At 39.6% G+C, this 1,016,359-nt stretch overlaps 10 protein-coding genes, 4 long non-coding RNA genes and 4 other non-coding genes across 52 annotated transcripts; 13 read left to right on the forward strand and 5 right to left on the reverse strand.

The window, feature by feature from the left end:
* The first annotated feature begins 11,835 nt into the window (after positions 1-11,835).
* Positions 11,836-113,022, forward strand: EYA2 (EYA transcriptional coactivator and phosphatase 2). 11 transcript variants are annotated; one of them, XM_056354607.1, is made up of 17 exons: positions 11,836-11,910; positions 53,186-53,304; positions 55,177-55,221; positions 58,424-58,472; positions 59,085-59,227; positions 62,046-62,162; positions 77,807-77,874; positions 79,836-80,013; positions 81,618-81,745; positions 82,215-82,298; positions 96,131-96,220; positions 103,004-103,062; positions 105,207-105,367; positions 106,425-106,539; positions 107,114-107,235; positions 108,081-108,181; positions 112,140-113,022. In XM_056354607.1, exons 2-17 carry the CDS (start codon positions 53,196-53,198, stop codon positions 112,218-112,220), a joined length of 1,650 nt encoding a protein of 549 aa, XP_056210582.1. In that variant the 5' UTR covers positions 11,836-11,910; positions 53,186-53,195; the 3' UTR covers positions 112,221-113,022. The 11 variants fall into 11 exon arrangements, with proteins under 11 accessions (XP_056210582.1, XP_056210581.1, XP_056210584.1 ...); XM_056354606.1 differs by lacking the exon at positions 11,836-11,910 and adding an exon at positions 12,830-12,932; XM_056354608.1 differs by lacking the exon at positions 11,836-11,910 and adding an exon at positions 13,063-13,084.
* LOC130156267 (uncharacterized) lies at positions 77,894-85,474 on the reverse strand. The gene is made up of 3 exons (XR_008824363.1): positions 84,102-85,474; positions 83,025-83,120; positions 77,894-78,233 (listed from the first exon to the last, which is right to left on the reverse strand). It is a non-coding gene; the product is annotated as an uncharacterized LOC130156267 (long non-coding RNA).
* Positions 96,234-115,935, reverse strand: LOC130156266 (uncharacterized). Its single transcript, XR_008824362.1, has 11 exons — positions 114,854-115,935; positions 114,381-114,523; positions 111,130-111,240; positions 108,891-109,620; positions 107,489-107,558; positions 106,965-107,058; positions 105,179-105,347; positions 101,071-102,063; positions 98,089-100,959; positions 97,890-97,985; positions 96,234-97,673 (listed from the first exon to the last, which is right to left on the reverse strand). It is a non-coding gene; the product is annotated as an uncharacterized LOC130156266 (long non-coding RNA).
* Positions 115,936-120,538: 4,603 nt separating this feature from the next.
* On the reverse strand, positions 120,539-197,176 carry ZMYND8 (zinc finger MYND-type containing 8). Of its 9 annotated transcripts, none has more exons than XM_056353381.1 (22): positions 196,962-197,176; positions 195,646-195,793; positions 168,337-168,407; positions 155,198-155,346; positions 150,589-150,807; positions 149,548-149,661; positions 147,734-147,826; positions 146,517-146,604; positions 145,814-145,869; positions 144,086-144,163; positions 143,113-143,228; positions 141,537-142,018; positions 139,192-139,332; positions 136,417-136,569; positions 135,054-135,557; positions 133,574-133,942; positions 131,297-131,487; positions 130,137-130,217; positions 128,979-129,057; positions 126,999-127,238; positions 126,667-126,824; positions 120,539-121,965 (listed from the first exon to the last, which is right to left on the reverse strand). In XM_056353381.1, exons 2-22 carry the CDS (start codon positions 195,648-195,650, stop codon positions 121,864-121,866), a joined length of 3,489 nt encoding a protein of 1,162 aa, XP_056209356.1. In that variant the 5' UTR covers positions 195,651-195,793; positions 196,962-197,176; the 3' UTR covers positions 120,539-121,863. The 9 variants fall into 9 exon arrangements, with proteins under 9 accessions (XP_056209356.1, XP_056209358.1, XP_056209361.1 ...); XM_056353383.1 differs by lacking the exons at positions 195,646-195,793; positions 196,962-197,176 and adding exons at positions 177,811-177,998; positions 178,215-178,303; XM_056353386.1 differs by lacking the exons at positions 195,646-195,793; positions 196,962-197,176 and adding an exon at positions 178,862-178,996.
* Positions 197,177-198,473: 1,297 nt separating this feature from the next.
* Positions 198,474-215,151, forward strand: LOC130155736 (translocating chain-associated membrane protein 1-like 1). 3 transcript variants are annotated; one of them, XR_008824209.1, is made up of 11 exons: positions 198,474-198,654; positions 203,222-203,282; positions 205,551-205,669; positions 206,627-206,743; positions 206,827-206,885; positions 207,691-207,775; positions 208,090-208,160; positions 208,245-208,352; positions 210,471-210,624; positions 211,460-211,620; positions 213,030-215,151. XR_008824209.1 is itself a non-coding variant. In XM_056353315.1 (11 exons), the coding sequence occupies exons 1-11, from the start codon at positions 198,535-198,537 to the stop codon at positions 213,101-213,103; spliced, it is 1,119 nt and encodes a 372-aa protein (XP_056209290.1). In that variant the 5' UTR covers positions 198,477-198,534; the 3' UTR covers positions 213,104-215,151. The 3 variants fall into 3 exon arrangements, 2 of the variants coding, with proteins under 2 accessions (XP_056209291.1, XP_056209290.1); XM_056353315.1 differs by having other exon boundaries at positions 198,477-198,654; positions 210,471-210,614; XM_056353316.1 differs by lacking the exon at positions 210,471-210,624 and having other exon boundaries at positions 198,475-198,654.
* Positions 215,152-220,544: 5,393 nt separating this feature from the next.
* NCOA3 (nuclear receptor coactivator 3) lies at positions 220,545-304,059 on the forward strand. 4 transcript variants are annotated; one of them, XM_056353310.1, is made up of 24 exons: positions 220,545-220,697; positions 239,680-239,721; positions 273,782-273,857; positions 280,516-280,623; positions 282,257-282,429; positions 284,146-284,246; positions 285,234-285,408; positions 285,939-286,127; positions 286,383-286,484; positions 287,273-287,413; positions 288,573-288,720; positions 289,634-290,022; positions 290,277-291,157; positions 292,724-292,859; positions 293,968-294,156; positions 294,696-294,935; positions 296,339-296,465; positions 296,945-297,116; positions 297,887-298,183; positions 299,286-299,390; positions 299,847-300,072; positions 300,290-300,464; positions 301,011-301,152; positions 302,208-304,059. In XM_056353310.1, the coding sequence occupies exons 4-24, from the start codon at positions 280,526-280,528 to the stop codon at positions 302,217-302,219; spliced, it is 4,218 nt and encodes a 1,405-aa protein (XP_056209285.1). In that variant the 5' UTR covers positions 220,545-220,697; positions 239,680-239,721; positions 273,782-273,857; positions 280,516-280,525; the 3' UTR covers positions 302,220-304,059. The 4 variants fall into 4 exon arrangements, with proteins under 4 accessions (XP_056209285.1, XP_056209286.1, XP_056209287.1 ...); XM_056353311.1 differs by having other exon boundaries at positions 299,850-300,072; XM_056353312.1 differs by lacking the exon at positions 297,887-298,183.
* A 1,114-nt stretch (positions 304,060-305,173) lies between these two features.
* Positions 305,174-468,060, reverse strand: SULF2 (sulfatase 2). The gene is given in 24 exon segments (XM_056353314.1): positions 305,174-307,963; positions 309,018-309,074; positions 309,365-309,395; positions 310,716-310,839; positions 311,021-311,163; positions 311,648-311,817; positions 312,244-312,303; positions 314,843-314,937; positions 316,723-316,819; positions 318,593-318,836; positions 325,169-325,376; positions 335,557-335,686; positions 336,389-336,445; positions 337,402-337,530; positions 340,604-340,779; positions 342,626-342,776; positions 347,178-347,347; positions 350,801-350,952; positions 365,333-365,572; positions 371,202-371,270; positions 371,273-371,448; positions 373,168-373,349; positions 454,928-455,016; positions 467,863-468,060. Coding segments are annotated over 21 exon segments (2,637 nt in total). The 5' UTR covers positions 371,376-371,448; positions 373,168-373,349; positions 454,928-455,016; positions 467,863-468,060; the 3' UTR covers positions 305,174-307,932.
* A 245-nt stretch (positions 468,061-468,305) lies between these two features.
* On the forward strand, positions 468,306-646,744 carry LOC130155737 (uncharacterized). Of its 2 annotated transcripts, XR_008824210.1 has the most exons (10): positions 468,306-468,468; positions 470,017-470,208; positions 472,035-472,101; positions 472,996-473,057; positions 598,844-598,899; positions 626,813-626,858; positions 640,374-640,486; positions 642,346-642,493; positions 644,664-644,759; positions 646,625-646,744. It is a non-coding gene; the product is annotated as an uncharacterized LOC130155737 (long non-coding RNA). The 2 variants fall into 2 exon arrangements; XR_008824211.1 differs by lacking the exons at positions 642,346-642,493; positions 646,625-646,744 and having other exon boundaries at positions 644,664-645,575.
* A 1,381-nt stretch (positions 646,745-648,125) lies between these two features.
* On the reverse strand, positions 648,126-813,322 carry PREX1 (phosphatidylinositol-3,4,5-trisphosphate dependent Rac exchange factor 1). Of its 2 annotated transcripts, none has more exons than XM_056353309.1 (40): positions 812,916-813,322; positions 747,725-747,796; positions 743,194-743,316; positions 736,323-736,427; positions 732,966-733,067; positions 720,534-720,695; positions 714,973-715,106; positions 710,068-710,183; positions 708,940-709,089; positions 705,245-705,392; positions 701,001-701,101; positions 696,749-696,852; positions 695,986-696,035; positions 691,547-691,622; positions 686,375-686,447; positions 684,877-685,019; positions 678,156-678,248; positions 673,815-673,963; positions 673,327-673,412; positions 671,521-671,657; positions 670,903-671,074; positions 669,395-669,582; positions 668,473-668,634; positions 667,707-667,917; positions 666,244-666,502; positions 664,992-665,198; positions 662,546-662,634; positions 662,093-662,175; positions 661,381-661,471; positions 659,557-659,685; positions 658,814-658,855; positions 656,795-657,012; positions 655,693-655,792; positions 654,891-655,034; positions 654,149-654,263; positions 653,639-653,705; positions 652,717-652,904; positions 651,931-652,033; positions 651,305-651,372; positions 648,126-649,105 (listed from the first exon to the last, which is right to left on the reverse strand). In XM_056353309.1, the coding sequence occupies exons 1-40, from the start codon at positions 813,075-813,077 to the stop codon at positions 649,063-649,065; spliced, it is 4,965 nt and encodes a 1,654-aa protein (XP_056209284.1). In that variant the 5' UTR covers positions 813,078-813,322; the 3' UTR covers positions 648,126-649,062. The 2 variants fall into 2 exon arrangements, with proteins under 2 accessions (XP_056209284.1, XP_056209283.1); XM_056353308.1 differs by having other exon boundaries at positions 666,244-666,505.
* Positions 813,323-842,664: 29,342 nt separating this feature from the next.
* ARFGEF2 (ADP ribosylation factor guanine nucleotide exchange factor 2) lies at positions 842,665-882,240 on the forward strand. Of its 2 annotated transcripts, XM_056355161.1 has the most exons (39): positions 842,666-842,959; positions 850,453-850,483; positions 851,289-851,412; positions 852,138-852,284; positions 853,137-853,316; positions 853,744-853,963; positions 854,636-854,707; positions 855,025-855,173; positions 855,600-855,730; positions 856,270-856,504; positions 856,766-856,865; positions 857,091-857,230; positions 858,328-858,436; positions 858,937-859,138; positions 859,896-860,007; positions 860,598-860,803; positions 861,735-861,819; positions 861,908-862,079; positions 863,256-863,407; positions 863,584-863,712; positions 864,085-864,243; positions 865,421-865,568; positions 866,496-866,595; positions 867,940-867,980; positions 868,067-868,236; positions 869,718-869,869; positions 870,049-870,221; positions 870,365-870,525; positions 871,348-871,478; positions 871,579-871,708; positions 872,137-872,272; positions 873,038-873,176; positions 873,266-873,320; positions 873,590-873,704; positions 873,967-874,097; positions 875,151-875,319; positions 875,716-875,854; positions 876,937-877,054; positions 878,601-882,240. In XM_056355161.1, the coding sequence occupies exons 1-39, from the start codon at positions 842,821-842,823 to the stop codon at positions 878,775-878,777; spliced, it is 5,379 nt and encodes a 1,792-aa protein (XP_056211136.1). In that variant the 5' UTR covers positions 842,666-842,820; the 3' UTR covers positions 878,778-882,240. The 2 variants fall into 2 exon arrangements, with proteins under 2 accessions (XP_056211137.1, XP_056211136.1); XM_056355162.1 differs by lacking the exon at positions 854,636-854,707 and having other exon boundaries at positions 842,665-842,959.
* A 338-nt stretch (positions 882,241-882,578) lies between these two features.
* On the forward strand, positions 882,579-907,586 carry CSE1L (chromosome segregation 1 like). Its single transcript, XM_056355163.1, has 25 exons — positions 882,579-882,732; positions 885,436-885,531; positions 886,086-886,228; positions 889,781-889,882; positions 890,321-890,466; positions 890,786-890,876; positions 891,144-891,251; positions 892,142-892,234; positions 893,481-893,648; positions 893,745-893,874; positions 894,596-894,661; positions 896,555-896,757; positions 898,050-898,134; positions 898,899-898,960; positions 899,711-899,847; positions 900,009-900,112; positions 900,676-900,773; positions 901,673-901,823; positions 902,357-902,565; positions 903,213-903,310; positions 903,502-903,587; positions 904,690-904,771; positions 905,215-905,361; positions 906,131-906,362; positions 907,052-907,586. Exons 2-25 carry the CDS (start codon positions 885,447-885,449, stop codon positions 907,139-907,141), a joined length of 2,916 nt encoding a protein of 971 aa, XP_056211138.1. The 5' UTR covers positions 882,579-882,732; positions 885,436-885,446; the 3' UTR covers positions 907,142-907,586.
* A 6,774-nt stretch (positions 907,587-914,360) lies between these two features.
* On the forward strand, positions 914,361-947,189 carry STAU1 (staufen double-stranded RNA binding protein 1). Of its 8 annotated transcripts, none has more exons than XM_056353743.1 (17): positions 914,361-914,525; positions 919,297-919,397; positions 920,284-920,350; positions 924,943-925,219; positions 926,046-926,170; positions 928,173-928,329; positions 929,841-929,979; positions 930,705-930,870; positions 936,430-936,528; positions 937,879-938,109; positions 938,631-938,774; positions 939,635-939,781; positions 940,586-940,658; positions 942,753-943,072; positions 943,765-943,887; positions 945,460-945,545; positions 946,193-947,189. In XM_056353743.1, exons 4-17 carry the CDS (start codon positions 925,027-925,029, stop codon positions 946,278-946,280), a joined length of 2,091 nt encoding a protein of 696 aa, XP_056209718.1. In that variant the 5' UTR covers positions 914,361-914,525; positions 919,297-919,397; positions 920,284-920,350; positions 924,943-925,026; the 3' UTR covers positions 946,281-947,189. The 8 variants fall into 8 exon arrangements, with proteins under 8 accessions (XP_056209718.1, XP_056209720.1, XP_056209715.1 ...); XM_056353745.1 differs by lacking the exon at positions 919,297-919,397 and adding an exon at positions 945,645-945,687; XM_056353740.1 differs by lacking the exon at positions 919,297-919,397.
* Positions 947,190-957,901: 10,712 nt separating this feature from the next.
* LOC130156256 (uncharacterized) lies at positions 957,902-964,176 on the forward strand. Of its 2 annotated transcripts, XR_008824355.1 has the most exons (5): positions 957,902-959,406; positions 960,265-960,400; positions 961,106-961,243; positions 962,101-962,227; positions 963,582-964,176. It is a non-coding gene; the product is annotated as an uncharacterized LOC130156256 (long non-coding RNA). The 2 variants fall into 2 exon arrangements; XR_008824356.1 differs by lacking the exon at positions 961,106-961,243 and having other exon boundaries at positions 957,904-959,406.
* Positions 959,105-959,196, forward strand: LOC130156595 (small nucleolar SNORD12/SNORD106). Its single transcript, XR_008824485.1, has one exon. It is a non-coding gene; the product is annotated as a small nucleolar SNORD12/SNORD106 (small nucleolar RNA).
* Positions 960,098-960,190, forward strand: LOC130156597 (small nucleolar SNORD12/SNORD106). Its single transcript, XR_008824487.1, has one exon. It is a non-coding gene; the product is annotated as a small nucleolar SNORD12/SNORD106 (small nucleolar RNA).
* LOC130156596 (small nucleolar SNORD12/SNORD106) lies at positions 960,940-961,031 on the forward strand. Its single transcript, XR_008824486.1, has one exon. It is a non-coding gene; the product is annotated as a small nucleolar SNORD12/SNORD106 (small nucleolar RNA).
* LOC130156598 (small nucleolar SNORD12/SNORD106) lies at positions 961,934-962,026 on the forward strand. The gene has a single exon (XR_008824488.1). It is a non-coding gene; the product is annotated as a small nucleolar SNORD12/SNORD106 (small nucleolar RNA).
* An 18,195-nt stretch (positions 964,177-982,371) lies between the features above and the next one.
* LOC130156295 (somatomedin-B and thrombospondin type-1 domain-containing protein-like) lies at positions 982,372-995,016 on the forward strand. The gene is made up of 5 exons (XM_056354658.1): positions 982,372-982,881; positions 986,168-986,362; positions 987,303-987,381; positions 989,188-989,364; positions 994,070-995,016. The coding sequence occupies exons 1-5, from the start codon at positions 982,653-982,655 to the stop codon at positions 994,185-994,187; spliced, it is 798 nt and encodes a 265-aa protein (XP_056210633.1). The 5' UTR covers positions 982,372-982,652; the 3' UTR covers positions 994,188-995,016.
* The last annotated feature ends 21,343 nt before the right edge of the window (positions 995,017-1,016,359 follow it).

Consider the following 1,016,359-nt stretch of genomic DNA (forward strand, 5'->3'; position numbering starts at 1 on the left):
CACAGCGAGGAGCCATCAGACATCATCTGCTCCAAGAGGCTCCTCTTTCCATCAGTTACCTTGGCTCTTCCCCTGGGTCAGCTGTGACTCTGCCACCACAGTTACCCGCTCCTCTGAGGGTACGTTGCCAAGTCAGTTGTTAAATAAATGCTTATTTTGATGAGGAAGACTTTCACACTTCATGTGTGAAACAGAACGCTCGTAAACCCCGTGATCAAGATATGGAGGGACACTCGTACCCCGGTCACGGCAGACCCAAAGGCAGGACCCAGCCGTGTATTGCAGCAGTCCTGCTCTCACCAAGCACTCACACTGCACCTCTTCACTGCCTCGCCACCAGCTCCGTCAAACACAAACCGAACACCTCGGCCTTTTCAAAGAACCACAGGCAAAGGATGAGCAGGGAACGCGTGAAGGATGTCGGCATCCCAGGATGCCCACGCTGCCTCCTCCCACTGACATATCTTTGTTGTGGACACTTCATAGGCCACTGCTTTTATTTCTTGAAGTACAGGCAAGGTTCAAAATTTGCAGGTTCAAAATATCAAGTAATGGTACTTCTTTGTCTATCTTAGTATTTGAATCTTTCAGAGTCTCACTTCTAAGCTTTTCTGCACAGGTAGGAAAGCTGGTAGCTCATCTGTGTGCTTGCTCACGTAAGGTACATGGGAATGCTGACAAATTCATCAGTTCCAGAAGCTGGAGATTTAAGAAAAGCAACACAGTACTTTGAGACTCTCAACAGTCATAAGACTTTGATGTTTTGAATGATGGTTTCCACCGCTTCCACTGGAGACTACTCCATAACAGGTCCCTGTGTACTCATGTTGCTGTTACTCAGCGGTTCTGTATTTTCACTACAAAACCACTCCTTTCCTATCGTTCTTGAGATCCCATACAGAAGAAAGCCAAAGTATGGAGGTTTCTTAATTATCCATAACACTTAGGGACATGAAATTAACACATTTATGTGGTCCACTTACCGTTATCACATGATTGTCTTCAGGAAATGAAAGGGGCCAGAGCTTTTACACATTTTTAAGCATACACCAAAAATAATTATTAAAAAAAAGCCCTCTCCAATCTTCTTGTTTAACAAAGACAATATTGTAAGATAGAAAATAAATTCATTTTCTACTATGACCTCATTAAAATTGGATTTATGTTCCAACCCAAAAGAATTTTAGAACAACATTAGTCTCTTGCCCTTAAATCTCAATATATTGAAGCCAGTCTATTTATTAATTTCCCTGCCGGAAAGCATATTTTGACTGGCCTGTGAGCGGAGCAGACAGTCTCTCCCCAGAAGCTCGCACATAAGGGCCATTTCCTCATTCATTTCTTCTCAGCAAAGAGGGTGTTTCCAACCATATCATTTTTAATCAAAGCACTCTTGACTCAGACACAATTGTTCGCATTGACGGACAGATGGGGATTTGATCCTGACCCAAGAAAACAAAAAAGCAGAAAGGGCAGTGCCTCTCTTATCTGCAGCGAACGAGCAAGATTAGCCACAACCTGTTTTCTTCTCACCATACAACAAATGCACTGTGTGCTCTGAGCACAGCCGTAGATTCACATCTTGTAATTTTTAATACAAGACATATACAGCCTGAAGCAACAAATTACTCTTCTGTATTCAACATGCTTCAGTGCCTTCAGAGGACTGTGCTTGAGAAACACAGTTACTTTACTTGGCAGGAAAAGCCTTTGAAAACAAAGGAGAGAGCTCTGCGATGAAAATGAAGTTCATCCCAAAAGCAGCAACAGAAAGCGGTTTGGGAAGCTGGACATGCTTTGGTGGAAAATTGTCAAGACACGAGTTTACTTTCTAAGTGGCATTGTGCATCAAATTGTTTTTCTGTACAATCCCAAAACATGACTGTCTTTAAAAAAAAAGAGAGAAAACGAAAGCAGTTGGAAATCAGCAGGAGTCTGTATCCCAGCTTTCCGGATGGGGTCCTGGGGCTGAGCGGAGGGGACAGGGGAGCCCTCCTCTCCCCTCTCCCCCTTCGTCTCTCTGCTGATAAAATCTCCACCTTTCGAGACAGGCACTACCTTCTCATGTGAAAGTGCAGGAAAATGTGATCTTGGATTGGTAGAAATGCCAATGAGCGATGAAAAACGTGCGAGTCTATAAATAAGCCTGAGTGGGCTCAGTGATACCCTGCACAGCCCGCGCACTGCAGCAGACCGGGGTACGCCGCCCGCTCACAATACTGACACTCATTTGAGGATCACAACATTTTAAAAGTTACAAGGTTTGAGAGAGCTTGTTTTGTTTCATTCAGCACAAGTGGGGCTTGAGCCTATGAAGGCAAGGAAAACCAGAAACTTCTATCACAAAAAATAAATAAAAAAGCAAAAAAAGAAAGATTTTTGTGGAAGTGCCTGTCTTCAGAAACAAAACCCCACAAATGGTAAACTTATTTTTACTGAGCTAGGAAACAAGGGTCTTTTTTATATTGAATATCTGTCAAATCATATCAAATGCTCCATTTGAATTTCCTTTTCCCCATGTTTTGCTACATGACGGTTTCTATAGGACTGCAAATGTCAAATACAGAAACTGTTTCTATTTCTTTGACTGCAGCACTTCACACTCACTGACCCATAGTACTTCTACTTTTTTTCTTGTAGGTACTCTTCATAAGAACCTTTTTCAAGAAAAAATCCAACTACAAAGACTGCCAATCTTCTGTTTTCCAGAAACGTTTTCAAATATGATATAATTCTATTTCCATTTTATATGGTCCAAATGAAAATATCAAAATATTGCTGTTTTATACTGCATCCATTCAGAATGTCATTTCAGGTTTTGGCAGCTGAACATTTTTGTTTTCCACCTCTGCTGGCAGGGCAGGAGGGTTTCCAATTTCTTAACTTTCTCCCTCTCTACAAAAAACAATATGACTTGTAAGGAACATGAAAAGAGAAAGAAAACTGTAAAAAAAAGCAATACTGCTTTGCCTAAGGGATGTAAATGGTGTTTATTTACCCCCTTTCTCTCTTGAAAAGATTTAATTAGAATGTAATTTTCAGATACAGATTCTTTTTCTTTTTAATAGAATTGAGATTTTCCTATGCACTTAAGTCCAACATTCAAGTCCAAACTACAGTCCTATTTTCTTTTAAAAATGTAACCTAGTTCTATATACCTCTTTTCCTAAACAGTTACACAGGTCTGGGAACAATGCAGGCTGTTTTTTCCAGTTTAAAAGTATTAAGTATAACTTCCAGGAAGGAAACCTGGGATAAAGTACCCTGTCATCTTTCTGTACAGTGGCTGGTATACTCATTTGCAGAACTAAGTATGCAAAAATATACACTGACATTACATGTAATTTTAGTGTACATATAATGGCATGGCTAATGATGACACTTTTGTTTGGTAGTTTGTGGGCACACCTCTCTAAGTGCAATGTTTGTCAGTCTGTTCCGAAAATCTGAATTATCACACAGACAAATTCTATTGAAATTCACACACAGACAAATTCTAGCGAATTTATTCCTTACTAACAAATGTCATAACAAAGAAAAAACATACGCAAAAGCTTACGTATACAGTGCCTATTAACACAGATTAAAAAAAAATCTTGCAAAAATAGTATATATGCTCCCTGCAGTGAATTTGATTTTGTCTGGTCTGTAACTGAATTCCCTTGATACTCCCATTTTATGACAGTGTGATGTAGTGGTAAACCAGGGCCATACTGATGATCTAAATCAGAATAACCAGCATGTTTTTCATTTCAGAAGAAAAAAAAAAAAAAAGTTTGCAACAGAAAGTTTGCCAGTTTCAGCACTTCCTGGCCGCCAAGAACATTTACTGAAAACCAATGGTCTGTCCAAAACCTAATGTGAGCAGGAATCACAGTGCAGCTGTTCAGAATCTATACTGCTTCCTAGGCAAGGTTTCTAAGCCCTTTCAGTCCTTTAGAATAATAAAAATGATTAATGGTCTCGAACACTGTGAACCAAGTGTTTTGAAGTGTAACCTGCTACTTGTAATGCACTCAGTATTCCTGAAGTGTTGTACTGGCACACGGGGCCTCGGGAAGTTGATGTTAAAATGGGCAACGTTTGACATGAATGAAGAGAGGCTCGTGAAGTCTGATGGCAAATATCATTTTCTCCCAAACCAAGACATTATTTTCCATCAGTTCACAAAGGCAAAAAAGAAGTGACTGTAAATATATATAAATATTTACCATTTTCTATAAACATATAGTCTAAGAGAGCAATGTGGATATCATGCTATTTTATCAGCAAAATGATCCATCTCCTTTAGTGCAAGAGTTTGCTGTAAAGTTTCTTTCACTTTAGTAGTAAAACTTGTTTTACTCAACTTGTTTCGGAGAAACATGAAGTGTTGGATCTTCTCAGAGACTGTGCAGCAGAAAGGCTCAGATGCTGAGCTTCCATATTGCTGCCCCTTTCAGGTGCAACCCCAGCCAGAAGCACCACCCTCAGAGCCAGGCTGATCTACGTCAAGAGCTGGTAGAGCCACCTAAATAATAAAATGCAGCAAGGCGCAATGAAACACTGGTGATGAGCCGATAGCAGGTACTGCAGCGTGCAATGGCACAGGTCACCACGGGGCGCTTTGGTTTGCCCCAAGCCCACCTCCAGCTGCCGCACACCTGATCCCCAGGTCTGCTTGCACCAAGGCTGCAACTTTTCCAGCCTTTTGTATCTGGAAATATTTTTCCTGACACTATTTCCAGATATTGTCAGGGCCCTGAATGTATCAGGAGACCTTAACTGCCCTGACCAGCCTCAGCTGGGACCTCCACCCACAGCCCCTGTGGCCCAGGAGCTCTGTTTAAGCTTAGCCCCAGAGCACCTAGCCCCTGCCTGGAGGTGTTTGTGTCTCCAACGGTGACTCTTGGTGGGCACCTGCCCTGTGCTGTAAGTGATTCATCTCTGATCTTCTGTTTGCTCCCCCCTGCTTTTGTACCTGGCTGAGCTCCTTGGGTGGACCCTGGACCTGGTTCACTGCTCCCTGTGTTTCATTGCCAGCATCCATCACTGCCTGTGCTAGGGTCACAGGCGGTTCCTGGGTCACCTTCCTGTAGGAATCTATCGGCATTTGCTGCTCCCTGACAAACATAAACTTTAAGGCAAAGGTTGTTGGGGATGGAAAAATGGCAACAAAATACAAAGGAAGAGGAGAAAGGTTGACCACTGGGTTGGATCTCCACTGCTGCTTCAGCGCCCCGGTACCTGCGCTTCCCTGCCTGCCTGTGGGATGTAACAGAAGCTTGGGAAAGCATTATAAGGAACACCCAGTTAATGTTTATAGAGAGGTAATGTGCTAAGTTTTTTTATGAAATTTTTCCCTCTAAATTTACAGGCCTTATATGCAATATTATTTTGGGGGCAGCATATTGTATTCATTAGATATTTCAAATGGTATAAACAAGGCAGTAGAAGTACTCAAATTGCTGCAAGCCAGATGGAGATCTTATCATGCTACCTCCCACAATTTGGAATAACTTCTTTCTGAAAGCCCCAAGTTATTCTGCTTACAAGCATAGCAGAGGAGTGAATCTCCTGGGTCACTGCTGAACTGTGCCATGGAGAGCAAAGATTTGCCTGTCCCCCCTCTCTGTACTAAGGAAGGATGCGAGGTACAGCCCCCCACCCGAGCACTCGCTGCACCAGTGCCCAGCACTGGAAGGTGCATGTAGGCTTCAATAAAAAACAAGTAAAAATTGGATCATAAGAAGTCACATTTTTGGAGCATAAGGGAACATTTTAGTCTAATTATCTTCTTGAGTGCAGAAGAAAAAAAAAAAAAAAAAAAGGAAATATATTACCAGAGTCAGTTTGTAAAAGAATTATCCTAGGTAAATTGATCTGCAGAGAATTGCTCCCCAAACTATAAATCATATTGATTTACTTGCTTTACACTTCTAAAGGGTGACCAATGAGTTATCGGAAGGGTCCACGGAGCACTCAGCCTCACAGACTGAGGAAGTGGCTTATTCCTGCCTGTAATACAGATTAGCAAGATGCAAATGATCTCTCGTTGTAGTAAGCAAAAATGGAATTACTGTATTCTTGACCAAAAAAATTGAGAATAGACTATTTGTGTTTTCCTAGCACTACCTGACTAGATCTGAGTTTCTTAAATGTCACTGTATTTGCGCAGCAGTTCAGAAAGAGCATTTATTCTTTTAACTTGGGGTGGATCTTTACAGCTTGTAATCACATGCATTCATTAAACGTAGTTGCACTCCAGAAGCATAGCCCCTTTGGTACATTCCAGTTCTTCAGCCTATCACATTCTGCCCTTTCATTAGTTTGTAAAACAAATTTAAAGTCCAATGACTACTAATGATGGGGAGAATAGCAAAATGCTCTTATGCACCTATTGTGTTCTCGTTTTGTCTTGGTATAATTAACAGCCATGTTTTGGAGCAATTTTAAAAATAATGTTAAATTTTCTAATTAAAGTTTTGAGGCAGCCAGATTGACTCATCTGAACAGAGCAATTAGTTTGGCAGAATTGACTCATGGTCATTCTACCTGACAGCATTCCCTGTTGTGGGAATGTAACTCTTACTGTGAAAATGTTGTACTAAGCAAACCTTAGTTCCGCTCGTAAATCAGTTCAATGAAAGGTTTGAAAGCCTGTTTCTATGGTGTAGTTAAATTACATTCAAAGTACAACTGAATTTGTCCCTACTTTTTCCATCAAGTGTAATGTGACTTAAAGAAATGTTCACTGAAGATAGAGTACAGTTTAGAAAGCCAAATGAGATTTCTTGAATGAAAGTAGGTAGAATTTAGGTAAACATTCTCCAAGTTTAAAATAACACACTGAAGCATTTGTCTTTGATTATCAATTTTAATGTACATAATAATAAGATTTCATTCCCACGGGGACAGCCACGTTAAAAAAATATGAGTGCTTGCATTCCGATTCCTAAAATGCCTAAAACCTAAAATCAAACTCCTCTTTGTAGTCAAAATCCAATGTTAAGTTGGAAGAAGGATGGCTTTTGATTCACATGTGAACAAACTTTCCAAATACTTGCCAACTCTACAAGATCAATTGAATGGAAGGTTTCTGGAAGACTAGTTAGCCACTCTGTACCAGCGCTGCTGCTGAGCTGCTGTCGCAGCAACAGCTGAGGGACTTAGATGCTCTCGCGTGAAAAGCTAACCAGTGCCTCATATGGAGCCCACCCAAAATTCAGCTTTTTTTGGCTTACTATAACATCAGCTACCTGGAGGCACATGCAACATTATACAGGTCAGAAGCAGCTTCAGCGATGTCCCGGAATTACGTTTTGCCTCATGCACAGTGCTCTAGTCATAAAGAAACACAGCCAAAAGCTGTCATTTCTGAGCAGGTTTGCCAGTCTATGGAATTCATAAGTCTTCCCTGAGGAGGAAGTTGATATCTACAAAATACTTCACCTGAAGTGTAAAAAAAGGAAAAATTTAGCTAACAAACCATGAGAAAACAACGGCACAAATACCTTCTGTTTTCTTTCACTGCCACATGAGCGAACCATGTGTCTTCCTTTCAGACCACAAACTCATCCTATTTTCAAAGGGAATGTTCTTTTTTTAAAAAATAATACAAGTTTTCTAACCTGACTTATAATGCACATATTGATTAGAATTGAAAACTGCCTGTTTCCCAGCTCTGCTCTAATGTAAAAAAACCCATAATCGTGTACCTCCTCTCCAAATGGATCAATGTCCAAATTCTTCCTAGTGATTTTTTTTTTTTTATTAATGGTAATTGAAATAACATATCCAACCTTAACTTTAAAATACTGCTTTAGCTCCTTCTCAGGTCAGGTTTGTCAGATCTCTCCTGCAGACCATCATTCCTTCCACCAGCAGAGCCACGGCCATTTCCCATGTTCAGACCCGGGTTCCTAATGGCATGAGCTGACATGAGTCAGCAGGAAGCCTGTGTTGGCATGGAATGCTCCATCCCAAATTCAGGCAGCAGCACAACACAAGAATTTTTCTCTGCCAGCATGTTATTAAAAGAGCCTTTAAAAAAAAATTGGGGGAAAAAAGATCAAAATGGTCACAAAACTTATTTTCCATTTTAATGCCCTTCCATGCAAACTTCTGCAGTTCTGCAGTTGAGCTCACAGGTGAGATTAGTTTTATTCCTTCTGATAGAGATGGCTGTTTGCAGTAAAGAGTGGCAGCATCCCGCCCTGCAACAAATCCTAGATTTTTTGTCAATGGATGTATTATTTGTGAAATTTCATTGTCTTTATAGTACAAGTCATATTTCTGCTAAAGCATGAGGAAACAGGAAGGATGGAGTAGAGGGAACTTTTGTTTCTACAGGAGAAATTCCAAGCAAAATAGTGGGAGGGTATTAAAAAAAAAAGTAAAAAAATTCTGGGTTTTTTTCATTTCAAGCCAGTAGTGGAAATTGATTAATGAAGCCCGTCTGTAGCCCATTCAAAGGGCCAAATCTTCAGCTAATATAAAATAGCAAGCTTCTACTTTTAAAAACCAGCAAGAGGAAGGGGACATAAAACTAAAAAACAAACAGGCATATTTGATCATTTAGTGGTGAAAAGATCAGGCACTCCTCAGTTGCAGGGTTTTATTTTTGTGCATTGTGTCAATGATTGGAAACCATATGTTTTAAGACCAGCTTCAATAGTATCAGTAGCTACAGTCCTCCTCTCAGATTACTTTTTACTGCCTGCCTAATTTTGAGCTTTAATAGCTAACATGCACTTTGTTTATCAGTTACAAATGTTCTGAATTTTGATGAAGCAGGCTAAACAATACATACTGGTTTATCATCAGCACTGAAGACCCAGCGAAAAATTTGGTTAATGTTGTGGCCTGCGACTTTGCAAACAAGTAGTTCTTGGAAATAATAATAAGAATCTTAAAGTCGGTGGCTCAGGTTCTGAGTGCTGAATGTGAGATGTTAGCACTGGGGTCCTGACACATCTCTCGTCATCCCTGGAAGAATCCATCCTACAAGGTGCTGAGCCTTTTGGCATCAGAAGTGCATCCAAGTATAGCACCGTTAAGTCCCCTCGGATGGCACTCCTGTTAAATAGCCAGTCCCACATAAAGTGCTTTATTATGCCGAGGTCAGTCTGGAGGCATTAAAATTAAATATATGCCTAAAGTCTTCCCAGAATCAGACCTTAGTATCTTGCAGGACTGAGCACTAATACATGAAATAGCTCTTCTTTAAGTAATTCTGTTTAGCTGTACAACAATGAAATTCAAAATACTCTCTAGCTTGTGTTATTTATCCTCTAATTACTTGAGGACAGAGCACCTCTCCTCTGTTTTAAAAATACTGCATAAATTAATGATGTTCTAACAATAACAGCAGTGGCAATTCTGGGCATTTACCAGGGAGGAAGCAACCATTAGCCTTGAGAATGAAATTTCACTGCAGTCCACAAAATAATGTGTTAGGAAATACTATGGTTGCCAACTTTCGCAATTTTGTTGGAAGTCTTCTAAAAAGTGAGGGTTGGGGTGTTTTGGGTTTGGGTTGGTTTTTTTTTTCCCCACAAAGCCTGAGCTCTGGCATCATGTGAGAACATGAAAATGTGAGATTCTCAGTTTTAATTTTAGAAAACAAGTAAGTTACTCAGCATTGTGGTTGCAAAGAGAAATTGAAAACATGAACCCAAGGGCCAGAGAACAATTAGTAAGAGCCTGAAATGCATCGCTTTTACAATCTTCAGCTTTGGAAAGCAATTTCATGACACGCAGGGTCTGACTCAGGACGTTTCTATGCTCAGGGTTAACCATATTCAGTACCCCAATAAATCCTCTATACCCTTTTCGAGGACTTCTTACCTTGGTTCGTACCAAGAGGGTGGCATCACATCTTAGTTGTCAGGGAGGATGCTAAAGTTAAATATTGGCTCAATTCTTGTTTCTTAAACGGAAACAGTTTGTACTGATGTAACTGTTAACTTTGATGATGAGGTGGACAGCAGCAACTGGAAATATTTCCTCAAGGGAAATGCACTCTCTATAGTAACTAAATTTTGGCATCTAGCTCCTTGCCGCCTCAGAGGAGAGGCTGAGGTGTAGCTGTAGGCTCTCCCAGGCTACGGGATAAGCTCTCTGGATCCCAGGCTCTGGCAGAAGGTGGCTCCCCCCGTGTGCCCTGAGGATAGGGAATGGGCTCGCTGCCCAAGCCCCCCGGGGTGCCCAAGGAGGATCATTAGCTCCAGAGTCTCTCCAGGACACTGTCACCCAGCCAGGTGATCGGGATCCATTTGGTGAACGCGGCACTTTCTGCACAGTTTCCCTTCACTCTTTAAGTTTACGGTATGTGGGAATAAGCACAAGGCAACAAGTCAGGCAAACCCCCTCCTAAACCTGCCTTATCTTGGACCAAAAAACATTCCACCAGTCTGAGAAATCCCTGGCACTACATGGCTGATGATGACCTAGCTTGCTGAAATGGAGACTTTTACTGAGCTAACTGCCAGGACTCGCTCCTAGGCTCTCTTGGTACCCCTGGTACCCCACGCAGCTGTAAGACCCACATATCCCAGCCCATACCCATCTATGGGGCAGGAACTATTTTGCTCCCTTGCCTTTCTAAATTGCTTTTAAGATCTACAGGTATTTTGCTGGATACTAACAATGATGAAAATGTTTAAAATTCCTGTAACTGAAAAATAGCCTTTATCTTCCTTTTTGCACATTCTCCCACTGTGCCCTTATCTACTTTTCCAAGTATTGCATACAATGTTTTTAGTGTATAAAAAGGATATTAGAGTAGACAAATAATGTTTACCCACCAGCTCAAGAAAGGTGTTTCTGGCACCAATTCACAACTTACAAAAATTACTTATACTGAAAGGGACAAGGAGTGTCTTTTTGTGTGCAGGGTGCTGTGCAAACAATGAGGTCCTGGTCTCTGACTGGCTCCCTGTGGCATTACCACAAACAATACTAATTCTTAAATACCTGCCTGGCTTTAAGCACTTAAGTAAATAATTGTATTGATCATTGTAGGACTATTCACATGCATAAAACTAAGCATATATTCAAATATGTTGTGAAATCAGGGGTCGAGTGAATTTTGCATGTAAGGCATTTTTTGATGATTAGTATATATACGAACTTGTTAAGACCAGCTCCAAAAGCAGCTAATGTGGCAATCAGGCTTTTGGGCAGGGTGAGGGGCAGGGGGGGAAGGAAAAGATTGATTTTTTTTTTTCCCAAGATTGACCTAAAGGCTTTCTTGTACTTCGGAGACTCCTCACCAGAACCACAATTACAGGCAAGAACAGCAGCAAGGAAGCCCCCCAAACCAGCCATCTCTCCGAGTTTAATGTGAGAGCGGTGTAAACTCAGAACTGCAGATAATCCATGGGGAAATCAGTGGGTTAGTGCTGAGAACTGATGGGGAATAACAACTGAAAGAGCTTCGGTTTTTCAAGGCCGGCGGGAGGTAGCTCATGCTAGGAAGCCTGCCAGCTCCGAACTGATGCTGGGAGCTTTGTCTCCTTTGGATTGTAGGAACACACTTTGCAGTCAAACTGATCTGAGAGATTTTGATAGTAAAAACAGCTGTCTCGTTGCAATGATGTTTTTGTTCCATTGTCAAAATTTTGAGTTAAATCCATGAGTGGGCTGCAGCTTGTTCAAACCCTGAACTCAACACCCTTTGTGCTCCTTTGGCTTTTCCACTGCGGTTCATGGGATATCTCCTTCCTGAGGAAAGGGCTAGGTGTAATAAAAGCCGTCGGGGCGAGGACTTGCAGGTCTCCTCCGACGCCTCCCCAGTGCTGGAGAGACAGAACTGGAGAGCTGCAGTCTGCCTCAGGCTGGGGAGAAGGGGGGCATAAAGAGGAAGAGCGGGTGTGGAAATGAAACGCCCCAGTGCCGCTGTGGCCCGGCTGCATCCCCAGCGAGCAGGTATGCCGGTGGGAAGGGACAGCCGTGCGGGATGTGTGCCGTGCGTGGGGATGAGCCAGCATGGGCAAAGTGAAGCCATGAGCATTGGTGTACAGTATGAGGGGACGCGTGGAGGGTGCACGCGGCGGGAGGCCCCAGCCCTGTCTCCCCAGCATAAGCCCTCCGAAGGTGCCTGTTGCCCCTCTCGAGGATGTGCAAAGTAGCAGATGACGTACCTGACAGAGGCACCCACCACATCAGGCAGGGGCAGAAGTCCCCCTCCAGGTGCACCTAACAGAGACTGCCTCTGATTCCGTGCTGACACGGGAGATGCGGCAGCACCTCTGCATGGCCACAGCTCCAGTCTGGCTCCCTTGAGATCAGAGCCAGAAGCCACATCACCCAGGGGGCTTTCACCCTGTGGGGAGCCAGGAGCTGCACGATGCTCTCTGCGCTCTGAGGGCAGAGAGGTGGCTTGGCGCTTTCTGCAGGACCTGCAGCTCTGTGGCACAGCGTGCATAAGAAAACCAGACGTCCACAAAAGCCCTTCTTTTATAATTTGTCACTAGAGATCAGTAACACAAGGACTGTAGTGAGAACGGTTATTTTCAGGGAAGCGGAGCCTAGAGATAAGGTGGTTGTTCACGTGGTATTCAAGCGTCCAAGCTTTACACCACGGAACTCTTTTAAAAACTCGCAGCTCAGCGTACCGATACAGCACCGGTACAGCAACTGTCGCGGCCGAAGCCAAACCGCGCGCTAGCGGTACCTGCTGTCGGTGGCACTTTGTTAGGGACCGCGGGGCAAGCGCCCGGGCCAGCGCTCCCTCCTGCCGGGGCAGCGGCGGTGGGTGGCGGGGCAGGCTGGTGACAATAGCGGAGGGGCTGCCAGGGCGTCCCCGCGCTCCGGCCGGGCCCCGCGGCGTGCGGGAGCCGCGGGAGGCTCCTCCTCCGCCCCGCCGGGCCGGCACCGCGCCGCGGGCAGCGCAGCCCAGGCCGGCGCCGGGGGAGCGCGCTGCGACACGCCGCGGCCCCACGCGTGCGGTAGGTGTGGGCGCGGAGCGGCCACCCCGACGGCGGGCAGCGCCGGGAGAGCCCCGCGGTGCCGCGAGGGGCCGGCGGCCCCGGTGACAGGCTGCCGGGGGGCGGGGGCGGAGGGGCCACGCGTTCCGGCCTCGCTCCTGGGGAAGCAACAGGTCAGATGAAGCGGCTGAAAATCGCCGGCGCCGTCCCTCGCCGTGCGGCTGCCGGCGACGCGGCCGGGGCGCAGCGCTCCGCACCCCGCGGGCTGCGGCGGGAGGCGCGGCGGGGACGGGGGGTGGGCGCAGCGCGGGGTGCGGAGCCGCCGCCCCGCTCCGCTCCCTTCCGCAGGCATGCGCGCCTGCCTCGCACATGCTCACTGCGCCCGCAGCGGGCGCGCACACTCCGCAGCGCTGCGGCTCCGCGCTGCACCACCGGTGAGTAGGGGCAGCGGGGGACGGCCGCGGAGCGGCTTCTCCCCGCGCCCGCGGAGGGGCCCGGCGGCAGTGGGGCGGCGAGCGGGGCTGTGCGTGTCCGCGGCCGCTACGGAGCGTGGAGCCGCCTCCGCGGGCTGCGCGCCGGGCAGTGCGGAGCGGGGCAGTGCGGAGCGGGGCAGGGCGCGGAGCGGAGCGGGGCGCGGAGCGAGGCGCTCACCGCGGAGCCCACCGGGGGAGCGCGGAGAGCCGCCCTCCGCGGGCGCGGAGCTACTCCGTGCGCAGCGCGTTGGGGTCCTGCGTGCGGAGTTGCGACCGGGAGCTAACAGAGGTAGTAACTGATGCTTCACGTTTGATTTTCACCTGAAAACTGGCTTCGTTAAGGAATTACTTTGAAAACTGGAGCGTGCGTTTAAATAAAACGACTTAACGCTCTTCTTCTCCGTTGCTTCTATGAGGGAAACTTGTGCTGTGGTTTATGCAGTTTAAGTGAACTTTTTTTAAAGTGTTCAATTCTGTTTGACTCCAGTGAATGGCCTCTAAAGGAAATTCGGTGTACAGCTACAGTTTTTCAGCTAGGCAAATGATATATTCTTTTGTATAAAACTGTAATTGTTAAAATACGTACGGTTAACGTATAACAGTTTATTGGTCTACATCAAATATTAACAGAAACTTTGTTCAGCGTGGTACCACATTCACACATCTCTTCATGCAGTGAAAGGCAGTGGCAGGAATGGTTTATTGTTTAATCTTTCTCGTGGACTTTACTAGTTTACTGAGGATTTCTTTATCTCCGCAATGCCGTCCAGAGAAGGGGTCCTCCCCCAATATATTGAGAAAGCATGTCTGAATTCTTTCCGCTGACTATGGCTGTGTGTGTTAGGGTGGTCTGGTCCACAAAAGATGGCATATATTTAAACTGGTTGTTCTGTGTCTAAACTAATGTTTTGTAGATTTTCATACGTGTAGTGTTGCGCTGGTTTGTATTACTTGTTGCTGTATGCGGCATAAACTCTTTCTCCTCGTCCTTATTGACATGAATAAACCATTTCTGTTCTTAAAGCTGAATTTTTATTTCTGCTTTGAAATTCAAGGCATCATGTGGCCTCAAATGTTACACATCCAAGTAGGAAAGACTTGCAGTACAAATGCCCTGAAAATAATCAGTGCTCGCAGCTTTGGAAGCATTCCAGAAACTTTTTAAGCATGTTTTGAAAATGCACTTGGAATAGCACAGCAGCTGATAACTTGATTCAATTATTCTAACTTATATCTCTTAATGAAAGAAAAAAAAATCTTAAACGTGTGATGCAAAATTAAATTGTGAAGTTGTTGAGTCAGATTGTCCATGCAATTCTCATGCCTCTTCTACTCCCCCACCAACAGGTCAAAACATTTGGCTAAATATCAGGCAGTGTGCTTTTTTGGTTTTAGGCTCATCGATTTGCTTTGCTTTGTTTAGCCCGCTCCCCTCGGCTCCTTTTCTTTTAAAATACTGTGTAGAGACTCGATTCCCATGACTCACTAATCTTATCACCATTATTTGGTTGAAATGTTTGAAATGGGCTCCTGTTTCAAATACAACCTTGGCAGTCTTAAATTTCATTAGAAAACCTTCATTAGGGAGAAATAAAAATGTTGTTGATAATTCCCCCTCCAACAATAAGTCCCATATTCAACTACACGATGTGTGCAGATACGCCTTGGTTATACAAAGGAATTAAACTCACGTATTCATATGAAGAACTTGATCTTGGAATATCACTGAAAGTCTTGTGTGTTGCTGTGGTGTTGTGCTTAGCTGATTGATATGCTAGATTTTTCTGAAAACATAATGATTTAACTATTAATCCTGTAAAAATTAGTTGCATGTTTAACTTCAGGCGTGTAAGGCACTGTACTGAAGTCAGCGTGGCTGTATTTGTATGTCAGTATGTATATGTACACACTGCTGACAAAGAAAACAATTAAAGAAGTTAGTAATTTTCTCCTGTCTTCCCGACTGTTATTTATGATGTGTAGTAGTAAAACAGCTATTCTGAAATCAGCTGTAATTCTCTTCAGTAAAATTTGTTTCTTCTGTGCCAGATTTTGCAGTAACCAGATGGTTTTAAGGTGTCTTCAACTGGAGAACAAGCAAAAACAGTGCTGAAGACTAATTAATTCCTTGCAGTAAATTCCTTCTGCAATAAATTCACAGGTTGTTAGACTTAATCTGTGGAAATGATTGTTAAGATTACTTGTGCAGTGAAAAATGCTTTTAAAATTTTGTGAAAACTAGCAGGAGTTCTTAGAATGCTAAGAAAATATTTTTGAATTAATTTTGCCTGGCTGGGGTCACTTTTATTAGGGACAGACTGTTAAAGGAAGTTGCAAATTCAGATCCTTTCCATAAAGCATGGAATGCTGCAGTTGTAATATGAAGATTTTAAATGTATGCCCTAAGTGGAGGCATCATTTGGTGGATCAAGTAGGAAAATCTTGTACTGCCATTTTCAATGTATATTTACCACATGCATGTGTGTTACTTGCAGCAATAGCATATAAACTTGATTAGTACATGATGTAGTCTTCTGGACTAACAATCACATTCTTTTCATTAAATTTAATATTCTGCTACACAAGGAAGAAAAATAGTTATACCAAGAAGGAACAAAAAATATGTTCAGGGCTCTAAACAATAGCACATACAAAGTAAAGCCAGTCAGCTTTTAGGTACGTTCTTTTTCAGTGGCTTAATTTAGTAAAAAGTAGAAGATTTTGATATTTTTTTTTTGGTAGTTTATATCTGCTTAAAAAAAAATCAGCTATTCAGACCTCTTGGCATAATCACTTTGATATGAACAGAGAGAACTCGGCAAATCTATTCCCTTCCCTACTGAAAAGCCAGGAAGACCATCCAAGTTGGGACTGCTAAGAGGTCTCATCGGAAAACAATTGTTCATTCTAATTCTCTAAAACAATACTTCATCTTTATTTGCAGATCTTAACTCAAGTAATGATGTTTAACAAACACCTTGTTTTAATCAGGTGAGGATAAGCCCTTCAATTAGGATGCAAATAATTGCTCATCTCAGTAGGGTCATTTGGGGCCTGGAGGTGTTGCCTGGTAGATCTGGTGCTACCAGAGTGTTGAGGCAGGAGGGAAGAGAAAGCAGGAATAATGATTTAGGACTCTGCAGTCATCGTGCAAAATGTTTTTGGATCACTGCATACAAAACCTGATCCAGTTCCCTTCTTCGGCAAGCTGTTCCGTTGCCCTTGAATTACAGCTGCAAGAGGTGTGAGAGGAAAATTGGATCCAAAATAATGGTCACTGCATAGATGGTTCCAGTAAGTGTGTCACAGGGTGAATATTTAATTAAAAATAGTCAAACCTCTTTTCACTCAGTCTTTGTACTTGGGCTTTAATTATGTATTTGAGATATTTCAAAGGTGTGTAAAATATATGTGGGCATAATCCTTCCCATTTAAAATTATTTGTCTGCAGCTGCTAAAGTCATAGCATTAGGAGTCACATATAAACATGTTTATTTAACATCAGCATTATCTGTTAGATTGTACATGGTTCATTAACATGGAGAGAATACTTTTTGTTTAATAGTGTGTGGGAGCTGCCAGAGGTCAGAAGAGGTTGTTTGCCTGAAGTCGAGATGGCATCTTGGCTTGCTCTCCCTCTGTTTGTCACCTCTGCTGGGTCCGGGAAATACCGTTAGTGCCATGCTAAGGTATTTTCCGTCGTGTTTATGTACGGAGGCTCTGTGAAAAGCCAGGAGTCTGCTGCGGGGTTACAGTAAGGTTTATGGGGAGTTCTAAGGAAGGTTTGTTGTAGTTTGTGGAGGGTTGTTTTAGTTGGGGTTCAAATAGAAAAAGTTGCTTGGAAAGGGAGGAGCAGCGGGGAGAAGGGAGCCCGGCATGTTTTGTGGTGCCCGCAAAGTGCATGGCTATAAATCGAGGTGTTTTACAGAACCTGGGAGATGGGTGTACGATGGCTTGGGAAGTTTGAAGTTTCATGTGCCAGTGGATAACGTTTTGTTGGTGTGATTGGGCCACAGCTGTACCTGGGGTGATGCTGAGCTGAGGCTCGAGGAGAGGTGGCTGCGCTGTCGGCAGGGGACCAGGCAGGAGCGGGCCCTTCTGTCTCGACAGAGCTGGCGGGGTGCTGTCCGCTCTTCCTCCTGGTGACCAGAAATATGCTTGGATATATGAAACTGTATTGGGGATGTTGGAAATACCTTGTATAGAAGTAACTATGGCCTCAAGTTTGAAAAGGTTACTTAAAATGTTTTTAATATAATTTATGTATACAAGCCAATAGCCATGCACTGCACATAGTATTGAGGGAGAGATTGTGCACGCACATGTATACACAACTTTTTTTTACTTTTTTTTTTTTTGCATTTGAGCTTCTTGCAAATGTTTCTGAATGTTTCAGACAAGTTCGTGAATTTCTCCAGCCTGATTTACTTGGTGGGAGCTGTTCGGGCTTTTTTTTTTTTGCCTGGGAGGGTGAAGATAATTTACATTTCTGATAGAAAGAAATAAAGAACTGACTTATATGATTTTTGTCTAGCAAGGACCCCCAGTAGATAATAACCAAAAGGCATTGAATAAAGTATTATTGTAGAGATCAAAGTGGCTGTGGAAGATGCAATGTGAATGAAGCATACTGTAAATATGCAGTTTTTTAAAAGCATAACAGTAAAAATAGAAGGGATTTAAAAAAAAACAAACTGAACTTCTGTGTTGATTATAAGTTGTAACTGAAGTAAAATGAAGGCCTGGATATTGTTTTAAAGAAGCCAGCAAAACAGCTATTTTCAAAAAATAGTAGCTTCCCTCAGAAGGCTAAAGAGAGAAGGAAAGTAAGTGTTATGTAGGGGGGGAATGTCTGGTGTAGGGTTTTTTTCTTTGAATTATTTTCAACAAGTACTTAGTCTGTTCTGTATTTTTAAGAAATTATGTGGACAGCAATTTTGTTTCTTTACCAAGGCAGTGAAAACACCAAGAATCCTTTTTATAATTTGGAAAGAATGTCAAAAGAATGAAGTAGTTAAACCTAAGTGTATTAGATCATACGCCTTAAATGCATAAATAAGCATAACTGCAATCACAGAAACCAATGTTAAAACCACCAGGAAAACTCACCCACAAACCCTAATGACTTAAAGAGAATGACCTCAGCCATTGTGAAATTTGTGCCTATTTGTTGACTGACATTTTTTTGTAGAGGCAGACTGCGTGTTTCGTTGGGGTGTGGGATTTTGTTGTTTGAAAGACTTTTTTGGGGTGGGTTTGTTTTGTTTTTGGTTTTGTTTTTTTGGTTTTTGTTGTTACTGCCAGGCTTGAATACAAAGAGTGAAAATAGGATTGAGGCCGGGAGAGCCTGGATAGGATTTGAGCCTCGGCAATTTGAAAAGCAGGTGAAGGGTTTGTTACTGATGGACAGAGACCGGTAGAAATTGATTGAAGTTTGTTTTTCAGATGTTAGAAACTTCCTTGATGATAGCTTATTTCTAACATATTCCCAGCTGGTTTCCTCTTAAGGAAATGAAGGTTTAAAGTATTTGGTTACAAACCTGAGATTTCTTCACGGCCGTGTCTTTGCGTGAATGCTGCTTGAAATGCCGGTGTCATTCATCTCCCCTCTGCTTTTTGGAGAGGAAATTGATGCACGGTAGAACCTCAACTTGCCTTTGCTGCAACACCACTTAAGTCAGGACCTCCATTTCCCCGAATTATTATTTCAATAATAATAGACTTCTTTGGGAATGTTTCTAAATAAACCAGTGCTACAGACTGCAAACGCAGCCAGAGCCAAGTCACTCTGCAGACAAGGTTTCTCTGTGCTTGCCTGTTCCTGGCAGTGGGGTCCTACTTTTCTGGGTTGCAGTAATAAAAGAAGTCCATATTTAATTGCCCCTTCTTAGATGTGCATAAAGGTTTAAGAAAATGGGTAATTTTATGCTGCTTGGTGCCTAACTCTAGGCATTCTGTCTCGTGATGCAGAAATTTGTGTTTGCTGTCCCTGCTTTTGAGAAGGAAAGCAGTCCAGCTAAATACATAAATAAAAAGAATTATTTAATATTTGTCGGCCCAGATAGTAACTAGTTAACCCAGAGATAGTTGATGCCTCTCCCTGTGCTGGAAAGGGCAGACTTCACAGAGAAGCTCAACCAGAGGAGGAAAGCCTGGTGCTTCCAAACAAAGGCAAGGGGACGTGGGGAAAATTTCTTAAACTCAGCAAATGCCTTAAAAACTGGAAATGCCTCTAGGATTACTCAGGCACCCACAAGAAACAGTGAGGGGAAAGTGGGGCAGGCATCTGAAATTTTTTTTGTTTTTTAAATAGGTTGAGTAAGCAAAGCAATCTGGGGGCCCCAGTTATTTACAACTTAGCTTGTGCACTACACAGAGAAGCTCATCAGTTGTCTTAAGGGCGAATTTTGCATCTATTGCAAATTGTGCCTTTTGATGACATATTTGATTCATCTTTTTGCCATGTAATTGTCCTACAGCTACTTTGAAATAGCTTTGATCAGTTTTGAATACAGATCTGTATCACCGGTTTTGATTCCCCTTGTGACTGCTCTTCTGTGCTAAATTATTGTCTTTTGACTGTAATTGTAACTATTTGACAATTCTTTGATTGTAAGTCAAGTCAATGTATTTACAAAATACTGTACTTTCAGCAAATGTTGACAGTGTGTACTTCAGTTTTGTAAACTATGCAAATTTATTATTTTTTTCCCATTTCTGTGGTTGAAACAACTAAATTTTGTTTAGAATTGAGCAATACTTTTTCTTTGAGACTTTTTCCACCCTTTAACAAACTAAAAAGCACCATTTTTAATGAAACATGACACTTTTGTAAGTAAAATATTTGAATGTTATATTTGCTGTGTCCAAATTTTCGTTTTTTTAATAAGCTAACTTTACTTTTCGAATTTATAGAAGCATGGTTTTGCTAGCTTAGGTTTGGCAAGTGCTACATTGATGCTGCTCCTGTCCGCTGAGATACAGTTAGGCACAATGTCTTAATGCTTTGTAGCAAAATACATTTTCTCCTTTGTTGTGCTTAACTGTGGGTAAATATATTAGATACAGTCCTGCTGCCACTGCAGTTCCTAATCATTTCACTCAAGTAAGGATTGGCCCCTTTTTGGGAGGGAACAGTTTCAAATCTTCTGTACTTGTTGCACAAATGCATTTTTAAGAAAACTTAAGAAAAAAAATAAATCACACTGTAACCACTGTCAGTGCAAGTCCAGCTGACTTCTTCAGTGCCTGAGCATTACAGAATGGGAGCAGGAATTGCTGTCTTTCTGTGCTATCCATGCTCATAGACTTTATTTGCAACTCAGCAAAGGTTTTGAGCAGCAGTTAGCAAAAGTCAAGAAATCCAAATCGGGTGGGAAGCCAGTTCAGGTCCCTGAGAGGGAGGTATCACAGCCCCTGTGGTAACAGTGGATGTAACCTCCTGCACTTTGCAATGATATGACTTAGTGCTTGGTGTATGTCTCCTCTGACCTAATATTCTTCCGTATGTTGGTGGAGTTAGGTGTGTAGCAGGAAAATAGCGCCGGCACCAATTTTTGTTTTTATTTATTGGAGTATTATTATCAAGATCCTCATTCTGTTTAGTCTCGGTAGCCTGTTGTGTAAATATCTACTTTAGAGGAATCTTGTTTCTAACGAAATTCAATTCTATCTGAATAAGAGGCAAGCTTAAGTCTCTGACCTAAAATACGTAATCGTTCAGCAATGCTGTAAATGTGTGTAACCCTGTACAAGGCAATATAAGATATTTTCTGTATGAAAACTTTGACAGACATTTGCTGTCTCTCCTTAAAATGACTTTGCCCTCTTCAATATGTCTGCACCTGAAAATTTTAAGTTGTGGTTTGAAAGAAGGCGTATTCTGCCTGTTCTGTATGATTTCATTTTGTTTGTTTGGCAGCCATCCTTCCTGTTCACTGCAGCAGATGAATATAATTTGGGGAAATGGATGGGGAGAGGGACTAAGGAAGCCAACTGAGTCCTCTGTAAAATACTTGAGATGCAGCAAAACCTCTGGGCTACATCAGTTTTGAAACACCACTTATTCCCCCCTGCAAAGTAGGGGTAGGGGGTGGAGACAAATGCTTGATTTGGGGTTGAAAGTAATAAAGGATGATGCTGCTAAAAGTCAGACACACTGATGTTGGAGCCTGGCGTTTGCTTTCTTAAAGCCCAGTGCTTCTCCTTCCCCTGTCCCCCCTGCCACAAATCAGGATTATTCAATCACAACAGCAGTTTAACTGTATCTGTGGTGGAGCAGGATGGTTGCTTAATGATGCACAGAAGCATTGTGCCCTGGTTTAGGACAGGAAGTGGAAAATGAATATTGTTTTGAACTTTAACTTTGTGAGCAGACGGAAAGTAATTATTGGAGCTGGAACTCCCCCGGGAGAAGTGGGGGAGTGATGCACTGTGCTTGTAAGAAGCACTGTGGGATCTTAAATATCTAGTAGTGTTTAATGCTTTGGGTTTATATTTCTGCTTTTTAATTGATCTTCTGCTCCTCACTTTTTCTTCAGCAAACAGAGGAAGAAACAATTAAACAATTGCATGTAGACTTCGTGTACTGTATTCATTGATAAGACGCTCTCCCACCCTCCCTCTGCTGGTGGGGCAGGACTCTTAAATTTCTGTCTTGGTCCTGGTGTTACTTTCAGTTGTAAAATGAACTTTCACTGCCTGGGTTACTTAATGGATCTATTATAACATGGAAAATTGACCTAATTGATGATTAAGAGCACATAATTGTATATCAAGCCATTTAATCAAAAGCCATTTAAACTATAGAAGTTTATCTGTCTTATAAAGTTGAAAACCCCACTGAAATGATACAGACTGCATAGTTGAGAAGTTAACATTTTGTGTATCAAGTTTTTAATGACATTGCTATTAAAATATTACTGACCACTTTCTAGAAAAAAATGAAAGAAGGCAAAGCTCTGCCTTCACTGAATGTTTTGCTGTATTTCAATGGCCTGTGACTCCAGCAAACTGCCTAATTGTGGGGGGCTTTTTTGCTCTACTTTGGCTTCTACTTTACAAGTTTTTCAACAAAGACTAGCCAGTGCAACGCTTCTTCACCTTTTGTTATCAGACTGTGTAGTATCTTTTTTAGATTTTTAAAATCTTGTTCTCTATTAGGTTAGGTAATTCAACAAAGAAGGTAAAAGATTTTTTGCTAACTTTTTGAAGGTGATACTTCTACCTAGGTAGGTACATGGGGTTTTTATCTTCTTGGAAGGGAATAATTCCTTATCTTAAAAATTATAACACTTGAAATGTAAAAGCAGAATTACATTGATTTTCACAGTATGATTAAATATGTTATTTATGATAATGTCTCCTGATCAATTTCACGAGACTATTTTAGTCTTATATTAACACATTATGGGGTTCTTTATTTGTGGTGAAGTTTTAAAGGTAGTAAAATTAAGTCACTTTAAAAGAAATGTGTGATGATTTATTGTAGCAAAGGAGGTGAAATTCCTCTAGAGATTTTAATATCTTCCACCTGGTATAGAAATGAAAAGAAAATATTCTTTAGCTGGTGACTAATTTGTCATTAATACCCAGGGGTTCCTTCATTACAATGCAAGGATGTCAGTTTTAAGAGAAACATACAGTGGAAAAAAACGAGTGCAGCTTCCTGTTGCAGACACTTACAAAAAGGAGAAAAATAAAGTTCTGGAAAGCAGCCGAAGCGGTGTGGGGAAGGCTCTAAAGCTATCAATCAGGGCAAAATGGTTGGGGAAGGATTTTTACCTGCAGGCTTCAGTGGAATTCATTAGGATATGTTCGAGGAGGAAAGTCACTTGATATGACTCCAGAGGAGGAGCTCTGACATGTAGTAATACCCAGGCTGACGCTCAGTTCTCCTCCAAACTGCACGTACCGCATCCTGGTAATTGTTTGAGAAGGAACTGTATTGTTTAAAAAAAGTCACACTCTGCTTACTGATGGCTTTTTATACTTCATCACAATGTTAAATGAATTGGGTCCCAGACTTAGTGTTCAGATGAAAATACTGCTAGAGAATATCTGCAGTACTGACAGCTCAAATCCGATGACAAACATCACAGTGTCTCTGCCACATTGATGTCTTGACAAGTCATTATGCCCAGTGGAGAACTATTCCAGCGTCCATACACTTGTGTAGTGTCATCCGTTTGTCTTTTGCTGCAATAACAAAACTTTGACTCTGCTCCTGTCCTTCCAGTACTGCGGCTTCCAGCAGCTCAGTGTAAGGAGAGGGAGCACGAGCCATCACTATAAGGTGAGAGGTACAAGTGAGGATTTCAGTCTCTCTCCGTTAAGAAACTCATTCTGCACTCATGTTGTATGCAGGCAGGCACAGTAAAATGTGAACGTGAATACTGGATAGAAGGCATCTGCTTATGACCAGCTTTAGAAATTTGAAGTGGGTGATTGGCAATGGCAGCAAGGGTCAGCCGGTGGCAGCAGATTATCTGCAGGCAGCCTTGGTTGTCCACCTCACTGGTGTGAGAATCACAGCAACTGGTTTGGTTTCCACTGCAGGAGCGGGTGCTCTCAGGTGGAGCAGGTACCACTACCCTGTGCCCTGCAGCCACAGCAGTCCAGCTTGAGGGCTTTCTGGTTTATTCTTCCTCTGCTTTTTTTGTACAACCCAGGAAGTCGCTTGGGAAGCATGCTGGCTGTAGGTGTCTGTGACAGAAGTAATGATTCAGTGTTAGGGCTGCAGTGATTTTAGAGATTTGGGAAGAGGTAGTCAGTACTGCACCAAAAAATGTGCGTTAGAAATGACATGCATGACAACTTTGTGATAAAAGTGTTTATGTAGCAGGGGAAGCCCTGGCATGTCCTGCAGACTCCAGGCCCCATTAACCCAGTTCTCTGTTCCTTGCTAGAGAGTAAGATTTAATCCCGGCCATTCTGTGGTCAGTTGGAGAAAAGGAAGATGTGACATTCTGTCAGAAGCAGATTATTGGAAAGGAAATGTATTCGTTTTGCTGTGTTTCAGTTTTAGTGTATTTTTCAGTCAGAGCACTGAGGTGAGTAAGAAACTTTTTTGTATGTGTGGTGGGTTGAGCTGGGCCGGTGGCCAGGGGCCCAGCCAGCTCCTCTGCCACTCCCCAACCTGAACAGTCTGAGGGGAGGAAATAAGATGAAAAAGCTCACAGGTCAGGATAAAGACAGGGAGATCGCTTACCAATTACTATCAGGCAAAACAGACTCAGCTTGAGGAAAATTAATTTATTGCCAATTAAAATAGGATTGGATGGTGAGGAACAAAGCCAAGAATTAAACCAGCTCTGCCCACCCACTTTCCCAAGAAAAGGCTCAACTTTGCTGCTTCTTTCCCAATTCCTCTACCTCCCCCAGAGCAGCGTAGGGGATAGGGAATGGGGGACTGCAGGCAACGTAGTATGTAATATTTCCTTTCTGCCATGCCTTCCCCTTCTCGCGCTGCTCCCCTGCGTTAGTGTGGGCTCTCTGAGCTGCAGCTCCCGTCAGGAGAACCAGCTCCAGCCTGGCCGCTCAGGGGAGTCTGTGGCACGCACCTTCCCGCCCTCCCCTCAGGCCCTGCCGCAGGCCTCCGGGGCTCTTTCTCTCAGGTGTTTTCCTTTCCGCTGTGCCGATTTTTGCCCTTTCACAGAGGTGCCGCTGGCTTCCCCGCTGGGCTCGGCCGGGCCCTGCCGTGGGTCTGATGTGAAACCGGCTGGAACCGGCGCGGGGCAGCCCCTCGCCTCTCCTCACGGAGCCCCGGCGCCCCCCCCCCCCCCGCGCCTGCTACAGACGCCAGATACAGTAGGACAAAACCAGTGCTTTATTAACTCATATCAGACTGTAATCTGGTGTGATCGCATGTCCCATCCAGTGGGAATCGCTGCCAGTTTTGGAGCGTTTCACGGCAGGGAAGGAAAGGGGAGGGTGACACAGGAGGTTGTCCTCGCTTGTCCTGTGTCCCGCCTGAGGTAAGAGATGAGCCTGACAGTGGGTGCTCCCTGGTTGATGAAAGCTAAAACTATATCCACCTTTTCAAAAGTCTCCGGGCTGATGCAAAAAAGCTGTTTGTGCATCTTGTGGGCACAAGTGATCCTGCACAGGAAACTGAATTTGTGTTTTACTGTTGTGTGTGTTTGTTTGTTTGTTTTTTTTAAATTAACCAATTGCACTTACAACTTGCTGGCTCTTGAAATGTGTTGCCATCTGTTAAATGACTACCTGAACTAGGGATGCATTTTTTCCCATGTTCAGGATCTCATATTTTGCTAGATATGTTTTCTTGGAGAGTGTTTTTTGATCTTTTTTTTTTAAGTTGCTTGTAATTTTGTAACTGCTCAGAAGATGGGAAAAGCTAGTGTAGGGCACCTGTCTTCCTCCCCATCTCCCCAGAGGTCAAGTCTTTTTATGCGTTTGGAATATTTTGTGGGTTAATATTCATATGGAGAGTGTAGAAACATGTGAGATGGTCTTGCCATCAAATAGAGGCCATCTTCTGATTTTAATTGTGTGTCCAGGGCTTAAATAACATTTAAACTTTTCTTCAGATGTTGGGCTTCAGGGCTTTTCAAGCTGTTAACCTGAAGCTTGTATAGCCTGGTTCTTCTACCTGATTTACATTACAAAGGAAGATACGCTTTCAGTTTGTCATCCCTGATGGTGGTGGCAGCTCTGTGCCTAGGAAGAGCCAGGAGTGTGCAGGAGGGAGTTTGACTGAGGAGGGCAAAGGATCCGGCTGTTCTCAGTGGAAGCAAGTTTACTTTGAGAGGGATCTTGCCAAAGATTTGCCTGTAGCTGCTAACAAGGTGGTAAGTGAAGATGACTACGTGGTGCTAGTGTTACTATGCATAGCAACGTGTTGCTCTCTTGGCAAGCCTAACATTTTATTTGGCCTCTTTCTTCTCAAGAGAGCCTGACATTTAAGCATTTGTGGCATTTATGCATTTTGTCCTGGAAAGCAACGTAAAAAAGTCATTTGAACAGCAGTCAGCTCAGGAGAGAGCTCTGTGTAAGTATTTTTATGTTTAACCTGGCAAGTCAAAGTCTTGCCTCAAAATATTGTCAGCCACTGTGCAAAGAGCGAATTAATCATTCACTGGTCCTTTAACTATATGGTAAACAAAACCAACCAGGCCTGTGTTGTCCTGCTTGCAGCCAGTTCTCTTTTGTTCAACACCTCATGCGGGAATTGGTTTGAATCCCCATCTGGTGAGGTGCCTGTCTCCCCCAGCAGACATAGTGTTAATGGCCCAGGTGCCTTTTTAATGAAAGGGTTTTGTTGTACCAACATGATGCTTTCTGGCCTTCCACAAGTGGATGCGCTCTGTGTTGGTGCAGATACCATTACCAGAAGAAGCTGTATGGAACTTGCAATCTTGTGGTCACTGGAACTTAAAATTCTGTAATTATTCTTGGCATATACTCTGAAAGGTTAGTGCATACTAGGCTTTTTCCAGAGTTACTGAAAATCAAGTCCTGAGTTGTGTCATGGGTTTTTTTTGTAGTGCCTCAAATGGTTGATACGCCCTTGTGACCTTTGGAAGTGCAGTTTGGATTGTAATCCACAAATCAAATGTTAGTAAAGAAGAAGTAGCTGGGATGTGACTTGTGGAGGCATTTTTCAGATGGTCCTCTGACAACTAACAGTGAAGTGCTTAGAAGCTGCGGTATTACTTAAGCAAAAGGGGAAGCCAGGGTTTAGTTGCCAAAATCTAACTACTTTAACTTGCAAATTGAGTGAATATAGGTATGCTTTGCTCTGAAGTCTTAGCCTAGAAGTTACGCAGCAGTTCCCAACACTGTAAATGTGAAGATTTCCAGGCTCATTTCAGTGCTGTCAACCAAGGCTTGTGTTCAGTCTTAAGCATTTTTCACTTTGGTTAGGAAGGCCTGAAATAATCAGTCCTTGGAAAGGAAGCTGTGTTACCCTGATGTGAGTTTAAAAGAAATATTTCTCCCAGATTGTAAATGTCCAAAATACACTGCTCAAATTTGTTCTGCTAGATGTTAACTTAAAATGGTGAAGGTAAGTGACTGTAAAGGTAATTTTCATGTTTAATTAGTTGTATGCATGATTCATATGTGGTTTTATTCTTATTCCAATTTCTTGCCAGCCTTGCATTTTTATACTGCTATGAATCTGTGAGTTTGTATTTTGAGGCAATACTTGCGGAATGATGGCCACCAGTTCTCATCTTTCATGGACATACTAAGTGCATTTTTGATCTGAGGATTTTGACTTCTCTAGATACTGACAAGTCAGATTTTTATTGTTTTTTTTATACAAAAGAGATATGATCCAGTTGTCTTCAACAATGTGTGTAACCTCAGAAGAGGTAACCCCTATGGTTATTCCTTAAAAAGCTCTTCAGAAAAAGAATTGCATGGAGGAAAGAATCTGTCAAGATTTCTTCTGCTTAAAAATGCTTACAAGTACCCTATAGCCAGCCACTATATTCACTGATACTGAACACCAATGAGCCATCTTCCGCCAATTCCTATTTAATTTTCTAGTTATCTGGAAAATTTAGCTATCTAGAACTTTTTGGCTCTGTTTTTAACTGCAGTAGATGGCTGCCAGGGTATTTGCATGACAAAGTAATTTGGTACCCCTGCAAATAGGACAGCACTGCAGATATATAAAATAGATGTCAGGTAAGAATTGCTGATGCAAAGTTTGCATACGAGTGTAGTTTATGGATTAGGTGCGGTAGGTGTAGTCCCCAAAGCCATGTTAAATTAATCTGTTTGTCACTCAATATTAAAATAGTAAAAGTGGTGCCAACTTCAACTGTATTGGAGTATTTAATTGTAATCCTGTGTTTACAGGGAAGTGCAGGTAGCTGTCACCTAAGCAGTAGAGTAATTTGGGCAGATTGTCTTATTTGGCATTAAAACTACAGTTGCCTTGCAAGCAGGGGGACCCTCCTTATAGCAGTCATGTTAATAAATTGTAGGTATGGTTTCAAGACTGGATTAAGCTGCCCGAGAGTTGGTGTTGAAATCAAAAGTGGCCTCCTCAGCCTGGCTGTGTGTTCCTGTCTCCTCCTCTGGGCTGGTGCTATCAGACACGCTGCAAACTATATCAACTTGCTGATCCAGCTGAGAAGACGACCAGAAAAAAAAAATGCAGTTTGTTGGTCTGGCTGTAAACAGATTTGTGTCGCTGCAGGAGCTTGTGGCTGGGCTGGGGAGAGGACAGGGTTGCATCTTTGGTCAGTAGTAAGGTCTTTGAATGTTTACAATCACTTGAAGCTAATCAAATCCTGACATAGATGACAATACGGTTTTGTTGTTACCCTTGATAACTGAACTTCCAGGCAACAATCTGGGAAAGAAGTTAGTTTCCAAGGTGTAGTCAACCTAGTTGTTGGGGTTTAATCAGTTTGATGCTTTAGTTTAGGCATTTTTTTTTCATGTTCCCTCTTTTATTTATGCACTTAATATATAAAATTACCTGACTTGGACTTCCAACAGCATGTGCCAATTCCTGTTCTGCTCCTTCACCTGGTTCCCACGGGCACTTTTATGTAGGTATTTTTGAAACATGCATCTCAAGCACATTCCAGAGGAGGTTCAGAGCAAGATGTGAAATTTAGTACTGCTTTCTTTTAAGACAGGCAGAGAAGCTGAAGGAAAATCACGGTTGTGTATTGCATGGTAAGAGTGCTTGCACTGAGTTATAGGAAGCCTGGTATGATTTTCTCCAGGTGTAGGCTGTGTGTGTGACATCCTCAGTGGATAATAGAAACACACTGATCCTGATTTCCTTCCCATTCAGAATCTTGTCAGAAGTGAGTTGCCCAGAATTTTAACACCATATTAGTAGGACAGTGATGAGAATCGGGAATCCTTAATTTCTGGGTTTCTGAAGTCATTGGTGCATTGGCCACGTAAAGACCTCGCTGAAATGAGTTATAGCAATCCCAATTTTTTGGTTGCAATTTGTACAATTTGGAAATTGTATTTTAAAGTAGCATTGCCTCTCCCTTCAAGTGGGGTTCGGAGGATTGATGGACTAGCTATTTTAATAACTGAATGTAGGTTACATGTATACAAGAAAAACTTCTCTCTGACAAAAGATCTTGGCTCTTAGGTAGCACTAACCAGCTCAACTTTAATTTCACAACTTGCTGCCAACAGCTGCCTTACTAAGACATAGTGCTCATAATAAGTGAAATTTCACAAAAAAAGAAAAATTAAAACTTTGTTCCAGCTGGATTGAAAAGGCAGTTGGACCACTTCTGCATATAAAGCTGCCATCCACATAAACATTTCAAATTACTTTTTCATTTTTAATAATCAAGATCAGACCATTTCTTATTATTGAGGCAAATGCAAGGTATTAGAAATATAGTTTCATTCAGAGTCCATTAGTTATTGAATCCTGTCCAAAGTTAAGCATTTGAAGTGTTTTGGGAGAAACTCACCTTTTAGTTTCAGGTTTTCGGGTTTTTGACAACCTACTCAGATGAAAACCCTGAAAGAAACGGACTGCTCTAGTCCTGCTTGATAGGGCTCAGAGGGATGTTAGTTCCATCATTTGCTCTTGGAGCTGTTACTTGTGTATTGTTGAAAGCCCTGCAGCTGATGAGTGCTTGCCTGACTACCAACGGGAATCTCATTTAAATTATCACACAACCTCTCTGCACATGGAAAAGATTAATTCTTACAGCCACAAACAGAATGAAGGCTTTGTACTTAGTATCATAATGTAAGTTCATACTGAAATACAGTGCCAGTAACCAACTCCTTTACCAATAAATTCACAGTTCTAATAACCATGTGTTTTTACAGCATCCTGATCCCAAAGGATCAAAGAAACATTGATTTATTTAGCTTTGGGTCCCATCCCCCGTTGTTCTTGCTCCTTCCCCTTGCTCCCCATGAGCTCCAAAGAGCTATAGATGAGATGAAACCCAACTGTTGTTGCATAGTCCCAGCAGGGAGGGACACTTTGCAAAACCACAGAAAAGCACATTTTAGCCAGTAGAAACGACAGGAAGCATTGTGGGCAGACAGAACACAAACACTAGAGCCTGCTGTGGCCAAGAGTCGATATCAACCTGTCTAAACTGCTATAAAGTTATTTATTGATGATAAGTGGATTGAAAGTTTAAAAATTGAACATCTTAAAAAATTACACTGTGCATGTTGTATACGACTTAGCTGCTGTATAGAAAAGTTCACTGAAGACAGCACTGATCTTTCCAAACTGGGTTGAGAATGTGACTTAACAATATTAGTTCACAACAGCAAAGTTGAGAAGTGTTGATACAAGTGTCTGATGAAGCAGGAATGCATTACTTGGTAGAGGTGTCAGCAGCAGCAGCATTATGTCCTTTAATTAGGAAAAGGTGAATAATGCTCATAAGGAGGATTACTGCCCCATAGTTGACCTATTGGTAATGTGATCATGTCCCCAGACCTCTGTAAAGACCTATTGCAAGCATATGCGAAGACATTATGTAACACCTCTTGTAAGTAGTACCTCAGGGCTGTGAGGATTTGTATCCCAAGGGATTCCAGAGTTGTGGGACTGGTTGATGTTCCTCATCAAAAGGCCAATCCAATACAAGAAGGTTTCTGAAAACCTGAGTCGACAAAGCTATTTAGCAAGCAGTACAGAAATCACTTTACAAAAAGATGTTTTATGGTTCAGACAGTGTTTGTTGGCTGTTGTATTACAGCAGCAGGTAGAGGTCCTGGCCCTGCTCAGTGTGTAGATGTAATGCTTCTTATGCCAGAATATTTACTGATTGTGACCAGAGATAATCATGTAGAAAAGCAGGGTGGACACAAGATAGAAATTGCCATGACCAGATCATTATTTTGTTATGAAGCATAGCAAATATTTGGGCTTTGCCTCTGAATTATACAGCTTTAGGAAAGCTCAGTATTTCCTAATGGCTGAACATGCTTATTTCTAAGCCTAGAAACCCTGATTCTGACTAGAAAAAAAAACCCTTTTTTTTTTTTTAACAGGAGAACCTGGGGCTCAGTAGCTGTAACTTTCACTATTTAAAAAGTTTTTCAATCCTATCTCTAGACCAGTGCAATGACATAGAGTTACTGGTTGCATGCAGGCCTGTGGGTCTATCAGAACTGGCAGTTGTTCAGGGAAAAAGAAATTGATACACTGAACAAAAATCCTGTCATCAAGTGGAGAAACTCCTTTTATGGCATAATTCTTACTTCAAGATATTTATGCTGCTGAAGTATAGTCACCTTGAGGTGTGCTTTGCTTGTTTAGTGCTGCCTAGGGTCTATAAAGTACAGATTTCAACCAGTACTTGAAGCAGCATAATTTGTTATTGCCAACAAGAGTCAGAAAGTGTTGTGGGGAGAGAAGCAAAGATTACATGTTTCTGTGTTTCTTAGGGGTTTTTTGAAAGGGAAGGTCCAAAAACGTTTGCTGCAAAATTGTCATTATTTTGTGTCTTCGTAGATGGGAATAGCAGAAATATGCATGTGCCTGTTCATCGATATGGAATATATATTGGAAATACTTAAAAATTGGAATGATTGAATATCTGAAACTGTTCCTTACTCTGTTGGATGCAGGAGAAAATATCACAGTGCAAACTTTTTTTGACTTTTGAACTATACTGTTCATAGGTCTTTTATATACACAGAAGGGTTTTACTGCTTTGTAATCAAGCTGCTGAAGAAAAATGTCCTTTTATTCACTAGGGATGACTGTAACAAATTAAAATGGTTTCCCATTAGCCTTCCCTACTTAGCTGAACCACTTAAAATTACTTTGGACTTTGCCCTTGTCCAACCTCCTCACCTTTTACTCAAACATTTCTGCTTCCAGGAGTGCAGCAGTCAGTATTGGTTGGTCCTAGAGTCTTCTGTAACTGAGGTTACAACTCATTTCGGGCTGGAAACAGGAGTACCAAGGTGGAGCGCGTTTGGAGTTAAAGGTTTAGTTTTAAAAACCTAACGCACAGCCTAACCTGTAGGTGATCTTTGGCATCACAGATTGCTGTTAGTGTTAAAAGCTGATTATAGCTTGATTGCGTGCATATTTTTCACGAAGACTGTGTGCATGCAGATAAAGATAGGCTGTTTTGGTTTTAGTTTTTTGTTGTTTGTTGGGTTTGGTTGGGTTTTCTTTTATTGCTCCTGTGAGGTTTCTGTGGCACTAATGGCTTTACCAGCTTGTGGACAGAACTGTAGAGTTGAAACAACCAAATCTCTGAGGCTTGTCTGAGCACAGAAGTACGCTTAAACAAGTATATGTAATGTTGTCTCTTTCTCCTGCCTATTAAATGCAACCAGAATTACGTTGATTTACAAAACAAACTGCAGGTTTAAAACTGCTGTTCTGTCAAATGTACAACTCTTGTTTTATAACTGGTAGTGCCTAGTGTTAAATGCATACACATTAATCAATTGTGCTAAAGTAAAAAGAAAGTCTTGACAGTTATTAGACAGTATATATGCAGTTCAATTCTGGATTGTCATTTTTAGTTATGATAGGAATGGAAGGGCTAGATTTCTTGCTGAATTCCCAAATCTTGTGTCCCGCTGCCTGTTACTTCTCTTTGTATTCAGCCTCTAAATTCACAGAGTCACAGAATGGTCAGGGTTGGAAGGGATCTCTGGAGATCATCTAATCCAACCCTCTGCTAAAGCAAGTTCTCTTAGAGCAGATTGCACAGAATTGTGTCAAGGCGGCTTTTGAATGTCTCTGGAGAAGGAGACTCTGCAACCTCTGTGGGCAGCCTGTTCCAGGTTCATACTTCTTGCTGGCTTGGAATAGTAACTTGGAGGTGATTTGAGATGGTCCCAGTGCAGTGTCGTAATCTGAAGAGCCTTAGAGAAGATGTCACACTTGTAACAGTGCAGAGAAATATGTGGCATTACTGTATGGGATTCTTTGAAATATTTCAGTGAAGTAAATGTGCCTGAGGAATGGATAAGAGGAATAGTGATAGAATGGAGAAGGTGGGATTGAGATCTTTTTTAACAATACAAAAATCACTTGTTTGCACATGGATGTCTGGCCAGATTGACTTGTTTCTGTGCCAAGAAAACATGCAGCGCAGGCCTGAATGACCCCATTTCTGTGGCATACAGGGTGGTTTAAACATCTGACTTAGAAGGCATTGCTAGTGGAAAATCCACCAGGCTAACCTGGGACATGCTCACCTGGATAGATGGCATGCTTATTAATGCTTACAAATTAATGCCTTATTGTATAGGCAATGAAACTGGATAGAGAACACCTATATTGGAGACAAGTAAATGCACTGGGGAGAGAGATAACCGCACCCTTTGGAAACACTGCACGCTTGTGGGAACATAGCAACTGAAAAAGAAGCTCAAATGGCATTCAGGAAAGGTATCTTGCAGTAGCCTACTTTTATGGAAATTAGTAGCTAATGCTAGTCCATATGATTCAGGAAAAGTTCCAAAACTGTCCTATAAATCCCCGCTGTTCCAGTTTTGAAATATTTTTGTTGAGGGCTAACTTGTCAGAACAGAAAAAGCAGCCATAGGATTCTTGGCTGATCATAGTTGAAGATCTCACATCTTAAATATCTTCAGCTACCTGTGATTGTTCCAAATAGGTAAAAATAACTGATAGTTTGCATAAATTTGAATAAATACAAGGAAACCACAAGGTGACTGCAAATGTTGCTTGAAGAAGAAAAACATACCCCGTATGTCATTGATCAAAGTAATCAAATGATAACTGAAAGTAGTTTGGTATCACTAGTGTTTTCTGGTCAAGAGGATGCTGGGACTAGGGTAACTTGTGGGAGTCATGTTATAAATAACCTTCAGGTGCATTGTACAGCATAGGGGCTATCTACCCAAGAAATGTGAAAAATCTACTGAAATACCCAAGACTATTTTTGGAATCTCTACTCATGTATCTGGGGCCATTGGGGTGCCAAGGACAATACTGGGAGCAGTTGAGAACAGGAGACATGTTCCCTAATTTTGCAATTGCTGGTGTGCATTTGCATTCTGGGAGGAGAGCAGACCAAGCAGAGTGTTTGCCCAGTGAGGCTTGTCTCAGTTCCAAAGCACACTCTGGGCTTTTTGCATATGAAAGTATGCAAGAATTCATAATCTGACCCTCTGTATTATTTGTGTGTATACATAACCTGCAATTCATTAAAGAAATCCTCACTGCAGCTCTCTGCCTCTGCACTGTCTGGGAGTGATGCAGAGATGAGAATGGTCTTAGCAATTGCAAGAGGTTTCATACAAAACCACCAGCTTGAAAGAGCTTATCACTGGTGAGAGAATAATCTCTGGCATTTCATAAATTGTCAGCAGTACTAACATGCTGTTTGGAGATTTGTATCATTAGCAAATTAATCATGTTCAGGATGAGTGTAGCAATGTTGGATGAGATGCTGTGTAATGCCTTTCTGCCAAATAAACTGCAGCGAGAGGGGCCTGGGGGATGGGAGGTGGAGAGGAGAAGCCAGGCTCAGCTTTCATATTACCTCAGTGTTGTCCTTGATAGCAGTCTTTAAAAATATTTGAACAAAATGACAGTGAAAAGCTTCTTAGTAGCTTGATTTATGCTGTTGGCAGAGTATGAGGAAAGTGTGATTTCTGGTTTTGACATTAGTTTTCGTCCTCACAGGAAGCATCCACAGAAGTTTGCTCAGTTGCCTTCTAAGTCTGTAACATCTCTGCCGTGCTCCAGCCCTGGAGTGCAAATGGTCATCAGGCTGCTGTAACGTAGGGAAGAGTAGAGATGGTAGGAGTTGCAGTATTTTTATAGGTCGCAGGAAAAGCCCATTTTGGAGTCAGAACTAAACCTGAAGTTCTGCCCACCTAAATACTTCTGTCGAAAACCATGGAGCTTTTCTTGGCATGAACCCAAAGATTTGGTGTAACTGAGGGTAATTTTGCAAGCCTTTCTAGAATTTCATTTATACACTCAGTTATTCCTAGATTCATGCAATACTCATGTAACTCTGTTTTTCCCTTGAATTTACCGAGCTTCAATTTTGAATTCTAAAATCAATTAGCAGTGTTCCCCTTGCATTGCATTCTTCAATGCATACTTAGATTTAAGTTTCCATATAGGTAAGGATAATGTTTATACCACTGCTTCTCCGATGTTCTCTCATCTTCCCTTTAAAAAATAAGCACAAACATATACCACAGAAAAAAAAAAAGTTGGACTATTAAATCATGCCCTTTTTCAGTTGCTGGGTGTTGCCTGAAAATTCAGCGCTATAGCAAATGCAAAAGATCAACAGAACCATTCTGTATCTAGATACTTGATAAACTGACTATGAGCCTTTATTTGGCTTTTTTCTTTGACTATACTTCTGCATTAACCAAAATTGAGTGCTTCCAGTAAAAGCAATGCAACTACAGCAATGTGGAGTCAGGAGAGTGTATTTCAGGTGTTGCCATACATTACCCTAGTCCAGAGGTCACAACTACTCATGTTGTGTTCTGCTGTAAGTCAGATAACTATAGTTAGTGACTAAACCCACAGTATAAATCTGCCGTGTTTCAAGACAGCTGTTAGATTAGCTCTCTCCATTCTTCTGCTGTGCCAGTGAATGCCAGCAAATTTAAATGCTTTATAATGCTTTGTGTAGCACTGGACACATTTTATAGGGCTAAGTAGGGGATATGCTATATTGTGCTTAATAAACTACTCTTTTAAATATCCATGATTCAGCTGCTTGTATGGAAAAATGTATGCTTAGCTTTGAGAAAAATCTTAACTGCTATAGCTGCTGGCATCAGGCTGTTGCTTTTAAAACTTGGATTTTTGCTTAAGCTGTTTGTATATGCTTTTCAAAGTTTGTGCCATGTTATTTGCAGGCAAAGTGGTACATGACAGGACAAGGAAAAAGTTGCCTTTTTCAATTAGATGTTGTTTAACCTTTCCTCAGCAAGCCAGAAACTTGAGTTCTTGTGGACAGTCCTATGATAGAAGGAAATAGATGGAGTATAATTCTAGCAGAAACTTGTTTTGTTTGTTTATATATTGTACTGGAAGTTTTTGTAGGTTTTGTTCTTGATTTTATTTTTTAATCCAGTGTACAGAAAGGAGCAGCGATTGTGTTTTTCAGTAGTGCTCCATAACATTTCAAAAGGCTTTTCTCAGACCCATGTCCCAGGAGCTTATTTTACTTATATGTCACACATTCTTCTGGTTTTGTGTTATTTTCTCACTAATCTTTGTGTGTCTCAGCTTCCACTCTACTGACATATCCATGCTAGGAAAGTAGTTCCTAGACCAGTTTTAGAGGGAGAGGTTCTTGTGCAGGCTGTTCTGTCTTGTGAAAGCTTGCAATATGGGATCTTTGTTGCACCTATTTACTCTGCACTATCTGTAGCTGAAAATGCACCCTATTAACCTTTAGGAACTATGTTAGAAGTGAAAGATGCAGGATTTTAAGGTGTTAACATGAGCCCCAATGCTAGTTTGTGAAGAGAAGCTAAGCTAAGTGAAGCTGGTTCTCTTAATTGTGGCATTTCAATTCCATGCTTAAATTTGCAGCTGAACCAGTGAATTCAGTTGCTGGGCTCCTGAAGAATCGGAATCCCACAAGCAGGCACACAGGCAGTTTTTGTGATGACAGCCTGTAAAACCAGCAGCTGTCCAAGGGTTAGCAGATTGGTTATGCTTCATGTGAACCATGGCGGGACATGTGCTAACAGAAGATGCGTGACATACCTAGCACCTATTGCTCGAGGGGAGAAACAGACCAACTGGAGTAGAATGACTGGGATAGAAGAGTTACACAGCCAAATGTGAATTAAAAGGAGAATCCAGCCATGCAAAAGTTGGGTGTAGGGAGGAGGAGGCATGTTACATGGTCTATGAGAAAATAAGAATGAGAGACTTACGCTTCTGTTCTGTATTGACAACTGCTGGCAGTGTCTGCTCTCTGTATTGGCAGAAGAGCAGAGAAAGGTTGTGAAGTAGTAAGGAAAAGTCAGAAATATGCTGGTTTCATGGCACTTTTAATCAGTGTAATGTTACTTATTTGTCTCTGGCATTTGTATAGTTTTCTCCCTCACACCCTTGTACTGCCTTACCTGAGTACGGCATGTTATCTTCATGGTTTTGAGCTCAGCATGCTCAGAAGTGGAAAGATGCAGTAATCCCTACTTTACAGAGAAGGGAAATAGAGGTAGGCATAAATATGAGTTGGCTTTGTAAAATACTCCAGTAACAGGAAACCTTTGGCTGACACAGAACTGAATCCAAGTCTCCCTAATGAGAGCCCTAGCCACTGGAATATGGCGTCAAATTTGCCATTTCTGATAATTCCATATGAGAATAAAGTAATTTTTTCCCTAATTGCAGTTTTATTGGTGTTAGTATTTTAAAGTGACTCTCAGATGAGTAGTTCAGGGAAATTCATGAAATACTGTAATACTGTAGTTTATCTGAGCTCAAACTCCTTGACTCAAATTTTTGTTTCGCTCCTGTATATGCACTAGTAAAAAAATCCCTGAAATTAGGCACACTGTCCTCTTTCCTTGTTTTTTGCTAGAGTTACTAGGACTACTTTCTTGGGGAAGAAGAAAAAAAGGTGAGCTGCTGTATTTTCTTTGGGAACAAAGCACTGCATTCAGATATTTTGCACAATTGATTTTTTTTTTAATTATTATTATTTTTTGGTAGCACATTGCTGCAAAGAGTGGGGGTCAGCACGAGCATCTTTGCATGCTGCTTATGAATGAATGTCATATCTGTGCCATCCTGTAGTAGCCGGAGGGAAGAAATTATTTTGATTCTTTTGTCTGTTGTAGAAGTTATTCCATGAAAGTGTCAGAGAGAAACTCTGCTGAAGGCTATGAGCTGAAGTTAATCCAATGACAGGAAACACATCAGCTGTTGAACTAGGCAGTCAGGCTACTCTTCTGGGCTGTGAAAGGGTGAGGGCCTTTGAAGTCACATGTTTTTGAGATAAATTTGCCTTTAAGCTGGGGATATTGCAGATCAAATCTGAGCTTGAAGTCTAAGGCAGTCACCTTAGTGGCACATGTAAGCTTGTTCTCAAATATCCAAGAAGCTAAAGTCAGCTTTTACTTGCAGCTGGGTTTCCTAATCTGTACAGAAGACAAAACTCCTTTCTTACATTATTTGCATGAACATTAGGTAGCTGCCATTTTCTGTACCTGCAGGAAACTTTCTTGAGCTGCATTGCAGTCCTGTAAGTGAAACAGTCATCTCTATTGCTGTTTTGAATCCTAGCACTCCTGTATTTGTAGCAGTCCCCTGATTTGCTGTTGTGTGTGAAGCGGTCGCTGTTGACAGGTGGCCTCAGGGGTGATAAGCTGTATTGCAGAGTAGCCTCTTCAGAGTTGGGGTGGTGATCCCAAAGGTAAGTGGTGTGTAGCACGGTAGGAGGAAACTGCTCTTTAGGAAAACAAAGTGGATTTTAAGATGCTAGTTTTTTCATTGAAGCTGTAAACATCTTGTAGTAAAAGATACCATGGTTTTTGGTCATTTAAAGTTGTCTTCTGTTTCCTGATTTGGCAGTTTCGTGCGAAGAATTTGAAGCTGTCAGGTCATAGTAATCTGATCTTATTTTTTTCAGTTTGATTTTGGGGAGTGAGGAAAATAAAAAGTCAAGTTTTCACCTTTAAGCCAATTCTTGTTTTTCATCTATGCCTAAATAAGTTGCAACAGGAGACTAACTTCTGTATGCCTCCACACACAAAGCCCACATTGGATATCCATTAGGAGTGTTTTTTGTTACTACTTATGAAAATGCATGGTTACTACTGAGGATCAGATAAATCACTTGAAATGTGCTTTGAATGATCTTACATGTGTTAATGCTAACCAGATTGGCAAAAAGCTGTTCCGGCAGCACGCATGCTTCGGACTTTTATCTGCCTGGTGAAGGTGGTCCCTTGTTTTAGAATTGGTGCTTAGAGTTTTGAAATTTGGGATGGAATATGGAATTTTTCTGCTAGGTACTGAGCTTAAAAAAAATAGTAGCAATTGAAAAATGCTGCTATTACATGGCTGTCTAGTTGCCTGTGGTGAAATAAGCTGGTGGCATCTGTCCAGTTGCAGGCAGATGTCCACATCTCAAATTATCAGACCCTTATATAGAGCAGAGAAAATCTGCCCACGCTTTTTCAGTTCAAGCAGAGAGAAGGGGATACAGTGAGGAAAACGTGTATTTCTCTTTCCGTTCCTTCTGCATTTCAAAAAGAAAAATACACATACATACCTCTTTCCAGAGCACTGCTCCACAGTCGTTGAGTAGGAGCAAATTCCCTCTTGGGAAACCATAACTGAAAAGTACTGGAAAGATAAATTTGTTGAGACAGATGTGTTCTTGTATGGATCAAGTATTTTTCTTTGAATAATCTAGTGGACCTTGCAGTTGTGCACAGAGATTCTCCTGGCTAATAGGTAGCTGGCTGGAGGTTTTTGTAGGCTGAGTTTGGTATGATGGACATATGAAAGGCACTGTTATGTTACACTTTGGTCCCTGCTGCTGCCCTTAATTTTGATGTGCTATTATAAAAAATTCTTCAGTTTTCATATATGAGTAGGTGCTAGATTAAGTGGTTAGCTAATTGAGGTCTTTGTTCCAGTAACAAAACCATGGTCTCTTTCAGCACTTTTCCATTCACTGCTCTGTATGCTGTTTATGGCAGCAATGGCAAACCTTTTCAGTATGTCTGCCAAATTTATTTTAAAGATCATGGTGTTTTGTGCCAACTCTAATCTCTCTTGGTGCCAAATTTGGCTCCCGCAGCAGTAGCTCTACATTGTTAGTCTTGTGCAACAGTTGCATTACGTCATGGTGAAAGGAGGAAAAGATATCTTAAAAATTCAGTTATTCAAATGCAGTAGTCACAGCAGGGAAAAACAAGACTGAAAACAAAACTGCAGTTCAAATGTCAGTGTGTCTCTGTACGTTGGTAAGTCATTTGAGGCCTGTTTAATATCATAAAATGGCACTTTCCTGAAAGTGTTTTTCTTTATCTGATCAGACTTCGCAAAGGAAAATAAGGACGTTGAATGGCAAGCGATGTTAGTGCATTTATCATTTGGTATATTCACTTCCATGCTGCCCTGTGGTGTATCAGTGACTGGATCTCTGCAAAGGTGCTCTGTAACTCTTCCTTGTTTGATAATATCCTCTTGTCATCCCGGTAAAAATCCCTTCCCTCTGTCTTGAAAATAAACCTGCTGCTAACAGCTTTGGGATTGTGGGTCTGGGTTAGCTTTCACCTGGGCTTGAAGAAAAAGCTTCAGCCTATTGTCACACCAAAACTCTTGGGAAATCAGACCTCAGTCCACCTGAAGCCACAAAGAGAATCAAGCTGTTCCATTTGTTATTTCAGCCTTGTTATTTTAGCCTGACTTTCAAATACTCACAGAAACTAATCAGTAATGGAATAAATATCAAGGAAAACATGTGGACATTTGCTCTGAGTAAACTTTTCCCCTTAGCTGTTCCTGCACTATTAATTAGCATGAGTGACCAATAAAAGTGCAGCTATTGCTCAAGCATTGCTTTTGGATAGCTAGTCTTTTTTCCTCCTAACATCCCCAAGATACGCAGCAATTCAGTTGTGTTAGTAAAACAGTAGTGAGCAAACTGTAACTCTTTAAAATGAGAAGTCTGCTCCACTTAACTTCTCTCTATAAGCTACCTGTCTCCTGATTCAGAATATCCCTTTTGAACCTGCCTGTTAGGCATACAGGAACAGAAAAGTTTACAATTGGTTATTCCTACTGATGAAGCAACTGGCTTTCACTACAGAAATAGTATTTACCAGCAGAGTAAATCCTGCACATTTCACAGAAATTCTTGGAGGCCTTACCCTAAACAATAACTTCTTGTGGTTTTAAAAGCATAGTAGGAGCTCAGTGCTGTAAAAATGCATATCTGGTATGCATATATGTTTGCCAGTAATGACAGCACAAACCTTTCTGCATTTGTGTGAGCAGATGGAAACCTAGCACTTGCACATGGAGGTACCCAAGTTCCAGTAACCAAGAATTACCAGTGTTCAGAACTGCTTGCTCTGAACTTAAATAAACCTTCAACAGCATTGTGTAGGGAATAGGCAAAGGAGAGAGATGTTGTGTACGGCCAGTGAGTTAGTGTCAGAGCTGGGAATGAAAAACTTTGACTTCCTCTAGAAAACGTTTCTTTCCTCAGATAAATTGAGATCAGTAATAATTATTAACAATGACATTTTATTTTTATTAAGAGTCAAAAGAGGGAGAAGATGATTACTGAATCATATCTGTGAGCAAGAGGAGGGAAGGATAACTTCTTGAAGCTTAGCGGAGTGATAGCCTCTCCTGTAAGACCACCCTCTGCTTGTTTCAAAGAAAGAGAAAGGATTGTGACTAAGTGAATATTAAAGTTTATAAATTTGATTTATTTAACCAAAATATTTACTAAATCCAGATTGGTAACCTGACTGACTTCAAATCAAATCAGGGAAAGTATATCAGAGTACAGTTGGATTTCATAATCCAGGAGCAAATCAGCTGTACATTCAGGCCATGCACATGGAAAGCAGTTTCAGGGTTAAGTGGTAATGAAGAAGCACCTGCATTTGTAGTACTCTTCATAGCAATTGCATTAGTGCTGTACAAGCTTTGCCTACAGCATTTATGAAGAGTGTGTTAAGCAGTATCAAAAGGAGGGAGGCAGCTATTTTTGCATTATTAGGCTTAACTAGTTTGACTCAACATGTCTGAAGATGATCCAGCCAGAAATTCACTGTTGATCATAGAATGGTCTAAACTTTGTGAATCTGGTATTTCCATAAACCTTAGCACTAATGGAGGAGTTTTATTCAGGAGTCCCATGGCTTTATCACCATCATTCATGTTTTATCAATAAGGAGAGCAAAGCAGGAGGGTTGAAGGGTGTTTTTCTGTAGTGAAAACACGCAGGCCTCTTGACTGTGGTATTAAATGTGCTGTCCTGCTGTCCCAGTTCTGCAGAAGCAGATCAAGAGGGTCCTTCCCACCCACGAAGTGTTGAGTCTCAGGGCAAATCCATCACCCTGGCAGGCAAACTGCCTTCAGAGTGGGTAGCAGGGCTTGTGTCTCACGGCTGCCACAGGCATGCTCAATTATCAATCACTTGGGAATCACAAGTTCTGATTTAATGATGCATTAATTAAGACCACAGCAAGGAAAATCCAAAATGAAAATAAAACCCCACCCCGCTCCCCCCTGCCCTGAAGACCCTAACCTAGAAATCTGTTGGAGGAAGAGAAGCAATTAAGGAAGCTGACTTTGGGGGAGGTTAGATTTTTTTTTTCTTCCCTCATGTGTAGTAATGGACTACCACAAAACCTTTTTTTAATTATTTTTTTAAAATATGAGGAGCTGGGGGATGGTTGGGATACTGCTTCCAATGCCGGGCTGTGAGACTAAGCCAAAGTAGGGTTTTCAGACACATTGTTAAATTATATTTTACTTCCAGTTTCTTAAGAAAGTATCTTCAGTTTTATAGCGACCACAAACTTTGTCACATTTCCTTCTGGTATGTAGGACATCAGCTGCATTTAGGACAATGAGGCAAGCTTTTGGGTTTTCCCTCATCAAGATACTTCATAAATAGATCAAACTGTGAGGCATTCATTGGTTCTGAATCCTTGAGGATGATCTTCCTTGGTTTATTCCTGCAGACAGATGAGATAGTCTTCTCTTCCCTTACTGGGAGCAGGAGGGCAGGAGAAGAGTCCCAGACAAAGAAAGATGCTTTCAACCTTCTACACGTACAACAGGCTTTCCTCTTTGCTGTCTTCTCTGGTCAGAGGAGGTCCGACTTGGGGGATTTAACCAAGGAGAGGGTATGTCATTCTCACTCCAGCCTCACCTATGCTGTTATACTAGACTTTTCCCTCACATCCAAGGTCCTTTTACTAACTTATATTTCATAGTTCTTTTCCCATAGCTCTTTCTGAATTATTATTCCCTGAATGCTACTCCTTTACAGGCTGAGAATGGAGGTGCTGACACAGGCCTGTTATAAAGGGGCAGGCTTACCTTTCTTATTGGGTTGTTCGAGCCATTGCAGGTCTGTGACGGGTTTAAAAAGTAAATCAAAGGGGTGAAGAAATTCTCATAGTCTGGGAATGGAGAGCTTTTGGACCAAAAATGAGTGAGAGAACATGCCCTGAAGGACAGCTCTCGTGCCTCACCTCTTTCTTGGCTGTCTTGTGTTCAGGATGGTCATTATTCATTGGCATGGATATTGATACTGCGATGGTGTAACAGAGTTCACCTAAAGATTTCAGAGCACTTTCCAGCCCCTAAAAAGAACTTAATTGGCAGTTTATATGGTATTTCCCACATTTATAGAGGTCTTAATGTAGTCCTGAGAAACTTGCCCAGTCTGTTAGTGGTGGAACTTGGAAGCAAAAGTAGAATTGCAATTCTCTGTTGTCTCCTTCAACAATTACATATAGTTCTCCCTAGCTGATGTCAAATTCAGCCTGGTGACTACATGCACCTTTATCCTGCACCACGTTGCTGTTTTAGGGGCAACCACCAGCCCTACAGCTTCTAAGGCCCCAGTGCACATGGGCAGCTGAGGCTGCCTACAACATCATTCAGGCAAGAGTCGGTCAGGGCCTTGTAAGAGACTGGATTATTCAGTCCATCTTGTTTTCACTAAAGAACTGTGGATTACTTAGTTTCTCAGAGCTCCTTTTCCTCCAAATTTCAAAGCTAGATGAAATCAGCGACTTAAAAGTAACAAGTAGGCTACAAGACAAAACACATTCTTGCACACTCCCCTAACAGAACCCAGATGATTTCAGCATGAGTATCTAAGTTATCAGCTGTTATTTCCTCATTCTAAATCTCATCGTTTTTCTTAAATCATATTTTTGTGATTACATTGAAGCGTGGTTCTTTTAGCCCTTGTGATTCTGAAGAGAAAGAATAAAAATCATAGTTCTTCAGAATGGAAAGAGGTGCCTAAGTAGTGGCAAGTAAGTCTCATGAGCTGGACCCTAAGGTACCTGGTTTGTGAAGCCCCATCTTTGGAGGCAGTTGGTTTGTGTTATGGACCATGATTGTGCAGCTGAAGCTACGGGAGTGGTTTTCTGCAGCTCCGTGGCAGCCCTGGCACACTTGGGGGATCTGAATAGGAAGAGGTGTAAGGAAATTAAAAAGCTTATGAATGTCAAAGAGAAATGGGGAAGCGGAAAGAGGTGATATATGTACATTTGTTTGTGTGCATATATATTTATGTATACACACAATTTTAGTTTTCAAATGATTGTAGGCTATAAGCTTATAGCATTTTGTTACCAACTTAGTCTGTTCTGTGTGGTACTTGATTGTCCACAGCAAGACAGCTCAACAATTTTATTCTTTGGCAAATAATATCTTTTGCAAATGTTGCTCCATTTAGCAAACATTCATTAGACAAAAAAAAAGGCATTCTGAAAAAGTCAACTTTCTCATTTTGACTTATTCTAAGTGAAATACTTGTGTTGAAATTAATTTTGAAAACCCCAGTGACTCAAAGCAATTACATATTTTCTGGTTAGGCTGTCAGATTGAAGGTCTGTGGCACAAACCCCATCATTAACTCACTTAGAATTCTCAAGCTACCTTTCAGACTGTTCCTCCATAACAAACAGTGAAGGTAGCTAGTCTTGTTTGTTTTTATATGCACTGAATCCCCTTTACCTTGGACTGCTCAACCAGAAAATGCTGATGCTTCCCCTAGTCTATCTTCCTTCAATCTCTTCCGGAGTTAATTGCAGGAAGTGCAGGGGGGGGATCACAGCCCAGCCCGGACCCCCTCTTTTTTCTCAGTATTGCTCTGTGTCTGCAATGTGGGAGTCGGGGAAAGAGCACCTGGAGAAGAGTTGTGCAGCTATTGTAGGAGTGGGAAGAACATTTATTTCTATGAAGACAGCCAGCTTTTTTTTTTTTTTAACTAACAGGTCTGAGACAAGAAAGAAACAGCGTGTTTACAAAAAAAATAATTAAAAAACCCTTCAAAAACAGTCTAGCATACCAGGTGATAAAGCCTGGTGGAGCAAGCCAGTGCATCTGGAAATTCAGGACTTCCAGGGAAACAAGGCATGCAATTATTTTTGCTAGTCCCAAGCTCTCAAAAATCTTAAAGCAGGCTTTCCTCAAAAAGAAAGAAAAAAAAAAAAGTTGGCTGAAAAATTCATGAGACAGGATTTTTAATTTGTTTTTTACTGTCTGGTCTATGGGTTAGAGCAAGACAGAAAACTTCCAGTGAAAGTAAAAGTGATCAAAAATACTGTCTCATGTAAAATAAAACAAAACAAAACAAACATGTGGGAAAGGATTTTTAAAGTTGTTGGAGTACTTTGGGTATTTTTAAACAATAGTGGTTTCAGAAGTGTGACAGAAATGGTCTGTTTTGTTATTTTCTCAGTTATTTTTCTTAAAATTGTTTAGAATTAACACATTTTAAAAAGAAAGTAATTTGAAAATCTTAATGTAAACTCGAACCATTTTTTTTTCTCAAGTGAATAATTTTAGATATATGCAGAATAAATATGGAAAAGGAAGGGCTGTTTTTGTGGAAAGTTTTTCATTTTACTACTGAATTAACAACCTATTTGTGATCCAGACCTTACTTGGGTGCTTGTGCTCTTATTTCAAGTTTTGGGGTGGTTGTTTCTGTGTTGTTTTTGTTTGCCTGTTTAAACTGAAGCTGTGTGTGTATCTATTTTACTTTATTAGAGTTGTAGGATTTCTTAACATTACCCTGTGGCCAGCTATTCCTATGCTGGACTAAAGAAGAGATGAGCATTTCAGAAGACCAACAGTAAGATTTAAAAACTGTGTGACAATATGTACACAAAGGGAGTGATGAGGGGATGTGAAGAAGCACGGCTCAAGACCACTGTCCTCTGGCCAGGGAGGGCTTGGGTGTTCCTGCATGCTCCATGTGCAGCCTCTGCCGAGCTTTCTCTGAGCTGCACAAAGGCACTGCTCAGATGGGCCTTTCTTCCCAGCTTTTTTCAGAAAGCGAGTGGCATCTTGCTTCAGTTCAAATGAAGATTTTTCTTGCTGTGGGATCGAGTTTAGCCAGTACAGCCTTCGGCTCCTTTTTTGTCTTGCCTGTTTGTTTTTTCTCATCTCTCATACTTGACTCAATCTGATCAGCGGTTGCAGGAAAGCTTAGCTCTGTGCCTGTCATCTGGAGTAGCCTCACCTCAATTTAATTTCTGGTTGCGGTCTGATGAGCTGTGTCCCTTGCCTATCACATAACTTTTCTCTTGTTCCTCTTGGTTTAATCCTTAGCCTGAGATATTACGTGCTGGAGAATAATACAACTTTGTACCCCCACCCCCAGCTGCTGTGCTACAAGCCATACTACTATGAGTCCTCTTATTTTTGTGTCTGAAATGGGCTGGGCAATGATAAATCCAGACAAGTACTGCTGCTTTTATTGTCTGATTACGTCAGTGAAAGGCAGCTTTCAGGAATATAAGCAGCCTGAGGCATGCTGCCCTGCAGGTCACCTTGAAAGGATATCTTGTCATCATGGCTGTACTGTCAGTCTTGTGCATGAGCATTTATGCCAGCTCAGGTTGAACTTTATGCCTATTCAGGCCTTTCCTGCATACATCTATCAGATGTACTTGTGGATGAGCTAAGATTCATTATAAAACAGAAAATAGTATCATGGTTTTCACCTGCTGAAGCATCTTTGAGTTCTTGGAAGGAACAAAGGATCTATTATAGATGGAGGGAAAACGTCCTAACAGTGCGAAGAAGCAATGTACTGACAGAGGAAATGAAATTACTTTCCTCTGCTCTTGAAATGTGTGGGTAGAAGTAGCCAAAATCATCAGTATACGAGATTCCCTATTGTTATACCACCTGGAAGGTGGCTGCAAGATAATAGGGTTTTCCCTGCTTATGAATTATTCCTTTTTTTGTGCAGGAGTGCAGTAAAATGGGGAGCATAATTTTGTAACCAGTTAGTCCTGGCAAAGCTGGCTAACCTGCCATGTTTCCCAAGGGCTACAACAGTAGGAGTCTTAATTCCCAATGAAAATTAATGAGACATAGCAGGTGCTTTTGAAAATTTTACACATGTGGGAAAAAACTACAACAACTCTTGAATTCCCTAGGAGTGAAAGACAAACTTTTTAGGATTGGGGTGGGTTGGTTGGTTGGTTTGTTTTCTTTGTATCAGAAATTCAGAAAGCCATCTTCCCACTTTTTCTGCAGTTATCTTTTAGTAATTCACTTTAGAAACGAAGTGGGGAATCAGACTGTCATCTTTTTTATGATGCGTAGCACTTTTTTGAGGAGAATAAAGGTGAAAGCAGTTGATCAAGTAATTAAAACCAGATAAAGTCATGGAAGCAAAACAAAAATACTACTCTTGCAATTAGGCTGCAATCTGTCTCTACTGTTCTCCTTCCCAGCAAAGCTAAAAGCAGAGGACTTGGCTTGTACCACTTTTGCCTAGGGCTCTGTGTTGGCATATGCATATGTTTAGGAAGATCTAGTGGTTTAAGCTTGTATTTGGCCTCTAGCCAGATACGAGTAAAAATTCTTGAGAAGATCATCGCATGGGGATGGTGCAGGGAGAGTAATTTCTAGATCTGCCTCTCCCTTCATGGCCAAACTTTCTTTGTAATTTCATGCTCCCTTAAAGTATCTTGTCTTTCCCATTGCAGGATCTGGCAGGTTTTTCCCAGGGGCAGGAGTCCTATCGTTCATTTCTCACCTGCTTCATTCTGCAGGATTCCTAACTCATCAGTTCCTCCACTGATAGCAGATGCAGAGCTCATTCGCTTTATTTTTTTTCCACAGCCATGCTAGCTTTTTGCCTCGTACCTTGTATGTCCTTTCTGAACTGTACCATCAGACTCCTGTTGCTCAAGTACCCTCACAGACTGCTGTCATTACAGGGCAAATGCTCTGCCCTTCCTTGCACACATTCCCTCTGAAATCTCTTTGTCACTTGGTCATTGAGTTTACCCTGGTACTACTTACTACCCAGGTGTCTTATTTACTGAAAATGTCCTGGAAGTGCTCTTTTGAACATTCGTTCTACTTCACGTACTTGTACGTATTGAAGCCAGAATACTACCTTCTCACCCCAGAAATACAGTAGACACAAGTGAAATATGCAAACTCCCAGGAACAAGTCCACTTCTTCCACAGTGAGGATGGAAATGCCTGTGGTCCCAAGATGATGCCGTTAGTGTGTTGTGGGGAGGATGTTAAAAACAACTTAGAGCCGACTGAGAGATGCTTTAAATTATGGCAGTGCAGCAGAGGTCCAAGCTTTGGGAGGAGTCTCCTTCATCCGTGCTGGTGCCTTCTGGCCTTTCAGCTGTGCTGAGCAGAGCTGTGATGTGGTTGCATCTGCCTACAATGCCATGGAGATTTCCTGTTTCATCCTTTCAAAATGTTATCCATCAAGTTCTCATCACCATCAGTATCCAGAGCACCTTGCTGACTCAGTCTGCAGTCTGGGTCCCACTTTGGCACTGCACTTACACTTATCTTTGAGCACTTTGCTGGAGAGAGATAGGATCGCTCAGTAGTTTGATTTTTCAGCACGTTTTGAGTGTTTTGAGTTGGGGCCTGGAATAACTGCCTTCAAAACATCATTGTAAAAGAAAATGTGATTTGTAGGTTACCCCAACACCTCGATCAAAAATTTGAAACCTTAAAATGTTTAATTTGGCATTCCTAGCTTCAGAATGACTGAAAAAGACTTTTATTTTTCTTTTTTCCTTCCTAAACATTAGTAAAGAGAAAAGTTTCTGTTCTTGGCAGCAGAGATTTTGTGGGCCAACTTTCAGGGCAAAATATTGGGTTTTGAGTAGGGGATTCTAATGGAAAAGCTGAGCACCAAATTCACACAAGGTTCTTCTTAATTATAGAAGCCAAAAGCTCTTCCAGATGTCTGTCATCCCAGTATGCTAGATGCTGCCATCACTGGTTTTAATAAAAGCTCATATTCAGCAAGCTTTATTACTGATTTACTGTACATGACTTAAGCCAGAAAATTTTTTGCTCTAAAAAGCAAGCAAAGACCTGATATTTTCATCAGTTGCACTCCAGCATGTCATTTAAGTACCATCCTGGTTCCATGGTTTTACTGAAGATTTTATGTAGATTGCCATTTGTTAAAACTGGAATTTCAGAAACTCTTGCAAAGTAGTACATAAACAAGAAATGCACATGAACAAATTGGTAAAAAGTGCATGCAAAACATGCAGAGCCACTAACAATGCGAACATACACGTGACATGCACAACCAGCCCGGCATTTCTGTGAAGTGATACCTGTTTGTACATGCAACTGATACATAAAGAGAAATGGATGCTGGAAAAAAACTGGGAAAATGTTATAGAACAAATCCAGGGAAGCGTGATGGGACTGTGTGAATACAAAAGTGAACAGAACAAAACCAACAGAAAACATTTTCAGAGTAGCTAATGAAATATCTGAATAATGATGTAATTAAAGTGCATTAATCATTATAAAAGATCATTTCACTTTAAACATCTGCTCCTATTCACTTGGCAACAGTCCGGGCAGTGTCATGAATGATGGGGTTTTGGATTATGCTGAAGGGCATGTGTTATCTGAGAAACAATGTAGAACATCCCCAGCTTGACAGGACAGCAGTGCTTTTCCTCAGTTCAGGTATAGCATTAAGGAAATAAGGTGTCTGGGGGGGGGGGGGAAATCAGACATTGCTTACAGCAGAAGAGAAAACCTGGTATAAAACTAAACCCTGCGTTCTTAGCCATGCAAACAAAATTTAATTGGGTGCCAGTGGATTCAAAGAAAGTAATTCCTCTGGGAAAAGAGCCCTTGCCCAGCCTGCTGCTTTTAAGAGAGCCTTAGGAGCCATTGTTGCTTGTAGGAGAGACCTTGTTCCTCCCCACTGAGAAGTTAGCACCACAAAAATCTTCTTGACCCCTTTCTTTTGTGGCAGCCTGGCTGTGCCAGCAAGAGTGAGATTAGCTGTTTCAGGAAAAAAAATCTCTTTTTCTTCTGGCATAAGCAAAGTGTGCAGAAGGGCTGTGACCACCCCTGACAGTACGTGGTTCTAAGACATCTGCCTGCCTCCTCGTGCCTGAGACTGCCTATAAAGCAGATGCACATGTGCTTCAATGAAGCCTCTGTTGTTACCAGTTTGGAGCATAGCTTACTCCAGTACTATCAGGACTGAGTAAAGTTTCTCATGAGCTGTGTTTTGTTTAGGGTTAGGTCAGGAGTCCTGGATGGCTGTTTTGACTCTGTCATTAGACTGAGTCACTTAGGGAGGAATTTTTACAGCTAGAGACTGTTTTCTGTATCCTTGTACAAATCTGACTCCTTGTTGTGTTTCTATGCAGTTGGTTGCGTGGACACTGGTGGTGAGCATGATTGGTGGCCCCTATGCACCTGCATTTTTGCTCCTGTCTTACTGTGCTGTAGTGTCTGTCTCTTAAGGGAGGGGAGGGGGAGGCAGTTGTGCTTTGTCTTACAGGGACATTTCTGAAGGTGGAGCCCTTTGAGGCCCACTAGCAACAAAGAACCTCGAGCTGCAAAGCAACACTGATTTTTATGCTAGTCTTGTTTTCTTAGCAAATCTATAATGCACAGCAGTTAGGAAGCATGAATCTCACAAGTGTTGGATTCAGAGTACAGTATTTCTACCCCATTGGTCATTCACTGTTGATTTAGGGTCTCCTTCGTGGCACATAATCAGGAAGCCTTTACCAGCCTCTGGACTTGAGGCTGTGTTGGTGGTGAAAATGCGTATGTCCACATGGATTTCCAAGGGAGGCAGACAAGAGGAGCCCAGATCCCATTTCAAGAAGGGAGGACTGAGGCTGTGGACCTTGTGCATGGTTATGCTTCTTCATACCTATTCTTGGCAATTCTGCAAATCCACAGAGGGTGGATGCTTTCTCGGCCTGGGCAGAGTGCCTTCCCAGCTGTTAGGTGGGGAAGTTAAAATGAACTCGGCATTGGTCTTTGCTGTTCTAGTTACAGGTAAAATACTTAATTTGGTTTGTGCCTGTGCATAACAATACTTACTATCCTCCCTCACAGGTATTTGCAGGCTTTGTAAAAGTGATTGGAGAGGTTCAGATAAAAAGTGTGTGGTTTATTGTTTCTCTGTTTCTCAAAGCTGGTAAAGTGGTATTTAAACAGAAAATCAACACAAACCTGCCTGCTTCTCCCAGAAGTGTGTAGATTAGCATTGCGGAAGACCAGTGTCAAGGTTTCAGGTTTATGTGCTGTTGTATTTTAACTTCATGATGGTTTAGGTGTGCTATGGATTGCTGCCAGCCTGTTGCTGCCATGCTGTCTGTTGCCTTTATAGTCCAGCTCAGATAAGTCCCAGCCAGAGAGCAGGGGTGTGCCAGGTGCCTTGGACCTGCTCACCATCATATGCCCTCTCTCCCATCTGCTCTTGCCTGGGCCCTGCTCAGTCCAAGAGCACAGTTACACTTTTCCCTAATAGCCCTAGTTCCCCTCAGTAACCCCCGGAGGACTGAAATAGGCGTGTACTCTATGTGGCTGTAGAAAGCGAAAAAGGGCATAGCATCTTTGAGTCCTACTTTTTTCATCATTTGTTCTGGACTTGAACCTAAAGCTGCAAAATGCATTGGTGTAGTCTTAGAAAATTCAAATAGGTTTCTATACATTGTGTGTATTAAAAAAAACAACCAACCAACCAACCAAACAAACCCCAACAAAAACAACCCAGAATTGATTGACAAACTTAGCTTCAAATTTTCTTTGGCCAGTAGGTTCTTCACAGTTCAGCTGCAGGCATTGGTTGCACAGGAACAAGCACAGAACGCTGTGGGGGTAAAGATGTCCAGGAAACCTGCCTTGCATAAAAGCCGTCTTGGAGATACCTAATGTAACACACAGTTTCTTTACTGTACTCACCTTGTTGTCTTTGCCCAAACTTGCAAAAATAGGTACGCAAATCTGTGCACTTAATGCCATGTTTTATACCCATCCCAAACACCTAATGCTTCCAAGGAAAACAAGCAGCCCTGTTTGAAGTAAGTGTCTTTGGAGCCCACTTCTGAAAAGGTGTATAGCTGGACTCAGTCACATATATTGAAAATGGTGGTATTTAGACGAATAGACCTATTCATGTTGTACATAGGGTCTGAAAAAAATGATTTAGTAATTTTCTTTTCTGAACTGTTTGTCTAATGCAGAGTTTGTAAGCTTTCATTATAGTGTAGGTCATGTGCACACAAACAATTACATTTTTCTTTGGAGGCTCAAGTCCTGTATATTGTTCATTTAAATTTTTTGGTTAAGTAAGATGGTTTTTTATGTGAAAGGGACTGTCCTCGTACCACTGCCACCTAATGGTCAGGATATTGTAGTTAGGTGCCTGGTTTAAGTGTCCCCTGGAAAACTGATCCTATCACCACTGCTAACCTCATTATCTTGTAAGACTAGGTAATGGTGTTAACTGCTCTCAACGTAATTTTCAGCCCTTAATAGTCTGTTCTGGAGCCTCACTGGACACTGGTGTGTACATTCTTGCTCTGATGGCATATGAGAGATCAGGTTATTTAGTTTTTGTATGGCAAAATCCAGGAAGAAAGGGAAAGCATTAATCAGATGGGTGTAATCTCCAAGGGAGCAAGTACTGCATTTTAATTCAGCATTTCCCTTTGATGAAAACTTTAGTGAATGTTATTATGTGGAATTTATATGAAGCCTGGGTTTAGGTAATCAGCTTTAATATTTATACTCTTAGGGAAAAAAATTGAATCATTAGTAAGCATGCATAATTAATGAATAAATTATATTTTTCCTTTGTTTTCCTTCAGGTATAAGGAAATGCTAGATCTAGTGATATCACCCAGCCTGACTGTAAATAGAGAGTGCCCTGACAGACTGAAGCTTAACCTTTCTAACATTTATGCCACAGCTCCAGATGACATAGAAGGTAGGCTGCCTCTTTTGCTTACTTTTTACTGGCTTTAACATGATGTGTATATATGTGTAACCAAAGGCAACTGGCCACATGCAAAGCCTCTGCTTCTGACAGTTAGTTCTACAGTATGGTGGGCAATTGAGATTTTTTAATATTTTCTTGTAGACACTCCAGTTGTGGCTGAATCCTGTAGTTCAGCAATGGTTTGAATGCAAATGGAATTGAAATGTTTTGTATGTAGATATATATCTATGTATAGTAGGTGCATACCTATGCACATGTGCATGTATATATTTGCTCCACTGGAAGAATTGCAGGTATAAAACGTATTTTGTGTAGAGCTGGCAGTTTTCGTTTGGACCCCACTAGAGCCCCAGAATGTGAGCCCTGGGCTTTGGTGGCTGTGCTGCTGCTGTTGGGGTGGGGTGTGTGCGGGCTCCCAGGCCCAACAACGTATTGTGGAGCCAGAAAACATTTTGCCAAAGCAGCTCTGTGCCCCAGTTTGCATTACTCTGAGATCATTGCTATCATCTCAAAACGGTTAGCCCTGCTGGCTGGCCTCTGATCTGAAGTTTCATATTTGGCAGGTACCAAGGACAAATTCTTTCAGTGGTTGAGACTGATGGAAATTTATCTGCTCTTCTCCTCCTTCTCCCCTCCACCCCCATCATACTGTTCAAGTGAAGGAAACAGAAGAATGTTAAATCTGTTAAAAAAATTATTGGCAAGTGATGCAGCTGAACTAGTTCTTGCTAGTACAATCCCAGCTATTGTTTGCTGCGGTCAGGATCTGTCAGCCTTCCTGTTAGAGGGGAGTTAGGAAAAGGCACTGGCTATTATGTTTTAGTAGTATGTTTAACCCTTCATTTATAGGTTCTTAGAAGCCAAGGAGATGTTTTGCTTGTATGTTTGCTAAGGCATTAGAAATTGCATGATTAAATCACGTACATCATGACTGCCTATTTACAAGAGCAGTGGAAGGGATAACAATCTAAGAGAAACCTCCTTTTAAATGTACATGTTTGCAGAACAGATTAGAGCTAGAAATGATTTTTAAATACATCATTTTGTAAACTTCTTGGTGCAGAAACTATTTGTTATTATGCAATATAAATAAGAGCCAACGTAGCAGTTACACTGTTGGACACCACTTTGCTAGTGACAGCTCATGTTGATGTGTTTCTTACAGAAATATGATGGTTATTTTTCTATGGAATGATCCTCTGTGCTACCAAGATTATGCTCTTTACCTTGAAAATACTTCTTGTTAATTTGAAGAACAGGAAGATACTTGTGTGTTTGTCAAGTCTCAGACTGCCAGAGCTTTTAATGCAATAAATTCACACAAATATATGCTCTGTATTACACACACAGTTTTAATTTTAGCAAGTCTAGTTGTAATACTTATTTGTGTAGGTGTCCATGTAGATGTCTGACCTGCTATTCTCATGGGTGCTTATCATGAGTTGTGCAATTACATCAATATAATTTTCAAGTGCACATATTTTGCCTGTGGTCCTGCACTTTTGGGTAGAAACACATGTAGGTTTAACTTGGCTTTTTTTGGCAATGACAGTAGTATATTGTATATTGACACACAGTAAATTCCCACTTGGCATTCTTGGCAAATGTATTTATTTACTCTGTAGTTACCTCTTTCAAAAACAAAAAATTTGAAGATACGTTATTTTTTGAAAAGAAATTAAGCTTACGCTTAAATTTTCCTGTTTCTCAGATGTAAAAGGCATTATGAATTAATGAAAACTAAAAAAGTCTATTTCTTCAATGCAATCCTTTTTGGCAGGGAGCAGCAGTGTAACAGAAATAGTATAGTTTTTGTTTTTACAATCTAAAAATCTAATTTTCTGAACTGTTTTCTTTCAGGTAAGTCAAAGCAGATTTTTCATAGTGAGACTGAAAGTGAGTCAGGTAAGCCCAGCTTTGGATTTAGAAACAGTCTTTTTTGCTATATCTGTATGTTTAGATGAACGTGTACATTCATATAACACTATCCTTTGTCAGTTTTTTTAAATTAATTTTTTTTAAACTAAACCCCTCTGCCTGTTGAGTGGGAAATAGGTTACTGTTAACCCACTCTTTATTGGTAGAGGAATTAAGGCAGGGTTGCTGCTGGGCTTTCCTTTTCTAAGGTGTATCGGGGTTGCATGAAGAAGGAGTCCTTATGGTTTTGTTTCTGTCAGTGATTAGGGTGATTCTGTTAGCAATTAGGTCTGTGTAAGTTTCATGGTCCCTCCCCTGGCACACTGTCCTCCTACCTGAGCTGTCCTTTGCAAACAGCTCGGTGCACAGAGCAGGTAGTGTCTGCAGGGGACCCTGGAAAAGGACACAAGGGGGCTGTAGCTGTGGTATTTGCCCTTCTGTGGTGTTCTGGGGGTGTCCTCAGCTAGAGGGAGAACTCCGGCAGAACTGGGGGACAACTTAGGAGAGATGGGATTGGAAAGGGCATGAGGCTTGAATTTCTTGTGGAGGAGGGTGAAATGAGAGGGATGTGCCCCAATAAAGCACTTTGGAGGAGGAAGAGCGAAGAGTGGGTGATGAAAGTGTATTTGATCACAGAGGCTGTAATTGGGCAAGTTTGTTCTGTTTCTCCTTCATACTCAGGAGAATGAGGAGGTGGAACAGGCATCCAGCTAAGACAAACTTATTAGAGTCCAGCACATAGGCTTGTGGACAGATGACTCTGAGGTCTGCTGCTGCACAGACAGAGGTACCCAAGCTGGGTTTTTCTCTTGATAATAGTAACAAGCAGCAGTGTCAATGCAGTCATGGCCAGTTCACTCTGAAACCCATTGCCCCCAGTCATCAGTGGCTTGTGTTACCAGAGCCACATTCCTTAAAGCAAGCAATGCTGCTGCAGTAACACTGCTCTGATAATGCACCTGAAACAGTTGGGAGACCCTTAAAGGTAAATATGAGGCCGGAAAGTGGCCACAGTCAGCTTGCAGGTAACTTGTCTGGGTGACAGGTTGCCGGGGAGAGAGCTGAGAGACTCAGGAACATCACCAAAAGAATGCCATTTGGTCTCGGATTCAGGAAATAGTTCAGTAAGCACCTAAGCACAGACACCCTTATTTTCACATTTTTTATGTATTCTAACCTAGTATGTAGTTCTTATTAAACCACTGCAGTTATCCTGGAGAACAGAGAAAGGAGTACATGGATATTACTTTTCTAATTTTGAGTAAAGTTATCTCTGAAGATTTCAGAGTTTGTGAAAAAAGGGCATCCTTTTTCAAAAAACTGTGCTTTTTAGAAGTTGTTACCTTTTGGTCAAATGTTAATGTTTTCTAGGAAATTCAGCTCAGTCTTAATAAGCTCAGTATTATGTTTCCTAGGAAATTTACAATGCCTATGATTATTATATACAGTAAATATTATACAAATTAACATTCTTTTAAAAATCCTGTAATATTTTCAGTATTATTGTTACATATAGTAGACCTACAATTTTATATTATTCTTTTTTATAATGTTTAATAATCAATATTTTTAGTTAAAACTCCAATGGAAATGCATGAGTTCTTCCATAAGCAAGTGAACGAAGATAAAAATGCGTTTTTAAATGAAATTTGGTTTAAAAGTTACCAGATTAAATAGAACTGTTTTTAAAAATAGTTTGGTGTAATCTCCCTGTTATAATGTACAATGATAAAGCCATGTAAAATGGTGTGGAAAAGGGTTGTGTAGGAAAGAACATCTTCAAAAGAGAGTTAAATCAGGAAGAATGAACATTTCATATGTGAGCATGTCAGATCTTTTTGGACATTCTTTCTATGTTTATGACATAACAAGTTGCTCAGGCCCATAGGACTGTTTGCATGTAATTAGACTTTATACGTACTTGTATATTTCATTAAATAAAACATGGTTTAAACGTTTAATTCACGAACTTACAAATGGCTGAACAAACTCAGTGGTGCTGTTTTGGACAACTTTGTATGGAAGACAATCCAACTACAGCATTGCGGGTGTGTCCCTGTCAACACGTGGAACAGCACTGCTGATGATTCCTGCCTGGCGGTAGCAATGTGCAGGCCTCAGGGGCACTGCAGGAATCTCCCTTGCCACCCGGCATGGGCATCTGCAGTTGAGAGATCATCTTCTGCATGAGGCTGGGTGATATTTCCTATGCTGTGTAACAAATTACACTATAGCTGCTAGCAGCGAATGTTAAGGGTGGCAGTGCTGTGATCAGTGGACAAGGAGATGCTAGATGTTCTCTCTGTGTAGAGCTGTGTGCAGGTAGTCTTGTATGTTCATTGATGCAACCAGAGACGCTGAATCTGCAGTGCCTAATGTCATTATTGATGATTGCGAGGGGGTTTTGGCATTTACAGTGCTGTGATAATATCCAACAGCTCCAGCCAGGAGCCAAGAATCAAAATTTGGATGACGTTATGGAGGCAACCTGCATAATACTCATGGGGTGATGTTTTCAGTACAACTTTTCAGGTTTTACTTTAGATTTTTTAAAAATTTTAGTTAATTAAATTTAAATTTTTCTTTAAATAAAGATGGTGGCACATTTTTCTTTGGTAGTGTTGCAGGACACAACTTTTTGGTACATTGGAAGGCATCCTGCACATATAACCTGTGTGATACATTTTCTACTGGTTTAATATTTTGATTTCTGGCAGGTCAATAAGGTAGGTTATAGTTAACTAAAAAAATTCAAGAGTAAAGAGATTTACAATGTTGTATTTTTAATATTTATTTTTATTTAATCATGGTCTAGGAGAGTACCAAAAAAAGCAAAAGGGCAAAAAGTGCAATGAGTTTAAATCACTTCAGTAATCATAGTAGTTGCTTTTATAGCCTTTAATGTGTGAGTCATCCCACCAAAGCCCAGCTTCATGATTGATACCAGTCCCATGGGAAGAAGAAAGCGGTAGCTCAATCAATCGGTATCACCCTCAGTTAAAATCTAAACATGCCTTTGTTATTAAGTGGAGAATAATTTTCTTACCTACTTCAGTTAGTAGAGATCCACTAAAAGTCATCTAATTGCTGTATGTTTTTCTTAAACCAGCAGTGGTAAAAACAGTGGTATCAGCTTGGCCATAGAACAAAACATAATGAAAATCTAAGACCCTTTAATTTTGTTTTCCAGGCAGCAGCAAAGCAGCACCACAGTGTCCTCTCCATCTGTACTCCACAAAGTGAGTGCTCGTGCCAAGTGCTGTAATTTAAAAACCGTGTTTTGCTGAACAGCCATTTTGTGCAGACTTTGTCACCTTAAAGAGCATTTGCCTTAAGCCCATCCACCTGTTCCCCTGCACATCTCTGGCCCAGTGAAGTAACTGGTTCTTAATCTTGTTAGATATGGAGTGAAAGAAGGTTTGAGGTACCGTGTGCTGTACTTCAGTACCCCTGGGAATCCAGACTTTATCAGTTTGAATATTGTTATGTTTATGAGTGACCGCAGAGGAATATGTTGAAATGTCAGAGGTTTCCCACGACACTAGCTCGTTTAGCAAACCCAAAATGAAACATGAAAAATCAGTGTTGATTTAGTGTTTTTAACTTGCAGATATTTTGCACGGTCTTAAACTCCCTATGCATTTAGGTAGCTTAATCTAATAGCTCATATCAGGAGCTGTATACCAAAACAAACTTTTGCCCCAGTCTAGTCAATTCAGAGTTCCTAAAATATTCACCATCATACTTTGGATATTACTTTACCAAAATGTCTAGAAGTGTTCAACGTGTGCTCTAGAAGATCATACACAGAAACTCTTGCCTTAGACCTTCTGTTTTCTTGTTCTGAATAGACATTATCCCCATATAGTGACAGTCCCATCTTTCCCAACAATGGCAACGTATGGACAGACTCAGTACAGCACGGGAATCCAGCAGGCTGCTGCATACACTGCCTATCCTCCTCCAGGGCAGCCCTATGGCATACCCTCCTACAGTGAGTACTTTGACATCATGTTACCTTTGAGGGCATTGTCCTTTTGATCCTAGAAAATATATGTTTGAAGTCTTAAGCTTTAGAGTGACAGGTCATTTCTGTCTTGGCGATGTTCTCTCCTTGGGCTTAGAGAGAAATCTGACTTGTTAAAAAGGTTAGGATTACTTTGAACTACCTATCAGAACTTGATATCCTGGGTTATGACCAAACTAGGTAAGTTTGGAGCCAGTCAGATATGAGACAGCACGAGAAACTCGGGTTCAGTAGGATGTGCCACTTGAGAGCAGTAGCTGGTGAGTGCTCCCATGACTCACTGCCAAGACAGTCTCTTGCAGTAAAAAGATACTTAGGTAAACTACACTGCACCTTTCTTGATTCTTTCTGGAGTTTCAATGATACAAGTTATTTTAAGAAAAACTTTTTATATATTACTATGGGAATAAGGCATTGGTGTGATGATACAGAATACTTTTGGTTTGGAAGACGGTTTATATTTAAATGGATGGTTGTTAGCTGTAGATGCAGTAAACATTTCTAACCCCAGTCAGCTGTGTTCCCTGCTTTCCTGCACAGCCTTGCCAGCAGCTGTGGGGAGATGGTGCTGGGCAGGAGCAGCTGAGGGATTCAGGCAGGGGGCTAATTAAACCAACACTCCTGACAGAGGAATGCCTGGTAAACCAAGTATTAAGAGTGTCTTCAAGCTCTGCATGGAAATACCAAGCTCTTGAGGGAGCTGGGAAGTTCTCTCCACTGCTAAAAAACAAAGAGATGCTGGTTCTGCTTAGGTGCAGCTTTTTAACAGAAAGCTTTGGGCTTCTTACTCGCAGGTGGTACTGTGAGTGCTGTCTTGCAGCTTTAACATGGCTTCACAGTTCTGTCTCTATTCATGTTTTCTCTTGTGCTCTTAAAAACCTTTATTTGCTTGGCAAATACAGTATCTCTTCCCAACAAGAAGTTTTTATATGGCCACTGTCAAGGTTTTTACTGAAGTGGGAAATTCAGTGCAACAGTTTGGAACGCCAGGGAAATGGGCTTGGCAGAGCTGAAGCTCTACCAGGATGATGAGAGGAATGTTTTGAGACCCTTTCCTGGAGCTACTTGTGTGGTTGCATCAGCTGGCTGATTTCCAAGGCAAACTCTGAACAGTTGTCCTGTTAGAGCAGGTGAAAGTAGAGCCATTTGCTACTGCCTAGAGTCTTTAGGGCATACATGTGTCAGGCCCATATGCTGCTTATAAATCCTGTGGATGACCTCTTAGCATCCTTGAGCAGCAGTTTCCCTCCCCCAGCCCATATACCCTCTCTAAGATACTCAACACAGCATATGAAAAACTCCACATGGCTGACAACCAAGAACAATGAAGCGGTATTGTTTTTAGGCACAAAAATAAAACTCTGGCCAGTTTCTAGACAAAATAGAACATTGTGTGGAAATTAATTTGGTGCTAAGTTATTTCGCTGTCTGACAACAATTTTTAGACTTCCAAAAAGGCCCATTTGCTGAAGATTAATTGTAGCTGGGGTAGGTTGAATGCTTGCATGAGAGTGCTGATGTAATGGGTTGTTAGGAAAAGCGGCTTCTCTGCACACACTTGCAAATATCGCTGCTTCCCCAGCAGTAATAGAGCCGGACGCTTGCACCAACACATGTTCATGCACTGTCCAAATAAACTTCCCATGTTTCACAATGCAGCATTGTCATCTTGTTGCTGACTTGTACTCAGATTGCATTGCAGCTATTCACACCTAAAGCTACAAGAACTGATTTTTATTGGAGAAAACATTATCTGGGAGAATTGATTCCCAAGCTGAGCAAATGCAGACTTGTTGCTTTTAAGAGACATTAAGGTAGAAAACAGCATGTTTGGTGAAAGGCATGTGAATTCAACTTGTCTTTTAGCAACTTAGCCTACAAGCGCTAAAAGATGGCAACAGCATGGGAAGTGTGTAAATCCGAGGCCAGAACATCAACTGGGTCTTTGTTGTAGTCCCAGCATTCAGGGTGTGTCTAATGGCCATTTTTTGTTTTGTGCAAATAGGCATGCAAAAGAGGGAAGGATCACGCCCAAAGGGTTCATAATAAGACGCACCTTTCAGCTGTTTATTTTAATAATACAGCTGTACATCTCAGCAGCATCTCAGAATAAAATATCAACCCCTTTCACTACCAGCAAAGGTTTCATCTTGCAATGTTTAATTCAGTTACTGCTGTTGCCCCTGTAAATTGTCAGTTTAATTGCCTGATTTTAGTAATGAAAAGATTTTTGTGGCTTCAGGGCTTACCTGTTGTTCCTCAACTGTATGTTGTATCTAACTGAATAGATGATAACCCTCTTCTATGACTTGCCAATAAATATTTTGCTACCAAAGCTGAAAATTTAATCCAAGTAAAAGATAACTCTTGAGGTTATTTTGCTGAAGGTCCTCTTGCTTTTTAATCATTTATTGCATCTGATAACTGTTCAGAAAGTTCATGAGTCAATGAGTTTAATTCTAAAACAAAACTATTTGTTCGTAAATTGTTTTTGAAAACTATATTATTCATGATTGTTTATCCATCTTACCAAAAGTTCATTCAGGTATGGATACAGCCGACTCAAATATTATTTGTGATGGATTTACTTGCCTATTACTTAAAATAACTGGGTAATACAGGTAATGATTAAAAAAAAAAAAAAGTGGAAGAAAAGTATAGGAAAGCCAGAGTTTATTAGGTTACAACCTAGCTGAAAAATGGTTAATTCCTAAACTTGCTTTTTTACACCTTCATGTGGCAAACACTCATTTTCTGTTTTTGGTTCCTATGATATGCCTGAAAGGCATTAAAACAGAGGACAGCCTGAGCCATTCCCCAGGACAGAGTGGGTTTCTTAGCTACGGATCCAGCTTCAGTACCCCAACTGCTGGACAAGCACCGTACACGTACCAGATGCATGGTGAGTACAGCTTAGTGCCTTGCAGGATGTGCTATGAGAGGTCAGAATCCTGTACCCCTATGTTAGACCAATTCCTCTTTTGCAATTGCAATGGAACGCTTAGGTATGGGCAGTCAGGATAGGTGTGGAGGTAAGTCTTCTTACGTCTGTTTTGCTCATCAAGGCATTAATTGCTGGCTTAGACACTGAATCTAGCACTAGCATACCCTAGCAAAACTTTGCATATAATCAGTATAAGCTTGCCTTTCTGCAGAAACTGTATTTTCTTTTTTTTTTAATTAATTTTGTGACTGCATACCTGGGTTTGTTAGCGTGTGTTAGCGTGAATTCCAAGATTCTGAATGGAAGCAAGACAGAGGTGGTTTTACACTTCATGCAAACAGTACTGTTAGTATTATACTTCTGCTTTATGCTGTCCTGAACAAACTGCTCTGTGGTTAAACTGCCCTGTATTCTCTCCACTAGTTTTTGTTTAAAAAAAAAAAACAACTGATACCTTGATACTAGAAATTTTTTTTTTTAAATGTTAAGACATGACTGATACCTGCTAAGATACATCTGCCTATTTTAACACCCAAAGTACCAATGTCACTAATTACCTACAGACAACTGAGGTAAGGTTCAGAAAAGCAGAGCTGAAAGGAGTTTTTTCCTCAAGGTTACTGAGCTAGGATTTAGTAAGTTTAGAGTAACTTTTATTGTTGTCATAATCATAACTGATTATAAAATAATCAATTGGATTCTCTTAAGGCTTCAGAGACAGTGCCTTGTGCTTGTAGCTTTGCAACATTTTGGTTTGTTGTGCAACCAGGAAGGCCAAAATACACTTTTTATTTCTAAAAATAAAGTTATTTTCTTGTCATTCCATTTGAGAAACTGTATGAAACACCGGCTCTCAGGAGATTGAATTTTGACCTGCCAACTCCAAGAAACTCATGAAAGAATTTAAATCTGAATTGCCAAGAAGAGTAAATGTAAATGGTGGAATTTCATTTGTGATTCCTTTTAGCCAATTTCTAGTATGGTATTTGATTTCTTTGAGCATTTTGTGCTGTTGTTCAGAAACCTGAACTGCATGTGGTAGGTTTTTGTTATTTGACTGGTATTTCATGTGCTTTTTCCTCCACTGTGTACTGTTCCTGATATTGTGGACTGTGTTGGGTTTTTTTAAGTTATTTGTTTCTTTTCCTGGGACTTGCTGAATCATTAAACATGAATTGAAGTAGTACTGCTAAAATTTGGATGTACTCTGTGTAATCTGAATTTAAAAACACCTGTCCAGGCAATCCCACAGAGTGATGATAAATTCTTACAAAACAATAGCAGATGAGAGGAACTGTAGCATAACCATTTCAGCTTTATCAATCATTTTACTTACAAGAGGAATAATGAGTATATTCTGAGAAATGGATTACATCCTTAAAACATCAGTTTATCTCTCTGCCTTTACCTTGAGTCCCCTGGGGGTGCAGTTTCATTCCTCACCTTACCTCATATTCTGGGTTCGTTTTGGTGTTTGTATTTAATTTGACTAGTAAGAAGTAAAGATTATATTTTGTCTTCTGCTAAACATCAGCATACCTGCATCTGAAAGTGCCTTGCATTACGCATGAATTGCCATGAGCGCGTGAACTGAGGCAAATGTTAGAAAAACATTTCCAAGAGATCAGAATGCAAATGTTCTTGCATTTATCTTATTTTATCTTTATATTATCTTATCAAATATCTTCAGTCTTGTCAAGGATGTGACAGTAGCACAAATGAACATACCTCAAGTAGTTTAAAATTGCCCAGTTCAGGTGCTGGTGAGTGGGAAGAGTCAGGAAGCCTGTCAGCTACGCAGACTAAATGTGCTGCACCCTTTCCTGCTATGGTTATACATATCCAGACTCACTAGTTTAAAAGCAGCTCAGGTACAACTGCAGCAGCTCTCCCAGCAGTGGTGCTAGTCCATCTGTACCACATGCACGTAAGTTCTCTGAGAGGCTGGAGGAAAAAAGTCACTCCAAGTGGAGTGGCTTTGCTGGAGGGAAGACAAATGCACATGAGGATAAAGCTCTGCCTTGGCTCTGTCCTTCCCTCGGAGATTTTGCAAGGCTTGGAAAACCAAAGAGGAACTGCATGACTTTCCCAAGTTCTTGTAGAAGCCATGGAAGGGGAGAGAGATCAAGTCTCTCACTTTACTTTTTGGTATTTTTCGGAGTCTTTTTTTAAAACCTCTAGGCAGAATGCCCTTTTGTGTCATTACACGTAGCTATCCCCCTTGCAAAACTGTCTCTGTCAATTCTCTTGGTTCTTCTCAACCCTCAATGTGAAAGGTAGACACACACATCCAGTTAGATTTTAAGTCTGAGAGCAAATAACATCATAAACAGTTCTGAAAACTGGGAAACAAGGTAAAATCCATTTTTTTTCTATAAATTATTTAAGAAAGCTGAAGACAGAGAGGTGACCCTCTGCTTTGAGTTCAAGTGCTACTGTTTTGTCATAGCACATATCTCTAACACTGAGATGGTTTCTGTGGCTTGAATGCCTCATGGACATGCTGAAGACACCTGGGTTGAATGTGACACACACGCACAAAAAATCCCAAAAAGTAGCTTCTTTTTTTTGTCACCTTGACTCCTACAAGTTTCACCTGTCCTGCTCCTGACAGGAGTTCAGGTTTTGGCTTCTGTTTTGCTCCTTGAACATACTGATCTTGTCTTGAGATTGTTCTACACTGTCAGCAGTGGAAGTCGTCTCTTTTTAGTAAAGCTGTGGCTTGCAGTTACCAGGAGTTGTAGGTACTGGAGACAGCTCCATTGATAGGCTGAAGTGCTGAGTCTGTGCTCTCCTGGGGCAATAGCAGCCATGCTGCCTCTGGACTAGCTGCTATGTGATTAGATACTGATGGCTGTAACACCACTGTTGACAAAAGTACAGGCATTTTCTTTTGCTGCCTTGGAAGATCAGTGTATTCATGTCTAGGTTTCTGTTGCTTTTTGTTGCCCCAGAACACACCTTCCACATGTGCTTCTTGTTAGCTTAGAAGGGTCTGAGCTGTTTGAGAAGGCGAACTCTTGACTTACTTGGGACTGAAGTTTTTAAGATGGCTCCTTTGTTCAATCAAGAGATTTAGACAAGCAAATTTTGTGCATCAGCTCTTCAAAATGTTACACTGGCAAATAGTGACACAACAATGTGTTGTACCAAAACAGGCTGGGAGGAACTTCATACATATGTGTATGAGTCTGAATGTGCCCAGAGTGCTTTCAGATAATGTTCCCTAGGGTGATGCTATGGTATTAGGTGAAGTCACTTCTTTTCAGATTTGTAGGCCAGGAAGATCATTTCAGCCAGCTCACTAAGCCTTTAATGCAAAAGAAAACAGGAAAAACAGTTTCTGCAAGTGACAGGTGCTTACTCCAAGGCAAAGGGAGCAGGAGTAAATGTGTCTTCCTGTTGTAAACAAATATTTCCACGCTGCTTCTCCTCGCTCATGAGAGTAACAGTCTGAAGCTCCCTGATCGTACCGTTTATTTACCTTGCTGAGTGCTAGTGAAAGGTTTGAGTGAGAAGCCAGGAGCCTTCCTGTGCTGAGTGCTACCAAGGAATGTGTGCTCAGTGCTTTCCCACGCCACAGCACTTGGGGGTGGGGAGCTGATCACTCAGTCTCCCTAATGCAAGCAAGCAGCTCTCTGTGCTGCCCAGCTCCAGGACCACTGAGACTTCTTCCCAGTTCACGTCAGTCCTTTTGGTCACCCCGTTGCTGACCCAGGGAGGCACTCTGAGTGAAGGGCTAAACCAGCTGAAAAGGGCAAATTTTTATTTACATATTTTTATAAATCAAATTTCAGGCCGGAGGCTTTAAGAATCAAAGTCTTAGCCCCCACTTCAAGGGCAAAATGTCTTTTGCATCACGCTGAAAGAGCCATCTTGAAGAGGGTGACATGCATGGGATCATCAAGGAAAGGTATCTCCAGGAGCGCGTGCTGCTGTTTTGCGTTTTCAAGTGTGAGGAAAAAAATTTCTTAAGCTACTCTTTGTTAGTATTGTAAGATGGTAGTAGCTCAAGTGCATACATGGCATAACTTTGGTATTGTTTGCCTCCATTGAGAACCAGCTCCCAGAGCAACATAGTGAAGTCATCTGCAAGCGGGTATGGGTGATCAGACTGAATTCTGAGCAAATTGTGCAGCCTATGTGATTTCTTCGCACTGCCCCCCTCATCTATGAGTTACATGGTCCAGCCAGCAAATAGGCATCCATCCTAGGTGTGTTACACCAATGACCAAGGAATAAATGACATCTTGAGTGACAGATACTTTGTCTCACAGGGCTCTAGGACAAATGTTCTTCTTCCTAAGTGCCAGCGTATTTGGTGCTGGTTTGCTTCCTCTCATGTTTCTTTGGTACCAGCAGTAACTCTGGCACATGTCAAGCTGCAGCCTCACCTCCCTGATAGCTGTTGTACGTAACAACTCATTCTGAAGCCAAATTCTGCTCTCTTAAGATCTGTTTGTTTTCATTACAAATGCAGATGATGCAGGTGTAATGGGGTGGCATTCAGCTTTTCATCTTTAACTCCTGTTATCAACTATATTCTTGTTCTTGAGCAAGAGGAGAATTCACTAAAACAAGAATGAGGATAGAATATGCTTTTGGTCATTAAGTGGTAAAGAAAAAAAAACTTTTACAGCAAGCCAGAAGGGGAAATCTATTTTCATGCTTCCCTAGCATGAAAATAAATTAAATGTGGAAGGGTTTATAAGCCAGATAGCTAATGCAATAGGTCACATACACATATAAAAGATGAGATTGGCAAGTTCCATAGCTCATAAAAGTGACATGAAACTATATCACAAAGGTACTATAGATTGTTTTATAATGAAACAAAGATATTTGAAATGCATGTGGCCAATTTGGGAATGCTACTCATTTTTAGTGTCATGAATCAGAAGAGGATGTAACAGCGTGCATTAGACTTTTGTCTTTAAAGTGATAACATTTTTAATGCTGGTAAATAAATGTTGCTTCAAGGTCTATGCTGTTTCTTAATCAGTCCTCATGTAAGTGTACGATTACAGCACCAAATCCCCAAACACCACCCTGGGCTAGATATTAGGAATATATTGTGCTTTTTAGCACAATTTTTTCTAAGTTTACATTTTCTGAAAATTTAACAGTTCAGTGATTTGCTCAGACTTCTGGTGAAATTATTATTCAGTGGTAGAAACTGAACATAAGACACAAAGATTATATTCAGCTTCTGCCTCAAAGAGCTTACCATCTTAACTGGCAGTTGAGGAAGCTGCTTGTTGCTAAGGGTGGGGGAGAAATCTTTGGAATATAAGAAACTTACCAGTTAGTGAGCTATGTAAAATACAAAGAGAAAACTGTGCCAGCACATTAGCTGACATAGAAAATTGTCAGCTATGCGGAGTGCAATAGCAGCCAGCTTATAGAGCATTTCCTGCGGTTGCATGAGCATGTGTTACTCCTTTATTGCACATCAGGCCATCTCTTCTCAGCTTGTCATTAATTCCTAGACAATGCCTTGCCCTTCAGTTATTACTGCTAAAATGACAGCTGGTATGAAAGTACGAAGTTGCACAACAGTTAAAACTGTGGCCAAAGACCACTGTGGATACTGTCATTGGGCAGGAAATGATTTGACCACTCTTCAATTTTTTTTTTAATATCCAAATCTATCTACCCGCAAAATACTTTTTACATTACAAAGGAAAATTCAGTTATGTAACTGGGATAACTTTTGTTTGCCAAGGAATTGCAAAGCAGTATTGAGTTTGGTACAGACTTAAATTTGGGGCCAAAGACCTTTGGTACTGCTAAGCATTTTTTTTCTTTGTAGAGTCCATTCTGATCAGCTGTCAAATAATGAATTAATAGAAAGCAGCATTTCTTCTGTGCAATGCTGATTTGAAATGGACTAATTGTATATGTTGCGTATGATTGTGAAATTAATTGCTTATGAATTGTTCTCCTGGCTTGAGGCCAAATAAAATCTGAATGTTTAATTAGAAATGTTTTGATATGCTGGAAACATTTTGACTCTTGTTACTATCTGGATAATCTAGACACATTTTTTTCCAAGAGATGCCTTAATTTCTTTCAATTGTATGCCAGTTTGTGTGTTACATATTAAATATGAGGCAATAAATATCTATTTGGCATGAATAGTTAGCTCTGTGTGCATGAATTTTGCAAAGGAAGTGGCATGTTTAATTTTAAGCTTGACTCTTTAAGTACTTAGTGGTGAAATGTGTGAGAAGGGGAAATTTCAATCTACACTTGAGAAATAATGGATCGCAGTTTGGCATACAGTTAGCAAATCCATCTGAAGTCCCAGAAAATAAAGGAGAGTGAGAGCATGTTCTCAGCAAACTGCCACTGAGATGCCTTGAATTCATAAAATTAAAACCTCAGTAGAAAATGAGTAGTGTCTTTTAAAAGCTTCTGTTTCACAGCTGATTTGCATTAGTTGCAGTCTAAAACTGTGGCAGTAAAGCTGCGCTCCACTCCATGGTGAGTTCAGCAGGGAGAGGCCTCTCTTCAGGGGGGGTCAGACCTCACTTTTTACAGTGTAAATACAAGGTTCCTCAGAATAACAGCACAGTCTTCCTTTCAAAGATTTTTAAACACCAGGGGCTGACCATGCTACATTTACTTTGTTTTAAAACAAGCTGTCTTACAGGAGAGGGAAGTCAAGGGGAGAGGCAGTGTTGACAGTGATGCACTGTAAGCTGCAAGGATCTGTGCTACTGCTACCCAAAGGGGAAGCCTGCTTTAATTTTTCCCATTTACCGTTTTTGTGAGGTTTCATTCAGAGCTTATTCCTTAGTCATCAAAGGGGGGGATTTGGGAAGAGGTTGTGCTATTGGAAGGAGTAGACACTAGGGTAGATGGCCCTGAAGCTAGGGGAGCAAATGTGTGTTTGTAAGGGAGATGGGCTGACAAATCATATGTCGTTTCTGCTGTGTCTGGGCTCAGCAGGGGTTTATTGTCAATGCCTTTGTCCCTTAGGAACACCAGGGTTTGTGGTAAGATTTAAAGCTTGTGTTGGGGACCCAAGTTCTCCTGGCTGAATAGCACCCGTGGAAACTCAGAAGTAATGGCAAGATTATATTAACTGTAGAGATAATAGTGGTACAGCCAAAACCAGGAATCCTCTCTTGAGATGGAGCATTTACTTTGGAGATATTGTGTGTGTGCTGTCTGCTGAGGTACTCAAGAGGAGGTTTCACCAGAGGAATGTGTGGAGGAGGGCTCTGCCACACCCAGCTGTCTGCTGTGAAGAGCTGGCTTGCACTTCATAAGGCTTCATCCTTCTAGCTTGTTTCATACATTTTAGAGTGTCTGTCCAAATCTCTGTGCTTAAGAGCCACTACAGGTAGTTTTAGAAGGATATGTTTCAGCGTAAGACAAGTCACCAGTTCACTGCAGGAAATGCTGGATAAAATTCTCTGGTGGTCCTGTACAAAAGATTAGACTTGATATCCATAAAGTCTAGCTGGCTGGCTGCGTGTTCACACTGAAACAAAATGTGCAAGTGCTGCCCAGTAGTGATGGTGATGCTGTTTGTACATCATCGCCACAACTGTGAACCTTGCTTATGGATTAGGGTAAACAGAGTTAGAGAAAGTATAAAGGAGGAGTAACTGCATTAGAAGCAGTAACTTGAGCATCTTGGCCTCCTATCAGTGCAGAAGTTTTGGAGAAATTGCAGAAAATGAGTACTTTGAAATGTTAGTTTTGCATATACTGAGGAGGAGGAACTCTTTCCTCAGTGTGAAGAGCAGGGTGGAAGGAATCTTGAGAGTTTTGTTTGACTGTCTGTCGATAGGCTTGCAGAAGATGGTATTGGGCAGATGGAAGCAGGCATGACAGTCATGAATGAGAGAGAAGCAATAGGCTAGGGGGACAACAGTAAAAGAACTGGATAAAGAAAACACGGTTTGTTGTACGATGAGGAAGCGGGAGCCAACAGAGAAGACCAAAGTGTTGTTTCCCTAACCTGCTGCTTGACTGTTGGGAGCATGTGTGGAGGTCAGACAGAAAACTCAAAACATGAGTTAATGCCCAAAATCAGTGTAGAAAACAGTCACAGAGGTGTTCGGATGTCACAGAGACTTCTGTTTGTGGATTTTATTTTCATCACTTTTCTAGGATGTAAAAAAAAAAACAAACCCAAAACCATAGGATGGTAACAGCTTGGGTAATTATAAAATTGGCCTTGATTATTCAGCTTATCGTGCAGTTGGCATAAATAGGCTAAAATGTTCTAGAAGCTTCACTGAATAGTTCATTTGGTATACCTAATAATATTTTCTTGAAAATACCTAGAAGGCAATAGAAGAGCTAGTGTACAATTACATGTAAAAATCTTTATCAAGAAACATAGTTTCATAGCTGCATAGTCAAACACTGGAAAGTTAGGAAATGTCAGATTCATGATGCTGGTGCAGTACTGATACCGCTTTCCGATGTGTCTCATTTCCAGGCACTGTGTGAGGCAGTGCTCTGATAGAAAAAATAGAATGCAGTCTACAATCAAAGACTGTGATGATGTTTGTGGATAAATAAGGTCTGACCCTGCTTCAGTTAGCATAGGCTGTGCAACTCGAGAGTTTCTTAACTGCTGTACTGGCATTGGATAACTGTCTTGCATGGGCTTTTTAATATGTAATTTGGGCGCGCTTTCTATTTATATTGGCAGGGTTTAAACACTGAAACTTCTGCACTACAATACTGTCACCTCTAGAACTACAAGAATACCTGCACTGTCTGAAGAACAGTCCATTGACAGTTATTAAAAGGAGGAGGATGCAACCTTGGCTTAGAAAGTCTCTAACTGGCAGGTTAATTGAAGCTGACAAGGCAATACCAGGGCAAAAATCACTCCTCTGCTTTTGACCTGTTTCTTACTTTTCTCTGAGCATCCGCTGTTGGCCACTGTTGTGTTTGGTGGTTTGGGGCTTTTTTTTTCCTGGAGGCACTGCAGTACTAAAGCAGTGCATAGAGGGGCTGGAAAAGCCTTGGGGCAAATATCTGGCTTTAGAGTGTTCAGTTGAGTGTTACCACCATCCTAAGTAATGGCTGAAAGAGTGGAGACACTTGCCCAGCTTGCTCTTTTCTTTTCCATTGATATTTAGAGATTCACCTTGCTCAAGGGGAAGGGAATTACTAAATAAGTAGCTATGCTCCCAAGCCAGATTTTTATCCCCAGCTGCATGGCAGCGGATGTTTTAGGGCTAGTTAGATTTCAGTGCTGACCTGGGAATTGGAATCTCATAGCTACTAAACAGCACAGGAGGTGGCAGATCCAGCTTTCCTTTATCATGGCTTGTTATCTGTCAGTGGAGGATTGTGTCCAGGATGAAACTACAGCTGGAGGAATCTTTAATCTTTAGTGTCCGTGGAGTCACCCAAATAAAGTCAGTTTTGCTGCTTCTTTCTTCGACAAGGGATTGCACAGAGACAGTCTACATCGTTATCGTAAGGATGTTCGCTTTCTGACCCAAAATGATTCCTTGTGATTTGTTTTTGAAGACAATCCAGTGTGATTTCCTTCTATAGCTGCAGCATCATTTGATAGGAATTGTGTAAAAGGAACACTTTCACAAAATATAATAAAATTTAATTGCTTTCCCATGGTTCAAATCCTGAGAGTAATTATAAACCATCCCAGCACTTTCAACACTATTGTTGAGCTGGATTGAGCTATACAGGTGACCAGGCTCCAAAAGATGGTAAAAGCGAGGCCCTTAAAACTGCTCTGGTCATCACTTATTAAATCTCTTTGAGGTTCTGTGGGTTGAGTACTCCCAGAAGCAGGCAGCAGGGGAAGAGCTTTGACTCAGAAAAACTGTACTGTGAAATGTGGTTTATATCACCATTCAGAGTGCCCTCAAACACCTGGTCAGGCTAGCAGGACTGAATGGGATTGTAGTGGGAGACAAATGGACATATTTTAAATGGGTTGCATATCTGAGAGTATTATCTGCAGGAAGTATTCATATGCTTCTGGGAGCAATGTCCTTTAATAGACACTGCTGATGTCAAGTGCTGTAGCATTGTAGAATCATGCTTTTCATCTAGGTTAATATAGTGCACTCTTCTCTGTACTGTCTGAGCCCTTCCAGACAGAAATACAAGACTTTTTGGGGAAGGGTTCATTATGCCTAATGGCAAACAGTTGAGCAATATGCTGCAAAGTACATATGGGTTGAGTTTTTCATCTCCTTTAACAGGTCAGATAGTCTTGAAATACCTCCACAGCTGACAGCCATGCAACATTTTATGAGTTTTCTTGCCCAATAAATGCAGGCAGATGTTGTAGGATTTGAAACCTTACAAGGCACTGGAGTATAGCTGGTGGGAGGTAATTTTGATGAGTGCTTAACCTCTCACTAAAAAAGTAGCAGCTTGGAGAAGGCAATATTTACTGCAGGAAACATTAGCTTGTCAGAGAGCTAAAGCACTGCAAAGAACCTTTCTGAATGACCATGCAAGTCTTCAGCCAGATGTTCTTCATAGCGTAGAGTAATGCACGCTCTGCTGGGAGTTAGGCCTTTCCTTGCATCAGTCACAGTCAGCATTGTTTCCTGTAGGAAAAGAGCTTGCTGATCTAAGAATACACAAGCCATTATATGCAAGCTAGTAAAATACCTTGCAATTCAGCTGAACCCTGTAGGCATTTATTTTATTAGTGCTAAGTGATCAAATAATCCTTTGAGAGAACTCTCCCTGGAACCACTATGCAGTTCATCTACAAGTTAGAGGAAACACTTAGATCTAAACTTTGTTCATCTATTTCAAGCATATTTAGGAGTGCCCATGGTTGCCACCCTCTGAACACCCTCATCTCAATCCAGTGTTCCATCTTTTGAGTGTTCACAAGCTCACAATTTCTGCTGGCTACCCAGAGGGCTGTGATAAATGTTCTGCTGTCTCTGGCTGTGTCCTCCTCTGATTGTTGAGTACTTAATTGAATACTGGAAGTGCAAACCATCTGTTCTCAATACAGCAGCTTATTCTCTTCTGAGCAGTGCAGGAGACTATGAGAACACCTCCCAGATGTCAGGGCTCCTCTGACCTGTGAAATGCAAGGACACAAACCTGATTTTCAAATTGGTCTGAACTATACCACAGGCTGATCCTGTCTCTGTAAGACACCAGTAAGGCTCCCTAAGACACCAATATTCCTATGTCGTATTGTGTGTTCATAAGCTGAAAGAAAGCCCTTTTTTAGCAATGCCAGAGCATAGTTTTGAAAATACAAAAAAAACCCATGAATATTCCCTTATTTTCTTTACTTCCTTTTACCTGGAAGGGAGGCAAAGAAATGCAGCCTGTTATTGCAGTGACTGAAAGACAGAAAGGGAGAAACTGAGAGGAACGAGAAGCTGGCATAAAAGTTTTTGCAGGAGCACAGTCCAGAAATTATCATTGACAGTGGCATAGATTTTAAAATACTGGAATTGAAAGGGGAATGAGGGGAAAATAGCAAATGAAATCCATCTGTATGAGAACAGGAATATACCATCAATCAGTTCACAAAGAGTTTCTCTATACATGTTGCCCTTGGACGCTCATATAGAGAAGGGCCACATCTACTTATCACGGAAAAGTCATGGCACTGAGTATGTATGGCATACACATGCCTTTTATGCGGTGTCGTTTCATGCAAGTGTGTTTGTGATATACATACTTTACAAGAACATTTACAGTACCGTACATCTGAAGAGCTACTCTACTCTAGAGTCCAGATTGTTTTATTACCAACTAAATGTTCTTTAAGCTACCTGTGAATGAGGGCATTGTGACATTTAGCAATTGGTTTGATTGAACACAGATGTGAACCATATTCTATATGGAGAAGACCCAAAGGGAGAGATCCTAGGCTTGTGTCTGATTTGCAAGTAGGAGTTTGAATGCAATTACTTAACATAGAGCTACCAAGATAGATGGAAACAAATAGCTTGCTCACACATCTGCAGTATTGCAAATGTAAAATCAGCTGCAGTTTGAGATGGTGTGCCGACTTCTGAGGTCAGGAAAAAAGCCAATATATGTGAAAGCAAAAGTCCTGTGGAAATGGGTAGTATACACTCAGAAATGGGAGGTGGCCAGACATTCACATACATTGCTTACAAAGAGGCTTCCTAGGTATGCCCCATTCCCCATTAGCACGGCTTTCTGATGTCATTCCAGTCTCTCTCCGAGTTTTACAAGAAGTGCTATTACCTGGGAAGGCATTTGAAAAAAATTATTACATGGGGAATAGGGCTGAATTGATAATGCCAGTATGCAAGGTCTGTTGATAATTTTCCAATGTTTTTTGAGTGTAAAATTTGCGGATGCAAAACTGGAATTGCATGTGGCAAAATTAATTTTATTACGGAAAGGTTTATTTCTTATTATCAGCTTAGGGAGGGAAAGTGAACATTTGGGGCTAGTTCTGATGTGTGTTCTGAACTGTTCAGTTCTACAAGACTGCTCACAGAAAGTAACTAGCAAGCCTCATTCTCTGTTCATAAAGGGAGAGGATTTGTCCTTGTCTTCATTGCCTGTGGTGCTTGTTTGTTTTCCTTCCATTTGAACCGACTGTGCATCATTGAAAACATGGTCTCTCCAGTCTGGCCTGTGAAGTGGAACAGGAACTGAGTTAGAGTAGTCCCCACGAGACAGCTGTAGTCCCCAAAACCAAAGGCTGATGAGATGAAATATTTCTGTACCTGGATCTTCAAGAACTTTCTTCTCCATTTAGAGAATTGATTTTTTTTTTCTCCCATCTTTTCATCCTTGTTCAGCTGGAAAGAACCTCCAAGTCTTTACTAGCTTTGGTTGTTTGGTTCCTCAAGTGTCCTTATCTGTATCTATTCTATTATAACAATACTGAGCTGCTGAGATATACTGAGCTTAGCAGCTCTCAAGGTATACCCCGGGGGCGGGGACAGGGTGAATGTGTTGCATTCTCGAAATGCAATGCTGTAGGGGCAGAGAAAGAGAATTGTGTTTGATCTCAATTTAGACAAGCTGTGCTCAAATAGTTGGTCATATGCTCAAACTCCTACTTGGTCAAAATACAATGACAGGGGCCAGAATAAGTGAAAAACCTGAGCTGCCAAAATCCATTCTGAGGATTGAATTTAAGGTTATAGGAAATACCAGTCATGAGCACTTTTCACAAGTATTTAAATACACAGATAAAAAATGAGGAAGTTTAGTTTCTGTCTGTGTACCACAGTCCTTCTTTTGCAGATCCCCTGGGCAAGAGGGAGCCAGACTCCAGCAGCCTGTAGGGGAACACCCGAACTTGGACCTGGGGTAGCTCAGCTAAAATGGCAAAAATATAGTCTACAAAACCACAATGTATAATCTACCACATAGGGTCTAGTCACAATGTACTGTAGGAAGCTAGGGAGCATGAGTCATTCCCTGTGTTTCACCCCGTCTTCCTACCCTCTTCTCCCTGCTCACATACCTACGCTGCGTGTGCACAGACACACTTGCTTTGCACAGCTGGCACGAAGTTCAGAGTAAGTTCATTCCAATTGTACAGATCTCTCCTCCTTTTTATAATTCTCTCTGTTTGGAAACCAGGAAGCTATGGTATCATGTGCAGGTAGCACAGCAATAAACATGTTCTCATCACAATTTACACATAAAACGTGAGTCCCTCGAGGTAACTCATCCCCCTCTTGACAGCTTTAATAAAGGATGATGGATTGTTTCTAAATGACAGTTTAGGAAGATCAAAAATTCCCCCCTGTATTGTTTTGAGCTCTGGTGTACAAGAGCTGTTTTGTGTTCTGTGAAAGTTGTTTTTGCCTGTAAGCACTGGGGCTCTATTACTCCCCTTCACAGTGGCGAGAAATGCTTAGTTACCACAGGAATATATTCATCCTGCTGCATACTCGTGACTTTTTGAAAAACTGCAGAAAAGCAAAGCCTAGCGTGGGTGGGAGGTGGGGAAATGCTGATAGCTGAATGTGTTGCAGTCTTCAGGATGCTGCTCTGGGCAGTCTCCCCATATGGGTTGTGTGGAGGAGGAGAGATTGGATACTGATCCACCCAGAGTTGCCTCCAAGGGATGAGTGCTGGGAGGAGGCATCACCTGCACCCACCTGCACTGGCTCAGCTCTCCAAGCCAGCATATGCAGGGGGGCTGGGGAAACCCAGGCCTCCAGGTACCTGGCAGTCATCTGCACCCTCTTTTCCCCCTTTCTGCCCTTTTCTTTTTAAAGACTATATGTGGTAGCAAATTTCTTCTGGAGAGCAGAGTTCTCCCTCTTGTTTCTTTTTGGCTTGAGATTTATTTCTCAGTGCGTGTGCTTTGTAGCTGCACTTGGCAGAGTGGAGTTTGTTCAGCTGTCCATTCCCTAGCTAATCTGGCGTCTTAAAATAAAAACAAGCAAGTGGATCTTTGGAGAAAGGTTGCCACATGAAGACGTGCAGAGTGTCATATGGTTAAAAAAGCACTGCTCAAAGTCATTCACATTCTAAAAAAGCAGATAAGAAAATAAGGCTGAGTGCCTGATAAGGGCTTGGTCTGATGGTAGTCGATCGAGGTGACAGAATGAAGCCCAGACAAGAGCCCACCTTTGTCACACAGCACCAAGATTGTACCTCTTTCATTGTGGAAGTAGTGGGTCTGAGTGCTCTTTAGAGCCCATTGCCTTCCGTTAGGATGGAATATGGCATAGTCCAGCTTTTGCCTCCTGTATGGGATCAGCCAGCCCTTGGAGCAAGCACTGAGAGAACACTTTTGGTATGGATTCTCATCAGACCACACAAACCTAAAAGGAAGTTCTCCACCCATGTGAAATGGAGAATCTTGAAATAGGAAACAGTGTAGACTGGAGTTAAATCAAGGCTAGATCTTGCCAGGGATGCAGGATCCCAGGGATGGGAAGCTTGCAGCTGTCCTACCACTTCCCTTATGGGCTGCAGAGGAGGACTGTACCTGTAGATTTTTTTCTGAATCTTTACTTCTTCACCCATAACATTTTTGTGGTAATGCTTCCTCCAGCTAAGGAGTCCTGGCTGGACATCAGCTGCTTCATTTGGGACAGAACCATGTAAAACTCACCTGTCCATCCTTTTTATTCCTAGTATCCCAGGATGAAGCAATGTTTTTGCTCCCTGCTGTCCCAGAAATATCAGCAATATTGTTTTTATGTGTGGGATATCAACACCAGGGAACAAATTTTCAGTCTTCTAAAAAAATCCCAGGTACCTGGTCCATAAGGACAGATTGCAGGACATACTGATGCGTGAAAGAGTGTGTGTGTGGTTATATACGTATATGAGGGGTTTTTGTACGGAAGATGATGATAAAAAACACTTCCATTATTTATTTGAGAAAGAAGTAATTGAATTTAACTGAACTTTAAATTTGGATTGAATCCTTGTTTTCCAGCTTTGTTTCCCAGTTCCCTAAGTGTTTGTTTTAGTGTAAGCAATGGTTGTCTTTCAGTAAGCAGCTCTCAGTAATAGCCTTAAGTCTTAACTGTCAAGATTAGTGATGATACACTTTTTTTCTAGTGAGCTGGTACTTTACTTCCTGTTGGAAATTGTTTATATCCTGTTACTTTGATTGGTGGTGTGGTTTATGACTGTGATATTCTTTCCCTTAGGCACAACAGGGATTTACCAGGGAGCCAATGGTCTGACAAATTCTGCAGGATTCAGTGCTGTGCATCAGGTATGGTTCAGCATTTTTATTGGCAACTTTGTCACTGAGAGGATTGGTGGATGAGAGAGATTATTCTGGTGTATTTACATATATTTAAGGTATCGCTATGTGTTTTGCTGAGCACCACTGTGCTCTGTTCCTGTGGCCTGTCCGTTTCCTGGACTTCCGCGTTATCTTAATGAAGATGTGTGTATCGATACATACGCTTGCACAGACTGCAGTCCTTGCAGGAGGAGGATACCCCAGCAGTCTGCATGCTGCTGTAGCAGTGCCAAGAGCTTCATCATTCCTCTGCCATGTTACAACTTTCAGATGTTTTCCATCCTCTGCAGAGCGCTCTGCTTCTAGGATCGTCTGCTGTCTTGGCTCTGTGTAATGAATATGAACAATTTGAAAGAGGCGTTGGCAGGCCCTGATAAATATTGAGCCATCTGAGCTGTCTGTGTGCTTCCATCTTTGACAATACACCTGTCTGTGGGCTTCATGCTTCAGATACCTTGATAAATGTGTGTGTATAAATAAACAGCATGCGTATATACACAAGACAGATGTTTTTCAGTAGCAAATGGCTCTTCTTGATTGGACCAAACAAATGGGTACACTGTCCCAGAAAATGGGACAATTTGGTTGGCCAATAATTTCAATTCCGTGTTTGTAAGGTGATTGTTGACTTGTATTTTTGATCATAACAGTGGGTAATTTCTTTATTCCTTCAGGTTTTGGCTAAAGACATCAGCATTTGTTGATAGAAGTGCATTTGATTGAAGTATAGAGGTTACCTATATATAATTGGGCTGTTTTCTTTATTTTGTGATATTCTTTAAGAGAAAACGATGAAATTCTCTCATTTCTTTTTCAGTGTAATTGTTCTTATGACAACTTGAGTCTTTGTTCTTGAGAGCTCCCTGGTGACTGAAAGTTAATGAAATAGCTGTGTCACAGACAAAAATGTAAGCTGTTAAGGAGGAAAGTGCTTTTAGTCTTTCTAAAGACTATTTATTATTTAATTTTATTTAATACCAGAGACTAATTGGCATTTCTGAGGAAATAAAAGCATTTTGCCAAAAGACAATCCCCAGACCATAAATACACTTCTCTATCTGAACAAGCAAACAGGTGGACAAGAGCAAGAGTTGCAACTAAAATGAAAAGAAACAAATTAAACCTTTTATGTTTTAATTGTCAAGAGAGAACTTTTCTTATCTGTTTTGATGTCCTGCTTCTCACAAAAAAAAGAACATGAGGATAATGGTATGAAGTTTGTTTGGGAGGGTTAAAATCAAGACAAAGGGTTTTGTGGTACCTCAGCTCCCCAAGGTCACTTACACCTCATATTTTTAGTTCATTTTTCTGTAGGGTAGGGAAGATAGCTCAGGCATTTAGTTATTGGTGAGATAGTTGGACAATGTCAACTGTGAACATTGACGCAAAACAATTGCTATTTTTTTCCCTTCATTTTTATAACCTATTCTAACAGCTGACCAGAAAATGTTGCTGATCATGGGAAAGCCTGTTTTGCTCCTTCCCTCACCCAATTATTTATTCTGTTCTAACTTCTTCCTAAGAAATTTTGTTTTACAAAAAAGAAGTTTCTGTATTTAGTTGTTTACAGAGACTGTGTGTTCCATTATGGCCCTTTTCAAAAAGCCACCCTACTTCACTCTATTGTTGAACTCTGTAATACAAAATGTGTCAGCACTGATAACTAAAATCCTATAGAAATCCTATAGAAAAAGCAGAAATTGCCTGAGTTCTGACCCCTTGTGTTAGTTGATCATAATAATATAGGAGTGTGTTTAGGAGAAGCAGAAATGTAATTTTGTAAGTGACTGAAACATGGTTCTCCACTGAAATATTCCTGAACCATGACCTGCTGCGTGCCTAGATAACACTGCCTTTGTGGTGCCTTACTCATTTATAAGATAAAACCAGATACACAGAAGTTGGATGTTTCTTTTTTCCCCTCAAAGGAATATTCATCATATCCAAGCTTTCCTCAAAGCCAGTACTCACAGTATTACAGCTCCTCCTACAACTCTCCGTACGTGTCTGCAAACAGCATCAGCCCCTCAGCCATCCCAACCTCCACTTACTCTCTGCAGGAGTCTTCTCACAATATCACCAGTCAGAGCACAGAATCGCTGTCTGGTACGTGCATCTTTGGTTTTCAGTTGGCAGTAAATGTAAACACTATAACCATGTTGTTTGGAATTTTTTAAAATGCATCTATTTACATGGATAACTCAGATTTCCTAGTACTTCACAGTTCTCCTTATATGATGCAACACAGAGTTTTGGGAAGAGATTCATTAGAAGCTCTGTAAAAACATCCTGTGTCATTTTCATGAGTATACAAGGTTTGATCTCTAAAGGTAGTACAGAAAGATAAAACAATTACATACAAAACCGAGATCAGTACTGAGGGCTAACATGGGTAGCAGTGAGTTCAAAACAGCCATGCTCTGAAAAAGCTCCCGAGTTTCCTGATTATGTGATAACTTTTTAGCCCATGTCTCTGTCAAGTTTTATATTCACCTCTTACAACATTTAATGTATGTATTCATAAATGAGTACATCAAGAGAGAGTTCCTCTTTTTAAAAAATCAACACAAACTGTTTGTCTAAGTTGGAAGTTCAAGGAGAATTCCATGCAAAAAGGCTTCAAAATTTGTCGCCTGTCTTTGAGTGCTTAATTTTTAAAGTCTCAAAGCTTAATGGTTTATGGATTTACTCATGGATTATAATCCTCCAATGTACTGTTGAAGTACAGTCTTCAGATATCACTTCCCTACTAAAGTTTTCATTGGCATGCAATAACATTTATATAAAATGCCACATAATTTGTGGATGATCACAGTATACACCCAGTGCAGGTCTGCTGACTTAAGAAACAAATCTGAACATCTGTGGTTGCTCTAAAAGAAAAATAAACTAATATTGTTTTTTAAAAAGAAGTGATCGCAGATTGCTCTAAAAGCAGTTGGAGGATTTTCTCTTCCTTAGATCTTATCTCAGCCTTTTTGAGAAAGGGCGATTTCAAAAAGGCTTGTTAGGCACAATCCAAGCTTCTCTGAAGAAGAATATGGTTATTCTAGGAAGGTGGAGAGGCCACAACTTAGCAAGGTGAAAAGAAAAATATGTTTGAAAAGGATTTGTAATGTAAGGTAAGTGAAATCCAGACAGGTTTGTGAAACTCAAGCCAATCAAAACAGATACTTTACACCAGGGAAATTCACCTTTGACTGTCTCTTCTCAGTTATTTCTAAAATAGTATCGTCTGTGAAATGGAATATAGCTAAAACTGGCTAGCTATATATTTTTAAATAAAAGTTGATGTTTAAAGTATATTTTTAATCATAAGCGTTCATCACATTTAAAATATTTTTTTTCAGAAGTTGAATTGGTCTTGGTTTCCTTTTCCATTGACTTTCTAATTTTTCTTTTGAAGGGGGGGGTGAAGAGTAAAATTCCAAAAGCTATTCTTTTTCAATGAAAAACATGGTAAGGTTTTTGAAGTGACACATCCATTTTAAAATGTTACATATACAATCTTGGTGATTTTTGAAATTGTTTTAACAGATCTTAGGAGTTAAAACATTTCTAACAATGTCATCTATTGACGTGAAAAGAGTAAGATTTTCTCATGGTGTTTTCACATGTTTCTGATGCTTTTCATTATAAGGTTTCATGCTTTAATTATAATGATAGAGTGCAAACTTTAACTTTACATGGAATTGCTCTTTTCATAATAGGGGAATATTCAACACCACCAGCAAAAGATACAGAAACAGACAGACATCACAGAGGGTCAGATGGCAAGGTACGAGCCCGGTCAAAAAGAAGCAACGATCCTTCTCCTACTGCTGACAGTGAGATTGAGGTAATGACTTTAATTTATATAATTTATATTCCCTTAGTAAATTCAGCAAAGGTAAAAAGTTGCATCTCTTTGTGAATCCCATGATCAGACTAGTGAGTGGTAAGAGCCAGAATAAAATCAGTAATATAACTGGAGGCTACAAACATGGGTAGTCAAAATAATAGCTCAGTTTCTATGTTACCAGCATGTCAAACTGTTCTTCATATGTACATTTCTTTCCTTTGGGCTTTTCATAAGTCTGCTGGTTTATTCCCCTGACTTGACATGCAACAAGGGCTTTCTGTGGTGTTAGGACAGCAGACTCTCAGGATGACTAGCGCACACATAATTCCAAAATTCCTGATGTTTCATTTTGCCTGCTTTCACAAAGCATCAACACTCAGTGCTCCAAATTTCCTGACTGAATGATTTCTTGCAATTGCTTAATAAGTAACTATATTTCTTTTTTCCACCCCATCTGTCATCACAGCGTGTGTTTGTGTGGGATTTGGATGAGACGATAATTATTTTTCACTCCTTACTCACGGGAACCTTTGCATCCAGATACGGGAAGGTAAAATTTAATTTTTTTAGTATTACTGCTTGTCCAGCCAAATTGCATCGGGAACTGTGGGGGCAGCTAATGAGACAGCTTTTCAAACAGATGCTGCCAATTTTATTCAGACATATTTGTGTAAATATGTCCTGTGGTATTTCCTTCTAACATGTGAAAATTTAATTTACCTCCCTTTCACGTTGCGAGTAGCCCCTTGTTTTTCAAAAGCCTGTATTGTTCAGTAGCTGCTAGATAGGACATCAGGATATTCTTTCAACGTCTGTCTTCTGCAAGAAAGAGCCTATCAAGCAGCCAGACAGCATTAACTCTAGCCTGAATGAGGTAATAAATTTTTTTTGTGAGACCAGTGTTTTCTTATGAATCTCAAACAACTTTTTAAGACAGATTTTGTGTCAGTCGAGGTCAGCGTGAAGGATACTGGCTGTGCTTCTCACATGTCTGCTGAAGCTCACATTTTTAAGGAGTTTTAGGAACTATATTTTTAGCTATCCATACTTTAGATACCCTTTCTGAAATCCAGGCAATTCAATTTTTTTAGGTAACTCTCTCTGTGGCTGAACAGACTGAACTTGACTGCTAAGGAGAAAACACTGGCTCTTGGATTTAGTACCAGGTGCTTCAGTTTCTTCCTAAGAGAGCTTTTTATGATAAAAACTTAAGTCACTTTGAATTACAGAATGTCAAACACTTTTAAATGGGTAGGAAAAAAGACAGTATCATTACCTAATTAAAGGTGGATGACCTAGTTGGCAGCTGTTTCCACACATGGCTTTGAACAGTCAGCTTCATCAGGAGACTGGAAAATAACCCTGCTTCTCTCTAGAAAGCAGAAATATGATTTGACATCATTTCATGGGTTTACCAGCTGTACTTATTTTACGATGGTTATAACAAGCTGAATGTGTAATTAGTAAGATAGATTTATTGTTCGCTGTTAGATGTGCACAGTTGTAAAGGATATAAAATGGTGTTTGTGGTGTGGAAGTCTACTGCAGCACTTGGAATGCTGCTAACACTTCTAACAACACCCTCTGAAAAGCAAGGACGTGTTTCCAAGCAGGGATTTATTCAGACCTATGTTGTACAAGGTAATTGAAGCGGTTACTTTTCCCAGGGAATGTAATGAACGAGGCTGTCTGAGGTATACATGTATAAGCTCAAACCTACTGCCAGCAAAAAAATAGAAAGAATTAAGCAGGATCAGGAAACATAAACTCAGGCTGCGTAGGTCTGTTATGTGGTCATGGTTAGCATTGGGTAGGGGCTGCAGTATGCGTGTGGAGAATTCCCTTAATGGGCTGACTTTGTCCTAGCATAAAACTTCTGAAGCAGATGCCTTCATCTGCTGCCTCCTGCACAGATTTAGAAGGTTTGGATTTGGGGTCTGCTGCATGGGGGCAGATGGTGATGGACCGAGGGGTGTGATGGGCCTGTGGAGGTCAGAAGCCCTGCCGCTGCAGTACCTGTGAGCTCTTGCTGATGGGCTGCCCCAAAGGCAGACTGGTGTGGGGATGAAATGGGGTCAAGGAGTGGAGCCAGAAGGGTTTATCAAAAGCACTCGGCAGTGGTTAAGCTGTTCTGTTGGCTGTGAGAGCAGAGTTCAGCCAAGACTGGATACTTGTGAGCAGCAGCATGCAAAAGGGACTAGGGAGAGAGAAGCAGGAAAATGGAAACTCAAGGGATTGTCTGCTTTGGAAGGCCTTTAAAGGTACAAAATGACAAACTTCTATTGGCTGTTTCCTTTGTGCAAATGTAAAGAATCATACAAACAGGAATATTTTCTTTGAATGAATGAATCACCTTTTCTGTTAAGTTACAACAGGCTCTTTGAGAAACTTCTCTAGAAGGATTTTTTTCATAGTTCTTCATTTGTTTCATCAGTATTAAATTCCTCAGGGCTTTCCTATAAGGGAAATGGTTGTGTTATAAAAGCATTATAGGCTAACGGCTTGATCTAAAGACAACCGGAGGCTTTGGTGGGCTTTGGAACAGACCTAAACCAAGAGGAAAATACAGCACACTCAGACAGGCTGTCCTGGGAGCTGTTAAATAGTAACACAATTCAAAAATGTTTAAGTGAGCTGAACTGTCAAGTACAAGTGAAGCAGTGAGCCAGAGGTTAGTAGAGTTCCAGAATTTCTCACTTGAATAATGTAGGAAGTGTTAATCTCAAAGTACATTAAGTATCAAGACCTAAAATTCTTATTTTTGTCTGTAATTGATTATAAAATATTCATGTGCCTGTAATTAGACACACACGTGCTTTGAATTAAATCTCACACATGGAGGTCTTGGTTCTGTATGTCTTCCTCCAGAAAAAGTACCAGTTTATATGACCTTCATCTCACCAACAGTAATGTCCCAGTATCATCCCATCTGTTGCACTAGTAGAGCTACTGTGGAGGCACTCAAAAGAATTAGTCTATGAAGTTGATCAAGCTGAAGAAAAACACCTCTTTCTGGGGTGATTTTTCTGAGAAGAGGGGAGGAGGAACATCAACCATAGCTTCAGAGGTTTGGGTCTAAACTCCTGTGTTCTTTAGCTACAAAAACTCAAATGGTTCTGCATGTTGCCCCTTTCTGGGTCATGACAGCAATAGGGAGCTGTCCAAAAATAATCAGATTTTGAAAAAGAAAAAAGAAAAAAAGGGAAAATTTCACAAAAAATTTTATAAATTGTAGTCATATTATTAATCATTAATGCTTCAGTGTATATTTTCTGACCTGATTTCATGTGACAACTTTTGGTTTCTGAGGGAAAAGTCTGTGGTCTTTACCATAGATACAGGGACCTCAGAGCATGGACAGTTCATCTGTAGTGTTTGGAAAATAATTTGTTCGCAGCGTTAGTAGAAGTTAAACCACAAAATTGATTCAAGGTTAAATCATGAATGAATAGCCCAGCATAGGTTGCTCCTTTTTTGTCCCCTCTGGCCAAACTTTGTACTATCCCACAGATTCCACAGTCATCAGACATTTGGTCTTAATGTCTTTCCCATACAGTCACTGCAGTGTAACCTTTACAGTGGCAGAGTGGCCTGCAAATTCACATCTCCTTTTTCTTTCTCGCCCATGGTTGAATGGATGGATACCTGTACAAACACACAGAGTCGTAGTCTAAGTGATCAGGGCAACAAAGCTGTCAAACCCAAGGAAATCTCTTCACCCTTTGGTTTCTCAGCAGGAGGCCCTCTGTCAAGAAAAGGCAAAACCCCAGAAGTTCCATAAACAGTTAACCCTGGATATTATGTTCAGGAGGGTTTAAAAACCTGTTCTGCAGGCTTCTTATAACTATAAGTACAGAATATTTACCATGTGCCTAGAGACTGCAACAGATGTAGACCATCATTATAGTTTAATATTCTGTCCACCCAGCCCTTTTTAATACCTTCAGGCATGATAGAGCTCCCATTCAACAGGCAGGTGGCTGCAGTCTTTACGATGTCTGCAGAGATCTACCTGCCAAATCACTGACTAAACATGGGAAAAACAGGTCAAAATCCTTAACAGTGCTGCTGGGGTTTCACAGAGTTGGGTAAAAGTCAAGGGTCTTTGGCTATTTGTTTGAAGCAGCTAGGTGTAATACAGAAAGACTCTTTTGGTGGTATTAATTCAGATACAATAAAAAGAGATGGCATGCATGCCTGTGCCAAAAAAAAATCACGAGTCCATTCCCCTTTTTCTGACGGAGATATTTGCAAGCTTGTTCCATAATCTGTGTTGTCAAAGCATGTTAAAAAAATCCTGCATCTCTTCCAGTCCAAGAAATTCTAAGTATTATATTGCAGATTCATTCCAGCACTGGAAGGACGGGTATCAAGAAGGACTAGTTAAGAAAAAAGGGGGCACTGGGTGCATTGTTTTCCCTAGCTGAGGGGTATGTGTGAAGCTAATAACGTTTTCTCAGTATTTTGTGTTGTTCCCAGAATATGTATTCTTCTCTGTGTTGGTACACTCCTTGGGATTTTAGTGTCAAAATGAATTTTGAGTAAAGCAAAATCTGGAGTTAGAATTCATCTTTATGTGCAAGTTACTCTGAAATCGTGGAACTAAAGGGAAGTTATTTTATTTTAGTACTGACCTAAAGAATTGCATACGTAGGACAGTCTAAATTTTTGAATTGTGTTGCATCTTTATCAGTACTTTGGTGATGTCTGCTGATACCTGGGCATTACAATCTATAAAATTCCCTGTAAGATGTGGAGGAATTTCTGAGATTGTTTAGCATCTTGAATTGGTTCAAATAAAGAAAATTGTAGTCATGCAAAGTCATGTTCTAGATTTTCGTTAACCTTAACTGAAAGGTGTTTGAATTGCCTGTGTTACACTGTGTCCCTGTGAGCTTGGACTATGTGGTTTTTGCCTAGAGTGGCTGCTCTGGCTACTTTCAGTGGGGACTTGCAGTTTGCCTCGTAGTTGCTTGATTGATGTAGAGGCTGTTTTTCTATGATAGCTGTATTTTTTGATTGTATTCGCATTTCAGAAGTGGCAACATGAGATTTATCCAAATTGTGTCACAAACATGAGTGTGATAGTGACAGCGCCTGCACTCAAGTTTCCAGCCTGTGCAAACATGGGCTCTGCCTCTCTGATGAGGGACTTGCAGTGGCAGAGGTATGTGAAGGACCAGGAGAAGGTACTTCAACAATAGCAGGGCCTCCAGACTTTTTGGACAGAGTAGCTACAATTGCTGCTTGGCCCAGTTGAGGGTAGGACATAAATATGATTTTCTAGCATTTCAAGCAAATTCATAGCTGCTGTATGTTGGCTGTCTGTGAACTGGGCTGTCTTATTCTCACCAAAAATGATGTTGTGGAGCTAAAAACTTTATTCCTCAAAGGTTTCACTGGCAGCTACATGTTCTTACAAAAAGTTTTCCTTTAAGTGAACTATAATTTCCAATTAAAAAAAGAAAGTCATTGAAAAGTTCCTGCTTGGCTCTACACGAGATCCTTGTAAAACCCTAGGGTTGATTTTTTTTTTTTCCCCCTGCTTTCAATGAATGCTTCAAGTAGCTTGTGCTTTTCCCTGCTTTGTTCTCTTGCAGGACCCTAAAGCCAGGACCTGATTGAAACACCATAGGGATTTAATCAGATCTGATGGTGATTCATGCTTCTAATGGCCGAATCTGTCCTTTACTACTTTACAAACTGAGAAGGAATAAAACCCCATTTTATTGCTCGGCTGTTAAAAACTATTTGTAGAAGTTGCTAAGGTTCAAATCAAAAGCGCCCTCCCTTGAGAACTATTAGTTAATTCTAAGTGCCATGGCGTTGCTTTTTTTCTTCTTCTCTCGCTTGAGATGTGGCCTTATATCACTACTGCTGCTCAGACATCTGAGAGTTTTCCATTCCTTTGACAAACGTGAGCCAAAGTGCTTAAGGACATCTGTTTATTTTATTTCTTTAATGAGAAAACCTTCCAATTTCTGACTGGCTCAGCTGTGTTTATTTACATTTTGTTAGTCATATGTGTGGGGCACCTTGGGACGTTAAAAACCTGCAGAGGCCTATGCTGAGGGCTGCTAGCAGGCATCCTGGTCAGAAAGGCAGAATAAGCCCTTCCTAAGGAAAACACAGTCCTTGGAACTCCATAAAATAGATTTTCAAAACAAATAGAGCCTAATTCACTCAGTAGATCATGGATTAAGTCAAGATGAATACAATTTGGAAAGGATTTTCTGAGGAAGTTGGAGATTTTTTTACCCACTGGAGGCTAAACCTTGTATTTAATGCCTTTTTAAGTTAAATTAAAAAAGCATTCAATCACTGCAGGTAATAAAGAAGTCTGTTACTTTAGACATGCTGCTATATCAATTATTAGTTCATTATTGGAGAGAAGGGAGTAAATAATTCCAGCCATTTTATTATTTCAAATGTGTATTTCGGGAGCAAACATCTGTGTTTATCATCTGTACTGGTTGATGAGAAGCAGCAGCAGAAACAGCAAAACCAGATCCACAACAGCTTAGACGGTGGGCATGGGAGATGCTCTGAGCTCATGTAGATATAACCTCTTGTACTAGAGCTTAGGTGAGCAGAGGGTTTTCTAAGCAAAGTGCATGTGTGGCATTTGGAAGTATTAAAGGATTATTTTTGACATAAAACATATCAGAAACAATGGAGGATTGTCAAACAAGCATGAGTAAAGGGAACCTGCTTTCCAGTGTCACTGAATTGTGACTTGATTTTAGGGGGGAAATTGTTTTAAAAGAACAAAGGGACATAACTTGTGTTAGGAAGTTGCATGTGCAAAATGTGCGGTTGGGCTGACGGTTACGCACTGTGATGTGTTTCCACCAAGCTTTCCAGGAGTTCTGTATTTTTCACAGAGCTATCAAGGGCTTACATACAGAAATACAGTGTTTTTCCTGTGTTGAGGGGAAGGGAATGAAGACGTGTTTTGTTTAAATTCCATTGCTTCTTTTGACTTTTATGTCGTCTGTAGTAAAAAGGAATTATTTGTAGATTTCTGGTCATGAACCTTTTGTATTACTAAATAAAAATAATCTCCATTTGTTCTCAAGCATCATGGCCCAGCTTTTAACCTGTGTTTAAGTACAATATTCCCACAGGACTGGAATTCATTTCAGAACTCATGGGTTCAAACTCTGGATAAATTAGCGTAGTCATTACTGCTTGTCCCTAAGCATAGTTCATTTAGAGATTCAACCTCCATGTGTTCTTGAATGTGAGGCTTTAGTGACTGACATGTCCATTTACTTACTGGAAAAATGTCCAAGGCATAGTCCCCAACCATTTCTGAACAGATATGTGCTGGTAAAAGGGGACTTCTCCAGTAAATAATAAGCAATACTTTAGAAGTACCTCTCAAGTCAAAGTGAGGGTGAATATGAAAAGGTATCTGAAGAAAAGGGATAAAGGGATTGAATTGTATTTGCTCTCAGCCTAGCGTGGACTGTTCACACTGTGATGACTGTAGACACTATTCATTTTAAATTCGGTAGTTTGTCTAATAAACCTGCATATATCAATGTTTAGGTAAAACAACATGTCTTCATTTGGGGGGAAAAAAGTTTAGAGCCTGAAAAGCTGAGTGATTCCACTTGAAAAAGGACAATCCTTTTGTAAAAAGTCTGAAGTGTAGTCACTTAAGTTAGTTGCTTCTGATAAGGGGTTTCAGCTCCTGAGCTACTTGGTTACTTAAAACAACTTTTCTCACAAATACTCCCTCTCTCACTTGAAAAGCACTGAGGAGCCTAGGTCTGGGTGCAGCCTGTGTCTATTAAAAAGGTAAAATTGCAAGCTAAGGTATTGAAGTATAGTAAAAGAGCTAAGTGTGTTCTCTTTCTCAAAAAGACGTGGACTTACTTGAACTAGCACTGACGCACATGGTTAATTTTCCATTATTATTGGAAAGCCTTATTCACGTCTCAAATTCTGATCAAGGTATAAAATGTTACAACCAAAGAATGATTGTTCTCACACTCTTTTTGTTCAAACATGTTGACCAGGCATTTATATCTTTGGGTTTTTTTATTAGTAGTAGTAGAAGTATTTTTATACTACAACCAAACTGGTCCATTTTCCAAGAGTTTCTAAGTAATTAAACCCAATTAAAACTATTAAATTCTTTCTTTTGGTGACAACTTCATTATTAACAGCTAACTACAAGGAGGAGATTTAACTTAGAAAGCCCTTGATTGTATACTAATCCGTCTCTCACCTCTGGCTGACACCTGTGGCAGATAAACCCTATAGAATAGGAGTCTGATGAATACTCTTAATTAATACTTTCTTCCTTGTAGAAAAGTAATTATTTGCTCATGGCATAAACAGGTATTTGGCAGGGATTTAAAGAGACTGATTAGTTTTAAATACTAGGGCTTTATTTTATGTTTTTTTAAAGCAGGGTGTGGGGGAGGTCTGAATCCAAGATTCACGCTCAGAATTACTTTGTCCTAACATTTTGAATGTCGGGTTAATTGGCACATTGCTAAATAGACGCAGAGTCAGACAACAAGCTGATTTGTTATCCGTCTCAAAGGAGCCAGCTTTGCCCCTTTGCTAATGGCCTGCAAGTCTGAACAGGGTACCTGTAAGGCAGAAGCTTGGAATGGGCTTTGGAGCCAGGATGGGAGGCGAGAGTGACTTGCACTTGAGAGATTGCCAGAGATAAGTCTGCTTCTCCCTTCCAAAATTACAGTGTACAAGACGGGAGAGCTGGCTGTGGGACATCCAGCCAACTGGATTAGTAGTAGCTGCAGGTGTTAACAAATACATGTCTCTCTAATGCATACTCTAGGGCAAATATAAGCACTTTATGAAAAATCAGTCTGTTTCAGGAGAGCAGTGGTAAGAAGGTTTTAATACAGAGCCATTTGGGAGGATGCTGACAGTGCAGTTTGAAGTGTGGCTACAACGCACATGGGCTTTTGTGTAGGTAATGCTAGTACCTTTAATAGTGAAGGTACAGCAACAAAGGCTTCTGTGTAGGTTAACTCCTGAAGAAGGATCTAGGGACGTAGTATGTTTAATACTTTTTTTTTAAAACGTAGTATGCTTAATACAAATCTGGGTACAAATAGCTGCAATTTGCAGCTATTTGTACCCAGATTTGGTAGTTTAAAGCTAGTTTGGGTATGCCTACACATTCTGCATTCCCTTTGTTTTGCTAAAATTGGAGTTTCACATGGAGTGAGCAGACCTAACTTCCCATTTTAATCCACTGCATTAATAGGGAAATACTTGTTCTTTGCTCTCCTCCAGGTTTTGTGGAAATCATCTTTAGGCAAAAACATACTGAAGGTTGTTCGACAAGCTTCTTTTAGCCGTCTTCTGTTATCCTGTTACTCAGAATGAGGGGACAGAATGAAAGCAGAAACAGAAATTAATTTTAGGCAAGTTGTAACTAGCTTGGAGGACATAACTCAAATTGTAATTTTAAAATGTAATTCACTTCAGATGTACAGAGCTAGTTCAAGGGTTAGGAACAGTGCATGCAGGTAGCCAACATAAAAGCAAAATTCAGAGCAAATGTGTCAGCTTGTGCCATTGGGGTATGAAAGAAAATGCTCCCCTTGGTGAATGGACACTTTTGTCTTCCTCCGCAGCACGTTCCACAGGCTTCCGTTGCCCACATTTTCCTCTAGTAGAACTGTCTGCTGAACAGGCAGCAAAATTACCCCAAAATAAGCAAGATGGCGAGCTGGGAGTTGGCAGTGCCTCACTTACAGTGGAAGTTACCTTGCTCACAAGGTCTGGCCACTGCCAGCAGGGAAGCAATAGCCCATCAATCCTTAGCTGAAAGTCACAACTCTGACAGAAAGAGCAGAGAGACGTGTTCAGGGATGCTCTTTAGGGCAAACATTTTTCATCCAAAATGTTAAAAAAGGGCTTATCTTACTCTTTGTATGTTTTGATCCTCTGTTGTTCATGAAGGAGTAGTAGGGAATGGGGGCTTTTTACCTCTCAGTTCCCTGAAGATGTGTGCTAAGCAGAAATGGGCAGCTGTGAAACTACTCCTCCTGATTTTTTGGAAATGGAACTGAAGGGTATTATTTTGAGAACAAATATTTCAGAATGACCAGTGCTCCCCTGGTGCTTATTTCCCCTGGCTGATGGGAAGAAGCTTGTTAAAGCTGTGTGTTGGAGGGTCAGGAGTGCCTGGTCTGTCTGTCCAAGCGCTAGAGGTTAGCACTAAACGTAATTTGTGGGGCTGTTTAATTTTGACCCTGAAGGAAGCTCCAGCAATGGTGCATGGTAGAGGTGGGGCATATAGGGATACACTGTGGTGCTGGAGGTTCTATTTACAGAAGGAGTTTATTGCCTGTTTTCCATTCCTGCCTCTCATTGTCCTTGTTTGTGAAAGCATGACTTGTAGATTAGCAGAGGGGTAGGACCTTGCTCTTCTAGAATTACTAAACAAGCATTCAGGGTTGAGTTTTTAGATTAATCTGTTTTCACTGTAAAAAGTGGTTCCTGGAGGAGATTTGATTTCAAGCTGTCTGTGGTCCATTCTTGCTTGGGCTTCACATGCATCAGAAAACATTGGCTAGATCTGTTACCCAGGAAGCTTCTTCCGAGGTCTCCAGGGTGCACTTTTCCTATGGAAGAACATGCTAGCAGGGATCATCAGTATGAATGTGGCAACTTTATGTTGCTTTGGAAAACTCGCATTACTCTAACCATAGGCATTAGCAGTCTACCAGGGCAGTCACTGCAGCATTAGAGATATCCATTAGTGGTACAAGGTTTCTATGCCTAGAAGGAGCTCTCCATTAACATCTTCAGATAAATTTCATAATTCTCTTTCAGATTATTTACACACTGTGCAGAGAATTTGGACAACACATTGATTGATATACCTGTCTCATTTTGGTGCTTTCCCATCAGTCTGATTTTCAGTACTTGAACTGAAAGCTGTAGTGACTGTGTCTTTCCTCTGTGTGGGTACAAGTTTTAGCACAGTAGGGTTCAAGTCTGGGACTAGTGCTTCTAGATGCCGCAGTAATGCAAATAAATAACTGCCAGTGGAACATTGGCCTAGTGCCTCTAGACACCTATATCATACTGGGAGCGCTGATTTGCCTTTTAACTTTATCAGCCTCTTTAAGACTTGGAAGCGTGCCTTGCTATAGAGGAAATGTCCATACTGTGAAAGCAGTGATGCCAAATCATTTCCCCAAACGACTTCCCCTCTGGGTGGTAAAGTGCATTTTTCTGTTTTATTTTCATTCCATCATACTCTCTATCTCAAGAGAAAGATTTTTTTCCTCTCATCTACAGTTTAATTTCCATATTGTTTAGTTTAAGAGAAGGTAACTTACACACTGTGGAAAATGTTTCTTACTCCCCATTAGTGATTAATACCAATAAAGCTAAAGACAAAACATAGAGGATAAATGACAGATACCAACCAATGAGACTTCCTGAAAGAGTTTTAAAGGCTAATGATCCTTGAAATGTACAAAAATAAATTGCTTCATTAAAAACTCTTTTACAAAATAATTTCTTCCTAGCAGCATTTTCTTCAAAACAGTTCCCTTGTGTACCTACACCTGGGTAGTAAAATTTTATTCAGTGCTGTTCGCATGGGGCCACAGTCAGATGCCCTGATTACGCCTGTGACCCTGCGCCTCATCAGGGGAGCACGTTTGGGGTTTAGAATTAGAAACCTGTTCAAGGCAAGTCTGTTGAAGTTTACTTTTTGCCCAGAGGAGATAGTGCCCTTCTTTCTGGGACAGCAACAAGCATGTTTAAACATGAGTGACAGAGCTTTTCTTTAGATGGGCACAATGCTTGTGAGTCACACACATGGCTGAAACCACAGCCATTCTGCTCTAATTAAAGAGAGCTACACCAAGAATGCGTAATAATTAGGTTAGCGTGTAATACACCATCCATGTCAACAGCATCTGCTGCGAAGGTTGATTGAAACGTACTCGTCCTCCAAACATTGTGCTCCCTGTTAGAGCTCCTCAACTAATTCATTACTGTCCTGTCATACAATAACATGACTCCGCAGAAATCTGCAGAAAATTAGAGGAAAGACTACATATAAATCTGCCTTGGTTTAGCATGGCTTGTAACTTTAGTGGAGAAAAACCCACATAAACATAAAGATGAGAGATCCCTGTCCTAATGAAGATGAATTACAAAAAAAAAACCTGTTGTGGGAATGCTCTTTTTTATTTTCCAAGTTGTCTGTTGTTGTTTAGTTTGAACAGGCACAATGCTTTTGAGCTATGAGTGTTTATAAAGTTAGCCACAGCTTATTTTTGCTTGTGTTTTGAAGTATTTAATGAATAAGAAAATGTTCTGCTGGGAACCTTGCTTGCATCAGTATGTTTCTATGCTTTTTCTGTGGGTTTAGGAACAAGGTCGGTTGTTTGGGGGCAGGAGGGGTGGTTGACTTCATGCATAAGAGACATGGGAAAATGACTGAGACTCATTTAATATCGCAGTGTATCAGGCTGTGTACAGCAGGTCGCTTGATTGTGTTTCAGATAAACAGATCCGCAGAGGCTGTATCCAGTGCCCACTGGGCAGCTGTAAGCCAACAACAGTAAGCCAAGAGCTGTAGGAGCCCAGCATCCGCCATCCCCCATCCAAGGGGCGGCTTGGAGCACTAAGTAGATCTGCTGTGCACATGCAGTCAGCTGTTCATGTAACCCTCCAAGCCAGAAGAAAGGGAAGTGGCCCAGCCGAAAGTGTCAGTCACTTCTGCCATGCAGGATTGTCCGTGGGTGGCTTCTCTGGACAAGCAGTTAGCCCCATCAGCTTGGGCTGATTTAAGCTGGCGCTTGCTGACTTGGCAAGGAAATGAAATGACAGCCCTCTCACAGGCAGTTGTGGTGTCTCAGCTGGGTTGCAAGGGGCAGGGAAAAACATTAATTTTCTAAAATAAGTCAACTAAATGCACAAAAGTAGAGCAGCAGGTAGTGCAGTCCTTCTCCAGGGGAATTTACTTAAGGTTTTGCTACTGATGTAGGAGCAAGATCAGGATGTGAGAATGTTCACACTTGCTTTAGAACACATAGAAGCCATTTTAGAGCTGCTGGCATGTGCATTTTTACATTCTCTTAATGGTTAAAAAAACTGTGGTTTAAAAATGCTGCAGGCAGCCAGAACTGCTGCATCATGTCCTTTCCTTTTAAGAAGCATTTTGGGACCCTCCTGGGGAAGGGCCAAGTTAGACCCACACCTGACTAGGCAGGGGGCTGCTGGTATAAGAAAATGGCAGAATGAGCCAACTGTCGCAGTTAGCCACAGCCCACACAGACAGGAGCATCGGGTGCATGTTGCCATTTCTAACACTAGCTACACTGACAGGTGAACCCATCCAGCATTTTAATGTGCTGTGTCTTGTCTTGTTTGTCTTTTTTCTTTTTTCTTTTTTTCCAATCGATATAGCTGTTTGGGTGTAACTGCTATTATGGCTACAGTTCTGGTTCTGCAGGCATGCTTTATACCACTGCAGAGCACGCTGTACTGAGCAGGAATAGTATGACTGTACTTGGACAGGCATTTTATCATGCTATAATTGGGTTTGCGTGGTAGGATGGGATTGGTTTAACTCTGCTGATGCTGTTAAATAAGTGGGCAGCATCAGTGGGGATGGAAGAGCTTTAAAGAAGTGTGGCTGCTCTTGCATCTCCTGTCCAGGTGCACATGTGCTGCTGAGGGCAGTAGATTATCACGTGCTGGGCTCTGATGTGGGAGCAACACATCTGCCTTTCTGTCCTGTTCTGTGCTGATCACCTGAGCTAGTAAAGACCTAAGCCAAGTTGTGAGATACACAGATTGCATCCTTTAGAAAAAGAGGCTCTATTTATGTTTGAGCTCTTGGGTTCTGTTTTCCGATTTTGCTCACCAAGTTGTTGTTTGACATTAAAAGAGAATAATGCTGACCTTCTATGGCTGGTTTGAAGAAGGAAGTTAGGGAAGGATCACCCTCTGTGTACTCTGTTGCTCTTAATGATCCCCTAACGGTTCACTAATAATGCTATTGGAAATCAATTATTGGTCTAATTTACTGAAGTAGTTTTTATATAGTCTCACTGTTTAAAGGTTCTTGTTACATCATCTGAGGTGTGTGGGCTGTTGTTGGTCAAGGGGAGCCATAGATAATCTTCAAAGAAAAGAATGTGATTATCTAGGAGAGCAAAAGAAAGGATGGGAAAAGCATGCTGAGATACACTTGGGAAATAAAATTACTTTAATTAACATACCTTTAGAAACAGGAATGTGTAGATCCTATGTTTGCCCCAAGATCTTCCACTCACCCCCCCCCCCCCCAACAAAAAAAACAAACAACAAAAAAACCCCAACAAAGTTAATAGGAAAAAAAATATTTTCCCCTGACAGGACACTACAACGTCTGTGCGGATAGGTCTTATGATGGAAGAAATGATCTTCAACCTTGCAGATACACATCTGTTCTTTAATGACCTGGAGGTATGTAGCTGCTTATTTTATTTAACATCTCTTTCTCTAATCATTTGCATCTGGTCTACAAACTTGTTTTTCTGGCCAAGAAACTTTCGTTTTTTGACCCCAAAGAAATGGGCCTTAGATGGCTTATTAGAAGCATACTTACTGTGTCCCTTTGACATCTTCATTCTGTTAAGGAATTTTTTTCTAAATGCACAGTAACAATGATGGCTTTTGGCAGCTCTACTAAATCTAATAATGAGGACATTGCTGCTGCTTCTTCTGAAATTTGCTATTTAATAGTTTTATTAAGCTAAATTAGCATAGATCCTATGGGACAGGTAGCAATTAGCTATGAGCCAATGCAGAGGTTTTAAAAATGGTCTCTGTTCTTGAGGAAGCTTTGTTTGCACACACAGATTAGAAGTCTGCTCAAGCTCAGGCACACTGCAGGATGAAACTATGGGAATTTCAATATGAAAAACCAAGAGGAAGAGGAGTCCTTCCTGTTTGTGGCATGGTTAGATCTGACTATGCCTTATACAAAGCAAAAACCCTTCTGAATATATGGCAAAATTTGAGCAAAGTTATGCTAGCAGAATTCTGTCACCAGCTGAGAAACAGCTGTACAGTGCTGATGAAAATGTGTTTGCATTTGCAATCAGTAGAAATACTCTGAATGAGTCATGTACAAAGTGAGTAAGATGGGGTTTCTGCTGGGGCACTTCGGAGTCAGAATATTGCTTGGAGGAAAAATATCTGGTATCCCTGGGCAGAATTCTGTGGTCTTTTTCTTCGCTTGAAAAAGGAAGATTTTTTTTCTGTGCCAGATGAAATGAGAGAGCTTTTTCTGTGCCTTACGAGTTCAGCGAGAACTTCTGGTTCCTTCTGCTTAATTGCACTGTGGTCCGCTGCATTACAGGTGGTACAGCCTTTCCTGCCACCTGTCTCCTTACAATCTGAGGTTTCACTTGCTGAGAATTTTCATTTCCTTTCTAAGACAAGTAGTGGGTAGCACTGAACTGACAGATTTTTCCTCTTTCAGCTTTTTTCAAAGGAGGAGTTGGTGATGAGGGTACAGAAAGTACAAAGTGGAAAAGATCCTTCCCTTAGGAAAAAAACAGAGAGGTGCTGTTTTGGAGTGCAGGGCACTATATAAGTAGTAATAATATTTAATATGCAACCAGCACTTTCCACCCATTAGATCTCAACATGTGATGCAACAAAGCTCTGTGTCCTGCACAAAGCCACCCTCCAGAAACCCTCCACCTATGTAGACTTCTGCTGTTGGCAAATTATTTTAAAACAAGTTTTCCCCTTGCTTCACTTGCTGCTCTAAAACATGAAATGAAGTAGCAAATTGCCTGGTGTCAGTCAAATTCTGCACATTTATCAGTCAGTAACAGCTTTGGCTGCGAGAAGCAGAGTCCTTAGGTCAGTTTTGTCTCACACGGCCTCTCAAATTCTTCTTCAGCCACTACAGTAGAACAAAGGTTTTCATTATAAAAAGTTAGTACGTTGTGTTTCTTTTGTGGTTTCTAGACATTAAGGAAGCAAAAGCTAAACAAAAATCCCTCAAGACATGGGACTCTCATTCCAGGAGCACTATGTAACTGAGTAAGAACTAGTCCAGTGAAGAGCTAAAGTTTAGCACTGTGTCTCCAAATAGAAACCAAAACCTTCTGCAAAATACCTGAGCTTCATCTCTAATAGAGGAAGAGAGCCAGGTGCTACAGGACACATCTGTTCAGCAAAATATTAAGGGAGGTTTTCTCTTAAGTAGTTTGGGCTACAAAGATAATAAAGCATTTATGTTACTAGTGTTATTTATTGCTGCTTGAGAAAAGAGAAGCAATTTTTGCTGATTTCCTAGGCTATTCTTGTCAGCTTACCTGCTTTTCTAAAACGTCAGGGAACTCAAAGTTGGCAGCTGAGTGGGTGAGTCAGTATAGCTGTAATGGACTTGTCAGAGGGTGTAAAGGACATAGGCACCTAAAGGTGGGAACAACTTGCTGCTGGACCTGGATGACTCAGAACCATGAAAAATGTTTAAAACTTTTGAAAACAAGTAGTGTTCCAGCAAGCCAGAGCAGAAAAGAGATAGCTTTGTGAAACCATTTTATCTTAGGTCCCGCAATGACATAAAAATGTTAAGCATTCTAAATGATGATGCATGGCTCAGATAGCTGGAAAGAGATGAGCATTTTCTACTGAAAATTTTCTGTTTTCCCTTTTCAGACATGCTTGGTAAGTGAAACAAACCAATGTATTTTTCAAACCAAAACCAAAGCAATGCGGTTTGATTTTAGCTGAGGCTTTTCAATGAAAAAAAATGAGAGAGAATTCAAGAGAAGTAAATGTTCTTTACAAAATTTAACTTTCAAAAAAAAAAAGCCATTTCAGCTTGGAAGAACTTGCTCCTTCATTTAGGATGATAAATAAAAGTCAGGTTTGAGTATTCACAGAGCAATATTTAAGGATCATGCATCACCAAGTGCTAGGCTTAGAAAAAAATGCAGTGAATGGTATCCTTAAAAAAGAAAAAAGAAGTTGGTAAAAAACAAGCACAGAAGCTGATTCAGTTCTAGACCCACAAACATTACCAGATACATTAGCACCATCATGTGGTGTAACACTGGCCTGTACAAGACAAAATAAGCTAAAACCGCACAGGGCTGAAACTTGCTGTCTGTCTTCTGTGTTGGGGCAGAGTGAAAGAAGCTGTAGCTGAAAAAGCAGTAGCACAGTTGCCCCATTCAAATTCAAAGCAAGAGTATGCTTACTAGATAATACTAAACATAGTAAAACTTTTCTTTGGCACAAATCCGTAACCACGTTCAGGCATTTTGGGAGGCCCAGCAGACTGAACCAACCAGAACATGGCTAGCCTCTGTCCTGACGGTGGAAGCAGGGGGAGAAGTGGAGGAAATGTCACCCATCCTCCCCAGAGAGGCAGGCTGGGCAAGGAAATCAGTTATTACTTTGTTTTAGTACAGGGGAATGGTTTGTTTTTCTGGCTGCAGTTTTCAGTGCTGTGCAGAGCAGAAGATGCTGCCAGAGTGTAAAGTCCTTTTGAAGCATTCCCAGAAAGTGCCTCATGAGGATGAAACATTTGTCCACGGCAAGATTTGCACAGCCCTTAGTAGCATTTTTCTGATCCTCCTTACTCTGGTGAAGATACGATTTCACATCATAGCAAAAAACTGGCTTCAGAGTCTGAATGAAGAGCCTGAACAGGAATGGTCCCTTTTTTCTATGAAAAAATGATTCTGAGACTCTGTTGTTAGTCAGGACTTTATCTGTTTTCAGGGTTTACCCAAAAGGGATTCAGGCAACTGTTTCTGGCTGTATTTTTCCTACTCTACTTGGGAGTGGGAATCTTGAACCTGTGAAAAGGTGAACCAGCAGATCCGTTCAGATAACCTTCTTCAATCCATTCTCTCTTTAGTGCTGCAGCCTCAGTTTTTGTAACTGCTGCAGCCAGTTTCCCATTCGATTCACCCCAAACCTCAGGCTAGTTGTGTGGAAGGAGGCTGATCACTGGTCCCCAGGGCAGGTGAGTGATGGGAAGCCATAGATTACACTCCATAGACCTGACTCGTACCACACGTGTCCAGTCTTTTTACAGAAGGGCGTTCTAGGGATTCTCTGTCAGTCAATTAACTCTTAACTTACGTGACTTAGAAGCTAGACTTTTTTCCCAGCTGATTCAGGGCTGGAGGCAGGTCGATGCTTGCTGAAGCATGGCTTAGTGGTGTACCTGCCCTGTAGCAAAGAATCAAGGCACCAGACTTTGACACGGGAGCCAGTGTGGGGCACTTCCAGGGCGTGCAGCAACACAAGCCACAAGCATTGCCCCATTCTGGAGGCTGTTGGCAACATAACCCAGGCAAGCAGAGCTTGTGTTTTTTGAGCCCCACATTGAAATCATAGATGTGTGGTTTTGCCACACTAATTCATCCGCTCATGGTAGCCCATGCCTGTTGACCACATCATCTCATTTTGCAGTTGCAACAGTCCAGGCAGATTAAATTCCTACAGTCTGCAAGTGTAGGCTATACAAGGTGTTGTGTACAAAGGGCTCTAATCACATGGCAGAATATACCAGCAAATATTCACTTGAAAGGAGGTATTCTCACTCTCAGTTCCCCTTTTGGGAAATCGGAGAGGAAAGAAGTTGGCCAAGGTTACAAATCACAGTGAAGCTAAAATAACTGTGGGCTTGCCAGGGTTCTGCTTTTTCTTCCAAATGCCTTTTGTTCACAGTGCAGTGCATCTCCAGTCCCTCTGGAGATACTGCATTCTGGAAAACAGGTATTAAGGACAGGAGGACTGACAAGGAGATGAGGAATTAACAAACAAGGGGATTAGTGTGTTCACAAGTTTAGAGTCTTTCAGAGCTATCCCTGGAGGTTTTGTGTTCTGGGAACTGTTAACCCCCCACCTAATGAGGGTTGCAGGCTTGACTGATCAGTGAATCCGCAAGATGTTTAAAAATCTCTTAACACAGTCCTGATACACTAATAGACAACCTATGCATTTGATGTGCCCAAGACATACCTTGAGAGTATTCAGAGGGAGCGTAAGTAATAGCAGGAGCTTCTCCATGTGTCCTCAGGAACAGCTTGTATTTCACAAGGAGGCAGCAGAGGCTTTCTCCAAGCGTGCAGTACCATTTCAAAACTGCTGTAGCTCGGGCTCCTTCACCTGTGGGTACAAGGGTCTGGTCCCACCTGGAGGCATGTGGTGTAGCACAGACTGACCTAGAGATATCACAACAGCAAAAACAGTTCAGTTCCCAGAGTTGTGAGGGTTTGCTGAGAGTCTTACATGCCTGACTCAGTTACAGGCTGTACCTGCCACACATCATATACCTCTGAAATCCTAGAGTATCATTTTTAAAAGTTAGCAGATGTGAAAACTGGGAAATGTCCCCATCGCAGACTCTCATTTGAACAATCTGGGCATCTGGGCCTTCTTCTCAGCAGCCCAGATATCCTGCCTTGATTCCCTGCTCACTAAGATTTCAAGGAAATTCTGCAAGAATGAAAAATTAGTCTCGTAACCAAGCAGTAAAACATGGTCCACATTCTTCTTTAACCAGCTTCCCTGTGTTTCACCCAGTAACATGATAGGCTCAGCCAGCAGACTATGAGGTAGCGTCTCACCAAGTGTCATGGTATTTTATTAAGTTAGAAATGTGATAGCTACTGTTGTCACACTTCAGTGTACAGAACAATTCATTCACAAATGAGAAAAACAGATCCCTCCACAAATACCTTTCCCCTAACTTCATACCCTGCATCATGCAACTTGAAGTGGAGCAGGCTGCATCAATGTTATCCCTGTATGGCTCAGAACAGCTATTGGGAGGGGGGCTTAAAAATGATGAAGGTGGAGAGAGAGACATGCCAGCAGAGATCTGCTGTTCAGCCACTTGGCTCCAATTATATGCAGAAATATACCACCCCAGTGATAAATTGCTAAGAGGACTGATGAGAGGAGAACAAGTCTTTTGAAGAATTATCTGAAATAATTGCTGCAGAAAGTCTCATGATTATGGACAAGAGCTATCTGTGACATTTTGCCATTGATAGCAAATTTGGTTACTTGTTTGGGGATATTTTTTTTTTGAAAGGGGCTAGTTTAAATTAATTCATAAAACTCACAATTGCGTAAGGAGGATAAGACAAATTCTGTGGTTTATGGAGTACTGAAGTGGTGAAGAATAACTGTACCCTGGTTACCTGCAGTTGTTCTGACCTCGGAGCCCTGTTGTACCAAGTGCTTTTACCTCTGTTGAAAAGTCAGCCAGGACAAAAGCTAGTAGTGTTCATCAGCTTGAAGTCTTTCTGTTTTGTCCTCACCTGCAAGGGTCACGGAAAAAGATTTAAGCAGTGGGAGAAGCTTCCTAATTTTTCTCTTTCTAATTTTTCTCTTTTCAATCTTAATGCTAAGGCTAGGAAAGAAACCAAAGAAATAACATTTCTCAAATTTTTGAGGCAGGGCCTCCACCATTCGAACAATGAAGAATTTTGGAAGATAAGATCTGGAGTACACACTTCATGCAGGCTGAGCTCCAAGTATATATTCTGGTTAAATTTCCTGTGCATAGATTTCCTCATTTTTGACACACATTATTCCTTAACTCTGTCTGTGGCTGGGGCTGTGAAAGGGTGCCGCCTTCAGTGCTTCAGCCTGGCTTCCCTGCACATCAAAGGAAGCTCAGCCCCCTCAGAACAAACTGGGAATACACCGGCAGGGTAGGCTCTCTGGAAGTTTCTTTGGGACAGATCTTCTCACCTTGCCCCTGTTCAAAGCAGTATTCTCACAGGGGGAGAGGCTGCCAAATCTCTGCCTTATCGTGCATACAGAGTTTAAAACCCACAGTTTTCCTGTCTAAACCAGCATGTCTCTCCCTCCTGTCTGCATAAGAAGGAGTTCCACTTACTGTATTATTCAAGAGCTGTTGTGCCCTTAGATAACACATCTGTCTTGCACACACCCTGCCTGTGCCCAAGATCTCTCTCACACACCAGCTTTGTCACACACACCCCCAGACCTCTCAAACGCATGCACATCCACACACTGTCATTGTCTATTCATATTTTGTGCAAATGCTATGTGATACTTGCTACTAACAATTAACTGGCTAGACTATGCCAGTTATATAGCAATATATATACTAGCAATAAATAAGATGTTATCTCCTTAATATTACCTTTAAAATAATTTTTCATTACACTCTTTCAGATTTTTTTCCAAAGCATTTACTTATTGCTGTATTTTTTTTTTCATACTTCTCAGGACTGTGACCAGATCCACATAGATGATGTATCATCAGATGATAATGGTCAGGATCTAAGGTACGGGATCTCCGGGCTGGAAGCTGCAGGTCAGGTAGTCCCCATCTGTTTGAAAATATCAGGGGGCTGGCCAGTGATGTAAAAAAACATTCTCAGCCATGCGCCCTCTCCCCTCCCTGGCTCCATGCTGTCTGCATTTATTAAGCACACAAACACAGGAGTCCCATTTCTCACATTAATATGCCTTTGTCTACTGTCAAGGCCTGAGCATACTGAGCTTTGAACCATTCTGGGAAGTATATCTGAAATTAGGTTGAACCCCAGTCAGACTACACTAGTTCCTGATAGGATTTGGCCAGGTTTCCCCCTGCCTAATCTGTAATGAATGGGCTCAGCAGTGAAGATTATGGACCTTGCCATGCCAGAGCCTTGTCACTGGTAGAAACTCGTGCTAAAGCTGCACCAAACATTATTATTATTTGTGTAAGTTAGATTATCACGTACTTAAAATCTGCTTCTGTACAATTACATCTACCTTTCCCAAAGTGTTGCCTGCAGACTCATGGTAATCGGCACAAGAGTTAAACGTGCAGAGGTCATATAGAGCTTCATAATTTGTGTTTTTATGGCTGGTTATTATGAGAAATTGGTGCAGAAACAGCACAGAAAAAAGTGAAGTGTTTTAGGAAACGACTTTTCCTTCTGTAGAGAACATTTGAAAGATTTTTTTGCTCTGACTGGAATGCTACTTTGTGCTTTGCAATACGCTGAAATGCACGTGTATATTTAGATCCTTTGGCTGCAGTGGCCTGTAAGCAGGGGAGTCTGGATACTTGTTCAGGCATTGATTAAAACATTAATTTGGGTTTTATTTCAATCAGTGCACTCTGAGTGAACAAAAAAATTGTATGCTAACAGCATATCTTGAATCATGTGAAGAGCCCCTGCCCAAATGGTTTCAGTTGTTTGAGAAATACTTTTCAGCTGCTCATGGCTCGTCTATGTGGGAAATGAAGCTGAGCATGTTAAACTCCTATGTGGATGCTCTAATAAAGTAGCATCAGGGCTTTCTGGAAGGGAAAATTACTGTGCAGTAAATCAAGATGTGAATATACAAGAACTGGCTACTCCCCCAGTGAGGTGTGAGAGGCACTATAAGCTGAGCTAACTTTAAGCTGCAGCTGAGAAGGGTAGGTCTGTGTCGCTAAGCCTTTCTGTCCCTTCTCTTGCTCTGCTTCAAGCCAAGTTTGTCCAAATCCACTGGGTCTGTGACCTGATCCAGCCAACTGTGCCCCGTGAGCTGCACCTGCCCTCTTCCATTGCAGCTCAGTCTGAGATCAGCTCAAACCGTGAAACCTGCACTGATGCTGTCATCGGGCAAACATTTTAAGATGACATGAGCTGGTACTGCCTCTTTTCCTGTCCCCCTCCTCCAAACCTGGGAACTAATCCAGCTGAAAAGCAACGTTTTTTTAAAAAAAAAAAAAAAACCAACAAAAACTGTATTACCTTTTAACTAGAACAGTTCCCTGATCTGATTCACCTCAGCGTTGAAGAAGTGCTTGTGCTGGTACAAAGGAAGGGACATCGGGCAGGGCTGAAGACAGGAACAAATGCCTGGTAGAGCTTTCTTCAGATAAACTGCCTGTTTAAGATGTTTGTGGAACTGTACTTGCCCCCATTTTGTTGTTGTAATTACTCTAGAGTTGCTTTGAAATATTAACTCAGTTTAACAAAAGCCACTTTACATGTTGCAGGTAATTAAGGCTCTTTTAGTTAATTTCTTCATTTTTTTTTCCTTGATCTAATGTGCGTTCAGAGCCAGTTTAGCAATATAGCCAAGCAGTCAGAAAGGTAACACCAGAATTTTCTCCTTTAGGATCTGAGTATTTCTGCAGTTATCTTAGCAGCCTGGATGAGAGGCAGGTGAGGAATTTCAGTGACCTGAGGACAGTCAGATGTTTAGTAGTCCCAAGAACCTCAAAACTGGCAGGGAGTGCTAAGTAACCTGCATTGTGTTTACATTTTTTAAAATCTGTGCTAGTAACCATGCTAGACATGAACTCCAGTTCTGTACAGCCTGTCCCGCGTATGTCTGTGCTGCCACTTGTCTCCACGTTTCTTTTCAGTTGTTTCCACTCCCTGCTGGTACCGTATAGACTGTAATTATACTGACCTCTCCTCTTCCCTTCTGTCTTTCCCAGCACATACAACTTCTCCGCGGATGGCTTTCACAGTTCAACTGCCAGTGCCAATCTGTGTCTGGGCTCGGGTGTTCATGGGGGAGTTGATTGGATGAGGAAATTAGCATTCCGCTACCGGCGGGTGAAAGAGATGTACAACACCTACAAAAATAACGTAGGAGGTAAGGGTCTATGGCCAGGCAACAAGTATGTCTTACATCTTCCCCAATACTTCTGACCCTGCTAGGGACATCCATGGAGAAGTTGTAAAGAGCATTGTGATAAGAATACTTCACAGTGAGCTGAGCAAGTGTTTCAGCAGTCATCCTCAAATAAGGTTCTGCACAGGATTTGCAGGAGATACGCTAAAATACTTGGTTTAGTGGTTTGAGAAGGACTCAAGTCCAAGTGTGGGGGTTTTTTTAAACATTTTTGTAATTTCTTTGTCAGGAAAGCAACCTTCTCCAGTTTTCCAGAATGTTCAGTAAGCAAGCAAATGTTTCAAAACTAAATGTGCTTTTTTTTTTGCCATAGAACACATGGCTGATCTCTGCCTGAAGGCATTCTTGTATATATTTGTATACATTCTTGTATATAACTACTTGTTTTTTTAACTCCCTCAGAACAATACCACTAGATATTAGGATGCCCTGGGTTCCTTCATCACAGCTAATTCCAGACAGCTCTTCCAGTAGGCTGCTCTGCTTCTCTTTTAGAACATCAGTGCCAGGTCTCTGACTAGGAAGAGAAAGAAGCAGAACTCAAGAGTATCACTACAACCGCTTTTTGGTGGGAGTAGCCGCCTACTCACATGTACTGGGAAAGTTGCGTAGCGTTTTGGGAGAAACAAAACCATCCTGGCTTCAGCTGTTTCTCAGCTCAGGCCACTACCCACTATACACAACTCTTTTGTCTTGCTCACTTGCCATGCAAGCTTTATGCTAACCCCAAGAAAGGTATTTTAATGAGCCTCTGCGGGTGACTGACATCGTTCTGATGGAGAGCAGGGAAGCTGAGCTGCTGTAGCATAGCAGTGGCCTGCAGTCGGGCCTCATATCTCAAGGCAGAGCCTTGGAGTGACATGGCAGTGGGCAAAGGGAAGCAGCCCGTGCCAGGACCAAGAGGAGGGCGGTGGGAGGGGTAAGTTTCAGAGCACAGACAGGAGCCCTTTGGCATTCTACTTACAAACCATGAGACTCCCTTTCTGTGCTTCTGCAAAGATGCTTTCCCTGCTTACAGGTTTAATAGGCGCTCCTAAGAGGGAAACCTGGCTGCAGTTAAGAGCAGAACTTGAAGCGCTGACTGATCTCTGGCTCACACATGCTCTGAAGGCGCTGAATTTGATACATTCTCGGTAAGAACAGCTTAAAGAATTGCTACAGGCTTGATCCAGGATCTCCCTTGCTTCCCCTTTTTTCCCCCTCTAAACAAATCGAGACACATTTATAGCGACCTTGCTGGCCAAACCTGTGGGAGGCCAGCCTGCACATGTTTGCCACGTGAACTGAGCAAAAGAAAAGAAGTCCTTTTTCTTGCCTTTCCTTAGCTACCTTATCTGTGGCACACATTTCACGTGAGCAGCTTTACAAAAGAGCAGGAAAGGTAGAAGAAGGCCCTTTTATCCCTGAACATGTTTGCTCAAAGAACGCAGCATGGACATTACTACATGTTGTTTAAATTCCCACAAAATGGATCCTGGCATGCATGCACTAAGCTGCGTCACTGCTACCAGTGTGTTTTGGTTTTTTCATTCTACTAAGTTGATCAAAAAGACATTACCAGTATTCACATTATCTGCCACTAGCTACATAATCTTCCAGTGGCTTGGGAACTTCCAGTTGCAAGAAAGGTTAGCTTCCTATCATCTTTCACTCTAAAACAAAAAAGAGAAACACAAATTGCCACTTCTACTGACTTTTGTCTTCTAGGCCAAACTGTGTGAATGTGTTGGTCACCACAACTCAGCTTATACCAGCTCTTGCTAAAGTGCTTCTCTACGGACTGGGCACTGTCTTCCCCATTGAAAACATTTACAGTGCAACAAAAACAGGTAAGAATGAACTAACTTAGGCCTCACCAAAAGCAGACCGAAGTTTTGTCCCTAAGTCAGGCAGATCCATCCAACCTGATTGCAACAAGTAATGTATGAGCTTTATTTTTAGCTCCATGTTTACACATCTCTAATTCACACCCTGACCGCCCACACTTAAGCTAGTACAGACTGGAGGAAAGAAAAAAAAAAAAATAAAAATCAGAGTTTTCCCAAGTGTCTCCCTGGGGGAGTGAGCCTAAAAAATACCCACCCTATGGAGCATCTGCTGCATGTGGGATGTTCAGCCGCACCCAGCTAGAAGGAAGACAGTCTGGTTGGACCTGTGACATACAGAAACACTGTTTGGATCCTCTTGTTCTTGCAGAGGGGTCAAGGGCGCTGAATGAGCTTTATGAAGCTGTGTGAGTAATAAATACTGCTAAGGTTGGCTTGGGGCTTTTTGCGTCTTATGTTCTTTCTGGTATAACTGTTTGAACCTCTGAGGTTTGTATTTTCATGTTCTTACTGCAACCAGAATGAACAGAAGAGGGCTCTTGAAACTGAATACAATGAGTGTCACATCGGTCTAACAGCTGCCAGTCCAGGTAGTGCATCAAAGTCACAAAGCTTGTGGAAAACGGGCAGCACTTGGAAGTTCTTGACTGATAAAGAAAATGCTAGTAACGGTCATGACACGACAGAATCTGTCTCACATGAAGATTCAGTTAGGTTCTAATTTCAAAAGAAAATGAGTGTAGCAGCAAGTTGAGTTAGGTCCCAACTCCAGTTCTAGTACCTGAATGTTAGTCCCACCTGCTGCATGTGTCAGATGAAAAAAATGTGTCTTCTCTTCTGTTGCTTAGGGAAAGAGAGCTGTTTTGAAAGAATAATGCAAAGGTTTGGAAGGAAGGCCGTGTACGTTGTAATAGGAGATGGCGTTGAAGAGGAACAGGGAGCAAAAAAGGTACAGTTTGTGGATGCCATGCTGAATTCTTCCAAGTTTGCATTTCAGTGACCCTTTCTTTACTTAAGCATGTAATGAAGCTCACTCCATATGAAACAGTTTACAATTGGTCTCATTTCTGAATATGCAAAATACTCAACAACCTTGTGAGAAAATTTGTACTGTAGATCCCCCACACCTTGGCAGCTAGTGCAATTTTTCAGGTAGTTGCTGTGTCACATGTTCCAGGAATCATTCCTGCTTAATAAAAGATGGCTTTAAACACATGAAAAGGAAAACTCTAGTGTGTGATCTCAGATGAGCAAGCAGGGTGAGTTTCTGTTCTACACATGTTGCTTTTTTAAATTCCAAATTATTGAAAGTAGTTTTGAATTACTTATTAGATATATATATAAACACATACAGAGAGATATGTATACACATACATGTATTTATATTTATGACTTACTGAGATCATAGGGTGTAACATCATTAGAGTGAATACCAAAGCGACCAGTGCTGAGTTGCTGCAATTATCAATGATTTATGGATCAATGTGATTAATATCACAAGCAAAATTAAACAGGGAAGACACACTGAATACAAAGTAGAACAGAAACTGTGAAAGCAGTACGGTCAGGAATAACGAGCCCTCGGTAATATTTCATGCTCACTGCATAGGTGTGGCGTGCTGATATAGGTAGTCTTAGAAAGAATTACATGGACTAACCTGTGCATCCAGTTGAATCCTCCAGTCATTAGTATCCACGGTCCACTCACTGGGAAATGGGAAGTGGAGTTTTAGGGACCAGTTGAAGCTTCTTTGGTTTGGGTAGGCTGTAAGAGGGAGAAGCTGCAACCCCAGAGCTGGGAAGAGGTAAAAGCAAAATCTGTGAACACCAAAGCTCACGTTCTGCTTACAGTGATTGAGGGTTGTGTGGCTAGAGATACAGCAAGGAATACCTTCTGCCATACACATGGGATGTCAGTGTAGGAGCGATAGAAACATGGAGAGCAACAGCCAAAGACCTGAAGAAAAGCAGTCAGGTACATCAACTGAATTGTACAACATGAAAATTGAACAGCCAAAGTTTTCACTTCCTAAACTTCATAACAGATACCTGCCTGGAGTCTCCATTTCTTTTGACTTTACAGGGACAGGAATACAATTGCAGGAATACAAAAAGCGTTATTTGCAAGATGTGTTTGTGCATCCTGGGTCTTGTGTTCCTGATGTGATTGAGCTGCATTTGCTTCAGGAGCATTGCACATGAATTGAGCTGCAGGAACGGGCTGCATGAGTCCCATCTTCAGCAAACTGGTGAATTTTTAGTAGGTACACAGATGACTGGTGTAGCTCAGGTGATGTAAAAAATACTGCATCACAGGAACTCAGCTATACAGCTGAAACTTGTGCTGGAGGACCTGGTAGCGCGCTCTGACTGAAGATCCTGCAAAGACTTTCCAAGCACATTTGAACTCATTAGGTGCACAAACCCAGGAACAAAGGGATGCCAGCAAATAAGATGATGGGCAAACGTTCTGTCCCCAGAATTGTATCTCAGGTCAACTTCAAAGCAGAAGAAACTTTTTTTTTTTTTATAGTGTATTTCCCCTGGCCAATGGAAGCAACAACACCAGCACCCACCTTGGAAAACCAGCCGAAGCTGCAGCTGGCTCTCTAGTTTGTGAAGGGTTAAGGAGTTGTCAGAGAGGAGTCCAAAATGCATGACTGGGAATGAAGTGGTAATAGCCTGCTGCTTTTGACAGCCCAGTGCCATACTTCAAAGGTAGTGGGTCAGTGAACATGAACTGCATCAAAGGCTGCAAGGGCTCTCTGGCTGTATGAAGAAGCGGAAAGGTTCAACAGTCTTCTATGCCAGGATTTCAAGAGCCCTCTTACTTGTGTCTCCTGGCCTAAGCAGCTCTCCCATTAGCAGAGCACATTCTTTGCTTGGATGTCACCTCCTTTGATTGATGACAATCATTAGTCAAGGCTTCTACACACCTGAGTTATATAAAAAAAAGGGGGGACAGGGAGGGGCAGGCAGAGAGCCTTTCACTGTTTTGCCGACAGCACTGATAATATCTCCATTTTAGTGGGTCATTTTTCTTCACCTGTCTGCTGAGTGATAGATCTGTACATGCTGAACAACAGGAGTGGCTGAGAGGCCAGGTCTTGTTCTCATTTAAGAAAGAAAAACAGATAATTTAATGGAAGGGGTTTAATAACAACTAGGGGAGGGGGAAGGATAAGGAAATAACTTTTCCCCTTAAAGTGAAATTGCAGAGCAGTGAGTTCCAGTCACTTCAGATGTCTGTGTTTGCTTGCTGTCTCTACACACACTGATAAATAGCTTGAAGGAAACATTTGTTTACTGGTAGGTGTCATACATACCAGAGGGAAGCTTGAGCTGTATTTAAACAGTAGAAGAGTGTAAATAGACACTCTGTAAAATAAACATGTGGATCCACTGGAGGGTTTTCTTACAGACTTGGAAAAGGAACATCTCCCTTCATTAGAATCATCTCTCTAGGAATTACGCATTATGTAAAGTTTTGTCTAAGCTATTTATCCGGTTGAATTCTTTACAGTGATAAAATACTCAGAAATGTTATTCCTATGCTAGAAGGGGAGTAAGCTCTGTCCGTTAAGGCTTCCTATGTTTGTTACTGTACAGAGGCCAGTATTTTGGGAGGAAGCTAAGAAAATCACAATCACAAATGTTACAAAATCTAAGTGCAGGCATGAGCTGTGCCCTTTTATCTAAAATAAAACTGCTTTAGCTGTTTTGGAGAAGAAACAAATCCAGCTCAAACCCCAGGCTTACCAGAACATACCAAGAAAAATCGTATTTAACATCTAAAAGCAAGTTACAATTATTTTTAGGTTATCTCTTTGCAAGCAACCACAGGTCTCATAGCTACTGCTAGTGATCACAGAACTATGTTCAGAGCACTGTTTGTACCTTGCCAGATTGGTTTCCATCTCAGGTCCCCTGGGTAGTTGAACTACACTTGTTTCACAGCGCTTGAAAAAGTCGATGCTTTGTCCCCTTCCAGATGCAAGTCTTGTTTTCCTACAGTATATTCACAATTTTCAAGAGATTAATCAGAATATTATAAAGAAGATATAGCAGGTCACAGGTACTTGCCTTTTCTAGATTTTGTTCAGATGCCAAGATTTCAAGTGGAACTTGCTGGTTCAAATTTGGACATTTGTACATGTGTCTTCAAATTTATCGTAGTAAATATAAATTTTAAAACAGGGAAGCAGGAGAAAGAATCTAAAGTAATCCCTCAAAAACAGGAATTACGAAAGTTTTTTGGGGACAGAAAGGTGCGACAAGTTTATAAAACAGCCTGAGGTAGTAGTGTTAAGCTAAATGAATAATGGATCTGAGCAGTGATACCAGTTCCAACATTTACAGAAAATAAAGCGTGACCTGCTGTTCCAGTTAACTTGGGATTGTTAGAAAGCATTTTGACACTATGTGGTATTTCATTCTTTTGTTTACATTTTTATAATTTTTAATAACCTCCTTTTATATCGTTTGCTTGACTGTGTAGCACCGACAACAGCTTTCACTAGCGATGTTTGCCTAAAATTGTTTCTAAAAATACTGCAATTCTAGAAACGGTCCTAATTGATCCATGAAAAAAAAACCACAATAGGAGAGTGAAGTTTAGTAGCTAGTACATTCAGAAAGCCAGCCTACATCCTCCATTATCCCTGAAGCAGGACACTCCTAAATTGTGGAGGATCTGTCTTCCTCTCTGCAGAGGAGAAACATTCCAGCAAATAGACACTTCCCACTCCCTTCCTTCCTCTCTAAGATGAGCCTCCTTACCTGTGACACCGTGACAAGCTGGTGGCCCAAGTACAAAGCTCTGTTCCTGAGGGCACAAACTAAGAAAGTTGTTTTGATCTCAGTATTAAACAAAAACCAAAAAATACCCTCTCTTGGTTTCACTCTAGCACAACATGCCATTCTGGAGAATCTCTTGTCACGCTGACCTGGAAGCTCTTCGGCACGCCTTGGAACTTGAATATTTGTAGCAGACCCCAACATCTTAGCACTGTGAGGGCTTCACTCAAACTATTACATCGATTCCACCTATTCCTCAACATTTTCTTAGTAAAAAAATCCCACAGCAACTGCAGTTTTTCTTTTTTTTGAAGGAGAACCCTTTCAGTGGAAGCCTTTAAGAACTTGCAGCCAAAGAACATTGTATCAAGTCCTTCTTCCTTTGGACAGAGGAAAAGCCTTCAGATAACTCGCTGGGGATCCTGCAGTTACATGGTTAAGCCGGATGCGTAGAGCTGTAACTGCCTGTTTGCCGTCAGTGACAAACACAAGAAGCCTTGGGTCTACTTGTCAGTTTTCTTGCTTTTGAAGGGGGAAGAGGACATAGTAAGGAGCCTCTGCACAGTACATCACACGGGACCTTCTGAAAACAAGAGTGAAACTGTTGGGTTGGGGGTTTTTTTATGTATTTTTTTAATTTATGAACTAATCTCATTACTCTGGTATTAAGCTCTGTACCTGTGTTTTTAATCTGGCTTTTTGGGGTGGGGTGGGTGGGGAAAGTCTTATCATTCTAAATTAATAGTTCATTTCTCCAGAACAAACTCTGGGGAGAATCATATTGTGTACATTAATAACAAGGACACATGGTACTGTTGGTAAGAACTATAGCTGTGTTTTTAAATCTTACATAGATGGTATGTGGACTGTGCATGTGTCTACACGGTGCCTTATGCTGCCATCTTGGTTTTGGGGGTTGGGGGTGGGGAAAAAGTACCTTGTGATGAGTGAAAGGCATTAAATAAAAACATGTTTACATTTTGGGGGACTAGATTACCTGCCTGCTCTTCTCTCCAGCTGCTCTTGGATCTAGAGGTATATGTAGAATACATACTCCCTGCTTCAAGGTGGGGTCTGCCTAGGCCGACTCTGAACAGAGCCCCTCCGGTGGGAACGGAGCCTGTAGCCAGCTGGTCTGTCCGTCGTTTGACAATCGTCGGTGACTGTGTCCGCTGGGAGAGAACGTGGGTGCTCGCACACCTAACTTGTCCGACAAAGGAAGATAAAGGGCAAGCAAATACTGCAGCTGTGCATATTTCTTTTTATCTAAATAAATGCATCTACGAGGAAGTTTCAGCTTTAGGATTTCTGCTGAGCTGGCCCGTTAATTCTTGCTGTCAAAATATTTCAGTTCTCTGGGCCTGGATGAATCTCTTAAGTCACTTTCAAAACTGCTCGTTCTTGCTTGCTGTGGCACCAAATAACCTCAGAAGGATCAGAGCGTGACTGGAACAAGGTGTTAGAGAGATGCAGCAAGTAATACAATCCCCTTCTCTATCGTGTGCGAATCAGGATCAAACAAGTAAGGGTTACACAAGGTACAGTGTGACACAAGCACTACACAAGCCTGAGTGATGCTCCTTCTGTCTAGAAACATTCACCTCAGGAAGCAGATTCACTGTGAGATCTGAGGGGATATTCTGCCAAACTAAAACAGGAAATCTGATCTGTCTTTAGCTCAAAAGGCATGAGCCACGCAGCAGCTGTAAAACACGTTAGCTGTACTTGTCAGCAGCAGGCATGACCAGAACATCCTTTAAGTACATGCTCTGGAGGCATTTGCAAGGAGCTGCTCTGTGGGCCGAGTACAAGACAAAACAAAACGTGATTTTGCTAGCAGAGGTGTTCCTTGTCTCAGGGCCTGCCAAGAAGCACATCTAGCAGAATTTTTCCCTCAAGGTTTTCCAGCAGTAAGACTGTCACAAATAGGAAGTTCTGTCACAAGCCAAGGAAATCAAACTCAATGGGAGAATTGACTGATGCTTGCAAGATAAGCACACCTTAAAGGTAAATAAAACCTTTGAAAGAGGAGCAGATGCCAGGGATGGCAGTCTCCTAAGAAAGCACAACTTCAGCTTTTCACACCCTGTCAGTCAGCTAATTGCTCTTCCTTGAATTCCAAATTTAACACCTGCCTTAATTCAGTTATCTCAGTACTGACTTTTCCCCCCTAAAGCTTCTTAGATTTTGCTTTCTGAATGCATTTAAAGATTCTCAGGCTCTCTCGTTTCTGTCTCCAAAGTTCTTACCAGAGCTTTGGGCCTGCTGTCTGTTAGTGCCTGCTCGTGCTCCACGCACCATTGCTGTAAGCAATTTCTCTGTATTTCTCCCAGCTAATGATTTTTACTTACCCACAGGTAACACAGCTGATGAGAGTGGTGTACACCAGCATTAGGAGCACTTGTTTGTCAGGCAGGTGTTCGTCCTTGTGGCATGTGTTCATCTCTCACCGCAGCAGGTGTCAGGATTTACTGTTCCAGAGAATCTGTGATGGCTGGAAGAGAGGATTTGTAACAGCTTTTTACCTAGGAACATACGAAAAGCCTGGAAACACATGCACACACTCGTTTAGGTTGGAAAAGACCTTTGGGATCATCGAGTCCCACAATTACCCCAGCACTGCCAAGCCCACCGCTAACCCATGTCCCCAGGTGCCACAGCGACACGTCTTGTAAACGCCTCCAGGGATGGTGACACCACCACCCCCGTGGGCAGCCTGGCCCAGTGCTTGACCGCCCTTCCCGTGAAGACGTTTTTCCCCAATATCCAACCTAAACCTCCCCTGGTGCAACTTGAGGCCATTTCCTCACCCTGTTGCTGTTACCTGGGAGAAGACACCGACCCCCACGTCGCTACGGCGTCGTGTCGGGTAGTTGTAGAGGTGTGACAAGGTTCCCAAGTAAGTTACAGTACAGCTGCTGCTGAGGTGAACAAACCAAGCAAGTCATGTTAGTGCCATGATCACAGTGTATAGCTGATACCAAAATCTGTTCTGTGAAAAAGTGTTTCGTATGTTAGTCCATGTCTGAACCTCTGATACAGACTTCTTGTATCTGAAATAGGAAAGGGGACGTGAAAGATGCAGCTGGTGAGAGAATACAGGTTGAACTCTTGAACGGGACTGTAAGCATGAGGGCACAGTAGCTGCTGTCACAGCTCCTTTCTGACACTTAGAGGACCAAAATACTTTCCCAAACAATAAACAAACCCCACCACGTGTACAGACATGACATTGGTCACATTTGCAAGAGTATCCTTTGTTCTGCCATTTCTTTGTAGGTAACTAATAGGAATACAATGTTGCAGAGTAACAGAGACCAACCTTTTATAACTAGCCGCTACTGATGGCTGACCTTCCCATGATCCCATGTTCAGGTCCTTTCCGTGCCATAATCTTAACAGCTTTTGTGATCTTTTGTAAAGGAAGCAGAGTCCCGGCATTCAGGGCGCGCGTGGGCCCCAGACATCGTAGGCACTTTATTTCTGAAAAATCAGGTACGTAAGATGTGAACACTGGAAGCGGTAACAGTCTGCCCTTCAGTGGTGTCCTGCGGACCCTTCAGAATGTTCCTTCTTGTTCCGCTGCCCCAGAGCAGATGAGCCACATCGGACCCTCTTCCAGAAGCGTGAAAAATCAAGTACTTTTGAAGCAGACAGTAGGTATATCACCAAACAGCAAAGCTGAGGGTTACCGGGGCGTGTGTATGCCTTCCCCCGGCTTGGGTCAGCACCCCCGGAGCGGCTGGGGCCGAGGTGACACCTGCAGATGGGAGCAGCAGCAGCAGGCTCGTGCCCGGCTCCCACAGCCGCCTGCGCCGCCTCCAGCTCGGTCTGTCCGGATCAGCACCATCGGAAACGCAAAAGCCTCCCCCATTGATGTGGCGGGGCTGCATCAAGGGAAGAAACCACATTCTGGTTTTTCTCAGAAGCAGCTGCTAATTTGGGGGCGTTTGTGGGGTTTTTCCCCCAGAAGTGCAAGGCAGACCGAGTATTTTGTCTTTTTTAATAGAAGTTGGAGTTCAGTGAAAAGCAGAGACGCATGCTGCAAACTGCTTTTAAAGTATTTTAGAGCACATTAAAGGTACTTTCCAGGCTAATGCAGACATACAGCGTATTTACTGCTTGCATTTTCAGTAATGTCTTAGAAAATGAATGAAAAATTTGGATAATGCACATTGCCTATTTGGGCCAAGAATTTCTCAGATGGGAAGAAAAATCTGACCTAGTTCATCCTTGCATCATTATTATGAAATTAAGGCAGTAGTTCACTTGTTACGTGGTTTTTAGAAAGGATGGAGTTTCAGATGCCAGTTTACGAAGCGTGCAGCGGGATTTACTGCCAGGAGCACCCCAAGTGCTGACAGTGGTGCAGGGAGCTGAAACACTGAGTCCCACAGAGAGAAATCCCTTCCTACACACGCGCCGGGGCCTGTCGTCCCAAGAAATGTTCTAAGGGCCAGAGCGATTCCTCCCGCTTTTCCTAGGAGTATTTCGTGTCGCTGTTACCTTTTCCTTCTCTTCTGGTGTTTCTCTGTCATCTCTCGGGTAAGGACCTTCCTCACTTGCTGCAGTTGCTCTTAAGTAATATGCTGTGGGTTTCATCAGAGCCAAGGTTTTATCCCTGAAGTTTTAATTCGCTTCAGCTCCAGTAACACTCAACAGACTTTCAAGGCACTGTGCAAAAATTTGCCGTATTTGACAGTATCCTCTCTCTTCCACTTTTCACCCAAGGTTTTCTTGCATGCCAGGATTCTAAATAAGGTCATAATTTATTTTTAAAAGACCAAATTTGATAACAAGTGTACCATTTATTTCAATATGTAAAGTGTGAGTAGAACAAAGCCTGCAGATTCTTTGTTTTTCCTGAGTTTTGGCTACCTACATTGTTGAAAGATGAGCAAACGGCAACGGCAAAGTCCGCTGTGAAGGCCTCTTATCCTGAGAACAGGGAGCTTACCGAACACTTAAAATGAGAAGTAACAAAAGAAACAACACGCTTGCTGGAAAACTTGCAACCACAACAATGACCATTCAGAAATTAAGAGGGATTCATGACCCGTGCCATCACTGGGAATCGGGAGTCAAGGAATTCTCCCAGCAGCCAGGGATCAGAGACAGCCTTCCTGGGCAGGATTGCTCTTCCTGCCTCTAGGCGCTGCAGGCGCTGCCTCCGAGAGGGATTCAATGGAGTCGCTGTTGCTCCTTTTCCTAAGACTGCCTCTTGCTCAGCAGCCAGCTCCAGTTCTGCCTGTGCCTTGGCCCGGCTCACAGCTCGGGATGGTTCCTAGCTCACCGAGAGCAGAATTCAGATCTACCTCCCCTGAGCCTGTCCCGCGTGACCCGCCGCGCTGCACCCGCATAACGTGCTCCTTTTGCCAGAGCCCACCTCCGACCTTCGCAGGGACTGAACCGCACCAGGCGCCTGCTCTTCCCCGCATCCTCTTCAGGTGAAGGACCAACACAAAATACTCCTCCCTCCCCCAAGTCTTATCCTTAGGGTGTCTCCAGCCATCTGCTGTCACTTACCACTTCCAGTAAGTCGTGGGGTGCAACACAAAGTAAACGCAGCTCGTCACAAACAGAAAAAGCCACTGAGATGACAGGCACTGAGAGGGGATCTCCTTGGGGCTCTTGCCTTCACACTTGCAGCCATCCTGTTGAACCAGGACCCGCAGCTGAAGCGTTTCTGAAACAGCTTTGACAAAAACACCACTTTGCCCGTGCCCAGCTTTGAATAGCTCAGATGCAACAACAGCGTATTTTGTCAAATAACCACAAAACTACAAAAAAAAAAAAAATACTGCAAAAATACACGTTACCATTGGGGATGGAGGAACCCGTAGTAATGGCGCCATTTCACCCACTTCCCACAGGGAGATTTCCATGCGGGTTTCCCGTCCCACCAGCCGAGGGCAGCCGGCCCCGCAGAGTGGGAGCACCAAGTCCCATCTTCCTCACCAGAATCCTGGTTTGTGAGGCCGTTTCAAGACCCCGGAGTCCCAGCCACCCCCACCTGGGGAGCAGCGAGCGGGTAACCACCACCGAGTTCTTGGCATTCAGCCATTTTCCTGAGGGACACAACTGGACAGATAAGGCAGGCGCAGCACAGCTAACGCTGGGCAGGTGCTCAGGAGTGGTATTTTCTATAAAAATTATTTTTTACAAGGGAAGAGAAATAATCTCATTTCTAAAATGCCTTCGGTTCCAGCTGCACAATAGTTTTAAAACCCAGCCTCTGTGACTCGCAAAGGGCAGCCCCCCCCTCAGAGGGGCTCTGGTCCCATGCACCCACCCCCAGGCAAAGGACGCGATGCCGGCATCCAGCGGGCTGGGCTGAGCGTGGCCAGCAGGACCTGGCAGCGCCCGCTCCGAACGGACACGGCACCACGTGGTGGCACATCAGGATGAGAAACTTGGGAGCCTGCGGCTGCGGCCAGGCAGCGTTCTTCTTGGCTGTTCCATTTCCTCTGCGATTTAACCGCCTGGATCTCCATGGCTGAAGCACTGGAGAGCCCACTCAGCAAGCAGCAGCACACAAGGTGACAGCAGCACAAGAAGGTGACGGCAGCGCTGATGGCGAGTCCTGAAGCCCCGCGCTGGGAGCCAGCCTGCAAAGCCCAGTTTGAACATGTATGGCACCGGTCCACCTGTCTGTCCCTCACGTCCTTGAGCCACCATCAGGCTTCTCTGACGACACCTCACCATGGTGAGCTCCTGGTTGGGGGCTGAAACCCCGAGCGCCTGGAGCAGCGTTAGCTCCTCGCCGAGGTGAGGCTGAAGCTGGGCAACCGCTGCCACCGCTCGACAACGCTTCGGAGCGGACTGGCCCAGACAGGGAGCACCAGCAAGTCTCCCCTCCTTCCAGACTGCGGGCCCAGGTGGCAATGAAAGCAGTAACAATACACACATTTCTAAGCCCAGACTCCAAGACAAATCAGTTTTGTCCCCAAAACCAGAGTGTGTGGGGGAACCAGAGCTGTCCCCAAAACCCGTCTTTCAGTAGGTTGTAACAGGCTGGCAAACCTGAGGGACACTGGGGCCTGTAGCTAAAGGGGGAAAACAAGTTTTCCCAGGACGGTATACGGCCAGAAAGGCTTTTTATTACTTAGAGTTTACTCCCGCCCCGGCCCCCATCAACACCTGACTGCCCTCGCCCTTCGCAGCCAGCGAGGCAGGGGCAGCCACCCAGACTCAGACCTCCCCCCAGGACCGAGTTGGGTACCAGAGCTGCTGAACCTTCACCACCAGCGAGAGGGAAAAATCCCAGACCCGGCACGGGAACTGTTCTCAACCTTTGTTCTGAAATGCACAAGGGATACACCACACAGGGCAGAGGGATGCTCTAGACACGAGCAGTGGATACAGCTTACGCCTGGTCAGGGTCCTCGATCACACATTCAATAAAGCTGCAGCCTATCTTTTAAATAGTTACCGCATCCGCGTCATCTCCTCCGACAGCACCCAAGGCAGAGGTGTGACCTTCACTTCAGTTAATGCAAAACAGTTTTCAGGAAAAACAATGAACTTCAGTGAGCGAGCTGAAACATGGAAAAACTAGCCACCAGAGTATCCAAGATGACATGTTGGATCTTGACCTGGTAGCTCCTGTTGGCAGTTACTATTTTACATTTATATAATCTTTACTAGGATTTGGTCACATACTCACATGAGGAAAGAAAACCAACTCTTTCATAGAAAAAAAATGTCCATTAAAAGAAAAAAAACCCCACATGCTGAAACAGGCATCAGAAAGCGGCATGGCTTCCTGTAACAATTCTTGTTAAGGGCTAAAAGATAAAGTTCATCTTTCCTTTTCCTCCTAACGCAAGAGCTTCTGTTGGAGATACCAGCACCCAGGTGACATGGTGAAGGCCAGATCACTTCCAGCTTTCCCGCTCTGCGCCTACTGGGAACACTGACACTAGCTGCTTTACAAACGCACGCAGCAAGGTAACTGCAGGAGCGGGCGCTCTAAGACAGTACTCCTGGGGAGATGCTACATGAGCGACTGCATTAGCTCCCCGCCTCTTCTAACAGCTCATTAAGGCACACACAGCAGCCTTGCCTGGCATGAAAGCCGCCACCTCTAACCTACAAACACGCCAGTCCAGCCCCAGTCCAACCAGTGAGTCCATGCCGCACAAGCAGCGGACCTTCGCTGCCGTTACAACCAAGAGAGAACAAACACTACCGAGTTTTTACACAGAAACGACTCATTTACAGACCGCCAGCATGGCTTGCTTTTTTCTCAGATCTGACTGGGATTCAGGCTCGGATGCAAAGGTCCCGCACCTCTGCGACAGAAGACCCCAACAGAAGTGAAATTATCGATGATCTGGAGACTGTGCGGAAATGAACATTCATCCAGACTGAAACGAAACTGGAAATCCAGGAACACAGAACATTTTTCTAAAACAGTTTAATAAAAAAATTGTGAAGTTTCTTGAAAAATTGGAGAAACCCAAAGCATATCGTGTGTGTCAGCTGTCTTAGTCACAAAGAAACACAATTGTCAAAAAAGATATTTAAGTTTAATACAAATTTTATACAAAGAAAATGTGAAAAAATACTTCCATATGCTAAAAGCAATTATGCTTCACAAATAAGGCCAGCTAGGCTATTTTTGACACAACTGCAATTCACGAATATTCTGTTCCGCTTTTTTTCTTCTAATACTTTCTTCCCTCTAATATGGGTACTAGCTGGAGACTGTACAAACCGCATTCTTTTATAAACAATGGGAGAAATTAACATGACTAAAATGTACAACAGAATGTACTGGAATGATATCATACAATTAATTTTCTCATATACATACATCACCTTTGCTTTGTTCAATGCTTTCGTTTTACACAACATACAAAATGGTACTACAGTATAAGTGTAACAGACAGCATTTTCATGGGTTACTTTCTCTCATACTGTACTGTTTCATGCTTACATAAAAACATAAATTCCATCATATAAATAATACATGCTCTGGCCCAGCATCAGAAGTCCTTTGCCCACGTTTCCCGATCCATGATTCTCTTCACACCTAGTTCTTGTTCAAAGTCCTTTTGGAGGATTTAAAAAAAACAGAAACCTGAACTGTGAAGCATAGGAACAAACTCTACTTTTCTCAATCTTTGATATCAACGATCACAAATGTGCTACAACCAGCTGGTACTACACTGTCTGACTTTTCCGGTATTAGACTCAATGAGATTTTAACTTAATTTTAACCTGTAAACAATATAAATTTTAACAGTCTGGTCATAGTAAAAAACAATGTCTTTTATGTATTTCAGGTCCACAGATTGGAAATGTCGCAATTTGCCTAATACGATTAACTGAATAAAGATACCCTTCATCGCTCGGTTGCTCAAAGAAATTCTACAAGAGTTTCAAAGTGCAGAAATTGTTTTCAATCCAAATGCAAATCGAGTTGTTCAGATTCTCATGATTGTATTACTTGATGCTTAACTGCAGTTTCCCCAAGACCAGTTTTCAGTGTTAGCTTGTGATATTAAACCTTCCTTTTCCAACTTCAAACGCTCTTTATAAGTTAAAAGTCAATACAAATATAAAAAGGAGATGGTACTCTAACTTTAATGACATCCACAATTGTACATTATTTACAAAAGAAGCATAGATTTAATATGGATCTTACCTGTCCTCAGCTTTTCTAAGCCAGCGCTAATGCTTTACATTAATGTAGTGTAGTTAATGCTTTGTACACATATACAAAGCTAAAGTCTGAACCTTTGAGGTTAATCCAAAGAACTGTGTTTATTTTTCACATTTCTATTAGATTTATTTATTCCAACAATTGTATGGACTTCTTGTTAGCAGTTAGACTCTTCGTACTTGGACTGGCATTGTGGTCTGAACATACTGAACTCCAGTTCTCATTGCCACTGTCCCAGCAGAAGGACTTACCACTACAGGAATGGTCTGTGGATTAAAATCAAGAGAAACATATTGTTATGTTAAAGGTCACATAAATATGACCACAGAAATAGAGATTTATTTTCCAGGGAAAATCCAGAACAAGTTCCAATTTTGTGCAAGAATTAATACCTTTATTACCGCAGTTTTACCTCATTCCAGGGTAGGAAGTAGTGTATTACCCTCCTATAGCCAAGAGTCTGTCTGTATTATTACTACTGCCTTACAATTACAGGGACAGGTGGTCCTATAGGTACTGTACGCACTCTGTCTGTGCTTGGAGAGTTAGGTTCTCATAGTTACACCCAGTTACGTATATTCCCCAAACTCATACGTGGGAAGCAGAAAAAGGGCTACGAAAATCCTCTGTCATTTGAAAAAGTTTTGACAAATCAAACTGGAGTACAAAAATACCCTTGTTTATAAGTATATTCTTGTTACACATTACTTAAATCTTTTTCCCCAAAAGGAACTCCCCCATGCATTCCGTCTACACAAAAGAGAGCAAAGAACATCCACTGGAACAAAAAAAAAAAAAGTACTTAAGGTAACTTTTGCACAAATCAATAAAACATCAGCATTACTGGGAACTGTCTTATACACCCTGTAAAAATATTAATATAGAATAAACTTTTCACTTCCATCATACAGATCATGATTTATAAATCTCGACAAATGACGTTTCAGGACATCTCTAAAGGTGGTAAATTGATTCTACAGATGCAGAGACAAAGGCACGAGAATGTTAAACAATCTGGTCAAGGTCACATCACTCTGGAAGATCTGGAAAAAGATTTATTGAACCTTAAGTCTGTATCTTAACCTTCCTCCAAAAATGTGAGAAAGTCTAGAGACGTCTGTACCGTACAAACGGCAAATACGTTTTGATACAATTCCAGCGATGCACGACTGGTGACCGAACAAATGCATCCGTGTCAGTTCACAATAGTTGGTGGAAGGAACAGGGAGGGAGATTTTGAGGAACCTGAAAGGGATGCACAGATCTTCCCCCTGATGGGAGTGTGACATTCCAAAGAGAGCACGGAAGAAGAAATACAAGCTCACTGAAGCCCAGTGCTTCCCCACACTGTTTTAAGAAACCACATTAGCGCCTTAACGGTGTTCAACAAAGACTGCGAGTATCCCTACGGAGATGGATTACAGCCTAGAGTGTTTATCAGCTCCTTTGTGACAAAGTCTGTGCCTTCCAGAAGCCTACTCATTCCATTCCCTGGAATGCAAAGACGATGAGTTCATATTTTTACATTATTGTAACTGCAGAAAGAATAAAAACCAAACATGGACTCAATTTGCTAAATAAATTCAAGACTACTGCCATTTTGTAATGATTTCAGATGTGTATAGAGGTTCAGTGAAATGGTACCCAGAAGATACGCTGGAAGTTGTTCAGAGGAAGAAATTCCTAGTTGGACACAAAGTGCAAACTGAACCCTACTGAGCCATTGGGTCAGTCACTGTTAGTACTACAGGTGGGGAAGTCAAGGTCGCCACAGTCGCCTTTAAATACACACACTTACACAAATGAAAAAATTAAGTTTCAGTTCTTACAGCGGTCGGGATATGGAATGTGCGAGACTCCTTAAATGCGTTAAGATCATTCCCTGAGAGGTAAATTTTCCACCTCTGCCAGTTTTACACATAGGTACAGTTTGCATACATAAACATGCACTAAGGTTTAAAATTACTTAAATTGCACGTGCAGTCATTAGAATACAGAGGTGTCTGTAGCTGTGCAAGACTAACGCAAATGTGTACAAAGTTTTAAACATGCACAAATAAAGGTTGAAACCTTTCAGACGTTCCAATTATGCTTTACATAACTCAATACACTTGGTATTACAGAAAACCGAGGAAGCTCACTGCCATTGTTCTGAACGTGACACAAAACCACCTTACGATCTTACAACCTCTCAGCTACTCACGAGAAAGCCTAACGTCTTTGATGTTCACGACTTGATTTTAAAACACATAGAAAACCTTGTTGTTAGGGGAGTTCAGTCCAAACAGCCTAGGGCCAATGCTGCAAGGTGCACAGTGCTCTCAGCTGAGACAAAAATGAACAGTTCAAAAGCCGCTAGGAATGTGAAGAGTCATGATCCCCACTAAGAGCAGTAACGTTTGTGTGGAATAGAATGGCTGTGCAATACTGTATGTACGTGTGCATGTGTCCAGACATACACACCCTCACGGAGGCGTGTGTCCTGCAGCTGGGGGAGGGCGGGGGGGCGCACAAGGGGGGGGGAGAGAGAGAGAGAGAGAGAGAGAGAAACTTCTATAGCACATCAGGCCTCGCAGTCACGGTGCGATTAAGGTACACTGTTAAACTGGTACATAGTTACTCTTACAAATTACCTAGCCTCAGGTCATTTTATGACTGAAGTTATCGACACCTGGGCTTCTCTGCTGAACCCACCGCTGAGACCGAGCGTGCCCTTTAGTTACCAGTGCAGTGTCAGCGCATTTCCTCTGGTAAGAAGAAGGTCAGCTCGGGTGCCGTGCTGACTCTGAAGTGAGCACTGCAGAACACAACCAGTTGAAATAACGGGATGTTGTGGTGCGTAAAATACAAAAATCCAACTCACTTCTGTCCCATCTTCTGTGAGAGACACATTCAAGTGTCCTTGGGTAAGTCTTTGATGGAAACCCCAGGTCTGACTCCAGTGCTACTTCTCATCATGTCGTAACGCTAATGTGCAAGACTGCATGGGAGATACACTACTGATGAATGCGTATTTTCTTTCATAGTTACTGAGATGTCACAGGAATATCAAGCATAGCTCAGAATTAATTAAATCTCTTTAGGATACCATAGACAAAAAGATATTTAAAAGATACTTAAAATGAATTCTATATATTTACATTGATGTGGTCAAGTATATACATGAAACGGACAAGTAACTAACATCGTAATGTATAATGGAAGCCTGTCCTCAGTGCCTTCGCTACACAATTCCTGAATCCTCGTAATAATGGACGATGAAATGAGACGGTGGAATGTTGCACAGCAAAATACAACATTTTGCACTGCAAGTTGAGACTATACCAGTGAATTCATATCTTGATAGCACAGCAGACGGAGACAACCCCCCAGAAATACTGAGCAGTTTTAATGCCAGGAACAGTACTACTGCAGACTTTAAATGATGATGTTGTACTTACAATTGTGGGTTGAGTAGTTGGAATATAGGTGGTGGTCTGCGGTACCTGGACCAGTTTTATAGGCTGGTTGCTTGTCACACCTGTTGCTATCTGCAGAGACAGCACAGGCAACCTCAGTAGAAGTCTCAGCTTTTACATGAATTCCACCTAGTTGTTGTTATTATTATTATTGTTATATGAAATTTATGTTGGATGTTTTGTTTGTGTTAAAAATTTGCATCTTAATGAATTCACAGGTTACTTCTTTGTTAATAACAAAATGCAAATTATGAACATGATCAATGTATACAGCATGATGTTTCAGGTAGAACATCTATGTGAAAGCAATTCCAGAACTGTATAACTGGAATATTCCCTGGCAAAAATTTTAGATAACTGATTTATCCCGTCCCCTATTTCCCCAGTAATACAAAGGCTGTGCTGCCACAAACAATGCCTATGAACATCGACTGAGCCAGAGTTTAACTAAATTCACCGAAGCATTCACGTGGAACAGCACATCCTTTTTCCCTCTCCAAATCTGTTTCTCAAGTTACTCCCTTAGATGACATGTCAAGCCCAGAGATCTAACACCAGACAGTAGCAAAAGTGTCAAGAAATGAACACAGCTCTCTAGTTTACTATGCTTCCCAATTCTATAGGACTATCTCGATGAGACATCATGCTGGAATCACAATACTACAAAATTAGTTTGCTTTTAATATTTTAAAATACAACAAGGCTCCTACTGATGTGGGGGATCATGTGTAAGGGTTTGAAGGATCAGCCCCCCCCCTAAATTTTTTTCATTTAATAAATCTTGCAAGGGCAGAAGAAAAACGATGCTGAAATTGCTAATAGTCAAGCCCTACCTATAAAGCAGAATCTTCTCTATAAACATTTTCTATATATGCAATGTTAAGTCCCTTTTATTAGAGCATTTGCTCATCCTTGCCTACTGAATACTATCAGAGTAGATGCTATGGAGGATTTCGTAACTGCACACTGCTCCGTTAACTGTAGATCCAGGTGGATTGTTGTATCAGTGTTATGGAACATTGTGGTACCCTAGTGGCAGTCTGTTGGGAGAAAGGAAGTTGATTTGAATGCAGGTCTTGAGCTTGGCCTCTGAACCCCCAGGCAAGAAGGGCTTGGAAGTGCTGCAGTCAGTATTGCTTATCAGAAGGCAACTTGTATCGAAAGATCCAGACCAGAAGCTACACTGATGGGTCCTGGAGAGAGAGAGAGAAAGAGGTCCAGTCCCCTTTGGCTGGAAGGATGAGTCAAGCCAACACAAGGTTTTACTGGGAATGAGTGAAGGGGAAAGGGTGTTCCCAGAGGAGAGAAGGAGATTTTTTTTTTTTTTTTTTTTTTTTTGCCAAGATGAAGGAAAAAAAACCACAACTCCCTATCTCACTCCCCAAATCACACACTTTAAAATACGCAAATGGTCATAAATTCCTGGCTGATCCAGGGAAGCATTTAGGGGTACATTTCAGAGGAATCTTACATACTGTTTTTGTTTGAAACCACCACAGTGATACTTACTGTAACACACTCTTTGCTTTTATCAGCTGAACCTTCCTTTTCCTTAGGGGTGCTGGCTGTCTCTGTGGGCGTAGGCTGCACACTTGAACTGGGTTGGGATGATTTATTTAATGTTTCTGTGCTGATTTCAGTATCCGTTTCTTGCTGTGTTGCGGTAGCTACAATACAGGAAAAAAAGAGAAAGTAGCCACTGCTCACGCGCACCAGTCCACGGTCACTCTTCACAGGCAGGTCGGCACCCACACAGCGAGGAGCGCTGGGCCACGGCATGTTCCACCCACCCACCGTAACTCCCTCAGCGGTGAAACGGGCAACCCAGAGAGCAAGATTACCTGACTGCGTGCAAGACTTCATATGCTCAGGCCAGTGAGCTTGCTGGCATGGATAGTCACAGTAGCTAGTATTCCAACAGCAGTAAAAAATGGCCTCTTTCTTGCAGTTAGCACACCACTGCTTCTTTTTCGTTTCATCCACTGCTTGCTGCTTTTCCAATTCCAGCTGCTTCTTCACCTCAGCAATCAAACGATCTCGTTCTTGTTCCAGGCTCTGACGCATTTCAGCCATTGTTAGTTCTACTCAAAATGCAAAGAAAGATGAGGTTTGCATTTTCCACCCCCCAACAGCAAGGTGCAAAACAATAATTTTCATGAGTTTAAAGGCAATGTGAAATTCAAAGTAATAATCAAAATATTCCCTCGGTTTGGGCAACCCTGTTTCATACCTACTCAACAAATGAAAGTCTTCCATCTTCTTCTCTTATTCTGGCACCATGATTTTTTACCCTTAACCGTTACCTTCCATTTGTTTAACACTTTCGCTCTAGGTGTCCCACAAAGGGTCAGAATCCAGGTGTACCAGGTGCAGCATAACCACAAGAACGATGATCCAGCTGCTGCTAACGTACTTCGCCTTTACAAGCCCAAACTTGTGTTGTGCTCCAATATTCACAAAATACAGAGAATTCTAGTTCTCCTCGTCTCATAAATAAACAACAACGCATCGATTGTTCACTGTATCTTGGTTTCGTTACAAAGAAAAACATGAAAGTTCCGAGAGGGACACTGACAAAGCTGTAAAAACTCATCGCTACGTGAACAACGCTGTAAATTTGAGCCTTATTTCACGATTGGTCTGAGAGCCACCCACGATTCATGCCGTTATAAACCGATACCTCAGTCACTATGAGTGACCATGATTACAGACAGCTTGACAGAATCTTCAAGAAAGCGGGCAAGTACAATTAAGGTGTTCCAAGCTGACATACTTTCAACACACCATTAAGGGTGTTTATTTAAAACAGTGGCATGAGACTGGTGACAGAGGGTTTAAAGGATTTTTCTTTTATTTCTGAGCAGACCTAGAGATTCAGTTCTGTGACTGTTGCCATACCCAAGTAATTCTGAAGAAAGCTGGACTGCAGCAGTGCAAAAACTGGTCTATCGTTATTTGAAAGAGCAAAATGTTACTAACAAAGGAAAGACATGAGCCTGAATATGGGGTTACTCAGCCCTTAATTCACTTTGATTCCAGATGTGCCCCGCAAAAAGAAAGTCAAAAAGTGGACAAGGACACTATTACACAGTCCTAAGGCCATCTGGGCTGCATGTACCTTACCGGAGACTTTATCACGCAATTGCAAACCTCTTCCCACAGTTCAGTGCATTAAAAAAAAGATCATTTAAGAGTAATCAGATTTTAATCATGGTTTCATTTCCTGCCCATATGGTTGAGTGAATGTGGAGGTTAAAATCCCCCTCCAAGAAGGAATATTCTTTTATCTGTTTAAGGTAGTGTTTTGACTTTACTTCACGGACAGTCTGGCACAAAGACTGAGCCAAGGTTGTCTGTTCACTTCACATAAACAACCCTGTACACCCACAGCTGATCTGAACCAAAATGTCAGCTACAATCTACAAAGACAGCAGAGGAAGCAGGTTCCCCCAGGGGCTGTATTAACAGAATCTGGTTCATATGAGAATTGGTATGAAATAATCAGCATAAAATATCTCATGAAGAGGGATTATCCAATGATGCATAAAAATCAAGAGTTGTTCTGTGCTATCAAAAGCTCTCTTTAGCCTAGATCTGTCTCAGAGGGCTGAACACCTGTTGTTTGGTGTGTGCAGATTAACTTTGGGTGCATACTCAGAAGGTGTCCGCTAACATCAGCGCAGCACATTTGAACAAGGTTTTCTGTCTTTCACTTGGGCAATGTGCAGCATCACACGATGAGGGTAATACGCACTGCAAGCATCTGGATTTTCTGTTTGGGACAAAACCTGACACACTGCTTTGGACTGCTGTTTTCATACCTAGGTTATGCTTCATTTCTGACAACTCCTGTTGATGTAACCATTGGAGTTTTTCTATCTCAATCCTCAAACGCCGAATCTAAATATCAAAAACATAACAGTAATAATAAACTGGGTGGAATGTATAATATGTAATTATTATCCAGAAAAACATGCCCAAAGCAAAGAACCTGATCATCAACTTACATCAAGGCTCCTTCATACAAACATGAGGACAAGACCATAGTAAACCCCAAACCAAAGTCTGAAGTATTCTATGTATTATTTTATTGCCATAAAAGTTACAGGATTGTTTGAAAACAAGAAGCACTTCTATTGAACTTGATCTTGCTTCCTCTGAAATTAGTTGAGTCTCAAACTTCTCTGACTGGAATAAAAAAACTATTCCTCAGTTTTGTTTGCATTTATTTTCTTTTTAGCTAGATGAGGTTTAGGAAAGAAAATTCTTAATTCGGTGTGGATTAGGAATACAAATGTCATTGCTCAAAATTGTGGCTTCCTAGTTTTGGTTAAAACAAGCAAAGAAATCTTTACTTAAAAAAAATTTAACTCTGAGCTTTATTTGTTCACATTCATGCTTAGTTTACACTGCTTAATCCGCTTTTTCAAAGTTTAAAGGAGACACTTAAAAGATACTAAGTGCTATCTTTGGAGACAAAAAGCAATGTCTAGCATTCCGTAACAAATTCAAAAAGTATTAAAGTATTTTCAAGAAGCATTCACAATTATGGTCATAATCCCGTAAGTGGAATAAGCTACTGCACTAGGAGGAAATTAAAAATGTCTTCCTCTAATGGACAAATGCCTATTTTAAAAAAAGATAGTTTCAAAATAAGACTTAACTGGACAAATGCCTATTTAAAAAAAAAAAAAGATATTTTCAAAATAAGACTTAATTTCTGATTTTAAACAGTGTGACACAATATTAAATCCTCGACAGAAGCTTTAAGGATCTGGCCTTTATGGCTTGCTGCTTATCTTATAGAGCCCATCTGGTACTTTTTCAGTGTTTTTCTCCACCACTCTAACCGTTGCTTCTAAAACAGCACAGAAATTAGGATCTCTAGACAGTCTCAATATATAACACTTTTTACGTATAGTTACATAGTAAAGTTAAAACACAAGCAGTGTTTGTTTTTTTTTTAATCTCACACTAACCTCAGCTATTGTACTTCCAGTAGTATTTTTTGAAAGATCGTTATATATTTCAGTCATTGTTCCTTTGATGGCATCCATCATCTGAAAGACAAAATGGAAAAAAAAATATTTCTTTGATATGTATTTTGAAGAGATACCCACTTTCACTTCCTTTCAGGTACTCTAACGTGAACTTGCATTACTATCAACAATGCCCTATATCTCTCAAATATATTTATCTGGGTCTGCTTTTAGAGAATTATTTAAAAGGTAAGACTATAACACTTTTCATCAGGACTCTGGTTTTTAAGTGTCCTGAACTGGTAAACTGCTTGACCTTCTAGTTTTCCAATAAAAAGCCATTGATGTAATTTACGAACAAAACAAAACACAAAACCAAACCAAACCAAAACACAAAACACATGAGTTTGGGGGAAAAACTCCATGCAACAAAAAAAACAAACCCCCAAAAAATTCCCACCAAGACCATATGGTTGAGTGAGAATACTGGAAGCTGACAGTTGAGATTAATTCTGATGCTTTTTAATGCCTGGGTACTCAACTTTATTTCCTTATACAATATTCACGTTAATATTTTTATTTAAAGATCCAAGAGAGCAGATGAAAAGCTGCTGTCCCATCCTTCACTGACACTATTATGATACAAGTATTACACCACATCTTCCCTTTAACGACTTAGCTTCAGTTTTAATAGATGAATACACACTTACGACAAGCTACCAACTGATGAATCTATACAGTGTTTTAAAACAAAAGTACATTTTTGTATATGTATTATTGGACACAGATGAAGAAATATTAATGTTTACTGTAAATACGATGCTATAGGGATATCTACACCTTTAGGAAAAAAAAGAAAATGGTCCAAAACGCAATGAAACATAAATAAGAAGCAGCAAAGGGGAAACATGAGAAGGGTCTAAAGTGTCTGGGAGCTGCAGCCTGTTGTACACGCACTCTGGGGATGGCAGTGGCACTATTCAGCCAGGTCTGAAAAGACGGCTCTGCGCTCTCACCAAATCTAGCTGCTCCTACCTAGCAGAATGAATTTGCAACATATGGCAACCTGAAAATAAAGTTATTTCAGAATCTGAAATGTCAAAAATGTGGAAGTTCACTTCAAAATCAAAATTTCAAGAAAACCCTGCTGAAGAACTTACTTTGCTAGTGTATTTAGCAATATCTGCAGCCACATCAGCAGAAGCTGTTGCAATTGGCAAGTCTGTATTAACTGAGGAAGAAAGTGTACTTGCAGATCCAGAACTGGTAACCATAGAAATAGGTTGAGTACTCGTAACCAAGGTTATAGTGGATGTGGAAGTGCTCTGGGTGATCTCTTTTTGCTGCACAGCTAAGAAAAGAGAACATACAGCAGATCAATCACATAAACAATTCTGAAAACCAATTGGCAAACTTACTGACTTTAATGTCTAACTGAAATATGTGCACTTAACCATTTCACAGACTTACATTATTTATACAATGGTGCCATTTAATCAATTAGTTAAAAAGTGCTCAGCCACTGAACTTGCACATAATTGTAAGGCTTAAAGGTAATGAAGCAAATATTTCTTTGAAACGTATTGTTTTAGACTGGCCAATGCACAAGTCTCCCTCAGCTCTCTGTTCCTCCCATCTGAGACTTCTCCATCCCACTTCCTAGGAGTTCGCTTCCTAACCTCTCAATCCCGAGAACTCCCAACTAGCATCATACATATAAACGTAAGTTAGACTTTGACATTTTCATTTGCCATCATTTTGAAACGTATCATTGAGTTTCTTTTCTTTCTGCTTTGAAACACGGTTTAGTGAGCTGTTGTTGAAGAAAGCCTAGTTAGAATACTTCCTGGTGTTATTCCCATTTTTTTGTTCTTAATGCTACTGATTATTATTAGTGTTGCAATTGTTTAATATACATATATCCAGATCAACATTAGCCTTTGGTTGGCTGCAGAGCAAGAAATGCAACGTTAGATTAACTCATTAAAGCAAAGAACTTATTCACAGTGTTAACTCAAAGAGGGTAAGTTTTCTCATCTTCGGTCAATATTTCAAATGATCTTAAACAGTGGGTAATTAAAAATTGAGAGTACAAATCAAAATGCAAAAGACCCTCAATTTTTCATCCCTAATGACTTATCTACCTTAATATTTAAAAAAAAAAATAAAGGCAATACTCTTCAATCTATTTTTAATGATTCATATTATAAAAGATGTCTTCATTGTCAATATCCTGAAAACAGAAATTACTGAAATATAACAGTTATCTATGTACTGTATTTTTGTTTATGCCAATTCAGTATATGAGAAATCTATAGATTTTATAGTTTTCATCTTATGTATTTCTAGAATACAGTATTTAAGGAACATTGCTATGATGTGCTTAATAGTAAACATGCTGATAAAACACACACATAGGCTGAACATTTAAAGTTCAGCCCATATTATTAAGCTCTTATATTAAAGTATGATTCTATTAAAAATAAGACTTCAAGTTTCACAATTATTTTTCTTTCTCACTCAGTATTTCTGTGTCGCATTTGTGCGGTCTACAAGTAGAAAGCTACTGCTTCTTCAACACTTCTTAAATGTCAGTCACAAAAGCCGTCTGGGACCAGAGAAATGTGCCTCTGGTAAACATTTATATATGACCCATTACCTGAAACTTTCTTCTGAATGAAATTACTGGCTTGCCAGCAGTGTTAGCAGAATGAAGAATATCTGTTCATCAGGCACCCCGTTAAACAGTTCAGTTTATTAACTTGCAATTACAAATGAATCTAGATTTACATGAAGTTGCTGTTCTGTGAAGTGAAGCAATAGAAGCATGGGCTTATATTACCATGTACCTACTACTAGCAAACCTCTGGCAAATGGATGGTAAGAAAACAGTTGTGAAAACATTCTAAAACGCCATGGTCGTTTGCACATGAAACTAGCATCAAAGTCTTTTTAAGAGTTAAGCAACAGGGATTTCAAAGAAAAATGTAGCCTGGGTAATTTGACTGCTGCAAAAGTATACGCTATGAAAAACTGTACAGATCAGCTTCTTGTCAGATAAAACTGGATCCGGTTTGTAAATACTGAGGTGACAGTGGTAGTCATGCAAGTGGAATGCTTAACAATTTTATCATATAATCCAGAAAATAATTCAGTTCATTCTCCCAAATCTGTGGTGGCTAAGAATGGCAAAAATATTTACACAGAAACACACACAAACTTTTTGTCATTAAAATAAGGAGACATGACTCTAAATACACACCAGAAAGAGCAGGTATGGTGAGTAAGTTCTTGTATTTTAAAGTCACTTATCAGAGTAGAACCATACTTTTGAGATTTTGTTTATATGGAAGAACTCCTGGTTGGGCAGCCTTGGAGCACAGATCACTACTGGGGAATTATGGCATCACAGGCACATTGAGTTAGAAAGTGTATACCTTTAACTGCTTGTCTTGTCTGGTATCTTGTCCCTTGAGAGGACTGAGGTTGCTGTGACTGAGACTGCTGGCTCTGCTGCTGCTGCCTCTGCACCTTCTGCATGTGCCATTTCTGAGAAGACGTCTGGAATTTATTTGAAGAATTCCACACTACACGCTGCACAGCAGGTGCGGTTTCCTTTGGCAGCAGAGGCCTCTGCTTTTTCACAGGGCTTCCAGTGGCTGCGGATGGAGCACTGACAGTAGAAGAAGCACTAGTAGTTGCTGTCACACCAGCTGGTGGAGTCTGGGCTGCAGAGCGGGTAAGTACTGGAGTTTCTGGTAGAGACTGGGTGCTTGCACTGGAGGAAGGTGGAGTTTTACCTACAACTAAACAAACATAAAATGTAACGCCAGCTTTTCACCAACACATCTGATGCATAATTTTCCACCTGATTTTTGGAAGAGCTGTATGTACCTTCCAGCCTACTTTGAATTATCGTCCTCAAAAGGCAATTGATACTCTACAAGTAAACTCGTTTCAGTCTAGGTAAAGTTGGTGGCAATTCAGAAGCACCAGTCGTTAAGCAAAACACAATAAAAAGTGCAAACCCCAGAAAAACCCAGCCTGACCCCCTTCAGAAGATATATGTGAAGTTAGCATTTGTTGGGATGTTTCTGGGTACCATTCACACCTGTCATTCCAATTTCTTTCAGGACAAAAATTCACTCAAAAGGAACGACTGGACAGTAACTGAAGAAATAGCATACTAAAAAATTATAAACAAAGGTGAACTGGCACTGATAACCAAATATACATTTATCTATGTTTATTGGAAAATCTTCCAGAGTTTATAGTTGACTTCCACCTATCAGATCAATTTGGGAACTGGATGTTTCCTCCAAGGCTGTGGCCAGAGGAAAAAAAAAAAGGTCTGGAAGAGAAGGCTGCTGCAGTGACAGGTTTCTGGAAAGGGGCAAAGATCTTCAGATCTGCATGCATCGGATCTCTTTTCTGGACCAAAGCATTTTAATATCTCATAGCCATGAACAAAGGCAGGGAGGGGCCTTGGAATCATGGACAGGACACAAATAATGTCTAGAATATATTCATATACGTCTCTCTCTACAGGAATATTGAAATCCACTTTCAATTTCACTTAGAATTACCTGCAGTTTTGGAAGGCCTATGAAAATGTAAAGATTCAACTAAAAGTCATAAAAATTGCAAAATAAATTCTACATTTGTCACAGAACAAACATTATGGATATTCAGAGTTCTACGCTGCTGAAAGGAAACTCTGTGAAACAATTTTATTTAAACCAGAACTATAATGGGCACTAAATACATTTTTCATAGTCACAAAGATGAAAAATCGTTCCTAAAAATTGCTTTAGTACAAATACTTTTATCTTAATGCAAAAATATAGGTAACAACTCTGTCTTTGATAACAGCCCTCCAGAACAGAAGAGAAAAGGAAGGAAAGAATTTCATCCTACCATCTTGTTTTGGAGGAGGTTCTTTAGACTCTTTCTTGCTTTTCCTTCCTTCACGGCCACAATGATCATCTCCTAGATCGATGACAAGTTCACTCTCAGAATCAGAGTCCAGTCCCAGATGCACAGTTGGAGAGTCTGTTTCATCTTTACCTTTCAGCTTTTCTTTTCCTGTATGCTGTAAACTTTTTCCCTTTTCAGAAAATTCTTTTTCAGTGTCTGTAATTGCCTTTTCTTTGACTGGGTCATCTATTTTCTCTACTTCTGGACTTGTGCTTTTAAGTTCCTCCTTGTCTTCATTCTGTGCTGGGGGCTTAGGTTTTTTTTTCAAGCTCAATGATTCTTTGTCACTTCTTGTACCTTCTTTGTCGTCTCCATCATCTTGATCATTCTTTGATTTCTGATCCTCATCGCTATATTCACTGTCACTGGTGTCAGATTTTTCAGAATCTTCAGAGTCACTGTGTTCTACTGCAGTATAAACAGCTTCAGATATTTCATTTATTCCTAATTGTGGGGAGGAAAGTACATTCCATGCTGACATGAGACTGACTGACATCACAAGAAAAAATACTCAATATACTGGAACAAAGTGTATACATACCATTATCTTAACTGTCAGTCCCTTAAGCTATAAACAGTTCCCTTAGTGCCCTATCTCAATACCAGAATGTGTAAGAATTCTCTTCCACATATTCCAGTTCATATTTTTATTTCATTCAACGGCCCTCCTTTCACTGCTTTTTTCCCCACTACCTGCAAGCTGTTTTGTTAACTCAGGACCCAGTGCTGGCAAATACAAAGAGGAATTATTTTTATCCACGAGAAACCACCTTAAAATCAGTAACACTATTCACCTGATTAAAGTTACTTACAAGTGTGTTTCCAGAATCAATTTTAGACTGTGTAAGTTTTGCAGGAAACTCTCTTAATTTTTTTAGTGTCTAGAATGTCTTTAATTAAGTGCTAGACAACGCTAATGCTTCTGACAGCATTCCGCTCCTGCGTGGTTGGATACAGAAATTTGTGCAACTGACAAGTTAGGTACAATTCTTGAATTTTTCAATTAACAATGCAAATAGTAAAGACTATAAATCTGTCACACTATCTACATCAAAATGGTACAAAAACAGATTAAAAGATGAAAGCTTTTTGACAAAAAATTTAAATGGTAGGTCTCACTGTATTTTAAATTAAACTAGTTCAGTGCATTCTAGTTGTCTCAAAGACTTCCAATATCCTCTACTCTCGTTTTAATGCATAAGTATTGAAGGTTTTACTATTTGAAAACTTCTTTTAAACTCAAATTCAGAATTTTCTCAAGTGTATCCTTCTGATGTCCACTGTATTCCTAACATACACTTACCAAGTTGTGCTTTACAACTCTCTATTGTCTTGTCAAGATTCAGCTGGAACCTACTACGTATCTGGCGTTTTGGTGAAATGAGTTGCACAGGAGTGGTCTGCTGTTGGACTGACTCACTCAACTCTTTCAGATCCATCTCAGCTTTGCTACGATCTAGAAAAAAATGAACCAAGAAAAATATTTTACAAAGAGATCACTATTCAAATAAGACAAATTTTACTGAGTAACAATGCAGACAATCTAAAGCATGTTTCACTTCTTCTATAATTATGGGCTAAATAATTATTCTAAAATTACTTCACTACAAACAATGGAATCTTTCTCTCTGATAGCTCATATTTCATATGCAAAATGCATGCATCAATTATGTGGACATTTTCTCTATCAATGTGGAATTATCAAGAATGCATCATTCAGGTCTGTAAGCTGTTTGACAGCACTTCTAATAAGCTACTACTGTTATTAGCTACTAGTAGTAACATTTTCACAGTATTCATGCAGATTTTGTTTACTGCTATAATAGCAGCTCCTCATTTCTCCCAAGAGAGAGAGAGGCAGCAACTTGTGTGGTGTGATCTCACAAGCCAAATACACAGGCTATAATTTGATCACCCTGGCTTATAGATATGCATTACAGCACACACAAATTCAGTCTAACTAACATTCAATTGTCCCTTCTGATCCCACAGAAACGGTCATAAAAGAAATACTGAATTTCACACTCCTCATGTCGCATATTCATACTGGAAGAGACTAAACATAAGACAAACTCTTTCACTTTCAGTGCAAAGTAAATTTTGAGGCAAAGAAGAAGGTTCAAAGTCACCTAAGTACTTTTGAAATATTTGTTCTTTGTATTGGAAACATTTACTAAATGAGATTTCTTTTCTTCCTGTGCTATGTCACCCAATCCACACTAATTCCCCAGCAGTAAGAGTTATATCACCCTTAGTACAGAATTTGATTCATAGCCTTAGTCAACTACACAGCAGGATGCAAACAAAAGAAAAATGAAGAACGGAGGAAGATGAAGATGAGACACTGTAATACCTCCCCAGGGAACCCTACATCCTAATATATGAAAGAAGTCTTGCAAACCAAATTACTCTAACTTACAAGGAGGTCTCCCTGATGAGGATTTCCAATCTGTCTCATTAATGTCAGTGTTAATACAAAGAAAACAGAGCGGAAGGGCAGACAAGCCCATCCTGGAGAAATCTTCCCATTCTTATCTCCAAAGTCTTCACTTTCTCTCATTACCAATCTGAAAATTTTCACTCCTTATTTAGCCAAACTTGTTCTACCTTTTCTGCCTCTGTTGTACAAGGACAGGTCCTATACTGTCAGGAATACGTCTTTTTTTCCAAGCAGTCTGTGTATAGCTTGGTCACTGACACCTCCATTGTTCAATTTAGCTAGTCTGCTGGCAACAACAGATGGCTCATTTCCATTATTCTGCCTTCCTTATTGCTGAATTGGGGTATTATTATAGAGTGCCTTCTAGTACTCTACTCAAGGTACATAAATGTCTTTGTTTTCTGGACTTTCACTTTTGTTTTTTCTGAGAGAAATCCTGTCCACATTATGTGTGACAATGTGACACAGCAAGTCATATCTGAAAACCACAGGATTCACAGATTAATCTATGTCTGGCACCACTGACACTATTACATGAAGAAGGATTGCCATTTTCTTTCCTATCACCAAAGAGTTTATTTAGCAAAGGAAAATCCCCTACAGCTGAAAAAAATAACCGATATTCTACTTGAAAGCATACTACCTGTTCTTTTACGGTATTGCTCAGGGACCATAGCATCAAATCCACACTATTTATTCAAAGTATTCTATGCTCCAGTGATGTGTCCCATCTGTGGCTCAAACAACTGCAGCACTACATATTTCTTAAATGTTTTTCCAAATGCATTGTCACCTCAGGTAGGACTACAGACAGCTACAGTGCAGCAGAAATTAACCTACGGTATGTCCACACAGATAGATTAACATGCTGACAAAAACAGTTGTGAGCCTGCATCCAGAATCAGAATATCTGTTTCGCCGAACACATGAATTCAACATTTGAGCTCAAGCCTTCCCGAAGTATTTGACTAACACCAAAGGGCAGAATCCCGTATCTCCATGTAATATCATGGTGGAGGTAAAAAGTAGCTAGAACTGAATCAGAATACTCACAGAACAAAGTAGGACTGAGGAAACTTGATTTGCATCCATCTGGCTTTCAGAACTATTTTGTCCACTTAGTACTTAACTACTGCATCTTTCAAAATTCCACAATCCCAGAATTTACTTCTATGGAGTTTCAAGACATCCCTAGAGAGGGATGGTCAGTGAGGAGGTAATGTGAAGGCAGCAAGAGAGAAGAAGCCCTAGTAGATCCTAAATCCTAAAGACCACGAGAACACCTTGCCACCAATACACTCGAGAGACTGAGGGAGCAGCAATGTTCATGGAATTACAACCTGTAGAAACTTACCCAGTGTTCAGAAACATTCGTTTATACAGTTCAGCTAAAAAAAACCCACCACCCTTTAACTGCTTCCTTTTATCAACAAGAAGAAACAGTAACAGGCACTTGCATTTATAAAACAAAAAAAGGACAGCCTATTTGATGAAACAATAATTACACACGTGCCTCTCTCAAAGCCCTTTGTTCTTTTAAAGCCACATACAAGCCAGCTCGTTCATATTACTGGGCATTGACACCACTCTAATTTGTTCAGATCTAACAGTATTAGGTTTTCAAAGGTCAAGACTAACCAAGGTTAAGATTCAGAATGCTTCCTGGAGTGGAAGTTCTCTCTTGCTTAGCAGAAATTGGCGTTGATGCTTGAGGAGAGAAAGGTTTGGGACTGCCTGACAAGCTCCCCGCTTGACCCGTTCTTGTTGGTGCTGGAGAAGCTGAAAAAGCACAAAATCAATAAGGACAGATTTTAAAATAATCACAATAAAGCCATATTCACTGGGACAAAACAGCTTTTAAACCTACACAGGCAGGGAAAAGATTTTTTTGAAAAAAAATTTCAACAGTATGTTACACCTCCACTACAAGTTGCAACTACCACTTTGATTTTAATTTAATAAAGAAAAAGGAACTGTAAGGAAAATAATTTTCTTTCAGCTATACAGTTGGGCCAAATGTCTGCTTACCCTCAAAACAACTCTGTTTGCAGTGACAGAAAGTTTCTGGCTTTCAGATTTGGTTATTTTAGATTTAACAAATTCTGACACTCTAAATTGCTGTCTATTTTAATTCATGTATGTAAGTAAACACAGAAACCCCTATCTACCCCATTTGCTAGCTACATTAACAGAGAATTAAGAGTACAAATCACAGTAAGTTTAATCTAGATATCAGTGGCCAAATGTATCTGATAAGGTAACAGAATATTCTAATTTACACAGAGTTTAAGCAAAATTCTGTGCTCTGAGCCTTTAAAATCTCCACGAAATAATGTTTCAAAAGCAAACCTAGAAACTGCTAAACAGTCCAGAAAGGGAAGCATCTGCAGGCCATTACCTAACAACAACAAAAAGTCATTTTTTAAAGCAAGAAACTAATTTTTGTCTTTTAAATCTCAGCTTAATGCTCTGAAAGTGTCATCCTAAACTCACTACTGGATACTTTTTCTTCCTCAGTACATCCAGGATCGTCTATATATTTTCAGATTCCTAAACGGTAGCAGTATCTACTGTTTCAGTAACTTTCCAAGTTCTCTTTTACGCATCACTCAAAATACACAACTGAGGCATGCAAATAAGAACATTCTTGTCTAAGGATAGCGCAGTGATACTACCTGAATTATTTTTTAACAGCAATTTCATTTACATTTGAATTGAAACACACAAGATTCCAGCTAAATTTATACATAAAGTAAACATTACAAAAGTTAGCAATCGTTACAATATAAAGGTAGAAATGCCAGGTGGGAAACTGAATATTCTAGTTTAACTGCTGTTAAGTTCAATTGAGCATTTCTATGCACTAGGATAGAGGACAGTAAGGCATGAGGAAAAGTTAGAAAAAATCCCCAGAACTGCTATGATAATCAAGAATTCAGAGTAACAGGATAACATCTGTCGTCATCTTTTCTTTATCTGACAAAATAGCTTTAATGTGACTTTCCATGATTATCTCCACTACTATAAAGAAATAATAATATGGTATAATAAAAGCTCTGTATTTTAAGACACAAAACAGTACCTGTTAGCTTCACTTTATGTATAAAAGCTGTACACACATATATACATACTTTATGTAGAAAATGAATCATTCCTTTTGACCTGTTACTCTATTGAAAAATCCAAGCATTTTCATATAATTAAATTCATACAGTTACTAAGCCATCACTTTCTTAAGATGGATCATATCACAAGACACTTTTGTACCCACAGCCTAGCCTTTATTGGCTAGAAAGAATAAGACTATAATTAATAAATAAACAAATGGCATTTTATCTAAAAACTGCAACAGAACATACTGATTCAGTTTTCTACACAAAGACATCCTTTCACCAAACGCAAAGTTTTAAACCAGATTGATTAATATACTGCATCATTTTTTTTCAGGCAGCAACATACTTCTAGTTATGGATTAAGATAGTTCGCCTGAGTGCCACAAAATTAGCTAGTGTCTGACTGCATCACAAGTCTGAGAAGTCTGTATTCCACACTCCTCCTTCTCTTTATCCACTCTGCCTATGGAACTGTAGTTTTATTGTATTTTAGCTACGCAGTTGGGAACACTATAAATTTAAGCTCATTGCCTTGAAAAAGGGCTATCAAATTTTAAACAGAATATCTCCTTAACCAAGACAATTCTAACACTTTTTGTATTTATTTCCACTCTACATCCATTTTGATAGTTACAACTATCCTGCTATTTAAACTGAAGGGGTTTGGTCAGTTTTCATGATTATTTTTTCCTTCTCAATGTGACAGAAAGGACTGTAATTTCTTCGAATCAAAAGTTAAACCCATTTTTTTCCCTAAAATTTCTTCATAAAATGAGACATAATACAGTCTGTCTTTAAAAATTACATGGAATAAAACTAGTGCATTAACCAAATGCAAAGTCCTGTACCCCCCCCCCCTTTTGTTTTTACCTGTATTTTTCTCAATAAAGTCCATGGATTCTTCACTGGCACTAAAATGACTGGAAGTTGCTTTTTTCTCTGCATCCTGTTCAACATCAGATCCAGTGTGAACTGATGAGTTTGTACTCATTGGTGACCGTGGCATATCTGTCAAGGAAATCCTACGACCAGTACTACTGCTCAGCATGGACTTGCTCATTAGAATCTTGGGTGAAGCTGTCATATCAAAGTTCAGTTTGATTTTCTCTTGTTTGTCTGTCTTTGCAGTTCCAGCAGTCGGGTTTGTAGGGTCTAATAACATTTGGTATTGATTGTTGGGAGTATATGGTGTCCGGAAAGGTGCGTAATTAAATACTCCAAATTTTCTACGAATGTTATCAACATAAACCTCCATTTCTTGCATTGCACTATTGAAGATGCTTTTAGTCTTTTTCACAGAAAAAGGAATTTCTTTAGACATGAGGTAGCAATTATTTATTGGAACCCAGGCCCTATATATAAAACAGAAAAATAAAGGTAATATAACTACATTTCACACCGGGGATTGACATTGGCAACTTTTGTGCACATACTAACTATTTTGGCCTAAGCATAAAGATATGCACACCTCAGATCATTCCGAAGGACCATCTCTATCTTCTTATTTTAATAGTTCAGTGCTTAGTTTTGGTAAGTAAGTAAATTGCATGTCTTAGATTATGACTAGCTTATTTCACTCTACCCAGTAACCCATACAACATGAATAAACACTAGTCAAATATGGCAAAATATTCCCTAATTAGAATAGTCTATGTAACTGTAAGACAACCATTGCTAAACATTCTATCTGTCATAGTTAGCAGAGAAATATAAAAAGCAGGTCAGGAAAAAAAAAAGGCTTCACAAACACATCCTTCAAAACATTTTACACGCCATGTCAGGTTGATCAAACTCTCCAATGCCAGGAAAAGTTCTATCAACAAGTGTTGGACAGATTTTATTTATCATGAAATGAGGCAGACTCTAAACTAACTTGGAAGGAACTTTAACTAAATTATTTCATGGCCCTGTACAGTTGGGTTTTTTTTTACAATACCTGGTTTTGTAACTGTATAGAATTATATTTTCAATTCATGACAAATCAACTCGTATTCATCATGGATGGCTTTCTTCATGTAAGCAGAGGGTTTACAAACACAGAAAACTAAACTCCTTTTCAGAGCAAAACTGGCATTTTCAACACTGATTATATTTTCTCTATTTTTTTTAAAATCTACAGTTGTGTGTTTATTCCCACAGTGTTCAGACAACATTAACAATTTTATTGGCCTCTTCCACCTTTAAGAACTACAGCTCTCTGCAGCACAAAACAAGACACAGGAATTAACTGGCATACTCACTGAGATAATATATGTATTAATCCTACAAACACATGACTTACATTCTACAAACACCATGTAAGAAACTAAAACTGTATATGCTAAAGTATTACACAGTTTATTAAGGTCAAGATTCAAAAGACAGGACCCAAAAACTCCCAAGAGCACAAAAGTACAACATGTATTTTGCAAGTGCAACCAAAGACATCCTTTGGTTAAATTCCCACCTGTCATGTTGGCCAAAGAAACGGGCATCGACTTGCCCGTCTTTATCCCTCAGTGCTTTAGCAGGCCAGAATGGAAAGCCTTTGAGTTTAGCCCAGACCAAAGGGTGGGGATTGCTCTAGAGGAAGAGGCAAAATACACAGTAAGAAATATAAGAATATTACCTTCAAATCCAATAAACAACATGATTTTTTTATTATTTGTATGTATTACTTAGATTCAATAAAGATCCAACATGCACAAAGCACTTGCCAAATATAGGATTCCATTTTACTATATACTTGATATATACATAATAGATCTTGAAAGGACAAAATAATAAAATTATTTTTAAAAAACCCAACTCTTAAGTATCTCAATTAAACATGTCATAATTGCACCTTTTTTTTTATTATTTCTTTTTCATTTGTCCCCACCAAATATGTAGCATAATGTAAGTTCAGCAAGGGCCAATCTTTCAAAATCTCTAAGTCAAAGAGAGAACTTAATGGATTATACACTTCTACTTAAGAAGCTCAAGGAGTCTTCCCCAGTTTGTTGCAGTATTAAACAAAAAGAGAAAACAGACAACCTATTAATAGGTCACAACAGAAAAATCAAGACTCAGATTCATACCTGCAGAAAGAGACATTCACATTTCAGAAATCTTACCCTGAGTGCAAGTACCACATGCAAGCACAGGTGACCCAGGAGCAGGTAACTTATATTTGAGGATAAAGAACTTGTGAACTGGTTGCTGACACCATTTGCAGTTATTTCTGACTGAATCAATCCTTTTGTGAAAACATGCAACTTTACAGCTAAACACCTTTGATACAGTCTTGACTCCACAAAGGGCTACCTGGTAAACTACAGCAGCTTTTCTTGACTCAGTAACCCCCAGAGGTTTAAAACAATGCGGGGATAGCAAGCAACAGTTAAATAAAAACTGCTAGTTTAATGTACTAGTTAGACTACCATAATCCTTTAACTTACACAAGGCTCACAAAACCAATTTTCTCGTTTTTGGCAAGCAGCTAAATAACATTCCGGACATACTTCAATTTCATTCATCTGAAAAGAAAAAGCAAACAGTTACTGGAGACTTTAGAGTCCAAAGTATGATCAGTAGTATTATGTTAGTCTGTCTAGTTTGCTAGCATTATTTTTCCACAAATTTGTAGTCATAAATCCACATTTCCCAGGTGACCAAGAAGGCCAAGAGCATCCTGGCTTGTATCTGAAACAGCGTGTAGGCCAGTAGGACAGAAGAAGTAATCACCCCCCTGTACTTGGCCGGTGAGGCCACATTGCGAATGCTGTGTCCAGTTTTGGGCCACTCACTACAAAGAGGACATTGAGGTGCTGGAGTGAGCGCAGAGAAGGGCAACAAAGCTAGTGAAGGGTCTGGAGCACAAGCCTCATGAGGAATGTCTGAAGGAAACAGGACTGGAGAAAAGGCAGCTCAGGGGCAAGACCTTATTGCTCTCTACAACTAGCTGAAAGGAGGTTGTAGCAAGGTGGGTGTCGGGCTCTTCTCCCAAGTAACAAGCAGTAGGACAAGAGGAAACGGTCACAGGTTGTACCAAGGGAGGTTTAGACTGGGTATCAGGAAAAATTTCCCCATCGAAAGGGTTGTCAAGCTTTGGAACAGCCTGCCCAGGGAAATGGTGGAGTCAGCATCCCTGGAGGTGTTGAAAACCTCCAGGGACATGGATTAGCAGTGGACTTGGCAGTGCTGGGTTTACAGTTGGACTCAACGACCTTAAAGGTCCTTCCCAACTAAATAATTCTATGAGTCACCTGCTATGGACAGACACCCGTCTTTTTCTACCCCTGTAACATATGCATTCCACTTAATTTATCAGTTTTTACATCCCTCTTCAGATTGTATGCCATTGTTGTTTACTCCGGTCAGAAAAATACATCCTTTGTTTGATGCCGTATTTATTCCAGTGGTTAAGACTTATTTATCATAATTTCTTCCAATGGCAAAAATATAATGTCAATTGGGCGTTTAATTTCATAATTCATGCAGAACCAAAAATAATTTACTCCTTATGGTCATTATTATACAAACTAGTTAAGACACCAGTCTCAGGTTATACATGAATTTTGTTCTATTAAGAACTGCTACATTCTCAGAATTTATGTGAATCATCGATATCGCTGTATCAGCCTGGGGATAGAGAAAGCACTTCTTTGTTCAAATATATTACATTTAGAATAGCAAGTTTTTGTACTACTAAACATTATGGATTACCACTGAAATAAAATCAGTGCAGATGATCAGTTAAGAATGCATGCAGTCATTTTTTGCATTTATTCAGAGGAATTTCGGATTGTTACAGCAAAAGAACCACCAAAAAATGCATCTATGAATCAGAAGATGTGGGTCTCTATTTCCAGCTCCAAATATTAATTTAGAAGATAGGTGTCTTTGCGCAGAATCCATATAGCTCCTTTCTTCTCTTCTCTTCCCTCCCCACCCCACCCCACAAGTCTTACAGATAGCGAATATTCTAATGAAAGACACATTAGCAATGCCCTTGCCAGAAATCATTCTGTAGGCCATGGATATGCATAACTAAACATAAGAAAGCCTACAAAAATTATAGTTATGCAATACACACATTAGAAAAATACATATTCTTTCACTCATGAATAACTGAAATGGAACACTTTAAAAACACAGAACAATTAGGTTAATTAGGGCACTCATACCTCATGCTCACAGATTTTGATGATGACTTTTGCTGTTTGTGTCAATTTGTGATTTCCTGAGGAAACAATAAAATGCTTTAACCAGAAAACTGTCATGCTAGAATTATGATAAATTCAACAGGGTCTAGATTGAAAATTTAACACTGAAGACAAAAGAGAACATCAAAAGAGATGATGTAAAACCTATGTATAAACTTCACCCTTGCAAAAGCAGAAAGTAGGCACTCCTCAAGGTAACATCATACCAATCTTTAAACGTTCCTTTTCGAAGCCAATTGTAGCCTGCCCACCACTGATACATTCCTTCATTGAGGGACATGCCATATGACATCCTCAGGTAGGTCTCCCGTAAAGCGCTGCACAACGCCAAACACTAAGGCAACTTTGGGGTTGGAACCAGATGATCTTTAAGGTCCCTTCCAACCCAAACCATGCTATGATTCTAACTTACTTGAAAAAAAATTTTAAGGTGGAATGAGCAAGTGACAACACAGGATGCATTTGGTCCTTCAGTTTTATGTATGCCAATTGTTAAAAGAAATAAATATAAATTCTGTTGCATTTAGTATGGTCATTAACAGGATATGGTCATTAACAGGAAGATATTTTCAGCATTTTCCAACTAGAAGTCTGCAAATTGCTCTATGATTTTAAGTATTTCAAAGTTTCATATTTGAGGACATAAGTACATATTAATACTTACCTCCATTGTAAATAATGCAGTTGTGCAAAATCCATTTGGCATCAGCCAAAAATGCTTCAGTGCAACCGTACATTTTCTTTTTAACATTCTGTAAAGAAAAAATTAAGAATGTGTCAGGAAACAAAAAGAAGTAAAAAGTAACAGCTTCTTCCTGAACATTGTTTCCTAACAGTCATACAATTAATAAAACTGACCACTTATTTGCTGTAAGACTTAGTATTCTAAATACTTAAGAATCTGCCAAATTCAGGGTGTCTTTTGACTGCCCTGAAAATGTATGAACTGTCTAAATTAACTCTAAATAATGAATTATTTAGATCAGCACCTTCAACATTTCCAAAAAAAATTGTTAATTTCCTGAAAGAGTTTTCCATTCCATGTCTCTGCAGAAAAATGAGTCCTTGATTTCTTCTACTGGCACATTGCTCCCAGAAAAAATTATGGGTCATAATAGATAAAACAGTATGTTTAATATTCCAGTCTACCCACCAGGCAAAGTAATTCGATTAGATAAAATCAGTTGCATGGTTTTGTTACACTTTTATATCATAAAGACATCAACCTCCACTGTAAGAACATGGAGAACGAAAATTTGCTGTCTTTTCATCAGGTCCTAGCAGAACAAAGCTCAGCAATGCTTCACTCTTCATTAAGCAGTAAAGAATGAGGAACTTCTTCATGATTTGAAACTTTTAAATTATTATTGAACTGAGAATGAAAGTCCTATTATCCACCTCTTGACTGTTTCTTTTTTCTTCTACACCTCAGGTGCAATGGAGATTACAGTACTTGTTGACAGATCAGTAAAATGAGTCTGGAATGACCACTGGATACATGCCAAATGGTCCCAAACTAATGGACCAGTGACCCATTAACAGCTTACAGACATGATGATCAAATGCAAACTTTGGTTAATGAAGTCTTTCCACAGGATCATTCCTGAAATTAGATGAATTAATACAGGAGGAAGTCATCAGTGTAAAGTTGTCTTTTTTATACTGTTTTTCCTGAGCATTTGTTACTGGTTCAGACAAAACAATGGACTCGTTCAGTTGGCATATGATTGTTTTTGTAACTGAACTGGCACTTTTAACAACCAAACAAAAAAAGCATCAAGGTAATTTCAAGCAACCTCTCTCCCTCACTCCCATCAAACACTCCAGAAATTTTACTGACAGTAATCAAAATCAAGGAACTGCCCTCAGCATCATACAAACCTTCTCTAATGTACAAAGGTCCATTGGATGAAAGATATATTCTGCATAATCTGGGTGTTGATCCAGCGAAACTGGCTTTTGAAATGGCTCTGTCTGTTAGAAGAAAAAAATAAATCACACTGCTTATTAATACTGAACCGTTTCATCAATGACACAATACTCATTCATTTTCTAATACTACTTCCAACTCTGATGTCAGAGAAAATTCTTTAAAATTTAAATGTTGTGAAGTAATAAAGTATTGGCAGAGCAAGAGGAACTAAAAGGGCTCATTTAACTGATTTTTCACATGCTGGCAATAACAAATTGCAAAAGTTAGGTATTTTGTAAAACATACTGTTTTTTACAGTAGGGTTTTTTTGTGGGGAGTATCAGATGAGGCTCAAACAGTTTTTAGCAGAATAAAGACACTAAATTTCCAATTCACTAGACTCACCTCTTTTTCAGACTCTCTTTAGAATCATAATTTTCAAAACAATGGTGGCTTGGTAATGCAAACACATTCAAACTTTTACCAGTGGGACTCTATATTGTATCTGCTAATGTGGAGGGACTGCAGTTCTTGGAACACAACCAATTAAAATACTCAGGTACCAAAACAACAGGTTCTCAGTAAAATGCCTAAAGGACAAAATATCTCAATAGCATTCATTAAACATTAGCTTTCTGACCACATTTTCAAAACATTTTGTCAATTCAATATAAACAAGCACAGACACTTCACTACTGAAAAGCAGCATTAAAGCTTCTAATGGCTCCATCTAATAGGATAGTATTTATCCCTCCAGAGTAAAAGGATTCCAAGAATCAAAATCTGTCAATACTGAAGAGTAACCTTCCTAGAAAAGGCCACTATTGTTCTGCTAAAATGCTTATCATAGATCAGAGTTGCAGAGAGCCCATGATTCCACACATCTGGTTTTCCCAGCATTTTACTATAACACTGCAGGCACAGAGACACCCTCCCTGCTCCTATTAACAGGTACAGGAACAAGAAGGCAACAGGCATTAAGACAACCCTTGGTAATTCATAACAATTGTGTTTTGATTTACTGTTATCTTCACACATGTGGAAACTTGGCAAAGTTTGCATGGTGAGGACCAAATGATCAGAACTGTTGAAACACAGAAGTGAGAATGAGTGACTGGAATAGTTGAGGCATGGTGATTCTGAGAAGTGAGTCCACGACAGACACACAGAGATAGGTACAAGTTGGAGGAAAACCTGTTTTACCTCTGTGATAAAAATTCATAGAACAGCAGCCTCACATTGCATGCAAGTTAATGGCACAGGTTTTCACCATACTGAGGAAAATTTCAACATTTTAGAAGTATGTGATACAACTAACTTTTGTGGTAAGAACAATTTCTACTAACAGATAAAAACTAGGTTTTCAACGGTTATAATCAATAATATAACATGTCTGTGCCTAGGGTTCCTGTCCATGTAACTGTATTGGCAAGAGATCGCATCTCCCCATTCCCCTTACACCTCAGAGACAGCACTGTCCACTTTCAGAGAATGAGAAACCACCATGTCCCACTGGAAAGCCACATTGTATTTCCACTACACCCAGAAGTTATATCAAGAAACCACATTTTAAATGCATTCCAAAACAGTCTATACAGCCTAAACTAATCTGTACTAGACAGGTGGCAGACAGCACAGAAGCTGTCACAAGCTGATGAAATAAACTAGGTTCATAATTCACAAAAGGAAGCAAAACCCACGATTATGACAAACATAGGATCCAAGCATTAAAAATAAACTCATTAAAAAAAAAAGGGGGGGGGGGGGGGGAAATCTTCCTTACCCCTGGCTGTTTCATTTTCTGTAGTGCAAACTTCAGTAAATATGATAGCTGTTCAATGGTGAGCATTGTCATAGCTTTACTCTGTGTTTCTATGCATTCTGCAACTGTGATTTTCTATAAGTTAAGATTAAAGAACATTTTGTCAGCAAACATTTTTAGGTAAATTCTTCTCCACTGAAACATTCTAGCATTCTTCTCCACTGAAACATTCTAGCATTCAAATGGAAGATCATAACTACCTTATAAGAAACAAAACATTTCTGATGATGCAATATAAGTACTTCAGATGCTTGTTTTACTTGGTTTTTGTTCCAGGTATGTTAATAAATTAAAAAAAAAAAAAAGAAAGGGGAAAAAAAAAAAAGAGAAAAGACCAGAAAATTATCCATCATCTTCAAGATCATGCAAAGTGACTATGTGAACACATAAAGTTCCCAAATACAACATGAGTTCACAGCAACGTGAACCAGTGAGAAGGCCAGCTGAGTTCTAATGCAAAAAGTGATCAAAAAAAAAAAACATGCAATAAACCAATTTGCTTTTATTAAAGATACTTTGATGCTAAATATTCTCCCCCCAGGAATCACCAGAGAGGAATGATTAAAATCTTCCTCAGCCCTGTAGAAAAAGAGAGTAATAAAATACCCACTTGTTTATGTAGACCCTACAGTGCCATTTTTTTCTGCACTGCTGCAGAGCTGATCAGGCCACTAGAAGAAGCACAAGTTAAACTAGCCAAAACTGCAGAATGTTTTCAGAATTAGAGGTGCCTGATAAAGAGATAACTCTTTGAAATGGTGCTTTCTCTAGACATGGAAACACAAAGGAAGTTGAAGACTTGTGGTAAGAAGGCAAACACAATCTGGGTACGCACACAGAAAAAGTGGTGCAGCAGCAATGGATGCCTCCTCTTCCGTAAATTTATTTCTGTTACCTCTACCAAGAGGTAATATAGGACTAAACCAGAAACATTACAAAACACAAAAAAGCTGCTTATATCTCACAAACAAGAATGAAATCCACTCCTTGTATCAAACTAACCTCACATTCTGGGCAAAACCAATCCCCCTCTGGTTCCGCTGTCAGTTTCAGACACTTAGCATGATAAACCCGAGGGCAGAGTTCACAGCAGAGGACTTGGCCTTCCCGATGACAAACCCAGCAATAGAAATCATTCCGTCCATCCTGTGGTACAACATCAACAGGGTCTGTGGTGAGTGGCTGCTTCATATAGTAAAACGGACCATGTCTTAGTTCTGACTGAAATGTAGGCAAGAAAAACAGGTTTGGTTTCAAAACAAATTTGCATTTTTTCAAATATTCATAATATATAAGCAGACAGCAGTTTACAGAGTTTAACATTTATGCAAGCACAGTATCTTATTCATTGCACAAAATCATTCATAAAGAAATTTACTTCTTATTCAGATGTCAAATGCTAGTTTGCACTCAAGACTGAAAATAATTTTTTGCGGCAAGTGAGGGCATCAAGTGCAAGACATGCAATCCAAAAAAAGTCAGTAAACACTTTTATCTTCAAAAGAGAAGTATTGCTATAGAAGCCATTAGGTCCTCTAAACTCAGAATTCCATGGAGCTGTACAAGCTAAATACTGAGATTCTATTTAGTGGTGGCTAAACCTGGGAGAACTGAAGAAGTTAGTCCTGAAACAAGAAGTTGAACACCATGCAAATCTGTCCTAAGTTGCAGCAGTTCACAACTTTGTACAATGAAGCAAGCCAGTGCTGATTTTGATTAATAAGGCAAGCTGCAGAGTAGGACGACAAAGGAGCAGATTCATATCCTGAACAGCCAGTCACCTCTGCTACAGGAGCAGGAACACTGGGAGAGATTTCACCCACCATTTAAATGCATATCAGAATGTAAGACTCACAATCTCCACTGGTTTGCCTGCACCAGAAAACAGTGTTAACTTTGTAAACTGCATGAACTAGTCTTCCACTTGAGCCCCAGGCAGCTCAAAGATGACACAGCTGACGCCAAAACACAAGAAGTGAAGAGCCTGCCACAGCTAAAATGATACCTAAAAATACCCAGATACCTAAAGTTTATTAGATCTGCTTTGAAGAGCTAACATTTATACCAAAACTACATTGTATTTATTAATGACAAGCATATTGAAGTTTTCTGTTTGATATTAATTATAGGGGTGGTTTGCTGAGAAGGGCATGGAGGGAAATAATCTTGAGGTTTAGGCAGTTTATTTAGCACAATTTTTTTATTCGATGTAAAACCGTTTGTCATTACGTTGCTTGTAACTATCCAAATGCTTGTAGTTTGCAGAACCATTTTGTTTGGTTCTCGGGTAATTTTGCATGTAACCTACAACACTTACAAATCTGCAAGTTTTTAGACCCTTGAGTTGTCATATGCCCACGTGAGTTATAGAACAGTGCAACCATGTGCATGTTCCATACCTCTGCAGCACCCTGTACAAAATCAGTCACACAGGGCATAAATTAACGTCACCAGAAACCACCAGCATGCTAGCTTGGACCATGAAATTTCTAGATTTCTAAAGTTACAAAGGACAAAGTCTAATTACTTGCATGAATAGAGGACCTTCAAGGTCAAATTAGATGATGCAGAATTGAAAACCCAGCTGAATATGTTTTATCTCAAAAAATACACCAGAAAAGATATAACCTGCAATTATCTAACACTGAATAATATTTTAGGCGAAGAAAGGCTGTTACCCACAAACACCCCCAAAGCATTCCGCTACCTAAAATTTCACTCTGCCTTCTATCAGTTTTGGTGGTTTTCATTCTTATTATACAGATGATACCGCTACTAAAAAGGCACTTTGTTCTAACCACAGAAATGGGCAAAGTGCTATTTTCTGTACTTGCTCTGTCTATATATTTAATCATGTAACATGACAACACTTTCACAAGGAAGGTTCTAAGATACCCAGTGGAATAAGAGGGACAGCATAAGGCCTGAACTACATTTCACATGTATTGCTCTATAATCATTCAAACAGATACAAAAGCATATGGAAACCCAAAGTGAAGAAGAGAAAGTTGCAGTTTACAGTGCAGAAACATGTTTTGTTTGCAGCTATTATGCACCGCAGCTGTGAGACCAAACTCTCAATAGTGTATACGTGGAGATGCAGCTACAGGGCATTTCCTCAACTGCAGATAAAGGAAATTACCAGTTAATACATATGCTGACTTTGAAGTGGGTATAAGCAGTATATCCACACTGAACTCCTAAGAATCAAAGATACTGCTTTAAGACAAAATATAAAACCTATGAAACTATTCCACAGACATCATCTCATAACATCCAAACTGAAGAGAAGTCCATTTCTGCTAGAGCATGACAGGAATTATTTTCTGTTCAAAGATGCTTGTATCTTTTGGACATCTATCACCTTGTTTTGAGACTCAAAAAATACCCAAACAACAAAAGTAACAGACTAAAAAGTAATGACTCAACTGCATCAAAGGATCTTTTCAATTGTACTAATCACAGTAAAACTTCAAGAGTTTAAGTTTTAACAGTTATGAAAAAAAGCTTTGTTTTCTCAACTTTTCACAACTAGCCAACTGAAGCTCAAATAGGTGATAGCTTGTTTTAAAGTCTTCATATTAATGTTATTAAGACCTGTAGAATGACATAGAAAACTGAAGAAAAACCAACAGTATTGTAGTGCTGTTCTGGGGAGAAAAAGACCACTATTTATATTCAGTTTAAATTAATATTGAAGCTAGTAGTAATAACAAGCTAACAAATTCAATTACATTAAAACCGACCAACTAAGTGTTATAAGTTCCTGATTTTTAACCTGTCTTAGCTACATTCTACAATTCCATAATTCTTTGCTTGTATTTCAACACTTTAAATACCTGTTGGCACCATTCTGAAGATCTGTTAGTGCATCCACAACAAGTAACACGAAGCTTTATGCAACTATAACTTTAGTAATGGTATCTTGAAATATTCAAATATTGCAAAACACTTTGTAATGTAGAATATTAAGTTACAGGTTTCCAGTGATGTTGTCATACCTCAAAATGGATTTATCAGCCAATCAGAACCACAGCTATCAGCTAAATTTTACTTGAAACTTAACCTGAGAGCAAAACAAGTAACTGTGTATGCTTAGCTCACATCTGTTCAGAAGTAAAAGAATCTTTTGCTAACTTGTAACAAATACAGCAAAATAAGCAAGTCTGATTGCTTTTCTTCGTTAGATACTGACAACTTTATTCTATCCTGTAATATTTCAGGTCTGAGATACCTGGAAAACAGAAAAGGATTTACAGAGGGGAATGTATCAAGTTCAACAACTACAACTGTGTTTTCACATATATTTTTAAATGCATGAATAAAATGTGGAAATTAATACCCTAAGACTTAATTCCACTGTTTGTAAAATTATCTCTACACTGCACAGTTAGAAGCTCAGACTTCAGTGAGGCAACATCTCTCCAGTAAACATCCAGGATGTAGAGGAATTTTTACAGCCTTCAGAGAAGTTCAGTGAAAGCCAAACCGACAACATCAAACTAGCATAAGCATGCCTACCAATACTATTCCTAGATCTCCAATTACCCTTAAACAAAATACTCTTGACACTAAAACTGTTCTTTAGCAAGGCCTGATTTATTCACAGTCTTTGTTCCAGGACAACTGCAATGATTAGAAATGTCATCTTCTTTTCTAACCAGTGCAATCATACCAGGATAATATTTAATGTGGATGCTGTTACTCCAGGAAAAAGTGCTTTAAACCCTCAAAACTTAATCTTGTGTTTATATGATCCTGGCAAAAAAACACTGACACAAAAAAGCACTCTGAAAAATACACAGGTCTGTCATTATTAAACTAGATGAGAAATTATTTCAGTAAGGCTAAAGACTGCTTTCACATAACCTCCTCCAAGACGATGCAGGTACTTTACAGCATTTGCTATCCAATACACTTCATGTAATTCTTTCACTTGCATCACACAACGAATCAGAATTATTAAAGCCTTCTGGAGTCAAGTTCTTCTAAGAACTACAACAAATGCTATAAATTCAATATTCAGAAGACACTGAAAATAAGGTATCAAGCATGAAAACAGATAAAAGTACTGTCAAGGTGATTCTTTGATTTAATTGGTTTGGTAGGAGTGTACACTGCCCAGCAATTTAAAGGATGAGGAGCGAATCCGGAGAGTACCAAGGAAAGAACTGGACTTTTACTAATAGTTGGCAATAGGTCTGAAAGCAGGTGAGGGAATTCCACTGACATTATGAGAACTTTCTTAATCTAGGGTATCAGGCCACAGAACATTTCCTTTTAATGGCTTTAATTAATAACAGCTATTATTGTTGTTACTATATTCCTTCATAATAATCTCATTCAAAATGGCATTTATTTGGTATACATCTTACTAGCTTTATGAAATCAAAAACCAGGACGCAGGTGGTATTCCTCATACAGATGTAAAACCAAAATAAATGAACATCCAAATCCAAGTTACACTGCCAACTCCCACACCCACTGTATTTAAAAAAGAATATCCACTTCTTAGTAAAAAAATGGAGATTCCTAAAGAGAGAGCTCCTGATCAGCTGTCTCTACATCCTTGTTTCATATTCTAGCATAACAAGACCTTGAGTTCTCTTACCTGCTCTTTATTATTACTGTTCAATAGACCAGGTTTCTTTTTCTTTTTTATAGGACTTGTTGATGCATCCTGTGGTGAGTGCCCATTAGAGGAATGTGGAGGGCTGGGAAATTTCCTTTTTTGTGCTGTGCGTTCAGCAGAGCCAGGATCTATAGCAGATACAAACAATATGGTTGAAGAGGTTTCTGAATTAAAAGCATTTAAACAAGGTTATGGTTTGTCATTCATACTCCTTTACTGAACTGAATAAATATTCTCGTTTGTCTTTCACCCAGTCACTGACAAAGCTAAAAGCACAGACTGGCTAAGCCATGCCACTGTTAAGTGAAACCTCAATACAGTAATTTAGATTAACATTAAATATTTTTTTCTTTTCCCACAGCATTCTGGTCATCTCCAATTTTAGTATCTTTTAAACTATAACAACATTTCTTCTGTAGTTTAGCAGAGTGCTATGCTAATTTGTCATATACTTTAGAAGCAGAGAAACATCAACAGATCTTAACAGCTTTGCTCAAGTAATCTAGGAATATACGCAACAGATGTTAAAATATGGTAAGAGGAAAGTCAGTCCTCATCATTTATTACTCATATTTACATAAATGTATTGAAATAGGTCAATACAAAAATGAAGTTGTCCTATAGTCTGACAATAAATACACCATCTCAAATAGTCATTTGCAGTACCTGTTAAATTGAATTGTAAATTAAGACTCCTAGTCAAGCAGAAACCTTTGACAGCAAGAGAGCAACAAACAGCAAGTGACATAGCTTCAGTGTCTCTCACAGTCGGAGCTCTCACACTGAATCAAGAAAATTACAAGAGCAGTTTAACAAGTCACAGCTTCCATCTATGCCTGAAGTTAACTATCCCAAGTAACAAAGCTGGCAGAAGGGAGCATGTGCCTGTATCTCAGTTGCTCTATGTCACGGATTGTCATTTTAGCGTAAACTCGTCATACCAGCAACTAAAGTAGCCCTGGTGGCTCTGAACTGCATTTTATGAAACTTGTGCAAAATTATTTAAAAAATTAGAAGGAAATTGGTACATAGCTCTATCAAACTACTATCTACCGTGATGATTTTCACGTCTCCCTCACCCCTCCAATTATGTTAAAGTATTTGAATTCTTCAAAGATTTTTAATTCACCTTTTTTTAACATGGTCACAAAACACTTGTTTTGTGTTCATTAGAATATTCAGAAGGAATTATTTACAGCCTTAAAAGAGTTAATGCACTTCAGAAAAAAATCGCTGACAGGCTTATCAGAAATATCCTAGGTGAAAATAAGAGCATTTGCAACTTCATTTTGTCAGAACAAAATTTAAATGATTCCTAATGAATATGGAATGCTCGGCTCAATTACAAAGAACTTACTGACATTTTTCAAAAAAACCAAGTATGGAATCAGCTGTAATAGACAATCACAGAACAGTGAAACAATCTTGACAAAATACAAATGAAAGTTCAACAAAGTTGGTTTAACATGTTCATTATTTCCTTAAACTTTTAATGCATGCAACAAAACAAAATAATCGATAAAACCACAGGGATCAGACGTCATCAATGATATCTTAGAGAAACAACTGAACCCTTCCCAAAGTCATTCCCATATTTTCAATCCCCTATTTGCATGTGCTAGTGCAAATATTTTGTGGCTGCACACTAAGGAAAAAATCTGTCTGAAAAATAATTTTGTCCTGAGTAACTTTTTTTAATGACCCCATTCATTGCACAGCCACATAAACATTTGTAATGCATTCAGCAAACCAGTTATACTGGATGGGAACATGTAGCTGGAAGGAGAAATGCTGCTTTTGGTATTAATGTCTCCTTAAAGTTTTTTCAGTTGAACAACAGTTTTTAGCAGATACTTGACACCAGCCAGATGCAATTAAACTGCTGGTTGCCATGATTCTATTATCCTTTCCCTCTTGGACCTGTATCCTTGCCTTCCAGGCCTCACTGGGTGATCAGTTGACCTGTCTTAGCTGCCAAGTCACCAAAACTTCACTGAAACACTTCACCTGAAGTTTCCAATGAATCTCAGAGGTACCAGAACAACAACCAGTAACTGGATCAACTTATCAAAGTGTGTCCGTTGTCAGTAGATTTAAAGTAACTATAAAAAGGTCCGCCAAAATATACTGAAAGTTCCTCAAATACTGAAAACCACAGCACTGGACTATTTCACATAGGCAGTGGACAATTGCCTTTCTCCCACAAATGCCTCCCAACCTGACTTTTAACTGTCTATTGAATGAGACAATTTTCTTGAGCTACAACATGCCTCTCTGGGAATGATTTAAGGAGTCTCACACACAACGTAGCCACTGACACTCTCTCATCAGACAGTCTTACAAGTGGGCCAGTAAAACACAGAATAGCTTCAAACTGTATTCAGAGTAAGTCCCTGTCAAATTGAAAAGCTCCACTGAATCTCATTTGAAAGTAAGGTAATTGGACACGTGGCACAAATCTTAGATGGCACAATAAAGAACTGGATTAGATTTCTACATGATTTCTGTATTTTGTGCAAGTGTGGAGGTGAAACAGTCAATAAGGAGAAGTAAAAATTGGCTGCAATAATGATTTCCACAAATGGAGGTAAGATTAGCAACCTATGTGCTCCCCTCTAAACAGAAAAAAAGTATTTGGAACAATAGTTGAGCATGAACTATGAACAAATGACTTTTCTGTTGTGAAAAAGGGTAAACAATACTGCTGTAAAAATAGGAGTGATAACATATGACGTAATCATGAATGCCTGCAGATATGCTTATTGAAAATATTATTTAGTGGAAAGAGTGGAATAATGTCAAGCAGCCACACAATTACTAACACAGCAAAACATTTTGAAAAAATATGCTCAAAAAACCCACGATGCCACTAAAACTTACTCAGGGTGCAAGCGCAAGAAGTGATCCGAAAAGATATTTCTAGACTAAATTGCATTTCAAGAACTTATGCTATCTACGTGTATGGAAGAAAAAACAATGAAAGATGGAAAAGGTGTAGTGGAAGAACTCCTGTGCAAGAAGAGGTGTACTGGTCTACATTAATTTGTGAAAAATACTAATCTTACCTACTATAATGGCACAGCATGACACTTTTTTCAGATGGGTCCAGACATGTGAAAGATGTTCACAGCTGATTAGGTAACAATTACATTACCTCTTTTTTTTTTCTTTTTTTTTTTTTTCTTTCTGTTCCTGAAGCTTATACAATTTTTTTCCCAAATATATAACTGCACAGAAAAAAGTGGTTTTGACTTCTTCCTACACAATTCTATGGAAAACATGGTGCTATATGGTGACTTCTGGTTGACCAAAAGCTTGGTAACATGTGCCAAGGTAACAATTAAGAAAACTCTAAATAAATGTGAAAACCATATGAAAAGATAGATGGAAGAAGATACAACTGAAAGAGGGATGAGAAATGCAGGAGCATTTGCCCATTCCAAGTTTTACTCAACCAGAATAGCTGCACCAGGCTAACACCACATGTAATTTCAACAATCCTAGGAAGTGTCTGCCACCTGAGTTCCGGAGGCACAGCTATTTCAGCAGTGCTGCCCAGCAGAAACTTAGTGTTGGCTCTCAGAGGAATTCTCTGTTGACTTAAGTTATAAAATTTTGGCAAAATGTAGTTAAGCTGGTTTAAATAAATAAACAAAAACTTTTAAAGTTTTGAGTTTTCTTTGACAGTAAGAAATGTGGTATTTTTTTTCCTTTCCACCCCTCCCCTTTTAGACTTGTAGGCAGCATTTAGGACCAGTTATATTCTGAAGTGCCTAGGCTGAATTAACCAATATGATGTGTCTGAGACCATTGCTGTTACTTGACTCCTTTCAATTCAGACAAATCTGCCTCCGACTCCATTTAGGCCAAAATTTAGATTGATTTGACAATGTAAACAATTACCAGGTGAGGTATGTCACCTACACATATGAAAAATACCATGCCTGCCTCCTCCCCTCCTTGAGCAATTATGACAATAAGCATCCTAATACAGGCACAACTACACTGACAGAAAACTAGATGGGGCTTTTTTCAGTTTAGCTAATTCTGCCACCTGTGCATAACTCCTTTGGCTGGTATATGCTTCATACACCCCAAGGCAGCATCACCAATCCAGCTATCCCAGATGAAACACTGCAGCATCAGCCTCAGCTAAACCAAAACCCACAACTTAACCAAAGTGATCAAACCTAAAACCAAACCAGACTCTGAATTCTACTTTTTTAATTGAAGTAGAATGGAGCTTATTCAGCATGTTTGTGTTCAGAATGAGCAGCAAAAATAGCATACCGTATCTTTTCTCATCTTTCTATCACCACACAGCTCAGAACAGCACGTGCAATGTAAGCCTTTCTATCTTTATTGTAATTTGCAGTTCTCAACAGAGACTTCCCATACGTTAAAGGCAGTTGTAAGTAAACCACTCAATGTGAAGTGATGACCATGCCTTCATACTTGTTTTCCCAATGCAGAGATCTGCAAAATTGTCTCTCTCTACAGCAAACTTCCTCCTCAAAGTACTCACAAGGATTCTGAGCTTGAGTCTCTCTCCAGCAAATAAAGCCCTCACTGTAATTCACTAAAGAGACAGGCTTTTATTTCCAGACTATGCAGACATAGCTTAAACCAGGTGAGTAACAGGTGAGTATAATTTTCTGCCCTTTGGCTTCCATTTCTTACTCCCAGGCACAAAACAGCCACCAGTGGGGCACACTAGTTTTCTTTCAGGTCTTCAGCCTCAGGTTGTGAGAATTACAAAGAAACTGCCTGTGACACTGCAGGTTGTGCCTTGGCTCTAAGCATGAAAACAGAAAATCAGCTGTAAAGTTCCTCGTCATTGGCCTGCCCCCATGATGTGATGCTTCTCACTTTTAAATGCTGTTTTTTCCTAAACTGATACAGGGTCTGAACCATATCTTCTATGTTCCATACATTGCCAAGTGCTATACTGTAAACATTCAATAGCAATGATCCCTGACAACTAATGGAGAAGTATCATTTTTCTTAATGGAAGCCGGTGCTAACTCAGAAAATGTATAAAAGCAAGATGTTGTTTTCCTTGCTCTTCCCATGACACCCAAATGTAATTCTTCCTGAAAACAAGCAACACCAACATGTCTTACTGTAAGAACACAGCATAAACTGGTCAGTACCAAAGACTTATCGACAGTGATGTCTTAAACCCCCTTATGCCCTCCATTCCATAGACCTTTTTTTGTTTTTAATTTTAAAACTTCCTTAAGCTAAATGCAATGCAATTCCAGACTAAAATCTAAATTAAATCATGTCTATGTATGTATTTCTAAGCATCTATTACACTTGCACTATAGTTTCTCTACCGACAAGAACTTAATGAGAACTGATATCCACAGCACATTACACAGATCTAAGTTAAGGTTTCATAGTACCCTTCCACAGATACACCTTCTTCCCTTTTTTTTTATTCTAGCACTGTTGTTTGTTCATTCAGGAAGCCAGATGGTTTAGATAACCGATACAGCCAAACCCAACAAAATCCCAAAAAACTAATTTCAGCTGAACTAGCATACCAACAAGTCCCAAAATTGACAGTGCCAGTATAAAGGAGAAGGATGGAAATGTGGCTGACATGAAGGAGCATGCCAGCATGGCAGGTCTCACTTAGATCAGCATATTGCCTTCATGCTGCATCCTCAGTGCAACAGACAGCAAGCCAATTAAGAAAAGCCTGAGTAAACTGGTCTTACTATACATCATGATTTTCAAATTCAATCTCACAAAAACGTTTAGCAAACAAAACAAAAACCTTCTCAAAAAGTGTGGAAATTTCAGGATAAAAGTTTTTTACTGTCAGCAGTGAACTGCCCATTTTTTTGAGCTGGTATGGAAGGGAAGAAATGTTTTGCATTTCAAAATGAAGCACAGACAATCAAAAGATTTATCTTAACTGCATGAAGTTTACTGTAATTTATGAAGAGTATTAGTTATTCAAATTCTGTACCTAATTTTCTTACATTTATATTCATGTTGTATGAATAATGGGCTGTTATTAAGTGGTAATAATCTACTGCTTGTAGAACAAGACTTTTCTGTTATGGAAATTTCAGAAAGCGCGAAGAGGGAAACTCTGAAACACACTTGTTTAAACAGGAAAAAAAAAATCATCAAAAAAGGTTTTCAACATGAGTTGTGATGAAGATGGTAAATTAGCAGTCATTTTGGTTTTCCAAGAGCCAGAAACAGCAAGGTATTGTTTCAGTGAAAGCACTATTTTAATCTTCCAGAAACAGCATTAGATATCAGTAAACTGAGACTTAGTTACACCAATAAAAGTTTTCTGTGATTTAAGGAGGTTTTTGATATCTCAGTGCAAGTGGGTCAAATATGCAAAATCCTGAATTAATGTTTCCAATTAGAAACCTACTCAATTGTTCTACGTAGGTTAGACACTCAGCAAAAATGTTACTTAAACACAGTGAGCCCAAGGCTACTTCTGTTAACTATCCCTTTTATTATGACACAGAATAGTTCTGCCAACATTTGGTGAACCAGATCAAGGAATTAACTTAGATTAAATGTAACAGAACAAAAGAACAAAAATTCATGAAAGCAGTTTAATGAAGAATTCATCTGATAGCTGTAATAATCAGCCGGGCTAGCTGTTGCAGTTTAACCCCAGCTGGTAACTAAGTACAACACAGCTGCTCACTCACATCTCCTGCAGTGGGATGAGGAGAAGAATCGGGGGGGAAAAAGGTAAAACTCATGGGTGGAGGTAACAGTATAATAACTGAAATATTATAATAATAATAGTAATGAAAAGGGAGGCAACAAAAAGAGAAAGAAATAAACCCCAAGACAGCCAAGAGATGCACAATACAACCACTCACCACCCGCTGACCGATGCCCAGGCAGTCCCCCAGCAGCGATCGGCCTCCCCCAGCCAACTCGCCGCAGTTTATATACTGAGCATGACATTCTGTGGTATGGAATAGCCCTTTGGCTCATTTGGGCCAGCTGTCCTGGCTATGTTCCATCCTGGCTTCTTGCGCACCTCCTTGTTGGCAAAGCATGGGGAACTGAAAAGTCCTTGACTTAGAGGTAAGCACTACGGAGCAACAACTAAAGCATCTATGTGTTATCAACATTATTTTCACACTAAACCCAAAACACAGCACTATACCAGCCATTAGGAAGAAAATTAACTCTATCCCAGCTGAAACCAGGACACTAGCTTAAAAAAGACAGCAGCATGAGAGAAAGTACAAGACTGTAAAGGTGACTGAAGACTGCTTAAGCTGTCATTACCCCACAGAAATGTATAATTATGCCTTTAGAAGGACAAGAACAAAAACAGAAAACTGACTTCCACCTAGACTGTCACTCCTCTCTTTCCTCCTCCTCAAAACCTCTGAATACACACACTTTAAATGGTGTTGACGGAAATCACTGAAGAATTCTGAGAGAAAAAGGAGCAACATTAACTCCATTGTCAGCATCATTACAGTCCAATTTGACAGAACAGGCTTCAGTTAATAATTTATATGGATTCCAGAACTGTGAAGTCTCCCAGTTGTATTTATATCCTGAATGGTTGCTAATAGATTTATGATTTTTCAAATTCATTACCTACAATAGTATAGCAAGCTTAACTCTCTTCAAAACACTTAACAAAATCATGGATAAATCTGTTAGAACTTATACTCAACTTTGAGGCATTTTAATCTTATGCCAGAATTTTGCAACATGATACAGTTGCAATCAACCACTAAAGCCCTGTTCACATTCCAGAAACTTCAATTGATGCAATTAATCCAATCCAGTTGCTTAATGTAATAAATAACAGAGGTTAGCCCTGGCTGTGTAAATTCTGATCCACTCCTACTACGTTACAATTTCACACAAGTACAAAAAAGATACTGTTACTTCTTTCTTCATTGTAGGACTTCTGAAGATAAAAGAAAAAGAAACATGTCCCAACAACTTGCAACCTAAGAGATTTAAGTTGTTTATAAGCTAGAGCCTGGCTGTATACAGGGGGATGTGCTGCCCCAAAGCACTCCTGAAGACCCCCTGTTGACTACTAAGTAACAAGGGCCCTGCTCTGGAGACAGAAGCCTCCGTGGCACTTCTACTTAGTGGAGGATTCTCAAATTACAGTTCACATTGGAGTGAGAATCTCATCTCTATGTGATTAAATATTTGGTCGCTGCAAAGAAAGTTGATACGCAATTTACTATTATGAAACTGTTACAAAACATATAATGTATTCTGGAAATTCCATTTTACTAGGCATTTTGCATTTATATTCATAACATCCAAACCTTTTACCACTGAGAGAAGCCCCTGAGACCAAAGCCTTCATCAACACAAACCTGCAGCAATACAAAAGCTGTAAAAGCTAGAATTCTCACTGTTAAGCACTAGTGTTTCAGCATATGATTTTATGACAAGCTAGACCATCTAATGCCTAGTTGTCACTCATGGAGGCAACTCTGCTCCTAGCAATGACATCTGTCCAACTCCGTAGTGATCTGGCTCAGGGAGATAGGCAGGTAGAAAACAACTTCTATACCTAAGTCCTTAACTGACTCAGAAGAGGACTGGCTAAGAGCCAGCATAGATGTAAAGGCAATATAAGGGATGTATGATTGATGACGGGAGGAAGAGAGTTAAAGAGCTCCTTTTGACTAGTCACTAAACAGGCAATGGTTACAGTACTAGCTGAAACACGAAACACACATGGAAGTCCATCTGCCACCACAGCTAACTACTGTTGGCAGGCAGTTAGTTTTTTAGCAGAAAACTAATGCGAAAATTAAAAAAAAAAACCCACAACAAACAAATTCTTCCAGGTTAATAGGATGAAAAAGCCCAGTGGAGAGTTCACTGCTGTCCAAAGAGAACACTTAAATGCAAGTGAAGATAGAATGCCACCAAAACAATTAAGTTTGTTATGCTGCTCTGGAACCACAACTTGGAAATACTCAGAAAATTATCTTGCAAGCCCCATCCTGAAGTACTTAATAAACAAAGTTTAAAAGCAGGCCATAGGGCAAGAACAGGAATATAACAAGTTGTTTCTGTCAGACATTTAATGTATCATATGCAGTGGACAAAATATTATAATAATCTATTCCATAGCCTTTCTCCTTTGCTAAACAGCAATCCTCTGTTGACTCCATTTTATGTTTTGGGACCCTTCGTATTCTCATTAAGCTGTCATTTCCCATTTCCAGTTCTCAGATGCCTTATGCCTTCTTGTTCTGATCAAAAGCCTCGTGTATTTTAAAACCTTGTCTCTAGTAAAGCTGCATACACAGAGATTATAAGCAGATTTAAATTATAACTGCTACAGTAACTCTACTTCTCTTCCCTTCCCCACCTCACCAGATGTCTGTCCCCACAACATTTTGCAGACAGGCACTTCTATATAATAGTAGGGTTGATCAGTTCATGATTCAGACAAAAAACTAATACTATAAAAAATTATCAAATTTCTGCCAAATCAGCTGCTTGATATAGCTTACTATGCAACAGTATAAGCATCAGTGCCAGCCTAAGGAGAAAGGTAGAAAAATGCGGCTGAAGATGAGTGTGTAGGGCTGCGTAGCTCTAACCACAGCTACAGACTCACTCTTACATATCACATTATAAAGTGTAAGTAAGAAGTGTCAGCTATGGTTTTAAGCTCTAGTTTTATTACAGCTTAACCCTACCTAAATGCTTGCTAACAAAGCCCTATACTTCCTGCACCCAACTGGTATACTCCTGCCTTCTCTCTTAAACCAGTTCTGGCAGTCTACCAAGCCATTTCAGCACACTAAGCTGGTAGAATACTATTCATGTTTTATGGTTCAGCTAAGTTTCCTGCCAGCTTAGGTATGGAAGGAAGTGGATAAAACTGCTGCATTGAGCAGTTTGACCAGCTTAGGCTGCTTTGAAACCACCACCTTACTTAAACCAATCCAACGGCTATGTTAACACCCTTGTTACAGATTAAACAATGCATGTTGCAGCTTAGCTTAAAATGAACTGGAATTGATTTATAGCAATTAAAATTAAAGTGCTTATACCAAAGCAAGAATGTCCATGAAGAAGTCTGCATCAGGCAAACTGGTTTTAAAGCAATTTAATTTATTATCCTATAACTTTCTTTTGACATGGCCTCACATGAGCTGTACAAACTGTAGCAGAGCAAGTTGGGTTACTAACTTGCAGCATAGCAGCCTTTCCAGTACAAGTGTGAAGTTACACAACACCACTGACTGATCTCCTGCACAGGCTTTTCAGACCATCAAAATACCAAACAAAGAAGAGCTGCATGCTTCCCTTAAGGGTTTGTCTACATAGGGTCAGTTTAATCGTCTACATTCTTTCTAAAACAATGTAAAACTCCGAACAAGATTAAGATTACAAGAGGATACATCCCACCAGTTCAGAACCCTGATGTACTTTTCCTGCCTTATACAGAGTGTAACTAGTTGTACAATTCTGGTATGTGACCTTTCTGCTGCAGAAACACTGCACTGAACAGAGAACCTTGTTTCAATCCAAGTAACAGAAGTCCAGAATAATTCACTTTAGCAGGCCTGTAATAGGGCCAGCTCTTGGCAGATGACATTTATGATCCTTTTATTTTTTACGCAAAACTACACCTTCAACTATTATGAAGTTCTACTACTAATTCATAGATTAGGCTAGGAATACAGCAAAGCAAGATGACTTACAGGCACGTCTCAAGATTTCTTTACAACACACACCACTTCACTGAAAAAAATATATGCCTGCAAGGGCTTGAGGTGAGTAGTTGTTACTTTTGCCCACAGAATGGTGCTGGCATGGGTTTTCTCAATATACATGTCAAATTTAACAAAACCATTAAAGCAAATCATTATCTAGTTGAATATCAATTCCATTATTATTATTCAATCAATTCAATCTCTTGTTAAGTTTTATCTTCGCTATGGTGATGTACAAAGGCTGTTCAGATCACTCTCACTGGTGTTTAAGGGTCCTACTGTGTACAGACCAGCAGGAACTTCCACACAGTGACAGCCTGGGCCAATCTAAACTAGCACTGTGGCAATCCTGTCTTTGTCTTCCAAATCCCTTTCCTTTCAGTCACTACCCAATCTTGCCTATAAGCTGGTTCAGGGAGTTGTATCAACAGTAAACTCAGTACAAAAACAGGCACCTTTTTCTGCCAGGTTAGCTCCCCCCAAATTCACCAAATTGACCAGAGCCCACAAAGCAAGGGGAGCTGCAGGATCAGGTGGCTGAGAAGGCTGGGAGATGGAAGACTGACCCTTTCAATAACCACAAGGTATTAAATCAGCTCACTGTCCTGGGAAATGTCATCTTAACCCTACAAAAATAAAAAAGTAAAAAGTTTCCCATGGGCTTAATTCATTGCAACAGTACACCTTGAGTGAGGTCAGACCAGCATTAGAACTAACGTAAGGGAAAAGTACTTTTTTTTCATGGACCATATACCTGATCCCAAGTAAAGCAACAGAATGAAAATGCAGGCATCTACATAAACAGGTATCAGTCTCATAAATAATTTTCAGACATTATGTCAGTGACACAACTAATAGTTTAGCTCCCTTGATGCATGTGAAACTCTTATTAGTACTAATATTTGGCCAAAGTCTTTCTAAGGACAAATGAAGGTGAGATTTCATGGGCAGCTAAATGCATCTAATAATTCCCTTTGTCTCTTATACTGAGTTCTCATATTCACCAAACTTTCACAAACTGGTCACTAAACAGTTTTTAAGTTGGTTAGAAAGTTCGCGCAGCTGGGATCTGACAAAGACCACAAAGGAAGTAAGCAGTGGGAGTACAAAGCTGGGAGCTTACTCCATTCAGTAACAATCATTAAAGCAACAAAAAATAGTTCACTTTCTGCTGGCTTAGAAAACTGAAACACAGAGACAAGTAAATATCAAAAGCAGTCCAATGATGAAGACTGATATGCAAGGCCAGAAGCAGAGAAGGGAGAAAAGGATAGGCAGAAGCAGCGAAAGGGGCAAGCAAATCTCTTCTGAGCTGTCAGACTGTACATACTACTTCATCTAACCATATCATGAGAACTGAAACAGGAAATTTACTGTCCATTAGTACAAGACCTAAATGCAATTTAATAACCATGTTACCTACCCAAGCTACCTCATTAAAAAAACAAAGGAATGCACATGATCTGTGCCACACTTTCAAGACAATTACATCTGCACATTCAGGATTAACTAGACTTATGACCCGTGTAGTAGAAATGTGAAAGTAAGTGGGTATGTGCCAGAATTTTAAAAGGATGGTAGTAACCCCTGCTGACATTTTACAGAAATGGCTTTCAAGTAAACTGAGCTGCAAAGTCAGGTGCAAGTACAAAAGGAGATGGACAGGCAGTCGGCAGTCAATTATAATGAACTGGAGTAAACAATTAAGTGCAAGTATTCTGAATGAAGAGCATTTCTGTCCCTCCACTTCAAATGATCGTGGGAATATTTACACTGATATAGATGGTTACATATTTGGATTTCTTTATGCTAAGAAATAACATCATTTGCCTGTAGTAACTCATTCATAGGGAAAACTCCAGAAACCAGAAGGACAGAAATTCTCTCAGTCACCTACAATTCCACCAATAAGTTTAATTCATTTCAGGAATGGGTATGTAAGTGTCCATGAAATACATACTCTGCAGGGACCAATTTCTGTGGAAACAGAAATGTTACTGTTCTTCTTTATTCTTAGGAAAATTAGGTATCATTACTGTAGAAAATTCTACCTTATTAATATTATTACTAGTACTACTATTTTCTCCTACATTAAAAATCTGAAAGTACTTTAAAGGAAGCCAGGGCAAGATACAAGAAGCTGAAGTTCTTCCACAATTTAATCTAAGTTAGTTACTCATAAACCAGAAATAACACTGCAGGGGTGGGGAAGTTTAACATATAATGAAAACCAAGCAAAAATTAAAACACTTTCTGACATACAACAATCACTGTAAAATATACAATGAGTCTTGAGTCTTCACTCCAGAGCAGCTTCATGGTAGACTGCACAGTTTCACTATCCTGGTTTACAAATATTCATGCATTGTAGAGCACAGAAAAAATATTCCTTCTTACCTTTGGATCGAGTGGAGATATCCATCCCCTCCACCACCTCCTGCTCTGCCTTTATTTCCTCTTCAGCCAAGCTGCAGGATTCAAAAAGGTCAATTAGAACAGTTATAGACTGTATTTTTCCCATGTCTCATATATAAAAGTTCAATATAACACTATTAAATACAACTATATTAAAATTCCTAATGAAATGAAAGGTTTGCTGTTTGCCAGAGTATACACTGACCAAAACATCTAAAGAAACAATCCAGGTATGCATGTGTGTTGCATGTTATCAACTACAAAAGTAACATTTTCGTACTACCAACGGCCTTGTAACACGTACTGAAGATCATACCACTGTATGTATAGATTCTGTGTGACAAACAGGAATTCTGTTCCTTGTAGCTCCTAATCTAAGGCCTCCATAAACTGTGTGGATGGATGCCTGCTAACATTTAAACACTCATCAGCGTGAATGAACAGCTTAGCTGAAGTACAGATTTAGCAACATAGAACAGCTTGCAAAATTAGAAGGTACAATGCACTTCTAAAAACTATTAAATAATTTCAAGAATCTTGAAACTAGACTATACATAGAAAACAATGTTTATAATTTATTGGCAATACAATTCCACCAATTATTAACTATAATAAAGAGTAAATAAAACAGTTGTTACTATTATTCAACCATTCAATCTTACATAGACAGTTTTAGTTTAATCCAGGCAAGATTAAATGATTAAGTAATGACAAACTATATCTGACTTTCTGATATTCTAGATTCTTACTGTGATGTCATTCAAGAAAATAACTCAATGAATTTGGCTAGTTACAACAGTTTGAGGAAGGAAGGTGGAAAGGGGAAGAAAAAAGAACTAGAATGAATATGAAGTTACACACCAGTTTTGGAGAATCTGACTATCGTAGATGAAAGATAAAAGAAAACATGATGTTGAAGGAAACACAAATTCAAAATGACAGACAAATGAGGTTATGGTGCCTGAAGCAGGTATCACAGTCGTCCACAAATACCATCAGACCACAACAGCCAAGTGGGACATGGATTTTTTTCCTCTGTAGTGCCAATTTCATGTCTAGTCTGTTAATGATACCACTGCACATTGATACAGCAGACCATGAACTACTGCTGTTATGGAGTGGGCTCAGATTCCATTCAGCCACCCCAGCTCTAGGAACAGCTATTTCTACCAGAGGCCAGGAGGCCAGCTAGAGACCTTTGCTTTAGCCACTGTGTTAAATCGCCTGAGACAGCTCATGAGAGCTGGGAAACAACACTGAGGACTTGGTTACATTTATATCAGAGAAACTCTTCAGCCTGACAAACAGTTTATATTAGCAGAAGTTTTGTTACTAGTATAACCTAAAACAGCTTCCTAAACAAAGTAAAACTTACCAGCAGGACTTTTCATCTTGTATTTGCTAAAACTGCTTTTAATCAACTGTCAGCTACTGGGGGGTTGGGTTGCAATTACTTTCACACTTCTAATCAGGACAGTTATGTCAGAAAAAATTTTAAATACAAATTAACTGAGCTCAATATATGGAAGACCCAAAGCTGCGAAGATCCATGAACTTCAGAAATCATTACTCTCTATTTGTCATTTGTATATAGCAATAATTTACAAAATTAAGCTCTTCAACGTCATAAAACACTGAAGAGAAGTTCTATTCTACCAGCATCCAATCTCCCATCTCATGGACTATGCTGCTAATTTCAGTAGCAAGGAAAGGCACCATGTGACCAGAATTATGGTAAACGTGTAGTACAGTTGACCCTAGCACAATCCTTCTCAGATTTATTTTGCATGGGCAGATTAAATGCATAACATAGTTGACTGTACCACAATGCTCACCAATTTACTATGCATGGGCAGCTCAATTATACTGCACATTTGTTACACCCTTTCCCAGAGGGCTTCCAGCAAAGAGGACCTGGCAGTGTGTTGCAGACTCCAAAACATTTCATGCACCACTTGCCTCTGCCCATTCTCTTTCCTAAGCAACGGGAAGGGATGGGCTCAGGGGATAGGTTCATTGCTCTCTTCCAATGTTGCATTGGGTTTTTTCTTCCCCTCCCCCCCTTTATTTCAATATCACCAAACTGTAACAAATTCCTTATTTTTAAAACATCATGTATATATGATTAATAATACGCACAGGTAAATATGTAACAACATAGTCATTCTGTCATAAGTGAAGTAATTTCGCAGTACACATTACCTGGTTTTAAAATACAGATCCAGTTTCAGCCACAGACTAGGACATACAAGTCTTTACGCGACTCAGATTGAAGTCTTAAGATCATTTTACACAGGTTGCTACTAAAAGGAATGGTTATCCCAATCCCAAATTTCATGTTCCAGAAACAGCATTCATTTTAACTGAATCAGTTTTGTGATCCAGCTCACTGTGCAGCTGGATGTGCAGAAAAGAGGAAATGGGAGTGTACCACGTGTGGGAAGAGGGGGGTGAGGGGTAGCGTTAATATCCTTTCAACAGCAGCTCACATTTAAGTTTCATTACAGCAATCATAACATTCCAGACTTATCCAAATTATCAGGTGCATTTTGTTCAAATCACAATCTCACGGGAGCATGACACAAGAAAGATACAGTAGTTGCTACAAATCGGTATTACAAGACACAGTTGTGCGTGAACCCTGGCTGAGAAATGGTTGTGAGAGATGAATACAGCAACACAGTAGCAGGAACTGTTCCTACCTCCCTGAGCAAAGCAGCAGGGGAAGTTACAGTGCTGGTGGGAAATGCTCTGCACCCGTGGGCCCGAACCTAGCAGGGCAGGGCTGTTACACGTCAGGATTCCTACGTATTAGCTACAGCGTATGATGTTTCTTCAGCTCTAAATGTGTCTCTCCCCATCTAATGAGCTTAATTTACGAAATTCAGCCAGTTTCCTCCATCAACTTTTCAGTGTTCTTTCAATAGATCTATAGAGGCAAGAAAAACATTCTTCATAAGCAGTTCCAAGGTGAATAAAGTATCTTCACTTGATACAGCACATAAAAGATGCCTGAAGACAAGTTTCCCAAATATCTGAAATATTAATGAACAGCTGAAAATGCATTCACCACTTCACACAGAAGTTCTTCATTTTCCTTTGCAGTGGGGGTGCATATATCCTATACAGACATATGCACACTGTGCGTCACCCACAACTAAAACAGAATTCAGCAATTATCTACTACACTATGAAAACTGAGCCTTGCAAGAACAGATTGCATCTCCATATCCTCTACTATAATTAATCTTGCTCAATCTTTTAAGGGCAGAAACATTTAAGTATGTAAGAAAACCAGTGAGATTGTTCTGAAAAAAAAAACAAGGGGGGGGGGGGGGGCAGAACAGGACAGTTAAATAAGCATATTAGACATAGCTATAAAAGATACTTAAAATTCACAGCTCTTCAGAAGCATGTCCCATTGTTTTATTTACTGTCATGTATTATGACTTGCACAAAGTGACATTGTTTGAAGGGTGGCAGTGATGACTGTAGAATCTTTAAAATTCAAGTTTATAAATACATGCTAGCAATTCACAGCAAGTTTACAGTAACTTTTCTAAAGCTGACCGATCTTTTCACCTTCACATTTTCCATCAATACAAGAAATATTCTGAAAATGCTTTGTAAAAGCACAAACTTCTAAATGCAGAAATTTCATTAGCAAAAGACTTCCAATTAAATAATTCAAGAGAAACAGGTCCTTAATGCAGGTGCCTTACTACTACCCAATAACAAAACAAAAAAGAAAATTAAACCCAGTAGCAAAACAACTATAAACAAGCATCTAGTTCTATGGAAACAGTAACTGTATGATCAAGTAGACTATTCTAGAGAGTTTTATTTTGAGAATTCATTTTTGCAGGGCTTAGAGCTGTTATTTCAGATAGCATGCATCAGTATCATGCATGTGCACTATGAATGTGATGCTCTGATGTTGCAGATCAGAAATGATACTGGTATACACTCAATCAACTACCTATATGAATACAATAAATACCTTATGTCATTCTGAAAGTTACTCTTATTTCCTTATTAAGATGAATGATCACAGACAAGCATATTTTAAGAACACAACTGAAACTTAAGCTTTGCCAGTTTCACTGTCAATTGACTAGAACACCAATTAATCATTTAAAACTTCCCTACTCCTATTGACAAAAACTGGAGAAAAAAAAAGGGAAGAAATTCTTTTCTAAAATGTTAAACTGATTTGTTTCATACAAATTACTTTAACATGTCTGAATGAGGGGGAAAGGGGTGGAGGTTATTCCTCTGGGGACAGCTGGGGACAGAAAGAAAAAAAAAATAAGGACTGCAAACGTACAAGATTTATTGATACTTAGGTAAAACCACAAACAGAACTTAACTGCCTAATTTTTAAATATGTTCTCTGTTAAACTGAAGAGAGGATGGGAGTTTTTATATGAAATTCAGTTTTTCATATATCAGACCAGTAAATAAAATACTGACTTTTGTTTAGGAAAACCATTCCTGTACTAGTAGTAATACCTACCTGAGAAAATGTACACATACAAAAATATTTAAAACTGCTCTAACCTATATTAACTACAAAGAGCAATTAAAAGTTGCAGATGAACTACTGCACCTTGACATTTAACCAAGAAAAACTGACAGATCTGGAAAACCACTCGAAACAGCTAATGCCCACATATACAATCTCAATCTCATTAGGGAATAAACACATTAAATTAAAATCAAGAACTATGTATTTATGGAATTCATTTTTCCTTTTAATTAATAGAAAACAAAACAAAAAAACACCCTAATTTAAGACTATAAGCACTAAAACTGAATGTCATCCTTAAGATTCAATTCCTGCCTCTCCTGTATCACATTTGTGAGTAGCAATTTTAAATAATGATTTCAAAAAACTGCATTCAATAAAAATTTGAAAAAAATATTTGCATGCCATTGCTGAATAAATAGCAGCTTTGTATAAGCACTCACCTATAACAGTCTCTTACTCATCGGTAGCTATGCTATTTATGCAGGATTCTTAAAATGGCGTCTGACAGCACTGCACTGCCTCATTCCTGTACTGTAGCTAAAATGGTAGCAGTTTATTCAATAACAGTATCTCTTTTTTAAACAGCAGTGCTATATTTGAAGCAAGTATCTAAATATCAGAAATGGTAAAGTACGACAAAAGGACACCTGACATCCAAATGTTTAACTAAAAAGGCACAAGACAGGGAGTTTTGTGAAGACACAGGTTACTAAGGAAATCACTCAATTTTAGATTCACTCTCCAGTTTGAGCACCTCATGTTTTACATTTCCTTTCGCAGAATTCCCTGCAAAATGCTCAATTTGTGTTAAGGAATTAACACACAAAAAATGCTTGTTCAGATATCTACATAAAGCAATGTTTAAGCTAGTTACCTCTGATAACAAGCAAAGTAAATCTATATACATATTTAATCTAAAGAACATTTAGGTCATTTTTTAAACCCTCTTCTTATTCAGTGTGCAATCATATTAGCTCCACAGAAGAGAAAATTCTGGGAGGGATGGAGATCCTTGGTGTCACATAATCTTCTTTAAGACTATAAACTATAGAGCTCAGGCCCAAGCAAGGCAGCCAGAATAGCTATAGATTTCAGATGCTAAAAACATAATTTGAGAACAATCATGTATGGAAGTAAAGGCTTATGCTGCTTAAATTAAGGATCTTAACATCCTGCTACAGCATGGCTTTAATCTCACAGTATGAAACTCAGATGCTATGACAACTGACAATAAAGGGTTAACATAAGAATGACAGACAACTTCTACCAAATAAATAAAACTCAGCTCCTATGTAGCTATTTCTAAATTAGACTTTAACCCATGAATACAAGACATGTTTTTTAATAAATACATGTAAAATACTTTCTAAATACAATTTAAAGGGACAAGCTTGATGGCCTACTACAACGGTTTTCAGTCTCTGGTTTGCAGACCCCTCAAAGCCAGTGTACTACTACTAAGGGGTTTGCAGACAATAACTAAGTAAATCAAACCTAGTCTAACAGGCTTAAATTCACAATAATGGGATTCATGTGCCCATGGGAAAAAATATTAGGTACCCACAGATAACAAAATTTGAAAACTGCTGTCTACCACATTCTACATGGGCAAAGGTTATGTTCAACTTCTAAGATATTTAGAAGATTCAAATTAATAGCCCAAATTCTAGACAGAGGAGAGCTTTTACTGAGATTTAGCACCCTTTAACCAGTTATGCTGAAGTGGCACCATTACTATGGAAAACCTACCATAACCTATCACTTTTCAGCTACTGGATCCACATGGTCAATACACTTGAAAACAAAGCAAAAAGGAAAAAAAAAAGAAAACCACAACCAAACAACAAGCAAAAGTGGTATCACAGAATGGAAGACACCTCAGGAAGATGAGCCAGTTGAAGTTTTTGGACACTGATATAAAGGAATAAATTTGTAATATAATCTACCTATTTATGATTTTTGAGCATGAAGTTCCTTTTATTATATGCTTCCTTAGTAGCAACGTAGGTTTTCCACTACATTTCAATACTTCTGCCTAATTTGAGGGGGGGAAATGTCAAATTTGGAGTGGTTTATACTTTGCATTTTTTCTCCATTCTCAGTATGTTAAGTAGTGTCATTTGTTTAAAGAAATCACTCAGTTTTTCCCTAGCACTATTTAGCTTCCAACTAAAACAGTTTGACTGCAAAGAATGAAAGAGGCATGTAGCTTTCATAAAGCTACTGTTTTCATCATAATTTATAATCCAGATCACTCTTTTGTTTTTCCCCCACTGCATTCTTTGTCCAGCTAATTACAAAAGTAACTGGATGTTGGCACTAAATAATAATGGCTAATCATATTCATCCTGGGCAATTCAAATTACTCTTTAGTAGCCAGAAAACTTAAAAGTGCAATTATACGATTAACTGCTAGTTAACATTAGAATAATGGCCATTTGCTACAAGCTGAATAAACCTCAGCTACATTGCTTCACACATGTCCTGTCTAACTGTGAGATTAACAAGATTCAGTCCTGTAAAATCTTGGGTAGAAAGAATACGTGCTTTTTCCCCACGTCTATCAAACAAAACCCCACATTCCATCTGTCCTGAACAGTAGAAAAAATGGCAGAGTGCTTCTTATTATGCAATCTATGAAAGTTAGTGATAACATCATACCTTGACAAAGCACCAAAAATATATGAGATTCTTCAGCTTGGCTGAATTTGCTTTACTTAGATGGAACAAAGATGGTAGAAATTTCCAGAAGGCCTTTCTCAGTCTTGCCACTGCAATTGTCAATCTTTAACCTATCCTCTGCTTCTATTGGCTCAAGTACTCCATGGAGCAGCGCGATTGGGCTGATCTGTAAAACAACACTGCTGTCTCTACCTTGCCTCAGACATCTTGCTGCAATGCAGACATTTATTTTTTGTGAACTATAAAAGAATTATATTTGAGTGATTAAAAATAGTGAACTTTAACAGACTCACGATGCTATGTTTCATTACATGCACAAGGGCAGCTCATACAAATATGCTTCACTGTCAGCAGTGTGTCTGGAGGTGCAGATTTGAAACAGATCCTAGTTTAACAAAACCTGTGGGAGCCATTTTAATACCAGCTTTCTGATTGCAGATCACTTACTCCTGCTTCCTCATATTAAACAAATATTATGTTGTGTGCTATTTAAGACTGAAAGTAAACTGCTAATGTGTATAAACTACTGCTAGGAAAATTATGTCCAGAAGTCATTTCTGTTTTTAGCAACCGAAGAAAAAAACAACAGAGTAACTTCTTAGCTGTGTTATCACTTCTATGTATGCAGAAAAATGTATTAAAATTGCATACAAAAAGGCTATCACATGAAACTCAAGTGTTACAACTCAGCGGTGTTTCAAAATGAAACAGACACTGGGGGGGGGGGAGGGGGGGGCTGTTAAGCAAAGTGAGTTATTGGAAGTAAGATACTCATGCTGACAAACCAGAAGTAAATTGCTACAGAATGTTACCAAATGCATGGCACCCTTCTACAAAAGGTAGCATGTACTGTACCCCGGTGCAGTCATTTGCAAAGCAAGCTGAGCTCTGAATTCTTTCCTAAAATCCTGAATGTGTGTGGACTGTTAAAACAAGTGCAAAATCTATATTAAAAGCACAAAAGATCACCCTGCCTCTGCTTCTGTAATAATACTGGTGATCCCTGAAAAACAGCTTGTTGAAACAAGCATGCAAGCACTACAATCAAAATCTCAATAAAGAGCACAAAATGTTGTAAAGTAGTTATAAATCAAGCAAGTCTGTCTAAGATTATACTTTGTGTATATCAGAAATATATGTTCATTAGGCATTATTTACTTTACTTCATAAGGTCACTTCATTGCTGAGTACTAGCACTTTCATCACACCTCAAAAGCCTACGGAACAACGAAAAATGCACTCTTCCCCACAAACATGGTAATTAATGATCTATGAACAAACAGCAAGTAGAATATTTTTCACTGGCCTGAGGTAAACAGTAAGTATAAGCTTCAAAGTTTAGAGGCAAATTATTTAAAAAAATAGTGCATTCAAATTGGAACAGTTTACATGTGCAAGTCCCTTAAAATGGACGCTAAGCAAATCTGCTTTTTTTTATATGACTAACCACTAACATTACTTCATTTACTGGACTAACTGACCTAGTAAAAATAAAATGTTTGGAAAACTGTTAAAAAATGTTCAGAGTAGCATGCTGCTTACTTACCAACTGTTCAAGCACCCATCTCATTTTTCCAGTTAAGAAGATACAACAGGCTGGCAGATTTGGGAATTGATCAAAAAGGAATTTCTTGAAATAATTACGTAGCATTAAACCAAAAGTTAAAAAAAAAAAAGAAAAAGAAAAAAAAAAGAGGAAAAAACCCACCAAGAACGAACAACATGTACTACTGTCATGAACCACACATGATTTTATATCCTCTGGACTCCACAAGACAGAACTGTGGCTGATACAGTGTAAAACAAAAAGGCACAGATAAAAGGTACATTAGTTTATTTGAACTATGTAAAACAAGAAAGCTAACAGTTCAAAAACATTTTCCATAAAGAATCAGATTTGTAAACAGATGTACTGCTGCATTTTATTGAGCAGCAGCCCATTTCCAAAATCTGCAGCATAAAAACTCCCTTTTAAAGGAACAAAATATTAACCATACATTGTCCCTCAGAAAGAGAAACACGTTGTATTAATTACTCCTGCAAGAAAAAAGGTTCAATAATCATTTTAAGTTAAGATAAGCTGCATAAAAAACATGATGCAACAGCACACCACCACCTAGGCCCAATATCTACAATCTGCCATTAGCACTTTTTGCTGATGTCTAGGTTCTCAAAAATCCCATATTTTCTAAGAGATAACTTATCTTAGCTATTCCATTCACTGTTTAGAAAGGTAAACTTGCCTGTTCTTCTGTCTGCCATTATCCCTGCTTGACTCCCTGTAGGGCAGTTAAATGCATCTGCTCCCTAGCTTCCATTTTCTCTTCAGCAGGCATGTGACACAACAGACAATAGTGCTGGCAAACTGCTCAGAGAGAGAAAGCTTCTTTGGAATACCAGGATCTTGATAAACTCTAAAAACACCATCCTCCTGTGAAGAAGTAGGTATGCCAAGGTTTTACCAGTCTGCAAAATAAAGCTGTGGCTAATGGCTACTAACCATGTGACCCAAGAAAGCAAATTTAAACAGTTCCAACTTAATAAAGTGCTGTGGTGTGAGTTTTGCACAACAAATCACAGAGAATCACACTCTCAACCCACAACTCATAGGTCTTAGAGAAAAAAAAATGTAAAAAGTAAGGCTTACCTCTGTGGATGCATTGTTAACACAGTGTTATGTCAATACTTATAAAACATGGAGGACAGGCTCTCAGTACTCAGGCAGAAAGGGCTTGGCACTTCAGCTTGATGATCTGTCTTCCTAATAAAAGCTAATCCCGGATTGGCTACTTTGGTAAATCTGAATGTAAAGCTTCAGGGGATTGGCTGAAACACTTCCTGAGCGATTATCTTTGTGCAGCTCTGGCAAGCAGGAGCCATCCTGTGCACAGAGAAGACAGGCTAAGCTAGGCCTGTTTCAGCACAAGAAACTTGGAAAGAAACCCCAAATGTGCGCTCCCCGGCTAAAATACACAGATTTTCGAGCAGAGGGAAGTGATCGCAAACTGCCTGCCTGAGCAAATGTGTCTCAACATGCCACTGCTGAGGGCATTTGGGTATTTTAAAACCGAAGGAGGAAGGGTTCACCCAGGTCACAAAAGCTGTTCTTCATAAACAAAAAGCTAAACCCACTTTGCTGGCGTTCTGCAGCGTGTTGCAGGCAGAAAGCAAGGCCACAGAAAAGAGAGCAAAACATACTGAAACTGAACATGCACAGGACGGGCTGAAACTAGTAACTGAAAATTCAGAGAGAATTCTTCTGTTCCAGAATGTAAACAACATATTAACACCTACCGTAGCAACCATATACCGACAGGGTGAGTTCTTTAGATACTATGATAAGCCGAGCCTTAAATAGGAAAAACTTCACAGCTCATTTCCACAAAAACTACTGTACAACTGAATTGGCATGATGGCAGAGGGCAGCTGCCATGCAGTGCATGTCCTCCCTGTTTACAAACGCGCTGCAGCAGCAGAGCATAACCAAAGCCCTGCAGATATTGCCCCCTCCCCCCCCCGGCCTGCCCGGGCTGTCTGTTACACACAAATTCTGACTTCCGTGTCAGCCGGCTGCAGCTGCAGCTTCCTGTCTGTTAACCCTGTCGGACCTGGTGCTTTGTAAGGTACCACACAGACCCTAAAAAGACTTATTTTTCCCTACTTGGCAAGTTATCTGTCTGCTTTCACAAAAACATGAATATAGCTTTTTCAGATGTTTGCGCTTTACCTTTTATCTTCTCCCACAATCCGGCAAATGAAACAAAAGGAGAAAACGGCATGTAAGCAACCGGTTTGATCTTGGGCCAGTTCCCAAGCATTTGATTCAAAACGTGATTTGGTTCTTTTCCCTAATGCAGTGAAAGTGGGAGTGCCAGGAAGGAAGAAAGCCTTAACTCCAGATGAATATTTTAAAGGTCAGATCTTCAGAAAGGCCCCAACAAGCCTTTACGCTCTTGTTCAAAATTTCGCATCTGCATTAGGTAGCTCAGCATTGTTATTCCACAGCCATCAGCAAATCACAATGGAAACCACAGACAGAAAGGTGATTCTGAAGCATGTTGCATATAATCAAAGGATTATTTATTAAAAAAAATAAAACCAAATAAAGTTGTAGAGGAAGAGAGGTTTCACATTAAAACAATCATTATTAAATAATGAGCTAAAATAATCCAAGCAAAATAAACATTCTTCCAATACAGCATGCAAGTTCCAGGATTGTGCAAAACCAGTTATACAAAACCCTCTCCCATAAATCAAGGCCAGTTGCAAACAGAATACACACTTTGCTCTACCTTGACTCAAAGGCTAATGACCCCAGAAACAATCACCACACATAAAACTAGTGCCCTCCCTTAGCTCCAGCCAGCACCTTTCATGATACTACTTTACCGAAAGCCGACATGACTCATAACTAGGCAACTCTGCAAAATTAATAATCCTACTCTGCATTGTCCCATACTGCATTCACATTATTTCTTGAGATACCATTGTCACAGGAAAACTGCCAAACCATCCTATCACTGTGCTTACATTTTTTGTGTTCTTGCATTTTAGGCTGCAACAGCGGATTAACAGCCCAGAGTATAAATTCTCATCTCATCAGTAATTCTGGAGTCCCTGCTGGAAGCATTTTCCCTTTTTAGCTTTGGCAAAGTTTTTCAGGGCAGGGAGCAGGAAGGCTCATGGATTACACTGGCAGTTTGTTCTGGTTTAGGAATGTAGCAGAAACTAGAGAGAGTACTGCTATAAAGGGAATCGTACAGCCCACTACAGCAGCAAGAACACACTGGAAATGCATGACATTCAAGTGCATACTTGCATCAGTTTTAACAGCTCAAACTATTCCAGATAAATTTCTTTTTAATTGTATACCTAAAGGCCTATGCCACTCAGATTATCACACACACACACACACAAACATCCACATTTTGATGCCTCCATATAGTAAATGTGAGGATTGTCAGCCATTAACAGCTATGCTCATTGTTTGACTGTTCTACTCTAATATTACTCTATTAAAAACAATAATCCTAATCCCTATGAAGTCCAGCAAAGGAGCAAAACTAGATACACTGACTTTGTCAATGCTCTGTGCTAAGCAAGACCCGACTCTGGTATCACTGATGGTGAGTGGGAACACTGCCAAACTGACACACTTGAACCTATCTGGGAGTGAATCAGCCTGCAGCAGATAGATAGAAGCAGAATCTGCCTTAGAAAAGGCCTCAGGTCCTGTCCTCTAGATTCAAGGAAATGGTGGCCCAAATGCAAAAGAAAAATTTATAAACCTGCAGTCATTAGCAAGAACAGAAACCTAGAAAGCGTATCAGACAGAATATAACATTTGTATTCAGCCACTGGGCTACTCTGCTAAAACAGACAAAAGCATTCTGTCAGGAACCAGAAAGAGAAAGCTTGAAATATCTTTCTCTCTACTTTCTTGTCCATACACATATTTTGCAATAGGAGGTACAAGTCTGGTATAATGACACACAGAATTCTGAAGATTGTATCCATTAAGACACAATGATTGCATGTCCTACTGCAGCTTGACCAATTCTTTCACATAGGAGTGGTGAATTTTTTTTGGTTGGGGGGGGGAGGGGGGTGGGGAGGGGGGGTGGGGAGGGGGGGTGGGGAGGGGGGGTGGGGAGGGCGGGGCAAGAAAGATAAAGAAAACAGAGAGTCAGGGGAAGCTAAAAGCTTTGTTAACAGAAGAGAGAGTGGAGAGATTAGATTAGCTAGTATTTGTCCTTTTCAGTGCTTTGGAGATGTTAAAGGAAAACAGAACAGGGATGTGAGGCTGGAAAAAAAAAAAAAAACAAAACAAAAAACACGCTGAAGGGAGAAACCAAAGGAAAGATGGAAAGCACGAATTCAGTCAAAAGGAGATTAACAGACAACAGTGTTAGAAGTGCAACCTACTATATTTAGAGTTCTTTGAAAAGAATTCTGTCCACTATGCAGAATCTCCAGAAAGCGCACACATCAAGCACCACAGTGTTGTAAGGGACTTAATATTACTTAATATATGCTTATATACCAAAAGCCTCAAAATTAAACAAATACCAGTAAGGAAGAGATTTGTCTGTATGACAGAAACAGGGGTTTGGGTATGTAACCCTATAGGAGATGAATCATCAGTGACAGAGAGGGAACAGTAGGTGATGGACAAAAGATGGAGCTTTAAAAATAACATTTTGAACAGTTACACAAAAGCAAAGGAGGAATGTAATATTTTCCAAGGATAATGATGATGATAATACTACAGGAGAAGAGTTGCATTAAGGGCTTGTAGCTTGGTCCTGGATTTCCAAGTCATTGATTTACAACCCTAATTTCTAGAATAAGAACATGAAAGAATGTAATTCAGTGTTTTTCCTTTTAAGAGGTTTTTTTCCACCTTTTCTGCTTTAGCCCTGATCTGCCAAAGTATCAGTAACTACTGAAAGACCAGAAGACTGCCATCTGACACAAAATCCAAAAATAAATGTCTGTAAAGGCAGTTCCCAAATTTTTAAAATTAGGCTGGATGCTAAAATTAGTGACCTGTCTAAAAAGGTTGGTAATTTTATAAATTATCATAAACTACAGGAGAATGTGTTTATGCCCAATAGGTAGCTGATTTTCTCATAAGCTTAAAAGGCTTTGTGACCAGATGCATATATTTCTCCTTCTGAACAGTATTTTTGTATACTTTTGGTTTACATTACTTGTCCTGGATGACAGTGATTCATTGTCTGCAGATTAAAAAGCTGGTTTTGTTTGTAATATACACTGAATATCTAATGCATTATGAAAGTTTCTCTTGACAGCCATTTTCAGTATGCTCTGCAACGGCCTCATGTACATTTCCTCCATTCATGTTCAATCACCTGCCAAAAATACCTGGGAGGGGGGAAAAGCACCCTTGAGCTCTTTCCTTTAGCAGCTGTAGCTTTTTAAAAGAGGTGCTACAGCCTATGTTAACTTAAGGCAGAAACCCATATATATCATCCCTTTCACCCCGTTTGAACCAGTCTCTCCACAATTTAACAGCTGGGCTGTTGGATATCCTGTATAAACGGGGATTTTTATTATTATATATTTAAATTATTTTTCTATATTAAAAGCTTAACAGATATAATTTATTCCATATTTCATATGCAGCTAAATACTTTCAGTTACCCAGAAAGCAGCTGTGAGACGTACACAGGTAGACTGCATGTCAAACCTAAAGCATTTCCACCATGTAGTTGAACTACACCTGTGTAGCAAGTGATATACGATGCCTACACTGTGGTGACATGGTCATGAATCCAACTCACTGCACATGCAGGGTCTGTGGTTATGGGAATGTAGGTGCCCTGCATGAGACCTAGGTACAAAAACCTGAAAGAAGTCTGTGTTTCACCAAGGGATTCTAATGCCCAAGTGTGAGATATCCTGCATATAACACTTTTTCTGACATCAAGGTTCTTCTCAAGAAAATAGAAGAAAATCACTACTGCTAGGGAAGAATAATTTAGGACCAGGTCTGGATAATGCTAACCTCTAATAGTATTGCTATGGGCATTTTTCTCTTCTGATTTTTTTCACGTTCAGGAATCACTTGGTTAACAGTAATGAGATACATTACTTTTGTTGTTGTTGTTGTTGGTTTTTTGGGTTTGTTTTGTTTTGTTTTTTTAAATAAAAGCTGATTATCTCACAGAAGACTCTACCAGCTAAAGCTCATAGTAAAATACGTGAAGTGATGGAATTACAAACATACTGCTACTACAGTGATTTTTTTCCTCTCTTCTAGGCTAATATCTTATCACAACCCACTTCAGATTTAGACTATGTCACTCTCTCTTTTAACCTCTTTCCTGCCCCTCCACACACTAAATTTGGAGTTTGGCTTTAGCTTTAAGGCTCTGTGTATTCACGCTTTTGTCCTCCCTATCTGCTATTCCAGTTGCTATACTCGTCTCATTTCTGTGGTTTGCCTCTCACCAGGAAAAAGTCTTTCTTTTTCCACCACAAATGTGCAGTACAATCACTTTCACAAAGACTTAACCCATGGTTTCAGCAACTTTTTTTTTTTTTTTAACCAGACATACTAGCTTATGCATCTCACCATTCCTTTCCAGCCACAGCACTCAGCTCAGTCACACTTCCAGCAGACCTGTCTGTGTGGTTACACAGCGAACAGGATCAGTGAATCAAATATTTACTGTGTTAACTAACCCAGGAAAGGCACCAATTCACAATAGTTCACAACACTGCTGCGATAACAATTTTAGCGGCATGACTGAGAAAGCAGGAGTGAGCAGCTTGAGATCATTTAAACAATCACTACCACTAAAAGAAATTTTTGGGAAACTACGTGATCAAGCACTGCATCCATATTTTCACCAGATTTGTGTTATTAACTATAACTTCTTCATGTCCAGATGACACTGCAGATCTGTCCTTGTCCCTTCAACATTATGAAAAGGCAGGGAGAAAGAAAGCCTTTGAAATATAATCATTTCCCTGAAAAGGAGCAACACCTTTTCATCTGTGGCTTTGTTTTCTGAAGCCAGGTGAAATGCTTGCCCACAATTAAGCACACATTTCACTCACATTAACATCTGCATAAACTGTTGAATTCATTTAAGCACCTTTACAGATTATAATTTTTCATGCCCTGTTGGATTTACAGACAATGTTTACTAAGCCCTCCTTATCAGGTGACAGAAATGAGGATGCTCCTGAGCTAATGCCACTTCAAAGTTGTTTCCAAAAGGGAGGTTTACTGTAAAGAAATCTACGCCCACATCAAAAAACATAATTCTGAAAGGGCAGAACAAATCATGCTATGATTATTCTATTTGCCAATAACAATGAAATCCAACTGCAGCTACACAGGTAAGTCTTAACTATGTGACTAGACTGCAATCTTTTTTATTAAATGAACTTTGATACTTTTTTTAAAGCCACAGTATCCTCATATGACATTAGAGCTGACAGTTGTCAGAGTTCAGGGGATTCAAAAGTGAAATTGTATACAACATTTCAACCATAAAAGGAGCAACAGAACAAAAGCATAGGAGAAATAATTGTATTTCTGTGTTGAAGCTACTATAGGTCCAAAAAGAACTCAAACACAAATGTCAATTTACCCTTTTATAAAGCATTATTCTGACTTCTTATATAACAGTCTTGCTTAATCCTGGCTTTTAACGATATGTTAGAGTGTAACATTCCAGGCGCTACAATGCATACTGAAAGCGAAGTTGTGACGTTACTCTCACACTGAGTAACATGACACTCAGTGTCATTAGTAATTCAGGAAATACCAAGGTATTTCACAAAGGAGGAAAAAGAATTCTGCAAATATTTCTTAAGTAACTCTATGCAACATTCATTCACAGGCAGAGGATAAAATTAGTACTGCAACCCTTATTTTACTGCCTTTCTCTCAACCCCTCAGCTGTATTTCTCTTAAAATCACTCAGATTCCAGTCCTGGAATTTGTACATTTTAATCTCTTCTATGCATTCAAATAACTGCTTGTTCTTTCAAGGGATGTGAGAACATTTTGGGAAAACAACTGGTCCTGGACATAAGCATTGTGCAAACATTTTAACACAGCAGAAAAACGTGATTGGGGGGTGGCGGTGTAAGATTTGCTAGTTGTTATAATTCTGATTTATGGTGCATTTGCCTTCATCTTTATATGTTGGCAGAAAACTACTTAAAACACAAAAGGTAAAACTATACCAATAATTCTAACTTCAGGATGCAAATCAAAATAATTTTCATGACCAAATAAAGCTTGTAAATCTGACAGAGATAAATACTAATTCAGAAAGATAAAGAATATGCTTTCTAAACTGCAAATTTATCAAACTGGAGACACTACCTGCACATACATTTAGGGTCCAGCTCCTGAATAAGGCCTTAGAATTTAATTAAACAAGATGTTTTTTATAGGACGATATTGCCACTGAAAGGGGTACTATTATTACCAATCCCATTCCCAGCCACATATTCCTACTCCTTCCATTGCACTGGATTTATTTGTAGAACCCTGCAGTGAGCCAGGTCAGTTTGCTCCATCAGCAGAAAAGCAGATGCAATGGTGAGGTTAAACTCTGCAGCCACAAACAGTGGAGGGAGGGAGATTACCCCTTTCAACAGCCCCAGGGGTAGTTAGATCAGTTCACATTGTCTGTGCTGTTCTGCTTTTCCCCAAAGTAACTATTACAAAAAGAAAATGACATACAAATATGGCCGGTTCTCTGAACTTCCTGTGTTTTGAATTCTCAGTGCTTCTTGGTGATCTACACTGTTTTGGGTAAGACTAGTTCTTTGCATTCCTGTGAACAAAATTGACCTTTTAGCCCTTGGCCTGTTCTTCTGTTCTCTGTGAGGGTCTTGATTAAAACCAAAACAAATCTATACAACACAAAACCCACAGTATATTTGCAGTAAACACTTGGTTTTATTTACAAGCATATGTGCGTTTGTTTAGGAAAACTTAGATCTTCATGGATATATAGCATATAATACCACCAGCATTTCAAATTGCAACCAAAAAATTATATTGACTTTTTTTTTCTGACAGCCCAGAAAAGAACAAAGAGACTGTAGGACGAACAAATACTATACTTTTTTTTAAAGAACTGAGCAGCATGGCTGTATGAAGCAGGGCTATCAGAAGAAAACTTGAAATGCAGCTGCCTGTATAATTTAAAATATAAAAACCTGTCCCTATGTAATTCAGGTATAATAATTAAAAATTCTCTTTAACATTGTTCCTATTTGCAAAGATTTGCAAAGCAAATGCTGTGACAGGCAATTTTCAAGCAGCAATTTCTTTGAAAGGTAAGGTTCTCATTCCTGCTTGCTCTTGGTTTTGTTTTTTTTTTTCTAATTAAAAAAGTAATCTACATATATTTTTACATAATATTGTTCTTCATGTTAAAATATGATGAAAGTTTACATAATTGCCCAACATTAAAATATTTCTACTTCATATAAATTTTATAAGCACTTGAAAACAATGTAAATTATTTAAAGGAAAAACAAGTTCTAGTGTGGAACAAACCAGGCTTGTCCTGTAACAAATTTCAAACCTGCAAGCTGTTCTGTATTTGTTGTCAAAGGACAGTTTCTAAGACTGGAGCCCTGGACTAAACATCTCTCTCTGTAGCTTTGTATATGGTATATGTGAACTTTCTTCACCTACTTTTCCATCTAATCCATTGAAATGGGATCCTGATCTTATTTGGATGTTTCTATAGGACAGATATCTAAAAATAAACTTATTTATACATACATAATAAGGACATTTTCTCCAGATGTGTAGTAAAAAAATAAAAAAAGTATCTATTTTTACTTACTTGGACACATTCTGACAAAATATCCCTATTACATCAAATGAACAAAAGCTGGTTTCCTTTTTGTGTGGAAAGGAATAGTAGTAATTTCACAGATTTGCCGGGTTTCCCCCCCCCCCCCGCATGGTTCGCCAGCATTGGTAGAAGTGCAGCATCCCCTAGCGATCAATTCTATGTTATTACACTGGAAAGAAATTGCCGGCAAATAATCACACCTAGCAAGTGCTATTCAGACCACATTTTGCCATAGGATTCAATATTCATTCTTACGTCAGAATTTTACCAGAGAGACTTCGCTGAGGTGCCTGATAACCATAAAAAAGCCTGAGGGTGAAGTTTCCCTCAAGGGAACAGCTATCTCTCCACTGTAGCAGCATGAAAAGAAGCAATCAAAGAGCGTGTTTAAACCCATACACTGATTACTGTGAACACCAAGACTTGAGCCATCCTGCGCTGACCTGTGTGGCACTCATACCAGCAGTCACCATTCTGGGCCTCCAGAAGAACTCTAGCCAGCAGTGTTCAATGTTCTCTTAGTGAGGTAGCCATGGAACAATCTGTCCTACGCTTTGCTAGAAAAGAAGAGCTTGCATACCTCTCATTATGCTAGAGCATAATCTTCCCCTAGCACTTCAAACACCTCATGCGCAAATTTAATTCTAGGAAGGCAAACAAGCGAACGCAAAGCATTTGAAATCATTGTGAAGTCTCAGCCCAGACGTGTTTTTGCCATATAAGTTACAGTTAAATAGCTTGTACTAGGTAAACAAATCTTAGTAAACATGGATAAAAAGACAAAGGCTAGAAGCAAACCAGTTCTTGTGGGGGGCAGCAGCAGAGAGGAAACGGGCAATTGGGACACCTCTGCGAGGACGCATAAGGCAGCCACCACCAGGGGACACTCACATAACCCCAATAAATACACATTCAAAAGAGCTCAGCATACCCATACCAACACTTTCCCGAGAAGAGGCAGGCATATGGGTTCTCAAAACACACCTCTAATTTCATTACAAATTATGACCAGATTTCTTCCAAGTTCTGTCAACTGTTGATGACGTTCAGAATTAGTAGTCTTGCACAAAGCACATGATTTTTTGAGCTTTAATATGTCAGATTTAAATTCGGTTTTGCTATAAACCTAGCTAAAAATCAGGCAGATGTGTCTGAGCTTTTGGATCCACATTTTTATTTACATTAAAAGTGAGCAGTTGCAACCAGAATGTCATTCATGCTGAACTGAATATATTCCCATCTATCTTAGAAAACTGTGTGTGTGATCCTTTCAAGTGGTATGACAATCACACTATTATAGTTTTACAAGTTAATTAAGAAAGGACATAATGGCTTAGTTTGGAGTATCTGTATTCTCTGCAGTAAACCAATAGACTTAGAGATCTAATTTACCTAAAAATGCCATGCACAGTGTGCCTTGAGCTTAGAGGTGGGATAATTTCCACCCACAAACACATTTTTCTTTACCACTGACTGGTTTTGTTGACATATTTTTAATATTTTTTTTCTTGATGTTGGGAGGAAGCTACCTCACCTTGACAACATTGAGTGCACAAAACAAATATAAAATTAATCCTCCTCTGGATGGTATGACGACACCGTTTCGCTAGCTAAACGGATAGAAAAGGGCTGCACTACAAACAGTTTTAATCAACCTAAGTACAAAGATGTAATGCTTTAGAAACAAACCTCTCCACCTGTCAGCAGCATAAGAGAGCTGCTCAGGTTTGAAATTAAAAAGCCAAAGGACATTTTTTAGTCTTGAGTCGTCTCCGTGTTCCGCCCCGCAGAATCCTCCTATGTCAACAGAATAATTCAGACAACTAGAGAAACATCTAGCAAGATTGTAGACGGCCTAGGATATCCCATGTGACCTCTAGCTTCTACTCTCCAAGGCCAAGAGTCTCTCGTAAGTGCCGTGTCTGATGTACCAGACCCATGAAGACATCCTGGCTCTCAGAGACCACTTAAAATTACACTAGACGCCCCTATTTAGGAAGCTAAATCCCACCCTTTGAAAAATTCTTGGACACTATGACATAGCTGGGGGGTGCTGGTTAATATCTACCTGGAACCTGGAACATCCGGGAATCAAGGCTTTCACTCACTCTTGAGAGATGCTATGCTTTTATCACACAGACTATACAGAACAGTCAGAATTAACACACCCACACAGACAGACAAAATTTTTATGGAATTCATTACTATCTTACCTAGCTTTTGTGAAGTTCTAGACAATGCTGCTTCTTACAGAGATACATCTTTATTGATGTCTCATTAATCTCATGAGTAAAACAGTTTTATGAGGCTACCATATAACAGGAAAGAACAATACTTTTCAGAACAGACTAATCTTATGGACATAAGTAAAGGAAGAAAGAAAGATAGAGTAGATGCAGATCATTTTTCCATGACTAAACCATATAAAATTCCTTACAAAACTCTAAAATATCTACAGTAGAAGCAGTGATGAACACATCTTGTAGCATACTCCACTAATACATTTTAAATATGCATGTCCCTAAATCACAGAAGCATAAAATAGTCATTCTAGCAGTACATACAATAATTTCTCCTCTTACAATCCCAAACATGCACCTTACATTATTCCAATATAAAATAATATAGGCTATACCTTTTACTGTTTTGTACATGCACATGATCAGGAAAGGTTTCTTCCCAACATTAATAGCTCACTGGCTGTTTGACAGAGTAAGCAATTAAACTGGGAGAAGCTAATTTGAGAAGAGATTTTGTGGGAAAAAAGAAAACAACAGAACAGAAATAAGGGTAAATTTACACTGTTCAGTCTTGCTCTCTGATATTGTTACAGCAGCAAGAGATCTGGGTTTGGACAAGAAAGCAAATAACATAGATTCTTTGGTATTTTTTCCATATTTGCATTTGTGGGTTTACGTTATACAAGTTTAAATACAAGAACACTAATTCTCTACAGTTTCTACTTATTAATGCTCAATTTTTCTTTAATGCTTAATTGCTGTAACCATTGCACAGAAGAGAGACTACGGTATTATTTACAGAGAATAAGAACAGATGCTTATACAGAATATATTATTGGTCAACAGCTGCGACCGAATATTCCCTGATAAAGGATAAAAGCTAACAAGGAGGGGAAAAAAAAAACCACTGAAAAACGGATATCAGGGTTTCTGTGCATCTGGCACTTAGCTATTATTATCCATGCTGCCCAGGCTCAATTGGTGAATTGCACGTGTGATCTCAGCCTCATAGTTTGTAACAGTCTCACATGAACTTTCAATTTGTTATATGAATAGTAGTAAATCATAACAAATCCAGGATAAAAAAAAAAATTCTCCTTTCAATTCCCTTCTAAAGTTTGTGTTTTATTGCACTTTTAGGAGTGATTAAATACTTCTTTTTTTAAAATTGTTTTATCCCATTTTAGGAGACTTGCTGCTAGGTAATTCCACATTTAAACAATACCAGTGTAATAGGTTGACATACTACTACAGAGACATTAGCTTAGCAAATTTCCAAGAAAGCATAATATATATTTATAAATAATTACTAAAAATTACTAAAAAATGCTAAAAAAAATTAAGGGAATTTATTCACCCAGATAAAAGAAAAAGAAACATCAAATTAAAAAAAAAGGGTTGATTTTCAGTTTCAATTATTTCTAGTCATTAATTTTTCCTTGACAGACTACTTAACATATTAATGCATGAATGAAATATTTGTCTTTGCTTTGCAGGGTCATCTATTTAAATGTCACTTTAATAGCATATTACATAAAACCCTAGGGTAAAGTCCGGGCCCTATTATTTCCAGTGAGCCCAGAGTTTCACCCAGGACATTCATCTGTTTTTTCAAGGCATGGAAATTATAGTCTTTCAAGGACAATAAAATCTTTTCTAGGGAAACTAAAAAATTATTAATGTGTCTAAGTCCTTCTTGTGTCTACTGAGTAAGTTGTGAACAATAGTAGTTAATAGGTAAGTTGACAGAAATACTGAAGGGAACTGGAACAGGTTTTCTGGCTGCAGTTTCACATTTTATTTTTAATGTCTGCTTTCTTGTATCGTTGTAACTACTTTGCAACTATCAATACTTTGGGTTTTATGCTAAACACTTTACACTATCCTCTTTTTTAAGTGCAAACATCTGAAAGCCTCTGGAAATTGTCCCATATTTCTTCAGCTGATTTCTGTTTTCATGATTCTTTGGTGAATCATAAGATGCAGGAAAGAAAGCCTTCAAAACCAAACCTTTTCACTTTGTAGTTAAACTATATGCTACCTTCAAGCCAAAATAAAAATTCAGACAATATCTGTTATTAGAAGTTAACAAGCTTGAGAGGGATCCAGGATAGAACTAGGACTTCAATGTCAAGGTCCATTGTGTAATGAGTAGTGTATGTTACTTCTGCATGGTGCTATTAGCACTAGAGAACACAGGAATGCACTCTGTAGGCATGAAAGTAATATTGCACAAAGATGGGAAAAGGGCTTCTTTGAAAATAAGGCTAATAGTAGGGAGTTCAGCAGTCTAAATCATTCTAGAAACCCTGTCTATCAGCTTGGCTATGAGCTGTACAAACCAGGTTGGGTGTGCTTCTTTGTGACACACACAGATTTTCCTATCAAAGTTTCAATTTAGGTCTTAATACAAAGTAACTCACAGGGTTTTTTGGCTCTGTTACAAGCCTCCAGGCTTTCATTGCCTTCAGTCTGGCAAAAGTAAACAGGGATAACTAATACATGGTCACAACTCATTGCTCTTGTTATAGTAGATTTATAAAGGCCTGGCTGAACATAATTGCTGTCTTACCTTCTTTTTTTGTGTAGATTGGATTACGCTGGAGTCTTTCAAACACCAGACTGGACAAAGACATGAGCAACCTGGCCCTAACCCCGTAACTTGATTGTGCCTTGAGTAAGAGGTTGGCCTAGAGGCTTCCCAAGGCCCTTTCAGCCTGAATGTTTCTGTGATTTGCAAAATAGTATATATTTTTGTTTCTCTACTAATGCAATCTAAAACTTTCTTAAAGTTCAGGTAAAGTAAGCCTGGAACATCGGTGTTTTTTTCTACCTATGAAGTGAAAGAATAGTTCTAACCCATGCTTTCATTCCCATTTATGTTTTGGTGCCACTTTTAGTTATTCAGAAAGAACATAACGCAATGAAGAATTCACCTTGTCAGGGGCATGTGTGTGCAACACACAGAAGAAAAAAGTTATTCACAAACTAATACCAATTATTGGATCATCGTGCAGTCTCCATATACTGCATTGGTAATTATTCCAGACTCTCAACCTGCCTCCAGAACAGATGCATATATTGCATTTGAAGATATTATGCTTACTCTTCCTTCATTAGCCAGTCATTTAAAAATTGGGAAAACAAGTATAGAATGCAACATTTTGTTTGTTTGTTTTACTGCTCTATTATTAACCCATCAGGGAGGAAAAGGAAATGGTTACTGTAGACTCATACCAATGATGATAAACACTTTTACAGAATATAATGCAAATGTGAAGTGTTTCCTGGAAACATTTTAATTTGGGGGGGCTTTTAGATGAAATTTTCCCTAAAACTGCGTGGTTTGAAATTAAACCTACCCCAGGTATGGCCAAAAATTTAAGAGCCTGAAAACCTAAGCCACTGATTTATTATCATTATCCAAGCTGCAGAAAAAGCATATATTGCTCTGACAATATAACATTAAACAGAAGTGTTTACATTTTCTAGTTTCTAGAATGTAATTTCTTAGATAACACTTTTTAATATAATAGTTTTAATCAGTTGGTGGTCTTGAAAGCTGCTTTTTGAAAACTGCATGTACAGAGATACAAACTCCATTCCAAAAGGGAAATATACATTACAATAGAAAAAACATATAAGTGCATAAAGATGTATGTGGAAATAGGCAATTAAAGACTTATATTGTATGTATCTGTTGATTAAATTATTAGCATTTAAATGAGATAAATAAAACAATGGCGGTTTAATGCCAAGCAGAAATATATGAAATGCACTAAACATGAAAACAGGGGATTACAACCAATACATACCAGCATACAGGTTTGTGGGTTGTTTTTTTTAATGTCTATTAAAGTAGATTCTATTCAGAGAAGAATTTGATAGTATCTAGAGAATATTGTTACTACATTAAAAAGCAAAATCTTTTTAATGTCTCCATCTTTGTTCAACTGTGTGGACCTCTAAAATGCCTTAGAAAGAACAGCACAATAATACCAACAAACCAAAGAAGCTTTTGGCATAAATACGAAAAATTTAAGAATTTAGACAAAAACATCCTCATGCCACGCTACAATAGTAAGATAACATTTTACAGGATTTATAAATAGCAATTTTTAGCTCAAACCTTTTAGTGAATGGTGTTTTTCTTGTGATCTGAAAGCTCATTCCAACACTACCTCTTTTTAACTGCACAGTCAATATAGTACTAGAAAATAATCCAGAAAAGGAATTTATATTAAAACTATCATCTGGCTCTTCTAAATAACTGTTCCCCAAACCAGTCATTCTACTTCTAATTCACTATTCCTCCTTCCCTTCTAGAAAACATTTCATGCCATGACAGAAAAAATAACTAAATCTTTATTTTATAAATATAGTCTTACAAACTAGTTTGTAATCACTTCATCACCTAATAGACACCCTTCAAAACAAAGAAGTGATACTAGACTGTAATCAGATTTTCAGCCTGAAAGGAGGAACCAGGCTCTGAAACAAAAGGTTTCATAAAACCGAAGATGTATGAGCTAGTATTCAACGTATGATCTCTTAAGAATGCATTACTGCTGTAATGTATGCAGCAGTTGTTCCACCTGCTCTGCAAGTAGAATATTTATTTGCTTAATAGTTTCTAAATAAAAACTGCAATCAGCCACTACAGAAATTGTACATCATTACATAACAGCCAGTAATTGATTACCAGATGCAGACATTGAACTGGATCTCTCTGTTTTTCACAGAACAGCAAGATAGCTTTTCACTCTTGCATGCTACCTAAAATCTAGTACCTGTTCCTTTCCTGCCTTTCTTCAGGTTCTACAATTATCATTCAATTACATATTATAGTAAAATTACTTCAAGTGCTGTTTAATTGTAAAAGGGATTTTGATGTATGGTTCCCATTGAGAATTTTAATTTTAGGGCAGAGGCACAAATCCATACTTGCTTCACTTCCCCTGTCCCAATTTTATGACCTACCCTGTACGTTCTTAACACAGTTTTCTTTTTTTCAGAGACAGTAGTGTCAAGAAATAAGCAGATTGTTCTCAAACTGTAGAACAGAATCTTCAGAATTCACTATTGTACATTTGATGTTACAAATGTTATCCCCTTTTTGCACAGTTCCATTTTTGTAAAATTGGAACACTTTTACACAAAGGCTAAATCCCAAGTTTTAATTCTTAGAAAATAGAAGCCTGCTTTGTAGTGGTTTATGAAGAGGAAAGAGAAGCAAGAAATACCATACAGAAACATATCAATCGTTTGCCTAGAGTCCTGTCTGCAAAAATAACTGGACCATATACTTTAGAGAAAAGCCTCAAACTATTTCTTGGTATGAAAAATTATAGTGTGACAGAAGAACTACCTTCTTAGCCCATTTGATAATTCTTTTATTCCCAAATGTACAATGATTAATAGGCTCTTAGAATTTTAGTCTGTTACTATTGTTTAACTAGATGTTGGTGGGGTGTGTGTGTGTGGTTTTGTGCTTTTTTAAAAAATATATCTTGTTGCTACTGGACCTTATTTTGCTTGTCATTAAATGCCAGTTGTTTAATCTGTTCTGTTTAAATTTTGCTTTTAGGTAAAGAATAAGTGAAAACATCCAATATATGTATCTTGCACTTTGTTTTACTTTGTATCTGTCATTACCCTTCTCAAATTAAAGTAGAACCCTTCATACCCCCAAAACTGGAATTGAATTAGCTTTAGGAAGGTGCTGCATGGGCAAAATGCTTAGCATAAAGAGAATATTTCACAAATGTATATACTGGAAATCCCAGTCCTTTTGTACTTTGCCTTGTAAAACCTGTATCTTAAGAACAGACAGACAGCAAAACCAAGCTCAAACGCCTCAGTCCCTCACCTTCAAGTATTCCTGGGCCCAGAGCACATCAAGGAAGATCATCCTCTCTTTGGTCACACCTAGATGATATTGCCTTTACTATTGTAATGTGACTGTAGCTGAAGGGTGCAGAGAGAAATCACTTACAGAGTCTAACCTGTAAGTCAAGCAGAACGCAAAGCAAGCAGCTCTGGCAGTTCAAAATTTGTCTACAAGTTTGCTTGAAATGTGGCCAGAAAAAAAGGCCATTTGCCTCAACCTGATTTTAATAATGCTGTACTATACACATGTCCCTCTTCTCCTTTGTTTCTCCCAGCTTATCCTTTCCTAAGTAATTTCTCCTCCCCCATTCCAAAGTCCCAAAGGAACACAATGAATGTGTTCTGATGTCATTGCAGTGCTTTACAGGGTATCAATCTTCCCCACAGTAAATCTGTCTTCCATACTTGATCCTAAATTCTGTTAGACAGTCTCTATGCTCTTCTGTGTTTATACAATGCCCAATAAAATAATGAAAAATAAATAAATAACCCCAATCTTGAATGATCTTTCAACACACAGAAGGAAATCATATAGAAAATTTGAATGTATTTGTCTTGTGATTTTTAAACTAGGTTTACTTACCCCATGACAAGCACTGGATCTTTTTTCCTTCTCTGATTTTACTTAAATTCTGAATTAGCTCATCTTGTTTAACTGAAGCATAAAATAAAGGAATCATTCTTAGCTACTTCTGTGTGGTCAAGCAGATCTCCGGTTGATTTCTACAACTCTGTAAAATACATTAATTTCATTTTGACTTCTATATGGAAGAACAACAAATCAACAAATCTTAATAGCAGGCTAAGTATTAAATCCTATACAGCTGTTTTCAACCTAGGTGGCTGGTGGGATACAACTTCCTAATTTTCTGTTTAATTCCTGGACTAAATATATAAAATGACAAACCAACAGAAAAGTGGAAATATTTTCTAAACTGGAGGCTATGCTTTGTTGGGGTTTTTTTGCTTTTTTTTTTTACTAGAAAAAGCAACTATGAAAATAAAAATAGCTATGTTTGCTAAGTTTGTTTGTTTAGAAGATATGACAATGGAAATGACACAGTGACCTATACGTGAAATAGACCCATATAGAACACAGAAACTGGAATCGAAAAGATAAAAAACCCCTTTGGGTCTTTAACCTGGGACTTAGAGCTTAAATAGACACAGAATTATAGACTGGGCAGGGAAGTAAGTAGCCAAAAAAATAAGTGAGGTGGGTTGTCCTTATATAGGCTCCACCCTGTTACCTCAGTTTCCAAACATTAGAAGATCTAAATTCTGAATACATAAATTAGAAAACCAAGTATAAGTAACAGAAGTATGGGGTTTCACTAGTCTCTTTTTATACACACACACACTGCTTTAAGTTTACTAACTTTGCAAAGACAAAGTTCAGCACACTAGGGATTTATCAAAAAATTGATCTTACACAAAGTAAGTAAAACATTCCCCTACCTTAACATGATGCTGTAATTAGCTGCCCAGGGAGGAAAAACAGAATCCGACCACAGGGCTCTGAAAAGTAAAATTGTGGTCTGCAATGTCACATCTTATATATTTTTTTTTACCTTGCCTCTTAAACACAATGTTTCAAAACTAGATTCAAGCATTTTGTCAATTGAAATAATCAGTTTAGATAACTGTGATCTCCCTTTGAGCATACAGCATATGTTTACAGTAAAAATTTAAGCTAGTATATATAGAAGAACAGAAGTCACTGGATATCGCTTGAAGCATGCACTTGAACACTAGTTAAACATTACTATAAATTATTTGACTCGTTTAAATCTTCAAGTCTCATAGCTAGCAAATCTGCCTCAAGATTCATTTTGCTAAGATAGTGTAATTACTAGAATAATTAAGAATCCTAAATTTGAGTAATGTATTAAATCTTACCTTGTCCTAAAGAAATCATGTATCCATATAAGTGAGTAACAAATCATAGATGTTACCTGCTCCTGAATTGCTTTAGTTTTGTTTAAAAATAAAACCTCAATGTTACTTATTTGGAACTTGAGCAAGTAGAGGAGCTGAAATTTATGCTGAAAGTAAAATTACCTACAAAGCTACAAACGTAGAAGCTATACAAATATACAATTCTTAGACCTACAGTACAGATCTTTTAACCATATTCCCAGCCAGTAAAAAGCTAAACTAGCTCGCTCACAGTTGTACTGTACAAAAATAATGGTGTAAATTATGTCAGATTAGTATATTCGGGGTTACAAAATGACGTTCCAAGTTCCTGATTCTTGTTTCCCTTTCTGTTCAGCATTACTTGCGTTCCAGGAAGAAATGAAACCATTTTGAATCACAGTTAATTCTCAGTCAGGATTATTTTTGTAGCTTTAAAAAAAGAAAGGAGAAGCAGCAATTATGCTAAACAACTCAACAACTATCCAGAACATTTAGCACAAAACAAATTCAGGCATACTAAAAAAAAAAAAAGATTCAGTGAGCATTAAATATTTAATAGAGAGCCAGCAAAGCTACTGTATGGCTGGATCCTGTTGGGTAACTGGACCCGGGTGGATCCTCCCCTCACTGGACCCAGCTGAGGCCCTGCTCAGCACCGCGGGGCAGACACCCTGTTGCCGCATGGGACCCAATTTTTATTTTTTCTTCCAGTGCTGGTCTCTGGGATGCCATGCCACCCTCTGGCTTTCACCCTTTTCTTCACGAACTGCTGGGTTTTTTTAAAAACTGGTATGGTTCTCCCCCTGAATTCCAGCTAGAAAGCCCAACGTCCACATGTTTAGGACTTCAAAGCACTCTGAATCCCCTTCCTATTTCAATGAGGGGAAAAAAGCAAAAGGTAGTTTCTTAACACCTTTCCCCCCACTTTTGCCTAGCTATACGTGAGGGAAAACGGCTCAGCTCTAAAGGGGGTGATAAGGAGCCGCTTGCCACCACCCAGGAGGGCCACTACCCCGGGACTCCTGAGGAGAGCAGACTAACCAGCATGCCTCGTAGGCTTAACGAGTACACAGCTCCCTGGCCGCCGCTGGAGCTGCGGCAGGCAGAGCCACCACATAGGCCTGCCCGGATCAAAGGCAACCCCGCCACCATGCTTCGCGCAGCGGGAACCCCCTCAGGCCAGCCCGCCCCCGGCACCGGCCGGGCCCCACCCGCTGGGGCCTGCGGCGGTCCCCCGAGCAAGCCCCACCCCTCCCGCACACGTGATTGGCAAGGGGCCATGTCACTCAAATCGGCCTCCGTCTCCCGCCGCAAAAGCTTAAGTGCCGCCGAAACACCGCCGCCTTAGAAACGGCTCTTCCAGACCGTTTAACGATTAGTTGCCAGAGATGCCAATCATAGGCACTCTTGAGTTTGATTGGCCACCATTCTGAAGGAGGTGGGCTCTCGGGGCTGGCGGTGTTTACCGTGCGTGAGGTAACGGCTGTGGAGGGGCTGGGGGCGGTGCCATTCCTCTCGGCGGGGCTGCCTGGGCGTGCGAGCTGTCACCACCATGCGGCTCCGCAGGAAACACAAGAGCCCGCCGGTGCTAAGCCATGAGTTCATCATTCAGAACCATGTGGATGTCGTATCCTGCCTGGTGATGAGCCTTCTGATGGGGGTCGTTTTTGAGGTACTGGGCGGGGCGAGGGGGCCGGTGGCTGCCGAGCCGAGCAGCGCCTGGTCCTGCTGTGGGTCAGTCGCGGCCGCCCTGTCGTTTCCCGCTCCGGAGCTGCCCAGTACGCCCCGCCCGGCCGCTTCAGCCCCGCTGCCAGGCAGCTCTGCCCCACCCTCCCCGCCTGCCTCTCCCCTTCCCTGCAGGGTTATGTCCGTTTCTTCGCTACACTGAGGCCTGACTCCGTGACACCCTGCCCGGCACCCTCCTTTCCGTGCCTCGGCTGTCTTCCGAGTGCAGCAAGTGCCACCGCTCAGTCCTGCCCTAGCTCCCTTACTCCCCAGTGCCGCCTTTACTGAGTTGCCATCGCCAGCTCCTGCTCACCACGCAACCCTTTTCTCATCTTCTGTCACATTGCTGCGCTTTTCTCGCCTGGTTTTCCTTCATCTCCACACACGTTTCATTCCTAGCACCCTCCCATAAGCTCCCTTTTACTCAGGTGCAGTCTCCTGAATGACAAAGCTCCTCAAAGCCCCCTCGCTTAAACCAGTCATTTTATGTCTCTTCCTTGTGTTTATTGACTTTTTTTTTGCCCTCTTGCTCTGTTCCAAGGTCCACGTGGTAAAGCAGTCTGGAAGACTGTTATAAAGAGGGTTTTAGACTGTCTCTGTTGTTTTAAGCATGCTTAACCACATGGTAGTTAAAAACTGCTAGTCACCCTTTTGCACCACGGCTCAGTCTATAGCCATCATCAGCTCAGCTCCCTTGGCGATGGATAATCTGAAGAAAAATGTGGGATTAGACAGTCTCAGCCTAACTTCTGAAATGCTCTTTGCCTTTGTATTTGAAAGTTATTGTAAAGTTTATTTCCATGTGCGAGCTGCTTTTTAGTTTCTGGGGTGATGTATTAGGCACCTCTCTTAGGCATCGTTTTCCTACTTTTGGGGCAAAAGCTGTGTGTGTGTGTGTGTGCTGCTACGTGAATATTTCATATTGGTGTTGAGTATGGGATTAGTCTTGGTAAATAGAGTTTAAACAATTTTTTAAAATTTAATTTAAATAGAGAAACAATTTAAATACTTTACTGAAATATTGTTATTAAAACTTAAATACTTCACTGAAATATTTCAACATTTCCCATCAGTTGGATAAGTTTAAAAATCAGATCATTTTAAATTAAAAATACCATTAAATTCTGAGATCCTTACATGTAGCTATTCTGGCACTTTTTTTTTTAATATGTCTTGAACCACTTCTGAAATCATTAAGGATACTGGACAGAAATAGAGAAGGCGGTTGTGGTGGTCAGATAATTTCCCTCTAAATGGTGGACAAAGGCAGTGTTGAGGTATAGTAAGTTCTGTCATCTATGGAGGAGTACATCACAACAGTTAAAATATGAAATGCAGAACTCAGTTGTGGGATTAAACAAAATAGCTAGGGGCTTGACAACTGAGGTGATAAAGGCTTTAAGAAACAAAGTAAATGTCTGCACCTGGCATAAAGTAAAACCAGTTTGGGATCGTAAATGGAACTTTTTTTCATTGTAGAATTATAGAATGGTTTGGGTTGGAAGGAGCCTTAAAGATTATCTAGTTCCAACCCCCTTACGGTGGGCATGGACACCTTCCACTAGACCAGGTTTCTCAAAGGCCTATCCAACCTGGCCTTGAATACTTCCAGGGATGGGGTATTATGTATCTTTATGTATGGTACTTCTAAAAAGATATTGCTCTTTTTGCTGTTAAAAACAAGTATGTTTTCTGGAGTTTCATCTCTGAATTCCATTTGTCTTAACTCAAGCTTGGTGGTTTTATTTCTGTGATTCTACAGGTATTGGAAGGGACTGTGCAGGTCCCCTGGGGCAAGCATTATTATTTTGATGAAGATGGTTTGTTTTAGAGGAAAAAGAGTGAGTTTAATATTAGTTACACCCAAGGATAGTTAGCAAATTCTCTCATTTCTAGTTAACATAATTCTAAAAGTTCAAATGTCGGCTAGACTTCAGTGTAGTTTGTGATACACTTTTATTGTGCTTGTTTGAATATATATTCTTATATTTATTATAGTTTAATTTAAACAGCTGCATGTCCTTTTTTTGATGCACAAATTACCTTTTGTATTGAGACACCTTTCATTTATTATGCAGAGGCATAGTGGTGCTATGTAACAGGTTAGACCTCTATGTTACACCTCTGCCTCATTCACTGCAGAAAAGCATACTGGAATTACTTGAATGGAATCTATATTTCTGTGGTTCACTGTCTAGGTCTTACACCATCTTTATAATGGTAATGCAGTTTGCTAAACACAAAAAACCTACTCCTGTTTTTCAAGTAAATTTTGGTGACATTTATCATGATTTTATGCTGAATGCTTTGTAAGAGTTACTGAACTTGCCTACACAGCTGTTGTGTATTTTCTTTTGGTCTTGATTTTCTCTTCATAAAAATTGAAATTATTTTTGTGTTTTAAGTTTGAAGCACTGAAGGACAACTTTTTAAATCAGTGCTTTTCATGGCATTTTTTCCTTATGGTGATTTCAGATGCATCTGTCAATGACAAATTTCCAAATCTAGCCCATGGTACCAAAGGTTATACGCTAATAAGCTAAAGAATGTGTAAATGAAACTTTTCAGAGTTGACTACCTGTTGAATGATTTGCTTGGGCTTATGTAGTACTGTAATAAATACAGGGTTTTCTTTTCTACATGGCATTCAATTGCCCATATCCATGAGACCATCCAAGAAACAATAAGTATGTTAAAATTAGAAATTAGTCTTAGAATGTCTTAAGTTCCAATTATAAGAATTTCTTTAAGAGGAATTCTTATACTTAAGGTTGTTTATCCACCTTAATTGTACTTTCCTGTACCTTAACTTTGCTGATTATTATGAGGTCTATAGATGTGTATACAGAGACTGTTGCTGTGGGTCCTGAGTGATGACTTACTGAAAGCAAGTATGTTTGTTTTAGTTAAGTGCTGATGACATCCATACCTATGTAACTATCTATATTTTCCCTGTCTTTCAGGAGCAGTTGGCACTGAATTTTTTGCTCTTAATTCCATGAACATTTTAAGTTGGTATTGATACTGTGGCTGCTTATTCTCCCCATCAAGCACACAAAAGAACTTCAGTAGCTGAGCAGTGCAGCATATTAGGAAATTCATCTGTGTTAAGATTAACAGGGTTTTCTCTTCCCTCTTGTTTTGCTGGGTCAGTTTCAACTTGCATAATTTTCCTGCCCAATTCACTACACCACTACTTTTGATGGTAGTGTGGGACAGAGACAAGAAGCAACTGGCAGTGAAAAGAAAGGCAGGATGGCTCATTTTGGTGGTAGTACTGGTATACAAAAGGTTAAATTGTTCATAGAACTGCAGTGTCTGTCATAGAACTGCAGCATCTGAAAGTCGATTTCGTATGCCAGAAAAATTGGTACTTTCGTTTTCATTAATGAGACTTCCTCTTAAAAGCACTCTTCAGTATTATGACTCCTCCCTGTACTGCTTAATTTCATAGATGTACTCCCAGTGTATTGAAGTGATTTGCTTTCTTCTCCCTTGTTTTACTACAAAGGATCTTCTTTTGCGTTGTTATGTCTCTTGCTTACTTTGTAGCTGGATAAATTAATGCTTGTTTTATATACTCCTGAATATCTATGAAGATAATTTTAAGAGAAAGCATAAAAGAAACATACAAGGATTTATTTTATTTCAGTTTTCAGATTATGCATTTTGTACTTCTCTGATTTATGAACTAGATAACTGGGTGCTTGCAAACATAGTAAATCTATCTGCTATTGACAGTGTAGGATGTAATTCCATCTTGCATTTTTTTGCAGCAAAGGAACCAGGGTTTATTGGTGGGTTTGTTTGGTTTTTTTTTCCCTCCTTCCACTTACATCCCTGTGTTATAGCTTACCCTTCTTTCAGTCGCATCAGCACAACCTTGTTTTTGAAGTTGTGCAAACCAGATAATGAAATCTAAATTAAACTAAGCAAACATATTTACCTCTTATCACTTGGAAGTACGGTCATATAGTAATCCACATTATAAACAGTTCCATTGTTACAGCTATGGGCGAAATATACTGCGGTATGGGAATGGGAAGACATTTTGAAGAGATAGGGATGGCTGAAAGTGTTGGGGGGTGGTTTGTGGTTGTTTGTTTGTTTGTTGGGTTTTTTTTAAACAGAACATCGCTTTTTTAGTATCTTGCAAAGTTAGGCGAAACTTTCCATCTGATTTAATTTAGAGATTCTTTTAACTTTTGAAAGAAATGAAAGCCATTTGCACATCTCAACACTTTAAAATGTTACTTAGTAGAACAGTGAGTAATTTGATCCATAGCTACAAGAAGATATTTCAAGTCCTGACCCTATGCAGCAAATGTTAAAGGATTTGCAACAAGGTGAGCCTCCACATCTGTTGGAGATGAATAACACTTTCAAGACCTCTCGGTTTTAAATCATGTGTGGGAGAACATTTGTTGATGGCATAATCTTCTAGTTTTGGGTGTTTATAGTCTAGCTTGTTTGAAAAACCTGGTACTTTTTCGTTGTTTCCTTTTGAATTTCAGGCCACAACCAAGAATGCCATCATCTTTGTAGCCGTGCAGTACAATGTCACCTATACCATTGGTAAGATTAACTCACATCTTTTTCTTTTCTTCTTCTTGTAATGCAAGAGTTCAACAATTAAAAATTACTCTTTCTTTGTTTTTCTCTCAAGTTTTCAATTCACTCTCATAATATAGTAGAACTCTCATATTTATCTGTCTGTTTTTGGGTTTACTAATACTATATTCACTGAAACATTCTAGTGTTTTCTCTACTGCTGGTGAATAATACTGGGTTATTTTTCCCATAGTTAACACTGCTGTTAACTTGCATCTTAATGTAAAAAGCATGCATTCTTTTCAGTTTTGATGCACTCAACGGGAGTTATCAAGTGACAGAATATTTTGGTAATCTTCTATGTATCTGTTGTTTATTCATGATTTCTTACATCTTCAGTAATGGATTTGTGTTTATATTTTAAAAATATCACATGGTTATTCTCAAGTAACTGATATTGATTCAGTCATGCTTTTAAATAACAAAGAGAGAAGTACCGATTCTTTTTTTCCGCTAAAAAAAGGGGATTTCTTTTTTTTAATCTTTTGTACCTGGTGTACTATATACAAGAGTAGTAAGCAGCTAGTGGAATTTCCTTATTTGATAACTTAATTTTTCTCAATAGTATTGATAACTTTCAATTCTTTCCAGGAATTAATCTGCACAATGTCTTGGAAAAAATAGGTACTGTGGTAGAATTATTCCAGATGGGGAACTAAAGTCCAGAGAAATTAGCACAATCTATGACTTTTGTTCTAATGGTGTCCAAACTGGAGACCTCTGTGCTGCAACCGTTCCAAATAATTTAGCACTCTGAGTGCATTTAATATGTTCAGAATAATGCATTGATTAACTTTGCTTGCAGTAATGAATATTTATAATTTTTTGCAAATGTTTCCTGAGATGTTTGATGTTGAACACTTGAGGTGTACACAGTCTGTGGACTTCTGTTTTATAGGTATTTAAGCAGCATCAAGTAGAAATCTCCTGTAGTAGAGACAAAAGTGAAATCCACGTCAGTTACAAAGATGCCTGTGATGTGACTTCTTCACAGTGTTTGGTGCATGTATGTATGTGTATATATACATACATACAATGGAATGAACAAGGTAGAGCTTCCTTTAGTTTTAATAGGAGGTGTGGATGAGTTGTTCACAACCAATGTTGAGGTCTCTACTCTGGCCCTCTGAATATATTGCTAGTGAAGGTCCATTTTGAAAAACAGTGCTAGGCAACAGGCAGAAATAGCATTTGATATGCAGTTGTTCATCAATTGTATCACAAGCTGCTTTCAAACATAGGAATAGAACATCTGACCCTGAGAGTTATATGGATGTCCTGTGCATTAGGACCTTAATGTACCAATCATGTTACAGGAAGCAGTAATTGCTTCCTTGACACCTTCTAGCCTAGTTTCCTTTAGGAAAAAGAAAGTTGTTAGATGTCTTTATTTCTGCTGTTTTGCATTTGGACAATGCAGTTTGACAAAGGGTAGAATAATGCTAACAAAGATAACAAAATTCCTTGAAGTTTATGAAAAACGGCGCATATATAGATAAGAGACATCAAATTAATGCTCTCTCTTAAGTGAAAGCAGAGGAATATGTTAGACATGATAGCCTGTAAATCAGGGTGGGCACAGCTCTTGATTAGTTGTAGTACAAGTTCTTTCTTTTCCATTGCAGTGTCTCAGATGCATAAAGAAAAATGAGGTTGTAAGAGTGTGAATGTTCCTTTTTTTAAATTTTATTTTGTTTTTGATTTATGGGAATGTACTACTAAGTCTAGGGAAATTGGTACTTAACAATGAGTTGAACTACTAGGGATACTATCCTTACTATGTAGTTTCTTTTTCCCCACATAGTCAGTCATGCTTCTGAAGATGGAATCTCATTTGGTCTCTGCCAAAATGTAGAGGATAGGGTGCTGGTGTGTGGTTTTGTTTGTTGGGTTTTATTTGTTTGCTTGTTGTTGTTGTTTTTGTTTATTGTTTGTTTTCTTTTCTGATGCCCTAGGGGAAAGAAATTACTTGAAACTAGAGCTCAGTATATACTACTCTCAATAGTTTGTTCTGGGCTTATAATTATATAATTGCATTGAAGGAAAAGAAGTTCCAAGTTATCTGATCAGGCATAAAAAGTAATCTTCAAAATGTAAAACTTGTAACTAGTATCCAGTATCAATTTAGCATAACTTCCAAGAGCAACTATCACTGCTGCCCTTTTTCAGTTGCACAGAGTACTTCTTCATAAGAATGTAAAAATACACACTTTTTTTTTTTTTTTTTTTTAGATGACAGCAATGAGCAATTTCATTTTTATGACTATGGTCCAAAAGACATTGCCACGATCTTCTTCTACATGCTCATAGCTATTAATCTGCATGCTGTAATCCAGGAGAACATATTAGATGTAAGTTTATTACTGGAATATAATTTACATTTATAAACATGTTATTTTTAGCCATCAGTTGCTAAGAGTTTTTCTTCAAGTTAAGTGTAAGCTATGGTACGAGGAATGGTTTAGCCTGTAGAAACCCTGTTTATGATCAATCCTTTTGTTCTTTGACAAAAATGCAAATAGACCTTAGTTGAGTGGTGAACCTGGTAGTATTAGGTTAACAGTTAAGACTTGATGATCTTAAAGGTCTTTTTCAACCTAGATTATTTTATTATATTTTTATAGTGATACTTCCTCAATTTATTAGTTGTATAAACCACTGAACCTTTCTTTCAATCAATATAACTTATATTTTTGTGTAAAAACAGACGTTAACTATTCATGACCTACTCAAAATATCTGTGTGTGACATCTGTTGCATTAGATTTGAAACATATATTCAGAAGATGGAAAAAATGAAAATTACTGCAGTGGTGGATTTATGTTTGTCAGCTGACTTTGCCTCAGAGAGGGAGCTCAAACTTCATTGTGTGTTCTTTTACACCAACTGAGCTGCAAAGTCAAATTAATTTGTTAATGCCATTGTGAAAACTATCTGTTACTTGATGGTCTTAGAATGTCTTCACAAATAGGTCATTTGAGCCACAGAAGCTCAAAGGGTTTTTAAGTGTGCGAAGACATTTGAAAAATTTAGCAATATGACTGATTAGAGGTGGGGTGGGGGATTGTCTGAATATATTATCTGAATATTTTCCATGTGAACTTTACCATAGTGAGAAGTCTTGTTGAAGCAAATTGTCTTACAAATTGCTGATCAAAGTCTTAAATGGTGGGAGCAATGTATTTTGGTTGAAGAATGGGAGATGTGAGAAGAAAAAAAAAGAAAAAAAAATTCATGAGTGAACACTACCTCCCAAATACCTTTCTTGTTTTAGATAATACATTTATTGATCTGCTTTTTGTTTCTAGAAAATTAATAGACGTCTGCATTTGTCGAAAACAAAGCACAGCAAATTCAATGAATCAGGACACCTAGCGTTTTTCTCCTTATTTTCATTTATATGGGGATCAAGTATTTTGAATGCAGTAAGTCACTCTATTTGCTGTTTTTATTTTTAACAATACATTTAAAGTATTAAGGTCCTTAAATCAGTGGCCTTTTTCTTTAGGAAGAATTCGCGATGGACCTAACCTCACTCTGGACAGAGTATCCCCATTGTCGTATGCTGTAAGTCTTCTATTTTCAATTGGAAAAAATCTGATACGGCTAATCACTGCATGTTTAACCACCCCATACTTTAGGAGACCACTAATAAGGGAGTGACATTCATACCTTATAAGAATGAGAATTAGATGAAAATACTTTCTTCGGTCTGAAAACTGCCAACTGTTTTATTCAAAGGTAATTTTAGATGAATTGAACATCTTTCCAAGAGATCTGAGAGATACTTGTATGTGTTCTTAACTTTCTTTCACTTAACCATGGTAGCTGAGTTACAGTAAAAGTATTTGCAAGATGGGATATAAAATAGGACTGCTGAATTCTTTTGTACTAAAGAAATGTGTTTCTTGGAGACTGAATTTTCAAATTAGAGGGGATTTATAGCTTGAGTATTTTTTTCCCCCTAAATTAAGATGACCTATAAAATTGTGATATTTGTCTGGGCGCACCCTGTCCCCATTTCTCTCCAGAGAGTGTGCTAGAGGGTAGGGGGGATAATACATGTTTTTTAGGAAGGGAGTTCTGCTGCTCACAGAATAAATTGTTTCTGTGTGTTAGGTTATTTGGTGTTTTTTCTTTCCTACTGTCCCAAAAGGTGATTCAGACTTGCTATCAAGAAGATTATGGATGCTAATTAAAAAAACTGTCACCACAGGGTTGTTTTGTATTTGCGGCATGTGTGATTTAGGAATCATAAACTATAATGAGTCAGAATGAATTTACTTAAGATAATAAAATAAAATCTTGTATCTCATCTTGAAAGCTTGAAAACTTATCATCCCGTGTTTTCTTAACCTGAATTATTGTGTAGTTTTCAGGTAAAGTTCTTCTATATTTGCCAGATAGCCTATTGGCTTCATGCACTGCCAGAGCTATACTTTCAAAAGATCCAAAAGGTATGGAGACAAGCTGTTAGTACTGTTAATTGAATATCTATTCTTTCAAATTATTCAGATCAGTATTTTCCTTTATATTAACTATATCAATAGATACTTATTCATATTTATATGTCCAGTTATTTATATATTTTTAATTTCTTGCATTTCCTATCTGATGTAGTCTAGGTGGGCTGTAGTTTTTGATTCAGATAGTCTTTCCAGAAATTTATACGGTAGTGTGAAAAATAATCAAACCTAATGAATGATCTGATTTTTCTTTGGAAAATATAGTTAAACTATAACAGCATTTATTATACTTTCTCTAATTTTAGGAAGATATTCCAAGGCAGCTATGTTATATTTGCCTTTACATTATTCATATCTCTGGTGCCTATATATTAAAGTAAGTATTTGCATATCCATTTTGAATAGATAGATCTGTTGTCTTCATAATTTCATTAAATTTTTTAACTTTTCTGTTTTATAGTTTTCAGCGTTTGGGGCTAATTCTGATGGTACCTCACTATTTAGTGGAATTCATTTTTCATGCCTCTACATGTCTTTTCTACTTCAGTGATGAAAACAAGCAAAAAGGGTAAATCTTATATGTATATATTAAAATTCAGAACTTTGCTTACTAATTTCTAATAAGTGGATTTGCATGTATGTAAAAGTACTTAGATAGCAAACATCACTTGTTCAATGTCCACTATTACCTGCTTCGAATTCACAAGTAATTGTCATTACACAAAGTCAAGGAAGCAAATACACCATTTCACTGTCATGATCATAAGGTTTTGCTGAAGCTTTTGCTAAAGTCGCATCTCAGATACCTTTGTAGTGCTTCTGATTCTGTAAGTTCCCTATTTGCTTAAATGCTCATAAATGTTTGTATGTAGGGACACTTGTTTTTAAACACAGTTAATCTAAGAAGTAATAAAAGCAGCATTCCCTGTAATGCAGGTCTCCCCCCTTTTGGTAAGGTGAGAAAGTGAAGTAACTGTACAACAGAGAAGGTGATGTCTCAAAAGGTGTAGCTGATTATGCAATTATGCATCTCCTGAGTAAGATTCTCAACCATTCTGAGATTTAATGGGTATAAAAGTAATGCATTTGAGAATGGGAAGAGATGAGGAACTGAGATATTTAACTGAGGCGTGCTAGGAAGGATTGGATATGTTTCACCACTTGAATGTGAAGACTTCTGGAGGTTCCAGTTTGAATAAAGCAGCCTTGTCCCATTTATGTGGCTTTGTCTCATATTATTTCTTCCTTTTCTGAGTGACTGCTCAGCTGGAAGAGATTATCATGAATGCCTTGCTTTCTTTCATGCAATCCCTTATATATAGGCAGCTTCCCTTGAGGCAACATAATGCTGCTGCTCTTTCTGGTCTTTTCACAAGATTCATTTGTGTTGCTCCTTAAAGCTAACATTTTAAATAGGTATGCTGTATGTTCTTTGCAAAAAATCAATGTTTACTGATGCAAATCTGGAAAGTGGGAGAAAGTTAGCTTATCTTTCACTTGTATGTCGTATTTAATTGTGAGATTTTGGAGCTACGAGTTTATCTGCTTTTCATTATACGCCATCCAAAAGCATGAAGGCTAAATATACTGATTAGGAGAACATATTTTTCCTGTCTTATGAAGGCTCTAATGGTCAGATAAGCAACTATGTCTGTCTTCAGCTGGAAATCAGTTATCCCATGTGCAATATTACCACAGTTTAAATAACTCAAAATGGAAATTGGTTTTCATAGCTGATGAATTGCAGAAGTATTTGGGGCATTTTATTTCTATTACAACATGTAGAACCTATAATGTAAACAGTAGAAGCAGTACAATGTCAAATACTAGGTGTTTTTCCTAGCTCTGAATTTATTGTTTCTTCTTACGGTTCCAGACATTGTAGCTTTTCTTAAAATCTAGTTTTGGAGGAGGGTGTGAAGGGAGCTGCTTTTTAAGCAGTTTTGCTTATACTATGAGAGATGCAAAGAACTTTTTCTTTAAGTTTGATATCAGTTGAACAAGCTGATTTTATTTTTTTTAATGGAAATCTTGAAAAGATACTTTTTTATTCACACTGGTAGTGTCTCTCTTAATCCATTCATCAGTCACATGATAAATCTTTTTCCTATAGAAATCTTTATGTAATGCCAGTAATGATACCAATTTTCTAAATTCATTATTGTCAGCTTAATAAAACTGTTCTTCAGGGTTTTTTCCATATCATATAACAAAAACTTCTAGATGTTGAAAATCTGCAGGATGGCACATTTCTCTGTTAGCTATAAAGTGAAATAATTGTCATTTTTTACTTATTAGCTATCTGATTACCTTCTCTTCTTGTCCTAAAAATGTCTGGCTGTTATAAATTACATATATTGTCCTGATCTTCCAACTGTTTAATAACTTTAGCATCAGCTTTCTGGCTTTATAGCATCACCATTATTTATAAGTGGCTTACAGCATGAATGCCTACTTGAGATGCAACTTTTACTTAATTGTGCTTTCTAGTCAAAAGATTGTGTAATGAGGCAGGACTGAATGTTTGCAGATGACCAAGTTTTTCTGTAATTATTGGTCCCCTCCATGGATATTTCCCTATCATTGCTGAGAGAATTTTAATGAAAAATTCTCTGTATGTTTGACTTCATTGAAAAGAAAGGGAGTAAAAGCAGAAAGCACATTAATTTCATTATTTTGTTTTCAGATTTACCATTTGGGCTTTGCTTTTCGTGGTGGTGCGTCTTTTGACCCTGACTTTATCTGTCCTCACATTTGGATTTGGTTTGGCAAGAGCAGAGAATTCAGATTTTTCCATAGCAGGCGGAAACTTCAATGTACTCCCTGTGAGGTATAAGAAGGCTAGTAGACATTCATGCTTGTATAATGTGGCATTTCAAAAGAACTTTAATAAAATAATCCAGGGGAATAATGTGTTTTGAAGAATTTTCCTGGGTGATGTTTTCCTCTTGAGTATTTAAGGGAGGGGAAGTTTTGTTCTCTTTTCTGTCTTCTTTTCACAAAGTAAAACCAGTATGTATGGAAAATAGGAAGAAAAAAAAAAAGAAAGAAAAAAGAAACTTATTTTAACTAATGTTTGATAATTATCCAAAATGCCTAGGATAATAATCTCTAATTCCACTCCCCCTCCATGTCTATACTGGGCATAGTATCATTAGGTGATATTAAGACCCCTAAGTTTTTAATTAATTATTTGTTTGGCGCCTTTCTGTAGCATTTTTGTCTATCTTTTATTCTTGCTTGTTAATTTTAAATTTTATTTCTTTTTCAGCATAAGCTTATCACTGTAACATTCATCCTTATAACTTAATGCCTGTAATCAAGTGTGTGGGAGGGATTTTTGAGTCTATGTGATTTCTCATTCATAGATTGCTTGGCAGAAAGGGCTTCAATGATACAATTTCCTATCAGCCATTGAAAGCTATGGTCATAACTGCTTGATAAATCTGATTGCTTCTAGCAATAGACTTTACATATGATTTCCACTGACTTCTTGTGTGACACAGCTTGTCTTGTGTAAAGTTTTCTGATACATCTGGTTTCCTATCGTATGAAGACTTTAATTGTTTCAATAGTAGATGTTTGGAGAAAAAATAAAATAGGTACAGATTTTCAGTCTATTAATGGTTAACTGAAACTTTTATCTAATGTCTCCAAAATCTCAAATCTTGTTAGGATTGGCTGCCTGGCTACTGTTTGTCTAACACAGGCCTGGATGATGTGGAAATTTATAAATTTTCAGCTGAAGAAATATAGAGAGCATGTTAATAACCAGATTCCAAAGAAAAAGATAACTAACACAAAAAAGAAACGAACAAACCAGGAACCAAACAGAGGTCAGTGGCATAGTATTGTTTCTAGTATGTTTCTAGGCCAAATGTTTTTATACCAAATATATCATCTTATATCTTTTCTTTCTGTAAAAGAGCAAAATTATTTGTCTTTTGACATGCAGAGAATATTGATAATATAGCTTCTTCAAACACTGGGGCATGTTCTTTAATTCCATATTGCTAACAAGACAGCACAGAGAGTGCTAACTGTATTAATACCTGGGTAATCTTCAGGGTTATTCACTGAACTCTGTGTTAATCTAAACACAAGGAATATTTCATGAAACTGGACTTAATGATTCCAGGGTTTTCTTTCCATTTTAGATCAGTTGTTTACAATGCTGCTAATATATATATATATATTTAATATCAGAAAAGAAGTATCATCTGAAATCCCTACTGTATTTCATAAATTCTGCTTCTGTTATGTTTCAGACCATTAAAGTTTCATTTGTTGTTCTATATAAAGACACATTCATGTAAAGAATGTCATACCCACTGAAAAAGAACTTGAAAGGAATGTAGTAGCTGGCAAAGGACAACTAATGAAGAAAGGCTTTTTAATTAAATGATGTTGAAATTCCGATGTTATATCAATTACATTAGTTAAATGAGAGTTATGAAGATTTGGTAGAGTGAAATTTCATATTCTTTTTAGCATATATGTAAAATATGGGATAAAGTTGTATGGAAGACTGGGAATCACTTCTGAGATTTGGGTAGAGCTTTGAAAAATGCAGTTTCTTGGGAATTTGACTACAGGCTGTCTGTCTTTCTGAAGTTGATCTTTATGTATTAGTTTTTACTAAGAATTGTTGAAGCTTTTTGCATTCAGAGGTTACTAGCTGAGTCAGCATTAGCTGAAACCAGTCAGAAGATTCTAGACCATAATGGTGCTCATAACCTTGTCTTTCTTTATCATTCCAGAGCAGCTTTTCTGCTGTGAGTGTGGCTGCAGATGCTTTTCTTTGGTTCCTCTTTCTCCAGTCTTTCAGATCCTTCTCTCCTTTCTAGATGAATGACTTTATTGCTTTTCTGTGTTGTTTTATGAAATTAGTGCAATTGTTAAGTTCCCAAGATGATTGTGGTTTGGAATAGCAGAAGTGATACTAGTTTGACTTCATGTTTGCTTCAGTTGAGCAAAACAAAGAATAGCACAGGCTTTGTAGCTCTGACTGCATATGTGGAAAGGTGTTGTACATTGTTTTATTTCTACTTGCAAAAGTATTCACGCTTGTAGAAGTATTCTGAAGGAGAGTGTGGGTTCTGCTGAAGCCATTTTATTTGCAGGCATTAGCTGTGATTTCTTTAGTCTACTTAGGATAACTTTTTAAATTTTCCTGGACTAGTTTCTGTATCTTTTCATGTAAAGCAAAATTGTGTGTTTACTGTAATGTAACTTAAAATTACAGAGAACTGTGTCAATGGAGCAGCAAAAGTAGAAGGTGAAGCATCGCCAAGAATAAGAAAATCAAAACCAGTATGAGAATACAAGGTAGTATCAGAAGACAACATTTGACAGAAGACTGACTTAAAAAACTGACGCTGCAGAACTATTATTTGGATGTCTTATTATTTCAACGGACGTTACCAGGTTCTATTTTTAAAATATATTTTTTAATAACCCTACATCTATGACAAGATCATCTTTGATGCACCTGAACACAATAGTCATCTCCAAATTTCACTTTGCTTTAACAATAGAAACAGATTAATCCGTTTGAACTTCTGGTTCTGTGATCAGAAGTTAATACATTTCCATAACGTTTGCATTATGGAAGGCTGTCGAAATCTAAGTTGTCTATTCATTTGCTTTTACAGAATTAAAAATTCTGTACCAAAAAGATCTTACCACGTCTGTCTGTCTCCCCTGCCTCTTCCCTCCCCAAGAATTTTTCTTTATTCATCTTACATGGAGTAAGAGGTATATTTAAAGTAGCCTGGTAAAAAAAGCAAAAATTTTCTATACTTGCTTTCTCTTTAAAAATTACAGATTTAGAGCAAGGGCAAATTCTGACAGGACATCACCAATCTTCTTTCAGTATAAAAGTGAGACTAGTGTTCAGTAAAGGTGGAACTTGCGTGCCTTGGGAAAAATGCTAGACTGTGCCTGTTGGATTTTGCAGTGGATTGTACTGTCTCGTATGGGGCAAGGGGAAGAAAAGTAGCCAATTAACGTGTAGTATTTTCTTAGCCCTTTTGAAATAAAAGACAAGGCTTCCAAATATTTCTAAAAAGCCAGTATTTCATGCTTGCAGTCATGTGCCAGATTTTTTTTCAACCACATTTTACTTTAATTTATTACTGACATGTCTTACACTTCTGAGTCTATGCAGAAGGTATTTAAGGAAGGTGCTCAAACAACATTGCAGTGAATGTTTCACGAAGCGTAACCTTTTTTCTTTCTTAGCCTGTAGATAGTAATTCATTTTAGTCTGACTCAAGGGTTTTATGTCTATGAAGGTATTAATTTGCTCCTTATGTGAACATTTTATATGTATATAATTTTAATATTAAAATGATTATATTATGAAAAGATTAATGGTATTTTTGTAACTAATCCTTATAGATCTGAGGCTAGTATCTCAATGTTGGACAAGTTTCATAAACTCACGTTCTTATTTCCCATAACTTTCCCTTTGTGCAAATAGACTGTAGGAATATTACATTAATTCACGTAAGCCTATAAATTTATACTGGAAATGTTTACCATGGAACTAGAATACATTTACATTTGCTAATATTTTTGATAAACTTGTATAGTAATGAATTCCTTGTTTGATAGAAGTACCATCTTTTGAGCAGTTTGGGAGAGATTTGCTTAGCCTTCAAGTATTTCTGAGCATGCTGCTCATAAGACAATGTTTTCTTTGATGCGTACTGCAACTGCAAGCTTACAGGCCCTGTAGATTTCAGTGTGTGCACACCTAAGTCACCAGGCTTTCAAAAGGAAATCCAGACAGTGGTTTACATGCCAGTATCCAATTCTAGGCACTTGAATAAACTGATTACGCTCTTAAATATTCTTATTGCATGATACTCGTGATGGCCATTTCAAAGAAGCTTGATCATTTTTCTTTAAAGATAGTGTATTTTACTTGAATTATTATTTTAGAAATACAAATACAAGGCAAGTATAACTGCTATTATATTCCATGTAGACATATATTTTATGTAAGAACTTCCTCTTTACAACATGATGAATTTTTTTTAGTTGAAAATTGCTGTCTGTATATTAAATATTTGGATACTTAAAGTACCACCAAAAGCATTACATGAACTCTAGGCTTGTTATTATGAAGATGTTTCAGAAAGCTTTGCAACAAAAACTCTGGTTTAATTTATTTAAAATGCTGTTCTTTCAAATTCTACAGTGTAATTACAGGTGTAATTTACAGAAAGCTGTAAAGAGAGTTCCACGGAATTTACAAATAAAGCAAATGGGCAGGTTGGTGTAACAACTAGTTTGTTAACAAAAAAGCAAGTGTGTAGGCTGTTAGAAGTTAATCGAATTAAAGCAGTGTTTCTTAATGACTTTTGTTCGTTTTTCATTGGCTTGCTATTAGCAAGTCTGTGAAAGCTGAAATGCAAAGTGGTTGTTAAATCAGATGATGATGGAGATTTGGTTTTCTTTAAATATAATTTTTTGTTTCTGGCTGTGTGCGAATGAGGAGTCAGAAAAGTAGACTCAGGTGAAAATAAGGAATTCACAGGAGTACTTGCTTAGATGTATTTCAAGCAACCTCTTCCTTTTCTAAATTTACAAGACTAAGATAATTCTGATCTTATCTCTGCAATTACTTTTTAAAATCCTTTTACACTTTTAAAATTTGTTACTTTGTTCCATGAATAGAAAAAAGTGCCACATTCGGGAGTTGTTACATGTGTTAAGCACAATATTTTATAGGTTAAGTAGAAGACATAGGTCATCAACCACGGATTCTCAAGTGCTTGACAATTTATTTTGAATTTCAGCTTTTAGAAACATTGCCAGAAATGTCTAATGTCTTTGAAATCGCTTTTCTTTAACCAAATACTTAAACCAATTACAAAACGCTCATGTCATAGCAAGATCTGAGGTCAATCCAGGCATCTTGTTATGACATCAATAAAACAAAATGCACAGTAGAATTTTCATACAGAAGTGCTTAGCCAAATGAGACCTAATTAAAGCCAAATCTAAGCCAAACATAATGACAGTACTGCGAAGTCATGTTTATGCCACAGAGGATCTTAAAAAAATCTTTAGAAACACAGGTCCTAAGTGCCATGAAACAGACAAGTCAGAAAGCCAACACTTGAGGTCTAGGATAAAGACTGCATATTAGGGTTGTGTTGTGACATTTGTTGTGTGGATTTTTTATTGTTGCTTGGTTTTTTGTTTGTTTGTTGTTTTGCTATTTAAATATGGCTTCATCAGTTTTTTTGAGAAGCTGACTGTATTTTTAACTTTTTTCAATATTCTGAATGTCACACAGAGTAACTATCAAATTTGACATCGATTTCTTTCTGTTTCAATAATGTAGCCTTTGCTGAAGCTGCATAAAATGTCAGCACAGATATTGAAGCATGTTCCCTAGTGATGTAATATTGTCATAAATGATCCTGTTAAGCTCTCTTTGTATTTAAGATTTTAATTTATATAAATCGTAAGACTTTCAGAGCAACTGTATGTTGTATCTTGTCACAATCAAATTGTAAACTTAATTCATGTCAAAGGTCCTTTGCAAGTAGTCATGTGCACATCAAAACATAAAATATTACTGTGCATCTGCTTTGTTGGGAAACCAAAATTATATCCTCTTGTTTTTAACCTTCCTTTCCTCCTAGTGAGTATATAAGAGTTGTTTTATCTCCTGAATATCCTTTTAAAGATAAAAGGAAGGGCATATTTTAGGCAGTGCAGAAAAGCTTATGTTACAAATCTGTATCTCTGTTTTTGAACTGTGTAATAGGAATTATCACTGTCCTGGTTTTAAAAGCAGAGTAACAAGAAATCTTCTTTAGCTGGTACTTCTTACTGAGGCTTTGAGTTGGCCACATGAAGTGGAATAGAGTGGAGATTGTATGGTGGTGGCCAGCAATGCAGACAGTAGCCTTGCTCTTGGCTGCTCCTGTTCAAGTCCACTAAAAACTGAAATCATTCAGAGTAGGTTCTAAAATAGCAGGATGTTTTCTGGTAACTGTAGTTTTAAGCAAATTCTGAAAAATGCTAGAACTTCTAAAAGCTCGGCTTTGTTGAATGCTATGTAACACTGTAAATAATTATTTTCATTTTGAATTGGATGGAGGAGGCAATGTTTCATCTATATTTGTTTCTTATTGTTAGAATAGGCTGCTGTATCTACTTAAATTGAAAGCATGTATGTATTGCCTTCTTAAACTATCTGAATCTTGACTTTACCACAAAAAAATTCTAGTAGTTAAATGGTAAAACATCACCGACACTAAACTATGAAACTTAAATGCTTAACTTTAAGCTTTAGTAGCTGGAACTGAGCTTAAGAGTTTACTGGCCATGACCAAGAGAGAAATGTTTACAAACTAATATTGTTGTAGCATTTATTTGTTACAATTATCCTTAAAAGTCTTATATAAGGTTACTCTTTCAGTGAAACCAGCAAAGTACTCCAAATTACAGTGAATAATGTGTGACTGACTGATTGCAACAAATACACTGTTTTTAATTCTCCTTAAGATGCATTTTCTTTTCAGTTAATCGACTTGCCTGTCCTTTTTCTGGTTAAACAATTAGTGTTTAAATGCGTTGTTTTTAAAAAATGCATTATGAATATAATTTAATGGTTGTGTAAGCTAAAATTATGGTTTAGTGAAAGGTTGCTGAAAATATACATTTTGCTGAAACACTAGTTCATTTCACATGTTCTGTTTTATATGAGGATTTGTTTATTTGTTTAATCAATAATCCATAGCACAAGAGCCATATTTTTGGTGTATGTAAGGTTCTGCTCATTCATTTGATAAGATATTGATGTAGAAAACCTTTTCCATTTTAAAAAAATAATTGTTCTGTCATTATATGTTTCTGATGCATCTGATTTTACTCCAGAATTTTGTTTAATTTCCTTTGTTACCATTAAAGAATCAGTTTTATTATTACGCTAAACCAGTTACTCTATAGTTTGGTCAATTAAGCAGATTAGCCAGACAAACTGGATTGCTAGTCTGGGAAGAAGTTATGTATGTACTTTGGATTTACTTAAAAAAACCCAACCACAAATCAAAATATACTCAAGTTCTTCAACAGTGTTGGTTTTCTTTGCTGCTTATTCAATGTCAGAATAACTTTTCTCTTTAGTCCCTGTGATGTCTAGATGGTATTTTCAGGGTCTTTTGTACACCAGATATTCTCTTCAAGCCCGCTCAAACAGTCTGCAATCAATCTGCTGCAAACTATTAGTTAGTGTACATAAAAAATATCACAATAATAATACAGAAGTTAAAGGAAGTTAAAATTTTGCAGTCATCAAAAAGAGCCAGTTTAGGCCAAGAAAACCTGGTGGTAATGTGACAAACCTTAGTTCTGCTTAACCTAGTTAGATAGGGAACCCAAGAATAAAGTTTCTTTATGAATGTAAAAAAAAATCCAATACCAAAGATTTTTTGCAACGACTTTAGGTTTGGGGGAGCAGAGAGGGTTGTTCTCTCATGTTATTTGTTTCTAATTTGGGAAAGGAAAAAGAGATGGAAAGCTATGTTTGTTCTGGAGTGTTACTGGAAAATGTCATAGCCTGGAAATGTGGTTTGATTTTTTTTTTTTTTTTTTTTTTTTTAATGGGGATGTTGTTACTATATCCATGCAAAACATTAAAAAAAAAAAAGGAAAAAAAATCCTAGCAATAGATGGAATGGGAAGAAATCTAAGCTTATGTCAAACTTCTTATAAGGAGTGCTTGACAATCATGGTAGGTTTTTTCTGTGTCTGAGCAGACAGCAATTAAATAGGCTGAAGAAAGAGGATGCTTCTCTTGCATTAATTGTCCAAACAGAAATTGATCTCTGAAAATTCAAGAGACAAATCAGTTACGTAGAGAGATGCCCATGTGGAATAGAAAACCTATTTTGGAGAAGACTAATAGGTGATGGAAAATGATTACTGACGGGTTATTGTCACAATAAAAATGAACTGGTAGTGTCCAAAAAGCAAGGTATGGGTCATGTTTCCCTACGCCTGTGTTTCTATTGGCCTTTTTTGACTGAGAAAATGTTGGCATGAGATTGGATTTAATTGGTATATTACACAAATTGAGCTTAAAGGCAAATATGTCTCTTGTGTATATCTCTGGCCAAATTTATAATACATTTAGGTTTCTAAAGACCGCTTTAAAAAGAATATGCACCAGCAGGTGGAGCAAATAGATAAAAAAGTTAAATGTTAGAGTTCTACAGCTATATTTATGATCAGCTTTTAAGAAAAGTATAAAAAAATTAGGGAGGTCTTACGCATTTTTGTAGAGTGTCACATCTCAATGAAAAATGAAAGCACTTTTTATCACTGTATTCTTCATTATATAGAGTCAGACCTACCTCATCCACTCATAGTGGAAGAAGAGAACAACCTGCAGAAGCAGATAACCTGGAATGGGGGAAGTGGAATCATGGAAGAGCAGATCTCACATTTTCAGGAAATGCAACAGGACATCATCCCTTTTAAGGTACTCCAACAACACAAACTTTTTTCTGTTACGATAACATGATAGGGGATCTGTCCTTACCAGTTGGTTAAATTTGAGTTCTAAGTACAGACATTTATAATTGGTAGGTTCTCGTGTAGTATGCCTGCAAGGTAAGACCTAAGGTGGAGCTTGTTTTTCCAGAAATTGACATATTTGCATTTCTTTTATCTCGGGATTTTTTTTGTTTGTAATGCTTATTTCAGAGGTAGCTGGAGGCTCATGTTTTACCAGTAACTTGCTCATGGGCGCCTAACATAAGTTTAATAGATTTTTTTAATTTTATTTGGAATTTACTGGAAGGTGTACTTAATGGCTTTACTTGTCTGTCCATCTTGAATATTAATTGTGGCTATGGTCTTTAATGAGCTCCATATGAATAGCTTGGCAGGACTTAAGTCTGTGCTTTTTCATTATTTCACACTTTATAAGCTTTCAAAATAAAAAGAGCATTTTTGTATGGCTGCTTTATGAGTACCTAAACTGAGGTATACTGTTCTCCACAAACCCTATTTTAGTCTGCAAAGTTTTAAATACTCGTTTAAAAAAGTTTATGAAGATAATATTTACGCAAGCGAACCGTGGCGTAGGAAGGCTGTGTAAGTTCCCAGCCCTTCGTATCCTTGCCTTGCTTTTTTCCAACAGCAAGTGACCTGCTGAGTTAGTTTGAAAACCATCTTTGACACATACCCGAAGTAGGGAGTAACTGAAGCTGTTTGCACGTCATTAAACGTTCACTTCAACAGACTGCGTTTTCCTTTATGGATACGGGGGAAAAACGGTAGTTGGTGTAGCAACGCTCCGCAGGCGTTCCTGAGCTGCGCCTTTCCCCGCGGCGCTGTGTGCAGGGCAGGCACCCCGGCGTCCTTCAACCCGCCGTGCACACAACCCGCTCCGTTACAAGCACCGTACTGCTGCGACCCCGTGGCCCCCGCCCGGCGGCAGCGCTGATACCGGGCACGGCCATTGCCCACCTCGCGTTTCACCGGCGGGGCTGTATGGCAGGCGGGGGGCACGCATGCCTGCGGTGCCTGGCGCTGGAGCTTCCCCCGGGACCTGCGGGGGACCGGCGGGACCGGGCCGCGGCGCGGGAAGCGGACGGGGCCCCGCCCCGCAGGGGCCGCTGGGAGCGGTGGCGGAGCAAGCGGCCGCGGCCGGGCGGGAACTGCAAGTGCCGTGATGCCCCGCGCGGGGCGGGAGCGGGTCCCGTGAGCGCCCGCGCGGGGCCGTACTACAGGTCCCACCGTGCCTCGCGCCGCCCGGTGGCTCCTCTCGGGGAGGCTGGTTCCTATTTAAATCTAGGCAGCGAGGAAAATGGCGGCGAGAGGTTGAGTGTGGGGGAGACAGGGAGAAGGAGACGTAGCCGAGCCTTGGCTCCTTTCCCAGGTGAGTGGGGTTTGGAGGGAGGGAGCAGCGAGTGGAGGGAGGAGAGTTCGCGCTCGTGTTCCCCAGCTTCTGGCGCTGGGGTGGGACTGGGATGGGTGAGGGAGGGCTGCCCCTCGCCGGGAACGGGAGCAGCCTGGGGCTGGCCCTGAGGGGCGGCTCTCTCCTCTCCCGCTCGCCCCCCTCCCCAATATGGATGTGCCTCCCTGAGGGGAGGCGGGCGGGGAGCGCGGGCGGGTTGTGTGTGAGGAGCAATCCCAGGGCTGGGGATGAGGGGATTCCCGGGGCAGCGCGTAAACGCCGTTACCTCTTTCTAACCATTGTAACTTTAGCGCTGAGTGTAGTTAGACGGGGGAGTGTAGTTATTCCTGAGCGGGCGGTGGGCGCCTGGCGTGGAGCTAAGGCTGCCCGTACGCGGGGCGGCGCGGATCTGAGCGGGGCGAGTTCGGGTGGAGGTTCCTCATGGAGCGGCGGGACCGGGGGTCGCTGTGGATTTGCCTTTAGAACCGCCTGAGCCTCAGGCTCCTCAGCCGCGCCGAGGCTGCGCGGGGTGAAATACCTGGGCTGGAATGGCCCCATCTGCCGTTCGGCCGGGTTTATCTGATACTGAGGCGGTTCCAGAGACCTTCATATCTGCATTCTCCTGCTGATCATCCTGTAGCCTCGGTAAGTTTCAGAGGTGACTTCTCTTGTCTCCGGTAACAAGCGATGAGAAATACTGCAAATAAAAGCTTAATTTCCATGCCTTTTACCCATTTTTGCCTCACAGCTGCAATGAAACTGTGCCGTTTGGGGATGGAGACGAGAAATAATTATTTTCTCCTGAGGTCACTAGGAGAGTACCATTGTAGGTGTTACTGGTTCTGGGGTATAAATGGGGTGAATATGGGTGGGGATTTTGTCTGAGGTTGACATAATTCCCAGAGTCCTCTTTGTTTGGTGCTAAAGTTGGTTGGTTGTGGTTTCTGCTCCTACTCTTAAGCACAGTCAGGTTTCCTTTCAAAAAAGGAGCTTCCCACTTTGTCAGCTCATCCAGTGAGCACAGTTTTAAATCAGTCTCTTCTAATCAGGTAGTACCTCCTTGCTCTTTAACCTATTAAGAAAAAAAAAATCTGATTCTGCCTTTAATTCGTTTATCTGAAAGTTGACAGAAAATATTATGTTGGATTCTATCTGGACTAACAAGAAAAAACTGAAGCAGGTCTGGAAGTGTGAGAGACAGTATTGTCTAGCTACGTGGTGTCTATAATACAGTTAAAATGGACACAAAATAAGCTTAAAATTCTGTCATCACTATTTAAAAAAATAAATATTTTCTCATGTAATATTTTGGACTTATAATGAGCTGCTACACATGAGACAAAGATGTGTATGTGCTAAATATATATACGAGATAGCTTCATAATTACAAATAGTGTCGGAGTGAAAGCCCCAGCACAAGAGCTTGGGTTTAGAGGAAACAGACAAAATTGCGGGTTGTGGTTTTGGGCTTTTTTGGTGTTTTTTGTGTGTGTGTGGTGTTTGTTTGTTTGAACTAGACTGCATGATAACGTACAGTAATTGTATATACTCTTAGCAGTTGTTGTAATGGGCTGTTTAACTGACTGTTGTTCAGAATTTCACTCAACTCTGTTAGTACTACTATTTTTTAATTTTTTTATTTTTTAATTAGTACCAGTGGATTTGCTGCTGTGATATGAAGATAGAGGTTGGGAAATAGAGGAAGTGATAGCAGACAGAATAAACCCAGTGTTCAGGCTCGCTTTAAGTACCGTTCCTGATGACAGTGTGCTGTTTCCAGTCAGCTTTTATTTAGCATATGAGTTGTGTGGGGTTTGGGTTTGGTGTTTTGTGTGTTGTTTTTTTGGGTTTTTTTTTTAATTCTTCATTTGAAACCCCTATTCACCTGGGCTTTGAATTTATTAACTTGGAAGTTTGCATTGTCTGCTTATCAATTCTTTGCATAGTATCACTGAGACTAATGTATAGTTGAGACAAAATTCAGAATAGGAAGGAGAAGGAAATCTATTTTACAATAGAACATTATCTTTTGATCATGGGCTTTTTTTCATTAATAATAGAGAAGAAATCACAGTCAAAACCTTCAAGATTAATTTCTATGTTACAGTTGCCTAGAAAAGGGTGTCTTCTTTTTTTTTTCTTTTTTAAAGAACCCTGAGAATGAAGTGGTGTCTAGGTTATGTTTGTCTGCAAAATCAAGCCATTGGTAGCATGTAAAATGATATTGGACACTACAGTCTGACACTGGAGGTTGCTTCAACTGCATTTAAATGAGCCTCCCTCGAAGAGGTGATCTTGAATGACTGTAGGATACAGGAGATTCTGCATTATATTCATGGAAGGTTTTTGATTTTGAGTGTTCAGAAATATCTTAAATATTCTTCTGACTTGTTTTTATACTAAAAAATGGAGGGGAGGGGAGGAGTAGTGTTCTCTATGCCAAGGACACGAGAGGGTGGTGAAAAATATCTAAACCTGACTGCTGGGGCAGCATGCTTGTGTGCTTTTTTCTCTGACAAGATCTATTGATGTTTCTAAATGTAGTGTATTGGGAAAGAGGCAATTGTGATTGAATTTTACTGATACTGATTTAAATCTGCTATGGATTCTACTTCCACTTGGATTTTTATATGCTGCATTTAAGGGAAGATACATGAAAATTTTTTTACCCCATGTAATGGTAGGTATACTTCAGATGGACCCTATTACTTCAATAATGCTTTTAATTTAATTGATGACTTACAGTTGACAGTTATCAATAAGCTTATTTTCTTTGCAGTGGAAGAGAATTACCTTGCCTCCAAACACAATTGCATGAGGGATTTTTAGTATTTTGTGTGCAGTGTGTGGAATTATTGTTGGTGAGGTTTTATGCTTTTAGATGTAGATGCACATTTTTCTTTTATGTTGTCTAGAGCTGGCTGCATTTCTGACACTGTACAGAGGTAAGAAAAAGGCACTTGCTTAAGACAGCATGCTATTTAAATGACAGGGAGAAGAGGGCAAGGGGGCCTCCATTGGTTTTACTGCTCATTTTCCTTAGGCTCTAGAAAGTCAGGCTTGTTACTGCTGCTGCTGAGCTTAGGATATGGTGTAAGTCTCATACTGCTAAGGTTGTGACTGCTTTTGCAATATACTTGAAGAGTCAGCTCTACAGGTATCTAACTACTGTTAAGTGTTCCCTGACTTTGTGTGGTTTGTGTGTGGGAGTTGTTGGTGTTTTTTGCTTTGATTTCATTTTGGTCACGTTCCCACCTCCACAGCCCCACCCCTGACTTTGTCACCTTTACTGTTAAATGTGAGTATGTTAGGTCAGGTGTAGTCAAACTGTTTGTCTAACTTTCTTTGTTAGGTTATGCATCATTGCCCTATTGGAAATTTTAAAGGCTTTCTTACTATTGTTGAGTTCTTTTTTGAAGATTACTAACATAACTTGAAGTCTAAAACCATAACAACTGCATTTCATGGATGAGATTGTTCTAGAAATCTTAAAACACTGTAAAAATTACGCAGAACATGTTGAAATTGTTAGGTCAGGGCAAGCAATCATCGAAGTTGTTACACATATGGCTGAACTGCATAGCAGTTTTGCCCTGATTTATCAGGTGCACCTGAAAATGGGAGAGGAGGGAGAAGAGGAAGGCTGCAGAACAATAAAACTGTTATACTGCTAGCCATAATAACTAGCACCTGAATTAGCCTTGGTTGAGTATGACGCTTTGTCACAAAGCCTGAACCCTTCGCTGTTTCCACATTTCTGTGCATGTCAAAATGTGTCAGAGCCATGGAATGAGATAATCTAATATCACAGGCATACCCAGAAGGCCTTTTAGAGGCACGTTTTCAAGGTGGGTTTATCTATGTAGTTGCATGGAATATTCTGTATGTGACTTCTGAAAAAAAAAAATGTTTTCCCCCTTCTTCTGTTCTCTGCTGTATGTGAGAAAATCAGTTGTCTGGTTTTTCAAAGGCAACAGCAAAACAGGTTGCGTGGCTGAAAGTATTATCAATATGTTTCTTTTGGGTAGTTGAGTTGTAGCCTAACACATATCTTTCCCCACCCCCCCCCTCCCTTGGCAGGTAGGAGGGGGACTGAGTAGGATAGGGCAGAAAGAAAAAGCAGAAGTACCTTTTATCTCCCTAGTCTCAGAGACTGTGAGGCTATTTAATGTATCGATGAAACTTGCTCTTTGGGATTTGCTTTGTTTGCCTAACACCTTCACAGGGCTACACGCGTGCTTTTTCTTGTGAACTTTTAGGTGAGGTGAAATAGAACGAGATACCTTGTCTTCTGTGATTCCAGTAGATTTCTCTCAGCAAACACAAATGGTAAAAATTAAATTTTCCAGAGTATTTATGATTAGGCCATACAAACATGGTTTTGAATGACACTACAAGTATCAAAGATTGTGTGGACTGTTACCTTCAACAAATACAATTCTTAAATTGTTTCTAATGGAAATTCTAATATCTTCGTTAACCTGGGTTTTACCCTAGTTAGAAATACATGCAGAAGAGCAGTTAGTGAATGTGGGAAAGGGAAGAAAAAATTATTCTTAGGAAAACTACCCAGACTAGGGAAAAACAAGCCAAAATCTGTTGTCTAAAGAGTATTTGCCAGTTGTCTTTGCTGAAGAAAACAACTTCCAGATTAGGTATTTCTGCCTGCCACTTTCCCAGCATAGAATAAAGCAGATCAGCATGTGTGTTCAAAACAATTGTCAAAGGCTTGCTTGAAAGCTTACCCAGTTCACTTAAGCATTCCTTTACAATGCCAGTGTTTGTCTGGGTCATGAGTGCAACAGAACTGATGCAGTACCTTTTTTTTTTCCCCCTAAGGCAACTGTAGCAAAACTGTTAATTCATATGTTGCACTCCTTCCAAGTGTCCTAGATCACCCATTTATCTTTGTAGTTGATCACAAGCTAGACAAGACTTCAGTGTCACCATGCTGTGTCTAGGGAAGCATCTCTCTTCCTGTTACTGAACCAAGTCAGGTATAGTTGTGATGATATCCTGTGATGCTGTATTAAATAAATCTTTCCTTGGAGGTAAGAGGAGATCATGTATATGACTGTCGATGTGCTAAATGTATTTCCTTCTTTACCCTCATTAACAGGTGATTTTGAACTTTAAAGGAAAAATAACTCTTTATTCCAGATCATATAGTATGCTTTTATAAACAATTTTAGTAGTGTCTAATGGTTGTTATCTTTACCTAATGAAGAGGGAGGATAAGAGCTTTAAGACAAAGGATCTGTCATAATGCTTAATGGGAAACTTCTTAGCAGCTTTTTTTCACAATGAAACCATTATGTTAAATATACTGACTGTATCATAACTTTAACTCAGTGGTTTCAGGTAATGCATTAAAATACAAGCTGTGCTGTCCCTTCTAGGCTTTCACAATATTAAGTCATGAGATATCAAGCCCCTGAGGGAGGAGTTGGTGGAGATATAAAATACAACTCCCACCCCCCAATTCTTGCGGGTTAATCCCCCACCCCCCAGTTCTCAATTCTTTTAAAACCAAAATGGAGGTTTCAAACTCTTTGTTTTTCTAGAAGCCTGAACTTTCATAACTGTTGTGACAAACTTGAGAATTTGTGTTTGTGTTGTGTTTTTTTTGTTTTTTTTTTTAAAAAAGCTATAACTCGTTGATAATGTTCCCAGTCTACCAGATGGTGTAATATTGAAATCTGTTAGTAATGGGTTGCATGGTAAAATCAAGCACGCTGCTGCTTATCCCATGTTTTTCTGAACTGCAAAAAGTGAATAGGTAAATATACTTGTTCTGCAAGGACAACGCAAATCTGGCTTACAGGCATCAGCCACTGCAAAACTACTGTTGTAGTTTTTATGCACTGTTTTGGACTCATCTTTTCATTAAAGACATAACAAGAACATAAACTTAGGAAGAAATTTGAAAAATAGTTGAAGTATTTCTGACGTTTCACTGTGCCAAAGAATGACGAAGGAATGGAAGCTTACACTAGTGATGTATGGGGTTTGTTTTTTTTTTTTCTGGAAAGCCTCTGAATTTTTGTTTTTCTAAGACTTAGGCAGGTCTGTTACTGCTCTTAGGTCTAGCTAGAGCACAAGGTATGAAGTGGTGTAGCATAAGACTAAGCAGCTATTTCTATCTTATATAAGCAAATGAGTAGTAAGCTCTAAGGGTGCTATTTTACTATTTACTTTCTGTGTGAATGAGTGAAATGTAACTTTAAAAATCTTGTGAGGAAAATATCTCTGGTATATAGATGAGCTCCTTTCTTGAGTTGCATAAGCAGTAGTTCACTTTTTTCTTTTAGACTGCTTATTGTTCTTCTTAAAAGATTTTTATCGCTGTAGGTCTAGAAAGGAACCTTTCTAGACTGCATGGGTTTAATGTTTTTTTGTTAGTTCCCATTGCCAAATATTGATCAGCTGAGTCATTTACGTATAGATAATGGTGTGAAGTCAAATCCAGCTTCCAGTGTTGATTCAACGTGAAAAGTTTGGTTATAAAATTACTTATGAACAGATTTGCTTGAAGTATATCAATCAGCTTCTGGTTAACTCTTATATGAATGATCCTGGAAATCATAAATGTCTTTCAGATGCTTTCTTAGTTAGCATGAATGTGAGGAAATTATTCTTCTGGGAAGTCTCTAATAAAATGCAGTTAGAACTTCTTATCCATGCACACTTACGAAAATATAACAATTTGGTGGTGTTGCTGTACGTACTGTATTTTCTTTATGGTTACCTTACATCTAATAACAGAATGCCCTGCCTCACTGAAACATCCTGAAGTGATAGAACAGGTAATGGAGCAGGGAGTTTGTTGCTCTATCTGTTAATGCAAGGGTTAAGCAGAAGGCAGAAGTAAGCAATTTACTTAAAAATAATAATAATAAAAAAGTGAGATGCACCTTCTTTACTCCAGTACTGTGAAGTAACTTTTTATTGTTCAGAAGTCAATTAAAGGGCAGTTTTGAGTCCTTCAGACTGGTGCAGAACAAAAACCTATAGCAAAGATAGCATTCCCCTGTTTCTACCTTGTGCACTCAAATAGACATTCTGACACCTTGCTGATTGCCCTATGGAGTGTATTAATGTCTTAATGTTGTTGATTTTTATTAAACGCCTCAGCTGTGTTTTCATCCCGTTCTCTGGAGGCTAGTGAGTCCCAGGAAAAGGGAAACATCTGTGCTCAGTGCTGTTTGCTACTATGTGTGTGAGTGGGTAGCAGTTAATGTAGTCTACTTGGATAAACTTTTTCTAAAACTTCTTAGGCAACTGTTGAGAGTGTACACATACAGGTGCATGTGCACACACACAGAGTCAGTATGTAAAAGTGCTGTATTGTTTCTTGGAAGTTTATGGAAGTAGTAGTAAAAGTTCAAAAAGTAATTTGTTCCTCTTAGTCACAACTATGACTTCAAAATGGTTATTCATTCTTAGCAGCTTACATGTTAAGGAGATGATTTAAAACAGAAATTTGCAATTACTTGTTTGCCAGTGACTTGGAATAGACTTTTCAGACCTCTTCCCCTACATTAACGGTATTTTTTCCCTCCTTAAAGGCTGGGTTAAAGAGTTAGGTGGAAGTAGGGAATTACAGCTTATGTTGCATAGCATTGTCTTTTGTTCGTCTCTGCACAGCTGCCTGCCAGCAGGTCAGCCCCTAGGCTGTACCTGTGTGTGGGGTTATTCCTCCCTAGGTGCAGGACCCTACGCTTGCCTTTGTTGAACTTCATTAGGTTCCTCTCCCTCCCAAACTTTCTGGCCTGTCCAGGTCTCACTGAATGGCAGTGCAGCCATCTGGTGTATCAGCCACTCCTCCCAGTTCTGCACCATCAGCAAACTTGCTGAGGGTATGCTTTGTCCCTTCATTCAGGTCATTGATGAATAAGTCTTAGTCTGCTGTACTTCTCATTTAAGCATAATTTTGTGGTAGCCTTTTAAACAAGAAAATGTAAAAGAACACATGGATTCAAGACACTTTAAAAGTATGTTTCTTGGTTGCGTACCACTTTGATGTCATGTGCTGGCACGTGCATTGGTTTTGCTTGGTAAGTAACTTACGTTTCCTTATTTGAAAGTTTCATTTTCCCATTAAAATCTCTGAATGGGAAATAACATTTTTAGGCAGTAATTGATAGAATCCCTTCTTAGTCAGTAAAGTATTTATCTAGTCATACATAGCTCTCAAGGCAACCAAAGCAAGAGTACTTAATCTGCAGATTGTTCTCTTGATTAAAATGGAACAAAACCAGCACCTCTGTTAACCTAGAATGTCCATTTGATCCCCCCTTAAAAGGAAAGCAGTTATTTTGATCAGTGCACAGAAAACTGAGGAAAGAAAGTGTCTGTGCTGTCTGGAGTAGCTTTTGAAGACTCCTGTATTACACCTGTGGGTCTTCTGTTGAACCCCCTAATATTTTGGTGATGCATGTTCATAGCTCATAAACAAGACATGTAGAGGTGAGGTGTAGAACTGGTGCTAGCAAACTTGCCAGACTTCTATTTGCTGTGCTAGAGATCATAAGAAGGTAGCAGGGATGATAAGTGGGATCCAGTGAGAGGTAAAATGAGCGGAGATTTGAGGAAATTCAAGGAGAGCCATCTCTTGATAGGGACAGAATAGCTTGCATTGTCATCCAGTTTATTTTTTTGTTCAAATGTACAGCTACACGGTTGCTTCATCTTCTCTTACCCATCTGTTTGTGGCTGGACCTCAGATGACCTCTGTCAAGAGATGAATATGTAGTATGATAATATTTCAGATGGGCCAAGCAATGTTTTTGGTATATGAGCAATGTTTTTTTTCCTTCCACATCCTAGTAGTGCTTTATAATGATGGAATTTTGCTTAAACTAAAGATTCTGTCTGGGCAGAACTGTAAGGTAGTTTGAGCTGTACATTTGAGTAAGCTTTTTAAAAATCTTTTCAACCAGTGGAAATTTCCAAGCTTCACAAAAACAAAACAAAAAAACCAACCCCCCCCAAAAAAAGATTTTAAGTTCTGGTCTAGTAACAGCTTTGCAAGAAGAGAAAAATATGAAAAGGAACCGCAGACATTCTGGATGTCAGCCTGCGAAATTTTCCACTATTTCCTTTAATAACATGCAGGCATGCTTATATTGCTGGAATTTCAGTTAGAAGTCTCATTCTGACAGAAACTTCAAGCTACTTGATGAGCAAATGCTCCCTGAAAATGAATTGTCAAGAAAAAAAGTTCTTACTTGCAAGAACGGCCATAAACCACTCCCATGCTGGTTACCAACTACCGATCATATTAATCTTGCCTTCACTTTCTTGGTTTACAGTTTAACTGTTACTATTACTAGATGATTACTGCCAGGTGATGGTCTGTCTCTTTTTGCTTCAGATATTAATTCTAGACTAACATTTCCAATAAGGACTGTATGTTGCTAGAAGTCTTAATTGTCATATCTTTGATATACTAAAGGAAGAAAGACATTAGGAAACATATCCTGTTCTAATCATATTCATTTTTAAAGTAGTTAACTTTAAAACCTATTTAATGGTTATTTATAAAATTATTGTAGCTTCAGCTACATTGGTGAAAATCAAACTGAAGTGATCTGCAGGTTCAGCCTCATTTGTCTACCTGGAAGCTCTTTTCTGTTTAAGAAGTTCTTGTTTACCAAATGGCTCCCTGACCTTTCTCCAAGATCTAGAGGACTCTACTTTGAATGTGCCTTGTCTTTCTGTCACTACAGATATTCATTGTTGACTTATGCTCTTTTGGATGAGGGCCTAAAGAATCCTTTATATAATGGGTTGAGGTTTGTTTTTTTTTTTTACTTAAATGCTGGGGTGGGAGCTAAGGTGGTATATTGTGCAAAAAGCAAGCAACATCTCAACAGACTGATTTCTTTCCAGTACTAATTGAAAATATAAATCCAGAGCACTTTAAATGCATTTCTGTGGAATACTCTTTCCAAGGCAGCGTGGTACACATTTGCATGTCTCAGGCCAAGTCAGGGCTATTGTGCATCCTTCCTGTTACCTCTCCTCCCCTCGCTCTGGGACTGAGCCCCTTGCAGTCAGCAAACAGTTTTAACTCAAAATTGTCCATTCCCTCCTTCCTGCCAACAAAAAATCCTGAACCCCAAAACCAAACAAAACCACCCAGGCAATGTCTGGCTGTCAGTTCACTCCTAGTTGCACAAACACCAGTACTAGTGCAAGGGAATGGGTCGGGTGGGACTAGAGCAGCTCTATCAAAACATAAACTGGATGGAGTTGCTGTAAAATATTGTTTTCAGAAACAAATATTATAGTAGAGAGATTCAGGTACTACCTGGGTGTTGGAGAAATTCAGCACCCTTTGTCTACCCTGGGGTTGTAACTAGAAAGAGCTGGTGGAGTTAGTAATTATGTATTATTACTGGTAGTTCCTTACCTATTGTATCTGCACTGGAAAACTAATTTCACTTAAGTCAATAGGGATTAAGTAGGTATATTGAGTGCTGTTCTGAAAACTGATGTTGAGAAACCTGCAAATATTTAATGTGTATTTGTTACTACTGTAGTGCATGTACATATTGCTAAGCAAAATAACTTGCTGAAAGGGGTAACTACTGCAATAATTCTATTTTGGGGTAGAATTAATCTATCAAATGGATAACATCTGTAGAGACTCAGAAGATCAGTAGCCCCAAGCTGTTGGGTCAAGGGTTGAAAGATTTTTAACAGGACTGTAGGATTAGACTTAACCTCTTAACATAACCTGCACAGCTAGGACAAAATAAACAATTACATGCAAAGCTGAAGACAAATTATTGTACTCTGATGAAAGTATGTTTACTATAGGAATCTATTGCTAAATAGAAACATACTCAATGTTTATATGAACACTTGTTCAAAAGGAATCTGTCAATGCCTTTATACAGATTGATAGGACATAGGTCAATTTAGAATATAGCCATCTTACCTGCAACTTCACAGAAGTGATGGAAGTGGGAAGGGTGGCACATAGCAGTAATCGACAGGATCATCAGTCTCAATACTTTTTTGAGCCAAGGTGGCAGTCTTTCCAGACCTCCAAAAGCAACACAGCTGAACCCTTTTGGTTGGTAATTGTACTATGACACATGATTGCCAAAATACTTTTATTGTTTTTTGGATTTAGGGCCCTGTTGAATGTCTGCTTAGTATTATCTGGGAACTTTTTTTTCTGTTTTCTATCTTTAGGTTGCAGTTATGGATGCAGGGGCTCCTCAGCCAGGTTTCAGGACAGGTACTTGACTGACTGAATTAACTTGGACCAGATTCTTTACATTGGAGTGTCCAAAAGCCTTTTTTAAAGTATATGACTGTACTTGTAACTGGAATTAACTCTTAGCTGACACACAGGTTCCACTGGTGTGGAGGTTCAGCAAATATTTTCCCTTAGGATAAGGGCAAACCCATGAAGTGAGCGGACTTGATCAGAGGCAAAGCAATCCTAACTCTTGTTTCAGATTAGAATACAGCAATGTTTTAGCTATAATACAATCTCTTGAACATCAACAAACTATGAAACTTATATGATGGGCCTTTTCTGATGGTTTAAGAAAAAGATGGGTCATGGAGCTGCAGTTTAATTGTAAAGTAAACTTCCTAATGTCTGACTGTTAGGTTATAATTAACTGTTCATTAGTCCATTGTCTTTAAACAGAAATGGTTCTACTGAGCATTTCTGTTACCTAGAATTGAAGAGGGCTAGTTATTTCATTTTTACTGATATTTCTGTAATGATTCACCTTTTTCTTCCTCTTTCAGAGCTCACAAGAACTAGCAGCATCCTATGTACAGAAAAAAAACCTTAGGTTTTTTTTTTCACTATTCCTTAGGGTCAAGTTGGTTTGAAAGTTTATTCAAGGTGATGAGGTTGCACAGGTGAGACTGAATATCCTGGCATGCAAAAATAATCCATTGTGGTTGCATTTTGCATTGTTTGATGCAGCAGGGCTCCATAAAGTTTATTTGTATTGGAGGATCTGAGAAAAGACAACAAGCTTCCTTAGTTGTGTGCTTTTGCAAGGTTTTCTTCAGTGGACTCATTTCCTGGACCAAAGACTGCTCTCTGGATTAACACACTGAGTAGCTTTAACTTTCAGTAGTGCATTATTTTAGGGTACCTTATTTAACTCTAGCATGATGTGGGCTTGTATAGCCTTAGTTGCTTCTATTCATACAGAGTATTCAGTGTCTACCACAGCACAAGGGGTTTTTGAAATAATTCTAAAAAAAAAATAATCTAGTAACTTCCACCTTAAATATTGAGACACTAATACAGGGTAGATGTACTTATTATGGATCTGTTGCACCAGATTGGTGGTGTCAGCTGAGGATGTACCACATTTGTGGTGGTGTTACTATGGCAACTGCTTTCTAAGAGCTGTCTCAAGGTCACTCATCAGTTGTAGCCTGGAGTGCTTGCTGCTTAAGCAAAATACCTACACCAAACAATTCAGGAAATGATCACTCTGCTTTGAGAAAGCAACAATAGGGATGCAAAGCAGTATTTTATTTTTGGGTTGAGGGAAAGGAGATTCTCTTTAATTACTCTGTATATTCATTGGTTGGATATTTGAAGGCTCTTAGAAACATTGAGGGGCAGATTTTAGTTGAAATGTAAATAGTACATAATCTAATATTAATTATGTGAAGATTGTCTTATTTAAAAAGCAAATCAAAACAACAACAAAAAACATAGAACCTGTAGAAGCTGAAGAACTTGAAATTAGTGACCAAGCCTGAAGTTTACGGGGCAAAAATGACTGCCTATGCCAGTGAAAACTTAAGATGAGATAGTGAAAACTTATGCTGAGTTGAGAATTTAGTTTCTTATACTTATGGGCTTCTTTTATGAAACATCCAGATGCATTCCCACACCTAAATCTTTGTGGATGTAGTTAGAGAATGTCAAATACACCAAGCAGCATTTTCAGTCTAATGCACAGTGATTCAGAGATAAGGCTAGAGAAGGGGTTTGTTCATGAAGTGGATCTTTGTGTTTGAGGTTACAAGAGATTCTTTTATATTACATGCATAAAGTTGAATCCACTAGACTAAAACTTGATTAGAATGACAAAGTGCTATTTCCTTAGTTTGGATAGTTACCTGACTAGTTTTATGTGGCTTTTTGGTTGGTTTTCCTTTTTGGATTTAATGTTGCTTCTCTTCTTTCCTCTTGCCTCATTTCGTGGACTAAAATAGTGGTACAGGAGCAACAGAAGCAGCCATTAGATTCAGCAGTTGATATTATGGCTGACTACATCTCAAACCTCTTTCAAAAAGTGGTAAGCTTTTGTTTTGAAAACATAACTTATTCAGACAGCAATTTAACTCCTCCTTTTGCTTTTTAGGCTGAGCAGACCAAATTCTTCTAGCTTCCTCTCAAAAACATTTATTAGCTGGTCTCCCCCATGCACCTGTTGTTTTTTAACTTCTGGTTAGTTTGTAGGTTTGGGGAATGTTGTTATTTCCCAACTGTACTTTTTTTGTCTCATACTAAGAAATACTTAACGAGTTGTCTCGAGAATAATTTCTGTTAACATCTCTGGAGTTGTGGGCCAGGAATTGCTTCCTATAGTGTGATGTAGATTTGGTGCCATTCTCTAGAACTGCATTTGGAGATGTCTATTTTTAAATAAACGTAACCAAGACTTAAGTCTTGTCTTCAAGACCTTTGAGAGGTGGGATTGGTTGGAATTTTTATACAAGTGGGTTCCGTGGACAACTACTGTTGAACCTAAGGAGCTCCATCCTTGGAGTACTACTAGTCTAGTACCACACAGAAATGATGGGTGAGCTGGTACTTCTATTTCTAGATGAACAGGATATACATATATTTGAGGGAATGAAAACATGAGAGCTAAGGATATCAGGTTAGTAGTAATCCAGTCTCCTTCTACCGTAAGTAAAACAAGCCTAGACTGTAGCGAGAGGGTAGAAAAAATACATGCATTCGAACTGTGGATAGAAGGGAGTTAAGAAAAACCTCTGCCTTAATTAAGGTTGCTCTTTAAGAGGCATACATGTTAAGTGTCTGTATCTTTTTCACCAAAGTAAGCAGACTGTTCAAATTTTAACACAGGCTAGTATTTTCATGTTGTAATTTATCCATTGCTATAGTGTGAGGCCATAGCAAAAGAACAGTTTCCATCTGTGCCACAGAACAGAGGTTTCGAGGGCATTTCCACAGGATATGAAGTAGTGGCATATACAAGCACTTCCTTGTGTACAAAATGAACAGTCTTACACAGGCAACTAAGAAATTGTACATGGGGAAGCATTTACTAAGAGGTAATTTGAGCCACAGGGCTAGTATCTGCATTGCTAATTAATAGGCACATGCTTGCAGTCTGAGGTACAGCCTTATCACCCCAAAGCTGTCAGTGCAATCCCCTAGCTGTACCATGACGGGATGGCTATCTTGTTGCACTGGTCTGCGAGCCTGTGCTGAGCTCCGGGGTAAATTTATCCAGATTGTAAAATAAATTCTTGCTGAATGCAACACCTTGGCTGCGCTGCTGGTAAAAGGTAGCTTCAAAGCTACCTAAGTCATATTCATGAAAATGACATTAAAAGAAATCATTGTAGAGTGGATATATCATTATTATCCACCTATGAGAGAAATATTTGTATTTGACTTTATGTGCGCTCGAGGATTTTCCAAAAGTAAACAGGCTGGACTTGTGGGTCAGCCTTATACTCTAAAATACCATGAAAAACATGGGTGTATCATTCCTATTTAAGAACTGTCCAAGAGTTCATGAGAGAAACAGTCTGATCTTCCATAGCTGTTACAGATTTCTTGTGGACACAGCTAATTGATACCTTTTAACAAAACCAGGTGAGTTAAGATCCTAGACAGTGGCAATGTTTTATTCCAAATATATGTACTGGTTATAGCCAAAATAGATTAAAGTTTAGCTATGCTAATTGTCTCAGCCACTTCAAAAGTTTTTCTTTGCAGTAACAAGGCTGCTTCAACTTTCTAATGTAATATTTTGAACAAAAGGTTGGATGCTTTCCTATAGTCATACTCACTCTCCTGAAAATTTCTTCTGTTATGGAGCTTTGCTATTTAGTAATTAGTAATTTTAGTCCAATCCAGTCTCAACTTGTTTTTTCTGGAATAATAAAAAACTTGCAAATCTTCCAGGCTTTTCTTTCTCCCCAAATAAAGTTAGCAAGGCACTTCACCACAGATTGATTCATTTAGAAAAGATTTTAATGTACTGTTATTGTTAAAAACAACAAAAAACCCACCCTGCCAACAAAAAAAACTCTGCATGAAATGGAATGTTTCTCTTCTAGAGTTACACTGGCTCCACAGCATCAACAGTGGAAAAAAAAAAAGTAACTAACAGCCCTGGAGAGACTTTGAGCTATATCAGTTGAAACAAGGACACAGCTAGGGCTATTGGTTAGTCTAAAACAAAAACAAAACCCCACCCACAAAACACCACAAAAGAATACAGCTGAAAAGTGGCTTGTTCTAACTTGCCTAGTATATTAAGGTAGCATTTTTACCACGTTCGTGCTAAATTAAAGGCTTCACTTCTGAACTGTAGATTTCTGAAACTGCTCTGACTTTTTGCTGTATAGTTGCACAGGATGTCCTCATGTATTTCAGTATTACTTTCAAGAACCATGAGGAGGCATGGAGCACAATGAGTTCTTAACACAAGATTGGCCATCATCAGTTAGTTTATAGCTGGAGGAATTTGCACTGAGATTTGTTACATAAGACAATGTTCTAAGTGTGTTTTGCAGAACAGATGAAGCAGCTTTAATATTAAAACTTTAACTCTTATGACAGGATATACCAAGTAGGCTCAGCCAAAACAGCCTGTTTTCCAGAAAAAATTACCACAGGCACTTTTTTTGAAGCATCTGGAACAAGCCGAAGTTGTAAAGCTCTTTACCCACATTTCTAATCAAATCAAATTTATTTGTTGGCAGCTATCTTAGCAGTTGTTTTCTCATTCTAAGTGCAAGAATTTCTTGAGTGTGACATTATCTGGAATCTGTATCACTTCATGCACTCAGTGCTTGCAGTCCTAGATAGTATCTCTGCTAAAAGGCTAGAGAAACAGAGGGACAAAGCACAGATCAAGAGTGAGATAAAACAAAGAATACTTAAATTTTGTAATAATTTTAGATAAGCAGGAAATACAGCTTCTAGAATTAAGGTTTTTTGGTTGTTTTCTATTTGGGATGATTTGTTTATCTTGATATTGCTGCCATATATCCAGATGTGACTGAACTGTCTCCAGGCAAAGTTTACCACAACACACTTCTATTGCTGTAGCTACAAAGATTACTGTCATCTTGGAAATGTTAAATTCCATATTAGTTACAATTTACCACGACAGAGCAGAAGCTACTGATGTCAGAATTGGCAGAAGTTAGTTTAATGCTCTCAGAGAAAGTTAAGTTCTTGCTTAAGTGCTGTAAAATAACATGGAGATGGCCACTAATTCACTGTTTTGCTAGCAGTCATCTGAAAGATTGCAGTATCTGCCATGTGCATATAAATGTGTCATGGTCTCTGCTAGTGCTAACACTATCTCTAGGAAAAATGGGTTGTTCTTACACCCTAGACTTCTTGAAAGAGTTCTGGCCTCCAAACAAGGCTTATCTATCATGTGATATGGGTGCTTATGCATACAGGAGTGCTCAAAACCCGTTTGTTATTACCTAAAAGACAAGCAGATGCTTATGCCTGTTCCCCGTTTGTTAGCATCCTCCAAATGCAGAAGCACTGGGATTGTTTTCAAAGGCATTATCTTTCTTTCAGTTCACTGTTATGTAAACTCTGCTTTTTCCTAGTAAGTCAATCATGAGCTTGTCGGGGTTGGTTTGATCTTGTGAAATGCTTTAAAAAAAGTGTCTTCAGCAGGTCTTACATCAGTGTCCTAAACTTCACTGTTAAAAAGGTATGCTAACAGAATTGTTCCATCGGTGTCAAACTATATGGATGTGAAAACTATATTACTATTAGCTAGAGCAAAGGGGGTGTCCAGAATTCTATTTTTTTTTCTTTTTGGGGTGTGTGTGTTTACTTTTGAAATGAAACTTGTGCTTATGAAACACACAATGATTATGAAAAAATAATAGCAAACGATTAATTACTAATTTCTAAAGCAATCTGTAAGCCTTTGGTATGCTGTGACAATGGAAGATTACATTAGCTGGCTAGGTCTAAATAACTTTAACTGAATTATTAGCTAAAATGGGCTAAAAAAATATTTTTTAAAATACATAAATCTCTCTATCAAACTAACTTCCCAGCTGCTCCTAATTCTTTCTTAAATATTAAATTACTGCTAATGAGAAGGGACTTGACTGAGGTTAAAAATAGAGCATGTTGAACTTGAGGCGAACCTTAATAACTTTTCCAGCTTTTATAAGGACTGTATTGTGAATTGTGTACTGTTTAGTTTGTTTCTCACTGATTAAAAGTATTGAAACAGTTTATTGCGAAATAAAGTTGCTGTCATTGCTTTGTTTACATTTTTGATACCTTATCTAAATGTTACTTTACAAATTTGATGCAAAGTTCAAGCTTAGAGCTGGGATTTCTAAGTCTTAGTAAGGCTTTTTTTTGTTCCTAAAGGCAAAACGTACTGCTGAAGATGTAGAACTGAAATGTGTTTATTGTCAAAGCCTAAAACAAACTTGTTTACTTGAGCTTTGGATAAAGCCAGTGTGGCAGATTGGATATTTCACTAAATGGAGCTTGTTACTACGGTCTTGCAGAAGTTTCCAGTGTTCTTTGAACTTGGTTTTACACAGAGATCTTTCTTTATTCTGCTTATTGGAAATTCATGTCTTGACTTAACTGATGTTTGCTAATTACTTTATGGATGTAAGACTGATCTTGACTGAAACAATTCTGCAGAGCTTATTGCATGCATGAAGATTTGGTAAACTCTTAAAGAAAACACCTCTCTAATACTTGTTCTGGGAGTAGGTCCTTACCTCTCAACATTTATTCTTGTCCTCTAAGAATGTAGATTTGGTAATTACAGGTAATAATTACAGTCACTGTCAGCGTGGTCATTGAATAAGAAATGATGGGATTTAAAGGAACTTTCTCTCTCTTCTGAGTGAGTGGCTGTATATATCCCTAGCACTTGATTTAGGAGACTTGTCCTTATTCTGAGTGATGCTCTTGTAGTTATGCCTAGTGATGTACTTAAGGGAGAAGCAGGCCTACTGTAACCAACAAATTTTTGCCCAATTTTCTTCCACTCAGTAAAAAAAAGAATACATCTGAATTAATTATTCTGTCAAAATGACAGATCAGTGCTAAATAGTGTTCAACAAGTTGAGTGTTGTGAGTTGCCAGTGAAGAAAAAGAACATGAGATTGAACATTACGGCATATTTATACAGTCATGTTATGCCTTCTTCTTGAGTATAAGTAATTCAGGTCTAGGCAGTATTAAAAAGAGGACACTGGACTTTATCTTTCTCTTTTTTGGTGGTTTGGTTTTTTAAGATCTCTAAATTGTTAAAAGTGTCTTTTTTTTTTTCTTGAGAGTGCAAGGCAGATCTATTCAAAATAACCACAAGAAAGTCATAAAAAAATCAACAGGAAGAAAGTGTTTTCCTCTTCAGTCATTTCATTTATTCTTCTCCTCCTCATTATCAGATGGCAGAGTTAAAAATAAAAAACCTGATACTTCCACATAGTTGTAGAGCTTAACTACAGAACTGACTGCCACAGAGTATTTCAGTTGTATTAATTGGTTAACCCCCCCCCCCCCAAAAAAAAAAAACACACAAAAACACCAAAAAAACCCAACCAAACCACCAACTTATATAGAAGAGAAATCCAGCTGCTGGGAAACTCAGTCCTTTTGAACCAGGAAGTTCCTGAGCTGTGTTGATTTTGAAGTTTGAGAGTATGCTGCAACACATTCACATGCTTACCTTTTTCTTTCTAGGCATTCCTACTGACTTCTGTTGGTGAGAGAACACTGTGCTAAGTAAGTCTTCTCTTTTACGTAATTGTCCAGGACTGCTTTAATTTGAGGGTTGATACAGAAAAAACATTGATATTTAGGGGGTTAGGAAAAGGGAGAAAATCATTTCAACTCCCTTAAAAAAAATGAAGGTATTTTCTTATGTTCTGTATTAATATTGTATGTAGTTTGCTCTCCTCCACCTCCCTCAAACTCGGGGAAATGCATGGTATGACCTGGGCTCAGCATGTATGATGGTACCTAATGCTATAGGCTTTTGGGGGAAACATGGGCCCTTAAGGGGCGTTGCTTTTAAAAGTTGTGGGGTGGCGTGGTAGCATCCTTCTGTGTGTATATCTGCCTTTAGTTTTTAATTCTCTTATCACTGATACTAGAGTTTTCTTCTTTCTGAAGTAACCAATGGTGTGAATACTTTCTTCAAACCAGTTCTTTTGAAACAATGGTGATGAAATGGGATTTCTTAGCTAAAGCTGTTTTGGGTCTAGAGTAGGTATGATGCTAATCACTGGTGGGTTTTGGTTTTGTTTGGGGTTTTTTGGTCATAACTTCTGAGGTAGCCAATCTAACTTTCAGTACTTGAATAGAATAATGTGCCAAGCTCCATACCTGTTGCTGGAGAGTAGTGAAACTGGTAACTTGTCTGGACATTCTGTTCAGTGGGATTTTGGTTTGGAGAAAGGAAGCACCTCCTTCAGAACAATCTCTTGTGATAAGATCAACCTCTTGGCTCTGCAGTTTAGTAGGTACCCTGAAATAAAATTCAAGTGAGCTGGCTTGGTTAGAATAAAGTAAGGTTAAAGCAAAATGAAGAAAATTAAAGGAGGCAGTGGAAGAAAAACATTTGGAGAATGATCTCTTCAAAGCACAGAAAAGATTGTGTTTTGATTCAGGTAGCTGTGCTCATTAAAATGTTACAGTTCCTAAGCAGTGATTTGCAGACAGATGACACAGGTTAATAATACATGGTGGAGAGAAGGGATAACTAATTCTTGTTCTTCGACTGGATGGAGACACTTGTCTAAGCATATTGTCTGTCATAAATCTACTTACAGTGAAGAAAAAACCTAAATCACAGCATTTCTATTCTGTAAGACAGAATTAATGACGTCAGACTTAACTTTTGTATGCTCTTTTCTTGTGTTCCCTCTATGGTCTGCTATGTTTATCGTATTACTGTATGTCCACTATTTGTTTATAGGCTTCATCTATATGAGAATCTAACAAAGTTAGCTTCCTCCTGGTGAAAGCTCAAGTGTAGGTAAGGTTTTGTAGCTTTCTGAGATTTTAATGGACTGTCAGGTACACTGAAAATGCTTAGCAGACTTAGAAAAGAAAACGTGAAAGCGATGCAATGCCTAGATCCAATATTAGAAGCTTTTCTTCTAATAATTTTGACGGGGCCCAAGAACGTAAGATTCTGACTGCAATGTACCTACACATTACTTCCCTTTCTTTTAAGAGTTTTGTGTTAAGTGTGATGTACTGTAGTAGAAAGTCACTTAACTGGACAATGGCAGTGTTTACTGACAAGAAAATGTGTTTACTGACAAGAAAATGCATTGAATCAACTGCTGTATAGCTGATATACTCTAGTTGTATGACGTAAAGGCATAAGTGGGGCAAATCACTTGGTTACCATGCTTGATACGCATACTAGATACTAATATAAAAATCTTCCAAGTGTGGAGGTGTGGCTGAATATTAAATTTAAAGCTTAGCATCAAGTTAAACTTTGAATTAAACACAGAATGACCTGAAAGTCTGGTAAAAGAGAACACGAGTTGTTTAAGTCATGGCGGATGCATCTTGGACGTCTCATTGGCAGACATACTCAAAGAATGGTTTGCCTCCAGCTCAGGGTTTTACTGAATGGAAGATACAGTTCTGTTGGTCTACTTGTATGGAAACTAAAGATGCAGTGCACTTAAGAAATAGTAGTAATAAAATTCAACAGCTCTATCCTGGTATTTCCTCCAGTGCATTATATAAAAATACATAAAATTGCTTCCTAATGTTGTGAAACTACACAACTACTTAGCCATTTATCTACAAACAAGGAAGTGACTGGCTTTAAAACAAAACATTACAAATGTTTTTGGCACTTGAAGAGGGAAGGATGTGATCCCCTCTTCTGTTTTTGGCAGTCACTGACCTCTTGTACTAACTTCCAGAATGGCTGCAAATCTTCCTAAAATTACTTGGAATTTCTGTGCTAATGATGATAGTGTCATTTTGGAGAGTTCTGCAGATAAACATCAGTGTTTGAGAAGTGCCATTTGTATAAGAACTCTCATGAGCAAACCTGATTTTTCTGCCTGCTGCAGGAGTCTTGGGGAGCCTAGTGCAAGATTTGCTGAAAAATGTCTTTTTAATGCAAGTTAAGATGTTGCTGCTTTAATAGAACATTAGACAAACTAGAAGCGTAAGGTTTTTATGCAGGGGAAATTATTTGGAAAGAAAAGTTTGGACAAAAAAAATAAATAGAGGGCATTGAGAACCTTATTCAAAAGAATGCTTTTTCTCATAAATGGGGGTTGAGGGGGGAGTAATCTTTGATGGTAGGAATTAATATTGGAATACATACTTTGTGTCCAGTAAAGATGGGAGTGTTAATGGGTGTATGCAAGATGTAAAAAGTACATGACATTAATAACACATACCTGCTTAAATCAGTACAAAAAAGAATGTGGTAATACATCCTAAAATCAAGACAAAATAGGACCAATTGTGAAGTACTATCTTGTCTTAGTAGCCCATTGTTATAATGGTACCAGTTTGTCATTGGGCTGCAGTACCTAATTATCCAATGACAGTTTTACAAATACCATAGCAGAATTAATCTAGCATCAATACAAACACTGCAAAGAAAGTCAGACCCAGTTGGTCAGGGTTTTGTTCAGTCCTTTTGAAGGTCTCTCAAGAGAGAGATTCCATAGGTCGTCTGGAATAGTGGTGTTCAACCATTATTTGAAAACTGAAATTTTAACTTGTTGCAGGTAGTAAAGCTTGCCTCTTGCCCTTCTGTTGTAGGCCTTAGAGGAGACTGTGACTCTCCAGTCTATAGTATCTCTCTGGGTGCTATGTTTCTGTTTGGTGTCTTTGTTCAATGCTATACAAACCTTTGGGTTCTTCTTTTCCTTCTCCAATTCAGCTTAATTTTTAAATAATTGACTCCTGAAATTGAAGACTTGAGTCTACCAGTGATGTGCAAAATAGTGTTACAGCTTTCAGTTTTGTGCAGGAAGTTTTAGCCGATGCTGTGTGTTACAACAATTGGTATACAGCACATGGGCAACATTTAAAATATAATAAGATAACCTGACAGTACTGTGGAGAGACGAATTAACCTAATCGGGGAGTGATTTTATTCTGCCTTTATTTTGCAGTTTAGCTGAAGGTACTCTGCTAAGCTCTAGTCACTATGAATGTGAAATATAGTAAGATATATGAAAAAAACGGGGGAAGGGGGATTTTTAACTAATGAATTGCTTGGAATTATTGTTATATTACAGACAGCCAACTGTCACATCCAGCTTTGAATGGCAAGCATTTGTCTTGAACTAAATGAACACCTCTTGCAGCCATACTAAGTGTACATGTGTACGCTCAATCAGTTAATTACAGCATTGAGCTAGGAACATTTCCATATTTCAAGGTCGAATTGTGTTTTAGAAATGTCACCTTTGTATTAAGTAGCTGTACTTACTCCTTACAAAGAAGTAAATTACATATAAGCACTGATACTATGCATGGAAGACTTAAACTATTTTGATTTCCTTTCTTCAGTAACTTCCTTTTGGTTTTGGTCTCTGATCTTGTACTCTCAAATTTGAGAGGCTAGTTATGCCAAAACTCAGGAAACTTAATTAACAGGCCTTTGATTATTATTAGATCAGAGGATAACAGATCTAATTCTAAAAGCAAAGGGTATGTGTGTTTTTAATAATTTTTTTTTAAATAGCTATTTTAGTAGTCTGATGAAAAGAGATACCAATTAGACTTCTGAAAAACTCTTAACACACCAGGCATTTAATTCCCATTGAAGTCTGTGCGTATGTACCTTCCCTCTTGCCCTCTCCCTGTATCACTCAAACACCTTTTCAGAATATGAATCTATGTTTTTAAAATGGTAATGTATCCAGAGCTTTGATTAACATTAGTTGTTTTATGGTGCAAAATAGTGTATGTACTGACTTAAATTCTATAGCTTCTTGTGCAAATACCTGAATGAATGTCTGTAAGTACTACATCTGCTGACTGGCAAAATGTGCCCAAGGCAAGTCAGTGTGATTTATGGACTGTATTTCTTTCCTGCTTATGTGCCCCTCCTTACTGATGGGTGTAAATATTTCCAACAATTAAATCACTGTTTTAAATGTCAGTTTAAAATCTGCTGTAAATGAATATTCTTAATCAGAAGTTGCTATCTGTCATAATCAAGAGAGTGTTTTTTACTCTTTATAGGGAAAAAAAACCCGTATGTTTTAATTTGAATGTTGCTGGAACTCCCCATGTACCTGTGTTGGCAAAGACTAAGTAAGGATAAGAGCCTTCCAGACTTCAGCTCTCCATTTACGAGACCATTATCTATCACTGTATAGGAAAGTGAACATCACTGCTGAAACAGTAATGTACTTTGGAGATGATACAACAGACAAATAAGTCTATAGTAGTCTTTTCTGTGACCTGATGGGTGCTGCTTCCACATGAAGTCTAATAAGCAGTTACACAGCAATGTGCTTAACTAAGTATGTGTACCAAGGGTTAAAGGAAGAAGTGTTGAGAGCTGGAGTTGACAATACTATTTTAAGTTTTTTGAATGACCTCACAACCTTGGTATTTTCAGTGTAACTTTTTTGTATGCCTTTAAAAAGCATGTGGAAAACATACTATGATGTGCCACAAGGAAATTTCTGCTCTGTTTGCCAGCAAGGTTGTCACCTGGAATCCCACAGAGCAGACTGACACCACTGTGGTCAGTGGTCCGAGCTTGCTTTCTACATGGGCTAGCCACTGGGCAGGAGCGTGGTCTTTTTGTGCTACTGGCCGAGACCTCCATCTGCCGTTGCAACTGGGATCTTAACCTGGGGGAGAGGGAAGGGTGGTCTTTACTAAGCCCTTGATTCTGTTGCTGCCTGGTGTGTTGTGGATGCTGTGTATGGGTGGGGCAGTGTAACCTGTAACATGTAAAACGTAAAAATGTCCCTGTTCACTAGCTACTGTTCTGGGCATTTTAACTGCTTCGTAGCTGGCAGGTTTATAGAGAAGCTGCTCTTGGTCTTTATAGTAAGTTGATACAGCATGTTCTAACTCCTGCAGCACGGAGAAGCGGTGCAGCAACAAAGCTAACTTGGTTAGATAAAACACTTGAGTGTCTTGGCAAGTGGTTTAAAACTAAACTGGGTGTGTTCAAAGACTTTAAAGGCACTTGCCATCTATACAGGTATCTTCACTGGAGCAGCAAGATGAAGCTTAGCTTGGTCAGATGTTTGATCAGATGCTCTTCTAAAGCTTTAACTTTGCAGACTGAATAAAAGGTTGCATTTTGTTCACCTGAATTCTCCACTCTGTTTTTAAACATCTGAACCAATTTTATGCAAGTCTTCCACAAAAAGTTATTCTGAGGGGTGTGTGAGAGACAGTCATTAACGTATTACAGCAGGCTTCTGTGATGGAAAATGTTAGGCATCCTTAACCACAGATGTAGCTCTGCCTGCATAGGTAATGATATGCTTTAGTGTATTTTTCTATTTTAAGCAAAGATGCCCACCCGAAACCAGCAATGTTCTTTTCTTTTTAGTGCACCAGTTTGTTAAACTTATCTTTCATTCAGTAGGTCTTCTGAAGTTTAGCCTGGCATGAAACTTCAGTTGCAGTGTTGGGTGTCTCAAGGCTGTTTTAAAGATGAAGTATATTAAATTGAATGTGTGTGTATGTGTTCAAAATAAAGTCACTGGGGCCCCTTTCCTAGACTTAACAGATGTCCTTGTGGAAATGTCTGTTGGTGTGTGATTTTTAATGTTTTTCAGAAACCTGTTCTCCCCCCACCCCCCATTTGCTACTGCAAATTGTAGAATCTTTATCTTTACAAACAAAAAGCGAAAAATAATATTCTCTTTTATTTGGTATAGATATTATTTCCATGACCTGTAAGCTTTAACAGTGTCTGGGAATGGAAGAAACTGCATCTGTTTGGCCTCATGCATAATGCAAATGTGGCATGTTTTTAAACTAACTTTTAAAATATCTTTAAAGTTACAGGTGAACACAGCTAATTTCTAATTGGTTTTGTAAACAATAGGTATAGTCTTCAGAAACTGGAAAAATGCCTGCTGTAGACTTCTGGAAAGAGCTTGCCTGCTTTCTTGAAATATGTTTTTCCTAAATGGCTTCAGCATAGGACACAGTGTAGATCGGGTGGAGCCTCACAGTCTCAGTTGCACTGAGACATGCTGTTAATTCAAGGGCAGTCTCTTATTAGGTTCATGAGCTGCATAATAAAACATACACAGGAAAAAAAAAGTACATTTTCAAGCGAGTGGCATAAAGTTTAGTAAAGAGTCCTCAGAATTATTAATTTTTTGCATTCTGGTGCATTATTTTGAATCTTTTCTGCTTGAAAAAATGATTATACAGTCTCAGACTTTACTAGATCACCACATAAGTAACCTATTAACTAAACACTTCTAAATATTACTTAAATTTTGTAATCACAGTGTTTATGGAGACAGTGTTAATATTGCTAGTGTCATCTTCCCATCCCCCAGCTTTTGAGCTCAGAGGAGTGTAGTTTGCTTGCAGCTGCAGTGGTAGGCATCTTTCAGGAAGTGACCTTGGCTTGTATTAATCAAATTCAGAACACACAGAAAAGCTTCTTGGTAACATGCTGACTTGATGTAAAATTTTATAGCATCCATTTTCTTTTAAAATGAGGCCATCTTATAAAAAGGGAATTTGTTTGATATCTCAATTTAAAAGAATTTCTCTAAAGTGACATGGTATTTAGAGAAGGTAAAGCAACAAAACCAAACTGCTGTCTTTACTGAGAGGAAAACAGCTTTTTATATGTGTAATTAAGCCTGAAATTACTATTGGCAAAACTGTATTTTAGCCTAGCTAAACTATGAAAATACAATGTTACTTGATAACATTTTCACTGGTGTCTTACCATTTTTGAACAAGAGAAGAGCTTGGAGTAGGGCATGATCTCAGTCATCTAAGACTCTCATGATGCCTTTAACTTTCTGACGATGTATTTTAATCAGTTACTGCATCTTTTGTTAGCAGCTCTCAGGGCATTAACTTAACCTCATAGTAGCTGTATTGAGCTGCTATGCTTAATTGCATAGATTGAGAAAGGAATCTACCTGTGTCTGGTCAAGAAATGACCTTGCCCACCAGCTGGAAATCGTTTTTCATTGGCTGCCCTTAAAAGTGGTTGACTCTTCCTGAAGCAGGTTTTAAGAATTTTGCATGATAATCTTCTTGCCTAAAACTATTTTGTGAATTGAGTTACAAAAAGAAGATTGTTGGTAGTATTTTCAGCTGGCATAGCTGTTTCTAAGAGTATCTGTCTTTATCCTTTCTGGGGACCTATACAGGGGGCTAGGACAGGAATCTCTTTCATCATTACAGAGTGCTATGAAAGCCTTTAAGGTTCTGGGGTAAGATAATTTACCAGTTTTCAAACTGCATCTTTCTGGAGGATTAGTAATAGCTGCCACCTGACTAATGTTTTTTCCTTTAGGTTGTTATGTGCATTATCTTGAACAATCTACCATCTGGTTGCTTTTGGGGTTTGGAAAACTGAGTTCTCTACTTGTAACTGGCATCTCTTCTGCATGTTGATGGCATATTTACTCGTTTTACCTCTTCACAATTATATTCAGGTTCTCGTCATTCTTTCTGCAGTGTGTTGGAGGTCTGAGTATGTTAACATACATGGTCTCAAGTGTTTCCTGACTTGACTGCTGCCTGTTTTGGAATAGTTAATTCCATATTGTTTACCCTGCAAATATATGCAGTGACTTGCCATTCTATTTGGTATCAAGTCAAAGTTGCTAATTATTCACTTCAAGATCTCTATGTAACCTACACCTTTCTGCTGTGCTGAACATACTCTTAGATTACTTTGCTACAGAATTTGCCTTAACTACACACTTTATACACTTCTCTTCATGCTGCCTCATATTACATTGTCTGTTGTTGCACCAAACTGAGAACTCTCCATCCACATGTTCACTGTAGAGTGCTTTAGTCCTTTCCTTATAGTCTGCAAGGCCAGTGAAGGGGTGATAAATCTGTTGCTCTCCGTGCTTAAGCTGTAGTTGACACTGACTTTCCAAGATCAAGTGGGTGCAAAACCACAATCATAGATTGTGTTGTTCAGTATTTGCTTTTGTCAGCATTTTCATCAATCTCCCAGAGAAGAAAACTGGTCCCAGCACAGATTTTGGCATACTCCACCGTGGACTGATTCAGTGAGTCAGTAGTCCCTGAGATGCAACTACATTGCTGGTGATGGTATTTTGACTCTGGAATTATCTCCATTAAAATTTAAACCAGAACTGGTTAGGAGATGACAGAACCTGGGACCATTGATCCAGCACATAGGCATATAGTGGAACAAGAAGCCTGTTCTGTGTTCTTCCTCTAGTTCTGTAATCTTAATATAAACAGACTAAGATAAATGCATCTTGTCTTTTCCTCTGCCACCACAGCAAGACAGTTCAGACCATTTTCTACTTCTGTGGCTAGGTATTACCTGTTTTCCTAAGACTGTTAAGACGTGATGATTTCTGTACCGAAGAGCCACAAATTCAGTGTCCACCCTTGGAATAGATTAAGGATGACTTGTTTTGAAGTCTGTATCTTGAAATGGAGTATTATTGATGGTACTGTGGGGACTGGACAGTGGCCAGCAGTACTCCTTGGGCTGCCCAGCCTTATGCCAGTGCCGACTGCTGGCTTGGCAAGAAGCAAAGTAAATCACTGCAGCTGTGGACGGTGCATTCAGAATCCTTTCCGACAATTCTGTGCTGGTGTTCTCCCTCCCTCCCCTTTCGCAAGGTCAGGCTTTCCTGTTTGCTACTCTGCGCTCGCTGCTGTCACCTAGAGCTCTGTAGTTCAGTGCTGCTTTGACACTGCTTGGGATCAACCCTACCCCTTAGATTACCGACCTGGTTTCCAACTGAAAATTTGTTTTATGAATTCATTATTGGAATTTCAACCGAAATAGGGGTAAGGGGACCCGCTTCTGCAGCTCCTTAATTCTGACTCCCAGGCGTGGACTGCAGCTGCTGATCCCTTTCGTTTCCACGCTGGTGGGAGCGCTCGGCGCGCAGGAGGCGGCGGGGAGGCGCGGGGCCGCCCCGGCTCCGCGCGCCCCCCACCTCCCATCCCGGGCCGCCCCGGCCCCGCGCGCCTCCCCCCCCCTTCCCTGGCCGCCCCGGCTCCGCGCGCCGCCCCCCCCCCCCCCCATCCCGGGCCGCCCCGGCCGGGCCGTAAGGAGTTAAGGGCCGCGCTGCCGCCCGCGGTCCTGGCTGCAGCCGCCGCGCGCTCATTGGTTGCGAAAAGGTGAAATTGAAACCACGGTAAACTTTTGACCCTGTAGCAGTTCTTGTGGAACGCCTGCCCCTTGCCAAGAGCGGAGGGCTTTCTTTCCCCCCTTTTTCCTGTATTTATTCTCTGTGATCGTGCCGTGCCGCATGCAGCCTCTCCAAGGGAGGGGGAGGACACGCACAAGCAAGTAGTTTGCGTGTCCAGCTAACGGGAAAGCTGGAGTACGTCTTAGCTGCTAGTACCAGCTTCCTCCTAAAACTCTGATCAGTAAACAAGCAGGAGTCCATTTTTCAGCTTCCAACATGGTTTTTCTGTGGTTAAACCCCGCCCCCAGAAAACCACCAGCCCACAAAAACCAACCACCAAATTGATGCTGACTATCACGGCTAATTAGAAAGTGGGGAAGGGAGGATGAGTCATGGGCATGCTGGCTGCAGTGAGCTTGGTCGCTTAATAAACATGCTGTTTTAAAAAAGATTGAAGTGGTTTCTCCTTACTGAAATCCAAGGTAGAAACGTCTCATTATTACTACTTAACTTGTAAGTTGGTGTCCTAAATAGGTATTTACTTAACTATTTTTCTGTTTGTGTCTTCCTTAGACAAAAGAATATATTTGTTCAGTTCAGGAGACTTGTAGTGCCAGCTGAACTTCGTTGCCAGCTTGCAAAGTGTCAGAGGCCCATGGTAGCCAGTGTGAGGAATTTTTATTTACATAGGGAGACTCTAACAAATTGTGGACCTAATTAGAGTGTATGTCTTTCATACAGTGCAGTGTTGGTCACAGAAAAAAATATCAGAAATATCTGTGGCCAAGAAAATTCACCTTCCCTCTAGGTTTGCCAAACCAGGCAAATTAAAGCAGCATTACGTTTTCAATGAAGTATGAATACACGATTTAGTTAATCCACGTTTCTTTCCCCTTAAACATGTCTGGCTTTTCACTGACAAAAGAATAGCTGACTTGGTTACTTTACTGCATGAGCTGCCATTTTCTCCCTCCCCCGCTCCCAAGCACAGGTATCGGCCTGCTGTTCTTGCTGGAACATTAAACTTACTGAATGTTAAGTGCCACTTAATCAAGGAGTCACTCAGCACCTTACTTAGAGTTAACATTCAGAACTCTTCCTCAACAAAGAAACTTGATTCCCGACTACTTCAGGCTGATGTTTTCACCTCTCTAGTGGCTTGTTCTTTCATCAGATTTATACAGCTTGTTCGTTTTCCTAATGAGAGATTCGGGTGGGGAGGAACCCTCAACTGCTGTCATTTGTTTTTTTTAAAAAAACCTCAGTTTAATACGCAGTTCGGTGGTTAAGAAGTGTTTGGTTTACGGCAGTGCTAGCATAGTAGGACAAGATTGGGAAGGTTCAGTGTGGGCTGTTCTCAGAGCGCTGCTGTTCTCGCTGCAGTTTTATCTGGGAATTGAGGGAGTCTCCTGAAGCAATGCCAGCAGCATCAAGGGAACAATGAATATAATATGATTAATAGCAGATCCCCTGCCCCCTCTTGTGTGCAATTCTCCTTGCAACTGCAAAAGAAACATGTGCTTGTAATGATAGTTGGTGGCCTCCCTGTTTGTTCCAGCTAGTGTTCCCAAGCAGCAGCTATTATATAGTTTATTTTTCCCCACTCCCTGTGATTCTTTGTTCTGTTCTCCCTGCGCCTGTGTGTGCGTCCTGTCTGCTTCTCCTTGTCCGTTTCACAGCAGCTCATCTGCCTTCACAGTGGAGCTCTAGTGAAGCCGCAGATCATACTGCCTATCACAGTGAAATGGAATAAATGCTCTTCTAAAGGGAAGAAGAGTGAGTAAGTGCTAGGAACTAAGAATCTCCTGTGAACTCTTATTTCTGAAGTGCCGTTTAAATGTCTCTGTCTGAAAGGCTTCTTTTGAACGGTTGTGTGATTGCATCTTGGTAACATTGGGTGCACATGCCTTTTAGCATTAGATGGCCACGATCTCTAAAAATATTACCACGTATGCTGGCAGCAGGGTGGGAAATGGCAAAAAAATGAACAGTGACTCTCAAGCTAAAGAAACAGGGACTTCATATTTATAAATCCTGTTAACTTCAAAGTATCTTACTTTAGGGGGAGTGTTACTGAAGACTATTGTTGAGAGCTAACTGCTGATCGGGAGAAAACTGCTAATGTAACCTTTACTTCTGATGAAAACAGCCAGAAAGAGGGGTATCGAGGATACTGTTCTAGCACATTTTGTAACCAAAAAGCATTAGATGAGCAGTCACAAACTGAAAATAAAATGAAGAGTTCTATACTGTTTTATTCTGTGTGTTTATTCAGAGTAGCTTTTGAGGTTGGTTACATCTCCCCGGTTTCCTCAGGGGGGAATTGCCAGCTGCTTTGGAGCTGCCCTTCTAGAATTTTCTCCGCCCACCAAGATTTCCAAACTATGAATGAGAAACTCAAAAAAGAAGTTCATGCCAAGGGTTTTTCGTTTATTCTTTCTGTTATATAGAGTAAGCAGTTCCTATTGTCATGTTTTACTGAGGGATGGGGAGATGATTTAGAGGAAATTTTAGAGCACGACCTCTTACTTTGGGAAATTATTTTATGTTCCAAAACTTGTCAGTACTTCTGTTGTGTGCTTCAAATTTCTGCTGGCTTATTTCCCCTCAGTCTTCTGGCTTTGATCACGGAGTTGTACGGTGAGCTGAACTCTGGTATCTAATATTAAACCTTGCCACTGCACCCTAAATCAGTTCTGAACTGTCATGCTGGCACAAATGATGCTGAAAAAGAATAGACCTGTACTAGTTGGAACCTATATTTTTGTTTGTTTTAAAAATATTACCATTGTATCTCTGTCTTCTCTGCTTTTATTTCTGTTTCAGTTGGTGATGAAACTGTCTGTGGTCCAAGCGTTTCATCATGGGATGTAATAAGCAGCTTTTTCTCTGCTTCTTCCTGAATAGGTTTGTCTCAAAGTTGTCCTGTCTGCATCCTTGTTGCAGATCTCCAGCGATGAGTGAACTCTTGGTCTTCTGCAGCAATAATAGGGGTTTCTGGAATGTAAATCCTTCTTTGAAGAGCTGTGTTAGATATGGAGACATACCTTTTCTGAGAAATACATTGATTAAATCGAGAGGTCTTCAAAACACTTTCAACCAACGTTCAGGTCCAGTTTTGCTCAAGCCTTGGAGCAGATTTATAGCAGCAGCTTCTTAAAAGACAGTATATATATATATATATATATATTAAAAAATCAACATATTAATTCTGTCAGATTTTCTGCTAGCATTGTAATTTTTATAAGTTCTCTTGCATGCCATCAGGATGTAGCAAGATGAATAGATCCAAAATATTTTAAGCTGCAGACATGTTGATTCCTTTAAGCATATGTGTACATACACACAGTCTTGTTTCTCTGGCACTAGAGTGAGTTCAGGAATCAGTGTCTAGAAATCTTTTTTTCTTTTAATATACAAATCAGTATGGAGAAAGCATAGTGCTTCTCAGATGGAACAAAGTGGTATGACCTCAGGGAAGCAGACCTCCTGCTGGGAGTTGTGCTTCACCTCCCACACTTTCGTGAAAAATGCAGTAAATACAGGGATTGGCTGCTATAGCTGAAAGGACCGTGCGTTTATAATCTCTGTAGGTTGTGTTATCTATACAACTGTCATTCTTAAATGTTTCTGGGTTGACAGGTCCTACTAGCCAGGTTGTTACTAGCTTCTGTTGTAGGCTGAAGGCTTCTCAGGCCACAGGGACAGTAAAGAAGTTTTCCTTACTGATTTTTACTGAAGTAGCAGACCAGGATACTTACTCTGCAGTCTTTTTTAGAAGAGTCTGCTTTATTTCCAGCAGAGTTCAAAACTAATCTTAGATTGTTTGGGTGGGGGTCTTGGGAGTGGGGGTAAGATAGGACAGGATTGCTCACAGAAATTCCATATGCTAGCGTTGAACTCTGTGCCATTCACATTCAGCTTTTTGTGTGTGTGTTCTGGAAAGCTTTTCTTACCTATTCTATTTTGTTCTTAGCTCTGCTTTCTCTGAACTTTCCTTCTGATGTTTATTGAGCACATAGTGCTTGTCCTTCGGGATGATAATCAGTATAACCTATCTGGCTGTTTCTCAAAGCAGTACATGAATTTTAAATAGTAGAGAGACCACATCCCTGAACAGAGGGCAGAAACCCCAAGACTGGCTGAAGTGCTGCGTAACTGTTGCATTCACTCATTTGTGGTATGTAGTTGTCCTTACAGTTGTCTACTGAAGCCTACATCTGGAAGGCTAAGACAGCAGAAAGGATCAGCTTTACAGCTTGTGGTATCAAAAATTCTTCGTGAGGTATCACTGCACCATGCCCATTGTTCACTCATTCTAACTGGATGGTAGTTAGAAATGTGTAATTTTCTTCAAGATAAGTAAATAAAAAGCACAATACAATAATCCTTAGAACAATAATCCTGTAATCCCTACAGCAGACGGTTTTAATTCTCAAGGTATGAATAGGGGACGTTCCTGATAAATCAAGGATCTGACGAATATAAATAGTTCTAGAGCAAAAATGAACACCAGCAGAAATGGTATGTGTTTTTGTCTTGCTGGCTCCACATGCTGTTTTAGTCTTTTGGTAGTGATGCTGTGAAAATAGAGGATGAGTATTTTTCGTTTTGGATGTTACTGCTTAAACATATTCCCATTTCCAGCACTAGAACAGACAACTGTAAACATTCCTTCATAATAAACTTCTGGGCTGTGATGTGATAGAGAATTGGAAAATTAGGGACACCTTTCTAAATGTTTTTCTAGTGCTAAGCTTTGTTTGTCCTAGGGAGGAGAAAGGGCCATGTGTACTGAATGTGGACAATTATAAAAAGTTTATTTTATGTGAAGGAAAAATTTCTAATGTCTTACACAGGGAGAAATAATGTTGCTTTTTTTGCAATGCCTATTTAATATAATTATATATTGAGGGCACAAAAAAAGAATTATCTTGGCTATGCAAATGGAGGAGGAAAGGGAATTGTAAACTCTATAATGGTCACAGTATCCTTTTTAATCGATCTGTGAATGTTGTTCATAACAAAAATACCCATGTAGATAGCGACATTTCCAATAATACTAGTTTCAGGAATTTTGAATCAATACTTTTAAATGATACATATTGCATTTGTTGATAACTTTAGTTATACTTCTTTTTCTCTTTTCCAGCTTCTTGTCTAGAATATTCATTAGGTGATTTGTTATTTCAAAACCTGTCATTCCCCTTCTTTTTTTCACAATACTGTTAAAGTAGGAAAGGCAGTGCTGTCTCTTTGTTTTAGATTTCTTTTGTTTTTCACCTTGATTCTCTGCCACCTATGTAATGTCATCCTCCCGGGTCCTGTGTAACCATTGTTAGCATTTTGTGACAGGATTAAAATTGAGAATTTCAGTCAGAGGAATCTTATTTTGAAATATCCTGAAGGTGAAAATGAATAAAATTAAGATCAATATGAAGCTTGCTATAAGAGACAGAAGAGAACATTTGGAGAGAGAATAAACGTTTGAGGTTTTTAAAAGCTGAATAACAGAGCATGGCATATTCAGGGCATGAATAACTGGAGTCTTGGGTGTTTTATGGGGGGACAATGGGGACATCCTGTTAGATAAAAAACAAAATAATTTAAAATTGATAAAGGAAAAAATTGGCATATACACTTAGCAGGCACATGATACCAGACAATTAGTATTTTTAATTATTATATTTTATATATTATAATATAAAATTATCAATATATAAAAATTCCATTTTAATAGGATAATATTTATGTTTATAGTTATAGTTAGTAAAGGATTCATTCATTTATTTATTTATTTACTTATTTATTTATTTATAAAGGTATTCTGTGGTGTATGTTGGTTTCCTATTGATTCCTGGAAGCTAAACCTCCCTCTAAGAGATTCACCCTTTTTCAGTACTGAGTAAGGCAAGGCTCTGATATGATATGGCATGGTCAATTCTGTGTTTCTGTGGCAAACAGCTATCGATAATGAACACATTAGTGCCAGCAGCGCTCTATTTGAAGGAAATAACCCTTCACTTTTGCTTTCTTGTTATTTTACGGGGACCTAATATAAATGTTTATTTTGTGTTTTCAAGTATGCAGAAGACATTTCTGATCTTTCTAGAAGTAAAGCATTTGAAGTTGTAATTCTTATTGTTGCTTGCTTTTACAGTCCATCAGAGCAATATTGATACTGTTTTATTTAGCATACTATCCATGCTGTCTTCATACTGTTCTTCAGTTACTGGTTTCATAAAGCTTCAGGGTAGTTTCTGAGAAGCTTTGAAGGTTGCTAGTCATTCATGGGCTCAAAAGGTTAGGAAAATGTTGACTGGCTTGGCTGTGAAAGCAAAATTAGTCTTTGCTTTTAGGAAACTTAATTCAGTGTGTTTCTGAAGTGCAATCAATAAAAACCCATCCTTTTTTAAAGGTGTTTTAAAGATACTTTTTTTCAGCATTATGAACTAGCAGACCTAAGACAATTTTTTAGTAGTGTCTTAGGATGTCTGATGAGAAACTGAAGTTCTGCCCTGTTCGTACTGTGTCATGGTTATTTGTCAATCCCGAACCACTGCAGTTTGCAGCATGGTGTTTTAAGATACCAGTTTCATTTTGCTTAAAATGCTCCTCTGTGATGTGTGACATCTTAGTGGCTAATAACGAGCAATTTGTCAATGAGTAGCTGGTTGTGCAGTAATGGCAGGGCAGTAAGTGGTAACCACTTCACTTGCTCCAAGATGGTAAGAAATCGTCACTCATCATCCAGAGTTCTGCAAAGATCCTTGAATTTTAAAGAAGATCCAAAGCTAGGAAAGACGTGTAAAGCAGTAAAAATAACTGGTGTTTACTGCAAAATTGCAGGATTTGTTGTTCTTTTGGTAATTCAAGGCAGTGTTATCATTCATAGATATGACAGATGGATGAAGTTTACCTCTCATCCAAACTAAACTTCACTTTGGTTTTTAAGTGTGACAGATTTTGCTTTAGCATTAAGTTATGTAGCAATTTTCGTAAAAGTTGTGCAGATAGAAGGAAATGTATAATTTAAAGACTAAGAAAAAAATTTAATATGTCTCAGTGAAGTATCGTACATTTTCTGTAATGCTTTAAAGCTTAAGACTTAACCAGTTATGACTAACTTGAATGAACTGTTTGCAATTTCATAGGGTGTTTTCCCTGGTCAGTAGTAGGTACATGGGTGGTCCTTAATTTGACAGGTTTTGACATTCTTAGTACCTCCTTTCCTTTTTTATATTCCTGTCACACTAATATGGGATATATTTAATAATCTATCTCTTTGAAGGTACTTGTTCTGAAATGTTGATATGAGGATTATAGCATCAAGAAATATGTAATGTTAGATATTTATCTTGAAACAGAGCATAAAAATGTTACTCTTTGGAACTATACATCTTCTTGATGGTATTAATAGGCAATTTATTTTAGGTTACAAACATTTCATGAGATTTTTGGCCTTGATTGTTCAGCTCTAATTTCAAATCACAAATACTGGTTTCAGAGCAGATGCAATAAATACTGTAAATTTAAGGTGCAAAGGGGCTTTTTCATACTTCGTATTCTTTCTGATGCCACAAAAGTTCTGAAGAGTTTTAGTATTCTGCTGAAACTCGGTAGTTTGCTCTGATTAGTGCTTATAATCACTTTTGCAGGTAAAGGATGTTATATTGGTTTATGTTGCTATAAATAATGCAATTTTTGAGTAAGTCTAGCAGTTAAATTGCCCCAGCAGTTACTGTTGTTTTTGAACACCATCATTGCAATATGGTTGATGAAAGATTATTTAGATAATTTATCATAACTAGAAATAAGTAGTGGACAGTTAGTGTGTAAAAAGTGTGTCTTTTTAAAATAAAAAAAAGTTAACATTGTAGGTTATTATTGACATTCTTAGAAAAAATAAAGTAGACCAGAATAATAATTTTAAATAGGAGTTGCTCCAGTTCATACACCAGCTTTAACACAGGTTGTAGTACCAAAACGTTCGTAAAAGGTGTCTGTTGAGTAGGGATATTTTATTTGGTTTTCTTGGCTGTGTATACAGTGCACACCTATGTTTCTAAATAACTTGAGAAAGAGTTCTAAATAAAATGTAGGTCTTCTGATAGGGAAAAAAAACATTTATTATATCTTTCTCTTGGAAGTTAATAAATATACAGGTAATTTTCTTTTTCCCGTGGAAGATAAAATTTTGTAAGAAATAGTATCTTCAGCCTCAGTGTTTCTGCTGAACCTGGTGATAGAATTCTCACTGAATTAACAGAAACAGACTAATACTAAGTGCTTCTGAAAATCCCAGTAGAAGTATATTAAATTTCAATGGATCAAAATACTGCTTAAACAGAGAGAGAGAGAGAAAGGTATTGATTGATATGACATGTGTATTTCATGATATTTCAACACATTGAGCTTTTAACCTGCCCAGGAAAACTGGCTAATACTTTTAATAAAAACTCATGAAAGACTGTCATAGTGCTTGAGATTTAGCTGTGGAAGAAGAAACCTGCTTGTTAACATGGCAATCACAGTGAAATTTTTAGTGTCTTTCACTGTTTGCCATGATAATCGTAGCATCATAATCGTTTTTCATATGCACAGAATGATAAATTGTATGTGCTTTCAAATGGGGGAGGTGGGGAATGAACAGCTTTGAAGTGAACTACACTGTAGATAGGGTTGATCAACGTATTTATATCACATTAAAAAGTAACATTTCATAATGGAAGGTTCTGCCAGTCTGATCCCTACTCCACCCTTTTATTGTACAGCTAGTGTTCCAAGACTTTGCTCAGTTTCTTGGGCTAATCCAGCAAGATACAGTTAGAATTTTATAATGAGTGATTTACTACAGCAGAAAATGTTCAAGTAAAATTGAACTGTACAAATACCGAATTGGTAGCTGATATGAGAACAACTTTTTTCTCTTTCTCATTCCTTTTGACTTGGTTTGAAGTTGAATGTGTCCATTTTGGTAGAATGCGTACATTAGAGTCTTATATGAAATTTTACCAGAGTTTTTTGGAAAATAATTTCAGTGTGATGATGATGTTTGTGTAACAATACCTAGCTGTGGAAGTTAAAATATGAAAACATTAAACTTTTAACCCTTGGGTAGATGTTGCTGTGTATAATGCATTATATTCAGCAGGTGAAATAAAAATGGCATATTTGTTGGGCTCTAGTTTGTGGAAAAAATAGTGTGTGTTGCACTGTGATGTCTGACAGCTGACATTTATCAAGGGTAACATGAGCTTTACTCATTCTCACATTTTTAGGCAGCTTTCAAAGCTTTACATGTATACACATGTTCAGCATATGTCTTGCAGCATTGAACATTTTGTTCTAAAGATGTTAACTCTCATTAAGATGAGAATCCAAACTCTAAACCCATAATGATTTTTGTTTATCTAGTTTAGTCGCAGCGTTAACATTTTGTAAACTGGCACTATAATGTAAAACAGTAAGAGTAATGTTTCAAACTTAAAAATACTTTCTTCCTGTTAAATGTTTTAGTGAACTTCAGGCTTTCAGTACATGGGATTGTTTTGAATATATGACACTCTTTCAGAAGCATATATTCTCTAGAAATCATGAAATACAGTGGAAATGCTGTTTCTTATTAGAATAAAATGCTAAAGCTTCTCTTTGGAGAAGAAAAAACCAGAAGATGTGTTTTCTTTTCCGTGATGAGCAAATTGTCTGGTAGCCATTTTGATATCTTTGTAAACAGTTTGCGTCATTAGCCAAATAATGAAAAACTCGTTCTACTTGCTTTAAATGTCATAAAGAATTGCGTGTTTGTCTTCAAAAGTTCAAAACTCTGTATGTTATTATTCTTGCTTAATAATCCTTTTAAAGAGACACTTGTCTGGAAGAAATTATTATTTCACATTTGACAACTTTTCTGCTAGTCTACAGAGTTTGCTGGTCTATTTTTAGACTCATAGTTTCCTGTTACTTCAGTAACTCAGAGTAGTGCTAAAGAGATCACCCTGGTCTGATGCCAGGTAACTCAAAACCATGGGTGACTCCTAAAGATAAAATGGATGGGTATGATTGTGATTATAATAATTTTAATTGCTGATCAGTGATGTAAGGTACATTTCTTTCTCCTTACTAACGTTCTTATCTAAATGCTTCATCATAACATTCATACCAAATGCTTTTAGTTTGTCACTCCTACATGGAAGTCGTTTCAGATGACCTAAGAAATAATGTTCTGTCGTCTTTAAATAATATCCAGATTGCTAAAGTCAAAAGATAAATCAAGAACTGAAGCCAGTCTGGAATTCAGACTTTACTGGACCATTTTGTTAAAAAATTTAGATTCAGGATGGGATTTCTTCGCTCTAGTTTGGAAGCAGCAGAGTTTTAAACATAGTTGGTCTCAAATGCCCCTAAGAGACAGAATAGATTAATTGTATTTTCTGTGTTGTTTTGGATTGACATCAGCCAAAATTGTGGTCAAACCTCAAATCCTCCCCATTTATTTGCTGAATTTAGAATGTGTAGTTACTTTTGTCAGATCATTTCAAGATATTACTAATGCATAACCAGGTTTTAAAAGTGATACAGACAACATACAAGTCTAAGATGACAATAGAAAAGATGTCTCTTACTTGAGCTTGTTGGTCTTGAAATAATTCATAGGTTTTAACTACTGTCCTTAAAACTTTTGCACATTTGCTTAAATGAATGCATTGATTTTATGATATCTTAAAATTTCAAAACAAATGTAACAAGAAAAAAGCGGAATTTGTTTAGTATTTTGTTTAGATTCATGAGAACCCTGAACAGATGTCCAGTAAGATTTGGTCTTGCAGACAAAATAAGCAGTATGAATAGCAGAAAACATCCACAGGAGTGAAAAGTTAGTGTAGTTGTGCCAGGATGATTTTTTTTAATTAGTTGTGAATATCTGTGTATTACAGGTAATTCAGAAGATCTGTTTCTCTCATTAGCAGTCCCCTTCATGCTTTTTCTGCTGTTTCTGGAGTTCTAGTAGAATGATGAGCAAATGGATCTCTTATAAATGCTAACCTTTTCTCTTATCAGACCATGTCTATATACTTTTAGCCTGTAAAGTCTTTCTTCCATGCATCCCTCCATGTACGCACGCTTGAGAAAACTAGTATTTTGTACACAGAGGCACCTCTTCACTGAGGAAAGCTGCTCTTACGTGACTTTTCTTGAGATTTCGGCTTACTTTGTTGGAAGCCCGTGTGATTTCTCCTTGCAGTGATACACTGTGATCTTGGTGGTGGTGGTGCTTTGCATTTTTTTTTTTTTTTGGAGTGGGGGGAGGTGGTGGAGGTTGACTTTGAAGGTTGCAAATAAGGTTTTGGTTTTTTTTTTGTAGGGACTTGAAGCTTGTCTGTCCTTTCTTGACTAGCCCCATTTGTAGAATTAGTCTTTGTATTGCCAAAGTAGGACTGATGGAGAGACAAGCACATAAAGGTCTTAAAAGTGAGAAGCTTTCTTTCTGATTTAGATTTTGGCATGCTTTCTTAATTTTATACAATCTTAACTATATGCTAAGGTACACGTTGGAGGGCAACATATTTCTGCTTGTAAAATTTTTGTTGCTTTATTTGTTCTTTTCCTTGTGAAATAGTTGTAGGCATCACAATGTAAAACTGTAGATGCTAAGAATGATTAAGGGTGTAAATCCCTTGCTTTAAAAAGCATTTGGTAACAAAAATGAATAAGTAGCATTATTTTTCAATGCTGGTCACTAATATGAAACAGCAAATTATAATAGGGAGCATGGTGAAATTAACATGCTGTAGTGAAATCCATTTTTGTGCTGTACTGTTGCTACAGCGATTGTGTGCAAAACATTTTACTATTGTAAATGAATGAAAATCTTAAAGTATGCTGCAATATAGGTACATTATTTGCAGTATATTCTCTCATGGGTTGCTTGATTAATCTTAGATAGCTTTTCTACTTTCAAATATTTCATGGATATACATTCATTCAGTTACAATAAGTCTGGAACAAGGAGGTGATTAGCACACAGGTAATTCTTGAATATGCTGGCCACATTGTGTTATCATTCCCTAGTTAAGGAACCTATACACCTATTGCACAAATGTTTGTGCTTACCTATATGTATCAGTGTTACTATGCCACTACTTTTAGACTTTTGTCATTATAGTGGCTGAATGTTCCTGGCTGAACATTTGCTCTAAATAATTTATCTAATACCTAGCGGTTTTTAAGTCCAGTTACTTTGTTCTGAGGCAGGTGTAATGTAGAGATGGTGTTTTATTGGTATAATAATGCTAGTAAGTCCTCCCATGTAAACAAGCCTGTAGTTTTACAGATCATTTCTATGCATAGTTTCTCACAATGCATTGATGGTCAAGTGCTTCTCTTATTGTCATTTCTCTAAAATACATTTTTCCCCCTAGGTACTTTTGCTTATTTTTGTTTGTTCATGACCTGAATAATTTTAATACATATTTTCTTGAAGCAGTTTTGACAATTACAAGTCACAGGTAATGTTGCAGTTTTTAATATTTTTCATATGAAACCACTTCTTAGTTAATATAGGAAGGAAAAAACAATTGCTTTTTCGTCACATTTTTATGTCTCTGTTGCAGGCTGCAGTATTGCCGGAGTTTTTTTCAAATCTCATTATATTTGCTCTTTCTCTTCAAACCCCAACTGTGACAGTGACACCACTAGCAAAGCATCTCATTTTTCATTTAAAAAGAAAAACGGATTCCATTCCCCCAGTACTGTAAAAGTGAATTTGAAAATATTGACAGTTTACCTTGAAGTCTGACTGAAGAAAATGCAGAAGCAAGGAGCTTAATTCTGGAAGCTACTTTCTTTTGTTTGTTTGTTTCAAAATAAGGACAGAAACATGAGTTTTAATTATGTATAGTTTTAAAGGATAAATTAAAAAACAGTATCAAAACCCTGAGTTGCACAGTTCAAGGTTTCACAGAACTCTCTACACTTCTGTTTCATTGACCTTTGGCTTATAAGTGGTTGAAGCTTTGACTTGTACAAAATATTAGATGATGATAGCGCCATGTTTATGCCACTATATTTTCTTAGGCTTACTTTATTACTGGGGAAGCTTCCTGGTAAAGCTCTGTCAACAAACCTTGGTAAAATCACATTTCATACTGGCAAAGAAGTCTCTATACAAGTTCCCAGAGTAAAACGGGGTATATAGGTAAATATATATTATTTTTTATATATATATATATATTTCCCAAGTTTTAACAAATGTAAAATGATGAGAAATATTAGATCAGTCTGAGGATCATGCAGGTCACACAGTAATTCTGTGCAGCTGTCTTTTTTTGCTCAAATAAGCTTTCCCTATTCCGAAGTCATGCCATGTTGGCTGTTTTTCTGCAGACTTTGTTTATTCATGTGCTCAGTGACGTTCTTTAGCCTAGCTTCTACCATCTTACTATGGATGGAAGTCAGTCAAGGCATGAATGTCAGATTCACTGGTCCATAACTCCTGAGAGTCCCTCTAGATTCCTTAATGTCAGTAGGAGGTACACTGGTCACCTGCCAGTCCTGGGATAACAGTAACCATTTGTAATGTCAGATGTGCAGTTTGGACAGCAGTTCTGAAGTTTCACATTTGATCCCCTTCTTGGATGAAGGATATCCTGGTGACTGATCAGCACCTCGTGTGTCTGTTTTGTTTAATTCTTCCTGATGATTCCTTAAATTAATTTTGCTTCTCCAGCCAGTTTGCTACAGAGAAATGCTGGATGTGGGAATCTATCCAGTATCTTCAGTGGTAAAGGCCTGAAGAGGTTTTCAGAGCTGTGGCTTTATCCTTTCTGAGTGCCTTTGCCACGAAGAGGTCTACTGTCTCCCTAGCTGGCTTTCTGCTTCTGATGTGTTATTTAAACATCTTTTTATTATCAGTTGGCATTCGGTGCAAGGCACTCTTCTCATTCTTTTTTTAGTCCTGTATTTCCTGTTTACATTCAGTTTACCGTGTTCTATGGGTATTTCAGTTCTCTGCATGTAGACAAGCTTTCCACTTCATAAATGCTAACCTTTTCCCTGTGGTATCCCCCTTAACTTCCTTATAGAGCCATATAGGTATTTTTTTAATGTTTTTGATCTCTGCTTGAAAAGCTGTGTAGGTGTAGTGGCTATCACCCATAATTCACTTGAGAATAAGCGTCCTTTCTTGTGTCTCTCCCTCTCTCACTGTTGTCATCATGGTACAGTCATACAGTGACAGTGTAATCACTTTTCCATCCTGAGGGCTGAGGGTGTGTGGTGATGTCCTCGTATCAGCAGAGATGTGTAAATTAAAATTCCACGCTACTTCCAAGCTGCACATTGTTTTTTAAACACAGCTAACTTATAGGAGAATAATAATGTGTTTGAGAATTTGATTTGTGTGCAGAGCATTAACTGATCAGCATGCTGACTTCCTTCCACCCTCCCCCCACCCCACCCCCGCCCCAAGACTGTTTAAGATATTTGGGTTTAATGCTTTGAACTGGAGCTACACATGATGTGATATAATGGAGGAAATAAATACAGCATTGTAATGTGCTAGAAATTTTAGAATACATGTGTCATGCAGCCTGTGTGTTCTTCGTTTAATGTGGAAAAGTATTTTGGCAGAATTCTAAGTAGTTTTGGAAATTAAACCTTCACTTGATTTGTATAATGTAACTCAGGACTTCTAAATTTTAAATTTAAATTTAAGCTTTATATAGCTGGGAAGTTGCGGTGATTGTAATACTTAGTCTTTTTAGTATGCTAATGCATGTTCCTAGTAAAAAAAGTCATACTAAAAATGAAGCTTAAGATTTGAAAGGCCTTTTTGAACTTACTGTTGTAGATGTATTCCAAGCTGATTCATTTGATTTTAAGGAGTACTCCTGTTGGTCTTATAAAGATCCCCTAAATACTATGTCAAATTTGGAATTAAATTTAGAAAGTCTTCGACATTTTAATCTATGAACGTTTGGTGAATTCTAGTAAGAATTTATCTTTTTTTGTTTGTTTTCTGCTGCCTACTTGAGTATTTCTCTTAAGGTTCTGATCTACTTTCTGTGATGGCCAGGCAATAATTTTTTTTTTTTTTTCGGGGGGGGGGGGATGTCCATAGAAGTGCTAGGCTTTGTTTCATGGATTTGCCCTTTTTGTTTGATTGCTTTTATAAAGAATGTCCATCATATCTAGCTGGTTACTTTTTCTTCTTCTGAAAAGGCTGGTGTTTTCCTGTTTCTCTGTGTTTGAGTCTGTTTCCTGACTTCTGCTTGATTCTTCTAAAAACTGAAGTCGGCTAAGAAACCCAGCAAGAAATAGACTAATTTAGTTATGGCACATAACACTTCCTTACTGCATTTTACAGAATTACTCACATCTTTATGTTACAAACAAAAAAGGCTTGCTAGCCTTCCTCCCCCACACCCTCCCTTATAGCTGTATAAGGCATGTATTGTCTCCATTCATATTGAGATGTCACAGATGTGTACACTCTTCTGGGTTCTTTTCTCTCTTGCAGCTCTAATGACCACTACTCCTTTGATTCCTTTCTCAGGCAAATTGGCATAGGCTATACAAAAAGAAATTCAGGTCACAAATAATCTTTAAATTATTCTACTTGAGTGAGAAGAAGATTTAGCTGACTATGTATTCGTATATACTGGAAATTTATGACAAACTATGGCAAAATTTGTTTAATCCAACAAATACTATTTTGTCATCTCAGATATCTTTGACTTAAAAATAACACCAAAGGAGTGCACAGTTTTAGTGTGAAATATAAATGTAACTGAAAGAGTGTTAAAGCTATATTTATGCTTTTTTTCTAGAGATTAAAAGCAGGCATGTTTACCTCTACTGTTAAACCAACAAGGAGTATTAGGAATGAGTAATTTTAAATCGAGACTTTTATTTTTATGTATTTTAATTTCAAAATGAATATAGATATTTTTGTTCTGTTTTGAGATTAGCTACCCTCAATACCAGATCTCCTGTCTGTCAGGACAGTGAATTTAGGGTGTAAACCTTTAAGTGTGGATGTAGCTCCTGGAACCCCACATGTGTTACGTCTCTTGGCTCCATACACTGAGATGTCATGGTTGGCAATTTGTATTTGCTCATGGACCATAGTAGTTGGACAGATATGCGGATGCTTGAGTTGAGCAGGCAATAGAGTGGTCTTCTACTCATTAAGAATGATTATTCTGTAAGCAAATAAATTCCCTTTTAACATGCTCCTCAAATATGCTATTTGTGTGTAGAAAAAGCAAGCGTCTACAGAAACAGGAAACTGTTTTGTGCTTTGCATTACATTTCTGAACTGTCTTGTACCAACATCCTTTTATGATGGGCCACTTTATTTTCCAGTTAAAACTAGCGTATACTAGCAGGTCACACTCTTCTTCACTTCTGTAGCTGAGTTTTGCCTGTTGTCTAGTCCTATTTTTTAAGTTGAAAGCACTCAGAAGGTAAAACCCCCATGGATACAGCATAGTTTCAAGTTGTTTTACAGGATGCTGTGATTAAATCTAAATGTTAGCTAAGTTATTTAAGCTGCTTCCCATCATTGTTTGTTGTTTTGTAATAAAAGAATACTATTCCCTCAAATATTTGTGCCCTTGAAAGTGGTGTGTATTTCAGATGTCTTCAGATTCATGACAGGCAGCCACACAATTTATGGCATGCTTTTTTAAGAGGGTAATCAATGCTTCTGTCCAGGACTAGAGGTAGTGTGGGACAGTATGTTTTGTAGAATGGACTTTTGAGCTTTTAGGAAGAGGGACAGGAATTACTGTGAGCGTGTTTTGGGTGGCTTGTGTCCCTGCTCATCTGCTGTAGACTTAGATCATCAATGGTGAGGCTTATTTCTCTCTATTAATTAGTTTGTGTGTAACTCTGCTACTAATACCAAAATCTGTCTTTGAAGCATCAGAAAGACTGGAACCAAAATATTTCATTAAGCATTATATTGTGTTGTTTTCTTGGTATTTGTGCTATGGAAGTCTGGAGAGATTGGAGTTTTTAACAAACTAGTTTCTGATATTAACCTTGGAAATGATGTTACAAATTGTGTTCTTATAAATGTGGAACAAAAAATTGTTGTCTAAACACTAACATGAAAGATTCTTGGAACTGCAGTACTGGATTGCATACTTTGCAGACCTAATATTGTGTCATTCATAAAAGCGAAAGGTTTGCTGTTTAGTAGTCAGAAGCAAAGAGGCTGTTTTTATTGATGGCCATAATATTCCAGTAAATTTTGATCTGATGTATTTAATATCCAGGCATTTTCATTTCAGAGGTCTTTGCTCAATGTAAGAACTTGCCTTGCTTGCTTAGTTTGGCTGAAAACAGTCTTTTTTGTTGGAAGTTGGCAGTATCTGCCAGGAGTCTCTATACTTCTACAAAGGCAAAATATGAAAGAGCTGTGTAGAAATAGTCACAAGCATCATGGCTTCTTTTTGAGGATGTGTGGTTTCCAGCTTGTTGATAAACTTCTGTGCTGCTTGATAATTTGTGATTATTCAAGTGGTAGGAAATGGCAGATAAATTGAACAGGCTGATAGGCTAAATGTATGGTGGGATGATTAATGACAGTGCTATTTAAGGCACATGAGCATCAACTAGATCACATCTGATCTCCCAAGATGGACAGTTGCCCAGAGCAGAAAGGGGAAACAGAATGGTTAGATCATTGCAAAATTTTTGGGTTACTTACAGCTTTTAATTGAGACTTCATTTTTAATTGAGTTTTTTTTTTAATATGCAAATATAAAAACAATAGAATGTTTTTTTCAGCTGTGCAATTTTACTTAAAAAATATTTTTGCTCTGCAACTTGACACTTGAAAGTGTTTACTTCTTCAAATAAGCAGTTTTCTTAGAAGCCAATTTCTATACCTACTGAATCGATGAATACTTTCAATTCACATACATGATTCAAAGACTAAATTGGAAATACTGGAGATGAACATCCATTGCTAATAGTAGCTATAGAAAATGCAACAAATTCATGTGTTTTGAATGCTTTTCTGAGTATTACTTGTAGAAGTTCAAAAGCTGGCATTAAGCTTGGCATCTACTTAATAGAAATCATGTCAGAAACTGATAGTGTGTACAGTAAATGTTTCATTCTGTCAAAAGCAGTCAGTTTTTCCCTTTGTCTGAAGGCCTTTTGGTATTGTTAGAGATTTTATTCCAAATGTAAAATTACTTCTGTCTCTAAATTTAAGCTTGCAGCGGACGGGCTTTTACAAGGAAATTGCTGATATTTTGCCGAAGTTTTTAACTGCTGCTTTGGAAAACTCTGATTTTGAGCTGTTCTCATTCTAAACATGTTTTATATAAAACTGTTATCTCAGTAAAATGAGAAAGATTTTGGTGTGATAGGGTCTGATTCAATTATAACAATGCCAGAGCACTAAATCTGTTAATGCTAATTGTAATACTATAGTTGTGTTTAAGTTATCTCTCTTTTGAAATCTAACAAGCAGTCTTTGCTTCCATGAAATGCTGGTAGGGTAGATGGCAGAACAAAAAAGATGCATGCAGATAATATATAGGAATGTATGTGAACCCGTTCAGAGTCTCAGGAAGGAGAATGGACTTGTTGATGACTTGGAGAGGGATCATATGTATTTAGTGAAACAAACTCAGTGTAGTTGATTACATATCCTGTTTTCGCCAAGAATTTTGTAAGTACTCCCTGCTTTTGGAGTATTAGATAGTGTATAGCTACCTCCAAATAAATGATAGCTTTGCTCCTGAAAACTAACAGATTGAATTCCAACTATATTGAAACTATGTTTGGAAAGTTGCTTCCTCCCTTGTAAGGGAAAACTAATTCCTCAGTCATTGTTAAGCTGAGGTAAAAGCCCTTCTATTTTTATTGCATCATGTTGGAAAATGTCTATCAGTCTGTTATCTTACAGGAGCTATTGTATTCTGTAAAAAACCACCATCCCATATTTATATGTGGCTTTTTTTTTCCCCTGCATAAAACATAGTTGTCCCAGTTTTATAATTTGTGCCGTGAATCCCATCTAAGATCTACTAGGAGTTCTTGCTTTGTCTTTGCATTTGGTATGATTGTTAGTTTCTGGCAATCATCCCTTTGCATTGGACTTTCTATTTATAACGGTAGTGATTAAGGTTTATATGGAAAAGATAATCACATTATTGTGAAGTGTAGTGGTCAAAATTGTGTAAGAATTGAAGTCGTATATTGATAAGGCATGAAACAAGCTTTCATCAGGTAAGTTAATATATCTGCTTAAAAACAAAACACAAAAAGTTGGAAGTGATTAAAAACTAATAAAGTAACATTTTCAGGCTTGTATGGTCAGACTCATAGTTTCATGTTCTAAGGCTCTTAGTTGATGTCCTTTTCTAATTTAGAGAGATTTTGCAAATAATTCAGAATTACATAATTCCATTTTAACAAATTACGTGAATTAATTCAAATTTTATTTCTAATTAAGCTGACATTGTAATATGTAGAGATGCATTGTACAGCTTGCGTTCTTACTAGTCTGCAGATTATGTCATGTGTCAAGTGGCATGGAGTCATGAATTAGGCTGGAAAGTGACTCTTCAATACTGTTGTGTTGGTATTCACTTGTGAGCTCTGTCAAGGGTATTTTGTCTGGTAAATGGGACACTTTTTATATAAACAGTTTTTTTTTTTTTTTCTTTTGGAATGTTATTGCTGTTAGTAACAGTAGAGAGGTTTGTGCACTGGTCTCAGTGCAGTCTCTTTCCATAGTACCCACTGTTTTGGCCACAATGATGGGAAGAAGTGTTTTCCACTTTTAGAACTTCATTAAGTATTAATTTAAAAGCTAAGTAGACCATATGTATTTCAGTCAACTATTGACTTGCCTGAGTTTCTTCTGCTGTTAAAGTGTCTGGAGATACAGAAAAGAATGGTGGTGTTCTGTGGTTTCTTACCAGTTAAGTAGTTATCAAATCCCATTATAGTAGCCCAGGTATCACATCCTGTTTCTTCGTGGTATTTGAGTTAGGGGTTTTTTTTCTTTATATATATATATATTTATTAATTTTTAAATTATTTTTTTAAATAACTGTTTGCTAACTCTTCTGGATACAAGTCTGTAAGGACTTACTTATGTTAAAAACTTTATAAATATATTCTAAAAAATACTATGCCATCAGCTATATTGAAAGCCCAATATAATTCTTCCAGTACAGTGGCTTGAAAATCAGTAAAGATTAAAGACTCCCTTCAGTATTATTTTTGGCCTGCTGTGTTTGAGCATACCAATTCTTGTTGCCAGTGGCATGCAAGTAGGTGATATGGCTGCATTATGCCCAATTGCTTTTTACTTACAAGAGTTATCCTGACAAGCCCATCTAGCCAAGGAAGTTCAATACCTTTTCACAGCTGGGTTATGAGGGCAGCAGTTGTTCTGAGCCTAGAATGTGGCTCGCGTGCCTTTGGAGCCGTGATGAAATGCGGGAACCACTGTTCCACAGTGCTTTGTGCAGGAGCTGACAGGTAGAAATTTTTACAAGTGTTCGACAGCATATGGTGAAGGCATTAAGGATAAAGACTAGTCTTTTTTTATAACAGCAAGTTCACTGGAGCTCCCCTTTTATCTTTCATACATTTTGTTTGTTGTAACAGGGTCCTGTATCTATTGCTGTGACTAGCAAAGAGGGATGTATAGGAAACAAATTAACAAGTAGTGACATTCTATAAATAGAGCACACGCATTATTTATCAGAGGAACAGGAAACGCACTCTGAGCTTTTTCCACTTCTGACCATCCTTTAACTGAAAGTGTCCTGTCATTTTAATATATGCAAAGTGAACAAGGCTCAAGTTAATTGTCATGTCTGAAAAATAACCGAGGAGTGCATAGTGCTTACTAAACACTGCAGGGGAGCTGGTAAATGAAACCTGACAAGGCCTGAAAAATTATAGTCTTCCGAAGACAGAACATACAATATAAAAAGGATGTGTGCTGAGTTAAGAATATTTAACATGTTGCAACAAGGTGTGCTTCATTGGCTACCACATTATAGGTGGCACTTTTTTCGCTCAGACTGAATCTGACAGTCCTGATTCAGTGAAGTCTCCGTCTGAGTCAGGTATTTATTATCTAGTAAATGACCTTTTTGGCTGAGGGTGTGGAGGTGAGGTGGAAAAAAAAAGTTGAGAATGATGAAATGTGTATGTTTTGGAATAGTATTTTATTAGTTATTGTACTGATAGGAGTGCTAGTTTAGGGGAATGATGTATCAATACAATATAATTTGCTGTTTGCTTTATAATGTAAGTATATTGGCTTTAACCTTAAAAGTTAAGACTTTTTAGTACACCAAAGTCTCTTTATTAACTCAGTGTACTTGAGTCTCATCTGTTTCAGTGGTTTGTTACATTGTACTCTCAGATTCACACAGCTGTAGTACATTGCATTCGATTTCATTTGTAAACAGGCACATTATCTCTGAAAAATTTAAGGAGGATTACAGATGCTTTTTATGTCTTCTTTCAAAAAGTAAACATTGTGTTTACCATATCTGGCACATTTGACTATGAATATATATGTATATTTTTAACCTTAAAAACAGTATAGCTTTAGCTGTGTCATTTATCGTTGTCTGTGCCACAGGCAACAATATGGCTTGTCACTTACCCATCTCATCCAAATTGTAATGTAATGTTCATTCTTGTATGTGTTTTAAAAATGGGATTGCAAACTGGACTGTGTGTACACTTGAATTATTGGTAGCCAGACTATGCTGGATGGCTAGTTTCTGTACGGGATTAACTGAGTATCAGTGGCTCATCCTGAAGGTGGGGAAATCAGTCAAAGGTCATTGTATTGAACTCACTGACATCAAAACAAACCAATGTTTTTGCTTGAGCACTCTTGTTTTTTGGTTGAGCACCTTTTAGACAGGAACTAGTATGCTCACATGTCGAAAGTGGTACTGGTATGGTGAGAGCTGATGGAGAAGCTGGCTGCACAGCCCCCAGTGCCAAGCTTCCTAGAATAATACTGACTCTGAGACTGGCAATCGCTTAGTGCGTGACTGTGCTTTGATACAGGCACTCTAATAACCTACACTGATTCATGTGAAGCGGAACAGAAAACAATGTTGAAATAAACTATTTGTTTTGTATTTAAAAAGTTAAGCAGTTGGCTGTTACCTCTGTACTCAGAAGATAAAGCATGTAGATTTAGAGTAGGGGTAACAATTGAATGGTCAGCTTTCAATATGTTAAGAGTTCTGGCTTTCATTAGCAAGAACAGACCAAGTATTGAAAGAGGGACATATTTTCTTGTTTAAATGTTGTCGATTATAACAATATAATTATTTATTTTAATATCCTGTTTTATTCATAGTGGTAGTAACTTGGGTCTAATTTTCTTTTGATATGTGGCAATAGTTTATCATAGCTTATTTGGTGATAACTTTTTGGTTTACTGGGAAGCGTTTTCATCCCTGCTTCAGGTTGTTTTAATTTCATCCTGGTCTTTTGAACAGAATTTAGAATATCTTTCTAGGTTGCCCTGCCAGTTGACTGTTATCATAGGATGGTCCTCTGCAGTGTTTGTCCAGATCAAATGAGTGCAAATGCTGCTCTAGATGCTTTCCTAACCCTTCAAGGGCCTTCAGGTTATTCAGAAGGTTATTTTTTAGTGACATTACTGCAGTACTTCTTTGAGAAGTTCTATTTCATTTTCTGTTTAAGCAGCTCAGTTATTGACAACCATGGAATTAGTATTTACTTGAGAGGAATATAAGGGGAATATTCTAAAACTAATTTGAATAGTGTTAAGATTTTTGTGTGGTCTTCAACTTAATACATTTTCAGAGTTCTTCTGTTTCCCCTTATATTTCCAGTCATACAGAATCCTTTTGATACTCGAGGGTTTGAATTTTCCACCTTTAAGTGATTTTCTCCTGTTCATTTCTCCTGTGTAGGTCAACTTCACTGAGACTCTTGTTTATGATTTTATTGAATTGCCTCTGTTCTTGCACAGGTGTATTCACCAGTTTGTCAAGCTGTTGTAGAAATTTGAGGAAAAAACCTGCACATCAAACTGAACAGTGAATATAATTTATGCTATCTTTTTGTTTTATAAATTCTGTCCAGTGGAGAAATCAGAAAATGGCCCTTGCTGGGTATAAGACTATCGCAGGGAAGCTAGATAGCAAGCTATCACTGAGTGTAGTATAGGTCTGGTTTAGCATTTTTACAGAAAGGAACAGCTGAAGGACTTCATTTTCCGAGATGCCCCAATGTTTCTGATATTGCATCTTAAGATTTAGTAGATTTTTCATCTTTTTTGTGTATGTGCTTTTGTTCTGGTTTCTGTGATTAGCAGAGGTTGATTTAGCATAAAATGGTGTTATAGAAATCTTTAATTAGGAGACAATTTACTCTTGATGCTTACTCTTACGTGACCACATTGTCAATCAACCTTCTAATTGGTAATTCCAGTTCGTATAAATAAAGCTACAATCAGTATTGTCAAAGGGATGGTTAAAACAGCAGATGAATGCATATGCAACCAGTTGATACGAAAAGCTTCAGTCTAATTTCTTAAGAAATGAGCTACTTGAATAAAACTCCTTTACCTGCCTGCTAGTGATTACCTATTAAGTAGTCTGGGTAGAAGTATCAATTTTGAAACTCTCAATTTTGGATAGGACTATGGTGTGTGCTTACATGTGAATGTCTCATAAATATTTCCCAAGAGCAATTTATTTTTCTAATTAGCTTGAACAGCCTCTGCTTTACATAGGGCTTTAAGCAGTTTTCAGTAAATCAATTCAGTCACACAGCTGTTGTTTAAAACTTTTCCTAAGTTACTGTAATTCTCTGTAGAGACCCAGAATCTCACTAATTAGTACACTTAATCATAGACTGTATAAAATGCATGATAATATGGATTAATCATTCCTAGAATTTCGTAGAGAAATGGAGTAAGAGAAACCAGAGTGTTCATAGCTCTGAAAGCAGTTTGCTATTCTCATGTAATACTTATGTACCAAGCAGTGTTTACAGGCTGACGTGGAGTGGCTATGCACTTAATTTTTACTTGCCAATCATAACTTTAAAAAATAATTAATTTGCTACTGCAGCTTTTTATACTAAGATTTAAAAGTTACTAAGATCAAACATCTTCAACAGTTTTGTTATTTCTTCCCCGGGGGGGGGTTGGGGGTCGGGGAAATTACATTTGAAATGGATGTGTTTAGTTCTTATGTGAAAAGAAATCTAGCTTACTGGATGGCATTTGTGCTGTTAAGATTCTGACTTTTGAGCTGTTTAGCATATAGCAGACATGACAGTTACAAGTGAGTTTTAAACTTGTTTGACATTAAAATATCTCAATATTGAGTGTTCACTTTTTGGTAAGATTATTTATATTACATGAAAAAATTGAAAAATGAGCGCTAATTTTTTTTCAAGTACAGCCTTTTTATGTTTTTCAGGATGTGACTTAAAATGACTTCTGATTCTGAAGGGCCTCTGAAGAATATGCTGTGCTTGAATGTTTGCTAAGGACAAGTAAGTGACTGATTCCATATTTGGACTGTATATACCTGAGTACTAATTCCTTTACCACTTTTCAAGCTACAATTTACAGATTGTACATGTAAGTCTATAAAAATCATATTCTTAAGAAAAGGGTGGGGAGGAAAGAAAGAAAGAAAGAAAAAGAAAACCACCTGAAAAAACCTGTACTTTTACTGCTGGCAGAAAGTTAGTTTTCTAAATCTGTTTTCTTGTGGATTCCTGTCTATGTAAATGGGAACATCACTTGTTTCTGTGGTTGGTCTTACAACAAAAGAATCTTCCTACTCGCAAGAATATTTTGAATGGGAAGTTTCACTAGAAAGCTGTCATACTTTTTTATATATGTGTATTTGAGAGAAATATAAGTTTGAAATAAAAAAATCGCTAAGAATACAGAGTTGCTGAACGGAATGCCCTCTAGTTTTATTGATATCAAATACAATTTAAATATTTGGGGCTTCTCTTAGCATAAACCAGTTATTACAATTTGCATCTTAAAAACCTGTGTGACTTATGTCTTGGTTTTTAGAAAGGAGGATTATATTTAATATTTTAACTTTATATACAATTTTTAAAAGTCCAGACCATCTTCATGATTCATTGAAAAGGACTGGTTTGATTTAATTCTTCATAATTGGCTTATTCTGGGGAATGCTAAGAGCCAATTTATGCTTTTTTCCCTCGTGAATTTTTCAAACAAGAAATTAGCTCAGACAGAAGAGCTTCCAAGCATCCAAGATACCATGAGTACATACATTTAGTATAGGAAAACCTTGACGGTTTCATGGGACCAAGGAAGCATTAAAAATGTTTTTTTGCAAATAATGTGTAGGTTTTTAAAATAGTTTGTATCTGTTTTAAATTAGTATTAGATAGTTGTGCTTTGTGGGTTTTGTTTTTGTGTCTGTGTGTCTGTGGTCAACTATTTCAGCTAAAAAAATACAAAAATTAAATCTGAATCATCTAATTGTTTGTAATTTGGGCCCCAGTTAGGACAAAACTTTCCCAGTTGCCATGTCCTGTTTGGTGATGTAGATCTTTCATCTACAACTACTGAGAATATGGGTGTGAGGGAGTAATGCTTGAGTTGGAGAACTAGCAGAAAGCAATCTACTTGATGTTGTTAAGTTAGTAGCTTTGCAATTTGTGTGAAGGTGAGGTGAGTAAGATCAGGGAAGAAACTGTTGTATCAAGCTGAAAACTCTGCTTATTGTGCTTAGTACTTCTAAGTGTTCTTTTAGCTTGAATGCTCTGTAGGAAATGGCTTTATGAATTTTCCCGGTTTCAAACATACTTACTGTTGACATGTGCATCCTTTTCTTGGTAGTCCATGACAGAAGTGTAGAAGATTTTTGTTTTATTTCCCCCCCAAACCCTGTCAAAATGTTGAAACCCTGGGAGGCTGAAAAATGCTAGTCTTAAAATGCTGATGATTTCTTTAAACTCTATGGTTTTGTTTGGAAGGCTGTACGTATATTGTTGCAATGGATGGATTAATAATTAGTAGGACTTGTTTTGCCTGTCACATGCAGAAAACAGTAGCTTTTTAACAATCCATCTATGGTTTTAATTGAGAAATTAATAGACCTGGCACTGGAAAAGTATACAGTATGTTGCAAAGGATGTAGACGTGCAACTTATAATAAGGACAAATGTTTTTTCAACACATTTACTAATGAGCAGAAAGGTCTCTGTTATTTTGGAACATTCAGGATTGTTATCTGAAAAGATAAATCAAATAGTAATGCAGAAATAGTAGTTAGTATTTGCAAATAATCATGCAAATTTTGAAATTTTTCTCCAAATACTGCTGTCTTTGGTTCCACTCCACTGGTGGCGTTATGAGCATCAGTAGTATATAGTGGTCCATTACTGCTAACAACCAATGAAATTAAACAACGTCTGTCTTTGAAGACTTTGAACCATCTTTTATTTCATCTTGGTTTTTCTCAAATTTGCTTGAAGTATAAACTTCAGAGGGCTCTGAACATATTTACTTCATTCAACTTTCTCTATTTCAGACAAATATATACCTTCCTAAATCATTGGACAAGAGCTAGGGCTTTGTTTTTCCAAATAACTTTTGGAAAACCGTATTGGACAGAACAAAGTGTGGCTTTGTGTCATCTGTTTTCAGTAGCTAAATGGAGTGTAGCATAAAATGCTTTTATTTTATAAAATGCTTGATGAAAATGACAAAATATTCCAATATGGTGGAATAACATGGGCAGTTAATTTAGAAATTAAAATTAGTTACTGGTTCTGATGATGTCAGACTAGAAAACATTTAAATATTATTCTATACTAGGAATTACTGTTCATTAAGTACCTGGCCTTAAAATTTGGCAGTGCCAAGGAATTTTCTCTATAAATTATATAAACCAGGAACAGATAAATTTTTGAAAATAGAATTTATATTCAGCATTTCTTCATCCTTATGTTAGCAATCTGCTGTAGCTTCTTGCATGTTAAGTACATACTTGCTTACAAATTTCATTAAAAAGTACATAATAGTATGTATTGATAGCTTACGTTCATAATATAGTCCCACCATTAGTTGTCCTTCTACGCAGTAGGTTTGCCATCCACTTTGTGAGCTTGCACATGCAACTTTGAAGAAAAATAGCAGAACAATTGTCAGATTTTTCATCGAAGTGGTTGTTGTCTTATCTGTATTTCCATTATTCTGAATAAGAATAATATTCTGAGATCGAAGATTATCACTCCTGTCTTTTGGGTAATTTATACTTACCCAAACTTAACATTATTTCTTACATTTGCCTGTATGTAGTAACTGAGCTATTCATTGAGTCAAATTAAACAAGGTTTTAGATTTATTTTAATTATGCAAATAATAGAATTTCGCCCTGTAATTCTTTTAAAAATGCTTTGCTTGGGTAGATAATACTGTGCGGCATAACTATCAGAGCAGTCTTTCTAGCCAGCTTTATAGGTTCATGAGCCAGTAATAATACTGTTGCCTATTAGCTCATAAAGTAAGTTTACAAAGATGACTGTGTTAAACTTTTTTTGCCTTTAGTAGTAAAAATGCATAAAAGTTTTAGGTTTTGAAAGCTGTGTTTTGGAGCTGTCTTTTGAAATAGTGTTTAACTTCAGGAAAACTCCCCCAAACTCCAAAAATAGATGTCTTTTTGGAAAAACTTTTTAGCCCAGTAGAAATTATAGGTCCATACTCAATGCATAAATACAACACCTGGTACTTTTTAACTGGTGATTTCTTTTATTATTAACTCACTGAATAACAGCTTCTTCTGCGAGTATTTCCTGTAGCAGGGAAATTAGTTTGACTGTTCACAATTTGTACTCTAAATCCGTCTGTATTGGGAAGCAGCTTCTGTAATTTCCTTAGCTAAACAGTTACAGAGTTGTTCTCGGCATTACATGCCTTCCCAGCTTGTAATGATACTCTGAGGGAAAGGAAAATACACGGGCAGGAACTCTGCAGCTTCAGGCCTGAATAAACTTGGGTGTAATAGTAGGGAAACAGCCTACATGAATTACTTCATTTTTCCTTCCTTCTCCAAGATTCTATACTTAGGCACTGAAAGGTTTTTTTAAATAGAAGGAGGGTTGTATTCTCTGGTATGTATCATGTTTCTGAGACAAAATGTAATAATTCTTTGTTTTTTCTATTTAATCATATTGTGAGTTACCTGTCAGTACAGGTAGATGTTAAACCAGAAATGACATTTCCATTCTAAACCATTTAATGTTACCTGCAAAATTACGTTCTGATGAAATGTCTGCCCTACCTAGCTCTAATTCTCAACTATTTAATGTATTTTGAATCTTTCTTCCTCTTAAACAGAATTTACTCTTGGCTTCTGACATACTCGCTGTGCCCACACCCTTCCTGAGCTATCTTTAAGTCTTATATTTTAAGCGCTTCCTTTCTCTGTCTGCAGTAGCTCTTAACGCTGCAGCTCTGTGCTCTGGCTGTGGCTCAGTTACAGGGAGGGAAGCACCAGCGCTGGCTGTGTGCATGTGTCACCTGCAGAGCGACTCACCCGATTCAGCCTTAGCCGTGAGGTCTGTAGGCATAAGACTTTGAGTCATACGTTCTGTTGAGTGTCAGCCTCAGATAATCGTTTTTTGCATGATCATAGCCTGTTTCTATAATCTGTTTTGGAAACTGCATACTTGTTCAGATGAGTAGTTTTTCATTCAACTGCTGAATTGAAGAAAATAGCATCCTTGCAGTTGTTCAGTGCTATGCTGTCATCTAGTGGGGTAACAGAATATTTTTCTTGAACTTCACATAAGGTGAGCCACTATAAATGTATATGAGAGGGTTTTGCCCTGGAGGGGGATATATGGCTGAATAAAGGTCTTTAGGCTTGCTCATCCATCTTTCTGTATATTGGGTTTTGTCTTCTTCATCCTGGTTTTGTATCAAATATTTAGATGTAATCCCAACTTTTCACCTCTGCAGCCCATGACCATAGTTACGGAGTTAGGCATCTTTTGTAATTGTTTATTTCACATGCAGGATTATGTTTTACTGTTGTTTTTGGTTTTATTGTGATGTAGAAAGTGTTTTATCCTTCCTGTCCTAATACCTATCAGTTGTGATGAGGGTTGCTTATGAATACAATTTTATGGTAAGCATTGTAAATCCGCTGAGCTGCAAAGAGAACTCGTGCTTTAAAGAGATGCTATTTTACTTCTGAGCTTTGTACATATGCCAGAGTAATCCAGTGTCTGCTCCTCAGAGCAGCCAGCAGTCCTCTGTCCTCTCTAGTTTTCCAAGGTTTGTACTGCTGTAAGAAGAATGTCCTTTTAAATTCTCCACCCATAGCTCACATCCTGCAATAACAGTATCAGCTATTGCAAGTAACCCCCATGCTGCTTCATGCAATTACGTTCTTGTGTGTCTTTGCCCTTTCAGTTTAGACTTTGGAAAGAAATAAAGCAGTATTTTTTTGCCACAAAAAGCCAGTAAGAAAAAAATCCAATCAGTCAAGGTTAGTACATCAGAAGTAATACACTTTTTTTTTTTCAATTTGGATGTCTTGTCCTGGAAGCAGTTGTCTAGGTGTCTTTCTTAGGGGTTGGTTTTCTTTGCAAGGGTACTGCTGACTTGTGGTTAACTACTTGTTCACCAGGGTGCATGGAGCCTGTTCTGCGGAGCTGCTTTGAATCACAACAGTAACTTCATTAGGTGAAAGAGTGTGATCACAGGATACGTGATCACTGACTCCTAGAGATTTGGTCATTCTAAGACAGTTCTTTTTAATAACTGTAGTAATGATGGCTTTTGCTTGTGGAGATCCTTAAAGCATTTTTTTTCCCCTGAAAGATTTATTAGTGCCTGGGTTATACGTTACAGGGGAGTTTCTCTCCAGCTAACAAGTATAGCTGTCTTAACTAGCTGTTTAAAACCAGATACTGTTGTTGCTATATGGGGTAAAGACCTGCAGTCTGAACTAGATTGCAGTAAATAGAATTTGAATTTAATTCAGAAGTTCTGTAAGAAGGATAAAATAATGCTAAACTTTCAACTTCCCAGATGTGGCTTGTTGTCATTGTGGAACAAAAAATCAAATACAAATTATGATATTGTTTCATAGTTCTAGTTATGTTCTAAAATACTTTTGACTATATATATGGCACAGATCCATTAAATTTTTTTTTTCCTCCCTTGGCATGTCATTGATTGGAGCACAGCAGGATCTGGTATAGGTGTGTTCTCTCCTCTGTGACTGTGTTCCTTTCTCTTGGGAGTGAGGGGACGTGAGTGTCATGGATATGTAATCTGCCAGGCTTGTTTTAAATAACTAGACTTTAACAAAAGCAACCTGTTATTTTATTGGGTTTTAGCCCAATCTTTGCTGCAGAAACAAACTGGAATCAAGTTCTGAAGTCTTTGCTTGCCTTGTCCTCGAAGATTTAGAAAACTCTGTTCATTTTAAAAGGTTTAGCAAGAGATAAGAAGTTAAGACTGTAGTAACCTGTTGAGTTAGAGACGGTAATAGTAAGCTGTTGCTTTATACTGAGCGAGGTGTGAAACTCTTATTTAAGCCCATTGATTTTCTCCTAAGCATGACAGTTATTTGTGGCTGCAGTGGTTAGGTTACATGAAGGGAAGAAAGGAGCATACAGAAAAGGAAATTGCTCAACATTTCTGTATTTTCAGTGTTCCGGTCATCCATCCTGCATTGTCTTAGGGTATCACTTGCCTTTTTCTTTAATGATATCTAACTTTATCCTTCGTATTTAACTACATTTTGGCATAACATACTGATTTACCACTTTCTTTTCCAAGTTATCTAAACACACATTGAAACACTGAGAATCTTTATTTTCAGATAAATTGGAGCTATACAGTGGTCCCAGTACTGTGGTGCAAAATTTTAAACATCTCTGAATCCAATGACATGCATTTTTTACATTTATTTCGCTTAACATTCATGATACAAAGCTTTGTAAACCTGTGTTTTGGCAAAATACCAAATAGATATAAAAAATGGTAAACAAATATTATTTTGTAATAGCAGAAAGGTACATGGATTTCCAGGAAAAATACTCACTCATGAATCTCATAAAAATAAAGAAATTGTCTGGAAAAGTTCTCTGCATTTTTAGTTATTATTTTGAGGCGTTCATTCATTTATTGTATTGCTTTTAGTTGCTGATGCATGGTCAAGATGAGTGGATTAGGAGAAAACTCCTTGGATAGCTTGACCAATGAGTCAAGGAAACGCAAGCCATTGCCCTGTGATACACCAGGTGCAAGGTAGGTTTATACAGACTTTTTTTTAATGAGTTTTTAAAAATATTTTTGAGTTATCATTGCAGCCTAGAGTAAGTTCTAAATGATCATTTTTCTCAGCTGAGAAATTCTTTAGGCCAGCTTCTGTTCCAAAGATACACAGCTTTACTATTATGTGTAGATCTGCCAAAGCCGATGAACTATGCTGTATAGTAGAGTGAACATATAAGGAATCTGTTTGAAGATGTGATTGCAAAGTAAAAGCAGAAAAAGTTCTTGCTTCACAGAAATTTCAAAGGCTGCATCTTGTATCTGGTAATTGATTTGACAGGCCTCATTTCAGGTAGTTATGGTCAGCACAGAATACTGCAATAGGCTGAGCTTTTTTTTTTTACTTCTGTTTCTCTGGACTAGTTCTGTGTGAGTTCATCTCAAATTTTGGCGTTCTATGCTGTCTTCCTGCCCCTCGCTCAACTCTGCCAGAGGTCATTATCTGAGAGACTCAGTTTTCTGTCCCACTCCAAGCTCATTGCTTTCTACTATGTTAAGTGTTCTGTGTTATCTTGTTCCCAAGAGTATTAACCTTTAAATTTTAATTTTATCTTTGGTTTCAAAAAACCAGACGTCATGTATACTTAGATTTCTCCCTTCTATTTATGTCCTCGCTATCCCATGCTAATTACTTCCATTATGCAACAGATTGTGTATGAGTCCTCAGATTCTCCCACCAGATCCCAGTCTCTCTCTGAGTGTCCTCCATTCCAGTTTCTCTTTCCCTTTCTCTAGTGTCAGCCTGTCCATTCAGGAATTCTGTTCTTCAGTTTGTCACCTGTCATTAGTTTTATTTATCTTTCAAGCCCCTGCTTTGTCATTTGTTTTCTCTAATATTTCTCCATGCATACTTTCCTAACTCTTTCACTTGGATTCTTCTCAAAGAGTATTTATTCTCTTTTGATTCCCTCAGTGTGACCGCACTTGCCCCTTCCCTTTCTCTTGAGACGTCCTTTTCCTATTTGTGGCATACTCTGTGTATGACACTGTTCTCTGTATTGATTTAGGCTGTAGTCAGTGTCTTTACTCAGAACATTAATCTACATAGGAAAAGGAATTTCAGGAGAGAGACTTTATCCAGTAACATGGGGTTATCTGGGATTCTGCTTTTCTTGAGATGGCATTTTGTCCTGATGCTTAGAAACTTCTGAGGTATCACCTTCTGTAGTCATCTTGTTACAAGTGAACCAAAGGGATTTCTTAGAATGTTAAAATTCTGTTTCATTTGTCTAATAAATTAAAACAAACCTAAAGTAACTTTTAAAGTTAAAATATACTTTCTGTATGTGTGTTAGAGTTTTATAACAATTGCTATTTACATTAAATTTGACAATGGAGTAATCACAGGAGGATTTTTTTAAAATAGCTTTCTCATAGTCTCTTAAGATAAATTTTTACTTAAAATTATTAAAACAAACCTACAACCCCCAAACCAAACAACAGTGTGACAAAACACACATGCACACCCACTTCAGATTTGTTAGCTGGAAGAATAACTAGTGCCTAGGTTTGAAGGTGTTACATGAAGTACGTTGAAGCTCACAGAGTGGAGCACAGCTTTTGTGTATGATGGCATGTAAGTATATGAAATGTTTTTGGTTCCTAGTCTGACCTGCAGTGGTGAGAAGCGTCGGCGTGAGCAGGAAAGCAAATACATTGAAGAACTGGCTGAACTGATATCTGCTAATCTGAGTGACATTGACAATTTCAATGTCAAACCAGACAAATGTGCTATTTTAAAAGAAACTGTGAGACAGATTCGACAGATAAAAGAGCAAGGTACAGTTCCCTGCTAAGCCAAAAGAAATGATTTTGTTTTCTTGTGAGTCCTTTTCCAAAGCAGTAGTTACTTGGGAAATTGAGTAGTGTTTTTCATAGTAGTGTGTAACTGAGAAAGTCTTCAGACTTTGACTTGAACCAAACCTTTAATGTACCTTAAATAATGTTCTGTTTAAAAGTAAACAAGTATTTAGCATCACTTTTTATTGGGAATCAGGGCATTAAAACTTTGTATGTCCTTTCTTATCAATTTCTGGAAAATACCAGGGAAGTTTAAGCTAGTCCACAGACAAGCTAAAAGCAGATGGTACTGTAACAGCTGCAGATACAATATACCAAATACCTACTGCTATGAAGAGTACATACTGTTATTTTTCACTTCAAGGGAGTTTAATGCTTTGAAATTAATTTCTGAAAAAAAAATACCTAGTTTCTTATGGGGCACACTTTCAATCAGATATACTGATTTTTATTGCTATTTTTTCCTATTGTGTTTTTATGGACTTTGTTTTTTTTTTTTCATGTGCTGTTTGACATGCTTCCTAAATGGTTAAGTATTGGACTCCAGTATATTTCAAATACATTTAGCTTGAGATCAGATAATTAAATAATGCAGTTGGCAGTACTCAGGAAATAGTCAAGCCAACAAAGGAGAAAATAGCAGTGCATCAAATCTTGGGAAATTTTGTCATCTAGGGTGAACCTAAGTGGTATAAGATTTTTTTAATTATTTTTTTTTTAATAGTGTGCAAGTGTATGCAAACCTGTTTTTTGAAATGTATAGTGAGGGGTATATATATAATTATATATTTTTTTTAAACACCACCCAGTCCCCAACTCCACCCCCCAATGACTAGAGCCTGTCAAGTGTACCTATTTCCTTTTCGTGATGTAGTGTAAATAATCAATTGTACCATGGTGTATATTTTGCCTGGCATGGTAAATTGCCAGGTCTTTTGATGACATGTTAAAACAATTCTAAAAATTCATCTTAACTTCTGTTTTTAAGGATTTTCTAGTGTAATCTGGTGTATTCTAATGTAATAATTGTGTTTCATTACAGAGTTGAATATGTGATAATCTTCCCCTAGGATGTTGTACTCATCTTGTGGTCTGCTTAGCTACCCAGCAAGTACCACAGAGCGAAGTTTACTGTTTGTTTTCTGTAATTCTGCTACCTGGCATGGATTCCCATTCCGCCTTTGCTGCAATCAATTTATTTAGGATATTTTGACTCTCAAAATATGATTTTGTTATTCATACGCACAGACATACGTATACATACATACACACACACGTGTCTGTTAATATGAGCCAAAGCCTTTTTGTAGAATATTGGTGATGGCATCTGAAGATTGTGACCAGTGATGATGAGATGATCAAAATAAAACCACAAGTAAGAGATATGTAGGAGTGTTTACTGGCCATTGAAAGATTTAACGGGCGTTCACCAGACAGATAATCCCAAAAGCAGCAGAAGAAATACCGTTCACAAAACAAGTTGATCTTGTCAACTTTAACTGTCAAGTCAATTTATGTGAGCAGTTTGGCGTTATTTAGCTGTTACAGTCTTAAGCAACTAACAGTATATGAAACCTCTTATTCGTTCTTTTTTGCCCCCTTTATTGACATGGTTCCTAGAATCTGGCATGTGATATTAAAGTCTGGCCTTCATGCAAAACATTGCTTTACTGAAATGTATCTGTTGCGTTTCAGGAAAAGCAGTTTCTAATGATGATGATGTTCAGAAAGCTGATGTATCTTCTACGGGTCAAGGAGTTATTGATAAGGATTCATTGGGACCTCTTCTATTACAGGCAAGTACAAATTAGGCCCTAGTAAATCCCTATGGAAACGAATACTTAAGGCAGTTGAAAATATTACAATAAAGCCTGCAATCCTATAGTCATAAACAGTATGCAAAAACTATACAGAACTATGTTTGAAAGGCTCAGGAATAAAATCTATCATGTTTTCTTAATTTTGCTGAAATGCTCTGTAAAAGGAAAGAGGAGAATAGCATTTGTTTTTTTCTTGTGCTTTACTTTCTCCAGCAGTCATTAGCAAATTACTAATAAAGCAGTGCTTACTAATATGCAGAATACTTTACTTTTTTTAGGGGATAGCCACTAAAATAAAGTTTTTGCAAAGACTAGAGGTTTGTGATGCGTATTAGGGTTTGTGTTTCTAAATTGTAAAGCATTTTTAAGCGAATGTTGCTGTCAAGTAAAATAACCCAAGAATATTTGTAAAAAAATGTACATAGCGGATATCTTTTATTTATGCCTAGAAAACCAGTCCATATTTACAAGTCCATTAAGAAGCATTTTTGAAACTGAATTGTTTTACATAGATACTGAATTTTTCTTTCATTTAAGAAAATAGTCTTTTAAGATATGGATGGACCTTCTTATCTTGTCACTCGCTGGTGGAAATGTCTTCGTGCTCATGTCTTACTACTTGTTTCTACTGAATTTCTTCTTGTTCCAATTTGCCAGCTATTGAAATAATGTTACGAATTCATTATCTTGTTTCATTTTTGCTTTATTTGAACACAAGAAGGGTGGTTATCACTGTGAAAGAGCTCAATGGAATAAAAAATGAACAGATTAATTTTTAATATAGAAATCATTTCTTACCAGGCACAGTCTTCCTCAGAAAAAAATTTAAAACTTCAGCTCTAGCTTTGAAAAGAAATGCATGTATTGTAACTTGGCATTTATCACCCACATAGTTTTTAAACTAGATTATGTTCAGTATTAGGTGGTGTGTCTTACATGATATGTTGTCATGTTAATATTTAGGCATTGGACGGTTTCCTGTTTGTTGTAAATCGAGATGGGAACATAGTATTTGTGTCAGAAAATGTCACACAGTATCTGCAATATAAACAAGAAGACTTGGTTAATACAAGTGTCTATGCTATTTTGCATGAAGAGGACCGGAAGGACTTTCTTAAAAACTTACCTAAATCTTCAGGTAATAAAAGTTGACTTACTATGCTGTTACTAGGTGATGGAAAGCAATCAGAGAAGATAAAAACAACTTGGATAACCTTTCAAAACAAGTAATTCACACAAAGAGTATTTGACTGCAGAAATATGAAGAATATTACTGTGTTCTTACTGAAGTATACCACCAGAAATAAATGTGGTAGAAAGTCACACTGTATTTTAGCCTTTGCAATTTGTTTACCTGTATCTTAGAACAAGGATACTAAAGGAACACGTTTCCTAATGCCACAAGACTAGCTGAGAGAACTGCTTCATTTTTTAATACGTGAATGACTTCAGCTTTCCTTCAAGTGACTGAAAGTGTCATGTAGGGGAGTTTTTTTAATTTGGTTTGCAATACTACTATTGGTATAAACCTGATGGTATCTTGAGAAAGCCTCTTGAAGTACTCTTTAATCTCTCTAATCTAGGAACAAGGTATCTAAGTTAAGAAAAATCAGTTATGAATTGATTTTATCTGAAAATGTTTATAAATTCTTCCTGTGTTCTTTGAAGTTAATGGAGTTGCTTGGACCAATGAAGCACCTAGACAGAAGAGTCATACATTCAATTGCCGGATGATGGTGAAAACATCTCATGATCTTTTGGAAGATGTAGGCAGCCACCAGGATATACGTCAAAGATATGAAACAATGCAGTGCTTTGCATTATCTCAGCCAAGAGCTATGATGGAAGAGGGGGAAGGTAGGAAATCTTGTGGCATTACTGTACACAAAAGAAATCTCTGGGTAAAGCTTTTTGGTATTTGGTATGTGTTATGAAATCTGTAACTTCTGAAATCCATTTTAAGTAAGTAGGAACAGAATGCAAAAACTTCAATTCTTATTGTCTACACTTCCGTTTTAACAATTAAAGACGTTTCAGCTATTTTATTAGATGCTTTAATAGAATAAACCAGGACAGGAGTGAAAGAAGAAACATTTCTTTTTTAAAATACAGATTTGCAGTCCTGTATGATTTGTGTGGCACGACGTATCACAACTGCAGAAAGGGTATTTCCAGCAAATCCAGAGAGCTTTATTACAAGACATGATCTTTCAGGTGAGAAATGTACCCAAGATTAAAGTATGAAGGTATATCTTTTCTTGTCTGTGTGCTCTTGTTTTAAATAAATCAAGTACGTAAATAAAGTATGTACCTGTAGTGGCTAGCAGAATTCATACTGAGAATTCCCAACTGGTTTTTGGAGTAGACCCTTGTTGGCAGTCTCTGTGCTAGTATGCTATTGTTCGGCAGCTTGGTAATAAAGCATTGCTTGTGTTTTAACTTGGCAGCATTTCAAATGGTTGTCATTGTGCTTTCCTTGGCACATAAGAAATATTTTAAATTGTAACTGAAGCTAATGAAAGTTCTTCAGAATGCTTGTACTTTTATGCGGTGTCTGAGCTAATGGTTAAAGTGTTTTATGCTGTTTAAATTGAAAAACTTACATAACCTAGATGGGGCTTTTTCAGATGCCAGTTAGTGTTTATGATGTTCATTTGTGGGTGTAGTTGGTCAGTGTTTTTGAAAATTTTTCCTGTGCATACATCTTTTGGGTGCCTATAACCAGAGACTAAAGTTAGTGTTTGCTAAAGCCCTGGCATTAACCTGTGCATGCTTGAATTTCCTTTTACTCAGTTATCTAAACCGCTTTAAATACTGATGTTTTAACAAGCAGCATCATATTCTCATATGGCAGAAAATTCATAAATATAACTGCTGCATACGCAAAATTTGGTGTTAGGCTGATGAACAATTAAAATGAGCCTTCTGAAATGTACCGTATTTATACAAAGGATTGGCATAGTCATAAAGAGTTTGACTTGTGTATTTTCTTTCCTGTACAGGCAAACTTGTCAACATTGATACAAACTCATTGCGGTCCTCCATGAGGCCTGGATTTGAAGATATAATTCGTCGCTGTATTCAGAGGTTTTTATGCCACAATGATGGACAGTCATGGTCAAACAAACGCCACTATCACGAAGGTAAAAATCCATTTGCAATGTTTGGTTGTACTGCCACTTCTTCTAGAGGCTGCATGTTTTGCTGGGGGAAAAAAAAAAAGCTAAATTCTGCTTGTGGTTTTTTTTTTCTTTCATGTTTTTTGTTAGTGTTAATTGCTGTTACTCATTTACAAGCTTAAGGAGGATGATCTCTTGGGAAATAGTAATTCTGATGGAAGTTGTTTTATTTTTCTACCGTGTCTGTTTTGATAATTTTCATTATCAATGAAAATATCAGACACATGATCTGGGAGCCGGAAGCTGAAGTAAGCTTTTTTCCCACAGATGGATATATCAATGACAATGAGAGCTATATTTTTATAATAACACGTAATCCTCAATTATCATTAACTTGTTATTTTTAACATTAGTTTGACTTTCTTTTTATTTTAATTCATCCTTCCTTTTGTTAAAGGATAGCTCAGTAAAAGTGGTAGCAGTTGTGTTGATGCCTTTTTCTTATTCAAGACACAAGGGTTCCAAATATTTTCAGTGTTCCAGTGTTATGTATTTAGTAATGCTAATTTGATAACCTTGATAGATAAAGTGAAGTACAGCCAAAGATGACATTTTCTAAGTCTTCTGAACTCTGTTCTTTTTGAAGGATTCATTAAGTAATTCAAGTAGAGGGGATACTAAATAAAGAGAAACTCATACTGGCAGAAAGTGGAGTTTCAATTCCATTGGAAGTTCTTTGACTTGACTGATTAAATCCTAAATTAACAAGAAATTTGGAGCTCAGATTAAAAACAATGGTTTCTGCAATTTTTTGATTGAAATAAAACTTTCAAACTTAAAAATAGTTTCACAAGGCGAAGCCATGAAGACCTACTAACCTAGCCTTGGAGGTCTGTTAAAAAATGTAGAACTTTGCCAGCTGTGCATGATGAGCACAAAATACTGCAGCATGGAAATAATCTGTTTGCTTTTATCTTCCCTCTACTGAGTTAGGGGGAAATGTGGAATACTTCCCTTTTCTGAATATCTGTCTTGGGTGTGTCTTCTTATTAATTTATTTTTTCTCTCTCTTTTTTAAAAAATCTTCAGCAAATGAAGGGTATTGTGTTAAAATTCTATAGAATACATATTAATAATTCTTGGGGTTTAAAATACGAACCATATTTATGTATTTCCTTTACAGCGTATACACAAGGTCATGCTGAAACACCATTGTATCGGTTTTCTTTAGCGGATGGTACTATAGTGACAGCGCAAACAAAGAGTAAACTATTTCGAAATCCTGTAACTAATGACCGCCATGGATTTGTCTCTACCCACTTTCTTCAAAGGTGAAATAAGTGGTATCTGTTTGTCATTTAAGTGTCATAGCTTTTAAAAATGTATCTGACCTTGGAGATACCTGAAAAGAATAGCATATCAGAAGATTTTATCTGATTAAAACTCAAGCAGAGGGGGAATAACTTGGGAAGCAGAGTTGCGTAGCGTACAAATAGATGCGTCAACCTAACACTGACACTTCCAACTTAATTGTGTGGCAGAAAAGACAGTCCCAGTCAGAAGAGACTGCTTCCTCAGTGCCTGCATGGGGGCTGTATTATGTATTCATTAGTCTCTTAACATAATGATGAAACACTGAAAATAGAAATACTCACTTACATGCTTTATCTTACTCTTTTTAATTGCACACCAATTAAAAAGACAACAAAACCCCCTCAGATGCATCACTGATGACTCAAAGTCAAATGTACCTTAAATAGCACTTCCTGTGACCTGTTCTTGTTGATTGCAAGAATAATTGAAATGCCGCTCTGGAAGGAATCTGTCTGCTTCTGGCATTAAAATGCCTCCAGATGCTGAAAAATGAGTAGCTGTGATTGTTCAGGGCATCATTAGTGTGCACACTAGAATGGTGTCATGCATCGACTCAGGAAGGGAGTAACAGAAGGAAGATGTTTAAACTGATAAATCTGACTAAATGACTATTGATGAAAGCTTTTTTAAGGGGTGATACTGTATGTATTTACAACTCAAATGACCTAAAAGACCAAGCACTTCTGTCATGAATAAATGAGGGCATGGCTTAGTTCTGCTGTTGTGTAAGCTTGAGTTTGCACTACTCTCTTCGAAAAACTTTTTGGAAAATTATTTAATAATGTTATTCTGTCTTTGTTGCACTTGATTCCAAAAAAACTGTTTTAATTTGTTTTCTTGGGATTTCTGGGGATGTTGTTGAACTTACAGAGAACAAAACGGATATCGGCCAAATCCTAATTCAGTTGGGCAAAACATCAGAACACCTGTGGCTGGAAACACAAATTCTGTTGGTGGTCTTATGAACATGTCACCTGGTCAAGGCATGCCAATGCAGAACAGGAGCTATGGCATGGGAGATCCCAGTGCAGCGGGTCAGCTCAGCAGCACTCGGTATGGAGGCCCCGGTAATATGGGGCCAGTGAACTCCGGACCCGGAATGCAGTCCTCTGCTTATCAGAACAGCAGTTATGGGTTAAACATAAGTAGCCCACCACATGGTAGTCCTGGTTTAACTTCCAGCCAACAGAATCTAATGATATCTCCTAGGAACCGAGGGAGTCCAAAAATGACTTCACACCAGTTTTCTCCAGTTACAGGTATTTTATTTTTGCTGGTTTTTTTTTTTTTTAAAGCTATCTTTTCTCAGTTTTATCTGTGTTCCACCCTTCATCCTTTTTAACAGTTCTGTATGACCTTGTATCTGTTACTTAAATGTAGTATACCTAATTTCATGGTAAAAAATTATTTTAAAGTAATTAACTCAGTGTGGCAGTCAATACGTAATCCAGAGCAAAAGCAGATACAGACAGTACTGTAGTCTAATAAGTTTGATCTCTGTCATGTGATACAGGTATGCACTCTCCAATGGGATCTGCCAGCAACACCAGCAACAGCACTTTCTCTAGCAGTTCTCTTAGTGCTCTTCAAGCCATCAGTGAGGGTGTTGGAACTTCCCTTTTATCAACACTTTCTTCACCGGGTCCAAAATTGGATAATTCCCCAAACATGAGCATAGCTCAGCAAAGTAAAACGAGTACCCAGGACTCCAAAAGCCCTTCTGGTTTGTATTGTGAGCAAAACCAAGTGGAAAGTTCCATTTGCCAGTCAAACAGCAGGGATCCTCTTAGTGAGAAAGATACTAAAGAGGGAAATCTGGAGGCATCTGAAAGTCAGAGAGGACCATCTGAAACCAAAGGGCATAAAAAACTGCTTCAGCTACTCACATGCTCCTCAGATGAAAGAGGACATTCTACAGCATCAAACTCACCTTTAGACTCAAATTGTAAAGAAACTTCTACCAACGTTACCAGCCCTTCAGGAGTTTCCTCATCAACATCTGGAGGGGTATCCTCCTCCTCAAACATGCATGGCTCGCTCCTGCAAGAGAAGCATAGGATTTTACATAAATTGTTGCAGAACGGTAATTCTCCTGCAGAGGTAGCCAAGATCACAGCTGAAGCGACTGGAAAAGACACATATCATGATGCTAGTAATACAGCCAGCTGTGGAGAAGGCACTGTCAAACAGGAACAACTCAGCCCAAAGAAGAAGGAAAACAATGCTTTACTAAGATACCTCTTAGATAAAGATGATGTTAAGGACCCACTTTCCAAAGAGTTGAAGCCTAAAGTAGAAAGTGTGGATAATAAAATGGGACAATGCAGTAGCTCTACAATTCCTACTTCTAGTCAAGAAAAAGAGATGAAAATAAAAACGGAACCAGGAGAGGAGGTACAGTGTAATGTAAAATGATGGTAGTGAACAAAGCAACATTTTTTATTACATTGAATGGGTAAATATAAAAATTTTTAGGATGTGTGTATAAACATTTCTAAGAAAGTTCTGTGCAAGTGGTGTGAAAACATACACTCAGGGTTTATTGTAACTGAAAGAGCATAAACAAAGAGAACTACAGGACATGCATGTAATCAAATGTGCTGTACTGAAGTCCTGGACTAATCTTATCTTTAAGTTATGGTACGATTAAGGTAGCGTATATTTACAAATTACTCTTTACAATCAGATCTTTAACATCTGCTATTTCACACAGCACATGTTTATTTTTATGGCTTATTAGGAAATGGAGCTGTAACTGCCTCTGTAATTAGTTGGCAATGCCATAGCAAAAGGTAAAACATAATTTCTATTTGAAAATAGAAACAATGCACAAAAATGTGTAATACTTAAAATAGCTATAGATTGTTTTTAGTGCATTCATTGGTTTTAGCACTCTTTTTTTTCCTTAAAATAAGGGAAAATGTTGTTCCAAATGTATACATATTAGGCATTCAAATAAATACATGTATATTTATTTGTTTCATTGTTTCTGGTACTGAAATTCCAAGAAATGCCATGATCTAGCAAACTGTCACTGGGAACAACTCTCCTGAAAGCAACAGTTCACTTGTTAGAGACAGCTGTTCTTAAAATTACGAAGTGTAGATATTTATTCTGTATTTAGTTCCTAAGTCACATTTGGAACTACTTCAAAGTGAATAATACTGGTCAGTATGGCAGAGTTTACTGAAAACGTGTTGATATCTTAGAACTTGGATTTCCCAAGTCACTAATAACTATGTAAATAAAAAATGACTGCACGATTTTTATATTAGCTAATGGCTGGCTATAAATGAAACACTTCATAACATTTTTTTGAGTACCGCTTAAGGAAAAGTCACTAACAACTGTATAATAGTACCCATCATGCAGTTTCAGTACTTGCTCCTGAGATATAATTAACATATTCAGAGAAGCTTGTTTTGTGAAGATATGACTCCACTATATATGCAATTCTTTTTCTGTTAAAACTGCGTCTGATTTAAAGACAATTTTTTAAAGAAGGTCAGGGCTTCAGCATACTGGAAAGATCTAGGAGTGCTTTTCATGTGGTGTTGTGTTTATCAGTGATCAAATTAGGCTTTTTGTGTATGACAAATATATTATTTATCGCTGAATGGTACACATTCTTGACATTGTTTGCTCTCATTAGTGTTTTTATCTTGGTAATTTGTGATGACTGAAATGTTTATATTCAGAGGTGTTTTTCATTTTATTTATATGTATCAGTTTCTCCTATTTCTCAAAATTAGCCAAGCAGAGTAGAGTACCCTTAGAAAAAAAAAAGTAGCTAAATGATAACTGAAGTTCTTTGGAAATAGAGTCCAAGGTACCGTCAGTAAACTAAAAAATATTTGTCTCCCAGTTATATCTTTTGAAGATGAGCAAGGAGCTAAATAAAAGCTGAAGGATAGTCATATGATAGTAAATAACCTTGGCATTTTACTGCGTCTTTTTCAGCTGAGTGGAGACTTGGATAATTTGGATGCAATTCTAGGTGATCTGACTAGTTCAGAGTTTTACAATAATGCTATGTCGGCAAACGGAAATAACCTTGGCACAAAACAAGCATTATTTCAAGGAAATGCCCTACTGGGTAAGGAATTTCATCTAATATCACTTTGGTTTTAAAATTAGGGTTTTCTTCTTACCTGATGTAAACATAATACATCCTCAAATCCTTAGAGAACGCTTTCTTGATCTCCTATATCTTGAAGGACAAATGTAATGCAAAATGGCTAATTATGCTTTCATAGGCTATTATGTACACTATTAGCTGTCTTGACAGCGCTCATCTACTATATGCACATTGAATATTGTTAACTTCAGCTCCTTATGTTATGGTTTCTTTGGGGTTTGTCTAACGTAGATTTCTAAGAGACAAAGACATCAGGGAAAATGTTTTGTGAGTTGTAAATTTTTGTTCCTTACAGATGATTAGGGAAATAATACGGGATTGGTGGCAATCTTTTGATTTCCCACTTCCTCTATGCAAAACCATCTTCTGGCCTGCAAATTCTAATCAGTTCTCCTCCTTGACATTGAAGGGAGTGCGCTTCCTTAGTAGGAAGCTGACTAGGAGGCAAAGGTAACCTTGCCAATAGACCAGCATCACTGCAGTTGTCACTTTGTTTTATAGTGTTGATCATCTCTTGATTATATAGGGCAGTAGATTGCCGAGATAACCTAAGGAGGTGAAACATGGATAATGAAAAATGTACAAGAACACGTGGGGCCACTGACACTGTTGGCTGTGGAGCACAGTGACGTTAGTTAGTCCATGTATTGCGCTGTGCTCGGGAACACACTGTGTCTGGATTCAGCCTGTTCCAGATAGAACCATTTGACTTGTTTCTATTGGAGTTATCCAAAGGCTGGGCACTGCACTCATATATATCAAGGAGTCTGTAATACTAGTGTGTTTCAAGATGTGAAAAACATGATTTGTTACAGAACTTACCTTAAAATGAACTTCTTCAATGTCCGAGGCCAAAGGGAGCTGCATTTGGCTTTTCCTGTAAAAAGTTCCTAACTATGTATTCAAAATATGTGATTTGTGTAGTGAAAACATAAGCAAATTAACTATTCCTGGCTTGTTTAAGGTCAAATATACGCGCCCATAAATAGATCAGACTTATTTAAGTCATTAATGGTACTTTCTATTTAAAATGTATGGTTGCATGCATCTTTTAATTCTTCAACAGGTATGAGGAGTCCCCAGTCTGTGCAGCCTACCCGTCCGCCTTTCAGCAGAGCTGTGTCTTTAGACAGCCCTGTGGGCTCAGGTGCTTCAGCGAGGAATGTCAGTGCGTTCTCCATGTTACAAAAACAAAACCTGATGGGTGGAAGTCCAAGGATGATGGAAAACCAGGAAAATTTTGGAGCAAATCTGGGTTTGTTGATTGTGTACAAATAGATCTCATTGTGAAGGAACAAGCTTTTATGTAAAAAAGGTTGCAAGATAAATACGAATTTTGGTTAGAAGAAACCTTTAATATTAAAGAATACTAGTTTTGCCATCAGCATATAAATACTTTTAATTATTATTCCTAGCTGAAATTGTAAGAACATAACTGTTTAGTATCTATGTATTGTTACCACTACTTTTACTTTTGTTTAGTAGTTAAATTATTTTCTACTATTGCGAGTTTTGAATTTAACTTACGCCTTTGATACACAGAAGCAAGAACAGGTCACGATGGCAGTCAGTCGTTAATATTTTAAAATCTATTTAGATTAGTGTAGTCGTTGGATTTAGAACTTGGCATGGTAAGCTTTAGATGCTTTTGTAGGAGTTCAGTGAGTTGCTGTGTTATTGGCAGGTGTCCTTGTTGCTAAAACAAAGCAACCCCCCATAAAAATAATCTAAACCGAAAATATGTAACATATTCTAGATGAAAAATTAATTGTGTTTTTCTGCTTTTCATTATAGCAAGTGCTCCCAACAGAAATGTGCCGATGAATCAGCACCAGTCAGGAGACTGGGGTCTGCCAAACTCAAAGGTGAACAGGTTGGAACCTACAAGTTCTGCTTCGATGTTGAGACCAGGAGCCGAGTTCAGTGCGTCCCTTCCCAGGCCCGCGGTGGGCAGCTCCATGTCTGGGCTGCCCGTTCGCTCCAACAGCATACCTGGTACTAGACCAATGCTACAACAGCAAATGATTCACATGAGTAAGTTCTTCACATTTTATTGTCTACTTAACACAATCTCACTGGTTCCGTAGTAAACATTCAACATCAACAGAGTCTTTTCAGTTCTAGTAGAATACTAGCTTTTCATCCAAAGGCTTTTTGAGGTAAAGACTGTTATTGTGCCCTGACTGGGACATTTGATGACCTTTTGGTGTTCTTGTTTTCCTCTGGTGATATCGGTGTGTCTCATACACAGATAATTCATGCCGAGTCTCCAGATTTCTGAGGGATAATTTCTATGTATTTCTTTAGTGCAGCACTTCTCTGCTAATTTCCAGGGACTAAATGCCATTTATGATTATATTTGACGATACTAGTATTCTGATTAGTTTAGTTATTCTGATTAGTTTAGTTCCATTGTATTTTAAATACATGTGTTTTTGCTGTTAACGTCTTACTAATCAGGGGTTTTTTAAAGCTTTCTCCTAAGTATTTCTAAGTTCTTCTCACATGGAGTATCCAAATTTCAAATAGAACCACATTGCAAATACAGGTTCTCTTCTAACTATTCGTGTTTGCGTGGGAGAAAATAAGCTGCATGTTTGAAATACCAAGAGGGTCTTAAAGCCTGTGCTTTTTTTCTGTTCTAGATCACTAACAAAGGTTTAGCCTAAAGCTGAAATTGTCCTGTCTAATGTGCCAATGCTGGTGTGCCCAAAAAGGGACAAAATAGACAGTGGCATTCCTTTTTTTTTCCTTTTCTATCATGAAAGGCTACCAGGACTGTTACTAGTTCTTTCTGACTTACTGTTTCCATGTGATGTGTGGACATGAGTCTAAATCAGGAAGAAATTTGTGCAGTCATGACTGAGTCAGCATTCCTCAGCTTAGCTAGCTAGAAATCATTAGGTGACTCCTACAAATATTGGGAAGTAATGGGATGACACAAACTCCCCTATGTAGTGCTATATGTCTCTGAATAGATAGAAGGCAGGGCGTACTCCCAGAGAGCAAAGCGTTATGTACCTTCAGTTTTGATTTTCACCCTGTTTTGGAATTTAAAATGCCAAATGTTGATGTCCCTGTAACAATGTATATTTGCTAGTACCTAGATTTCATTGGCCAGAAACCCCATATATTTTTGGATATAAAGTTGCTGAATCTGCCAAAAGATCCTATTTTAGGAGTTTAAGGATTAGAAATGGCAATTAGGCTCTAACAGGGTAGCAGCTTTAGATTGCTGTCGTATTTAAAGCTGTGGTCTATTGTATTTAAAAATTATTCTGAATTTATGTATGTACACACTCTACAACATGTTAATGGAAAGCTTGTGAAGCTGCTTGACAATTTGTGTACTCATCCACAATGCTTTAGGTGAGCATTGGGAGAGCAAAATGACACCTTTTTGTTTTTAAAAAACACACAAATGTTTTACCTCACAGGGCCAAATGAGATAAACATTGGCATGGGGGGGAATCCATATGGACAGCCAGGACCTTCTAACCAACCAGGATCGTGGCCTGACAACATGCTGTCCATGGAGCAAGCATCGCGGGGCTCACAAAACAGGTAGAATTGGGGAAGGTTTTAATATAACTTTAAGTTCGCTGTTTGTCAGAAGACTTTAAGACCTGGACAAATATGAATGTAGTATATATAGCGGGGATAACAGATTGGAGTCAGAATCTATTTCTGCTTCTACCGATGATATGACGTAGGGTATCTTTTAACCCAGCTCCACAAAAAAGGTATTGCTAACAAAATCAATCCATCCTTGTGTTGGGAGGCATGGAGAAAAAGAGGTGGGAAAGTCTGAAATCATGTCTTGCTGGCACATGGAGAAGCCAGGACAAAACACAATTTACATGTGTTCGAGGATATGTGGCAGTTGACGGGGCATTTTAGGACCTAAATTTGGGACTTATTCAGTTTTACTTCAGTTTTCTGGGTGATTATAGTATTTCATTATCTCCAGGTCAATATATTATATATAAACTACATATATGCCTTTATAGTCCATAATGGTTGTAATGCTTTTATATTTATAGACAATTAGTTAGAAACTCTTTGGATGACCTCTTATGTTCGGCACCAAACATGGAAGGCCAGAATGATGAAAGGGCACTTTTGGATCAGCTGCACACGCTGCTGAGTAATACAGATGTCACAGGTCTGGAAGAAATTGACAGAGCATTAGGAATTCCTGATCTTGTAAACCAAGTAAGTGAACAGAGATTTTGGCTATTTGTTTTCCAAAAACCTGCATTATTTTGTAACCTGAAAATAAAGTGAAGAGGGAGGGCCTCCTCACTCGCTCTCTCCTCACTTCCTTGTCTTCATTTTCCTAAATCTGCCTTTGGAAGTACCTTTCGGAAGCTCAGTAATGATTGTATTTCTTGTGCATTACAAAAACGTAAAATGGCATCCTCTGATCTAAGTTTATTGTAATATGCCTTGGTATCTAGGGGGCTTTTTTTTGGGTGTAAATCATTATAATTCTGTAAGCAGTGAATTGTGTTGGGTTTCTTTGGTAAACTGTTGTCAGCTGAGATTGGGTTGTGAAATATTTGTCTGGCAGTGACATGTTAGTGAGTAGGACACTTCCATCTCCAGTTCCAGCTTGAATTTGCATGGCTAGCAAATAGGAAAAAGAAATTCTATGAGTAATTTGGAACTTTCTAAAAAAACCCAGAGAATCACACTGTCATTTGTACCAACAGCAGTTTAAAAAGTGCAGAAGGGCTGGACTAATGATACTGGTCTGCCAATGTAAGCAGCGTGCAGCAGAATGGATTAAAAAAAGAAAAGCAACCAGCTTTTGCTATTTCATTTGTCTGAAGACAAAACTAGTAGTAATCTGTCCATACTATGTTCTTCCCAAGAGTTTTTCTTCCCAAGGTTGTTCTATGCTGTATTAGCTTTGTTGTTTCTTTAGGAATTCCTACTTAAAGAATATACTGCTAGTGAAAACACTTTTGTATCTGTTGAAGGGACAAGCTTTGGAACCCAAACAAGATTCATTTCAAGGTCAGGAATCTTCAGTTATGATTGACCAGAAGCCTTCATTATATGGTCAGCCCTATCAAGGGCAAGGGGCAGCAATGCCAGGAGGTTTTAGTAACGTTCAGGGACAACAGCCATCCTTTAATTCAGTGATGAATCAGATGAGCCAACAGAGCAATTTTCCACTTCAAAGTATGCATCCTAGAGCAAATGTGATGAGACCTCGAACCAATACACCAAAGCAGCTCCGCATGCAGCTCCAGCAGAGGCTTCAGGGGCAGCAGGTAATCTTGTGCTCCTGCGTTTACACTTTCTTCTTGTTTTGGAATGGAATAAGGTGCACACTGAATTGTGTTGCTTCACAAATATGAAAGTTGACAATACGGCAGATGATTGAAAGGACAGATCTTTCGTCTTGACAGCGCTTTCCACACTGAGTGCCTTATGGCCGTAGGAGTGAAAGAACCTGTATTTAGGGCAAGTGTTTGTCCTTCACCAGCGTCCTTAGCTACAGATTGGATTGGTTCCTGCAGCACACACCACTATTGGTACTTAAAAACAATACTTTTGTACGACGTAGCTCTGGATGATCTTTTTATCCATGTTAAGATTTATTCTGAATCTCACTGATACCATTAAATGGGCAGCTGCATTTCTGCTATGAATCAAATGTTACTTTTTCACTATGTTTTCTAATGAATCATTTGGGCTTACTGAAATACAAGTTTGCTTTCCATTTATTGATTTGATGTCATTTGAGGTATCTTCTTAGAATGAAAGGTGAGAGAGTAGGTACAGACACATAGACCTTGACACGGGGCTGAAAGCATTGCATGATTTCAGCATTGGGTTCCCCCTGTGAAAATGCAGTCCTGATATCAAATACAGTGTACGTATAACTTGGAAAACTGAGATAGTGCTGTGTGACATGGAAGGGCGATGTTTAACCCTTAGGAAATACTGCGTTCTCTCTTGGTTGTTTTATGACGCTAATTCAATCTGTATGGCTTTGGGGTTTTGTGGCGGCGAGGAGAGGAGGCAAAATTTTATTATTTTAAGCAAAACTAGTGGTTATACCCTTCTGCCCCAAACATGATTTGGAACAAGTAGTGTGCTATAGATTTACTCTTAAAAAGTGCCAATTTCAAGAGAAGGAAAAAAAAGCGGGTTAGTGCTGTACTGTTTGGAGGGGTTTTCTTTTTGTGTGTGTTTGAGCTGCTTAACCGAATAGTTTGGTACTTCAGGTACATCAGACAAGGCAAAAATTAACCTTTGCACTTCATGGATTCAGGAGGTCTGTAAAGAATGTTTTTTGGAGGAGTTGCCATTACTTTATTCAGATACTGGTATTTTCCAGCTAATAGTGCTAAAACATCTCTTTCCAAGTTTATGAATCAGACCCGTCAGTCGCTTGAAATGAAGATGGAAAATCCAGTTAGTGGTAATACATCAGTGATGAGACCAGTTATGCAGCCGCAGGTGGGATCACAGGTTAGTAATTACTACACTAGCCATCTGAAACAGTAATTTTTAAATAGAGACATCTTTTACACATATGTTTAGAATTTGGAGCTTCTTTCATGGTTCCACAGGATTCCTTTTTGTTTGGTTTTTCCCCTGTACAATTAAAGGTGGGTTTCTTACCTCTCTTATTGATGAGATTCCAGAGGGATTTGTTCCTTAGGTCATGCTATCAATACAGTGTGCCAGTAGTCTTTTCCATGCAGGATATGATAGCTGATCTGTCATTTTGTTAGCACCAATGACAAATGAATGAAAACTTTTGTCTGATGTTTTGATGATGTTTGTACTGGTTGTGGGTTTTCTTAACTTTCTGTTCGGGTAATGAATGGGTATGTTGGGTCTTAGAGTGTAGGTGGTTTGATTGACATGATTTCATTTGTAGAAGCGTTTTCTAATACGATTTTTCTTTTCTTTGGGGGATAGCAGCAAGGTTTTCTTAATGCTCAAATGGTGGCTCAGCGTAACAGGGAGCTAATAAGTCATCATTTTAGACAACAGAGGATGGCAATGATGATGCAGCAGCAACAGCAACCTCAGGCCTTCAGCCCACCACCAAACGTGACTGCCTCAGGAAGCATGGATAGTGCTTTGACAGGCCCTCCAATGGCTCAAGTTCCTCCACAGCAATTCCCCTATCCACCGAACTACGGTACTAGTACTAACATGGCTTTTTTCTGTCTGTCTGGTTTTCTTCTCCCTTTCTTCATTTATTATTAATGCAAACTACCTAAATACCAATCATTCTGAGAAACAGAAAGTACTTCTGCAAAAAAGGATGACATTTCCCTTCCCATCATTGCAAGAAAACAAACTAAAGTGCCGGGTGATGGTAACTGAAGTATATTGTCTGTCCTTCATCTTTTAAGGAATAAGCCAACAACCTGACACTGCCTTTAGCAGAGTATCAAGCCCTCCCAACTCAATGATGTCATCGAGAATTGGACCCTCCCAGAATCCTATGATGCAGCATCCTCAGACAGCAACAATGTACCAGTCCCCCGAGATGAAGGGCTGGCCGTCGGGCAGCGTGGCCAGGAGCAGGTGAACTTCAGTCTTTTGTTCTGTTGAAAGCAGAAGCTCTGTTCAATGGGTTGTAGTAGGAAAAGGATTTAGAAGAGGGAAAAAAAATTATATCTGTAATGTCTGTACTGCCCTTGATCCTGCTTTGGTTTAGGAAATACAACTGATGAAATGTATCTTATTATGCTTAGCTCCATTTATTCATATTGGAGCTCTGCAATCTTTGTAACTGGAAACAACATAGTCTTTGAATATTGAAAAAAAATAACGTGGGGGCGGAGGGGAATACAGTTCAGAACAGTGTTACCATGGACAGTGCAGCCCTTAACAGAAGCTTCCAAAAAGGTTACAATAGGAAATGCATACACATACTTCTTTGTGTATCTAAAACCTCAAAATCCCTTTTGAGAGGGAAAGTTTGGTTCCTGCATTAAACAGGTATTGAGTAGAAACCAGAAATATACAAATAATTTTCTCTTTCATGTGTTGACAGCTGGTGCAGGGAAGGCAATATATCAATGTGTAAACTTCTTGGAAGGTGATTTTGTTTGTCTTTTTGTGCTTCAGTTCTTTCCCACAGCAGCAGTTCAGCCATCAAGGTAGTCCGGCAGCGTACAGCATGATGCACATGAATGGCAGCAGTGGCCATATCGGACAGATGAATATTAATACCATGCCTATGTCAGGGATGCCTATGGGTCCAGACCAGGTAAGTTGTACATAAAAATGGATGAAGAGATCCATAAATTCTTTTCCCATTGAATACAATCTGCTTCAAGCTGTTCCTCTGGCACAATCCTGTTCTCAGTTATCCTGTTTATATCTGTGGACCTACCATTTGTATGTCCCAAGAGATACCTTATTTTTAATGATGCTTAAATCTAATCCATGATGAACCCGAGCCGTACGCTGTGATTAGCTGTTGACTTTGAAATATCACAGGTAGGATCATGGCTTAAACAGCATGAAGGATGCTTAAATACTTCTGAGCCTGGAGAAACCCCAGAAAGCAAAACGCAGAGATTGTGAAAAGCATCTTTAGCAGATGTAAAAGAGATTATATATAGGTAATAGCTCTCATGAGTCAGACCAAGAATCCTGGTAGCACAGTATCCTTCTTTGGCAGAAGCGAGTGACAATACCAACCCTTGTAATACCTTAGAATAGCTTGTGTTCACATGGCAAGAAACTGTGGAAAATTTAGGCCCCTTATTTAAGGGAAAAATGAGCTAGTAACAGGCACTGCAAAGAAGGCTGAAATACTAAATATACTTTTACTGTAATCTTTCCACAAAATACCAAGGGATGAGCAATGTAATGTTGAGGTAAGCTAAATTTATTCAAGTAGAAGGTACCTCATGAAATTTTCTCTAAGGTGGCTAAGGAAGCAGCCAAAATATTCTGAGGACTTCTGGAGGGGATAAGTAAGGCATTGGTGGATTTTGATATAACAAGTACCTTTTATAAAGAGGGGAACAGGACAGTGGAATGCCAGATTTTCCAAACTCACATGTCCTACAGTGAAGATACCCAAATAACACGTTGAGGAAATTCTGGGACAGCATTTCTTGTCTACAAATTTATCTTCAAAGCGGAGCAATAAATAAATAAAAATAAAATTCTTCTGCTTAGAAACTGACTGTCAGTACTTTTCCAAATACAGTATGTTGACCTTTTTTTTTTCTTGGTGGTTTTTTTTTTTTTTCCCTCCAGAAAAGGTGCTTTTTATTTTCTCTGGTAATTATTTCTTCTTTTCTTTAACAGAAATACTGCTGACACCTAGAACCATATCTTCAAACAAGAATGCGCTGTATTAATGATGCACTAGTATTATAAAGGAAAGCTACGCATTCTTCACAGCAACTAGTACTGGCCTTACGGAAATGTGATTTTTTTTCCTGTTAATCGCCATGTTGTCCTAAGTTACTCCATTCAAAGGAAAAAAAACCCACAAAACCCCAACCCAACAAAAATAAATTTTAGTAGAAGCAGTCTCTGTATTACTGTATATTGTGGTGTACAAAAAAGGTCATAAATATTTTTGGCGCTCTGCCTCTAGAAATGTGAATTTGGCAATGGCATTTTGGTAGATACGATGGGTAGACTCCTGGTATGCCTTATCTATTTACTGTAGCTATCCAAAGCCCTTGAACTACAGGCAGACAAAAGTGCCTGGAGAAGTCACGGTGGCAAGAATTTTCTGATTTCTCTAGTAACAATATCTGACAGAGAATGTAGTTCCTAGCCTTGACTCTTTTATATTAAATCCTGAATATATATGCTGCTTTTAATCTCTTACCCCCAAGAGTCAAGATTTCCCAAGCAAAGTAGCAGTGCAAAATGAATTGGCACATACTAGTCCAAAATCCTGTCCATTGAAGCCAAGGGGTAAAAAGAGAGGGTAATGAATTTAAATTATTTAAAACACAATTGTGACAAATACTTACATATTGATGTGCAGCTGAGTGCACTTTATAAAAGACTATATAATGGATTAATGCAATATCTTTGATAAGGACTTAATATGAAGGTAGGGTGTACTCATGTTCCTTCTCAAACACAATCTCTTAAGAATTATTTGAAAAGACTGCATAATGTAATGTTTTCTGTGTATGGAAATTAGAGCAATAATCTTTCATCTTTTTGAAAATAAAACTCAAGGCAAGGCACTGCAGTCTGAATCAGAATTTTGCAGTCTTTTGTGAATAAATTTTGTAAATATGATCTTTAAGATAATGTATTATATATATGACTTTTGTAGGTCACTAACTCATTTTTGCAGAGTTTGTGAAGCTAAATATTTAACAAAATTGATTTCTGTAAACTCAGTGTAGTTGAGGTCCAAATAGGGTTTTTTTTGTTTGTTTTCTTTTTTTCTTCTTTTTTTTAATTAAATTTAATGACTTTGAAGCTGGGTGACTTTGGCCCACATCTTTCTATTCTTTGGTCTTCAACAGTTCATTTATTTTTACATCTTTAACATATAGCTTTTTATAAAAGACCAGTTCTTAAATGCTTTCTCCACCTGTGCGCGCTTTGTTACATTTCTTTTTACATAAGGCGATCTGGCAAAAGGCTCTGCAGTGTAAGATGTTACGACTTGTCATGACGGTCATGTCTCTCTATTATCTGTTGCCTTTTCAGTCGATGAATCTGGATTGTGTCTTTTTTGGTTGATTTTAATGAACTGTAAATGTTCTTCAAAGTTTGTCTGTTGCAAAATATTTGTTGTTACATGACATCCAGAAATCTTTAAGGATATTAAGCCACAATTTAACCAAATGTCTGCACCTCATTGGATTGTTCTAATAGTAATGAATGTATTTTCTAAGCAGGTTTCTCTCATATCAGTATTTAAGTTTGGTTACAAATTTATTCATATTATTTGCTGATAGTCGTCCCCCCCTTCCTGCTGCCTGTTTTGGTTCTGTGGAATGAAGATCCCTTTGCAGTTTTTCCAGGTTCAGGCAGTTACAAGTCAAACCTCTGAACTTCCGTAAGGGACGACCCAGAAATGTTTAAGATGTGTGGTGCTTTTGTTCTGTTGTTCACTGTGTAATGGAAAACTGACTTCTCCCAAGTGAGTAAAAAAAAAAAAAAAAAAAAGAAAAAAAAATGTGTGTTCTTGATTGCTTCTTCTTGGTACTGTAAGCAGGAGGTGGTTTTGTTAGTTCAGAATATTCCGTGATCTTCCATTGTAATAGAAATAACTTCAGAGATATTCTCAAAACGTTCATCCTTAACATACAGCCAGGTGTGCTCCAAAGGGAATGTAGATTCAATTAATCTACTTTATGCAACCTTGTCTCTGCAATTAGTACTGAGTATGTAGATTAGGTGATAGTATTTATTTGAAATCTTCAGTCCACTTCATGTGTGTTTTTTAATGCAAAACTTTTAAAAGCCTAAGGAACTTTTATCTTCCTTTTTATTTCTTAGAACGTATCTTATTTGTTAAGTGCTGCCTACTGAAGTTGAAAGGCAACAATCCCTTGCTTTTTATATTAAACCAGACTAGAACAATCTTTATATTTTGTAGTTGTTCATTATATTGATGGAAGCTACAAACCCAGGTTGCTTTCATTAGGTGAGCTCTTAGACTATATGCTACTTTATACATAGTGCCCTTTGGATTTTTTTTAGATGAGTGATTCTGTTTATACATCTGTGTATAACTGGTACCTGACTGATACCATAAAGGATCATCATTTTCTCATCTGTGGTTAGAATGTTGGAGCTTTCCAGTACCTACTTTTTTGCTGAATCCAAAGATTTTTAGTTTAAACTTGATTAAGGGGGCCAGGGGGTGGGGGGCGGGGGGCATTTTGAAAATGCATTGATGACATCTTTCGTGGCGGCACTGATCCTAAATACTACATGTAGTTTGGAAACCGTACCCACTGCTGTAAATAAAACTGATCTTGAGATCTGACGATGTTTAATATCTCCACCAATTCTGTTTGGGTTCTATAGCAGCAGATTTTTCTGAATGTGTTTTTTAAAAACAACCTGTGTAACGTTTTTCAACACGAAGAGAACAACTAGTTAGTACAACCACCTCTGATCACTGCCGCATAACGAGTATCGTTGGCTACTTGGCTCTGTTGATCACAGAAACCATGTTTTTATAAAATTCCTGTGTAGTACTTTTTTCCAATCTTCCCTGAAATACTGCTTTTAAAGTTAGAAAATCAGGACCATTTTTCAGTCATAAGACAAAACTATTTAAATGTTGTACCAATTAGCACACATTTTATTTTAGAATTTATGTGCAGACTACCAGATGACACAATGATACAGCAAGTATGAAACCATGTAATTCTGATAGCAATATTTTAAAAAATTCTCAGGAGAAGGCATACAGTATTGAGAATTGCATTTAAGTTTAGTTTACATTATAAGTATTGCTTGAAAAATCTGTATCTTTATTTTGCAAAACAGAAAAATCATGGGGACTGATTTATAAAAGAGTTGGTTGTAAGGTATTACTGCTCTTCTGATTTTTGTGTTTGGATGTTAATAATAATGTAAATAAAGGTTTCTATTTAAAATCTGAACTTGGTGACACGGTGTATTAGCTGTCTAGTATGTTAAGGCCGATAACTGTATCCTGGGAAGGTCAGAGAAACTCTGGTGCTATTGCTGAGGAAAGCTCCGTATAGTGAATAATTTAATTCTTTTCCTAGTTGGCCGTAAAAGCTAAGGGAGTAACAGCCTCAGCCCTTCCACCCAAGAGACCCATTTAGCAACTACAGATGCATTGACGCTGAGTGGAATTTATGTCTTTTGCAACTTCCATAGTAGTCTTCAGCAGCGCTGAAAGGCGAAGAGGTGCAGCTTTCCCCACGCCTTGGCGACAACCCACCTTTCGTAAAGTGACAGCTGCTTCTTGTGTCACCTGCGAGTCCCACGGCTCAAGATTTTGCGCACAGGGACAAGGGAACTTCCCGGCTGTCTGCCCAGGGTGTGAGGGGAGCACGAACACTGAGTCACGCGCTCATCTTGTCAAAGACTATAGGCTCAACATGAAAAAAAAAAAAAAAGGGTAAGTGCAAATGTTTTTTAATCTAACCTAGTATTCCTTCTGCATCCCTGCTGGGCATGGCAGACAGCTAACACTGCTCTGGAAAGCAGCAACGCTATTGTTTCTGTTGGTGAGTTTAAATTCAGTATTTTTAACTTATTTGTATTGATCCGGGATCTTATCATCTAGCAGATCTTTCTGATAATCCATGGAATCTGTAACAGGTTATAAACAAATATGGCTAGATTAAGACAGGCAATTGTACATTACTTCCATAATTAAAAAAAAAAAACAACCTTTCAAAAAAATTTTGGGAAGCGTATTTGATTTACATGTGATACAAATCCACGCTCAAGCCTAGTTTTACTGTATAGCATGTACAGTGCAAGACCCCACTGCCACTTCCTCAGCATTTTTTTTTTCTTGGTTCCTAAATCTAAGTGTATTTTTTGGAGTATGGGGGTTTGGTACTAGAGCTCTATATCCCTTGTGAAATAATTCCACTTGAATTTCCTAATCTGCAAGGGAAGGTATCAAAATAATTTCCGTGATTTATTTTTAGGCTGTGTTTCTAGAGTGCAAATTAAGTTTGTGTTTTGGAAAAAAAGGTACCTCTTAAGAGTGAAGGCCACAGTTGGTCGAGTCTGTCACGAGCTCCCTCCTGCATGTGCCTCTAAACCAGGTAGCAGATTAACATGAAAAAATTCATAAATACAAGTATCGCTGGTAGTGCCTGTACTACAATGTATTTAATAAGGTCTTTATGAAAATACTCAAATAGACTCTGTACACTGTGCTTCCTTAGTAAAATGATGGTTTCTTCCCTTTAAAAGCCTTTAAACAGTAACTGTCATTCAGATCATCTACTTCTTTTGTAGACTAAACTACACCTAGATTATTCTTTATTGGCTACAAGTATTGAACTTCTTGGAGCTGCCTTTTTTAAAAATAAATGTAAAAGTTACACTACTAAGCAAATGCTGCTTTCTCAAAGGAACTGTTTTGGTTTTGAACAGGCAATATAATATTACCACATAAAAAAAACTTCATACAAATCTGATTTCATTAAAATTTAAGATGTAAATTTACTGAAAATTTTCAGTACTTTTAAAAATGGATAAATTCTGAAATGTACTATGCAACATTAAGTAACATTTTGAGAAATGGTGTGTGGGCATTCCACTCTTTTTATTAACAAAAGTCTTCACAACCTGAAGGAATTTATTTTCAAACAGTATATTGATCAATATTTACACAACCCCTCCAAAAATCTGGCGTCCTGTTAGTCAAGATTTTCCCTAATTTTCCTAGAGGTCTCACTAGGATGGACAAGTAGGCATGGAACTAAAACATATCCTTAGAGGAAATTTGAGAAATACCACGTTGTTGAGAATATTCAATGCTGCTCACTTCAATTCCTGAATCTCTTAAGAGTTCTCTTCCACCATTACCTTTACCCCCGTTAGAAGCAAAAGCGTCCATGTTTTCTAAATCTTGCTTCAGAGTTATACTTGGCTTTGAAGTTTTTCTCATGACAACTGAAAAAATGTTTTTACTGTGTTTTACTTGCGCTGTCGTTGTGTACACTTTGCCCGCTGGGATGGCAATCCTCTTCGGGCTGCGGCTGTATTTCCAATTCTGTCAATTCCCGGATCAGTGTTAGCGGTGTCATCTTGATGTCAGATGCCTTGTGAAGCCGGTGAGGTATAATCCGAAGCAAAAAGCAGGTGCAATAGTGGATTTCAGAGACACCTAGTTCTGGCAGCGTTTCCCATCGTGTCACTGCAACTATTTAATTCACTCCCCAGTGCAAACATTCTATCTATTTCAGCCTCAAAGTTTATCCACTCCTCCAGGCTAATGTTGCGATTCTTTCTGAAGTCAAACACATTTTCATTGAGTCTGTACATGGATTCAAGTTCTGGCCAGTTTGTATCCTCATGGAGGTGCAGCGGCTGGGGGAGGTTAGCCCTCCCATCCTTCCCACAGTTGTCCTCTTTAAAATAAAACAAATACAATTTAGCGTGTAATGTTCTAGTAGGAAGTAGTTAGAAAGAAAGATATTTTTCATGGTTCCATGCAGGAAAAAAACCAATGGAGACACTGTGGACCACCTATAAAAATCCAGCAGGTATATCACAGAAACAATCCAAGTATGTTTGAAACGTCAACCTGTACAGAAATTTGTATCTCATTAATTCTAGCTTCGCTTTGGTTCTAAAGCCAGTCTTGGATCTCTTCAACTAGAAATAAAAGTAATACCGTTAAATGAGCAAATCCTCGTGGGTGAATTGAGAATGCTGGTACTTGTACGTATTTTTTCACCATTTGAGACACCTTATGATTTTTAACGAGCAGGAGTCTCAACTTTCTTTTCAAGGGGAGACTGAGTGACAGTAACTGGCACGGCAAAGGGAACTTCGCCATGTCTTTAAATCTGTTGTCTCACCTTGGGGCTCTGGCAAGTTGAGAACTGAGTATCATCTGCAAGTTCTAACGGGCAGTTAAGTAACCAAAAAGCAATCAAGATTTTAATATAATGTCAGAATGAAACGCGATGTACAGATCTGTTTTGTAGTCTGCTTTCTCTTCTAACTTGCTTTTTTTTGCTCACAGCACGTGAGGCTGTGGTTAGATAAATACCTGATACTCTCTCTACTCTGAGAAACTACCGTCAGTTTTGTTCTTTCTGGATGATGACAAAGACCACCAGGTAGCTGCTACAAGTTTAAATTTAGACAAAACTGATATAACGGCCTCTAATTTTTAATGACAGTTAACCATAACTGGTTTCTTCAGCTGAGCATCCACCTTTGCTCATTCAAAATTGCCTTGACCTTAATATTCCTAAATTCCCAGAAAACAGATGCCAAGAGGTTATGTACAGCGGTAGTTGCCTGCAACGATGGCAGTATCACATTTCTTGCATAATTTAGAGGACGTGCCATGACAGTAATGATGATGTTAAGAAGTGCTGCATGCAGAAAGAGAAGTGAAGGGAAGAAAGGTAAGTAAAAACGAATGCTTTTTGTGAACTGCTCCCAACTCACAGTGACTTGGCAGATGATGGTCTCTTCACATCTGGCCATTTTCGGCGCTGAAACTGCCTAATTTTCAAGCAGCAAAAGGAGAAAAAAGTTAACCATCACCAAGAAAACCACCAGCACTACAGTCTGAAAGATGAGGAAGGAGAAGACTTTAGCCTGAATTTTGACTACAAAGTTGAGAACCTGCTGTAAGTAACATAGAAATAGCTCCAGTGTTTCAAAGTAACTGGGGTGGAAAGGTCTTGCAAGGGCCGTTCCAGGCAGTGCCTGTCCATGTGCTTCCCAACCCCACACTGACATTCAGCATTACTTCAGAATAGTAATTTAACAGCTTTTTTTTTGAAATGTACCTGTACTGCTCGTAGCTTCCATCTTTAAGTCCTAGATGAAGAAAAATTAACAAGGTTACTAACCACTGCTTGCAACAGAATAACGTGTCAGGTAAGGCGCAATTTTAAAAAAGACCTAAGAATATTAACAGATTAACGTGTATTGCCATGATAAATATTTCCATACATGTGAACTGGAGCTGTTATTTTCATATTTAATCCCTAACTCTAGGTAAAATAGGTCATAAATTGGGACAGATATCATTACAGAAAGGTTGCAAATGTCCTTCGGTGGTGTATTTAAATGCCAAAACCTGTTGATTTCAGAATGTGCAGAATGTACATGCACAGTGTGGTGCATGTACTAAATAAGACCCAATATAATATTGTGGACTTGGGTAGATAACGGTATTTTGGGGATGGGGGTCTTCAAGCTCTAAAGGCTATCTACATGCGCTTTTGAAAAATAGCATTTCTTATTTCAATTATATTAAGGGGTATAAGAAATGCAGTTTAAAAAGAAGAAATGCAAGTGTACCTTTTGGTTTGCTGTTGTCACTAACTATTGAAAAAAAACCAACCCAAACCCAAGCAGTATAAAAAAGCAGATCTATTGAGTACACCCAGAGAAAATGTAAGGGATAGGAAATGATGAAACTAACCTAGAACAAGAGTAGAGAACCATCTGCTTTTTGGAATTTCAATCCATAGTTACAAGATAACATCTCTTGGTAGCATGTTGCAACCCTTCTTAGATGTGCTGTTATTTCACAATTACCTGGCACTACCAAGGGAAAGCTGATCAGCTTTAACTTCAAAAAGGAGGCTAGTGCTTAAGTTATTTTTAAGCCAGCTTACCACAAGGCTGCACGGCCTCTAAAGAAGTATTTTTTAAAATTGTGCCGTCAGCTGGAATGCTGAAACTCAGCTGCCAAACCGGTTGCCCAGAGAGGTTGTGCAGTCTCCATCCTTGGAGGTTTTCAAGATGGGACTGATGAAGCCCTGAGTAACCTGGTCTGACCTCGCAGATGACCCTGTGTTGAGCAGGAGTTTGGAGTAGACGAACCCCAGAAGCCCCTTCCGCCTTGAACTGGTAGTGGTTGGGAGGGTATTTCCCTCTTCCACCAGTTTTGTTCCTTTATCTCCTTCCCCTGCATCTCAGCAATGCTCATCGCTGCATTACAGTGCCTTCATTTAAGAAACATTACATAACAGGAACCGAACAAACACAAAAATTTGAGTGTGCAGCCATAAGCGGGACATCACTAGTATAAATAAATAACAAAATCCTTTTGACTGATTCAGGTTTCATAATGATGAAGAGCCCTGTTTCCCTTGGGGAGTTTGTGAGTGGAACGGGAGAGGCACTTACCCAGATCCATGTTCCTGGTCCTTGGATTGCATTGTTTATACCCTTTGCAGCTTCTCAGTTCCATGAGCTGGACGTGCAGTTGATTGAGAACATCTCTATCTAGCGTATTCACTGCGTTGATCAGCTGCAATAAACAGGGGTTCTTTTTGGTAACTTTCATAATAATTGTAACAAGAAAGAAGCCAAATCACACTATGGTAAATGACGTAGGCCTTATCTACGTCCTGCACCAATACTGCGCTGTTTCAATATATCATCAAGAGGGAACAACGATGTATGTACAGAGCTGTTCTATGATCAGGTACCTGATAGGGATCTGTATTGAGATCGAAATACTCCAAAAATCCAGTAGCGAATTCACAAAACAGGAAGTTGTGGGTCTCGTTGATTGTCCTCAAGCACCAGTATGTGTTGTTGTTGGCGCTGGTGCAGGCACAGAAAGGCCCCACTGCAAAGGGAGGCGTTACACAGACATAAGCTACACGTCGCTGCCTTTAGCACTGTTTATTACTTTCCCTTTATGTTATTACTTTATTCATAGACAGTTCCTCTCACTGCTGAGCCCTAAAGCAGAGAAAGCCTTCCCAGCACCAGCTGCTTCTTCTGCGCACACCTAACCCACACGACATGGCTAATTCAAGCAACATCTTGGCTAATTGCTCTCCCTGTCTTCTCTGGTTGGGAAACATTCCAGATGGTGAGACACTACACATAACTGTACCCGACACAGCAGCTGTAGATGTTCAGTTTTAACTCCCTTGCCTTTTGTGCAAGGATAACGCCTACACTGAAACAGATATTATTTAGTATGAGGAAAACTGTGTGGCTGTGGCTACCTAGCTAACGACACCGCTAACTTCTAGTAGCCCAGCATCCTAGCCCGGCTTAGCTAGTGCCTGCCGACCTATTAACTTAGTTCAAAGTCTCCTTACGTGTCCACAGGGGAGCTGTTTGCCAGTGTTGGTTGTCGTGGGTGAAGCAGGTCAGACCAGGCATGCTGCACGTGTCATTATTTTTTATTCTCTTAAGCAGTTTGCGCAGTTTCTTCTTCCGTCGTTGCTCTCGAAGCAGCCACAGCCTGTCTTTCTCCTGTAGGGCTTTCCTGCACACATGAAACATTAGGATCATGCAGACTCTATTATACTTGAACACACCTAAAAAAACAAATGAAGCAGCTAATAAAATAAGCTGCTTTGAGGGAAAGAAAGAACCGGTATTTTTTAATTAAATAGCTTCCAAATGGCTCTGGATATGACTCTGCAATTCAATGGCACTGGGGGGGGGGGGGGCGGGGAAGCCAAAGGGGCTTACGGACTTGCCTGAAGTCTGTGATGTGACATTCCCAAACCAGGAACCTTATCACAGAATGTACAAGCATTTTACATTCCGGGTAAATGTCCGGGTGTTCATCATTTTTAATCCAGGATAAATGAAATACTACTATTTTGCTTAGTCTGTAACTGGTGTGCGTGGACCCAGTGTTCCTGTCTTTGCATTTCCTCTTCCAAAGGAACAGCCCTTCACTTACTTGAAAGGATGAAGACCAGATCCCTTGTGCCGCAGTTTGCTTTTGTGTTTTGAATGGTAACTGGAAAAGAAAAACAGCATTGTTGATGAACAACAGAAAGCCAGTTGCTCCGGTTCATACCGCACTACCACACTGGATCTGAAGCAGATTTAATCCAGTGTCACTTCTCCCTTCAATTGATTCATGCAGTGATGAATACAAAGCAGCCCAGCCCGGCTGGGTCAGTATCGCCGTGCGGCCGCTCTCCTTGGCACACTCGCGCAGTGACATCTGGTGCTCCAACACTGTACTGCAATATGCATCCACACGTTATTCCAGCTACAATTTTCAAATTTAGTTTTCCCCTGGTTCTCAACAGATCTGTAATTCAATGACAACACTTCTTCAAATGAATGTTCACCGATCCGTTCAGATGACAAGCCCATACCACCTTCCTGTCATTCCTTCTGAATGAAAGCATTTCAATACCAGTTGTACATCACAGGGTAGGGTTTTGCTCTCCGTTGTTACCACCTAGAAGTTCCAGCAAAGCTTTACCAAGCTGCACGGAACTGTCCCAGCGCTAGCGGCGGCCAATACGTGCTGCGGTACGGGGGGCGTAAGCAGACGTACAGATTCTAGCTGGGTGTCTCTACTGTTTTGGCTCTGTCTCCAGAAACTCTTAAAAGATTTTGCAGCAAATTCCTTTCTGTGCAGTTTGCAAAGTTAAAAAAAGACAAAACAGCCTTAGTCAATGGCAGTAGTTTCTGACGGATGGAGTTAGTATCCACACAAATCAGCGAGGACAAACTAAGCTTAATAAATGTTATTTTCTAAACAGTACATGAAAATTCGTTAGTTGTCAGACTAAAGTTCCCTTCAAACCAAAACAGATCTTTTAAATTATTAATGCTACTGGGAGCTTTAATAAATCTAATCCTTATAGCAAATTAACAGAATAAGATTATTAAAGAACTATCATCACTCCACTTTTTTATCTTGCGCAGACACTGTGTATTTCATTAACTAATCCTAAATGCTAAATCCCAGTTCAATGCAATTCTGCAAACACTTAAACATACAGAACTGAGATGATTAATTTCATTGATTTCAGTGGGATTATTCATCTTAATAATGCTACACACAAACATGCTTCCTCTGTTAGGCCTGAGAAACGCAAGATTCTTTATATTTACTGTAAAACATTTAACTATAAAGATAACTTCATCTTTACATTTTATATTAAATAAACTCAGTTGGTAACATCAGTTTTGAAAGCAGTGGATTAGAACAATACAAACTTTTGGGGGATTTGCCATTTAGAATTATACTGATTTCATCTGAAACACTTTCTGCTCCGGGTTCCACACGTATGGGTTGGCGTAACCCAAGAAACGGACGGTCTCCGTGTTTTTGTGATCTGTTGCTGAAGCTACGCTGCAGAATCCACATGGGGCACAACAACTATGTACCTTCCTCCAAGGATTAAAGTCTAACACTCAAAACTTCATTCCGTTACAGCAGTGAGACAGAGCGGTATCATCCACGCCCTCTCACAGAGGCTACTGAGTTGAAGCTGCTTTAGCCACAGGTAACAGCACGGCTGCCTTGTGCTTTTGAGTACATTCACCGCTTTTTTTGTGGTACTGTGGCTGCTGTACTCCTGGTGACATCTGGCTCACAGCAGCCTCAGAGATTGCTCTGTGACCACTATGGTCAGGAGAAGTTGCTCCTGGTTTCTTTCTGAACAGCTTTCTCAGGGGAAAATTCTATTTGAGTTAACATTTGATTTTGAAATATTTTCTGCTGTGCTTATTGGTAGAGCAAGAGCTTTCTTGCTGCCCAGAAGGTCTCAGGTGTGCTTGAACCTTCTTCCCATGCAACAGGTGGGCTGATCCTACAGCCGTTTTGTAAATATTTAGCTGAGAACCAGCTATGCAGAGACCTTAATGCATAATCCCAGTTTTTAGTGCCCGTTGCACATAATTCACAAATCATCTGCACCGGCGAAGAAAATTATCTGGTGATGGTTTCAAAAATAGAGTTATTCCTCCCCACCTGCCATAGCTGCTAAGGATTGCAGTGATTGATTGCATCCTAGGAGAGAATATATCCAGCCTTGAAAAAACTGAATAGGAAGAGATTCCTTCATCTCCCCACCCAATTATTTTTTTAGATTAATTTTTTTAGATTTAGATTAATATTTAATCTATTTTTCTCTATATATGTATATACTTTACACACTATTATTTTTAAAACACATTTGTGTAACACTGTACCATACTGACAATTTGCCCTTGTGGAAAGCAAGCGTTCAGGAAAAACCCCTGCAGCTTACAATATTAATCTCTGGTATCTAATAGCAGCATCTTTGGTACAAGAGCATAACTAACAGGTTTATAAGCCATGTTACGTGCCCTGTTACATCACCACCACTTGACGCTAAGGCAATTAAACTCCTGCCTCCTTGTACTTCTGCTCATCAGCTCCCCCGAAAGCACCACACAAGGGTACGTAAGTAGGCAACCACTGAACAAAAGAGGTTCTGATCTCTCCTGTGGAGACATACACCAGCCACAGTTGCAACGCTACCAATAATTGCTCTGAAGTACACAAGTACCTTATCTTGTTGCAATCACACTCTTCAGGTCGCTTCTTCTTCAGATGACCTCTCACCTCTCTCAGGTTTTTTATTTTGTTTTGCAAAGTTTCAATCTAAAAAAGTAAAGATACAGATTAAAAAAAAATATATATAGCATGATTTAAGTTTTATTCTAACCTCCGCAAACACGTTCTCTTGCCAACAAATGCTTCCTCTTCACCACCTTCCACGACTCTCCCCACTAACAAGCTTTTTTGGCTTATCTGCCTTCCCAAAAGGAATCCTGGCTGGTACAGCTGGCTGGCTTTGAGCGCTGAATGTGGAAGCGGAACGTGGCCCTGGGGGCCGCGGGGAGCACGCAGCCTCAGGTAGATAACGCTCCCGATTCCACTGTGATTTCTCCTCTTGTGCTCTACAGCACACGTGCGAGGGGAGAAAGGTTACTCAAAGGAAAAGGAAGCCCTTAAATTTCAGCCTGGGAGGAACCTGAGAAGGGGATGGGGAGGGAGCGCTCCAAAGCCCCCTCGTCAGAGCTTCTTGAAAAGCAAAGCAGCAAGGCTCCAGCCTCTTGCGTGGCGGTCTTCAGCAACGCCTGGCCACACGGGATATGGATTAGTAGTTAATTGTGCCACCCACATGGTTTATTTTTAGCTGCCCCCTTTTCCCCCCCCCCCCCCCCAGTAAGTGAAACTCCTGCCTTTGTTCAGTTCAGCTCACACACAGTGTGGCTGTTTTCCACTCAGATGGGTATTACAGGCTTCTACCTCGGTTCTTTACCCAGCAGAAAAACCCAAAGTAATCCCGCGTGAACAACAAAGTCACTACAAAACTACCACTAGACATCAGTGACCGTAAGTCTAGTGGAAGCACATGGCTGCTGAGGCACAGACAGGACAGAGGGTTCAAGAAAAATCCATGAAGAATCCAGCCCTGTGATCCTACATCAGGAACACACCAGGACAGAAGCGAGCTCTCATTTTCCTTGGCACTCCACATAGCCTACATTTTCTGAAGAAAAAACGAAAAGAGTATGGTGATGTTGAAATGGCTCTTTTTTAATCCTAGCAGAGCTGGTAAGTTTTTCAGTATCTATCTGCCTTTCTATATGTCAATCTGCACCATAAACGGAGGCCAACAAGTTCTTACGTAGGACTTTGCTGTGAATTCGTGTAATTTGCTAAGAGCTTACAGGAGGTCCTTTCTTTATGCTTCTCTTTGGCATTTGCTCCACCATTATCTGGTCCTTAAAAGACCGCCTCTTTCATACACAACGTGTGTGAAGGGTTTGAGCTTATATTCTTCAGTATCAGTGACAAAAATGTTGGATGAATTTTTTACAGACAAATTTCATAGGGCAAATTATCTCCAGGTTCTTCATACACACAAGCCTAAGAAAAAACAATTCAACTCCAAATTGCAAGGGTTAAGAAAAACATAAGCAAGCAAAAAAAAAATATAATTCTAGAAGCACCGAAACTAATGAAGCTCACTTTTCCTTGGGCTTATATTTGACAGTCGAAGGCTCTTTTCAAGAACTACACTGGGGAACAGGGCTGACAGGATGTGAAAAAGATCCAAATGAAATTTTTCCCAGGATGGGGCCACTTATAAGTCTCTCATTTATCTCATAAGGCTTATGACATTTTGCAGCTATCCCTTCAGTTGCAGTTCTCCCCTCCACTCAGCATCTTGTCTTGACAAACTTGAAATAACTTCATTAGCTCTGAAATACCTATTCTGAAATCAGCCAGCAAGTTCAAAAGGTTCGGGGGGGGGGGGGGGGGGGCGGGGGGGGGCAGAGACACCCAGACACACACAGTCAGCATGATCCTATCAGCCCACAGAACCATGCTAAAAACACGCACTGAAAATGCATGACTTGTGATAACACCACTGACCTCGTGGTCAATATGAAGTTTATGGTCCTTCCAAGCTTGCAGTGACTTGTACAGATCTGTGTCGCACTGAACAGTATCATTCTCCAGGATATAGCACCTTGGCACAGAAAAGCAAACAACGTTTATTATAGTGGATACACACACAGAGAGCAATGCGAACAGCTGGTTTTAATAACGCAGCTCCAGGAGCGATGAGAAGCCAGATTGGAAATGACATGCAGAATTCAAAACACCAATGTTCATTCAAGAGTGTAAGAGTGTGCTGTGAGCCAGGAAAGAAGTTTGGGTTTGAGTTGCCATGGAAATTTTTCAGAAGTAGAAAAATTCAAGGACAATATTCCTACCAAGCAGAACCTGTTGACTGCTTAATTTCTGTACGTAAATCGTGCTGCACAGAGTCCTTGCTTCTTCGTTAGGCTGTCTGCATAAATAATCTCTACTAACTAGGCAAGCACTGAAAGCATTACTCAGAAGCAATTTCCCAATGCGTGATTAAGTGATACAGGGGTAGCGGCAAGGATAAAGTACATCTTTATAATATCTATTACTACACCATAAAGAAAATGAAAATAAAAAACCCAAAGAGATTTTGCCATTTTCTACAAAAAGGATAAAATTTTTCAAAGATGCCTCCCTGACTTCAAAGGCAAAATACCCTCTGACAATTTCAAGTCTGTATGTTTCAGTAACTTCTAATGTGATCCAGGTTTAAATTCTTTCAAAAACACACACACAGAAAAAAAATAAGTTTATTAGGGGCCAACAAATACCACGTAGCCATTTGAGAACGCTCGTTTAAATTAAAGCAAAGTATTTTCAATACTCCTTCATTTTGTTTAAACTACCTCACTGCCGCCTTTTCTGCAAGTGTTCCTGGGGATGACTCATGAATTACACACAACCTCCCTGACAATTCCTTGTGTGGATTTGGGATGCACCCAGTAAGGCAGCAAAAGTCAATTTAACTTGTTCCAGAAGAAAAGCACAAATAGTGATTGATTGGTCCTGAAATTCACGTGAGCCAGGGTAAGAGGGCACAGTTCTCTGATGTCAGCCTAGCCGTGTCTCCTTGCAGCATCCAGACTCTGACCCTGTTAAACACAAGTCAAACGGGAACCACAGATTTCAACAGCAGCCAACTGCCTCGTGCATGTTTACATGAACTAGTCATTAAACAATTTCATGCACATAATCAATAACGATTGGTGGATTTCCTGATAATTCACAAGCGGAAATGGTGGCTAAACTAATTAAGTACAGTTGAAGATACATCATCAGTCCCTAGACTTGCACGCTGAGGAAAAGATTTTTAGCTCTTAAGAGTTCCCAGACAATTCCCTCGCCTCTCTCTCCATATGTTCCACTTCCCAGTGCTCCTGATCCATCCAACTTCATTCATAATAGAGATTTTCTTTTCCTAGCACTGACCACAGGAAGCTCTGAGAGGCTGCTTTCTCCCTTAGGGCTGATTTGGTGTTTGAAAGACAAAGCAACCCGAAAGTGGGACATATTCCTTCAGACAGGCCGGGTTACCCACCGCGCAGCGACACTTCCATGGCAGAGCCTTTCCTGCTTCCACACAGCTGCACGCACAGCTCAGTGGAAACACACACCGAGCAGTGATCAGTGTCTCCAAAGTGCAGAAGACAAAAGCACCGCTGTAATTCTTCAGCGGCTTCATGCCCCTCTGTACGTGATGAAACTAAACCAAAACCAAAAGCTGCCGTGCAGATGAGAGTAAGAGTTTTAGTGAAGCTACACTGGGTATCCAAAAGTGACATAATACGCTCATCACAAGTTAACACATGCCTTTATGTAAAGCAGCCACTCAAGCAGCAAAAGTTTTTAGAAATATACCATGTACACCCACCTGTGAGTCACTTTTATTAGGTTAGGGGCTGTGTACTCTGCAATGCCACCGGTGCCACTGTATTCCCCCACGTCTTTATCTTCCTCCTCGCGAAGAAGCGCCCTCTGCGTCTTGTGACGTTTGGTGATGTTTCTCGGTAAGACAGGTTGGTATCCATCCTCCAAACCTGAGTTATAAACAGCTCCATCCAGCTCAACAGATACGGAACGGACAGAGCGATTCCGAACATAGCTTGGTTTGTACTCTGCACAGACCCGCGAAGGAGTAAGAGGGAGAGAAATGGCACGTTACAGTTTGGCCCTCTTTGTGGTTCGTGGAAGGAAAAACCCCAGCCCATACCGTGACGTTTAGAATTAGCTGGATGACAAATGATGCTTGTTGCAGCTCTCGTATGAGCTGCTGCTTCGTTACCTTTTGACGGGGCCGGATGGACACCTTCGGGCACGAGGGAGAGGGCAGACAACGCAGATGCGCAACGGTGGCAAAAGGGAAAGAAAATGTCCAGCATCACCTCGAGAGCAAACAGCTCATCCGAAGAGACTCTGCTCTTCCCCGCCAGAGTCACTAGATGGCAGCGAGACCTTTAAAACCAACCACGACAGTTCCCACAGCGAGACCTGGGGTCACCCTCAGAGACCAGCTCTCCAGGGGTTTCTGTTACCCACCCGACGATGCTCTACTGCTCGGATTCCTGCAACACTTCCCTGAAGCCGTCCCAGGTATTCCCAGTGTTCAGCCTGAGCTTTTTCTCTCTTCGATGCTCATTCTTCAAGGTAGGCTGCTTGATTTTTTCAGGAGGGATGAATACCTGAATCGTTACTTTTAGCCACATCTAATTCTATTCTTTGCAAAATTACTTTCCTGATGTGCAGCCCCATCAGTAAGTCTCTGTAGGAAGCATCACCTGCCAGCGCTACGCACTCCCTCAGAAGGTGAAAGGAACGTTTGCTCTGAATTGTCACTGCGCAGTATTGAGAAGCTCATTGATCTTTTCACCATTACTGCTTTCCAAAGTTCCCTGTCCCAGCCCAGATCCCCAGAGCTCCTACTCTGTTTGGTCTGGAATGGCACAAATACACCCTCGTTATTGAGTCTAAATCCATATCCAAACTTTGCTACTGTATGATGGGGTCCACCACTGACCATATTTCCCGCTCACTGCCAAAACCTGCTGAGAGTCACTCATTACACTAAGCCTAATCATCTCATTGCTTAAGAAAAAAAGTTGAACCGAAGTACAGCCTCTCTTCTCCCCTGTGCCTGGTGCCTGAGTCGTTGCTCTGTGTATGAGGCTTGGAGTCATCCAAGACATTACTGGAAACAACCAAGTCCCTTGGCTGCTCCGGTCACCTCTCCTTTACGCAGAGCTGAGACACACAGCACAGCTCACAAGAAGGGATTTCCTTCTGCCATCTGCTAAGGGGAAAAGGCAACCAATGTGCCAAATGAGAAGACTGATCTTTTTTGCAATCCCAAGCTCCACAGAAAAAGTCTACTTTCTCTATGGGATAATCTCCCCAGTAAAACAAGCAGGGGGAAAAAAAAAAAAAAAAAAAAAAAAAAAAAAAAAAAAAAAAAAAGCAATGGGAGGTAGAACAAACAAAATTGACAACAGAAATTCATGTCAATTCGCATGCTTTGGCATTAATGCAAAGTGATTTCTCAGAAGCCTTACATGAATTCCAAATAGATTGCAAGGTCTCAAAAGCAATTTTGCGGACTGTGGGAAGAGACATAAACATCTCCTCCCACCTGAAACTGGTCCAAGCACCATATCCCTGTCAACGCCACACACAGAAAGTAGAATACCAGCTGGATTGTCTAGCTTTGCACATTTTCCACCTGTGGTTCAAAGTTTATTGCTGATATTAAGCCAGGTGAGTCACTGCTGAAGGGGAAAAAAAAAAACAACCAAAGACCAACCCTATTTCAGGCACCCATTCAGGAAATGTTGGACTAAATGAGAAGGAAACTCCCATCTTTTCAGAAGTAGGAGGAAGTTCCAAAAAGCTACACCCTAACAATTACATTCAAAGTATAAACTCCCATTTCTTTAATTGTTCCCTCATTTCGTGCTGTTAAGCTCAGCCAACTAACAATTTACCTTCCTTCCAAGTCTAATATGCCAATCCTGCCTGTTGGACCTCAGCAGATAGCTGCAGGGAACAGTCGCCTACACACGTCCCCGAAGAGCCAGAAGCCGCGAGTTACTCCCCCTTGCAGCCAAACTAACCCAGCCTTACAGCGAACAAATTGGGCTGGAGTGAGACGGCTCATGAAGGATTTTGTTTGTGCCGTGCTATCCACAGTGCTGACTCAGCGCTGTCATTAGTACCAAACTCCATTATTTTCAGAGGATATGGGTAAAATATTTAATAAGATCAATATCCATCTGTGTTGCGTTCTCCCACCTGCTAAGTGCACTGCAGGCATAAATACCAATGTCTAATTACTTAGGAGTCGATCTTCCCCCAGGTTTAGGTTTTACTCTCCAATTCATTTACTTGTGTACACAACCCACAAAACAAAGCAGCTCTAGGGCTGTTAAATACTTGGCCCAGAGCACCTATACTCCCTTCCTCAAGTTCTGAAAGTTTGGCTTCAGTAAGCTCCGAGTGCTGGTGCCTCTCTTCCTCTGGTCTCGCAGACGCCAGCTGTCTTACAGATGGCACTGTTAAAAAGCTGCATCCCCGGGACCGAGTCTGGAAATGGAATCTGGAGCAATTTAAGCCTAAGAAACCTAACGACGTTCCCGTGCCCCGCTCCTCCAGCTGTGTCTCCTTGGACCACCTGACAAGCACGCCTGTCCCCGCTGGGAGCCTGGCAGCAAGCACGCTGTTCTGCGACCGGTCTCCCCAGCCAGTCTAGAGACTCAAAACACACCCGATATTTTACAACTATTTTTTTTTTTGGTAGCATCTCAGGTTTCAACATTGTCTAGCAAAAGCACTAACTGCAGCATCCTAAGTTATTATTCCACTGACTAAAGCAAGGCAAGGGCGCGTTACTAAGCCATAACCCTCGCAACCGACACAAACACGCCCAGCCTGCAGGTTTAGATTTAACTCTTCTCACACCCTCATCACTCAAGCCTTGTTACTGATTTGGCAGCCACCACATTAATGATTTAGCACCGAGATAATTCGGAAATGATAGCTCTCTCGATAACCGAGAAGACTGTAACCAACCATGAATACTGTACGGCATTTTCCCCAAAGCCGGAGCTCGGGGGGAATACTGCAGAAGGCTGACAACTCCTGGTCTTCCCTGCTGACACTCCATGTATGTATTTTGGATCCAACGGATTTTCCAGCATCGTAATGATGATGGAATAAGCCAATACGAAAGGATTCTGCTTCTACATGTGCCAGAAGGAAAACATCCACCACTACCCTCACGAATTCCTGCTTGCTATTTCCCAGTAATGTCTATGTATTTCCCAGAATTTTGTAGAGAAGAAGCATTTTCTTCTCTAACACCGAAGTAAAATTAGGCACTTTGAAGTAAAATTTCTGAAAAGGATCTCAAACATCTAGAAATCTGGATAGAGGTTTACAGGTATTTTTTCCTGGGCATTATGTACCTAGGGATTTCTACAAATCTTATTTTGAATCTGTGTCCTTAGATATTTCACAGAAGAAAAAAGCCCAAACCAAAAGACTTTCTTACATCCAGTTTCTCACAACAGCCATTAAAGATTATACTTCAAATGCATTATGTTCGAAGTAACTGATGTTCAGATTTGGGTGGGTTTTTTTGATTTTTGATGTATTTTTTTTTAATAACAAAGAATGTCATTTTGCTCCAGTATTGAGACTACCTCAAAAGAAAAATGAATGACATGAAAACTGGAATAAAAGTACACTAACCCCTTTGTACACACTTCTGTTTGTTGTTTACAAATCTGTGTGGCCTCCCATCATTACTCTACACGCAGCTTAATAACTCCTTTAATCACATGCACTTGTTCATCCCAGGAGGAGATCACATTCACAGCAAGAAAAACACAATAGGCCACAACACAGCCAAAGATTTTAAGAGCTCACTATCGCTTTCAACTTTCTTCCTACTGCAAAGATTTGTTTCATCTTTCTTATAAAAATAAAAACATACTGAAGAAAATAAAGAGGACGCAGAAATGCAAACATTCCTGACACCCAAGCCCAGATATACTGAATATTAATGCTTCTGTATTTCTACATGTAAAAAGCTTTGCAAGCAATTGTGTATTTGTACACGGCCCAAATGGCACGTACATGACACGACCCTGTTTTGCAAGTGGCTTTATTCAATTTAGAAACCAGCGTTGCCTGCTAAACGCGCTGGTGCACCTGACAACGTGTCTAGACCATGCCTACATCAGAAAGTAATTATTTTATCAAAACATGTGGTGCTCCAGCCCCTCTATCAGTAATTTAGTCTGGTCTTTTAGGCCACATGTTCTCACTACACATGACTGGTTTTAATTTTTCAGAAAGACTATTTTTTTATTTTGATGAATGAATGAATGAAAAAGCGAAAGTAATTTTCCGAAAGATGTACCTCCATCAGGGTTTGCAACACACCCGATGCACCCTAGAAGCAGGGCACCCAATTTACTTTCCTGCAAATGACTGTAGGTTAGAATCCGTCAAAATTGCTCTCTGCAAATCCATCTCTATTGTGCACGACAAAAGGGAGCGATCAGGGTGTTTCCTTCAAAACTACACTGCTTCTGTGAACTAAAGCATTAATGTGGCTGAGCAGCTAGTCCAGTTTGAAACTTCTATGTTCTATTTAGCTCTTGTTCAATCTAATGACTAGCATTTACTGGCATTCAAGCAGGGCTGCAGTATGATCCCATGCACTCATCGAATTCTGAGCAGCAGACCTCAAAGACGCCCTCAGAAATGTGCAACCCATTCCAAATCTCACAAAAATGGGCATAAAACTCCAAATACGTATCGCGGGTACCCACCAGGCCACCCTCTTACTATGCACAATCCAGTAACCCAGCCTTCTAGGTGAGCTGTTTAGAAAAATCTCGGTGTGTTACCTTGACTTGAACTACTTTGTGCTCGTTTGCATTCAACGTGTGATTTATTAGGTAAGTACACGTAAAAGAATAGCCAGCACCAAATCAAAGGGTCTATGTCAATAGGTCCAAGTTAACATCTCCCACTGTATGGCTCACCCTGGATGCAGGCAGAGGGAAAACCAAAGCATCTATGGAGCCAATTATTTTACTCAAGACGTGAGCAACAGGGACGTGATTGTCAAGATCCTAGCTTATGCTGCTGAAGTTTATGCCTTACGGTTTGATAAGGCATAGGATAATCTCCATCTCTTCCCAGCAGAACACAGGGAAAAAACCACTGTTCTGACTCCTCTGCTAGAGGGAGCAACCTTCACTCTTTTTTACCTCAACCTCCTTCACACATAAACTAAAGGTAATTATACCCTTATCCACCTCCTCTGGATGTTGTGCAAATTAGTTAATGTTTAGGAAGTGCCGACGGAAAGTACTTAAGTAAGAGTTAAGTATTATCAGATAGCATTATGTTGCCCTCACTAAAATTGTTTTCCTCTTCTTATTTAAGTGCCTTCGATCTACTATTATTTGACTCACCGTGATTGAACTTTCCTCTTTACAACTTAAAAAAAAAGTTAATTGAACTGCAAGTTCTAGTGTTATTTAAAGATTATCTGCTGTGCCACATATTTAAGCAGCAAGTATAGTTGAGTGATTTCATCCTGCAACCAATATTTTTTTCCCAACTAAAAATTAGCTTAGTAGGTACTAATCAGCTTGCAAGGCAAATATAATGGGAGAAAATCAATTTAAACTCTCTGTTTGAAGCTTGTGCCAGGTCATTATACAGAAAGACTAATCTGCTAAATAATTAAGGCTCTGTATTTGTGGAGTGAGACGAAAGAAACATTACAAGTGAATAATAATTCTCTGCTGCCATTTGCCTCTTTAATCTATAATTAGACTATGTACTTCAAATATAGATGTTAGTCTGACTAAGGTTGAACACAGAGCCAGTGAAATGGGCTTTCTGAAAAAGCACCTGATCTGTGCCAAGGAAACTAGAAAGAGAGTCATTCCCTTTGGACGTGATCTCTGGTTAAAAGTCAGCCTTGTCTCTGCTGACTGAGCACAAGGAGAGGATGTCAGAAGCAAGCAGCTTCTGTAACAAAGCACACGCATCCTTATTAAAAATAAATCACTGCAGTAATGGCTCCAAGCCTTGCAGTACCTACTGAAAACCAGAGTATCTGCTGTAAAACGGTGTTCGTGTTTCATGGCCTATGTAACGACATGCCTACTTGCCACTTCAGGCTCTGTGCTCTGTTTCCCCATTTTGAAAGCCATAAATACAGGACCTATTTTGGATGAAAACATTCCTCTGCCTACAGAGAAATTGTCAAATCTGATTGTCCAGTATGAGGCCCACTGCTTCACAGTTAGATACACAGTAAATATGCTGATAAAACTCAATGCCCGTGAAAATCAGGACAATTACTCGTGTTAGTGAGCAAACTCCTAACAGTTTCTGAGGCAGAGACGGAAGATACAGTGGATTTGCTTACTTTTCTTGGAGAAGAGTTTCTTTCTCCGTCCCACGTGGCTCAGCTTGTATTCATTCTCTTCACAATTGCAGTCTTCACTATTCCTGCTGTAATACTTGGGCAAAATATTGGAGGTGCCTTTGCTGTTGCCTGCAGCTGCCAAGTTTGCCATTCCCTTGCATTTGTGTAGCTTCAGCTTTCCACTGGCATCTTCCACACACTGCCATTTCTGGAAGAAAAATTTGGTCATTAAAACTCTGTCCCAACTGTGCTTTGTCTAACAGCCAGCTCCAGCAATCTATCAGAGATTCCTCGGTGTAGGAAGCTGGGGCTCATCTATCACTTACTACCAAAACAGATTTTTCTGTAATCTTCCATTTTCAGACAAAACAGGAACTCCTTGGAACGCTCTCGCATTTGTTTCTGATTTTGTTTCTTGGAGGCAGAACAATGGGGATTTCTTCACAAAATCAGTACTACAGCTAAAAGCATGGAGGTGACAACTTTCAGAAGCAAAGCTACGGCGTAAGCCAAGGCCCTTCATGCCTTATCCACGGGTCTGAAAAGAATCCTTGCCTACCAGCCAGTATTTGTCAGGCTGGCAGGAATCTACGCCACCAATACACTATTAAACCAGCACCAAGCTCCGGGCCTGCATATCCATCTTCAGCTCCTTTCCATACTCTACAAGAAGGGAAAAAGCTTTTCAGAGGAGTTTCTTTCTCTTTCCTAGTTCAAATGCCTGATGGTGGGAAGATTTTATCCAAGTTGTGGATTCCTTTACTGTAAAGATCTGGTTTGAGCTGGTTATCTGGACTCATTCTACGGTCAAAGAAGAGGAACAGTGACTTCCAGGGTATAATTTGCTTCATCCTAAGGTGGCTGTACAAAAGGGATAAAAAGGACCACCCTGCAGAAGTGCCGTTTCTCCTCACTAACCTTTAAAAGGGTCAGTAGGATTGGATCAGCTATGGAAGTCTGTAGTTACGATGAGTTTATCCTCATCTTGAGTGCTTCTCAATAGCTTTTCCCATTCAAACACCCTTGGGCTTGACGAGCAATGGCGAGCCGCACTGGATGCCTGTGAGGTGAGAATCCCCTGCCTCTTCCACCCAAACTAGAGAAAAATCTCATCTCTAACCTCCGGTTGCTTCTGTTACTCAAAACCTGAAGCAACTTGCTTATAGCTCCCTTTGTGCTGCTCTCAGAGCGGTGCCGAGGGCAAGGGAGCTTAGCCACCTTCGAACTGGCACAGGAGTTTTACCTGCTTTCCAGATACATCACAAAATCATCTCACCTACTCCTTTATTTACCAACACACCACCTGCTCCAAAGCAAGGCTCTGTGATACGTAAAAAACCCTCACAGTAGCGTTGCTACTGCTTTAAATAGAGCCTCTCGGAAACACCAGCTTTTTGCTGAGTCTTCAGAGGCGTTCCTCTTTTTCCCCATTACAAAATCCTAAGCCTGTGCCTCCAGGACTCACTGGAATATTGAGAATTTTCCAAATAAAAGAACAGAAAGAAAAACAGCAGCAGCTCCCAAGTGAGATGATTTTTTTACAGCAGCCCGCAGCTTTACGAGGGAGATTCGGTCACTCCAGCTCCCACAGAGAGGTACGCCCAGGCAAGGACAACAAAGCCTACATTTTCCACTGAAATTCACTCCATTGTTTGCATGACAGTGAAGTAAGAAAACAGTATCACTGTGCTTTTAGAATACAGAATTTAACAGGAGTCAGAAGTGAACTGGACAGTTACAGTGGGTTTATCTATGTCCATGGCAGATCCTCTCATTTACAACGATCAGAGTTTTATGATGTGTCCACCTATTTCCTCAGACAACTGGAGGCCAAGTCTCCAAAACTGTAATTACTTCTTACATGCCCATATTGCACCCAACCTCCTGTGCAATCCATGTCTTGCCCTGATGCAGATAAAGCCGGCTAAACATTCAGCACCAGAAATCATGGGAAATTTAATGATACTGACAATAAGACACTTGAATCAGACATCTTTGCATGACTGTCTTCATCTGTGAAGCAGGACACGTTTACCTAGTTGAGGTGTAGAACAAAAATAACCCTTGAAGAATAAATCGCTGAGTCTTAATTTTATTACTATTTTTTATAAATGCCTGACATTGATTGATGCACAGACTGAGGTCTGAAGTAAAAGTTATTTTACTGGAATAAGCAATGGGTACTTTCACAATGAAAAAAAGGATGGGAAAATATTTGTTGCTGTTTCCCATTTCAATTCATCTGAATCTCATTCTTGAAAACGTATGAACAAACTGCATTTTCTGCTCAGTAGAGCTCTATGCTGTAGGTGTGTAATACATGAAAAATGAAGATTCAACAGAGGGCAAGTTAAATGCTATGATGAGAACTACTGTAAATAAGTGCTCTGATGTGTGGCCCAAAAATATTTTTTCTCTATTTCTTTCATCTCCTGTCAAGAAAGTGATGCTCATTTTTCCCCTCCAGGTGAACTGGAAAAAATCCTTTAATTTTTGGTGCAGTTTAAATCTTTCCAAGGCAGCTGTATGCTACAGTGAAAACATCTTAAAGACTTTGCTGGAAGGGCACATTGTATGCATTAACAGGCCCACCGCTGAACAACTGCAGTGCAGAACTACATAAATGACTTCAGAAGCAAACACTGAACACATGGGGGTGGAGGCAGGAAGGGAAGTCTCAAGCTTTTCCTTTTTTCCCAGAACACATAGAGACACGTGTGTGAATATGTCTGGGATTCCACAGCGTACGCTTGGTCTGCTTGTAGGTACAAATGCAAATTCTCCGGGTCAGTATCACGGCTGTATCAGTTGCAGTCATTTCCACAGGATGCTTTCAAACTTAGGGGGAAAAGACAGTAATTGCAAGAAAACTGGGAAAACCTCTGCCTGACACTCAAGAAGCTTTAAACATTGCAAATTCTGGCATTTTTAATTGGTTTCTGGTGCACAGCATACCATCATGCAGAAACCTGTGTCAAACCCTGGAAGCAACTGAAATATTTTATAAGAGGTAATCACTTAAATAATTAAATCCCTATATGAAGAACTCTAGAGTGCCCCAGAGATACTTTGGCTCACAGGTACAAATGATAACCTCCAGCAGCAAAACATAATTACATATAAATAGCGGATTAACTCAGCCAGTCAAGAAAACAAAGTGCCTTTAGCTCACCACTTGCCCTCAACTTTTCAGGTCTTTTCTTCATTAGGCCAAAAGACGTGTCCCTGATTCAAGTTCTATAGCTCGTAGCATCTCAATAAGAGCTAAGTCCTGAAAAGGACTAACACACACTACAAGTCAGTGGAAGACCCAGAATCTTCATCTCAGCTCGTATCAAAACTCCCAAGGAAGAACCTTTCTTTCCTCCTGCAAAGCCTTGCAGAACAGCTACTCAACCATCAAATAAACGGCTTTTGCAATATGTCCTGAAGTCCATCAAACTCACGTTGTGCAAAACTTTCCAGACACCTCATTTAATCATCAAAGCTGTTCCAGCTGGAGATTTCCCACCATCTTCAGGCAGGCCAAGTTAGCTGCTGTGCTTGTGCTTTCTGCCACCTACTGTGCTGGGCTTGTTCTAACACTTCTGCTCCATCCTCTACCCTGCCTCCCACTGCACAACACATGCTACCCAGCTATTTGTCTGCAAAGCAGAAGAGTCTGGGCTTTAGTTTAATGGAGAAATTAGTGCTACTGAACAGAAATCTTGTCCAAAGGTACACTGTGAAGGCATAAAAAAAAAAAAAAGACAGTTTGTAACATATATTCTCCCCTCCAGCCCAAACTACCTGCCATGTGTACCAACAAGAGTAAATTAAGACCTCCATATCTATGAAACACGAGTTTTAACAGCAGCAGTTGTAGACTGAACAGATGCCCTGTTTCCCTCCAGTAATACTATTCACCTTGAACATGCAAATGACCCCCGAGCAGAAAAAGACATGTTATATTTTTCTGTGTGTCAAAACCCCATTATTTCCTTCACAGCCCCTATCACCATGAAGTGTTTTTTGCATTATTGTGCATCAACGCCTTCTAACCGCCACAGCAATCACAGATGTTAATTCAATGTCATTACTTGAGGCTCCAATCAGAAATAAATAGTCATGACCTTCCCAGCAGGATTTTTTCCTGCAATTCACTCATTACCCTCAGTGAATCTCGCTCAGCTGACATTGTTTTATTTGGGGGAAAAGGGCTGATTGCACAAGCCTGCCTAAGAAAAGATTCCAGTTGAAACATACAGCTTTCAGAGCTCAGCCCTAAATCATCATGCTGTGTCACATCAGCTCCTCTTTTTGTTAAGCGGAAGAGATTCCGTTCCCTTTTACAGAGAAGTGAAAAGTGAAACTGTCTGATCAGTTAGCTGCCAGCAAGGCTCCCTCCCTAACAGTTTTAGGAATACAGGCTCTAGGAATCAAAGTTTATACACGATAATAAAGTCCTGCCCCTGCCAGCAACCTGACAAAAACACTTCAGCAATATCCATCGTCTTTGGTGGATGCAGATGCCTTCTGAACCCCACCCTTGCCACCACACTGGATGGTGAGCTAGAAACAAACTGCTTTAATGGCTAGAAATATTCCAAGTTCCAGTCTAAATTGATTTATGAGTAGTCAGGATACATTTTCTTTCTTGTATGAAACAGTACAGTTACAGTTTAGTTAGCATGAAAGGGTTGAAGCTTCAGTTTAGTTCTTCTTTGCTGTGATTTGCTCCGTGTGTTATTTTTTATTTGGCTAATGAGGACAAAACAGCGAAATCTAGAGAGAGACGCAAGCCCCATCGCCACAAGAGGTAGTTCTACTGCTTTTGCTGGCAGCTTGTCCTACTGCTCAGATGTTGCAGGTTTCAGGAAACAATGTGAATTTCCCATTGTTTGTCTCATACACATTACTACTCTGTTCTTGCGGACTGAAAATAATTGGCTCATGTCTTCTGTATAATATCTCTTAGATCCATGCAGACAGATTCCTCTCTCCTCAGCTATTTTTTTGACTGAATATGCCCAGTTCCTTAGCTCTTCCTGACAGGCATTATCTTCTTAATCTTCGAACATTTTGTTGTTCCCCCTCCCCATACCTTCTTCCAATTTACCCATCGGCAAAGGATGAATCTGGTTTCGTCTATTTCATATCATCAGTACATAAATAACCCTGCCTGCTCTCCATTCTAGCTGGACATCGTTTCATTACACTGACTCACAATTTTTGGAGATTTGGACCTCTGGGCACTCAGCTCAATTTCAGTTGTCACACGCTACACATCACTCAAACCTTAAAATTGTAAGATGGATGAACAAGTCATTGACAGAAAATTTGAAGGGCTTTTTAATGCCACAAACTGTAGCCGAAGCGAGGCAGGTGGGACAATCAACTAGCATGCAAATGAAAAATCCAGTGTTCAGCTAAATTTAAGATTACAATTATACAATTCATTTATTATTAATATATATATTATCAATGTATCAAATGGTCCCAGCTGCTGTGTTAGTACTGCAGAAGCTAAGCAGTGACAGCCCAAGCAGAAATTACATTAGCAGTGGAGAAAAAAACCCAGCAGCACCAAAAGGGGAATTGATTTGTCCAAGGTCCCCCATCGAGTCCCTAACGGTTCCCAGACAGCAGCCAGTCTCCTGACCACCAGCTCATCGTCTTTTGAACTAAACTACACTGCTACTCGTATCGGGGTATTTGAAAAATCTGGGGGTTTTATTAGATGTTGGTATTGATTTTGGCAAGCTACCTGCAACAACCACTACTGTAATGACAAGGAGTTTAAAAATCTCAATTAACAAGAAATGCAAATTTCTTGGTTTTGTAAAGCAACAACAAGCAAAAAGACATCCTAAGTAAAATAGCCTCTGGATATCATTATAGGCTATTTCTGGCTAAAGAAGGAAAACAGTTTTGTTAATTATAATTCCTGATAAAGAATACAATCCTTGAGTAACAGCCTTAATAAATCATCATGGTTTTAATTTTCATGGTTTGTTGCCTCTTAATTTTATCAGTTTGAGGGCTGATAAAATTTTTAATGTATGAAGTTATCAACAAGTCATTTCTTGTTGCAATCACAGATTAAGAACCTGATCCCGAAAGTTGCTGAGCATGTGCAACTCACACTGGAATTCAGGAACGCTAAAGACCTCCTAAAGAGCTATTAAAATTACCTGGACTCTAGCTGGCTTGATATGCTTCCCTTATCAACAGAACCTAAATTCTTTAGTAACCTCAGGATAACTCTGCTAGGCACAGAAGAACCGGACAACCACAAAAGACAGATAGATCAGAAACTTTCTTCCCAGTTTTAAAAGAAATTCCTTATAAAACCTGACTTAGTTTTCTAGGTCTGACTAACATAAGTTCAAGACACATTGCCCTCAGGAGGAGAAAATGCACGTGTTTTTTTCTACAACTCCACCCCTGGCACTAAGCAATAGCTAATAATGATTATGGTGGCCAGACCATGATCTAGAGGTATCACTTACGAACTGCTGTTGGAAAGCACACATTGATCAGAATAGTTTTCATTGCTGCCATGCCATCCTATGAGAACTGGGGGGACCAACTGAGCAAGTGACATGCTTTTACTTAGGGTATCTTCATGCCAGTTACAAAAAGAATATCCCTTCATAACCCTGGTACAGCACAAAGCACATCTAAAAGAAACAAAGTGCAATTTTTTTCATTTTGAATGTTCTCCTGTGAAAACTGTCATATAAAATGCTATTTTTAATGCTATTTAACTGCAAATTCTATTTGTATCAGGTTTGCACATAAATAGAGCTTTGAAAATAAAAAAGATTTGAAAAGGAAATAGTGTGAACTCTGACAACTATTTTTCTTCAAGAGTTAGCAATATTATTGTACGATGCTAGGTCCTGCTAGAGACAAAATTAGTATTTAAAATTATTTTTTTTCACATGTACAGCATAGATTCCCTACAGCAATCAGCAATGCTGCAGGTATTGCATGCTTAACAAATGTGCACAAAGTTGGCAAATGACTTAAAGGGAGATTTTGTGCAGCTGTTGTTATGATACTGTGGAGTTGCTGGGAATACTCTACAGAGCGATGCTGATATCATAATTGGCTTCCACAAAAGCACATTAATGCAGGCCGCCAGATAAAAGTGGGTCAGCTTCCACTTACCAGCCCGTTTAGAATGAAAGGCCGAACTACACTGAAGAGAAAAAATTTGTGTGGAAGCCATTAGGTACTAGGATAAATGTTTTTTATTTCATGTGGGAAGAAAGAGCTCATCTCTTTTAAATCCTTGAATATAAATGCTGAGCTGCTCTTTCATCTGAGCCTACAGTCACCCTTTGTTGGATGCAAATAACTAACACAGACCAAACCCTACTAACTGAAAAAGAAAACATGGCAACACGCAGATTCCCATTGCACTCAGAAGAATTTACATATATTAGTGTTGCCAAAAAAAAAAAAAAATCCCACATAATGGACTCTGAAATAAGGTTTTAAACAGCGTGAATAGCCTCATCTCCATGATCCTGGTGCTCTCTTATCAAAACGATTATAGGTCAAGGAGGGTGACAGATTTGCAAAGGAACAGCATTTTGTGGTGATGGAACTATATTCACAAACTTGCATGCTCACAAAGCAGAATTTCAAATTCTCCATCTCGCTTTCAAAGCTTTCTTTACCTCTCCTTTACTCTAAGCTCTGTCCTTGTCTTTTACATTCACTCGCCTTCTGAGTCTCTGTCCTCCATTTGTGCTTCTCGCCTCCTGCTCACACTTTAGGTTCCCTGGCACTGCTCAGACTTCTCTATGCATGGAACAGGAGGTCCCCTAAACTTGCTTAAGTCAAAAGAAAGAATCCCAATGACTTTAGCAAGCTTTCACCTAATTCTGACCCAGAATTCTCTTCATCTTTGCATCAGGCTGTGAGAATTCACCTTTCGCACTAACACTCCAGATACTGTTAAATGCACAATAAAAAAGCGTCCTGCAGGATCAGGAGACATTTGCTATAATAACCACTGTATCTGTACATCATAAACTACCCCAAGGCAGCGGTATGTTATTCATTTGGGCTCATTCTACTTATTATGCAGAGCTGTGAACAGCACCAGCAAACAGACAACACCCATTTGCCATTTGAGAAGTTAGTCTTGCTTCACTCTGAAAAGACTTTTGGGTGCACCCATATTTAGACACAATTTATCCTCAAATAAGCACATTCATCTCCCACTATTCCTGCTGTCTAGACAGACTGCTAGGACATATTCTCTAGAGCAGGGGTTAGATGGATTGAGACTCCCTTGAGAGCCCTTCCCAGGCTCTAATTGACTTGATTGTTAAGCAATTTTTCCTGATGTCCAACTTAAATTTCTTTTTTGCTCAATTTCATCCTATCACTTCCAATTACATCTGACTGAATTGTTCAAAACAATTCTTCTCCTCTGTCTCTTGACAATGAGGATGCAGCACATGCATCTCTTATTAGCACACCTTCACTTCAGAACTTATTGGCAATTCAGAGTACGGAGTTGACATTTTATGCCTACTTCTTACAGATGTCAAAGATATTTTATTATCCATGGAAGAAAACATAAGCCTGTGAATGCGTGTAGACAATACAGAGCCTTCCCCCTTTCTTCCATAACTGAGACATGTGGTAATTAGTGTAAGAAAGCCTGAATGTAGCTGAGTTACCTTATGCAAAGAGACAGTTTCAGTGACAACACGGACTTGGAAAGTTTCTCTTCCCCTCTGTTCTTACAACAACGTTCAAAATAATTGGGAAGATGAAGACAAAAGGAAGAAGTTGAAAGATCTCTCAAAGGGAAAATACTGATGGAAAAACTGTGTTTCCCCAAACTACTTACTGGACGATGTAGCAGAAACAATGACTTTTCCCCCAGTTTCTCAAAGACAACTGCAAATTCAAAAAACAACAGCTTGCTCCCACCCATTGAAATTTCAGCTCAAGACATCTGAAGACAATAAACTACTGCACAAACTACTTCTTTAAGTTCAGTATTTTTAGGAAGAACAGGACGTTGTAACCTCTCTGTATGCTAAATGTGACAAAGAAGCCACAGGAGGAAAACGGCATCTGGAAAATGCTTACACATATAAATTGGATCCGAACACCTAAGGAGCAACGGACTCATTTCACAGGTGCGCTGAACTACAGGCAGGAGCCCCCAGTGTGCCCAGGTGGCCAAGAGGCCAACAGCAGCCTGGCTGGTGTCCCCAGCAGTGTGGCCAGCAGGACCAGGGCGGCGATCGTCCCGCTGTGCTCGGCACTGGTGAGGCTGCACTGCGAGTCCCGTGTCCGGCTCTGGGCCCCTCGCTGCGGGAGGGACGTGGAGGGGCTGGAGCGTGTCCAGAGATGGGAACGGGGCTGGGGAAGGGGCCGGGGCACCAGTCTGATGGGGGGCGGCTGGGGGAGCTCAGCCTGGAGAGGAGGGGGCTCGGGGGGGACCTTATCGCTCCCTACAACCGCCTGACAGGGGCCGCAGGCAGGGGGGTTGGTCTCTGCTCCCAGGTAACAAGCGATGGGACAAGAAGAAACTGCCTCAGGTCGCACCAGGGGAGGTTTAGGTTGGGTATTAGGAAAAATTTCTTCACCAAAAGGTTGTCCAGCTTTGGCGCAGGCTGCCCAGGGAGGTGGTGGAGGTCCACCATTCCTGGACGTGTTTAAAACCCACAGAGATGCGGCACTTAGGGACATGGTTTGGTGATGGACTTGGCAGTCCTGGGTTAATGGTTAGACTTGACGATCTCAAAGGTCTTTCCCAACCTAAGTGATTCTGTGATTCTTTTACATAACTTAGATCTAAAGTGAACATACTTCTGTCTCTGCCCAGAGCAGTTATGTAACGAGACAGATGACAGTCGGTGAGCTCTGTGCCCGTACACACAGAGTGCCGGTAGCCATAACTACACGTGTGTTTCCAGAGTGTATTTTTGTTAAGAGATATACTGAGTTCACAGAATGTTAGTTTCCTGTTATTGTACATAATTCCAAACAACAAAATGAGTTAAATTAAGAATTCAAAGCAAAGCAAGCTGTATGTATTTGGAGGAGGCCAATCTGTTACGCTCGTTGTAGTTTCTCATCACTAATGAATCCCAAACCACGTAATATGTGGGGAACAAAATGTCACAACAGCCTAGGCAGTTCTCTTAAGAGTATTCAGGAATCGATACAGAGGCACTTGAATCAGCAATTTCCTGACTGACAGTCAATCTCTTAAATTCTGTAGCACGGTTTTGAGCAAAGGCCACAGAGTGAGCCGTTTGATTTATCAGCTGGCATTGACGACTAGTTGAAGGACATTGTCACCGTTAAGGTGTTAAGCTTAGCCCAACTACAACTGCTTACTTCCAGCCAGGGGTACAACGCCTTACCTGGCCAAGCTGTTCACAAGCTGTTTGATACTCAGCTCGCTGACAGAGATCTTTCACACGCTGGTATTTGGGTAGAAAGTTTTCTTCTTGGGCATCTACCTTCTCATTTTCCCTCTTATGCAGCAGTTTACTGGAAAAGAAAAGAAAAAAGGAAGACTTATTTTTGTATTAATATTAATTCCAAGATATACGTACGGTTTGCTGAAAAGGCTCAGAGGAGTAGGGTACCTGTCAAGTCCACAGCAGCACTGGTGCCCAAAACTTAACACTCCAGTAAAAACTAGTGATTATCATCATCTCTGGTAACACACAAGTTATTCATATGCTCTCAGGAAGCATATAAAAACATACAACACCAAGACAGCGTGTTTCATGTCCGATTGGCAGGCAATAACAGTCAATATAAAGAGACCATATCCTCCTCACCCCACAGGGCTGCACACTGCAAACCCTTCATGCCCCGTGTTAAGTACGAAGGCAGAGGCACAGAGGGAATGGCCAGCAGATGAACATGCAGAGAGGAAGAATTATTCATACCCCCACGATACAAGCAGGAGGGTGGGGGGCAGCAGCTGAAAGAAAAATGGGATGCCTTTCCATCTCTCAATCCAAGTAAAACTCCCCCTCCCCCACCCCACCAGCACATTTATGCAGGCTGTAGGCAAAGGCCATACATTCCTTCCTATCACACAATCACTGCCATTAGGCATACTCCAGCCGTGTCCCTGCTGGCACAGCTAAATGGCCTGTGGTAGAGCGCTGCTTTGGCTTTAGCTATTCAGTATCCTTCTATTTAAAAAAGGCTGGGCTTTGTGATTAACACTTTCCTTACCCTCTTTCCACTAGGAACGAGTCTCTCCACACCTTCATCTTTTTCTTTAAATGGAACCTAGGAGGAAACAAGGAGAGGAAGAAGCAGTTCCCCCAAAACCAGTAATGAATTTATGCCCCAGTTTTCTCTCCCACCCCTAGTCAGAGAAGCAGCATTACACATCACACTGCATAAGGGGACATCGTGCTTTACGGAACAGGCACATGTGCCTCTCCAGTGCAAATCATGCACAAACACAGGACAGATCTGTTCTCACAGGGACAAAATCAACAGATTCACACAGTAAAACTATTTCAACGTAAGCATGTTTAAGGCACAGCGGATTATCTGAATTGTCCTCAATCAGAAAGGATCGCAAATTAAATCAGGATTTCCTGACTCCACTCTGGGCTCTTAACCTGCACAGTACCCACAAAGTATCCTATTCTAAAGCAGCTGCTCCTTTCCCCCTCTCCCTCCACCCAACTACTTGTAAAGCAAATCACCTTCTTCCCTTTTTCTGCTGATTTTCTCTAGCAAGCCTCCAGCCTAATTCTCTTTCTCAGTCTTTTTCCAATGAAAGTATTGACAAAAGGTCTTAAACAATAACTGTGCAATTCTGAGTGCCTGCCTGTCCTTATATTATAGTCTGATACACAAGCAACCTCTTCAACTCAATTATTCTACAATTTATTCAATATGAAATGCTTTGCTACAAATGATGCCACAGAGACATTTCAAATCTATAACTCATATAGCTAAAGACCTTCATGTTAGCCCTCTCACTGCTACACAGATAACACTTAGTATACCCAGATACCCTATATGCCATGCAGCTAGTATATGAACCTGACAAAATGAAAATAAGTCAGTCAGTCACTTATTGCCAAATAGTCTCTAGACTTTCCAGTGAATTATGTATTCATATGGATGGTAATTTTATTACATTTTCCTTTAAATTTGCTGCATGTTGCTGAATACTTGCTCAGTCTCCTGTAAACACATGTTTTTACACACACATTTGCATTTCTTACCTATTTACTGGTCTCTCAGAGTCCAGAAGCTTTAGAATGGATTTACCATCCATATCAGATGGAATATCCAATCCAGCAATATCTAGAATTGTAGGCGCAAGATCAATATTCAACACGATGTGAGGATTCCTGAAAAAACATTTATGAGAACCTGGTTTAAAGTCTATGCAATGATAGCAAGCAACTCCAGCTCTTCCACAGAGACCAGGGATTTGAAAAGAGTTAGTTTGTGACATCTGCCAAGAAGAGGACACAATCCAACTCCTTTCCGTGAAGGGAATTAAAATGTAGAAGATAGATAAGTTGCATAACCTAAAGATAGATAACTCTGCATAAGAGTGACTAATATGAAAATTTAAAACTTTAGAACAGATCGTTTTTGAGAAAGCAAAGTAGTTCATAAGGCAAAGCTAGTTAATTATTGCAAAAGAGGGTTCAAAAGTCTTTCAAAACATGAGAAAGCATTAGAAAAACTCCTTGGGTATCTTACAGAATCAAAGTGTCTGCCAAATATGCTGATGACTTTATTAAAAAGTAGATTTGGCAGGTAGCACATGCTTTATCTGTTTCAAGATACGGTACAGAAAGAAGTACCTCAGCTCATACCACAGCAAGCATGCTCTGAACAGAACATGAGGGGAAACACATTGCTAGACACTACAGTGTAGAGTGCGAAACAAGAAAAGGAAAGGGATCAGGAAAGAAAAAGCAAAGAGAAAGCAGTTATGGAGAAAAAAAGAAAGAAAAGAGAGAGAGAAAATAAAGTAAAAGCTTTAATTGAAATAATACCAATCTTCCCAAAGTGCACGGTTACCCATTCTGCAAACACTCAGAAACAGCCATGCCCTGTTACTTCGCAGAGTCAGGCATACGCTCCTCAGTCCCCACAGTTACCAGACAATATCTGAACTCAAAGTGACTTCAAATTTGGTTAAAACATTGGCATCAACTCCTGAGTAGCACAGACAGCCCCTATCCCCAGATCCCTTGAGCTGCCACAGCTCAATATGAGGAAGTTCATGGATCAGAGCATCTAGCTGCACAGCCCAGCAGTCTGTAGCTAAATGAACAGCCACATTTTCTAAACACGTGACCTGGTTTTACTGTGGGTCTGGTTTTGCAGAAATGTCTTCAGTTGATGTGGAAGCTCACAAACTTCTTTCAACTATGTCTATGACAGTGTTGTGTAATTACTCACAATATTACATATATACCTACTGTTTATCAGCTGTGTACTATTTCTTTTCCTCATTTCTTGAAAAAAATAATCAAGGAAGATAACCTCTTAAAAGCAGGGGGGAAAAAAAGAAAGTGAGCACACTGCTATAGACGCAGTCTTCTATAGCACTGAACATAAAGAATCGCTGTGCTATGATCTGCGGGCACAAAGGAAGGATAGGACCAGATGGGCTGCTCTACGTGTCAGCGCAGAATTCTAGCTCAAAATACAGGAGAGAAGAAAGCTGCTAAATTCACACTAATTAATGAGACACCATTTAAAAACTGCTACATTTTTGAGCGAGCGAGCAAACAGGCACTGACAAGAGCATGGATGATGAATTAAATTGATGTACCTAATTTGATTTTAATTACTAATAATTATGGTGTAGCATATTTGATAATAGAAATGAGAGCTTAGTAATGACTTGCTACAGTGACTGCTATTAAATCTTCGTTGGTATCAAAAGGGAGTCATGACAATTACTCTGCAGGAAAAACATAAGGTTCACACAAAACATGGATGATTGAAGTTCCACCGTTTAAAGAAAATCAGGCTGAAAGGGAGGATCAATTTATTATCTGATATATACTCCCCCTCCAAGGTATTTCATCCTATTCTTCCTATTTGTTGTACTGCGATGGGCTCTGTTCTGTTAGACTCTGCCAGGCTGACTCCTCTGATTCTAAAAGAAGTACTTTTTCATCTTCAGAAGCCACTGCAAAATAAAATTCAGTGGGAAGGTTTCACAGTTTTTACATATCTCTGGGTGTAAAGATCCTTGAGCTAGAACAGGCGGGGTGGCTGGTCTCTAGCATGGCACGTTGCAGAAAAACCATCTCAGTCCACTCGGGCCATAGCAGCATTGCTTCTCCCTTAAGACCAAAAGCTGCAGTCAAAGGGGAAGACAGAATGTCCTTAGAAGGCCATTCCAGCTCACTTGAAATTCTGTGCTGCTGCAGACAAACCTCTTTCCGTACTGAGGTGATGTTTAAATCCACCTGAGGAATCCCTCCCCTGCTCTTTAGAGAAGTAATATTGTTTATTACACATGCATAAGTGCTGTAAATAAATTAGACACACAGTGCAATTACCGACAGAGTTTAACATTTTTGTGCCTACTGATAATGTGAATCAGTGAATTTAACCAGCAAATGGAATGAGATTTTTTTATAACTATTCGCTACCGTATTACACACTAGATCTGTTCCTCTGCAGGAAAGAAAAAAAATGGTGTGTGGAAGACTTTGTGTGTGCTAATTATGCTAAAACATGCACACTGATATAAATAAAAGGCAGCAAATTATGGCACTCTGTCCAAAATCATTACTTAAGTGCAAATATTTGCTATTGAAATAATTGCTTAGAAAGTGTATTTACATAATTTCCTAGCTGATCAAAGCTACCATTTTAATTAACAGTCATATTCTGCATGCTTGCGTGCATCCGGCAAACAGCCCTAACCATGTAATCTCAAAGGATGAACCAAAGAGAATTTTTTGTGGATGATAACATATGAACTATTACATACATTCTTCTTCATAAACTGAAACAAATGACTCCACTTTAATGTTCAGCAATAATTATCTACTGTGGCAGTGAACATTATGCAATATATTTTTCACCTTGAAAATGTCATATTTATGTGTATTATTTGCACCCCTCAAAAGGAGGCAAATAAGCACTTCCTAGACTGGGCATATTTCAAAGAAGCTTTTTCAACTGCATCCAGAGCAGTGTAGTGGCTTGTGCTGCACACCTACGCAAGCAAAAAGGCCACGGCACAACACCTTGATTATGTTACACCAGCACATGCTACCAGCTCTGCCTCCTGACTAGCCACGCTCCCCTGCCAAAGACGAGAGGAGTCAGTCAGGATGGGCAGAACTTCGTGCCTCCGTTTGGATGCCAGGTCCGTACGAGCAGGGATGTGAACATAAAGGATACACTACATACACACACACACAACAGCCAAGAACTTACAAGGACCCAGCCTCCACATTTGGACCTCGGACATAGAAAGGAACTCTGATATCAAACTCATATGGCATGGACTTCCCTTTCACCAGCCCAAACTGGCCAATATGATAACCATGGTCTGCTGTGTATATTATATACGTGTTGTCCAGTTCACCTGTTTCAACCAACGTATTGTAAATCTGAAAAAAAGCAAAACAAAATACGGAATTAATTCCCAGAAGTGCTACATGTAGAATACTGTATATAATTTTCTGCATATGTGTATATACAAATAAATACCAACAGTTCAGGATGGCAGTGAGTTTCCACAATGAACCATTCCAAATACTCCATAATAATTTTACTAACTGTATATTGCAGCTATTACAAGGCAACCTTCTGTTTCCTGTTTTAAGGTAAACACATCAGCACGCCACATTCTGAAAAGTGTTTGGGTTCAGTATTTTGCATGAGAGCTGTCAAGATAGTACCAAATACATACTGTCACAGATAAAAGTTTCAAGGTGATAAGCATTTTTGAAATCTTCTCTCCACAGTTATATTTTTCCCACAGCAATTTTAATAAAATGATAGTATTTTCAATCTCACACTTATTTAAGCAACCTTCAACGATCTTGCTTTCAGACAAATGACTCCCCATTATGCAGAATATTTGCAAAATCTCTTCCAGATAAGTATCACTCAGTCATATTCTCTCACTGTGGAGAATTAAGAGGAGCTTTAACTCTGTTTGTGGTTGCTCCTATGGATTTACATGAGAATCTTTATGTGAAACGTACCAGCCGGAGCACCAAAGATCAATTTTTATGTGACATCTTCACTTGCAAAGGTACAAGGTGGTAGGGCACCACTTCAGTGCCTCACACAGAACCAGAACACATCATCACAGAAGAAAACAAACATTTTTGTTGTTGGTTTGGTTTGGGGAGTTGGTTCTTCTTTGGGTCCTTTGTTTGCTTTTGTTGGGGTTTCTTGTAAGTTTTGAAAAACTATTAGATGCATATAATTCAGTAGAAAACATCAGGCTTAGTGATTACAACTAAAAAACCAACCCAACTGATTTTACCTGCAGTGAATCACCCAGAGTGAAACCGTTTTACTAAATAGAAAATCAAAATAGTGTAGTAAAATCGCCAGTCTCCCCTAATGCTGGTATCTGATCCATCTAAACAGGTTCATTAATATGAAGCAGAGATTATACTTGACTGGATCAGTAATTTTAAGACATTACTAACAAGTTGATGCAGTGCCATCCAGATAATCTCATCTTTGCCTTACAGGACTCCTCTTATTTTGTGTTCTGCTTCTTTTGAATAAGAATGCCAAGAGATAAGCAGTAAATTGCAACACCTTTAAATCTGCCTTCTTACAACTGGAAACCCATTCTTTTCCAGAGTAGCTTTTAGCTAATTCAAACGTTTCTGTTCAAGATACCAGCTTGCACTAAGAGATTTCATTGTTACATAATGCAGACTTAATTAAAAAAAATAATAATCTACTGGCATATTTATTTACTTTTAACATTCAACACCCTGGCCCTGGTTTATCATAGGATTATTCCAGTTAGGATTCCTGTAGCACCACTTTTTGCTGCTACTGTTGTTCTCTCAGAAATTCAGTGTTACAGGATCAAAACATGCCCACAGTTATGCAGTTATTTCCCACAGGTCGTGGGCTGACTTTTCACTATCAGATGACACATTTTTAGATTTTATGAAGTATGAAGTATATTTTTTCAGGTGATTCTCCTCTCTTTCATATTGCTCTGAAATAGTAGCGGCACTGTGGCAACAAATCAGCTCGCTTACACCACCCATCTCATGGTGCCTGTCTTTAGGAGATGAGGATCCTTATATATTGAATAGAGAGACAAAATCCTCAGAGCTGAGAGGATTACACACTATTAAAAAACCGATGCAGTCCTCCTCCTTCTTTCCCCCTTATCTTCATATACAGCACAGCTTGGAGCTTAACTCAAGAAACAAGCACCTGTTTAGCCAAAAAAAAAGTGACTACTAATCTTACCATCTCCATCGAGTCATCCACAGACATGAGTGTTTGAAGGCGCTTCCTCTGTAGCATGTTAGTGAACTCCATGTGTATAGGTTTCATGGGACCTGTATACCTCATTATCCAGTGCTTGTCTGGGTTTGGAGCGTAGTTATAACTGGGAGTGCTAAGGAACAGACAGAACACCGGAACGTTTTAGCAGTGTAGAAAAAAGCCATAGTAATGTATACCAACAATTTCTGTTTGATCCACGCTATAGGACTTAGTCTCTGAGGTGCACAAGAAAATACTAGATTTGCTTTGGAAAAAGTCTTACACTTTTATGTTCTATATGAAAGATGTGAGAATGAAAACAACTGTATACATGGTTTTTGCAATGTCTTCAGACTAACATGGATACATTTCAAGGCCAAGAGACTAGCCTCAGAAATCTAACCCCACAAGTATGATCTGGATGAAGCATGTACTACAGAGTTCCTACTCATGCAATTGCTTTGCTTTCACTCTGCCCACATTAGCACCACGTATTATGGCTCGTGCAAGCTGTTTAACAGTAACTACAGAACTTGCTGAAAAGCTTCTAGTATGTTTTTAACAGCTTTTCTGAACTCAACATCATCGGCTACTTGAATCCTTTCACACCCATGCACCCAGAGGAGCACAAGCACCCTGCCTAGTGGTACCAAACTGCAGAGAGCTCATGGCAAGCAGAAGCGGATCCACAGCCCGATTTTAAAGACCTGCCGAGAAAAGCTGGGATGAAGGGAAACAGGGGTGTATCTTGCAGATGCTTTCCAGCCACCTCTGTGATCATCAGAAACTTTAACTAAAGTCCCTGCAAAACCCCAAAAGCTGGATTCGAAATGTCCTCCTGGAATCTCACTGCCCCTCCAGGTTCTCATGACCCTGGGCCACCATTAAAGCAGTGAGGAGAAATATCACTACTTGTCTGTAATTTCACGTTGCTGGCAGTTCTCGAGATTGCTTTTCTGTGCATAATTATATTGCTCTAGGTTAGCTGGAGCTAAACAGAAGATTTATTTTGCTGTATCATTACCATGATGTTGACTCTGCATCACCAGCTCTCTAGAGAACTGTATTACAGCTTACGTTTGCCAGAAATACTATTTTTACCTGCTATATCTATTCCTGAAAAGTTTGTTATTACTTAAGATTGAGAACCTTTGTCAATTCTCTTCATACTCCAAGCTCAGACACATCACCTGCAGTGTCTAAAATAATAAAAATTACTTTTCCTAATTTTTGAGGCTTCCTTTTTTCATTTAAAGCAATAAACTTAGTCTATGCAAACGTGCAAGTCAAGAGGGTGAGACAGTAATACAGGAGAAAATAGCAAATATTCAGTTATTTTTTTCTTCCCAACACACAATATCCTGGTAAATTCCATCTCCTATTTGGCAAATATCTACCGTTGTTTTTGTGTATGGAACAGCACAGCAGGATAAGTTATTAAGATAAACAACAGTAACATAAGTTGAAAGTTCTCCTGGAAATACTGTGTATCTAACATATCTTTGAAAACAACAGAGAGTCTTAAAGAGTTTTAATATAAATATGAAATTAATAATCTGCCAGTTAAATGTTTTATGCCGAAAGCCTTTGTTAGATGCTATCTGAAAAATGTGCGTAGGCGGCAGATGGAGGCTTCTTCATATAGGGAGGAAAGGGCCCGTGTTTATTCTCTCTGTATTGTTAATAGCCTCTTGAATTTCAGAATGTTATTGTGGCTGAAATAATGACATTGCTCCTTTGAAAATGCTGACAGTTATGGAAACTGTTGCTATGTGATGCCCAGAATGAATCAAAAATGCTTGGCAAACTCCTTTTCAGCTTACTTTGTGATTTCCTGACTGATTTGAAACCTCCCGCTGTTTAATCCAAGCGAAGCCCGTGATTTTCTTTGATTACTACAAATGTAACCCTCTTACACTTAACAGATTTGTCTGTCTTATGGGAAAAATACACAAATACAACATTCCTAGAAGTTAGTTAAGATAACCTCTTCGAATGTACTCAGAAGATAAATCATAGTCTGATTGCATCTGACCTTGGAAAAGATGGGTGGCAAAACATACCTTCTATAGAAATAACATTTCTGATCACTGTTAAACTGCCCAGCTGTTGCACTCACTGCAGCTATCTGTATAGGCAGTAAAAAAGGAAAACCAGCCATGTAGCCTAGGGATTTGCTATGTGGATGCTGGTTGACGTGAATATTTCAACAAGAAAAGACTGCATAAGCACACGAAAAGGAGCTCTATAGAACAAGATGGAATATGTATATATGTGTGTAATAACAGAAGTAGTAGTAATGTAATAGTATATATAACAATAGAAACAAGAGAACACCACCATAAATTGGCAACAGAAGTGCGTATCCGAGTTCCCAAGTCCTCTGATCCTCAGTCTATGCTAAAATCCACCCCGCTAACTCGTAGCTGCTATTAGCATCACTACACAACGCTGCATGTATGTCAGCCCGTGTAAGCACTACAGCCACACCTTCCTTCGCTCTGCCTCGTGGATATCGCTCGAGAATCCGCGTGCAGAGTCAGTCAGCACTGCCACAAGAGGCACAGACGTGCCACATGGTGCACTGACTTCTGATTCTGGGACTAGGCAAAGACTGTGTTCAGGGTATTGTTTACTGCTTTAGGGCAATTCATAAGAAGTGTTCCGCCTGTGTTCTGATCCTTCCCTGCCGTACCCACATGGCAACAGAACAGCGAGAACTGCCTACACCCCTTTGTCATTGACAGATTTATCTGTCACTGAGGGATTCCCTGGAATGCAGACACAGGGGGAAAAACCCAGAAAGTAGAGAACCGATTTGTACATACAGTAAGGGAATGATGCATGTTCTGCATGTTTACATTTAATCTTAAACCCAGCCCAGTGAAAACCCTTACAGGTAATTGTTATGTAGTGCCCAGAAAATTATTTAGAATAAGATTGGCACTTTCTTTGCACAGGATGTACATAAACCCCTGTTTTATGTTTGTATCCAAAAGAAAAACAGTTCCTTAATCTACCGAGATAATTTGTTTCTTTACAAACAAAACCTGTTTCCACAGAGTGACACTTCCTGTGTAATTATTATCACTGTAAGAAAAGCACCTACAATTAAAAATAGTTTTATGTAACTACGTTATAATCAGGAAGATAAACCTAGTTTGTGCAAAAAGTAAGATTTAAACTACAAGCAAAAGAAAAATAGGTATAGTTTGTATTTTTAATAGCTGGCCTTCCTCAAATCCTTCTACTGTTTTTCAATCGACTAGCATAATTAAACTGCTACAGAATGTTGCTTGATAAATGATTATCATCTCTGAGATACGAATGCCTTCCAAAGGAACTTTTAATAAGACTGAGGTCAGTACTGGGTATAAGCTATGAGAAGTTGTTCAGCTGGCGTTTCTGTAATTTTCATTTCAAAGAAAATAAATGAGCATAAGATGGCAAACAAACATGAAATACTGTATTGCTGTAGATGTAGGCCAGAGATTCTCTTTGGTAGCACAGCACAAAATACTGAAATATATAATTCTAACTTATGCAACAGCAAGACAATAGAACAAAGTAGGCTTTTTCCCTCAGACTATTTTAAATAAAGGGAAAAAGCTCGCTGGACTTTGGACTAGTCCTTAGCAGCTTTGGCTACCAATTCATTATTATTTCCATTAGTTCCCAGTTCCTTCACAAATCCAAAATAAAACAGAATGCCCCTTAAAAAAACCCAAAAGTGCACATAGGAAGAAAGTTACAAATGTTGAATGTCACTGAAGGCATGAAGGCAGTAATCAGAAGAATACTGGAATGTTTTCATTTGTGCCAAAAGGTGATTTGGGAGAACACTCATTTCACCAGCATGCAAGGAGATGCCTGTAACGGAGCATTACTGGGCTGTACCTGTGAAACGTCTCTGTGCCACAAACCAGGCTCATCATGGAGCTTACAAAGACATTAACGCAGGAACTGGGTGATACTGCTGTTGGGACCCGTTCAAGACATTTTACCGGGTCACATACAGAAATACCAACACCAGCTCGTTCAGGAACACCTTGTCTAATTTGGTGTTGCAGGCCTGTATTTCCTTTCTTTCCATATATGAAATAGGAGTGGTAAGTTCTGCATGCAATATGATTTTGGTAATCCCCATAAAACAATATAGTTTATATATAAGGACAGGGAGATAAAAGTTTCTTCCCTTGAAGAGATTACAGCCCAAAACCCAGATTTTGATCCCCCTGCTCCAAATAAAACAGTGCTTTACATCCCAAACAGGTTACAACAATGTCCAATGAATTCAACGTGATTCTTTCATTTCAGTGAGCTATAGAAATCTGAGCTCCAGATGCAGTAGCCATTCTCAAGGTACTTTTACTAGTCTAAAGAGGTAACACAACCCCTAAATCTCAAAGCTCTTCTTATACATTCGTGACAAACTTACGCCAAGACTATTACAACGCAAACATTGCTCCCCCAGAAGTACCCAGGACTTCTATACTCCTGAACCTGGAAATGGAAGGGTTTTGGTTCTCCTTACATGTGTTGTGAGGCATTAGGAAAGAGATGCGAGTACTGAGGGGCTGAATCTTCAGGGCCGTGAGGAGCAGCATGGCTTATAACCATCAGCACAGGCCTGTGAGGGTACATCTTCTTTGAGATTCTGAAGAAGGTAATACTGTCATTGGTAATCAGATCAGTTAGATAATCCTGCAAGCAGAAGTAAAAGGGTAATGAGATCCTTGAAAAATAATATCAAGTTGGGGGGTAAGATGGGAAGGGGAGGTCTGAGGTATCATAAGAAACTACTTCACTCAGAATGGGAGGAGGAGGGAGTAAGTTACAGATGTTAAAGCTTCAAAAATGATACCCAAATAATTCTTTCTTCACAGCCTAGAAATATGAAAAGCAACAGGTTCCTCTCAGAAATGGATGACACAGAAGATCAGATAGGACTTTTCCAGGAGTGCATAATTACATTATGAATGAATCACAATACTAAATACAATGACCAGGTATGAATAAAAAAAAATAGAAAATTACAGGTCAATTTCTTTGCTTTTTCGTGTCAGTATCTTCAAGGTCTGTAGTCCAACCTTACATCGTAAAAGTGCTTTGAAAATCCAAATGGCTTGATGTTAATTTTACTTAACCTCCCTCTGAGCCAGAAGTCAAAAAAATACAAGATGTTGGGCTAACTGGACCAAAAATTTCATTCAATATTACAGACACAATGACAACCTGATAGAAATAAAATTTCCTTTGGAAGATATGGACTATCTTTCTGTTTTCTAAGAAGTATCACTATCATTCTTCTGATATCTGCTGGAGCTATATGGATTGAAGACAGCATTTTTAATGACAAGCCATGTTCTCTCTTAGGCTGCATCACAGGAAATGCTGCAGATATAAATAACCCTCCAACACAAGTAGGATATGAAACTGCACATGTAAAAACCAAAGTAATAACCGTCACGTCACAGCTGAATGCAAAATCAGACGTAAGTCTGGCTCTGGACAAGTAAACAAGTACAAGGTGTGGTACGTATTGGATTGCATCCCCTTTTACATACAGCTTTCTGTTCGCTGCTCAGACACTTGTTCCTCTTTACCACTGCCCATGTCCTTGATCTGAGAAGTCACCTTATCATTCATCAGAGGAAGCCTTTCTCACTGACCGTATTTACTTTCCCCAAGTCATTTCCTGTGAATTCCAGAACAAGGCTGGCAAAGTCTCCATTTATAATTTTACACATCGCTCCCAACGTGAGGGATGTCTGTTATGAAACTGCCGCGATGATGACTGTTACTGCCATGATATTTTCACTCCTGAAAGCAGGTGTAAACAGGCATAATTCCATCAAAGTTAAGGGAAGGGCCTCCATTCATATGCAGGGGAACGAGAATGTGCAGTAAGTCAGACCAGAGCAAAACTGATTTCTGAACATACTTTCAATACCTGAGATCACACTCACAGCTGAGGGAGAATACTGGGGTACTCTTAAAAATGCACTGACATTTACCTAAAATGTGCCTGTTCTTTAAATTGGTTGGTCACTTTCTTAAGTAACTAACTCATCTTTGATTTGGCCGTTACAAGATCATTGTTTTCAAATTTCATATTGAAGATGAAGGTTTTCACCTAGTCAAAGTGAAAATTATTCAAATTCAACGTTGCAAAACCAGTGTCTACCAAGACAAAAGACCAAAGAGAAACATTTCCCTTAACTGATTTTCTTTTTCTTTTTAAAAGCTCCAAACTGTAGAGGTTGTAGTGGATTCTGCAAATGCATACAAAACAAAAATGCATCTAAAAAAATTGGCAGAAACTAAACAAGAAAAATGAAAGTAGAATACATCCTGTTGAAAAACCTGCAAGAATTTTCAAAGATCTGATTTTCAGAGGTCAAGTGCTTAGCAGTCGCTTTTGAGAACAGAATCAGTAATGTTTTTTTCTAGCTTTCCACTGGCACATAATTAATATTAACTATGTCAAGTAGATAAGGCTAAAAGATAATCTGATTATATTGTTCGTTGCTGGAAAATTAGGTTTTCAGCAACGAAAATGGCAGGAAAGGATGAGAAGTAGTCTTGTACCTCAGCTTGCTTATTCATTTGAACCCAGTGTTAACATCAACAAGCGCTTCTGCTCTACACACTATCATCTGTTTATTACCATAGCTGGTATTATACAAGAATATGAAGATTATCAAATATTTTTATTTCCATCCGACTTTTTTTATTTATTACCAACCTTGCTAGGAAAACCTTAGCCAAATGAAAACCTAAGCATTTTCAAGTATTGCATACACAAAACAGGGCTGAGGATACTGGAACATAAAGTTCCCTGTTGACTACTTGGTACAATGGGGAGCAGGTCTGTGTGAAATCACTCGCCTGACGTTGTTCCATGTAAGATATATTTCCATCATAACATTTTTGGTACATGGCTGTAAAGATTAGCTCTTTCATTCTTCACAAATCAGAAGGGAAACAAAAAACAAATAATTCTGCACATCAGTTGCCCCTTCCCCATAGCAGCTAGTGATAGAAAAGGAAACCCTAGAAGCCTGTTAAGTTTTATCTTTCAATACAAAGTACATTCAATTAAAAATGGTAAATAGGGAAGGGGAAAGGAGAAATCACACAGACATCAACCTTTTAAAAGGAAAAGCTGACTGTAAACACATTACTAATGAAACACAAATAAAGAGGCAGGATTTGTGCTCAGTAAGAGAAAGAAAACCAAATCCCTGTTAAGCAAATACACCTTACAAATTCGTATCAGTCCAGAGTGAGTCAACTTCCTAAGTCATACACTACTTAAACTACAACAGTTCATGGATAACTTTATTTACCATCCTACTTCTGAGACAATTCATGCCATTTTAGGAATTCACAAAAGCAGGTCCCTTTGGAAAGGTAACGCTTTTGGCTGAAATAAACAAACTCCTGACTGCAAACAGGAAACTTTGAGCTATAACATGTGCTAGATGAGGAAAAAAATTATACTGCATTTGACAAAGATTATCAAGCATTTAAGTAAGTTTGGCCAGGGTATAACATCCTTACAAGGATATTAAAAAACATAGGCACTTGTAACAATGCACAGAGATACACATTTAATAGTTATATGCCACTCATTCAGAATTGCCATAAGATATACCAAGATATTATGAATTCTCCATCATATTACGGTTGTGAAACAAGTTCCTTAAACTGAAATAAAAAGATGTGTCTAGCTGGAGCGAACCAGATTCTTATTTCATTTATGCTCATGTAACTCCACTGGAGTCAGTTCTGGTACCAGGGAACAGATGAGAATCAGACTCAACACACAATAATTAAAGTACAAAGCACAGAAGTAGTTATCATGCAGCATTTAAATCTATTTTCACATCTTCAGCTCGTAATACATACTACAGTCTCAGGACACTTTGTTTGCTTCCATCACTGCCAGCAGTATTTTCAGTAACATGACCCTCCCAGAACAGAAGATAACGAAAAGTCCAAACACAACACCTGTTGGGTTGTAGCTAATGTTACACGTAGCAGCTTCCAAGTACAAGAAGAATTCTTTAGTTTGACTGAAACCATAAAGCCTAACTTTCACACAGTCATGTCCAAATGCTGTAAAAATAGAAACAAATCAGGAGGACCTACCCTGGAGTAGTCATATCCATGCTTCTCTTTCACTCCATTTCTACAGAGCGTGTAGTTGTAAAATCGAGAGTTTTTAAGTAATCCAACCCATTCTTTCCAACCAGGAGGCACATAGGAGCCATTGTACTCATTAAGGTACTTTCCAAAGAAAGCTAGGGGTAGAGAAAGCAAAAGCATCATAAGAAGGTGTAACATAAACACTTCAAAGACACTGTATTTAACTGTATTCTTTCCTTTCTGTCTCTTCTGAGAGGAGATTTTTCTTCATTCCAATACATTTACGATAAGAGACCACAGAATAGCTTTGGTTGGAAGGGACCTTTAAAGGCCATCTAGTCCAACCCTCAGTAAGGTAAGTTCTAAGTCTGCCTGCGTTTCTTTATTTCAGAGCTTCATAATGCAGAACTTTTGATTTACAATCTGACTACGTATGAAAGAATCTGGACCACAATTACCATTTTATTTCCCTTAGTGCCTGATATACTCAGAATCAGAGGAACAAAACAGAGAATGCTTAAAATAGCGCCAGTTGCCACATTATCTCACCCTACTCTGAATCACCCAATTCAGCTAATTTTTCATTCTGGTTACACCCGCTTAAGCCATCTCCACCTAAGGAACTGGCAGAAGCAGTGAAGTCTCTAACAGGAGGCTGGCTTGGGAGAAAAGATGACAAACGAGGACCATAAATGCGATGAGATTTTAAACTTGCTGCATAGAAGAAATGAAGAAACAGCCTGTTTGGCAGAACAAGTGCAGAATGAGTACAAGGATTCTTACAGAACACAGGGCAGGCATTTGAGCCATCCTCCCAGAAGAGCTATATGTATGCTAGCCTTGCTCTGTAAGCCACAAGTGTACAGACACAAATTATTTTCCTGAAAATGGTTAAGGAAAATGAAAAGCATTAGATTTCTATAAGAACATTACAAATTCTCTAAAATACACGATGTACCCAATGATGTTTTCACACTATTCCAGTAAAACAAATAAATAATTTAAAGGAACATATTTTTCAGTATTAGTTTATATGTTATATCATCACTGTGCAATTATGGGATAAATTGTACTGGAAGATTCCATCTAGCTCCTTTTTTTAAAGCTCAAAGACAAAATTCTGCTCTTGGGTCTGCACACTGCACTGCAACTCAGCATCTGACTTTTCACGATCAGAGCTCAGATCTCAATTTTTGAAGGGACTGGCAATACATTTTAGCATTACCATAGTGACTAAGCACAAAGATCTTGTTCCACTTGTCATTACAAGTGTTTTTAATCCAGAGGCACATAATGCGTGCAGCATCTCACAGTGGCCATCTATCAGGGGATCTCTGTGCTTCTGTAAGGGTGACAGAGTATCTAAGATTCCGTTCTTAGACTCAGATTAAACCTCAACTCATAACCTAAGGGATTTGAGCACTCAATTCGCAGTTCCCAGGTTCTTAAAGATTTTTTTTTTTAAAGCTTGCAGACTACAATGTCTGATACTGCACCTTCTTGTGCTTACATAAATGCAAGGAGCAATGCTGTGGGTAGAGCAGAACAGGTTTTCAGCCACTGTAATAAGGGCCAGCCTCCCTGAAGTCAATGGATTTACATCTGCTTGCGGTAGGCTGAATATTGGTCCAAAAGACAGACACAGTGAGAAACAGTGATACAAAACAGTATGTAAGAGAGCTCCATGTCACTACCTGATGGTGTTTTTCTTTTCTAAAAAAATGGGAAACATGGTATTAGCAAAATAGTAATAGAATGGAATTAAACAAATTCACAGGGAGTAAGTACATTGTGCACTGAATATCCATAAGATCCAACTCCAAGTGCTTAGGTAGAATGCAAAAGCGTATTTTGAATCATCCTCCTCAGCAAATTTCAATGTATTCAATTAATGTGTAAGGTGAGCCAAGAGAAAGCGAATGTTTGAGATCTTTCAAAGTGCTTGAAAGAGAGGAAAGTGCTGATAAAATTAAGATCCACATCACAGAAGATGAGGAGGGCTCTATTGGGACACAATTAATAAATTCCTTAAAATTACACTATGCTTTCAAAATATTTTGTAAAAGCAGGTAAGGTGCTCTGCTGTTTTATAGATGAGCCATTTACAAAAGGGTTAAGCAACCGATAAGCATGTTGCAGAAAATAATTTGTTTCAGTATCCTAAACTACCTTATGACACCTTTTTTAACCAAGAAAGTAAACTAGCAACAATGAACAAAGCAGCATCTACTCCACTGCAGATGAAACTATCACATTACTCAGGGACTGCATTTCTACAGTACATACACATTCTCAAATTATTTTACTTTATGAATAACTTCCCATTTTTAAAGAATGAAAGGCAACTCACGAAGATTATATGTAATAAAACAATACAGATGCACATTTTTTTACTGTCCTAGTAAGAAAGAACACAGGATTGAAACTAGAGCATTCCCTCCTGAGGAAAGGCTGGGAGAGCTGGGCCTGTTTAGCCTGGAGAAGACTGATACGGGATCTTATCAATGCCTACAAATATCTTCAGGGCAAGTGTCAAGAGGATGGGGCTGGGCTCTTTGCAGTGGTGCCCAGCGACAGGCCAAGGGGCAACAGGCACAAACTGAAACACAAAAAGTTCCTTCTGAATATGAAGAAGAACTTCTTCACCTGAAGGGTGACAGAGCAGCGGGACAGGCTGTCCAGAGAGGCTGTGCAGTCTCCTTCTCTGGAGGCATTCCAGAACCATCTGGATGTGATGCTGTGCCCCCTGCTTTAGCAGGGGGCTGGGCTGGGTGGTCTCCAGAGGTCTCTTCCAGCCCCAACTGTTCTGTGATTCTGTGAAACACTGACCACTGCCTGCACGAGCAGGTATGCATAAGGCAGCCCAAAGCCTTTTGTCCCCCACTGAACATAGTATATCCAAACAGAGATATATTTGGCATTTCTGCTCACAGGAACCAATCCATTCCTAAAACCTTTGGCTGAGTCAGCTGAAGAACTCAGGAAAGAGGCATTCTGTAAAGAATTACTCCTTTGTTATTCTGCAGAGGCATTAAAGGAAAGTCTGGCGGAAGCTCCTTCCCGTACCTTTTGCATACCTCCCATTGTACATGCAGGATGTCCTTATAATCTTGCATGCATGTCAAAGTGCCTTAAATAATTCTCTCTGCTGTTTCTAATCTTCCATTTCGTATCTTTTTCTTTCCCCCCTCCTTCTCAGCCATTTAAAGTCTTGTTATTAAAAAAGTTTTAAACATCATTCCTCTGCAGTACAAAATATTGGGTTACAATAAAGCTCTCGATGCTGGTGAAAGATTTTGATTTTGCATTGTAAAGATTCTCTCTAACATAATTTTCCCCCTCATCAGATTAGTTCACCACCAGAGACAGCTGCTCACTGGAGTACATATGCCTTTGGTACATCCAATTTCAAACCGCTCCAAGATTTCATTAATAAACATTCACAGAGGCTGCTGTTTGATATGCTCAGCCACGTTCCTATATCCAGCCTATGAAATGATCATTAAAAAACATCCGAAGTGGCTGTTTTTAATAAATGCATTAAGAATGTGATTTTCTTTTGCTTTAAATACCATACAACATAGTTTCTTCTAAGACTACATGAAACAGGATATGCAAGAATTGAGTCCTTTGTACACTGTTTCCACTTCCGCAGGGGTTCATAACCTTCTAAGGTTCTTTTCTCAGTCTCACCCTTCAATGATAAGCACCTGCAAAATTCTTTGGTATAGAGTGGAATTTTTACAAGAGATTTTGTTTTTCAAGCTCTGCCTGTAAGGGGGGGGCAAGCACACGAAAGAATTTTCCCCATGCTATCAGTTAATAAAAAGGTCTGCTCTGAACGTACCACAACTGCAGATGTATCAAGGCCATAGCTCACTGCTTAAAAAGCAGATCTAGCATTTTGTCAAACGTAGTGTAAAAGCACAATCAAAAGAACAGACATCAAGGCATCATTTACCACCACTGGAAACACTGGAGCTAGTTCTATCATTTGCCTGTATCACCTACCAAACTCTACAGGTTTGTTGGGTTCCCCCCCCCCCTCTTTTTTAAAAGACCAATTCTTTTCCTAATATGTACCTAGAAGTAGTTAACACAACTAAAATGCATCTACAAAGGATATCCACAGAACTCTGCATTAAATGGAAAACTAAGATAATGCAGAATGCATCAATAAAATGATGCAGGGGATCATTCATCCCTTTTTACTCCATACAGACTGCCCAACACAGGGAGTTGGATGTAACAGACCTTTTCCAAGTTCTCAAACTAGAAACAAGAATGCAGTGGAAGTCAACTGAGATTCACCAGTGTAGAACTGCCAGATCAGATTTAGACACAGAATTTTCGTCTTTCATTCAGTTTCCTTGATTTGGCAGCTCGGATTCTGACCATAGTTAGTTGTCTGTTTAGACACAGTTTTGTTAACTACTGGCCAAGATCACTTATCCATTCCACTAATAACCTGTTTAACAGCATGATCATAGTGTTTATGTTCATTTTAAAGAAAGAAAGAAGGAAATCATGAAAAGAACGTATGAGAGGAGCACTGCTAATAACTTCCTGCTATGTTACATTCTGTCGGGAAGCAGTGAAGGATAAAGCTGTTGCTATATGTAAAACCAAGTCAGGCCATGAACTAGAAAAATATACTCCATGGAGCAACGTTAGCCTGGCTTCAGGAGGACCAAATAACCTTTTCACCTGCAAGGAAGATCATTAACAAGACAAAGCCAGGCTCTTCGTGGTGGTGCATGGCAAGAGAACAAGAATGAACCAGCACAGATTGAAACAAGTGAGGTTCAGCCTGGATGTAAAGAAACACTTTTTCACAAAGACAAGTGTCGAAGAGTGAAACAGTTGCTCAGGAACACGCTGCAATTCTAATCCTTGGTGTTTTTCAAGACTGAAACCCTCAGCAACATGGCCTGGGGCAGGCTTTGATCAGGTGGTGGAAAAGAGACCTCCCAAGGTTTCTACCAACCTGAATTAGCCTGTGACCCTGTGATGGACTAGGTGGCTTATGAGACCTACCTTCAGCTGAATATACATGATTCCAGGATTTTAGATTTTAGGAATATATCTGTAAATATTCATGCTCTCGTAATAAATCCTGAAGCTAAGAAAAAGTAAAAAACAGCTTTTTGTTACTCCTGGACAGTAAGCTCAGTATTTATACCACACATCCCTCTTCCTGGCATCGTCTTTTCATACCCTTTATGCTACTTAGCTGCACCCACCTATCAGCACTGCACTTATCACCACGACTGTGAAGTTAAATTCATGTTTTAAGTCATTAACCCTTTACATTTAAGCATGAATGTTGTGCACTAAGTACTTCAAAGATGTATTTAAAGCACTGTTTTTCTGACCTATTTCAACAGCAAACTTTCCAGGTATTAGGTTTTGAGCTGTGAGTCTTAGTTACTCATAGGGATTTGTTTACCCCTTCAAAATCCTTCACGTTTGTATCTGATACCAGTTTTCCCCACCTCAAAGTTGAACAATTAGCTACATTTGAGCAATCCCTTCATTCTAGATCGGGGAAAGGGAGGGGTGGGCATTTATCATCTTAATTCTGCTGTATATCCAGCAAAAATCACTTTCAGTACTTTTTGTCCTCTAAGAGACAATTAGAGGAAAGAAGATGTTAAAGCACTCTCAGCATGGCTAAGTACATGTAACAAGCAGTCAGCCCAAAATTCAAGTCAGCTTTGCATTCACATGATGGCCAAACATACTCCTAAACTGATAATGTACAATGGAATAAACCCAGTGAAATTAATGGATATACAGCAGAAGCACGGGGGTTCTGAAATAAAATTCAGTCGTATCTGTCATTCAGTATTAAATTTGGATCCATGGGAAAGATTGTTCAAGAGACATCAGTTCTCATTAGATATCAAAATAACTGACCAGATTTTCCAAAAATCAGTAACTCCTAAGTGCTGGTTACCTGCACAGAACAGACCCAGCTGGCACCTTTAGTGACAACAGGCAATATGACACTACTGCAAAGACAGAAGATACAGCATTAGTATTAATACTTCAGTAACTGCAGTAAATCTAATGGGTTACATAAAACATACAGCAAGTTCCTAGATGTTAGAGGATTTTTAAGGCACAAAAGAGGGGCTTAAGACCACATTTTGTTCTCAGATCCCTTCAATTCCATCAGTTTCAGGATGCTAAGGAAGACTGAGCTCTGAGGATATACACACACACATATTTTGTTTTAGTCTACTGTACATGATGGCCCAGTTTTTCTCTAACCCAAAGTACACTGATAGCACAAAATTTTCATGAAAATCACATGCTCCATCCACCACCATAGGGACACAAAAAAGAGTAGTACTGAAGGCAAGAGCCTTTACATGAACAGCTCTGCTCTGTAATGAAATAAAATTTATCATTACAATTCATGAAACGTAACAGTTGTAAAAACCATGTTGTACAGTGACTGGTAACCACTGCAATTAGACAAGCCTACAGGCTTTCTTCTTATGCCAGGGGACTAGTCTGATATCTAGCAGGACAAAGGCAATGCACAGTAATCTTTATGACACCTTTGTTCCTCTTCCTGGATTTGCATTGCACATTCCTCAGCTGTGGCCAAGGATCAGTGCCAAGACCTGTTTAATCAATCAGGGGAATTGGCTGAAGGGGAGCAGATGAAGCCAAATAAAACAAAAGGTCTCAAACCAAATAGTCTGAAATGGTCAACAAGGAACCAAACTGAAGGATGTTAAGAGTGAGCCAAATCTTGCTTGTCCTTCTCAGGTGAGCAAATTCCCAGTGGAAGTTGGGCCAAAGCCCCCTTTCACTAACACCTAAAGCACAGCTTACAAGTTTAAGCACAACTAGAACTGTAAAGCATAAATACCTTCCTGAATAGCCCTCTCACAAGCCCTGAAAGTCAAAGGAAAAATATCTAGAAATGGCAATTTTCAGATCATCAATCTTTATTACAACTCAGGACAAGGAGACACAGTGTGTCACAACAGCATCGTTTCCTGAACGAGGCAGCGCAAGAGAAAGCGCGAGTGCTGGCTGGCTGGGTGCTTCAGAGCACTGCTCTACAACACAGCTCACTACCAGGAGGCAGCCTGCCCATATTTCTTGGTGGCCAATCCTGACTGTCCAGATTTTTCACAAAATGTTTCCCCAACATCAAAACCACCGCAACAATGAGAAATTTTATTAGACGTTTACTATGGGTATTACTCCCCCCCTTTTATGTATTAAGGTCACAAAAGAATCTTAAACTCCAGATTTATCCTCCTCTCATCACATGCAACATTTCCTCCTCCACACACACATAAGAATCAAAGACCTCCCCAACAGTGGATTGTCAGACCTTTTTTAATAACAAACAGTTAAGCAAAAGTTTATCTAGCTTAATGCTGAATCTCTACTAAAATAAAATGCAAAGTCTGCACCATGCTATTTGGGCCAATTCCAAAAGAATTTCATTTAGAGCCATTTTTTCTATAGGATTTGAAGAAAAGCCGATTGCCAAGTTTCAGGGAGCTAGTGAGATATGCTGTGCAAGAAGATATATTTGCTGCATTTTAACAAAGCTGGTTTTTTCCACCTAGCAATAAACTTGGAAGAACACTACTAAAAGAATTAGTTCATAAATAAAAACAATAAAGTCTTACTGAATCCCATTAGAAGAAAAGTCCAATCCTGGTTCAATATAACCACCAAATTCATTTCAACAAGATATTCACTGAAAGAGAAGTAATCTACGTTCTACAGTAGTTTATTGTATGTACGTTTACCTTTTACTTTTGACACAAAAAACCAAACCAAACCACCAACAAAAACAAACAAACAAACAAACAAAAAAACCCCACACTTTTTTTCTGGTAAGTAACCAGTCACCCCTTACAGCCCTGAAATGCATCCATCTCATAAACATATATAGTCCTCCCATGCATAACATACACAAGAATGGGAAGTGCTATTATCTCTAATTTGGAAGACGAGACAAAGGTGTCAGGGCAGTACTAAAACATACAAAAAGACATGAGGATGTTCAAATTCAAAGAAATTGAAATTCAACTTCCAAAAACTGGAATTAGAATCTATCTGCAAAGTTTACATTGTAGGCACTGGTAAGGCTTTGAAATCATCACCGTTCTCCTATGTACTTTACTAAAAGATGGAATACAGCTTATTGTTCTATCTTGGAACTTCCATATCACTAAGCTTTTCCAGTGCCCACTAAATGGTGTATCACTGGTGTACAATGCAAGTATATAACCATGTGGGCCACACCGAACACTCACACCTTCAGGCATATAGGAAAGACAAATTAAGAAAACTGTATTCAGTAAATTACATTACTAAATTCAATTTGATCATTTTGAAAGACTTCAGCGAAAAAACCCCAGCATTATAGAAAAGCAAAGAAAAAGGGAACGCCAGAAAATTTTATAAGAACTTAAATTGCTAGCTGGATAAAACAAAAGATCTTAAATTGGAGTAAGAAGGAGGGAACCTCTTCTCATTTTTGACTGATAAGTTACCTAATATTGAACACAAATGGCACTGGAAGATGAAAAACTTAACAAGCCAATAGTTCTTTTATTTTCTAAGTACTGCTATCCTACAAGACCTAAACTAACAAAGATTTAAAAATTATTTTCATAATGTGCAAATACTCTGTTTAGGTTTTAGCTGTTTTGAATGCTATGAAATAGAGATCCTATTTCTGAAGACATTTCAAGCTATGAATTACTTCTTGCTTGAAATGATAAATCAGTATGACAAAGCCATTACACTTCAAATGCTAGAAACGGCATCCTATGAGAAGAGTACATTATAGTGGGGGAACGAAAAAGATGAGGTGTTTCTCAAAATATACAACATTTTATGTTGAAAACTGATAGATTTAGGGGAAGTAATAAGAGAAGGTAAGAAAGAAACAAAATACGACTGGAAATAAGGGAACCGCAGACATTGGATTATTTCTGTAGTTGTGGATGCCTTCATCTCAGACTCCTGGGAAAGTTTCATTGGATTGTGGGCTATCTTGTGGATTTTACTCCGGGAGTTACTCACAGAAGTGTATATATGCCTCTCTTCAGGACAGTTAAAATGTGCATTAACTAACGTAAAACTACATGCACAAGACAGGTGATGAAACAGTAGCTGTATAGATGAATTTCACTTTACAACCTCTACCTAATCCTCAGGAGACCACAGCTCTGCTTACTGTGTGCTCATTTTAAATTCTACATTATGGTTAAAGTGAAGTTATCGATGCTTAGAACTCAATTCAAAGAAACATAAGGAAAAGATACATGCATGTCTGACTTGAAACCAACTTATGACATAGAATTGAAGTTAGAGCCGGGGGGGCGGGGGGGGGGGGGGGGGAGAGGGATTAGAGCCAGGGGGCAGTGGAGGAAGAAAAAAGAAAAAACAAAACAACCAAACCAAAAGTCTTTCACACACACAAAGCAGGAAATCCAGAACTGTCTTTTGTTTGAAAATGTCATTCTTCAGAATATTTGCAGGATATTCCAGCTCAGTAATTCACTGCCATGGACCAAGCCTGCCAGAAGTAGTAGCACGGACAGAGTCAGTGGATTTGGGCTATACATCTGGACTCTTCTTAAGTCCTTTCCAGCACAGATTCCTTCTACAACAACAGCTATCGTGATACAGCTACTGTGCTGAATCTTTCTTCCACACCATTTTCAAGTCCAATGGTGTCAAACCATCTAATGGATATAACCTGACAGACCTTGCTAAGATAGTATTTCTATATAGAGCAAAAGATCCAAGGAAACTCATTTACCTTCAAGATAAATAATTCAGAAACCTGATACCCAGTTTTGAAAAGTGACCTAGATGTCTTGGAGGGGAATATCGTAACACTACAGTGCCTACTCGTGCGAATCACTTCTAAAAATTAAGTCTGACTCTTAAATCACTTGGTTATTATTTTTAAAAGTGGCCTTCATTTCTTCATCAGCTAAAAAAGCTCTCTTTTTTTATTAGACGTTTACTACGGGTAAACATCTTTTTTCTCTTTTTTTTTTTTTTCCTTTTTTTTTTTTTTTCTCTTTTTTCTCTTTTTTACAAAAGCCCTGCATATAGCATGTTACTCTGACTTGGATAATCTGTTTCCTTTATATGCACGTAGCATGACAAAGAAGTAGTACAGCATGGCATACTAGCTAGGACACTGCAGTGTGAATCAAAACTTGTACCTCTTCTTAATGTTGCTCTTCACCTGCATGCGACCTTGTAGAAAGTACTTCGCTATTCTGTCTACCCTTTGACTCTTTAGGTCACCAATTATTCCCTACAAAACAATTATACACAGAGATCAACTTCAGTTAAGTTTTTAAGTATTTCTGTAATAAAAAATAGCAACCAGCAACTACTGTGGACAGCAAACTCTACAGCAGGGAACTGGTAATCTAAGAATTCTTCTCCTGGCATGTATTTAGATATTAAAATCTGGTCACATATTTTTCAGGTTCATTCCTCCTTTAAAAAACATTTACCAATAGCCTCTCTCCTCTTCCTTACAATTCAATGTTAAAATCACTTTAAAATGTCAAAGGCTCAGACAGTGAAGTGGAAAAATAATTATTTGAATGCAGTCAGCCACTGTATCTTCTTAGTCTAAAATTAATGGGAGGAAATGGAAGATTGTCACTGAATTTTAATGAATTCATTAGTTAATTACTGTAAAGCCCCGTGAAAGTGCTAAGAATGATTATTACTTTTATTCCCAAGAAAATTTTTATAATGGCAGAGATGGACCTCCCACAATGACTTTTCTCTAGGTTCAAAACACACGACTGGTGCAAAATGACATTTATTAATTCTCTGCATAATTCAAGTATGGACTAACCATCAGAGTGAGATATGGATATATTACCATACAAATAGCAGCTTTTTCCTTTGTTAATAGGTTCATTTAACTGAAGAGGGTTAGCTGTGCTATAGGGTACTGCTCAACAGGAACAACGGGGGTAAGTTAGCCAAAATGTGAACTGCATTTGCTGCATACTGAGCCCCATTAAGCCCTAACATAAACTAACAGAACTCTCTCAGAAGATTCACTGAAGCAAAAGTGTCCTTCTGCCAGGCTGCATTTGGCCCACCATACCTAATTCTGTTGAATTTAATAAGATAAACATGTCTTTTCATTTCCTGACTGCAGATAAGGCTGACAAAATATTTTGGAATCAATCACCAATTTTAAGACCTAATCTTTCAGCCAGCCAGGCAAATGGAAAAGAGAAGCTTTTCTCATTAAGTAATGTCTAAGGGAAAGTTTAAATCTGTATTCCCATAAAACATCTTGGTATTTGTTGCTGCAGGACCCAAGCATGCAGCAATGCATTGTGCATTTTAAAAGCTGTCTCACAGAAAGAGATGTGTATGTTCATGGAAAACAGAACCTTTTTTCTGTAAATGTTTACACAGGAACCTTTGGCAGAGAAATTCCCTGACATTCAGAAATGTTTGTCACAGGATCTCTTTGTTTCTTTTGCATTCTAATCATCTCCTGCTCCAAGATGAGTACTAGCATCTACTATTTTAACTTAGTAATGATTCAGACATTGCTTACACTAACTTTTCTAAAGATTAATTCATCAATTGACTTGGTTTGTTTACATAAATTGTCTTTCTTGCCTAATTTCCCACAGTATGTAGTAGAACAATGACGTGAGAAGCTCTTCAAAACTGGACCAGTTGCTTACTATACTGAGACTGGGAGCTGGCTGCCTGGCAGCTCTGTAATGAGAACACAGCCTTCCAGTCGCTATTCACGATTAACGCAGAGGAAGACGTACCTGTAGCACCTACTGCTTCTACGGCTTCCAGTGCAGAAGGAAAGCCCATCTTTTGCATTGTCACGGTATTGATTTGAATCGATCCCCCCAGAAAGGGACAGTGAGCCCTGTGCATCACGGTTGAAAGCCTGACGGTTAAAGCCAGAGACAAAACTTCCCCCCAGTTCAGCCCCTTTCTTTCATCTCTACTCTGCCAAGTCCAGTGCCTAACAAAGTTGGTCAAACTTTCTGAAGTGCCCAAGTTGAAAAATATAAACCTGACAACCACGGCTGAAACTGAGAAACAATGATAGGGACGTCACACCTTTTCCATCTCATCTCCTATTTTTCCTAGCAGCTCGTGCAAGAGAAACCTGCACTGCACTGCTCCCTCCTGCCCGCATATCACCCGCACACTTCCCAAAGGCATCAGCAACAGCACGAGAGCCATATGGATCCAAACCACAAATGCCACTGCCACAGGGAGAATACTACACACAGAAAGGGCACTCTGCAGGAGAATCACCTTTTGCAGAATCGTCCCACAGGGAGATGACAGCGAACAGAGAAGAGGGCAAGGAGATGTGAAACAAATGGCAGAAAAGAAAACCAGAGGGAAGGTTAAGTGGAGTAGGACAGTACATTTTCTTCCTTCAAGTTTAAACAAAAGAGAAAAGAGAAGGCAAAAACCCAGGGAGAAGGCCTGGCTTATGAATTAAAAGAAAAACCAAAGTCCCTTCCAAAATAATAGCTTTCTCACTCCAAGGCTGTGAACTTAAATATAAAAGCAAGCCTCAAAAGGCTTTACTCCCCATGGCCTGTTTTAATTCTTCAAACCAAAAAATAAGAAAAAAGAAGGAAAAAAGAGGGATCAAGAAGCTAAGCTGTACATTTGCTTGGCAAACCAGTAATGACACAGACCTCAAAAAAATAAACCCAAAAACCAGCCCCCCAAAAGCACCTATAAAATGAACTCTGCTTCCAGATCTTCCTCTGCTCACTGCAGTCGCATTCAAGGAGGACTCCCCGTTTCAGAGACACGGTATTCATAATCTCCAAAATACTCTCCTTAGCAGGTTACTTTTGAAATTTGAGAAACTGAGTGAACAATGTTCTGAAGTACAATCTCCTGCTGTTTCTGAAGCAGGTAAATCCGATCAGATCTTTGAAAAGGAAAAAAAACCCGAAAAAGATAAAAAATACTTTCTTACTGCTGGCATCCTTCATAGTGGATAACTCATGACTAACTGGAGATCAGAAATGAACACCAGCCCCCACTGACGGCAATTTCCATTTAAAATTGTGTAATAATGTATCACACTTAACTACATGAATGAAGATCTCATTTACACCTGAAGATTGCTTTGTACTTGTAAAAGTACTATTTCAGTGTGTTCTAATAAATTTAGTTTGCAAATTAAGAGAGGTAGACTGAAAATGTAATATAGATTTACTAAAATCTCGGGTGTAAATTTAAACATTAAGCTAATGTAAAAATGTAAAACATGAATACCAGGACACTTGCAATAGCTATATGCAAGTCAGTACAAATTGCAGGTGCTCGAAATATAGTCACTAAATATAAAAATTATTACAATAGAAAAACATCAATAAACACAAAACAAATAACCTACGAAGAATAAAACACTAACCTTGGCATGGTATTCATATGCTCATTGGCATTAGTGCCAGGAATAATAAATGGAGGGAAACAGCAACCAAAAAAGAAGGTATGTGCACTTCCCCTAATTTATTTCTTTCCAGATTAATACAGGTCTTTATTTTAGAAAAACAAAACAAGGAAATTACCTATTTGTTTTAAGACCAAGACTTTGCAGCAGTAACATTTAAAACTCATGTGAATAGTTCAAAAGAAAATAATGATCTTGTTACAGTTACTCAAGTTTCTGGAAGCCTCAAATACTATAAATTCAAAGAAAAAAAACTTATACTATCAATAACAACTACAGTACAATGCTGTAATATGTATTATAAATAACACAAATAGAACCAGGTCTATGCCTGTTTCTCATCATGACAAAAGGCATTAGCAAGAAAAGTAACAAAAACACTGGAACGGGCAAGGACTTAAATCTCATGTTCAGAGAATGAAAGATGGAAAGAGGTGTGAAACACGTGCTACATATTTTCCGAAATCCTTTCTACAGGTTATTTATTCCTAGGGAGCATTGCATGCAAAGAGGATGATTTGTTTCTCAGGAGTACATTTGATCTTGCCAATGATTCCTCTGTTGTTACTTAAAACACCTTTTGGGAATGGATTGTCTAGAGAAACCAATCCAGTTGACAGCTCTGCCTCAAGCACAAAAGGAGCAGTCGTTTCTCTTGTAGTCTTAGTTTGATAACGTACCTGTTTTACAAAAAATTCAAATCGCCAATTCCTTTCCATAGCATTTTTTTTGTCTGTTCTGTGCACTTCAGGCAATTGCAGGGCATATTCTACATGCGCTATGCCTTCAGTTCAAGCATACACATTATTTTATCCTTCCCAGCTTCTGAAAAAGTCATAGCTTTTTTAGCTGTTGTTTTTTTTTAAATTTCCTCAAGTAAAAGCGCAAGGAAGCTAAACCTACACGCAAGACTGGAGCTTTAGCATTCTGCACTGCTGCAGTCCATTACAAGAACAATTTAAAATATTTTATGTGTTAGAGACTGCACCAAGAATTCCAAGGAAGCTTTCAGATGGAGCCAGCCTTGATCTTACCTGTCCTGTATCCTGTGTTGTTGAGGTATACTGCAAACGTACGTATTTCATGCTGAGCCTGCCAGGACGGAGAAGAACAGTTCTCATTGTTGGTGTAAGTGTTGTGGTTGTGGACGTACTTCCCCGTAAGAATAGAGGAGCGAGATGGGCAGCACATGGGTGTTGTCACGAAGGCATTGATGAAATGAGCACCTCCGTGTTCCATGATCCGCCTTGTTTTATTCATCACTTGCATAGAACCTGGAAGAAGGAAACCATCTCAAAATTATTTTCTTGTTTCAGTCACAAGAGCTAACAGAGAGTGCTCACATGTTACATCAGAGACCAGAATGAAGTGCAGGTAGTAAGGGCACTGTCATCTCATAGCGAACCCAAATCCAAGATTATTCTGTCCCCCTCTAGTGAAGTTCTCCCATTGTTTTAAGGACCAAATATGATGTCCTAAATCAAGATGTGACTCAAATCTGTTGACATAGATCATAATGCTTTTTTATTTCTCTCTAAGCTCAAGATTTACCACTGTAACGATCTGCACCATCTGTGCAGCCTTTCTGGAGCAACTAGTACTGTTCCAGTAGGTTAAAGGGAAGAACCAGTGTGAATTAGGCTGAAACAATGTGGCCTGAGGGTGAAATTAACTTTGTGCAGCAACGCTGACCAAAGTTTGCGTACTCCTGAGGCATTATTTAATCCCTGGTTTCAGAGGATGCCTGATGCCTTTTGTGCCAGCCTTCCTCAAACTGCTGAGGGTTGTTATCACAGAACCATTGAGTTTGGACGATTATTTAGTCCAACCCCCTGCTCAAGCAGGGTCTGCTAGAGTTGTTCTCTAGATAAAACGTTCTTTTCCCTAATGTGAGGTATTAGCAGGTATTGATTTCTGTAACTTGCACTGAACCAAAGACAAAGTAAAGCCCTCGTAATAATTTCCATAACAATCCCACAGAGTTCCATCTACCCACCTGATCCGTTTTGACAACTGTTACCTAAAATTCTCTAGATTTTCTTGGGCTTGGTTCTGCAGAATCAGATTTTTAGATGACTACTGGGGACAGGTAACACCGTGTAATTTATAACCATCATTTAAAAACAAACAAGCAAGTTTAATTGGCAGGGACTTGGATGAATTGGGGTAACGGGAGTAAAAGTCTTATTGCCAACAATTACTAAAAGCCCCACTGCTGCCAAATGGCTGTTCTGTTTCCTATTTAAGAAAAGGCCTTGGACAAAGACTGGGTCTTTACCATAGACATACACCTAGAGAAATGTGGATCCATACCAAAGTTCCTCCTGCACGCAGAAACACCAAGGATCAGAAGAAAAGAAGACTTTAGTGTCCCTCATCAGAATGAGTTATACTGATCTAGGAAGAATTTCCATTTTCCAAAGTACCCGTCATCAGCATGAGCTTGCAAAGGAGAGTGAACGTTTCCAGCACCAACCCTCCCTTCTTGTTATGAGCAGGGAAAGCCAACAGACAACACGGAGATGAAGGTATGGGCTCATGCTGGAGTAGGGTTGGGGCTAACTTACGCGAGGGTGAGTTGGGTTAATAGTTCAGCTTTAATCAATGCATCCTGCAACCATCTGGCACAAACTGTATGTTGTTTCTGTCAATAATGGATTTAGGTTTCTTCTAAGCTCTTTAGGCAAGGATTTCATTATGAAATTGCAACAGTAAGTCGGTTGATACAGGGCACATTGATATAACCAGGAGTCAAAACCTAGAGGGAAAATGGTCATAAGCCACATATGAAATCTGACTCTCTGGCACCATGAAGGATGGCTAATTGCTACTGTAGGTCACTTCACCTAAAAAATTGCCATGGTATTAGTTTTCTTGAGATCATTTTATTGGAATGAATATAAAAAAAAATTAAAAATTTGTTTGTGCATTTCTCAGGTCAGATGACATCTATGTCATACCATTTTGTGACAAGAACCAAGACAGGTTATTGCACTCCACCTGTAGAACTTCCTAAACTTTACATATTCAAAAAGAAGTTCCTGGAGAAAGCAAGATTTTTTGTTTCTGTAACTGTAGGATGGGTGTTAGTGCTCAAAGGCACTACAAAGGCACTAACACCACCAGTTAACAATTATATCAGTCGATTATACATTATGTGAGCCTGAAAACTGTGGCCGTTTCCTCTGTGCTGTCTTATGAGCTAGCCCAAGCATAAATAGACAGACTGAAAGAATGTTTTGTCATCCCAATATTAAAACACAATTTAACAATGCCTTTAAATGACAGAGGCATCTGTGCACAAATAACAGTACATGTTAAGACTCCCCTTGGGGACAGTAACCTTCTTTAATAAAACTGCTGTAATGACAAGGTCCTATATATCAACAGTCTTTAATACAAAAACATATGATCTAATCCGCTTCCCCAGCTTGAGAACTAATAGAGAGTGACAGATCAGTGGAAGGTAAAAACCCAGCATTCTCTTCTGTACAGTCTTAAATAGGCCAGCTTTAAATATTTTAAACAGCATTAAACCAGCCAACCAAAACTTATTTTCTTCAGCTTGCCTCCAATACAAACATAGAATTGTGAGAAAAAGTAGAAATTGGTCTTTCCGTAGCAGAAGATTAGTTATGTGTTAATCAGCAACTGGAACCTCACCAAATCACCTCTGAGTTGGAAAACCTTCTAGAGTTTCATTAGTGGATGTACCAAGGGGAAGTCATGCCTTGAAGTTTCACTATTTAATTCCGAAAATGTTCTGTTACTGTCTAAACCCACCGATACTAAATAAAAGTAATTTAGTAGTTAAATGTGAAATTTCTACACTATTAAAAAATAATCTGTTGGACTACTGTGAAAATATGAAAGTTTAATCAATTTGATGCATTCAAGCTGTTCCCTGAGCAAAGTGATGCAAAAGCTAGGTTGAAATTCCACTTGAGATGTGTGTGGTATCCTTAACTTTGCTTAGTATGTCTTCTCAGTTCACTTTAGGGATAAGGCTTGACATTTTCACTAATATTAATGGAGAAAATATACCAGTTGTTTATGAAATAATATTGACTTTCCCAATAGTTGTGCCTTGTTGTCAGAGGCCCATAGTTTACATGGGTTTTCAGGAGCTTCAGCTGTTAAGAACTTGCATTAACTCCTAAGTCATTCAGTCGACTCTGAAGTACAATTTAAGAGGAGATGTCCATATGCAGGTAAGTTAACTGAACCCCACAATGTTAATTAACTGTTCCCTAAAGCCTTTTATTTTTATCCTATTCAAACCACATTAGATACCCTTTTCACATCTTCATTTCCTTGTTTTCTCCTCATGCTGAATTTTAACAAAGGTTTAAGGCCCTAATCTCCACGTATGATAACTAAGAAAAATTATCTTATGTGCCACTTTTGTAGATTTTCAGAGGAAGACGTAGGAACATACAAATCACCTCTCACTCAGATTTCTCTAACATGGCTGAAGTATCTTCTAAATAATCAGATCTTTCTCCAACTATAAGTTTATGAAATAAGCTGGCTTGTAAACCATAGTAATATGGTAGGCAAACCTAAATAAACTGGAGATGCTGAGTACATCACCATTATACTAACCTGGACTTAAATGGCTCTAAGGGGGGGGGGGACGGGACGGGACGGGACGGGACGGGGGGGGGGGGAAGTTCTTTATTTCCAATTACTTCTTTCTCCTCATCAGTATATTCCTCTTCTTTATATTTTGCTTGTCAGTATAACTGTTTTGATTAGAGTCAATCAAGTGTGTATTTCAGTAGTTCTTAGTGTTCTCATTTGTCTTCTCCTATTTGTATCTGTTACAATATACACTCGTTCTCCCTTGACCTGGAGATTCTGCATCCTTTTCATCAGCCCCACATCAGTCTCTTTGTTTTTTCAATACAAGCTGAGATTTGGTTTCCCAAGTGAAACTCACAATTAACAGTGCAAATTTATAAAATAAAAGGGGAGGGGGGGAAAAAAGGGAAAAAAATAATAGAAAAGCTGTACTCCTTTCCTGAAAGGACAACATTCTCCTCCTGGTAAACTCCACCTGCTACTGGTACGTTGTTAGATCTATCTAAAATTAAAAAAGGAAAGGCTGTTAAGAGGACTTGAGATTGTATTGTCTTGTCTTCCCTTTTGTCTCAAAGGTAGCCACAAAAGAACAAAAGCTACAACACCCATCAGTTACACAATATTATTAGAAACAGATGAAATCTTACAGTTATGCACAGCATTCTCTGCTACCTTGTCATTGCTTCCAAGTTTTCCTTAGCTTTATTTGTAATTCACATCTTGTTTCCATCTTCCTTAAATGCATTAACCACAATCCCCACAAATGGCAATGTTGATTAACTTGGACAAGTCACCAGACGACAGACAAGAATAAAAATTAATTCAAACAAATATTGGGTCTCAAAGCCATTAGTGGCAAATGACGAATATCAAATCTCAGCTTCATCAAATGGATTTTCCCTAGTTAGACCCTAATTTGTATGGACACTATTGCCTATTATGCTTGAAATTGGAAAGCATCAGATTATCAAAGAGAAATATACTGCCCAAAGGACTTAGACAATTGCATCAGAAACAAGCAGGCTAGCATAAAATAGAAGATGATAAATTTTTTAGGACCACCTTCTGAGACTGCAAGATAATGTACTTTGGTTCTTTTGGATATACATTATTGAAACTACTTTACTTGTGATCCAAATAACCATTTAAAAAAAAAAAGTGATGACAACAACATCATCTTCTGATCCTACTAATTTGAATTGCATTTGTATTTGGTGGGGGTTATGGACATAACAGGCTTTCTCACCATCTTTGAGAAGAATCTGACATCTGTGATGCTGCAGACATGCAGTATTACTGATAAAAAGCATTACTTTTTATCATCTGTAGCATCTGTAAGAATGCTGCCATGATGCTGTGATTAACTTCTCAACTGGATGAGTAAGTGTAGAAGTAATAAAAGCTGACTAACTTTACTATTGTGTTCTCTTCCTTCTGTGAGGTCTCTTTTCCCATTTTTCTCATCCATACTAGAAATTTGATCCAGTAACTGTCAAAAAAACCCACCAGACCATACATGCACAAGCTCTCATCTTTCAGATGGTGCAAGGCTTTATTATACTCACTTAAAAGCATATTTCTGATGCAAAATTATTAATGTAAACTGGTTTGTATTAATAGCTTCTCCTAACTACAGACAACATTTGGTAAACACAAGCTTGTTCAGGTAAACGGAACAACCCCCAAAATCCGGCAGTTAATTCATTATTCCAAATCATTAGGCAAAGCATATGTTTAATCTTCATCTCCTTTCTTCAACAATTAACACAGGGCTGAATAACACAGTAGAACCTTTTCATACTAAGTGATTTCGGTCAGTAATTAACTAGACATCTAAATGGACAATACCAAGAATAGTACGACTATGTTAGGTAACATTTAAGTAATTAAAATTAAAATTGTCTATGTAATGAATGCCTGCAATTACACAAAAAAATTTGTGTAATTACATGGTGCAATAATCAGTTATGAATTTAAACCTACTGCTTTGGCATGTAGCTTCCCTGGTTATACTTGCAATTGCCCGAAGCATAGTTTAGGTCTCTAGATGAAGACAGATAGGCAGGAATCTCACGTTTCCACAGAAACAGGAAGTTTGACAGTTTAAGTTGAGACTAATTTCTGCTGTCCCTGAATTGCATGCAGACAGAAAATACTTTCTACATAAGGGTAAGTTTACAATTCTGCTACTTGCTCTTCCTATCACTTTTCACACTGAAAAAAAAAAAAAAGGTAATTATTTTGAACGCAAGAACCTAGCTTCAAGTAAAAGCAGTGCCATACTAATTAGCTAAAATTCTCCTTATGTTGGGCTCTTACCAAGTTCTACATCCTGATCATCAGTAAGAACAAGGATGATGTTTGGGCGGATGTTTCTACGGTCTCTTTGAATCTTCCCTTCAGACGCTGATTTAACAGGAAAGCTGAACTTCCATCCAACAGTGATAAAACAGTCATCATGAATAATCCAAGGACAATACTATGCTGTGCCATATTGTGCTGATTTACTGTTCTCTCTGAACAAGGTAGGTTAATGGCTTCTATGTCTTTTTTGTTTGCAGGTCTCCTATAAGGGAGAGGGAAACAAGTATTTATTTATACCTTGACCCCCCTGCCCCCCAAGGAACAGCATGGTTTCTCTTCGAAGTAGTGAAAAAGCAATATACTTGAAATAATCTAACTCCTAAGTAAAACAAAAACAAAACCCCACAAAAAATCCCAACCACACAATGACAAAACAACGGAATGTTTTTCTAGTGCCAGCTAGAAGCAGAAATTTGAAAAATTCACAGTTCATAAGCTGTTACCAACGTAGGCAATGAAGTTTTGCTCTATGCTTAAACTTAGCAGGAAGTTCAAGGATTAGCACGGTATCAAAACTCTCACTTTTGTTTTGATACATAAAAAAAGCGATTTTCTTCCTTAAGGTTCTGGGATGTTTCAAAATGACATTTTTGTTTACTTCATCAAAAATGCAGATGCTCAAGACCTCCCCTCCCCCCCCCACGTCTATCCACATTTTCAAACAGGACTGTGGTAAAATCTACCAAGTTAACAACACGTTTGAAAATTCACAGAGGATCCTCAGATAGAAACTTGTTACACACTGATATAACTTACAAATTTCATTAGAGTGCAGAGCTGCCCAGATCTTGGAACTATGGCATGATACCGTTTGAAGTCTACTAGAGCTTTGATGTTAGAATCATTAGCGTGATATCCCTTCAGCATTTCTGTTGGTTTCCAAGATTAATTAAAAAAAATAAAATTATTATTAATGAACGCATTTGAAGGCCCATTACTGCAAATGTTTGGGAATGGATGCACCAAAATGATCTGCACTGCCTACGCCTTCTCTCCATCAGAAATATAATGCCCCAAAATAGGTTGTGCAAAACAGAGCACGTCTAACTGGCACTGCTCCTGTCAATGAGCCAGTAAAAAATTCTTCGTGATTCCTACAAAGAGATTCCAAGAAATGAGCAAGCATGCTGAGGAATTTTTGAAATCATAGTTTTGATTGGTGATCTTCTGGTATAAAGGGATTTTCTCTTTCTTTCAGAAGTCAAAGTAACAGTATGAAACTGGATTGAAAATATCAAGTACTAATTATTTCATCAGATCCAGTGATCAATGAGTCAGTTCTTGATGAATTCCCTACTTGCTGCCTGCTTTTCCTGGATTTGTGCCAACGATCTCTTGTAATGCAGTGAAAAAAAATCAATTAAAAATGACACGAGGGAGACTATCTGCTTTTTGTAAAGACCAGAAATGCCTGGCTAGAAAGAACTTAGCACTGTGTGTTTTACCCAAAGAAATACATTGGCTGTTCTGTCCTTAAAGCCACATGGGAAAACATTTTTCCTCCAGTAGATTATTTCTTAGCCACATTATTACTTCATCTCTGTCAGCGTCTGTTCTTTGAGATAAACTTTGATTAAGAAAGTTCTCATGCAATAGCAAAACCACTGGTCTGAAAAATTATACTCTGCTTCTATGCTTATTTAAGAAATGCATATTGAATTTTCATATAAGTCAACAGATACGTAGCTATAGTATGATGCAATATTTATTAAGGCTGCTTTCCAGAAATGTACACTACTAGGGTTTTGAGGAAATGAAAAATCCTTCTTCCTTACTAGTCTCTCCAGTGAGTTTCACAGGCAGGTGAAATTAACTTTTTTCATAGTAACTAAAAATCGATTTTAAATATCCTAGCACTTGTTCCAATGGGTTGAGAAAAAGTCCAACTTCCTAAGTTTACATACACATACAGCTTTAGTACCTCTGCTGCTGCTCAGAGATTCGCCACACTACAGCAGAAGAAACACCGACAAATCCTATCAATTCTCATTCCTTGTACTCCAAATTCCATCTGCAGCAGTACAACTAGGAAGAACCATGTCAGATTCAATGCATTGCTACCGTCCAGAGTAGTCAAAAGCAGCTTGAAAGGCAAACCTGGATCTGGTTCAAAAGGGGAGGGGGGGGGGGGGGGAAAAAAAGTTAGTTTAGCAGGCACATATTCCTGGACACCAGCCTTCCGCAGGAGAGGGCAGAGACATAGCTTCTGCTCTTCAGAAATTACTCCATACGTACTTCTGTTTGGAAAAAAAAAAAAATAAACTGACAACACAGTTGTTTTCATTACACACATTTTTCTGAAGGTCTAAAAGTTAATGTAGTCTTTTTTCAGCTCTATACTAGCCAATAGCTTCTTGGAATAATAGCATTTGCTGACTTTTTTTGCAGCATTTAGAAGGCTGTCCATTCTTGTTACATCTGCCCATAACTACACTCACTGTAGAGTACTGTGCACTTTAGTCTTCCTTGCATTTTTCTCACTTATTTTAAACAAATGCATGGAAGTAACCTCATGACCTCACTGCCTCTCTCTCCCCTCAGCCTGTCTTTTCCTCACAGTTTACTGCCCCTCACTTACTTCATTGCAACTAAAACCAGAAGTTGTCCCCAGCTCAGAGAGCTACTTACCTATCTATAAAATACTTCACATGTTCAGGGATGTACATAAACTGCTATTCCACAGTTATTTTATCCACACTTGTATATTTATGGTTAAAAGAATTAGCTACCTCTGAGAAGATACTGGGGGTGGAGGAGAGAATTTCACATCAAATACAACAGGCATCTTCTACAAAACCTGTTATCTCCTTCTCACCCCTCTCCTCAATGAAGATTTTTCAACTATTCAGATGTGTTATGTTCCTGTTATCAGGGTAAGTACTGCTGGGAACCAGCTCAAAGTATATAATTATGTGCAAAACTCATAGCAGTAACTAGGTAAGAAAATTAAGGCAATTTTAGAAAATAAGCTATTTCTTGAAGTATGTATTCATAAAAGACAGACATGCCATAACTAACAGCATATATGCAGTAAAATCTAAAAGCCAGCTTCAAATAGTTTTCAGAATAGCAACAGAAAAGTCTCTTGCACGGATTGCCAGCGGTCAAATACAGATTGATTTTTTTAACCCTAGTCTTCGGTGAACTTCAAGAAATATGACATAAAGCCTCTATTAACAGTTCTTTCCCTATTTCTGTCAACAAGTTTAATCTGCAACTCATAGATAAAGGCAGAAGAGTTCCACAGCAGTGCCCCAATCTGCCTTCACTTTTAATATAGCACCCTCTGCAATGATGCATTTTGATCTGAGTGGTACAGATGGTCCACTGCTTTATGTGCCTCTGCAGGCCGTCCAGCAATATTAAAGATGCTTAATCCATAGTGGCTCTCATGAGAATTAGGTATGCCTCTTATTTTCTCCCAGATTACACACATGAACTTGACAAGTCTAGTCGCTCATATTTTATATTTAGGAAAGTGCTATCAGAGATTTATGAAATGTTCTTCAGCTGGGGCATCTAGCTGAGCTTTATTAAGCTTACAAAACCTCCTACCGGGCTGCTTTAAAGAAAGTCTGGTCCTCTTATTTTCTATGGTTTACGGTTGAGTTTAACAAGTCTCTGACTCCCTTCATAGCCTGAATTAGATACAGCTGCCTCTTTCTGTTCTTAACTCCTGCTAGAATGGGAAATAAGTATAGAGCCAAACTTAATTCTCCTGTGTGACAACACAGAACATTACACCAAGTCACATTATAAATGCTGAGGAGATAAAACCAGACTTCAGTACATTTATTCTATTTATAAAAAAAAAAATGAACCAAGTTCTGTTCCCGAGTAGCATTTACACCAAGGAAAGACTTCTTTTTAATACTACCCTCAGTAATTTATGTCAGTTCTACAGCAGCACAGGCAGGATGCACAGGGATGACCTGTGTCAGTTCTATCACCAGCTGGTATTTTTAACATGCTATTGATCAGTGTATAGCTTGGCACAGATGTAACAGGCACTGCATGCAAAACCAGTAACTGCCAGGGGCTTGCACACACTGTCACTCCCAACCCTGCTAATGCAAGTCCCAGCACAACTGTCCCATGTGCAAGCTGAGCGCAACTTCACTGAAGTCAAATAATTAAGTTGTTCCCGTGTAATCCAAAGTATTATCTACTTCTTCCTGTAACAGAAAATGTACAGACACGTAAAAAATCAATTCTGTATCAAACGGGTAAGTTAATCCTGCTTCTAAGAAAGCTGTTCCTAGTTATGTTTACATTAACTGATTCTTTTCTAAAAAATAAGCATACTTCAAAACACTTAATACAGAATTGGTATAGCAAGTTCAACTCACCCAGCAGCCACCACAGAACAGGGTAACAGCATGTAAGCCACACAGTGGAACTGCACAATAAGGGAAAACTGGTTAGCAAGCAGCAATACACACCTGCTCTAAAATACGGCTGCAGCCAATACCAGGTGTATTATTTAAGCAGACTTAGGTGTGCCATTTGTCCAGCGTTTAAATTCATTGAAATACACAGTACTGGAGCCATTCCCTAGCAACCAACCCAATTAAAACCACTTTGCCAGTTAAACGGATTCAGCGGCGCTGCTGTTCTTTTAACTCTTGAGTCACTCCTATATCCAGGTTTGGTTATGGTAACTCCTTTTCCACCGGAGCTGTCGACCGCCACTTGAAACCACTGTATTTTGTTTGTAAAAGATAAAGACATTTCTGAATGTGGATTGGGAAGAATCTTGTTTGCAATCAAACAAGATTCTCAAGGGAAGTCTGGTATCAACAGTACTGCTGTAATCTAACAACATGCTGTGTTTTATTATAGTTTTATACTGATTTTTTTTTTCCCCAGCCAGTCAAAAATTTGAGAGAAAATACAAAATCAAACCTCCAGTGCTAAACGTGACTCTCAAAGATTACAGTTGTGCTGATTTACCTACACAGGCTATACCTAAAGTATTTTTACTTGCAAGTATCTACAATTTCTTCAGAAGCAGTCAGGCACTGAGCTTCCAGTAGAGCACTGGATTACTATTCAGCCCTGTTCTCCTGACTCACTTTCCTTATGCTGGTGAACTCTATACCAAAGCTAAATATTTATCCCAGGGAGGCTTACTCGCATTACAGAATCTCTCCCCTACCCTGTAATTTTATTTGAAATAAAACTGAATTATAAATTAGTTATAAACTTCTATAGGACTTGATATTTTAAAAAGCATTTTAAACAGCATAATATACTTTCCACAAACCCATACTATTCCTTCTGTTAACTACTTGCATGTCTTTATTAGAGCTTCCTGGTAACACATGCAAGATTAGTTAGTCCTCAGGTAGGTTAAATTGCTATCTGGTTCCCCCAAATCCACAATAATAAAACATGCTTTTCTGTGCCACATGCAATCACAACTCAGCAGCAACATGAAAGAGATTACCTCCCTATTATACTTATTATCTTCACATATTTATGGATAATGAAGGTACACAGTCTTTGACTTTAAAGATAATTATATTAACTTGCGCTAGGTACAGGGATAACCACAGACTTTCACTTCTGAAAATAACAGAAGGGAATGAATGCAAGTGCTTGGAGATGGAAAGAACAGGTAAAAAAACAATTACATAAATACATTCTACCAAGTAAACATAATTTGTTGTAGTCACATACAGAAAAAAACCCTTCACGCTGTGTATGCACATCGGCAAACGCACACGGCCACGGCGGGCACCGCGCTCCATGTGCAGCCGCACCGCGGTCCATGTGCGGCCCGGCGCGGGGCATCGCTCGCCTCCGGGCACCCCGTCCCGCACAGCCGCCACCCGGCGCGCCCGCGGGGCTCCGCCAGCCGGGGGCGGCCCGGACCCCCCCCGCAGGGTCAGCGGCTGCCGGGGGGCCGGGCCGGCGGCACCCCCGCGGCCGGGAGGGCTGAAGGGCGGCGGCGCCCCGGCGAGCCCCCGCCGCAAGACGGGGCCGCGGCCACCCCGAGAGCAGGACCGCCTCGCCTCCAGCCCCCGCCGGCCGGTAGCCGGCGCCGCTCGCCCGCTCTCTCGTACCACTGCACTCAACTTCCAGCCCCGCCCGTTACCTCCGCAGCAGGAGCGCGGCCAGACCTGCTCGCTGCCCGCTGCATCAGACCCTCCGCCCAGGGCCCCCACTACGGCAGCCTGGCTCGGCCTCCGGGAGCCCAGCTGCCCTCGCCGCCGTCCCCGCCGGGCTGCGGCCGCCCCCTCCAGCGCGCCAGCGCCGCCGCACACTCACCCGGGCGCCGGTGCTCTCAGCGCCCGCCCGCGGAGCCCTCTGCGCTCAGTGCCCGCCCGCGGAGGCCGGCGCCCGGCGGGGCGGGGAAGCGCATCCTCCGGCCGTGGCGCCGGGCAGCGGCCGAAGCGCGTTTCCCGAAGAAGCGTCCAGAGGAAGCGCCCGGGCGGGTGCTGCCCGCCCCCCTCTCCTTCCTCCTGTCCCTTCTTCTCGTTCTCCCGTTTAAAAAGTTCATTTACCTCGAGGATCCTCCTCCCAGGACTGACGCAATGCCCCGGCGGCGCGCAGGGGGAACCTGTTCCACCAGCCTGGGCTCGCCCCGAAGCCCAGCGGCGGCACCGCGGGCCGGCTCAGCCCCGGGCAGGAGCGGCGGGCGCAGCTCCGCGGCCCAGCGCGCAGGGCGAGGAGGGGGGGAGGCCGCGGGGCCGGGGCCGCCCCCGGGGGCACAGAGCCGTTACGAGCAAAGGGGATCGCGCAGTGCGGGGTGGGGAGGGCGAATTAAGCGCGGAGCCCCGCGCAGCCGGTCGCCCCGCTCAGCGCTGCGGGGCCGAGGGGCTGGGGGCTGCGCGGCCGCACCCGCACACCTGTGGAAGGGCAGCCCCAGGCCGGCTCTGCTGGGTGCGTAACACAGACCCCCTTCCACTCGTGCAGCACCAATTAAAGAACATAATATTGACTAGTAATTAAGAAAAGCTTAACCAAGCTCTTCGATGGAGGGGCTGTGTTTGCAGCAGGTGCCATCGACGCTACTTGGCACCAGTTACATTCTACTGCAACAGAACAGCGTTTGCATAAATACCTACATAGGTACTATCTTCAGTGGATTCTTTAGGAACCTCTCAAATACGTATCTTTCAAAGATACTGAATATTAACATATACTCATGTTTAAAAAACCTAAATTCTCCAGCATTCCCATGCCAATAGACAACCTGTGGTGTGTCACCCTCAGAACCTCCCAGCACCCACTACACCATCTAATAATGAATGGCCCAGGGAGGAGGCCAACAGAGCACAGATTCCAGTGTATGTCTAAGTTTATTTTGTATTTGTTTCTTTAAAATACGCATTAGAAAACATATCTGAAAACTTTCAAAAAGAACTTTAAGCCACTGTTTTTATCATAGAATGATGCTACAGTGAAAATGGTTTGTGTGGTTGAAAATGGACCGGAGACAGTCTTCCTGTGCAAGAACAACCAATGGAAGAGGAGTAAGAAACAGATTAGGAAAAGAAGATTCTATTGTTCCCTACTCGAGTCAAAATACACACTTACTTAGCTGCAGAACCAGTGAAGAAATATGATGGTTCCTGAAAATGCTACAGGGAAAGGACTTGCTGTAGTTTTAAGGAAAAAAGCCAGAGCAGAAGAGACCCACAGAAAGAACTACAGAGTTCTAGAAATCAATATTTTGAAAAGCAGTGCAAGATATATATATATATATATATATAAATAAAAATACCTCTGTTCCACCTATGATTTATTTGGATTTTTGCTTTAAAAAAAGCATTGCCTCCAGTGACCTAATTCAGACTTTGCTGGAGAAGGCCAGTTGTCTTGAACTTTTTTTCATTGTTGGCTACGCACTTGGCTCCTCACAGACTGACCCTAAATTAGCCAAAACCTAAATGGCACAACTCCTCCAAATACCCGTGTGTCACTACTCTGGTACCGAGTGTGCTCCTGTATGGACAAGAATAAACAACACAAGTGAAGCACTTTTATGTCAGTACAACTGCGTCCACACTAGGGGCTGCAACAGTCTAACTGTATCAGTATAAACCGCTGCCTAACAGGGAGTCATGCTATACAAAAGCTGTGTGTAAAACAGGAGCTACACCTTGCTAACATTTTGATAAAATTGTTATATTGCCTCCTGAGATAACGTTTGACCTTTTGCTAGTGACTTTCATCTCACAATAAAAGAATTTTCAGACAATGCCCTGATTCTGCACATTTTAGACATGAATTAGTGTCTGATAAGGCAGCTGAGTCACTCAGAGCCAAACAGCCTTTCAGCAACAAGGCCAGGAACGCAGCATTCCCCTGCCCTAACCACAGGCCAACAGTTTGCCACCTGCAATACCCAACCTCTACAGGCTATCTCTAAAGGGACTGCAAACAGTAAGTAAGTAAACTACCAAGCCAAAAGAAAATACAATGTTTGCTACACAGCGGTCCACATTTTACTTTGGAGAAGAAAAGGGACTAGCTTCCTGCTTAAAACGTAATTTTTCTAGAGCACTATAAATGGGATTTTCCATTTTAAGAAACACATGACCTAATATAAAGCTACATTGTGAATTTTCATTAATATAAACTACAAGCAACGATACTAAACCCAGTATTAGCAATGTTAGTACAGCAATCTAAAGCTGATTTAACATCACTGGAAAATCTGTCGCAATAGATTGCTCACTTCAACAAAAGGCTATATTCACCTCACAGTGAGTGCATCTAATTTCCATTAATGTTAATGGGAGTTATGCAAGTGCATTAAAAGGATAATATACCCCCTGGTCTGAGACAACCCTGCAAAGTGAAAGGTGCTTCCTCTTGAAGAGAATGGGGTTTCCATCTCACGCATTTCAAAAGGACTTGTTCTGGCACGGTTACAAAACGGGATGGATAAGAACTATTATGCATACTTGGTGAATAGTTTCCAAAGTTAAAGCAGTTTAGTGATTTCAGCTAGTTGTCCTATTGCCAAAAATTCGAGGGATATAGATGTATTTAAACCACTGTGGTTTATTTGAAGTCTAGGGCACCAAAATCATGTGAAATTACTGGTAAAACAAAGAGGTCCAAAAGCCTACTGGTGCAATGGGGAAGAAACTTCTTAGTTATCTACTTAAATGAAACAAAATCTATTCATTCACTACCTGGAAAAAGATTCCATTGGTGTATATGGATCATCACAACTAATCAGGAGTTCAGAAGACATCATGCAAAAGCAAGATCATACCCTTTCACTTACACACCAGAGCTTTTTCCCTGTGTATCACCAACTGTACTTCAGATCTCTTTCACAGTGTGCCATTGAACTGCTTGGAGTTATTTTACAGTACCTCAAATAATGAATGTTGCCTACTATCTAAATAATTTGTCTAAAAAAAATTATCCCAGGATATACACCTATTAAAAATAGGAAAACAGACATGCAGGCATTTCTTTAAATATCATCACATAACTATCTGCATCATTAGGCACATAAATTCCTACAGAAATTTAATCTACAGCTTCTCTGCCCACCTTACTTTCAAGCAATGTGGCATAGAAAAATACATTGAACAATGCATGTTGGACTGTTAGCTAAACCATGGATTTGCACGTAACGGGAATGAGCAACTTTGCTCCAGGTGGCAGATAGTGGGGATCCACACCACTATCTTCGATTCAGTTTTAAGACAACAGCTGAAACTCAAGGGTGTAACAAGCACTCATGGGGGGGCTGTGCTCCCCATAATGGAGCATGTCAGCATGTCAGCAGCAGAGAGAAGCAAATTCTGGGAAATGAAAAGACAGTCAGAGAGTCCAAAATCATTAAAAACACACCCCAGAAATAGAAGGTAGGCAACACGCTGTGCAAGGCATGTCTTTTTCTGTTGCCAAATATATTGTGCTTTCAGAGCCTGAATATTGTTCTCACATTACATGAAATAGAAGAGCTGGCTTTCACATTTTTACATACTTCAGTCAATGCCTTCCAACGCTTCTTCAGACTTGCTAATCTTCATCTTTATAGTAACTACATTTGCAAACCTCTCAAACCGTAAGTCATTTTGATTTCTGCCCTCTGCTTTCATATTTTTTAATGTATACACACATGCTCTGAGCCATCTTTAAAGACCTAGAAATAAAGCCAGCAACAGAATCTGATCTCCCTTGCTTTTCCTGTCTGATTTATTATAGTAATCAGTCCAGAGTTATACTAATTAACACTGGTCATAGCCCTTATGGCCAGTATAGAGTTTAATTTTTTACTTCTTTAAAGAACTGCATTTCAGTTGCATAAAGTGTGTAAATACTACTTTGACAACAACTAATCAGAAGGCATGAACAGCACAACATACTCCACTTCTTGATCTGTCACATTGCAACATAAAATGCATGCAGACTCCAGCCCCATATAGGTTTGTGGGCAATTGCTCCACTTCTATCATTTAAAAGTCAAGTTGTACTTTCTATAAACATGAAATCACATTATGGAGGAAAATGTTTTATATGTTCTGAGGTACCACGAAAGTGGAAAAGGGGAACACAGCTAAGAAAAGTAAAGGAGAAGGGAAAAATTCACTTTCCTTGATTGATCCAAATGCTAAGCAAAGAAACTTGTTATACTCTTCCGTGTGACAATAAAGATTAAAGTACAGTATACTGTATGAATTTAGTTACAACTATGAGTTTACAGTGTGTCAAGACAATGTAACTCTAGTTTAAGGTTAACCAAATGAATTTTTATCATAACTCACAACAGTGGATGCAAGTTACTTAGAAAAATATTGAAGCAGCAAAGATTATCTGGAAGTTGTAACAGTTACAAAAGTAACATCCCAATGCACTGATAAAAGTGATAGTTTACAAAACTAATCTTTCCTGGAAAGCCAAACAGAAATTCGTAAGAAAACACTATCAGAGTGATCCTGAAGTTCACATACAAAATTAAAATTAATATTTGTGTTCTGAGCATTAATGTTATTAAAAAGGCTCCAAGATGCATCTGAAGATCTATACAGAAAATGTAAATTCAATGAACCATTATTGGTCACAGCCCACATAAAGAAGAAAAGAGAACAGTGGTGCAAAAAGCAGGCCTCCTTTTTGCCATTTATAAATAAATTACCCTTAGAATAGCTGCTTGAAAGCCAACAATGACTTAATTTATTTTAATAAAGAATTTTTCTTTTCATAAAGAGGTGGCGTGTTTTTGTTGTTGTGTTTGGTCCCCCCCCGAGTACATCCTGATCGAATTTTCCCTTCTAGGCTTTCCACACATTTTAGTATGGTGCTCAGGCTGCCTCCTGTTCTGATACCTGGATGTTGAAAACGTATGGATATGGAGCACTGGGACAATAATAAACTGAACATATTGTTTAACTAATGATTAGCTGAAATCTCAGCACAAGTCAGTATATGATACAAAATGTAAAAAACTATTATATTTTGCTTTTACTAAAACTTCTCTTAGAGAAGTCTATAGTCATTGCCCTTCTTTAAATTCCTAAGAAAATAGTATATTATGTAATGATAAGATACTCTGTGACCATCTAATAACAATTATGCTCTGATTTGAAAGTATTAGAGCAGAAAAACATATAATCTACTGATATGGGATGAATTGAGCAGCAGGCCTCACTTAATACAACACTACAGTGTCCACTCTTTTCTGTGGCCCACTGTGCATTTCACGTTAGTTGAGGATCTGTTTGCGTGACCACATTATCCCCATCTATCTCCAGTCCTGGCACCCTGAATGGTCACCTTCATGTCTTGCCTCTGATCAGCTCCCAGGTTGGAGCAGGCATCCAGTGTATGCCCTGTACCCTTCACTGTACAAAGGTTCAGTTGGCCGTTTTTAGGTTCCAATTAATTTGCTACACCTGCAGCAGAAATTGTGCCTACAGAATAGCTCTTTGTAAGGAAGGCAAAGTCCAAAGGGATGCAACTAGACTTCACTTCCATTAGGAAAGATACAGCTTACTATTTACTCTGCTTTTCATTATGTCTAATTATTACTGTTTAGCACTTCTCCCTCTCTACCTCCAATACTTTTAATAACAATATAGATATCTGGATCTGACTGGTTATTTATATAGTCTAAGTTAGAATTCAAATGCACAATTTTAAGAAATATTAGAAGTGCAGGTTACACAACTGCCAGCTTTTCACACACACAAAGAAGGCAAAGTTGTTTTCCTGTTCAGTTGCCTTAACAGCACAAGTGAGGCGAAGCTTATGGTGGGACGTGATACCTGTTATTAGATCGACTGCTGCTACACGTGGGAAGGAACAGACACACCCTCAGGCATATCAAGCACTTCTTCAGGTCTGAAACAGAAGCAGCAATCTTCAAAGCTAAACTGCTCTAACTAATGTGTTAATCAAGCCACCTGAAAGAGAGGTAGCTCGTATCTCTGATACAGGAAGGCTTGGTAACAAAGGACGTGGAGACACAGCTTCATCTGTTAACGCAAAGTAACAACTCACCTCCTGAAAAACATAGACGTGTTACTGAGTTGGGGATACAGGAGAAATCAGAAGAAAGGTTAAGAAAATTATAATACCTCTAAAACCGGCATCTCTAAGTCTACCATTTTCACCTTTTAGCACAGCCATGTATTTTAATATCGAGGCATATCTTTTGAAGGTGCTTTGTAGAAGTCTCTTGAGGGTCAGGACTGATTCATCAGATAAGAGTGGCTACTTCATGAGAAATGTTCACCTACCAGTCACTGGCATCTCACTTATCGATCACCTGCAAGGACCTCGGGGGTTTCTTGATTCACTTTCTGTAAGGTCATTTGGTGCATTTAGTTATGCAAGTTATTTCCTCTGGGGACTACAGAGATACATCAGCAAGTAGATACGCAGTTCTGATAGAGTTATGGTAGCTTCATTACTCTCAGTACAGGTAATGTGCAGTCATTTGAAAGATTTAATGCATACATTATGTGCTTTAAAATATAAATTATATATTGAAAAAGTTGCTTTTTAATTACAATCAACAATTTTTTCCCCTAGGTCCCAAGGGCAGAGATTATTTATATAATGTCTAAAGGACACTAAAGCCATCCAAATGCTTTCTAGTTCATTGAAGATAGGAAAAATACTGAACAAAAACATGTCCCACCCCTGCTACAGAATGCTTTGCTTTCATTTTCAGAAAGTTAAAAATAAGAGTTGAATCTGTGTGTGAGCTTTAGCATCACTCCTCTACCTTTAGAGTTTACAATCTCCTATAAGGAAGTGACAAGCTTCCTGCGTGCAAGAAAACCTTGATCATGACCACAACACTACGCTGTTAACAGCCACTGACTCGGTGACGTCTGAAGTGTACCTTGCGACCCTGTTTCTTCCTCTTCCCATCCTCAGTGTTAAAATTTTTTTAATACATTTGTATAAATAGATCTAATTTTTGTTCATCTTTCAGAAATTTCAGGCTGATTATAGTTGTCTGCAGCACCAAAAATAAGTCTTCAGCTACTGTTTGTGTTCAGAGTCCTGTGCAATTAGATTTTTCTTTCATACTTTATATATATAAAAGACTATATATAGATAAAAGACGCTGGTTCTGTAATCTGACTAGCATCCCAGTCTTCCACCTAATTATCTTAGTTCCAATCTTTTATTTTCTTTCTATCACACAAGTACCCATTTCAGGTGATTTATATCTATGTTTTCTTCATGTGTACAGCATATTACAAGATCCAACTGAGCCCCTCTGCTATTTAATACTGTCACTGAGTTATTATTTGTAATTGTAATTTCTCTTTTCCTTTGAGGAAAATACTTAGCTCTGTATCATTTTCTCTAGATTCACAAGCAACATCCTCTATTTGCCATTTTAAAAAAAAACAACCACCCTAACCCATCATCATTGTAGGAGCATTGCTGGCTACAGCTATATTTGGCAAAGAACAAATTGAGCCTGATTGATCCCTCTACAAATCTTTTTTATTATTATTATTTTTTATTTTTAAACATCACAGCTGCCCTTTCTGGCTCAGAATACATATTATTTCTGATTTCAATCATTCCTTGAAAATTACATCTGATCCTGAATTCAGAGAGAATTTTATTACTAACTTTAGTAGAAGCACCTTCTCTATCTCTACCACTGCAAAGCTTCTGCATTACCAGTGAGAAACAAATTGCAGGTCAGTTATCTTATATATGTGTCTCGTTTACACACATAAAATGGCGTGAATTGTTTTTTAGAAGTGGTCATCACCTATAGGAAACTGTTCTGAAAATTTATGTAGCTTTCCTTAGGTCCTGAAACTGTAGCCGAACACTCCTGATGTTTGACAATGCAACCTTTTTATTTCTACTCATGTTAGCATTACGTTAGTTGTACGTCTCATCACTCTCACGGTGGATTATAGTAGTAATTCTTGAGAAAGTTGCTAGTCCCAAAGTATAAGAGATCAACTACCTCCCCGGCCAAACAGGAGTGTCTGACATGAGACTATCATTGAGACTATTTCTCAAGACAAGACTGGATGCTCTTAGTTGGAAAAAGTTCTCACCCTACACTGAAAACTTGGTATGTAAACTGTAGATACAGAGCAAGTTGTTAAAATGAGATTTAAACTCAAAATCTATTTTTGCAGATTTGCCTCTTAGTTTTTTCCAAATAAAACCATGTAGTATCAGCAAAAAGCTCCTAGAGGTACCTATCAAGTAATTACACAGATTTTTAGTAATAACAGTGGTACAACCAAAAAATGTAACTACTATTCTTCAAGTATGAATGATGGTAAAGTGCCATCAGTATTTATAGCTCAGTATTAAAATGTTTTGAATTTTGTTTACAGCAAAGAACTAGGTCAAGACAAACTTCAGGCTTAATAATTTCCAGCTGAATGGATGTAAAAAAAGACCCAAAATCTTCTGTGAAGTGGAATGTTTTATCTGAAGAGCTCTGGCTATAGTAGTACGTAATTCCAAGGCGTTATTTCCTACTCACTAGCATATTTTTGGCTTGCATATTTCTAAACGCCTACAAGATCACACACCAAATTTTATTCTGACTCACATCAGTTTAATATAAAGTAACCGAAATAGCCTAGTATATTTTACCAAGAAGAAAGTATTTTAAGTGGGGGAAAAGAAAAAAATAATTCACCAAAAGGTCCGTGACACACTTACTAAATGAGAATCTATTCAAGACTCCCAGTTTTATGATTAAAACCTCTAAAATGCCTAGGGCAATTTTAATTTTTTAAAAACTATCTTGGGCATAACATTCTTGCAAAACATGGTGGTTCCAATATCCAAGATAAGGAAAAAGGAGAAATATATGCAAATAATATCCCAGGCTCAGGCTCATCAAGTCAAAATCAAAATGAGTTATATCAGGTAGCACCTGTTTAGAATGCTTGCTTTTAAATGCTGCATGAATTAGTAGATATTTGAAACTTAAAGCAGTATGTCATCTGCCAGAAGGAAGCTGATAACACTTCAAATGCTAACAACAGTGGAAAACATGTTAATTTTTCATGGACAGTAATATCTCTTAAAATAAAAAAGTAAGTCTTAATAGCTCTTAAAAACCACTTTTATATGAACCTTTTTTAAAATTGAGTGATAAGAAGTTAGTAATATTTCATCTCCTTGTCCAGATCTTTCAACATACTGTTTATGCCCTACAAAGAGATTGTGAAAGACTTTTCACTAACAACTAGGATGAAGTGTTGTCGCAAAAAATAACACATTTATTTTTACTTATTATTTTATGTAGTTATCTAGTCTATTAAAATTCCTAACAGTCAAAAGCAAAAGCACCCAAATAATCTTTCAAAGTATGGAAATATTTCTGTTTAAAAATTAAGTAAAAAATAAAAGAAAGTAGCTTTTTAAAAGTGTTCTTAGATTCAGTTAGCAATTTGTCAAAACTAGCCTGAAGAGCATAGAGATGAATGATATATATTCATTTGATATATTCAGCTGCAGTTTTTAAAATCAACAGTGTTAAGGCTGGAACATTCTCTTCCCAGCTAACTCCTACTACTACTCCTGCTCCTACCTGAAAATTCCCCTTTCTTATTCCAGTGTTACAGATATGCCTAAAATTAACCCTTGGATCTGAACTCCAGATAGACAAGGGCCAGAATTTGAAGGTTGCAGCTTTTCCTAAAAATCAACCAATTCCATAAACCTCAAAAAAACCAAAAAGCTGCCATTTGGAGTTCAAATCACTAAGGTTAGTGCTGATCTGGAGCTGTTTTGGTTTGGTGGTGGGTTTTTTCCTGCAATGAGGTGCTGAGTTTTCATCATGAATTTTAGTTTCGGACAAGATTTTTGGGCTGAGCCTCTTCCTTTGCAGCTCAGTGTAAATTCAACCTATATGAGAATATGAAGCGTGCATACCAATCATCCGGAACAAACCCATGCAGAATTGCCTGGATTCATCCAGGCATGTTAAAAGAAATTCTGCAGAAAGAAACAGCAGGAAAGCTATTCCAGAGTTACTATTACAGACTGCCAGATCTGAGTATAACGTGGGAGATGGCTGGCCATTCACACCTATTTGATCTTTAGCAATCCAAACCCTAAACCTGTTCTTTAGCTGACACTGCAGAACAGTAAGACAAGATCTGCATCAGGACACTAACATTATCATACAGCAGTGTAGTTCAGATCAGAGGTAATTTTGGAGTTTAATTTAACTTTACTATCTTTGGCTTTCTCTAGATGAAAATGTAACAGTTATAATTCTGTTGGTTTTTTAGCTTAACTGTTTTCACATATCTTACATTCTCTAACAGTAACTGCCTTCTTACCTATTGCTTTTCGTAATTAGATCTCAAAGGATTTTACAAATTACGTATAGAATATTTGTTATACTGATTGAGAAACTGAGCTGTAGAAAGGTAAAATTACTTACTCAAGGTCGATTCAACAGGTCAGTGATCCATGCAGGAACAGACAACCTGGGCTCCAAAACAAAATAGCAGTTTCCAATATGAAACCTTTGGACCTCTGGCGCTCTGCAGATTAAGTCTCTAAGCTAGCATGTAATCATGTGCTCTGCTTACCATAGCTTCTATACATGCACCAGAACATACCAGCCACCCTGGGCTAACAGCATTCCTTGATACTCCAGCACATGGAATATCTTGCAGGTTACTGTTGCCAACCAGAGAGAACTAGAGCAAGAACGTAGGGTGACAGGCAATACACACTCAGATCACGCTATCAAGGAGCAAGCGTATGAGAACTGCCATGTACCCTGGAGCAGCCTACAGAGCAAACAATGTACCTGTGCATGTCCACATGCTTCTGCTGAGTGTCACAGAATCACAGATCTCGAGTTGGGAGGGACCCATAAGGATCACCAAGCTCAGCTCTGTGCTCTTTGCAGGACTGCCTAATGCTAAACCAAGCATCAGCATACCCCCTGCTGCTCTCGGGCTCAGGGGCTTTGGGCTGCAGCTGCCAGTTTGTACTGGGGTGGGACCCAGTCTGTACTGGGAGGAGGCCAGGGGATCCAATTTACACTAGGACATGGTCCAGTCTGTACTGGGAAGGGAACCAGGCTGTACAAGGAAGAGGCCAGGGGATCCAGTCTGTACTGGATAAAGCTACTATGGGTTAGATTTGTGCTGAAAACTTGAGAACTCACTGCTATTTGGGTTACTGCTGAGCACAGCTTACACAGCATAAAGGCCTTTTCTGCTCCTCACACCACCTCACCAGCAAGCAGGCTTGGGGTGCACAAGAAGCTGCGAGGCCAGGGAAGATACAGGACACAGCTGGGACAGCTGACCAAAGGGATATTCCATACATATGATGCCACACTTAGCAGTAAAAAGCTGAGGGAAGGAGGAGGGAGGGAGGACATTCAGAATTACGGAGTTTGTCTTCCCAAGGAACCGTTACATGTGATGGAACCCTGCTTTCCTCAAAATGGCTGAACAATTGCTTGCTGACGGGAAGTAGCCAATGAATATTGCTTTGCTGGCACATGTAGTTTTTGCTTTACCTATTCAACTGTCTTTATATCAACCCACTAGTTTTTGCTTCTTACCCCTCCCATTCTCTCCGCCATCCCACTGTGGGGGAGTGAGCACACGGCTGTGTGGAGCTTAGCTGCCTCCTGGGGTTCACCCACAACAGGATCACAGGCACTGAGCCCAAGTACAAAAGAGATGGAAAAAACTTTGCAGCCAAGTGCTCAAGATCCAGAATAAAATAACACATTCCAACCGAGTCCCTTACATCAGTCCCTAACTGGTGCCTCTACTGTAAGAGATATTAAATGACTAAAAATGCTTATTAGAACTTAAGCATAATGCAGATTTGTCTGTTGCAGAGTTGGTAACAGGCAATGGTGATAATTCACAAAATTTGCAAAGCTATTTGTACCTAACTACAAACTGCCTTGAGGATGCTGACACGTGTTGCACACACTCCCTTCAAATCAGAGACACTCCACTGCTGCTAACAGCATCTGAAGTTAGAAAGCACTCTCATCAGTTTTTACCCTGTGATCAAATCTGAACATCAGAGAAACCTCAAGGGCTTGTTTTGACTTTTGAAAACACTTCTTTCTTAGACTAGAACCTTTTCCTTCAAGTAGCCCATCTTTTCTTTCCTTCTCAACCATCTCTGCAAGTTCTTATTTTCCACACACATTCCCAGCTGTGAACATGCGGTTGACAAATCTAGAGGTACAAATTTGAGTGATAGAAAACTCTTCGCTGCTGGAATCAGGATTAAAACAAACAAACAAACAAACCAACCAACCAACCACTCCAGAATTTTAGGATGGCCTAAGTGGATCAAACAATAACAGAAGGGCTGGCTAAGCCATTCTGCTAGTTTAGACATGTTGCAAATTGTTGTAGGGTAACTTCATCCCAAGAGACTTAGTGCTAAATCTGGTATCATTTCTCCTCCCATAGTTCACCAGAATAAATCATGAGCTTGGTTCAATCTGGCAAAAAGACAGATCTAAGTCTAGTTTATACTTCCAGATAATCCAGTAGTGCACAGATCTAATCTTAATGATAACAAATGCAATCTGCAAATGTTATTCTCGTTGCTTTAAAACAGAGCTAGGGAGTGGGAGTGTTAACATTTGCTTATAAAACCTAAACACAAGGCAAAGAAACTGAAACTCCATTTAGCAGGCTGTTACAAAGTAGGGGCTCCCTAGACCTTTTACAACAGTAGTCTCCTAGCAAGGCTTCTCAAAAAGTTTACAGCAGGTATTTCTCTTCCTTCAGTTCGCAATGTGCTGATCTCCTTATCATCTCAATGCTAAGTCTACCAAAAATTAATTCAGAGAGAAGTTCATTAGACCTGCCCCAGTGATGAACAGTGATAAACTAAGGAAAGTTAGAAACTTAAGTTTCTTAGTAGCTTGATCAGTTTATTAGAAACAATTATTGTGGCAAATAGTTATAGCATGGATATAGATACTGTTAATTGAAGATGGATTTTTAAACCTTATGTTGTCTAGCTGCTACTGATTTTACTTAAGATACACATCAGTCCCCGACTGTTCCTTTCCCATGTCAGCTCTGTGACATAAAGAAACTGTAATCTCCATGCTTTGCCCCACACCACTTTCACTGAAATAGACAAGATAATATAGACGATCCAACTGCACACTGATCTGAGGCAGTGCACATGAAACTGTAGTTTATGTTTAGCAGCACTATTATGTAAGACTAGAATAACCAACCTCTTTGACTTTTGCAACCTGAAGTGTATTGTTTTTAAAAATAGTCTTACAGTTCATTCTACACGTGTGTTCCTATGATGATGAATCCTTCTGTAATTTTAAGCATTGAAATATTTTCTCCCCATTCTGAAACATTATTGTAAAGTCTAAGGATTACAGTAAGGATGGCTGTTCCTAGGGGCATAATGTTAGCTGCATATGAGATTGATGTTGGTAGCTACAATGAAGCATAATACCACTCTCTCTGCTGTAACAGACTATCAGAAGTTCTCTTGCTGACCTACAGCTCTAAAAATAAATGCTGAGTGACTTTAATAGCTTTGCAGCAGTTCCCAAGTTAAAAAGATTGAACTACAATAGACAAATTAAATACAGCATTGTGCATTCTTCAAGTACAATTAAAACATATATAATTTGAAGCTTCCATTTTCACATACTTTCATACATACCGATACTCAGGCAATGCTGCAATTCAATATTAAATGCACATATGAAGCTACATGACAAACAGTATGAGACCTGAGCATTTCCCATTTCTCCATTGACATCAGCATAGGTTTTCAAAAATTTGGACAATGCTGCCATGCATTTAGCAACTACTAAATTTTAGTAATTCCATAAATCAACAGTGATGCAGCCTCAAAAATCTTGTAAATAGTCTGCAGCACCTTTGTTATTTGCAGCTTTATTAATACTTCTTTGTACCTTTTCTGACTTGGTAATACACATGGGAATAGCCTTACCACAAAGGTCAAGCAGATTATTAGAGTACCTAGTTCTGGGGAACTGGAAGAGTGGGTGCCTCAGAGAGCATCTTCAAGCAAGAAGACTTGTTTGTTTATTATGATTTTAAATTACTGCTTCTGATGTTAATGACCACAAAAGATGCCTTGATCTCCCAGTACTCATTTAGAATACAATCAAAAGTAACAGAAATCAACCATCAAATCTGAGAAACAGAAAGCAATTTCCAAAGTTGATAGCAGCCACTGGTAATACATAGGAAAGATCAAACTGGTTTTGTCTCCCTCTCAGAAAGCTTCCTTAAAAAAAATTAGATTTGTGGATGTTAGGATACTTAATACCACTAGAAGTTGCACTGCCATTCAGCTTACACTTTACCTCCTTGTCACATCTACCTTCCTGTAATTTAGAAGCTCTTTGGGATGTAGTCTGACTATCTGGTACTGGACTCTTTCCTTCAGTTAGTCCATAGGCAGTGGGAAAACAGCATGTTCTAATACTGAAGGCAAACAACTGCAATGGGAAAACCAGGCTGGAAAAAGAAATAAATACTTCTAGACAGAGGAGTCAACTAGACCTAAATAAGTAAACATTCCTAGGAAGAAAAGACAACTAGACCTAAATAAGTAAACATTCCTAGGAAGAAAAGACAACTAGACCTAGATAAGTAGGTAGAGGAAGTAGTCAGTATTTCCTCCTTCCAGTTAGCCATCTTCCTTAACTCAGTCAACTGAAATAATATGATTAAAGATTTTCTGTGAAAGCAAGAGGTTAGGAAATCAGTATCAAATATACACTCTATGTTTTTAGACTACATCAAATGCATTTAAAAGAAAATTAATGGAATACTAAAGTGTCATCTGAGTTTACATCTGCCTATGTTGCTGCCAGTATTTCTTCATACACTATATGCACATAAAACACTCACAAAGTCTTCTCTGCCTGCCTGACGGGATCTTGCCAATACAGGAGTATTACATATACATACATCTAAATAGAGGCTTACCATGTTCTTCTGTCAGTGAGATTCTTTTAGGAAGCACTACTAGAGATACGAAGTTCGTAAATAAGATTCAGTGTCTTTATCAATAGTTTCAGGGGCAAAGGGGTGGGGGGAAGGCAAAAATCTGGAATCTCAACATTCTAAAACTCTGGTCCCCAACAAACCAGTTTAAGCATATAAAGAAACAGGTGCAGTGGAGACTAACCTGAGACTCTTGGTTTGACAATTTCAAACTCATTCTCAAAAATGACACAGCCCTGCTCATTTACCGGTTAGCTAAGAAAACTAGTTAATCAGTCCTGGTATTCCTGTAACTGACTGCTCTTACTCTATTTTTTTCAGTAAGAGCCAGCATAAAAGTTATCTGTTCAAAATCACAGTGTGATTCATTAGAAAGCAGTATCACTTCTACTCTGAGTAGCTAAGTAAAAGGGTGCAAAACATTTGCATGTAATGCTATCCATCACATTTGACATACATACCAACATAAATAACCATACACATGCAGAAGAACAGGGAACAAGGTTCAAGAATTCCCCATTCCTCTTGTTTTTCTGAAAAGGCCTTTCCCTGCTGAAAAAAATTCAAACCTTACCTCCATTAAGGACAAAGTGCATGTCAAACTTTTATTTAAAGATACATTGGATTATATTTTTATTATTAAAAAAAAAAAATCCCCACGAATCTACTGAAACCAAGGATGGCATTACACATCTACTTCTCTACATAAACTGAGGATGAACAAGAGGGTTAACCTAAAGGACAACTGTGACTTCTACAACAACATACTGCAAGATGCCAAGACATTACGCTGACCTCAATGGTGTAAGAATCAAACAGGAACAGAATGGTTTCCACACTTCAAAAAGCCATTCCAAAACTTGAGTCACCTAATGTCAGCAAACCCGATGGCTACCAGGCTTGCTGTATGCTAGGATATGACAAACAATCTCGTCTTTCCAATACACTTGCTCCAGATTTCTAGACAAGTCATAAATTCACAGTACACCCAAAATTGGTGCACTGTCTGTTTGCAGCACAAAGCTCATATCAATTCTACTTCCCCTGATGATTTCTCATATTTATCTGTCAAAACGAAGGCCTTATCAGAATGCCTTGACAATGTTTATCCATATTTAGGTAGGTACTTTCACATTTCTCCCTCTATTCTTAGCCTTCAGTTCTGTTGCTCTGCTTTTATTGTTCTCCAGCATAGTTGGTACACTGCAAATGCTCAGACAGAGTATGCTAAATCCATGAACCTTAAAAAAAATGAAAAAGGTACTATTGTAAACAGAGCCCACATTGTGTAAGCTCATAATCTCCCAGTCAGACCTTAATTGAAATTAAAGCATTTTACAAAACACTAGCTTACAGTTTCTGAATAGTTAACTATTACTTACCTAATATGAAAAACTGTGTGCCACCGTAAGTACCTTTGCCTTTCATAAAAATACTTTTCTTTACGTTATGTGTGAAGGGAAAACATTTTTTTAAGTGAACTGCATATCTAATTCCTAGAATACAAGATTTCCTTCTCTCATCTGCATTATACTTCGAAATCAAGCAAATTTCAAGCTTTTCATACTGCTTGCACTACAGCTGGAGAAAAAGGCCCAACCACTTAAATGCCAAACTAAGCAGCACCTGAGAAGTAATAAATAAATAAATAATCAAAACCAAAAACCCCTCCAAACACACACAAAACCAAACAACCAATAATAGAAGGTACTTTTAACATAGAACAGCATTCAAGCAGTAAGGCTGTAATTGGTATTTTATTCTGAGCTCTGTAGAGTTTAGTGCGCGCAGTTTGATTGCGTGCAGGAATCTGCCCACCTAAATAAATGAAAGCCATGCTGACACTTATGGCAGCAGCATATATTTATCACAGCAACACATTCTCTTTAGTGTGACTTCAGAAACACCAAATAATGATTACTGAGGTTTCGACGTTTTCAATGTTAGAAGTTCTACTTCTGTTTATATATTTTCCACTCAGGCACTAAATACGATAGGGTTTACCCGTGCAAGCTCCCTGGACAAACCTAACTGAGTAGCGCGACCAAGCAGATTGGGTTATACTATTATTTTAAATGACAGGAAAAACAACTGGGTTCTATTTGGTAAGCAGTATAAGCGGTATGCTGCTGTGTGCCTTCATTAATGATTCTCAACAGCATAAAATGCTAGGCATACAGTTTTCTGCTGTAACGTTAGGAAGCATATCCACTATACATTTTTTTTTCTCCTTTTTTTCTCCTGTTTCAGTTACTACTGCTGTTCATTTAGGTCACAAGGTACAACATTGTGTTTTTAGAGCCCAAGGGTTTTTTTCCTTAGGTAGGTGTGTAGCTAGATATAAGTACTGGTTGAAAATGTACTGTCTACTTTAGAAGCAGCTTAATGGGAGTATATATGGAGGGTGTGTGTGTCTGAACTGATGCAAAACTGGGAATTAAAAGAATCCTCTTGAAACCCTGTACATCTTGTGGGGAAAAAAAAAAAAAAAGATAGCAAATCATAGTTTGTCCTGTGAGCCTCCCCAGGAACAAATATCACCACATACTGCACTGTCTGAGGGGAAAATATGGCATCTGTAAGACTGTTTTAAGCTTTCAAAGGAAATATGCCCTGACAAGCTCAATAAATGAGCCAACGTTTATATGCAAGATATTCTGCAAAACTCTAGCTTTGGAAGATTCCAGCATGAAGAAATGAACCCTTTAGCAAAACTTCATTTCTACCAAATAAATAGGAAAAAAAAGACAAGAGGAACAAATCACAAAACAGATGGGTTTATGTATTTAAGAAACAGATATTAAAAAAAGAAAAAGCAAAGTTTTGGGGGACATCTTTTTCTTGAACAGCTTAAGCAGAAAAGCTTTTTGTTTCAAAGCAGCACAGAGTAAGCACCAATGTTTCTTTAAAGAAATGAGCCTGATATTGCATATTTATCAGGCACTCTAGGGATTTGTATGGCGAATACATGCCAGATATTTTAGAGAAAAGATACTAATCTGTTTATACTGCTATAAACCATGCTGCTGTGAGCAGGCATAGTATATATCCTAGCCTTATGAGGCAACTACGAAGCCCTACATGATAGACTATTGTCTATCCTCTGACTTGGATAGCAAATTCATTTTATATATTGTCTATTTCCTTATTTTCTTGGTACATCCATAATCAGGAGTCTTGTTATATTAAAAGAAAAAATGAAAACAGCTGAAGTCTTGTTAGTGGGCTGGTTTATGTAGCAAGTCACACAGAAAGCAGATAATTCAACTTATATTATTTGTCCTCTAGCCTCACACTTATTGTCTGTAATGAAATTAGATGAGAGCAGAGGCTGCCTCTTTTTTTGCATTTCTGTGGGACTTAGCATCCTGAAGCCTTGATTAAAATACAGTCTCTTTTGGTACTTCGGGAATATAAATTAATCATTTAGAAGACAAATACTACTACTAAAAAAAAAATAAAATCTTAACAGCTGTAAGGTGAAATGCATCTGCAAGCAAAGAAACCCATTTCAAATGCCCTTTGAAATGTACTGGCATTTGTTAGAGTGGAGCCTGATATGCCAGGCTTGCATTTTTTGCATATACCTGTCATTTCCAACAGCATTCACTGCTGCCCTAACTGAATCAACTCCTTCATCATTCCTCACCAATGCACACTTTCGTCTGTGAAGTATCAGGCTGTTTTCATGATTTATTTATTTCAAGTCATTTTGTAGTAGCTGGAAAGTCAATAGGTGCAAGTTAAAATGATTTTTCTTAATTATTTAAGGCTATGGAAGATGTAAAAAAAATAATCTTAACACGAATTGAGCATTCACTAAATAATGCTCAGAGAATAAGAACCCCTAGAGTCTTTTAAAAAATAAATAAGGGACCTGACAAGCTAACTTTGAGAATAACCATCAGAATAACTAAGATTCCTAGGCACAGCCTGCCCCTGCTGATACAGGTTCCTCCTGTTGCATATTGAACAAACCCCATTGATACTGGTACACTGACACTGACAGATAAGCAACAAAGAAGATGTATGGCCACCCTCTTCTAGCCTTTGGCACTGAAATAGCATCCATTGTGTGATTAATGGATGCTGCATTTGTGAAAAGGTGCTGTCATCATTAAGGATTTCTGAAACAATGTCTGGTTTAACATGTTTTTAATGCAGCTGAGGTCAGCACTGAAAGATGTCAGCTGAACACTAGGAACTCCTGAAGCAGCTCCTGAGAGACACAGTGGTGAAGATGCAGTTGACATTCAACAGCAAAAGGCATCTAGCTTCGAACTGTAACGCCTTCCCTGGTTTTGAAGGTGTGTGCAAATCAGTAAGACAATACAATGAAATGAAGCGGGCTCATAAAGAGTACACAGCATGAGACTCTTCTAGTAAGATGAGCAAAATAAATTGTTACTAAGTGAAGTGCTATTGCCTAGGAGGACAGAACAGCATAACCAGATCAAATGCTCATTCTGTTCTACAGAGAAGTACATTAATACAAACCCTTGTCAATCAGAAGTTCCAGAAGTTTTATTCCAAATGAGCTGACTGATAATGCTTATAGAATGAGAAACCTCTCATCTAACAAATCTTCTGTTAGAACTGTCTCGAGTATAGCAGTACCTTTCATATTAAACAGAAGTTTAGACTGTTTAGAACACCAGAACTGATCAGTAGCCACTTCCCACACAAACAATGCCAGCGAAGACAAATTTTAGCTTGCTTTCCAAATCATCCCATGAATCTCATGCTTTTTCCAGGAACATCAGTAGGGGGCTTTGAGGAATGAAATTTGTTTCATACATTGTAAGAAATTTCCAGGATGCCAGCTGCTGAGTGATTTTAATATCTTGCTTGGAGCAATTTTGAGACCATGAGTCATTTTGAGAGGAGCAAGATGAAGAGGATATGATTGGCATGGTTACCACATTGTTTGTGATTTCATGAAGCCAAGCTTTCCAAGTAAGCAGTAAGGGTAGATGTAGAAACTATTGCCCAGTATGCACAGAAAGAACTTGCCTTGAGAAGAGAAAAAGTTGCTACCAAGGAACTTTTGCCGCAGACAAAAGTTGTAATATACTTTATGTGCACAGGGGGAAAGAATCAAATTCAGCTTTCACAGGTAATGATAATCACAAAGTTTGGTATAGTTTATCTATGACTAAGTCAGTTGACTTACCAACACCTGAGACTTAATGGAAGTGCGTTTGCCCAAGGAACACAAGGAAAACCTATGCCCATGTTTCTAAGATGCTTATTTGTAGATCTGTGATTATTCATGACAGTGAAGGTTAATAGGACCCAACTGCTACTACTATTCACCATAGCTGCTAGATATCTAGACTGACCTCCCTGTAAAATGGTGGTTTCATCACAACGCTCCTCTGCGTGAGCACAGGTAAACAACACATGATGCTGCCTTTGAAAGTGAAGGCTGAGTTCTGCCTGTATTTTTAGCTAATAATTCCCTGAACGTCCCTGTGCCCCTCTGAATTCAGATGCATAAAAAAGGGGTAGAAGCAGTCTCAGGATAAAGGTCTCCTCCCCTTCCATCATATCATATAACAGACACATGCTCCCACAGTATGGAGCTGTTGGCAGAGATGAGCATAGTGTCCTTTGTGGAATGTCACAGGCGCTCTCCAGTTCCCCACACCTGACAGAGTCAGAAGATTAAAGACAAACCTGTGGTCCTCTACTAAAAACACAGGAAAACCAGCACCACAGAGCAGTAACAGGAGTTACAGTATTCAAGTTCTCTAACCTGCTGTCCTCTCTGTCTCAGCTCTGTAAGCTGGTGATTGTTACTCAGCGTCTGTGTGGGAAAGTACAGTTTGTACAGAATCAGTGTGTGACCTCAGGAAAAGAAACCCCATATTTCTCCTGTTTCTTAGATTCTGAAAGTAAAATTTTTAATTTTTTTTTAAAAACTATAAATTGTCATTTAGCTATTGTGAGATCCTCAAAGGGAGTTTGAATAAGAAACTTTTTCTTTTATAATGCTCGAGGGAGAAGATTCTGCCTTTTAAGGAGTTCCTTACAAGGCACTGACAGCCTTTCCAGAAAGAACTGGACAGGGGTGTACCCCCTCGTGGCAGTATGCAGGATTCTCCATGGCTGGTTTCAGACAGGAGACAACATGCTATTCACCTGAACTCTGATAAATCAGAGTAACTTCAAAAGATAGAAAACGTTTTCCTATTTATATGTCTAATCCCCTGATGTTTCAGCTGCACAGGGAATGATGAGTTCATATTATGCCTCTCATTGGGTCACAGCTTGCCTGAAGCACTCTTTACACTTTAATACAGAGCAAACCCACTGAGAGGAAAGACAGAAATTCTAAGCCCTCAAAGTCAGGGTCTGTGAAATGCAAGTCACGCTGTTCTGTTAGATCCCAATACCGCTCTTCACAAGTGATCCGAGCATTTCTGAAAAGTGAGATTTGTGGCAGAGCCTAATGCAGAACACCGAAAGAGCTGCTGTGAGAAGAAAAGCCACAAAAACCTTCCTCATGATAGGAAGACAGAATCTGCCGTCCAATTCTGATCTCACTTGCTTGGCAGCATTGGTCTGTCTTTGCAGGGCCCAACATCACAAAACTTAACCTTTGCTTTAGGGAAGTCTTTCTGTGAGAATCATCACACCCAGGTTAAGCCTCACAGAATGGAGCTGCAGCTCTCATGAGACCCGAGGAATTCCATGTTTCCAACTTAAAAGTCAGTATCTTAACAGTGCGCATAGCCCTCTGACTTAGCTCCAAGCTCCATGCTTTCCCATCTTCTCTGCTGCTGCAGCGAGGCACAGAGGTGATGCACCAGGTTGAACCGAGGGGCAAGAGTTCTCTCGTCACCCTTCACCTCAGAAGAAATGTGGTGGAAGCTCATATAATAAGTCAGTACTCACTAAAATGAATAAAAGTTAGATGACAAAATGGTTGAGAGAGGTTCAGCTGGTAATTTATTCCACTGCTGAAGGCAGAAAATTTGATGACCTGAACTGCAGCATGGGCCATAGTCCCAGAGCCTCCAGCAGGAACACTGGTCCACCTCCAAATTCCACACCTATGAGGGAACAGTGATGAGATACACTACAGCAAGATACATGTGTTTTGTCATCTGAAATTAGAAATCTAAATTATTTTTTTGTTTTAAATAATCTTACATGACAAGTATTGCTGGTGTTAGCTCACAGAGAAGGTCAACCCAAAAGTGTGTCTGCCAAAAGATATTTGTCCCAGCTATGCTCCAAGCTGGCAGAAAGACAGGAATATTAAGAGGGATCAAATAAATCTAAACTGTCCATATAGACAGTAAATAAATCCATGTGTTTAGATCCCTTCCCCTAAAACAGCTCCAAAAGGCAGCAAAAGCCAGAAAAGATGAGAGAGAATCAGGCACAGGATGAAAGCCAACAAGAAACAACAGGCTGCATGTAATAAAATTTAATATAGTGCAGCTCCCATTCAAATGGGCCCAGGAGTTTAATGATGCAGCCTGACTGATCATATGAAACAGAAATGAACTGCCCAGAAACATAGATAACACCCTACTCGGCAACATTAGGAAGCAAATCAGTCACAGCCGTTGTTTGCACTGCCTTCTTTCTCTTTACTGGTAGAATACAGTTTCTGACAGTGCTTTTGCAAGCTCTTCAAGAAAGCTTCTTTTTATTTCTTGCACTGTAGCTCAGTCAAGAATGTAAAAAAAAAAAAAAAGGCAGCTGATTAACAACCTGACAGTAATTGGGAAACACCTCAGGATACAAGTTCTGTTCTTCCAAGGCAAAAAGGTTAAAATTAAAATAGCTGATTTGAATGGGACTGAAAGATAAATACCAGACCCCACGGCAAATTAATAGTATGTGTAATAAAAGAAAAAAGGTTGCTGCCAGAATACTGAGATATGTACTGGGCAAGGGATCCAGGGATCCAAGACTGCTGCAGGCCATCCTGTACTAGCTTCCTGACCTCACTCTGAAAGTGTATTAAATATCAGAACTACTAGAAGAAATGTACAGCATCTCTCAGGTTCCACATAGAGGACACAAATCCTCCAGAAGAGATCAGTATAAGTGGATTCCATAAATATATGGAAGACACATATATGTATAAGGTAAGTGGATTCCATAGAGGTACTTAGGGTGAGAAGAGTAAAAAAGAATAATAGATCAGAGTAGGAATTTCTCTGAAGAAGTAATATGTTATGGGAAACAATGTGTCAAAAGATCTCAAAGTCAAAGGATTTTTTTTAAAGGGAAGAAACAAGGAAGCATACACAAGAGACGTGATGGTGATAATGAAACCCTGAACAGCGATGATGCATCCCATTAAAAACCACAGGATGAATTTAAGCATCTAGAATGTAACTACGTGAGCAGTTGGTACTGAAAACTAAGATAATGATAGATTTCTGAATTCAAAATAGTTGAAGCTACCTAACTTCTCATAGTAAAGACATAACAAGTCCTAACACCGTTTTAATTTATTCAAAGGTAGAAATAAAAAGGTGAAGCTTCAACACTGCTCTATTTTTCCTACCGAGTGAAGAGCCTTTAGAAGTCTTCAATTTGCCAGAAGGCATTTCTTCACAGACAGAGGTGGTGGCTAGAGCCCCACATCTATGGAGATGCTGCTCTGTGCTGCACCACATGGTCCTTAGGGACTTCCTGCTATTACGCCTGCCCCACGAAAAGATTTCTATGCTTCTTTGTGCTTGTTCACACCCACAAACTTTTAGCAATGCAGACGTACTTCAGTATGTAGGAATTGCTTAAGAATACCTTAGACATTACTCTTTGCCAGGCAGCAAATTTAACACTCTTAAAACATAGGATTTCAACCAATATCCGTAGCACTGTTTCCTGCAGGAGCTGCGCTGTCCTGCAAGGTTTTCTTCTCTGATATGGACTACTTCTAATGCTGAGAGGCCACAGCTACAACCAACCAACAAACCTCTTCTAATTCTGTAATACTGATACACTCCGTTTCTGTATATATTCCTCCTGTTTGGCAGGCAGGTAAGGAAACCCGTTCTGTCTCTAGCTAGTCATCTCCTTCATCAATACCCAAGCGAAGAATTAACTGAGAAACACCAGGCATTGTTGAGCATCCATTAGATTATTCCCATTATCCTGCAGAAGCTCTAACTTTTAAATTATCTTCTTTGCCTTATATCCTTGAAAAGTTTCTCTTTTCACTCTTTAAGCAATATTCCCTTTCACTCTGTTTTAGTAAGTATCATTACCATCTCAGTCCCATCTCACAAAACTAAGCTGTCAGTCATTTGATACCATTTAAATATTTGAATGTTGGCATCCTGATATGCACATTCATAATAATTAACATTGGCTATTACTTCTTCTCTGCCAAACAGTCATAACAACTTTAAAATTGGGTGCTTCTTGTACAGCTTAACTACAAAGTTTACACACTGATTTCCTTATGCATCATGTATTTGATACTACAGAATAACTGGACCACACCAGGCGATGAGGAGGAGGTAAGGTTTCTTTCACTGCATTTTAAACTGGCTGCAGTGGATGCCTTTTTTTGTCCTTGAAAGATTGATGATTCCATTATTTGTAGTACTCAGCAATAAATCTCTGAGTTTAGGCTAAAGTGAGCACTTTTCCCTACTTTGCGTCTTCCATTACACTGTTATTCATCATGTTTAATCATTCATTTACCTCTGACTGCTACTGCACTTGGGGAGGACTGGCACATTATTGATTTTTGACTTTTACCCTTTAGAAGCTGGGTAAAGGGCTTTGTGACTGCTTAATCAAAAGTGACATGACCAGGGCAGGGGAGCTGCAGACCTTGGGAAACAGCAGCTAAACAACATGCCAAGTTATGATGAAATGAAATTAAGAGTCAACAAAGAAAGCAAATTATTATAAACTGAAAATTATAGTGCATACCCCCATGAGACCACAGAGTACAAAGCACTCCTCTTCCTAGCAAAACAGACTCCTTGAGAAAGAGGAGACTAAGACTGAACCAGAAGATTCACAACTTCAAATTACCACAAAAAGAAAGATGCAAAGCAGTGTTCTGTAACAAAAGTGTCAGATAATGCAATATGGCTGAACCACACGCTCTGCTGCTTATGAAACTTTCCTCAGACAGAGCATCACTTCAGCACCCCACCAGCAAGCAGGCAACAAGAACAACACGTGATGTGATATTCTGATAGCTGGCTTATTTTCTGCTTACCAGAAAACGTCAAAAGAACTCCATTCATACTTGGAAAAACATGTAGATAAACCCTTAACTTCTGCTACAATATCTAGCAAATTACGCAATAAACATTAGACGTAAGTACAGTTATTGGCTCTGTATCAACAGCATGGTAATGCTAGTTTCATATTTTAGAAAAGAGGTAAAAAAATGAAAATGCGTAAGACAGTGGTTAGAATTGTCCAGCTTCTTATATAACCCAGTTACACATACATTCTCTCTTTAGAGAGGAGGAACTGAAAGTGGACCTAATGAAAGAGCTCAGGCTCCTATTGCTCTTTCCTGGAATCCTCAGTGGGGTTGTTTTGTTTGGGTTTTTGTTTGGTTGTTGGTTTGTTGTTGTTGTTGTTTTGTGTTTGGTTTTTTGTTTGTTTGGTTGGTTGGGTTTTTTTGTGGCCCTTGATATCTCCATCCTCTGTTCATTCATCTTAAGTTATGCCACCCCAGTTCCAGTAACCTCAGTGTAGAGTACCATGCCTTATCAAACCAGTGTGGCCACCTTCTTTTTAAACATATATTGATTACAATTTTGCCCACCTCTAATATAGTCAGAAGTAAAACTGTAAATCAAATAAAAAAATTTAAGTGCTGGGTATATCCTTTACCACCTACCTCACACATTTTACTCTCTCTAGCTCTGGATTTTACCTATCATCTCAGAAAAGTTATAAAAAGAAACCTCTGATTGTTACATAGTAGTCCCAGTAAGATAAGTAAGCACAGGTGTGCTCATAATCATGGTCCAGCAGTGCAAGCCATGCTGGCTTCACTTGTTAACATTAAAGCAACGTGCCCACATTGTTTCTCTTGAAAGGTATTATCCACCACCTAACTAATTCCCATGTAAATGTATGCCACCTGTATTAACTCCACATTTTGCAGTAAGATCCCAACTTATTATCCTGCATTTTGGATATCCACAGCCATGTAAATGCAATCACATTCTGCAACCTTCATCACCGACAATTCAGAACCGCTGTGGAAAAGAAGCTGTCACAACAAACAAGCCTGAGTCAATCTCTAATTTTACAGATCTTGCCTCAGATGAGATACCTGAATGGAACTAAGACAAGTTCTCTGGACATGGTTACTCATGCTCGTAGCTCTTCTCTGAGCAGTAGTGTAGTGCACACACATTACCTGGGACAAGAGTCAGTTAACCCTTATTGCACATAGTGGTATCTGTACTCTTATTCTGAGCCATGGTTTCCAAATGACTTGAATTCAAAAGAATGGTTTTAGATATTTAAATATTTTCCCTCTTGTGGTAAGCTTTTGAATCCTGGACAACATGAGCTGATTCCTGCCCATACAAAACACAACAGCAAGATGACCACCATAAGATGAACAAGAAAAAGGAAGTATTTTGGAAGTTGAATCATTTTGTTAATAATTAAGGAACTCTTTTGTTAAAAGATCTTTGCTTGGAAGCACAGTTCAAAATTAATCTTCCACTGATATCAACACCTTCCTGCTGGTTTGGGGTATTAACTGACCAAGTTTCAGAAATGCTGAGCACTCCAGCGAACATAATTGAAGCCAAATATACTGAGCATTTCTGAAAGTTAGGCTAGTGTCTTTCACTCAGATTTTCTCTGTTATCACCTGGAAAAGAGAAAGAACTACTATTTAACAGATTAATTTTTGGCACTGCAGGGCATATACAAGATGCTACCATAAAATTAAACATTACAACAATAATATAGAGAGTTCTATCCCCACATCTCTGCCACAAATAGCATCATTACCAAAAGTTAAGGAAGAATAAAGTTGTGTGTACAGGAGGAAGAGGAGGGAAAGAAACAGCTAAAGCCATCCCAAACACCCAACATAAAGATACTTGGCTGAAACAAACTGTCGTCGTGTCAGCAAAGTGATTTAAACGAAGTTGTGATGGTCAAAAACACCAGAAGGACTTTCAACATGCGCTTGCTCTTTTACAGCAAAATGTTGCCCCATCTCATTTTTCTTTTGAGATATGATGCTATTTCCCATTTTTTTCTTTTACATCTATTTTATTTTGTCTTCTCCCAGTTTTGCTTCTGCTCTTTGCTTGGTAAAATGGAGCACAAACACCAGGACTCATTCATCACTTGGTTATGCTAGTGTTAAGCTATAACAACTAAACCAATGAATACAGAAGTTGGAAAACAACAAATACGATCTATTGGAAGGCAGTCTGTATGCATCTTGTGAGCCAGAAGCCGTCACCCCACAAGTTTATTAAAACTATCTGAAGCAGTCAGTGGACATAGTGATTAAAATAATCTGATTAACAAAGCATATTTGTTTCCCAGAAAGCTCTTTAAAAACTTATAGTTGAAGGAATTTTGTCAAGTAACTAAGCTGTCATGGGATGAACAGGAGTCCTAGCATGTGACTTTAGTGGTCAAAAAAGGAAAGGAAAGGTCAAAAGAGCTTGTCAGTTTACGTTGTGGAGAAGACCTTTAGAAGGGACCTGTGGGAATATGTATTGGTACCTACACCATAAAATATATTAATAGATATCCTAGGAACAGATGAAAAAAAGTGAGATGATGACGTGTGTTTTAAAACAACAATTATTCAGGGCAGGTTAAATTTAACAGGAAATTGAAAAAAAATTCATAATATTGAGTAATTGGCAATAAAGTAACAGGTGAAATTCAAAGTCAATAGTGTAATGTATATGGAGAGAAACAAGATACACTATTCATATACTTCAATGATATCTAAAGTAGATACCGACTTTCAAAACAGACGTTCAGTTGTGACTGACAGTATTGTGAAAACGTGATCTCCGCGCCCAGCAATGATGAACAAGATAATGGGAACAGACTACAGAACAAACCAGAAAGCATAACTATGTCACCATATTGATCCTTAATCTGCCCACATCCTGAACACTGTATGCAGTTCTGTTCTCCTCCCATCTCAAAACACTGCACTACTAAAAAGTACAACAACAAAAATATAACCAAAGATAAGGAATGCCTTCTGTAGGAGGCCATAAACCAGGATTTTGTGAAGACAGAGTGGAAGATAGCAAATATAATGGGGTATATGATAAAAATAGATGAAAGCATGGAGAAAGTGAAGTGGGAATGATTTTTCACCACTTACAAGTACCAGATAAAATCGAACTAAATTATCAAGCAATATGGTTAAGACAATGCATTTTTTTTCCTCCACGTACTGCACTATTAAAATGTATAACAGACTGGCAAAAGATACTCTTAAGACCAAAATACCCGGTCCAGTAAGACTCCCCTCCTTGTTGAGCACCTCACTAGTTCAGATCTCACACCTTTTATACCTAATTGTCATAAATTGAGGGGCTGGGGGGTAAGTGAGGAATGGGACAATAACCACTGTTAGTATATAAAAGTGTACTAAAAAAAAAAAATATCTATTCTTAAGGCTAAAAAACTGACTTCTTGCTACAGGCAAGAAGTGGAAATCACTGCTTTACACCCAAAAACTCTCAGTCATCTACCCTACATCCACACCACTTACCTGTCAATAACTGTTAAGCTATGGTTAGTCTGCAGAAAGCAGTTCAGGTCACATGCCAGCGACCACTCTGATATCTCCAACTGATGATTAAAATAATGTATTTTGGCAAAGGCCACTGTAAATATTTTGGTGCAACTTATTTTGTCATATAAATGGGGATAGACAAGGTCTATTATCCCCAGCACGACTTCAATCTGGCTCAAAGAACTCGGGAAAACTAGTTCTGGTATGAAAGGTGGCACTACTGCAGGGGAACTGTTGTTCCCTGGCTATGTTAAATGAATAGAGATCATAGATAAACTGTTTATGAAAGTGAAGTTGATCTCTTAAAATGTGATAAATGACACAAGAAGCTCAAGAAAGGAAAAAAAATAATGATAAATCTTTAAACAGTGCGCATAAGCCTGCATATGTGCAAAGCAGCATGGGGTAACTTGCCTGGCCAGATTTTCCTATGTCTTGCAAAAGACACTCTCAAGAAGAGAGGGTCCTTTGGAAGGAATTTTAAATTTAATATTTCAGGACTGTACCATCTATGCAAATTACTAATAGAGTTTCAAAGCCCTGCCCAGTTATACCTACAAATTCTCTGCATTGCCAGTTTCTCACAATAATTACTGCATTAACATGTAACTTTATAATGTAGGAAAAGAAAATTACAGTGCTGCTAATCCATGAACATCAATAAGATTTATAAGCTTTTATATGAAAACCATTTCAAAAAGGGAAGTAAAAACAAAGTGAAAGCAATCAAATTTCGGAAATACTATTGTTTGTACACCGTACTTTATGTATAGCACAGTCACTTCAGTTGTATGATTAAAAAATATCTTCATGTATACTTCAGCATAGAGAGTGCAACAACAAAGTACAAGGTACGTATTTCTATGGGTGTTTAGTGTCTTGGCAGATCAGAAGATCAGTGGAAAAGCCTTCTGAACCCCACTTTGCTGGGATAAATCATGTCCAGTCACTCTGAAGGACAGCACAAGCAAGAACTAATTGGTCAAAGTAAAAAGAACAAACAATGAAGATAGAAAAGTGACAGGGTTTGGTGTTGTCCTCACCCCTACCACCCAAGAGAGCTGCCAGATGTGAATAAAACTGCTCATCATACAATCACAGGTTTTGTTACTTTTCATGATTGAGCCAGATCGTTACATCAGACTGTTCCCACAGCCTCCTCAAGCCAAACTGAGTCCCTACTTCCATATGAAAGCAATTTTAGCACACTTAAAAAAAAGCAACATAGTTTTTTTAAGGTTGGGGTTTTTTTTCTAGAAAGCAATTGTATAGCTGTCCCCCAAAATTCAACATCAAACTAACAGAAAAAGTCCAAAGAGACCTTAACATATTGCAAATCTCTTACAAGCTCAGGCAGAGTGAGCAATATAATTATAGGAGATATTACCTGTTCCTTCTGTAATCCTATTTCCTGCGGTCTGTGGTCAAGAAAACCATAGGACAATGTCCTATAATTGTTACCAGAATTGTGTTTTCAAACAACTTTAAAGAGATAAATTTCTTTTATAGTACAAAGACTTTATTTGATAACTCTTTCTTCCTAAGTATTATCATTATTTAAAGCAATTCTGAGCAGTAGGGACTCCTGTTTACTCAAATGGAAAGGTATGTTGCTACACATCTACAACAAGCAACCATTCTGACGGGCATCGCAAAAATTCAGCATCACCTTCCACTCTTACTTCAATCAAGTGCTCTCTCAATTTGCCTGGTTAGACTCGCTCATAGTAATGCTGTGACCAACTTCAATGCAGCAGTTTTGAACAAATAGCAGGGAAATAACAACGGACTCCACAAGCTGTATGCAACCTGACCAGAAGGATACTGTTCACCAAATACTGAGAGAAGACAAATTTCTGTATGATTTTTCATTATTTCTCCCCCATCCCCAGTTAAAAAAAGAATATAAATGTTTTTCACAATATTACAAATATGATATAGTGATCAATGTATTTCGTTTAAAAAATAAAAATGTCTTCATCTTAATAGTCCTATCAATTCATGTTCTGCACGATTTTCAGTTCCCCACTAACAGAAAAAGGAGCTCTGGAAGCAGACTGAGCCAATGCTTACAGTAACTACTTTTTTGATACTGTGTGGGAAAGTACTGCCATTTTATTGCAGTCAGAGGTTGTGGAGTACACTACACTATAATAATGGAACACAATAATTTTCCTATTATATTTCATAATTTGAGTAAGTTGAAGCAAAATATTCAGAGCTCACACCAATCAGCAGCAGTAAATATCAGCAAAACCAGCTTAATCTGGACTGCTACTTCATATTAAAAAAAGTTATGTTTTAATATCTAAACAGTAAAGCCTTTTGGTTGGTTGGATTTTGTGCAATTGATCTAATTGTATGTTGTGCTGCAGAAAATGTGAGCTGAAGGAGCAGAGTGGCACACAGCTAGGATGGTGGGCACCCATTTCCTTTTTGAATAGGTGACCTTATTTTTTTTCAGTAAGACTAGGCCACTGCTATCCCAGTGACATACAGCATGGACATATGTGACTCATCAGATGCCAATCAGGAACCTCATTTATGCACAGCTGTCAACAGCCTCCTGAGCACAGCCAAGGTTTCTGCCTATTTGTGATTACATATTCATAACTAGGCTCAGACGAGAGAAACTGCCCGGCATTCATACTGCTGAAAACATTGACAAGTATTAGTTTGTCTTCATGATCCCAAGACCTGGATTTTCCCAAACTGGCTCACCGCTGCCTGCTAGAGGGGCAGGTGGTAAACTCACACCTAAGAAAAGCCATAAGCTTCCTCGAGCAAAGAGAAGCAGTTGAGTTCATGGTCTATTGCTCTCTGCACTAGGGCAAACAGCCTGCCACCACCGCTCTTCTAACATCATTATTCTACACTGCCAATCTCTGCACAGTGGCTGAACGCACAAGTAGTGCTTCGCTGAGCCTCTGGAACTGCTATACTCCAGACAAACTCTTCAGAATTGTCTGACTTAATTCTTTCTTTCCCTGTGCTTACCTCCTTAACTTCTTTCATTCAGCATCAAACACAGTTTGGACACAAGAGCCAAACCTATTTGCCTATATGACTTAAAATGAATATTCACTTTCTGATTCAATTCTAATGATTGACATGATTATAGCTCCCACCAATGAGTTCCCCACACAACCTAAAAGTCTGAAAAGAGCAGCAGCAAAATTAATGGAAGCTGGGAATGGAATAATGGAAGCTTGTTACTTAGACCCCAGAGACCTTGAATTCCACAGTTTCTGGTTGGCATCGTGCACTGAATCACAGAAACATCCAGAGAGAACAAAACCGATGATGAAGTACGCTGCATCATACAATACCTGCTCTGACTACTAAGCAGTTAATTCAAACCAATGCAGAGTTTTGAGGATGTAACACATAAGCAGAGTAACTAAAGCCAAAATAATAAAGTGCTGGATATAATAAAGCAGACACATTTTAGTGTGAGAGTGCTAAATCACTCTACTTGGAACAAGTAAACTCTTCCACTACACCAAACACTGAGATAACCTCAAAGATAGCAAAGAAAGGTTGTTGATAGCTTTTAACCACTGCTCGAAGACTAAAAAGCCAGAGTCACGGTGTATCTGGTTCTCAGTGCTCGGAAGGATACTAACTGGTCAAAAACATTTATTTAAGCACACAGGTACTTACCTAGTAGGGGGCTCTCTGCTCGCCTATAACTTACTAAGGCAGCAACTAGCATGTGGGTGGCTGCTCTTAGAAGAGGATGTAGCTGTACATTTGTATTGCTTTTTCAGTGGCTATACATACATGCTTTTCTCGAGTCCAGTTGCATGCTGATGCCGACTCTGGCGTGCAGCTTGGAAAAAGAAAAAAGCAAGCTCATTTTGGCAACAGGAGGCCTTCCTGAAAGCATAGTAACTGAACTCTGACACTACTCAGCTTCTCTGAATCAACAGAGGCCATTCAATTCGGCATCTGCACAGCAAAGCTAATCACATTCAGTGTTTAAACTTTGGGGTAGACAGTGAGATGAATCAGAAATCTGAATGCTTCACAAGTAGAAAAGGAAAGCACTGGTAAGTTTTAAAAAGCCAAAACTTTCCAAGGATCCCTTAGAAGAGAAAACACGGAGATGTTTGCTTTGGAGTTTTAACTCTCCGCCCAGTAGACATACATTCTTCCATTAGTCGTCAAAACAAATACATTGCTGTCTTAACACCTCCAGTATTTAAAGTTTACTTTGCTTTGCAAATCAATTATTAAAACTTCTCTCTCATGAAAGACACTTCCTTTTCAGCATTTATTCCTCATTTATAGCACTATAAATGAAATATTTTACAAAACAAGCATTATTTCCAATAAGGCAAATCAGCTGAGAAAGGTAAATCACTGAAACTCACTGACAAGAAGTTTATGAATAATTAAGTAGCTGATATACAGCTGCATTACCATGAGCCTGTTATTCAGATTGCCATATTTCTCAGCATGACACGGGCAAGACTTTGTTTCTGTAGTATAAAGAGACTCTTAATTAAATCTTCGTTCCGCAGTGTACCAAAATTTATCCTTCTTTATATGAGCTCAGATCATTATATTTAATGCTAAAAAACATCCATTTTCTGCTTAAATTCACCAGACTGCTGATGAGATTTCCTTACAATCCTTCGTTGTTCCCAACTTCTACCTAAAGAATCTGTAACACTCTGTTTTAAAAGAAATTAATTGCACTACTCCGGTCTTCAGAGCAGTCATCTGAATATTACCATTCTTGAAAATTTTCCATTTTAAGATATTGTTACTATGTTGGAGTGATCTTAGCCCACAGCCATAAAATTCCATGTAATTGCCTCTGTCTTAATGACCTCAGGCTTTGAATACAATCATTGGTCTTTGCACACTGCCTGTCACTTTTAGTGCTTGAGTATTGACATTGTATCTCTTTTAGGTTCTTTGCAACCCTTTAATGACTATGCCAATTAATAATGCATTGCTCGCTCTCCTCTATCTAATTTTAATTGCTGTAATTTATGTCCCTAGACAATTCTTGCACTACAGATGTAATCTATACCACCAAGACTGACTTAGAAGATCACACTCCCAAGGTCCCTAGCAGATAAACAACACAATTTCAAGTTCATAGACATCATCTACAATTGACATCAATTACTGTTCAAGGAAACAAGTCATGACATTACAGGTAACAAACAGATCATTTTTACGTTCTGGAGCAGAGTGGACTTCTCCAGCAGGGCTTTGACAATTAATTACAGCTTCACAGACAGTGCTTTATGGAGATACTCAGACACTTTGAAAGGGAAAATTCCACCTAAAATTAGCAAAGATAGAGGTTCTGCACTTCTTCAACAGGGCGAGGCCTATATTGCTATACAGAATATATGAGAATATTGCTATTCTCAGAAATATATAAAGAACACCTGTGAGGTAGTATTGGACAGTGGCATAAACACTCTGGTTCTTACTTAAAGCCTGAGACAATGCATAAGACAAGCTTCAGCTTGTTATTAAAACATATTTGCAGAGCTCATGGGTACAAAATCACACAGGAAAAAATAAAAGTGATGTTTATAACTAATCTCTACTCAGCTCTACAGACAGCCCAAAACGAAGGATATAACCATATTAGATTATTATTCTGTTCATCCCTTTGCCAGTTTTAGGGATGCTTCACAAATCATATTCCAGTGTTTCACTTAATACTTATTTTGATATACTTTTATTATGACTCACTTATTTCAATCCACAGCCCTGTAAAGTTCAGTCCCTCTGTTTTTACTGTCATCTCTTATTACCTTCAATCCACCTCACCAAAACCATAAAGCTCCTTGTGCCAGTTGCTTCCACTTCTTTTCCACAGCTAAATATCTTTCTGGCCCAGCACATGACACTCTTCTCTCCCTAACAATCTTCCTCAAGCACATTGGCCTGTTCATCTCTTTCCAAAGGACACAGAAACATTAGTACAGCCTACAGCCTGTTATCTACATGCGTCTAACTAAGCACGCTATAATGCACTCAATTTACCTGGTAGAGTCTCACACTGAACTGGAATATTTTCTCTTCTCAGTGAGTCAAAAGCCATTAAAGATACAATAAAAATGTCAGTTTTAAACAAAATTGTATTTCTCCTTTCCAAAGATTAAAGGTTCAACATTAACAAAGTTAAAAATCTCCATGAAAAGAATGCGAAATGGGTAACTTGCCTGCTATCTCAGTAGCAAACTGTATACGCTATATATAATGTATTTGGAGTTCAGCAAAACATAATGCTATTGCAGGTTACTTGAAGACTATTCAGCCCTGCCAGGTTCAGCGTTGTAAAAGCATGGGAGTAGAGATCCAGGACATAATCTGGTATTTATGTTATTGATATAAGTACTATATTTCATAGGGTACAAAAACATTAAAATGATTGCCATCAAGCACAGCAATAACCATAGTTCTTATGCAACAAATACGCATTATGTTAAACAATCAAATAAATTTACTTGTACAAGTGTCACAGACAGTGTAATTTGTCCCAGTCACCTTTAATTGATCCTTTCTCTTTAAATACGGTGTTGTTTTTTTAATATATGGGATCACTAAATGAAAGACAGAACGAAAAGCAAAACTTAACTGTGGCTTGCAATGCATCTATCATCATTCAACTTCCAAACACCTACTAATGAATCTTTGAAATAGTACACATCTTTAACTAGTCTCTAGTGAACTATATTCTTATATGCTATCCTCAGAACTAATCTAAAATGCGCCATAAATTTACTGGCACAGAGCCAACATGAAACAGGTTAAAGAAATGTGACCTCTCTTCTATTAAAGCTGAGGACTCATTTGCTGTTAATTACTTCTAATAGCCATAAAAGTGGAAGGATGGTAGAAACAGCCAGGTAGGGTGGAACAGCATTCGGAGCCCTTTAACTACACCTGCGTAACTCCCTCTGGAACTTGAAAGTAAACCTAAAATCCCTCAATTGCTGAAGCCCCTTTTCTGGTGGCAAAAAGCTATTTAGGTTGCTGGCAAGATACATCTCAGTGCTTTCACGCAGCTAGCTCACATGCAAAGGATAACAAGCTGTTATTACTTACTACACTCATCAAGCAGTACACAATGGTATGGACCTGAAGGTTCCCATCACCCTTCCACTGACTGGCCTGCAGTAGTCTTCCACATGACAGCAAAAGCTAACACAGCAAAACCAAAAAATCCCAAGCAGTAACAAAACCTCCCGCCACCACAAAAAGCACATTTAACTGGAAATCATTACACTAACATTTAACTATTAATGACTTCTCCTGAATGTCTGAGAAATTACTTAAAGCAATGCTTTTCCACAGTTGATAGCTTAGATTGCAACGGCCACCATTTCCTGGGTGTTATAACAGTATCTCAGAAGCACTGTACGTGCTAAACTACAAATGAAGCCGAAGACGTGCTTATGACAATTACACTGTAAAATGCCATAAAAATGCAAAGTCATCTAGATAAATCAATCCCCCATATTCCTCAACTAATCACAACATTTTAATCTAAATTGTGTCACGCCTATGTTCCCCTTGCCTGAAATGGTGGCAGTCATGATACCTGATTTGAAATTACTCTAATAATCACAAAGTATTTAGATATTACATTGATAGCCATTCTAAAAGAACCAAAGCAGTTAATAATTCTGCATTCAGGTTCACTATTGTACAGTGCCTGATAACCCAGGCATCAGGACAGTAAAAAGTAAGTGCTGCAGTTATCTGATGCAGTAAGCTCCATCTGTCCTGCATATCGAATGAGGGAAAACAAAAAACAAACCTTTATGACACGGTCACACATAACAATAATAACCTTGTGCAAGGGACCAAACTAACAGAACACTCGAGCACCCAACTTTACAAGCATAAAATTAACTTTAAAAGGAGGTGGGTGCGTGTTTAAGTATTTAACTACAGTAGAGCCTCAGCTGTGAAAACAATGGTGATGCTCAGTCACAAGCAGTTCAAATTCAAAATGGCAACTCTCCCAAAGATATTCTCCGCTCTCTCATCACCCTCTCTTTAGCGACAAAGATTTTTCACTCCCCTACCCCTTTAGGCTTAATTTTCCCATGACCAGAGACAAAGTTGCAGCTTTTGAGGACCTTACACAGTCAAGGAGCATACACAAGTAAAATGAAATTGAATCTGTGCATGCAAGAGCAGCACATTTCTCCATGAGCAACTCTTACTAGCAAAGTTACTGGCTGCAGAAAAGTCAAGGATGGGTGCCAAAAGTACCACTGTTTCCATTAAAACTCCTCGTTTAAAAGGCAAAGCCAGATTCCTAGGACAGTGGAGGAAATCATCATAATAAAGATGTAGTTCTGCTGAAAGCCACACACAATAGCAAGGTCAGCAGAGCGGTGTCTCAGTGTGATTTAGAATTAGGCTTATAATAGGTTTCTCTAGTAGCTCAGATGTGAACTACTAAGCAATTTTTTCTTGCTCTTGCTGTATCATACTAGGAACAGTTATAAGTATGTCCCAAGTATGTCAGCCAAGGAAAATGCCTAACAGCTTTATATAAAGAAAAAAAAACAACCAATACCCCAAACCCTAAAAAGCCCCTTAAATCTACTTTGTTGTATTCCTTTAACTTCTGAAGGATAGGGCATTACTGCCAAAAGCCTGAACCGTAGCAAAGCTAAAGCCTACATGCTCCAAATTCCCAAGATTGGAACAGCTATAAAGAAGTTTGCAGCCACTACAACTAGCAGCTGCTGGTGCTGTAAATAATTTTAATTAGAGAGCTTTTGCAGTGTTTCTCATTATCCATATACTTAAGTACAATCAGACTCAAAGGCTGTGCAATTACTTCCTTGGTCTACAACACAACAACTCAAGCTATGCAAAAGATTCACAGCGAAACCTAAAAGTTTTGAAAGGTAAAGCTTGCTCATCTTTATTCCACTGCTTGCAGTGGATTATTTTTTTTTTAAATAGTAGAGAAAAACAGTTGTTCAATTTTTATGACCACACAACAGGGTTTGTTTAAAAAAAAATATTAACCAAACAAAAAACATGCACACAAATCCAACCAGCACCACACTCCACAACTGTTTTTATTCAATATTAGGCAAGATATTTGTTCTTTATAAAATGACATAAAAGACACTCTGGTGTCTTTGCATTGCTAACACTGCATGTTCAATTGAAATAAAATTACAGAATCCTGAAACTGACACTAAATCCAAAGTAATCAATATTGTAAGTAATTTCTCAGTCATGCCCTAAACAGAAGCATAATATGAAACTTTCTATGCCAAAAGTCCTCTGCACAAGGGGTAAAGACACATTACAGCAACAATGGAGGAATAAAAACCTACCTCATATTCAAGAAAGTTCAAATTCCCTAACATTAATGACTGGCTGCATTTCAATTGGGGCATATTTTGTTCTTCATAGACAAAACCCACTATGAAGAGAAATACAGAAAAATATGATTGGAATCGTGACTACAGATCATAATCTCTTCAGGTTCATTGAAAAGAAGGGACAGAAAACCATACTGAGCAATTCATCTAGTCAATTCTTCACAAAAAAAGCTTCCTCTCTTCTGTGAGGGCTATTGACTACAGAACACTTCCAGACATGAAAAAAATGGATGGCCAAACCTTCAGACTGGCAATGGCACAACCCACCAAGACAGTTAGTTACACCCACTGGTGGTTATTCCCCCGCCCCGGTCCTCCTTATGTGCATTTACCCTGCACCATGTTCTTTCCCATTAGCATTGCAGTAAAGCAGTAGGTCCTTGCTTAAAACTGTAATTGCAAAATAACAGGGCGAAGCGTGGAAAGAGAGTGCAAAGGACTGAAAAAGAAGACATACCAAACTGAATTTTAGAGTGTTCAGAAAGCAATGAAAAGGGAATGACAAAGACAGCTCTCAAAATGCAAGAGAAAGAAATAGAGCAGTGCAGAAGAGAGGGAATATGAACAGCTTGTCTAAACAGAAACATCAGAGGTAATTAGCAAAAAAGCAGCACAGATGTTTGCTTCCCTGCTCCAATAAAAGGTAAATGAACTGATCTTTAAATAGGACATGCTTTAAAGATTCCAACCTGGCTGAGCTCAGCTATAGTATTAATTACACCAATCTGTCATCTGAATTTATTGTGAAGATCAGCGTTTAGGACCAAGGTACTGCAACAAGATTACCTGTAACAGTCATTTTTGTAACTTCCTTCTATGAGTGGGACAGCTAACAGCAAGACTAATTCCGCCAGCAAGGTATGTAAGAAAAGAAGCACCTAGTAGAAATAGCAAAGATCAGAGAAGAGGAAGATGGACTGTATTTGCATCGCATTGTGCTGGTACGTACTACCAGACACTCACAGCCTTGGTTTCAGATTCAGACCACAGGTCTTAAACTGATGAGGACAGAAAACTGTCTGGAAGTACATGAAAAAGATGTATTACATGCAGAATACTGGACACAGGACAGACATACTTCAATACAAGACAAATATGACAGGTTTAAAAAAAAAAATATCTTTGCAGATTATCTTAGTAACTTAGAACACTGGAACCACAAACCTGACAGTTTCATAGAGTCAAGAGTATATTTTAGTACTACTTGGTTGAGAAGCCACAGTATCAGTGAACTATATCCAGAATTTCAAATCCCTTTTGCACACACCAGATCATAGTCAGAAATCAATGCATTTATTAAGCTTAACACAACTACACTGATGTACAATAATGCTTCCTTTTTCCAAGTTATCTCAGAAAAGCAGTGCTTTCTGTAGAGATCAACCACCAGAAAAATACTTGAAAATTTTTCAGCTGTCAGGAAAATACTTGCTTTCTGTTATTTGACAAAGGAAATTTCCTGACAACAGAAAATAAAGTTATTTTTTGCATACAAAAAGGAAACTTTGAGTTCTATTCCTCAGGCGAAACTACTCATTAGTAAATCAAACTCTGACCATGTCTACACATCTCCTCATGGAATGTATGAATGAATTTTAAGTCCACAGAGACCAGACAATTAACATAGTACAAGACAGTTTTACACTCACAAGGTCAGCAACTGGTCTGCTGTAGAGGAACGCTGAGGCAAGTAATCAAGTTTTCCAGTATTAGCATCTGTAAAATATTACCATGAACAAATTGTTAAGTGATTCACTAGTGTGCACAGTTTTGCTTTTATTTACATATATAACTAAAGCAGTCCACTCATCAAAATCAGACTTTAGGAACACATGGCAAATACCTCAGTTTGAGGTTTCCTCCAAAGAGGCAGTGTAACAGCATCGCTATATTCCCACTTCCAAGGTACCAGTTTATTCACAACATTAAAAACTTTCCCCATTAGGCTACTAACAGCACTCTGTACAACACCTGCAGGAAGCACTTCCATGCAACCATTAACTAGCATCAAGTAAATACTGATATGACCGATTTCTTTGGATGAAGTATCTGGCAAAGGTGAGAACACCACCACCAATGAAACCACAGCATTTCGCAAAACTACCTGTAAGCAGTCTTTTATTTTCCTGTTACAGAATTAGTTTTAGGAAATGCTGCTCCTAACTTTAGCCTCTCAGGTATTCTTTTCTCCTTCAAAATACCAAAGTGTGTTTTTTCCCTGGTGTGCAGTACTAGCTAGTTCCCTGCCACGCTTTCCACATACCATTGTACTACTAGCCTTGAGCAAGGACTGATACGCTACTTTGCTCACTCCCAAGTTCTTGTGTCACTGATACTGTATGGGCATTATATTTAGTAGTGAAGGTAGTCAGGGATTAAAAAAAAATAAAAATAATAAAATAATCAAATCTTGCTGATCTCATTATTACTAGTACAAGTTAAGAAACAAAGATTCCTCGCCAGGACAGTCTGCAGTCTCTGTTAGGCATGTGCAGTCTTGCAGGCTGTGACTGTGACACATGCCAACACCACAATTTCTCAAAGTCAAGAAGTTGGCTCTTAACACATTTCATATTCCTTATGACTCTTTTTCATATTAGGATCACTTCCAGATCTGGTCCATAGTAGATTTTTCAACCTCTACTGTTACAAAGAAAAATATAACGAGTTATTTCTGATAATACTAGTTACAGTGTTGCATGCATAAACCTGAGGAAAGCTGAAATAGACCCCACTGGGGCACTGCAGCATCAATACTATACATCAATAAACGTATCTGTATACACAGACACTATCATTTTAGCGAATTCTCAGACAATGTAATTTTCAGAAGTGCTGAAGTCTCAAACCTGCAGGTAGGGGAAGTAGGGCTCTAAATAGTCAGCCCAACAGAAAACCCTGGATTACTAAAAACCTGTTTAAAGCAGCAAATGCTATTTGTACTACTCACTGGCTGTAGTTTAGTTTTCAAGTCTAAATTAAGTCATCGTAAAACTAGATTACTTATGTGGAGAGGAAGATTTAAAATAACAAGTATTAAGAAAAATTTTAAGTTACCATTCAGCTAGTATTACTAATTTGCACACCAGAAGCAACAGCTTAATGTCAGAAAAAACATACTGCTTAAAGGGAAAGAAGGCTTAAAAATTGGCACTGCATTAAGAAATCAATGAATCACAAAACCAGTTTACTATGATACACATCCCAGCTATTCAGATGTCTTGAAGGTTGTATCATAAACTTAGGACTTTTAACCAAGAGTTACTTTTATATAAATAATCTTTTAAACAAAGCTGATTATATATAAATCTCTTAGTTGCAGTCATTCTAGTGTCTATTACAGCAGACACGGAACGTGAGCAGGTTTTTTTTTTCCTGAGAACAAGGTGCAACTACTGACAGCAAACAGTTATTTAACTACTTTCTACTAGGAAGTGATACCTTGTACTTGAGTACTTTATGCATTTGTTAGAAAGCATCAAGATCACTTTTAGAAAGGGTCCTGAAAGCTTTTGCTATGAAAAATGGACATATTTTCAGATAGCTATTGCATTATTTTATAGAAGATTGTAAGTTCTCCTTTAAGCTCCTGGCTAGCGCAAATCTTTCAATATCTTATAAAAAATATTGGAACCAAGCCACAGTAACCTCTTCACACGTCAGGCTGTTCATGGATCCTATTTCACGGCTCATTCAAAAGGAAGATTAGAAGGACTTTTTCCATTTCATATATTAAATGGTTTAATTCACAAGGGATTTGTGTCAATGTAAGTATCTAAAAATAGCACACTTTCTGTATAAATCATATTTTTTCATCCTGATTAAGCCATGTTGCACCTGCAGTCACCCACTGCCACTCTGTGTTTCAAAGCACAAGCCCTACTCAGCCTGGATCTTTGAACTCAACTCCTGTTTTCTAATAAAGTAAAAAACCACAATTATTAACTCATTTTATTATGTCATCAATAGTAATAATAATGTGTCCACAGAAAGAAGAAAAACATCAGAAAAATACTAATTTACAAAGAACTTGAAACCACCCAAAGAATTTGCAGTTGTGTTCTTTCAGTAAGGACTGAAACTGATGTCTACTGTGACTTCTGCAGAAAGCAACACTAAATGTTTTAGTAAAGACTAATGAAAGTTGGCTGTTGAGTTTGGGCTTTTTTTCGGGGGTGTGGGGGGGGTTATACAATTTTTTTTTATCTTTGCTGCAATTTATCCTATCCTAGTGACAAATATTGGAGGACCCCAAGTAAGACAGACCTCCAACATCCACTTTGTCTCCCCAGAGCAGCTCTTCCCCCAGCATATGACCTCAGGATTATATTGGCAAATCTGTTACCTCTTGTGTCTTAACAAGATCACAAACTGAATCAGCTTAACTGGAAAACATAAATAATTAAATAACGTGCTAAGTAACTTTCCTCAGCAATCAAAGGAAGATATAAACAGTTTACAGCCAAAATCCAGTTTCTGTACTACTTGCACTCATGGTTTTATTATGTGCACTTACAGCTTTTTTATGAGCAATATGGTAAACTGTATCCAGCTATTTTCTTGCACTATTACAAAATATATAATACATTGATTAGCCTGTAAATTCTATTTACAACTTTTGTCCAGCAGTAATGTATTTCACTATTTACACAGCTGTTACTACAGTAAATCATTGCAGGAGGCAAACATAAGATACTATATTAGATTTGGATAGTCTGCTGCTGAATTGTCCCAAGAGAAAAGCAAAGAACAAACCTGTGCTTCCCGAGACTCACCATTCCCTTGTCAGCAAACATGTGACAGACATCACAGCAATATGCACATTTCATCCTCCTATAGTGTATAGCGCTGGTTCTAATAGAGGACGACAACTTACTAGTTTTGTCAGCGAGGATTTTTCGGGGTTTTTTTGCTGAACAAGAGAAATGTCTTAGGAGGAGCTAAGTGACATGTCTAGTTAGTTGGTACAATATGCTAAGTCTGATTGATGTGCTCAGACAGCAATACAGTGTGGTAATAACGCCAGCTCCAGAAACTTAAGCACAAAGAGTATGCTAGCGCATTGCTTAACACACTTAATGAGCCCTGAATCTGAGCAGAGCTAATTAATCCAACTGCAAACTTTTCACAGCTGATGACTGTGCTCCTAATTTGCTATACAGAGGCAAGGGGAAGGGGAAGGCTGAGCTGGGACGTATGAAAAATTGCCGAGAAGTTAGAACTGTGGCTGAAGTCAGTTTTTTCCACAGTGTAGAAAGACCTATGTAAGAGTAAACTAACTCCAGCTGAGCAACCCTCCACTAGCCAAAGCAGCAGCAAAAAAGCGCACAAAGGATACTTCTTGACCTCTATCTTTGTCTCAATTCATCACTTGCAAAGTGTACCTATAAACTTTTCCTTCAAAAGGTGCAGTAGGAAAACTATTAATTTTTGCAAAATATTACAGTGTTATTTGATGGGAATGATGAAAAATTTGTACAAAGACATCTGCATTAAGTAACCTGCTCAGACTGTATGTAGTAATGTCTATTGTTGCACTTGTCAGCACTTCACTGCTGGATTCTGCAACACTGCAAGGGAATTGTTCTAACATGTTAGTGGCAAAGCTCACTAAAATAAAACTTTAAGCACTTTGGAGTAGAGTGTACTAAAAGTCCCAAGAATAAAGTAAGAATCTAATTTTTAGCAGTGATGCTGGCAAACAGAATTCATACTGCTTGAAAACATACTGTAGACCGACTCCCACAACATGTTTGAGTTTTGGAACATTGATTAGTCATCAGTTTCAGAAATACATTTCATTAAAAATTACTAGGCATGAGTAATGATCACAGTATTTTAAGCATAAACAGTCTGATAAACTGATTTTCCATCGTCTTGCCCTGTGTAACCTACACCTTTAAACTTCTTGGAGCAGGGAATAGCTCATGATCAGTGCTTGTTGACACAGAGGAATATGGTGTTCAAGAAAAAAAAAGGGGTAAAAAGTTTTACAACTTGACAGTGAAAATACTATTTCATTAATTTGATAATAAAAGCAAAGTTGCATGAATATTATATATCAGAATAGAATTTAAGTCCAACAGTAAGTGCTTATTGCACAATGATGAGGTAAAAACACTAACTAAATTATGTTGTCTTCCATATCCTGAGAGAGAACTGGGCTAGTTACAAGAAGCAATTTTTTTTAGTCACAACCAAGCAAGCCCTGGCTATCACTTACTTATTTTAAAATTTACAGGGCTTCAGAAACCCAAGTAGCTTTTGCATAGATTCATGTAGACTGCACACTTGGCAAATAGGGTTAGCATGAAGTAAATCATATTGCTCTAACTCCAGACAGCAAATTTCAAACCCAGAAGAGATTTAAAAGGTAGCATGCAACACTGTCCAGCAGAATATAATCAAGTAGCAGAGTTCAGCCCTCGTATCTCACAAGACGACATCTGGAAATAGAGAACAGAAGATAGGTACAGAAAAAGCCTTGCTTTCTCAGAAATACAATAAAACCCAATGCATTTGTCTACAGTTACTCATGATTCTCAAAAACTTGTTGAGCTGCATTTTTACAGGGCAATTCTAAATCTTTCATCTTCCTTTCTCCCAGGACATTCTCAAGGCTATCATTAGTCCCTGAGCATCAGAAGAAAAGCTAAGACACCTCAGAGAATCAAGAATCTGAGTTAGAATGGCACAGTGTTGGTAGTTTTCTCAATACCAGCTATGGTATCATTTCAGCATCAGGAGGGATGGTATCATAAACTGGCAAGATTAATATAACGTCCTGCTTCTTACAGATTTGATGGCTCCATTTGCAAAATCCAAGATTCCCAGAAGTTTACCTTGAATTATCCCTACAATGAAATGTGAGATAGCCCATTTTTGTGCTACACTATACTCACAGAGAGAGAATGTGAGCTTTGCCACTGTTTTCTCAGTTTTTTTTTTATCTGTAGACTCTTCAGCTCAGGGGGCAAAAGGCTTATTACTTTTACTGTGGAGTTCTGGAGTAGCACCATTAGCACTGAACCACCGTGCAGTATCTGAAAGAGTAATGGCAAACAAAACCAGGTGGCTGTGCCTATTTTCTTTCTTTCCCCATGATGCATATTCTTAACTTACAGAACTCATGTCTCAATGCAGGGATAAGCATGGCCTTCCAAGTAGACCTTCCTCCTACAATAGATACTATTTCCAAAACTTTCAGTACAGAAACCTAAGGATACAGGCAACATCTCCAAGTTACAATGTTTAGAACACTTCGTAGCAAGAATATTTAGTCTTAAGTCTTGAAATTCTAGATTTCCTTTAACTGAACACATAATTCGAGACAGTTAGAAAACAAACAAAACCAGAGGTATACATATGGCACATCAGGAGAAACACTCACCTAAGGGGCAAAAGATAAATATACTGGGTGGAATTTCAAAATTACTATGAATTGCCAAATCCATGTCCAAAACACCCTAAAGAATACAGCAGGTAACACGTACACATCCTTTGACTTGGCAGTGTACCTTGAAGAAAATAATTCAGACGTGAAAAACTAAGAAAAGTAGCCATTTTTGCTTTTTGATGTTTTATTTCCAAGTAAGACTATCTGGTCACCCCTGCATCTGAGACACCTCTGATAAAAGCAAATGTTGCACATGATCCGTGAGAGCTAAGATTGTTTGTATCGTGCATCACTGGTCTTATCTACAGAAACTGTAGCTAGTCTGGGACAAGACGAAAAAGGATACTCTTCTCAGATCAATAACTGTTTTGGGGAAAGGAAAAAACATAGCTGAGAAAACTGCACACCATCTATTGTATACAATGGAAGGAGGCTAAATCATTCCAGCAGAAAAAAACCCAAGAGATTTTCCTAAAACAAAAAATTTATTAACTAAATTTCAGTTTGTATTCTTTAAGATACAAAAATTAAACAGTTAACAGCCTAAAGAAATTAAACAGTTCATAATCAAACTGAGGTTACCCATGATCTTCATCCTCCAACAATACTCTTTGTCACAGGATAAGGAGAGATCTGAAGATGGCAACTATTAACACTCAAAGAGTGTTAATGTAATTAAGTCCTAAACCTCCTCCTTTCATGAGTCTTTAGAGAGCTGCTTTCTTTTGCGTCTTTGAAGATGTGTAAAAAGGTGCTTTTGTATTACAATGACATTTTCCATCTAAGGTTTCAGGCTGTACTACCGAAAGTTACAGAAGACAGCACAGACTGTGATCAGAACTCAAGCCTGTCATACCTTAAATTGATCACAACCAATATCAATTAATAAACTGAAAAAAGAATTTTGATAAGAAAGCTGAATAAAAATGAAACTAATAATGGAGACTAGAGAAACTAGAAATATTTAAATATAAAAGATGGTCAAACACATTTGAAATGTACCAAGTAGGCACTCCAACACTGTTTAGCCAAAACGCAAAGCATTTCTTGCTATTTTTTTCCTATCACCCTATCTTCAGGCATGTGGTAGGGGAGAAAACACTAGTTCTGCCCTTTCTTCTTTCTGAGGCATCACAGTCAAACTGCTGTTACAGGGGATTTTAAACACTAAGACTTCAAAAAGTTATCATGAGAACAAATTACCCATATGATTAAGTGAAGTGAAACACAAACTTCCCTCTTCAAAGCTGTTGTGAACCACTTTCACAGTGATCACACATAACCAGAAATTTTACATTCTTCCACAACGATCAATCTTTCTTGACTTTGAAGCAAACCTCTGAACATTGCACTTCTCACTCCTTCACATGTGCAGAAGCTATGCACTGTAGATACAAGCATTGTAAGCTTTCCACTTTTTCAACTTCAAGGATAGTTACCATAGGTTTCCAAGGTAAATTTCACTGTATCATTCAATTATTAGTCAAATGTAATATTCTTTCATGGGTATTTGTCTGTGACGTTTCTTCCATCCCAGATATTTTTACTTCTAAACAGCTGTTCAGAACATCACATCTTTACAAACAGAAGGGCTAGTTTCATTAAATTTTTGGCATGACAGCAGCTACCATGAACGTTTCTTCCCAGTGCCACAGTAACTATTCACATTTACATAACTTAAAGATGCCTTTGCATTGTTTCTCAACATCACAGCTCGACAACACAGTATGTTTGCAATAACCTAACTTCTACAGAGAGAAATATCTCTGTTGTCAAGGTGTTATTACACCAATCTATCTACAGTTTGACTGGGAAAACATTTATGAAGAAATCTTTACCAAGCCAGTCCATTATAAAATATAGATCCTAATATAACAGATCTGCAGGTAAGTACTTAGCCTAATAGTTGCATAAAATGGGGGAAAATTTGTATGATATATTCAAGAGTAAACACCATCTGTAAGATTTCTCTGGCACTTTTTATGTGTGAATTTTTTTGGCTAATTTTTATTTAGCATTCAGTTCCTCATGATTTCATTCTAAATGCTTTTCCCAGTTCTACTTAATGAGGCAAAGAGAGATAAAAGGATGACAAAACTGAGGATGTGTATTAGACTCCTTAGATTTGTTTACTATACTTCATGAATATCTTGCCTGTAAGTGGAGTAAGTTCAGAGTTTAGTCTACTGTTCCTTTAGCTAAGAAGTTTCTATTTTGGATTGTGGCATCACCAACATCAAAAATATTTCAAGAAATACCGAAAAAAACACATGTACACCTCCACCCTCCCCCCCAAAAAATCTGCAAGCTGTGCAGTAACATCAACAGCTGCATAAGAGCATGCAGCTTTAAGACATATCACCTGCTCAAGATCATGTTGCTCAAAACTTGACCGTACCGCATTTCAGCTAGCAGTGTTGCAGATATTCCTGCTCACTAACAGGATACACTCCCATCCTAAGTGAAGGTGTAAACATTTTCCCTGGCCATTCAAGGGTCTTGTCTGTGTTGTTTCTAATGGTAACTTTGTATCATGTTCTTCATGATTTCATAAAATTTCTCCTCTGTTTCCTCTAGGAAGAGACAAAGGTGCACCAAAGGCATATGTTGCATGTAAACAATACACAGAAGATCACTCTGAAATAAAACTTTGATTGCATATCCACAGCATGCCAAAAGTATCAAAAACTTGACTTTCTGCTGATGCAGAACAACAACTGATTTCCAGCATAACTGCAGCAAGCAGCTTCAGAAACCCAACTAGTTGTATTAGAGACAGAAAGCTTAAGAATTATTAAACAGCTCATCAAGTATTAGAAAGCATGTGAGAACATGGCAGTAATTTGGAACTTAAGTTACTCAGGCAAGTCCTAGCTCAGCAAGATAATGAATCGTATAGGTGATCAAATTTCAGGACTGGATTCCTAATGACCATCCTTCTGCACAGAATCTTGAGGGTAGAGGTTGTATAAGGTTTGTAGCTGGTTTTTGAGCATTGAGTATAGTGTATTAAAATGCATATGTTCATATCTATATATTTATATATATAAACTTTGTCACATAAATCCCCCAACACACATTCACCTTCATACTTGGATATTTTCAAGACTAGACTGGAAGAGCCCTGAATAAACTGGTCTGACCTCATAACTGATCCTGCTTTGAGTAGAGGGCTTGATGAGATGATGTCCCAAGGTTCCTTCTAACCAGGATTTTCTTACGATTCATGTATCATCCTGCTTAAAGACAGTCTCAAGTTCAAAATTTATTTAGAAAACCCAAAGCTGTAGCAGCTGCAAAACGCACAGACTATTAGTATCTGATGATGATACTATTTGACGACACTATTGACTATGACCAAATAATGAAACCTGAAGCCTATTATATTCATTATGAACAACTATATTCTTCCTCATTTTCTCAGAAGTCACACTGGTCAAAACAGCACAAAAAACAATACTTGCTAAAACCCCACCTGATTATAACATACAGCGCAGACTAAGTTTTTGCAAAGGGGGAGAAGGAATTGAATGTGTATGTATTATCTGTGATTGGAATAACTATCATTTTTTATCCTTTACCTTATCATTTATATTATCATTTATAGTTAGCAACTAAATATTTTTCTTATACGAAAGAGGAATGATAAAAGTACTATTACCGCTACTGGTATTATCTATTCCAGATAATGAACTTCTCAAATCTTTCTGCATGTACCATTTTCGGTAGAGATTATTAAACCAGGCAAGAAATTACCTGAAGTGATTACTGCTGAACTGAACCATGAACCCTTCACATACACTGATAAGCAGTTTATACACATGGATAGTTTCATTAAATATAAACCGCAACAAGACTTTTGCCTAATGTGATCATACCGTAAACACCAGCCGAATTATGTAATAAGAAAAGTTATCTAAAAAGAGGAAACTTCCTTTGCAATGGTAATTACAAGCAAAACAATAAGGGTAATTGCTTAACCAATACAATTAAGCAAACCAATAAGGGTATTTTAAAGGGTGCAAAACACCGTCAGCCTCTTCAAGAAAACTGCTTTCTGGTCAGGGGTCACTGACTGCTGTGCTTTCTTGTACTCTGTACTCCCCATCTGCCACATATATACTTCTATTAACTATGATGACAAAAGCCACGAATAATTTAAAAGAGAGGTAGATCCAGCCTTGACCTCTGAAGTCCATGACAAGCACATCAAGAAATAGGAACTGTATGTTAATGGTCCACGAAGTTTAGAGAACACTGGTCAAATACATACCTTCAGAGTGCTGACAAGTGTAAGAAACATCACTGAGGAAAGGTACTAAGGTTAGAGACTGATTAGACGCTGAGAAAGGTGCTGCAGTAGTTACACATTAATTATAAGTTTTCAGTCTACGTTGCAGCTTTGCCTTCCTGGATTACTGTGGTAGCTGAGGATTGCACTGCCAATTTAGTCAGGCAGCAGCACAGTAAATCAGAACACTGGAGGGCTTGAGTTTACCTGGTACCAAGAGCTAGAACTGAAATTTTTCACACAGCAAGGTCTTGGATTCTTCTTGTCTATTTTGTGATGGCAGTTGAATGCAAAAAATAGCAAGAGAACACAGTTCTTATACTCCAGCTATTAAAAAAGGAAGATTTTATTCTGTGCCTGTCATACACCAAAGAATTTGAGTCCAAGCACAATACATGAGGAATGCCCTCTCTTCAGAAGGCTTCTTTCCATCATCTACTGTTTACATCATCTCCTATACCTCAAGAATACTGAAGAACATACTGCTAATTCATCATTCAGGAAGGGAGTGTGCCAAAATGGCTTGGCAGACATGTAGGCAAGCAGAGACATGGATCTTAACTTCCATCTGCAGACTGACACAGTGCACAACAGTCACTGAAAGTATTAAGAAATGAAATCTTTTCTACTAAGCACAGGAAGAAAGGCAGAAAAAAGTAGTTTAAAAAAAAAGTCAGAGTATATATATGTAGATATACACACACACTTACACCTCCCCAAACATACATTCATCTTTGTTTATATAGATGTATGTGTGTGTCTCTATACATATATATATATATACACACACAGAATAAAAATAAAACAAGGCTTACATCCTTTGCATACTTTATATTTTCCTGGAGTTCAGAAAAGCAGTTTCTATTGTGGATTAAGATTCTTGTACATTTTACTGACCACAGCACAGGACCATTTTAATCTTTGTGAATCAGATTTACCACACCCTTGAGTAATCACTGGAAATTCAAATTCCAGCATGTTGCTAGAATTCTGTATTCATTCGGCAATTTTTTTTTTTCCAGTTTGACAGCCCACACTAATATCAGTCTCAAAAAATGTTGCTTTGAATTATGAATATTCAGATTGCCTCCATTTCTGTACCTCTAATAGCCATTACCTGAAGGCTGGCAGGAAGGGCAAGTCTGAGATTAGACAAACTTAATTAGAAATTACTAATTTTGCTTGATACCTTAGTCTTAAGCAGTCATACTAAACATACTCCACAAAAAAACCCCACACCCCCAAACCATTACTAAAAAAAATACAAAAATATCTCCTGATGTCTTCACCTGCTTGCCCTCTCCGACCCCCATAATCCTTGTGAGGAGAAAGGGGAAGCATTACAAATTGAAAGTTCCATAGAATTGTTTCTTAAATGCCCTCCATGAAATATGTTGTCATTAAGGATCATTACTTTATAAGACTCCTGTCAGAATTACAATAATCATTCAAAACTTTACTGCTGTAGCATACTAGTGCCAAAATATCCCAACTTCAAAAATATGCTATCAAGAGTTTCCCTGTGACTCAGGCTCAACACAGCTTTTTGATGCTATATATTAAAGAACTGAAATATTTGTCACAAGTCTTCTGCCTTCTAGCTGCTTTGAAGAGCACCCCTTTCTTCTTCATGAAAGAAAAGTATATTCCTACTTTCTGCCACGCCATCTGAAGCTGTCAACCAGCCAGGCATCTCAGGAATCCTACTTCCCATCCATGACACCACAGCTAAAAGCTCTATGTAGTAAGAATACTGTAGCCCAGATGATTAAAAAACTTTTTTCTTTCAGACAATATTTTTATTGGAAATGTATGTAACATAGCAAGGTTATTCATCTAGCACTGAGAAACACTTACTGTCCATCTTTTTACAATTCTGCTCAATATAAGAACTTGGTGCAACTGAAGGCTACATGAGAAACAAATAAATAAAACCAAAGCTTTACTGAAATACCATGAAATCTGCAGAATGGTCAACAGTTCCACATCCAAGTCCCACATAATTCCAAAAACAAGGAAGTTTATGAAAGCCTTTCAGGTAAAATAGGGGGGGGAAGTGGATACTGCTAAGGGAACAGAGTTTTATTGTATTTGTTAGCAAGTTCAATTTTATTTTTTTCTTATACAAAACATCTTTATTTAAGTCACATAAAACTGTATATCATTCTGCAGCCCCACAGTTAAATGTTTCATCTATGGAATTTGAGAAATAAAGTTTATATATGTAGCTAAGATTTGAGAAAATATGAAAAACTCAAGAGCCAGTAATTGAACTGCTGTAGTTGATTGCCCCAGAACTACTTTGTATGGCATACTAATTCCAAAGATAGATTCTATACAGCACACTACAAATCGTTTATGCAGATCATATTTATGATCAAGAGGAAATATGCTACTAACTTTTGTAACTTGGATAAGGTTTGATTAAATTTTCTCACTAGAGTAATAGGTGCAGGACTAGGGAACTTAAATGTTATTTTTCTGGTAGAACGCTTGATCATTTTTATTTATTTGTATCACCAGGGATTCTCTGGCAAATAAGTAAACGGGCTGATAATTTTGAGGTTACACGATATTTTTTTTTACAGAAGACTTGGCTGAAACAAATAATTAAATGCATAGTTCCCTTCATATCTTCTGTGATTGGTTTGCATGGAGACAAAATAGAGATTTGACAGATACTTGTAATTCATGTGGCCACACATTAAAAATATTTTCAGATTTCAAATTTAATTCTGAATCATTGTCTGTACATATTCATCTCAAGATTAAGTCTCAGCAGCTTTTGCTTATTACTTTATATAGTTGGTGTCTTTACCTTAGAATCTCATCACAGAACGCTCATGTGATAACAAGCCAGAGCAGCATTATACACATATAAGAAAAACCTCAAGGAAGAGAGGAGAGGCCTGTGAACATTCTTCTTTACAAGCCAGGATTTACTCATAGCAATACAATGAACACATAACTACAAAAGCTGTTAAGTTACAATTATCACATTCACAATTCATTCTACAATTAGACATGTGGTGCATCTGAAAAACTGGAAACATCTATATATGCATACATTGCTATTTCCCACTGTTACCATAATGGATTATGATTTGCCATATGGTTGGAACTGAATGGTTGCTCACTGCAGTTATGAATGGCTGGCTATACCCAGACTATTGCGATTACCAAATACCAGGTTTAGTGTGATTACCTCCTCATGTTTTTAACATTTTCTTCTTTGCAGAAAGGTCATTTGATGCATCTCTACACGACTCAATTTCTCCATTATGTCAGACAGAGCAGAGGAAATTCCCTAATTCACACTAATAACGAAGGGACCCTTTACAAAGTTAGTTCAGAAATGTGTCACGTGACAGAATTTAATCACATATATTGACTCATGACATTACGTTTGCAAAGCCAGGTTTTATTTTTAAATCGTTCTCATCAGAGCTGTGTACAGGTCTAGTACTTAAGTAGTTGAGGTATTATATTTGAAAAAGTGGCAAATTTTCAACAACATTGAGATTACTCCATTCTATCTGCTGTTTAATCTGGTACGAGATTAGAATAACAAAACTGTACCTTTACGTTATGACATTTACATCTTGCAGTCTGCAAGTTCTACTACAAAACAACTTCTTCTGTAAGCCATTAAATTAACTAACTTCATTTACATGTCGGTTTGCTCATTACATCCAAACACAACCAGTTTCTCTCCCTCCATTCATAAATGGCCCTCTGTAATATATCACTCTTCTTCAGCCCTGGTTCCAGCTTCACCTGAATTTCCTAAAATTCTAACTGGACCAGTGAGTATTACACCAATTCCAAGCTGTGTTTGCGCCAATTAACTAACACATACACAGACAGAAAATTGTTCATCTTAAGCTTTTACCTCAAGCCCTTCCCTGAAAAAAGCCACTTATTGACCTACCCAACCCCCAGTTTCCAAAAATGTATACGTTTGCAGCCAATACCTCCACCCCTCTAAAATTATTTATTACATTACAGAAGTATTGGAGAAGCTACAATCTTGTGTTCATAATCTCCCCAAGGTTTGATACTGCCAAAGGCCTACTGATCCTCTGCTTGGGGGAAGAAACACTTACTGGTGTGTTTCATGCATGCTAGCAACTGAAAAGAAAGGAGAAACTCCAGATTCTTCAGTTTCTAGATGTAAGAACCAAATTCCCTTTCATTTATCCTGATGCAAGGTCAGAAGTACTTTTCTTGAAATCTAAACAGTTATACTGGTAAGAAGAGAGTCAGACCTATCTTGAATATAACAAAGCTATTTACTGAAATGCATGTATTTATATATACAGTATGTCAAACGCCAGACAACCATCATCTGGGAAACAACTCCATCAACTGATCCCTCCAAAGACCCTTTTTTAAGGAGGATGGAAGGGAAGAAAGAAGTTTCTTTTCCCTTCCTAACCTGCCAGGTACCACTGCAAACTGTTCCCACTTTTCCCCTCCACTTCTATGAAGTAAAGGGTGTTGTTGCTTAAGCAGTTCCTTGAACACAGAATCTGAGCCCATCAAGAACAGACAGATTGCAGCTGTGTCAGGAAAGAATAGCTACTGGGCACACAACCTGGCACTGGAAAGGGAATAGGAAAGCTAACAAGCAGAAGTACTGGTTTTTACTTTTTGGAACAGGAGGGCTGAGAGGGGGGAAAAGATGGAGGACTAAAGAGAGAAAAGTTACACTTTAAACTGGAGAAGAATGCAGGATCAAATACATAAGCTTCTAATCAAACAAGAAAAGATTCGTATGAAATAGCACACCTAATCAGAACACAAACATTCAAAAACTCCAAGAACAGGAATACAGTAGTTTAACAAATACTGTAGCTAAACATAGGGCCAAGAGAACAATAGTGTCAGCACTTCCTTATTAAAGCCATTACTTCCACAGATGCAGGTGTGTTACTCTACCATAGCACTGCAGGATTTGGTCCCAAGAGCTGGAGATATCTCTGCACATTTCAGGATGTGCACACTGTAATTCCATTAGAGACTTCAAGTAAGCACAATTATTTATAGGCACAGAACCCAATACTCTCCCATTGCTCCATACAGCTTGAATTTAGTTTTTAATATTTACTAGAATGAAACTGATCCCTTTCATTTATACAAAAAAAGTCCCGCTGGAAACAAATTTCTTCACTGCATTCTATTGAGAAAGGCTCACATTGGGCAATTCTTGATATTTGTGCTATATTTTGATTTCAAATATACTTTCCTTTAGAAACAATAAAGTTACCACTTATTTTTCCCTTGTTAGAAGAGTATGTATTTTTGCTTGGAGCAGGAATTGATATTAAAATTAACTGAAACTTCCATGCAGGACTGGGCTTTTTTGTGTCATTGCAACACTGAAGAAAGCTATCTATTGTGTTGCAGCTATTTCAAAAAATTTAGTTTAGCCATACTAAAATATTGTTTCGTATGCAAATAATACTACCTCTATCTGAGGACAGTGGCATTTTCTTAAAAAAAACCACCCTGGTATTAGAATATTTTCAGAGATTTAATAATATTTAATTGGTGATGTTTTCAACTTCTCTTTCTGCACACTGGTTTATTTCCCCTTCCTTGTCCCTCTGTTGTGACATGTGCCATCATTCACAGAAGCTGAGATTTTTGTTCTGTCTCCTGTATTATCACCTATAATCATGCAAGAAACTATGACCTCGTGCAAAAATATAAAGAACAACAAGTCATGAATGAAACGTCATCCAGTTCTTATGCACCCAAGAAAGCAGGCAGAGGCATTTATGATGTACAGGTTTCTGACCGTGACTGATGGTGTCCCATATACTACCTACAGGCAAAGGAAAACGTTCTTCTAAGCTTCCCGTCACTCTGACGGAGTGCAATTGCATTATATTACCATGACAGTTAGCATATAACTGCAAGGAATATAGTATTTGCTATAAATCTTGCTGTTACAAGCCAAAAATACCAATTAATTCTGGCCTAAAGAGTCCCTCTCGGTTTTGAAACTCTTGTATTTTGCAAGCATACACCGTACATGCTGGGCAGGGTCAAGCAGGAAGAACATTATATCGAATGAAAAAGAACAAAAGACAGGTATCTAAAGAGACAAAAAATACAATACGTAGCAGGGACCATCAGAATGTTTACTCCAGATAGATTAGATATGTTCTTGCATATCTAATACAGAATAATCTTGCTAGACTAAGTTTTAGTGACTAAGTATTTGAAGTTATCCAAAAATTACAAGCCAATCATAACATCTATGTATCTTAAATACAGATTCACTAACTTCAGCAGGCTATGAACAGGGCTATGCATATATAATACCAATCATTTTAGATACTGTGTATGAAGCTGCCAGTATCCATAAGAAACACCTATTAGTAGAGATTAATGTACTAAGAGCACAGAAAGACAAAGTTCAACACAGCTAAAGAAAAAAAACCCTGAAACTCCTGTTTTTAATCTGTTCCTATAGTAAGTCATTCTATTAAAAAATATAAAATACATATACACACACACCCCTGGTATGCGACAAATTAGCTCTATACTCATTCTAGATTCTTGTTGGGGTTTAATCCCAGAATATTTAATACTCAATACCATTTGCCTCTACCAGTAATTGCCTGCACATACATAACATCCATGAAATATATGACACAAATTTCGAGAGCTTAGGCTATAAGAAAAGTCCATGGGTAAAAGAACCTGAACCTTCTAGCATTGAGTTAACTGTGGTTACAATACACTCAAAAGCTAACTGTTCCGAAATCTCAGCATCTTCCCATACTGTAAGAGTAAACAGACAGCAAAGAGTTTGGTTTCAAAATGTGTTTTTCCAGAATAAGGTCTGCATTATTAGTGCTAAATTGATTCTACATAAAGAAAAGCAGGCATTTATGAAGATACTTTTGACTGGGCCAATAATATAATTAAGGAACACTAGCATTATTAAATATAATTTTATACAAATAGTAGCTACATACATCTATCAGTAGCATTGCTTAACTCCGGTTCTACAAGTATGCCAACAATACCTCCTGTTATCCATTGGGACAAGCATCACCCACTTGAAATGTAACCACTTTCTGGACAGGCTTTTATAAAATCATTATGTCAACAATCATCATTTTCTAATCCTGCTCTTGTATTACTCCTTCCAAGTGCCAAGATGTGATATTTCAGAAAAAGGTGAAACCCTTTAACACCCTGATAATACATGTTCAGCCAAAGCATGCCAATTTACGCAGGTGACATCCATCATTCTTTTTTGATTTCTAGAAATTACCGATTTCCATCTGCAGATAGGGCTTGCCTCAAATCAGCATTATTGTCAAACTCATTTTATTATTTCTTTAAAGCAACTGTGACATACATCTGACAAACTTCCTACTGTCATGAACTGCCACAGCAGATGAGTCAGTTAGGAGGTACATACTTCACAGTCATATCTTATTTAACATTATGCAGTTATTTCTTTTTAACATCATATACTATCTTATTCTGAAGCTGGGGGAAAGCTCATCTCCTTGTTCATATCTGCTCATAGTTCTGACAACTCCCTCTCGTTTTCCCTCTGAGGCATAAAATGTGCACACACATACGTTCTCTCACATCTTTCAGAAAAAAATATCCTATTCCAATCTCTGCTACCGTCCTTTAACCTCACACACTCATCCCTTCTTCTCTTTTCAATCACTAATCACAAATGCATGGCTGACAGCCATCTATCTTTCAGTACTGCATCTGGGGATAGCCAACACATCACACCCACAAAATTAACTAATTCCTTTTTCTCCCTGACTACAAACAACTCCCCTTCTCTCAAGCTGACAAATTAGGATCTTTTCTTCACATGGTTACAGTCTCTGCAAACTGCTGACAACTCAACAAGAGGCCAGCTAAATAAATCATTCAAAACCAAAGAGCAGCTTAAGCTGTAAGTGACCTGAAACAGCTGGTAAATTTTTAAATGCCCACACCCCCCCATCAAAGCAATGATATATTCTGTATAAATAAACAGTGGCTCTCCAAACCTGCTGGGCTATCAGAAAACAGGGTTAAGAAGGAAGCACGGGAACTGGTAATCAGCAGGGATAATTAATTTTTTTTGAAAGACTGCAACGCTGCTATTAATTTCCTTGAAGTGTACAGAATGTAGGAACAGCCTCAATTAAAACTGATGTTAAAATGCCAACTGTACTTGCCTTTTAATCACATGCTTTGCACATAGATTTTGATATAAATGTGTATTATGCAATACGATATTTTTATTGTGAAAAATCCTTTAAGAGAAGAGGTTCATTTGGGGGAAAATTTCACACGTATCATATTTTCCACAAATTGTAACAACAATGATTATTGTTACAACTTAAGCAGACATTTGTCTTTCAAAACAGAAGACCAGTTAGAGGCATTTTTCTACAGGACACCTGCTATTTGCCATTAATTTGTTATTGCAAAGTTTCAGTTTAAACTGGAATGTGCTTATATTGTAAGATCTACTGTAGAGCTCCAAAAAGCTTGATGCCAGCTTCTTTACATAGCTATGGCCTAGATAATATAACATGAAGAAAATAAGATAGTGAATTGTGTCACCAATCACATTCCTGTAAACATTTTGGGGATCACTTGCAAAAGGGTATTCTTTGCAATAAGCTGTCAGTGAAAGACAGCTACTTTCAAAACTAATGGTGGTAGCAAGAAACTGCAACAGGGAACACAGGAAAAAAGAATAACAGGGGGAAAAAAAAAACCAGGATTCTAGCTTCAAAAGATCCTAATACCAGGCAGAACAGATGGTTTGTAGTTTTTGATGGTAACTATGAAAATGAAAAAGTTGCTGGTTTATTTTATTAAGAAAGAACAGAGGTAAAATTTAGGCCTATACCACAGAACCAGTAAGGATAATCTATAAAATACCAGGCACAAACTCCCCCCCTTCAACCCAGTCACATCCCTTCTATGTGAATAAATGAAAAGACATTATTTTGGTCTTCTTTAATCTCTTATCCTTTCCAACAATTTTCAGCTATAACTCCTTTTTTAGCCACCAGGATGAAATATGTTTGATGGCTAAATTAGCCAAGCACAAAATCAAGTTCCCATAAGAACAGGCTCTCACTGAACCCAGCAAAAGCTGAAGCAATGCTAATGGAGGAGAGTGGGAACTATCAAGGAAACAGCACCTAAGTTCAAGCAAGGACAAAGTGCATAAAAAAGATCTGCAGCCTCTGGGTAACCCTAGCCTAATGATTACCATTGACTCAGCCAGCCAGAACTAAGTTAAGCATCTTCCAGTTACAGATGACAGGATGACTCAGTGTGATCCCCTCAGCTAGTAAGTAACTGCCATCCAGCCACAACAAACCAAACAGCTCACAGTATCCTTGTATTGCATCCTATACTGCGTTTAGTTCAGCTTCTTCTCTCTTTTCAGGTTGGGTAATAACAAAGAAACTGACTCTGCCCTATGTTAGGCTGTTACACAGGCCAGCTCTGCTAGAGGAGCAACACAACAATCTTGTAAAAATAAATTAGCTGCAACAGCACATATCTCTACGTAAGCCACACTGTCTCCTCATTCTCTTTGGCACATGCTTTGGTGAGTGGACAATATTTGCAGCATATTGTAGACTTGTCACGTGGAGAACCGTGTCATACAAGTAGTCAGGAAGTACTCTAGGTTTTGCCTAGTAACTTCTCCAACTTACGTGTAAGAAAGGCATCCCTCCATTGCAGTCTAGTACCTCTGCTGCACCTGGCATTAGCAGAGATATTGGAGACATCAGGGATACCCGTCTTCATAACAGAGGCTGACTAGATGGAATTAATAGGTCAGACATAATATTTCTTCAGCTACACCTCACTTGCAAGGAGACAGTCCATATTTAAGCAAGAGACAGGAGAAATAAATTACAATTTACTTTTGAAGTCATCTCCTGCTTGGAAGGCATTCAACTAACTGACCTCCACAGGCCCCTTCCAGCCTAAATTACTCTGTGACAGAGAACTATAGCCCAAAGCACTATGTAAGATTTCAGTTTACCTTAAAATCACAGAAAGTTGTTGGTTTTGGTACACACAGCACAACACAACAAGCACCAAGCATTTTCTGCATGTAAAAGGTACACAAAGCAGAATCTAGCACATCTTATTTCCAAAAATATTAATTGTCACTGGTTTTTGAACAATTTCTGTAACATTAACAAGAATGCTTATAAGGAATTCTAAAGAGATCTGGTTTTGAAGGAGAAAGCTCCTCCAGTCTCTTGTATTTTTATGCAGTTAATTAAACACACCTTAAATTTGAAGCACAGTTCATTCAGACTCTCATAATTCATCATACATGACATACATTAGGCAAGGTCTGGAGAAACATGAAGAAATAGCATTAAAAACAGAGTTCTGGCACAGACATGTCATTGCAGCTTCCTTTACTATAAGGTGGCATCACAAATTTACAGATGGAATTAGCTTCAGGCTTTGACTAAGAAATAAATAGTGTTCCTCTTAAGAATCTAGTTGAAAACAGAAACCAGCATGTCATAGCTTCTAACAAAAGATGAAGCTCTCTGTATTTCTCTATAGCCAGAATATAGCACAAACAGAATCAAAACTGTCAAAGACCAATCAGATGAAACAAGGGAAAACAAATCTCAAGTTGAAAGAGATAAGTTAAAATTGAAGCATGCTGGCTTTTTAGTTGGGGGCTACACTGGCAGCACAAAACTGAATCACAACCACTGCTGAAGGCTTAACTTTTTAGCCATACTTCAACCAAGCACAACACCTGAACTTTGTGATCAGCCCAGACTCACACATGAATGAATAATTGTCACACAGCCACAGTTATGGTAACTTTGCAAGACATAGTTCTACATCAAGCAATCAAAATGCCTACTGCATTTTGAGATATGAAGGTGGTAACATCATCTGCAGAACATGTAGATTAAATCAACATTCATCTCTGCATAAAAATGTTAGTGCTTGGTCCATTTAAAGCAACAGATTTCAAAAGAACTGTCTTAAAAACATATTTGTATTTTGGACATTTTAAGCTGCAACTCTGTCATACACAGGGGTGCATCTGCACTACTAATTTTTAAAAAGAGGAGGTTTAAGAGCCACATGATGCAAAATAATAAATACATAAAAATCAATACAACTCATCTGTGGCATCCCACATATGATGAATAACCTAATTCAGCACACAGATTGCACCCTCTGCCAGGCATTTGCCTGGCAATATGCAATACACAAACTAACCTGGATATTTTAACCGATTTTATAATGGGTTGTATTTCTGGCTGTCATTTCTCTGTTGATCTGTTTCATCTTTGTTTTTAACCAAATATATGTTGGTAGAGTCTATAGTAAGAGAAACAGATGAAGCACATTTCTAAATTTACCATGAAAGTATCTTAGATTTCATATTTATAATGAACACTTGAAGAAAATGCAGTAAGGCAATCTGCATACAGAGAAGGTATTTTAATTCAAAGTGATCTACCCAGCAATAAAACATGTAATGAAAACCACACATCTGTTTTTATATATTGGGGGGATAGGGAACAGTTGGTATTAAAAACAAACCAAAACACACCATACCAAAAAACTCACCCCACCACAACACTGCCCCCCCCCCATTCCTAATATTGTTAGCAAAGTAATAAACAGCAAGAAGTATATTGTCTGAAAGTCTTGTAATTCATTCCTTATTCTTAGACACCTCAACACTTCCTAACATTAAATTCTCAGACTAGGCAAATGAAAAAAAAAAATTTTCCCCCTCTATTTAAAATCTAAGTAAATACAGACTGAGGAGGATTTGTTTCACAGACAAGTCATTTATGCCTGGCCATTAAAAACAGCAGCATATCTACTTCAACACCTAGTTCACTACAAGATCCTTCCCCATCTGACACCTGCTACCAGAAGTAACATTAACATTTATCAGCCATGCACCACACCAGAAAAGAGATCACAGTCCTGCAACCCACAGAACTGAGAGCGGGGAGGGGGGGCGGGGCGGGGAAGAGGTGGGTGTGGGCAAAAGAAAATCTGAAGAAAGCAGCCCATAAAACCAGATTAAGGTCTAAATTACACATTGTTCAGAAACAGTAAATACAGACAGTCCAGATTATTTAGCTCCATTACGCCAGTTTTTCAGCTCCTCAACTTAAAGCATTATGAGCCAGTTTGGTGTCTATAACCTCACCAGTCTCTCCAAGTAGTTACATACTACTAGAAGCTTAAATACTGTTTACATCTCTCATCTCCATCTCCAGCCCAAGTAGCAGGAGACAAGAGATTCAAACCCAGTAAAAAGACTCCACCATCAGCCCATAAGGCACCCAAACCCATAAAGAATGTTAAATACAAACTTCTGCACACTCGTACTTGCTCACTTTGGAACAACTGAAGCAGGAAGATGGAACAGGGTTTTTCATTGGCTTAAGTCAAGGTCAGCTGGATGTTTGACAGTATGAAAATCTTGTTGCCTTACAAAGAATATACTGGTGTGTTTCTAAAATGGAAGAATGAAATCTATTACTTCTGTTCACTAAAAACAACCCCAGATTTCCAAGAATAATTCTTTCCTTTTTTCCAGCTATTATAGATTTATAATTCATAATCAATACTGGGGCTTTTTACCAAAGATTTAAACTTAATAAAACCTACAGATTGTGCAACAAATCTAATTTTAACTACTTTAGATAAATATTGGGGCACTGTCAAACACAGCTACAAAAAGTGTAAATGAGAACAGTGCTCGACTGACAGTGTTCTTTGCATAGTAATCCAAATACAGCACATCAGATTTCACACAGTATCATTTTTAGGGCTTCCCAGGAAGCATTTTTCCTATGCCATCATATTGTATCACACTGACTTCATGTCACATCGACTTCAAAATGAGTCGTATCAAAATAAAACCAAGACCTAGGTACAGGAATTGGAGGAGGGCAACAGTGGTTGGGTAAAGAAGAGTGGTTCGAGTTGGAGTTGGTTAACTTGAGTGGTTGGTTGGAGTTGGCTGGACCGAGGGGCCAAGGCCACTGGTGTGAGGTTCAGTGGGGTCAGTGCTGGGCCCTGCCCGGGGGTCACACCAGCCCCCGGCAGCTGCGGGCTGGGGCAGGGGGCTGGGAACTGCCCGGCGGGAAAGGGCCGGGGGGGCTGGGCGGCAGCGGCTGGGCAGGAGCCCCCAGTGTGCCCAGGTGGCCAAGAGGCCAACAGCAGCCTGGCTGGTGTCCCCAGCAGTGTGGCCAGCAGGACCAGGGCGGCGATCGTCCCGCTGTGCTCGGCACTGGTGAGGCTGCACTGCGAGTCCCGTGTCCGGCTCTGGGCCCCTCACTGCGGGAGGGACGTGGAGGGGCTGGAGCGTGTCCAGAGATGGGAACGGGGCTGGGGCAGAGTGCGTTCAGGGGGGACCTTATTGCTCCCTGCAACCACCTGAAAGGGGCTGTAGGCAGGCGGGGTCGGTCTCTTCTCCCAGAAAACAGGTGACAGGACAATGAGAAACTGCCTTAGGTTGCACCATGGGAGATTTAGATTGGATATTAGGAAAAACTTCTTCATGGAAAGGGCAGTCAAGCATTGCAACAGGCTGCCCAGGGAGGTGGTGGAGTCACCATCCCTGGAGGTGTTTAAAACCCACAGAGATGTGGTGCTTAGGGACATGGTTTGGTGATGGACTTGGCAGTCCTGGGTTAAAAATCGGTTGGAGCCGATGACCTTAAAGGTCCTTCCCAACCTAAATGATCCTGTGATGATTCTATGAGTGTAAGGCATCAAAGATACCCCCTAATACATAATTGATGTGGCAAATGTTTAACATTGGGAAGTAACTTTTCAGTCTCAGTTCTACTATTCTCTCATATACCAGCTAAATCGTCTGCTTCCCCCCCTCCTCTGCATGGCTGCTAGCCATGCTAGAATAGCCCTTACCAAATTTCTGGGTTGAGAGGCAGGTGTTCTGTCCTAACACTGAGAACCTCCTTCTCAAACAAAAAGATGCAGAAGTCTTGTATGACAATTCCATAAAAATATTATACATCAAGAAATAGTATGAGTTTTCATAAACTGCTTTTCTCATTCTACTTTTTTCCTGTTGCATATAAACTGATGTTGCCAAATCAAGTTTTATTTTCCAAATAAAGATAAAGCAGATGTTAATAAGCTGCTTTAACTCTTATTCCTGCTCATAACTGCCACAGTAAATAGAATTTGTAGTTAGAATAATGTTTTGCGCCTCTCCCAGCATTCTCTAAATTGTCATAGATGCTACAATTATAAAACAAAACATCTAACAACCTACAATATTTACTTCAAAGGCATTATATATGCTATTTCCTTATAAAAAAGCAACAAATCTTAAAAACATTTCAAAGCTCAAGGAAACTGTTACTAAACCAAGATTTATATGGTATAAACTGTCCACAGTTCCATCCCTAGCGTGTGAAATTAGTGACTCCAGAAAGATTTCACAGGAACTTAATCTGAGTGCAGTGCTAGCTATTGAAAAGGATTTGCAATTTTCCCCTCTTTGCCAAATCCTATGAATTTTCAAGCTGCTGTAGTTATTCATGCAAAGCAACAGATAATCAACAGTGTCTGAAGCTTTTTTACATTTATATTGAACATGGAGCTCTTTTCTCTCTATCAGTGTGTATCTAATACCTTTGGCATGGCAAGGTCACATCTGAAGTAAGCACTGGGGAAGTTCCTAATGCCACAAGTCTAAAAATGTTTCTGATCTCATGTTTTAATAAAATTCTGGAAGTCTCTTGGAATTTTGTTTGCATGCAGCCAACATGAGAAAAAGATGCGCAATAGAGAAGGTAAAGTTAAAACTTGAAGTTCAGTGTGCAACTGAATGATCGGCATTTGCATTTTAATTGATTACAGGCTTTATGTACTTATTTAGTAACGATTCACAGTAAATTCAAAATAACGAATTCCAGATTTCCGTATCACACTTATCATCACACGAAAACACATGGATCCCTCGGACAAATGACCACAGCTACAAGCAATGATGAAATACTGACAAGGCTGTTCCCTCCACTGAGCAAATGCCAAGAACACATGCATACACTCACTTGTGGCTCAGTCAAGCACTCTGACTCAGTGGCTACAGAGCTAAAAGCAAAGGCTTTTACATGACAGTTTCTCCATTCCTAGGCTGTTCAGAGAATTCACCAGCTGCATCTGAATCACTGCATCTGAGGACAAAAGAAGCCACGGCACTATGCAGCACTGAGGGAGCAGTGCACCTCCTGGATCTACTAGGCATCCCTTTAGAAGGCCACATAGTTCAAGAGCAGATACCTTTCAGTGTGGCTCCTACACAGTCCACATGGCTGGATGCATGGCATATTCACCTTTATCAGATTATTCAAGACTCATGATTTGAATTTAAAATTTTTTAAAAAAAGTTTTCTTCTATTCATTAGAACTCAAGAGGAGTAACAAATGTGAAATAAACAAAACTCAAAAAAAGAACCATCAGGAAAGTAGTTTCTTTTCTACCAAAAAAAGCAGTTCAGAGAGATTATTCATTATGATACTCTTCAAGTATTATATTAAATCGCTTGTGATCATTCAATATATTTCCAAAACCAATAGCTTCCCTTTTTGAAAATAGATATGCAATGGAAGTCATAATCAGGGAAGAGCATTTCAGGATTTCAAAAGTGTTTTAGCTTCTTCCTCCATTCTTACGCTTCCATAGCATTACCTTCAAAAGTTGATCACAATTCACTGCTTTGCATTGCAAGGCGTTCAGAAACGTCTGACAGACGAATACATGATGTCAGATTGCCCCTTCAACAAGAGGGCATCTATTTTCAAACGCAAAACTTAATCTGAACATATAACGTGTAAGAACATTATCCAGAGCACAGTATAATATGCTCAATACATTTTTCTTACCTGGTATTGAAGGAACTGAGGTTAGCTCTTCAATCTGAACATGTTATTCTTATACTGGCTCAATAGCACTGATGGCAGATTTGTAAAAATTAATAGAAACATCACATACATCTACACAGGAGTAACTTCTCCCATTAATTTCTTTTTAAACACAAGAGAAGACAATAAAGAGGTATCACTGACTTTAGGATTTGAAGTATCCAAAAAGTATATTCCCCTCTCTTAAAAAAGCTTGCAATTTGGTTCCTTTCAACTACTAACCAAGAGAAGCAATTCCCTTATAAATTTATGAATAAGGGAATTACACTGTGTGTAATTCCAATCTTTTCAGTCACAGCTGCTTTTTTCCTCTAGCAGTAGGTTTACTCAGAGGTGAAATAGGGAAAGGACCCATGGAGACCACCAACATGTCTGAAATCCTGTTAAACCACTAACAATACCAAAACTAACAGACCCTGACAGAATAAGCTCATAAACAGAAAAGACCAGGGACTAAGCTGCGGGGCACTGTAGCTCTCTTTGTACATAGAATTCCCTGTACTCTCTGATGACTGACAGAAAAAGTTTTCATTTTCAAGATATTCCAGTAGGTGAAGAGGTAAGAATTTAATATCTTGCAACTTAAAATTCTTTTTTGTTTAGACTCAATTTTCAAGAAAACCAAAACAACAGAGGTTGGTATTTTGCTTCTTCCTCTACCACAAGAAAAAAAACAAAACAAAAAACCCCAGGAGAATAAAGGACACTTTTTCATCATTGAAGGCACAAAGCCACATGGTAAAATAACAAACCTCAACTTCAGTGTTACTTCTACATAATTTCCCCCCTTACAAAAAGGAGGGGAAGGGCTGTAATGTCCAGTAGGATATGATGTGGTGGATCCTCTACAGACAGGCTCTTAGAAGTGAGGAAGAAATTGGTTTAACCACCAGGTGGAATATATGCAAAATCCTATTTGGATGGCAGGGGTTTCACAGCCAGTGATAAAGCCTGTATAGTCCTGTCTCAGGAATGTTTTTTCCATGCTTAATGTTCTGTTTATAGGTAACAAGGAAATCGGGACAGAATGCCAGTTCTCCCCAGCTGGTGGAGGTAGCTGGTCTCTAGCAAAATTGGCAGCATATACCCAAGGCACACACAGCACAGACACTGCTGATTTTCTGTGGTGGCCTAAGCCACCTGACCCAACAGACCTAGCTCCCAGGAATCTGTTAGTGGAAAACTCTCCTGTCCCCCTCTCAGTGCTGCATATTTTTAACATATGATCATCAATCAGTGATTCTTAGGTCACAAAAAGTCCCAAAACAAAACAAACAAGTGTCTGAACAAGTGTCCTATAGCTGAGCAAAACAGCCCCAGCTGCCCCATTCCCGCTCCAGACCCATCTATTTACATGGCCAACACAGGACTCTGGACTGCTGTAGAACTGTTTCCATCAGTCTTTGTGGACTCAACCAAAGGAAGGATTTAATCTCCAAAGGAAATGTGTGGTAAAAACATCAAGGAACAGACAGAGCAGAAAGGATGGGCTCCAGAACAGCTGTTTCTCAAGGCCTCAACCTGTAAGCACTGGATGCTCTACATTCCAAAAAAAGGTTCAGGTTGTTTTGGACTATGCACTATTATTAAAAAAAAAAAATATCTACAAGACCATGACACAGACTATACGGACTGTTACTACAAATGGGTGTGGGTAATCATTCTGTCTTGCTCCGACAGTTGTTCTATCAGTATAACTTCATTTCCTGAAAAAAAAAAAATATATATACTTCATAGATGAACCCACCCAGTTCCCAGAGAATCCTATTTGCATCAGAAAAATAGTAATCAGATCTGCCCTTAGACAAGATCTTCATTATTAATATTTTATGGTTATATTCAGAGATTTATTTGCATAACAGACTTGCAATAATAAAGCTGCGTTAGTTGCAAACTTCCCTACCAATGTGTGTATTGGTTCTAGTTTAATTTATAGCATGCAGAAGAGGGAAGTCTCTGGGAAGCTGCCAACAATAATGTCCTCCTGCACGTTAAGCAAATAGTTTGTTTCCTCCACAGGAGACAGATCAATACTCAAGAAACAAAAACAAAACGAAGAAAAGCTAAAAGCTTAGTCATGTAAATCAGGGTGGAGAAAAAATGAAAGAAAACTCCTCATTGGCATTCTACAACTTCTGCAGACCCCCATGGCCCATTAGCTAATTTCTATTAAAACACACAGCTCTAGAATAATAAATGCCAGTGGCACATTTCTAAAGGTTTGTGGCAACTGAAGTAAACAGGTCCCTGTTCCCAGGACACCAAGAGACAGAAAATTAACCAGAGGTTAACTGGGTCATTAGCTAGAGCACAATACAGGTCACTGCAGATTTAATTTAGTTTGTATTCAGCTAAAGAATCAAATACAGCAACCAGTTCTCACAGCAGGAAAACAAGTAACTTACCAGCATGTTAACGTATCTTGGATACCAAGGCACCAAGTCATTATGATTCATACCACTTTTAACTAATTTCACATTATTTTGATGAAACAAAGTACAGTGTATACACACACATGCATACAAATTAAATGGTTCTGAATGAAAGTACACAAACACAAATACTGAGTATTTAACATTGTATACAGTCTGCTTTCTTGCCTCTCCCCTTTTTTTTTTCCACTAGAAAATACTGTACTAAGCTTTCCCTCCCAAAACAGGGCTGGCAAAGAAGTAATAAATGCACAAGTCTAAGAAATACTACATGGGTTAAGAAAAAGCTCAAAACATTCAGTTTTAACAAGAGTTTGATCAGGACCTAAATTACGCTTACAAGTAACAAGCAGATATAAGGATCCAGTATCAAACTCCTACTCAGTCTAAAATCCAAAGTTAAAATGAAAAATAAGTCAAAGTAAAATTAGTGCTAGACTTCGGCACAAGTTTAGCAACACAGGTACTATGTTTTGATGCAGGTCAATATCTAGTGACCACAGCACCCAGCAGATAATTTAAAGTACACCAGCAAATCACAAGGTGAGTATTTCTTAACCAAGAATGACTTTAAGAATTAAATAATTCAGCTTTAATATTGCAGCTTCACCTAAATTGCATATAATTAATCAAGAACTGAATTACAGAATGAGAAAACAACAGTTCAATTCATTCAATCAAGGCATTTCTGTACATAGATGATCTTCTTTTGTTCTGGAAGCATCAGCTGAAGGGGGGGAGGAGAAAACACTTCATTAACTTTGATATTAAAGTTTCAAACGCTTCCTGTTGAGCAGTCAATGGAATGATTTCTGCATAGCCCAGCCAAGCATCACAACAAACTTACCTGGTGGTCCAGTCCTTTTGTCTCCTTGTAGCATCCTGAACAGCCATTTCCATTTACAGCAGCTACATTTTCTCCTTTAGCTGGGGACATTCTCCCAGCTCCCTTTCAGCTGAATATCCCAGGTAGCATCTTTCCCACACCATGACTTCCCCTCACACCTAGAAATCTCCCAATGGCTCCCCCTACAAAAGGATCCCACAAAGCACACACCTCAAACACTTAACGTCCATAAACATACTGATCTCTAATGTTAGAAGTCCTTCAAGTCTTAGCTGCAGACAGGCACTATAAGTCAGAACCTGAAGTCCTGGAATGGGATCAGATGACACCAAGGGTGTGCATTGAAAACAGTGCAGACAGCAGAAAAGACCAAAAGCTTCAAAATTTGCTTTTTGTTCAAGTCCTTCCACCCCTCTCTCCTTTAGTTTCTTGCACAGATAATTTTAAAACATCTCTAGTTTTACCTTCAGAAGTTATTCTGTTCTGCAATAGCATGTGTTTAAGAGTCTTAGAATTGCCACTCAAATAGCCTGATTATAGCTAACATGCAACTGGGTTCCATGATATCTTCTCTATTTCATATTCACTATAGTAGCATTACTATTCTCTAGTATTTGCATTCTAGAATGATCAAGTGTCCGCTTGATTTCTATGTTTATTTTTCACTGAATTCCTAAATTATCATTACTAAATTATCAGTCTGCAGTATACAAACATCTGCCTGAAAATTAAAAGGCATCTCAACTAATTCTTACTACAGTCAGTTGCAATGACTCACAGAAGGAAATTACCACCATGCAGAATTTAGCTATGTTACTGCTTTTGAGTTTAAATTTGTTTTCTTCCTATATAGTCTCCACTGGTAATAAACAGGGCTTCTTTGGCCACATAATAGCTCTAAAAAATAATGATATAAAAGCCTACCTTGTAGACATTGAGAAAAAGGAAAACACAGAAACAAAATTAAAATGAATCAGAATCAAGTTGAAGCTAGATCCAGCCTACAAAAAGTCCGAGTGGCCACACATAACTTCATAACGAAGCAAACTAACCTGTTTCTCTTTAACTCTCTAGCAGATGAGTAAACTAAACAAAGATCAGAGCTAGAAAGAGTCTGGACAATTTCTTGGAAGTTTTGTAGACATTTTGTAGATTTTGGGATTTCTTTTCCTGTATCTTTGCTCTCACCAAAAAACAGATTATATTCTGGAGACATTACTACAGTTCAGTACACCATAACATGTTCTATTGAAGCTTCCCAAAACCTGAACAATCTTTCCTCTTTCACAGTTGGCATTGCTTACGTTACACCTAGAGAAACAAGACGTGCACTTCATGGTCTGAGTTTAACTAATAGCAGGTGGTTCTTATAGGCAGAACAGCATTAAATCAAGCAACTGTGTATCCCATCTCCCTCCTTCAATATTAATTTTCCACCTGTGTCCCACTACATAAGCTTTCATAAGTATAAACAGAGCAATTCAATTTTCACCTAAACCATTAATAGGAAAAAGTGTAATAAATGATTTTGGGTTTTTTTTTTTCCCTGTCTTAGTAATATTAAAATAGGCTAAGATGCAATGTTTTCAGTGACAACACTTCAATCCTCAGATTAAAGATTAATAATTTATCACACATGCTGATGAATGCATGATTCATGAGAGACACAAACAGCAAGTTCTATTTAAAGCTCTGTATGACCACGAATAGAAGACTAAGATGTATACACTGGAAGGCAAAAACCAAAAGGTACAATTTGCTAGAGAAAAAAAACCTGCCTGCATATGGATGTGAGATCATGTTTCACACAACAAAATGTCTGTGCAGCTAATGTATTAACAAACCACTGCTCCAAAAAATAAAGTTGTCAAGCAATAGTCCAGTATTAGACAGCAGCCATACTTCGTGCCAGAGAGGTTTGCATACCACTGCAAATGTCGACTGCATTGCTGTTTGGTGATTTTCTTAAAGCTCCATCTGCTAGAAATTAACTGATCTCATGAACCACTTAACTCCATCTTGCACAACTGTAGAAAAACTCTAAATCTGTACCTAAACAGCTCAAAGAATAAAAGCAAAATAAATTCAGAACCAGTCAGTGTTAAGTATAATGCATTCCAAACCAAATGCGTTGATAAACTGTTTGAGTTTTGGGTTTTTTGTTTGATTGGTTTTGTACAGTAGGTTGATCTTAAGATCTTGGAATGGGATGAGATGGAATAAACAAACAAATAAAGCCAAAGCAACAACTTAAAGACTTTTTTTTTTTATAATTGTCTACAGTAAAGTTTTTTAAAGCTTATTATAAGCATGAAGCTTTCCGAGAATTCAAAACACGTAACACCTGCATTAGGAGCTTGTAAATGTAACATTTTCCTTCTCCACTTCTTGCAGCGCTACAGAAATGTGGCTCAGGAGTTCTCTTACTGAAACTTGCATCAAGAACCCAATTAAAAAAAAGAAAATAATAATAGAATCTATGTTTAGCTAAACCACGTTCTGTAGTATTATCCATTCTAGCTTCATAACCATGTCAATATACAATTTCTCCAGCACTGGGTGTCTAAAGCAGACAATGTGAAACGTAATAGCATTTAAACATCGGAAGTTCCACAAATCCAATCACCACCCTATACAATACAGTTTCCATACCACATGCTTTAGTGTCATTGTCTGCAGTTTTTTCCCCTCCTCCACCACCTGTGGAGTTTTCAATAATATCTAAAATTTATAGCCAACTAAATTATAGTGTTTCTGAGCCACCTTTTTATAATGCAGTAGTAAATCAACCTGTAAAACTAAGTTTACAAAAAAGCTTTCTGGGAAATGAGCTTATTAACTGTTTCAGTTCTTTGCCTACCGAGTCAAAGAATCCTTACCATACTCCAACTTGAATAAAATCATCTTCACAATACACCAAACACATCCATAGATCATCGGATAAGCAATTTTAATTGCTGCTTCTTCTGAATAAGTTTCCATGGGACTTGGAATATAGTTTTAAATCAACAAGTGGTTTGGTTTTTTTCTTTTTTAAATTAAGTTACAGAGAATTTTTAAGATTCTTCCTTCATCAGAAATACCTTTCACCTTGCCATTTTTCTGACTAACAAAGAATTTCCTCTTTTTTTCAGCTGCTATCTTTTTGTTTTTCTGAACAGTCTTATTCTAATCACAGTTACTCAGCTATCTTGAAGTTAGTTCCCTTCTCTTCATATCACTTTACTGATTCACACCCAATGAAGGGCTCAGAACTACAAACTACCACTCAGAAGAAAGCTTCAGGAGGTCTTTGTGAAAAGCACAATCCAAAGACAAATGCTCAAAAATTGAACCTGGTTTACCATTTTAACAATTTAGTGAAAAAAAAGATACACTTATAGGCAAAGAAAAATCCATCAAGGATCATTAATTGGAACAGTGTAGGCACAGTACAACTTGTACAACTTGCTGAGCCAGAGAGACTTCTCAATAGCATACCTCTCTGTGTTCTTACACATGTAAGTGCCTATTATCAGCTGCAACCAGAGATAAACCACTAGGTTTGACAGATCTTTGTGACTGCCTTGCTGTGAGAATGAAAATACTCTGGTCTGGATTAGACCAGAGTGTAATTTATCTTCAGTGTCACCAATACTATTTTGACTTTTGAGATTCCTGAACAGATATTTTTCAAGTATACCAATAAAACACATGACAAGTTATTTCCCTATGTATATTAAAACAACCTGAGGTACCCTGTTTTCAAATATACCTTCAATAATGTATGATAGTATTTCTTATAAAAGCACCCCAAAACAGAAAGCCTTGTAACAGTTTTGCAACATTCATTGCCCTATTTAGTAAGGTAGAAACAGATAACGTTCCCCTCCATCTCCAACTACATAAGTATGAACACAGCATGCTGTAGTAGCAACTGTCCTAGCTACCTCTCCTCTTTTACTATCATTTAAAGAGACCAACTATTCAGACTTTGTCACACAACAAGTTCTTCCAGAGATGCAAAGGCAAATGAAGTTACTCAAGTAGAAGTCTAACCTTGACAGGTCAAAAGAAATTGCAGTGAACTATATTGTATTGAAAGTGATTTTTATCTCTGCCTTTTATTTTCTGCAACTTACTCACAATAGGATTACTGTAATCTACCGATCACATCCTACTTTAGAAATTAAATGACAAGTTCATATCTGCAGAAAATAGTTTCAACTTGAAACTCTGCGTAAGGTTCCTACCACAAAGAACAGCTGACATCATCTTCAGAGGTTTCCACTTCAAGTGCAATAACTTTTCTATCAGTAGTTTCTACAGAACACATGCTTACAAAGGAAAGAGGATAATACAGAACAAGTTCAACATTTTTCCTCTTCAACAAGAGATAATACAAGTAAATGCTATTTCCTTCAGAACACAATGCAACACTAAAGAAACATTTAAGCAAGAGAAGTCTGACAGATACTCTTCCTAAGGGTACTGCAAGAGCAGCAACAGAATCTGGGATCAAAGGTTCAGAGGAAGTTTCTTCCTCAGCTGCTGACAGTTATCTCTGTGTCAGCCAAACAGAGAAGGCCAATACAACAAACAACTTGAACACTGTTTTGCAATGTCATGGGCTATTCCAGGTTATAACTTTTCTAGAGGTAACCAGAGTTCACACAAACGTAAATTAAGTCTAATTCATAGAGGACGATATCTTTCCTTCTTTCCTTTTTTTTTTTTTTTTTTCCCCTCTCTCCTCTCCCCATAGATGATTCATTACTTCTGATCGATTCCTCTACTGGAAACATTTCTTCAGCTTGTCAGAATAGTGAAGTGCTGGATTACACAATACAATTTTCTGGGAAGCTGACATATGCTCAAACATTTCATTATAATTGACTTGGACTTAACAAGCTTAGTTTGTGTTGTGCAAAATAAATCAGAACTAGACAGATCATTTTCCCCTAGTGTATAAGGAAGGGATGGGGAGCAGGAGAAATCACGGGTATAGAAACTGGTACGTTGTGGTTCAGCGTTTTTAAATCCTGATCTGCAAATTGGTTTAGCTAATTCTAACTGAGACTATCTCATTAGCAAAAAATATCAAAATAAAAGTGCGATCAACAGTCAAATGAACTAAGTCACCAAGACAAATCCACAGAGTGGATTTTTAAAAATCAACTGCTAGAATACATTTTAAAAGAGACCAGACATTTGAAAGCCATTTAACTGTCTTTACATATGAAGCTTTCAAATTTTATTTCAGGTTTGGGGTTTGTTGGGTTTTTTAATGCAAACGCATAATGAGAAATTCACTTAATACTACACCACATAGCTTCTGCATTATAGTCTCCATTAAATTTATTCACATATGCAATTAAAGCAAGGGAGTAACCCAGCTTACCCACCACGGTAGTCACAAAAAACATCAGAAGCCTTGGAAGTTTCAGCTTCACCATTTTTTCTCTCCAAGTTCTCTAAACCTGTAATGCACACATACATGCATGCGTGTGTGTGTCCCCCTTTCAGAAATTCAGATTATAATTAGATCGCAAATCCTTTGTTTTCCCTTTCTACAGGCAACGTCTTAAGTTTTTAATAACTTTCTGCTTTGATATGTCATTCATCAGAGTTGTTGCATCAGCTTGGCTTCTGCTTGACTGCTCACTCATAGTTCCAAAAAATTCCTGTAGCGTAAAGGCAGGGTCAACAGTTAACAACTGCAACACTGCATTATACATCCTCAGAAAAACTGTTTTGTTACAGTGGCAGAAAATATCTATTTTATCTTTAGTTATCTGAATACAAATTTAGAAGTAAATCAGTTTCAAGTCAGTAGACTCACAGTGTATATTTTTCCAATGAATATTACCTTTTTTTATTTGGTTATTTTTAAAAGACTTCACAGACATTATAAAAAGAAAATATTACTCTGGTAGACCAGTAGGTTGGAGAGAAGAAAATAAAGAAGATACTAATTTGAAGGTGGCTTAATTCTGAAACTCCATTTGAACACCTAATCGGTCCAATTTTGTAGAGCTCTCTGCTTCCAGTGAAATCAGTACAACTCAAAAATTTAAGTAATTTAAATAAAAATACCACCTCAAAAATTTAAACAGATATATCCAAATGTATTTATTAAATGTACAAAACCACATTAAGCAATTCCAAGAGCACTGAGAATATGTAAAATTCAGACTACCTGTCTCTGCAGACCATAGCTCAGTTTAGAGATACCCAAACTAGCTTGAAGTAATTTATTAGCATCAAGTTCTGCCAGACAAAGTAAATGCAGAGGTCTGCTGAGGTCACTAACTTAGATACACTGGTAGCAGTACTCAAGGAATCTCATCTGGAGCTACTTTAGTTGTACTGCATTATGCAGAGCAGCTGTATCTCTGGTGATCCACAGGCTAGATGGGTAAGAGCACCTGAGTATCCAAGGGTAGATTCCCAGGAGTATCCAAATAACAACAGGGGTGGAGGAGAGCACACGAAAAATAGCAGGAGGATACATTAGAATTGAAAATGGTGCCAATATGCTCATTCCTATTAGCTGGGCATTTTAGCAGACAGCATCACCAATACACATGGTATTTTTGTCCCTTCCCCAAGATACTCCAATGCATCTGTGGCAAATCAGGAAAGAGGATTTGAGGCAGTAGACCTAACATGGAGATGTTGCATTACATCTATGTTGGAGATTTTTCTCTGCAAGGGAACTCCTCGTTTCCTGCCTTAAAGCAAAACAGGAATGGCAAGGGACTCGAAATAGCCAAAGCATCTGGCCTATTCAGAAGTATCTGAATAATAGAAAATCCAAGAATCAGACACCTGTCACTCTGGATTCAGTCAAGTTCTCCTGCTGGCTCTGAACCCATTCTAACAAATCCAAATAGAAGTATCAGTGACAGGAAGAGGAGAAAAAAGCCTTGCTGTTCAGCATGAGGCTTAAAGCAGGGCTCAGAAATGACTGCCTTACAGCACAGTAGAAGTGAAGACTTTAGGCTAGGAAAACCTACTCTAGAAATTTTGAGCCCAAATTCCTAATGGAATTCATCTTGATACTTGAATGGCAGAGGTCATCCTGTCTGCAAATCAAATAGCTGACTGACCAAGTGTAAATGTTACCTTCTGCTCATAGACAGAATTAAGAAAACTGGCATTATGCTGGATTCTTGCAAAGAAATAAACTTCAAGCACAATCTAGAGATACTAATTTTCTTTGTCATGGGTAGCATTGGCTTTACTTGTGGCAAGGGGTTTTTGGAAATCAAACAATGCCAAACTACCTGGTATTTGTCTGAAAACAGAATCAAAGAACTCCTTGCAAAGAGGGTACTCATACTTGTCCTTCAGGTGACTGTGTATTTAAGCCCCATTTCATCCTATGCAAATTCTGTGCAAGACTCTTTGTTGTATGGGTATTTGCACCCAGCTGAACTGGAATCTTTCTGGCAGTATTTCTGCATCCACAAAAGCAGCAGGCTGAAACCCACCAGAGCCTTTAAGGACATATTAAGTTTTCCTGTTATTTAAGGGGTTTAGGGTTTTCTGCACTGAAGAATTTACTTTTTTTTTAGCACTAAGAAGCAGATATTTTAGCCCCTGAAAGACCAGACCACACTGAAAGATGACAGATTTTAATACAAATCTCCACAGTTGCGTTCTTCTTGAGATGCATAATGTACATATACTTCCTCATTAACAATGCACATATTTTTAAATCAGTGCAATGGATACGAGCATTTCAGAAGTTACCTGGAACTCAGTCCCCCTAGAATTCCTCAGAACTGTAGCACAAATGTGAATTTTAATGCCTTGAGAAGAACCAGAAATTTTTCCTACAGGTAAAAACTCATGAGGCAAAACACTTTCAGCAGTAGAGCATTTTATATTTATAGCACTACATTACTTAACATATAATCATAACTACTGAATGCATGCAAGAGCTTTAGACATTGCCTCTTCAAAATTATTTTAAATAAGCCATCAAGTGATAGAAATGCAACAGTTGATTTTTTTTTTTACATTGCGATTATAATGACTTTTAATGAAGTCAGCCCCGTATTCTTGCATCCCGTCATTATTTGACAGATATGTCTGCAATAATTCATGTTATAAAATATATATTTTGTTACTAAGAGTGAAAACATACCAAAGAAAGAGCGATTAAACACTTTTACCACAGTGTCCTCCACGCCATGCCATTCTCAGTCTGGGAACATCTGCCAGTTAAGCAGTAACCTAACAGAAAAAGACAAAGAATATTCAGAAGTGAGCACCATTTTCAGGGTCCTTCAGCAAGTCATCCCAGACTTCTACGGTCTGAGCACAAAGTTGTCAGTTTTCTTTTATATACCATCTAAAAGCACCCTCTCGGAATTCTTCTGGAAGCTCTCCGTTCCCCATTCTGCAAAGTCTTTGGTTTTGTACAGCAACTTTACTAATTCAGCGTTTTCAAGATCCTACAAGTTAACTGACTGACTTTTGCCAGTAACTTCTAAGAAAAATTCAGGTACATAAAGGCAATTGTAACACAAAAATAAGATGCTGGAGGTAGTCAGACTCCAAGTGAATAGCAACTGAAGTGCAAGTAGTCTGCAGTTTGTCACAGAACCACAGAATGGTTGAGGTTGGGAGGGTCCTCTGGAGGTCACCTTGTCCAAACCCTGCTCAGGCAGGGCCACCCCAAGCTAGTTTCCCAGGATCATGTCCAGTTAGCTTTTTAATACCTTCACGAATGGAAACCACAACCTCTCTGGGCAGTCTGCTCCAGTGCTCAGTCACCCATCGCAGTTAAGAAGTGTTCCCTTGTGCTCAGACAGCACCTGTGTTTCAGTCTGTGTGACCACAGCCTCTGGTGCTGCCACTGAGAACCACTGAGAAGAGCCTAGCTCTGGCTTCTTTATACCCTCCCTTCAGGTATTTATTTAATTCTAAGAGATCCCTCCCAAGCCTTGTTCTGTAAGTCCAACAGTCGCAGTTCTCTCAGCCTTAAATATCTTAGTGGCCATTCAGTGGGCTCTCTCCAGTTGTCCATCTCTTTCTTTTACTGGTGAGCACAGAAATGGACACAGTACTCCAAGTGAGCCTTACCAGCGCTGAGTAAAGGGGAAGGATCACATCCTTCCACCCACTGGCACCACTCCTCATAATGCAGGCCAAGATAACATTAGCTGCTTTTACTGTAAGGACACATAACTAGCTAACCCACTGTTCACTCCTTTTTGCTTCAAGAAACACAGTAATCCACAGCTTTTGGATTTCCTAAATGTAGTCTGCTTTTCAAAGCATGTAGACAAAGACTGACTAACATCCAAGGACAGCCAAGACATTTATGGTTTCCTTTAGCCAAGAATCTAAAGCACTCTAACCCTAAGAACCAGATCATCCAAGCCAGGGTATGGGTGCCTGAGGTTCCATTTCTGCAAAGTCTCATACACATTTGTGTCTACCCTGAATGCAGCAGCATTCAGTATCCTAAATCTAGAGCCAGCCACCAAAGAAATAGAAACCCTACCCACATTTTAAAATTTTTAGTTTAGATTCTCTGGCATCATCATCATGTGTTAGATGTGGCTTAGGAATGCTTACTGAGTTGCAGTTCAGGTTGATCAACTAATCTCTGAATGGGTTTTGGACAATGACAAATATTAAATCATTTAGTAATATTAAGTCTTAAATATTTATCTACCCCTTCTTGCTATTTATCTTGTCTATGCCAGTTGTTCCAAGTTTTCTAGGTTGGAAATTCATGAACAGTTAAACTCAGCAAGCATAGCGGTGTATTTCCTTATGTTGATGACACATCACTCCCCATAAACTTGAAATATTCACCTCACTGCTTCCTATGCTATATCCTGTTTTTAAATTGTTTTCTATGTTTTACTGACTGTGTCTGTTTCAGCTACTTACTGGAAGGGACAGAAGTGTTTGGTTCTTTGTTTTGGTTTAGCATTGGTGGTGGGTTTTTTGTTTGTTTCTTTGTTTGTTTTAATGAACTCGGTATGTAAAAAGCCCCATAGATTCTGAACTCCACAGCAACGCTGTATTTATAAGAAAAAATTCTGGTATGGCTAATGAATTGCTAAATACTTTCAGGGTTGTTATTTGTTAAGCATACCTCAAAAGATTTGACTAAATAAATGCGTACAGTAACTTAAAAAGGATCACAGACGCAAAACAGAAACTGTCATTTTGTATCCTTTCATATAATCTACTTTCAGTCTAGAGTTAGGACCAAGGTTGGTGGGGTGGAAAACAAAAGCCAAAGAGGACACTGTATACAGCTGAAAGAAACAACCAAGTCTACCATGACTGTAGCAAAACGATGGAAAATCCCAGCTAGCCACTGCAGTAATTTTTGTTCTAACAAATTAGATATCCCTTCTGCCTTTTCACTACTCACTCAATAGTTCTGTCACAGGAACATTGCTTAAGACTCCACACGCAGACAAAACTCACTGGCTTTTAAGACCAGGCCCTATCAAGCAGGCGACAGGTTTCTAAACTTCAGTAGCTCCCGATAATCACCTTGAACACTCCAACTACGGTCTCAACATTGCAGGTCCAATGAATGCACATGTAGAAGATTAATGAAAGTAAAGATATCAACATGATAATATTGGTACCTAAGCCTTTGCCTTGAGATCAAAGAGAACAGCAAAATTCAGCACACTTGACAAAGAAACACTTACAGTTCTAGCACAAGGAAAAGTTACTGAGCATTAAAACTTTACTGGTTGTCAAGCTGATTTAATGTCGATTCAGAAAAGAATAAAAAGATACTTTCACCATACAATGCAATTAATAGCAGAAAGTTTTCCACTTACAGATTTTATATACATACTTCTATTTGATTTTTTTCTGTATAAGTACTGCAAAGAGTTTAGGTTTTTTTATCTGAGATAAGAAATATTACAACCATTCTCTTTCTAGGTTGTAGTAATTTCCTACACACACACAGAGATGCTTCTCTTTCCCTAATACCATACCAGGGAAAATCAGAGGAAGAAAACTTATAATCCTACACAAAAATGGATTTTTATATATATGTTGAAAAGTAAGAATAGTACCAGTGCACCTTCTGTAAGACATCTTAACAACTAATATTGAAGATACCACAACGCTCCTGCTCACCAAATTACCCAGAAATACCACTTTTACATACTTACTACTGCTATTACTATGCTGACATTGGCCTCAGCTAGTTTTAAACTGACTTTCCTTCATATTATGAAAATAAACAAGCGCTATAAACCCAAGAAGTTGCATCTAATCTCAGGTGGTTGTCATACACATCTCTGCCACCATAGCTGCATTGTCTCTACTCAATATCAGGAACATGCAATCAGAGATACATTCAAATGGAACCCACAGTATAAACTTATTGATCTTGGTAGTGATACTTTAAAAAAGATTGAAAAAAATCAGGGCTAACTAAATTTGGTAAAACCCACAAGCCTAAAGTATGTCTTTCATAACTGAAGAAGTTCTATTAACACAGAGCAGAAATAATTAAAATATATCAAAAGACTCAAAACAATACTTATACAGGGAACTCTGTACAAAAATGTTATTAAGCAGGTAACTGATAAATGAAGAAAGTCTTGGGAATGATTTCTTTTCAGACTTAACATTCACTGCTACAACTCTGTTGAACACTAGTACAGGGATATGGGGTTCTAGCAAGTAACTACATTTTCTAAATAACAACAGGAGAAGCATTATATATTTACACCTCAGCAACCCAATCAGGTACAATCTGATCACAGGGGGCTGATTCAAAAAAGAAGGGATCACTGGAGTTGAGCCTGCCTATGCCTTTGCTACATGGGAGAAAAAAGGCATATAGAGCTGTTCTCCCCCTCTGAGGTCTGCCCAACCTGTTCAACTTCTTACAAGGTTTCACAACTTCACTGGGTACTCTACTACTGTTCTTTGAAATGCGGTAGGGTCCACCCCACAAATACAAACACATAGTGCATGTTCATACTGCAGGCTATGACATACTACGAGTTCATTATAGGGACCCCCTGCTCAAGATCACTAAAAACAAATTAGACAGCACAGTATCTTGTAAGAGGACAGAAGAGAAATCACAGGCTTTCTCAGAGTCTTAGGTCCTGAAGAAAGAATTCTGTTTGGCTTATCATGTAATTCCAGGAGACTAATTCAGTATTGCCTGACTGGGGTCATAATTATCGTACATCATAGATCATTTTACTCATTTCCTCTAGACTCTTCCTAAGGAGTTCCTGAGTTATGTTTTCAGTATAGATCTTTAAGAGAAAAAAAATGCTGATATTTGACAGCTCCCCACAATATGGGATAAAAAGCAGATCCTCAATCTCCAGAAATATAGCCAAAGGCTTAAATGAGGGAAATTTTTCACTTCAGGTTCAGCTTTTAAGCATTAATGATGCCAAGGTGCTCTGTCCATCTCCAAAGTACCACGTAGCACACGTGACACTTCCCTGCACAAAACCTGCCAAATTCAGGCTCTATTCCCACTCTCTTTTCTCCCTTTCCACAGTTCAGCAAGTGTTTGTTTAAAACAATCTTCAGTTTTTTGAAGGTTCTGCTGAGCTGGAGAACATTTTCTTGCTTAACACACTTGTTTCTGAACCAGACTTAAAAAGTTTGGTATACTATAGTACATCTCAGATGCACCCATGATGCTTGGCTGTTAGTTATCTTAACATGCATCAAATTACATACCTTAATAGCTTGGGAATCATATCCTAGAAAAATTAGCATAAACCTATATTCAAGGACAGAGGCATCAGACATTCTAGTCAATGGAATGGATCAATCCAATGTACAAAAAAAATTGAGTTCTGGTTATGCAGTGTGTTTCGGTTTGTTTAATAGCTCTTCAATAATCCTATGTTTGCTATTTGCAAATCTAGCTTCCAGAGGAAGGAAAGACATTGTTGCTAGCTAATAGAAAATTTAATCCTTTAGCCATTTTAAAGGTTTTAAAATTTAATATAACTGCTATTTTAATTGCTTATAATATCTCCATTCTGGCAAAGATTGGCAAAAAGTTTTGAAGTCTCTGAAAGCGATTTCTGTCATTTTGAAAATGACAATAACTATCAAGTCTGTCTGGTTCTTTTCAAACTGCAGCAATACTGGAAGATAAAAGCAGGATGAACTCACAAATTAGTTTTATTGTTTGATAGCGCAGCAACTTCAGCCATAGCTTTAGTGAAATAAACAGCAATGGCTGAAGTACAGTACTCAATCACACTTTAGAACACTGGTGCAGAAGCTAGAAAATTTACTCATGAATTGCACTAGGTAATAAGCTACTGCAAATGCATCATATTGTGAAGCTTTTATGTTCTGAAGCTGGCACTGTTAATTAGTACTCTAACCTGACACTACAAATCCCTATACAGCTACAGACAGCAAGAGTAAGAAAGTCACAAGGATCATCTGAAACTAGATGAAGCCTTTCCTTGAAGCCATGGTAAATGCATTCATCAGTTGACATGCAAGTCTGCATTACATGTAGTCATCTGATGGAAAGGGACTTTATATGTGAGCCCCTACTTTAACCTCTTGCGTAACAGCAGATTTAAAAGAAGTGAACAAAAGCTGTTAATAAGAAAAATGTAAGACAGACTCAAAATTATCCAGAAAATTATAAGAGGAGTTAATTGAGGCTACAGCACTTTTCTACAGTGCACAGCTGGATTACTTGCTTAACAAAACCAGGACAAATCCTAATTCAACAGCAGTGCCTAGAAGAAAGGAAGAGACATCAAGATATGCATTAAGTATCCAGCATTCTTTATGGATGTGAAAAGAATACAATGAATCCTTCGTTGCTTAGAGGGGAACACGTTTGTCTTGCCAGAGGACAGATTTCCAAAGAATATTTACGTTTTCCTACAACCTGTAATTTTCTCATTAATCATTTGTCAGGGCCCAAAGACCTTTTACTGCACATCGGATGTTTGCATATGTTTAATGATCCTTTTACCAAACAAATGTCACCGTCTGAATGAGGAAATTAGTTAATATCGCTGATGTTGCTAATTTAACGCCATTAATATCACACTGTGAACAGCCACAGAACCTACAGGGTCTTGTATCATAGCTAAGCTCTACTGAATGTAAGTCTGTTCTCCAGCAGACGGCACCGAGAAGATAACCCATGCAAATATCACACACAAGGGAATTCAATAAAATTTTTAAAGATTGCTTTGATTCTGTAGTTAGACTACCAGACAAGTGTGACTAAAGACAGATCATTTGATAGAGATTTAGAGGCACTAATTGAAACTTACTTATCTACACTGTCACAGCTGCCTCCCCTTTTACCAGTGTGCTAGGATTTGGAGCAGTCAGAAAAGAGTCCAAGCGGATCACAGAAATCATTGCATCATGGTATTTCTAGACGTACAGCAAGACCAAAGAGCTACCCAATGAATTAGATAGCAGAAGACACACTTCAGTGTTGTTTTCTGTTTTCAGCCTTCTGTATGCAGAACTGAGTTACATTTTGTAAAGTAATTTGCCTCCACACATATGATCTATGAAAAAAGCTTTCCAAGAGCAGAACCATGTAATTTTTCCTCTAAGCCACTGAAGTCTTCTACACACTTCCTCTGACAAAGAAAGTATGATGTAAAGAAACTAGATTCTTCAGAAGGTCCTTCAAATGCTACTGGTACTAGAACATAGGAGAAAATAAAACTTTATGAAGACTCACAAGGTGAATTATTTTAAACAGAATTAATAACACACAAACCCAATTCTGCATGGAATGTATCCAAAAATAAGGGTGGGGGAAGGGAACTGCAAAGCAAGCAAGTCCATTTGGTAACCCATCTACTTTTGTACTAGTCTTTTCTTACCACGCACCTTCCTCTGAGATAGATCTTTATCTCTCTCAAAGAAATGAATGTCTAGAAACACTCATATTCCCAACAACTGACACTCAAGGCGCATATCACATACTTTGCACTGAGAGATTTGGAAGTTTACAGTATTAAAAGAAATTCATATCCCAGCATAATGAAAGAGTAATGTTCCTGACAGAGCACAATCTAGAAACAGTCTGCACCTTAAGAAGCTCTCAATTTGCTTCATACATACATAAAATCCCAACTTTCTCAAGTAACTGAGATATTTCCTCAGGTCCCTAAGACAACTTAGGCAAAAAAAACCCTGGAGCAAAACCAAAGCCTTAAGTTTTCAAATTATATCCATTTTTAAGTTTTACTTTTTTATACCAACCAGTATGTAGTTTTTCCCCAATACAGTAATATTATTTCCTGGATCAAGTTCATTAAAGTAAACTAGATGTTATGAGATTCATCAGAAGTGATTTTAGGGTTAAAGAGATTTATTCCCCAGATGACATTAAAAAAGGAAGAAAGAGGATGCTATACACAACCACGTATTGAAATGTTCATTTAAACACTACTAGGAGAAAAACAAAGATGAACATTGCTACTCCTCACAGCAGTCCTCTACAAAGTCACTGGGGGTTGCAGTTATATGACTTGCTAGATGAGCATGAAGATTATTTTTTTTTCCTTACAATTACCAGGCAAGACAGGTATGGACATTTAATACTACCTTGTTCACTACCCATAAACTTAAATTCAGATGACAGGATCTTGTCATCACATTTAAAAAGAAGATCCACACAGTTCCTCACTACTTCTGGCTCAAGATAACATCACACTTGAGCTGAAAACCAACATTATAATAACAGTGCAACATAAACTTGTTATTACTTTTAACCAAGACAAAAAGGGAGCACTAGAAAAAAGGGAAGCTGAATGATAAAGTCTTGTGAAGATAGCTGATGTTAAAACCTATCATCTTAAGAGTCCTACAAATTATTTGGTATGGGAGAAATCAGAACTTCAGTTCCTAGGTGTGCACTGAGCTTTATGGTTTCAATACTTCAACCCTCCTTAGAAGCAAGCTACAATTTCCAAGACTGCATACTCTTGCTCCTTTCAGTGTCACAGAAGTAAAATGTGTTAGTTTAGGATTCTTATATTAGAGCCATAAAAACAAAATGACAGAAGACTCACCCTAAAACACACTTCTGTCTTTTTGACCTGTGTTCTTCCCCTCCACTGAATGGCGTTAACTGGAGTAACACGTATTATAACATTGCAAAGAAGAACACATAAGTAACTTAAGATTAACACTTCAACCACAGAGAAGACAGAATCCAGAAGAAAAATATTAAATCTGTAAGTAAATCTAAGAAAAATCTATGTAACCGGTCAATTGATGAGGGCTTACAGACACGAAAAACCTGCAAGTATTCCTTATTCAGTTTCCAGATTGTGAACATCAGCTTCTGACATGTCTCAGCATCTTTAAGATCTGCCCTGTTCCTTTCCCAAATATTACTAGAAAACACAAGTTCTTAAATACACTGAATCCATCTATTAAACTGAGTATAGTCATAGTCAATAACTCAGTCACAGAGATGGCCAGAACAGTCAGATCACAGCAGAACCAGTGTTCACAGTACTTCCTACCTCAAGGATCAGTAATTTCAGCCTTTCATAATTACTGCTGCCTGTCTAAGGATCTTCAAATAAGGCAGACAATTGAATTGCTTTCTTTTTAGGAACCTGAAATAAGGTGCTGATCTTCTAAATGGTACACATCTTTCTGGAGCAATGAGAATTCATTCAATATTTATGTTATTTCTCGCAAAATATTGGTATTTACAGTTGTTTCCCCATCATCATAAAGTTATTACCTTTGTTTTAGAATACCATATGCAAATTAGAGACAAGTCTGCCGCCTAACAGATGCATTTTATTTTGACACTCTCTTCCAACAATCCAATAAATAGGGCTAATTTTTTACCAGTGATTACACAAAGTTTTTTTCAACACAAACTGTTTAAACTCACTAAACTGTGAGCTGCTATCCTGATTTTACTGTGGCAGGTGAACCAATGCTAGAATATATAGACAGAAATACAAAACTAAAAACCAAAGTCAAGAATATGTTTACTACAGGTATCAACTACATAAAAAACTTCTACATTGTTCAGAGGGGCGGGGGGAATATTACTGCTATATATCAAGACCAGGTTACAGATGTCAGTGTACCACTGTATATATTTCTTCATCATCAAATAATCATTTAATTACTTCAGTTCATTGTGCATAAGCTTAGGTAGTAAAAACATTTGATGTAGTAACTGTATCTGTGTTATAAAGGTTCCAAGCATGAAATGGGGTGTTGTAAAACTAAATAGTATACCTGCTTTATCATTCTCATTCAGCTTTACAGCCAGTTTCACCTGAACAAAGTTTCCTAGATTGTCTTGTTGGATCTTTCACACTAGTTCATTTTCTTTAGCATCATTCTATTCTGAGCACCAAAACAAATTTCCTACCACAGCCAAACTGCAGAAAGACAACATTATTTCAAACACTTTAATTAAAATTCTGCTCACCAGGATTTGGAAAATAAGAACACAGATACACCCCCCTGTATTTTTTACGTATGCGTGCATACATATATACATACACAGTGAGACACAGAGGTGAGTCTAGATTAAATTGTTGAACTGTTGCATTAAAAAAAAAAGGGGGGGGGGGGGGGGGGTAGGGAGGGCAGCAGACGGGTGGAGAAGAAAAGCCTTACCCAAGTGTATACACAGCTATCCTAGTCCAGAAAATAGAAGTTTGCATTGAACTGTAGTACAGACCATTGTAGACACCAACACCCAAAGATCACATAAATCTGTGCATAAGGGATCCCAGGTCAGCCGCACAATACTAGCATACATTTCATACATTACAAGAACACTAGAACTCAGTACTTACAAGAGGGAAGACAAAAATTTCAGTTTACTGAGACACTCTTACTGCCTCAGACACAACACTTCCTTGGATGCTACTTCTTGCTGAAGACCTTTACACTTCCAACATCTGTATTCATAGAAAGGCATAGTTATATCTGGTCTTGAGGGAAGCCCGAAGTTAACATTTTTATGGAATTGACCAATATTGTGCATCTTTTCTCCTCCTACAGAGCTCAACCACCAATTAGTTGAAATCCTCCCATGTCAAACTTACATTACCATTCCAGAATTTCTCCCGATTTGGGCAAGGGGTGGGGTGGTGGGGACAAGCAGAGGAGAGCCAGTTAATCAGCAACAAACTGTATTGATAAATTCAGGTGATTTCCAAAAGTTCAACAAATATCCAAGTCTAGAAGAGACTAAGACTAATGGAAAGTGGGGAGGGGGGACTGGACATGACATAAAGTAAACAAAAAAATATCCCCAAACAAAATAAACCCCACTCATTACAGATTTTCAGGTTTCAAGTTAAATCATGGTTTCTACTGCAAAGAACCCAATATATTCTCAAAAACATGAGCAGAACTGAACATCCATTTTTATATTGGAAATGTAGGCCTATATCCCATTCTCCAAGAAGTGTACACTCCAGCCAGAGAAACTGGCCCAGCATACCGACAAAAATGAGAATGTGTTCTGTCAATGATACTGCAAGTGACAATTTGAAAAGCAGGTCTTCATCTACTCTTCATGGAAACTGGCAAAGGCATGGAGAATTCTTCACAGAAGTATGGTCTCACCAACATCTTTAACCAAAATTCTGATAGGTTTGTAGCAGTTCTTGACCTTACTATTACTCTATTTGGAGCTTCACAGTGAGACTACATCTTCAGGTGGCCGAGGAAAGAACACTGAGAGAAAAAAAAACCACTGCATCTCTGAGGTGGTACAACTATCCGGGAAATATTTTAATTTTTCTGTGCTATCTACAGAGCAAGAAGTTAGAGCTGTCCGAAATTCAAATTAATTACATCTAAAAACTATTCTGAAAGGAAGCTGAAGTAAAAATTTACATCCTTTCCAAGTTGTTGTGTTCTTTGAGATATCAGATATTAAGTTTAGCATCTCGAAACCACACATCTGCTATCACACAGCAGAAGTATTTGCTTTATTCCATCACCTTCTCCCTCATTTGCAACAGAGAAGGGTCTTAGTTATATTTGCAAATATTGTACCACCAAGTCTGTTTCTTTTTGTAAAAGAGCAACCATAATTCTTCTCACCTGGGATCCTCATAACAGACATGCTTGAAAGGAAGTCACAATAGTGGAATACATAGACTTTCTTGAAAAACAAACATACAAAGCCATAGCAAAGCATCATCTATTCCAAAACACCACATTTTGCTTGATGAGATAATATTAGCCACTTAGGTAGAAAAACTACAGACATTTCCCTATCCATTTAGAAGAAAAGATGGAGACTCTGGTACTGAAAGACCAAACTAATCAAGATGTTTTTTAAGGGCAAACAGTTTCAGCTAGAAATTACCTGAAATAAAGACACCTTGCAAGGAGTCTAAAGCAGCAAAAAAATATTACATAGCCAAAACACAAGCACAAAAAAAATGTTTTCTTGCAAATATCAAAGTGCAGAAAAAACCCACAAAATTCATTAAATACTTGGAGAATAAAACTGTATTTTCTACATGAGATTAAAACAAACACATACAAACCTCTCCACATTCAAACCACAAAACATCTGTAGATGGAAAACCACATGATGCCAAGTATCTTGCCTTGAATTCCATTATTTGTGCTGAAGAAAGTTCAGAGTTCACCTGAACTTTTAATACAGATTAAAAATAAAGCTGTCCTATTTACACTAATATTTTGAGTGTCTTCCTAAACTTCTCTCATATTCCATTTCTGCACACCCCCCAAATCCAAGAAGAACAGTTAAAGTAAAATTGAGAAAGACAGCAGTGGAGTTAGTTTAGTTTTTGAGCAGCACACTTAAATTTTTAAGTTTCACTGCTGCAGGACATGTGACAAAATGCAAGGATCAATAAAATTCTATGAAGAGGTTTGACTCTGAGGACTCTCGTCATATGTTTAATCAAAGCAACATCTTTACATGCATCGGTTTTATTCCGCATATGAGAAACTCAAGAGAAACACTGAACATCAGCAGGGACAAACTATGGAAGAGGATCTGCATGTAAACTCATTCAAATTATATTTGGAGAGGAGAGAGGGTAGAAGAGAATAGTTATGCATATAGCTAGCTCTAGAACAATTACTCCAATCGCATCCTTTGGAGAACTCTTAATCATATTATACTCCGGTGCACAAGTTCTTACATCATGGCCCACTACACTTTACACCTTTCATGCACTGAGCATAAGAGCTATTGCAGTGCAGATGAATTTTGGAATACAGCTGACACCTAATCAATTAAGGGGCTTTTCACAACTATAGTCTGACACCATAAGACAACATTCACTGTTAATAGCAAAGACATGACTTATAGCCACGGTGAAAGGGAAGAAAAACATATTTCTACCAGCAACGTCTGGTTTTAATCTATTGACCTTAACATTAGTCACAGAAAAGCAAGCACATCTATGCATTCATTCACATGTTTGCAGGCTGGAAAAAGCAAAGGGAGATGACATGGACACTGCACCTTTGCACGGTTTCACATCCATACATAATGCTTTAAAGAAGAGAAAAAAAAATAAAAAGGGAAAGCTAATTAGAGACCTACCTACAACTCTACCAGGTCTGTGCCCGCAGCCCTGCGGTGCTGCCCAGCACAGGACTAGGAACCAGAAGTTTTCGGTACAGCGCGTTATTTGCCAGCTCAGCCACTGCCTCGCTGCGTGACCTTGGGCAAGCCACTTCCCCCGCACCTCGGCTCCCACCTGCCGCCTCCCCCCCCGCGCAGCGCCGAGGCCCAGCGCCCGGTGATTCCCCGCCGCCAGGCAGCCTGCACCGGCGGGGCGGGAAGGGCAGGGGCGGGGGGCGGCTGGGAGCGGTGCTCTCCTCGCTTACAGGTGATAAAAATCTCCCAGAGGTTGATTCAGCCTCCCGCCCGGGGGAGTCCCTCCCCACGCCCCTTCCCCGTCTCCCTGCCGTACGGGTTAATCCAGAGGGGAAGCCGCCAGCTCCGGCTCGCCCGCCCGCAGCCGCCGGGGGAGCCGAGCCCGCCGGGCCTCCCGCCCCCAGCACCCTCCCGGCGGCCCCAGCCCGGCTGCGCACGGAGGCGGCGTTACTTACAGCACCCGCCGGGTGGAAAACTCACAGGTGGCCGGGAGCCCCCGGCGACCAGCGGCTGAGGGGCGACCGCCGCCCGGGGAGCCGCTCGCCTCAGCGCCCGCGCGGGAAGCGAGCGAGGCGGGGCGGGGGCGCTGCGATCCGCTCCCCGCCGCGGGGCCGCGCAGCTCCGGCCGCCCTCCCTGCGCGGGGCCGGCTCCCGCCCGCCCTTCCTCCCGCCCGGCTCGCGCCGCCGGCCAATGCGGGCCGCGGCCAGCAGCCGGCTTTAACCATCTGTTGCGAGGCGCCTCCTCCAAGCGCTGCCGCCTCGCTCGCCGGGGGGCTCCCGCCCCAGCACCCCGCCGAGGAGGTGGGGAGACAGGAGAAAGCTTTAGGCTTGTCCCCCGAGGAGCAATTTGCCCTCCGGGGCCGCGGCCGCTAGCCGCCTCCCCTCCCCCGCTCACCTCAGGATGGCCGCCCCCTCACCTCAGCGCGGTCCTCCGCTTCCCGCGCAGCTCCCCTCAGCCCCTCCCTGACGGCTGCGCGCCGTCCCGCCGCCGCGGGCTGAGGGAAGGGGAGCGGCGAGGGGGCGGCGGGCAGCGCCTCAGGCAGCCCTGCTGGGAGCGCCAGGTGGGCAGCGGGGGTGCTGGGGTGGCGTGGGGGTGTCAGTTAGGGAACAAGAAGTGCGTGGGGGGTCTAATCCTCCTCAGGGTGGTGGGGATAAAGTCCTGACCTGGTAAAACTTATGTACTTCCCAGTTAATAATCGGGCTTCTCCACACGGGTTGTCAGGAGGCCGGGGGTGGTATTGCACGGAGAAATGTGCTTCATCCTGCTTCTGTGGGCATCAACCGGGCTAAAATCTGTCTGTGTTCAGACTTCTTGGACATCTCCTGTGGAGAAGCTGTGCTAAAAAAGTGTCTTCCGCTCTTTAATGGTTTTGAGTTTTAGCCTTCCATATTCCTAATTTGAAGGTTTTCCCACAAACACGAGGAGAGTCTATGCGCGGGGTCCCTGTCGCCGTGCCAGGGTATAAGTAGTTCAGATGTTTGGTGCATGTGTAAAAGCTCCCGAAAACAGAACGTAGTTCCTGTTTTACTTCTCTTTTTATATTAATAATTTTCTTGGTACAGACCTTCCTGATAATGCCTTTTAATCAGGTCCCTACATTTTCTGCTGATTCTCCACAGAAAATCCAGGGAACAAGATGCTAACTTTTTTCCAACATGTGCCAGGGTAATATTTTGATGAAGATGTGTCAAGAAAATGATGCAATTTTTTTTTCAACTTTCAACTACTTAAAGTTAACAAAGCAGTCTTGAGATGCATGCTGTGTAGAGAAAAAAAATGTACATTTATTGTATGTATTAACACAGATGAATTTTTGTTGGTTTTGGAAACTGTCAGATTCTTATTTCTCACCAGAGCAGCATCATTAAATTTTGCATTTAAAACCAGAGTATGGATATGAGTTGCAGGATTTGAGTCATATTATTTTGCAAATATTAAGATTATCTTTTCTCATTGACATGTAGGTTATCCTTAGCTGGATAGCCTTGTAATTAAATTAATCATAGGTCCTTTAATGATAAAAACCCATGATTTCTGGGAATAAAGTCCACCACCTGTATCCCATACCAATGCTGTTATAAAATAGCTTGTAAATGGTACAACGTGTCTCTCCAAGTAGACACTTACAAAGACGAGATACGTTTCTTACCCAGAAGGAAGGCTTTATCTTTGCATTAAAGGATCTCAACACAGCTGAGATTTATCTTATTATTACAAGAGTCTCAAAAATGCTCAAAATGAAATGATTTGGATTTTTCTTATGAGACTCCAGATGGATGAAATCTTGCCCTCATGTATGCATGTGGAATGCCTATAAATCTGAAGGGATAATTTGTCATTACAAGATATTTTTAAGGACTGGTTTCTATATAGTCATAATTACTAGAATGACGAATTAGCTAGTGAATCTTCCATTAATCTTATAAAGCTATTCTCAAGCCTAAGTTATTCCCATATATATTCTAATCAAGGCTCATCGTAATAATTTTGTGAGATATTGTTTCCAACGTTACTACAAGGTTTTGTCTTACTACTCTAAGAATGTTGTTGTTGTGGATTTTATTATTACATAGAAATTCCATCTAACATCTTAAACTAATTGTCCTAGGTACCAAATACATGCATAAAAAGATGCTTCTTCACTTGATTGCTTTGCACGCCATCATCTATAGAAGTCAAACAAAGGATGGCTGGAAATGCAATAATCCATAGGCCAACAACTGGCTTCTGAAACAGTGAAAATGCAGATTACTTGTTCAGTTGTACAAGAAATCTTGACAGAATCCAAAAGCATATGTAGGTAAGTGGTGTGTTAGTCCACTGCTGTAATAAACACTTTCTAAATATAAAAAAACTATGCCTTAAGTATCAAAATAATGTTTCTTTATGAAGTCTTTCATTTCACAAGCAAAGCAACTACTGCAAAGGCAGTTGCCTAACTTTTAAAAAAAATCTGTGTTCTTTCCTCTGGCTCATTACAGTTTTTATTACTTATTCCTATAGATTAAAAATATAACAAATTCTGCATGTATACATCATCAGTATCATGCATGTCATGGGTGTGATTAGGGCAAGATTCAAATCAGCCTGCAACATGCCATCAGTTCAGGGGTTTTCTTCTGTGTTTTTACTTACTGCTATCTTGGTAGGTGTTGAACTTGCCTGCAAATCATTCTTTCATCTGTGAGATCTGGGATAGTCATATTTGAAGATGTGCACTTTATTGATAATAATATTTGATGAATTTATTTACCTATAACAAATGAACTAGTAAATAACATCTTTGAAAATAGGCATGCAACCATTATCCATCAACAGTGCTTTCTCCTACTTCATTCTAAGCAGTGTATACTTGGCAATCTTTAGTGCTTAAAACAAGGTTTGAAAACTAGGTAGCCTTTTTTTGTCAAATATCATAGCAAATATCTTAAAATCATCAAAGATCCTGTGTGTATGTCTTTTAGTGAATAAGCCTGGTTTTATATTTGGTCAAGCAGTGCATTAACAGTGATAAAGCTGCAAGCAATTACAGTTCAGGAGACCAAGGACAGGGAGAATGGACAGTTTTCCACAGAGTTCATGGTAAAGAGCACTGTATCCCTGAAAAGCTTTATGTTTTCCTCGTGAAAAATGATTGCAGTGCCTAATTATGAGAGTTCAGTGAGACTAGGGTCTGGTACCTCTATGAAAACTATTAAAAAACTATTTTGGTGTGGTTTCCATACCATACCAGCAGGTGTTCATCACCGCAGTAAGCTCAGAAAACATCTCTTACCATTCCCACACTATGTGTTTGCACTAAGAATTTTTGTTTTAGTGGGTGCTTTCAAGTCACTTCCAACAAGAGATTGTGTGTGCATGTTGCATATATAGTTACCCTGTAGCTTTCTTCCCACATCTTTTCTTTATGCAAAGTTGGGCGAAATATAATCTATTAGGGTGATGTTTTCAGTAGAGTTAAAAATATTGATATGCATTAGCTGCAATAATCAAATTTTTTAAATCCCTAATGTCTTAGAAGATCCATTAACCTTAATCAATCCAACACATCTGATTGTGCTTGCCAACTGCCCTCTTCCAAATAAAAGTATATCAAGTTACATTAATAGCATCAGTAATTAAATACTAGCATGAATGCAAAAACAAACCCTAAGATCCAAATAGTGCAAACTTAGGCCACTGGTTTAGTTCCAGATTTTGCAGCAGGCTGCTCTCTGAAGTGGACCAGCCAAACACATGAGAGTGGAACTCAGCATGTGATTGCAAAGACAAAGTTTGAATTTTAAAAACTTTTTTTTTTTCCTCCATGTGAAATATGTTAAGTTCCCAGTGGAAAAAAACCCTCAGGATTGAATAAACTAATCAGAAACATACCTTAGATCCTTAGTCATAAGGAACTTGCTTTGTTATAAAGGCAAAGCAGATTTGTGGGAATGTTGCCACTTATTATAAACTGTCAAAAGCTGGGTTTTATTTTTGGTTACATGCCAGTCATGACTCAGGAACTTTTATGGAAATGAATGTGCTATTTCAAATGTTGCAAGACCTAGCCTAGGTTTAGATAGTGTATCATATTTACCTAAACAAATTAACCTCAGAACTGAAACCTGTCGGAATGTCACTTAGGTGCTGACACTGCTGAGAAAACAAAACATGGATGGACATGGCTAACCACTGAAAATGCCAGCGGATGGTAAGTGAAATGTTACGTTGCTACCCGACAGGGCCATGCCTTCTGCTGGCAAACAACTATCTGTTAGGGGAAGGGGGAAAAAAACCCCACAATAGCAACAAAAGGTACAAGTACATAAGGAAACAGCTGTCTAAACTTCAGAAGATAAGATTGTTGTCTATTTGACTCCAAGATTAGTCTCTGTGTAAAGTCAACTACCAAAACTGTGAGGTTTTGCGTGTTCTTTGATAACTGTGGTAATTGGTAACTGCAATCTCATGTTTCCTGTCCCCTTACTCTGAAGACATTAATGGAAATGGATTATAACTCCAGTGCTAACAGGGAAGTGTTCAGCCATAACAATCTGTAGCTTATAGAGCACTTCTCTGTTTCAAAGGGCTTTGCAAACATTGATTAATTAATTTGTTCTGTGTTCAGTTCTGGGGAAGCATGCACTCCTTCCACTGAACAGTTGAGCTTTGTTACAGCTTTTAAAGCCTGAACTGTGCTGTGGGGTCGGGTGAGTGAACACGTGCAGAGGGGCAGTGCTGGAGTGACAGCTGCTGAAGGCATGTCATTTGGGTAGCTACAAGGAACACGTTTGACAGTGGCTGTAAATCTTTTCCTTTCTTGAGGTGCCAGATGATACACAGAGGTAAAAAAAAGCCTCATTATCTCTTCCCACTATTTAGGTTTCCTCTTTGATGTGTTACACATAAAGGCAGGTTACTGTGCTGACACAAGGATCACAGTCATCAAGTCCTTCTGCTACCCACATATGCTCAGAAATTACTTCTCTTTTCTGTCTTTGCACATGTGCAAAAGCAAAACTTACTGTATTGGTTTCTACATTTAACCTAAAATGGATTTCATTTTAGTCACAACTGCTTTGTAATGTGACGTTTCCTTTTTCAGTCCAGTTCATCAAGATACACCTGTCTGGATGTATTCACTTGCACCGACTGCCTTCACCTCAGGTAAGAATGGGACTCCATTTGACTTTGTACCTTCTACAGCCTCTGTCTAAGAACGCTGGTCCTGCCTTTATCTGGTAGCCTGAGTGATCTGAATGATATATATCCAAAAGTTACCCTTTAAAGAGCCTGTTTACAACATCAGCTACTGGCAACTAAACCAAATTTCTTAATTTGAAATGCATAGTATACTCATTATGTACTTCAAGTATACATGGTTATAATGGAGCCCTGCCAATGGAACTGTCTGAGCAATTGCATATATTGTATGTCTGCTTTGAAACAGTAGTGAATCTGGCACTAAACATTACAGAGCAGATTTTTTCGGGGTTTGGGTGGAAGGCAGAGCCTGAGACACCTTAGCTAGACTATAGAATATAATTTTTTTCCCCCCATCTCCAGTATGTTGAAGAAAAGCATCTTAAGGAGGAACACATGAAGTCATTTCAGTGGGGAAAAAGAGACAGAGGGAGAAAGGACTTTATATAGTTTAGAAATCTCTGCCAAGTTGCTTGCTGTAGAAACTTCTGCAGACACACTTTGTAAGCAAAGATTCCTTGGACTCTAGCAGGGGACTGAACATTTTTGAGAAGATGTACAGCTTTGCACTGCAGGACAGGGTTCACATTATTTACTGAGAAATGGCTGGCTGCCCGCCAAGCTGAAAAACACTCCCTTGCTAGCATTTCAGCTGAAGAAAAAACAAGGTAAAATAAATACCTCAATATTACTGTATTACAGTGTTTAGACTGTACCATTCAGATGGAAAAATGAAATTTATTACAACAATAAATGACCCCCTAAAGATCTGAAAACTGCCAGGGCGCTCTGTCTCTTCCTTTCTAATGAAGCTTTGCAATTTCACCAAAGTCAGAAAGTTGTGATTGTACCAATAGATCATGCCTGTGCATACATATGCAATGTGTATGGAGGAGTGACATGCTTTAATTGTATTTTTAATGGGAAAGATCAAATAATTCCATAAAATATGCTACAGGTCTCATGATTGATGATTTCATTTTGAACAAGGCAAATTAAAAATGAGACTGAGAGCACAGGGAATCCACAAAATTACTCACTTGCATATACAGACTTATGGTATGGGTTGAATGTGCATGTGGCATCTCTTCTGGTTACAGGTTCATGGATCTTTCCTATTATTTGTATATTTCTAAAGTAATACCAATCAACAAAAATGCAATTTCTGCATTCTTAAAAAATGCTTAAGGAATTGAACACTATTATCACAGGGGAAATTTTTCTTATGGTATCTGGAAGTTTTATTTCACATATGCAATGCTACTGCAGGTACACTTGTATATTAACCAAAAGATCTGTAATTTGCAGATGAGGAAAAGAAAGGTATGTACTCTTTAAAATCAGCTCTGGGTTGCACTGTTCAGCAGCAGCAAGCACTGGTTTACTACTGTCTTCAATCACACAGGTTTATTTGCAAGCTGTATGTAAACTTTTTTTTCATGCTTCTTGTTTGAGATTGAAGATTCAATAAAGTAAACAGTATAGCTATAAGCTGGGCCACGCAGGCATAAGATATTAAGAAAAGCAGGAGCCATTGTGACAGCTTAACTTGATGTTCTGGCATCTAGGTTTTCTGGTTATACAGCAAATTTCTCCAGCTTCACTGGTTACCACTGTCTCTACTATGATAACTGTTCAATACCACAGATACTATTAGGCAGTATCTTATATATGCCATGTGTGTTTCTATGTATTGAACCTTAAAATCAAACACTCCCTGGCCTTTGGGACATGCAGTTTGAACTACAGTCACACCTGGATTTAACTGCTAGCCTTTTCTACTTAAAAATCTCACACAGAACTGCCATTTTCCTTTTCTGACTTAATATCTGGACTCAAATCAGACCTGCATGCATGAGATATATCTCAATATATATGAAGCCACATTTGGAATCCCCAGGGTCTCAAGGGTAGTTGACTTGAAGGTATTTGCTTATGCTAGAGAACAGAGCATATATGCAAAAGCAAAATTTCTTTCTGTTTTACTCTTCTGAAATATATGCACTGAGTGTATACTTATATACACTGTCTTTATGTTGTAAATTTGTGTATAGGTAACAGTTTTCCTGGATGTCCTGGTTTCTGCTGGGATAGAGTTAATTTTCCTCTTAGTAGCTGGTGCAGTGCTATTTTTTGGATTTGGTGTGCGAATAAACTATTTCATTAAACCATGACAAGGGGATAATGTTTGTCTGTATAAACATGTCTTTTATTGAAGTATGGGCAAGTGTTGGAACGAAGTCAAACAGCTTTAGATAGAAGTTGGATTGCCAAGCATAAAACAGGTATTCGGCACAAATGAAACATCACAATAACGCACCCTTTTTTGCACCATACCCTTTCTTTAGGTAGAAAGCAAGTGTACAGTTCCATGCTGTGCTCTTCTTGCTGCTTGGCAAGTTTCTCACTTTGTGATTGCAACAGGCAAAAATTACTGTGGCCAAAAAAGAATAGGCATGTACAAATTCTATATTTCCTTCTGTTTGATTGTAAAACTCAAAAGTCAGCTCTCCATTTTTATCAACTTGTTTTTTATTTTAACTTGTGTTTTATCAACTTTATTATTAAAGTGAGGCTCCAGTGGGGTTTTCTAAGAACTGTGATCAGCTGACCTAGTTGTAAAACTGGAAAATATGGATTATGTCTGGTTGCATATGTGTTTTTAGATTACTCTGGTTTATTATTTGAAGAATGAATCTAAAAGTCAGTCCCTGTGCTTTTGCAACACATGGTATGCCCTTTTAATGTTAGGTAATACAGAGTAATACATTTGAAGCACGATCTAAAAGTTTTGACAGATGACATTTTGGATCTTCTGGAAATGAGCAACACAGATAGCAGTACTGACTGTTGGTTTTAAGTCCACTTCACTCTACAGTTCATGTGTCTTACGTTCCAGTTACTCTGTTATTTGCAGCTTTATGATTTATGTATTTATCTGAATGTAGTCTTTTGAGAGTAACAAAAGACTCAGTATAACTAACTGCCAGAAATCTCCTAGGGGCTTTTAATCAATTTTGCCATGACATTTAAGACATTTGGTCAATCCAAGACAAGTTCTATTTGTTTAATTCCCATCTTGTTTTCCTTATAATAAAGTCATGTTCTTTATATCTCAGATAAGGTTAAAGGAGAAATCCCAGTTGTGCTAAAGACAACTGGGATCTTCTGCTGGAGAACTTGTGTATGTTTTCCTACTTTATAATAAAATTTTGTGTAGGTTAGGTTTTTGTTTCTTTCTCTTGCCTCCCCAAGTTTTTGTTTATCACTTGTATGCAACAGGATCCTTTCGTTGTTCACAAATTTACACTGCTGTATAGAAAATGAACACATATGCTAGCATCATAATCAGAGAAATCCACACATGTTTTATTTGTTACCTGTAAAAATCATCAGACTTCTTTAGGTCTTCCCTGGAGACATCATTTTCTGATGCTTTAAAAGAGTTTAGGCACATTTTTTCTGGAATAGGGATGATCTGATTTGCAATGGATTTATTTGAAATGATACGTTCCATTTCACTCATTCATTCTAACATTAATAGGCACCTGTTGATCTGAGAGAGTGAAAAAGCACAGAATACAGGACTCAGTATGAAAAGAATGGCATGCGAGAACAAAAGGAGAGCAAAATATGAATGAGTGGGACAAAAGTTAAGAAAGTCTGTTAAAAGAAATAGAATATTTAAATTTGCTTATTCCTTTCCTACCGTTACCTGCATTTATGCAAGGTTACTGAAACTGTGAATGAAGAGCTAAATGATAACAGTTCTGCTTACATTGAATTGGTGGTGGAAAATTAAGCTCCAGATAAATTGCTGAATATGGGACTCAATCTTTTACAGCCCAAACTGGTTTTTTTGGCAAGGGTCTTCTGTATGTACTAACTGCCATAAAATTGACTTTAGTAGGAGGAAAAAAAATTAAGCCATATCCTGGACTGTGTGCTGGCTCCTTTGCACTAAAAGGATCTATAAAGCTTTCCTGAGTTGGCAGCTGAGATTTCTCCTGCAAGAGGGAATCCCTGGCTGAGGTAGAGCTGGCTTAAAGCCACCTTGGCTTCAATCTGTGCCAACTGGTATTAAGAAAGAGATCTGGAATATTGTCCTTCAGAACTGAACCTCCCATAGAAACAGAGACTTGCACTATTTTTTTTAACTAGATCTGAATCTTCATGGCTCATCTTCTCCCTGTGCATATGTCCTAACCATGTATTTATATGCAATGCCTATAAAAGGACTCTTTCAGCAGAGTTGTAATTTTGCAGCATTAATAGGTTAAATTTCTTTAAAGCATTTATCTTTCCTTTTTGTGAAGGGTAGTTTCTCCCTTTGTATGGATGTTTGACTATTACTATGAAGAAACTGGCTACATTTCCTTTGGGGAAAACTCATGCTGATTCCAGGTAAAAACTAGCTTACAATTCCTTTTCCAAGCCATATCCATCTTTGTATTTTATTCATAATAACTGTAGTCTATTACAAAATGTTGATTCAGACACAATGAAGAGTAAGTAGGTTTGTTTTGGTTTGTGTTTTTTTTTAAGTAGGGATTTAATGACAAATCCAGATTCCTTCATTTTGAACTGTGGTATCTGAGCCCCCAAAGATAAAAGGTAATAATCTTAACATCTTTAGGTTAGACATAAGATCCAGAAGCACATAAAACTGACAAAGCCCAAAAGCTTTGTTCAAAAAATATAATCACCAAAGCTTTCACTTGTATTATTAATATCTTATGTAGGGAACTGAGAGCACATTTGAGTTCATGAGTTTACTATGATATATGTAAAGGGTGTCATCGTTACAACAGATAATGTGTAAAAGAATGCAAAACCCAGTTACCTAACAGCACGTAATTTATTCTTTATAATTGCTTCCTATTTTGACATAAAGAATTATCTTGCAATACATATGGTTTTGTTTTAAAGCTTCTTTGATATTTTGAACCTGACAAACACTGAACGCTTCTATTTTACTAGTAGCAGTCAACCTGAGCATGTGCAGGAAAACTGTTACGTGACTGTTAAGTTACTGCAGGTAACAAGTTTGAAAATTCAAGTGTTTGTGTGTGTCACTGAGATTCAGAAGACATTTTGGAGGTGACGTTTTTGAGTACCAGGTGTTGTGAAAGATGTCTGTGAAAGATGCCTCCTTTGTAATTGTAAACCTGTGTTCCTTCAGCAAGGAGATAGCAATGGAGAGAATTCCCAACTTTATAGACAACTCCCAAAGAAGAGCTCTCTAAATCAGTTTTCTAAACTACACTTACTTACTAGACTGATACATTCCACAAAAATGCTAAATTTGGTTGGTATAGGTATGGTAAAGATAAATTTCTGTTCAAATAATTTAACTTGGAATTACCAGTTTTTTCTTTCAGAGTTGAGTTTGTGGCATTGCTGTACTTATCCTAGCTTGTAGGTTCGTGGTTTACCACTGATCTTTCAGTATCCCCAGCTGAGCCGTTTAATTACACTTCTCGCTCCCTGATGGCCAGTCTGGCCAGACTGTTGTGAATGGACTGGCATATTAGTGTTTTATATTCTATAAATATCTTATGATGTTATTACATTGTAACATGGATAAACAAATTTGTTCTGTAGATGTATCTACTGTAAAAGGTACAAAGGTTGAGGAATATTATACCATGAGATGTATGGGCCAGATCCTCAGTTCCTGAATGTTGATGTAGCTCCATTTATATGACATACCTTTTCCTGGTCTATGTTGTATTTTTTTTCTATTCCACCTTAAATTTGCACACTGGTAATCTTATTGCTTATGATTTGGGCTTTGATGTATTCTGGTAACAGAGGTGAAAAATTTCTTTACTTCTTACCAATTCCTGGGGCATCTTATCCTTAATGACATGTTAAGTGAAACCCAAAGTGCCACAGACCAAATCTGGGTGTTGTGGAACATAAAAATCTTTTAGAGATATCAGTCTAGAACAATTTTGTAGCAGAGCCATAGGACAGGAAAAAGGAGTGCTCCTATATAGAAATATTCATTTAAAAAACCAAGAAATTTGGACTTCTTGTATATAGTGGTTTAGAACTTTGATAATTATTTACAAACACAGAAACAACCATAGTCTGCCATTAACCTGGACAATACTTCACTCAGAGAAGTCTTTGTAAACCTAACTGAAGCTGATATGGCCCATTTCCAGCAACTTAATGGAAGGCTTCTTAGTGTTCACTACACGTATGTTTGCAGTTTATTTTTTGTACTGGTCCAGATTTAAAAATAATTACATATTAATTGTGAGCATAGATAAACTTCTAAATAATCAGTCAAAACCTGTAGAAACCCGTAGAAAAAAAGGAGGTAATGGTAAGTTTTTTCTTTATACTGTCTTCTGTCTTTCACATAAAGACATGACCTACTCTTTAATAACTCCTGCCAGTCTTTTGAATTAAAGATGTCTTTGTAGCTTTAAGGTGATTTTAAATGTCCCAACCCATTAAAACATTTATCATTAACATTCCAGCCAAATAGTCCTCTTTGTGATTAAAATAGCTTAAAATGTTGTCTAATGGACCCAGAAGGGTAACTTCACTGTGTGTTTCATCTTTGTCAAGTTTTTATACTCTGTGTATTATTCTTCACAATTACACAGCCAGAAGCCTGTTATATTCCCTTTGCAGAGCTGTTTGATTCAAAAGAATTGAAAATGAAAGGGAGAGATTGAACTTTTGGATTAATACTAGTTGCAGATCATCTGTTTGGATTAAAAAAAAATCCTGATATGTGGGTCAAGAGGTTGGGAGTAAGATATGGAATTGTTCATATGAGGCTGTAGGATCAAGTCAGTTTGACCCAAGTTGGTTGCATCTGATAATTGTTACTATTTGGTAATCTTTGGGAAACAAGCTAATGGGGAAGTGACTATATAATATAGAACCGAACCAAGCTATCTCTGCACTTCCTATGTTCCATTTCAAAGAAAGAAAAATGCATTTCAGGGATGTATCTTGAGCTTACTGAACTCTGGTGTTCACAATGGCCAAAATGTTGTTGCTATGTGTATGCTAATTGGAATTTGTATACGGAATATGAACCCATTTCCAAAAAAGTACATGCTTAAGTAGAATCATAAATTCAATTTTTAAATTGAAAATTAAAAATCTATAATGAAATTATGTATTTGCTGTGCTTGATACAGAGTAGTGCAGGAATATTTATTTGCTGATCAAATATTAGATTTATTGGAAAAATATGTATTTACATTTGTAAGTACTTTAATGTATTTGTCCCAGACAAGTCCAAAGTAGATTTTGAGTTTCTCCAAATATTAGATTTGTAACATTTTTTTTTAAATTATCCACCAACTTCATAATAGGAATGATACAGAACACAAGTGAAATCTTGTGCATACAGCGTGTGTGTATATCCTTTTGTCAAAAACTCTGTAAAAAGCAGCTAATGCAGTGCAAGAGCTACAAGAGGGGTGGATGACATCATTGTGCTGGAAAAGATTTTGAGAAATGAGACTTGATACCTTTGCATGAAAACATCAAAGGATAGAGAAGATGATGAATGCTGAATGGGTTTCAGGTTTATTTGATTACATTTGTGAACTTTTTCAAATTTCTTTAAAAATGTGCTGAGCTTTGCTGTTTTGCTAGCAGTTCAAGATCATGGTTTAATTGTAGGCTTTGTTGTTGCAGTTCTACTGACTTAGTGCAGAGGCATTTATCAATCTAAGGTTTGAAATTAACTTCAAAATGCTAAAAAGACAGTTTAACTCAGGGGGAAAAGAAGCCTGTAAGCATATTTTCTAACATAAAAGGAATGTTAGGATCAGAATCATATTGGGAAGATGGTTAAAAGTCTAGAAAGAAATTGCCAGATACGATGCTATACAGCTTGAAACTCTTCTGGAATTTATTTCAAAGCATCCGTTTTCTGTAGCATTATGGTTTTTGAAAGGTTTTTTATGTCAGCTGATTTACTTCGGTTTATATCATTTAATTACAGTTTAACACTTCACTAACATGAGCAGAAATATTATGACTAAAATTGTGGTTTATAACATAAAAGGTTTAAGCTGTATTGCAAAGAAACATGAATTATTATCCTTGATCTGTTGTTTACTCCTTATTCCTTTCACTAGACCTTAAATCAAATGCCTCAGCTCTAACCTCTTTACCTCCCATCCCCCCAAAATTATGACAATATGTTCCAGGAATCATCCCAGATGTGTGCAGTACTCAGAAATTAAACTGTAACTTTTTGGCTCATTGCCATGAAATAATGTCAGACTTTAGGATGAAGATTCTTCATAATTTAAAAAAACAACAACCAAAACCTGAGAACTTCATGACTGGATCTTTTGATTTGGCCCCAACACCTGAATAAGTTATGACATACTCAAACTGTACTGTTAATTTCTCTACTTGTTTGTTATCTTAATGGACCAAAATTCTTGTGTTATATGCCTATATAATAATCAGCATAATACCAGCTGCATACCATTCTGCTCAGATAATGTGATGAATTTGATTATCTGTTCATCTTTTTCTATGTGAAAATTGGAAACATGGATCATAACCTGTATCTACCAGCAAATAAACCCCAAACCCTCAACAGTAGTATCTCGTTTACAACTTTACGTGGCCCAGAGCATAGAAGTTAAGATTGCAGTGGTATAGTTTAAGGCAGGAAGAAACTGTTATCTTGGCTGATGACAACAAAAAACCTGGTATGCCAAGCTGTAGCTTTGCTAGAAGTCTGAGTAATACTGCTTCTTGCTCTCTAATGAATGGGCAACATCTCTCCACACACATCCCCCCTCAATGTAATTTTGCTGATGTTTCTACTGCCTTTCAAAAAAATCTATCAGTGACTGCAAGGTGCTACCTTGGTAGAATACATTCCCAGTAGGATACTAGTGCTATCCCAATTACAACTTCTCCTTTACTATTTTCATTTCAAAGGATGTGAAATTTCCACCTGTTTACCCATACTCAGACTTTTCTTGCTCATCTGTTGCCACAAAATCTGTTGCCCACTGACAGGTGTCCTCCCACAAAACTGTGTCCCATCTAAGTCAGTTTTTGTTGATTGATGTCATTTACCTCTTTGGAATGATCCTTGTGAGTGCTGAGATTTGTTCTATTGTATTGTATGCTCTTGAATCCCATTGAAACCTGTAGCAAAAAAAAAAAATAAATATGTGTAGATGTGGTGCTTAAGGACATGGTTTAGTGGTGGACTTGGAAGTCCTGGGTTAACAGTTGGACTTGATTTTAAAGGTCTTTTCCAACCTAAATGATTCTATGGTACTATGATTCTGATTATGAAAGGACAAGGACTTTAAAGGTAGGGACTTCTGATTATATAAAGGCCAGTGACTTTAAAGGTAGGTGGTGCAATTTTTGGTAGTCACACAACGTGTTTGGTCTGGGGTTCATGAGACAGGGTTTCCTTAGAGAGGCAAGTGTCACAAGTATTTGAATTACCTCTAGAGATGTGGGACTGCTGAGCTATGGAAGTCAAGTGAATACATTTGAAATATGGGAAAAGCATATTTAATGTTGCACTCCCCCCACCTTCCCTGAGGTCCATTTTAAATAGTGTAAAGGTTTCATGCATACTTAGTCCTTGCCAGCTCTGTTTATTAAAGATCTTCTATTGCCAGACAATGATAAGCGATTTGTGCAAAGGCAATCATACACATACAGTGCAATGGGGAGGATGCCAGGAGATACTGATGGGTACCAACAGCTGGTTTTGCTGGAGTTTTATGTTAATTCTTCTTTAGATCTGCAACCATCATTCCAATTATGCAAAAAGCACAGGTTGCACAATTACTCATTAAGTACACATTTGATGCCATTTCTTGTGGTGCTGATTGATGACAACTTTAAATCAGATTTCATGTTTTTTTCCAGAGTAAATCACTATTCACTTTGAACAGCATAGAGGGCCAGGAGGTTTAAAGAGAGCAGTGTCTTAAAGACAGAACATGCAAGAGTGAAACAAAGCATTTGTAGCTTTCCTGATTTTTTTAGATGTCTTTCACTCCCAGTGAAGCACTAGTTCCTTGGTCAGTCTTGTTGCCTTGCATCCTTCAGTTGCTAGTAATTAAAATACTAGGCTACAGTTTTTGCAGGTGTAAACTGATAACATTGCAATGCAGCCAGTAGAACTAAGGTAGTACATGCTGCCTGAAGTTATGGCTTATTAAAACTGTAAAAGTTCAACACATTCCTGCCTCTTGACTAAAATGGCTGATTTTATGAGGCATAAATGTCTTTTTATCTTTGGATTTCATATGCAGTAGAAGGAAGACTTTGAATATGAAGTATGCTAGAACTCTGAAAACTCATATAAAAATCACTAGTTTCACAGTGCAATTAGTTTTACCTGTTAAGTAGAAAATAAAACAAAACCACCTGAGTCACCAGGCTTTTTGAGTCCTGTGAAGGGAATGTTGGAGAAAAGACAGGGAGTAAGAATTAAACTTACTCAAAGCAGGTAGCATTCATAGACATTGTGCAACTTCAGAACACTTCAGCTTTGTGCAGTTCTGTAACATTTGAGCTAATACGGTTTTGCAAATGAAGCCATATTCAATACAGAATTAATAGCAATGTTGATATGGAAGACCTGGAAAGTGAAAACAGACTTAAGGATTCTTTCCTTTTACAAATGTTTTGGCAAATTCACATCTGCTAAGATACCTTTTCAAACTGACTTGTTTCAAAATAACTTTGTAGTATCTAAAGGAAGAAGAAAAACGAGCGAAAAAACATAAGACAGACTGATAATTAGACATAGATTTTGTGATGTTTGTCATTATCAATGGAAGTCCAAGCATTCTGTTATGTCTAAAAAAAAAAGAAAAAGAAATGTATTCCTATCAGATAACAAGTTTTAATTGTGATCAAGTCCTATTGGTAATATGACATGTTGTCTTTAGTGAAGAAAAAATGGAGAAAAGGGGTTTTGTGTAACATTTCTGGAAGTAATATCAGCATACATAGCAAACACCATGGCTGCTAGATTCATATTTGCTTGAAAATTTTTTGAGGATGTTTTACTTAGTTAATTTTTATATCTATAATTGTAAATTTTAGTTAATTACAGACCGGACAGCTTAATCAATAATGTTAGCATTAGTTGGAATTTCTTAAAAATATACTGTCAGGGTCTCAAAATATATGAATGCTGATTGTCTAAGAATTTAATTCCCAATGCAGATAAAATCACCGTAGTTTTATTTGCCTATTTTCAAAGTCCAGTGAAATGAGCTGCAGATGCATAGTCTCTGCCTCTTCCTGCCAATAATGCTGCATGTAAATGAAGATTGTTACATTACCAGTGAGCTATGCAGCTGTAGCATCACACCATTTACCACAAAAGTGCATGGTTCAGAGGGTTAGGAGTGAAAAATTTCTTCTCTGTCTTAGTTCTGGTTATGCTAGTGATTTGCTGTGCAATCTTGGAAAAGTCATTTCACCTTTAAATGCTTTTACTTTTCCATGCTAAATTTGAAATCATTATCACAGAGGCAAATAGTGAACATTCCTTATCATTTCCATCCTACAATCTGGAGGGAAGTGTTGTGTGGGTCTTCTGTTACTGTGGCACCCAGAGGGGGCAAATATCTTCTGTAAAGAGATGCTTGTAACCAGTGATAAAACATGTGCAAATCCTACTTGTCGTTATCTTTAAGAAAAAAATAAATTGGACTTCACCTCTCTTTCGGATGAAAGCTTAGGACATGACCATAACCCCTAGCTAGCATGTAACAAAGGGATACAAATTAGAATGATAAAGATTTTGTGTAAAATTTCAGTATATAGGAAATAACTTATAAGATGAACTATATTTCATAAATTATTTTTCTGGGGAATCAAGTAACTATTTGAAACATAATAGCTTTACACGTGATAAGGTATTTACTGGTCTTCAACATGACATGAAGTACTGTTGTAGTGTCAGGCAAGCTCTTCCTAGCCATTCGTTTTTGGGCACTGGAAAGAATTCACTTTGTGTGAAACCCAGGCCAGTAGAGAATGCTGTTGCAGGGCACTACTCATTGCCAAAGTCCTATAATCAGGCTGTCACTAAGCATGGGAAGCAATGTGTGTATGTGTGTGCTGAAGGATCTGAATGCTTCCTTTATGCTTTCCTAAAGAATGCTTTGCTATATTTTAGCCCTTCGTTGCACGTGGGCTGTGGAAAGCTTTCTGAGCACTGATAACAAGTCCTGTCCTGCTGCATCTGCAGTGACTATTATATCCTCCACCTAAACTTGTTGCTGTCACCTGCTTTTCTAGATTTTTTTTTTGTCTGTTGTCTTGTTAAGTGGGGCCTTTAGATGTCATGTGTGCTGCTCAGAAGAGCTGTAAAATTGACTTCAGTTGGTGCCAAAAACATCTATGTAATCCCTTATGGTTTTTCACACGCCTCTGATTGTACAGAAGCTTAATTCTGTTCAGCACCACTGCTTTTTGTCAAAATGGATTGTGATAATTGTCAAATCTCATATATGGGCATTTGTGGGCCAAAGCACTATCTTGTTCGTGTTTCATGTTTCAGTAGTACTTTTCAAGGTAGTATGTTCATATCTTGCAGAGCTAGTTTTCACCGATAAATAGAATGGCAGCGTTCTTACCACTTGGTGTGCTGCAGCACTCCTGATGCTCATGTGTTCTGCCTGTGCTGTACAAGGGATATCCAAAGGGCATTTTGAACAAACAAAATTGCATTGCTTTGAAAAAATTGCCACCAGCAAATTACACTTGAGTGAAGCCTGTTGAGATGATCCTATTTAGATTTCAATAAATATCTTCTGGTGGTGTTTCCCGACTTGCATTTCATCACTGAGCACACGCTATTAGGTAGGAGAATCATCTTTCACATCCTGAGGTTGAACACTTAATTGTACTTTTGCTAGTTGGAGAATGGATTATTGAACTTCCTTCCATTTAATGGGCTCCCAGACAGGAGCTGTGCAGAGATCACAGTGAAGTCAAAATGACATTGCTGGAGGCTTTTATAGGAATGAAATCTACTCAGAATGGACCCAGCGCTGGCACGTTAAAGCAGGCTGAAAAAACAAACAAACCCAGACCTGATCCATGTCTACAAAAACTCCCTGCTATTCCCAGTCTGGCATACCAAACAATAGCAACAATAGCTCTTGTGCCTTTGGCTCTTCATTTGCAGCTCACCTACCACTTCCAATATAGTCACCCTCTCTCATGCTTGTATTGATGCCTGGTACGATACACTGATGTCTTGACTTATGACTGTTACAATATGGTAGACCTGTCATTCCCCTTCTAATTTTTCAAGAGGCTTTAAGATGCTTTTTGGGATACAATTATTATTGCATCTGGAGATTTAATCTTTAGAAGGAGAACTGGCATTCTGCTCAGTTCAGCTAATTCTTAGTAAAGTGAAACTTTCAGTTATTTATAAAGACTGAGATCTTCAGTTACTGTTCTTTGGTCTTTATGTTGAAAACAAGATAGGACAGTTGATCAAATGAGCATGGCTACCCTGTAGAAACTGAACATACATCTTTTTATGTGATCATTCGCTTTAGTTCCCAAACGACTCCAGGCACAAATTTGAGGATCAAACATCTTACAGCCTTTGCACCTCTTATTTTATGGAGTTAAAGTTAAACTTAGAAATGCTTTTGAAAATGTAAGGCTAGTAAGAGTGGACCAGACTACTTCAATTACAGGTAAAAATGTGGAATATTTAGTAAAAAGTACTGCATCAAGTTATTTTTTTGAAAGTGTGGAGTTTTTCCCCTCTCTGTGAATGAATCGCTTGGCTGGCTGTAGGGGACAAAGTTTGGAGAAAAACTTGTTTTAAGTTTGACTGTTCATTGCACAACATATACGTATATAAGATACTACCTGAGCTTTCTACAGATTATGTTAATTGGTACTTTCGCCCTTTGGCTTGACTAATGTTTCACCAACTTTAATGACCTGAATTAATCATGTATGCTACCCTTTATCAGCTTCTTGTGGTATGGCACACTTGGATGAGATTCTGGTTTAATAGTACTGTTAATAACAAAACCTGTCTTATCATTGGCAAGAATTACTGTTTTTTGCCAAACTTAAAACTAACATTTGAGAAAACACTGTAGAGCCTCAGGAATAAGCATTATTTAAAAAAATAAAGATAGCTAGCCCAAATGTGGAAGATTTATGGGTCTCTCAAGGAAATAGATTTACAATTTGTACGACCTTTTGTATGACCATATTTGTATGACCTTGAATCTACTTCACACGCTATTTCTTTTTCATTACTGTGGTTAAAAGAAGACTTGAAAAGTTAATGTCTGTGACAATGCAGAAGCAATACTGTTATGTGCTAGGGCTAAAACTGCAGGATCTAGGCCCGTTCTCAGTAAGTAGTAATTCTACCAGTAGAGGGAGCTTATGGTTTTGAGTACCTAAAGAGGTATGCTTAGCTAGACTTCCTACAGTAAGTTTGTTGTTTCTGGTTTGCTTACTTCTCCTCTCTACTAAAGCAGGTTAGGAGAATAATACAGATAAAGGCTGAACTACCTGATGCTGTTAGTTGCTTTTGCAGTGACTTTAATAACTATGCTTGCAAGTCTCCTGGCTAAGGTTGGCTACAGTCTGAACATTTCCAAGACAGCGTCATTCACATTATAATTGTAATTTTGTCTTGGGTGCTCCACAGGTGGTACATTCTTTGGTAAAATAGTCAGCCATAGGTTGTGGTCTTTCCACACCTTTTTGATTGTTTAAAATATCTAGATATCATAAATGAAAGAATATGCACTTGTGAGAAACATTAAAAGCATGCACATAAAATTCCAGAAAATTACAAAGACTACCCTATTAATGTTAGAACTATCGGAACCCTTGGTCAACAGAAAAACCTTTCTTTTAAGAGAACCAGTCTGAAATGTTCATAAGAGGCCAGTTGGCTTAATTTCATCCAAATCAAACTGATACTTTATGAAATCAAGGGCAGATCAGCACTGAACAATTTTCAAAGTCTTCCTTTCGAAGTATAGCTTTTAAAAAGAATTGTCTTTGTAATGTTCCATTTCTTAATAGTTAGTTCATTCTTTGACCTTACTTGAAGGAACTGGATTTTTTCTTCCATGCAGTGTTTACCAGTTCAGTGACAGATGAACCTCAGCCTACGCTTTGTTTCTTATTTAAGCAGAATTCCCAGCAAGCTGCAGTTTAAACCAAGTCTTTTTTCTGTTAAAACATGTGTGCTGGAAGGAAACCACTATCCATAGTTGTCTTGGTTTTCTTCCCCAGTGCTTTCAAGGTTAACACAGTGTTTTCCCGTCTCTCCAAGGCATGATGATAGTGTTCAACTCTTTCTTTAGCATACCAACTGCAAAATGAATGCAGAAAGATATAATTTTTTGCAGTTTTACTGTAAAATGATTTGGACTTGAAGTTTTCAGGTAGGGCAGCTGCACTTTAACTGAAAAGTGTGAATTTGGTATGTGTGAATGTATGCAATGCTTGTATGTTTGTATCTGTACAAAGACGAATCCTTTGATACTGATGGAATTTACAAAATTATTGTAAATATTTGGAGTGAGAGCATTTGCAGAAGATGTGACTCCTGATGGCCTTGCTTTTAGTAAATTAGCAGCTATTTTCTGGAAACCCTTTTATGTAGATCTGTATGACTAGGACTGATGGGGGTTGAGTGGTGAATTTCAGCAAGGTATGATTTGATGATGGTTGTAGACATCTTTGTAAGTGGGATGTTTCAGTGTCCTTGCCATGTACTGTGAACTTAGCTACCATCTATATTCTAACTTTTATATTTACATACAAGGACAATGAATGAGTCAAACTCAATAAAATGCTCTGGGTGACTAACTGCAGCCTGCTGGGCAGCTTAGTGCATAACAAAGAACTATTCCAGCTTTGTTTGATGATGAACAATGTGCAATATACAGTGTTAGGCCAAAGATCTGGTCTTCAAAACTACTATAGAATAATTACATTTGATCGTTCATGGCATGATTACAGTGACTGCATTGGATGAGGATGTCTCTTAAAGACCCTAGTGAGCATAGGATTTACCCAACATATCATGTAATGTCACCAAAATGATGTGAAGAAAATTATCTCCAAAGATCTTAAAATATTCTGTTCATTCCTCTGTGACAGCTGTCAGATGGAAAACAAGACTAAGTAGATATTATCAAAGGGTTGGTATGCTAGATGGAAAAAACTTAATGAGACTAGCAAGATAACCAAATTGGGATGCTCTGAAAGAATCACTTCATAATTCATTAAATGTCAGTGACCCTACTGAAGGCTTCATTTTTTTAAAATACAAAGCTAGTTATTGAAATGGCTCTAAAATTTTAATGTGTAATTATAAAATTCTACTGCTTGCTTTTTTTTTTTTTTTTTTTTTTTTTTAACCAAATAGAAGGAAGAAATGTTGGGAGGAAACAGAATTTTCTCCTGAAAGGGAGCACAATTTAGAGTGCAGATTTACTTACATTTCAGGCTTTTTACTCTTCCAGGTAAGTGTCAAGAAAGGCTAAGGTGATGATAAGATCAATCTCAATGAAATCAAAGTTTTCATCATCTCAGGCTTTTTTTATCACAACTACTACTTTAGAAAGCTTTTTCTTTCTTTTTGCTTTTCAGTTTATTTAATACAAGCTACCTACTCTGACTGAAGTGCAGCAAAGCCATGCCTACTACAGCTTGTTTTACTGTACTGGAAACACTGAATTTCCAGAAATTCAGTGGTGTCCTTTAACCTGTCCCTGTTGCCAGCTTCTGTGACTGGACCTATAAACTTCAAGGCAATATCTGAATAAAATGGCAGGTCTCTTGGCCCAGACATAGAAAGACATCTTCACCTGAAAGATTGTTTTACAAACTCTGCACTATGAGACCAGTTGCCTCCAATTCAGACACGGTCAGCTGAGCTATGTCACCTGAATGGCTCAATTTAGCAAGTTCCAGTGACCTGGCATGTAACAGCTGTATCATGAGCATTTTTTTTTACTTGAAACTGTATCCCTCACCTGAAGAGTTTGAATCCTTCTTATGCTTTACAACATATTTAATGTTTTCATTTCCACATAAAGTGACAAATTCCTTCCCTTTTTCTTTTAAAAAGCAGCCATAACTACTACATTCTTTTCCTTTTAGTATGAAAAATTATCACCTGTTTGTGAATGCCAAGCATCTGAGGGGAGAGATCTTATAATCCTTGGAGGTCACTTTCATCTAAGCTTGTTGGCAGAGTGAATTTTAATGCAGCTTTAGAGTTTTGCCTTATCTCCAAATTCCTCCTCATTACGATGCTTCATTTTTCATTTAATTTTCATTACCACTTTCAGATTTGTAGCGAACTGTGTTTTCTCAGCTGACACTTTTATGCATTTATTTACAATAATGTCATATTTTAAGCTGCTAACTAGTCAGATTGCAATATCAGAATACAGTAGTTAGTTTGCAATAGAATGTCCTTTTTTATTTCAGAACTTTGGGATTTGGCTGTAGAGGCTATTCTTTTCTCTTTTCAAACAGCTTTTTCATTCGAAATGTCTGTTTAGTATGAGTTTAGTTTATATGAAACACATTTTAAACTAACTTCTTTAACTAACATTTAGTTAACATGAAACACTAAGTGAAAGTATCTGTACTGCCGAAAATTCAGGAGTATGCACACTCATTCTCTCCCCAAGCCATGAATTTTAAAAAACAAGCAAAGCTAGAATTTTTCGTTTGCTATTTGGCATCTCCCTCATTTTCCTTTTTTCTTCAACTCTATAGGAAGGAAAAATTTAAAAAGATGGAGACAACTTGCAGTAATTCCATGATTCTGAGAACTGAGCCTCTCAGAAGTATGATATTAACCTGCTATTGTGTAATAAGCTGGCAACACTGTGGAAAAGCAGGGAAGAGTTGGGTGGAGGAGGTGTGTGGCCTGTGTTGGTAATGTCAGTTCAAGGCATGAGGAGAAGGAAAGGGGAGCTGCTCATATAACTTTTCCTTCCAGGCTTTCAATGCGATAGCCGCTATCTAAGCAATATCATGCAGGCTTTTAGTCAGTAGTAGGCCTTGAGGACAGGCTTATAATATAAGAACAACAATGGGCCCTGTCTTTCCCAGAGTCTATGGTAACTCTTGAACTACTACAGTGCTTAAATATGGTCAAATTAATTGATGTTTTGTTAATAAGAGCTACAAAAATCAGGCTCCATGGGAGGTAATTCTAGTAGCTGGCACTGGAAGCAGTATTTGAATCCTGTGTCATTTTCTAGGTTGCTGTACAATTCAAATATTTCTATTCCAGCAACTGACCTGCCTCCCTTTGCCCCTCCCCTTTCCCCCCGAATTTGCCAAATAACCTTTTTAGTGGTAGAAGCTCAATTACATTCAACATGGAAAACAAGCCTTATCTCTTCCTTTCTTTTGCCCTCAGCCCCTGGATAGTTTTTGGTTTTACATCTAGACAAATGCAGACTGTTGACTGTGTGCTTCATAAAAGAAAGGAAATCATGTAGTATTAATGCATTGCAATAGCATTTTCAAGATCTAGTTGGTCTTTTTAAAGATTTCTATTCTCAAGGTCCTTTTCTTTTGTGTAACACAGAATAGGAAAACAATTGGTTGAAAAAGATATGCAGTGGCATGTTGATCTTTAAAGGAAATGAAGCGGTATACCTGAATAGTAAAAACTAATTCATTATTGCTGTTGATAGATGGCTCTGGCCACAACTCATCACTCTTTCTTTTTGCTAAAGATATATTTTTCCTATTGAAACCTGTGAAGTCTTCCTGAAAGTTATCCCTCTGTCTGCTCCTCAGCTGTGAAGCTGGCTCTCTGTCTTAATAATATGCCCAACCCTTTGCAGTCACTATTTTACTTGTTATTTACTGGTTCTTCATAGGCCTTTCAACATTTTAAGCTGAAAAAATACAAACTATTACTGTGGATGCTTTAATTCTAAATGATGAAAATTCAGGATAATACGATGAGAGTATGAGGATATTTAAAATCTGAGTACAGCATTTGAAAATGCCTACTGGTGGTGGTTGTTTTAGTCCAGGCTTTAGTTTCAAGAAATACAGGATCATACTCTTTTCCCTTGAAAAACTGAGCAATGTGTTGTTAAAGGTGGACTAAAGAGCTGCCACTGTTTTTCCAAATGAAAGCCATGTATGGGGGAGGGTGTTAATTTTCATTCTATGACATGTAAATGCTTCAGGCAGTTTAAGAGACCTATCCTAGAATTGGTAATACATTTTTAAAATGTGTTTTGCAGACAGACACGAATATTAGGAGCGTAGACCTCTAAACTTGTAGAAAAAAAAAAGGAGGTTAAAACTGTGCACAGTGATAGTTTATCTCTGTCTGTCTCCATGCTTTCTTGGGTATGACTGACTTCAGGTGCTGGAAAGAACAGCCCGTATAAACTATTTGCGATTTCTCAGCAATCTAACAGCTGATGGCAACATTACTGTGTCACTCAGGTGGACATCCTTAGACAGCATCTGTAGCAGAAATGAGTCTCATATAATAAAAGTATGGCCTCCAAAATTTTATATTTAGTTTTGTTTATGCAGCTATGACATTGTCATCTGCTTCAGGGTATATTTTAATGACAAGCTTCTTGTACTACTGTAGTGTGTTATGTCCCATCTCTTGTAATTATTTAGCCGTGGGTAACACTTTACTGAATTATTGATGTTACCGATTGCTTCGCACAACATCTAGTCTCCAAATCCAACCACAGGAGGGGTAGTTGCTGCTTGGTCAGTTTTGATGACAAAAATAACAAATTGAAACCATAACATTTGTTTACTCAAAAAACATTAGGCTGGTAGTTATCAAATAAGAACTGTATCCCCACCTTAAATTACCTTGAAAATTAAATCAATAGCTTATTTAAACAGTCCAAATGAGAAAAAAAATTATTTGCCCCCAGAAAGACAAGTAACAAGTTTAATTTAGAAAGAAAGAATACTGATAAAGTGGCAGAAGGGATTGCAGGGCAAAACTGGTATATGCTGGTCACCAGAGGGAATAAGAAGAACAAAAACAAAAACAAAGCCATTTCTTTATTTCTATCCTGGTACAAATAGTTCAACAAGCATTTTTCAAATTTAAAGTATATTATGACAGAAATAATAAGAATAAACACACTCATGACTTAGCTGTGCATTCAAAGTGGATTGTTTCTATTTGAGAAGCTTTTTTAGGAAATTAAATCTCCAGCAGGTAGAATGACAGCTCATCTATACTTATGATTAAATGGTAAAGCCGGTGTGATTTAAGTTAGATCCCCTGTTACCTGTGATCAGCCTGTTTCAGAATTCTGAAATAGCCAGTCCCTAGTTACTGTCTTCCCTTCCCTTTTTGAACCTGCCTTGTTTCTTGCTGAAACAAGTGAACATCTACTCTGAGATAAAAAGAAATGTCCAATCCTTAGGTGTCACTAGCACTTTAAAGCAAATTGATGCTCAGCACATTTCAACTCTTTTTGAAAAATCAGGATGGATATTAATCTTATAATGAGTAACTCAAGCAGATGGCAAAAGAACCAACTCCTTCGTGAGATCTTACAGAGTCTGATACAGTTTCTTTTGAAGTTAGTGACAAAGTTAGCACATGGGTCACAACAACCCCCACAACACACTACAGTCTTGGCAAGAACAGCTGGAAAGCGGCCCGGCAGGAAAGGGCCTGGGAGGGCTGGTTGACAGCTGGCTGTGCAGGAACCAGCAGTGTGCCCAGGTGGCCAAGAGGCCAACAGCATCCTGGCTTGCATCCAAAACAGTGTGGCCAGCAGGACTAGTGCAATGATTGTCCCCCTGTACTTGGTGGTGGTGAGGCTGCACCGTGATTCCTGTGTCCAGCTTTGGGCCCTTCACTTCAGGAAGGACATGGAGGGGCTGGAGCATGGCCAGGGATGGGCAACGGGGCTGAGGCACCAGTCTGATGGGGGGCGGCTGGGGGAGCTGGGGATGTTTAGCCTGGAGCAAAAGAGGCTCATGGGGGGACCTTACCACTCCCTACAGGTGCCTGAAAGGAGTTTGTAGACAGGTGGGGGTAGGTTTCTTCTCCCAGGTACAAGTGACAGGACAAGAGGCAACGGCCTCAAGTTGTGCCAGGGGAGGTTTAGATTGGATATTAGGAAAAATGTCTTCATGAAAGGGTGGTCAAGCATTGGCACAGGCTGCCCAGGGAGGTGGTGGAGTCACCATCCCTGGAGGTGTTTAACAACCACATAGATGCAGCGATGGACTTGGCAGTCCTGGGTTAATGGCTGGACTTGGTGTTCTTAAAGGTCTTTCCAACCTAAATGATTCTATGAAAGTTTGCCATTGTTGGTTGATCGACATCTGGTAGTGAAATGCCTGCAGGTGTGGTAGTGCCGGAGGAGTTAGCTTGGGCTCACTGTTTCAGCAGTTACATTGAAGCTTTGTTCTGACACAACTGTACTACTAGTAGTTGTTTGCCCAGCTAGAAGTGGGCCAGCAAGTGTTTCAGTTAGTAGGATTTGTGCCATTTTCATCAGCAACACTTAGTTTAGGAATCAAGCTCTAGATTCTCAGAATCTTCAGATCTGCAGAAAGTATCTACACTCCCTTTGGGTAAATGGCTGTAATTCTAATGTATGCCAAGAGAAGTAGAGGATTTGGATTCCCTGCTGCTTTGTTATGTCCAAGGTGAATTACATATTTGCTCTTTATTTTGCTCAGGGATAAACATTCTGTATTCTGGAATAGCAGGTTAATGGCTGGCCACCTCAAACCAGAGGCTGGCAATGCATGTTAGCACCACTAAAGCTAATCATCCTTTGGGGGAACAAATGGTTTTTATCTTTCAGGTTTCTGCTGTCAGCATGGACTTAGAAATGCCTATTTTAGTTTAGTTTGGTTTGGTTTTATTATGGCAGCTTGTGTAAATAGCTGGCTGTAACTTGCACAAGTGATCTCAATGGACTGCGTTAATAGAAAGTATCTACAATTAGAAAGAAGTTTGAGACACTCCTTGATACTTTCCATGTTATAAGCAATCCTCTTCTCTGCTATTTCTTTTTTCTTTATGCAAATCTTACACAGTTAGGAATACAGGTCTCAACAATGCTGATCTGTTAACTTCAAAAGCATTAATATATGGATGCATTCCACTGTTTGTTGGTGATATATGCAACTATACTGTTTCCTGTATTTGCAGGAAAAGCTTCCCAGTGCAGTCCCAAATCCTTGACCAGGTTACAGATGTGCTCTTTGCTCATGATAAGGTGTGATCACAAAAGCTGTCCAAGTGCAGATTGTCAATGTCTTTAAAAAAAAAAAGTGTTTCCTCAGGAAAACCTTTACCTATCATGGGAATGCCCGCAGTTAAAAAAAAGTATTTTGTAGCAGCTAGTCTAATCTGCTGCTCATTTTATTCTTATTCTCCATTTATAAAGAGCTAACTCAAAGTTTACCCAAGTTATTGGAAAAAATTTAAGTTAAAACCAAGAATCTTATTTGCTCCATCATCCCTGAGTGGTATGCAACCCTAAAAATCTGGCATTAGGTGAAGGACAAGATGTATTTTTTGTCCTTAAAATAATTGTAAGAAGCATGGTACTGGGGAAATATACTGATCTGAGAATTCCTTGTGCTTTTTTGTTTGAGTGTTTCTTGCCCTGGTAGATATTGCTTTCCTGAGCACTTACTTTACATAGCTTTCACATAGTGTCAGGTGTAATGGTTCTGGAGATGACATCCAAAATTACCTGACAACTGAAGTGAAAAAGTACATGCTGGGAATGCCATTTCTTGCATTTTCCAGAGTGCAAGGGTTGTAAATGGATTCATTTCTTTATCAGATGGCTCACAAAGCATTGACCATGGTAGCTCTTTAGAAGGTGACTTGAAGTTTTCAAGTAATTTTATTTTTAGGTTGTCAGATCATGACAATCCATTCTGTGTGGCACTGAGTGCCCCTGACAGATGCTGAGTGGGTTCATTTCACAGTGATTTGGGGATTTGGACCTTGGGTTCTATTTCAAAATTCATCTTGTCTGATGTCATTAGCTATAGGGGTTTACCCAAGATCAGATCCCATATATTGTCCTTTCAATATTAACATGTTTGTTTCACTTTAACTATAGGTTAATATCTAGCCTTACATATGGCCATGTGTTATGGGATCAAGCAGTTCTTTTAGTTCAACAGGCAGAGTTCTGCTGCTGGTTTGTGTCACTGGCAAAATAAATCTTAAGACTGCTGAATATGTGAACTGTTGCAAAGAGAACAATTGATAACAAAGGACAATTTGACAGTAAAACAGTCAAACACATTTTAGGAGCTTTAGCAAATCACAGTGAAAGAAATATCTTAGGGGGAAAGAAGTACAATATCATGACTGTTGTATTGTTTACAGGGGTAATGTACAGAATAAGGTTTTTCTTGAGAAAAAAATTAGTTTGAAGATTTTTTCCCAAAGCTATTTTAAAGAAATATTTTATAGTGTGTTTTCCCTTCTGTATATGCTTGGTGCTGTTTTCTTCACCCTCTTTAAGGTCTGACAGACGTTTCCCCTTTTTTTATTTAGTACTTTGTAGATGCATTTTTCACTCCGTCTGGGAAAGAATTGAAATTAATTCCATTATCTTATTTAACAGCAAACATGTGGTGCATAAAACAATAAAAGTGAACATAGGTGAGTTAAATCTTTAAAAAAATACCGTCAGTTGGAGTGTTGTAATTTGCTTTTTGACCCATGGGGTTTTATTTCCTGAGTGTTTGATTAAGCACTGTTGTGGTACAACAGAAAGTTTGCTGCTTCACAAATATATGTGTGCCTTCCAATGAAATTCAACAAGATTATATAGGTATCTGAGGTAAAAAAAACATGTGTGAGTTGGAGGTTTGTATTTCGTGTTGAGCTCAGCAGCACCCATTTCCCTAGATGGACAAGGTGGGTGGTAGGATTGCTCTTCACCAGAAAGTTGTGTTAGAAACTGTTGTTCAATTTTGTCTTTCATATTAGCTTTCTCCCCTGTCTGTTGTCACCAAAATGTGACTGAAATGGACTAAAAACATTGAGCCTTTATTCTGACAGATAACGAAATAAACTCCTTTGTTTAGTAGTTGTAGTAGGTGATAAAGCTACTCAACCTGGCTCTCAGAGAAGGCAGATACTTAAGTCAGCTGAAAGAAAGGACACCATGCTCTCAAGTGCAATATAGTTCTTTTATTGGAGAGCCTTCTTTCTGGCAGCTCCCATGAGGTACAGCCTCTTCTGTTTTACATCAAGTTTCAAAAAGAAAGAATTTTCTTTTCCATTTCAACCTCCTAAGTGATTTATATCACTTCTGTTTATTATTGACAGTATAATTGACAGATGTATGTGAAATTTTAGGAGAAAAATTACATGGAGGAAGCTAAGCACATTGGAAAAAAATTCATTTCAGACTTTCAGAGATTGCTTGTCATTTTATCAATTTCTGTTTTACATCCTTTCTTCATTTCTGATAAATACTTCTGGTATAATTTCTACTCCTCTGAAACCGAAAGCAGAGTTACCACTGGCTTCAGCAAATGCAGTGATTTTAAAGTGGTCCAAAGTTGTTATTGCCTCACTTGCTATTTTTCTGATCCATAGAACAAAAGCAAATTAGAGCGTATAAAAAGAGTGTTCTAGAAATTGATCTGCCAGCTTCTCAATACCAGAGATTTTTCCATCTGGGAGCAACACTTGTATCCTGATATTGCACTTATTTTAAATATAATATAATGATACTGTGATGTTAAAAGTGCTGCCATTTGGCAACAAAACATGGCAGCAGCCTAGATTGTATGTGACAGGTGTGCTCTGCTGTTTGGGACAAATAATTCTAGCATAAACATGTTCTCTGTGTTATCTGGTAAATATAAGGAGGGGAAAATGTTATTGGCTCATGTGTCATCTTCCTGCATTCTGGGTGTTTGTGAAGAAGAAAAAGCAGAACACACCGTTTATGTTCTTTTCTGGCTGTCAACTTTCACCTTACACTCTCCTTCCGTATCTCTTTCAGTTAAGCACTGAAACTCCAGTGAAGTCATTTGAATTGATACGTTTTCTGATCCTTGCTGAGTGGGCTGTAAGGAGTTCCCCGGCTACCTCTCCACAGTCTTCTTGTTTTCTGAAGCAAGTAGCTTTAAGCAATCAGCTAGAAGGTATCAAGTACTAAAATCACTTTGAAATAAAAACAGAAACATACAGTGCTGCAAATCACCTGGGACTTGTAAGTGGATAAAACTCACCTCTGCCTAGAGGGCTGGTGTCATTCAAATATTCTAGAGTGAGTTTCACTTGATATGCTTGAAATAATATAATTTTATGTAGTTTTTCTAACTAACTGTGCTACACAGACAGCTTAATGTTAATACATACAGATTTATCGGAGGAGGGACTGTATTTCTGATTCTGTTCTTGGACAGACCATGGCAACACTTTCACAGAAGAAAGTTAATGTAGAATTTTTCTTAAAGCTCTAATATTTATTTGGAAGCAAAAAAGTTATTCTTAACTTTAAATTTAAAAATGCACATATTTATTAAACTTTGGAGCTCCTCTGCCACAGAACAGTTAATCACATTGTAATGAAAATTATTATAAAGAAAGAATTCTTCATCTTATTTATCCCTCCAGAAAGTATTTTTTTAAATTCAAAACATGTCTGTGGAAGTTCTTATTTCTCAGAATATTTAGCATGGAAATTCTGGACCAATGTGCAAATAAAAATTATTGTGGAGTACTAAAAATGCATTTTAAATCAAAGCTGTTACTGCTTTATCAGTTTTAGGTGCTTTTTTTCATAAAGGTTTTTCTGTGGGATCTTTAGAAATTGGTGTAAGCTCTTATTAAGGTATTAAACAGTATTTTCACCTGATCAAATATCACATTTTCTTGATCTTGTTTTTAACTCACTTCTTACGGTAGCTTAATGTTTTTCCTCTATAAATTTGTATTTTGATGACAGTTATTTGAGAAAGTAAACACATTCCAAGAATAACTTTCTTCTTTTCTGGAGATGCTTGAAACAGTTTTTGATTTGCTTTCATCTTTGTTTCCCAGCTAAAACTGATGTTGGTTTTGATATAAAGAATAAATGTTAAAGGGCTTGCTGTTAAGCCTGTGCTGAGAAAACTTGCTCTCACTTATCTGCAGGCTGAAGGGAAATACGTCATTTAGGTCTTGACCTTCTGTGGATTCCTGCTTTTTAAAGACTACCGTGGTGCGCACAGCACTTTTGGTGCGGATAGGCAAATAGAAGAGATTACATAAAGGATATTACCCTTGTCAGGACATGATAGCTTAAAGTTAATTTTTTACCCTTTGAGGAAAAATTTGCTGTTAGAAAGGGAATGAGGACTAATGACCTGCACAGCCCTTAGGCCATCAAGAAGTCACTTAGGAGTCTTCCATTGACTTACTTTGATTTTATATTAACATCTTCTTTGTGCCTTAGTTAATCCAACAGTAAAATAGATTTTCTTGAAATTTTTCTAGTGTCAAGCTACAAATAATGAGTGCAGTTATGGTCCTTATCGATTCTTTTGAGGAATTTGAGAGTCATACTTATGTTGTGAAACATTTTCCCATAAGATTTAATTTAAAGAAAAAAAAAGTTTAAATTCGTATGTTTGGTTGTAGTAAGGAGGAAGAATTTTCAACAGTTTGCATGCCAAGGTCTTCTGTATGCCAGTCAGGTAGCTCCACATGAAGTAGCGAAATAGGAGCCTCTCTAAGTATGTTTGCAGAATTGTTGTGACTGCATGCCATGGCTTGGCATGCTACAATTCATTCTTATGTATGCTTGTCCCTGTTGTACATTTTATTTAGAATGTGTTGTGATGTGTTCAGATACTGTACACCATTGTTACCTGACTCTGAAAGTTGTAAGTTGATATGGTATATGTAGAAAGCTTGTGATTATTACAGATATTTTCCAGGTAACATGCATTTGCTTGAAAATTAACGTCCAGCCTTCTGTTTTCTTCATAATACAGATGAAAATACATGGGTTCAGAGTGATTTAATAGGATTTATGAAGAAATGACTCTAAGACTTTCAGGTCGAGATCTTTGAAGCCCCTTAAAGAATTTGGATGCCTTATCCCCATTCACTGTTATGATTGTCTTGAATAGAAATGATGTTCAGGGAGGAGGGAATTAACCAGGGTTTAAATCCCTGTGTTGCCTACTTGAACTTGAACTGTCCACGTATTCTCTCTGTGCCTCTGTCAGATGTGGACAGCTGTATTTGTCAGTGTTTGTAAGACAAATTAGAGTGTTGACAATATTGTAAGAGCCATAGAAATATCCAAGGGGTATCTGAGAAACAGAAATCATTATCTTTGGAATTTAAGGTCTAAGAACATGATCTAAGTATTTGGAACCAGCATATGTTATGTATAAACATATGACATTTTTAAAAAATAATCCTCTAGAGTGGTTGAAAACATCTGTCTGAAACATGGTGATTTCCCAGGAGCAAAAATGTAATTACTCACTAAAAAAATCACTTGGTGATAAAATTATGTAAAAGAATCTCTATCCTCTCTCTGTCCTCTATTCTTTAATTTTTTAATTTTCCAGTTGTAAAGGAAGGTTGAATTTGCTTGTGGATGAAAATTGGCACAGCAGTGTTCAGTTCCCAGGATGGCTGTCAGAACTCTGAAATTTGGAGCACTTCAACCTTTTTTTTGTCTTTGATTCTTACAGTTTCGTTTTAGCTTTCTATTTTGAGTAGCCATTTTGCAGAATGAAATTCTAGAGCATCTAGACTCCTAGAGCTTTAGCTTATTCTGCAGTAAAATTAAATTTGGAATTTACATCATTCTGATAGAAAGGTATAAATAAAACCAGATTTATTTCATCTAGGACCAGGTTTATTAGATAAATTTTTAAACTAGAAGGACAATTCTGGTAAATTTGGCTTGAGTTATTGGTTTGTTGTGAAACTGAAAGCTGTCTGCGCCAGATACACGGAGCCTGGTTTAATAGTATCCTCTGATTTTTTTTACTCTGTGCTTTATTTGACCCAGAAAATGAGGGTTTTTCTATGGTAAAAAAGGATGATAAAATCTTTCACTGACAGAAATAAATTAGGATAAGTATCTCCCTTTTTCCTTCTGTCTTCACTCAGGTTTTCCTGGGTTTGGTTCTGGTTTGGCATATTTTGCTGAGTAATACTATATACACAACTGTTTGTAGATGCGTGAGAAATCTGTGATTTGTGATTGATTTGGCTGGAATAGTTAGCATACATATTGGTAAAAAGAATTTTGCAGTCATTGCTGGTAAAGTTTGTATTTCATAATATTTGCCTGGATTTTAAAGATTGCTCATTACTGTGAAGTGTTATATTCATTCACTACTTGGAATTTTATCACAGGTAGTTTTTGTAAACTAAAATCCAGCTTTGATTTTTCTATTCAGTGTTGGAGTTCAATGTTTGTTTAGGGATTGCTCCTAGAAAGTTTATTAGCAACATTTTAACATTTTCTGGATTTTTTTTGTCACTCAGCTGTGTCTGCGTCTTAATACAGCTATCTTTGTTTCGTTTGTAATATCACAGCGATTTTGGAATATTCTAAATATAAAGCCAGACTCTTTCTTGATTGTTGCTTAGGTTGTCTAATAGTTCTAAGATTTTTTTCTGCACATCTCTTGCTGATCCCTTAGATGGAAGAATTCCCAAGTGACTTACTGTGTTTTGAAGTCTGTTATGGTAATTGATTATGATTAAAATTGGTATGGTCAAAATGAGATTATTGCACACATTGGAGAATTGATGTCATCAGAACTGTTAAAATTTGTCATATCCTACTGGTAATAATCTACAGGCTGTCCTTAAATGATTTCTTGCCTAGCAGTAGTTCAGTTCGTAATAAAATGGGGCCAAGGCACAAGCTTGCACCAAAGCTTGGTTCTAAATGTCAAAGATACAAGAGGCCCAATGCATTTGGATGTGGATGTACTCCTCTGCTAGTGGGAAAGAGGTTATCTGTCCATCTGTGCATGCAGATCTATATTGCCTTCTCCAAAGATGAGTCTTACAAATCTGTAAGTTCCATGTGTTCAACTTAAAAGGCAGCTGCACGCTCACTGAATGTGGTGCACTTTGTTCTCTAGACTGGCAAGGGCCAGGAGACAGGAAATAGCGCTTCCTCTGGCTGCTTACTTCTTGCTTAAGGATCTTCAATGGATCCATCAATGCAAGAAAAGAAGCTCCTAAACTTGTTCTAGATACAGCAAAACTTGCAGGGACAGCTGGTTTTCTTTTCCAAGCTTCCCAAGGTTTCCAAGCTTCTCTTCCTTTTTGGTTAAGCCTGCTAGCCTGTTTTCATCGGTTCTTTATAGGCTTCAGCTTGCCCATGGTGATTCTTGGCTCCCCAGTGGGTGCTCCAGGTTACTTACACATCAGTGATTACATCTCCCTTGTATTCCCAGTGGATGGATTTCCCATTCTTTATCTAGTGTTTGCTTTCACAGACAACTGCCTGCCTGTCCAACCATCTTTCCCCTTGAAATCAGGCCTGCAGTGCCCTCTGAGCATTTATGCAAACATATTTGAAGGGGAACTGATATAAATGCTGATTCACTTCCCTTCTCTCTCCTGTTTCCTAGACTAAAGGCCTGTAAATTGTGCCTGGAATATTTGTAACACATTTGCTTCTTATTAAAAGACCAAGGGTACATATCATAGCACAAGATGTTGGTGGCTGTGACAGGGATAATGACGCACATTGGTATTTAAAAAAACCAAGAACTAAATCTATGTTCATTTCATTCATAACATCAACACCATTCACCAGTTCTGGATGGAAGCAAAGCTAAATTGAATGCCCTGCATTATATAACGCATGGCAAACTTGCCAAGGTTTCAGACAGCTGTTAAGCAACTAAATGACTTTTTTATTGCAGTTTTTTAGTCACATATTATCCTTCTTAGAAAATTAGACTGAACTATTCTGCTATTGAGCTATTTCTGCCTGTTAAACCTTCTGTTCCAGACATGGATTACCAGGGCTACATATTTAATTTGTATGAAATCTAGGCCTTATTATTTAGTGTAACTTTTTTTTTTTTTTTTTCAAAACATCCAACAGATTTTGGTGTTCATTACCTATTAACATTGTGGAGAGACAAGCATTCAGTTTACAAATTACTGTAGTACTTTGTTTAGATCTCTTTTTTTACTTAGGTCAGATTAATTCCCTTAGGGTCCAACACTTTTCTTGTTTAATCCAAATGTCCCTTCAGTTACTGTATCTTTTGTAAGGCTCACTAAATGACAGAGCTTCAATTTATAGGAAGGGTAAGGTGCCTTTATAAATACCCAAGTTAATTCTTAAGCAATTACTTTTACTGGCAGCAAGATTAATGTATTGTGAATGATGTGAATGTGTAACAAGATCTCTGGGGTTACTCACCCAATCCAGATGCTGCTGGCTCTCGATAGATTATTGCATGTAATTATTTTTCTAATTTATTTATGTGGGAGTTGGAAGAGTCAGGGTGACAGTTTGTAGGAGCTCCAGGGAGACAAGACTATACAACCAGTGTTCAAGACCAGGCTGTGCCCCTTGAGATATGTAATAGATACTGATGGAGAACTTCATTCCTTTGCTGATTTATGTTAACTGAAAGAACAAGTTTCTAATACCAGTGCCCCCACCCCAACTCCAGTTCTCAGAGTTTCCCATCTTTAAGACACATGGCAAACATCACCCTGCTGCTGCTGTTAACCTTGATCATTCCTTAATGTTGATACTTTATATAACCATGAAACCAGTTCTTTTATTACAGCTGCTGTTCCACTCAGTTAGTCTTCCTGTATTTTTTGACTGCCTTGTTACTTTACTACCTTCCCGTCAGTTACAGTCATTCTGTTGTGTGTTACATCAAGAGTTACTGCATATAAACTGATGTTCTACTGTTGCCTGAAAGCTGAAGTAGTTGATGTTATCATTTTAATGCAATTACACCACCCAACACTCTTTCACTATTAATCATATGTCAAGCTGCTTTTTGTAAATTCATTGTATCTATCATATTAATCAGAAAGCCTGTTTCTTTTGCTTCCGCAACTTTTCCCCTTCCTATATGCGATATAAAATATATGCTTTTTTTATATATGAAATGAATTAAAACTATGCTGCTTCTCTTCTTTGTCCAGCTTGATACTTCTCCATCATAGCTTACCTTTGGGTTTGGGGGTTTTTTTGCATGCTGGAGTCACCACTGTCAGGAGAGACATTTCATTCTTTATCTGCTGTATTACACAGTACTCAATTAGCCTTCTTCAGTATGTGAATTTCATACAGAATATAAATTTGCAAATGAAGGTATTGTTAGAACAGTCAGTAAAAGTTAAAGAAGTGGATTATTTTCATTCCTTTCTGCAGATTTTGCAAGATCAGGTTAAATTGTCTTAAAACCAGAATGTAATAATTCAGTCTTGCTTTGAGAGGTTTGTTTTTCTGGAAGTAATAGCACTAGGTAATAATAAACACCCAAATGTAGCTCTTTTTTAAAAAAAAATAAGAATCAGTTCAGCTTTTGTAAAGATAAAAGACATAGCTTTTATTGAAATACTATGACACACAACATACTTTGAAAAATTAACTGAAATTTCCTAAGTTTGTCTTCTGTGTTGCACACCAAGCCCCCTCACCCCTCACCCCCCACCCTCTTTTTTGTTTTTGACAAAATGAAATCTGATTGTGATCTGATTCATGTTTAGAGAAGGGTAAATTTTGGTATTTATATAAAACTGTTTTAAAGTAGGTAGTAGGGTAAATCAGTTGTCTTGGCTTTTAACTTTATTTGATTATTTTTTTTTAACTTTAGGATACTTTGATGTGTTGTTTCCACTTCTCTGGGTATTTTGTGCCTCTCGTCTTTCCTGCCTAACCATTAAGTGCCAACTTTGTATGTGGTAATGCGTTTAGTGTTAAAAATACTTAGCACCAGTGTACCACCTCCCAGGAATTTGAGAGAGATTTACAACTGCTACTCAATGGAGGTTGTAAAAACTGCTGTGATTCTCAGTTTAAATTGAAACTAAGGCACAGAAGGGTGAAATGAACTGGCTGAAGTCACTCAACAAATCTCTTGCAGCACTGAGAACAAGATTTTGGATTCCCAGGCTTGCACACAGGCTTAATTTGGGACCCCATTCCACTATTCATTGAGCTCAGTGAAGGGACTCCTGTAGCTTCACAGAGCTTTAGATCAGAGCCTGTGAAGGGGTAATTCATCAGTGGTACAGCACCGCAAATGGCTGCTGTGCTGTAAACCTTAGTGCTTTACGCTTCTGTTAAGTTGTGAAAAAAAGTCTTCCCTACTGGTCTCACTTTGTAAACCTCTCATGTTTCTGTCAATCTAATTCCATTAGCAGCTTTATAATTGTTCTGTTGCTGGTATGCAGTGCATTGAGACGATATACAATGTGGCTATATGTCTTGGTCTTTGAGTTTTATAGCTGATTTGGCTGTAAAGAATTATGGGAAAGATTTGGATGCAGTTGACGCTGCATTATGTGCCATATCTAAGATATAGATAATGTTTCTGCTGAAATACTGCATTGTGAGCCCAGGCTATTTGTATTCATCTCGTGCTATGAAAGAGAAAAAGAAAAAAAAGAGAAGGCCAGAGTATACTAAAGTTATGTGCATTTTAGGGGTTTGTCACACAGTGGGGTTTTTGTCTGCTGAACTCATACAGGTATCATATTCTTGTACAGAATCTATACAGTTTTCAGTCATCAAACGGCAGCCTCACTTATGAGCAGAAACTTCAGTACCAGCTTGGTCCTTTGCATTTAATTCTAGCATTATTAAGAGCCTTGAACATAACACTGGTGTTCTGCTCTACCTGCATAGTTGCAGGAGATGGAGTCACCTGGAGCTGAGGGAATCCTCTTTGCCATGATAGTAAAACAAGAGACTTTGTGCAGGCAGCTGGTATAAACATGCTCACTCGCGTTTTCTAAAACTAAACAGCTGGTTCTTGCATACATTTCCCTTGAATGTGCACACTGCTACTCTCATTTGGGCTTTGTATCTGGCTTTCTCTCTAGGGAATATGTGTGCTGGGATTTGTGTTCTTACTCTTGAATACACAGATCCTCAAGGACTTTGTCCCACAGACTGCTTGCACTGCAAATAACTACCTTGGAACCCTATTTTATGTAATGTTACTGAATGTTTCCTTGGTGCATGTGGAAAACATTTGCAGGTGTTTCCTGTGTTTTTCTGCTGTGCCATAGCAAGCACATCACATTACAATTTGCATGTCTTGGTTCTTTTCTGAAAGAGAGAAAGATTATGTGAGAAGTGAACTGTTAAAAGCTATCTTAAAATAAAGGTGCGTACATTTACACCATGCACTAGCAAAACAGAAATTAATTTACTGCTTTGTATTCTGCCAGGATGGGCAAAGCTTTTTTCTTTTCTTTTTGACAAAAAATAGAGGAAGAAAGCAAGCCTCTGTTCTTGATCTTGTTCATTACTAGCCTCTGCAAAGTATAATCAAACTAGGTCATACACAGAGCTGCGTCTCAGCCTTTAGTTTGTGTACGTTGTTGTTAAACACATCCTTCTATTTAAGATAAAATAAATCAACGACATAAAGATAAAAATCACCAGCTTGAAGTTGGTGTGAACCCTGATGTCCTGAGTGCAACAAGAGCCAAATGCTGTTTGCAGAAAACCAATGAAGCACAAAATATGGCAGCATGTGTCACTCCCTGTGTGCATTATTATCTCTCACACATTATCTGAGGCACCCCATCTTGCACAGTGTGTGTCTGAATAACCCCCTGCTGTTGAGTGGATTCATGCCTGCTGTTCATTTTTGAAAAGTCATTTCGTACAATTATCCTGCTAAATATTGATAGCTTTCACCACTCCAGCCACGGCTAATTAAAAGACACACTGTGTAAAATTTTAATTAGGATTCATGTCAGGGTGAATAATGATTAAAAAAAAAAGAGAGAGAGAGAGAAAAGAAAACCAAAACCGCTTGGCATTTGTAGGGGGATTTTATTTATGACCTGCTGGTTTGTTGCTGAAGCTCTTTGTATCCTCAGATTTATTTCCCCTCCCAGGTTGTTCTCAACTCCTGATCTGAGGGTATAGAAGAAAAGAGTTCCTCGGTGTGAGCCTGTACTTCATACATTCCCAGTAGAAGGCTGTATGTTTTCTACTGTGTTTGTTGCTGTCCTTTCAATTAAGCAATAATGATTTCAGGAACCAGGCATTTCCTGGGGATTGATGACCACTGAGCTGAGACTTGATGCCCCCCAAAAAAGAGCAAGCAGTCATTAACTTCAACTGGGCTTTAACTCGCAGAGAAACACCCTACACATTTTTTTCGCTTTTCATAAGTCATAATAGTCATAAAGGAGGTAAAATGTGTGAAAGGGATTTATTTTAACTTGCATGCCCTACTTTATTTCATTTGCATGAAAGTAAAAAAAAAAATTAGGTAAAATTTTCATGCAGGTTCTTCTCATGAAGCAGTATGTAAAATTTTAGGCATTTGAGTGTTAGCTGCATGAAAGCTTTGGAAGTGTTTTCAGGCTTTTCTAATAATGTTGAAATTCAATGCATACAAGTTTTAATTGAAAATTAATAGAAAAGGAGTAAACAAGTATCCATGAAAAGTAATTTAAAGTCATTGGGAAGACTGTGTAGTGAAATATATTTCTTCTTGGTGGCTGGCTTTTTTCTCCTTCATTGCTCTCCATATTTGAGAGGTTTGCATTTAAATGTTAGACAGTTACAAGTTTGTCCCTCATACAAGTAATTTTCTCCTGTGCACTGAAATATCATTACTGAATCAGTGCTGACAGTCTAAGACTGCTACTTAAAAAGGTACTGCTGATATTTTTTTTGCACCCATTGATTAACAGACTTAAATTATGTGCTTTCTTCAGTGAGAAATTGTAAAGCCTAGGAGAAGTCTGGTTCACAGGTAAAACTTCTGGACTTTAGAAAATTAATGAAAACAACATTTGGCTATAGCTGAGCCTTTCTGCAGAGCCTCTTTTTAATACATGATATTTACAGAAGGGTCCAAGTCAGGCAAATATTTCAAAGGACCTTTCGTTACATTTATATATGCTATGTTCTCCCCAAACTGTGAAGGGAGAACGTAAATTGTAAGTATTGCTGGATGGAATATATGGATGATCCAGAGTATAAGTGATGTGAATCAGTGAAGAGACTTCATTGTTTAGCAACAAAATTAACTGAGTGTGGAGGAAAAGCAATTTGCATTCATAAAACACCGAAATGATTAGCTTAATGAATGTTGGAAGGAGGTGTATAGGATGGAAAGTTTCAATGCTAAATATTTGCTAGTTCAGTCTTTATTATTTGTCAGTGTATCTTTTATTTATGGGTAATGTATTTTTATTGCTGATTTTGGGGGATTCAATCTCTGTAATTCTCAGGTTGTTGAATTCAGCACCTCCTGAAGTTGCTGGCCTCTTTGAAATGACAGTCTGAAACTGGCCCATTTGATCTGTGCTTTGCCTGTGAATGGGATGCCATCACAACATATCTTTCAGCTCTTGTATTTATTCATTAGATCAAAATAGGACCAGTAGGAAAAAAAAATAAACATCACCTCATGTTATGTGAAAGCTCTGAGTGGACCAATTTATGTATTTGTAAAAGGTGATTGTAGACTGAATTTTAGCTTAATTTCATATTCTGTCATCGTTTGGATTTTCCTTTAGATAATATAAACATGATGACAGGTTCCTAATTAACTGATTTACAACTTTTCTGGAACAAATGGTAATTAATATTCATAAATGTTTGCAACATTTAAACAGATGTAGAAGCCTGACATAACAAAAATGTGTACTAATTTGGAGATGAATGCTGCTGTGGTTCTCAGTTTTCCAGCAAGAAGAATGCTTCGTTTTAAGTGGTTGTCTTCCCTGGCAAAGTAGTAACCTTTGCTAATGAGCAGACGTTTGTCGCTGTGGTATATCTGGTAATTTGCTCTTAACATGTTGTTACAGAGCAGTAGGGGCCTAAGCCTTCAAACTCATAGACAGTATGTTGCAGTTACCAAGTTAATTTTCACCCCATCTAAGGTGGAGGTAACTTTGCGTCACCTACATTTTGTCCACCAGTCCATTCAGTGGGAGCTGAAGTAACAGTAGGTGCTACTAATGGCAAATAAGAAGAGATGGACTCAGCCTCAGGAGCCTTTGGATCAGTCTGTAACTGAATATATTTGGGTTTGGCACTTAGATCTGAAAGTTAACTTCTTACCTGCTGGGTAAGAGAACAGGATCCCCCCCAGATACGGGGAAGTCTGGATAGCATGGCTCCTACAGGACATGTACGGCAACGCAATGTAAACGTACCTCATGCCATGGAACCACCTTGAAACCTTTGGGGCTTAGCTGACATGTCGAGATTCCACAGTTTCCAAATCCTGCAAAGATATTCCAGCTCAGTCACAGCATGAGACCAAGTTGTCTGTACATTCACACTATGCTGTTGCTGAGTTAGGAAGCTTTCAGAACTCTAAGGCAGGGTATTAACTACCTTCCAGCAAACAGCACTGAGCATATACCATACTACAAATATTATACTTTGCTGTGCCAGTTGCCCTTAATTGGAACTTCTGAGTTTCCTGTGGCTGTGAATAATGTTAGATGGTTTGTCCCTCAGAACGGAATTGAAGAAATTATTATAGGTAAGTGGAGTTTTTGCAAAATCCAGAGAGATAGGAGTTAACTTTACCAAAAGGATCAAGAGACAGAAGCCTTCCTACTCCCACTGCAATTTGCCTGACACAGGGATATACAACAGGCTTTGCAGCATGACCACAGGGAACAGCTGTACAAAATCATTCTTAAGAATCCATTTTCTCTTTGTGCCGATTTACTTACTCATTAGTTATATGTATGGCATACATAATCTCACAGTAAACTCAGGGTAAATCTTGTTGGTTACCATAATTTCATTAACATATGTGTCACAGCAATGTTAAATCATACTACATTATTCAATCTTACACCAATATTGTACTATTAAAATAATGACTTCTTCACAATATTTTGCCTATTACAAATTCCATACTCCTTTCCCTAGTCAATCTAGTCAAAGTACACTTCATTTTATATATCATAAAAAAACCCCAAACATTTTCTATTTATTTTTACAGGATTTTTTACCCAGTACACCAATTAGTAAAACTCGACAATATCCGTTTCACAAGTAAATCAGCTTTCCCATGTATTTGCCATCACAGCTATAAACAAGCTTCTGCCTAAGAAACGCAAATTTTCTTAACTTTACAAATATCCTTTACATTCAAGAAGTCCCTCCCTTGAGAGAAATACTGTAAATAATTATCTTTACCTCTTGTCTAAGATAACTGGAATAAACTTATCAGTTTAAATCTACTAAAATAGTCTTTAAAAAATCATATTTTGTGGTGTTATAAAACTACATTAACTACAATGATTCCTTTATCTGCACCCACATTTTGTATCACCTTTCAGTCATGTAGGCTGCTAGTTCAAGTCTTCCAAAAAATGTGGGTTAATACATGTTTTTTTAGGAGCCAATCAATCTCTTATCAGTTTGGAATCTGTGATTTCATAAATTCAGTAATGGAATGTGTACATTATATGTAATCTGTTAATCTAAATTCTCAAAACCACATTAATTCGTAACATCTATCTAACCTGGGGGTGGGGTGGGGGAATAACGGAGAAAATCTTGTGTGACCAAGACTTAGTAGAAACCAAATTGGGATTGTGCCTGGTCTGTTAGGCCAATCATGGTAAAACTGCAAATCTTAAGTAACCATGCAATACCACTTGTTTGCTCTGTGTATTATTCTCTCTGTTAGTCTTGTTCCACCTAGAAAGCTCCACTGGACACAAAGCAGAAGCTGGTGGCCGAGCGTTTTCTGATCATTTCTCCTGTTACTACCTTCCGGAAACATGTAACATTGGTGTGCCAAATGCATTGTACCAACACAGAAATTGGGTTCCTAAGACTAACAATTTCTGAAAAGTGCTTTCTAAATTTGAAGCTATCTTTGGGGAAGCACTTTCACACATTCCTTGTAGATGTCAGCTTCCAGAAAACTGGCAAAATCTGTGGTAAGTGGCTGTGTAAAAATATATATGAGTGGATCAAACAGTAATAGGAAAACAGTGAGTGAAAGGAATTTGGATTGCTAACATAGAACAAATTCTGTTGAGAAAACAAAATTGTGAATTGGATGAGGTGTTACAGTTCCTAGTGATATAGCTGTTACTAAGTTTAATACGTGATAGGAAACAATTTATCTTTTGATTTCTGTCCATTAGAGAAACAGAGCAGTACAAGGAAGTATACTATGTATCTTTTATTCAAGCCTGGAAACTTAATGCCTTTAGTCAGTATTCATCATGTATTCACTGCAGGCAAAACAAATTATTTCTTCTCCTACATATTTATGTTTTACCTGCTTATTATTGAGTAATTATTATGCTTAATCTTATTTTGGATTTCATTAAACAAGTGGGCTATTTCATGCACGTCCTAAGTGTCATTTTTTTTCTTCTAGCTAACCCTTAAATTCCCTGAATAACAGGAAAAATAATTTCATCAGGCTCCTCCCTTGTTCCCTGTCTGATCCATTTAATGTCTTTCTGTTTACATGTACACGACTCCATATTGATACCCCTGTACCTCAGAAATGCCCAGTCAAATACAGTTCCTTCATTTGAAGGACTGATCCTTTATTCACCTCAAGATGGTTTTAGCTTTTATTTCTAACACAGCTTTGCAATGCTTCTAACTCAGTGTTGATAACCTGGCATAAAATAATAAAAACCTCAAGCCTAAAGGAGGCCACTCTGCTGTATTTGCAGTATCCACATTGATTCTATATACCAGTTAAACAAATTTAAAACTAAAACCCAAAATTCCAAAGCGATAAAACCACTAGCAGATCTTAAGTTAGGGGAATACTCTACAAAGTGTGCTAATCAAAATCATCTACAGGATTTAGTTTCTTGTTTGAAATGAAAATTGTTTTAGTTTTGGAAGTAAATATACCCTGCACACCTACTTTGGAATCTTGTTTGTTGGTATATACTGGTAGTGTTCATGCTGGTCTTAAATGTGTACTTTGGGTCTTATTCTTGCAGGCTTTTTTGGAACTCCCATTACCCCAAACTGTGTCTTTATTTCTACAGCGTACCTCCACAGTCTCTCCTTTTGATCCGTTTCCTATGAGGAGATTTTTTCCAGTCTTACAGAGTAACATATTAGTACTTACAAAATTATACTAGGCAAGTATACTCCCTAGTATACACTCAGATCAGTTTGTCTGAATGGTCTTGTAATATTTCAGGGTCCCAGAAATCTTTTGAGATGTCTCAGTCACTGGGCTTGTTGGTAATTCTTGGAAATTCTTCATAGTTACTCATTATTGTACCTAGGATTTTGAATGTTTTTACATGAAGAGTTCTTTTGATCACAAATCTTTTCGTCTTTCCTGTTGCTGTCCAAACTGCCAACATAGAAATTCCTGGTACACATTCTGGCAATTGATGAATCATCAGGTTCTGTTGATTTGTATTAATACAGCTAAACCGCTTCAAGTCTACTGATGAAATTATTTTAAAATTTCTATATATCTGTATTTAGGGATTCCTAGCGCCTGGTTTAGAAAAGATTATTTTCTTATTTCAAACCAGTATTACTTAAGAGTATAACCCTTCTATACTTTGGATTTCTACCCTAAAAAAACTTAAATAGTCCTGAAACAACATCATCATTAAACAAAGACTTGTGCTTTTCCCATTTGTAACAGATAGGACAGTTGCATTAAAATCAGGGGCTTTCTTATCTGAAAAAAACATGGTAAATACAAAATAAATCCTCTAAATATAAAATGCAGCTTAATTTTCCTTTTCAGTTCCATCTTTCTATTCCTCCATCAGAAGGCCTTCATAAAACAGTAGTCCCTTTCTTATATGATTTCATGGTTAATATAGCAGCTTTTATATATATATTGGTTGCTTTCCTTCAGAAATTCTAATTTTATACATTCAAGAGCTGAACTTACCTGTGAATCTGCAAGGACTATCCTGTTGTGACCCAGCTTGTACTTGAACACCATAGCTATAACATTACAAGAACTCTAACCTTCCTGTCATTTTCTTGCTGAATCTTGTCAAAAGAAGCTTTTGCTTTAACTTCTGATTTTTCCAGTTTCGTAGCTACTTGCAAATATATCTGATTTATATGTTTTTTTCTAAGAATTGCAAGTAACTTTCTAATTTTACCTTCTTAAGTTGAAAGCAATTAGTATTCTTTATCAGATATTTAGGTGAGGATGAGCATGTTTTGCTTACCCTCAAAGGACAGTTTCCTTTGGGAAGCAGTTAGAGGGGCCCAATGTGCCATTAGAATAGAAGGAACTAATAAATCCATTAGCATTCACTACCTTCCATAGCATTTAATTGCTTGTTTTAATTGTCCAATTTACAAGCTCTAGTACGTCCAAAGACTGGAACTGATAGGGTATATGCTATTTTTCTGAACTCCCCAGTGTTTTAAAGTACTCTTGAAATATTTTGTGAAATGTAATTACTTGCTAGTTTGGATCTTAGTTGACTGAAATAAGATCAGCTTCTCCCACCATTAGTATGAATTGTACTGGCTACAGTATGACATTAGTACCAGTACTACATTCATTTTCAAGCAAATGCTTCTACCCATTTAAAAAAAGCATGTCCAATTAAAAGAAGGTATTGATTCCTGCTTTTTAATGGTATGCTTAATATCTTTGCAATAAGGACCTTTTGGTTCCTCACCCTTTAATGGTAACAAATTGGTTTTGATTACACCCTGACCTGTCAACATGAATATTTAAATCTTTTTCCTTTATGTGAGAATGGCAATTGTTAATAACTGTTAAACTAATGTAATAGAAAACAAAAAGAATACCAGATATGTTTGCTAATGCAAGGATTGCTAAATCTGTCAAGCTTTAGGACAGACTCATCTTTAACACATATTAATGAGGAGAGCAGTACCTGATTGGCCTGATTGTTCTATTTTGCACCTGTTTTTTTACAAACTCATCAGGTGATTTAAGTACTCCACAATGGTCAGCTGGGAAAGAATTCCATAAACTTTCATCAACACTCCAATGAAACAATTAAATTATATCACTGACATCAGTCTCACTGCTATTAGTGTTTAACATACATGGTGTAGTTATGTTTCTTTTCCCCATAACACATTTCTTGGCGTTATCAACCAAAATACAAATGTCAGTTGCAATTACAATAGAAAAACTAACAGCAGTGGCAAGAGATAAATGAGTTACCATTTCTTGGAGTCATTTCCAAGAGCTATCTTCCAGTGAAGGAAAGTCTTTAAGTCTTGAGAAATAGAGAGGAATGTTCTGAAATCATAACTCTGGTAAGTTCCTGTTTTATTGTCTTGTAAAAAGCTGCATTATCTTTTGAGAGTTTCTGTGGGGTTAATATTACCTGTCATGACAAGTCTTAGTAGCCAGACAAAAATATTTTAAAGAATCTGTTACAGCAGAGGTTGGTAATAAGTATCTCTGGGTGCACTAGTAGTTGTTGGAGTAGTTGTCTTGGTGGCAGATTAAACTATGTCCTATTGTGTGGTCTGCTATGAGATGTGAGAGAGCCCCCTATCCCATTGTCATAAGGCTGAGTAACTGTGGTGTAGGAGGGCCAGAACTATGGTGTACCAAGACCACTTATTCAGTTCTAGCATCACTGTAACTGAGCAGTGTTGGAAACAGTGAATTGAATGACTCCCTGTTGGTAAAATTATGACATCTATCAAGTCTGAGTTAAGATATCTCTTTAATCGTTAGCTTGTCATATTTAAGTCTGTAATTCTGAACAGTCAGAAAATCTGTATTGAAAGAATCAGTTATAACAAAAGTCCCGAGTTCTACTCTCACCTGATCCTGGAACAATGAGCAGCAGGCATTGCAAGGTGATGTTGGAAACCAGATATGAAATACCATTCTTCAGCAACCATTCATTAATTGTATGTATTAATTGAAGTAATGAATACTATTTCTTAAATATGCGATATATGTAACTGAGGGTAGTTCTGTTGGTTGCCATAGGAATTCATTAACATGCATCACTGTAACATCAAACTAATTTCTCTACTTAACCTCATACTGATATTCTATATATGAAAATGAAACTGTTTTGTCTAGGCAAAACACGCTCCAATTTTAACATGTTGACCCACCATTAAGAAAAAAGAATCAAAGCCATTTCAGGTCCCTGACTTAACAGGATTTCTTCTGCTGTTCCTCATTTATCAAAAGAAGATGCTAGCCAAGTCAAGGGTAAATCACCTTTCCCACACACTTCCCATCGAAGCTCTAGTTTACTAGGCTTTTGTCTTCCAAATTATAACCCACCTTTTTATACCACCACTGTGCAATAGCAAAGCAGCAACTTAACTGTAGGGATGGTTTAAAGTCAGTATTAGAAGCATTATTTATTAGCTGAGTATTCCTAGCTCTCAAACCAGTGGAGTGGGCTGGCAGCGGTTTGGTGTACTGGAATGCTAATTACATGTTTTACTTAGCGATTGTGAGAAATTTAATTTGCTTATCAGACAGCAACAGGATCAGTAACATGGGGAAAAAGGGAAGAGCTGGCTCTGCGCACCAGAAGAATTACATCCAGTTCAGTCACATCTGCCAGCTCACAGCCTGATGTATATTTTTGTAGAAATTATTTACACAGAGGTTGGCAAGGTGTATGTTTTTATTCAGTTAATTTCAGTTCAGTTAAAGAGGGTGTGTCTACTTATCGATTAGTTTCAATCCGCACTTTCTGATTCCTAAATGGCTCTGGAAGCATTTGTGTGTGGGGGGGTTTTCTTAGAAAATTGTCTGGTTTTCATAGGCAGGTATACATCAAGGGCTTTAGAGGGCAACCTTGTTGAACTTGAAGGCTCAGGAATGAATCCCAGCAGAGTTGAGCATAATTTTTTTTTATTATTTGAAAATATGCAAATCAAAGAGGACATCCACAGAGGCCATTTATATTGAATATCTTAGCTTTGGTCATTGTTTGTAGTATCTCATCTGTTGCCATACCTGAGCTGAATGCTGTGAAGTTGTTTCTTGTCACTTAAGTTTGTTGGCTTTGGGAACAAACATATCCCTGACACAGTGGGGCTGAAGTTTTGGTGAGGATCAAGTTAGTTCTTGCTATGTAAAAAAACAAGCAAATAAAAAATCCCCATGTCTTGTCTCCTTCCCAAAACCAAACATAGAAGAAACTACCTTAGCAGCGTTAATGTAACTTTTGTATAAGTGCTGGTGGGTATTATGAATGTTTTATCTCTGTGCTGGAATACAAATTAGAAAAGATAGCTATAATTTTCAAATTAATATAGAAAAAATCCTTCATTTTTGAGGCTTTGTTCCTGTTTAGGTCCATGAATCAATATTTACTAGCTATGCTTTTTCACTGACAGTTTGGTATGTCTAAATCAGTCAATGTATTTTGTATTAACAGGTTTTTTCCCTCCATTTTGTGAAAAACTGGGGTTTAAAAGTGTTTTCCTCCCATCACCTGGGAGATCTGTAAAACAGTCATCCACATGCCCTACACACTGTGTTTACCTTAGCCTTGTTTCTTGCCTGTCATCACAGCTCCTCATCAAAGAGTACATATCCGGACAGAGGGGCAACAACAGATATATGCTTAGAGTGAAGAATTTTGCCATCTCTGTGGGGGATAAAATGTAGGCTCAAAAGTTATCCAGAAAGATGTCAAACAGGGAAGTGAAGGTGATCAAGTATGAGGAGAGAAACTGAATCAAGAGATTTGGCTTGAAACAAGGTATAAGGCAATGATGGCCATGTTCTTGTTTGCAGAAAGGAAGTGGAAAAAAGAGCACTGAAAATCTCTGAGCTGGACCCTGTGTGAACCCTTCTGGAAGAAAATGCAGCAGCTTTTCTGCACTGAATAATTAATCTTAATAATATGATATTAACATATTCATACTTAATAATGAATTATTGAGTATGAACATCTTTGAGATGAGTATATGTTCAGTTTATCCAATCAGTGTAAAGTAATATATTCTAAAAAATATCACTGTCCAACTCTGAGTTCCTATTTGAACATCACTGTCAGTTTGTTTGGGTATTTTTCTTGTAAAGAAAGATTGATATTTTACTTTAGTACCACTTAAAATAGGTATACATGCATAGATAGTCCCAACATATTCTTGTCAGGACCTAGCATCCTTGCCTAAAAATTCTGTACCAAATGGGAACTGGTTTTGATTATTTTTTTTTTGTTTTTGAGAGGTGGAGTCAGATAATTTACTGCATTTGTGTTAAAATGAAAATTGCAGAAACTGTTAGAATTAATCTACACACACTGACTTGTACTACTTTAAACAGTATAACTTTTTTTTTCTACTCAGTTCAGATTTCATTAATATGCTTGCTTTAAATATGTTTCTAATTAACTTTGAATTAATAGACACAGTCAGATGTGGATGACTGTGTGTGATAGCTCTGTCACATTCTCAACTCGTTCACTGTTTGTGCAGACTAACATGTGACTGTGGTCAAACTAGCAAATCCTGCCCCTTTGTTTTAAAACACCAGTGCTAAACTAAATCTTAAATGAAGCTTGTATAACACTTTCTGTGAACAAACAAAATAAATTCTGTTCTGGTTTTGGTAAATCTGGAGTTATTCTGCCGGTGCCTAAATAATTTAAGAGTGAATTTAAGAGTGGTGCTTCAGTCACCCAGAGTAGAACATGCTTGATTGTAGTTGCTTGAATTGTACAAAAAATATCTGAGCAATGTTAGGGTCCGTCAGTTTATTGGCTTGTGTCTGTTTATTTGCTGTTCTTTAAACTCTTATCATCCTATTAACTGGCAGTTTGATTCATAGTCTATTGAGCTCAAAGAAAAGGTTCTTTAAAAGCTTACATGACGGAATAAAAAATATTTAAGCTTGCTTCAGAGAAAGAAATTGAGAATGTTCTACTGAGTTCATCCGTTACTGTGTGAAGAATCTTTAGGGAGCTCACAGGCTTCTGAGAAGAAATAGTAAGAAATAATGTGTTTGGAGTATTTTCCCTTTGTGTTTTCTCTCGGGGATACTTGTCATGCAAGATTATTCCATCAAATTGTCAGAAGTGTTCCATTTGGTTAGGTTTTACCTATTAAACAGGAGAGTTAGTTGTAATTGGTTGTAGTGGTTTGTTTCTGCTCCGTGCCAGGACACATGTACCATCTGGTTTCTGCTATTGAATGTTAAGTATCTGTGCATGCCACGGAGTTGAATTTAGATACACTTTTCTATTTTACTGAAATTTTTGCTATTGATTTGCTCTTAGTTGCTTGCTGTTAGTTCTTGCTAACAAATTTTCTGTTTAGTGAAATTAATTGCATCTAATCAAAAGAGGTGGCACCATATTTGAAATAACAGTGAATTCATATGAGCTAGTACACCTTGGCTGTTACATATTTGAGTCTCTTCCTTCTCTAGCATACGTAATTTTACGGAAAACACGAATTGTTTGAGCAACTGTATCTACATTTGAGTTTCCATGTTTGCATGTGAATAAACTGAATAAATTATAACTAAGTTTGTTATTTCAACAGTCTACATCAGGAGTTACTCCCACGTTTATTCTGGAATTATACCTATGGCAGAGCATGAGTTTTCACTCAGAATTATTATGCATAAAAGTATGTGTATGTGTGTGTTTAAGAGAGAAAGAGTGGGCAAGGGGATGGTTCTTTTTTTAAAGTAGATTTATGAGTAGATTTTCAGAAATCAAACATCAATGTGAAATGGAGGTTATTGTGCTGTATTGGCTGCACTCCATCCTCTCCATACACAATCACGTACTTCACCTGAACCTGCAAGAGCCATCATCTTTGAGGAGCCAGTGACTGTAATTCAGTTTTTTTATTATTACTACAGAGGCAGGCATTTTTTGCTAAACAGTACTGAGTGATGTGTGGTGATTTTATGATCTTATCTGGGGATTAGGGAGTTGGAGCTAAACTCATTTTCCTTAGAGTCACATATTGGCCTCAAACCATGGTTCATGGACCATGCTGATAAAAAGCAAATTATTTTATTCAGTTCACATTAAATTCAAACTTCAGGCCCTGGAGACCTACAGAAATAATGTATTAACACTTATCTTACAGAGCTGAATTCTTCTAGGAATAGCAATCCTTCAGCAGCAGAGCAGAGAGAATGCTAAGGCTTTCAGGAGTCTGGCATTTTGTCCTGAAGTAGGCGTTGTGCTATGAATTAAATTTTGGATTTGGGGAGTGCAGTCTTCAGGGGAGTTGTGTGAGAATCACAGGAATAATATTTGTGAGCTCTAAAGTTAATTTAAATTTTTGTTATTGCTGAGTAGAAAATTGATAGAGTGAAGTCTGTCTCTATTACCTGAGACAATTGCTTCAGCTTTTAGTGGGTTATTTTCCCAGTAGACAGAATGAGGGGGGGGGGGTGGGGAAAAGGGTCTTAAACATAGGTTTTGACTTATTTTTAGTAATACCTTCCCCCCATTACAGTACACATAGTAGCAGGATAATTTATTGTTGGTGATGTGTTGATTTGGAACAAAGAAGCATTTGCCTCTTATGTATGATCCTAAGAAAACCATATTTTTGCTGCATCATCATTCAGTGTCACAAAGACATTGGAAAATTAGAACCCAAATGAGGAGACACACAATGTGGAAACAGATGGATGTATCACAAAGAAAAATGAAGATATAGGAACTTCTTTCTAATGTGAAATCATTGCAGAGGAGTATATCCTGGATCTTAGCAATGAAATAGAGCACATTTTTCTCTGGTGTTATATGCTCATAAATACCTCTAATATTTCTTCAATCATTGTTTGAGTATTGTAAATTCACAGAAAGGTTAATAATCCACTTGCAGTGGAACAGCAATAATTATTTTTCCGCTATCAAAAAATGTGCATCATACAATTCCTTTTTTCCCCAGGTCCCTGTGCTAACCAGAAAGACCTTTGATTTCAGTGCTGGTCACCACTACAAATTGAAAAGTTTCAGTGAGTTATTGGGCTCTGTGTCTCTCAATCAGATCAATGGATGCCATTCCCCTGAAATGATCAAGCAGGAATGGAATGAAATTAAAAGATAGCTTAATGCTTGATACCGGTTAATGTAACTGGTTTGCTTATGGATATAGACTGGTTTGTCTAGAATTCCAAACAAAGATTAAACTGACCAGTCGATGATAATATAACCAGCCAGAATACTTATAGTTTGCAGAATTTTAAGTGTTATCTTTGTGTTTAAGAAGTTTGCTGGCATAGCAGTAAGTATATGGAGCTAAGCCTGGCATTACTGTGTTTATTTATGAGAAGGACTAGACGGATCATACTATAGATTTTACACTTACTGAATTTAACTTTGCTGAGTTTAGTTCCTCTCTTACTTGGCAAGATAATTTTGATAGCTTGTCCTTTGAAATGTTTGCAGTGGCTCTAAAGTAGGTATCACAGGTGGATTTTCTAACTATCCTTTATCCTTATTATTCAAACAGATATGGAAAATATTTTTGTAATTGAGGTTAGAACACCACCACCCAAAGGATCCCACTTGAAACATTTCTACTGTTTGACAGAGGAGCATTTCTCATCCGGTTATATACCCTCCTTCCGCGATTTCCATTGAGGATATATGCAAGTCCTTTAGCATTTGTCTCTTAATACAACAGAGTTAACCAAGGCTTAGTCCCTACATGGTTTTGTATTGCTTCAGTCTGTGAACCATGCCACAGGTACATCATTGAACGATAAAGGTGGGGTTTTTTTTATGTGCTTGTAATGCAGAATGTTATACCATCTGTAGTATTTCTAAGATTATAGAAAATCATCCATCCCAGCAAAATTTCTACATTAGCTGGGAGCTCTTGGGGCACAGCAGAAATACTCCTTACTGGAATTAGGAAAGCATGTCTTTTCTTCACTACTTAGTGTTTTTCTTTGTTTATGTAGTTATGGTTCCTATTAGATATGGGCTACTCTTCAACTGAACAATCAAACATGACATTTATCTAGAAAAGCCAAATATATTATTCCCCATTTTATATATGAAAAATATGATGTTTTCACAAAATAAGGAGAGAGAGAGGAAAAAGAACAAACCAAGCTCCCTGCAGTTCAGTAGCAGAGTACATGTAATGTGTGGGCAGTTTATTCTGGGGTTCTTTTTTCCTTGATACCCTCCTGCCTGTGCTCGCCAAAAGCTAACTTTCCTCAGCAGTCCTCTGTGTCCTGATTTTCCCATTGCCTGCTCCTTCTACCGTATACCATATTCCTTCCACCTCTTTTTTTTTTATTGACATTTACCTATGTTGTGCACTATGCCAGTACATTCTTTTGAGTGTTTCTGAAGACATGAGGATAATCCAAGGTGTTTGTAGTACAGGTGAAAACACACACAGCTGAGTCGGTTTCTGTGGCTGCAGTTTCAAAACAGCAGCTTGTGGGTCCACTCTGTGCCAGTATATCCTTGTATTAGGAAACCAGCCAAGGTGCAGACTCTTATCTTGTACTCTTCATACCAAATGTGAAAAGGGTAATAATGCGTAAGTGTGCACTGTGAATAAACCACAGGGGCATAACAGGATTCAATACCCAGATTTACTAAACACAAGCAATGTGCAAGGCCTAGCAAACTGATCCCTGAGGAACGCTATGGATCCCAGTTTCAAGGGATGCAACAAAATTCAAAACGACTGAATTCTTGCTTTATTTCTAGCCTTCAGCTTTTACAGATTAAGAGTTTCTTTCTTGTTGCAGTTCTTAGCTACTTATTTAATCTCTAAACTAGAATAAATACTTTGTTTATAAATGAAATCTGTCTTTGATTGGAGCACAATAAGCCTTGAGCCCAATGGGCAGGGTTCTCCCTACCTGTTCTCCAAGATGTGAGAAACCTAGGTTCAGTTTCTTGCTCTACTAGGTTTGAATATTGCTTTTCCATTTACTGAATTAAAACAATGAACTTCTACATGGTGGATGACTTTTTCTGACTTGAGGACCATCTACCAAAACTTAGGTGTAAAACAGAGCCACAGACTTTTGCATCTCATTTTTTGGAGACAGAAGAGCTTATAGGAAGAAGATCTTAAAAGGTTTCTCATTTTTTGTTTTAGTGTTACCACTGGTTTCCAGGTAATGGTTGATCCTGCTGATGCTGTTTTCAGTAGCTTGCTTGGCTTACTTGCCTAGCAATTTGAATTTCTCAGCAGTTCTGTGTCGGTAGGGCTTCACTGCTATCACCTGACTTAGTGCTGCAATGGGATGATAACATGAATGTCTTACAAACTGTCTGTGGCTCAAGAGCTGCCAGCTGGCCAGCCTTCAACTACAGGCTCTTTTTGGTGTGTTTGCCTGCTTTTCTTTTTTCCATTTTGAAGTTAAAAAGAAAGTTAAATCCCAGATTTCTACAGGACAGAAGAGTATTTCCTACGCTATTCTGTACTGGAGCCAAGGGATTAATTCTTTGTGAATGCTCGATCAGGCTGTCATAGAACTTTTTTGAGGACTGAATTCCCATATTTGAGTGTATGGCTTTTTCAGTATCCCTGTTCTCATCTGGTACCCCAAGCTGCTGCTGTCGCTTAGAACAAGGTCATCATTTCTCAGTCCTGTTCACAGCACAACAGCTTACTGAGGTGGAAGTAATTTTTCCTTAGCACAATGTGGTCTCTACTGACTGGTAGCATGTTTTGGTCAATGTTAATTTAGAGAGGGATCTATGTGGTATGTCAGGGTCAGTATCCTTCTTCTGTTTCACACCTTCAGTTAGATTCCCTCAGCAGCATGAAGCACAGACACAGGATCATGGCTTACACTATGTGTGTTGCGGCTGGTCTCCCTTTGGAAAGGCTGCTCTGTCAGTGAGTAGACCCATCTGTTTCTTTAGTTTATTTTCCATACTGGCACTTCTGCCAGAGCTTCTGACATCATCCACTCAAGGTTGAAGCCTGAATTCTGAGATACTTGTTTAGCTTGATCATCATTTCTCCCCTCAATCCCTGCTTCTGTGACTGTGATAAAAATTGTTTCTTAAAAAGCAGGACTATAATGTTGACTACATACTCTGAAAGAAATGAAAGGGGGGCTCTTTTCTTTATAAATGGCCTGTTGCTCAACTTGTATCTGCAGTTAATTCTGGTTGAATATATTAATCAGCATACTTCAGCAGTTAACTAGTTGCATTTGTACTTACCTGGTTTGTATGTATACTTGAGACAAAAGATCATAAATTAGATTAAAAGTATCTGACAGAGACCATGGGATAGCTTTGGTGTACCTCAGACTCCTTAGAACTTCCCAATTACATTTAAGAAATTCAAGACTAAGAGGGGTGGGGGAGGTTAACAGCTGCAAAAACAATGTTGTCGCACAGGAAGATGGCAGGGGAGATGAAAGATAGGTCACTCAAAATGCATTATGCTCTCATCTCCCTTCCCCCTTCAAAAAACAAACAAACAAACAAAAAGAAAACCCACCCCAAAAGAAACTATGGTTTGTGAGAATCTGAAAAAGTAGCTTGCCAAAAATTTACATCATGTCTTGATGCGTATTGAGGAGGTAGGGCTCCTTAGAGAATATGCGTAACACCAAATATTGTGATGAGAATTTAAGACCAACAAAATGACCTAAAAAAGATGCAGCAGGAATTGATTTTACGTGTGTGCTTTCACATGAGTAATGATACCCTCCTTTTTATAAAGTCTCTTTCAGAAATAAATTCTACAGAGCTTTACAGCAATGATTAGTTCCATTAAATTCTTCTATAAGGAACTAGAAGTGTTGTTACTATTTTACTTATTTTATATGTGAATGATGTAAGCAGTGAATAACGTAAGGAACAAATGATGGCTTGCAGAATTGATAGCAATAATGACATATCCCTGTTGCTTGCTCTAACTGACACTTCCTAGTGGTAAGCTCTCCTTTTTATGTGATTACATAGCTCCTTCCCGGCTTGCTCTTGCTACACATGGAGTCTTACTTGCAGTCTTAGTTGGAAACAGTTATTTACACAGAATCGTGAGCCCCCCTAAAAAATGGTTCAGCTATTAGGACTGTTGAGTGGGGTTTAAAAAAGCTCTGAACTCCAGGAATAGAGAATTCTAAAACTGATTAACAGTTCTAAAATGCCATTCAAGAGTTCTCTTGTACTTTTTTCCCCTAGAAGGCATTAGCTCATGATTTCTGAAAGGCTGAGGTTCAGATAACTGCTGTATAAGAGCTAAGCATCATTCTCACATTTCTAAGGTGCTTGGTTAGTTATACGATGGATAGGGTTTTATTATACAATAAGCTAAATGTATTTAAAATATATTTATGTATGCAAGTAAATATATGAATTGATTATGCACACAAAAGGCCAAAATTGGTTATTTGTTCATAGTAATGTTATGTTGCATTTGATTGCTTAGACTCTGGGTGATGTTCATCGTAAGAACTTAGATCTAGTACAAACTAGAACTGTATGGCCAGATCTACAATAATCTAAATCACTGTGCTGATTTACTTTAATGGAACATACGGTTTCATTGCCCTGGCTTCTGTTCCAAGCAGTGAAGCCATACCCAATTGATTTATGAGTGAAGTTCAGTAGGGGCCTGTTACAGAAAAAAATTGCTTGAACCTTTTCTCCAGAGGTTTGGAGATCCATGTTTTTAAAATTAATGATACTACAGTGATGGCTTTGAATGCAAAAAGAAAACTGTCTCAGAGAAGAAGGAGTAGATGACAGTATAATGCTGACGGCCAGATGGGTACCAAATCACAAAGTGTTTGCTAGAAAGTCACACTGGGAAGGTTTAATACAGACAGCAGCTGGTGAGATGCAGCTGTGCAATCATTCTGCAGAAGAGTACACAGAGTGTACAGCTCTCTCAGTGCAAAACTAACTTCTATTCCACATGGGTCAGAATTATTTACCATATTTTATTATTAACTGGATGCTGATTTTGTGCAGGACATATTTGGAAGAAAAGGGAAGTCTTGCCTTTAAAACACAATATTCTTGCTCAGCAACAGATTCCTGTATGTTGTTCAATTATGACATGTTTTTTTAGGGGCAGAGGGTAGCCTTCTTTGAAGAGATGATGGGCCGTTTTAAGTATCACTGTAAGTAACACAAGATATATTTCTATCAACATTACATGACAGGAATCATCTTAAATAAGGTGGCTGTTTGCTTCATGAACATCCATAATACATATCCACTTACCATACAGGTAATGTTTAGGAAGACTTTGCTGTATCAGTTGGCTTTAATGTCCTTAGGATTTGATGCACACCTTTTATTGGAATGACAATATATTTTGCATTAGACAGAAATGCTTTGGCATGGATCTGGTAGAAATCAACCATGGTGTGACACCACCTGTTGTGTCTAAAACGTACTGCTTTTTCACACTTGAATCTCAGCCAGGTGCAGTAAATTACTTCTGTTGTGCAGTATCTGGTTTAGCTCTTCAGTCAAGAGCATCTGATCCTACTTCACAGAAACAGGCTTTGTAGGTTGAAAAGTCCTATGTACTGTTGAGCCTCCAGCTCTGAGCATGGCATTTATGGCTCACACCACACACAGGCAGCCCTCAGCTGCACTGTCTCTGTTGGCCCTCGGCCCAGGCGGCGAAACCTCCAGGAGTGGGGAGGATGTGCTCAGCGCCCTGACACGGAGGTTCGTTTCCCTGATTTGGTCTCAGAGCACACTCTTTTGTTCTGCAGCTTTGGACACCCAGCCTTAATACTTGATTAATTTTATCTCTGTCTACATGTTTTCTTGTGTTCTGTCTGCTGCCTGTCTTTTGTGGTGAGTCAAGAGAAAACTAACTTCTCAAATATGTGCTCATCCCATTGTTGTAAAGTGCTTGCATTTGAATGTGTGGCTTTTCTGTATGGGAGAAGAGCTGTTGTGACAAATGTCTGTTAGGAGATCAGGGATTTCATATTTCACATGTGCGTTTCATCATTTTTCACTGTGATTAGAAAAGCGATTCAGAATACCAGTCAATTCTTACAGTCTCTTCAGGTTATTACCAGTGTTGTACCTAATTGCATAGTGCTGCCCAGCAAAAGCACTCCTCTAGTACACAAGATGCCCAAGCTGCATTTTCCACTCTGTGTGTCCAAAATTAATGAGCAACAGTGCCACTTGGTCTAACGGCTTTAAGCTAGAATGGTTAAGAATTCTGAGTTCTTTTCCTAGACCTACTGTATTCTTCCCACTTTCTTATGGGATTTCCAATGTCAATTTTCCTATTTATAAATGAAAAGGTATTGATACTTTGGCTGGGTAGGAAGAAGGAGAGTAAAGTCTTTTTGTGTTTTGGTATGCTTGTTTGCCGTTTCAAAAATCCGTAAATAGTGAACGTGTTAATTGTTTCCATTTGAAAACTGGGGAATGAGGAGAGAAAAAAGAAGAGACCACACTGCCAAAGTTTTCTTGGTCCTTTTACCTCCTTTTGAATTCTAGATTTGCCTTGAAATTAATGTTATTTTGACCTTCTAGAGAGAATAAAAGCATTGACATGCTGAAATGTTTTCAATGTATCAAGAAAATGTACATTCTGTGTTCTCTTTATTGATATTTGGAAGCCACTTCTAGACAATGTCCTTCTGGAAAAGCTGTGGAATAAATTCGAATAAATGTCTTAAACTGTAACTAAATACCGCTTCCTGCGTCAATGAAACTTCCAATTAGAATGACACTTCTCTGCGAACATGGACTCTTTTCCCAAGGGAAGATTCAATGGTACATATTTATATAGTGGACTAATTCATCCCTGGGATCGGTGCTGATGCTTTGCCAGCAAAGTTGAAGAAGGGACAAGAGCCAGCGTGTGAGCCGGGTGCCAGCTGGGTGCGCGCCCGGGCAGCTCTCAGGCCCCGCCGGCCGTACCGGGGGGGATGTCCTCACTCAGTCAAGGCAGACTAACGCCTGCTGCCCGGGGATGGCGGTCCGTGGCCTTCTGTCTGACAGTAAGAAATGTCTGTTGTCTTGAAAAGCAACTCAGGCATTTGGACTTCTATCTGGCTTAGCAAAAACTTATGGGAAGGTTTTTGCATCACCTCCAAGGATAATTTTGTGGTTCTGTCAAACAAAATCTTACAAGCTTCTTTTGTTGTGCATTATGCAGTCAAAAAATTGACATTATAAAATCAAATTCCTATCATGCTTTGAACTAATTACAGTGCCCTTTTCACTGTAAGTATAGCCATGCATGACATTCTTCAGCAAAGCGTTCGGAGCGGCGGAACAAACCCCCCAACAGACCGTGCAGCGAGTAATGGCTCCGGCCTTGGCCGCCGGCCCCGGCCCGTGCGAGAGCTAACGTCTCTTTCTGCCTGGGGGGGGTCCCGTGGCGAACTGGTACCTTTCTGAAATAAATATTGAGAGGTGCGGTGTCTGACCAGCACAACGCCGGCAGCGCCCCCGGCCCGCAGCCGCCCCTGCGCCAGGGCAGCGCCGCGGCGCCGAGACCCGCCGGCCGGCGCCAGCTCTCGCGCCGGCGCCAGCTCTCGCGAGGTCCTGGCGTTGCCAGGGCAACCGCGGCCGCCCCGCCCTCCCCGCCTATAAAACCAGCCGGCTGCGCACGAGCTGGAAGGGCGGGAAGCGGTGGCCGGCGCGCGCAGTGGTTAGGCGGCCGGCTCAGGAGGCGAGCCCGGCCGGAGGGAAGCCGCGTCTTCTGTGCTCTCTAGAGGAGATGAGGGGAGTCGGGCAGAGCTCCCATGCACACATACAGCCGTCTAGGCCTCAGGGTGTGCCTCTCGCAGGGAACGGATGGCGGCAGTGAGACAGCTGTGTGAGGTGTGACCAGGTGGGTGATCTGCTCAGGCTGGCGGCAGAGCTGTGAGGGGAAGTGGAAAGGCTGAGGAGCATGAGGGAGTCTGAGAAAGAGAGAGACTGGTAGAACCATGTTCTACCCTCCCTGAGACAGAAACAGCCATCAGAATAAAAATGAAGATAAAGCGGATCCTGTGTCTTCTTCTCTCAGGTTGAAGGCAGTAGCCTAAAGGAAAGGAGTGGATGGAGGCAAGCTCATGCTTGAGGTGGCAGATAAGCCCCTTGCTTGCTCACCTTCCATTCCCAGGTGCCCCTGTACAGCAGGTATGAGGTTCTGGCTGTGGAAGGCCAGTCCGTGCATGATTGTCCACCTTCACTAGAGGTATTGCCAAGTTCAGAAAGGCTTATGCCCCATCCCACAACCACTTCCACAAGGAAGAAAAGATGAGTTGTAGTTGTTCGTAACTCCCTTCTGAACAGAATGGAGGGTCTAATACACTGGACAGACCTTTATCTTGGGACAGTCTGCTGCTTCCTTGGAGGCCAGGTTAAGGACGTCACTAGGGAAACTCCCAGCCTAGTAGGGCTTTCAGACTATTACTGATTGCTGCTTTTCTGTGTGGGTGGTGGTCAAGCTGCAATGTGTATCTCAGATTATCATTGTTCAAAAATTAATATGCGGGACAATATATCTCTAATTATTTGGTTTGCAGGTGTCTGTGCTAATGGTTCAGAGTGATTCAGTATCCACCCAAGTTAATGGAAAACTTTTATTTCGTCAGTTTTAGAGTAGAATCTGGGGGGAAAAGAATTACATACCAACAGTTTTTTTCAAAGGAGGATACTAACAAATTCTGAGAATTAGTCCTTTTGCAGGTGTGAAGTGTATTGTTCTATTGATAACAATAGAGATGTTGTCAGTTTGTTTCACTTAGGAGCAGAACAGGTTTACTGTTGTCCTGTTCAACTAGAGTGTGTTGCTCAGGTATACTCTATGTTCATGTTCTTCATATTTACTTTCCTTGATGAATCATTATATGGAACATCTTCTTTCAAACTGGTATGAGCATACAAATACATGCACCCTGAGAACACCAAGAACTTAAAAAGCTGCAGGTGATAGCTCTCTAAGGAAGTGACTTTTGTGTTGTATATAACTAACCTAGAGTAGCTACCTAGTACTGTTTTCTGAATTGGTTACTTGTTTTATTGTTATTGTCCTCTCTACTCTGTCATGTGAGATGTTTTATTATCTTAATTATATGATATGAACAAAAAGAAGCTTGCAGTGGAGGCAAGTGGCGGGAAGGGCTCCAAGGGTTTGAATGATTTATTCCCTTTTGCGTGTCTCTCTCTGTCATTTATCCTGCAAAGCAAAAAGTCTTCCATGATAAGGGATTTATTTCTGTCATTTTGGTTCTAAAAAAGTAATTTTATTTTCATAGTTTTATAGCTTACTTTAGTAGGGAAGAAAATAGTGTTTTCAGTTCTTTGAGAAGTAAGAAACGGGGTCAGCAGAGCCCCTATCTTGTAATTCCAGAGGGCTGACTGGCCTGTTTAAGAGCCTAGCTGACAGTCCCTTGCGAGGCAGTCCTGAAGGGCCAGGGGTACAGGAAGGGTGGACATTATTCAAGAATGAAGCCTTAAAAGCACAGGAGCAGGCTGTCCCCATGCTGAAAGATGAGCTGGTGGGGAAGACAACTGGCCTGGATGAACAGAGAGCTTTGGCTGGAACTCAAGAAAAAAAGGAGAGTTTACCACCTTTGGAAGAAGGGGCTGGCAACTCTGGAGGACTACAAGGATGTCATGAGGTTATGCAGGGTGAAGATTAGAGAGGTGAAAGCCCAGCTAGAACTCAGGCTGCTTGCTGCTGTAAAAGATAAAAAACGTTTTTTATAAATAAATCGGAAACAAAATGAGAGCCAAGGATGATCTTCATCCTTTATTGGATGTGGCAGGGAACGTTGCCACAAAGGATGGTGTGGCAATGCTTTCTTTGCCTCAGTCTTTAATACTAAGACCAATTACCCTCTGGGTACTCAGCCCCCTGCACTGCAAGACAGGGACAAGGAGCAGAACAAAGTCCCCACAGTCCAGGGGGAAACAGTTAGTGACCTGCTGCTCCACTTAGGCATGCACAGGTCTATAGGGCTGGATGGGATCCACCTGAGGCTACTGAGGGAGCTGACAGAGGTGCTTGCCAAGCCACTCTGTCATTTATCAGCAGTCCTGACTAACTGAGAGAGGTCCCAGCAGACTGGAGGTTAGCCAGTGTGACACCCATCTACAAGAAGGGCTGGAAGGAGGATCAAGGGCACTACAGCCCTTTCAGCCCAACCTCGGTGCTGGGGAAGGTTATGGAGCTGATCACCCTGAGTGCCATCACGTGGCATGTGCAGGACAAGTGGGGGGTGGGTGAGGGGTGTCAGGCCCAGTCAGGGTGGGGTTATGAAAGGCAGGTCCTGCCTGACAAACCTCATCTGCTTCTATGACAAGATTACTCACCTAGTGGATGACAGAGCGGCTGTGGGTGTTGTGTGCCTAGATTTTAATAAAGCCTTTGATACTGTCTCCCACAGCATTCTCCTTGAGAAAATGGCTGCTCATGGCCTGGATGGCCAAGGCCAAAGAGCAGTAGTAAATGGAGTTACATCCAGCTGGCGGCCAGTCACAAGTAGTGCTCCCCAGGGCTCAGTGCTGGGGCCAGTCCTGTTTAATATCTTTATTGACGATCTGGATGAGGGAATCAAGTGCACCTTCAGTAAGTTTGCAGACAACACCAAGATAGGTGGGAGTGTTGATCTGCTGGAGGGCAGGAGGCTCTGCACAGGTTGGACCAATGGCTGAGGCCAATTGTATGAGGTTCAACAAAACTCTGTGCTGGGTCCTGCCCATGGGTCACAGCAACCCCATGCAGTGCTACAGGCTTGGGGCAGAGCAGCTGGAAAGCTGCCCAGTGGGAAAGGGCCTGGGGTTGCTGGTCAACAGCTGGCTGGGCATGAACCAGCAGTGTGGCCAAGTGGCCAAGGCAGCCAACAGCATCCTGGCTTTTATCTGGAAGAGTGCAGCCAGCAGGACCAGGGCAGCAATCGTCCTGCTGTGCTCCACACTGGTGAGGCTGCACTGCAAATCCTGTGTTCAGTTTTGGGCCCCTTGCTGTGGGAGGGACGTGGAGGGGCTGGAGCATGTCCAGAGACAGGTAGCAGGGCTGGGGTACCAGTCTGATGGGGAGCGGCTGGGGGAACTGGGGGTGTTTGGTATGGAGAGGAGGGGGTTCAGGGGGGACCTTATTGCTCCATGTAACCACCTGAAAGGGGCTGTAGGCAGGTGGGGGTCAGTCTCTTCTCCCAGATAACAGGTGACAGGACAAGAGGGAACTGCCTTAGGTTGCACCAGGGGAGGTTTAGATTGATATTAGGAAAAGTTTCTTCATGGAAAGGGCAGTCAAGCATTGCACAGGCTGCCCTGGGAGGTGGTGGAGTCACCGCCCCTGGAGGTATTTAAAAAAAACATGTAGAGGTAGTCCTTAGGGACATTGTTTTGTGATGGACTTAGCAGTGCTGGGTTAATGCTTGAACTTGATGATCTTAAAGGTCTTTTCCAACCTAAATGATTCTATGATTCTATGAAAATAACAACCTAAATGTTAAACATTACAAAACACTATCAGGCCATGTCATTTATTTAGAGGCTCACACAGAATAGATGCATGCCTGGTATATTTTTTGCTGCTTATCTGAGAAGCAAGTATTTAGTTAAAGACAAATTAATGTGATTTTTTTACATATACTCATGCTTTTATTGAAAATGCCTAAAGCTTTCATATATGAATGAATATACTGGTGTACACAGGGGCTGCACATATACATTTCTTTCAATCCCAAAGGTCTGAGAAATTATAGTTATTTAGTAGCACAAAGCAAAGATTTCAGAAAATCCTATCTTCAGTTAGTGTTCTGGTGAAGTGCAAGGTGGATTGTAGTTACTAGAATCTGAGTCTCTGAATGCTGTTATCATGAGGGTTAGAAGGATAACATTATATTGCTTATTGCATAGATCTGTCAAGGGCCTTTAAAATTATAAACTATTAAATATACTAAGTAGTTGCTTTCCATATTCTTAATACTATTAATACTTCCCCCTATAAAGCATATGCATTAACTTTTTTTTAAAGCAAACTACTGGTACTTGATTAGACATAACAAAAAGGTTTGGTACTTTCAGTTTCCAGTATGTCTTTAAAACAACATTTTTATTTCTTTACTGTTGTGAGGACTTGGTGTGGCAAAACGTAATCACTTCTACTGAAGAGAAGGTACTTGAGAGAAATAACTTCTTATTTCTAGGCTTGCAGCCACAGTTGAAAACTGGTTAGTGCATCACAGGACTATTTCATATTGAAGGCTAAAGATTTCACAAGCAGAAATGACTGAAAAAATGCTGGACTATTAGGAATGCATGTTTAAAGTTGTGTGGCTGTGGTAAATGTGGTGTATTTTCTAAAAACATTGGTTTGATTTTTGTTAAAAACACAAATTCTGGTAGGATATCTAGATTTCCTATTTCCTCCTTTTGCCGATGGTGATGTTTGAGAATGATACCCTGTTATATTCATGTATTAACAAGGAACATGGGACATTCTAATAACTGGTAAAAACCAGCTTAACATGCTTCAGGCGCTGGATGAACATGCAGCTATTAAAACAATGAATGCTGGTTTAAACTTTTTGCTTTCCTTTGCCAGTTCTGGGATTGAAAAGTGTTTAATGAGGTGAACAAATAACTTTGACACAGTTGCAGTGCAATTATGTTTTCCTCTTTCATTAACTGGCAATGAATAAATGTTGGAGGAAATACGAAGTAAGGTTACAAATAACATATATACAAAATAGCTTCTACCATGAAGCTTTGTCGTCAGGTCTGGGAGTTATTTGTAGTGGCTACACAAAGGAGCAACAGTAACAGCTGTGGCAACATTATAATATCATACTGACATTTCAGAATTGTAAAATGTTGCATTTCACCTGATAGCCTTGAATGTCCTGCATTTGTATTTCTTTTCCTCCCCCTGCAAGATGAGCTTAATACCTATTATTTTACTAAACATTAAATTCAAGTATCAAAAGACACAAACCCTGAGCTTTAAGCTATGACTTTATACTTACTCACTGGTCTCTTCTGGTGACACTGATCATTGATGGACATGAAAGAAACCAGGTCTGCTTTGGTCACTGTGGTAAAGAATTCTCCCTGTTTCTGCCCTGAGATAAAGTTTGTGTTCCCTGCAATGATGAATTCTGTATAGAGTGCTTCCATCAGAAGTGCAAAAAGAAAACAGATGTGTTTACATTGTCTCCATGGAGACACAAAGACACAAGCTAAATTCACACTAGCATCAGGGAGAAGATTCCCCCTCCTTTGTCTTCCAGAGATGGAGAATTACAGGGAGAATATTTGAAGCAAACCAGACAATTCTCTAGAGACTGTTTTCTCCTCTTGTCTTCTCAGCAAAGGATTCTTTGTTCGATCCTTCAGTGACAATTCCTGAATGCTGTGATGGATGTTTGTAGTTTCACCAGGAACTTAAAATATTCTAATTTGTATTAACATTTTAAGTTATGCTAAACAGGTAATTAACTACAACTACTTCATTCATTGTCTCAAACATACCAGTCATTTCAACTTATTCAGTGAGCACATGTTATTAGTTGGGAACATTCAGGAGATGCAATGGAACCATGTGACATTCCTTCTGTTCTTTGTTTGGAGGATCACTAACTAGGTTTCCATAGACATTAACTGGAAAATATTTTTCTATCATATTTTTATCCCTTTGCACTTGTCTATTTTCATGAATCTTTACAATCCACCACTACTTTGCTTCTCAGAGCAATTGCAGTTTGCCCGTATGATGCATATGACAGAGTTCAGTGTGAATGTTTTGAGACTTACAGTGGCTGGGAAAGGGAGAAGCCTCTTCCCTTTTTCTGCTCTTTCTCCAGAGACCATGGTTTGTTTACAAGTGACACAGTGCTGAATATATCCTTATAAGGAGATGCGTTTTTTTAAATAAATAATGTGAAACAAAAGAGCAAAGTGTGAGCATGCACAGACACTCATGCTAAGCCAAATAAACTTTTTTGTTTCATATGTGTGCATTCAAGATGGTATTTAGGAAAACATTCCCTAACCTAGAGCTAGTTTCAAAAACCTTCATCTAATGGACAGAGCTTTGTTAATATTTTGGGGAATTACATTTTTAAACTTAAAATTGAGCTCTAAAGAGAGAAACAGTGCTGTGATGTCTTCAAAATTTTCTGAAAAAAATTATTTTAATAAAATTTTCATTTTCAGTTTTCAGGTTTAGTGTGCCTTCCAAACAGGCATGTCAATGCATTCCATTCAGAAACAGTACACAGCCATCTTGAAATACCTTTTTCTTTTTAAAAAAGCCTCATCATTCAACTAAACAGCAAAAATGAGTGGCCTGGATGACCAACCCCACAGCAAAAGTGAATAGCAGAAAATACAGCAGATGGCGAGGGAAGAATTCAGAAGCAGGAATGAGTTCAACAAAACACTTATTCCAAAGAATTATTCACAGAACATGATGTGAATGAATAATTCTTTTAAGAAAAAAAGATGTGAAATACACATAGTTCCTCCAGGTCTCATTGTAGTTTTAGCTTAGCTTCAGTTACAGTATTCAAAAGCTACATGAGTAACCTCATGCAAGTGAACATCCTATTTAATGAGGGGCTGCCATTTGTATAAATAAAATTGTTCTTGTGCATAAGTATTTACAGAATCAAGGCCTTAAACACCATATATGTGTCCTGGTTTCAGCTGGGATAGAGTTAGTTTTCTTCCTAATAGCTGGTACAGTGCTGTGTTTTGGATTTATAATGTGAATAGTGTTGGTAACGCACTGATGTTTTAGTTGCTGAACAGTGCTTACACAAAGTCAAGGACTTTTCAGCTTGTCATACTGCCCTGCCAGTGAGGAGGCTGGGGGGGGCACAAGAAGCTGCAAGGGGTCGCAGCCAGGACAGCTAACCCAAACTGGCCAAAGTGGTATTCCATATCATGTGATGTCATGCTGAACAACAAAACTGTTGGGAGTTGGATGGGGGTGGCAGCAGGCTGCTGCTTGGGGGCTGGCTAGGCATCGGTCAGTGCGTAGTGAGCAGTTGCATTGTGCATCACTTGTTTTGTGTATTCTTTCATCATGATCATTGTATTCCCTTCCTTTTCTGTCCTATTAAACTGTCTTTATCTCAACCTATGAGTTTCATCTTTTTCCAATTCTCTTCCCCCATCCCACTGGGGGGGAATGAGCTAACGGCTGTGTGGTGTTTAACTGCCTGCTGGGTTAAACCACAACAATATGTTAGGTCTTCTCTTTGAGGAATACTCAGCAGAGAAAATGCTTGTAGGTGTCTGCAACCAGAATTAACAAGGCTTTTTTCTCAAAAAAATTTGCCATCAACAGCCCAGAAATTGTTTTTTCTGACCTATCAGAGGACTCGCCTTCTGTGAACACTCTTGGCATTTTTTTTGTCAGAGATCACCAGTTAATCCCTTAAATTTAGATTTGCATTTTCACTGTGGTTTCTCCCACAGATTTTAATTTAAATACTACACATTCCAGTCATCTCTGTGAACCAGTGAACTGTAATTGGGCTTAGTTTTCTATGGTATGTGATTTTCCTGGGTTTCTTGTGATGCACATGGAAACTCAGTCAGAGGAGGGGTGACAGCTGCAAGGTAGTGAGCATAGTCTGGGCTAAACTCAGATCCACACAGGAGAATGAGGCCATATGGGGATTGTTTTTCTTTCTTCCTTTTTCGAGTACAGTATTTTGAAAGGCAGTTTTATAGAACATTTGGTCATCTTTACCTTTTTGTTGGTGGTAGGAAATCATTGTTTATCAGTCCCATACCACAGTATCTTGGATTTAAAAGTGTAGTTTTAATGTTGAAAATCAAACTGGGATTTAATAGTGGAGGAGTTATTTTTAATCTTGTTGCTAGACGAGAGAAAATCTTACTGGAGTTGATATGAAAATCATGAAAGATATCTCAGCATTTCTGCCCCTGTGAAAAATGGAACTCCTGTGTGGGTGGTATGATTTCTTCTGCCAATTTCTGTAATGTCTCCACAGACGTGAAAAAGGTGAAACTCAAAGAAACCTCTAAAAGAAAATAAGACCTACCCATGGCTTCATTACCTACAATGCTTAGTGTTATCTCTCTGCCTGCATTCATTGTCACCTCTCTTCTTCCCTATCCTCCTCTGTACCTCAAAAGTCTTTGTGTTACTGCAAGCTAAGTTCCTGGCATTTTGGATTTCACAGTTGTACCTCAAGGGTTGAAGCCTTGTTGGATCTGTTGCCTAAACTTAGATGTTTCACAAGCTGGTTTCAGCTCATGCTAGCTTAATTTTTAAAGGCAGTTCTGCATAGTTCAGGGATAACTGAACACAAGTCTGGCATGTATGGGGCAATACCTCCATACCCATTGGAATTTAGATCTGCAGTGTAGGGCTTCAGGACGGTCGCGTTTTGCATCCGGTGTGGAAGAAAATGCAAAACCTTGTTCTGTGCTGTGCTATAAAAACAAGTTTGTGCTTTTGTACTATCATGTACCTTGCATTTCTGTAAACATTTTGTTTGTTGCATCATGAGATTTAAACTAAAGCTTTAGGTCTTTATTATTTAGATTTATTCATGGGGTCTGCACTAAGCTGTCAGGGAAGCTGAAAAAAAAATAATCTGTCCAGGTAATTTTTCATTGATTTAGATCAGGGGTCCTCAAACTATGGCCCACGGGCTGGATACTGCCCCGCAGGGTCCTCAATCCGGCCCCCGGTATTTACAGAAAACCCCCGCACCCCTCCCCTGCCGGGGGTTGGGGGGGGGAAACCAAGCAGCTGTAGATGACTTCTTGCCACTTAATCTGCATGCCAGCCCCCTGTTTAAAAAGTTTGAGGAGCCCTGATTTAGATCTACTGCTTGAAAGTTGTTTGTATGAAAACCCATGGCAGATTTAATAAATAACAGATTCAAGATATATTACATCCTAGTTCTGTCATTCCAGTCACAGGTTGCCACCTTCTTCCTGTTTGATCCACCAGTCATCTTACTAATGAGGCCTTCCAACTTTTTGTCATCAGCAGGTTCTGTTGTTTCATTCCTCACTCTTCTGCTGTGAATGTTAATGAAAATATGAAACGGCCAGTCCAAAACTGGAGCTTTTGTGAACACAAATCAAGCCTTTTAGGTAGCTCCTCACCAGTCTAATTAATGTCCATCTTTGCTATCTGTAGTAATAAGATATTTCTGATATGGCACTTCATCAAATGATCCCTTGAAGTTTTGCTAGATTGTCTCTTGTCTTTCTGCTGTATTTCCTTAAACAGTCATTTACATTAGGAAGAAGAGAATGGGTTAGTCTGGCATGATCTACTATTGCTAAATCCATGTTGTATTTTATCTCATTCCTGTAATCTCTGTATCTTTATTTACCTCTTTTCTTCAAACTTTGTTCTAAAGTGACTCAGTTCAGTGATTTTTTGGGGGGAGCCATTCTTAAAAGCCATGTGGACACCACCCTCTCTTTCACTGTGAACATGCCTGCAGCAATTGTGGAGGGTCATAGTTTTGTTTCTATACAGTCAGGCCTTTGAAGTGAGAAAATAAATTGTGTGAGCTTTTGTCCTCCATTTGTTTCACTTTATTCTCTCTGTTCTTTGCCCTGACGATTGGCCAGTTGGCTGTTGTCTTTCTCCACTTGAAGGCTGTTGCTTCTTGTTTATGGCTGGCAGCTTCAGGCCTCAAGTTGGTGCTTATTGGATTTACTTTCATTTCTTGCTTAATCTCTAGGGGAAGCTTCCAGCTGGCTGATCTCCTCAACTTATTATGTTGCAAGAGCTAAGCTGGTGCATATTCTTTCTTTCTAAGGGCTTCTGTGGAAACGAGGAGAGCAAGGCAGCTCCCTGTAGACCACAACTTGGGAAGTGCTGTTATAGAAGTTTCTCAGGCTTGCATAGAGCAAGGATATAATGACAACAAGAGAATCCTGAGCCAGCACCATTCTGATGATCTGCAGACTGTGTTTAGAGATTGGTGTCCTGTATTGTTTTAGAGGGCAGTGACTGTGCCAGGGAAGAAAACAATACAGCCTGTGCTTGTGATTCTCTTTAGAACAGGTATTCTGAAGCATTTTTTTCTGCTGTGCTAAGCTCAGACATTCTGTCTTTGCATTGAAAAAATGACAGAGATTTCAGATACTTAAAATCCCATTGGCAGCCTGAGATCTCTTCTACTGTATTTGACACTGATTCCAGTGAGAGTGGTGCTGGGGAGAGATGAAAACAAGGATTCAAAACCAAGGGTCAGATCAAATCCAGAATCCCACGTGATTTACTGGATCTGATTAAAGAGGTATTTTTTATTTCTTTTGTCTTTTGGTCATGCTAACATATGTAAAAAGTATCGTTTAGTCCAGTGACCTTGGGTTAAAGTACAGTCCAAATATATTTTCTGGTATGAAAGTTATATTTCAACCTCTGGGATATCATCTGCTGGTTTTAGAGTATATGCACTGGGACTCACTGAAGCTTTAAGAACAAAAGTAACAGACACGAAGCAGTAAAAAGATCAGTTGCCAAAAACCAGAATGGTAGCGACAGAGTACTAATGGAGCTGTATCCTGAGGTGATGCAGAAATATTTGGAATGCACTGTTGTGCCAAACCAACTATGTCATTGTAATGCTTTGACTTGTGCTTGCATTTGTAGGTCTGTGTTGGAGGGAAGGTATCAGACCTTTGCATGTGTGTCTAAATTCTCTTTGCTTACTGAGCTAATTGCGATTTCATTGAGCTAAAAGGTCACTTTTGTGTGTCTTTTTCTGTCTCATGATGTAGTTTACTGCCAGCCATGTTGTATGCATCTACGCTGTAGCTGAGTGTTTCCCCTTGGAGAAGAAGTGATTGAATGACATCCAGTAGAAGGATAAAAGCTAGGGTTGGTATGCACTGTGCAGATCTGTCTGACAATGTGCAGTTGTCATGCTTGGGCTTTTCTAGGTATATTGTTTAGACAAGCGAGAGATTGTGGACCTGGTGTGAACATTCAAGTTTGTACATGTGCCCTTGTTTTGGAGGGAGTTTTCAAATGCTTGCTTTTGCATGGGTAAGAGAGGCATGTCACCTTAAGACTTTAATCTAAATTGTTTGACAAAATACACCAGATTTTTAAATAGTGTTGTGATCAGAAGGCTAGTATGCGTAGAAAGGAGTTGATGTGAGAACAGGACTTTTTATTATGGGACTCCAGGAACAGGGAATGGAGATTAGACAGTTCTAACAAAATCACTGAATCCTGTAATTATGCCAAATGTAGTTCAATGGCAACAAGTCCCTGCATGTGTTCACCACATCCAGAGAGGCCTGACCAGTCTATTCCTCCTATCTAAATCAGGACATCTTTCCTCAGCCAGCAGTTACCAAACTTAGGGATGAACTATAAGATTATTTCTTCTTGCCTGGTCTGGTACTGATAATGTTCTTGTGTTGAAGGCTGGTCATCTTGCAGTGAACCCATTCCTCCTCAGGATTGCTGAGCCTTATTCTGATCCCCTTGCTTTTTTATGATAATATAATGTCATTAATTTTGAAGAGATTATGCCTTGTCTATGTGCTTCTGCATGAGACCGCAGAAGGGTATGGGTTTCACAGCCTGGTAACAGTCATGTGATAGTCACCTATATGTCACAGCATATTGCTTTCAGTCTTTTACAAGCTGTATATGACTTGGCACTGTAAGCACAAAGGTGTGGGGTTTGGCTCTGTTTCTTTGGCTCTTACTCCTGTAATAGCTGGCCAGCTAGCATCCCTCAAGTGGGATGATTTTCAGTCTCTGCCTTTCCCTCAGGTCGAAGTGATGCAGACTCTGGGATGGTGCTCTAAGTCTCCTTCCCCGTAGCCCCTCGGGTCCTAATTATAGTTCCTTAACATTAGGCCTCCAGCCAGCCAGCAGCTATCAGCTCTGAGGTATGCCAGCTAGTTTCCCTTCTGCTCTAGTCTCTGACTCACAGCTGCCTGCTGTGTCTGGATTAGATGTTGGGCCCCCTCCTTACACTGGGCCATGATCCCAAAAATCTGTTAATCCTTGAATTAGTCAGGGATGCTGGAAAATTTGAGTATCCTGAGAGGAAAGTGGGAATCTATTTGGATTTCAGTTGGGTGCTTCTGCAGCATGGTAATTCCAATTTCACAGTGGTGCAGACAAGCAAAGAAAACTTAAGTTTGGAGGTCTGCAAATACTTTCTGAAATAATTTTTGCGGGCTTGGAAATTCATTCTACGTTTAAAAAATAAATACTAATAAAAAGGCTATATTAATATTATGTATCTTCCATAAAGATGTCAGGGGGCAGAGCTCACCTTTCTCTCACAGAGGAGGGCAACAAAAGGAGACGTGGGGAATGTAAGGAATTTTTTCTAGGCAGGAAATATCTCTTTTTGTTATGGTGCCATTTGCTTTCAGAATCACACAGATGACTGGCCCAGGTCATAAGTGTTGTTAAAGTAATGGGCAGATAAATGGGAGCTGAAGCAAGGGACAGAAGAGAATGGAAGCCGAGTCTGCTGCAGGCCTCCCTTGAGACTTAATGCAAATAATCTTAGACCTAGATATTCAGTGCCCCTGATTTCAGCAGGAGTCAGACAAGCAGGAGCAGTTTTGTTTGGGCTGAGTGCAAATCTCTAGGCTGTACTCTTTTTGTAAAATGCGGTGGAAGCACTGTCCTGCCATGCAGAGGTATATGAACATAATGAAGGCTGTTCAGATTTTTTGTACTGGTCACATTCACATATTATAAGACCTGAAGTGGCAAATGTAACTTTTACAGTATCAAAAATGTTAGGAATGGAGAAAGGCAAGGCAATCTCTACAGTATGTGGTACTGTAATCTGACAATTTTAGGAGCAGTATTATGCTCAGGTGTCGAGACTACTTTAGACAGAGTTAAGTTCTATTTTGCCTGCTCCACTGTGTGCCAGTGTGGAAAGGGAGGGGAAAGTGCGAGGTGGCAAAGCTGCTAGTAATGGATCAATGACATCAGGGGAGGCTACTGGAGGGATCCTGAGCTGGACGGGTTAGACCCTTCTGTCTTGTGAAATTCTCCTGGCTTTTGTTCTCAAGAGCCTGACACGTGTAAACTGAGGAGAGGATAGGCTGGAACTTTTTTGCACCTCCCTTTCCAAATGTGCATTTTTCCCTTCTGTAGGTTTCTTAAAGGACAGAATGATTTAGCCCCAGTACAGAGTCGGAGTGGGGGGAAAACTATTTAGACTGACTTCGTCTGTATGTGCTGAAGAGTTTCTTGAGCTGCAAAGCTTTCTGTATGTGTGTGCATTGTGTCAGAGCTAGGTGGTAAAAGGCTGGATAGCATGAGGTAAGTGTTTAGAGAGCTAGTCAACATCCTGAAAATTACCAGAGACCCTCTCTTGAAACCACTTACACCCTTGTGCAGGGCTGATGTTCCTGTCAGTTGCCCAAAAGCCCCTCATATGGCTGGGGAGCATGACTCACACACCTCACGTGAGCTCTGTCAACTCCATTGTGGGTTACATAGACAAGACCTGCATTCTTCACCTCTGAGCTGGTGGTTTGCAGTCATGTGGGACCAGGCAGGTGGAAGTGTGCTGAGTGTTGGGGGTGGATAAATGAGCAAGTGGAAAAAACTTGTTCTTCAGCAGGAATGGTATTATTTGAAACACTTACTTAGATGATGAAAGAACTGAAAGAAAATTACATGAGTTTTAGTGCCCTTTTAGGAAATGCTGTAGAATTGAATTAAATAATACTGTTGGAGGGTTCGGCGTGGCATAGTTTTGTTCTTTTTAAAAAAAAATTAATGCAGAATGCTCCCACTCCACATCAAATTCCTGTAGATTCTTGGAGTTACAGCTATACAACTGTTAACTTTCAGTAAAGCCTAGCTTGTTCAGATTTTTTCCGTAATGGAAGTCTTGCCTGAAATTCACAGGGTGGGAAATACATATGCATCAGAAAGTGAAATATCTTCTAGATGGATAAATAAAACAGATAAGCAGAGATTATTTTTATGTTGACATGTATGAAATTCCTTATTTCATGTATTTCCTTTAAGAAGATAAATTTAATGTGGCTGAAACTTTTCATTGAGTAGCTGACAGAACAGGGCTGTAACGTACCCCTCTGCAGAGGAATTTGTTGGTGCTTGTGTTGGCTCTTTGCACAAGAATCAATCCCCTTGTCCCAACCAAAGGTGTCAACAATGACTGTTCTCACTATCATGCTGTACACACAAATAAATGCAAACTTAAAGAGTGGGTACTACCTTCTCTTCAAGGTCAGGGCTTTCTCAAGGTTGTTGACACTTCTAGTTGATTCTGTAAGATGACATAATAAATGAGTCTGCAAAGCCAGCTGGTCTAGTTAGCTACAGCTGTGGCTGGAGTAAGTTACAAATCCTCTTTTCAACTTGTGGCCTAAGTGTTTCAATTAAATCTGCACCACCTGAGGTGACAATAGTTTTGGGGAAAGAGAAATAAGCTGCCAGCATTTGACTGTAATTGGCAGCTTCAGCAGAGAGGCCAAGGGGTAAATGGGCTACCCAGAGTAAATTCCCTTTTCACCTGGAAAAGCTGTTCTTCCAATGAACGATTGGGGCCCTCTGTCAAGGAGCTCGGTGTGGGTTGAGATCACATGCCCCTGCCTGTACTGTGCTTGTTATGTGGATAAACAGAACTTAAGGTCTCCAGGGCTGTCAATCTACCCTCTTTCAAAAATACATAACTACCTGACCCCAGTCCCAGGGAAACTGATAAGAATCATTCAATTGACTTTGGGTCAGATTCCATTTCCACAGCCTGCATGTTGTACACCTCACTCAAAAATCTGTTGTGTTTGTTCGTTGATTTGAAAAGCTAGTGTTTGTGTTCATAAATGCAATACAATAGTATATTTTTGTTCTGCAAGGTGCTGAAAGTCATCGGGTGTCCTGTACTTTCCTGAGAGCTGTGGTTGCTCAGTGTTCTGGAGGGCTGGACCCTGACAGAATACAAGACATGAATAAAATTTTTTGGTTTGGGAAGAATAAGATACAATTTGAAGTGACTTTTACTCTCCATACCTGCCACCTCCTCCTTTGTAAAATACTGATACTAATTGGTACATGCTGGAATGTGTTTCTTCCAGTCACTTAATTTTGCATTGCTTTAATTGTATTTGGCTCTGCAAGATTTTGTTTATTGTCTGTATGTAAACTTTTATGATGAGGTTTGCTGTAGCTCTGGTATGGAGCTGCATTCTGTTTTTCCACTCTATTGTCCTTTGCTTAGACTCACTGTGCTTTCTTTCTGGAAAAGTGAAGCCAATGAAAGCCATGTGTTGCTCTCTCAGAAGGATACCCTAAATACAGGATTTGCACTCCAAACTTTGGCTCTGCCCTTAAAAAGAAACCACACAATCCACATGAAAGCATATGTCCTTAAGTGAAATCACATCAGGGGAAAGTTTGCAAGAGGTAAATCCTTACTGTGCCCATATTGACAGTCTGCCCAGGCCACCCATTTTAATGTTTAAATAGTCATTTTAACTGAAACATGTGAAATATTTCCACCTTTTGAAAGCTGTTAGTTTACCTGGTTTTGGTCAAGAGAAATGACAGAAATAAACTGTCTCAACAGTTCACCAAAGAAGGCAGTCTGTGTGGCCAGAGTTCTCTTGTTCCAGAAGGCTATTCATTACTCCTGTAAGTCTCAAATGGCTCTGTAGTTAGTGACCTCCCTAATTCTTTTTCCTTCATTTGTTTTCTCAGCTTCTTCATAACAAGCAATTGCTAGAGGTGTCAATGAACACATTTTGCCTAATTATGAACCACTCCAAACACTGTGCATTGGAAAGTTCTGCTCTTGCCTTCAGTAATTTTGGGAAAGACTGGGTGGAGAGAGAAGCCCAGCAAACAGAGTGGGGTATTTTACAAAGAAAGGTACAGTGTTAATTGAAGAGAGAGAGGAGAAATGGGAAGGAATGTAAAGAAAACTCCTGAAATGCTTTTGAAATTTAAATGTATTGAACCTAAAAGCCATGCTTATAGGAGGTAAAAATTATGATTAAACATCATATTTGTACTGATGGACACACAGAAGATGGGGAAACTAAGGACAAATCGCAATGGGACTTTTAAGTGCTAAAACTCAAAGCTTTGCAGCAACAAGATCTTGGATGTCCATCTGCCCAGTGTAGCTGGGTATGTAGTTAGGGTATGCCTCCACACACATTTGCAAACAGGTTCAAGTTTACTCTGTGATGTAAGCTGTCCAGGTATGAGTTAGCTCTAACCATCAGCTACACAGTCACGGTGCTTTAATTAATGAGCTTGACCTCTTTTAGTTATGTCTACATGACTTCTTTTTCAGAACCAGTTCATGTTTAGTAGGTCCCTAGTGCAAGCAGGATTTGCTCTCTCACATCTGCAAAAGGCTTTATCTATCTATCTTTAGCTAGGTTGCCTTAACGATATGCATAGCAGCCTAATTAATAGTAACAAAAAAATCTAGTTAGTAAGAGATGCCAGAAAGTTTATATGCTTCTGTATCGGGACTTGTATACTCCTTCTGAACATGAAGGAAGCTTCTCTTTGTGAATGAGGATCACAGTTCTGAAAACTGTCCTGAGTCAGATGATCTGAAATGGGAATAGATCACCTTTTCTAAGCTCTTTCAAAGGAGATGGTGTGGTTGGCAGTTCCACCTTATCTCCCATAAGACAACTCTGAGTTAGCATGGTTACTAGATAGTGAAAGGTTACAGAAGCCTTAAGCTTCTTTATTATATGCCAAACAAGCTCATATTGATGCTTCCCCTACAGCCAGGTCAGAAAGCTCTAATAGGTTCCTTTTTAGCTTCCTTTTTACACAAGTTTGTTAACAGCTGAAATCAGATGTTACCCAGAATAGCTGTCTCCAAAGTGCCAGCACCTGTTGGGGTAGCTGAGGACCTGGTTAGTGCTGTTTATTCTGTTACTGTTCCCAAGGAAAAGATCATTACTTGCATACTGAACTGGATGTCATGCTGTTAGGTCTAGAACTCCAGGGACTGAGGCACATTGTTTTCATGCTGCTATGGAAGATCAGTTGTTCAAGTAGAATCTAGCAGTTGCCTAATATGTGTCTTCTTCTTTTGCCAACCATAACAATTTAACTTAAATTGATATGGGTGATTTACTTTGTTATATATTCACAGCTAAGTTAGGCTGTTGTGTCTCTGTTTATTGCACTGCTGTTTGCTGACAGATGGGGGAAAATATGCTGAACTGATAGTGTCTAAGAAGCTGCTGACAGTTATATTTCTATTGCTAAGATTAGACAGTAAGAATATACTGGTTTATATTAATACATAACTCATAGGAAAACCAGATTAATACATAACTCATAGGGAAACCAGATGAGTAGAAAACTTGGTGTAAAGTTGTTCTTTGTTTGTTAATCCCTAAAAAGTGTTTCACCTTCTATGATATTTTTCCTTATTTTGGAGCCACTCTTTCTTTATAACCTGCTAATAAATTACTGCAAATGTGATTCCAGACATACAACTTAATTCTCCTTCACCATCCAGAATGTATCAATATTTGGAATTTATAAGACCTCTTAATGGACTAAGATTTTGCAACTTGTCAAGAAGAATTTTAGGTCTAGCTATTAAAATGGTGCAAAGCCTTTGGGAGACTTTGATAGTATAACCTGTGTTGTTAAAGTATGCAGTCCTTCTCCCCAGGTGATTGCTAATTCCATTGTGGCAAGATACCAGGTGACTATTCAATCCACTAGAATCTTTCAATTAATGAGGACAAACTGAAAGAATTGTTGACAATAAGCTTGGTTTCAAATGCAGCTCTTGCAGCGGCTAGGAACTCCCAACTTTCAGACTGGATGTGGCTTGTATTTTTCAGTGGGGAATCTCAGCTATAGGTTGTGTGAGAGTACAGTGTTCTAATCCTTAAAAAAAACCAAACCACAAACAAAAACCAACCAAACAACACCCAAAAAAAAAGAAAGAAAAAGGGAATTTTAAGCTATCTCTATCTTAATTATTAAAAGACGTAGACAACTTACCTTACCTTGAGAGAGGAAAATAGGTCATTATATATGTGATATAAATGAAACTTTGTGCAGTTCCATATTCCAATCCCCCAACAGTACTTAGCTGTCTAGTAGATCTACTAGATTATAAATCCACTGTATATGGTTTATTACTGCTGCAATCACAGGAATGGGCATTACTGCTGTTAATGACAGGCAGTTAAGTGCATTAGCTGCTCCTTTTTGGTTTTTTTTTTTCTGACCATTTACTAATGAGTTTTCCACTGTCATCAAAAGATGACTTTTTGGGGGCCTAGGGCATTGCTGAGGTACAGCACTTAGCAAGCTGCCAAGGCTTTTGTTATTTAATACAGAACAAATTAACAAAAAATAGAGGAGAAAGGACAGAATCAGCTGAAATTTAAACACAAAAAGAAAGTCATTCTTTTAACCAGTTCAGTCACCTAAACAATGACCTTTGAAATTCAGCAGCCACTGTTTGGTCTATTTTCATTTGATGTGTTCAGCGTTCCCAGAAAGGAAATGGTACCCATGTACTTTGAACAACTGACCTAGAGAATGGCCATTACTTCCTGCAGACACTATCAGCTTCTCCTATTTTCATGGCTACAAAGACCCAATGAAAACACAGATCCCACTTTATTGGTTCTAACAATCTATGGCATTTCACTTCCAAGACTACAGTGGGACCAGGTTTTGAGGTTAAACAAAAGAAAACAAAAGCCATATATTTTATTTCTGCTGATATAATGAGAGTAGCTCTCTTAAAAATGAATACATAGATCCAAACTGATTTATGGCCAAATGGGGCTTGTTGTTAACTTCTCTTGCCACCTACTGTTCACTTGAACTCGACTATTTCTCCAGCTAATATAGTATGATGAGGTCTGTTTGTTGTTGCACAATGGCCTATGATTCTTTTCGAGCTTTAGCCAATTGTTTAACAAAATTAACATTTTTTGAATTCACACTTCACTTGTCTCCATCAAAACATTTAAATCAAGTTTAAATAGATTTTTAAATGCCTAACTGATTTGCTCATTACACTCAAAGGATGGAGCTGGATGCAGCTGCTACTCTAATTAACAGTTTGCTCTCAGAGATACAGTTTAAATATACTATATTGATATCTTTTGTTCTGATGTTTGCACAGCAAGACCAGAAAAACATTATTCATTAAGTGTACTTCTAAAAGAGAAATTACAAAATCTCTTCAGAATCTCAGTGTAATCTAATTTAACAGTAATGAGGAAGCTTTAACCCAAGAAAATAATTCATGATGTTTGGAAGAGACCTTGTGTAGGTAGCAAGTTATGATACTGTTTATGAAGATGAGCAGACACAACTTTTTGTCTAGAACATGGAAGCACAAGAAGTGATCTATATTCTAGGGATCACTTTATCCACTGTTAGCTGAAGTTTGCCTTGCAATGATAAAGTTTAAAATTTATTATTAAAACTCAGTATTTGTGAAAGGGATTGAAAAGGAGGATTGCTTTTTTGTCTAATTCAAAACATCCTGCTTTGCTTTTCTTTTTTCAACATATGTACTTCATGTCACTTCATAGACTCGTATGTTGTTGCCTTTCATTTTTCTTATTATCAGTGTTTTCCATTCTGTCCTTTCAAACATTTTGTGTAAGTACCTCCTTTGTGATCCCTATGGGCTTTAATGTACTGTTCAATGATTCTCTGAATCTCCCTAAATTTAAATTTAAAGCATGTTTTCTATTGTGATTACACTAGTTCTTGCTGTTCTGTAATTGAGCCACTAATCATGCCACATTTGGCTCCACAAATAGTCTCATTCTTTTACTTGAGACTGCTTGTAAGATACTCCTCCCTCTGAGTAAAGTAAATGAGTGCACCTGTGCAGTAACCAAAATGTAACTGCAGCTCTTCTGGGGTTACTGAATCTGGTTTTGAAGTGGTGAGGTAGCAGTATTGCTTATACACAATGACTGTTGAGAGTACCCATCATCTCAGATGACTTGCTGACTGTGCAACAGTTGGAAAATGCATGTAGCAACTGAGGTCCTTGCAGTACTTAAAGTTAGGTAGAGTATGTGTAATGAAATCTTTGTTGTGTTAATGTGCCCCATCTGCCTCAGAATCTCTTTTAAAGTCTGTAGCATACAAATCTGTGCTGGGATAAAATTTGCCTGAGTTAAAAAAAGAAGTGCAGTGTTCCACTGATCTTTAATACAGTGAGTCTTTTTATTTAGTTTATTAATGAAATATCTGAATGCCTGTCAGCGCATTTGTCTGAGAGACAATGTAGGGTTACCTGACGGGGTATATTTTCTATGCAATAATTATTCTACTTCCTCTCATAGTAGTTCTCCAAAGAATATCCCCTGCAGTATGAAATATCAGCCAGAGCTATTCTAAATAAGACTGATCTCAAATCTTCTCTTGCTCATTCACAATACGAGCTAGTGTGAGTTTTTGTTTAATATCTGCAAACAGCACTCAGTTAAGTATGAAATCTGAGACTTTTACCCTGATCAATGAGATCAGAGGAAGCATGTGATTCTGACTAATATCTACTAATGTCAAGAAAAGGTCTCGTCATACTAAAATGCAAATGAAAGTATTTTAGGACCCAAGCTACCATTAACTTCCTTTCTCTCTCGGTCTTCTCTATTTTCCTTTAGCCTATTGTCTTTTAATGACTGTGTTGGAGACCTTTCATTTGATTAAAAAGTATTTCCATTAATGATTATAGAAAACTATTCTGGTGGATACTGCACAAATACCTCTGTCTTTCAGTAATACTTCTTATAATTCGGGGATTCTTCTGTTTTTTCAGATTTCAAGATTGCTGAAGTCAGAATTGAAACATGAAACAAGTAGCTTTGCTCTGTTTTTATAATATAATTCAAGCTTAGGCTGCAATATATCTTGTTTTCTTTCTGCTGGTTTTTTCTCCCCATAGAAGCAGTGAAATCAAATTCAGTGTTCATTGCTTGTCAGCAGTAAGCATGGCCCAAGATACTGTCATGAGAATTCTGTTGTCAGCAGGTTGCATGAAACAAGAACATCCAGAATGTTTTCACTGATTACTTTCCAGAGACATATGACCACTATTGATCAGCCCACACATATGCACAGAAATGCATATGTGTATGTATATATACACATATGCATAAAATATGGGCCTGCACTATATAATCACTGAGCTATTTGAAATCCCAAAGCCAAGCCCATACACAAAGGCATATTCTGATTGTAGTGTGGCTTTTTGTTTTTAAATACATCAAATCAAAACCCTGAACCTGGCAATAGTGAAAGCTTCGGATTTGTAGTAAAATTCATCATTAAAATAGACTTCATGTTTTATTTTTAAACTTCACACATTATTCTCTTCACCAACACATTGCTTTGCTGATAATGAAATGAACTGAAGTGAGACTGTGCATGGAAATGTAATTTACCACAACAGAGGACCCACACATGGACGTAAAGCTATTTTAAATCCCTGTTTCAGGGCTTAATGATGCATAAAGCATTCCTTGGGCTCTCTCTGCTGGGATGATTTCCACTTGGCATCATTGTAAGAAATGGAAAGCTTGGGCTTTGGCCTGATAGTCTCATATCCAAGATGTCACAAACCTGGAGAGTGTCCATAAGGCAGAATTTAGACCCATGCCGCCACGCATTGGCATTCAGCTGCACTTACTACAGCAGGTTCATGGGGTGAGAGACATCTTAGACTAAGCACCATTCGTTGAAATAATTCTGTTCTTTCAACTTCCAAAGAATGGTTTTGGAGGATGTACAAGGTCTAAATATGATTATTCCTGCACTTGATACAGTCTACAGCAAACTCTCCGGAGGCTCTTTGAGTTATTTAGGAATATTGTTACAAATATGTAACATGATGTATACCTACAAGATGTTCATTTTTATAGAAAACGTTTTAACAATGAAATACAGGAAAAGAAAATTCTTGTGAATCCAATACCTGAAGGCAGGCTTTTTGAAACAAACCATGAGTATATATATTACCCTGTAAATGTCACTTTCAAATTTTCTAACTAGTAATAAGAAATAAACAGACAGAAATAGGAAACAGCCACCAAACAGGTTGGTTGTTGTTGTTTTGTTTTGGGTTTTTTGAGTTGGGAGATACAATAGATTAGCAATTTTTCAAATTGTGCTAGGGTCTTAGTGCAACAATGCTGAGCTCAGGTTCTGACCTGCACTAGCACAAAAATGTTTCTGGCTCCTATTACATACTACTGTAGACTCCAAGTATCCACCCTGTCGTGGCGTATGACCTGGAGCTTCAGTAGTGCAGCTAGCTGTTCAGTTGGATTACAGCTACAAGCTGATTCACAGCTCAGTATAACATATCAGTTCTGTATTTATTAAATCTGCTGTTGATTACACCTTTCTACTGAACTCTAGTGGTGTTTTGCAGTTTCCCCCATCCCATTCATGTGATATTCTTGTTAAACTGGGGGAGATTAGTTGAATAACTTAAATGAACTGTGAGGTTAGAAGGGTATTATGTGTGAATTGGTTGGAGTTCCCTGTGACTGTGTGGGTGCTGAACTCTAGTGATAACCTGTTTCTGGTGAATGACAGCACACAGGGTCATGGATACAAAATAATGTTCTGCATAAACAGCAGTGTTCTGGACAAGTGAAAGCATGAAAGAAAGCTCTTGCTAATAAAGTGATTCTCCTGGATGAGGAATTCAGGGACTTCAGTTTTCAATTCAGCATCTTGTACGGGAATTACTATCCTTGCAGGACAAACTCCTTTGACTTTTACATAGGATAAAAGCAGACCTGCGGTTCACCAGCCATTGAAACACTTTCATGTGCTGTGACTGCAAGCAGTCAAGGGAATCCTTGTACAGCTTGGTGCCCTGGTATATACTATCAGCACCTAGGATCGCTCCAGGAATTCCTCCAGTCAGCAGATGGCTGGGGTGGTGCTTTTAAGTGATTGGATATGTGTATGTTATTCCAATTTAGTTTAGCTCTCTGGATCTAGCTGTTGCCTAAATCTACTTTTTCTTCTACTGGGTGTACCCCTCTAGCCAGAGAGGGATTACAACAGTACCATTACAGCCACTATTGAACTGTTATACCATTGTAAAAACTGTCATGGTTGGGTAGATGTTAGTTTGCAAGTTATTAGTGTTGCCTGATGAAATGCAAGGATGTAACATTGCAGATGAAGCTGACCTTAACATTTAGATGTACAGTGTTGTGAATTGTTATGATATTACTAATTTTACAGTAACTTTTTCCTTAAATATGTAGCTGCTGGAGTGATGTGATCATGTAAGAACCATAGATGCCATTAAAAAAATCTGTTGTTCTTGAATTCATGGATTAAAGCTTGAAAATGTAAGTTGGGTAGCCGTGAAACACGTGATCATATTTTTAGTCATAAATCTCGTGTTTTTAACAATTGCAGAAAGCTTGGATTAGTAACAGTGGTTATTGCTCATAGAGAGACTCACACAGAGCTATAATCCTCATTCAGTTAAAACCCAATAGCCTCGTTATGATCTGGAAGGCTGAAACCCTCAAGCCCTTTCAATTTGCTTTTGCTTTGCTGAGGAGTCCGATACAATGTAAATACAGATGGGCTATGGGCCAGTCAGAAGTACTGCCAATTGCCAAGACAAGAGGCCAGTCAAAGGCTATCAACTGTTAATGGCTTTTGTGCAAGAATAACCTAGGCTGGATTTGTGCAAGAATAACCTAGGCTGGATTTGTGCAAGAATAACCTAGGCTGGATTTGTGCAAGAATAACCTAGGCTGGATTTGTGCAAGAATAACCTAGGCTGGATTTGAACCCTTACCAGAAAAAGGAATTCCCTGCTTTCCCATCCTCTCAACACTCCAGGCCTTTATGAGGGCTGGTCCGCATCTATGATCAGTGAAGCAAATATGCTCATTGTAAAATGTAAAAGATGATTGATTATACCAAAGTGTATGTTGCTGGGTGTTGTGAACATAGTTTTTTCATAGATACAGACTTTCTAGAACCAAAAAAGAAAAGAAAAATAACAAAACCTACCACAAATCAAAGAGGTTAGCAAATGTATTTTAAGAGCCAAAAAATAGATCATATAAGCAATTAGAAACAATGTGAGAAGTCAGCACGCAGTGTTGCACACTTGTGAAACACCTGTACTGTGTTCTCAGATGTGGTAGTTACAGCTCTGGCATCTGTACTTCAGCTACAAGTCATTTATCTGGAGCATAGTAATAAGTTCAGCATCTGCAGCTGTGCTGCCTTGCTTGTTAACAAATACAGTGGTGTAACTTACCATTGTGTGGTAGGTCTTAGCTGTAAGTTCCTTAAATGCCTACTTGGAATGATAGACATTTACCTTCCAAAAGCTAGATTTTTATCAGTAGTTGCTACACAAGGATGCAGGATGCCATCCTTATGTCTGGTTATAATGAGAGGGTGTTACTGGGGTGTTTCTAGTGTCACTTTGTGATGAATGTAAACATAAGTCAACTATTCAAAGACAAGCTTGGGCTGGGTAAATCGTAACTTACATTCTCTTTACCCAACACCTCCAATGGCACTTAGCCGTCTCAAATACAAGATTATAATCTTCTAACAGCCTGTGCAGTATTTTGGAGAGAAAATGAACGAGATTTGTATTTAAATGATCTTGCAGGAAGAATTTAGTAGGATGAATCTAATCACCTGAAATATATCTAGGACATTACTCTCTGGAACAGTCTAGGTCCTGGCTATATCCTGGAAAGCAGGTGTGCATCTGGTGTTTTGCAGTCACTATAAAGATCAACTAAAGCTTAAAGAGCGAGTGGGATTGATTTTCCAATTTTCTTACTGAAAATTGCCCATATTTTGTTCATATACCATTTTGTTTGAAGATTACTTGATGAGGGCAACTGAATTGTTGCATTAGTATGCAGGGGGAAAAAAAGTAGGGAATATATTTGACACAGAGTACACCAAAAAAACTATGGAGGTGATACATGTCAATTGGAAATAATTGCTGAAAGCCATGGCACAATAGAATTCCATTATTGCTGCATCTTGTGCTAATAGTGTTGTTTACCCGTGGCATCCCTGGCAAGTCTAGCGGGAGGGTCCTTCAGATGCACTTGAATACATGGGAACAAATATTTTATGTATATATGCACAAATATATATTGAGTATGTATATGTGTATATATATATAAAAATATGCTGCTCACTCATAAAGATGTATCCATCTACCCATCTTAATCACTTCCCAGGCATGCTGCAGCATTGACAGACCTAAAGAGAAACAATAAACTTCTTTAAAAATACTCTTCATCAAATATTTAAAGTACCAAAATTAATTGCTTCAGACCTTGTCTTTGGTGATTTTATGTGTACACAAACAAAAGACGTTCATTGTTAGCTTCTTCCAAAACTTTAATGATGGAACATTTTGGGTACCCGTAGCAAGCTGAAAATTCTATTAATGCACTACACTGCAGTGCTTGGCAATATTCTAAACCACATCTAGGATACTGCATCCAGTTCTGGATCTCTCAGTACAAAAACAATAACAACAAACAAACAAAACAACAACAAAAACCCCAAAACCTGAAGCAAGCGAGTTCAGTGAAGGGCTATGAAACTGGTTGGAGACTAGAGCTCCTGTGCTCTCACTGAGCATGGAAGACACTGAGCAAGTCTGGCTTATTTAGCCTGGGGAAGGCTTAATAGTAATCTAATAGCAGCATTCTGATACTTACAGGGTAAACAGGTATCAAGAAGACAGACCCAGACTATTCACAGCAGTGTGTGGCAGGAGAGCAAGAGAAGAAAGGCATGAACTGAAACAGTCATTAGAACAGACTGCCCAGAAATGTGCAGTCTTTCCCGTTGGATGTTGTTAAGCAGTCCAGCTGGATGTAATCATAGAACCATCACAGCATAATTCAGATCGGAAAGGGCTTCAGGAGGTCTCTGGTATGACTGCTTGCTCAAAGTGGAGTCAGCAATGGGAGAAGGCTAGGTTCTTCAGGGCTTTCTCCTGTTTGGTCTTGAAAATCTCCAAAGGTGGAAGCTGCACAGCCTTTCTAGGCAAAGCATTCCAATGCTGGACTTCCCTAATGGTGAATAAGTTTTTCCTTATATCCAGTCAAAACCTTTCTCATTTCAGTTCATGCCCATTGTCGCTTTTCATCCTGCCATATATAGCTTTAAAAAGCCTGACTCCGTCTTTGTCCTGGTTTCAGCTGAGATAGAGTTAATTTTCTTCTTAGTAGCTGGTACAGTGCTGTGTTTTGGATTTGATGTGAGAATGATGTTGATAACACATGGGTGTTTTCTGTTGTTGCTAAGTAGTGTTTATACTAAGTCAAGGACAGAGACTGCTGGGAGGGGACACAGGCAGGACAGCTGACCCAGACTAGCCAAAGGGATGTTCTGTACCATAGACCATCATGCTCAGTATAGAAATGGGGGAAGTTGGCCTGGGCCTGCCAATCCCTGCCTGGGGACTGGGTGGGCATCAGTCAGCAGGGGGTGAGCAATTGCATTGTGCATCACTTGTTGGGGTTTTTTCCCTCCTTCCCTTTGAATTTTATTCCTCTCCCCTTCTCCTTTTCATTACAGTTGTTGTTGTTATTATTACTACTAGTAGGATTGTTGGTTTTATTTTATTTCAATTATGAAATTATTTTTATCTCAATCCTTAAGTTTTACCTTTTTCCTGACTCTTTTCCCCATCCCTCTGGGTGGGTGTGTGTGTCTGCAGAGTGAGAGAGCGGCTGGCTGCATGGTAATTAATTACCACCCGGGGTTAAACCATGACAGTCTGTTGATAACTCCCTCAAAGACAAGCTCCTACTCATATTGAGAAGGAACCACAGGTTCTGATTCTTGACATACAGTATGGGCTTGGCTGAGGAGGCACTGAAGTAAGGCTGCTGTCTGTGGGATTACGACTGGACACCTCTTAAGTCAGAATCCCCCCTAAACACAGTGGTAGTTGATGCAATAGTAATCTTAAAATCATTAATGGTTTCCATTCATCATATGAGCCCAGAGCTCAGGATCAAGTTGGCATGTGGCCCAGTGTGAATATTTCTGAGGATAACTCTTCTAAAGCCTCTCCAAAAGTCTGGTGATATCCTAGGTATGGCTGAAGGTAATCACTGCTTTATTTATAGAACTGTAGAGAAATTAACAGGTCAGTGGTATGGTAAAGGACTGTCACTTCACTGTACAAATACAAGCCAGTTAAGATAATGAAATCTCTACAGCACATCAGAGCAGGACTAGTAAGGAGCAAGTGAAAGAGGGGAGGTGGTTTGTGCAGGAAGAAGTAATGGGAGACAGAGCCCTTCATGCTCATGTTAGTTGCAGAACCCCCCAGCAAAATGCTTTGCCACTAATTGGCACCTGTGATGACAGTCTCACACAGAGGTCAAGGACTAAATGGAGTTTGAAGGCTGAACTAACTAACCACCTCTAGGTCAGACATGGGGCACAAGGGTCAGGGAATGTTTAAACCTCAGGCTGCATGTATCACGCCTCTTTTATAGGTAAAGGTAATGTGTTAATTTAACCCGTTTCATGAGTACCAAATATTATTATTACTCACACTAGGGATAACGGGCTAGAAACAGTCATTTGGTTTCAGTAATGTTTAATTCTCTGTAATAGTATACTATTGCAGGATATGCCATATAAATGCTAGTTGTAGTACAACTCAGCAAGTAGCACAAACTCTAAATTATGCTTGAAAATAAAGTGTAAAATCAATGTAGTGTATCAAAACAATTTTGAAACAGGAAAGGCAAAGAAACAGTGGCATAACCAGTCTTTTTATGTACTCTGACCATCACCTGCTATATACATTGCATAGTTTGTATTCAACAACAATTAACAAAATCAGATACTGAAAGGTCACAGCAAATTATTACATACTGGACCAAATGAGTCCCTGATGGGTAACAGCTCCTGCTGAGGATGAATAAAGCTGCATATTTAATGTAATGGGTTCAAAAGTTAACTAATAGAACATCTTACAGTTCATGCAACAGACCATCTAGGCCTCTCAGCTCAGTGTAGATTTTCAGACAATGAATTGCAAGCATATATTCTGCAAAACCCCTGATGTGCTTTGGAAGCCTTGAGAACAAGTACTGGCCAGTCTTAAGTTTCAATAAATGAGTAGGTATATTTATAGGTCAGTACTATGATCTTTTATTTCTGATTCAAAGATGAGTAGCTTGATTAACAGTTGGCCTGCTTACTGAAATTCTTACTGTAATCAGAAAATACCAGGAAAATAGACAAATGCTCATTGCTTACTGTTAGATTTGCTGATGAATAGGCAGGAGACGTTCAAAGGTGGTGGATGGAGAAGCAGGGAAGGTAACAGGACAAAATCACAGGTGTTAGCTGTGTGGGCTTTGTTGTTTTGAAAACAGTTTTGGTCCCCTTCCCATAACACTAGGTGTTGAAGTGATTGAGAGGTGTTGAATAGCGATTGCTTGATGAATAGAGGACTGAAGGCAGTGCTCTCTTAAGCAGTGCTGCTTTCAGGTAATCTGAGGGTCACAGTACACAAGACTGATATGTGTGTGTTCTTACATAGAAACTTGGAGTTTTATCTGACTAAACATGTGACAACTACTGAAGTTATTCATGCAAAAAATTAAAACAAAAATCCCACTTGCTGTTTTGAAAGTTAAAAAGTCAATGATGGCCATCAGAAACAGTTCAACACTTGTGAAAAAACAGAGGAACGTTCCAGCAGCTCCTTTTTGTGGCAGAGCAGTAGGAAATGCTTACTTTTCAATGGGGAGTGTTGTGTGCGTTACACTTTCTGCACAAGAGGGGTTAATAAGGTTTATTAATTCAGTCCCTGCTCTGCATTTCCAGGGACTTTTCTGGACCTGTGTTTCACAATTTCTTCCCTTCCTCCTGTGAAAAAGACGATTGTGTAGTACTTAATGCCTGCTGCACAACTTACAGTGGCATTGCTGTTAATGTTATTTGAGATCACAAAATCATAGTACAGAATGTTTTAAAGATATGTGCATTCAACCACACACCAAGACATAGTTCATTTGACTTCTTCAAAAATGATTCCTTGCCTTACCAGTGGAGGGGCATCTAGCAGAATGTGATTTTGAGCAACTTACGCTGACCATTGAAGTATAGAGAATGATATATACACAAATGTAGCGTGAATTCTCACTTCCGCATTTTGAGCTAAAAGGAATTAACTTAGTACCTCAAAATGAGTCTTGTGTGTGCATGCTTTGTTTACTTGTGTGTTTTTCAGTAGAGACAAAGTGGTGTAGGTTATTTCCAAGTCATATTTCAGCCTACTTGAAATTTCAAGACTAACTGAATCCTTACCCTTCACTCAGAATAGTGATTTTTCTTTGTTGAATAGTAGTAAGCATATGTGGGACCTTCTAGGTTGACTTCGCAGTGGAGGAGAAATTAGTGACATAGTATGGATGCATTCTAAATGTAACTTGTTTTGTTATATACATCAGTTCTGGAACAATAGTCACAAAGAGCACATAGACACCCTCTTCTTCTACAGAATCCCACTGCCAGGGAGTAATTTTTCCTGAAAGGATTGATTTCCATCAAAGAGCAAAAGAGAGAGCAAATTATCCAGCCTTTGACATGTCAAAACTTTATCTAACAAAAATAAGATCAGCAATTCTAGTATCAACATGTCTTCCAAAGAACGAACCTTTGCTCACACACTGGGAAAAGACCTTGGCAGGCAGTGCAGTAGTGCCACCTGCTGATAACTGCCATGGGGAGTGTTTTTTCAGCAGGAGCGAGGGTCCAAACCAGCACATTAGAGGTATGCACTGTCTGAAGTGTTACCATGCCTTGTGCAGATTAAAAAGCCTGTAGTTATGTGTGATGGTTGACACGTGACAAGAACAGTGGTTATTGGCATGATGGATGTGCAAAAAGACCTCTAGGTCTTTGCTGTTTTTTTCAAGAATAGGTTGGTTACGCATTTGCTCTATTCCTTTTACACTTGACACTCAAAGAAGGTGGGACTAATTTATTGCTGTTTATACACCCTTAGTGGTTTCCCAGACCTTCCCACCAGCACGTAATCATAACAGTGTCAGAATGCTGTGTTGCTGCATACAATTGCTCTCTTGTTTGGATCTAACATAAGGAGATGTTCAGTCAAAGAAGCAGTCAAAACTTTCAGCAAAAGGCGATAAAAGCAAGATGGCAACTCAAACCAGATGGAGTCATGCTTCTTTTGTGTATGTAAGATTTCTTGTGCTGATTGTAGCCTTACCTTGCCATATGTAGGTCACTTAACTGGCAAGCTATTAATGTCTCCTAGATGTGCTACAGTTCTTGTGATGATAAATTACTCTTTCCTGGGAAAGTGTGTGTTAAGGTTAGCTATGCATTTACCTTCCTGACACACTCAGTGTGGGCAGAGGAAAACAATTAACCTATTTAAGAGCAAATATTTTTGAGGAAGAAATTGCACAGAGAAAGAACCCAGCAACACTTCCCTCATTTAAAGACATCGTGGTTCAGTTATGTCTAAACATATCAGTTTAGATGGATGAATGGCAAAGATTTATTTAATGATACTGGCTTTTCAAATTATTTGAATAATTTTTTATAGCCTAGTCAGTTACAGACAGTGAGAAAATTTTGCGGTTGGGGTGGGGAGTTTGTATCAAAAAAATAAGCAGGTAAGTTCACCATCTTCAACTGAAGTCATTGTTGCAGCTATGAAGATGAATTCAGCACAGGGCTTGGCAGGGGTGAAGTTAAATCCTTCTGAGGAATGGGGCATTACTGCCTACCTTTCAGATAAGCAGGCAAAATAAGGCCAGTTGAGAGAATCCAGTAATGAGGCCATGGAGTAAGAATCAATTTAAATGACCCAAGTATAAAAGGTTATGGGAGAGGGGGATTCCATCTCCTTTCTTCTTGGTGTTTTGCCATGTTTGGCTCTTGCACAGAATGCGAAACTGAAATGGGGCCTTTATTACCAGCTTGGGGGAAAGAGATTTTGAATTCCTTTTGATTTATGTTATGGAGTGCTTTTATTTTATGGGCTTGACAAAGACCAGGAAGACCTTTGTAAGCTGGAATTTTATGTGCAGCATCTTTGCTAGCTGAATTGGAGCTTGCTTGCTTTGACATTGGCTGAGCAGCCATTCACAGTGCTGAGCACATATTTAATCCTCACTGTGACACATTCTCTAGTTATTGAAAGATGCCGGCATTTGCCCAAACTTTTTGTCATTGATGTATGCTGGGGATTTGTGTATTTGTCTGGGTACTTTTCAGAAAGCAAGGAAGGTTCTTGGAAGCTTGAACCACTTTAGATAAGCTGTCATTTGGTTATGAAGAGCAAGAAGAGAACTGAACTGAGCTGGAAGAGACAGAGCAACAGGTTTGCAGAGAAGTCATTCCTTTTCTGGGGTTAAGGAGACCCTGGATGCATCCCAGCTAGCAAGATGCAAGGGGTGTTGGAAAGCACTTCCAATTCAAAGGCAGTTTCATCTTTTCCAAAACTGAAAGGTGATTGAAAAAGGGTTGAGTGAGGCAGTAGATGGGAGCAGTGTTCCTGATGAAATATCCTGGCTTCGGTTAGTCAGTACAGAGATGAACAGATCCTGTACCTGTGTATCTTCCTCCTCCTGCCATGATTTCTTTTGCAGTTAGCCACAGAAGCATCTAATTTGTGCAGGGATTTAGGATGGTATCAAAGTTAGCAAATATGTGAGGAAGAGAAGAAAATTCAGAGGAAAAACAATGGAGATTAGGAGTGCATGAAAAAGAAAACATTCAGAAGGGAAGACGAAGTCTGAAGTTGTAGTGATACCTGTAAGATTAAGAAAGAGAATGAATAGGAAAACCTGAGAATCAGTGTTGGTACAGGAAGGGAGAATGACCTTCTGCTCCTAAGAGGGAAAATCTATCCAAGCTAGAACTGTGTGAATTGGTTGGTCAAAACTTCCCCTAGTAAAATGTAGATTCAGACTGGCCAAAGAATTTTGCTGCTACTTCCAGAATTGTTTTGGTTAGGAGAGGAAGTTGGTAAAAAAAATTTGTATGCCTCTTCTGAAAACAAGGCATTTCCGTGTTTTAAAAAAGAAGATAAAAATGTAAACACCTCAACCATGTTTTATTTCAATGAATGAAAAATTCTAATAAGTCTGAAGTCAACAAATAGTATTAGCTCACTGGAGAAAAAAGAGAAGAGAAGCTTTGATAAATTAGTATGAAACTTAATTTCTTTAATAATTGTTTTGCAGGTCAGTGATGAAATAAGTTAACTGTTTACAGGTATTCAAACCACTGAACATTATTTAGTAATATTGTAACATATGTGATTCCAGGATTTCTGAATATGGGGTAGCACGTTGGATCACTGATTCATCTGGAGCAACATTCTGTCTCTAGCTTTGCCCAGTTCCTGACATTTTAGTGGAAGACAAACAAACTAAAAATATAACCAGTTACTGTTCTCCTCTCAGTTTGTGCTGAGCTGCTGATTTAGATAAGGGAGTTAGTAAGTAAACCCTGAACCATAATGCTGTTTTTCCTGATCATAATCTTCCATGACTATGCAATTATCTTTTGGCTGTAACATTATCCAGCACTTTTCTCAAACCTGTCTGAAATGTTTGAATGAATGGCATCCTCATGGCAGCAACTGTCATTATATACATCATGTGGCTAAATAATGAGGTGCCTAGATACTAAGCAAACAGACTAAAGGTTAATATATGACTGCAGGTCTAAATCATGCTATTGATGCTTGAAAGCAACAGGGCATAGCAAGGAGAATTCTTACCCAGTTAATTTAGTGAGGATGAAAGTGAGCATGTAAGATGACTGTTCTCATACAGCGTAATGTTAGGTATCTGGTTTAAAAAACTAATTTAAGAAACTAGTCTCCCTTGGATTCCTGTATAGTCAGCAGAAGGAGATAGATACTCCACTATGTCTTACAGGAGCAATACAGAACAGGAGTCTACTCTAACTCAGTCTTGATTCTGAAATGGTTGAGATAATTCTTCTTGTAATATGGATAGGCATGACACTATTGTCAGTAAATGAGATAAATGTATTTACTGCAGATAATAGAGCGTATTAGTCATTCCTAAGCATAGTTACAAGCTGTAGGAGAATGTGAATGGGATTTTTTTTAAAAAAAATGTGGCTTAAGATGCAAGATTTATAGAACAGTAGAACAGCCTTATCCTGTAGCTGGTATCTCAAGAAACTACCTTCTGTTAGAGAAGTAGTTAACCACTATGTGTGTAAATCACAAATGAGATGTCCTCAAAGACAATATTCCTATGCAGTAGGGTTTTACAAGTGTTGATCTGTTGGGAGATAGATGCACTCGCCAATGTCTTTTGTGCTTGGGAGGGACCTATTTTTGGGACTCCCCATTGGCTTCTTTCCCAAATTTTGGAGAGACTCCAAGTCTCACTGGAACCTGGCCTTGCTGACAGAAGTGAAATGCATTTTCCCGTCCCACTCTCATGGGATGCATAGGAACAGAAATTGGTTAACTGGTGATGCTCTTAGAAGATCTGGCTTGTACAAGAACACCTCTGGATTTAAGACTTTAGTGGCAGCTAACTTCGCTTACTAAATGCTTCATGCCGTCTAGTAATGTTTGAATTCTAAGATGTTTTTGAAGCATGCACATGTTAAGAATAGTTTCACCTAGTTAATCTAAAATTACTGAAACGAGTTTTCAAAAATAGAGTGGGTCTGACTTCTTTGATTTCAGTGTATGTTCTTCCAGATGAAGAACATTTGTAGAAGCTAAGGAAGCCACAATAACTTTCAGAAGTGTACACTGGGTTTATATACTTTTGCTGTTTGCCCATCAAGGGAGATTATCTTAATCAGCAGAGGATAAATGGAACCTGACTTTCAATTAGTAAAAATAAATATGGTGCCTTAAAAAGTAGAATTACCAAATCAAAAAGGAGGATATGAATATTAGTGGAAACAATGTACTTGGATTAAAGCCATTGCTGGTGGCTCTTAAAGTCTAGACCAGAGACCCATTCAGAGACACATTTTCTCCAGCTGTGAGTAGGATCCTACACTATGTTACATACCCTCCCCACCCCACTCATATGAATGTGGCCGCTGTATACACAGTACAGTTGGATGTTGCTTCCTGGAACAACCAGTTGTGCACTGTACAGATCAGTTGCAAAAGGTGCAAATAGTGTCCAGACTAGAGAGCAGACAAATACAAGTGGCTGCAGCTGGAAGACTTCTTCAACATGCAATTAAGGAGCAGTCCTGGAAGAGGCAGCTCCAAGGGAGAGACAATTGCAATTGATTCTTACACGGTTGATATTTACTTCATTTATATTACATTCTTATTAAGAATCAATATTATATACTGCAAGATAAACTGATTTACCAGTATGATCTTTGTCAGGGAAGCCACTTATGATGCCTCTAAAAGTCTAGTCACTTCTAAAAATAGTATTTATGTGACTGGTATGCAGATATGACTTTAGGTGCTTAACCTTAGGTATCTAGATTTGAACATTTTGACTTAAGCCAGTTTGTTTTGTTTTCTTTATCCTTTCCTACTCTTTCAGTTTTCTTTCACAATAAGGATTGTTCTAACATTGTACCATATAGGAGAACCTCTGCACATATGAAAACAGACCTGTTGATATACTGTATGAATCTGTAGGCAAACTGCAATTACGTACTGAAGGGATGTGGAAATTTTCCCTGACTATTTTATATAAACAATTTATTTGCTCATTCAATAAACCTGGAGCACTTCAAAGCAACTGTTTACTTTAAAGATGAAACAGAAATTTTTTTTTGGCAGAATTCCATCCTCATGGCTAGAGAGTTGTCCAGGACATACATTAGGGACATTAGGGAGCTAATATGTTTATACTGAAGCGACATTTCAAGCCAAAAGCGTAATTTTTAGATGGAACATCCCCATGTGTTAATGCATACACACCTATTGGTGGAAAGAAAACAATCAGTGTTGGCTGGCAAATCTGGTTTTGGAAGCCTGGCTTGAAAATTCTACACAAACAAGTGTTAAAAGTATAGGCTCCGCTTCAAATTACTGCAGTCAAAAGCTTTATGTTTCTTACTGTCATTATGCTTTTGGAGTTATAATGAGACATTTTGGGTCACAGCATCTCATCTGAAATGGTTATGAAGTCTAAGTTGGGAGGAGAAGGATATAATTTCTAGAAGAGAGCAGAACTGGTGTATCTTGTGTTAAACTGCAGGAACATATGCCTCTCTCATTAGTCCTTGGAAAAAAAGCAAGCAAAAGGGTGAAGCAAAGTAAATACTGTAAAGGTGTATTCATGGATATTTATTCAAATGCACTCAGTTCAGCCACACTCAGTTTTTCCTTTGTATTTTCCATTGTCATCTCATGTATACCAACCTTTGTTCATACCAGTTCCTGGGAAAAGCTGCATATATTTAGTTAAGAAAAAGAGGCTGATGATTTATTTACAGTTTGGAGGAAACAGTAACTGACCATGTAGCTCACAAGCAGCTTCACAAAGTACCAAAGCGACAAAATCAATTAAAAAAACAATAGTTTTTCAAACCCTGCCAGGCTGTAATATATTTACAAAGAAAGTTGTGCATAGCCAACAGCTTCATAAATACCAAAGTCTGTTTGCAGAAAACTATGAACAAATGTTTTAGTCTTGCCGTACATAGCTTATTACAGATAAAATCACTGCATATCTAATTGCAAAACTTGCTCTGTGTTCTTCTTTTGTGAAAGTGAGGAAAGTAATCGCTGTGGACCGTACTTGCCAGAAAAATACAAATCCTCTGAAGGAGAGTGAGCTAATTGTATGAAAGCCTTTTACTAGTTGTAGAACTGTTTCTGTGGAGCTATTTAACAGAGTTTTTTTCATAGAACCCCTCTTTGATCAGGGTGTGGGTTCTTCATTGGAGAGAAATATCTATGAGAAAGAAACTACATTGAAATTTTGAATTGAACTTGATTTATTTCAGAAGATCCCCAGAGGATGTGGGAACTTGTCCTCTGAATTCTAATAAGCCTGTGTGGTTTTTTTTTCACTGATTATTCAGTGATCCCAGAGAGACCAGCTTCCTGAGACACGTATCTAAACTGGGTACCTAATTTCAGCCAGTTATGAATGCTTCTAAAGGATGGGAAAAGCTAAGAAATCAGAATTCTGGTCTTGTGTCTTTTACTAAGTTAAGTTTAAAAATCATACGTTTATTATCAGTGTAGTATCTGTTGCTTACCTTTTGTCTTCTAGAGGATTTGAGGTGTTTGAAATGAGTTGTGCTGTTCCTATTCTATCAGGATGGCTAATGAATCATGTCTAATTTCAGCTTTAACAGAAACAGCTTTTAGACACTTTTAGACTGTTTCATGAGGTAGGCTGAAGGAAGAAAAAACTGTATTTCTGAGCAAGTGATGAGTACATCATGATGTCTCAGTTATATTCATGATAGTGTAGCTTCTATCCAAATGCTCCTTTATCTGGTTTTGGAACCCAAGTACTTTACCTAAGCAGGAAAGGGAGGGTATAGGAGAGGTTCTCTGAGCTTATGATAAAGGCTAACAGTTGTCATAAGGGTTACTATTGTTCATGGCTAGCATCAATAGCAAATAAGAGCAGCTGTTCATGGACTAGGCCATGGAAAAGTTGACTCTTGTCAAAAACCTTGTTGAGAACAATTTGTTGAAATAATATAGTTTGCAGCATTATCCTATGTTTCCAAGTTCCATTTCTATAGCTGGAGCAGTGCAAATGCATAAAATGGCAAAAAACTCCACCAAACTAAAACAACCTATCAAGACTTTCCAGGACTGAGCTGTTTCTCAGCTGTTACGAAGCCAGCTAAGTTGACCTCTCAGTGTTTGCTCCCTTCCCAACACAGGAGGTACTACAGGGGCTTGAAGAGTAGACCAAACCTTCAGCCGCCAGTAATTAGAGCAACTGGTAAACTTTATTAGGTTATGATGAAGGCCAACATAGCCCCAGCTGGCCCAGGGGAGCAGGAGAGTGCTGTAGAATACAGCTCAGTTTAGAGCAGCGCTCCTCAAACTTTTTAAACAGGGGGCCGACGTGCAGATGAAGTCATCTGTGGGCCCATGGGCCATAGTTTGAGGACTCCTGGTTTAGAGTCTCTGGCTTTTGCACTGCTATAGCCCGTCTTAGTTCTTGTTCATTTAAGCAATGAAAGAAAACAAGTGAGAGCTTGTTCAATACAGATAATTGGTCCTGGGCTGGGGTAGGGTAATGAACTAATAATCCTTTGACATACCTTCTAGTTCTATATTCTAGAGACCAATCTTCCAGTGACTGCATTTTTCAAATGTGGACCAGAACTTTCAGTTCATGAGGCTTCCTGGTGCTGAAATGCAAGGGCTCATTTTGAGTTGCATGGGCAAACCCCCCCTTTTTTTTTTAATGTGATTTCTCATAATTCAAATCCCTGCAAAACGAAAAGTAAAGAAAAATCACATCCTAATTTTTAAAAAAGAACAGAGAAAGAAAAGAGAATAAGGTGATGTAAGGCTATTTCTCTGCTTGAGAACCCCAAGGGCAAACTTACTGGCTGCTTGTTTGCTGTGGATGGGATCAACCAAAGAAGTACATCCAAGGGAATCTGAACATCGTTCTTTTCACTTTTTTACATTCTGTTTTGATGCCAGTTTTTTGAAAGGACATTAAGAAAAAGTTGGCAATGGAAGGCGGGAGGGGAAAGAGCAAGATCATAATTCAAGCCTTCAGCCTGGCTGTTTTTCCTGTAGCTGTGGTGCAATGCCAAAACTGCTTGCGTGCAGACTTCAAGTATTTCTGATCACTCTCACCTCTGATGAGTTTCAAGCCAAGAGGTGGAGATGGTAGAACATCCATGCTGTCAAGAATGCTGGCATTCTCCCCAGTTTTGTAAGCAGGATCCACCTGCCAGGCGCTGATTGATTGAACCATCTGGCTTTGCATTATTCCTGCAAGAATGTAAAACTTGCACTAGACCAGATAGGCATAATCTGTGCAAGGCACTCATTGGATTCAAAGTCACTACATTAGCAGTAAAAATGGCATGGCAAAAATGGCTGATTTGTTATGTCTCATATCATCCAAATGATTGTCTTCAGTGAAACATAGTTACAGAGGAAATGCACGTCTGATTAGAAAATTAGCCTCAACCATTAGACATTAGAGACAAAAAAGCTCTACCCCACCAGTGATAAACAAACGCTGTATTGATCTGTAATAGCTGGTGCATATCAGTCCTTTCTGTTATGTGACAGGACTTTAGAGAAGAGATGTAAATTTAAGAGGTAGTTTTACAGTGGTATAACTTACATAAAGGTTAAAAGGTTAAAAAAAACCCAACACTAAATTAGTTCAGTTTAGTTTTCTCTGTGCTCATGGAGGCATGTCATAGGCAAGGTCAGGAATTGCTTTGACACTAGCAGTGTTTATCTCCAAATGAGGGACTTGATACACTCTATTCTTTGCCAGGTGACCCAAGTAGTGCTCTTATTGTTTTTTTAGATAAAATTAGTAATATTTTTTCAGATACTAAAGTAGAAGGTGGACAGACTGTGAAATAGGCAATTCCGACTCTTTGTGCCTCTTCAGCAAAAAATTGTGTAAGACTTCTCTTATAACCAGCATATAATGCCTTTGAATCATCCAACTTTCCCAAGCAGTGAAATGCACCAGTGGCTGATGTGCATCTTTATCAGTGTTTTCAGGAGTCAAAAGCACAGCAGAAACTGGACAGAAATATTTTACATTGAAAATAGTGGATTCCCATAGTGGTTGTTTCTAGTGCTATACTAGAGGAACATAAGGCATGATGCAATGGTTGGATTAGGGATTTTTTTCTTCTAATCTGTTGCATATCATACAATTACCATTCTCTAGTAATGTGGTCTGAATTAAGTACTGTGTTTCTCAGTTCATGAAGAATACCTTCAGAAGTATTCTTAAGGCTGCAGTTCAAAGTTGTGCATGTGTGTAGGAAAAATCCAACATGCATAGAGATATGTCAGTTTATTCATGATATGTGTAGTCTTAAAACAGTCCTTTGACTCTGCTGCTCATTGAATTGAAGGGATCATGTGAAATACATAGCATATTAAGTTCTGATTAAAGACTCTCATAATGCAGAAACTCAGATACAGAATTAAGATTGCTTGTTCTACTGCTTGGCTTTGCAATAGAATTAATGTCCCTTGAAATTGTATCCATGTACGTGTGTGTGTGTTCCTAAGAATAAAAAGGAAACCTGCATAGTACTTAGCCCATCCTACACAACAGCAGGGTTAGGTCTGGAAAACCCATAAGTATGAAATAGATATCTTCCGTCTGAGCTGCAGAAATAACATTAGCTGGCTGCAGAAGAACATTGTTTTTGCAGAGCAGAATGATCAGTCCTGGATCTCAAAGTCCATTATGAAAAGTTCAGCCTCATCTTTTTCTCTCTGTTTAGCATCTGAGGATCGAAGACTCTTCCCAAAGGACTGTGACAGAAGCTTCTGGTACCGTGTATTGTACCAAGGAATGGAACTAGAAACTTGGTAGGAGAGGCACAAAGAAAATAAAATTTTGTTGGATGAGTTAGAGAAGGCAAAACATACAGCAGCAGCAGGTCTGGGGGAAGGGATAGTAGTAATCTGTGTATTTCTCCCCACATCTGGTTTTCCTCTCCTGGTTGTCATGAGGTTTGTTATGCTGATACATGCCATTATAGAGTGAGCTCTGAACCTAGTGTAGCCTTGCAGGCCCAAATTCCCTCAGGCTAGCTTATGCTGTATTGATTCTTTAATCACTGTGGTTATCCCAGCAGGGTCCATATCCAAAATGAATTAATTTAAAAGTAGTTTCTGAATACTGAGGAAATTGTTCAGATTTTTTTTTTATTTTAATAACAGCATAATACTGATTGTTTACTTCCACTGGACCCATTAAATTATAGGTAATATTTGCTCTGGCAAAACTGTAATGTAAACCTACAAAAGTGATTTTGTTATACCAAATTTACTTCTCTGGATAGAAAATACCAGACTCTCCTACCAAAATTCACCTCCTAATCTACATGTCAGATCTTGAATCTCTCTCTCATGAGAGAAAATTGTAAGCAAGATTCAGAAGGAAGATATGGGAGGAATAATTTTTTTAATTATTACTAAATCTTATTTAGTACTTGCTGAACACTGAGTGAGTGAGGCACTGGGTACTGCACAATTGAGGGAGCTCTAGTCTGCCTCTGGCAGTTGAAAGGGATGGTCATGTGCCTGTATGTGGGGATATAAACATGAAGAAGCAGAAGATACTAGAAAAATGGAAAGGGAGCATGCACCTTTATCCTGTATACTTCTGTATGGAGACAGCTGAAGAACAGTAGAAACTTTTGTGATTCAGCGGTGTCTTATTTGTAATATGTGAAAATAAGCTTTTCAGGTACTTGCTGCAGTATTAAATTTTCTCCTTTTGCAAGTGAAGGGTGGTCACTGAATAGGCCTTTTGGCATCTTTGTCAAAATGTACATCTAAATGACTAATATGAAGAAGCAGAGAGGCCATATGCCTTTTATCGACCCTCTTGCTGACATGTTTAGGACTCTATTTAACTTTCACTGACATTGCTAGCAATACCTGTTAAAGATTATTTCCTCATTTTCAAAATCCAGGTAGATGAGATAACATGTGGAGTTACAGTAAATGTTTTATTGTAAATCTGTCTTTGTTGGCTAGTGGTAAGTGACATCATCTGAAGCTGGGTTCAGAGAAGGAGGGGGTGGCGGAAGGTATTCTTGAAGAGAGACAGAATTTTGACGTTCTCCAGGCTCCTCTTTTAGCCCAGTATTAGATTAATGTGGACAGCATTGTTTGAGCAGGTGAAATGGGAAAAGGTAGGCGTCAGTAAACTGAAGTGCTTTTACAGAACTGTAGTGTATATATCTCCTCTTCAAAATACTAGCAAATTAGATTTGTATTGCTCAGGATAAATGAGGAGTGCAATTAACAAATCAAGGGACTTGGCTTTCAGGCTCTTAAATAAAAAATAAAAGTAGTGCAATACAAGGAAAAAATGTATTAAAGTAAAAATAGCTTTTTTGCTGGCATTTTGTGCCTTTGAATACAGTCTTAACCTGGTATACATGTAGGTGCTATATCCATGAAATATACATGAACATTGTCAAGGAAAGGAGGAGTCTTCCTTCAGCTGGTGATTAGTTTGTTATAGACAGCCTTTGCAATTTATATCCTTTTGAATTAAGATTATCCAGAGGCTCTGCTTACTCATTAAGATTTGATTCAAACACACTGAAACCTAGCAAAATGTTTTCAATAATGATAATGAACCTCATGTTTTACTGTCTTTTGAAGCCATGTTAATGATTGTCATTTTACACATGCAGGTCATTTTATACATTTTTACAAGGAAGCTGAATGTCCAGCAGCATTGACCAGAATTCTGTATCACAGTGTCGGTATCACTAGCAAACATGATATTTAAGTAAAGAAACTAAGCACCACGCCCTGGCAATCACACTCACATACTAACTACAGTTGTGTTTGGTTGGCTCTGGTATTATGACGTTCATTATAGCTACATGCATTAGTCACACCACTCCACTGACACTTTAATAGATGATGAGAGCAGCCAGTCAGACAGCGAGAATACTGAGCACTACAGATCTCAGAATGATTCAAAGCAAGTGGTTCACTGAGAGCTGGAACTGTTTGAACTCGTTCCAGTGCCGTCCCATCCTGACAAAGTCAGCCTTTCTTCTGCTTTTCTAGACAGATCATAAATTTGTTTGTGACTCATTTCTGTGTAGTTTACTTCAACAAATTTTATCTTTGTTCCACAGTTTGCCTACACCATTTATAACTGGTCATCTGAGACGCAAATTAGTCTTTGTTTGAATGTTGAAGTTTATTAAACAGCTTTTGCTATTTTCTGAATGTTTGTGAACATTCAGAACTGTTGTGTTATCTTACATGTGACTAATAAAATCTTTCAGAGTGGGCAGGTGTGAAGTTAAATTGCTCACATCTTTATTCCTTTAAGCAACAAAGAATGTTCACAAATGCATTTTTGTTTCATTTCCCAAAGCTAGACTGAATCATATGCATTTGAGACAGTCTATCCTTCATTATTTACAAGAATTTTCTAAAACTTTGTGAAAAGGAAAATATGGAATTGGTAGATAAACTATTATGAAAAATTTAGGTAGTTCATATAAGAAGGATCAAACTGCAGTGAGAGTATTACCTTTACATTAGGGATTTCATACAGTGGCTTCTGCCATATAGAAAAATTCTATTTTTTCTACTATAGTTCGCCTATTGTTTTTTATGCAGTCAGTTGCCACCTTGATCCCCATTGCAACAACTAAATAAGAACTTTTTAAAGGCTTTTAAAAAATATTTTTTATTTTTATTATAAAGTTAGTAAACCAACATGAGTAAAGTATTCATGAAAAAACCATTAAATCTCTTAATGTCATATTAAGCTCAGACATTTAATCTTGGAAAGAAAATGGTGGACTCTTCATCATTAGGACAATTTTTTATTAATCTTTTTATAAGCCATTTAGTTTCCTCAGGGCCAGTTTCTAGTAATGTCAATTTAATGTGCCATTCTTCAGAAAATTCCAAAACACTGCCAACTGCCACTTGCCTTGAAATGATACAGAGCATTAGCTCCCCTTTCTACATTTAGATTCTCTGGCATAACTTCATTCCTGACCTTTCGTAGTTTCAACACCATTTAAGCTCTAAGTGGAATCATGGAAACATATTAAGTGCAGTGTTGGGTTTTGGCTCTACCAGTCTACGTGCAATCTGATGCAGATTTTCAGGATTGCCCAGCTGAGGTCTGACTGATGATGTGACAATTTGTTCAGAGCAGAAACCACTTGGATAAAACAAAGAAGGTTGTATTTTTCTTTCTTTGTGGTCTGATGAACATGTGTCTTTACAGTAAGAAAGCCTCACTGAGTTCTACTTTGAAATCTAAAAAAATACGTGCATATAAAATATACATGTATGGGCGAGAAAGAGAAAACTCTTATTAGTTATGATTAGACCTTAGACCTTCTCAACTGACAGGTGCCTCTGTATGTCTGTGTGTCACCAAAAAAGAGATACTACATTTGAGGGCAAGGAGATTCACCAACTAGTCAAAACTTTTTCCTGGTGTAACTGTATGAATTGTATTTTCTTGGTCCATTTGAGACAACATTGTCCTTGGTTTAAAAACTGTTATGTAATCTCTCTTAAGTACTGCTAGACAACCAGTTCTTCCCTCTTCTAAGTATGTCTCTTTCTGCATTCTGTGTGATAATACTGGATGGGAGAGAAAATATGCACCATCATATTACCCTGTAAAATCACAGAATGCTTCTGTTATAATGAGGCACTGAGCACTGTTATAATGAGGCCTCAGCTAAAGATTGTTCAAAATTGATCATAAATCAAAGACAAGAATTTATTTATAAATCACAAATTCAGTTTAGGAGAGGTAAGATATCCTCTTTTTTTTTTTACTCTCCTGGTTTTACTGTGGAAAGAAATAAATATAGATTAAGGTTTCGGGCCTTCTCCCCACACTGTGTCATCACCCCCTACACCCAGCTGAAGCTCTGGAGACAGAATCAAAGGCCCATAAAATACTTTCATTAATTAGCATATCAGAGTCATTGTCCAATGTTTGTAATTTTTTTCCTTTGGCTTTTAAAGCAAATGAATGATGTTTTTATAGTGTTTTAGTTTGCAATGGATTATTAAAGAAGTTTATTGCATTTCAGAAGGCGTGGTCTTGTTTCTGTTCTGCAGAGAACGATCTGCAAAAGATTCCAACAGTAGACTTCTCCCACAGGCAGAATATTCCACAAGCAGAAATATTGCAAAATCCATTTAGCCAATGATGAAGCAAAAGCAATATGGTTTACTCAAAAAAGAGGCATGTTGTGAAATAAGTCAGTAAGAGGAAAATCCAGATATTTTATAAGAGCACAGAATGCCACTCCATGTATTTCATCTACAAAGCCAGTAGCTGTGGAGACCAGATCAAGTACAAATACTGACAAAATGAGAAAAATGGGTACAGCTCCTTTCGGCTTCATTAACTCAGGTCAGATCTGAATTTATTCTTAAGCTTTTAAAAGCTCTTCAGTATTGATCTTTTTCTGTAGTTTCTTGTGCTTTTTCTTCCTTATCTTGTACTTTAGGGAACAGATAGGGAAGCTGATGGCCTAGATTCTTCTCTTGGATTTGCCACACGCTACCAATGGCGTTTGACATATTGAGGCAAATAGTCTCTTTATGCTATAATAAAAAATTAAGGTATTTATCTACCTACCTCAGATGTTTCAAAGTAAATTTGTTAGTGTTTGTGATGCTCTCCATTTTGTTGAGTGCCACAGAAAATAGTGATAGCTTCACTCAAAGTTTACAATGGCAATAAATAATGGATGCCACATTTTTAAACCTTTGTGGAAGAAGTTTGTGCTCTTGCACAGAGGAAAATTTAAGTTGCATATGCAGCTTAATCTGCCCTCCTTGCTAGAAGACACTTGGAGGTAAAGTAACTGTAGGTTTAAAAATTAATGGAGAAATTGCTGGAAGAAAAATCCACTGAATGCTATTAAATACCAAGATGCAAGTTCTCACTCAGGAAGTCTAAAGATGGTAACCTGGTGTTTTAAGAATGTATCCTGTAAGTGTCATTCAGCCTTTGCTGTTGGCCACAGTCAAAGGCGGGGTGCTGGGATGCCTGAGCCTGTGGTCTGACCTTTGCTGCCATTCTTATGCTTTTAGCTCTGTAATTTTAGTTTGAATATTCTTCTTTTTGTGTCCAATCACAGATCAATTTTACTGCCTTGTCTTGCATATATGTGGATATCCAAAGCACTAGATTCTCCTTAGTATCTTAGGCTGTCACGTTTATATCATAATATGACCAGACAGATACATGTCAATGCAAAGTCCTAAAAATGCTGCAATTAAACTTCACAAACGTTATGCATTGCTTCTGGTGTGACATGGTTTCATCTCAAATGTCTAAATCACTGGCACTTTGAAAGAAAGTCTGCACAATAATAATGCATCAACCCCTTGTGAGTCATTCCTGTGAACAGGGACCTTTACAAAGAATTAAAAATGGAAAAGAATTCATAGTATGAAAACACTGTCTCTAATGCACTCTCTCAATCTGTTCTGTTGTAGAAATTTGTGAAGAGTGCTTTATACACTGATAAAGCTAATAGAGTAGGAGGTGGGACACTAATTACAGTATAAAGCAGTACTTAAAAACCCTTGGCAATACTTTGCTACAATAATGTACCCTATAGACTTTTTCTAAGCTTCAGCATTTCAACCTGGGGTTCAGTGTCTCAGTTTTTACTTAGAACAGCTTTAAGCAAAGAACCCATTGACGTCAGTGGGAGTTGTGCCTAAATAAGAACAGCAGATTCTGGCCCTGAATTGTAACTCTTTCGGTAATGTAGTTTTCCTGCTAGTTGGGACACACATTTATATACCTCTTTATGGAAGATTTTCATTTTTCAAGCTTGCAGTGGGACAATGAAAACTGACTAACCTGACCCATAAACTTAATGGAGCCCTGGGGGCATCTGGGAGGGATAGCTGTAAGAGCACTCGCTGCTTTCCATTTGAATGTTACACTGTTCCTTGAGTTTAACTGAACTCAAGTAAGAAACTGCCTTTTCGCTTTTATAATTATTGGGGGGACATAAATTCAGCAATGTGTGCTTGGTCAGCTGTCCTGGTTTCTCCTAAGCAGTTAATTTACAGCGTACACATGCTCTGAGGTCATTATTCTCTTATAGTTTTTCTGATAAATCTTTTTCCTGATAAATGTAATTCATATAGATTGACGGTTCAATCAGTGTGTTTTCTGGGTCTCAGGAGGAAACGTATGGCTCACTTTTGGTTTAGTAACTTACAGAGATTAGGTTTTGCATAATGTAAATGTGAGGTGGGTGATACTTTGTCTGTAATGCTGTGAATGCAATTAGTGAGATAAATACAGAGCTAAATTCATTTTCTCTGAAAAGAGGCAATCTGATTGCTATGCAGAAAGCACCTTTATTTGCAGTACTGGTGGTTCATAATGTGGTTAGTAATGCACAGAGTGGCATTTTGATTTGCAGCTTTAAAGAATTCTGGGATGAATAAAACATGGAATTAATTGCCAGAGAAGAACCTTTGCCAGACTAGATGAGATCTACTGTGCTGAATAAAAGCTGTAACCTATGACAGGCTCTGTTCCACTCCCAAAGGAAATGATGTCAATACCAGAAAAGGTTAAATAGCACTTCAAATAATTTGCAGTGCCAGAAGTCCTTCCCCTTCAGATGTAGGTTGAGGGTAAACACATATTCATGTGTCCTATCATCCTGCAGCAGGTATGATTAGAACAGAGCTATGAAAAATATCAGACTCCACGCTTTGTATTAATAAATTTGAATCAGTGTCTCTGTTGATTTTGAAGTAGGAAAAGCTGTAAAGCTGGAAGGGACAACAGGAAAATTTGGATGTTTTGATAGATGGAGGGTCCTGAGTCCATATGCAGTTGTATATGAAATGTTCTAAAACTCTGCTGAAATTGGGGAACACTCAGCATGCCCATGAGAAATGCCCCAGTATCAGGTTAGGACTCTCTGTTTATGCATGTGTGTTTGGAAAGGGGGACTCTGGTGGTGAATCTTCATCTGAGTAGCTGTTGTTGAAGCGAGCTTGCTTTGTCAATAGATGGATTTATAGGGGAAATTTGATGAGCCAGTTCTCTGTCACAGAGGAAGTCCAGAAGAACAAATAGAAGATGCGTATATAATTTTAGGAAATATATAGTAGTGAATATTATTTGGGTTCCATTATTTTTTACAGAGCTATTAAATTCAGCTGAGGTTTGTGGTGGGATTGCTTAGAGCTGGTGCATATAGAGGAATACAAAGAGTTTTACTTTTTTAGAGATGTATGAGTAGATGCTAACGCCATTGTCTGTCCCTGTTGTACTGTTTTGAAGAGGAAAAAAAAAAAAAAGCTAAGAGGTTGCATGAGGGCCTAGCAGGTATATTATGGTCTGAAAGAAATTTGCAGAATTTCTGTGGAGATTTTTGTCAGTGCTGCAGCCAGTGAAGTAACTGGCAGTGTAAGTTCCTCACCTTGTCCAAACCGTGGGGGAAGCCTGCACTGTGTTTCAGAAAGGTGAAAAGGACCTTAAAGCTGCACGTTGTTATCCTCAGGAAGTTCCATATTAGTGGTCATTTCTTGAGAAATGTAGCCATGCTGAGATCTATTAAAATAAACTAAGAAAATGCGAATCACCCTGTTTATCCTCTTTTTCCCAGTGGTATATTTCTGTTTGCTGGTTGTGTGTCTTCCAGGTTCATTACAGGAAGGGAAGAAAACAGAAATTTTTGTGGGTTCTCAGACTTCATTGACTGCAACCAGGTAGCACATATAACAAACCTAAGAGAGTATCCAGTGTTAGTGCTCATGTGTTTGTTGTGTTTGTAAAGAATGGCAGCTAGACCAGCACAACAGCAGAACCACGATGTATTTGTGGGGCCTATGCTATAAGGGAAATTAGTATACATAATCAAAGGAAGAGGGGCAACATCTTTTTTTCCACGTTTATGCAAAATTCACACAAACACTCCAAACGCTCTCTCCTACAGATCTGCAAAATTTAATATCCCGATATCCTTTTGAAATGCCCATAAAAGTACTGTGTATTTGGGTCTAGTGTAATATGGTATGGGGGAGAAGAAGATTATTTTAAACTGCTTGCTTTAGCGAATAGCTCCAGAGAACTCTCGCTGAAAAACACAACCCTTCTGGAGGCTGTGACAGGAGGGAATCTTACTGGTGTGGAGTGTGAGAATATGAGCTCAGTTGCAGCTTAATCCTTTTGTTTGTAACCTGAATGAAAGTAGAGATGGAAGAAGGAGATGGAAAGACTTTCAAAGAAAGGAGTGGATGACCAAAGATTTTTTTGCAAAATATATGTAGATTTCTTGACTTCCTATTAATTTCTATGTAAATTATGAATTAAAGGTAGAAAGCTTAGGTGAATCACAGGAACATCTAGCGGAAGAAGAGATAAACAGGATATTAGCTAAACAGTCTTGGAATTAATATAACACTCATACCAAAGCAATTTTTATATCAGTGTTTGTTACACTTTTATTGGTATATTTTAGCTGGATGTTTTTCTGCAGATCTGTGAACACTAGTGAGATGAAGAATCTGTAAAGAAAATATATATAGACAGAAGCTAGTTTTCTAATGAGAAGTGAATATCCATAGCCTGGATATTCAGGGTTGTGCCTGCAGTATAATTAACTAGAATTTGAGCTCTTTCACATGTAAATGAAGTCATTGAAAGCACTGCCGGCCATAATCCTTTTTGTTTTTGTTTATGGGACTTTGCAGGTTTACAGTCTACCTTTTTAATTGAAAATTCTTAAAATTGAGATTTTTTGTCTTTTGTGTCATTTCAGGGTTTCATTACTGTCGCATTATGTTATATGATGTAAATCATACCATGGCCAATTTAATTTGAGGCTAATGAATATGACGACTTAGACTTCTCTGAGGAAAGCAGTTGATAGAAGGACGTTTCAATAAAAACTATTAAGGGTATTGATTCTCTTTATCTGACCTACTTCAGTTGTAACAAATAAATTACATGTATTTGTTTATGAAAACTTCAGCTACCTGCCAGAGCAGACATGAAAGATTCTCACATATTAGGAGCTCACTGAACCATGAAACCTAAATATAAGCCTACCATTACATTTTAGCTCAGTGTTGTGGATCAAATTTTCAGCTGTGGCCACCACACCACCACATGTGTGATCATTGGTCCATGGAAGTATTCAGTTGACATCCAGAGATCTAGGGAGTGGTTTGCGGCTGTTGAATATTTTTTTTTTTTTGCTGTATGCAATTCTCACGTTTTCCACTTACCTATTAATCTCTATGCAGGTGGTATGTCAAAATTCTAAAAGAAAGAATGCTTGAAAACTGTGTATGGGGTAGCTGTGAAACAGAGACACCTGATGGGTTGAGTCAAGAGTTAATGGTTTGGGAATCTCTGAGCAATGTTATGTGGTTCTGGATTGAACCTTAAAAGCATCCTCCTGTCAAAGGTCACATGTACCTTTTTGGAACTCTCACGCTTGCCAAGACTCTGAGTTGTTTACACACAGATTATTCCATCAAAACAGCACATGCTGCCAATGCAGAGGTTTGGGTATCATATTACTTGACATTTCAATAGCTATTCTCCTATGGAACAAGGGTTTGTCATACTGGTATAATCTTTGTATATGCTTACTGATGTCCATGGTAGGGATTATGCAAGTATCACATTTTAATTAAAGAAAGAAAAATGAAAAGCCCAACTCTTTAAGCCGTGTACTTATGCTGGTTCCAAACCTGAGTTAGTCAAGCATAAAAAAATAGAGGGAGAAAAAAGAAAAGAAGATTCAACTTCAGTAACATTGCAGTTGATTCATAAGATTTTCATTTAATTTAAACTGACCCAGTGACTCTCTAGCTTGTATACTAGTCAAACAGTGGCAGAAGGGACATTGAGATCATCAGAACATTCCCTGAATTCAAAACTAGGAAAAACTGTCCTTTGCAGTGTGTTTGCTTGACCTGTACTCAAGAGTCCTCGCAATGTCCACGTCATGATCTGTCCCATTGATTCACTTTGCTTACTGATAGAATAGTCTCTAAAGAGATTTTAAAAGCTGTTTACCATGTTTCCTCTTGGTCTCCTAAGACTAAAGACAACTATTTTCAGCCTATTCTTATATGTTGTGTGTTCTGGTCATTGTTCTCTTCTGCATTCTCCCCAGATTGTTCATGTGTTTCTTCCTATCTTGTGGGCAAATTCAATGTTGTATTCTGTAGCAGTGCTGAATAGCCCAGAATAATTATTTTGCCTGTCTTGCAGGTAGTATTAGCCTTAGGCAACCCAGTACTGTGGTTACATTTTTTTCAAAAGCATGACACATTTAATGTACATTGGCTGATATTTCACTTTAAACCCCACGCCTTTTACAAACAGATGCCTCCTAACCTTTCTTTTCTTTGTGCAATCGATCTGTCCTACATGTTGTCCGTAGCTATGGTCTTTTTTCATTTTCATTGCTTCTCTTAATTATCTCTCCAGTTCTCCAAGATTATTTTGCATGATGATCCTGTCTATTATCAGTATGTGAAGGTACTTGCTGATGGTTAATTGTATACAGTTCAGTGCTTTTGCCTGAAATACCCGTCTTGCTGTATCTGGTGATTGGCAAGGAGGCAGGCAGATCTGTGTTCCACCTACTCATTTGTTGGGATGTATATATAGGAAATATGTCTATGCCTGTGTGTGTGTGTTCCGATACAAATGATGGAGGAGCCATCTGTGTAATGTAGCACTGTACCGCCTAAGAACTGTGCCTTTTGGTGAACTCTGTTATAGAGTGAATGTACTTGTGCTGATCTGATCTCATAAGGTGAGTAGTTCGCTTGCCAGCTCACCTCATGTCTGCTCTAGCTGGTGGACCTTGTGGCAAGGTAGACAGTTTTCTCCTTTAAATGTGTTATGATTGTATTTTCAGAAGGTCAATTCTGAAAAGCTAGAGTAAGAATTTCCTAGTCTTCAGGATTTGCAGGATGTATCAATACATAGCTTAATGCTATCATCTGAAGAATGCCAGAGAGAATAAGAAAAAATTGATGTTTCTATAAACTGAGAATCTGATATTGATAGTGCTATATATATTAAACTGCCAGAGGGAATTTTTCTTTAGGTCTGACAATTGAAAAAGACTATTAGAATAAGTCACAAGCTATTTTGTTTTCAGCCATTCAAACCTGCCCAGTTTAGGCACATTCCTTGTTTGCTTTGTGTCTGTTTGAAACCACTTTGTTCTACATCTGTATGGTCATCTTGATTAAATTTTAATGTGAAAGCCTGCTGCATACGGCCTGGTGAACTAACATTCAGGGATAAGGTTGCCATCTGCTCATATAGTCAAAGCTTTGTGCTTAGAATTGCTTTTTACATTGACAATGACAGGTCCTGAATAGCTCTTATAAAGGGTCAAATGAAAACAGGAAACCAACAGAAGGCAGCTTTCAATCCTACAGAAACCTGTTGCATGACTTCTTAGTGTTTGGTTCAGGCAATCCGATTTTTGTTTAACATAGAACCTTTTCATCCATCTGTACATTGATTCCAAGTCTCAAATTTATCCTTCTTATTCCATTAACTTCCCTGAAATGACAACAGGGATGCTTTTGGCTTTTAGTTAGTTTCAGTCTTTTCTCAGCTCACTCATTATGGCTCACTCATCTTCTGTATTGTTCTTTTCCTCAGAACAATGGCGTTTTCTTGTAGTAAAGAAGATGGGACTAAATGATTCTCATGGTAACCCAGACCACCTTAATGTGGGAGCAGGGACTGTACAAAACTAGTGCTAATAATCTTCAGTGAAACTTCAAACTTGTTGCACCTTTTTCATTAGGTTTATTAAATCCTGGGTTGGGGTTTTTTTTCAATAAAATGGGGGAGTAGGGAAGAGCAACATCTCATCCAAAATTCTTATTGAGTGTTTACAGGTTCTCTGGGAGAAGAAATTCTGCACAATTCATTAAAATTATGTGGGATTGAGGATGGAATAGCTGGATATAGAAAGCAAAGACATGACTTCTGATCAAAGTCATACTAGAGCTTCGATCTTCATTTGTAGAAGGAAGTTCACCTACAGTCTTAATAGCTTTTCAGCAGTAAATGTGAGTTAGGTCAGTGGTAATTTATGTGAGTGTGAAGCAGCAGAATGACACCTGGAACTGAAACTGCATGGATCCTCTCCATCTCTGTCTCTCACACAGATAGGTACAAGATAGGTACAGCAAATCTCTCTCTCTCTCTCTTTTTTTTTTTTTTAATGTTTTAAAAGTCAGTGTTGCAATATGGTTAATGACAGCATGAAAACCTCAGTCTTTTTACAATGGATTTCTTACTCTGTATTGATTTGCCGGAAGGCAGGCATCGACACAGAATTCATGTTCTAATGGAGGCTATATATTTCTCTGTCTTCTGCATTTCATTTTGGAGTATCTTTTTTCTTTGACAGAACTTATCATATTTGAAACAGTACTTTGTGCAAATTAAATGTATTCTACCTATTGCCCACTGATTTCTTCTCCTTCTATTTTGAGTGGTCTGTTTGTTATTATTACAAGGCTGAATATCAGACCAAGAAGAAGTAGAGGAGTTATTGCATAGCTATATGATCTGAGAAACAAAGGAAAAATCGGAAAAAATATCTCCTAAACACTAATAAAATGGATGTAGTCAGTTTTCGAAATGTTGTGGATACCATTGCAAAATTCAGGCTTTTTTCATGGAAATATTAGGAAATATTTCTTTACCGAGAGGGTGGTTAAACACTGGAACAGAGAGGTGGTTGATGCCTCATGCTTGTCAGTGTTACAAAGGTATTTGGACAATGCCCCTAATAGTATGCTTTAATTTTTTTTGCACCTCAAGTGGTCGGGCAGTTGGACCAGAGGATCGTTGTAGGGAGGCCCCTTCCAACTGGGAGTATTCTAGTCTAAATTTAGGAGGAAATCTCATGAGGAAACAGTCATTTTGTGGAAGTGATGGCATTTCCTCACAGCAGTTTACCATTGATATGCATAGCACAACACTCCATGTGTCCCTGTAATTAGGTGTGATAGTAATTTCATGTATAGGATTATTACTAGATACAGAATCATGCATATAGAACTGCTCCGCCCTGTATACTGTGAAAGCAAAGAAGGTCCTTTGGAATGTCTTTAAAACTTGTGGTTTCTAGATTATGTGTTAACTTCCAGTCTAACAGAAGTTAATGTGTCTAGATGTGGTGTTGCATTTGTTGAATGTAAATCTGATTGTGCGATATATATACATATAATTGTCTGCATCTGATATAATTTCTATATGAGTAAGATTATATCTTTTGGTGCTGAGAATTAATATAAATCTAAATAAAAGGGTTTGGACATACTTAAACCACCTGAGAATGTGGCCCAGTGAAAGGACTGAAAAATAATCACCTTTTGGGGAAAGCTCTGATTTTTCATTTGGGAATCTGTTTCTTTTTTCTTATTTTTCACAGATAAATTGCATTTGAACTGCTTAATGTATTTATTATGTTCACATACTCAAAGACTGTGGTTATTTTATTAGAGCTGAGGTTTTGCTGCTATAGGCAGTAAAGTTGAAACTGAGCAGATGGATAGTACTGTGGAGCCAAGTCAAAACCAAAAAAACCCTGAAGTCAACAAAATAAAAGCAGCAATTAACAAGCTGAAAGAGGAACGCGAGCTAGAAAGAGCATTTGAAGAAAATAACAGGGAAAATATTTTTTGTGCTCACCTTGAGAGCACAGAGAAATGAACAGCAAGGAATGCCACAGTCCAGGAGTATCTGCATGTCCTCAGCTCTTTCTGACACCATGGAAAGTTGGTGATCCATGGGGTTCCCAGAGCTGGTAGCCACTGTGCTCTTAAATTGCTCTTGCAATCCCCTCCTTCCCTCTCTTCTTTAAAATCCTCTGAGCAAAACAACCTTACTCTCATCTGTTTGTTGTCACACAAAAGTCTCATTAGTCCTTTGGGCAGCACTTCACTTTTCTCAAAACCTTTGGGTTTTTTGTTGTGTCCTTTTCAAGATTGTGGGGCCATACCTGACCACAGCACTCCAGATCAGAGTATGCCACTTACTGATACAGAGGTGCTAGGTTGGGGGATGGTTGTTCAGTCAATTCCTGATGCTTTTCTAAACACCTTTGATCTTTCTGATGGATTATCCATGTCAAACAGAAGGTTTTCATTGAACTGTCCACAGTGACATATGGGACTTTTTCCTCAGTGGTAAAAGTTAATTTAGTGCTCTTTAAGTGTGAATCAGTTGTTTTATATGTAATTGCTTTCTGTGAAGAAATTGATTTGGAATGCAGGAAGAATGGGGGTTTTTGAGCTTGTTATTCTATGAACTACCCCAAGAAGTTATTTGAATAATTTAAATCATTCATTGCCATAAACAAGCCATATTAGACATGATCCCTTTTCCCCAAAATTAACCTTAAAATATTTTATAATATAGTTTTCTAGTCAGAAATTACATCAATCTCAGAAAGAAACAGGAAAGAGAAGGAGGCTTGTTCTTGTACTGTGTGATAAAATTCAAAACCTTAGGATGAGATTTCATGTCAGGGAAATACTTTGCCTATATAGACATATAAATATGCATATAAAAGGTTTTACACAGAAAACTAAGCTGAAACCCAATTTCTAATTTTTGTAGAATATTGCATGTTATTAAAATAGCCAGCCAGTTCCATCATTGCCATTGTCCCCTGCCCCTGCTTATGAGGAGTGACCATATGCAGTATTTCTCCAGCAGAGCTAACCAGTTATGGCTATACTCTTCCTTCTTTACCTGTCTCCACCAGTGAGTGCTTCAAGTTTCCTTATTAAAGACCAAATGTATTCCTGTCCTACATGGACTTAGTATCTTCTGAAGATTACGTCAGAAACACTAAATTCGTAAATTGAAGCCAAGAGATTTATAGTCTAGGCACGGAAGCACTGTTTAAGCACCTGTATTGCTATTTTATTAATAAACTCTTGTCCTCATTTTTTTTTCTCTTTACTCTTTCATTAGGTACACTTTCTCCTGGGCAGCCCAGCAACACAACTATGTTTCAATTCTAGATTAAGTGGCTTCCACAAAATTAACTTTTTAGTAGTGTTCTGATATATAACTTGTGTATATCTCTGAATACCATGAACATTACTTTGCAGCTGACATTAACGTTATGAGTGTATTGTACCTAAGCACTGACAGCTTCTTCTAATGAATGATCTAGAGAAGCCTGAGTCACTATTTAGGCTTAATTGTTTAAGATGGAAGTTATTCAGCAGCTTTCCAATGACATTTTTAATTAAATGCCAAGGAGTGTGCATGTGTCCCCTGGTGCCAGGTTTAAATTTCTCTATCAGAAGGTTCTTCCCACTCTTCTACCCTATAGACCATGAGAACGTTAATGCTGTTGGTTAATACATCTTCATTTTAATATAATGTATTTAATCTTTTCATGCCTTACTTCTTAATTATAGAAGAATTAAAAATAATAAGATGAGGAAAAAATAAATTGTTTTTCTCCTAATTAAAAATACTTCCTAATGAGATAAACTCTCAGCAAATTCCATCTGGACTCAAAGACAGGAAAATATGCCAAGAAAAAATATTTTTGAAGGAAGCTCCATTATAAACACTGGGAAGACATGAACTGCACAGCACTAAAATTAATGTCGATGAGAGGAAGGAAAGCTAGGAAAATATAAAGCAGCAAAGGATCCTGAATGACGAATGCCATGCAAATTGGTGGCATAGGCAGATACTTAGAAAGGAGGAGGCTGGTAAATTATGAAAGATGGGTAGTACTGTACACCATCTGATTAGAGTGCAATTAATGTAACTGTTAGACAAGTTATCTGTCCCAGTAAGGATTCTTTGTCATTACTCTAGTGGAAACCCAAGTGGCTATATAATAAGACATCCCCAGAGAAAGGATAATCGAAGAACAAACCCAACCTAAACCCCATCATCTGTAGTTATTGAATCTTTGTGGAGCATTGCCCATCAGGATTATTTCTTACAAGAAAGCCAGTTTGAGAAAGATTGGTTCAAAATGCCAAACACAAAAATCTGCAAATTAATATTCTTGTCACTATGCATATTAAATAGCTCTTCTTGTTTGCAATGAAGAAAATGTAGTAAGTATTGTCAGTTAATGAGAACACTACTTGGGATTAACACACACAGAACCAGGCATTTTTGTAGATAGTCAACATTAGATGATGTTTGTGTTATGTGCATGTGCAGGTAGATCTTGTTACCAAGTAGTCAATGATTTGCTACAGCCACTCAGAAAAAAGTACAGGGTTAAAAAATATGTACCATAGGCATAGTGTGTGTAATACAACTTTTTCTCCTACAATGTTTACACTGGAATTGAGCTGTGTTCTGTGTCTGGTTCTCTTACAGACACAGTGTGAAACTTTGCTGAGTAGTTGCACAGGCATGTAGAGAGAGCTCTAGGCTGTAAGATACACTCATTTAATCCAAATGCTCCATTAAACAATCATATAGTGAAAGCTAGAATCTTTTCAGTGTATTCAATCCTCTAGTAAAAATTCTATAGATAAAGCAGTGTAAAAGAAGATTCAGAAGCATTTCGTGTTCTCTGTGGAACTATTTAAGTTGCTTTTTACCTGCCTTGTAAGAGGAGCAACCATTCTCCTCCGCAGAATTGTACCTCTTGGCCTTGTCTGTGAGTATGGTAACGTGTAATATTTGGAATCAAATACCTATGAGTGGCTGACACATGAGCAAGTCAGGGGTGCGAGTCATTCCAGTGTGTGTTCTACTGCAGTTATATATACATAAGCCCTTATTTGCACACTTGGTTGGTCTAAAAAGCAGTGCTACCTGATTTCAGTCTTTCCACGTTCTTGTTATTTTCAAAAGTACCACATTACATGCCAGTGCAGTATTTTGCTGTTGTAGATTTTATTATGTATAAAGATTTTCTGTACTACGAATAAAATTTAATACCATGCCTTGTAGTAAATGGAAACTTCAAGACAGATCTGGATTTTATGTTAGTGGTCTGCAATATATGTGAAATATGGTGGATGAGGAAATTATCACTTGCCATGATCATGGAAAGCGCCTCAGTTTGTCTCATAGTAAAACGCTATTGCAGCTTTGAAGTACAATTAAGCTATCGGTATGGTAATCACCTCAAATTTAAAATTTGATATGACATGAAGTCATAACTGTCATGAACTCCCTGGGGCTCTAGATGCGCAAATATGTTGCCTGGCTGTCTCCTTTCAGATTTCCTTAGTTAAGTTGGTAAATGACACTGGAAGAACTAAGAAAACGTTATAGAAAGAAAACATTTAGGTGTGAAAGTTCTGAATAATTTGTTGTGTTTGAGTTTCTTTGGATATTTATATATCAGAATATGTTCATATTCTCTATTAAGGAGTTTAAATACAATCAATAGACAATAGCTACAAGCCAAGATTAAAATCATGCCAGTGTGTCTCACTGACATTAATGAGTTTTAAGGGTTCTTGTTCTAGGAAATACTTAGCATTACCAGAAAGTTTCAGTTGTAGACAGGATTATTGACCTGAATATCAATCCTTGTGGCTTTGAATTACTCCTTCATGCCTACAAGACCCTTCTATCCTTTTCACCTATGTGAAACACTTCAAAAGTTGGTATAATCCTTTTCCTGTATCGTCTGTGAAACTGTTCTGCTTACCCAGCTCATCCTGTTGTGTCTTGAAAAAATCGTACTTACAGAGATTTAGTATCACCTCATGCTCTCTCTAATGCAGAAATTCCACGGAAGATTAAGGCAGACATTTTTGGAAAAACATGGTAGGTGTGTAGCATACTAGGTAAATATATCTAAGCACATTCAAAAAGATAAAAAATACATAGTTGCAAAACTGAGCTAAACTGTATCAAATTATTTCTTTATGCTGGTATTACTGAGGAAGCTGGTAGCTGCATTTAGCTACCTGACATTTCCCAAATAGGCAGGTTTTTGAGAAGCTCACACTTTGCAATACTGGCAAACAGATGTTTGCTATTTCTCATCATCAACTCAAACTACAGAAATCCTTTTCATTGTTTCAGACAATTATTTTCAGAGCAGAAGCAATTGTTTTGGGAATAAAAAATGAACTACTACTCACAAATGTAAGTCTACAAAACCCAGAAAATCAGGACTTAATATTGACATTTGGTTAGCTCAGTGGTTTTGCACAGAAGTTATACTTTATGAATATTTTCAGAGGTGACAAGGCTTACGTATGGTAGCATGCTGTGTATAGCGATATACTTGACAATTGTTACTTATCATTATGTTTGCCATTGCTGTTTCTACCAGTACAACCTATTTTTCAGTGATGTATCTTCTCCACTTGGGCTGATTAAATTGACTGACAGGGTTCGAGGGTCAGAATTCTCAGTAAGGAATACTTACTAATGTGAATAATGCCCATTTTCAGGCTAAATTAAATAGCTGGCCTTAGCTTAATGAAGGGAAAACACCACAAGGAGTTTCCAGTGACTATGTTAATTACTTTCATGCTTATTAGAGTGAAAAATAGTGCAGTTGTTTATGTGTGTAGCTTTAGGATACTGTGTTTTAAATGATCAGTTTTTGAAGCTTGTCCCTGAGGTTTTGTAGGCCAAGTTGGAGAAAGGTTCCTGCCTGTGGATCCATTGTCTAAGATATTTCCTCAATTTATGCCATGAACTATAGAATTGAATACTATTTTTAAATGTAATTTTTATTTTTCAGAGCCAACATTTCAAAAACGTACATAATGTGTGTGCATAAGCATGTTTTTTATACTTGCTTTTGAAAATCTGGATCATATTCTTTTTTCCCTGATGAGACTTTTTTGGTGCTGTTGTATTATTTTATGTTATTCACCACATTGTTTTAATAAAAATCTTTGTTCACAATGAGTCATCATGAAATCAGGATTAATATTTTGGCAGTGACACATTAAATGCTAAAAACTGTGGACCTCAGAGTGCTTTTGTGAGATTTTAATCAACACCAAAGGAATGCGCAAATCACACTATGCTTATGGTGCTTTTCATTGTACCCTTTAAGAATGCTGTGTTTCATTATAGCAGTGGTGAATTTGGTCATGAATCTATAGTAATTTAATGCAAATAAAGTAGAATTGTTTTGGCGTAATAAAAATTGATTTAAATTATGAAAATATTTAACTTTAAAAATGTAATGACTGATGGACACATAGACATACACAGTATGAATTTTACTTTAGGCTTAGAATCCTGTTTCTTGGCCTATAAATGAATATTATAATCAGCAGCTCCTACACAAAAGCATTTGCAGAATAGATTTTTCGCATCTCTCTTAACAAAAAAATTTATGGAATTTTCTTCCCCTGTTGGTCAGAATTGCTGTCTACAGAAGTATACCATTACATTCTGATCACATCAATCATATGTCAGTTTTTAAAAAGCTTGACTTCATCTCATTTACAGGAATTTGCAATGAAATCATCACAGGTAAGTAAAGACTTACCTATCAGATGGTACTTCTATTTTTTCACTATCAATTAAATACAAAGGTAACTTAATATGCAGAAATTATACCAGTAACATCATGAGCATAGAGCGATATTTTGAATTATTTATTCTGGCCAGATTGATGGTGTAGTTCCTCCAACGGATATATTTTTTAAGCTAAAGAAATACAGAAACTCCAAGTAATTTTTTCCAGTAACTCTTTCACTTCTGTTACGGATGTGTTTCTTCAGTTCAGCATTAATTTGAGAGTTCGCTTTCCAGGAAGTTTTGTCATGTTGTTATTCCAGTGAGACATATTATAGTAGTAATAACAAAACCAAGCCAGGCTTTGACCGTACAAACCCCAAGAGTTATTTGCACTAGAGTTGTGGTGGAGGTGAGGATTATAGCAAGAAAACACTGAAGACCTTTATCTTCAAAAAGCAAAAATATTTGTGATTTCTTTACTCCATGATAAAGCTGAGATTTTACGGTTTCCTCTCTTCTGCATGATAGTTAGAGAGTAGATTTTTCCAGTATAATTTTCCTTATAAAATGGCAGCTACTTTTATTGATTATCTTAAGCCTGCCTGTTTGCTGTCTTCTTTACCTTCAAATCGTAAAAGAAATGTATTATGATGTTTGTGCCTCAGGTTCCTCCTTTTTTCACCTCAATAAGCATTCATCTGGGTGAAGATAAAGGAACATGGTAGACTTAACAAATTCCATATTTGTTGACTGTTTACATTGTTTTGATGTCTTCGTAGCACTATACATTCTTTTTGTGAATCACATTTAAAACTTCTAGCTCGTGAGTTTTTGTAAAAATATCACGTATGTTTGTCATAGAAACATTATCAAAGTGAAGTTCTTGGTGAAGTAGCACAGATGCTATCCATGTGTATCATGTAAGACCTTTGTATCTGCAGAGATTCATTAGAAGTGTTCTGACACATACTTGACTCGTCATAGTGCTTCCATTGAGTTTGGAGAGCTCTGGTTGACATTCTACATACAACTGAGTCTTATAAAGCCAGATTTCAGAATTTCAATGTACTTTGTCCTATGTGTGGAGTATTTTTGTTAGTATTTTCCTTAGAGCAAAAGGTCTTCTGGCTGTGGTTATACAAAGCATCCACACAGGTGTGTATATATGTTGAGAAATGTCCAGTTAAAGGCCTAATGCAGAACTGGAATTTCAATTCAAAAGTAAAATACAGAGAAATAAAAGCTCTGAAGGTTTTGTTCTGAAGTCAAATCCAGAACAGCTGTGTCATCTGTAAGTGCTGAGGAGCAGAACATCATAAATGGGAATCAAAATGTGAGTTTGTGATAAAGCAATATTGGAAAAACGTCACAGACATCTGTAACACTAAAATTAATAACAAGATGTCCATCACCTGTATGTTCTCCCTTACTTAATATTTTTATTTACAGTGACTGTTAGAGGCTTCCAGTCCTTGGACTGTGATACATTATTGTTTTTTTAAGTCACTACTTAGAATGTTACAGAGGACCATTAACTACCAAGTCCAATATGTAATTTAAGATTGCCAGTCAAGCATGTAGGGGGAGGAATGCCACCAGATATTTCACACAAAGTTTCCACAACGTACAATTAAAAGTCACAGCAGACCAAGTTGCTTTGGTGTGCTCTGACCTGTGTAAAAACACTGACGGAGGAATATCACTTTGTGAACTTCTGCTTTCCTTCCAGTAAATTTTATCTTCTATATTACGGATATGGTTCATTATAATGTATTTCCACCACAGTGCAAACAAAACATAGTAGAGGAAGGACAAAATTAACACTTAGTTTACACCTCCAGGTTCATATCTGCCAGAACAATTCTTACTCTTTAACAGCAATGGATGGGATATGAATCTGGGGAAGAGCTTACTGTCAAAGTATTTAAATATTTATCTTTTAACAAAGTTGTCTGGCAATTTGTTACTTGAATTGATTTCCTGAAAATACATGTCCAAAAGATAAAACAGCCGATAGCTGGTTTACTGTAATACTGACGGTGACTTGAATTTCCTGTGTTGTTACTGCTATAAAAATATGCACATAGAATCTGTCCGTGTGTTTATGTATGTGTTTATCAAAAATAGTGGGATTGGGCTGTTTCTCCCAGATGAATCAAATTCTTTCCACCTGCTTTATCTACTTTGAGGTAGAGTTATAGGACAAAAGCCAACTTCTTTAAAACCACTCTGCGTACTCTCTTCAGATAGGCTACTATGAATAAGATTAATGACATGACATTTTTGCATTGGTAGAGATATATTTTGAATACTCTATTAATCTACTATTCCATATTCATAGGTTGGGGGTTTTTTGCAGTAATATCTAAGTTGTGTTGGTTAAAAATGACATCAAAACATTTTTTTCATCAGCATTAGAATTAATGAAGCCTAGTTTATAATGACATTGTGTCCCAACTCGCTCTAGAGCCACAACCCACATCTCTCCACAATGCTTCCTATTCCATCCCACATTTTGCTGATCCTCAGCATGTACCCAGTGTTCTTTCCCATTTCCTTGTTTTCTATACCATGAGAGGCAGAGTGTGCTGTGACTGATGCTAAATGATGTGTGCTGGTATATGTGTAGTGACTGGGTAACCACAAACCAAAATAAGGGGCCTAAAGTGGGAGGAGAGAAATGAGCAGAGATGGTCTTGCCCCTTAGTACAGAGTTAATTTCAGTTTCTCTCCTTTGCTGAGATCTTTAATTTCATGAAGGTTGTAGGAAATTATGTATTCTTGAAGCATCTTTCTGAGTTTCAAGTACCACTGAGATTAGTGAAAATTAGATTAAATTGGATTGAACCAGACTAAAATACCATGAGATCTCAAATCTGCTAATCTGCAGGAGGTGCGGCCTTGTGTTCCCAGGTTCACAGTGTATTCAAACAGTTTTTCACAGAGTGTGTGTTTGTGGTGTTATAGGGTCATGTTAAAGGCAGATTGGTCTGATGGCAAGTTTAGTGCTCACATTTCGACTTTTGTTTCTGATCTGATGTCAAAGTAGATACTGAGGAAATTTTTTATTCCTTGTGGTGGGGGAAGAGGGAGAGTTAGAATCTATTATTTCCTCTGACCCATGGTGGGACTCTGTTCCAACTCAGATTGTCACAAGGAATCACAAAGAAGGGTTGTAAATAGGGTGAACTCAAAATTTTCAAAGTATAATTGACTCACGGAAATGCTATTTCACTTTCATCTTAGTTACTTCGTGCATTCTTCTGAGAGTCTCAGTGTGGGTTAAATATTTACAGGTAAGGCCACTATGGCAAAAGAATTAATCAGAAAATAACATTCTGTACCAAGATCTCATTGCGCTGCATCACCGTAACATTTAGATAGAAATTTACTAGTACAGAGCAAGAAGGAAACAAAATTAAACATGGGACCCATTCTGAGATCAAAGCTGCTTGAGAAGCATGAACCAAAAGCAACAAGGTCATAAATTTAAAATGGGTTGAAAAGTCTTCCGCCATGCCAAGCCTGATGATACTGTGGTAGAGACCTGACTCCTTAATTAACATGTTTGCTAATTAATTTTGCAAACCTTTGGCTTCCAAAGATTCCAGAGAAAATCAGTTTGTTGCCCATTTTTTCTACATTACATGAAGATCCACTGTTGCTGTTCAGATACATTTTTCTTCTTTGCAGTTTAAATTAACAGCTTCCAGGCTATTGTAAATTATTATTCTTTTGCAGTTTTTTCTTGCCTGTGAATATTTGAGTTGATAAAACAAGACACGACCCCTGTTTGTGTGTTGTTCTGATGCCTGGGATATGTTAGGTGCTTTACATTGTGACCAATGGGAATATGCTCGTATGCATTTACTGAAAAATACTTAAACTATTTTTTTCCTCATTTTCCATTTACCTTAAAACCCTCTTCCTGCTGCAAAGCAAAATCATCCATAAAAAAGTGTATTTTCTATGTTCATTTCTATGTGATGATTGGAGGTGCTATCCCCAGGAAAACATTTTTCTCTCATATTTCTGTATGTGTGAGAATCTCAGCTCCTTTGTTGTGCGTACTCTGAAATCTTTTGATCATTCGTCAGACTGCTCCCTTTGCCACTTTCATAAATATTTCTTTTCCGTTGCATTTGTAGGCAATCTTACTTATACCAGTAATCCTTCTCTTTTGGAGGGATGGGATTTGTAGGAAAAAGTTGATTTCCATTACATTACTAACACGAATGTGACAGTCAGTTTAAACACTCACTAGCTGAAAAAATAAAGTAGATTTCAGTAAGCACTTAAAAAGTACCAACTGTAGGGAAGAAAAAGGGAGGTAGTCCCTTGTAAGTGAAAATTTGCACATGCAGTGTAATTCTTTGACTTTTGCTTTAGGTTTCCTTTGTGGTTTTGGGAGTAGCAGGTGCAAGAAAGGATTCTGTACAGATGCTTCCTACTCCAGCCCTAACCCTTGGGTTTGGGGTGACTATATTTTGATTGCAAAACCAAATCTTAAATCCTGTTATTTGAACTACCTGAAGTAAGGAAGAAGTGAGACATTATGAGGGAAATGGAGAAAACAGATCAGGTACATTCTTTTCGTTTTGACATCTTTTTCTGTTTTGCTTTGTTTTTAAAAATTTCCATTAAATTATCAGCTCTCTGAAAGCTTGGAGAGTTGGTGAGTAATCCTAGTGATGCTGGTCATAGTTACTAGTGTGTGCTTTTTATCTTAGAGTATGATCCTGTTCCTCTTCTAGTCAAGGCAAATCCTACTGATTTACAAGGAAGCTGAAACTGACTTTTTACTACACAGCAGATTCTGGCACTTTCAGTTCCACTCCAGGTATCTTTGGCACAGTTCAGGGATATTTTTCCACCTTCTTTGCTTTTTAAAATCTAATCTCTGGTTATGATGGTCTTTTAGTAGTATCAAACCTACAAATGTGTAAAATGTTTGTTTCTATGGGTCCATTTATTTCCTGTATTGCATTACTGCTCCTGCTGTAACCATTTCTTCTGGTACCCAAGCTAAAAACCCCATTTATATTAATAATGCAAACTTTTTTTAAAAAAAGTTGTATTAATAAATTCTGTAGGTCCTGCTATATGGCAGGTTCTCTATCAGCCTTAATGACTACAACCATCATGTAGAGCAGTGGCCTCTTGTCAAGATTTGGTTGGCTGCACTGTGGTACTGCAGGGTCCCTTGTCCCTGTAGCCAGAGTATGTTTAACCCATAGGAAGATCATCCTATGTTTAATTAAGGTTTGTTATGGAGAAATGCTTTTGATTTCTTTTTTGGAGGCTTTGTTGGAAATCTTCAATGGCTTACATATCCTTACATTCTCCTGAAGTTTTGTTCTGTATAGCAACAGTATGGCAAATCCACATAGCCATTTTGGCCATTTACATGATTGATAATGCTGGGAACTGAGGCACAAGGGTATGCAGCACAGCCCTCCATGTGAATTCCACTGCCCTTCCCAGTGCAGCTCCAGCTTGAGAAGATGGGATGAAGCTGCAGATGGGATGGAGGGTTCCTTTCATAAGTATTTGGTTTACAAGGACTCATTGCATAAAAAAAGTGTAGTCTGTTTCAAGAGGAGATTTTAATAATTTACCAAGATTTTGTTCACTTCTTCTAGATATTTATTTCTTCAGTATTGCTGCATTGGTTCTCTTTTTAAAAAGAATCATGCTTTCCAACCATGCCATGCAGTTTTATTTAACTTTCTATAAAGCATATTTTATTTATATTAACATATTTGTTTGTGCAAGTCAATTTTCATCCATATTTTTGTGTTAACATTTCTACATAGCATAATCTTACTCTTACGTCAATACATACAATGTTTTTAACTATTTGAACGTGGGCTTATTATAATTTTTATCACCTATACAAGAGTGCTAGAATCTGATGGCAAATCTTCAGAATAGATAGACATACATTATTGCCATTTATGTAGGCAGGGAAACTAAGCATCATGCTTTAGTCACATCTTGACAGAGCAACAGCTGCCATCACTAGATTAGATCCCTCTGGATCCCTCCTTTGTAATGGGCTGATCAATCAGCACACTGTTGTCATCCATTCCACCTTGAAACAGTTTGTTTTGTGGTTTAAATCCAATTATTTTGGAGTTATTTCGTACAGAGCTCTCTAAAAGGGAAAACAGTTTATATCAATTAGTAGAAGCAAACATATGTTCTGTAGCTTTGTGAAGATCCTGTTTAGAATTCTCAAGCAACTTAGGGCATGTACATATTTTAAAATAAAATGTAATATGTCACATACGATTGTGACAGAAGGGGAGCTGAAATGTAATAATGTTATGAATGCCACAGATGAGGCTGTGTAAAAACCTAGAAATATTGATAGGTTATTGATTGAGACTCTGTGACAGACTTGTGCAGCATGTGCTTTGCAGGGCAGTTTCTTTGGCATATCAACAGTTAAGAGGCAGCCGGCATTATTTGGTTCACCTGAGGACTGACAGGCAGTACCACAACCAAATGTTTGACTGACCAGGCGGGTGGCCAAACAGCCAAGATGTACATCCACACTAACAGAACAGCTGCGTGATGGAAATGATGAACTCTGAATGAGCCAGCCAGCCTGGGCTATCTTTTGAGGTGCACTATGTGTGTCAAAGTATGTGGAGTCATCTAGTATATGATAGGTCTTTTGTTGCATTTTGGGACACTGAGTAGCAAAAGGTAATTGAAAAGAGGAGGCAGTTGAAAACTGATAGATGGGGAGGTGCTGCAAAAGGGGGAAAAGTCAGAAAAGTTTGGTCTCTGCTATTGTAAAAGGGGGAGCATAGGAGTATGAGTGGGTGGTAGGACATTTCAGAATGAGTTGGGAGTGTCTGACGTTGGGAGGAGGGGAAGACATCGTGGGAGAGGAGAGAAGGGAACATGGGAGAGAGTTGAAACATGAAGGAGGTGGGAAGTTTTCTTAAAACACAGGGGAGGTAGGAAGCATAAGATGCTTGACAGCAACCCCGGTATGAGTACGGAGCCAGGGTCTGTGATAGACATTCATGGATGGAATTTTGCTGCTCTAAACCTTACACTGGATTCATGAAGAAAAATATCTGAGAGGTAAAAATGACTTGCCAGATGAGGCAATCATGTCTCTGTGTGATTTTTGAGGCCTTTGCCCAGGAAGCAAGAGATTCTAAGGATGTAAAATATTTGGTCGTCTCAAGAGAAAAAAAAAATATGCGGAAGATCAGGAGGTGTCATGGGCACCACTTGCAGAGTGCACTTCATGGAAGATAGTCTGTAGAAGTTTCTGTAGGAATTGGTTAGCCTGGTAGGTTGGTACTGGTAAGCGTTAAGAGGAAAGTTAGGTGTGTCTAGCATTTTTCACTGTTAGTAAGACATGCTTGCTTTCTACTCATTAATAATTTGTTGTCTGAAAAAGGCCTCTTTTATTATCAAAATTGTTATTGTGGAGGAAAGTACAGGTGCATATAAGACTAACTGATATAACATGGTTGATATACTGTGAGCCTCAGCCTAATCTGAGGCAAGGGAAATTCCATGATTAATTTATCTTCTCCTAAATGAGAGGTTAACCAAAGCCTAACATGGGGTTAAAGAAACTTGGGAGTTAAGTTTCCTGAGTAATTATGATGGTCTTTAGCTGAGATCTGGATTAGATCATTCAATCATCATGAAAGCACAGTTTTCAACATCCCATAGTTCTCAACAGATGGAGATGTAATTCAAACTGTATATACATTTGAGTGAGACAAGGCAAACATACAGATAAGTAAAAATAGATGAGGACCCAAAGTGCATTTGCAATTTCCCTAAAATTGGAATACTACTTGACAACTACTGAACATCTTGTCCTCTTTGAAGAATTTGTTTTCTCTTCCATGAAGCTAATTTAGTTACATTTCAAAAAATGTTACTGTGTTGTGATCACAGTTCTTGTTTAATGCATAAATCTCAACCACAAGGTCTCTGAGTAGGGAAATTAGTTGAACTATAAAGGCGTTGAAATTTTAAAACAGTGCATCCATTAAAGAGGTTTGATTATTATTATTTCTGTACTGTAGGCAAGAGAGGCTCATGTTGTTTTCTTACCTGGCACCAAGGAAAGACAATCTGGGGATGGAGATCTGAATGTTAGCTTTTATAAGCCTCCAGGAATGTGAATACATCATGTATTACACTTGACAGTCCTGAAACACGCAAACATTTTTCACAATTTCTTCCAGTCTTCAGGAAAACAAATTCTGAGGAGTGTAATAAACTGGAGTAGATGTAATTTTAAACTGAGCTGTCTCTAAGATAATCATAACGTATCTGGCTAGTGCACCACTGTTAGACACAAAATATGAATACACATGAATAGACATGATTTTCACTTGCTGCAACTAAAGACTATAAAGAGACTTAGTTCCTTTGTAAAGCACTTTAAGGTCTACTAGTGAAAACACTGTATAAGAGCTAGGTATTATTATCTTTTATTACTTTCTTCAAAACACTGCCAAGGGCACCTAGGGTCTTGAATGGTGTGCTTGTATTAGAGACCAGTAAAAATGCAAATAAATAACTAAAGCACTTTTTATGGGTTTAATTACTGTTAAACATTTGAGCAATATACTTCCTAATGGAAATGTTGATGAACCTCTGTTTTATCACCATTTGTTACTCTTTAGAGAGTCTTAAATAGTGGGGGATTTATAAATTTTTGATTAGATTTTGATAATTTATCTTGGGGTACATGTGTATTCAGGAAATCTGAAACATGAAAGAACATAGCTAATCAGATGGGTAACGCTCATCACTCCTGTAGCTTCAGTTGCACGTGCAGCATGCAGTTTCACGAATGTTTGATTGTGGTAATTGGTATTCAGAAGTGTTTGTGCAGGTTTTAAATATAGCTATATGTATGGTGGGTCAAGTTTTTAGGTAATGCTAGATTGCACAATTTTGGCTACATTCTTTAAAACTTGGCAAATACATGCAGAAAAGTATGATTTTTAAGTTGTATGTACATTCCGCATGACTGTGGGTGCAACTAAATATGGGAACGCAAACGTACCTGATTAGTTGATTGCAGCTGAATGTACAAGGTATCTGTGCACTGTTATTGAAAGTATTTACATAATAGACATGTACATCCAGTAGTAAAATATAGTTACTAAAATTGAAACTCATCAGCTTATCCACACATACAGGTTAGGAATATAAGAGAGTACAGTTTTGGAGTTATAGTCTTCTAAGCTACATTTCTTGAATGTGCAATTTATCATTTAGAAGGGCCTTCCATCAGAAGGCTGTTTTGGCACTGAGGTAATGATGTTGTGTATTCTGGAAGGATAGAAATGAATTGTTCTGTAGTTGTTGTGGAAATAGCTCTTTACTTAGCCTGAAAGCAGGGACACTACAGGCTAGAATGGTGTAAAAATGTAATGAATCCTATCTAATATCAATCTATCTTCATGACAACTGATGCAAACTTTGCAATACTTCAGCTGGCATATAATGAATATGTTATACCGCTATGCTAACAAGCTGCTTCCGTGTTTTTGTGGATTTCAAAACACTATTGAAGGAACGGAACCTGTTTGTTCCTTTATACCTAACTAGGAATGAGAATAAAACTGGCTATGACTGAAATCCTGTGCAATAATAAGTTCAGTTTAGATTTGTTTGAAGCTAGCTTGCTTTTTTGAAAACCATTTTCCAGTCTGAAATGAGTGATAATTAATGACATAGCTGAAAACATTAACCAAATCAAGATTTTAATTTTATCATGAAAGGCACAGTTTTAACTATTTTATAATTAACTAACTATGGACCATGTGTTCTTCACTACAAATTATGGTAGCTGTTTTAAAATGAGCAATCCACTTTACTGTTAAGGTAACGAGGCCAATTCTATCCCTCATGTAACACCCAACATAATCCTGTTGGATTTACGTCAGACCCTGATTTTAAATTGTGGGCTTTTTGTTTTGAAAAACAGTTTCATATTGCATTATTCTTCCTGGAGACAGCTGTATACTTTTGGAGTATTATACAACTTCACTGAACCCTTGACAGCCAATGTCTGATCCCATTCCAGAGATTCATGCTTGCCAGCCTAATAAGAACATGGTCAATTATTTTCCTTTTAATCCCACTGGATTTCCCCAAGGAGCAAGGAAAAGAGTTACTTCATTGCCTGGCATGTCAGGATTTTGTAAATCTCCAGCTGCTATTTCAGTCCTGGTGTTCAAATGGAGTGGGAGAGCAAGTCTTGAAAGCCTTGATTCCAGAGCTGCAGAGAGTGTATATGTCAGTGCTTAAAAAATATATTCTAACATTCAACTGAGCCTAGTAAATTAGTTATATTAAAATACAAAGAAAAATCTAGCCAAAAATATACTTTTTCATTAAGTTTCATTAATTTATTACATGCTTTTCCTGGACTCTAATTTTTAGTTTTGAATTATGTCATCACAAGGGCAAATCTGTATATGGTACATGTAACATATATTGTATATCTAGATGAACTCGGCTGCTCACAAAAAAAATAAAAATACAACTCTACAGTGTATTCATTATCTAAGATTGGCTATGATTCAGTTATATAACAGAAGTCTTAAAAGCTTTCTGGAAAAAATAAATTCTGCATCAATGAAATGTTGCTCAATGGTCTTTTTATTTTGAGCTTTTGAGCAAAATGATCACCTTATGGTTCTTATGCACCATTATAAGTACTTTTCATGAAATCTGACTTCCAAGGTGCAGCCTAGAACATCAGCTCTGGTGAAGGCTGATGCAAATCCTCTGATACCTAAATAAGTAAGATTGCTGTATGTATGTATGTGCACAGTACATTGTGGTTACAAACACAGGATACCCCAAGCTCTCTTGGAGTAGATTCAGATAATCCGTTCCCTCTTTGGACATTCTGGTAAAAGGGAACGTCAAGAAAAAGAAACTGTAGAAAAGAAAAATAACCACAGTTATCTTTCAAGAAAAAAACTCTATTTAACCACTTCATGGTACAGCTGTGTCAGTTTCAATGCACAGTTATAACTGAGAGAGGGATCTGACTATTCAACACTAATTCTAGCAACTTCTTTCATCTATATTTTGTATAAAGCTAGTCTTCTCTTGCTTTAGTAGGCAATGCAGACTTTGCACAAAAACTCAGAAGAGCTTGTGAAATAGTAATGGGTTTGTCTCTAATCTTCCTGCCTCATTTTCACTAACATGACCATCTGTTTTTTGAAGGACTCAGAACAGATGTTCTAGATTTTTGAGATGAACAGATTTAGGCCAACAGCCACCAATACAATGCAACTCAGATGAGCATACTGTTACATATTGCATTGCAGTCTTTGAATTGCATTATAATATTTTTATTTGGAATTCTGGCTCATTGCTGTTCCTTCAGAAGTTCTGGGTGAGGTAGATAAGCATTATCCTTATGTTACAGGTGGAGAAACTGAAGCACAGAGGAAAGAAACACATGTGTGTTGGTGAATGTCACAGGTAGGGGTCTTTACAGTATTTCAGTACTTATACCTATGCTGTTAACAACAAAGGAAAGGATGCTCTGAGAATAAGCCCCTGTAACACTACTGCTTATGCGTGTGTATGCTGTGTAAGTCTTGCTGCTGCTGCCTCAGTTCCTGGAGAGTAGTGACTCACTGAAACTGATAGCTGTAGCTTAGAGTTTAGGAAGGAGCAACTCTGTTTTCTTTTTAAAAGTGCTGAAAAGAAAGCATCAGATCCCAAATTCTGGCATGACTTGCTCCTATGAATTGAAATAAATGTAAGATATGAGTGCTACCACACAGTTTTCCTTTGTCTGCTATGCTAAAGCCCTCTTTGAGCCATCAAAAATCCAAAATCCAAATATGATTATTAGAACTTGATAAACAAAAAGGGTTCCTGTTGACACAAATAAAACTTCAGGACTTCAAGGTTCATAGAAACTTTCTTGCTGTTGGGAGATAAGGTTTGATTAGAACCTCCAAAGTCCATTTGGTCACCCAATAGTAATGATGACACACTGTGCCTGGTACTTTAGTTTGCCTAGCTGCCATGGAGAAGAATTTTTTACTTGAAGTTTTTCTCACAGTGCACTATAGAAAACAAAGCTACTAATCTATTCAACAAATAAGAACTGGAACCCTGGCCTGCATCTGTTGCTATAGCCCCATTAAATTAAATGAAGCTATTCCAGTTTGCATATGCTAAATATCTTGCTCAATAATAAAGCAGTAAGGTGATAGAGAAATGTAAGAGCCTTAGCACATTAAATATAAACTAGTTGGAGATCTGTTAATGACAGACAGCAGGGACAATGTACCGCCATTGTATCCACTCTGTACCAAATATATATAGCTTCACTTCACTTTCTCAGCCTCGTTTTTCACTATGAAGGCTTAACAAAGCTTTTTGATTAGGTCTTTTTTCTTAGTCTCTTCTCAAATTTATTATGGTTGCTGCATGGCCAAATATCAGCTAAGAAACAGCAGTTACAGGTAGTTGTAAACCTGTATGTGTTTCATAGATTTTGCATAGAAGGCATTGCAGTCAGGAGGCTTTTTAAAAATATATAGATTTATTTCAAAAATCCAAGGGTTTCTGTCCAGAACAGTCCATTCTTCTCTAAACCCAGTGTTGCTTTATTATATGAAGTCATTGCTTTTAATATTTATGAAACTTTGGAATGTGAAATAATGACTAGACCCCAAACTCAGCTTTAAACTATTAATGATCTGCCATCTGGTGGCCTGACTTGTTTGAGCTGTTGCACTTCTAATTTGCACTGATGTCATTTCATTGAAGTCAATGGCTTTAATACGCTCCTTGTGGTTAATAAGCTTGGTGTGGGAATAGCTTCTGGTCCACTTCTGTCCCAGACCTTATCGCTGTGATTCAGGCTAGACCTCTGTGATCTGTAGGGACTCAGGCCACTCGAAAAATCAATAGGGAACTTCCTTTTGCTGAAGGAGCAAAAACTGTGCTAACCTTGTTGTGGATGAAATTTCCCTTTAGCCACCCTCATTTTTAATAAATGATGGTCAGAGATTGTGTTGCCTCTTGGGTATTACTGAGATGGCTGGTAATCCACTTCTTCCCAAAGTTGTCATGTATTATTCCTATTTATAGCTAAAAAGCATTGCAGTAAGTGCTGAGTAATTGAGATTTGTTTATATTGCTCTTCTGTCCTTTTCAGTTCTTTCTTACAGCCCAAAGGCATGGCAGATTTACAGACTGGTTCAGTTCATTTCTGTAAGGGGTTAAGATACATTGCACAGCACCTGATGGAAACCTGTGATCATGTATTATTCCAGGGTTACATCTTATCTAAGACTGGAATAATTTAAACTGGAAGGAAGGAGATCAATATGATAGAATGGCTGTACTTTTAATTAAATATTTAGGGGACATGGTTTGTATACCAGTGGCATAAGTAAGTGTAGGTCAGGTATAAGAACTGTAGCAGAACTGATGTACCTTCCTTGAATATACATTCTTTAGGCAATTAACAGAGGCAATTCATGATTTAACACTGCTCATGTTTAAAAGCCTTTAAAAAATTCCTCTGCAGTGATTTTTTTTGTGTTGTTGTTTTGTAAGATTCAAATACAGCAGGAACAACAGAACTCAGCATTCATGCTGGATATTGTATTCTCTCTTCCAAAGTGCCTTACAAATGTAGACAAAGTCGTTCTCGTAACACCCTTTAAGGTAAATAGGCACTGCCATGAATAGGGTTAGGTAAAAATGTGCGGAAAATTATGTCAACATTTCTACCTATATAACTTATTTGCCTATACGACAAACTAAAACAAAAACAGGAAGATATTTTGTGATAGAGATGTGATTATTTCATTACACCTGGAATGTCATTCAGCCTTGGAAATATGCATTGTCTTGGCTGGATGGCTCTAGAAATGGGTACAACCAGTATGCTATCAACAAAGATATATTTTTATTTCTCCACACTGGTGCTTTCTCTCCCTCAAAGAAGGAAGATTAATACGTGAACACTTGAAAATCAATACCTCCTGCCCTTGCAACTTCCTTTAGAATTAGGACTTGGACACAGAATCTTACAAACTGGCAACTAGAATCTGATGAAGCTGCCTGAACTTTCTTCTTCTAGACAGCTGGGAATTCCACTGGCATGCAGAAATAGCAAATGAGGTGAGAAGGAATGATATGGAATGAATTGCATTAATTTTATCTGTCAAGAAAGTAGAGAGAGGGAAGAGATAGGAATAGAACATACTGCACTCTCACAGCCTGTTGTCATAATGACTTCTTAACTTCTCCTGGAGGCTGTTATAAATACTGTTGCTCAGACACCATGCTATTTTACATGGAGGAGGCTATAATCAGTTCCCAGCAGCAAAGGACAAAGTGCACCTCTGCTTGGCACATGAAGCTTTTTGCTGTATGCATTACAGCCAGATGTGAGTATTGGGATGTGTCTTTCTTGATAATCTCCTTTATAATTCAGGTTTGTTTCTTTGGGAGAGATATCTATTCGGCAGTTTTCAACATAACATTTTTTGCAAGTGTTGGTAAAAATGATTAAGTAATTATTTGAGCAGAATCATCCTGTACTCTCAATAAATTACTCAGACTGTCTTTTAAGAGTCAGTTTTCTTTTTTACTGACATCTCATTATTTAATTGGCAGGAAAATACCCTAGTAGTTTTCTAAACAGTGTGTAATTATCCTTTAATTTCTACCTTAGCCTTTCCTATCATGAGTGTGTCTTCATCTTCATTTTGTTGTCCTTTCAGACTTCTCACTGTTGAATATTTTATTGCTCCCCAAAGCCTTTTTCATAAGCTTGGTTAGTCTTTGCAAATGGTCATTCATAAATGTTGACCCTTTTTTGTTAGTGTATTTAGTGTATTTAGTGTTGGTTGTGGGATATATAAGCCTAGGGCTCTCACTCAATTTTTCCCCCCACTTTTCCTGCTTTGTTTAATTATTTCCCACATAATTGTAAAATTTACTTTCTGGGGCAAAATTGCTTTGTGACACTTGCAGTGCTTTTCCTATAGTCCTGACTTTTCTCTAACTGAGTGTTAATTTTCAAAATGGAGTCTCTAATTAGTGTGCTCACATTTTCATTCACATTTCACTGAGATGTGACTGAAGTTATTTTGCTTAGTCTGTTGTTCCTTTGATTTAAAGTATATGATTCTCATTTACACTAGCTCACTTTTACAGGAAGCTGGTGATATAAAGGAGATTTATGTTAACATTCAATCTGTTCTCATCATAGACTGCTGCTAAATATAAAAATTTGACCCTGGAAGTGTTTGGATTGTGTCCAGAAAGTCAAAATACTCCTGTTTGTGGCAGTTTGTTGTTCAACTTTATGTGATTTTCAGTTAATCATCTCAGCATGGAGATGATGATTCTTCTGCAGTGTGTGTGAAATAAATGTTATGGTTCATTTGGACTCTTTGCATCCCTTAGATATTAAACTATTCACACCACTTGTATTGGTCTTTAAGGACCTCTAATGTCAGCAGTATTTTGAAATTGTGCAGTGCTTTTATTCTTTGATTATAGTTTGTTATTACTACTTCTCAATCTAGCCATTGTTTCTTCCAAACTTTTGTCTCATTTCTTTATCAGCTCAATGTTCATTTTTTAAATCCCAGAGTTATCAGAGAATGGTCTTTGGTTGCATCTCCCTAGCACATTTATGTCTAGATGTCAGCTGTGATATAAAAGTGAGAATTCCAGAGAAAAGTCTGGCTTCCCTCATTGAGTGTGCTATAGTCTATCTCTTGTGATCATAGGTTATCACTTATTTTGCCTAACTTCCCCATAATTTTTGACGTAGAAGACGATTGTCACTAGCCAGTCAAAATTCTGTTGTGACTATATATACATATCTGGCTTCTGCTCTTAATTTATCCAGTCACCTCTTGCTCTTATAATGACTTCTCAAAATCTCAGCTAAGAAGTCTCTGTTCAGTTGAATAATAGTAACAGCTTAGAGTGTCTTTCTCTTTTTTTATTTTATTCATAGATTACTAAATTAACAGAGATCTTATCTAGTTGCTTCACAGACCTCACAGCTAAACCTAAGAACTCACTCAACAAATGAGTATTTTCCTCTATTTCTTACCTTACTCAGCCTATTCAACAAACATGATCTGATCACATCTACAGATGTTACACTAGCCCTTGCTAGTCATAATTAGTTAAATCCAGAGTCCTCTGCTTTGAGATTGCTACAAACTCAAGTTTTCTTTTGAGAATACTTCCCATCTCACCATTTATCTTTAATTTTTGAGCCTGCTTTAATAAGGTCAGGCATCAAAGATGGCATAAAGTCCTGAGCAATCTGTTTTGACTTCATAGCTGGCTCAGCTAGGAGAAAGAGGTTGAACAAAATGAAGTCTTTTCCAACCCAAATTATCCTGTGATCATATGACCATCCAATGACTTTAGTAAAAGCGGTATCATGTCTTAACTATTCTACAATAAAAAGCACAAGTAACTTATTGGAGGAAAGCATTCAGAATTAGGAAAAACTATAGGCAGTTTGTTAGCAGAAGAACAGGCTTTTCCGTTCATAAGACGCGTAGTTCTGGTTGAGATCAGCATTAATAGGCAGATATTTTTTTTAATACAAAATTGTGTGTTCCAGTTTTCCAAACAATTGTGTAGAGTGGGGGGAAAGTTATTCTGAGCTTTGTACTTTCCTTACCTTTCTGCGTGCCTTGATACATCAAATGGTTAAGTATTCACAGTGCAGCACACAAGTAGCAGCCTAGGGAGGCTAAAGAAGCTTTAGTTTCATCACTGTTTTGGATTGCCACATGGTTGGAACAAAAATTACAGCAATTTGCCGGTGGTCTTTCCTAAATTATATATGTACGTAGAATTCCTCAGTGATATGCACTCTGCCTTCAGGATGTCCTGAAGTTTCTGCACCAGGAAGATCCTTCCTAACTTACATCAAACGCTTTTAGAGCTTTTTCTTTAGTTCTAAGGAAATGTGTACCTCACTATGCTCTCAGTCAAACATGCGGGTGCCAGTTTTGAAGCTAGCTGTGAAAATACCTTGTTACTCTTTTATACATATTTGAAAATTTTCTTCTAAATAGCTGCTATACTTGGTGCTGCATCATTTTACCCTCTAAAGTGATTGGATTTTTTTAAAAAAGCATAACTTTAAGGTTTTTTAAGAAATGTCTTTTAAACCTGGTAGTCCATCTCTCTAAGGCCTGGTAGATACTCTTGGTCTCTGCAATGAACAGCCTTAATTTCTGACTCTGTATTTGTATTAGCATACTTCCACCCTGAGCTCACCTACCTTGAAATCAAGCTGAAATTTCTTCTTTGTATAATGGTCACATTTTGAATTCTGGTATGTACCTATTTAAAAAGACCAAAAAAAACCCCAACCAAACCAGATGCAAGACATTATCAACAAATAAAGGATCATTCTTTTATGCATATATTTTGAAGTTCCCAATATGTTATATTGAGATGTTTTCCACAGGAATTTTTAGACTGACTTAGCATCTAGAGGAACAATCAATAAAACTAAAGTTCCAGCTGTGCAGAAACTTACATTATTTCCTCAGTGAAGTTAATACTTCATAGTGGTAGTAACATACAGCAGTATGTTGTGGTGGTCAGGGATTGTAGTTTGTGCCTTTTTTTTTTTTTTTTTTTCCTTTAGGCCACAGTGAAAATCCTTTGTTAGCACTGAAAATCTCTACTGAGATTCAGGAGATATTTCTGGAAGACTTGTATTGCTCTTTTTCAGGATTGAGCAACCTCAAATCAAATAATATCATATATTTGTGAATAGAAAAAAATAATTTACTGGATTACTATTTACATTCATATGGAACCATGAAAGGTTCTTTGCCCCTTCTTTTATTAGGAACCCATTACGGTGTTAAGCACAACAGCCTCTTTTACGAGAGCACAATTTAATACTGCATTGTCTGTGATGGCCATGAGTTGCTGGCATTTGAACTCATGGGGTGTTTTTCCATTAATTTAGTATTTTTTCATTTCTTTTCTACCAGACCCATGAAAGTTAGAAACCAGTCACAAGAAGCTTAGCAGATGTTATATTTTATTTCTTCCACTTAAAAGAACACTTGCAATCATATCCTGAGGGATGTGCCATTTGATTAAAATCTATCCTCTTAGAAATTCCAGAAAATTTACTCTGCCTTTGAGATCTAACATTTCATATCTAGTAAAATAGGCTGGGACAAGTGCTTTTAAAATAAGGTATAAAGACTAAAAGATAGCTTCTGAATCAAGAGGAGGTGGGGAGGAGATCATGATCTAATTTGGCTTCCTTTGCAGAATTGCATATTGTATAAAACCTGTACCTTTGGTTTAGCTGTTGGATGACAAATCAACAGAATGTAATGAACAATAGATGTCAGAAACCATGGATTAATACACCTATATTTCCTTTAAAATACCTTTCAAATTGCAAGTCATGGAACAAATCTGCAGACATAATGCTCTTTAAAAAAAAACAACCCATCTTATTCTATTTTTTTAGCAAATACTTGTAAATTCCATAGTTAGTGCAAACCTGATTTCATTCAGTAAAATTCCATAAACTTAGTGAAACCTATACTGTTCATATCAGGTTAGATTTCTTCCACTGTTTTAGCAGAGAGAGTTAATGAGATCCAGTGCTACCTCATTTGTACATCAGGTGCTAGAACCACTTAATTTCTCTGTCCAGTGATACTCTCATCTGAAATTTGTAAACGTGTCTTTCTTTAGGATTAGCAATGCAATTATGTCACCTTTGGCTGAAGAAGGAAACATCATTGAGGCAGACTTACATAGTGTGTGGGCATTTGCAAAGACATTTAACAAGTTGTCTGTGGCCATGTGGTGGCATTTGAAAGAAAACAAATGTGAAATGAAATGTTGATTTCCGTGCCATTTTGTGACTTCAGAAACTCTGACTGTCTTTTGTTCCCTGTTTTCAAAATTAAGAACATTCCATCTATGGCAGGACAAGCTGGAGTCAGTGTCTCAAAAGCTATCTGTGATAGCTGTGATGCTCTCATTGTCCTCAATGAATACAAACATAAGACTGTCAGGGACCCACAGCATTCAATGTCCTGTTATTATATGCAGTCCTGTCATGCAGTCTTTATTCATTTAGCAAGATACTTCAGCACATGCTTAACTTTAAGTCTCTAATAAAACTGTATTGAAGGGTATGTATAAGAATAGGATTTTCAAAACCATGCAAAACTAACCTAATTTTGGAAAGCAATGGAAATTTCACCGCCAGTTTTAAAGCAAACTTTTTAAGGATTCCGTACTAGTTGTATAGTTTCTCAGTAAAAAGGAATTTGAGCATACAGTCACATTGTTTGCTGAAGTGGATTTATTTTGTTATGGTTATTGCTACTATTTATAAAGCTGTAGCAGCTCAACTGAGAGCAGGCCCTAGTGCGGATGATTCATCCAGTCTATATGCTAGTAACCAGTTGTTTGAATATTATGAATCTTTTACTCTTTCAGAATCTTTCTGCTGAAACTACATAAATGTAAATGAGAGTCATAAAGAAAGTAACTCTATTTTTTGTGCCAATAATAATAAATGCCGGTATATTTGGATGGCTGAGGGGAAAATTTGCTAACCCTATTTTTAACCATGCACATTACAACATCTCCTGATGACAACTAAGTGTTCTTTTACTGGGGCAAGCAGCTTGTTCAGATTCTAGTTTTCCTCAGTTGTTGAGTGTCATATATTGGAATACTGGAAAATGTGTCTCTGCATGATTCTTGTGTTCTTTATATCCATATGTAGCAACAATTTGAGAAGCAATCCTTTAAGAATAATGCAAGAAATAATTATGATAAATTACAACATAATTCAAACAAAGTAGAAAATGCGTTAGCTAAATTATCTGTGCAATGCAGTAAGATGTTAAGGGCGGTTACATTATGATCTTTGGGATGCTTTTGCAATGTAAATAATGTAAGGAAGAGTTTATATGATCTAGGAATCTGAACATTCAATGTTGTTGACATAAACGTTTTTTTGCATACCGCAGGCTGTAGCCAGAACAGCATGAGGAAGGTGGGTAACTTGACATGCTAGGAAGCATAATAGACCATTAAAATTTAGGAACAGCCTATTCAAAGTAAATCATATTGTTGAGTTAGTTTACCCAGGGTGATTAACAAGAGGGTATGAACTCTTACCTCAAGGAGAAAGAGGAAAATACTAAAGCTTGTAATGGTAGTATGTGTGTGGGAACAGCAAGGAAAGTTTCTTTGAAATGAAAACATCAAATGCAGTGTTCCAATGTTAAATGATTCTGAAGCAGAAGTCAGTGGAAATTGGCATGTTCCCCTGAGATTCAGCTTTGACCAGTGCTGTAATGACACTGACCTCCATTGTAAAGCAATTTGAGGTCTACTGATGGAAAAGTTCTGTACAACTGCTAGGTATTGTTAAGAAATCTGAGAAAGAAATCCTAAGACTGAGATTATACAAAGGATTTCTTTACATGAAAGAAAGCTGTATCCCCCTGCTTTTTATTGTCTTATATGCATAATAATTCTGTGTGTTTCATTTTGAGTCTGTCACTGTGTGTGTCTCATTTGAGCCTTGGCAAGAAAATGAGGAATTGATGAGTAACAGCACAGACCATTAATAGGTTACTAAATGAGTCTGTTGAAGGAGATACAGTTCTTTACAGAATACAGTGCTTGGGCTAGTCTGACAACACAGGAAATATGAGGTTTACCTGGGAATAGATGGCTGGCAACTGTAAACTCCTAATATACTGCCTACAAAACCGTCTCAAGTCCCCCAGCATATCTGGGGAAGGCAGAAAACCAGAAAAGCTTTATAGTCTTCTGCCACCTACCAGTATGAAGTAGGGAGCTTGTTTTCATTTGGATGAGTAATATTTGGGATGGGTCTGTAGTTTGTATGAAACTATTGACTTCAGCATTTTATTCCTGACCATCAAGTCCTGAAGTTCTGATTTCCAGTCTTGTTATAGCAAACTATGCTGCCAGCTTCATTCGAGTTTCTCCTGATTTGCTCTGGTGTTCAGTGAATCAGAGATCTCATATCTGGGAAGCAAACTTGAGTTCTGTCAATTTTGTTTCTAGGACAAAATAAGGTTCAGTCACTAGTTGTTTTTATTATCTCAATTAAAATTCAACCCAGCATAGTAGTACTGTGTGGCTTAACTGTTCCATTGCAAATTGCTACAGTTACTCTTGCCACCATGCCTGGTTTTAATTCTAGATGTCAGGAAAATGTACAGTCAGTATACCCTTTTTGAACTTTAAAATAAAATTAAAACTATGGATTTTTTCCAAAGCCATTTATATTAATTGTTTTGAAGGATTGTAGTAATAGAAAAATCAGGCTTTCATTTCTAAACATAAGCACTTCTTCTATCCCAGCAATGGAAATAGAACTGGTGTGAATAAATTCCATAATTTACGGAATACCAATATTCAACATGATAATCTCCAAACTGCCAGATTTATCTACCACACATACATGCTTTTACTCTTTTTCAAGCACCAAGCTTTTTTACCCATGCATCTCTTCTACACTAACACATTAACACTGAGCCAAGAATTAAGAGCATGATATGTATTTAATAGACTATTCTTTCAGCTAAATTATTGCTGAATCTGGGTATATAGCTGAAGCAGCTGCTTTGAGGAATTATTCCAATGCCCTTAATTTAGTGAGATTTGGGTGATAGTTAATATGACTGTCCAGGCTTTCAAGAATACTCTGATTTTTCCACCTGTGTAAATTCATTTACTATTATGTGATTACACCAATCATGTGCAAAAGAGGATATATTTTTTAGGAATCATTTTTTCTAGCTAAATACTCGGAATCAATCGTGTGTTTCCACTTGTGAAAGGTACATATTCTCCTGGATAACAATATTGCTTGGACATTCCATGAGTAAATGTACCATTGTCCTAATTTCACATATTGGCATGCATTTTAAAAAATGCACTATTCTCAGAATGTGAAGCAAGAATATTTTTCCTAATTCTGTGATTGAGTTTGGTCAGTCTATATCCTGTCTTTTTAGTACCTTTTAGACTTGCAGCTATTTAATTGACGGGTTTTGTCTTTCTATTCCATTACAGTGTGACTATAAGGAGGGAGTGGAATCTCACAACTTTCTTATTTTGATTTTATTTACCTTTCTACATGTTAGGGGATCTAGCTCAACTGTATAATTTTCACAAGCTGGTTTTGCACCTCACCATACATCAAAATTGGGCATTAAGTTCTCTCTCCTTAATAACTCTGCACTACCTGACAGTCCAATTTAGGCTTTGTTTATACCATACTTCATCAAAACTGAGAGATTCTTAAAGCTCTTGAATAATTGCTTGGGATTTATGTAGTTTCGTGGTACACACTGTGAAACATATCTTTCATTTTGTAGTGATTAGACATGTTGCTAATGTGCAGAGGAAGTTCCATCCAGGAGCTGGCTCATGCTGTGTCACATATTAAATTATATATACGTTCTGAAAGAAATGTCAGTGATTTCAGTTGGTTTCTCCATCCTGTAATATAGGTTAGCCATTATGAGAAAAAATGAAAAGTGACAAATTTATTGGCAACTTTGCTACTTTCTAGGAACCGTACTGAGACCACCAGCTCATTTGCAGTAGACCTCCAAGGAGCTATAAAATGAAAATGAGTTGTGGTCATTGTTGATCAGAGGCTAAATTCTACTGTGCTCTATAGCTGAACTGAAAACTTCCCCGTCCTCATCCCAACCATCCGAGCAAACCATCCTGTATAAATGTTGATATGCATGGGGTTTTTTTCCCACCACAGGAAGTTGAAAAAGCAGTCATATGTCTGGATAATGTCACAAGAAGGCTATAGCTTACCTTTACATATTTCTTTTTTAAGTCCAATACTCCAAAAGTAATCAGATAAACGAGACTCTTTAATGGCTGATGATTGGATGAAAGCTTCACTGATTAAAGACCAAAACTGACAGAGTATCAATCACTGCTGGTTTTGATTAAGTACCTCACTAATCTCTGTCACTGTATAATGACTATCCTGGCAAACAGAGTCTGATTGCTGCAGGCAAATCATTTACATTAATCAAGTGAAGTAAGAAAGATAGTGATGTACTTTGCTGTTCAAGAAGAGATGCTGGATATCCCTTGCTGAAAGAGCTGGATAGACAACATACCTTTAGAAGGCAAATCCTAACTGAACTAGATTTAATGCTCTCTATTCTAAAAGCTGCTATTAAGAGCAACAACTTTTTCTCTCACTGACCCAGATCCAGTTTTCTAAGCTTGCTATAAGCAGTTCATGAAGTCAAATATAGTAGGTAAGAAATTCCATATAGTAGGTAAGTAGCAATTAACCTGAAATGACTACAAATTAACAGGTATTAGACTTAATTAAAGGAAAGGACCTTTGCTCTTCTGACCAGGCCAAAGAAACATCAGATTTTTTCTCCTAGATATCTTTGTTATTTAATAATTTCTGGAGGTTGCTTGTTATTTGAGGATAGGAAACCAAGAGCCTTTGTAGTAAGTTGTTAAAACAAAACCATGACTCCAATCTACAAATACCGTTGCTCTTATACCTAAGTGAAGTCTCTGGATTTCTATGAAAGCATCTAGCTGTCACTTTCAGATCTGGGGAAAACACTGAAGCACTGCTGGGATCCCAAAACACATGCTTCTCTGCAGCAAAAACCTCGTGAAGCTTAGATGCAAGTAAGGAAGCATGTATCTTTTAACTGCTGAAACTGTCAACCTTTCTAAAGAAATAATTCACAAATAATCCCTGGGGATTTTCAAACCAGTGTTTCTTTTCTGTCTGTTAGTCAACCTGATAGCTGTTTTCAGGGCTTTGTCTTGGAACTTTGCAGGGAAAGCAGCTGACTGTAATATTTGGTGAATGTACACCTCAATAAACCCAAAAGCCTACTGTAAATCATTCACTCTTCTCGGATCTAAAAGACTCAACCTGATTTGTAGCAGGGCCTTGAATCCAGATCTCCCATATGGCCCGAGAATGCCCTTCTAGCAGGCTTTTGGGGACTCTGGGAGCAAGGGCATCCTTTTGAGGCTGTTTCACCTAACAGAAATAACTGAAATATATGCAGTGGATGCAGAGCAGAAAAGGTGCTTTTTAGCCTATTGATATTGGGGCTGAGGTCTGAAAGGGTTGGCTGGCTGAAGTAATTAGTGCAAAGTGAAATGAACTGAGGTCTTCCATTCCTTAAATAAGGCACCCTAAAAATTGGACTGTCCATCTTCAGGGCATAGAAGAGATAAGCTGTGGTGGCTAACTGTGAAAGGGCAGAAAAATAAATGGGGTGTGAGCACATAATTCATTCTGTTTGTAGTTCCACTGGAATCAATGATGTTACCTAGGAATGAATTTAGCCTGATGCTAATAAAGCTATCAGCAGAGGTGGGAAAATTACTTTTTTCTTCTTGGCCGTGATTGACTGAAATCTTTCTCCTGTCATATAATCAGTAATTGTAAGAAGCTATGTACACCAGTGGTGCAATAGAAATAATAAATAACCTCTGTACAAAGGATATATGGTCAAAGACTTAGAGAACACAGCAGCTCATTTGAAATAACAATACATTATTAGTCTTTATATTAACAACATGAGAAAAATGAACTCCATTTATCATATAGCTTACCTATCTCAAGTATAATATGTACCAGGCCTTTGTATTATTCAGTGAGCATTATAAACAAAGCAAAGACGGTTTGTCAATGGTAATAAAGCAAGGAAAAATAGATTTTGAGGAAACTTAAATTTACAGTCCAAAGCCTTGTTTTCCATCACTTCAGAAGCCTGGTTGAACGGAATTGAGTGTCCAATATTCAAGCACAGTTGCTGTAATTTTATGTGCCTGTTAGACATTTATTCATGTAAATGGATGGGCAGTGTCCAATTAGTCTCTGCAAATCAATATTCTATTTCTGTGTTCAATTACAGTAAATTAATGTAACCCCATGCTTTTTAAAATATCAAAATAATTTTTAAAGAAAGAGAAAGTTTGGAAGAATAAGAAGCCAGAAATGGAGCTGTCTAGTAAGCATTCATATTCTAAGAAGCTTATCCTGACATTTGAGTTTTGGACTTGAGTAATCATAATGGCTTTTGCCGAGATCTCCTTGGTAGCTTAAGCAAGCCAAGGGGGTAGAGTATACCAAATTACCTGTATACAGAATAAACATTAAAGTCACCTATCAGGTTACATCTCTGAATTTTGCATTCTCCACTTGCTTTGGAAGATTCCAAATCCAATAGCAAATGTCTAGAAATGCTGGTCTTGAAAATAAAGTAGGTATAGTTATACCCAAAGCTACTCTAGAAAGGTCTGCTACTTAGAAATTAATCTTGAGACTTTTCTGCAACATTTCTCCAGTACATTGCCAACATTTCCTTACCTTAGTAACACAGGAATAGCATATACTGCTGATGATGAAAAGCATTCTTGCTATGTATGTTCCAAATTGTCTTGATTACCTGTAGAGGAATATACCAAGTGTGATTCAGGTGAGAAACAGCTGTCACTTCCTTTCAAAATAAAGCATATTCAGACTGTGACTTGTGACCAACAACTTCTGATCTCCAGGTTGGGTGCCAGAAGGTATATTTCATTGTAGGTCAAATAGGCGCACCTGGAATGAGACTGCTCATCAGGCATTTTAGAAAAAGAATTAACTTTTTTATTAATCAAGGCCAGATAAAAATCAGACTGCAGTGACTGAATGACCGGTGTCTACTTTCCTTAGGTCACTTTGCATGCAGAGATACTCTACTGTGCTGTATGCTTTTCATTTGTCGAGGCTTCTGCACCGGGATTATTTTACTAAACAACTGTCTTTGGTAGCTCTTACTAATTTTATCATACGTATGATTATATGCTTTTTTCTCACTGCCTTTTTTAATTTTTTTTTTACATCCTCTGAGAAGTCAGAGACATCTTAATTTATTCAAGAACTTATTTATTGAAAATAAACTGAAAAAGTATGCAAAAAAGAATGCTCTTCTGTAGTCTCTCCATTTGTTTTACATGCCTGTAATTTGACTTTGTAGGGAAAACAAGGACCCTTAGGTCTCAGCATTAGGCATAAGAGGAAACTGCAAAGGTTCTATGGGAAAATGAATCTACATCAAAACTGTAGAGAAAGGTTCTGTTTTAAAAGGGACTTAAATGAAATCCCAGATACAGATAGAATGGGACAGAGTGAAGGGGTGAGAATTCTTGTTTCTAACTGAAATCCTGGACCTAAATTAGAAAAGCCTTCTTAGAAGTGTAAAGGGTTTATATTTTTTCCTGTGCCCTTAGGTCTGCTACAAATTCATAATACAGCCTTTAAACATTGTTACACAGAATGAAATTCATTTTATTCTGGAATTCCTTTAAATTAATGCTTTGATAGTCTTATTTTACATCCCTGACATTACTTTCTGAACATGCACTAGCTACATTACAGTAGCTTTTCAGCCTGCCAGCTGTGACTTGTTAAGCAAATATCCAACAGGGTATAAATAGGAATGGTATTCAGTAATGGGGACATCCAAGCTCTTCACACACTCAAGACAGATTCTGGCTTTTCCCTTTTGTAAAAAGACAAAAGTCTATGAAACAGTGTCTTATATGCATATCTTTCTACACCAGAGGTGTTTCTCACTGGTCATAAAAGTTCAAAAAAAAACAACCCCAGAAACCCCATGAAGCTACCCATTGCTATGAACTTTTTGCCACCTCCTGTCTCCAGTTATATCCCTATGCTGCTTGATAAATTAAAAGAGTTTTCAGAAGATGTCCTGTGTTCTGTGTTACCAATGAATATTCTTGTGCACTTGAAGTCTAATTCTCAATTATACAGAGGAGATAACTAGTGTGGATTTTGTCCAAACCCTCCAAACATGAGAAATGTTTCAGGGGATCTGCATTTAAGAGAGCAAGACCAATGTAATCCAAGGAAATAATTATCTCTGAACATAATAGTTGATTCATTCTATCCAACTTCAAGAGTCCCAAAGCAGCACTCTGCAGAGGAACTGGCAAATGGTATATTACACTGATTCATCTGCTTGGAGCAAAACAACACTGTACCTATGTTTGTTGTTCTGTTGTGGTTTGTTGTTGGGTTTTTTTTTTTTTCGTAATGAGAGATGGCTACTGAAAACAGATAGGATAAAAATCTTCCTTTCTTGAAGGTTTTCATGCCCCACAGTCCTTACACGCAATTAATGGTAACTTTTAAAAATGCTCCAATTAGGAAAAACTCCAGAGGCAACAGATAACAATCACAGACAAATACACCTTTCTCCTGAGGACACAAGAAAAACCCCATTCATTACAGAGTTAGGAGAGCAGGATCTCCCTGGAATTCAATCCTTCCATGGTGTCCAGAATAGCAGCGTAGCTCACATACATCTCCTTGTATGCATTGTCTTGCAGTTGGAAGGTGAAGAACCACCTGCTAGTCACTGTAGTCCTTATGGGAAATAAATTAATTAGAAAAAATTAGGTTAGCTGCAGGCTACAATACAGATGCATAAGCAAAGTTTATTTTCTGAGCTATGCAGAAGGTCATCACTGCAACAAAATTTCATTTCTTTTTTTGGATAAAGATGAATACTAATTTTATTTTCTTTTTATTTTTTTCCCATGAAGTACTTCAGAGAGACAGAGTTTGAAATATTCTTTATATGGAATGCCCATAGAAGATCATGCCATCAATACAGATTTTGCAGAGCTTTTGAAGCTCCAGAAGGATTTTAGAGAAAAACTTCCAGAAAACCATGATGTTGATTTGTATGCTAATAAGCATGAAATTATTTACCTATCTTCTGCATAAGATTAATTACTTGGTTTCTCACGTCTTTATTTCTGGATCAGTTATAGATAAGCAAAGGGAAAGACAAATAAGAAAAATGTGGAATGCATTAGCAAGCCTCCAGTACTTTTTCCTTCTGTGTGTGCTTATCTATCACCATTCCACAGTGAATCTAGTGCAGTTAATTCTTCAAAGTACTTTGCAACTAACAAACTGAAAACTTCCATATGGGCAACTCTTACAGAGTAATTAAAGTGCTGTCAGTTTATGCCACTGGTCATCTACTGATAACATCACTGTTGTGTCTTGTGTGTTTTCTCTCTATCTCCCTGCTCAGGACTGTCATTTTATACAGTCTCAAGGTTTTTTGCTGTCTTGAATTGGGTCAAAACAACCTGAGAGAGTAATGGCAAGAGATTTCTCAAATGCATCCTTTCAGCTTTGGGGATTTGTACTGTTGAATCTGAAGTAATTGTTTCCTTCACCCACTGAGATGTAATTACAATCAGTAACCACCCATTAAAGGTGTATATATTTACGACATTAATACAATAGGTTTGAAATGTTATGTAAGTTAATTATCTTTGCAGCTTCCCCTTTCCAAGCTAAAACAGCAATTACATGTATTTTGAAAGTGCATTTTTGAGCTGGGTGGAACGTGTATTATTTCGTTTTTTCATTTCAAATTTCATTTTGTCAAATAAGTGTTTTGAAATTCCTCTCAGTCTGTATTGCTCATAATGCTGTACAGATTTCTTTGATAGTGGTCTTATTCTATCACCTGTCCACTGGCATCTGCGAATTAATAGCTTTTTTATCCTTACTTGTTTAACAGATTCTAATTAATGGCAGTATCCCTCTTGCTCACTTAAGAGGATGTTTAAGCTTTATGGCACAATGGGAAAAGGGGGATAAACTTTTTTCACTGCATTGTTGGGTTTTATCATTCAGGTATGTAACTGCTGAGGGATCCTAGCCCTGTGACAAGAACATTGCACTGATAGATATTGTGAATTAAGGTTTGTGGATACCTTTGGAGTTGCAGGAGTTTCTGATGGGAGACAGGAGCTGGAGCTCTCCTCTGCTGCACACATATTGAGTGCGATGCTTGTGGAACCATTGTTTCTCATGTACCAGGAGAAGGAAAGCAGTATTTGGGTGGGTTTGGTTTGTTGGGTGTTGGGGCTTTTCGCATTTTATTCAGTGCCGCTCTTTTTTTTACAGACCTTGAGATTTTTAGTGTATTTTTTTGCAATTACGTAAGTAGTCAGGGATTTTAAAATGTGTATTAGCACTTAGGGAAATGACATTTTGGGGATTGCTGAATGGAGACGAAAGTCCATTCAAATATAAAAACTTAAAAAATTTGGGCTTTTGGTTCTAGAAACACATAAAATTCTGTGCTTGGCGGTGCAAGTGACTGTGTCTCAAGTGTAATCTCTCAAATTTCAGTGTGGTGGCCTTCTTAGTGAGGACAGAAAAAATGGATCTAGATGCTAAAGTTCTCTGAATTTGGTGATTTTGGTTTGGTCACTTGAACTTTCGGGACCTGATGATTAAGTTCACAGGCAGATCCTGTTATGGGCACCTGAGATGTGCAGGGCTTATTCAGTTTGGCATGGAACTATTTTTAGTTCCTAGGTCTGGATTGAAGGAAGTTACTGTAATGCATTCTAAATTGCAGTGCTAAGTTTCTTGAGGAGTCACCAGTTCTGGAAATTCATCTCATAATTTATTTGCATAGGATAAACTAAGGTGTACATTGTGCCTGTGGTGATTATCTGACTTTTGATATTTTTGTGAATTTCAAAGATATAAACTTCAATGACCTAACTAAATCTCCACTAATTAGTTGAAGTTCAGTTATTATATGTATTCCTCTAGCAATTAGTAGATGTACATTGGTGCCAGTGTCAAAAACTGGATAGAAGCCAGTCCAGGACTCATTATCTCACCAGAAATCCTTGGTTGCTAATCAGCATTCGATAAAGATTAGACGGTTCCCTGCTGGCACTTGGCTATTAAATTCCATTTATACTGTTGCCCCATAAATACTATAAATTCTCTTTCATTAGCAGAGTGTTCACAAAATCCTTTGAAAACAGAAGTTTCATTTGAGGATGACTGAACAAAATGGAATCTAATTAGGCTAGAAGACCCCAAACCACCATAATTTCTCTCAGTGTAATAATGCCAAAGTAATGCTTTTGAAGCTGTTCTGTTACAGTATTTCCAAATAAATGTGTGTCATTAAATTAGGAGGGCTTAGCAAGCTGGGATGCATGATAGTTCTGGTCTAAAGGGCAGAGATTTATAGATGTTATGAAGAGAGCTGGGATTTTGTAAGTTAAATTGCACCTATGGTGCATTGCTGCATTTGAAACAACCATTTCACTTTACAGCAGTTTCAGAAGAAAATCAGTTTTCCAGCAGAAGAAGCTACTAGTGAGCTGTCACACAGAGAAACTGGAGGGACACAGTCCCTTTATGTAGGACCTGTAGGGTTCATTATTGTGAATGTATTGTATATAGATTGATAAGAACACCTGATACTTCTTCTGTCCTAGTTATAGTATAAGCTTGGGAAGGATGAAAATTTTAACTTTTCCTTTTTTGTGTGTGTGTAAGAATAAGCTTGCAGAAAAAGCTGCTAAAGGTGTTCATGTTTCTAAAGTGGTTAGACTCTGGGGTTAAATCAAATGCTATGCCACTGTGTCAGTCTTCGTGAGCATTGATCTGTAACCATAGTTTTCTATAGCGTTTGAAAGAATTTTTGGAGTTCACACATAACTGAGTATATTTCCTTGGTATTCACAACAGTGGCAATGCTGAATCTCATCAGCACTTTTTTGTCACTTGTAATTAGGCAAGTGGTGCCTGGCCTTAAAATCTTCTGCAGAACAAATAGATTTCTGCTAATGCCATTAATCTTTCATTTATTTTCTTCTTTTGCTTTTCTATTCTCTTGTCTGCTTACTCGCCAGTCCATCCTTGAGTCCCCTTTCCATAGGTTGGCCCTCAGGAGGTTTAAAATTGTTGGAAAAGTATCTGATCTTTGATCTCAGTGCAAGCCAGTTAGTGTGCAGATGAACATTTGGCAGCCATGCCACCGATATTTAATTTTAATTTTGCTGAGGGAAGTATTTGTTTGTTCTTCATGAAGACATTTGTTAATGTGCTGATAAATCTTTCTGTTTGCACTCACTGGGTGATGTGTGTAATGGCAGATCTGTCTTGGGAAATTATAGATACACACTGCAGGCCACAGAGGATGACTAGCCCGGTAAGCATAAATATTGCTAACTACACCCTGCGTCCAGGTGCTGCATTCCTTTACTAGTTCCTGTGCTGACCTACAGGATTGATACTGTTCCTTCTTAACAGCAACCTTGAAACAAACAACCACTATGCTTGCATCCATCTTTGGGAAGGCTGTGCAGTACTGCTGAAAGAAGAACTTAATTTAGGTGTGGAACTACAAGGATATTTAGGGAAGGGTTTTCTTTACTTAGACATAGAAATCTTATGGAAAATATGAGAAAACTTAAAATAAAATCTAACCTCTCACATAAATATGCTATAATTTTCTATCACTTGGATATTTAGAAAGATAAAAGGACTGCTAATTTAAAAGTGTGCAGTTGCAACATGCAAGAAGTTATAATCATGCATTTAAAAACATGTTTACATAATTAGATGAGCCACTGAAGATCTGATACACAACTGAGTTACTGTCACTTAATGAGTTATAATAAATTAATAATAGTAAAATACATGCATTCTTTTAGCCTGTTCTAAATATGGACTCAAAGTAATTAACTTAAATCTCTTTCATCAAGGTTTACTCTAATTTATCTCACATTTGTTATTGGTTAAGAGCATGCATCTGATAATTGTAGTGTAGATGCATGTAGTGTAGTATGTATTTGATGCTTAATGAATCCTTAAATCACAGAAAATGGATTCTGTATCTGAGTTCTGAGGATTGATTTATCTCCAGCATCTCTGGAGTGGATCGATTCGATCAGAATGACTTTGTCTTTATGACAAGGTTTGTAAAATCCGTGGAGATGCCATTCAATTTCTTCAGTAACTAAAACTACGTTCCTGAAACTTTCTGAGTATTTAGCTTTGTTTTGCTGTATTTAATTTTTTTCTTTAGGAAATACTCTTATCCAATCCCCACCCACCTATCTTGGTCCCTCATTTTTATATTTGTCACTGGAGACCAACAGAGAATTTTCAGATTCAGAAGACCAGCAATTATAGGAACAGGACTGATAAAATTATATGCTTTCGTTACTCCCCTTTTCACTAAGTCACATCCTTATGAGGAACATCCTTTGTTGGGATCTCTGTATGAGTAGATGCTGCCATCATCATTTGCAGGGAACAGGAAAGCAAAGAGAAAAGGAAATGTGCTGGTGCTTGGTTTTTTGGTACATAATGACTTCCCATCCTTCTGAAATGAGCTCTGGGCAAGCAGTTCAGCTGGAGGAGCTATTTTGCTGGTGGCATCTCAAATGTTTTGCATGTCATAAACTTTTAGCAAAACTTGTTTCAGGAAGAAACTGATCATTCCAAACAACTCAAACAAATTAGAGCTGTTCAAGTCTAAGCAGCATCTTAGATTTGAGCATTGCTAGATTACCAGCAATGCAGCTGAATTATTCAGGGTGTTCTATAATCATTGCAGGATGCAAGTCCTATATATAATTCACAGATTTCCTGTAAGGCTTAGAAGTACAAAATACTGCTATAAGAATGGTAAAGGCAGTCCTAAGCAGCTCCTGAGCACTTCAGATGCTTTTTCCCTTCTGGATGGGGTTACCTGAGGAGCTGACAGCTGTGCTGTTGGAATAAGGTCTGATAAGTATCCTGAACCCTTGTTGTTAGAGAAGGGGAGCAAGCAGAGCCTACTGAGACTGATGTTGCGTGGCCATACTGGGACCCAACTGCAGGTACCCCAAATGTCTTCTGCCATTTCATTTCCTTTCTGTGAACTCTCATGGAAGGTCCCTGTCTTCTTTGGCCCTCTGACCAAGTGTCTTGTGACCTTTGACAGTGAAGACCATTATATGCAGCTTATTGCATATAGAAGACTGATCACTGTTCTTTTGGATTGTCATTTCTCAGTCTGGCTTGATCTCAGCAGCATATTTCTAGGGTATGTTATACTGTAAGGCACACATATATAAGCAGGAAACCAGTCTGTACTATATCATTAATACTTTTATAATAAATCTGTAATCACCAGAAATTATGCTGCCCTGACAGCAGATTAAACTTCAGTGGTCAAAGGGGCAAAAAAAGGTCCATTAGCAATGGAAGGTCTCAGGCATCCCCTCGAGCAGTGATGAGCACACTTATTACTTCATTTCTTTATGTTAAAGTTCTCACGAGGGTGGCCACAAATGCTCTGAGTGCTAGTAACGAAGCACAGTCCTGGCCTGTTTAGAGTGTGGAAACTTCATTTTTTTAGCTATGCAGCAGTTCTTCCCACTGAAATGAAAGGGTTAATATTATTTTGTAATCTTGACAGCAGCCACATACGTAAATCAGAGGTATGCTTCTTGATCTGCAATAAAAGACTGTGGAACCAGTCAGGCTAGGGAAAAAAACAGCAGAAGCAAAGCTGAGGGTGATCCAGATCTTCATAAAAGAAAACAAAGGGGTGTCTGCACAGCACAAAGCAGATACCTGAATTACCACCAGGGAGCTGCCAAGCCTGACTTGAGAAGCCCTGCTCAGCAAAGTCCTTCTCAACGAGGCTATTTAGCCCCTGTGGAGAGCTGCACTAATACGATTATGTGACTTATGCTGCGCAGGATTTTTTGCTCAAAGGTACCTAAAATCTTTACACAGGATTAGATCATGTGGCATAGAAATACCGTTAGGAATTGCTTGACTGTATCTGAGGATATGAAAAGCAGGTCAGTGTCCTTGAGTGCTTTGTAGAGCTCAGAGGAGAGCAATGATGCAGCAACAAAAGAGTGTATGCAGTATAGGCATTCTGCTTTGTTTTGGATTCATCCAGTGAAATAACTATGAATTTCGACATCGAATTTGCTAGCAAACACCACCAAAAGAGACTCTCTTGCTCTATATGTTGTGGCATATCCTATAAAAATAAAGCCTGTTTTTATTATTGGAACTGACCATGGTAACACATCAACTGCTTTCAGAATCTTCAATGCTGTTGTATTTTGTAGGCTTGTGCCCATCTAGACTTGGGATTTTTATACCGAAGCACCTTCTGACTTTCATTTATCAGCTTTTGTGTTTTCACAAAAATGATTAATCATTCTTTCCTATACAAAAACCATAATCTGTAATGATAGTGTCAGAAATGAGTGGCAGTTTGCAAAAAGTAGAACATGCTGAAGGAATGTCTCTATTATTTACAATGAAGTATGTGGTGGGAGGTAAAAGTGGATCATCATGGTTTTGTGTATAGTAAATTATAGTTGATGTATATAACAATCAACTGCCAGGCCTAGAGATAAGTCCATGTCTTCTCCATTATCAGACAAAGCCTGTAATATCACTTCTTTCAAATTCTGTTGTCTGTCTCTCATTCTGTAGAGACAGAGGCCTCTGTTTCATTGAAATCCTTGAAAATCCAAAGTGACTTCTTTCATTAGGAATACCACAGTTCTGTTGCATAGCTGAATTCCCTGCCTTTCAATGTAGAGATATTGTTCTGTACCAGGTAATGAGCAGTACTCTGGTAATGACAGATAATGACTTGGATTCTGTGCAAGTGCGTTAATTGTATCCCTGGTTGAGATTTCCTCTTTATGTATGTCCAACTGACAGATTAAGACAGGATATAGTATTAATGTTTTTCCTTTTCAATGAAATGTGGATAATTTGTATTTCTATGTATATACCTTACTATAACATCAGTGCAGCATATCATATGGATCTATCCAAATTTAATGTAGAACTGTAACTGTAAAAGTATTCATCCAAGAAAAAAAATTATAAAACCTGGGATAGGTCCATACACTGGCAAACATATAGAGCATGTGAAATGGGCATAAGGGTGTGGATATTGACTTTGTGAGTGGGTATGTAAGCATCCAGGCTATTCAGTATATGCGGTTTCTAGAAGCCCTTAGGTGCTTATGGTCAGGACTGAGCATTTGAAGAAAACAGAATGGCAAATGAAGGCTTTATTGGTCTTTTAAAGCAGGTGGGCTTTTTTCTGTCTAGAAAAGATCTACACACAGATATTTTACATTAATCTTAAGATGATTTTTTAAGTACTGTCATATATCAAATGTTTGATACCATTGGTTTTCCACATGTTCTTGTGAATGATTTGACAAGGAAGATATGGTACTATCTCTGAGCTTTTTGTCTTGCCTTGTGGTAATGTCATTCTGGTTCTAGTTCTGCTCAGACTCATGTGCTAACTTTACTTCTGTTTACATCAGCAGGAATGTTAATGGTAATAATGCTAAGAACATATGTATGTCTTGACAGGATATTAGTCCATGTGTGCACAGGACGAACATAAGTCCAGGCTTTCAGCATGTTAATTTTACTTCGTGTTGTGCAGGCTAACAAATTCTGATTTCTGTTTCCACTTCTCAGACTTGCAAGCAATTAAAAGTGTGGCAGACATCACTTCACTATATGGGTAATGAGACCAAATCAGGCCATAAGTCATTTGAGACTGCAGTGATATATATGATTAGTCACGTGTGAACTAATGCTTCACAAATTTATGATGCAGTTTTGCAATACCTAGAGGGCAGCCACATCTAGCTCATTGACTCTTGTAGGGGACCTCTAATCAGTTACAAAGCCACAGCATCTCTTTTATCCAGCAATTAAAATTAGAATCCTCCAGATTAGATTGACACAAGGATTTAAAATCTGTACTCAACCTACAGATATAAGTGGTGTCCTTAGCTGGCTTGTTGACCACAGAATATAATAACAAATTATTTTTTTCTAATTTAGCAATTGTATTTTTTACTTTTTTGAGTTATCTGGAAATAGGCAGGGTTTTTTCTGCATTTTTTTATATTCAAATTTTGAATCTTGGAGGATTCTAGCAATTCTATATGAGTAATGTGGTCCCTTCTTCCCTTCCCAAATGTTCCTAATAATAGCATTAGCAAAAATAATTCATTGTTTTTCGAGAAAAATGCCCTTGCCTGGTTTAAATCATAATCTGTTCAGACACTGCCTTTCTCACAGCCTGGGAGATGTTGATAACTTTTGCATTGCACCATTACGATGTCATCCAAAGAGACAGCAAATATTGCAGATTAATGCTGCCAACATTGAAGTAATTACTCTTTGAAAGTGACAGGCATGTTATTAAGGCCATATGGCATTATACATAGTTGGTGTAATAACTAATCGGAAACAGCAGTATTTCTAGGCCAGAAATGTTTGGCAACATATACTTGAATAAGAGTCTTAGTATTGTAAATATATGCATTTCTTGCCAGGAAACCAAGGAAACCACCTATCCTAAGGAGGGAAATCGCATCTCCTTTCTTGCAACAGAAAATATTTGTGAGCTTGAGGTAGAAGTAACATTTGCCATCTCTTTTCTGGTCAGTTAGGAATCAGAATGGTCATCATAATCCATAAAGGCGGGCTAGCTAAATCTTTCTATAAGAATTCCTGTTTTGGTTGCAGTCTGAGAGTGTACAGTATATGTGAGTGATAGAAAATTACCTCTTAATGACCTTCAGGGAAACTGCAGAGCCCTCCACTGTCCCAGGCAGCCTGGTGAGCTAGGAGGACAGGACAAGTTTCTTGTGGAATCAGGGCAGCTTTGGATGCAGTACAGCTGTCTTTCTGATCTGGCTCTCTAGCACCTGTGGAATAAATAAAAGTAACAGTAGTGAGCTTTACTTTTTTCAGATGGGTCTGGTACTGCTCTAATTAGAGTGCTGGTTCTGAGAGAATTTGGTTAACACTGTAATGATGCTAATGCAGTGGGACTGCAATTTCCCCAGTCTCTGCAGCAAAACTGACCTTATAATGATAGACAAACTAAGCACAGGAAAGGAAAGCTGAGTTAAGTGCTGGTGAACAGACCAGCTTCACACATGGGGGCACAGCACACTGCTCCATGAGGTGTATCTCAAAATTAAATGACTCATCTCTTTCATCTTTTGCGAATAATGCAGCAGAAGGGTGGAAATCTAGATAGCTGACTAAAAAAGAATACCTATGCCTATGTCAGATTGGGCACCTGAGCGGACACTTTTCCACTTGTAAAAGTGAGCTAGTTATTTAACCTGGGAGCTGTGAGGATCATTTAACTACCATTTATAGAGTACAGAGGAGCTAATATGAGTTAGACATTTTAATTTGCAGTATCCATGACCTTGCTAACTTGTGTTCTTCTTCAGCCCTAGAAATTGGTTAGACTTGTGAAAAGAAGAGAAAAAAAATACATTCTTTTTCACTTGTGCTTGAATTCAACTTACTTAGCGGTCACATACCTGACTATGCTTTCTCAGTGCTTCAAGATATTTTATTGTTCCCTTAGAGGTGCCACAATGCCTTCTGATGATTTTTTGGTCAGTACCTCATGCCACTGATACTTCATGTGTTTCATTTATAGAATTTTTAATCATGCTTCTGACGTATTCTTTTTGGCATCCTTTCAACTCATTTGTAGGCACTTAAAAAGCCAAATGTTCTAATTTTTTTTTAAATGCAAGAAAATGGAAGCAAAATGTACTTTCCATACGAAAGAAATTACAGAAAGGCAAATTCATACCTGTCACTGCTCTGTAATTTTAATGTAGTTAGATCAGAAATGTAAATGTAACCCATGGTAGATCAGAAAGTAATGCTAGTGAGAGCAAATATACACAGATAGCTCAGTTTGGTTTTGTTGAACTTGCAGACAATGGATTATAATTTTACTCTCATTTGCGTATTCTGAGAAAGAACATTGTCCTTTATCTGGGTTGTTGTATACTGACTAGATCCACTTTGAATCCAGCATGGTAATGTGTTGTTCAGAACTGAGGAAGAGAATAGCAGTTCCTCTGTTCTTGGTAGGTCAGAGAGGGGAAGGAAAGCTTCCACTGGAAGTCTCTGCTCTGGTAGGACTTTCAGTCCAATAACACTGCTGTTCCACTTGAGCAAGCTGTCGAGTTAAATATGTTTCTGGAATGATGCTTCTGGCATAGCCTGCTTAATGCATATGCAATACATGTATTCAAGTAAAATAAAAATGAAATAAAATGTGCAGTGAATGTGTGAGATGGAAAACCTTATGCCATTTTTATGACTAATGTTGATGAGCTTGGGTGTGAAGCTGTCTTTCCCTAGAGCAGGAAGAGAAGCCTCTGGTGTTTAGAGTTGTAGCGCTACTACAGCCAGGGTTCCTGGAGACGTAAAACAGAAAATATAAGACTACATGCCTATCCCCTTGGGAATAAAAGGCAGAGTGACAGATGGACTGTAATTGTTCCAGCCTCAGGACAAAGGAAGGGCATATCATGGTCTTCTTGCTAACGCAGACATGTCTGTGGAAATAAATGGCAAAACCTACATTGTAAGCTGTATGACAAAGAGCCTGACTTTGAGATCCAGAAACACTCATGTGAAGTGAAAAATCCCCGCAGACATCTATGAGTATTGGACCTGTCTTTTCACAGGTGCATTGATGTTTATTCTAGTGTGTAGCAACTGGTGACCAGAAACCGATACAGGTGCTCTTTTACAACTGATATACAGGCCTTCCTCTAGTCGGGAACAGTTCCAGTTGACTGTCTAAGACCTTGCATGAGCTACAAATAAGGGAAAGCTCTTCCTGTGTAATGCTGTTTTGCCCTGTCTACATTAGAGGGTTTTACTGAGCACCTCCTATTGTTGAAATTGGGACTAATCCCTACGTGATATAAGATCCTGTATTTCGATTTTGCAGAGATAACAGTAACTGCTCAACAACCCTCTCTTCCATTTAGACAGGTATGAAAAATGCTTGTGTGAGGCAGCCCAGCTTCTGTTTACTGTTTAGCAGGTGAACACTTTGTGTGCTGGAGGGCATGATGAGGCAGGGAGGGAAAGAGCAAACAAGATTGGAGGAGCAAGGACATCTGCTGCTTAAAGACAAATCTGATGTAATTGAAGTAACTGAAATGTGGCCAGTTCAGGAAATAGGCTGTAATATTACATTACCCAGATACAGAGTTTAAGGACAGGCAATTCTCACTGAGAAAGGAGAAGGAGATATGACAGTATAAATGAGGAAGGATATTATGCTGAAAACAGAATAACGTTCACATGGATAGCAACTCAGAGACACCTTGAACTTGAGGCTAAAGACTGAAATGGTAAAACAATCATAATAGAAAACAATTACTGATCTCCCAGGGCTAGGTGAAAAGACAGATCAGGAAATATTTATGCAGATGGAGAACTGTACTTGGGCTAGGACACTGATCATATGAAACTGCAATTACTCTGACATTGACTGGAATGAGAATTACAGAGGGACTTAGGAAGCTGAAGCTATGTTTACTGACAGATATTTTTTTTGTCCTGCAGCTTGACAACCAACAAGATTAGAGGCCATTTGGGAAAAGTTGCAATGGTTAAGTGAGGGCACACATCTGCTAATGCCAGTGTTCAGGTTGGAATGATGTTAGCAGAAAATGAGGGTGGAAAGAAATTGATGTTGAGTCTGAGTGTGATTCTGATTTCCAGATGTGGGGAACTCTGCATTCTGTTGTACTCTTGGAGCCGTTAAGTTTTGGGTGAATCGAAGTGGGTATCATTTTATTGGATGACATACAAAGTAGTTTTCAAGGATGTCTGTTCTGACCTAGCTTTGAAACAGAATCATTGACCCTAATGGGGTGCCCTTTTCGTTGTCTTAAACTTTGAAGAATGTATAGTTGCTGTAAGTAAGATTTCTGACTAGGATCAAAGAAGTAAAAAGCAAGTATCTGGCCAAAATTGCAAAGGTTTAGCTTTTCTAAAGGACAACGGAAAAAGGAGAATTATGCTGGTTAATTGGGGAATAGATTACAAAATACTGGAAAATGACAGGCCTGGAGCACAATTTAAATCACAGTTTGTTTTGATTAGGCAAAAGGAAAGCACTTGGTGTTTTTAAAGAAAAACATGAGGAGGTAGTCTATATAAGACACTGTGAAGTTTCCTTCTAGATTCCTTCTAATGATCAAAGGCTGAGGTTAAATAAACAGGATTTACTGTGACTGTGACACATGATACTCCAGTTATAGTAATCACATCCAACAAACCCACAACTTCTCAAGCTTATAATCAGTAATGTATATATACCATATATATGCACAATTAATTGGCAGCAAACCAGCAATGAACAATGGCTTTTTGGATCTTTTCATTTTGTCTGCTAGTCATATTATTTCTGACATACATGAGTTGTGCTGTGGCACTTGTCTTTGTCAGAACGAACTGATTCTTTCACTAAAAACAGTTAACTCATAATTTTTTTGGTGTATTCAAGCAAATAGCCTTGTATTTGCTTTGGTAATTTTGTGACTATATGAGGGTAAACTCAACAAGCTGACACTGAAGAATTCAATCTTTTCAAAGTTCATCAGATGGTTACAATGTAAGTCTAAACCAATATATAATCAATAATATAATACTGTTATATATAATCAATATATAATACTGATAGTGAAGCTATAGGAGGAAAGTATACAAAGAATGTAAAAAGTGTTTAAAGAAACTTTAAGTTGTGGGAGTAAACACTGGCTAATGGGAGAAAAGTCTTCACTCTTTATCTTGATTAAATAATGGAGTAATGTTTAGCAGTAAGACCTTTTAATGTGCCATACGATAATACACTATAAAGGAAATAAATATTAATACACAGTCTGTCATTTCTGTCTGTGGATTGTTATAAGAAAGGATGATAAAAGTCTAATGCAGAGATAATGCTAACCTCTTCCATGTTGTTTTCATTTATGCCGTGGCAGTGTGCTTCCATCCAGGTAACACACTGAGGTAGCTAGTGTCAACATATATTTTCAATTCATTAAGAAACTAAAGGCTGCATTTAATTTACCTGTTTTGTGCCCCTCTGAAACAGAAGTTGCCACTCTTCTTAGTGACAAATTGCAATAGCTACCCAAAGGCAAGTGCAATCTCTTTAAAGTCAATGGAATAATTCAAAAGTTGGTTCCTCGAATAACCCTTAATCTCTAATTCATTTGAAGGCACTGGCAGTCTCTCCAGACAGGGCTGGACTGTGGCCATTACAAAGAACTTAATCGCCCTTTAAGATAAAGAGAGATCCTAAGTGGACACTGGTTGTATGCACAACTAGCTAAAACTGGACTGGCCTTTCTAGATGCACAAGAATTATTGCTGGAAAGGCAATAGCTGTCCTGCACCCTCTGGGGTGATGTGACTGTACTGCACAATGCTCCAGGCTATGCTAATGTGACTTCAGCTTCTTGGTTTGAAATAAAGTTTAGCCAGTTTGCTTGGAGCACACACACGGAGTATGCTCACATTTACTTGCAAAATACTTTCTTAACATAGCGTGATCCAGCATAAAGCTATTGAACTTAGGGTGTGCTATCTGCAGTGCTTCAGGGTAAGCGTGGAGGACACTATACCCTTGAAGGAACTGGAATTTATATGTTGGAGGATAGAGAATAGCGTGATATGGAGGTAGCTAATGCCAGCCTGCAAAAAGGTGAGTTGTTGTTCTGTCTGGGTAGTAGAAGGAATTCAGACTGGCAAGGCAGAGATAAATAGTTTTTCTGTGAGATGCAGATGGCAGCAGAATTACGTGGCTCAGACAGACCACAAAAATCATCACACATACCTATAGAAAGTAAAATGATAAAGATGCAGAGAAGGTCCCATTCCAACAGTCCTTAATTACATAATCTGTCCTGCAGAAGTCTTTTAAAATCCACAAGACAATTTACAGAAAGACCCTTGCCTTTTCTTACATTGACATACCATTGTTGACTAAACTGGTGGTGTATATTTGTAATGATGTAATGAATATTTGATGTAAAAAAATGTCTCTCATGGGAGCTTCTGTGAGCTGTTTGCCAGGAATGTTCATCATTCCTTTTGAAGTGTTAACTCTTTTGTATGGACAAAGGGGGACTGTTATATTTCTCCACTCATTCTGCCGGATTCTCAGTTGGTAAAAATCAGCATATATCTTTTGGATTGAGATTAATGGGGCAGCATCAATTATACCACACATGGATCTGTCATGGTAATTTAATAAATTTATAAGTCTTATATTTCCAGAATAAATATGATTTTGAAATGTGGTTATCATTAATACCTTTTAATAGGCACACCAGATTTACTATATCTTTCAGCAGTCCTGCCTGGATATTTCCTCTGTAGAATATTTATAGAACTTGAGTAAAATGAGGGAAATAAAATGTTTCAAAAGAATTTTTTGTGCTTATGCATTTTGCAGGCCAGAGAGTAAGGGTTTCATGCATCAGCACACAATTCCTACTGCTTCTTTCAGAAGTCCAGGAGTGATGTGAGTAGGGTGAACGGGTTGGCTGAGACTGAGGTAGAAGAGGATTTACATAACATACTCAGGATATGCTCTAAGGGTAGCCTAGTAATTGATGTGATCTATCTGTAAGTTGCAAGGGGGGAAGAGGGATACAACACAAAGGAGCAATAGCATGGAGGAGTGCTGCTGAGCTGCATGTTTAAGAGTCACAGCACTGGTACAAGAATACTGTACATTTCACTGTGGAGGTGCCTGGGGGGAAGGTGGTTTCTTCTGCGTATTCAAGTTATTTCTAATGTACAAGATTTTGGGCATATTTTCCACAAATAACATTAGCATACAGCTGCTGAATGCCAGCTAGTATTGTGTTGTTCTTTCTGCAGTATGCAGATGTGATTAGTGCTAAAAATAATACCTAACTGAAAGCTCTGGGAGCTGTATATCTTTCCAATAATTCATCTTTCTTCTCGACACCAAAGAAATAGTAAAAATAGTCACAGAAACAAGAAAAAGAGCGTAGCTATATTCCTTCTGCTGTCTGCAGTGCAATTTTATTCACTTAGCTCTAGCAGGCTGATTTCTGAATTTCTCCCCCCCCCCCCCCCCCCCCCCCCCTTCCCTAAAAACACCTTGTCTGCATTTCTGAATATCTTTTTGAGCTTTCTTATTTGTGTAAAGGGAATTACTGCCATCTCCTGGTCAAGCGACAGAGAATAGTAAAATACGTCCACCCCCTCGTAAACTGTACAAGCACCCCACTCCCCGGAAACAGGGATTTTCAATGGGAATCCCCATGGATTTGGTGTAGGCCATTCCGGTACAATTATTACACCAGTTATTTATCTGACCATTCAGAGAAAGGGAGCACTTGACTCATCGTATGTTGGCAACCTGGTCCAATGGGTCCTGGCTCATCTGAGATTTGTACGTGGTTCCATCATTGGTATAATACGTGAGTGGAGACAAGTCACTTATCTATGCTATAAAAGGAGGACAATCTAAGCATTCTTTCATTAGACAGTATCTTAGACTTCTTCAACAATAGCCCTTACAGATCAACAGTACCCCTCTGTGTTGCAGATCAACAAAAATCAACACAATGAAGTGACCATTGTGGCACAGGCCATTCATTCATGAGCTTAAGAATCAGTTGGGGTGAATGCTAAAGGCACAGCTGAATGTCGTCAGTTCCTCTCAGCTAGCCATATACTGCCAGTAAATGCATTATGTTTTCTTTACTGTTTAAGTAACATTCCTGTGGCCGCGTGAGAAAGGGGACAAAACAATTGCCTTTAATTTATTGGGAACATTCTTTTCTATAAGGCATTTATGTTTCCCTTAAGAATCTAATCTTTGGTGTGATTACAACTTCTGTGATACTTCTTCATCAGAAAATTCTGGCTTGTATGTAAGCCAGCTTAAATATTTATTTATCCAAATACCAGTTTGGAATGGCCATCTCCAGTTTTTGTCTTCCAACACTTTGCCTTTATTGTGACCTCTGAGATCATATGCAGAAGTAATTAAAAAAAATGCTTAAGTATAGCCACCTCCAGAGTGAATCTGCCAGCTACTGAAATATAAATTTTGAACTTCTAAATGCTAGTATGCATTGTATATCGTGGTGTTTGGAAAAGACTTTAAAAGTACGGAGGCAAATCTGGAAAGTACAATTACAGCATTTTGAAAGTTTGGCTTGTGTTTTATGAGAACAAGTTTGTCCTGGTTTCAGCTGAGATAGAGTTAATCTTCTTTTCAGTTAACTGGTACAGTGCTGTGTTTTGGATTTTGGGTGAGAATGATGTTGATAACACATGGGTGTTTTCTGTTGTTGCTAAGCGGTGTTTATACTAAGTCAAGGACTTTCCAGCTTTTCAGGCCCTGCAAGAGACTGCTGGAGGGGCACAAGAAATTGGGAGGGGACACAGGCAGGACAGCTAACCAAACTAGCCAAAGGGATGTTCTGTACCATAGACCATCATGCTCAGTATAGAAATGGGGGGAGTTGGCCTGGGCCTGCCAATCCCTGCCTGGGGACTGGGTGGGCATCAGTCAGCAGGGGGTGAGCAATTGCATTGTGCATCACTTGTTGGTTTGTGGGTTTTTTCCTTTTGGATTTTGTTCATCTCTCCCTTTCTCTTCTTTTCGTTACAATTATTGGGGTTTTAATCATAATTATTATTATATTTTATTTCAATTATTAAATTGTTCTTATCTCAACCTGTGATTTTTATCTTTTTCATGATTCTCCTCCCTGTCCCACCAGGGGACAGGGGGGTAGTGAGTGAATGGCTGTGTGGTGCTTAGTTGCTGGCTGGGGTTAAACCACAACAGGAATCCTTAAAGAATGAGACCAGAGGCCTGCAGCCATGCAGAACATTTGACTTATCATTTAGATTCATTGTGCTTGTTCACATTCTTTCTGTGCTGTAATTCTACAGCTCTCTCAATGGACTCCACATGCAAGAGATATTTTGGCCGGTAGTTGACACCTCTTCCCAACAACAAGACCAGGAGCAACATTTAATCTTATTTGTTGTTATTCATAATTCCATTCATATTTATGATGAAGTGCAATAGTCTATTATTACCCACTGTGTAGTCTGTGGGACTTTCAGGATAAAGGACTTTGTGTTTAATGGTTTTCATGTTCTTCCTTCTTAAAGAGCAGAGAGTAATTTATGGCAGTCTTTCTCACACTCAGTAGGCTTCTGCTCATCCCATTAACTGTTTCTAGTAAACAAATGATCTCAGAGCGTTTTGTTATGCCCTGAAGATGCACATGTTTGTATCATATGTATTAGCCAAATGTTCTGTAGTGCAGGAAAAAACAAATGCAGCAGAACAGATAATCGTAAAAAGCCTGTCGCCAGGAAATAGTTTAGAAGAAATCAAACCTGACCCCGGTAAGTTTTGGGGTTTTTTAATTATCTTCAACAGACATACAAGATGAATGCAGATTAAGATTTTTGACCTGTCTTTGATATAAAGCCTGACAACAGCAGCCAGCAAAGCAGAAATGGTACAGATTTAATCATGGATTTTGCCCACATTCAGCAGACCAGCAGGGCACTCATTTCAGAGACTCATAAGATTATTCTTTCTCCCCTGTGAAATCCTCTTGCTGCTTTCTGGTTCACTGACAACATCTGAAGATGCATTCTGATCTGATGTGGTGTCACTAAAAAGGAATTCTCTCTGGACCTCATCAATGATAGAAATTGCAGAAGATTTCCATTCCAACCTGGTAATTGATTTTTAAACTCACTTCAAAAAAATACTTGCCAACCTTGCTGAGCTGGGAGTCAGTGAAAGATTGCACTTGTTTTCCTGTTCTCTTCTATAGCACCCTGCTTTTCTGTTGCTCAAAGGATGAAAGCAGTGAAGACAGCAATGGTTTTCATCCTAACAGTTTTCATCCTTGAAGTTTACTCTCAAGACTATACTTTCCTAAATCTAAACAGTACAAGGCCATCATGCACTGTGTGCCTTTCTACTGAAAAATAAATCATTATTGTTATCATCTATTCACAAGGTCCTTCACCTAGCTGAACCTCCTCATCTCCCCTCATCTCCCTTCAGCTTCTCCCCTCTCCTGAGGTTTAAAACTGAAGGCCAGGATCACTATGCAGAAGATGATGGATGTTACCAGACAGTTTTCACTGTGCCTTTGGTGGAGGCACAAGTAGAGTTGACAGGGTAGGTTGGCCATCTGCTCATGGTGTGTTTTATCACAAAGTCAGCCCGAGTTTACTAAAGATCATTCAACAGTGGGATAAAGTGCACCCTCCAACTGCACTGAAGCAGATGAGGTGCTGGCATGAGCTGTTTGATCAGTCGGGCCCTGAGGTGCAGCAGGGGGGCAATATAAGCCCCTGGCAATGCCAACACCTTAGCTGCCAGCAGCCGCCTTCATTGTCATTTTAGTGCCTATGGCTGCAACCCTGAATGGGCCACCAGGAAAATCTTTTCTTAGGTACGTCTGTGTCCAGAGTTGCAGAAAGGTGAAGACCAGATTTCGCTGAAGTACCTCAGAGTGAAGTTACACAATGTGGAAGAGGCAGTACAGCAGCTCATCTCTGCTGAGAGGAGGACAGCCTGTTTCCCCCACTCCCCTACTCCATGCTTTCCTCCATCACCTTGTACTGATTCACTGAACCTTGCTGTGAGCTGATTCAGCTCGCTAGCTGAGCAGGAAACACCAACGAAAAAAATGAATAGATTTCTGCTGAGTTAGCGAGTTGAATCAGCTCGCAGAAAAGTCGGATGAGTGCCAAACCCGGCACAGGATGGGGCTAGAACCCTGCAGCTGGACCTCGTCTTTCTGGCTGCAGCAGTGGCTGGCTCTCCGTGGGCGCTGCATACCCTTGCTCTTAGGCAACCGGCCCATTTGACCTTACATTTAAGCATACATTAACTGCTTTGCTAAGCAGCATCTAGAATCAAAGGAAGGGAATTTTCAGGGTACTAAATTAAATTAATGGAAATCTGTTGGTTTCTGTAGGTGTTTTATCTAGGGAAAGGCTAAAGAGGAGCTAAGGATTTCAGTGTTGCAGGACATGTCAATCACATGGGTGGATGCCAGCCTGTCTCTTCTCACTGTTGTAGGTATAAAGTGATGATGTTTTGTGGTTCTGCAAAGACAGTTACTTATTAAGAATCTCTTCCACATAAGATAGAAGTTTGTGAAGAAACTATAAATAGGAAAAAAGAATTTATTATTTTACAATCTGGCATATTTTCATCTTTGTTCTACTGCATCCCATGTTAAATCATACTGTAGCACTTACTGCAGGACTGAAGCAGCTGTATATAAGGGATCTGAATGCAGGGAATCAGATCTTCCTTCCCTTTATACTGGCTGTTCCCTTTCACTGTTTTCAGTGGAGACATACTTGAAAAAGAATTAGTCAAAAGCTTTTTAGATACTGTTGATGGGATTCATCTGTAGGATTAGCTATTGATCCTGTAGCGGTGATCTTAGTTTTAATATCAAATGATCATTCTTCCTGTGAGGAAGCTGGCTTAAATGGGAAGAAATGCTTCCTGACATGGTTTTGTGAAGCAGTCATCTCTTATGGTATTTTCAATCAGGAAATGAAAGAATGTCTCGGTCTTCCCCTTGGCAGACCCATGGTCTTCACTGTTTTGTGGAAAAGGGAAAAGAAAATCAGGTGATTAAAATGTAGCATCTCCTTTTAACCCTGCTCTTTCTGAGACTTTTACTTTTCTCATTTTTTTTTGTTATTGCAAGAGCTGATGAACTGTAAGTGATTGGTAAGAGAGAGAATAGATTGCGCACTTAACCTTACCGTCTGACTTAGTTAATCTTCCAAAATGCAATTTATTCTGAGTGCTAACTGTAGTGTGTTTAATGGAACACAGAGGTTAAAGTGAGAAACTGGAAACAAATGCTCTCTATCTAAAGGCCAATCAATAACTGAATAGTTTGACAATCCCAAACCTCTGCCACTTTAATGTAATTGGAGTGTATGGAAAAAACATTACGTTTCAGCACCCACTAGCATCAACTTCCATTATTGGTAATACTACTAAGAATACATTCAAGTCATACTGTTGCAATAATGCGGAAGGAGTGGGAGCAAAGGGTTGTGCTGTCTTTTAAATCTATTTTGAGGGATATTGCTGTTTGCTGTGTATATTGGTTTGGGGACACACATGGAACCTCTCAGTATGTTTGAAGATTTTTATGGGCTGGTCTGTCTAAAACTGGTAATGCCAAACATGTTTGAAGCTAGTTATGGGGAGTCTCTATAGCAGTCCATCATCTGTGGTTTCTCCAGATGAGGAAGGGGGAAAAAGTAATATTTACTGGAGTGATATGTAGCAAATCAGGTGAATGGCATAATATGAAAAAATATATGAACAGTGGAATTTATTTTTAATGATCATCGTTAATAGTGATCATTTGGCTGTATTGATCAAACATTGCTTTTGGAAAACAATATGCTGTGACTGCTGGCATGTATGCTTCTTACGTTAGTAAGTGGGAAATTTCATTTGGAGAAAGAGCCTGGGAGAGATTCCCTTCATTTCCTCTGGCTTTCAGAGGTAAGAAACAGTTTTGCATCTGTTTGAGTGTCATTCAACTGCAGTAAAGAATATCACCGGGAGGACCAGTTTAAAGCAGCTAAAACTAACTTAACTGCTTTGTCATTACAGGATCTGATGAGTCTACATAGAAAAGCTAAGTTTTATACGTGTCTCTTTGGGAAAGCTCATTATTTTATGTGTGTGTGTATAGATACAGGGATTATTTTTTGAAATGTCCTACTGACAAAACCAGCCAATTTATCCCAGTGGAGCTAACTGAATATTTACTACTTTCATCTCCTTAGGGGTCCCAGGCAGCACTGAAAACCTAGCCTTTTGTATTCTCCTTTCAGCTTTAGATATAAACAGTGTAATTGTAAAGAGATACTGAAAATTTGTTTGCTTAACAGTTTTTTTTAGTTTTAATTCCACACCCCCCACCATTTTTCAAAATCTGACAATGTGAATTTCAGATTCACATCTAATACAGCATTAATTCAAAAGAATGCATGTGTCCTTTTATGACTTTCCCTGAACATGAATCCAAAAATAAAAACTTATAAAACTTTAATGGTTAATTAGTATTTGGCTATTTTGGGAGAAGAAAAAGCCTGCATGAACTCTGTGCTGATCAGCAGCAGCTTTCTGGAAGCTGTAAGCAAGATAGCTTGGCCCAGCAGAAAAAATTTCAGACTGAGGAAAAGATAAATCTTATTCTCTCCTTTGCTATCTTGACATGGTAATTTACCTCCTCTGTATTTGATTTCTCCACATGCAAAGAGGGATAAGGCTTATTTATCAGCCAGTAAATACTCAGCCTTTCTAGTCACTATGGATTGCTAATGCAGAGATATGCTGAAACTGTAGCTTTAATTCCACTACTAATTGGAAACTGGGAAGTTTCCTAGAACCTTTATCAAAAAGAGACATACTAAGTGGGACTGTGGTTTTGTAAGTCATGGCTATGTGTCAGAAAGTCTTTCCCCCTGCCTCCTTTGGTCTGAAAAAGGCTGTTGAAACCAGCAGGGTTCTTTCTTATGCTGCAAAATATGGACATTTCCATGAAATGTAATGTATTTTACAATTCTATGAGTATCCATGAGTAAAACTTACCTATAACGAGGAATGAGGGTAAAAATATGTGGTTTCCTTTGGCTTTTTTTCATTACTTTGAGTCTTAACTATCAAGTAAAGACAGATTCTAAATGTTATTTCTGACATTTTTTCATGGGCAAGAACCCCCAAACTAAAGGAAACTCACTTGATGGAAAGCGGAGTCCAGAACTTCTCAAGAAGCTTTCTGGGGTATATACAGAGATGAAGGGCAGGAGGAACAGTCACTGAATGCAAAGTAAGGATGGTTCAGTGGTCAGAGGAAGCCTAGGCAGCTATGAAACCAAGTTATTTCTATGCTGCAAAAGAAACTTCTTGTATGACACTGGCCATATTGCTTGCATCCAGATTCTCAAGGTTCTTCAAAAGTGTTTGGAGGCCTAAAGCATAAGAATAATTATTGTAGTGTTGAAGACTCAGGGGCACCATGGAATTAATAAAGTTTTCTGCAATGGTTTCTTTTCCTTTCCTAATAATTCTGTTCTAGTTTCTTTATGATTACCACAGAAGTCTGAACTACTGTTTCCAGGGATGGTCCACAAAAACAGAAAGATTTTTCAAGGCTTGGATATGAAATTTAAAACCTGACTTTGTACATCTAATGCCTAATTATTGATTTCACGTGAGCAATACTCTGCAGTTACCGATACTGAATTTTAGTTGCCATTTAATCACTTTAGCCGCTCATCACTGCAACATTCTTCTGTAGCTCTCTTCAATGGCCTTTGGATTTTGTTGTCTTAAATAACAGTTTATGATTTGAATTTTTTTCACAAGACATTCACTGTTTTTTTCAAATGACTGGTAAACAAATCCTGGCAGATTTCAAGACAGATCTGAGAAGTGAAGTGCTGATCACACCCAACCTGTGTGAAAACTACCATTTGTTTCTTGTCAGTCAACAATGTTAATGCAGTTGTTTTGGTTAGAATTATATCTCAGAGGCCTCGTTCTCATTTCCCATCTGTACGGTGGGGAAAAAGTGCTTCCTACCTTATAGGGATACTGCGGAGTTACGTCCATTGAAGTACATTTCAATATTGCTGCAAGCTAGTCAGAAACTGCAGTCGGAGGAGAAGCAGATAGAGCGAGTGCTCAACCTCAACACAGAGCTGGCAATCACTCAGACTGGGAGCTGGGAGGCCCTCCTAGGTCTGGTAATATAGATAATATCCTTAGTAAGCAAGGAAGGAAAATACTTATTTCACTGCAGCAGTATGTCAAAAGTAGGCATAACAGCAGCATCTTTGCAGAGAGCAGCATGGTTGAGAGGATGCATAACAGGAGATGAAATAAGAGATGACCAGTAAATATAGCCCTATGTTGACTAGCTGATGGCAAAGATTCCGCTGAGGCACTCACTGACTGCTAAAGCTAGAAGAATACGTTGGTAAATAAGGATTGCTTGTTTTAAGAAGTGTGAAAACCCCAAAGATCCCAAACAGTTGGCGAACTTCTGTTCTGAGCTTTGTAATTATCTGCTCTTTATAAAAATAAGCAAACCACAGCCATGATCTAGACTGCATCTCAAATCCCTAATGTAATTCTCTAATGAGAAATATTAATAAATGTGGTCCATAAAGCACTTCTGGCAAATGACATTATACTGGTTCCTTCTTTTTATCTCCATCTGTTAAACTACTTTGAAAGGCAATTAAATTGCCTTTTAGATTGCTTTAAAAGGTAAAAATACTTCAACTTTTTTCCTAATCTGTCTTTCCTGTTTAAGCAAAGTCTTTTAGACAGTTGAACTGGTGATATGATGTTAGTAAGAGAATGCATGGTAATTTGTGAAATAGTGTATAGATGGCAAGAATTAGGTGTATGTTTGGTTGGGTTTGAGTTTTATACTGTCAGTTGTTGCTGGGTTTGGGTTATATACACTCCTTATAGTTGTGATTCCACTGAATTTATGGAATCTACATTTTATTTACACCAGAGTAGGCATAAAAAATAAGGCCCAAGGTTTGTTATTTCTTACAGCAAGACACGCTATGTGTTGTGCTAGCTACAAAATTGCTTATTTCAGAAAACTTTAATAAAGCTCCTAAAAAATAAACCAGAGCTGAGTTCACGTGGGATCAGAGATAAATGATGCATCCTTTCCAAATTACTCCTTCCAAGCAATGCATTCATGTGACAGCTTCATTAACTTTCATGCAATAATTTGCAGATAAATTCCATCAAAAAAAGCAAGTATTCAAGCACCACTAATAATATTAATTTGATTTTTGCACATTAAACCTGTGATAAAGCCATACTAATTATTTTAATTATCTCAAGATGAAAATACGTCACTCATGTAAGTAATTATGTAAGTAATTTAAAACTGATTAAATAATAATGATTCTTTGCTCATTGCCTTCAAAGTGCTTATAACCAAATTTAATTTTAAGCAGGATCAAGAAAATAATCACTTGATTCAAACATTAATTACTAATTTTAATCCTAATTCATTAAAAACAGGCCTATTTTTTTGCAGACTGCAGGGCATTAATTGACATTTTACAAAATGAGCCGTTATTTTGGCACGGGGAAGTATTTTTCAAACGGTGAATCGTGACTACCAGAAGGAATTGTTAAAGAGCTCTGAGGGAGCTTTGACTTAGAAAAAGGAGCCCTATTGCCCTATTTAGAGGCAGTTCAGCTTCTCTAGGTTGACTGGAAAAGTAGTTGTAACTCTGCTATTCACACTAGCCAGGGAGCTGTTAATGACCTTTAATTACTGGCAGTAGGAGAGTAAGCTGAAGAAAAATTATCCTAAAGTAAACAAACAGCAGCTTTATTGAGATAAACTGAAACAGGACAGGGAACAGTTTAGGTCAGTTTAGAAGTGTAAGAATCAGAAGGTTTATTGCTTGCTTTCCAATCAAATTGGAAAATAGAGAATCTGAGCAATTTGTTCAGGATTTGGTCCAGGAATGTAGAGCCTTACAACTATAGGACTGGTTTTGTTGGGGTTTTTTGTCTAGCTTGTCTGTAATAGCTAGCCTCCTTTGTTAGGAACCGGGGGGAATATCAACACCCTCCAAAAACCTTAGGAACTTTTGGATTGTAAATTCCTTTGGAAAAGGACTAGCTTTTTGATATATAACTGTAAAGAGTTTAACCCAATGCTAAGGGATCCTATATGATATATTAAAAAAAATTACATTGATGTATCAGTAATTTTTCTAACAGTAGATTTTAAGCCCGGTGGGATTATTATAACCGTCATGCAACATACTGACTGGTAACTCATGGGTTTTAACCCTTGTCCCTGCTGCTAATTCAATATCTCAATTTTGCTCACCCAAATTGTGTGCTTTCTAAGTCCCAGGTGATTAGAACTCCACCTAAGGGGCTGTACTATCATTTTATTGATGATAGTTTTAGGAGTATTTCCTGTTCAGCCTGTATTTTTACACTTACCAGTTTAACCCTTCTCATCTCTTTGCTCCTCAGATAATCCATCTTAACCACAGGCAGAACTGGACACAGATTCCATGACTGAAAATCAACACAACTAGAGTTTCGACAAGGAATCATTTGAATTGTGAAGGAAAGCCAGTAAAAAGGTAATCTGTTCTTTTTGCTCCACAGAGAAGGTATTATTTTGTACTGTCATCAGCCACTCACTAGACTTTGGTATAAAGAGAACACAACTGAAAGTAGAAACCGAGATGTTCAATGCAGCTAATACACTGTCCAAACCACCTTTCTCTGCATAAATGTAATGACCTGAAACTGGGGCAGGGTAGGGTGGGTATTTTATTGAAGTGTAGATACCAGTGGATAAGCCTGAAGTAACTGTTATTTGCTGCTTGATGGGGGGAAATCATGATGTATTTTTTAAATTGTCAAACAGAACCCATACAAAACAGACAGGCATTTATTTTAATAGAAAGCTATCAGGAGATGAAAACAGTTAATCACTGAGAAATACTCCCCGTCTTTTAATGAGCACAGGACAACAACAAAAAAAAAAAAAAAAAGAAGAAATAACACTGAAGATTAAGGCTGTATGTCAGCTGTAGCAAAAAACTGCCTAGCATAATGCAGTGCCCAGTGGAGACTGGGCAGAGAGGACAAATAATGTCTTTTTCCCTGAACTTCCTCCTACATACGTGTGCCTGCAGGAGGTGGGCAGCCCCTGGCAGTTTTAAAGTCTAGGTCTCCCTATCGGGAAATTTTGGAAGTAGGTGGTCCCTGGGGTACCCTGGTCCTGGTCTGGTTGGGCTGCAGCTGTCTCCCTGCAGATGATCATGGCAGCTGGTGAGCTGAGAGCAGACAGCAAGCGTACTGCGCAGTTTGTCAGCAGGTCTTCAGCATTGCCCCTTGGTACTCTCAACAGCAGCAGCATGCCCCTGGGTGAGCCACCGTGACTGGCAACTGTACAAGGAAAAAGAGTTATCAGAGACCTTCTGAAATAGTTCCTATTGCTCTGAACACAGTTTACTTACTATAAACTTACTTTTGCTTCACATTACTTCTGTGTAAGCCATGGATGGGGTTAGTACTGGGTGTACTAGTACAAGTTCTTGTTGTGAAGATTCCCAGGAGCTATTTGTTCTTTGCTCAAAACAGCTTATGAGTCCGGGCTTTTGAACATGCTATTAAGGCTCTAAGGCAAAGAACTGGCAGTCACAGTCCCTGCCCCTCATCTCTCCTGAACAGTAAAATGAAAATGCAGACATCTCAACTGATTTCCAAAAAGCAAACAGTACATTCCTTTTCTAGCGACTAGCTGATTGCCCTGGTGAATAGGATCAAAGGAGAAAGCAGGCTAGAAAGCAAGCCAGTCAAATTCACCAGTGAAAAGGAACAGGAACTTTATAAAAAACAACACTGATAAAGGAAGCAGGAAATGTTGGGCTTATAGTGGGTTCAGAAACATTAGGCTAGGGATCTCACGACACTCTGTAAGACTTTCAGCGTCCCTTTCATGATCTGCATTACCCTCAGAAGCAGCTTACTAGGTGAGGTCTGTTTCTTGATTGGAATTCCTTATGCCTATTTTCTCCAGCATAAAACACTGCTTGGAGAGAAGCCCATTATTGCTGCTCTCTGTGGCATGTTTGTTTCTCTTTGGTTTCTGTCCCAGTGTCATACAGTCAACTTCTTTAAGGCTGAAACAGGTCTCTTGTTCAGGGGTTGCTGTACGAGTAGCACCTCTTTAAGTTTCTTCAAAACAAAGTGGAAATTAAACCACCAGTAGAAACTAGAGGCTTGTCCTTGTCTTATAGTAATGTTCAGGCTACTAAACTTTGAGGACTTAAGGAATTTGACAGGGTGATTTTGGTTAAGAACCAAAACCTAACATATTTCAACATGCAATAATGGGGCAAAAAAGAAGTTCAGTTTTCACCACACAGGAAGCCACAAACTAAACTGTTCTTGAATCTCTCCTTTGACATGTTTCCTCTCTATTACTAAGAAGAGAAGAAAACCCAAATCACAGTATCTTGATCAGAGGCATGGATGAAGGGATTTAAGTCTTATGTTATTCTCCTCTTTCTTGGAAACCTATGGAACCCTTTCAGGTGTGCAGATTTAATCTCTTCAGTTGATTCTTTCAGTGAATGGTAAGTGTCCTCATTCTAACTGCTGGATCGCATGCACTTGATGCAACACATACACTGTGGAAATAGTAGAAGTTGTAAGCAATTTAGGTATTCTGAATAAGTGTCAGAACATATAAAGCTGAGTTTAAAACTCTGAGGGAAAACCTGTCTCAGTTTCAGGGTGAAAGGAAATTTTAGATGCACGGTTGGGGGAATCAAAAGCAGCAATGCATTTTCCTGGCTTCAGTTTTTGTCTTTGTTTGCAGAGGGGTAAGAGATCTTGTTCTTTAATTCATGCCCTGTAAAGACAGAATGCAGTTTTCACACAGCAGGAAAGAGCTCTTTTAATTGTCCCTCAAAACGGAAAAGGATTTGACCATCAAATAGCTTTCTTTTTACTTTCTCAATCTTCTTGAAGTTCAAAAGGTTCTGCTTAAAGCAATAGCCCAAATATTTTTAATGACCCAATAGAAATGTCTCCTGTTCAGATACCTTCCAACCTTCCAAACCTAAGAGGAGCACTCTGAATCCCGTCTGATAAAAGACACATTGTTATGACCATCTGGGCAGTTTTTTCTGAATGGCTTGATTTCAACTGACAGACACAGAGCATACACATAGATCAGTAATGCTGAAATGACAACATGGATTAGACAATACAACACAAAAAGTTGAACAAATTATATTAAGACTTTTTTCTTAATGCAGGATACACATGCTTAGTTAAAAATACAGAAACACGAAGAAAAATATAACACTATTAATACATGGAAATCCCTCAAACTTAACTGGAAAAACCCTCTCAAACATTCTGTACATTTTTTCTTTTTACAAAACATTTGAAAATGCCAATTCTATAAACTGATATAAAACTATAATCTCTGGAACATTTTCCTAAACCCATGAAAAGTTTGGTTTCATGTAAAAACATAGTATACAACTCGTGTCATGTCAGAATAGCCCCCCCCCCCGCCCAGACGAGGTAATTGATCTTAAGTGCAAAATGAGCTGTAAATCTAGTAATGCTACAGCAATCTTACTTGAGCTGCTATGGCTGATCATCACTTAACGTTGAAAAGCCTTTTAAATTTGGCCTAACCTACAGTCAGACTGCAGTGGTCTCTCCTACCCTTTGTAAAAAGGGCAAAAATAAAGGCCCTTCAAAAGCTCTCTTCCTCTGCAATGAGTTGTTAGTGCACTGATTTTCATCTTGAGGTCTTAGCTCATTTAGAAACATCTGTGAAAGGTTAACTATAAAAAGCAAGCCTATTGTTCTAAGATAATCAGGTCCTTCATCTTTAATTCAGCACTGAAGCCAGTGGAGGTTTCAGAATACCAAGGTGTAACCCATTGAACTGGTTGGGGTCCAGGTACTGACAAATTTTCTTCCGGTATGCTTGATTGCAACACTGTATCAGAGCCTGATTCTCAGGGTATATATACTGATAATTAGAAGGATTTTAAATAAACAGTATTATCCTCGTGCCCAACTGTAGGATAAAACAATTATCAATTCTTTTACAAACTAAAATGTGCTACTCTGAAATCCAAATTGAATATCCTCTTGCCAAGGCCGTATTTTTAAAATATTATTCACCTAACATTTACTTATGTTCTGAATTCTGACATTCTTCGAATCAAGGAGTAGGATCCGCTGAAGATAAGGGAGTCTGAAGAAACTTCACATATAAATATGAGTTTATTATTTTTCACTAATGAAAAGCAGGTATGTTAAATTAGGTTCCTTTGATGGTATTAATGCCTAGTACTTCCAGGCCCTGAAATGGAGCAGAGCAAGTACGTAAGAAATACACTCAGTCTTTCCTTGTACCAAGTGCTATTAATTAATGGATTTATAGGAATTAGAAGCAGATATTTTTATATGTCTTTGTGGTGTTTATCCTTTTTTTCCATCTAGTTTCTTGTTTTTTATGTATTAGAACTGTATTATATATGTAAAGGACTGTCAGTTTTCAAAGCAGTTTACCATTTTTCTCCTTTGAATCTTTACAATACCGGTGTTAATAGTTCCCCAGTTCCCATCCCAAAGTGCAGCAGAAGTGAATTGCTCAGTATAGCAAAGCAAGTTGGGCATGGTGAGACTGAGCACTTGGAAATTCATATCTTAAGAACACCAGAATGTTTTCAGTCTGTGACAGTAAAACTGCTATTGCACGATGTTATTTAACAGAAACCAGGAAGGACTGTTGCTTAAGGAGGATCAGAAGCCAGTGGCACGACAACCATTCCTTGGTGCTAACCAAAGCCAGGACTCTGATTCTAAAAGGTGGGAAAAACATCTTTTGCTGTTTGAGGGCTTTTCTCCCCTGTTAAGATAAACAGCTATTGCAGACTTCTCTGAATTGCCAATTTGAACACTAGTGCTACACAAATACTAGTTTCAGATACAAATTGTACTGGGCAATTTGATTAATCAATGATATCAGTAAGTCTATGAGCTGTGTGCTGCTGGGAATACTCTGGTTTCATGAGCTGTTCGTTGGGTTGGGGGTGGTGGGTTTTTTGCCCTTTTACCAATAAGCAATGATTAGGTGCTTAGAAGCTGTGTCAGACGTTTATAATGCCAAGCGTTATGACAGATTTAATACTATATATGCTGTTTGGAAGTAGGAGTGTTTAAAATTATTTTTTCATTGAAATTCTGGTTAGGCCTTAGTGTTCTATACCTTCAAATCAGTTTAGAACCATGAAATAATTAGTGCTCAAAATATTCCCAAATTATCACTATTTACTGAGAAGAAAATATGACAGAGAAAAAGGATTTGCCAGAGCCCAGGTGGATTTTTCTTTTTAATGGTTTTTATTCCCAATAGAAGCGAGATGTGTATTTGTATAAATCTGTGCTTTCTCATCTAAAAATCCCAGTATTTCAGTCTGCAACTGAATACTGGAATATGAAAACGTCTAATGCTAACAGATAGGTGTGGCCTGGATTTGAAAAGCAGCTTACACCTCTGCAAATGCCACGGACAAAACCAGAGAAAGGAGGGGCCACCTTCTCCTGCTCAGAGAGGCTCTTCCATGGCTCCAGGCACTACTGACTGCTTCATTTTTCCAAGCCCCTTTGTAAAAGTTACTTCTTTTTTTTTTTTTTTTTTTCCCAATCAGGCTCTGACAAAAAAAAGTGTTTCTGGGGTCCAGAACAATGGATGGCTTGTGCTTTCAACTTGTGGCTGTATTTATGTTTAGATTGAACTGGCTTTACCTCCCTCATTATTACATTATTATCTTTATAAAAGGGCATCAGTTATACTTGTTTCTTAAGCTAAATCAAGCTCTCCTGGTCTTTTCTTGCAGAATTGTATCCACTTTATTGATACCATTTATAGTGTTTTTCTTCAACATCTAGCTACTGCAATTTCACTTAATTATTTGGCCTCTGCACAGTGGCTTGACTATTTCCCCATCCCAGCTGGAAATTTGTCTCCTAGTACAGGCTGAGCTTTCACGATTCTATCAAATTGCATCTGAGTCATCTTGTAGCAAACCATAACCAAGGTCCTTTTATTATCAATTAACAAGAAATATAGCAAAATACTTTGTTTATTCTTCAAGTGCATGAGCTAGTATTTGTAATGTAAAATTTCATCTCATTCATTTCATCCCCTTCAGTGTTCAATGTCTTCCAGGATGGTTTTTTTATGTGCACCCTGATCTAGATCACTGCCTCCCGCTTTAACATCACCCCTGGCCTCACAGTACCTGTGCTTCAGTGTTTAATGAAAACGCTAAGTAAATTCAGTTGCAAGACTGATGCATAAGATATTCCACTCGCAGCTGCCACCCGACCCCCACCTTCTTTTCAGCGTTGCCTTCTTTCCTTTAGCCAGCTGCTTACACACCTCATCGTCACGCTGCTAGTTTCCATTTTCTCCATCTCGACCGTTTTCCACATTTTCCATACTTCCACTATCAGGTGCTCCAAATCTATGAAATCTGCACTTGCTTGGTTGTGGGTTCTTACTTGGCTTTCAGCCATGGAAATTCTACAGCCCTAAGCCACTCTCCTTACTTGCAGGTTGGCTTGTGCGTTGCCCTCTTATTTTCCGCTTGAACCTGTTTTTTCCAGCACTGCGTTCAAACCCTGCAATTTTACAGCATCAGAACAGTTTTTCTTTTCTGCTTTTATAGGAAGCCTGCAGTGAAACACACCTGCAGCCGACACTGCACAAACAGGAAGGGTTTAGCTCTGCACTGCCAGTTTGAGCTGGTATCAAAACCAACTCTTCCCTTACAGTTTAAACTTCCGACTCCTCATCAGTCCATACAAATCTCAGAACTCAAACTGTTCAACAGAACTTTGAGCTAAGGAACTAAAGGCTGTAACAGAATAATAAGATCATACCTTCTTTCCTTATAATATAAACCAACTTTTAATAATAAAAACTTCTATCACGTTTTCAATGAGAATAACATACATTTCAATGTAAAACAGTGCACAGTGTAAATGCCCTTAGATACTCTTCTATGCATCTTTAATGTTTACAGTGACTGCGTAAGTGTGGGCCAGGATCCTCATCAGGCCGTGTAAATCGCTGCAGTTCCACTGAACAGAGCCGATGTAGACAAAGCGAGGATCTTGACCTATGTGTTCTTTTTATTTTTGGGTGTTCCTACAGTTCTTATAACACTAAGTACATTTTAAGTTGAGGATTCAGTAAAGAAACAACCATTTCTTCTTCAAACAGCAAGAATAACTCTTCTACAATTAACAAAAAGTGCATTGAAATAATGATCTACTGGTCTGGCTGCAGTACAAAATGGATACTCGGTAACAAGTCCCCGTATCCAACAGCTGGCGACTGACAGGTTGTCCTAGTTCCCTGCAACAGGTTACTGTAGGTCCGAGGAAACAGGTACAAGTAAGAGATTAAACAAAACATGTTCCTTCCCCAAAACTATATCAGTCTGTGAGTGAAGGAAAACAAATAATAATTAAACCATTAAGAAATAAGGTTCAGAACAATCTGCATCCCCAAACTTGCAACAAGCCGTTTTGTATTGAAGTGCAGATTAAAAAAAAAATAAAAATAAAAATCAAGAGACCTTCATATCCAAATAGAAAAAGTCTAATTTTAGTTTTTGAGTTGGTTTGGGCAGTAATAAAATAAAATTAAGCCAGCTAAAAAACAAACAACATCACAAATAAAACCCCCAAACTTTTATTTTCTAGAATATACATCACTGCAAAGCGCTTCTGGATTTCCTAACTGTGAACTGTTTTAAACGAGGCTGTGGAGAAGCAGAGGAATGGTAACTTTCCTATACACCCTCGTACTGAGACTTGCTACAACTGAAACTCGTTAGGGAGGGATGGTCATATTAAGGCACTCACTCCAAAAGAACATTATTTCTGTCCTGAGACTGCTGACATGTTTCAATTAGTTTCAGCCAGTAATTTGGAAAAAATTACCGTGCTTAGGATAATACTGACAGAATGGAGAACAATTTTTGAAACAAGAGAAAATAAAGTACATTATATACATGATTCCTTTTTTTCTTTTAACTTAAAAGCATCCCTAATACATCTTAATAACTGTATTAAAGACTACTTAAATATCGAAAGATTTTAAATAATGTAGATTTTTTTTCAGTAAACTGGGAGTAGCTGTGTAAATTGCCAGCATATTGGTCCCATTTTAAACAATATAATTTTTATTTAAATCTTGTATATATAATAACATGATCGAAAACACATATTCCACTCCACATAAATAAGTATAGTTCTTCTGACCTGTTTTCAAAACTACATCTGTTCAAATAATCAGATTATAAGACTGTATTTTTCCTTTGTAAAGTTTCCTTTAAACTCCTCCACTCCCAATCTCTCCTCTTAAATAGTACTGTATTTCCAGAGTACATAATAGGGCATTAGTAAAAAGAGTTAATCAAAAACCTGAAAGCTACAGTAAGTAAAATGAAGTAATGTTAAGAAGTATTATGGAATGTATACTCTGCAGCATAGAGAGATTGGTTCTCACTGGGCTGAATGGGAAAATTACTCCAGAAGAAATTCTTTATGTTCATATTTGACTGAACCATAGATTGTGCTATTCGTTGTTCAAAAGTGCAGGTCAGTTAATGGAAAAGCGGTGTTTATGAAGCTACTGCTCAAGGATGCTGACCAAAATTATGCTGGCAATTAAATGGGTGCCAGATGCAGTACAGGGAGAGAGAGATGCGTCATTCTGGATTTTCTTAAGCAATCTGTATCCTGAAGTCCACAACTTTTAGGTGGCAGCACAAACAAGTCACCAGTGAAACTGCACTTTCTTGCAATATAACTGTCACTTTTCCAGGCAAACGGCAGTAACATCCACATCCACCTTAGCTCTGTGGTGTTTGTTTCAAGAATTTCTTCAAGAAGTCAAAGAAACACAAGAATCCCTGCACGTGCCGCAGGAGTTCAAAGGCAGGTTCTTGGTGCCTTGGTCCAGCAGGTTCATCCGCTACTCAACCAGAGCAGCGCCTCTTGGTTCAGCACCATCAGTGTCAGTTAGCGTGGGTCCTCAGCCAGGGCGGCTCAGCTGAATGCTTCAGTGATGCTGCAATGTAGGTGCCTCTCACTTCTATAAATCCCCATCTGTAGGTGGCTGGCACAACCTATAGAGTCTTTAAGGCAGAATAAGAGTATGGTATTAAATAGCATAAGCATGATAACCAAGTTCCTGACATAGAATATGGCAGTCAACTTCTTTTATCATTCTGCAAGCTTTAATCTGATATCAAAAGTACCACCATTTCTGCAAATTTAGAAGTGCCACTGGTGATTTATTAACTAAAGTATTTACAATCATTGTTTAAATACTCTACGAGACTTTCCATCACTCCCTTTTAACTTTTGCCCAGTTTGGGTCTTCAACAGTCCCCTTTTCTATTTCTTCAGCTTTAAGCCCTGTTCAGTATTTTTCCTGAACAAGACAGTTCACCCCTCACGCGGCTTGGGCTACCAAACGGAGAAAGGAATGTACTGGCTTATTGACATGGCTGAACAAACTTTAAAATTGGTAATCATATTTTCAGAGAACCATTTTGAGCCACAAGATTAGCAAATTGAGATCACTGGTTAAAACTCTAAGTATATCTTGACTCTCATTCATATATGACTCTGGTAGCTTTTTCTTGCTTTTTCTATTTTTCATTTGAATAGACTCAAGTCTTTTATAACTTCCCTTTCAAGGCCGCTACTACAGAGTTTGACAAACGTCAATGCTCTGAAATATAATCCTGAGAATTAACATTAATTCACCAGATCACCTTTTAACTTCGCTCAGTTTTATTTCACATTATGATGATGGAACCCAGTAGGAACACATGTATCTGAGCTTTATTGCCATGAAATAATCCACGTAAATAGTCCTGGAATCTGGCATTGTGATGTAGAGTGCATACAAAAGGAGTACCTCATCTTCTGATTTGTTTGTAAAGCTGTTTCTTTTTGAACACAGCATGCTGTTACAGTCATAAAAACGGAACCAAAGTAATGTACAGACATTAATAAGGCGAAATAGCCATGCTGCTAGAACACTGCTATATGACACCGGGGACATGGTACAGGAGCCAACACTGACTATTATTTTATTCCTTTTTGAAATAGTAATTACAATCCAACAGAAGGACAAGGTTCTAAATGCAAAACATTGTTCTTTTTAAGGTCTTAGAAAATAAACGAAGGCCAGACTGTTATAATGGAGCATCATTACAGTCCGCAAAGTTTAAAATAATTACCTATAAATGCTTTGAGGAGCAGATAGGAAAAATACTAAAAAGAGGCCAGGCTTGTTTAGACTAACTCAGAAGTCTTAATGGGTGAACGAGAGAGCAATGTTTGAAAGAAGTCTTCCTGACACTGAGCTACTGTGTTCCTTGGAGGACTCCAGCATTAGCAAATACACTCACTCTGGCTGAAGGGAGGGCACAGACTTTACTGGATCTTTTCTGGTGCCGATTCCTGCATGCCAGAGCTGGTTTGCCTTCATATAAACAACACCATTGATGAAGGTAAATCAGAAGTTTTTCTGATATTTGTACAGACTGATCCTGTATATATTGTCATCTAAATCGTGACAATTTGTTACTACCTTTGTGGTAAAATGCTATGTTACAGTTTACAAAAGAATATTCTCTTCGCTCTGGTATGTGAAATTGGAGGAGTATTAACCAGAAAGAGATACTTTTCTTAAAAATAAAGCTACTCTTATCCTGGAGAGAGAGAGATGATGAACATCTTTAGCTCCTGTTAGGTGCAGTAGGATTCACAAATGTACAGTGCTTTTCAAAGTTGTCTTCCAGACAAGAACATGTATCACTCACCCTGGGCAACCGATCTTCCTTAGAGCTGCATTACTGTATGGTTACTCTGACTTGAAGCGCTCACTCTTAAACCTGCTCTGCCAAAACTAAACAGTAAAGCTCTTCTAAGCACACAATAGCATTAGCCTATGAATTGTCTTTGCGTATCTGCAGTCCGATTTGCCATTCAGTTTTTCTTTCTGAGCATGCCACAGATGGCTGCCAATCACTAGCTTTGCCAACTCACAGCAACAGTCCAAAAATACCCTTCTCTCTGATCAGTTACATTTTATTCAGAAAATGCAGAAACCTTTGAAGTTAATGATCTGCAAATTGTAAGCAGCAAAGCTGATTAATTTACAGTGCACTTAGTTTAGTACAGTGAGAAAGAACAGGATTTTTTAAAATTTTTTCCACTATTGCTGCTAAGGCGATCCTTGGTTATAACAGGAACTCCACAACTGTTACAGAAACATAAAACCAGCACTCAGATAAAACGCATAATACGTAATAACCTACCGAGGTGCACACTGTGGCATTTGGTCCATCACTTTCAGATTCTTGGCAGAGATTTCAACCCTTGGTCCCTAAGGAAACAGACAATTTATGGTACTGACAGTATCAATACAGCATCTGATCCTTAGGGGAAAATATTATAATGGGAGTATGGTTTCTATTTGAGAATCCATTAACTACTTTTAGAACAGTTGGAATCCATTGGGTGGATACATTAGTCATCTGTGTTTACTTAAAAGATGGAATTAGTCCCAAAGCACTTTACAAGCACTGCTGTCTAGCACTAGGGAATTTCTACTATTTAACACTATGACTGAGACTTGGGGTTTTTTTATGTACAGAAAATGTCTTAAATATACTGCACAGTCTCTACTTTCTAACGATCAAGACACGCACTTTAAATAATGTACACTGAGGCATATATTTAAATTGTTGTTATGGCTATACACGCAAAAGTTAAATTTGTTCCTGTCAAATATATGCGTAGCTATTCAGATACTAATAGACGTTTGGCTGTGTGGGTGTGTAGTGCACAAAATACAGTGCCACACTGAAACAAAGTGGTGTTTGTACAATGATGTTACTGGAATGAATATGGTGGCAGGCAGCAGACACACTCAAATACTTACTTGCTTTCGCATGATATCTGTAGCTTGCATGATACACTTGGGCAAAAGTCCATGACTTCGAGCCAGGATGGCTGCTTGCTCCAGGGACACACTCAGTGTACTTCTGAACATGGGAACAAGAGACATGAAATCACCGATCGTACTTACAAATGTATTAATAGGTATGTACAGGGCACTTAACTGTTATGTATGATTTCTGTTAGCTAGCATTCTTATATTTACTTTTTTAGTTGTTTTACTTACAAAACTATAAAATTACCTCAGTCCTGCATGTCCAGTCTTGTTACCTAGAAACTGCAATTGTTTGAGTCTCTGGCATCATTATTACAAGACTATGTGTCACTGCTCTTCTGCATTGATTCCTATAAAGTCATTCACAAATTAATCTTTTCTCTACTCAATGGTTTTAAGGTGCTGGAAAAACAGTGGTGTGTTTAGAATCAATGCTTGCATACACCAAGATTCTAAAGCTATTTTTGAGCAACTTCCTATTTTTCCAGCCTGTGATTGAAGACAATGTTGACTGAAAGTTACATGCAATGAGATCACTCGGTTGCATTGGTTGATGCACTGAAATATAAAAAATTGTGTCTCAATAATTATTAACAAAAGTATTAAAAGTCACAACCTACCCTTAAATAAAGATGGCAGTAGATTGGGGTCCTTATTACATTCCGTTACAATCTACCTTCTATTGCTTTGAACAGACTCAAATATATTGCTCAGATCTCTAGAAAGGACAAACGTTCTCATCGCACCGGTAACACATAGGCTTCTTAAACCTACCTCTGCATCCCAGTGCCGCACATAGTGATCTGACAGGCTCCAAGTCGGTAACAGAGCTCAGAGGATATAGGCAGCAGCCCAGCTCCTGATGTGTTACTGCTAGAACACCCTGACTGGGTTGGTTTTGTATTAATGAACGACTTCATCAGCCTGCAAAGCTCATCCATTGCATTAATGGGGCGAATAAGCTAAACAAAGCAATGAAAAAAATCCATCAGTGGCATACTTAGACCTTCAGTTATAAAAATGTTTGCAATTCTTCATCCTATACCTAAGCACAAGAATCTACGCAAGAGTAATTGCCACACAGAAACAACTATTTAGAATATATATGAACTTTGGAAGTAGAAAAATACAATTATTTAGACTTGGGACAAAGTTTTGCAATTATCACAAATCACATAGATTACTTACAATGTATATTACAATTGCAAGGATACTCTCTGATTTTGTCTTCCCTGCAGTAGTATTTAATGCCTTACATGCATATATTCACGTGTATCACCTGCCCTAGTTAGACAGACTGCCTTTACGTGAGATGCCGGGAAGTTTTTCCTATTGTTTTTTTCTATAACACTGAACAAAATGTAACTTGCAAACTGAACATTTGTTCGTTTTCATGTGTCTGTGGGAAAGGAAAATTGATTCATTCTGTCCAATATCAGGTACCATATTTAGCAGGGGCAGTCAGTCTTAATATTGCCTAGATTAAAGGTTCTGCACATTTTTTTCCAAACAAAAGAACAATAGCCAAGCTTCAGAGAAATTCAGATCACTTCTTTAGGGCAGGGAACATTTTTTTAAATGATGTTTGGGTTTGTACACGTCTGCCATCGGGATATCCCACAACTGGGACAATAGAGATGTAGAAATAATATTTCTGTGAGACAGTTTATTGTAGAAATAAACACCATAACAATACCTGATCAATCTTCACTGCAGTAGTATTGGAATCAGTGGGCAAGTTTGATCTCTCCAGGTAAAATGTCCTGCAAAAAGGCCAGCAAGGACAACATTTGTTAGTGAATCTCCTTTCAAGCACACAGATATACACTAGTTTGTCTAAAACATCTGAGAAGGCTATGCTAAAAATCTTGTACTTCAAGATCTGCTTTCTTATGGAACCATTTTGCTTGCAGTTATTTACAGAGTCTGTATTTAAATGTTCCAAGTCCTGGTTTTTAAGTAATTTTTGCTCTGCACAAAATCCTGAAGTCAAAGTACTTGGGAGTTTCCTTCCGTACAGTGCACTACTTCAGAATGAGTTTAACTATGGGAAGAAAATTAACAAGTTTCCCACACAATGAGGTTCTCCAAAAATCCATCTGTGCAAGAAACCATCAGGAAAGGAATCTCTTTTTCTAATTTTAAGGTCCATAGCAAGGAGCACTCTTTGCAATGTCTTTTAAGGCAAGGGAGAAGCATGAAATACCTGAGTTTACGGTAGTATTGCTGCACTTTTTCAAGTGAAACACCATTAATTTGCTGTGGAAGTTCTTCTAGAGATGAGCCGGCTGGTTGTGATTGCCCCTCCATACTCTCCAGAGCTGAAGAAGAAAACATTTTACTAAACCTATGTTACTAGTTTTCTTTTTATTCATTTACTTATTTATCGCTATACCATCTCACTGCTCAACACATGACTGTTGGGTTATGTCAAGGCTGATACTGTTACTGTCTAAATTGAATGCATTTCCCAGTACAGAAATAGAGTGCTAGTATCATAAAGGTGAGCTCCACAGAAAGCAGCTCTGTCTAACAGCAATTACTCCCCATTAATAGCCCCTTGAAGGGAATTTCCTGCATTGCATTTTGGTGTGAATATTTGCTTATCAAGTCAATTTCCAGCCCAGACGATTCGATCACGGTGTACGCTTTTAAAAACAATTCTCTCTAGCCTGGGAACATCTCCTATCTTACATGTAGTGTAATATAATGGTTCTACGGCCTTTACAGGAAGATGTAAAAAAGCCCCAAACAGGCATATCTTGTTCTCATGACTTTCTTATTCTAAGATGTAGCACTCCCCAGGCCCTCCTAGAACAGAAACATCTGCTTCTTAAATATGCCTGTAGTTCTCAGTTATGTTCTGAGCTTCATGGTCATTCTTTGTTTTGCATCTTTTCAACACAGTCAGTTAGCTCATTCTTCTCAAGAAAGCTTTTTATAGACACCTTTTGTAAAGAGCACCGTGTGCAGTTTCAAGCTTCCCCCATTCTGAAACCGAGAAGGCAGTTTGGAGAAGTAGTAGCTGTCAAGATAAAAGATAACCTTCAAGGCCTGACGGCTTCCTTCGATGTGGTAGAAGACATGGGTATCTGGAGAAATAAAGATAAAACACTTGCTGCTTTACCACAGCAGGAGAAATGTGAAACCACTGCTATCCGAGTTTGTTAGACCATCTAATGACATTTCACATCGCCGCCATAGATGAATAAGGGAGACCCTTTACTGAGAGCATGCAGGCTCTGACATATTATACTTAAAAAGATACAGAGCATGACCTAGCATGATGTTTGATGCTATACAATAAACATGGTTAATAATTAAAATCACATCTTGTTTCATGGCATGTCATAGTTAGTAAACACGGAGAGAGATGTGGCAGGGTGGGACACAGGACACAGAAGAGCTGGGGAGGGACAGTCCTTAGGTAATGTGGTGAATTACAAACACCTGTCACGAGCCGCTCATCATCTGCCATATCCCCCGTGTGCAGAATCACACAGGTAAGGTAGGCTGGCACCGACCACAGTTACAAATCACAGAACATGCCACCAGCATCCCACGATCTCAGTCCTGCTTTTTATGCTGTGTGTTTGCAGTGGAAGCTGAGGGAATGCAACAGCGCTTCGGAGAAGCTGCTCAGTGCTCTCCAGGTCTGACACGGTCTGTTAGATTTAGAATCACGGAGGATATTAACCCATAAAACAAAACAAGAAAAAAGCGCTTCAAAGAAACAGAGAATACTCTCACTTGCTACAAGACTTTCATCCAGCTGCTTGAAATAGAAGGCGACTTTGTCCAGTTCAGTCAGTGTGACCTGGATGTCTTCCAGCATGGTACGCTCCTCCTTCTGCAGGGCAAAGAAACAGACATAAATAGGTTGTAACCTGCCAGAAGGAGGCCGGGGGCAGGAAGGTGCAGTTGTTACGGGCAGGCTTTGGTTCAGGAGACATAGAGCTTCCCACTAACTCCATGCCAGCCCAGTAATTACTAAGGGCTCTTTCACTTTCTGACACAAGTTGAGCTACCCTTTGCTTAGATGTCATTTGATGTGACTCACAAAAGAGTACAGAGATTTAAGGACTGAGTAAATTTGAAGGGATCTCTTTCTCCAAACTTTATACCTACAAATGTAATAGCCTGCCAGTTGCTGCGAAATACATGTCCATGCATTCCATGCAATGTAAAGAAATAGTAGTTACATACACATATAGTTAGGATTGTATAAAAAAAATAAACAACACACACATGCAATCTGCAATGTTTACAAAGTCAAAAAAAAGTTGCTTGTCTTTTTTATGCTCCTTTTTTCTTAACATTTTCATAGTATCTTATCTACTGTAGCTGTGGCTTATCTATTCATTACCTGCTCCTCTCCTCCATATACATGGTGCCTCAAATACCAGCACCATGGAAGTGACAAAGACAGACTGCAACCTATTCTACAAGTATCCAGGGTGTAAACAAAAGCCTAGATTTTCATGTCGCCCAAACTCGGAACTTTTTTACGCATTTGTTGAAATGTGTGCTTTCACCAGAAGATGGCAGGCCACACATGCATCACCAACAACCGAGTAGTGAAACCTCCTTAAATGCAGCAGCAAATACAAAGGCAGACAGATTCCTACAGTGTTCTGGTGTGACAGTAGGTCCGGTATTTGTAAGGAGATGAAAATGATGGGATATAGGCTATTGGCGCATGGTTGTCAGCAGCAGGAATCTCCAGAGGTTGCTGTAGTGAAGAGTCTAAACATGCTGCTAGAATTGAAGGGCTCTGGCTGTGCTGTGAGTGGCAGAGAAGCACACAGGGCAGTGTGAGCAGACCCAAGGGTGCCACAGCTCTTCATCTTACCACAGTGGGGGACAGAAGAGACTGGTAGTTTAGTAAAACACCAGTGGCTGCTATCTGTTCCAGCCACTTTCTGCTGGCGTCTCTGCTGCTCTCTTCATATTCCCCGTTGTTGTTGTATCGATAGTTGAGAGCAGCCAGTAACTGCTCTGAAAAGGTGCAAATAGCAGCCACAAGAGACTGACAGAAGATGGAATCACGTCTCAGCTGTAGCTCGGTATCTGCCAGAGAAGGGGAGAGAAACGAAGAAACATGAGCATACTTGTCTAATCTCACTGTCAAAGCAGCAGTTTACATGTGTGTGTGCATGACATTTGGCTTCTGCTGTAGCTTTGCACAGACTTAACAGATAACCTCTTCGTGCTGTGTGACCTGGGTGTTTAGATAAAGACAATACAGCTGGAGTACACGCATGTTTGAAAATTTTCTAGTCCACTTGACTGTTTATTACTACCTCTGCCACGTGCACGCTCATTCTTGTGACTGGGAAGAGCTGTAACTCCTAAGGGCATATCTGGACCGATTCCCTTCTTTTTATGTTTATAGAAGCAAGAGAATTCTTGAAAGAAGGTCTCTGCCAGTACTTCTCTCCTGGGCTATTAGAGATTCATCTTCCCCCATCCATCTGTATTTTGTGGGCTTCCCATATGCTTAATGCATTAACTGGGCCTGCCCATACGGTACCGATTGGTTTACGTTTCCTGGGAGAATTTCCCCTGTGTTAACTTTGCTTCCAGTCTGCCTGCCAGGCAGCCACATGCTGGTCAAATCAACCTCGTCACACTTAAGGGGATTGCAGGCCAAAGAGACACATGAATAAGTGAAGAGCTACTTCCCAGATACCCTGGGCTCTCCCAGCAGCACAGCAGCCTCTCATTGTCAAGACAGTGTTCCCCAGGGAAAGAAGCTGAAGACATCACCCAGAGGCTCTGAAGATCTGGATCATTTTTACAAAGCACTGAACACAATAGACCAACTAATACACGTCAGGCCCTGGGCCATGTTCTCAACGTAAGGGCCACCGATCCTTCTAGCAGTACACTTCTGTACTACGGGAAGTAAGGCAAAGAGGGCTTAGGACTGCCCTTCGGGCAAGGGAATCCCTGGTGCCATAGCCAGTTCAGTGCCATCTGCTCCTCCATTCTCTCCAGGGAATGTTCAAGGAGGAGCAGGAGATGGGGCAAAAGTAAAGACCTTTGGGAACCACTGTATCAGTAAAAACCACCTTTAAGGACACTGGACTGATGCCACAGGCTGGCTGGGACAGACTTACGGACCAGCCCTGGCGGGTGCTGAGAGATGACTTGGAGCCATACAAACCCCTCATCTTCATTCCATGAAGACTTGAGAATCAAGTCTGGCACAGTGAAATAACAATGTCCTATTCCAGTTATTTATCAACCCATTTTGAAAAGCAGTACACCGAGTCGGTGTCCCAATGACAAGAAGACTGCACGTTCCCTCCTGGGAAAGGCCTGTCCCTTCACCTGTGCACACGATGTTTTGCACATGGTAACAGGTTGATGATGTACTAGGTGCTGCCTGCACATTTAGGTTCTTAGTCTGCTTCCATCTATAACTTCAGTATATACAATCCTAATTCCTAACACGCCTGCTCTGTGGTAAAGATGACAGTTTGTGGTCTCACAGAAAGTTGCGCAATAGGTCTCATTTTTGCTGCATGTTCTTACCACGGCAGGAAACAGTAAAGGCCATCTGGGAAGGAGCTTTGTACAAAGAAAAAACGAAGACAGTAAAAAGAAAAACAGAGCTTGTGAAACATCAGTGACCAGCCAGGTAACACAAGCAGCCAACCAGTGAAATCATGTAACTGAAGAACAGGTGTCAGATGCACGAAAGGTTGCTGTAGATGCAGAGCATGAGAAACGTTAGCATAAAATGCCAGGGAAAAAACCCCTAAATGCTAAGGAAAAACACAACATTCTGATCTATGCACACGCACACACATCAGACTTTGTATTGGGGACTTCTGTGTCCCCAATATATATCAAACCCCCTTACCTGTGCATTTTAACAAGGCCAGAAGCAGCTGATTCTTCCCATCTAAAAGAGTGGAGAAAAGGAATCCTCTAGTCAACATGACACCAAGGTAGATTTTGATTGCATTTGGTTAACAGCCTCCTCATTCCCCACAACCCCTGGCCCCTGTGTGGCCATTTCTATTTACTGTAGTAGTCCCTACTTGCACAGACGCGCTAATGACTGAAAAAGAAACAAGGTGTAAATCAAAGAATTTTACAGGCTAAATGCTCTAACTACCACGTGTTATTGGAAAGAAACTGCACTTGTGGATGAATCCCTAAAAAGAGGTGATTTCTGCCTAGTGCTTCGCAGCAGACTGTAAACATCAGACTCGGCTCCTGTTCCAGTTCAACTGGATGGCAATGGTTTAGAATGTGGTAGTATCTGATTAGCATTCATTTCATTTTGGAATATACCAAGCATCTCTCTCTCAATTTTCTAAAAGGGTTAAAAAAAAGCACAGAGCAATAGATGAGCCCAATAGCATTCTGTCTGAATGGGCTGGTGAAAAAAAAATAAGGGAGAGAGTTTTCTTTGGAAACCATACATAGCATACAACACTGGGACTCTGCAAACAATAACCTGGTTTACCTGTTCTTCTCTAGAGCCCAGTACAGCCTTATTATAAATTGAAATAAAATGATAAAAAGAACTGCTTGACTTGACTAGATCAAGATCTTTTCTCCCTGAATCCAATAACAAACCTTTCCTTATTTACAGACCTTCCACATGTTTTTGTATGATTTCAACAAGGTTCTTGATGCGCTGTGGAAGGTTCCACGGATCTTCTTGAATGCTGGCTTGAATATTATTCCGGCACCTAACTGTGGTTTCTTCCTTCTGTTTAAATTCTAGAAAAAACAAACTTTGTTAGCCATTAAGGAAATGCTGCATAGCGGAGAGTGGCTTGCAGATGAAAGCAGAGATACAGTATCAATTGCATCAACTATGAACGAAAAACATTCTTAAATAGATCTAATACAGAAGGAAAAAAAGACTATTCGTATAATCTCACGATCAGCAGTCTCCTAGCATTATTTTTAGGACTGTGGACGTGGGTGACACGCACAGTGAAGGGAGCTCTGCACCACTCACAAAGCACAGAACTCCCTCCTGTTTTCTCTGCCCTTAATAACGTGCAGGCAGCTGCATCGGGTAGATGTAGAGTCTCTGGCTGGGCAAAACCAGACTGACTCTCTAGCTGCAGCTGTCACTCCCATAGTACTGATGAGAAGTTATGAAATATTCTGCTTTCTTTCACCTGATGGAAACTAATTACAGAGTACAAGATTTATTCTCCATGACGTAGCTATGTAGCTAAGTCAAATACCCCACTGTTGGGGATAAAATGCATAAGCAAAGAAACCCAGAAAAACTGTGCCAAGTGCGTGCTCGTGAACAGAAATGGGACAGAATTCAAATTTACATCCATCACCAAAAGGTGTCTATGGCAGCTATTAAACAGACACATCGGTCCAGTGTTCCCGCTGGATGTAAGCAGGGCTTGTCTGCCCCTCAGTGTGCTGAACGTGGGACCATCGGCTAACTTCAGTTAACTAAAAGACTCTCTCAGTGTAATCAATCTAGTTTTAATAAGTGAGACTCTGTTTAAGAAAAATAAAATAAAGGAAGTCTCTGTTATTTCTTCACTCAAATGGTGCATGGAAAGACTAACATATTCTACATAAATGTGAATGTGCTGGTAGAGATGAGTTCATGTAACAGAACTTCATAGGAGTTATTTCTGGAATTAGGAAAAAAAAAGGCAGAAAAAGCTCTCTTGTAGAGTATGCCACTGTAACTTAAAAATAGAGCTTGTCAAAGGTTGGAGCGTGACTACAGCACCTGAAGTATAGCAGGAATAGTAGGAAACATTTCAGATTTCAAGTGGGAAAGGAAATGCAGCAAATGTTCAGAAAATAAAATCCTGTGTATTTCAGTAAGAGAAGAAACCACATCCTGGGCCCCAAAACCATTAAGACCAAAGTCTCATCATGCTCCCTGAGGAAAAAGAAAACACGGTATCATTTGTTTGCTCTCTATGGGAATCAGTTTTCAAAATCACTGTCATGTGAGGATGAGTTTACTCTGGCAATTACCCATCTGAAGAAAAGCAGAATAAGTCATTAAGCAAACTCAGGCAGAACCTTTTGGTGCCTCAGATCTACTACAGTGGTCAGCCCCTCATCAGCTTATCAGAGCGCTCATTTACCTTGTATGTGACCTATCTCCGACTTGTACCTTTTGAGATACGCATCTGTGTTCACATCAAAGGACAGATTCAGAGACTTGTGAAAGAGCTCTGAGGATTCAGCGGCATAAAACAGAAAAGTGTTCTGTGTGTTTCAGAAGGAATTAATATGAAAAAGACCTTTTTAAGAATGCAAAACGTCAATTATCAGACACAGCACCTGCCATTAATGTATGATGGTGTAGACTGCATGAGTAAGTAACTCCGTGTGGCCTTACAGCACATACGCATTCATGTTAAGCTCTTAAGTCCTAGCAAATCACATTTATTAAATACAATCAGCCTTCTTCTTTACCTTGCAAACTGTGGTCCATTGGAAAGTGCTTGGTTTCTTCAAAGGCCTTAGTTATTACCGGTCCTTTTAGAAGTGCATTGATTGCATCAACCTACAATTGGAATGTTTTCAATCAGTGTTACTAAGACTTGCAGAAGAAAGTCTTAACAGAACTCTTGTCAGAAAATGCCAAAGCTATTAAGCTACCTGTATTTTGGAACGATTTCTTGTTGACAAATAGCATTAAGACTTTCTAACCATGAACTAGCCTCAAGAGGCTCTCACACTGAATACAGCATTTTGCACAATGATGATCTACATGCTGATGAGATAAAACATAATACAAAACTCCGGTGCTATACATCTATAAAGACATCTGTAGGCTAAACCTGAAGGACTCTCCTGGGATCTGTAAATGTGATCCATTTAGATCATACAAGGTATTAGAATTTTGTTCACCTTTTCCTTTTATTTCATGAAAGCTTTTTTTCTCTTAGTCTAATACCTGAGATAAGGCAGGTCAACCTTGCTTAAATCACACGAGCCAACTGGGATGTTGACAAAATCGATTCCTCAAACTGTCTTATAATACACTTGCTTACACTGTACCCCAAGATCTTCATAGCTTGCTTTCCCTCAAAATATAATTTCATTAAACAATCTGATACTTCCAATTTCTTGTATCGACATTGATAAAGATAAAGCAGTTCTGTGTAAGTAATGCTTTACATACCTGGTTAAAAAGATGCTCCAGACAGCCATGAAGTTTGTCTTGCTTGTCTAAAGGAATCCTCATATCATTGGGAAGCTCATCCCCTAATAAAGGAAAGATGAAAAGCTTTTAACTGTCTCACAAACAAAACCTGTGACGAGGCCACAGGCACACCTTCACACTGAAGTGGGTGAAAAATGATTTCTGCTTTATCTAGCTGAAAGATCGAAATACTCATGATTTTTCATATAATGCAAATGTCCAAAAACTAAAGCAGCTTACCCCTGCCTAATACCTCTTCTGTATTTTAAATTTACTGTGGTTCATTAGAAAAAAAATAAATCTCTATTTTTATGTTCTTCTGAGTCATTTGCAACTTAAACATGCAAGTGCTTATAACCAGCAAAGACTTACACCAGCTCTGCTAAGGGTCTGGTATGAGAAATAATGCATGTAACCTATGCATATACTCACCTGATCCCATCTCATCACTGCCCAGGTAAGAGCTATTACTCCGTACACTGGTGTACGACAACACTGAGTCCCGGTTACTGTTACATTCACTACAAAGAAAGGCAAAGAAGGTGATTGAAAAAAAGCCGTCCTTATACCCGGCCTCTGCTATACTATCATTCTGGTTTTATTTACACTGCAATGCCCCATACTAATTGTTACACATATACAAAAGAAAGATTATTTACATTCAGAATGACCATTAAGCACGGCCTCTGGGGCTGGCACTGTAAGAGGATGTTTTTTTCCATTTGTAGTAACCACTCAATGCTTAGTATATTGCCTAGATCCTATAAACGATGAAAGTGGACTTCCCACCACAGCCCTCATCTGGCTGACATCATTAATATGCTCTATGAGCACTGAGTAGGGGAATAAAATCTGTGGGACTGAATCTCCACTAAGCTCAGCATGCCACCCATTTTGAGGATATTACAGCACCCAACCCCAGCATATATTGAAACTGCAGAGCACAAGTATTGGAGACAGGAGGGGGAATTTAAGGAATCTACACTGCTGGAGAATCAGGCACCGCAGATCCTAGAACTACCTCAGCAAGCAGGGGAGTCAATACAGTTGGCTTCGCACCAATGTTGGCTCATGCACATGTGGACAACTCTAGTATCAATCTCCTCTGTTTAAAGTTCACTTTAGACTACCACTTAATAAAAGTAATCAAAAAGGCGATGGATCTCAGTCTCCAGCTGATGGATCTCCCTCCAACTAAGTGACACAGTATTTTTAATGGTAGAAGCCCAAAACAAAGATTACAAAATTCTCCATATTATTTTTCCTCTGTTTTTATTTTAGAGTGAGATGGAAGTGTAAGAGCAATTGGAAGAACCTGTCCTTTGTTAAACCTAGTATCAAAAGAAATCTGTTTTTTCTGAAAAAGATTAATACTTACGGTACTACTCTGCAGTACAAACCCTTGTGGAATTTCAATTACAACCCCAAACAATCCCAGAGAAAGTATCATGGCTAATGCAAACAAGGTATTTTCTTATCTGTAACTTCTTTATTTTTGTAGATCCTCAGTAGTTTTTCAGATCAAAACCCATCAAAATACATTTTATTCCCCCTTGAGTAACTATTACCTAATATATGCTTAATTCTCCGCCTCTGTCTAAGATAAGACAGAATAATCTTTCTTATCTTACATTTATGTGTAGAATTTTGGAACAAGTGACAGACCCACAGAGACTGTTTGTGATGTCACTTTGTTCTGCAGAGTAGATTAGCCTCAATTACAGAAACCATTTAAACTAAACAGTGTTCATAAATGGGACCCCTATTAGCAATGAAAGAAATACAGCGCACTTCAGTGAAAACGCTGCAGAGCACATGTGCCCATTTAAATCTAGCACAATAAATAGGTGCCACAGATCTCAATGCTGTAAGCGCTGCTTCTGTTTCTTCACTGGCTTCATATTTGCTGTCCTTGGAGATGTTCAGTATTCAGCTGGACAAGACCCTGAGCAACCAGCGTTGGTGGACCTGTTCTGAGCAAGAGATTGGACCACGGGGGCTCTAAAGACCCCTTCCAATGTGGACTGTTCCGATTCTGTCATTCCCACAGTCCTGCATGAATGTAACGTATCACTACTTGTGCTAGTAGAAAACCAACAGCAAGTAAAGAATCAGGCTCATAGTGTGGAAGTTTCAAAGACACAGCTCACTGTAAAGTGTCTACTCCTTCGTATAGGCAAAGTCCTACGACCTTGCTACAAATGTAAAAACAACCCATTAAGGATGTAAAATTCCAGGTCAGACATGACTGCAACTTGTTGTTCCATTTCTTCTGAAGCTGAGTTTCCAAACCTGTCCTCCCAAGAAAGACATATTTGGAGTGTGTGAGATTTCCTTTGGTAGCAAATATTCCTGGAGAAGCAGCAGTCAATCATGACCCAAACCCAAGATTTTGAGACACCTGAATAAACATTTGCTTTTGTGGTTTCAAAGGCCCATTAAAAATAAGAAACTCCATGTCCATTTCTGTTTCTCAGTGTCTTAGACTTTTGGGGAAATTGTTTGCAGAACTGAACGGAAACATCACCTTACAACAGCGGCTGTTATAAGACCAAGCAGTCTGCAAACTCTGCTGAGCTTCTGCAGTTTCCAGCTATAAGATATAGAAAGGGAAAGTCACACTAGACCTAGTTATTTCATTTTACTCAGTTTTCTAGAAGCATTAGTATTTTGGCATTGTTATGAGGAAAGGTTTTGTGCTATGTATGTCTCCATGGTAATAACTGTAATGGGATAACTATAGCTAGTGAATACTTTACTATGTGAATACAGAATAATTGACTGACTGGAAAATAACCTGCTTGTTGAATCCATACCCGGATTAGAACTTTGAAACATTCTATTAATAAGGTAAAAGCGGCGTAATCTTCAGACTAACCTGTAGGAATCTCTGAAACTCATTGTGTCATGTCCAGAGTCTTCCTGGTCCTCCTCAGAAACTTTGAAACAGACCTTCTTGATTCCACCATGCTCAGCTTTGTCAGGATCACTCTCTTCTGTTCCCAGGGAAGGTGGAGATGTCTCCTCAGTAGACGGTGGCTCACACGCACCACCTTCTGTTGGTTCTGTTATGGTGGACAGAAGTCTGCAAAAGCAGAACATACAGCTCTCAGGGACTGGTGGGGAGTCTCACAAATGAGGTGTAATTGTAATGACTAAGGCTGGAATGCAGCTATGCAAAATCAAAAGCGACCTTGCCAGCATTTTACATAGACTACAGCTACGTAAAATCCTGAATTCTGAGAGGGGTTTGTTGAAGTCCCTGAATCTCAGTTCACAAAAGGTCTTGTTTTCGTAGTACCCTGCCTCGGTCAGGTATACCTTAATCGCTAACCATGGTGGCCTGAAAGGGCTCTGGTTTTAATTTGCCAAAGTCCTCACGTTCTCCACCAAAGGCACCAGGCTTCCCTGGGGCAGCGCCTCAGCTCGCTGGCTCTACCCACCAGTTCTGCCCCTTCTTAAATACGTCTGAGCCAAGGCTCCACGTGCTTTCCAGTCAGTTGATGCTTTGGTGCATGATGGGCTGTCCTTTTTGTCACTGGGAGTCCTGAAAGTGGCTGTGAGCGGCTTAGGGCATCTCATGGCCTCCTTCCACACCGATAGCCCCTGCAGTCCCTGCTACCAAAACCCTACCAGTTCTGCACAACGCACATATGCACTACTCAAATCTTTCATTACTACTACTACTACTAGGAGACCCATTATGAGAAAAAGACAAAGAGAGGAATGGAAAACATAGGCGCCATAGAGAAAGCTGACGGAAACTGCAAGTTTTGCAGTCTGCCTTATGACAGACAAAATCTGAAGGGGAGGGACTACGTCTATGTGGAATTTCAAAACTGCTGTTGGCACCAAATTGGTTCTGATATTGGAATATATAGTATGGAAAACAGTGGCTGTTGAATTCAGGTAGACTTTTAGGAGCAAAGGACAATAATAAATACATTGGTGGATCTTCCCAGGAGTAGGTTTGACACAACCAGCAAGGAGCTGTGATGCAACTGTATGTGTGAACAGGCCAGTGTAAGCGCATGACAGCTGGGGCCAAGAGGCACCGTGTGTTTCCAGAGGTTAACGCCTCCCTGTTAGCAGAACGGCTCTCTGCAGTGTGTGCAGCAGTCTTTACTCACTTATTTATCTGAATGACGTATTGCTTCATTTCCTTCACTGCAACGTCAAGTTTGTTAAAAAGGTGCAAGTATGAGTCCTGTATCTCCCGATATTCCTGCTTCAACAGAAAACTGAGTCCCCTTTCTTCGGGAATTGTTCCTCCATTCTGCTGGCCAAAGCTACCATCAAGATCTCCATCTTCTGGGGTCAGACATCTCCAGGACGGTGCAGCCATGGTGGTGATACAATGTTGAGTATACGAGACTGGATTTAAGGTACCTACTAAACATGGAAGGATCTAGTTAGCATGGCTCTCATGACTTTCCCTGCTCCATCCCTGTAATGATAGTTTAGGGTAGGTGGAATTTTAACAGGACATAATAAAACTTCACATAATTGTGTTATATAATTACATTCTATGATGAAAACATTCTTTAAAAAAAAATTAAAAAAACAAAACAGAAAGGAGTTTTTTGGGGTTTTTTCCTGGCATACCAGATGTTTTGAATTTACTGCAGTCCAGAAACAAATTATGGAAGTAAAGACAGCAACTGTCCACACATACATATAGACAACATGGACAGTATCTAAAAGCATTTGTTGATATGTTAATGAATTCAGGTTCTCAGGAGTTGGTCTCAGTAATTATTCCAGCTTTACAAGCATTTACAGACACACACACACACACACACACATATATAAAAATAGGATTATGTCCTTACAGAAGATAAATAACATTCCTTTTCATTTAAAAACGCTGACAGTTTTGGTATGGTACTCTGTGAAACTACCTTCACTCACATTAAAATTACTATGAGATTTTAGTATCTTCAAGCAAGCAGTGCTCTTTATCAACCTCATTTTGAATATTCAATGCCATTCTTCAGAACATCGGTTAGTCTACACTTCCCCATGTCTCTTCCAAACATTCCTGCACTCTGAACTTCACAAGGCAATGAATTAGAAGCATATTAGGTGAGATCATGGTGAAAAAATGTTGAAACTCAAACATCAGGTTGTAGGACAAATGCTATATTGCAGCTATTTATCAGAAAATAGATCTCCTTGACAGAGCAGAGACATTCAGCTCCAATGCATGGAATTTATTTAGTAATGACAGAAGAAAACAGCACTACAATCCGATTAACTGTTTTCCCCCTGAAGGTAACCTTTCTTCACAGCACTAACACAGCCATCAGCCCCCATTCAATTTTCTTTTTAGTCAGTATGTCACCTCTACTAAGTGCAAACAGTACTCCAGGACACCAATTATCATGAGACGACCACACCGCTTAGCTAGCGAAAAAGGAATTGCTATTTCACAACACAAGGAGGTTGTCATTTTACTATAAAATTTTAAGGAGGACAAAAGGGTACTGGCAAGACTGTGTTTCTTTGGAACTTATTTTGACCTTGCTGTGGAGTGGAAAGACACAACTTTTTATGCAGATAAAATCGGTATGATTTGGAAGTTAATTATCACCTTGTTCTGGATCAAGACCAATAATAGAGGGTTTCCGTCCAATGCGAATGCTGAACGACCTCCCTGCTGAGGTAGTGTTTTTGGGGTATGATACCTCCATGAGGTTAATATGGCAGTTGGTGGGGCAGAAATCCATGCTGTTGAGGGAATGTGGTTCCATGATGGCTTGTTTGAAGGCTGGGCTCACCTTTGTTTTCAATTCATCTGCAAACTGGGAGAAAAAAAGGAAGCATGTGCTACTTCACTTGCAAAAAATTATGATGTAATACAGGCAATCCTTTTCTCTTTCTGCCTGCTATTCCACAATCATATGATTTCTGCTTTAGCTGGAATTACGTATGGAAAAAACAACAACTCACAAAGCAACAAATGAAAGCAATTAGCTAGACCTTCTAGGACTCTCTTTTCAAACAGCTCAGGTAATGCACAAAAAAGCACACAGATTGCTCACATGATACACTGTACTTATGTCCGTGGTAAATCAGACACTGATAGTTCTGTTGTCATATTTATTTACTGATATGGTGGAAACGAACCTGCAATCATATGTTATAATCCACAGCTCTGACAAGCTGAAAAAAATGATTTACAGATAGGGTTTTTTTTTCCTCAAAACTTGCAATTTCAATAACTTGCAGAGCTGTTTCCGTGCCTCTAGGACATCTGCCTCTAAAGCAGTTTCGATTCATTAATAAAGAAAACTAAGACCCAGTTATCACAATGAAGTGTTGTCTTGAGTCTTCACCAGTAACTAGTAGTGTTGTACCTCTTGGTAGTTTGTGAGCCTTCTGCTAATGCTTTCCAGCTTAGTGTCACAGATTTGCCGGAACTCATACTGGGGCATGGTGGCCACAGCACTGCTTAGGGATATAAGTCTTTTGCAATTCCTTACAAAGTGATTGTCCTCTGCAGCAAAGGCCTCTAAAATCTAAACAAAAAGACAGGATGTCAATGATACGAGATTTGACAGTGAGGGAAAGAACAGTTTTCTTCCACACCAAGGAAGGGGCAAAGCCCCCATGCTGTCATGGTTGACTAAAGCTGCGTTCAGAACAACTTGCCTTTATTACTGCCTGAGAACTGCTATCATGTCTAACCCCCAGAGACATAAAACACTCCTTAGAAATTTTTAGAATAATTGAAGTGTATCAAAACATTCACTGTGCACTGTTGAAGTCACCCACTCTGGCGTACTTTCATGGGACATAACAATAATGTTACTGGGATAGGACAGAAACAATTACTATTAGCTGATGGCCATAGCTGACCAAAATCCGGTGCATTGCCGCTTTCTGATAGCAGCAGTTCTATCCGTTCCTTTAGTGACCCATCCAGCCTGTCAGATGGGGAAAAGCTGCTTGATTTTCTTCCGAGCTAAAGCAAATTCTTGCCCAAAAAGATCTGGAGTATCAGCAGAGTACCTTACCAGACAGATAAAAGTGAGAATCCCACAGCTGGGGGCTCCCCTCCCTCTGCCTCCACAGGTGAAATCCCGGGAGCGTTTGCTGACCTGCCCATACCAAACGGGCTGTTATAACTTGGTGCATTCTAATGAAGAAAACTCCAAGCAGGGCTGAGAAGACCATGTGCTACCTCATCCAAAGAGCCAGGCCACCAGAGAAATTCCTATATTATTCACTTCCCTGACCTGTTTAGGAATGAAGCTGGCCACGTATGTTTTTCGGTACCTTTGCAGTGAGATTGAAGCAACCTTTTGGTTCCACAATTTTCTCCAGGACAAAGGATTTGATTCCTGCGCTGCTGACATACTCATACACCACCCCATGCTCCAGGTGGGTGTTATCCACAGTCAGGCTAATGAGAGGTATTTCTTCACCAATGACCAGTGGAGAGCTGATGGTCTGCGGTGTCTGAGCTGGAACCAAAACAAGTCATTAGAGGGGTCTGGCAGCACGCGAGTACAGGCATGCACAGGGAGGAGAAACCTGTTGAGAGGTATTGTGAAATGCGAAGACGCAAAGATGTGACCTTTGGCTCAAGGAGTCTCTGAATGCCGTGCTGCTAGAGGCTGGGAGAGTGTTCTGAGGAAGACTTTGCGGTTGGCCACTGCTGGAGGCAGTGACAGAGGTTTAGACAATCCATATGCTCCAACCCACATTCTGATTTCTTCCATGTGTGCGTGCACACATCCATGCACAGGACACTACTTTTAGTCTTATTCAGCATCCAGACACACAGACCCCAGCAGAAGCTTTCAAAGGGAAGTGAAGTACGTTGATGACCCTCTGTAAGACTGTCACTTTTCTATCCAATTTTGGGAAATGCTCCAGATGCATTTTTTGCATATTAGCTATAAGGTTGAGATAGCAGTGCAGGGGTGGGGTGAAGAGGTTACTTTTTTTTTTTTTTTCCACAGCAATGCCATTGTCACCAGAGAACAGATTTAAGTTATCGTCAGACTGAGATTTGCCAGAGGATTGCTCACATGCCTCTACCAGGGCACTGCTCCAGCCATTCCACCATGGAGCTGCACTGTTTGACCATTAGATTACCAGACTTGCCAGACTTTAGATGGGATCCACACAGATGTGCATCTGTTCCTGGAGAAGTTGCCAATGGCATTCAGAGAGTCCGAGCTCAGCCTTTGGATTGAATCTGGCTTCAGATTCCATCCAAATCTCCCCTAATATCTGCTTTTCCAAATAAGCTCTCAACGTGAAGGTAAAGCAGTGTTCTTTATGAGTTACACTTTTCTAAGTTGGAAGAAATACACTCACACCATTTGCTGACACTGGTAACATGCTCTGAAAAGTTGCTCCAGATCAAACTAACTTAAAATCTAAATCTATGATCTTAAATCACAGAAAACATAGATTATTTAGGTGGAGTTACTTGCAGACCTGCCCTCTCCAGCTGCTACCTGCCCATAAATTCCTGGTTTGCAGGGGCTACCAAAGGATTCTAAAAACACTGAGCCTTTTCATTCCAGAAACTAGCTCTCTTGTAAAGATCAGAGTGTCACAAGGGTATGATTTATACATGCATCTCCATTTTTTTCTTCTCCTGAATAAACTGCAGCATAAGAGTACTTCCTCTGGGAGACCTCATTCTATTACAAAGCTTTACTGAGAAAAGTGATACTCAATAATAATTTCACTTCATATTTCTACTGCAGTTTTCCTTCCTGAAGCCCCTGAATTTTCCCTAGGTTTCCTTCCCCCATGAGAATCTTTACCTGATTCCTGTGGGCTATTTTGAAGGGGATCCAATTCCGCACCTCCTTCCAGGGAAGGGTCATCTTTGCTGGAGCCAGGATGACTGCCGTTCAGATATGCAGTGGACGCTGCTTGCTGAACTCTGTCCTCTTCAGCATCTTCATGTGTTCTGTACACCCACTGGTACAATCCCTTTCGAGAGATACAGGCTTCAGCTATGATCTCAATAAAAATGCCCAGTCTCTGTTTGGACTGCACGGGTGAATCTAGCTATCAATTTTAGATCTTCTAAGTTGGCTGAAATATGAACATCCCCCCAGCTTTCCTCTGAACTTCAGAGAATATAAAATCTAGATCAGTATCTGGGTGCACTTCTAGTTTTAGCAATAGTTAATAATATTCAGTACCATATACAGTGTGTGAATTGGCACAACATATTTGTAGATGTTTTGCAACTACAGACAACTGTAATCAGCTCCCTCAGTTATACTAGGACCTTGGCATGGGATTAAATAAGTCAAAAGAGACACGTATACATTATTTTTCTGACCATTTAGTTAGCATAAAAGCACAGAAGAAAGGGAGGAGAGAAGAAGGGCAGGAATTAATGTACTTTCTTTAAGGCTTTGTATTCATACCAGTGCTTCCTGTTGTCTGGTCCTGTAGGCTGTAAAGTGCTCCAGAACTTCCATATAATTTCCATGTATTGCATTATTGCCATTAACTTTCAAAATACACTGCCCTGGATGAAGGCCTGCAGCTGCAGCCTCAGAACCTGAAAAAACAACAGAAGAGGAGTTAGCCACTAAAGCCATCAGACGATGGAGGAGAATACTGGAAAGTTTGCAAAGGGTTTCTGCTTAAGAAGAGTAAGAAGAGCTAGCAGCAAAATCATGACAGCGTTCAATTAAGTACTTTGAGAGCTCTACTGTACGAGGGTAATATCATGCATCTATCCTTCATATTGTCAGTAGTGCTGGGAAGAAGAGAGACCTCCTAGATCTAAATGCATTCATGCTAGAAATTGAAGTTCTTGTGTGAAATCATTTGGGATTCTTATATGGCTCTTCTAGCCTTATGATTACTTTAGCTGAGGTCTTGCTTAAATGCTAACAGTTGAATTTGTTTCAGCGTATTGCACTTGAAAGATACAGAACACTAACACATTATGCAATTTGACATGGTCTAAGAAAAACACTATGATTTACTTAAAACTAGACTAAGTCTAGAGTGCAATAACCAACTTCAATAGATTTATTCCAGAGTCACATGAACAAGACTCAGACCCAAATCCAGCTCCTAGAAATCTACAGTTAGGGTGATTAACTTCTTTTAAGGCACCATCATTTAAAATTCATACTGTTTTATTCCAAATGTAATCTGTCTTTTGCTAGCAAAATCCTGAGAAAGGTCAATCTTTCTAGCTGGCACTTCCAGTCTGCACTCTTCACACTGTTAAAAAGCGGTTACACTTGCTGTTATGGAAGGGTGTAAACGCCTCTCCCTGGAACACTGTTGCGTTTGGGCGCTGCCTGTTGTCTGTACACTAACTGCACATATCTGGATACATGTATTTGTTCTGAAGGAAGGAAGTGGTACATGTCTGAAAGGTTCTATTTTCTGCATCTGCTGAAAATAAAGGTTAGAGCTGTGCTTTATTTGTAGCTCAGTTCACATTTCGGTTACAGAAGTAGTAAATATCTCTGTCAAACTGTGTTTTCTCCTTTTAAAAAAGACCAAGGAAAGCAGTTTGCTTCTATTTTATATTGGTAATTTATAGCAGTATAAGCCAATGTAAAGGGAGAAGTAGTCTTCAAGTCTCATACTTTGTGATGTCTGTTAGGAAACATGATCTGTCCACCAACCTGCTGATCCCACAGCACATTCAGAACTGCAGTGATCCAAATGTGGCTGACCACAGGCAAAACTACTGAGGAAACAACAAATATTACACCTCAACTTTTCCTCAGCCACCTCAGTTTTAGATTTTTATTCCCTGTAGCTCTAAAGCTGTGTCTTATTAGTCTTAGAAGAAACCAGGTTAGGCTCACCAAGCAAGTGCATTTCTAGTTTGCAGGAGCTCAAGTTGTAATGCTTCCTCAAGAGTCTTTCCACAGTACTGTGGACTGCACTATCGCCAAGCTTCTTCTGCTGTAGAATTAAGTTATTCCTTGTTTTGTGCTGACGGAATCAGTGACCCAACACTCAGTTCATAATAATGATACCACTTTCTTAGACTGTATTTTGATTATAAGCACTTTGAGGCAGGAACTATCTCATCGTTCTATGTTTTTATATATGAGTGTAATCCTTCACTGTGACAGGGGTTCCTAATCATGATGGTCATTAAAGTAATATTGATTGATACACACACACTTTATATACACACGTATATATACTTCACCGTACTCCAAGCTTAACTGTACCACAGCCTTTCTACTTACCTCTTCCTACTGCATGAACATATGGTGGTGCTGCTCCTCGTATCTGAAAGCAAAGTGCTTCAGGACAATCTGGGATTTTAATAATCCTGCAGGTAAATCAAGGAGAAGAGAAAGCAGCATTTTAAGTTCCACTGCCAGAGCTCTGGGCAGTTCCAGTGTCTGGTATTCACAACTGTGTTTTGGATTAAAGAAAGTACCCACATAGTTTACAAATAAATTGTAAAGGCTGATACCATCAAAGTCATCCAAAAAGCCAAAAGTTCACTGCAGTATAAAAAGAATACATCCTAACCTGTTCTAGAAGCACAAAGCTCATCACTAAAACCAACTTGTGACTCTTGTATCTTTCATTTATGTAATCTGTTTCCCTATTTAACAGCTTCTGCATAGCAAAGTGTTTACACAGTTTTTACTACAAACTGTAAAAGAAATGTTCAATAATTGAAATGTCTAGATAATCGTCTCTGTCCGCCCATTTTTGTGCTTACTCTTTTGATTTGGTGGCTACCAGAAGCCTAAGCGGCCTTCGTGAGCAGAAGGACTGGTTTAAGATGGTTTCCACTTCTGAAAACGGGCGTAGGAATATTAAGTCCTCATTGATGGAATAGATTTTTCTTCCTGTCTGCAGGCCAGCCATCTGCAAATGAAACAAACACCACAGAAAACTTTGGATCACTGGCAGCATCTCTGAAAGTTCAGGCTCCAAGGTTCAACTGTTTCCTACTTAGAGACATTGTCATATGGAATGGTGTATATACAGGGTTGCTTCATCGAATGCTTTGTCAGTCACCCTTAAGGGTGTCTGCATTTACAGAAAACAAAGAGATTTCACCAATACCTGTATAGCTGTGGCACTCCACAGATATATCTTACTTTGCAATGAATATATCTTTGTACTTTTCTGCTACTTTTTTTTTTAATAGGGGACTATTAAAAAAGGAGACTATAAAAAAAAGGCAGAGGGATGACACACACTAAATAAAATATAGGGGACTATAACAGACTGGCTGTGATACCCAGGCAGATACAGAAGTGTGACTTCCCACAACTTACTGCTCAGGCACAGGGAGCCAAGAAAGTAGTTTTCATCCACTAGCCATGCCAAACCAATCTATACCTAGTCACGTAAGTAAATGTAAGCTGGTTTTAAGTGGTGGTAAAAACCTGTCTCTGCTTTAAGTGAAGCACTGGCTCTTTGTCAGCCTAAAAGCCACAAGATTTTCATTTTATTCCCAGCTTTTGCACCTAACTTCAGTTATTTGGCAGTGGTCACACAGGAAGCCAGAGACAGATCTGATGACAGAATCAAGATGCACTATTCTGCTCTCTGGACAATAACCCTAAACATACCTCTTGAGGATCTATACCAGTTACTGTGCCACAGCAGCACCTAGACCTGCTGTTAAGATACCAAGGAAATATAAAATTCCCTTTAATGGAGTAAAAAGAAAATAAATAAATTATTAACCCTTCCCAGATTTGAATGACTTCCTATCACTTCAAGGTCCAGCAGTTGCACTTCCTTCTAAATGTGACAAACACTTTGCCTATTCTGCCTGGAATCCATTGACAAATTTTTTGAGTTGGCAAAAAGAGGTCTAAACAGTACTGCTACTGCCACATATAAATCTGATCTGTTGCAAAATTAATCTGGTGATGTAGGACTGGAAAACCCTGCTGAATACGTCCATACATGGCTTAGCTTTTCTGAAATACATGTTGTGGTCTGAAAGTCAGAGATCAGCTTACCTACAAAAATCTATACTTTTTTTCCTCAAATCAAAGCTGTTAAAAGGAAAAACTACAAAGTGCTTTCCTTGATTTAATTCTCAAGCTCTCTACAGTTTGCAACATCCTCTTGTGTACCTGGAAATAACGTTTTTAAATAAATAATCTCTAAAATGGATAATAGGAATAAATAGCAGTAGAGATTTTAACTTGATAGAATTTGAAACAACTTTGGTCTATAATTCAATGGAAATGTTTCTGCTATTTGCATTTACTTATATCGAGTTTATTGTAAAGTAGTAACACAATTTTCTAAAGTCATTATGGTTTAGGCTTGATTTTCCCAAGGTAGTTCATGCACTTAACGTATGTGCAATTAGCTAAACTCTATGCATACCTGGAATCATTCTACCTCTTCATATTCCTAACTTACTGCTTGTGCATACGGGACACACATCTGCACACATAATAACAGCAAATCCATGAATGTATGGGGTACAAAGCCACATATTAAACCCTACAAACTAGCAACTTTCAAATAAAAATCTGCTACTCTGCTGAGATAAAACTAACCAGGCTAAGGAAGATTAGACTGTATGTCTCTAAGATTAAAAACCGTACAGTGCCATAGAGCTTCTGAATAACGGATGCTCCTTATGACAACTCAATGCAGTTGTCTGGATCCGGGCCACTGTTTTTTCCCAAACACCAGCAGCTTGGATTTGCTATTCATCCACATGGCCACTGGCCAACTGGCTGCTTGTTGAACACCCTCTGTTCAAGCACTAGACATCTGCTTGTCAGTTGGCTGTTCAGAGTAAGGCAGCAACCACACCTCCCAAAAGGATATTTTTTTTTTTCACTGTTGCTTCCTTCTGAAAAAGTATCATTCAAAAATCAGCTCCGTTATTAAAACCTGTGGGAATAAGCCCAGCTCCAGTTAACCTGCAAGTGAGCTGGCTTAGAAAGGAAGGTAAGGTACAAACTGAGGAGCCGTGACCTTTCTGAAGACACATAAACTTGGGATAGGGGTGGGATGTGCTACACATTAACCAACCACTGCTATATAATTTTTTGTGACCCTCCATCTAGGTGAGCTGAGTATTAATATCCACAGGCAGCTGCTGCCCAGGAGGTGACAGGACAATTCCCACAGGTGAGGGTCCTGGGCTGAGAGCTGCTTGTCACTCAGGATCAGGAGAAAGTGCGTGCGTCGTGCCCGCTGCGGCGCTTTTCTAAGGGCCAAAGCCGAACCTGAGCACACACATCATGTGAGGGGTTCCCGAAGAGTTCAAGCACCCTATCAGTACAGGAATTTGATGTTCCAGCAATTCTTGTCTTAACAACTTCTACACAGTGTGGGAGCTGCTTCTGGCATATGCAAATCTAACAGCTCATAAAACTTTCTAAAAAATTTTGAGAAGAAATAAAAAGACACTAATAATAGAAAGGACAATGCTTGGCAACTCTTAAATTTGAATAAAAACCCCAAAGACCTTGTTGCACATGCATGAAGTTCAATGCTGTGTGCCACCACATGTAATCCATGCATGTAATAGATTTGTTCCCATTTAATTGGTGAACCTGGAATCTTATTCTGGCCTAACGTCTGACAGTCCTAATGTATGCACGGCACAGGGATGGGCACTGTGAAGCAAAGCTGCATGTCTTAATTTTTCTCCCTAAAGAGTGTGACAGCAGGCACAGGGTCTCTAAATGGCCTACAGCTGCTGAACCACACAGAACTACATGCTGGATATCTTTCTACTATCACAAAGCAATTAAATAAGCCTGAGAATGTAATGAAATGCATTACTGTTGGACCTCAGCTCTTTCCAGAATGAGCTGACAGCCCTCTGGTTCAGGGAGATGCAGATTTAGTTCTTTTCTGGAGCAATACATTAAGATGACAGGCCCATGGTCACAGATAGTTTGTCTTGGAAGATAAAGAAAAGGATTCCTTAGAAAATTGCGTGCTTCTGTTGTCTTAAAACACAACAGATTTGCAGGATATTCTTCAGGCATCCAGCCAAAGAAAGGGCAGAAGGATTATCTGTCAGGCAATGGTTTACAGCAGAGGTTTAGATTAATAAAATTTTTGGCCAACCTATGTTGATTTTGAGCACACGTTAGAACATAGGATTGGTTTCTTTGGTGACTATAAAACAAACGAGAATAAGGAATACTGAAATAATTTAATTCTAATATTAAACTTCAGTTCAAACTTCCTTCCTCTTTGACATTCTCAATTTGCGAAAATCAGTCTGTCCACTTCAGCTGTTTGCATTGGGCAAGTCATCCAGGAGTTAGCTGTAGCCTGAAGCAGCGACTAACAAATGAATGCAGACGTTAAAAAATTTGTAATGGTTGTCCTGGACTTTAATTAGAAGTACTTACTGTCTGTGCGCTGCCACAATTTACTGTCAAACCCTGGACAAGTCATTTAGTCCTCTCTTATCTTCATAGGTGCTAAAAGGTACTCAAGTAGTTTGTAAAAAATAGACTTTCAGTCTGTCTTGTGCCTTATTTTGGTAAATGGAGGATCACCCTGTGTTATCCACTCATGGTTTTGTATGGAAAAACAAGTAATTACGAAATACTCAGACCCCATGACATTTGGGCCATCTATGTGCCTCAAAGAAACAACGCAAATATATCCTGTAGAGCAATTTAAAAGTACCGGGGAGAGAAAAGAGTGCATGCTTTTGAAGGAAGAAACAAATGTAAAAATATAGCTTTCACTCAAATTTTTACTCACTGTTCTCACTGAACACCTTCGCTATCCCAAAACAATGTTACTTTCCCTCCCTTGTCAAATTTAAGTTGCTAATGAACCTGAGGTACACTATCATCATGCAGACATAATGCTGTTGTCCTATCACTTATCAAAAATATTCAGCAAGTCACCCAAAGATGCCAAACTTAGCAATTTACAGAAACAGTTCACAATTACTGTAGGAATTGTAAAAGATATCCAATTTTCTATTAGCTGACTTTAAATTGAAACAGCCTTTCAAACGATGGTTTTGTACCTTTCCAATCAAAGCACTGAAATATTCTTGGGTACCAAACCCAAAATATTTATAAATGTCAGGTCTTACCTCTGCAGAAGACCCTCGTCGAACTGACTTCACCACAATTGCTTTGTTCTTTTCTTCTATGTCAAATCCATAGTCATCCTCTTCTGGTGAAATCTTAAAAAGAGCACAAAGTAATGCTTCATAAATATGGAGTTAGCTGAAAAGCTTAAGGATGGAGATGAGAAATTGGACTTTTAACTGCAAGCCACAACTGACATGGTTTTGTACGTCATATAACTGAAAGGGACTAGTAAGTGGTCATTTGGTCTGATTGCCTACATAACGTAAGCCATAAATTCTAATCTACTTATTTCTGCATTGAGGCCTGCTAAAGCAGAATTTCCAGAGAGTTATCCAATTATGATCTGCAGTCTTTAAGAAGTGATGAATCTATTCCCACCATTGAGAGTTTGTTCCAATGGTTAATCAGCTCTTCTCCTAGAAACTGCAGTTGGTTTTATAAGTTGCTAACTTCTAGCCCTTAATTCTTCATTACATCTTTCACTTTTAGATTATGGAATTCATCAATATTCAGTATTTTCCATTGGTGAATTTAGTTACAGACCAAAGTGAAGTCACTTGTTTTTTAAAATTCATCCCACATACCCAACAATGAACGATCTACAAGTCCCTCTTAGCCATCAGTTTCTGAGAAATTGGGGATCTTGGGCCTAATTTTTATAGATAATACTACAGATTACATAAATCTACACCATAACAGTCAGTCTGCCGGCTAAATTTCTGGATGTCCAGTGAGAGAACAATTTCTGACCTCTATACATGCTTCCTCTACGGAACAGGCACATAAGCTTTGTGTTAGGGAAAAAATACAAGACTCATGGCATGTGCTCAGTTTGGACCTTTCATGGCTGACAAAAGACTTGGCAATTCTTCCTACTGAGAATCCGCTCCCTCTGATTTGCACCGAGGTCACACAGACCTGCCTTATAAATATTTTTTAAAATCTTATCAATCATGGCAAATATATGATGTTTTGCTCATGGTTTTCTAGTGGTTTATTAGCAATGGAAAAAAAATCTTCTCCCTGTTTAAAAACAATAAAGCAAGCCTGGCTACTGGTAAATGGACAAGTGGAAATTCTACCAGATAAACATCCTGTATTTGAGCAAACACTACACATTTAAGAATTGTTCTGATTTATCAGAACAAAAAATCAAGCTATGATCTAGCATGCCACTGGGGGAAAAAATTACTGAGAATTACATCCTTGATTCTGATAATTCCTGCACCATTTTAAAATACTGTCCTTTTACTATTGAAGTCAATACCGCCAGGTTGTAAGTTTTGTCCTTTTACAGGAATTCAAAGAAACAGAAACATCTCTTCCTGCAAGGAATTACACATGCATGACATAATATATCTGAAGGGAAAAAAATCCTCATCAGATGACATTCAGATTAAATGATGGACAGGAAAGTAAAAAGACTGAAAGGGTAAGTCTGTCATTCTTGGGTATTTCTAACAAAATATTTTCAGAAGCAATGCTATTTAAGCATGTTTAATAAAAGGACAGCTTAGAAAATCAGGTATATCACTGGTTAGATTTTGTGTTGCAAGTGTAATGCGCTTCAGCCCAACACAATATGTACTTTTATCACTTCACATTTGGGATTAAATAAAAAATTTCTAGGATAGCTGTCCCCTCCAATTCTCGCTTTACATTTGAAGGGACTGTTCAGTTTCTTTGGTTGGATTTTGAAAGCATATATGAAAAAGTTATTTAAAATTTGGATGCTTTGATTTGCCAACCTTAATAAGCCATCACCTACCCAAACTTACGTATCTCTTGGGTGCATCTACCATTACTGTGCAGGCCGGCATTTTTAATAACCTACCTTTCTCTGTTCATTAGTACTGCAAAAATGTATTGTTTGAAAGCAAAGAACCAAACTACTTTTAAGAAAACCCAAACACATCAACGTCAGGAACTTCGTCATGACGTTGTAAAGAAAGAAATCTCGCTTTCTGTATACTGATGCCCCTGTACCAGAAGACACTCTCTTATGAAAAGGCAGACTATGGGTAATATTCCATATGCAATACTTGGAGAAGGGTATGATTCATTCTTTATTATAAAGTAGCAATACCTTGCAATTCCACAGCCAAACACCATTCATCCCTAAGGAGTCCAAAGCAATTAACTAACTTGCCATCTACAAGAATTATTTCTGTGCCCCTGAAATCCTATCAGTTTTTGAACGTAAGGCAGCAGCTGTTTAATCTTGAAAGACAACCACGTTAAAAAATGAGACCATATGAGAAATAAGCATGTTTAATCAAAACCAGAGGGCAAATGTAGTCAGAACATATTCAAAGAGAATTTCGGGGGGGTGTGCAGGGATGAAAAGCTATGCAAAGAATGGTCTATTACACCTGTCTCATGCAGAAGCAGGAACTCAGCCTAAACTCTTGCGGACATCAACAGCAGAAGAGGTAGCACAGGCCTATCAACCACCATTTCCTAAACTAGGGTCCAGGATGCACATCATCTCCCACCGCCTTCCCTACAGCTCTCCCGCATAAACTCTTCTCTGTTGGACACACTTGAACAGTCTGAGTTGGTTAAGAATTTCTTAAGGAGCAGTGACTTATCAGATAATGTCAAGTCTGAATGCTTCACAACACTGACGAGGTTTCTGCGGCCCTCGGCATTCATTTGAAGAGAGTGATTTTCCTGCCACCTCATCTCCCAGGTTGTTCCAGACTCCCCAGCCTTTGAAAAGTCCACAGCTCTGGGGCACCAAAATAAAATTTGAAAAGACAAAATTTATTTCCAATGAGAAGCTCCGGAATCTAAGTCCCCCCTACTGCTATTATCTTCAAAGTTATGTTTTGTCACATTAGCAAAATAGGCTTAATATATACAAAATGACTCAAAGTTTCTTATGGTTTGTGAGCTTTGAAATTCAGCACTGAAACCGAACTGTTCATTCTGAACAGTGAAAGATTTACAGCCAAAAGGATGTTTTTCACTTCAGAGTTCACTGTAATGTTTAGTATCTGAATCCACTCAAACAAAGTCCTTATCTGGCCACATACACCTGGATGATGGATGCCTCTTGTTACTGACTTGCCAGCCTGTCTCCTTGGGAGATCACAGACCCCTAGAGGATGGGCTCTTATTAGTGGCTCTCTTCCCAGGGGTGTTTTAAATCAATGACTGGAACTGTCAAGCCACAATAGACCGTGGTACACTAGTATAACAAACAAAGGGAAATCTCTTTTTGCTCTCTGCTGAAATTTTGCAGTTAGGTCATTTTATATTAGCGCAACACACAAAAATAATTCTCCTGAAATGATTAAAAGTGGAAGAGACTTTTATTAAGGACCAAGTATGGCCTTTTTAAGTAATAGAAATTACTATTATTTATTCATTATTAGACTAGGAGAAATGCATTCTATGCTTTTGTAAGAATTTTAAGGTGAATGCTACATTTATTGGATTAGCTGGTTTCAAATGGAAAAGACATGAACTCAAATGATATTACTACCTATCAGCTAAAAACATGGTATCTGAAGTGCTGAATTATGAGGACACTTTCATTTTCAAAGCTGATTCTAGATGTAATAGCAGTGGCAAAGCCCTATGGATAGATGAGATTTAGCATCCTAATTTTCAGATGGTAAACTGAGGCATGCAGTGACTTAAGGTCTTGCTCAGCCCACACAGTGTGTCGATGCAAGAAGTTAAATTAAATCCAGGTAACCCTGACTTCTGTTCTCAAACCGTTGGCTTTCATCGAATAAGCTACAGTACTCAGGCTCCTGCATGAGTTAATTCCAGGATGTGCTACAGTCCTGGCTGGGAACTGCAGTGGAAGAAGCAGCTACTCTCTCCTGCAACTACTGTCACACGCTACTGAGGATAAGAAAAATGGGATACCCTGGAGGAATGTAGGAGGTATCACAGGTCTGGGAAGTTGATGAGGTTTAGAGTTACAGCCCAGACCTCCAATCCAGCATGACAGTTTTGAGAATGCTACGTAAAAGATACACAGGCATCATCTTCAGAAGTCACTGAAAATGCTTTTCTTTTGAGATAAGTGATACACTGGGGTCTTCTGGGGACTCTGGCATTGTCTGTGCATGAGACCTCTCGGGCAGCTTTGACGGAGGCCGATCTCTACAGCCAGCTACCCTTGTCTCATACTCAGCTCCAAGCTACTGGCTTTAACTCGCGTTGTGGTTGGGCTTGGCCTGACAAGCAGAGGTGCTGGTCACAAGTTAACAGCACGCTGCAGCACCCAAGTCACAATGCTTGGAGTCAATCCAAAAGCCAAATTCTCTTCAGCTATGCAAAGAATGTTGTATATTTTTTCAGTCTGTCAAGATTTATGTCCATCAATGAGAAACAATTGCACAAATAAATGAGTATTAAGTTTTGTTTGAAGTGCATTTTTTCATACTGAAAGCACTTTTTCCTTGGCATTTCTAATGATATATTTGCCAAGGTTTCCATTGTTTTCTGTTTTCAAGGGCAAGTTCTCCTGTGATAAAGCAAACTTAGATGAAGGGGCTGGGGGAAGCTGTCCATTAAACAGCTTCGATTTCATGGTAGTACAAAAGCATGTTTCAAAAGCCAGTGCTGAAGAAATTCCATTAAACTTTCTATGGTGAGATCAGGGCATGGGAAGGATCAATGCCCCATCATACGTGTAAAGAGGCAAGCAGTGATGTTCCACAGACAGCAAAGCCTCAGGATTCCAGCTGCTCATAACTCCTAAACACAGAACAAAACAGAATTCTGGCAAATGCTTTTGTGGATAAGTGTAATGCTTTTACTGTACTGTTGTTTGTGGGGTCTTCTACACAAATAGTCAGGGGACTGCCAATTTATTTGTGAAAATGAGGGCAACTCATAACTTTAGCATGACTACTACTCATGGGACAAAAGCCTGTGCCCTGTAAGTAGGAAACTTCTTACCCACAGTGTGCTGTTCATTTCAGATTGTTTACTTTTTGAGATGGGACTGTATTTTAACAGTCTGACTGAAGCACTTCAGAACTACCATAGTAGCAGTATTAAAATTATTCCTGTTGCAGATATTTCAGTTACCAAGTTACGGAGTGACTGGAAGGACCAATTAGGGCTTACAATTAATCACTAGTAAATAGTGTATGTGCACAGTTTGCTTGTTTGTTCTGTCTCTTTAGTGAATACTAACAAACTATTATCACATTAACGGAAAACAGAATCAAAGAACTTGAAATGCCTCATTCCACAGCCAACACGTTACTGTTGGGTTTTGGCATTTTAAGAGAAGGGTGTTGAACTGACAGAAGAACGCAGAAGAGACATACTATCAACCTGCCTTCCCAAACTGTCTTGTCTCAGTAAGGTGGAAAATTGAAAGTAACTGGACAACGGCAGCTCCCACCAACTTACACAAAACTGATTTCTGAGTCCCTTGCAAATCACAATAAAAAAATGGCACACAGTGTATCATCTTTTAACTGCTTCCCAATAACTCTCCATGAGAATAATCATATTAACCCATCACCCCAGTCTCTGGCACTGGTGCATAGAGGAATAATTTTGAGGGACCATAGTGCTTTAAATATTACTTCTGGCCATTGAGACAGACACAGATTGGTCTCCTGGGAGACAAGACAGAGTGAGACAGTGAAGTTTGTGTGAACCACAGGAAAATTTTTCCCATATAATGGACCTCTGGATCTTTTCCAGCAATCTGCTTTTGTAGTTTCAACCCAAGTTTTTATCCTGCTCCTGCATTCTGCCAGTGTTCAAAGACAGAAAAAGATGGGCCTGGAGCCACTGGCAGCAAACAAGAATCTTGGAACAAAGAGTGCACCAATGCGACTACCAAGTCCAAACAGCGTTAAAATAATCCCAGTACAGTAATGACGACGATGGCTTTTAGTGAGCTGAGAATCTGGAGATAAGAGTAACGTTGCAAAAGCATGAACAGAAAGATCAGCATTTTTTTTCTAAATGGCTTCCATAAACAAAGTAAAGCCGGTACTTGATCCAGTAATGCAGGGCATATTCATACCACTTATAAAAAGATGTCCTGAAATACATGTGTTCTTATCAGTCTTTTAACTTGCATCTGAATCTGTCACATATAAGGGTGTTTAAACTGTGTTTAAATTTAAACTGTATTTAAACTCAATGGCAGCCCTCTCCCAAGATAGTAGTACCCATCACTTTCTCCTCCACCACACCACCACTGTGGTGCCTGCTCAGCAAACTCAAGAAACATACGGTGCCTGCTAAGACAACATCTCCAGCTCCCAGCTCACTTCCAGAGTCTCTCAAGGGTTTCATGGGAATAGAAAGGAGTTGGGCTGTGAACTGGATGAAATCATCTTATCTCCGAGTCTCTGCTTTTCTTGAGACTTATCACAGGCAAGAATGTACACGTATTTGCACGTGTGTGTGAGCTGCAAATCCAAAGCTCCCAGGTAGTGCAGCAGGATGGTCACAGGCTAGAGAAGGGAGCCTGCAGTTTACAGATTTCCCTTGCTGCAGAATAAGCTATGCAGTCTGCCCAGCTAGAAAAGTCAGAGCTACAGAAGCTTGAGCTCTACAGCAAAGTTGCTCAAGAATTAGAATTTATACAGTGAATAAAAGTCTAGCTACAGGTACAATTTCCCATTTTAATTCTATTCCATCATAATTTTCCTTTCCATTCTCCTTTAGTATAAAACAATACCAGTTTCACAGAAATGTCAAGGTTTACATTAACATATTTCTTACCAGAAGACTCTTTCCCAAGATGTTTTCCACAAGCTTGAAGTCATTACGTAATAGTTTGCTTTTGGAACTGGTGCCTTCCATCTCCTCATCAGCATAGAAGCGGAAATATAAGGATTCATCCTTAAATTCGCTTTTCTCCAGGACTGGAAACAATATATATGAAACACGCACATGCATTTACAGAGAGAAAGAAAGAGAAACAAAAAAGAAAGTTACAGGAAATCCTAAATATTTCCCCAGTCTTTACAGAACAAAGACCACATGCATCCCTATCAGTCACCTATTCAGCTCTATATTTTTAAACTACTACTGTATTTTCAGGGTATACTTTTCTTTGCAGCGCACAGTAGGTCATGATATGATGTCTCTGGCATGTGGAATGCATAAAACATACAAAAGATCCTCTTGAATGAAAGATGCTACTCAAAATGTTACACTCCTTTCCCAATTTAAAACTATAAAAGGAGCAAAGAGGGGTAAAATGGCTGCTTAAAGGTGAGGTGGCTAAGTAGTCTAATGCTTTTCAGCCTAAGAAGGAATTGAGAGGGAAATAAGATCCATACAATTCTGAAAGGTGTGACTTTACCAAGGAGTTCTTTACCAAGTTTTCAAATATGAGACCTGGGGGCTTCAAACAAAAGCAGCAAGTGACAGTTTTAAAACCCGAGGAAAAAGTTCTTCATTCAACAGGTGCTTATGCAAAGGAACCCCTTGCCAACGTATGTTATGAACGCCAAAAGTTTACATGGGCTCAAAACAGATCAAATTGTTTAAAGACAAACAACTATTCTTACATTCTTATCAAGTACTATGCAAATTCTCTATTATTTACGATAATCTGCTCTCAAACCCACTCCAATATATGGTTGAATGTTATCTATGACCAAACAGATACTATTTAGCAAATGTTATCTATGACTAAAACTGGATGTTTCATAGGACAAACCATGTTTTACTCTTACTACTTTGTATGTGTGATTTGATACTGATGCAGATGGGGTTGTTTACTTTCCCAGTTCAGCAGCATCACCACTGAGGACGGGTGACATTTAACTTGGCCATTTGGCACTTCAGATACGGAAGCTTCAGAGATTCAGCACTGAGCACTGTGCTTGTTGTCGACGTGGCAAGAACTAGGCAATTTTACTTTGTACCTGACATTTCTTGGTGGTATTTCAGAGCAGTACTTGGCTTCTGCATTGGTCTGATGGCTGTGCAAGAGACGCACTGAAAAAACATGCGCCTTCTGGCTTGTCTAATCACTTCAGGGCTCAACGCAACTACTAGCAAGGGGATTCCCTTGGGAAGGCACTAGGCTTCCACATTCTGTATAAACTTAAAGGCTGCTTTTCAGAAGGACCTGCTGTGATGCCTGCAATTGTATATATGTCAGCATGTATGGCAGAGCCTACAGAAAAGGGATTTTCAGACAGTCAGCTCATCTGACTGAAGTAAGAGCTCCTTTAATTGGTTGTGGGAAGTAATATTGATGCATTACCATGATGCATGAAGCCGTTATTGCAGAGTCCAACACCCAGTGCGACAGCTTCCTCCCGAGTCTGACAGTCTCCCTAGAAACAAGAGGATAAATATTACATCTCAGACTACTTCCTAAGCTAAATTATTCCACTTCCCCACTGCATAGCTTGGGGCTCTGAAATTAGCAGGATGCTCTTTGTAGGGAACAATAGCAAGAAATTAAAATTGCTACCCGCTGCCCAAATCCCATTTATTCCTATATATAGCATCTCTTGCCTCCTACAGGAACCAGGACGACAAAGACCAGAATTCTGGAAAGTAGCTGTTTAACCCACAAAGGGACACAATAGCATCTCAATGTAGACGTTTCATTTGCAATCAAAGTGTTGGACTTTAGGACCCATTAGCCACAGACAATAAAACTCATTCTTAAGAGAAAGAAGTTGAGAGATCTTATCTATATTCAACCAAAGGACAAAACCCCTGAGTAAACCCAGTGTATGTGAACTCCAAAGGTCAGGCTGGTTAAAGCTGCAGTGGCATTCTTTTCTCACACAGACCTGTGAACAAAGACTTCGGTTTCTCACTACCTGAAGCCTTGAGTGTAGTATTTCAAAACACGTACCAAAGGTGACTTGCAAATTTAGCAATTTACCTGAAATGGCAGCATTAACTTTTGCATCTATAATTCAATTAAATACAAGAAATGCTTTGTTTTCTCTACATAGCTGCTAATTTGCAGTCACAAGTGAAGACTTTACAAACATGCTGCTTGTACTTCTTAGGCAGACATGTAAGTTCTAAATAGCGCTCGTAAAAATCAGCAGGCACTAATTGATTGGTCTTACTCAGATGAAAAACACTGTCAACACTGGTCACCTGATGCAGGATTACCTGCTTCCCAGCCCCCAGACAAGAGAACCTGGGACCTGCTATCTCACCCAGAGCAGTTGGTCAGCTCATTTCAGCAGGCAGGGGACCTGCTGCTCTGGCAGAGGAGCATTTCGGCATATTACTTTCAGGCCTGCTAAATTAGAGTCTGTATCCTATGCAAGTGTCACACCTCCTTTTTCCCCCTCCATCTGGAGAACTAGATATCCTGAAGCTCTAGCAGCAACTGCAGAGTAGCGTACTGACCTTGTTTTAAGCAAACCAGCCTGCAGGCCAAGAGCCCTCTGATCTTGTCAGCAGAACATCAGCCCTACTTCAAGTCCTACTAAGGAGAGCCGTAGCTATTTGCCAGGCAAATACTGGCAAAGAACAATCATTATGGTGTGAAGATACTATTTAAATACAGGATAAACCGGGATCAGCACGTGCCAATCAGCAGCACTACTGGCTCTTGTTGAAGAGACTTTCTGAGAGCAAAAAAAAAGGCATGACATTTACAAATGAAGAACTAAAGACTGCTGTCTTAGCAGGAAAAAGACCAAAGCAGTTCTGGAGGGACTGTATGATTATGTAACCACGGAAAGAAAGACAAGAAAAGGGGTTTAATAAACCTGAAGTTTAACTTTTACTATAAACTAATTTCAAGTCTTTCCTCATTTTCAACATCCAGTCATGCGACAACTCTCAACACTCACTTTGTGTTACTTTAAAATAAACTACCCATTTATCCTCTAAAGAGGCTGGGACTTAAAAATGTGATTTATTCTTTCAACTGTAAATAAACTGGAGTAGAAATGCCTTCTAATGTTACTCTCTTAACCTTTAGGAATCCACTTTTTTGTAGGCAGCAAAATCTTCGCGTACGAAAGCTCTGAACCAGACTTGACTACTTCCGATGATGTTAACTTGGCCTCAAAAGATTTCATTAGCAAAACAGCATTCTCTAATTATAAAATGTAACTTAAAAATAGGTCATTTCAGCTCACCTGCAAGTACTAAATGTTATGTAGTAGTTTGTCCAAATACAATGAAAGCAGTAACAAAAATCTTAACAAAGAACCACTAACAATTTTGACAAAATGGCTTTCTCATAACTTTTTCATGTAGAAATTGGATGGGAAACTAGATACACTAGTTTTGACAAGATAATTTAGGTTTATTCAAATATAATCACTGAATGTGAATCAGCAGAATTTTAGCAAGTTTACAGACAGTACCATAGTCAAGAATCATGCCCAGAGCACACTATTACTATTATTACTCATAATATAATAATATAATACAACATTGCGTTATGTATTTATAGTATCATAATTATTGTATTATAATTGTTAATCTTATATTATTATATGACTATAATTATTGTAGATAATTAATAAATAATTACTTCCACCATTACTATTATTGTTGTTGTCTAGTTCAGCTAATGCCATGATGTCTAAAGCCCTAATAATGGTCTGTGTTTTATCACAGATAAGTTCTGGAGGTCTGGATATAAATCTTCAGCCAGATGACAGAAGTACTGGTTTAGTGGCCGTTCAGCCTTTTAGTGCACCCCCAGCACCACCTGAGATTCTGTGAAGTACAAGAGCTCTGACATTGGTAAGTGAGGTCTGTGTTACTCTTTGTCCGCAGCCTATCAGTAGTCAGAGAAATACTAGGTTGTAAAATGAAGTTGAGAGGGTCCAGACTCAATGGAAGAATGAGCCCCCTCCCCTCAAGGATTACCTCTAAATATATATAGAGACTATAATATAATTCACAGACACTTTCAGTGTAAATCCATGGATAAGGATCAGATAGTTCTCCTCTCAGACTCTACTGCTGTAACCATTTCTCTGTTACATTCAAAGGGTCACTAAAGTAATGCCTACAGGAAACTGATACAGCGTTATGGTTTCCAGGATTTGACCCTGTGCCTCTAGAAGAGGCATGAACACTTCCATCTCCGACCGGCACATGCTCAGACGTGCTTCTCTCCACCATCATCCCTCATGCTTTATTTTAGTCTCATGCACAACTTCCCTGAGACATACTGCGTGGATAACTGCAATAGGATCCAGCTATTGTGAAGAGCTACAAACAATAAAAAGACATCAAGCAAATTCAGCACTAAATCTCCAAGTTGTTAGGAAATTGCTTGACCACCCACTCTCACGTGCAAAAACTCCCTTACAGTGAATGACCTGTGCTAGCATATCACAGGGCACTTTATTAATAAATCCGACAGTCAGTGATGCTCAGCTCCTGCAGACCCCTGATGTCTACAGAGCCACAAATGCACTGCACATGCAACAATAAGGCTCTGAATGCATACAATACATAGGGGATAACAACATATATCACATTTGAATACAACTGTTGAATTGTACACAAGATTTAGCCTCATTGCCAACTTATCTCTTGCCAGAGTATAATAGCCAACAATTTCCAGATGGGAGGATGAGGGTACAAAGTACAACTGACACCATTTCTTTGATTATAAAAAACATTCTCACTCTTTTGCTCTGTTCAGTCTTATGAATATTGTAAAGGTCAAGAAAATTAAAAACAGTTTTCTTATTGGCAAGGGCTCCCACTTGCATTTATAGCCTAAATTGCAAACAGAAATGAGAGAAACTATCCTTCAAGACAGTCATCCCTACATCACTAAATCGAACAGAAACAACAGTCCTCACTTTTTCTGTGTGCCATTTCTAAACAAAAATCACAATGTAAACTGGTTGTCAGAAGCAGAAACAAATACATCCCAGCATTTTTGTGTAACAGGTAGTTATCAGATCAGATACCATAAGCAAGATTTTCAAGAAGAGAAGCCTAAAGTTAAACCGAAAGATAGATATTTGAGCAGTTAAATAAATTAACTACTCTGCAAACAGCTGAGTATTTGTTAGCTCCCACTAAAAGCTGTTGTTGGCTAGTATGGCCAAGTATTAATGGTTGCTAGAAGACAGCTCAATGTAGTATGAAAACACCAAGCAAACCTCCATGAAAATTACTATTTGTAAGGATCTATGAGCAAAGATTGATTTAGCCACACAGACAGGAATTCATCTAAGTCATAGATGGTGATTTAAATGTTTAACAATGTTCTCCTTTAACTGAGCTCAGATGATGTTTCCCTCATCTATGCATCTGTAATACACGTACATATGCACACATATACACAACATAAATTAAAAAGACTTCTGTATCTGCCTTTAGTACAGTCTGGTTCAATCTTAACGTAAAGTTCAGTAAACAGGAGAACTAACAGCCACATTAACCTACCAGAATGAAGAAAAACGGGGAAGAAAATGAGCGACCTTTTCCAGACCAAGAGCTGATACTTTACTTTGCTATCTGAGTCTTTCTACTGCCTACAGCTCTATGATTAACTATTATATTGGCCTGATTACATCGCTCCTCTTTGGCAAAAGCAGACTTCTTTTTCCCCCCTCAGCTTTCCATGAAGAAGACCCAGTTAAATCACGTGTAACTGGTATGACAGCCTCACTACTAATATCCTTGCTCTCCTCTATGCTCTTAACAGGAAAACAATTGACTACTCCATTCTCATTCAGTTATTTGGCACAGAACAACCTTCAATCATATCAATCTTATTAATGTAAGAGGACGTCAAATGCAATTGCAGGAAACGTTTCTGAAACACAACATCCCTGGTTGTCAGAGGCCAGATTCTCATTCAAACCAGCTTCCCTTTATGTCATTTTGGCAGTATAGGACTTAATGCGATTGTGAATCAGACCATCATTTAAGACAAAACCAGAACGTACAGTTGACTCTATGACAGTGAGCAACATGGCACACTCTCCCTTTAGATTGCTTTACACCATCAAAGCTAAATTTTTCATTTCCCAAGCTACAGGTGCTTCTCTGTAAATTACAAGGTAAATGTGGGGATACTACACTTTCTAAAGACATTGGTGTAGTTGGTGTTAAACTCTGATTCCTTTTTTAATAAAACTGTACCACACCTACACTAGATTAAACGAGACCAACACTGCTTTAAACATCTTCCAAAAATCCCAAGAAATAGAAAAGGTCCCCAAGAACCATCAGTTCACCACTCCTAGGGCTAGGAAAGAACTTTATTCCAAAGATCTTTATTCCTCTTTATGCTGCCAAATAACAAGATTTCACCAAATGAACAATAAAGTGTAAGATTATAAATTCAAAGAATCAGAATATGTTTAATTATGTTGAAATATTCTCTAAATAACTGCATTTTATTTACTTTTAAATGGAACTGAAAAATTAAGCTCCTTGTCAAAGACAGCAGTATCGTAACGTTTCTTACCTGTGCAATAAGCCAATCCACTAGTTTACTTGCAGGGATTACTGATTTGTAGGTCTTCAGGTGGTAGTCGCGGTCTCTAATTAAGAAAGAGAATAGAGGGAAAATCGGGACAAAAAGGTAAACACTTCTTTTACACTACAGATGTACATATACTATTGGGACCTACTATTAACAAGTTGAGGAAAGAAAAAGAATTACAGACAGGTAAAAAAATTATAGACTCCCAATCACAAATAAATAAAACCTAAGAAGCAGATATCCTTGCTCTCTAGAAGAAAGGACTAGTTTTTAAACTTTTCTAACAACTTGAATTAGGAAGATATTTCAGATCAATACAGAGCAGTATTATTTCAAATTTCTCTAGATGTTGTTTCAAGCCATCTTCAGTGAGCTCACATTCTTGCCAGAGGCAACCAGGGCATTCTTTTTGCAAATGTACTGAGCTGCTGCTTTAACTCATGTTAGAATATTGCCACCATCCATTCACCTGAAAATCACATTCTTCTGGCTGGAAGTCATCTTCTAGTTTCCATCCTAATCCATTCACGCCCAGTTTACTGTCACTGGCTCTGTGGCAGCCCCATCTATAAGCTTAAATAATACTTCTCTAGTATTTACCCATCAACGTATTCATCAACAGTGACCCTACATACTCCCTCTCTGCCCCTTCCTTGTTAGGCTCACTGAATTAAGCACCTTCTAGCCTACTCTGTCAAGACAGATTTTCCTGATTCTCTGCACCTGCTCAGATTTTACTTCCTTTAGCAAAATATCACAGAGTAGCCAGATACAAATAGAGCACACAGTGTTCTTTTATGGCATTAGATAATTTCAGCCATTGTAAATAAAAAAAGAAGTGTTGTATTTAGGTCTTGTAACACAACTTGCACCATCGCACACACAGTCCTTGTAGACAGCAGCACTGTTCCTGAAATTAGGAAAAGAAACCCTATTGTAACTTGCTGCTTTTTGCAGTTTTCTTCCATTCCTCTTCTCAGAGCCATGGAGATAATTGATGTTTTTAGTCCTTCATAAAATACTTCTAAAGAATTTTGATACAAATATAAGAGGACTGTGTGGCTTAGGACATTGGGCTCAAACACCTTTCACCTCCAGGTCACTGGATTTAATCCAGCTCAAGAGAGAATGAAAAGCTCTTTCCATTTTAAGGCTGTTTACTGGCCTGTGTGAATAAAGTTTCATGGTCTCGATCCAGTTCCTAGCTCCACATCACAAAAGCCATTACCACAATTAATTTGCATTAATTGGCTCGCTCTTGTTGAGAGTCTCAGTAGAGAGGCCAAACGCTGAATGGGCTATGAAGAATTAATTCCTCTCTCACCCTCGGAGGTGGTCCTTCTATTTCAAGCTTGAGGTCCACTGGCATGACTGTGGAAGCAAACTTTCACAGCCACTGTGACTGTTTCACTGTCCGGATGTATCTATACGGCAGCTCAAGAGAACACTTTTCTTCAGTTCTGTCAAATCAGCCTCTTTCATTAGCACCACACTATTTGACATTTATTTTTTTCAAAAAATCTAACATCAAACCACCATCTAAAATTCATCGTGCTCATGTTCCTTTCACTAATCATCTACAGATACAAACACGTTGTGACTGGCTTTTGTAAGTAAATGCAGCAGAAATGCCTGTGTGTTTGCAGAACGCAGGGTGTGAGAAATTATAAAGGAAAGCAGGACTTTCAGATCTTGGGAGAAAAAAACCCCAAAATAAAACAAGCAAAAAAACCCCCACCAGCATTTCCAGAAACATGTCCTCAGAACAAGAGCTTTCCTCATAGTGCTTACACACATTTTTCAATTTGTCTTCCAGTAATGTGCTAAATCCAGCACAAAGCTGTGGGAGTATTCTGGGCAGTTTTTTCCCCTCTCACAGTCTTATCTTGAGAAAATGTGCTTTTGAAATGTCAAACAATAAAGGAAAGCATTAAAATATTGAGTACGAATGAGTAGGGGTTTCCAGACTGTGAGAAGCAACTCCCAACGTTTTCATACAGATGCTGACATTGAGCTAGAGTTTTGACTGAGCTGGCATCAGCATCTTGGTCCAAGGCCTAGTCTTTCACTGCTTGTACTTAAATGCTTGTCAGGTATTAATATTTCAACATTAGTTCACTGACTTTTCCCCCCCATTTCAATCTAGCCTGAACAGGAGTAGAGAATGAATCATAGAAAGTTATCCAGAACCATGAGCTGCAGGTGAATAGTCAAATATGAATGTGGGAACCATTGAAATTTTGGCAGAATCTTGCTGCCTCACAGGAGTTAGAGGAATAAAACGTTCTTCACTGGGTCTAGCCTATCTATGTACTGAAGTACCGTCCATCACACATGTAAGTGGGAGCAAGTACTCCCACCCTCACAACTTCCCCAAAGTAGATCACGGATGTATTCAGAACCTTCTCCACATCTAAGATTTTTTTCCAAAATGTTTTACTTTTTATATATCAACCCCCAAAGCAGCATGCTTTATTTCCAGCAGGGTATACCATCTTGCCCTCAAAGTACATCAGTGTAAGAGTTTACTTAAAGAAAATTATAAAGGCAAAGGCTACATGGAAACTCCCAGGTTTCCAGGGAAGATGACTAAGCAAAATTATGTCCCAAGGTTGTCAACCAAGTAACTGAATTTTGAATTTTATAATTCCTCCAGATCCTCTTGGCACATGAACCTGCTACTCCAAGCAGTTTTCCCGATTTTCTAGAAGGAAGATTGCACCAGAAAAAGTAGGCTTCATCACCTTGCTAGCATGATTGCAGGGATCAGCAGTCTGAAAATGCCAGATAAAGCAGCAGGCCAAAGGCACAGCACAAAGTAATAAGTTTTGCACAACTAACTTGGCTAAAAGCTAGTTCATTTAGGCTAACATTAGGCTTGTCAGAAGCAAAAAGACATGACAAGAAGCGGATGACAGCCTAGGAGATACCAGTTTTCTAACAGGGACATAAAAGGAAGAGTAAGTAGGAAAGAGAATGGTGGGAAGAAGAACCTAAACATACTGAGAATGTTAAGTCTATACAGAAGGATCCTAAAACTTCTGACAGTCTGCTATTTTTCACTGGTCATACACAGTTTGGATTCATGCAGTCACTAACACAGATGAATCCTGATTCTATTACAAAAATAGCACACTGATAAAACACCACAAGACAGGCCTATGGTAGTTATTTTGTCCTTGCTGATTCCCTAAACTGTAAGACTACACCCCTTTCAGTTTGTGGGTACCCTGAGGTCAGTGAAAATTTTTAAGCCTCACTTACCTGTTCTGCATGTGAATTGCCATCTTAAGGGCTGAAATGTGTATGTGCAAATACACGCATGCATATACATAACCATTCTGCCTACCAACAGCTGCATCATGCTTTCCTGCTCTCTCCATACCCTTTAGGCAGGTTAACTGAAATCCGTACTACTGTACAACAGTTGTTCTGGAGAAAAAACCCTAGAGATCTAATTAGGCAAATTTATGTCTGATTAACTGTAACTGTCTTTGCAGCTCCTTTTAGAATGACAACGGCATCTCAGTGAAACATCAGCTGTACAAGCTGGGGACAAAAGGTCAGTTTTGTCGAATTTGGGACTCCAGCCATGCCCACCAAAGGCTTGTTTTTCTTCTTCATCAGTTTTTTGTATGTAAAAATTAAGTACTCCTAAGTGAAAATGCCTGATTTTCAACCACAAACACCTAAACAGAACACCTACATGGTTCAGGGTGGTTTCCATTATAGGCCAGAAATGTTCATCTGATGTCACAGTAAGGCAACAACATCTGAAAATCATCTCCTGGGATCTGGGAAGAGAGTTAACTAGCACTTGCAGATTATCTCAGGTCTTTAGTATTTATTTATACAGATCCAAGTACTGAAGATTTTGCCCAAAATTGTCAGGGTTTTTTCAAATTACAGCTTCAGGTTTTATTCTACTTCAGATTAGGTTTTTTTTGTTTAGGGTGCTTTGAATTAAAGAATCCTAGCATCACATTGGAATATGTTTACATTATTTTAGCATCTGTTTACGTTTTCTATAATCCAAATAATAGAGCAGCTACAATCACGTCACACAATCTGCCCTGAATCAGTAGTCTCTTATTAATCACACCCACTTTAACTCACATAAAATGCCAAAGTAAACAAACAAACTTTTGTCATGCTAACAGCTCTCATGAACTAATAGAGGAAGCAAATGTCAGGAAGACTATAACACTAGCCTTTCACTCTCCCAGAACCCAGTTCCAACATCCTCCAGCAAAAGTACAACTGAAGATCTAAACTGTGGAAATAGAAGGGTAGTGAAAGAGACAAGAAGATGCAGAAAATTACTGTTCATAATAAGAAAGAATACAGATTTCAATAGTAATGTGTCATCCTTTTAACAAAGCCAGAAAATATATACAAGGGGATCATGAAGGGGAACTTACTTTACCACTGGAGTATAAAGGCAGTGTAGTCGGCAGTAGAGCCTCACACCCTGAAAAAGGAAAGATGCATGGTATTATCAGCTTTTTCCTTTTCAAAAGAACACTGACTAGCTAAGGCTGGCAAAACCTGGACACTGATGTCTCTACTTAACTGGAATTATCTATTGATTAACTGTTTTTCAAAACAGTTCCCTTGTCCTCTTTGTCAAACAAATCTTTCTTCTTTCCCTGCCTCCAGAAGCCAAAAATCTGTACTTTTATCTCTAATCACCTCCATTCCAACATTTTCTCCATTAATCCTTCCTCACAATTAACCCATGAACTTTTGTCCATAAGAAGAAATCCAATTTATTAAAAGGTATGTGGGCAGATACGGGATCAACAGAACTCATTCGACATATAATTATCAGGAACAGCAGTTAAATATTGATCTCTTCTATCTCCCTGAACCATAATGCCCAGATTTTCAGCAGACATGCAGTATTACGGCTTGCTGTTTTCTTTTAAGATCTTTTGTTACTATATTAGCATTGTAATCAGCAGTCTTGGGTGCAGTCACAACTGCATTGTTATTTATTGCTAAGCTCTGCTTCCTCTCTCTGGGGTGAATGTATGTCTTCTATGGCATTAGAATGGATAGCTTAATACAACAAAGTTTAACAGCATTAGAGATCTCCTATATGACAGGTCAATGACATTCAGAGGTAGAGCAAACTCTTTTAATGCAAATCACAAGGTTCCAACTAAGAATGATAATACAAACCTTGGACATGATGTCTTCCAATTCACTTCTTGGCTTGTACGTTCCATCATCATAGCGAAATCTGTACATCACCTGCTCATTCTTAAACTGGTGTTTATCTGAAACTAAAACACCAGTATGATAAATAAAATCAGTCTTTTCTCCCCTGTCATGTTCTTCATAGGCCAGTTGGCATGTCTACACCTAAGTATTTGCTGGTATCTATCACCTCCTGAAGAGAGGACTCAGCTCTTCAAATTTCCCCTGTGTACAAACATGGTTACGCGCATTTCTGAATAGCCCCACCAACAAAAGCAGTTTTCTAAAACACTGCAGCTCCAATAAAAATGGAATTTCTTCCTTTTGCACCAGATTCAATTTGCATAAGGCTCTGGAAACAGTCCTAGTGAAGGTAATTGGAACCGTCTGACTTTTTTCAATAGCTTTTGAAGGAAGTGCTTGCAAATTCCCACAACAGTTACTGCAGCACTGAAGTAATTTCTGCAGTGGCCTGAAGTTCTGCAACTCCAAAAGGAGAAGCATGCTGGTGGGAGGAACTACAGCTGTTAGAGGTATTCTAGGGGTGAGTTCCCTCTAGAAATTAAGTAGTATTATTGAGAGATTGCTTTTTCATCCAGAATAGCCATTCCACAGCAGGGCAGTTAAAGTCTTATTAGGTACTGTATATACTGATGGGCTTTGAAGACAAGGACACGAAAGATGTTTCAGTGTGTTAAGGAACCATTTCAAAAGAAGCATTGGCCAAAAGCAGAAAAGAGTTAAAAAGCATATCCAGTGTCAAACAGATTTATCCAATGCACCAGACTGGAAGAGGGTTGAAGTCTATATCCAATTATACGTAGGTTTACCTGTCTCTGTTCTAAGGTAAATACTTTCAATAGAGCATGGAGGTGGGAAATCCTCACACCAAAGATAGTAGTTTAGTAACTAGTAGAAATCATGTTTCACTGATTCATAAGGAAGTGGTAATTTTAAGTAAAAAGCGCCAACAACTGTTCAAATTCAAAATAAGTAATAAAAAAATTTCAAAGTAATAAGATTTTAGTGTGTAGTACAGAAACACCATTGTTCACAGCCTAGTTTAATGGAGACTAGTTACAACTGTGTAAAGAAGGAGAAAATCTAGAGAAGAGCAACCAAAGCAGACAGCAGATAAGGTGCTGTAGCTTAGCCACTGTCATCTTTCCTGCCTTTGCCAACATAACAAAATCATGGCCAGATCTTTGTGCTGGAGCGGCCCTGAATACTTTGGATGCAGTATTTCATAGTGTAGGCACAGCATTTGATGAACTGAGAAAAAATATGGATTTATGCTGTTTAAGATGCATCTTAGCCTGAGTTTCATTAACCTGAGAAAACTCATTGCAGTGGATGGCTAAAGATAATTAAACTGTATTAAGCAGATGCAGAAGTACTAGGACTCGGTTGGAGAATTAGTCTGCCCCTTGCAGAGCGGGCACGGTAACAATTTAGAAGCCAGAGACCAGAAATTCTTAAGACCTTCCCTCATTACATAGGGCATCCTGGTCTTTAATTAAGATTCCTGCTTTTGGTGATATTTTTCCTTAATTTCACAGAATAAAAATTTGCAGGATCTGGTGTATATCCTTTTGTATACAGTGGAATCTCTATATTGACTTCTTTCAGTGTCTGCATGCTCTGGATTTTGTATTTCGAAATCCAATTTAGGATTGAGTCTGCAGAAAGCATCTTTTGTATCTGGCACACAGCAGATCAGGTTCTGATCATTTCTGCTCTCTGTGACAGCTACCAGAACTTCCACATCAGCAGTCCCAGTGTCCTGGTTTTAGCTGGGATAGAGTTAATTTTCTTCCTAGTAGCTGGTACAGTGCTGTGTTTTGGATTTTGGATGAGAGTAATGTTGATAACGCACTGATATTTTTAGTTGTTGCTAAGCAGTGTTTATACTAAGTCAAGGATTTTTCAGCTTCTCGTGCCCTGCCAGCGAGGAGGCTGGGGGGCACAAGAAGCTGGGAGGGGACACAGCCAGGACAGCTGACCCAAACTGGCCAAAGGGATGTTCCGTACCACATGACGTCATGGTCAGTATATAAACTGGGGGGGAAAGCTGGCCGGGGGCCACTGCTCAGGAACTGGCTGGGCATCAGTTGGCGAGCTGTGAGCACCTGCATTGTGCATTGCTTGTTCTGTATATTCTTTTATCATTATTATCTTCATCATTATTTTTTTCTTCTTCTGCCCCATTAAACTGCTTTTATCTCAACCGACGAGTTTTCTTACTTTCACTCTTCCAATCATCTCCCCCCTCCTGCTGGGGCAGGGGAAAGTGGGTGAGCAGTTATGTGGTGCTTAGTTGACAGCTGGGGTTAAACCACAACACCCAGATAAAATAGCCAGAATTAAAGGAGATACAGAGGAAACGGAGTGATAAAACACAAGAGCTCAGCATTTAGCAATTTTCTATGGCCCTGCTTCTCAAGCAGGCTGAGAGATCAGCAGTTTTCACCTGATAGTAATGTAATGCCAAGTGAAAACAAAAGATAAAAAATATTGCCTAACATAGAACCGAGGTAAGGCCTGCATTATGGTGCCAAAGTTCCATGTTCTTGCTGTGTTACAAGATACATAATGGGATACTTTCATGTTTAATGATTTATCAAAATCTCAAGGGATATTTCCTTAAGTAAATGCAGCACTGCAAATACTTTCCAAAGTCTGGCAATAATGGTCATTGAAGATACTAACATCAGGAACTCTAACTAAAGGTAACATTAAAACCAAACCAGATGCACCTCACTCAGGGTATTTGAATAAGGGGAGCAGTAGATACAACAGCACAAATTTCTTTAAGCTGTAAAGCTGTGTTTAGAGAAAAAGGACATTGCTGAAAGTGTCAAGTATGAAGATATGGCAGAGTGAACACTTGTCATAAAGTAACAAGTCTCAAGACAGCTATTTGCACCAACAGTACAAGTGTACATGTTCAGAACACAGGCAAGTAAGGGCGTGAGCACAAAAGAGCATTCCCTCATCTAAAGGCGCATCCCTACATGTTGGAGCCAGAGTGTTCCAGTTGTCCAAAGCCACCGTTAGGGCCAAGTACTCAAAAGCGTTCAGTGCTGCTAAGCTCACGCTCAAACCCCTTCAAAGTCTGAACGTGCCTGAAAGTATGTCTTGGTACCTGGGGGTGGAAGTGTACATGCAGGAAGGACTAGATTATTAGGTTTAGATTATATTAGATTTCTCTGTGTTAAAAAGAAGACATCATTTCTTAACAGTGGTATTGTTACCTGAAAGACAAGTTTGTGGAGCTGAGTTATCAAGAGATTAAAGCACGACTAGCCTAATTAAATGGCTTCCCTATTTAAATTGGTTTCCAAGAGATTGTATGGAAATGTAGACCACTGGTGACTTAAGACCTATATACCATATTCCTTTGATGTGCATTTTGCAGCTAAACTCATCTGAATGTTGAAATTGGGGCATCTGCTGTTTAACTAGAATAGGACTATGTTGCTCTGCCTGCATAACATAATATGAAAACAATAGGAAACAGCAGGACAAATCTGAATTTAAAAGAACATAATCCGGAGAAAGACCTTAGTTTAGCAGAAACGCAGACAGGACAGGTAATTTTCAGACAAGCTTTGGTCATACACTTGTATGCACTGTCCCACTCCTCTAAAATACCCCTCATCACAACACTTCAAGGTCATCTGCTGGGCATGATGAAGAAACATGGGGCATCACTATTTCAAAGAGAGACATTCTTGCCAAATGAGCTGGAAAGAACAAATCCCACAACAAATCCTCCATCATCTCTTTTTCTTATGACAAGCAGTCTCATTAGAAAGAATGATCCATCGTCTGTAGCCCCTCACTGTACCTGTGCCCCATTCTAAAAGAGCCCTGCTCAACTCTCCTCTGTATTGCTCATGTCTCATATGGAAAACTATATTTACTGATCATTACAGATTTTCAAACACATGTAGTACAAAGGAATACATACCTGATATAGTCTGCAACAGAGATATTGCAGAGAAATCAAGTAACTACAGGCATAAACATTTCCAGGATACCCAACAAGTCCTGTTTTCATGACAAATTTGCCCACTCCTTAGTCCCTGGAGTCATTAAGTATTTTGAGGATTTGATGGGTATGGTACAGGGAAGTATTTGAACGTCATGTGAACAGCTGCAGTCAGTTTTCCACCCTCATTTCCAGGGCATTACTGAAATCTGACACTTCTTTATGGCGTGGAGCACTCACCATGATGAATGATTCCATTTTCCAGTAGTGCCTGTCCCAGGTTGACCCCTTCCTCTGGTTTGCTTATCTCTCCAATCTCTGTGAGCCATGATACAAACTCACTGCAAAGGGAAGCAGAACAGAAACAATTAGCTTTTTTGCTCTGAATATAAGCAGACACATGCCTCTGAAAGTTGTCAGCCAACCACAGGAGACTTTCTCCTTGAACCAAGTGTGAAAACTGTTGTACGTGATGATACCTCTACTAGGTGGCTCAATTTCCTACATTTCTTGAGGAAATGCTCTGCAGAAGATCCAGACATCCTACCTGTGACTTTTCCCACCATTTCCCCTTAGCTCATCATAATTAGCACACACACAAAAGGAAAGAGGATCTGGCTGGATCTATAAAGATGCTGCAAATCCTTGTTTTATTGAGCAACCCAGACATCCAAGGGGAAAAGGAAACCAAGGTTAACTGATGAACTTAAAAACAACAAGCTGGAGAGTAGGGAAAACGGCTACTTCTATCCAAGCTATCCTTCAAGCAGTGTTCGCAGTCTTAGTTATATATGCTCACCTTTCTTCACTGGGTCTGATTTCTGCCCCTCCTGCCTCCCTCTCTAGACAGTGTAATTGCATTGGCTTTAATGGAATCACAGTAGGACTTGGGAAAGAAGATTCAACACACTGAATTCAAGCACAGAGCAGTAAAAGAGAGCACAAGCCCCACAGGTTAATTTAAGGTCACTTATTGGAGTCGGTGCCTGGCAGATACATAAACGATGCTTCTAATTTATAGACAAAAGGTGCTAAGTCTGTGTGCTCGTGCAGCACAGAACAAAACCTCTCTCTGGTGATGGGCAGAGCTGCACATACGGGAAGAATAAAAGCCAAAAATGGATAGATATGTAGGATGTTACTCAATTAGAAACAGTAAGTACAGAAAAACAGACATTGCAAGCCTGATGAATACAGCACTGCCAAAGCCCTAGGGGGCTGAGATGTTTGCCAGGTTAATTAGCGATTATACTAGTAATGTGTTAAATTCATAGAGAAGAACAAAAGGAATATGTGAAAGCAGAGCAACATATGGCCAATCTGAGTTCAATAAACCACTTGGGTGCTTGCCAATGTGCAGAGGGTTGCTGCTTATCACAACCAGTATCCATGCCTCCACTTGTGGGCTCTAAATGAAGTATTTTTAGACTGTTCATATTTGTCAGAGCTGACTCATCTAAGCTGTAGGTAGTATTTGCATTTTGCCTTTAGGATAACAACAACTCCAATACTGAAAACTTTGGTTTTCTGAGGGGCTACCCTGTAACTGTCATAGCGTAGAAAAAGCAGCAGAATCTATTCAGCTGTGCCAGGGGAACCCCATGGAAACCAGTGGAGTTTTGTAAAACTCCTAAAGCTGGAGTACTGTAGCGATGAGTCAGACTATCTCCTAAGGAAAGCTCCTTCTCAGTTTTCCAGTGATTCTGAAATGTTTCTGGAGGCATTTAAAACCTGAAATAGAACATAAACTGCAGAGGGAGGAAAAGTAAGAATGATCCTCCACACTCATTACCGAGAATACAAGACACACTCTGTGGAGTGTCCCATGACAGACATGCTGGCCAATGACCGTAACCATGTTAAGTACCCAGTTGCTATACATTTTTCCATCAAGCGCAATGGGTCTACGGCAGTTTACAGCACTTCCCAAAGCTTCAGTGGAACTGTTACCCTGTTAGCTTTCCTCTTCTTTTATTTGGAACCATACCCCTGGAGTTTATTTGGATTGTAAATATAAAGCGATCTTATTAAAATTTGAAATTGTGAGCTGAAAAAGGGAAACACTACTCTCATAGCCCTGAAGCCTCAGAAACGTGGGATGGTATTTTTAAGAGCTACTTTAAGACTTCTGTGGTATTTGATTCATAAGCAAAATCAGTAACTGCTCTGAAAGCTTTATAAATACTGAAAGTGCACCAAGAGGTTTTTTAGCTATATGCTGGACTGTTGCTAAAAAAGCATCAACTCAAAAAATGGATGGCAACGCTTGACTTGTTTCCTCATCTTGTCCTAAGCAGTACTCCAGTATAACTGGGAGTAACCTCACTTCCCAGTGGTGCCATGCCCAGTTCTCATCTGGCATGCAAGTCAGGACACCATCTCCCAACTATACCTCTGAAATTAAGGGACTTAGAACAGCTGGGTTTCTACTCCAGAAACACACAGGAAAATCCAACCCATCCAAGTTTGTGCAAACTGATCAGGTATGTTTGGAATCTCCTGAGGTTAACAGATCCTCTCTATTACAAGCTCAATACAGTTTCAAGGTTTTGCAATCAATTTAGCGCAGTGCTGAAAAGAAGCATGGCAAGCATATCATTTACACATACTGGCACCAACACACGTCCCCCACTGTACACTACTCACGTGCCTAAATTCCACTACGGCTAAGAGTGGCTAGGAAGATGGAATTGCACTCATGCAAGTCAGCTGCTGAAGTTAAGTTCAATAACAGCCTTATAAATAAATGAATGTGGCATTTCTGAAGATACTAGGATTAGTTTATGCTTTTTTTCCTGCAAACACATTATATCTCTTGAATTATTAGATGCTATCTGATATCCAAAGGCCAAGAGAAAGATTATTGTTTGCAGCCTTAGTGTTACTCTCAGCTGCATGTAGCAGAAAACCACTAAGTACATCTCAGCACAGTTATCAGTGACTCCCTTAGGCAGGAATACCTGAAAAAAAGAACAGGTCACAGCCAAGATGCATTGTTCAGGGGAATCTCCAGGAATGATACAAAAAGTGTGCAAATCATGACTGGATTGTACTGATTGAGTGGCACTCAGCTGAGTTGCCCGGGACTGTACCCACAAGTGACTGTTGGAAAGGTATCAGCAGAGTTATTTTCTGTGGGGAAGGATGGAACATCAGCAGAAATAATGCTTTTGTCAGCGACCAGGATACCTATAGGTATCTCACTTTGGGCTCAGTTACCCACTGACAACATTAGGTCAGGTCCTCACTACTGGAGTGTCAGGTGAGTCTCAGGTGGCTGTCAAGCAAACTGAGGGCAATGAGCAGGACAGATCACAGAGCATGCAGGAAGACAGACATTTTAAAATAAAAAGGAATAGCAGGAAATCCCAGATAAGACCTCACACTAAGCACAATATTAGAGAATCCACAATAGGCTCATATAGATCAGCCTGAAAGAACCTAAGTTTCTTACCTGGTGCTTCTTGTTGCACGGAAAATAGGAAATGCTGTATCAAGCCTCCAAAAATCAGAGCTTAAAGGTTTCAATTTAAATCCAGCAGGATCAACTGGGGGTGTGTAGGGTGTCTGTGTGTGTGTGAAGAAGAAAGCAACCAAATCTCCAAGAATCAAGAATTTTTTTACAGCTCAAATATCCCCAGCCTGTGTTACCACACCGCCTTCCGTCAGACAGAAAGACAATGCACCATTTCCACACCCTGTACCCAAGGAATGCTGCCTGCAAACTCCCATTACAGAGACCGGGGAGGGAAGGGATATGAATGAATAATCTATCTCTCAGAACTTTTTTTCCTCCCACAGTTGATCACTTCAATCATAAACAGCTGAGGCAGAAAAGTCTCATGTCAACTAATGTGTCTCCCTGTGTGCCATGCAGGACATTTTCCTGCAACAGCTCCACTGCTACCGTACCTGATCTCTGATCTGATTCACCCACAGGGTCTCTCTTCTACTGCCTCATATATGTCATTCTTCAGAATTATTTTGTAATACCTAGACTAAGTGAAAAAGAGGTTTTCCAGCCAATAAAGCCCTATACTTTATTACATGCACCAGGACTCCTGATGCACAAAATTTCATTTGTGTCTGTTACCCTGACAAACAAGAAACTTCTAAATTCAACCCTGAGACTTGGACAGTTCTGCTGGATTTAAACATCACCTGATAAGCATTTGCTCGTATACAAAAGAGGATACGGGTTGTGCCACCAACAGCCCTGAGCTTGTGGGAGTTAAGGTATTTTTTCTTGTTCCTTTTGCTGATTTGCAACAGCTGTTATGAGTTACTGTACAATAGATTGAGCTGTCACTATACAGCCTGTGTATGGCATAAATAGAAATCAATGATTAATTTTAATAAATCAGCCTTTTCAATTAAGCTGCATCAAAGCACATCTGATCTGATCTCACAATGCCAGCCCCAGAAAATCCAGTCTGTTCTTTTAATTGGTATGAAAGGGCCTTTTCAATTCAAATGCCACTTACTTGCCAAGAAAGCACTTGGGAACAGTACTTAATTTTCTCCTCCTGTCTTTGATAAGGTTCACTTTCTTGCTCATCATCATTTGGTACAGCTTCTCTCCTTTCTCTGCAATCATGACGTATGCATCCCTCTCCATTCCCAGTTTCAAACCTGGAATGCAAAGTGAAAATTCCTTCAGGTCCTTAACATCAAATAAAGTCTTTGCTTAAAGTCAAAAGCTGAGGCCAAACAGAAAAAATGGTCGAAACACAAAAATTAACTGACTTATTTTCCAAGTAAGGGGGAAATTGGGTCATTTATTTATATGAATAAAAAAGGTGAGTTTAGCGCCACTGAGATGCTTGCAGCATTTCTTCTCCATTTTAAAAAGTAGCTTTAAACTTATGATTACATCACATCACACAAAGTAGAACAGTTTACAGAACATGGAGAAGTTCCAAAGAAAGATGCACATGGGTCGGGGCAATCCCAAGAACAAATACAGGCTGGGTGGAGAATGGATTGAGACCAGCCCTGTGGAGAAGTGCTTGGGGGTGTTGGGTGGGTGGGGCTGGGAGCAACTGGTCTAGTGGAAGGTGTCCCTGCCCATGGCCAGGGGTGGAACGAGGTGATCTTTAAGGTCCCTTCCAACCCAAACCAGTCTACCTGTTTCTATACCTTCTGAAACTGGTTTCCTGTTGCAATCTCACTTTTGACCCTGAAATAACTGCCAGTGTAGATCTGTTCAAGGCAGCTAAATGCTTGACAGAGCAGATGACTTTTTGAGCGTTATATTACTTGAAGTCAAAAACACAAACCTGCTTAAATTAAATTCATATCCTTAATTAAATCAAAACTAGACCGGAACACTATTTTCTCATCTTTTCTTAATTAGCCTATTTACTAATATCCCTAGACTAAAAATACAGTTTGACAATCATATTATCCAGTCAATGAAATAAATACTGAATGATTTAAGGAATGACAGATAATAGGATATAGAGAAAATTTCACATCCACTTTGTACGAGTTTCCACATAGTTTATGTTAACTTGAAAACTGCTACAGTCAGGAGGATGATTCTCTGAAAACAATAGGTGTCTATGTTACAACTATAGCCATAATTGGCATTTTCTGGCACTCCGCCTTTTAGATCTGCAAATTGCTTTAGGAGGGCAGCACATGAGAAAAGCAGTTTTGCTGCTGTAGATGTTTTGTCTCTTCTAGCCCGAACAAATTTTTTTTGGTTTCTGGCTATGTTATTCTAGAACTTGCAAATTAGGCAACTCTGGAGTCCAAAACAGAGGCACAGATTTTAGACATCTCTAAGATTAGCTTGAAAACAGGCAGCCTGAATTGGTCCTTTACTTATGTGCCTGCTGTTTGCAGAGATTGACATCAGACAGCGATCGGTATAAGGCTAGAAAATGAAAACTGTACATTCTTTGAGAAAAGCAGGTCACCCTAACTGGACGTAAATCCTGTTGCTCTATGGTAAGATACTGAAATGAACTAATAGTCTTCTGCGTCATCAGAGCTGCTTTCTAGCTTTTTGAAAATGTTTAATGCATTTGTTTTGGAGGCTTGAAACGCATGTTCCAGAAATTAAGACTTGCACAACATTTTGTCTTTCAAATACAGTATTTCTTTTGTGTCCAATATCTGGCTAAAGGTTTTTGCTCCCCAAACCCCTGCTGTTATTCCTCCATCCTCTTCTTCCCCCAATACTGTGATCCAATTCAATGCGAATGCTGACACGTGTAGCTGAGGCTAATTTGCAATGTGAACTCGTGATAGAAAACAGCCTGTGTAATCGTATACGTGTTCCCTGCTGGTCTTGCATCACTGAATTCCCCAGGCTCCAATGCAAATGACAGACTGGAATGCACATTCTACCCAACTCATCGTACAGAATTGGGAATCTCACCAATTTCTAATCCAAACACTGATATCTCTGTGACTTTGCAAGTACTCTGATCCAAAGGAGATTTTCCAATACAGCCTGGAATGTCTGCCAGAATATCTATGCTTATCCTGAGTGTCTGTCATCAGCAGCCACATCATAAAAATATATATGACAAAAAGCATCAGAGAAAACGCCACTCTTACTAGCCAATGCTGCATGGATAACTTTGACTAACTTTCTATTAAGTAATAGTTCTTTTCCCTTCCTAATATTTATTTCAGTCACCTCCCCATATTCTCAAGCTCCCTGTTTCTACGTGGTCTGTTTCTCTAGTCCTGTCTTTTTACTTCTTACTGAACCTTTTCTCTCCTCACACATTTTACCCGATGCACAGAAAATTCTGCAGAGCACTAGTGACCTCACAAAGTGAAAACTGACTATGAAATGGAGACTCACAGGACCTTTCAGAGATACAATTTAGCACTCTGAGGGAAATAGTAAGACGCAAGAAATGTATTTTATTTAAAAAGTATCATGTGGAAGATCAGGATCCTTACAGTACAGTGGGATGTAGAACTGACCACTAAGCAAAAATCAAAACTGATTCTCTCCATTGCCTTCAAGTAGTTCTCTTGAATTTACACCATGCCCAATCTACATCTTGAAGGTAGTATCCTTGCTATTATCAAAAGCTGTATTGAGGTTTATAGAAGATGACGTATGTTAGAAATGTTTTATATTCTATGGTAATAAGAAATGCAATGTGCATTGTGGTTAGCAGATTAGATGCAAAGTTTTATAACATAAAAACTAAGGTTTGGTTTTGAAAGGACATTAAAGGATTTAGATTCTCTGCTTTCATTAGACTTCAGTGATAGATCTATAACTTTCTTAAAATACTTTAAAACTCTAAAGCATTGCAAGTACACGTTCTGAAAACATACTACTAAAAAAGGGTTTCAGTCTGACCTCTTTCAAAATTAGCATAGATGAGCAATTATGGAGTTTGTTTTTTTTTACTTTAATGGAGTTGCATGTGCAGAGAGGGAAACCATTTCTAAAAGTCAGGCGCAGAATGTTTTGAAATAAGTGTCATTTTCTCTGGCGATGAGCTATTATTGTTCCCATTAAGCAAACAGGGAAGGAGGTTCACTTGTGAATGATAGTTCTGACTTTTAAAGGAACTCAGAACTTTTATCACCCATCCTGAATCATGGCTTTGTGAACTTGCTTCTATTGTACACACTGTTTCAAGATAAGCTCAGGTTTTGTTTCATTCCACAAGCAAAGATAAAAGTGACAAGTATCTGCAAACATTTGTCACAGTTCTCAGTCTAAGCGTAATATTTCTACAGTTTTTCCTCCATGAACTGTTCTGTTTATTTCAAGATCATGGAGGCCTAGTTTGTGAGAACGAGTTTTTGCCACTGCCTCTGGAAGAAGGCTGCAAGCTGGATTTTCTTCTTTCCTTTTACTGATAAATATAATTTTATCATACTTACAAATAAAAGACGAACAAATGAAATCAATTAAATGTAATTTTTTCACAGTAATTCAATGCATCAAAGAAACTGGCTCCGGTAAATAAAAACATTTGTTAAACATACTGACATAAGTCCATAAAAAACCCAAGGTACACATTCAGAAATATTTGTTTTCAACCACTTGATTTTCTTTGTCATTATTTTAATTCTGTCCATGGATGAAAAACTGCAACCTTTTCTTTTTCTCTCAGATACTTATACATGCATATACATTTCTCCTTGGTACACAAGTTCATTTGTTGCATTAGAAAATACATTATCCACTTACTCTCTCTCTGCTCCCTTTCCTTGATTATAGCATCCAGCCATTTCTGTTTGTCCTCTGCAGTCTTGGCCATACAGACAAACCATTTGTTTTTGGCTGTGTTGTGTATCTTCCAGCCATTTGTCACAGTGTAGCCGTTGCTGTGGTAATCCGCTGTAAAAACCCAAAGCACAATGCACACAGTGAACAGAAGGCCTGCTACTTTAATCAAATCAGTGTGGGACACCTTAATTAAAATTTTCTTTGAAGAGCTTGATTTCTGGAGGTGTTCCTCATGCATCCGTTTTATTGACTGTCCATGTGACTGGCTGTTACTTACCACTCTTGAAGAACTAATATTAATAGAAGTATCCATGGCTAGGTTGTTCAAACTGTCTGAATGTTTCCGTCATAAGAGAGACATTTTGTAATTTCACCTCAAGAAGAAGAACTAAAATTTTTGAAATACAATGACAACAGTGACAAAAATCTCTGAAGTTTGTTCAGGTTATTGTTCTGAACTTTCTGTGGACATGCTAACTTTTTGCACTGTAATGACTTTTATCCACAAGACATGGGAACAAGTGTCAACTGTTTAAACGACATAGTATTACTTCCTGACTTCTTGCAATAGGAGCAGGGGCTGGTGTGGCCTTTGTGGATGAAAGCAGAAACCCATCCAGCCTTCCTGCCTGTGTCAGAACACAAGAATCACAACACAACTGCCATTGCCATATTTCATTCATGGTCACATTCCATTCTACTGATTTGATGCTAAGACTAACATTTGGTAGTATTCTAAATGAGAAGAAGATCCAGAATTTCTGTTATTATAGCTGTATTGGCTTAAGATGTAAGAAAAGAAAGAATGAAAAGAAGATAAAATATCTTTTACTAAATTAAATTGGATTAGGAGAGAAAATAGACAAGCTTCTGGGTACACAAACTCTTCATAAGGTCATTTCAGAATGAAGGACTAGTACCTGAAAGCATGTCCAGTCTTTCAACTACAGAAGTTGGTCTAATAACGAAGGCATCAGAAGTTACACAGCTTGCTTTGGATTTCATTAGAGGAGATGGACAAGTACTGTTGCACCAACTTCCAACACAAGGACTTGCTGTGTTGTTAAAAGACAGTATTTGGTCTCTTACCTGTTCCATCTTCCACATTCTCTACCTCCATGACTTCTGTATTTATTCGGCCTCTGAAGATATAAAGGGACCCATTGATTGACTTGGTCCGTTTAGATGGTTTTTTCCCAGTAACTCTGCAATTAGGATTAAGACTGTTAGCAACACATAAGCAAATACAGTAACATACACATGTATAAATCAATCTGAGATATGACTACTAAGAAAGGATTCCTTTATATTGTTCTGTGGTATTTGACCACATCTCTAATATAAATAACTGGAATACTCAATCAGCTCACAAAGATAAGCTTACAACAGTGTCAGTACAGCAATAAAGGGCTTATTTTGCAAGACGATGTGAAGACGGGGATGCCTTCAAGATTCACATTCTTGATGACTGATTGAAATACCAGTACAACTGAACTGCACATGGCTTTGGGATGAATACTGCAATACGACCTGACACAACGTTACATTTGCCCCCTTTGTTTGCCTAAAGCTTTGGTAAATGTGGTATGTGTACAAAGTTTCAAATATGAAATGAAACATGCAAAGAGGCTAGTGTCACATGGTCTGTCATATGTGTATTAACTGTCGTTGTATGTGGCATTTCTGAAAGTGCTGCTGTGGTGATTCTGCACCAAAATTTACATTCCTATCTGTAAGCTTTATAATGTCTCTGTTGAAGTGTCTCATGAAAAATTTCAGGAAAGCACTTTTCATTGATAGTTATGTTCTGATTTTTATGTCTAGAATAGGTTTAAAACTATCCAACTGACACCTGCTGAGCTTTAATATCTAAGAACAACCCTGCTATGCGAACCAAAACACAACTGGTCAAATGATCATCATTTGAGATGGCAGGCGTCCAAACTCTGCGCAGTGAAGGGACTGCTGTGGCAATTTGCCAGGAGCTCATAAGACTCAAAGAATATTGCAATAAAAAACAGCTAGGGAGAAAAATTCTGTCAAAGTGAAATATCTATGATAAACTGAGGTGAGAGGAGAATGACCATATTTTTCTGAACAACTTTTCCTTTTACAACTAGCTTTAGTGACAAACATACATTTAGCGATGACCAGATATTTACATCCAATCAGGCTGACAGTGACTGAGATCTTGGAGCTATTAGATCATTTCCTACAGACGACTGCTGGAGTCAAAAGAAAAGCTGTCCTGGCAGCTTTAGTGAAACCCTTTAAATACTCAGCCCATTTCCCCACATGAAACATTGTTCCTGACATCAGAATTCAATTTAAACAGAAGTCCATGATTCTGCTAAAAACACAAAAAAATACTCTGCCCTGAAAATCTATGTCATCAGTTTGTCTGACTTCCCTAAGCTTCTGCAAAAGATCATAGAATCATTTAGGTTGGAAAGGACCTTTAGGACCATAAGTGGAAGGCGTTCCTGCCCACGGATGTGGGGTTAGAACTAGATGATCTTTAGGGTCCCTTCCAACCCAAACCATTCTATGATTCTATGACCATCAAGTCCAACCGTTAACCCAGCACTGCCAAGTCCACCACTAAACCATGTCCCTAAGTGCCACATCTACATGTTTTCTGAATAGCTCCAGGGATGGCCCCCTGGGCAGCCTGTTCCAATGCCTGATAGCCCCCCTTTCTGTGAAGAAACTTTTCCTAATATCCAGACTAAACCTCCCCTGGTACAACTTGAAGCTGTTTCCTCTTGCCCTATCACTTGTTACCTGGCAGAAGAGATTGACTCCCACCTGTCAACCTCCTTTCAGGCAGCTGTAGGGAACAATAAAGTTTCCCCTGAGCCTCCTCCTCTCCAGACTAAACACCCTCAGTTCCCCCAGCCGGTCCCCATCAGCCTGGTGCCCCTGTCCCTTCCCAAGTTCCATTGCCCGTCTCTGGACACGCTCCAGCCCCTCAATGTCGGTCTTGTCATGAGGGGCCCAAAACTGAACACAGGATTCACAGTGTGGCCTCACCAGTGCTGAGCCCAGGGGGACAATCGCTGCCCTGGTCCTGCTGGCCACACCGTTTCAGACACAAGAGAGAATGCTGTTGGCCTCTTGGCCCAAATGATGGAGGTTGGCTCGGTGAGCACTGCCGCCAGCTCCCTCCGTGCCCTCGGGTGGATCCCATCCGGCCCCAGAGACCCGTGTGTGTCTGAGTGGTGTAGCAGGTCGCTGACCATTTCCCCTTGGGTTATGGGGGCTTCATTCTGCTCCTCGTCTCTGCCTTTCAGCTCAGGGGCCAAGTACCTGGAGAACAACCGGTCTTGCTATTAAAGACTGAGGCAAAGGAGGCATTAAGTACTGTAGCCTTTTCCTCATCCTTTGTGGCAATGTTTCCCCTTGCATTCATCAAGGATGGAGATTGTCCTTAGCCCTCCTTTTGCTGCTCATGCATTTATAGAAACATTTGTTATTGTCTTTTACGGCAGTAGCCAGATTAAGTTCTGTCTGGGCTTTGGCCCTTCTAATTTTCTCCCTGCATAACCTCACAACATCCTTGTAGTCCTCCAGAGTTGCCTGCCCCTTCTTCATAAACTCTCCTTTTCTCCTGAGTTGCAGCCAAAGCTCTCTGTTCATCCAGGCCAGTTGTCTTCCCCACCAGCTCATCTTTCAGCATGGGGACAGCCTGCTCCTGTGCTTTTAAGGCTTCATTCTTGAATAATGTCCAGCCTTCCTGGACACCTTGCCCCTTCAGGACTGCCTCCCCAAGGGACTCTCTGTCTACCAGTCTCCTAAAGATGAGATCGCAGTCTTAAAAATCTAAAACCACAGATCCAATTCTGATTCTAAACACATCTTAAACTGGTCTCAACAATACTACTCCTAATTTATGCTGTTGTGAAAAGATATGATGCCCAAATTCAAATGGCTGCATTGTTGACTATTTATCAAAGACTGAGACTTGAATTCTTAATGCATTTTTCAATCAAGAAAAACTCCAGTGACTTCTACAAGCTAAGCACAGCATAAGTGAGATCAGAACAGAGTCATTCAATTACAAATCAGGAACAGACACAGACAGTTTTTTGGCTTCCCCCCCCCCAAAAAAAAATAATCCATGTCCCACTAACATGTCAGTTGTTTGTTAAGCAGCTGGCCAAATGATTACACCAGCACAACTGGATAGACATTAATTTCCATCCTGAACTAATTATAAATAGCAGCTAGATAGGAGAAATATCCAAAATTAAAGTCACTCGGTGATCCCTAAATAGATTTTTTACATTAGGCAATTCCCAGCAGAATTAAGAAAATACTCTGCTTTTTAATGGAAGTCAGATTCTGGACATCTCATCAGTTCAAGCTACATTATTAGACAAAGGTAAACAGTATCAGTCCTTTGGGAAAATCAAACTGTTACAGCAGTCTCCTCCAAAATCAAGCCAAACAGAGTAGCTCAGTAAGGTCTCCTCTACAAAAAACCTGATTTGCTTAAAAGGCAGTAGAACATCATGTTTTCTAAATCTCTGTATTCCGGGAAAAATGCCTGGACAGCATGGGAGGGGCTAGGCTAACCTGAACTACAAACAGGACTAGAAAAACAGTTTCCAAGAACTCTGAAGAAGTAAAAGATTAGATATCAAACCGATTATTTATTTTTTTAAACAGAACACTTTTCTGTTAGAAGACGCACAAACTTCTGAACTCTCTTTCGTATGGAAATTTGGATTCTGACAAATTTGGTAAAGTGTCAAAATGTTTCACCTTTCTTGCTTCATTTCAGCAGACTCAGAATGCTTCAGTTAGATAATATTAAAAGCCGTATAAGACTGAATTGGGTAATTTTTTTTTAATTTACTTGAAATGTTTATATTACATTTGGAACTAGATGATCTTTAAGGTCCCTTTCAACCCAAACCATTTTATGATTCTAATAATTTTTAATGTCATTTCACCTAATAGTTTGCATATATTTTTTATAGTTTCAGCATTATTTACACAAAAACTCTGAACATTACTGAAATCGTTTCTCCCCAGCTTAATGGTTCCAAAATTTCCATTGAACAAAAAAATGGAATATAAACCCAAATTTTGAGATAAGAGAATTTTCTTTGGAGAGAACACTCTGGTTTTTGAGAATTTCCAATTGGGTTGGCCACTCTACTTGGCCATCACCAGTAAAGAAGTAGAACTTGAAAAAGGGGGAGGATATTACAGGAAAGAAAGGAGGAGGTGAATCTGAGTGTAGAGAATGCATTGCAAATTCAGAAAAGACCAAGACATGAGAATGAGACTGGAGCTGTGAAGGTTAAAAGCTTATGAGCTGAAATACAGTATAACTGGTGCAGAAGAAAACTGCCCTTCACTCTGCCAATGCTATTTTAATGACAGACAGTAGGTGTTAATAATGCTTAAGTTTTGTAAGGTGGAACGATGCAAAAATTATTACTAGGATAAGAAAGTAAGACAACACACAGAGCACATGGGCTTCAAATGCTGAACAGCAACTTCCTAATCTTCGTATCTTCCTCACTCCTCTGTGCCCTGCATCTATTTAATGTTTTCTTAGTCTTCCACTTTCCCCTTTCTTGGCTTTGTATCATTTTTCACATCACCCTTTTCTGCTTGGAATAACTCACAATGAAAGTTGGCAAGGACTCCTTCTTCACATCACTCCTGGAGACCTATCTGCTCTGGGAAGCTTTCCAGCTTTAAGAACTCATCTGTGTTTTTTCTACACTTCTGTCTTTGGATTGCGCCCTTTTCAGGGTGGGGACGTCGTTACTGCCTGGCATATTTACCCTAACATATAGTGACTTCTTTCTCATATAGTCTCAACAGCAATAGTCAAGAACAGAGAAAAGTCACACCTGTGACTCAGCCCTACAGAGTAACAGGGAATACAGTGAGTGATTAGTAGGTGATCATACTTTCTACTTACAAAACTTCTGAATGGTCCCATTATAAAACTGTAAACACAGAGGGACTCACCTGGATTTCCTCTTGCAATAGACCAGTAGGTTATCAAATAGAAAGAACATTCTCTCCTGAATGTTTCCTGCTGAGATTTTTAACAAAGTCCCTTGGAGCAAGAGCTGTGTGCAGATATCTGTCAGATTTGACCCCTGAAACACAGAAAAGAGACAGCATTCATTTTTAACACTTTTTGTGTGCACACAACGAAGGATTTTTACTGAAACACTGTTATTTTATCTGCATGTCATTAAACTGCAAAATAACTGATGCACTCATAAGGAGAAAGTCCTGAATTTCTTAATGTGGCTGAACACATGATGTTGTCACTGGATTACAAATATTTTTTTTTGGAGTCCTCACACACGACAATAAATCTTCCCTATTAATCTCCAGGAGATTTTTTCTTAAAGAAATCTTTCACTCTTAAAGCAGCTGTATTGTGAGTCTCTCAAGACCATTAGCTCTCCTTTCATACCCTGAGCTATCGTTGCAAATATCACAAGTGATGGCTTCAGGAATACTTTATAGAAGAATAATGGTATTTCCCTAACATTGGAGCTCCGATACTGACACACGTTGCTATTAACCATCTTTGCAAAATCAACTCAGTGGTGATACATCTCCCCAATTTTTTCCTTAGAAGTATATGCAGGTACTTTCCTTTCTAGAGTTGTAATAAACACATGCAAGTTAGAAACATAGCCGTGAAAATCAGAAACTAAGTCCTGGACACTGTGCCAGCTGCTATGTGCAAGCTGTTATATACACTAGACAGCCACAGAGATAACTGAGCTTGGTGCTCAAGACACTTTAGCCTGTGATGCCCAGAAGCTGAAAACAACAGCTAAAACCACAGTGAAAACCACTCTAAAACATTAACTCTCCAAACTGTTACTCAGATTATTCCCAGGAAAAGGCAATCATGCAGCCCTTTAAATGAGGTCCTTTAGGACCAAAGCAGTTGGGCCCAACTGAAGAACAACTATAGGACTGTCCCAGGTTGCTCTCAGGGCAGGCTTACTCCAAGGGTCCCCTCATTCTGAATGCACACAGCTGGGAATCTGCTTCACCACTGTTCTACTGACCAAACAAGACGGTTTGGCTAAACCTTAGCCACTAGCCTTAAATTGCTTGATCTAGTATTACTTCAAAGGTACAAGGGCATCCTATCAATAAGGGTCCCTTTTCAGGAAAACACCCTGAGGCCTTGGAAACTTTTACCACCCAATTCTGGATCACTTACTAGTTTTTGCATTTCCCTCTGAATTGGGAAGAACAGCAACTTAGGGTATCAGTAACTCCCTTCCATGATCAGCATGCAGCTAAGGAAGTAAATTAGATTGTATGACCCACTGCCATAAGTCTTACGGGAAAAGAGAACTGACTTTGGATCGCAAGACATTCATAACAAAACTGCTTGATTTCCAGAGGTCCATTAATCCTATATTCACAAATAATAGAAAAATTTTGTAATATACAACTCATCCCACTAAAAGAAACTGAAGACATCAATCTCTGTGCACAGATGTGAAAGCCAGCTCCATCTAGAAAGTCACCCCAGAAAGATCTGTCTGAATGATTTTAGACATTGCAAGAGTTTATTGTTTGAGGTTGGGGTTTTTTTGAGGAATGTGCAGTCTGCTGTCATCAAGCTATTCAGGTGAAATCACTCAATTGAAATCAGCCTTTCTAAATACAATGCAGTCACCCCAAAGGTGTGAATAAAGCTTTGATTACATCGTTTTCTAAATCGAACCTTGACAGCTGTGCTGTCCATGTCTTGCTTTTAATTAACAGGGAAGCAGCTATTCTTTAAAGGCTGCCAAGTACGCAACACTAGTTTGTGTGTTCCACATATGCATTTTTATACATTCAGGATACAATGATGTAGGAACTAGCTACATGCAATAGGTCCATCTGCTGTCCTGGTATGTTTTTATTTTCTTAATCATTCTATAGAAATAGTTAATACTAAAATATTAGTTAAAATGTCCAGAAAATGAGCACTTGTTATTTTGAAAATGAACTGTTACTATCTCCAGGAGAAATCACTGTATCTCAGAATTATGATCCCAATGGCCTACTAGCACATACACAAATAGGAACAGAAAGCAACTGACTGTACAACATAAAAGCATGCTCCTCACATGGTTTGCCCATGCAGAAATCAAGGCTTCAGAGTACCTCAACATCAAGTACTTAATTTTCTGAAAGATACCCAAAGACAGCAAAAACAATGACTACAGTGACATAAGTAATTGGAGTCAGTCTTTTACCGACACAGAATCACTGGGTAAAATTATCTGACCTATTTTGTGCAGGAAGTAAAGCAAATGACTGCAATGCTTGCTTCTCACCTTAACATCTAAGAATCTTTATTTTTCCATCAGACACATGGTGATGGTATCTAAACATTGTTGATGCATTTCCTGTTTGCTGTTGACCTAGCTACTTCCCATTTATAACCATTTGAGAGGTTTTTCAATAGTCAGAAACAGAGCAAGAAGATTTATTTGATGTTTTCAGAGACAACATAGAATTTCTCACCTTTCCAAGTGGGACCAAGCTGCAGGGGAGGATGGGGGGGGGCGGGGAACAAAAAAGAAAATAAAAAGAAAACATCATAGCTGGTGGAATTGCAAATTACAGCCAATTATAATATGATTGATCTGCCTAAGCATTAACACATATCTTAACAACTCATGCTGTTCTGTGATGGGGGTTTTGCTTCCCTGTGCATTTCAGACTGGGAGAATTTGGGGATATGTAGCAATTGTTCAGTAAAAATAACAAGGACTCATGAGGAGAAGCTGTCCCCACATAAAAACCAATAGAAACAGCATATTAACTTGTTCTTCCCTAAGCAAACAAAAACACTGTATACAAAAGTTGGTTTTATGCAACCTCTACTTTTCTTTCCCGCTCTTTTTTAACTAATCTTTGTTTCCCAGAAGGATTAACCAGAATCAAGTTGACCTGCCTGAGACTAATCCATAGCATACATCTACAAGGACTCTGTGCATTCCAAAAGAATGAATCTGAGCAGAGTTCATTTTGATGAACAGACCTCTGATTAAGCTGCGGGTTTGGCCTACTTTAACACTTCCCCTCATTATAATCTGTCTCAGAAAGAGACTGACAGGATGATGCCAGCACATACTCAGCATATGACAGTGATAGTGACAGTTGTATTAGAGAGGGAGATGCAGATCGGTGGGCAGAGACATTGAAGAAAAAAATGTTGAAGTGAGGAAACTGCTCTAAAAAAAATAACTCCTGCTCTTACTAAAGTTACAGGTGACTCTCAAGAGCAAGAAAAAACTCTGCAGAAGCAAAATTATATTATATATATATAATACATTATATATATGTTATAAATATTGAGGATGGCACTGATGGCAAGAGGATGAAGATCAGACCAGGGATAGTCCACTGGGACAGTTGAATGGAAGTGCTAAGTCATAGAAACCAGTGAAACTGCTGGTGTGTTTAAACAGAAACATTAGACAAGGTGGAGCCTGTTCCAAATTATGTGAACTTAACGCCAAACTTCATGCTGGGCTGCCTGCACACTACAGATTCAGGCCACATCCCTTATAATCATAAAACACTTGGTCATAAGTAAGCAAGTTGATCTTCGCTTCTTTTTGACAATTCAAACGTCTTGAATTAAAACAGTTGAAAGCTGCAGGCCTTGTTGAATTACTATGTATGTACAGTATATAACCATATATACAGGGCACATATATACAGTGTTTCAGAATCCATATCCATGCTAATAGAAAAGGGAAATTTTCTAATTTGTAGGACAGAATGCCATGAGATAAACTAAAAATAGGCATAAATTTACCTTATGGACTTCCTCCTCCAGCCAGCTCTGTGGCTTATAGCACTGCATTGTTAAGCTACAAAATTATTTAATTCAGCAACTACAGCTTTCCATGGATAGAAGTTAGGAGCCCTTCTCTAGGAATAAACTATGAAATACATCTGAAAGAACTAAAATCAGCTATTTACAAACATAGCACTTTGCTTTAGAGTCATAATTTACAAGACCCCTAGCACTGTAAGATAGGAAACTGTGAATCAGTTTCAAACTTCTTTACGTGTACAGAAGAAAAAGATGTTATCATGTTGAGCACTGGCCTGTATCTGTGATGTATAAAGCTAGTTTTTCTCCTGTGAAACTGCCACTAGAGTAATTTGGAAATGTTCCACAGCTTACTGGGAGGGAAAAACACTTCTTCCTTTTCAAAATTTTGAGCAGAGTGACCTAGGTGACTTTGTTACAAAACAGTGTATATAAACAAATCTGAAAATGTTTTCAGCTCCAGAATGTTGCTGTAGATAAGTTAAACACTTCAAAAATCATTGCTTGGATATCCCTTCATTTATGGCATCAGGGACGCTTTAATAGTCATGCTTCAGGCTCCAGAGTTCAAACCATGCCTCTTGCCTAGATGACCCACGAGTTGCATTGAACCTGAAATGTTTTAACTGCTTCTAGAAGCCTTGCTATACAGAACATTACATGACTTAGCTGAGCTTGCTATCCAAAAATTACACAGCTGGATATCTGGGTTGTTCTCACATCTTTAACTGATGCCAAGAACATCCTTCAGGGAAAAAATGAGCAAAGTTTAAAACATACAGGAAAGATAAAAAACAACCCAAAAGAGTCATGGAGAGCACCCAAAAGTTCGAACATGAGGAAGTTTACATGACCTCTAACAAAATGTCCTCAGCTGGCAATGATCAGCCTCGACATTTTCAATGTCAGTCTCACTGAACGCCAACGCCAATCCCTCCATGAGACCACTTAACACCACTGACTCCCTATGGTGCACCTCCCAGAGGCTTTGAACTCCAGTGATTTAAGGGCCTCAGTTAAAGTTATCACAAGATAAGCTGCAAACCCTTGGCACACTAGCCTGACTAGCCAGTATTTCTACTGAGTGGCTCTTTTTCAAGACTTCCCCCAAGCTTCACGTTCCAGTTTTCTCCCTTTCGTATCCTCTCTCCCTTCCATAGTAAATGCTTCTACCTACAGAGATCCACCTACCGATAAACATCACTAGAAACACATCCATGAGCAACTTAACTGGAGCAAACACAAATATACCGGTTGCTTTCTAATCTAATGCTTGTTAATCTAACTTTTATCTTCTCTACAGGAAATCTGTATGAAGCTGAATGTGTAACTTTCAAAGTTCTCAGAGAAACTAAAGGCTTGTAGGAATGGGAAGAGAAACTTCTGCTATTTCGACCAGTCTTTATTTCATCTTCTAGACCTGTCTTTCAAATGAGATCTGCCTATTTGAAATTTGAAGTCCATTCTAACGCTATCACTTTTCTTCCATAATTTGTTTGTTCTGCTACAATTTAGCAGCAGCCTGCACGCCCGAAATAAACACTAAATTCTAAACTCATCAGAGTGATGCCTCCCACACCTTCAAGAGCATTTACATATCACGTAAGAAACAAAAAGCCTTGTACATGGTGTAAGTCACCAAACTTCAGCCCATTAAACTGCGCAGTGAACTGTCTCCAGGGAGCTTGCTGGTCCGACATCATACCTCCCATCCTTCAATGTGGGACTGCAACTGTTCGAGGGCCTCCAGTTTCTCCATCTGTCTCTTGGTCTCGTTGATATTTGTGCAGACTGTCTTCATGGCCTGCAATGCATTCTGGACAGCTGGGTGATCAGGATGCTTAGAGGGAGTCCTCTTAGCTAATTCCTTTAAAAAACAGAAAAGAAAACATGGAATGTAAACTTAGAAGTGGCTCATGGAAAGGCACAAGCCTTAGTGTGCAATCCCACAGGAAAATGCCAGAACCACTGCAAAATTAAGGAGAAGTTGTGGGCATGTTACTGTAGATGCTGTTCTCTGCTCCTCATCTGTGCAGGGCTGCTGTTTTATATGAATGCTGCTAAATAAATGAAGCAATTACTCATGTTAAATATGTCAAATGAAGAGAACTCAAAAGAAATATGTTTTGCTGTGTCACATGTTTGTTTCCAGTGTCTAGTGTTCCCAGGCCAAATAAAAGATTACATAAAAAAACCACTGTCTACTTCAAAGACATGCTATAGACTGTTGACCTGCCATGGTCTAGATGCTATACCAGCCCCAGTGACGTGTATCCAGTATTTCAGTGACACTAGATTAGGCCTCTTCAATCGGATACAAATGCTGCCCATAGCAGGTCTTGTCAGGAACCACTAGAGCTACGGAAGTGGGGTTCTCCATGAACTATGGCCTTACGGGAATAGCGCTAGGCTGTATACCCCTCCCACAGTACTTATGGAAATGATCAGATGCAGGTTAATCACAACCCACATGCAAGTTCAGGACCCAGCTTGATTAGCTGTACAACCAGCAGAGAAGTACAACCAAAGCACAACTCAGATTTACCTAGGAGCGGAACAGCCCTCAGGAGAAGCCTGTCTTTTCCCGCTGACCAAAGGGGTTCCAGTGAGACACCGCTGCTAACCCCAACACCCCCGCATGGTCTGTAGTGTGAGGAGAGGCGAGGGGCTGCCCCACGCCAGTTCCAGCCGGTTTCACAACAGACCCACGGCAGGGCCCGGCCGAGCCCAGCGGGGAAGCCAGCAGCACCTCTGTGAAAATGTGTGTAAGAAAGGGCAAAAAGCAGCAAGGCAGAGAGGAAAAACCTGAGAAACAACCCTGTGAGCACCAAAGCCTGAGAGGAAGGCAGGGAGGAGGCGCTGGCACCAGCGCAGAGATCTCCCGGCAGCCCCTGGAGAGGCTGGGCTGGAGCAGGTGCCTCCATGCAGCCTGGGGAGGACCATGACGGAGCAGGTATCTACACAGGTATCTAACGGCAGCAGCGGGATAGTGTCTGAAAAGAACCATGATAGGTGAAGAGTCCATGCAGGAGCTCTCCTGACAGGAACTGCAGCCCATATAGGACCCACACAGGACCAGGTTTGTCCTAAAGAACAGCAGCCCATAGAGAGCTCACGCTGGAGCACAGAAAAGCATGAGGATGAAGGAGCAGCAGAGAGAAAATGTTACCTACTGACCGCAACCTTCCATTCCCCATACCTCCTGCACTGCTCAGGGCGGGGTGAAAAGTAGAGGAGTTGGGAATGCAGGAGTGACGTTGAGCCTGGGGAAAAGAGTAGGGGCTGAGGGGAAAGTTATTTTGTTTCTCTGAGTCAAGTCTGTTAGGTCTGTGACAGTAATCACTAGGTGATGTCCCTGTCTTTTATCTCAATCCAGAAGAATTTTTTTCATCTAATTTTCTCTCCCATGCTGTTGAATAGCAAGAGAGAGTGTGGCTGGGTGGGCAGCCAGCAGCCAGCCAAGGCCAACCCACCACATGCAGATAAATGCCTGCACCTCTGTGCATGAGAAGTCTGCGTGTCCAGAAATTGCAGGGAAATTCACTGGCCACAGCTGTCCCATGTTTTTGTATTATGAAGTGTAATAATCATTTTAAGGAGGAGGACATTCATTTACACAAGAGTAACTCGTCCAGTGGCAAGTCGCTTGCAGAACCAAGACTTTCTGGCACTCAGTTCAGTGTTTTAACCTCCAAGACAGAGCCATGGCAAGTGGAGAGGGCTCCCCAAAAGGCAAAGTGGGAAAAAGTGCTGGATTAGGAAAGAGACAGGCCAACAGAGCAGCAGGAGTTTAGCAGGGACTCTTCCCCAGGTTATGTTTAGGAGGTTGGGGCACATGTTTTGACTGGAGAGATTAACAGAGACGAACAATATCTCTGCTCTGAAGGAGCTCCTAAGAGTCTCTGCTTCACTTGATTGAATGCACAGTGGCCCAGTCAAATGTTGCCCAAAGAAAAACAGCAGTAGGAAAGCTTGCAACCTGACAATATTAACCAGTTTGGCAACAGGGGTAACCACTGTCAACTAACGATTAATTATTTTTTAGACCAACAGTATTTTATAGTCAGCCACAATTGGATAAAAATACATTAAAGAAACCTTAACTAAGGCTGGTAATTTCATCTTGATACACAATATAGTGTTTAAGACCCACATTTTTAGATTGCCTGGAATATTTAATTTTCTCACTATGTTCTGTTTTGCCTCAACATGTTATTTGGTTGTTTTAAAGTCCTGTGTCTAAATGGCAAACTGCTGCTGAATTGCATAATTTTGCTTGAGACACAAGAATGAGTTTGAATACAGCCAGAGAGACTACACAGCACTGTGGTCTGAACGTTGCTAAATTGCTTCAATCCATAGTTCCTACAGCTAAGGCAAAGACAGCCTGTTACTGTTGTTGTTCATCCATAATAAGCGATTACAACCCCCAAACGCCCGCCATGGGCTCCAGCTAGGTTTAATCTGTGGTCTGATTTGTCTTTTGATACTCCACATCAGCAAGTTAACCTCGGCAAGCATCTCTTCACCACACAAAATTTTGCCACATTGGCATTAATTTAAAGATCTTTGTGCCATGCTGTCTTGCTTGGCACTGACATACTCTGATTTCAGGTATGATACTGAGTATTACTGGGGTTTGCCTTGTTTGAGCTGATAGCACAACTTGTAATACAAGCACTGCTCCTAAACTGACTGATGTCCCCACACAACCTCTACATAAAATTAACTGGCACTTTTAGGGTCAAGTTACATGCTGTATCAGAGAGTGGAGGGACGTGGGCTGAAATTCTGCTGAAGGTTACTTATAGTGACCGTAATAGCTACCAATCCAGCCATTTTGCTAATCCAGACACTCTGAACTGCTAAATCAAGGAACTTTCTCTGTCCTAGGGTCAATTCATAGACCTGCTCTACAAACCTTTAGACAAAAGTCACCTTTAGCATATGACAGGTTTGTGCATAACTAGCTGTACTTTTCTACTAGCAGGTGCAACTTAGAATAAATAGACTGCAAGGTGCTCAGATACCCGTAAAATTAGAAGGCGTATTTGAAAGAAGGAATCTAGAGATAAAAGTAGTACAGATTTGTTTCTGCCTTTGCACAGACCCTCTCAGTGCTTCCTCACGCTGGCTGGAGCAAGACTTAATTCACTAGCACTACTAAACTGTCTTGAGACCTAGTGTTACAGAAATGTAAAGTATTTGAATTATTTATTAACTCCTTGGTTTTGCAGAACCTTTTAAAGTGAAATCTGCATCTTGAAATTAAACTACTTGGCCACTGAGGCTCCTTTAAGTAATGCAAGAGACAGGTCTCATAAGAATCTAAATATGGCAATGGGAAGTGCTCTCATTCCCACATAGACATATCCTGGAGACATAAAGGCCCAAATGAATGGATGGGAATGTTGATGTTTGTCTGATGAAATGTAACTATTCAGTTCTTTGCACAGATTTGGTATTTTGAGAATTTACTCATAGCTACAATTACTCTTTTCAGAAAATTATAAATGGAGAATGACAATGGCTCTTGTCAGATGGATGACAGAGGAGATGGGTAATGCGCTGACAGCTGGGAATCCCATTAAGAGAGAGGAGTTAATCTTAAACTCTTGGTTGATTTACAGAGCGAGTGACACAGGCATAGGAAAAAGAGGCTGGCTGCTACAAACGTCAGTTGATATCACAAATGAAATTCCCTATGGAAGTTTCTACTCTACTTTTACTGAAGCTACAGCCAAGGAAAGTAAGTGTTTGAAAATGCAGGAAGAGGTGTTGCACTTTGGTGACACTAGCCTCTGCTCCATGCTTCTAAAACAGAGTGCAGAATTTTTGCTACCTGACTCATTAAAAACCAATGAGGTCCTGCAGCTCAAGTGTCACCCAGACTGCTTTGGAAACAGATGTGTATACACTAGCACTGGTTAAACATCCTTTTCTGAATAGCATCAAACCACAGAGAAAGAACTCTCCATTCACAGCAGTCCTCTGCTGCAATAACCACTCCTGCTAGCTGCCTGTATTTCTGCCCAAGGAGCAGGACAGGAGGCTAGAAAAGGCAGGGAAGGTGCCAGCTGAGGCAGTCACTTGCCTCAAGAGCATAAGCAGTGTAGAGAGTCAGAAAACTTGTCCCACCACTGCCTGGTGTTAAGCCATTTGAGGAAGAGCCATGCTGCTCTGACACTGCCATTCCCCAAAAGAGCAGAGCCTAGCACTTCTGAAATACAGTAAGGGAGCTCTGGGTACTTATTTATTTTAGTGACAGATTTATGATGTGTAAACTCTGACAGCATTTGACAACATTTTGAAAGGCAGCCGAGAGACAGACCAGATGGCAAACCTTGGGTACGACTGCCTTGTCCTCCATGAAGCTCATATATATTGTTATCTGGGATTACTATCTTACTGCAACTTGTGCCCTAACAGGGCCAGGAAAGGAGGTTGTTGCCACTTGCAGAAAACTATTCCTTGCAAAGAGTTTCTTAAAATAATTCATAAAATACATTACTTGCTAGTCACAGACTTGTTAACCCTTCAGACTAACCAGCAGTGGAGAACAGAAAAGCTGGTATTTTTCACAACCTCCATCATCTTCACCATCATCCTCTGACTTTTCTCTCCTCTTGGGGGGGTGGGGGGGCACAGCAGTGACAGTTGCAAAGGTATTCCATTTCATAAACTGCAGGGGGAAAAAAAGTTCTCTCTGTTCTTTAAAGGACTAAGACAGAAATGTGTCTTTTTTTGTCCTCTAGGCACAGAATTTTCCTTTTATTTCATGCCTCTTTAATAGCTGCAAAGATTGAGTTTGTGTCACTTTTAACGCCTACACACAGAACACAACACATTTTACAAAGGGAGTAACAGAGCATTCCAAGACATCTACATCCAGCTGTAGTGTCCTCCTGAACCGCATACAGAAAGGAAGGATAGGACAGCTACATCTGATCTACTCAGAAACGCCAGTTTTTGATTATGCAAAGGATTTCCAGCTTCAGTATTTCAATCTCAGATGCAGCTTTAAATAGCTTAAGGCTGAAAGAGATCTAAACATGACAGAATCTAAATATAAGCACTAAATCACATAAGACGACAGATATATCAGCTGCTCATACATTTGTCTATTTGCTAATTGTGCTTAACCCCCCCCCCCAAAAAAAAAACCCAAACCCAACAAACCAAAAAAAGTCTTGGAGGAGAGAACTCAGCAAAGAGAACATTACGCAGGAAGGTGTAAAGAGGTGGCAGGAGTGATGATGAGTGAACAGTACAGGCAGGCAGAGGAAACTAGAGTGTTTTTAAATGTAAGCACGATTTTAGTATTTCCTAGAAAAAAGGATGTTGTTCTGCTTAACTGATCTTTTTTAAAAAAGAAGTCTCTGCCATCCTTCCCCATGTCCTCCCTTGCCACACAAAAATGATTGATTTTGTACTTATAAACTGGCAACTGAACACGTGTTTTGCAGCTGAAATTTACAAGTCTCTATATTTAACAAATTTCTTCCTCCTATCTTTATACTCCTGAGGACACTCAGACATGGCTTAACATGGATTTTGTGCAATGAATGTTAACATTGTGCACTGACTGGTGCAAATCTTGCAGTGCTTGCCAGGCTGTCTTGCTTTTCACTACAAACTGGTGCATACACAAAGCAGTTTCAGACACATCCGCTGGTTACCTACTGAACATCTCAGGCTTACAGAGATAACAAAGACAATGTATTTCTTTGCTTATCAGTTCAAAAAGCGTGTTAATAAACATTTCGGCTCCAAAATGTGCTTTTTTGGTAAAAAAAAAAAACCCACTCAAAAAACCCAAAACACCTTTTTGCAAATATTAATGTTTCCAAGAGTTTTATATCTGTATTTTACAGTTTTTAATATTTACTTGTATTAAAAATTATCTTTCCTTTAAACTAACCAGAAAGTAAATGTTACACCAGGCTCTATCTGCCTACCTGCCAATCATAGCAGGGTTTTTTTATTCTGTATATTTTTAAAATTTGTAATTTATGTCAATGTTTCTGCAGGGTAAAGACTAGACAAGCAATGATGGATCAGTAATATATTCAAAAAAATGTATTCAATGTGCCATGAAACCTACAACATATGCTAAATTAGAATTTAATAAAAACATGTTTCTAGTTTTATAAATACTACCAGTTCTTTGTGATTATATATAAAAAGTGTGGAAGAGAGTAGTATGATTTATAAATTGGCAGTGGTCCTTACAACTCTGTAGGGTATATATAATTTCTAATGTTGTGCTACGTAGAGCTGGATTTCAGCCAGGATGTCATGAATTTAAGAGCAACACCACGTTCCTTGGGAGGAAAAAGAAAGGGAAAAAAACTCACCACAATAAAAAACCCCAAAGATTAAATATATTCAATTACAGTCAGTTAGAATGTTCTGTTCTTAAACAGCTCTAAGCGGAATGGAGAAGGAGAAGAGGGTGACAGTGAGTCTTTCTTCACCCTGTTCTGTACCCACACCACTGGCTTCCCACCTTTGCCTTTCAAAGTCCAGGCACTGCATTTATTAAGGCCTGTGTGCGCCTTGCTGTTGGGCTTTCCCTTTCAAGGGGATTCTGAATCTGGTCACTCAGCTTTTTGCATCCAGGTTTTTCTTCCCCTCCTAGGGCCAATGAGTCTTCCATCAGATGAAGCAATACACAATTACTGCCCTAAATTGTCCGTGGAGTTTGTGTACATTATGAGATATTTTTAAAGGATCAGAGGTGGAATGTGCATTTCTGGCTGGAGTCTGAGGGACTCCTTAACAGAATAGACATCAAACAAGAAACAACCTCTGTGACATGCACTGAGCTATCAGGAGCCCGTAGGGGCGGGGTATCATGTGCTGCACATTCCTCCTGTGTTGGGAGGAAGGAGACAGAAATGACTGCAGCTAATCCCCACCCCCAATGGTGTGATTAGCTCATGATCACCACTCCCCTAGGGTTTTCTTCTTGCTGACATAAATGCTCTTTATTAAGGGAAAAAGGCTATTTTTGTTCAGAGATTGGTTTACACAACAGCTGCTTCTACTCTTAAGTGGTATGGCTCACACTAATTAATACAGTCATACAATTACTATCGCTGAGGCAGAGCTGCCTTAATCCAAAACATTCTGCTAGAAATATTTACTCAGCAAGCTTTCCAGCATCCCTGCACACACTGGAGTTTTTAAATTGTACACACAGTATATGCTCTCAAGGTCTGTTTGCTTTTGCATCTTTCTTCTTACCAAACCATAATGTCCATCACACCAAGCACAGTTTTGTTTTGTTCCAGCCTAGTCCAAGCCCCTTTCTCACTTCTGACGAAATTTTATAATGAAGCTCTTCACTAACAAATATTCAGAACTCCTACATCCCCAAGTAGATTTCAAATCATTTGCTGAAGTTTCACAACAAGAAAAAGAAGTGGAAATTACATTAGAGAGGTTTTGGACTGCGGGTAAAACTAATCTACTGACCAACAAATTCTGCACTAATTTTCATGCATGCTGTCTGACGCAGACAAAAGCTATATTAAGGACAAAAAATATTAACACCATTACTTCTCTGTTTGCACAGACACTATGAAACACCATGGCTAGGTTTGAGTCTCATCCTTCAAACCGTATATAAGGCTTGCAAGTTAGATACAAAGGAAGCAACCAGAATTTTAAGACTCAAAAAAAATCTAAAAAACATACAACACCACCACCCCTCCAAAAACAGCCACCCTAAACAACAACCAAAACTGTTTAGAGTCAGCCACTCCAAAGCTGTAATACTTGGTTCACAAAAAATGGAAACTATAAATAAAACTGAAATTTACCAATTGTTCTGTTTCCAACATTTATTAGTTCGAAAAGCCAAACAGCTTCATCCAAGGATGAAAAAAAAGTAAGATCACCGACTGCAGGATGTCATAGTTTATATTGGAAATTATTGGTAATATATGCTTAAAGTGTATCTGCACTTGGAGATACTTCAGTGTATTATTCCTAATTAAGTAACCCAAATTAAGTCCATGCTAGGTGCTATTATTCTGAAGAATACTCACATACGGTATTAAAAAAAATAGAGTATTTTAAATATGTGCCTTACCCCACTATTTAGGTTGACTTTCAAACACAGACAAGTCTGAATTACTTTGTGCATACTATCTTTATCAAATCTAACTACTTAGCTGTACTAAATACTTTTGTTACAACAAGGTCATACCAAAGTTATCGGAAAATATGGATGTTCACAAATTCTTGATAAAAATGAAGTAAAAGAAGAAAGTAGGATAGCTCCGGCCTGGTCTAATCAGTTGGAATACAATAGTATCTATTTGCCCTGGGAATTACGATAAAATAAGATCCAATCCCCATGAATACAAAACAGCTATTTCAGGAGCAATAACTGCAGTTCAGTAGCAAAGGGAGAGCAAACACTTAATTTGAGGGTTGTGTTATTTTTAAATCTACTCCTTTTTTTATCCTTTTTCTTGCTTGGAGAGTTGCATTTTCCTGGTTAGCACTAACAGAATCAGCCTGTATTTTCCCTTAGTTGTTCTCATGTCTGAAACATCTGTGTCCACACTGGTAATTTCATGTTAGCAAGTATCAAACAAATCTTGAATGGGATACAATTTATTCACTATGAATTCATTACCTTTGAGAATCAGCATCAACTACACCTTCTAATGATCACAGATATTTTCTGAGCTAACAACCCCCAGTAACAGCATAATCTCACTGACCGAGGCAGACTTGTCGCCTAAGCAAAATGAAATTCCCCTCAGCTTTTTCCTAAAACTTTTATTTCCTACCCAGAAAACTTCAAGTAGTGAACACCGTGTGATTTATATCAGCCTGTATACAAAAAGAAATCCACAGAAAAATGGAATGCAGCATCACAAGATGCCTCATGAAGTTCCTCCCACTCACTCCCTTCACGGCTATTTGCTCTACAAGTATACGTGGGTCTGGGTCAAGCACAACACAGCCAAACACCAGAGTCCCCACCCCATAAGGTAGGCACAGTTTTGGCACCAGAGGACAAATTTATCTTTATTCTACCCCACTAGGGCCTGAAGGCAAGAAACACTGTTTCAGTCTTAGCCTCACTGGTCTTGGCTTTGGCTTTCAAAGAAGGAAGGTTTGTGCCACCAGGTCTTTTGATATATACAACCGTACACGTGTGAGAAAGTGGAAACTACCAGTGTACTTCTGCAGGCAAATTTCTGATCCCCAAAGCCCAATGACTTCAGTTCCCGTTAAATTTGGAAAGATTTGAATTATGGTTTAGAAATATTTTGTTCTAGTGTTTTGTTTACTACCCTCTTGCAAAACAAATTCTTAAAGGAAAGCAAGATAAACTGGCCCATTTGTAGCTTTTACAATCCCTGATACAGAACCTCATACTTTCTGGAAGACCTGCCATAAAATGAGGAATGGGGAAATTTAAGCCGAAGAATACCAAAATGTCATTGCATCCGTGATGCTACTAAAGGTGTATGTTTCTTTCAGGTGTGTTTCTGTAGCCAGCTTCTTCAGGGCATTTGAGTAAAAGCCCTGAGATTTCAGGAAAATTTGTAGTGTTGGGAGGTTTTGCCCTTCTAATTTTTTGAAGAGCTTTTAGAACAGAATAGAGATTTTCATTTGCAAGTCAAGCTTCTGTCGGTAGATAGAAAGTCTACAGATTACCCTGTAAAGATTACAGATCGAAGTCTACAACTCATAACCACGTTTCCCAAAAAGCTTAGAAATTATGCAGGTCTTATTAGCAACAGATGATTCAGCAACACAGTCATACTAAAAAGAGAAAAAGAAGAGGTACTGAGGTACAGAAGAAATGCAGGGAGTTCTCTAAGGCAGCCATGGGCATGGCTTAGAGTTGAGATCCCCAAACTGTGCTTGACAACACTGGCAGTCCACATACTGAATGGTCAGATCTGAAACAAGAAACCACATTGACTTCAGGGATACTTCAAGCTTATCAAGGACACAGAGCAAAATATAAGAAATACGGAGTGCTAACAGTGATTTTTTGGACCAAAAAGTTTTGAAAATATTAGGATAAAACTTGTTAAAAATCACTTTTAGATAAGCATTGCAAGGGTACACCAGATACTGACCACTCTGGCTAGATTAAGGTGTCTCCAGTATGGAATAAATAGGTGAAGGAACCTGGTCTTCAGGCTCTGTACCCATTAATGACTCCCTTCATACAAAGGGTAACCATGACAGGAAACCTGCAGGACATTAACACTTCATCTTTCACTAACAGCACAAATGTAGAGATTAGTTCAAAATTAGGCACCCAGCCACTATTTCCTCTGGTTGAAGTCTCTCGCAAAAATAGAAAAGGGATCTCTGTAAGGAATCAAAACAATCTCTGATTTTCAGTCCTGAACACACAGCTAGATAAGATCACAGAACACACCACAGAGTGAAAACATAAGCACTATTAAAATCCTTGGTCAGGAATCCACATTTAAAGGTCCCCACATCCCCTGGTCTGTTTACCATATTGGATGCCATAGGAATTCCCTTTCTGTGCACATGGATGCTGCTCACAGTCATCACACAGATCCACAGACTCAACAGGCACCAAATTCTCTACACACTAACCTCAAATAAACACAATGGACTTAAACTGAAGCATCATTAGGTTTTCAATTACCTCTACATAACCAGTCCTCTCTGAAGATAAATCAGAGCTGGAGCTACTTATGTGCTTTCCTGATCTAGGTGTCCTTGCTCTGCCTTGACTATTATTAATACTGTGGAAGAAATGTTTGTAGCAGTCTCACACATTAGCTTCTCCTGCTATGTGCCTAAATGTGCTTTTGTTTGTTCAGACTGTAAGTAGAGTCACGGATAGACTGACTGGACTGATAAACTGTCTATATGCACATAAATCCCAGTAGCTCGGTCCATAAGGAACTGTGCATGAATGTCTGCTGTAGGATGGGTTTTTGCACAGCTACATAGACAACAGAATGATTCTACCTGGAGGAAAGACGTATTTTGAAAATTTGGCTCTGAAAGCTCTAATTGGATGGAAATAAGTAATTTAAACATTTATCAGATAATTTTAAATGGAACAACAGATCACTACCAAATTAAGCAGCTTGTAGCTATGGAAGACCTTAATCATGGCGAAGGTATGGACACAGCACTGTAACAGCTCTGAATGACATACAGTTGATTCATGTGGTCTGCCTATGACCAAGAGCATCAAATCATCACAGAATCCTTACTGCCTTGCACAACTCTGGGACATTTCCCTCAACATATGAGGCAATTTCTTCTTATATTTTTATTAATTAATTTTCTTTTAGTAAATGTAATGTTACTTTTATTGAGAAAGAGACTGACATCACTGAAGATTAACGGCTGTTAGCCACAGAGTAGCTACAAGGCCACCAGTGATGCAAGCTCTCCCAGAAACTGTTTTCTCCTTTTCCCTCTCCCTGTCCCCACCAGGCGTGTGACCCAGCCCTGACCTGGAGGGATGAGAGGCAAGTTAGCTCTTTTTAGGTCTTCTATTCTTTAGCTCCTAAGGTAAGAATACTAGCGAGGGGCCCAATTAGTGCCAATTGCATTAGTCATTTCTGCAATGACACCCATCCATTGGGAATTCATCTCAGACAACCAGTTTTCAAACAAGCCGCCAAACAGCTGTCAGATGATAACGGATTTTGATCATTGCTGACCTGAACACACTCAAACTAGAGGCCTCAAGATGAAAGATGCATCCCATACAGAGTCCCCAGAGCCATCCAGTCCCTCAGAACACTGATACAATTCTATCTGAACACAGCTTTTCAGGAAGTGGCTAAAATAAGACTCACAAGCCTTAGTAAACATCTGAAGAGAACTGAAGTCAAAAGGCATTAGTTAGTAAGTTACCCTGTCTGGCCTACTCACACTATTACAAGATTTAGTAGCCTGCAAGCCTAGCAGTGGCCAGCTTTTTGACTATACCCATAACACGTCATTTTCTTCAGAGAGGACCCAACTTTTAGAAGTGCAAGCCAGGAAGGTAGTAGTGACAACAACAGTCAGGGCTAATAAAAAATGCCAAGAGTAATGTTAAAAAACCCCTCCAAGAATAAAACAACCATCTGGAGAAACACTTTCTTTGGCTTACCTTAAGCAGAAGTGGGTATTTGCAAATTCTCTGAATTGGAGTCAGCAGATAACCCTCTAGTGGAATGTCTGTCGTCTTTCTGCCTCCCAAAAGCATGCAACCCTATAATCAAAAAAGGAAACAAATGTTATGTCAGACACAAAGCTCTTGGACATGATTTTATATTCCTATAACGTGTATTATGGTCAGAAAGCACTTTGCCACACATAAGATACAGGAAATGGGACTTCATTCACTACTGAAATACAGCCATCAAGCCTGCAAAGTTCTTTGAACATCAGCAAAAGAAAGTTTTCTGTGGGTAACAGTGGTTGTGTAGAAAGGTATCTTCCCTGAGAACTATTATACAGCTGGAGACTCAAAAACTGTCATAACAATACCATGATAATCAGCAAACCTAGATGCACCATTATGTAAAGAAGCCAGCCTAGCCACAGAATTGATACGACCATTTGTCTTTGTTCACTATGCAAAGCACTGTTGGTCCAGAAAACTCTTGAAGGCTAAAATAAAGCCTACTAACTAGTAATCATGTAATTAACTCTAGTTCAATCCTTATTATGAAGGAAATCGAAGTGAAATTGAAATGAGTCCTCTACATCACGTCCACCAAGTCTCTGGCAAAACATTATGTCTAAGCACAGCTGGACAAACAGCATGGGTGCACCAGCTGACTAACATGCAGCTCGCAACCAGTCACAGCGTATGCTGCTGCTTGTCCAGCAAAAAAATGCTACAGGACATGCAGGCAAGGCTACCTTGTAGGTAGGAGGTGCAAGAGGCAATGAAATGTAAGGAAATAAGGTTTCATCTGTCACTTCCAAACAGAAAGGTGAAAGGCATTTCTCTGCCTAGAAAAACTAGTACTCTCCAAGTTTTGTTTAAACATAGTAAGGAAGAGGACAAGTATTGGACCAATGCACCAAAAAAACCAAGTCCAAACAGATTTTAGGCTGAGGAACAGAAGCAGCAACTGATCAATCCTTGCAATACTCACATGAGTTCACATAAATTTGGAGAGGCCTTCATTCCAGAAGAATCATTTCACAGATAAATTTGCACACACCACCTCAAAACAAGTGATGCTGAACTTCTCAGTAGATTATGGAAATTCATTTCTCAGGATTGACATGAAAGGGGAGTATAAAAATCGTGTATGGCACTGAAAAAAAAAATCTGCAGTCCTTGACCTGTCCTTATATCGTCACAATAATCTGTAATGTCTGTATGATAAACAAATACTGACCTACTGTAAGATTTTTATACATTTCCCTAAAGATTCTGTTATTGGTTGCTGCCAGAGACAGGTAGCGGACTCAGACAGACTTCAAATCTATTTCAGATAAACCAGTCTACATTCCTATGTTTGACCATGAATCTGGACAACTTTGCTCCAAAAATCACCCCTGTTGCAAACCTGTCCTGTCAACAGGAGCTGAAGTTTAAATTCAGTTCAGCCAAGATGTGCTTGCTTTGGGGCATCACTGATAACATTTTCCCCTGTGAAATGTAAGCTGCAGCTCAGACACAATCTGAAATTTGGTCCTTGGCTGTAGTTCAACAATCCTCCTCTGCAAGGAATGTTCACAGACATCATACATAAATCTCATTAGTCCTAACTGGTATTTTTACAGACAATCGTCTGTAAAATAACCCTTCCCCAGGCTACTCTAGATCTGTGACGTTGGCTACCAGCTCACAACGCTCCCTGTCCAATTTTCCAGCTCTCGAGTGATTCAGTTCTTCCCTTCTCTTCTTTCAGCCCTCTCTCTAGCTCTGGGCTCAAAACTGCCCTTTAACACTTACTGATTCTTCAAACACATTCCCACATTCTGTATTTCAGCAGCTGTGAGAGGGCAATTGGTCCAAATCTATCCTCACAAGCACAGCTCTGTATTTGAATGCAGCTTTCTCTCCATGGTGGCATTATAGCATTGGTGTTAGGAGGCAGTGGAGAAGATAAGGGAGACCTGGAAGAAATTACAGCAACCACAGCAAAGCAGACACTTCAGTGTAACCTCTCCTCCTGTATTTACTGCTATTTTAAGAGTCTCTTGGATTCAGGTGCTAAAGCAAGCCACAGCAGACCGTGTGACATCTTTTATGTGCCTCGCCATCAGTTTGCCAGCTGCTGCCGGTAACACGGAGATGAGGCTGTTGCCAATCCAATTGAAGTGCAGAACCCTCTGAATGTTGGGAAGGATGGTGTTTACATGCAATTTTGTCTCTCCTCTTTCCCATTAGATTCCCTCAACAGAAGCACCCAGAGGAACTCACAAACAAGGAAAGGGTCATTTGGTGACTCAAACCAATGGTTTAACAAGGTTCATTAAAACTCAGACATGACAAAGATTCTGACTACCCAACAGCATGAGTGCTTGTCCCTGCTGCTCCCTCTGAGGCCTATATTTTGTGGCTAAAAGAATGCTCTGACCCTGCTTGTGACAGACAATTATGCAGAAGTTTTCTTTTGCCATACTATATTGGGAAAGAGCAGAAAGAAGAGTAGGTTCTTAGCAAAAAGACAGCCTTTCTTTTGTCTCATAGCATTTACTAAGGAAAAAAACTAGCGAGCTGATTTAGTCAGCCATGCCAACCTACATGCCAACCCCATTCCAAATGCCATACATCCATAGCTAGGAAAACAAGATATTCTAACATCAAGCAGAACTGGGGTGAAAGCTAGGAGGAGAAACATCCATGAAAAGAAAGAAAAAGGAGGAATGCTGGGCAGAAGGCACTGTCTACTGGTTGCGTCTCCTCCGAAGCCCAGCCTCTATGAGAAGCATTTGAAGGCTGTATACCACAGTCCCTCCCAACATAGATTCTAATACATCATGGGTCGGATGGGGAAGTTAGGTCATTTTTGATACAAGCAGCAATCATGCAGTCAAAACAATTCATCCAGACTACATTTCTTGCCCACAACTGGACTCATGGGGAAAAGGACGTCAGAAGCAGGCCATATTTTTCTGGTGGGTCTGCAGATGGTGAATTGGTCAGAGAACTGAGCAGGGAATCAGATCCACTGGGAACTAGTCACAGACCCAGCACTGACTTATTGCATTACTCCTTTCACAATCTTTGCTCTAATTTCCTCTTGCTACTTAAAAAAAAAAAAAATAATCTTCCCTGTTTCCACTGAAATCATTCATACCAGAGGATAGTAGACCATACACAGACATAGTTCTGTGCCTGAACTCATCAGTGATTTCAATACCTATCCATCCTGAGTGCAGCATACCTTGAATGGATAATGTCTGCAAAATGCCCGGCATTCCTGGGATACCAAAGGGTTATTATGAGTACAGTGCAAAGTCAGATCATTAAGTCAAGAGTGCTAGAGAAGGTGCTTACCAGAAGGAATGTTCTCACTGTTGGGATCTTGTTCAATTCCATCAGCAGTCTGAGTGCTTTCTCGTGGTTGCTACAGTACTCCTCGTACACAAAGAATTTGTCTTTCTGCAAGGAAAAACATAGTAACTTATTGACTCAGACAAAACTGGAGTGACTATTTTGTCTCAGTCTGATACCAAATTCTTTAAAAATGGGCATGCATTCAGAGTGGCATTAGGGTTCTAGTCTACATGAAGCGCGTGACATTCCTCTAATGTGAATAATGTATACAGGTGTTCCACTAATTTCTAACTTACTGTGTTGTAAGTTAACATCAGCTTTCTGAGCAGAGACTTCCAGCACTTTTCCTCTTAACGCATCACAAAAAAAATATATTCTTTGCTAAAGAATGGATCTTGCTATCTCCAAGATACTTGACATGTTGTCAGGATATTCCAGCAAACTAGCCAGGAGCAGAGTAAAGCCAGGAGCAAGGGCGCTGACATTTCTGAGCTGTGCTGACCACAGCCTAGGGAGGAAGAAGCAGAGGTGGCTGGGAAGAACCAAGGCCTGGAAGAAGGTCAGAGTTCTGGAGGGGAACTATAACACACAGCAACCAGCTGGAAATCCCCTGCCTTTCAGGGCTGAGAGGGAACCCCTAGTAAGTTGGCTGGCTCATTTTGTGTTCTGAAACGAACAGCAGACTTCACTATTTCAATGCAACACTAATCAGTGAGCCAGCTGTCCATAACAATTTCCCTCAATGCAAGAATTTAATCAAATCCACACAAAAAACCCAACATACTACAGAAATTACAGGAAGGGAAAGGTAGCTTCATAACTAGATTGAGGTACTTACACTGGAACATGTCACACCCACCAGCACATGCAGTGGAATGAAATTCCCTGTTAAGAAACAAGGGTCAGCTGGCAGCACCAAGTTCTGCTTTACTGATCTCCAGAATCAAGTAACTTTTTTTTCTAACGAAAACAATTGGAGATGCTGCACCCATTGCAAACACCAGATATCTGGAAACACTGAAATGTTGTTACTGCTTCTCTTGTGAATCTGTTTCCATGTCTGAGCAGATCAGGCAAGGAGCGAGTTGATCCTTTCAAGGCTGTTGGGTAGGGCTGAACTTTCCGCAGCCATGATAAGTGATTTCAGTATTGCATTCAATGGAATAAAAGGGAGGGTCAAGAGACTCTTCGGTTAAATGATTTAGAAGCGAAAAAAGTCCCACCTTTTTTTGGGTGCTTCTCACAACAGTAGTTTCTTTCCTGGTTCAGGTCTGCTACTATGCCACAATGCAGTGTCATGCAGAGGTACTCAGACAAGCTACTTTGCATCTCAAAAGTAATTTAGATGCATGAGCATAGCACTCTGCCAGGGGTAATATGCGAGGACTTCCAAAGCTGGCATCTCAGGGCAACATGCCTGTAGACAATGCCCTCCAGAGTTTGTTGTGGCATTCGCATCATTAATTTTCTATTTAGGATCCTGGGCTGAAAACATTCTACCTGAACCTTTTAATCTCCCCAGAACTTGGAAGTGAATTTTTTTTGAGCTTTGATTGGACTCCTAGCACTCTTCAGAGATGTAGAGCTTCCTGTGTTAGCTGAAGGTATCTGCAACATCTAGCTACTTTTAAGACAGCTCTTAGTGATCCAAACAAAAATCTACTGCCAACAGAAAGGGCTAAGTAACATGAATCCATGGGAATACAGCTGCACTTACTGGGTATTCCCTTTGCTATTGTCACATGGAAAATAAATTGCATTAATATTAGTTTAGAAGAATTTGACATTCTGGTTAGATGCTCTGTGGGTAGATGTACATGGTCAAAGACTGTAAAATGCTTTTGGGTTTGGTTTATCACTAATCTGATGGAATTTTTTCCCTTCTTGTACTTCCAAAGGAAGATTTAGGAATAAATAGATATATGTCCAAACACAACAACAATGGTACAAAGCAAATAAAGCATCAGCCACAAAGAATATGGTGCAAAGAGCTGGAATGCAGATGTTCAAGACTTTTATCCTTCATCTACAGCTGTTCATATTAGTACTGGAGTTTAATACTGGGAAGCTGAAAAGAAACAAAGGCTTCTGACCACCAGATGCAGGAAAAGGCAGGGCTGGGTCCATAGCACAATAGAAGAGGCATTTGAGAGGCACAGGATTGTTTTCAACCATAAAAACTGGAGAGTTACAGAACAAGAAGACAGATATACAAGTTTCTCCTGCATTTCCTCCTCTCACCTCTCCTCAACTCCCTGGATGCACACAAGCAGCATACTTGAAACTAAAAATAGTAACCATTAACACAACAGCATCCGTTACATCAATGCACACAAAATGTCATCGCTCAGGTTTCTCACTGCAGCTTTGAGTGCCTAGAGTTTTGGGAGGTTGTATTTAGATCATGACAAAATCCCTTTGCTAAAGCTCAAGTCAGTACAATAATTATACACACACCAGAGTGCTTTCATCAAGTCTTTCCCAGCTGTCCTTCATGCATGAGACCCACAAATATGAGAACTATGCTTTAAATTACTCAGTGTCTGAAGTGTTTAATTTCCTCTCTGGGTGACATTCAGTCCTGTACTCTCCCATCCCCTGATGAGGAAATTATCAGTTACATAATTACAGATGTTAACTCAGTAATTCTGAGCCTGCAGTTACTCTATATTGACGCGTAATTATGGTCAGAGATGTGACCACATAAAAATAGCACCTTCTTACTCAGCAAATCTACTGGATACACAGCTAAACCTTCTGATTTTGGTAACAGGAGTAAGTCTATACTGTTCTTAGTTTGGTTAAAATAAATCTTTAACCAACAATTTATTCTCCAAATATGTTATTTTGGGTCCATTAGAACTGCCCACAAATTAGCACAGATTTGAAAAGAGTTTTGACTAGAAAAAGCAAGACATTTGGAAAATTGTAACAATTTTATTTGGACATATTTTTAACAAGACATGGCATTTTCTTGTTTCAAAGCAGGCTGAAACCAGTTTTGTCAACATAAAAACCTAAACAGAAGATACGATTCTTAACAAAAGACCCCTGATGACTTTGACAGTAAAAACTGTTCATTCATGCAACAGTGCTCCTAAAAATGAGAAGAAAACACGTGTTCTTTGAACAAGTTTCTAGTTATTACTTGACCTCTAGCAACATGACGATAACAGAAATGAAGCACCTGTCAATTCTCTGCCCTTCTGCTCTGCAGACAGTCATACATTTTTGTGACCTGCACAAAAGAGCCTATGCTGATGAGATGTGATTATTCCAAGTTTGGTGTATATGCTCTCTTTGATGTTAAAAACTTGTTCTACACACCATATTGTTTAAGGCTGCATTTTTCAATTCAGATTTTGAATGAATGTTTAAGTATGTTCTTCACTGTCTGTTATAGTCACACTAAACTACAACTCCACAAAAATTCTAGCACCTAGCATCAGACAATGAACTTCTCATGATCACCTGATCAAATGGAGTACACTAGGGCAAATGATGTCCATCTTCTTAAGTAAAACAATTTTTCGCACCCAAATATCAGAGCAAGTACATTCCACCGTCTGTTAAAATACTTCAAAAATTCAATGTGTAATGATTGTTCTTTTGGAACCCTTGCAAAATCTGCTTGCTTGCTTCAGATGTTACTCAAGATCTTCTATTCTGGAGATCAAGGGGAGTGAGAACATCCTAGCATTATTATAAATGGATCGAATCTGATCCTAGAGGCTCATAACTAAAAACAGTGTCCTGTTTCTGAAGATCAGTGGGACTGTTGTTGAGCGAGGCTCTTCTAGGCCAAGGTAAACCAGGAAACAAGTCAGGCCTATGTAGATTAAAGAAAATTTAGGATACATAGATCTCATGCACAGGACTCGAACACTGCAGTCTGGTAGAACTTCTAACGGGGAATCTGGGGACTGCTATCAAAGATATATGATACAAGGAAACGTACAGAAAACATGAACCACTAAGAAATGCAGTGTCTGGAAAAAGCAGTGCTTCAAGAATTCTCAAGCGATTCAACAAATTTATTAGCATCTTTAACATTGAGTTTCTGTAGAAAAGCAGCTGTGCTAACATCTGGCTGCTGACAATGACCGGGTTCATAATCATGACTAAGAATGACCTTGCCAGGCGATCATGATAGAAGATACACTGATACCTTCAAGATTCACAGGCCTCACGTGACTTCCTCACTGCAAACTCCCCTGAGGATACACCGTGATTTGATAGTAACAAAAAAGCAGCACTAAGGGTGGTCTGCCTAGCACTTCTTCTAAGCACATTGCAACAACAAGAGAATCTTACCCAAAATGAAAGACCAAAGACACACGGTCCCCATATTTTCCCTGGGTAAACTGGCTAATAACATGCATTCTGAAAAAAACTCTTTAGCCATTTTGCAGGAACGCATCACTGGAAGAGAAAGGCTGGCTTTTTCTCCAATAAACCTCAAGTGTGCTGCAAGGGCTTCTTGTGGTGGCAAAATGCTATACAACATTTTAAAAAAAAACCCCTCGTTTCAACACCATAGAAACAACTTCAGGAGTACTGTTTCTGAGGCGCACAGGCTTTTACTAATGCCTCTGCTTCATCAGAACAGTCCCAATTAGGGAAATGGAGCTTTGGAAGCCTGAGCAGAAAGGAACCAAAGACTCTGAACCACAGTTGCCACTGGTGTTTCCCTCTCACTTGCTGGAGACTCGCTGTGGAAGCCTTTATTGTGACAGGGCACAAATCCCACCTCCCTTAGTCCCAAATACCCACAGTGAAGCTTGTCTTCAAAAACCTCAGCACAATCTGCATGCAAGGACCAATTATCTTCTCCTCTCTTGATAACCTTCTCTTGACTGTTCCTTACTCAGACTTGAGGTACCACAATGCTCCTAAGGGTATTCCTACATTTCCTTAAGGTAATTATTGAGGAGACCAGTTTTTTCTATATATCCTGATTTGAACATATGTTTTACTTCCTTCTGCGTAAGCTGTTTCTTCCCTAGGGGATCACGAAACAGTTGATGTACACATTATTTGCAATGCACTCCGCAGACAGCAACGTAAGCTGATCTCAGTCAAACTGCCTCTATCAGAAGACAATTTCTCACCAGCACTCATCCCTATGCATTACACAATTCCTGTATTGCTGCATGTTTGATAAATAAACACAATTTTTAAATTTAACAGCAAAAAAGTTACAAAATTATATGTACATATACAAGAAAACACTACCAATGACTACATATATCAAGCCTGAATTCAACCAAATGACAGGATGCTAACATTTCTGGTTATTCAGTGGCACTCAAACACAGTGGACAATTTGACAGCATCACTCAAAAACTCTCTAACTTCAATATCCTCGCTAATGAATGCTCATGTATCTTATTGGTAGGGAATGATTTTAGTGGGTATTCAACGCTTTAACTAAGTTCACCAGTCTGCTTCTCAGCAGCTGACACAGTCCTCACATCTGATACAGTTTTTGGGCATGGGCTCAACATAACACTTTCCAACACTATTTTAATAATTGTCACTGCATAAATAAAAATTAAACAGGGTGGGGAGGGGGGCATGGTATTTGGTAAAGCTCTGTAATGAATGGTTGTATAATTGCTGTTCACTCAAACCTGATGAACTGTGAAAGCGTGAATTTTTATTATGAAAGCATAATAGAATATATTTTGATAGGAAGTTGGCCTGTGGCTTAATGCAGTTAATAAGAACTTGAAGAAATGGCTATTATGTACATGCTTTTTAATTTTCATACATTTCAAGAGGGCTGCTCCAAGTGAAAAAAATGTGCAACTTCAAATTATTATACGTGTAAATTAGGTAACTTTGCATTTAAATGAGTCCAGCTTGTAACTGGCTGTATATAATAACTGATCTTGCATATACAGTATGCTCTACATACATATTAGTTAGAGGATGGCACACATACATAATTGAAAATCAGGTCAAGTTAAAAACAAAAATGTTTCACAGTGTAAGAAACAAATTACAATGAAAGAAGAAATGATAAGATCATAAGCTGCAATTGCACAATCCTTATTATGGGTCTGTGCTTTCCTGATCACCTAGCCATACCAATCTAACTGGATCAGGCTGGCATACATGATCATATCACAGATGTAGTAAGAGAACAAATAATACAGCTATCAGGCATGAAGTCAGATGATACAGAAGTAGTCATCAAATTCTTCTAAACAACCTAGAACTGGCAAAGTGAATTTGCATCATATAACTACTTCACATTTTGTATCTCTGGCATTCTTGAGCTAGTATTATGAGTCCAAAAGCCATATTTTCTTTACTTTTGAGCTACAGAATGCAGGTGCTCATTTAGTCCATGGTAAAAGGCTGTGCATTGTAACTTGTGCTGCATTTCAGGAAGATAAGCCAGCTCACACTACCTTTCATTTACTGAAGGATAAATGTATGCAGACACTAACTACTGTAAATGATGTATCATCCTTTGTGGGTTTCAATTTTTCTAAATTTTAAAACACAGACAAAAATTATTCATTTACTTGAAATTGTGCTACTTTTTTGAAACATTTGGAACCAAAGCAGAGAAATTCTCGGCTGTAAAATTTGATCAGCTAGGTGAGGAAAAAAAAGGAAAAAAAATTCAATAGGAAAAGGAAGAGTTTCTAAAAATACCTCGTTGTTTAGCTGAGTTTGATGTGGTTTCCATTGTTCTAACCTCATTCACAAATTTTTTCCCACCCTACCTACAATTTTCATACAAGACACGTATTGTCATACTATTGCCACAAGCCTTAGAGATTAGGGCTAGCTAAGGGGCATGGGAGCTTATGACAGGAAACTGCATTTTCAGATAGCGTTAAGTCATTGTACTTACAAATTTTAAGAAAACATTTCCCAGTTCATGCTGAGACTGAGGTTCTGGTTGTAAACAAAATTCCAGGGCAGCCAGGAACTCCTTGTGAACACCAAGAATGTCTTCAATGTTAGAAAATAATATCTGAAATATAAAAAGAAAGACATTGCTAGCTGTTAATAAATCTGAGAGTGTTTTGTTAAAGTAGTAGCACCAAAATACTGTGGCTCTAGATTTGCTGCGATAGGATCTAAAGCACAGGGACTCAGAATTATTTACATTGCACATGCCCCTTTCCTGGCCCCCTACAAAAATCTATATGGCTACTGAAGTACCTGCTGTACATGAAGGTTATCTTTCCAGATATCTAAGAATGACAAATGTGAGCAACCTCTTTCAATCTAGAGAAGATTCCATGAGATCAGCCAGGTAACTGGAATCACAAGGACCAAACTCACTTTGCAGGAGACAGAAGCAGGAAGTCATTTACCTTTCCTTCCCATGCATTAGAAACCACTTTCTGGAAGAAAGGGACTTGAACGTATCACAAGATACGTTCAAGATGCCCCTGTAAGTAAGAGACCAAATCTCTGCCACGTGGAATCTAGCTTTTCACTGACAGGAGTACAAAATAGCGTAAAATGCTTGCAAAACACAAAAGCAGCATTTTAGAGGTCCCTTTCACTCATCTGAGTGGTTCTAAAAGGCATGTGTAACAGGGTAGAGGCCCCTAGTTTAGACACATATTAGAAGGTAACTGTGCAATCTCACACCTAGATCTTCCCTCATGATTCAAATATACATGTGCTAGGAGGAATAAACTGTCAGGGTAAGAGCTGCTATAAACACCCAAGCTTTGTATGTCTTAATCATCTTCATATAAAATATGAGACAAAGGTGTGAATATCCAGATAGGAGATGGAATACTGTCTACACAGTGGGAGAAGTCCTGATGCATGGTGACAGAACCATCAGTATTGACAGCCACTGGAGGAAGCCTGAATGAGCAGAATAAATCCTGGAGTTCGCAGCTGACATACATATTGCAGACAACATTTTCTATCACTTAGCTTTAACTATGCCACTTGTAAAGAGAAGATCTGCAGTGCAGTCAAACCAGCATTCACATGTCAAACCAGCTTTCACATTGGAAGAATCCTCCCAGGTCTTGCACTATGAGTGGGTGACACTCCTTTGAACCCCAGAACTGACAGAGCCAGCCTTCACCTTCCTGGCATTCCATGTGGGAAGTGATCGAGCCTAACATCTTCCAACATTTCCCAAAATACCTTATGGTAATACTAAGCTTTTCAGCTTTACGCAGTAGTATTTTTTCACCAGGTGTGACACTGATTCAGCCTGGTGGCTAGTGATGTGGCAGTAATTCAGAAAAACAATAACCTGTAAATTAAGTGTAATCACTAAAGAAAGGAACAAAGCCTCAATTTCTGGTTTAAAACCAGTTTCTCTCTGATTTTGCAGGGAAGACCAGGAATTCAAGGAGCTTTTCTCTCTGCATGTACCCAGGTTCAACTCTATACCTTCTGTTATTCAAGTATGGGCACACTATTTCTGTCAAACTTCTCCTGCCAGCTGCCTGCACGTGCAGAGCCGAGCCTGTTGCATCCTCCCTGTCTTTGCTCTCCTTCTCCACTTCAGGAATACTGAGAAATGGTAGTATGCACCATCATTAATGCATACTTGTGCCTCATAGCTCCTTTCCAGCTCTAAATAAACTGAAAGATTCCAACACACTGGATTTGCACTGATGGGCTCTGAATGCAAATAAAGGACAGGGAGCTAGGACCATCTGATTGCTTCCAGAAACCTTCCAGTGCAAATTCAAGCAAAGCGTACAATGGTTCTGTCACATGGCTGAAACTGATGAGATGACACGGTAACCCCTGTCTGCATGGCTTTGCCAGAAGCTGTGCCAAAAGGGGATTAACAAGGAAGAGGAAAACATCTGTCAGGGATGATTTTATCCTTCAGGAGCAGTCTTTGGGGGGTATTTTTTGATCCAAGGAATATCTGTGTAATCTAATGAATACTGTGGTGATCAGCAGAGCTCTGCTTGCAGCAGAATTTGCAGATAAAAAGAGTCACTTGAAAATCAAGGCAGCAGAGAGACCCTGAATGCATACGTTTCTATATCTAATGCACAGTACCATTCATAAGCCTAATGCAAGGATCTATGTCTGGCAGCTTGCGTATGCCCTCAAGTTGTACTTTCTTCAATATACTGTATCACTGAAACTACATCAGCACCCTGTTGTGAACGTAGCATAATACTAACGTATCAATAGAGTTACTCCCACAAGAGGCAGCAAATAAAACTAAAAACATTTTTTTGTGATGTTGCTGCAGCTGTTAGTTACTGGAGTACTTGTAAAATCTGGTCCTGGCACGGGGACTCAATGTGGCCTTTCTGAAAGGGGATACAGTGGCCAAAGATTACTGAAATCTCCAGTGCTTATTGCCAGCTGTAGGAGAAACCTGCAAAAATAATACTGGGAGCAATAACCCAGATTATCCTAAAAAGTACTTTCTGCTTTTGCTCAGAGGTGACTGATTGCCAGAGTACCCTGTAATTTCCCCTAAAAATTTCTGCTGCATGAAGAGAGGAAAAGACAGTCGTTGTCTTCTTACATAAGCTGCCAAACTATTTATGCAGGCTCTGCTACCATGTTTGCTGCTGCCAGCCACCTCACAGCTCTCTGGTGACTCAAGATACACAATATTAGTAGGCAGAGCTATCACTAGTCCCAACACCACCTTGCTTGTCCTGCCTCTACCAGCAAGGAAGGAGAAAGAAAAGGGAAAGAAACAACAAATATCTTTGAACTGCAGGAAAGACAATGAAATTACTTGAGGTAGGGGGAGAAGGGGGGTAGGACGGGGAGATAATATTGACTCTGATCAGGAAAACTGCTTTTGTGATTCTGTTTCACCAGCAATAGGCATAGGCCCTTTACTATGGGAGATAAACGCTGTTATTGAAAGTTGGGTATTGTAATATTAAGAATAAATGAGGTCTCTGAGTGGCCTACAAAAAGACCCCCCAGGCACTTCAAGAATGACACAAAAATGAAGTGATACTTTACTTTCCCAGGGGAGTGTGATGAAACTTCAAATATAAATACATTTAAATCAGCAGAGAAAATAGAGATTCTTTTGCACAGGCTTTGTGGGCACTGCATCTGATTATGTGGCAGTCATAATTAGTATTGATTTTTATGATACACAAATAACGATATGATAATACCTTTTATCAACATCTGCAGCTGTTCATCAAATTGGCAAATAGTTGTATAGGTTTATTTCTCACAGAACTTACTTTTTGCATGCTTCTCTGCACATGAGCTCTATTATCACTAATTACTCGTCCAGTCTTTGTTCAGCCACCCCCAAACTTACTTCACACTCTAGATGGTGAGTTTTGGGGGAGCATGGACCTCCAAACTTGAAGACAGCAAGAAGCTTAGCTCCATAAAGCTGCCAAGCCATCTTGCTACCAGCCCCTTCTGATGCCAGTCAGTCAGTACTACAGTATTGCTAACCTCTAGAATGAATAGCAAAAACAAGGACTAGAGCCCTGCTAGGATGTCTTCATTCAGATACACTAGTATGTAAAATGGAGAAACCAGCCTTGGGGAAACACATGCCAGCTGCAGTAGCCCTGGCTGGTGTGATATACCTATTATTGCTATGCCCTGATTTAGGAGCTCATTTAGGAGCTACAGGATCAAACACAAGCCCAATAAGTAAGCCTCTAACAGCAAACAAACTGCACTCTCCCACTGATCATCAGGTGCACTTGCATATGTGTACTACGAGGGCTTTGGTTTCACATGCGTATGTGTAAAAGGAGAGTTTTTTAAGCCAAATTACTACAAAAAAGTGTTGCTTGTATGAAAATAACCAACAACAAGGTCTCATGTGACCATAGGCACTAGAGAAGCCAGTACCTCACAGCAATGTGTTCTATGTCCCTTATTTCTTTCCATTGCAAAATTCATTCAGGAACCTCTTCGTGCAAGGGTCTCGCATTACTTAGTCCTCCCACAAGAAACCACATTCTTCCCACTAGAATACAGAGGGATATTCCTGACTCCTTCTCAGAAGCCCTATCCATTCTAGATTTGTAAAATACAGCAGATGCAAAATGGCTAAGTGAATACTGCCAAGCAAAATAGACAAGGGCTGTGCATTCCCTGCCTTTCCTCTCAAAGACACTGAAAAGGCGTCTCTGTCCTCTACCCACCATTTCACAAATCCTGCCAAAAGTTAGTATCTCTGACAACACTACACTGTTGTCAAATTTTACTGAAATCAGCTGGTGGGATGAAAAAATGCTGGAAGATGACAGCTATACAAATGGGCAAACAGATTGACAGATAAACTGTCACCATGAGCCTCTTTTCCTTAGAGAGCCAGTTTAATAATAACTATCAATACGACAGGAGGATATTTGATATTTATATCCGTGAACCTAGTCTTTCATTACATATGATTTTCCCAACCAAGAAAATGAAGAAGATAGAAGAGATACCTTAACATTCTCTTCTGTTATGTACTTCTCGGCTTTGTCCACAGCATTCTGGCGGATTCGGTGAAGAAATGCCTGCAGAGATTAAAACAATTATGTTCAAACAGCTTGAAACAGTTTGATTTCACTCTTTTACATCCTCTAGGTTCCCATCAACACAGTGCAGCTGATTACCTTTAAGACTGAAAGAATGTAAACATTTACCAAATCACCACCACAGTTCTTAGACTCAGGGCTGCATTCAGGGCAACACAAAAGACATTTCCTACAATGTTGTTGGGCTTTGCCTGGCAATAAATGTCTTCCCTCTATTGAAACTTTTAGACTTAATTACCTGTTACCACTGATAGACTACAGCAAAGGTCTGTTTGGTTTTTTTCTTTGAAGATTTCCCCTCTAAGATGTGGCTTTTTTGACTTCAGGAGGCAATGTGCCTGATGCACATCAAGATGTACGTCAGCAAAAAGGACTGCAAAGAATGACAAAAGGACATTCATGCTGCCGGGGCTGAGGCATGTCAGAGCTATGAGCTAGGAGTACAGATGAGTTCAACAGACTCCATACATGGGGAAGAGAACTGAAAATCACCAGACAGTGCCTGGGATACATTATCCTTGTCACTGTATTTCATTTGGTTAAAAAAGGCAAAATAATGCTGCAACTTTTCACCTAGGCCAGGTTTCCCCTTCCCTCAGCTCTACACAACTTTGGCTTCAAAAGGCAAATCAATAAAAAGCTCCAAGACAGCCACAAATGGACAGTGATCAGAGTATCAGCCTTCAAAGCATAACTCTGGCTACTAGAAATCGGGACCTACTTGCATCTGCGCTGAACATACCCACAACATATCTGATTCAGTGGGAAGTGTTTAACAAAGCACACTGCATGGGATTTCTACCTCTAGTCTCCACTGTTTTAGCAGCTATTGGCTAAAGGGCACTTCTGAACTGACAACAGGGAATTTTACCTTCCACAGGCATCAGCAGAGAGAGATGCAAATACCCGCAGGTGAGACTGAAAGGAAGGCAGTGAGGACAGAATCTGTGATAAGCTACATGACCCATGCACAGAAGGGCAGAGGGCTTTCCTCTCTGTTCTTGTTAGTGGTTTCTGACTTGCCTTCCACACAAAGGAGGGAGCCCTGGGGAGGCTGTGAACAACAAAGAAAGGAACTTTTCTTACCCACCTGAGACAGAGAGGGGAAGCAGGTCATTTCTTTGTATTTATGGTACAAAGCAGCTTTGTTACAGCTTGATAATAAAAGGCTTTTAAGAGTTGAACTACTCCTGAGCAATACCCATGTCAGCTGATGCACACTCAGCTTTTTCTTTTTGCCTGTTGCCCATTGGGATTGGCAGCAGCTTACAACCTGATAAGAAGCAATGTCACTGAACCAAACTTACGAGCTTATGATATGCCTTCTCCTCTGGTATTTCGATTGGAAGACAGTGAACATGTCCCGCTGTCTGACTTCCAGCACTAAAAGGGGCACATCTCTGATTCTGCTTAGCCATGACTCTCTGTCACTCATCAGCCATTCACACTTTACAGGACAAGCACCAATAAAAACAGAGATTAGTTAATGAGGCACACCAACCCTACATTTGTTTTCAGCTGTGGACTCTCGACCTGCTTTTGAACAAATTTTAAGAACTATAACCCTGTTGCTTCTCTTGTATTGCTAAACAGGAAGGCGATCCTGGCTAGATTCCAGCTAGATATGGAGAGCTTGGAGCAGGTTGTGTGGAGTAAGTCTGAAGAACAGACTCCTGCATTAAAGGGACAGGACATGTGCCAGCGGCGGAAGAGACATTTTATAAGAACCAGCCAGTCCCCCTTGCCAACAACGTGGCCAGGAACTGCTGCAATGTTAATGTACTGCCCAGCACCTTGGCAACAGTCAGGAAACTGTCTGAGATGAGGTGTTCAGCCTGATGACTAATGGCAGGAGGATTGACAGGAATAGCTGTTGCCCTCCCACTTCAGTGTTGGGTGTGATATCTGAGCATTAATAATCAGGCATCTGATTTATACAAGTAGCACATCATATTAAAGTCACTCATTCTCAAAAGACAAGGCAGACAGAGACCCTTTCTTGCTTTAATCAAATCTCTGTTTGGAGACAACAAATCCAATTGGAATGATTAATTAATCTACACAATTAGCAGCTCCACTGGTGGCTAATAGTTACCTGCGTATTAGTCCCAGTATGGCGGGTCTAATATTAGAAAGGCGGTAAACAGAAGTGCAAATCACATTAGCTGTTACAGGCTAGTTCAATAAAAAAGCAGAGTCTGTGTTAATCTAAAAAACAGCTTTTCTGTGACGCTTGTCTGAAAAGATCATCTAATGTGAGCATGAGAAAGGGAGAAAAGGAGAGAGAAAAATCAAAATAAGAAAGGCATGGGGAGAGAGCAAAAAGGATGAAAGACATAAAAGAGAAAGAGGCAGTCAACTTTGTAGATAGTTTGTCAAATCTACAGCCTCCGATTTGTCTTGATATGCATGAACAGCAGTCACTCCAGTAATAATGAAATAGAACAGTTATGAGAAATTTTCGTCCAAGAAATTTAGTAGTCTACTTTCCAAAATGCAATCCCCTAAAAAATATCAAAACTTAGTGGATGCAGACCTATTTGTTCCCCAGTTTCCAATATGTTCTCATGTGCAAACAGAATCTTTTGCAACACAGTCATTCAAATTAAAAAGCATGATAAACACAAGCTATTAAACAGCACTTCATAGAGCTAATGTTGCATGCCCTGTTCACATGACAACACCACTTTCCTTCCAAACCACTTCTAGCTTGGAAAAAGCAACCCCTTTCCCAAAGACGCTGTTTATACATTCAGGTCAGTATTTTCCAAAATTCTCAAGTGATTTTTTTTTTTTTTTTTTTTTTTTTTTTGCACTACCAGTTTTATGAGCCTCTAATTTCATCTGTACCAACACCATCCCTCTGTTCACCTGATGACACAGATTCAAAGACCCATTACGCAAGTAGTATGCAACCCTCTTTGGGAAACATAGCTACAGGGAGTGGTATGATCTTTTATTAGAGCTATTGATTTATCTGGAAAACCAGACAGGTATTTGGGCCAGGAGATATGACAGGTAATGAAAACAGAGATAGGGTGGTGAGAGAGATGAAAACAGAGAGGGAGGTCCTAATGAATATTAGGAAAGTTGCCATGCCCATATCTTATTTATATTCCAAAACACATTATTATTAAAGAGAAAGTAGTTGAAGCGGTAAAAGTTCTTCTGGGCACCTAAAAAGTTACTGAGGCAAAAGCTCTCTCTGGCTGCTCCAACCTCTTCACACTGTACACAACTCATATATTAATTCAAGGAGTCTAGTCCTTGACATTTTCCATGAGGAACTTTCAGGGATTCCTTAGTATAACCCTCTTCATCTGCAATACTTTTGACCTCTGTAAAAATGAACTCACTATCCTCCAGCAATACATGGAAGCACAGGAGTCAGCTTTGCTGGGAGCTCTTGGAAAACATTCCTAGGACTTGGGGACACTGAAAATCAACCCTAGGACACAGCACAATGACCACAATCACCTCTCAGCCACAATCCAAAGCAGAACTCTCTACCATGGTATGCTGTTGGTTTTGTATACTTAGGAACCATGAGGGATTCAGGGAAGGACAGCAGCTTATGATACACACTACACTGAAACAACAATCACACATCAGATCAGCAAAACACTGTTGAAAAGTGAGAAAGAGGTGAAGAGGCAACAAAAGCAGACTCTGCTCCCTTCTATCTGCTTGTCGTACACCAATTACAAAATCAGGACAGGTTAAAAATCTCACAAAAAACAGAGGTAGGAAGATGGCAGATAACATGACATATTTCCTTCTTATCCCCATGGATGCTACATTTGCTCTCTTGCCATTCATGGTGTTCTGCTGTGCTCACACTAGACCAGGCCTCCGAGCAACCTGAACTGTATGGGAATCTACTGCTTGCACTGCAGAAGAGGGAAGGACTGATAGCGGCCATGGGTCCAGAACAAAAACAGGTCACGGCACAATGTAGGGAAAAAAATGGGAAGCCAGGCTGATAAATGTTCATTCTCCTGATAAAGGTCTGTGAAGGTCTCATCTCCCATGTGTATGTGTTAATCATTAGGAAAACAGCCCACAGAGGATTTGTTTTTGTTTAAAATTCTGCTGCTGCATCAACATAATATTTATTTGTGCACTGTGACTTGTTGCCCTAGAGGTCTGCTGCTTCCAAACTCAGCAGGCCATGTCTGATGCTCCTCATGTCATGCATAAACACAGTTTACAGTTTGTCTTGCAGTACAGATGCCTTGCAGGATTCAAGCAAATCTATGACAAATTAGAATGAGCAGAGTGAAATGCTTTCTTTCTGCACCATGTCACGTTGGTTAAGTTCCTTCCAATAAATACTAATAGAAACACATTACAAATCTAGAATGTAATTTAGGTATAAAAGTTCATTTGCATAAATAAGGACATTTTAACCACTCCTTTTTCATTAAGGTGTTTTGTTCTTCAGTTCACTATCCTTACACTGTTGGAATGAAACCTTGCTGCTCTGTGTGTCTTTGCTGCCCCTCTGAATCACAAAAGCATGAAGCATACTTTAAGGAAATAATCTTTTAATTGTGAATTGTTCTCACATGAAACAAACTGAAGCAACTGGGATTTCTCTCAAATCCTTTTCAAATGGTCCTTGTTGAACTTTGACTTGTAGCCTTAATTTCATTAGGAAAAATTAATGTTTACCACCTTCTTTGTAGCGTAACACATGGCAAATACTAGGCACGAGGCAGTGATAGTCTGCTCATGTCCCTTCTCAAAATTCATGTCTAAGGCAGATACTTCCTCAAATGTTCAGAAATAGCAAAAGACTTCTGATTAAACAGCAAGGCAGGCAAACTGTGTATAACCCTGAAGGAAATGAAAGGGAGAACAGAAACAGACAAACAATGAGGCAACTGGCTACCATATCCAGAAGGAGCACTGTCTGAAAGCATAACCCTGTGAAACCCATTTTCTGAACAGGTGACTGAAATTTCATATTGCTCTTACGAGACAGGTAAGACAATTCCATTAAACTTGCCAGTGAACAGGACTGATTCAGAAGAATAGGGATCTATACGAGCCTTGTATTTTCAGTGTTAAAATGAATAAATCACTTTACACTTGCGCAATCAATGGTTTAAAGCTTCTTGCAAGTGAAGACATCTTTATTCCAAGAAAATAATGCTCACAGTGAAAAAAATGGAGAAGTGACATGGACAATGACTTTCATTATTTGACCATCACTAGCATCTTCACCTTGCAACTACAGCATAGGAGCTATGCATTAATCTGTCTCTGACAATAGAGAGTACAACTTGTCATAAAGATTTGAACAAGAACTTGCAAGCGTAATTTCTTTTTTGCTTTGTCAATTGAATAAGTGTTGGCACTAAACACGGCAGTTGGATAAGCCTTTGCCTCCATTGCAGTACAAGTGAGATACCAAAAATCTCCATTGCCTTTAGCAAAGCAGCTTGAAAGTCCTGTGGGAACACAGCTCTACTGAAATAGTCAGACAATTTGAAACAAATGTTTGCTGAAGTTTGTGTTTCAAGAGCAGGTGCATCCTTGCTCATGTTACTCAATTGTTAGCTTTGAACCTTGTCATCCTGATCATGTTCATTTGCTTTCTGTCAGATACGCAGTTTACAAGCTAAGGCTCTACACAAATGACAGGAAACATAAATATCCTGCATCCCACATGTGAACTACAGTTCTCACCTGCACTGAAGTCTGAAAGACAATGCAATAAATCTCAAAATAACATAACAATGACTGCACAAGGCTATTTATACTAAATAAATCCCATCACAACTTTTTTTTCCCCCACTTCATCACAACTAAGTGTGCATTTCCATAGAAAATAAAGGTTTTCAGCATTTCCCTTTAAGCATGTTGTAAACACCTGAATGCAGATCTTTCACTGAATGCTAGCACAGCTTTGGGTTACCAGCCAACTGGGAATCAAGTCACTTCAGCTGGAGGTGAACCTACTTCAGTTCTGCTGTTCCTAGAGTGGTCTGCAGTACTGTGCTCTGTTAACAAAGTTCTACTGACTTCATTCCTAGAGACAGATGGATTTTAAAGACAGATGAAGTCATTCTTGTATAAATTCAGACAACTGGTTTTCAAATATCTCTCACCTTTCCGGACAAAAGCCAGCATATATACATGTAGAATACTGGGCCTGATTCAGGTTTTTCAGTTGTGAAATTTCAGTTAGAATATCAGAAATCAGAAGTAACTCCTTTAACATCATTAGCATTACACGTGTAAAATGGAGCAAGACTGAAGCAACTCTACTATTGTTAAAGAGTATATTACTGTACCTCTTACACTGTAAAATGGCAATTCCATATTCACTCATTGCTCAATTACTGGCTGCTACATTAAGATTTCTATAAAAGCACATTTTAAATTATCAGTGTCTGGTAAAGGAAGAAAGAACTTAAGCATCAGATGGACGCATTATACTGAAATTCCTGCACAAAGTATTTCACCTATGAAGAATATTTTTCTCTAGATCCTCTTAAAACAATAAAGAGCCACAGCTGTGAGAGAGAGCAGCTCTGCAAAAAGTAGCTCAGATTTACAGCCAAATTAATTCATCAGCAAACAGCTGAACAGGGATTTGCCTGGTAGGCAGAGGTGTTTAGTAAGAGGAAACAGCATCAGAAATATCTTTTATTGCCCTAATTTCAGTCTTCCTGTGTATCAAATTTGCTTTAAAGCCTCAAAGCTTATTGGTACATATTTATTTTTTGATCTATCCCCTGAAGAGGAACTATTAGCTAACCAAGATGATTCAAAAAAGAAGTCATGCACATTACAGAATATCAAACACATTCTTTGCAAACAGTTCAGGCAGTCTGAGCTGTAAGCTTGCATCACTGCCTACCACCAAGCAGAAGGTCAAATAGACTCTACTGTACAGTTTTTAAAATGACACTTCTTTTCCAAAGGATACAACCCTTGCATAATCCTGGACTATGTTAGACATGAAATGAGGTGAACTACTTATATTGATCACCTATGCTCTGCGATACTCAGTTCACTATTTTTGAAAGCAAATATGAAGATTTCTGTCTTTAGAACTATTACTCCCATATCCCTAGGGAAAACGTCTTTCTTGCTTATATGCCCCAACTCCACCCTCCACACCCACACTTCCTTCTTTTAAGACTTTTTTCATTCCAATGTTGTAATTTTGAAGAATAATCATTTCACACACACAAAAGAATGGAAGTTACAGTATGAATCATTTCTTCCCACAGAAGACTGCATGACCATTTGCAAAAAAAGTAGACTCCATCTCAGGTGAAACTGCAAAGACCATCAGAAAACAAATGCAGCTTCAGCTGCAAAATCCAGATGTATCACAGGGGAGGGATCTTTTTATCTGAAGCATACTTTCCACAGGTGTTTTTTATAATTTTATAGATATAGAAGCAATAAATATATCGATACATATTACAAAACCTCCACTGGTACTGATAATTTAATAAACATTAAGTAAGCACTGATCGTGGCAATTCGAAACCTCTTCCCCACTTCTTAGTCTCACATATGGTGAATCCTGATAAATACAAAATGAAATAGAAGGAAGCATTCAAAACCTCAGCTGTTTAAAATTATGTAAGCATATATATTAATAAAATGCTTGAACATATAATATGGACTATTCCTTTATATACTACATGAGAGAAATAGTCACTGCTTATGTAAGCTATATGCCTGAGATATTTCCAAAAATCAAGCTGATTTGTCCTTAACCAATCCTGCATTTTAAGGCTCACGTAGCTATGAGCACTCTTGGCTGATTTATCTTACATCTCTCTTGCCATTGAGTGTTATACTGTCTGTAACACCAAAGTTAATGAAAAACAGTTGCAAAATACTGGCATTGAATAGGACTGGGATTTTCACTGATGCTTGAGACATTCCAATTGTTTTTTACTTACTTTGACTCTCTTGACATGGGTCTATCACAAAATGGTTTCTGCCAACAAATCACTGTGCTAGGATCCACCACATCTAATTGCACCCACCTAAAAGTTGAAGCCTACTCTAAGTCAGTGATACAGGTTCCCCCTACAACAGAAAGCAATGGGCAGGCAACTTCTGAGGATGAGTCACTGTACTCTAGGAGTGATGTTTAAGAAGAAAGGCTGAAATGCCCTCTAGAAATGCCTTTCTCTTTCCATCAAGAGAGCGCCTAGGTGACAAGTTTAGATTAGACCACCCTCCTTGCCTGTACCAGTTTCACAGCATCTACAACTACAAAGTTCCAGGGCAATGAGTGTTACTGAATCATTTCTAAAAGTGAACCAGTGACTGTGTGTCTCAGCATGGATGCTACAAACATGGGGGCAATGCAAGCTGACACATGCAAAATTAATGTGCACAGACATTCTCAGCATGTCAGTTTTCTGGGACTCATCATAAATTAATTGATCTAGCAGCACTTCCCAGAAAACAGAATTTACAAAGAAAGCTCAAAAAAAATCCTGGACTTATCTATATATCCAGTGAACTGATGTTTACACCGGAATTCTTCAACAACAAAGAAAGGTCAGACTAAATTCATTCATGCATTGACTGATGAAGGAAGGTGAAACCAAAGGGAAGTAAGAGTAAAATATGTTGCAGTGTTTCTCACTCCAAAGAGAAATCCCTTTCTTAAGGAGGGTTTGTTTTCATTTGAATTACAAAAAACTTTTTGTGAAGTGAAACAGAGGCTGGTGCTGCAGAGGGTTCCATTGTCCCTTCCCTACCCTTGCCCTGACCTCTGCTATACCCTCCTTCCCTCAGTCACTAATATTTACATCCTTAGGCAGGTCAGAAGATCCCAATTCATTTCAGGGCCCCACAAAAGCCGCATTTTTCACCTTTGAAATCCTTCAGAACTCATTTATACTAATTTCTTCATCTCTCCTGTACCCTATCTCCCTTGATTCCTCTTCATGCTCTCCCTCCTCTCCAACTCTATTCTTTAATTGCTTGGAATATTCTCATTATTGCAGATTTTAAAAAAAAAACAAAAACAACAAAACTCTTCTTCTTTGCAGACCCACAGCTTAAGCATGCTCTTCTGTGAATATCTAACCCAGTAGGACTCCAGCCCATTTTTAGTATCAACAGAAAATGTATTTGTTTGGATTTTCAAAGGAGCTTAAGAAAGTTATGTGTCTAATGCTCTCAGGCCTTTGGAATAGTCTCCCTTTTATTGGCCTCTTCATGCCTTTCTCTCTGTTCTACAATCATGATATGATTTTGATCATCTTACTGCACCGTCAAACTCTTCAAAATGCTTTCAGGATGTAGTTTGTTTGAATAGTGTGTTTTACTTCATTCCTCTTTCATGTAGAGAAGTAAATCCTGACAAGTCTGCGTCTGCTTAGCCTTTATGTTACTTGTACAAAAGTTTGCTTCAGGAGTAAGGGCCCAGTAAACAACATATAAATACTTCAGGATTTGACTGGATACTTCAGGATTACTTACATTCACTACATCCATAATGGAGAGAAGCCTGCAGACTGCAACCAGTTCTAGGTTAGCGATGGCTCCAACTACTAAGATCCTATCAGTACCAGGGAATGTTTAATCAGGTTTCAGGCTCTACACAGCTCCTCTTTTTTCAAGGGGGAGGTAGAGCCATCAGAGTGACTAGAAATACCTAAAAAAAGTGGTCCCCCAAAAAAGTAAAGTCCAGATGCTGAATGCAATTGTAGCAAAAATTGGAATTTCATCAATTAGTACTTCAGGATTCCAATCTAAGCTAAAGAACTTTGGTATCAGAAAGATTATTCTCTCCCTTTTCTCCTCTTTCTTTTTAGTGATGTTATCTTAATACATTAAACACTAAGTAGACAAGACAGAGAAAAACTTTAAAATGAAATCTAGTACCATTAAAGTCCACAGAATTTTTTACATTAGTTGCAACATAGGCTAGGATTTCACCAGTGTTATCCCCTCAGCAGGTAAGGATCACAGAGAATAGATAAAAGCTTATAAAATGTTGAATCTTGTCTCGCATAATCAGTTTCTGAATGCGTGTAATGAGCTGATCATTTCAGAGCCACAAAGTTAACAATTTTACTTCGAGTGAATGGTCAGGCAAACAGAACTGCCAAAATGTACAGGGGTGCAAATCCACGTAAATTCACCGATTTGCATGTGAGTAGATCCACCTGGCAACCTGGCCCTTAGTTTTCCAACTGGGTTTATGTGATGGTATTGAATAATACCAATTTTCAAGCTTCGATTGAATCTCTGAGCTGAGGCAGACCAGTTCAGCTTACTGCCATCAGGTTCACTGTCATCTGTTCTAAATTAAGTTGTGAATCTACACTGCGCCCAAGCACCGTGATCTCAGGTGACCCACACACTTGATCTACATTGCAAACATGTAACAAAATCCCAGAATCTTATTTCACTAGGAACATTTTGTCTATGCCCAGCTGATACCTAGAGTCTCATAAGCCAGTTTACCACTAGACTTTGGATCTAAATATTGAGATTGCTTCTATGGGTATATTCTCAAGCAGATGTCTATAATTCTCACATATGTAAGTGGCTAACAAGCTGAATAAACAGTATTCCATGCACTGACTTACATATGCTGGGTTTCTATCAGGTTGTGTATCAAATTAAACTCTCAAATGCACCTATAACGTATAAATATTTGTGCTTGACTTAAGTTTAAAAGGACCCAAAAGTGCAAGCTGACTGAACAGAACTGTACCTTCTGAACTGCTAAAATTCAGAGCTACAAAAGAATCAATCAAAATGTCAAAACTAGACATTTCACCTTAGAGAGGTCATCAAAGGAATTATATCGTATCTGTTTATACAGATTTCCTATTAATCAGTCTTCATAGCTGAGGTAAAATGGGAAGCACTGATACCTGTAGGTGCCTTATCCAGAAAGTTAACATTGGAACTGGCAGCAACTACTAGAAATCCCAGTGAAACTATCCTGAATTCAGGCATATTGGCCACCAGATTTTAGGCAGCAAGTAGTAGTAACTGCATTTGAGAATCTCCATGCAGCTATACTCGACACAGGTGCAGTCATGAGTCAAAGGACTTAAATTCCAAAGTTATTTCTAGTTTAGGAGACTACCTTGGTACCTGCCTGTGCAGCAACTGCAGTCAGCTCCCCTCAGGCGCCATGTTTGTATGGGCTTCCTGGCTGGGGGTCTGTAAATTCTTACGGAACTTTTCCTCCTTCATAACCAGCAGTTGGGGCTCTGGTGCAGCACACAAGCGTTAGCATTCCTGGCCTTTGGAGCTCGACATTTCCCGCTGGCAGAAATGTGCTTAAGTGCCTGTGGTGTGACAGGGGGGAAACGCAGCTTTCCATGGAGGCAGTACAAACCCCACAAAAGGCAATGATGTTCTGGGATTCTCACCGCTCGAGCCCAAGGCTGTGTCTCTATAGCCTGTGAAAGGTTTCCCAGAACTTCAAATGCACAGAAAAATATGTGATTTGGTGAAAAAGAGTAGAAAAAAAGAGCAGAAGGTGAAGGGGGAGGACGGGGAGGGGAAAGAAGTAACTCCAAGTGCCCCTAGCTTTTTCTATTAAAGGCAAGACAGGCTGGTGCTCATGGAATCAGCATTCTCCCCCTCCCACCAGAGCATACCAGGTAATGTGTGGTTCATGCAGCTTGGGCTGCTTTCAAGAAGCAAACAGCATGTCAAGCTCTCCCTGCTATGAATTCTCCCACCTCATAAACATACCCAACTGCTGGTTTTATTTGTGAGCTAAAGGATTAACCTTCTATAGGTAAATGGAAAGAAAATCAATCTCAAGAAGGACGCTGATCTGAATTTTTGTCTTCCCCATGCAAAGGCCACAAGGCCATGTGGCACATCACCCTTCCTGAAATCAGTGACAGCAAAGTTTAGTCTCCCAATTTATGTTGTTATACAAACTGCTGGTAAGGCCGTGCTGTATGTCTTCTGAGGAAAGGAAGTATCTGTTTACAGAGATGTCCATTTCCTGTATTTTGACTACATAGTAAATATTTGTCTATATTATAATTTCATAATTCACAAAAATATAATGCTGTAAGTAAGAATGAAAGGTCCCTAGTCTCTGATCAGACCACCAACATCTCTATAAATAGGTACAGGGAATAAGTTTGCAAAAACTACCCAGCACTTAATGTACTTTTTCTATGCAAGCACTCAGGCTTTTTCACTCAACTTTGATTTAAAAAACAAAACAAACAAAAAAAACAAAGAAACCCACCAAAAAAAAAATAATCAACCCATGGAGTTTTGTCTGGTTTCAGCTACACTATGATTTCACCTCAGGAGAGGTATTTCCAGGCAACATGGCACGAAATACTTCAATATTTGACTAAATCTAACTAGTCAAAAAAGCTGTTAATTTAAGAGTTGGGGTTTTGGTGTTGGTTTTTGTTTCCTGGGGTGGTTTTGTTTTGTTTGGTTTGGGTTTTTTTTGAAAAAAGCATTTATACACCCTGCCCCAAAGAGAAAGGAACACAGCTTCAGAGCTCCTACTTTGCATGTGTGTTACCCTCAGTCAGTGCTCACACACAACCACTGATTATACTTGCATGCGAGAGAAAGATGGGTTGCACACACTGCTGCACCTTGCAAAATCTGTCTTGATGTATTTGCAGTTATTTACACACAAAAAAGAGGAAAAAAAGAATTAGCATCTTTCACATGTTGGTTTAAAAGAGGAATTAGAAAAATTAACCTCACAAGCACATTTTTCATCACTAGCCCTAAGCAGGAACAAACAGTTGAGCTGATGAAAAGCTGCTCGCTGAAAGTGCAGTGGCTGATCTGAGCTAGTTTTCCCAACTGAGCCCAATCTAACAATGTCTGCACCATTTTAAAGTGTGCACCGTCTGACTGCAGCTATTCATGGTGGTGGCACACAGTGTTTTCCAGCCATCTTTCCTATACTGGAATAAAGTAGTAAGCAAAAGAGTGAGCTGGACAAACAGGCAGGAGAAAACTCTCAATTAATTATGAAACAAGACACCAAAATTTTAACCAAACCAGAACTTTCCCTGAAGGCAGACAATAGCACTTACGGGCCTTGTTTTGTTTTGTTTTTTTCCTCTTTCCCAAACAGCAGCACTACACCCCTAATCTCTACTGAAAAGAACAAGCACAAGCAGAGTAATCTGGAGCCAACCTCCATCCACAAAGCACCTCGGAAACATCCTCAGAGGGCTTATTCATGTCAGGGTTCCTGCCCAGTTTTACAGACTTAAAATATTTGGGCTATTCAAAAAAACACCAGTTTGGGGTATCTAGCCAGACCTAAATTCTTCATTGCATCCAATACTCAACAGTAACCTGCCCCATTCCTTCTCAGACAAGTGGAAAATTATGCCATTTTGCCAGGTCAAAGAGCTAGACAAGAGCACAGTCTAAAAATATCGCCTGTCCTACTGCCCCAAGCCAGCCAGAGAGCTGGGTTTCATAGTTCCTCTTCACGTACATTTATTTTGTTGTGACAGACTAAAGAAAAGCTCCCTCTCATTGTGGCATTTCTTCTCTGCGCACATGTTCTTGCAGAGCACAATCATATCTCACACAGTCTTAAACCCCAGCTTCCTCTGAATCAGAGAAAATAATTAGACCATTATATTTTAAACATAAAGGGGAAGTTGACAGAGAGTGAAGCTTGCTAGCAGACCCTGAACTGAATGGCTGCAGCAAGCAGACAGCCCTCCCCAGCATTCCCATGGCCTCTGACTTGTTTTGAATGTTTGCAAGGACACACTAATACTGCCTGGGTATGTATGAGGGTGGATAGGGCTCTTTTAACTATAAGCTCTATTAAAAGGTCATCTTCACTTGGAGCTATTTAGAACTGATGGGTCAAATGTTTTGTGCTGTGTTAGGAGTGCAGTGTTGAAAGTGAGCTAGAAGTTGTGTTTCTAATTTACGTATCTTCTAGAGCAAAGCTAAAAATGTAGCTTTGGTCTCCATTTGCTCTTTTCTTACAGAGGTGCAAACAGATGGAAAAACTTAAAAGGAATTACTAAAATTTTAATTTTACTAGAAGTGGCTTTGTGATCAAAACACTTTGTTCAAAGTATTCTGATGCTTTTAAATGAAAACCAGCCGAAGTGTGGGTTCCCTGCATCTGAAGTCAACTGAGTTAGATTGCTGGGAGCCGTGAGGCACATCAATCCAACTTACGTTTCTGCAACCTGCCCTCTTCTCAATAATGCCACAGCTTTCTCCCTTGCATTGCAAAAAGAACGATTAAAGCAGCTCAGGGCCCTATCACCTGGACAGTCCTCTGAAAAATGGAAAAAACTGTTTTTAATGCAGGTACTTCATACCCACAGACCTGGAGCTAGGATTAGATACTGTCTTGCCCACCATCCACATCCAGCCACAGGAATTGTCCCTGCTAAGCAAAGGACATTGACCACACCGCCTATATGGCGGTCTGGTGTATTTAGCAGTCCATTTATTCAGGCTGCCATTTTCTCCTCTCAAATATTTTCCCCTCAGCTGCCTTTTCATTAGCAGCTGAATAGTAGCACCTAACTGTATAGCCAAGAAATCCACACAAGGAGTTCCCTTTGGAGCAGATACTCCTGCCATTCATCCTGTCTCTCAATGCAGCAGCTCCCCATCCAAGCCCATCATCAGTCACCTCAGAGCACTACTTCCCCCAACGACCCATCTCTACCAGTCCAAAGAACAAACCTCTAAATATGCTGCCAAAGCCCAGCCCCATGCTGGGCCAAAGCAAATAGCTTCTTTAACACTTCATCCACCACGTTTACACACTGGATTGAATTTAGCCTTTACAAGAGTCCTAACTGCATCTGTGAACCCAGCTGATTGCCAGTTACTGAGTGCTCACACATAGCAGGGCTTTTATTTGTAATAAAATATTTAGAGTGGAAAAACACCCCAGAATTTAATAAAAGCAACAGTCTCAGATTGCCAATGACTTGTGGTGCATCTATTCAGATGCTCGGAATTCCCTACATAAATAAAGCTAGACTTTCAAGTTCTGCCAATTAAAAAAATGCCTGGTTTAACTCAGTTTTGTATTAAAACAGTAACCAATTTTACTTATACAAAATAAAGTGTGAGGTCCTGGATTGTAAATAGGCTTGCATTTGTGGATGTATTTTCGCACAGTTACTTTGCCTAAATAGCTGACTGTTCAAAGAAAAAAAACACATCCAATTTGCATACCTCAGCACAAGTGCATAAGCCAATTTAAAGGCAAAATACACATCAAAATTGCATTTACGCATCTAAGTTTTAAAATGTTGGTCATTCCACATAAAATACACTAGATATAAAAGCTTTTTAGAAACAAGTATTTATAAAAATTACCCTAAAAGCTTATAGAGGCAAAAATCTTTTTCTAGAGAGTTTGTTTCAGCCTTCTTGCACAGTGAAGATCCCAAGAGAAGATTTCTGGATGCTGCATCAGCTATCACCTCAATACAGAATCCTTTATTAAAACTTTTATGTTTTAACTTTTTTTTAATGTTTATGTTTAAATGCGCTGCAGATGCTGTAGCATCTGCATGCATGGACAAAGCAAAGACAGGAGTAAAAGTGGGACTGCAACTATCCTTTCACTGCTAACAGCCCAGGCAGAGTTCCCTGCTCTCCAGACTCCGGGGAATCACTCTTCTCTGACATGGAAAGAGCCCATCTTTTTGCTTCGATCTATTGACACTGAAAGCCATCCTGTGGTTTTCTCCAGCCTTGGTATTAAAGAAGCAATACGAGATGGAAATAAAGGCATGATTCCACAGGCAATTATACCAACCAAAACACCCTCTACACCCAGTCCTTGGCTGCACATTCCTGCCCTCTGCCTTGTACCAACATTGCTGCTTATGCAACAGGGCAATTGCGGCATGATTGCAGCCAGTTGAGGTAACTCAAACAGCCAAACACTAACCACACAGAAATTAAGTAATTCCCTTACAGCCACCCTAGCTTCCTGAACTGCCTCATCGCCCACTCACCTGAGCATTACTGCTAATATACATAACCAAGTTAGACACAAATTAGAGCTGTTTAAACTACTACACCCACAGCTCTCTTCATGCTTTCTAAAACTTACCCTGGAGAGCACACATCTTTCACTAGAACACGCTAAGCAGTTAAACTGGGGAGACAGTAAGGACGGGGCTCCAATGCTTGGTCTAAACTGGAGTTTAGATTTACATCCTGTCTTTGAAGCCCAGTGTAGCCCAGTAGAGCAGGACAGTTGACCATTCTGCATGCATCAAGCCCCAAACCATGGGAGAACCTGCTACACTGCTCTACTATTGCGTACACTTTCAGTCTGCAAATTAACAGAGGCTTAAGGGTTTCACAGTAACATCCTGTGGCTAACACCCCACTGGTGCGCACATGAGCAGAAGCGTTAATCGAATGGCTAGTACGTGTAAGGAAGAAGCATGGCTTGCTTTTCAGGGAGGGGGAGGGCACAGGGTTTTCCTCCAAAGATTTCAAAAGCAAAAACATGTAGCTTCAGTGTCAAGCCTTCTCCACTCAGCTACAGAAAGCTGCTTTCATTTCATCAGTGGCTTTTTTCCCTGTTAAAATGGCAGCCTGCTTGTTCTTAAACTAAAACAAGTAACAGGTAGTTCAGCAGTGATGAAGCTACAAACAAAACATGGTATCTGCCACAGCATCTAAGGACCTTCTGTGTACTTCACAAAGTTCCCCATTTTATTTTCTATTAGTGCCACCTGTTTCATTTTCCCCGTTGTTTTTCCAAAGAGTACACTAGGCTTCTCGACCCTGGGACACGTCTCATTTTGTATCTGTTAAGCTGCAGCACAAAGCAGTGGGCAAAGAGAAAGCAGCTCCTGCTTCCCACTTTTAAGCACAGGAAGGACTTGGAGACGTAAGTCAGGTCTTGTCTATGCTGAGGGCTTGGTTTTTGGTCATGATCATCAGCAGCCAGACCCATGTCATCCTTCTTGCTTTACCTTAATGTATACAGGACAAACTGCTGCAAGAGTCAGTTGGCACTGGGGCAGCTTACTCTGCTGTTTTTGTTAGGGAAGCCAGCGCAGCTAGGAACTTTGCAGTTTGTGTCTGCTTAGCAATGGCTGTGAGCTGGACAAAGCCATGGCCTTGGTGTGGCCGAAGGCATAACTTCTGCTGGATGTCTTGGCAGGAAAGCTCAGCCAGAGGGAAAATTATTCCCTGCTAGTCTCCCAGATAGGAAGCAGAAGATAAGCAAAATGAGAAATAAACAAAAACAAACAAACAAAAAATCTTCAGGGCACTTAACAGAACCTTGAAAAAACAATACACAACTCTGAGACCAACATTCCTGACAACAAAAACAGCCATGCCAAAGAACAGTGGCTTGCTCTTGCTGTCAGCCACCCACTGAAGACAGAAAGTAGGCAATACAAAACACCCGTGCAAAACACAGAGAAACCACAGCAGGAAGTAATAAGCATAGGATGTCACAAGAAGTCTTTATATTTATTTTACTTATCCTTTAATTCCCTTCAAAAAAAATAAAACCTCCTTCAGGGCAATGCACATGCCTCCGTGCTCTACTGAAAAAGCCTCACAACTGGAAACACTTCACCATTATAGATAGGTGCCTGTGTACGATTCCATTCTGATGCTTGCTACCTTCTCAGCTTTGATAGAAAATATGGTCTGTCATGCTAGGAGTGCCTCTAGATTTGAGTGGCAAGGTGGCTGGTTTTTTTGTTTTGACTTTTTTGGGGTTTTTTCTTCCCCCTAGTAGCATACTCCTTGAGGCCATGCAAGACATCTCAATGGGAAATGGCTGCTGCCTGCCCCAATACTTTTCCAGTAACTCCTGGCTCTCCCCAGCTAGGAATCCAAACATTTGTTGGCTTCACTTACTGCTCTGGAAAGCAACATAAGGCAAGATGTGATTACCCAACAAAACTCTATATGCTATTTCTTGTGTTATGACTTCTAGCAACTGGAGCAGAAAACAGTAAAAGCAAAGCATTTCATTACTGCTTGCTAAATACAGAAACTGTATAGAGTCTCTTTAATAAATAAAGACTACTGTAAAGCTATGCACAACCATATACTTTCAAAGGTCAGTGCAGGTTGACTGGCTGCACTGGGAGATCTTCAGCAAGCATCCATCCCACAAGTTTCTGTGAGCTATAAACAAGAAAACTGGGTGACAAGAAGGACATGCTGTTACTTTTGCATAACCCCATCAGAACAGGAGAATTTCATGCGAGAAAGACAAGAGGAGGTCACCCATCATACTGATCAAAAGGGAACGCTCTCTTTCAAAGAAAGAATCTCGGAATTCCTCAGCGTGTTGGCACTGTATCTCAGCCTTGCTGCTTGAGCCCTACAGCATTACAAACCGATTAAGAGGGCAGTGTACCACTTCCTACAGGGGGATTTCTCTCCAATAACATAAATACAAGGCTCAGCCTGTGATGTATGCATTAGAGATATCCTAAGACGTTCTTAACAGGAAGAGCCTTCCAGCTTCTCCCCCCTCTTCTTCCCTTTCTGGTTTACTTTCTCTCCCTGTTCTGACAAAGGTGCTCTCCTAGCTCTGCTGTACCTGAATGCCAGCAGCATAAAAACACAAGTCCAAAATGTCATTTTGGCATGCAAAGGTGTCACCAAAATACACACTATTTCTTAGTTTGAAAAGCTGCATTGGTCAGATGAAAGGACATATTAAGGGTAATTATCAATACAGATCCACAGACTGAGACACCACAGATAACATGAATTACTCTATACTCACTGTCTGTATTGATTCTCACTTAATTGATTGTGCTTCCCTCATTGGCACCATGTAATAAAGGATCAATCTCTGTTTCAAATGTACATGCTAAGTGAACTGGCATAATTCTACAGAATTAAGAAGTGTTGACCTCAGCCTTAAAGGTGACAGGTCCTTCCCTACTGATAGGATTTCTGACTCATTATCATAGTGCTAATTTACATAGCTTTCATCACGTTGCTCCTGCTGCCTTGTCAATTACCGAATGTTGAGGCAGACTGATACCTCATCGTTATCTTACCCCTTGCCCTGGAGCTGCCAGCAATGCTTCTAATTACAGAACAACTGTCACAAACCAAACTTCATCTTTAGGGCAGAACTCTTAAAAGAATGAACCATGCATACAAGGATGCCAGAAATCTTCTGAGATGTAACCCATGGCCCTGGATCCAAGGCCATCCTGTCTACTGTAGTGCTGCTGGCACTTTATACAGGAGGCAAAAAGCTAATGACAATGGCTGTTCAGAATCTAGATGATTAATTACAGTCCCATACTTACAAAACCTTTCCATTATCCTAGCATTCCTTTCAAAATCTGTTGCTGGTAATTAAATAACATCATAACTTTACTACTATAACAATAATATTAAGTCTTATTCCCCAAACAAAGTAGAGCAATTTCTAGGAAACTACTTTCTTCCATCATAGAAGATGCTGACATTTTTAAAATATTTAATTTAATAATCATTTCTTTTTGTTTCAAAGAATTATTTTTTTCAGATTTGAAAGCTCAAGCCACAAAATAACCACAGGGTTATTACAGGGAAATCAGTTTTAAGTGCTTCTTGGTTTTGTTATCTTTCCTAAAAAAGCTTAATAAGACACCATTAATTTGCAAGGGAGCGATGATGTGGTTCAAGCAAACTCTATGCAAAATATTAGATTATTTCAAACCCATCTGTAAAGCAAACAGAACTTTGATCATATTAAAATAGGTAGAAACTAAGTATTTTCAGGTAATTGTAAGAGGAACTTTGATCAGAAATGGGATGACAAAGTAAAAAAAAATAAATCACAGTACAGCTAGGCATGGACAGAGACGTGACAGATACTGACATCCACTGTTCTCATCAAAATAGCTTCATGATACTATATACATTTCACATTGAAATCACAGTTGTCCAAAAGGGCCTGTTAAAAGGAGGCACAGCCACGAGTAAGAATTTCCTTCCCAGAATTCAAACTTCTTTCCTTCAACGTTTTCCAGAAACAGCAGAAGGAACAATAGAGTATATGGGCAAAGGAGAACGGCAGACCTGCAAAGAAGGGGGGTATGTAAATAGAAGGCCAGCTTTTCCTTACAAAGTTTCACATACTGCCCTGGTGTAAGGCAGCACTGGAGTGAAAACTAGTCTATGTCTCAGCAGAGTGACTTCAAAGAACCATTGCTTAAAATTAAGAACATGCCTCAATGTTGTCCCAGAAATTATTAATTAATTCTGACCTAAGCCAGAATTAAACGCTGTCTTTGACATGGTTAAAAAGTTATGGTGGCAATATAAGCACTGCCCAGGAACATACTTGCATATTTTGCCAAGATTTCTATGCTCCATAGTTTCTTTTCTTGCTCTTTGGTAGATCCAGTTATAACAACCTTGATTTGGGGTTTACAATATGTGATAGGATGTTTCGTTCTAGTCCAGTGGCAAGAGGAAAGCAAAAGGTAGTTGCTCTCCTCCTAGGACAGTCTCTTCCCAGGCCTCATGAGGACAGGAAGGCTCTATGCCTTCTGGTTCACATTACTCCAGAATGTGCTCTTGGATTTAATATCTGGCAGGATCTGTTCCTCTTGGTCTTGGTCCCTCTGCATTCTCTGCATTTGAATCTCCAAATTTCATGCTAAGCACTCACCACCTACCATTTTCCCAGAAAGACACATAACATGGGAACTCCCCATGGGTAAGACACCACGGGATATGGTTTGCATGTCAGACCACCAATACAACTTAAAAACTGGTTAAAAAGGACTTTGATTTTATACAAACCAAAATAGCTGTGGCTTATACAAAAGCTCATGGGTTTTTTGCATTAACAAATACACAAACACATACACATCTCCAGTTCCGCTAACTCTCTCTACGCTTTCTCTCTCTTCAGTTGCTCAAGACTTTGTTTGGGTAAAGAATTTCACCGGAAGTATCAAGAGACTTTTTTCTCATTTGCTTCTCTCCTGAGATCCCAGCTTATTCTTACCCTTTTTGTTTTTTGTGGATAGTTCTAGAGACTTCAGCTTCTTAAATCAACATGACTAGCCCACCAGAAGGGAGCTACTTCATCCCCTGCCAGAATACACAGGATTGTCCAGAGAAAAATATTTTTGCATTAATAAAAAAGTCATTGTCTTTCAGTGTCAAGGGTTAATTTTTATTGTTCTCTAGTCACAATCTACTCAGTGTTGTTAAATTTAAACACAGAATGACAAACTAGCAATACCTGAATTTAAACCCCATCAATAAAATGTTGCTACTTATAACCTGGAATAATCCACCTGCAACCTGCAGTAAATCATTTCAACTTCTACACTGCCATTTCTTCATATGTAAAACGGAAACAGCATAATTTGTCTGTATCCTCACTGTGACAACATAAATATTGCACAGATTTAGACAAAGCCTATCCATCCTATTTCTTATAGTGGCAAGGAGTAGTTGACTAAGGAAGAAGTACAAGAGAGCAAGTACGAACTGCTCATTCCACCTGCACACTCTCCTGGTTTCTGATAATTTCCAGAGATGACACTCACACCATAACATTTAATACTCACTAGGGCACCTCTTCTCCCTGTACTTGGCATCCAGGTTTGGTGGGTGGATTAGTTGCTTTCATGTGCGAAATATAAGCAAAATCCTATCAAGTCAATGGGGAACTAGGTATGTCATTGAGGTGAAGAGTTCACTCCTAAGCAAGCCTGACTTCTAACTAAGTCTCTATTACTCAGTTTCTTTTACCCATTGCGTCTATGGCCAGGTCCCCATCAGGGGTTTTGCATGTTTTCTTTTCTAATGAATACTAGATTTCCATGAACAGTTTGCAATTTACTACATTACCATCCTGGTTTTCCACATTTGACCCATTTTGTATATATAAATATGAAAAGAACATATACTTAGACATATGCTTTTAAACTGTGTCAAAGCTGTAGGAACTTAACTAGCTGGTAAGCTGAGAGTCAGTAGAGAAACAGGATATGAATAAACTAAACCCTTCAGAGAAATCAGCATGACACGAAACATCCTTGTGCAGAGCTGCCCTTAAATTATGATCAACAGAGAAACATGATCAGAGCAGAAGATACCAGTCTTGTGGCAAAATTCATACTGACTTGAACACATGCCACGGCAGTGACCACTTGTGAAAACTGGGGACTAGATATAAAGGCTGGACAACTGAAAAATGGAAGGAAACTTGTCATGAAATGTAGGCCTCAGAGGATGACTAAATCAAACTACAAACAAGCAGCAGAATCATAGAGCTGTTCCAGTCTCCAGTTAGTAGTTTTCCATTTTCAAGTATTATGCTCTTAAGGGACTGGTTTAAGATACAGGTTTTAGAGTAGGTATAAACAGAACTCTCTCTAATTTTAATTTATTCACCTTCATGGCTCTACTACAGGAGCTGGGGATTTTTTGCTACAAGTGGTTCCACACTAAGGTTGTAATGGGAAAACAGGGGCTGCTCTCCAATGGTGAAATCTGTCCTCGGTGCTACATTCTGCAACACATGCTCTAGTATATCTGGGATCACATGTTCGTGTTAGGGGGAAGGTATTCTTCTGAAAGAGAGAAGTCTTTTGCTCCTCAATAAATTGTTAGAATCCTGATTGAGCATTTATTATAATTATTTATTAAGTTAATAATTTTGGCATTTATTATTAAGATTGTGTAGATATCTGTATGAATTCTGTCATCCCATCAGCCTCACAACTTGCTAACATTTGCTTTTAAATCAGCTATAGCAAAATATTTAGTTATTTGACAAAAACAGAAAACCTCACGGACAGTATCAAACATTAAAGACGTTTCCCATTTCCCTTCCAACAGAAAGGGAGAGAAGGGAGTGAACATGAACTTCAGTATTTCCAGAACGAAGCAAAAGTAACTGAAATCACTTGGTGAAAATCCTGCTCAGAGAAACCCATCTCCTGCAACAAGATTTGAAGGACAGGTAAAATTTCCAATAAACCTTATGGATAGATGTTTCTTTTTAAAAAGAAGAAAGAAAATTCAAAGACAAAACACAATTTTGCAACTTGTGTATTTTCCTCCAGCAACGAATCTTTGTAACATCTTTGTGAATAATGTTTTTCAATAATACAAATCCAGAAAAATGTACACTAAAAATGCCAGACAGGAACCAGTGTCCCAGTGAGGCAAGTTGTGTGAACAACTGTACCTTCAACAAGCAGGTACAGGACAGCGTTCTCAGAAACGAAAACTGGTGAGAGAATGAAACTAAGGCCTGATGACCAAAGAAGCCACCAGACCTAATCTTCAGGATGGAGCCTACGGTCAACAATATTATGGATTGCATGATGCTCAGTTATTTTTTCCCTCTTTTCTGCTTTAGTGCACATATCTCTGAGCTTCAGCACTGAAAATGTAACTACAGAAATATAGCAACATCCCCCAAAAAAACTAAATAATTTTTCATGCAATTTCTAGCCAAATTTTGCAACTGAGAAGAGTCCAAAGAGTCTTTAGCTAGAAGCCACTGAATTCTGGAACGTTTATCAAAATCTTAAGCCTCCTTAGCTCATGCAGTGAATGTAAAGAAATACTTGTACACAAGTCTGCACTGGTTTAATTAAATCAGTAAAAAGCCTTCATCAAGCCAAAACTAGTGTTTCAGTGCTTGGTATGCTGAGAAAGCTGAGCTTAATGCTTTGCAATGGTTTAGGTTTACTGGTGCACTGATCTGACTGACAAATACTGGGCAGTCGGCAGGGAAGAACAGAGTTATTGAGGCCAGAAAGGAGGCAGGTATAGTAACTGAGCTCAAGCAGCCACTCACATCTAGCCTTTAAGTGACAACGGAAGAAGTATCAGATTTTTCAAATGTGGAGAAAGGACAGTATTCTGACCTTGTTGACTGAAAGGGATTTAGTTAAGCAGGTGCAAACCTCTGTAGACACCTTGACTCCTATGGAAGTATCTTACAACAGGTTAGTTTTAAACTGTTCCCAGTTGATCTAAGCTAAACTGCAAACAACCACTACTAAAAGAGGTCTGCACAGGAGTAAGGATTTGGTTTGAAATCATCACTTCTCAGGTTACATGAGCACAGCTGTTTGTGCAAACAAGGAGTAAAGTGACAGGGAGAAATGGCAGTGAACTTGGGAGGAAACAGTTTAGGGAAGGAGTGAAGAGTTTTTTTGTACAAGGCTACATGACAATAATAAAAGAAGTCACAATCCAGCTCTATCCATCCTTTCAGTGCCTGCTTCAAGTCACAATGAGAGCACCAGAAAGTAGCAGCCTTTGTCAAGCTGACATTTGCATAACATTGCCAACAGCTCCTTTGACTCAAGATTCTGCTCAAGGCCCGGTTTTATAGCTTCAAGTAACCTATTTGGGTGTGCTGATTGCAATGATGCTGGCTCCTGAGGAGCATCAATTCGAAAATGCCCCATAAGGTTCTATTTATGGGGTGAAACCTGGAAAGGCATTTTAAATAGGATATGTGATTTTACTGCTCAGGTATCAAGTGTGACACTGATGTCACATAGCAACACAGGGATGAATTCCAGCCCTCACTCTCACATAGCAACCATTATAATCAACGCTACCTACAAACCCTCTCATAAAAATACGCCTGTTTCCTCTTTGTTCCAAAGCTCTTTTGTTATTCATTAAGGACCACGTATTCAGATGGTAAAAAAGGATGTTGTTCTATTTCTAATATCTGAGGATTCATTAAGTTCATGAAGCCCTCACTCCTGAATCTCCAGCATTCCCAGGATTTGGGGCATTTAACTAGCAAAATGAAAGCATCAGACATGCCTGATTGGCTTCGGACATTTGTCTGGAAGCAGAATGTACCAAAGTTAAGGTCTCATCAGTGTGCCTGGTAATACAGCAGCTCTCCCTTCTGCAAACTAGAGGAATGATGACACAATTAGACTGTAACTCCAGGATTCCCGAGAGCCTCCGAAGTTGTTGCCACATTAAACAGTGCTCTCTTCAGTATTCACCCCCTAAGAGGAAATATAAGGAGCTGAAAGCCTCCCTCACAAAGAAAGATAGGCTCAGTTACTAAAGCGTCACATGGCAACATAAGCTGTCACTGACCCAGAAGCATCAATTTTGCATTGCAGTAACTACAATGAGATAGTTACTGAGACTGAGGTAAGTCTCCCATTGCAAGTGATATTTGTAGTAGTATTTCTGTGCACACAACAGACTTTTTCACTGATGGCTTGCCTTTCTATTTCTGAAGTATTATTAAAAAAAAAAAACAAACGCATTTATAATTTCACTACCCACAAAAGAAGCCACAGGAAATCTGACTATTAAAACTACTAAATGCAAGCAAAGTTACCAGTGCTCGGAGAACTTAAAAGGAGAAGTGTGCATGCTATTTAAATTTTGTTGTAAATAAGATGAACAACTGATCAGCACAGATGTCCTTAGAAAAATCAATTCTTCAAGAAGCAGTGTTATAAATTGTTCTGATAATCAGACTGAGACATGCAAAAACAATCCAGGGGTTTTTATTCATAACATACATCAGATGACAGAATGTTAGTCAAATGCTCACAAATCTCTTAGTTATTGCAGTACAGTGAATGTAAAAGAATCCTGAAATCATATAAAATGTTACAGGCAACCAATACAAGAATGCAGAACTGGAATGATTAAGGTCTTTGTGTTCCTAAGGAAACCAGCTGCCTCTCACCCCCTTCCTTTCATTAACATCTCTCCCAGAGAAATGTTGTCAGCTCTGAGCTCTTCCCAAAGCATTCAGTAACACTTCAATCTTGGAAACATGCCTAGAAAGTTGAATCAATCCAGTTCTGATGTGAGGGGTCTCCTTCCCCTGAGACTTTAGATTCGCTTGCACATAAGGAATTCCAGTGCACTGCTAGTATATGGTACCAGGAGGAGGGGACTGGTGAAATTCAATCACCTCTTTCCACAGTGGGCAAAAAGTAAAGTTCCTTTGACCCAGAGGGTGTAACAGGCAGACACTTTTTAGGCTTTTCCCTTAACACAACAATTCACTGTCCTGGACTGAGACCAAGTGCTTACATTGCATTGCTTGTTTCTCACATTCTGTTGTCCTAGTTACTACATAAGCATTACAATGTATTCGTTCTGTGCATCACTTATCTGTACCAATAACTGATTTTGCAAAACATAAACACTACGAATAAAAAGGAAATTATGGCCTAAACAGATACAGAATCATGTCGCAAAAGCCTTAAGAGCTGTAGCTCCTGGACAGCCCTGACTTGTAACCCATCTCCACAATAAGCAGAAGAAATGTTGATGCGTCCTTAGTGTTTGAACCCACTCCTCTCATAATTAGAGCTAGCCAATTAGTCCTGATCTGAGATGAGAGGACTTTCTGAAATATTAGAAGTCAGCATAAAAGAGAATCTATATGAATTGCAGGATCTGAATTTCAACCATGTAGGATACTCAACCTGCCTCATAGCAATGCTACAGAATGTCTGAGAACTGTTGAGAGACACAAATTTCCACAGATGTAGGATTCTCAGTTTTATCCATTACATCTTGGAAATAAGTAAGATCTGACTTGTCAAGGCACAAAACTCTAGTTATTCTTCCACTCAGTAGAGAAGACAATTTTTGGGGAAACCAATTAAAAACATATATAAGAAGCAGCAGCCCTTAGGGTGAATGCATTCAAAGCTATAAATTGTTACTGCACTTAAAAAGAAACTTGGATTGATTTATAATTGTAATCTGGGGTTCCATTAAGAGCTTTGCTTTGTATTGATGCTACTAATGACCAAGGTTCTTGTAATAAGCAAATGCAGCTGCCCTTGACAATGGACAAGTCTCTGGGGAAGAGATGAGGATTGCATAATGAAGTTAATGAGGTTAGCATAGACTGAAACTTGAATTCTGTAAAACAAGCAGTGGAGAACACAATGTCTTGTAGAGGATCCGCATGAAAGCACATAAAGTCTCTCATCTCTCAGTAAATGCTATAGAATGCTTTCATAATTAAAAACACAGTCAAGCCCTAAAGTATACACATTTCACAAGATATTTTTTTTAATAAATATGAAACTAGTACAAACTCTTCCATTACTTTTTTTTTTTCTTAATCTAAAAGGGCCTTCACTGGACAACAGTAAGACCCCATTCCTCCATACATATATCTATTCACTGTGCACTTAAGTGAAGATTATTTTCAAGATGCAAACCTTGTTTCCATGATAACAAAAATATGGAAAGCCAGTATTGAAGAATAAAATTTATGGGTCATCATTAATACTCAAAGTTGTAGTAATAGGGAAACAAACAACAACATAGAAACAAGAGTTTAGGCCAGCAGTTTACAAAACAGAAAACTAACTTTCACTTGCTCCAATAAACTTCAAAAGTCTGTCTAATTTTCCAGTATCCTGGGCATGCATTTGCTCAGTGACACCAGTGATACCTGCTGGACACCAAACTGCGCTGAAACTCAGATCTTCGATGTTTTCCCTTTTTAATACAGAACACCTTGTATGACTGCTTCATTGAGCTGGGTTACATGATCTGTCCCCATTATACGCTGCCTCCTAAACAGCTGCACTAGTGACACTTTTGCTAGGGGGTGAGAAAACCAGTGCAAGGTATCAGCTGCCTTCACCTCCTCCTGCCTTGGGAGTGAAAGCATGTTTCTGTCTCTTAAAGGGCTATGTTGGAACACACCATCCAAATAACTGGACCATACTTTATTTAGAAATAAGTAGTGGGATCTCCACACAGTAGCAAGGAGATGCTACTCACAGTAAACTCTGTGGGTAAGCCCTCCCCAGATTTCCCATCTCAGGAAAAATGTTAATACAGATGCCATTATCAACAGTGTACTCACGGTGCAGCACTTAAATGTGTGACATAGTTCACATTCTCAGATCTACTCTTTCAGGCTCTCTGCAGACTCAGAAGTATGTCTGTGCTGCATTTACCAACATATGAGTAGCCATACCTATGCAAACTGAACTAGCTACTGCAATCATCAGCAGTCTAATCACAACAGCTTATAAACTGTTTTTTCTGCTAATCAGTAAAGTTCATCGTACTGTAGGCAGACTCTCATACAGACATCTCTGTGTGCTGTGATTTTCTGTTTAGTTACATAGAAGACAAGTTGTGGCTTATTTTTAAACAAAATGGAAACAGATACAGTCTAGGACAGGACAGAATGAGAGCTGTGGTAAGACCCAGGCTCTCAAAGCCAGTGCAGTCACATGGCTTCATCCAGTGCTATGTTAGTTCCTCAAAAGGGACCTGGGGTCTGACTAACTGAGCAAAATTTCTTCCTTACTTTGCTTGTCCTTTCTGTTCAGACAGCTCCTCTGGCTTGCAAGTCAAGGATCCATGCATTTCTCTTGATCTACTTTAGGTATTTAATTCACTGATTTAAACATACATATATTGAACAACTTTTTTGTATTTCTATTATTTGTAGCTGTTAATTTTTTTTCTTATATACAAGTGGCTTTCAAATAACAGACACATTGTTTCTAGCAAAGAATTGACCTCAAAATCTGTTGGCAAATATGACACTAAATCATCCTTTGAGGAAGACAGACACGCTTATGTCAGTTTATCATTTTGCTTTGTTCACTTGGTGCCTGTACAAAAGCTCCCATTCAAGTGGCTCCCTGTTGTGAGGATTCTCCCTGCTTTACTAAAATCCATCTCAGCTCATGGGAAATCACTTCTAAAGGAAAACGGAGAGGCCCAAAGATCCACAAAATGGAGTCATCCTCATCCTATTATGTACGTAATCACACATTTGCAAGGGCTGCACATATAGAAATGCTTAACCCAACCTCATACTAAGAGCATGAAACTTGCCTTTAGTTAGGAGGAAAAAAAACAAGGTTATCTAGAAAAAGGTAAGATGATCCAATGAGTTCCCTCAGTGAGGATTAGAATTCCATGAACACTATGGCCAAAATAATTTCAAGATTTCCCCATAAAACTGATGGCCTTCATACCTGAAAAGTGTCACCTTCTCTCAATGATTCTGCCATGTTCTGGTAGCCAAGACAAGAAGGCTGGTACCAGAACGATCAGCTGATTGGCATTATCCAAGTATGGCAAACCATCAGTGATAATTCGTAGCATCATTTGTTCTATTTTGATCTCCCTACTCCTTTTGGAACAGGGACACTTTTGTAATTTGCTAGGGTTTTTACCATCTCAGCAGCAAGGCAGTTGTAATTTTAACTTGGGGCAAGACATACAGAAGACAAGCTGATAGATCTTGCTGCTGTATAGCTGTTAATCATAATAGGGGGAAGAGAAGACTGGGTACTTCAGGAGCTTTGAGCTCATAAAGAATATTTAAAATATATTAATCTAAATATTTACATATGATTATATAATGTCCAAGTATTTTTAACATTTGGCAACTGTGTGAAAAAATTTCTGTGGATCACAAATTAATTATTCCAAAAGCACTACTGCTGTAGGCATTCGTCTGCAATCTTGGTGGTCGAAGTAGAGAGAAATTTAACTTTCCTTTCAAACACAAATTATGTGTACTGCATTGAAGGTTAAAGTCTGCTGCTACTACCTGTGTTTGCCCTGTTGGAACAGAAGGCCTCAGTCTCAAAAAGTGTCAAGCCCGTCAGCCTCACCAAAATTTCACAGAAGTTCAACAAGTAAGATACCAACAACGTCTGATTGAGGATACATTTTTCAGGCACAACTAAAACATGACTATGGAAGGAAGTGAGGGACAGTTACTATCTACCCGACTTACTAAATCCCACACAATTCCTAATGACATCACAATTAATGTTGTGTTTGCTTTAGAGCCTTATGCAAGCAGCCACGTGAAGCTCAAGCTTCATGATGCTGTAGAGGTTTTCTTAGCTTGGCTAGAATTACAGTATTTTGTGGAATTTAACACTTCAGGAGAAGATAACACTCTAGTGATGCCTGTAAAAACCAAGCCAGATGTTCAGCCTGTAATGTATCACAGCCCTAAATGCATTAGCAGAGAACAGCAAGCCTACAGGCCTCCCAAAATGAGCAACATCCACGCACTGACTGCAACACACCCCCACCTTCTTCGCTGCAGCCATAATCATTCCTCTGAGCCAAGCAAGACAGGGAGTTATTTCAATTCTCACATAATATTTAGAAAATCACTAGGCCTGATTCTTCTCTACATCACTCCATTCTGCCCATGGGGTCTTCAAGATCCCATAGGAGTTACACAGGGGAAAAAAAAAAAAACGTTTGTCCTGCCCACTGTGCATCTGCTGGCACAAACACAAACAAATGGCAGCCATGGCAGCTTCTTTTTTGCCCAAGTACATAATGGAATAACCACCTGGATTTACCCCAACAGAGAAAAGATCAAATCTCTCCGGGCAAAACCTTCTGAGCTAGTATCTGCTCTTGACTTCCATCAGGATAATTTCTACCCAGTCAATATAACTACTCTGGATTCTTCCGTAACACACTAGAGGAACTGATTCGGGCTCTTTAAAGTACAGCTTTTTTTGCAAAAGTATACAGCATTGCTTGAGTCTGACTCCTTTCAAAAACGCCCAAGCTATGCAGTCAGCTGTATGTCCCAGAAGTTAGCACTGTGCTGTTCTTTTCACTCTCCTAACAGGAGATTATAGATACCTGCGATCTATAGCCCACTGACCAATGTCATCTAAACATTCCTCTTTTCCTCCTTCCTCAAACTGCTGAGTTACTTTACTCTGCACTCAATTTCCTACACTGTTAACAGATTAATCAGTACTGTTGGGGTTAAACAGGAAAATACATGTTATGGAAGTCTCTCCTTTCCCTATTTTTTCCATCCATGGGAACAGCTTCAGAACCACACCTCTAATTTAGCGTTAGCTTCTCAGGATACTCCAGCATCACAGCTCTTCTACTTATACCACAGTCTATGATGTGGCATTAAATATATACATGTAGGTCTAAAGTGCTGGCACTCTTGAGGCCAGTTCCACACAGTCATCTGCTTCAGCAATTAGGCACTCTGGTATCTCCTACAGGGTAACAGAAGGAAAAGGAAGCAAAGGTGCCGTCTGATGGGCAGTCCTTGTACACTCCCCCCCAACACATACCCTGACCTAGTCCACCCCCTGCTGAAGTGATGTAGAAGCCTCAGTAGCAAATCTGCAATGCCAATGAAGCGATGATGAGTATCCACAAGGACATTTGGATCTATCAGCAGAGGTGACACAGAGACAGCTAGCCTGCCAGACACTGCCTAGACACCAATTCAGAGATAGTGTTGTTCCCTGTATGTAGAGTCTGGCCAAGCTGTGAATAATTTCAAACACAGAGCTCTGCGGGAGAGATCGTAGCACTTACCTGATAGGTGTGGGGCCCTGGATTTCAGGCCCGTCTTCATTTGAACCGAGTTACTATTGCAAGAAATCACAAAGAAAGCCTCCCCCCAAGCAGAGAGCCATACAAAGCAGTTCTTGAGAAATCATTTTTAACCCCTCAGGGTGAGAGGACTTAAATTTACCACAGTAATTAGTCACACAAAACAGGAGGGAAGGTTGCAGGAAACCAATTCAAAAACTGTTGTGGCAACAAGAAAGCCTCCAGCAGCCCGTAGCTGGGGAAGCAGCTCTTGAGGGGATTGCCTGGAAGTCTTGCACTTTTTGATGCTCCAAGGCAGACACATTCAACCTGATGGATAAGTAGGCTTATCTTATTTCTGTGTTTAGAAGCATAGGATTTCCGTTTCAAAGCCAAATGCTGCATGTTTACGAAAAAACCCAATGCTTCCGCGTAGCCACGTTCCCTGGCTTGCATATTAAGAAAGGCTAGTTCAGAAGAAAAGGAAAAATAGGTAGGCCATAAGCAAAAGCCATGGCTCACTGTGTGTGCATGTATTCCCTTCAGCTCTGTTTTTCTGCCACTTCCACTATTCCTTATCACAGAATCATGGAATCATTTCTGTTGGAAAAGATCTTTAAGCCCACTGCATCCAACCATTAACCCAGCAATGCCAAGCCCACCACTGCACCATGTCCCCAAGTACCACATGTATGAAGAATGGAGAGTGTTCCCAGCCCATTTCCCACTGGTTCACCTTCTCCATTGCTTCATTCCTGACTAATACCTCTGTGCAGTTCCACTGTCATTCCAGCCCTTCAAAGCACAGATCTGCACTGCAGAGGGGAATATGGAAAGTCAGTCATATTCTAAAGCAGGCCATTTAGTTACACATGATGTGCTGAATTTTTCCTTGACTGCCACAGGAAGCTCCTCCTAAAGGAATTATTTGCAGTCTTCCTGGGACCCTGTTCTGATCCAATGAAAGGAATACAGAAAACCAGGAAAAAATAAGCTTTTATCCAGAAATTATGAAACCCCAAGAGGTGCAAAAAAATCTTTTCTGCACAGAAAAATGATCCAAACTACAGCATAATCCTCTCTGTCAACTACAGAGCACATGAAGTCCAGTTTCTTCTTTTGTTGCAGTAACTACAAGACCACATCCCCTTCTCAGTAACTAACAACTCTCTGTTGAAGATCACAGATGAGAAGGGCCTGTCTTTGTTTCCCCCTCTCCTGGCTACTAGGCTGCAAGGAACATGTCTTATTCATCTCTAGCAGCAACATACAGCAGTCAAAGCAAGTGCTGAACATCAACACGCATGAAATCAAAGCTATCTACAAAAACAGCCTGCAGGCCACAGTATGATTTAGAATTCAAAACACCTTCTTTAATTCTGCCCCTGGAAACACACAATTGATCCAGAAATTATTCTAGTAAGATACATGAATGCAGGAAAAAGGGATAAGGGAAGACTGAAGGCGGCTTCAGAATTTCTGTGGGCAGCATCCTACTTGTATGATTTCATTTGACCCACTGGAATGACATTCACTTGAATTAATTCAATTGCAGGCAATAAAAATTTAAAATATAGGGGCTACATAATAAAATAACAACATAGCTTAGGTCTCTTTGTATATGCCAATGTCATCATCACAGTAAATATTTAGCACCTACACTGTCTTGGATGCAGAACAAGGCCACTGATATGAAACTATCCCCTGGCCCAAGTGACTACAAGAGAAAGCAGTACACCTGGGAATGTCACTTAAAGGTCAGAGGCAGTCTATTATACAAAATATCCCCCCCAGTATTAAATGGCTGTTAGATGAGATCTTTAGGTCACTGACTGGACTTAGATGCCACATTACTTTAATAGAAAGGGCTAATTATTAAATGACATTTCATTTAATAGTTGACAAAGCTTCCTCAGGAAGACTACTAAGCCAAAATGATCAATGTTTTTTCCACCAAAATAGTTGAGACTGTGGTACCTTGCTAAAAAAAAAAAAAAAACCAAATGCATTAGCAAAGGCAATACATGATGAAATACTGAAACAACACCACACACAAGAGACACATCCCACCTGTGATGGTTTTAGACCATGACACAATGTACATATCACCTTCAGACTTTCTATAGCTGCCCTTAGAATCAGTGCCAAAACTTCCTGGTGATCTCAGGCTCTAATCAGGGTGAACTCTTAGTTTTCCCTTTCTTCTCTAGACTTAGATACTTCTTTAGGCTTTAGATAGATAAAGCCTGTAAGCAGCAGTGATTCAGTTCCAGACTCCAGGATCTTACTAAGTATTTTTATTATTTATCATTATCTTTGCAGACACAGCTTTAAATCTTGTAAATGCTGCATTAAACAACTACAAAAGGTCTTTAAGATGCAAAAAATATATGAGGATTTAAGAACTCCTCTGCATTATTCCCAAGCTTACTTTGATTTGGTGTCCGTAACAAGTAACTTATGAGAAGGAAATGCAATCATTTTGAGCAGCTCCTCTCTGCAGTGGTGTCATCTGGGAGAACATACTATCAGCCAGAACCATCTCCTGGAGATTTGCCCTCATTTTCTTCCTGTGAACTTGTATAAAACTGTCTCCACTCGACTGCCTCTGAATAATGTACAACAACAGATGAGCGACAGTGACTGCCAAGGGAGCTCCAGCCAACAGCAGCTAAGCCAGCCCATTGCTGTGCTTCAGCTTTCAAAAGTGTTATGAGGGTATCAGAACACAGATTTAGTCAGAAAAAGATACAGATCATTAAAAAATGCATGTGCCACAAAAACAAAGAACACCTGATAGTTCACTCAGGACAAATAAAATTACCAGATCACATTCTGCTCACAGTTTTCCCAGCTAAAATCCAGGTGACTCCATAAACCTGTACCAGACGAAGTGAAAAATTTGTTTTCTTGACCCTTTATACCCCACTGTACCGCCATCAGTTACTTCATCCTTAGAGAAAACTGTTTGACAACAGATGTTGTAAGATGTTTAAATTTTTTTTCTTTTTTTTTTTTTTTTGAGAGGATTCAAGTGTTGATAAAAAAGCTGGATTCGCACATTAAAGCCATCAAAAGGGGAATATAATATTCATTCCAGTTACACCTGAGATCTCGGAACCGCCCAGCCAACATGCAGCAGCCCTGCATTCTTCAGGCAGAGAGAAAGATGGATGTGCATGTTCTCACAATAGCCTGAACTTTTTGTACAAATGCCAACAGGGCGACTAGTCAGGACTATTTTGAGGAATTACTGAAGGGATCACCTTTCTAGAGAGAACTGGGTTAAGATGTTTCAACTGGAAGATTTTATTCAAACATCCCGAATTGGTGAGGCTGGTCAGGTCTACATATGCAAAAGAATGCAGACTCCCAGGAGAAAACAAAGGAGTCGCAACAGTCATGAAATACAGAGCGCAGGAAAGACATCATGCGCACCATGGTGCAGTATTACTAAGCTCCACACACTCTGCACTTGAGCTATGCACAAAGTCCACTTATTCCACCTCAGATACGCTGAGTTAGGATGCAGATGTGTTCCTTACCAAGTGTTCATGGTCAGACAGCATTTCCTCTTTAACACTGCCCATCGCAGCTACAGGATACTCACCCATGCTAACTGGCAGTGCTGGATCTCTCTCCTTGTATACTATGACTGTGTTTTGGCCTCTGACAGAAATACTTCCTTCCTGAAAAGCGTGGGCCAGAATCATCAGCCTGCACTGAACCCAACAGAGAATTCAGCCAGTTTACAATAGAGGACAATCTGTCTCCATTGCATCACTTCACCTAACCCAACCCTGAGAGCTTGCCTTAGCCTCTACCAAGGTATTGGCTGACACTAATCAGCTTTCCTTGCCATTCTTTTCTTACTTCCCTATTTAAACATGCACACATGTATATGTTTTTAAAATGCTGGTGGTGTTAACGAGAGACATTTTACCTGCTGCACCTGTTTGTATTCAACACTACGTTACTCAAGAGTTCTGCTAATATACAATGAAAGTTGTTACTGCGATACTATTTCTTTAGACTGGGCTCTTACCAGATGTATGGACTACAGAGAAATACTACCCAAACCAAGAAAATAATTCCTGTCTCCTCATTTTGAAATCCCAGTGAAACATGAATAGGAGTAGAAAAGGGCATCTGTTTACTTTGGAGCAGAAGAGTATGAGAGTTCAGCTGAAGGTAGGGACAGCTGGAGTTCCTCTGATGTGTAACTCCTTTACAGTGCTACCATATGGCTGTTGGTGCGGGATTGCAACAAAAGAGATCTTTTGACACATGTCAATTCCAGCTGCTGATGTGTAATCAAGCTTGCTAGGAATAAAAAAGTTTTTTTCCTCTACCTGCCTTTGATTCCCACCTGAATCTGAAGTCTTGTCCCTTTTCCCATTGTTCATCCTGTCCTCTAATGAATCCACTTGTCCATTTCCACCAGTCTCTTTCTGCTCAAACAAAGAATAACAGGTTACATGCTGACCAATTGGTCACAGCAACAGAACTAGAACTAGCCACTGGAATTGAATGTTTCAAGAAACAGTCAAATGGCTGCCTGCCACAGGGCAATAATCCTTTCCAGGGATTTGGTTTAGGCAGTAAAGACAACTCATGCAGCAGCCTGAAAGGCCTCATGAGATAAAGCTTTCATGCCGGCAAAGCACAATGCAGCCCCAGTAGTTTGTGATTAAATCATGGAGATGACAGTACAGAGTAAATTTATTCAACATTGTTTATTCCAATTTTTTCCATATGCTTGAAAATGGAGAGGAAAGAAAGAAAAATTATAAACAGACACTTCTTCCCTTAGACAGGGATCTTTGCACAAGGGCCAGATCATCAGATTACCCAGGAATACTGAGAGCTGGAAATGATGGGAGAAATGAATTACTCTGAGTAAAATTCCCAGCAATGCTTTCCCTAACCACAAACAAAATTTTGGGAGACACAAGCAGCCTCAATTTGAGGGGCTGCTTTATTTCGCATTCCATCTAAGTCTGACAGTGTTGACTACAAGCAGTAGGCATATATTGGTAACATGTACTTAAGACACTTGCTGTTCTCTAATTACCACCAGGTTGTTCTGCAGACCTGAAGTGTTCCATAAAACTTTTAGGGAGCTCCTCCAATCCAAAGAAAATGTCATAACATGCTTAAGACTGCATGTGATTCCCAGACTTCCAAACATTCTGTGGTTTGTCATCAAAGCAGTTGCTTCTATTGATACAAGAGGTGAAATTTTCAATAGGTTTTCCCAGTCATGCCTGAGTGCACATTGTTGGTAAGAGTGCTTATTACATGGATAGCAAGGTGTGTTGGGCACAGAATCAGAAAACCACACAAAGCTGGTCCTACAAGACGTCTGTAATTACTAGGAAAACGTATGTGATAGTGCATAGCGCAGTATATTATCCAGCACCAGTATACTTGACTACGACTAAATGCAATAGAGAGTTAGTTAACAGTTACATTTGCATTGTAGAGACAATTTGCAGACAACTGGTATCAGGCAGCCAAATGTCTCCTTTACAACAATGCCTAATCCACACAGCACTGCAGTAACAAAAAGAACGACTAGCTTTGCATCAGCTTTCTGGATCTCTTCCCTGCCAAATGATAGCAGGGAAAACTGCTTGTTGTCCCTTCCACAGCAGCACCAATACAGGACAGCCTCTCTAATCCAACCCTGTACACGTGAAAGAAATAAAATAACTTCTAAACAATCCCAAACTATCAGACAGGCACAAACTTGGGAAGAGAACCAATTTAAAAGGAACTGGCACAATGTTATGACAGTACCAGTCAGAAAGGCCATCAAAATAACCACCCCATTCAAGGGCTTGCCTCAGCCTGATTTTGTATGCTGAGGCAAATTGGTGTTGGAGTTGTAATGCTACAGAGGAGTCAGAATGACCTACTTTCACTCTCTACAAGATGGGACTGATCCTAGTCCCTACTAATAATATAGACACTTCAGTTTAAATCATGTGCTATAATCTGAATATTGCTTTAGTCCTTAGAGTAATAAAAAAACCAAAAACCTAGTTTACAGAAACATCTTTAATACATGAGTATTTCAGATGCTTGCCACAGATTCATGATACAAGGTTTGATCCCAAAGCATGTGTTCAATTTCTGTTGAGTTCTTATTGAAATTAAATCTCCTTCAATTAATTTGGCAGATTATGGTGTGAGAACCTCCATTTTGCTCTCACAGGTCATGAATTTAGTAGATCAGATGTTGTTAAAGTCAACAAAGCATCCTTTGTGTTCCATTAAGGTCTTCATGAACATTGAGAAAACCCTTTCCAATTCTAATACTCAGAAAGTATATGACCAGGGATAAAACGTGATAGCTTTATCCTATCCTGTTAAATCGCTGTTTGCCCCTGGTTCCCAGGAACATCTCATCCACAGCATCTTCCAGCATAAAGAATTCCAACGCACTTTCAAAGTTTTGGCTGATATTTCAGCTATAGAGCTTACCTTCTGGCCAGAAGCAAGAGGTAAAAGGGACTTACAGGAGTAAGTGGGGATTACCTCTCACCAGCCTGAGGTTACTAGAAACACACAATTACATGCAAACTGTCCTTTGGAGAGTAGGTAAGCTCTTACACTGTAACCCAAAAGAAAACAAAAACACATCAGAACCTTCTGGCCAGCCCACAGAGTCACAGCCCAGACTCCTTTTGGGTGTCTCCATACTGTGAAATAATCCAGGAAAAACTGATCAGGCACATGTAACTTTCCAAAGCAAAATAGGAAGCAGTTGAGGTTATCTAGGCAAAAGATCAAGAAAAATTCAAGCAGCAAACAATGTACTTTCAAGCCAAACAACAACCAAGGATCACAGAGACTCTCTGCAAATCTCTCTGAGAGCCTGGCCTGGGGAAGAAACCCTTCACTTAGAAAGAGGCCTGTCGACTCAGCACCATGAAATTGAATAAAACTTCTCTTTGTGGCAGCATCCAGGGGAGAAGGACAAAGGGCCTCTGCCACTGCAGCGTTTCTGAATGACAGAGGCCTCCAGCACCTCCAGCACTCCTCCCACCAGCAGCAGAATCCCAGGAAACTGAGTGCTTATTCATGACTTGGGCTCTGTCCATTTTCTGAGTTTCCCCCTGCATCCTTCCAATGCCCAGTATTTAACAATATCGTCTTTTAGCTTGCCTCTTGTTTGCCACTTCCGCATTTAATTGCAAGTTCATGGGTATAAAGTGGCCTGCACAGCTGAACTAAGTCATCTTGATTTGAAGGCTCCCTTTTCCTCACAAAAGGGGAAACAGTTCTTTCTCTGTCTTTCAGTCTGTCTGTCTCCGTTTCCCTTTCCTTGGTCACATCTTCCCTTCCCCCCCACCCCCCACAATTTTTCTTAGTCCTGTTCCCTTTCCCATCCTACATTTCTTTCTTTCTGTCTCCCTATAAATCAAATTCATGCTTCTCAGAGGTGTTGATGCAAGCAGGGAAGGGAAGGCAAAGCTCTCAAACACTGGCACCTGTTTTTAAAATGGCTCCCAGGCTTCTGCAGGAATTTCTAGTTTACATCAAACTCTGTGGCAGGACACAACAAAACAACCCACTGCTATCACTCATACTAAATGCATTGGCCGACTGCTTTGTGTTATCAGTGAACCGCTGTTCAGGTATGTTAACTAAACCTTTGCAAAGGTGGCATATCCTTTGTGTTGTACAGCAAGTTTCAAAAGAAAATATGTAAAACAAAGTTGTAACTTCTACCATAGTTAACTATGGAGAAGCTGCAGTAAGGCTAAACAATGCACTCTGATTTCCCCATTGCAACATGAATTCTGACTGCAGTGATGCCACTTTCTGCTCTCACTTACTGGGCAAAACTAGTTTATTAATATTGTATGTGTGTAAAAGAAAGAAAAAGAAAACCCACCCAGAAACACGGCAACAAGTATCAGCTTGAAAGGACTTAAGCGTCCACACTGGACCCTTTTTTGACAGTTGCTGTATCAAAAAGGGGGAAATCTGGTGCCAAAACCAAGAGCCATAGTAAAATAACCATTGACCAGTGAAGCTCAAGACACAAACCAATTAATTATGCAACATAACCAAAATTTACCCTCTTTCTTCGATCTCCCATCTTTCCAAACTCTCCAGACGCCTACAATGCCATGACTCCATGCAAAAATGGAAACCCTTACTAAAGAATCCATCCAAAAGCATTATAAAAAGTAAATTCCCAGTGTGCATACATTTACTGCTTCACTGCTGTTTTCCAGCGTCATTCTGCTCATGATGATCCTCATCCACAGCATCTTTGGCTCACAAAACTCACAACGCTAATGTTACAACTAACCTTTCTCCAGGACTTCCAAAGGTATAAAAAGTATATTACAGATACTAAAGTAGGCTTCATAACCATTCTGTGTAACAGTTATGATCTTGTTTTACAGAGACAGACACAGAAAAGTAAGCTGCCTAGCCTAAATCATCAACGGAACCACTGCAGGGGTAGGAAGAGAATCTGATCATAAAACTCATAGTCTGCTAAGTCAGTGACAAAATTGCTTTTAACCTCTAGAAGATGAGGATGCATAGCTCTCCCACCCTAGCTGCCAACATCGGAAACTCTAAGCTCCTGCCTCAGCCATTGTTGAGAAGACATTCAACTGCAGAGTCAGCACTTTAAAAGGGCTCCTAAATCATCACCTGCCAGTCGGAGACAGCCTCCTGACCCAAGAGTTATCTCACAAATTTGGGATTAAATACTTTCCCCACTGAAAATGCTGGATTTACTGAAGTGTAAAAATTCATCAGGAAAATGTTGTCTTCTACTCACAATATTCTTTCAACACAAAAATGTAAAAAACCAAAACTTTGAACCAGAAGTCTGAAATTAAACTAAGTGTGTTGTAGGAAATTCCTGGGGTTTGGTTGAAAATTTTCATATAGAGAAAGGAATGTTATGATCTGCAGGAAAAAAAATAACAAAAATCAGGAAACATCCCAGTTTTCAACTAAGCTATATGTATTTTGACAGGATGTTTCATTTCAAATACCTTACTTGGAAGGAGCAGTTGAAGAATCTACTTTATGGGCACATGGATGAGTATATGCTCAAAAAAAAAAAAAATCTAAAGGGGGTGGGGGAGCAGGGAGAAGGGAAGCAGAAAAAAAATCATCCATTGTTTCTTGTGTCACAACTTCTTCCAGAGGCTAGTCTTATTAACATGTTGTCTCCTGCAGATACATGCACTGCTTCTGTATTGGAAGGTTATGGAAACAGAAATATGAAAAAGCTACAATGCAAGGCAACAGAACAACTGTTCTTCTGCTGCAGGAGAGTGCTCCAGCCTCTCTTTTACCAAGCACTTAACACACCGTTAACAATTTATATCCTTGAAACAGAGAAGTCAAATTGCCTCAACAATTCTACACATCAAAGCATGTAACTGTTCAGTTGTTGTCAACAGCAGCTGGATGTCGCCTGAAAGAGGCTTTGGGTCACTGTCCCACATGTTTTGGGCAGTGTGGCACTTAACACCCAAAAGCAAGTTTTGCAAAGTTCCCCTGACCCTGAATTTGTGGAAGGTGGTAGCAAAACATTTCCACTTTGCAAATCTTTTTTGTAATGCAGCCACTATGATTTGAAAGCTCCAAACAAAAGGCATTCACATTATTCCCCTCCCTGCTCCACCCCCCCTCCCCAGTCACTAGTTACTCAGTCTCCTCAAAGTCAGCTACTAAGGGACCTCAATGTACAGACAAACCAGAGCTCCATCCCATGAAGAGGCACAGTTCAGGCCTACCAAGGAAGATGACAATACCCCCAATACTCCTGCTAAACTGCCAGCATGATTTCTATCTAGAACAAGCAGCTGAACGTGTGAACTGAGGATTATGGACCAACAAATGAACAACATGACAAATGATAAAGAGCAGAGGCCTACCAACCATAAGAGTTTATTTAGCTGCCTTTAAAATCAAAAGGAATTTTTGGTAGGGGTTTTTGGGAGTGGGGGATGGGGAAAGTGGTATTTTAGTTCTTTGCCTTTTGAATTCTGAGCCTTTCTGTGCTGGTACACTCTTACTCCACAAGCTGGTCTCATTTTGCCTGAAGCACAGACTTCACCATACTTCATTACACACCACTGCTGTACAGTGGTGGGGTTTTTTTATTCTGCTTTCCAGAGATACAACTTTGTAAACCTGAAGATGCCACAGATCTCCTCAAAGACTTCTGTGATAATCTGCATGCTTAAAAAAATGCTAAGGCACGCCACACTCCAAAGATTATTTTCTCCCCCCAGTTTTGAGAACAAAGGAATATAAGCACATAAAAATACAACAGGGAGAGAAAACAAAAAGAGGCAATATGAATTCTATGAGATTAAGTCCACAAGAGAAACCAAGAAGGATAGTATGCAATCTGCAAGTGGCCTTGGGTAACTAGGACACACCCAGGCAGCACAGGTACCATTAAATGGGGCTGGCACTCTGCTACGTGTTCCGAGAAACCACATCCTGTATATAGCTAGAGCTACTGTCAAATGTCTCTTAATACAAAGCTAGTAATTATTACTAATGGTATCATTAATTGTCATTTTACTACATATCGTGAAATAATATTCTGTTCTCATTAAGCTCAAAGAGCACAAAGTCTCTTGGAAACAATTATGACAAAATAACAATTAAGTCTAAGCGGCTTTTAGACACTGCTTGTGTTGCTGTGGCAAACAAATGGATCCAGTCCCAATGACTCACAGCATTTAAGGAAGCACAACTTTGATACAGCAAAAATAACCAGGAGTCCTGAAAGGAGATCTCCTGAAAACAGCCCATCAGGCATATGCTCAGGCAGATCATATCTTGCAAACAGATTTCAGAAGCAGACTTTAGAGAACAGCACCATCTGGATCAAATTTGCAACTCTATCCATAAATAAGAAGGGACAGCTTACAGCACCACTGCAAGTGTATTTTTAAAGTGTGGGAATATTGGGCTGAGAGGCAAGAGTGTTAAGGAGAAAATGCTGTCTACAAGAGTGAAAAATGCAGCTGTATCACTAAGGAAGTGGTGTGAGGAAGCCACTTCACAGCAAAATGAAACTAGCCAAGACAAAGATGACTGGAAAGGAGGCAACTGGATGCCAAGAACATTCAAAAAAGGTGAAACCAGCCAGGTTCTGGAGCTAAATTGTAACTTAGGAAAAACAGGCAAAATTCTTTCATCTGCACAGCAAACCTCCATTCTACTATGGTACTCCTCTGTGCAGAGACAGCAGAGCCAGGCACGTAGGGAAAGCTGACAGGCAGTGTCTGATTCCCCCAGGAAAACCTGGAAGGAGAATTTCAATGTACAATTGAAAATGGTCCAGTGATTTATACCTTTGAGAATGCAGTCAGACAAAACATACACTGTTACTCTTTTGACCCAAGTGACCTGCAAGAAATGTGGGGGAGTTGCATACCGTCCCAGTTAGAAGAAAATTATTAATCAAGTTAGGTGATTTTGTATGTTTTTGTGGATCTTCAATGAGGTGTAAAACAACTACCTGTGTTCCTCATATGATGGAGGGCATTAGTATTCTGACAGTGACGTCACAAATTTACATTGTTCCCTTTTGGATGCTAAAATAGTTTAAATCCAAATTATTTTTTTCGGGTAAGAATGAAGTAGAAAAGGGAAGGAGTTTTCTGAAACATTCTGAATTTAAAAATATATAAACCAGTTCACTTAAAGAGGCTATTTTTATGTAAAGTGAGAGCTTCCAAACATAATATATGGATTGCCACAAAATCTTCAGGCCACCATATTCTCAGGACATATTTGAAACCAGAAAGAAAAGAAATTACTTGGCAAAAAGGGAGGATCTAGGCAATAATTTACATGTTTAATCTCCCCCAAATGTGAAACATCCACCCAGTATCACAGGATGTCCCCCACAGTACTCCATCCTACCACTGGTAACAGCATTGTAAAAGTGTATTCCACATTCTGACTCTGGGGAAACTTGCAGTTCTGAGATTACTTTTCACTTGTTTTACTATTATTAAAATTAAAAAAAAAAAAAAAATATTTCACACTTTTTATGGGTCTTTAGAGATTTGTTCAGTTTTAAAATATGCTTAGCTTTTGGAGAAGTTAGGGCAATTTGTTTAGCGTGGCTTACAAAGTTAAGTCACATATGCTAAGGACTGGAGGGATTTAGGACTTCACCCCTTCTGCTTCGTTGCTGGTTGCTGAATATTACTGTGCCTGCTCTCAGCCAGTTTGTGCAAGCTACTCCTTTGCTTCAGCATAGTGTCAGCCAGCTTAGTTCGAGGCACCAAAGGAACACTTCAAGCTGAACTTCATACTTTTCACTCAGATCTATTAAAGAGCCCTCACAAATTTCAATGAGACCAAAAGAATAAGGGCTATGAATACATAAAGGTAACAGGAAATAATCAGACAGGAAAGCTGCCTAAAAGCAACTTTAAAAGCCTTTGACCAATTCCTCTCCACTGTTTAAAATCAAAGAATGAAGGAAATCACAACTGTAAGAGATGAGAATACCACCCTGTACACCAAGGCAGGCGCAGTTATCTTTTACACTTCTGTCAGCATTCTGTCTCATTCATTCTCAACAAGAACTAGTTTCAGATACTTCACAATATTCCTTTATCTATTCCACTGTTTCATTATCCCGGTTTTTTGAAAGCATCTCCTAATTGTCTCACTGCTGCAATTTAAACCCATTACTTCTTGTCCTATAAATTATGGATACAGAGAAAAGTTTACTCCCCTTATCTCAGCAACTTTTTTAGCCCTGAGCAATCCAAATTCATTCAAGTTTTGCTTTAGAACATTCCTGTTTTTTCTGGATACCAACAGCTTGGAAAGCTTATATACAAAACTAGACGTTGTCTTGTTAAGCAAAGAACTTCAATAATAAAATGAATAATTTAAGAAGTCTTTCAATTTTAGTTGTACAGGTTTATTACTTTTGCCTGATTTTTAACAGTATCAGATTAATTCAAAAAGCTTTCCAGAATGTAGCCATTCTTGCTTTACAGCCCATCAATCTTTTTCCCCGTTTCCACACTGTCTCCCATAGCCTTCCTCACCCTCATGTATGACTATTATCTGTCACGAATACAGATAAAAATAGACTATGGTGTTCAGCTGTTTATCCAGTAAATGCTATGATCACCACGCTCATTTTCTAAGAAGCAGAGCCAAGGCTGTATACGCTGACTAGCATGGCATCCAAGCAGTATATTTTAGGTGGCAAATGGAGACAGGGAAACATGATTGGCTCCCCACTCGTATACAAACACTTAGGGTTTACACACCGGAAAGGGTATGAAGTAGTATGTCAGACAAACGTCATTTCGGTTTCTTCTCATGCTAAGGCTCTTCAGTTACTTTTCAAGGAAAAAGAAGATTTCAGTTCCCAAGTCTTCTGATTGGATTTTTTTAGCCTTTTTCTTCTCTTTTTAAATATCCTTTCTTTTCATTCCTTTCCAGGGGTGTGCCTGTGCCCTACTGTGCCTACTCCTGGCTCTGCTGTGAGCTCATCTGTTCTCCAACAGAGCAAGCTATCACCCAGAAATGAAGAGAAATGCTTTCTTGTTGCTCCCTCATACCCAGTCCTTGGAGCAATCATGTTATTCTGTTCGAGTTATTTCTGTCTCTGAAGAACCGCTAGCCTCAAATTACTCATTCATTTGTAGATTCCATTTTTTCCTCTTTAAAATTCAGAGCACCAAGGATTGAAGTTTCTAACCTGTTCCCACCACTGAAGTGAATCTATACCTCCCTGACATTTTATTAATGGAAGATTTACATAGTAGTATATGAAAAAAAAGCAAATTTTTTGTGGTTGTTTTATTCTGATTTGTTTTGTTAAAGAAACAGCCACTGCAACTGCAGAGTTCGAGACCTGGAAAGCACATATGAGCTGCTGAGGAGAAGCATCATCATCTAATATTTAGCACCACACTCTTTATGCATGAATACCCTCCATAATTCTCTCCAGACTCTGCCAAGATTTCCAGCTCATGCATGCTTTAGCAGTTGGTACCACACAACAATAGGTTATGAATTTGGAGTTATGACCGCTATGTAAGCTCATCAAGACTCCACTTGAATCAGTAATAGCCAAGAATTCATTATCAAGAAACAAGAATCCCATAATTCTGGTATAGTCTAGAAGAAGGTATATGCCATTAATAAATGGGCAAGATATATATGTGGTGGGGGAGGAACTATCCTGGCATAAGTTTTAGTAACTAAAAACAAATGCACAGAAAGCAGGAAGCTGCTCCAAACTAGCAGCAATTGACAGCCAAATAAGATGTTTAGGTAGGATTGTGCCAGTGTGCCAGCCAGGCCTCATCTTTTACTCTTCCTGGGTGGTAAACAGAATGCAGCACCTTCCTGCTGCAGCATGTGCAGATCCCAGGCCCTGTGCAGACAGGGACTTGCACACACCACCTCTTTTTGTGCAGGTATAAACCTAACTGAATCCCTTCCCTTTTCTGTTGTGTATTCACCACTTACTGCACAAACAACTTCAGAGGTGTTTTAGAAATACTACCACTCCTGCTTTTGTAACACCACCTGCAAAATTAGGGTTTTACATATATACACAGACTATAAATTCAGCTGAGTCTGAAATATGTAAAAGACATTTTTCTCATCTGTTGCCATCTTCTTTACATCTTTGGGTACATACTTTCTTTATAAGCAAAATGACTGAGAAACTTTACATGAAGAAAAAAATAAAAGGTACTTTCTCAGCAGTTCACCCTCTTCCATTTATCACCTTGAAAGCTACAATAAGTACTAGAGTCACTTTGAAAATAGTTATTTGATAATATAATTGCTACAGAGACAGCTCAAATCATAGCCAGCAAATGAACAATCAGGGCAGACAAATCCAGGAAAAAGCAGGCTTTTGTGCAAATAACACCAAAAATAACAAAACACCTGCCCCATAACTCTGAAGATTAAAGGAACAACTTTTCAGCATTCTCCCATAATCCTGAAGCAGCAGACCTCTACACAATTTTCTCAAGTTCTAGACCCATGAAAACTGTCCTAGTTGACGGTATCCGAGATTAAGAAGTTCTGTATCTTTCTGTCTCACACTAACCCTCCCTGGCCCATACTCATACCTCTACAAGAGACAGAACAAATGGAGAAATGGCATTTCATGGTTACTCTCCATCCCTCTCCTGAAATATATTCTGGCTGAAACCAATATGAACTTCTTCATTAGGTATGAAATTCTGGTATGCACAATATGCACACCTCAGGTAGATCTCATTTCAGTGCTGATTAAAGAAAGATGTGGAGAGAGAACTTGCAATAGGATATCACTGCACATCAGAACTTTGCTCCACATTTGAAACTAATCTGAAACTTGTATATACACCTTTTCTTTTCCTTCTCTCTCACTCCTACAAACAGAGTAATTCCATGTACAAGGACAAAGTGTGATAAAAGGACTGCCTCATTAGGCACAAACAGAACCCTTGCTCTTGTCACTTAACAGAGGGCTGTTAAGGAGTTCTACATACCATGGAGCATCAAGCCTTTTTTCTTCCAGGTACTCCAAAGCAGATCGGCCCTTTGGAGAGGCATCCCAGAATCCTGACAGCATCACGGAACCTCATATGAAGAAGTATGTGCCGGAAATAATCCCGGGTGCCTCCAGCTGGAGGGATGTTCCTGGTCGATGGCATTGTGCATCCTATCTAAAGGCTTCTAAAGGCAGCAGAGCTGCCCCAGAAAAGCACGCAAGTTTGACAACTGAATATCATGTTACCGAGACACACAACATACATGGAGGTTTGTAACTAGTTCATTGTACTGCCTGGTGTTTAGACTGCTGGGAAAGAGAGACATTTTTTCCTCTAAGATTTCTATAAAGGTGAGTGAAGACAGAAATGATTCATTTAGCCAAATTCCACTTAAATGCACATTAGAATGGACAGGTAATATCTCTAAATAAGAAGCTTTGCAATGAGAAGATCATGAGATTTCTGTCACTAGTGCCACAGCTGGCGTATCATCAGTCAGAAAAGAAGTAACACTCAAGCCCAAATTACTCCCCACATTAAAAAAAAAAAAAAAACACCACACCAAAACGTAGGGAACTTGTTTTCACTTCATCCAAAAGTCTCAACCCTTCTGACCAATTCCACCAGCTCTGCTGAAACTTACTTACACAGCAAATTTATGAAAATAACATAAGCCTAGAAAACAGAAGCAGATTAAGACAGCACATGTTTCTCTTCCTCCTCTGAAACTGTCACTCAAATATCATCTGTATTTAACATTTCTTGATTCCAAAAAGCAAGCTGTAGTCTTATGGTGGAGGTTCACTGCAGATGACTTAGGTGACCAGCAAAGAGTTGGAAGAGCCATCACAGCTCAGTCTAGATGCAAGCAGTCATACAGCAAGGCCATGCCTGAGCTCTTCTACCCTCACAGCTACTGCCCTCACACAATCCAGATAAAACCAATATCCGTAGTGTACTGTCAGCCAGGCCAGGTATACAGCACCAACTCAGACCTCCAACAGAGTTGCTCTGCCAAATGCTGTGTTTGAAAGCCCCCTGGTCTCTTGCCCACCACTTTTCCTAGTCTTTACTGTACCTAAAGTGTATGTCGCAAAATAGGCTGATGCCTAATCCTCAGCCACTCCAGCTGCCATCCTACAGATAACTGTAAACCGTTAATCAACATGCATTTGGGCTAAGGACTGTGACTCATTTGCAAACTAATTTCAATGAGATGGCTGAAGCAATTACTGTCCTCTGCTCTCTTTCTTCCTCTCCTGAAGGTTACACCTCTGTCTCAGACAAGGCTGCACAGAACGTGCATCTGTTGCTTAAACACTGCCCTCTACAACTCAATATTTAACCATTTAAACAAACCACTGCAGCCTTTATTCTGCATTTATACATTAGGTCGTAAACTATAGCAGCTGAGGATACAGACCCCAGGCATCCATTCACACCACAGGACTTTTAATTTCTAGGAATGTGGCAGGGCAAACAGGCACGGTGATAACTGGCATGGTCACCCCACTTAAACATGCCTACAAACATAAAACAAAGCCCCTAAGCAGTGAATCAGAGTGAAATTGGTGGGAATATCTTCTGGTTTGGTTACTGGACTCTAACATAACGATGTGAAATAGGGATTCCAGGATAATGGCATATCACATACACTGGTATTGCCAATTGTTTGTAATGGCCAGGAAATACTGAAATTATAATCCCAAAGTATCCACAATACTAAAGCTGTGTGCTGCTCTGCATCAGCCAGTCCCAGTGAACCTTTGTGTGTCCATCTCCTTTGAGCCAGTATCACTTCCCTGCTACAGCAATAGGTATAAGAAGGCTAAGAACACTATGTTCTGTTCTCCCCTTCCCCTTGGACAAAGGTACTTCTACCCTGTCTCAAACTGCTACAGTGGAGCAGAATAGAAATGTATGTGGGACAACCAAGAAGCTGTGATGTGGGAAACAAGACACAACAGGAGGTTGTACCGGTGCAGATATGCTGAACTGAGTGAAGTGGACAAAAACAGTCTTAATGCCATCTTGAGCTACAGTACCCCATCATACCAGGTGTCTCAAGCCTAAGTCTTGGCTTTCTAGAAAAATCACATCAGCTGGGGTGAAAGAAAAGGAAAGCAATGTTCCTATGAGAATATCACTCCACCTCTCCCCAAACCACTCTCCCTCAAAATCTTATTATTTGATCTCTTTTATTCAAAAGGTTCAATAGGATCATGATTTGCAGAGATACGTTATGCCACTGTTTTTATTTTGGTACTGTCATAGTTTGAACAAGGCAGAAGTGGCCTCTGACAGAGTCAGAACTGGTAAAACAAAAAGGGTTTTTATGTGAAAATGAGAAGAATTAGGGATATAGCTTCAAAATTTATGAAAAGGAGGCAGCTGAAGCCTTGTAAGATCGTAAGTGTACAGAAAGGTGTAAAACATACCAAAAATAAAGCCTCCTATCCCCAAGGATAGGTTTGTGCAGTGAATTTCAGGATTAAACTACTTCTTTAATTCACTTTCAAACTTTAAGTCTGAACCTTGAAGCTAAAAAATTACAGAGGAAGAAACTTCCTTTCTGTGGCATTTCTGAAATTCTAGCTCCTCAGCAAAAATCAAGAAGTGCAGGGAAGCCACACTGGTGAAAGATTCTATGTACTGACTTTTATTGTGAATCTTTTTCCAAATCTTTCCTTGGATTCAGTTTGGCATTAGACAGTTTTAGTTTGCTTGAACAGACTGGTTTTCCCTAATTAACAGAGAGGCAGCACCAGTAGTACGTTCGAGCCACTGACATTTTCACTTCATTTCTTTTATACCCTTTGTGCTCAATGTGTGTTTGACTGTGGAACTCAGGCTTGCTCTTACTGCTTCAGAAAGCACTTCTGCATTTTTTTGAGAAGAGTTAGTTCAGCAGCTAACACACAAGCAGACTGGGCAAATGTGAAACAACTAGATGTCTGAGTGTTTACACTTGCACTTGCTGAGATCCTAGCATAAGCACAACTGTTCAGACAACTGCCACTGAGTAATTCTGAGACACAACATAACATCTTTATTTACATTTTTATTACTCACTGAGAGCAATGGGAAGCTGCTGACTGGCAATTCCTGAAGAGCCAAGACTTACATTCTAGACTGTGTGTTTACATAGGACTACAGCAGGAAAACTCTCCTAGCAGAGTCTCTTGCATCCAGCAGAGGTACTCCCAGAAGGGAAAACTGTTAATGCCTCCCCATCCCCATTGATCCTTGGTCTGTGCACAGGGATTGTCAATACTGCTTCTGGTTATGCCTAAAAGTCCCCCTGGACTTGAGCTAAGACCACCAATTCATCACTCTCTAACTGCCAAGGACACATCAGCTGGTTGCCAGAAGACTGAATTAAAGAATTCAAATTTTTGCACTTTTTCACAAAAAAGATGCATAGCTTGTGTGACATCCTTTGCTCAGTTTTTTCTCCTAAAAGAGGTAAAGAACGAAGACAAGTTACTTAGCTTCGGTTGCTGGCACTGTTAGTTACTTCCCCTACAAGCTCTGGACAAACCATTTTGCCTTTCTGTGGCTCAGTTTCTCCATCTACTAAATACTGGTGTTCTGTTTTGAGAGAATACAGCCAGAAAAGTCCTGCATAAACACAGACTGGTATCTTTACTCTTAATGCACTTCAAAGCAAAATTTTCTTCTTAAGTAAAATAGTCTGAGACTCTTCTTTCCACTGGGTTAAGCTGGTTTTTGATACCAGGCTGCCCCTGCAGCTCACCCAGAACCACATTAAAAAAGAACTGATGTCATGCAGCCTTGCTTCCAAACACACACCACCTGGACATAGCAACTGCTGCCACTGCAATTTAATTCTTGCTTGCCGATTGCAAATTTCAGTTCCTCTGGTTGTGTGCTGTAAAAGTTTTGATTCATACTTTACTTTCCAAATATTGTGGCTTTTCTTGTGCAACTGCTTAAGAAAGATGCATTGGCCTCTACTGTGCAAAAGGGTCTCTTATGACACACAATATATACTGCATACATGGTATAACAAACAAAACCAATCAAGAGACTGGCTGTTCTTTCTATCTTTATTTTCTGTCAAGACAAATATTAAGCTGTTTTTAAATGCGGAAGGAAACAGAGGTCAGAGTGAAATTCCCCAATGTACCCCACTGTTCATGATGTGCATATTCTGTACACAGAAAATGCTGATACTGCAAGGTGACAGCCACCTGCTAGAACAGGCTGAGCTTTCCCAGCTCCTCCTGGCTTCAGCACCCCACAGGATAAGTCCATTGAGATAGCACAACCCTCAAAAGGTGCTCCACCAGGCATAATGCAAAACAGAATATCATCCTAAGTAATCTTTCTTTTTTCCATTTCCTCTGCTACTCAGTGTAACTGCAGTAAACTTCCAGCACCATTCACCAACAAATAAAGCGAAGTTTCATCATCTTGATCTGTTCACTACATCAGAATCAAGATGCAGCTAAGTACCTTAAATATTTAAAGAAAGAGAGGCCTAACAGCTGAAAAAAGGAAAACACGCATTTCCTCAGGGAATGTTTTGCTCACTGAGTAAAGAGTAAGAAAGCTTTGCCCCATTTAGCAAACCTATAAAAACCCAAACCCAACCAAGAATAAAAAGTAATAAAAACTGTGCACAATTTTTGATTTATAAAAACAGGACCTGCCCACAGCTGCTTTTTTCAGAGAACCATCATAGTTGAATTGTGAAAAACTCTGTAATGGTGTAATATGTCTGCAATGACCTCTTCTAATTCCAGAGGTACTGATCTGTCCTTCTTTTTGACTCCTTCCATTCATCTAGAACCAGTACTTTTTCCAACTGCATTTAGTTGAAAAGTCTCAACTATACCTTAAATTTATTTGTCCATTTTGTTTTTAAATGCTTTCTGCTCATGCTCCCTAACGTCTAAGTGCAGTTACTCCAGCAACTACTACTACTAAATGCTTAACAGAGAAGGAGAAATGCACAGAAGTGAAAAAAAACATGGGCAGTAAGATTATGAACTTTGAAATCCACTGCAAGGAAAGGCAATGGTGAACCAAGAATGTTGGTGCAATGTGAAGGCCTGAACACAGCAAAATTCTAGAAATTCAGTGGTGGCAAAGCTGGAGATCTGACTTAGTAAAAAGCCCAGCAAAGCAGATACTACAACAATAAATGCACTGGATTTTGTGTACCCTGTACCATTTAATGACTAAGTTAAAAACTCCAGTAGTACTTTTGTCTTATACAAGTAATCGGTAAATCTTACTTTTCAAGTATACCTACCCAAAAAATCATCTTTGGTCTATATAGGCTGAAAATCATTATTTATTTACAAGTTTTCAGAACACGTTCTCCTCACATGTGAAGAAACACTTGTGCCAATGCAAAGGAGGAGACATATTTGCAACAGGGATAATTTCACATGTAAAGTTACAGGAGCTAACAAAGGAGCCAAACTCAGAAAAGTATCTTCCCAATATCCACATCTTTTTTTCCTGTTGAGGGATCATGCTTCTGACATCAGAATGCTCATAGCTAGCACACTCCTGCAGCTCCCTTTGGAAATCTTCCCCCACTGTTCTTCCCTTATTCTGTGTCTTGTCAACACCTTCTTCTCACAAACAGCTGCTTCCCATCTGAGCTGATTCCTGAGCATAGTGTCAATAACACAACAGAGACAGAACCACCAGCACCCAGAGGGATATGAGCTAAAAAATTATATGCAAATGTCCAGCAATTATCATTTGAAGCCTTTGATTTTTCCACAATAAAAAGGGAAGTAAATAAAACAGAAATGAGCAAGAGTCACCTCATGTGAAGGACCGAAGTGCTTTCAGTCTACGATATCTCAGCTCACAACTGTTAGTAATGACACTCAGAATTAGGTAATTAACAGCCGGTTCCTTTTCACACTGTCCTAAAGTAGTCCCACCCATTCAAACTGTATTTCCTTTCTGTCTCCTCCTCCACAGATCAAGAAAATAGAAGACCTCAAGTAATAACAAAATTCTATGGAAGGCTGACAAAACAGATTTCCAACACTTCTAATTCCTCAGAAATAAACCCATTCAGACCAGCCACCAAGACAGAAAAGTTAGCACTGGTCTCGGTCTCAACTCTGCCATGGGCATCACTGTTCAACCAAAGTCCTATTTCAGCAAGATATTCCACAACCTGGGGTGGGACCTCAGGCTATGCCTACACTAGTAAGCTAACAGTGCCAGGACATGGGCCTGAGCCTTGCAATTCTGTTAGAAAACCTTTAGAATATTTCCTAGCATCCTTTGGCCCGGGTCTAGCATTCTCCTAAACAATTCTCAGACACAGTGCCAGAGTTAGGATGGGCCAAGGATCATTCCCAATAGGCAGTCTGAATGCAGCCATCCTACTTTGAGACTTGGAGAATTCAGTGGTACAAGACAAGACCAGACCAGATCATGCCAGTTGGCCTCAGGGCCAGAGAATAAAGCCTGGCACTGTTTTGTTTATTACATTTGTAGCCTAAGTCACTTGCTCAACAGTACAACCCATTAACCACTGATCAGACCTAACAAGACAGATAAACTTTCACCTCCATGCCTTCTCCTCTGTGACATACATATTAAATAGCACACAGCCTATTCATATATACCTATATTAGGCTTGTCCATTGTTCCCACAACAACCTGGATTCTGTTTAAGAATCGGGTTTCAGGGTCCAAAACATTTTACCAGGTCAAAAGTTTTACAACCTTCTGTTATTGCCCCTTCAAACAAAATAAAAGGGGCTTCTTTAGCCACCTAGTGATGAGGTTAACAGCAAAGGGCTCCCTGTGAGGTGATGAATTCAAAGCAGTTGTCAGATTAGACAGAAAGTCCCCTGGGACCAGAGACTTCACTGTGTAGCTAAAACCCACCCACCTATCTGAGATAAGAACGCACTAAAATGCAAGTTCTTATCAGGAGTCTCTCCCCAAAGCAGGGCCCTCCACCAGTGACACACAACACTTTGAGTATCAGGGAACTCCTCTCTATTGTCGGCTTCCTCAGGCACCAAAATAATCCCTGAATGAGACCTTTTATGTTTTCCCCTCTTTCCTGACATGGATCCCTCATCTATCCTATGGAGGGTTGTTCAAAGTTACTCAAACCACACTAGGATGCCAAAAGCATAAGCAGGCAAAACCTTCAAGACAAAGTGTTATCACTGAAGTGATATACTGTAGGTAAGAAAAATGTGTAGATGGTGTGGATGACATTGCTAGGCTTTTTAAAATCTAAGCCCATTTCATCATGTGCAAAGGTAGCTAACATCTGACAGCCATCCAGTAAAATGAGTCTCACAGGTTCAAAGCTGTTTCTTAATAAATTGCTCAGTGACAACCTCAGCAGTCCAGGTCACCAGTTGCAAAGGATTGGGTTAGCCTCTCTCTTTAAAAGTGGTCTGCTCAGGGAAGGGGTGAGTAGCATGACCTTTCAGTGATCAATATTTGCTCATTCTGACACATTAGAGCAAGACACATTAGCAGAAAGGACATGGGTTTGGTATCACTGGTAGTGACACTGGTTCACAAACGTGCAATCACATCAAGCTTCACACCCAAAACACACAGCCAAGCAGTTCCTAAATATATGCTTGAAGGAGCCCTGAAAATTTTGGCCCTAATGCTTAGACAGTGGCAACTAAACAACTAACAAATCCACAGGGAATATGTAATCAGCACTCTGCATGTTAGACTGTTTGCCTTTTCTTGGTTTGTTTGGTTTTTGTTGTTTTAGGGTTTGTGTTGTGGTTTGATTTTGGTTTGGTTTTTTTTTTTTTGGGGGGGGGTAGGTTGTTTGTGGGGTTTTGTTTTTGTTTTTTGATTTGTGTGGCGTTTTGGTTGGTTGGGTTTTCTTACACTGAAAGCATATTACTGGGCCAACTACATGATGACTAGTCCACAAAGATTTTTAATGACTAGAAGGCAGTGCTTATTAAAAAAAAAAAAGAAAGTGCCCTCATTTTACATAGGCTAAGTGGTTTGGGAACCAAAAATTAACCTGTTGGCACAAGAACTGACCACAAGCAAAACCAGAAGTACAAAATGAAAGTCAAGTTGAGAATGGTCACAAGATTTACTCCATGAGTCATGAGACATCAGATAAGTTGCAGCAAAGTATTATTTGTGTGGACGATATGCTTCCATAAAAATAATTATAGCAATAGCAACAGCTGTGAGATCAACCCAATATCATTACATAAACATAAATATTCCTTTAACTCAAGTCCACAGTCCCATCATCTCAGTAACCACCCTAATCAAGGTGTAGAAATCTACTGCCCTCTCTGCAACTCCAAGATATATGACATAAAATTGCATCTCTTTCCAGAACTGTAGGAAGTCACATTGCCAGCCAGTTTGTGACAAGTTCTTGTGCTAACAGCACAGAGTGAAAAAGCAGGTGAGCTTTCATACATAAGCATCATGATGCCCAAAACGGTCAATACCTGTCTTTCTGTCACTAGGTTCCAAGGGGCCTATCAGAGCTGCCATTCAGCTTTGAGCAATCAGTATCTCATGGCTTGACATATGGCTATCAGCTGTGTAAGCAATGAGTTATTCTTCTAAGGAGGAGGGCTCATTAGGAAGAGCGAAGGAACTGTTTTCTCGCCACCAAGCTGTTTTCTCTTACTCTGGTCTGGAGATCTGCAGTTCAAAGGGAGCCAAGACCTCTTCAGATGAGTGGCTTCTACAGAAGGGTGATGGAAAGTGTATATGCAAGAGTCGGGCATTTTAATTCAAATAACCACCCTGACATTCTCTCCCAGTACAGATCTACTGCAGTTCTGAATGTCTGCTACAGCTTGATTCGATCGTATGTGCAGAAGGCAGCGTTAAAGCTTTATTCAGGCTTGGCCAGGTAATCAAGCAGGAATCTTCATCTGCAGTAATACTGAAATCCAAGACTTCGCTCAGGTCTTAGGCATGCTGTTGGTGCAATCCCCAGTCCAAGCCTCAGTTTATGATCCAGCAGGGCATAGTAAAAGGTAGCATTCAGTCTCTGTGTGAGAGATGGCTTTGCATGAATTGCATTGCTCCATAATGAAGTCTCTGTGGTGGACTGAGAAACTACAATATTGCATATTTCAATTCTTTTTCTTGACTCTAGTTGTTAAAGGCTGAGAATGCTGCAGTCATTCCCACTGCTGAATCTGAACTCTTCAAAACAGATAAGAAACATAGTAAGATAGCAATGCTTCCAGTCTGTCCTTCAAAGAGACAGGACTGGTTGCTTCACCACAAGTTTAAAACACAACACAAAATATTGAGACAGAAACAAAAGGGCAAAGGGGGCCAGGAGAGGAGTGGACTGAAGCCAGTCTAACAGAGGAGGAAATGCCAGCCACCCTATGCTCCAAGTCCAGCCCTACTTTTTACATCCTTAATTCAAACAGCCTTCATGCACTCTGAAACACCATCACCTTTGATTGCACTAATCAAGGGATCATCTGTCAATTCAGAGCACTTAATGGAAATACTGCCATGTAAATATGGATTACTTATACCACCACAATATGAAGACAATGGTAATAAACAGCAGCATTAGTGAACTACACATGCTTTCCCATCATCTAAAGTACAAAACAAAAGGGTCTGGCTGAAAGACCACTGCAAAGAAACTTTGGTGTGTAGTCAGGGAAACCAGTAGATGCAACCATTCAGAACAATTTCAAAGATTTGATCCACAAAACAGATTTCTGCAATCATGGCAATTGCTATTTACAAATGGAAAGGAAAAAAAAAACTTTCACAAACCAGATGAGTCCACAGAATACATCTTTATTTCAAGAGTATCTTGAAAAAGAAAATTTGAAAGTCTTTGCCCCAAGAAAGCCTGGTCCAACAAGATCTGAGAGGTCAAATAAGGTTTCCGCAAAGCTTCATCATTAAATCCCCATTTTGTGCAAGAAAACTGATGGTAGTCTTTGCAGATAATGAAGGCCTAGGGGATAAGCAGATATATGTGGGTCAGCAGTACTCTCTCTGGTGGTGATCACTATAGACTGCCATTGCACAGCGATTTCAAACATCAAAGTCAAAAACACACATTACCATTTACATCCTAAAACATACAACCGTGCAAGGCCTTTACCAAGAAAACACCCATTGCAGGCTGTGAATCCCTTTGAGGCTGGAAACGAAGACAACAGAAAAGGAATTCTACAGCTGGAAAGGAGTGAAATTCACACATAATCCCTTACATTTTCTTGCAAGTGCCTGAAGGAAACAATAGGCTGGCAACAGAAATAAGTCATTTCTCAAATGCTTCATCTGTCACAGACTCATCTGGATGGCTGCAGGCAGACACTGCACTTGAGAGATCCTACCTTTTTCAAGCCCCACATGCTTTCAGAGTGGGTACCTCTGGGACTGCCAGGATTTGAACATAGGAAAGCTGGCTTAAAAACACCACTCTCCTCCCCTTAAGGAGGGTTCAGTGTTGCTTTTCCAGGCTACATCTCAGAAGTCTAATATTTAGACTGCTCCCATAAATCCTCTGTGTAGACACCTAGTCACGGTCACTGGTATGAGCAACAAGTTGTCCTCAAATACATGTACAAACTCAGATAAACCTTTCTTAAGGCTCCTGTGCTAGATAATGCTCCTGTATAATGTACAAAAACATGAAAAAATCCGTTCCTTCACTCAGTACTGCTAAAGCCTTGGGAGTGTCTTGTGCTGCTTTTTAGGCACTAGAGTTCAAGAAACATATAGATTAGAGAATCCAGATAACACAGGAATTATCAGAGCTAAAATTAAATCATTTTGGGTAAAAATTTAAATAATTTGACAATTTAGTCTAAAATAATTTGTGAAAACATCCATGAGATACTTGAAGGACTGATGCAAAGAGAAAGAAATCACCTTTGCACTCATCGAAAAAAAAAAAGATTAGACATTACATCAGGTATCAGGAAGACATTTCTAATAATAAGGACATCTGAACACCAGAATAAACCATCAGAAACAGCCCTCCTTTCAGATCCAAACATGATGGGATAGTTTGTCAAGATCATCTCCAACACTAACGATATAACGTAAAACTGTAGAACCGTAATTCCCATGCCTGCAAAGCAGTACTCCTGCCAATGGCACAAACACTGTGTGACCTGCGAAGTAGAAAATTAGCAAAGTTTTCACACTTTTTTCCTCCTATATTTAGGAACAAACACGCTCCCATAATGGATATCAGTCTGCTTCCTACAGAAATCAGCCAAAAATTTTGTCAAATCAAACATGCATTCAGCTACATGTGCAGCAACTCACTCAATTTCTGCTGCGATGCTTGTTTCACTTTTTGATCCACGTGCCCTTTCCTACCAACGCCTAGGGTCTCTGTCCCTCCTTTACACTCACTCAGCTCCCAGACGGCTACAGCAAGTGAGTTTCAAGGTAGAGGCACCAGTGCAGTGCTGAGAAAGCACAGGGCAGCCACCCTCCCCCTGCTCTCCCCCCCAAGGGATCATGACACATGTTCAGACAACAACTGGCACCCCTGAAGCGAGAGGGAGGGACAAATGGCAAAAGTGCTGATTGATGGTACCACTGCAATTCAAAGGAGGAAGAGATGCAGAGCCAGAGTCAGGTCAAACACCTCATTCTAAGAATGTAGTAAGACCAAAGTAGATCTGAGATAAAGCATAGCAAGGGTCAGATGCACACCAAGCTGGAACGAGCTAAGGGAAGCAAAGAGAAAGGAGTTTTAGTTCTCACCTGTGCGACAGTAAACTGGTGAAACTACATAGGGGATTTATTGATATTTTCTCATTGTGGAGATTCCATGTGAGTGCAACAAGAACTGAAAAGCTTTGTTCATATGAAAAGTCTGCTGTACTCCTATACATCTTTGATTTGTAAAGCCTCGCTACAAAGGGCATGTGCTGGTCACACAATCTTCCAAGTGAAAATTAAGCTCAGACATGCATCTCAGAGCAGAACAACCTGGGAATTCTGTGTCCTCCATCCTTGCTCTTGCACCTATGGATCATAAACTAGCCTCCACAGACCACAGGCTCAGATAAATAAATATTTTCAGAGCTTTCTCTTTGCTTTTCTGTTTTTCACTGCTGCTTCACTTTCTACATCCAGACTGCTTCATGTTTTCTCTTTGTATCCAGAGCAAAAGAACCTTCTAATTTGTTTGTATTTCAGCCTATAGCAGCTAATTTTGCACTACACTTAGCCTGAATAGAAAACTCTACTTGCAGAATTGCCAACCCCAAACATTCAAGTCATAACACAAGCCCCTAAACACTTAAGAGCATTTATGTTTTGCTAATGTTATAACTTCAAACTTTGCTTTACAACCAGAAGGGCTACAAACATGCCATTGAAAATGAAAGCAGCAATCTTCCTTAATTTACATATGTCAGGAACCAGGCTTTTAAGAAAAATGCCCCATGTTAAGACTCAACAGTAGAAAATTTGATCATTCACAGTCATAACTGGCTACTGGTGACTGCACATAACCAACTGACCCAAAACAACAGAACAGCAAAGCTAATTTAGACCACTTCTAACCAAATTACCTCTTCCATCTCCTTCCTCTCCCCAATTGCTCTTTTAGCTGTCTCACAATAAAAGAGCAACATTACCCAAACCATATGGCTCGCCTTCCAGAATCAAGAGTTTATCTGCATCTACTGAAGGTGAAACAGGCGGAGGACAGTGTAGGACAGGAAACCACACCTCACAGCTGAGACAAATGGTCTGTTTGCTACTCTGCTACTCTATCTGAGCACCAGAGCCCTAATCCTGGATGCAAACAAGATTGTGAAATATGAAAAAAAAAAAAAAAGAAAAAAAAAAGCCTGTGATGTTTATCATATTTCAAGATGGGTGGAGTGCAAAATCCAGAGACACTAGAGCAATTACAGCTACAAAGCAAGCAAGAAAAGGGAGCATAACATAAATATTTTGAGTCTGCAGGATGTGGGTTAATTTATCTGATGGCACGCATGTCCTAATGTAACATATTTATACAATTGATAAGATGGAAAAAGACTTCCAGTCTTCATATAAAAATAAAGGATGGCATAATATTAAAACCTAAAAATAGTCCTGGTATCAACATGATACCTGTCTGATAAGGACAGTTAAACTTTCATACAGTTTCATGCCTGCACAGAACACACAGCAATTGCTCAAGCTAGAAGTACGTCCTGTCATTCTGACGTTACAGTTTACAAGTTGGTGGTTTGTCTTTTGAAAGATGAAAGAGCCATATTTATATACAATGTGGAGAATAATTTGGCTTTATATACTTGTAATTACTGAAGTTGTGGGAGCTTCACGTGCAGGTCAGAGCCAAGTGTTCAGTGAAATTAAAGACAGCAAAAAAAAAAAAAAAAAAAGAAAAGAAAGTGCATACAAGAAAATACCTACCTTTGCAATCTGGTGTATTAGATAACTACTGTTACTGCACTTTCACATGTAATTCATATGATTATATGTACAAACTGGTTAACCAGACTTTTAAATACTGACATCTAACTGTTGTGTACCCACTATTCAATCTATTCTTGGAATGATGGTCAGTGAGTATGTCTGAAATTACTCAGGATTCCTGTGCCTCCTTACTTGAAAGCTGGTCTTTAATTTGACCAGGATTCTGTGGAATGACCATGCAGCATTCAGACAAACCACAACCTTTCTCTTCTCAGTGAATTATCTGTGACTTTTCCATACAGACTGACAACACAGGCAAGAACAGATACCTAGAGAATGGGTAAGCTTAAGGGCTGCAACGCTCAGACACCGCACCTCAGTACCTTAAGACTCTGCTGTCAGCCAGATATTCATGTGCAAGACTGCATGCCACCAGACAAATGCTTTGACATTTACCCAACCGGTCACTCAAATTATCACCTGGTTTAATTTTGTCACACTAACAAGAAATATTTACAAGAACACATACAAAATGTAAACATTTCTGCATACGTTGCAGAGAGCTAAGACAGGCCAAAGGGAGGCAAAGGATTAACTGAATCTTAAAGTCTGGAGACTGAAAATCCTTATGGTTTATGATCTCACCAAGACTTACAACAGAATTATCTGCCTTTATCTCTTTGAAGTTTATCTTACTACATCAGTAACTTTTAGTAAAGTTCATTAGCTTCTGACAATTTTCCACTATGCTTATTTGATCACTAGTTCTTTAATGATGTTGGCAGCAGTACTTTTTCATCCATTCCCTGTAGTTCTCCATGCTGTTTAAAAGGTTCGGCTGTGTAATGAGCCTTTACGTGGGGAGCTGGACTAGATGATCTCCAGAGGTCCCTTTCAACCCCAACGATTCTGTGATTAGTAAAGTTAACTGCAGTATTATCTATTAATATTCCTGATTTACACAGCATTTCTTCAAGGAGGATTCTGTATTTTGCAACATCATACCTGCCTAACAAAATGGCAGATAAGAAGAACACAATATAGCATGTGCATATTCATAATTAAATCAGTAACTTCAGATCATCAGCTACGAGCTGGCAGAAGTGTTTGCCCCCTCCCAGCATGGTAGCTCCTCATTTTGATGCTTAATCTAGGAAAAGCAAGACTATCAAAATCATGATATATCTGTATTATATTACCATTTAATATAAAATCCAGACTCTGTTTAAAAAAATAGCTATATGCCTTGGAATTGATCATCTCACCTAGTGATATCTGGAACAGACCACAGAGAAAACCTACTGGGTTTCATTCTCTCCACAGTTCTGATACATAATACTGTAACGTGACCTATCAGCAAGAGTACCGGAAACTAAACACAAGCAAAACTGACTAGGAACACCTTCTTTTGTCCAAAATCCAATGGAATAAAAATGTTACAAACAACATATGCAGTGAAAAATTAACTCTACATATTAAACCTAACAGACTGAATAGCCTGATTTAGCTGTAGTGGCATAGGACATCTAAGTTAAATTTGCAGCTATTACTCCATTTGTCAGAGTTACTTGAGGTATGAAATATAACAGATTCTAGAGACTAAATTTTATTTAAGTAGGTAAACATCTGGAGCATTTTCATTAAATGAGTACAAAACTCACAGCAAAATCTTCTTCATGGTGACTAACACAATTTTTATTGTGAGAAAAGAGAACTCCATGTTCTCTGACTTTAATGATACCCACTTTATTAATCTATATTTATAGTGAACCTACTTTCCCTGCAACTTAGCGGGAAAAGGTTTCTAAACATACAAAAAGAAAAAGGAAACCCTTCCTTCAACATGATTACATATTAGTCTAAAAAGGACCAAAATACTCTCAATAAATCCAAGTTACTTTGATTTATTTGCAAATCCATAGTATTAAATACTTAGGAGATTCTTTTACATTACCAGGAAACACAGGAAGCTGCTGCTAGCAAGCAACCTCAGTGCTGTGAATAAACCCATAGAATTTAGTTATTTGCTTTTTAAAACATTGTTTATTGAGAATACTTAATGGAGACTAGGGCTTCAATAGCAAATATTTAACAAAGAGCACAAATTCCCTCACCTAACCTTTTTCTAATGCACAACTGTCCCATTCTACTCAGGGAAAACTCTTTCTGATGACAGAAAGATATGAGATTTAGCCTTCCTTTATTTATCAAAGCTATTAAAGTTTCTTAAGCAACAGAACCTGTACCCCACATATCTCTCATCTTAAGTTTGACAGGAACAAATTTCCATAAGGTCTGGGAACTGCAGCTGTCCTCCTCAGAGGAACTGCAGTCTTTTCTCCACTACAGCCAAAATTGCTTCTGCAACATATGGAAGTATAATCAATTTCAGTACAATTCACACTATAAAAAAAAAAACAAACACTAACAACCTAACATCACCCAACCACATTTGAATGTTAACTAGATGCTTTACCTCAGAAAACATAATAGGTTACATTTATTTTGCACTGGGTAGGTGCTACTCACAGAGAACATGAGATGGTAAGAAAGAGACCCCTGAGGCAAGAGCAGCAGTTCCTACGCAGTAATGCCAGGGCACTCAGAAAAACAAACTAATGCAAGTAAAGTGGACTTTATTTGTGAAGCCCAAGTAGATCTGAGAATACAGGGTCCCAGTGGTACAACAGCACTTCTATTAGTGTCATAAGGCAAAACTGGTGCCTTATAACTGCCTGTATTCCAGCGACTATATAAATGATATTATCCTTGTGTGTCACGTCAGCTGTCCAGTGTGGTAGGCAGGGCAGAATTCCTTCCTTTGTAATATCTTGCTGGAAGGTATTAAGTTATGGCCATCCACCCAATTTATGCAGAAAATAGTTCTCACTCCAAATTTTAAAAATTTCATCCTGGTAGTGCTTTTTACCCTCGCATACTGCAGTAGATCCTCATTCTTCTTTCCTCGGTGCTAACACTGTTCAGCTACCTGAATGCAGTTGTAGAGCAATTCAGCTCATAAGAACTAGGGTCAATGACTGAAGTAAACTGTCATTATTTAGGACAGCACACAAACATTTGACACATGCTTAAAGTTAAGCCTGTGTGTGAATGCTGTTCTAAACCAAGGCCTAGAGATAAGAAAGATCCTATCCCTCAGTGCTTTATTCAAACATAATTACCAAAACACAAATTCCATAGGAGGGGTGAAGCTGCACTATCAGAATCAACCCCCCCAAGATACTACTACAGCCAATCTACACCTAGTAGACAATAACAAGCGACTGTGAAGGGCTCTAACTACAGTGCCATCCCGACACCACAGCCAAGCTAGTATCTTCTGCCATTACCAAAGGCATAATCCTCACTACTGCTCTGATTAAAACTACCATGTTAACGAATATAACGAATATAAAGCCTTATTTTGAAAATTCCATTAGTTAATACTGTGAATGCATTTAACTACAAGAACATAAGCTAAAAATATATGCAGCCTGAATCTGCATTCCAGCCTGTAGCTGACAAAATCTCAAGTTCAGTACTTAGGACAGAGGAGCTTTCTGAGTGTTTTTTTGTTTTGTTTTGTCTGTAGGGTGGGGCAGTTCTGCAACTTGCAGCTTTTTTAAGATCTCCTCACAGGGAGACAGAATCCCAGTTCTAAAAGAAGCTAACTGGCACGTCAGTTGGAAGCCTTCTGAAATTAAAGACTCTGAGTTCAACTGTTCGAGAAAGAAAAGGATTTAAGTAGAGCCTTGTCCATCAAGCAACCACATCCTTTTCATTTATCTTTTATGCTAGACAGTTTGCCACTTGGGTGAATCTGAAAAACACCAAAGACAAACTGATTTTAAAAAAACAAACAAACAAAAACCTTGCCAGAAAGACAGGTCAAAAAGGGTCCAGGGTCTAAATCCATTTAGATGAAATCAGGGGTTAGTACTTATCTAGCAAAACACCATAAAGAATTTCTGCCCTGTCCAACCTTTTAGAAATCTCTGCAGAGACTTCCCTTGCTTTGATTCTTGATCTGTGTGATCAAATAGTTTCTTCTTCTTCTTTTTTTATGGCATATCTGTTATCTAGTAACTTTTACTGCAGGCTCTTCTAGTTATTTGCAGGAGTGTGGTGGTATGCTGATGAATTCCACATCTAGAGCCTACATAAGAAAAAGGAAATACCCAGATGGAATTTTACTTCTGAACTAGTCCGTGGATAATTTCAGAGGCGGGTATAATTGTCTCCACATGCACAGACACTCCCGGCCCAATCACATATTTATGTTTATCATTAAAGCAATATATATTTAATACTTATTTATAAAATAACAAGCAATAAGGGTTTGAGCTTCCAAGTGGGCGTACCAGCAACTTCGAAACAACAACAAAAGGGATGAGGCATCCTGAGAAGCGATTCGGTCCTGGATCTGTCCCTGCCACCCCCCAGCGAGGCAGAGGCACCAGCGGTCCCCGCGGCCCAGGCGCCGCCGGGATGCTGCCCGGCCCGGCGCTCCAGCGCTCCGGCGGCAGGCAGGGCTTTCCCTCACCGGAGGGGGACGACGCGGTTGTCGGCGGTCCCGCTCTGCTCGCGGCGGCCCCTCGCACATCACCCCCCGCTCAGCCTCTCGAGCAGAAGAAACTCCCCCTCGGTGGAGCGGGCCTGGCTCCCGGCACTTCCCACAAGTTGTGCCAAGCGCTGCCGCGCCGCCGGGACGCGCTCGCAGCCCCCGGCCCGCCCGGGGAGGAGCCGCTCCACTCCGCACCGGGCCGCCCGCCCAGCCCCCCCGGTGCCCTGAGGGGGCTTCCCCGCCCGCGCCCCGCGGCGCTGCTCACCGACTGCAGGAAGTGGAGGGTCCCCACGTAGTCCCGCTCGGTGCTGAGGATCTCGTTGAGGACGCAGAGGCGGAGGCGCAGCTGGCGGTCGGTGTCCTTGGGGCAGCCGGCGGGCTCGGCGGCGCTGGGGGCGCCGGGTGGCGGCGGCGGCGGCGCCTCCATAGTGGCGGCCGCGGGGCGAGGCGTTCCGCTTCCCCGCCGATCTCTTCGGCCGCCTCAGGAGCCCCCCATGGCCGCGCGGTGCCCGGCGCGGCTGGGCAACGGCACCCCCTGCCGCCCCCTCGGCCCTGCCTCGCTCGCGAGTGGAGGCGCTACAGGGGCCGCTCTCCGAGGGGAGCCCGGCTGCGGGACATGCCGGAGTAGCGGCGAGCGCTCGGCGGCGAGGCGGCGTTGAATGAAGAGGGAAGGGAAGCCCCAGCGGCGGGGAGGGGGGGAGCGAGAGGCGGGCGGGGAGGGCGGGGCGGGGAGGGCGAAGCGGCGGAGCCCGGCCCCTGGGGGCCTGGCCGGGCCAGCGGCGGGCAGCGGCCTGGCAGGGCGGGAGCGCGGCCTCAGCGCCCCCGCGCCTGCACACCTACGCAAGCCCCCGCACACCCGCATCTCCTCACCCCACGCGCTACCTCAGCCCACCAGACCACACACACGCACACCATCACACCCGCACTCCCTCGTCCCACTCACAAACCTCACACCCGCACTCCTCCCTCACACCCACGCTCACACCTGCTTCACACAAACTCACCTCATACACACACTCACAGCCCTCACGCTGCACTCACTTCATACCCGCACTCCCTCACACACAGTCTCTCACACCTGCCTCACACCTGCACTCCCTCACACACCTCTCACACCTGCCTCACACCGCACTCACCTCATACCTGCACTTCCTCACACATCCACCCCCTCACATCACACTCACTTCATACCCGCACTCCCTCACACATCCACCCCCTCACATCACACTCACTTCATACCCGCACTCCCTCACACATCCACCCCCCTCACACCACACTCACCTCATACCTGCACTCCCTCACACACATTCAGATACCTCACACTCCTCACACCACACTCACCTCATACCTGCACTCCCTCACACAAACTCATATCCCTCACACCTGCCTCACACCCACCCTCCCTCACACACACTCCTCTCACACCGCACTCACCTCATACCTGCACTCCCTCACACACACTCACATCCCTCACACCTCTCTCACACCCGCACTCCCTCACACACACTCACATCCCTCACACCTCTCTCACACCCGCACTCCCTCACACACACACCACACTCACCTCATACCCACACTCCCTCAACACATCCACCTCCTCACACCACACTCACCTCATACCCGCGCTCCCTCACACCCATTCAGGTCCCTCACACACACCCCACTCACCTCATACCCATGCTGCCTCACACTGCACTCACCTCATACCCGCACTCCCTCACACGCCTCACACCTGCTTCACATGCCTCACACACACTCACACACACACACCTCACACCTGCCTCACACCCACACTCCCACACACACCCCCCTCACACCTGCCTCACACCCACGCTCCCACACACACACCCCTCACACCTGCCTCACACCCACGCTCCCACACACACACCCCTCACACCTGCCTCACACCCACGCTCCCACACACACACCCCTCACACCTGCCTCACACCCGCCTCACACCCACGCTCCCACACACACCCCCCTCACACCTGCCTCACACCCACGCTCCCACACACACCCCCCTCACACCTGCCTCACACCCACACTCCCACACACACACCCCTCACACCTGCCTCACACCCACGCTCCCACACACACACCCCTCACACCTGCCTCACACCCCTCACACCTGCCTCACACCCACGCTCCCACACACACCCCCCTCACACCTGCCTCACACCCCTCACACCTGCCTCACACCCACGCTCCCACACACACCCCCCTCACACCTGCCTCACACCCCTCACACCTGCCTCACACCCACGCTCCCACACACACCCCCCTCACACCTGCCTCACACCCACGCTCCCACACACACACCCCTCACACCTGCCTCACACCCCTCACACCTGCCTCACACCCACGCTCCCACACACACCCCCCTCACACCTGCCTCACACCACACACCTCATACCCACACTCCCTCACACCTGCCTCACACCCACACTCCTTCACACCCACCCCCCTTCACACCCACCCCCTCACACCTGCCTCACCTCATACCCATACTCCCTCACACACACACTCACGTCCCTCACACCTGCCCTCCCTCATCCCCCACACACATACACGTTCCTCACTGCCTCACATTACACCCCATACACACATAACACCCCTCATACCCCACACTCACACATGCCTCACACACACACCCCATGCACCCTGCGCTCAGATCCCCCGCCACCACACCCACACACACATTCACACAGCACAGTCGGAGACTGGAGAGACACACACACACACCCCACCACATTAACACAGTACAGGATTATAAACACACCATGGCTACTTGCATGTACGCAAATCTACGGACCCCTCTCCCCTGCACAGGGCTGGCGGTTGGCAGACACACAAACACAACTCATGACACAGAAGGTACGTACAGGAATGCACACAAATATGCAGAAATAAGCTATCACAGACTTCCATGCCAACAGAGAATATATACGACAGATGTGTTTCATTGCTGTGAATAAAAAATACAAGTTTAAGTTGATCATAACTGCTTGTGGAAAGTGGGTGCAAGGCATGAGGGTGAGGGTGAACAGGGCAAATTGCACACAAAAATAGACTGAGTCCTGCAGTTCAGTGCTGCTCCCACTGATTTCCAAAAAGCTAACCTGATTCATACCAGTGGAAATTCTCCCAGGTGTCTTTATTACACCATAAGAAAGCTGCCAGGCTTTTGTCAAACTACAAGTACATATTTATTTATTTTTAATTAAGGAAAAAACATATTCGAGAGGAAATTTTAAAAACGTTAATAATGTGAACTTTTAAGTGGCGTAAGGATAGAGACACTTATCCAATATATTACCTTAAACACTAACACAAATAATATAACAAATCATCTTTCTCAGGGTAAAACAAAATACCTCTTTGAGTATTTTACCTTAACGGTGAATTTTTTCTGTCTTAACTGATCTTCTTTATTCTAGTAATTGTTTTCTATTCAGGAGAAAATGATGGCAGTCTAACATACACAATTGTCATCCAGAAGGCTTCATGGATATCATATTACATGAAATTAAAAAACAGCTCTTCGGTAAAGATATAGTAGCAACAGGCTGCACCATTATAAAGAAAGTTATCTAAGATGCCTTCAGTCCTAAATGTGGAAATTGCCTTTATCAAGTAACAATATATCACGTCACCAGGTCTCCTTATGATGTAGCCTTGGGTCTCGGTGTGCAATGTGCACCCTCACAAACATGACTCTTGTGATAACATCGTAATACCACTTTCTGCAACTTCATCAATGAGAAACGTTTCCTTCACTCTACATCAGCCTGAAACATGATTGCTCAAAATGGGAAGAAAAACGTGGGAAAGCTCTTGTTTCCCTAAATGTAGGGGGGCTGAGGGAAAAGCACTAAGGGGGAGGGAATAGCAAGGAATAATTGTGGTGTTTATGCAGATCTCAGCTGTTACTGTGGAGTGCTATGGGAGATGGAAAAGCACACAGCGCAGGCCTGAAACCAGGACAGGGAAGCAGTCTGCAGGTCAGGTTAGACTAAATTCACTGGTTTTCTTTCAATTTGTTTAACTTCTTGGGTTTTTTTTTCTTCTGAAGGTCACTACAGCATTTCATTTATTTACTCAGTGTGTTTCCAGCTGATGTCTTTTTCAAAATCATCAAATGTTTTTCCTGTTCGGCCAAGTGGCAAGAGTCCTTTTTCTAAAATATCCTAACTGTTTAAATAACAATACGCTGTTAGGAAAAATCAGCACCCCGAAAGCTACGTCCCCACCCTGTGGCTGAATGAGAAAGTTGTTAAAGTTGTTAATTTGTTAACGGTCTCCTGCGTTTGCCTCAAAAGTCTTACAGTAATTTCATTTCCGTAGCAAATGCTGAGACAGGAGACCCATCACAGAATCAGGAGGATATTATCTGAGCAATGCCTGGCTACTGTGGTGCACGTGCCTTTTTGTTGACACTATGTATGAGCTACATTGCTTCAAAATACTTTTCTAGTTTTATTGTCAGCATTAGAAGCATTACTATGTAAGGATTTTTAAAAGGATGTTACTTGTGACTGGAAAAATTTAAATGTTAAGAAAAAAGTTTATGTTAAAGGGAGATTTTTCAGTCTTTTAAGAAATGGTTTTCTTTCAGCTGTAGGAAAATTAATTTTGGTAAAGTCCAAATTATCTTAGATGTACACATAATCCTTACTTTAGAATGGATATTTTATTACTTGCTAGCGTGGCTTTTCATTTTAAAGGCAAAAATCTGTAATTAGCCAGCAAGTTCTTTTATTTTTAAAGGGATATTGTGTGTTAACTGAATGAAGCTTCAGCTGAATATATGTTCCTTCTAGCTTCTCTTTTTGCTTCTTTTTCATTTTTTTACATCTTTAAAAAGGAAGTAGCCTACAACTACTGTTCAGTTTTGAAAAGAATTTTACTGCCAATATTTTTTTGTGAGCACTTCAAAAGCAAACAAAAAATGCTGCTGCTTTGTAAAACAGTCAGGGAGTCAATTACCAGGAGGCTGACATTTCAATTACCATGAAATTCACCATCTTTTGTGAAGATGTAATTAATTTACATGTGCTTGTAAGTTGTTTGGAGCTGTTATATTTGTACATTGTCTACCACAGTAACACCAAGGTGGTAAGATCTCTACATGGTATCACAATACCAAAGAAAATAATTATCAATTATGTGTTTGTCTGCGTCCTGGCTGTAGTCACTTTTGTAGGAGAAAACATAATTTACTATCGGCCTGCTGAAGGCTCTAGGAAAGCTCCCAGAAAGTTGTGTGGGATGCGATTGGGACCCTATTTGCTGTAGAATAAGATTTAGAAAACCAAAGTGATTGTAGAAGTTGTTAGTTTATCTTGGTAGACCCTTCAGTCTTAGAAAGGAAGATCTGATAAACCACCCACCTGCCTCTTCCCCACTGTTGGGTTTTTCTATTCTCCTGTAACCATTGTTACTCCTTTCTGAAAGGAATATCTGTTCATCAGGCTTCTCAAAGCGTACTGTTCTGAAGTTTGCTGAAGTTAACAGATGTACTTTCTGCTAACTTTAAGAAATTTTGAATCAAATCCCTATTTTCTGGCTTATTGAAAAATTGCACTCGTGCATAGTTTCTAAGTGACTTGATGACAAAGGCATTGTACATTCCGCATGACCCTTTGTCTGTGCACATATTGTTTATATGATTTATATGAACCAATCCCATACATTTATTTATTTTTGTGGTGTAAATAAACTCCAGCCTCGCATGCTTTGATTTATGAAAATGTTTATACAGCTTTTCAGTGGAATTTAGTACACCCCAATCTCACAGTTTATTGAACCTCTCTGTGGTGAAAAGCACGTGGACAATAAAGAGTGTTGGGTACAGCGTGCATCTAAGAGACAAGGTATCTGAACATTACACTCCTGTATTGATCTCCACTGGGTCTTTGTGTGTATGTTCTTACTGTTGTGCTAAAAGAGCCACTAAATTATAGGCACCTAAATGTCAGAGTACAAGATGGATTTTCTGGATCTCTTGGTGAATGGGTCTCGAACGGTCCATGTATGGCAAGCTAACTTTAAGAGAAGCTTAAAGCTGGGAGTGAGCTTTGTGTGGAGCTGAGCTGCATGTGAGCTGGTCAGTGCTGCAGCAAGGCAAGCCATCACAGAGCTATTACTCACATGATCACAGTTATACTGTTTTCAGACCTGGTACATGATGTCCGTGGGGCACCCTAAGTTTACCACATCAGTTCAGCATTTACTCATCCACAGCGCATGTCACTGGGCAGTACAGAAATGCCCAAGGACTCATGGGAAATCAATAGGTTGGTTGAAATGTGGTTCCCCAAAACAATTTTGGTATTCAAGCCCTATGTATGATGTACCTGGCTCAAGGTAGTTTAAGGATTTCCTGAGCTAGAGGCTTTATCTGTACCATTGTTTTTAATAGTCACCAATGGGCCTATTTCCCAATGAATGCTTCTAAAACCTTTTGCACACACTTAAGTTTTTGGCTCTTCCAGGGTACTTTAGCAATTGGTTCTACTTTTAATGATGTACTATATATATATATAAAAAAATAATCCCTTTGCTTCAGACCTGATAATCTCCTTGGCTGCACCTTAACTTTAGTAATCACTGTCCATGCTTTACTCACCATTTAAGATTTTGCTTAAGTGTATTTCTCCTCAGTGGTGTCATCAAGTTAAATGCCTTAATCTGTTAGACTCTCCTCATATTGAAGCCATTTTACATGGCTGACCATCTTTATTGCACTTCTCTGTACCTGTGGCAGTTCTACTATAGCCTTTTAGAAATGGCAGTAATGGATTTCTGCAATACATTAAAGATGTATGTATGTCAGGGATTTGTTCAGTGGTACCATGATGTTCTGTAGGCTGTTTCCATATAGGTTCTAAAATGCTGTTTGCTTTTATGGCTGCTGCTGAGCAGAGAATAAACCCTGAGTTCAGGAACTGTTTATTGAATGGCAGCAGCTAATTTTAAACCTGTCATTGTATCTATAGATATGCAGAGTAATTCCAGAAACTTCAGTCAAAATAATGTAGTTATTACAGATTTCCATCAGTGTAATTGAAATCAGATTCTGGTCTGTGTGTAGTGGAGATGAATCACCTTTCACCTACCCCTATATAATTCATTGCAGCTTACTGATTTCACTAAAGCCACTGCTGATTTATTCTAGCTGAGAATTAATCCCTTTGATTTCTACAAATGATGTATCTTCAAGCTAGATGTATAGAAGTAGTTTGCAGTGAGCTTTGCAGAAATAATTTCTCAGGTTCTCATTCTCCAGGAATCTAGACTGCCAGTGGAGCATTTGCATTTTCTTTTTTAACATCAGCATAAAAATAATTATAGAATAAAAACTGCTCAAGTAACATGACTGCAGAGTGACTTGGAACAAATAAAGGCTTAGTGTGAGCATAGAGAACAAAGAAACAGAATTGCTAGGCAGGGCTGGGTGGAATTCTCTTTGATTAGAGGATAGTATTGTACACACATTCAGTTAAAACTCTGAAAGCACTTAATTAGGCTCACGGTGTGTGGCAGAAGGAGGTAAGTATTATTATGTCCATTTGAAAATGGGGAAACTGAGATAGAGACAGCTGAAGTGGCTGCCCCAGAACACAGTGTCAATATGTGCAAGACTGGAATTCAGGAATTCATGGTTCCTGGCTTTGACTTACGGAGCCCACTCAAAGGGGCCCCCACAATGTCACACAAGTTTCCTGTCAGATTTTAACCATGGTTTTGTTCAGGCCACCTGGGAGTGTAATGAGACGGCAGTGCCTGAAGCTTGTATATAGTATATATAGTATATGTATATAGTGTGTATATATATATATACACTTAAGTAGCATACCCATGTACCTACTTATTTGATAACTCTAATATCTCAGAGAAAACTGAAGTTTTACATTATTTCATTACAAAATGGGCTCAGGATTTGAGAAGAAAGAGTGAGATACTATAAACTGTTATCATGAGACCTGCACACAACATTTTGTAAAATGTACCACAATTTCATTTAGCAGAGGGACAGCACAATGAGAAGGGGCAGTTGTTTCCATCATATAAGGTCAGATGAGATGGACAAAACTTTTTGAACATGTTCCTGGTATTGAATTCACTAATTAATTGGAAATGCAGCCTATTTCCTTTTCACAAGCTTCAGTGAGCTTTGTGCCAAATCCTAAATGCATACAATTGAGGAAGAAACATGTTTTATTTCATATATTCTATAATCAAGTCAAGACATCCAATTTTTGAACACACTCTGGGAGGAGGTTTTATTTGTTATTACTCACTTCTCTGATACCTCTTTTCTTTCTACTGCCTGATTCACCTCTTTTATCATATTTCCCCTCTTTTGCTCTTTCTCTATCATACCCACCTACTTAAAACTAATAACGTACTAAAAAGTGCGTAATTAGGTTTTCATGATGCTCTTTCCTGACACAATTTTTGATTATGTAATTAAGGGTTCTCATTGGGCTCTTGAACCGAGAGATTTTTGGTGTAATTAATCAAAAGGTCTTGCTCAATTCAGGGTATTTTTAAGCAGTTTTGTTTTTAAGGAATGTGCATAAAGCATTTCTATTATTCCTGACCTATAATGTTACGGGATATGCTTTTTACCCTCTAAAGTCAACAATAGAGAAATATTGTCTTGACAGCAGGCTTAGGTACTTTTATCCAAAGCACCAGAACTAGTGCTGGGGAAAAGAAGATGTATCAAACTTCAATATGCTTGAAGTAGGATGATGTGGGGATTTTATTTTGCAAATATATATTTTTTTATTTTTGCAAATAGGAAGTTTGTGTAGATTTTGGTGAAATTGCCAATTAAACTGGAGTTCTTCCAAGTTATGTTTTTCCCATGTGAGACCATTTACAATTTGCAATTCCTTACATTTTTTGCTGACAAATTAACATTCTTATGAAATTTCTTGTTTTGGGGGAGTACTAAGAGAGGCTGCTGGAAGTGTTGCAGATTGTATTGCAAATAAATATTTGCCCTGAGCTAAGTAACTTTTTGTATTTTTTTCTCTACAAGTACATGAAGAGAAAATAACATGAATGATAGTGCTTGGTTTTGTTTATAAATTGCTTCTTCCTAACTGCATGTGTATTATTTTCAGTCATCAGTACGTCTTACAGGAAAAGCCACCTACCTTTGTGTCAGCACAACCAGTGTGTATAAAAAAAGTAATGAAGAGGTGGTGACTAGAATTATTTGGCCACTTCTAAACTTTTGTGGTTTTCATAACTAGAACCATAAACAAAGTCTCCCTCATGGAACACAGATTTGAAGATCAGACAAAAAATGTTTTATGAAATATATGGTATACAGTAGGCATCCACCCATCTGTTCTTTTCCCCAGTTCTATTCCCTGCTTTCTTCTGTGTGGCTCAGTGGTTTTGAAGATGCAAATATTGATTTTGGGGGCTAGGGATTGGCTTTCAATGGCTTTCAATTGCAACATGTGCTTAAGAGTTTTGACAGGTCATTCACGTGCTTAAGTTCAGATCATGCTTAAACGATTGACTTAGCTGGGGTCTACCTCCTGTACTGGTGTAAGGGGAAGAAGCCACACATCATATAATGTGATGCTGCTTCAGCTGCTTCTTTGACACTCAGTGCTCCAAATGTATTTGAAAAGAGATGCAATTTCTGGTTTTTACTGTCTACACCTGCAATTTTGGTCAGACAGGGAATATTTTATTTTTTTAAAATACTGGTGGACATGAGTAACCTAATACATTTTGTGAGATGATATGTGAACTTTTCTCCACTAAATACTAAGAGTAAGGGAGGTGTGCATTTGGTAAACTAAAGGTCTTTTTACTGAGGATGAGTGGAACCAATTAGATATCCCATTAGCAAAATAAATAGCTTTGTCGTAATATATAACATTGCCATTTGCAGTCTCCCTGGGCATCTTGCATTCAGGGTAAAACTCTCTCCACAGATATTGTAGTGAACATATTTTATATCCTTAGGGCTGAATTAATGTAATTGGGAAAATTTTAGTCCTCTATGTGGCTTTATGGTTCGACTTGAGTCAATCTAAGTGTGAGCTACCCTTGTTCCCCTTTCTACATTGCTGCATGTTTTCACCACCTCCTTTGTGACACTTTGGTGAATGGGATCAGGAACTGATCAGCTGATCTAGCTGAAAATTAACCGGAAGGCAAACAAACAAAAGGTCCTTTTTTAGTCAGTTTTGCTCCCCGACTGGCTCAGTGTGCAACTCCGGAGAGCTACTGCTGGCATGAGAGGATGCCTAAGGTCTTCTGGTAAGGGCAGGGCTAGGAGAAGGATGGGACTGCCTCCTTTGGCAGTAAGTCACATGCAGATCAATTTAAAGCTATTTGTGAAACTATAGCCTTACACTGCTGCATGCATCAACACTGGATGCAGTCCATGAAATTATAACCACTTATATAAGGTCATGGGCTGTGAGCTCACAGCGTAGGAGTGGAAAGATATTCTGGGAAATCATCACCCAGCTCTAACAGAATACTAATTGACTACAGCAGTCCCATTAGAGAATGGGAATCAGACTTTTTTTGCATTATTGATGTTTTCAAAGGGGGTGCTTTCCCCCTCCCCCTTGCTGATTTTGTGCAGAAATGTTGCAAGAAGGTGTAGCAATAAAAATGCTGTTAAACTGACCATATCACTCATGAAATCACAGAACACTTTCATTTGAATTACAGTGTGAATACTGTACAAGTCATAACAGGAAGCCAGTGATAGCAGATTAAAGTTAGGAGGAGGCCTGTATGCTTTGCCACAGAAGATGGAACTTGGTGTAAACACTAATGGCCCAGAGCACAACGTGCAGAAGGTCTTAGACTGAAGATGGAGGGAAAGGAGGCAGATCTGTTTTTCTTGAAGTTCTCTTAACAGCCAAATTGCATTAACAATAGCAAAGATGTCAGTTATGGCCCCTTTGCTTTCAGAAGCTTTTGAGAAATCTTCATTTTGGGCAGAACTTTCTAGTCTAAATCCAGAGTTAAAAAATTCAAATTTTTATTCAGAATGCTTGACTGGAGTAGAAGTGAAGAAATACTCCTTTCTTTTCAAAACTAAAGAAAAATATCACCATGTAGACTCAATGCTATTCTGGAATTGCTTTTCAGGAGAAAAACAAAACAAAACAAAACAAAACCAAAAAACACATTAGTTTGAACCAAGTGTGGATGACATGATACAGAATGCTTTGTTTAAACAAAAAGTACTTACCAAGGTCTAAGGTGTTTTGCAGCGTGCATGAGATTTGGATTTTATAGCTCATAGGTGCACCCTAGTGTTAAGTGACTATAAAGTCCAGAACGTTAAGCAGGATTTTCTTTCCCTTTCTTAGGATATTGACTTGAACTAGATTGTTCAGCCAGTTTTACAGCTTTACACCCATTGCTGATCTCCATGATGATTTATTACATAAATAGTCCCAAGCCCTGAAATGGACCTCCACTCTTCAGACTTTTCTGGAAGTCCTTGCAGACTTCAGACAAGCAGCGCTGATCTCTACCAGTCCATGGGGAAAAGTTTGCTTTCTCCCAAGCATGAGGAAAGGAAACACCTCTTTAGAAGTGTGCAGACAAAGCCTTCTCTTTGAATTGCTGATGCTTTGGACATGGCTTGCACTAGAGGTGTATTTTCATTGTTCAAACACCAATATCCTTGCAGAGCCTTATATTCCCTGTGCTTCTCTAGAGGGGTAGAAGGCAGTGTTTTGTATGTGAAGTTTAGGCTTTGGCTAGAATTCTGTTTGGTACACACAAGGTCACAGCAACAAACAAAGCTTGTGCAAGGTAATCACACAAACAGGCCAACAGAAGTCATTGGCAATACCCGTGTGCATAAGGGTGGAGGGGGGTGGGTTCAGTAAATCTGAGTCTCCACATTTCATTTCAGTGACCTCTGATATGGAAATTAGTTTTCCACTCTACTGGCTGAACAAATTACAGAACCATTTCAGTTTCAAATTGAGCATGCTTCCTAATAACACCAGACCAGGATAGTTAACAGCTTCTTTCTTCTATGTCAGTACCACATATTGCAAATAAATTTTTGTAGAGGAAGCTTCCTTAAAATGGTAGCTGGGATTTAAGTAATGAAGTGCAGAGATAAAGGGGGAAACTAGAGCACTAAAATAATTATTGTAAAAAGAAGGCCAAAAGAGCCAACATAATGATGAGACAGAGACATTCAAGAGGGCTATGGAAAAGTTTCCAGTGGCAACAGCACAGAAAAATAATTTTGCACTTTATAAACCAAACCTGTCCAGAGGGAGAGAGGAAGACTCAGTCCCATACCCCTAGTTCTCTACACACACACTTCAGTTTTGTCAATATGTTTCTTTTGTTCCAGTAATATTTAGTCTCATAAAGTATTTGGGGAACACTGAAAGGATAAAGAAAATGAAGCTTAAATAAAATAAGGGTGACTGGAGAGCTCAGTAGACTGGTTGGGTTACACACGTTAATTCTGGCCCAGCAGGCAGAAGACACAAGAGGCAAAACCAGGACAAAGCTCTTTTTGTCTAAATGAAGATTCCTCTGAAGAATACCTAACAGCAAATGGAGAATAAATGAATACAGTAATGAGCAGAGAGAGAGGAAGCCTTTCCTGCTGAGAGGAAAGGAAACAAGTCTTCTTAAATCTGAATCAGGAAGCCAAGGAACTGTCTTGAACTGGTTTTCTGAAAAAAAACGTGAAGAGTTCTGTGCATGCATGAATAAAATCCTTACTGCGTAGTAAAAGCCGGGGACATTTCTTGATGACTGTCAGAGTTTCTTGCAAGAAAATGGTGAGAGATAAAGATCAGATGAAAGGTCAGAGCGAAGGTTATTCATCAATTAAATTCCTGGTGCTACTAATAGGTCTCCTTGTGACTGTAGTCATCCCACCAGTAAGCAAAATCAGAGCTGATGCACAGGCGTGTGTTGTCAGAGCTGGAGAGCTAATACCCTATAAATCTGCAAACATTGTTTAACTCCTTGCAGTTTAAGAAATTCTGACAGGACTTTGGTAAACCAGGATCTTCAGTAGCTTAGTATTCTGTATCCTTCATGTTTACTGAATACAAGGGTTCTGTCAACAGAATGTGCATAGTTACACTATTGCCTACATGTAAAGCAAAATACAATACAAAACAGGCTTTTCTGTCCACAAGACAGAACGTGTAACAAGTCAGTCCTGTAGCATTCAGATACATGCAACTCTAACTAGCACTTGCCTGTGTGGCAAATAAAGTCTCATTATCACCTCTCAGACAGGAAAAATTGGAAGTGAGTGATTATCCAGCCCTGGGTCTTCCACCTCACAGTCGCTTCAGGGTGTGGGAGCTACTCAGTTTCATTTGCATCTTTCCACTCAATTAGACTTCTCACCCTGCACTCAAAAGCAGTGATTGGCAAAAATATTTTTCCCATCTGCTCTCTCACTCTGGCTGCTATTTTTACAAAAGAAATACACTTCTTTTTCAAAGACAAGTTGTTTCTAATGTTACTATATATTTAGGTAATTGTAGGCTTTTCTGGCCTAGATACGGTTCTAAAGACTATAAAAGAAAATAGTCTCAAATTTTCAAGCCTGAATATGTTAAGCTTCTTAAAATGAGTGGGTTTAGGGCTACTACTCACCAGAAGCACACACTGATGTCAAGTCAGTGAGTGTTCAGTAAAATAGGCCATGAAGGTAATCATATTTGGATATGTGGCCACTTTGACTTAAAATCTGATCTTCCAATTCTATTGCTTCTCTGGTTGTCTAAACACTGTTATGTTCCTATTATTGTCTCATAGTATTTGTTATTATGACAACAAACGGAGACTGCAGTTCAGGGCTGAAGTCTCTTTATCTGCCTTTGTATAGCACATCTGAAGATGAGATTTACAGTACTAAGTCATGTGAGTCTTGTATTCTACCTAATAGCTACCCGACCACTACTGATTTCAGTAAGGAGTGTCTTCTGCCAGAAATGCTAAAAAAAAAAAGTCTCTAATTTGTTTTTAATGGAAATGTGGGATTTTAACAAAATTATTCTGTGAGAGAAATCTCTGCTTTCTTTGGACACGTTGCTGATCCTTTGAAATGTGAAAAATATGAAAACTGCAGATTCTGGGTTTTGCCGAAGTATTAGGTTTTTAGATTTTCTTATATGAAAGTCCACATTCTCTTTTGAGAAAGAGAACTGAAAAGCTGTTGGCTTTATAAGGAAAGAAGAATTTAATTTTTATTGACTTGGAATTGTATAAAACTCACATATTCCATACATGGCTATTACCCTTTGTAAATTACTTCAGGGTAAAATATTAAGGTAAAAGGTAGAAAATCAGCACTGTGCAGAAATACTGCTGTTAGTTCAAGAGGCCTGGCTGTGGCGGTAGAAGAGTATCATTGCATTAGTGGAGTGCTGAATATGGACTAATTACAGAAACAGCTGGTCTAATTTGTCTGGCACAGCACTGTGTAAATACAGCTATATTGCCTCTCCTGTCAAATGATTTTTTTTTTTAATACCATGACACTGCCCGGTGCTGTTTAGATATATTGTCAGTGTCCTTTTCTCAAATTACAGAGCTTTCCTGGGTAGGAACACAAGTTTACTGTGAGGCTGCTGGCAGTAAATTGGTCAGAAAGACACAGAAAGTCTGAGGTCTGGATTTGAAGAACAAAGTGGAAATGATAGGGGAAAAAATGTATATGAACCTCATAATGGAATGTCTTGCTAATACCACCTGAATACTTGTGTAAATAACCACTTAATAATTTGTTTTAGTAATCCATCAGTTACTTCAATTATACTGTTAGCAATGGAAGAACTCTTTACCATCTGGATTTATTGATTTTAGGGCATGCAGTGTCGAACTGGAAAAAATTTAGAGAGCTGAGATAGTGAATCAAATGTGAGTCCCCTGGGAAATCCACTACTAAGTACATTACTGGACAGCAGAGAAAACAGCTAGAAGCCAAGCAGAATAAATAGAATCAGTCCCTATGGAAATGATTAAAAATGGGCAGCAGAAGGGAAAAGAAGATCTACAAGGAATTTCTGCTAATGCTGGACTGGGAACTGAGCTACTGTACAGACTAGTGCTGTTTTCCCAAGAATTTTCTTGTCCATTCTGTATCTTTTTTTAGGGTGAAGTTTCCTTCCTAGTGCAAAATATGTAGCAATATGCCAGTGCGGGAAGTATTGTGAGGTTAGCCCTGTCAATCAGTGAGGAGCACCTGGCCCCTGGGCAGAAATCCAGAGAAGCTTCTTGCCAAGGAAGAAGCTTATACAAACTGTGAACTGTGTCCACCTGTTAGGCATTGTATGCTCTTGATTTATGTCTTGCACTAAAGATGTATTTGCTACAACTAGCTCTTTACATCAGTTTAATAGTAATTCTTGTAATTGGCACTGAATTTACTTGCAAACATACATATGCAGACACATGTATTCTTCCCCTGTATATCTGCCTTCTGTTCCATTTGAAAGGCTTTCTTCACTTGTATGCCTCCAACCATGAATTCACATAATGCAATTAAACTGTATGCAGCACAGTGCTATATTTAGTAGTAACGTTGAGCTAGTCTACGTTGTTTTTGAATTAGCCAAATAACTCACATCCTTCCCTCGGAAAATCAGCTAATGTGATCTTAAAATATTTTGAGGAAAAGAATAAAAAAACTTTGAAAATAGTTCCGAGAATGATATTAAACCCATTATTCCTTCACTCCAGTTGGTTGCAAAAGCTCATTTCAGTGTGATGAAAGCATTGTTTGCTGAATGTGCCTAATCTGACCATTAGAACTGTGTTGTGGGAGATTAAGACATTATGTGGGCTGGAAGACATTAAGACATGACGCCATGTGCTGGAAAGACCAGGTGCATTTGGTGCTCAGGTGAAAGAAGCCCTCAGTGGAGGCACTGTTCCAATGTAGACTAAAATTTTTTTATGATATATTGAGCAGATAGAGATTTATCAGGACAGCAAAGGGGCTCCACTAATACTATGTCAAACCACCAGCCAAAAGCACCCCTAAACACGTAAAGGGCAGAGCTCTTATTTTCTTCCACCATAATCATGTTGATGACTATTTTTTCTTTGACAGGCCAACTTCATGACCCCATTTTGACATTTTTGCTTTTACTTTAGGAGACTGTAAAATAGACATGCTACATTCATGTGCAAATATAGATGTATCCGCCATATTCATAGTGCTTCTCCTAGCAGCTTGATTATCTGGTTGGTAAGTTGAAGACTGCATAATGAAGACTTCCCCTTTTCAGGATCATAAATGGTCATTTGTGAAGAAGATTGATGTTTTGCTTCCCTGTCCTGCTTGTTCTGAAGTTCCATAGAGGTTAACTATGGGAATCATAACATTGTCCTATCTGTCCTGGTCATTTAACAAATAAATGTGTTTCCTGTTTTTTCATCAAAGTACAGAGATGTTAGAAGAGCGGAAGAAAAGGAGTGTGTGATCACTTCTTTATGCGATCCCTGGATGAAATCGTTCTAATTCAGTCTCCCTTGTCAGAGCTATTTTGAGTGACATTCTGGTTAGAAACAAGCAATTTCCAGGCCCAGCTTCATATATCCTGTCATTGAGGATACGACACTATTGCTTTAGGAAAGTAGCCATGCTTTTGAGAGCATTTCTTTAATTTTCAATTGGATGCATAGCTTTTGATATTGGAAAGAAAATCCTAAAAACACGAATCCTTACAATCAGAAGGCTAATAGGTATAACATGCCATTTTTAAATTCTGTAAAATCTTGTGCCTTTTAAGGCAACCTGATAGTTTGGGAAGCTGCATTCCTGCTTCACAAATGCTTGAATTTAGCACTGCAGAAAAAGCTAACCAGTGAACAAGGCTGCCGGGTTCTCACCACAGAAAAGTGCCACCTTCAGCTACCACTGTAATCTTACCAGGACATGTTGATTCAATCTCACATTGGCACAGAAAGAAAAACCCTGGGATATTTAATATTTGTTCTTTTTATATTGTGCTAAATTTTCATATGTGTTACAATGTGAGAACAGGAAAGGGATTCTGATCCTATTTTCAGCTTTCTGTATCTTTAAATGAACCAACTTGCCATCTGCTGACAGAAGCTGTAAGTTGTTCTACACCTAAGTTACAGTTATGTGTTAGAGGAGAGGTCACATAAGAGACATGTATTTGTTCTCTGTTTCCTTCCTTAATGTGGAGTAAAATAGTTTGTAGACTGACATATCAGTGTAAGGTTGTGGCATATGGAAAAAACACCCAAGCCACTAAGGGCTGAAACAGATAATCTTACAGGGTGGGCACTGACATATAAGAATAAGCCGTAATCAAAGTCACCCAAGCCATGTTACCAATAAATTTGAGGTTTCAGAAAAAATACAAGCCAGATCTAAACCAGCCCTGGCCAACAAATTCTTTGGCATAAACCATTCTCCAATTCTGCCTCATTCCAAGCTCTCTCCATTGTTGAACAGCACTACAATGTGTGCTGTATTCCAGCAGAGCCTAGAAATTGTTGTGTTGGGCTGAGGCAAACTCATATTACATGGCAGTCCTTATTAACTCACAGGTAGCTGTACTGTTCGTTGTACTTCTTTTCGGCTGGCTGGATTGCTAGCAAAATGTTAGGCCTTGCAGCTGGTGTAGGAGACAAAGCAGATTTGTGGGAACCTAGTGAGATCCCCAGACTTCTACTTTCTCAGCTTCTGAATGCAGGCAATGAAATTACAGGGGATTTCACTACTTGTAAAACCAGCGTGCACATTATTTTCTTGTAACTGTGGATCTCTTTCTGTTCAGACCTCACAGCTCTCTGAGCGACTAACACTGTGACCCGGCTTGTGGCCTCTCTACAGAGCAATGGTGATGCACCCACGCGCTCTGAGCATGTGAAAATCAGGTTACTCAAGGTCTTTCCCATATGACTGACCATACTGAAAGGCACAATGCAATGAAATTTTTTTCTCCAAATATCTTGTTTGTGTTTTGACTTTGTTTGAATTGCCTGGTTCAGAAAGGAAGTATGGCTTCTATTTTTTTAAATCCCTTACTCGTTCTACTTTCTTATTATTTGTAGTAAAATATTACTTAAACATATGCCTGTACTAAATGGATTTCTAAATTATGAAGCCATTGCAAGCACTTGACATTTTCTGTGAAAGTAACACATAAAACATCATATCTATATAGTGGTCTGAAAGAGGCAGGGACAGGACACCCCCAAAGTTAAGTGTCTGTTGGTTATTATGAAAGCAAGTATCTGTTTATCTGGGAACTGTTAAAACTTTTAGAAACAGAAAGATATCTCATATTATGTACTAAGAACAAGGCAGTGCTTTATCATGCACAAGTTTATGCGATTTACTGTAAAAAAGCAGCCATACTAGACTTGTAAGGGATCAGAATTTTTATTACACACATCTGTAACTGGAGGCAGATTTTGGGTTTTGTTGCATATTTCTGTAGCATGGACCACAGTGTAATTTGGGTACATAGTTGCACCAGTCTTGTTTTTTCTAAGTCTCCTCTCCCCCAGACAAGGCATCCAATAGGCATTTGGTTCAGGTTTGGTGCTCCCATGCCATTTGGTTAGCAAATGTGTCACAAGCAGCCAGTGATGGTAAATTTTGATGATTTACATGTGCTGCCTGAATAAGCATGTATGCAAATCAGATATACACTGCCGAAAATCTCGTCTTTTTTTCATAGCGTGCTGACATGAGCATCAATGAAAACAGCTCAATTAGTTTAAAATTACTGGGTGAATGCAAGTCATTGATCAATACTGGAGTTAAAAGGAGTGTTGATTAGATGAGGCCACTGTAGACAGGGTCCAGTATGTTGCAGGTTTAAGGGAATGAAGCTCTCTCTCTGGTCTCATTTATTGCAGTGTTGGTTTCCATGTCATGTAACAGGGATAAGGTTGTGCTTCTGCTTGTGTTGCCCTGTGTGATCAGTATCATGGACACAGCCACTGTTGACAGTGCTGTCCTAATTTCCCTGTGTGCAGTTTGGGAAGACATGTTCACTGAGTATCTTGCTTTTCTCTTCCCAGGAGACCCAAGACAGTTCAGGGTCCTCAAATGATTTAGCTCATTCCCTATCTTGCCACTTTCCCTTACAATTTTTTTCTTCACCATCCATAATCATAGACATTCTGGAAATGTCTTGCTTAGCAAAAAATGCAGACAAGCCTCCCATCTGTCAAAAGGCATATAAGCACATTTAGAAGGGGCCTTCATGCTTCTCAGTTTTGACAGTTTTTGTGCTCCTAATCTCCTGCCAGCTTTCCATGTCCACTTCAGTGAAACCTGGGAATTCAGGTGACCACACAGAGCTCATTGTTTCCTAGCTAGTGGGTGGGAAACTAACTTCTCTAAGACAAATTGCTTCTCTGTAGACAGTCAGTAGGATGTGGCAACTGAGTGAGCCCCACAACGAAAGTGAGAGACTTACTCTTCCACATGCTCACTGTTTGGGCTGGACTACATGGGGACTTGAACCATCTAGTTTTTAACACCATAAGTTAGTAGGGGGAGAGTCATCTGGGACATATGCCTGCCTATAGCCCAAGAAGGGGGACTAAAGTGCTATGATCAGTAGAATCAAGTAGAATTTAACAATGAAATCAACATTGAAAGGACCCACAGTTTACAGCAGCCCTTCATTCAGGCTCTGATTTTGCATGTGCAATAATTAAAACATCCTGTCTTCTTGTGTTCTCATTTGTATAGTATTGCAAGCAACATTAAGCCACAGCTGAAAAAATCCAGAAGGACAAAGGGGTTTAAAATATCTGAACCCATGGTGGGAACTAGTCTTCTAATTCAAACAGACTGTAACGTTTCAAATGAACTGCCAGATTATTGTGAAGTAGTAGTCATATAAATAGTTACAGAACGTCATTAGAAATATTTAAACCACAACTCGGCACATCAGCATGACCAATATATTAGTCATATGTGATTTAGCTGTGAAAACTGGCTTTGCTTATGAAATTACCTCCTGAGTTTAGCTAGTACTTTACAGCTTGAATGACAATTTAATTGCGAAGAAGTGACAGAAAGTAGATGCTTTTCTTATAGATCTTAAAAAAAAAAAGAAAAAGACTACTGTGTAGATCAATGCCATAAAAAGGTCTTTGAAAAAGAGAAGACAGAGGGAAGAGACAGATAATCTGAACGAAGTGAACTCTTTAAGTCTGTGAGAGGACCCGATCTGCTGCTGAGTTAAATATTAACTCCTGGAACTAAAACAAGCTGAATGGTAGCTGTGAATTGGGATATACATGGGCTGGGGGAGACGGGGGTCACACCCAATGGAGGCAAATACAAACAAAATCTTCAGGTCCCCATTTAGCTTAATGGACTAACTCTGGTATGTATCTGTCTGCTGACCTGTGTGGAAGAGGTATTGACAACAGAGAAGCAGATATGACACTCTTCTTCTGAATGAGCTTCTGGTCATCTTCAGGTTCAAGGCAAACAGCAGCACGTGGCCATCTATTCTGATCTGTATGACAATAGTCTCTTTCCAGCTCTAGCACCCAAGATCTCATCATGTTAATATGTGTAACTAAAATGAATTATTTACACAGTTGTGATCATTCCCCCCCCCCCCCCCTCCCTTTTTTTTTTTTTGTGTTGTGGTACTTCTGAGCAGTACTGCTCGCGAACTGAAGCAGCGCGTACCCTTTCCGGAGCTGGGCCTTTAGCGCCCTCAAGTGAAAAAAACTGGTTTAAACAAGGGCTATAAGATTGGAAAAGCGTAAACCAACCTAGGCACACAATTCCGAAGGAAAACAACGGTATAATCGGAAACAGTGCATCTTACTCAGCATGGGCGTCTAGCTCTCGGCTTTTTCAAATTAGTCAGCCCAGTGCAGATGTGCTCCCAGCTACCAACAATACTTCAAATGCAACAGTACTTCACATGCTATGACATCTATTAGGATAAATTCAAATAGCATTTATGACCACCTAAATAACAGGCTTGATTTTCAAAGAGCCAGTTAGTTGTAAACTTACGCTGACATCAGTAGGAGCTATGAACAAAGCCTAGCAAGTCAGAGGGAATGCTTTGCTTATGGGTGGTGCCCGTTTTTCTTTCCATAGACTGCTCCCAAGTAGATGTCATTTTAGGCAGTATTTCAAATTCTTCTGTTTGTTTTCTGCAGGTTTGGGGGCTCTGTTTTCACTCTATGTATTAATTCCACAATGCATTTATTAGTTTATGGTACCTGAAGAATTGGGATATATAACTGAAGCATGATTTTCATGATTATACACTTGTGTGTGGGAAAAATACATATTCTGTCTATAGATCATTTTTTATCTATCAGGTTCTGTCATTGCCTCCATCTGACAATTGATGTTTGAAATTCAAGCTGATCATGTTAGTTGGTTATGTAAATTGCATGGAAATGTTTCTATTCCCTAGCTGGATTGAATAGATTGCACTCAGCAGAAGTGGTTTGAAAGCCCATAAGGGCAGTTCAGGCACAAGTAGCAAATAAAAAGGATGCAAAGTGTTTTAGAAAATGTGAAAGCTTTCCCTTTCTGCACTGTGCAATCCCTGCAGACCCTAGAGAATCAGGCCATGCTGTGGTTTATTGGCTTGTCACAATGTTGAATGGAATTTATTCTCATTTCATAGCCTTTGGTTTGTTGCATTTTTGTAGCATTATTTGCAAAAGTACAGGCAGATCCCTCCCTATACCACTGAATTGACCCTGTTGAAGCATTCCAGTCAAGAAGCTGTAGGGAAACTTTCTGTTAGCTGTGTCAAGCAATGTTTTCTCCAATAATATGCATACAACTTCCAGTGTGAACATTGAAAAGATGTTCCAAGTGTTTTGTGCAAATAAACCTAAAAGGTTTAATCTGTGTGGCCTCTGAATAACAGCCACAAGACTGGCTGTGGCCTTCCACTTATATGGCTGCATCCCAACACCTGATCATAGATTGTTTAAGGACATACTAAACCACTCAGTCTGCCTGGGTAAGTGTGTAATCTGCAACATACCCTCCAGTTGATTTTTGGATCAGTCTGCTGACTTGCTGCAGCATGGACTGTTTTGAAAGAAGACATGAAGTGGGCCATAAAATACGAACTAGAGACACCCGTGGATTCCAGTTGGGCAAAGTAAAACTAGCTAAATGTGTGAAGAAGAACTAGTTTCTATAGCAATAAGTGATGCTTCAAACAGGCAGGGATAAGAAAAAATATCTGAGCCTTTTGAAAGGCCAATGTTGCATGCAGACACCATTTTTTATTGAGTAGCAGTCTGGCTGTGTGACCTTATAGTCTCAAATTTCTGACACTCCAACAAGCTCCCACCCAGAACTGACCCATCTTTCTGTAGCTGTTGTCCTTATGTTAAGTGAGCATGGAAAATTCTTTGTGGGAATTAATTGTCTCCAGTTATGTGTGCCCAGAATATTACCCAGTGAGAGAAAAGATTGCCTCAGGGAACACCTCAGAATAATACCCAGCCTAACCTTTTTTGCATGTGAGTAATGGAAAAAGGTCATAATCCTTCATAAAGGCTGCATCCATGGGGTTCACTTTCTTTCAAATTACAGATTTTTAAAAGAACTATTCTCCACCTCTTCCACATTTTCTTCCTTGAATCCTTAAGCAGTCTTTGATCTAGTGAACTCATTACTTTCGTACAAATGATGCAAGTATCCTTGGCCTCTATATCCAATTGCATGCTAACTCCTCTTTAGCCGACTTATCAAGCAATGTGCTTGTATTTAAAATACTCAAATTTATGTGAAAGAGAAAAAGGGCTTGGCTCTCCTTTTGTTTCTGATGTATTTGTGAAAACATTTTTTGCTACCTTTTACGGCAGTAGCCAGCCTGAGTTCTAGCTGGGCTTTTGCCTCTCCAATCTTCCCCTGCATAACCTTATGACATCCTTAGGGTCTTCCACAGTTGCCTGCCATCTCTTCCAAAGGCAGTAAACTTTTTTCCTGAGTTGCAGCCAAAGTTCTCTGTTCAGCCAGGCCAGTCTTCTTCCCCACCAGCTCGTCTTTCAGTACATGGGGACAGCCTGCTCCTGAATCTTTTAAGATTTCTTTCTTGAAGAACATCAAGCCTTCCTGGAACCCTTGGCCCTTCAGGACTGCCTCCCAAGGGACTCTGTCAACCAGGCTCTTAAACAGGCCAAAGTCAGCCCTCCAGAAGTCCAAGACAGTGGTTCTTCTGACCACCCTCCTTACTTCTCTGAGAACTGAAAACTCTATCACCGCATGATCACTATGCCCAAGGCGTCCTCTGACCACCACATCACCCACCAGTCCTTCCCTGTTTGTAGGCAGCAGGTCCAGTGGGGCATCTCCTCTGGCTGGCTCACTTACCAGCTGTGTCATACCCAAAATGGATCTCCTTGGGCTAAATTTGACCCTGACACATATTGCTGTAAATCCTAAGTCCACTGAATTCAATATAATTTACAATGGGTAGGTCAGTGAAGATGTTATACAGCAGTATTATTGTTAAATATTTCAGGTCTATGCTTAACAAGAATTGTGATGAGATATGATCTGTGATTAATACAGCTATGTTGGCAAAACTTCTTATTGTGGTTAACATTATAAAGACAAATGTATACTTTGCTGGTAACTAGGATGAATTGCCATCAAAGCAGTTCCAGTGGCTCATCCTAGGAATGCTTTGCTGGTATCACACAGGTAAGAATTTTTCAGGGAAGGGGATAATAGATACCTCATGTCATGGAGCTATATCTCTAAGCTGTTTGGGCAAACTTGGCAGATTCATTGGTTCTAGGCCTTCACCATTAATATCACTGCTAGAATCATCCCCATAGTATTCTGATACGTTTATACTGCCAAAGTACTTCTTGTATAGATGTGGCCCTGTGCTCACCCAAGTACCCTCTGAATTCAAACAGCTTGGGGGTAGGTTTGCTAAATTCCACTTAGAAAGTCTGTTTATTGTCTTAGATTTTATATTCCAGTTAAAGAATTCCAGCAGAGATTAAAAGTTTGTAGGCAAAACTAACAAAATGTTTTAAAGAATTATAACAAATTATGTTATGTTTTTATAACGCCTTAAATGATCTTCCCATTCTTTTAATTTTCTTCTCTTGTAATGTTGCTTATTACTATTTACACTCATTTTGGTCCATTTCATTGTTTTGCAATGTAATGACATAGTGTTTGAGTTTCAAGTACTGAATGAGAAAATTTAACTACTCCACTCATTCCTCATAATTAGATTTTTAAAATTAATTTTAAATTTATTTTATTAATTCATTAAATGAAAATAAGTTCTGAAAAGTTATAGGATCATTTCCATGCCCATTAGATACAATAGAACCTAGAAATCAAAATAAGAACCCAAACTTGTACTTCACCCAGGGGTACCTCACTTCATCCCACCTATCATTAAGCACTTCACTGATAGGCCTAAATGAGGAACCTATACTATTTTGAACCAGAATTTGAATTTAGGGACTGAAGTCACTAAGCTTCTGCATTTAAGTAAGATGAATCTCTGATAACAAAGGCTCCTAACATGAGCACTTTAAAGGAGATAAAATTGAAAATTAATGTCTTACTCCTATGTTGCCACTGTCTGCATATATAGAGAAGGCTTCCTTAGCAGAACTGGATTGGTTTTGTAGCGACAGCACCTGAGTAAAACTGTGTACAGATGGGAGGACCTAGTTAGTTTACATCCCAGAGCACTAACTCTGGGGGTAAATGAAAAGAGAAACAGAAAAGTTTCTTTGAAGATGTGTCCTGACAATGATCTGGCTACTTACACTTGTACATTTCAGAACAGTCTCTTGTCCGTGAATTCTCATAAAATCTAATGTTAAGCTATACAGCATTCAAACAATTGTTGATGGGTTAACTATTTTGCTGGAAAAATATGTTAGAAGTATTGCTATCACATATGCAACACCAGAGAACAGGCAGTTCCCACGTGATTAGAACTTTGCATTTTGATAGTAACGGCTGATTACTTCAGCCAAGAGAAACAGGTCAGTGTGGTATGTTAAGCCCCATCACAGAAATTTGAACTCCAGGATATTAATTTAATGCTGCTGGCCTGGAAATAAACTCTCCTGACATACACTGCTTCTCGTATTAACCTTTCCTTCCTTAGATGAAGTCATGCCCATCGGTGCCATTTACTGCCAACTGATAGACAAGAATTAGTATCATTGCACTTGGAGTGAGCTGAACATGCTGCAGCACCTCAAGTTTTTGTGATCAAAGCATATTTTGACCTTCTGCTAAAGTCCTTGACTAGAGGTATGCAACACAGATGCACAGAGCTACTGGTAATTCCTTGAGCCGCTGGAGCAGCCTGAAAAACTGAAAACTAAAAAAACCCCAACATTAAACCCCCTTATTTCAGTTTCTACAGACTACCATATACACATTTTTCTTTGTTATTCCCAAGGCCCATCTGCACCTTAGCATGATTCACAGGAAACATCTTAATAGGTTTTGGTTTCTCTAGTTTTCTCTTCTCTGAGAAAGACGGTTTTTGTTTTCTTTTGTTTTGTTTTCTCACAGATATTACATCCTGTGTCATCTTCTAAGACTCCATTGGTTTTGGGATATCAGAATATTTTAGATTGGGCTGCACCTGCAAGAAAGAAGGATCATGATTCGTTTCCAACTCCTGTCACATGTAACAAGACAGATGCCACAGGCAAGGTATTCCACCCTCTTTTTCTTCAGTTTTTGTACATTTACTGGTATCCTTTCTCCCTGCTCACCCAAATGGAGCAGAGTATTGCTGTGTCCTGTGCCTCAACCTGTCCAAAAACTGTAGCACATTACCTTTGAAGAATGTACAAAGGGCTCTCACCAGCATTTAAAGAAGGAAAATAAAGATTCTGTCTGAACTCCAGACCTCCTGGGCAGTGTGAGATCATCAGTGGTGGCAAGAAGACAGTTTAGTGTAGATGACAAGCTCTCTGTTTACTGCATATGGATTACACGTGTTCATACAAAAATCAAAGGCAGGCATTCCCTAATCAAGGGAAAAGGTGTATTTCTGCAAAAAAGGGTTAGCAATTAAAACCATCTGCCACTGTGCCTGTGACCCAGTGTTACTGAGTGAAGGGAGGAGGCTGTTCCTTGGACAGCTTCTTCAGAAGCTAATACTAGCAGATCAAGGAGCAGTCTATATCTAGTTAACTATGACAATACATCTTGCATATATACATTCCTCAGGCTCTGTTGGATAAACTTGCATGTCTGAAACACCAGTGTGGTCAACCATGGCAACTGTGCACACTTTGGTCTGTGTGCAGTTAGTCTATGTCAGGAATCTGCTTCTTTTTGCCTCACATCCTACAATAATAAAAGGCAGGCAAGGCAAGGCCACCCTAGATAGTAACAAAGGTCTGCAGAGACTTACATCATCTGTAACAATAAAGGATGAGGTTCTTTGGGAGATTCATACTGTGAAAAGGACCTGTTGGTAGGAATGGAAATAACCACAATAGCCCTTAGTGTAAATGAGAATGAAAGCCCCATTTTCATATTAGTATTGCTTGATTCTTGGGCTCTCTGCTCCTTTCTCTTACTCAAATAACCACACATTTTGTCTTGTTATGGCTGAACTCATAGCTTTTCAAGAGATAGGTCTTACTTCCTTAACATTACTACTTAGAATAAAAACTTAGTGGAATAATAACATTCTGGCACCTTCCCAACATGACTATTTTTCATCCAACTCTGATTCTTGGTTAACCTGTATCAGCCAAATCTTCCCTTCTAACTTGGTCATCTTGTTTTTCATGGCATATTCTCACCTATACTGAGACTGTAGATTTCAGCACTGAAATTAAATGACTCTTGAGTCAAAGCACAATCAGTTTGTCTTTTAACTTCTGAGCTCTCAATGTCAGTACTTGACTCTGTGACAGGTGATCCTGTTCTCCCTTTTTTTTGTGTACTGTTTCTCCGTCTCTCCACTTCTAATAGGCATTATTAGAGAGACATATTAAACCTTCTCTTATTTTGGATGTGCTAAATTGAACTAGCCAGGAAAAAATTGGGATTGTTCATTTTTGTCATTTTTTTTTCTGTCAGTAATGAGGCTCTTAAGGTTTATACTGAATTTCTTGCCAGAGAGCGAGCAAATTAAATTAGATGTTGCCTGGTCAGTAAGACAGTCAGTGAGATACTCTGTGGAGAGGATTTGAGAGCCTGCAGTATAGCAGCTACAGCGGGGCTTGGAGGGGGAATTAAAGGAGGCAGCTGAGTCATGAGATGCACAGCAAGCCACCTTCCTAATTCCCTCCCAGAGACACGCTGAATCAGCATTAACCCCAAACCCCTGTTTTTCAGACTCTGCCTTTTGGGAACAAGGTTTTGAAAATTACAATTAAACCCCATAATACTATCTGTATTTTAATTTTTAATGCAAATGAATTCAACCACCTAGCAAGTAAACCATCTCTCAACCCCCTGATACCCAAAGTGGTTTATGTGGAAATGGCACACTTAAGTGATCACAGATATATAAAGATAATACAAAGAGGGTTTAAAACCTTAAGATGTTCACAGACCCAAAGGAGATGGTGAAATATCTCATGGAACTGGATGCCCCATACAAAATACTAGACCACGTAATGACTTAATACTCAACACTTTTAGGTATGTAACATACTTTAAAAATAAATAGCAAATATATAAATTGATTACACAGCTGATACTGTTTAAAAGTAGTAGCATACTGAATCCTGCCAGGAAAATAGCAGGACAAAATTTGGGCTACTTCAGCATTCTGAAATCAGCTGCATTTTTCTAAATATTTAATGGGCTTAGTTGCTACTACAGAAGCATACACTGCATGGTTTCAATATATTGTGCAATTAAATTAATACACCAAGTATCAGCTTGGGGATGAAAGCTACTCTTAGTGTAGAAACAAATATGTTACTGAGGCTACAAGAAGAGTGAAATCAGGCATATGTTAACAGGAATGAATGTCTTTCATACAGGAGACCAGAAACTCAAACAAAATACTGAAAGAACCAGACTGTAAGACACTTTCAGCATAAACCAAAAATGAATCTATAGTCACTATCTGGAAATGTCTTAATTTTTAAAAAGCCACCAATATTTAATACCCTGATTTCTACATTAGCTGTCTCTTGTTTTTCTGATATTCCCATCACCATGATAATAGAGTCCTTCCATCTGCTAATGAATAGCAGTTAACATCCAGACCGGGTATTAGGCACAATTTCCTAATAGGATAGTTAGCAAGATGGGGGGGGGGCGGGGGGGAGGGCAACTAACTGAAAAGCTGTTAAATCTCCTATAATAGAACTCTTCATGAAGAGACAGTATTCTGCTTGGGGACTAAATGATCTATTGAAGTTCTTCCCAGCCTCATGTTTCTGTGATTCTGACTTGGAATAGCGATCCACTCTGAACGTACATTGTTCACTTAATGCAGAGGAAAGTTCAAGTCAGTTGCCTTATGACAGCTGACAAACTCTCAGAAGGACTTTAACCTTCCAACAGTGTCTCACCTTTGTTATGTGGTACATTTTCTGGTAGCAGAAGAGGCTGAACATACTGTTACTGTCAAGAGAACAGATACAACTAGCAGATTTTTGAGGCAGTTACAACCTCATAAATTGTGATTTAAAGATGAACCATGAAATCACACTCATATCACATCCATACTTAAACTGGTGATCCCTCAGGATAGCCCAAGTTTTCAGATACTAACAAACCTTAGAAATTGTTTCTTGATAGAGGTCCTTCCTGGCTTTGTTACAATTTCTGATTTCCTATTCTCTAACTCCTATTTTTCCATACAAGTGGAGTCCTCAGCTCTGTTGGAGCCAGTCCACAAAAACCTCTGGACAGTAGAGGTGATCAAAAAGCCCCTGTCCATTTTCCCTGTGAAATAATAATAAACTGATGCTTTCCACTGGTGTTTGGATTTGGAGCCTTTGATAGTGGTTTCTAGGACAAAAATTGCAGCTCTTTACAACTTGACATTAAGTATCCATTAATGACATTTTAAGGAATTAGGATCCCACTGCTTGGAAAATAAGAATTTAGAATTACAATCTAGACAATGTAACATGTCCCTGTATTCCCAGTTAGGTGTGGTCATCTTAATTTGATTAATTCATTGTAGAAAGACATAGAAGAGATGACTGTGTCCCAGCGATGATTGCCAGATGAAGGTGTCTATGCAGTAAATGACCTCTACAGATTATTTCCAAAGATTATACTGGTTTTCAAAGAGTTCAGAATTTGATCTGGGGTGTAAGGTACCCTACCACATAGGCCAAAGGGTAAAGGGTGAAGATGCAATTGAGCATAAAGTTATTAAAGGAAACTCAGTTTCTGGGACTTGACATTTGATTATTAGTGATTCTTCTTTAACGCATGACTTTGGGTCTTTCCCATCTGTACTTTCCCAGCGCCTCTTTACAGGACTCATTCTGTGGAAGTTAAGAGTGATAATGCAAATGTTGAGATGTTTAGATTAGAAGCATTATAACAATGAGTATTTTATTAACGTGACTTCCCTTTCAGTAATCATAACTTAATCTGTACAACTAATCGCAGCAGCATCTCTCATTGCAGTTCTGACATGCCAAAATTTGTACCCAAGATGCAACGGACTAATTGCCACTTGAGCATTTCGTATTACAGCAAGGAAATAGGTCGGGATTTGTCCCCAGAAAGCGTAGGGACAAGACAAGGGGCCAACGTTTCTGGAGAGCCCGTGCGGGGCCCGAGGCGGCCGTGCGGGCGCCCCGGTGCCGGGGGAGGCCGGTGCCGCAGGGCCGTGACCCGCTCGGAAGCTGGCCAGAGGGCCGAAGCTGCGGCGGGCGGCGTTCATTTCGTTTGATGTTATTTAGTTACGGGCGGCAGCGACCGGCCGCCCCCGCCCCGCCGCCCGTCACTCCCGGCTCGGCGAGGGGTCGGAGGTCATCGCGGGGAGGCGGGGTGGCAGCCCTGGTCACGTGACGGTGCCAATATGGCGGCGCCGTGGCGGTGGCGCGGTGGCGGCCGCTGAGGGAGGCGCGTCTCTTCCGGACGATGGGGCCGCGGCGCGGCCGCAGGCTCTGAGCGCCGGCCCCGGCCGCCCCCCATTGCTGCCCCGCGGCGGGGCTGCCCCGCCATGCAGCCCCCGGCCCGCGAGCAGGACGCCCGCACCAAGAGTATGTTTGTGTCGCGGGCGCTGGAGAAGATCCTGGCGGAGAAGGAGGCGAAGCGGCCCCCGCACGGGCAGCTGCGGAGAGCCTGCCAGGTGGCGCTGGGTGAGTCCGCCCCGCACGGCACGGCCCGGCCCGCGGGGCGCCCCCGCCTGCGCCGGGCTGCGAGCCGAGAGCCCTCCCGGCCTGGCGGGTCGGCGGGGTGTGTGTGTGTGTGTGTGTCACCCCCGGGAGGGGCCCTCCGTCGCGTCTGGGCCCCGCGGGGTGCGGGGGGTCCCGCGTCCCCGGCTGCGAGCTTGCGGGCAGGGCCCCGGCTGAGCTCGGGACCAGGTGGGGCAGTTCTCGCTGTGATACCAGATGTGCAAACAAGGGGAAAAAACCTAGCTCTCTGTCTTGCAAAGTTCTGGTCTCGACGTGAAACAAAAGGATATGGGCTTATCACTGTAGAACGAATTTTGAAAAGATTAATTATAAACTTTTAAACGAGGAAACGGGCTGTTTAAGGCCCTTGACTTATGGAGTCTCAAATCTTCCAGGGCTGGTAATCTTCTGACATCTTATCTCCAACTCATGGTTGGACTGGTTAAAAGCTGTTAGCAGCGTAGCCGAATGCAATGTCTGTGGTATCTTGCAGAACTGAAAATACTTTTTGTGAAGTTGGTGGGCTAGTCCTGAAATCTCCTGCAAGTACAAAATGATGATACTGATCTCAGTGTTAAAGTTCTGAAAACATATGGTATGTCATGAAGAAGGAAAAAATAAGCCAGGTAAAGTAGCGTAGGGCTTGCAGTTGGAGTTCTCTATGGCCTTTCTTAATGTGCAAAAGTGACATGTCTCTTACAGTTTTGGTTGCTTTTACACCAATATTTTTTCCTTTAGTTTGGGAATGTTTACTGTATCCAAACCAGAAGAGTATGCAAAGAAACTGAGCAGATGCAGGTCCTGTCCAATGCACTGTGAATGTGGGCTTGAAAAATAGCTGTCATTTTTATCTTCCTTCCCACAATCCTTACCTTGAAGAAACTTGTAGGAACTAATTGTACTGATAGTATATCCAGAGGACGGTAACCAGATAGAAGGGTATTTTTTTATTACTTAAAGTTGACATTGTGAGCAGTAGTGTAACACGTGTGCCCCAGTAATTAGAGACTACTTTTTTCCTACTTACTTCCTCTTCCTGGTTTCTTCCCCAACTCCCCCAGTGTGCACCCAAACCACTTACAGGACTGGGAACCTGCTTTGCTGTTATGTAAATACATTTAGAGGTTGAGAAAGGGACCTTTCTTGAAGTATTTCTAGTGACGATCTTTGTTTGCTAACACATCAAAGACGATGATTTTGGAAGAGTGGTATTGTGCAAGAGCCATCTATTAGCATTTACATATTGGATTATTACTATTCGATATCTGCATATTTTAAGGTACAGTACATTTGAAGGTAGTTAATGCTTGTGGTGATGGACATGGGGGTTTTTTTGCTAATCTTGCTTGGAAAAAAGTCCCTTCTGCTTTTCTGGATTAAGCAGGGGTCAGCATGAATAGATAACCTGTTGCCCAACTCTCCTGCCCTAGGAGGGCCTCGATTACTGTACTAAAGGATCTCTGTTATATTTGGTGAATGTTCTTGCATAATTTTAAGTTGCCAACACGAATGTGGTTTCTTTTATTTACATTGGGGTTCCCCCCCCGACCTTTTCCCGTTTAGATTAAGCACTTGTTTTTACTCAAATTAAAAAAAATCAGTTTTATTTGCTTATACTTTATGTTAACTCTTAACATGGGAAGAACGTTACTTACAGTCTGAGGAATTAAGGGCAAACTTCGTGATCTACACAAACTGTTAAGTTTCAGTGTTTCAAAAAATAATAAAGTCCAGTCACCTCTGAGTAAAATTAATTCCATCTGAGAGAAATGTAAAGTTAATTTTGTGAAACTGGTAATTGTGCCAGCTGTTATAGTCTTTTTTTCTTTTTTTTTCCTCCATGTCATACTTCAAATAATTCCTTTCGACCTCTTACTAAATTCCATTTATTCTGCTGCCTTATTTGTACAATAGCCTTTTTAATGGAGCCTTGAGGTACTGGAACATTTATAAACCAGTTGACACAGACATGGGTCATGTGTAAATGATAGCTGCTTTTAGTACTAGGGAAGTCTATTGTACCTCATCGTTTCTAGAGGAATTGGTGTATTCTACAACTACCTAATATAAATTAACCTGCAACTATTTCTGCAGTTTCTGCTGTAGTGTTTCTGTTAATTACGTATGCTTTAAATTTTTTGTTTGGTAAGACAGAGGGATATATTTAAACTGTTCCTACCTTTTTTTTCTCCTCTTCCTTTCCCAGTAATATACCTTTATCTGTACTAATACTATGCAGTTTTGGACTGCAAAGGAGCTTCATGACTTTGTAGAAGCAAGAAGTAGCATAGTCTCACATAGGATGTAAATGGAAACGTGGAAGTAAAGGATCAAAACCGGTTCACGGTGGTTTTTTGGTTGTGTGTTGGTTGGGTTTTTTTTTCCTCTGTCCACTCCCTCCTTTGAAATAGAAAGTCTTAATGTTGAGTAAGCAGAGTTTGAATAGATTCCTTCATACAATCTCTTGCTTCATCAGTAGGTGTAACGGTTGTATCCTGTACTCTTAGTGCCAGTAAGCCCCAGGAGAGACTGGGAGAAATGGAAGTTTTTAAACAGAGAAGCTGTTCTGCTCTGCTTTAGAAAACTGTGTTTTTAAGAAAACTTGTTTTCAACAGACAGCTAGCGTACTGTATAAAAATAGTTGCTTAATAAGCATTTACATGGAGCTCTAGGTACACACGGTTCTTAGTAAATCTACTGAAATAATCTGTATACTGAGAAATTTGCAGTGGAACACAGACAGTATCTATCTCAGCAGTTTACATTGGTCTAATGCTAATTGTGTGCCTGGGTGTCTCGCATAAACTATTACTCTTGCCCTATTAGGACTGTTTTTAATGACATATTGTGCAGCTGACCTGGTTATGTGACCTTATTTGATTGCCTGAGCACCTCCACATACATATTCTTAAGCTTTGTAAACACCAGAATTAATTTAGTTAGCTTGGTAACGAGTTTAAAAAAGCAATCTCTTAAACCATGCCTTCACTTAGGAGTCTAGTTGTGTGTTGAAGAAGTCTCTGGGTATAACTGGCAGATATCTAAAATAAGTTTGTGTTTCTTAGTTCAGTAGCCTCTTGGTTAGCATGTTTTGCGAACGCTGGGGCAAAGAGGAGATAAGTCTTGCTTCGTTGTGGCAGCATTTTCAAAAGGATTCCCTAAAGATCGATAGAATCAATAAATGCAGGGTGTTAGGTTTTTTTTTTTAATTTAAGTTTAAGGCAGCCTGGAGTTAGGCAATGCAGTGGAGTTTACTGGGTTGGGGGGAGGGAAGCTTTTGCTGCTGCTCTGTGTGTTTGGATTGGCACTGCTGTCTGGTGTTCTGACAAGCTATGGGAAGACATTGCTGGTGTCCTTGTGCTAACACAAGCTATGCCATTTCATGCACAAGAGCTAGCTCATTTCCGCTGAGACAAACCTGACTGTATCTTAACGCAGGATGGCATCTAATTGCAGGCAGGCAATTATTTCCTCCATTTTAATATATAGTTTTCAATACAAACAAACTTAAACCATCTATCTACTATAGGAAAGGTAGTTACTCTCAGCCTGAGTGCCATCCTGCTTTTATTATGGCCAGAAGCTCTGGAAGAAATTGCTGCGAGGCCTTGCTTGTTATTCCAGTTCTGTTGCTGGGTAGAAATGCTGAAAGACTTGTGATGAGTGGGCAGCTCACATAGTGCCCGTAGTGGAAGATGTTTCTGACTGAAGTAGATGTGATGTATGCAGAACGTTCTGGCCTTGAAAGTAACAGGTAGCTCTAGTACCAAAAGCACCAAGCAAGGGGTCAGCGCTGTGCTGACCAGACACTGACCAAAATTCAGACTGTGTTCTGTAGCTGTGGAAGGGAATTGAGCTGTGCCCCTTAATCCTATGACTGGAAGAGGACAGTGGCAGTAGGTTTCTGGATGTGCCTGGTCAGGGCTTGGCAAGCTGTTCATGGCAGCAGTCTTCAATTAGGCAACAATTTCTGTTTCACTTGCTTTTGGTGGTCAGACCACCAAATGAGTGCTTCAAATGTGGAGATTTCCAAACTCTTTTGATGCAATCAGTGGCAGAGGCATGCCTGTAACTTGCTTTTGTCCTTTCATTTATTCTCTTCTGCCAGCATTATCTATTAAAATATGGTTATGGTGCATATGTTTTTATATGGCTTTAGAAAGAGCCTTTATACAACAAAATTGCGGGGAGCTTGGTCAGGTCTTCGTTAGCTTTTTTTTTAAAATATATGGAGTGTTTCTGAGAGTGAAATTGTTGTTGCTTTAATATGGGATGCTATTCTTGCATATTTTTCCAATGCAAGATCTAATATAACTATCAGTAAAGATGGGCAAGATCATATCTCCTTAAGGCTAAGTATTTGTGAAGTTTCAATTCAAAGATTGTTTTGCTATGCTGCTTTGCTAAAAAACTGTATGGGGGAAAGTGATCTCTTTGAAAGAAAGAGAAATTATTTCAGTAGGATCTAGAGATCTGGAAAATAATAGCATTACTTGGTTACATCCTAAATGTGAAAGTGAGCACTTCTGTAGCTAAGAATAATGTATCCTAACAAGGAAACCTTTTTTTCTTGTATGGTATTAAATTTTACAAAATAACCTTCTTATTTTCTTGGGTGGACTCATTGCTATAATATTCCTGTTGTAGCTTTGAAAATTTTTAACAAGGGATTTTTAAGTGAGGAATTTTTATTTTGGACCTACTCCCCTCAATGGACCCCCCAACAAGCCCTCGCTATCCACCTCCCACAAAACAGTATGACAAAATGAAGATGGTGCATATGACCTTCAGCTTTCCTTCTGCTGGCAGCTGGGTGCAGTGGGAAGAAGGATGCCAAAATTGAACTGGATGAACTGAGACAAGTTTTGAGTAATAGGCTGGCCAGACTAACAGACACGAAGTGGGCTTCATTTTTTTTCAGCTCAAATATCACAGAAGTTAGACTTGTTTGCAACTACTGAAATGGCAGCTGCTGAGGAGGAGTGGGAAGTGAGTAAGTGTGCAAACAAGAAAGCCCCTAAAGAAAACTTATATTCACTGAGCTAGTTATATCAAATACGGATTTTTTTTTTCTGTATCTCTGATGATACTCACTTTATTGGTCTGCTTTCCTGATATTGGTAGCTTTCTATTTCATGTGCTGTAGAAATACCTTGAGTATTCAAAAGGTGTCTAGTCTGACTTGACCGAAACATTATCAAATTAAGGAAGCCTATTATTTCCAAACTAGACAAATTATAATTCTTAGTGCAAGAGGGACTACTTGGCTGACTTGGGCAGTCTTTCTGCTTTGTAAAAATACCCTTAGTTCAGAGAGCGAGTTTTTGAAATTGGTATTAAAAAAAAAAACAACAAACACAACACAAAACAAACAACAACAACCTGTAAACCTTAGTTCTACAGAGTGTCTTGAAATAAAGCATTAACTGTGTGACAGAGATTCTGGCTATAACTAAAATATGCTTTTCACTGCCAAGACCTGGAGGCAGGACTAAGCGTTCTGGACATGTAAAGCTACCCAGAAAACTCTGTGTTGTAAGCAGCCAGGTCTTGTCGGTGACAGGAAGGCACTGCTGTAATAATAAGACAGATCTAAATGGGGACACAATAAATTGCTGGGTCTCTTAACATATGTTGTTCTCAGTAGCTATGTGGATCTTAATGTGGTATCAAAGATGGGAAAATAAAATCAAGAGGACCGAATTGAAACTTTGCTGAATTGAACTCCTGACTGGCCGTCTTGTTGATAAACCAACTGGATACTGGAGTGAAGAAAACTGCTGCAAGAAGTGGTGCAGTGTGAGGAGTTACATTGTCTGTTTGGCATGGAGAACCTTGGTTATTTCTTATCAACAGTCTCCATTCTGTTGACTCTCCTTACCAGTTGAAGCGTGAAGTATTAGGGGATGATGCTGCTGGATTTGCAGTATCGCAGAGCTGTGAAGTTACTTCTAATTCTGAAATCCCAGCACAGGGGCTATGCGGTTGGCTTGGCTCATTGCCTTGTTCAGTACTGGTAAGAGAAAATCACATCTCCCTGAAAACTACTGGACGTGCTTGTTTGCTTGATGGACTTGATCAGGAAATGGTGGGCTACTAAACAGAGCTATGATGCGCTGCGGGCCTGTGACTCTTCAATTTTTCTGTTGTCTATTTTGTTGACTATAGAGTGGATAATGTTACTTCAGTTCTTGTTGCATCATTTGTTGCTAATGAATGTCAAGACTGAGTTTCATTAATGAGAGAATATGGCAGATAGAATAGCAAGTGCCAGTCCTGGATATAGCTTGTCACCCGTAGCATGTAGTCACACAGGTTTCCTCTGCATTTTGCTTCTATTTTCTCTATAAAATAGGGGTGGTGGTGCTACAAAATAGGCATACTCTGCAAGGATTAATTCTTGTGACATTGACTGAGCAGTAGGACTGTGCAAAAACCTGAAATACGTAGATGTTGCAGTCCTTGTTGGTTAGTGTGTTTTGTGTATTGATGCTTCTGAGACAGAAGAAATTGAGGTTTGCGGACAGCACTGAAATCTGAACTGTGAACACCTAATCCTAAGCAATGATGCCTCCCACAGTTGTGGGGATAGTGTTGAATGAGTGATCCATTTCTGATAACTCTGCAATTAAACAAGTTCTGTAAGCATGATAATTTGCAGGCACATGATATAGGGTGGCATGGACAGGATTTCACATGGTGTTACAAATGATTATAGCTGTGCAGCCTTACTGTGTGTGCTGGTTTTGCTATTTTTTTGTTAAGTTTTCACAGTATGCACCTATGCTGTGTCCGCTACAGTGCAGTTCCAGTCTGTATTGTGTGTCATGGTGATAGAGTAGAAATCCTCAACAAGCCGTACTAGGATCTTTGGGATTTATGCTCTGTGCAAGAGAAATGAGGAAGAAACTTTTTTTTCCCTGTATTTAGAGAGCTTTTCATAAAATTAAAAGCGTAATTAAAAAAAAAAGAAAAAGAAAACCTGCTGGCAAAATAATAGCTTGCATTTCAGAATTCTTATCTCTTGGAGTTGTTTGTTCAGCTGATGTCATACTGTGAGGCTTAAGAAAAGCAGGCTAACTAGCACTGTAGTTAACAGGAAGGTCAGATCCATTGAACTAATGGTATATGCGGTGACTTAAAGACTTCTGCAGACCTGAGCTCTCTATCATGTAAACTTAATCTTGAATAAAAATTGCATACATACCTGTGTTCCTTAAAGGTATTTTTGGTAAGAATGCTTGGAAAAATTAGCTTTTTATGTAAAAATTGAGAGATAGTGTAACTGTCTATGATCTCTGAAGCTGAAGACTTTACAGGAAAGAAATAGCAAGTACTGAAGTGTAAGACTTTTGGTTTGAAACAGCTTTGCTTTATCACATTTTCCTTATTTGTGTTATTGATAATGATGACTTACATTGGGTGTTAAATTCTTTAATTTTTTTTTTTTCTTCCAGATGAAATAAAAACTGAGCTGGAAAGGCAAAGGTAAATTAGTAATTGCTGCAAACCATGCATGAAAACAGCAAATGGAATCACTTGACAGTGGAAATTAAGAGTGTATATACATTATGGCAATGAGTTTGTGAATACAAAATTACACTTTTCTGCCAAAAACATATGGTCTGTATGTTCCAGTTACATAATGTTTGTGGCTGTGGGTACTCAAGCCATAACTGCCTCTGAATTTCACTATGAAAAAATTGCAAAACTTCTGAAAGGTGCTAAAAGTTTTTCACTTCCTTTTACTGGGCTTAATATAGCCTGATGGGAAATCATAAAGACCAGTGAGTATCTTCTGTTTGATAGTATACAGCCTTAACTGCCCAGATGAAGAATACCAATTTAAATAGTACTTAAATCAAAATTTTAAAACACTTTTCCAGCACTGTGCTATGATTTAAAATGAGCCCCCAAATATATTTCTGTTCGCTTAGTATCCCTCATATGGGCCCTGTTTAATTCAGGGTAACTTTGATAGCTTTATCATTTAAGTTGTGTCAGAGTTTCCCAGTATTTCAGGTAGTGGGACAGTGTTGGAATATAGAGAGGGAAGAGTTAAGTTGAAGATTATATTGCATCTGATCTCGTTCATATAAATAAATGTAAAGTGGTTTTTGTGTGATTTTTTTTCAAAAAAATTAAACTCCTTTAAGAATGTATGTGTGAGAAACTTCCATGACATTTGTATGCTGCTAAGTACCATTCAGCTTTAAATTTAAAAAAGGAGGAAATGTAGTTTGCTGTGATATACGTGTTGAGAAAAATTAATAACTCTTCTTATCTGACCTAGAGAAGGCACTGCTGCTCCACCAAAAGCAAATTTCATTGAAGCAGATAAATATTTCCTTCCATTTGAACTGGCCTGCCAGTCAAAGTCTCCACGCATTGTTAGTACTTCACTGGATTGTTTACAGGTAAGCGTTCAGTTTAAACTTGGACAGAGTGAAATGGAGAAACATGCTGTTACAAAAATCTTGTGTGCTCTTGGTATTCTTACAGTGAAGAAGTAATGATGTGCTGGGTATGTAGAGCTGTGGAGATACCCTCTATGGCTACCTAGATGCAAAAACCATGCAAAATGGGTTATCATCAGACTTGGCTGAAAGTGCAAGTCAGAAACATGTGTGTGTTGTTTTATAGTGAAGCAAGCCTTTATTGAAGCTCATGAATGCTTATGTTATTCAGTAAAGGTGTTTCATCTGTGGAGTTCTAAAAGGAATATTTATTATGTTGTTTCCTGTAGTGCTGATGTGATGGGAGGTCAGACTCTGGAACGTTTCTATCTTGTTCCTATTTAGATTCTTGCAGAAAAAACAAATATAACTTAAACTCAGCTAACTACTTGGGCAGAACCTTTCTGTTGTGAATAGATAAGAGATTGATGTTAAATCTTACCTGGTTATGGTAGGAAGAAAGGGTTGGGGTGGAAAAAGCTTGTGTGTCACTTCCTAATTCTATTTTGTCTAGATGTGTGAACAGTCAAAGTATTTGGTAGCTTTTTTGGTTTAATTTGGTGTTAACCAGTTTTAACACAAAGATTTAAGTGAAGTATGCTGTCTAAACCCCCCTTTCTATGCAGTGCCTAACTGTATTTTACTTAAGAGTATGTGGCTGTCTAACCTGCGCTCTTTCTACCTAGAAACTCATTGCATATGGACATATCACTGGCAATGCACCAGACAGTGGAGCACCTGGAAAAAGACTGATTGACCGAATAGTTGAAACCATTTGCAATTGCTTTCAGGGTCCTCAAACTGATGAAGGAGTACAACTGCAGATAATTAAGGTATTTTATTTGGTTCATTTTGGCATAACTTTAATTTTTTTTCAGTTACAAAATCAAAGACAGAGAAAGCAAATTAATGTGAAGCGCTGCTTGGGGCCTAGTTTGTCCATTTCTTCGACTGTTACATGTGTCGTTGAATTCAGAGAGGCTGTTACCAGGTCAGAACTGGTATATGAAATGATTCCTCTTGGTGAAGCGGCACGTACAATGTTTGTCTTTCTTTCCGGGATGAGCCACGGCCTGGATACTTTATCTTTCAGACAGCTTGATGTTCATCTTCTAGGCTAGTAATGCCCACGTTCATTAGGCTGATGAATTGCTGTCCGCCTTCAGCTGAAGGCACTGTAACTGTGATGCAGTAACATGGACTGCTGCTCTAGCCTGTCTGCTCTCGTCCCAGAGGTCTGCAGTGTGTGTTCTCAACAAGGCACAGTAGTACCAGTGGTGTGTGTTCTGGTTCAGAAATCTACTTAGGCTAATGCAGCTCAGGTTAGAAGTTGGTGAACCTTCTAGTAATTAGTTTGATGCTAGTGTAGACCAATTGGCCCTTTCACAGAAATGAAGGTATAGAATGTAATACTGTTTCATTTGGAGGTGGAATATCTCCCTTAGTGGAAAACTAGTGGTGATAAAACACTGTACCAGGTCAGGAGAGAGCAGAGATAGGTGGAAGTTCTGTTAAACTTCCTTTGACTTGGAAACATCATTTCAGAGAGCTAGAACATTCTATAAAGAAGTCTTATAAACAGATACATGTTTCGTAACAAACCCACTGATTATTATGGAAGATCTGCATGAAGTGTATTGTTGCCTGCTTGCTTAGATCTCATTTTTACTGTTATGGATTTTCAGGCTCTCCTCACTGCAGTAACATCTCCGTATATAGAAATTCATGAAGGAACAATTCTTCAGACTGTTAGAACCTGCTACAACATCTATCTGGCCAGTAAAAATCTTATTAATCAGACAACTGCCAAAGCTACCCTTACACAGATGTTAAATGTCATTTTTACACGGATGGAAAATCAAGCTGTATGTAACTATTACTTTTGCTCATCTCAAATGTTTAGGTTTGACAAATGAACAGAACACTTTTTTATTATTATTTGTAATGGGTCTGTCATAGTTGGGTATCTATTGATTTATAATTTAAAAAGAAATCCTGTCAATCCTGTAGTGAAGCATGCTGACTGATTAAAAATAAAATATGAAGCTCATTGCTGATAACAAGGTTTCACGCTGTGGTTTCTATCAAATGGCTTCATATAAACAAATGACCGGTGCTTTTAAAATAGACTTGAAACACATCTTTTTAATTTAATTGGCCAAGTGATCATATTTTCATTGTTTCCCTCTGTTAACACAAGAATTCATAAAGGAACATCAGTCATCTTAGACATCTGGTTTCCCTTGTCATGTTTTATGCCTTAGATTAACTTTTTCATATTGGTTTTTCAAGATACAAGAATCCAGAGACGCAGAAAAAACGAATCAGCAAAAATCCCAGTCTCCTGCAATTCAAGGGATGTCCAAGTCTCCGAAGACTGGTCAGTTAAAGCACAGCTATCAGGAGGGCAAACCCACTGTTCCTCCAAGCGTGGAATTAACCAACGGTGAGCCTGAGAGAACAGAAAATGGAGATGTGAAGTTGGAGCAGGATCTGACTCTTCCAGCATCAGGTGAACAGGATTAGGTTGTGTTGATTGCTTTCAGTTACAATGTTTCTGTTGGAAAATGCTCTTTTTAGGCTATTTTGGGGAGGAGTTGACTGGCATTACTAGCTCAAATTATGCTTGGCTTTTCTCACTTGTAGTATACAGGCCATCCTCTGCTCATGTCTACAACATGAAAACTATGACAAAGGCTCATGTTTTCTCTAGAATTCTACTAAAACTATATATGGTTTATCTATATGGAATTATACTGGAATTTGACTTGATTAGGTTGATAAAAGGTGAAGGAAAGGAAGAGAATAATTATGGTATATGGGAAGTGATAGAATAACTTTGAGGTAATTGAAGTCCTGTGGTAAAAATAATATGTATTGTGAAGACCTTATCATAAGCACATACTGTATCCAAATTAGGAATGTAGGATATTCCAAAACTAAGTTTTTAACAGTTGATAAATAGAAACAACAAACTCACTGCATTAAAAATAGCAGTGTTTTGATTTTAAACAACAGGAATTGCATCAATGAGTATTTTTGTGTGGCTTCTTGGATATGGCTTTAGAGGAGAACTACAAAAGAAAGTCTATAATTTTTAACCCTTCTACCTCTGTCACGCTTCTCCTTTTAATCCTCTTCCTAAATGAAAGTACTAAATTCAAAATTACCTGTGTTTCATTAGAGGAAACAACTGATGGAGGAAAGGAAGTGGTTAAAGGAATCTTGGAAGATGTGGTCAAGTCAGCTGTGAAAGGTAGCAAAATCTTCTAAAGTAAAATAGTTGCATATGTATTGCCAAACTTTTATTCCTGCGATTATAAAAGCATGGAAGTTTGGGGGTTGGGTGGCTTTTTTCTGTTTGTTTGTTATTGAGTATCTTGTTAAGAACACCTACTAAGGCAGTAAGGCCAGGTTTTTGTTGTCTCGTAGTATTCTTTTGCTGGTAACTGAGAAACCTTCTAGTTTACCAGTGCTGCTTCTGTCCCACTTGGTTGTAGAGCTTCGTGAAGTCATGGGATAAAAAAAGCTCAGTGGGTGATTTTAATAATTTTTCCTCTTTTTCCCCTTTAGTGGCTGAAGAAAAGCAGGTAACAGAAACAGTTACGGCTCTACCTGCATTAGAGACTGCAGATACTGTTCTCTCTGGCTCTAGCAGTGAAAATGTACAAACAAACGGGATTCCAGATGATGGGCAATCTGTTTCCTCCACTGATAATCTGGTAAATAACTTCACTGGATGCTAATATGTAGTTAGGAAAGGAGAAGTGGTTTTATTATGCCAACTAATAGAGTGGAATTTTGGGAAGGGAAAAGGGACAGAAGCTTTAATGTATGTGACCTGTTCAGCTTTGAAAAGGAAGCACCAACTGCAATTTAAGTAGGTATTGAAAACAGCTGTTCTAAAATTTAGTTGTATGTTAATACAGGGTGGGGGCATATGGGAAGAGTTGATCAACATGTGTGGAAAAAAATCCAGATCACTTGTAGTCCTGTTTAGGCTTAGTTTAAAATTTGCCATATGTACCTTTTCTTTTTTTTTTTTTTTTTAAATCTGTAGCTAATTCTCAGAGGAGCTGTGGAATCTTTCTAATTGCTCTGTTCCTTTGTCTCACTGAAGATGTCATGTTGTGTTTCTTGCTCTCAAGGAAACAGATCTATCTGGACATCCAGCTGCTGCCAGATTTTCCCATGTTCTACAAAAGGATGCCTTCCTTGTCTTCAGGTCATTGTGCAAGCTCTCCATGAAACCACTTGGTGATGGGCCACCAGATCCCAAGTAATGAGACTATTTATTACACTGTTCTCTTCAGGTAGCTTTCAGGGACAGTTAAATAGCTGCTGTATAGTAAAACAGGTATCAAAATTCACCTGTCAGGCCCTTTTTTTTTAGTTACCTTGATGAATCTAGTATTGAAACTTGCTTCAAATAATAAAAAAAAAAACAATACTTGAGGCGTTTTTTTGTGTAATGGGCTTGTTAATCTATCAGTTGAAGTGGCCTTGACTAGGCCACATAGTATTTGTGAAGGTTTTGGTGGAGGAGTAGGGGAATGCTTCCTAGGATAATAGGTGCAACAGTGCTGTTAGTCTTCAGATGTTAATACTGCTGGAAAATCTCCAAATTTAGATGGTAGATGTTGTCCAATATCACTTGCAGGCTGACTTCCACTCCTCCTGCCCCTCCACATTTAAATGAATTAAAATAGCAGTCATTTCTATTTGACATGGAAGAAATGCTCTAGTACTCATGTTGAATACAAGTATGTATTCAGAAAGACAATAAAAATATATTTCATGTTGATTTTTTTTTTCTAGATCCCATGAATTGCGTTCTAAGATAGTGTCTCTTCAGCTTCTTCTCTCGGTACTGCAGAATGCTGGTCCAGTTTTCAGGACACACGAGATGTTCATCAATGCAATCAAGCAATATCTTTGTGTAGCATTATCTAAAAATGGAGTCTCTTCTGTTCCTGATGTATTTGAGCTCTCTCTTGCCATCTTTCTCACACTGCTTTCGAATTTTAAGACCCATTTAAAAATGCAGATTGAGGTGAGATATATTTTTGTCTGACTTGTATGATGTTCTGCTTCCCAAGTAAAAATACTGCAATGATAAAAAGACAGCTGGAACTTAGAGGTTAATGTCTTGGTTTTGTTTGCTTACTAAAATAGTATATTACTAATGCATTCAAATTCTAATGTGCAGGAGATGATACTTCTCAAGAGAAATTACCGAGTATAAATTAATTTGTACATTTGACATGGTTCTAATAAGTTTCAGATCAAGTCCTTTGTTTCATTTATTTTGCAGGTGTTCTTCAAAGAGATCTTCTTGAATATTCTAGAGACTTCTTCAAGCTCCTTTGAACACAAATGGATGGTGATTCAGACTTTAACTAGAATTTGTGCAGGTATTTTGATTGTTATGAAAAGCAGTCACTTCCTCTGGCAACAGATGAAAATCATTTTGAAGATAAATGCCATTTACAATTTTTAAGTGAGAAAAATTTAATTTGACCCTGTAGTCCTTAGGTTAAATGTCTGGATTCATCCCCCCGCCTGCTCTAGCTGGCTGATTCCTTCTTAAAATGCTATTACACTGAATCCTAATACTTGTGCTTTCTTTTATTTTCAAGATGCCCAGTGTGTAGTGGATATTTATGTTAACTATGACTGTGATTTAAATGCTGCTAATATCTTTGAACGCCTTGTAAATGATTTGTCAAAAATCGCACAGGGACGAAGTGGGCATGAGTTGGGAATGACGCCTTTACAGGTAAGAAATAAAGCTTTCAAGTTAAGGGGAACAATCTATTTTTTTCATAGATGGTGCTGTGTCTGCATTGTTATTAATACTTCCAGTGGTTTGTGTTTTCTGTAACCCACTGATGTTACTTTGTATTAGTTAGGTAATCTGCAATCGGATGCTGAGGCAGTATGATTAATTTACATGGTGATTTTGCTGCATATTTGCATTGTGAGACTAGGCTTGTCCTGGGCACTTTGGTTGGGCTGCAATGGGAGAGAGAATCGATGAGCCTTCCGCTGCCTTATTGAAATGACTTTCCTTCTGGGGCTTATGAACCAGCAGTACCTTTATTATGTTTGCTTTGCACAAACTTTTTGTGCAGCATCTCCACCACAAGTATTTTATTTTTAAAATTATGTTTTCCCATTCCCAGTCCTTAGAGGGAGGGTGGAGTATAGAGTGCTTTTCAGCAAGAACAGATATGTCTGGTGTTGCCTTGTCCTACAGCACCGTTTTTCTAGCCCAGCCTAATGACTTTCAGCGCTGAAGTGAACTTGGTGCCAGTGTTGGTCTCAGAACTGAGTGCACCTCACGCCTCTGGTTAGCATTGTATCAATGCTTGCTTGACATCCACCCCACCTCCCATGGTCATTTGATCAGAAAATGGAAGTAAAACCCATGACACTTTTGTTGTAGACGTTGAATAGAACTGTTTACTGTACAGCTAAGGTAGTGGAGATGTTTGTCTTGCTTGGGGAAAGATCTGACACTGCAGAGACCCTAGTGGATGGTTGTAATCATTCACACAACAAAGGGGCTGTGTTTTGGATTTGATGTATATTGCCCCTTGGTTGTACTTATCTGTTGTTGAGAGAACATCTGTTTAAAGCAGCTGGAAGGTGTTCTCATGTCAGTCTGGTTATGGTTGCTCTTGGCCCGGATGTATCCAACCTAAGTAGTCAAGGGGCAGGAACTTTATATAACCATTAATTTCCCCCAACTGACAAACTCTCTAAGATTTGAATGGTGTGATGTAATGCTTTCTAAACACTTGTGGATAGACATGTATTGGTTTGGGGATTTTTTTATTATGGTGATTTTATTGTTTGGTTTTTGTGTTTTAGGAACTAAGCCTGAGGAAAAAAGGACTTGAATGTTTGGTTTCTATTTTAAAATGTATGGTAGAATGGAGCAAAGACCTTTATGTGAACCCCAATCATCAGGCTAGCTTGGGTAAGATTGTTTACCTATGGAGAGACTAATTTGTTTGTCTTTGTGTGTATTCAGTGTTTAGAAAGGTATTCAGAGGTGTAGATGCTAGGTTTTTACATATAGATTTGTTTATGCAAATGAAGTATTTTATGAACAATTGTTAATGCTGTTACATTAACTTACTTTCCAAGTGTCTGGTTCAAATAACCCGGTTCTGTTGCAGAGCTTTAGCCAGGCCATTGTCTACACTATAAGAACTGGCTTATGTAAGACCAGACATATGACAAATCTTGGAGTTATTAAGCTGAAGTACAAGAATTTCTCTTAGCTGCTGCTGCTCTTCTACAATAATCCAACAAAAGGCAGAACTGCATCAGAATAGCATCTTCATGTAGTGTAGACTGCCAGAAAATATACGTGGTAAAATATGTGTATTGACTCATAAGTTTCTACTAAAAAGTTCTATAGTTAAAACCTTTTGACAGAGCAGGATAATTAAGTCTCACCATGTTCATAAATAGGTTCATATAAACCATCTGAACAGGAAGTGGCTGAAGGTAAATGCCTTGAGAGTGGAGGGAGACGGAGTAGTGTGAGTTCGTTGGACTCCACTGTTTCATCAGGAGTTGGAAGTGTTGGTACACAGACCACTGTTCCAGATGATCCTGAGCAATTTGAAGTCATCAAGCAACAAAAGGAAATAATTGAACATGGGATAGAACTGTAAGTCCAGTATGACAGGAAAAAAGAAGCTCACTACTAAAAAGCTATGTGTACACCCATGTTGTTGCTTATGGTCTTACACAGTCAAATCTGTAGGGACACTTACAAATTGATCTTAATGCTGAAGACTCTTGCCTGCTGTTGTCAAAAGCTAATGCTGGAGGCTACTGTAGTTAAAAGGAATTCAGTGAAATCTTGGGTAGAGTTGGAGGGTGGTTTCACAGCTTTCCTTTGTGCTGGTTCAGCCACACAAGGGAGGAAAGTGTGGGTGTACCTAGAGGGAAATTGATTTGAGCAGGCGGGCTTAATATTCTCTTACAGCTTTTACACCATTTGTTATCTTATTGAAATAGCTTGGAGAACTAAATCGTTGTCCAGTTGTGCTTTACTACTTCTTCATTAATTTGAAGATCTTTATGTCTGTAAATGCTGTAAAAAGGTCTTGAACAGCAACATTTTTAACATTTCATGGAAAGTCTCTAATTTTCAGTATTTCAAAAGGGTCAGTGTTTGTATGACTTTTCCAGCAATAACTTTTAAGCTTATCAGCAAATGATACCTTATGAGATATAGCCTGTGGTGTGCTATAGTCAATAATTTGTTGCACATTTTTTTACTTTCTTCTAAGTAGAAAAAAAGACGTAGAGCTATAGCACAGAATCTTCTGGTTTATAAGGGCTCTGCAAAACTAAAATTTTGTAGGCTGTGATATTTTTCAATTGTATGTCTCGCTTTCCCCATGTTTTTATCTGAACAGGTTTAATAAAAAACCAAAGAGAGGAATACAGTATCTACAGGAGCAGGGAATGCTTGGCACTACAGCAGAGGACATTGCACAGTTCTTGCACCAAGAAGAACGCCTTTGTTCTGTAAGGCTACATGCAACATAAGATAATTAATACTTTTGCTTCATCATCTTCTCCACTGTCTTCTGGTGTCTGTATGCACTCTCTCTTTAGTTCATATTTCATAGATAGATAACTGAAAGTGTAAGGGTTCTAATGAAAGTACTTAATACCAATGCTACTTTCTATTTACTTGCTGTCCCAGGCTTTTTAGCAAAGTAGCTGTGTTTACTATAAAGTGATGAAGGGATTCTCTGTAAGTGGGAACATGCATTTTTATCTAGTTCTGCATTAGCTGGTGTTTTGCCAGCAAAGGAATAGCATGTGCTGCAGTGGCAAATCATTCTCTACTGCATGTGAAACTGGGCACCGTTCAGATTTCCTTGGCTCTACAGTAGTGCAGATCTTGCTTTGGGAAGTGAGAAAAGCAAGACTATGCAGTCTAAAGTCATTTCTAATGACCCTGGTTTCTTATCCCTCTAACGGTTGCTCTGCCTGCTCAGTGAAGTGCATCAGTCTTACAAAACTGAGAGCTGTGCAATTCTCTTACTATAAACTTTCTTGCAAAGCTGGCAGTTGAATTACACAGTAATAACTGTCTTTTGTGTTTTTAGACTCAAGTAGGGGAATTTCTTGGGGAAAGCAACAAGTTTAACAAGGAAGTGATGTATGCCTATGTAGACCAGCTTGATTTCTGTGGAAAAGACTTTGTCTCCGCTCTGCGTATATTTCTGGAAGGTTTTCGCCTACCAGGTGAAGCCCAGAAGATTGATAGATTAATGGAGAAGTTTGCTGCTAGATATATTGAATGCAACCAACGGTAATTCAAAACCTTTGTATGGGATATGTGCCTGAAGAGCGGCTGTATTGTTTGTGGCCCTGAGGGGCAGGGTGCAACTCGGGCTCATACCAGGTCAGGAACTTCTACAGGCTTGTGTGAGGAGCAGATCATGTTGGTAATATTGGTGCTGAACCTCTTCAGCAGCTAGGCAAAATGGAAACTTTGGGTAGAAAGTATTGATGCTGGCATTCATGAAATCCCAAATGCTTGCTAGAAGGGATTATGAGTAGAGGGAAGCCCTGAGTATATTAAATTGTTCGTGTAATTAGCTGTTTTGTTCCTCAATGTAGATCAGTCAAGTGTAAACAACAGTAGTAAGCATTAGCAATTGTTAAATTTAAAAATACATGGCAGAATGGCTAATATGTTGTTACATGTGTTTCTGCTTTCCCATTAGATGTTGAACAAACATAGGTATGTTAGTTGACATGAAGTAGGCAGTGTTACTATTGTTTCTAATGCAATAAACCAGCATTGAAGTTTAGCTATGTGTTCAGGCTTAATTGGTTCCTGTGCCTTAGTCCAGCTGGTGCATCACTGGGGTTGGTTTTGTATAATTGTTTATGAAACCGTGGGAGTGAAAAGTAAGCTGGTGTTTAGCTTTTGTAGGATTACCCAAAGGAGGATATTGTATAATCTCTTTGGAATGGACTTGAAAATTTCAGTCATCTCTAGTTTTCAACATTGTGAAGAAGATTCTTTTATTCCCCCTCTCCCCCTCTCCCCCTCCCCTTTATTTGCTTTTTAAAACATTTGGGGCTTCATACGTTTCTAAAGACTAATTTTAGGCACTGCTAGCTCTTTGGTTGAATACATAGCACTTCTGGGTGTTTTTCTTGCATGCAGACATAGAGCTAATGGATTGAGGAATTTGGGCTCTAAAAACTTGTTTTGTGGTTTTCTCCCTTAGGCAAACACTATTTGCTAGCGCTGACACTGCCTATGTTTTGGCATACTCTATTATAATGTTGACTACAGACTTGCACAGTCCGCAGGTAAAAATTTAAGAAATGAACTTGTAGAGCTTCAAATTTCACTGGATGGAACTTGCATTCAAAATCTGAACTTCCATTCTTTTTGCAGGTTAAAAATAAAATGACAAAGGAGCAATACATTAAAATGAATCGAGGAATCAATGATAGTAAAGACCTGCCAGTAGAGTATTTATCCACAATCTATGAAGAAATAGAAGGAAAGAAAATTGCAATGAAAGAGACAAAAGAATACGCAATTACAACGAAGTGTAGTAAACCAAGTAAGAAGGAACTAGAAACTGGAAAGACCACAGTGCTCTTGAACTATTGCAGTAACTTTCAGGATGGCATAGTGGAGTTCAGATCCCTTTTTGAAAACATCACTGTGCAATTCATAAATTACATTTATAATGGCTAATATAGATATTTGGAATGAAACTGGCTCAGTTATTACTTAATACTGCTCCTTCTGTGATGGAAACATAGCTGTGTAAGTGCATCTGGCACCATTGCAGAGAGGCACTAGAAACTAAATTTGGGGTTGATTTTTTTTTTTCTTTTTTTTAATTATTTAAAAAAAAAAACAGAAGTGTGAGGGCAGGAAATGGTAGAATAACTGAAGGTGACATTTACTTTGAGTTAACTTCCTGTCTTTGTGTGCTAGACAACAGGTGGGTTTTTGTTTTGGGTGGGGTTTTTTTGTCTCCCTGTCAGTAGCATGTCATAGTTCATATGCTGGCAAGTGGCACAGTCCTTGTGATAATCTTTGAAAAAAACAGAGATCAGAGAGTTTGTAATTTTCTGTAGTCACCTGTCCTCATCTAGACCAAATGAGGAGTCCTGTGTGTAGTGTATACTAGAAACCAGTATCGCCAGCTGTACTCTGCTTTTACTCAGAATAGCAGGTATTAATTTAGTACAAATTAGTTAATTCTGAATCTTCAGCCCAGTGGTTTTTTTCAGTGTTTTCAGTGCTGTTTGCAGGTTTCCTGGATGAAAATAAGAACAAAGTTAGGTTGCTTGAAAACTGAAGTTGCAACTTTAACTTAATGTTTCTTTATCCTTATACTTACTATTTATAAAGTTGGTGAGGGCTAGTTTTGTTTTGAGGCTGTCAGCCTAAGATGAAGGATTTGCCATCCATTTTCATAGGCAGAGTGACTTAGAGTATGCCTCACTGAGTTCTAATGATTATGTCATAACGTGTGGTGTATAATAAAGGGCTAAATTTGTTACTTTGTATAGAATAAAGCTTGAAGTTGGGGTGTGGGATTTAGTGCTGGAGTTCCTTGCTTGCAGCCTAAGACTGTCTCCTGAATTCTAACATTCTGGAAGATTTTTATCTTTAATTTCTTTTTCAATATCTTTTATTTAACTTTTTGTGATGCTCAGCATGAAGACATGGAATATGCTTCTATGAAAAAGAAACCAATGCAACTGTGCGGTGTTCTCCTTAGGTGTAGCTAATGAGAAGCAGCGAAGGTTGTTGTACAACTTGGAGATGGAACAGATGGCTAAAACAGCTAAAGCCCTCATGGAGGCAGTAAGCCACGCAAAGGCTCCTTTTACAAGTGCCACTCATCTGGATCACGTCAGACCCATGTTCAAAGTGAGTGTGAAGTTCTCCTTTTATCTTCAGTGTTATGATTTTTAAGCATGTAAAAAGAAAATTACTCTGAAGCGTTAAGTAATGCAGGTGGATTCTTGAGATATATTTGGTTGCAGTTACCTGGTGTTCTGGGCTAGAACTGTTAATAGGCTTCTGAACTTAATTTCTTTCTTTAGCTTGTATGGACTCCATTGCTGGCAGCTTACAGTGTTGGCTTGCAGAACTGCGATGACACCGAAGTTGCATCCCTTTGTTTGGAGGGAATACGCTGTGCAATTAGAATAGCCTGTATCTTCGGAATGCAGGTTTGTATAAGACTTAGTATGGGGCTTGCTAAGGGCGGTGTAGGCTCTGGGAGGCAGAGGAAGAATTATGAACACGTCATACATAGAAAATGAAGCATCTTAGCTGCTTTTTTGAAATGGCAAAGTAAAATATTACCATCTTGTTTTAGTTCAAGATCTTGATACCAAGCTTTTATTCAACTCTGCTTTCCTTTTGTTGCTGAGTCCTCTATTAAGAGTGTTTGCTAACTGTCATCCTACTCTCCTTCAGCTGGAAAGTACTCCAATAGTGCCAACTATACATAGAAAGAAAATAGCGTAGGCATGCGGGACAAGTAGCTTTCTCTAGCTCTTCAGGGACTTGATGACGATGCTTGTTTCTCTGTTTTGTAGCTTGAACGAGATGCTTATGTACAAGCCCTTGCTCGGTTTTCCTTGTTGACGGCCAGTTCCAGTATTACAGAAATGAAACAGAAGAACATAGATACCATCAAGACACTTATTACAGTTGCTCACACAGATGGCAATTATCTTGGGAATTCTTGGCATGAGGTAAACCTTGATTATTTTAAATAGCATAACTGTGTTGTCCTTTGAAAACTTGCAGGATTTTTTTTTTCTTCTACTACTTTCAGTCTTCGGTTACTGCATTTAGCTCCCAGCATGTGTCAGAACCCTCTTTAAAATGTGGGTCAAGTGCATTATTTTGTTAGTGGGGGTTTTATATGTGTATATATGTGTGTATGTGTATATACATAATAATGCACTGCATTTTTTTTGCCAGACCCTATAGATATCATGTGACTGATTGTAATTTTTGCGGTACTTTTGATATGGAAATAAAACCATACTAAAAGTCTCATTTGACTTCAGGGAGTTCTACGCAGAAACTATTGTATTCTTGTTCACATAAAAATATTCAAACTCACAGGTTCAGACTTGTCTATGCAGTGTTTGGCAACACTCCATGACCACGTGAAAAACTAGGGCTGAAGTAACTTGGTGGCAGATAGGTAAGGTTAGGCTATCGGGATCATAGGTATTTTCTAAAAGCTATTTTTCAGGAGCTCTTTAATCACATCTATAACTGTGTTGCTGCTAAAAGGGTTGTTCCTGCTGTGTTATGTTCTCTGGCACTAGTCTTTGGCTACATGATGAGCCAAATGCTACTCTAGCTGACTGATTACTTGGGCCTGGCCTATACCATACCCTCACAAATGCTTGTGCTAGTCCAAGGGATGTTGCAGTGGGGGAGTAAGAAGGAAGGAGGAGTCCATTCTGTGCTGATGGCATGGCACAATTTTAGCATTTTCACTGTCTTGTGTTGGAACATCATTACTCAAAGTGGTAGCTGCAATAACCCTGTCTTTTCATTGCTCTGGGACAATGAACTCTATCAGATTAACTCCAAGTTGTTTATAATTTTGAAGTTGATGCTGTAAGAAGTAATAAAAAGGTTTCCTCTAATAGTTTCAGCTCCAAACTAGATTTTTGTGTACTGTTTATTTTTTCTCATATTGGAATGGTTTGTGGCAGCTGGTGGTATATGAATCACTCTGCTTTATTTCTAGTTACATTAGTAATAATTGAGCTACATCAAAATGTTACCATTGTCAAAGTTGTTTTAAAGGTTAGAGAACCTGGAAAGGTTTATAAATATTAAATGTATGTTAGGAATAAAAATATGATGGTGTCCAGGAACACAATGTTTAAATATTTTTGGTTTTAGATCTTGAAATGTATTAGCCAGCTGGAACTAGCACAACTTATAGGAACTGGAGTGAAAACTCGGTATTTGTCTGGCTCTGGGCGTGAAAGGGAAGGAACCATTAAAGGCTATGCATCTGGAGGGGAAGAGTTTATGGGCCTGGGATTAGGTAAGATTAATAATCTTGGACTTCACAAAGACATGCATATAAATGAAGTATGATGGCTAAGAAAGCTCAATGCTGTAAGATACTAAAATATATTTACTTGCTTCCATGGGAAGCTGTATTGAATTAATGAAACTTTAAAAAATGGAACCATATATTTCAAAAGTATTTGTAATTACCAAATATATTCTAACTTTGTAATTGGGTTAAGCTATTTAACAAAACTCCTCCAGATTTATTTGTTGGAATATGTTCTCGTCAAAACTTTTACCATCCTTATGAAGGCATTGTTTTGTTACCAGTGTAACCGGTTCATTCTTTTTGTGCTCTGTTTTAGTAGCAAAAATGTAAACCATTTATCTTTAGGAATTAATAGATGTTTCAATTACCTATAACTGGTTTTCCACAGGAATTTCTTACCTCTGCATGTTGGGCTTGCTGTTCCAGTTCCTATTGTTCCTGCAGTATGTGAAAGAAACAGACCTTAGATTTTAAGTTGTAAATTAGAGGGACGAGGCAAGTTGCCTTAATCTTTGGAAGACCATCAGGGAAACATTTTAATTTGAAAATACTCTGGAGTTGATGCTTTACATCATGATGATGCTGAATATAGCAGAACTGTGCCCAGCATTAACCACTTGTATCTGACTTAGAGTTCATATTTTAAAATAGTATTTTATCATTTCCAAGCTTAATAGCATTAGACAATCTTAATAAATGTGCTGGTCAAAACACAATGCCCTAAGGGGAAAAAAACCCATACCTCTTACTGGATGTTTAATTTTGTATAAGTTGGTACAGATCTGGCAAAGGTACCATCTGCTCCATGTAAATTATAAGCTAATTGGAAGTAGTCACTCTTTGTCTGCTTGTTTAAAGTTGGGGTTAATATATAGCATCATGAAATCATGACTTTATACTGGTTTTCAGGTAACCTCGTTGGAAGTGGAGCTGATAAACGGCATATGGCGAGCATTCAAGAGTCTGTGGGAGAGACCAGTTCACAGAGTGTAGTGGTAGCAGTAGACAGGTACTGAGAATATAATATCTTTCTGGGGAAAAATGTGGCTTGAAGTTACTGACCATCCTCACTTGGTTTGCAGACTCTGACAGGGGATTTTGTTCTTAAAGCATATTTCTCTTGTGAGCAGGATGCTGATGCTTGAATGCAGCTGCTTTCTCTGGACCCAATAAGTATGTGTCTTTAGGCAAGTAATAGTCACAAAAGAAAGACTGGCAATACAGCTAATGTAGTGTATTGTGAGAAGGGGCACTGTGTGTATGCATATGTCCTTACGCCTTTTCTTTGAATAAGGCAATGAAGACCAGAATTAGGTTGGTATTACAGTATTTAGCTAGTCTTGCTTTACAGATCTGTCTGATAATTGTCAGTGACTTACACGTATGTGTATTTGGGTGGGTTTTCTTGGTTCTGTTTATTTGGGGTCTGTTTTGTTGGGTGTTTTTTTTTTTAGCCTGAACAGGACAGGTATCTGCAGCTAATAAATGCCCTTATCCTATTACATCATGCAGTTTTCTTTGATCTCGTGAACTTCAGCGTTTCAGCATTTCTTTACTTGCTGTTCTTCAGCTCATTATTCATTAGTCACTGCATTCTTGTCTAAATTGTTGTCTTTCTCATCTGGCCTTCTAAAATGTTGTCTAAAGAGATGCTTCTATCATAAACCTTCATAGGAAGGGGACTTTTTTATATTTATTGAAACTGTTGGGCAAGTCTGTAGAATCACATGCTCAGACTTGTAGTATTTATTGTAACATAAATGTATCTGTTACCGTATCAAAGTCTAAAAGATTTGGGAATGTTGGCCACTTGTCAGTGTTCAGTATGAACCACTATCAGTGGTCTGAACTCCTCTCAAGGCTCTGGAGAGCTGAAGGGGAAGAAGGGACAATGGTGCATCCATAATATTTCTGCTATTTTGACAGCCACAACTTCCAGTATTCTTGAACCATGTACAGATCAAGCAGGTGGCTGGCATCCAGGAAGGTCTTGCAGCAAAGTTTGGGTTGTTTTAATGTCTCTTTATTCTCCCTGTGAAATTTAACATACTCTCACCCAAGTTAGTGTTCCAGCACTACTTGCCCTGGATAAAACTGTGAGCCTGTGCCTGTTTCCTGCAGTGGGGCAACAGCATAGTAGACTGTGACTCTCTGCAGGGAAGAGAATGCTTAAACTAGGAGAAGGGCATGAACTGCTGCCAAGGAGTAAGAATAAAACAGTTGCAGAGCTCGTGGCATGGAGGATTTGTAAAGTACCTCCAGGAGCTGTGCTGACACTTGCCTACAGCACTAAGATGTGTTTGACTCTTATGCATGTGCAGCTAAAACTGCAACTCATTTATTTGTTCCATAGGATATTTACAGGATCAACTAGGCTGGATGGAAATGCAATAGGTATGTATGCTGACCATTTGGTGGGTTACAGAAACTCTTGCAATGTAACATCCTGAAGTTAACAGTAGCATGTTTTTAACGTTCAGTTGACTTTGTCCGGTGGCTGTGTGCTGTTTCCATGGATGAGCTGGCTTCCCCGCACCATCCGCGCATGTTCAGCCTGCAGAAGATAGTGGAGATATCGTATTACAACATGAATCGTATTAGGCTGCAGTGGTCAAGGATTTGGCATGTGATTGGAGATCACTTCAATAAGGTATATTTTAAAATCAAGTTACAGAACATACATGAATGGCATGACTTCTTTAATGAACTTTTTCCTTTTATGTTCTTAGTACAGGTTGTGACTTCAAAAAAAAAAAGCATTGAAAGCTGCAAGCGGTGGGGAATAACATGCAGCAGACTCAGTATGAGTGATAAAGCATGATTGCCTTCATTAGCACGAATCGCTCTTATTTATACAGTGTATCTAATTATGCATACTCAGCAGTCTATGGTTGGCTAGAATCACTACCTAGTCATTTACGTGGTCCTCCTACTTGCGGTTAGCTAGCTTACATAACTTCTTTATCATTACTGCACATACCTCCTCAGAATTGTTTGTGAAGCCTGTTAAGGCCACGGTGTCCCTGCAACTCCGCAGCCATCAGCACAGCTGGCAACCTCAGCTGAGGCCTAGTCTTGATAGCACACCAGTTAGATTTGGCTTTGCTCGTACAAATGCTCTAATGATCTGTGACCCTTCTCATCCAGCCATTCTCCAACAATTCCCCCTTCTTCCTTTTGTACAAGCAGGGCCTGATTCACAACACGATCTAAGCTTTTACGCATACATGACAATAAGCAAGAAAATAATAATAATACTACTATGATTACAATCATGATAAGCATAGTGCTTTGCAAAAGGCTCTTTATCCATCCTGACAAACCAAACCAATTTGTAAAACCTTCAAGACCAAAGAATTCCTTGTCTTGCTGGATTTTATCAGCATGGTTGATTAATTCTTTAAATAAGAAACAATCCGGTTGGCGGTTTCCTTGGGAAGGTGGTAGCAGGTGTTAGACCCTGATAGGTTTGTGTCCCTTTCCTTGCTTGCTATTTGCTGTTGCTGTAGGTGCCCGTATGCTGCGGTTCTAAGTTCCGATTCTTCACATCCTGTTTACATACCTGACAATTTGTAGCCATCTTAAAGGTACACGGCTAAGTCTTTGAAGTCAACTAACTTATCTGCAGACTTGCTGCAGATCCCAACAAAAAGCACCTATTTAAAAATCTAAAGTGTATAAAAAGAAATGGAAATGTTTATGGGAATGATCTTTAATCACTTTGTTACAATTTTGTATTTGTAACTTTTCTTTGTCATTGTTTTACCCTTCTGATCAAATGCTAAGTGAGTTTTCCTCTAAAATATGTATGGATGATCCTGGAACAACACTTATTTTCCGTAGGAAACTGAACCTTGTTTGGGTGGGTTTTTTTAACTTGATTTGTTTTTTAGTGTCTAGCTGGCTATAATAGTTCTGCGCTTTTGGCATACAAAATCCATGGGTCTGTTTAGTTGGATCAAATGACAGTGAAAGCCCTCTCTGAAAGTAACCCCCGATTTTCTAAATATCTGAAAACTAGAATGTGCTAGTAATTTTTAGTGGGCTGACGTGAAACTTGAGTGATAAATTTATTACTCTTATAAGTAATATATTAGCTGGAAAGTGTTTGAAAATATGATCTTCTTCTAGGTTGGATGTAACCCTAATGAAGATGTTGCCATCTTTGCAGTAGACTCATTAAGGCAGCTGTCAATGAAATTTCTTGAGAAGGGAGAATTAGCCAACTTCCGCTTCCAGAAGGACTTCCTAAGGCCTTTTGAGCATATTATGAAGAAAAACAGGTGTGATGCACTGCAATTTCTGTGTTAGCTTGCTTGAGTCCTATTTAAAAAGGTGTTACTTGATGTGGGTTAGATGGTCATGTACACCGAAGTGGCATGATTACTTTGTGCCAGCATGAAATTGTGCCACTAGTGAATGTTTTACTTTCCTTTTTATTTTTTTATTATTTTTTTTTAAGATCTCCAACTATTCGGGACATGGTAATACGCTGTATTGCTCAGATGGTGAACTCTCAAGCTGGCAATATTCGTTCAGGCTGGAAAAATATCTTTGCAGTCTTTCATCAAGCAGCATCAGACCACGATGGAAATATTGTGGAGCTGGCCTTTCAAACTACAGCACACATAGTTAGTAAGTAATACTTGACAGATAAAAGTACCCAAATGAATTTAGCTGCTGTGATTCTGGTGCTGACATATCTAGATCAATGCCAGTTTGTCTATGGATTTCGGTATCAGTAGAATTTAATAAGCATATTTGTTTGTTCTTCACAGCAAATATTTTTCAACAGCACTTTCCAGCTGCAATTGACTCATTTCAGGATGCAGTAAAATGTCTTTCTGAGTTTGCCTGTAATGTTGCATTTCCGGACACCAGCATGGAAGCTATTAGACTTATTCGGTATTGTGCAAAATATGTTTCAGAAAGACCGCAGGTATCTTCTTTTAATTTTTACCCTTGTGTATTCTTACACTATCTTCTGCTGTTACATTGAGACTAATCTTGTAACAAAGAAAGAGCATTTTAGACTCAAAACTTCAGTCTCCCAGCAGCAACTGTTTGTATTAAAATTTTATTCCGAATTAGGAGTTTCTTTGGTATTATGTAAGCAGTAAACTAGAGCTAATTAAAAAATTTTAAGTCTCATCAGTCTAAATTGGAATTAACTGCATTAAATAGTGCTTTTTTTTTATAGTGTTAGGGTGACTTGGAAAACAATACTTTTGTGTTCTGTCACCCTAATGAAGTTTAGTGAAATTGGTTACAAGCATGCATATTGTTCTACATCAGTCTGTTGTGTGAATACTTAATACAATAATGACTTTGCTGAAAAGAGCCTGGCGTTAGATTGCTGTTGCACGTTACCACTGCAGGATGTGCATGCTGTATTCAGTGTGCCAGAAAAGTGTAGAACTGGTTTATGCCGAACTTGATTTCCTTACTACCTATATTTATAAAATTGTTGCCTGTCACTGTTAAACTTGCTTCCCAAAGTTTAAATCTTTGTACTTGTAAAGCCTTTAGCAGGACTTAAGTAAAACAGATTTAAGTATTTATTTTCCATGAACCTTTTTCTATTATTTTCACAAATCTGAAACAACTATTTTACAGGATTTGAGTGTTACGGTAGAAACTAAGTAACTTTTCAATTTTGCCTGTGCCACTAGGAGTATCTAAATGTGTCAGATTGAAAGATAGTTTTGAGGGTTTTTCCTTTTTTTAAAAAAAATCTCTCTTCTTCCTGCCTGTCTCCAAGGTATTAAGAGAATACACAAGTGATGACATGAATGTTGCTCCTGGGGACAGAGTATGGGTTAGAGGATGGTTTCCCATTTTATTTGAACTTTCTTGTATCATCAATCGTTGCAAATTAGATGTTCGAACAAGGTAATAAAGCTTGTGCTTTTTTTTTTTTTTTAATTCAGTTAGTAAAGAGATCACAGGTCTACATTTTAACATCATCTTTATTTGTTTGGGTTGTTTATAGGGGCTTAACAGTGATGTTTGAAATAATGAAGAGTTATGGACATACCTTTGAAAAGCACTGGTGGCAAGATCTGTTCAGAATTGTATTTCGGATTTTTGATAATATGAAACTCCCTGAGCAACAAACAGAGGTAAAACCAAAAAGCAAGCAACTATTAGTTTTTTTAAGAACTCGGACAATGGAGGCAGCTTATTGTTTATCTTGTCTGTGTATTTCCACTCCATGCTGCCCCAGATGTAATGATACATTGTTGTATTCTGTGGCACATACAAAACTTGTCACAGTATCCAGTGACCTATCTGTCTGTTCTGTGTGAATATTTTCAAGGAGAATATTCTCCTTGAATGTTTCAAAATGTGTAATTTTCTGAAGAGTATTCATGTGGCCAGCTAAATGCTTCTGACAAGACATCTGCCGTAGTGAGGCTTTTTAGTTTTATTTAAATTCTACTCCTCTCCTCAGAGGCTATGTCCTTTGTTGAATAGCCATGCGTAAGCCAAGTGCTGTCATCATAGAAGAACCCATATAAAACCAAAGACTTTTTTTTTTTTCTCATAGAAATCTGAATGGATGACCACTACATGCAACCATGCACTTTATGCAATCTGTGATGTATTTACACAATTTTATGAAGCTTTAAATGAGATCCTTCTTCCTGACATACTTGCACAGTTACACTGGTGTGTAAAACAAGGTAGCTCATTTACTTGTTATCTTTTAATGTATTTTTCAGAAATGCTCATTTCTCAAGAAGGGGAAAGTTAACTGAATTTTGGCAGAATTAAAACTACTATTAGGACAATGTTGTGTAATAGGTGGCTGCAGTATCTTAAATACTAGAGCATCATTCTGTTTAATCAGTTAGGCAGCTCTTGTGTTAGTGTGTTTATAATGCATTTGTGGTGCTATTGTGGCAGAGCGAAAGCTTTTGAAGAGTTGTGTTAATCTTCGGCCATTAACCCTTCTTCATTTGGCTGCATGGATAAAATGTCTTATTTATTTACACATATATGTGCATGTATACATTCGGATCCCTGCTTCCCCCCCCCCAAGTACTTTTAAATATGACTTTTCTAAAGACTGTGGAGTGTTGGGGGCTCCAACTCTTATGCTTGAAATCTTGCATATTGCTGGCGTGGAACGTGAGGGGACTCCCTTGAAGGAAATCTTAAGTTTCTAATTGGTGCTTTTCCTTCCTTTGTCTCACTGTGTGCTTCCTTTCTGCTTCTGTCTTGTCCTTTGTCTTCACCGTTTTGGATTTTAGTCTTATGATATCTATTTTTAAACCCTATTTTTTTCAGTAGGTTCTAAGCTTGATATTATTGTAATATACTTTAGGCTTTGAGCTAATATACTATGCATTAAACAGTAGTAAAAATGTTTAACGGGGCAGTAACAGAAAATGCTTTAGTTTTTCATTGACGTGTAAGTTGATAAATATGGAACGCTTATTTTGCAGATAATGAGCAGTTGGCTCGATCAGGTACAAACTGCCTGGAAAATCTGGTAATACTAAATGGACAGAAATTCAGCCCTGAAGTCTGGGGCCAGACATGCAATTGTATGCTAGAAATCTTCAAAACTACTATTCCTCATGTGTAAGTTCATAAACTTAATTCTCATACTAATACTTGATTCCAGAGCAACAATATTTACTTTTTTTTCCTCCCCCTCCAACTTTGTGAAGCTTGCTGACGTGGAGGCCTGTGGGAATGGAGGAAGATTCGGTGGAAAAACATTGGGTAAGAGTTAATTCAGTGCAACAAACTAACTTGAAGGGTTTTCTGTTAGGTTAGCTTTCAAAATATTTTACTGTAGTGAATATGCTTGACAGCGAACACTCAGCAAATACTAGGCATTGACATTAGTTTGTACTTGGTGTCATCGTAAAATAAGAGATAAAAAATGGATGCAGGAAACTTCTGAATCTAAGATTAGTGTACTCATCTGAAAACTGATAGCTGGTTAGTAGTGTTTTGGATTGCTAGAATTGTTCTGCATTCTCTTCTAGGATTTAGACCTAGATCACCAGTCTTTAAGCAGCATGGATAAAAATGCTTCAGAAAGAGGACAAAGTCAATTTTCAAATCCAACAGATGAGAGCTGGAAAGGTGGTCCTTATACAAGTAAGGAAAACATACAAGTTTGTTTAATAAACTTTTATAGCCACTCTTAGTCCACTTCTGTAGAGAAAGTTTTTGGGCACTCTAAACTTGGGGTACATCTTTACAACTTGTTTATGCCTTGCAGAGAAATTCTCTCTTGGTGAGATAATTTGCAGCATCACTAAATAGCAAAATGCTAATGGTGATGTAGTGTTTTGCTAGCCTGTTTTAAGTGAATTGTCATAAATAGCTTCTGAAACTTGCGTTTACTTCATTTCATTAGATCAGAAACTATTTGCTGGCCTCCTGATAAAGTGTGTGGTACAGCTGGAATTGATACAAACCATTGATAATATAGTGTTCTATCCAGCAACAAGCAAGAAGGAAGATGCTGAGCACATGGCTGCAGCTCAGGTACCATCGAACTTATTTATGACCTTGCTGTGGCAGTAAAATACAAAGACTATCAAATGCTCTGAAATGTGTTTACAAAATAGAGTATATAGTTTCTTTTCCTAACTCTCAGCGCTACCCTGAATATGTGTGTCATTTCTCATTAAGCTGTACTTTTTTTTTTTTTTGATTGCCTCCAGTGTTTCCTGATAGTCTGCCTGCTGGGTTATTATAATTATATTACCATTATTTTTACTACCAATATAATGTATTGTCATGAATACATACTCGTCAAGAACATATTTTGTTTGCTTTGGGGAGAGCATTCTTTCCTGTCGTTAGCCTGAATGTCTTCAAAATTCTTTATGTAGCCATGTTGAGGCTTTGCTCAGCCTCTAGGTGTTTACACAGGAGAAGATGCAGAAGTTGAACTTTAGCAAAGTTAATGTTCAAGATTTAACTCATTACCTGCCTCTGAGAGGTCCCTGTTTCTGAAAATTCTGATTCCAGGGAATAGTGCAAGGTAGCTCTTGCTTGCCTATGTTAATAAAGCCCTAAGCCAGAAGTCTGGGCTAGTGCCTTCAGGCAGTGTTTTGGGGATGTTACAGTTAAATTCCTAGTGAAAGTAGATAAAAATAATGACCAATTTTACGAAACCGAACTTTAGCCAAAGATGGGGGATTTCTACACTGTGCAACAACTTGCACTATTTTTGTGGTTCATTTCGATGTTTTTCAGAACTTGGCAGACCTCTACTCTGTCAGCTCTTGGAGGAGAAGAAATATTCTGTTGTATTACTATGGCTGTTTCAGCCTTGATAAAGGAGGCTCTTCCCTTGTTCTTGATTATTTCTTTTTCTTATCAATTACTAGGATAGAACATAACTTCTCTCTTAAAATGTCCTACTGAAGAGTACAACTCTGAGATTTGACAGGATTGTTCTGCTGTGTTGTTGTATTGTTCACGTGTACCTAAAAAAGGAATCTGGAGTTAGTGGTGTATGTATGGTCTGTGAAGTATCGAAGTCTCTCTCACACTCTCTCTCCGCCTCCCTGCCCCCACACCCCCCTTTAGCGAGATGCATTGGATGCAGACATCCACATTGACACAGAAGACCAAGGAATGTATAAATATATGTCATCACATCACCTCTTTAAGTTACTAGATTGTCTACAAGAGTCTCATTCATTTTCAAAAGCCTTTAATTCAAATTATGAACAGCGAACTGTGTTATGGAGAGCAGGTGAGGCTTCTATTTTTAGTTTAAGAAAAATACTGAGTTCCACTTGCAGTTGTAGCTATTGAGATACAGAAGTATACCATTGCAATAATCTCTACAGTTAATCTGACACCGTTGCATGCTTTTACTGCTTGTCTCCTTCCTGATGACTTGAATAATTGTTTGCTAAATTGTCTGCTTTTTTGATTAAAGTAGAGCTACGCAGTTGGTACTACTGTAGTTAAATATCTATTTATAAATAGATTAGGTCTCGATCAAAAATCAGGGAGGAGGAAGTAATAGTGGGATAATAAATCGTTACTGCTCACTAGTGAAAGTGTTGTTGATAGACATTACCTCTTGGCTAGTAACGACAAACGTGAATTATCTCTTTCTCCCTATGTATAAACTGATTTCTAGGGTTCAAGGGTAAGTCAAAACCCAATCTCTTAAAACAAGAGACCAGCAGCTTGGCTTGTTGCTTGAGAATACTGTTTCGAATGTATGTGGATGAAAACCGCCGAGACTCCTGGGATGCTATACAACGACGACTGCTGAGGTAAGAGCATCAGCTTGGTTCTGATGTGTTCTGTTTTCAGCCGGTACAGTGCATCCCTGGACACAAATGTTCTAAGTTTGTGAGCAGAGTGTGCAAACTATATGGAGATACAGACAGACAGATATGACCACTGTTCATTAAAAGCTAATTTAGCAATGAGGAAGCAATCTATTTGGAGTAAATGAAGCACCTTCTTGCTTGACCTAAGGTTTTCTTTACAAAAATGGTGGTGTATGAATACTTTTCACATCTGAGTATATAATGATATTCAGAGGTATCATAGTCTAAACAGAGTGCAGTATAAGCTGCTGTATACCTGGAACTTAGGTAAATGTTGAATTATGCTAAATGTATCTGGTATTGGGGTCACCTTTATTTGAAAAGCGAGTTGTCAGTACATGAAAGTTCAGAGTACTAATCTCTAATCAAATGTGAAAGACTCTTAAACTTGCCGTTGTCTGTAGTGCAGTGGATTTCACTAGCTTTCTGATTTATTGGCATCTGTGGACATATTAATCTTTTTAGTGTGTAAAAAGGGGAGGTTCTATTTCTTTAATTAAATCGGTGCCCCAAAAAAGCCATAGTAAGTGGTACAGTTTGTACCTTGTGTTGACAGCCTACAGCAAGAACCAAAAATGTATTAATACAGTAGTAATCCCTCTTTAATCCGAGGTGCTGAGCTCTGCAGATTTTTATTAAAGCCATCTAGTTATGGAGGGGGAGAGCTGTCCCAGTGTATGCCTAAGCTGTCCCAGTGTAAGGATCAGGAAATAATGTTTGCTGGTTGAAGGTGATGACACAGTTACAGAATGTTTATGAGGAAAATCAGACTCTTCCACCTCTGACTCTGTGGTTCTTTGTTGATCCCATGAAAACTATTTCAGTTCAGTTACCTGTGACAACTACTGTAAAAGAAAAATCAAGAAAAATTTGTGTAATTAAAGTTGTTGCATGTGATTGAAAAATCTCCCATGGAAATGCATCGTGATTGAAAACAAAATACCCTATGACGAGACAAACAGTACATGTTATAGAAGCTTTTAATGGGTTTTCTTTATGGTTTGTCTGAACTGTCATCATAGTGTATGCAGTGAAGCCCTGGCGTATTTTATTACCGTGAACTCAGAAAGCCACAGAGAAGCTTGGACCAACCTCCTGCTATTGCTTTTAACAAAAACACTAAAAATCAGTGATGAAAAGGTAAGAACAGACTGGAAGTCATGGCTGTTTGCATTTAGGTATTTTTTCATTTCTGTTTCTGTTGAATTCAGTCTTTGTTATCATTCCTATTGTAAGGTGGCTAGTTCACTTGCATAGCATGTATTCTCCTTGAAATACAGCAGCTGTTACATCTCCATTTTTTTGAAAGCATTCTACATTATAACAAAATTGGACAGCATCCATGAAATTCACAGATGTATATAAATATTGATAGAATTACTGCAGAATTTCCATAGAGAAGCTTAATGAGTGTGCAATAAAGGATGGGCTTGTGCTGTATTACAGCTGCACAAGAATGGTAGCAGTAAATTTCACTACTATAAAATTGGAATTCTGGTTCTGGACAGTAATGGCAAAAAATAATTTTCAGTATCTTGGCCCTTTTGAGGAAAATATTCACAACATTGCAAATAGTTGCTACATTAGGATGTGCAGAGAAATTTCTGGAAGTTGCTTACTTTGGTTTTTTTAAACTTTCCAGTAGTGTTGAACTTCGTGTTTTTTAAAGTATATTTTTCCTGGGGTATCTTTTTTTCTGTTTTGCAAAGCGTGTAGTTTCATTTCACTCTTGTGTAATTTGGAATGTTTTATTGCAATTTACCAATATTTTAAGAAATTGGGAGTAGTGGTGGCTTGGCTTCTTTATCTTTTAGGTAATATTGCAACTTGGCCATTTCTTAGTACACAATCCTAGTATCTTTTTTTATTATAGAAGTTCTGTGGTGGAAGTGTTCTGTTAACTTTCCCTGTAACTAATACTGAGCACTGTTAGGAAAGGAATAGAGGACAAAACATATTTCTTGTTGTGTAAATTCATGACAGATGTGCATCTTGAATACAGCGTTCAGTTCTGATCCCCCATATCAAAAGTGTCATGGAGCTGGAAAAGAGTTGAAAGATTGTAACAGGAATAAGGGATATAGGCTGCTTCCCATACATGGAACTGTATGTAGGTTAGACTTTCTCAGTTACCTTCTACCTAGAAAGGAAATAAAAATCAGAGGTGCATAAAGTTGTTATTACCATGAGGAGGGCAAGGACTGATAATTGTTATGCTATTAAGAGTTGGCCCATTAGAGTTTCAGAGTCTCTGGAGGGGGGGGCAAAATCCCAGACACACATAACGGAGATCTTCACACACTGGTTCAGCTGTGGAAGGCTTCGTTATGTATTGTGGATGATATTGTAAAGAGGCTGGACAAGCAACTGGACAAATTCACACCAGAGTGCAGTGTTTTTAGGGGTAGTCTCTGATGCCATCTCTATACTGAGAAACCCGTGGGCCACAAAACAGTCAGGTTCTGTTTTAGGGAAGTAATGCCAAATGGGTGCTTTGTGCATGGTTTCCTGTAGACATCTGCAGAAAGCAGGCACAGGGCTTGATGGCCCTCTGGCCATCCAGAAGGAGCTTTAACTGGGTCAGACCTTGTGTTTTAACAAGTTGTTGTAGGCATGAATGTGGAAAAATTTCTGCACGTTCCAGTAGTGATAAAGAATAACGTTCTTTTTTTCATGTCTTTGATAGTTTAGGGCACATGCTTCAACATACTATCCATACTTGTGTGAAATCATGCAATTTGACCTGATTCCCGAGCTTCGAGCTGTGCTACGGAAGTTCTTCCTGCGTATAGGTGTTGTGTTCAAAATCTGCGTAACAGAGGAGCAGATACGGACAACTGGGATGAGCTTACCTTCATGGTAGCCCTAAGTAGCATTGGTTACTTTGGCTTGTACATAAAGCTGTGTTCCAGAGAAGGAGTAAAGTGGATGGGGGAAAAAATTGGACTTTGGTGTATCAACACAGCAGCAAGTTACTCTTACCACGGTGACATTTGGGGAGGAGGAAAAAGAAAAAAAACAAAAACAAAACCCTGTTCTGTCCATCCTACAGAATTATCAGCAGTTTTATTTAAATTATTGCTTACAGAGTTAATACAGTAGATGTAAAGTCTCTTTGTTTCAGTGCTTGTCATCCTTATGATCAAGTCTGTCTCTTCTGGTCTTCTATCAACTGTTCAGTCTTGCATCCCAGCTAAATCTGAGAATTCAGCTGGATTCCTCAATAGAAATTACGCCCCTTGGAGAGAATGAATATAGTTGTATAGCCTTGTGATGTTAGCACATGTGTTCATAATAAACTATACTGCAGTGGCTAATGACCACCTAAGATCATTCTGGGTTTTTCTTTGCGTGTACATGACCAGGCCAGGGAGCATGTTATGGCTTTTGAAGTGGACAGCCTGTAGCATATTTGGGGAAAGGATTTTCCTCCTGTTTAGCAAGTCTCTTTTAAAACTTTTTAAAATAATACCAGTGCTTCATCTTCTGAGACTTATTTTTGTTTTTTATGGAAGGTTTTACATCAGGACCAGACAATAGCATCTACTCTGTTTAGCTTATTAGTCTTCCTTTAAAGACACTTTAAAAAAAAACAAAACCAAAACTCTTTCCCTTACTTTCATACATTGCCAGATCATGGACAGAGCATATACAGTAATATTAAAAAGAAGGTTCAGAACAAATAAAACCACCTTTTTTACTATTGAGTACAATGTATTAAGTAGTAATTGTGTCTGTTGAGCAGGAAGTCCTGTCCTTAATACATATGAGGTTCTGTCTTTTTGCCACAGATCCGTAACTTCTGATTTGTCTTTTTTGTGCAAGTGATTTTTATTCTCAACTATTAGTTCCTATTGTGATTAAAAAAAAAAAAAAGGAATTGCTACAAAACTGCTCAAGTTTGTTCATGTACTATAAGAGTTACCAATACATCTCTATGCCTTGAAGGTATCTGTGAAGCAAGCCTGATTTAACACTGTAGCTTTGCTTGCCCTAGAGATTTTTCTTTTTCTTCGAAATCCCCATCAGTTTTCTGACAACTGTTTCCATGATAGAATACCAGTTTACAGTTGAAGTACTGCGGGCCTGAGGTCTGTCCTTTGAAATAATTTTAATTTCAAGTTTTAAGACTTCTCTAAACTGGAGGAGTGTGGCAGGATGGGAGAAGGTTCCACTTCCTAAAATAATGTAAACAAAGATGTTAGAGTAACTGCTGTGCTATCCTAAAATAGTAGCAAACCTGAAATATGACAGTATTTAAAAAACAACCAACCAACCAACTTGAATGGTATTAAGTGTTTAACCAGTTATTTTACTTTTGGAGTTTCCTGGTAGGGTGGCCTTAGTTGAGGTTGTCTTGGGATATTCCACTCTGAGCTGTTGGGATGCTTTCTTTCCCGCTTTCTGAGCTATTTCCAAAGGGGTCATATGGTGCTCTTCAGTAAATTGGCTTGTTCGACATAAGCGTTGTTTGGGAATGGTTTTGCAGTGAGTAGTAGTGATAAGGATTTCGTATTTTTATTTTTACTTTTTATTTTTAACCAAAGAAAAAGAAATGTTGGTTGTGGCTCTTTAACTTTTAAACACCCATTAGATTAAATCCATACTCTAATATTAAGGAATATATGGCTATGTCTTACAGTAGGAAAAGGTGGAAAAATAATCAATCCTGTTATTTAACTTGCTGCACTTGAAATGTCCTTTTGTGTTGCATTTAGTATAGTTGCTCGTTCCCTGCTAATGTCACTTCATCAATTACAGTAGAAGTGAAGTATTTATTTTAATTCTATATAAATTTGTAAGAGTAGGCTATTCCTTTTCTTCCAGTCCTAGAGAGTTATAAAGAAAATATTTGAAACTTTTATTTTTCAGATTTTGAATGTGTCACTGCCTCATTGAATGTATATCCTTACCTGTTACCAAAACACAAACTTCAAGTTGCATGCTTCTGTATTTTACAGTTTTGAAAGCCTTACAACTCGTGTCTTGAAAATTAAGAGACTTGTTTCAGATCTTAAATTACTTTATAGTTGCATTGTGGGCTTTCTTTACTGTAATGTGCAACACTTGCACGATCTGTGCATATAGAATAAGGGTGTTTAATCAATCAGTCAGCCTTAGTTCTGAGACCGTTCTTTTATTTAAGTAAAGCTTTTATTGTATTTATACCTTTTATAAACTGCTGGAATAGGTATGTGACACAAGAACATCCTAGACTGTAGTGCATGAAGGAGGAAGAGGAGGACTGGAATGCAATTGGATTATCACAGCCTTAATCCTGTCGATTTTTCTGAAATTGATTGTACCTGTAGAAGCAATAAGAATGGTATGTGAAGTGTAATACCTGAAATGGTTGTATTCATGTCAGTTGCTTGCTTTCGCGTATACAGTCAGAAAGATGATAACCCATAGACATCTTAATGAAGCTAAAAACACTGAGCCGAAACCGTGCAGTAGTCACTGCTGGTTCCGATCCTGTCCCGACTCTGCTGACATAGACTTTATCTGCCTCTCGTGGTTTTACTGCCTTCAGTGGAACTATGAATGAGAACAAGGTTCTATGTCATCACGTCCTGGTGGAGATCGAGACGCCTGTGCAATACGTGAAGTAATAAAAGTAACCTCTTAGACTTTTCAAGTAGTGTTATGCAACAAATTAAACTATAAACTGATTTACCTGTAACGGTATAAATACGGAGACTGCATGATATTTGTTATTGCTACTCATTCTGGAACCCTCTAGGCAATAAGGTAGGAAAGGGGAGGATGCTGATGAGGAAAACCCTAAAAACTCCCTTTCACGTTAATTCTGTGTCTTACAGTACAAGAAAATATTTTTACAGCAGTTTATCTGAGTCTCATCTTGCTCTTTGAACTGTGAACAGAACAATCTAAAACAATATCCACTAATACATATGAATACCCCCCAAATTTTAGCTCAGTCTATTAAGAATGAGGAAGATTAAAAATAGTTAACTGTTAATCTGAAGTAGAACTAAGCTGTTTTCTGTCTGAAGTGCAGTTCCCTTTAGTATGTAAATTCAGTTTATTCAGCACCTTTAATGTTATTTCCGTGTAAAATGTATGTTTTCACGTATTTAAAATGCCGAAGTTTTTTGAAGATCTCCATATTAAGTGCATTTACTATCAATAATTTAAAAGAGCATTCCTTGCCAATGGATGTATACATTTTTGAGAGAATACCAAAATTATATAATATGAAAAAAACTATGTAAAGTTTTCTACATGAAAATACTATGTATAATACTGTTATAATATTCCATGCTTTAATCAAGTGGTAAATCAATAAAGTTTTAAGAAGTGTTGCTTGTTTTTTCATGTAGTTGAGCATAAGGCTGGTGAACTTCCAGCCTCCTCTGCTGTTACCCCAGCCGGAGCGGGGATCTGAGCTTTTTTTTGGGAGTTTTGGGGTTTTTTTAACACCCGGCCGAGCGGGCCCAGGGCCCCCAACCGCCTCCCCTGCCCCGGGGCCAGGGACTACAGCCCGCGGCCCGGCCCCGGCAGCCCCCGGGCGCCCGCAGGCCCCAGCCCGCCTGGGCTAAGCGGCCCCGACAGGCGCCCCGGGACCTTGTGGGAAGAGCCCGGCCATTGGTCGGCCGCCGCCGTGAGGAGCGCGGCAGGGATTGGCTGGCGGCGGAGCGCGTCGGGGAAAGAGAGGCCGCCGATTGGCCCGGCCGCCGCACGGTGTCGCCGCCCAGCGTGATGCGGTCACGGTGCCGCCGCCGCGCCCTCTCACCGCGGTTTGAATGTGAAGCGCAGCCGGAGCTCTCGGAGCCGCCGCCGCGGGGAGTCGCCAGGTGAGGCTGGGCCGCGCCGCCCGGCGATGCTGGCGGTGGGGCGGCCCCGCAGCCCGGCAGCCCGCACTGGCCCGCAGCCGACCGCCGCTCCGCTCCGCGCTAGGCTCGGGCGCTGGGCCCGCGGCGCAGCGAGAGGCGCAGCTCACCATGCTGGGGCGCTTCGGCCCGCCTCGCGCGGCTCGCGATTGGCCGGCGGCCTCTGGGTTTGCGCAGTGTGCTCCACTCATTGGTTCCCGCCGCTGCCAGTCTGGAGGTGGCGGGGAGGGGGAGGGGAGCAAGTTAGTCTGAGAGTGGTCGGTGCCGTGCGGGGCTCCTCCGCCGCGGCCGGCAGCCCGCGTTGTCCCGGGCGGGGCCCGAGGGGGCCGGGCAGGCGGGGCTGGCCCTGGGCCCGCCTTGCGGGGGCCGCGGTCCAGCCGGGCCGCCGCCGCATGAGGCAGCGGGAGCGCCGCCGTCGCGGCGGCGGCGCAGTTTGGCGGCGGCAGCGGGCGGAATGGAGCGGCCCCGTCACCCGGATAAACCGCCCGGCGACCCCGGCCCGGGCAGGCGGCAGGGGAGGGCTGGGAGGTGCTGGGCTGCGGGGGCCGCGCCGCCGCCGGGGGGGGCAGCGGGGGCGGCCGGAGCTGGACGGCTCCGCTCTCCGTCCCCGCTGAAGAGCTCCGGGGCGGCCGCCCTGCCTCACGCCGGCCGGCCCGGGGGGCCCGCAGGGAGCGGCGCGGCGGGGCCACGCTCCGGCTGCCCCGTGGCGGGAGGCGAGGGCGAAGGCCCTCAGGGGAGTGTGCGGGTCGCTTTTCCTGTGCGGCCCGGGCCATGAACATCCCGGGGCGGTGGGGGGGGCGGGAGCGGTTCCTCAGGGCCCGAGGGGCGGGGGAGGGCGGCCCTGCCTGTCCCCTGCCGGGCGGTGGGTCTGGCTGAAGCCGGTACCGCGGGGTCCTCAGGAGCTGGTCCCAAAACACTTTCGGTGGCCTTTTCAGGAGGTACAAAGAGCAGAAAGCCTCGAGCAGGTACCACCGCTTTTCTGGAGTGGAAAACAAAATAAAAAAATAGCTAGGGGAAGAGGGAGAAATACGAGTGAGCAGGTAGCAGGTGAAAATATTCATTCTCTTGCATGAGGGATTGAGTAATGGATTCAAATCCTTGGGTTTGGCCTTCAGAGTAAACCCCCAGTCAGCGTGAGGGGAGTGGTTCTGGCGTGGGCCCCTGTATTGCACGAGTAGGTGGGGTGTGGGTGAAAGGCCCTTCGGGGTTGACATGGCCTCTCAGTTTGGCTTCGCATTTGAGTCAGGTTTAGTCTTGGTCAATGATTTCTTTATGGGTTTGCACCTCAGCCTTACAAAATTACCTGGAGCAAGTAATTCGTATTTTTGTTAATTATGAAAGGTTTAAGTACTACTTTCAACATCATAGTGGTGATGCACAAGGCCATTTTGTGCAGCGGGTGAGCCAGCCGTTCCTGGCGCTGGTTGCTTGTGCTGTACTTTATTGGGATTTTCTTGGCGGATGGGAATTGGTGAACAAGGCTACAGATAAGAAAATCCCCAAAAGGGAGAGGGAGTGCTACATGCGAAGCAGGACTCTTCAGGCGGGTTTTTACTTTTTGCAAAACATGTTGGGATCTCAAGTACTCATTAACATTCTTCTAATTCAGGAGGGTACTGTTGCTGTTTTTTAATGATATAGATGCCATAGTTAAAGTAAAAACCGTGTGGTTGAAACTCCCTGCCTTTGCAAGCATGCTTAAATAGAAACTGTTTATTGCACTGATAAGCAACATAAAACATATCCAAAGTGGGACAGAGAGATTTCGGTCTATCTTACTAATTAGAAACTTCAGAGAAAAAATGGAAATCTTTGCTTCGTCGTTACATCTGAATTGAGTGAATTGTGCTGGTGGTGGTAAGAGAGGTGGGCAGAATTGATGATGATATCCTGACCAACATGTCCATTAAAGCATGTTTTGCTGCAGTTGTAGTGTTACTGTAATTTTAATTATTCCAATTAAAGTTGTGAAGTTAATATGTCACTGTGGTAAGTATGAGAATGTGTGTAGGAGGATTACTGGAGAAGAGTAATTTAGACTTACTGCACCAGAGTTATTCTGTATTGCATTTTAAATTAACTCCCACCCTAATCTAAGTTAATTTTACAGGGTGGACAAACCCTCTGGCTTTGCACAGTCTTTTGTATCTTCATAAAAAATTAATTTTCTGTTGAGAGTTTTCTTTGATAATGAGTATTTAATTTTAAACAAGCTTTGACTCTCCAGTACCCTTTGAATAGTTCTGTTTACAATTATGTAGGGCAGGACTATTCAGCTTTTTCAACCAGGAGCAGGTTTCTGCGGCTGATAGTAGTTCTTTAAAAGCAAAACCAAATTCCTATTGTCCTGAAAGAGCAAGAGATCATCTTTTGGCTGAACCAGGTTTGTGGTTTGCTGGATGTATGATCCTGTTCTGAGAGTTTGGTTTCAATAAACCAGACAATAATAGTTACACCTAGCTGGAGAAATTGAATGTTTTTTTTGTTTTGTGCTTGGTGCACACTAGCTGATGTTTTATTGGATGAAACGTAGAAGGTAGGACCATGTTTTATGAGGTATAGTCAAAAAGAGCTGATGTGTGTCTTCTGTGGAATCTAATTTTGCTTGTGTGTAGCTTAGAGGATAGATTTATATGTATTTATAACAGAACTACTTGTGGATTTTAGGTTCTGCCAAAATGGAGCTGAGTGATGCCAATTTACAGACTTTAACTGAGTATCTAAAGAAAACACTAGATCCAGATCCTGCTATAAGGCGTCCTGGTAAGTGATTCTCATGGGTGACCAATAAAGTTTAGTTTCTTTTTGGCTCCTCTGTCTGTGGATAGCAAACTTCAGTGGATCTTTATGCAATATCCTCTTTGGTGAAGTTCTCAGTATCCTTTTAAAACAAAAACCCCAAAAAACTAATGAGGGATGGTTACAAATATGAATTTATTTTGTTTGCTTTTTGTAATTTTATTTTCCTATATGCCTGAATTATTTTTTTTTACTGTTCTATTTAAACACTTACTTAGAACAGTGCTGCTGTTCACAGGATTTACTTCTAGCAGGTTACAGCTTTTAAAAATGGTGAGGAGGCAATATTTCCACATCCTGCTTTGAATTTAGAGCTTTTGTTAATAGCAGAAGTGTTAAAGAGCTTAGGAGTAAAGAAGCTACAGCACTATTTGTCAGGCTTGTTTTGTGTTTCTGTTCTTGTGAAACTGGGCAAATGTTCATGTGTTGGTTATTTTAAATAGGCACTTGAGGAATCCTAAGATCCCATTAGAAAAAATCAGTTCAGCTTTTGCTAACCTTAGTATATTCTCTTACAGCGGAAAAGTTTCTTGAGTCCGTTGAAGGAAGCCAGAATTATCCATTGTTACTCTTAACGCTACTGGAGAAATCACAGGAAAATGTCATCAAAGTTTGTGCATCTGTAACGTTCAAGAATTATATCAAAAGGAACTGGAGAATTGTAGGTATCCTAGTGAGTAGTTGTGCTAAGATTTAATAATCCTTTTTAAGGTACGATAAGATATTATACAGTAACTTTGAAGAATGTGTGTACATCTGTACTCTGTGAAAGAAGGTAGATCATTTGGAGAACAAACACAAGGTGTAATTTACTGAAGAGGGACTAAAACGTGGACTGTTGGAGTCCATTCTATTAAAAAGAACTAGAGCTAGGTGATAAAATGTTGAACAAATAATTTTCTCTAATATTACATGCAGATTTTGCAGAAGCACAATACTTAAAGCTCATTTAACTAACAGTAATATTATTTAAACTAAAATTACTGTGTCTATACACATGAGCTGGCCAATTTGGCCTGCATCTATTGTCATGGTGTTACAAACATTTCAAGCCAGCACTGCAGCTGAAAGTGATGATACTATCTTCTCTTTCATGTAAATCCTGGGATGCAGAATAGTGTGGGGCAGTTTATTTTGGTGGCCTTGCCAGTTTAACACTTAGAAGTATTTGTAGAATTAAATGGAAGTATTGCCATTTAATCCCATTTTATCCTTTGTTTCAAAGAGGTCAGAAAAGGTTTTGATTTAGAACTTTCAACATTCACGGAATTTAATTTATGGTAGAAAGTATTACATTTGAGAGCTCAACTCCTTTAGTGATGAGAGATTTTAATGGATACTGTTTCTACTTTGTCTCACTGAAAGTCCTGTTTGTATCTGAAAAGTATCACATGTATAATGTTGCTTTACTATGGGGAAATTGATAAGTGTGTCATCATTGCATCTTAGCTGGTACCTATTTAAAAATTTGCATGTGATTTGTCCCCTCCCCCTCATACTAATACTAAGAAGCTATATCAAACATAACCAGATCAGCACATTGTCTGGCATGATATTTCTAGAACTTTGTTTTTGTAATACCGCACTCTCAATCATTTCTCCCAAACTGCATCTTTATCTGTATATCTGTACTATATTGTGAGTAGAAATAATGTTCTGTTATGGAAAAATTGGTAAGTAGCTTCCTTTTTGTGGATTGCTGATGTAATTCGGGATGAGATTTTGTTTTGGAGTAGGTGGAGATGCTATGCGGTAAGTGCATCCAGAGGGCTGTTATGATTGCTATGTGGCTTCAGGCACATTGTTTTGTCCAAAACAGAAGCTTTTATTTCAAGAGCAGCTGTGTGAACATAAAGCACAGCCATACAGCTAGCTTACCTACATCACATGGTTTAATTTAGCAACCTTGAACTTGGCTGATACAAAGCTCGGTGGAAGTAGAAGTGTTTTGCCTGTTCAAGGATTTCAGTCTGGTAGAGCCTGGAGAGCCAGATGTACAGGGCATGTCTGGAGCGAGGGAGGAGTTTGCTTTTTTTAGTTTCAAGTATGTACAGAATACTGATATATGTGCTGCCTCTTATGTCTTGTAAAAAGGTCTTATTTTTTTGAAAAGTCTCATCAATAACTCCATAGTAGGATTTGTTGTTGCTGATCTCTCCACTACCTCTGTCCTCATCTGTCTAAATGCGTAGCAGTCAGTCAGTCCTGCCTCCCTACTTAGAGCTTGCTGAGTACAGTTACTGCTGCCTTTCGCATCATATAAACTTGTAAAGCTTGGGTTTTAAAGATCATCATCTTTTTGTGTTTTTTAATGTATATATAATGATTCTGTACATTCTTCTGATTTAGTGCAATGTGATAGAAAGGAAAAGCAAGTTCTCTGTGTCTTATTTTTATAACTGCTTTTTTATAGAATCATTTAGGTTAGAAAGGACCTTTTAAGATCATCAGGTCCAGCCATTAACCCAGGACTGGCAAGTCCACCACTAACCCATGTCCCTAAGTGCCACATCTACATGTCTTTTAAACACCTCCAGGGATGGTGACCCCACCACCCCCGTGGCAGCCTGTTCCAATCCTGGCCAGCCCTTTAGGTGAAGAACTCTTTCCCAATATCCAACCTAACCCCCCCCGGTGCAACTTGAGGCTGTTTCCTCTTGTCCCATCGCTTGTTACCTGGGAGAAGAGACTGACCCCCACCTCCCTACAGCCTCCTTTCAGGTAGTTGTAGAGAGTGAGAAGGTCTCCCCTCAGCCTCCTTTTCTCCACCCCCAGTTCCCCCAGCCGCCCTCCATCAGACTGGTGCCCCGGCCCCTTCCCCAGCCCCGTTCCCATCTCTGGACACGCTCCAGCCCCTCCACGTCCCTCCCGCAGCGAGGGGCCCAGAGCCGGACACGGGACTCGCAGTGCAGCCTCACCAGTGCCGAGCACAGCGGGACGATCGCCGCCCTGGTCCTGCTGGCCACACTGCTGGGGACACCAGCCAGGCTGCTGTTGGCCTCTTGGCCACCTGGGCACACTGGGGGCTCCTGCCCAGCCGCTGCCGCCCAGCCCCCCCGGCCCTTTCCCGCCGGGCAGTTCCCAGCCCCCTGCCCCAGCCCGCAGCTGCCGGGGGCTGGTGTGACCCCCGGGCAGGGCCCGGCACTGACCCCGCTGAACCTCACACCGGTGGCCTCGGCCCCTCGGCCTGGCTGCCCAGCCCCCCCGCAGAGCCCCCCGCCCCCCAGCAGGCCAGCGCTCCCCCCCAGCTTGGTGGTGTCTGCAAACTGACTGGGGGTGCACTCGATCCCCTCGTCCAGATCATCCATAAAGACATTGAACAGGGCTGGCCCCAGCGCTGAGCCCTGGGGAACACCGCTGGTGACCGGTGTTACCACTAAGCATAAACTGAAATTCTGAAATTGTTACTTTTGGGGGTTTTAATCTCATGGGAAGATGGCGGAAGGGAGGTGAGAAGGAGGGTGGTAGTGCTGTCTGATTTAAGGCATTGTCCGATCACTGAATTGCTCTCTGGAGGCGCTTCCCTCTTCTAATTGCTGTATCATTTCTAGGTTACTGAACTTGGGTGCTGTCGTTACAGATAACGTGACTATCACTGCTGTCACTGCTTGGTGACAAGCCTCCTTTTCTTTCTTCATTTCTTTAGCAGAAGATTATTTTGGTAATTTACTACCACTTGGCACTACTGACTGACTGACTGGATGTTGAAGTGATGGATGTTTTGAACTGATTGGATAACTCTTAAAGTTAATGTTGCAGGTTTGATTGTGTAACCCGCATTTTCATGTACAATTTCTAGAAAGTATGGCTTAAGGCAGCTTGCACAAAATAAATCTTTGAGATTGGCAGAAGTGAGGACAGAGACGTGATTAGGTGTGGTGGTAGAGGAGACTGTTGGTGAAACTTCTATATGTTACTGGCATACGCACCCACCCTTAGTGCTACTGAATCGCCGATTTGAAAAGTGACTGTTAGAGAAGGAGAAAAAAACAGTTCAGGGTTTCACAGAAAGTTGTAATTTCTTTCAGCTGTTCTCAGGTACTGCTGTTACAGGTTCATTATAGGCAGTATCTTTAACAGATCTACTTAGTTTCTTTAACAATGTAATAGTTACATAAATTGGTATAAGCAATTGGTTTCTGAAATGCTAATATTCGCTTCTTGCCTGGAGTATACTGATATGCCCGTGACTTAATTATTGTTTTAATTTTAGGTTGAAGATGAACCAAACAAGATATGTGAATCAGACAGGATAGCTATTAAAGCTAATATAGTGCCCTTGATGCTTAGCAGCCCGGAACAAATTCAAAAGCAGGTAGTATGTCAATTCCTGGTTGTGTCCATGAGACTTTTGGAATATTTTAAGCGTGTCTAGAGGCTCTGGTTATTGGCAGAGCTCAGTTCCCTTACCAATGAGATCATCCCAATCCAAATAACTCTGAATATATTGTTAATGCTACTTCTACTTGTCTTTTTTTTTAAAGACTATTACTGTATAATCTTACAGCTAAGTTCTAGCATTAGGCAGTTAAATACAGTAATTCTAGAAAGTGAGACTTTGTGTACACATTTAATTTAGAGTGGAATTGATTCATTTGTGGTGAAAAATAGTAGATACTTAGCCCAATGATTTTTGAATCTGACAAGAACAACAGGCATTTTCTCAATGTTTGCAACATCTGACATGACTGCTGCATTTTTCGTAAAGAGGAGCCTGTTATTATAACATGTAATGGTTATGTTTCCTTTCCAGTTAAGTGATGCAATTAGTATTATTGGTCGGGAAGACTTTCCTCAGAAGTGGCCAGACTTACTGACAGAAATGGTGAATCGCTTTCAAAGCGGAGATTTCCACGTCATCAATGGGGTCCTTCGCACTGCTCACTCTTTATTTAAAAGGTATTGGAAATAGGGGAGTTGCTGTATGGATTGTAAAATTTTTGTTCGACTCTAAATTCTTACCTTTATACTTAATTCTACAGATTTACTAAGTCTACAGTTGTGGCTTCTACTTAGGCTTACTGGCTTTTTAGTAAGACTTTTAAGTGGTTGTCAAATTGTACACCTTGCGTGGTCTTGAACTGTGTTGTTTAGTTCTTGTTTACTGGACAAATATTTGTTACAAGGTTCAGTACAAAAAATTAAATGTATGCAAATTAATTTGGTAATAAATGTGAAAACTATTCTATTTTTCCTGTTTTTCTCTTTCACTTGTCAGGTACCGCCATGAATTTAAGTCCAACGAATTATGGACAGAGATCAAGCTTGTCCTTGATGCCTTTGCTTTGCCCTTGACAAATCTCTTTAAGGTATTTCTTGTTAAAACATTTGTAAAACAAGTTTAATGTTCTGAATTGCTTGTGAATGCATGTAATGGAAATGGAAACTTAAGAGTAGTTGCTCTGAAACCGTTAATGAAGTTCAGACTATAAAGTCATGAAGTGAGACCTGTCAGGATCAATAAGGGGAGGAAAAGGAACTGTATTTTCTAGTTTTTAAAAGATGACATTTTTGATACCTCTTGTCAAAGTGGTTTTCATGTGTGTTACTTGACTGAATCTTATGTCTTTTTCTAGGCAACTATTGAACTTTGCAGCACACATGCAAATGATGCTAGTGCTTTGAAGGTTCTCTTTTCTTCTCTCATTCTGATTGCGAAGCTGTTCTACAGTTTAAATTTTCAGGTGAATCTCTTTGTTTTTCTAATAGTTCTGCTTTGATCTCACGAAGCTGTTATACTTTTATTTATAGGATTCATTTGAGGCATATTTTAAGGCCATGCTTTATCACAAAACAAAAGTTGACAGTCTGCATCAATGCTGGAGTAAAGGCACAGTAAGGATGGGGTTAATTAACATGTTAGCTTGGCCCTATCTAAGGAGATGTTGGCACAAAGGAGGTGTTGTGTGAGTAGCTCGCAGAGTATGAGCTGTGAAAGGCAGAAGTCAAACGCCCAGTTTGTACTCACTGTGCTTCTTTATAACTATGGCTGTACTGACATGAACTCAGTCATGCAGGTGAAAGTCAGTTAAAACTAGTAGCTCTGTGGTACTATAGAAGCAAGTGATTCTGGAAGCAGCGTGAGGTTTTTTGTTTTGAAATCAGATCTGAAATTCTAACATTATCAAATGCGCTGTATGAAAAATGGTAAAAAGCTACTTTGCTGAGGTGACATATTTAATGTCTCAACACAAACGTTAAGTGTGAAGTGTGGTGGTCATGCCTTGATTGCTTGTGCTGTTCTTCCATATCAGGCAAAAGAGCAAGCTGGAGTAAAAGGGAGGCTTGTACTTTCTTGTTCTGAGAGAAGAGGCAATAAGGTTCTTCCTTTACAAAAGTGTAAGCTGTATAGCATGTAAGCAAGTAGTTTATTTGGAAATACTGTATTCCAAAGCCTCTGGAGGGGTTTCATTTGGGAGCAGGAGGGGATAGCGTTTAGTTTTGAAGATTGTTTTCCATGCGTTATTGTCCCTCAGTAGACTGTAAGGTAGGTACATACTACTTACAATGCAGGTATGTTATCGCAGCAGTGCAATCAGGAATTAAAATGTAGATTTATGCTTTTCCTTCACAGGATCTTCCGGAGTTTTTTGAAGATAACATGGAAACATGGATGACAAATTTTCATAGTCTTTTAACTTTAGATAATAAGCTTTTGCAGACGGATGTAAGTACTGCATAAACCTCCTGGTTTGCCTGTGTAGTGGAGAGAGTTGACTGAGAGCTTGGTTCTAACTCTGAAGAATGTAATGTTTTCTTTACTGGATAAACAAAGGAATAGAATGGCTATAAGGAGGTGGAGTTTAAGAGAAGTTGCCCCGTTGTCTAAGAAATATGAGGTGCAATTCTTGAAGATGTGTCTCAGTTACAGGTATACCCAGCTGTGCACAGAATCAAATTACAGATACTCACCAATGAGTAGATTCTTTCAAAGACATCTGATGATTAGAGTCACAGTGCTCAAGTTTTCTGTACCTTTCAGCTGGTTCACGCATTATGTTTTAGAAAACAGGATATCTTAAAGAACTGGAAAGAGTTGAACATAGAAGACATGGCATCCATGAGTATTTCAGCATTTGCTTTGTCTAAGAATTAGTAGTGTTGCAGGTAAAAGTTGATACCAAGTCATCAAATCTCAAATTAATTTTGTGCGTGCTTTCTGCATTTCAAATGCTGTCTTCCAGATACGGTACAGTAGTTTGCCACATGATGGAGCCAAAGCAACTCTGTAATACTTTGCAGTACATAGGGAGGCGTGTTACTTGTGTCCTGTGCTGGACGCTGCTGCTAAAGAAGCTTTGCTGCTCTTTTCTCTCGTGTCTGTGGGCTATTGCGCAGCACAGACACAGACATTCATGCAGCTGTGTGCTGAACTGAGGTCAGGAAGTGATATGCATTAAAACTGAAAGGTGGGGACTGGGGGAAGTGGGGAGACAGAACTGGGTTGGTGTTTGGTTGGGTTTTTTTTTTCATTCCAGCTCTGTTTCCCAATTGACTTTGCTTTGTGGTTACAAGCATCTGTGCTGGTATGGGGAAGGGGCAGGAACTACTTTCACAACTATTCCAGTCTGAAGTAGGAAGATACAATGTGTTCTAAGCATATGTTTTCAGTGCCTTGTGTTTTCTTTTTCCTATTATATTTGTAAATTAATTTCACGTCAAACTTTGTCAGGTCTAAATGATTTAAAGTGCATAGTACTTCCATTTGAAATGTAGGTATGATTTATAACTTGCAGTGGAGTTCGAGTACAAATCAGCAAAATTAAGTAATTCTAGGGGTGTGAGAGGGATTTCTTTCATCTCTGTTTAAAACATGGTACAACAATAGTATAAATATTTCATTCAACTATGTTGATATTTTTAAGTAGTGTTGAAGTTTGGATGTTTAAGTTCTTGATTTTGTTTTATGTGAGGATGAAGAGGAAGCTGGATTACTGGAGCTCTTGAAATCACAAATTTGTGATAATGCTGCTTTATATGCTCAAAAATACGATGAAGAATTTCAACCCTACCTGCCACGTTTTGTAACGGCAATCTGGAATCTGTTAGTCACGACAGGCCAGGAAGTGAAATACGACTTGGTAAGTTGTTATAAACTGATCTTGTCAAGTTTGATAATGAATTACAAATCGGCCAGTCATGCTAACACTGTGTGTATTCCGTTTGTGTTTTTCTAGCTGGTTAGTAATGCAATCCAGTTTCTGGCCTCGGTTTGTGAGAGACCACATTACAAACATCTGTTTGAAGACCAGAATACATTGACAAGTATCTGTGAAAAAGTTATTGTTCCCAATATGGAATTTAGAGGTAACTTTTTGAGACTTAGGTTTTCAAAGACACAATAAAATCTACCTAATTATAATGACACGTTGCTTTGCAGGACTAAGAATTGGGGATTGCCTAGTGTGTACTTCAGTACTAGATTCAAACCCAAGTTTCTACAACAGATTGCTGTCCTATGGCGGCTTTGTAGAATTGTGTGAATATATTTTTATTACTTATTAATTTGTCGTCTTTTCCATTTGAGATCCCAGTATATGAAGTCTAGGTCATGTGCCACCAATAACTTCACATGCTTAAAGTGACTATCAGAGTAATTCAAGGAGTCTAAATAGGCGTGGATATCAGGCCTACTAAATTGTAATGTCTATTTTTCCAAGTTTTCATGGCCTCATATTGATTGTAGTAATTGCAGTGAAGATGGATTGCAGTGATAAGGAGCTTCTGTCTCTTAAGTCTATGATTCTGGAAGCCTCTTTAAATATACTTAGTGCCGAATGTGTCTTTTTTTTTTTTTTTTTTTTTTTTTTTTTTTTATCAGACTACATCAGCTCATGAGTGTGAAAGACTAATTTGTGGGCCAGAAGCAAGCCAAACAGGCTAGTTTGGCTGGATATTTCTGATTAATTTCTATATAATATTAATAGAAAGTGCTTGGGAAAAAATAGCAAATAGATAACAATACACCTTTTTACGAGAAAAAACAGAGACCTCAGTATTTAAACTTCTATCTATTTTATATTTTCAGCGGCTGATGAAGAAGCATTTGAAGATAATTCTGAAGAATATATCAGAAGGGATTTGGAAGGATCTGGTAATCCACAGATTTATACTAAGAATACTTGCTCTTTAAATATAGCTCTTAAGAGCTGAAGGAATTTACTGAAGCTTTTATAACAACGTATTTTTGAAATTAGAAAGGTTCCTCCCTCCCCCAAGAGATTTTATCCAGTTTTTGATCAAGTCCACCGTCACAATACGCCCATCACAGTGTCTTGGTTTTGAACAATGTTTTTATATGTTTTTTTTTTTCCTTAATTGGATTGGTAGTCTCCTGCACTGCACACGTTCTCATTTCAGCAAATACAGCCTGTAAGTCAGTGGTGAATAGTAGCCACAGTTGTGTATTTAGTTCTTATGTGTAGGGTTTTAAATAACATAGAGGGGCTGTGCCTGTATTTAGTAGTCTATCATGTTTAAACTGAAATTCTGACTGGTGTTGCATACAAATCTGTGATCGAGCCAGCTGGACGCCAGCCAACCCTTGTACACCAGCACAGTGTTCAAACCAGTAGAGTAACTGTCCTCAAAACACGGTGCCGTGCTAACAGAGCTACTTGATCTTCTGATTGTAGTTGTCTGGTCTGGTCTGCAGCCAGGTCAGAGCACAGATGAACCAAAACTAGATCTGTGTGACAATTCTGGACATGCTCTTCTGCACTACTAACCGTTTATTGACTGACACTTTTAGATTAATGGCACTTGATAATAGATTTAAGAAATTACTGTGTGCTTGCAGTGGAGGACAAAATTGGAGGAAAATGTTTTTCAACTATTTTTAAGCAAATGTTCTATCATTCTTATCCAGGATTGGCTGCATTTTAGGTATTTGTGAAGCTTTTATTTGTTAGCTACTTTTGCTTTTAAGAGAACTGAGGCAAGAAGTATTTGTGCTCGTCAGAGATTACTTTTAAAGAAGTCTTCTGTTGCATTTAAATTCACTTGCTTTCATTTTCCTTCTGTCTCTTGCGTTAGTATATTGTATTAAAGGCCAGCTGATGACTTTTTTCCTTTCTTGAAACTAGGAATGTGTATAGGTTGGGTTTTTTTATTGTGTTGGTTTTGTTTGTTTGTTTTTTTACAAAAATGTACAGATTTGGTGTGATGGGCTAAGTGCCATCCAGTAGCTTGCTGGCTCCCCACCCTGCTGCAATGGGATGGGGGAGTGAATAGGAAGAGTAAAAGAAAGAAGACTCTTGGATAGAGCTTGTGAAAGAAAGAGGAAGAAAAGAGAACGGGGGTGTGCAAGTCAATGATTTACCACCTCCCATGGGTAGACTGATGGCCAGCCTGTCCCTGAGCAATGACAGCCTCCGCAGAACCCCTCTCCCCTCAGTTTTTATTGCTGAGCATGATATTATGTGTCATGGAATATTCCTTTGGTCAGTTTGGATCAACTGTTCAGGAGTTGTCCCCTCCCAAGTTCTTACCCACTTCCCAACCTACTTTCTGGGAAGGCAGAGCAGGAAAAAGAGAAAGCCTCGACACTGTGCAAGCACTGTTCAGCAACAGCCAAAACACTGGGGTGTTACCAACAGTTCTAGTCACCCATACAAAACACAGCACCATATGGGCTGCTATGAAGAAAATTAACTCCATCCCAACCAGACCCAGTACAATTGGGGGTGTAATTGTAAAGGTAGTAAAAAGCTTCCCCCTGCACGCTTGCTGAACTGTGAATACACATGCAGTGGTGGTAGGTGTCTGTTCCTCTCCTCTCTTTGTTGTACAAATAATCCCTATTATGGCAGTGAGTAAAAGACTTAAATGTTTTCCTACACTTCGGAGCGGAGGATTGCAATGATTAACATAAAGCGTGACTGTAACTTGAGAAGCTGTACATTATTACTAATTTATTATTATTACATTTATTAATATGAAAAATGTATACTTTCTCATATCTAAAGTGTCTTTGGTTCTCATGCAGATATTGACACCAGGCGCAGAGCAGCTTGTGATCTAGTCAGAGGCTTGTGCAAATTTTTTGAAGGACCTGTGACAGGGATTTTTTCTGGCTATGTTAATTCTATGCTGCAAGAATATGCAAAGAATCCATCTGTTAACTGGAAGCACAAAGATGCAGCTATTTACCTTGTTACGTCTTTGGCATCCAAAGCTCAAACACAGAAGGTACTCTTACATTCTATTCATTTTGATCCATATGTATTCAAGTAGTATAGTGTACCTGAAGGCCTGCAGTCCATTTTATGCTTTTCAGGATGGGATTAACTATATTTGTAGTAGTTTAATGTTGTTGAGTTTAAAAGTTGTCCGTTATTTAATCCTATCACAGTTGGTAATTTGGTGGTATCTGAACTTCCGATAGATTGGGCAAAGTCAGCAACCATGTGTGACCATTTGGCAGGTCTTACTAGCAAGTGCACAGCAGCCAGAGAAAGAAACAAAATTAGCTTAGGACTAGAACCTCTGAGCTTTTAAATGGTGCTGAGCTAGAGCTTGTAAGCCATGGAAGGCCAAATTTAGCTTTGCAGAAGTAGATCAGAAATGTTAAGCAGACTAGAAGGAATTTAAGTGACTTTTACAGTTCTTGTCATTATATTTCCCAGTGTTGCCTGTGGTTTGAGTGTTTATGATTTGATTATGAAGTGTCATGGGAATGCTCATGATGGCTGGAAATGGGTCTTGTTTGGGAGAAAGCAACTAATAGGCTGGATACATTGAAAAGTCACACCTGAACTAAACTGTATTTGGAAACAGTTGCATTGTATCAACTATCCTACAGAACAGATTTTAATATACTAGTATTTAAAGTGTTATTATAGTTAAAATCTATGTGGCTTTACAAGACTTATTTGAGGCAAACATAGTAAAACATGTTGTACAGTACCTTTATGAAATTCTGCTGGAGGTTCTTGGTCTTCTCCTGAAACTCTAGCTACACACTACTGCGCAGTAATTGCTAATGATAGCGCTATGTAGCGGCAAATATGTGATAACATCACTTAGAATACTTGACTGATAAATATCCATATGCAAATCCGGTTTTAAAAATTAGTTGCATTTTCAAGTGAAAACTAAGTAGTCATTATTTTGCTGCCCTAATTCAGAACTGGGATTCGAATCCTAAATGTTTCCTTTTTTAAAAGGCCCATCACAAAAAAAGTATCAAGGTAGCAAGATGCTGATATTTTCTCTCTAAAAGTTTGGTTGATTATTACCTGTTATGTGCTGTATTCCTCCACTCAGAGCTGGTAACTTTGAACCTCAGTAGGGCTACAGCTGAAACCAAGGCACTGAAAACATAAAATGGTTGGCGCTTTGCTAAAGATGCAGTTTCAACAATCTAATCACATGCATGCGTGCCTCAGGTTCCTTTTAATAAAAGCACATAAAAATGAGTAAGAAAACTAGCTGAATGACAACATCTAAAACCAGAGTTGATTGTTTTTTTGTTTTTCTAGCATGGAATAACACAAGCCAATGAACTTGTTAATCTGACAGAATTCTTTGTGAATCACATTCAGCCTGACTTAAAGTCTGCTAGTGGTAAGTTAATGTTAATTTTGATATGTGATTTATCTGCAGCCTTGACATTGACCATTGTTTCTTAAGGCTCAAGCACTCATATATCAGTCTAATCTCTGAGACAGAAGACTCTTAACACCTGGGGGTTAAGTTAACATGGGGGGGGAAGTAATTAAAATTTGTTTGACCAGCAACAAATGAGCTTTTAAACAAAGGTGGATTACTACATGCTATCTCCAAGATCAGGGGGTGTACACACATGGTTGCTATCCGCTACATGCTTAAGCTTGTTGAATCGAAGTAATTTGATTTCTGTATTTGAGACCATGTGGCAAACTTCTGTGCTGTACAGAACTCTGAAAAGTTCCAATACTGAAGGCTGGGTTGTAGCCTGTATCAGCCCATATTGATGAGATTATGGATGTCTAGATTTAAGCCACATAACTTATCCTAATTTTATGCTTCGTCATAAAATATTTGGAATGTAGTTTGTTGTCTTGGAATGTGTAACTGGAGGCTGTTAAAATCAGAGCCAGAAGGGGAAACTTCATCAGAAAGAGCTGGACTGTACACTCAGTGGTACTGGGGTGTGATTTGTACCTAAAACTGATATTCTAACAGTGCCCATACAGAACTTGAGAATCTAAGCAACACAGAAGAATATTGGATGTATTGTTTTTCAGGAGAAAAATTGTGGCTTAGTGTGACCTCTGTGTAAAGTATATATTCAGTAATCATATTTATGTGAAAAGTATCAACACAATTTGCATATTTTTCTATTGCAGTGAATGAATTCCCTGTGCTAAAAGCGGATGGTATCAAATATATCATGATTTTTAGAAACCAAGTAAGTTTTTCTTCTACTCTTATGGTAAAAACATATTGTAGTTTCTTACTTTATACTTGCCAGGCCCTAATTTATCTTGCTTGGCCATATGTTAACTCAACAGGTGTTTGATAGTCATATATAACACTTCATGCTGAATTTTTAGATTTGAAAGTAAATGATATTGTTATAAATATCCAATTAACATGTAGTCTGTATGCTATCCATATGCTATGGGAGCACTGAACATAGCATGCTTAGTTCTGTGACACACTCAGACTTTTTCAAGTGAACGTTAGTCTAAATATACTTGATTGCTCATATCGTTGCAGTTGCTGCTAAAGAGTACAGCAACTTTGTCCTTTAACTTTCCTGATCTCTGAGATGCAGTAAGAAAATATATTATTACTTCTAAATTTTAAATTCTTTATTCATCTCTTATGAAATAGCTCTGATTTTTTTTGATTTATTTTTTTTAATTCCCCACTAAGGCAAAGTAAAATGGAAAAAGAAATATACATTAGGAATATATGCACTTATTGTCCATCAAATGGAATATTAATGTTTGGGGGAGGTATATGGACAGTGACAGAAATGGGTACCTCTTGGTTTGTCAAGGTGTGATTTAGCAACTGGAGTAGCCTTCTAAGATTTCTTCCTCTGCCAAGCTTTCAGTTTGTAGCTGATGAGCTCAGAGTGGTTATGCTCTAGTGTTGAACCATCTGTATTTTTGTGTAACATATGTATAATTTGTTGCTGTATTTTTTGTAGGTACCTAAAGAACAGCTGTTGGTATCTATTCCTCTCTTAATCAATCATCTTCAAGCAGAAAGTATTGTTGTCCATACTTACGCAGCACATGCTCTTGAAAGGCTGTTTACTATGAGGGGAACAAATAATACTACGCTGTAAGTTTTCAAGCAGAAATAAATTCATTGCTTACGTAGGTTTTGTCCATTAAGGATGAGAAATATCTGTAAGGGATCTTTTCTTAGTGTTAATAATTTTGTAAAATGCTTGTAGTTTGTGAGTGTATCTCATCGTTAAAGAGCTGTGTTTTACTTAACAGCATTACAGCTGCAGAAATGGCACCATTTGTGGAAGTGCTATTAACGAACCTCTTCAAAGCGCTGACACTTCCTGGCTCATCTGAAAATGAATACATTATGAAAGGTAAATGCTTTAGGAGTTCTGCAGTACAAGAGTCACTTTATTAACTTGTGGTAAAGGCTTCTAGTTACAGACTACTGATACCTTTATTTGAAAAACCGAATTTATGCAAACATGCTAAAGAGGTATGTGCAGCCTGCAGTTATGTACCGAGCTGTATTAAGTTATTTTTGACTAAACCTATGGTACCGAAGAGAAACACTAAACATACTGGTATTGTGACAAATGATTTCTGAAATGGTAGTCAAGACAGCTACCTGAGCAGTGTGAGTAGGCGATGTGAGTGGGTTATGGCTAATAGTATGCCAAGATTTGAGACTTGCCCAAGATAAATGGTGGTCTTAGCAAAGTTGCTTAATCTTGCTCCGTCTATAGAATAGAGATAATGAGGCTTTGCTTTTTCTTTTGTCATGATTATACATTGATGGCTCTTGCAGCAGGTGCTCTTATTGTACCTAATTTCTTGGAATCCAATTTAATAGCAAAAGGTAAAGGATTTAGGCATATGATGGATGACAGAAGTGTATGTTTGTCTTCAGGAGATAATACTTTCAATTTATTTGCAGCCATCATGAGGAGTTTTTCTCTGCTACAGGAATCCATAATTCCATACATCCCTTCTGTCATCACACAGCTTACACAGAAACTGCTGGCTGTCAGTAAGGTAAGGAAACAGGCTGAGCAAAATGTTCACTTTCTGCCTTTCGGAGCAGTCTTTCTAAAGATTTATGTATACCTCATTGTTCGTGTTCTGTTAGGACACTCTAAATTGTTCAGTATTTTCTGACGAAAATAGGTTAAAACATGCTCCTAGTGAAGTACCGTCTTTCTTTTAGGTGTACTTTTAAATCATTTGCCTCTGCCCTCATCTGAAATTTGGAAACAGCATATGAAATCTTTCCGTAATACTAGTGTGTTGTAGTATAAATGGTTTCTTGTGCAGAGGCCACCATTACAATAATTTGTTTTTTCTCACAACTCTTTTATTCTTTGTCTGCGACGCTTCTGAGGCTAATGTTAAATTTAGGCACTGAAAAGTGGAATTAAGTTAAATAAATTACCCTCTTGCTTTTGGTGTGTAAAATTCTCTTGGTATTTTGTCAGGGTGGGCTAATACTCTTGAACACTGACATTAGGCAGTGCTTTAGAATACCTTCATCAACGATCCAAAAACCTTATGCTATGTATAGTTTTAAACTTAGCTGTAGCATATAAGTGTTCAATAAAGAATGGACTAGATGTTTAGAGGCAAGGTGTGAAAAGGATTTTTCTCCATTTTTTGTTTTGTGATACTTTAACTGCTTGCTAGTTTGTGCAGAGCTTCTGAAAAACATTTGTCTTTATAGTATTTATAAAAAGCACCTCTCCTTTGTGCTTTAAAGGTTTTAATGTTTGCTTTTATATATAGAATTAAATTCATTAACGTATTAAGTAAGTCATAAATAAGTTTCTTTATTCCTAATTGCTACTTTACACTTCATTTGAAATAAGAGATATATTTTGCTAAATAAGTGACTTGGCTGCAAATTTGGGTTGATTTATCTGTTTCTAACTTGTTTTTAGAATCCAAGCAAACCTCACTTTAACCATTACATGTTTGAATCCATATGCCTGTCGATAAGGATAACATGCAAAGCAAACCCTGATGCAGTTGGAAGCTTCGAAGAGGCTTTGTTTATGGTGTTCACTGAGATACTACAGAACGATGTGCAAGGTAAATTACAATCTGTAAGTGCTTGTGCTCTCTCTCTGCTACAGCTGGTTGCTATGATTTACCTCATGGCAGTTTTCCTGTAACACAGGAAATTGAAGTGAGAACACAGCATATTCACAGTCCTAATAACACTTTTAGAATGCGTCTGGGTTGTTCCACAGAGTACGTTGACTGTATTAACTTACTTTTAAAACAAGCCATATTTTTTAAATATCTAGCAATCACAACTCTAAAGCAGCTGCTTATTATTTGTTAAATTGCCTTTTTTTCTAGTAGTTTGTTTTCCGTCTTCTGAAACATTAATAGATAGAGGAAATGTAGATGTCCAATACTTGTGAATTTTTGGAATAGTTAAATTTGGGAAGTGGTACATGTCACCAAGGTTTTATTTGTTGGAATCTTGATTCATAAAATACAATTGGTGGAATCAATATCATAAAATTGTAGGTTCAGTCAACAGTTATGTGGTTCCTAGGAATTGACAGTGACCAAATTGCTGCATTTGTAAATGTCACCTTTTTTTTTTTTTCCAGAGTTCATTCCATATGTGTTTCAAGTGATGTCCCTACTTCTAGAAATGCATAAAAATGAAATCCCATCATCCTATATGGCATTGTTTCCTCATCTACTTCAGCCAGTATTATGGGAAAGGACAGGAAACATTCCTCCTTTGGTCCGACTCCTGCAGGCTTATTTAGAGCGGGGCGCCAATACAATAGCAAGTGCTGCTGCTGACAAAATTGTAAGTTGGATTGATTTAGTCACAGTGTATGCCTCTAGACATGCTAATTTAAGATCAAAAACTATGAGGAACTTTTTCCTTTAGTGAATACCTAGACTTGTGCAGAATATGTACTTGTTCTTTAAATTAATGGTGCTTATGTAGAAAGACGGAAAATATTATGATGCAGGCTTTTTGGATGCTTTTCCATTTTGTGGATAAAATAAATCCTAGACTGGCATGCTTTTGTCAATTAAGATGTAAAATTGCTGCACGTAGTTATTTTAGGAGTAAATAGCCAAAATATTGGGAGATCTGAGGATTAGTGAATTCAGTGGGAGATTTATTCTGCATACTTAACTTGTGTTATTTCTGCTGCATGATCTGCTATAGTCAGACTTGATTAGACAGTGCCATTGACGAAGCAGACATGCATGTTCAAATTGGCTTTGGTGTTCATTTGATCAAGGTTAATCTTAATGCTCAAAGGAATGTCACTTGGTCCTGATAGAAATCTGTCTTCCTTGTCCTTAACTACAGAAACAGAATCCTAGTTTAGGTTGGGAAAGCTTTTGCCTTGGTGTATGTCTGGATGGTAAGAGCCAGCTTTCTGGTAGGTCACGTATGAAGAACTGTTGTATCGAGTTTTGTATTTGCTTTGCTTACAGCCTGGATTGTTAGGTGTGTTCCAGAAGTTGATTGCCTCTAAAGCTAATGACCATCAAGGATTCTATCTTCTAAACAGTATTATAGAACATATGCCTCCGTGAGTATGAGTTGAAATTACATTCCAAACTAACTTCGGCAGACTTTAATATTTGGTATGTTTGTACACTTCATAGTTAATATTTAACAACTGAAAAATGTCACATTTGAACAATTCTATGTGTGTTTTATGTGAAATGAGATTAGTAAATTTCTAGTATGAATTGAATAACTTACTCTTTTAATTTCCAGTGAATCAGTTGACCAGTACAGGAAACAGATCTTCATTCTACTATTCCAAAGACTTCAAAATTCCAAAACAACAAAATTTATTAAAAGTAAGTTTCTTGCTACAGGAAAAGCTTCAGCACCGGTGATGCCAACAGTTTAGAACATGCAGCTGTACTGTATAAGCATCCTGTTGTCCTGTGATTATGCGGATGAAGGGATACTGGTGACTTAACATCAGTGACTTGCTTCAAATTATTTGTGTAATCAAGGGTGGCCTATAGGGCAGCTGCCACAGGAGGTGACACTTATTTCATGAAATTTCAAGGAATGGGAAATGGAACTAAAATAAGGGAAAAGACTTGTGTATTCCCCTTGCTGTCTTACTCTGTGTGATATCATTGATTTTATGAAAGTGTCTCCATTTAATCTTCCACTAATGCCAGCAGACTTGCACACAACAAAGTAATACTGACCATACTTCCTTTTGTTACATATAGTTGTGTGTTTTTACTGTTAAATATCCTATACTTTTGAGTCATTCTGCCTTAATGTGACTTAAGTTATTGATAAGGTTTTATGTTAAACTAGCAAAGCTGTGATAAATTATTGAAACAGATATTCCGGTTATTCCTGCTCAAACAGGGAGATTGTCGTGCTGATTAAGTGATTTTAATACTATCACTACAACAAATTATGCAATGTCTGTTACTTAATCCTCTGAAGTCTGGTTAATGCCACCTAATAGGAGCAAGAGTGATAGGATTGCTTATAGTGGTCTTCCACAAACAAAATTGAAGTGGTGCTCTTAATGCACTGTATCTGTGCTCTGGTACAAAGGCCAAGCAAAGGGATTCGCAACTGATCTGAAAAACTGCATTGCATGAAGTTCTCTGCTAAAAGTATTGAAGAGTTCCTTTGATACTTGATCTGAAACAGTTGTTAATGGCTTTTCTAATGCTTTATAACTGCTGTAAGGGGGGAAAGGACTGGATCCTGTCTTAGTTGTCTTACTGCCATGTTTTAGTGTGTTGCAGTACATGAAAAGATCAGAAGTTAAGCAAACTTCCAAAGTAGCGAGTTAATATATTTCATTAGAACTGAACATTTATAAAGATTGCTGTTTCTATCCCCTTGAAAAACTTGTTAGAATGTATTTTGCTTGTATTGACTTTCATGTTGAGTTTTAATTTGACCCTTTTCTTTTTACAGGTTTCCTGGTCTTCATTAACTTGTACTGCATAAAATACGGGGCATTAGCTCTGCAGGAAATATTTGACAGCATACAGCCAAAGTTAGTATGTTTTGGTTTTGACTTTTTTTTTAATTTAAAACTACTGTGTAGTTTTTATCTTTTAAAGTAGGAAATAGTTGTCTCTAGCTAAATTGAGAACTCTATTTGTCACAAATTTGACTAGCCAGATGTTTGTTCTAATGTGATTGATTTATTTTTCTGGCAATTTTTCTTTTTCTGATTTGCTACCCACAGTTCCTCATCAAGATACTAACCTCCTAAGCAGGTCATAAAAAGGAAAAAGTGATGTTTTTATTTTTTTTTCCTTTGTGAAAAATTTGTGTGCTCAAATTTCTGCTAGGCATCCGTTGCAACAGGGCAGCATCCTAACAAATTACCTGCTCTTCTCTTTTTCCTATTGATTCATAGTGGGGGGGGGGGGGTAAGTAAGTCAGTAAGGCTAAGAAAGCTTTCTAATACTTTTTCTTTTAATGTCATAATAGGATGTTTGGAATGGTTTTGGAGAAAATTATAATTCCTGAAATCCAGAAAGTGTCTGGACAAGTTGAAAAGAAAATCTGTGCTGTTGGAATTACAAAAATATTAACAGAATGTCCTCCCATGATGGACACGGAGTACACCAAGCTGTGGTACGTAGGACACTTCTTCATGTTCTGTTAGTGAGGCTATTTGATTATTTTTTTAAAAAATGTGAGCTATCATCAAAGTATATTCTTCAAATAAACTCTGTTGTGATTTCTTCAGGCCTGCTATTGTTATGAGGCTGAGTTTTAGGCTTTTCAAAGCAGATGCCAGAACTGGTTTGAGATTTTTGTGGTGGAGGTAGCACTAATTGGGCTAGCTAGGACTGCATTTAAGAAAATAGGCTGCTCTTTTTTAGCTCGTATACTTTCTGAAAAGCTAGTCGGGAGGCCTGAGCATGCTTACAACCTGACAGAGAGGCTGTAAGATGTTAGCTTGACAGTAGAATTTTGGGAAAAGCTCTCTGGGAAGGTTGTAAGCCAGTTTAGCAGTCTAGGATGTCAGGTAGCCTAAATTTAATGACAATGACTGGATCCCTGAACTAGAATTTCTTTTAAAAGAAGTACTGGGAGAAAAGGTATAATCTGGAAAAGAATTGCTATTCTTAGGTATATGTCATGACAGTATGACCTGATAAAAAATAAATACGTTGATCATGCTTTTAATATGAGCGTCTGCGTTATGCCTGTAAAATGCACAGATCCACAACTCTTCTAGTCCAGCTTAGACTAGACACTTAACATTTCAGTAGCTAAGCGAGTACCTGCAGGGGCTAAATTGTAAAGGGTTCCAAGTAATTTGAACATTCTTGTAAAATACACCCTGTCCTAACATATTTTAAGCACTCAAAATTTATCCTCCCCCCTTTACATATAGGACTCCTTTGCTGCAGGCCCTCATTGGCCTCTTTGAATTGCCTGAGGATGACACTATCCCTGATGAAGAACACTTCATTGACATAGAAGATACTCCAGGATATCAGACTGCATTCTCTCAGCTAGCCTTTGCTGGAAAAAAAGAACACGATCCTGTAGGTCAAATGGTGAACAATCCTAGAATCCATCTGGCACAGTCTCTGCACAAACTGTCTACGGCATGCCCAGGCAGGGTAGGTGACTTTTACAATGGCAGGCTAATGCTAAATTCTACAGAGAATAAATGCTTTTTTGTTAATGGGTCCCTTTTGCTACTGTTTGATAATCAGCAAAATGATGTCATAAACAGAATGCAAGGTAATGTTCTCTTTTATTCTTTAACGGAATATACCTTTTGCAAGGTTTTTTTCCCTAATGACCTTAGAAGGGCCATATTTTCACATTAATTAATTTAGCAATAAGCTTAAATAGCCATTTCTTAAATGAAAATTTATCCAATTGTCCGTATATAACTAGTACTTGACTCCAGTTCAACTGTATGTACTCAGGAAATTTCAGGCAATTCGTGTTAAATTAAACAAGTTCAGTTTACAGGTAACTATTTTAACCCATAGTGTCTTTTTTTTGGTCAAGATTTTGGTAAGTAAAGACTGTCTGAGAGATCGGGTGTTTGCTGCATCCAAATATCTGCTTTAATAACTGAAGGGTTTCTTTACTCTTCTTTCATATTTGATTCAGATAAGTGCATAAAACTGTCAGCATCAGGAATTGTAATTCCAGCAACTGCTTTCACAATGAAAAACTGCTGCTCTCAGGATGTCGTTTGACTTTGTACCATATGTTGACACAGTGATTAACAGGATAATAGCAGTAGTTTAATGTATACACACAATGACACTTCTGCTCTATCGTATGTTTTAAGGTTCCATCAATGCTGAGTACTAGTCTGAATGCAGAAGCGTTGCAGTATCTCCAAGGATACCTCCAAGCTGCAAGTGTGACACTGCTCTGAATTGCATATATTCCACAAGCAAGATCAAAAGCTGTTTTGTTATAACAGAAGGTTGACACTGACTTTTTTTTATAGCAAAGCTCAGACAAAATGAAAAATGCTACTTGAAAATGTATTGCAGAATCCATCTTGTAAAAGATAGATGTGGCTTTAAGCCGAAACTGAAAGAATTTGGTGGTTTGTGTACTCATAGATAAAAGGTGGCTAACTTCCATTCCCAGTTTAATTTCAAAGGGAATAGTCATAGCGGTTTGTTATTGGATTTATTTGAAATCAGCATCTGCAGTGTTTGGATAACATTTTGAAATGTATGGAGAGCACTGGCTGTAGAAACTCACTTTGGTCACTAAAATTCCTTTTCATTTTGATGTTGTCCTTTGTATTTCTTTTGTCTTTCCTTAAACTTTATCTAAATTGTGAATAAATAAGAAGTACTTGTTTAAAATGCCTGTCACTGTGCGCTTACTGTTTTAGAAGAATGTAGTTGGTTTAAAAAAAGATAATGTTTTAAATTTAGGGTAGAAAATAAAATAGTGGGGCTGTGAGGATTTTTCTTTTATCTTAAATAATAGTTTAAGTACATTGTAAGAGCATATAGAGCAATTCTAAAACTTTGGCAGAAGATCCAAAGCTATTATCACTCTTGATACTCATCAACAGGTGCACCCCTTCTCTTCGAACGAGACATGTCAGTGTAGCGCAGTACAAGCAAGTAATACACCCTCTTAGAGAGGGTGTCAGTCTCCAAGTGGATTTTTAGTGATGTGTTAAAACTGAAGCAGTGATCTTAGAGTTAAGTTTAACTCGGATGTTCTCCCTGTCTCCTCGTAAATATGCTGATTAGGTCTGGTAGCCTTGAGTTCTGGTAGCCTTGAGTTCTAAATGCATCCGTTTACCTTGTAGTTACGGCTGTTTACGTGACTAAATGCCTGAGCCTTACTGTGTTCTCAGATGGCCTGGGCACCAAACTACTAAACCATAGGCTTTTAGAGCACTGGTACTGCAGGGATATAAATAAATCTAATTATAGAGACTGGAAAAACTCCTGTATAAGAGTGAGGTCTCAGACTTACATGATACTAAGCAGTGACATATGTGATAGATTTTTTTAGTTGTCCATAGAAACTCTCCAGATGACTTGAATCAGGACTGGGTTTTTGTAGTTAGAATGCTTGTTGAAGCTGGGCCTCGTACGAAGGAAGTTACTGAATTTACTGAGGGTGAAACACAGGGCAGTCTTTCAGTTCCTCCTTAGTATGTGTGGCTGCCATGTGAGGATGCGTGCTGGCCATATCTCTTAATATATAAAGAAATGAGTTGCTTGTTAGACAATGGATTTAAACTACTAAGTGCCTAAAAATGTGTAAAATGAGTTGGCGTTAACGGTTTTCTTGAATCTGGTCTGTCATGCAGTCTCAGACCCTCTTTGTTCGTAGGTATGAAGTGAAAGTAGTTCTCAAGAGTGAAATAATACAGTGGCGATCATGAAAAGCATCTGCCTTAATGCTGATGAGAGAGACTGTGATGCGTGTTACAAGTTTGCCGAAGCGCCTTGCAGAACGAATTTCAATAGACAGGCTGAAACCACATGGGAGTTGTGTGACATTTGCAAGGAACTGAATGCCTACCTCGAATGTCAATGTTAATTGAGCTGTGGTCATTCAAAACCTGCCAGCCAAAAGGATACTTGGAACGCTGGTCTGCAGCTTGGTCTTTTTCCTTGGATAATAGGGAGAACAATTCTACAGAGAACTTGCAGTCTTTTTTTTCTCGTCAGCCTCAAAGAACCAAAATTAAATCTGTACTGGTGGTCATGTAACAGTAATTTGACATGATATCTTTGCATCTATTCAAGTAGACAACCTGTTCTGCATGTATGCCAGATAACCCTGTGCTGAAATGGGGTTCTTCAGCACTGTGCAATATTAAGGGGCTCGTATTAGACCATCTTAGTTCTGCAGTTCTAAGCAAGATTCCTTTAAGGGACAGGTTGCTGGGATATGTACGTCAGTGAACAGGTGTTTCTTATTTTACCAGTACCACTATAGATGGAACTGGACAGGATTTACAGCAACAAGCCAGAACCTTTTTGAGAGGTAGCCAAAGAAAAATGGGTGCTTCTGAATGGAGAATTATCGGTGCATCTTGATGTTCACTTTCTTGCACTTCCTGCAACATGCGACTTCTTGTGGTTGGACAGACATTCTGTGTAAGTGCCTAAGTGATTTCAGATCAACAAATACTAGTGGCGTCTTTGTCCTTTAGTTCACTCCAGAGCCGAGTAACTCAGACTTTGTAGATGTGGCACTGTTCGTGACATGTTACTAGTCCTGACATACTCTGCAAATTTCTTAAGGCATGCAAGTGTTTCTGTGGTGCACTTACCCTTTCAGGGAAATGAACTTTTCAAGTGTAGTGCAGGCAAGCAGATGCGTCTCTGCTTCAGACTACAGGCAAACATTATTGGCAGTGCCCTCACCTTCGTTTAGGTGGAGACCTTATTGCTACTTCTGACACCTCCCGTTCTCAAGATTCAGAAAGCAATGCAGTGTTCCAACTGTATTTATCTGATAATTTTAGTGGAACCTGACACAAGCAATGTCATAACAGTTTTTTCGCAAGATTGTTGAACTTCTCTGGGCCACCCTTTGTATGCCTTGTTGAACCGTTAGGCAAACAGCGATTTCTTTGGAAAGCTCAGGCTGAAAATGCCTTGTGTCAGTGGATCTTCTGAGGACTTGAAAGGATGTAATTCAGTATTAGGAGGTTAACTCCCACCCATCACATGAGATCATCTTCTGGAAAACCCTGAAAAACTACCACCCTCAAGACCAGTACGTATTCTTGTTTTCTTAGTTTGTGAATGGACCACGATACTACCGGCATTCCTACAACGCTGGCAGCATGTACTAAAGCCAAGTTCTATTTCTCTTGTTTCTTCATGTAAATATGTGCTAAGAGTCGAGTCATCCTCTCAGTAAGACAGACATCTCATTTAAAAAATCCTCCCATGAGGCCAGAGCACATCCTTTCTCTCAGTTGACTCCTGCTTTCAGAATAGTTGATTTTTTCTTTAGGCTCTTCCATCAGGCTGCACTTTGATTGTTGTGTGCAGTTTTGTGCTTGCTCCATGACCTTTCCAGAACAGCCTTCCTGAGAGATGCAATATTGTCAGGAAAGGGGAGGCCAGATTAAAGCTGTCAGAGCATGTCTTTGTCCTGTCACCAGCACGAGTTAACCGTAAGGCATTGTGTGAGATTGCAGATCTAAGCTGGTCACAGCAATCTCGTGTTTGCAGCTCTTCACCCTTCCTTGAAGTTCACTCATTCTTGTACAGAAGAGGTTTGTCATTCAGCGAGCTTTGTCCCAGGACTGCATGCTTCAAGCTGTCAAAAGCTCTGCTAAAATGCTGGTGAATCACTTTGAAAACATTTTGACAAACTTTGGAAGAAGCGAGCGGTGCAGCGTCTGCACACCTGCACTCTGGATAATAAAAGCAGCCTGGCTGTAGCAGCAGGGAGATGCAGGCTTCCAGCTACCTTTGGAGTAAGTTGTCTCACCTGACTAACAGAGCTGTCTCTGCCCGACTGCACACGGTAGTTCATGGAAACCTGGTTTGGATATAGCTGTACCCCATCCACCAAAATAAATGGCTGGGCAGTTTCCTGGTACCAAAGCTCCCCACTGTTAAACCTTGATTTTTGTCTTTTCATCATAGAAACAATAGTATTTCTTAATACCTGTTACCTGTTTTGCAGATTTCATCAACCAAAAAAAGCTGAGAGAAGAGGCATGCATGTTCTTTTAGCCCTCAGCTGGAGTATTATTTTCTGCTGTTTCAGGCATTTGCTGTTAAAATTGTGCAGCTGTTAACTGACAAAGGTATGCTCCAGGCACGACTCCTCTGTGAACATTTAAATCTATCTATAAATCTTCCCAGCTTTCAGAAAGTAGGATAACTGCTTTATTTTCCGTTAGCTTTCTACCCTTACTTATTTAAATGAAGCCATTATTGCCTTTAATATAATTTAGAGGAAATTGGAAGTGTTCCTGGGGAATATGGGCTATAATAATAGGTACCGGCTAGTACATGAAAAGCTCAGTGACTTCTGTTGACAGCTAGTTGCAAAGTGACTATAGGCTTAAAAATTTTCTCTCAAAATAGTAATCTAATTCACGTGAGCTCAAAGCGTGTGCTGGACTTACTGTGTTGTATTCAAGATGAAAAGAAAATGCTTTAATAATAAAGTAATAAATCTTACTAGAAAGTAAAAGATATTTTGTTACAAATGAGTAACGTGTCAGAAAAGCAGAGTAAAGGGGTTTTAGCACAGCTAGCTCATAAATTGAGCTTCCTAGTAAAATGTTTTCATTTTCAAAAGCTGTGAAGGGGAATTCACACTCTGTTTTTGTGCCAATAAGAGGTATTTTGAAGTAAGAAAATATATTGATAACAAATACCAGATTTCTACATGAACATCTGAAAATACTGCAATTGCAGTACTGCTTCATAAAAGAAAAAGTTTCAAATATTTTACAAATTATTAGCTAGAAATTAGTCTCTGTCCTTGTTTAAGCTGCTGCATAAATGAGACAGTCTTTTGTAACATTTTTGAATAATTAATAATCATACACGTAATAGAGGAGTGAATATCCTTCAAATGAAAGGACAGATGTGTTGGATATCTGAGGTGGTGTGCCAAGTGTTCCTTGGACTTTTGAGTTACATATTTGCTTAAATTATGTTCAACTGCTGCAGATACTTATTGTCCCAGTTGTGCAGATTTTACGCCTACCCAGACATTGACAGTTTTCTGGGAAAAGAGAACATAAAACTAAATTTGTAATGTAATTCAATCTGGAAGAAAAAAAACCAGCTTTGTAATTCCCTGTCTCCACCTAACTTTCTACAAAAAAACCTGCATAAATGTTTCTGTTATTAAACCTTGCAGTAATGATTACACAACAGTTGAAATTTCATTTCCTTCTGAAGTATAACAGTTGCTGGCTTGGAATAATTAAAGCATCTAACAGCACATATTATTATGCAACAGACCACAAGAACATATGAATAGGTGTTTAAATGTGATATGGGATATATATCTATATACTTATATACTGGAGAATGTCTTTTAAATGCTATATTGTTGATTGATTTTAAGTGTATGATGTATTTTCTTTATAGTATCTTTGGAATCCATACCAGTATTAAATACAGAAATGGATATGGAGCTTTAGGTATATTGGTTTTTATTTCTAATTCATTTTTGCTGAAATGTTATAGTTGTGATTCTCCCCACTAAATATGAAAGCTTTTGCATTTACTGTAGAATTAAGTTATGTGTTTGGTTAGTAAATGTTGTGGGCTGGGTGCCACGTTTTTTTTGCTGAACAATGGCAGAAATTACTGACTTGCGATTTAATGATGCCATAGGGTTTAAATGCAACCTTGTGACTTAAAATGTATTTTTACCTATTAAGAAAGATAAAATATTTCTAAACCAAAAAGTTCTCATAGTATCTTTTTCTGACAGAATGGATGGACCTATTCTAGCACTACTGGGGACTTTAATACTGTACTGTATTTTTTGCTAGCTGCTGTGCTAATTTGTTACAAAAAGCAGCTATATTGCTTTAAGAAATCATACAAGTTAAGGGAAACTGTTGTCTTTAAAATGCTTAACGATACTTTACTTGAAAAAAACTAGCGATGGCATTTATTTAAATCTTGTCTGGCATTTTGATTGCTACAGTGACCCAGGAAGGGAAACTTCTGCTATGTCAGAAGTTAACTGTACAGCTGCACACTACTGTTAACATCATTTTTGCTGCTCTTTCAAGAGCTAGGGTATCTGAAGCAATGTAATGGTATTGAAAGACTCAGGCTGTATGACAGATCTGAAATTACTAGAAATTATAGACTTCAGTAGTGGCATGCTGGAATTTTTGCATTCATAATGCAAAAGAGGTAGTTTCGTGTCTTGGCTTTGATGTGCTAATTTCAAGGGTCCTGCAGAAACAGTGACAAAGTCACAGGGAGCCATCCCTGGTTAAGGCAGTGGCACTTAGTTATTGGCAGCGGGGGGGGGGGGGAGGCCTTTGGGAAATGCGGGTATGGATGCAAGAGGGCAGGTTAAAGCTGTGCGGAAGAACTATATCAGATTTAGCTTACATGCCTTTTATGTATACTCTTTTGATTCAAATGTAGAGCATGAATTTAAGTGTACCCCCCGTTAGCTGCGGTTCTGCACAGCTGTACACACCAGTTAGGGAATTTTTTTCCTGGGCAGTATGGGTTTGAGGGCTTTTGCATGTATGTTGTTACTAGTTTTGCTTGTATCAGCACGGCTTTTCCTTCCCACCCACCCAGGTTTTGAAAGTTGGAAGGTTTTTTCGTTTAAATACTCTTCCCTAGGTGTGTTGGCTGACACTTGCTATTGACTCCTTATTTGAAAATAACTTTTGACATGAACGTGCGCCCGTGCTGGACATGGATGTGCCTTGGGCCTCGTTTCGTTTTTCTTTACAGACAGCCCAGGCTCCCCGGGGGAAGCTGCCAAGTTCTGCATTTCTCTCGGTTCAGATTCCTCTTTTCCCAGAACGCAGCGATGTAAGTGAAGAAGGGGCTCTGCTGCGCGTGCCGCTGCGCCCTGAGGGGAGGTGAGGGCCGGGCACAAGGCGGGCGGCCGGAGCGCACAGAGCCGCCCGCCGCAGGAGCCTCGTACGTGGCCGGTTCCGCAGCGGCGGACGGCGGCACAGCCCGACCCCAGGGCCGCTCCCGCAGAGCCTCGCAGGCCGCGGGCCCTCACGACGCCCCGCCGCACCAGAGCCCTCGCCCGCTGCGGGAGAGGGGCTGCCGGGGCCCGGAGCGGGTGGAGACGGGCGGGGATGGGGCCAGCCCCCGGGGACGGTGGCGGGAGCGGCCCCGCAGGAGCGCGGCGGCGAAGCGGCCCGGCCTGCTGTCGCCCTCCGGCACCTCCATCTTGGCTGGGCACGACGCTGCTGCCGCGCGGGGCACGCCGGGAGCTGTAGTCCCCCCGCCCCGAGGAGGGCTGCGGCTCCTCCGCAGGGCACGCCGGGACTTGTAGTCGCCGGGAAGGGGGCGGTGCTCCCAGCCGGTGCCCGCGCCCATTGGCTGAGAGCGCGGAGGGGGGCGGTGCCCGTGGGGGCTCGGCCGCCTTCGATTGGCTACGGGCGCGGTGCCGTCACTTCCTCCCGGCCGGAGCTGGCCCCGCTCATTCTCTTTAGTGTTTGCCCTGTGCCCGCCGCCTCCCTCCGCTGCCGCGGTCGCCCCCCGGCCCCCCCCCGGGACCCGGCCCATGGACTGAGCCGCCCGCTGGCCCGCACCACCAGCCGGCCCGGGAGCCGCAGCCCAGGCAGCCAGGTGAGGGGGGAGGCGGCCCGGGCTCCCCCCGGCGCCGAGGCGGCGGGGCGGGGGGTGGCGACGGCGGCGGCGGCGGGGCCTAGCGGGGGCCGCGCCGAGCCGTGCCGGCGGGGCTGTGGGGGAGGGGACAGCCCCCGCGGCGGGCGGGCCCGCCCCGCCGCTGCTCCCTCCTCACCCCCCCCGCTCCCCCCCCCCCCCCCCCCCCCCGTCCGGGGCTTTGCCCGGCTCCCGGGGGCGGCGGCGGGCCGGGCGGGCAGCCCCCAGCCCCTTCCCCACCGCCTGACGGGGCCCGCCGCGGGGGGAGCGGGGCAGGACGCGGCGGGTGAGCCGCGGGGCCGCCCCCCCGAGCCTCGATGGGGCCGTGGCGGGGGCAGCGCGGGGCCCCTGCCCGCCCGAGGGCCGCAGCGCCCCGGGCCCCAGGGGCGAGAGCGGGGGGGCGGCCGGTGGTCGGGGGGGTGAGAGCGGCGGGGCTGCGCTCCCGGAGGGCTGCCGGACCGGGCTGGCGGCGGGGCTGGCGGTCCTTCTGTGGCCAGGATCCCCGTATCGCCTTGGAGGGTGACAGTGGTGCCTCGGGCCCCCCCAGGAACAGGGCGGGGGGGTCGCAGCGCGGCCGGCTCTGAGCCCCTCGGAGAAGGTGGTCGCAGCCATCCTGCTGCAGGCGGCCCGGGCGGGTGACAGCGGGCGGGCTGCGGGGTCCCAGGGGCACACGATCTCGGTGGCAAAACTCCTGAGACTGAACTAGACTTGTCTGATTGTTCTGATAAAAGGCATCGATACGGTGACAGCAGCAGGAGACACCCCCAGCCTTCTCCCGGTACAGATGACAGTGTAAACACGGAGACAGCTGGTATTAGCAGCATTAGCTTGCTTTCTGAACACTGGCATCATCACACTTTCTCCTCCTTGCCCACTGGGTTTGGCAGCCATCACTGCACCAGTCTCACTTTTCTTTTCACTGTTTTTTGATCACAACGCCGGGTTTTCAGGAGATGGTAACAGCAACAAGTTCCTTTTAAATCTTTACGCTGCCTTTATCTGTCGTAGAGGTTATCCTGGGTTTGATTCCTTTGGGTTGTCTGTCTAGGTGATACTGTAGCTAGTAGTGTTGACAGCCATTTTTCTGATTTAATTCATCTGTTGGGGTATTTTTGTCATTGCTTTTCTGGCAGGTTTAAGGCAGACCTTGGCGGAACATAATTTGGAATCTAAATGGAGGCTAGGTGTATATATAGCAGTGAAATAAAATATCTGAATGAAGTCCTTTGTCTGCTTTTGGAATAGTATATTTATAAAATCTTCTTTCTTCCAATTGGGACATGCAAGCGTACAACAGAGTTCCCTTGCTCAAACTGGCAAAAATGTATTTTTTTCAAATACCAGTGAACATCAAAACTTGAGTTTTAATGATGCGGCTATAGCTATGATGTAATACAGTGATCTCTGATTTGTCTGTTGATCATCTCACATGTGCAACAAATTTGTATGTTCAGACTTTTACAGAGATCTTCCCTGGTTGTCTGTCACATCTTGTTGAAAATTTAAAGAGCCAATAGATTGATTTATTTACTGTATTTTCTGTATTCTGATGTTGGATGCAAATCTTGTTTCAAAACTCTTCTTAAAGGATGCATGCAAGACACAATTACTATTATTATTTTAAACAGCCACTCTTTCTTTCTTTGAAATTTTTCATAATGCTTATAAATAATTTTTCCGCTGTCAGTACCAGTCAGTCAAAGTATTGCTTATTTTGTGGCAAAATTAAAGTACTCATAGATTGAAATAAATTTGAGGTGATGTAGCCATACAAAGTCAGAGCAAAACTGAAAACTGCTCTGTGCCTTTCAGGTCTTACTGAAGAACAGCAACGTTATTCTGAAGACATAGGAACTTTCAAAAAAAATTTTTTTAATTCCTTTGCTGGGATCCTTGCTGAGGAGTTGATTATTTTGTTACAAGTTCTTGAAGCTGCAGCTGGAACAATAGAGATCTGTGCACTGATTGCCATGTCAACTGTAATCAGTGTCAGTGGGCTTTTTTTGACCTGTCCTACAGCAGGAAAAAGAATCATTAAATATTTTGTCACAGTACTAACTGATTCAGCTATAAGTAAGCCTTTAAGCTTTTATCTTTATTCATGATTGACTTATCCCTCTCTGGTTTATTATTTTGCATTATGTTTCGAACTGTCTTGTTTATGTGTACATCTGCTAGTTCCCTCTTTTCCTTCAGATTTTACTTTCAAATTTTAGCTTTTCATCACCTGTTCTCTTATTAATAATCCATGGTTTGGCTCCCAAACAGATTTGCTTAATATTTACCATTTCTACCCTTGAAAATTCATCTTACCAGTACTCAAAAAGAGCATCATCTTTTTCTACAGTGAACATTGCCTTTGAGATGCACTTTGCCTTGTCCAAATATTGTAGAAGAAGATTTATCTAAGAAAAAAACATTGTTTAGCTAGTGGTTTACATTTCATGTAAACAGCCTGAAGTCTGTAAAATTTGTGGTCTTTTTTTATCTTGGTTGGTAACAAGTATATTTATTTAGAGTTTCCAGTTGTAAATAGCTAGATGTTCTTAAACACTGTTGCAGCAGTCAGATGCTTTAAAATTCTATGCTGTATATTGCAAAGTTACCACTGATGTAGGTTTTTCAAATGTATATTAGGAAATGAACCATCTGAACAAAAGTCCTAGAATTTGTGGAAATTTATTCTTCATGCTCTGAAATGGTTGGGTCTGGGACAAAAGAGCCTCAGCCACCACATTTGAGTTACTTAAACCCCATTTTTAAAAAGGGAGGAGAGAGGGAATCTTTCCAACCAATATTTTCTCTAGGTAATGAATGCACAATAATGTAATATTCCCCAGTCTGCAAACAACAGGTGAAAATGATGTTGTTGGATAGTGGGTCTGTCTTTGATGTGCCTGTAAATTCTGATTTGAGCGGTGGGGGATTGGCCGCCTCTGTCAGACCAGCTCAGCAGATTGTTCCTGCGTGGCAGATAAGCGCTACTGCAGTGCTGCGCTTTTGCCCAGATGAGGGTTGGTTGACATTGAGTGGCAATAGAGTACATGCATGTAAAAATCCAGGTGACACAGGGCTTAGTGAGTAAATGTTGTGTGTTCCAGGGTTGGTTTAGTAGTTTCAGTTCTGCCTAGCCCCCGCCTCGGATACCTACATCCTTTTGCAGGGATGGGACTTGAGGTTTGTGTTCTAGTTGCCTGTCTGTGAAATAGGGATAAACGAACTTTCCTGCTTAGAGAAGAGCGTTTGTTCTTGATAAGGAACAATTAATCTTCCATGCTGTCTGACTGAAGGGTCAGTAACTGTTCAGATGCACCATGTTGTGTAGCATCCGCTTTTCGGGAAGAAATTAATGCTTAATTTAAAACCTCATTTCCTATAGCTAAAACTTTTTCTTGGATATTTTTTATGAAATGTTTTTTAGTTTGGTGATGTCAAAAAGTCCTTGTAATTTGAGTCTTGATGGTTTTATCTGGCATCTATTCTGTTCCTCATTCTACTCTGTTCCCATTCCATAAAAAGCCCTCCCTGCCTGGAGCTGGTACATTCTGAATGAATGCAAAGAAGGTTTCAATGGGCTACACATGCAAGTTTGTAACAAGTAGCATAATGAGAAAGTCCTAACTTCCAGCCTTCCAAACGTGTGCATCCTAAGGAATAGGATATCTTTCCATATTCTGGTCCTGACAATGAATAAAACCTGTTTCTTTGAGGAATTAGTCTCTCTTGTATTTTCAAGTAGTTTATCATTGTTCAGAGCAAGTCTGTGGTGGGACCCATGTGAGATCCCCCTTCTTGCCAAACCTGTTGTTTAACAAGGCAGTTGTCTTCCCTGGGTAGGGGGTGGAAATGTGCTGTTAGAGTCGGGTACACGAAAGCGCGTTCACAGTCGTGGGAATCTGGGCTGGGAGGGACTCCAGGGAATGAAGTGGTCCATCCCTCTGAGGTGTCAGGTGTGCCAGCTTCGTTCTAAGTGGATGTTTATCAATTCCATGAAGTTTACTAACAGTGAAGTCACCTCTCTCGCCCAAGGCAGTATAGTTCATTGCAACTATTACTATCGGAAAGCATTTTTTTGATGCACTTTTAAGCCTCTTGCTTCTAGTTCTGTCACTTTAAGCATGAAGAACAGATTATTCTTTTCCACTCAAAAAACCTTATATGTGCTTGAAGACTGCTGGTTGTCAGGCCCCAGCCAGCCCTCTCCTCTTCAGCATATACAAGCCCAGCTCCTTTAGTGGTTTTCTTACAGGTTATATTTTTCTAAAGTTGAGTGTTTTCTGCTTTTCCTGCTTTTTTTTTGCTAACTGGGTGCACATCTGTCTTGAAGCATGGTACCCATGTGAGGATGCAGTGCTCCGGCCGAGGGTTCAGTTACACTGAGTACAGAGCAGAATGACTACTGCGGATATCTCTCAGGCTATTTTTCCATTTCTGTATCTCAGTGCGATTATTATTTTTTCTAAAAGACCCTGTCAGCATTGCCTTGTGTTAGTTAATGATGTTATGTTGGTTGTAACTTCTTCCACGCTGCTGGTGTCAGTTGATGGGTTTTCTGTCCTGCATTTGATCGGCAGACAGTGCCTGGTCAGAACCTTGCATTTGTTCCTGCTGGGATCAAGTGATTCATTTTTGAGCCTGGTTAGACCACCAGAGATGGCTGGAGAAAATTTAGTCATCTTTATACAACTTGGGTTTGATCCCACCTGGAAGTATTATCCATTTCCTTGTTTTCCAGGTGCTTAATTAAGCCTCCAGAAAAACTTCTAGAAGAAAAGCTGAACTGACAGTAGTGTAATCCTCTTGTCTTCCTTCTTCAGTCTCCAGTTAAAAAAGCAGGTGCAGTGTCTACCTTTTTCAGGCTCAGTATCCTCATCTGTTCTGTAGGACTTCTCCAAGATTTGTTATAGGATTTTGAAATGGCTGGCTGAAGTAAATTCAAGAGCTTATCTACGTCCTCTTCTAACCCTAATCAAGCTTGAGTTCTTACCCATTTTGTTGCTGGTAGTAATGTTGCTTGCATCTGCGTGCAGTTGGCTTTAGTCATGGAAAAGAAGGATTAAACACTTCGTGCTATATTTGTAAGCAGAATAAAATACGTTTTGATTTCCATTTAAAGCAGTCCATGCAGTGACAGGTTTCATATGCAGTACTGAAACAATTTTATTTTAAAATGGTTTTAATTAGGTTTATTTTTTATATCCCTATTTATAAGTGCAATTGTTAGAGTGGAAATGTAGCCAAAAGGTAAAATTTATATCAGATATGTACAGTTAATAGCTGCCAGAGTTTCTCAGGTTAGTGGCTTGCTTTTGGTTTGGCTTTGTGAAATAAGGTCTGGCTCTAATTTCAGTAGCTGATCTCTAGGGCTGTTACGAAGAAGGTTAACTTCTACAGAACTAGAAGCCTTACTACAGAAAGAAAATTTGCAAATGACTCTTAGAATCCTGAAAAGAGCACTATTGTGAGATTCCACAGTTTGTGTAAGAAAAGTTACTTGCATTTGGGGAAGGAGCAAGGGAAGAAGGTTCTTGGATCATGTTAAAATTTCTGCTTGGAAAAACATAGCTGTGTTGAGCAGTCTGTCAGTGGGAATTTAACGGTCATACAAATTCTTGTCATCTAAACAGCTGAGGCAACTCAATGTAGTGGTGACACATTTACTACAGAAGATCTTTTTGTAGCTTTAGGAAGCAAAATGCTAACTCTCTATTTTTCCTTTTAGGCATTCTCCATCATAAATATCCTATTCAGAACTAAATCCAAATCTTCACTCTCTGGATCTCCTAAAGGTACAGGAAACTTACTTAAAACATTAAAGTTTCTTACCTTTTATTTGCATCATATTAAAGAAACCACGAGCTGTGGTAGAACATGATTATCCACAGGAAGGGTCTGGGTTTTGTTTGATCCTCTGGCTTCTATCTGCAACACCTTTGAGATTTATAACACAAAAAAGACCCAAGAGAACTTTTATCTGAAAATACTACATTCTTTCTTTTATATAGGAAGAATTTAATTTATTTTTGGCTGAGTGTACTGAGACTATGTTCGTGTCTTTGTGCGTTTCTTTGCTTGCCCTTTGGTTACCTTAGTGACTACTGAACTTAGCATTTTAATGTATTCAAAATTTCTGGGACTATTCCAGCCATTGATGTGCCAAAAGAAAATACAAGTCTAAAAACTGGAGTGGGGAACAGTGCTCTGTTATTTGAAAATCCATCTCTAAGTTTGTTGTTGTCCATAGGTCATTGAATTAATTGTTTGATGGCAGCCATTACCATCATAAGGGTAATATTCTAGCACAACACTGTCTCAATAAAATTTAAAATACTAATGCCTGAGTTAGCAAGAAGTAAGTGTGGAAGGGTGGGAAAGGAGCAAGTTATATGGTTAGCTGCTAGCTAAGGCGGTGTGAATAATACATTTGTTCATTCACTTACCGTTCCATGTTTGTGAGTGGTTTTAAGTTCTAGCAATGCCTCAAGTGTTGTGCAGGGGTCAGTTGTTTGTACTAGTATTTGTCTTAAAAGAAACCCAGATTACATAGAAAAATCACCCAAAATTCTGACATCTCTTTGTTTATCCACTGAAACAGCCTTTTGTAAGCTGTTAGCCTCAACTTTCAAGATTGTGGTGCTTTTTCTTGGATAGTTAGAATTTTGTAAGCCTGTTACAGGGTAGAGTTTATATTACTTTGTAAAAGCACTGTAAACCATTTTATAATCCCCAAATAACCTATAATTAAATGTGCAGTGATGGACAGTGGGTTCTTATACCCTAGTGAAATACATCACACAAATGAACTACAGTATCATAAACTTCACAGGTGGCTGAAAAAATACAAACAAAATTCCACTTTATTTTGTCAGACTGTTCTTTGAAGTTGCTTGTCATAGTGTAAGCTGAATGCTTTTAAAAAGCAAACTAAATATTCTATATATATAAACTTGTAAGGTACAATCTTGTAAGTTACTACCTAGTGTCTTAAACTGTCAGAAATTTGTAAAGTGCAATTTCAGCAATTCACAAGATGTTTTTAATGCCTACGTTGCTTTGGTTCTGCCTCAGTTCAATCTCATGAACTCTGAAATAGTTCTGAATTGGTGATAACTTACAGGATACGGATTCAGCTTTTGATCTGAATATAAAAACGTGAGATTGATGTATTAGTGAAGGAGAGAAAAACATGATGCCGTAGCAATTTGTGTAGAAATTATGTAGGAATTTATGTAGAAACAAACATTATATTAACTTTGGTTAAAAATGATGCATTTGTTGGAAACGCTTTATTGTCATTGCAAATCAGTTCTCTTCCTGGTAAAAAAGTTCTGTTCAGCTGTGACAAAGTAGTCAGCTACTTGAATGTCTTGGGGATAAACCTTGAACAGCATTGTGTTCTACAGGTTTCAGATTTCTATTTCAAATAAAGATATAGCTTATGGATTCCTTACAATGAATTTTCAGTTAGGTATTGCAGCTTTTCTTTCCACCGTCTTTAGAAACGTTCGTGGAAGGGAGCACTGACATGATCCAGTTGAGTACATCCTTTCTCTTGCTGAATTAATGGCTCCAGCAGCCATGTATTTGTATGGTGATTTTGGTCATCAAATCGTGGCTACATTTGTAATTGCAAAGCATTTTGCAAAGAAAGGTGGGTGGATTGTTACCATCTTACACCTACATGAAGGGAGTTGTGCTCAAACTCTCGATATTTGGTTTCTTGCGAGGTTGGAAGTCTTCTGGATTCCCAGAAGGTACACAAAGGCTGAACTCTTCCAGTTTGTTGAAAGGTTGGGGGAGGGCATGTAGCGTATTCCAGCAAGGCGTGTATCAGACACTTCCCTAGGCCCATACTAGTCCGTTTTGATGTGACTGGGCAGCCAGCCTGCTGAAGAAGCTGGGCAGTTGGTCTCTGCTGAGAAGCAGCAGGTTACGAGCTGTAGATGTGTCTACAGCAATTTTTTTTGTCTGGTCATCAAATGTGCACAGCTGAAGCCTATTCAAAGTTGGATCAGTTTCCAAAACCTTATTGTTTCAAGCACTAGGATGTGACCTCAAAGTCTGCGTAGATTCTTGTGAATAACGGCTGAATTGTCTGTCCTGAGTATTACTCTAACCAGAGGTGTTTGAAGAAAAGCTTTTTCAGGCTGAGAACTGATGGCTGGAACTCTTAATGGAGAGGGAGCTGGGCAGAGAGCAGCCTGAGCTGTACGGCGGTGAGGTTCTCTAGTACTCTGCCGTAAATATAGAAAGTGAACTAATAATATCCTTGTCAGGGACTTCCCATCTTGGGAAAAAAAAATTACTAGGGATTGGTGTACTGTTCTTCTCTGCATTGTATGACTAGAAAACCACCTGAACCTCTGGATTTTGGAGCTGGAATTCCATGTTCCCTAAAACCAGGGGAAGGCAAATAAATGAAGGATAGTGCTTTGCTTTAAAAGAAGTACTTGTAGGCAGAGCGTTCTGGAAAACATTTCAGACTTCCTTTCCAGCATGATATGAAAGATCCTGACTTGAAATTAAAGACTTTTGGTGTCGTCTTCTCAAAATGTGCGGATTAGGAACTGTTTAACTTCAATTACTTTGAAGGGCATTGCACTTCAGCAGGAAAGGAGAATTAGCTTTTTTTATTGTACTGCAAGACTCTGAGTCTTTTCCAGGCAATTATTATTATTGTTGTATTATGTTTGAAAATTTTCAGTGTTTGTAGTGATGCTCCTGGGAATGAAACTTAGTGATTATAAAATTATTGCCCTGGAGTGTTACTCTACATACTTTTCATCTTTGTCTTACAACTTCTTTGAGTTCCTTTAGGTAGGCTTTCTAATACCATTTTCACAGTAACAGTGCACCCTATGCGTGGAACTCCTGCAAATTTAGTAGTCAAATACAAGCTTTGGTTTGAGTATAATCTACATAAAGGTCTTCTGAACTCGTTTTGCTCTGTAATAAAAAACAAAGTTATCCAGCTGGCATTGTGGTGAGCCTGACGTGTTTGTGATGTTTTTTTCAAAGTAAAAATATTCCAGATGGTAGATGTGTTGCTGTATCTCTTGTTTCCCAGTAGCTTCTTTCCTCTTACTTAATAAATAAATCAGTCTTTGTATCCATGTATGTATGAACCTGGGTTCTCCTCTTAGGTTTGTTTTGTCAGTAAATGACTAAAAACTTCACTCTGACTCATTGCTGCTCCTCTTACATTTGGAAGTCCATTCACAGGTTCAGAATTTGAAGCTTACAGAGCACTAGTGGAGTTGTGTTGCTACAAATAGCTCCCTGGTGGTATCTGGAGCAGTGATTTCTCTTCTCCTTCTCTAAATTATGAAAGAATAAACCTTTGTTTGCTGCTGTAATAAAATCTGTAGGTGGGCAGTGTGTGTGCACCTTTGTGTGAGAAAATTATTTACTTGGCTGTAAAATTTATTTTTAATAAATAAATTGATATGTGGATCGTAAGCAGATATGGGCAGCTGAGCTCTGGCAGAAATGATAGCCTTCAAACTGCAATCTGTTAGTGTATATTTAGGCTTAACTGTCTGAGCACGAAGCTAATGTTGCATCCATGTGTAAGAGAAATCTAGTACTAATTTGTCAGGGGAGGAACGACCTATCACAGTACTTCACATTGACTTCATCGCTTGGAAGTGCTTTTTCTTAAATGAACATAGATGCCTATGAGCACTTTCAACACTTGTTTGCAGTGTTCCAAGGCCAAATAACTCTAAATTGGTACTTGAACTGCGACTGAGACACGTTCTGACTTAAATAGAAATAACCTTCAAAACACATGTAGCTTGTAAAGTTTTTGAACTCTACACCTTCGCTTTTTCCAGTCGTAGCTACTTCAGCATTTTCTGCTGGACATGGGTTGTGTCCCCCTTAGAAATGGCTGGGCATTCTTCTTGATGATCCTGGGGGAGAAGTATATGATTATAATAAAGGGTGCGTGCTTTAAATAGTTTTTGGTAAAGACTGCATTTATTGCTTGCCCTTCAGAGTTAAAAACTTCAGCTTCAAATGGTAGAATGCATGAAGTGTAATCTGTGCATGAAAGCGGCTCTTTGTTTAGTGTGTAAGCAGTGGCTATCAGTTCAAGTAACTGGGTTTGCCTTGTAAGTGGATTCAGTGATGGGGAAAACAGATGGATAGTTATCTTAAATGAACAAGCACAAATAAAGCTTCTCTATAAATGAAAGAAATATGAAATTTAAATGTCTAGCATATAGATTGAAATATGCTGCTAATGGAAACAATGGATCCTCAGTTGAACACTTTTTCCCCTTTTCCCTTTTTGTTGATGGAGAAATAATTTCAATAGATTGTTGGTTAGAGGATGCTAAATATTTAGTATAAACTTTTTTTCGTCTTTACATTTTAGGTCAGCAATTTGGCTTCACCACACTGAGTTTGCCTGCATTCAAAGCTGTTTACCTACAGTAATTTGCTCTGGCTGGAAGTGAACATGTCTCAAGTCCAAATTCAGAATCCTTCTGCTGCCCTTGCAGGGAGCCAAATATTGAATAAAACCCCATCTCTTTCACAGCCTCTGAGTATTCCCTCTACTACTAGTTCTTTGCCCTCTGAAAATGCAGGTAGACCTATCCAAAACTCTGCTTTACCCTCTGCATCAGTTACATCCACCAACGCAGCTGCAGGTGAGATGAATGTCTCTCAATAAGTGTATATATTCTTACAGTTTGGCTTGATATCCTGATGTCTTGCACCTACAAATACTTTACAAACAGTATTTATCCAACTTACAGCAGCTTGTAATGCTTTCTCCCTATTGAATGAAATCTGTCTTGAGGCATACTTTTCCATGAAGTCCTGATAATTAATTGAAGTGTTTGTAATAGTAAAGAATTATTTTAAATTGTATAGCATTGAATTTTTAGAACATTGCTATCCATCTTTTCTACAAGTAGCTTTTTTTAATTATAAAAACAGTGTGGTTTGAAATAGTTTGTTTATTTCTATTATCTTTAGTTCTTTTATGACTGGTTTAGTGATAACTGTATTGTGCTAATAAAATATAATAGAGCAAATAAAAGGTAATGAATAAAAAATAGGTAATAGGGGAAAATAGGAGAAGGAAGAAGAAATTAACTGTCTTTTGAAATTATTTAAAGCAAGTGACCGTGATGAATACTTCAAAGATTTGCTTCTTGAAATGTACTACATAATATGCAAGCTAAACACAGAAGTCTGCTAACTTAATGCTTCTGGTTTGCATTAAAACATTACTTTTAATGATGCTCTTTTAGGCATGCACATTGCTTGGAAATCCCAATGTTCAGAAGATTGTTGCCAGTTTGGCTAATAAGCAGAGCTGTCTATTCCAGCAAATCTTTTCTGAGAAGTGGTGTATTACAGACAACAAAATGCTAAGACAATTAGATACTTTTTTTATTATTATTATTAAGAACTGTAGTGCCGTTCATAGCTACCTGTTCATTTATCTGATTTTCTGTAATCTTTCAGCTCCTTCAAACATGGCAAACCCCAAAGAGAAAACCCCGATGTGTCTTGTGAATGAGTTAGCCCGTTTCAACAAGATTCAGCCTGAGTATAAGCTTTTGAGTGAGCAAGGTCCAGCTCATTCTAAGGTAAATATGAATATAAGTGTCTTATTGCTGCTGTTCATGCTCTTTCATTTTCTTAAGTGGAAAGGCAAAGTATATGCTTTTGGTGCAAGGTCATACAGAATTAATAGAGAGGAATGGGAAGCTCACCTCAGTACCAATGGTAGGGAAGTGTGAAGCTGTTACATATGTACTAAAAAGTTGATTTTCCAACATACATAGAGGTTGAACTTACCTACTACTTACCTTTTTTCAAGAGTGATTTATGTTAGCTCCATTGCGAGATACTTTGACTTTAATAAAGCAAGGTTTGTCCGTTGCATCCTTTGCTAGAAAATTTTGTATTAAGTATGGATGATCTTTATACAGTCACCTTCTAGTATGATGTTAAGCTTTTGTCCTATGTCTTGCCTGTTCTGCAAATTTTCTGTGTTCTTCCTGTGGTGCATATTAATGTTTTGAGATGAATCCCACCAACTTTAAATGATTAAAATAGTTCCTTAGTCCACATTGGCTCATGAGATGCTGGAAGATTTATGGCAATTACATTTCTTTAGGAAGAATGCTCTATAAGGAGTTGTAGTGCTTTTGTGTCTATGTACTTGGCAAGGTACAAATCTGTATTTGTTGACATGCTGGGATAAGTTTTACTACTTAAAATTAAGAGTTGTTCTCTCTTATGCACATCATAATTGAACATTGCTTGGCTGTTGCTCTGTTTTGGTTGTAAATAAAGTGAACCTTTCTGTCCTAATTGGCCATTATTTGGAAAACAAAGGTCTTGAGATATGTTCTTTGATGCCTGAAGTACAGTATGATTGAACAGCACTGAACATTCATCTGTTCTGGAACAGTTATTTTAGCAAAATGGTCTTTAGTTCTTCACAGTGGGAATATATGAATGCCTAGGGTAGACCGGCATGTGGATGCATCCCGTATCGTGGCATATTTTTTACAATGTGTCAAAATCTCGGTAATATACAATTCCTTTGGTGTTCTGTTCATATGCAGAGAGGTGGTTTCTCGGGAATACAACAAATATACAGGCAGTTTGTATTACTTCAAAGAACACTGAAGAAGGGACTTGGCATTACTGAACTTCTTAATCCTCACTGAAGATCTCTTATTGTAGGAGAACTGAGGTCAGGGCATACAAGGAAGATCAGCCTGGGATGCGTCTAATCTGACTTTGTCTCCGTAAGGTGTTTCCTGGAGCAGTGTTTGTTGTGTTAGAGGAATTGCCTTGGAATTGAATAATGTCAAGAACTAAAAATCTTTTGTCCAAAATAAGTATAATGTCAGCTTCAGTGTGCAAAGGAGGCAAGCTTTGAACTTACAAGAAGTATTGGAATAACGTTCAGAGCATCTGTTCAGTTGTGTTTTCATTCTGATTGAAATTAAACTTAATTTAATTACTAGAGAGACCTTGGCTTGCTGATGTCTGATTAATTTGTGAAAATTTAGGGCAGTATATATCCTTCCTTATCCCACATACTTAAAAAGAAGTGCCACAGAACTTTGCTCTGTAATCACATAGGCTTGTGCTCACCTGTGGACATGTAGAAGCTTTTATGGTGCAGTGTGAACTTATTTTTCTTCAAACTTCTGAAAAACACCATTAAAAAAACCCAACAGTATTAAAGCAAGAATTGAGTTATGTAAAGTCTGAATTTCAAGGCTGCCATTCCGAGTAATGTTGGCACCCCAGCTGTCCATGTAGCTGCCACCTCTGTACACATCGTGTCTTTTTTTTTTTTTTTTTTTTTAGCCTATACGATGTCGTGCAGTGCACAGGATACTTGCTAGCTACAATTACTGTGAAATTCTTAATTTGGTAATCGGGGAACTCCTATCAATGTCCAAAGTGTTTAAAATCTGGAGATGACATGGTAGTTGTGGAAAGCTTTGATTACCATATTCTCAACTTTTGCATCCTAAAAAACTCATTGTTTTGTATAAGAGGGACTAATAGATTATGTGAATTCTGAAGCAGCTCATAATAAAATTCATGTTTTCTATTTTTGAGGTGTTTACAGTGCAACTGACTCTTGGGGACCAGCACTGGGAAGCTGAAGGAACTAGTATTAAAAAAGCGCAACATGCGGCAGCTGCCAAAGCTTTGGAAGGGACAAAATTCCCTAAGCCTACGGCTCGTCCATCTCGTAGTGAAGGCAAGAATCCAGGTATATGCCACAACAAACCGATTTTAAAAAAATAAAAATATAGTTTACACCTTTCTAGTTTTGGTATGTATTTTACAGTTGCATAAGGATGAATAAAAACTGTGATTCTGTGTATTTAACAATGGCATTTGTCAGGTTTTGTGAGAACAAACCTTGATTTAATCTTTGATTGTTGTAGGCAACATGATAAAAATCGTCACATTAACAAGTTAAAAGTGTAGGGTTTTCCCATCAAGTCATTCAGGCTGCTTAACTTACTGTCTGGTAACACTTGGTGAAATCCTGGAAAAGATGTTTATCCTAATCTTAAAAAGAGGAAAACTAAGTTAAAAAAAATTCCAAACATAAAAAAACCCAAGAAACAAAAAACCATGAGGAATTTGGTCACAGCAAAGAATAATCTTCTGCACGGGCAGATGAATGTGTTTGGCAATTCTGATAGGATAATTCAGAAGTTTCACAATAAAGATTTCTTTGGAAATATTTGCTTAAAAAAAAGGCAAATTAAAAAAAAACCCAAACCTAAAACCTGAAACTTTTAAATTTGTGTTGAGGAATTTGATCAGAACTTTGGAATTTGCATCATTTGTACTTCAAATAATAATACATGTTGATTTGTATAAAAGCATTTAAGTTGTAGTTCACTGTGTTTAGGGAACTTAGTAATAAGATTGCTTTTAAGATACATTTACAATGTAAAATTAAGTATGAACTAGCTTCATATCTCAGCTGCGTGGGTGCTTGTTTAGCATTTACTCTCAGTCACTTGAATTCAAAGCTATTGGGATAGCATTGGTATGTTCAGCAAAGGTGAAAACTTACCTTTTGTGCCAGTTGTATTCTGGTATCACCTAAATTCTTTCTTTAGAAACACTTTGTACAGTCAATATGAAAAGAGTAGAAGCTAGTAATTACTTATTTTGTCTGTGAATCTGTGCCATCATTTAATTTTCTTTTGGCAATTGCCTTTTAACTACAGTACACACTGGTTTTTGAGCCAGTGAGGCCTGTGATAGAAAAAAATGACCCTTTACATGACTGTGTTTTTTTTTAAATAAGAGTAGTCAGGGAGTCAGTTCTTCATCCACACGGTATCTGCATTGAGAGAAATGTTTATAGCCTGAGTTAGTAATATACCTTCCTTTGGAAAGTCCGGCTGCAATTTGAAAGTGAAGAGTCATAAAAACACTTCTTAGGTCAAGAGAAAACAAAAAATTAAATGTAAAAATAAACAAATTGAAAGCTTCACGAGTTTAAAGCAAAATTTAAAAAATCACTTTTTTCTAACAGGATTTGTCACAGCTCTGCTAAGCTGTTAATTTAATATGCATCATATAGACTGACTTTCTTTGTGTTCATTACCATTTCTGTTCAGAATTCATTCATTTTAAGATACTGCATGTGGCAAATCTTGAGCTCGTTTTTGTCTGCTTTGGGGCAGCGTAAGAGTTTAGATTTTTTCAGTTCCTTGTGACAGTTGGACAACTCTTTTTATATTCCTTTTTATTTAGACAGTGTAACCCCCACAGTGGAGTTAAATGCACTTTGCATGAAGCTGGGAAAGAAACCTATGTACAAACCTATCGATCCTTATACAGGGATGAGATCCACTTACAACTACACTATGAGAGGTGGTACTTATCCTCCACGGTATGTATTGTTTAATTTTTTGTTTTTGCAGTCTCATATCTTTGACCTTTCACTTTGTCCGACTGCTTTGATGCTATATTCTGAAAACTAGCTGCAGGTATGACATCCCTTAAAGGGGTATTCAGCTTGAAATGTAGCCAGCTTATGAGGCAAAAGGTTTTGATAAGTACACCCCATTAATATCTGCAATTTGTCTTATTTATGGGTTTTTTCTTTGGGGGGAGAGGAAGGATTGGAAAAAGGGAACTGAACCAAATGATTAAGTGGTTTTGAGGACATTCAGATATAGCAAGCGTCATGAAGTAAATAGCTAAATATTTCTTGCATTTCCTTTCTGTGTAAAAGCAGAAGTGAATAAAACAGTTTGATTCTTTTTCTAAAGCTATTTAAATTAAAGCTTCAGTTGAAAGAATTTTATATGGGCATAGGAATTGAGAATTCAAAACTTACTGACCTGCCAAGTCTGTAAAAGCCTAGTTACATTGTCTTTATTTTAGTTCCTTAGAAATGTGTTGGTATTGTAAAATAAGAAATGTTGATACTCTGTTTCAAAAGTGTCTCCCTAAAATCTTGTAGACTTTAAAACAAAATTTGGCTTTTTAATACTACTGCTTCGGTGCTGAGTCGTGGTTACTAATATCCAAGAGACTCATCCGTGTATAACTTACACTTCTGTGTCCTTTGTAGGCCAAACTGTTTGCTTATTTCTTTCTCTTTCTGGGCAGGTACTTTTACCCATTTCCTGTTGGGCCCTTACTTTATCAAGTTGAGCTTTCAATTGGAGGGCAGCAATTCCATGGGAAAGGAAGAACAAGACAAGCTGCTAAGCACGATGCAGCTGCTAAAGCACTGAAAGTTCTGCAGAATGAGCCCTTGCCTGAGAAACCTGAGGTGGGAATTAATCTTAGTATTGTAAGCATAAATTGCTAAGAAACTGAGATAATATTGCAGATTTTTTTCCTTATTGAGAGGAAGGTGACAGTTGTGAAATTTAATTCTGTGTAGTAGTGTTGACCTACTTGTGTTAATAGACACAGTTTGATTTAAAAACATAAATTTCTATGGAACTAGAGTTTTCCCAAATGAAGTTGTTAATTCTTTTGCTGTCATATTTTTCCACAGCAATGCTATAGACCTCTGTCAGATATGAGCACTGGAAGCATAGATAGGAACTTACCAGGTACAGATCATATACAAAGTTCTGTAGAAGTGTGTAAATGGGGTACTTGCATTCCAGTATGGGCAACACAGAAATCAGACATCAGAAATCAGACATAGGTTTGCTTCCTGGGCAAAATTCCTGTGTGCTTTTGGAGAAGCCATGGAAGCTCTAGAAGAGCAGGAAGTTTGTGGAAGTCATGAACTCATGTGCACATCTTGGTGTGAATGTAAAAAGCAAATTCTTATCTCTCCGTATATTTGTGACTGCCCAGCATTTTCCATTCCAAGACCCTCTTACTGGTATTTTTTGATGCTGTTTTGTTAAGTTGCTTTAGACAGAACGTCTCATTGCGTGCACACGCATTACAGCTTCCGGGGCTGGCTGGATGCGGGCACCCCCTCCGTATGTGCTGGCTGACTGGCCAGTGACTACTACAGAGAGTGTATTTAGTCTTTCCCTTACGGGCATATTACACCTGTTTGAGTTACGAAGGCTTGACGTTAGAACTAAGAGCAAGAGATCTGTTGATGTACTCCTTGCTGGCATCTAGATCGTGTTGAGGAGAAGGCCATGCAATACAAACCTAGAAGCAAGAGAGACTATGGCATTGCTGGAGAGGTGAGGAACGGGGAGTGAAGGTTAGATGGATAACTTACAATCTGGGGAGCGTGAGAACTTGCTGGATACGGAGTCTGGCTATGTGCTGAGAAAGGTCGAAAATGAAGAATTGGGCAAGAAGGTAACAAGGGTTCTCAGGCTAGGAGAAAAAAAAAAAAATAACTGGGAACTACCAGGAATGGCAGAGCAAGAGGACTGAGGAAATGTGTTGTGAAACTAAGGAACACTGAGTTACAACTTTAAGTGTGTTTGCAGGAGAGAACATTGCCCAGATAATTGGGCAAAACCACTGGACCTGGTGGTTCAGGTAGGAGGCCTAGGAGGCCATGGTGGTGGTTCAGGTGACAGAAGGCTCTCCTGGAGGAATGTAGATTATTGGGTGATGGAGGCTACTAAGGGTCAAGGGAGTACACATGTTGTTGGGGAGAAGAGAGTGATACTGGGAATAGAGGCTGAAAGAGTGGAGATGAGTTCTGTACTGAAATCTGGAACTGGTGATAGGCAGAGTGTGGTCAGGGACAAGCTGGAGGTCTTCATGCAGGAGAGGGCAAGCCTGCGGGGAATGTTCCCAGTCAGTGCGGGGGAACCCCAAATTCCTGAGTATTGTCATTCTGTTTCAGTGGTGTGTAACCTCCTCTTTTTGCACTCTCCCTTGTAAAAGGTAACTACTGTCATCAGCCACTTTTCTGCCTCAGGTAGCAAAGTTCTGTGTACTGGATCCAAGGAGTCAAACTCTGCAGAAAATAATAGGATCACATGCAAGTGAATTATTTTCTGTTCACTTTTTTAGAAATGCTTCTGTACAAGTGGCTTTCTGAATATTTGTGGAGTTTTGTTTAATGTTGAGTAATATATGAGGTCTTAAGAACACGCGCTGCAATTGTCTTTACATGACCACGTATCCTTTTCTATAGGATATCTCATGTAAGGGGTGTAAATTGAGAGGTGAAGGAAATAAACCTACAGAATCGCTCCTTTTTTTTTTTTAATTTTATTTTTTAGTGACGTGATAAGGGAAATACTGTTGTGAATGATGCAAGAGATTGCACGAAGGGATAATTATTTTATTAATAAAATAGTTGCAGGCTTGCTGGGAGCTGAGTGCTGCCTTGACCCTGCTATACGTTTCACAAGAAACATGCATTTCTCATGTTATTTTTCTATTTATATTTGACTTCTCTACAGAATGAACAGTAAGAAATGCAGCTATGCCTAAGGAGAGCAATCCTTTGAACAGAGAGTACTGTTTTATAATAAGTACTCGGATAAATCAGATCTTAATTTAACGTTTGGTATTTAAATGCTAAGTTTGTGAATATTTGTGGCTTTCAAATACTGTAGTTTTAGGAATGTCTGAGGGAACTGCTGTTTTTGTAACAGCATTTTGCACTAGGCTAGAGGAAGATAAAATAAGGAAGATTTTACTGCTAAGTGAGCACTGTTCGCTCTTGCATTCAGTGAGGCAAGGTCCTTGAAGGATACGGTAGCGTAAGGGATGTTTTATAATGCATGGATACAGTGGAGACAAATTGATTTCACAAGCAGACATAATCCTGATACTTCCTACCTGTCATTTGATGTTGCCAGTAATTTTCCTTTTAAATGTATGTAATTTTATATATCCCATTTGTGTGTGTCTGTGTAAACAGAATGTACTTAAACTTGAACTTTTGTATTTTGGGGGGGAGGGTGTAATTTTGTAAGTTTTTTTTTAAGATTGTTGTATTTACAGGATTTTAGTCTTGTATTTTTAAATTAGAAAATATTCAGTGCTTAATAATGGTTGGACTCGGTGATCTTAAAGGTCCTTTCCAAGCTAAATGACTGTGTGATTCTAAGAAGAAATTGCTGAATAAAATTCTTGGGCTTTAAGGGTAAGAATGACCATAGCTCTCAACTGGACAAAGTCCTGCCTGAACAACCCAATTTAATTTCAGTCTGCTCTGCTTTGAGTGGGAGGCTGTAGTAGGAGACCTCCAAAGGACCAGCCTAAATTGGTCCGACTGCTGGAGTTGAGACACACTGACAAGTCACAGGATGGTGTTACTTTGCATATTCAAAGACAGAGATAATAAAGCATTGATTTTAAAGCTTTGAAAACATAGGCGGCTATGCTTTCTAGCACAGTTCTCAGACAGGAATTCTAACTTTTACCTGAAGACACGAAAACCAGAATTTCTTCTATGTTTTTTGCCCACTTGTTTGGTAAATAGCAGTTGCTCTTTATACCCTTAACGTGGAAGAATATAGTCAGACTGATAGCTATGTTGAAATCAACGTCGTTCTTATCAGCAACTCCACTGGTTTTCGTAATTTTGCTTATAAGCAGTCTTTGAAGAAGTGCATGTTGAAAGAGTTCCTAGAAAAGGGTGAATCCCTTTTAAAGGAGTATATTACTTTTGCAGTTTGCTTGGGAGTTTTTTAATCTATTGCTTTTGTTTCCTTCTGTGACTTTTTTTTTTCACTTGTTAGAGATGGATTTTAAGAATTTGATGAGAGCTAAGAGCATTAAATGCTTATATTTGTGGTCTCATTCTGATTTAGTAGCGTAGATTCCTTGGAGAATTTAGTCTATGCATATGTGCAAACTACTTTACAAGCAGACTTTATAGATGATCTGCCTTGATGGGTGCAGGGAAAGAGTAAAGAGAGTGTGTGTATATGATTATTTTTTATTTATAAAATAAACTGATCCAGAACTCAAGTAGAGGCAAAGGAATCAATAGAATAGCTGTTAATTGTTATTTTGCTATTAATTTACTCTTTTTAGATAAAGGTATTGAAGAAAAGTACCTGTATTTTACACCGTGTGAACACACTTGGAATATGTCAAGAATATATACCGTAATAGAGCAAATAATTTCATACTATTTATTTGTATTGTATTGGAAGGGTATTAAATGGGAAAAATCTAACTCAATAAAGAGAAGTCCTGGTCACCTTCGTAAGGAAAAATGGTGGAATCTGAAAAACTAGAATATATCTGAAGTTACAAGGAGGGGAAAAATACTTGTAAATAAAATGATTGTGCTAATTTTTTGACAGTAAGGGTAGTGACAGATCATTCCTATAGATGCTGGTAGTAAACTTGCTATAACACATAGACTGTAATAAAATAAGACCTTAGTAGTTCAAATATTTTTCTGGGTGTATGATGCTATTCCTTTTGAACTTACCAATTGCATTTGAAATAGGTTTTAGAATATGATGATCAAGACTTTTGACTCCTGTATTCAATCTTGGTTTTGACAATTTTTACCTGCGTTGTGCCTTCTGCTGAGGTATAGTATGGTTCCTCTAGCGTAGGTGTCGCCTCCACGTTTCTCATGCAGTGTAATGCACAGTGCATCTGCCTCGCTCCTGTGGGATTGGTGCCATCATGTGGTCTCAGTTTTCACAGACCTGAAGTTTGCTTTATGTACACCTCTGCGTAGAGGCTGTGGAGACTGGATAGAGTAGTGGGATCAGAAGTCGCGGATGTTACCGGTTGTGAAAGGGTGTTGGGCTGTACGTGCTCTTTGAACTGTTCGCAGCCCAAACCTGAAATACAAGGTCAACCCATAAGAACATTGTGAAATTTGATGGGACAGTGGGAGGAGTGAAAACCACAGATGAATTTTACTAATTTTTTTTTTTTTTTTCTGAGATGGGAAGAGCCTGCTTAAGGTGGTGGGAAAAAAATTTCCTCGTGTTTTAATCTGGCTTGTTAGTAACAGACATTGGGGATGCTTGCTACCATCAAAACTAGCTTTAATCAATGAGAGCTCTCTAGCATATTTCTGCTGCTCCAATAAAATCTTTAAATCATTTTTGTTACCTGGTTGCATAACTAGTATTGTGGCATGATATAATTGGTGAAATTGTTGCTGTTCATCTTTATCATAATCTTTCCAATATCACTGCTGGACACTTAGTCTTAAAATTTCTCTGTTGCTGTTACCATGCCTCTTAGTTCATGTTGATCCCAACATCAGTGAAGACATTTTTGGAATCACAATCAAAATTTTACCTGGAGATACGTAGAAGTGCCTGTAGGTAAGCTTCACCTGGCACTGCTGTCCTCCTAGCAGGTGTAAGTTCTCAGAGATGTACACCATTTGATATAAGGCAAGTTCCTGATAGTATGTTCTTCAGATGAGAAAAAAAAAAAATATCTGTAGACAAAGCACTTACAAGGGAGCATGTTAAAAGACAGGGCTATGCCAGGATCTAATTAGCCATCCTTTATTCACATTGGTCCCATTCTCAGAATCTTTATTTTTCCTGCCCTTTCTCTTATCTGATACTGTCTTTAGTGCTTTTGGTACAAATGTCCAATCAGTATATGAAAATTGTATTTCATAAAGGTACTTCCATTTGGAAATCGGTTCATTTAACACTTCAGTTTGTTTTTATATAAATAGATTTTTAAACCTATTGGCCCTTATTCCATTTGTTCTTTCCTGTAACGAGCACGTGAAAATATGAAGGTTTGCTAGCTTTTACACATACACCTTAAATAAGCTTTTTAAGTTTCAATTCTGTAGTATGTGTGCTGCATTTCTACACATTCACGTAAAATGGCAGTCAAGGTTAGACTACTTAAAATTTTGAAAGTTCAGTAAACTGGTTGGATGGATAAAATTCAATTTAATAGGATCTTTATTTTAAATAGAGTATGCTTCTTTTAGGTTAACGGAAAAGAACCAGATGATGAAAATCTCAATAAATCTGAAATAAGCCAAGTTTTTGAGATTGCACTTAAAAGGAACTTGCCTGTGAATTTTGAGGTATGTTTATTTTACAAGCTTTAGATTTGTTTTTATTAGAATATTAAGGGTACACATTAAGTTGAGTTTCTTCTAGATAACCCGAACAACTGACTTTTAACATGTCTTGTTAGTTGTGGATACACTTTTACTTTTGACAGTCACCCTGATTGTCTTGGCGTTTATATGGTAAAGTGAAGTACCATTTACTTTATGGTAAAAAGAAAAATCCACCTGTTCACATATTCATGCACTAAAATCATAACATGAGTGAACAGCTATGCTGTGGTTGTCTGTGCAATCTTTTTTCCAAGCTTTTTGAAAAATCAGTATTACAGAGAACAAATAAAACACAACTCCACATAATGGTTAGAACATTGAAGTGCAGAGTCGAGGCAAAAGAGCATAGCTCACTCTGAAAGACATTTATGGAAGTATTTGCTTAATTAAACACTGATATGGACTACCCGCAAGTTGCAGAATCTCACAAATAGGTTTCTTTTCTTGCCATGAGGTGACCTCATGTGCATCTTACTTTCCTTTCCCTTTGGCCTGGCTGCTTGCTGCCTCTTTGCCCCTCCTTGATCATTTTACTTATCTTAAATCAATAGCTTCCATAGGAGCATCTCTGTTTCACTAAAATATTAATTTATCATGCTGCTTTCCTGAGCTGGCAGAGTAACATTTAAGTCAACTATCTGAATTCTTATAGTAAGAAAATGCAATGGTGTGTAGCTAAATTGCTTCTAAAACCATTCTATGAAATTTGCCATGAAGCTTTCAATTATTGCAGATTAGCCTGAGCATCACTGGTAAAAATATAGTCACACAAAGCCAGTTGTGGTGGAAGTTCTTAATTCGTTCTTACTTTTTGACTTTATGGATATTTTGAAGTATGACGTGTTATCAATGGAGTTAGAAGATTAAATCTGTAGTAGGCAGCTATCTCTTGGATGTCTCCAGAATTCTTGATTTCTGAACTAAAATGCTGGATCCTAAAGAATTGCTTTCTCTGCAATGTTCTATTACCGTAACGTGATGTATTTAATGAGGTGATGTTAATTGTGTGGCAGTACACACTGATGAAATAGAACAGTCATATTTTAATATTGAAAGGGTGCATCAGTAAATTAAGTAAGATGGGTTAATGACTTACATTTAAATACTGTTTACTGCTTGCTGCATCTGATGTTCTTAAAGTACGCGTATATTTGGTTTGGGTGGGATTATGTTATTAGAGTATGATTTACATCTCTACTTTCTGGATTGTATGAGAATGTAAAAACTCTTTATCCATAGTTCTTGAGAGAAGTTTGCTGTAAACAATGTGCCCTACCATTTTTAATATGTGTTTATCACGCTTTCACTCAGTTTTTCCCTCTGAAACAGGTGACCAAGGAAAGTGGGCCTCCCCATATGAAGAGCTTTGTAACCAAGGTGTCAGTTGGAGAATTCATGGGTGAAGGTGAAGGAAAGAGCAAGAAGATCTCAAAGAAAAATGCTGCAATAGCAGTGCTAGAAGAACTGAAAAAATTGCCACCCCTTCCTACGGTTGAGAAAATGAAGCCACGAATCAAAAAGAAAACAAAGTCAATAGTGAAGGTAAGAGACTGGAAATCTGCCTGTTAATAATAATCATCAGATGAGAAGGCATTTCTGAGGTAATAATAAACACTCTTCAACTGCTCAACATTTATCAGCAGTTTGGTACTACAAATGAAATTATATTTTGCTTCCACAGTAAATTCAGGATAAAAGAGAAACCTTATAAAAAATAAGTGGCACATAAAAATGAAGCTCTGACTTTCAAGCCTTAGACTTTACAGCTTTGGGTTTTGCATGATTTTGCTTGTGCAAGTTCTCCTGCAAGCCTGTCCCTTCTAATATAGCAGGATTAGAACTTGTAAAACTATTACCAGTGGTAGGTTATATGTGGTCAACTGTGACAGCAGAGCCAAATAATTTGAGTGTTTCTCTTTGCCTGTGACAGTTTCATTAAACAACTTTTATTTCAGTTTTTTTAAAATTCTAGAGATGAGTGATTTCAATGGCATGCTGCATTTTGTCTATTAAACCAAATATTCACAAATTTTGGCTTATTTCCTAAACACTGTTCTGCATAGCTGCAAACAAGTCCAGAATATGGTCAAGGAATGAACCCCATTAGCAGACTTGCCCAGATACAACAGGCCAAGAAAGAGAAGGAGCCAGAGTACATGCTCATCACAGAACGTGGTCTTCCAAGGCGCAGGGAGTTTGTTATGCAGGTTTGTATGTTAATTTGAGAAATCTAGTTGCGTGGCTGTGGTGTCTTTTTCTGTTGTTGTTGGTTGGTTGGTTTTTTGTTTTGTTTTTGGCTCATGGTAATCAGGTGGTCATGATGATATGCAAAGTTAATGGGATTATGGCCAAATCTCCATGAAGTTTATTAAGAAAATATGTAGTGGGCTATATTCTAGAAAGGAAAAGGTTCAAGAAAAGTGATCTGAATCATGTTTTTAAAAAATTGCATAGGGCACCAGAAGTCTATGTTGTAACCACCTAATGTTTTAATTAACAAGAATATTAATATTCCATTAAGAGATACTGAGATGCTTATATTTTGTAATGTAGAATCTATTAACATGAACCTGGGTCTCCTTCATTTCCTCCTTCCCCTGAGTTTTGGTGTGTTGCTTTACTGTGCAGCAGTTTTTGTAATCTGCATTGCAAATCCCAGTAGCATAGTAATATTTTTAATACTGAATATCTGCTTGCCTCTAATAATTAAGTGCATTCTCCACACCCCTCTCCTATCCTGGCCAAAACAGGAAAATTAATTGCTTTCTTTGCATTGGTAAATCTGCTAAACCTGTAACTTAGCCTGTATCTGCTGTGATACCAGTTTTGAGTATTTAGGCTGTTGCCAAGGTGAGATGATGAAATACAGTTGTTTGTGTCACTTCTGTTCGGGTTTTTTGTGCTTGGAGGCCAAGGATCGTTGATAATGAATGACAGCTTGCTTAGAATAATGATCACTTGAACTTTCTTGTGACTTACGGTGTGCTCAAGACACACATCCCTAATAAGAGAATCTTCATACTGCTGTTTAAGAATTGATTTGGTATTTTCTTCTTCTTTTGCACAGGTGAAAGTTGGTGTACACACAGCTGAAGGAATGGGCACAAACAAGAAAGTTGCTAAACGCAACGCAGCTGAAAATATGTTGGAACTTCTAGGTTTCAAAGTCCCTCAACCTCAACCTCCAAAGCCAGCATTAAAGACAGAAGAGAAGGTAAGAGTCTTTAAGAATCAACTGCTGTTTAGCACTACAGCAGCAGCTGAGTTGAAACGGTAGCAGTTTTGCAAGGCAGTGACAGTGTGGTAAGTTCATACTTTCAGCCCTAGCCAGGAAGCAGTTGTATCAAGGTGACTGCTCTAAAAAATAGTGTCGTTTAGATAGATCAGGGGTTCAGTTTCGCAAGTAAATCAAAGTCTCATTAGAAGGCTAACAGTGTATTTCTTCTGTATGGAATGGCTCAACACTTGTGATAATGGATGTATTGGTCTTAGAATCTTGCAGACATGTAGGTGTTGAGATGTGGTAGCACTGGTTTTACACAGCCTTATCGCCAGTTGCAGCTGGAAGCTTGTTACAGGTCTCTTTCTTTGGTGGGTGCCTGAGCCTTGCATTCTCCTCCTGCTGTAGCAGATGTTGCCAGGGAGTTAAAATAGTGAGTCTGGTTCTAGTTTCCTCCTTTTCATGCATGTGCTCATTTGTGTCCAGTATGTCGTTCTCAGCAAGACCAATAACTAACGTTGGTTTAACTGGCTTTATTATGGTATCTAGTTCTCAGTATCTCTGTTCTTAATACCACTTCAGAGGTCTGTAGAGAGTTTTAGTCTTTCAGTGAATAAGAATCACTGAACTTGTCACTTCTTGGTAGCTATGTAATAATTGAGGTCTCTGAATAATAAAATTTTCAGTAAAATTTTGACTATACAGATCACCTTCATCTTGAAAACTTTAAATCTTGGGGGAGGAAAAGAAGTTTTAGAGGCTTATTGTGTGTGTGGCTTTTTTCCTTTTATTTTTAAGACACCAGTGAAGAAACCGGGCGATGGAAGAAAAGTAACCTTCTTTGAGCCGGGCTCTGAAGAGACTTCAACTAGTAAGTGACTTTACTGAAAGAAGCCTGGCCCGGTTGGCCCGTGTGTGTGTGTATGTAAGATGTTTCTCTGTCACTTCAACAGTGTCATTTAACACACTGCAGGAATGAGCAGAGGTGTGCCGCTGCTGGCTTGCAAACTAAATCTACCCCTTGGGAAGTTTTTGTTCAAATCTCTAAGAGTTTATTCCTCCCAAGTCATACAGTATTCGGCCTGCTTGGCCTCCTGCTCAGGGGAGGGGGTAGGTAGCTGAGCCACAAGCATGTGTGTGCTAGCAGGTCGGTCAAGCAGTTTGTGGAGGTGCAGTTGCTGCCGCCTGCAGTGTCTGAGCTTGTCTTACCTCGATCTGAGGGGTCTTGGGGCAGGATTTAATCTGTGTCTGGAGCTTTCGGGGGGCTCAGTTCAGAACTGAGCTTGGTTCTGATCCAGGGACCAGGCTCCTCCTACCAACAGCAGGAGTGAAGTGGGGGTAATTTCTGGGGGGGAAAAGGTAAGGGGAGGAGGAGAGATCAGCCTCTTCGGCTCAGCAGAACACTTCTCTGGTGTAGGGCTCAGAACACTTCTCTGGTGTAGGGTTCAAATGAGGATGGGAGCAGATTCCCTGGGAAAAGGGTTGGGGTTTCTGCCAGCTGGGAATAGCCTTCTGGATTTGGAAGAACAGTTGCAGGTTAGAAGATGCCCCAGAAATGTCACTCTTAAGCCTGAGGCAGAGCTGCGATGGGAGGCTGGTGCTGAATTTGTTGGGGCAGAGTTAGCTGTGTTGTTTGGCCCTGTCGCCTTACAGATGTTGAGGAATAACTGCAGTATGTTGAAGGCTTTTCCTGGGACGAAGACGAGGAAGGGTGTCAGTACTAACTGAAACTGGTCTTCCTAAAGCAGAGTTGGAGAAGGAAAGAATGGCTTTGTAGTACACAGCAACCTCTTCACCTGCGCTTGGTCTCTCATGACTGAGAGAGCAAGGAGCTGTGCCTGCATTTATTTCAGACAGTTGGTGGTTGTAGTGGTCAGATCCACAGATGCCTGTCTGGAACAACAAACCCCCAGACCTGCCCACCCAGTATGCAGGGTTGGCTTTCTCTAATGTAAACTGTGGGGAGGAGCCGTTAGGGAAGGTTTGTCTCTTGCAATGTATTTCTGTTCTGAATAGTACATTTCAGGTGCTTTATGTGTTGAAGTACAGTTTTGTGGTTTAAATGATAAATAGTTGGGATTGACTTGGACTTGAGTAACATTTTACTGCATCCGTAAGATCTTAGGTAAACTTCCTGACTTCTTATTCAAACTTTGCCATCCCTGCTTTCTCCCATCTACAAGTTACGATTTTCAGCCTTAGACTTGAAACAGCTCAGTCCTGCTGAACTTCAATCTGTTCTGCCATAACAGTGACTCCTCCTTTCAGTGGCACTGTCTTTGCCGCCTTTCTTTAGCACACCTCTGTAGTTTTCCTCCACAGTTCTGTGTATATGTCTCCCCTGTAAAAAGCTGTTCTTATCCCTCTTAAATATAACTTACACCATAACGTCAATAAATTGCTATCAATTGACTGTGGTGGCATATTTGCTGTAAATAGTATTTCTTGCTTCCTCATACCGTGCTAGTGTTACATTTAACCTTATCTACCTGTTGACATTTTCACAATACGCAGTTTAAACTTTGTGGACTATCTGGCACTGTCTTTACAATATTCAACAGTGGCTCTGGCCATTCTGTGGTTTCATTATTTGCTCCTACAGTTTAAATAATGACATAAAAAATTCTGAAACCAAAAGATGCATCTAGAATGTGGTTGCAACTGTCTGAGGTGTCTGTAAGCTTGACTAACCTGGAGAAGCTGCTCCCGGAGGTAAAGGTGCTCTTTTGACAGATGCAGGTGTTGCCCTGAATGATTTATTCAGAAAGCAGTCTCATTTTGATGATGCTGAATCTCTGACCCACCAAAGGCAAATCAAGCTTGCTAAGTTCGTTAGCATTTCAAAAGTAATTTGAAACAATCTTTTTTCAAAACTGGCCTTTGATGCCTGTATATGCCTTCACGTGCCTGCAGAAGGCCTCAGAAATAGCTAGCATCTGTTTCGTATGTACCTCTCTCTTCTCAGGTAATAAAGAAGATGAGTTTAGGATGCCTTATCTCAGCCATCAGCAGCTTCCTGCTGGAATTCTTCCTATGGTCCCTGAGGTTGCACAAGCTGTAGGAGCCAATCAAGGACACCACACCAAAGAGTTCAGTAGGGCAGCCCCAAATCCTGCCAAGGCTACAGTAACAGCAATGATTGCTAGAGAGCTATTGTATGGTGGTACTTCTCCTACTGCTGAGACCATATTAAAGAATAACAACTCATCAGGCCACGTACCCCACGGACCACTCACTAGGCCCTCTGAGCAGCTGGACTATCTTTCCAATGTTCAAGGAATCCAGGTAAATGCTCAGCTTTGCAAGATTTCTTCCAAAGCTATCCAAACTGGTCCAGCCTGTTGTTTGTTCTAAAGCTTTGTAGTTCTGCTGGTGACTGACGTATTCTGAGGCTGCTTGTTAAGCTGAAATTTGTCTAAATATTTTATTTTACCTATGAAATGTACAGAATTTTACAGCTTTTTAATTTAGTTTTCAAATGTGCATGTCTGTACTGCATCCTCAGCCTTAATTCAGGGCTACTCCCAAACCTTGTATGAATTTGAACTTAGCTGATCTGAAGTCAGTTTTTTGAGTAATCGTTCGTATATTACCATTTGCTGTAAGCTGTACATTTTCTTGTGTTTCATCCCTTTAATCAGAATTGCATGCAAGTTCCTATATTAATATGTTAAAGGAGCTCAGCAGATTAAGAAGAGTAATAGGGAAAACTTTAAATACAGATAGTTATGATCACAATAAGAGTCCCAGCAACAATCATTAAGTAGCCACTTTTATTCAGAAGGCTTGCAGAGCTCTCATGATTACTAAAAAACATTGCAAGTAAAGTCACACTTCAAACTAAATGGTTCTACTGGCTGACAGAATGATTAAAAGTAAGGCTCCACTTCACATATATGTGTAAATAATCTGTTGCACTTGTGATATTTCCTGTACTTGGTTAACTGAAAAGAACTAAATCCTTCTCTTTTCTTCAGGTTGAATATAAAGACTTTCCAAAAAATAACAAGAATGAGTTTGTATCTCTTATAAACTGTTCCTCTCAGCCACCACTGATCAGCCATGGAATTGGAAAGGATGTAGAATCTTGCCACGATATGGTATGACAAATATTGCTGCGCTGCTTTCTCTTTGCCCTTCAGTGAACTGGGGGATGCAGCAGATAGACCCAGGGTTTCACGTTACTGCTGGATAGCAGTGAATTCAATGCTGTACAATTCCCTGGCTAATTTTTGTCTGATATTTCACAGGTTGCTGAAATAATTGATTAATAATATCAGAATCTAATGTAAATAACCTTGAAAAGATTTAATATATGCTCACAGTTTGGGTCCACAAAAACTGTGTTGGCTTTATCTTGGTATTATTTGCATGAGCACCTAAGAAAGAAAATGTATGAGAAGGAAACTTTCAAAACATAAGAGCATATCAGGTTATTTTCTGTAATGGAATGGGCTGATGTTTCATTGTGAACTGTAATACTTGGGTTCATGTTACCAGACTTCCTGCTGGAACAGAATCCAACATGGAAGAAATGCAATTCACCATTAGATAGCAGGAGACACGCTAAATCTGTTAAGTTCGCTTTGTAAATAAGATCTTTTATAAACGGTAGCTGAAATACTTCTTTGTGAAAGAATGAGTCTTAAGACTGTAAACTGTAAGGGACTTTGTCTACAATAGACATTACATATTGCTAACGATATGGACGCAGTTGTAATTTGAAAGGAGTTTCATTCTTTTGGTATCCAGTGGTGACCTGAGTACTGCCTGCAGGCTACAGTAATAGTTTGCAATGTGGAAAAACCTGGTTTTACTGATTTGTGTACTAAAAAAATTTTGCAGTAATTTTCTAATGGCTGTAATTCAGTACAGATGTCTTTGAACTCTGTCACTTAATTTTGACATTTTAATACCCACCTCTACATCCTGCTGTAAAGAGCCTCCTGTAAGGCACGAGTCGGCGCAGGAGGTAGAAGGGAAAAGGACAGCCAGTTCAGAGCTTAAATATTGTGACTGGGCCAGCGTGAGAACCTTGCTCTGTTCAGATGCTCAGCTTTCACTAATGCATGTGCCGTAATTAATCAGCGGTATTCTGAAAAGGTGTGCCTGAACCTGGTCTGAATACAGTTGAAGGCAATTCTCAGTTCTCAGAGGAGGTGACTTACTTTTGCATTACCCATGCCACATCGAGTCGTCTTTTAAACACTCACATGTGCCCTATCTGTGTTGTCTTTTTTATTCTTATGTAACTTGTTTTCTTTTTCTGCAAAGGACTTTTTTTGTTCTGTGTATTTTGATGTCCTTTGTTTTAAGCTCTGTACAGTTTTAAGCCATTACTAATTTAGTGTCTTTTTCCATGGTATTAATAGCACTGCTGAATTTTATCCCATTGCAAAACAAATGCAGTGCGAATCCCCCAGCCACAGCACCATTCTGTTGTTTAGATGTAGCAAGATGAAATTCTACACCATTGCATTTTTTCCACCATAATGATGCATCTTAAGAAAAAAAAAACAAAAAAAACCCCCAAACCAAAACAAAACAAAAAAAACAAAAAAACCCTACCAAAATTAGAACGTTTACTTTATTTTAAATGAGTCCTGGTCCTGCTTTCACTAAATGAATGAAACGGACTCGAGCTGAATTGCTGACTGCTCTCTTTTCTGTAGGCTGCATTGAATATCTTAAAGTTGCTGTCTGAGTTGGACCAACAAACCACAGAGATGCCAAGAACAGGAAATGGACCAATGTCTGTGTGAGTGTGACCCATTGACTTTTCCTTGCATTAATGAAAACCTCTAACCCTATGATGTTCTATAAACAAATAAAATGTGACGGTGTTTCTCTTTGCCAGAAAAGTTAAAATGGGCTGTTACCTTCTTCAGGAGGAGAAGAGGGTAGGTTTTGTGATCAAGCCTGTAATTTTCATGTGCCAAATGCAAATACTGAGCAGGAACAAGGGGATAAATTGTAATAGCTGTGATACAGAGGAGTTCGGACTGTGATCCCTCTGCTTAAACGATTTGTTCGTGTATATTTGTAAATAGTGTGACTTTGCAGTGTGTTGAAGTGTTACAGCTGCTCCTCTCGTTCTAGAAATCTTCTGTATGTAAAATGTAAACGATGTATAGGTATCACAGCTTGCTTTCAGCAGAAACTGGAGGGACTGAAAATTACTCCCTTTGACCAGGAAAAAAAAATAAGTGTAGCCTCTCACTTAGATAATAAGCTGTCGAAATGGCGGAATTAACAAAGTGCTAATTGATTGAAAACGGAGGCCGTTTATATGGAAACACCTTGTTATATATATGCACCTCAAATATTTTGTATCAGATTTAGAAGCATCTTACTCATGGAAATTGTATTTTATCTCCTAAGTAACAGGTGTTTTCTCATTTGTAGATGTGTGAAACAAGAAATGGAAAGTGATCCTCTTCTCAAACCAGCTAACTCAAACACTTTGGGACAAACACTGGACAGCACTGCCTAAAAAAGGCTTTTGACTGGACCCAAACCGAAAGCACCAGAGAAAATCAAATGCTTCCTATTAATGTAACCTAACTGTTTTAGAGTGCTACAGTCTTTACAACCTACTGTAGTGTCTAAATCATAACCGTTGCTTTTTCTTCAAACAGTGATAAATTTTTAGTTTCATTATGTTGTTTTGATTGAAATGACACTATAAATTTTTCATTTAAAAGTTTCTTAATTGTATCTAGAACAATAGCACAGTTTAGAAACTTTGTCTTCTGAGACTGACATGTTATCTGTGAACTAACTTGGGAAGATCATATCCGTGTATGTGGTTATTTTGTTTTTATTGAAATAGCACCGTTTCACTGGAAACAAATTGTGTGCCCACCATTTTAAAAAGTCCAATATTTTCGCAAACCTAGCTTAATTATCCAACGGTTGAATGAATTAAAACACTTTAGGAATTTTAAACTTTGTTTGATCATTTTTGGTTAACTTCTAGTTTTCTTGAGTTGGGGGGGTAGGGGAACTCGAATGCAACATGACTTTAAATGATCTGTCATCTATGTTTTAAGGATTGCGTATATAGATGGCACACGGCTCACTACATTACAGGATATGATCTCAATGTAGTGCATATAAAACTGCAGATTGATTTTCCTTGAGTGCTTTATACTGTTTAATTACATCTCCATGTAGGGCTGAAAAAAATTACCTATGTTTATATATAAACTGTGTTGCTTTTGATGTTGTGTTATTGCGCACTGAACTGTGTGCAATAAAGTTTTTTGCATATGGTCCAGGTAAAGCACGATAGCCTTGCAAGTTAAGTACTGCTTCAGTTCATTGTTTACGCTGGAATTTTTTCTCCCCATGGAATGTAAGTAAAACGTAGTGTTTGTCACCAATAAATGGTAATACTAAATTTTTTTTGGTTAATTTATTCTTGTATGCCACTACAGGGGCTGCTTTTTTATAGGATTTGTAATGCTTGTGATATAGTACGGGCAGTATTGTAAAGCTATGGAGTAACTGTACAATGGTTATCAATTACATATAAATAACTACTATTTAGTAATGTGGAGGATGTGAAAGCCTGGCAAGGTCAAGGAAATTCAAAAGTAACGTGGGTACATTTTGGTATTTGTGCCACAGTGTGTTAGTGCAAGTGTATTAATGGGAGCTTAAAGTTACGATTATGACAAGAAACCTGGCACACAGGTTGGTATGATTTCAAAGTTTAAGTCTCTACTTTTAAGTTTCCTTGTTTGCTTGTAATTTGAATCATAACCTTGCCTTGCACTTAGTAATTTTTGGGGAGTAGTACTTTCAAAACAAAACTTTCCCTCTGGCAACAAAAGCTGGCACCGTAGACTGACACATGACAGTGTATCATTTGGATGTGGACTACGTTCAGTGTGTACTTAACTAGTAATCTGTAGCAGCACTTCCTAAACACCTGTTTGCAGTGTGTGTAGTAACTCTTGTCACAGAGAGCCGTTACTGCATATGCTGTGTCTCAAAGCTAAATGTCTCGGCCACTTCATTTGCATTATTGAAAGCAGTTGGGCCACGTTAACTGCATACCAGACTTCATTGAATCAAGTTGGTTTTGATCATTATAAGCAAAAAAAAAAAAAACATTGTAAAGGTTTTTTGGGGTTTGGGTTTTGTTTGGTTTTGTTTTGGTTTTTTTTTTTTTTTACATTTGTAGAACTAAAATGCTGTACATTTAAAAATTAAAAGAAACTTGCTAGGCTGAGGCTTTGTATTGCAAATTCTTACAACTTAGAAACTACTTACGAATTTATGTTGGAAAACACATTGAGAGTGGGTGTAAATGGTCTCCCTGCCTTTATCCGCTGCTACTTAGGAGTCTTCTCTTTAGGTGGGACTACAGCCTATTCTGACTGTTTTGCGGCATTCATTTGTTGATAGTGCTGTGTTCCGTATTACCTGATGTAAGGTACTTTGCCATGGATACCTCTGTTTCAGTACTCTTAAATGCATCTGTCATCTTAGAGGTGCTATGTAAGAGAAGGTTCTTTTGTCAAAAACCTTGTAGTCACAGCCTCATGATGGAAGCCTTCAGGTCACTGTGTGGATTCTAGGTAAGCCAAAGTGAGTTCGAGATAAAAGTGTTTTTTCTGGAGCACTGCCGTCGCTTGCTTTTCTGGTTGTCTCCCCTGTGCTTGACGGAGCGAAGGCTAGAAAGAATGGCTACATATTATATGTGATCACCTGAAGGCTTTATATGACACTTCTGTTCAACAGATACTAAAATGTTCTACAAAAAATAAAAATATGAGAAAACAGAGGTGAAGGTGAAATTCTCTGACCACAGCAGTCTAGCAGACTAGTACTGGTACAAAGCTTACATTTCTCAGCACTAGCAAAGTGCCGTCCGCAAGACACCTCACCTTCTTGGATTCATTCTTTGAACTTTTGGTTTTGATCTTAGGAAACCTTTTGACTGCAAGTGAATGAGCTGGAGCTTTAAATATGAATATTAGTTTACGTTAGCTTGGGCTTCATGCCATGTGTTTCAGTAATGATGCCATTATAGAAAATTTAAGTATAGGGTCCATTCCAAAATTACTTTCTCATATTCAGATCTTTATTGCTTGGGGTTGTTCTTCCACAAGTGGATTTTACCAGGCATTTTTTCTCCCCATTATTTTGACTCTGCTTAAATTACCACATTTTTAGTAAATTAATGCATTTTTCCTATGTTTCTCAGAAAGTACTTGAGCGCTAATAATAATATAATAATTAATAATAATATGGCACTACTAATCTGAGTGTTCCAGAACCTGCTGCACATTTAGTAAATTGTCAGATTTTGCACTCAGAATGTTTAGTTCAGCTACAGAAAACTTCCCTTTAATGAGTTTCAATTGGGAGTCAGGAAAACGGTATTTAATCCGATCTATCGGGCTCGTAACTATTGTGCTAACAACTAACAACACCTGCTACAATGATCTTGTTTATTTTCAGTATTTACGACGTTACTACCCAGCCTCTTAAATCCTCCAGCCAGTGTTCTGCAAGTCAGGTTGCCCTTGGGTCACTGCTGCAAGGTGCAGAGGAAGGAGGTCTGATCCTGCGGGGCTTCCACTCCTGATTTAGTAACTTGTGAGGGCAATTCCTGAGGAGGTAGGTCACTGGGGGACGGGAGAAGTAATGTGGCAGAACGAGTCACTGAGTATCAGTGCGTTTCAGTCTTGTTCATTTGGACCTTTTTTAGCACCTGCCCATCCTGCTTCCAAATGCAGAGCACACAGGCTTAAAAGAGGTAGCTGGAGTTTGGAAAACAGATCCTGGAAATATTTATGTTCATTTTCCAACAGTTCAGCTTGTAAATAAGATCAGCAGAGACCAGACAGTGTAAGTAACACATTTTCTTTCACCAAAGAAAACGTCCTGTCTGTACTCCCTCACACGCCTAGACTTTGACAGACTCCAGCCTCAATGTTATTTTCTGGTATTGGAAAGAAAGCACTCATACCGCTTTCTCTTTGCATTGCTTTCCGTCAAGCCTTTTCTTAGTCGTACAAGTATACAGCTGCACTTTGTAGTGGCTCTTGTCAAAAGAATTGCACTGTGCCACTGCTCTTTGAAGAGATGCAGTCGAATGTCTCATCTAAGAACCTGAAGAGTGGCTTTGTAGATGTGCTGCATATGAAACCTTTCCAGCACTGTGTTGTCAAGCTGTACAACTGCTGCTCAAGTCTCCTATGTTAAGTAAGAAGTTGCGCTCTGAAGTTGGGGTACACACAGGAAGGGAGTCCATGTTCAACCAGGGATTGTGGAGTATTATCTGCTTTCTTGAATGGGTCAGTTTGCTGTCCTTGAGACAAAGCTTTTTTGTGAGACTGCATCACAAAAAAGTTAAAAGGGAATAATGAAAATTGGTCAGGGTATTTTTTTCTTAAAGCAGAATATTTTGTTAGTAGGAACTCTTGACTCCCCAAAGGAAGAAACATGACATTTCATGATCCTTAATTCTTGGTTTCAGGATGGAGAGCTTAAAGAAAAGGATTTGTGCAAAATTTATTTTTGGGAATGCTGACCTGTAGGATAGCTAAAATGTGCCTACAGAATGAGAAGCAGCCTGGATTCACTGCGATACCTGTTATTCAATAATAGTAAAATACATTCCCATAATGTTGTGGTTGTTGCTTTGGTTTGGTTTGGTTTTGGATATAGACAGCTGATATTTCTTTCAGAAAAGATTTATCCTAAGGGACTCAGTTGGTGAGTCTGGAGTCAGCAGGGGAGTTATTCTTGGTTCTCAATTCTCCAGCCAAGTATTAGTAACATAGATCAGGGTTAAATGTGGCAGTACTTGGAGTTCCACTGCAATTACTGTGTTACCTAAGGATCAAACCAAAATTCTTTTCTAACCCACTGATCAAAGTTAAAAATAGTTTTATTCTGTCCTAGTATATATAAAGACAAATGGTGGAGGTTCAAAAAGTGCCTAACTGCAGGAAGGGATAGGGTATGTGTATACCACTTCACTAGTCTGCATTTGTGAAGCAACCACATAACAGTTTGCTGCTTTTATTGTGAAAGTCTGCAGATAGAAACCAACAGAGTAAGTGTGATTCCATGTTAGGTCTTCCTCAAGGGCTTCTATGTTTAAGTGATTTTATTTAGATGATGACTCTGTTTAAGCTGAGACAAAGAACTGTTGCTCCAGAGGTGATTACAAACCTGAGAATACTCAACTTCATCTCTGTGGCTGTGACTTGCTGTGTCTTCCCTTTACCTGCTGATTGGATATGTACTTTAATACTTTAATAGTATTTAATACTTTAATACCCAGGAACTTCTGAGCATGAACCTGAATATCCCATGGAAGGAGGCTGGGGAAAAAAAATCAAGTTGTTAGAGCAAATTTCTAGGGTATTCATTTAATCTCTGGATTAGAACTGAATAAAAGCATACAGATGGCAAATCATACTTACCCAAGAGTGTATTTTGTTCTCAAAAAACCCTCAAATTATTTTGTATACCACTAGCAGTATCCTAATGCAACAAAATTGTATTTGATCAGAAATGAAAATATTATCGTTTTTTTAAACTTTACTCATTCTAACACTTCCAATTTCACACTTTTAGCCAGCTGCTAATAGAGAATGTTTTAGATTTTAAAACATCGTCCCATGTTAACGATGCAGAAAATACTCTTCACAGAGCATGTTTTCAATACTTTCATTCTCTACTACCATTCTCTTATTTTTCTCTATTTCCAACCAGAAGATAGTACTTTATGTTTCAATACCTTTTTTTTTTTTTTTTTTTTTTTTTTTTAGGGAATCCCAACCCCGTGTTAAGGGACAAAGGCTCTGATATTTTTCATGTCAAAGTCCAAATGCAAAATCTGTTTGGGGACAACTGGGTATCTCTACAGATAATTTCCTATTTCCTATTCTCCGTTTTATCATGGGTACAATCTCCCAAATTGCCAATTTTAACATTTTAAAGCCACAACCAAGTACATCACAGTACAGATACATATTGTGGTCTGATTGCTAGGTATTGCTTTCATTCTGTTTTCACACAGTAGCTTGGTTTTAACAGAGATGGGCCATATAGCTCTTGCCTAGAAAAAACAACTGGGAAAAGAAAGCATCTCTGGGAAAATGAATCCATTGGTAGTTTGTTGTACATAAGATTCAGTATAACTGTCCTACAAACTGCCACTACATTTGCATAAAAAGTTTGTAAATTCCCGTTAAAGCTTGTTAAGTAGATACAGAGAAGATTATGTATTAAAATGTTAAGCCACCAAGTTATTTTAATTACTAAAGTGGATAAAAACTTGAAGAAAATGGGCTACTTCAAACTCACAAAGGCTAAACATTTAAATAATTCTCTCTTTAAGCAATCTTAGCAATAACTGTTGTGCTTTCTCTTGTACTGTGTAACCTCAAAGATAACTGGTGTTTTCAGTGAGTGTTTTAACTCCTTGTTTTTCCGTGTGGTAAAGGGCTGATGTAGAAACCCAACGCTGATTTCTATTTAAAAGAAAAAATGATTTTTAAGAGTAGTTTTTCACTAACACCTCCCCATTCCGCTGTTCCATAATTGTACGCAGATAGGGAAGATGTACCTAGATTAAAGTGATACTTAAACAGGGTCAAATGCAGACCTCTCATCATTCGTCAGGCAGCTGGATATAACTTCACTGATTTTAATGGCTTTTTGCCACATGCTGAATGTGGTGCATTTTTGTTTACACTGGACATTAAACAGAGCTAGTCCCACTTCAACAAGCACGTGGCAAGTGTTCAAACCACCAATGTGCACAAGCTTGCACATATTGCATCCCCAAGCACTTGAGCCCATGGTCTTCTGGGCTACCCAGGGAGGGAATGATGTTTCCAGATACCCTGTGGATGCTGCCATTCCTTCCCATTTTCTTGTCTATCAGTATTTTTTGTTGGCACTTTCTTTTGGGAAGCTGGTTTGGCCTGTAGTTATGTGGCATACTCACCCCTCCCTTCCTACTTCATAAAGATGCCTACTGTCTTCCTCCCCTTCTGTCCATGAGCAGGATCCTACTCCTAGAACAGTTAACATCTCTTAAAGCAGGCTTGAAGATTATCTGGCTCATGATGGACAGATTCCTACATCTGTGAGGTATATGAAGTATCTTTCCTTTCCTTAGGGGGAAACACGTGTCAATGAAACGTTCCATGAGGTGTTCTTCCAAACTCGGGTGGAAGTCAGAGCACATGCTGTACTCACGTTCAGGGTTGTGTGGGGTCCTGTGCTCTTCACCTGACTGCCCTGGAGTGCTGTTGAAAGATCACCCCAGTGCAAAAAATGGTGCTGTTGAAAGATCACTCCAGGCACTGCTCTGAAAACAGGTCAGCTCCTACAAGATGCATTTTCTCTTGGTCCTGTCTGCCTACCATAACACCTCCTGATCCCAAGAAGCCACTAGCAAGGCTTGTGGTGCCTCCTGACTGTAGCTAATAATACACTGCAGATTAACTAAACTGTTTATCTGTTGAACCAAAGCATTTCCATATGAGTTAAACTGAAAAGGAAAAGTCTTGTAAGGTATTGGACCTCTTGCATGTGTTCTTTCAACACTGCAGCTGAAAAGCTTGTCTCATGTAAATGGACTAAAAACACTTGGATATTTTTGCAAGATAAAGAAGGATGTAAATTCTAAAGTGACTTTTAAGTTAACACTATATTGGTCTTCAATTTCCTCTGTCTTTTTGCTCCATCTCTTTCTGTCAGAACAGTGTCTTTCATCAACGCCTATGTAAAAAACATTTGCTAATAATCAAAGAGAAATCTGTAAGCCATCAAAGCTCCCTTCTCCCTCCAAAAACGTTTTCTGTAGAGTCTAGCCCATAAATTTGCAAAATTTTACTCGTGTCATGCAGCATCTGAAATTGCTGTATCCTCAGTACAAAGCTGTTAACAAGGCAGTTGCTCGTCTAACAGGCATTTATTGTTTCCGTGTTTTAAGTGGTTTATCTGAGCTTGGAAATACTGTTGAAACGTTTTGATCAATTTTAAGGGTAAACCTGGACAGATGCATATAATCAGCAGAGGACTTAGTCCTGCAAGGTGGAGTTCTCTGGCTCACCCCACGACTCGCTGCAATGCCCATACCCTAAAAAACCACAGCATCCCTGTGGAAAGTTTGCATTCATCAGAAAATGAATGTTGGGATCTCTCTGTAGGAGTGCTTTGGTGATCCTGGTGATCCGACCTCTCTGCTGCTGCAAACAGCCCTGAAGTTCCTGCTACAGTCACACTGTAGCCATGATCTGTTTCTATCATTTCTGGAAGGAAACCCTTGACAGTCTGTAGGAAACCATAAAAGAGGCGCTCATTTATGTGCAAATAGGCCCATTAAACTAGTGAATCTGAATACATCTCCCTGTTGGGTCTCTTGCTGAAACTCAGCTGGGTCATTCACAGTCTTAATTTCTGTCTAGTTTTAGCTCCAGGCTAGAAAAATTCTGGCTCCACAACTAAACTACAGCAGTTTCTTTCTTACTGCCCTTTAATCCATTCTGTGAATTTTGTGTTTGGAATTTTTCATATTCCAAATGACCAGTGTGTATTATTTGGCAGATGCTCGTTAAGACTTTTTTTCAATACCTTGTCAGTGCGCCATTTTATTTTATTCTTGCAGTGCTCTACAATGAAATTGCTGACCCAACAGTTCAGAGAGATCTCTTCAGGGCTTTCTTGATGCATACTTTTTTTTAAAAAAAAAATCTATTACAAAATTTTATGCTGGAAAACTACAATCTGTATTAGAATTTGCCTGAATATTGGAGGCATCTGGTGCTGGGTTTTTAGTTGAGGTTATTATGTGGGGAAGTCAGAGGCTGCATCCCAGTTGAAGTTTGAATTTCTTCATATTCAGTTCTGATTTAAAAAGAACCCCAAACGTAACAATGTAGCAGTTGGATGCTGGCATGTGAAATATTTAATCATCCCATGAGATTAACAAGGTCTTGTTTAGCAATTCAGAAGCATTTCTTCTTTCATCAGGTTTTCCCTTCCTAGAGAAAAAGACTGATTCTGTGCTAGCACTCCGTGTTGGCATTTGGAAGAGGCTGAAAACATGTCCCTGTGAAGCCTGGCATACAATACGAAAGCATTCTTTAGAAATCGTGGTGCTTTTAAAAAAGCACATGCGACCAAGTGCCTTTTAACCTTTTACCTTCACTTTGGCCGTTCTTGCAAGGTTAGACGGAGGAACTGCTCCTGCATGACTCCTACAAGAGCAAACACAGGGACACAACACTGGAGAGGTCCAGCCCCAGCACATGGTTCTTGCCTGCAGCTGCAGTGAATATCCACCCTGTGCAAGAAAAGGGTGCAATTGTCCTGCAGCCAAAAGTCTTGCTGATCAGCTGTGAGGCAAAGCTTTCACAGGCTGGCTGCTCTGGCCAGCAATGCCCCACAGAAGAGGTTCCTCCATAAGTAAATAACAAGGAGAAGTGGAACCTGAGGATGTTCTGACTTTTGCTGCCTCTTGAGGAACTTCCTGAGTTCGAGTCTTGCTACAATGAGCCCTGACTGAGCTGAAGAACTCATCTAGCTGAAGAGATTTTCAACACGTTTCTGCCAAGGAGAATAAAGCCCAGTGAAATCAAACAAATTTGACATTAAGTTCTGCTGCAGCTGTTCAACGTCCCAGACCTTCCCATTTTTCTTTCCTTGGCAAGGTAGGCAACACAAATCACATTTAAGGTTTCTTCTGCGTTGCACATGTGACATGGGTTTGCAGTGTAACAAGATTAGTTTTCCCTGTAATCCTCTTAAAATGTCCTTCCTTTGATTGTCTTTTCATCTTTTGGTGTTCTGGAACTTGGATTAATGGGATTGAGATTTATTCCACAAGTCCTGTTTGATAAGCTGCTTTCAAGAATTAGTTGCCTACAAACACATTTAATTTGGAAAAAGCATTTTAATGGTAGCTGAATTATGCAGTGTTATGCCAAACATACTGTAAGGCCTATATATGTACTTGCAGTATGTATGTCTGTAGATACTACTAGACAAGGAGGTGACTAAGACAGGCTTGTTTTGGAGTGTCTAAAATATCTCACATGGCTTCTCTAGGCAAAGTTGCAGAGCCTTGGCCGTGTGTTTGCAAACTAGCTGACAAATTGACCACGTGCCTTTTCTTGTTCTCATCACATTTCAAGCACCACCCTTGAACCACCCCTTCCATTGGTCCCACAGGTTATATTCGCCTGTCAAGCAGCTTGATCTGGTCCCCTTGTCACTGAATCCCTGTTTAGTTAGTAAAACCTTGATACCGAAGTAACAGCTGGTTTGCTGAAGCACTGATGTGACAAGTCACCCAATGCTAACACTTCATACAACTGAGAGTGAGCAACTGAACAGCTATGGCTGGTGCCTTGACATAACCAGTGTGCGTTTTGCAAATGGAAAACCCCAATGCATGGAGCAATTACATGATTCTGAACTAGACTAGACCACAGCTGCTTATTGCAGAACTAACTCAGGTTTGTTCAGCTCCTGTGTTTAGTCCAAAAGACCACCCTGCTGATGTAAAACTAGCATATGGCTTTGTGCCTTCCTCTGCCTGTCCCCCTGCCTCTTAAACTTTGACTCCATTTCAACCCAATCTCTTTAGCTGGTCTTACTCTAGCGACAATAGTTCCTCCCTTCCCCAGGAGGTGCTGTGCAAGAGGGTCACGGCTGCAGAACATTTCCGAATCATACGGCGGCATCCCTGCTATACAGTGACCACTGGTGAGGGATGAAACGCTGTGTCTGGCTGATCTTTCAGAACATGAACAGATGCACACAATCTGTGTGAGTGTAGGTCAGTGAGACCGTCAGCGGGTATTCAAGAACGTCATGCGGCAGGAGTCCACTGGATGCGGGTGACTGGATTCATACCCCATGTTCAAAGTGAACTTCTAGCTTAAAATCACTGCACGCAGCAATGCTCAAGCGAGATGCCAGGCCGTTCTCATTGCAGACACAACCTTTGCTGCCTCATTCCTCAGGTTACTCCGAGGCAAGCTCTTTAATGCAACATCACATGCCTGTCTGTGGCCACCTAAAAACAAGATGACAGCTGCTGGGCTGGTCCCCCCGCCATAGGCATTGCCCCAGCGACAGGCCCGAGCTGGAACCCAGGTGCGCATCAGCAGGAGCCTGAGCTGGGGGAAAGGAGCGGTGTAGGGAGGCAGTCCCGGAATTACACTGGAGGGAAAGGAGCGGTGTAAGGCGGCAGTCCCAGAATTAAACTGGAGGGAAAGGAGCGGTGCAAGGCGGCAGTCCCGGAATTAAACTGGAGGGAAAGGAGCCGTGTAAGGAGGCAGTCCTGGAATTAAACTGTCTGGGGGCTCCTGCTCCGGATTAAGGTTTGATCACAGGCTTTATGTTGCGCATGCCTGTGGACAAACCACTAAACATCTTCAAACCCTTTTTTTTTTTTTTTTTTTTAATTTCCAAAAGCACACCGGCCCATGCCGGCAAAGCCCGTTGGCTGCACCGACGCCCCAAGGCCGGGACCACGCAGCACTCGCCCAGCTCCGAGCCCCGCAGCTCCAGGCAGCGCGGCGGGAGCCAAGGCCGCCCCGCGGGGCCATGGCCGGGGCTGGGGCCGGGGCCCAGCCCCGCAGCCGCCGGGCGAACCGGCCGCCCCGCCGCCTCAGAGGCAGCCCGGGCCCCGCCGCGGCGCTGGGGCGGGCTGCGGGCTCCGAGCGCGCACCGCCATGAGGGGAAGGCGGCCAGCACGCGGCGGCGCGGCCGCGGTCCGCCCAGCCCTTCGCCGCGAAATGGCGGCCCCGGCCGCCCACGCTGCCAGGCGCACCGCGCCGCCCCGCCACCGGCCCCCCGCCCGCCGGAGCACCGAGCTAACGACGCTGCCCCCCGCCGCCCCCGGGAGAGACCCCCGGCGGCGAGTGCACAGCGGAGCGGGGGCACGGGCCGCCCCCGCGGTCCCGCCCAACATGGCGCCGGAGCCCGGCCTCCCGCCTCAGCGCGGGCGGGGCCGGGGCGGGCCCGGGGGCCCTATAAATTGCCTCGCTCGGGGCTCGTCGCCCTCTTGCTCCGGTGAGGCTGAGGTGGGTGTGAGCTGGGGCGGGTGGCGGGGCTGGGGGGTGCGGGTGTCCTCTCCCGCCGGGCCTGCCCGCCTGAGCTGGCTTTAGGCGGCCGCCGGCGGCGCTTCCCTGTCGGTCCCGCTGAAGGAGCGGCCGCGTGGGCTGGCGGCACGGCCACCTCTCCGCTCGGCCGCGGGGCCTCCGGCCCGGTCCCACACGGGCCCGGTGGTGTTTCCCGGTGGGCGGCCGCGCTGGCGGGGCTGGGGGCAGCTCCCTCCCCGGCCGGGCGGCGGTGGGGATCGCTCGCTGCTCAGGCCAGGTCGCGCCTGAGGCGCAGCGGGGTCCTGCGTGCCGTGCGGGCGGGGCCCCGGCCTCTGGCAGGTGAGCCATGCTAGGCCCTTAAAGAAACCGCTTCTCACTGTTTGAAAGTGCATATATATACGACTATGTATGGGTTTTTTTTTTTAAAGAGTTACAGCGTTGCTCCTGCAAGGCCTTGCCGGGTCGCTGTCCTGTGAGGCTTGGCAGCAGCGCGGGGAGGGCCGCAGAGCGCTGCCTCCCGCCGGAGCCATGCGGCCGGGCCCTTTGTGCCTCCTCTCGCTCCCTGTGCCAGGTGGCACATCCAGCTGGGCGAGAAGCCTGCGGCCTGGGCACGGTATGGGTTGATGGCCTCAGCCCCTGGCGGGTGCCCCGTGGCCGCAGGGCTGGGACCAGGCCTCGCTGGAGGCACACGGCGTTTTGCTGCGGCCCTGCGTAGGGCAGGGCTGGCCTGGCCTGGCCACCCTTGGAGGGGACGCTGGTTCTGTACTTTCCAGCCCTGCCCCTTGCTGGTAGGTGTGCGTTGGTGGTCACCGCATGGGCGATGCCATGTTCAGCCGAGCTGTTCCCTCTACCTGAGATCTGACCGCAGCATTTACTGCCCCATATGTGACCTGCTTTTGTGTTGGCAAGGTGGAAGTCTCACATGGCCATAAAGCCTAAGCCTGTAAGGGTGCATAACCTGTTATTTCTGCCTGCCGCCCTTTAATTTCTATCTGTCTTGCTGCCTTGTGCTCTACTGTGGAGCTACTTGTGCTCTACCCGTATGTCAGTGGTGTTTCTCTGGACTTCTGCAGTTTCCCCTGTCCCATGAGCCCACTGAGCATGCCAACCATCCAGCTCTTTCAAGGGAAGGATTTGCATGAATTGCTGCCCATGGGTCTAATGGGGGAGGTGGGAATGGCACAGCTGCTGTGAGTGTGCAGCCACCAAAGCCCTGGGCCTCGCTGGTGTAAGTGATGACTGAACTTTTTTCCCCATCAGAGCGACAGTGTTGATTTCTTACTGTTCAAGCCAGGTCACATCTGATGCACCAGCAGGGGGGTGCTGCTGTGTCCCACACCCCAGCAGGGCCTGGTGCTGACTGTTGTTCCCTTTGGTTTTACTCACAGCATTCTGCAGAGGCAGTGGGGGTGTTGAGCCCCTGGGAGACCTGATGTGATAGCTGTAGCTGATGGAAATAAGTATGTGATGAGGGCATTTGCCTGGTTTGCTCCACCATGCTTGAGCCTTCAGCAAGTAAAAATGGTAAGTCCTTAAAAGTAGCTGTTGATCACGTGTTTTAATTAAATTAAAAAAAAAAGATGGTGGGCAAGTACCTTTCTGTAAGAAGTTGCTTCTAATTTGTTCCTGGAGACTGATGTGTAAAATTTGAGCATTAGTCAAAGGTGATGTAGAGGTGAAAGTACAGTTTTTTTCTCGTGCAGAAGCATTGCAACAAGGTCCTTTGTGCCTCCTGTTGCTGCTGTTCCAGCATGTCCAAGGTAGCAGGTGTGGCTAGTGAACAGGAACCAGCAGGGCAAGGAATCTGCAAGCTGCATCAGTGCAGGCTGAGTGGGAGCAGGATTGTGGTTTACAAGCTCTGTCCCGTTTGTTTCCCTGATGCATTCATTCTGTTCAGAGCTTATGTTAAGGACACCCTGCATGGGGACATGCAGGTAGGTGTGGCTCAGAGCAGCTTCCCCAGCCAGGGACAGGAGCCAGCCTGACTGCAGAGTCCCTTTGGAAGAGAGGTGGTGTTTTTTCTGCCTCGCCCCTTGCTGGCCAACTTAAGGGAGTGTGAGGGGATTGCAGATGTGCAGTGGTGGCCATATACACCAAGTGTGCATGGCTTTTCTACTTCTTCTGCCATTAGTTCACTCAGTCCCTGTGGATCTGCCAGGCAGGGTGGGAATGTGGTGCAGCTGCTGAGTGTGCAGCCACCAAAGCCCTGGGCCTCGCTGGTGTAAGTGATGACTGAACTTTTTTCCCCATCAGAGCGACAGTGTTGATTTCTTAACTGTTCAAGCCAGGTCACATCTGATGCACCAGCAGGGGAGTGCTGCTGTGTCCCACACCCCAGCAGGGCCTGGTGCTAACTGTTGTTCCCTTTGGTTTTACTCACAGCATTCTGCAGAGGCAGTGGGGGTGTTGAGCCCCTGGGAGGCCTGATGTGATGGCTGTAGCTGATGGAAATAAGTATGTGATGAGGGCATTTGCCTGGTTTGCTCCACCATGCCTGAACCTTCAGCAAGTAAAAATGGTAAGTCCTTAATGTAGCTGTTGATCACTGGTTTAAATTAAAGATGGTGAGCAAGCACCTTTCTGTAAGAAGTTGTTCCTGGATACTTTACTGATGTGTAAAATTTGAGCATTATCCTAAGGTAATGTAGAGGTGAAGTACAGAAGTTTTCCTTATCGGTGCAGGATGGTGGTTTACAAGCTCTGTCCTGTTTGTTTCCCTGATGCATTCATTCTGTTCAGAGCTTATGTTAAGGACACCCTGCATGGGGACATGCAGGTAGGTGTGGCTCAGAGCAGCTTCCCCAGCAAGGGACAGGAGCCAGCCTGACTGCAGAGTCCCTTTGGAAGAGAGGTGGTGTTTTTTCTGCCTCACCCCTTGCTGGCCAACTTAAGGGAGTGTGAGGGGGTTGCAGATGTGCAGTGGTGGCCATATACCAAGTGTGCATGGCTTTTCTACTTCTTCTGCCATTAGTTCACTCAGTCCCTGTGGATCTGCCAGGCAGGGTGGGAATGTGGTGCAGCTGCTGTGAGTGTGCAGCCACCAAAGCCCTGGGCCTCGCTGGTGTAAGTGATGACTGAACTTTTTTCCCCATCAGAGCGACAGTGTTGATTTCTTACTGTTCAAGCCAGGTCACATCTGATGCACCAGCAGGGGAGTGCTGCTATGTCCCACACCCCAGCAGGGCCTGGTGCTGACTGTTGTTCCCTTTGGTTTTACTCACAGCATTCTGCAGAGGCAGTGGAGGTGTTGAGCCCCTGGGAGACCTGATGTGAAGGCTGTAGCTGATGGAAATAAGTATGTGATGAGGGCATTTGCCTGGTTTGCTCCACCATGCTTTTGAGCCTTCAGCAAGTAAAAATGGTAAGTCCTTAAAAGTAGCTGTTGATCACGTGTTTTAATTAAATTAAAAAAAAAGATGGTGGGCAAGTACCTTTCTGTAAGAAGTTGCTTCTAATTTGTTCCTGGAGACTGATGTGTAAAATTTGAGCATTAGTCAAAGGTGATGTAGAGGTGAAAGTACAGTTTTTTTCTCGTGCAGAAGCATTGCAACAAGGTCCTTTGTGCCTCCTGTTGCTGCTGTTCCAGCATGTCCAAGGTAGCAGGTGTGGCTAGTGAACAGGAACCAGCAGGGCAAGGAATCTGCAAGCTGCATCAGTGCAGGCTGAGTGGGAGCAGGATGGTGGTTTACAAGCTCTGTCCCGTTTGTTTCCCTGATGCATTCATTCTGTTCAGAGCTTATGTTAAGGACACCCTGCATGGGGACATGCAGGTAGGTGTGGCTCAGAGCAGCTTCCCCAGCAAGGGACAGGAGCCAGCCTGACTGCAGAGTCCCTTTGGAAGAGAGGTGGTGTTTTTTCTGCCTCGCCCCTTGCTGGCCAACTTAAGGGAGTGTGAGGGGGTTGCAGATGTGCAGTGGTGGCCATATACCAAGTGTGCATGGCTTTTCTACTTCTTCTGCCATTAGTTCACTCAGTCCCTGTGGATCTGCCAGGCAGGGTGGGAATGTGGTGCAGCTGCTGTGAGTGTGCAGCCACCAAAGCCCTGGGCCTCGCTGGTGTAAGTGATGACTGAACTTTTTTCCCCATCAGAGCGACAGTGTTGATTTCTTAACTGTTCAAGCCAGGTCACATCTGATGCACCAGCAGGGGAGTGCTTCTGTGTCCCACACCCCAGCAGGGCCTGGTGCTGACTGTTGTTCCCTTTGGTTTTACTCACAGCATTCTGCAGAGGCAGTGGAGGTGTTGAGCCCCTGGGAGACCTGATGTGATGTCTGTAGCTGGCAGAGATAACTCTGAGGTGCCTGGTTTGCTCCAGTATATGTGTTCCTTGGACAAGGCTGTAATGGTAAGTCTTTGGTCCACTTGTGTTCGTTGGTTTAAATTTAAAGGGAAAATCACCTTTCTGCAGGGCAGTTGCTTCTGTAGTGCTTGACCAGTTAAGTGTCCCTGGAGGTTAAGTTTCCTTTTACCATCTTTCCTGAAAGGATTAATACTTTGTTCGTGGTTCTGTATGTGAGATTTGTCAAAGTCATTGATTACCTTTTTAATGTTCAGCTGAAGAGCTTTAGACTTTTTTTTCCCCCAATTGCATTGGCAATGCTTATGCAGAGTTCAGTTTTAGCCAAACTGACTGATTACACAGATGCAAGATGCTTCTGTTCCTCATGTGGCTGTATGTTGAGGCTACACACTCTTGTAACTGTGTGTAGCATACATGTAGTTTCCCTGCTTTGAGGGGTGGGCAGCACTGGAGGGTGCTGTCTGCCCATACCACAGTGACAGTGATTGTATAACACTATCTGATGTGTAAAAGACTTGAGGATGAAAAGTGAAATAATTCCTGCTTTCAGAAGATCTTGAGTAAATGGTAGAGAGCTCTTGACAGGTTTCAATTTAACTTTGAGGGCATTAGCATAGCTTTTTTGTTTTGCCCCACGTAAGCAGTGTTAAAATGTGGTGCTTGAAGTCGGGGAGCTTTGGTTTTTTTGGGGGTTTTTTTTGGTTTTTCTTTTTTTCCTGCCCACCCCCCAATGGGAGGTTCTCTCAATGCCTTGGACAAATGTGGATCAAAGTTAGCTTCCAGCAGTGTGTCTACTTGAAAGAGAGGAATTGCTTTTGCTGTTACTTTTTTTTTTTTTAAAAGGTGAACAATGTGCAGTCTGAAAATCTGGCTGTCCAATTAGGATTTCAATAATGCTGTAGAAAATGTGCTTAACAGAGCTCTTCCATTGGATAAACTGCTGTTGTTGCTGGCTTCACTCGGTTACAGCCTTGTGTTACTGTTCAGGTGCCTGTTGTGCAGCTATCATCTCTCCAAGGAGGATGAGGTCTCCTTGGTAGCCTGTATCTGTGAAGAGTGTAAATGTAACCCTTCTGTATGGTACTCCTGAATTCAGAAGGAGTATGGTCTGTGTCAGACGGTGAAGCTGGTAGAGCTGACCAAAGATGTTACCTTATTCCAGTATTCTCTTCTCAGTCAGCTCCCCCAGGCTTTTATCAAGGACTACTCCAAAAGCTCCAAAACTGCAAACAATGCAGTTTGAAGAGCACACCCTGTCTGCAGTGCCTAGCAGTGAAGAAGTTTTTGATGTTTGCAGAGCAGCCCTAGCTGTCTTGTTTCTTTTGGGGGGATTTGAAAGCTATGTATTTGCTGTTTGTGGCAGAGTGGACTGACAAAATGTTGGCTGTTTTCTTGACAGGTTGAGATTTGTCAGAAGTTGTCCTGGGACCTGCTGTGATTTCAGTGTACTAGCAGAAAGCTGTCTTCTGCTAATGATGTCCCTCTCCATGCTGCTGCCTGTGATCGTGATCCCTTGTCCAAGCTACAGCATTCACATCACCCTGCAACAGCTCTGGTCTATTCTCAGACCTAGCAGGAGTGATAAATGTGTCCTGCCAGCTTAAGGACGAAGGGTGTTAAATTTTTCTTTCCCTTGGTATGAGGCGTTTAACTGCAATGGATTCTGGAACTTGCCGCATGTTTAATGTAATTGGATGTTTTTGTCTGCAAGGGCTGCATTCATCACAACAGCTGTTGTTATCCTACCAGGATTATTAAAAACAAGGAATGCTCTCTTTGAAGAGCAATTGTCAAGTATGGGAGGATGGCCTTCTGTGTAAGGAGGGGGTGGGATTCAAGTCTTGGCTCTCCCCTGTTACCTGGAAAGGTTTGGAAATATATTATTGGCAGCCTGTGAAGTGGGGAAGGGGTGTCTTTGATGCTGCAGCGCAGTGTACATTTCTGTACTGTTTAGAGCCTATTTTTAATAAAATAAGAGTACTGGGTAGAACTTGGCTGGTGACTGAAATTCTCTTTACACACCTTTAACAGCCAATTTCTGGATCTCCTAATAGTTTTTGGGAGTTGAGTGGCAACAGTGCTTCTGTGTAGTGGTTGCTTTACACACCTGCTGCCTCCAGCTAGGAGAAGGGCATGATCTCATGGCAATGTAGCTTCACATACCCTGAACTAAAAGTGCTTCACTGAGACTTGTGGCTGCTGCTGTGCTGCAGGAAGTGTCACAGGCATGGCTCTGTACACAACGGCTGGGTGCTAAAGGTCCACAACGGGTCTGTGCTGGACTGAGGGGAGAGGTGTAGTATGTACTTTGGCTCTGTTTGGACAAGGACTCTCCCATAGCTTCTCCCTTAGATCCTGTTGCTGAGAGCAGCTGGTGTAAATGATTCAGTGGGGGGATTTTAGCTGGCCTGCTAAAAGGTGTAGATTAGCATGTTTATAGGTAAAGTCACTGGCTTTGCAAATTCTTCCATACATGAATTGCAGAAAGGTGACAGCAGTCTGGGAAGGTAGGGAAGCTGATGTCAGCTTACGTGGGGATTTGAACATTTCCCTGGTGCAGTGTGTTCAGCTAGTAGGGGATGACTGTGCTTCTGGTGAGAGAGACTTAATGGCAGATGTTCATTCAGATAGTGCAGCCTTCCCCTGGATGCTGTTTGGCAAACTTCCAGGTTTGCAGAGCAGGAGAATGAAATGAGAATTGTGCTCAAGTGCTGAAGTAGGGAACCACTAAAGAGGAAGCTAAAGGCTTTTCCAATACCTAATTTCCTAATACCAGAGAGGCGGTCAGGAGCCCTAACATTGCTTCCTATACCTCTGACTTTCAGATCAATTGACTACACATCTGGCAGCGGTAGAGGTGAAAAATCTGTCAATGCACCTGTGCTGTGTGGTGTCTGCACACGGAAAAGGATTGAATGGAGTGTCTGCTCTGCAGGGAGGGAGAAGGCATTTTCCATCTGCTGTGCCCATTAGCCTGGAAGTTGGTGGTGTCTGCATGATGCACAAACAGGCCGTGGCAGATGCTTCATGCAGGTCCTCATCTGGTACCATTTGTACACCCCACTGGCAATGCAAATGAAGTAAATAGCCCCTTCAGATCAAGCTGGTGGGAAGAATTGGGATATATATTAATGCAGTGTCTCAGCAGGATCGGATTCAAATCCCTGGCCTAATGAAGTAGCTGTTCCCCATATGCCGCTGTTGGGAAGCAGCGCAGCAGGTACATGCCTTTTGGATGGGGTTAAAGACCAATCCCCCCAGCAGCCTCATTAGGTTCCTGAGGAGGAGGGCTCCCCTGGCAGCTGTTGAAGCTTCCTGGGTTGCTAGTTCTGGGCCTGAGGAAGCTTGTAACTGATGGGTCATACATGCTAGATGCCAGCTTGAGGGGTTGCTGCCTGTATACAGCTGGGTGCACATGCAGGGGCTGCAGTGAGCTGGGCTGGTGAGCTGGCTAGCCCAGTGGTGACCTTTGGCTTAAAGCAGCTCAAGGGCATAAGTGAGGCATGGCTAACAGGCTGAGGAAATGCTTAAGCAATGATTTCCTGCAGCATTTGAAGTATTGCTCTGTCACTTTTACTGCCTGGTAGCAACAGTGTAATTAATATTCTAATATTGGACTGGAAGTTAATCAGCCACAAGTTTAGAGGCTATTTCTGCTACTTACAAGCTTAAAAAACTGTGGTTTTGGGGGGGATTTGGTATCTGAGCTAATGGTGGCCTTTAGCATGTATGTTTAGAAGCAAACTGCAACAATGGAGAATTAGCTATTAATTAGCATTCAAAGCAGTCTTCCATTAAAAACTGGGTAGAGATTTTTCTCGTTAGTATAAGCAGCATGATCTCTTGAAACAACATATTGATGAGGGATCAGAACTGCTGCTAATGTAATTACTTTCATAATCTAATGAGCATACATACCAGCAAGCATGCTCTAGGGCGTGGAAAGTGCTGGTTGCCCAGCGGGAGCTGTAAGGACAGATGTAGTTGGAAAATGTTCTTTACAGTTTTTATTACTTCTCCAAGGCAAGTTGCTTGGGTTGAGATTCAAGCACTGCTGCTCTTGCATGTATGCATAGGGATGGAGGACAAAACTGCCTGAGGATAACGGATCCACTGTGGGCAACCTGTGAATGGTCTCTAGCCTGGATGCATGGGCTAGCTGGAGGAACCATATGGCATATGAACTTCAGCATGGAGCTCTCTGACCTGGCATCTGTAGAGGGTGCTGTGAGCATGCGTTGCCCAAAGCTTAGTAAGGGCCAGATGGAATTTCTGCACCAAACCATCCATTTGGGTTGTTCTGTGTGTATGTAGTCAGGATTCTTTCACCTTACCCCTATAGCAATGTGCTGTAATATCCCTCTGGACCAGTGGTCATTAGCTTATCTGAAAGAACAAGAAGTTTGACAAAGTGGAGACAAACCCTGAAAGTAAAATCTGAACTTTCAGAGGCGCTTATTTAGAGGAGTTAGAGGTGGAGGAAGTCTTCTGTGCTGAAAGGCTTTTGCTTCAAAGCTCTCATCTGCTGGAGTTTCTGGTGTGCCTGCAAACAGCTGGGTACCTTGCTGTGACTTGAATTTACATCTGTGTCTTTCTTCTGGAGCCAGTTTGGGTCTGGAGAGCATCCCCTAGCACTCCTTCCACACCTTTGCTCCAAATTCCCACATACAGCGCTCAAAAATGTGATTGTGACTGCCTTTACCAAAAGTCTGTCTGGACAGAGTTTCAGGAAAATGATATATGGTGAGCACAGACTGGCAAAAACAGGCTGTGGGGAGTCGTATTCTTTAGTGCCGTAATGTCTTTTTTTCTGCTGTATGGAATATCCTACCTACAGCTGCTGCTCCAAACACCCTGGGTAACGGAGAGCTGGCTGAACTTGGCTGTGGCCAGCTGTGGGCTCTCGGCAGCATTGTGTGCTATAGGCTCAGATAACTTTCAGGTGTGTAACCACAAGTTATTCAAATACTTTTCAGCTACAGTGGACTTCCTAGTACAACTGTTACAGCTGAGTAATGAAGTAGGCCTCCCGGTTAATAAAGAAACCATCAAACAAACTATTCTACATAAATTCCCATGCATGGAGGGAAGATGACCCCATTTGAAAATCTCTTAATATAGCCCTTTGATAAAAGATACGGGGGGAGAGGTTTAACACTGAATTTAAAGCAATTTAAAGGTTTCTTCCTCAAAGCTGTCCTTAGCATTTGTTGTCCCATTGCCTGCCTGACTTCTGCGTGATCTGGAGTGTCTGCTGGTTGTTTTGCATGTGAAGATGAAGGCCAGGAGGTATGTTTTGGATGAAGGCTGGCTTACAGCTTTTCCTCTGCAGAGAGCTCCCTACTAGCTCTCAGAGGCTGGCAAAGGATAATCACAGCATGTCCAGAGGTCATATTCTGCTGCTGTGAAGTGGCTGAACAGGGCAGTGAGGATTAAGGCAGAATTGTCAGTTCTGTCAGTCATAGCAGGAGGAGACAATACTGCATGTACTTCTGTAATTTTCTAAAACTGAAATCTGGAGTCACTCACTAGGCTGGTATGTTTAAGTAAATGTTTACTTTTCTCAAACAGCTCTGTTTCTTGGTGCCATGAGATTTGAGAGGAAAATACCACAGATTATTTCTCTGTCTGATGTTGCTTTTAATAGACATGTTTTCATACACAGAGACACACTTAACATTTGTATTCCCCAAAATACAGGCATCTTTTTGACTGCATGGTGATTATTATATTTTTGAGACCCACCTATTAAGTAGCTGCATTAGCTTATGGGATAGCACAATCCTTTTACTCATTGCTGCTTCTACTCTTTGCGTTATTTTTTCTGCTTCTACTCTTTGCATTATTTTTTCTGCTTCCATCTCTGCTTAGTGATAGACTTAAGTTATCTGACACATCAGCTGCGTTGACAGGTTAGATGTTACCCTGGACAGCAATGAAGCAAAACTTGGTTTTGTGGTTGCCCTAGGAAGATCCAGGTTTCAGGACACTCAGACTGCCCCACAGGCAGTAAGGGGAAGGCTTTTTGAAGCAAAGGGTTTCTTCTACAGCATCCAGGGTTTTAAAGAGCTGTTCTGCAGTTATGGACTTCTGTTCCTCTTCCACCCCTTTTTGCCAGATCCCTTGCAGTGGTGGGGTGAAGCCAAGTGTCTTGGTTCAGCCTGAGTCTCTGTTTTGGCACTGTGGAGACTGCTGGTTTGTTATAGCACCTAGGGTTCCCAGGCACTTTCCCATCTAAGTGTTGGGTGTAAGGTGCAGTTAGGGCTGAGACCCTTTGGCACTGGCTGTCTTCTGGCAGCCTTCATCTTGCAGAAAACTGCAGTTTATGTCCCTCTTGCTGAGACTTTTCTTGCTCAGGCCACCTGGCTGATCCTCAGGTCAGCTCATGCTGCGGAGGGGAGGACTGGTGCTCTTTCAGTGGGGTGAATGGACAGGGGACAGTGAGAGAGTGACCTTCTCAGAGGTTCCCAGTACATACTGGCAAAATCTCCCCTTTGCCTTGTGATACCTACCAGAGACTGGTGCTAAAGCCTTCTAGGCTGTTCACAGTAAATTACTCTGGAGAAAAGTGCTGGAGTAGGTTCTCTTTGTGTTTACAGAAACAGGTACTCTGGGGTCTGAAAAAATTCTTTTCACCTGTTTTCTCTGCTCAGTGCCAGCATGAGGCTAGCAAGGGCTGGATGTGGCCCCTGCCACAAGACTTTCAGTGACTGAAATGGGCTCAAGTCTTTAATAATGTGAATGGGAAGCACCTGGCAGCTTGCAGGTAGTAACAGAGTTGCCTTGGTAATAGGTAAAAATATTCTTTGTGCAAGACCATATTCATGGTATAAATTGAAACAATTCCATTATATTCCCTAAGATTTATTTGGGTTCGCAGAAACGGGTTCAGGGCCATTTCTATCTGTTACCTGAGAATCTGCCTGATTTTTTTAGTGTTATATTTAGAAAAATTGTCCGCTGGATAGTCTGCACTTCACTGTGCCTGTCGCTTGCTCTGTTTGGTTTTGAATGCTGTGGGTGGGTCACCTTGAAGCCTGCCTTCTGGTGCTGAGAATAAACTTGACTTCCTTAGTCTCTTTTTCAAAGCAAATACTAAAGCCAGGGGCTGTCCTAATTTCTGTACTTTGTGCAGTCCCTTGAGTTCACGTAACTTTCCTCAGCGAGGATGGCCAGGGCCAGAAAGACTCTTGGAGATATGGTCTCAGCGTTGACTGCATGAAGAAGCAAGGCATGCTTGCCATCCCTGACCGGGTGCAGGTGTCCTTCCAGTGGGCTGAGGAGGCTCAGCTGGTGCACGAGCGTGGGAGGTGAGCAGATGCAGCCACTTGCCCAGATGGATTCCCTGAAGCCCATTCCTGAAAGCTGCCCTCTGAAGGTGGGGCAGTATGTCAGTGTGCTGGGAGTAGTGCACACGCTCTCCATTCCACACATGATTGCATTTCCCGCTGTGGGTGGCCGTAATGTCTTCAACAGCCTATTGCTTCTGGATCTGGGCTGCTCTTCAATTGAAAGGGTGAGGCTTGTGCTTTTGATCCTCCCACAGATACTGGAATGCTTGCACATCAGGCCAGGATAGAGCCTGGCCTGTAAGCAGCAGCTAACTTCTGGATACCATTTCTCAGTGAGAAGAAATACTAAGCTCTACTTCTGCCCTTGTTTAGTAGCTTGGAGTATGTGCATTTTCTTTGTGCTGCACAACTGCCTTACACCCACCAATTTTCCCAAATCCAGCTGGAGAACTTAATGGCTGGCTGATGAAGAAAGACGATTGCTATCTCAGGCAAGTGGTTGCAAACCATCTGCAGGCCCATGAGATTGTTGCTGTAATTGTCACATGTTACACTGGCTTAGTCTCCATTCATGTTTGCAAGAATTTTGTCTACCATGAGGAGGTAAAAACTTTTTTCCCTGAGATATAGCACTCATGGGAAAAGGTCTACCATGAGAGTGAAGCAGTTTTTCAACAGATGTGGATGAGACCTTTGATACCAGCAGTTCCAAGCAGACTTCTCCTTTGAGTATTCACTGTTGCTTTTTTTACAGCAGGATATTTATAGGTGCAATTTTCTTGGAAATCTACAGAGGAGGACTGGAAGTGTCTGAGAAGTTTTGTTAGTCAGCAATTTATATTGCTGTGGAAACACCTTAGCAGGGCTTGGGAAAACTGCCTGGAGAAAAAGGTGGTTGCCAAAGATGCTAACAGCGATGCGTATCTCCTGTTGGTTTTTAGCTTACCTAAACTTATCTATCAGGCACATGCTTCACAAGAGTTGTGTCGTGACAGTGACACATATTTTGTGCTGCTGGTCATGATTTCCTTCTGTAAACCCTCTCGGTCACTCCCCTAAACTGTGACACATACTCCCTGCCAGTCTGTCTTCTGATCCTGGATGGTATGCTGGGTGCCAGAGTGGCATTGGAAGTCCTTGTAAGTGAGGTTGCTGGCTGTAAAGGTAAGTAGCAACATCAGTGGGGGTGAGAGGGATGCTGATGAGGTCTCCTGTTTCAAAATGAGTTTCAGTGACTTCGTGAATATATTTGCATGCAAACCTGGCTTCTTTTCTAGCAGAGATGACCAGGTAGATCTGCTGTTATGTAGGCCTTTGGCAAGTGGAAGGCTTCGTGAGAAGGGGTCAACTTCTGATTTGTCTTGTTAGTATATAAAGCAGATATAAATCTGCTTCTTGCAGTTCTTTTCCTGCCCACCCCCCCAGCCTTGGAGAAAAGTACTTGCAGGAATAGAGCAGAGAAGGGGGGAAGCACAGGTGGGTTTCTTCAGTGACAGCAAGCAGAATCAGGGCTGGGTGTGACTGTCAGACTCGTGGCACAGCTGCTGGGTGCAGGGTTCACAATGCTATGTGGACTGGATGCAACAGGCTCAAAGGATGTCACAGCTGTTGCCTGAGAGATGTGATGCAGCTTTTTCCTTCCAAGTGGCAAGTGGGTGCCTCTCTTACTCTGTTGCTGGCTGCTGGAAATGGCATTGCTGGGTTCTCCCCTGTGCTCTTTTTGTTATTTTTTTCTTTAAACAAAACAGAAAGGTCACGGTTTCCCATGAGATGCCTTCTCCCTGTCTGAATTGTGACAGGGAATCTAACACGGGTATCTATCCATGGCTGAGCCTAATGATTTTCCCTCATATGGAAGAGGAAGGGTCACCCTTATCTGGGTGTTGTCAGATATTCCCTCTGATGGTGGGCGTCTGTCTGTCCATCACAGCATTGTTTCCCCCCGCTCCGTGGCTCGGGAGCTGAGAGGAGGAAGATGCAAAGCTGCACAGGGGGTCTGCAAGGCTAACAGAAGACAGGATCTCTCAGGCCTTCAGGAATGCACCACTGGGTTCAGCCACGTGTAAGAGAGTTGTGGTTTCCTGTAGGTTTGCCTGATCCTTAAACCCCTATAGGATCCCTGAGAGAGGAGGGGGCTAGTAGTCCTGTAGCGAGAATTGTAGTAATGGAAGTGTTAGGAGGATCTCACAGGGTTTATTCATTTCCCTCATACTGGGAGCAGAAACCTCAGGAGCTGGAACAGTCCTCATGTCCTGTGAGATCTGTATGAGTACGCATGGTGCTCTGGCTCTTGGCTTCTGCAGCTGTAACTCATCCAAGTTGCTGTCAGAGTTAGTTGTGAGTTGTCTAAAGCAGATCAGTTGGCAGTCTTAACTTTTCTTGCAGAAGCAAAAATTGGTTTTGGCCCCTTGGGCCATGTTGCAAAGGACTGTGTACAACTGGACTGTGTAGTCCTGGTAAGAGATGTTACGTGGCTTAGCTCCTCTGTTTTTATGCTAACACGGACCCAATTTATGCTGGTACAATGATGATTAAGAATCTAAGTGGAAACTGTGTAAGAGGGAATCTCTCCAGGAAGCTTAGCAGCTGTGTAAACCTCTGGATTAGAGGAGAGCTAAGAAAAGAAAATCTTTATTAAAATAGTGACTCTGGCCCCTTAGCAATACCCTTATAATCTTCATGTCATCTTATTCAGGGGCCTGTTATCGGAGCACTAAGCATGTGGAGGTGGAAAGATCTCATGGGGTGAACTTCTTTTGCTTTGTTTTTGCCTTCAAGTTGGTGGTTAAATAAACAGCAGTTACACAATTTTCCCAAAGCTGAGCTTTTTGTACCTAAGTGAAGGCAGTGGTTGTAGGTAGGGGGAGTTGGTTTCATGCTGAATGTTGATGACATGTTTTACTGGGCAAATATTACTGATAAGAAATGATAAGAAATAAAGGACTCCCACACTACAGTCTTCTGAACATGCTGTCTAGAAGCATCTCCATCTGCTGAATTGTTTTAGATCGAATTTCTTCTATCCCATATCTTTCCACAAGCCACTAGGAGGTCTTTAATATGCTACTTCCTACAGTTACAGTAAGAAAAATATAGCAAGTTTCTTAGCAATGAAAACTAAAATCGATCAGAAATAGCTTAGTGGAGTTTTACAGGTTGTTAATGTAAAACACACTTTAATATCAAGGGGAAGAAAAATGTTTTCCTCACACACTTAATTTTTTTATCTTGTTTACAAGATTTTTCTTCATGTAATTTATGGCATCATTTTTCATGGGTCTGTGCAGGAGCCTGGGTATTCAAAAGAGGAATGTGCTTTTGAGGAGCAGATCAGATTATTCCTCCCAGAATTCTATAATTCACACCTGGGTATAGTTGAAATAGTAAAAAAGGTTTGTTGTTTTTTTTTTGGGGGGGGGGGGGATCAGTGCACCTTATTCCAAATAAAATAAAGCAAAATTTTTTTCTCTTTGCATTTACTAAATTACAAAGTGACCTGTGCCTTGGTGACTTCGTTTTGCCCGTGGAACATAAATGCTTGACTGGTCAATGCCTTCCCCTGCCAGCTTCTGCTCTCCTTTAGGAAAATAAATGCAATAGTTTCTGTCATGTAAATTGTATCATTTGAGTAAAGCTGTTAAATAGGTGAGGTGGTGTTACAGGTTCTGTTTATTTTCATCCCAGCTGTTACTGCATGCTGCTTCCTAGTTGCACTCAGAAATGCCAGGCACAAAAGGACTGTGCTGAAAGTTTACTTCTGTGAGTTTGGGTCAATGCTTTAGGTTTTGGCTCTATTATGCATCATATTTCTATGCTGCTGCTTAATGTTCTGCCAAGTGTTTAGCTGTCATCTGCAGAGACAGGATTTGTGCAGATGGGTGGCCTTGAATCTCTTGTGGAATTATATTCATTGTAGATAAGGCCTCTGGCTTCATCACTTAAGTGGTACCCTATTGTAAATAAATATCTGCTTCTTTGTAGATTAGCTGTAACTATTAATTTACAGGGGTGAGTTTACTACCTTTTCCCTGGTAAAACAAGGTAAGGTGGGTACATTTCAAGAGGCAATATGGCTCCAAAACTGAGGGGGAGCCCAGAAACTAGGACTCAGTTGTTCCAGTTCTAGTCCTACAAACGCTTGGTCAAGGAAAAAGACCCAGTGACGACGGGGAACTGCTGGCACAAACAAGGGCTTGTTGGTAGATGGGACCCAGTAGGATCAAGCTTTGCTTACAAGATTGAAACAGTAATTTCCATGCCACTTGGTAGGCAGATTGCACCAGATGTGTCTGACTCATTGCATCCGTGACATGCATTGTGCTGCGATTATCTCTGGCAGGCAGAGGTGTGGATCAGACCAGGAGTCCTCCCCTTTGTGGACTCCAGGAACTCTGCACAGCAGAGATTAAACTGGGGTCTGTGCTCTGACCTCTTTGGCTTCTTTACAATTTGACATGTATAAAACAAAGCCAGTGTGACTGTGTGATACAGGCAGCACCTGGACCGCAGAGATCCAAGACAGTGTAATCGGGAATCAGCTTTTTCTGTTACTGTAGTTACCAGTGTCAGCTAAAAGCTTGGCTAATGTTGGCCATACTCAACCTGTTTTCCAACTGGCCAATTTAAAATTCTGAAACGTACATTGGCACTAAACCAATTGTCTTTCAAATTTCACCTATCTCAGTCAAATACTAATGTATGATCAGTTTATTGGAGACCTTTATTTAAAGCCGTGGTCTCTTAGGCTGTGCAATTAACTGGCAACTTAGAAATGGGACCAGTTATAGTAAGCCTATCTGCTTTCTTCTGCAGCTTGTATAGCTTGTTACGGAGCCTGGTTAGTCAGAACAGTTATGTTTGTGTGCAGTGTAATATTCCAAGTACCATATTTAAGTGTGCTCTTGAATTTGGAGAAGACACATCAGTGTCCTGTGTAAGCAGCGTCTGTACCACTTTAGGATTTGCTTTCGTTTACTTTACTTTTTTCCTAACGTCTGGGGAGAGACTTAGCAGAGCGAAAAATGTGACCTGGATGACAACTGCATTGAAGAAATTGTACTGAAGACTATTCCCAACTGTTCCTATGTTGTACAGTGTCCCAGGGGAGAAGTGGTGCTGTGTCACCCTGGAGCTTGCTGCTGCAACTTGCATATGACCCATTTGCAATTGCTGACTCATAAAACAGCTCAACTGACTTGACAATTCAGTAAATAAATCAGTGGGGTTTTCTTTATTTGTGGGTGGATTCATGTATCCCAAGTCTTATGCTGCTTGGAAGAACAATACCAATTTTTTATTGTCTGTTTTAGGAAAACCATTGTAAAAAAAAAACTTTGATGTTTCTCTTGGATTTATCAGTTATAGAAAATGAAGATGTTTTAGCTATTCCATCTTAATCTTATAAATAGCTGCTTGTGAAAATAAAGGGGCCTGGATTCTGGCCTGTGCCAAGTTGCAACTGTTGCCTTGTGACTAAAGAGAAGGAGAATTGGTGACCTGGAGTCCCAGGCTCTTATGTCGAGAACACGTTAGCCAAAGTGATCAGCTTACATGAGGCAGGATGATCTGATGGTGACTGGGAAGGCTGATCTTGTGGGGTGTGAACTGGGCGGCTGTTTCTTGGGTATGAGTGCATTTCTTGTTTCTTCTGTAGCATCTCATGCACACTTGGGAGATTCCTCATAGGAAGGGAATAAATGGTCCATGTTAAAGAAGACAAAAAGTTCCATCTTCTAGTTGAGCCACAAGTTCTTTGGAGTGAGGAAAGACCTGCTGGGAGAAGCCCCTTGCTGCGTTATACATGTCCCTGTTGACCTCTTCTATCCTTAAACGGCAGCAGTAAAATCCCGTGGGCTATAGAACGGGAAGCAATGAGCTGCAGCCGGAGTCAGTGAAGGGAGGGAAGGCTGCTGCTGCCTGCTGCTCCTGGAGCCATCTCGTAGCGTGGCGTGGGCTGCAGGAGAAGCATTGCTGGAGGAGGATGCAAAGGTGCAAGGGCTGAATGAGGAGGCACTTGTCTGTGGAGGCAGCTGGTGAAAGCATGAGAATGGAGCTTGTTTGGGAGGAATCTGAAAAGTCAGGCACTGCTTTTGACTTAATGTGGGAGAGGGTCATGTAGCTTGTGAAATTGATAAAAGGATTTTAGGCATTGTGTTCCTTCTGCTAGAGAGCGTGCCTTGTGGCAGTTATTCTGGATTTGAAAGATACCCAGAAATGCTTTGTGGAGTCAGGTGTCAACCTGGGCCTTCAGAGACTAGGGGAATATTCCAGGTTTGATTTGAATGCAAACCTGGTCAAGGTTTGTCTTCTGCTTAGGGGATACAGTATGGCTTACCTTATTCATAGGATCCCCTCTTGTGGCTCAGACTCTTAGAAATTGTTCCTTTATTTTCTCTTAGGAAAAGAAAACTGAGAGTACCAGGTCCAGAAAAGTTGGCTGGTTTCCTTTCCTTTCCTTTGGGAAAGCAAAAGGCCTAGAAAGAAAACCACTAAAAGCTTTTTATTAAAGTATTCATCGTCTTATTTTCTAAACAAGACTTCTGGCCACTTTGAACCTTCTCCAACTTGTCATTAAAAAGCTATTATCTTTAATGAAACAAGTTTGTTTCATTTATGGCCTGGGATGAGTCACAGCCCTGCTCTCTATGGAGAGGCAGTATGTGATGGGGTTGTGTAGTGGCTTTTGGCAGAAGAGAGAAGGCTAACACCTGTGTTCTCCGTGCCTATGGCCATGTTTGAATGAGAGGGGTGGGAATTCCCTGCTTCTAGCCTGACTTCCCCCCATGGTCTTATAATGCAGCATTATATATGAGAGAGGAGAAGGCAGAATAAGCAGATCATGCTTCCCATGTGTTGGGAGTCTGCTGAAGACAGTAGGTTTTCCACGTTGAGATGAAGCCTTTATCAAGGGTGAATGCTTTTGGGGTTTAAATCCAAGAAGGTGTTTGCTCAGCCATAACTGCTCTGCTGTGGTGCGGATTCTCTCAGCGGTACCTCAAGAGTCTGTATCTTGAGGACAAAACTGGTGAGCTGAAAACCAGCAGATGCTTTGGACCTAGCTGGCCATAGAGTAGGGCTCTGGAGCAGACTGCTGCCCTCTGCGCATGCCCTCTGTGTGCTGTCTGGGAAGCTTATGCGGTTATTTTGCAGCCAGTTGAGGCTGAGTTTTACAAGGGTGACAAAGGCACATCTGAAGAGGTGTGAAGCAGTTGCTGGCCTCCTGAGCACATGCAGAAAAGTCCAGGTCTAACAAGAAGGTTTTTTGGGTTTTTTTTCTGGATGAGATGCTTTTTGGTCCCTGGGTCAGCAGCCCAGTTCAGGTGTGCTGGCCAAAACTCCCTTCAGTCCTACTGAGATCCCATCCCTTTGTCAGAGTATAGGACTGCTCCTGGGTGGCTTTGTTTAGGACTATTTTGTTCGGTGTCCTTCTCTGACAAAAGACAGAAGAATCTGAAATATATGGACTTAGAATCTGATTTTTCTTCAGGAAAATCTCTTGACTCCTTCTTGGTATTAATTCTCCTCCCGTGTCTCTGTGTGCTAAAAACTAGCAGATGTGTACAGAAGGGGAATGATGTTTACAAGTCTTTTCACTTCTATTCTAAGGTCTCAAAGGATACTGCAAAGGAGAGAATCACAGCGCAGAGTTTGAAACTCCTCCAAGTAAATTGGCATTAGGATACCTGCAGTTGTATTCTTTGCCTACTGGTCTCGATAAAAGAAAATTCTATCTGAATCCTTTATCAAATAAGCCTTTTTAACGCTCAGTGCTTAGTCTTCCTCCCTTTCCTGACCCCTCCAACACTTTTAATTATGGCTTTCTGTACAGGGTGCCTGAGGAAAGCAGGCAGACAGGCATTTAAAAAAAGCAGTAGTAGAAGTAGATCAGCCAGCTCCTCTAGTTCTTACTATTATTATTTTGAGTTTGTCAAAAGAAAGAAGAAAATTTAATTCTTGCATTAGGATATTCACAACATGAGACTCTTCTCTCTTTCTCAGTGCAAAGAGCTTGTTATCTGCCTGTGTGAATTTGTGTTTATCTTGGCCTTAAGTGCATGAATTCATAGTGTGAGCGGGTTGCGTGGGAAAGCAAGACCACATCCACAGCAGCCATTTCTTTCACTGTGAAAGGTTAGCTCACCTAAAGAAGGACTCGAGAGAAGCAGGACCGGTGAGGAACTGGATGTTAGAAACACAGCTGTAGCAGAGATCACAACGGAGGAGCTGCTGTGGCAGAGTCTGGCACGGTGACACCCCCCCAGCTCAAACTGCTGGCCCGGCAGCCCCTCCTGGCAGGGCAGTTTTTCAACCTACAGGAGCGATGATTAAGGGACAATTCAATGGAGATCTATAAAATCCCGAGTGGCCTTGAGAAAGTAAATGAAAATTGATTGTTCCCTGTCTCTTCCAATACAAGAACTAGAGTTTCAAATTAAATTAGCTGACAGTAGGTTCAAAACATCTTTGTGCCCTGTGTAGCGTAGCATTTTGCTACAAGAGACTGTGGGTGCTGAAAGTTTACGTGGGCTCAAAACGAGATGGGAGAGAATTGGCATAAGACATGGACTGAGGCATAGGCACCATCTATTAGGAAATCCTGGAGGTGAAATGACCAAAAGCGTGAGAGCATTCTGGGGAAATACTGCTATACATTCAACCTATCTTATATTCCCTCCCGGGCGTCTGCTATTAGCCTCTATTGAAGACAGATAGTGGGGGTGATGGGTCTTTGTTTTGACCCAGTGCAGCTTTTCTAGTGGATGAATAATCACAGCTTTTTATCAGCAGCACTCTGAGCTCAAATCCCAGTTTCTGCTCCTTGCTCTGGTATGGTTGGATCTGCTCTGAGGAGTCAGAGGACACCACAGTAGCTTGTGCAAAGGGCATCTTTGGCCTGCCTTGGGCAAGAGCTGGGTGCACTGAGCTTGTGTGCTGGGAGCTGGGGCTGGCAGGCTGGGGACAGCAGCATCCTCAGGGTCTAGGATGGAATGAAGGGCTGAGTTGCTTCAAAGATTTCCTACTGCCAGCGCGTGGGGAAGGGAGTTAAGTGCTTGAAACAAACAGTGAAACCTCAGGTGAATGACTTCAATGGAATAGCCAGGCAGGGTAAATTGTGGGAGACAGCCAGGTGTGTCTTGCATGTGTTCCCTCCTTTTCCTGAGCTGTGGACATTTTTTTTTTTTTTTCCTGCCACACAGAGGGAAGGATCTAGGATGGGAAAACATTCAGCCAACTACAGCAACAGGTAGGTGCCATGAACACAAAACCACAGCATTTGCTTTGGCCTTGGAGTGAGGCCAGTTTACCCCTGTTCTGCCTGATTAATCAGGCACAAGAGTAAGGGACCGTTTGGAAGGGAGAGTTGTTAAGAATAACGTGGGGCAGTTCAGTCTCTCTTTGGATTGATGTTGATGGTCCTCTCCTGCTGCATTTTGTCTCCAGTTCAAGCAGGCATGGTGTGGCATAAGAGCAAATGCTGCTGCTCAGCCAGAGCAGCAGCCTTAGAGGAGCAAGAGGAAATGTAGGGCTTGTGTTTGAATATAAATACTGCTGAAAATGAAACAGCTTGTTTCAGAGGATGCTGAGGAACCATTTCATGAAGGGGGTTATCCCCCAAAACAGGATGATGGAATTAGGAGGAAAGGGATAGAAGGTTTTTACCTAACTTTAGGTAAATAAAGGAGCTCAGCTTCCAAAGGGTGGAGGGGTGACAAGAGCTGGCATTCGGTGTTGATTTGTACAAGTGCTGTCTGTGCTTAGAGCAAAGTCCCTGATTATCAACTATCCCAGAAGGTCTCAGCCTCTTGCTGGGTTTCTTGGTTATGGAGTTTTGCTGCTTCTATCGGATTAGTTAGTTGTAGGAAGCTTGATCATTTGCCCCAGCTTTTCTTTGAAAACATTTAAGTTTCTGAGGGTTTCTCTGCTTCCCTGCTGCTATTTAAAAGCTGAGAACAAAGTTGCTGTGTGGAACTGAAATTCCTCCTGTGCTTCTCTATGCCCTGCAGGACATAGTCTGTTTAGGACCACATGTGCTAAAACTCACCAGCAAAGCCTGGAAAAGTATGCCCTTGCACGCTCTGGGTGTGAGATAGGAAAAGCAGCAGATCACAACAGAGACTGCTACAGAAACTGATTTTCAAGTTAGTACCTGTTCACAGCAGCAAAAGTGTAGGTGGAAATACTGACCTTTGCCTCCTTTTGGATGAGTATTGTTGCAATTGCTGTTGATTTGCGTCATGTTCTGGAAAGCTTGTGTGAACTGGTGGTGATTCTTGCTGAAATATAAGGAAGAAGCAGAGCATCCCTGTGATAGCCTTGGAGAATGGTTTGTATGAGGTGGCAGCCAGCTCTCCTGTGGCCTTCACATATCTGTAGAAATCAGCTCCAAGAAATCAGATCATGTGGTTGGCTACTTTCCTTCTATGCTTTTACATACTTGGCTGTGACAATGGAAAGTAAAATCAAACACTCTAAACCAGAACCTTTTTTTTTTTTTTTTTTTGGTCCTGCAGACTGATAGCTCTGCTAGTTTCCTTATTGCTGGAATGCACAGGAATCCCAAATCCTGCACAAAGGACATAAAATGTAAGGGGCTGTATAAACACAGAACAAAGAAAATACTGCTGTCCTAATGTGTTTGTAATGTATGTCTAAATTATCAGGTGATAGGGACATAAAGGCAAATGGCTGAATGCTTGGAAATAGGGTAAATCCTATTTAAAAACCTGGTAAATCCTATCCGGGCTAGATTATCTTTTTTTTTTTTTTTTTTGGGGTGGTGGTGGTGAAGTTATGGCAAAATAAAGTTTAAGAAGGGGTCGGTATTGGACAGCATTCCACAGATGGGTGGATCAGCCTGTGGTGCAGGCATGGACACTGATTAACTACCCAGAGTGAAAGTAAGAGTAAGCTTCCCTTTGTCCTTTGGAAGGGACTTTCCATCTGCAACATCCTCCTGCCCCTCAGAGTTAATGAAGGGAGCAGGAGGGCGTCTGGGAACTGGGTCAGTGGCAGCTCCAGCACAGTGCAGCTTAATTAAGCAAAGGAAAATGAGTGAGAGGGCAGGAACCCCATGTGGTCAGCCAGGAAAGCGGTTGAGTTTGAACAAGCAGATAAAAGCTGCATTTCCACCTGCCCTGGTGAGCTGCCTCTTGATGTTCCCCATAGGTTGGAAGACAGAGTTTCCACTGGCAAGGTCAGCGCTGCAAGCTGTTCTCCTCCTGAACCTCTCCTTGTAAGATGGACTAGCCACATTTCCTTTCTGTAAAGCACACTCACTTGGCTCCAATATCCCTTAGAGGGCTAACGGTCTTGACAACTCTCTTGCAAGAAATCTGTTGCTGGGCTGATGTGGTCCAGCATGGCTTAAGCCACGTTTTCCTTGGCTTCTTTAACATTACCATCTTCAGAGCCTGTCAGGGAACAAATAGAAACAAACCCTAACACCCCCCCCCCACTCCCCCCCAGCCGCCCCGGGGCTTATGTCAAACCAGAATGAGGGAGAATTTCTGCTTTCAGACTGGGAATGTGAGATGAGCAACAAAGTTTGCTCCCAAGAACTTGTGTGGGGGTGGATTGAATATAAACCTCCTGAGATGTCTGAACCCAGATCCAATTTTCCTAAAAGCGCAGGGTCAGTCAAATTTGCAGTCGTTATGTGGATGCGTTGCTTTCTGAGGCTAATTTTCATTCAGTCAGTTCTCTATGCCTCATTAATGTGAAGGTGTTCCTCCTACCTCCACTATTGTTGGCGGGGGGGGGGGGGGGGGGCACGACTCGGAGCATGGCAGCATCAGTGCTGGAAACAAACACCTGGGAAGCGCTCTCTGTTACTGCCCCTCAGTTAATTGCGCAAGAGCCTCTGGTTTGTGTTGACTAATTAGCTGAGTAATGCAATCTCCTTTTGAATGTTCTTCCTGTTCTAGATCAAGAATGAGACATACATTGATTAAGTTACCTACCTGTGGTCACATAGCGAGTGACTCATTGGCAGAGGCAGGAATTAACACCTGGTATCATTAAATTCCTGCTTCCTAGCCCCCATGGCCTCTTGTATGTAGTGCTCTTCTCTTTCCTCTCCTGGCCTTTTTGCCTCTTGCCCACTACAGGGTTTGTTACACGTGTGACTTCCAAGGTGACAGTATCTGACCACTGCCAAGAAAATGAGACATTTTGCTATGGTTTTGACATACAAAGAAGCTAAAGTTCCTTTTATTTCTGATCTTTTGGGAGTGTTTTACCATGTTATCCCTGAGCTGATGCGCTGGCCCCGGTCTCCTCTGCTCCCCTGCCTCCAGCACTGAACATGACAAAGGTGTTAGCCTGTCCTCTAACATTATTTTCTGTTTTTCTAGAAGCATCTTTGCTGCAGTCTCCCTGAAGTGGGAACGCTCTGCCCATACCCACTGTTAGTACAACAGTAATCGGTTGCAAAAGAACCAGTGGGTGGGTCCTGTAAATCCCAGCTCAGTATTCAGCAAAGTATAACATCTGTCGCGATCAATATTTTAGAGCAAGCCTGTTTGATAAAAACTTACAGTAAAGCCTTTAGCTTCCTCCTGAATAGCTAAATAATTCACGCCAGTGGCTCTAATCGCTTTAAGCTTCTTGCATTTGGAAGTAAGCAGCAAATTCAGGGTAATTCTGCAGGGAGGCAGCATAGCCAGCTGGAGCGTGTTTCTTGCAGGCTGCTGTGCTGGGAATGGAGTACCTTCAGGTTTGTGGTGGCTCCTGGGGTGTGCTGGAGTGCAGTCCGGCCCCAGATGGGCGCTTTGATCAGTACGTTTCGATGATGATCTGGCTGGTAAGCGCTGGCCGTCAGACATGACAGCCTTGCGTGTCCGAACTCTGCCCAGAGGGTCAGGGCAGAGGCACCGCACGGGAGCGCCCGGAGAACACGGGGGCTGGTGCGGGGCGGCTGCACGGCGCGCCCCGGGGCCGCGGTCCCCCCGGGCGAGGCGAGGCGGGGGGGGCCCGCCCGCTGCGGGGCCGCCGGTGGCACCGAAGGGCTCCGGGCCGAGGCGGCCGCCCGGGTTGGCGGCACCGGGGCTCCGCCCGGCCCGCCCCGCCGCCTTCCCCCCTGCCGGGCGCGGGGAGGCGGGTCGGCTCCTGCCCCCTCCGCGCCTTGGCGGCCGGGCCGGGCCGCGGGCAGCGCCGCTGGCTGAGGGCGCCGCGCCGCCATGGCGGGCCGCCCCCCCTGGGCCGCGCTGCTGGCGCTGCTGGTGCTGCCGGTCCTGCCCCGCCGCGCCGCCGCCGGCTGTGCCGCCCGCGGGCTGTGCTGCCCGGGCCGCGACCAGGCCTGCCGCAGCGCCGGCTGGCGGCCCGACGGCTCCCGCGGGCCCTGCTTCTGCGACCAGGCGTGCGCCCGCACCCTCGACTGCTGCCACGACTACGCCCGGGCCTGCCCAGGTGAGCGGCCGGCGGGGCTCGGCCCCGCTGCCCCCCGCGCAGGCAGCTGCCCGGGCGGGAGGCGCCGCTGGGCGCCTGGGGACGCGGGAGGGGGCGGCCGGCCGGAGGGATGCTGCGGGCACGGTGGTCCCCGCTGAGGCTGTGGCTCCCGGGGGTGCTGGGGTCCCCTGGAGCAGATCGCTGGCGGGACGCGTCGGGATGCTGCGTGCTTGGACAGGAAAGCGAAGTGGGACTGAGTCAGAATCCCCCGATCCCTTTCCCTCTTGTGGGTTGAATGAGTATGGATGGGATCAGTTCTGCGGCACCTGTTAGTCCGTGCTTCCCGGCAGAAGGCACCGACAGCTCCAGCATTGGATCTGGTGGCAGCCTCGACCACAGTGCCTGTGTGGCCGTGTGCCGGGTCCCAGGCAGCGCTGCCCTCCCAGGGGCACAGCAGCACTCCCTTCCTCCCTCCATCCATCCATAAATGTCTTCTGCTAAAGTGCGGATGTGAATTGAGGAGGTAAGTGATTTTAGTGAGTGGTGCAATCTCGGATTCCTTTCCCACAAACAGCACCTTCAAAAAGTCTTACCCGCTCGCATCATGTCATTTTTTTGAAACCTGCATGGCTGTGCCTTAGCAGCAGAGTTTTGCTCTAGGCAGATGGGCCTGCATTCCCGTGATTCAATTGCCCTTTTCCTTTCAAGTAAGAGCTGGAAAAAAGGGGGGAAATAAATTAATTCCAAAGTGATTTAAACAAGCCACGTCAGTGAATGAGGACAGGCTGGTGGGTCTGCGGACCAGCAACTCCTAAGTGCAGCGGAGAGCAGCAAGCATTAAAGTGTTGCCCATGGGATCCCGTAAACCTGGCTCACCTCTGGCCTGGGGCAGGGCACCCCAGGGCTGTGGGGAGGGTGCAGCTCGGCTGTCCTGCCGTTGGGGCTGGATGCCCCCGTGCCTTTGGTGCCTGTTCTGCACATGGCTGGGCTGTTGGGTGCTCCTGCAGTCCCGCTGAGTCTGTGTCCCGCTGCCCTCAGCAGTCAGGGATAACTGGGATGGATGGGAACCCCTTGTGTCTATTCCTCACATGACAGAAGAGTAATAAGGAGAGTGTTTGCAGCCCTTGTTAGGCATTGTGAGGGGGTGGAAGGGAGCGGTGACTGCCCCTCGCTGCGCTGGGCACCTTTGCAGCCGTGCAGGTGTCCCAGGGCTGCCCTCGCTGCCAGCCCGGGGCACTGGGCTGCCTCTCCCAGCCCGGTGCCATCCTGTGGCTCGCTAGAGGAATAACAGCATCGGCGAGAAAGCTGGTTTTGTGGAGGATGAGGTATTTCTGCATTATTTCCTGTGATTCATTTGCGGTGGATGTAAGGGACCCAGTTCTACTTTGACTAGTATTGCCTTGGCAGCCTGGCCTTTTTTTCTTCCTCCCACCGCTGAAGAGCTGCTTTATCAAACTGAATTGTAAAGCAAAATATTAAGGCAAAGGCATTAACATCTGACAGCAGACAAAACTGAAGAGAGCAGAATATTCTGAGTAAATCAGATGCACAAAATGATAATAACGTTGGGAAGCCTACGATCCAATGCACAGACTTTTTTATGGTGCCATTGCTGCATAGATGAAAAGTCTCGATCACTTAGATAATTGATTTAACGCCTGATCTTTGAATAGGTTTAAAAAGCTGTTTGTGGTGACTTTAGACAAAGAAGAAAAGCAATAGCATTTAAAAGATCTTCCTGAAGTTTTGAAAGATAAGGGCAGTTTCAAATGAGGTTAATGCAGTGATCGGGGTGTCCTGATTTTGGTTAAACCAGGACAAGGGCTTATCTGTGTTTGGTGGGAGAATAAACTGAAGTATCAATGCTCAGAAAGGCTGGGATTCGCAGCAGCATTTAGCAGTTCATATCCCAGTGAAATCACTGGGACTCAGGCTTTTGAATGCCTTTCAAATTGGGGTGCAAATGCCTGTTACTGTAAGGTGCTGAGCATAGTGGCTCTTCGCGGATTTGAATGGGCTCATAGAATCGTTTAGGTTGGAAAAGACCTTTAAGGTCATCAAGACCATTGTCTAAACAAAACCTTGCCCTGGTTTAACCGAGCACTTCCAAGTCCGTCATTCAACCGTATCTGCATCTTTAAATTGATGTCCTTAGAAAGGCTGGTGTGGTGTCTTGTCACACAGTGGCTCAGCTCAGTCACAAGATACAGAAATGCAAGGAGAGGGACTGTAGCCAACTGAGAATACGTAAGGCAAAAAATAATATATGATAATATATGAGTCTAGGCTGACCTGCAAGTGTTTTTCTCCGAAGGTATTGTTCTTGATGGTGAGGTTGTGTTGGTTAAGTACAACTGATCAAATATGTCATGGGCTATGGCTCCAGTTGCCTTTGGGAGAGACCAGCAGGTGAATGCTCTTGTGCTTGAGTGATTCCTGTGTTATTCCTGATAGCTCTCCCCAAAGGTTCAATCCTATGACTCAACTATGGGCATGCTCATGGAGAAGAGATCACGAAGGGGATATGTGACACAGGGAGTGGTGCCAGTGTGTTCCAGACTGAGCGAATGGGATGTTGAATGCTGAAGGCAGGCATTTCTTTAGCTGCATTGGAGGTCAAAGCTTAGGAGTTTAGCACCGTGGCTACTATGTGAGAGCAAGTAGGGATGCTCAATGCTGAGAAGATTTTTGAAGCACTACATAGTGCAGGTTTCCAAAATTTAAAGTCATGAGTCACATCCTCAGACTATTTTGGGACTGGTTCCAACACGTAGAAAGTGGAAGCCATTGTATTTCATTTTAGTTCTTGAACTTAACTCCAGCCTGCCATGCTGTGGTCCAGACTCCGTGGCTGGTCATCATGTGCTGTGTGACATCTCACAAGAGAAGTTGGTAAGATTTCAGGCCTTATCTGCATGAAGGGTCTACAACACCCTCCCTTTTCTCCTGCTCTTTATCCTGCTCTTCCCCTACCATGCAATTTGACCTTGTCTAATTTTAAAACTTTTCTCAGTTCATCCAGTGCAGGTCCCAGTTTGCAGGGGAGGGTTGCAGCAGTATAGGAGATAGAAATAATAGAAAAAAAACAGAAATAGGTGACTGGCCCCATGTAGACTGCTCTGGATGGCTGGAGCAGGTAATTTCCTGGGAGCAGAGCTACTGGGCACTGCTGAACAGAACTGTGGGACAAGTGTGAAATAAGGAAGGTTGTACTGAGCTTTGTCAGAAAATGTCTTTTCTAGAGAAGGCACATCACTGACATAACTTCTGTAACCTTCTATGTCCCTGTTTGTTACCCTACCTCCAGTTATCCCCTGTGTCGTGTCTCAGTGGAGCGTCTGGAGTGGCTGCGTGGAGCCTTGCAAGACCACGTATCGTGTTCGGAGGAGGCACATCATCCAGGAGCCCAGGAACGGAGGAGAGGCATGCCCTCCTCTGGAGGAGAGGGCTGGCTGTGTGGAGTACTGGTCTCAGCAAGGAACAGAGTGCAAACAGTCCCTGAGTAAGTCCACTGAAAATGTAAGTGGCTGGATACGCGAGGAGAGGACCCGTGTTTGAGGCAGCAGAGCTGATCTTTCTTTACTGTACTTGAAAAGAGTTGCTTTCAGACACCAGCATGTTTGCTGTGGACCTGTCTGGTGTAACTGAGAACTGTGCTCTTCACGCAGGGGCTTAGAGATATCCTTTCCTGGACAGTATTTGAAAGCAATGCCTGCTGTGGGCTGAGATCTGCTGTATTTCAAAAGTGAAATACTACAGGCCAGTTGTGATCTCGCTTATACAAGTGTAAATGTCTGGCAATTTTGATAGAGTTGGTAGATTTATGCCTGTTTAAAACTTCTGTAAGTGAGTGTTAAGCAGGATTTTTTTCTTTTTAATATTTTTTATTTTATGAGTCATCTGCAAAAAGTCATGAAGGAGCAATACCCATCAAAGGCAAGGTATGCCTTCTCTGCACTGGAGCAGAGTGCATGCAGAGGAGACCTCCATCTATTTCTGGAGAAAGAGCCTGATTTCAGTTTGTTCAAGTCAACTTTTCATGATGTACCTTAAATGATTTTTAGAAGAGCTGCTTGTCATTTTTACTGGTATTTTGGGGTCAAAATCGGTCCAGTCTGGATGTTGGCTACAACTGACTTTTTCAAACCTGTTGAGAGTTGTTAAGTGAATATTGCCTCCCCACTCTGTCTTTTGGGTCTGCCTGGTAAGTAGGCTTACTCTGCTTAGGTGGAAAACTGGCAACAGGACAGTTTCTCTTTTTAGTGAAATGGTTGATGGTCACAGATAATGTGAAAATACAAAGTTAGAATTGTTTTTGTCTCCTCCTGAAGATAAAAGCATATGACATTAAAGGCCTATCTTTACTGTTTTGCAGATGTTAACAGCCTTAGTGCATTATTGCCACTTACGCTATGTGTACTCTTTCCCTTTGGTATACGCAGTCCCAGCATTAATAACAACAGGAGGGTTTGGAAAAGCGAGGAAAAGAAGAGCTGCAGCTGATGGCAATGAAAGAGCAGGGTAAGTTGGAGGCTCAGCACAGGCGCTCAGTCACACTCCACCTTCAGTGTCGCACTGGTTGCAGTTTTGGGCCCAGCTTTTTGCCCATCAGAATCAGCGTTTCCCAGCAGAAGGGTGGCTCTTTTCTAGAGCAGGGTGCTGCTCTCCCATCAGCGACAGCAGTAACTGCAGTGCATCTGAAAGCTGTGGGTCTGCCTTGATATAAGGCCAGTACAAGACTGAAATTCAGCTCTTTGTTGATGGCATCGCTGCTGTTTAAGGTTGTGTGATCAAAAATCCGAAGACCATTCATTCAGCACTTCCCAGTGTAGAATCTGGTGCAGTCTGGACTTTTTTTACATAAATGGGGTAAATTCCCAGGGGACAGGGTTTGCTATCTTGCTGCATGGGAAGAACATCTTTCCCCCTTTTCAGCCCTTTCTTGGCTGTAACACTGCCTGTTTTCCTCTGCAGCACTGTTGCACCGCACAGGTACAGGCAGGGTTGTGCAGAAAGCTCTGTTGCATGTTGTCTTCTGAGACACAGCCATCTCTGTGTGTGTGCTGCTCTGCCTTCGGGCTGGTGCCTCAGACACAGGGGAGCTGGTATCAGCCTTCCCACTCCCCTTCTTTCCCAGCTGGGACCATGGCTAGCAGTGACACAGTGCTGATGGGAAAGGTTACCTTCCACTCTGTAACCCCTCATACACAGCTTTGCAAGCTCGTTATTCCCCAGGGGTTCTTGCTGCAGTCCCTAGTGTTTTGCCTGTTTCTTGTTGAGATCTGCTGTTCCTGTAAACACTGTGTGGAGTTTCCCAAAGCTGCTCTTCCAGTGTGATGCAGCCATGCACTTGTTGATTTATTTCCCCAAATGCTGTTGCACATGTAAGTATTTCCATAGTGTGTGAGTGCATCCATCCCCCTCACTTTCGTGTCTGAAGGAAAGAGCATCTGTTCACCCTGAGCCTTCCTTGGACTCCTCATTAGTTGAGCCTTCTCCCTGTAAAATTCAAAAATGTGAACACAGCTCTATTGCACACATATTTATCCTTGCTCTTTCCCTCAGGTAAGACAAGGAAGCAAATAGCTCACATGGTTCAGTGTGCTGCTTGAAGGTGTTTGGAAATCCCCGTAATGACGGATACAGACCAGTCTAGGCTAGAACCCAATCCTCTGCTGTGTTTCTAGATGGTTACTGAACTTCCTTGGTTTTCCCCTCCAAACAAGGCCAGTTCCTTTGGGCTTTCCTCTCGGGTCTGGTTAAAATCAGAAGCAAAGCAAAGTCTGAGCAGGGCAGAAGTGCTGTGTCAATCTGGTAGTCATCCCACTGAGATATGACAACCCCACTGTGTCACTTAGGAGGGGGATCATCACATCATCGTGTACAGACTGATTCTTAGTTCCTGTTGCAAGCTGCTCTGCAAAACCCGTTATAAGTAAGTGAGAGTAGATGATAAAGTGTGGTTCAGCAAGTGGATACCAGACTTGCACTCAGAAGACCTGTCTGTTGGTGGGTTTTTTTTTTGCTTTAGTCAAATGCTTGACCAATCTGCATCTCTATTTGTAAAAAAAGATGCCAGTAATACCTGATATTTTTTGATATGTCAGTTGAAAACACCAGCAGAGTAGTTTTCTTCCCTATTTAACCTTGTTGAAGTGCAGGTACACCCCATGTTCTGGTTTTTATGACCTTGGGTGTGGGATTTTTTTGTTTGTTTGTTTTCTGAATTAGTGTCCTGTGGTCATTCAGTTTAGTCTGTCACTTCTAGTCCCATGGAGGGCTCTAATCTCGTTACTGAGCTAACCTGCTTGGTTGTTTTGATTGCAGGTACTGTGTTGAATTCCAGCTTGTGGCCATCACGCCGGGCTGCTTGCACAGCCACCACTCATACACTCACTGGATGCAGTATCTCAGGGAGGGCCACACTGTCTGTGTGGAATGTCAGCACCCAGCTTTAGACTCCAGAAGCCTACATTGTTATGGGGATGGCAGTGGAAGCAAAAAGTAAGAGTTTTAGCTTTTGTTTTCCTGTTGAATTTTTCATTTTTCTCCCTTGATCTGCTTGTCCCAGTTTCATAATGCACTGCGTGCAGCTCTCTGGAGCACTCTACATATATTAACTGGTCTTTGTTGCATACCATGAGTTTCTTGCAGATACAAAATAACCTGGGGAAGCTCATGTATTAAACCAGTGACAGAGCCAGGACTGAAGTGTGGCAGTACCTGCAGTTAGCCTGCTAAATCTCATTGACTTTTAAGTGGCACAGTTGTGGAGGTTTTTTGTTTTAAAGACACTCTAGCAATGCTTCTAAGGTTAATGGTCCTGTCTGATGTCAAACAAAACCAAATCTGTTTCTGATTTTTAAGCACTGGGGATTATGTTTCTACAAGTGACCCTTTGTGAGTGTTTCTGGTGAGTGGCAGCTGGCTTAGGGACTTGGTGTGTGTAAGTGTGCTGGCACTTGAGGTTGGATGGAAGTACTGTTAAATCTTTGCACTTTCAGCATCCTTTCCCTGGAAAGCTGAAGAAGCTTTGGGGTGACTGATGGGGACCACCCAGGTTGTACAAATTGAGCAGACTCCAGCAAAGAGGAAGGGAATGGCTTGAAGCTGCAGAACACATCTGTGGCAGAGCCAGAAACAGAGGAATCCTGGCTCCCGAGCTCTGCTGTGGTCACTGGAGGGACAGCTTCTGCACTGCTTTTATGCTCATACTCTTAGCCCCATTGTTAGTTTGTTAAAGGCATCCTCTGAAACCGGTTGGCAGCCCTGCCTGTCCATCAGTGCTGGGCAGGGATATTTTAAAATCTTATATAAATGTTGAAATAAGCATGTTCATTTGAATTAGAAACTCTAAATTAGCATTGTCAGACCTGAAGCACACAATGTGTTGCACTACCAAGACTGCCAATAACGGCCTTTTTTAGGCAGGGTTTTTCTCAGGCTTTTTTGTAAGAGGAAGTCGTCTTCTCATGCCTCTTCCTTCCCTGCCTGGGCTTGTTATGTACAAAGGTTCCAAAAGCTTTTAGATAAAGAAGAAAAAAATCACAGTTGGTTTGGCCAGGAGTAGCTCTTGCCTGTGTTCAAGATGTAACTGATTATAAAAGCTTACAATAATGTTATTTTACTAAAACCCTGGAGCCAGACAGGAACATCAGATTAAGCAAAATAAAAATATGTTCAGGAATTCATTTCCTCATTGGGCTGCGAAAAGAGGCGAGCATTTTCATTTGCTTGACCTGGTGAACAGCACTGAGTGGAAGCACAGAAAATGGCACTGTGTCCTTTAGGATTGGTGATCTGGTTGTCAGGTAGCTGGTAGGCTGAAGGCTGGAGAGGGGTAACGATAATGGAGCTGGGGTGAACGGTGACTGGTTCACTGAAGTCAGCACTCAGCCCTCACCTCAGCAGATGGTTTAAATCCATCCCAATTGAGCAGAGCCTAGAAATTGTTCCCAGAGTCTTGCTGGGGGTCTGTAAGCTGAACTGGTGGGACCCTTGCACTGCAGGCATGTGAGAGCCAGCAGGAAAGCCAACTTCTAACACCGCCAGCTTTTACCCCTCCGGCGTTGCTGCCTGTAATGTCAAATGAGGTCATGTCTGTGGCGTTTTCTAGGCAGGTATGAGCTCTCTGTGTGTGCCAGGCTGAGGTACTGTGTGTGTTCACTTGGTTTCATTGCCAGGGTGGTAACATAGACTTGAAGGAGTGGCAGAGGTGGCCTGAGCAGTGGACAAAGCTGCCCTCTACAAAAGGCAATGGAGATGCACTTTAAGCCTCCTTGAACCAGCAGCGCTGGGCAGCTGTGTCAGCGCTGGGCAGCAGGATGTGTGACTGGCAGGTGGAACATGAATGATGTCTCTGGTCTGCAGCTTCCTCATCCTCTGTGTGTGTGTGTGTGTGAAGCCTCCCTTATATTTCGCATGGATCTTTTAGGTAACTCTCATGTATCCCCCAGATAGGACACCTCCAGAACATGGTCTGGTGATCTTTATAAATGTATGTCCTTACAGCGGTGAGTCAAGGAGATTGTTGGCCAGGGCTGGGTATTTTGCTTGATTTTCTTGATATCAACATCTCAAGCGCAACTATTTGCTATAGGTATTCTTTATACGAACAGAGCTATCCTCTAATTTGTTTCAAGAAAGAATATACTTTTTTTACGAGGTTGCATGGAGGAAAAAACTGACCTCTGATCTCTGAGAAGATACTGGGTTGTTGGTGGGGACAGCCATTGAGTGGGATGAGGGAAATGTCTGTGAAAAGGCTTCTGCCTTCTGTTAAAGTGGCCATATCTGAGTGTGCACTTTGCAGGGGAGCAGTGCTCTGAGGGGATCGCGTGGTGAGCTCCTCAGGCTGGGAGTCGCTGGCTAGATGTGGAAGGCGTAAATGCGATGCTTGTAAAGAAAGGTGGAAGGAGATGGGAAAGCAACTGTTTCCCTGAGAGGGAGGATGGTGGGAGGCCAAAGCTGATGCCAGAGCCTAGGATGCGGCGAGTGTTGTTTGCCTAGATCTGTTCACAAGTCTCTTGGCTGTATGCTCGGTTCACGCTCATTTTGACTTCTTGCTGGTGTAACTCTGCCAGGACATGGGGACAGTTTGCGGTAACCACAGAGCGCTGGTTGTGCCGGCTGACCTGTGCCGTGGTGGGCTGGCCCGGGGCTCTGGGGCTGCTGGCTGAGGCTGTGCGGGGAAGCATGCACAGCTGCTGCCGTCGCACCCACGCGTGCCTGCACTGTGCTTCTCACCCTGTCAGCTCGGCAGCTTGTGCCAACATTAGTTCCCTGAGATATTGTTCCAAGAGTGACTCTCAGGAAGGAAAACATCTGACAGAGTTTAAAATAAACTCAGCAGTGCTGGTATATTTTGATGAGTATTTCCTAATTATCTTCTTCTGTCTAAGTGGGGTCTGGCTTATAAATGCTTCAGGTTGAAGAGAGATGCTGGTTATCTGTGCCTTCCACCTGTCTCCCACTCTGTAGAAGATGCTGGTTCATTTTAACCTCTGTTATGCAAGCTGAGGAGGTTTTCCAAAGTCCTTGATTTTCGGCCAGACCTGTGGCCATCAGGTGAGGATAGCTAGGATAATCTAGCTTGCATTGGCTTCTTTCTTCTGGAAGGTTATGAGATAAACAAGGCAAAGCATTGAGCCAGGAAATTGATCTGTTAATTTTGGGTCATCTTCTGAAAGATCTACAAATAAAGCACAGACTTGACATCTGTGAAATTGTTGCTCAGCCTGTGTCTAGGAGGATCAGCTGTTTTTCATCATCTGGAGCAAGATGTGGCACATGAATGTCCAGACTGCAACAGTCTGGGGCCATGCTCGTGGGATGGAGGGAGAGAGGAAGGGTGGACTTGATTTATGGCAAAGTCAGTATTTGCCTTCCTCATCAGCAAGATGAGAGTAAGCAGGTTTAGCGTATATGTTTAAGGAGTAAAGCCTTTTAAAGGTAAAGCTGCAGCCCAGAGTTCTGAAGGGTATGGGACTGCTCTGTGCACAGCTGGCCTGATCTGGGATCTGAATCCCCCCTGTGCAGATTCTGGAATTTTGAAATGACCCCAAGCCAAAAGAAAAATACAATGAGCCTTTTCCAACCATGCGTGATGCATAAAACTGTGCTCTGGAGCATGATATCTCATTAAACCAAGGTCAGGGTTATGTTTGTGGAGCTGGAGCAATCCAGTTTCCAGAAAACTATAAAACAAGCAGAACTTAGAGGTCTGTTGGGCTATTCTGTGGGCAGCTGTCTGCACAGGGCAAGAGTTGATCCAGTTGTGCTTCTCTGAAGGTCAGGGCTGGGACATACTGACGTGAGAAGTTCCCTTAGACCAACAAATGCTAAAATGTGGGAAGGAGCACGGCGCTATAGCAAAACTTACGTTTCTGTGGCCGTTAGGCCAGCACTGCTTGGGAAAAATGGCCCGCGGACCTGCTTGGTTGTTTTAACAGGATATTTCTCTGTTCAGTTCTGGTCAACGTATTGATGGACCTGGGAGAAAAAGTGGTTTTTGTCCTCTACTTAAGAGGCCTGTGAGTAACCTTGTCCCAACACTTGTGGGTCTGGTACCTCCAGCTATTTGCCAGCCAGAAGCTGTGTTGGCGTGTAGCTCTTAGCAAGGCAGAAAAGCTTAGGCAAGCGTTCCACTACTGTGGTTACCCAGAGATGCTCCTGTCTCTGCACCTGCTCACACAGACACGTGCTGTGTGTTGCGTGCTAGGTACTTATCCAGCACCTTGGTGGCTATGGGTGGCAATAGAGCTCTGCCTGCTGAGGGGGAGCATGGTGTTATAAAGAAAAATGGAGAAAGGGGTGTAACCTGTCGGGTAACTTTGTAACCTGTCAGGTTTTTCACTAGAGGAGTTATGGGGATGTGGGTGTGCTTTGTGAATTGTTGCATGCAGTGCTGGGCACCTCGAGGGAATATTCCTGTGAATCCTTTTGGACTTAACATCTACAGTATGTGCTACTCTGGGTTCTTCTAGTCCAGTGTGCCTGCCTGACTGGGGCTTTACTTGGCACTATTGTAATCCTATGGGGGTCACTGTGGTTGCTGCTTCCTTACAGCAGTAGAAAGGCAGAATTGGATCCATGGAGTGAAAATGGATGTTAGCAAACTAAATGGGATTTACGGGGTGATTTAAGCCCTCGTTGCCCTGCAGCGGCGGTGCAGCACATTAACTTTCTTCCTCTTATGATTATGTTTCAGGAATCAGCTGTTGCACTGGCAGGCGGTAGGGAACCCTCGATGCAGGGGAACCTGGAAGAGAATTCGCCAGCTAGACACTTGCTCCTGCCCTTCTGTTCACAGCTTCTTGTTCATCTAACTTCTGACAGTCCCAGCGAGCGAGTGCTGTGATGGCTGGCACCAGCGTGTGGCAGCAGTCGGAACCACAACCAAAGCAATGACTTATGTCAGAGGCTGTGCCACTTACTTTCAAGAGGTCGCTCTCTGTACTGGGGCATCCTGAATCCTCTCTGTCTGTGTGTACTCCTCGATTTCCAAAGAAATCAGGGTGGCTGTCAAGTGCCAGTCTCTTTCTGCCCTTCTATCCCTGAGAGGGGCCTGTCTGACCCTGATGACTTCTTGCAAATTCCCCCTTTCTTGAGAGGAACAAGAATTCACCAGATAAGGAATTGGACAAAAAAGGCCATATGAACCCAGGTTTAATTGTTATTTTTCTAAAGTCTCAATGAAGAATCAACAACACAAAATAAATTAACTCAAGTGCCTGCTTTTCATAGCAATGGCACTTCTTCATGGATGCTTCCTGCTTATGCTTATATATCTTCCCCTTGTTTTCAATCTCCCTGGTCTCACCATTTCATATTGATCCTCAGTCTTACAGAGGGTTGATTTTGTGCTGCTGAGACAACAGCAAAACATAGAAATGAGCCTGTTCAAATCTGTGAGAATAGAAGGTACCAGGGATAAATTAGCTCTTGGACTTCAGGTTTCAAGGAGCATCTCTGAGTTGCTCCAAAATGCAGTGCTCTCCTGGGTCTCTAAATAGGAAGTCATCCCAGCTGTACCAGGAGGGCTATCTTATAGCTTTGTATTTTTGACTGGAAAATATTTGAAATATTTTCTTTAAATTCTTCTGATTTATATTCATATTTTTCTATAAATGAAAATAAAGGAGACTGGAGACATTCTTCCAGTGTGTATCTATTTGATTAACCTGTGTAGTGCCGTCTCTTTAGTGCGTGAACCTGCCTAATTTGTTCCAGCCGATCCCGCTGTTGACTCCTCTGCTCTAGCAGGTAAGACTGGAGGAAACGTCGCTGCTATCCAGTTCCAGAATTAGTCAGGATTTACAGGTGTAAGTCCAGCACCACGACCTGCCACTATGCAGAAGTGGATGTGATGTTTCTTTTAATATACACATGCTTCTGGATCTGCTTAAAGAAAATTACAGAAAGGACTTGCGCTTTGCGGCAGGGTGCTGCAGTGGTGAGCGTCTGTGTAATGACATTTGTCAAAACCCAGGTGAGTGGCTGGGGGTGGCTCCAGAAGAGAGTTTAAATGCTCAAGTCTGACTCTAGATTTGGATTCTGAAACCTGTGTAATGTCCATGTTGAGGCTCTTTTGTGGAAACATTAAAGGGCTCTGTGGATACGTGCTTGAGATGCTTAGAGGCATGTGTAGTATGGCAATGAGAGGTCTGAAAGTGCCTGATGCCTCTTGGCCAGTACAGTAGGGATTTGAGAGCAAGGCTCTGCTTTTCATTATATGTTACAAGCTGTCTCTGTGGATTAATGATTCACAGTGGGTTGATCACATCCCAGAGTAGCAAGATTTTAAGGAAAAAAATTAAAAAAAAAAGGGCTTGTGCTTCACTGTCTGACATAATGTGTAACTAACTTGTGGCCTGCTCAGGAGTACTTGCTGGTTTGTGAGCAGAGGGATGCGAACCTCTGAGAGATGGCTTGGGAATAAATAACGAGAGTACAGCATTTCAGTTTTTGCAGTGAGGAATTCCTGTTGAGCTGGAAGCCAGTTTCATTTTCTTGGTGGAGACATAATCACGGTAGCATTTAGTCATTGGAAGTTGTTCTTTGTCCTGCAGAAGCCCCATATTGGGTCACAGGACTGTAAAGAGGCAGCTGGTCATTTCAGGAGCAGAGTGGAGCCTCCTATTGGAAACATTTTTCATTTTCAAAATCTATCCAAACTTTTGACAACACGAAACCCTGCTTTTATCAGATGCTTTCAGAATTGAGTACTTAAGATATAAAGGACAGAATTTTTGCTTAATAATGCTTAAAAAAACTTAGTCTTCCAGAAGTTACGTTCACTCCAGTGCCCTTCTCCTATAACATCAGAACCAGTCAAGTAGAAAAAGGCTGTATTGCAAGGTTATAAATGATAGTGTCAAGTGGGAAAAGCCTTATTGTCATCAGTGAAAGGATGTGGCAACTAAAAGCACATTAATTGCAGTACCTATTATTTACTGAGTATACTTGTTATCTGCGCTATGTTTATGTGTATGACTTTTATTAAATTGTCATAGTACTTTCTGTCACAGATTTAGTCCTGACACTAGTCTGTTTGGTTGTGAACCTTTCAGGGTACCAGACTGCCCTCCTGATTCAGTGTCTTGGGAATAAGTGAACCCTAAGAGACATTCTTTTGATAATACTTTGTCCTATTCTGGCAGAAACTGTAGGAAACTCTAGCCAGGTTTGGTGTAAATTTGATGTCTAGGAAGTTTGCAGAATCAGTTTTTTAAGTGAGCGAAGGTAGCTGTGGAGAGTTGAGAAGTTTGAGAATAGGCTGCTTAGATATAATAATCTGGGTCAGATCACTACAGAACCCGGGCTTCATTATATGTTTTGGAGTTTCATGGTAAGTTTGCTAAAATGCACTTTAGGTTGACTGAAACTGCTTGTGGATTCATGTCACATTTGATGATTAGTCCTCGTAAATGGAGACAGAAGAAAAAGGGGGATTTAGAAGTGGTGGAATGTTATTATACCTCCTAAGAAGTGCTTTGATCTTTGATTTTGGAGTTTTATTTCAAGAATGGAAACAACATGAGTCAAACAAAGTATTTCATTGAGCCTGCTCATTGTTTCCAAGCTTCTGTTTTGAGGAAAATGTCAGAGAAAAAAAGCCCTCATTTTGAATTGACCGAAATGAGTTATTTATCAATAGTGCTCTCTTTTGGGTCCTGCTTGTGAGACAGCCGTGATACTAAATTAGTAAGCACAAAATAGTCTGTTCCTATGGCCAATGACTTGTTGGTCAGCATTTTTTTTTTGCTGCTGCATTGGCCCTGAGAGCTGATAACAGAAGTTCCTAACAAGAGCTGCTGGTGCTGGCTTGGTAGGACTTCCAGTCTTTGCTTCTGTCACCAAAACCCTGGGGATGCAGGAGTATGAAAGAATTAGTCCCTGAGGGACCCTCACAGCAGCTGTGGTTCTACACTGGCTATGTCTCTTAATGAAACAAGACATTGCAAATGTCTCATTGCATCAGCACATCCTAAAAAGGGCTGTGCAGTGTGCTGGCTTCACCTCCACGCTTTGGGTGACTGTACAGACAAATCCTGTTGGTAAATTCCTGGAGGAAGGAAGGAGATACAAGTGTGTGTTTGTGAGAGAGAGCAACAGTGAGCCTTTTACTTTGACGAAGATAATGAAGCTGTCAGATCACTTTCCCTGCAAATGAAGATCCACTCATGGTGTAGACACATACTGAGTCCTGCTTGTTTCCTTATAGGGGCTTTATCACCATCATCATCATCATAACCTCCATCATTTCTGCTGCCTGAGTTTTGGGAAAGACTTGGAAATCCAAAGCAAAATACTCCTGAAAAAATGGCTTTGTACAGTAAACATGCAAGGCAGCCAGACGTTGAGGAGAGGCTGTTCACCAAATATGACAGCCGTTCCCATGACAATGCTAAAAACCTTTCATCAGTGGGTATCACCAGGAGAACGTCTCCCAAGGCAAGTACATGAAGCCAGGAGCGTAGTCCTCATCTTCCACAAATCATCCTGTTGGGCATGGAGAATGAGGCGCTGCCAGCTGTGCACATGCAGCTCCATCTTCCAGGCACCAGCTTGGCTCCAGATGAAAGAAGAGCAAATAAAGCCAAAGAACCAGTGAGCCTGATTTATGCAAAAGGAAAATTAAGCTTGATTGATGTTCCTAACTTCCCTCTGCTCTCCAGCTGAGGATCTCAATTTTTAATGATGAAAAGCCAAGCAAGAAATCCAGGCCATTTTACAAACTGCTGAAGAAGCCATGTGATTTTCTCAGTTGTAGAGAAATCTTTCCAGTCATGATGGAGATAGAGGGAGACCCTGGGAGAATTCTGCTTTTCTTCACCTTAACCCTGTAGCACCCAGCCTGTGATTCAACAGTTTTCTTCTGCATTTGAAACATAAGGTGGTAAAAGACCATTCAACAATGAATGTATGAGGATCTGCTTCCTTTCTTAGGGAGAAAGCCCTTGTGCATTTGGAAAAAAGAGATAAGATATGCCCAGAAAGCTCAGGAGCCAAAGGTAAAGGTAAAGAACAGTAAAAAAATGTGATTTTCTTAAATAGCCTTGTCGCTTTCAGGACAAACTATTTTTTTTCTTTTGCTCAGTGGCCAGAGAAGTTGAGCACATTCTGCATGAATGGTAGGAGTCAGCAATACTCCATAAATGAGACTACTCTGTTATCTTTAGCTTTCCAAACCTGATTTTTTTTACCCTTCATTTTGTGTATTTTGAGTCCTTAAATATTAAGATCACTGCCTTTTTTTTTCTTTCTTTTTTTTTTTTTTTTCTGTGAAGAAGGTTTTTTTAAGTCCTTTCCAGTTATAACATTAGTTGCTTGGTGATAGTCGTGACACTGCAAGTGGAGGAGTAGAGGTGAGAAAGGAGAGGAGAGTCTGAACCAGCAGAGATTATTCTGTTCTGTAAACATGTCTCCTGCAGCTTAAAACTACAACCCCAAATATTAGCAAGATATTTTTTTTTCTTTTTTAAATACCCTGGTTCTCTCATTCTCAAGCTGGGTGAAATACATTCACTTGTAAAGACTGTTCTATGCATCCGTCAAATCACCAGCTTTTTAAATCCCCAGGGCTATGCAGGGTCTCCAGGCTGCTGGGCTGTTGTACCCCCAGCTGGGCTTGTCCTGTGACACATGTGCACAGCTCGCTGTGACACTGTGGGACCTGGATGTGCATTCGGGACAGGACGTGCTGGGCTGCATCTTGTAAACAAATTGATATTGGAAAGGGAGAAAAGTGGAACCATGGTGCAGTTTGTCCGTGTCTGCTGACCAATACCACAATATCACCCTTTTTTCCTGAGTTCAGGCACAGTGTGTGACCCCATACTCCCCCAAAGCCAGGAGTTCCACACCCTGGTCCATGCCACAAAGGAGGTGCAATGTTTCTTTTTACCACCATTCCCTAATCCTCAGGGTTGAAGATCCTGTGCTGGGACCTGGGCAGAGGTTGGCATCGCTCTTTCTGTTCCCTGTTCCATTGCTGTTACCTGCTGTGCTCTGTGCTCGTTGTACTTGAGCTCTGTTGTGCCCTTTCCGTGCTGCTAACGGCTTTTGGATTCCTGGAATGGTGGTGCAGGATGATGCCAGCACTATTGGGCTTTCACCTTCCTCCTCTTCCGTAACGATCCTCAGACCAATTAACCGATTCTTGATGTATCCCTTGCACCATTTTTCAGCTGTTAACAGGTGGAGCAGAAGCTGTCTGCAAAATGGGAAAAATGGGAGTTCCTCAGCTCCTTCTGCTGGCGGGGGCGAGCCGACGCTGCCTGGCTTGCTGGATCCTGTGCCTTCCTGCTCACCCACAAGCTGAGGCTGATCTGTGAGTGCTTGGAGCTCCTGTCTGAGAGCACGTAGTGCGACTGGACACCATCCCCATCCGAGTGCAAGTGTGCTTGTGTCTGTGGGGGGCTCCCCTGGGGGCAGCACCTGTGACCTGATTCAGCATCCTGGCTGCTGGGAGAAATGGTGGGATATAGGAGAGCATCTCCAGGAAACAGTTCTCAATTGTGTTAGAAGGATACTAGGTGGAGAAACGGGGTTTCTCCAACATGACAACAGGATGCTGTTATTTTTCCTTTCTCTGTTTTAACTGTGTCTAGCAGCTGGATGCAATACAGAAGCAGATCCCTGAAATTCTTTAAGAAGGAGTGTGGCTTAAAGCTCGATTTTGGTTCAAGGGGATAAATGAGCGAGCTGTTTCACAAATGATGCTCAGGCACAAAGTGAGTCACCTCACCCACCTCTCCCTCTCAGCTCCCCGCTGGGGGCATCGGCTGTGCTGGTTTGGGCACAGCAGTGTGAAAATGCAGCCTGTGATCACCAGTGGAAAGAGCCGATTGCATGTGGTTACGAAAGCCCACAGCCACGGAGCTTGTGTTCTGCCGGGCTTTTCCCCCTCGGTTTGCCTGGTTAGGGTGAATCCTGACAGGTACATGCTTTTGCGTGCTGAGCTCCTCTGCGTGCTGCACTCTGAATATTAATGTCATCTGCCCAATTTAGGAATAAAGTCCTAAGCCATTCATCTTTCTATGGCAGAAATAAAGCTTAAATATTTCCAAGAAACCCACCACTGTTTATTATGCTGGCTAAGCTGGAAAGCCTTAGTTACAGTGTGTACTGAGGACTGACAGCCAGCTCCAAAAGACATAATACACGAGCCCCCGGAGCACAGCACCTCCCAGGGTGGCATGCTTGTGTGTAGGGGAGACAAATGCAGCGTGAGGCTGCCTTGTTTTACCTCTGACATCTAAACAAATGGGAAAGGAGCTGTGCTGTGAGAGACTGAGCGCGCTCTGGGCACCGGGGGGAATATCAAGGCTTTATGCAGGAATAGGTTCCCCTAAAAATGAAATCATCATCAGCTGGGAGGTTGCCAAAATGAGTTGCAGTCTTCTCTGCACAAAATGACCCTTTAGAGCCATAAGCTTGCTACCGGCACAGGGCTATGAAATATTAAGACTTCTGCTGTAAGATGCTATTTCTTCTTGTTGTTTGTCCTCAGAGCTGCCTGGCTGCGGGGAGAGACTTGTGAAACTGCCCCTCCGCCCTGATGGGGACGGGGTGTTGTTGGCACGCCGGGGGGCACCCCAGACATGATTTGGTAACAAAAAGGTAGGACAAAAAAGACAGCCACGGAGAAGAATCTGCAAGACCTTCTTCCACAGAATAGTGGAGTACGAACTGCAGGACCTGGTGAACATAAACATCTCAGCTTCCAAAAACTGGTTAAGCTTTTGCCATCAAACAGCAAATGTCAAAACAGAGAAGTAAGTATATATGGTAGCCCAGCCAGCCCTAGCAGTGCCCCTCTGTGCGTCACTGCAGCTTTGTTCCCCACTTACACTGCTTCCTTATATGAGCATTTTCTTTGAAAATATTATATACGTGGAGAACACAGAGGCAGATCAGTTTTGTATCCTATATAGCAATGTTCACGCCTGCTTTGTTACTCCAGTCTCATTGTCTCAATAATCCAATAGATCTTTACCTAGTTTTAAGTTTTGAAGGTCTCAGTTTTAATGATTAAAGGCTTAGACCTAATGCGAATTTCTAAACCAGTTTTTAAGAGCAGTTTCTTGACTGGAGCAGGACTGCCCACACTGGTAATGTTAACTACATGTCAGGCACCAACAGAAGGACAGGTCCACCTTCAACAGCATCTCCCGTGCACAGAGCCCCAGCTGGTGGCAGCTCAGGGGACCAGGTAGATGCCCTTCCCAAGGGGCCAGAGGTAATTCACTCTGAGCTAGTTAAATTTTGAATTTAAATGGTCTCTATTTGCCAGTGATAGTTCAAATGTTGTTATTAATAGATATGTATTTAATATATAAATATATATTAAATATATATATATATAAATATAGAATTAATATATGAAGCAGTGGGCAGAATTTACTGTGTACTTCTCGTACCGTGTATAGGGCAGCTGGCCTGCAAGTCAGTAGTAAACCCCAAAGCAGAAGGATCCGGCAGGTAGCTGTGCTGTCGGAGATGCTGAGCGTGCAGAGGAGAGGCTGTACGCGCACCTGGGCGATGGGCTGATGGTGCAGGGCATCTCCAGCGCCTGGCTCAGCAGTTGCAGTTGTATCTCTCGCGGCTCCAGTCGCAACCGCAGCGTTTCGGGAATAGCTGTGGTTTTGTTTGTAATGTGTATGGGCTTTTCTTTCTTTTTTCCTTCAAATGCAAATAGTCTCCAAGGTTAATGCTGTTTCTCCGAAGGATGGCCCTGCCTGTGTGAAATCATGGACAGCTGACCACCACATCTTGGGTGCAGGCTCACAGGGCAAGTATGGGGACTTCTCTAGCACATCAGCTGTGTGGCTTAATTTCTGTGTCAAAATGCAAAACAACTTGATGGCAAATGGGACCTTTGGATGTGAGAAATCATTCAGCTCCACTAAAGTGGTTTTTTCTGGTTTTGTTTTGGGTTTTTTTTTGGTAACATTTAGAATTGCACTATCAATAGTCATTAACAGAGGTTTCCTAGAAATGAAAATTACATGTAAAAACCAACGTACAATTAAATTGATGTGATTGGGGTTGTCAGAGAGAGGGGAGCGTTTACCGTAGCTGGCATCAGTAATTGGTGTTACTAATGTAAAGGCATTGACGTGTCAGGGTGTGTTACAGCTGCCCTCAGCTGGAGTTTGAAGCAAGCCATGCAGTCACGGTGTGTCACCTGTGTCCTTGAAGGAGAAGGGAGCAGAGCTGGCGGTGAGGCAGGATGGCACATCTGCTGCCTGCCCGCTGCCTGGCGCTGCCTGAAACAAGTCTTTTTTTAAGAGTTCCTCACCACACAGCAGCTGTACGAGCCCCGAGCAGCACTGAGTCATAAGCAGTCATGGGAATAAACCCATTCAATAAGTCATAAGTGTCACAGGAGTGATGGGCAGTGTCCTCTGCCCGGTGTCCGCTGGGTGAGGGGGAGGAAGGATGCCTGGCTGGAACAGGCAGGCAGGGAAGGGCAGGAGCAGGGAGAGGCGCTGCGCTGCTAATAGGTAGCAAGAGAAGCGCCCTGTGATGTTCCATATCTCCAAATGCGCTTCTGACCAGCATTTCAAGCGCCTAGAAGTGGCTTCCAAAGCAAGAACACTGGAATGGTTGCTACTTTAACCTAGTGGGAATGGGTTATTAAACAAAATGTGCAAATGCAATGGCCAATACGTTAGCTTTATGGTAGTACATTTCAGTAAAAATGGCTTAATGACTGTATTGAAGTTGTTTATTGGGAAATGTGGAAGCCATGCAATTAGGCAAATACATTTTCCAGGATTATGATCATCCATTTTTTTATATATCCTGTATGCCTGCAATGGATCTGTTCTGTCCTGTTGTGCACCTTTGGTAAGAAGTGGGTAGATGTAGCATAAATAGAGTTGTTCTCCTAGCTCGTGGATATGCAAAAAGCCATTTTCTCTCTTCCATCTGGGAAGTGACCTCACTTTCATGGAAGAGTACACGGCAGGCCGGAGTGTCTTTAAAACCAGCCAAATCCTTTAACCCTCTCCAGAAATGCACAGCCTTGGGCCAAACCAAAAGGCAATGCAGGTGATAAGGTCCATCCTTCTCCCTCTCACAGGCTGTCTTCTCACTGCTGCGTGCAGGATTTGATTAAAAAACTGATCACTTCAGTGCATTGGGGTCTTGGAGAAGAGCTTGAGGTGATCAGCAGAAGCAGCCCTTTGCTTGAAATCAGGAGTGAAAAGGTGTTATGTAGAATCAGTGTGAGAAGTAGATGTTCAAACTCCTCATTAGTAGCGGAGGTTTCTAGTGTGGGGCAGAATTTCTTCTTTCATAGTCTGGATTGTGCTTTGTGTTCCCGCCTTACACTAAACCCCACCAAATCTCAGAAGAATCTCAATTGCTTGGAGCAGAGGCTTTCCACAAAACTGGGTGGGAGTGGGCTTTCTAAAGGCTCTGGGACAAGGTAAAGCTGCCTTCCATGCTTGGAGCAGCCAGCATTGTGCAGGAACCCAATGGACGTTGGTGGTCTCCAAGGGGGCCGCAGACAGCTGCATGGTGGGGCCAGCAGTGCCCACCCTGGCCTCTCAAAGGGTCTGGAAGGGTGTAAAATGGCCAGATCCACAGAAGGCTTTAGGTGCCTAAGATAAGAGAGCAATGTCCATGATGGAAGGTTTTTATCAGCATGACTGTCACCTATTGATCAGAGATGAGGGGGAAAGGGGGACAGAGATGATCATGATCCCCAGCGGCGATCCTGCCTGCTGGCTCTCAGGTCTCTGTCCTTTGAGCATGGAGGGAAATCAAACCAGTTCTCAAGTCGGCTCATGTTCAGTCTCCTTCTTGACCTGTCATGGAGGGGGGGCAATGGTAAAACTTAATAAGGAAATTCATTTTACGCAAGATCCTAGGCCTGTAGTTAGCTATGTTATAATTGACTGTGTTAATTTGTGTGCCTATTTTGCTCCTCTTTTTAATCTTTGCATCTATTAATTATTGCAGAACAGTTCTTACTGATAACTCCCTGGCAGTTTGTGCTGCTGTTCCAAAATTACAAAATGATATAGTTGGCAGAATGGGTACAGACATGTACAGTTAATTGGGTTTTTGCAGAAGGAAATTACATAGTATAATAATATGCCCAGGGTGCTATGGGAAGTGCAATTTCTTATTGCTTTAATAAATAGGATTGAGAGAATATGAGCTCTGGATTATAAACTGTCTTGGAATTTATCCCAACGTTGTAGAGGGTTTCACAGCCCTGTCACTGAGCCCTGGCATCACAAACTCATTGCTGTGAGTGCCCCTGGGTGGTTTTTTTTCCTCCCCCAGCTCATTCATGCAGGTAACAGGTCTGGCTTTAGAGTCCCGGGGTCACTGATCTTGTTGGGTGCTCTCTGCCCAAAGTCATGGGGGTCACTCGATTGTAAAACAAGTGGTGGGTCATGGTGGCCAATGGGTAAGCTGTGAAACCCCAGAGCTTTGCTGGGGGACACAGAGCACTTCTATTTCTCATCTCTTTTTTTTTTTTTTTTTAGGAAGCAGGATTGGATAGAAGTTGTTGAGGAGGTTTTTCTAAGTGAGAAAGGTTGGTGAGAATGAATGTTTTTCATTTCTTGCTAAATGCAAGTCTCAAAATCAAGGCTTTTTTTTTTTTTTTCCCCCTCCCCAAACCGCAATCTTCGGTCAACTTGAAAGGTGTTAAACAAACTGGGTAGTTTTGGTGCCTGTGAAGACTTTCTTAAATAAAAACATGAACAACTTGAAGGAAATCTGAAGGGCAAATGGAGATTGAAAGTTTATTTCTAGTAAGAAGCCATTTCCTTTGAAGAGAACAACTCCCCAGAAAAGTTTGAGTAGCAAATCTTGATTATTGCTACCTGCTGCCTTAGCTGGAAACGTCAATAATTTGACATCAGCCTCCGCAATTCGATGTCTCACAAGTGCTGCCAGCTGCAGCACAGCACAGAGACATGGACCCTGATTCCTGTTCAGCCTCTGGTCTCCTGCATGCCTCTGAGACTGCAGCTCTTCTCTTCTCCATTTCATCTTCTCAGCTGTCAAAGGGGGGGTTGTAAACTTCACCATTTTTGTGAAGGGCTGAGTCCCTCAGCGAGATGCTCTGGATGCAGGCGGCATGCTCATTTCGTCCTGCATATATATACAGCGTGCAACCCCCTCCAGCCATCTCCACTAATCTCATTAAAGCTCTGCTTTTATGAGTTGGGAATTTGTAATATTTTTTTGTTGTTGTTGTTGCTGCTACTGCTGGTTTTCTGCATCACCACCCATTCTTACAATTAAAGTGACAGCTCTTGAACTAGTATGTCAAAACAGCATGGTTGAGGTAGAAAAGTACTGGGAAGATCATCTTTAATCAGAAGCAATGATTCATGTTTAACTGGGTGGATGGTAAGACCTCGCTCTCGCTGGCTCACAGGGGTTTCCCCATGGACAGGCTGTTGTTAAGAGTTTTACACAACTGCCTAGTCCCCACCGCTTGGGGTTTTTGATGGGAACTGTTTAATATGCAGTTTCTGTCGCATCAGAGCTGTAGCTGGAGAGCTCTGAACCCTAGCAAATCTTTTCAGACTTATTTTCTAGAAGCTGTACAAAAAAAAAAAAAAAAAAAAAAGTAAAGGAGATGGTTTCGGTTTGAAGATCAGCTGAGCCCTCCAGCTTGGTTGGAAATTCATCGTTTCCAGGAGTCCCAGCTCTTTGTTCCCTGGTCTCTCAGCATCACAAAGTCAGCAACACTAATCCTGAGGGTATCTCAGTGGAGAAGTCCCAAGTGCAGGTAATGTTTGCAGCCACATGAACTGTGCATCTTGCCTGTGGTGTGCGGGGCACGAGGGGCTCCAGGGCAGAGTGGCACAGGGCTGCACGGGCATCCCGGGAGCTTCTGACTCACTCTTTGCTCCCACTCCAGGCTTAATGTTTGGTCTTGTTTTCACTCTTCCTCCTGCTTTCCCTGCTGTCTGCTCCCCTGGCATCAGCCCATGTGGCTGTAGATACCATGGTATATGTGTAGATGTACACCACAAATGGCTGTAGATACCATGGTATATGTGTAGATGTACACCACAAATAAATAACTCTTGCATTCCTTTGAAGGTCCCACTGCTAGGTGTAGCTGCTTTCCCAGAAGGGTTTCTTTTTTCTCTGTGCACCCAATGCAGGGCCATGCCATCTGCTGTAACCAGACAGCTGAAGTCCCTAATATTTCAATATATTCCAGTTCCGAAATAGCTGGTAGCACCCAGCCAACAAGTGTATTATACTTGTTTTCCCTTTTGTACAGTTAGGCTGCTGACCCCACTGTCAGGGAGGTAATGCGAGATCTTGGGGATGGCTGGGGATGTATCAGGGTATGTGAAGATTAAGGGCTTGTTTGGCCTTTGGAAACCCTGGGGCTGAGGAAAGGGACTCAGCACACAGGGAAGACCCTGATCAGCTCTTGCTTTTTAAGGTTCTTTTGTCTCTCTGGGTTAATAAAGCTTCTTATTACAGATTTCACCTGAAACTCTCCTCCTCCTTTGAATTTCTCCAACTTTTTGCAAAGGCTTCGTGAATACGTGTGGAAAACACCCCCCACCTCATGTGTTCAGCTGGGCCTGATTAACTGAGACCTTTGAGGTAGACCCATGGGAAGCAGGAGCATATTCATTGTTCATTTAAGATGCCCTGTGACTCTGCAAAGCAGTATCATGGCAGCCTGCATACGGGGAAGCCTTTAAATTTAACCTGCTTCTGCAGCAGCCTGATTTGTAGGGTACAAGAACCCTGGATGAATGGCAGTATCTTTATATTGCCTTAAATAAACTCTTATTCTTGACCAGAGGTTTGTACTTCATTACATCGGTATGTTAAATGCAGTATTTATTTGCAGTGCTATGCAATTGTACAGTAACATTTGATGCTACTTCAGATTAAAAGGCTGAGGTTTCAAGAGGTGAAAGGATTTCTAGCTGGAAGGAATCAGACCTCCAGTGCTCAGATTCAATGTAGCACAAACCTGAGCTAACAACTTATTTTCCAGCAACATTTCCAGCACTGAAGCTGCTGACCTTTGTGAGAAGATCACTGGAGCGGATAGCCCGGCGCGGGTCCGGCGTGCCCGCTTCTGTATTCCTGATGGGTTTTATTTTTGAGACAATATTCTCTCTTTCTCTCTCCCTATATGAATGAAATCTTTGATTTCAACACTCTGGATTGGTAAAAAAAAATACCTAAAGTGAAAAAGAGGGGTGAGTAGGTGGGGTGCAGCTGTTCTTTACACACGTGCTGCCCACTGAGGGTCACTGAAACGGGAGTTTGGTCCTCAAGCACAACAGCTGGAGTAGTGCAGTGGCTACATGAGGATGCTCTGGGTGAGCTGAGTGCTGCTAGGATCCCTGCCAGAATGGAGATGAATATACATGACACACTTGTGAATTGCTCAAAGAAATTAGTGGGTGGGAGGGGAAGGAGAAGGGGGGAGGTGGGGCTGCCTTTTTCTCCTGTGACTGGGAGCTATTGAAATGCTTATAATTGTCTCATTATGGACAGAAAATGTAATTAAAAGGGACAGCAATCTTTCTTCAGATTCAAACCACTGCAGTGTATCTTTGAAAGCAATTTTGGCTATTAGCACAGGTGGTAATGTCCCAGCAATTGAACCCAATCTAATTTTGGTATCAAACCGCTAAGGAGAAAAAATGAGTTCCCTTCTAGATGCCACCTGACACAGCTGCTGCATCTGGAGGGGGAAACGGGAGCATGAAGCAGCACACAGAGCTCGGGACAGGCAGCCTGAATGCGGGAGCACCTGGGCATGTGGGTGGGCACCCACCAAAAAAGAGCAGAGGCGTCTTTGTCAGATCTGTTTCCCCCCGGTGCTGCCTCTCCCTGAGATGGAGGTATGATGGGTCCAGAAAGCAGCACGCGATGGTGCCGTCTGCAGATGGCATCAAGTGTATTAGGTTTTCTAGAGATGATCACTTCAGCCAAGTGTTCTCCAGGACAATAAGCAAACCACTCACATCTTTGTCTTGTTTCGCTTACATGTTAAAGCGACTCCGTGTCCTGGGAAAAAGGATGCTCCTTGAATTTGTCAGCAAAGCTGAGATGTGTGTGAGAGAGACACCTGGGTGAAAACATGCGTCCTCTGTTGGACCCAGGGTGGCTGTTTCCTTCCCTTGCTTGGGCAGGGATGGCTTCAGACAGCTGTGTCCCTCCTGTGCAGAAAGAGGGAGGTTCGCCCGGGCTTGCAGGGAGCACCCTGGGTAGGTGCAGGGATAGCCCAGCAGAAAGCTCTTTGCTGCTCTTCGTGGCTTTCAGAAAGACCTTAAATTTTTCGGAGCCCTGAAATTGCAAGAAATCAGGTTTCACATTCCTCAGGCATTATGAGGTTGAACAAAACATTTTGGATGGAGTAACCAACAGGATTTGACTTTAGCTGCTGGTGTATTTTCTTTGAAAGAAAATCTACAAAACTCTCTCCCTCTATCGTTCATTTACGTGTGTTGCTTTTCTTCTGGGATCAAAAGCAGAGGAGCTGAAGTGCAGAGAAAAAAATCATCTTCCTGGAGCCTTTTTCACCCTATGAAAAACTGAGTTGTTAGAGTTGCTGCAGGTAAAAAAAGTCCCTCTACCTTGGTCCCCAGTGCTAAGCTGTGTGTCAGGGGGAGTCTGGCTTTAGCAGAACAGGAGCCTTTTTGTATTCAGCCATGGAGCTATGCTGAGCGTGCCCGGGGCAGCCAGAGGCCACCACCGAGAGTGACCAACTGCTCTTCTCTTAGGTAGGGACTGGCAGAAACCCCGCTCAGAAAACCCTGTGCATGAGTATAGCATCACCAGGGGAAGGTACCATCTTATGGTACCCAGCCAAGAGCTCGTCTGAAAGGTGTCTTTGTGGTCTCTGGCCTTACGGCTCCATGTCTCTGCTTTGCAGCCTGGAAAGGGAAGAATGCTGAAGGAGATGGGAAGGAAGGAATTAACAATAAAGGTAAAGTAGCTAATTTTTTGTTTCATCTCCTGAGACATGAAACAAGGTTCTTTTTCAGCTAATGAACTATTTCTGAAAACTAGTAATAGCTGCAGGCAACATTAACTTCAAGTTCCCAATGAGCAAGCATCACTTATGTACTGATTTAAAATTCTAATGTATTTTCATTTGCAGTAGCTCAACTCTAACGTGACTGGGGGTCTGGAAAGAGGCCAGAAGAAGTAGCCATGTTTCTGACAGTTTAGTGATCTCCTCAGATGCAGCAGCGGAGAACAGTGGCCAGATCCTACTGAAGCCTGGGGCAACCAATTAGCTCAACAGAGAGACTCCAGAGCCCTTCGTTAGTGCCGGGGTGTTTCTGGTTGCTGTAAGCCCAGTGGTGCTTTCAAGCTAAGCAGAAAATATTGTTGTGTCAGAGGTCAAACAGCTCTGCTGCTATCTGCAAACACGGGATGGGACCCCAGCCCTGCTGAGAGCGATGCAGGTTTTGCTCTGGGCTTCAGGGACACCAGGGTTTCTGCCTCCTTCCCAAAGAAACCCTGTGGCCAAGCCGGAGTTAAAATCCAGCCAGGAACTGGACTGGAGTACTGCCTGTCCCCAGAGGGTGAGGTGGTGATCTGAAGTCCCACCTGGCGGCTGGAGCTGAGGCTGGTGGCTGCCGGGGACACGGGGAGGAGGGACGGTGCTGCTCTGGTGAGGTTCCAGGGTTGGGTTGCCATCCCAGTGGCACTGCTCGGTGACTGAGGGATGTGTCATCCGAGAGAAAAAGAGAAACAGATGGTAGAGGGAGTTACAGTGGGAGGAAAACCCAATTAGATGTCCCAGCATGGTTTGTGGTAGGGATATGGATCTTATACCTTAAGTAACAGCCAGGAAAAGAGAGGCACCCAGCTTTTTCACCCGTGATAGAGAAAATGCTTGTTTCAGGCAGAGAATGATATTGAAAAAAGATTTTGCAAGGCTTTGGAGAGATTATTTTCAGAAGGGAGACAGAGTAAGGGAGATTCAATAGGGGAGATGGACTTAATATGCCCAGAACGTGGGCTCGTTATTCCAATATAGGGTTTTTTAGGTTCCCCCTCCTGGAAGAATGCTTAATATTTAAGACAGCAGCCTGGGAGCTGGAGGTCTGTAATCCTGCCCCTGGGAATCCCCCCAGTCCCTCCTGGCATAGACACCCAGTGTCTCTGGGGTCCTGTTTTGGCCATTCAGAATTCTCCTCTGTGAAGCAGTTTGTGACTTCGCAGTGCGCGCAGGGACCGGGCACCAGCTCGGGGGGGGGGGATGTATGCCAGGAGGTTGTTGTGGTGTGATCCACAGCCTCTGACGTGGGCTGGGGTGATGTGAGCCAGGCGTGGGGTGACAGTGTGGCAGGGCTCCACTCGCTCCCCGCCATGGGGAGGCCACAGGGTGTTGCTAGCACGCAGCGTAACGCTCGTCCCTGTGAGGTGGCAAAGCAAACACATAATCTCTCAGAGTCCAGAGACTGTGAAAAGGCTAAAGAAAACACATTTCATGTTCTCGGTGAGTGCTTGGGGGATGCTGGACACAAAACTAGCTGGGACAGTGGCTGTGGAAGGGAAACTGTTCTGAACAGAGGCTCACAGGCAGCTCTGTGTGTCCAGAGGGGAGAAAAAAATCCCACCCCCCTACCCATTTGGGGACCTGGCTGTTACCGAACTTGCAAAATACAAATCTTGAGTTTCAGAACATATCCGATCTGTGTGATTCCTGCACTGTCATGGATTTGCTCATGCTTTATGCTGGAGCGCGGCCGCCGCAGCCTGCCCCCAGCCATGCCCAGCAGCTGCAAGAGCAGGCGAAGGCACAACTGCTGTGCTGGTGCTCTCTAACTTTCACATGCTTGATTTGCTGTCAAAGCCGTCTCTTCTTCCCATACAGCTCCGCAGTCGGCAGTGGAGTCGCTTTGCAGGTGAGCTGCACAGTGTGTACTGAAGCATACTATTTATAGGAGGGCAAGGTGTCTGTTTAAGAACCGGGGTAAATGCTCTGGGAGCAGGATGGAAAAGAGCAATTGAGCAAGAACGAGAGAGAGCTGTCTGATTTTATTCCCTGACAAAACGGCTAGGGAATAAAATCAGAAAAATAATTCCTGAATAACATAAGAGATGGCAAAATTAACATATTTTTATTTATTGTTCCTCACTGTATTTTTTTTCCCATGAAACCATATTCCTACCTGGTACTGCACTTTTAATTATCTTGCCAAACACACTATGTAGTTCTCAGATCACATAAATTACTCTTATGAAATAGGTATGTGTTTTCTCCCCATGGAAGGATGCTCAGGAACAGAGGGTCAGAGTTAAATATAGGACCAGCGCTCAGGCATTCTCAGGCCTCAGCATTATGCCAGAGCCATCAAGTCATCCTAGAAGCTCATAATAGCAGCACCGATGGAAATTGCCTATCCTTAAAGCTTTCGGCTTTACATAAAAAAGTCCGAGAAGTGCTGTACAAGCGAGTTTATTCTGGAACTCTGTGAGGGCATCAATTGCACAAACTATTCATGATGTGGGCATATATATTAAGAAAACTGCAACACAGTATGGGGCGCTTGGTGTCCTGGAAATCCTCTTTAAGTACCCCAGTATGTCTATAATATCTTCCTACAGCTCTGGGGGTGGTCCAGTCCGCAGAGTATCCCACCTCAGCTTCCATTCATCCACCCTGACACCAGAATGTCAAAAGCATTTAGTGGGGAAACAGGCACTTGCAAATTCAGTCCTCCACTTTCTCTCAATTTTTGTTATATAATTTCTATATTTCCTGGAATAGAGGCTCTGAACTGCTGAACTCAGTCTGAAGTCAACCCAGCTAACAAGCTCATTTATATTAAAAGGAAATCAACTGTTCCTTTTTTGCTGGATTCCCAGTGGAGCAGCTGGTGGTCTGCTTTTTCCACGCAGCCATCCTACTCCATACTGAAATGCCTCAAAAATATTTGTTTGCTAGAAATTGTTAGTGGAAACCAATGCTGCTGATGTGAAAAGCGAATCAATAGAGAAAACCACAGATCCTTCTGGTCAATTAGACCTTCAGAAAGTGGTCATATTTTTTGTTTACTATGAGATAGCACTCAATAGCTGTCTTCCAACAGCCGGATGGCTTTTAATGACTAATCATAAAAAAACCCAAACAAACAAAGAGAACAAAACAGAGTTAAAGTTACGCCCTCATTATTTGCTAGGAGCTTGTATTTAGGTGTTTGGGTGTAGTTGCTGTAACACATCAGACTCAGACTTCTTCCCCTTACCTAGCCCAGCTGGTCAGCACTGGCTGTTTGGGGAAGATGCATAAGAAAAGCCACACAGGACAACTTATGGGCTATATTTGTGGAGGAGAATGAATCATTTTTGCTTTATACCATTAGCCAAAGGGTTGATATACCTTCTAACTTGTTCTTTCTTTTGTACTGCGATTTTCTATTCCATTTAGTTGCCATATAGAGTGTTTAAAACCTTTGGAGCTCCTGGGACATCCAGACGTCCCCACTAGCGGGGTGGGCAGCACTCAGCTGATCTGAGGCTGGTGAGCCACCCTCATCTGGAAGGTGGAACGGGGCCCTGTGGATGGCCCAGGGTAGTGCTCGGGTCCTAATGACAAGCAGATTGCACATTTACATAATGATGCGAATGAGTGACCTGGCCACAGCAGGAGTGGCATGTCCTTCCCAGACCCTTGTTTCCATCGTACAAAGTTGGACATTAGCCATCAAGGCTAGAGAAGAGATCATCTTCCCCTGCTTTAACAAAGCCGAGAGAGATCCAGCCACTCTCTTGGGATTTGTTTCCTGCAATTTCCTGCATCGTGTTGCCTGAGGGGCCATGCTGGGGTTGCAGGAGCCCGGGGCTCCCAGGTAGGGTGGTAAACCCTGTGGTCTGCTGGCCTCCTTGGCATGGCTGCAGTGACTTTCCTCTACGGGTCAGCCAGACGCCTGGTGTCATGCACACCATGCTGGCTGTGACAGGGTCACAGCAACGAAAGGTGGCAGTTCTGCACAGCCACACAAGCACTAGGTGTTACCACAGGCTCGGAAGGTAAGCACACACTTGTGTAGCGTTGTAGGTATTTGATAAGCTCTGTCTCAGGCTCCTGCACTTGGGGGACTTAAATTTTTAAGGCTTTTTTTGGCTTTGTCAGTCTCTTATAGAACCATAGAATTGTTTAGGTTGGAAAAGACCTTTAAGATCAAGTCCAATCATTAACCAAGCACTGCCAAGTCCACCACTAACCCGTCTCCCTATGTCTCATGTCTGGTTCAGAAAATAATGTCTCAAATTTATTTTATCATCTGCCCATTAAATCTGCCTGTAAAAAAGAGTAAAACTAGACCATGAATGTCTATGGGAATTCAATTTTGCTAAATAATTTAAGTTTACACTTTCTCATGCCGGGATCAGTCTTCATCTCACTGTCCCCTAGTGTTTGCCTCTCCACCGTTCAGGAGAGTGCTAGAAGCTGCATCACCGTGCAGTTCATTTTAAGACTAATTATCATCAAGACATGAAAACAGCATTTTACATTATGTATTTCTTATGTTCAGCACATCGACCAATTCATTTTACCTTAAATTATTGTTAACCGTGTCAGCTAACATTATAAAAATGGCATTGGGAATATCTAAATATAAACCTACCTTTAGATTAGAGATGTGGGTTCATTGTTTAATTATATAGGGATTAAATTCTATCATGTCACGTTGCACAAATTTGCTCTTATTTTCCAAAGCTAAGGTTAATGCTTAGTGCTTGTGTTTCTAAGCAGAAACCGCAAACTTTCATTGCTGTAATACATCGGTCTCAGCTTCTGCCTGGATGGTTGCAGATGATACTCTGGGGCAAAGTTACCTCTAAATGCTCTTGCTTGCTGAATAATAATGATGTCACATCTCAGTAGCTAAATTTCCTTGTGGAAAGTAGGAAGGAAGGTATGTACAAAGAGACAGTATGGCAAAATCTAATTTATATTTTATAAGCAGAGATTTTCCTACCAAAAACCCCCTTGTAAATTATTTAAATTGTTACTGACTCTTTTGAAATGATCAGAATATATGGAAAAGCTGAACCTTTCCTCATGTTCATCTGTGCTGAAATACCTGAACATCCTCCTTGGGTTTAGTGCCACAATACGCTAGTGTGTGGGAGCAGAAATGTCCCAGGAGAAGGCAGTGACATCTGTAGGAGCGAGGGCCATGCGGCACCATCTGTACTTGCAGCAGCCCAGCTCCCGGCACCGCACGCCAAGTTACACTCTGGAAAAACTCCACCAGCTTTGCTAAAGAGAGAATTAAAAGTAACACAATGAAGTGCCCGTGGCCAAACGGAGCCCAGCACGCCCTTGCCAGATGGTTCCCTGCTACGTGTTTAACACGTGTATGATGGCGTGACGCAGAGCACAGCGCAGTGCCGTGGTGTCGGGCAGTGGAGGCAGCCGGTGCAGCCCAGCGGTGGGCGCCTGGGCACCCATGGGGGCTGCCTGCACTCCCTGCCTGCGCTCCCTGCCTATGCTCTCCCTGCCTGCACTCTCTGCCTGCGCTGCCTGCCTGCACTCCCCGCCTGTGCCCCCCCAGCTGCGCCGCTCACCTTGGCTTGCTCTGCTCTATGGGGGGATGGCGAGGGCTGGATGAGCCCCACCAGCGCTGGGGGGGCAGCGCTGGGGCTCCTGTGCCCTGGCTCGGGGTGTTCATGCCCTCGCCAGATGGTTCTGTTTCGTTAACCTTTGGGATTATTGGCTGTTGTCCAGCTTGGTGCAAGGCAGACATCAGCTTGGTCTGGGTGTTTGGAAGACAGAAACGGGTTTTGTAGGTGGTTTAGAGGAGGGTGTGTAACAAAGCAACCAAAAAGAGCCTAGTTTGGCTTAATTAAGAAGAATCACAGGAAAATGCATCCAGGTGGGAAAGAAGATTTAGTGAAGTTATCGCTGATGGAGGCAGAGGAGAGATTGCCTGAGGACGTGGGCTGGAATAGGTGAAGGAGAGGAGACTAGAAAAGTGAAAAAGCTGCTGCATTTCATTAATCTGTATAAAGTCTGGAAAATGCTTTATGTTGTTGGTAGATAAGTAAATCTACAGATGTTGGCCCTGGTAACACTTGGCAGCTGGTGCCTGAAGTAAGGCTGTGGCTGGTGCTGAGCAGGTGCTGAGCTGCCGCTGGTGCTGAGGACTGGGAGGGAGCCTGCTGCCCACACGGAGCTTCTGCCTTGGGGTTTACTTTTGCATTGGCTTGGTGTAAAGCACATGTGAGTAACGGGCGAAGGGCTGTGGGGTAGAGGATTTAGGCAAAGCAAAGCCAAGTTTCTGTAGATTATGTTAACTAGGGCAAAAATATCTCATAGCCATAGATTTGGCACACAATAATGAACCACAATGCCTCAGGAGACAGGCATTATTTTAATCGACTTGATAAAGTAAATCAATTTATAAAGAAAACCTCCTCGGACAGTATAATTACAGATACTGGATTATAAATCAGGAGCTTGCATGCTGAGGCTGGCAGGCAAATAACAAGAAAAGTCATTAGCAGAAAGTGGAAGAGGAAGACATATGTTTTAGGAATTTCTCCACTTTCTAGTTTTTCATTTGTAAACTTCCCTTCAGGTTCAGTGCCTTAATCTTATTAGATGTCATTGCCACTGCTTGTTAAGAAACACCCAACTGATCATTTAGATTTTCCTTAAAGTGACCTTACTAAACTGAAAATGAACACAAGCAAATACAGAAACGTGCCATTAAAATGCTATGCATGGACTTCCTAAGATTTGTCCACTTGTGCATTTAACTTTTTGGTTTCCATTTGGAAATGTGGAGGCTGTATAAAATAAGAAGTAGAACTGTGCACTTGGTGTTTTTAATTTGATTTGTATGTGCAGGAACCTGTAAGGGTGCATGGAGTGCAGAACCATACAAGCAAGCTGTCAGACTGGGTAGAAACCTGTGCTTATTTGTTCTTTTTACATTTCTAAATGGCCATCAATTAACGACTCCATAAATCAGGGGGTTCAGATTAGAGCTTTGAG

The sequence above is a fragment of the Falco biarmicus genome, chromosome 10 (genome assembly GCF_023638135.1).
Source record: "Falco biarmicus isolate bFalBia1 chromosome 10, bFalBia1.pri, whole genome shotgun sequence".
Taxonomy (NCBI): domain Eukaryota; kingdom Metazoa; phylum Chordata; class Aves; order Falconiformes; family Falconidae; genus Falco; species Falco biarmicus.

Excerpts from the sequence above, each read along its gene's own strand:
- CSE1L (XM_056355163.1), top strand. The coding sequence starts at position 885,447 with ATGGAGCTGAGTGATGCCAATTTACAGACTTTAACTGAGTATCTAAAG. Across the intron at positions 898,135-898,898 it reads TGACTTAAAGTCTGCTAGTG|TGAATGAATTCCCTGTGCTA; the intron begins GTAAGTTAATGT and ends TTTCTATTGCAG. Across the intron at positions 904,772-905,214 it reads TTTGACAGCATACAGCCAAA|GATGTTTGGAATGGTTTTGG; the intron begins GTTAGTATGTTT and ends ATGTCATAATAG.
- ARFGEF2 (XM_056355161.1), top strand. The coding sequence starts at position 842,821 with ATGCAGCCCCCGGCCCGCGAGCAGGACGCCCGCACCAAGAGTATGTTT. Across the intron at positions 861,820-861,907 it reads CAGACTTGCACAGTCCGCAG|GTTAAAAATAAAATGACAAA; the intron begins GTAAAAATTTAA and ends TTCTTTTTGCAG. Across the intron at positions 875,855-876,936 it reads ATACAACGACGACTGCTGAG|TGTATGCAGTGAAGCCCTGG; the intron begins GTAAGAGCATCA and ends CTGTCATCATAG.
- LOC130155736 (XM_056353315.1), top strand. The coding sequence starts at position 198,535 with ATGCGGCTCCGCAGGAAACACAAGAGCCCGCCGGTGCTAAGCCATGAG. Across the intron at positions 206,886-207,690 it reads TATCCCCATTGTCGTATGCT|TTTTCAGGTAAAGTTCTTCT; the intron begins GTAAGTCTTCTA and ends ATTATTGTGTAG. Across the intron at positions 208,353-210,470 it reads GATGAAAACAAGCAAAAAGG|ATTTACCATTTGGGCTTTGC; the intron begins GTAAATCTTATA and ends TTTTGTTTTCAG.
- NCOA3 (XM_056353310.1), top strand. The coding sequence starts at position 280,526 with ATGGTCAAGATGAGTGGATTAGGAGAAAACTCCTTGGATAGCTTGACC. Across the intron at positions 291,158-292,723 it reads AAACGGAACCAGGAGAGGAG|CTGAGTGGAGACTTGGATAA; the intron begins GTACAGTGTAAT and ends CGTCTTTTTCAG. Across the intron at positions 294,157-294,695 it reads AAATTTTGGAGCAAATCTGG|CAAGTGCTCCCAACAGAAAT; the intron begins GTTTGTTGATTG and ends TTTTCATTATAG.
- EYA2 (XM_056354601.1), top strand. The coding sequence starts at position 25,250 with ATGTCCCATCCAGTGGGAATCGCTGCCAGTTTTGGAGCGTTTCACGGC. Across the intron at positions 58,473-59,084 it reads CTCCATCTGTACTCCACAAA|ACATTATCCCCATATAGTGA; the intron begins GTGAGTGCTCGT and ends TGTTCTGAATAG. Across the intron at positions 103,063-105,206 it reads GATAATGGTCAGGATCTAAG|CACATACAACTTCTCCGCGG; the intron begins GTACGGGATCTC and ends TGTCTTTCCCAG.
- LOC130156295 (XM_056354658.1), top strand. The coding sequence starts at position 982,653 with ATGGCGGGCCGCCCCCCCTGGGCCGCGCTGCTGGCGCTGCTGGTGCTG. Across the intron at positions 986,363-987,302 it reads AGAGTGCAAACAGTCCCTGA|TCCCAGCATTAATAACAACA; the intron begins GTAAGTCCACTG and ends TGGTATACGCAG. Across the intron at positions 989,365-994,069 it reads GATGGCAGTGGAAGCAAAAA|GAATCAGCTGTTGCACTGGC; the intron begins GTAAGAGTTTTA and ends ATTATGTTTCAG.
- STAU1 (XM_056353743.1), top strand. The coding sequence starts at position 925,027 with ATGTCTCAAGTCCAAATTCAGAATCCTTCTGCTGCCCTTGCAGGGAGC. Across the intron at positions 930,871-936,429 it reads CCTTGCCTGAGAAACCTGAG|GTTAACGGAAAAGAACCAGA; the intron begins GTGGGAATTAAT and ends TGCTTCTTTTAG. Across the intron at positions 945,546-946,192 it reads GGAAATGGACCAATGTCTGT|ATGTGTGAAACAAGAAATGG; the intron begins GTGAGTGTGACC and ends TCTCATTTGTAG.
- PREX1 (XM_056353308.1), bottom strand. The coding sequence starts at position 813,077 with ATGGAGGCGCCGCCGCCGCCGCCACCCGGCGCCCCCAGCGCCGCCGAG. Across the intron at positions 655,793-656,794 it reads CTCTTCTGTCCCCCACTGTG|AAGGAGGAGCGTACCATGCT; the intron begins GTAAGATGAAGA and ends TTTGCCCTGCAG. Across the intron at positions 649,106-651,304 it reads ATGCCACAGTGTGCACCTCG|ACTCTATAGGTTGTGCCAGC; the intron begins GTAGGTTATTAC and ends TCTGCCTTAAAG.
- ZMYND8 (XM_056353379.1), bottom strand. The coding sequence starts at position 177,304 with ATGACAGTAGTACATGTTGTTCGTTCTTG. Across the intron at positions 143,229-144,085 it reads ATTGGTTTTGTGAGCCTTGT|AGCAATCCCCACCCTTTGGT; the intron begins GTAAGTTAAAGG and ends CTCTTCCTCTAG. Across the intron at positions 121,966-126,666 it reads AAAGCAAAGAGTGTGTTACA|ACCATTCCTGTAGTGGTAAG; the intron begins GTAAGTATCACT and ends TTTAATCCACAG.